Source organism: Aythya marila (assembly GCF_965140915.1).
Source record: "Aythya marila genome assembly, chromosome: 1".
NCBI classification, from domain to species: Eukaryota; Metazoa; Chordata; class Aves; order Anseriformes; family Anatidae; genus Aythya; species Aythya marila.
Window position 1 is genome coordinate 24,172,487 of NC_139042.1, and position 1,153,433 is coordinate 25,325,919.

The window sequence follows — 1,153,433 nt, forward strand, 5'->3', positions numbered from 1 at the left end:
CTAGTAGCTGGTGGAATGCTGTGTTTTGGCTTAGAATGAGAAGAGTGCTGATAACACCCCGATGTTTTAATTGTTGCAGAGCAGTGCTTATACCAAGCCAAGGACACCTCAGACTTTTGCTCTGTCCTGCCAACAGGCAGGCTGGGGGTGCAGTAAGAGCTGGGAGGGGACAGACCCAGGACAGGTGACCCGAACTAGCCAAAGGGGTATTCCATACCATCTGACGTCATGCTAAACAATATATAGGGGTGGCTAGCCGGGGGGAGGGGGCCGGACTGCTCGGGGTTAAGCTGGGCATCGGTCAGCGGGTGGTGAGCAATTGCATTGTGCATCACTTGTTTGTACATATTATTATTAGTAGTACTATTATCATCATTGTATTATTATTATTATTATTATTATTATTTTCCTGTCTTATTAAACTGTCTTTATCTCAACTCACAGGCTTCACTTTCCATTTCTCTCCCCCGTCCCAGAGAGGGAGGGGGGAGGGTGAGCGAACGGCTGCGTGGTGTTTAGCTGCCAGCCGGGTTAAACCACGACAGTGACTCTGACCGGGACTTCCCAAATCAATCCCTCTGAATTAATTAAGCTCACAGGGAAGGGAGAAAAGGGTGGATCTCACTCAGCACCCTGAAAAATGTGGTTTAATCCACTGGGGTTTAATAACCCAGGATTCTCTCTTGCAAACAGATATTTGTGTTCTTACTTTGTTCTAAAATGAAATATAGATCACTGCTCAGCCAGAGAAGATAATGGGCAGGCCTCACTGGAGGACTGATCAGTATGCATACTCATCTAACAGCTTCGCTGAAACACCACTCGAAGCAGTCCTCAGAGACAGCTGTGATTGATAGACAAGTTGTCTATTCAACATTGTGTTAACTCAGTTGGAAGGGTGGAACAATATGCACGGTCCTGCAAAAAAAAAAAAAAAAATTATTCATTGAACAGAGGGTGAATCAAGGTGAAACATCCAGACTGGAGGTAAAAGCAGTTTGAAATGTTTCTCTGACCACTCTATCAAGGGGAGTCAAAACCAATGTAGCTTAGCTTTTGGGCCTGGAGATATGGGAAAGCTTTGTTGTGGGTTTATATGTGTTAATACCTTGCTGGACAAAGTATTTTTTGTTTTGGCTATGCCTTCATGACCAAAAACATGGCTATGACTTTGCTACCAAACTGAGCTTACAGCTTTGTTTTACAAGGCAAGATTAGTGCTGGAGTTTCCAGACAGCTACCATGAAGATTACAATGCCAACATTGCACATCTACCAATGGCAGACAAAGGTAGAGAAAACATGTTTATAAAATTGTTTTATTGTGTGTGAGAGACAGGGTTCATTTGCCTATTTTGCCTCAGGAAAGATCTAGCGTGCAGGTGGAAAAGTCTTCCATATAAATGTCCCCTGTGACCAGCCTACAGGCTGGTGTTAGGGTACACTCCTGGCAGATGTGAATTTGAATCCCTTCAGATGCAGAAGTATTCTTTGTTGTACATGACAGTGCTCTAACCAGCTGGCCCTCCTAGGAGAAAAGCATCACCTTACCAAGAATATCCAAAAAAAACCCAACAAATTCCACCATTGTGTCTTGTAAAAATCATGGTCTTACATGCTTAAGCATGCTGCCTGGATGAAGTTGTTATAGGAAGGCCTATATTGCTGTATGAAAGAGGGTTATATGAAGGAGTAAGCTCAAACACTGACCAGCCACGCTGTTTAATTCTTTGTCCATGATTTGAACTGCTTCGTCTGTCTCTTTCCACGAGAGGTATGCTGTAAAATGGCTTGTCCTCAGCAGCATGGACAGAAGCCATTCCACACCATCAAGCTCTCAAACTGGACCTTTCCTATTTAGTATTGCACAATAAGCCTAAGGAGACACAGATCAAACAGTGTTTTTGATGTCAGTGGAGAAATTCACTTGCTTTAGCTCAGGAAATCACAAAATCTGTGTGGTTTTCCTACGCTGTCTTTACAGTCAGTGGAGAAATAGACACCTCTGGGGGTGACACGACTCAATCCAAGATTGGTATTTACACTGTCAGCTCTCATTCCATTCCCAGGTCCTGACTGAGAGTGAAATTCAGATTGTCCAGAACTAATGCCTACCTTCAAGGGCTACACATCTCTCCTAGAGAAGAGCACTGGGTGCTTTTGGCAAAGTGGTCCTCCCTAGGTTGATAATATAGCATCCTGCACCTGTGGTAGTCCTATAACAATACCTTGCACCCTTACGTGGCCAAGCATGCCCACACCATACTCCTTTGCACACAAAACATACAGTACGTTTCACACAATGAAATAAATCCCTGAATTATTTTGGTCACTTTGAACTGAATCTTACCCCACAGAACATTATTTTAGGAGTCACCACAAAAGGTCTAGAAAAGATTGGGCCAAACGTGGATATGGTCATTTATCATTAAAGCGTGATAACAATGTGGTCTTCAGATAGTCAGTAACACCTAGCTCAGGGTTCTTTCCCTTGTCTGATGATAGAGGTGGTGCAAAGCTGGCTTTAAGGTATGTCCTAAGAATCACCTTTTTAAGTTACCTTTTTTCTATAAGGGGAATCTAGGGTGGCATGCTCAGATTTAGACATCTAACTTTTACATTGTTATGGATGAGCCTTGTAAAGTGATTTTTCATGACAAGAGCAGCAAAGGTGTTCAGGAAGGCATCATTTCCAACATAATAAACAAACATATTAATCCTTATCAAGTACCACAACATTTCTACCTGTAATGTCCATGCATTAATGACTGTATCAAGAAAGGTTCTTTTGCTGTATAGCACAACATATTAAAATTGCTCTGAAAAACTGGTTAATATTTATTATGCTTGTGACACCGTGAGAGTTTGAACGACTGATTTGACAGCTGTAGTTGATGATAATAGACTTAGAAGCCATTAAAGAGTTGATAGCACAAAACAGATCCTTCCATTCATCATCTAGTACTGTGTAATAAAGAAGATACAATACTTAACAGATCTATAGTCTACATAGAGGCAAGAACCATTCTCCTGAGCCCTAAATCATTTTACAGTTACAGAACATGAAGTACATCTATGTTACCATGTGATTCATGTGTTCCTTTCAATGGCTGGGCAGACCAGGTCTGACTAACAAATACCTGCCCTTGTGGCCCCATCATATAGTTGCTCTCTGGTGGGTAAATTAATTCTGGGTTCTTTTATAAAAGGGCCTGATATCATATGATGACAGATGAAATGAGTTTAAGGCAATGGGATTTCTTAGTACTGGGGGCACATCTAATCTTAGAACCATTGCCTGGAACCCTGGTTATGTGGGACTGCAGAAATGGGTCGGGGCATATGGAAGTGTTGCACATCTGAGCATATAGATTACAGATTGTATAGATAACTATACTCCCATGGACTTTATCCAGTCTGGTTTTGTGTAATTCTGTATACTCTTTTTTTGATTCATTTCTTCAGAACAATGACTTTAGAAATCATATAAATTCCAAAGGGCTTTGTATGCAGACTGTACACTGCAGTTTGGTTTACAGTGTTTGCAAATGAACTAGTACCTTCAGGCTCATTATGAGATTTGTGTTACAAAAACCAACTGCACAATCACCTGAAAAATACTGTCATCTCTGAAGTATAAAAAAAACTTTTCTTGTGCCTTTAGAATTCAGACTGACATAGAAAAGCTTTAGGTCTTTTACAATTCCATGAAAACAAAACAAACAAAAAACAAACCAAACCAAAACAACAACAATAAAACACTCCAGCAGTTCTGAAATGACCTTTACTTCTTCCAGAGAAATAGCAGATCATATCTATATGCTTTGTTGCTTCTTGAATCTTTGAATCTTTGAGCTTTTAGGCGGGAAAGGCTAGGTTCTGTTGGAAAAGTGAGAACATTCAATTTGAGGCAGGAAGGTTTTATTGAATTTCAGTTTAGTTGTATTTAATCAACATTCAAGTGAAAGAGAGAAACACTTTTTCTTTTATTTATTTATTTATTTTTTTTTACTTTTCCAAATGATAGAAGATAAGTTAGGAAGAAACCCAGAAAACCCTCAAATCCCTCACCCTGACAGTGCTGGATATGCAATACTGAGCCCTCAGGTAACTTTATAATGATCTAATATATATATGTATATTAAGGTATTCTTTTAGTAGAATTCTGGGCTAACATTTAGCTTGTTTTTTCTTTCTCTGTTACTACAAAAAGACCACTTCCTACATCTAACTGTCACTTAGATCCGTTCTTCACTTTCTAATTGATGCAAGGTCACAAAGGATATGTCAGCTGTAAATGACTGCTGAATCCAAGGAGCAAACCTTTGTCCATTTTTTTTTTAACAACATCTTTCTACATAGTTCTTGGCATTAATTATAATCTAAAGGTTTCTACCAGACAAGAAGGACAGAATTTGCCAACCCATATATAGACAGTGATGGCAAGGCCAAGCCTTTTCTCATTAGCCCTCAGTTTGCTCTGCTTTGTTTAGCTGTCATCAGCTTGATCTACCAAGCGAGTAGGTTTCACACCAGCAGTAAGTGGAAAGCAACAGCAACCTAGACTATAAAACTAATGTGAACTACAAAACAGCTAATTCTAATAACATTCATCATTTGTTATTCTTCTTCTTTGATAGGAAGTCACATGATATTGTTCTTCAGTATATCATGACCTCTTTGGCCATCCCATCCCACCCATTCTAGAGGAATAAGGTGTACAACTAGCTCTATGTACCCATTTCACCTGTGCAAATCAAGAAGTACATATCCCAGTAAGTTGTTCAAAGAACTCATATTGTCCTATTTACAGATCAGGCAGATCTATAAAGAAATCCCAGAGAACTAACTAATAATTAAAGAGGGAAAAAGTATAAAGAATTGTTGCTCTTATCCCTGGAAGTTGACAGAGCTCTACAAATAAAAAAGGAGAACAAACATTAGCAGCTGGAGTAACAAGTATACTAAAGGAAACTCTAACAGCCATAAAATGGAGAAATAATAATATGCTTGAAGTCTATTGAAGTTACCACCATTTCTCTCTCTAGACATCAGTTATTTTTCTCTTAGAGGGAATAGTACAAGGTTGGCAGGTCTGTATCCAATTCACAATATCGTAGCCAGGGAGAAAAACATCCCTAAAAACCTCAATACAAAAGAAGCAGCTGGCTGAAAAGATAAATTAGTGCCAAAGTACTCAGCCAGCCTATTCAAACATAAGCAAAGGAGGTAAATACTACCAGTTGATAAACACATCAAATGAAGCAATTGATGCTCAGCTCATGTGGTACAAGGTAATAACAGCCAGTGCATGTACTCACCAAGCTGCTTTCCTCTCTGAAGGATAGAGATTGGGAAGGGGATTATGCTAGTTTCAAAAGTTTTTGCAATGACACTTGTGCAAAATGAAGAGATGGTCTACACATTTTCTAATTTGAGGAATTTGGGATTTATAGTTCTCTGGTCAATATCTCTCTGACTTGTTCTGTGTCAGTCTACTCCCTCCACTGAGCTGTACTCATCTTTGCTCTGAGAAGGGAGTAACATATACACTGCTTTCAAGGAAAGAGCTCTGTCACTTTTATCTTTGTAGCTTCGTACAAGAGTTGACAGAACCCTACACTGTGAGAAGGGCTACCTCTACTCTGTGGCTTATGAAGCTGAACCAGAAAGCATACTCCCTAAGCTGTCTCCATGCCTCAAATGACACATATAGCTTTCCATCCACATCTCCAGCATGTGCAAGGCAAGCTTGATGTCCTGGTTTCAGTTAGAACAGAGTTTATTTTCTTCCTAGTAGCTGGTAGAATGCTATGTTTTGGCTTAGGATGAGAAGAGTGCTGATAACACCCCAATGTTTTAATTGTTGCAGAGCAGTGCTTATACTAAGCAAAGGACATCTCAGCTTCTTGCTCTGTCCTGCCAATGGACAGGCTGGGGGTGCAGCAAGAGCTGGGAGGGGACAGACCCAGGACAGGTGACCCAAACTAGCCAAAGGGGTATTCCATACCATCTGATGTCATGCTAAACAATATATAGGGGTGGCTAGCCGGGGAAGGGGGCCAGACTGCTCGGGGTTAGGCTGGGCATCGGTCAGCGGGTGGTGAGCAATTGCATCGTGCATCACTTGTTTGTACACATTATTATTAGTAGTACTATTATCATCATTGTATTATTATTATTATTGTTATTGTTATTGTTATTTTCCTGTCTTATTAAACTGTCTTTATCTCAACTCACGGACTTCACTTTCCATTTCTCTCCCCCGTCCCAGAGAGGGAGGGGGGAGGGTGAGCGAACGGCTGTGTGGTGTTTAACTGCCAGCCGGGTTAAACCACGACACTTGATCACACAGAATTTACTAATCTGGGTTGCCTTTGCAGCAGTCTGTGGTGGAATCTATGTAAGAGACTTCATCTGAATGACACATATCAGACAGGTGATGGAACTCTAGATGTTGATGGGACCATATGGTGGATACACATGACATTGTCAGTCTGGTCTAGCTGCACTGGAGGTAGGTGGTGTGACACTGAAGAGGAACAGTGGACCATGTTTCTTTTTCCTAGGAATGTGTCTCAGTTGAAAGGTCTACAATGTGGTCTGAACATAAGCTTGCATGCAAACTGTTGCTCAGTGTGCAGTAGTAGCCAGAAAAACAAAAAAGTAATAAGCTTCATCAAGAAGGGATGAGATGAGACATTTGAGAACATAACAAAGGACAGCACCTTGCTTCTGTGAAAACCTTGGTACAACCACATCTTGAGAAGTACATGAAAATATGTGTATTTCCAGTCTTTAAGAAAAACATAGCAGAAGCAACCAAAAGATCAAGACCATAGAACAGCTGTCTTATGAAAAGACACTAAGGCCAGGAAGAGACTCTTGTTCTCCCCTTACTCTTTGGAGACAATAAGCTGGATGAGCTATGACTGAGATTTACCAAGCTCTAAAAACAGTAGATAAGGTAAATATAGAACTGTTATTCACCAAATTATGTAATCCTTGAATATCATTTAAAATGATATTCATTTTAAATAACAAACAAAAAAACCACCTCGTTTAAAGTGATAGAATCTTTAGTTAAAATACATAAAAGAAAGTACCTGTTTCCAGTGGTTAGTGAACTTACGTAATTTATAGCCAAAAGAGTTTGTGGATGCAGATCATATCAATGAGTTCAAAAAAGCATCACACAACCCATGTGCAACAGGTCCACAAAATATACTAAAAGCCAAGAAAGTAATGCACTTTCTAACACTTCTGATAACAGCTGGGGACGTAGGAAGTACAAGGAAAAGGGACAGCACAAAATATTGGGGCCTGTGTGTCTTCCTGAAACAGCATCTGCTGCTGCCAATGGAGGGACAGAAAAGTGAGCTGGATAGACCCCTGGTCTAACCCAGACAGGCATTTATTCTCTTCTGCTGTTATTATCTTCACTCTGCCATGAATACAGTTATGTGCTAGGCAATTCATACTCTGTTGACTTCAACTACTTCACTACAAATGATTTAAAAAAAGGAAAAAAAAAAAAAAAAGTCTTGTCTAACAATGATCACTCTTAGCTTGAATAAAAATGCAGTTCATCAAATAGTGAACAAGAAAGAAAACAAAATAAGTATTTCTCTATATTAACATGTTTAATTCTTTATGCAAGCTTTTGTTAGTCAAGCCCATGCAGCTGCTGTAGTAAAAGAATACATCTGTTTCTGACATGATACAGAGTATAAAGGTGGAAAATGACCAGGTAAGAATATGGTTATCTAGTATTCAATTTGTGTGTGACATTCGGAAAGCAGCAGGAAGTGAATAAGGATAATTCTGTCATTATCGCATAGTGCTCACACTTTAATGCTTTTATAATGTACAGTAGACTTTCTGGGTCTTTCCACAGTAATTGCTGGGTTGACTCAGTATGCCATCAATATTCTGCAACTCCATTATACTGCAAAATGGTAATGGTATTAAAGCATGATAGTGGGCAAATAATTGCAACATGAAGCAAACAAAGAACCAGGAAGGGACAGAAGCATTGTGTAGACAGTATGTTGTGACTCTTGATGAGGTGGAAAGGGAGTTGGAGATACTTTGCACGGTTAATATTCCCATTTGTAGGGGTCTAGATGTTGGGTTCAAAGAGCTGTTCCATCCAGCCACCAGTGGAAGATTTGATTTAATGTATCCGTGAACACATTTCTCCGGAGCACACAAACAAGCCTGCTGAAGGTCAGGTTACTATTCAATTCATTAACAAGAAGTCAGATGGTTTTATGGATTTCTATATCAGCGTCTGCAACAGTGGTATTTCCAGAGGTTGCAAAGGAACATGTATCCTCAGATTTCAAATACAAAGCCTAAAACTTCTTGATTGAACAAGGTCTACATAATGTTTCATGATATGAAGAACTAGCATTATATACTTAATTAGAATGTTTCTTTGCTGCACAATATCTACAGCAGCTGGGACACAAAGTGGCATATGAAGAGTGGAGCATAATAAAATCCTCATTCATAGGTGGAGATAATACCTGAAACTTCAAAAAGACATCAGAGCTAAAATAAAATATTCCATTCACACCCAGCAATGAGTAGGAAGAATCAGGGACTGTCATATACTCTTTTTAAGCTCTGTTCCTTACAAGCTGACCACATTTATTATAGTTAAAATATATCTTAGGCTTTCTGCAAACAAAGCATGAACTACAAATGTAAAATATTTAAACCGTTTTTGTGAAAAGTTGATTTTCAGTACTTATTATTTTGTTGTTTACTAAAAACAGAATAAATTGAAAGCTTATTTTTATGAAAGGGGTGTCAAAGTCTTCTGAAAACTTTAAAGAAAATTCTTTTGAGATACCAAAGGTATGAGTGTTTAATTATTGACCACATATATGTCACAGAGTCACATAATGGTTGAGGTTGGAAGGGACCACCAGAGATCATCTTGTCCAACCCCCCGTATTCAAGCAGGGTCACCTAGAGCATGTTATACAGTATCATATCCAGATAGGTTTATAATAACTCCAAAGAAGGAAACTCCACAACCTCTCTGGGCAGCCTGTTCCAGTGCTCTGTCACCCAAAATGTAAAGAAGTTCTTCCTCATATGTCAAAGAAACCTCCTGTTGTTCAGTTTATACCCATTACTCCTTGTCCTGTCTCCGGCCACCACTGAAAAGAGTTTGGCCCCTTACACTTTATATTTTCCCCTCAGGTATTTGTAGAGGTTGATAAGATCCCCTGTCAATCTCCTCTTCTCCAGGCTAAACAGGTCCAGCTCACTTAGTCTTTCCTCGTAAGGCAGATGCTCCAATTCCTTAATCATCTTCGTGGCTCTATACTGGTCTCTCTCTAGAAATTCTATGTCCCTCTTGTATCTCTTCAGGCCTCCTGACAGTTCTGCTTGGCTTCCTGCATGTGGGGGTGGATGTGACTTCCTGCATGTGGGGGTGGATGATTTTTGAGCTTGGAGGAAGTGATCCTTGAAAGTCAACCAGCAATAACATTAATAATCAACCATTAATGCCAGTTTTGATTACGTTTATCTTGTTTTGGCACTTTTCCTATCTTTCCCCATTTGTGCCTATGTAGTGCTCTAATTTGCCCTGAATGATCTATACAAAAGTAACATTCTCAAATGAAAGCAGTAGTATTGAGTGTATTTCATCCCTGGAAGCCTTCAAAAGACGTTTAGATGTAGAGCTTAGGAATATGGTTTAGTGGGGACTGCTAGCGTTAGGTCAGAGGTTGGACTCGATGATCTTGAGGTCTCTTCCAACCTAGAAATTCTGTGATTCTGTGATTCTGTGATTCTGAGTGTGTTAACATTCTGAAATACCTTCTGGTTCTTTTTGAATCAAGAGGTTTTGGTTGTCTGTATGAAGTTATTTGTTAAGTTAAGTTAATTTGTTAAGAAGATAAGTTATTTGTTTCCAGTTCAGTTCTGGAGAAATAAACTTTCACTGGAAAAACTGAAGTTATAGTCTTCCAACCACACTGCATCAGAGAAAGAAAAACAAACCAATAACAATTTTTTAGTAAGCTAATTAATTTTAGCTTACAGATGCTCATATCAAAACAGTAAGTAGCAAATCAAACTTCTTGCACATAATGAACAGAATTTGCTACATAGTGCTGTTATGAGATGCAGTGAGACGTGTTTTCTCATTTTGGATCTATTTGAATCTACTTTCTTTTTACTAGGAATAAAAAATATAAAAAGCCAAAATTCTTTCAGATTTTCAACTTGAATAAATGTTGGGTCCCCAAAACCTTGCATAGAGTTTTCCAGTTTTCCATGTCAGTTGGTCTTATATCACCTCTATTTTCCTTAAAATCTTTCTTCCTTTTCTTCCGTTCTGCCCTTGGAGAATACCATCACTGCAAAAGGAGTTAAGTGATTTACTCTGCACTGCAGCAGTTAATTGGAGGAAATATTAAGGAATTATTCTGAAACTATGGAAAATGGGCAATTCATGAATCTGTCATAAACACTGGTCTGAGGCCACTTCCCTCTCCTAAAATACTTCTAAGGTCAGAATTCTTGGAACTGTTACTTACAACACCATATGCAATTAGGACTTTCTGTAGCTACGCCACAGTTACAGAAATGATACTGTGTAGCAGAAAAGCCCTGGGGACATACTTGTTAAGAACAAAGAGTCTGCTGAATATTCTTGTTTCATGTGTTCTATGAATATACTTGAAATATACTATTTTGTTAGGCAATTTTTAACACCCCTTTTCACCATTCTGTGGTGATGGTACTGTGTTTTTTTTTGTTTTTTTTTTTTTTTTTTTTTTTTTTTTTAACTAACTTATTTTCCTTCCTCCAGGATTTTTGTGAACTATAGGCTCCTGGGATTAAAAAGAATAACTTGATGTAGGAAAGAGAACTTGCCAGTTTTGTAGAATAATAGGCCTTTCTGTTCTCTAAAAGCAATCACTCTCTAGGTCTGCATTTCTGCTAACAGTGGTCCCCAGTGGCAGTGTGCTAGCCAGCTGTCCTCTGCTTGCAAAAGTTATGGTTAAATGCAGCCAGCCTCACTCTGAAAAAGAAACAGAACATCTCAGTCATGTTGCTGCTAGTTGTAAAATATAAATAAAGAAATAAATAAAACTCTTGATATTATGACAGATTTTATGACTAACATAAGGACTGAGATTTTTGTCCTCAATAAAAAATTCCTATTCCTTGACACACTCCTTAAAACATAACTGAGATGAATAGCTATAATGGTTTTAGTTAAACTGTGCTTCTTACCCTGTTACAGGAGGATTACCAAAAAATCCCTGGATTTTGTAGCATGACAGTTCTTCCCTTTCCTGGAAGTATGAGAAAGCCTTCAAAGAGTCAGTCTGCATACATCCTGCTTATGCATTTGCTGCTGGGAAGAAGACAAAAGTGTTGAATATTGATCTATGTTGGATGTGGAACCATACGCTGAGCAGGCTGTGCTGGAGAAGAAACATGAGAGATTTTGTTTTTTGATTCCCCACAGCAGATCCGTGCTCTTGTTGCTCGAAGATGAGTAAAATGAAAAGTCTGTTCCAACATGACAGCCTTGGCTGATAATGCTACCCATTGTGTTGCTCCAGGTAATGACTTGGCTTGCTATCTTGGAAAAAGAAGAGAGAAAACATTTATCAGTTCCTTTTACTTTGTATATTTGAAACATCTAGCATTTTGTGCATTTTAGAGAGGCAGACAAACTATTTCTCTAACAGGTTCTGTAAGATGCTTTTTGTGGGTAGCCCTTTATACTTAAATGAAAGCTATAAATTCAGATGGATTTTGAGCATGCCTACAAACCAATCTACTGGGGAGTACTAATACCATTGCAAAAGATCTGGTGAGGTCTCATCTGGTATAGACTGTACAAAAATATTCCATACACAAAAACATGAATCCGTGTTTGTGCTGAGTCTAAAGAACTTTTAATTATGTGTGAAAATATGAAATAACAAACTTTTCGGAATAGAAATGATAAAATTGAATTATGAGCTCCCACTGCTTTCTCTATTTATTTTTTTAAATTATTATTTATTTACTTTTATTAAAATGTCCGAATACTTTGTGTAAGTCTGGTGCCATCATTGTGAAAGGAATATATGCATACAGTGACCCCATTTGACTGTATGTTGAGAATTTTGAAATGAAAGATGATGTCTGTACTCTTCTCCAGCCATCATCTTGGCTGGAGAACTGGAGTCCAGGCTGAGCCAAGCTGGTTTTGTGGGACCACAGCAAGCATTCTGTGATAGCCTTCATTCACCTAGCTGGTCTGAAGACAAAAGGATAATTCCTGAGAGAGCAGAGTAAAAGTGCCAAGTAACAGTGAGGACTGTACAAAAGAAAAAGTTTGGGAGCTTTCTCTTTTCCGTGAAACCCTCAAGAACATCTGAAATTACGTGCCACTGCTTTTTGTTGCTGGGATACTTAGAGAAAGAAGTGGGGGAAGGCATTGACTTCTCTGCAGACTAGCAGAAAATGCCCCAAAGAAAATGATTTTTAGATCCTGGGGACACCAAGCAACCATTCAGGTCAAACTTCCTAAGAAACAGAACTGGAGAAGATCAAAGAGTTTTGTCTCCCAGTCATCTAGCATGACCTTCTTATAGTGCACATGTAGAAAAAATGTCTTTAAGATCTTCCTGGAAGTAAAAATTAACCCATCATTAAATCAGTCAGTAGAGTATTCTGTTGTATTTTTTTAATTATTATTATTATTATTATTATTTAAGGACTGTTACACTTCACAGAATCACAGAATCACAGAATTTCTAGGTTGGAAGAGACCTCAAGATCATCGAGTCCAACCTCTGACCTAACGCTAGCAGTCCCCACTAAACCATATCCCTAAGCTCTACATCTAAACACTTGTTACTGTGTATATTTTAGCACTACATCTGTCATCAAATTGTGGTAAAGAACAGCTGAATTAAATGCAGTTGTCAATAGCATAAACAGCAGTGAATTGTACAGCAGGAGTATTAACAAAACACTTTTGCAAGCATCAGGCAGCAAAGGTTCTTCTGAAGTTACCACCAGCAGTTGGTGTCTTCCTTGGCAGGGACCTTATAGCCAAAGACCTGCACTGAATAGGTTTCACCTCATGCAGATTCTCACTGATGAAATGAAGATGTCCATGTCAAGGTCCTGTGGCTGACAAAGGTAAATAGGTAAATAGACACTTTCAACATCTATTGAAGAACTGTGTCAACTGTGTCACAAAAGTACCTTTTTTTTTTTTTTTTTTTTTTTTTTCTCTGATGCCATTCAAAGGTGTCATACAACCCCTATAGTCAGCAATATCCTTCACCAACATGCAATTTATTCAAAGCCTTCAATAAATGGTCTGGGATGTTAAACAAAGCAAACTTGCTCCTCAAGTACTTTTGGAGCAAGATTAACACAAATTCTTTCTAAAGCAAAAAGGGGATAGAATAAATATGCTTATTCAAGGTTGTAAGTAGGTATCTAAATCTAATGCTAGAGATATCAGAGTTCTTTTCTCTTGTGTGTATGTATTTATGTACATATATACACATGCATTTATTTACTTTTCTTTTGGCACCTCCTCTTGTTAAGCTTATATACTTCACTCTTCTTTGCAGTCATCTTTAGGCATTCAGCCTTTCTCATCCAACGGAAAAAGAGTTTTTATGTCAAAATCAGAATTGTGAATTCTATTCCTAGAATAAAGTACCTTAAAGTCCCTTTGTAGAGCTAACCCTTGAAATCCTCATAGACAGGTTCAAGAAAGATGAATTCAGACTGAAGCAGGTGCACAGAAGAGCTATTATGATGATGAGAGTAGTAGAGAGTATATTTTGTGTGAAAATTAAATGTTCAGATAGTTTAACAAAACACAGGTCACAGAGAGGTGATGCAAATGTTCTTTATAAATACACTAGAGAGAAAGTAAAACTATTTAATGTAAAGGAAATGCTCTTACAAGCACAGACATAGACTGCCAAAGGAATAAATTAAAATTGGTACTAGGAAAAAAAATATCTATTTGCTGTTCCAGTGAAGCTGTGGAAGAGCCTTCCAGCAAGGCTAATAGGGAAGAATGGGAAGCATTCAACTTCACATGGCTCCCAAACACCGAAAGAATTCATCTGATGCACCTGAATTGTTTGTGACAACAGAGGGCTGTCGATTTTGCTCACAATCTTTTTTTCCCTATTTTTTCAATGCAAACATGGCATTTTCACGCATTTCTTGCTGGAGTCAACCTGCAGCTTTAGCAGCCAGTTTCAGGTAGGGAAATAAGCCTGGAAAGCCACAGATCTCTGTGGAGGCCAGAGATACTATTTCGTTGGCATTGATAATATCAGGTCTTGATGGCATGCTTCTGCTTTTTATCCTTAATCCCTAGGTACTCTATATCCTTGTAATGGCATGCCCCAGCTCAGGAGGCCCAGCTACAAGGCATGGCTGCAGTTCCAGCTGCATCACAATGATGAAGAGACCAGAGAAGGATGAAACCTATCCCAGGCAGGCTTTATCAAACATGTACCTGTGGTACAGCAGAGGGTCAGGTGTTTGCTGAACTAGGAACAACTCTGACCCATGGTGCAGCTGAAGAGCTGCTGAAGAGCAAACTAAGTGCCATGAAATGCATTTGTTGTTCAAACAACCTGGTTGTCTGATCCCAGTCTGTTTTTGGGGAGAGCTTTGCCCTCCCTTCTTTTCACCCCAGCTTCCCAGAGTGAGGAAGAAAGGAGCTGCCTCTGCTACAGCCCCAGGACTTTTGAGCAACCCTGAGAAAGAAAAATGTAACTGAGTGTTCCCTGCTTCTTCTCCTTACGTTTTGGGTGATCCAGTATTTTTTCTACCTATTCTACTGTGACTTGCTAGTACCTACTTGTAGCACATGATCTTGATGTTTTTTTCTGTATCAGAGATGATCTGCTGTAACCCCATGAATATGAAATATAACATTAAGCATTAAGAATTGCTCTTTTCTGTAGCTGCAAGATGTGAATGAAAGAATACTAACTGCCAGGCATGTATGAGATCATTATGTTGTTTTTGTTTGTTTGGCATTAATATTTCCTGACTGCTATGAAATATGAGATTTACATGGCCAAAACAGTCTTCAAAAGCACTGGTCCTTCATTCAGTAGCAGTGCTTCTAAAGGAAGTCCCCTTCCAATCCTTATGTTTGAAACATCCCAGGAGCCCAGAGTAGTGCTTTATAATCCTGCTTCTGCTCCCAGCTGTGTTATCTCAATAAAGGACCAAGTGCAAACCACTGTTCCACAGTTCCGGCACTACAAAAGCCAGCCAGTTTCATTTAGTGACCTCAAGAAAGTCAAGATTTAAAATTTCCACTAGATTTGAATTCCACTCTTGTGCCCTGGACTCATTTCTAAAACATAACCTGCAGTGGTTCTCAGAATTAACATCTTACAGCACTTAATACGTGGCACTGTGTTAGCCATACTGAATATGACACTGCAAATATACCAGGCAAACCAGGGTAAACTAACTAAACTAGATGCTAAATTCTCTCTGGATCAATTTCAATGGAACTAAAGCTTTTGGTTAGATTGCTCTCACACAAAAGGATTGGTGGTACATTGTTGTGGTACATAGTGATGTTAAATGTTCCTTTTATGTTCAAGATCAAAAGAAACATACATTTAACAGACTGACATATTTAGGGGAAAACAAATTTCCTTTATGCACACCAGATGGAAATTATAGATGCTGGGCACAAAGCAACAATATCTATAAATCTAGCATTTTATCTACCTATTTGAGGCCGTACAATTAGAAGTTATCAATTATATTGCCACTCATGATACATACCTGCTGAATTGTCCCCTTCAGGAAGATCAAATGTTGAATGCATCATGAGACTAAAAGATGTACAACACTGAAATTACACTACACTCCCAAGTCATGAGCTGGGTTATCTGGAAGCAACTGCATTGCACATGGAAACAATGTCAAGGCCCAGGGAATGCCAGAATTTACACTTTGCAGTCTATGATTGCACAAAGCAGATCACTGGGAACATTTTCATGAGGTTGGTTATCTTCATGATCCATACCCAATGGATGATATCTTTCAAATATTGGAAAAAGTATATTATGGATACACAAGGATTAGAGCACCTCAAATAGTCAGTAGAAAATGCCAGGAATATAAATTTTTTTTTGGTATTTTTTTCTCCACTGATTATGATTCCTTTCTCAGGGCAGCAGCACAGTGCCTCTGTGACACCAGCCTAGATTCATCCCATCTACTTTTATAAGCCTACATCTGGGCTTGTCATCCTTTTTATAATGAGCAGATAAAAACTCAAAATTTCAGGCACAATTGATGTAATTTCCTTTAGAAAGCTACCCTAAGAAAAGATAAGTCATGCCTTAGTGCCTTTTTCTCCCCCATCTTTAAAAATAAATATATAAATAAATAGAGAAACTCAAGTGTAGGCATCTGTGTTTCATCAGATGAATTTTATCCTGGCATTTGTGGTTGTACACTACTGCCTGTATGGAAGCTTTTTTATCTGTGTATCAGAGGAGGAAAAGTACGTGGTCACTTCCTGCACAAGCAGGAATAGATTTGACAGAAAGGTCCCTGGGCTCTTGCCCGTTCACTGTCTTTCAACAGTATGAGCATTATCCCATGCCACCAAATGCAGTGTGAGTTATGAAAGCCCTCTCTTATCCTTACCTTATTCAGATTTTCCCTATATTATATCTTAGTAATAAAAAATGAAAACTTGCTCAAGAAATTAAACATACCACTTCTAGACCTGTTTCATGTGAAGGAGACAAGACTGAATTCAGAGTTGTTTTTTCCTGGGAGAAAAAAGTAATTAGTACTTTGGGAACTCTCCTCCTTCCTGTTTAAGTTGGGCTTATAGCCAGGAGCGTAAGAACATGAGAACATGTAGGTCCATAAGAAAAATCGAGAGCTGAAGTTTGGTCTTGGTCTTCAAGTACTTGACTGAGATTGGGTAAAACTGTTGATTAGAAAAAAGCTAATTATGCTAACATAATGATTTGTGTCAAGTTCATGGCTGTCTCCAAAATTAAGTGAGTTTTTATTTTCCTAATTCATTACTTTGGTCTGTTTTTCTCAAAATTAATCCATATCTATTAACACAGGTAAAATTAAGCAAGCAATCCTGTTTCCTAAAAGATAATACCACAAAGAAAGTACTGCTGCAGGAAACGATGCTGCCAGCATTCCAGCTAACCAAGGTTTTTGGCACTATAGAAACATGGCATAGAAACAGAGCTTTCAAGAGCTATAGTTCCAATTATAATGCAAAACATGATAGTTCTCATGCCTTTTAACTAGTGTTACAGGTAGAAAAATACAACTGCTGTACTACCCTGACCAATGTGTTTTTCCTCTGTCCCCATGTAGTTAGAGCAGTATTATTTTTCCTAAATGTTGCTTCCATCATCCATTTTAATTATCTTCTTTTACAACTAAAAATAAATGAACAAAAAGTTTTCAATATTAAAAAATTTAAAAGTATAATGGTGCTAGGAGGGCTAAACAACCTCAGCCAAGGATCTATCCAGTCTCCAGCAGTGAACAATAGCAGATCCACATGAACACAGCAAGCATGTTTTGACACTGATCTGAAGCCTGTAGCTGCCATGTTGTATGCGTTTAAGACAGAGAAGGCAATGGAAGAGTTAAGAAGAACCAGGCCTCTACCAACTTGCAATAGGGAATTTGTTTATGAAATTATGTGTTCTAAAGAAAAAGAAAATGGAAAAATTCCAACTTGTTATGGTTTTAAATTTCTTATGATTTTTTTTTTTTTTTTTAATAGGATACTTCTCTTCATCCTTCCATTCCCTGGTCCTAGCTCTGCCTTAGGTTCATAAGAAACCCCAGATTTACAAGCCCAGCAGCCAGTACCTGATAAACTGGGAGCAGAAGAGAGAACTTACTCCCTCCTCCCAGCATAGCCATGACAAAGATTATAAACTGGATGTAGATTTTCTTCAGGGTGGCAAGAACGAACTCTGGGGACATATTTCAAGTTGTGCCTTCAGAGTATGGAGTTTCCAATACAGTTGCCTGATTGTTTTTTTATAGCTTTAATTGAAATGGCCTGAAAAATTCAAGCAGACAGCTTGGAGAGTTTCAGACAGAAGTTAGCAGAATTCCAGTTAAGTCAAAACCATAGAACAATAACATGAAGTTGAGCTGCATAAATAACACGAACCCCTCAGCTCCCCTCATTGCTACTCAGCCACGTCACCTTTCACAATTCACTCTCTTCTACTACTACTTCAGTATTCTTCTATTCACTACTTCTACTACTACTATTCACTACTCAGGTTCTGCACTGCTAGGTCTGAATTTACATTCTTGGTGTACCAGGCTGCCAGGGGTCCTTGTCGCTGAGACAAATAAGTGCTCATTTTATTGTCACAGATGTTGTTGGCATATCCTGTTAAAACTGTGTATCTCATATGTGTGAAAGTGACATTCAAGCAAGCCACTCCCCTGTGATAACATTCAAGAGGTTTATAATATTTATAAAGTCAGTGGGTTTATATTATGAGGGGAGGGTGTCAAAGGGATGGAGCTGGTCTCTTTTCAGTTGTGCCCAGCAACAGGATGAGAGGCAATGGGCACAAACTGAAGCCCAGGATGTTCTGGCTGAATATGAGGGGCACTTCTTTACTGTGAGGGTGACAGAGCACTGAACAGGTTGCCAAGACGGGTTGTGGAGTCTCCTTCTCTGGAGATATTCAAAACCCACCTGGATGCCATCCTGAACAATGTGCTTTGGGTGGTCTTGGGGGGTTGGACTAGATGATCTTCAGAGGTCCCTTCCAGCCCTATCCATTCTGTGATTCTGTGATCATCTTTAATCTGATTTACAACTTTTCTGTTTATCAAGTATTTTGTTATAGAGACAAACAGAAAAACATCATGAATCTTTCTAAAACTATAACTAGGGAATTGAAATAGTTTGCAGAAGAGCCTTGTTATTGGACTCCACCCAGGCAGTCTAGCTATGATTTATTTTGATTTAAAAATTCCTGAAAGAAAGAGAAGGGTCTTCCTCTCTTGGAGATAGTTTTGAAGTTACCCTTCTAAAACTAATTTTTAGGCAAACTTCTCCAGGAGCTTTCTGAAGCACTGCTCTCTACTCTGCTGGGAGGCAGCCTACTTCAAAACAAAAAAGATACACAAACACAAAAGCCTTTGAAAGTGAAGACTTTGGAACGCAGTTCAGTTTCACTAATAAAGCAAAGATACCAGCATTTCGGTTGCTGATGTGGAGGACCCTAGAGTTCGATTTGCCTGTTTGCTATATAGATAGTACCGCAGCAAAAGCTGCCTGTGTGAGGAAATAGGTACAGAAGGAGAAGAAAATACAAAAACAAATATGGTTAAAAAAAAAATCTAAGTTACTAGTACAGCATAAATGTTTCAGAAGTAGTGGGAGTACCAGTTACATGCAGGTGATACTGGTTACATACAGGTGGGTAGAATGGCCAAGGCTGGAGATGTAATATATGATGAACTCAGCAACCTCCACCCCTGACACCCATTTGTATGCACCAGTCTTTTCCTTGTGAACACCAGTGCCTGCTCCATGGGAGGATGTAACAGCAACTGGGAAAGAAGGAAAAGTGCATTCACAGCCTTTGGACTAGTGTCTATGGCAGTAGGAGAGTTTATTTGCTTCTGGCTGATGCCCTTGCACAGAGCTCTTCTCTCCTCCCACTTCTTGTTGAGGCCCTGGCTTCATCTATATCATAATTTATTGTCTGGTGCTAACCAGACCATGTTCCTAGGAGTGAAATCATGATTTCCTCTGTGTTTTCCCAAGATCTTGCTGTCTGGAGCATTGTTACCCTTATAAGTAATATGTACTATAAGTGTGTAATGCCTGCCAATCCCTTCTCTCATTCCAACAGATGCTTTAGGGCCTTACTTAGGAATTAACTCATGGTCCACTGCCAGCCAATACAAAGGCAAGCAGGAGACATGGAGACTGCTGGGTCAGGCCTTGCGTGTTAACACTGCAGATAAGGATGGGTACACCTCAGCGTATGTGTACACACAGCTTGCATGTCCAGGTGCAAGGCAGTGTTTTTCCCCTGGCAGACACTACGTTTCATAATAAACCTAGCACAAGTGCTTTTGTCGATGTAAACAGTACGTGAATTTGACAGAAAGCATACTCTGAAAAAGCAGCTCTGAGCCTAGGAGTATTTTTGACAAAGAGAGCAAGAACTTGAGGCATGTACATGCGGAGACGTGAGCTTCTTGTCCCATGAGCTGGAGGTGGTTAGAGGTATGGAAGTGTAATGGCCTTTTACAAACAATTCAGGAATCCCCACAGCAGTTCTGACCAGTTTTTATGTTTTTGAAAAAGAGCCAATAATTGCCGAAAGAGAGGAGGGCAGCAATTTGCAGTCCAGCATGTAGCTCTCTGGTGCTGTGGAGTTTCACGTTTAATGAGAAGATGGGGTAGGAAGTTATCACTGTGATGAATATCTGGTATTAGGACAAGTAAACCAACAAATAGAAGAGATGTTTATGAGAAAAACAGGAAGACACAGGGATCCGTTCAGCTGCTTATAGGCTGCTATCACCTGTTTAACTAAACAACTAAAGCTGGTTAAATGAGTGCTAAATTCCAGCACAGATTTAAAAGGGTGAGACACTCTCCCAGCTGCTGTACACTGTGGCTGGTAGCACACAGCATGTCCAGCCAGAAAGTACATGCACGATCACTTTATTGTAATGAGCCACAGCAGCTTCCTAGGAAGGTATCTGGGGGTGTCCACCTACACCTTGTGAACACTGTTTGAAACCAGGGACACTCTCAATGTATCTACATCCTTCTGAAAGCCCCATTTTGATTGCAGGACTGGTTTTTGCTCCCCTGCTGTCTTCTGACCTCCATCTTGATTAAGATTCCACGCTGAAGGTGGACAGTAGCACAGGGATAACAATAGAGGAGCTTTAACTGTCGAGAAAATAAGCTGAACAAAAAGATTGCAACTATCCTTTGCAGGGCAGGTTTTCAATTCTGAACTCTAAAGATAATGTAACTAGACATCAAAATAGTGGACTATAGGCTTTGATCACAGAACAGAAAGCTGTGGATTTATTACAAATTGCAGTTGTATTATAGCAAGCCTATAGCATGTGATGAAGCACAGGACAGAGAATGCTGAGCTACCGGAGATGCTTCCAATACAGCTACACATAGTCCATTGTTAGCCCAGTGTTGTGCCTGTGACAATCTTTATCTCTTGGGAAGACTGATCAATCCAGTCAAATACCACACCCTGACTCTACCTGCCTCACAACCAGAAAACTAGAAAATTAGTTGCACCCCACTACCCAGTACTTCAGATTTTGGAACTGTCACAGGAAGAAGTTCAGGTCAATCTGGACATGACAGAGCAATCAACTTGAGACAATTTAGAAAAGAAATCTACCCTCCTGCAAAGCCCTGATCTTATTGAAGTAAGTGCTAAGCACTAACTGCTGCAGCTGCAGAACAGGTCATTCTCTATTATACTCCATAAATTTAGTCAGTATAGCATTCAGAAATCATTTTCAATAGCACATTAGTCTTGCAGCCTGCAAAGGCAGCAAAGGGTTAATGTTTAGCTTCACTGAAACCAAGGAGGCTTTAGTGAACTTCAGTGGAGGCAGTATTCACCTTGTGATAGGTAACAGCACTCAGATTAGAAACAGTTTTCAAGTCCTCACAAATGTCAGTACACTATTTTCAAGTTACCCTGAAGAAGAATGAATTGTTCTTGCAGTGTAACAAACTGTTTTGGAGTAGGATTAAGTACACCCTGCCCCATGCTTTTCGTCTCCACATCCCATGGAGCATGTGCTTGAAGCCATATTTGATGACCGACACCACTCACCCCTCAGCTCAGGTTGTGGCATTGTCCAGCCTGGGCTTTTGGAGACAATTTCATGTGAGCTTTGTGGTTCACGTTTAACCCTGAGCCAATTTACTGCATCCAGCCCTCTATAATCTCCAGCAACTTCTTCTGCCCACCTCCAAAGATATGTTGGGCAGAAAAGAAAGGCTCACGTTCTCTCTGGGAGGCTCCAGGCATGGGTCGCTGCAGAGCAGGAGGGTGTTGTAGGCAGAAATGAGACTGGGCTGAATTCAGGCTTCTTGAAAAGAAAATATGGATACACATTCTGGGCTGCTGACATAGCCTTAGCTTCAAACTCCTCCAAGGAAGTATCTGGTACAGGATGGAAATGGAGACTGGAAAAACACAGCTGTGGATATCTTCCAGACTTCTGGACTGTAGTCCTGACCCCATACAGCTCCTTATGTACATCAGAGCTTGGCCTGTGATGAGGTGACGGCTGTATTCAGCAGCCGTTGATGTGTCCCTGGTATGACACCAGGGTGCTGTTGGTGAGCCTGGACTTCCTGTTGGACTTGGACTTGGACTTGCAGGTAACTAAAGGTGCAGTCTCAAAGACTGTGGAGCAGAAGATAGCCCAGGCATGATGAGATTGATGTCTGCTTTCATACATCGCTGGGCCTTTGCTGGAAATTTTGATCTGCTTTTATACATGAGACAATTCAATCTTCTGCTAGGGAGGTAACTAGACTTTTATGAAATGTATAGATGGTATGTGAAATCTAGATGATATATGTGCTACTTTCAGAAATAAATACTTCTGAGATATTGTTGCTTATTTCAGATCACCTCAAGTCTCTGAGACCCAAACAAATGCCCTACTCTCTTTGAAAAACAGATGCAGAAGCCAATACAGCAGTACTTTTCAAGGGAAATTTGAAAAGTGAAGTTAGTCTGTTTGAAACAGGATTTAATTTTATTAATTAATACGTAGCTTTAAAAATAAGAAGCAGAAGCAGAAGGATTCAGTCCCTTTCAGATTATCATCAGTGAAGTACTCTCATTCAGCGTTTCCAGATAGGGAGGAATATATCATTATTGCGATTTTCTGATGATACTTCATTTTAGAAACCCAGGAGTATTTCAAACCTCATCAGTTCATCCAAAGCTCTAGTAGGTCAATTTTAATTAGCTCAAATCCTTGAATGGTGTAAATCAGAATAACAGCTGTCATTCTCTCTCCCCCCCTCCCCCTTTTTTTTTTCCTTTGGTCTTATTTTTCTTTGAGGATTTTAATACATGGAAATTAAGCCCTCTACAATAGTGCTTTAGTTACATTTAAATGTCTCTGAATACTTCTTCATTCTATTGTATGCAGTTTATTTTAGTATTTTTATTTAAATAACAGTAATGCTTTTTGTTGAATGATCTTTATTTATATGAAGTGCTCGAAAGCTTTAATAGGTTTGAAGCTGCTGGGTGCTGAACATCCAATGAAGGGGCCAAATGGCAATGCTATTAATGAAGCTGTCTGGGTGGAAGTTTTGGGCTGACAGTAGACTGAATTGGCTTCTTTAGAAAACTTTGGCACAGGGCTGCCCATTTTGTGGACCCCTCACAGTTGGTGTCAGTGGAATAAGTACACTTAGATCAATAGCTCTAGGAAGATAGGCATGCACCAGACTGGTTTCTAGGTAGAGGAGGCAGGATTTATCTAACCTTGCTTTTTGGATGTCCCCAGTATGAATGAATATATCTTGGCTATACCATATACCATGTTTATGAGCAGTGACATAGGCCATTTTAAGATCTGATTCATCTCACGTATCTTAGAGACGTAGATAAGAATGAAAACAACCATTTTCCAAAAATACTCATAAATCCCATTAATGACAAAGGCATAGCTCAACACCTTCTGTTTGATGAAACTGCTCAGTACTGCTGATATATTAGCTGCCTAATGGGGCTAAGCAGATATTTTTGAATTGCTCTACAGGATCAAAGTGTCTTGTGTTCATGTAGATTTAATTTTAGGCACTTAAGCATTACCTAGATCTTGTCTTCTCAGCTTATTTGTCCATACAGACACAGGAGAGATGTATAACAAGCAAAACCTTTGGAGATGATCTGGTTCCTAGTCTATTTCACAGCACTACATCTATGTATTTAGGACAGTGGACAAGCCATAGCTGATCTCATATGCAGAAATGCATCTTAAGCCTCCTAAAAAACTTAGCACATTTAATTAATCCATTTCCATTCTCCAATCTGTAATGTTTTCCCTGGGACACATAACTGTATATGTCATTCAAAACATTTGAGGAGTGAGGGACAATAAACATTTATTATCACTGCAATACAGCCCTGCAATATGTTTTATGAACAATCCTCCAGGTTTAGTCATCTCCTTTGCCTTCTGTAGCTACTGCAGAACTCGGAAGTTCTCTGTAGGAATATCCACGGCTTGTTTGGTTTTCAAAATCCACTGTGTGAAACAGTTCCATGAACCTGTATGTTACACTGATACTATAGTGCTCCCGAATTTATGTACAATGCATAAATAAATAAATAAATAAATAAATAAATAAATAAATGTCTGGGGTTCAGGACTTAATGGAGATACTTCAATTAGGAAGTAGATACTCCCCAGCGCTCTCAGTAGTCCATAGGGATAGACAGGTACCTCAAAAGAACCATTCAGATCTAACATATGTAGAACCACTCTTTGCAGGTATTTATGTCTGCTGGTCAGTCTGAAACCACTGTGTGTCCTAGAATAAAAAATAAATAAGTCCTACCTCTGGAAGCTGGCAACATCATAACACAGAAAGTACATAGTACAAAGTCAGAACTGTCCTAATCTCACAGACAAATAATTGAACAGTGGGAATATTCTGTTTCTAAGTACATTTAAATACTAAAATTTAGATAAATTTAGATTTAAACACAAACCAACGTTAACCCCCTTTCCCTCCCTGTCCCTCCAACTTCCCCTGGTGTAGGAGCAATTTAAAGCCCCCAGTTCAGAGAAACAAAGAATGAATGAATGAATCCCGTGAAATGTGTTCTGTGGGGAAGAAAAAAAAAATCAGATGCAAATAGAAACGAGTTTTAAATGTGTATATGCCAGAGCACCAGGATTCAGTGGGCTGAGAAATCTGCAAGGGAAACCCCAACCTTTTGATAGGATTTAATTTTTTCTTTGGTTCAGCAGATTCCTTTTTCATTACTATCAGAAATATTGTAGAGCTTGCAAAGCTCTGGATAAAGTACAATAATGGTTTCAGCTGAAAGAAAAAAAAATATCATGAGTATGATACGCAGGATTAAAGGAAAGGCCTTCTGCCACAATAATTATTAGCTTTGGCCCTTACTTTCTGGTATTCTAGGAGATGAAACTGATATATGGAAAGGTTTAGAGCAAGAAATCTATCGACTTGAAAGTGTTGGAACATTACTATTGAAGAACAGAAGAAAACAAAGCAAAGCAAAGCAAAGAAAGCTTACTCAACTGACACTGAAGGCAAACAAAACCAAAATCACAAAACTCCAGCAGCTCTCTGTTGTTTCAGAATCTGTTTTGTGCATTATGCCCATAACATTCTGCTTGAAATATATTTTAACATCTTCAAGGATTAAAATTTAATATCACACCCAAGTATGAAATTGTAAAGGCTTTGAGCTAAAGTGGGAGAATTGAATCTTAAAAGGAAAATTTTCATCTGTGATTACAAGCAAGTGAATAAGCTCTAAAAGGCAGAAACTGAATTCATTTTCTCCTTGCAATTTCTATGTTGCCTGCGCAATGCATGAGATTTTACCATAGCTAGTACATGAAGTGGGATTAAAGGGAAGGTACATATTAATGACAAGGTTTTACCTTAATATCCATTTCCAAATGCAGTTCAGTAGAGCGGTACAAGCAGTAGTGAGGTATGGTGTAATTAGTGACATAAACATCAGAGTGGCAGCTGATAAAACATGAGGTATATGAAATCCCACATCTGCCTTTCAGTGAGGTCTGCAGGAGTGATCTGGGCTCTGAGAAAAGGCAGTACACAGTCACCTTAATACAGAAATAAGTTTGTAATTTTGGTAAAAACAAAACAGCATCAGTCACAGATGCTTTTGCAGATGTCTCCAATAATGTCATGTAAGTGATTTCATCACACATGAGCAGAAAATTAGCTGTGTTACTGATGCAAAAAAATAGGTATTTATGCTCTAGTAGTATGTAATAAGAGAAATATCCTTCTTCCTACCCTTCATGATGTTCATGAAGTGGTGATTTAGAGCTTCTATTTAGAGACATGTAGCAGAACCAGCAAAGGCATGAGCATAACCTAAGGGACTTTGCATTCCTTTCCTCCCAAATTGGGTTTTGTAGTTTTTGTTTGTTAGCTTGTTTGTTTTGCCCCAGTCAAAAATTAGATTGTTAAGTCTTGAAAGCACAGACCATGAACTTTCATTTGGTTCAGTCAAAGTCACTGGAGTTTCACTAACTGTCAACTTGCAATAGTGGGCAAAGAATCAGACTTGTCTTACTCTTTGTCCCCAAAGTCCGAAGTATACAAATGATGTAGTCACTTGAGAAAAGTTCACTGAATACTACACAAGTTGCTCCAGCTTCTCCATCGTCATTTCTTTCATTATAACATTACCACAAAAAAAATTCCCTGGTGTTATTCTTGTACCAGAAGAGAGAAGTGCTTCCTTGGCTCTTCCAAGGGTGGTTACACTTCCTACACTCCACTTGCAATATGACATATTTGATATATTTATTATTTATTGGTATGATATATTTATTATGGTCGTATGGTTTTAATATTTAATATACTTATTATTGTTTTGACAAATGTATTTCTCACTCCAAACCTGTTGGCCTCCCTAACATACAGTTATGAAAGGATTTAGGTACTCAAGTTCAAAATTCAGATTTTTAAAAACTCTATGCTTAAAATTCTCTACACAGGAGGGATCAGATCAAGTGATTCTCTACACAGGCGGGATCTCTACATCAGGAGGGATCAGATCAAGTGATGCAACTACATGTCTGTAGATACCACACAGAGGGAAGACCTTCCCAGAATTGCACCATAAGGCATATAAACTGTGTCAAGAAAAGGGTTTAGCCTGCAGCCCTCCTTTCTTTTTCATTTACAGATGCCTGTAAAAGAAAATTTGTGCCTATGTTGTGTGCCTACGCACCTATGCTAACTCTTGTGAATTTCTCTATTTAGCATATACTCATCACTGTGTACTGTGTGGAGAACTTAGACAACTAACTTAGCAGTGAGAGCTTCACATACGTGGCAAAGAGCCAAAAGGCACTATTCTGGATCTAGGCTTATCAACAGTTTCTTGCATTAGCATTGAGAGGAACTGCTGCAGAAAACAGGAGGGTTTGCACTACGCAGGGATGCTCTGACAGCCAAGACAGAATGGCTGAGTGCAGTGTGACTGACCACTGCTGCAGCTTTACTGCAGAAGTGCCAATGTGGAGCTGGCAGCAAACAATAGGAGAGCTGTTCATGAGTCTGTCTTGTGCAGTGCTTAGTTTACTGGGCTGACCAGGGACAGGAGGATACAGCCTGAGTATTCACGTAGGTCAATGAGTTCTGCAGATCCATGAGTTCCATTTCAACTGTCCTGGGAAGGGATCGTAAAAAATTTACGTGTGCAGCGTGACAATATGTTAGAAGAAGCGGGACACGTTGATTCACTTGCTTCCAGCTGGAGCAGCTGCCCGAGCAACCATAGGCAAGACAAACTTCACATGTGAGTAGCAATCTGCATCTGGCATCTGGAATTTGCCATTTTGTTGCTGTTTGTGGATGCAGCCAAGATAGTGACTGTGATTTGAAAAGTTTTCTGGATCCTCAAGGATGGTTCTAGGAATCAGAGCATTCTGCCTTGCTGTGAACAAAAATCATAGGATAAAAAGGATAAAAAAAAAAAAAAAAAAAGAAAGAAACATGGGAGAAAAAGGACATCAGAAACCACTGCACAAGCCATTTTCAGGTCAGTGAGATAGTGTGCGTATCACATACAACAGAATGACAAAAGCAGTGGGTATCAAAGGTCCTCCTGAAAATGTGAGGAAAAAATAACTGTTTGACTAGGTCAAAGGTCATACAGAGGAAGGGAGCATTTGTTTAGCTTATATTACCTTTATCCTTGTAAAATTTCCTTCAGCTACCCACATGTGTATGTATAGAAGTATGTATAGAACTAACTAATCCCCAAATATCAGTTGATCATTCTGATGTTTTCTTTATAAATAATATAGGAATTACAGAAAATGAAGGTATTATAAATTGTGAAAAGCCAGTGTGATTTGATGTATTCCTGTCACTTAATGAACCAGCTATTAAAGTATACCTTTGTAATTTATTAGCCATTTTATACATTAAACCTTAACCCAATACATGACGTTCTGCTTTATAATGAGTGCATTTGTTCAACATGGTGCTGCAGTATTTTAAATAGAAATTGTTTTCACTTAAGTTGTCTTAAAATGAGAACTATAACTGTCAAAAAATAATAACCAGGTACAAGCACTGTCAGCTTGAAACACAGTGAATCAAAAATAGTTAAAATGAAATTTTACCTACACCTGACAGTCCTCCTGCCATATTTATGGATTTTATTGTTGTAATAAAATTTGAGGGGGACAGGGGATTTGATTGATATTCCTTTTGTCACCTCTTAATTCTACTGTGCATTTTGAAAGATATATGCAGACAAGGGAAATAATTAAAACAAAAATGCTCTTAATAATATGAAGAAAAGAAGCTGAAAATAATATTTTGAGTCTCTTTCAATTACAGCAAAGATAATGATAAAATTGGAATACTTTCAGAGAGGACTGTTTTAGTTTGTTTGCTTTTATTAGGCTAGAAATGTCCCTTTAACATTCTAATGTAAAATTGAATTATGCACATTCTCTCATGGCTCAGAAGAATGAGACAAATTTTAAGGAAGCAATTAATGTCAAGCATGCTTATACTGGCTTGTCGGCTTGTCTTGAAGAAGTAGTAGGGCTGACAGTTTTTTTTTTTTTTTTTTTCACTTTTCCTTCACAGTTACTGTGAGTTTATCAGTAAAAACTAGATCTGTAAAACATTTTATTGTTATATATTTTACTTGTTATTTGTAAGTACTTTGGAAGAACAGAAAAAATACTACTCTATTCCAAGCACATGAATCATACCTGTAAGATGTTGTCTGATTGATGATCTAGGGAACACTTTGTTATGCTAAAGTTCTTCTACTGAGATCTTAACAGAAGGTCAGAAAACTGTTGATTACAGCATGTTGTGGTTTGATAGGTTGATTATTCCACTTAGATAGTTGCTATCAATAATCTTATTTCACCTCGGATGAAAAAGAGCCTGCATTTCATGGTTTATATAGCACAGCATCAGCTTTCTCTTCACCTAAAATTCTTTGAAAATGTGGGGTATTTTTGACATATGAGTTCCCAGGTGCTGACTTGAGGTTGGCGTGGCTTACCTTTTGGAGCAGAGGACTTCATTCAAGCACTGAAAACACACACCAGTCCTGAAGGCTTTTGGTGGGTTATTGTCTCCAAAAAACAGCCAAACACCCCCAGAGCTGCTTGCTCACTCCCCCCTCCTGCAGGACAAGGAGAAAATAAAAGGAAGGCTATAAAACTCATAGACTGTTATAAATTAGGGAAACCAAAAGCTGCTTGTGCAAGCAAAACAATACACGGATGTTATTCACTACATCAGGTGGCAGAAGTCCTGCCACCTCTTGGAAAGCAAGGCCTTAGCACCCATAGTGGTTGCTTGGAAAGACAAACACCATCACTATGACTTTCTCCCTTCCTTCCCCTGAGCTTTTATTGCTCAGGACAACATCATATTGCATGGAACACACCTTTTGTCTGCTTGTGTCAGCTGTCCTGGCTATGCCTCCTCCTAGTTTTTTGCCCATCCCCAGCCTACTTGCAGGTGGTGCAGAGTGGGAAAAAGGGAAGACCCTGACACTGAGCAAGCATTGCTCAGCAGTAGCTGAAATACCCTCAACACCGTTTTAGTCAAAATCTGGAACAAAGGACTGTGTGGGCTGCTATGCAGCAAATTATTTCCATCCCAGACAGACCCAGTACAGGGTTTCAGCTCAAAGGGTCGCCTGTCAACCTCTTCTTTTGCTAGCTACCAGTCTGTGTTTGAACTTGGACAAGTCACTTCTTGGTGCCTCAGTACACTGAGGAGGAGGAAAAATTCTCCTTCAAGACATCAAGAATCATTATTCAGAAAGGGCATTTAGAGACTTGGATAAAAAGAGTGATAGACTGCCAAATACATTGTATTATTTTTAACCTTAGAATTTTAATGCTATCTCCTCTAGATGTATTCAGGAATTTGGCTTAGATTTATGCACATTGAATTTTATGGTTTTCATCAAACTTAGTCCTGCTCATTAATCCTTTCATTTACATTTTCTGTGTATGTCAGGTCTCTGTTTGTTGAATTCATGCCCTGAGAAGACTTTGGAGATAGTTTTTAGAAACAGTTAAATATTTTCTTCCCACTGATATATAGGACTGATGTTGTTTTATTTCTTTATGTAAGCAGGTTAGAATAAAGCACTGATTAAAGTTACACTTTTTTTTTAGGTATTACTTTGTATGAAAAAATAATAGCTACAAAATTAAGCTTTGGAGTAACAGTGACCTACAAAAGAAAAAAATAATCCACTAGCAACACAGAGAACAGATCTGCTCTAGGGATAAATACTGCTTGTTTAAAGTTACTAACAGAAGTTCCAAAGATAAAAAGAGGATGGGATTTCATAGCAACTCATTAGATACTGACTACTATGTGTACAGAAAGGATGACAATGGCCTCAGGTACTGTAAATTAGGCCAATGCAAAATTAAGAAAATGAACCAAGTTCAAAAGGATGAGGGAGAGTAAGAAAAACCATTCTGGTGGGATGTGCTAATGAAAGACAAGTAATCTGCACATAGATCCCAATTGGTTTCATCTTATTCATATGACTAACAGAGCATTAAGGGACAATTCTTCTAGAAGTAACACAAGGCTGGAACCAAAGTTTCTGAATGCAATCAGCTTGAACATTCGGCCTGAGAAAAGCTTTAACTAAAAGGTAGTTGTCTAGCCCCAGCAAAGAGCTGCTTGTGCTCTTCATCATCATCAGTGAAAGATTCCCCCGTTATGAAGGTGCTGCACTGTCAAAATCACAGACCACAGGAGAGCAACCAAAGTCCTGCACCTCCCAGACCAGGATCTCATAACCTTCTGTTTTAACTCATGTGAGTGAAACATAACGTACACATAGAGTTTCGTGAGTGAGCACCAACCCATCAGCTGCATGTGCCTCTGATGCAGCTGCCAGCTAGTTTTGCCCAGCAGTGGTGAGGTTCATGTTGGCTTTTCACTTTTCTGGACTTAGTGCTTTTGCATTGGTGGGCACCTCACAACTCCATCTCAGCAGCAAGGCTACTGTGGAGTGAAATATGGCCACTGCTGACCCTTGCAGGTGGTGCAAGTTGCAGAGATGGGCATTTCTCCATGGGGTTGTACCTTTGTGTGTCTGGAGCACTGCCACTGAGGTCACTTGTTACCTGAGATTTACACCCACTGAACTAATCTGATTTAGTCCTCACCCCTCCCTGTAGGTACTTTCCATCAAAATGGCATAGCAGTAACAGTCAATAACATACACAGAAAAGTCAACATACAAAATGAAAAAGTTTAATACAAGATTACCCAGTAGGTCTTTTAAGTTGTTATTTACTGTTTAAAGACCAACTGTAGAGTCTATACACTACCTAATAACCAGCTGACATCAAATGTAAATTCAACTTTTCACCTTTTTCTCTACTGCATGATGCAGCAGTGACTCAGGCTGCATGTGAAGGGCAGTTCTGTAAAAACATGTTTTTGATCATTTTTAGTCTTGATCCTTTTTATAGGGTATGAGTTTCAGTACATTGCTATTACCCACTAATTTCATGGTCCATGGCTGAACATAAGGCTATAATTCAATTGTGGGTTTTTCTGATATTATAAACAGCAAGAGTAATGCTGATTTACATTCTCAGTATTCACTGAGGACTGTGTATTGTTATTTAGAATATAGGCAAGGGATTTGCAGACACCTAGTCATTAAGTTATTTAAAGTCTGTCATGCTGGAAAAGAAGACTTAATCCATAGAACGTAGAAAGTAAGGGATTACAGTGCTGGAGATCTCAAAAGGAAGAGATTACTGAGAAAAAAAATGAGCACAGTGTGTTCACTTGCTGTGGAACAATCATTTGTAGGCAAGTAACAGTGTGCAGTGTGCATGTACAATCAATTTTTTTAAAACAAAAATTATTATGTAGTTAATCAAACACTAACAAATCACTGCATTATAAGATATTTATAACTGAATACAGTGTCTACATAATAATACAAGGGAATTAATTGACAAAGTAATGAGGATCTCTTATATCTACTTATGCTTGTTCTGGCAGATATCTATTTCATGTTATGTTCAAATGAATAAGAAAGTATAGTCATAATTGCAGTAGGAAAAGCTATTGAAAGATATGAAATCAATAGCTGTCCTGAAACTGGTACCAGAAGAGAAATATTTTGCAGAACGATTCACTGTGGAGCCACGCACTGTTGTAGCATTTGATCTTACAAGAAGCTGAACATTTTCCCTCTGCTCCAGCAGACCACTCATGTGTGGATGACAAATACAGTCCCCCTGACAGCACTGGCACTGCTCATATGCTTATATTTAAACTGGTCCTTAAACAATTTGGGCTTTAAGCCAGGATACACAGCACCTTACAACAATGAGCCTTTAATAAAGATTGATTTACAGTCCAGAACTGAATTCTGCAGTCCTCAAGGTCAAAGCAGGTTTTGCTCATTCACAGCTTGTGACTCATGCTGCTTAAGGCACCTGGGTTACATATTTAAGTTATCCTTATTCCACAGTCTCTACACAGGCAAAATGTCCTTTGGTCTATCTACTAAAGCAGACATATTAATTCTACAGATTATATTCAGGCTCTTTATAATAGGTTAATCCTTTTCCTTTGCTTATTAAGCATCCTCTATACCACAAGGTTTTAGGTTGATGGTGTGTGTCACAAACAAACGAGCGATTTTGCTGCCATCACCAGATGTAGTTGTATCCACATACTGTGGGTGAGTGAGAGCAAAAAGGAGGAACCAGAGATGCTCATGCATGGGGCTGGTATCTCTGTCTTGTCTCTATCCTATATCTTGGAGGCTCCCACTCTGCTGGCTGCTTTAGAGGCTGTGAAGGCATGAATAAGTCACAGAAGTTGTGACAGGGCTGGTAAATCTATTATCCATCTATCTTGATGTCTGTTGCTTGCTGGAAAGAAGAGATTCAGAGGTATGGGAGCCTGCTTCCACTGACATGGGACAGCCCTCTGCCCTCCTCCAGACAGAGATGTAAGGCTCTTGTTCATGCCCTCTCTCCCTAATAACAGAAGTTCAGGTACATCAATTTCTTCTTCAGGTGGCTGAAAATGAATAGAGATATTAAGATGTTCCCTCTGTTATGGAGTGTCCTTACCATGCATGTAAGGAAGTTAATTTTATTAATGTCTATCCACTGAGTTGACAAAAACTAGAGCTTGTTCAGCTAAATTTGAATTTCTTTATAATAGGGAAGGCTGGTCAATAAAGATAACAGCATTGATCTAACTTCGGCAGAGAAGAAAATATTTGACTTGATGTCATACATTTTGATTAAGAAGCTAGAATAGCAGAAAAAATTCATGTGATAAATGGATTAAAAATTAGTCATGTTATTGATCTGAAAAATACCTGTAAATTAATAGTCTTCAAGTGTGTGTGCTTCTCATAAGTACCTCCAGGTATCTGGGTTTCATTCTGTAGTGTGTAGCATTATTCTCAGTGACCTGAAAGGAAACATAACATCTTTGCAGATAAGATTTACAGATCACAGAGTGAGGAGTTAGGAAGAGTGAACAGGCTCTGACACTGATGAAGAGAATGGTGTTAAGCAGTGCTCAAACAGACAAAACATGAAGCAAGAGGGATAAATATAAACTCATAGCCAAGATTACAAAATGCAGATTATACATTCAGGTGGGGAGAGCCTTACCTAGTTGCAGTCTAAAAAGCATTTGAGGATCACAGTGGAAAATCTGAATATAAAAACCTATGCTGACATTGCCCAAAGGGTTAAAACAATTCTAGGATACATTAAAAAATGAAGTTTTCAATATGAGGATAGAAAATTATCTTTTTGTGTGTGATGGGAGCATGCCTCCATGTGTCAAGAATTCCAGCTCTAGGTGTCCAGAAGACTATTGAAAAATGAGAGTTCAGGGAGGAGCCATGACAAAGGCTGAAGGGTTGGAAGCTCTGCCCTATAACTCATTCTAATTTGCTTTTCAAAATGAATGTTCAAGAATGGATAAATCAGTTTGTGAGAATCTATGTGGGGAATAAAACACCAACAAGGAAATCCTCTGTCTCACAGATAAGGTACACATTTTTAAATCTTAAAGCCTGCCCTGAATTCCAAAACACTTCAAGTGTTTAAACTTACACTGTCAGTTTCACTAAAAGAGGCATTTTTGTGTTTTCACTCAAATACGCAATAATGAAAGAAAGGACAATTTTGCCTGAGCTACATAAAAGGTCAGTGTATTGCATCTTAATGGCTCCTTCTGGCCTTCTGGTTTTTCAGAGTATATTCTGCAAACTGGTTTACCTCTATAATCTCTTATTTCAGACCTGGTGTTTTGAGATTTTTCTTCTTTCCTCTGACCTGGGAATTTCATTATCCAAGGAAAAACAACTTTATTAAATTGAACTAAATGTCATCTACTGGCCTGGCAATTTATGCTTACAAAAGAACATTACATGTAAAACATGCTGGACATTTTACACTCTTCATTTTTTTGTCTTCTGTGTACCTTGCTCATTCACAATCCCACCTATACAATCCATGAGGATTAAGTCTGTCAAAATAATTAAATTTTCCATTTCACTGTCAAACCAAAACCATCTCCTCAGCAAAATAAACCTAAGGAAAACAAAAGTATTAAATTTAGAGTAGAATAATTCATTTTCAAGTGTATGACAGAGAAAGAAGAGACAGAGACTAGAGCAAAACAAGACGGATAGGAAAGAAATAGTTTTCTCAGTAGTTCATTCATGATGTCAGCAGACCTGTTTAATTTACAATTTACACTGGACTGCTCAATGTATTCTGTTTTGGGGTGCCAGAAATCCCTCCTGTTGAAGGTCTTGTACTAGAATTGCCTGCCTTTCCTCCCTCCCTCCCTCCCTCCCTTTCTTCCTTCCTTCCTTCCTTCCTTCCTTCCTTCCTTCCTTCCTTCCTTCCTTCCTTCCTTCCTTCCTTCCTTCCTTCCTTCCTTCCTTCCTTCCTTCCTTCCTTCCCTCTTTACTATGAGAACACTGCAAAGCTAGTCCACTGTATCTTTGCTTTTATTTAGTGTTTGAAATGAAGGGATTTTGGAAGCTTTTTATCTCAGAAAGTGTGAGAATGATCTCTTTTGTCTTTTCTAGCATTTTTATAATTTTCACTCTAACCAAAACTGCAAATTTATAACATGATTGTGACTGTTCCAACACTAGAACTTTTTTTTTTCAAATAAAAAATTCATGAAAGTTATGAAAAAAAAAAAAGAGAAATAAAAAAAAGAAAGGAAAAAGAAAAAGAGAGAAAGAGAGAACGAAAGGGAGAAAAAAGGGAGAAAGAGAGAGAGAGAGAGAGAGAAAGAAAGAGAAAGAAAGAAAGAAAGAAAGAAAGAAAGAAAGAAAGAAAGAAAGAAAGAAAGAAAGAAAGAAAGAAAGAAAGAAAGAAAGAAAGAAAGAAAAAGAAAGAAAGAAAAAGAAAGAAAAAGCAAGAAAAAGCAAGCCTTGCCCATTCCTGTTATTATAAGATCTTGCAATCACAGAATTTGTCATGGAGGAAATAAGAGTTGAAAGTTGTGTGTTGAAAGCAGTGTACCATGCTTCCTCTGAATGTCTGTACTGACTTTCTGCCTTCAGCTTGAATCTGCCTCATCACCATGCATTTGCTTGGTGAATGCTGGTCTGGTACTGGTTATCATAATGGGCCTGCTCTGCACTTCTCCTTGGGTATAGTGGGACAACCTGGGCTGGTGACAGGCTCCCAGCTCCCCTTCCACTGCAGAGCTGCAGGTTCCTGCCTCTCCCTGGCAGGCAGTGTCCTTGGCAGTTATTTCCAGGCTGTTTTTGATTTCCTACGCACTAGTTCAAACGTAGCTTATCTCAAAATGCCTGGAAGTCCCTATTCAAGTTCAATTGCCTTCATAAAATGAGTAATATCAAGTCAGCTTTGTGACAATGGCTGTCCATGTCTTAATTCATCGTCTAATGAGAGCTGGCACTAGTATTCTTAGAACCAAAATGCAAGCATGGCTGACTATACAAAATCATTGGAATTACAAGTGCCTACATGTAAACAGGCCCTCTGACCTGAAGCACTTAATTTCAGAGCTCTGACATGAAGCACGAGGGCTCAGTAGAGAAAACTCATTTGCTCCTTGCATCATGATTCTTACAGAGGCAAAAGGAAGAATTCAGCCTTCTTGCCTCTCAACATATCACCATTTTCCACACAGAAAGGAATTCTCTCTTAAAAGCAAACAGAGGAAAGAATGAATTAATGAATAAATAAACCAGCAGAAGTATTTGTCAAACACAGAGATACAATTAATGTGATACATGGCAGGAAACAAGAGTTTCCTGGGGACAGATGCTGTTACACAGATGTCTTGCTTGTGCAAAGATCCACTACATTACATAAATACACATTTAAGAGAAACCTTAGGCAGGAAAATTTCAAAATCTTGAGTGTTGGATTTAATGCCAAGTGTTCTTGCCTTGTTTCTAATCCCTGGCAAACTTAAAACTGCTCCCTGCTAATAATCTTCTCCCAGGACTGGAAATTAAAGAACTACCCCAATCTCTAATCATCTGTTGGGCAGGACAGTAGATGACCACTGACACTCATAGCTTAACCAATACTGTTTTTGAAGAACGTAGTACATACACTTTTTGGTCTTTGCAAAGAACATAGTAATTTGAGATCCTATAGAAAATAGGTAATTAAATGTAGTATTAAATTAACACAACCCCCTCTTAACCCATCCAGAATGAAATCTCCACAAAATGTTCAGAGCGAAAAATTTTGCTAAATAATCACTTGTTGATAAAGAGAATTTTATTTTATTTTACTTTATTTTATTTTATTTTATTTTATTTTATTTTATTTTATTTTATTTTATTTTATTTTATTTTATTTTATTTTATTTTATTTTAATATTTTTTTCTTCACCAAAACTGTAGGTAAACTGAAAAACCTTAATGGCAAAATAGGAGGAAGATAAGCATGTTTAGAAACTCATCCGGTACTTATGGTGCAGATAGAGAGGAAAGTGAATCTAAATCTACTTTTGCTTTTAAAGGTGACATCCTCCATGCACAAATCAGAATTCTGCCCCTTGTGATAACCTTTATGAAGCAGTGAAATATAAAAACAAGAATGTTAGTTTAAAAAATCACGTTAATACAGCAGGATTACAACAGTTGCTAGATTTCCTACAGACTGATTTTTCTCAGAAAACCATCCAGAACACTATGAATGGTAGAAGCTGTGCAGATTTCTGGCTTAACATGACATACATAGCAAGGAGGTACAGAAAAAGGTTAAACTCTGAGGAAACTCTTAATTTTATAAATTTGCACTAGCTACTTTTGTCACCATTGAACTAAATCAGAAACAGCGGTGATGCAGGACTTCTTTAGGTAGTAGAGGCTGTGAATAGCTCCTTAGATGCTTACAGGGGCCCAATGAGGTCAGTGCAGCCACCATGCACTCTGCTAGGCAGATATAGAGGACACAGCATGTGTGATACACTGATCTCCTTCTACAGGGACAGTCAGCATTGCCTTGAAATAGTCTTTGTGTAAAACAGACCTGCAGAACTGCGTTAGACAGAGATGAGTGTGATAAAAGTCACCTAAGGAGTCCTACACCTGGCTCAGAGGAACTCTTGTAGAAATATAGAAACCTTGACTGGAAGACAGATGATTTAAAGAGATCTGAATGGGAAATGTGTCATCAGTGTTATGGGAATTTGAGAACACAAAAAAATATATCATCATTCTTAATATAGGTGTACTCTATTTTATTATCACTATATATGGCTATATACTGAAAATCAGATAAAATATCTGAACTCAGAAGAAACTTCTGAGAAGTGTATAAGCAAAATTTATGTCACTTACTGTGTCTTTGTTTTACAAAATTTAATAGCACATGATTATGTACAAGCCTATCCAAAAAAAAAACTTACATGTACATTTAATTTCAATTTGAATTAGTAGCTGCTAAGCAAGCATTTAAAAGTTGATGAATGGTCCAAACCTTTACTGAATATAAATTGGGAAACTGGGGTTTTAGTTATAGCTTGGAAAGCCCAGCTCTGAGCTGGGATATACATGGACGAATTCCACTGGGTTATAAATTCATACCTTCTTTCTCTTGTTAGGTAGCACTCCATTTTATTAACTGAAGTTTACTGGCTACCTTAAATGAGGATAAAAAATTGGTCCAAACGGACTAATATACATGTATTCCAAAGCAGGATATTTTTCAGGAAATATTTGGAAACCAAAAATCCTCAGGTGTGAAGCAAATTTTGAATCTGAAAAGATAATATGTACACTTCAGAAAGGATCTTAGATCTACAGCTGTCATTCCTTGCAGAATAAAATGCTAAAAGCTTTTACATCCTTAACAAAACCTAATTTTTCCAAAAATTAGGAAAAGGAAAAAAAAAAAAAAAAAAAGCAGCTTCTATTGCCTGAATTCAAACTGTACTTAAACACATCTTTTTTTTTTCAAAATCAAGCCTGCCATTAAATAAAGGGTATATTTATTAAATGTGGGTGTTAGATAATCAGAATTGTAGAATGGGTACAAGCTGTGCTTTTTCATCCTAGACATTTACAGCAACTGATTCCAGTTTTCCAGCAAGTAGAGAAAGAGTTTAGTCAAAAAAATTGTTGTTTTTAGTGTAAAATATACGCTAAAGTGTTCTTTATATTCAAGGATTTTCATATTTGCTATAAAGGAGACAACAGTCAAATGAAAAAAACACAAATATTAACTTGAACAAGTTGTTCATGGCTGCTTTCCGTTCTTAAAAAAAAAAAAAAAAAAAGGAAAAAAAAACACCTTTTGTCATGTCATAATAATGATTACTTTCAAGGGCTGCCATTTGACAGTCCCACACAGTGTAGGAGGGGTGAATGAAAGCTGCTGCTTCTGCCTTCAGGCTGAAGCATACAGCAGACTCACACAACAAGCAAGAGCCGATAGGATGTTACATAGCATTATCTCAGTCATTGTCTAATGATGCTTTGAGTTGTCCTTAGATTTCATTTTGTTTTTCAGGGGGTTTCAAGAAGAGTAAGTCTTTCTTGCCTTCTAACTCCAGTGAGCCACACTTCATGGTTTTAACTATGTGCTTCATTTTGGTCTGCATTTCAAAAAACATGAGGCATGAAGAATGATTATGTTGTTCAGGCAAAGATAAAACAATCTCTTGTTAGACTTGATTCCAATTCCCCTGCAGACAGCCTACACAAAACCATGGGCATTATTATCACGGGTATTATTTAAATCACAGTTATATTCTTGAGGTCTGACTGACACTGACACTGACTTATGGCAGTTTACATAGATGATTCCTGAACCCTTGCTGACAGGCTAATGGAATCCATGAAATCCTGAGCAGTAGTTCATTTGTACTGAATTGCACCTGAAAATACAGTATGTGGGTAGATTTAAGTGTCTGTGTCCAGTCTTTCAGCAACAGCTTGTGCAACCAATTTTGTGCATATAAGAAAACACATTTGGAGTAAAACCAAACGTCTTAATTAGTTCTCTTACATTTATACTGAAAATATTTCTAACCGATGCACTTTATTGTTTGTTTATGGTCTCAGACATTATCTAGTACTATTTTTAAAAGTTTCAGTTTACTGTTGCACAAAACAGGAGTCTGATCCAGCTTCCTTTAAAGTCATAGAATCATAGAATCACAGAATGGTTTGGGGTGGAAGGGACCTTAAAGACCACCAAGTTCCAACCCCCTGCCATGGGCAGGGACACCTCCCACCAGATCAGGTTGCCCAAAGCGCCATCCAACCTGGCCTTGAACACCTCCAGGGATGGGGCACCCACAGTTTCTCTGGGCAACCAGTCAGAGGGCCTCACCACCCCCCGTCTAAATAATTTCTTTCTAATGTCTAATCTAAACCTACCCTATTTTAGTTTAAAGCCATTCCCCCTTGTCCTAACACTCTGCTCCCTGACAAAGAGTCCCTCCTCAGCTTTCATGTAGTCCCCCTTTAGGTACTGGAAAGCCCAGTGTAAGGTCTCCCTGGAGACTTCTCCAGGCTGAACAGTCCCAGCTCTCTCAGCCTGTCTTCATAGGAGAGGTGCTCCAGCCTTCTGATCATTCTCATGGCCATCCTCTGGACTTGCTCTAACAGATCATAGAATCACAGAGTCATAGAATCATATGCCCAAGTCTTTCTTGTGCTGGAGGCCCCACAGCCAAATGCAGCACTCCCGGTAGAGTTTCATGAGAGGAGAGTAGAAGGGGAGAATTTCCTCCCTTGCTTTGGTGTGTGACCATCCAGCCAATTCCTTACCCACTGAGTGGTCCATCCATCAAATCCATGTTTTGCCAATTTATAGACAAGGACATGAGCCAGCAATGTGCCGTGGTGGCCAAGAAAGCCAATGGTATCCCGGGCTGCATTCGGAAGAGTGCTGCCAGCAGGTCAAGGAAGGTGACCTCCCCCTCTGCTCAGCCCTGGTGAGGCCACACCTGGAGTATTGTGTCCAGTTCTGCGCTCCCAGGTACAAGAAGGACATGGAACTCCTGGAGCGAATTCAGAGGAGGGCTGCTAAGATGATTAGAGGACTGAAGCACCTGTCGTACGAGGACAGGCTGAGAAAACTCAGTCTGTTTAGCCTGGAAAAGAGAATACTGAGGGGAGACCTCATCAATGTGTATAAATATCTGAGGGGATGGTGCCGAGAGGATAGAGCCGGTCTCTTTTCCGTTGTCCCCAGCATCAGGACAAGAGTCAATGGGCACAAACTTAAGCACAGGAGGACTTGCTTGAATATGAGGGGGCAGTTCTTTACTGTGAGGGTGACAGAGCACTGGGACAGGTTTCCCAGAGAGGTTGTGTAGTCTCCTCTGGAGATATTCAAAACCTGCCTAGATGCCATCCTGCACAACATGCTCTGGTGATCTTCCTCAACAGGGAGGTTGGACCGGGTGATCTTCAGAGGCCCCTTTCAACCTCGGCCATTCTGTGATTCTGAGATATTATGAAGGACATTGCCAAATGTTTTGTACAAGTCCAGGTAGATGACGTCAGTTGCTCTTCCCCTAACTACATGTACCAATGCTGTAACCCCATTGTAGAAGGTCGCCAAATATGTCAACCACAATTTGCACTTAGTGAAGCCATGTTGTCTTTCACTAATCACCTCCTTACTTTCCATGTGCCTTAGCATATTTTCTAGGAGTATCTTCTCGACAATCTTGCCAGGCACAGAGGTGAGACTGACTGGCCTGTAGTTCCCCTGGTTTTCCTTTTTTTCCTTTTTAAAAATGGGGGTTATGTTTCCTCTATTCCAGTCAGTGGGAATTTCACCAGACTGAAGTCATTATATGTGCATTACCATGGCTATTGTAGGTGAGCACTGAGATTTTTCACAGTTGGATTCATATACATTGAATGTCAGCAAACCCAGCTGTGTTCACACCACAGACCCTAATAGCACCTTTATACTAGTCCCGTCACTTTCATCCTCCAGCTTATTTACCATCTTCATGCTGCCCATGTGAAGTATATTGTTTTGTACTAGCAGTGCAGGACATTGTTATTCCTTCTGTATTTTTTTTTTTTTTTTTTTTTTCTAGCCATGAAATGCAGTGGAAGCAAAGAATGGAAAGTGTGGAGAGTAAAGAAGGAGGGTAAGTATGACACTTGACTGAAAACTTTAGCCCCTCCTCCTTGCAGCTAAACATTTCACAGACACCAACCGTTTTCAGCTGTCTACCTGACCAGCATCCCAGAATACTCTCACTTTGTTTTGATACTCTGAAACTTGAAACACAATCTACCTGGATCTCATGTTTTGCAGGGATATTGCCAGGATGCATCCACCCAGCAAAACCTCTAATCATAATTTAGAAGCATGTTGTAATGGGACCATAACAGTCTAGATGCATGCCACTGCCACAAGCTGTCAAGACTTTTTTTTCTTTTTTTTTTTTTTTCTACTTCAACCCCAGCAGGCAGCCAAATGCAACCCAGACACCCAGGTAGGATGGGGGAGAGAATGGGAAAGGTAAAAGTACAGGAACTCCTCGGTTGAGACAAAGACAGTTTGCTAAAAGTAAAAGGTAAAATCACGTGTGGAAGCAAAGCAAATCAAGGAATTCATTTACAACTTCCTATTGGCAGGCCACTCCCAGGAAAGCAGGACTCATTGCATGTAGCAGTTTCTTTGGAAGACAATTACTTCACTTTGAACATTCCCCTCCTTCATCCTTCTTTCCCCCAGCTGTTATAGCTGATCATGATGCCACATGGTATGGGACATCCCTTTGGTCAACCCTGGTCAACTGTCCTGGCTGTGTCCCCTCCCAGCTCCTCCTGCACCCCCAGCCTCCTCACTGGCAGGGCAGCACAAGAAGAACAGTCCTTGGCTCTGTGTAAGCACTGTTCTGCAGCAATGAAAAATATCAGTGTGTTATCAACATTATTTTCAAAAAAATCCAAAGCACAGCTTTATGAAAGCCTCTACGAAGAAAGTTAACTATCCCAGATAAAACCATGACAAGATGTTCTTACCTTGGCATATCTTCATATAAAGGTTAGTTTTATATAAAAACTTTATATATATATGTATATATATATGCATATATATATATATATGTATATGCATCTTACCTCTGTTTCAGACAGCCAAACCTGTTAAAGTCTATAGTTGCTACCCAGGTTCACAGCTACTGGCCTACCCCACTGCTTTTCTGACTTTGATGGCATTAGTGCGAAGTAACAAAGACAGGGAAAAAGAAGTTACAAAGACAGGGAAAAAAGTAACTCCGTGTAGACATTTGTATACTGACAGCTGCTAGTTGTCACCAATGACTTTAGTGAGTTGGAATCATTGTGAATTTCTGATTGAAACAGATATGGGTAAGTCTGCAACTGGTAGTGCCTACTATAATCTATGAAAACTAGAAAAAGTTCAAAGAAAGGAAATTTGGATGATCACATGACTGAAATGGATGCCAAAATAATAGACTAGGAGCACCCAAAGTGGAAAAGAGAAGACTGAGGCAGGAGATAATACTGAAATATTGAACAAGCATAACATGAAAGTAAATAGAAAGTAATAGTACTAAATACATAATATAAAAATCATACAAAAACAATGAATAAGGAATCATTGTTCACTATTTCTTATAAAAACAGATCCACTCAACACCAGCTGAAACTATCAGGTAACAGCTTAAAAATAAGACAGTTAAATTAAGATCTCTAGCCATTATTTGCCAACTTTATTTTTTTCTATAACGGTTAATCTACCTATGTTGCCATTTCAAAACTGAATGAGAGACTATGTATAAGAAAGTCAGCCTTAACAGCTACATATTGTCACAAGTGCAGGCAAGTGAAAATAGAATTCAGAAGAGTGTGAGGGATCTTTATTGCCCTTTGTAAGACCTGGCATGAAAACTAGAAGTATTTGTCACCATCATTTAAAAGCAGGTATCTTCATCTTCAAAGAATCAACATTTTCTCTTCTGCCTGTGCTGCTAGTCATATCAGATAAATCATGATTCCCCAGATAACTAATTCATTAAGTAATACCAAAGATACCTGCAAAAAGAGCTGAAATAGTTACCCTTTGACATGGAAATGAGCTGTGCACTGGCAGCTGCAATGGCAGCTGCAATTGAGAAGGAAGCTTTTTGTCCTGCTTTCAGCACTCCCAGCAAACTATGGACATCATGTTGAAGGGCTTGCTGAATGTCAAGAAGACATATGGGATATTGGACATTTGTCACAGAGTGCTCAAACTTCACTAACTGGCAAAGGTAATTGAAAGAGAAGAGTGAGTGAGATTTAAGGAAAATAACAATAACAAAAACAAAAACAAAAACAAAAACATGATACACATGATACCAGAGAGCCTGAACTACTTCGAATTGGGACAGCATAAAGTCTTTTTGTATTCAGAGCACTGTAATACTGTTAAACATCATATCCTTACGATTATTAACCTAGTATTTATTTCAGTAAAAACAGTTACACCAAGACCATCAGAAAAATGCAATATAAAAATGATACTTACATTTTTATTACTCTTCAGTATGTCATAACAGAAAAGTAATTTTAGGGAGGACATAATAAGAAAATTATATCAAAACATACAATAAAACAATCTATTTTGCACTTTGGGGACTGTAAATAGCTCTCAAAATGAAACTGCTAGGCTTCTGGGTCTCAGTGAAAAGTCTACAACAGCTCAAGCTAAGTAAAATACTCTAGTTGCATTAAAACGGTGGAACTCTGCATCTTGCTGTTATAAATCCTTAATGGAGTAACAGCCTTATCAACTTTATTGCCTATCAGACACCTACTGTATCTTTTTCCAGTATTGGATCAAAATAATATGGGAAAGAGGCCCAGGAGAAACAGTGTATTAAGAAGCAGAGGGATGGGTGGAGTGGGACTGAGAGGTCTGGATTACAGAAGCACAATGTTTGCCTGATGAAACATGTTTTGGAAGAACTATCATTATTTGAATGGCATGGTAATAAAAGATACAATTAAAACTAACTTCTTTCTATTCTTTCCTTCTTTCCCCCAAAGCATGCAAAGTCATGAGCCTGATGTGTGATTTTTTTGCACTGGTAATTACAAAAATATGATTACTTAAAAAACTCTGAGCTATCCAAACCGGTTGCAGTGGGAATCTTCTGGCAGAGCAGACCAATATAAAGCACAATCTCTAGGGGAAAGAATCCCCTTCCTGTTTCCCCTAACTGCAGAAATTAGTCCACAGGGTTAAGACAACAAAGATTGTTCTAGGTATCTTAATGGTGGAAGGAAAAGGCCTGTTCTTTTTCTAGGCCTCAACAGGAAAGAGGAATAGCCTATCGGCTTACAGATGGTGCAAAGACGGAGTGTGCTAAGTTAAAGACAAATAGAGGGTGAAGTGAGAAATGCTAAAAATGATCATATGTATGTCAATAAATGTAAAGAAGCTGCTATGGAGCGACAACCTACCTTCAATTAAAAGGGAAGATTGCACAAAAGCATTACCAGATGGAGAGAAATGACCAAGCTTGTTTGTTTTGGCTGGTTTTGATTCACCTTTCTTCCTTCACTAGCAGGTAGGTTGAGTCTTGTTATTATACAGAGTTTGAGGAGACAAAAATGTGCCCTGATGCTCAGTCAGTGAAGTAACTGACTTCGGTAGAAACAGATTTCACCCAGGGTCTTCTAAATACAGAAGAACATCTTAGATCAGGGGGTACTTATTGTTCTTCTTTTTCAGCCTAAGATGCTACAACTGGATTAATTCTAAGACAAAGTACAAGGCAATTTCATTTAACTTGCGTTGTAATGCAAAATATGGAACGGCTCTGTAGGTGTCTTAAGCATGGAATATTCTGTCTCTACCCTAGATAAAAATACAGAGTGGACCTTTTACCCCTCAGACTACAGGGAATAAAGATGGCTGAATACCAGATGTCTCACATCTGGTATCATGAAATGTTTAACATTTTGCTTGCAGAACCGTGTTTGTCAGAAACAAAGTAAATGCAGTAAAAAATGGATCTTTTCACAGTCAGGCTATTTTTTCCACTCTAATGACTTCTAGATTCTTTAAAGAGAAGATCTTTCTTCAAGATCTTTTCAAGATCCTTGAAAAAGATTTGAGGACTGTTTTTTTACTGAATCACTCTAGTATTTTATTTTATGTTATTTATTTTATTTTATCATCTATTTACATTGAAAGACTTGTAGGAAGCAAGTTGCTTGATCCCAACATCCTCTTAACTACTCTCAGAGATAACTCTGAGATAAAAGACTTGTATTGCAAACAAGAGCTTGTTACTTTTAAAACTTCAGATTACTTTTCATTTCTCATGGAGAAGAATTTTAGATACGGCACATAAGCGTTAAAAACATTGTTTTCCCAGTGACTTTTATATTGACCTTTGGTAATCAAACACTGTTTTTTCACAACCCGGGGAAAATTATGCCTATTATCTAACAAAGGAAGTTAGAATCCTCATAAAATGCTTCAGAGACTTTACTTCAAAATTAAGTCTGGAAATAGGCTAGTTATTATGGACTTTCTACTTTCATATCGTACCTTTAATGTGCACTACTGACAAAAATCAACAAACTTGCTTCAGTAAAAAAATAGTATTTTTTCTATGTAGGATTTAATGCTAGTAAATAACAGCTTGTGACTGTGGGTCACTGGTATTTTCATTTTATTGTTTCATTAAAAAAATCCATATCCACCTATCTGGACAGATAGGTGGATAAATGTTCCAGAAGAAGGTTTCTTATAATTTTCTGATATTTTTTTTTTCAAGTCAAAGGAGAAAGACTTTAAATATGGAAGTAAAACCAGTCAGGGGAGGGCAGAAGCAGTGAAAAGATTGAGAAGATAATGCTGTTTCACTCTTGAAAAGACAGTCATAGACAATAGAGAGGAAAAAAGAAATGGTGACAGGTCACCATCAATGTCATGCCTCTCACTGTTTCTAATTTTTACAAGTGGGAAGGGAAGGGAAGGGAAGGGAAGGGAAGGGAAGGGAAGGGAAGGGAAGGGAAGGGAAGGGAAGGGAAGGGAAGGGAAGGGAAGGGAAGGGAAGGGAAGGGAAGGGAAGGGAAGGGAAGGGAAGGGAAGGGAAGGGAAGGGAAGGAGAGGAGAGGAGAGGAGAGGAGAGGAGAGGAGAGGAGAGGAGAGGAGAGGAGAGGAGAGGAGAGGAGAGGAGAGGAGAGGAGAGGAGAGGAGAGGAGAGGAGAGGAGAGGAGAGGAGAGGAGAGGAGAGGAGAGGAGAGGAGAGGAGAGGAGAGGAGAGGAGAGGAGAGAAAAGAAAAGAAAAGAAAAGAAAAGAAAAGAAAAGAAAAGAAAAGAAAAGAAAAGAAAAGAAAAGAAAAGAAAAGAAAAGAAAAGAAAAGAAAAGAAAAGAAAAGAAAAGAAAAGAAAAGAAAAGAAAAGAAAGAAAGGCATTTTTGGATTTTGCTCAAAAAAATCAGTAAAGTCCAAGTCTATTAAAACAGCAGTACCTGAAACATCATGAATGTAATTCAAAGTGTTCCAAGGCTGCTGCAAAGCCATTTAAACACACTGAATCAAATTATACTTCAAAACTGGTTTTGGAGCTCCCTAGCAACAGTATTAATTGCCTAACATAAACTAAACTCTCTGCAAAATCTTAATAAGCCAGGATGTTATTTAACTACAAAAGAAATGTCTGCTAAAACTCTAGAAGAGTGTGTCAGTAAATAATACAATAGAACACTTTGTTTCATTGAAGTCATTAGTACCAGGCAGCATATACATATGTATCCATATACATGTATATATAATATGCATAGTATACATACAATCAGCTGTACCTTTAGTAGATTAAAACATGTTAATGTTGCAAGGAATCAGTTCATGTGCATTTCAAATGTACCTGAGATATTCAGGTACATTTGATTCCCATTGAGTCTGCTTGGATTCAGCTTCTAGCCAGCAACACAACTGTTCATATTTGGGTCAATATCAACATCCTTTCCCACTGGCATCCTCCAGATACTGTCCCCACAGCAGGGACAAGTAACATACATCTTTGCAAGCAGATGAAAGAGCCATCAAAGTCACACTTCAGGATTTAATTACATGTCCAGTTTATTTCGATAATGAAGATCACAGTCAGTTTGATATAGGATGTAGTCGCTGGCAAAGTGCTTTGAGGTATAATGAAAGCCAAATTCAAGTTTTCTGATGAACTGGTACAAGTTATGACTTTGAAAAGCTTTATTATGATATTTTTGTATAGACTAAAACAGTTAGCTCTCCAAAGCCCACTGACAAAGCTGGATTGTAGCACTCTCCTTGTAGTCCTTGTTTTTACCATTTTTAATGGTGAAAGCATCTTCACAGTTTTATATCTGTTGCTCTTTTACTTTATTGACTAAAAGGCTTTCTTGTAGCCCACTTTTGTGTTCTTAGTAAGAATTCTTCTCTGCCTGGGCTATCCATCCTACTGTAGCACTTCCAGAGCCGGGTTCAGTGCCAACTGGAGGAATGGCCAGAAACTCAATCAGGAGTGCTTATTATCAGCAGCGTAAGGTACCCAGTCCACACTCAGGGTAAGAGAAGAGGCCTTCACCTCACCTTCTAAAACACCCAGCTTTGGGTTCCATCTCCAGACATCTGAGAATACCACCTCCCACTTTCTTTTTTTTTTTTTTTTTTTTTTTTTTTTACAATGTCACTCCATCTTTGGTTTCTTACCCATTAATAACACATCAGCTTGCTACTAGGTCAGCTCACTGTGCAAGTTTGATATTTACGGGTGAGGCAGAACTATATGTCCTTTTGATTACTCAGAACACAATATATAGTGTTTAACCGGTCTTTTGTCATCTACATGAAGACAGATACCTGATCCAGTCAAAGATCTGATGGCACAAAGTTTCTCCTTCAGAAATTTTTATGAGTTTGAAATGGCAAAGTGAGGTGAATAAAACTCACTGTGGCAAAGAGGAGGGCTGTTTTGTACACATATGCCTTGGGGATCTTTTATCTGCTGTTCTGCAGTGCTCACTAATACTTGGTAGAAGTCCATGAAAGCCCCTGTACCAAAACCATAATGATCTGAGATTACCCATTTGTAGACAGGTCTACATGAGGTACAGGTGTGAAACTGATCATACTAGCAGCAGTTGGCAGGACTGGAACCAGTATGATGCACAGGCAAGTAATAAAGGGACAGGGAAACAGGCTATGGGAAAGATGGGAGATAGTAAGATACAATATTGTGCATGTTTTGTTTTGTTTTGTTCTTTTTATAATAAAGGGATCTTGGAGGACAGGACACAGCCCTCCTAGGATGAGGACTGGTCTATTTTTGCCTCCTGTGGCTGAGAATACATGCATGCAGGCTACCAACTGGTGTTAAATGAGGTGCAGGGACAGATATATCCTTTTTAGTTCCAATAGAACATAAATTCCTGGTCATTGTGATTTGGAAAATACTGCAAAAATATACTAAAAGCATTCTGATTTGGGGTTCCTGAAAATCTGTGCATTTACTAGCAATGTTTATAGTGAATCAGTTTTAAAGTTAATTCAGAAAAAAAAGCATCTTATTTCTATGGAAAAGATATGTGGCAAAAGGCTGGGGTTTGATCAGATATTTTTCTTCACATCCACATTTTGACCTGTTTGACTATTCATTTAGAATTCCCAAGCCTTTTTATTATTTGTGTAATCCTGTATGGGAGCTGCTATCTACAGGTTTTGAATTTATTATCTCAGGCTGCACAAAAGGACCATAAGATAACCTCCTCCCCTACCATTCTGTTATGGCTGATAGCAACTTTAAACATTCTAATAATGGAAAAGATCAGAGCTTGGCTGAGCAAGCTGCTAGCTTTTTTAAAGAGTATATACTAGTACTGCAACAAACTAGAGCCAGGAATGGAAGAGGAAAAGAGAATAGCTGGCGGAGAGGGGAGCAGGAAGAAAGCATGGAAGGCAGCAGGCAGAAAATCCTTTTAATACAGTGTTATACTTTGGAAAATCAACCAAAGTCTAAAATGAAAAAAGGAAAATTCAAAGCAATTCTAAAATGTGAAGCTATTTCAAGCCACTCAAGTGCCTTGGAAGGCTTTCCAAGATGACTCTTGCTGACAGTGACTAAGGCAGGACTAGCTGTAAGCTTGCCTGCAGCTACATTTGTCCTGTTTTATACTCTTCAAGGTCAGCTGTGAGTGTCACAAAGTGCACGTGTCTCCTTCAAACAATGCACCCTTTTTTTTTATATCCTATTGCACGCATTTTTTATTTATCTCTCTCCAAATGAGAGAGATGGTTATGCCAGAAGAAAATTGTTCAGCAGCAGTGAAGGTCAGGAGCTGAACAGATTTGTTTAACAAACCATCTCAGTACTACCTTTTTAATCCTCTGGGAGAGGAACAGAGCAGAAGTGCTGTTAAAATTCAGTCTACTTCATTATTAATTTGCCTCTTTTTCTTCCCTATTAACTCATATGCCATAATACCTTCCACCTCTATGCAATGGCCCCAGGCAAAACCAGCTTCTGGCCTTAAGTGAGAAACATGTCTGTGTCTTACAGGAGCTCTCCAACTTGAGGAGATCGTGGGTCCTCCAGCTGAGTGAAACACCCACACATACTCCATCACCCTCATTCCCATACCCCAAAAAACTCTACAGGGAAATGTGGGATGCATCCACAGTATTAAATTTATTTTTTATTTCAAACTCAGCAACTGCCATCTGTGTTCACATGGTTGCACACTTACCATGATCCCCCAACTCTGGAGATGCATGGAGTACCATGGCTTTAGCACAAGCATGGACTCTCCCACATGCAATCTCATCTGCATATTTAATGCAAGCTTAACAACATACAATACACCACAGCTGATACTTTTTCTGAGCAGAGCCTGTGGGTAAGTGTTGGGGTATAACCAGCACCAGACCAAAAACATTTGGTAAATAGAATTTCAGGTGTTAAATTTATTATTTGATCCATGGAATAGATCTACACAATTAATAGCCCACAAGGGATTATTTATATACAATGTATGCATTCACACAATCTGAGAAAACAGTCAAATACCTAAATTAAAGCATAGAGTAAAACTGACTAAAAAGTGGCAGAAAAGTTGTTATAAAGAGCTAATAAAAAAAAAAAAAAAACAAAACATACTGATTCCATCCATTGTGCAACTGCCTGTACATGTGAACTAATATCTGAAGCTTTACACTAAAATATTTCATCCTGATGAGGCTGGCAAGGCAGGATATGGTGGAAAAGGAGGCCTGGAAGAAAACAAGATGGTAGAAGTCTCTTGGGATTCATGGGCTTCTTTGGTGCAATTATTTGATGAGGGGCTTAGTTTGCAGTCCCTAAGAAGGTTTACTCCCAAGAAAGGCAAAACTGAGCAGCCTTTGGGGATAAGATTTTTTATTAGTTAAATTATGGGGAGCAGGATTCTTTGTTACAACCAGGGTGGGGTCTTGGGAGGTGAAAAGGAAAATTCTTACCGTCAATATGTCTATCAGGATGAACATAAATATTAGACTTGTGAGTATATTACTTTCTTGTGCATGCTTCTCTATTTCTTTTTTTAGCCACCGTGAAGGACCTGTACTCAAATGTTTTCTTGTAGCTCAGAGAGAGGAAGGCACATCAGGGTGGGAACTTGTTGTGTCTCTCACAGTATTGAACTTATACAACTTATGTGGCACATGGGATTCACAGTCCAGAAACGTCGTCCTTAGCTCATGAACCTGCCTTTTCTTCTGAGTGCTGGTGGCTTGCTCATAAAAAAAGACAAAAAAAAGGAAAACACAAATATCCCATGCAGAAAAAGATGGTGCTGTCACTGATACTCTTCTTCTTATACAATGTCCTAATGTTTAGATCACTCATGCCAGTGATGGACAGATGTCAGACTAATGTCTCATGTCAGTCACATCCTTTCGCTGATGGAAAAAAAGCCATAACCACCAACAAAGAGCATCTCCTCCCCCTTTGTGTTGGTACTGGCACACAAGCTGTCTTGCAGCACTCCCATTCAGGAAACTGATAAACCTGAAATCTAATCACAAATTTCAGGTAGGTCACGCTGAATGCACCCCTGTGTTTGTATGGATGTGAATCTTTAGCAATGTTCAAGCCTGAAAGAACATTTTGCAACAAAACTGGAGACTTTCAGGGAGGGTTTTATGATTGAAGAGACACATCTGTGTCTCTGCATGACTGTTCACAAAACCTTTTAAATGACATGCCCACTTGGATTTTTCAGAGAACCTAGAATGGAATAACAGAATACTGTATTAGTATTTTATTTTTTATTTCAGAGGTGGGAGAATAAGCAATAAAAGACAGTATTTCAGAAACAAAATGTCACCCTTTCATATTATATTATAATCAATGAAAATCTTTCTGGAACTTCATCTGAGCACCAGAAAATCATCCCAAGTTTAACAAAAAATATGGTTACCTTTTTTTATGAACAAACTCTTTCTGCTTTTTCTCCAGGCATGTTGTAAAATCTATGCACCAAAGGCCATGTTACAGGCTATAAAGGATGCAGTAGCTGAAAACACTGTATTTTTCTTCAAGAAGCCTGAGATGATCTCTTGCTTCCACCTTCTTGTTTACAGTAATGGATTCACTTCATAGGTTGGATATTATTGTTATTTCTTCAATGTTTCTATGCAATTACTGTTCTTGCTTTAGTTCTCTGATTTCTGATTAGGCATCATGCTTGATAGTGACTTCAAACATTTTCAAGTAGCAGCTGAATTCCACCCTATTATCTTTATTAACCAGACTTCTGATTGCTACTTCAGCACTGGTCATCTAGGAGTGGTGAAAAAGTAAGAGGCGTAAATCTTTCAAAAACCAGTCCCAGAATGAAAAGTCTTTCCTGGGAACTGTTTTAAGCTGGTTTTATACCTTGTTAGTGAAGACGCAGTGGCCTTTTGACACAAAAAATCTCATTAAAACCTAGATGTCAGTGAACTTTCTTGATCAGGATTGATTTCTATTTCATTGTGTTGTGCTTAATTGAGAGAAAAGAAGCAGTATTGGAGTAAACTAGCCAAAGGTTATTTATTTAAGTACAATAATATCTGCTCAATCAAGAGACCCCACAAGATGGCTTTTTGTTCTGATTAAGATATATAACCGATTAAAGACTTCAGATCAACTCCCTCTCAAATCAATGGGAGCTTTCTCCATCAACTTCAATGATTGTTGATTAGGCCTGCAGAGAGGATGCTCTTTCATATTTGAAAATGTTCCCAGCTCACTCTTTTTTTGGAGGTAAATTACTTGTTGAAATAGGAGAAGTAAGATCCTGAGACAAGATGTTGCTTCAGAGATTTCTGAAGTAGAAAATTTTTGCAAAGAGGAAAAGTCAGGAGTTACTTCTGAGAATTTCTGCATAAGACCCATTTATTTAAGCTGGTGTACTGAATTGCGAATTACAGGTGTACGTATAAGAATCCATTGAATAACCAGGAGGTGTGCCCTTATTTTTGTTTGAGAATGCATTTAAATTCATAATGTAGATTAATAAATAACAGCAGCAGAACTTTAAAGGATTACAAAAGATTTATTTATTTATATTTTTTTTCTCCACAAGTGTTGGTGAGTTGAAGAGTACTAGAGAACTATCACATTAAATTTTCCCCAAGCTATTATTTCCTCTAGTTTTAGCTATCATTAATGCACTGCCAGCAATATGGAAGAAAAGATTAGAGAAGGGGAAGGGAAGGGAAGGGAAGGGAAGGGAAGGGAAGGGAAGGGAAGGGAAGGGAAGGGAAGGGAAGGGAAGGGAAGGGAAGGGAAGGGAAGGGAAGGGAAGGGAAGGGAAGGGAAGGGAAGGGAAGGGAAGGGAAGGGAAGGGAAGGGAAGGGAAGGGAAGGGAAGGGAAGGGAAGGGAAGGGAAGGGAAGGGAAGGGAAGGGAAGGGAGGGGAAGGGGAAGGGATAGAACTCCTCATTCCACACTGATCTGAGAAGTGCAGGTGGATTTCAGACCATTTAGGGAAGAATTTGTGGATGCTTAAATTCCCTGGTATTTGTGAGTAGCTGTTTTAGTTTCTCAAAGGGACTTAGAAAACTATCAAAAGCAGCTCTCTGTAGACTAAGTGAGTTAATATCTACTAATCAGTAAGGAATTTGACCCAATTTGATGCCCTAACTCTGAAATGGCCATGCTGGATTTTTCTCACTTACATTATTTCTTTTGAAAATGCCAGAAGCCTGTGTTTCTGCTACAAAGCCATTGTGTGCCTGAACAAGGCTGAAATCTACCAATGTGGGGCTTGCAGCTGACTGTACTCAGTGTAAACACAATGGTTTGTGAAAGTCATCATCTCGTATACTGTCAGCTGATGACTTCCTAGAACCCAGGACTCCCTGCTTCTGCCAAAATATTTTAATCATTGGGCTACACTCTGTCACTTGCTTTCTTTACCTCCATGAATGCTACATTCTTTCCTGTGCTTTGACATAACTGTAAGAGGTTAGGTAGAAGACATCATCACATGGAAAGCGATGGAAGATCATAGAACAGATTCTCCTAGAAGCAATGTTAAGGCACATGCAAGACAAGGAGGTGATCTGAGACAGCCAGCATGGCTTCACTAAGGGCAAATCATGTCTGACCAATTTGGTGGCCTTCTGTGATGGAGTAACTGCATCAGCAGACAAGGGAAGACTGACCGATGTCCCCTACCTGGACATCTGTAAGGCCTTTGACACAGTCCCATATGACATCCTGATTGGAGAGAGATGGATTTGAAGGGTGGACCATTCTGTGGATAAGGAATTGGCTTGAAGGTCACATCCAGAGAGTGGTGGTCAATTTCTCTATGTCCAGGAGGAGGCCGGGGATGAGTGGCATCCCTCAGGGGTCTGTTATGGGACTGGTACTGTTTAATATCTTTATCAACAATATGGATGGTGGGATTGAGTGAACCCTCAGCAAGTTTGCAGATGACACTAAGCTGAGTGGTACAGTTGATACAACAGAGGAAGTAATGCCATCCAAAAGGGACCTGGACAAGCTACAGAAGTGGATCCATGTGAACCTAATGAAGTTCAACAAGTCCAAGTGAAAGGTACTGCACCTGGGCCTGGGCAATCCCAGATGTGAGTACAGACTGGGTGGAGACCTCACTGAGAGCAGCACAGCAGAGAAGGACTTGGGGGTTCTGGTGGATGAAAAGCTTGACATGTGCCAGCAGTGCGTGCTTGCAACCCAGAAGGGCAACTGCATCCTGAGCCTCATCAACAGAGGAATGTCCTGTATTGGTGGAGGGACGTGATTGTCCCTTCTGCACTGCCTTTGTGAGGCCCCACCTGGAGTGCTGTGCCAGGTCTGGGGCCGCCAGCACAAGGATGTGGGGCTGTTAGAGCAAGTCCGGAGGAGAGCCACAAAGATGATCAGAGGGCTGGAGCATCTCTCCTATGAAGAAAGATCTTATTGCAGCTTTTCAATACTTACAAGGGGCCTATAAAAAAGATGGAAGGCAACCTTTTCTTTGCTCAGATAATGACAGGAAAATGAGGAATGGTTTTAAATTAAATGAGAGGGAATTTATATTAGATATTAGGAGAAAATTCTTCATTCAGCAGGTGGTGAGGCACTGGAACAGGTTGCCCAGAGAAGTTGTGGATGTCCGGTCCCTGGAGGTGTTCAGACCAGGCTGGATGAGCCCCTGGGCAACCTGATCTAGTGCATGACTGACATCCCTGCCAGTGGCAGAGTGGGGTTTGAACTGGGTGATCTTTAAGGTACAACCCAAACTGTTCTATGATTCTAAGAATAATGGTTGTTTTCTGAGTGAGCATCAAATGACATACTGTTAATGTATCACACCATTTTGCATGCTCATGCTTCTGAATGAAGAATTACTTTGAACACAGAATAGATTACAAAATGCCAAGAAAGTCTTGCATAATGCCAGCTTCAAGAGAATTAGCGGGCTATGGTGAGAAGAAACATTCTTGGCATCTCACAGTTTTGATCCCTTTGGCTAAGCTGTTTGCTTTTAACTATTTCTTAGAAAATGGTTAAAATTTCAGTTTCAGGTTGAAAGCATCATTACTGTTATTACATTTATTATTATAGTACTTTTGGACATGTCAACACAACATTTTTAGTGTGCATAATTCTATATAAAGAGAAAAAAAATACAATTTGCCTCTTTTTCTAAGAACACCTTTTAAAGTGCTAGGCCTCAGCATTTTTACTTGTTTGGAATTAAAATTTTCAATCCCCCATTCTTGCCCTAGGATTAGTGAAAAACATCCATATGATGACCAAACACTCTTTTCATACGATTGAAAGATTGCAATGAATAACATTCTTGAAACATTTTTTTTCCCCCAGAACTTTCTACATGCAGAAAAAATATGCATATAAAACACAACGAGCCCATCCAAACATCAGTGAAAATTTAAAAGAATAAACAATATTTATTTGTTGTTATAGACTCACCTAGTTTGCTTCATGATAGTCTGAGATGATAGTTTTGAGTTAAAAAAGGAAAACAGATCCAACTGACCTGCTTGAGCAAAAATAACTTCATCTCCATTAGCTTCTCAGAATATCTGCTGTCTCCTCAGGGATCTTAGACAGCACCAGTTCCTCAACATATATATATTTAAAAATAAAATAAAATAAAAAAAGGCGTGTGTGTACTCTTATTCTTTATAAAACATCACCATCAAGCTGTTAGATGTTTACCAGACTTAAAGGATGTTTGTATTGCTTGTTAAGCTGAGGGCATGGTGTAGTGAGTCTTCCGGATGTCAGTTAGTGTGGACATTCACATACATATTTTAGATGCAAGGCAGTAGAATCTGGATAACTGGGGAAGTACTATTGCTTGTTACCTCCCCAGTGTGACTGGCTCCTGTGCTGTGGGGTTGCTTATTCTTTTCTGTACAAATCAAACAAGTGAATTTGAACCATCTGTGCCTATAAATAATTATGCTTTAAGATCCCCTGTTTGACTTTGCATTAAAATGAAAGATAATTAGCAATCTCAATGAGGAGATGGAGAACAGCAGAAATACCTTTCAGCTTGTAGAAGTTCTGTGCTGAAGCAGCAAGTATATCACATTAAAGCAACTATATTCAGCAATTTCATATTTACCAGGTAATATACCTTAACAAGAAAGATTTACTAAAACTTGTTACACTGGACAGAAAGGTAAATATCCATCCAAGGCAGCAAGAATGTTACTTTTGCTTCATGGTTCTCAGCTCCTACTCCCTTGGATTAATTCATAGAGAATTGGCTCAGCAGATAATATAGAGCCAGTTCTTCATTATACCTCTGGCTTTGGAGAGAAACAACATATCATACTGTCTCCTTGTCCAGCTAGATGCAATACTGAATGCAGAGAAAAATCCTTCCTTACAAAAGGCGAAAGAGAAAGGTACAAAGAAAGAGAAAACGACCCTGTGACAGTATCTTCAAGGAAGGAAGAAAAGATGAAATCCAATATGGAAGGACAAAAGTGAAAATATTTTTAATGAGTGGAAAGAAACCTTCATTCTTGCATTTTCAAGGCTCTAAATGGTCATTCTCCCTTCCCCAAGATTAATCTCTAAGGTTATTCTCCCATGACAGTCTAATAGCGCCTGTTCTGACAGAAATCCATTCCAAACTCAAGTGTGGCATGATGGGTTTACATGATATTTTGAGTCCTATCTGACATATATCATGTATATATCACATGCATCATTCATTTTGATTTTGCCAGAAATTTGTTTATTTTTCTTACTCCCTTCTTATTTGAACAGGACATCACTCTTTTATTTGCCATCTGTGAGCTCCATATGGTCACAGCTGATGAAAATAAGTAGTCTAAAAAAGATGACACTACTAAATAACCTTAGTTTGACTAAATACATTGTCTGCTTCTTTCAGACTATCCTTCCCATGATTGAATGTCAAGAAAGATAGTCTTCTTGCAGGATCTGAAGAGGCGGGGTTTGGAATAGCTGGAAAAAAAATAAATGTTGCAATTCCAGTGAAATTTGCTGAAAACTCTCTAGAATTTAAGTCCTTTGGTATCTTTCTCCCTCAGGTAAGGCACATTTATATTAGCAACATTCCCTAAACCCTCAGCTCCATCAGAAATTAAAAGGAATTTTAAGAATAATCACATTTTTTCTCTTCCAGCCTTAGACACTTGAACCCCTTAAACTGTATAGCTTATCTCTGACTCTATCATCTTGTTTATGAAAACACCCATGTCAGTGGGATAAGTAGCATGGGAATCCTGTGATGTGCACTCAGGCACCACAGAAACCATTGTATTTCTGAGCACTTTAGATGAATGAGAAAGAACAAAACCAGATGTATCTCCCTTCCACTTGTCTATCCCATCAACATCCTTTGCATTTAGTAGACAATAAAATAATCTTAAGCCTACATGGATATCTGTAGCAATAAGACCTTTTGACCTCTGCACTCTGCCTTCCCCAGAGGAAGTCTTAGCAACCACAATAGCATCTGTCAGGTGTCCCAGTGGAGCTCTCCAAGGATGCTGCTTTTGCTGAAAACTCTTGAGAGAAGAGGCCAGGATTTGCTCCTGATATATTTTTACACTTTAGGGATATAATTAAGGCTGGCTTACATCTGTGAAACCACATTAAAGCTTTGGCAGCCAGAGTCAGGACCTTTTAAGCCAGTGGGTTTCCAAGTTTGATTTTTGTAAGTTGTAATGTATGCCAGCATTATGTGGCTACAGCACTGCTAATGTACACATGAGTAGTGGTTTTAATGATTTGTTAAAATCCCTAGTGTGTTGGATGAGGTTTTAAATATTGTTTTAAAATATATTAAATTGAAATAATTAAATAATGTATTGCTTTTGCAATGCAACTAAAAGTCTATGTAATTAGAACAAGGGCTAATATACAATATTTAATTGTGGCCCCGGTGTTCTTTATAATGAAGTTTGAGTAATTAGTGGGATGATGACTGAGTACTTATTACTTAGTATGAGGTTTGTGTTCCATAGCAAAAAACATCAATCACTGCTTCGCCTAGACAGCTGTTATGGCAAAGTCTCTATTTTTCTCTTTTCTTTTGACTCTTTTTGCACAATTTTACAGTTTTCACAATTTTACATTAAGCTTTTCTCTGTCTGCCTTGGTTGTTTTGACAAGCAAGACCAAACTCTATTGTGGTCTATATAATGTAGCTTGAATGACTACTAAAAAGGAGATTTATTTTTCCTTTTGATAAAACTCTTCCTTTCATTGAAAGGCATGATGCAAAAATGGCAGGTTTAACAGAATTTTCAATATAGCTGTGCATCTATGAAAATTTTACACCATGCCCATTTATTACAAAATTTAAAAGACCTTTTTTTGTCATCTAGGATTTTTTTTTTTTCATATATCTCTTTTGGAGGGTTCTTCCCATTGTGGTGGTTTTACCGTGCTGGGCAGTTAAACCCCACAACCGCTCTCTCACTCCCCCTCCTTTAGATAAGGAGGGGGAGAAGTAAAGCAAAGAACAACTCACGGGTTGAGATAAGGATAATTTAATTAAAGGGAAATAATTATAATAATTAAATAAAGACTACCATGAACTAAACAATTTAACTAAGGGGAAATAAAAGGGAAAGGGGAAAAAGGGAGGAAAACAAACAAACAAAATAAATGAAAGCTATATGGAAGTGCAGAGGAAAGAAATTACTCTCTACTTCCCACAAATGAGCGATGATTGACCACGTCCTTGAAGCAAGGCCTCAACGCACGCAGCCGGTGTTCGAGAGGAGGACCGACGTCTTCTCAACGAGAGCCCACCCCTCCCCTCTTCTTCCTGTTTCCACCTTTTATTGCTGAGTGTGACACCACATGGTATGGAATATCCCTTTGATTGGTTTAGGTCAGCTGCCCTAGTGATGTTTCTCTCCTCACTTTTTTGCCCACCCCCTAGGAGGGTTAGAGAAAGGCCCAATGCTGTGCCACTGCTGCTCAGCAGTAGACACAACACTGGTGTGATAACACTGCTGTTCCAGCTACAAGTACAGAGTATGGCACTGAATGGGCTGCTGCCGGGAAAGTTAACATTCCAGCCAGACCCAGTACACCCATGCTTTCGCATGCTCCTTAAGACCATGGGGAAAAACATAATAAGAAAAAAATCATCATCTGAGATTATGTGGCCTGATCCTCTCAATGGTTTTGAAAAGCAAAACAGTGATTCTTGTTTTGGTGTTAGCAACTAGTACCAAAGAAATGCTCTTCTCAAAATGTTTGAAACATGTTGAAGCTATTCCCCTCAACACCACCTGAAGTTTCTTCAGTATCTCTGATCAATCTGAACTTTTAAAATGAGGTTAAGTTGCTCACAAATGGATGGATTATGGCCCTTCTTTTTGTGGCTAGGGAAAAAGTAAAGATGTTCTTTCATTTACTTCTTGCCATATACATCTCTATTAAAGCCATGCTAGGGAACAAGCCAGAGCTATTTTAGTGACTGTGGAATAACTGGAATAGCTGGCACTCTAAAGGTAATGAGAAGGTTGAAAAGGTACTAACTGGCTCTTTAAAGGCTGAGTACAAATAAGCATTTCCTGACTACATCAAGACAGGTGTTCTTCATTCAGCATCTGATATCATACAGGCCTCGAGGACTGACAGTATTAGTGTTTGGAGTGAACATGAAAAATGACAGCATCTTCTCAGTAAAACTAAGGAGATTGTAGTACCTCCTTGCTAGCCAGCCACTCTAAGATATCCAAGGATACTGCAGTTAGTTTTCTATAAGAGTGTTTAATGGCCAGGCTAGCATCAATAGGCTTCCCCTCACACAACACACTGGTAAGGGACAAGCCATGTGTATTTGATATAATATAGCAAGAAGAAACTTTACCAGCTGCAACAAAAGATGGCCTGCTATGATAGCTTCTCAGATGCAATGACACATATGTTACCTAAGTTACTGGGTGATACACTGTGAGTAGAGGTAAGGAAAGGAGCTATATTGTTAATATCTACACTGAAATGACCATAGTGAGGAATCTAGTGACTCTTCTACCTAACCAACAGCATAAGGGTCAATTTTAAGATGCCCATACCTAACATCATAGCAACATCTGTCTAACAGAAGAAGGAGTAAAGGGCCTTTTGTGTAGATACAAATAGACTAAATAGAGGAAACTGTTCTGCCCTTTAACTTTTTCTTCTTTTCTACTGAAGAAGCAGAGAAAGATCGATTTGCATAAGAACTATAGAAGTTGTTAGATAACACTTGGTCTGAACTCTGCAACCTTTGGGTTTTATTTATTTATTTATTTTTAATTTTGTTTGTGTGTTTTTATCCGATATTCAAGGAACAGGGAAAGACAACTCTCTTTTACAAGAAGGCATCCTCGTGAGAGAAATAAAACATGTATGTGGCAAATTTGAAGCAAAGATTCAGTTCTGAAAAGATGATAATCTGAAGTTGCTTCCTTTTCAGAGCTGGTCAAAGGACTAAGGAACCTTCTCTTACAAGCATTGTTGTTTGTGCTCAGATTAACTCATATAGTTGATTTCATTGATTTCAATCTAACTTTGCAAGATGCTTAGTGCCCTTAATTCTTAGGGTTTCAAATTAGGTTGAAAGCATATGGAATAAAGCAAACTAAGATGAAGGCAGAATAGACCCAGGAAGAGTATTAGAAGTGAAATGAAAAATGAAAGGATTAAAAAAGAGAGATGAGAACAAGACATAGGGCAAGTACAGTATGACTTAAATTTGGTCACCTAAAAGCTAGAATGTAAGCTGTGTTAATTTTCCAGATTTCTTCCACTGTCATGAAGAGAAAGTGAAATCTCCACAGAGTTATTAATTCCACAAATCTTGGAAAATTAATTTTAGGAAGGGATGAATCGTCCTTCAGGGCATCTGTGTCTCTCCATTGAGGATAAAAGTCTAGGGAATAATTTGGAATGCAAGTTGGAGAAATTAAACCTTTTCTAGGAGATAAATGCATTTATTTCAAAGAAAATAAATGAGTAGAGCAAAAAAATACCACTATCCTGAAGATAAACCAATTACAAGTTGGTCATATTGTTGATTTTTGTTGATTTGCTAGGTGCTTTATTGAACTATAAGATATAAAGATCTGAAAGGCTTTTTCGTATAGTAACACTGATAATTTTCGCTTCCAGCTCCACTCACTTTTAATCAAATGAACGTAAGTGTTTTAAAGTACCTGAATGGCCCTATATAGGAAATAAACCAGCTGTTACATGCTAAAAGGATCTCATATGCAGCCATAAACATTCACATTATTACCACTTAATCCTCGGTAGGTGTATCCCATAAGACTGGTAACTCCTTCTCTGTGGGTTAAACCACACCAGAGCTGAAGCACCTTAATCAGGATTTGGTCAGATATAATCTTACTTTATGATCTTTAAACCACCACTCAACTGTAGCCATACTTCCTAATTGATTTCTAACAGCCTCCTTTGCAGAACTACTTTTATCTGAAACATCAAGTGCATCATTCATTACCAGTAGATACCTATGAAAAGATGCTATGAAACTCCCTGACCACTTGCGCAATGACTAAGTTTCAAACATCTGGAAACCAGCCTGGCATCAAAGACTCAGAGGTGGAAGCTTAACAAGAAGTTTCAAAAAATTCAGTAAGGAGACATCTTTATCTAACCACTAGGAGAGCTCTAAATCAAAATAGTATGAATTTCTCTTCACAGCTATCTGTTAGGTTGTAAGAAGTTGTTATTATGCATGTAATATTCAGAAGCCAAAGTCCTCTCTAGAAGGTTGAACTAGGATCTGCCTGCCATAAATTAGGCATTTCTGAGATAAATAGCTAGGGAACAATAAAATAGATAGGAATCAATGAGAGACAGCTTTAGAGACAAACATAGATAGTTAGGTAGGGTCTCCAGTGTCACAGTGTCACTTAGGATTGGGAAAAAAAAAAAAAAAAAAAAAAAAAAAAAACATTCCCTGTGAAATTAGTGACCGTAAGATCACACTTGGAAGAATTGTGAGAGAGGGCTCAGAAGAAGAAGACAAGACAACTCTGTCAGAATATTTTGGCCTGGCCACTAGCTCTTTAACTTTCCTGGCCTTTTATTGAGAGGTTCAGAATGAGGATGGCACACCTGCCTTTTGGACTTCCTTCAAAATATCATAGAATCGTAGAATCATTTAGGTTGGAAAAGACCTCTAAGATCATCAAGTCCAACCTTTAACCTAGCACCAACAAGTCCACCACTAAACATAAGTTCTAAATTTACATGTTTCTTAAAGACCTCCAGGAATGGTGACTCAACCACTTCCCTGGGCAGCCTGTTCTAATGTAACAAAACCTTTTCAGTAAAGAAATTTTTCCTAATATCCAACCTAAACCTCCCCTGGTGCAACTTGAGGCCATTTTCCCTCATCTTATTACTTGGTACTTGGAAGAGCCTTATCCACACCTCACCACAACCTTCTTTATGGTAATTGTAAAGCAAAATAAGGTGTTCCCCAAGCCTTCTTTTCTTCAAGCTAAACAACCCCAGCTCTCTCAGCTGTCCTCATAAGAATTCTTCTCTAGACCCTTCACCAACCTTGTTACCCAATACTCTTTTCTGATTGTGTAGCCAAAAATGCTCCCTTTATTTAAGGTATGTTTAACTGTCACCTAAGCAACTTGGCCACTGATTCCCTCCAGCATCTGCTGAACAGTTGATCAACAGGTGGTGGGAGCCTGTTTCTGCTCACTTGTTAACTTGAGGAGTTTAGATGTCCACCTGTCAACCCTGCTGCCCTAAGACGACTGTTATAGCCAAGACTGAATGCAGAAATTCTCCTCCCCTTCTGCTGAAGTTACAACTTTGTATGAGGAAAAAATAAGTCTAGATTTCTATAAATAGAAACAAAGAGAACCAATATAGACAGATATCTGCCTGGGAACTGTGAACCTATTTTTGCAGAGAAAAATTTCTACTTGTAATGACATGGAACAGCTTGTACCCATCCCATGCACTTCCTTCCTAGGCGAATGCTCTGATTACTAGCTGAGGAATCAAGAGTTTTCTCCTACATTTTCTTGCTGAGCCTTATATCTTTTAAATAAATTCTTAGTAGCCCACTAATTCCTAACTAACTTTAGGAGCAAGGTTATTTTATATGAATATTTTCCCAGACATGGCTTCTTTACAATGCAGAAATCTCATCTGTGAGTGCTTCAAGAAACTGATGTTTGTTCTAGATGTCCAGCAGTGTGCTGCTCCTGGCCTCCAAGTACAGTACAGCCCTCCAGCAATGATAGCACATGTGCTCAGTGGGGTGTGCTGGACCTGTGTAAGAGCTGAAAATGTCAGAGCGCACAATGCAATAGATCCAATACTTTTTGGAAGCATTAGGTTTACAGCTCATGCATCACAGATACTCTGGGTATGTACAATAAGTATGAAGCTGCCTAGGAAAATATAGTTTACTGGCACTTCCTAAATGTCACATGTGAGCTGACTGTTTCTTGACACAAAGATGTTGCTCCATGTCAGTATACACAGTGAGAGGTTATTTTGGTTTCCCATCACAAGGAATTGAAGTCTCCCCATGTAGAGAATAGACATCTAGTATGGACCTGACTAAGTTCCAGGAGCAAGCCCCACCACATAAAGATTTGTACTATGTAACTTGTGTGTGTCCAAGTCCTCTTCTATATTTTGTCCCAACTCTCTGTTCCTTTTTGCTAATTGGTGATATTCTCTATGTTGTGTTTGTTTTAACAGCTATGTAGCAGGAATGTAAAATGTTGTTTTGATTTAATGACCTTTGTGTTGATTTCAGTCAGATACATACACAACATATGAAGACTCAGGCTACTGGCCATTGAGCCTCTCTCTGTTTTTAGTTGGCCCCAAATAACAGCATTTTCTTACGCAAATTGATTCATGATAGTCAGGATCAGTTTTCCAGGAAGTAAAAGTTTTACATTCCCCATCAAATCCAGGAATAATAACATGAAGCCATGACCAAAAAGAAAAGGTAAAAGTAGAAAAAACAACATTTCTCAGAAAAGTAACTGAAAAGCAGTTCTCATTACTCCTAGTCCCTTGAAGTTATTACATCACCTTCCAAGATTACATTTTTAGTCTGAGAAGTTCATAACTTCAGAAGAATTCTTCATATATTTTTCCCTCTTAGTGGTTCAACAGCATCAAGGATGCTAACACTTTCTCCATCCTGATGCATTCTCCATCTCCCTCTCTTACAAACGCCAGTAAGATGAATTTAGCAATTTCTCCTGTATTTTCACAAAAGACAGCAACTTGAGGACAAGAGAGATTGAGTGGTGACGTACTCATGATGTCTGTTAACTTCCCTAAGCCAAATATAGCCAAGCTGCTTCCTCATGACACCACATTAGCTTCATAACTTTGAACAAGCCTCCAGAATCTGCTTATCAGTCTTGTCTCTTACCTCATTTTAGACTCTCTTCAAAACTTAAGTAACTAAAAAAACTATACTGTTTCTCATTCTTCTCAGTTTTCTAGCTGCATAGAAAAAGTTTGATTTTTTTTTTTTTGCAAAGTCCATGTGTTGACCTGTTTTTTAAGTTCTGTATTACACTTCTCACAAAAAAATACAGTATGGTAAGAAAAAATAAATATTGCCTTATACCTAAATTAACATGAATACTGTACATTGGGAATGAATTTTGAAGCATGAATTTAAAAATTAAAGTTGATATTCCAAGTCCAGATCTAATAAGGATCAAATTTGAATGTAATAGTCAGTGGTCTAGTGAGGAGCACGGTCAACAGTTCTGCATCAACATTAGCTGTAGCTTGTTTGCCATTACTGCACCTTAAAATGGCATGAAAGGTACAAGTCTTGTGTCTCATTTCTGAAAAGTGCAACAAACAATAGTCTGATGCTAGTCTGGGTAAATGTCTGAGTAAACCCAGAAATATGAGTACTCTAATTTTGGTACATAATTGATATGAAATTATTATTTATTTCCCTAGCAGCCATAGATTTCCAAAGATAACTATAATGTGTTTTTACCCGGGTTGCTTGCATGAGCATTTATTCTTTACAAATTGTAATGGACTCAGCTCCGAGTAACTGAGTGCATGGGCTTTCATGGAAAGCATAACTGAAAGTCACCCATCTGTGGGAATTAAGTGTAATTTTTAATTTCACTTGGTTTTATGGATTGATATAAAAGCATAGACATAGGTCTCTAGTACCGTCTGAGACACCCAGAAGTATCCTGTATGTATGCTACCTGCTGTTTCAGAGTAGAGTGAATCTCCCTCAGAGAGAAGGGGACTTGGTTATACCACAGCATCTAAGACATCACAAGATACATACATTCAGTTGTCTTGATTGGTCAACACATGCCCAAGTGAGTTGTCTGAGATAGTTACCTTTCATAACAAGTAGAGTTTAATTCACCATATTATCAAAGCAGAGAAGATACTAATAGGACTGTGTAGTTAAGTTCAGGCCATTTTTGTGTAAAATTCAAGGTGCTTGTCACAATGGTATTATGTCTTTATAAAAGAATTGTGTTCTGAAACTAGCTACTGAAAGAACTGTGAAAGAACTGGTATATTTTTGAAGTTAAGACAATTAAGCTAAACTAATCAAAAGTCTCACAAAAAAAAAAAAATCAAAATAATAAGTTCTGTGCAAAGCTAATTGAAAAAGTTCAGGAACTGATAGACGATTTAGAGAATGTTCAGCTATACAGATACTAGAAAGGAAGGTCTATAGGTTTTGACCTGCTCTATACTTTCTTGGACATGTTTTTCCTCATGATAAGAAAAGTCTTATAACATTTGCCCAGCTTTTTGAATTAGGCCATGATCTAAAATTTGTTAAATTGAATTGAGGAAATTCTACTCATTCCAGTCAATTGGAGTCAATCTTTACCTGACTTTTCCTAAGACATACTTCTCCAAGTCTTGTTTTGAAAAAAGAGGCCATCTTGCTTGCCTGATGTTCAAAAGGAAACCAGCAAATTCAGAATTTCATCAAGCACAAACTAATTTGCTCTCAGAAATGAAAATACCCTTTTGTTGTTGTTTTTGTTGTTGTTCATTTATAGTAAGACAAGGAATCCAGACATATAAAAATTTGATTCACCTCTTCCTGAGACTTGAGATATGTATAGATGAATGGAAATGCTAATGTTACAGTGGCATAAAAAGTAGCTTCTCAGCAACTGAGCTGTGGCAACTGAGAGTGTCCATAGTCCTAGGAAATTTAAAATGTGAAATAAAACATTTTACCTTGAAGTTCCCTGAGAGCATGGAAGTTTATCACCCTGCATCTCAAGATAGGTGATGTACCCAACATGTATGTTGTTGGAGATGAGTTAGATTCAGTTCAGAAGGGTACATCCTCTATTCCTTGTGAGTATACTGCGTACCTGACCACAAACAGAAATCCAGACCAGGCATTTTCACTGCCACATTTTTTATTTCTTCATTTCATTAGTTTCTATAAAACTACCAGGCAATACAAATTAGACTGGGAAAAAAAAAAAAAAAAAAAAAAAAAAAAAAAAAAGAGAGAAAGAGTGAGAGAAGAGAGAAAGAGAGAGAAAGGGTGAGAAAAGATTAGGAGGGTGCATTGCATCTTGTAACATCATGATCAGTTAACTGTGAAATTACTGCTTATCACCACTATACATTTCTATTACCTTATGGACATTTTCAAACTCAGTATGTTGCTGACATAAAAATAAATTTTTTAAAGCTGCAGGTTAAACTCAAGGTTAAGCATATATGTATGCATATTTCAAAGTAAAAAACAAAACAAACAAACAAACAAAAACAAATAAAATAGAAAATGTTACTTATATTTTTATTTCTTAGGAAAAAATATTCAAAATCAAGGTGATTATCTTCTTAAGATGAACATCTGAATAAACAGATATTTGCATTAAGAAATCCAGGCATTTTTAATTTGCAGTAGATTTATGTATTGAGAAGCTCTAAGAGTGTCTTACCATCCATAACAAACAATTCCCTCTGTACCATGCAACTTGGCTGGACTCCAAATCCTGTCCCAGAGAGTGTATTTTCTGGTAGATATAAAAAGATTATATTTCTTCTTTAAGGAAAACATTGTGCACATGATTAATTGCCACAGGGATGTGATATTGATCTAGTCAGAAAACAGTATTTAGAACCAAGATTAGGAAGTGCTAATTCACAAAAATTCCAGTAATTCATTAAAACAAAGAGGCAGGGGTTGTTTATGTATTTATTGCAATAACATCAATCATAATAAAACTGTGACATTTGATAATAACACAGATGACATACATACTTACACAGAAATAGTTTGTTGACTTTTGTACAGCACAAGTGAGCCGAGTTTAGTATTGTCAAATGTCTTAAGAACAAGAAGCAAACTAATGTTATTCTGCAGTAAACATCTTAAAGGGATGAGCTAAATTTCAAAGACAAAAAACTGTTCATTTTTAAGTCATTCTTCTTTAATATAAGGCATTGCAGTAGGTCACTTATTTTAAATAGCTGTACATTAATTTTTGGAATATATGTAAAATTATGAAAGGAATTGTAAATATAAAGATGCCAGGATGCTTTGTCATAGGAATTAGCATATAAATAGTGAAAAATAAACGCTCAAACTACATTTCAAAGTTTTCCCATAAAATACCTTCAAATGACCTCAGAGTGGTTTATAAAACAACAGATCTATTAAGCTATTTATCAGAGCCTAAATCTTGTAACAGAAGTTAATAGTCTATATTAGAAAGCAAATAAATACAATAGTAGCACACACACACACACACACAAAGAATTTAATTCAAGAATGGAATATTGCACTAGTCTACTACTAGTCTTCATTTTTCCTCTCATATAACTCCTACTGAAGTTGCTGAAAAGATTTCTAATGACTTCAGTGGAAAATAGACCAGTAACTGTATCCATTAGTAGATGCACACATTAAAACAGAGTTATTGGCATAAGCCAAAAGCCAACAGAATATAAACCAGTGACCTCAGTTCCAGATAAAACGCTCAAAAACTCCCATTAAGTAGCAGTGACAGTAAATAGTATGCCTATATAGTCTATCCAGAGTGTTAAAGTTTAATAGAGCTCTCTGTGAAGAAGCCATGATGTGGTCATTCTCATATATATACCATTTAATTACACCTTCTAACAATACAACATTCAGTATGATATAAATTAATCAGCCTAGTATTTTATCACACAAGGAACAACCTTAAAATAATTCACACAGACACAAAATTAGTATCCCTTCATCATATGACACTTTGAATCATCACCTTTGCTGTTGTGGGCCCTATATGTATATCTACAGAATATCTATATATTTATATGTTTATATTACTGGTTCAGTCATGTCTTTCCATATGGAAATACAAAACCTCTTGGAACTGAACTGAGCAATGGCTCTCAGGTTCAGCATTGTTGGACACTCTGGGGATTGGATGAAAATTCACTGACCCGGAGATAGATGGGAGCTGTTACCACAAACTTATACCTGGGAAAGGGGCTTTCCCCTCAGCATTAAACCTGACCGACTTTTCATAAAAGGAATTGTGCTATGTGAGCTGGCCAAAAGGATATCACAGGCATGTAAGCCTCTAACCAAACACTTGAGCTTGGTATTTTCAGCCGAGATTTAAAACCTTGCTCTTCTAAGTCCCCTGTCTGCCTCAGCAGGGTGACATAGACATATGAGTCTGGAAGCACGAATCATTGCTGTTATCTGGGTTTGGGGGTTTGGCTCATAGGTATGAATAGGGCTATAGGGTTGTACCTTTTACTTGTGAGATTCTTTTTTTACTTGTCCTTTTGTTGTGGGAGTCAGGATTAACTGGTATATACAGACTTAAGACAGACATGACACACTGGAAATGGAGGAATGTTTAAAAGGTCCATGTACTCTTTAAATATAAATTTTAAATGAAAGACAATTCTTCTGAGAAAGGTAAATAATGAGAGTTGCTTTATGGTGTGCAGAGTAAAGATGAGACAACATAATCACTGTTAGAAATGAGCCCATTTTTATTTCTTTTGACATTTGTGCATGTTCATTCAACTGAAAGGGCAGACAGAACATGAACTCTGCAAGCCAGTGTCTAGTACCAGTTACACAGCTACAGATACATTGACGTCTTGCCAGTTTGTATGAAGGGTTTAGGTTTTTGAATGGAATCATGTGGTTTTATTTACATTAGCCTATTTAGGCCAGCAATGGAATAGTTTTAGATAAAGAATGGGAGCAAAGTCACTGTCCTCTTACATTGGATCCTTATATTACATCCCTTATTAAATCATTTTCTCAGTAAAAAGTCAAGTGTATTTACTATGAAATATCTTTTTCTTAGAAAAAAAATATTAACGTACATTCACAAGACTTTGGAGAAAACATCATTGATACATCTCTGAATAATCTGTGTAACCCTTCTGTTTTTAATATATTCACAAGATAGCAGTGATTTTCTTTTTCCTTTTCCTTTTCCTTTTCCTTTTCCTTTTCCTTTTCCTTTTCTTTTCCTTTTTCCTTTTCCTGTTCCTTTTCCTTTTCCTGTTCCTTTTCTTTTTCTTTTTCTTTTTCTTTTTCTTTTTCTTTTTCTTTTTCTTTTTCTTTTTCTTTTTCTTTTTCTTTTTCTTTTTCTTTTTCTTTTTCTTTTTCTTTTTCTTTTTCTTTTTCTTTTTCTTTTTCTTTTTCTTGTTCTTGCTCTTGTTCTTTTCCTTGTTCTTTTCCTTGTTCTTGTTCTCTTTCTTTTTCTATTTTATTTATTTATTTATTTATTTATTTTTGCAATTGCTGTGCAGCTTCTGGAACAGCTTCTGAGATGAAATATATTTTACACTTTTTGCAGATTGGTCACCCCATACATCTTCACCATCTGATTCTTTCTGTGGTAGACTTCACTATAATGACTTCATTATATATTTTTTTGAATTATTTAATTATTGTAGAAAAATATTTAAATCAGTATGCAGAAAAAAAAATACAAAATTGCTCTAGGAACACCTCTGATGTATATTTCTTCTGTATTACTTTTTGCAGTCATTGTGCTTCCATTTTCAGCATAAACTCTCAATTACTGAATGTTTACAACTAAACCAATATAGTGATTTATAAATATCAGAAGAGTAATTTTATGAATTTTATTTTCAGAAAACAGAAGATATTTTACTTGTTGTATGAATGTAATGACAGTTGTATGAACATAATGACACACTGTCTAAAAGATGAGCTTGCATAGACTTAGAGTTACATCTAAATTTTAAAGGCGTAGCTGTAGAACATAAAAAAGAAAACATGAATTCACCAGACATTTAGGCAAAGGTATCAGAAAAAAACAACAACCTCTCTACCCTGCCCAAATGTCAGAAATAATAATTAGACCAGAGTTTCTCTTAGAGTTTTGAAATATTAAGCAGAGATACTAAGAAACATTGTAAAAAAAATAAGAAAATTGCTTTAATATTTTGAACATGTGTCTTGAAAACTTAAATATAGTAGATGAACCCATATTGACTTTTGAATTTAATTATATTCAATACTTATAGGTAAAACTTGAATTTCTTACTCAAATTTCTGCTGCAAGGACTGGAACTTAGCCATACAAGGACATGCTGACAGCTGAGCTGATTTTGTTTTCTTCTGCATGACAATACTGTGTCTATGTGACAGCATTTGTTTTCAGTTCATAGAGTTCCTCTCCCAGTTTTCCACATGGACAGAAGCCTTAGGATGTTTGTCCCCTCTTTCCTTCCCCCTGCCATCCCTTTCCAAAAAACAAGCAAACAAACAAACAACCACCACCACCAAGCAAACAAAACAATAAAAACAATTAAAAAAAACTCCAGGAAAAGATCTGAATAATGTAAATGTAAGACAGTATTTTTAATGTCTCTAAAATGAAAATTAAATCAAAAAAAAAAAAGTTATTTGGTGTCAGATCTTATAAATATTCATTACCACCAAATCAGATTGAGCAAGCCAAGTTCAGGCAGACAAGTCCCAGAGACAATCTAAGCCATATATGTACCAGAAAATGAAACAAAACTGGTATAGAAGAGCTTGCAACTGTATGCTCAAATTTCTTATTCCTTGATAGTCTTTCCTGTCCTCTGAACTGAATGTTGTCTGGAACATCCTGGTTCTCAAGGACCAAAACTGTTACATAATGTAGAAACCTATAGGCCAGTTTTGCTATGTCCTGGCAAGTCTATGCTTGTTTGCTTGTTTTTTCCCCCAGCACAGAAAAAAAGAGAGAAAGAGAGAAAAAGAGAAAGAGAGAAAGAGAGAAAGAGAGAGAGAGAGAGAGAGAAAGAAAGAGAGAAAGAGAGAGAGAGACAGAGAGAGACGGAGGGAGAGAGAGAGAGAGAGAGAGAGAGAGAGAAAGGAAGGAAGGAAGGAAGGAAGGAAGGAAGGAAGGAAGGAAGGAAGGAAGGAAGGAAGGAAGGAAGGAAGGAAGGAAGGAAGGAAGGAAGGAAGGAAGGAAGGAGGGAAGGAAGGAAGTGAACCTATTAGAATGAGTCCAGAGGAGGATTACAGAGATGATCAGAGGTCCAAAGCACCTCTCCTGTGAAGAAAGGCTGAGAGAGTTGGGGCTGTTCAGCCTGGAGAAGGGAAGATTCCGGGGAGACCTCTTTGTGACCTTAAAGGGGTCTTATAAAAAAGATGGAGAAGGACTCTTCACTCGGGTAGATAATCATAGAATCATAGAATCATAGAATCATAGAATATCCTGAGTTGGAAGGGACCCTTAAGGATCATCAAGTCCAACTCTCGACACCGCACGGGTCTACCCAAAAGTTCAGACCATGTGCCTAAGTTCACAGTCCAATCTCTTCTTAAATTCAGACAGGCTCGGTGCAGTGACCACTTCCCTGGGGAGCCTGTTCCAGTGTGCAACCACCCTCTCTGTGAAGAACCCCCTCCTGACATCCAGCCTAAATAATAATAATAATAATAATATCATAATAATGATAGAACAAGGGAGAATGGTCTTAAATTAAAAGAAGATACATATAGACTAGACATTAGGAGGAAATTCTTCACTATAAGGTAGTGAGACCCTGGAACAGGTTGCCAAGAGAAACTGTGCATGCCCCAACCCTGGAGGTGTTCAAGGCCAAGCTGGAAGGGACCTTGGCCAACCTGATCCAGTGGGTGGCATCCCCGCCTATGGCAGAAGGGTTGGAGTTAGATATCTTTAAGATCGTTTGCAACCTAAGCCATTCTATGATTCTATGCTCCTTGGCTATGCTTCATTTCGTACCACAGATGTAACCACCATGTCAGACAAAAGGCATATCTAGTCTCATACCCTGCATCTCAGAGGAGCAGATGCTTGCAGAATAGGAAAACGGTGGATCAATAGATGATACCTTCCTGAAATCTTCTCCCAGACTCACCAGATGTGTCACTCATAGACTTCTTGAGGATATCTTTATCCTTTATATAGATAACTTGTCTTCAGTGCAATATGCTAACTTGCTTTTGAAATCCAAATAAAGTTACACCAACCACAATATTCTGTAGCAAAATGGTCTGCTTCCTAAACACATGTTGTATCAAGAAGAAGCTCCTTTCATTTTGTTTGAACTGCCACTGGCTATTTTCATTTGGTGCGCCCAAGTTCTTGTAATAAAAGTGACATTGAACATTCTATTGACTTTTTCGATGCCATTCAATCTTTTATAGACCTCCATCAGAGCTCGACTTAACCAATTCTTTTCAAGGCTGCTAAGTCCAAGTCTTCTCAATCCATCCTGTGAGAAACTTTAATCACTCTTGCATCTTTTCCAGTTCTACCAAATCCTTTCTAGATGAGAGAAGCAGAACTGCAAGGAGAATGGAAAATACTGAATATAGTAAGCCTACACAGCAGGGTATGATTTGTTTCTTATTCTCTATTATTTTTTTACAATTTTCCTAATAACATTTTTGTATTTGTTTTAGAAAAGTGCTAAGCATTGTGTTGGCACATTCATACAGCTATCATATCTCCAAGTTATGACTTATCTTTCCTGAACAGTAGCTAATCAAGTTAACATCTGACATCTTAATTTAGTATTTGTTGTTGTTGATGCTATGAAAAAATATATTTTAGTTGTTTATATTAGATTTTATTTATCATTTTATCACATTGGGATTCACTGTCTTCAGCCTGTTTCAAAACTTTTCTTCATCAGTTCTCCTCTTTATATATCCCCTTAAAACTTAGCACTGTTAATAAATCCAGCCACCTCAACTGTCTTCTCTTGTTTCCAGATCATCTGTGAATATGCTGAATGGTTGCAGTGGGGACCTCCAGTTCTAATGGGGAACAGTAGCTGAGAACCTCACTGTACTGGGAAAACTAGTCATTTTTTATTAGCTTTTTCTTCTATTTAACCAGGTCAGAAACTTCCTCCTTAATTCATGTGAGCTATTTCCTTGAAAGTGCTTGGCGAGCACTTCACAAAGGAAATCCATCTAATATGTGATCTTTTTTGTTAACAGAGGTCTTTGAAGATTTGTTCTCATTTCTTTGGTCTTTCTAACATCTCTTCATGAGTAATATACATTTTCTCTGAATGTTCTCTATGTTTTTTAACTACTTAATGCATTTTCCATGTCATATAAAAATGTTCTACCATGTGTTTGCCCCTTGTTTTTTTTATTATTTTTATTTTATTTTTATTTTTTTTTATTTCAAGAAACTATATTTCCTCATGATTACATTGCCTTAGAGGCCAGAGGGTGGGGATGTGAGGGGTGAGGGAGACAAACGATACACGGGACTTACTATGGCTGTAAAATGGCTGTTTATAAAGTACTTTATAAACAAAAGTACTTTATAAAGTACTTTATAAACAGCTTTACATTAATAATTTTGTGGTGTTGCTCAGCAAGCCACTAATTGCATCTCTTTCTACCTGTTCCTTGACTAGTTGCTCCAAAGACCGGCCAGTCCTCTTGCTGAGGAATATAGTCTCAGCACTATCCTCAGTTGTGACGTGTATCCTTTTGTCTGGAGTGTAACCAAACCTTCTCTGTTATTCTTCCATTTCTCATCCTTTTGGTTTGTTGATTGCTCTGATCAGATCACAGAAATCATTGTTGTCCTAGTTGGATATTACTAGATGTTTCTTAATTAGAATGGAAATTTCAAGCAGCCAGCAGGGTTTCAATGTCACCTGAGACACTAAGCCTATTTATTTGATGTGGTTAGTCCCTTAAGATATAGTACAATTACATTAGAGTCTATTTCCCATATAGTTTACGCCTTTCTGTTACTTTGTCCCTCTAATTATTTTCCTCCCATTGAATTTTTTGCATGCTTGCATATCAATATGCCAGTTTTAAACAAGAGACTAGTTTTTCTTATTTCTTAGGCTTCTGGCATTTGTATACAAAATTTGTGTTTTTCAGTCCACTGTCTAACTGGGAATCCATTTACTGAGATTGTCCCTTATCATTAACTATTTTCATTTTGTCAGTTTCTCTTCTCTTCTTTACCTGAGGATACACAACTCATCACCTTGTATATGTTGTCCTTCTGCATCTGCCATCTCCCCACCTCCCAGTATGTTAGTTTAAATTTCTACTTTTTTTTTTTTTTTTTTACCTTTAAGTGAAAACAACCTTGTTTCATTTTAAATTAAAATAATAATATATTTATTATTACTATTTTGAAGGATATATATATATGTATCCTTCAAAAACTTCTCCAATTTCTGTCCTGAAAATGCCAGAGTGAGGATCTCTTATTCTCTAGTTCTCTCCCCCACATTGCAGGAGCTGTTAGTCAGGAGTTGGGATTGTTCAGTGGTGTCTCTGAAGACACTGTGGAAAAAAAATCTCTGCCTCCATGAAGGACCCAGTTCTGTACCTCATAACCTGCCCAGGGGGTTTTCTCAGTGTGGGTTTCTGTAATGTAACAGGAGAAAAATAGAAAAAGCTAATATAGTTTTAGGCTGTGAAAGTCTAACGATACAGAATAATCCTAGGGAGAAGAGAAAGTTACTCAGATCTCTAATTATGTTGAGGTAGACCTATGCCAAGCATGCAGAGGAACTTTTTTTTTTTTTTTTTTGTGAAACAGGAAGAGAGTTGCAGGTACTGCTGACACAGGTGTCTTTTGCAGAGTGGGTTTCTCCAAAGTGTATATGATCAGAAAGTGGAATAAACCTAGGGTAGTCCCTAATGTAAGTGAAAAACTGAAGGTTTGGGACTGCATGGCAAACACCAGGATTTTGTTTGTTTCTTCAAACAGAGGGTCTGGGTTGAATTTTAGTTACAAATATTTTTGCAGTTCTGAAGGAGAAACACCTTCTAATTTAGCAAAGGATCTGAAAGAAGGGAACAACTGTGGCAAAACAGAGTGTGAACACAGTAGATTCTGCCAAAAGAGAAATCCTTGAGGGAAAAGGAGGATGAAGGTGAACTCTGAGTTTTTATTGGATTAGTTCCAGTATAGAGCTGCATGTTGAAATGAACAGCAGTGAGGCTTGAAACAATTTCTGGTCAGGAATCTGGATTTGTTTTCTCAGTTCCACAGTGCCACAATTTATGTACTTGTCATGTTCATTAGCTGCACATCACTAACTAGCTATTAGGGGTCTATAATTATTGCAAACTCAAGTGATTTCATAATTTTTAAACTCCTTTTAAATTTTAACTTCACTTTCTTTGCCCAGCTATGTAAAAACTCTTCATTATTTTATTCAACCACGGGAGTCTGGAACCCTTGACAAGTTAACAAGAGTAAGAACGTCATAAATTTATGACACTACGATTAATTTAGAACAAAATTTCAACAAATAGAATTGAAAGAGACAAACAGAGACTCAGCTGTGGAGAAGGTTGTGAGAATTTTTTTGGTCCTCCTGTTTTCTATCTGACACATAGGTCTCAGAGCTGGTGACAGACTCAGAAATCCAGTTACTGCTTTGGAATTATCAACATTTTCTTCTCCCTGTGGTGATGCCAGGTACCTGCAAGCCACTGCAAAACAGTATTAGCCTCAATGTGAGCCAGAACTAGAAATCTAATTTAGTGTTTTAAATCAATGAGGAAGTCTTGCCAGGTGTCGTTAGCTCCAAATCTCAGTTCTTTGTCAAGAGGAAAATCCAAGTCCATAGAATTGTGCAAGCAAAATAAAGAATAGTGCAGATCAGTGTAACAATAGAGGTATGTTTCATTTAATATAACCAATTTAAAAATTGTAACAGCTCACACAAATATAAAATAGCAGTTCATAAAACAACAACAACAACAACAACAACAACAACAACAACAACAAACATAATTAAAATGAATGAGGAGCATGTTAATTGAATAGCTATATTAAGAAAGAAAAAGCATTAGTCTTCTAATGCATTTCTATTCATCAGCTGCTCAATTTCCTCTGTCTCTCAAAATAGGATATGAAAATATTCTCTTGCTTTTACAGGTAACATCACATAAAAAAATTGGAATATTTGGAATATACCTTTTACCTGAAATCTCCATGTCTTTATCAAATTTCTAAGTTAGCTATGATATCTCCTTTCATCAGAAAGAAAAAAAAAAAAAGAAAACTGAGACTAAGTCTCTGCCTACTGAAGAGCTACCACAAAAATTAAAAGATGAAGAAGTTTGTAGAAAAAGAATAAAAACCTTCAAACAAGATTATTTGGCTATAGCTACTCTACTATTTTTGAGAAGGTAACCCAGCTTAATCTCAGGAGTTTATGGCTCTAGCTTTGACACTGCTACCTGTTCTATTACTTCATGAGGCTCCTCCTGAGTGAGGAAAATTTAAACTACAGCTCAGCTTCTTAATGTATGCATGAACAACATAAGGCCCAGTCTACCACAAAGTAGTCAAAACATAGTTCTTCAGCCCTGAGTGCTGTAAACCCAATCTACAGTTAATCTAACACATGTGGGAAAATGTGGTTTATGAGGTTCAGTGCAGTTAGTGCAGTGGCAATCTCCAAGGAAATCTGCTAAGGGGATCTAATGCTGGGAATTTGCTACTTCTTTATGACAGATACAGAAAGCCTGCAATATTTCTTGTCATTAAAAATGCAAAGAGCAGTGTTGGTAGAGGGGTAAATTATACTTGGACAAATACTTGGCTGTCATATGGAAAGCAGTTTAGCAGGCTATTTGGGATCTACTCAAAACTAGGACAGTTTCCAGGCAAAATTTGTTTGTCTTTATTTCATCCTACAGAACGTTTAGCATGTTTTGGGAAAGGGAACTGTCTCCTGACTCTTCCAATAGGGGATAAGCATTGCACACAGCAGGAAAACAGTGAATTGATTAAGCAGAAAAAGAATATGCTAATACAGGTGTATGCCCATGATTTATGTAAGTGCACTGCTGAATCATCTGGAGAATAATATTGCAATTACAGAACAAGTGGGACTGAAAACTCTAGTTACTGCGGTGCAAGTTTCCATCCAAACTGCCTAATTTCAGGCATTAACAACTTTCAGGAGCTATCATCTACCAGGTTTTTCAGGTAGCTTTACTGTTCTATGGTAATTATTTTTTTTTTCAAAGTTTAAGAATAAATAATCCAATTATTTCTGAGAAGAGGAACAGTAGAAGAATACTATTCCCACAGCAAATAATGATAACCATTTATAATTTTGTAAAAGCTTCAGCGTCATCACTGTTATCAGACCTTGAATGATATCCCACATTTATCTCTCGAGAAATATAGCTCCCTTTCTTGAAGAGCAGGAGGGAGTCAAAATGTACTGGAACAATGCTGCTGAAAACCATGCAAGGGGTGCAAAAGGCTCCAATCTGCCGTGCTTCCTATCCCCCAACCCCCAAATGAAAAAAATCCCTTTAGATATTTACTAATTCATGTTTGAGAACGTAAGATTCTATTCATTGTAAGAGGGAAGTTGGAGATCATATTTAAGTCCTCAGCAAGGCCAGCACTCTGATAATGAAAAGTCTTCAGGACTCCTCCACCAACATTGCAGCTCTTGGAGAAAGAGCTGAAAGACCCAGAGGGCCACCCCCATCACCCAGGAGCTGCTTCACAGATAAAGCCCTTCATCTCCACCAGAGCTGCACTGTGTCACAGTTATGTCCCTGCTTGGCCACAGACCTCATGGATCCAGACCCCACATGCAGGCTAACATCCCCATACCCATGGAGGTTCCTGATGGGCTGGCTCTGTCCTTCATGGCCCTGGTGGAACAATCTCAGAATCTCAGCTGGTGAGGCTCTGCCCTGCCTGCCTAACTGTAAGCCTTGGCTGGCAGCTCCCCTTCCCTTACAAAGCAGCCTGCCCTTACTGCCCCTGAAAAACACTGTTTTCCAAGTTAAATATGTTAGAGCAAATGCACTGTGAAAAGAAAAAAAAAAAAAAAAAGATGACGGATTGACTTTAACTGCTACTCTCTGCTCATGGCAAATGGGGTGGGATGCAGTCATGACTGTCAAGTAGTCACAGATGGACATCACTAAAAATGAACAACTAAATGGGACTAAAGTTAGGACCCTTACAGTAAGAGCACAGAAAGCTTACTCTCTCTCACCTACAGTAAATTCTAGTAAATAACCTTCAGACTGTGCTTTCCAATTCACCTAGTGTTTTCAATCTGAGGGTTAGGCACCTTGAACATCAAGACTCTCTAAATAGCTGATAGACAGGGACAGGCATTTACAGACTGTGATTTATCCCACCTGTCTTGGACACCTTTCTCAGGATAATGCACACATCTCCTTTTGCCAGACACAGAAGGATCTGAGATGGCTGGCTTAAGCTAAAGAATCAATTGCAATGACTTGAGATACACATAGTTTTGCGTGAAGTGTAGCTGATGACAGCAGTGCTTAAAAAGTTTTTTAAAACAGTTACTTGGAACATTTCAATTACAAAATGTAGTACCCATGAAAATAGTCTTAAGTGCATAGAAGTAAAAAGGAAAGCAACTACACCTGCAAATTTAAATAGCAAATAGGTTATGCCTGTGTTTTACTTCCCTGTATGAACCACAACCCTCACAAAAGTTTTTACATATTAGGCATCTACATCCACATTGCTGGCTACTACAATACAGAAGCCATCAATGCATTGGTTAATACATGAATGTTATGGACAGTTTATAGTGATTTATTTTGGCTAAGCTTCAGGTCTGTGTGTTAGAGTGGGAGGCAGGGCGGCTGTCTGCAGTCTGGGGCTCTCGGGGGAATTTCACTACAAGGGATGGCAGCTCCTTGCAATTAATTACAAAGAATTAGTATTGCAGTAGCAATCTTGAAAAGGGTTTCTGTTGTTATTTTCTCCATTCTGAAATTTTTGCTGGCTTGAAAGATCCCTTGAATGGGAGTCTGACTATAATGGATCTCCTGAGACTGATATTGATTTTTAGCGTTTAGTCCAGAAACATGAGGCTTAGAGGGAACTCCACAATCGTCAAGGACAATAGTTTGCAGGCAATCACTTTATGTAATCTGTCTTTGAAAACTCACCTATTTCTGTCTTAAATATCAGTCTTGTTCCTCCTAAAAGGCTGTACCAAATCTTAATACCCTCTGTCTTTACAAGACTTTCTCTGCTTTCCAGACTGAATGTGGTAATGACAAATGTATGTTTATATGTTTTTTATGTCCAAACTGTGTTATCCTGATAACTGGTGCGCTCCTATAATTTCTGCCTATATCTTTAATAAATGACCAAAAAATATCAAAAATCTTCTTTTAGGAACATTAATCATTCCATAACTTAATGCTTCCTTCTATGATACAAATAGTTTTCTTCTCCTTCTTAGCTTCCTTACATTTTTGAACCTTTCTTCTTCAGAGTTACTGTCTCAAATGGCACCATAGAGCCATATATAAAAACATTATACCATATAAAAATATGGTGAAAACACGTTACATACTTGTCTTCCTTGGATCATTTATTTCCATGGTATTAATTAGTATTTCTTCCAAATGTATTTTAGAGATTTGCTTGCTACTGAGATAAATCTTTTGTGGCTGATGTTTCTCCATATTTTTCTTTTTTGAAATATGCAATTCTCCAGTCATGAAGCACCACCCAGAACTGACAGACTAATTTTAAAACTTGACGTTGAGAGCTGTGATTTCATATGAATGTTCTTTACAAATTCTTGGATGTTGATTCTCTGATTGTATTGCATTTCTTGAGTGAGCATATTGCATTTCTTGAGTGAGTTTTCCACTCTGAGGTAATTTCATTTTTCTTTTAAAGCATGCATAAATTTTTTTATTTGCTCTGCCTTTACTTTCTCAGTCAATAACATGGTAGTTACTTAACTAAAGATGCTGTGGAGGATGCCAAAAGTGAAAAAGTAAGTGTTATTTAACTTCAATAATACAATTTCTGTATATAAATTTCCTCCTTATTTCTCTGCTTAGAAGCATAGAAAAAATATACTGGGTCAGACTAGAGGTCCACCGCCCACAATACCATCCTTCCAAGAATAACCTGTTTTCATTCCAGTAAGAGTAATAACATGGAAATTTAGATGATGATTACCTTATACTATCTGCCTTTCAAGACCTGGTATTGTGAAATACCTTTAAGCAACTTGAAAGACTCATTATTTTTTTGTCTATTTCAATTTCAGATGTAAAACCTAACTTAATTTGACCTATAGCAAGTTTCAACTTTCTCTTTCCTGATCTATGTTGTCTTCTTTCCTGTTCTGTCTCTTTATTTTCTACTACTGATTACTCCTGGTGTCTTTTCAGAAATGGTAGTTCAGCCTGTTAGGCCTAGAACTCTCACCTGCATATTTCTTCTTTACTTTACTTGAGATGCAAAATCTAAAGACCTTTTACATCTTTGATTTAAGGAAATAACATAACAACAATTTAGAGACCCTATTTTGTACAGTTTAAAGCTTACAGGCTTTTGTTTGTTTGTCTGTTTTTGTTTTGTTTTGAAATTGATTGTCTTAGACAAAAAGCTAGTTTTTCTCATAAGTAAATTTGCATGAAGCAAAGCCTATGTTTTATTGCTGAGTCCAAGATTATATTCTAAAATATCTTAGAATAACATTCTCTTACATTTTAAGAAACTCAGACTTAAATAGCACCATTTCTTATTCATGTAAGATTTATGTGAATAAATGTTTGAGCCAACATTTCTAGAAATACCTTTACCATATCCTTCATTTTCATTCTATCTGTTCTTCACTTTTATGTGGGTAGTTAAAATCTCCTACCATCACACAATTCCCAAAGGTATCTTTTTCTAGTGATATTTCAGATATCTCTGTTTCAGTTCACATCCAATTCTTGGGTACCATATAACACCTCTAATCCTTAGACTGCTTTTTAAAATGCCTCCTTAAACAATTTCTGACTTATCAGATTCTGTTTTGTCTGTACAATAATAGCCCAATTCATAACTATCTATCACATCATTATCTAGTGCTAACACAATAGCTTAATTTTTATTTCTCTTTTTTCCTGAAGAGTATGTAACTTTTAACAAACCCAATCCAATCATGTCTGCTTTTTTACCATGATTCCGTTATCCTTATCATGTTCCTAAGTAATCTTCACCATACTTGCAATTATTTTGTGTCTTAAAAAAAAATAGAACACTTTCCTTACTGGTGTAAAGATAACACATTTTGACTTGGTGCATTTTTTTTTAATCTGAAACAGGTATGGACTGTGTACCCTCCACAGCAAATTGAAGTAATAAGATGTTTATACTTGAAATTCTCAGTCTTAAGTGCTTGTAAAGTCCATTTAAAAAGAAATCAGAAAATACATGACTATGAAAATATACAAATATTTTGAAAGTTAATACCAGGTTATATAGTATTCCACTTCAAAACTGTTTTCCTGTATTAAGTATATACAGTCAGTCTTGGAAACACAACCATCTGCACACAATTCAGGAGGTGGTATATTCTTTTTGAACACTTTTAAGAACATTTTTAAGATATTTTTATTAAAGATAGATGACTGCATGTGGTACATGAGAAATGTAAAATATGCAAATGGTAATTGAGTGTCTGTGGAGAGTTTTTGGACATTCTGAGACTGCTAGCTACTCAGACCTGAGAGATCTAAATAGCAGCTTTGGAGCCTAAACACCTCTTAGCATTTGCAGACACACCCCAAAATTCTCAATGTATTCCTACACTGATTCTCTTTCAGGGTAGTTATTGTACCTATAGAAATAAAGTACTATTCTTTGACAAAATGTCATCATTCAATCATACAAAGTTGAAGTTTGTGAATGTATGGTTAGATATTAAGAAACACGTATTTCCTGTACTCTGTCAGTGTCCCATATTGATTTACATATTTCAAAATCTGAATGAAGAATTTCTTTTAAATTGGAAGAGGCTATTAAATCACCTTCTAGTACCTTCTCCTTTAAAGACTTTGGTTCTGTGGAGGCACTGCTTGAGGCTGTATACCTCAGGTTCCCTTTAGCAACTTCATCTTTCGCCATTGACCCTCTCCACCAATACCCTGCACCAAGAAAAGCTGCTGCCTCCTCAGCCCCATGAACCAGTAATGTCTAGAAATAATGCAGAAAAAGACACTCTTGTGGTTAAGCTGTTGGATTGACATCTCCAAATTGCCCCATAATAAATATATGACAGTAGGTTGTATTTATCATATATAACTGCAACAATTTATCATAAATAACTGTATGACATGTCTAACATCTGTTAGGACTCTCCACAGAGCAACAGAGATGGTCTTATTGCAGGACTATAGTTAGATGCCTAAAGTTAGGTGTCCTGAATCTTGGGAGATTGCTTCCAGTTCAGAGAAAAGCTGAAATATTGGACTAGATGATCTTGCAAGTCCTTTCCAACCTTCTGTTTCTATGATTCTATGATTCTATTCTCTTCTTGATGTTTCTATGAAATGTGCGTAAATTCAAGTTCTTGAGTAGAATTACTGAAGTCAGTGGGTTTTAAGAACATGATAAAAATAAAGTTTGTATGTGTTTTGTCTAATGGAGTTGAAATTCTGAAATTAAATATGCATAAATATATTAATGAATTTTCCTTCTGTGTACTTCACTTTGTCAGTAAGAAACAGAAGACATTTTTGTGCTTTATTTTATTCAGCTTGTGCTATATCAGAAGGAGTCTCTAAAAGTGGAATCAACAAGGTCTGATGCTGTCTGTGACTGTATTTCTTTGTAATGTTTTTCTCCTAAATTAATCTGAATACTCTGGAATCCAGAGTTTCATTTCAAAAATGGAAAGCCTCTATTCTTCACAGAAATGGAGAAAAGTTTGAATGCATGTTAAAATTTATCTTGGCAGTTTAGCAATCAGATAACAAAAAAAAAATAAAATAAAAATTAAAGCATCATTACTTTTAAATTGAACTAATGATAATTGGAGCTTCATTTATAGGTCTTGAAATGTTAAAATTGGCAATTCTGATCTCAGTAATGCAATGGTATAAAATTTTCACAGGAATCAAGTACTGTAAAAAAAAATACCTTATTAACAAATGCACACTTTGATTGCATGACCTCACATACAGACATTTCTTTTTTATATAGACATATTTCATATTCTTTGTCTCAGATAGGGACCTAAAACATGAGCTCTTCCCATTGCTCTTCTTAGTTAAAGCACTTATTTCAAACATCCCCAGTTATGGGCAGCAAACAGAAAATGTAAAATCAGACATTTCAGGTAAAGGCTGTCTATTCCCTGTTTTTGTTGTTGTTGTTTTGTTTTGTTTTTGTTTTTTTTTACTTATTTACTTATTTACATTTTACTTATGCCATCAGGTAGCCTATTCACAAAGAATAAAAATATCCAAGATGTGCTTACATGTGCTCTTCTGTTTTAGAAGGAACCTAATCAACAAAACTACTGAGCAATCAGAAGAATCTTTTAAAAATTTTCCCAGGTTTACACAAAACCTAGAAACACTTTTGGTGGTTACTACTTGCCATAACCTTGAAATACAAACAAATAAAACCACACTTTTTTTTCATCTCGTGAAGGTTCGGCTAGGGTTTATTTCATCTGTATTCATTTGCCCATCCACAACTGTTCGCATTCTGTACGGGTGTCTGGTCCCTAAGATAGCTTCAGGTATTAAAGTATGTCTCAGCAGGTTAGCTACTTATAACTGCAGCCACTTGAAAACAGTAGCAGTAGGAGAGCAAAGTGAGATTATCATATGCTTTTGAGAACAGAACAAGAAGTCAAGGAAAACAAAAGTGTCTCAGAGAAATAGATACTAGAAAAAGAGCCCAATTATAGAACAAGCACATCTTACGTTACTTCTTATGTTGTTTTTTTTTGTTTTGTTTTGTTTTTGTTTTGTTTTGTTTTGTTTTTTTTTCCTTCCTCTATACAAGAATAACAATGCTTCAGAAACTGAGGAATCTTTTTGTATTTAAGGACCAAGTACTTTTCAATTACTTCAAATTAAAGCTTGAGTGAGGTAACAGTGTATTTTTGCCTCAATAAATGTACTTCAAATTAAAACTAGTGGAAGTGAAGAACGCCATCTTACCAAATACATAGAAAGCAGGATATATCCTAGTACCCACATGATAACAGATTTCACCAAAGCCATTCATTTAGCCAGCCAGTAAGTGAGAGGCAGCATAATCCTTGATATTTTATTTGTTTGGATTACATCTAGTTAGTAATTCAAAAATGGAGTTGTTAAAATTCAGCTAGCCAATCCATACCCCAAAAATTAAACTGAAGAGTAAGAAAGGAAAGATGAAGAACAGAAATGCTCTCCAGACTTCTCTCTAGACAGATAATAAGGGAAATTTAGAAACTTATTTAGAATATCTACTGAAGTCTCAAAATACATAAAGTCAGGAAGAAGATGTATACCAGAAAAAGGAAATAGTGACAATAGGGCTTGGTCAAAATATGTTTCTTAACAAATATATTCCATACAGTATTTAATTCATTAAATACTATTATACTAATGGTATCATCCCTATTAATAGGGATATCTTAGGAGATAGGTATAGTTGTGAACAAGAATATTAATCTCGATCTGCTAAGAATAATCTGAAGATTTATTTCTCCTAGGGCTCTTTCTGCTTTTAATATAAATTGACATATACTTTTTTGTTTGTTTGTTTGTTTGTTTATTTGTTTTTTCTTCCCCGTGGGATTTTATGTCTGTCCATTTTATGCTTGCAACGAATGATTTTATTTCTTTTTTAAAAAATTTTGCTCTTTATCTGGCTAGTAGTGAGGAAAATATTGACAGATTGTTTGTTTGTTTGTTTGTTTGTTTGTTTTACCAGTTCCAATTACACATTAATCTGTTAATTTGTGATTCTGTCATTTAGATGTTTCTGCAGCCCTGTTTCTTCCTCCTGAATATTTGGAAGGGATCAGTTTCTACAGAAACCATACCTGTGCTTTTGGTAGGAGTCCTCACCAAGACATTCCATCTTCTTGAGAATGCAAATATTTAAACAAGACTAAGGAAATGTTGTAAAAGAATTGGCTTTTCTCATACAAAATAATCCAAGCCTAAACATCAGCAGCAGTGAGGCAGAGAAAGTTGGATGATCAAACATTCTTTGACTTAAAACATTTACATTTCTTTCAAGTACAGTGCATAGAAAAAGTTACCAGTAATGCAAACAAATACCAAGGCAGAAGGCATAAATATTGCTGCCTCTGTTGACTCCAGCATTTATGCAACATTCAGGATTCTGCAGCTTATTTCTGTCAGGGGATGAATGGGTGGAACCGGGTACCTTTGATGCTGTCCTTTTTATTTACAAACAGTGGAGACAAAGTCCTTTTTCTCTCAACACGGCAGGAATGAAAAAGCCAGAGGCAGTTTACTTGCTTGCAATTCTACCCCCCTTCTCAGCTCACCACAGTTTAATAAATAGCTTCCTCTCATAGCAGAAATTTGAGAAAATGTAACTGTACTTCTCTGTTTGTATCATGGCCTCCTTGTTGTTTTCTTTGTGGTAAATGGTGGTGGTTTTAGTAATTCTCTTCAATTTATCACATCAGTCTTCCTTTACCTCCTTTGTTAGTATCAGATATTCATGAAAATCCTAGAACAAGAAGACCAAAGTTAACATTCAGATATATTATTGCAAAACTAAGAAAAGATTTCTCAATAAAATTAAATAAAATAAAGATTAAGGGATGTAAACATCCAAAGTTCTCTTACTTGTAATATTTCTATTGGTTGTTTCTTCTTTGGACCCACCACAAAAAGGAGAATACCTTGTCAGGAGCCAACTAATCTACCTAACCTCAATGATAGACATCAATTACATTCAACTAATTTCATTGAACCACATAAGTGTACTACTGATTTATTTGCTATCTGGGGGCACTTTTTCACATTGAACAATGTAGACCATGCATACAGTGATATTGACTGTCAGGCCCCTGAGCACATCACTGTGCTCCTGGGTATTTATGTGCCTGGGCTCAGGGTCAGCAGGTAATGGTTGAGGTGCTTGGCCTTGAAGAGAGCTGTTGGTGAAAACTGCTTAAATGCCTCAGTGAAGGATCCCCTAAAAAAAAAATCTGCTAAGACACCCCTGTGAGGAATCCATCTCCTTGCGCAGGAGCCGATTTTAAGATGAGGTTTTTTCCCCAAGTCACTGCCACAGCTACACTGCAGCCTTGCCATGTACATGTGTAGGTAACCAAAAGACTATCTGCACTGTTAATAATGGAGGCTACAGTCTATTTTCAAGGATATCAAAAGGTGCTACATGCCTTACTCCTAAGCAAGCCAAAAGACACTTTGCAAACTATGCCTATCATGAAACACATGGTCATGACTTAAATCAGGATTTGGCCCTGATTTACTGCACAATCTCAAAAACAAAACAAAACAAAACAAAACAAACAAAAAACACTTAAATATAATCTTTGTTATCTCTACATAAAATGGATGACATATTCATTTTTAATACCATTTTGTTTTAAAATGAGTCTTAGTTCATTTAACAAGCCACAGATTTTAATGAAAAAAATATTTGACTGTCTACAATAAGAATTATAATAATTAAAACTATTTCAACTGTATTATTGTTAGAAGCCTTAGGTTAAATGGATTCAGATCAGCTTGTAACAGTTAAACAGATCATAAATCCTCTTTTCCTAAAAAAAAAATAATTAAAAAATAATTAAGAAAACATTTGAAACTTGTTCCAATAGTGCTTCTTGTAACCATCAGTTTACAGGGAAACGCAGTCTCAGCCACATTATTTTATTATTTCTGTATTTCTGTGCATTTATAGAGAAGAATCTACTCTTTCTAATGAAGGCATGATCCGTAAAGAGAAGTGCACCGCTGAATGAATAATAATCCTGATTCAAAATGTAAGTACTTGGTAAATTCTTACTTAGCCTGTAAACTAGAAGTATGTGGTGCTTTTTGCATTCCAAGTAAAATGTAGATGCATTCTTGGTAAGTGTTATCTTACTCTGTAAGTTATTTAGATGAAATCAGTAAGAATTCTTCACACAGTGAAGTGACACCTATTGTGAAAAAGTAACAGGGAATCTGATCATCACTGGATAAAAATAAAAGGCCAAGACTGAAAAATACTATTAGCATTCAGGAATACTTACAAGATGAAAAGGAATACAATGTTAAAAAATAAATAAAACAAGAATAAAAGACACTATATGCTAATTTGGTGGTGGGATGAAGCTTGGAGTTAGCTGTATAGACTATGATCAGAATATAATACAGGAAAAGAGGATGGCCATGAAGACTAAAGAATAATCAATGAACAGAATGTTAATAGCACAAAGTGTACTGCCATGTAGACAGAAAGAGTTCTGAGAATTTATTTGTAAACATGGAGTTTATACTTAGATGAATTTCAGGGAACAGAATGTCACTAAAGAAATATGTCTGATAAACTGATGAAATCATGAAAAACAGAACTTTAAATCTAGAAAGCATCCCTTACTACAGGGAGAAAGAGAAGTATGAGTAGTATAGTCCTCTGGAGGTCCCATCAGGCAAATCATACTGTTCCGATTACCTGTGTTCATGGTGATGAATTCAGATAAGATAAACTCAGGGAAGATTAACTAGACTGTTCCAGAGACTGGAAAACACATTTTAATAGCTGAGACTGAGAAGTGTGGCTTGCTTAGACAAGCAGAAAGAATGCTGTGAGGGGGTGTCATTGTAGTCTATAAATATCTCAAGCAGAGAAAGAACAAGAATGATACAGATCTGCTTATGCTAAAGAGCAGCTTTGGCATAGGTATGAATGGACCATGATGCATTTACTGATTATTTCTAAATATCACAATGAAGTGCTGAACAGGTTGTTTGGAGATGTCTCAGCAATTCCTCTCCCATCTTGTTGAAAATGTTGTGGCACAGAGGAGGTAAAAAAGACTAGCAAAAAAAAACCTCAGATATCCTAGGAAGAGGTTGTTGGACTAAGATTGCCCTCCTAAGGTATCCTTTGCATAGACTTGCTTTGAAATACTTGAACAATTATTGGTGGTGGAATTATTTACTATTGTGCACAGAGAATTTATATACATTTCTATTGTGAAAACAACAGTGACAGACAAATCATCGTAACATTATAAAATGCTATTACAGGAACATTTATTGTAACATCACTCTTCACTAGAGCCATACCTGATCTGATTCACATTCTGTATTTAATATTTAATGTGGATACAGAATGGGTAAGGGCAAAAGGTAACAGAGTTGTCTAGCTTCTCCCAGAGTCAGACATTACAATGTGGAAGGAAGTGAATGCCCTAATACTCAGAGTGTTTCCCAGATTAGTAGAGCTTAATGTTTTTTTGTTGTTGTTGTTTGTCTGTTTTGTTTTGTTTTGTTTTGTTTTGTTTTTCCCCAATGACAGAAATCAGTTGTGTTTTGCAACTTTCATATAACTTTTAATTGTGATATCTATTACTTCAGCTCCTTGCTGACCTTCCAGTTTTTTCTTTGGCTCACTGAAACTCAGCATGGTTCTCACCAGTGAAGATGGTTTATTTTTCCCTTTATGCTTCTGTTTAAGACCACATTTCTGCTGGGTCACCAGTATCAGAAATTGCACTGAGATACAGAAAATCGGAGTTCTATATTGCTCATGCTATGCTCATTTCTTCACTGTTTGCTGTGACATTTTGTTTGTCTTCATGCCTCTCTGCATGGCATTTAGAATGAGGAAACTCTTTAAATCACAGTGCCATCAGAAAGCTGGAGCTCAGGCAGGGCTAGAGGAGCAGTCAGTGGTCAGTTAATGTGGCAGCGACAGTTACAGATTTTTCAAATCAATGTTGTGGGCTTTCTGAGGACAGTTGTTAAGGGCGGGTAATGTCCCATCCAGATTCCCTGCAAAGGACAGAAGAATTATTCTGAAAAAAAAAAAAAAAAAAAAAAAAAGAAGAAGAAGCTCGGTGCCTTGCTCTGCAACCTATAGTACTAAAACTCTGTTCACCATTTTGCTCTATACTGATGGTCTAAGCATACTCAATATTCAGAAATCATATCACATATCCCAGGCATTTCATGATTGATTCTCCATACAGTTCTCTGAACTACTGTCTTGCATATGACTACAACATTTCACACGTACTATAAGGCCAACAACTGTAAGGTCAATTCCTTGGTCCTGCTAACTTTGGGGATAGGTGTGTCCCCAGCCCGGAAAATGAATAACAGACAGCAGAGTCCCATGAGAAAGTGCTTTTCAATCCTATATCTATGTTACCTTCTGGCCCAAAGGATATGCCAGCAAGGAAGGCCAAGCCTTCTTCACTTATTTCAGGTCCATAAAGTACTTTCTGCCCTTCCCAGTCATCTTCACACATTGCAAGTTATTTGGGGATTCTTTGGGAAGGTCTTGAAGGTCCTTATGATATCTTTGGCAAGGCCATTCCAGACCCCAGGTCACATTCTAGTTTGTCTTCAGTTCATATGTTTTTAATCATAGAATCATAGAATGGCTTTAGTTGGAAGAGACCCTGAAGACCACCCAGTTCCAACCCCCCTGCCATAGGCAGGGGTGCCACCCACTAGATCAGGTTGCCCAGTGCCCCATCCAGCCTGGCCTTGAACACCTTCAGGGATGGAGCATCCACGGCTTTTCCAGGGCCTCACCACCCTCTGAGTGAAAAACTTCATCCTACAATCCAAGCTAAATCTCTCCTCTTTCAGTTTAAAACCATTTCTGCCTTCCTCTCTAAGGGAACTGCCTCTCACAGTGATCCACACTGCTCCTGCTCTGCAGCACATTGCTACAAGCTATGACTCACAAATCCGAGAAACAGTAACAGAAAGAGCAAATATGCTGCAGCATCACAGTGCTACTGCATCATTGTATACCCAGGCAAGACTATAATTCTTCAGAATGGGATGATCAAAAGCACACAATTAAATTCAGGATATGAAAAATCTGCTTTATAGATCTTTACTGTTTTCTGGAGAGCAGCACAAATGCTCCCAGGATCCTATCTGAGTCCAGAAGGAGAGCATCACTTCCAGAAGTGTGATCTTTTGTGAGACAAACTTACACCCTCTACTTATCAGAAATGCTGAATCCGTGGCATGAGAGTACACAACAAAGCCTTTGGAAATCGTATGTACCTTTGTGATACAGTTTGTGGTAGTCCCAAGCACACTGGGAATATTCATTCTCAGCCTCTTTCCTTTCTTTTTCTGTGTGTCTGTCAGATGCTTCTTACAGACACTTAAAACCATCAGTGAAGTCTACATCACCCTGAAGTTGGTACCATTTATTGCTGTGCTCTGGGTTGTGCTTTCTCACAGTAACAGCTCTTAATGAATTTGAGAGGATTTGTATTTATTTGTTTGTTTGTTTTTTGTTTGTTTGTTGTATCTGGGAGACTAGAAAGCTCATGAGTATATGCATCAGCAGATCGGTCCCAGACCCGGTCCCCCAGTTGGCCAAGCATTAGTTTATTCTTGAGCTCTCTTGCCTGGTGGACTAGTTTCCTGTAAAGCAAAATCCTCTCATTGTTCTGCTGAGAGATGATTTGAGATGGCTATCAAAAAGTGGTCATAACAAGAATGCACCAGATTTGTCTCCTATCATTCTGTGTACCTCCAAAAAACTTCACATACCTGTATTCCTGTTGGCATGCTATGCTCTAAGGTGTGCAACACACATCCTTAGTTTCATGACATAATTGGTTATGTATGTGTCCTGGTTTCAGCTGTTATGGAGCTAGTTCTCCTCATGGTAGATGATATGGTGCAGTGTTCTGAATTTAGGATGGACATAATGTTGATGACACACTGATGTTTTAGTTGTTTCTGAGCATTGTTTGCACTAAGTCAAGGACTTTTCTGCTTCTTGTGCTGCCCTGACAGAGGAGTCTGGGGGTGCACAAAGAGCTGAGAGGGGACACAACCAGGACAGCTGACCCAAATGGACCAAAGGAATATTCCCTACCATATGATGACATCGCACTGAACAATAAAACTGGTGAGAGTTGGCCACGGGGGTTCTCAGGGACTGACTGGGCATTGATTGACTGCCGGTGAGCAATTGCATTATGCATTGTGTTTTTTGTTGTTGTTGTTTTGTTTTGTTTAGGAAAGACATTCTTTTCAATAAAAAACAACATTTGCAGGGTGGAAGATGTCAGTTTAATGCTAAGGGGACTTGCCCTGTGTGAATGCAGTCACCCCATATCAGAGGCAAAATTTCGTACTCTGAAACAGACACTTTAGTATTAGCCCATGTACACATAATTTGCATTGACAGTCCACTATAGCCTTAAATACCTGCACAAGCCAGTCTTTGCCCAGCCTCAAGGTGCCTATTCTGTTCTTACCAACTCTCTTCTTCAGACTTCAAAGGACCTTCCCTTACTTTTTTCTACATGTTCCATCATTTCTCTGTTGCCATAACAATACCATAACAGCCTGAATTAAACAGCTAATCCATGGCAAATTTCTCAGCCCTTTCTCATCTAAGGTTTGTTATTTGAGAAGATATTTATTTATGTTGTTCTGTACGCTGATCAGAATCTATTATGAAGTAAAACAGGCAGCTTCTCCTTCCTTCTGCAAATCCCAGGAGCTAGGCCTACCTTGAACTACACATACATTCTAACAATTTTCCAACTGTTTTCCACTCCTTCCCAGATTTTCTGCCAAGAGGCCAGGTGCCAGTACTGTATCCTATATTCTCACCTTATTTCATTCTAAATGTAAAACTTTGGAGTGCTCTCTTTTCAATGAAAACCACGATAGTGCCTTAACCTATGTAACTGGCCCATAATTCCAAGGACTGTGCATAAAATACAGTACTTGGGGTGCTACTAATCCCAGAGGATGTTGTGTCAAGGGAACCAACACATATTAAACATAACTATTTTTTTTTCTGTTCTATTGCAGATAAACTTTAAGTCTGCTAATGTAACAAGCCAATGAAAAAGGCAACCCTAAAAAACAGCCCACATCTAAGAGCACTACACTGTTTAGAAGGGTAAATGAGTGTTCAGAGAACATATTTATAAAGAATAGGTGTTTTCTAGAGCTAGCATGCCAAATCTAAAAAAATCTTGTAATACACAGGGAGAGGCTCACATTTCCACTGAGAACACTCTGTGTTACTTAGAATCAGTGGCTCTGAAACACTTTTTTCCTTGACCCATTGTTTATTTGAGCCAGCTTCAATTAGACCAGGTGCTGTCACAGAGCAGTGACATTTCAAATACCTTTATTTACTTGAGTCACCAGGAATCCCTCAATGACCCTTCAGACTAAATACACAGATTAAATACCAATGACAGCAGGTTATTTAAAGAAAGAAAAGGAATAGGAGCATGCTATTCTCTGAGAAAAAAAAATTCTTCTTGTGTCCAAGAACCAGTTACATGGCAGTGCTGAGGTAATGCCTCCCAGGTGCACAGAGGAGGTTCTGTGGTGAGGACAGAGGAACCTCAAAGACCCAAAGGGGTCCTACTCCATCTGATACACAATAGCCCTTCTGGACCTACCTGCCAGGTTTGCAACCCCAAAGAGTGTTGTTTAGCATCATGCCCTGGATAAACAACATAATTCTGCTGCTTGCTGTGTTAGTAATAGGTCTCTAGTAAATATCAAGTAGATACCTGGGTGCCTGTGGGGAGAGGAAACATCCACATACATGTATATGTTTGTAGTTTCAGTAATTCCCTCGGGGTACTAAGTTTGAAACTCTGGGGGTCTTTCTCTTCCTTCCCTTCCTTCCCATAATGATTTTTTCCTCAGTCAAGATTAGGCTAAGCATGACCAAGGGCCACCTAGCACCTTTGTTGATGTAGCCTTTATATAAAACCTTTTAGCTGTGTCAGGACTGCCCATCTCAGATGCTGTTTGTCAGTGTCAAACTTTTAAGCAATTCTTCCTTAAATGTCAGGAAGATCTGGGCAAAGACTCATAAGCATTCACTCTATCCATGGAAAATTCAAAATTATAGAATCAAATTTCAACTATCAAACAAATATTTTTTGTTTGTTTGTTTGTTTTTTAGTTATACACGTACTTCTGTAGAAATAGAAAAATTTTGAATAATATGTTTGTTGATGTTGTTTTTGTTTTAACACAGAATTCATTATCCTTTGTCTGATTTAGTTCCCAGTGTTGTTTTATTATACAAATACAGTAAATATTTTTCTTAAGACTATTACACTTCAGGAAAATGCGAAGAAGCCACAGTGTAAATTATTATTAGGCCCATGGATTTTCTTGACCTTTTTCTTTCAGAAATTTCCTTATATAATTGTGTCTTTCCTTTTCGTTGTTGTTGTTCTGCTATGCTTTTGAAAGGCTTGGATAAAGCAATGTATTTTACTGTATTTCCTTGAATAAAGGGGTTAAACTAATTGTCTAAGGAATCACACTTGACTAAGATTAGACATCATTGTTGGAAGCCTAACACTTAGGATTTTGTGAAGAGAATGAGGAACATAATGGGTATTCCTGTAGAGCCAAGGTAAAGTAGCTTTATGTCTGAAAGTTAAGAGAAGCTTCAAGAGGCAGAGGCATCATTTTACCCCTTAATATACCACTCACTGTTTGCACATGATGATCTAAATTTAATGTGAAGAAGCTGTAATTCTTAAAAAACAGCCAAAGGGAGAAGTCATCTTTCAATATACAGCAGACACAGTCACTAAAGGTATAGCTTTAACAATTTAACAAATAAAAGGTCATATGAGTTAATTAGGCTTTTTTTTTTTTTTTTTTTCCCGTTTCCATTTAATAAGAAACAAAGTTACCATGGAGACTGGATAATGCATTCTATTTTGGTACAAAAACACCTTTTAGAAAGAACATATTTAGTGAGGAAATTTCAAAGGCAGTGAGTGCTGTGAAAAAAAAAAAAAAAAAAAAAAAAAAAAAAAAAAGCCTTTACTTACTCTTTACTTCCTTTTTTTTTTTTTTTTTTTTTTTTATTTGTGAGTGCATTAGTGGTTCTGACCCTGTTGTCTGGGGGTTGTCTGCAAAGATTTCTGTGCTCTCTGTAGAATAAATATGTTGCAATAGTAATTTTGGCAAGGGTAGCAGCTATACCTATGTTGAGACTGCAAACTACAGTCCATATTATCCATGGATCTGATACTTGTGGCTCCCCCAAACCCTTTGAAACCTCCACTCAGTTGCTTTCTAATGCCATAGACCCTAAATTCCCTATGTCTAAGTTGCCTTAGGTCTCACATTACAGCTCTTAACCTGGCAGTAAGGCCTTCACAGGAAAGAGAGAAGGGAGAGAAGGATCTTTCTGGACCTCTCTGTATTAATTCTTTCCCCAGGGAGCTGAGCCAGGACTAGGAAAAAAGTTGTTAAAAGGAACATTTTCCCTCTTATTTATTTCTTTGTTCATTTATTTATTTATTTATTTTCATTTGGTATAGACACCTAATTCAGATGAAGGCCTCCTCAGGTCGGTTTTCTACTGAGACCAATTTTTCTATGCCATTTGTGTCTTGATAGTTGGTGGTAAGTACTCTCAGGCACCAATCCTCTGTTTCTCCAGACTGTGCTTTGAACAGGTGACTGTCTCAGACTACCATTTTCTGAAACACCTAAAATTTTCCACAAGCCAAAGGGATTGCCATTGCTATTTATAACTATTTTCGTTTTTATGAAAAGAAATTTGTCTTATCGAATGTATTGAGACTGTGACTGTAACTCTGAGACTTGTTAACTATTTAGTATTCTAGCTTTATATTTCTCAGTAATATTTCATTCAGGTTATTGGAAGATCCATTCTTTACCTTGAGAAACTGTTCCAAAACCTTTTCTGATTTGTAATTAAGTTTAGCTTGACAACAGATTTTTCATGTGGGCTTTCACATGAACACAGCATGAATTTGCTCCTTCAGTCACAGAAAAGCTAATGAAAATAGATAATAATAATCAAAAATTAAATTATATACAGAAGTGTTTGAAATGTGACTTAATATTTTTTTCAGTATTCACTCAGTTTCAGAATACTAATGTCTAATAAAAATATATTACTCTTACTCAAAAAACAAGCTTATACATGAATTGCAAAATGCATATAGTAAGAATATTTTGAAGGACAGTCATCATCTGTTCACTAGATTAAACACAAACAATGTAAAATACTTATGCATCCTGATATGTGGAAAACTCTCTATAATGGCAAAGGAGTTTTTCTGTGTTTTTTCTTTTTTCTTTTTTCTTTTTTTTTCCTCACTGCTTTTCAATTCCATTCTTTTTCTTGTACCTAAAACAATTTAAGGAAATAACTGCACATACTCCAGTTTAAATATTTCTTTTAAGTAATATACCATTCTTCCAGCATTTATATACACAGAAAAAAACCTTGACTGAAAGTGGGCTATTTTAAAGTCTCACAATGAGTCCTTATCTAGAAGGCAAGGAGGCAAAAGCATCTGGATGAGCTTGATTATGGTCCTCAAACAGAGCAGGTAGTAGCTGTGTGGAACCAAGCATAATTTATCATACGAAAGGCTTACTCAGGGCACTTGGTAAAAGTGAGACCATTTAGAGAGGAAGTCATTTTTCTTAAATTTATTCCCTGAAGGACAAGAGGAAATATTAAATATTTAACAACTGCGCAGAAAAATAAAATTGCCAACTTTAACTCAATTTCCAAGATTGATTGATGCTGTATTATTTCTACAGCTACATAGGTGACATGTGCCCATAGTTTGTTATAGATGTACAGAATAGTAAGCAAAATATTAGAAATATTACTAACTTTGATGTATTTCGTAATTGACCTGAAGAATATTACAGTATATTTCTCTAACACACAAGCCAGATAAATAATTTGAAAAAGGACATGTTCAGGTTCTCATTAACAGTGATAATGGGAAATTCAAATAAAGTGTTTGTAACATAAAATTGATTTATAATATGTACTTCTAATGACTTTTCCAAGAGTTAAGTCTTAGCATACAGATACTTTTAGTATTTCATTGATTTGTGTTTGATATTTACAGAGAAGGAATGAAAACAATTTTGCAGTAGAGTTCTAAATAAGTAGTATGTAAGGTCTTGATATGAATCTACAATACAATTTAAAAAAAATAAGGAAGGAAAGGCATCAAAAACATCAACAAGGGTAAAATTGGATATGTATACTAGAGATATCTAGTAGTGTTGTTGAAGCATAAAATCATTTTTTCTTTCCACCAGGTATGCTTCTAAAGGCACGTAGGAGAAGACTTGTTGAGTGGGAGCCATATTGTCTAGCTTAAGGTATCTGACAGTGAGATGTCAATAATGATCTAATACCTGTAAGATACTTTAAGATAAAGAGATGAAAGTACACACCATAAAAGAAGGGTTAATAATCCTTTTGTTGGACTCTGATCACAAGACAACATAATTATTTTTTTTCTCTCCACTGGTAATAAAAGGAGCCTAAGGTGCCTAGACCTAATTTTCAGATGCACAATCTAACAGTGACTCATCCCCCTTGTTTCTTGTGAAAACATACTTTCCTTTCAATTTATTCTCCAATTTAGGTACAAGAACTGATATGAAAGAGGAAGAGTTCACTGTGTTTCATTAATACAGAGAACAGACTGAGCATCCCATGATTGTTGACATCTTGAATTAAAGGAAAGGTTCAGGGAATGTTTTGCTTGTTTGTTTGTTTTTGTTGTTGTTGTTTTGTTTATGTGTTGCATTCATTGCGTATATTACAGCTTTTCATAGATATACCAGTGCTTGAGCTTAGGATGCAAAGTATAGTTACAAGTCCTTTTCTGTAGAATTATAGGTAATTTAGTTACAGTCTTATAGCCAGAAACTGTACTCAAAAAATGAATTCAAAATTGTGAATTTGTGTGAAAAGGATTATCCAAATTCTAGTATTTATTCTTTGTGTGCCTTGAGATCAGGTGATTACTAGTGCTCCTCATGTCCTTCCAAACACTTAATGATTAGTAGCCCTAAAAGATAAAGAAAGAGAAGTGTTACTGTTGCCACAATATACCCAATTTATATACGCATTCCACATAAACTCAATTGTATGGGAACTTATAAAGAAACTCAACACTGAAGAAAACAGAAGAAGTAAAGCATTTCTGTAATGTTATTAATATCAGTAAAATCAAAGTTCTGAGTTGTTAGAGGATCATGCCTTGTGTTTTGTCAGTTGAACTGCCCTTCTGTGCTATGGCTATGCCCAGGCCATGGCTGGCTGGGCTTCGATGCTCCACAGGCACCAAAGACACAGAGAGAAAATTACTGGTTGCTGTAATGAACAGTGCTCTGTTGGCTGGAAGAGCAGAGACACTGGGAGGCTTTAGAATCTTCAAAAAACACATAAAAGCATGGAAACAATAAAATCTCTGAATGAAAATAAGAATTTCTCACCTCTCAAACTGCCTCATGCTGGTCACTGCTGGTTCCAAATGGTTCCAAAATCAACAGTGCTGACTCACCCTTTGATGAAACACCATCCTGTCAGAGGAGTCTGTGGCACCGTGGCTCAGGCACATTTCATCTCCTGCAGCCAGAGACAGGAGAAGACATGTGGGGACACACGTGAGGGCTTGTCAGAGGATACAAAGAGGGACAAAAGGTGCTTTTCCTAAGTGTTTATTTAATGTTTGTCTCTTTTGTTTCTGTTGTGGTTTAACCCGGCCGGCAGCTAAACACCACACAGCCGTTTGCTCACCCTCCCCCCTCCCTCTCTGGGACGGGGAAGAGAAATGAAAAGTGAAGCCCGTGAGTTGAGATAAAGACAGTTTAATAAGACAGGAAAATAATAATAATAATAATAGTAATAATAATAATAATAATAATAATAACAATAATAATAATAATACAATGGTGATAATAGTACTACTACTAATAATATGTACAAACAAGTGATGCACAATGCAATTGTTCACTACCCACTGACCAATGCCCAGCCTAACCCTGAGCAGTCCGGCCTCCCTCCCCTGGCTAGCCACCCCTATATATTGTTTAGCATGACGTCAGATGGTATGGAATACCCCTTTGGCTAGTTTGGGTCACCTGGCCTGGGTCTGTCCCCTCCCAGCTCTTGCTGCACCCCCAGCCTGCCCGTTGGCAGGACAGAGCAAGAAGCTGAGATGTCCTTGGCTTAGTATAAGCACTGCTCTGCAACAATTAAAACATCGGGGTATTATCAGCACTCTTCTCATCCTAAGCCAAAACATAGCATTCTACCAGCTACTAGGAAGAAAATTACCTCTATTCTAACTGAAACCAGGACAGTTTCCCAACAGAGTTAGTAATTGAAAACTTACGTTAACTGGCAATAAATAAAACCAAGTGAAATTTCCTCAGTTAAGACTGTTCTGCTCGTGACAATCTGATAGTGGGCTTCATTTCAACCAGATTCATAGAATCATAGAATATTCCAAGTTGGAAGGGACCCATAAGGATCATCAAGCCCAACTTCTAGCACTACACAGGTCTGCCCAAAAGTTTAGCCCATGTGACTAAGTGCACAGTCCAATTGCTTTTTAAATTCAGACAGGCTTGGTGCAGTGACTCCGTCCCTGGGGAGCCTGTTCAAGTGTGCAACCACCCTCTCGGTGAAGAACCTCTTCCTAATGTCCAGCCTAATCTTCCCCTGCCTCAGCTTAACACCATTCCCGCAAGTCCTATCACTGGTGTTTACAGAGAATAGGTCACCTGCCTCTCCACTCCCCCTCGTGAGGAAGTTGTAGGCCATGATGAGGTCCCCCCTCAGCCTCCTTTTCTCCAGCCTGACCAGGCCCAGTGCCCTCAGCTGCTCCTCATATGTCTTCCCCTCTAGGCCCTTCACCATCTTCATCGCCCTCCTCTGAAAACTCTCCAACAGTTTAGTGTCTTTCTTGTACTGTGGTGCCCAGAACTGCACACAGTACTCGAGGTGAGGCCGGACCAGCACAGAGCTGGTCTAGTGGCAGATGGGACAGAACTCTTTTCATCATCACCTGAATGGAGACAGCACGAACAGTAAGATAACACATTTCTTCAGTGTCCTGTCAATGAAATCTACCTTTAACTCTAGCCAGAGAGAGTAAGTGGGTACAAGGCATGTTCTTATTTCACAGTTCAAACCTCTGATAACGAGTGCAGAGTAGGCAAAGCTATTTGGCTTTTTTCCTCTCTTTGTACAGACAATCTTTACATGAAGTTTACAAATTATCCACTCTTTTGCTTTGCATGATTATGCTTCCATGTATATAATCTTATCCATGTCTATGAGAACCATTTCCAAAAAATATCCTTCTAACTCGCACTGACAGGGAACAAAACAAATGCATCAACTCTGCTGCAGATTCAGTCTGAAAATGCCGGCATCTTCAGCATCAGCCAAGTGGACTTTTGCCTTAGTATATACAGGCAAAGTGCTTAAATTCTATGGTAGGATTGAACATGCTTCTATTAGGGTTAACTAATGAGTTAGAAATGTCTGTGCCACCCTGGAAATCGCTAACTGAATCATTTGGTATTGCTCTTCTTATCAGAGAGAAAGGAATTCCTCCAATACTTGCTGATGATAATACATGCACCAGACACAGAGCAAGTCAACCAATGAGTCTCTTCAATGTTTTCATTTTTCCCTTCTTTTTTTTAATCCCTAAATAACAGGCAGGCATATATTTTTTTGAGGTACCCAGTAATTGCATGCTACAAAACTTTTAAATTTTGCTTTTAGGGACACACTTATTTTGCTTTAATCTGTGTCTTCTTTTACAGTGTCACTGGAACTCCTTTTACTCGGACTTAATAAAGAAAGAAGACAATGTGTAGACCTCCCATGTTTGCACTACTGATTTTCCTACATGCAATATTTTTATTTTCTTCTTCACTGTAAACAACTTCATTATTGTGTTGATGAACAAGTAGGGATGTGCCAAGGCATGCAGCTCAAACTGCTAATTGTTAATGATGTGATCCTTCAAGCAGGAACAGCAGCCTGGGAACACAGGGTTTGTTTTTAGTAATTTACGGAATTTACAACTGTGTTCATCACCTCCACTGTAATTTAAAATATGAAGTGAGAAACACATTTTGTACAGAATTTCAGCATTTGATGAACGAAAGTCATCAAGTAGTGGCATACTTTGTTTAGGTAAATAATTTTGAGAATTTGATTCAGTTATCTGATATTTTCTGGAAAACAAAACAAAACAAAACAAAACAAAAAAAAGCAAAAAAAAACCAATAGTAATTCAATAGATGGGCATACATTTATGCATCCTGCGGAGGATCAGCTTGTGACATTTTAAGGATTTGCATTATAGACAGGGGAGAATATCTTCTTCCCAGGGTTTATCCCATAGGCTTAGTCTGTTGTTTGTAGAAACAAGTAGACAAAGGCAACAACTTCAAAATAGCAAAAGATGTATTTTTGACAGAAATAGAAATTGAACAGAAACATGAGCACACAGAGCTATAAAACAGCTCAAAAAATGCCATTTAATATCAGGACTAGATATTTTCACAGCATCCAAATCCTCTTGAAGCCTGACTGGACTGTTCCTCTACTGTATCACTGGAGGAAATATGGGTAGGAATTTTACTTCAAGAGTTCCCATGTTGGATTTCTTCCTACTGTCTTCAAAACCTAGGATCAAGTGTACAAATTGTTCTTTCAAATAGCTTAAACTCAGCCCTAATTCAGACTGTTTACAAACCCCACCTGCCCTTGTGACTTGGCATATGAAAATGTTCCTAGGAAAGGCTTGGTGTCCTGTCAAGGAAGGACCCAAATCATTTGTTCCACTTGACATACTCACTGCAAGGTTTCCTTTAAGAATGCCAGCTATATAGCCTCCTACTGCTAGCTTATAATTAAGTTGCTAGTACTAATAAACCCATTATTCTTAATATTAATACTTATAATTAATTAATATGAAAATGTTTGGGCTTGAGTGCCCTCTGGCAATGAAGGCACAGTCTTATAAAATTCCAGCAGGGTTTTTACAAGCCTGCATGCCTTCATGTGCAGAACAGAACACCAACCCACTAAAAAATTGGATGTGTATTAGCCAAAGTGTACCTGGAAATCATGAAATCGTTCTCAGTCTGTCTTTTAGTGATGAAAGTAATTTACAGCATCTCTTTTCACTTAGGTTTCTTACTACTCAATCTAGAATGTAATATTTTCCTCTTGGCTGTATCTGCGTTTATAAATTTGAATTAAGTTTAGTTTGCAAACTTTATTTCAAATTTTTTACTTTGCTTTTAAAAAAAATGAGATAATTGTAGACAATAAAGGCTAGGTTTGTTGTTGTTGTACAATATGTCTTCACTGGAGGTACTTAAAAAAACAAACAAACAAAAAATGCCCATATGATAAACTGTTTTAAAAATTGTTTTTAGCAAATGCAAATACAAGTGAGAATTAAACCATTATATCCTGAGTGGAAACAAAGCATTACAGCTTTGTTGGTATGAAGGGAAATGTATTCTGCATTTGATACCCAAGCCAAAAATTGAGCAGTAAGGGGTTTTTTTATTATTATTATTTTTTTTTTTTTTCAAATTGAATTATAGCCTGTTTTGTGGTTCAGGTTTGAACTGTTAGTCACATTCACTATACTCTCTGAACACCAATGGAAGGATTTAAACATATTTCACTTCCTCATGAAAGGAAAGCTACCATTAGAAATTTGGCAACTATAGTACATTTAATATTCAAAATAAAATTCACTACAGCATGTTAATGCAAAGAGATAAAATACTCAGAGTCTTCATTAATTTAGAAAAATAAATAATATATTGTCAGCATGGGAGGGAAGGGAATGGGGAGAGAAGAAGCTGCAATGCCCTTCAAAATATCTCCTGTTTTGGGTAACTAAGGAAGGAAGACCCACACTACATATGAGATACAACCATTTCATAAAAGTTATACATGATGTTTATTTGGTCATGCTTCCATTTTGTCAACAGCGTCTGAAATCTCAACAGCATAAGTCAGCTCTGTGTAGGACTCTTACTTGTCAGTATTTATTGACTTCTAGTCTATGAGTGAACCCAGAAATTTGAAATTTGTTCAAGTAATTTCTCAGAGAAAGATAATTCAATAAAATGTAAGGTATCCCATGAATAAATAGCAATTCAAGACAGCAATACACAGTTTAGCAATTTTAGAATTAAATAACTGGTTTGAGCTTGACCTTCCCGAATTAAAATATTAGGTGTTCTATATATTTTTCTAATTGCAACAAGCTATGATGAAAAATTTGATGTTTTCACTTATTAAAGTGTTTGTTGTATTTGTATTTGTATTTGTATTTATGAATGTGTGTGTATATGCTTCAGTCTTCTTGAATAAATCCTTTCTTTCATTCATCGGTGGTTTCCCAGGCTTAATTAGAATCATTCACATCACAAGCACTGTGGCCACTGCATCAGTGAATCCATGGATGAGATACTTACACCGTAAATCCATTCATTAAACAGTATTATTTACAGCCCTCAGAAGAAATTTCTGTAAGTGTTCCTGGAAAAATGCTATCACTTATTCTGTAATGATGATAATGGTTTCCAGTGAGGATGAAAATGCTTGTATGTTTATATGTTTTTGTTTGTTTTTTTTTCCTCAGCACTTCCCTTTGTTCTGGAGGACACATCTAGAACATTTTTTCTGTAGCTGCCAGTATTACATATTTGAAAATCTTGTCCTATATTTGCACCATTTGTGGAGAATGCCAGCTATATTTTAACCCAAGCTTTCTATATTTTCTATAAAAGTGACCATGCCCCATTTCATTTTTTTTTTTTGCAGTAAGCTCAAAATTGCTGTTTTCATGTGCCAAAAGTGGCAGTTGGCAGTTAATATTTTAGCCCATGCAATTAAATGGTCTTGGGCAGTGGGCCATGCCCATTGCATACAAGCAGGAGAGGACACAAGTTTCTGGAAACATAAGCGGAGAAACTGCAAAACATTCCTCAGCCTGCTGCCCATCCCCATCTGTATGCCCTGCATCATGCCACTACATACTGTGAAAATCTGGAGAAATTTGCCAGTTGAGGTGAGTATTGTGAGAGGCCAATCTTAGCCTGTGCGCATCATGGCAATTCAGACACAACAAAAAAAGACCAAGTACCCAGCCGAGATACATTCTACCCCCTCAGTGCATGCCTCAATTCTTTCAAATCAATGGTGCTTTCTTGTTTGCAAAGTTTATCCAGCTATTAAGCCACGGAGACCTGAACTGACAGTAGAGAACTGAGGAAAACTACATGCTACTACAAAGTTTTGTCATTGTATTTTTATGTTTTACTCATAGCCTGTTCATATCTGCCACTGATTTACATCCTTACAACAGCAAGCTCTGTTATATAGCTCACCTTGGTACTGGCATGTCGGCAGTAGCTTGACAGAGTTATATCACTGTGTTAGGTAGAGAAATCAGTATTTGAACACTACTCAGGAAAGGTACATTTGCTCTACAGTAAATGGAAGATCACCTTACAGGCATACAAACATAACTATTCAAGACTAGGCTAAAATTGGTTGGAACAACCCGTATATTTGTGTCTTGAATGAAGCTACAAAATGACTTCCATAATTTTATGGCCTGATGCAAAGAAGTAACTAGGTTATTGAATCATATTTAACAAGACATGAACAAATTATCATTAATTTGTAAAGCAGCCAAGAACAGGACCATGGTTCACAGATCAGGTGGAAGATTGATACCAGTTTTTCTGGTACAGTTGTCACACATCTTATCTGTGCTTTTGCAGAGCACTTATTACGAGGTCCTGATAATGGATCTGATATGTTATTGATAATTCTTTAATGGAATTTAACAAATTGACATAAAGGCAAAGATTGTGCCCTGTGTGGGGCTTGGGCAAGACCATATCTAAACACACAAAAATTCTACTTAGTCCCAAAGGCACACAGAAAGTATCTCAGATGATGTGGAAAGTGATTTCTATTAAAGCTCTCTACTATTACCATGTAGTAGAGAGGAGCTCCTTTCTAACCTTGTCAAGATGCCCAAAGGAAGTAGAGATGTGAAAAAAACAAAACAAAACAAAACAAAACAAAACAAACAAACAAACAAACAAACAAAAAAGACATAGTGAAAGATACAGTCATTAGCTGTATTTAGCCCAGCACTGCATGAAAGATTGGTCATAATAAATAATCACATGAAGCAGAGAGGCCAGGAAAATGAAGATGACATTTCCTTTTCTTATTTGGGGGGAGGTGTCATTCTGCTCTCTTTGAGTGTAGATGGGCTTTTTACATGCAAGCATAAGTGTATGAACAGAAAAGGATATCTATAGACTCCAAAGAGCCCAAACTGTGAAATCATTATTGTCTGTCTTCTAGAAATAAATAGAAAAAATAATAATAATAAAAAAAAACAGACAACATAGCTTTTCCATTCAGAAGCATCCACTGAATTTTAAGTTTCCTAAATTTTCTACTTTTATGTATGAAGAAAATAGCTTAGAAGAAATAAAAAGACTACTTTAGTGGATATGAATTCTAACTAGAAGCAGTGAACAGTAAAACAGTCACTTCAGTCTCTGAATTTCTGTAAAACAGGTAAAGAAAATTTTACTGCCTGTCTTGGTTAATCTTCCTTCCTAAAAGGTCGTCACCTGATCAGTGCTCTTTTTCTAGCTGGAGCACCAGTTAGATTCAAGTGAAAGGAAAAAAAAATCTCCTTCAGCTACTAGGGCAGAAATAAAGAAAAGAAAAAAAAAATCTTTCTTCTGCCAACCTTATAATTAAATTTAAGTAGTTGTATTAATTTGGTGACTTGATAATTTGATACCATTGATTTATTGATTCAATTTCAATGATTACCTTGATTTAATTCTTGTATTAGTCCATTTTCAATTAATCTCACACAGCAATAGTTGCTTTAATCAGTGATGTATACATTTAATTATAGATTACTTTGTTCTTTAATAAAATTCATAAAAGTAATCAGTTTTGAAACATTCTTTCAACTTTCATTCCTCTAAAACAAATGTGTTTGGTGTTTGGAAACCAAATGGTTTTCCTTCTAAATTCATAGCTTTTCCTCTCACAGTTATGTCATTCCAGTCAGCAATAATGTTTTGATCCATGAATTGCTGTTTACTGGCAGTCCTGATAAGGAGTTGTTTTGGTAATGTTATCTCTATCACCAGCAGAAATGGAATAAGCAACCGGAGACTGTGATTTAAAAGAAAGTAAAATGTAACTATATTATGATGTGTCTTTTGCCTCAAAATAAAACTCTCAGTGTTCTCCCTTAGCCAGTACAACATCACTTTATCATCCCTTTGCTCTCTAAGCAAAAATAATTATTTTATTGAACATTAAGAATGAGAAATATCAAGAGTCATGGGAGAAATAAAACACCAGATTTTTTTCAGTTTATTAAATTTAAGAGAAGATGATGTGCATAGCAAATCATCTTTGGATTTGAATACCTATTAACCGGCTGTCCTAGTGTAGTGACTGTCTGTCATTACAGCACATCCATCCTCTAGACCTATCAGGAGACAGCAGTGGAAGGATGCAAAGAAAAATCAGGTGTGCAGCACGCTGTCCTAGCACCCAAAGGCTGAAGACAGTGATTTGTCAAAGTCAATACTGTGCTGTAGCATTATTGTTGCTACCTGCCTCAGTTTCTACCTACAATGTACCTCCAATATGTTAATGCATAAACTATCATGGTCATTCATCAACAATGTGCTTCCAGATGTGGCATGCAGCACCTGTGAGCTGCCCTTCCCTCCATCACCTTTCACTGAGTAAGGGCATATTAAATTAATGCATATTTTGTGATTCTGCCATTGTTTTTGGCAACCTGTGTCACACTTTGCTGGCAACAAGATAAAGCTGTTTTAGAAGCCATGCTAAAGAACATTACAAATGATTTATCCATAAGAATCTGACTGTCTGTGTAGCCAAATGGGAATTTATACTCATTAAACTTTCCAGTCTTTTGTAGACCCTAGAGGTCTTACAGAATTTAGCAGATAAAGGAAATAATAAGAATCTGATCTTTTCTCCAAGAATGTCATTAGATGTCCACAGGGTCTTCAGAAAACATTGTCATTATCTGCAACAGGCTAAAATTTGGATTAATGCTAGAAATTTGTCCCTAGGAAGTAGTTGTATTAAAGCAGTTAAGCTCACCATTAGTATAGATGCAGTCTGCAACGATAGGCACATGAATACATGTGAGTACTTGCTACTGCTCAAAGACATAATGTATAATTAAGAAAACTGTCCACTATATAAGGGTCTTCTAGTATGCCAAAGATGACAGCTATGTCTGTAGCTTTACTGAATTTAGTAAAACTTTCTACCCTTCATTGAAATAATCTTTTTCTGGAGTTATGAATTTGACAAATTAGATTTAAGAAAAATCCAAATGGAACCAAGTAATAGGTGACTACAAAAAAATCCTGCACAATTTAAAGACAAAAATATCTGGGTTTTGAGATATTATTTTCTGTTATTTCAATTATCTGTGTACTCCATGTTTTTAGTAATAATTTTGAGGCTTTTGCTCAGGCATGACATACTTGAGTAGTGAAAAGGGTGAATAAAGGCATGAATAAAATTTACCTCTTCCCTCACAGCAAAGAGAAACAGGCAAAATGGTTCCATTTTTAAAGACTGTTAGTTGACTTCAAAGATAGCAGCCAGATGGCAGATGCCATTCATACAGTAACAACAGGGAAATCCAAGCTTAGAAGCTAGATACAGATCTTCCACGAGTTCAAGCTGTGGGTTATAGAATCCTTGTCAGAGAAATTTAGATTGGGTCTTAACTTAATGTGCTATGTTTAAGATATAATATCCATTTTTTTTGGCAATTTCTCTCCTTTCATTACAATGACATTTTCCCTTGATATTTGAGGAAAAAGACCAGAAAAAAAAATGTAATAAGAGTAAAGAAAATAGGTATTTGGAAGGTAGCATGAGGAATGTTAAAGTAATAAAGGGACATTGTCATAAGAATTTTAAATACTAAGAGTATTTATACAGAGCAGAGATACCAACATGAAAAGCATGTGAACAACATCAGGTATATAGCTTTGTGTCCTCTGGATTTGGCTTTACAACTGTAACATAATATAGTGAGGAATGCATCCATCAGATCTAAAATAGATGTGGCTACTGGTGTGTGCTACTGAAACCTGTCTCCTAATAAAGACTGGCTGGCAAGACTTTATTTGTCCACTAGCTAGTGGACACACAATCAAGGTCTAACATCTAGTCTTGATGTCAGCCCAACTCAAATATTTATTCCACTATTACACTGATGGGAAAAAAAAAAGGGATATTCATAGGAATGCATCTCCTACTTATAGCTTTCCTATGACAGATTCCACAAGTGTCATGACTACATAAGACGAACCAGCCACTTTTAGAGGAAAATACAAAATACATTTTTGTTATACTTCATATCCCATGCATATTCGTTCACATCTCAGAGACCCTCTGGAAATGGGAAGGAAAACCAGGGGAGTATCAGCCAGTTCAAACAAGAAAAACAAATAGAGTCCTATGGAAAGAAAGTAGATTGTTGCACAGATCATCTGTTTAGAATGCATCAGTAGTGAAGGTATGCTCATTCTACAGCAGCTAGTGGCATAGATGGCTAAAAGGAATTTAAAATAAAATTGAAAATTATATCCAGCTCAGATTCTAGTGCAGTCACTTGGTTTTATTTTGCTGAAAACAGTGTTTTACCTGATATTCTTGTATAAGCAAGAATACAATACCTGTATAGTTATTTCCATGAAATTAAGGACATTCTATAATGTAGAATAAAACCTTTATAAAATATAAGTTATTAGTTTCAGAAATCATATTCACTTACAAGCACAGTTTGGTCTAAAAATTTTATGGATTCGTAACTATCAGCATACTGCATCTAATGTTATTTACAGTCAGTCTTTCTTAGGTCCCATAAAACCTATATATACTTCACATGAAAATTTTTGAATACTTTCTTTTATAGACCAGCTTTCTAAATAATGGACAGAGGTATCTACATATGAAATACTCATTAATTGCCACTCTACTAGTCAGAAGAGCTATTACTGCCAATAAAATTGTTGACTGTAGCAGTTTTCTGTTGGTAAAACAATTCAGAGCTGCAGCCAGCAATGACTAGAGGAACAAATTTTATGCACACACATATGTAGTATGTACAAGCATATCTATATACTGATATCAGTGATGGATTTCTTACAGAAAGACCTTCAATATACAACCAGTAAAAAAAAAAAAAAAAAAAAAAAAAAAAAGTTTGCTGTTTGCACTTCATTCCCAGACATTTAGAAGCTGCTACACTAACGGATGACTCCAGCTATTTTGGTGCTAAGAATTACGTTGAAGATGGCAAAGAGGATACATTGATATGATACATTTATTTGGATTTTGCGTGTGTAGAAGCCTCTCTGGCCAACAAAGAGTACAGTTAAGATTATATAGAAGGATGAGAATATATATATATATGCATTAATATATACTATATATATGCATTATGTAGATCAATCTGAATGTAGATAAATTTAAATTAATATCCTAATCTGATTCAATTACTAATTCAGATGTGATTGCTTACAGGGAAAAAAAAAAAAAAAAAGAAAGAAAAAAAAAGTAATCTTTACATAAACTTTCATGATTGTTACTCTTCAATCTGTAAGTCTGAAAAATGTCTATGACACACAGTTTTGGTGTGCCTAAGCCACGTTTAAATGGACTCCTGATGTCTCATTCAGAACATTTTTTGTGATTTTAGGATCTTTGCTCATCCTCACTATATATGAATTAATGTCACATAAAGCTTTAGAATTTCCTTTAAGGAATTAAAATTATATTAATTCAGAAATCCAAAATATTGCATACATGTTTATATACAGTTTGCCCGTATTGCTAACACTTTCAGAAGCAGATTTTTATGTTTTACTTGCTGTGATTGCATAGGCTCCCCACCAGGACTAAAAAAGGATTAAAGGGCCACCCATTGAGAAGAGGCACCACATCTGTGAAGCCTAGTTAGTTTAAGGAGCAATTATAAAAGCTTACTGGAAAGGGAGAAATAATCAGAAATTGACTCCTACCATGAAGAGTGTGGCTCATTGCTTTGTCTTCTTGGAAGAAGTAGGAATTATTGTTGAAAGAAGAATAACTTCAATGCATGGATTTAGAAAATACTCAAAATGGACTCCTGCAAAAGAGAAGATGCATAGGATAGCTTTGCCAAACTTTCAACACATTTAGCAAAAAAGGCTTTCTGATGTCTGGAGACTTCAAGTGAAAACTGATATACATGTTTCTGTATGCTGTATCTTTTTCAAATATTGAGTACTGCTTTTGGAAATATAATGGATATTTGTACTGATAGTTCTCATTATTACGTCATACAAAAAAAGAAAAAAAAAAGTCCATCAATTTGATCGAGAAATATTTTGATGTTGATTTCAAAGTGAAACTCCCTCTCCACACTTTCTATTTCTTCTTGCAACAAAATAACTTGAAATCTTTAGAGGCTCATCTTCCTTATCTGAGCTGATTATTTTTTTTTTTTTAATTTTTATTTTTTAAGTAGAATGAGCTTGTGAATGATGAAAAGAACAATTTTTCCAGCATTTCAGATTATGAAAAATGTTTTGAACCTACCTCTGTTAGAACATTTTTTTTATCTATCAAATAACTAAGTTGTCAATATACATGAACGTCTTTATATAGTGTGAATATCCATACTACTATTGAGTAATTTCCATCTAGTTTCATACTTTAGACCATACCTAAAACTTGAAATAGACTTTGAAGTGTGGCTTCTTTAATAGGTTACTCTAAGACTTTGTTCAGGCACAAAGAATAAATCTTCTCAAGATATTCCTTATTGCTCTTCAGACAATCACTAGAAGTTTAATCTCAACATATCAACCTTACCCTCAGGAACTGATGATTCAGAGTAGTCAATCAAAAACATTTAATTAATAGATACTGTTCATTACTTTAGAGGACTGACACACTCAGGAGATATGCCCTCATATTTTCAAGTTATAGATTTCCTAAAGGAAGAAAGGTTTCTGCAATGAAGCACTCTGAAAAATGGAATCAATCTATAGGTATGCTATTTAAGTCTTTCACTGTCTCTCTATTTATTACTGAATAAGAGCTATCTGGTCCTGTAACTATGATTCGTCTTTCAAACCATGAACTAGTTGAGGGAATAGAAACAAATATCTATTAAACTAAAGCACTGAAAATACCTAAATAAATAACAATATCTATCAATTAGAATTTATACTGTTTCCATTTTCAAAAACCCATGCATATATTAGTTTGCTGTTGTAATATCAACTCATTTGCTACATACTTAATCTTTATTAGGTCCTAATCCTTTCTTACTCAGTCTATATAAAATATATGGTAAGAAATTCACTTTTCTAAGCAGCACAGAATGCCTGTTTTCTTTATTATTACATTTTTTTTCAGCATCAGTCACAAATATAGTGCTTGAAAATTTCCTCCAAAATTCTTCCACACTTTAGACAAAATAAGTATCTACCCTAGCTCAGTAAATTCCACCTCCACTTTGTTTCTGCTTCTTAGAAGGATCTCACTCCAGCTTTCTGACCTGTTATCACTCATGTTCTGCTATTTAGGCACAAATATAAAACCTTTGCTTTTGCATTTTGCAAATTCCTTTATACCAAACAAGATAAAAGTATGAAAGAAAAAGAACAAAGATTTTTTTAGACACAATAGTGGTTTTTGTTCTGTTTGTTTGTTTGTTTTCCTGCAGTATGTTACAGCACTCTGACTGGCAGATTACTCAGTTAACATTAATTATTAGTAAATTGTATCCAGTGAGTCTTTATTCTTACAAAATCATGACCCACCCCACAAAAATCACTGAAATTTGCTTGCATTCTCTGCTGAACTCGGATACTTTTCTGCTTCAGTATGAAAATTATGTAGCATTGTGCATTTGAATATTTCCAAACAGTAACTCTGTCTGTTATTGTCTGTTTGTTTGTTTGTTTTGTCCATAAGGAAGAATACAAATGTTGAAAATCTTTCCCACCTATAGGAATGCTTCCCACCATTGCCCCTGATAAGGTCAGGGACAATGCTGTTATGCAAGTATCAACCTAAACAGATTGTTCTCTCCTTATTTGGCCAACTAAATTAGTCACCTGGACTCCCTGTGTATTACTGGAAGGACATAAACACCTCTGGGATGTAAATTCTACCTGTCCTTGACATTTTTCTTAGGATGAGCTCAATTGTTGTCTTTCTTTCAAACCTTTCTATAAATGTAGATGTGCACTTTGTAATCTTCAAGGGGATAGCTGAGTTTTAGAAGGTTAAATTCAGGCAGATGTACATCCATCATTTTGTGTCTATTCTGTTTTCTATAAGAATCATGTTCATTCCTGGTGGAGCTGGTGAAGGGTCCAGAGAACAAGTCTTACAAGAAGCAGCTGAGGGAGCAGGGGTTGTTTAGCCTGGAGAAGAGGAGGCTCCAGGGTGACCTTATTGCTCTCTACAGGTACCTCAAGGGAGGCTGTAGTGAGGTGGGGGTCGGTCTGTTCTCCCACGTGCCTGGTGACAGGATGAGGGGGAACGGGCTAAAGTTGCACCAGGGGAGTTTTAGGTTGGATATTAGGAAGAACTTTAATGAAAGGGTTGTTTCTACAGGCTGGGAGATGAGTGGTTGGAGAGCTGCCAGGCAGAGAAGGACCTGGGAGTGATGGTTGATAGTCGGCTGAATATGAGCCAGCAGTGTGCTCAGGTGGCCAAGAAGGCCAACAGCATCTTGGCTTGCATAAGAAACAGTGTGGCCAGCAGGGCTAGGGAGATGATCGTCCTCCTGTACTCGGCTCTGGTGAGGCCGCACCTCGAGTACTGTGTTCAGTTTTGGGCCCCTCGCTACAAGAAGGACATGGAGGTGCTTGAGCGAGTGCAGAGAAGGGCGACGAAGCTGGTGAGGGGCCTGGAGAACAAGTCCTACGAGGAGCGGCTGAGGGAGCTGGGCTTGTTCAGCCTGGAGAAGAGGAGGCTCAGGGGCGACCTTATCGCTCTCTATGGGTACCTCAAGGGAGGCTGTAGCGAGGTGGGGGTTGGCCTGTTCTCCCACGTGCCTGGTGACAGGATGAGGGGGAATGGGCTAAAGTTGCGCCAGGGGAGTTTTAGGTTAGATGTTAGGAAGAACTTATTTACCGAAAGGGTTGTTAGACATTGGAACAGGCTGCCCAGGGAAGTGGTGGAGTCACCATCCCTGGAAGTCTTTAAAAGCCGTTTAGATGTAGAGCTTAGGGATATGGTTTAGTGGGGACTGTTAGTGTTAGGTCAGAGGTTGGACTTGATGATCTTGAGGTCTCTTCCAACCTAGAAATTCTGTGATTCTGTGATTCTGTGATTAGACATTGGAATGGGCTGCCCAGGGAAGTGATTGAATCACCATCCCTGGAGGTCTTTAAAATACGTTTAGATGTTGAACTTAGAGATATGGTTTAGTGGAGGACTTGTTAGTGTCAGGTCAGAGGTTGGACTCAATGATCTTGGAGGTCTCTTCCAACCTAGATGGTTCTGTTAATCTGTGACTCCCTTATGGTGTAAGAAGAAGACGAATCCAGCAGTGACTTTCCAAATTTTCTAATCCAATCTTATCCTACACTTTCTAAATTGAGATGTAACAGTCTTATAGCAATTCACAGATTTTGTTTAGTAAATGGGATTGCTTGGTCGCTTTTCTAAACTTACCAGAACTGACAGTTGGTAGGACTGAAGGACTTGAAGACATTTCTGAAGTTCTCAGGTTCAAGTGATATTCTGATGAGTTTGACAGCATGGTATGCCTTAGCTGCATATTGTATAATTGGTACATGGAAGCCATGTCATAGTTATGCTGCATTCTGCAGAGTTCTCTGATCTGACATTCAGTGGACACAACTGCAATAATACTGCAGCATTCATCTGCTGTTCATTGTAGGTGAGTTGAGATCCTTCTTCAGCAATGTTCCAGCCTCCCCTCTGCAGACAATATACTTCCATAACTTCAGGCACATCTTGTCAAAGGATGTGAGCATTTGAATACAACACCCTTTAAATTAATGATAACATGACCTTTTGAAATCATTTGATGCTTGAGAATGCTCAGCATCCTGTTGTATACATGCTGATTTGGAGAGTCAAAGCAAGACAAAGGACAAAATGTAATCATTCAGTCACTGCAATCTTAAAATTAAAATGGTGTTCACCACAAAGATGGAGAGCATCCTACTACACTGAAACAGTCCACCACAGGTGGGTAGTGTTTTGCTACACTATTGAAAAATGAATGGAGAACTTTTTAAATAGGAAAGTGAGTCCACATGGAGATAAACAGCAGACTGTGTTGCAAATATAAACAAAAGCACTGCATTCATAAGAAGAAAACAAGGAAACAAACAAACAAAAATAAAACTGCAGTAATCAAATTATTTAATGTGAAAATGTTACCTATCTGAAAAATAAGCAAATAAGTACAGGGCAAAAGCCTTTTTTTTATTATTATTATTATTTTTTATTAACTGAACTGAACTCTTCTACAGATAATTATTTTGTCTCACATTTCACTGAAAACTTGGTGTATTAAGAAATATAGTTCTCTTTTTCTTTTGCAATTACACAAGGTTTATTATGGTAATACAATCTGTCATTCTTTAGACAGGCACACAGCAATATATGAAAAAGTTGGCTTAAAAAAAAACACAATTCCAAACTTTCCTTGTATGGCATGTCATTGCCTCTCATAGATATCACAAAAATATAATTATAGTGTCACAGAGTTTTATCATTCAAATATGGTTCTTATTAGTCTGTCTGAGTCTACTGTATAGATCTTTGAGTATAAACAAAGTGTGAAAGCAAAACATCATCTGACAATGCTTTTTGCTGTCTCAGATATCCTCATCACTCATATGTTGGTGTGTCTATATCATCTACCCTGATCCTCTATTTTATCGTGAATAAAAATTTATTTTCATTTTATTCTATTTTATTTATTTTCAAACTGACTAGCTGTTCATACAATGCCAGAGTTGAGAATTTATGGGACTTCCATATAACAAGCTTCTACCAATTCCTTGTATTTTTAATATAAATGAATATATGACACAATATATATAAACAGTATTTGGAAAAAAAATAATTAAATGTGTGTTCAAGGGAGTAAATAACAATACATTGTCTTGAATTCTGAGAATTTCTTTTTCTTAGTTAATATGTCAAAGATATGCACAATATGGATATTAGAATGGTAATGATGAGGATAAATTAATGGTCTATGACATTATAACTATAAGCCTGTTAAAATATCAGGACACATTATGGAGAACCCACAGTATGAAGAAACTGTAGTGTTATTTGCTGTAGACACAAAGGTAAAATTAATGAAAATACAGGTGCAGTTTGAAGTAAATTTTGTTGAGATGACAGTCTTTAAGATCTTTCAATCAGTGGGAGAAAAGGATATTACTCTTAAAACTACAAAAAAAAGAATTATACTTCTGTCTTTGTTTCATATCTAGAAATATTTATTTCTGAAATTTAAGTATCAAAATGCTGTCAAGCAGTGCATGTTCATATTCTCACATTTTCATCATTCTACTAGAAGAAATAGTAGAATATCTAGTTCCAATAAAGTACAACTTTACTAAAGTCATAGATCAAATTGACATATAAAAGCCCAGAATGAGATGAAAGAAAAATCTGAAGAACTCACTTACATGAAACATTTCGTTTAAGATATTTTAACGAAGTTAAAGTACCTTAAACTGTATATTATGCATTATATATATTTTACCCTAAAATTTGATGATAGTTTAAGAGAATCTACTTCCATTCCATCTAGTGAGGCTATCTGTAGGAGCTTTGCTTTTCAGATTATTTGAATATACGTTATTTAAGATTTGAGATGCAAACATAATAAAAGACAACTCTAAATTATGTGATATACTTCAGCAATCAAGTACAGACAAATGAAGTAGGCATTCATGGTCTCAATTTTCTCAGAAAATGAATAGTTGCTAATTACAGTAGGCACTATTCTATCCTTCTTAAAATACCTAGTAATATTGTATCTTTGTTACTAGGAAACCATTAACACATTATAGGGAACATGAAATACCATAGTAATGCATAATTTTGTTATTTAGTCTTTCCTTTTCCCCATGAACCCTTCAAAATGGGCATTTTTCTGTGCTTTATAGTGAAGAAAATAAATATTTTTAGCACTCATGGAAGGCATCATATTCAAGACAAAAGTCCTTAATATATTCATATGGCTGAAAATAAGAATTTACACATCCTAATTTGTTAATATACATCACAAACTAGAATAAGCCTTTGCAGGCATAAAGGATTTCTCTGGTACTTCTGTGAAGTTTGCCAAAAAGGTTGCCATTTGATATCCTTGGCTATAGGTTATGTGGTGGTACTACGCCCACTAGAAAGCAATTTAAATTTGCATAACATCTTGGTCAAATAATGATCATAATAAAAAAGCATGAAATAACAAAAATTCTTATGTTAAATGAAGTAGAAATAAGCTGAGAATACCAAGCCACAATATAGTATCAGAAAAGTCTGCTTAATAATTTTTTGCTATTTTAATCACAGATCTGTACTAATTTGCTGATATAACTGACACAATGAAGAGAGCATCATACACCTGCAGGAGGAAGGGAACAAATATTTAGGCATGCAGGAAGCATAAACGTGTTGAGCCAACATTGCTGTTGAGCTCTTTAAACTGAGAAATTGAGGTTCCACAGAACTCAGAAGGTGCTTTTGTAGCAAACAGTACTAAAAATAAAGTGCCATTTTGTGCTTTTAAAAATGAGCAGGAATAAATCATATTATATTGAAGATATAATTTTCAAGTGGATTTACCACTAGGAATGGCAAACAATAGTGGAAATCATACTAAGGACATTTAAGACAGAATCCATGTAAGGAAAAACATTTTTGAGAAAGCTTCATAATGAGAACTATAAACTAGAAAACAACTCAGAAAAGATAAACAAGTGACAGTGGACAGATAGCTCAGAATGATATCCTAACATCTCTTTTCAGTGTAAACACAGGGGAGTATTTGAGATGATCTTTTCCCTCAGTATATGACATTCCAGGACTAGAACATCACATTCTTGCATTCAAACCCCAAAGAGTGTGGGAAAAATACAGTAGGAACAGGAAATATCACTCAAATTATTCAGAGCTAAGAAAATAATTTTAATTGTAGACTGAAGGAGCTCACTAGGTTCTGCTTATCAAAAGGGTGTATGAATGATTTGTATACATGTAAACAGATGTTCCGAGAGATAAAATAGTAGATATAAAAGGGTTCTATTTGGACAAAGATTTGTATATTGTCTGTCCTGGTTTCAGTTAGAACAGAATTAATTTTCTTCCTAGTAGCTGGTGGAATGCTGTGTTTTGGCTTAGGATGAGAAGAGTGCTGATAACACCCCGATGTTTTAATTGTTGCAGAGCAGTGCTTATACCAAGCCAAGGACATCTCAGCCTTTTGCTCTGTCCTGCCAACGGGCAGGCTGGGGGTGCAGTAAGAGCTGGGAGGGGACAGACCCAGGACAGGTGACCCAAACTAGCCCAAGGGGTATTCCATACCATCTGACGTCATGCTAAACAATATATAGGGGTGGCTAGCCGGGGGGAGGGGGCTGGACTGCTCGGTTAGGCTGGGCATTGGTCAGCGGGTGGTGAGCAATTGCATTGTGCATCAGTTGTTTGTACATATTATTATTATTTTCCTATTATCACCATTGTATTATTATTATTATTATTGTTATTATTACTTTTGTTATTATTATTTTCCTGTCTTATTAAACTGTCTTTATCTCAACTCACAGGCTTCACTTTCCATTTCTCTCCCCCGTCCCAGAGAGAGAGGGGGAGGGTGAGCGAACGGCTGCGTGGTGTTTAGCTGCCGGCCGGGTTAAACCACGGCATGTCCTAAACATCCATTTCCACATATTGCTGAAACACTTCAGCTTCTAACGACATTACCTCTTACAGATAATTTCAGTCTTACCAATAGGATTTCTTTTTACCAAAAATACAAGTAGTGGTTGTTTTTTAACTCCCCTGTGACCCCTGTGCTTATGCTTCACAAATATAAGAAAAAAGTAACTCGGTTTATTGGATTTTGAAATTGGATGCAATTGTTCATTCTTTTCTTAAAAAAAAAAAAAAAAAAAAAAAAAAAAAAAAAAAGGAAGAAATGTGTAGCTTTACAAATGTGCATGGAGATGAGCATCAAACATCTATAATTTCATGAGGAAATAATATGGAAAAAATTAGAAATGGAAGATTGTGTAAGAGTGTCTGTCAATCCTTAAAACACAATATTCTTTCCTCCAAATGTATGAGAATTTTTTTTAATTGTTAAAAAGCAAACAAACAAACAAAAAAACATGCTAACAGAGAAGAATTTGCCAGCATTTCATTAATCAAAATCCCCAGAAATTCAGACAGACTGATTTTAACAGCAAAATCTATCATCAATATAGAAGAAAAAAATATGTTACAATTGTAAAAAACAAACTCTCCTTTCTCACTGTAGAAGATAAGAAACCTTCTAAGAACTGCTTCTTTCCAGGTAAGGTGTGCTTTTGTTTGTTTGTTTGTTTATTTTGTTTTTGGTTGGTTGTTTTGTTTTGTTTTCAGATTTGGTGACATGAGAAATGATGTCAATAAAGATCCACTTTGGTAAATAACCAGAATGTGTGTACAAACATGCAGTGTACAGTTTCTCAGTATTGTCGGTTTGAATTAAAGATTAACATTTCCTGATTGTTTATTATTTATTTATGTTTGCTTAAATAAACAGAAGAACACAGGTGCAGCAGTAGAGTACAATAGCATCGTGTTATTCATCTTGTGCTTTCTCTGAAAAAAAATATTAAAGCAACACGTCATATTTATGACATTCAGGAGAAAGGATCATTGTAATAAACCTGTAACACACAGTGTGCTGGCAGGAGACTGATTGTTTTTTTCCTGGCACCAGTCACACAGTCTGGATAATGGCCACCATATTGACTTTCACAGTGTAGGCCACAAGAGGACAGGATGCTAATCTTATAATGTTTGTAGAGTGACTCATCTTCCACATAACTAATAAAGGCAGAGAAGCAGTAATGTCATTGTTGTAAGTCTTTCCACAATAGACATTACTAGAATCTGTGGGGTGAAATATGGGAGACAGTGAGGGAAAGAAGAAAAATCACAAAGTATGCGTAAAAAGGGAGGATGTGTAGAATTGCTGAGCTTTGCAGTTCCGTTTCTGTTCTTTCTCAGAAATGAAGATTATTAATTACCTACTCTCACAGCTAGGACAAATAATAAGAATTGAGATTTAAGCCCACCAAATCTCTGCATTCCAGAAAAATAAACGCAATTATGATCTTCACACTTTCAACTTTCCTTTAAGGAAAATATATATAGAATGATAATCATTTATCATGCAGGAGATTGAAAGAATAAAGGGTAGGAAGTGCCAGGGGAGCTGGATTACTTACACTAGACAGGAGTATAAGACAGAAGGATAGCAACTGGTTTATGGAAGAGCTCAGTTTATCAGGCAGGGTTGAGCAGTAATGAAGTGGCAAGAATTGCAATAGGACATCTGCAGCTACTGCAGGGTGTTGGCATGTGTAAGTGTGTGGTGTTGGGTGGTTTATTTGCTTCTGAGTTGCTTTCTAGGTTGCTTATATGTCAGGGGTGAAAGTCAGAGCCCTGGTATTGGAGACAGTATTGTTCTTGCTCTTTCTCCAACATTGCTCTTCATATCTGTGGCACTTCCTCAGAGATGCAGGGTGTAAGATCAGTGAAAAACAATGGAAAAAAATCACATGACTGGATGAAAAACATACAACTGGATGTTAAAGTAAAGGAAGAACTACCGAGTAATATCATCTGTCCTGATGAATGTCTAGCATTCCAGCAGATCTGCTAGGGATGCAAAATACATATGGCAGATTAGAAAATAAATCTAAGCTCTGAAAATGCTGTTTCTTATTGCAGTTTTTCTCCTTTTACCTAATGTAGATTAGCTTTCAAGATTAGTTGTTGATGCAAGAAAGAGCTATGGGTTCAACAAAAGGAGATGCATGTCATTAGAAAGAAAAGTCCAAGCAAAACACTTAATTTCAGTCCTGATAGACATGTTGGCAAAGATAAGTAATAAAAGTTGGTGTGATGAACACTTTGATGGTCCAAATAAGAAAGCACAAGAAAAGACTGAAAGGGAAGAAGACTGCTGGTTGGAGAATTTGGATACGAAAGCGTGCTTGCTTTGTTAATACCAAAATTGAACTTTGCATGAACTTTAAAGCACATATCCATTTCTCATTTAGAAGGCAATTGGGACACATGGGAAAACTAAGAACGGATGAGGGAATATTCATTTTCTAAGAGGGTCCAGTTTAATGACTGTGAATGGGAGGGGAACAAATACATGCTCTGCAAGGCCAGTAACCACAGAAGATAGCATCTTTGAAGGGAGCAGCACAGTGCTATGGAGAATCATTTTATTTCAATGAGCAGGAACAGCCCTACATAACCGCATGCTGTAATCAGAGGGAGGAGTTAAAAGAAAGTAGTAAAAAATAAAGAAATATATACAGAGTAATATTTGTCTGAAAAGGGAATTGATGATACAGTGATAAGGTAAAGGAGCAGAAATAGATCTACAGTAGGAAACTGCATTGTAATCAACAGGAAAGCTATTTAGCAGAATGTGACAGGAGATCAGTGGAAAGGTCTGGAAAAAAAAAAAAAAAAAAAAAAAAAGCCAGAAAGGAAACAAAAGTAGAAGGAAATAAGGTCAAGGGACACATGGATTACATTTTCATACTGTACATCAAAATGTTACATAAAAATGTTATGTAAAAAGTATCTGGGGGCTTTGTGTTTTTCTGAAGGCATATGACTTTTTCAGGAGTAGGAATTGTATTGAAGACTTCTATTCTGTAGAGTACCTGCTACTTTGAGGTCCTCATTTTGACTGAGGTCTCTGAAGTTTGTTGTACTACCAATATTGTGCGACAGTAATTTTATTACTTCTGTACAACAGCTAGTGTGGAAATAATACGGCTTTGGATGTATTATTTGTGTTTGCACATATAAGATCATTTCAGACATGCATACAGACTTAACTCATTTGGACCTGGAAAACATAAATACAGTGCTCTGTGTACCCTGCCACAAGAGCTATGTGTAACACAAAGCAAATCTGATGATGGGTATCTTCCTTATCTTCCTGGGCATCATAACAGAGGCAGAGAATTCTTTATCTCCCATATAGCCATGACACAAATTTTAGTAAACTTGTCACCATCAGCTGAATCTTGTATCTTTCCTGACTTGTATTTTAGAATTACTTTGTTTCTCAAACGTGTCCTGAAAACCAACGAGATCATGAAGGACAAGGTACTAGCAGAATCCAGGATTAAAACAGACTTGCTTTGTGGAAAGTTTGGATTTAAGTCATTCTACTTTGCCCTTTTAACTGGACTATGTTTTCTCCAGATTTCTCTTTGTAAAGAAGAGAAAAGAATTAGGTCTTATTTCTGAACATAATATTAATATTAAACAACGTATTATTAAAAACAGCATTATTAGTCAAAAGAAATAAAATGAATAAGAATTACTTTTTTATGCAGAGGAAAAAAAAAAATAAAGCGAAAGAGTCTAATTAATAAACGAAGAGGAAGAAAATTAGTGATGATGATATAATTGCTGAGCTGCTGACTACTAGGTTTTTAATGAGGGGAAAAAAAGGAGGGAAGTAAGTATAATTAGAAAGTAATGAAGCTTCTCTAAATACAGCTGTTGATAAAATAGAGGTAAGAGAACATACTGGAATGTTTAATGGCAATATTCACCAGCATAGTTTTGTACCAAAAGCACTAACAGAGGCCAGATTCTCCTTTTCTTACATGTAGACAGCTGTCACAACCTATCAAAGGAACACAAGGGTTATCTAAGGTTTTCTGCAGAAGTTAAAAATAACATTTAACCTAAAATATTCTGAAGTGAATTGTCTAACTAATTTACTGACATTGTTCTTGAAAAGTCATAAAGAAATGAGAGCACACTTCAGATAAGTTTCTGGAGTTAAAAATAAATAAAAATATTTTCTGGCATTCAGTGTTTGTTGGTTCAACCCTTGTCTTCTGAAAGCTGGTAAAACGGCTGGAAGATATGTCCTATGAGGAGAGGCAGAGGACACTTGGGTTGTCCAGTCTGGTGGTAAGAAGACTGAGAGGTGACCTCGTTGCTCTCTACTACTTCCTGAGGAGGGAAAGCGTAGAGGGATGTGCAAGTCTCTTCTCCCTGGTAACTGTTGACAGGGTGCATGGGAATGACACAAAGCTGCACCAGGGTTCAAGCTGGACATCAGGAAAAATTGATTTCATCTGAGGGTAGCTGAACACTGGAACAGGCTTCCTAGTGAGGTAGTTGATGTCCCATGCCTGTCAGTGTTCAAGAGATGTTTGGATAATGCATTCAATAATAATTTTTAACTTTTAGTTAGCCCTGAAATCATCAAGCACTTGTACTGTACTAGATGGTCATTAATAGTATAATCAGATAAAGGTCCCTTCCAACTGAACTATTGCATTGCATTGTATGCTATTCTGTTCTGTTCTGTTCTGTTCTGTTCTGTTCTGTTCTGTTCTGTTCTATTCTATTCTATTCTATTCTATTCTATTCTATTCTATTCTATTCTATTCTAAAAAAGAGAACCAGTCATTATCTACATTATCATTGTTTGGAAACAATGGCTGCTACATATCACAGAATCACAGAATTTTCTAGGTTGGAAGAGACCTCAAGATCATCGAGTCCAACCTCTGACCTAACGCTAACAGTCCCCACTAAACCATTTCCCTAAGCTCTACATGTAAACGTCTTTTGAAGACTTCCAGGGATGGTGACTCCACCACTTCCCTGGGCAGCCTGTTCCAGTGCCTCACAACCCTTTCAGTGAAGAAGTTCTTCCTAACATCTAACCTAAAACTCCCCTGGCGCAACTTTAGCCCATTCCCCCTCATCCTGTCACCAGGCACGTGGGAGAACAGGCCAACCCCCACCTCGCTACAGCCTCCCTTGAGGTACCCATAGAGAGCGATAAGGTCGCCCCTGAGCCTCCTCTTCTCCAGGCTGAACAAGCCCAGCTCCCTCAGCCGCTCCTCGTAGGACTTGTTCTCCAGGCCCCTCACCAGCTTCGTCGCCCTTCTCTGCACTCGCTCAAGCACCTCCATGTCCTTCTTGTAGCGAGGGGCCCAAAACTGAACACAGTACTCGAGGTGCGGCCTCACCAGAGCTGAGTACAGGGGGACGATCACCTCCCTAGCCCTGCTGGTCACACTGTTCCTGATACAAGCAAATCTGAAAATGGTTTTGTACTTTCAGTTTCTTTAGTAGTGGACAAAAGTCAATTTGTTCTGAAGTCATTGGCACTCCTGTCAGACAGTACAAGATGGAAAGAGGTATTCTAGAGAAATTAACTTTACCTTTTAAGGATGATCATCCAAGGTCATACATGGGGCACCTAACTGATAAATGTAAAGAAATTTGTAACATTTCCTGTAATGTACTCGTACACAGGCTAGCTCCTGACTACAGTCTCTGTGATTGTGGATGAGTTCTCATGAGTAGAAATTTCACAAACTTTTTTTCATATAAAATACAAGACAGTAAGGGAGTTCGTGGAGCATATAAACAAAATTGATCACATAAATAGTAAACCGCAAGGACCAATTTAAGGCAGAGATGTTATATTCAACACTAAAAGTTCACACACAAAATGAACAGTCATATGAATGGCTGGTGATATCAACACATGGAGGATATTTAGGAATTACAGATAACTTTGTATGAGTAGCAATTTTTTTGGCCATATTGGCTTGGTGGCAAGTAAGCAAATTAAATATGTTTTACATGCAAGAAGATCTGAAGAGAAAGGGTAAAGCAGAAAAACAATATGTTCTTTATACCTGGTGATCTGCAAGAACAAATTAACTTTTTTTTTTTTTATATATATATATTTAAAATTATGTTTTACATTTTAAAAGGTGTTATATACCAAAGGAAGCACAGATATTTCCAAGTTTCTTTTTACACTCTCACCTCGTGAGAGCCAAATTCAGTTCTGATATCACACAGAACTCACAGAGTATCTAACATCTTATCTATTTATGTTCCAGACTCTACAGCTATAAAGGATACTAGAAATTTTTGTTGCAAATAAAAAACATTCATTCTAGGAAGTAATATGTGTACAGTGTCTATTATGACAGGATATATCTCTAATTGGTGTCTCTGGCAACATTTTAAACAAGAATACATTTAGTCTACACAGTACTAAATAAAAGCAATACTGAGTTTATCCAATTCAATACCAAATAAATACAAAATGAAGCAACAGTACTATTTATTCCTATTTTCAAATTCACTGAACATAATCAATTACATTTAGCATATTTTAGATCAATCTGTTCAGATAAGATTAGTGAATTCACCTTACCATAACAAACAGTTTCTGTTATTTTTACAACAAAATAAAACAAAACAAAACAAATAAAATAAAATATTGAGCATGCTGACGAGGTCTGCTTTAACTAAATCTATTCTCTTCACTTCTTCTTGATCTTCAGTGAATGATGGTAAATGAAGATGTTCTGTCCTTTGTAAGTCACCAGGGAATGCAGAGCTTTTCAGGGATATTCCTTGGTGGGGGACTCACTAAAAAGACAACTCAATACGTTGCATGCTTCAGTTCATCAGGTTTATGCATTTGACACAATTTATGATACATGGAACCTTTTTTTTTTTTATATATATATATTTTTTATTTTTTCCTTTTTTCCTTTTTTTTTTCCTTTTTTTTTTTTTCCTTTTTCTTTTCAGTTTTATCATTCCACTCCTACAGAAACCAGTTTTGCCTGATTATCAGGAATGAGACATTGAGACATTGAAAGACTAACTGATCTGTCATTTAGGGCACCTACATCCTCTGTGGCAGTAGCATAGTGCAAATAAAGAGTGGGCAAGCTTTTTTTTTTTTTTTTGATGTATATGAGATGAGAGTACACTATAATTCCCAAATGACAAGTGGATAAATTCTACAAACCTGTGTTATCTTCAGCTATGTTCCAACCATAATTCAGAGAAGTGAAATGGAAAATATCTTTAAAAGAGCAGGTCTGCAGCTCTTCAGCTCTTTCAAGAAACGTGTCAAAAAGGTGGGACTTAATAGCAAGGCAGTTGAGAAAGAGTGAAGACCACTAATTATCTCAGGAAGCTGGAGATTCAAGTAATCACCCTTCAACCTGTGTTACTGATGCTGGGAGGCAACAGAATTATTGTTCTGCTGTTCTTGCCAATCTGTCTTCAAACTTCAGTTTTCCAGCTTCTTCCAATGACTCCCTTCTTTCTTTCTTCTCCTTGTCACACTCAGCAGTCTCCACCATTTACTTCCTGAGAATGTGCAGGTGCTCTTCAGGAAAGGTGTAACATCCCTCTAAAGCATTCTACCTGACCCAGTCAATTTCATCTTAAGAGAAGATAAAAGGTGAATTCAAATCAGTCAGTGAAGAGAACATATACTGTGGATTGTGGCTGAATATATTGGTACCTGGTAGAAGTAGGTATACCCTGCTCTTCTGCATGATGATATATTGAATTCCCGTGGACCTTCTAGGTTTAGGTCAAGATCTCAGAGTTTAAGCTTTTTTTTTGTGCTCTGAGTAAACTTGGATTACAAGTTCTAAACCCCTCTTTCTCTCATATGGATATTAGTATGGTTGCAAAGGTCTACATGTTCCTCAGAGCAATGGTTTCCAAGACACTATCAAATGAATGCTCAACCTGCATTTTGAATGTCTGTGCTCCCACCCCTCTAAGAGGTTGATAAATGGGATAAATACAGTGACAGAAGTAATATTTTTAATTCTGAATCCTTGAAAACACAAGACTAAAACAAATATCACTAAACAATTTACTTGAGGACCAATGTGTCAGAAAATACAAATGAGTTAATAAGAGTCAGGTTAGACCATCTGCATATTTGGCAGGGCTTTAACTGGATAAAAAGACTAACTGAATATTGTAGAGGAGGGAGGCAGTATATTACAAAAGATGGTAGAAGGGGTAAATGGAATATTATCTGTCATACGTTTAATTTTAGTTTCACCAACACAATAGTTAACTATTAACATTTTGAGAATTATGACCTGCAGTTTCTCTCCATGTCCTTTTAGTAAGTCTACCTTCCAAATATTTTATACCATGAATTTTATTTCTATTCCATTATAAGAAATCATATAGAGATTCTGTAGATGGGGCCTATAAATATATTTTAAAGTGTTTAAATTTCCACAGTGGTATATCAAATGTACACGATATATAAAACACATTTAATGAATCTTATTTCTTAAGGAAAAAAAAAAAAAAAAAAGTGAAACGAATCTTTCAATTTTATTCTCAGAAAATCAATGCCAAATGTGCTAACACTGTTGACCCTTTTGCTCTTGTATGATCCTGTCTATATGATTTCACATTAAGACTTGGATTCATCTCATCCATCTTGTAGCTTGAATGCTAAATGCACAATGGTGTATAGTGACCCTAAATACCTCTATCATAAACAAAAAAAGGTGTCTTCAAGGGTAAATAGAAGAAGAAAAAATTAAATTTGCACTTACCTATGTCTTAACTTTTATTTGTCTGGTGTCTGAGCTTTTGATTTTGCTATATTCTGGAAGGACATAAGACATAATCAGGAAACCTTAACTTTGTATTATCAGTGACTCATGACACTGAATATAGACATCACACTCAAAAAGAAAGATAAGCTTTCTTTTCATTTGGCATTGCTATGACATCATCTAGAATAATTCATTCTAATCTTAATGATACAGAGATTTTAATAAAACTGAGAGACTTCAGAAGTGAAAAACAAATTATTAGGAAGACAGCATGGTAACATTCTGTTGAAAGGTGAGTGTTTATGCAAATAGAGAAGAAGTGAGACTGTGACAGCATTTGGAAAATACAGAAAAGTGTAAACACTGGGAGTAGCTGAAGTTGTTCCAAAACATTCTCACTTGTTGAAGCAAGAAAACTGTGTAAAAGAAAACGATTGAACAGTAAGAAAAAATAAATCATGGACAGTTCTTTAAAAAAGGTGATGCATGTCTCATTGTAATTGCAAATGGTACTGGGAGGCACATAACGGATAATGTAGGGAACAGCCTCATGTTTTTAGGCACAGATCTCCTAACCTGACTATTTAAAGCCATTGAACATATGCAGCTATGGGGAGGTCAGAATGCTCAGACTCTCTAAAACTGTTTGCCACAGGTAAGAATATTCTGTTCTAGCTTCAGCATTTAAGTTAACTAAAGTAAATCATTTAGATCTCTAAGTCAGACTTAGTAAGGACAGATAATCTTCATAGATAATAGCCAGAAACATGCATCTGCAGTGAGCAATGCAATCCAAGACATCTAAGGATCCTTGACATTAATGATCTGGATGATGGGTCAGAGTGTATGTTCAACAAGTTTTCTGATGCTGCAAAACAGTGAGGAATGGCTGATTTCAGGCATTGGAACAGGTTGCCCAGGGAGGTGGTGAAGTCACAGTTTCTGGAGGTGTTTAAGGATGTGGTACTTACGGACATGGTTTAGTGGGTAATATTAGTGGTTGGAAAATGGTTGGACTAGATGATCTTAGAGGTCTTTTCCAACCTTAGTGATTCTATGATACATTAATGGGTCATGCTGCCATACAGAGGGACCTCAAGAGGTTAAGGCTGACAGGAACCTCCTGGAGTTCAACAAGGGGAATTGCAAAGTCCTGCACCTGAGGAAAGTCCTGCACATGTTGCACAGAGTGGTTGTGGAATTTCCCTCCTTGTAGATATTCAAAAGCAACCTGGATATGATCCTGAGCAACCAGCTCTAGGTGTGAGCAGGAGGGTTGGACCAGATGGTCTCCAGAGGTCCCTTCCAACCTCAGACATTCTGAGATAGTTTGAAGAAAACTTACATACTCCATCCTCAGCAAATGCTTGCTTCTCTCATTTGATTATGAACAGAAAAGATGGTGAATAGCCCAGTATTAGAGGTTTGGCTTCTACATATAAAATTAGGTGAAATGATTGATAATTTCCATTCACTGACAGTTACTTAAATATAGATTGTTAAGTAGCTGGATTTTGGACTTAAGGACATAGGCAAGCCCGTAAGATGATTTCTGCATTTTTTCTTACAAGTTTTTAAATTTAATTTTCAGTCCAGCAAACTGTATTCTAGGTCCAAACTTGAACATGAAGAATATAAAACTTATTATTCCATAAATAGCAGTTCTGATCTGAGCTAAATTCCTTTTCTGGAAATAAATTCACAGTGGAAGAAAAACAAAATTAAATATTGTAAGCACAGCAACCATAGCATAATTATTGTCAACATAAATTACCATATAATTGTAACATAATCCTTCAAAATTGTCACCTTTGCCTTATTCTTAGTAAATGTTATTCCTGTAGCTAATTTAGTTGTAAGTAGAAATTTTGCAAACTGCCTTGAAATAGCTTAAGAGCAGAGAAACAACAACATATAAAAGTTAGTCCATGTGACGTTTTGATTTTCTCAGTATTCTCTTCCTCAGGTATGAATATAACCAAAGTACTCATTGGAAACCACTCAGTGAACTGACATTACTTAAAGCTTTGTAAATGCAAACCAACACAAAATTACTGTATACAAGTCTTCTGAATTTTTAAAGTTTTTCCTTTTTTTTTTTTTTTCTCCTTTTTTTTTTTTTCCTGTGTAAATAGGATCCAATAGTATAAAGAATCATAATTTCTCAGATGAAAGGTACTGTTTGTGTGCATCACATTCCTAAGCTGAAATATAGTCACCATCATTGTGACAAAGAATTATTCAGGCTGGAAGTGACCCTGGGAGGTCTCAAGACCAACATTCTGCTCAAAACAGGGTCAATGCTGAATTCAGAGCAAGTTGCTCAGTTTAAACTATCTAGATCAGAAAAGCAGAAGTAAAAGGAAGGAACATACAGCTGGGGATGCAAAGAAAAGCCAGAAACAGCCACCTCTGACTTAGACTAAACTGTCACAGAACTACCTACTCAGCTGAATGCCAGCACTTATCCATGTTTACAATCCTTGGAGACAGACATCTGAAAAAAAAAAAAAAAAAAAAAAAAAGTCATATTGTTCTAAAACAGAGGCAACAGTCTTCTATATGTTCTTGACTATGGAAGCAGCATGGGATGACTACATCTGAGACAAATCATTATTTGATTATTGCTGATTTCAACAGTAGTTTCAGCATGACAATAGTCATACCTGACCTACAAAGAGATGGCTTGTAGGACAGTACAGAGGAAAAAGCACACAGTGAAGCTAGGACCTGTTTATGCCAGCACTGTCAGCTAAAGAAATGCTGCTCAGACTGCATCCTTGCCTGAAAAAGTTTTAGATATCTGAAGCTGGTCTAGACAGATTCCACTGTACACAAGGTAACCCTGGAAGTTTGTATGTGTGAAATATTCAAAGTTCTGTCTTTTATAAAAATAAATAAATAAATATGTACCACCATTTTTTTTTGCTATTCCTCTTTGTACCTGCCTTATGTATACATAATAAAATTGTGGAAGGCTTATTACAGCTAATGGTAAGTTATTTTAAAATATCGACCTAGGAAGTTGGGACCAAAGACATGAGCATTGCCAGGTATGCACCAAGTACAAGGTTTAATGTAATAGTTATGGTCTAATACTTGAAGATTGATATCTTTTGGATGTGAATGTTGGTTTGAGTATTTTCCTTGTTTTGCTATTTTCAGTTTTAGGAAAATTCATCATTAATTTCAGAAAATTTTATTCTAAATCTAATCTTTTGGAGGCTTAGTTTAGAGGAAGTTAATATTTGTTCTCAGTGGAAGAAGTAACAAACAGAATGTTAAAAACACCCATGTCAATAAATAAATGTTTAGAGTACATTGAGTTCTAAGTAAAAGCAATTTCTAGCTTACTGTAAAAGTTCAACATTTTTTTTTTTTTTTTCTGAAAGACTCTTACACTCAGCTACACATGCTGAAGTAGCTTAATGATTCAATAATTAAATGCATTCTTTAATTATTTAGTACGGTGCCAGAGTAAAAGAAAGCAGCCAATGTCACCCATGGATTTTCCATTTTTCTAAAAATTATCACAATTGCATTGACATTAAGAAGGAAGTACTATATATTACTGTGCTTTGAAAAAAAAAAAAAAAAAGAGGTGAAAAGGGGCTGTTGTGCTGTTCCTGGTGCCACAGTTGCTACTGAAAGAGTTTTCATCCTGTTGTTATAAATGATCTGGCCTTAAAATTTCCGCTCTAGCGTCACTCAGAGAAATGTTAATACTTTTCAATCCCACTTTTCTTTTTTAATGTCACTGTTCTACCTAAGTTCAAGGCATTGTCTTGGAATATACTTATGCTCATCAATTAAATCATCAGATGATCAATGTTTAGTGTTTACACTGCAGACACATCAAGATTCTCTAACACTTTATTTGTATTATCAGATTAATCCAGCAAATTCTTGGACTACATTCTTACCCACAACAATATATATTATGACATTGATTTCAGTGGTGTCCCATTGAATTGTTGATTTATATGAATTAAAAATCTAGCTCTCAGTGTAAGAGAGATTAAAACTGTGTGGATGCAGGTACAGGTATGCCTTTTTGTCATTTTTATCAGACTTGCTTTTCCAAGATGGATTACAAGAAATTCAGAGAAAGAAAACTGTGGTTTGTAACACTTACGTTATTTCCTTATATTGCAAATAATTATAATGTCACTATTAGTGGTAATTAAGACTATTTTTGTGACAAGTTGCACATCACCACCCATTCAGCCTTAGGACCAAGCTGTACACATGCATTTATTATACATTCACCAACATAAAATACAAGCATAAATGTTCACCTATTTTAATTTCCCCCCATTCCTTCAATTTTAATATAAGGAAATAACTGTTATGATATAGCAAAAATTCTCAGTCACATAAGCAAGTTTCTATCTTTCCTCCTTCTGTTCTTTTCTAGATTCCTAAGGGTGGCATTCCCAAAACAGGTTTCAAAAATGAGATGAAAAATTCATTTTTCATATGGAATTACTTGTTCCATTGATTAATCAGTACATCATTCATTTTATGATATGAATAAAAATAGGTATCTTAAAATATTATTATTTAGTAGTATTAGTAAGAAACTTTAGTTTGAGTCAGGCTCCTATTACATGTACTTTATACAAAAAAGGGAAAACCAATTTCTCCTGGCTATGCTAAAACGATGAGAAAGACAAAAACTGCTGTCAGGTACTAAAAAAAATGAAAACAAGAGGAGAGGGTGAATTTAGCAATAACAATAACACTGACAGTAAACCTTTATAAAGCCACATGCACAATTTCTGTGGTTCAGAATCATATTTACATTATAAATATTAGTAATAAAACAAGTATCAGTAAAGAATATAAGACTTCATTGTTGTAATGTATGTGAAAAACGTATAACATTAGACATTTGTGCAAGCCTTGTTAGCATTTATGTTATGTGATAGTTAGAGTAATAAATGTGAAAAAAAAAAAAAAAAAAAAAAAAAGAAGGAAGGAAGGAAGGAAGGAAGGAAGGAAGGAAGGAAGGAAGGAAGGAAGGAAGGAAGGAAGGAAGGAAGGAAGGAAGGAAGGAAGGAAGGAAGGAAGGAAAGGGTTTGACTTTTCAGTTCAAAGAGAAGGAAGCTCCCAAAGAAGACTGAGTCCCGTGTTCCAGCTGCTGAAGAGAACTTCATTGTGAATGGAGATATGGTATATCCTTGATTTAAGTTCTTATTCAAGCATGCTCTCTTAGTCATTATTTCATATTGGTCATCTCTAGGCAGTTATTTACACAGTAATACAAGAACTCTAAACCATCTCTGGAGGTAATTATGGAGAGGTAGTTGCCTCATATAACAGAGAAATAGAAGTACCTCACTTAGATCTTCTAAAAGATGGTTTTGTTGGGAAAATTATTTTCTCTAGAGAGAGACAGAGCCCACATATGATTCAAACCATACTGATGCAGTATATCAACTTAATAGCAAGCAGAGGACATCTCAAAATCTGTCACTGGATCTGGTCAATTGGTCCATTTTTGTGAATGCACAGGAAAAAAAAAAAAATATTAGACAAAGACATCTGTCCCATCATGCAGTGCTTACTCTGAGAATGAAAATGGATGCTGAACAAAAAATAATAATAATAAATATATAGATATATTTATTCTGGAAGGGCACTGGTCTGAGTGCATAAGGCAGAGCAAATTGTCAATAAATATAAAATGTTTATCAGAATGTTCTGGATCATCAACAAGCCAAAATGGGATTTAATCAGTTTTGCTAAAGAAACATTTAGCCAGAAGATCAAAAAATAATGACTCTATTTTTGCTTTTAAATGCAAGAATGAAAGTCCAATCAATAGTGGAAAGTATTCACAAACTCAGCTATGTTTGAAAGGAAAGCCTTTTATGTCTAAGCTTGCTAGAGCTTGATTTCAGTAGGCTGAGAATAACCCCAAATGACCCTACCCAGAATAAAAAGCAAGTACAATATTCTGTAGCATGTACTGAGCAGAGACTACCTAAATTCCCAATGAATCTTTAAAAAAAAAAAAAAATTCTGTACAAAAAAAAAAATAAATAAAAAGGAGGGATGATGTAAGAGTGGAAGGGCAATCTTAGGTATAATTTTGCCTGCTGCTGCAAAAATATAAAGATACAGGTTAGACAGACCAGTTGTTGTGATAACAGCTCCCACAGATAGTGTTATGTGCAAAGAAAGCTGTCATAGATAGGGAAAATATGGAGAATCTTCAAAGCTTAAAAAAGAAATAAAAGTAGAAATAAGATACTATAGTAAGATCTTTTGGGTTCTTCAATTAAACTCAGTGAACAACTTTGTGAAAGGAAGAATTACTTATGTAACATTTATCCATACTCAACTCTGAAGTTACAAGCTGAGGTAAAGATCGTTTCCTTCATACCCGCACCAAACTCAAATACCTTGCCAGCTACCTATAGAGAAATTAAGGATGACATTGATATGTCTACCTAAATTTGAAACCACAAGTAATTGAACTCCGTGGAGATTAATACAAAAACACAATAGTTACCAAGAAAATGAGTCAAAGCTGTGATTATTGGTGAGTCCTTCCCATCTCCCCTCCTGAATATGCAACTCTTTAAGATGCAATGTGTACCAGGCATGATGAGACTGATTGTTTTGATCAAATATAATTTTGGCACTGTTCTAACATTGTAACTTTGTTACTACTTGCCAGATCTGTATAACCTGTAGCCTGATGTTACACTACATCATGTTAGTATACACAGAAATAGATTGAAGTTATTTCAATGTAAGAACAATAAAAAGAATTAAAAAAAAAAAAAAAGTTCTATCTAGAATAAGTTGTATTAGTGTATTCTTTAAAGCTACCTCCCACCTACTCAATAAAAAAAAATAATAATAAAAGCTGTAGAAAGCATGATTCCACAATCCAAACACCCCAAATTTAAGTTTTCTTGTGCAACTTCCCTTGTGGTTATGTATTATGACAGCCAAATTGCTTGATCACCTACTAATTTTCAAATGATATATTGGAATGTCTTGCAATAAGTTCTACACCTCTTATGAAACACATTTTTGAAGGTATAGTTTTCCTGGAGACTTTCCCTCACTGGTTATCTTGGTAAAAAAATATTATGAATGGACTTTGACATACAAAAGACCTGTACATTTATAAATAGGTTGCTGAAAATGTATATGTTTTTATCAACAAAATGATATGTAACTGTGAAATTCAAGGCAAATTTGCCACATTTCAGAAGTGTGCAAATGGCTTCAGTGAAGCTTACCAACTTTACCAAATTTCCCATCCCCTTTCTCGCTGTAACTGTCCTCTTTATTGCAGTCCTAGGAAGATCAAATCCTGTCAAGAACTTCAGCTAGAGATGTATATGTTGAAGAAGTTTTCAAAACTTCTTCCCTTAACATTCCTATTTTATTGACAAATGCAAAACACCTAAAACTTGTGGTTTGTTTCATTTATTTGTTTGTTTGTTTCCCTCTTCACCTGCATGTAGGGGCAATTTACAAAAAGTTGTCTTAACATTTACAAGGTGAGTGTATCAAGGCCAGGCAGGTAACCTGGGAGAGAAACAGGGTAGTGCTGATCTCATTTAATTAACACCTAGGGAGTGCCACTGACCAGAAATGCTGCAATTTGTATGAAAACAGCAACTCTGCAGTCAATAAATATGTTCACACAGGAGGGAAAAACAAGTAAGCTTAAAGAATGTTTCTGAGGCTGAACAGTACTGCAGGAGTCAGCACAATGATGATGGTGATATGCCAGAATACACGATCCCCAGCAGAAACTAGTGACCATTCCTGGCACATCAGAAATCTTGACACAGATAGAGCTCCTGAAAAATGACTTGGTCATTAATTTTTCAGGCTATGCAAAGTTCCTGCTGCTTCTCTCCAAGACTTAGCTAGAAGTGATGGTGCCCTCATATGTATGAGATGTGCTCTGCTTAAGTCATTGAGTCACCAAGTGAAGGAACTGAAGGAGATGGTGAACAGACTATTGGAGAGAAGTTCTCCATAGAGACCTCTCAGGGGTCAGCCAGAAGCTACATTTGAATGGGTGGGGGCTGGAAACATGTGGGATTTCCACCAACAAAAAGAAAGCTTTTGCTATTACTGTTGTGCAACTGGATGACCCTTACAACAGGGGAAGAAGAACAGGTTTTATAACAGGAAATGTGTTGTAAATGTGACACCAGGAGAGACTAAGAGGCTGCAGTGCTTAGAGACTACTTTCTACAGGTAATAGAGACAGTCAGCTGCTGATTGGACCTGCTATATTTGGAGGTCTGTTTCCAGGAACTTGGATCTAATATGTTGCAAAGAGGTTATGAAATCCATGAACTGGGCTTTCCCAGACCTCAGGTTATCATCTCTACTAGCCTCATGAGCACCAACACAGTCAAGGGAGACTACAGGGCTCTGGGAGATAGGTGAAAGAGCATAGAAGCCCAGATAGACTAGGGTAGGAATGGAAATACACTATGGATCAGCATTTGGCTGTGCAGCTGGCTTGGTAGGCAAGGTTTGGGCTTTTATGATGGAGAGGTGATATCTGTAAGACAAAATGGGGTATCTTTTTCAATAGGCTTGCCTCATGAGGAGAACTTTAGTCTATGCTTATCAGAGGTTAAATTGCAAAGCCTGGGGAGAAGGTAAAGAAAGGAAGAGCATGAAGAGGGGCCTGGGGGACAATATATTCTTCCCCTGAGAAAACAGCTATAGATCCAGAATGCTGGGAAAATTTCCAACACAGCATTGGAAACAAAAAGGAGAATTAGAAGTCCATGGAGTCACAGAGCTGTGGTGTACTGGGTCTGGCTAGGATGGAATTAACTTTCTGTCCTGGTTTCAGTTAGGACAGAGTTAATTTTCTTCCTAGTTGCTGGTAGAATGCTGTTTTGGCTTAGGATGAGAAGAGTGCTGATAACATGTTGATGTTTTAATTGTTGCAAAGCAGTGCTTACACCAAGCCAAGGACATCTCATCTTCTCGCTCTTTCCTGCCAACGGGCAGGCTGGGGGTGCAGTAAGAACTGGGAGGGGACAGACCCAGAACAGCTGACCCAAACTAGTCAAAGGGTATTTCATACCATCTGATGTCATGCTAAACAATATATAGGGGTAACTAGCTGGGGGAAGGAGGGCTGGACTGCTCGGTGTTAGGCTGGGCATCAGTCAGCGGGTGGTGAGCAATTGCATTGTGCATCACTTGTTTGTACACATTATTATTAGTAGCACTACTATCATCATTATTGTTATTATTATTATTGTTATTATTATTTTCCTGTCTTAATAAACTGTCTTTATCTTGACTCACAGGCTTCACTTTCCTGTTACTCGCCCTCATCCCAGAGAGAGAGGGTGGAGTGTGAGCAAATGGCTGTATGGTATTTAGCTGCTGGCCGGGTTAAACCACAACACTTTCCCTGCAGCAGCCCATAAAGTGCTCTGCTCTGCACGCGTAGCTAAAACAGTACTGGTATCACAGCAGTGTTGCGTCTATTGCTGCACAATACTGGCACAGCTTCAAGACTCCCTCTAGTCCCGCAAGAGCCAGCAGGCTGGGGGTGGGCAAGAGATGAGGAAGGCACATCACCAGGGCAGCTGACCTAAACCAAACAAAGAGATATTCCATACCATATGGTGTCATACTCAGCAATAAAATAGGAGGGAGGGGTGGGCTCTCATTGTGAAAACATCTGTCCTCCCGAACAACAGCTAAGTGCGTTGAGGCCCTGCTTCAAGAACGTGGTCAAGCATTGCTCCTTGGTGGGAAGTAGAGAGTAATTTATTTCCTCTGCACTTCCACATGGTCTTTGCCTGTTTTTGTTTTTGTTATTCCCCATTATCCCTTTCCCTTTTCCCTTTAGTTAAATTATTTAATTAATAATAATTTTCCCTTAACAATTATTTTTCCTTTAACTAAATTATATTTATCTTAACCTGTGAGTTGTTTCTTCTCTTTTCTTCTTCCCCTCCTCTTCTGAGGAGGGGGAGTGAGAGAGCGGTTGTGGTGGAGTTCAGCTGCCTAGCAAGGTGAAACCACCCACATGTGGTCACAGTTCTATGACCTCACTGAGGTCACAGAGGCATAGTGAGATAGCTCACATGGCTGGAGTACTTCAGTGGATGTACACAAACTGTTTGAGAACCACAGGCTGGGAGACAAGGATGAGGGCCTCTCCACTACACAAAGAAGAAGCTTGAATGCACAGAGCTCTAATATGGAAAGGTAGCAGGTAAGTCAAATCTCATGGAACAGGATCATAGTGGAAGTCCACAAGAGGAAGCTGTGATGACCATTTACTACAGACTACCTCAGTAGGAATAGGAGGACAAAGCTTTCTTTAAACACAAAGAAGCCTCATGATTGCAGGTCAAGTTCTCATGGTTGGGGAGTCTTTAACCAATCCAATATCTGCTGGAAGGGTAACATGGTGGGGTGAAAGCAATCCAGAAGTCTTCTGGAGTCTTCTGAGGACACTGCCTGGAGTGTGCAGGGATGGAATTGGGAAAATGCTACCTGTGAGCTGGTTATAAATTATATAAGCTGGACATATACCCACAGTCAATACTGCAGAGGAAGTTGGCCAATATCATTGTAGGACTACTTGCTAGCATCTTTGAAAGGTCACAGTGAACAAGGGAAATTCCTGATGGTTGGAAAAACCCAGATGTCACAATCATCTTCAAGAAGGTTGAGAAAGAGAATTGTAGGAACTACAAGTCAGTCAGCCTCACACCAGCCCCAGGAAAATTGTGCAGCAAGTCCTCCTGGAAGTCATTTTCTGGCATGTGAAGGAGAACATGAGTTGAAACAGTCAACATGGATTTATCAAAACAAAATATACTTGATGAACCTATTTGTCCTCTTTAATAATTTGGCTGGTTCTGTGGGTAATGGGAGAACAGTGAATGCTGTTTACCTTGGCTTTAGCAAAGCTTTTGACATGATCTTTCATAGTATTTTTGTAGATAGGAGACAGAGGAACTGCATGGGTGGACTACAAAGTGCATGGATAGCCAGGTTTATAGCACAGTGGTCAGCAACACAAAGTCCAATTGAGAGCACGTTATTACTGGCAATCATCAAGGGTGGATACCAAGTTGTCCACATGGATTTTAGTAAAGCATTTGGCAATATTTCACACAGTATTCTCCTGGAGAAACTGGCTTCTCGTGGGTTGGACAGGTGTACAGTTCACCTGGTGATGAACTGGCTGGATGGCCTGGATCAAAGAATCATAGTGAATGAAGTTCAATCCAGGTGGCTTGTCTCTAGTGGCATTTCCCAGAGATGAACATTCATGCTAGTTTTAACATTTTTATCAGTGGTCTGGCTGAGGGAATTAAGTTCACCCTCAGTAAGTTCAAAGATAACACCAAGTCAGTGGGGCTGTTGATCTTCTTAAGGGTAGGAAGGCTCTGCAGAGAGATCTGGAGAGGCTGGATCAATGGACTAATTGTATGACATTCAACTTGGGTAAGTGATGGGTCCTGCATTTGTGTCATAACAACCCCATGTAGTGGTATAGGCTTGGGGAAGAGTGGCTGGGAAGTTGTCCAGCAGAAAAGGACATGGCAATGCTGGTCAACAGCCAGCTGAATGTAAGCCAGCAGTGTGCCTGGGTAACCAAGAAGGCCAACAGTATCTTGGCCTGCATCCGAAGTAGTGTGGCCAGCAGGACTAGGGAAGTAATTGTTCCCCTGTATGTGGTGGCACTGGTGAGACCACACCTTTAATACTGTGTTCAGTTTTGGGCCCCTCACTACAGGAAAGATACTTGTGCACAGTAAAGAAAGAAAGCTGATGAAGAGACTAGAAAGCAATGCTTTTATTAGGAGCAACTTAGCAAACTGTGGTTGTTTAGTCTGGAGAAAAGGTGGTTGTGGGGAGACTTGATTTTTCTCTACAGCTACCTCACAGGTGGGCGTCAGTCTCTTTTCTCAGGTGACAAGTAATAGGATGCAGGGAAATGGCCTCAAGTTGCACCAGGTGAGGTTTAGATTGCACATTAGGAAGAATTTCCTCACAAAGGGAATGGTCAAGCATTGGAAAGGGCTGCTCAGGGAAACTGTGGAACCATTCTTGGAGGTATTTAAGAGGTGTGTGAACATGGCACTAAGGGATGTGGTTTAGTGGAGAACCCAATATGTCAAGTTGATGGTCGTACTTGATGACCTCAAAGGTCTTTTCCAACCTAAAAGATTTTATGATTCTCTGATACCAGGGCTGATTATAAGGCAGCAGTGAAATCCTACTGCTCCATGAGGGGTGGAGCACTAGAACTCAGGAGCTGAGTATGACAACACAGTCAGAGTGACAGGGACCTTGCAACTAAGGGCCTAGTACCACCATACCAGAATGAGTTAAGCAAGGCAGGTGGTAACCAGCTCAGACACAGTCCAATGATCGCAGGGCAAGCCCATCAGGAAATAAGTCCACAGGTTGGGGTCCAAGTCTGGATCATCAGGGCTTGTGAGGAGGCACAGGAATGTCTGCAACACAATGGGAGCTGTAGCTCAGCTGGGGACCAAAGAGGTTTGCTGCAGCCTAAAGCAGCTCCCAAGACAAAGAAATCAGACTTCACTGAGACTTTCCTGCAGAGCTGTCTGGGAGCACCTGGTCCAAGACCACCAAAGAAAGCACATCAGACCTCAGCTACCCTGTGTCTAAGTGGGCTTTAAGCCCAGAGAGGCAAACATCTGGGAGGGAAGATACTCTCAGGACTCTCATGCTGATATTGTTTAATGATGTCTTTATTAAAAGGCAGAATGACAGCATGGAGTGCATGCCCAGAACTGTGACTAACACCACTGTGAGGAATGGCAGATAAGGTGGAGAGCCAAGCTGCCATCTCAAGGGACCTCAGCAGGGAGGGAAACAGGCTGATAAGGTTTGTCAGTGAGCAGCAGGGGTTGGCTAACCTGCAAGGGAAAATGAACAGGGAGCCACAAGTGGCTGCAAGGCAGTCAGGTGCAGACCTCACTAACAAGGATCAGAACGTTGAGTCTTTAAGCCTGGGTCTGGATCAGGTCCAGACACAGTGAACAGGTCAGGCCTCAGACCAGTGATCACCCCAAAAGTCTGCAATGACAAGGTGGGTCCAATGCCAGGCCAGTGAGCTAAACCAGAGGGACTGGGCCAAGGTCATGATCAAGAAGGTACAAGATCGGGTACAGATATAGATGGTACACAACTGCGATACAGCACAGGCTGGAGCCAGCAGTACAGCCTCAGTTAAAAAACAGTTCCCAAGGGAACGGAGGGGCATGCCCTCACTTGTCTTGCTTCACAACTGCTGTTACCACTGAAGGAGCTGCCCTTGGACTCAGACAGCTGAACTCCTTAACTCAGACAACCAAATTACTAGAAGGGAGTTAGTCCTCAGGAACCTGAGAGTGCCTCATGAAATTCAACAAAAGCAAATGCAAAATCCTGCATCTAGGATAGAATATTACTATGGCACAGTCTGACTATCTAAAAAGCAGATCTGTAGAAAAGGACCAAGAGTTACCTAAAGGACAAGAAGATAAGCATGAATAAGCAGTGCACTTTTTCAGCAATGCAAGGTTAAGAGCAGCTGAGGGAACTGAGGTTATTTAGTCTGGAGAAGAGGAGGCTCGGGGGAAACCTTATTGTTCTCTACAGCTACCTGAAAGGAAGGGGTGGGGAGCTGGGGGTCGGCCTCTGCTCACAGGTAACCAGTGACAGGACCAGAGGGAATGGCCTCAAGTTGTGCCAGGGGAGGTTCAGGTTGGCAATGAGGAGACATTTCTGCTCAGAAAGAGCAGTCAGGCACTGGGACGGGTTGCCCAGGGAGGTGGTGGAGTCACCATCCCTGGGGGTGTTCAAAGAGAGGTTGGACGTGGTGCTTGGGGACAGGGTTTAGAGGGTGACATTGGTGGTAGGGGGATGGTTGGACCAGATGGTCTTGGAGGTCTTGTCCAACCCTAATGATTCTGTGATTCTATTATAACAAGTGAGTCAGTCAAAATTATTGTTCTACCCTAGCTGGCACTAGTGAGAAGGCCTTTGGAGAACTGTGTCAAGTTTGGGGCTCCCCAGTATAAGAACGACATTGACAAACTAGTAGAGTGAGTCCAGCAGAGGTCATCAATATGGTTAGAGAACCAGAAGACAAGACGTACAAGGACAGGCTGAGAGAGTTGGGTTTGCTCATTTTGAAGAAAAGGAGGCTAAAAAACAGCTATTCACTGTCTTCAGATACCCAGTTGGTGGAAGTAGAGAAGACAGAGCCTGACTTCTCAGAAAAGTACAGAAGAAAGATGAGAGACAATGAACAAAATTTGTAGCAGGAGAATTTCCTATTAGTTAAAAGGGGAAAAAAAATGTCACCATGAGTGCAATCAAATATTGGAAGATGCCCAGGGAGGCTGTAAAATCTTCAACCCTGGAGGTATTCAAAACTTGACTGGACAAGGTTCCTCAGCAACCTCAGTTCAATGTTAGATGTAACTTCAAAGTTGACCCTATTTACGACCTCACAGTGTTGGAGGTTGGAGGGTCAGAGAAGGAAGAATTAAATCAGCTCACCTCCCAAGGACCCTCCCAGCCAAAATTACTCTATATTATGCACCTCAGTGTCAGCTCAGCTTTTAGGAATGTCTTAGAACATATTTTGAAAGCAAGACTTTGAAACATGGTCTGTATATAAATAATAAGATTACAATGTATTGTTACAATGAAGAATAGGTATCAGTGTCTCACTGTCCACATGAAAAACTGTCTTGTATGTTTCCACAGGGATGACAAAGGCTAGATACTATACAAAAATGTCATTAATGATCTGGATTATGGAATAGAGTGTGTGCTTATTAAATCTACAAACAACACAAGGCTAGAAGCAACTGTGTGTACGCTGGAGGACAAGATTAGAATTCGGGATGATCCTGACAAACTGTAGGAATGGTCTGAGGAAAAAAAAAAAAAAAAAAAAAAGATATTTCTGTCACACAGACAGAATTGTGAGGCATTACTTTTAGAAGGCATACCAAATTGCACAAATACAGGATGTGGCTCATCCAGCTTGTTTGTACTTCTACAGAACAGGATCCAGGGGCAAGAGAGGATCACAAGCTAAATAAGAGTCAACAATGTCAGGTTGCAGCAATAAAAGCAAACAACCCTGGCATTTTTTTCTTTAAAAGGTGTAGTCTGCAAGACATGTGAAATAATCTTCCCGCTCTACACAGTACTGTAAGAACTCAATTGAAGTAGCAAATCCAGTTTTAAACTCTACTTCAGGAAAATACAGAACAATTAATTCAAGATCATGACCTTAAACATAAACCCTATTGGAATTCTGATGAAAGGGTAAGTCTGACTTACTTTCCTGGGGCACCTGTAAACATCCAGAAGTACATCTTTTTCTCTGCTGTGTGCCACACCCCTTCTACTACAGTCATAGATTGAAATGATTAAGCCAAAATCAATAAAATATCATGAAGGGTAATCTTAAAGCCAGGAAAATTAAATAATATTTGGAACTTGAAGTGTATCGTGGCTCCTTTATAGATGGATTTTTTTTTATTTTTTATTTTTTTACAGTAACATCAGAGGAGAAAAGAACTATCCTGAATAACACATTCTTTTCATTGTAGTGCATGGAAACAGGCAACTAAATAAATCCCTTTGGGCAAATCCTGCACTTACTTTCATTCATGAAACTTTTCTGAAATCAAATGTTTTGCGTGACTGTAATGAGGACTATGTTTATTGGGTATTTTTCTAACTATTTATAATGTAACTGATATAAAAGTTAAATGTATATTTCATGAAGGTAACATCTAATAACACTTACAGTTACTGTAGGTTCCTGCTGATATCAATATTTCGGTAAATTGTTGATTGTTCCCAGATGATGAAATTAGGCCTTCAGACATATATACATCTCTGACTTAAACTAGACTACCAATTTTAAATCTTTCATCAATCTCTATTCCTTGGTGTATTATAAATAAAACTGATAAAATTATAATTTGATATTATCTGTTTGGCAAAAGGCTTGTAATCAGATATGAGAGTTTGTCATCCTTTTTGTCACCTGTTATTGGTCGTAATGTAGTATCTAGACAAAGATGTGTGACCAGCATACTTTCTCTGTAAGCATTTATTAGGTTCCAAGTGCTTGAAGGATGAACATGAAGAAGCATATGAAACAAATATAATTTGCCAATGGATCAAGTCCTTTTCTTCAACTAATAAACACATATAATAGCAATGATTAGTTTGCCATATTGTTGCAGGGAATGTTTCCACAGAAAGTTAATTTCCACAGTAAGTTATTATCTAGAATCATAGAATTACAGAATATACTGAGTTGGAAGGGACCCATAGTTGGATCATCAAGTCCAACTGTTTAGAAACACATTAAGACAAAAATATCCAAAGTAGCAGTAATTTAGGTCATACATATGGAGCTTAAAACAATGCTAGTTTGTATTTCCTTTACTGTGAGGGTGACAGATCATTATAACATGGTGCTCAGAGAAGCTGTGGAGTCTCCTTCTCTGGAGATATTCAAAATCCACCTGAATGTGATTTTGTGCAACGTGCTCTAGGTGACCCTGCTTGGTGGGGGGGCTAGGCTAGATGATCTCCAAAGTCCCTTGCAACTCCAACCATTCTGTGATTTTATATCCTTTCAGGATGCCTGAATTCCCTAAGAGCTACATGCTTTTAGCCTCTAATTACTGTTTGAAATTTAGAAGAAAAACTATTATTCACTAAATACAGCACATGGAAAAAAGTTGTAAAAATCGTCCTGGACTAACAGTGATAGTGTGGACTGATTTCTTTGTCCACATTGTGATGGAACTTCAAAAATATGAGCATTCGAGGATAATTCTTAAAGTTAGCTGGCAGTCTGGCACATGGAAGGCAGAGTGCTTAAAGATTAGGAGAAAGGGAGAAGAAAGAGAAACATGATGTTTCTTAAAGTCTTTACTGTTGTATAGAATATAGATCTTCACGGAATCTCATGTTACCAAATTCCCATTGTGCAAGAGGTAACATTATACAGATCATGGAGATGAGATATCAATATAAACAAAATGAAAAATAAGTTATGGAAAGGACCAACAGAGAGGTTACCTCAATATTAAAAACTACTGTATTCATTTCAGTATTGAAAAGGTTTTCATGATTAAGTATGTACAAATAAATAAATAAAAAAAAAAGGCTGAATTTTTTAAGTAGCTCTGACCTGTGGTTTTACAGTAAGACTTGTGGATGAATCACAGAATAAACCCTTTCAAAGCCAAGAACATAAAAACTATGCATTACCATAACAAACTGTACTGTCCATTATCTGAAATATTGTGAAACCTCTTATTTACATCTATGCATATTTTATTATATCATAATGAAGGCAATTAAGCAAAAAATGACAAGTTGAATACATATATTCATTTAAGAGAAAGACATATTTTAGTGGTTTTGGTTACTGTTTAAGTGCTTCTAAGACTATTACGTCTTTACTCTAAAAGCTTATGCTGAATGAAATCTTACCAGTAATATTTACAACCATGAGACCAAAGATAATATCCACTTTATTTTTATAGCACAGAGTATAAAAAGCAGAGAGAAAATTAATTTTGAATAATACGATTTTCATATAGTTATTGACTATTTTTTAAATTACAAAGGAAATACTTGGATACCGTATTGCAATAAAATTCAAAGTAACTTAGAGAAGTCATACTGGTTTCAAATACGTCCTTGTGATTGAGATGTTTATAATCTCGCTTGGAAGGCCTGTTACAATGTTTCTGAAATGGCCCAGGGTATAACAAGACTTGCCTCTGGAAACGTAGAAGACACTTTTTTCATGTTTTTCTCTTTCAAGACTGAAGAAAAGCAATTATAGAAAAGCAGAAAGAAATCATTTACAGCTAGAGTAGCAAGGAAAGTCTAACTTCAGGTTTTTTACTTCTTCTTTAATGCACCCTGTTGTGTGGAAGTTTAAAAACTGAATGGAATGGTGAAGTGAACTATTTGGTGCAATACATATGCACAGCAGGGTAAGTTCAGATGCTGAGATGGCCTTTCAGTTTGTATTTTCTAGTTTTTTTTTTTTCTTTTTTTTTTTTTTTTAACTTAAAAGTTATAAGAAATCCTAGTTTTCAGGAGCAAGGGGCTAATAGCACTTCCTGAGCCTGGCACAGGAACAAATTACATTATCCTTCCTCATGAGAATAGTCTAATTAAACACAACAGGAGTCCTCATATGGACATGGTAAAGCAAGCGGTATTTTGATGCCAGTGTGGCAGACAGATAAATGAAAATTCTCTAACTCCTTCAAACTTGGCTTAGTCCTCATCTACCTTGTCTAAATATTTGAGAGGGAAAATATATGTATATATATATAAGTAAAAATCAAACATATGGCTGTACAAAACATTTAAGTAGTACAATTGTTTGTACCCTAGCCTGTCTTCTAAAGCATGTCTCTTCATGCTTTCTCAGTTGAACGGCTACATAAGATTGTTACTCCCCAAATAAAGGAGTATCTTCTGTAGTCTTGCTACAATTTATTTTACAGCTCAAATAAAAATTGAGCTAAAACTTTAAACACTTGTTAGCTTTATTTTCGCCTGCATCTGTTTGTTTGTTGCAAGCATAGAAACATAAAAATATATGTCTTTTTCTTTGTTTTCTGAAATTGTACTCTAGGCCACCTCTGGCATTCATGGTGTATATGCTGAGAAAATTTAAAGAATATCATGAAATAAACCTCCCATCATCTACTACAGGTGATGCAACACTATGCTCTGAGACCAAAAACATTGCTTTCTCCCATTTCAAAGGGGAGAAAGTGTTGGGAAAGGTACAGAAAGGGATGAGATCATATGCTTGCACTGGTATTTTCTTTGTGAACAATAAAGGAATGTGCAGAATCTTTCCACACATACTGCCTCCTGCCGCACCTATCTGGACCTGTTTCAGTGACTGAACTCACAAGCTGAACTGAAAATATTATAATTAGGTAAATATTGGGATTTGCTAAAGCAGAATACCATGCTGGGCTGGGACCCAGCTAGCCACCTCATAAGTGGGATTGTCACTGACAAATTCATGCTGTCTTTGTATGGAATATGTGAATATCAAGGAGAGGAGACAAATGACGTATTTAAAGAAAAGAAACTGATAATTTTCTGAAGCATTTCTAGTGTATGTAATCTAACTTTAATTTTCAGTCTGATGAGGTGTTAAAATGGAAGCAAATAAACACCAAAGCTACTACAGAGCTGAGATTAGTGTTACAGATTTGTTGTACTTTCAGTATGCCAGCGCTACAATAATGTCCACATGAGTTGATGAATGGCTCACCTCAATGAAAGTTTGCTTATCAAAACCAAACACTGTTGATTAGAGAAGACAGCTACTTCTAAACTGTGTTCCAGCTTAGAAAAATAAGAGAATATGACTCTGGAAAAAATTATTTGTAAAACCAAATATGAGTTTAAGAACTAAAAGAAGACTCTAATACTAAGCATAATGTTGGAGATTCACCTTCCTTTAATAACATCTTTTTTTTTCCTTATACTACACATGGCATATTATGTGATTTCAGCAGAGGAAATGACAGTCAGCCAGTTCTATTTTAGTCCAAGTCCTAAACTGGAAATTACATAATGAAGGATTTTGCAAATAGAACTTCCAAACAAACTCATGATTAAAATTGTATCAGAAATTCAACGTGGAGGAATGCATGAATAGTTGTATATGGAAAAGTTGTAGACAAGAAGTACCCCATCCTTTGGGTATATGTATAAATTATGGAGTCTTCCACGAATAGTGTGAAGTAGAGAATGAATAAAATAGTTACAGAGCCATATTTTTTTATCCCAGTTTTCTAGAGAAAGGAAGCTTATGTGGTTGTGCTATTTGTCCACCTATTCCATCACAAAGACAAACAACAAGCCAATGAAAAATATGAGGCAAATTCAACAATGGATCTCAAAGTTGTGAAGTTATTCTGGGATTTGTAAAAATTGGACAGTGATACACATTAATATACCTACCACTAGAAAAGCAATTATAACTTAGCTCCTCACCCATTTATCAGACAGCAGCATGATCAATCAGAACAAGAAAACCGCTCAACCCATCAGCCAACAGGAAGCTTGCAACTATACTATTTGTAGCAACATGCCTTGCCAAATAGGCAAGGGGAATAGTGAAGGGAAGAGCTGTTGAGTGTTAGCTGTTAAGAGTATTACAATTTTTACTGAATGTCAGAGTTCTAGGTTAAAGTTTTAGTTTTGCAAAAAAGGCATATATTCTTAAATTTTCAAAAATATATATGTGTAAAATTAAATAATTTAAGTTTACACTAACTTGAAGACCTCCAAACTCCAAGAGGATACTTGCTTGCCAGATGGGAACTATACATAAATGAAATATTCCCTTCTCAGATCAAGATGAAGATTATGAGGCAGCCTAACATCTGCATAATGTGTTAGTTTGCAGACAGGAACAGTAATTTAACATTCCTACAAAGTTTTACCTTTTGAATTGTCACAGTTTTTGTTGCTGTTGTTGTTTGTTTGTTTTGTTTGTTTGTTTTAAATGGGAAATGGGGCAAAGTAAAACAACCAATGGAATCTTTCCCTGAAAATTCCAAGTTATGGATTTTTGCCTATGGATTTTTTTCTTGATAATAATTTTAAAATCTTTTGGAATAGGATTTACTTCAGCCAATGATAGAGATAGCAAGTACAATTCAAAACATACTCCCCCATCAGCTCATCATTATACACTAGCTGGATTTTTTTGCCCCCATAATTCCACAAATGATATACAAGAGCTCACATACGACAGTCAAAATTCTGTCTGGTTACCTCATGGGAACACACCTCCTTGGGGGTTTAAACTAAGATGGCTGTCTTGGTATTTAAGCAGGTTTTTTTTTTTAAGTATTTAAACTGCGTTTGCATTCAGTTTCGCTAGTTGTGTTATGGCTCTGGTGGGAATGGAACCTCTGGCCCTCCAGGAGCATGTGAAATCAGACTGTACCTTCACTCAGAGTCATACAAGGTTGCTATAGGAGTACTTCCCTGGAAGAATTCAAGGCCAGGCTGGTTGGGGCTTTGGGCAACCTGGTCTAGTGGGAGGTGTCCCTGCCCATGGCAGGGGGTTGGAACTGGGTGGTCTTTAAGGTCCCTTCCAACCCAAACCATTCTATGGTTCTATGATTCTACAATTCTAGGATGGTGGCAAGTTGCAATGGAATTTCCTTTTAAGAAAACTTTGTTCTTTCTTATCTCTCATAACAAATCTTTCAGGTTTTCTTGTCATCTTTTGTAGCTTTCTGAAATCATATTGGTTCTGAGATTCCCAGGTAACCACTGTTTTAGCCACATGTATGCATCTGGTCTATGCATACTGTCAAGCACCTACAGGGCTTGCAAAACTGTAAATGTGATGTACTGTATTTACAAGTATGTAGAGCTAATGCCTCTGATGGTACAGAGCTGAGGTCTTTTCTTGGTAGGGGCTAGAGCAGCTGTTGTAATCCCGGAGGATGTACTGATCAGGTCCTGCTGATTCACTGTGTTTGTGCAGTTTGTTGTCTACAGGAGGACTGACACTCCTGCCAAATTCCCAAATTTGGGGTTAAAGGAGACAGGACGAATGGTATTGAGGCCTGGGGGCAAGATTTGTTGTAAAATTCAACTTTGTGGTTACAGTCACTATGAAGCCAAGATAGAGTGCATTTGTGAATGGGGATGGATTATCTCCAGCACACATAGCAAATACATAGTTTTATTCAAACCACTATTTGAATAATTTAAGCCTCTTCAAAACATATCAAAGGTGCTTCTGTTTCTCTGATATAATACCAGAGAGGATTGGAAAAAAAAAAAATGCTCGTTGGCATCAGTGAAACAAATGGGCTCAGTAAAAATGCTCTTGACTGGGCATCTCCAAAAATAACACCGGCACTGAGAACCTGAAGTAGGAGATGTGAGTAAGAACTCCGTGATGATATCCATCGCCGTGAACAAGCAGCAAGGGTGCTCTCCGGCTGGAAGACCCCAGGCTTTCCCCCTTTTGTCCCCACACCGCACGAGGTCACACCTCAGGAGCCCGAACGTACCCCCCCATTGGAAATCGATAAAAAAGATGCACCAAACGCTTCGTGCAGCCACTTTTAACACCCCGCAGCCCGGGATCGGCGCGACCACCGCGACTGGGAAACACGGGACGCTGCCACCCTTCGTGACGGGGCGCCTCCCCTCACGAAGACCGCCACCCCTCTCCCTCAAGGGGCGCACGGCGAGGCGGCGGGGCCGGGGCCGAGCCCTTTGCCGGGGGCGGCCCCGCGTTGAGGCGGGCGGGCGGGCGGGCGGGCACCACCCCGGCGCTTCGGGCGGCGGCGGCTCCGCTCCGCTCCCCTCAGGGCGGCCCCCGCTGCACCTGCTCACCTGCCGCCCTGCCGGGAGGGGGGGCCCCGGCCCATGCCCGGCCACTCCCCCCCAGCGGGCTCGGCGCAGGCGCCCTAGCGGCTACCGCAGGCAGGGGGCGGCAACATGGCGGAGTGAGCGGCGGCGGGCTCGGCTCCACAACAACAGCGGCAGCGGCGAGCGCTCGCCCCGCCGCTTCGCCTCCGCGCCCAGCCCAGCCGAGCCGAGCCGAGCCCTGCCCGGCAGAGCCCGCTCCTCCCGCCCCGCGGCGGGGAGGCGGCCCCGGCTGGGCAGCCTCGGGCTAACGGGGCATCGGCGCCCATAATAATCCCTCATTATAGCGGAGCGGGGGAGCGGCTCCGGGGACGGTGCCTGCGCCTCGGGCCGGCTCCCTGCGGCCCCGCCGGCTGCGGCTGCGGTGGATGCTCGGCTCGGCCCGGCCGGGCGGGGAGGAGGAGGCGGCGGCGGCAGGTGCCGGTAACGGCGGGGGGTAAATGGCGAGCGAGAAGCCGGTGTCGGGGCCGGAGCCGCAGCCCGCGGGGCTCATCTCCGTCGGGGCCGGCGGTGGAGGAGGTGGTGGAGGAGGAGGAGGAGGAGGAGGCGGCGTGGCGGTGATGGGGGAGCTGAGGGCGCCGGGCGCCGGGTCCGTGGTGCTCCCCGCGGGGATGATTAACCCGTCGGTGCCGATCCGCAACATCCGGATGAAATTCGCCGTCCTCATCGGGCTCATCCAGGTCGGCGAGGTCAGCAACCGGGACATCGTGGAGACGGTGCTGAACCTGGTAAGCGGCCCCGCCACCCCGCCCCGTAGCGCCCCGGCGGGCCCCGGTCGCCGTCGTCGTCGTCCCCCGCTCACCGGGCACCGGCCACCCCCTGCCGGGACTGCCCCTTACGGCCCTCCAGACCCCCGCACTGCCCCTGCCCTGAGCCCCCCGCACACCCACGGCCCTTCTCCAGCCGTGGGCGGACCGCCTCGCCTTCCCCGGCTCCTCTGGTGCCTGTTTTCCCGATAATAACGCCAGCCGCTCTTCCCCCTCGGCAGAGCCCCCCCGAGCGCTGCCCGAACTCCAGGCAGGACCCTGCGAGGTGCGGGCAGGCCGCTCGTCCCCTGCCCACCGCCTCCCCGCCGCCTCCCGCAGCCTGATGCTTCACGTTAAATGCGTGATACAGAGATGAAGTAATGGGCAACTCGGGGTTCTGGGTGCTGCCGTGTAACCTGACTTCTTTGGAAGAAGAGCGGTGTGGATGTAGTAGCTGTTTTTAATTGGGGAAAAAAAAAAAAAAAAAGGTTAGAAAAGCAGCCTGAGCTGCTGGCTTTTCTTAGTGGCTGAAGCATGTGAAGGGTTTAACCCTGTGAGCTCAGAGCTGGCTGAGCGTTTTATGTAGGGAAGGGGGAGGAAGGAGATTTTTGCAAGGATTTAGCGTGCTTTAATATCTCTAATAAAGAGTTAGTTGTATTGCAGTGTTGGGCTGCTAGTGTTTAAATAATCTGTCAGGCTTTCCAAAACACATTCTTGTCCGCAAAGTAAGTGCTGTTCCCAAATTCAGGGTCTGTGCATTGCGAAATGTTATTATTTTACGTTGGCGAATAGCTTGAAACAAGGAGATGGTAAGATGTAGCTCCTTAGTCATCTGCTCACTTCATGGAGTGAAAGAGTTACTGCAGGACTGTATGACTTAATGTTTTTGCGCTACCTACACCAAAGCCTGAGGAACCTACAGAAGCCAAACGAGTGGATCTAAAAATGAATCACTTTCAATTATGTGCAATTTGGTGCTGCTCCTGAATGCAAGATTTGCTGCAGCAAAGCTTTTGAAGCAGTTCAGTCAATGAAATATCCTCTATTTTTTGCATATAAAACAGGATGGAAAAATGACTGCTTCAAACTGAATGGCTATTAATTGAAACTGCCTTTGTTCCAAATGAATTTACTGCTTCTGACCTATACCCGTTTTGTAGAAAGTCGTGTAAAAATATATTTTCTTCCAAAGACTTTAAAAGGATGTATTCCCCTGTTTGTTTGGTACCTATTTGCATTTGACCTAGCACAGGCTGAATGGAAAAGCTGCAGCATGCAGAGAAAGACGTGATTTGGCCAGATCATTTTAATGTTATGGCTTATACAAATGCACAGGGTTAAAACCTTAATAGTTTTTTGAATGGGTCAAAACAGTAATCTCATATATTTCCCACTCCTCTCTACAAGACATTTGATACTTAACTGAAGCATGTTTTTTAAATATTTTGTATAACTATAGTACAAGTCATCATAACTTTATTGGATTTTTACCCATTGCTGTAAAAGTAGCACTCAAAAGAAGGGAATGGCATACACTTATTTCATTAACTGGCTTTGTGTGGATCATGACAGATACTAATTTTTTTAATCCTTTCCTGATTATCTTTCTTCTTTCATTCTACTTACTGATATTTAAGCTTAGTTTAATTCTGGCTGTTAATGCATCAGCAACTGGACTAACATTGGCTTATACTTTGGGGGTGTTAGAATGTGTTTTAGTATTTATTTGGAGGACGTACAGTGCTTGGCTGTAAGATCTACCTTCTTAATTAGTTGCTATTGCTGGAAACTATGCTTATATTTAAAAATAAATGCAACTGTTTCACAGTTCTCTCAGCACCAGGAGACATATATGAATGTGAAACTGCTTGGGAGTCTGCTGCAGTAGCGATGCATTCTGGATCAGTCATTACTTAACAGATGGACTGTAATATACAATAGTCAGTATTCCCACAGCAGAGAGAGGTTATATTGTCTGCTAATCTTTTTCTTCTCAGTGCAGCAAATGTCTCAAACTTCTGCTTCTATATTTGAAGCTTAATTTACTCACGTGTAAAACAAGCATAGTGAATAGGGCAAATACAAAGTAAAGCTGATGTCATACCCCTACACCACTAAATTTTAGCTGATTCTTTGTTAAGGATTTTAATAGCAACTTTAAATAAAATGAAATTTGTATTTTAGAAGCATTCTTGTGTGAGTGGAGGGAGAGAACTTGATTATTTTTTTTTCCTTTGCCTTTATCTTTACTATGCTGTTTCTGAATGACTTTTAATGCAAATGTGATAATGAGTAGCCAGTGTTTAGAGCTGATCTCAGTCTGTGTTGTTTCTGAAAGGAATATAACCTATGGTTTAACACAATGGGTATTTGTAAGTCATTTGCTAATAGCATTTTAGTATTAGAATGCTGCATTGCTATGATTTAGTTATTACCAGGTAATCAGAGGTTAAAGTTTGAGATACTTTTTTCTTTTTCCTTTTTCCTTTTTTTTTTCTTCTTTTTTTTTCTCTGTCTGAGATTTCTTCTTTCTTCTATGTAAAGCTTAAAGAAGTCTTTTGATTCTTCCTACATCTGCTATGAAAGCAGCAGCAAATGCCTGAGACAGAACTTTTGTTTGGCTTGTCCTTGCCCAGGAGATAGTCAGTTCTCTTTCCTGTTAGTTTTCTTCTTGAGCTTTCTCTAGGACAGTTGTTACTTTGAAATGTTTGATTTGGTGATCCCACACAGTCGTTTGATACTGCATTTCAGAGTTATTTCATGTGCTACATTCTGATGTTGATGGATACAGTGACTTACCGTGTCTGCGAGTTGATGATACGCTTTAATCCAGTGTTGAAAATCTTTTTCCATGTTTAATGTTGTTGGATTTTCACCGTTGCTAAATTTTAATAGTTGACTTTCCACTCAGACAGTGTTTAGTTTGTGTGCATGGCTACACTGTTTATGGGGTTTGTAGCAACAAACACTTATCTTTTCCTTAGTGACCCTTCTTGTCCTCTGAAATTGCTGTGTTCACAATCGTGTTATACCAGTGAATTTGTTTAATGAAACATCACTTGGTAGAGTTGTTAGTATTGCTTATATTATTCTTCGTGGTTTAACGTTAAGTGGAAAACATAATGGAGAAAGGAACCCGCCCTTCACGTGCAAATGCCAGTGAACTACTTACAGTTAACTCCTAGCTAACAAGTTAACTCCTTAAAAAAAAAAAAAAAAGTGCTAGCATTAATAGTATGAAGGTCAGAAGATGCTAAGAGTCTATGAACTGCAGGCTTTTCTACCATGATTTTCTAGAATATAGTATTTGTTTCCCATTTCTGGAAATGGGAGGGAGCTTCCCATCATACCTCATGCATTCTTTTATGATGATGCTTATTTTGAGGTTTGTTTTATGGGTTTAATATGAATTCCCAGGTTCAGTGTGCTCCATCTCACATGTACTTTGTTTTGACATTGACCTTTGTGTACTATGAAGTAGCAAACTGAAAAATACTTTCCTCCCAAACTGTGTAGTCCTTTCATTGTTCTTTGTGGTTTCTCTTTGGGGGTATTTTGACCCCAGTTCCATGCATCTATTGATGAAGCAGGCTTTTCCTCTTTGAACAGCTCTATTAGTTTTCTTAAAATACTGTCGAGGACATTGGTATAGCTATGATAGATGCGCTGGTTGGTGTTCTCCATAGTCCCTGTGCTTCTTGATACCTTTCATTCTTATGGTACATGTTAGGCTGGTGTTAAATTGAAGCTCTGCACAGTGTGCACCAGCAAATACAATATTAGGGGTGGAACTGGGTCAGCCTGCCCATCTGTATTTTTACTTTACTTCAAGGATATTTTTGTTTTGCTTGTTTCCTAGTTAAAAATTTCACACATGGCCTTAATTAATTGGTCTATAATCCATCACCAATAGCTTTTCCTTTCATTATTTTTACTGACTTGCTTCCTTAATTCTCAACTTTTTCAGTGTTTTAATGGTTTGGGGACATTTTTTTCTTCATTGTGTGCTTTTAACTGTCACTTGTATGGCCAACTTTCATCAAATAAGCCCATGTGAATTGCATCGTCTTTTTGTTTAAGAAAGCTTTCTTTGTTCCAGTTTGAATTTCTTAGAATTTGAACTCTGTAGTGCTGATTCCGTGGCAGTGCAAAATACGAAAGGTGAACAGGAAGCCAGCTGACACTAAAAAATTGTGACTGCTGCTGACACATGCTGCTTGTTTTGCCTGTGCGTGTTGAACAGATGATGTGATGCAGATTTGAACGGATTTCAAATTGATGCAGGTGTAACTGACCGGTGTTGTGCAATCTGGAAAACTTTGTTTCTTTATGTATCTTTTTTTTTTTTTTTTGGTCAGGCTACAGAGTGCTTGAAAGAAGTAGGTCAGACACCAGGCATAGTTCAGAGACTCTTGCTGTTCTTGTTGACTTCAGCCCACGCTTCTGCCTAGCTCTTCTTATTTTCTTGACTGTTCCATCCCACTTGGGTGTTAGTCACCCCTCAGAAGAGGTAAGCCATTTTTTAGGGCTCCATCACGTGTTGTACTTGCAGGAATAGCATTTGCTGCTTCAAAGCAATGGGTTTGGATCATGTGAGAGATGATTCTGGCCCTATGGTCTTTTTGGTAGTAGTGGTCATGAGGAAAAATGTGAAAGGAAGCATATATAAGAAATATGTTTTTAACCATTGGTTGAGTGTTGTCTTGAGCTAATGTTGGGTTTTGATATTTGAGTTGTTTTAATCCACTTACAATCTTGGTTGCTGCAACTTCCTGGGGCAGAGGTCTCTTATTGTGTGGGGAGAATTGCTTTTGTGCCCTGAGAAAGGAGACCTCATGAGCTTTAGCCTCAATCATGTGGCTTGTGTTTGTCTTGTAGAACTGGCTCTGCAGGCTCAAGAATCTTACTCCATTTTCTTGGCAGAAGCCTTTCCATTTTTTGTAGTATAATTCTCTGCTGATGGACAGTATTATTCAGAAAAAACAAAGTTTGCAGGAACTTTTGAAGCTTTTTTTATTTTTATTTTTTATCGTATCTGTGTTTCTGGTTTTAGGTAATATTTAAATTGAGGTGTCAGTTCTTGTCCAGGTTGCTGTCTGTCCCATGGTCCCTCTCCTGCCCATCCTGTCTTCATTCTAAGCTGCCTGGGAATGACTGTAGAAACTACCAGACCTATGGAAAAAGTGCAATATTTGATACTAGAGGTTGTAATAGCAGCCATGTAGCTGCCCAAACATGGGCAGCTACACAAGCATACTCTAGTCACTGTTGCTATCTAGTACCTTTGTGGAAAACTCAGTTCTGGTTACAGAAAATCTTGCACTGGATGTTTGCTTATTTTCTTCTAGAATAACTACTTGCTTTTAGCTTTCTAGGTGTTTATACCTAGGTGGAAATTCTTTTTGATCCTTGTATTAGTCATGAAGCCCTCGTGATATCTCAGCAAGCTGGCTTGGAATCTTCTGTGATTCTGGTGTAACGGATAGATACATTTCTATAGGCAATATATTTTTAACTTTTACTGACTTGCTTCATTAATTCTGTATTTTCTTAGTATTTTAATGGTCTCGGGACTTTTTTCCTTCATTGTGTGTTTTTAGCTGTCTCTTCTACGGCCAGCTTTCATCAAATAAGACCATGTGCATTTCATTTTCATTTCATTTTAGAAAGCTTTCTTTGTTTCAGTTAAAATTTCTAAAAAGAAAAAAATATATATATTTTTTGAGATTGCAGTGCTGAATCCTGTGATTCCTCTGAGTATTTCTTACCACTTAAGTTTGAATAGGTATTTTCTTCTTAGCTTTACATCTCACTTGTTTTTACAGGATTCAGTTCATGGTTTGTAAGGGAAGTGAACAACTAAGGATTTTTTTTTTCTTTTTGTCACACTGAAGTAATAAAGCTCTGAGACTGGTATCAATAAAACTCCTCCATTCTTTGTCCTCTTCCCCCTACCTGGTACCTTAGAATCATAGAACGTCCTGAGTGGAAAGGAACCTGCAGGGATCATTGACTCAACTCCAACCCTAGCTATGTTTTATCCTTTTGCATCAAGCAAAGGGATAGCACCTTTCTCTATCAAGATGCTATTTTTACCAAACTGTGACCTCATTCCACATTTACACTGTGTGTTTTACAAGACAAAGTATTCAGCTCTGTGCTCAGTTATACACTAATCTTTGCCCTCCATATTTTTCCTCACTCCCCCACCTTCACTTTCTGAACAGTATTCAGAGGGGTAGAAGTCAAGGGGTATAGCTCGTTACATTAATGAGGCTGATGTCTAGGAGGCTACGGTGCAGTTTTTCTTCTATTTTAATGTTTTGTTTTTTTTTTCAGTGCTTCTGCCCGTACTTACCCTATACATGACACGCTGTGAATAACTACATACTTAAAAACAAGAACAACAGCAATGACAAAAAATTATCTAGTCATCTCTGAATTTTTTCTGAAGGGTTTGTTCCCTCTGCCTTTCGCCATACTGAATTCAGTCAAAGTGGAATGAAATGTGTGATTGGGTTAGTACCAAAACAGCAACTATTATATCCTGGTAAATACTGTGGCTTTTAATGGCTGTGTTAACTTAATAGGCTATCCGAGTTGCTTTAAATCAGTCTCATAATCTTATCTGTTCATTACTTGGTACTGAGTTTTTTTCTTTTTGTACCATTGTCTTGAGAAGTCTACCATCTTAAATTAACCTTTGTTGCTTCAGGTTGCTGTAGTTTTTTGTAGCACTTTACACACAACACATTGTTGCAGCTGCCTCCTTAGTTGATTTCTTGTATGTGCCTGGTGACCAAAGGATCCCTGCAATAGTGTTTGTTTATGTTGATGAAGTTTCATTTATTTTTTGATGGAATTAGATCTTTAATTACTACTCATGGTTTTGGAAATACCCTAGTGGCTGTTTTAGTAATTTTTGCATAGAGAAAACCTTTAATTTATCTTTAAATCTGAACAAAATCTAGAACTTGCTTTTATAATCAGAGGTGGTTGATCTTTTGAAACACCGATTTTGAATTTGGTAGTCTACCTACCACTCTTGTCTTCTAAAGGTTTAGATGCACTTGGGTGCACACCTATCAATATATGATACTCAGCGTAATGATTAAAAACAATTTTTAAAAATGTATGTATTTGTGAGGAGCAACATACCACTTCCTTAAGGATAGAAATACATGTTTCAACTACAGGATTATGTTTGACTTTAAGTAATTGAGCTATAGGTTCTTAACTTCTGATTTAAGAAGTTTGGTTATTACAGTAATCTCAAAGGGACAGATTGGGTTCTTTCTGATCAGAAGTTGTGGTGCTTCTCTATCAATCTACTGACTTGACTCTGCTAGAATTTGTATTGTGGTATTTTATGTGGTTTAGAGTTTGTTCTGCTTTGGAAGTACATGGACAATAATAGTCTTCAGTAACTAAGTAAGCCAGTATCGTTCTGGTCTTACTGAGCTTTGTACCATGATGTCAATTCACTTATACTAATACAACCCTAATGTACCTACCCGGCTTTAACTTCAAAATTGGGTTGCATCAGTGAAATTGTTCCAGCACAAAGATTCTTGGAAAGCTTACATAAATGTGAATACTGCTTATACTGTTCAATGGCTTACAAATGCTTTATTTCTTTAGCTGTTTATAGTTGAAAGCCTTTCTTAACTATGCAGGCTAGATTTTTTTATTTTTTTTTTTTTTTTTTGAATTAGCTGAAAATGACATAGGGCAAGATTTTCACATACGAGTGAAATTGTTATTTATTTGACTGCATTTAATCATGTTTGTTTTGTACCTGATGACGTTTGAAGTGCTCTTACAGTGTAGAGAGAATGATGGAAATAATCAATCTCCTGACCGGAACCTTCTAAACTAACTCCAGTACCAGCAATATGGCATTGTAATCTGTTTTTACATGATCTCACTCATCCTGGCCTTTTAAATTTTCAGTATTCTTTGATAGATACTAAGGAAATCTTATGTTACTTTTATTGACTTTTGATTGCCTACTTTGAATTGATTGTTTAAGAACCACTTTAACATTACTTTTTTTGTAATTTCTTATGTAAAAAGAAAATGTTTTGAATATTTGTAAATATAATTGTGAATATGGAAGTACAAAGGAGCAGTTACAAACCTACTGAAACAAAGAGTCATTCCTAATACAGATTTGTATAAAACTGAGATATGCTTTTATTACCTGTGGAATAATAACCATGAAGTATATGTCCAAACTGGTAATGAAGTGACTGAAGCCAAGCCTGGACTTGGACTGCTCATCCGTGACCAGTCTGTTTGCTCTTATTTTTAAGCTTTTTGTAGCTCATTGCATTAATAAATATTTTTTGATTTAGTTGTGAACTGAAAATTTTCCTATGTCACTTTAAGTGTTAAGAACCATCCTTTAAAAACAAAACAAAAAAAACATACTTTGAAATCAGGGAAGATTTCTGGCTTAAAGTTGAATATATGTTTTATAGCTAGAGTGGGGAAGTCATCTGTGCCTTTCAATAGGACACACGCATCAGAATGTGACTACAGAGTTCTGTCAACTCCAATTGTGTACCACACCCATAACGTGAGCAAATGTACCTGAAGGTTGGGAAACACTAAAGCACTAAATAATAATAATAAAAACTGAGAACGTTATGTAGGGAGAATGAGCTTCCCAGTCATCTAGGGAATGGACTTGGGGCTTTTGTATCTTTGCAGGAGGACATTAGCTGCAGCTTTCTAATTGCAGGAGGAAAGTTGAGGGAATGGGACAGGAGCTGTTGTCTGAAATAAGAAGAAAAAGCTGGTTTTGTAAGAGGGATGCAGCTGCTTTCCTTCTTCAAATAATAATTTTTTAATCTTAATGATGCATACTAAGGGGCCTCTAGAAACTACAGTGCGGGTATGTTACAGAAAATGGAAGGAGATTAAGAACTTTACTATGTAGTATTTTACACATTCATGGTTGATGTCTTTTGGCATTTTCTTTTGATATTGAGAGCTCCAATGAAAGCTATCATTACCAGCTCATTTTTTACATATGCAGTAGGATGGTTGGCCTGAACATGTTCCTCCATGAAAAGAAACTTCAGCATGCTGTCCTAGGCTCACATGGAACTTTTTTTTTGTTTATTTCCCTCATCCAAATCACAATAATAATCATGCCGCTAAATTCTTCTCTTTGGCACTTACAGTACAACATACTTCTGAAACTTCATTGTTCAGGCACTTTTGTTAAGCTAGCAGAATCACAGAAATTTCTTAGAACTGTATAACAGCCAAGGATGGCAGGGACTTCTGGAGGTCACTGGACAGAAGTCCATGCTCAAAGCAGGGTCAACTAAAGCAAGCTGTGTAGGGCCTTGTCTGGCTGGGTTTTGAATATTTCTAAAGATGGAGGATCCCAAACGAAGTTTTTACTCAGGTGTGATTGGAATTTGCTGTGCCTTTTGTCGGCCATCCCGTCGTGGGGTGCTACTGAGGAGTCTGGCTCCATTGTCTATACTCCTGACCTCTCCCCTGTTCTGTCGCACCAAAAATAAGCATACAAGTTGATAACATCTCTTCATACCTTCTCTTCTGTCGAGACCATAGGCAGTCTCTCAGATCTCTACAGACTTTCATTGTATGTCCGATGTTCCAGCCCCTGAATCATTTGCATGTTTAGGTCCTTATTCTTCTTGGGCAGAAAATAGTGCTCCCTTTTCCAAAACATGAGAGGTAGAGTCTGAAAAGGCTTTTAATTATAGCAACTCCTTTCCTCTTCTCACAGTAGGAGCTACTGTGATTTGAACATCTGCTCAAATGATCCAGTCAATATTGCTATGGCTGACCCAGCAAAGGACAATTTGCACCACACGCAGCTGGGAAAGGAAACAGACCTCTGTGAGCTGCAGCAGTGGGTGTTTACTTTTCATCTGTTGTGCCTGCTGGCTAACAGATAGCCATGCTCAGACACACAAACCTCTGTCTGCAAGTTCTGCAAACCGCGGTTATGGTTCTAGGAAGGCTTTATTTCTTGGATTTCAGAAATATGACATCCACATTTGATATTCTGCTAAAAATGTATGAAAATTGTATAAATGGCTTAATGTTGAGTTAATGAAACTTTGCAGCTCTTAACATATATTTTAAACGCTACCTTTTCGAATACTTAGCATGAACTGAAATTAGACCTGAAGAGCTATTAGCATAGTCTTCAAAGTTAAAGATGCTTGATATCAGTAGAAAAAAATACTAATATTCGGTACAGAGCCAACGCTCTTTAAGTTATGAATCCAGTTTGTTGAAAATAGTCAAGGTTTTATATAAAGTCTAATTTTTACAGGTAAAATATTCAATAGTAGTATATGTGTATATAAATATATGTAACGTAGAAATGGTAATGTGTTACACAGTCATCACTGCTTAATAATATTTTAATCATTCTTGTTTTGTACAAATAAAATAATTCTGTTCAGAATAACTTGTGTGATAATAGTCACATTGTGACTGGAGCCGTGTGTAGGTATAATCACTGAGAGGGAGTCAGTCACTGACAGTTTATACAGTACAGTATTTGACATTTTAAAGGTAGTGCTCATTGAATAGGAGTTGGTGCTGTCTTTAAAACAAACTGCTCTTCAACAGGTGTGACTTCAGTTAATAGTTGCAGCTATTTCATAAAACCCAAAGGCAGGTTGTTCCCAGTTCTCACAGTTATGATCATTTCCCTTAATACTTGCAAGTTTAAGGGATTCATAAAACAATGAAAAATTATTATAATAAATACAGATGATCTTTTATAAACAAAAGCTTTTTCTTAAAATGTATTTTGTAGAATACTTATATTTTGTAAAAAATAAAAAAATACTTATATTTTGTAAAAATATAAGTATTAATTCCTATTTAAGAACAAATTCGGACCTACTTGCTTTGTTGCATGTCCTGGTTCAGTTAAAAATTAGTTTTCAAGTCTGTAATCTCACTTGAAAGTAGTTTACTCGAAAAGCTATCACATTTTTCAGTAAGCCAGCATCTCAGCACAGTGCAAATGCATGTAACACATATTAAGAGCCTTTGGTGTAAATCTAAGCAACAATCAAAACGAAGGATACAAAAGGGGAAAGCTGAAGTTTCAACTGAAGGAGCTAAACCGTGTGTGCTGATACCTTTTAGACTGTCAAGGATGATACTTTTCCGTTTGGGTTTGTTCTCAAAAATATCAGCACAAAAAACGTAAGCTAATCACTTAGCTGAAGTTGAGTGATTAAGAAGTGATACTGCTGAAAGGCAGCTTTGCATTTGAAAAAAATAAAAATCAAATGTTATGAGTGGAAAACCCTGAGTACAAGCAGCTACCTCCTCTCAGTGAAGCAACGTCTACCTGGGATTACAGGGACCTTAACATGCATGTGTTTTTCCCTTTTTTATTTTTTATTTTTTTTACTTGTGAGGTGTCTGAGAGAATTGCCACCATCTGTCAATACCAGAGTCTAAGCCTGCATGTGGGTTTCAAAATGCTTTAAGTGTTGATTTTTATTTTTTTAATAAGAAATCAATCTCTTAGAACTAAACTTAGAGCAGGTATTAAATTTCAGTGTAAAAGCAAATACCTTTTAAAATAAAGCTCTTTACAATCAAATTTAAGCTCTTGAATTGTTTGTCACAGCTTTGGTTTGTGGCCCTAGCCTGTCATCTGAGGCTAGAATGGCTGCAAATGCTTGTAATTGAGCTCTGCTCCTGCACTAATTATGACATAACTGGCTTTTCAACTTACTTTAGCTCAACTGAGCTATGGTTTAGCTTACTTATTCCCCTCCTCAAAAGACAGTGACACATACAAAATATTTTCTTCTAGCTCAGATCAATTCTGAATGTGTTTTGTGCTAAGAACTGACATTATCCAGATGTACAGAAAGAAAGCCATAAGAAGCTTGAAGTGTTGATATAATCTAAATCCTTTCTGGAGGTCAGAGGAATCTGCAGAGCACCTTGTTTAAATTATCTCAAACGCCTCTCTCTTATGTTCTCCTCATGAAGTTGCAGTAGGTTTTAGGGCTTCCTCAGTAAGGAAGCTGGCTAGGTAACTTGAACTCAACTGGTACCAGCCTGCCAAAAAGGTTTTCTTAACTCCATCTGTAGTTACCTCCTTCTAAATTATTGTCTCAGTGTTGTTTTGCACCCTGCCCCTGTATAGGTACTAGGGCTTTCAGGGGTGTGCGTTGTTTTTGGGGAGAAAGGTGGTTTCTTTTTTTTGTTTAAGCAGCATATCTGAACTGGCTATGCATGCTTTTGCTGCAGAAGTTTAAAAGCTTAGCTTCTAAATTTCCTTTCTTGTATAGTGTTTCCTAGAGCATAAGCTGTTGAGATGAATGTATACTTCATAGCACAAGCAGGATGCAGTACAAGCTACAGTTGATGGTGCAGCCAATGTGAATTTTGCTTTAAAATTCCTTTAAGATGTCCTGAAGATTTCCTGGGAGATAGGAAGGTGATGTTTGTGGTTTAATAGCATGTCTGAAGAAAGCCGTCTTGGCATTTCTATTTATTTAGAAAATTGAAATCCACCTAAATAGCCTGCCCTTGTGTAGCAGAATGAGATCTTTAAAAAGCTATAATGAAAGGATACTGAAACGTTATTAAAAATTTATACAGGCAAGAGTTATTGATGAAAGCAGCATTTACCAGTAATTGTTAATACATTTTGGTACTGCTGTATCGTAAGTAGTTTCTAAATTCTTAATCTGTGTTAAGCTTGCCTGTTAATATTTTTAATTATTTTTTAACACTTTGTTGTTTTCATACTTTTGCGGAGTTAAGGGTAACCACTCTAGATCAATGGGTTTGTACTGTTACTGAAAATGGAGTGGCCTGAGGTCTTTTGTTGTAAACATCAAAATAAGCTCTAGAAAAGCATACTTCAAGTTATGTCAGCGATCTTGAAGAGAAGAATGTCACAGAAAAAATGTTTTAAGATGCTTTGTGGGGATGGGGTCCGAGGGAATGCTTAGGTTTTAAAGGTGTTGGGGCTGGGGGTCTTGGGATACGGTTCTGGTCCCAGAGATACTGAGTTTGTTTAAATGATGGAAACATTTTGAAATGCAAATGTTAAGGAGGTACAGAAAACATGCAAATTAAATATTTTCATGCATAATTGTAAACAGAATAGCAGTTTTACACAGATTTACACAGATTGATCGATGTATGGTACTTGTCATTTCTGTTTTTCAAAAAAACACATCTGTTTTGCAGCTTGTGAAGTCTGTCTTGATTGGGTTGACATTTGCAGTGGTGACGTATAATTAGAAAAAAATGTGATCGATCCTTTCAGGTGACGAGCAAGGTTTAGTTATGCGTACCGGCTTTCCTAGACACATTGTCATTTCTGATATACCAGTGGATTCTGACTTGTTTTAAGAACTGGCAGTGACGTGTAGCTCTTCAGCAACTCCACTGCCTCCTTTGGAAGGTCTCGTTTGACAGAGAGTAATTGGTTTGTTCTCTCATGCAGATTCCTGACATCTCCCTTCATACAGATGAAGCTATTTAGAATCTTCTTGGAGGAGAGTGTTACCAATAAACAGCTTGAATGAAGCTTTTTGTGTCAATAATCCCACGTTCGACTTCAATGCGGTGTGGATGGAAGTGCTTAAGGTTCATGCTCTGTATGTAGGGTGTGACATTGTGCACTAGTTAATAGGAAATAATGCCTAGATTTATGAACAAAAGCCTGTGTGTCATATCTGCTGAAAATGCTTACCCAGCTTTCACACAGAAAGCTCAAAACTTGTCTTGTAGGATTTGCATCATCTCATAGCTACACTGTGCTTTTTGAGTCGTTGGCTGAACAGAAGGAAGACTAAATGTTCTCGTGGAGAGCTCAGTGTGGTTGGGATGTTTTACCCTGGCTTGGAATACTGTAATTAAGAATACATTAAAGAGGTAATTAAATGTTTTCTTTTTCTAGTCTATCAGACAGCTACTGCTATTTAAAACTCACTTGTTTAGGATAAAACTGTAATTTATTTGTTATGAAGGTTGAATGCTAAGTTAGAATTTAAATGGAACAAACAAATGAACGAAACATCATAAGTTTAGATTGGTGCATTTTGAACGTATGCAGGACCTACCTAGCTTTTTGTTAAGCATCCTAGTGTCACAGCACAGATATTGTGGGATTTTTTATCCTTACGTTTAAACTTCTTGCTGCTTATCATTATCTCATAGTATTACTGGTTTGACTGCCAGAGACTACTATGTGTGTGTTCTGCCTGGAAACATTTGATTGCCTTTATCTGTGTTTGGTACTTATGGTGTAAGATTTTATTTTTCTTTTGTGTAGGTGAGATTAACATTGTTTCATTTTGTGTGCTCTTAAAATTCTGGAACCCTTCTCTTTTATTCTTGCATGGAGCTAGTTAAGGCTTTCACAGATGTCTGGCGGATTTAATTGCAAACTGCCACTGAACTGCACACGCATGGTTTGGTTGGATCATCTTTTTATGTTTAAAAAATCATGGCAAAAAAAAAATGGATTGTCTAGTAAGTATCAGTAAATTGTAAATGTAAATGTAAGCATTTGGAAGCATTCTGCACTATGAAGTGTTAATGTAGATGGTGTTATCCAGCTTCGAATCACAGGATTCTGAAGCCTTAAACTATAAAGGTTGGTTAAACCCCCCCAAAAAAATGCCTTGGATTAGTTACAGAATGTTAAATCGTGACTCATAGAACAATTTAGAATGAAAGGCTTCGTATTAGTGGTAGTCAAAACTGAGAAAGCATGCATTCAAGTGTAGGCTCTGGGGGAGGGTATGATGGTTCCAGTAGAACTGTGCAGAACGAGAAACCTGATACCTGCCAAATACTGTGGTTTTGTTTGTTTTGTTCACAAATACATACAAAGATTCCTGTTACCTTCCTTTCAAAAATATGAAAGGTTACTTGTTGAAAGATGTGGCGTTACTGGGCCTGTACAGTCCGTTTGCCCTCAATAGGAAGTGACTCTTCTGTTAGATCATTATTTGCAGGTGAATAAACTTTGTTCCTTTGCAATGTAGGGGCTATGCAGAGCTGAGTACAGTAAGAAGTAATTTTTAAAAGTTATATGTCTGCTCTAAGTGAACAGACACAGCTGAATAAAATGAGATACCGGTTTTAGGAGGTACTGATAGTTGTTCTAAACATTTACTGGCCAAACAATGATTTCTGTCATTGTTCCACGGTCTGGATTTTGCTTTCTTCAGAATGGAAATTTGAATTCATGTACTTAAAGATTCACTTTTTTAATACTTTACCATCTTTACTAATTAAATACAATTGCATTATTAAAGTTTCCTTTAGATCTGCAATAACAAAGATGACTGTAATCCTTGTCATAAGTGATGTCAAACAGTGGGGTTATGGCTTAACTTTCAAAGGAAGGAAAAATTGAATTGTCATGTTGAACAAATATTGAAGATGCATTTCAGTGACTGCATTTGTGGAAAACTGGGTGAGTATTGCTAGCAAAGACAACTGAAGCTAGGCGTCTGATGCAACTTCTCAGACTTTTTTTAGGCACATTCAATTAGATTTTTTCCCCTTTATTTTCTGTAGCTTTGCTGTGTGACTTTCCATTAGTTTATAGTTTGTAATTGAAATTGTTTTTTTTTTCTAAATTATTAGTTCAAATAATTCTTCAAAATGAGTATTGTTACTTTTTTTGAATGAATGTGGGACTACCATAGTCTTTTATCCTGAGTAAACAGATTGCATTTTCCTGTACTTAATTTTTTATGAACATCAGAGAAATGCCTGTTCTTACAGGATTTGGGGCTAATTAGTGTTCTTGCACATTTCAAAAAGAAAAAAGAAAATGGGCATGTATTTCTAGCTTTGAATTCCTTAAATACTTGTCAAATAACATTCACGATATTTTAAGGACAAAATATTTTTCCAGCTGGAGTATTTTAGCAAACTGTGACTTTCCATTAAAATCTTTGTGCTTACATTAATTTTATTAAACTGCTTTTCATAAAGAAGAATAGACAATCAGTCTCAGAATTGTGTGTTTGGTTTTGTGTTTTGCAAGTCTTGGGGGGAAAAAAGTAATTTTTTTGATGATACAAATAATGACAAACTGGAAGAATCAAATTCTCACTTGACTGGAAGTTATTTTTTAAACTTAGAATACCAATTTGTTTAAATTGTTTTGTTTTAACTGTAAGTTAAAACACTGGTTATTTGCACAGTGGGATGCTAAGAGGGTGTTAGGAAGTCTCAGCTCTGGGTATAGCCTGTGAAAGTTTTATTTCCAGATCGATTTGTGATAGACAAATTTATCAAGGGCTAGAATTAGATTGCTAAAATTGTTTTCACTTATGACAGAATACTGGGTTTTAGGCAGCATCAATAAAAGTTAAAAGTTAATTCATTTTGCCTTGTCATGGTAGATTAAATTCCTACTTCTCTTCATAAGTTTTTATGATTTGTGAACATCAAAAAATGTATTTCTGTGGATGCCCACCTACTGTTGAAGGAAAAAAATGTGAGTTTTAAGAGAATATGGGAAACTATACAAACAAGTTCTAATGAAAGAATCTCTTTCACTCTGAGGTTTGATTTCTGTTGTACATTTTACTTAAAGGACCACTTTCAGTATACTTTTTTTTTTTTTAACTGTGTCTATATATAGCATCTATACAGTGGGAAATTGTTTTTACTTCAAAATTATTCCACATCACGTAAATCTGTTCCATAATACAGTAGCATATAAGCAAACACAACTGTTTTTTCATCTTTAAAGGAAAACTTTTTTTTCCCCCCAGAAGTTTTAGTTGCCTTTTCTCTACCTTATAAGGTTAATTTGATATTTTCCCCCCTCACATTTGTGAAATCTCTTATGTTAGATAAGCCATTGTCTTCCATTAAGTTAATGGTGGAGCAAATAATTAATTTTGTACAGTGGTGGAGATGGTTCATGCACCATGGGTAACTTGAGTTCTTCACCAGTTAAATTGTATTGAGAAGGATAGGTTTAGGAAACAGTCCCTTTGAAAAGGGAGAGTTGCATAATTCTGAAAAATCTCATCCAAATATCTTGGCCATCGATATAAAAGATGGCATTTAAACCCCTTTAAGTATTTCCTTAGCCAAAGAAGCAATACTAATAGATAAGTTGTACTGTTAACATTCATCTTGCTCACTCAGATTACAAACTGAATTTCAAATTAGTCTTAAATGTTCAAGTATGGTAGTAAACACTTTGTGGAACTGTTAAAGTCATTAACAGGTTATAATATATAAATACTAAAAGAGTTATGAAAGCTCCTCCATTACTCTGCATCAATATTTTTGGAAAGGATAGATGGAGGGGGAAAATAACCCATCAACATCCAGTAATTTTTCAGTTTCAGGATTTAGAAATCCATGTTCCAAAATTACATGGTGTATTTCTCTTATCTGAGTTAAATGTTTTTGCTGTAATAAAGTATGCTTGTATTACACAAAAGTTTGATTACAGGAATGATTCTATTTATTTAGTGAAAATATCAGTTTGATATTCTTGGCCAATTTTGAAGCATAGTGGTTCCAGTCATAAGCCCATCAGATTTCTGCTTAGATCCTTGATTTGTGGTTGGAAGAGGAGAAAGAGAAGTGCCCTTTGTCTTTATTGTGATTAAAAAGTTTTTACTAGTTTTTTTTTTAATTTGATAATAGCTATATAGTTCAGGAGTCAGTAATTCCTGAGCTGATGTGAGATTATTTCATTAGTTTTTTTGATTTGACAGCAAGGGTACATTGAGTACTGTTGATGAAACTATTATAATTGCTATTAAGAGGCATGTTGAAATGGGCTGTACATAATGCTGTCCTTAAGAATGAAAATTTGTGACTGCACGTCAGACCTCAAACAGAAAAGGGAAGAACATTTAGAAGTTCAGTTGCTGGGATCAGGTTTTGGTGAAAGAGGATCTACTGATAGATAAATTTTGAGTATGTGATATCATTCCAAATTTAAATTCTAACATCGCTATGAAAGATATCCTACAAAACTTCAGTCATTTCTAGGAAAACATCAAGAAATCCTTTTTTTTTTTTTTTTTTTTTTTTTTTTTTAATTTAAAAAAAGGGTGGGAAAAAAGGCTAGGTTTTAGAAGTGTGAAACTGGAAGCTAAAATTACTTTTTTTTTCCTCTCTTGCCTAGAATCTTGCTTTCTACAACTTGGGGGAAAAAAAAAACGGTAAACCTAAGTATCTTTTTCAGATCTTACTTTTTTGTAATACACCGTCATTTTTCCTAAAACAGGCAGAATGCTTGTGCCTGATATAGCCAGCCATCTGTTGTAAGAGTTGTCCTCAAGATATCACTGCTTTGTGTATGTGGAATTCTAGTTTCCTGATTTCCTCTTACCAGCTCTGCTTTAGTGACATTACCTTATCACAGGTTACAGTATTAGTGTGATTTCTGAAACCTTTTTTAGTATGCTTTTATAAGCTACCTAAACCCATACTAAGGTCCCTCAGGTTATGATTCCTCCCCTTCTTCCCCCAAAATTCTTTCATATGCATCTAAAGAAAAGTTAATGGTCAGGCTTCATCATGCTCCTAGCAGGAAATTTAGCTGCTAAAAGGGACTTTGGTGAAGCTTATCTTGTGTTCACTTCAGGTCACACCAGACAATTGAAGTATTGTTATGAAGCTACCAAAACCTGCTCTACAAACAGTGCAGTGACAGCATGCTACCATGAATGTGCTTTGCACAGCAGCTAATCAGAGCCTGGTTGCTTTAGACTGATTCTTAGCTGTGAACAGCTGCATCTCATAGCTAGTCTTGGTTCACTACCCAGAGCTCAGCTTGGGTCAGTCAGACATGGCAGCCCATGCATGAGTGGCCCCTCAGAGCAGCCATCATTTCTGGTCCCTCTGGGCCCAAATAAACTTCAGCCTTACATGTGCTCACGACCACATGCCTTCAGAAAGTTGCTGGCACAGTTCTGCTGACAGTTCTTCTTCCACAAATTGATGGTAAGACCATCAGAGCATCTGAATTAGTAAGCCTTTCCATCCAAGTTGGTTGTGATTTATCTGATGATTTGGAAAAGGTCATTCATGCAGCCAGAGCAATATGGGCTTATCAGTGCTACAGAGAAGGAGATTGCTACCAGCATAGGGCAGCTTTGGTAAGGAGTTGGTGCCAGGCATTTGTCTGGTGGTCGGGGTTATGATGTGCGGATGAATGAAAACACGACTCTGTTATTTTACTTCTGTAAGAAGGAATCGGTCTGTCATGGGATGGATCAGCCTTGATAAGTGGCACATAAATATTCGACTGCCTATCAGAAGTTTCCTTTATGGAGGTAATGAACACTGGCAAATGAGAAATGTGCATTGCTTTTGCTTAGGTGTTATAAATAGGAGCTATAATCTGTCCTTCATGTGAGGATTCATGAGGATCTGTTTACCCTGAGATCAGTTTTGCGTTGAGGTCTTAAATGCAGTATGCTAGGCAATCAACTCAGGACCTTAGTCTGTGTTTTCTGCTGTATTTATTCTAATTCCTTGGTGACTGAGATTCTGATATCGTCTCGAAATGTGTATATAAAGGGGAAGGCTGAGATGAAGTGTTTGTGACCCTGTTTGTGACTGTATGGGAAAGCTTAGGTTCCACTGTTATTTCAGTCAGTTAAATCTGTTAGCTAGGATTTGCAAATCCGTTGTGTTCTTGCAAGACTTGCTTAGTCAGAGGATGGAGTGGGCTATCTGTTAGGTGAACCTCATATTCCTTGTGAGATTAATTTTGTATGCTAGTATCTTTCTTACCTAAACCTGTTCTTGATTTTGTCAGGGCTATGGATTCTATTAAGTGAACTGGATTCAGCTTCTTCCTGGATGATGATCACCAAATTATGATGCTTCTCAGGCTGTGAGCTCCATTAAGGTCTTAGATAGAGGCATTCCTCTTTATACTGGATCCAGGGAAATTATCTTACCATGACAAGCCAAGGTGTTGAAGTTGCAGGTTGTTTTTAAAGGTGCAGAAATATTTGTCTAGAAGATATCAAAGTTGTATTCTGGTGTGTCAGGACTTTTTACAAAACTGTCAAGGTAGATTCGGCTCAAGCTGTAATATCCATGTCTTTTTTGGAGAAATCTCCTTACTGGACATAAAAAGGCTATAACCTGGAGCTTCTCTCTTTTCTATGGAACAGTGCGTAATCACAGCATATGCAGGTACAACACTTTTCTGTCAGAGTTTTGCTATAACTTTCTGTGCTGATTCTGAAAGCTAGGTCCAGTAGCTCATGATTTCACAAGGTACTATACCAGGATTGTAATTTCTTTTGGAATCAACCCAATGTGTTTGTGCCTTAGAGTTTTAAATTATATATATATATGGGTGTGTGTGTGTGTGTGTATATATATATATATATTACGCTTCTGAATATGGGATTACAGTTAGCTTCAGGGTGCCAAATTTAGGAACTTTCTTTCCTTCTATGAAAAACTCCAGCATCATGAGATCCAAGACTGAGATGATTGGTAAAAAAAGAGAGTCAGCTTAGTCCTTTGACTAATGACATTGACTTGTCTCTAGCCCAGTGGTGGGAGAGTGCTGGAAAATTCAGATTTCTATGAATCTTTATATTTAGCTGCTGTAGACCTGATTGTAATTTTAGAACGTGATTTTGTCATTCCTCAAATGACCTCTGTCACTATAAGAGAAATGCCCACATTAGCAATCCATGCTAGTACCAGGTGTTCTGCAGAGCAGCACAGGTGGCACAGGGAACCCAGTTCCCATGTGATAGGCATTTTAGGGGAAGTTATTTCAGACTAGACTGTCTGATCCTTTGGACTGCATGTTTGTTAGCAACTGAAATGCACTTTGCTATTTTTGAAGATCTGCCTTGCCCTGAGTTTATGGATGTGTGTACTGCTGGAGTGCATCTTTCATTTTAGTTGCCCAAAATGAATATAACTTGAGTACTCCAAGATAGTGTTGTGATGCAAACTGAGGCAAATGAAGTTCATAATGGATAAAACTGGAAGATTTGTCTGAGAAGCACACATCTGATCTAATGAACTACAATACTAATGTAGAGACACTCTAAATTTTCCCCTTTTCATCTATTTTTATATATTTTCTATTTAGGTGCATTAATTACCAATCCTCGTTTCTCAACCAATGAGAAAATGTAATGATTATCACTTTAATTAGTTGTTGTTCTAAAAATTTTTCTCTTTAATCTGTGTGTTTCCATTATGAATTTCCCTGCAAAATGCTAAACTATTTACTTATGCAAAATTTTGCATTTGACCAATCTAGGTATTCCAACTGTGTTTGGTTGGGAAAATGCAAAGTTTACGCTGTCCTCTTCTGCAGGGATCTTAATCATATTTAATCATTGGTATTTAGACTAAGAGGGAATACCTGAACATTTTTGTTTAATCACACTAGCCATGCATTTCAGCCTTCACTCCTTCACTTCCTTTAATATGTAACTTCCTGTGGATGGCCTTCTGCATTCTTCCTCAGTTAACTGTTAATGGAGTTAAACAACTGTCTAAAGTATGATTTTGCTTTTTTTTTCTTGTATACGTTTAAAGCTGTCTGTTATGGCCCACTGCAAGAAAATAAATGGTGGGAAATTGGTGCTGCCTTGACCAAATGGAATTTGTATGTGCTCTGAGAAAGAAAGTAGTCTGAGTCTGTGTCAGAGCAGCTGCTAATTCCTCTGTTTTTCCTTGTGCCTTTTACACTGGAGATCTTATTTTATTATTTTGGGACTGTAAGCATATTCTTTCACAGAAGAATTTGATTTTTTTCATCAAAATATGTTGATTTAGATCATACCACTTATACTGAGTCATACCAAATATCTAGACCAGTGTTCTGTTTTTTCAAGAATGGATGTTTAGGGAAGAGTTTAAGAGCAGAGTAAGGTAAGCAAATAACTTAGTTTTTTTTTTTTTTTTCTGAATGCTGTTTTAGCCACTAGCAAAGCGTGGCTCTGAGACCTCTTAGCCAGAGGCACCACCTTTGTACAGAGCATCCATCAGTGGATTTCTTCCCTGACACCCTACTCCAATGCAATTTTCTGCTGCTTTTGAACATATGTAAAATGTTTTAGCATATATTCTTGTAAATTAATTAAGGAATTAAAATTGATTATGTAGTATTTATTTTTAAGCCTACCTTCTCACACTTTAACGTAATATCCCTTAGCTGTTATATTCAAAGAGCTATTGACTTTTGTCTGTTACACCCAAAACTTTCTCTAGTATTTTTCCTCAGATGCCTTTTTCTAGCTGAAGAATCATAGTTTACTTGTGTGTGTGTGTGTGTATATATATATATATATATATATAAATTTTTTTTTTTTTTTTGAAACCATTCCACATCTACACAGAAAAAAGTAAAAGTGATGAATTGAAAAATATTTTAAAGTCCCACATGAGTTCCTAACTGAAGTGAAAAGTGCTTTCTGGAATTTTACCTTTCAGTCTTAACAACTGTTTCTTTTTTTTTTTTGATTTCTTGTTTGTGAGCATGCTTGAACAGATCGAAGTCATAATTCCGTAGTCTTTACATCCTCGAGTTTTGAGAACATACTGGTTTGGGTTTTTTTTGCTTGCAGTTTCATCTTGTATTGGCCTTGCTGCCCTCCATACTGGCTGGATCTTTCTGTCACAAGTAATTGGAATAAAGATGCAGAGGTGAAACTGTTTTTACTAGAGTTAAATTTTATGGCCTTTCGCTTTTCCTTTTCAAATAGGATACTGGGGAATATGTGAAGGCCTGTATGAAAATGTAACTGGAGTATTCACACTAGCCTGATCTGGATTCAATTTGCTGCTTACAGGTAGCTGAGATTGGTGGTACAGAGACATCCACAGAAGGTAGTAGTAATACTACTACCTTGATTCTTGACTGGATTCAGCTACCTGTAAATTTGATGCCATGAAATTTTTTATTAGATGATATACTGAACTTCTGTAATTTATCAAAAGCTTTCATTTGAGTGTGTTTTTTTCTGGTGTTTGTATACCTGTCACTATTAGAAAGTGGGAGAAAATTCTGTTTCATGCTTTATATAGAGCATGAGGACCTAGATAAGTACATTTAATTAGTGCCTTACAATGTGCTTATTTTTTATTTATAAAGCATTAGAATACCTTAAATGTCAGGCACTTGGGAGTACAGAGGTAGCAGTGTGTTGTTTCTGGCCTTTTAGACAACATCTCAGGGTGCTGCCTTTTCTTCATATTTCCTTAGCTCCTGACAGGAGAATTGAAAAAGAGGTTGCCTGGCTTTTTTTTTTTTTTTTTTTTTTTCATGGCAGGTCCCTTAATTTAGTCCCTGATTTGCAAAATAAATTGCACTGATGAAGCAAAGAGATGACTTTACTTGTCCAGGTGTGACAAGTTGCCTTATTTTAGTAGTCCATGTTTGAATATAGACAAAATTGTGCCCATTTTTCAGTACCTTAAATTTAGTTATGTATAGATCTGGTCAAATTATTGTGCAATTCTTCTTGAGTTTAATTTTTCTAATTTGGGGTGCTGATTTAAATCCTTTTGCTTTAGTCATCTGTAGAACCTTAACTTGCTTCTGTGAACTGGTGTCAAAATTTAGGGTGTTACTTCATACCTTTTGACACTAATACTACTGTCGAGCAGTGTGTTAACATATGTATTACCTGCACAATATTCACAAGAATGTGGCCAAAGGCAATATGAAGATATATGTAGATGGTACATACTCTGTGAAAGAATGGCAGAATACCGGAGTTTTCTATAGTTCAAAGAATATATTTCAAAACAAAGTTTAAAAAAAAAAAAATCCTCTGAAAAAGGTGATGTTAACTCTGGTTCTGTGACCAAAGTGCTCTGCTGCAGGGCTGTGGAATGGGTAATTAAAGATACTGTGGAGTAGTTTTTCTTTTCCTAGAGTTGAGTCATACACCTGTTATAAGATTGTGAAATTGTGTAGTTAGAAATGAATCCAGCAGTACATCATGGGTTCTCTGACAGGTCTTTAAGCTCTGATGACTGAATGTGTCATGAAGGGAGGGTAAAATGAGATTGGAGAGCTGGTGATGATTACAGTGTCTAATAGGTACCAAGTTTGAGGCTATCATCTCTGTAGATGTTCTTTATCACCATTCACAGGTGGAAGAGATGGAGAAGAGTTCATACAGAGGTAGAAAAATGCCTGATTTAGAATCTTTATTTTCAGTTGACCTTAGAAAAGCTTTTTCCTTTTTTTTTTTTTTTTTTTTTTTTTCTGTTTATCTTTTTCTCAGGAGATTAGCCCTTTATTTAGGAACCAAATTAGATCTCTCAAATTTGGTGCTGTGGATGTTTTCCTAATCACCGAGTGATTAATTTTCAGTTAACTTGAGATCCATTAATGCACAATCAATATCATCTTTCTTCTTGTGGTACAGTTATTGGTACTTACGTATTCAAATCTGGGATTTCTAATTCAAATTTGATAATTTATTCTTAGAGTTTTATAACGTGTTAGTTTATTTTTTTTAACCCAGACTCTTCTATTATAGTCTACTGTTGGCTATGCAAATTACTAAACCAGTATATGTAAAGGTTTTTGCTGAACATTTTATTATACTTGATATAAAATACATCTTTTCATAGCTTTTCCAGAATAAATTTATACATACGATTTTAGACCACATTCAGACTAAAATTACTGAAATGTCAAGTTTGTTGTTTTTCCTCTTGGCATTTTGCACATTTTTGCATTGTGGATCTATCTCATGGGTGTTCTTTTGCTTGGCTGCAGGACAGTTACCTTGTTAAAATCAGTTTGTTTATTCTTGCTGTATTTGTGTCCCAGACATATTCATTTATGTGATTCTATGTTCTATTTCTTTTTTAAATAAATAAAAAAAAGTTTTTATTGCAAGTTTCATTGTGTTTTTCTTTTGGCAAATAAATGTCTCATCCATTTATTTCTATAAGACTTCAACCCCAGAATTAGTAACTGCAATGAGTGGTAATCTTCCTTCCAGACTAGAGGCCTTTATCAATTGGAACTTAGTTTTGTTTGTGATATTACCTATGGAAATTCTAATAGTTAAACAAAAAATAAAAATAAAAATGTAAGAAATCATGTTATCGCATCTTTTAGAAAACTTACATTTGGTATATATGAATCAGTACTCAGATTCTCAAAATCCATTAATGTGAAGAAATTGATTTATATAGTAAGTAATGTTAAAACCTTAAGTTTTAAAGCTTTTAGAAATTACCACCCCCTCAAAAAAAAAAAAAAAAAAAAAGGATAAGCAGTGTATTCTGATAGCGGTTTTATGAAAAAAGCATGTTTTTAACAACAGCAGAGTTTAAAATCTGTCTCGTCTGTTCTCAAATACCCAGCCTGAAGCTCGTATTTTGTTCTCTCTGCATCAGTGATGTTATAATTGAGCATGTCTAAGGAGACTGATTGAGATATTAATTAGGAGTGATTCCTAAAAGAAATGGTGTTAAACACTAATGTTGCCCTCCACTGCTGGTTGGAGCCAGTCAGTCTCTCCATGTTGGAAAAGGTGTGCTTACATTTGGTGCTCGATGCCTCCTACCTTTTCTGTCTTGCTCTGTTTTAAGGTTCTTCACATAGAAGTTACAATGATTATGGCTGTTACAGCTGACAGCTGATGTGGCCTTTGCTTTCCTTTGCTCATTCTTGGAGCATAGTGATTTAGTGAAAATATTTGAGTTCCCAGTGCCAGTCCAGAAGTGCCTTCTTTTAATGAAATCTGTTTGCCATAGCTTGGTAATCAGAGTTTTCTTGCTTTCTTTATAAGCTAACGATTCTGTACCATTGATTCAACAAGCATTTTCACCATGCACAAAACAAAAATATTTATTAAGTCATAGAATTGTAGAATGGTTTGGTTTGGAATGGACCTTAAGAAAAACTTATCTTTCTTGTAGGCCTTTAAAGACTGGAAGGCTGCTATTAGGTCCCCCCAGAGCCTTCTTTTCTCTAGGCTAAGTAACTCCAACTCTCTCAGCCTGTCTCCATAAGAGAGGTGCTCCATCCCTCTGATCATCCTTGTGGCCCTCCTCTGGACTTGCTATAACAAGTCCATGTCCTTCCTGTGCTGAGGGCCCCAGAGATTAATGCAGGGCTCCAAGTGTGGTGTCATGAGAGCAGAGCAGAGGGGCAGAATCACCTCCTTTGCCCTGCAGACCACACTGCTTTTGATGCTTCCCAGGATATGGTTGGCTTTCTGGGCATCAAGCACACATTGCTGGTTCATGTTGAGCTTCTCATCAACCAGCACCCCCAGGTCCCTTTCTACAGGGCTACTCTCAACATATTCTCTGCCCAGCCTGTAGTTGTGCTTTGGATTGCCCCTACCCAGAAGTAGGACCTTGCACTTGGCCTTGTTGAACTTCATGAGGTTCACACAGGCCTACCTCTCAAGCCTGTCCAGGTCCCTCCGCGTGACATCCCTTCCCTCCAGCATGTCAACTGCACCACACAGCTTGGTGTATTCAGCAAACTTGCTGAGGGTGCATCTGATCCCCCTGCCCATATCATTACAAAGATGTTAAACAGTGCTGGTCCCAATACTGACCCCTTGAGGAACACCACTCGTCACCATCCTCTACATGGATGTTGAGCCATTGACCGCAATGCTTTTGAGTGTGGCCAGTAAGTAATTCCTTACTTACTGAGTGGTCTGTCCAACAAATCCATGTCTCTCTAATTTAGAGACAAGGATATCATGGGGATGATTATATTTGAGGTGTATGAGGTGACATATACTTGTGCTAAATTGGATTTCAATGGCAACTGGGATTCATCCAAATATATTAAACACTATTTTAACACCGCTTTTAAGATAATCATGATTCTTTTCTGAAGTTTTAAAAATATCACAGAATCATCTAGGTTGGAAGAGACCAACCTCTGACCTAACACTAACAAGTCCTCCACTAAACCATATCACTAAGTTCAACATCTAAATGTCTTTTGAAGACCTCCAGGGATGGTGAGTGAACCACTTCCCTGGGCAGCCCATTCTAATGCCTCACAACCCTCTCAGTAAAGAAATTCTTCCTAATATCCAACCTAAAACTCCCCTGGTGCAACTTTAGCCCGTTCCCCCTCATCCTGTCACCAGGCACGTGGGAGAACAGGCCAACCCCCACCTCGCTACAGCCTCCCTTGAGGTACCCATAGAGAGCGATAAGGTCGCCCCTGAGCCTCCTCTTCTCCAGGCTGAACAAGCCCAGCTCCCTCAGCCGCTCCTCGTAGGACTTGTTCTCCAGGCCCCTCACCAGCTTTGTCGCCCTTCTCTGGACTTGCTCAAGCACCTCAATGTCCTTCTTGTAGCGAGGGGCCCAAAACTGAACACAGTACTCGGAGTGCGGCCTCACCAGAGCAGAGTACAAGGGGAAAATATATCTAACAGTTACATGCTCAACATTTTGGTATTTATCAACATATTGATCAAGAAACTGAAATTAATGAGTATGGTATTCTGAAACAGCTTAGACATGCCTGCAAAGCATCCAAGTACACCTGAAAATCTGTCTCTGTATCTCCTAGATATTTTTTTAATCTGTACTTCTCTTATAACCTATCTCTTTCTTCGAAGACCACAACTTTTGTGTGCTTATTTGCAGCTAGTTCAGATAAAGAAAACATTCTTCTGCTTTTCATTAAATGGGATAATCCATTATCTACTTTTCTTGCCACCTTAGCTTATTTTGTGTTGCAACAATTTTCTCTGCCTGCTCTTATTGATATGGGACTTTGCTTTTTAATTACAGAATTCTAATTTTGATTTTAAAATGTTTTGCAAAGACGTCAAATAGTATTTTCTTATTTCTTATCTTTAAGGCTATTTCTTCATGGACCTGCTTCAGCATAACCATGATAATCTTTTATAGGTAGCTTATGTTTTTGTTATTTTACCTGTAGTTATATGGGGTGGCTCAGTGTTTTCACACAGATTTGATCTGAAAGAGAATTTAATGGCCTCATCTCGTCAATTTATTTGTAGTTATCGGAAAGGAATAGGTGAGAGTTCTGCATTCATTTTTTTGAGCTCTTTTAGAGGTGTGTATGAGTTTCAATCGTGTAATTGTTTCTGGAAGAGATAGGTAACAAGGACTTGATCTCCAGCTGACTGCTGAAACAGCTGTCTGACCTAAAGCTTCAGTTGCTGTGGTTAAAGGAGAATGCCATGAGCAATCCAGTTCTGAGATGGATTAACTTTTTGAAGTAAAGCTCTGTTGACAGCATAAGGTGTATGCTTGTTGGACTTGGCCTTTTGAAAGTGCTTTGTAGTATCAGAAGTCAGAGATTTGCCTTGGGCAAATTTAAGGACTAACAGCAATGATGTGCATAATTCTCCTACTATGATAAATATTTAAAAGACCCTGATGTGTCTATTGATTCAAGACTGATACTGAAAGGCTGGGGAAAAAAGGCATTGTATGAGGTGTGAGTTAATGAACGGGCAACCGATAGCTAAGAAAAGCTAGCTATTTTAGCAGAAATAGATGGAAGAGGGGAAGAGAAAGGAAAGAGAAATAAGGTGAAATTTGAGTGGCAGTTTAAAGAAAGGATTCAGAATGCAGAAGATTCAAAAGACATTCCTTCTAAAGAACCTTCTAAAGAAAGGAGTGATATTCTTGGCAACATGGAAGAAGTTTGAGAAGTAGTCAGAATCACAATAGCAACACAGAATAAGGATAATCAAAATATTTGAAAGAGGAGAGGTTTGTTTGTTTTTTAAAAAAGGTGAAAGAAGGACCCAGTTGAATGGGAAGGTGCAATTGTACAATGTAGTTCTTTGATTTTGACTGAAAAAATACTATCTTAAGCAGTTTTCTGGCAGTTTTCAGTCTAAAGCACTTGTCTTAACGTTCAATTTTCACAGCCTCAGTTTGCAATTTCAGTTTGTATTATATGATTCTGATAAATGACAGGGGAGTCTGGCTTGAATGTCATTAGTTGTTAGAAGTGTTTTTGAGGTTACTTGCATTTCCTTTCCTCAGATCAGTGAGTTATATAAACTGGAATCATGATGTGAGTTCTTCCATAGTAGCCTGGTCTTCGATATCAATTTGGTCTTTGGTTTTGCAACACTGCCCATGAGGCTCTAGTCTGCCTGTTCAGGTTCACTGTGTAAAATGCTCTTTGTGGTTCTGGAGTCGTGTTTTCTTCCCAAAGCCCTACATGGGCTACCTACCCTTTATGGCCTGTCTGACAACATTTGCCTGTTTGGCTCAGCTGTTCACATGTCCATCTTGTCATGACTAAAAGTGAAGTCAAGAAAATACAATATTTAAACATGACTTGTTGCAATTGAAAGTTAATATGTATTAATCTTCTACATGGTATATTATTACATGGTAAAATAGCTCAAAATATATCTTGTAAAGTGTAAGTAATATAGTTGTAAGATATTTAATGCATTGGAACTAAATATTTCTGCAAGATACAGATAACACTTTTACGTGCTGATCATTACATGACTTATTTCAACATTTCTGTAGCCTATGTGCTTTATAACTTTATTTACTAAAACAAAGTAAACCATAAAAGACTCCTCAAAAAATGAGATAGTGAAGAAAATAAAACTATTCTGAAATGATGAAGTTAACTCAATGTTAGAAATTCTGTAATGTATCTTAATATCAACACCCTCCTATTAAGGTTGAACTGAGAGAGTGAGATCATGAGAGAGACAGAATGTATAGCCTCTTATCCACTTAATTATGCATCCAGCGACTTGGCTGGAGAAATAAAATAGTTGTAAAATGGTTTTGTACTATACCTGATTTACATAGATTTAAAAGATGCCTTTAATGTATATCTTTTGCTTTTCTCCTCTTTTCATTTTCTTTTAATAAAGTTTCCTGATTCAACAACTGCAAACAATGGCTTTTTTTTTTTTTTTTTTTTTTTTTTCAAATAAATTAGCTCAAGCTTAACTCTACCTATCTAGCAAGACTTCGGAATGGTTGTTTTACAGATAAGTCATTTAAATGATATACTTTGTTTACAGAGTGAGTTGCATACATTTAAAAACTTTGGAAACATAACTAAGACTGCTAAATTTGTAAAAGTAACAAACTTAACTTATTTTTCCAAATCAAATGTTCTTAAAAAGTAAGCTGTGTTCTCCAGGGAATTAATTCCGTCAAAGTGGTGAAAAAAACAACAGCTTTTCTTTCAAATTGTAGGCTTTTTGTTGTTGTTGTTGTGGGGTTTTTTTTAGGCATTTTAGGCATGCTGAATGTAAATGCTAAAAGCTATGTGAACTGCATTCCCGTGTAATTCATGCAGGTTCAGTTAGTTGCTGAGAAGTCATTGACGTGGTATTTTATTGAAAAAAAAACTTACTTACATGTCTTTTGGACCATTTCTGAAAGATTTCTCAAGATTCATATGAAAGAATATTTCTGCCTATTGACTTGAGTCTAAGAACCGCTTTCAAGAAGGATGAAACTAGGATGTGTTTCTTGAAGTGTTTTTTATACATACCCACCTAGATACGATAAAGAAGCTTGTGATATTAACTTCTGGAACTTGCTTGTGAAGTATGCTCAGTGATTGAGTCAATGCACCTTCTCTGTCAGAGTTTAGAGGGAAGGAAGAATTTCTTTGCCTTTTTGGTTCTTTCAAGCTTCTTGAGTTCTTTCAAGCCACTTGGTTTGCATTACCTTCAGAGCTGGCATTGCTTTCTCTCATTATTTCTGTGCTATTTTGGTACAGGGGAAGAAAAAGGTTAGGTGGGATCTGGAAGGTGCATATAGTCTCTTAAGTTTGCAAAGGTGGAAGCATTGCCTTTGTCTTCTCTTAAGAATCAGTCTCCCAGGATCCAAGTCCAGCCACACTTACAGCAGTGGAGCACTGGGGACTTGCAGTGTTGGATCACATTCTATTTGTTGTATCACCATCTTTCTTTCCCAGTGCATCAGTCATCTTTCTACAACTACATATCATTGTAGCACACTGCATGCCCTGCTCTTGCCACTGTAGCCAAATGAGGTCCCGGGTTTTGTTTATTTAGCCAACAAACAGAACAACAAAAACACAAAAACAAATAAACAAACAAAACTATTGCTATATCTTACATGCACATACTTGGTAAATTTTGAAATTATTAAGATGAGGAAGATCTAGATCTGTCAACTGCTGAAAAAGAAGTTGGACTGAATGTTGAATGTATCTGGAGCTTAGATAAAATGTTGTGTACCTTGCAAGTTAAAATATTAATTTATTTTGCATGGGAAAGTTACTATTTTTGTAGGTGATACCATTAGAATGTGTTAAGAACTGCTATGCCATTGAAAAATGAGTGAAAAATAGTGAAATGAGTGAAAAACGAGTGAAAATAGTGACAATGACCAGAGTCTGACTTTGTGTCAGTTTTTAAACTAAAGATTGATTAAAAAACAGATGTCTTCATTTGTGAAGTTATGTTCTAAAGATAAGGCAGACACAAAAACATTTGGCTTCTTCACCAGACATGAATGAGGGTAAATTAAATGTGAGATTATATTTGCTTGGAAGTAAGGTGTTTAAACAAGGATTTAGTTAACTGAGATATTATTAAAGATTTCCTGTTAGAAATGTGATCAACCTGTAGTTGGAGGTTGTGTGGATTATTTACTTGTATTCAGTTCCCTCAGAAAGCGTACCACTTTATCTGTGGCTTTGCCTTTCTTTTTGAAGTCATTAATTTTTAGTTTTATTTTCTTTATTTCTTATGAATTAAGCAATAAAAGAGGCAATAAAAATCCGAGTAAATATGAAATGTTTTTTTGGGGGGGAGTGTGGGTTTGTTTTTGATTTGCTTGTGTTTTTTTTTGGTTTTGTTTTGTTTTTGTTTTTTAAACATGACAAAACAGGTATGAGTAGTGTAAAATTTAGAAATACAAATGAAGCAGTCTCAAGGAATTGGCCAAAGTAGTTTTGCATTGCTGTGGTAGTTTTAATATAATGAACATAAAGGACAGATTATCTTTAGCCCTTTGAATTTAAAAAGATGATGAGGAGGAATTATGTCTATTACCTCTTATTACTACAGTACGCTTCACAATGTAATCACAGTTGCCTCTAAACATTTCTCTGAGATGAACTATTAGTATTTTTATTGTAACATTATGAATCTGAAAGTCAGATGTGTCTATATAAAGATGCAACTAAAATGACTTGTTAAGACTTAATTTACCTACTTAGCGTGGTATTCATAAGGCCATCATAGGTATTGGTGTTAGAAGTAGGTATCATCTTATTGGGCTAGTAGTTTTTTAAAAAAATTAACTTAAAATAATTCATGTTAGGGAGGTATATGATTTATATAACCATGAGTGTTGCAATTTATAGTTAATAAACTTATATCAAAGTTATAAGTTGCATATATAATTGTGTATGTAAGCTATGTGTATACCTATGAGTATAAAAGTTACAAAAGCTACGTATAGTAAACCAGCTGTATTCGAGTACTCAATACAGTGGCTATTAAAAAGTGTCTGAAGACAACATCTTTTTATTTCAGTATGCCTACTTAACCGTGTTTTTTGCTACGTGATCTGAAGCTTTCTCTCCAGGATATGTTCAAATCCCTGGAGATGTTTCAAATTCCTGAGAAGTATCAGATATTATTTGATAACTTTAGCATCAAAATAGGTAAAGGTTTTTTAAAAAGTTGAAATGCACTTCCTTCTGGGTTGATATGAACTTAAAATGCTTGTTCTAAAGAGCTTTAACGGTGATTTTTTTGAGTCATAGGTCAGAAAAATAAAGGCTGTGCAATGCCATATGAACTGAACAGATGTAACTACGGTGATACTTGGACTTGGTAATTCTTCAACAACAATCTGCTGTTTCAGTGTTGCCTGCAGTCTGCTAGATGCAGCATGATGTCACAAAATCACATTGGAAGTACTCCAAACAAAGCCTATAATGTCCTCCTGTATGGTAACCAGTGACAGATACAATCTCCAGTGTCTGCTGTTTCCACTTGCTGATAAATGAGTGCAACATCTGTTACTTAATGAGTATCTTAAGGAAAGGGAGAAGGAGAGAATGTAAAGATCTTTATTATTATTATTTTTTTTTATACCCACATTGACCTGTATGTTAACCTAGTATACTTTATTTAGTTTTTATGAAGAGAACATGTTTCATTTTGGGAAATGTATTTAGCAATATAAGAACAGACACAAAGTAGGGTATGTCCCACAATGTGGTTTAGTATAAAAGGAATTTAAATTGTTGTGGAAACAAATGTGCAAGTAAAAAATCATGGACCTGATTCCATCTCTGATTATGTGGCTATAGTCTGAGTTTTTGAGGGAGCTGTTTCTTACATAACCCTACTCCATTCCTGGGCCATGTTTGGTGCAGAGTGTGTGCATGCCTTCCAGCATTTCCTGAGCAGTGTGATAAGTTTAAGTCATGTGCGTTTTCTCCCCATGGGGGGATAACAAAATTGGAGTAGAACCCCACATTTTAAATGTTACCTTAAAAATAATAAATAAATAAATAAATTATTTCACTCCTAAATATTATCTTGAGGTCTTAGTTGCTCCCAGATCAGATATCTGCAGCATTTCTGCAGTGTCAAGATGATTCCATTAAGAGTGAGTACGTTTTACTCACGGCAGTGGGACTGTGTGAATCTGCTGGGACTGGCAGAGCCTATCCCTTGCTGTGTGACTCAGCAGTGTGTCCAGCAGCATGTAACCTTTCTTCTGTATTTGGCTCTTTTGCTGCTTTATCCCACTCTGCTGACCCTACCAGGAAATCTTTGTCTCCTGTGGAACAGCAACTAACAAACAAGCCCAGGTGAGCTTCATCCATCCTTTGTAAGGAACTCAAGTACGAGTAAGTAGAATTGTATGGTACAATCACAACAATAGAGAGCTCAGGAAAGTATAAATCAGCACATCTGCTCTGTGTACTGGTACAGGTAGAAATCACAATTCAGAATACAAATAGTGAGCATGTGGGTAAATGCTGAGAACATTTCAACTTTTTAAGGATTATCAGGCCTCACAAAGCTGTCAGCATTTTCAGAAGGAAACCGGTATATGAACAGGTGATAACATCCAGGGTATTTGGCAAGATTTTTCACGAAAAATTCTGTTGTGGTTTAACCCGGCCAGCAGCTAAGCATCACACAGCCGTTCGCTCACTCTCCCCTCTCCCTCTCTGGGGTGGTGGAGAAAATCAGGAAAATGAAGCCTGTGGGTTGAGATAGAGACAGTTTATGACAGAAAAGAAAATAGTACTATTATCATTATTATTATTACTACTAATAATGTGTACGAAACAAGTGATGCACAATGCAGTTGCTCACCACCTGCTGACCTATCTCCGAGCAGCTGCCTCCCCCTGCCCCACCTAGCCACCTCTATATATTATTCAGCATGAAAATATGGGTTAGAATACCCCTTTGGCCAGTTGGGGTCAGCTGTCCTGGGTCTGTCCCCTCCCAGCTCCTGCTGCACTCCCAGCCTGCCTGCTGGCAGGACAGAGCAAGAAGCTGAAAAGTCCTTGGCTTGGTGTAAGCACTGCTCTGCAGTTAAACAACAGTGTGATATCAACATTCTTCTCATCCTAAATCCAAAACATAGCACCCTACCAGCTACTAGGAGGAAAATTAACTCTATCCTAGCTGAAACCAGGACAGGCACCTAAAAGAACTTGAGCTGCCATGGTATAAGAGGAGAGATTCTTACATGCGTACACACTGGTTAAAATCTACAGTGAAAAGGACAAAAATAAGTGTTCCCTTTTCATAGTGAAGGGGGGTCACCAAAGGAATCCCATAAGGATCTGAACTGATGCCTGTGCTCTTAATATATTCATAAATCATTTAGAAAAGGAATGAATAATGAGGTGTCAAGGTTTGCAGACACTACAGGGTAATTCAGGATAATTAAAAAAAATCCCACTGATAAAATGGCAGTTCAGTTCAATGTAATTATGTATGTGGAGAGAGGGAATAATCCTTATGTTACATATAAACCTATGGTCCTTAAGTTGATTGTTACTATTCACAGAATGAAACCTTGTAATTGAAATAGGTTAGTGAAAATGTTAGCTCAGTCCTCAGTTACAGAAAGGGAGGTTTTAGGAATCGTTATGAACTGAATTGGAAGAAAGAGTAGAACAGCACACTAATAGGGTACAGTTGTGCTTGAAATAATGATATGGAGAGTTGGACAGATTTGCTGTTGCTTCTAAGTAGGAGTTCTCTTACTACTTAACAAGTAGAGGACAGCTGAAACTAAGATGCTTTCAACATAATGTGTACTTAAGTTGTGAAACAACTTTGTAGGGGCTTTTGTAGCAGAAGCTATTATATACAAGTACATCCCTGCTAGCTGAAGAAATCTGAACAAAGTACTGGAGGCTGTAGGAGGAAAATTGGGGCAAGTGAGGTTTATGCTTACCCTACTTTTACATTCGTTGCATGATATCTTTTAAAAGCTATTGTTTATGCCCAGATATTTTGCTGGATTTTTTTGTCTGACCTAGTACAGCACTTCTTATGAACTTTTTCGGTAGGAAAACTTTATTCTGGCCTCAGGATCTAATTAAAACTCTAATTAAATTCATCTAATAAGAGAGGTGAGAGGGAAAGGAGAAATACTATTTTCTGTTTCTCTCTTGCCATGGTGGTCATGTTAATTTATGGTTCTCCTGTAGTCCTGCTGACACTGATCTGAATTTACTTCCAATATTCTATTTGTCATGTGGCTGTACGTAGATCTGACGTGATTCTGTTTGCTTTCCCATTAACATGCTCATCCAGTCCTACCACATCACTACACTTCTAGTGCATCACATTCCTAGTGTGCCATCATCATGGCACAGCAGCTCTTTGCTTCTTCATTTGCTTGTATCAGATGTAATAAATTGGAGGGAAGCCGCAATGATCAGCTAGAAACACAAATTTCCTTCCAATTTTGCTATAGAGCAAGAGATAAGGTTTGAAGCTTTACTTAAAAGCCATCTTATTTTGTATGTCAGATTATTCATAAATATTATTCCACCTCTTCTCTGTATGGTTTCAAAGTAGAGCAGGATATCCAAACTGGTTAATGAAACATTGACCTGAATGGGAAGCTGTACTAGAAGAACTTAACTGTATCCCTGAACCAGACAGTTGTTCTGTGCTATGGCTCATTTGCTTTCCGAGGAGACAAATGTGTGCAGTGTTAGGGTTGTTTTGGGCTTGCTAAGAAACAGCTTAGCTGTTAAATAAGATCAAGTCAGAGGCATGCCTTGGTGTGAAAATTGTGAAGATTATTGGTGATCCTCGGTTCTGATGACATTCATTGGCCTTGAACTAACTCCTGTTAGAAATCTTTGCAATACAGCAAGGGGAAAAAAAACTTTTTTCTTCAAAATAAGTTGTCAACTTTAAACAGATTTGAACATGGATAACAACTGAAGAAAAAACCCTGAGATCCTTAAGATAAAGACCAAATCTTTAATTTTCATTGTAACACTCTAAGAAAGCAGTATGGGAAGTGGAAGGTCATATCCGATGTGCTTGTGGCATTTGTCTTTTAGGCACTAAAAACAGTGCCCTAACATGAATCTAGCAAGCCCAAAGCAGGTTCATCTGCTTTATTATCTGGATATAAGTTACTAGTGGATTAGTTTAGTGTCACAAAATTATGCTAGGAGTAATGCTGAAGTACAGACTGAATGTGCTGTTCTCAACCATTTGAGACTTTACTATGGACCGAAACCCTTCCTCAAAATCCTCCTCTCTTTCTCTGGGACAAGCTTCCATGTTAACTGTGGCTCCTGTCAAAAACCAATACAAGAAATTTGCAAGTAGACTATTTTTTGAGATAATTTTTAATGCAAAAATGCTGCAATTATTTGAAAATCTGCTTTTATTTGTAAATTGTTTGTCTACAGTGACTTGCAGGTTTTGACTAGTTAATTAAAAAGTTCCCTGGGCTCCATCTGAATGACATTTTATTTATGAAAAAGTAACACTTCTGTTGCAAAATGTTACAAGTGAGCAGGCAAGAACTTCCCATTGTATAGAAGCCATGTTTGCATTGGGGAGTTTGATTTTTTGAAAGCATGGATATCTGGCTTTTACAGTACCTGAATAAATTAATTAAATTTCAAGGCAAAGTTTAAGTGCATGCACACACACAAATAAATAAATAAGTAAATAAATAGAGAGTGGTATTTAAAAGATATAAAGAAGATTTCCACTAGTTCATGTATCTATATGGTTTTTTTGTTGTTGTTTGTTTGTTTTTTGTTTGTTTTCCAGATTTTACTTTGAAGTGGATGTCTTTGTACTTCCTGATCATTTCTGAAAGCAGCTGATTTGACTTGATTGTCATGATTATCATATTTGGAGAATTTTACTTAAAAGCATTTTGCAAGCTTAGTGTTCACTCTTTGACTGAAACATTTGCAACTACATTATAACTGAGTAAAGATGACTTTTTGCTCTTTCTCACCAAATCTTGAAGCATGTGCTTCATAAAATATGTAATTATTAAGATACAGTTGAGAATGTATCTTTGAAATCTTTCTTCCTATGTAACCATGTCTAAATCCAAAGTGGGTCTGATACATTTTGAGATCTGTCTCAAGCATTCCTGTTTTGCTAAAAATTGCAGAAGTAAACTTTACCTCAAGTATATGTATAACTATTTGTCCTCAACTATGTACACTTGTGAGGAGATTGTGTCCCATGGGTAACCCAGCTAGAGCAGAAATGCCTCTGAGAGGCTGCAGCCCATGGGCAACTCACACCAGAGCAGAGAAATCCTGCAGGGACAGTCCTGACTCTGTACTGCATAGTGATCTGTTCATTGATGGATAGGTCTATAAAATATCCACTATAAATAGCATGGTTTAGAGCTTTTTATGAATTGAATTTTTACAATTGTAGAGTACTTGAGAGATCTGGCTAGTTTAATAAGTGAATAAATAAATAATCTGACATCGTTTGCATGCAGTCTGATTTAGGCAGCTTAACACCTCATGTCTAGACAATCAGTATGCTAAGCTAAAATTAAATAGACTTGCTAAGCACAGGCCAGAAATTTGTTTCAGTTAATGTTTAGCTGACGTGTAATTAAAAGATAACGTTTTATTATATCGAATTTTGGATGATAGTTATTTGTTGTTTGCAGTTGTATAACTTCTTTATCTGGTTTGTCATCTACTTTAAAATAAGACCACATTAAGGGAAGCCAAGTTAGGACCTTCATATTTGAAAATATTATCAAATACACCCAAAATAACGTGCATTTAATATTAACAGAAGTCTAGTGTTTCATTCTAAAGTTTTGTTCTACCATTTAGTTTAGAAATGACAAAGTTGGCTGTTCTCTGGGAATATCTAGGCCTCTGTTAGATGAAATATATCAGTGTTGCTAAATACTTGAAGTCTTATTTCGTACATTTCTGCTGGAACTTTTGTAATCTATTACAGTCAAGTCAGCTTAGGAATTTTCACCATAAATGGATGTAGAGTGGATCATTATCATCTTTTTCGGTTTGTTTGTATTTTTTTTTAGTAAAATTTAAATCAAATTCTAAAGCTAGTTATTCAAGAAATGCGTTACTTTACCTTTGTATCATTTTATAGGGTCATACATACATGGGGTATGTGTGCATCCTAATTTCTTTAAATGTTTTTACAATGGACTGATGATCCTGAGTGAATAAAATACAGTTAAATATACATTCTATTTATAGTGTTCAGGTAAGAATGCCATTGATGAAAAAAATTGCATTAGCTCTCAATATTTTGATAGAGGTCCCCCTCCCTCTCCCAGGGATCACATTTCAAATTATGTATACCTGAACAGTCACTCCAACTGTGTCTGTTCTGAGTAGTATGGTGAGCAGTGAGGCGGCACACAGCTCACATTGCAATATCACCAAAGCTAATAGTCTTTTCCTGGTTGAATATAGTTTTCCATTTTGAGAGGCTAAGTGTTCTAACACGCTATTTGCTGTACCATTTATTGAGTGAGCTGTTTTGCCTCTGCCTCCTTTTTCTGAAGTACATTGCCTACGGAAGCATAGAGTGCTTCTGGTCAAGGAGGTCTATCTTTTCTGTCATCTAGGTGCTTGCTTGCAGAGGCTCAAAACCTGGTGACAGGACGAGGGGGAATGGGCTTAAGTTGTGCCAGAGGAGTTTTAGGTTGGATGTTAGGAAGAACTTCTTCACTGAAAGGGTTGTGAGGCACTGGAACAGGCTGCCCAGGGAAGTGGTGGAGTCACCATCCCTGGAAGTCTTTAAAAGACGTTTAGATGTAGAGCTTAGGGATATGGTTTAGTGGGGACTGTTAGCGTTAGGCCAGAGGTTGGACTCAATGATCTTGAGGTCTCTTCCAACCTAGAAATTCTGTGATTCTGTGAAAAGTTATCTGATAAGTTGTACTCAGTCAAGCTATTTTTCAGTTAAGTCCTTCAAACTACTCTTTTGGCCAGATGCTTGTGACATTTTGGACTGTGCAGGATCTACACGGGTATTTACATATCTTTCATCCTGATTGTGCATCTGATTCATTATAGCTGGGTAGTTATCTGTGCCTTGATGAATATGTTATAGCTTGGTAAAGGATTTAATCATTTCTACCTTGTTATGCCACCGTGATTACCAAAAGTATGAAGATGGGGCATAATTTCTTTTAATGAACACTGCTCAGGAGACACATCTAGGTTCTACCTATGAAATAACATAGGTAGTAAGCACAACAGCAGTCTTGTAAACACAACAGCTTAGAACAGTTTTAATCTGGTGGGGAGTCTCTATCTGATAGCAACTCTATGCTTCATAAACTTGCCAACTGTGATAGGCTTTCGGCTGTAACAGATTATTTCTGTACAAATGCTGGCAAGATTGTGCAAGATGCTTATCTGACTAATGTATTTAAAGTTCAGGGGAGTTTGAAAGAGAATCTTTACAGTCACGGCCAGCAGAGAAGATTCTGTCCTGCTGTGCATTTTTCCTTTTCTTGTATAGAGTGGACAGTAATTGAAACGTAAACCCTTGTGGGATGCTTCTTGAATTCCAAATACATCACAAGAGATGTAATTGCTAACATAGTTTTTAGTCTACCTCAAGAAAATTTAGCAGAGGTAGGTGCTGTGATATCTGTTGTGGGTGTCAGCTCTTCTTTACTAACAGTGAAGCTCATCTACGATAACTATTCCTTTTGAAAAAGAGGCAGGTTAGTGGTTGGTGCCTCCTATGTGGAGGAGAGTTGACAAAGAAATACAGTCAAATAAACTCTTAGTGTTTGTTGTTGTTTGTTTTTGTGGCAGTACTTGTGCTAAAATAGACTACTATTAAGTTCTGTGCTGGTGCTTTACAGATCAACATAAATTATTCTGCAAACCTAGCAGAGTTCTTTGGTGATTATCTTAAAAGCCGTTGTTAGACTTCACAGTCTCTTGAAATGTGCATCTCGATTCAGGCCATTTACTTCATGAAGTTTTGAGCTAGCTAAAACCTGAACATAAACAAAATAGCTAACCAAACAAAAAACACTGTTAGCTACGTAGTCCATTTCTTGATCCTTTTCTTTCTGTATTTGTTTCTACAATTTATGTGATGATTTTTTTTTTTTTTTTATAAAGCTTTGATTCTTGGAATGTTCAGCTCTTGAGAAAAGCAGGAATGTATGCTGGGATATGACAAGTGCAGAATAGCTCTGAGTTTTAATGCACTGGGTTACGCATTTCAACATATCTAATGCAGATCTGAGCACAATATGATTAAGCGTCTAAATCCCGTAGCAGGTGAAAAGAGACATTTTCATTTACTGAGCATCCAGATGGTGCATAGAGAAAATAGGTTAATCCCTATTTTGTGTACGAAACTAGTACATACTTATTAGCAGATTTATTTTCCATGAAATTTGTCTGGTTACAGCAGAGCTCTTTTCCATAGCTGTTTCATTATTAAAGCAAAAATACTAGTCTTGCATTATGTCTAGACCCTTGTGATTCTGGAGTTCTTGAATTCTGTGATGCATATTTTCTTAATCAAATCCTTCCTAATACAAATGTCAAAGGTTGCTTTGAATATCGTTCCTTCTGTCATGGATGTTCTATTGAGAACTCTCAAAGAGAATGGTCTGCTTCACTGATAATGCTATTTGCATAAATGAAGTCCTTTACTCATGGAGGAAAGAAAACGGGAAGCTTGTTGATGGCAATCATGCTTGAAAACTCTGTTCCAATCCTTTATCTCAAATATTTGCATCTTCTTTTCTTTGGCTTAGTTGTACTTCTGGAATTTGTTCTGGAAATATGTATGTGTGGATTGAAAGGTTATTTTCCACGGGTATGATTATTTTCTATGAACTTCGCAGAAAGCAGTCAACAGAAAGGATGTCTGTAGTGATCTACAAAGTTATACAGAGCAATGTGGATGCTCTTCAGTTTGTGAATCACACTCTCATACCGGAAAAAAAAAAATGTTGCCAGAAAGAACTCAAAAGCATAATGGTTATTATGCTGGTTATCCAGGCTATTTCCAGAGCAGTAGTAGGATATAGAGGTGAAACATGCTGAAACAGATATGAAATAACCCCCTTGTAAGATAGCTGAAGGTCTTCCAGAAGAAGAGCCAAGAATGCCCAGTTGAATGCAATCACACCCCTTTTCCACACAGAGAAAGGTCAGTTTTGTCTGATATGTTCTGATAGGAGGCCTGTCACAATAGATCGATGATGCTAAGTCCATGGTTTGTCAGTTTTAATGTCAGTCTACTACAAAATGTAATAGTAATGTTCATTTAATACAATTTAAACAACAAATATTTCTAGGTGAAATGAAATGGTAGTTTCAACAGTCATTATAGCAGTTTTCCAAAGCATGAGAATTAGAATAGAATAGGTCAGTTGGAAGGGACCGTCAAAGATCATCTAGTCCAATTGCCTGACCTCAAGTCTAACCAAAAGTTAAAGCATGTTAACAAGAGCACTGTCCAAATGCCTCTTGAACGCTGATGGCCATGGGGCACCAACCACCTCTCCAGGAAGCCGGTCCCAGTGTCTGACCACCTTAACTGCAAATAAATTTTTTCTCTTGTCTAGTCTGACACTCCCGTGGTGCAGCTCTGTGCTGTTCCCATAAGTCCTGCCATCAGTGACCAGGGAGTACCTCTTTCTGTGCTTTCCCTGCTCAGGGAATTGCAGAGAGCAGGGAGGTCGCCTCTCGGCCTCCTTTCCTCTAGACTGGACAACCCAAGTGTCCTCAGCCTCTTCTCAAACGACATGCCTTCCTGCCCATTTGCCAGTTTTGTTGCCCTTCTTTTGGGGCATTCAGGTACCTTAACATCCTTTTTATATTGTGGGGCCTAGAACTGCACACAGTATTCCAGGTGAGGCTGTGCCAATGCTAAATATATCAGGAGAATCACTATTTGACCAGCCAGCTATGCTGTGTTTAATGCACCTCAAAACATGATTTGCCCTCATGGCTGCCAGGGCACACTGCTGGCTCATGGTAAGCCTGCTGTCAAACAGACATTATGTTTTACAGAAGAATAGCTTTTGTTTTCAAATATTTTAAAATGTAATTTCCCTGCTTAAATGACTTGTTTGTCTTTATCCTTTTAGACTATTCAATGCAGAAATAAGGCTAATAGCATCTGTGGAGAAATGAGTACTTTGTTTCTTTTGTATACAAGTCAAAGATGTTGGTCATAATTCTCCAATACTGCTTTGGTAAAGAGATTCTTTATAGGACCTGCATTAAGAATCCATGGTTGTTTCTGGGCCTGATTTTTAGGGCTTTAACTTGTTTCCTTCCTTTTCTCACAATAGATTTGGAGCTTTTTTTTTTTTTTTTTTTTTTTTTTTTTTTTAACTAAGCCTAACTAAAACCCTAGACAGAAGCAATGGGGAATTCTAATGGTCCCATGCCTTTTTTCAGATGTTGATGGCTTTGAAAAGTAAGCCTAGAATCTTATTTAACTGTGTGAGTTAGGAAATCAGAGCCAACCTGAATATAATGATTTAGTGACTTGGTATACTTTGCTGAAAAAGTTGTTTTATGTGTGCGTGTGGCTTTGGGGATGGACCGCACATATCCAGTCCTTTCTAAGTCTGATAAGAACTTTTCGTGAAATTAGTTCATAATTCATATTAAATCAAAATGATTTATTAGAGGAATAAGTGTGTATTTTCAGCATCTGAATCATATTAATTGTATTTAGACAGTCAGTGCGTCTTCCTCCACTGTGTGCCTTTTTCAATTACGTTTCATAAAGGAAAGTTCAATGCTTGGTAGCTGTTAAGATATTCTGATTTGCCTCCAAATGAAGTCATATATTTGAATTTGATTCTGCCTTTCTGTCTGTGAGCAGCAAAGCCTACTATTTTAGAACTGATTATGTTGGTAAATATTTTTAATTCGTAGTGTACTGATTAGAGTTCGTCAAAATCAGCTTTGCATATAAAACTGACTTAAAATAGTGCAGATGGTTGGTGACTAAGTTGACTTCCTGGTTTTTCATGACACTAGAACTATCAGATCTATGTAATCATTTATAGTCATGTATTAAAAAGTGAGGTGGGAGAAAAGGGAGTTATTTTTTCTTATCACCTCTTTCAAACTTCTGAAATGAGCTAGTGATCTAGGGCAAAATAGTAATAAATTTAACGATAAATGAAGTTGGGTATTTTTTCAAAACATTTCTCTTAATCCCCAAAGAGACCCTGTGTCAAGAGTTGGCTTAGCTTCAACATACTGTGGCAGTTAACCAATTACTTTCGTCTGTTTTGTTACATTTATCTGTAAAATTTCAGGTGCACTACTTAATTATAGCATTGCTGCAGTGTATTTGCATAAGATCTAATCTTATGTCATTATTTCAAATATAATTTTAAATAAGTTTAGTTTTAATAATTGTTTCTTTAGAAAACATTTGAATATTTTTTGTGAAGATTTAAGCTGTTCTACATACGAAGAATTGAACTGAGTGACTTAGATACATGACTTAGAAAAGTTCTCTTGTAGTCTTGAGTATGACATTCTTGTCTAGTCTTCTTGCTGAAATGTAGGTCAGGCTCTCTTAAAATAGGAGTAATTTTTCTGTCATGTTCACGGTTTTGGTGGTCTGAGTTCATGAGCACTCCTCCTTGAACTACTGCAATAAAGCAAAATGTTTACTAATCACATAAACACAAGCAGATAATTTGCAACAATGGAAAGGATCCTTTTGTTGCAACAAATACTAGGGAAAAAACAACAGAAGATTCTGTTACAGTGTATGGTGGTAGGTTTTGTCTGTCACTTGAGCAATTACAGCGCTACTTTATACAGAGGGAATCTTACTCTGCTGGAAGTCTTGATAATGATGCTTCAGGGCACAGCATTTTTAGGTCTTCTCAGAAACAGACTTGTGTTGCTGTCGCAGGCAAGCATAAGCTGCTTCTATCTTCTTTCTTACTGAAAGGACAAATAGTAGGTGTCCGGGAGAGAGGAAAAAGAAGGAAGACCTAGCAAGGTACTAAGGCTCTGTGCAATACTTGCAGGACAGAAGCTTTAATGTTTTGTTTTTTTTTAAAAAGGTATTTTTATTCCATTTTTTAGCAGAAATAGGAGAGCCAAGTCCATAAATTCACTTATTTTTAAGCTATCACAATTCTGCATCTTGTGGAGGAGGAGGTAAATTGTGCTAATCCCTTCTATACACAGTACATTAGATGTAGTATTTTTGTAGGTTTTTTTTTAGAGAAATGACTCAACAATTTTCTCTGCTTTAATATTTCATATATTCATATATATTAATATCCTTAGTATCTGATTTAGTACCTAAGTAATAAAGAGAAATTCACTTGACTCTACTCTATGTCAATTAGAAATCTGTGCACTTCTTTTCACTGTCTCCTGCTTACCCAAGTAAAGTTAAGGACAACCTTTCTAGTGACTTTGCATTTAGAAGTGCTAACACTGACCGTTGCCACTGGATAGGAAAAAAATATCCATATCTTGTCCTAAAATGGGTCTGCAATGAGAAATAATACTTGCTTATAGAGCAAATGCTGCTGTGTTATTTTCCTGGGGAGTTATATGGCCTATACCTGCCAAACTTTGCTTACTAAGAAAATGAATAAAAGCATGAGAAACTCCTTTTAGGAAATTAAAGTACTACATTACAAAATTGGAACTAAAGTTACAGGAGACAAAACATAAAAATGTAATTTTAAATCATTCTTTGCGTTTTAGGTCGATAATTGAATCATCCTTTCATTCAAGTTGTTTTGAACTTTTGTTTCTTTAGACTGTCATAAAATGGACTTATCTTTCATGTTTTATGCCAAATAAGCATCTCACTTCAGAATTTATGTTGCATCTAGCTATGAAAATCTATTTTTTAATCCAATTTCATGATGAAAAAAAAATAAAAATGCACGTGTGATAGGCAGAACACTTTTCTCCTGTCTTGCATTCTGAGATGGTATTCTTTCTCTCCTTTCTGAGAATTTTCTTAAATTCACCTTTCAATTGTGTTATTAGTTAGAATTATACTTGATAGCTAAAGATGATGGTTTTCATCAAGTCGTAAAATCTTCAAGAACATGCAAAATTTTATAAAAGGCCTATGGAGAAATATTGATTTTAGATGCATTTTATTGCAGTCACAAATCATAGTATCTTCTCACATTGACCAGAGTAGACATGACAGTTAAAATTGACAGTGAGACTACTTGTTGCAGACTACTTTCTCCCTGCTGCTGCTTCATTTTGGTTCATTCATTTGAACTTAGCATAGTTCAGCTATCATAGTTGATTAAAGACATAAATTTAAGTTCTTAGATTAGGTAGATGAGGAAAAGCAAATGACTATGAAATTACTTATCAATCCAAGAGAAACTGCAGAAGATTTTAAGAGAAATAAGTAAATTTATTTCTTTTGTTTTGCTTCTGAAATTCAGTTAACTCTTGTATGTTTTAATAACTTAATTTTAATCCTTTTTTTTTCCCATCCAAATTGAAAAAAGGCAAGTCCACTTCAAATAACTGGTACAGACTGTTTTGTAAGTGCAATTTTCAGGAATTTGGAATTGAAAGCAGAAATCGTGATCAAAGGAGAATGTAATTAGTTTATTCCAACATTGAAATAAATACTTAATGAAAGATTTATATCACTCTTGGAAGGCCTTATTCTATCAGAAAAAAAAAAAAATCAACTAAGAGAAGAAATGGCCAACGCAGTCCCTGTAGTTTTTGTGAACTGAAATAAGACTGAGGAGAAAAGTTATGAATGCTTAATTGCTCGTAGTCTGACCCAGAATTTTCATTAGAGGATATATATTTTTTTTTAATTTTAAGCTATTAGAAATGTTTAGACATTATACTAATATAGAAGTCAGAAAAGTATGCCGTGTTCAAGAAAATGTTTGAGATTGAAATGTCTGCTTGAATTTCAAATGTGAACTAGAAAGTTTGCTTTTTAAATCACTTATGGATATATCTTTTATATAAAAAAATATTTTACTATACTGAAAGATAGGTTGTATTTATATTTACTTCAAATTCATTCTGTAAAGTATGGCTTTGGTTTTAAAACCACGATATGTTTGATCATTTTGCTTTGAGTTCCTAGCATCTGAAATACTTCACAAGGCATCTGTGCAAGTCTTGTAAACTTTATTGAGGTTTTGAAGGAAAACAATTGTATACAGTAGTGTACAGACAAAAAGAGGTCATTAAAAATGGCCTAGAAGTCAGAGATTACTATCTTAGTACTATCAGTTCTGAATACTAGCTTTTACCTCAGGTGAAAACTGAGAAACCTAATTTATATGAAAATGGTAATTCTATTTGAAGTTAATTCATTACCAGATATATTAGATTATTCAATGGGATTCAAAATATCATCTGACTTGACAGACCTTACTCTAGCTGTGGTCTGCTCAGTTAATATAAGTTCTGTGCAGGCATGGAAGTGTAAGTTGATGATTTGAGTGTCTGCCATAACTCTGTTGGCCAGACAAGGCAGGTTTAACTGGTGAGGTCATTACAACATTGGCTGTGGACTTGGTCCTCTGTTGATTTACTTCCAGGTACTTCCTCAATCTAGGACAAAACAGTAGCTGAAGAAAAGAGAGACTGTATGACTAAACCTGACAAGATGCATCGCCTGAGTGAGTTCCTGTGCCGCTTCTGCAAATTCCTCACTTCTGCAAATTCTTCTTTAGTAATTAGAGCAGGAAAGAAAACCTGAGAGGATAGGATGAATGAGTACTTGAGAGGATAGGGAACAGAGAGCAGCACAGTTAGCCCAGAGAAGTAGGTTGCTTCACATCATCCCATCAATTTGCCATGGTCTCCACAGGTCAGTGATCACACCTCTTCATCCTGGTGTCGTTCTAGCCGTTACCGTCAGCTTTAACGTCAGTATCATCCTGAAATCTCTGTTGTCCTCTACCAAAGCATCATTGTTCCAACCACCCCCAGTTTCTGACTGTTTCTGGGAATGAAGCAAGCTACGAAGCAATAACTTAATCCCTTTTGCAACTCTGAATTCCCTTTGTGTATCATCTAGCAGTGGAGGAGAGATGATTACCGCAGGTAATGTCATGGGGATTACAGAAGACTGAACGGGCATGAAAGTAGTTGGAGGAGTGGAGGGCTGTAAGAGCAAGGATGAAGGGAATTGTGGTCTGGTGAGGTTTAAAGTGTTCTATTTTGTTCAAATACCTCCTCTGATTTATTTCTTTGTTGCAGGAAAAGGTGTTGCATGAATAGCAAGAACATGCATTTCTATCTCTTTACAAGATATTGAATTAGAGCACACCTTTAACATCCGTTTCTTAAGTGGAAATTACATGCATCTTGCTAGTAAACTAGCAGTATGGAAGAGCTGAATTCATCCACAGTAGTTGAGTAGCCTGAAATTTCAAGGTCAGAATGCGTATAGTAAACAAGAATGAATAATATTGCTCAATAAAAAAATACTGTCAAACTGTTTGGATTACATGTACAGGTAATGTTTTAACTAGGTAAGTTTATGGTGCATGTGCGGAAGACAGTATAAGTTCTTGGTGTCTCGCTTCAAAAAAAAAAAAAAAGTGAAAGTGTTAGGTATTTTTCTCTCCTCTTTCTTCTTTACTTTTAATCTAAAATCCTTTCTCAGAGTATTTTTTTTTTTTCCTCAGAGTGACTTTCCTGAATATAATCTAGGGGAAAAGCTGAAATCGTGCTGGTGTAAATAACGATGTAATAATTACTCTGTTAATTTATAGGGAAGAAAGGGTGAATTGGATGATTGCAAGTGAATGTGGGTAACCTTTAGCTTTCCTTTTGTTTTCTCTAATGAAAGTTCAAGAGTCTGCTAGATATTCCATTTTACAGTGGAACACTGGAGTTTGATGTATATGACTTGCTTATGACTTGCTTCATTACAGTGATAATTATTGGGGATTTCATGTCTGTTTCTTATTAGAGAGAAAGCATGGTATGAGTTTAGGTGTATGCTAGCCATAATTTGTGTTCCACACACAGTAACCTTGAAGTAGAGGTAATTATTAGAAGTTATGCAAGCAGATCTTTTCATAAACTGCAGCCTGAACTTCAGTACAGTGCTTTAGTTGTTCTTCTGAAATTGATCCTCTCTTTTGAAAGCACACTTCACATGTACACAGCAAATCAGGAAAGGTTTCTGTTAAAATAAAAATTTACTAGAAAAAAGCATAGTATTAAAAAATGTGTAATAGTGCCATCTGCTGACCCCTGTCATAACTAAATGGTATGTGTAGGCTGGAGTAGTCATTGCAGAGAAAGCAGAACTCCAGTCAGTTGACCCAAACTGAGAAATGAGATAAATCTGGTCAGAGAAGTTAAATCTGGTCAGAGACGTTAATACACTTAAAGATTGCATTTATAATGAAAAGCAAACCCAAAACAAAAACAAATATTGTTTGAAAAGATTTGCTAAGAATTTTCTCGCCTATTTTTCAGCTTTATATGTTGATGAATAATGAAATTTTACTGAAAATTCAAGTCAGTCTGATGCTTTCCTGCTGTTGAAAAATGTTTTTGACTTCGATCTTGCAGTCAACATTAACACTTTTGCAGTCATGATGAGGCATTCATCCGAAGTAAGAGTACAAGGAATTCATGGCCAGAGAGAAAAGGATAAGACTGCTTGTTCCAATGGCAATGCATTTTTGGACTGTCTCAAGTTGGTCATGAAGGTGTCATTGTTAAAGACTTCATTTGAATCATTGTGAACATCTCTCTATCATATTCCCTCTGTCAGCCTTTACTCCTGAGTGTTCTTCTACAAAGTTTTCATTGTAGTATGGCTGTTCTTAGAGGAACTTCATTTAAAAGTTTGCTTTCACTAACAGCTATATTGAAATATACTTATCACTTGGGTTAAGCTGAGGAATAAGATAGAAAAATACAAACTTGTAAAATGATTGGGTGCAACGTCTAGAAGAGCAGTGATCTTGAAACTGAAGAGTATCTCAGAAGATCTGTTAGAAGTTCTGGAAACTGACTAAACAGCTGGGTAGAGAAGTTTACTGTAGGCATACTTGGAAGGGCTGAGCAACTGGAAATACAATATTCAATATTAAGTAAAATGTTTGTGTCGACATTGCTTTTATTTATATATAGCAATAAAATATAGTCTCAGTATTTCATGTGACTGAAAAGCTTTAGAGAGAATTATACAAGCCTCGTCTGAGTTTCCTTTATATTGCACTGTAGTAAAAGACAGGCAAAAATGCTACTTTAAAAACAGTGAGTAACATAACTGCCACCCTTTTTAAGATTTACTTTGAAAAAATAATTATTTAGGAAAAAATAATTGTTTAGGAGACATTTACTCAAGCTTATAACAAGAAATTCCACAGAATCATTTTTCATAAGGAAACCAAAATCCAGTGTAGCAGCAACCACTGCATTTCAACAAAGTACTTTTTTTTTTTTTTTTTTTTTTTTTTCCGTTTTAAATTATTGGCTTTATAGCTATTCCTTGTTTTGCAACCATCATAGTTTTCTGAAGTTTTGTTCTGAAGTTTTGCTTTTAATTTGCAAATTCGGAGTCTTGTACTCAGATTCTATGTGGGAAAAGACAACGGACAAACAAATACAACTGCCATCCTCGGACATAAAAAGATTTTTTCTGAGGGAGAAGCATACAGAAAAATGTAATGGGGCTTTATGTTTCAGGAGTCCTAACTATAATACCTCATCTGCCTCTTTGTTGTTTATAATCTGGGAGGAATACAGAGATTCTGCCTGTGCATGCAGAGACTCACTCTCTTGTGGTGAAAGTCAAAGGCCAACTGGAACTACATCTGATGAAGGATATCAACGGGAACAAGAAGAGCTTATGTAAGTGCATAAATGACAGAAGGAAGACCAGGGAAAATGAGGGCCTGTAGCTCAGTGGGGCAGGGGCCCTGGAGTCACAGGACATGGGAGAAGCTGAGATGCTGAATGCCTTCTTCACTTTAGTTTTTGCTATCAAGATCAGCCTTCAGCATTCCCAGGCCCTAGAAACCAGAGAGAAAGGCTAGAGGAAGGAACATTTGCCCTTGTGGGAAAAGGATCAGGTCAGGGAATACTTAAGCAAACTGAGCTTACAGAAATCCATAGGACCTGATGGGATGCATTTGCTAAGGGAGTTGGCTGATGTCATTGCAAGGCTGTTCTTTAGAATCTTTGATCATGGTGACTAGGAAAGTGCCTAAAGACTGGAGGAAAGCAAATGTCACTCCTATCTTCAAGAAGGGCAAGGCGGAGATTCAGGGAGCTACCTCTCAGCTTCACCACGATCCCTGGGAAGGTGACAGAACAGCTAATCCTGGAAACCATTCCCAGGCATTTGCAGGTAGTGAAGGTGATCAGGAGTAGTCAGCATGGCTTCACCACACAGAAGTCATGCTTGACCAACCTGATAACCTTCTATGACAAAAGGACTAACTTCACAGATGGTAGAACAGCAGTGGATGATATTGTCTACCTTGACTTCAGGAAGGCTTTTGACACTGTCTACAATAAGATCCTCAGAAAGAAGCTGTCGAAACATTAGCTGGATGAGCAGGCAGTGAGGTGGATTGAAAACTGGCTGAACAGCTGGGCCCAGAGGGTTGTGATTAGTGGTTCAAGGTCTAATTACATAAATTGGACACCCATGTGCTTTTTCATAAAATACGGGCCTACACGTAGTTAGCTGAATAGTTTTCTGGATTTCATTGACTGTATTGCCTAGAGCTTTACTGTCAAAAATTACATATCTCATATCTAGATAGTTAAATTAACAATGTCTTCAAACTGTTCTAAAGTTCCACCTGACATTCATGCAGGACCCCACACTTCTTTCTACCAGAAAGCTTCAGACAGTGAATTTTAGGTCTCCAGTTGACCTCACTTAAGATTCTGATGTTCAAGTTTTTTCTCTCATTGGAGCGCTTGAACTTGTTTCAGGGATTTGTGTTTATCTCTTCCAAATTCTGCCAGCAGATGCTTCTTTTATCTTTATGGTGAATCATAGATCTCCCTTTCACTTTTGCTGCGCATAACTATTTTTTTCCTTTTGGAACATATTTTTCATAGTCAAGAGGATAAAACTTGTCTCCCTGTACTTTGTTCTCCTATCTTGTTTGACAGCTTATGCTTATTTATTTCTTTCCTTTGCTCTTTTAAATTCTTTAACACCAAAGTGCCAAAACACCACTGTAACCTCATCTCTGATGTGTTTAAGTATGTTATTCAAACTCTTAACATTTAGTCCAAATGTTTTTCAGTTTGTCTAGCCCTATTTTATACCATTTTATGTCTCTTTAGTGAGCTTAGTTTGATTTTCCTTTTTAAATGTAAACTTGTCCTCAGTTTAATGACATATTCAATGATGATCCTCCTTACTCCTCTGACTGGTGTGATGGTATTAGTACAACTGGGCTTTTTTTCTTGTTGGTCCTGTCTATTTTTTGGGGTACTGTTTTCTTCCTAATCTTCTCTAAGTATTGCTGATGTTTTAAAAGCACATTGAACACTTCTAGCTTGCAGAACATCAAGTAGGACATTTTGTGATATGTCCTTTAGTCTAAACTATGTTTAATGAAAACACAAATATTTTTAATTACGTGATAAATAACAATAAAAAAAATAATAAAAGACTTCAGTATATGCTTGACTTACATGGAAGTTATGTAATAAAGCCCTTAGTTTCTGGGTGAAATCTTAATATAATCATTATAGGATGATGTAGAAACTTGCATATTTTTACTAGTACCTATCTGAAAGAGTGGTCTAATATGAATTTTAATAACTCGACTTTTTGTCTTTTAGTCTCATTTTCAAAATAGATTCAAGAGACAATCTCATATATATGTATTTGAGGGGGAAAGGGGGTAGGTGGGACATGTGGACTTATTTTTGTAATGCTTTCAGGAATGTTAATTGTTACTTTATAACTTCTGTTTAGCTTTGTCCCATTGGTATAGTACTGTGGTTTCTAATTTTCAGTTTTGCCTTTCTCTGCACCTTGTTTTTGGTTATAATTCTTTGTTATGGGACTGTAGTTCCTGCTATTGTGCTGTCTTAAAATGTGTGTAAGTGCCTGCAATGCAGTAGGTTTTCTAATGTATTTATTTTTACTATCCAGTGAATTTCTAGGTGATAATACTTAATTTACCTGTCTTGTAATATCAAGAAAGTAGGACTGTAAAATTTTCTGTGAATCACTTATTATTACTTTTAAATATTCTTTTGATTTTGAAACACAGTCTTAGATTATGAATGTATTTTATAAAGATTTGATATAAGTTTAGTGTTTTGTAGTTCAAGTCTCTGTTTTTAGTATGTGATAGTTGCTCTGTGTGCATTTTTTAATATTAACTGAGAACAGACATCTTCAGGGAATTGCATCAGAACACTAGGGGATTTCACGCTTGCTTAACTTAAACAATGGTGTAAACCTCATCGCTTCCAAATCTTTTACATCTTTATTTTTATATTTGTTCTATTATGTATAGTTGAATTTAACTAAACTTTAATTGCTAAAGGAAAGGAAGACTGCGTTAAAAGAAGGGAGAAAGGGGGACACATGACTGTTTTTTAGTGTTTATTTTCTTATGCAGTTTCAAGCTACTAGCCAAAGGGCTCTAGGTCTAAACTGCTTTGCCATTGGTATGCCAGAAATGTGATACTGGGCTGCTTGTGCATTGTAGAACTCGAATATTAGCTAGGTAAGCTATCAACGCCTGGACCAATTCCCATTACTGTGATTTGGCTGGACAGTCTTGCCCACTTTGAGTTTCATGAAAAGTTTGTTATTGAAGTACAGAAATAATTTGGCTTTTCCAATTGTTAACATTTATGATATTAAAAATGAAATATCTCCATATATCTTTATCAAAGCTCTTGTGTTTGAAAAGTCAAGCATTTATCAATGGCTGTGTAGGCTTCTCAAAACATTCAGACTTAGTAGTCCTGATTGGTGAAAGTTATCCTCCTGTCCCATGGTTTATGCAGAATAGCAATCATTTTATTGATGCAGGGACTTCTTATGATGCTACTGTAAGACTTCATATTCAAAAGTTTTTCCATGTTCATGGTTGCCAGACTGATAGTTTCTAAAGGACAAAATGACAAAATCATAAGTATTTTATGAACCAGTGCATTTTTCCTTGAGGGAATCTTTTTTCTTTCTTTGAATATATGCCTGCTTCCTCATTTGGAGTCATTCCTCACTGACAGTGTCAGCTAAACAAAAGTTTTTTTTTTATTTGGGATCTCTAAAAAGATATTACTGTTTCTTTTTCAATATTGAAACTGCAATGAAGTTAAATGAAATGCATATAGTGGACTCCAAAATCTGTTTAATGCAAGCCTTTAATAAACACAATTTCAAATACAAACTGTAGCAATAGATTTTCATTATAGAATCAAAATGATTGATAGTTTGGCATTAAAAATTCTTTCATCTTTGAAAAATATTTCTCTTTTGAGATTTTTTTTAAATGTTTGTAAAGGAAATATCTGTATGTTTACTAATGCATGACAGTTGCTATGTAAATAATTATTTTTTTTTACCTATGGGAAATCTGTGAAGTTTTTACATGAAAATGTTCATTCTTTTAGCATCGTGATGATAGGAATGCACACAGAGAAGTGAGTCAAAAGCAAGCCAGCTGGACCTGGGCAAAAGGCACCATTGTGTATCTCTGGTTTCATTACAGCAAAGTCATTTGGAACAAGCACAGACCAGTGAGACATAACGGCCTGTGGGATACTAGAGGCTCTTTTGTTAATGCTTAGTAAGCGTAATGTAAGGGCAGCTGACAGTGGAAGCAGGTGGAAATGCTGGAAGTAATTACAAGCAGTGATCGTGGATTTGAGAATTGCAGTGGTAAAAGATAATGAATAATTAAAAACACAAAAATTGTAGTTTGTGTTTTGCTATTTAAAAATAAATAAATAAACTCAGTGGACATCTGTTTTAGTGAGTATATAGAAACACCTAAAGCTACTAACCCTTATGCCATTCAACTAAAGACACTTAGGATCTCAGATCGTTATATACAGTGTTATATACAACTGTATGCAAAGCATAAAGCTTCACTGTAATTGAATTATTCACTGTAATTTATTAATTCCTGGCAAATACCCTACTTCACAAATAAAGCTGTTGTTATTTTAATGGTATAAAATATTTTTTTACCTTTAAATAACAAATTATGAGTTACTTAAAAACAAGAAATATGTCTCAACAATTAAGACATATTGCCAGGTTTCCTCCATCAGCAGTCTAAAGTGTCTTTCAATGACATTTGAACATTGACGTCAATATGATATTTGTCTACATACAAGAGAATGGCTTTGTGATAGAATGGGTTGGGACAATCCCAAACAAGAGCACAGACTGGGAGAAGAACTTGAGAGCAGCCCTCTGGAGAAGGACTTGGTGGTTCTGGTGGATGAAAAGCTTGACATGAGCCAGCAGTGTGTGCTTGCAGCCCAGAAGGCCAACTTCATCCTGGGCTGCTGCATCAACAGAGGGGTGACTAGCAGCAGGTTGAGGAGAATAATTGTCCCCCTCTGCTCTGCCTTTGTGAAACCCCGCTTTCAGTACTGTGTCCAAGTCTGGGGCCCCCAGCACAAGAAGGATGTGGGTCTGCTAGAGCGGGTCCAGAGGAGGGCTATGAAGCTGATCAGAGGCCTAGAGCACCTCTCCTATGAACAAAGGTTGAGAGAGCTGGGGAAGTTAAGGCTGAAGAGAAGGCTCCAGGAAGACCTCATGGTGGACTTTCAATACTTAAAGTGGGCTTATAAGAAAGATGGAAAGCAACATTTTGCTCAGATAAGCAAATGATAGGACAAGAGGGTATGGTCTTAAACTAAAAAAGGATAGATTTAGACTAGACATTAGGAGGAAATTCTCTACTGTAAGGGTGGTGAGGCACTGGAACAGGTTGCCCAGAGAAGCTGAGGATGCCCCACCCCTGGAGGTGTTCAAGGCCAGGCTGGATGGGGCCTTGGCCAACCTGATGTAGTGGGTGGCATCCTTGTACGTGGCAGAGGGATTGGAGTTAGGTGATCTTTAAGTCCTTCCACCCCAAGCCATTCTATGATTCTATGCAATGGTAATTAAATGTAGAGTTTTAGGTAGGATTATGGAATTCTCTACAGAAAGATATTGTAGGCAAAATGCAGTCGTTTCCCTCATGAATATGTATCTGTAAATTGCCATATTGTTTTTTTCTACTTTCCATATTTTGTATATTAATTTTAGATAGTATTCTCAGTTTGAACCATTACGTGATTTCCCTTCTCAAAGTGTTACATCTCTAATGCAGAACAGTACTTGAAGTCAAGTGAACCAACCTTCATAGAAGGATTGTCTCCTGTCATCATTCCATTGATCAACCATTCCTTCAAAACTGTTACTGAATAGATTTACAGTTAGCATGAGTGAAAGTTATGGACTGTTTAGATTTTTAAAAGGATATTATCTCCATTATTAATGTGGTTATGCTGTCAAATACCTTAGGTGCTGTTGCATGTTGTGCATTCTTACCTCGTGTGGGATTTGTTTGTTTTCTGCTTGTCTAAGGTGTGTAACGTATCACAGGCTAAATGGTCCTGGCTTGGGAAATTTTTTACTTAATGTATTGCCAGTTAACACAAACTTTCAGCACTAACTAAGGAGAAAAATAAGATCCAAATAATCAAACACCACATAAATACTGTTCTTCTCATGGCTTAAAGCAAGCTGAATCCCTGGTATGCTGCCCCCCAGCCAGCCTCAGCTTCCACAGTGGTCATTGCACTGTACTGGGTTCATCCCATCTCCCTTGGTGGCAGCACATGTGTTTGGGGTTATCTACATTATGGTTTCCATCCAATGCTTCTGAGCAATTTCTGCAGTAACTTTTTATTCTCAGTACTTTTCCCCAGCCGCATGAGGCGGCTTCTGTTTTTTCTCTGATGTGCTTCTCAGAAGTTATGGATGAGATGAGAGGAGGAAGTGTAAGAATAAATAGAGAAGCCTGAGGCCCATACATGTAGAAACACTAAGTATATTCACTGAAGTTTCAGAGAGTGGCTCCAGCAACTTTTCAGGTGACATTTTGCTTTGAAATAGAGTGTCTACCAGAAATTGGAGAATTTTGTCCATTGCCTTGAATCTGGGTTTATACACTCTTTTTTTTTTTTTTTTTTTTTTTTTTTTTTTTCCTGCCTGGCTTCAAAAACACAGTTTTCTTGTATCTAGAGAAATCAAGTATAACACTGATAGTTTCAGCTTGTGACCTCTTTGAAAGCTGCTATTCTTCAGGATCCACTACATGACTTGTCTTCTGTGCTCATTGTCCCATGTAACAGTCAATGCTGATGGTGGTACATCAAAGGTATTGGGTACTGCCTTAATTCTTCTTAACTCTTAATTCTTCTTAACTCTGGGAAGAGTTAAATACCTAGAGGTCACTTTGGACTGCAGTAAGACACCCCTTCTTTGGGTTAAGCTACTTGACTTTTCTGGCCATTGCAACTTCTGTCATCCTAAAGGGCATAACAGAAGGAGGTCCAATCCTGCAGAGATGATATGTGGTAAGAATAAAGAATTAAAGAGTGAGGATTTTTGTTTCAAACTGAGCAGGAGGGTTGTTCTGTGTACTTCTGAATTTTGGTAGTTGTACGCTTTTTCTGCTGTGTTATTGAACATGATTTCTCTATATTCTTGTTTCAGAATGTGCTATTGTTTAATACTGATTCTAGCATTGCAATGGTGGTAAAATTATCTATTTTCCTGCTTGAAGGATCACTTAAGTAAAATAAGAAAAAACAGACCATATTACAGAGCACGTAGTGTAAGAAAAGCAAGATAGCAGAAGAAATGTTCACTGGCTTAGTAGCATCCCTGGGACTGGTAATGTATCTGAGCATATAATGTAGGTTTATTTTACTTCATTGCATTTTGTGTGTCTGAGCCATTTTGTCTATCATCTGTTTAGTTTTGTAGCAATTTAGGCTACAGCCATAAAATCTGGGTGTTCTAATGTTCAAAGCTAAGAACTATAAAAAGATTGCTTCACCGGACTCTTGCTTGTATGGTAAGCATGTAATCCAGAAATTCTTTGGAAACACCATAATTTTAATCTTCCTAATCAAGTGTTTATTGAATTACTCAGACTGTAACATGATCAATTTATCAATGCTATTATATTTCAATCTGAATTGTACAGGGAAAAGTCAGTCCTGAGTTTCCTAAATGAAGGGTACCTTAACATTGCTGAACACGATTAAATCTGGGAGCATTCTTAATTTTTGCCAATCTCTTTATTTTCTAAAGGGAAAGTCTGCTCAAAACTCACATTACTCTTCAAGATAACAATCCTCTTTATATGTTCCAAGTAATATCAGAGTTCTACAGGGCATGATACTGTATACATTTCCCAATGGTAAAGCATGAACAGCTACTGAAAACATGAAGGTCTTGCAATTATTTTTAACTCAGTGACAAATCTACTGAATATAGTGCGTATTTTTTTGACTCATGATTACATAGGAAAATGATCACATAGGAAATGCACAGTGGTGCATTTACATCACAAAAATAGCTTAGAGAATCAGTGGTGAATGTATAGGAAAAACTGATTACTGTAAAACATCAATACTTCCTTTAGGTCCCGAATTGCTGGGCTAAATAAGTTTAAGTGATAGGCAGAAAGGCATGTATCTTTTCTCTGAACACCACTCTTACATTCAGGACAAGTAAAATTCTAATGATCTACTCTGTGGTGAATCTTGGGAATTGCATTATTTAAAAGAGTAAACCAGAAGATGTAGGCCACTCTGAATTTATGTATATTTATCTATATAGTATGTTTATATAAAAGAAAATACTTGATAAAAATTAATCTTCTAATAGAATTCGAGCGGCTGAGGGAGCTGGGCTTGTTCAGCCTGGAGAAAAGGAGGCTCAGGGGTGACCTTATTGCTCTCTACAGATACCTCAAGGGAGGCTGTAGCGAGGTGGGGGTTGGTCTGTTCTCCCACGTGCCTGGTGACAGGACGAGGGGGAATGGGCTTAAGTTGCGCCAGGGGAGTTTTAGGTTGGATGTTAGGAAGAACTTCTTTACCGAAAGGGTTGTTAGACATTGGAACGGGCTGCCCAGGGAAGTGGTGGAGTCACCATCCCTGGAAGTCTTTAAAAGACGTTTAGATGTAGAGCTTAGGGATATGGTTTAGTGGGGACTGTTAGCGTTAGGTCAGAGGTTGGACTCGGTGATCTTGAGGTCTCTTCCAACCTAGAAATTCTGTGATTCTGTGAAAATACTTGATAAAAATTAATCTTCTAATAGAATGGTCTACAGGGCCATAGTGGAATTATTTAAAATTTTCCTCTGTGTTTTGAAGAAGACACAAAACTAGTACCTGTGTGGGCATCGACACTGGCCAGAGAAAAGCCTTAGGAATTCTCAATATACGTGGAATAGAAACCATATTTATGAGTAGGGAATAGCTAACAAAGGAGTGGTTAGAAAGTAATATACAGGTAAAACTGAGCATTAATATATGTAAGACAGTTCACATAAGAAACTTACTTGTGTTCTCATGCATATTTTATACGTTGCTGTTATGTAAATTAGATGTGCTCAGTAATTACAGTAATTTCAGTGATTCTTCTTCTGGTACGTCTCCAGAAAAATTCTTCCCAGCTCAACAAGTGAATACAAAAAAAAAAAAAAGTTATTTTACTATTCATTAAGAACATAATAGAACTTTAAACATTAAAGTTGGTTTTATAAACAGACCTTGAATACTGTTATTTAGCTGTAGTGACAGAACAAAAAGAACTTGCATAACTAATGAAAAATGAGTGTATAATAGAAAGAAGAAAGAACAGCAAATAAGGAAGGAAGATAGACATTCTTAAATAGGAGCAAGGGGAGGAGGGATTGAGAGAGAGCTTCCTTTTTATCTTTGTTAAGATTACATGAAGAAAACTACCTGAATCATTTAGCAATTTTGCCAAATTAAAAGGAATTAAACGTTTGTGTTTTCAGGCTAAATGAAGATGAGTGAAGACCTCTGGGGTGCAATTGTTCATCATAAATAAAAAAGTAAAAAGTCTAATTTAAGGGGGTGGCATATATTGTATTCTTGTTTGGTTTCTTGAAAGGTAGCTTGAATGCTGCTTAGGAGCACAAGTTTTCTAATATGGATTTGTTTATACTTGCTCTTAAAGATATAAGGTTCTGAAAATAAATAACTATTTAGTTTCTTCCAGCACCTTCTTTCTATTCCACTTTCTCATCTCTCTGTGGCCCAATATTTGTGCATACATTCTTTCAGAATGTGTGTATGTGTCAGTTCCTCTGTAACAATACACACATCATACGTTTTTCAATTATTTTTCTCCCCCTTTTTTCTTTCTCTACTGAGCCTAGAGCTTCTCCAGTCTCCCTGCCTCCCCCCTTCAGCCCCCTCCATCTAGCCTTCAAAAGGGATTTGTTTTCTGTGTCTATAGTAGAACATCTTGCAGGAAAGGGCATAAAGCTCAGTCAAATCAACTTATCAAAGAAGATGAGAGGTGACTTGATTTGAAGTGTGTAGGGACTTCCTTGTGATAAGATTTTCTGTTATAAAAGTCTTGTTAATCTAGTGATTAAAAAAAAAATCAGAACAAGTGGCTAGAAGCTGTAACCAAGCAAATTAAAAAGGAGATGCACGTTTTTAATAGAATGAAAAGCCACTGTAAGAATTCACCCAGGAGAAGTAGAGTATCAATCTCTTCTTACTACATGTTTTTAAATCAATGCCTTTCTACTTCTATTGTCTTTAGCTAATCTAAGCACAGCCAAACTCATGTTTCCTTTGGAAAGGCACTGTAATTTGCTTAAATTTGACTACAAAAGCAAAAATGCATCCTGACAACAACTGCTGCATTTTAAGCTACTTTAAGAGAAGAGTAAATGAGGTTTTTCAAGGAAGTGACTAGAATTTTAATAGGTGCAAAAAAGTTTCCCATTGCTTTATTGGCTGTATATTATCAAAGGTACTCAGCCCAGAATTATTCCAGTTGGTGGAAAAAAATAATTGAATTTCAGCTTCAGGTGTTTAACCTAAAACCCACATGGAATAGGGTATTTATAAAAGTTACAGGGTAGCCAAGTAGAGGCCTGAACATGACTGTAATCAAACTCTCGCATGTAAAGAAAGCTCACATTCCACTGATTATTTTTATTAGGTTTGTGTATCTGATGCAAACTTGCTCACTGTCCATGTTCTTGTTAGTGTATTTGTTGTACAGGAGCAAACCTGAGGCCTTAGATTTCCCTGGATTAGAGATATTTATGGAACATATTGTGGCATAAAGTTTTTTTTTCTTCGTATTCTACCATCTGATAAAGTCATGACTGTGGTGAAAAATTGTGTATGATAAAGCCCTTGTATTACCTTTTCTGTATGCAGGAACTAGAGGAAACCATTTTTACAATGGATAGTCTTTAATGTCCTTTTAGTCAGAAACCTCTTACTTGGGGAAAAAAAAAAAGGCATAAATCAAATTGAATAGGTAAAAGAACATTCTTCATCTTGCAAGGTGGAAGATTTGAGAGGAATAAAAGACATTCAAATGAGTGCTTAAGATATGGAGAGTCAGCAGTTATATTTAAATGAAGTTTGGGCAGCAAAAAAGACTTAATATCTTTCTTTTAAACATTACATAAATAATACATAAGTATTAATACCTACAAATTCTGTAAAACCAATTGAGGGTTTAATAATTTAATTACTAAATTTATGATCAAATAAATGTAAAAGCAGCTATGTTTTATTGTTTTGATTGTTTCCTCAACATAATGATAGACATAGCAAATAATTCAAACTTAAGAGAGTACAGATCATAAATACTGGGCGTCTTGAATACACCAAGTTAGCTAATATTCATTAGGTTTTTGTTGTTTGTTTGTTTGTTTGTTTTTTGCTTTTTTTTTTTTTTATTGTTACAGAGATGTTATTGGTTAAATCCATACTACAATTTCCGAAGCTTGCAGTAAAGTAGAGAAAATAACCTAGTTTCTGTTCTCCCTCTCATAATAAAAAGACAAAGTGAAAGCTTTTTATAAGCGTATTTTGTAATGGAAATTTTAGCAGCCTTTTGAATGAACAATTATGTCTTTGTTTCCATGGAGCTAGCACCAAAATAGCTCAGGAGCAATGTGATGGTATTAAGAACATAATGTAAGGGCTACTATGGGGAACTTTCCATTTGATCTGGTCAAGGCGATTTCAATTAAGTAATTTGTCAGAAAAATATCATCTGAGTAAAAAAAAAAAAAATAAAAAATTAGGAGAATATTTGTTTTGATGGAGTTTTAATTAGTGAACAGTGCCCCTGCTACTCCCACCTCTCAAATCCTTCAAGCCACCATAGCAACTGTTTACTTTTTTTATGTACAAATACTGCACTTGTATTTGTTTAACCCTGGGCTCTCACCTACAGGAAACATGAAACACCCAGGATACTTGAGTTTGGGGCATTATGTTTCTCTGTTCATTTTGAGCTATGCCTACTTTGCACCCATTGAAAGGGTTCGTTTTCATCTGACTGTGGAACTGGAGTATGCATATATGTTGGTATATTTTTATTTTTTAAGTTAGGGATGATCAAGCTAATCTTTTTATAGCTTGATATAGCTGTTCCAGATGTCTCAAAGCATGCAAGCTTATTTCCCAAATGGGTATTAAGAAAAAAAGAAAGGAGAAAAAAAAAAAAAAGTACTTTCCTGTAAAAAATACTTTAGAGTATTTTTGAGCTCTTCAAATCTCCTCATCATTGAACTTGCAGGATGTTAGAACATGAAACTGAAATCCAGAACCAGGTGATGATTTAAGATAGGATCTTAGCAGTTGTTTTCCAGTATAGGAAGGAGTTTGTTGAAACTACAAGTATAACGTTTCCAGCTGTGGCAGTCAGTTCAAAGCTTTGGAATATAATTGTTCTGTGATGACTAATGACCAGGAAGGTACATACTTCTGTCATGGGGCTTGTTTCCTCAGGAATTAGTTTCTTACCTTTCGATGTCTATCTCCCCCTCAACTTTCCCCCACCTCTCACCCAGCACTGGCTCAAGGATTGCTGTGAATCTTCTGTAATGAAAAGAAAGGCTGTAACACAGGCATTACTCATTATTACCAGACTCTGATCTATATTTTGGAAAATTTGTTGTTTGTATTACAGCAGCGGGCATCAGAAGTTTAAAAAAATAATTTTGGTTTTGCTTCCCTTTTAACCAGTAGCCTTACTGTATTGTATAGGAATATGTAATCAGATTTTTAAATAGAATAGTAGTAAAACACTAGAAATGTCAGGAAATCTGAGGGAAAAAAATAAAATCATTATAACTATTAATTACCTTTTCCAAATACTTTCATTGTAGCTTGAAGAATAAAAGCAATGCACAGTTGATGTTTAACTAGCTTTCAAAAGGAATTCAAAAATTTTACAGAGTGAATATCCTGGCCAGTATGTAGTAGCTGATTTTTTCCAGCTGTGTCACTAAAATATTTAATCTGGCCAATCTGGTGTTCCTTTGTGTCCAGTCAGTTTGGTGAGGACTGCTATGGGAGGTACCTGAGGCTTCTGCAGGTGTGGCACTTGAAAACCCTTTCTGAGACTCATGTTCTGTAGCAGAGTAAGACAGAACAAGTCCTATCTTATTCTACGTCATGACTAGTAGCTAAAGTACCTGGTCTCCTGACCTTCATCCAGCCATCCTCTCTTTTTGTATGTTTGTTTGGTGTAGCCCTTGTAGCCCTTGACTTCAGGTTAGTGTAACTAGTGGCTCTCTGGCTTTAACTGCTGTTTTGGACCCTGTTAAACTTCTGTAGTTGCAGGAACTTTAGCCAACAGTGAGCACAGGATAGTTACAACCATAATTTATGTAATAGTGAATATCCCTAAGAACTGGATGAGTAAGCCAGTATGAGTCAAATGGCTTTATCTGCCCATAAAACATTTTAAGGAGGTTGTGGGTACTTACGTAGTTATTTGTTGTTCATCTTGGTGTCATCTCCTGTGTGCTAGTAGATTTAAATTAGAGCAATACTAACTTTTTTTTTCATCGTTGCTATCTTTTTTTGTTCTGTTAACTGGTTACAACCAGCTTTGAAATGTCTATTTAGTCTGTCTATTGTACTTTAAAGAAAGGCTTCCGCAAGGAAGATTAGTCTTTCCATGCAGACAGGTTTAAAAACTTTAAACAGATGTTCTGCAGTTCACTAAGCAGAAACTTGCATGTCTTGTCTGTTACAATAACCTGGGTGTAGATGTTTTTTAATATATTTATGAGGCTGCTGCGTTGTGATATGTTAATTAACTAATGCTACATAAAGTTCCTCTTGGAAACTATGCCAAGGCATATGGAAAATAAGGAAGTGATCAGTGACAGTGAATATGGCTTCACCAAGGACAAACCATGCCTGACACATCTGGTGGCCTTATATGAAGAGATTACAGCATTGGCAAATAGGGGGAGAGAAACTGACATCATTTGCCTGGACTTATGAAAAGCATTTGTCACTGTCCTGCATGATATCCTTGTGTCTAAATTGGAGAGACATGAATTTGATGGATGGACCACTCAGCAGGTAAACAATTGGCTGGATGGCTGCACTCAAAGAGTTGCAATCAACAGCTCAATGTCCAGGTAGAGATCAGTAATGAGTGGTGTTCCTCAGGGGTCAGTACGGAGACTGATACTGTTTAACATCTTTGCTGGTGATCTGGACAGTGGGATTTATTTCACCCTCAGCAAATTTGCCAATGACAACAAGCTGTGCGGTGCAGTTGACACACTGGAGAGAGTGAATGTCATCCAAAGGGACCTGGAGAAGCTTAAGAGGTGGGCCTGTGTGAACCTCACGAGGTTCAATTAGACCAAGTGCAAGGTGCTGCAGCTGGGTCAAGGCAATCTCAAGCACAAATACAGGCTGGATGGAGAATGGATTGAGAGCAGCCATGAGGAGAAGTACCTGGGGGAGACAGTTGAGAAGCTCAACGTCAGTCAGCAATGTGCGCTTGCAGCCCAGAAAGCCAGCAGTATTCTGGGCTGCATCAAAAGCAGTGTGGCCAGCAGGATGAAGGAGGTTATTCTCCCCCTCTTTTCTGCTCTCATGATGCTCCATCCAGAACCATGTGTTCAGCTCGTGGTCCCCCAACATAAGAAGGATATTGACCCATTGAAGCAAATAGAGAAATGCCATGAGGATAATCAGAGGGCTGGAGCACCTCTTATATGAAGAAAGGCAGAGAAAGTTGGGGCTATTCATACTGGAGAGGGCTCAGAGGAGAATTTATAGCAGCTTTCTAGTACATAAAGGGGACCCTAAAAGAAACCTGGAGAGGTACTCTATCAGATAATGACAGGACAAGAAGTAATGGCTTTAAACTAAAAGAGGGTAGATTTAGATTAGATATACGGAAGAATTTCAGTACTCAGAGGATGGTGAGGCACAGGTACAGGTTGCACAGAGAAGCTGTGGATGCTCCATCCCTGGAATTGTTCAAGGCCAGGCTGGATGGGGCTTTGGCCAAACTTGTCTAGTGGGAGGTGTCCCTGCCTATGTCAGGAGCATTGGAACCAAAAGATCTTAACGTCCCTCCCAACTAAACCATTCTATGATTCTTTTAAAGTATTAAGTACTAAGTGTTATTGAATGATACCCTGCATACACTGAATTTCTAATGTTTATTGATACTCCAGATTGAGTGACAATATTTTTTTCATAATCAGTTAGATTCAGGCTTACTTTTTGACAGTGCCATGCTAGCTTCCTTTCAGTCTATTCATATGGTCCCCAACTAGAATTAACTGTTTGAAGGTTCACATGACTAACTGCAGTATGAATGACAGCTTTCTGTTCTTTCTGAAAACACAATACTATTGGAAGTTTAATAAAAAATTGTTTTTTCCTTTTGGTTTACCTACATTTAAATACATGCAGTTTATGCAGGGAAAACATTTTTAAAAAGCCCAAACAGAACTTCAAGAAGCAGAGCTTGCATACTATAACTGGGGAAGCATAGTACGCTAGTCACTTCACAGACCTGTCTTTTAGGAGGGTATCAGACAATCTTTCATCATGTAAGAAGCATTATCTGAGGCTTTCCTGATATCTTTCCTATACCAGAACTTATGTTTATGTAGTAACTTATGTAGTATGTTTTGCATTTGTATACTGTCCTTAGTTACACAGTGTTGTCTGTATTCCCATTTTCAAAGTGAGGAGTTGCAGACATCTTCTGAAAATATCTATTTGAGGTAAGAACTTGAGGAGCATACTTAGTGTGCAGTTAAACTCATTTCTACATGCTGTAAATCACATTTACTTCTTTTTAATAAAGATGTCAGAAGTTTGCACTCTGCCTTGTGGAGAAGATTTGCCAGTATTTTCAATTTTGAACATGTACTTTCAAAATTTTATCTGATCTGATCCTATCATTCATAACCAGTTGCAATGCTGCTAGATTTTGTAAGGGAATCTTAATAGCATTATTAATGTATACTATTTTCTGTAATTTTGCCTTACTTTGGTGTATAAAAAGTTGTCTGTGTTGTTAGTGTCTTTATGCCTTGAATACTTACATTTTTTATTTTGTTTCCAAATTCGAGAATTTCAAATTAAACATTTGAAAGAAAGTAATCTGTGACACCTCGGTGTCATGTATCTTGTGTGTGAAACAGTAAGCATCTGACCATAATGGTTTTTGTCATAAAATGTCATAGATAAGTCCTTTGGTCATGTCTTCTGTTATATGGTGCCTTCTTTTCACATATTTTCAGTGTTAAGTCTACTTTGGCTATGATCTCATACAGCTCAAAATGCCTTTTCTAGACTTCATTCTTTTCATTATTTTTAAAGACTGCAACTTTCAACTTGAAACATTTAACTTTTTTTTTTTTTTTTTTTTTTTTTTTTTTAATAAACATGGTAATGAGTTGATGTTTGTGGTCTGGTTGCTGTTGCTGATGTGAAAGTAAATAGTTCTGTACTGCATAGAATAATAAATAACATTTAAAATACAGAACAGAAATTTTTCCTTGTGGTAATTTAGGGTTTCCCTAAATTTACTCTGATATAAGATGTATGTTTAAGTGCTCACTCTATCAAAGACTTAAGCAGGTCTCTTACATATTACTACATATTTCTACACCTTATGTGAGAGAAACTTTGTGCAAATTTATAATATGAAATCTCCAAAAGTTGAATAATGGATACAAAACAATCCCATTTTAAAAAGAAACAAATCATAGATATCTGTACAGAGGAGCAGTGTATGGTTTGTGCTTTAGAGGAATAGAGAGGGTAGTTGGTGAGTTTTGATAATGATAATAACATAGAACTCCCAAGGTCCCAGAAGAAATACAGAATCATAGAATGGTTTGGTAGGGACACTTGAAGATCATCCAGTCTAACCTCTCAGCTGTAGACAAGGATATCTTTCAATAGAACAGGTTGCTCAAAGCCCTGTCCAACCCAGCTTTGAATATCCCCAATGATGGGGCATCCACGTCTCTAAGCAACGTGTTAAGCCTCACCAGTCTCACTGTGGAAAAACTTCTCCAATCTAAATCTACCTCTTTCCAGTTTAAAACCATTGCCTCTTGTCCTGTGACTCTTGCCCTGGTAAAAAGTCTTTCTCTCATTCTACAAGCCCCCTTAATGAAAGGCCACAATAAAGTCTCCCTGGAGCCATATCTAATTGTGTATGAATCTATATCTTGTGAGAACTGAGTGATGCAACAATGTTCTGCAATGTCTTTCTGATGAAACTTGGCCATGTCTTGTGATGCTGATGAGAGTCAATGAAGCACAAGGATATGTAATGTCACCCTTTTTTCTTATTCATGAAAGTATAAGCTTGATTTAGATTGCAACCTGTGTCATTTGTCGATCCCTATCAGTGTAAATTTTAGGAGAGTTTGTAGAGAAAAAAATGTGTTAATGCAGTATTAACAAATGTATCAAGCATGAAGTACTCATAATACAGTTTGTGACCTACTTTTTGAAATAAGAAATATTTATTTCACTAATTCATCATTAACAGTAAATCTTCATGTGTCTATGTCCCTAGCTCTTATGGTTTTAGATAAATTCAGATTATTAATCTGAGAAAAGTAAGTTTTACATTGTTGGTTAAATACCTGTTAGTAGTTATAATAAATATTAGTGATGAATTTTCTCATAAAATTTATTACAAATATGTGTATATATGCAGTTGTAATATTTAATAGACATGAATGTAGTTGTATTAAAGAGATGGGCATCCTAAAATAATAAAACAAAGGTGGAAAAAAAATAACTTTCTCGCATTTTTTGTAGGAATTTTCTTAATTCCATTTTACAAGGGATCTGAAATAAACTTTTAATACTACTTGTAATATCAAATTACACCTGAAAAGCATGTAGTTCAAAAAAAATAAATATTTAGACAAAAAAAGTGTTGTTTTTTTTTTTTTTTTGCAGTGCTACTTGTAATAAGACTGATACTACTAAATATTTTATAGTAAGTTTTGATGCCTTTTTAAGTTCAGTTCTAAAAATTGTTGTAACTTGAAAATTAACTAAAATGATACATAAAAGGACCTATATCGTGTCTTTTAAAAATATTATTATAAATATAATTTGGTCTGGAATATCAAGAAATGAACCAGACGAGAGAGCTGTGTGAAAATTGCTACTCAGTCATCTAAGATAATTTAAATGTCTTGACCTGGGAGAGTAGGAGTTACGGGGATTTTGATAATGGAGTATTTTTTGATGACTTTGTCTGCTTTTGCACACTTGTGTTGTCCTATATTGTTAAACATGCTTTGGATAGTTTTTTCTTTTTATATACCTGTTAGCTTTAATGAAAGGTAATGCTGTCTTGCTTTTATTATGTTCCTAAAACTTTGAGGCATTTTTGTATGTAAACTTAGCCTTTCTTGTACACTTAGACTACTACTATAAGGTTGCTTTTTTGGTAACAATTTTTATTTTAATTGGATTTGCTCTGAAATCACTTCTATAAAAAAAATGCAATTCATAGGTTTTGGTTTTTTTTTGGTTGACAACAAAGTAAGTGTGTTGAAATTCTAAAATAAGAATAAATATTACTAATAAAAACATTTCACATATTAAGGATCTTGAGCATTTGTCAGTATGGAGTCAGCTTTCAATGTACCTGTGCCCTAAGTATAGAATTTTTGTCAAGTACACACTGTTTGCCCATTTGTTCCTGTACAAGTCAGTTTGGACCTCCAACAGTTGATCTACTAGCAGTCTACTAACGTTCAGTCCACGGTGCTCCAATCTGATATTAAAAAAAAATAAAATAATAAAAGACAATATAATATTAAATGAGTCTTAAGTTAGCCTTTGTCCTTTGTTTTCACTGATTCTGAATTAATTAAACCTCTTTTTTGTAGTGCCAGCATACAGTGGTTGACACCACTTAAAATAGAATGAAATGGGTCCAGCCAGCGATAGCACTCCCATGCTAGCATGTTCACCTTTATGCAGATGGGTTGCCTGCTTGCCTAGGCTCCTTCAGCACAGCCCCTGCTAATTCAGTGGGGTATTCTGCATGTGTTAAGCTCCTCCTATGTTGTAGTAACTGCTTAGCTTTGATTGTTAGGCTGAGAGGGAGGCTGATAAAAGGATCCGTCACTGTCAATATTAGAAACCCAAAGTTAAAGTCCCCTATGTCAATCAAACTTGGAATGAGCTAATAGAATGATTATCTAAGTGGGAGGTGTCATGACACCAGAGTGTCATGCTACCATCCAAAGGGACTACAACAGGCTGGAGAATTGGGCTGACAGGAATCTCATTAAGTTCAACAAGGGGAAATGTGAAGTCCTGCACCTGGGGAGGAACACCCTCATTCACCAGTACGTGCTGGTTGAGGCCAGCTGGAAAGCAGCTCTGCAGAAAAGCACCTGAGAGTTCTTGTAGACACCAAGCTGAACATCAGTCAGCAATGTGCCCTTGCTGCAAAGAGGACTAGCAGTATCCTGGACTACAGTAAGTAGTTTTTGCTCAGCAGTGGTAAGGCCACACCTGCAGTCCAGTTTTGGGTTCCCCAGCACAGGAGAGACATAAATGAGCTGGAGGGAGCCCAACAATGCCCACCAGGATAACCGAAGGACTGGAGCAGCTCTCTTATGATGTAAGGTTCAGACAGCTGGGAATGGAGAAGAGAAGGCTCAAAAGGGGTCTCATAAATGACTATAAATCTCTGTAGGGAGGGGTGGAAAGAGGACAGAGCCAGGCTCTTTTCAGTGATGCCCAATGACAGGAGAAGAGCCAGTGGGCACACACTGGCGCACACACTCTGAATGCCCACTTCTCTGCTGGGCGGGTGATGGAGCCCTGGAACAGGTTGCCTATAGAGGCTGTGGGGTCTCCTTGGAAATCTAAAGTCATCTGGACACAGTACTGGATGGCCTGCTATAGGTGTCCCTGCTTGAGCAGAGGAGTTGGACTAGGTGACTCCCAGAGGTCCCTGCCAACCTCAGACATTTTGTGATTCTGGGAGAAGTTTGCAAAAATCATAGAATATCCTGAGTTGGAAGGGACTCACAAGGATCACCAAGTCCAACTCCTGGGTCCACACAGGACCATGTGTCTTAGAGTGTTCTACCACTGTTGGGGAGTCTGTCCCAGAGTCTGACCACCCTCTGGGTGCAGAACCTTTCCCTAACCCCCAGCCTGACCCTCCCCTGTCCCAGCTCCATGCCGTTCCCTCGGGTCCTGTCGCTGTCCCCAGAGAGCAGAGCTCAGCACCTACCCCCTACACACCCCTCGTGAGGGAGCTGCAGGCCGCCATCAGGCCTCCCCTCAGCCTGCTCTGCTCTGGGCTGAACAAACCAAGGGACCTCAGCTGCTCCTCATACATCTTCCCCTCAGGATCCTTCAGCCTAAAGTAGTGTGACCAGAGCTCAATGAATCTTTCTTTCAATACAGAACTTCATAGAAGAGGAAGAGGCATAAGAGGCATAGTGCCTCTCATAAGAGAAGCATTCAGAAAAAAAAAAAAAAAATAATAATAATAATAATAAACCTCAAGTATCATTTGGGAGCGGAGAGTGATGTATGCTGCTTTGCAGTTAGAGTTAAGTTTGACACCAGAATTCTTTCCCTGAGCATGCTGTCATCTTCTTTGGGAGTGATGCTTGCTTATGATCAAGCTATTATTTTTCTTCCTGTCACTAAGAGCAGTTAGAATTTCATTTTGCAACATTTCTTCTCCTGCTTTAATTCTGTTTAGCTAGTTATGAGTAAGTACATATTCTTTTGTGGATTTTCCTGCTGCCTAGAGATATAAGAATTGTACAGAAAATAAAGCAGCATAAAATAATTGGTTTATAATTTAGATGTTCAGAATCAGAATGAATCAATCCTCTGCTTATAAGTAATAATAAGAAAATAATAACAAAAAAATCTGGTTACTGGAGTTCATAATTCTGATATTGCTATCAACATGGCTGTAAAAGGATTTTTTTTTTTCTTCCCTCCTCTTCATGTATTTCTGTAACTTCTGCTATGGGTAGGATTTATATGTGAATTTTTTGAGGAGATAAGCCCCTGACTATGTATTTAAATTGAAATAAGCCAAGTAGAACTAATGGAATAATTAAATGTTTCATTAACTAGTGAAATAGTTTATTTGCACAATAAAATCACGCTTATTGCATGTATTCAGTAAGTCAAGAATACAAGAAGATTTGCTGTGTAATAAAATTTGGAGTAGTATTGGAAAGAGAATGTACTTTACATTTTGATCAAGATTGCACACTTATTTTGAAGAGTATGTTCTTGCAAAGTTGTTCTCATCTGTTTATATATATGGTGAAATATTTTTTAACTTGGCATACATGCTTCTCATTATTATCCATTTGTTAAAAGAGAAACCAAATACATTTTATTTTTTGCCAGTTGGGAATGGTTACTGAAGACCTTACTTTGAAGGAGCTTTTACAGATTATTATTCTTTATATATGTATCTTCTTTTTCCATTTATATAATTATTCCATTTCCTGTAGAGTACCATTTTCGCCTAAACAGAGTACAGTTTTACACAAGCAAAAAGGGGAAAAAGATACTCAGTGTTAATCATGATGAACTAAAACAAATGTCCTTGACAATGTTTGTGAAACTTCATGAATTAATATAAAACAAATAATGCATTTCAAAAGGTAAAATCACTAAATAACAATAACTATACTTCTAGGTTGTTTCTTGTTAAATATTGCTCTTTAGCATTTCACATATTCAGAACTCTAGTTGAGACATTTAAAATACTTTATGCAATGAGTTCTGAAAAGTGCTTTTGATAGTTGTCTATTTTACAATGTTAGATATATTTTGTATTTAATACTGTGTTTAGGTTAGGTACACTGTAACTATAGTTACAGTGCCTTTTTATATTTTTTTACTCTTACTAAATCCAGTGAGTGGAAAGGGGAAGAAAACTAACTGAATCCAACCTTTTGAATAGGCTTTGTTTAAAGTCCTTTTGCTTTTTTACTGCTTAGTATACTTTTCCTACAAAACAAAAGGTGTGTAAAGGCTTTTAATATAATGCAAAAACTTTAAAATATCAAGTGTAAGTACTACCTTTTGTGAATCATCTCTAATTCTGTTGTTTTATTTTCTCATTTCAGTTAGGTGAATAGATTTTTTTTTTGTCTTTTTAATAAAGAGGTATTAAACTCCTGTGAAATCTAATTTCTTCTAAAGTTTGACTGAGGAATGTGAGTTAGGCATCTCCAAACCTAATCACTTTAAATGAAAAGTATGATTATTTTAGAGCCAAAGTTTCATTAATAAGAGATGGCAACATAGAAGTAGAATTAAAATGGGTTCTAATTCTATTTTAAAAAAAACTTTTTTTACAGCTTTTCCCCCCTCCCCCCCCCCCCCCCCCCCTTATTTTTGGAGTCAGTAAAACTGTTCTTACGAATAAGAATGTATTTCTTCCAAAGTAGAGGTAAAAAGTTATTTAAGTATGGAAAAAAGCACAGCTTTGTACTTGATAAATGTTTTTTATTTGTTTGTTTGTTTTTGTTTTTTGTTTGTTTTTAATCAAGAGGAATACCATGATCCATAATGTGATTTGAAACTATATTGGTTATGTCAATATCAGCTAAGCATAATGCAAAAGAAATAATTGTACATATTTCTAAGAAATTTGTTTTAATGTAATGAAGAACACTTGACTTTCCTCCATTATACAACACCTATCTTTGTGATTATTGACAGTTCAGTTATAGTTGTCTTATAATCAAATCAGATCGTATGTGATCTTTCCTTTGCTCGTAAAGATGGTGCCATAAAAAGAATGCTTAGTACACGTGGAGCTGATTTAGTTTTTTTCAGATAGAGTGTTTGAAATTCAGACCATAGGAATATTATTTTCAGAATCTGGGTCTGAGCCTTGGAAATATCATAAGAGTGCATCCTTAGCTGTTATCTCCAAGCTTCAGCCTGTATTACTTAATTAAATTATTAATAAGTATAGTATCAAAACATGGAAGATATGTGAAGTTCAAAGATACATTGCCTGTCAAATAGTAATTTTACTGTGTACTTTATTTTTATTATTATTATTATTAAATAAACCAACCGAGGAACACTAATGTGTTGTCAAGAAAGAGTAAAACAAAACATTTTTATGCCATTGTATAAACCCATGATATATCCATATATTCAGTGTTGTATAAAATTCTTTGTAACTTCTAGTTTCCAAAGTATATATTTGAAGTAGCAAAAAATAGTAGGATAAGAAGGCATGAATAAATATGAATTTCAGATGAAGAGCATTTTTAACAAAGTAGGAATTTTCAGCATGGAAAAGAGATGACCAAGTTTATTTAGCATAAATGTGAGTTAAATGGAGAATGTGACAGAAAACATTTGTTCTTTATTATTCAAAAATGCAAGAAGTAGAGGGCTGAAATGAAGTCATTTATATATACACATATGTATACATATATATGTATATATAAATGCACGTATATATATATGTGCATATATATATATGCACACATACAGTAGATGTATAACAATCTTATTACACAGTACATCAAGAAACAGTGGGACTCATTGCTACAGGATATTAAAGGTCCAAAAGGATGAGAGTTCAGAAATTAATCAGAGAAAATCATGGAAGGAAATCCATCGACTTATTGAAACAAACTTTTAATTCTGGATCAGGAAACTCCCAGTTCACAGGTAGTGTGAATCTGGGTCTCTATAATGGAGAAAAATCAGTATATGCTTGTCCTCTTCTCATTTGAAGATATTTAATGTTTTGCTGCTTAAATAGGCTAAGTAGACCTTTTTACTAGTCTTATTTTCCTGAACAGTAGTTCGAATAGTAACACCAGGCAAATACAAACGAGCGAGCTAGTGCAATATTGAGATAACCTTGTTCTCTTTACTTGGACTTCCTACTGCAATAATTTGGTTTCATTTCCTTATGGGTTTCATCTTTAAAAAGGTGTATTTATTTTTTCAAGTGCTGCGACACTTGTGTAGCAAGGTAATGTTTTAAATAACCAAAACGGAGGGAAGCCACATACATTTAGTATTAGAATACATCATTTTTTTCACTCTCAACTTGGTTCTAGTTGCATAATTGTTCCTAACCCTAATTTCATCTAGATCATGTGAAAAGGTGAAAAGTATGGGCACTTGTACATTAAATGGTGTTCAGCTTGGAAAAACTGAACAATTACAAAATTCTCATGAAAGGGAAACACACTGACCACTGACAAGTTGTTTCTTATCCTTATTTATCTCCTTTTAATTTCATCCTTAAAATTAACTTTCATGGTTAGAGTTGCATAATTGACCTCTCCTATTTTGCTGCATAATTCTGGCCTTTCCTTTCAACAAAAATTTGGCCTTTTCTTCTGCCAGTTAAAGAAAATTTTATTCTATTGAATAAAATTAATAATAATGCTAATGCTAGTAATAGTAATAAAAAGCAATTAGGGTTCAATTCTGCCTTTGTGAAACAATTGTCATCACAGTCTCTTTTGTGCCTCCTTAAGTGGTTGTGGCTTTAGGTTTTACCCTTGCAGAAAAAAAGTCTTAAATATTAATGACAATTAAAATCCTTTGGAAGACCAGTCAAAACAATTATCATTGTGAGTTATTTAGAGAAAGAGAAAGGGTCCAGTGTAGACAAATCTGTTTTGAAAAAATCTTTCTTACAAATTTGCGATTGCTCTTATAACCAGTGGAGGTTTCCTATAAGGATGGCTTAAGAGAGTTTTTAAAGCACTATACCTGTCTTATAACAGTATCCCACTCACTTTCGTGGACAAGGAGAATGTGACACATGATATACCTTCTCTTGATTTGCTAAAATACAACAAATAAAATAGCATGGACTGGCTAGAAATTAGCATGGACTCTAGAAAATTTAGATTCTTTTATTACTGTTGTTATTTAGTATTGTTGTTATTTGTATGGAACAAGTTTCAGGCTAACAAAATTGAGAAGCCACAGGAGTTATATGGCCATCGATATTGAATCTTGCTGTTAATTTTCCCAACCATGGGAAAATGACACCTCATGTTATAAACATTTGCATGTTTATTTTGATGGCAACACTCTGTATTTTATCACATACTGAACAGCGTTATAAATGCATAAATGATTGCATTTGCAGAGAACTTATTAAAGCTTTTTTACTGACTAATTTTATTTGGAAGTGTATTGTTAGCTGTAAATTAAATTGAACTATGACAAAATACACTTATCAAAGAAACAAAGTAAACTTAGAGGTAAAACCACGCTTGTTTACATATTTGATTTTATGATTATTTATAAAATATAGCCAAAAGGCATTTCAGTCATAACAAGAATTATCTAGGTTCTACAGGAATCCTTTGTTCAAACTCCATGACTAAGTTTAAACTCAATTATATATTATAGTTTTTATTATTATTTGCTGGAATCTACATACCATCTTTTTAGTAGAAGGAACACTGACAGGGATTTCCTTATTTACTGTTGACTGGAATGACTTCACATGTCCAACACTTGTTTTGTAGTCCAAAAAAGAGTTATAAGGAAATGAGGTAGGGTTTTTCATTGTGCTTAAATACTGGTTTGTTTTCTCTCATGCTGTATCAATACCCAGGTTAACTTCTGGAACAAAAGACTGTAAAAAGTGGTTAATGCTTTTGCATTTAATTAAAAATGGAGAATTGTTGAAAATGAACATGTTGAAATAAAATGTGAAGCATCATAAACTGATCGTAAGTGTTAATATTGAAAAGTTTCAAAATACTGACATGGAAAGTGTTGTCAGACATCTCAAAATTATTGTTGTAAGCAGTCAGCAGGATGTTGAGAATTAAGCACATTTTTGTTGTTGTTCTCATGAACTTCTTACATTTGAGCAATATTTTCAGATAGACTGTAAGACCAGTATTGTGCACTTCTCACTTCACTGTTTTAGATCATGTATCCCCAGAATGGTGGTTCTTGCGGGCTATCACTCTATCATTAACCATTCATGTAAACAGGATACTTTCAACACCTTTGTATACTAATGGCACTATTACAACTAAATTAATTAGAAATGTTCTACTTTTAAATATCGTATAGCGGTGACATAGTTTTCAGTTTTTCTGGAGTCTTAGAGCATCTTATGACAGGAGGAAAATGTTTCAGTCCTAAATAAAGGCAATTAAACATCCTAAATAAATCAAAATCTAAGAAAAAGATGGACACGAGAGAGCACTATTTAATAATGGATGATTTAATTTTAGAATAGGTAATAGAATCTTAATGAGAGGAATGTAAATAATTCCAATTCTTACCAAATGCCAGTTCAAGTGTATATATACAAAGGAAACTGGGTTAATAGGAGATGATATTTAGCAAGGTAAAAGAATTGCATGTGTTGATTATTTTTATAGAAAACTGATTGCAATATGAAAATTACCTAGGCTAAACTTCTTTATGTTCAAATATTCATGTCCTTTAGACTAAAAATAGGTTATTTTTTGTTTGCTGAATATCTCAGGTAACCAAATTTCACTTAGCATGAAAGAACAGGTAATTAGAAAAATATTTTGCTCCATGGGTTTTTGGGAAGGATGCAGGACATCAATGCTGTGTCAATCCTTTTAAAATATATTGGGTAAAGATGTGCTTTGTAGTGAAAATAAAGGTTATACTATATAAGTTTGCAAGGTCTGTAGGGCCAAAAACTGAGGCCATGGGTGAAACCAGCTAGGAACTTGCAGAAGAGCTCCTAATGGGAAAAGGGTATGCAAAAGGGCTCTTTAATAGTGAGGAAAATGCAGCTAGTGCCAACAGAGAGCATCTGCTTTGCATCTCTGATTACCTAATGGGAAAAGAGGAGACTGTAAGAGAGCCTGCAGGCTCTTCCTTTTGAGTTCACCAGCCAAAGGCTGACTGCTTCATTGTACAATGGAAGAAAACAATTATTAATATGTCTCTGAGACATGATCTGGAAGGAAAAAAATGCAGTTTTGCTGGTACTGTAGTGGTAAAAGGTGCTTCAAAACAATAAACATATATATATAGCCCAAAAATATCTGTTGCAGATTAGTAAAATAAACAGGAAAAGAGCCTTTTGCTGCTGACACAGGAACACTAAACCAGGAGGATATCTTTGGTAAAAACTGAGGTTTTTTGGAGTTTTGGGTTAGGTATTTGTATGTAAAATATCTTGGTCAGTCCTCATTTCTGCCACAATCCAATGGATTCCTGATCCAACTGTCTTTAAGTGGGGAAAATTTGTCATGTGTCACAGGACCTTAAACTCTCTCACTTTGCATTGCTTGCTTCTAAGATAGGACATTCAAGGAGTTGCAGTTTTGTGCTAGGGAAACTTTTATGAGGCCAGACATTTGAACTTTATCAGACTCATTTCTGCCCCATGTTAAAGTCAAGCATTCTTTAAAGTTCTGTGATCTGCTGGAGAACCATTGTCCTCTTTTTTGTTGTTGGTGGTGGTGGTTTGGTTGTTTTGTTTTTCTCTTTAAGCCTCAGTGGTACTTAGGAAAGATCTGGCTATGTGAGGTATGGGTTGACAAAAAGCAGGGAAGGGAAAGAGTTGAAATTGTCATTCAGCTAATGAGTAAGCCAAACTGTTGACCCTGTCTGTAAGTTATGTAGACTTGCAATGTATGTGAGCATAATTGGTGCTTATATCTGTAAATCATGTGTGTGCTTGACTGCAGTTGACCTACCATCGTTTTGGATGTTTTGGTTGATTGCTCACTTGTATTACACAGAATCTGGTATAGCAGTGTACCCATAATTCTAATCTTAAAGTGTTCTCAACATACCTCTCTACAATGTTTTTCTCTTATTTGACTTGTAGATCTGTGTGTCCTTCAGAAAAGCCAGTCAAAAATGACTTTTTTTTCTATGCCAATGTCATTATATTTTATTTATTAAATTTCTATTTTGTATTTATGACCTGAAAAAATAACTGTGACACAATATATTTTGCCAGTTTGAATGTACTACAGTACATTGCTCCAGCATTCCTACTATAACAAATAGTTTAAACCATGCCTTAACATTGTGATCTTTTAAAAATAAATAATAGACTGTCATTTCAATCTATTAGGGTTTCTTCTTTCTAGTGAAGTTTCAACCAAAAAATTTCAACTCATCATGACAAAAACAGATACTAATCAGAAGTACATGGGGCAGCTTTTCTGAGCAGCACAACAATTTTTGATATTTTCACTTTCTTGTATCAAAGCAGCTTTGATGCTAAGAATGGATGAAGAGAGTCTGGAATAATATCTCACAGCACACGCAACTCAGTTTAAATACACAGAAACCTTTGTTCATTATGGACAATTCCTTTAAGAGTGTCTGTCTGGGACAAGCTGCTGAACTGACTTATTGTTAACATTTCCATTACTTAAGCATTATCGTTATCCTTAGTTAAGCATTGACAACCACTATTTTGCAGGGCTTATAAAAAGAGAGCAGCCCTTTGGAGAAGGACCTAGGGGTACTGGTGGATAAAAAGCTCCACATTAGTAAAAAGGATTTACTTGCAGCCCAAAAAGCCAACTGTATCCTGGGCTGCATCAAAAGCAGCATGGCCAGCAGGGCAAGGGAGGTAATTGTCCCTCTTTTCTCTGCTCTTGTGAGAACCCACCTGGAGCCCTGCATTCAGATCTGGGAACCCAGGACAAGAAGGACAAGGATATGTTACAGTGAGTCCAGAGGAGGCCACGAGGATGATCAGAGAGCTGGAGCACCTCTCCTATGGAGACAGGCTGAGGGAGTTGGGCCTGCTCAGTCTGGAGAAGAGAAGGCTCTGGGGAGACCTCATTGCGGCCTTCCAGTACCTAAAGGCAGCCTACAGGAAAGCTGTGGAGGGGCTCTTTTTTCAGTGGGTGTAGCGATAGAACAAGCTTTAAACTAAAAGACGGTAGATTTAGATTAGATATTAGGAAGAAATTCTTCCCTCAGAGGGCAATGAGGCACTGGCATTGGCTGCCCAGAGAAGCTGTGGATGCCCCATCCCTGGAGGTGCTCAAGGCCAGGCTCGATGCTGGGGCTTTGGGCAACCTGATGTGGTGGGAGGTGTCCCTGCCCATGGCAGGGGGTTGGAACTGGGTGGTCTTTAAGGTGCCCTTTATTTAGTATCACCAAATACTACCTTTATGTGGTATTACATTTATATAACTGCATTTTGCCAGTTTTGCCAAGTGTATGGCAAAACCATCAGTATCGTTGTTTAGATAACTGTAGCCATTTTTAATAAAGTATCACTAGTGCTAAATAAACCAGTGTGCCAGTTTCAGTTTGACTGTTGGCTTTTTGCTTTCATACTAGAAAATCTGCCAGTGCCAGTGGTATCATTTACAGCTGTCTGGCAGAAATTAAAGAAAAGAAGACAGTTCTTGTAATAATTTTTACTCTCTGTTCCTGGTTTATGTCCCAAGAAAGCTAATGTACTGAGGCAGATAACAGTGACAACAGGAGGGCATTAATAAGTACAGAGTTAATCTTCATTGCTTAGAGAATATTTGTTCTTTTACAACTCATGTTATCTTCCAAGCATTTCAAATATATGTTTTTGTTTCTCTTCATGATTGAAAAAAATTGTTCTGGGGAAAAAAAAAAAAAAAAAAAAAAGTGTAGGTATTGTCAAAATTATTGATATTGACTTATAGAAAAGGAAGGGAGAGGAAATGATAAAATATTTTTCCTGGATAATTGTACTGGGTTTGAGAGCAGAGGCCAAAAGTTTTAAAACTGTGGTGGGTTGACCCCCATCAATTAGCTGCTCACTCACCCCACCCCACACCTTCACCAGAGTGATGGGTGAGAGAATCAGAACAGCCCACAGTTTTATTTCTAGGCATGACGTGATATAGTATGGAATGTCCCTTTGGTCATTTGGGGTCAGCTGTCATCCTGTCTGTGTGCCCTCCCAGCATCTTGCTCACCCCCAGCCTACTTAAAGGAGGGACAGAGTTAAACAGTTAGGGTCTTGACTCCATGCAAGCACATCTTGGCAATACCTAAAACATCAGTGCATTATCAGCACTGTTTTAGTCACAAATCCAAATCAGCACCATATGGGCTGCCATGAAGAATATTAACTCCATCCCAGCCAGACCCAGGAGATGCCCTCTGTATAATAACATGCTCAAGCTTGGAAGTGACAAAAGGGATGTTGAATGGGTTACTTCATTCATACTTTCTCTGTAGGTATAAAGGACATGTTGAAATATTTATTTTTTTCTCAGGATATTGTAAAATTGTCAACAAACTTATTAGGTAGTATGCATTTAGTGGCACGCTATTGTGTACATACTATATATTACTCAAGATAAACATATTTTTTAAGCTAAAATGAATGAAGGTCCCTTTAAAAAGGGTATGGTAATGTGGAGAAAGACATGCTGTTTTCGTGATTCACATGAGAATCAATCTTTCTAGTGCTGTCATTTGGTTATAAACCATACTGTGAGCACACTGTGTGAGATTAATCTGACATAACATTAGATGTGTCTGTCTGGACTAGCTCTCCTTTTATAGTTGGTGAAAAATACTACATTCCCAGGGTAAGAATTATTTGAACCTAATGTTGTATCTAAAATCAGTGAGATGAATCACTGTCCAGATGCACTTTTTAGATGCACCTTCCATTGACAGTAAAGAGAATTTTGAAAATTACCCTGAATACAAGTATCTGTAATTGAGATTTCTAAAGAACTGCATTCCATAAGCATTTAAAATATGTATGTGTGTATATATACATGTATATATGTATGTATATATATATATATATATATGTCAGTTATGGAAAATAATGGAAAATATCAGTTTTAAGTGTTTATTATTTGTGGTTTTCTCTGTAGTCATGTTGATATGTTTAGATTAACAAAAATTCAGGTGATCAACACATATATTGGTCACCGAAAAGTTTCACTTATTTAATTTAGAATTCTAAACACTTTTCCATGAAGAAACAAACATTTATGTGGGTGAAAAAAATCCTCCTAAAAACTCTGAATTATTTGGTTAGAAATTAAATGTTTTAATTAATGACCTGAAAATAATAGTGTTTGCTTGTTTGTTTGTTTGTTTTTCTCGCCTGGGCCCACCACCTCTTCTGTCAGACTAGTGTGTCTGAATGCCTGAACTGGAGCTGTGTCTTAATAAAAGAAGCAGTAGCTACCTGACTCCACATAGTTTGAACTCTCACTTGTGATTATGAAGTCAATGCAATGCTTTTTTTGAGGAAAAGATGTTCCAGTTTGAATGAGCACTATTCTGGAATGTTATGTGATGGCCTTTATTAGCAAGGATAAAAGGTTTATTAGTTTTCTCCTTATAACAGTGAACTAATTTAGGATTTTAAGAGATTATCACTCCTATCCCAGCAGGTTATTTCTGACTTTTTCCCCATGGAAATCTATGCCAAAAGCAGTCAGCTGCTTTGCAAAGCTTAAAAGATATATGAAGATCAGGGAGAGGAAAAGAATTAATAAATTTGTTTCACAGTTTGTTTCCAAACTGATTACCTCCTGTACTCACAAGGCAAGGCTGATTATCCTAATCAAATGTGTATATATTTAAATCTAAAGTGGTTCTCACAAACTAGTCCAAAATAAATGAGAATGGTTGTCATGTTGTCTGTAATATGTCCTTATTATTCTTGGCTTTAGAAAATGCAGAGCAAGTGTGACAGTAGTTAATTAGGAGGGGGAAGAATCAAATGCCTTGGTGCAAATTTGACCTGGATGTTACTAGAATTGTAGTAATTATATAATTGTGCTAATGCAGTTTTTCAATGGCACTGGCTGCCTAGTACTCTGGAATTTATATTCTTCATTTCTATTAAAATAAACACAGATAGTAATCCAATTTGAAGGAAGCAAGGAAAATGTACTACTTTCAGCACAGATCAGCAAATTTAGAGATTTAAATATTTGAAGACTGTTTGTATAATTCTAATATATTTTCTTTGATCTAGACTAATATATAAAGTATAATTCTCTTAATGTGGGTGGGGAAAAAAAAAACGCTTAATACTTAGAACTTGCATAGAGTCACTGAATGGTTTGGGCTGGAAGGGATCTTAAAGATCATCTGATTCCAAGTCCCCTGCCATGGGCAGGGACACCTCCCACCAGACCAGGTTGCCCAAAGCCCCATCCAGCCTGGCCTTGAACCCCTCCAGGAATGGGGCATCCACAGCTTCTCTGGGCAGCCTTTTCCAGTGCCTCACCATCCTCTAAGCAAATAATTTCTTCCTTATATCTAATTTAAATCTACTCTCTTAGTTTAAAGCCATTACCCCTTGTCCTATCACTCATTGACAAAGAGTACCTCTTCTGCTTTCTTGTAGGGCCCCCTTTATGTACTAGAAAGCTTCTGTAAGGTCTCCCCAGAGCCTTCTCTTCTCCAGGCTGAGCAGGCCCAACTCCCTCAGCCTTTCTTCACAGGAGAGATACTCCAGCCCTCTGATCTGATCTGATCTGATCTGATCATGGTCCTTCTCTGGATCCACTCTAACAGGTCCTCGTCCTTCTTATGTTGGGGGCCCACGATCTAAACACAGCAGTCTGGTGAGACCTCATGAGAGCAGAGTATTTATTACACCCTTAGCAAGTTTTCCAACGACACCAAGCCGAGTGGTGCAGTTGACATGCTGGCAGGAAGGGATGTCATCCAGAGGGATCTGGACAGCTTTTACAAGTGGACCTGTGTGAACCTCATGAAGTTCAACAATGGCAAGTGCAAGGTCCTGCACCTGGGCCAGGGCAATCCCAAACACAAATATAGGCTGAGTGGAGAATGGATTGAGAGCAGATCTGAGGAGAAGGACCTGGGGGAGACAGATGAGAAGCTCAACATCAGTCAGCAATGTGTGCTTGCAGCCGAGGAAGTGAACTGTATCCTGGGCTGCATCAAAAGCAGCATGGCCAGCAGGGCTAGGGAGCGGTTTCATTGCTGATAACTGCAAACAAATTTCACTTTGTTCTGGATAAACATGAAAATGAAAAAGTATGTTTGCCTGCCCAAAAGCATTTACAAGTTAAATACAAGATGAGAGGTCCTAGATGGTTATAGATAACACCCTTTTCTTTTTGGATGCATCCTTTTAATTAATATGACATTTGAGGAAACCAAAAACTGTTCAGAAAATTGTGTTAACAACTAAAAGTATGTTTCAATTGTGCAAGTTAGTAGTTAATAAGACTGAAAAAAGGAGGAATAGAGAGAAGCATGTGTAAAGTGTTAAAAGTAACAGAAATATTCACTTTAAGTGACATGAAACTTCTTCCAAAATTTGAGTGCAAAACATAGAAAACTAGGTGGTTATGAGAAAAAAAAAAAAAAAAAAAAAGTATTTTATGTGTTAACATGAAAATAAGTGCAAAGAAAAATGTTTTATTTGATCTCTCTGTAGTTCAAATTTTAACAATTTATTGTTATTATGTGTTTGCACTGAGTCAATCTCTTTAGCACAATGCTCTCATGCACTTTTAACTGAATTTAACTGAAACAATACCAAATGCTTCTAAAGTATTTTCTTGCATCATATGAAATCCTTAGGGTTCTTATATTTGCCTTTTTTTTTCTTTTAACCGCAGATGAAATTGTGTTGAAAAACTTTGTGTCCTCAGGGGTTTTTGTTTGTTTGTTTGTTTGTTTTAATGAAATCATGTTAGAATTAGTTCTGACCTGTGCTTTGAATTTTCATTCAGTATCAGGTCATCCTGATGTTCCATTTTTGTGTTTCTTCAGAGTTTGTCTGCCATCTTTCCTGTTCTTTTTCATTCATTTGAGGAATTTTCTATTTTAGCTGCTATCTACTATCTCTTTGTTTCAGCACATTCCTCAGAAGAATCTGATTCTGAAGAACTGTGATTTTTAAAACTGTGTAAATGTAATCCTAGATGTTCAGGAGCACATATTTTGCTCTATATCTAGAATTCAACTGTCAGATATACATGCATGTAGTCAACTTCTATATTTTGGGGGAATATTTAACATTTGTTCTAGGCCAAAAAGGTGTAAAAGACCATCTTAAATTCTGCGTAGATGCAGAAGCCCATGAAGAAACAATTTTATTGTATAGTATAGTGAATGGGGGAGGCTTACTGAGGAATGGATGCAGTATTCAGGAGAATGGAGATTGAGTAATGCCTTTGAGGATGGTGATGTAGGTTAAGATTCTTGGAGCAATTTGCAAGGAGTTTCAACCTGTCATTGTAAACAACCTCAGGATAGAGAAGAAAGCCTAATTTGCTTATAGCTGACAGTTCAATACTTCTTCAGGAGGAGCTATGTTTTTGGCCGTTTTCATCTAACTTGGAACAGTGGTGTGAAAATTAGTTTGCTTCTTCATTTATAACAACTTTGCTGTGAAAGATGCAGAGTAGTTTAAAAGTGATATGTGACCTTGACAAAGTACAAGCAATAATTCAAGATACTTAATCACAGTGGAAGTATGGTCTTTACTGAGTATAATGTTCACTTGAAGAATGCAAAGGAGGACTGAATGTATGACATAACAAAAATATTATATTTAATCTATAAGATGTATAAGGAGTACTGATTTATGGTATGATATACCAGCTACTGTAAGGATTTGCTTATGTTCATATTGTACTTCAGATGAAATTTGTCTTAGTACAGAAGTCTGTTGCATGTTATATTAAAAATGATTACTTTATGGCAGGGCAATTTAACTTTCTGTATATGGTATTGCAGTCAGAATTGTACCCAAATTATGAAGTTGCAAGTTCATTATGACATTTCCCGGTTAACCACAGACAACTTTTAGTGACAGCTAGTTATTTAAAGTTGTGCCCATACTGGCTCTTTCTTTTATGGATGATAATTGTGAATTTGAGAGCTTGTCATATTGTAAATATAGGTAAAACTGTAATAGTGTGGTATTACTTTGTATTTACTAACTTTGAACTCTTTGAACTATATGTTATTGCCTGGCCACTTGGTATCATAAGAAATCTTTTCAACTCTTAAGAGTTGATGGTTTTAAACTGTGTTTAATGATTTTTGGCTCTTCAGCAAACTTTGCCATTTCATTAATATCAGCACTTGTTACCAACTTATTATTCCAGTGGTACTCCACTTATAACTTCTCTGTGTAGTAAAGTCTGGTTAGTTATGATTGGTTATTCCTCTTCTTTTCTTATTATCCTAGGGAGTTTTCTTACTTTGCTGGGGAAATGCACTTACAAACTTTTTTTTTCTTTTTTTTGAGAATGCATTTTGAGATGCATTTTTGAGAATTCATTTTGGTTTAGATTTTCCATGTCATCTTAAAATTTGGTTCATGACAACTTAATATTTTACTTAAGAAAAGCAACTACTCTATACCCTTCCTATTTTTTTTTCCATTAGTTTATTATTTTTTTTCTGTTATTGAAGAGGTTGATTTTAATAATTGTGATCATTGTTAGTGGTCTAGATTTGTTTATATCGTTGTTAGGGGCAAATCAGGTTTAGTGGGTGATATTGGTGGTAGGGGGATGGTTGTACCAGATGATCTTGGAGGTCTTTTCCAACCTCAATGATTCTATGATTATATTTTAATGTTCTTTGTAGTGAAATAAACAGTCACTGATAGACTATGAATCTATTGCTGACAGATGGACAAGTATAACAATTTTAATACTTACTGGATAGTCTGTAGTCCAGTACAACACCTTCAGTGAAACCAATTTTACCATTCATTGTATTATTGATACAGATTCTCTGTTTTAAATATACAGACATCTTATTTTTAATAGAACTGACAACATACTTCAAATTGATACATCGCTTCAGATTGATAGTGAGCTCTATTTAAGTGTTTTAAAGTTTAGAAATCAGTATATTAATTTACATTAGCAAGAAAATACTCTGAATAATTTTAATAGATTTATAACATAGTTTGAGTTGGAAAGGACCCTAAAGATGACCTAATTCCAACCCCCATGGTTGGGCAGGGACACCTCCCACCACACCAGGTTGCCCAAAGCCCCATCTAACCTGGCCTTGGAACACCTCCAAGGATGGGGCGTGCACAGCTTCACTGGGCAACCTGTGCCAGGGCCTCACCACCCTCTGAGTGAAGAATTTTTTCCTAACGTCTAATCTAAATCTACCCTTTTTCAGTTTAATGTGGTTACTCCTTGTTCTATCACTCCACTTGAAAAGAGTACCTCCCCAGCTTCCCTGTAGGCCCTCTTTAGGTACTGGAAGGCTTAAAGGTTTCCCTGGAGCCTTCTCCTCTGCAGGTTGAACAACCCCAGCTCCCTCAGCCTGTCTTCATAGGAGAGGTACTCCAGCCCTCTGATCATCATTGTGGCCCTCCTCTGGACCTGCCTTAATAGGTCAATATCCTTCTTATGTTAGCAGTCCCAGAATAGAATGCAGGGCTCCATGTGGGGTCTAACGAGAGCAGAGTAGAGAGGGACAATCCTCTTCCTCGCCCTGCCGGCCACGTTGCTTTTGATGCAGCTCAGGACATGGGTGGCTTTCTGTGCTGCAAGCGCACAGTGCTGGCTCATGTTAAGCTTCTCATCAACACCCCCAAGTAATTCTCCTCAGGACTGCTCTCAATACATTCTCCACCCAGCATTTGTTTGTGCATAGGATTTTAGTCTTGTGCATTATTTTAGTCAGTTTTGCCCATGCTGTGTTAATTTATGATAAACAGCATATGAGGAAAATGAGATTAGTCTATACTGAACCTCTGCAATCTGATAGAGATACTGCTATTCTTTTGTTGCTTTTAGATCTATGTTCTCAAAAACAAAGAGTGGGATTCATCTTGCCTATGTTAGGTATCTGAAAGTTGTGTATCTAAATATAATTATAGAATAATAGTTGAATAGTTGAGGTTGGAAGAGACCTATGGAGGTCACCTGGTCCAATGCCCCCTGCTCAAATGGGGCCACAGGTTGACAAGGTCTGGGTTCAGATGGCTTTAGAGTATCTCCCAAATAAAATTTGTTCATCCTAGATTACCTGCATAGAAAGAAATGGAAAGAAAACAACAGTTCCATAGGGTGCATAGGTATACATTCAGGGTAGAAGCCAAAGCTAATCCTTGCTTAGTTGTATTAATTTTCTATAGATTGGAACTGAAGGAAGACTGAGCATTTGGATAGGTTTATCTATAAAAAAAAAAAAAAAAGTTTGCATATTATTTCATATTGCTTCTTATTTGGAGTTTAATTTGAAAGCAATATACAACCTTCTTTTTAATGAACTATGAAATAGCCTTGTTTTAAAAATTACCACTGAAATTATGCACTTGAGTTCATTGAATGTCTTTAATTAAAAATATTACTGCAATTTTAATTATATACCTACCTGGAACAAACAGAAAAGATTGTCTTAAACTTATTCGAGAATTAATTTATTTTGTGTTTTTGTCTTCTGAATTAGGTAATATATTTCTAGTTATTGAAGTTTAATATTGGTACTTTCAGAATTAAACAATCCTACTAGGATTTTTTTTCCTTCAAAACTGAAAGGTATTTTTGCCATTAAAGGGCAAGCTTAGCTTATTTTTAAGCTGAGTTTTATATACTGTTCGGTCAGATTTTCAGAGTTTATGTTCTTAAAATTACACAAGTGGCTATTTGTTTGGGATTGGTGACATGGTGAGTTCAGCTGCTTTAAGATAGTCTTAGTCTTGACTTGTTTTTTTTTCAGATTTTTACTTACACCTTTTTTTTTTTCCTCCTAAAATGTGCCCACTAGTTGTGCCACTTAATTGGAATTCAGGGCATTAGATAGCATTTGGCACTTAGCCAGGTAGATAGGAATCAGGCTGAAGTTTTATCAGTGCTGCTGTTAAATCGCTCTTCATCTGAGTGCTTGTTCCTTTCCCAGTGCTGTTTCTCCCTACACCAGCAGCAGGTTTACATGGCCACATGATGAATTGTCCTGTGGTATAATTAGCACGTTTTCCATGGTTCGTTTGGTCCAGTGCAGTTCACTGATTCTTATTCTGCAGATGACTGCACAGAGGTTTGGGTGGTATAGAGGGAAGGGCAGTAAAATCTTGAAAACATGCAAGGTCAAGCGTTGTGTTATATCAAGAGGTAATATAGCTAAGTTATTTTCAGTGTCTTTTTGCAGGTAAATTTCTCTTCCGACAAATGTGGGAAAGCTTCAGTTACTTTTTAGGTTTTCAGTTTCTGCAGATTCTCCACTACTTCACTTTGGGCCAGGCTACCCTTTCAGTTACTTTACAGCAAGGAATATTTCAAATATCTTTTGATTTTATTTTGTGAAAGTGTTGTATTCAGCACTGTTACAACATTGAAGGTCATATTTTATGCTAGTAGTGGGTATATTTTGTACAAGATATGTTTTGCATAGCATGATTATCAGTCTGCTGTGACATCAAACTGATCAAACTCACAGCTGATCATAACTGTGAGTTTCTTTGTCAAAAGTACCTCCCTCACCATAAAAAAATATTAGGTGTTGATCACAGTGCAGGTATGAAAGTCATTAAGCTATGTATTTCATGTTGTAATGTTGTTCTTGTTTTCTTTTGTAGCTGGTTGGTGGTGAATTTGATCTGGAGATGAACTTTATAATCCAAGATGCAGAGAGCATTACATGCATGTCAGAGCTTTTGGAGCACTGTGATGTAACATGCCAAGCTGAAATCTGGAGTATGTTCACAGCAATTCTACGTAAAAGTGTCCGTAATTTACAGACTAGCACGGAAGTTGGCTTAATTGAACAGGTACTGCTGAAGATGAGTACTGTGGACGACATGATTGCAGGTATAAATTACCAACTGATAAAATAATTCTTATATTGCTTAACTGTCAACTTATTCTGATTATGGAGGGTTTGGGGATAATTCGTTTTTCACTTAAAGTAATATTTTGCTTTTTCTGACTGCTATCAAGTCAGAATTTTTATCAGTTTTAGAAAAAATGAAGGAAAGAAAAGGCATTGTTATTTTAGAATATATGTAGATAACTGTCTAAACTAACTGTCAACCTGTTTAGGCTTGTTACCTTTCAAGGTAATATATTAGTTTTGAAATGCATTTATCAGTTTGAATTAGTATTATGATGCTTGAAGTATTGTTATGACCTGCTTTAAATGTGAGCCACATCTGATAGCATATCAGAAATTATTCATATATATGAATACTGGATATATGGATTATATTAAACAGTTTATTTCTGTACATCATTTAATAATGTATAGCTGTGCTCCCTATAATGTCTCTGTTGTTTGTACTTGTGAATTTTAATGGCCTGAAATTTTTTACAGTAGAAAATGTAGCATTCTTTGCTCACTGAAAATATCTGATGTAGTTCTTGCATAGCTAAGGTTTCCACATTACTTTTGAAGGAGTTTGTCATTCCATACTACATCTGCTCAGTAATAGGGTAATCCTGAATGATTTGGCTAGAAAAGCAGGTTGGGTTGTCTAGTTTAAATATGACAGCCAAGAGCTACATGTGCTTACTTATCTACGCCTTATTTTTACTGGGGATAAACTTAAGCATTTTCTTTCAACTAAGTGTGAAGGTAATTCTTCATCTTTATATAGCTGGGGACTTCTAATATACTTAAATTGTGAGGCGCTTTTGAAAGATTGAAGAGGTTTTTCTTCCATAATTCTAACTCTTAAGACTTTAGGTAATGATCTGATTCCTGGCAGATATATAGACTTTGTGGAACAATAAACCAGTGAGGATTTCAGACCAGAAACAAGAAGAGGATAACAGCAGCATGAAATATGAATTATTCAAGAATGTTTTTATCTTTGTTTTTTTTCAGTATAAAGGTGTTAAGTATTAAGTATTTGTGTTAAGTATCGTGTTAACTGTTAAGTATTTGAAAAAGCTGTAAATTCTATATTTCAAGGTGTTAGTGAGCAACTCAGTCATTAAAAATGTATGTGCAAATGCTAAAACCAGAAGTGTAATGTTAAATATTCTACCATGAGATTCAGACTAGAGTATAACAGATCAATAGATTCACAAACTAACGATTTTCACCAAGTACATTTTGTTTCCAGGACTGGTAAATATGTCAGAATAGTAAGATAAGGGAAAGTAAGGGAACGATATTGTTTATTTCATGTTAAATATGACATTAGTTGATGAAAACAGACATTACTGTTTTGAAGTTTATCAGGATTTTACTCATAAAAACCAGGAATCATACTAATTAAAATTTATTCATTTTGAGGTACCCTAATGAATTGGGTTAATGTGTCAAGGACTTGGTAGCAGGGAGGCTGCAGGGGTGGCCTCTGTGAGAAGAGATGGATATGGTCATCCAATAACTAGTCAATAATAACTAGTAGGCACTTGATGAAGAAATCAGTAACTATTTTTGCATTATCTTTGTTTCTTAATCTGATATGTACATGCTGAAGTCATGACTAACTGTAGATGATTGTAGAACTGTTTTGCCCCAAGTGTTTCAATGAACTTTCCAAAACCTAAGGATAAAATAAGAAATTTTGTGGCAAAATGGTTTTGAATGTTCAGAGAGGCTGTTTTGAACAAGAGCTGTGTTAGTGCTTCTTCCTAAGAGGTTAATACCAAAAATCCTAATGTTTGCAACTGACTTATCATCTGCAAAAGAGAGAGGCTTCCTGATTTTGGTTTTTTATATGTTTTGAGGGATTGTTTGTTTGATTTCAGGTCATCTCACCTGTTTCCTCCTGAAATGTTGTGATTAAACCTAAATAAGGTTTAAACAGAAGAGACAAGTATAACCTCTATTATGTCATGACAGCAGTGTTTTAGGACCAGTCTAAACCCGAAGCTAATTTCCTCTGTTTTATGAAAGTAAGAGAACAGCAAACAAAAATGTACTCAATCTTTTTCAGTGAGAAAAACTTGTCTGTCTGTTCAGATGAAAACTATCAGATTATGAAGCGTCTCAGCACTTTAGATATCCCTCTTCTTGAGATTTTTCAGATTGTGTGGTCAAGAATAAAAGTTTAATCATCTTGACTCTTGATTGAAATCCAAATGAAATTATTGCCACATATATTCCAATTTGTTTTCCAGAAGCGTTATCCACCACAAGTCATCTGGGCACTGTGATAATCTGTTATACTAAGAGAGGAGATGATCAGGCTATTTATCAATGGTTAAGGCAAAAAGATTACTGAAATATTCACATAGGTGATTGGCAAACGTTTTTATTAACAGCTGCACAAGATTTTCCATGAGGGATTCAGTTTTTACAGATCCCTCATTTATTTCTCTTTGATGCGTAGTGATGCAGATCTGCTCAGTGAGATTCCTTGAGATAACACATCTCTAGTAACTTCAGAGCAGTCTGAATGGTGAACGTAACCCTAACCTATACTGAATGGATGTGTCTCCCTTGAGCCCCATTTTATTTGCTGTACTTTTGTTGTGGTGCTGTAGGTAATTGTTCTGAAATTTCTGGAATCAAATTCTTAAGTATTGAAACAGTTCCTAATTTCTAAGCAAAAATGTTACTTTTGGACTGTTCTGCCATTAACAGACTGTTAACAAGCATTTCTCTTCCAACTGGATCCATAATAAAAGCATCAAAATTCTCACATTCTCTGTTGCCAGCCCATAAAAATCGATCTACTTCACAAACAGAGTTAAAATTCACAATTTCATGGCTGGCTGTTTAAGGAGGCATTTAAGGAGGCATGAGGTAGTTTTTCTGAAGTTGTGTTTCCAAAACAGTTTAATATGTCTTCTAAAGTTAATGCCATACTATTCACTTTGATATATGCTTAGTTTACTTGAGAGACAGGCAGGCTCTTTTACCATTGTATTTTCATATGAAACGACTGAATTAAGCATTTCTTCAAGCTTTCTGGTGAATTTATAGAGCATGTATAAACTGCTTAGCATGAAAGTATTCAGAAAGTGCCATTAACAGAAATCTGTTCCATTCAGTACATATCTGAAATGCTTTAAAAATGAGAAACGGTGCCTGCTTTCTCCTTCTGGCCTTTCTCATTTCTGAAATGAGATCATAGATACCAGTTATATATGTGATCATATTTAATATTACAGAAAATGAAGAAAACATTAAAAACAACAACAACAAACAGTTATAATATGTTTGCAGCCCTTGCTCCTTTATAGATGAGTGGACAATTATGATTATAAACCAGAGGTAGACTGACTCTTATATTAGATTCTAATACATACGAATAAAGCTATGTATTATTAGAGTACTTTTTTTGTTCTTCTTGTTATATTGAAACAAGAAATAATTTTTTGTTTGTTTGTTTGTTTGTTTTTTATGTGTTAAAAGTAGTATTTTTAAGTTGCATAATTACATTGACTTTCAAGGATGTTCCTTTCTTTATCTTCGCTTGTTCCCCACTGGACTTCAATCTTCGCGATCTTTGTTTAACCCAGGGATACAATGATAGGGAATTTATATTTCTTTTTCTCTATCAACTTTTTATTCATTGCTTATAGACATGTATTTCATGTTTACATGAAGTAGCTTGATTTAAAACACAACCTAAGGCTACAAAATAAAAATCGGGAAATTCTCAGCTGAAGGTTGGTATTCATTCATGCTGATTTCTCTTTTTGAGTTTTCAGTGTATTATTGTTCTCAGTTTCTGATCATGTGCAATAGGTATAATCACTGCCAGTTTCACATTGCATGCTAGAGACTGGACAGTGAAAGGGACAAATGTTTGTAGGTACTAGAGGATGAGCTGGATCATAGAATTCACCATCATATAATATACAAGAGTTTTTGTATTCACTTTATTTTGCTTTCCTGTAAGAAATTCTGTTACAAATACAATCTGCTACTAATTTTAAAAGGAGTATTTATTAAACTCTCAAGTAAACTATTTAGAGAAAGGAAAAAATATGGTTATACATCAGCATTAGGGACGTAATTAGATCTTTTGGTGAAAATGACTGCAAGTCACAATGTTTTATTTTGCTTTTCCTGACATGCAGTTTCACACATGGAACAGCTTAGTATGTCTCCTGCAAATTATATGTTATTTCAGTCTTTACACATGCCTGTTGAGTAGGACCAGAGGCTGCTTTCATAGTGGCACAAGTAAATAGATATTGGTGGTTTTACACAAAAATGCATATGTAGGTATTTGCAGATAAAATTTCTTAAAAACAAAATATCTAAAGGATGAATATTTTTAACACTACTTTTTGTCATCACCTTCAAGAGTCATCCTTTCACTGGTGAACAAAGAGAACATGAAGACCTGCAAAGAATATACTAGCTTAATAATGTCTTCTGAAAGGCTTATGGGGAGGATTTTCTGATTGTTGAGTGGTGAAGAAATTCAAAATGATTGTTAATGCTGATTCTGTTAAGTTGTGTTTTTTTTTTGTTTTGAAAAATCTGTACTCCGCAGTTTGATCTCTGAATTAAATTTCTTATGCAACATCTGCTAAGATGTGCAGCTTGTTTTTCCTTCTGCTAAAGGCAGTAGTAATCATTAGTAGTGCTGTTTATTCCAGAAGAAAATGCAGAGTGTAAAGCAAGGTCCAGCATCCCCTAAACTAACAGATTCTTAAAATGAAATTCTATATTTTATAATAAAATCTAGCAGTAATTTTAAACCCAATGTTCTCTGATAGGCAAGCTACATAATGCTATTACTTTAAAATTATATGGATTTTGCAATGTTTAAATGAAATCAGTATTACATAAAATTTAAAATTTTTGATGAATTCTTTATACTGTGGTCTTTTTTTTTTTCTCACTAAGATTGTTTTGCTTGGTTAGTTGTGGGTTTTTTTTGTTTGTTTTTTTTGATAAAAGTTGGAAGTATCACTAGCAAAGCCATGGGAACCATGCAAGTTCTCAGTATAAAGTACTTAAGTTAAAGAATGATGTCAAGCAACTTTTAGTTCTGAAATGTCTGAAAAATACTATCTACAGAGGAATGAAGAAATCCTTATCCCATATTATGTAAGAGAAAGAAGCAAACAATAAGTTCATAATGAATATTATAAAAGAGAAAGAATTAATTCTTCATAAATTTAATAGATACTTTGTTCAAAGTGTGATATAACATCTAAAACTGCAAATGTGCATTTATTTTTAAAACTGTTAAAACAATGAGAATATGAAATCCTTTGTAAAATATTTAAGGCCACAAAGTTTGACTTTTAGAATTTGTGAATACACTTATGTTTAAAGGTATTAATGCTTGCAGCTTTTTTCTTTTCTTTTTTTTTTTTTTTTTTTTGTCAAAACAATGAAATTCAGAGTTCAGAATAACTTTATTTTCCTTTGAAGATCTTCTAGTTGATATGTTGGGGGTTCTTGCCAGCTACAGCATCACTGTCAAAGAGTTGAAGCTTTTGTTCAGCATGCTTCGAGGCGAAAATGGAATCTGGGTAAGCTGTGATCAGATAAAGCATTAAGTGTCATTCCATTAGAGCCTGAAGTTAACATAAATTGTCTTCTGGGACATATAAGCTTGAATATTTTTTTTTATGTTGATTGAACATATGTTTATGAAGTAGTTTAGCTAACTACTATAGAGTTAATTTGCTGTGTTGTTTGAAAACCGTCCAGTTACCATTATAGCTTAGAGAGTACAAAAATATTGACTTCTCTGCAATTTTCTTGTTTTCACAGCCAAGACATGCGGTTAAGCTATTATCAGTCCTTAATCAGATGCCACAGAGACATGGGCCTGATACCTTTTTCAACTTCCCAGGCTGTAGTGCTGCAGTAAGTTTTCAACTAAAATAGTACGATTTGAGGAACAAATAGATTGCTCCTTATTTGCGTTTCTTTTAGTTTGAATTTGGAAATTCTTGCAAGGGAAACACAAGGGGAATTACAGTCCTGAGTATCACAGACCTTGCCTTCCATAGGTTTGCAAGGTAGTTGTAGTGTTGAGAAGTTAAACTTGAGAGGACAAGAATGTCAAATAGAAGTTTTTGACTGCAGAAATTACTATTACAGTGAAAACTTAAAATTCCAAAGAATAACCCTATTTGATTTGAATAATATAATTGATAATATATTACATAAAGCTTGAAGAAAATGTAGTGATATGCTTATGCATATCATCACAATGACATTTTAAAGTGACAATTTAGTCAGAAAGCCTTTTTTTTTTTTTTTTTTCTCTACTTGTCTGAACTCCTCCAGCTGATTCTTTTCCCTCAAGGCAGTGAGTTAAATGTAGTCTACTTCTGGCTTTACTTTTTGAGATAAATCATTACAACAAAACTCTTAAAAAGGAAAATCTAATGGATTTTCTCTCTTTAGTGCATGAAAATGTGCACATAAATCCAGTTTCAGAAAACCTGCACATAAATCCAAATATTGTGTACAGATCTAATAATATGTTTATTAAGGCAGTAAATACAAACGTTAAAAAAGAGATAAATACAAATTTGAGTATGTTTTGGTATGGAATGGTATAAGCTCATGGTAGAACTTGGAAACGTTTCATAGAATCATAGAACAGCTTGGGTTGGAAGGGACATTAAAGATCATCTAGTTCCAACCCCCCTGCCATGGTCAGGGATGCCACCCACTAGATCAGGTTGCCCAGGGCCTTGTGCAACCTGGACTTGAACACCTCCAGGGATGGGGCATCCACAGCTTCTCTGGGCAACCCATCCCAGTGCCTCACACTCTGAGTGAAGAATTTCCTCCTTCCTCCTAACCATCTACATCTCCCCTCTTTTAGTTTAAAACTATTTGCCCTTGTCATGTCATTATCTTACTGAGCAAAAAGTTGTTCTCCCATCTTTTGCATAAGACTCCTTAAAGTACTGAAAAGCTACAAAGAGGTCTCCCCAGAGCCTTCTCTTCTTCACCCTGAACAACCCAAGCTCTCTCAGCCTTTTTTCATAGGAGAGGTGCTCCAGGCCTCTGATCAACTTCGTAACCCTCCTCTGGACCCGCTATAACAGATGAACATCCTTTTTGTGCTAGGGGCCCCAGATCTGGACACAGCACTACAGATTGGGCCTCACAAGGGCAGAGTAAAGTGGCGCAATCCCCTCCCTTGACCTGCTGCCCACTCTTCTGTTGATGCAGCCCAGGATACAGTTGGCCTCCTGGGCTGCAAGCGTGCACTGCTGCCTCATGTCAATCTTTTTGTCCACCAGAACCCCCAAGTCCTTCTCCATAGGGCTGCTCTCAATGAGTTCACGCAGTCTATACTTCTGTCTGGGATTGCCCCAACCCAGGTGCAACATCTAGCAATAGCTCTGATAGTTTTCTTCATGCTTAAACCACCATCTCTTCTCTGTCAATACAGCTGTTGGTATGGCAGATTTCATCGGGGAAATAAACCGCCTGAAAATAGCTGTTTTTCACCTGGGGTATTTTTTGTCTATATTACTTCCCTCATCTTGTTTTATATTTAGCTGCTCAGACAGAATTACATAGGGTGGATTGAGTGAAGAATTAATAGCTGAGTTCTGAAAGAGAGAATTTCATTTGGTACTGCAATGTTAAAACCACGGTTAACCTCTCCTGCTCCAAAAGTAAAGCTGTTGTAAAATATGAATTTCTATTATGACATACACTGCTGTGACATTTCTGGGCTTCGGTGGCAAATCCTGATTAAATGTCTATCTTAAATTCCATTTTCTGTTAGATGTATGTATACAAAAAAAAATCTTTTCAGGGCAAGAATTTCAAATATTCATCCCCATCTAAGGAGGTGCAGCAATTTTCATCAGTTATTGGAAATCATATTGAAAATTCAGTTTTCAGTACTGACAATTGTACAGTGGCGTAAAGTTTCTTGATTGAAACGCATAGTAGTCATTCGTCTTTTCTTGATCTGGATCTCTTTTCATATACCGCTCATCACTGACTGCACCTGTAAATCAAGAATTACAAGTTTCAAATTTATGTTTCTTGAGCAGTCCGTGTTGTATTATACCATGAAATTCTAGAGAGGAGTCATTCTCTGAAGTGGTCTGGAGGAAATGATTTATAAAATGATCCCAGCAACAAACATTTTGTTAGAGAAAAGGACTTAGTTTACAAGCATTGAATTGAGATTTTCAGTTGTGATGGGCATTGGTGCCATCAGTATCAACACAGAGAAATAGCATCATGTTTACCAGGCGTGATAAATATCTTTAAAGTTGGGTGCATTCTCCACATGTAACCAAAACTTCAGTGGTAATATGAAAGGGCTTAGAAGTCTGCTGCACCAATAATGAACTGCTGGTGAGAGCTGTTTTAGTATTACAACTGAAGGTCTCCTCCCAGAACCGTGTTACATCACCAGTCTATTCCAGTAGCAAAACATTAGCCACTCCATTAGGAGGACACCCTATGATGGTGGTACCATTCCCAGGTATTATTCCTGTTTGTCATCAAACACCTTTTCCCCTGTTTCATGCAGGGAATTCTCTCACAGGAGGCAGGAGTTCTACGCCAGAGCATTTCCTTGAAATGTTTTGTATTGAGCAAACAGTAGCAGGCTAGTAGCATAATTTATGTTATTTATTTTATCTAGTCAAATGCTAGCATAAGCTGAGAATATTGCTGTATCAAATTTAAAAAAATTACTTTGAGTTCCCTATTCTTAATTACCCATTTATCTGTTCTTAAAACTCCTTCAGCAATTGTCTTGCACTTTTCTGATGTATTTTACTACAGAAAATACAGTGTAGAATCTTAGTGTGAGTCCTAGAATCTTTTGTCTCTATTGTCAATAGATTTGTGCCCATTCTCATTTTAAAGAGTAAAGGAATTTGTTGCTGGTAGTAGTATTTTGCATGGAATCAGCATAGATACCGTGCTGATACAGATACTAATGATCCTGTATTATATATATATAATAATACTAAATATTATTATATGTTATAATATATATTATATATGTATATTATGTATTATATATATATTATTATATACAAGTATTTTTAACTGTGATTGAAGGACTAGAAAGTATCGAACAGAATCACAGAATGGTTGAGGTTGGACCTCTGCAGGTCATCTGGTCTAACCGAGTATCTTAACTTAAAAATTGAATATGACTTTACTTTGTGTATAGTTATCATACTCAGTGAAAAATATTTTTCTTTTACTGGTATCATAGAAAAAATATTTTAAATGACCTCAGAAGTTCATCTTGTCCAATTTCCTCCTTAAAGAAAGTCTTCCTTCAAAGGTAAATGTTTCAGGGCAGTGCTCAGGTATAAAGAAAAAAGTTTGTGGAAATCTCTTTGTCAGTCCTTCAGCCCAGAGAAATAAAGCTTGGAAAACAAAACAAAACAAAACAAAACAAAACAAAACAAAACAAAAAACTTCTTCCAGGTCATGCTTTATTATTAATTTATTTAACTATGGAGGTAAGATTTTGTTTCTTTCTAAGTGTTTGTAGGAAAAGAAAAGTCATAGTGCTCTAAGATTTCAGAGAACAACCTTTTTTTATACTATAGTTTTAAAAGTGAATCTCTGTTTTACTGCATTTTGAGATTAAGTTGATCTTACCGTTTAGGTTTCTAGATGACATTAATACTTACCAAATGCCAAATTTATATTTTAATTTATGCATGTCATTTTCCTCTTTTTTTCCTCTTAATATTGCCCATTCACAAATGTAACTTCATGTCCTCTATCAGTAAATTTGAATAGTTAAAAATTATAGTATTTTAAAATGAATGGAAACTAATGCATTTATTCAAAAACACTATTTAAAGTTTTTAAATCATCTTTGGTATTTGAGTGTTAGAGAAAATCTGCAGATTTATGGTAGAAATCCAGAAAGACATTATCTTTAACAGTACTTTTCAAAAATATTTTTTTGACTTACTGTTTCCTTAATCTTTTTCCTTTTTTTCTTTTTTAGGCAATTGCATTGCCTCCTATTGCTAAGTGGCCTTATCAAAATGGGTTTACTCTTAACACCTGGTTTCGTATGGACCCACTAAACAATATCAACGTGGATAAGGATAAACCCTATCTCTACTGGTAAGTAGCTTATAACCTTTTAGTTATAGCTTCTTTTGGCTTTGTAATAACCATTTATTTTTTAAATTTGTCTTTAGTTTCTTACATGCTTTTTTCCCTCCAAAATATCTGCAGATTGTATACTTCATATTTTCTGTGTCAGAGGAGGCTTAGTTCTCATTCCATTTTAAAATATATTGATTTAGACTTCTTATCCACAACTGTAGCCTGTATTCACTTTTCTGCTGAGAAGTGACATATAGAATATATGTCATATTGTCATATATATGAATATATGTCATATTAGAATAATTGCCACGCGTACTCTAATTGCCACAAAATCCCTCTTTAATAAACATTTTTCTTTGATTATAGTGTTTTGTGTTGTGTTTTTTGTTTTGTTTTGTTTTGTGTTGTTTTTTAAACATAGCAGTAAATGAACCCTGCTAAGCTGCACTTTGAGTTCTCAAAGAACATCTGAATTTCTTTCTTCCAAAGAGTGTTCTGGGTTGGCTTCACCTTAAAATTACACTCTAAATAGTATTTTTATGAATATACTTCTTATTAGCTACAACCACAAGGTTTCCAATGTTTTCTTTTGAAAATGTCCATAGGTGGTATGACAACTATGATAAGTAACTTAATATAATCTCTATTTATTACATTTATTAGAATAAAAAGTCTAACAGGGTAAGGAAACCTTTTTTTATTTTAGTTTAGTTTATTTTTCCCCATGAGTGATGTGTAGGTTTTCTTGTTTTGAGTCAAATAACCCAGAACATATCAAAATATAGTCTATATATAGTCTATAACATATCAAAATATAGTCTATATTTTCTTATCGCAGTTGGGAAGCTTGAGGAGAAAGTATAGCCACAATATGTGGAGAACTCTCTTATTGTAGCACTTAAAAGATAACATCTTTAATAAACATACATATTTTGCTACATGTTCACACTTTTTAAATAACCTTTGGGCATATCTGTGCTAAATGAATGAGTTATCTCTGTGTCACGTGTGTATGCACACACACACTCTAATTGTAGTTCGGTGTCTCACTTTCTTTTGTTACCTCTTATTATGGGGTATACGTAAAATGAGATTATCAAGCATAGGACATGAAACTTCTATGACTAACAAGTTGAAACTTTGCAAGTGCTTCATATGAGACACTGAAAAGAATCAGTCTTACATAAATCACATACCAAAACTGAGACTGAATGTAATATGACTGTATGTAATAAGAGAACCTGAATCTGCTAGCCTCAGGAGGAAATTAGGGAACAATGCAAATACTTGTTGTTTTCATATAGTATCTTAAATTGAGTCATAATTAATAATTAAGAAAAGGAAAAGTATTCAAATTAAATTACCATCTAAGCTTCTGTAGGTAGATTTTACATTTTGCCATGAGAGGTTGAGTAATGGAGAGGCAATAAAAACAAGAAACTAAAGCAATGATTTCTTCTGTTTTGAATATGCTTTTTGATCGTGTAACATCTTCTTCTGTTTAACTAGGTGTAACATGTATCGTACAAATTAACTCTTCATTGTTTCTTCTTTAAAGTCATCTTTTAAAGAATCTTGACTTTTTAAAAGCAAACAAACAAACAAAAAAAAAACAAACAAACCAAAACAACAACAACAAAAACAGTAATGTACTTGCATGAAAAACTTTAAAGACTGATTTTGAAACAGAGGTGCTGAAAACAGGGTCACAGGGTCAGCTACAGTAGGTTCCTCAGGACCTTGTCCAGTCAGATTTTGAGTCTGTTCGTGAATGGAGACATCATAACCTCTCCAGGCAACCCATTCCAGTGTTTGACCTCAAAATAGATTTTTTTTTTTTTTTACTTTAATTTAAATGGAATTTCCTGTATTTCAATTTGTGCCTGTTGCCTCACATACTGTCACTGGATACCATTAAGAAGTCATCTCTAGCTCTGTCATCTTTAGTCTCCACCCTTCGGGTATTACATGTGGATAAGATCCTCCTGCCCCCTTTGAATTCTCTTCTCCAAGGTTTAATAGTCATTTCTCCAAGACTTAATAGTCCTTTGATCCTCTCCTCAAGTTAGAGACTGATTATTCAGTCATCTTGGTGGTCCTTTGCTGGACTTTCTCTGGTATGTCCACATCTTTCTTGTACTGGGGAGCACAGAACTGGACACAGTACTCCAGGTGTGGCCTCAGCAGTGTTGAGGAGAGGAGAAGGACCACCTTCCTTGACCTGTTGTCCATGCTCTTCCTAATGTGGTCTGGCATGCCATTTGCCTTCTTTACACAAGGGTGCCATATGGGCTTGTGATCAGCTTACAGTCCACCTGGACCACCAGGCCCCTTTCTACAAAGCTAATTTCTGCTTGGTCCCCAATATCTATTGCTGCTTGAGGTGTTTTCTCCCCGGGAATAGGACTTTGGACATTCCTTTGTTGATCTTTATGAGATATTTAGCCCATTATTCGAGCCTGACAAGGTCCCTCTGAATGGCTGTACACTTTCATGGTATATCAACCACTCTTCCCATTTTTGTATCATCTCTACACTTGGTGAGGATGCACTCTACCCCACCATTCAGGTTAATGAAGATGAACAAGATTGGACCCAGCATTGACCCCTGGGGTACTCTGATAGCAACTGTCCTCCAACTGGACTCAATACCACTGACAATATCACTTTTAGCCCAGCATTTCAGCCACTTTTCAGACTGCCTCGGTCTACTTACATAGATCATTTTTCATCTGATACATTCACTATGATAGAATGTTGAAAAATCTTTGCAAAAAATCAGGATAAACAATATCCACAGCTTCATCCACCAAGCCAGTCATCTCATCATATTAAGTTATCTGTTTGCTCAAGGATGGTTTCCAATTTGTAAATCCATGCTGACTACTTCAAGTCACCCTAGGTATGATCCATGTGCTAAGTGAGTACAGAAAGAATTGTCCAGAGACCCTTCTGGTGGGAGAGAGCTGTTATATGAACTTGTCTATAATGTGAAACCTTATGCTTAGAAATGGAGAAGGGAGGTAAAGGAGTCCTTTCACATTTCCCAGATGTGAGGGAAAACTATTGTTTTGTAATTAGATGAACACTAGATGCTGCTTCAAGAACTGAGAGCCAATTTGTTATATACATATACATGTAGTTGTTTCCTAGAATGGTGTTGAGCAGCTGCTAAGTGAGAGTTTTAATACTTGTGTATTAAAGCAGTTACTGTAACTTACCAATTACAAAATGAATGATAACAATACTGAAAGGAAATTCTTTGACATTTGTATGGGTGCTAAATAGAAATAAAAAACCAGACTTCGTTAAAGAGCAGTCAGGTTCAAATGGTAAGGTGAACAGAATTCAATAGCACGAATTTTTAATACAAGCAATTCGAGGTCATATACATGTACCTAGCAGTGAATAATGGGTGCCATGCTTACAGAATCAGTTGTTATGTATTAGAAAGTTGAAATTACAGAAGGATCTTCGGAGTTATTGTAGGTAACCAACTGACCATAAACTGCCTTTTCACTGTTCTGACTGTAAGAACTAATGTAATATTTTCAAGGAACAAACAGAGAAAAGAGTGAAGGTGATATGGATGCTTCCTGAAATCTTGGCAAAAGCATTGCTGGAATGCCATTTATAGTTGAAAATTGCTGCTTCTTTTAGGAGACCATGTTAAAATTGGGTAGAATTCAAAGAACACTTGGGAGTGAACTGTGCTCTGGAATACACGTTTGATAATGAAACTTTCCAAGAAAAAAAAATGGGGGGGGGGGAGGGATAGGGGGAGGAGGAGGAAGAGAGGAAGAGGAATGTAATTAAGGATGATCTTGACTTCTGTTTTCAGAATGTAAGCAAAAATCTCATGATTATGGATTGTTAAATTTGAGATCTGGTGGGTAAAAAAAAAATCAAATTTTTAGACACAGTCCTATGGTCACTATAACTATTACAATTATAATAATACACAGTATAATATTAATCAGGATTCAATAAATCATTGGAATTGTTCCCTTAAAAGTGGGATATAAACTGTGAAAATTTAGGGCTATCTTCAAGCACCCAGTTGGGAAGTCTCAACACTCTAAGTCTCTATATTTACTTCTGCTAAAAACAGAGATAGGGCGACATCGCATCCAAGTAATTTCAGGAGTTAAACAGACTCAACACAGCTATTAAGATATTTTTTTTTTTTCCATTTTTTATTCTATTTTGAGATGCTCTATTTCAATTTGTGTATTATGGTCTGTAAAGAAATTAGAGGGTGAAACTTAGGCTAGATTGTCATAAATTTAGAGTTTTGTCCTTAAAAAAAATCCAAGTGCTTTCACAACCATGTAATGGAAGAAAGACTAAAGTTTCTGAAACAATTTTCTAAATTCCGTTTTTAAAGATATAGGGACAATAAGTATCAAAGAAAGCCTTCCAGACTTTTCATTCCATCTCTGGTGCTAATAATAATAGAGATAATGCTAAACAGTTGCAAAAGCATATAGTGGAACTCCAGAATTAGTAGAAAAAGAAGTCATTTTTTCCTTCAGGCAAGAATTAATTAGGATACTGAGACTGAGAACATATTATCTTAAATGCTCCTATTTTAAATTGCTTATAAAATCATAAGCTAAAGAAACTGGACTCATTAAACAGTTTCACCAGTGGATGGAAGATTGCTTACCTGCTATTGAAGTGTAACAGCATCCAGTAGCTGCTTTGAGAAAAGAGATGAAATGAAGCTGATAACTGTTTTTATGAACTATCTGTAGTAAAATCTTATACCAGCAGCTATGGGAAGTAGTGTAATGCTCATTAAACCACGTGGGGGTTGACAGTATTGTTCTTGTCTCCTCTGTGCATTTTCTTTTTGTATGTGGCAAGTTCTACATGTGTAATAAGGCAATTTACGTGTACTATCCTAGAGAAGAGTCCTACCCTACTTTACTTTTGGCAAGAAAGAAAATGTGAAAATTAACATAATCTTTATATTATAATATTGAGGTAAACAGAGAACATATTTGTGTTCTCAGTTTCTCAACTATGGTTATATGAGAATGCTAATTAATGGGGGGGAGGAGGGAGTGAAATCTTGATTGGTATTGGCAAGCCTTCATGTTTAGAAAATCATTCTATTCCAAGATGGAGAGAGCTGTCCTGCTCAGAAATGAGATATTACTTCATTATTTCAGTGCTTTCTTGTCTTCAAATGCTGAGCTTCAGGAAGTTACACAACCAAGGACATTTCAGTATTTAAAATTTCAGGAACAGTCCAGTTTGACCACAGTGGTGACAAAATCAATCCAATAACTGGGGGGTAAAAGGGAAAAAGTTAAGAGGTGTAGACATTTCTTCAAAACCCACCACGCCTTTTTCTTTTTTTTTTTCTTTTTTTTTTTTTCAGGGTGTTGTCAATGTGTAACAAAATATTTATTAGTTTCTGTTAAAAGTTGTAGTATGCATTTTACAAAATGTTAATAATGTTTTATGAGATAAAAAATGATGGCATTTTATCAGATAAAAACATAATGGCATTTACACTTATTGGCTGTTTGCAACTTAAAAAAAACCAACACATTTTATTTGACATTTTTAATCAAATAATACTACACCATATGTCAGAATGTAATGAATCTGTGCATTATTTTTTTTCACTATCCTTGAAAATCTGATTCTGTTAGCCAAAACTATTTTAGCTTATAGAGATAACATATGTTGCTGAGAAACAAATTTGGCATTGTGAGAGATGCAGCTATCCTGTGAAAAGTTCTTTGAATGCCACGAAGCCCAAAGGAGGTAAATCAAAATCTCAAACTAGCCCACAACATATCCAATTGTTTGTATTGTCAAGGCTGCATTTTTACATGTTTAACCTTTATTTTATTGTATAGAATTAGTACTGTGGTATTGTACGTTATTTGTTTAGATGGGTAATGCAGGTTATATCTATATATGGGTAGTATTCTCCCCTGAGACTGTTCACTGATGCTTTTTGTTGTGGGATATGCCTGCCTCTGGGGTCATTGTGAAAGCTAAATCCTTGAAGTAGATCTGTGTTGAAACTAATTCTCAATAGACAAAGGAGAATGGCAGTGCTATAAATTGTCTTCACTTTTGAGGTTGGTTGTGATGGGCAGCACATTTTTTTTTTTTCCTGTTCATTTTTAGATTATGTCTTAGGTTTATTTAGGCTTATTAAAATAGTGTCTTGTTTTTGCATGAAGGGTTGTGTCAAAACCTATACAAGGACTGTGGCAGAGGAGTGTGCTCCTTCCAGAGTGGCAGCTGGAGGGCAGCAAGAGTTCTGTACCACATGCAGAGGCAGACAGAAGAATGAAGAAAAAAAAAAAAACAAAAAACAAAACACAGTCTGAATTTGGGAAAATAAAGCTTCAGTAGCACCTTAATATTCTGCTAAAGGGAAAGAACAAACCAAAACAAGGCTCCAGGCCAGCAGAACCACACTGATGACCAGATATCACAGAATCATGGACTGGCCTGGTTTGGAAGGGACCTTAAAGATCATCTAATTCCAACCCCTTGGCCATAGTCACCCACTAGATCAGGTTGTCAAGGGCCTTATCCCCCGTCCAGCCTGACCTTGAACACCACCGGGATTGGGGCATCCACAAGTTCTCTGGGCAACCTGTTCCAGGGCCTCACCACCCTCAGAGTGAAGAATTTTCTCTTAACCTCTAATCTACATCTCCCCTCTTTTAGCGTAAAAACATTCACCCTTTTTCTATCATTATCTGCACAAGTAAAAAGTCACTGCATTTTTTTATAAGCTGCCTTTAAGTATTAAAAGTCCTCAATGAGGTCTCCCTGCGGGCCTCCTTCTTCAGGCTGAACATCGCCAGATCCTCAGCCTCTCTTAATCATTACTCCAAATGGGGCCTGACGAGGGCAGAGTAGAGGGAGACAATCAGTTCCCTAGACCTGTTGGCCATGCCTCTGTTGATGCAGCACAGGATGCAAGTCTACAATTTGGAGACCACTATGTCATGTGGGACCGTGTCAAAGGCCTTTCAAAAGTACAGGTAGATGACATCAGTCAGTCTTCCCTTGTTTACTGATACAGTTACTCCATCATAGAAGGCCACCAGATTGGTCAGGCATGATTTGCCATTGGTGAAGTCATGCTGGCTGTCCTGGATCACCTCCTTATCTTGCACATGCCTTGACATTGCTTCCAGGAGGATCTGTTCCATGATCTTCCCAGGCAGAGAGGTAAGGCTCACTGGTATGTAGTTCCCTGGGTCCTCCTTTCTACCCTTTTTAAAAATGGGAGTGATGTTTCCTTTTTTCCAGTCACTGGGGATTTCACCTGACTGCCAGGACTTTTCAGATATGATGGAGAGAGGCTTGGGAATTCCATCAGCCAGTTCCCTTAGTTCCTCTGGGATGCATGGAATCAGGCCCCATAGACTTGTACCTGTTCTGTTTCATCAGGTGTTTGTGAACGTGCTCTTTACTTATAGCAGGGGGCAGTGTTTGCTCACCCAATCCCCAGCTAGAGGTTCATGGACTCAAGAAATGTGGGAAGGCAAACTGGCAGTGAAGATTGAGCAAAGAACTTGTTAGGTACCTCTGCTTTCTCCATATCTGTTGCTACCAGTTCTCCCTTCTCATCAGAAATATTACACTCATCTTGGCCTTTCTTTTCTAGCCAATGTAAGTATCGCACCCCTTCTCGTTATTCTTTGCATCCCTTGCCAAGCTCAGTTTCATTTGTGCCTTGGCTTTCCTGATCCCATCTCTGCACATCTGGATGGCATCCATGTACTGTTCACAGGCCACATATCCCTGCTGCTGCTGCCTATTTGCTTCCAACACCTCAGTTTGACCAGCAGGTCCTTGCTCAGCCATGCTGGTGTCTTACCTTCTCTGTTTGATTTCCTAAACACGGGGATGGAGGGCTCTTGTGCTCTAAGAAAAACGTCCTTAAAGAGTTGCCAGATCTGTACAGCTCCTTTTGACCCTAACTTCCAGGGAATCTTGTTCACTAGGTCTTTAAATAGCTCAAAGGTTGGTCTTTGGAAGTTCAGGGTCCTGACTTTGCCCTTTGCCAGGCCCATGCTCCTCGAGATCATAGACTAAAACAGGGTTTGCTCACTGCAGCCCAGACTGCCTCTGATCTCTGACTTCATCTGCACTGGTGATCACCAGGCATGTGATATGAGGCATAGTATGCTGCAACTCAAAAGATGACTTAAATCGAGACTGTAAATAAGGACCTCTGCACAAGGACATGCTGGTGTGGAGAAGAGTATGTCTATAGATGTTCATATTCCTGTTCGCTTTAGCGAACACTGTTTTTTCCATTTAGTATAAGTTTTCTAATTATTAACATAAAACAGCAGCTTTCTGGAACTTGAGAATTTGAAAGTCATTTTTTGACCCCTTTAAAAAAATTACTTCAGAAAAAACCATCTAAGATCTGGCCACCTCAGCATCTAGTCACACCACCTATCTTGTAAAGCTTATTTTTTTTCTCAGCAGGTTATGGTTTATCAGCTATATTCTTGACAGTGAAGAAAGAGGAAAATATTTTTTTCTCCATTAATGTACATATACAGATTTAACTATATGTTTCTGAAGATGGAATTAAGTATATAATTATGCATTTTTTTGCATATTGAAATCAGGATGGTATTAGTATAGTGGGATAGATTAAAGATGTAGAGTTTCAGCAGCTATTAAGTAAGATGAAATTTGAACTCTTTGCATGTGATTCTTACCTCCTAATGGCACTACAAAAACAAACAAGTAAATGTGTTTAATGAAAATATTCCAACAGTAAAACCATTTAAAACATCATTATTGTAATAATATGAAATTATTTTGAAAGCAGACTGCATTAATGAAATGAGAAAGTGTTAATTACTGGGCTATATGAGTATATGCAAATGTTCATATATTTGTAATTACTCTTTTTTTAATACTTTAAAAACTGCATTTCAAATTTATGGATGAACTTCACCATTTAGAACCAATGTATTTCAGCCATTGGTTATGTTTTGTATCTTAACTTGTAACTTTTAGACTAAAATTTTTGTAAATTGTGCTCTGTATTAATGATAATACACTTCTTTTTATTGTACACAAAAGGGAATAAATAACATACCTGACATAGCAGTAAATGTGGGATTAACATTTTAAAAATCCCGTGTTTGATTTAATTCATTAATTTCCACCAACTACATTTGCAAAATGTCTTTTAAGAAGTTCAGAATATCTCTTTACAATATTTTTGATTTCAAAAACACATAAAGAAATGTATTAGCTTTCAGCTTTTTCTATCTTTATGATGTTTGCCACAGGAAAGCTGAAAACCTTTATTAAACTTACTTTTTAAAAATTGCAATCCATCATCTAATTAAAATAAATCTATTACTCAGAGGTTTACAACTTCATAGATCATTGTCCTAACTAAATCATCAGTCCTGAAAAAGAAATAATTCTTGTGCATAGTAATTACCCTGAATCCAAACTTACATGTCATACCAATTGTGTTGTTCTCCTAGCCCCTTGAAACTGCAAGACATCTTTCAAAATCTAAGCATAGCATTTGTTTTTGTGATGGATTTGCATTTACAGCTTAAATCAGATATAATATTTGAAATTATGATGGATTAGAAAAATTAGGGCAAAACCTGAAAATATGAGATTTGCCATCTTGCATTTCTGGAAACTGAGGAAAAAATAAATAAATATTGATTTTTAGAACATAGCCTGGAATCAAGTTCATGGTGAAGATTAGTAGCAAACCACTGATTGTTCCTCCCCACCAAGACAGGGCGGGGAGAGAGGATGAATAAGAAATTAAATTCACTGTTCCAAAAGCCAATTTCTTTTCTTCTCATGGCACTTTAGAGTGTATTTGAACCTTTTTTTATTATATGATAGATGCTATTTTTCTAATTTCTGTAATAATCTTTTCTTTTCAGTTTCCGCACTAGTAAAGGTGTTGGGTATTCTGCTCATTTTGTTGGCAACTGTTTAATAGTTACATCGCTGAAGTCAAAAGGCAAAGGTTTCCAGCACTGTGTGAAGTATGACTTTCAGCCACGCAAGGTAAGCAAAATAGTATTCACAGTAAAGAATAACGTTGAAAATGTGACAAAATGCTTTTGGAAAGAAGTACTAAAATCATTTTAGTGATATGGCATCTGTAGATAAAATCTGTAATTTCTTATTTATAATTAGCTTCTCTGTCATGTAGAGTGTTATGTCAGTTACAGGCTACAATCAGTTTAAAAATAATAATAATTTATGAAGTTACCTTTCTATAAAGTTGTTTTTAAAAATACTGCTCAATTAGCTTCAGATGCTGAAGAATTTTAAGTATTTGTGAAATGGTTGTATTTCATTTTATAAGGTCTGTATGTTACAGAAGTAATTCCTTTTCTGAACATTCTGTACTTGGTAACATTGGTGACAATGCCTGGAACAATTTTGCTGGCAGTGTTAGAATTTTGCATATCTGTGTTGCTAGGAGAAACAAGGATCTGAACTTTTTCTATATTGGTGATGTTTTGGGATTTCTCATTTTTTATAGTAAGTCTTGATTATTTCTCTAGATCATATTAATGTTTCTTTCTGCTGTATGTCTAGTAGTGTCTGGTAATCCTAAGAGAACAGTGATTCTGCTGGCTTCAAAGATTTCAGTTAGCTGGCTGCAGCATTAACTTTCCCATACAGCGATCATTTTTTGTTTGTCATTGATAACATTCCTGTATGTATTTTGCTGTGAAGATTTGATTTGATTTGATTTGATTTGATTTTGGCTTTAGGATTCCTACACTGAATTTCAGCACAGTCTTTTATATTTTAGCAAGATATTCTTTTTACTATGAAGGACTGTAGTTTCCTTCATGCCAAACTTGGAAAATGATAACTCTTGCTATTCTACCTAAAATAGTTAATTATGAAATACTAGTAAATGTCTATCTCATTATATGATTATCAGTGTCAAATCATCAGCTGATCTGCTGAAGTATATCCAAATACATCTTTCATGACAGTTTTATATTTCTCCTAGATCTTGCTTCATACACTTTGGGTCATATGTCCAATTTTAGAAAGCATTTGGAATAAATCATTATATTTGCAAGTATTTTTGTGTGCCTGTGGTGGTTTTACCCTTCTGGACAGCTGAACTCCATCCTAGTCACTCTTTCACACCCACTCTTCAAAGGAAGAGGGGAAGAAAATATGATGGAAAGGGCTGAAGAGTTGAGATCACTCACCAATTAATGTCACATGCAAAACAGACTCAGCCCAGGGAGATTAATATAATTTATTGCCTACCACTAGCAGACAAACCTAATGAGAAACTAAAAGAAAACTGAAAACACCTCCCCCCATTCACCCTCTTCTATGTCCTCCCTCCAAGTGGCACAGGGAACAGCGAGGGAATGGGGGCTGCAGTCAGTCCCTGATGCTTTGTCTCCACCGCTCCTTCACAGTCCCTCTCTGCCCCTGCTCCACGTGGGGTCACTCCCATGGGATGCTGTCCTTCCTGAACTGAGCCTGTGGGGGTTGCCCACAGGCTGCAGTTCTTCAGGAACTGCTCCCACATGGCTCCGTCCCACGGGGTCCATCCCCCAGGAGCAAACTGCTCCAGCACGGGTCCCCCACGGGTGGGCGGCAGCTCCCCCAGCCCCCTGCTTCTGCGTGGGCTCCTCTCCACGGGCTGCAGCTCCAGCCCGGGGCCTGCTCCTGCGGGGGCTCTCCATGGGCTGCAGCCTCCTCCAGGCCACAGCCACCTGCTCCACCGGGGGCTCCTCCACCCATGGGGGGGCTGCAGCGTGGAGATCTGCTCCATGTGGGACCTGCAGGGGGACAGCCTGCTTCACCAGGGGCCTCTCCACAGGCCGCAGGGGAACTGCTGCTGCCTGCCTGGAGCACCTTCTGCCCTCCTGCTGCACTCACCTGGGGGCTGCAAGGCTGGTTCGCACTCCTCTTCCCCAGCTGCTATTGCACAGCAGATTTGTTCCCTATTTTAAATCTGCTTCCAGAGGCCCAAGCAACATTGCACACTGGCTCAGCTCTGGCCAGCAGCAGGTCCCTTTTGGAGCCAGCTGGAGCTGGCTCTGATGTGGCATTGATTGAGTAGCTGCTGGGCTCTGCTCATAGAGGTGTTCCCTGCAGCGCCCTACTACCAAACCCTTGCCATGTAAACCCAATACAACAGCATATATTATTTTCTATTAAAAACTTGTGCGTTTATGAGTATGGGAAAGTGCATAGAGAATAATGGAGGAAAGGAAACCTGTCAAATACTCTAAGTCAAAACATAGCCTGTTTAACATGTACATTAATTTTCTTCATATTGTTTAGTTATTACTTTGGTTCCACTAAATATGCACTGAATGCGTTGATATGCATTCAAAAAAATTCATTTATATTTACAAAGCAGAGAACTGTCGAAATTGTATCTCAGGAAGAGCTAATTTTGTCACAAGACATACTCTTTTCTAGCATCTGCTTAGAGATGTAAACATTTCAGCAATAGCTTTTGCCAAAACCATCCTCATCAAGCTTCTGAATAATCAATTTAAAAATATATTTTTGTTGAATCACAGTAGAATTTATGTTCAAGCCACCTGGTCAAAAGGTCAGAAAGATATTATGTTATTGTGGAGATCTTCCCACTGTTAACTGTCATGTGACACCCTAGGCAGTATAATATGAAATCTTTTAAGACAGGTATTAAGCAGTTATTTTAGGTTTTAATTAATGTATTTTAACAGCATTTTATAATTGTGTGTTTACAGAAAATACTTGAGAAACTTTGTCATAATGTCTCTAATATAAAATGTGAGTGTAGATTAATAGAATGACCTCTTGACAGAAAAAGTATGAACAGAAAAGCAATTTAGTCAAGAACAAACAGCTTTTTTTTTTTTTTTTTTTTTTTTTTTTTTTTCTGGTGTTTTTAATCCGGAACACCTTTCCTAGTAGTAGTATAGATTAAAATTACATTCTACGTTTTGGAAAGATTGTATTCTTAGTGTGAAATTCCTCCTTTCTCCAATTGTACTGTGCTATGAAGTAAGAATATCACTTTCTCAGAAGTGGGTGATTAAACTTAAAAGATTTCAGCAGTATAAAAATTGACAGGCTCTTATCTAACTAGAGGTGTCTTTGGGTATTACCTAAGGAAGCTTCTTCTTATTACAGCAGAGAAGCATGGTATTTCTGGATTTTTGAGAAAATGGTATAGGGAATGAGATTTCAGGATGAAATTATAGGAAAATTGTATTATTGACATGTAAAATAATAATAACAATAAAAAAGGTAAGCAAATTTTTCAGCTTAAGCTTGAAAAAACATATGAAAGAGTATAGAAGTTTGTTTGGATCATAGTGTCATAGTAAAGTCCTGAAAACCATGTCCTTAAATACAGAATATATGAGAAATCAACTAACCATTGGTACGACATTATAAAGAGCATCCAGGTTAATGAGACAGGTAGTAGGAAACTATGAGACATACATATATAGTCGTTTCTGCACATCTAAAAATATACATGTATATATATAAATGAAACTGTAATTGCTGTCTTAAAGGAAGATTTTCACATAACAGAAACATGAGATTTGTTGACTTGATAGTCAAAGAATCACAGAATGGGTGAGATTGGAAGGGACCTCTGAAGATCATCTAGTCCAACCCCAACTTTAACGAGTGTCAGTGGATGCTCATTTAAAATTGCACTTACAGTTAGGAGTGAAGTCCTGTATTAAAGACATTAATAATAATACCAGTTTAGGTAAATAAATTCACTGTAACAATAAATGAGTTTCTGAATGCTGAAAATCACTAAGTAGAGAAAACATGCTATTCAAATTTAATTGCATAATGAGGATGGTTATAACATAGGTAATGGACTAGGAAACATAAAGAGAAGCTTATCTTACTTTGATATGAACTGGGTGACGTATTACTGAGATGAGAATTCAAACTTCTAAATGTCAGCAACATTTGGATTTATTTCTTTTTGAAACTTTTAGAAAACTCAAGAGCTGCATCTCACTTGACTTGGCCACACAAAAAAAAAAAAAAAAGAAAAAAAAAGCAGAATGCACTTAGATATGTGGGATATTTTTATTTTAAAGGAACTACAAAACAAACAAACAATCAAAAACACTTCACTGCTTTTAAAAAAAATAAAAACATTAGAAAAAAGTTTTTCTAATTAGAAGTTAAAAAGATGGAAGCAGTTAAAAGATGGAAGAGTTTGATAGTGTTGAAGCTATTTCTTAAAGACAAATATACAGAAGGCTGAACAAATATACACTTAGTCCAAAAAAAATCAATGGGAAGCTTAAAAGCTCATCAGAATGTATCTGAACACAGATAAATAGCAAAGCAGAGACTATTGTAAACAAAAGAAAATCTTTCAGAAGATGTAAGTTGCATCAAAGTAAAGAATGCGTAGAAAAGTATGTTATAGCAAATTATATGTGAAATGAGAAGAATATATTTTTTTTTACTCCATAAGGACAGTCATATGACTAATGCATAACAGGAGCCTTTGAAGAACAATGTTGTAACAAAAAGGCTAAATGAATTAATTGCATCATTGTTTACTACAAGACAATGGGAATGAGTCAGAGGAAGTGTTTCAAATTGAAATTTCAGATGAAGAGGTATAGAAATCAATATAAGAAAGAGTAATTAGTTGTCAGGACCATACAGTAGGCACTGTGAAGTTCTATAGGAACTTGAATATGAAATTTGCCAAAATTTTAATTATGGTATGTAATGTATTTTGCCAAACAGTGGGTGATGGAAAATGATACAAAAGGCTTTGTCCATTACTTAGAATTACATATTTGTTACTTCTGCCTGGTTTCTAAACTATCAAAATGAGGCAGAAGCTAGAAAAAAATAATGAAAGAAATTATTAGAAAATAAATAAATAAACATATTTTGGACAAAGTAGTACAGTACTGCACTACATGTTTTGTCTCCAAGTTCTGTTGGAGGATTCTTACTGTGCATAAGAGCAGGTTTGTGAGCCATTTGATAACCATATACACCAGTATGTGGATTGCCCAAGAACTTAAAGCATTTTACTCCTCTGAAGGCCTTAAAGAAATTAAATTGTCATGTGGTAAGATAATTGATATTTGTTAAAATACAGGGATGAGAAGGATATAAATTGAGAGAGCAAGAAGCTCAAAAAAACTTGATTTTCCTGTCAATGTGAATGCAATATGAATTTAACTTTCAGTTTGTCATCATCTATTGCGGGATGGTATTTCAGCATCTATTTGCGTCTAGTATCAATCAAACTATAAGGAGTAATGTAGCTTTTCAAAGCTTGTTATATCTAGATTCGTACTAGTGATAAATATGACAAAAGGAGTAAACCATTTTTTGAACAATACTCAGTACAAAGAAATAATAATGTAAGATGTAAATTTAGTTAATCCAAGTGCAGGAGGCAAAAGAATTTTTTTTATGGGATTAGTTGTGGAGCTGGGACAAATTGTGTGTACAGGCACTTGTGTGTGCATACATGTATGCAACTAAAGAAAATCATAGAATTATAGAATGGCTCAGGTTGGAAGGGACATTAAAGATCACCTAACTCCAACCCCCTGCCATAGACAAGGATGACAGTACATCAGGTTGGCCGAGGCCCCATCCAGCCTGGCATAGAACACCTCCAGGGACAAGGCATCCACAGCTTCTCTACCTCACTACCCTTACAGCAAAGAATATCCTCCTAATGTCTAGTCTAAATGTATTGTCTTCAGTTTAAGACCATTCCCCCTTGTCCTATCATTATCCACCTGAATAAAGAGTCCCTCTTCATCCTTTTTATTAGACCCCTTTAAGTATTGAAAAGCCACGATGAGGTCTCCCCAGAGCCATCTGTTTAGGCTGAACATCTCCAGCTCTCTCAGCCTTTCTTCACAGGAGAGTTGTTCCAGCCCTCTGAAAATCTTTGTGGCCCTCCTCTGGACTTGCTCTAACAGCTCCCCCTCCTTCTTGTGCTGGTAGCCCCAGACCTGGATGCAGCACTCCAGGAAGGGCCTCATGAGGACAGAGTAGATGGGGAGAAGGGCCTCATGAGGACAGAGTAGATGGGGACAATGCCCTCCCTCCACCAGCTGCTGGTCATACCTCTGTTGATGCAGCCCAGGATGCAGTTGGCCTTCTGGGCTGCAAGCATGCACTGCTGGCTCTTGTTGAGCCTTTCGTACACCAGAATTCCAAAGTCCCTCTCCACAGGACTGCTGTCAATGAGTTCTCCTAGTCTGTGCTCATGTCTGGCATTTGCCCAACCCAGGTTCAGCACTTAGACTTGTTGAACCTCATTAGGTTCACTTCTCTAGCTTGTCCAAGTCCCTTTGAATGGCATCTTTTACTTCTTTGGTATCAACTGCACCACTCAGCTTGATGTCATCTGCAAACTTGCTGAGGTTGCACTCAATCCCATCATCTATGTCATTGATGAAGATATTGAAAAGCACCAGTCCCAAGACAGACCAAGGAACACTGATTGTCACCAGCCTCCACCTGGACACTGTGTATGGCCATTGAGCCACTTTCTTAATCACCAGCTGGTCCACCCTTCAAATCCCTATCTTTCCAGTTTAGAGACTGGGATGTCATATGGGACCATGTCAAAGGCCTTACAGAAATCCAAGGTGACATAAATTGGTCTTCCCTTGTCAACTGATGCAGTTACTCCATCATAAAATGCCACCAGATTGGTCAGGTATGATTTACCTGTGAAGCCACACTGGCTGTCCTGGATGACCTCCTTGTCCTGCATGTGCTTTAACATTGCCTCCAAGAGAATTCGTTCCATGATCTTGACAGGCACAGAGGTGGAGCTCACTGGTCTGTAGTTCTCCAGGTCTTCCTTTCTACCCTATTAAAAATGGGAGTGATGCTTCCCTTTTTCCAGTCACTGGGGACTTTGCCTGACTGCCATGATTTTTCAATTATGATAGAGTGTGGCTTGGCGACTGCAGCACCCAGTTCCCTCAGGACCCTTGGATGCGTGCCATCAAGGCCCATAAACTCGTACTTGTTAAGTTGCATCAAGAGGTCCTGAACTTGCTCTTCACTTACAGTGGGCTCCCCCAGCCCTTGCCTAGAGGTTTGGGGACAGGAGATCTGGGAAGCCTGACCACCAGTGAAGACCGAGGCAAAGAAGTACCTCTGCCTTTTCCCCATCTGTCATTACCAGTTCTCTGTCTTCATTTGTCAGAGGCGCTACACGCAAAAACAAATTCAATGTGTTTTTTAGAGCTTGCCTTGGAGATCGGAGCAACAGATGTAAATAGTGCTCTGAAGCAGTAGCTATGCTAAAGATTCAAAAAAAATGCATGACAGGAAGGAGATTTTGACTAAAAGAAAATGCATATGCAAGGAATGCTGGTTACCATGCAAATAAAAAAAAAAATAGTAAAATGATAAAATCTGTGGGTTTTTGCTTTTTTTAAATAAAGCTTGACATGCACACCAATGCTATCAAAAGATGGTATTGCTCATGTTATGGGATCTGTGGACAGTGTTGCAACAGAAGATTAATGAGCTATTTGTTTCCAAACAAATGGATCATCTATTAAGTTTATTCTACACACAACGGGACAAGCTGCACACCAGCTTGCAGACTGGTATGTTGTCTGAAATGCTCTTAAAGCATTGTAAAAGGAAAAAAATCATAGAATATATGTGGACAGAACTTGGAGGTTATCGTTATCAGATTATTACAGAAGTAATTGTAAATATAAGTAAATAGCTATAAAATATACAATTTTTAATAATGCCATTGCAAAGAATGTCTCATCTCAGGAAAATCATCATCATCACTAAGTGGAGATTATTGTTGAATAAACTTTGAATGAAAGAGGACGAATTTTTCATCTAACATATTTTTGTTAGGTGACGTGGAAGATTCAGAAAAGAAGCATTGACTAAAGCACTGACTAAAAGTAGTTGCATGGTTTGCACTTAGCTTAGTCAAGTTAAATTTCAGGGGTCTCAGTGATTAATTTTCTGCTGAACTTATTGAGGTGTTCCTTTGTGAAATATAATCTTCCTACAAAAGGGAAAATATTTTTCCTCCCTGGGGTCTACAAAATTTCAGCCCACAAAAATTACTTTGTTCATTTTTGCTTGGAAAAAAATAATTAGGCAGGTCACACGTGACTTCAGAAGACAAAGCTGCAGTGGTATGTCCTTAATCTAGTATGACCCAATAAATCTGTTTACTTGGACATGAAGGAAGTGATATAATCTTATGTACTATTGTACAATGAGTAGGATTTTTTTTACCCTCCTGTTAACTATAAGTTTTTAAGTGGAAAAAGTGAAAATACATTTTTAAAGACCTGGAAAACAGATGTGGAAAAATGTGCATTCTAATATGCATATAAAAATAAAAATATAAAAAATGCAACTCAGTTTAAGGACTACTGCAAAGATTATTGAGAATATATATTTTGCTGCATGCTTTTTTATTTCTAATTATGTGCCTTCTCTCATTTCAAAAGCAACAAGCAAAAATGTTTTTACTTTTATTTCCTCTGATAAAGAGAGGGAAATTTTTATATTAGTAAGATCTGTATCTGTTAAACCTGCCTCAGAGAGTGAGTCACCAAGTGAATCAGAAACCTGTACTAAGGTATTGTGTTGAGAAATTAAAAAAAATATAGGGATACAAGTTAGTTGGGTATGTCCTTATTTGTTATTTGATGAGGGACAGAGAAATCTTTGCAAAGAAGTATAATATTAATTTTCTAAAAGTACTTTATTTCCCTAAGAAAATAAATAAATAAATAAATAAAAAGAATAAATCTGCATCATTTTACTTCATACTTAATACAAAAATATCATCCATTAACAGCGGAGAGTCTTGAGAACTGTTTTGAGGAAGTTATGGATTTATACAGGGAGTTTTTAATATATAACATATATGTATTCAGTTGTTTGTTTGTTTGTTTTTTAAGTAATGAAGGATATAAGTGCTAGACTGCTTGCCATCTTTGTAACACAGTCTATTTCAGGGCTACCTTTGCAGTTTCCAACAAATGCAAGAAAAAACTGTTTGACTCCAAATTACTCATTTACATGCTTCAAGTGGCAAGCGAAAGTAAGGCTTTCAGTGTGTAACTAATATGAAGTTTAAACACTCCTATTTCTTCAAAAGTTTAATAGCTACTTTTATTGAAAAGAACTTGCTTGTGATTTAAACTATGTGTTTAAGAATCATTAACTTTACAAGTTACAGGGAGTTGTATCCAATTGAAAGAGGCAGAAGAATGGTACATGCGAAGGGGACATTTTCTATGGAGAAGTGAATATAAAATATTTATTTATATGCATGTAGGATCAATAAATTTGTTGTAATACAAAATGTTTTATACCTGTTTTTACCTTTTTTTTTTTTTTTTAAGGTAGAAGCTGTAAGAAGTTCAATGATTCAAGTTGAAAAATGGTTATTGATATTTGTAAAATAATGTTACATATACTATGGTTCCATTCTTAATGAGTGAAATTGATCAGGGCTGCATTTTTAAGTCATGCTTAGTAGAATGTATCACTTAACTTCTCAAGAGTAAATATGAAGTAGTTCATTTTGAGTCTGCAAGACAAATTGGTAAAAGTTTCTTGACATGTTTCTCACTAGGAAGAAAAGAAAAAGATAAAGGATCTGCCTACAATATTTTCAATTGTCCAAATAACTACAGGGTACTTAGGAGAACAGGTGAAAATTATAACTTCTTAATTAAATCAGAGGGCAGAAGACAAATTTGTCAAATATATCGTTAACATGCTTCATTTGTATGTGGAGGAATGGTTAAGTGAAGTAGGTCATGTGAATGTTGAGCAACTAGGAGGTTGCGAACTAACAAAGTATCGAACGCAGCTCATTGTCGTGGTTTAACCCAGCTGGCAGCTAAACACCACGCAGCCGTTCGCTCACCCTCCCCCCTCCCTCTCTGGGACAGGGGAGAGAAATGGAAAGTGAAGCCCGTGAGTTGAGATAAAGACAGTTTAATAAGACAGGAAAATAATAATAACAAAATAATAATAACAATAATAACAATAATGTTACAATGGTGATAATAGGAAAGTAATAATAATATGTACAAACAAGTGATGCACAATGCAATTGCTCACCACCCGCTGACCGATGCCCAGCTTAACCCCGAGCAGTCCGGCCCCCTCCCCCCGGCTAACCACCCCTATATATTGTTTAGCATGACGTCAGATGGTATGGAATACCCCTTTGGCTAGTTTGGGTCACCTGTCCTGGGTCTGTCCCCTCCCAGCTCTTACTGCACCCCCAGCCTGCCTGTTGGCAGGACAGAGCAAAAGGCTGAGGTGTCCTTGGCTTGGTATAAGCACTGCTCTGCAACAATTAAAACATCGGGGTGTTATCAGCACTCTTCTCATCCTAAGCCAAAACATAGCATTCCACCAGCTACTAGGAAGAAAATTAATTCTGTTCTAACTGAAACCAGGACACTCATATGAGTCTGAGAAAGTGCGTAAATGAGTCTGAGAAAGTACGTAAAATCTGGGAGGTTTCAGGGAGGTTTCAGGTACAAGAACATGATATCTGTTGATGGTCTGGGAAAGTACTAACTGTGTTATTTCGGTTGATGGGAGTGAGAAACTAGCTGATAAAATAGAGAAATGCACTAACCAATCATGAGCTTAGCTTTTGCAATATGTATGAGCTAATTATATTGAATTAGATAAAAGACGACTGAGCTATCCAATAAATCGAAGTTCACTGATCACTCATATTGAGCGTCTGTGTCTTCCTTCCGTCGACAACAAATGTCCTCGCAACATTTGTATGTCCAAACTAAATGCATTCTGTGAAGTATTTTTTCAACAAGTTGAAAATTCATGACAAATAACTGATTCAGTATTTTATAAAGATAATGATAGTATGGCACAATATTATAGATGAGAGTATTGTTGGTGTAGAAGAGAAAGACCACCTCAACCACTTAGAGGATAGCTTCTCTAACTTCTTGACAGCTGTTTTATATTGTAAAACAAGTCAACAAGGAAGGAAATTTAAATGATTGAAACCATCAGTGATTTAGTGAGACAGTTCAGACTTTACATACATGAAATTCTCTCTTTTACTTTTTTTCTTATGGAAGAACAAACATATGGAAGAACAAACAAATATGTTTTCTTACCAAGGCAGAACAGAAGGTGAAGGAGGAAAGGAATATTTTTTTCTATTCGTGTTTATTGTGTTGTAAAAGCTACCTAGATTATTTTGATTAGCTCTTAGGAGGTGAGTTCTTCCAAAAGGTTAGCCATCTAATCTAGTCAGCTGAACAAGAAAAAGGCACCTGCAGCAAATTATTGTGCAGGTGTAGCTAAGACTTGGAGAATGGTATTTAATGCCTACAAGTATTCAACTTGATGCACTCCTTATGTAAGAATTGTAGGTGACTGTCTTATAGTAGGTATCTAAGTGAACTTTGGTTTTCACAGATTTTTATGATTGGATCATTCAGTAAATATGATCTGAGTTTGTTTATTAGCTTGGCTTTTGTTTATGAGGTTCTCTACTTCGGAGAACCTCATAGCAACTAGAAAAAGAAAGCAACTAGAGTCAAATGAAGTAACGCAGTTTCTGTATTAGGGACTTCTGTTATGTTTGTTTACTTATGAGGCTGTCTGAGACAGCCTCATAAGTATTCTTTTAGGAGGATGTGGAGCATAGGCCTAGAAATGCGGTTCATTTTGGATATTGAAATTTTTTACATACAATAGTATAAAAATCACACAAAATGACAAAAATTAATGCTTATGGAGGTTTAAACTAAACTTAAACCTTTTGCCAAAGTGGTAAATCATGTGGGGCTGCATCTCTTCAGAGTATTTGAAGTGCTATTTTCCAAGGGTGGCAATTTGTTAGTAAAGCGCATACAGATATGAGTATTTTGCTGCATAACTAGTTCAGCTTTATTCTAGCTTTGAAACTGTAGCACTACTTTTGAAGCCCTTTCATAGTTGGACTGAATCCCATGGGAGGAGGAGGGATATACCTTTTTTCATGAAGATGTGTTTACTAAATATTCTGAAAAGTAGTGGCATAATCATAAAACAAGCTTATTAAAATAAATCTCCAGTGACATAGAAGTGTTTTTTTTTTTTTAAAAAAAAAAAAAATGTTTAAAATGTTTAAAAAAAAAAAAAAGCTAAACATAACAGTCAAAAAGTAATAATTAAAATGTGCCAAGAAAGAGAAAGCAAATAAATTGTAAATGACTATTTCAAATAATAATATATTAACATAATAAATGAGCATTTGTACCTGGTAAGTCCAGATGATAACATATACAAGACTGCTACTATAACTACAACTGAAACAACTGCAGCCTTACTCAAAAGGGAAAGTTAAAGTCCATATATTCAGTTTAAGCAGTTAATTGAAAAAATAAATTTTAAAAAATCACTATGATCAGTCTTTTGAGATGCTCATAAATTGGCTTGAATTCTGACCAAGTGAGTAATTGTTCATTATGTGTAGTCCTTCCCTGTTCAGGGAAGTGGCAACTAGATTAGGCTGCTCTAGGTGTTTCCAGTCAGGTTTTGAGCACCTCCAAGGAAGAGATGCTTCACAGCCTGTTTGTACAAACTGCTCTACTGTACAACCACCCTTACTGCCAGCCTTCTTACTTATGTTTAAATGAAATTTCAAGTATTTCAGTTTGCTCCTGTTGCCTCTTACCCCGTTACTAGATACTACTGAGAAATCTCTGATTCCCTCTTTACTTCCTGCCCATTAAGTATTTATACACATGAATAAAATGTCCCTGAGCCTTCTCTTTTCGAAGTTAAACTGTCCCATATCTCAGCTTCTCTTCATGTGTCAGAGGCTTTGATCACTTCATCACGTTTATGGCTCTTTGTCGAACTCTCTCCAGAATGTCCATTTTCTTCTGTTTTTTATGTGTTTTGAAAGAATAGATGCCCATTATAGTTAAGTATGAGTTGATTTTGAGATCACAAAATATTAAATTACCGTTCCTAGGATTAGGTTATTCTGAAGGTTGGGTTCTAAAGGAAAATTAAGATTTTCTTCTTAAACTTTACAATTTACATTTAAAATTCATCATGGACATAATGATTCTAGTTGAACAAATTATTTGAAAGACTACCATAGTTGTACTTGGAAGTGTTTTACTCAGATGCTTTCTCCCCTTGATTATAAAATAGAAAGCAATTGAGGTGAGGTGCTAAACTGGGCTGTAAAATCTGCTGTGGTGATTTTTTTTCTTTCTTTTTATTTAATAATTTCTGATAGATTAAAAGACAGAGATGTGTGATGTTAATTTGTTAAGGCACATAGAAATGGATTTCTGATGAGACCTGAGTTGTATTTTGTGTACAGCACATATGTTTTTAGATTACGCTTTCAGGAAGGGAATGTAATAATCTTTTAAATTTTATTGTGTTTTAATTTTATTGCATTCTTTGCTCATATCCCATAAAAAGATGTTGGTAGGTGCATTGTTATGTCTGAGCACTGTTCTACTGAGTGGACTTGGAAGTTCCACTGACTTGACTTTTAATCTTACGTGTTTGTAAGGATTCATCTGGTCATATAACTTCATGAGCTTTTTCACTTATTTTCATTAAGTTTATGTATTATAGCACAAAAACTGCCACTATATACTGATTTTCCATCTCGTTTCAGTGGTACATGATAAGCATTGTACACATCTATAATCGCTGGAGAAACAGTGAAATACGATGTTACGTGAATGGTCAGCTGGTATCCTATGGTGACATGGCCTGGCATGTTAACACAAATGATGTAAGATTTTATTTTTTTCCTTTCTTATACCTTCACAGTACATCAAACTGTTCACCTAAGTAAATGAAAAAGTAAATGAAAAGTAAATGAAAAAAGAAAGAAAACTACAGTATTTTCTCTAGATCTTTGCAAATTTTCTTTCTTTTTTTTCTTTTTTTTTTTTTTTAAGCTTTAAAAGCCTTAGTTATGTGTTTCATAAAATTTAATATTGCTGTGGTTTCTTTGTGTATTTTTTTTCTTTTCCTTTAGATTATAATGGATTTGGGGCTCTATTTTGCAAAGCTGTTTTAAGGAAATCTGTGGAGATTTTGTTAGAGAGACAGTTATAGTTAATGTTTTTAATATATAATATTGTTAGAGGACAGTGATAACAATGGATTCATATTTCACTTTTTCCATAGAAAGTTATGGTGGAGTTACAGATTTGAGATGTGTAGATTAAGGAAAACCCTTAAGAAAAACTGATTCATTCAGCCTAATGAATATGTATGCTGCAAAGTATTTTTGTATCTGCCAATAATTTTTGTATTATGTTAAATTCTGTTTTATTCAAGAAGACACATCTGTTAATGATTACAAGATTTCTGTGATATTTTTGTTGATTGAACATTAGATTTTAAGTATATACTTTTTTTTAATTGCAGTAGAACTTAATAGTCTGGACCATAGTCAGAGTCCCATTGATTTAAGCACAATACATATATATATATACATATATATATATAAATATTGTGAGAGATAATTTCTTCTATGAAGAATTTACCATATTAAAGCAATGAGACAAACAGAGATTAAGGAGAAAAAAAAAGTTAAAGCTGGAAAACAGAAGCACGGAGAAGCGTAAGAAAATTTATGGCATTAAACAAAGTCTGATTTCGTACATCTATATCCCAGTAGCAAGCATATTTTGCCTCTTTCATTGTTTGACTTGGATTAGTTCATAGGCAGTTGCCTAGTATTAAAAATGCTGTGCTTAATTATTAATTAATGTCCTTAATTATTAAGGGTTTAATATTTAATTAATGTTGTTAGCAAGTACAAATTAAGTACTACGAAGTGGCAATTTTGTATTTTGAATTTTATTGGCTTGGATGACCAATAGGGAGACTATGGAGACTACCAATAAAAAGATACTGAGACACGCAGAGTTGTGTAGAACAAGTGAATACAGTGTTCTTGTGTCTGCTTGTACCACAGGCAGAAATGAGTAATTTTTACCTGGAAGAGATTGCATGTATACCTGTAAATACAACTAAATGTTAATTGAACAGAGTTCAAGTTATGTTAACAGTACATTCTTACAGGAAATGTATCAGATTTAGTATTTTTGGATTATAAATTATTTTAATTAAATCTATCTATGCTTTAAAAAAAAAAAAAAGAGTCCACTTTCTTCTATGATGGAATGAATGAGACTGTACACCTAATGATGAAGAAAACACGAAATATAATAAAGATAAAACTTTTCAGATGCTCACTGTGTCAAAGTTACCACTGGATAAAACTCATTTGGATTATATACTTTTCAGATTAATTTAATAGATTTGCCGTATTGAGTTTAAAGTTAAGGGACTGACTGAGTTACATTTTCTCTCAAGCATAGATTTTGTCTTGGAAAAGACTGCGAACTGATTTATTCCCCTCCAATAGAGCTCACATTACAGTTTTTTTTTATATTTTAGTGTCATTTTTCATTATGTGACATTTACCTCTTGTATCCAATACTTCAGTCTACAGTTTTCATATGTGCAGACATTGAAGATGTCTCGGTTAACTCCATCTTCATTAATGCTATTTAATAAAATATAAAAGCTATAAAAAGTTTATTGTTAGTTGTGTGTCACATAACTCAATGTTTTTATTCCAAGGACTATTTATAGTTAGAGATTATGACAAAAAAGATTAAATTAAATGCATGAAAACACATAACACAAATAATTGAATGTGTACAATTACTAGCTGATCAGTACATTAAACAGTTGATTATAAGAGATCAAATAGCATTTAGAGATGAATGTTACATTGGAAGAGTTGATTATTATGGATTTTAGATTAGGAATTTTCCCCCAGTTATGGGAAGACATCAGAGAAAGCATAAAGCTGTTCAAGATGTAGAATTAGGGGGTTAATGAAGTCTTGTGGAAGATTTTTTGCTCAGATACTAAATTGAAGACAAATTTGATGATGTCATAGAATCATAGAATATCCTGAGTTGGAAGGGACCTTTAGGGATCCTTGACTCTAACTGCTGGCTCCGCACAGGACCACCCAAAAATCAAACCATGTATCTGAGAGCACTGTCCAAATGCTTCTGGAACTCCAGCAGGCTTCCTAATGCAGATTACAGTAGTTTAATTTGTCTCAAAAAGTGAGGCCCATTCCTTGTTTTCATTAAATAAAGTACACATGGCAAGGAAACTAAGAGATCCTGGCCAAAGATCATTATGCTGTCGATGTAGTCCTCTTGTGCTGCATCTTTTTTCCTAATTTCTCAGATCTTTATTCTGGATGGTTAAGTTCTAAATTTCATTTGATCTAAAAGCCTTTTTTCTTCAAAGCACCAGAAGAACTTAACCTAATTCTTGCAAAATAAATTTAACTTGGGAAGGAAAAAAAAAAAAAGCCACACTTCAAATACGAAATAATAGAAAATGGACAGATGGAGAACTGCAGAAGGTCTTTGTGCATATAGAAGGGTAGATGTGAGAAGAAAGAACAGAAAATAGTGACTTCTCTGATTGTGGAAGAAGTCAGAAGGGGAGTTTAAGTTCAAATCACATCACTGTAAGATGTGGTCATAGAACTGTGCACCAGTTGCAAACTAGAAAAAAAAATGTATTTGTTTTTCTGCCACATGTGTTTAGCTATTTTAGCACAACAGTGAAAGAATAGTGTATTTTGCCATTCTAAATTTCTCTGTTGTATGTTAAATGGTTAATAAAAAAGAAATTCTAATAGCCAGTCATAACAGCACTGTAATACCAACCCATAAAATAATACATGTTAAGATACTCAAAATGAAATTTATCACTACAAAAATTTCTTAATTACGGTCTCCATTTATTTTTAGCTCCAGTAGTTGTACATGATAGTATTTCATTATATAGTTTGTGTAACTAAAGCTCATTATCATTGCCTCTTTCTGATATAGAGCTATGACAAATGTTTTCTTGGCTCTTCGGAGACTGCTGATGCTAATCGAGTGTTCTGTGGCCAGCTTGGAGCAGTGTATGTATTCACAGAAGCACTCAACCCAGCACAGATTTTTGCAATACATCAGTTAGGACCTGGTTATAAGGTAATAATGGATCTTAAAAAACATTGTTTTGTAAAACTGAAAATAACTGATAGACAATACTTGATAGATATAGTTGGAAGCTATATGTAAATGTAGATATTTCTCTTGGGGTCATATAGAGCTGTGTGATTTGTTTTCAGCAGAAGATAAGGATTTTGTCAAGTTTCCTAACTGTTCTTAATTTCTACCAGCTTTTTGAAAGATGCAAGTAATTGCTTTAAAAAATAGCTGAAACATGATTATATGTGATTTTTTATAAATTTGAGTCATAATCAAATTAGAGCAATTTTGTGTTTGAGTACTAAATAAATGGCTGGGGAAAAACTTTCCTCCTCTCTCCTGTTTTGTGTTTAAGAACTGAGTTAAAGTAGATTAACATTGAACAAAGCATAATAAGCCAATTCTGTTCAAATACACAGTTTTAAAGAGTTCTGCTGAAGTAAAAGTTGAGCTTTTCATATATGCTTTGCCAGAGAAATTTAGGGGGGACAGTATGGACAAATTTATAGTGCACACATAAACTTTGATCAATGATATGTATGAACAATGTTAGTTATTTCTTGAAATGGCTGTGTATAGTATTACTTTATCAAGAAAAACAAAGTAAATGTTTTGCAGAAGTGTGTGGAAACTGTTTGCCCAGCAGAGAAGACTTGAAAATGTCAGAGAAGACTTGAAATTGGCCCTAACCTAGCTTAAGAGTATGGAATTTTTTGTTGATTTTTGAAATTTGCAGTATCATCTGGAATACTTGCAGATTCTTAGTATATATCATATATTTTTAAAATAAAGACTTTTAAAAAGGGGCAAATACAGATCAACATTTAGATTCTATTAATCTATAGATTAATAATATATATAATCTATATATAACCTATATTCTATATATAGATATATAATCTATATATAACCTATATTCTATATATAGATATATAATCTATATATAGAATATAGGTTATATATAGATTATAAATATAGATTATTAATATAGATTATCTATCTATGTAGAATCTATATTCTATTAATTTGCTTTGCTGAAAATGACTTTGCTGTAAGTCATTTGATGACAGCTAGCATCTAAATGACAGTGACAACTGAAAATATCTTTTGTGGTATATATGTGGTGTGAATAGCCAAATATATGTCAAAGGTACTTGGAGAAGAGGAAGTCTGTTGCATGTGTTTGATGGTTAAAACCTGCTGTAAAACCTAAAATGTTCAGTTAGTCAAGAAGTGTATCACACGTGCAAACAAGGGGTACTTTATTTCAATCTTAATACTGTATTTTGTTCAAACAAAGATTTCTGCAAATGTGTTTTTTTTGGTCATACAAAAGAAAATAATGTGACCTTATAGTGCTTAATAATAAATGTAGTAAATCTTTATGAATTTATTAATAATATTGAGTGTTGAAGGGTTTCATAAGGCATACGTGTTTTCATGCTAAACGATATTTCTAGCAGTTACTGCACGATCATTATTACATTTATTGATTATTAGGCTTCTGTTAAACTAAATTTCTTCACACCTATAGCTTATTACTGATTTTTGTAAAATGTCAATCAGATTAATTTAATACTTCGGGGATATTTCTCCGTGGTATATGATGATTTTAGGTTTAGACTGTGTTCCCAGCACAGCTAACGCCTCTTTCCTCTGTAAAGTGTTTTCATTCTTTCTCTAAGTATCTGAAAATATAGCTTTTACTAATAATGGTTAAACATTAATTAATGCCTATTTCTCATTTGTAGAAGCCTCTGAGATTTTAACTTTAGTTAAAATGTTTAGCTATTGTTTTACAATATAATCTATATAATATTGCAGTATTCATTCATTTTGTCTATGATGTTCACATGCAGTCAGTTACAACATCTACTATAATTACTTCTCACTTCTGAACAACCTTAAGTGCTTTAGCATTTTAGCTTTAGCTTCAGTTGCATTCAGCGTTGGATACTGCAGATGAGTTGGACTACGATCTTCTCTTGTTGTTTCCTGATTATTATTATTATTATGCTTTTATTGGAAAATTTGATGTAGAATGTGTGTAGTGACATTAAAATTTATGCTGCAGAAATAAAATTCCTGTTATTGTAAAGATAATCCTGCATCAAAAGAAAACAATGCTTAACTTTTTCCAGTGATTTGAGGCAATTTCTTTTCTAATATTAATAAATACAAAAATGGTAATTGTGAGTTTTTAATTTTGTATTGCTAAATTTAACTGCTATGATTCTAGTACAAGCCTATGTCTTAATAGCCTTATGCCATACTTCTATTTACATAGGTATTTTCAGCTGCTTATCTGGTTGCCCAAAAGCTTAGATTTCCATCTTGACAATTTTTATTAGTTATCGTAGGTTTAAAATTTGCAGAAATGTTTATGATCTCTGAATAAATTCTTATACTATTTGTAGTCTAGCAATAAATTCTGATACCACTTGTAATCTGACACCATGTCTACCACTTATGTAGAATGTGCAAGCAAAAGTGCAACAAATTCCAAAACTTCCTGCAAGTAGGTTGTTTGCATCTGCTATGGAATTCTGTATACTGTATGAATATACTGTGTGAATATAGTATATATGCACTAAGATATTGTTTGTGCTAAATGAATGAATTTAGGCTTATCAGTTCAGTTCAAGGGTAGGCATTTAAAGGTTGATTAAAAGTCATCTTTTATGTCCCAGGTGACAAAATTGCAGCATGAGATGGCAGTAGCTCTCCTACAACTCTTCATGGTATTTTTTGCCTTCCTAAGTGGAAAATATACATATGGGATATATAAAAAATCCAAATTCATAGTTTTTTCCATGTTAAAAAAATAATTATATTCTGACTGAAAGCTTCATACTTTGTTGTCAAAACTAATTTAGACTATTTTCATTATAGTAATCACAGGGCATCATACAAGTTCTCCATGTATCCAGTTTGTAGCTAGAATAGACAAATATCACTCTCCTTCCTATGAAGTTTGGAAAACACTTTATATTGATTCTCTAACGCTGGTTACACTAAGTAGGTATTAAATGTACACAAATTCACATGTATTATGTATTTCTGAACATTGTTTATTATACTTTGATAACCAGATAAAAAATAATGGCTAAAAATTATCTCAGGAGCTCCTGTGAGTGTTTTAGAGAAGGTGCTTACTTGAGGTTGTGGCAGAGAAAATCAAAGATGTGAGTTTCTTGTAAATCATGTATGTATCACATAGGATCTCATATAAAATCATATATATATCAATCCTATATTGAATAATTGATAAAGAAGGTAATTTATGATGATAAGGTATAAAGGAATAAATATATGTATTTGCCATTCAACATCTTAAAACTAAGGCTCTTTGTGGTCTTTATGCCCTCACACTGATTGTATGAGATCTCAAAGTTTCATTCCTTCCATGACCAGTAATTAACCATTTTCTACTTGACCTTATACACTTGATAGCCTCTGCTGTCCTCCTGTGGATGCATTTTCCCAAGTCCCCAGTACAGAATGAGTATGCTAAATTTATATTCTTTTTTTGTGTAAGCTAATGTTAATAACAAAGGAGTATTGTGTCTAATTAGTAGTTTCTTTTTCCATCATACTGTAATAATGTGAATAGAACAATAGCGTTTCCAATTTAAGATCATTCTTACTCAACTTGGATGGCTGTAATTCTTTTTTCAGACAACTTTTGAAATCAGTGAAATGACTGAACTATTTCTGTCTCTGCAATAAGTGTACAAAGATATATCTGTATAGTTAAATATGCTCTCTGGGGAGAAATGCATCATCACCTTCATCAGGACAAGTCTCTAACCAGTAGCAGTGATTTCCTGATAAGTGAGATTTAGACAGCCGTATGAACTGAGAGCCAGCTCTCAAGTTGTAAGCGTAAGATTTAGTCTGCCTATTTCTGCTTCAGTGAGCAGTATGGCAAGATAAGGGAACCCGTTTATAAATTAAAGCATTTGATGCTGAAGGCTGAATGTCCACAGTGTGTGTATCAGGGTTGGGGGGAATTGTTGCTTCAGATTGGTTAAAGTCTGATACTTTGGACTGAATGACTGTCAGCAGTCAGTCAACATTTCTAGTTCAGTTTCTTCCAAACAGAAGTCTCTTTGGTGCTGAACAGGTTTTTAATATGCACAAAGCAGTAAGTGAGGATCACTGGGAGTTTCCTTACCAAACATACTGACTGACAGATCTGCTCCAAGGGTTCTCAATCAGCTGCAGTCAGATGCCCAGTTTATTCAGTCTACATCTTTCTTATGACAAATTGATGCTTGTCACAAGAGCTCATATTGTCAGTCACTTGAGCAGTCACCCTTTCCCATCATTTGGCCATAAACAAGAAAATTTATTCAGGATTTCCATCAGCCTTGAGAACTCTGCAAAAGCTGCATGGGTTTTATGGGTTTACATAACTGGCAGAAACCTGTACTATTTTTTGAAAGAGCAGCTGATAGCCTATAAATTGCCTATTTTAATTCTTCCACCTTGGATAACAACAACCCTAGTGATTACATTTTTTTACAGTTTCATGATGTATTTTCTTACTGTGTTGGGGGCAGGAGCAAGAGAGAAATTTGTTAGGACAAAATGGATGAAAACAACTATATAGATGGCTATATGCAGTAAAAATAAGTAAAATAATTCATAATTATCCTCAGCAATAAATCATTTTAAGATGAGTAAAGATTTTAGAAACATAAATTGAATTTCATATTACAATTATGAAATAGTGATAATTTCTAATGCATTTACTTGTATGAACAAAGTACTGTGTGTTACTACTAGTTGTCTCTTTGCCACTGTCAAATGTAAAAGTAGGTGTGTGCCAAGTAAATCTGACAACACTTTGCAGAAAGGAAGAAATCTATCTTCTTGTGCTTGATTGATTTGTCAGTGTTGCCAGAAAAAATAGTTTTAGATCAGATATGGTTCATGGTACGTTTAAGGATAACAGAGATTTTCATTCTTTTTTAAGCTTAAGAATCTTTAGTTTGAAAAGTGGGTTTTAGAATTTGTTTTATTTTTAATTTAAGTATCTCGTTTATATATAATCTGGATTGTTAATGAAGCCTGAGATTTATGCTGTTTAAAAATAACTGTTACCTTAAGCAAAATGGATTCAAAATTCTATTTACTTTATAAAGTTTCTTGTATTTTTTTTTTCAGAGCACATTTAAATTTAAATCTGAGAGTGACATTCATCTGGCTGAGCACCATAAACAAGTGCTCTATGATGGGAAACTTGCAAGTAGCATTGCATTTACTTATAATGCAAAGGCTACTGATGCCCAGCTATGCCTTGAATCCTCACCAAAGGAAAATCCTTCAATTTTTGTACACTCCCCACATGCTCTTATGCTTCAGGTTTGTGTATTTTATTTTACTTTCAATCATTGTAATTTTTAGTTGACCAAATGAGAATACAAAAGCTATAATTTAACCGATTGTTGTTTCTGATTATTAATGTTATTAGCAAATGCAAATTTTACAGCTACTAGGTACACATTAAAACTTTTCCTTTCATTTAGATTATTGTTTTTGTCCTTTAAATCATGTATTTGCCTTTTTTTTTTTTTTCTATGTTCTATGCATCTCCATATCAATGCTACTATGGCTGTTTTTCCCAGCGTAATGCTAGTTTTCTGGAGAGGAAAAACATAACAAAAGTACTTGCATCCTTTGAATTTTCTCTGTTGAATACTTCATGTATATACTAAATTCATGTTCTGTGATAACTGTTAGCTCATCATCATTTGGATGACAATATAATTTCTGTGCTATTGTATGAGGATACTGTAATTTTATATTTCAGTTCTTAATAACACCTATCATGTGAACTGTCCTTTGCTATTTTTTTCATTAAGAAATATATACTTCAGACCATAAGCCAGAATTTGGCATGATACTAAAGTTTTTCTATTTGTTTGCCTTTAAGTATAATAAGTATAGCTAAAACATGAGTAATGAAATTAAGTTAAAAACATGTCTCGTTTAGTTTGTACTCCATTCAATGGTAAAGTGTTCCCAAGTTATATTTGTAACTATCCGTTAAAACTGAGATTAGTGGATTTTTTTTTCCTTCTATTTATTTATTTTTTTTTTTATTAATTTAGGATGTGAAAGCTATCGTAACCCACTCCATTCACAGTGCAATTCATTCCATTGGAGGAATTCAAGTTCTTTTTCCTCTCTTTGCCCAACTAGACAATCGACAGCTGCATGACAGTCAGGTGGAAACAACAGTTTGGTAAGCTTCTTTCAAGCAAGATAAATACTGAATTCAGCTAAGAATATTTCAGTTTCTGCTGTGGGAATAGTTTTTGTTTGTTTTTCTTTTTGTAAATTACGTGATGTATTTTACTTTTGTTTCTTTAAAAATATGTATTATTTTTGAAAAAGTAATTTACTGTACAGTTGTGCAAATTGTAATAACCTGAGGAAATTCCAGGCAAAATTGGACATAAGTGATTGGATTAAATAGTGAATTTAAATCACATTAGATTTTTTAAGGATAGTTTTTGATAATTTTGCAACTCCTGAAATAAATCAATGTGCTTTTGCTTGACAATGCAATGTTGTTTACTTCTCAAAGTCTGTGACATTTAAATCCATACTTAATCACATTCCAAGCAAGGGAAAGATTCCACCATATTAACATGTTGTCAGAAAGTCACACATCTATGCTCAGCTATGTTTTGGCTATATTACAATTGCAACAGTAACTGGAGGAGACTTTAAAGACACTTTTAAACAGAAGCATATTAAACCTCTGTTCTGTTGACTCAGACCTAACCCTCAGTTACTGAGCACACATGGAAGTTGGGTAAATGCTTCAGTGCATAACATGCAATGTACTGCTTAGAGATCTGTCTGTACCCTTGCTGACTTGTGTAAAGCTAGCTCAGAAGTAGTTATTTTTGTAAGAATCTTGCTTACCATTTAAGATCTCATGCTGTATCTCATGCTGACAGTGAACTTATTCTAATGCAACACAAAATGTCTAGAATTGTTAGAGCAAAGTGTGTGGCCTAATTCTCTGGAGGTAGGATAGGGGTTGGAAGGGACCTTAAAGGTCACCTAATTCCACCATTCCACCTCTGCCATGGTCAGAGACATCTCCCAGCAGACCACGTTGCTCAAAGCCCCATCCAACCTGTCCTTGAACACCTCCAGGGATGGGGCATCCACAGCTTTTCTGGGCAACCTCTTCCAGGGCCTCACCACCCTCTGAGTAAATAATTACTTCCTAATGACTGATCTAAAACTACCCTCTTTTAGTTTAAAGACTAAAATATCCCCTTGTCATATCACCACAGTACTTGATAAAGAGTCCCTCTCCAGCCTTCTTGTAGGCCCCCTGGAAGACCACTGAAAAGTTTCCTTGGAGCTTTCTCTTCTTGGGGTTGTTTGGCAGAACAACCCCAACTCTCTTAGCCTGTCTTCGTAGGAGAGGTGCTCCAGACCTCTGAACATACTCATGGACCTCTTCTGGACTTGCTTTAATATGACTATGCCCTTCTTATGCTGGGGGCCCCAGACCTGAACACAGTACTCCAACTGGGGCCTCACAGGGGCAGAATAGAGGGGGATGGTTACCTCCATTAAGCTACTGGCCATGCTTTGACTTTCTGGCCTGCAAGTGTAGATTGCCAGCTCATGTTGAGCTTCTCATCAACCAACATCCCCAAAACCTTCTTCTCAGGGATGTTCTCAATCCATTCTCCTCCCAGCCTCTATTTGTGCTCAGGGTTGCCCCAACCCAGCTGCAGCACCTTGCACTTGGCCTTGCTGAACTTCATGATCTTTTCACATGCCAACCTCTCAAGCCTGTACAGGTCACTCTGAATAGCATCTCTTCCTGTCCAGCTTATCAATCACACCACACAGCTTGGCGTCTTCAGCAAACTTGCTGAGGGTGCACTTGATCCCACTGTCCCTGCCACCAACAATGATGTTAAACAACACCTGTCCCAGCACTGACCCCTAAGGAATACCACTCATCCCTGATCTCCACCTGGACATCCAGCCAGTGACTGCAATGCTTTGAGTGCGACCACCCAGCCAATTCCTGACCCACCGCATGGTCCGTCTATCAAATCTATGTCTCTCCAATTTAGAGACAAGGATATCACGAGGGACAGTGTCAAATGCTTTGCACAAGTCCATGTAGATGATGTCAGTTGCTCTTTCCCTATCCACCAATGCTGTATCCCCATTGTAGAAGACCACCAGATTTGTCAGGCATGATTTGCTTTATAATGAAGCCATGTGGGCTGTCACCAATCACATCCTTATTTTCCATGTGTCTCAGCATAGTTTCCAGGAGGATCTTCTCTGAGATCTTCTTGGGCACACAGGTGAGACTGACTGGCCTGTAGTTCCCCAGGTCTTCCTTTTTTCCCTTTTTAAAAATGGAGGTTATGTTTCCCCTCTTCCAATCAGTGGGAACTTCAATGAACTGCCACAGCTTCTCAAATACGATGGATCGTGGTTTAGTGACTACATCCGCCAATTCCCTCAGGACCCATGGGTGCATCTCATCAAGTCCCACAGACTTGTGTAGCTTCAGGTTCCTCAGATGGTCTCAAACCTGATCTTCTCCTACAGTGGGCAGTTCTTCATTCTTCATGACATTGCCTTCTGGGACTAGGGCTTCTGGGACTAGGGCTACTAGAGCTCTTGCTGGTGAAGACTGAGGTAAAAAATGTAATTGAGTACCTCAGCCTTCTCCATATCCTGAGTAACCAGGTCTCCTAATTCCTTCCAGAGATGGCTTTTTTTTTTTTTTTTTTTTTTTTTAATGTACCTTTTAGAAACCTTTCTTGTTGCCTTTGGCATCCCTGGCCAGCTTGATTTCTAATAGGGCTTTAGCTTTCCTAATCTGATCACCAGCTGCTCAGATGATCTTTCTGTATTCTTCCCAGGCTATCTAGCCTTGCTTCCACTTTCTGTAGGCTTCCTTTTTCTGCTTGAGCTTGACCAGGAGCTTCTTTCTTCTCCATGCAGGCCTTCTGGTGTTTTTGCCTGAATTCCTCTTTGTTGGGAGGCATCAATCCTGAGCTTGGAGGAAGTGACCCTTGAATATTAACCAGCTTTCTTGGGCTCCTCTTCCCACCAGGGCTTTGTCTCATGGTACTCTACCAAGCAGACCCTTGAAGAGGCCAAAGTCTCTTCTCCCAAAATCCAGGATAGCGAGCTTGCTGTGCTCCCTCCTCATTGCCATCAAGATCCTAAACTGCACTATTTCCTGGTCACGGCAGCCAAGGCTGCCATTGAGTTTTACAATCTCCACCAGCCTGTCCTCGTCAGAGAGAATGAGGTCCAGCACAGTACTTCTCCTCATTGTCTTCTCTTTCACTTGGAGAACGAAGTTATCATCAATGCATTCCAGGAACCTCCTCAATTGTCTATGCTGTCCATCCAACAGACATGCTTAAGAACTGTTACCATATTTCTCTGTACAGGTTTTAGGGACAATATAAACTGACTCCTGTATTTAAATAAATAACGAAAATAAGTACATAATTCAAAGTATGTGGCTTATTTTCCTGCTCAGAATGCATTCTGCTGTTAGTTATTCTGGATATTTCCTATTGCATTAGATAGTTCAATAATAAATTATTAAACTGAAAAATAATAATAAATAATACTATAATGACCTATGACTTTGAAAAATTTATCTGGAAGCGATACATTGGTATCATTACTACTGGAAGATCACTTGTCTCAGTCTAATTTAAGAAATTAATTTGTTGAAGTTTTGTCAAATTTGTTTTTCCACTTGGTAACTCAAATATTTCTAGTTAAGATGGCTAGATGGCTGCTGGGTTTTATTTATTTATGTATATGTTTTTTCATATATATATACGGTGTAAAAAGTAAACATATTTCATGAGAATATTTTAGTACAATGGTGACACTAATGCAACAGTCTTAAAATTAAGTAGTTCTACTTCCCTGCATTCCCTGCAGCACAGTAATGAAAATAATTTCATTCATTGAAAAAAAAAAAAAAAAGACAGAAAAGCTGGTGGTGTAGGATATTGATTTTTTACTAATCTGTTTTCCATTATATACTTTTCATTGAAGTGATGTGAAGTAGGGGGTGGGGGTAAAGGAGGAGTTGAAAATGTGTGAAAAAAATTCCCTGTATGTTGTTTTTTGTTTTTTTTTTTTTTTTTACTGGCACAACAGTAGGCAAAATACTTTTTTTTTTCCAATTTGAGGAAAATCATGTGTGTATGTGCACATATATTTATGAATAAAATATATATTAAATTCATTAATGAGCTGAGTCTATAATAAATGATTAATCAGTAACTCAGTCTCTTTAAAAATGGAGTGTTAATTTAATGTAAATTGTAGAAATTGAGAGAAAGGCTAATTCTTCCTAAGTGTGTGGTCTTTCTAGTGAGTGAGAACATTAATAAAGTTCAATATAAAATATACAGAACTGTTTCTGGAGTTAGTTGAACTGTAAGTAGGAAAAACAGTTCTCTGAATAAATCAAAACATTTCTTCCATAATTAGTTTTTTTTTTTTTTTTTAAAGAGCTCCGTAGCTCCGTAATTCATTGTTCTACGGATTATACAAATACATAACACAACAAAATGTGATCCCAACTCAAGAAAGAGATTCAAAAGATTTTTAACCAAATGCCTGTTTGATGAGATGTTACATAAATGTTGAATTACTGCTTTTTCTGGTGTATGTACATTTTTTTCTTATATTTAATTTAACAGGATGCTGATATAGAGAAGAAATAATAGTTTAGGTGAACAAGGAAGTAGGCAAATGAAGGAATAAAGGATTTCTGTGGTAAAGGAGAGAGGTTATGGGGAAAGAAGAAAGGGACCTAAAAGGGTTATGTTTAAGATTAGTTTGTGGGGTGGATTAAGGAAAGTTCACATTGTTTCCTTTCCTTCTTTTCCATTGTTGTTTGGACTATTTGGTCATTTACATTCTTCAGGTGTATTTTCACTTCCAAAATTCAGTTGCAGAACTGGTTCTGATACTTGTTTATACCCAATGAAAAGTGTCTACAAGGCAGCACTTCTTTCTGAAAAGTAGTTGTCATTCAGCACTTCCAATATATCTATTTTTCTAAGGTACCATCAAAAGGTAGATAACCATTGTGCATCTTTGAAAAAAAAAAAAAAGTCCAGAGGATACTTGATGACATTATTGACACTATTATAAACCATTATGTTTATAAAGTCTTACTCTAGCTGTTGAAGTATTTCTTTCTTTCTGGTGGCCAAATGGAAGGACTCAAAAGCTGCCCCTTGGAAAGTTGTGCTGTCTCTGGTTTTGCCTTATTGTGTTCCTGGGAGATGAGAAGAATCAACAGCTTGATACCCTAATGTATGAGCAATCCAGACTACTTTTCTAAATCCTTCTCACCTGCTACTCTCCTTCATGTTTCAGTCCATTTAATAATGGACTACATGTCCATTATTAACATATGGAAGAAATACAGGTTTCTCTACTTTTTAATTAATTAATTTATTTATTTATTTATTTATTTTTCACAGAAGAAATTTGGTAACAGGACTGGGAAGGACTACATTGCTTTAATCTCCTTGATTCACTTACAGTTTTAATCTTTTCTAAATGAATAGATTCATTGTAAATAACATTCTACATGGACAGTGGACATTAGCAAGACAATAGCAGGACTATGTGAATACAGCAACTCCGTGGCTTGATAATATTATTTGTGAATGTTCTTTATTCCTCAATACGCATATCCCTGTATGTCTTATCTACATCTTCAGTAAGACCAAATATTGAAATATCCTACAATTCTGCTTTTGAAGCACTTTAGAGGTTCTTATGCTCTCATTCTGAAATTAGAATGATCAAAACTGAGTTCATATCTTGTGTTTTCTTATTTTTATCTTGTGTGTTTTCTTATTTTAAATGATGCACCTGCTACTTGGAAGAGTGGTCTATCAATTTGAATACCAAGCTTGCCCCTTTTCATCTTGTTTTTCAGTACTCTGGTTAGAATAGAAAAATTACCAGTCTAAGACAGTAACTTGTTTATTTAATAAAAATCAATATAGAGTGGATTTGAGGGATGTTTTCTTGATACCTTTGATTATACTACATTGGTAACATGATAGGGAGGATTTGCTTTGTTTGCTTGTGGTCTCTTGTATACAGTTTTGAATTCATTTGGGTGTGCTGAGCACTGATATAGAGACTGATTTCAACAAGGTATCAAGTGTTGATGGCTTTGGTACTGATCCAATTCCAACACAGAATGAAAAAAAAACACAAATGTTAATTCAGTTGATATTGTTGCTTTGAAATGTATCATATTGGGACCATATTTGAAAATAGAAGGATCTACAGCTGTTTACTTAAAAAGATAAGGTCAAAAGATTTCTTTTATATACTTATTATAGAAGTTATTAACTGGATTTGCTAGATCACGTAAACTATACTAGAGCAATTAAAAAGGTTTTTATTGTTTATCTTACTAAATAAATGCAGTGCCTAGGGCCACCTTAACTTTCTCAAAGGTTAACACCCTCCCACCAGATATGTAGCAAAATAAATGTAGTATCTTTTCAGTCATTTTTTTAAGACATTATTTTGACTCTTTAATTTAGATAGACTAAATTATAGACTTATAGACTTAGTCTTAGACTTAGCATATAGACTTAGTCTTAGTAGGTGAACAATATTTCATTTCTTTTTAAATGAAAACATCAGTGAAGGGGGCAACAATAATATTTGAACTCCTGCTTATCCTTTCCTTTAAATGTTTTATGTGATTTGTTCTAATCAATCAATATCTTTAACTTCTTTAACTTTTTTTTTTTTTTTAATTCCAATGACAATTTTTTAGGTTCCTGTCTTCAGTTAGTAGTGTTGCTGCATATGCTTTTTGTTAGAGTAACTTAGAGAACTATCCTGTCTCTTGGGTAGCAAATATGCACAATTTCCTACTTGTTTACATAGCTGGGATGTAGCACAGCTTGGCAGGAAATATGATATGATATGTTATTTTTTTCTTATTCTAATATGGAAAATCTGTGAATTTCCAATAATTCTTAGTTAATCATGTCATTAGTTTAAGTGAATTTATCTTTAAAATCATAACAGAAGATAGGAATGCCAGGTACTATCTAGCCTATCTGCCTAACCTGTCCTCTCCTTCAAGTATGTTTCAAGGATTTTCTTGTTTGCCCCAGCTGGGCTGAGTGCCTGTGAAAGTCATCCTTTTTATGACCCATGTCTCCAATGGAGTATCAGGGTCCCAGTTCATTGTTGCTTCCAATATAGAATTTGGAGTTTGCAGAGTTTGGTTCTGATAACCCACTTCTTATATGTTTCAAAGGGAACAAGGCTAAATATTGCAACTGAAATTTCAGATCTGTTGTATCTAGCTGTGATCAAACGAAATCAGTTATACTCTTCCCAAAAAGTCATGGAAGGAAATGTTACTTCCCAAATCAGACTGCTGGAATTTAATTTATTTCATTCATTAAGAAAGCAAATAAACTAACAGACAAAAAAACAGTGATTGTACCATGTGTCAAAAATGCTCTACAAACTCCCAAACTGTGGTACCTCCACATATTCAGAAGATCCAGAAGCTATTGAGGATGGCTGATTTATGACTGGAGTCTGTATCCCAAAATTTTATGTCCATAAATGAAGTTGTGTAATGACTATCCTCTTCGGTTCTCCCAAATCTCACCTATTCATGCGACTCATGTTTCATGGTGTCACTTTGGGTGAAATATATTAACAGTTTTCTCTTATTGTCTTCATCATTTGATATGAGAAAAAGAAGAGGAACAGAGAAGAGAAAGTGGTTTCCCCTTTCACTCCAATAACCTTACAGAAAGCAAATAGGTAGTTAAACTGGTATCTAAGGAAACCCTTTAGAAGTTTAGCTGTGAGTGAGCTGTGAGCTCACTGGATCTATTCTCCATCCCCACCAACTGTCAGCACTCTTCTGTCAACTGTCAGAACTCTTCTGTTCTGAGTTCATATTACCTCCAATCTCTTTAGGATAACTCTTCCTGTTTTTTCATCACTATGGCTTTAGTGATCACTATGGCTTTAGTAGCAGTGACTGAATAAAAAGGAATGAAAGAATATGTAATTTGGTCAGTAATCTCACAGAGCAATTAGTTGCATTAAAACATGCACAACAGCAATGAATATACCATGACACAATTTTTCACCTTTTATATTAAAAGTGGAGTCAAAAAAGTTTCTGAAATCCGTGCCTTCCCCTTGTGGTTTGCATTTTCTTCCTGAAGGAAAAAATGTAAGGAAGTGGAGATCATCTTGTGTTTTCTGTGCATCAAAATATATTACTAGTATATTGTTAAAAACTAATACTGCTTCTCCCTGAGGATTTCTGAGTTCATAGTATGGAACATTCCTCGTCTAGTAAATATTCTGATGAAGTAACGTATCACTTAATGAATCAGCCAAACTTGCTTAACTTTTTTCTGAAAAACTTTTTTCTCTGGAAAAAAATTAACATTCAGATGGCATGGGATGCCAGTGGATGAAAAGCTTTTTAAGTAATAATAATTTTCTCTCTAATATAGCCAAGTACTGAGTTTTGTATGTTCATGTCAGTTGAAATTACAGAGCAAGTGCCTTATGATTTTTGTGTGTCTGCAAAAATAGTAATAATAATAAAAAAAAAGGTGTATGACTTTCCTTAATACCAAACACTCTGTTTATGCAAAGATTAGTTTTCAAGAGTTATCACATAACAGCCTATGATGGAGTTAATCATATAATCTCTTTATCTTATTTTGTAGAAGCTGGAAATAAGATGGAATTAGTTTATGAAGGATCCTTCCGAAAGATAATCAGACAACAAATTCCTGCACCCTTCTTTTACATAGCATCTTCAAGTTAAATCATCTATTATTTATTAAGATACTTAGATATTTATAGCCACACGCTTACTTAAATCTGCTTTTTGTAATGCAAAATCCAAATAATTTTATAGCACACACTCTAAGTTGATATTTAAAAAATAGGTAAAATTTTCAGAGAAAATTTTCATAGAAAAGTAGACAAGAGAAACTGGTCTCTTCAATGTCTTACTGAAGGGGAAAAAGAAAAAAAGAAAAAAAAAAAAAGAAAAAAAAAGCATATTTCACTTCACTTATTCTCCAAGAGTATTTGCCACCTGACTTATTATGAATATATGCAATGGCTGATGTTCCCAATAGGATGCTTTGTTCATTAAAAACGAAAAAACAAAAACAACAACAAAAAAAAAAAAATGAAAATTTATTTCATAAGAATTGTTTAGCTAAATTGTTCAATAACTAAATTGCTCAATAGCTCCATGAAAAAGTAATAATTTTCTCTTTCTGGGAATCACCAGCCAATTTAGAAGTTGACAAAGAAGATTCTTTGTCTATTGTCATAGTAAAGACTTCATAAACCATGTGACTTGTAATCTGCACAAGCTCTTTAAAATTCCCAAGGACATAAATGGAGAGTGAAAACAAAATATATATTTATGTTTTTAATTATTCGTATTTTTAATGAAGAAGGAAGGAAGAATACTCTATTTACCTCAAAATTCTGGAATTTGAGGACTGTTACCTACAGAATCAATTATTTTTGTGAATTACCATAATATATTTTGCTATTTAAGGAGCAATACTGTATGGCTGTTGACTGCAGATTGTAGTGTTGACACATTTCAATGTCAACTTCATGGTGAATTATTGAAACATAATAGTTATTTTTATTATATATATAGTTTAGAGTGAATTAAAGAAGCTAGGTGGTATTTGTAACCTCACAGTGTGTGTCATAAGAATGACTAAGAATGAACATAAGAATGATCTGTAAGGCAGGGTATTGACAAATATCATGAATGTGTATAAACATGAAAGCAATCTTAAGAACATCTTCCAGTCAGACAGTGCATGCTCTGCACACCAATTTTGTCCTTCTGTGGTTTGTTCTTTTTTGATTATTTTATTTTCTCTTTTGTCTTCACAAGAAGAGGGGAAACATACTATACTATAATAATGTAATTAATCTTCTCTTTCTTTTTCTTTTTTTTTATGTAACATTATCCCAGTGATTTACTGTCTGTACAACACACTAATTACGGAATAAGCGGTGTCATAATCATTGGAAATACTGTAGTTTTATTTTGGTTTGAAACTTTTTTTTTTACTTTGTAATGGAAAACTGGAAAAAAATATCCTGAATTTTCCTATAGTAGAAGAAATCACAATTCTGCCTCATTTAGTTGGTGTGTGTACATACTTTCATTGTGTGTCTATATATTAGCTGCACTGCAGACGAACTGATGTCTTCTAGGCAGGGCATGGAATAGAGGAGATGTAGGAATGGGCTGAAGTATCCTTTATATTTGCCTTTGTATCTAGGGGAGTTGAAAATAGGCAAGAATGGAGAGAAATTTTGTATGGCAATGCACAGAATTTTGCAAGTTTAATGTGAGCCCTGCACCAATCCGATGCATTTTAGTTACTGGTAAGTTTGTTAAATTCTGTTTGAAAAATTTTTCATCTTAGAAGACAGTCTTCTAACCAATACTATTTCCCCTGTGTCAACAGTAACTTTTTAAAAGGCATAATTTTGACAACTTGGTTCTGCTGATAAAGATTTTTATATTTAAAATCTTAATTTATTTTCAGTTTCCAAGATGATGATATAAATTGACTATCCTTAGAAATATGTTAAAACTTCTGGATACAATCCTCTAAATTAGGCAGGTAGACTAAATTGTTAGAATGCAATGTTGAGGAGAAAACATTCATTATGTGATTAAGCATTTATTGCTACATATATATATATAAAATACGTATACTTATGTGTTTGGATGAGGTCAGTCTGAGTATGTAGAGAAGGAGAAGTTCTGAAGACATCGGGGAAAGCATTGAGAATTAACTGTTGGGTCTTTGCAGGCAGATTGAACGCTCTCTAGTATAAAGTATAGATAACATAACATAAAAAATATTGTTTCATTCAGCAGCCTTTATTTAGTACAGTTTAACTCCCTCTTTCCTCCTCCAAAAAAAAAGAAGTTTCACCCAAAACAAGTATAAGCAATATTTCTGGGGAAAAAAAAAAATAAATCAGACTAAGCATGTAATCTGTTTTCTGCCTGTCTCTTTGATCATATTCTTCAGGTAGTACTAGCTTTGGTACTGTGTGTGCAATTGTAATTTAAAAGCCCTTCCATTTTGATCTTACTATACACTTGAAGGTGTAAAAATGCATTCACATGTGCTATCCCAAGATTTGAGTTAGTATATACTACAATTCTATTATTTGTGATGGTGATCTTGGATAATGTGGAATGATGAAGAATATAGGTAGAGTTACTGCTTGTAGTGCGGGCTTGTGGTGTCTTTGCATGTCGGGTTTCTCATAGGTGTTCAAAGCAATTTTGGCCTTAGAAAAAGGCGTAGCACATTCACAAAGTTATTGTCTGAATTAATACATTTCCCTGAAAGTAGAAACATTGGCATCACTTTGCAGTGACAGCTACGTTAGCTCTGTACAGAGCTAATGTGGACAGGCAGGATTAATCAGTTCAGTCATATCCCACATAAAAATGGCTAAAATCTTCAAAATGATATTTAGGCTCTATCTGTATCTGAATTAAAAACTATGTTGATTGACTATTCCTTGTATAGAACCAGCTTGTGGTTTTTTGTTTCTGTGGCATGGTTAAAGCAGGCCACTGACTGTTTCACAGTCAACTGATGTATTTTTTGCATAATTAAAAAGAAGTAAAGATGGAAAACCTATTTTGTTAAGATGTCTTAGAATTTGTGTTGTCCTATCAGATTTTATAACCATTGTGTAAAAATTGTGTTAGTATGAGATAAGTATAATTCCACTCCATGAGTTTACATTTAAGTTGATAGGAGTGACAAATAAATTGCAATACAGGCTTCTGGAACATCACTCACAGAAATTACATTCCAAACATAAGTCTAGTCGTGTTCACATGCTATAAAAATCTTTAAAATCCTTTTTAAGAATAATTTTTGATTTTCAATATAAATTTAATATTATTTGTTATTGTAATTTTGGTCTTAATCCCACAAACGTATGTTGTTTCTTAATTTTATGCATTTTTGTCCTTCTAAGTCTAAAAGTTACTCATAAAATAGGATAGTATGGAATTTTATTGGATCTTGGAGTTTTCTTTGATCTGTTCAACTTCTAAATTTTCTAAGTATAAATCTTCAAGGCTTTACATGAGCTACTTATGTCTTGTCATGTAGTAAAAGTGATGAATGTCTCATTTTAAATGACAAATACAATAGGAATTTTCTGTCATGGTAAGAAAAAATTGATGTATATAACCTGTTTTGAAACTGATGTGACAGTTTGACAGACTGTTTTGATAAATGCTTTTGAGTGTTGTAAATGGATGTTATCTGTGTTCTCTTACTGCTGACACTTTGTGGAGAATTCTATATGTGTTTTTAGACCGATTATTGTGACCAGTCAGCAATGAAACAAGACAAGGCATTGTTTCATGTTCACAGTATGTAGTTGGCCTACACTGTGTACTTTTCACGTGCCAGCCTTTCTCACCAAATAGAATACATCTTGTTCTCCTCAGCACATTAATTGTGTTTTGGTGATGACACGGATTAACCAATCTTAACATTTATTTCAATGTAAAAGATTGTATTTGGAGAGAAATAGAACTTCTTGCTAACTACATACCCTATGTAAAATTGAAATTTATAAAATGTAGGTTGGTCATTTTCTTTAATTCACTTTTTCATACTTGGAAATGCTGCAGTTTTCACCCTTGCCTTTGGCCAGTACCTGTGTGTGAGAACCTTCATGATTGCAGATACTTCTTTTAAGAGTTAGGAATCGTTATAAATATTTTATTCTTAGAAAAGGGAAAATTACTTTTTTTTTTTTTTTTTTTTTTTTTACATTTGTAAGTCAGCATAGTGCATTCCATCACCTATCTTTTTAAGCTATTTCAAAGTAATTTAAAATATTTTCTTTCTGTCATAACTTTTTTTTTTTTCTCCTCCGGGTTTTCAGCAACAAATGAGTATATTTTTGTTTCCCTCTCACTACACAAGAACCAATCGTGATTTCTTTCTCTGACAGTGAATTGATCTGCCATATATTCCCTCTGTTTGTTGGTTTTCATAACATAGTTTCACCAGACGATGAGTCTGTCCCCTGAAGTCTTTAATATCTCTCCAGTTTCTAAACTGAACACTTTTTTCAATTTCTCCCCCCTGCCTCCAACCTTCTCATCTGGTGCTTTCTTAACACCTCATGGATATTGAGCACATCAGAGCACATCTGGGAAACTGGGATGGGCTGCTGGGTGACTTCCTTGCTGCTCTGAGTCTTTTTGTGCATTCCTACAAGAATGAAAAGTGATTCTCAGCCTTTATTTGGTGAGGCCTAGATACAATTTTAATGTTTGGTCCTGAGAAAGTATGATGGAAGCTCTTCACCTTGCTGTTACACTGTGGTTTGTGCTGGGCATCGCTGCCCACATGCATGTTCAGCCATTTGAGTCCTCATTTCCATGGTAGTAGTGTCTATAGGAACTGAAAGTGTGGAATGATGATTTATACCTAGGGGTTGCATATTTTGCTATTTAGCATAGTCTGGATGGTCTGATGGCTGGACACAGCCTTTGGCCTGCATCATTCTAGAATCATAAGCTGGATCCCAGTCTTCATCTCCTGCCTCTGCCAACTGCAAGACCTTTGGTTAGAACTGCAAGTTGCAGGACTAGATACTTAAAAACTTGGGATAATTCCGATCAAATCAGGAAAGCTAAAACAAATATTTTTCCACTTCTATAATAATAACTCCCACTCCTACCATTGTAATATGTGAACAACCATGGGAGAAATTTGTGAACAAGAAATGTAAGATTTAGATTCTTTCAAGGAATTGTTCACCACTTTAAGCCTGTTTCTGTTCATTTAATAGCTGGTTAATATTGGGAATGCAACAGACTGATTCTTCTGTATTTGTAACATGAAAAATGCTTGTTCTTTACATGCAGCGCTACCCTATTGGCTTTCTTGGTTGAGCTTCTTAAGAGTTCAGTAGCCATGCAAGAACAAATGCTTGGTGGAAAAGGATTTCTAGTCATTGGCTACCTCCTCGAAAAGGTATATGTTTTTGATTGTTTTGTTCTTTGTTCTTAGTATTCTACTGCCATTCTTGTATTTCATCATTTAGATGAAATCTAAAGGCTGGTAGAATAAAACATATCTGTGGTTTTAGACATTTTTATTTGTAATTCTTCTAAGTTGTCTACAGGAGTTGTTTGGTTTTTTTTTGTTTGTGTGTGTGTTTTGTTTTGTTTTGTTTTGTTTTTAATCTTATTTGTCTCTTATCTTCCAATATTGAAAGAAGCAATTTTTTGGATCCTGTTTACCTAATTTATGCTTTTACTTTAGAGCTGTTTGTGAATCACTTTAAATGTATTTTCTTTTGTGTTTCTACACTCTCTGTCCCCTAAACTCTCTTTTAGGCAACCTGTATCGTTCCCAGTTTGTACAAGCATATCACAGACATGCAATAATTTAGGTTTACATTTCTTTGTTGTGTGTGTTAATAAAAATTAAGTTAGTCCTCTGTGGCTTATTTCTGAAATTGTTGATGTAGTTGATCTGGGTTTTGAAGAAAAAAGCTATAAAATAATTTTCTTTATGAAAAAAACAGTTGCAAGTGGCATTTCCTTTGCTTATTTGTTTTTAGACATGTTGAGCAGTTATCACAAAGCTGAGTTTCAGTTCAGATGCTTACCTGACAGATGTTATCTGCTCCCTGGCCCCAAAACCTTATGAGATCCAGTTACTGTAATTATGCACAGCTGACAGTAGTTTGTTTTAATATTATTAAAATAGTAATACTCTTACAGTTGAATCTTATGGCTGTGACATTCTCGAGTGGCTGATATTATATGTGATCAGTATAATAACAATCATTTGAGGAGTTACCTTTATAGTTTTGTGTTCTCCAATGATTAAATTATGATAATCATGCATTTAAAAATGTATTGAATTTTAAAGAGGAGTTATAAATAATTTCTCTTATACTGATGCCTATGTTATTTGCACCTAGGAAAATACATTCTTACAGAGAAAGAGTTTACCTTCATTGAAGTATTATATGAAAGTAGATTATTCTCTTTGCATCTATGTTTTCCATACTAAATAAGTGTGATTTAAACTGTTGAAGGATTATTGTAAGATTTTCATTTTTGTTTTATTTTGCTGTGGTAGGTTTTCTTGTGATATATAGTCAGAATGAATTTACAAAGCTCTTAGCTCCAGTTCTGTATGTTATGTGCAGGCAGGCCAGTGAGTCCACATGGAGTCCTTTGCTCTTGAATAGAGCACTGTGGTTCACACACACTGAATACATTGTACATTTATATGTACAAATAAATGTACATTGTACATTTGTTTTTTGTTTGTTTGCTTGTTTTTTAATGCTATATTTGCCTTGGTTGAAGTTTTTTAAAAAGATGTATTTTATTTTTTTCATTATATGCTTCTGTTCAGTTGGCACACGTCAGGAAAAAAAACCTTTTGTTTCCCAGTCAGGCTCTATTTTATTATTTGTAAATTATCTGTTGTTCATTTTCTGACATGAACATCAAAATAACCTGTTTGTTCTTATTAGCTGCAGACTGTTTATTGTGATTTGTGATGTACAAGCCAAAGGAAACTCAATATCCAGACTGAACTTGTATTACTGACAAATGGACTTCGCATCTAAAAATAACAAATCTGCATGTTCCCAGACTGTATTTATAGCATTAAATGTAATTGGAACATTTTGTAGGGAAGGCAAATGGGAGGATTTTTAGTGATTTTTTTCCTATTGGTTCCTTTTGTTTACTTGGTATATAAAGAAGTTTGTCAAAGACCACATGCCATGTTGCTACTTAGGAGCAGGTCTTAGCAGTGGTTTCATAACATATGCTATGAAGTTGAACAGCTCTCTTAAAATCTGAGGAAACTTTGAACCCAAATCCTTAATTACTTATGTTTAACAAAGCAAGTTTCGCAGTAATATGTATTTACATGTTGATAAACCAGATTTCAGTAAGACACACAAACTAACTAAAGAAGAGCTAAGGACTTCAGATGGAAGTTCTCAAGGCACTGTGTAGCATGATGTAGCATGCTGACTGGCTTGTATTAAAACAACCAAAAAAGGAAAAAATAAAAAGGATTTACACTGAGTTGATTAATATTTTGAACTCATAAAATGTAGTCCTTAGAATGATCATAAATATTATTATGAAATATAAGTTGTTGGTATCTTTTTGTATATTCCTTTCATATCCAATGAAATAAAAACATATGAGGTTGCATATATTTAGTAAAGATGAGCCTGGTGAAAATATCGTTTAATATTTCTGCTGTATTTTAATTAAGAAGTTAAAAAAAAATCCTTTTGTTTTTAATGATTATTTTTCCCCAGTCATCTAGAGTTCATATAACCAGAGCAGTTCTGGAACAATTTTTATCATTTGCAAAATATTTGGATGGATTGTCTCATGGAGCACCTCTGCTGAAGCAATTATGTGATCACATCCTTTTTAATCCTGCTATCTGGATACATACCCCTGCAAAGGTAATTGTACACTTGACAGATGTTATGACTCTTATAAAGTGAAGTGAAATAGTAGTGTTCTTATATGCCATGGGACTTTTATATATATATATGTATATACACATATATATATATATATTTGTAATTTATGAACATGGTAATAGCAAAAACTTTTTAGATCAAGAAGTCTATCCCCTGCTTAACTATAATCTCCAGTGAGTCTTATGCATTTGTAAAAGTAGTTAAAACCTTGCCTAAGATTCTGGCTAATTCTATCAAAATACTGTTTCTGGAAACCCAGTCCCTTCTTAAGTGGTTGCGTTGTTTTCCTAGTGATAAAGCATAAGCGTATGTATTTTTATTTGTAAGCTAAAAGTAAGCTATCTTTTATTAGACATTCACATACATTTTCCCTTTTGATTTAAATTATGTATTTGGTTTCATAAAACTATAAAAATAAATCTCATTTATCTCTGATTATAGTGAAAAAAAATATTTCCCTAAAAAATCACAGTTCAGAAATGTGGACAAAAGTGAAAACTGGCATGGTCCTAAAACCTAAAAACATATACTTTTAGTATAAAAATACAAAATATAATACAAACCAGCACAATTATTTTTGCATTAATCATAATCATAGACAATTTAGGTTGGAAGGAGTTTCTGGAGGTTATTCCAGATGAAGATCCAGTCTCTGCTGCCTGTAAAGCTTTTTTTTTTTCTTACATTTTTTTATATCCTATCCAAAGTAAGTCCTAACAACTCTTCAAATTAAAGCTGTTAATATTTAACTTGCACCTATGTAAATAATTATTTCATTTCTTAGGTGCAGCTGTCCTTGTATACCTACTTGTCAGCTGAATTCATTGGAACTGCTACAATTTATAACACTATACGCAGAGTAGGAACAGTACTGCAGTTAATGCACACACTGAAATACTACTACTGGGTGGTTAATCCTGCTGATAGCAGTGGCATTACTCCTAAAGGGTTAGGTAAGTACCATGCATAAGAAATATATTATAAACACTTCCTGTATAGCAAGGTTTATGATGTAAATTTGTCAAAGCTCCTTGGATTTATAGACAAGGAAAGTAATAAAATATAGACAAGGTAAGTAATCAACAATAATCAGTACCAGTCTTCAACAATACAATGACTGTACAAGTATTTTTAGTAAAACTCTGACAAGCAAGTTACTCACACCATTCTTTACGTTTGTGTATTCCCAACAGATTCTTACTCTGGTCTTCAGTGTTATGTGGGGCTACTTTAAAAACACAGAAAAATCACTGATTCTTCTGTACCAAAGAAGAAATGTTGTATATCTCATATACCAAACAAAGTTTTGTAGGGTTTGAATATCATAATGATTGATTTGTAGGGTTAATAGTGACATTGAAAACAGAGTGGAAACCTCTGGTTCTTACTACTGAGATTTCCAGTTCAATAATATTGTCCTTACAAAATAGAGATTGATTTAACTTTGTTTATAGTCAGGTGCTTCGTCTAGCTCAGGAAACATTAAACAGTAGCAACAACAAAATATGATAATACATGAAGGCTAAATGCTGCATGTAACAGATGTGTATTAACCAGAGCATCAAATCATTGTAATCCTATACACTCCAGCTGTAATGTCATTACATTTAGCAGACTACTTGTGTAAAGAAGGGAGGATTTGGCAGAAAGTCTCTTAAAAAATAATTGATATTAGAATGTTATTAATTATCTTTATTCTGTTACTACATTACTGTCATGCTGAAAAATTGAACAACTGAGAGATGCAGTAGTGCTGTCAAATATGCAAATATTTAAGAATCTGAATACAGATAAGTTATTGGCTAATTCTTCTATTATTGGAGCTATGTTCATAGCTCTATGTAATTATTTTGTGAATAAATAAAAATTGAAGGAACAATTCTTATATATACTCACAAGCAGTGGAATTATAACTTGTTGAGGCCCACAGGAATAGCTGTCTGAGGATGCTTAATCTAGGATAAGAATTGTTCCTACCGTTTTTATTATTAACAAAAAAAAATAAAAAAAATAGAGCTGGGACCTCATTCAAAGTTATCTCACAGTATAATGTCAGACTAACTATATTCTTCATAGAATAATTAAAAATTGCTTTAAAAATACCTAACAAAAGCACACTGCGCTTCTGTTCTCTATTCATTTGAATGAAAAATTTGTAATATCAGATTATGAAAATTAACTGCAGCTGTTCCTTAATTAGCTTGGATTTATTTATTTTTTTTGAATGATAAAAAAGTATTTTCCACTGATACTGACTCTGTATTCCCTCTGCCCAAACGGAATTAAGCCACATTCATCTTTAGTACCTACAAAGTAGGTGTTTCAATTTGAGCTAGATGTCTGCCGATAATAAACAAAGGAATATATGATGGATTCAGCTGCCTGCATTTGGCTTTCGAGCATTGTTATAGTCTCTGTGGGGCATCCTACTTCCTTTCCAGGGTCTGCTGCAGAAAGATGCATGTGTCCTGTGTTTCACTGTTAGCAATGTGTAGATATCTTAGATACCTTATGGTGTGTCAAATTGCACTGGAATGTACGTTTAGGAAACTGAATCCTGACCTGAGTCAATACAGACTCTTTGGTTTGTAAGGTGTTTGCTCTCTAGTCTCTATTGGCTATATTGACTAGCCCTCCACTGACTTCAGTGGAAGGTTAGAAGCAGGTCTTATGTGAAGCCAAGTATACTGTAGATGTCTACAAGTAGGGTTAGCTGAATCCTGCCGTAGGACTGACTCTCCAGCCTCGTGCTTGTGACGTCCTGATGAAGATTACACTGCAGTGCTGCTTAGGCACAGTTTTACCTCCAGGCAAGCTAACCAGAAATGAGCTCAGAGAGGAATTAGGAAGTTAGATGCCCAGCTGATGAGTTTATAAACACACTGTTATTTGTGACTGTTGAATGACCAGCTGCTGGGAGGTAAAGTTTCCAGATGTCAGCTACATTTACATCCAGATAGAGATCTGGAAAATTGCTCAATTAGTTTGAGATTGCAAGTTTGATTATATTGTCTACTTTTTGCTCTAATTCTTTTTTGTTTGTTTGTTTGTTTCTTTTTTATTTTAGTTAAAGAGTACCTGTAGTTCTGCATCATGATACTAGTTCCTAACAACACTTTGGAAATGTATTGCATGTTACAGACTTCCCTATGGCTAGGCTTGCTCTTTTGTGGAAATTGTGTGACATTTCTTTCTGCGGGAGATATGGCTTGCTTTTTCCTTGCCCAGATCTGCCTCTCTGCAGTGAGCTGTATCTTTTGAGTATTCATATCTGTAAGGCCACTTGTGTAGCTACAAAAAATATATAATGTATTCATCAAAATCTGAGCAGAAGGCATGGGGTACACAAGGACACAAAATTAAGAATGAAAAATGAATCAGTTACTGTGAATTAGCATACGTATGGCTCTTTTACTTCCCTATCTTTTCTCTAATTCTTATGTATTTTAAGGGTGTAGTACATTCTCTTCTCATTTGTGTCAATTCCAGACTAGGCACATTTGTTTCTGTAAGAATACAACTAGATAGCTCTCTAAAATGTAATTGGATAGTGCAGATTACTGTTTGTTTGGTGTAGTGGTACGACAACAAAAATCACAATTACTAAGGCCTGTGCAGTGTAATTGGGAAGGCATTTTATATATGGTGAGTCCATGCACCTTTTCAAAATATGTATAGATCAGAATTTCCTCCTTTGGTCAGCTAGATTTCCAGATAAACTTACCTTTCTTCGAGGCTAATTTCAACTTCTTCCTTGTTCCTCCCTGTTGCTTAGACTGCAGAAAGTCCTATGTATTTGATACAGCTGTATTGTGTAGTATTTCCTATCTAAAAATGACTTTCATTGTATTGAGTTGAACATATTGGCTTGCCAGGGAAGAAGATCAGTGACATGGCACTGTATCAGCAAATCAACAGTAAGATTTTTTTGCTATTATGTTACAGGTTGCTTCTGCTTCTAACTAGCACAAGGGTAATAATTATGATAACTTGTAATCAAATGACTGTGGAAACATATTAATTTCTGATATGATTGTTGCTAAATTTCATTTCATATTAACTTAATTTCATGTTGTTTTATTGAACACACGTTAATTACTTTCATCGATTGATAAAATTCCCTAAAACTTTTCAAAATGTTTGATTGACTGGATATTATATTACTTCATTACTTTTCTTCTCCAGACATCCATTTTTTTAACATTAAGTGAAATCTGCCAATGTGATGTGGAAATCTGGTTGATTCAGGCTCATGATCTTAGAATGCTACAAATAGAAAAAGCTGTAGATAAGCTTTTAAAAGCTGCCTTATGTTTTTTTCTTTACACTTCCATTTTCAGCAATTCATAACTTCACCAGTCCTAATAAATCAGAGAAGTTAACTGTTCCAGGATGTTGTTTTTGTGTTGATTTTATTAAATAGCATGCAGCCACTACTGCCACATATTGTCTGCAAGTTTACCATTCATTAAAAAGTAACACAGTGTGTAAAGAGAAGTTTGTAGAAGCAAGAAATTTAGGCTTATAAAATACAATGATGTGAACATTAGACTTGCTGCCTCAAAAGTGTCATTTGATATTTCAGAATGAAAGAATGAGACCTACTGAGTGGTAGTTTTACTGTGAGAAACAGAAAAATATCACAATATGAGAAAATCATAGAATTGCAGAATGGTTTGGGATGGAAAGGACCTTAAGGATCATCTAGTTCCAACCCAAGGGGTTGGAATAGTGGTCTAGTGGACACTTTCCACTAGAAAGCTTACCACTGAATCAAAGCCCCACCCACCTTGGCCTTGAATGCTTTCAGGAATTGTTCATCCACAGCTTCTCTGAGCAACCTGTTACTGTGCCTCACCACCCTCTGATTTAAAAATTTCTTCTGAATATTTAATCCAAATCTAATCTCTTTTAGTTTAAAGCCATTACCCTTTGTCATATCACATCACTCCCTGAAAAAGTGTCTCTCCCCAATTTTCCTTTAGGTTTTAAGGCCTAGAAGTCCACTATAAGGTTGTAGAATCATAGAATCATTAAGGTTGGAAAAGACCTCTAGGACCATCTGATCCAACCATCCCCCTACCACCAATATTACCCACTAAGCACCACATCCAACCTTTCCTTAAACACCCCCAGGAACGGTGACTCCACCAATTCCCTGAGCAACCTGTTCCAATGCCTGATTGCTCTTTCTGAGAAGAAATTTCCCCTAATTTCCAACCTGAACCTCCCCTGGCGCAACTTGTGGTCATTCCTTCTAGTCCTGTCACTAGTTATCTGTGAGAAGAAGCTGACCCCCAGCTCCCCACCACTTCCTTTAAGGTAGTTGTAGAGAGGAATAAGGTCTCCCCTGAGCCTTCTCTTCTCTAAGCTAAATAACTCCAACTCTCTCAGACTCTCTGCATAGGAGAGATATTCCAGCCCTCTGATCATCCTTGTGGCCCTCCTCCAGACACACTCTAACAGGTCTGTGTCTCTCTTATGTTGGGAGCCCCAGAGCTGAATGCAGTATTTCAGGTGGACACCACCTGAAATATAGCAGTATAGAGAGGGAGAATCACCTCCCTCAACCTGCTGGCAATGTTTCTTTTGAGGCAGCTCAGGATAAGATTGGCTTTTTGGGCTGCAAGCGCACATTTCTGCTCATGGAGAGTTTTTCATTCACCAGTACCCTCAAGTTCTTCTCAGGCTGCTCTCAATGTATTCTCTACCCAGCCTGTATTCATGTTTGGGATTGCCTGAACCAAGTGCAGGACCGTGAATGTAGCTTTGTTGAACTGCATGTTGTTCACATGGGTCCACCTCCTGAGCCTGTCCAGGACGGCATCCCTTCCTTCCAGCGCATCAGAATGAAATATAGTATTTCCTTATCAGAGACATCCGAAGCTTTAAGCTAACTTGGAATAAGACCTTTCAAATCTGAAAGAAACTTTAATATAAATCATGCCAATATCAGAAATTTGACCATGTTATACTGTTTTCAGATAATTTGCTATCATATTAAAAGTAAGCTTATTCATGCAGACATTTTAATAGCGTAATGCTTTCTTCTTGTATACATTTATAATTTTTTACACAGCAATATCGAAACACATTTTAATATTAGCAGTTTGATTTACTATTACCTGCAGACATTTTTCTGCTTTGAAGTTTTATTGCTTTCTCCTGTCTTAATAAAGCACAAAGTTGGGTGTGTTTTCTGTACTGACTGAGTTTAGTATACCCTCTTATTTGACTAACATTTTTTCTCAAAAAAAAGTGAAAGTTCACCTCCTGATTCTTCTGCAATTCAGCTTATAAAACAGGACATGCAAACATTTTGAATTACTTAAAAACTCAAATGCTTGTTTCAAATTTGGTTTTCTATCTTCTTTTTCATTATTGCTTTCATATTTCAAATTAGTATTTCTTTCTTAATTCACTATGGTAAATTTATGTTTTTTTGTTTCCTTCTCAAGTATTAGAAACACTATTTCAAAATGTATAGATACTTGATACATATATGATACTTGATACATTTTTTAATATAATTTTGCTTGATAGTTTTACATTTCAGATGTACATGTACATAAAGGAAGCAAGTTTTCCACTTAATACTATGGAATTGAGTTTCTTATTTTATTGTTGTGTTTTGTTTAATTATTTGTTCTTGATTCATTTGCCAGTTATAAATAGGTGGCAGGAAAAAATGACTTGTTTTTGAAGACCACATTAAATGGAAACCTGTGAAATAATCCTGAAATTAGGAAGTACAGCAAAATAGTACAGCAAAATGCTGTGCAGACCATTCTTCCAGTACTTGTAGCTAACTGGTTTACCTAGCGTTCAATTTCTCTAGCCTCTGTTATTTTTCTCTACCAGTCCTCTTTTAATTTTCAAAGTAATGAAGTCTTTTGAGTAGAGACTCTCCCTATTTTTCTGATTCTAAGGCAATGAAGTTTCAAAACACAATTAAAATACAAGGAAAAAACAGTAACGGAGGACAAAAGCAAAAAAAGAAAAAGCATTGTTCAGTCTGCTTGGCATATAACCTGCAAGCAAGAACTCCTTTTGTGTCTTTTGCATGTTGAAGAACTCAAAAGGGTTCTTCTGTATCTCCAGAGAAACTATTGGGTATGTGAATAACTATGAAACTCAGGTATCTTTGAAGAGGTTCCAATTTGGGATATTCTCTTTTTAATCCACCCTTTGAAATTTCTGTTACAAGAAGGCTTTGTAGAGCTCTCTGTTGCCTTATTGTTCCATTTTCTGTTTCCATAATTACAGTCTTTCAGGAAAGACAAAACACCTCGGATTTTAGGCATGGTTTTCAGATATTTTCTGTTATGAAACCTGGTAAGGTGTAGGAAGGCAGAGGCAATGTGAAGACACAGATTTCTGTGATGCAGTTAAAGGAGTTAGATTTTGCATTTCAATTAAGGGAAAAAATAGCTGTTGGCTAGCAACACCATTGCCAGAAAAGCACATGCAGTTTTTAATGTAGTGCATTTAGTACCAAAACATTCAATTATGTTTTTACAACAGGAAGTGGGTGTTTCATGGTGCCATTAGAATGTATTCATAGAAAACTGTTCATATAGCTTCAAAGCCTAAGCAAGAGATTTTTACAACAATACCCTTACAGTTGTGACATATGATGGTATGGGGAGAAAGCTGAAAGTTATTTGCTTCTTTCTGAAATTTACTCAACTCTACTCCTCTTCCATCTGAAACAGGGAAGAAAACTTGAGAGGATTAACTAGTCTGTTTCTTCTTCCTTGCTAAGCAAATACAACTCATCTTCAAGTTTGCAACAAGCACTTTCCTGAATTAGCTATGTAAAGCAGTGACTTCACTTTGAAGAGTGGAGCCCGAAATTTAATATATAAATGCATATATTACAATTTTGGATTTAACTGGATTTGAAATCCTACTGAGATGTATATGTTATTAAGTTTTGATATTTGTTTATCAGCAAAAGATAAAATGGTTAATGAAAAAGTAAATCAGGATTCACTGATTTTCACTGTGCAAAATTTATGACTGTGTATGACACATATTGTTTGAAAAGTAGGAATTTAACAAAGAAATTTCCAGTTCAATCTTAGCCATTTATGAAAGGGGAGAATGGAATATACAGTATAGCAAAGTTCAAATGAATATATTTATTCTAAGTCTTTGCTTCTTGCTTTTCTTAAAAGAAAATCTATTTTCTTTAGATTTGGTTTTATAATGTGTTTCTACAAACAAAGTTTTTAAAGGATTAAGGATTGCTGACTTTTTTTTTTTTCTGTTTTAAATTGATTTTATTTTTTGGACTCCTTAATTCTCTTCAATTAAATTGTTTGTTTCTGTTGCAAGTAATAGCCATCATTAATATTTCATTAATTCATTTTTTTTTGGATTTCATTCTGATGGCATTAACATAGTGGGCTAGTTATTCCAAGTTATCATCAAAAATTTTAGGTGAGATTTGGCTTTGTATTCATACCCTTCTAAGCTTATTTATACTACTTACTTGCACTGTTTTCAGTGGAATTTCATTCAATATAGTCAATAGAACTAGATTTTTATCCTGAATTGTGCACTGACCTTGGGACAGTTGAGTAGAATTAGTCAATAAAGAGACTGGTTGTCTATATTCAGATTTGTATCTCCTGGATCGTATGAGAACATGATCCTACAAAGCCTATACCTTAATTCACTTGTGTGAGTCAAGATCTGATTACTGCCCTGAAGGGCAGTGTCTTGTGTTCTTGTGTCTTTGTTTAAAAAATATATCTGGATTTTTTTTTTTTTTCTTCAAAAATGAAACATCATTCAAGGTGCATTGTGTCGTAAAATGTTATTCTGAAAGTTTTATATAATGAATATAATATGAGATCTGTTGTAGGAACTGAAGAAGGTGCACTCATTAGAGGAGTTAACTTATATTTAAATGTGGTATGTTTTGCTTCTTCCAGATGGTCCTCGGCCCTCACAGAAAGAGATCATATCACTAAGGGCATTTATGCTTCTGTTTCTGAAACAACTTATTCTTAAGGTAAAACAGTCAATAACAGATGGAAACCATTAATATCTGTTATATAGGTTCTTTCACAGTAGTAAATAATTGATACCTATCAGGAGTTATATCTGTTTCTGGTTGTTAATTTTAATTGATGCACATAATTCTGACAGACATAAAGGCAGTAAATGCATACAATATTTCTTATTAACCTCACCAAACTAAGCTATATATATATATATTTTTTTATTATTATTATTTTTTTTTTTTGGTTGAGCATCAGGAATTGGAAGAGTGGCAGTAATAGCTGATACCATCGAAACACCACACTATGAGAATCATTTCTAGCAGTAATAGAGGCCTGACTTCAGGCTGTTTTGTATTTCCACTGTAGTACGGAAAAGGAATGTAGTGAAAATGAGAATTTAGTTCTTTGAAGTATACATAGTAAATTCGTAGGATTACTTGACTCAGTCCAAGTTTTCTTAGGCCATGCTTTAAAGAACGAATTTTCTCTCAAAAAAAAATCTCATATTTTCTTTTTCTTTTTCTTTTTTTTTTTTTTTTTTTTAGGATCGAGGTGTGAAAGAAGATGAACTGCAGAGCATATTAAATTACTTATTAACAATGCATGAGGTACATTACTGTAATTACCTATCTTTTACTGTAATCACTTGTATCAGATCTGTGGGAAGCTTGCTGTTGAGGTTAGTTTGTCAAGTAACGTTGGTCTTGTCATACAGGATGAAAATATTCATGATGTGCTGCAGCTGCTAGTGGCACTAATGTCCGAACATCCAGCATCCATGATCCCTGCTTTTGATCAGAGAAACGGGATACGGTAAGACAGTGAAGTGTGAAAATATTTTAAAAGTAGTTGCAGTATTACCACTCTCCAAATGCCTTCTGTTTCACACAAATATCACAACTGCTGATCTTTCAAAGTACAATTTTATTAATTTGGTATATAACTTTTTCAAAAACAGACTGGTTTTGGATAGCTCTGAGACTAAAATTTTCCCCTTGAGGTTATCACTATCACATTTGAAGGTAAATGTACTGCTGTACTTATTTCTCAATCTCAAATAGAATATGTAATTAACAAGATACATCAAAAAGCCAAGTATCTATCTCAGAATCATTGAATATTCTGTCTTCTGATGTTTTACATAATTTGGGGAAGAGGAAAATGAGAGAAATCATGTCCTAATCTCTCAAATTCTCTCTGAAAAAAAAAGTAAGGTGTCTGTGGAACTTATATGTTTATATGCTTGTTCATACTTTTAATATCTGATAATTGCCAGAAAAGTAGGGTGTGTTTTTTTTTGTTTGGTTGGTTGGATTTTTGCCTGACGTGGTAATACAGGATTTTTCCAAGATTAATAAATTTAATGGTAATAATTTAATATTTACTATAGGTTTTTATTTTGCATTGTACTTTGGAAAATACAAGAGGAATAGAAGAAAAAATGCCTATCACTGATAAATTCAAACAGTATGTTCTATAAAATATTTAAAACTTCATAATACTACTTGTATTTAAAACTATTTGAATGGCAACGCTAGGTGAAACAAAAGTATAGGGAAGACCTGTTGAAAAGTTAGGACTTTTCTATCAGTTTTCTATCTATAGTTCTATAGCAAAATAGCAAAAACAAACAAACAAACCACATTTTTGTTTTCTGTACTATCCAGGTATTTCAAGAAACCACCCTGGTGTAACTTTGTGTTCCAATCTTTTCCTTTTGTCTTAAGCTATAACTTCTCAGGCTTTTATTTTCTTCTTCTAGTTAGGGAAGACTATTAGGAAAGTTTTTTTCTTTCTGTTATGAAACATTGAACTGAATGAAAACGCACCATGCCTCTAACCTAAAGAGCTTGTAATCAAATTCTTATCCTGTGCTTGGTGATTTCAGTATACCCTTCCATTTTATGTAAATTGTTGGGTTTTAGTGTTGTAAGTTCCCTATAAGATATTCCTGTTTAGTGAAATACAATCTGTATGTGTGATGTTCGGTAATAAAATGAAAAACCTTGTGAATTTGTTTTTCTTTTTTTAGAGTAATTTATAAATTATTGGCTTCCAAAAGTGAGAGTATATGGGTGCAAGCTTTGAAGGTTCTTGGATATTTTCTCAAACACTTGGGCCATAAGTAAGTGTAGTTTTAAAATTATTGTAGTAGTGTAAATTCACAGTTCTTTATGCCTTTTTGTCATAATTACTCTGCATAATTTGACAGTCTTCAGAAATGACATAGAATAAAATTGTTACATTTCCCATTTAATCATTTGCACATTTTGTTACCTTTATGCATTAGGATAAAATTGATCTTCTAGTTAACTCATTACTATTATGACATCTGAAAAGATATAGTGTTTATATACCAAATATACGATATGTTGAAAATTAAACACTGAAATGATCTAAAACCATTTTTCAAAAATACATTTTAGAAATTTCTCTTACACATTCAGGTAAGGGTTGTAGGAAACATGGTTGTCATCAAAAATTTGTTGCTCAAATTTTCAGTGTGATTGCAATACGTGTGTCAGGATTGTACTTTTAAAAATACCTTCAAACTGATGGGGAAAATTAAATATAATGTGTTATTCACATGGAAATGATTCAGAATAAAAAGTAAACAGCAAGTAAATGATCATAAAAAAATGAGGTAAGATCATGTCTCTACAACAAGGGAAGTAAGAAATATTCATATTTAAAATGATCTGTGTCACAAAATAGATGTACTTAGTCTCATCTTCCCTTATTTGGTGTTAAGAAAAAACTGAAAATCATGCAGGGCTATGTAACCTGCTGCTGATCACTTTTCCTCTTGTATGCAGATATTCCAGTGGGATAGTATGCAGGATGGAAATTAGCAATGTGCTTTACTGTAGACTTCATCACATAAAACCTTCTCAGAAGGTAAAGAAACTAGGACTCCAGACAGAGTGCAGTATTGCTATACATGCTTTTCTCCATAAGATCAATAAAGTATGACAGTGTAATTGAGAGGCAGCTGAGAACATACTCCCAAATGGGATTTTCTCATGGGATCCAGCAAACCAAAGAGCATTCTGGGAATTGATAAAGCAAATTCATAGTCCATTCAAGAATCTCAAAGGGCTTTTCAAACATTGCTTACTAAAAATGGTTCAAATTCATAGGAGTTGAATTAAGACACACCAGATAAAGGTTTAACTTGCACAGAGGCCTGTGTCCAAATAAGTACATTTGTTCAAATCATTTATTGCATATGCAGTAAACTGAATAGCAAATACTGAGCAGAACATTACAGAAAAGAAAAACTGAGATTTTTCAGAAGCTGAGATTTCTGTTCCTGATCCTGAGCATCTCTTTGTAATTATGTATGTATCTGTGGAGTTTCCATTCTTCAGTGAAAGTGCTTACTTAACATGACAATTAAAAAAAAAAAATCTTATTTTGTCATGTAATTGAAGTCATTCAAATCCACTTGAATATTGTGCATCTTTCAAGGTATCTTTGAATATTAGATTACTTTGAATAAAAAAATAAATAAATAAAAATCTGCAGAGTCCTAGGTATCTGTGAACGTTCACATTTTAGGTAGATTTCAGCAACTGAAAATGTCTCCCATTTTCATATCTTATAACTAATGCTTGTGAGGTGTGCCTATTTGTGCACATATATGTGTGCATATGCATAGCTATATAAAATTGTAGTCAAATACAGAAAATTCTAAGAAATTGCAAAATTGTAAACCACGTACATTTTATAAACAACTTATAAAATTCTGTTTTATATCACAGCAAACAGGCATTCTTTTGGCATTCTACTTTAATGCACTAAAGTAGAATTGCATAAAGAGATGTTATAATTTATGAAATCAGAACCAATACAATATTAATAACCAATGAATAAATTTTAAAAAAAAAAAAAAAAAAGGAACCAAAATAATACACAGTTACCATTCAGTAGATTTTCTTTGCAGATTAACCAAAGAGTTGAGATGATTAGCTACTTGGACAAGATGAAACTCTGAATTTTGTACTTAATTTTTGTTTGTGATCTGTGATGACAGACCACTTTGCCTAACCTTAACAGTAGGCAGAATAATATTCATTTCATTTTCTACGTCCTTGCTGCTTCAAGGCAGTTACAGCCAGATTTTTACTTTTTATCCGCACATTTAAATCCTCTTAAAACAGGACTGTATAGGCTTGTATGTTTATAATTTTCTACTTGTAATTATATCTAATCTCAAATACAGCAAAATAGAGCTACAAAATACATTAACATGTGCTATTTTTGGTGTTTCTTAACATTTTTTTCCTTAATAATTAGTCTTACCAGTTTTGGAGTGTCTTTACAATAAAGATTTTTTATTATTATTATTTACAAGAATTCATACATTATGTAAGTCAGATCAGGTAACTACAAAGCAAAATTTGGTTTAAGTGTAACTAGCATAGGTATTCCAATTATTTTTACCTTCCATTCATCACATCATAGCTTGCAAGGTTGAATACACATAGTTTTTCTCGTAAGTTATGAACTCCTTTCAGTGTGACAAAGACTAGACACTGTTTTAACATGTTGCTGCACTCTTTTGCGGTTATTTGAAGATTTAAATATAATGTATTCATTTCAAAAATTCTAGAATGAATCTGTGTGATTTAAGCCTGTGTTATCATCAGCAATCATGAAAAGGGTACTTCTTAGCTTAACTAGGAAACTTTACTAAGTATTATTTCATATTGTCCTGCTGCTTTCATATAGATTGTTAATTATTCTGAATATTATTCTTTATTTTGTATTTATTACAGCAGTAGATAAATGTAATGATGCAATATACAATAAGTACTCGATTTTTAATTCTATATCCAATTAAAAATGAAGAGTGTTTGAGGATATATACAATTCACTGATGTGAGCTGCTTTCTTCTCTGCTTTTTAAGATTATAGTATTTCTTGTTCCTGACTGTAAAATTCCCCTCAATCAATTTGAATTTCATAGCTTTCAGGATCATAGTGAATGAGAGAATTATGTGCCATTTTATTTTATTTAAAATAAAAAAATAAATCCCAAATATAGTATTGCTTACTGTGAATCTTCATATACTACTACAATAACATTCAAATCAGGAAATACCTTAAATGATGTTTAATTCATAATATATGCAGAAGAACAGGTTTTAGAACTTTTAGTACAACATCAAAATATTTGACTTTAGTGTTTTTGCATTTACTTGAAAATTTTCAGCATGCTTGGCATTTTCATAGAACTTTTGTTTTCTCTTTCAGGCGAAAGGTTGAAATCATGCATACTCACAGTCTTTTCACTCTTCTTGGAGAAAGGTTGATGCTGCATACAAATACAGTGACAGTTACAACATATAACACGCTTTATGAGGTAAAAATTATTAAACATACAGATTGTAATCTCTACTGTAAAACGTATGGCTTAATTACATTTTTGTATACATAGCGTTTTTGTACACTCTGGGGTTTGCAATATCCTGATTTGCAAGACTTTTGAGATTTTTTTATTATTTTTTTTTTATTTTAAGGAAGGACTCTGGCTCAGAATTTATACTCCCATGCTTTGGATATTTTTGTATATTCTTAATAAAACTTTTTATTTACAGCATCACAATGGGTGGTGGAAAAGATCCTGCTATTTAAGTTGTTCATCACTTTCAAAAATAATAATAACAATAAGGTTACTGCAGGCCTGCAGGCCCATACTCCTAAATTGTTTGAACTAGAGAGTGCTAGAGTGCTAGAACTAAAGAGATGCATTTTTACCATTTTTACTTTTTTTTTTTCCCCCCTTTTGGTGAAATTCTTTTCAAGTTAATAAAATTTAGAAAAGTGCTGTTTTTTCTTTTTTTAACTAGCCATGTTGATATGATGATAACTTAACACAGTCACTTTGATGTAACAGATACTCTTTGAGGAAACTAAATGTGACCTAGAAACATTTAAATGTCTAGCAGCCTCTTGCAGAAAAGTAATTTTTGATGATGCACAATTTAGTTTATATATTATAAACATGAAGTTGGTCCAAACCCACATGAAAAATAAGGACATTTTTGGTGACAGCCCACATGGCTTCATTATAAAGCAAATCATGCCTGACAAATCTGGTGGTCTTCTACAATGGGGATACAGCATTGGTGGATAGGGAAAAAGCAACTGACATCATCTACATGGACTTGTGCAAAGCATTTGACACTGTCCCTCGTGATATCCTTGTCTCTAAATTGGAGAGACATGGATTTGATAGATGAACCATGTGATGGGTCAGGAATTGGCTGGGTGGTTGCACACAAAGCATTGCAGTCACTGGCTTGATATTCAGGTGGAGATCAGTGGCAAGTGGTGTTCCTTAGGGGTCAGTGCTGGGACAGGTGTTGTTTAACATCATTGTTGGTGGCAGGGACAGTGGGATCAAGTGCACCCTCAGCAAGTTTGCTGAAGAGGCCAAGCTGTGTGGTGTGATTGATAAGCTGGAGGGAAAGGATGCCATTCCGAGGGACCTGTACAGGCTTGAGAAGTGGGACTGTGTGAACCTCATGAAGTTCAGCAAGGCCAAGTGCAAGGTGCTGCAGCTGGGTTGGGGCAACCCTGAGCACAAATAGAGGCTGGGAGGAGAATGGATTGAGAACATCCCTGAGGATGTTCTTGGTTCTTGGGGATGTTGATTGAAGAGAAGCTCAACATGAGCTGGCAATCTACACTTGGAAGACCTAGTACCCTAATATCTGGGACTGTGTCAAAAAAAGGCATGGCCAGCAGGTCGAGGGTGGTAATTTTCCCCATTCTACTCGGCTCTCATGAGACCCCACTGTGTTCAGCTCGGGGGCCCCCAACAGAAGGCTCTTATAAAGAGAGGCTGAGATTTGGGGTTGTTTAGCCTGCAGAAGGAGTTCTCCCTCCAGGGAGATCTTACAGTGGCCCTCCAGTACCAAAAGGGGGTCTACAGGAAAGCTGGAGACACTTTATCAGTGAATGTGGTGATAGGACAAGGGGTAATGTCTTTAAACTTAAAAGAGGATAAATTTAGATTAGGCATTAAGAAGAAATTCTTTACTCAGGGAGTGGTGAGGCACTGGAATATTTTGCCCAGAGAAACTGTGGATGCCCCATCCTTGGAAGTGTTCAAGGCCAGGTTGGATGGGGTGTTGAGCATCCTGGTTTAGTGGAATGTGTCCTTTCTGTGGCAGGCAGGGATTGGAATTCAGTGATATTTATAGTCCCTTCTAACCCAAACCATTCCATGATTCACAAGCAGGTAGAAAGAGCAATTGAATCTGATGACAGTATCCTAGACTGAGTGGAATAACTAGATATGTGGTTCTAGAAAACATATCTCAGCTCTAGTTCTATTTGAAGAGGAGATACACCTTTAAAGAACATATTTCATTTGGCTCATTACATTATTTGTGTTTTTATGTGTATCTGGGTATCTGTATTTAGTTTGGGAGATTTTTGTCTCCTCAACCCACATACAGACATCCCCCGGCTGTACCGCATCCCATAGAGTCCCCTTACAGTCATATATTCCTTAAGTCTCTTTTTCTGATAACTGTTAGACCAGTTACTGGTATAGCAGAGACAATATACCTGCTCTTATTTCAGTTCTTGGAAAATGTTCTTGTCTTATGTGTCTTTGGTTGGTTGGTTGTTGTTTGTTTTTTTTTTTGCATACAAAATACACAATATCTCAATAAACCTAAACTCAATTTTTTAATGAAGTACTCCAGTATTACTTTTTTAACATGTCCCACCATTATTCCTTAATGGATCTTAAACCTGAATAAGTTACTGATTTCACCAGCCTTGTGGTTAAATAGCCTTAGGTCAGTTTCTGCAGATGAAATTTACAGGGAAGCTATTTCTGTTTCATAGCAAATTTTAATCAACGAATTTCACTTTTAATGCTGGTTTAGAAAAATTACAGAATCGTTGTTTAGTTTTTATATATTTAGCCATAATTGAGTTTAATATAGAAACTGAAGCATTTTACTGGTGCTTCTCTTAAATATAGCTGATATATTTATTCAACACTTGTCTCGAAGTTCATAGACCTAGGAGATGTTGTAGACAGCTGCTATATCTTTGAACTGAGACAAACATGGTGATTTTACTTACTGTAATATACAAATATCCATGGTGTAAACAACAGTAAATACTATCTGACAGTAGGTTTTCTGCTGACAGGAATTACTTCATTAGGAATTCACTATTTTTTCAAACAAAATAATTCCCTTTTCATTTCTGGTGACTAGGTGTTAAACTCTTCAATGTGAGAAGTCAGAAACTTTAAAGAGATTAAGATAAATAAGTATGAACATTGGAATAGGATTTTTGGTAATTCTCTTCCCATTGTTATCAGATTGCTTCTGTGAGCAATACCTTATCAAGCAAACAGCAAGCTTAACACCTAGGTTTCTCCTAGTTTATGGCTTACATAGACTCATCTCTTAAAAACATTGCATGTTTATTGAGCTAACTAAAACATTAGCCAACCACAGTACATCCATGAAAGTCTTACTCCTTACATGGAGGAATTGCTTTATTCTATTCTTGAAGAATAAAATTTTACCAAAATGTTTTATATGAAGTTACAGTGTGGCCATGATAAATGGTATTCGTAACATTTAAAACACGAACAAAGAAATGCTGTACCTTTTAATTAAAAATCATAACAGGAACTTAATATTCTGTGGTTTAGATTTTGACAGAACAAGTGTGCACTCAAGTTGTTCATAAACCACATCCAGAGCCAGATTCTACAGTGAAAATACAAAATCCAAGTAAGTACTATATATTATGTTTGTACAATATATATATTGCTTAGATTTTTGTTTTTGAAAGAATACGTTTCTTTCAAAAGGCAAGAATGTTTTATTAGCATATCTCAAGTGCACTTGAGTTTCAGTTACTTGGTTGCTGTCAGCATATTGGTTGCTGTCAGCAACTTTATACCAAATGCTGTTAAAATGTGTTATTGTAACTAATTTATTCTTTCAAAGTGATTCTTAAGGTGGTGGCAACGCTGTTAAAAAACTCCACACCAAGTGCAGAGCTGATGGAAGTTCGACGTTTGTTCTTGTCTGATATGATAAAACTCTTTAGTAATAGCCGTGAAAACAGAAGGTATGTCACTACAAATAGTATTTTCTCATCCTTGACTTGTGGATAATAGCAATCTGTTGTACTGTGTGTAGAGTTTTATATTGTAGATTAAATTAAATGTATAAAAATAAATTTAATAGGTTTGTGGTTTCTTTTCTCAATTCAGTAACTAGTAATTGGTTCTTCTGTTAAGAATATATTTCAAACTTTTATGATCCTAAAGTACTTTTAAGGTTTATTCCTACAGTTAGATTGATTTTAAAGTAGATGCACCATGTTATTTTCCTCCTATTTTAACTTTCGTAATGTTAAAATAAGTAAGCTTGCTTTGGATATATTTTGACCTAATTATTTCACTTTAGATGTTTACTTCAGTGTTCAGTGTGGCAGGACTGGATGTTTTCTCTGGGATACATTAACCCTAAGAACTCTGAAGAGCAGAAGATCACAGAGATGGTTTACAACATTTTCCGTATTCTCTTGTATCATGCAATAAAATATGAATGGGGAGGCTGGAGAGTGTGGGTCGATACTCTCTCTATAGCTCATTCCAAGGTAAGAAATGACCCGTGAATATTCTGTTGTTGTTTTTGGTTTTGTTTTTTAAATCCTGATAACTCTCCCGAAGGGACTAGTAATATGGTAAAATAATATTTAAAGTGATTTAGTGCCATCTGGTGGCTGTGTCTATACACGTCAAGGTGGGATTTTTTGTCAAAAATTGCAGGTCCTCTTACGTGGAACAGTTTGTGAGTTGTATGTAATAAGCTGTTAAGATTCTCATTAGATTTTGTGCAGGTTCATGTATTCACAGACATAATTTTTTTTTTTTAAGGTCACATATGAGGCTCACAAGGAGTACCTAGCTAAAATGTATGAAGAGTATCAAAGGCAAGAGGAAGAAAACATAAAAAAGGGGAAAAAGGGTAATGTGAGCACAATCTCAGGTCTTTCATCTCAGACAACAGGAGCAAAAGGTGGAATGGAAATCCGAGAGATAGAAGACCTTTCACAAAGCCAAAGTCCGGAAAGTGAAACGGATTATCCTGTCAGTACAGATACAAGGGACTTGCTCATGGCTACAAAGGTGTCTGATGATGTGCTTGGAAATGCCGAGAGACCAGGAGGAGGAGTACATGTGGAAGTTCATGACCTTTTAGTTGATATAAAAGCTGAAAAGGTAGAAGCTACAGAAGTAAAACTTGATGATATGGATTTATCCCCGGAGACACTGGTAACTGGAGAAAATGGTGCACTTGTAGAAGTTGAATCTCTTCTAGATAATGTATACAGTGCTGCTGTTGAGAAGCTCCAAAACAATGTTCATGGAAGTGTAGGTATTATTAAGAAGAATGAGGAAAAAGATAATGGTCCATTAATAACTCTGGCTGATGAGAAAGATGAACCTTCTACTAACAGTACCTCATTTCTCTTTGATAAAATACCCAGCCAAGAGGAAAAACTTCTACCTGAACTTTCAAGTAACCATATTTCTATTCCAAATGTGCAAGACACTCAGATGCATCTTGGCGTAAATGATGATTTGGGATTGCTTGCACATATGGCAGGTAGTGTAGATATAACATGCGCTTCAAGTATAATAGAGGACAAGGAGTTTAAGATTCATACAACTTCAGATGGAATGAGTAGCATTTCTGAGAGAGAGTTGGCTTCATCATCTAAAGGATTAGAATATGCTGAAATGACTGCCACAACTCTTGAGACAGAGTCTTCTGGTAGCAAAACTGTACCTAATGTTGATGCAGGAAGTATAATATCGGATACGGAAAGATCTGATGATGGTAAGGAAGCAGGAAAAGAGATACGGAAGATCCAGACAACTACCACAACCCAGGTAAGTTTCAAGTGCTGTAGCTATATGATGTAATCACTAGTCTGATGTAATCACTGTTTTTTTTTTCTGAATACATTAATAGTTTGTGGTCTGAGTGATTTTTGAACTATATTTCCTTAGTAATGTGAAAAGTTTCCATCTTCCAAGCCTACTTACTTTGAGAACTCCTTAACTTAACTTTTATGTCTGCATAGAAAATATCTCTTGCAATTGTGGATGCTCAACCTGGAGAAGAGAAAGCTCCAGGGAGACCTTATAGCAGCCTTTCAGTACCTTAAGGGGGCCTACAGGAAAGCTGGGGAGGGACTCTTTATCAGAAAGTATAGTAGACAAAGAATAATGACTTTAAAGTAAGACAGTAGATTTAGATTAGATATAAAGAAGAAATTCTTTACTTAGAGAGTGGTAAGGCACTGGAACAGGCTGCCCAGAGAAGATTTGGATGCCCCATCCCTGAAAGCGTTAAAGGTCAGGTTGGATGGGGCTTTGAGCAACCTGGTCTAGTGGAAGGTGTCCCCAGCAAGGGCAGGTGATTGGAATTAGATGATCTTTAAGATCCCTTCCAACCCAAGCCATTCTATGGTTCTATGCTTTAATTTTAAAAACCTTAGCTATGAGAATCTCTTATCCGTTTCCCATATTTCCTGTAGATAGGTTAAGCAGTGCTCTTAGAATTCTGTTTTAAGCCTATTGTTAGCACGTCTTCTAAGATTAGAAATGAAATATCTCTATTTTACTATGAGATACACATAAAAGTTGTTTAGAAAGAAAAGGAATAGTTTAGGGATAATAGAAGAAAAACTGTGACTTGATTTCCAGACCAGAGATCATTATTGAAATGAGGTATCTACATTCTTCTCAGGGATTCTTTCTTGTCTAGGTATCTCTCCGAAAAATTCTAACTAGTGTTTTTGTAAAAGCCACAGCATTCTTAAAATGGGAAGTCCAAGAAGCATTCTTAAAATGGGAAGTTCAAGATAGAAGTCTACTCTGAATTTGTGCTTTTGTATCCTGTGCATGCTCTGTATGCACAATGAAATATAGGATCACTTTGAACTTCTAGAGCATAGAATTAATTTACTCACTAGCATTGTTCATGGCCAATAGCATGTAATCAAAGATTGCTTTTGAGGATGTTATTGGGGGAAAAAATGACTAACTTAAAGATTTTACTATCTTACTATAATGTCCAGGATGTACACCAGTATTTATCTTCTAGGATTTTAAAGTCAAGTAGGCTACCTGAAATTATGGAAGAAGAGCCAGTGCTTACAGGAGTTGCTCTGTTTGATGCTGTGTTATGTGTGCCACATTGTCAAAAAGTTTTAGAGCTACACAAAAACTTACTCACTGATTATTCATACCAGAAGGTACTGAAATCTCTCTCTTCTCAGTCTCTATGACAAGAACCTCTCTTTTGAATAGAAGAGCAGATGAAACTCAAAACTTTGCATTCCCTAGATAGGTATTATAAGAAAAATTTGCGGTTCTCCTGTTGCATTTTTTCAAAACTATGAAAGGCCTCATAACATCAGGGACAGAGTATAAAGGGTTGTATAGGGATAATTATATTTGAAAGGATTCTATGTAATAAAGAATGAGCCCTGGAGATTCTTGATCAGAAGTACCATATTTTAAGTCTTAAAATTAAAACTGTTATTACCATTCAAACTGACAAATGGGACGGAATGCAGGAGAGCAAGAAAAAGCAGCCGACGATATTTATTTTGAGACGTGGGATGTGGGTTTTGTTTAAAGAGTAAAAAGCAAGAGAAAATATTTGATTTCTATATACAGATATGCAAACATAAACACAATGAATTAGTAAGATGCCTTTAATGAAAAAAAAAAATAATCTGACTTCATACTTGCTAGTGTTGGTGTGACTTTATGACATTTCTGTCCTTTAACCTCTTTTCTTGATGAATTTTATGTGCAGTAGTTGATTTATAAACATAATAATTCTTCATTAATTCCTAATTAACTTTTATTAAATCATTACAGGATAACAAAACCAAAATGTTTTCAAATGCTTTACTCTTAGCTTCCCAGAAAGTTCCTAGCAGATCGTTTGGATCTGCAAATTATTTACAAACTGTATACTCTTCCAAAGTCCAACTCTAGAAGTTGTATGTATTTATCTCCCTTGATTCTCCATATGTTACTTAAATTACAGTTCTTTCCCGCTATTATCCTTGAAAAAATAATATGAGTTAGTAGCCATAATGTCTCTTTTAAACTATTTTCTTGAAAACAATTATAAACTGTGTAACCACCAAAATTGTTGTCACTTCTTTATGTGTTTGGAAATGCCCAGTGAACTGTAAGGTCTCCGTAGTTATATCATTTATTTTTAAATGAAGTTTATAGTAATAAAAATAGATGGAAATGTATATTAAATATTGGAACTGTGTTGGAACTAGTAATCTCTAAGGTCCCTTCCAACTCAAATGATTCTGTGATTCTCGCCAAGGATTGTCATTTTCATGAGTAAAAAGCAGTAATATAATTAGTATGTTTACAATGAGGCTGGGGGCTTGAGTTTAGATTGCAGCATGTGTAGGCACTGCCGCATTAGATTTGATTCCACTAGCTTTGAGATCACTGAAAACATTTTTGGTTAGGTTAGGTTGGGTTACGTTACATTACGTTACATTATGTTAGGTTTGAAGATTGGCCACCCAAGTAGATATTTGGGTTTCATGGTGGTTTGTGCAATGCACATCAAAGCCTATTGTTGCAATTACAGAACTATTATCTAAATAATAAGCTATCCTGTTCTGGTGCAGTTATGATACCATAAGTGACTTGACAACAGCATATAGTTGTACCAAAGAGGGAGCAAGTGGTATGCAAATGGAAATGATAACATGTTTTCTAAAAACAGATCTGCAATCAGTTCTCTACATTAACAGGAAGCAGTAAGCATGTCTTACTACTATTTGAGTAAGCTCAAACAGACTGAAAGGAGGCAACAAAATGCCCAACAAAGTAGAGATGGGATCTCCTCTATATTTCAAAGATTTAATGCCTTTGTCAATAGTAAAAGCAAACGCCAAAGAATACACCAAAGGAAATATTATTTTTTCTGTGATCTTAACTACGAAAGAATAAAAATAGAACCGAAAGCACACTGCAGAAAAATAATTTAAAAGGTTGAAATCGCAATTAATTCCTGGGAAAAATAATTATTATTTAAATATAACTTTATTAATGTCTATATTAATATTAATAAATTAATATTCTGAGGAATAGATGGGAATTGGAAGCCACAGCAACAGTATTGTCAAACTGAATGAAAGAAATCTGCTCTGCTCTCAGAAATCTGGGTATAGATCAGATCAAAATCAGACTAAAGATCTAAGAAGCTTTCCAATTTAACTCCAGTGCCATTTCCAGGGCCATTTCCGTTTTTATGTTGTTAATACAAATATTTCATAAACGTCTTTTTGCTTTTAAGCAAAATTTAAAAGCAGTTCATAGAGATCAGGAAATGAGTATGTGAGCAAAACAAGTACATTTTCTATTTTTCTAGTCTAAATACTTTGTATTTCTTCCTTTCAGAGATGTTGTACAATATAAATAATGTCATTGTTATGAATATTGGCCTTTAATTTGGTCTAAATGATTGTTCTTTACTACTTTTTCCTTCACAGTTTTCTCCATCATAATCTCTTTGTGTATCTTTTGCTTTTGTCATTAATCACCAAGAGGAAACAGTCATGACTATGTAGATATTAAAAGGGTATAAAATTCCCATCTTCTACCTGATGGGAGAATCTAAGGAATATCTTAAGAATCCATAAAACTGTTAACCAATTAACAAAGTGTAACAACATTAGGTTTGGGAGTAGATTTGATCCTTTAATGATCCTGCTAAAAATACCAAATTAATAAATTGGTTTTAGAAGATGATGAACTATACAGTGCAAGCACACTGATATCTTGAAGCCATCACTGTGTAGTTTGTCAGTTTATTTAGTCAAAGAAAATTGTGCTATCTACGCAAAAGAATAGTTGTTTCCTATAAACAAAATCTTGTCACTGCTGACCTTGTACATGCTGCGTTTAGTCTTTTCTGTAATATTTCAAGTGAATAACCCAAATGTAAAATGTCAGCGAAAGGAAGGCAAGCCATAGTACCTCCATGCTGATTGATTTGGAGTATCAACTTTATTGAATGATAGTGCCTGCACTGGAATATCTGTATCTCCAGTTGTTTGTGCTTGAGTCCATTCTATCCTTTGTGCTTGAGACCATCCTAGATGGGCTCTGGCCCATCCTTTCTGAAAGTCTTTGAACCATTCAAAAACACACTGTAGAAACTTAACATGATTTTTGAACTTCTCGTTAATGTAGGCAGTACAGGGTCGATCTGTCACCCAGCAAGATCGGGATTTACGTGTTGACTTGGGATTTCGAGGAATGCCAATGACAGAAGAGCAGCGACGACAGTTTAGTCCAGGTCCACGCACAACTATGTTTCGTATTCCAGAGTTTAAATGGTCTCCCATGCACCAGCGGCTCCTGACAGACTTGCTTTTTGCACTAGAAACAGATGTACATGTTTGGAGAAGGTAGATGATTACTTCTTATTTAAATCTTGTTTTACATTTCTGTCAACAAGGAAATATTAGATGTGTTGTTACTGAGATAATGGGAAGAGAGAGAGTTGGTGTAAGCTGAAGTGCCCTACCGTATCTTGTATCTTTTCTTTTCGCCCCTTCTGTCTTTTCTAGAGACTGTATAATTCATACATACCTGACCAAACTGAGCTGCTGTCTCAGCTTATGTTTAGTGTTACAATCTGTGCTCGTGTTTCACACTTGAGGAAGACTTCTGTTAATTGCCTTTTTTTTTTTCAATTTTTCTAATTAAAAGAGAGCTTCTCTACCTGTGAACTGTAGATATAATATATATATATATAAAAAAAAAAAAAAACAAAATCAAACAAACAAACAAAAAAATCTGTCATAATTTTTTCTAAGAAATCACCTTTTCTAGTTGCTGATTGTATTTTGCATGCCAGCTTCTGGTTTTAGTTAATCTTGGTGGTTAGATTACTTCTAATGACAGCAATATGATCTCCTAGCTTTTTACACTCTAACAGAGATACTCAGTAGCTCCTTGTTATCAGTACCTTTATAATAGACACTGTCTAATCTCATTTCTAGTACACAATAACTCATTTTCAGAAAACTTTACCTTAGTTGTATCAAATAACTAATTTATATTACATTTAGTTTCCGGTTTGGGAAACTTTTATGTGATAGTCACTAGGAAATAGGCAATTTAAATATATATATATATATATATATTTTGGAGAAATATTTTCTTTTGTCTTTTATGCTTATGTGACACTTGGAAATTAAAATTTTGGCTTGCATATTTTCAGTTGAAGACTAATTTTTGTTGGCTGGCTGGCAACAAGGTTTTTTTGGAAAAAGGAACATAATAATAGGCCAAGTATTCCTCAATATGTTCACATAGCTTTTTGTATTTTGGGGGAGTGACATGGGACAATTTCTTACCAGTTTGGAGTTGCTGAGATTTCAGGTAACATTATTAGTATATGTAGCTCCAAAACTTTGGCTAATGCTAAAGCTAATATTAGTTAATAAAGTTAATATTAGGTCAAAGTATCACCAGATCATCAAGTTTCTACTTTAAAACACCATCAGAAGGTTTCTTTGATCAATGCCACTCTAACAGATTAGCCTGCAGGAATGACAACTGAAAAAAATCAAGACAAAATGCACCTAAGTTCATTAGGTTTTATCAGGGCTACCTCACATGACACTGGTACTGTATGGTGGACTCTGTTAATCACCTGAATAATAAGAAACAATATTTCAGTAGAACTGCCTCTGAAGAGAAGGACTGAGTGATGGGAATAACAGGTTTTGAGCCATTGTTCTCAACTGTATATCAGAAACTGATCTGAAACTATTTTTCTCTGGCGTGAAATTAGCAGTCAATTTGTACATCAGATTAGTCTGTTTATATTTTTAGACAATTTACATGCAAAGTTATGTAGACAAGGATCTACTTTATATCACAGAGACATTCATGTCTGTTTGACAAGAATAAATTTACCTAAACTTTCACTGTAACTGTATGTTTTTAATCCATCCTTTCTTTCCTGTTCTTGCAGTCACTCCACAAAGTCTGTGATGGACTTTGTCAATAGCAATGAAAATATTATTTTTGTACACAACACAATACACCTCATTTCCCAGATGGTAGACAATATTATTATTGCTTGTGGAGGAATTTTACCATTGCTGTCAGCAGCCACATCCCCAACTGTAAGTACAATATTTCCACCTAGTGGTCATATTAAAAATTGTTAATAATACAAACTACTGTTTGCAGCTGACTTTATTTCTTTTATAGTAATTTTCATTTTAAATGTTAAATTTATTAATGAAGTAGTAAGTAAGTAGAAGTAAGAATAGTAATATTTCATCTGTATTTAATGTTTCATTTGAAAGAGAAGACCATTATTACCGTGTTTATGAATTATGGCTACTATCAGAAAATTCCATGCCTTACGATGGGCACTCATTGATATTCATAAACATGTGTTGCTTGGCCACCAACTGTTTGCATGCCAAATGATAAAGTCATCCCCTCGCTACACTCTGTTTACTTCTTCCTTCAATAGGTACTGATCTTGTTACCTTTCCTTTATTTTTTTAATCTGTTCTTATTGATATTTTTATCTACTCTTATGTTCTTAATAAGTTGTAAGTTCTTAGGTGAGAAGCAGGTAGATTAGCCTAATAGCTCAGATATGTTGAGTAGCCTAATAGAATGCTTCATGAAAGAAGGGAGAAATACTTTGTGTATGTTACATTATTGTCAAGAGTAAGTAATACTGTATTTTAATGTAATGCCTTGTTTGTGCATGTAATATCTGTAACTATCTCTTTCAAACTAAAAATTTTATTTTGAACATCCCATAAGCGTTTGTAGCTAGTATTGGTCTTTGAAAGGGGAGAAAATGAAGCACAGAAGTTCCTCTAAAGTGGTTATTAAGTACTAAGCACTGCAAATGTAACTTTGCAATATAAGCTCAATTTCTTACCATTTACCAACTGAAATTACTTTGCCTCTCCTATTACTTCTAGGTAGTTAACAAAAGACTGTTTTGCACTATTTTATTTGAAAGATATGAAAGTATTGACTGGTAATGGGCTAAAATATGTTTTTCAGACAGACAATTAATGCTATTTCTGCACTATTTTCTCTGTTAACTAGGAAATTATTTGCTATTAGCAGAAACACAGGACTCACAGAAAAGATTTGAGTTTGTAGTCACAAGAATGACACTAAAATTGATGAATAAAAGGTTTTGCTTTTTACATTTTAAGGAATGTACGAGAGTGTGCAAGAACCCATCTTGAGATGAAGGTTGTACTTTAGATAAAAGGACCTCGGGAGATATTTTTAGAAAGACATCATTTAGGCATCATTTGAAAATGAAGATGTTTTCTTTTTTTGTCTTTTATACAAAAAATACAAAATAGGCACAGTGTGAATGAAACTTTCATTCCATTGAACAGTATTCTTGTTTTTATTTTTTTTTGTCCCGGTTTATGACACTGTGAATCCCTCCTCCCTCCTACAGGATAACAATTTTTCAATTCACTATTTCCTTTATTTATTCTGAATAATGTGTCTGTGTGTGTGTATATATATTTGATACACTTTTATAAATTATATATCCACTTGTTAAAATACTGTGTGTTCATACTACCTTGCAGCAATAGTAGTGATTTTCATACATTATTACAGAAGACTACATTTTCAAATGTATTTATTATATATACATTTCTCGACTACATGGGGACTCCGTGTATTACTTAAGTGCTCAAATATACCATCTGTTTAGGATGATAAAATTAAGTTATGAAATATACTCATTCACTTAAAGATCAATAACTGTTTTTAAACTGAATTAATCATACTCTGAGGAGAGCAGAGCAGAACAGAGGAGAGATGAGGATTTATTCATCACCGTAAGAGACACAAATAGGCCAGCACATCCTTCCTCTTCCTTTGAGAAAATATTCTCCTTTAATATTGTTCTGGATGACAGTTATAAAGGGATTGGATACCCTGTTGGACCTGTTCTGAATATCCATCATATGATGAATTTAAAGTTTCATACTGCTTCTCAGACCTCTAAAACTTTTGCATCCTAGAATTGCTGTGGAGAAAGTGGCTGATGTGATAGTTAGGAATGTATTTCTTCTCAGACCTGAAAGGGCAAGGTAGTTTAGTGCTTACAGTCATTTACTGAGACTCTGCCTCACTCTCCTCCTCCCATGAGCTGCTAATTGGAAGAGAGAAGTATGAAACTAGAAGATTTATATAACCTCTCCACAGAATAAAAATACTTACAACAGGCTTAATAGTGACACTTTCTGCCTGAGTAACCATCAACAGATGAACGAGCCTATCCTCTTTCTCCCTCACCTATTCTAAAAAGGACAAAATGTCTGAGGTTGGAAGCTGACCTCTGGTCAAAGGTTGAACTCTGGAGGTCATCTGGAGGTCATCTGCTCAAGCAGGGACACCTAAAGCAGATTGTCCAGGACCCTGTACAGATGCTTTTGAATTTCTCCAAGACCCCACATACTCCCTGAGCAACCTGTGCTCCCTCACTTGCACAGTACAGAGGTGCTTCCTGATGTTGAGGGAACTTCCTGTCTGTCAGTTTGTGCCTCTTGCCTCCTGTCCTGGCAATGCGTGCCAATGAAGAGTCTGGCTCTGTCCTCATTGCACTCTCTGTACTTACAGTAGACATTGATGAGATCAGCCCCGAGTCTTTCTTCAAGCTGAACAGTCCCAACTCTCTCAGCCTTTCCTTATAGGAGTGATGCTCCATTGCCTTCATTATCTTCATGGCACTTTATTGGGTTCTCTGCTGTATGTCCATGCCTCTATGGAGGAGCCCAGAACTGCAAACGACTCAAAATGTTACTATTCAGGCGTTTACAGTCCCAGTTCTTGGGCCATATGCAAGAACTGTGATGCTGAAATAATAGAGAATATTTGTGCATTACATGACTCTATCCCAAGATTTGCCACATGCAAGCGACTTGAGATTTTTACTTGAGCAAAACTTTATATTATTAAAGAAACCACTTCAGAATAAACATATCTTCACACATCTGGGAGGTCAGTTTTTAATTACTCATTATATGTTTGCATATTTAAAAATTATTACCGTTAATGGTAAGGCAACAAAATTATCTTAGACCATTGTGGAAAATACATGTATTTGATTCATGAGCTACATGACAAAATCCAGACTGTATATCTTGTGAGGAAAAACAAACAAACAATAATTGAAGTAACTAACTGATGCATAAGAGGTTCTGTCTGAACTTCTTTACTGTGTGGGTGAAGCACTTCTTTACTGTGTGGGTGACCAAGCACTGGCACAAGTTGCTTGGAGAGGTGGTGGAGTCTCGCTTCTTGGAGATCTTCAAAAGCCACCTGGACATAGTCCTGAACAACCTGCTCTGGATGTCCCTGCTTAAGCAGGGGTTGGACCACATGATCTCCAGAGGCGTCTTCCAACCTCAGTGGTTCTGTGATTCTGTAATTTAAACTGGGCATGTTATTAGAAGTCCAGTCAAGCTGTATCGCAGTGCTATTATGAAACAAAGGGTTCATGCTACATGGGGCAGTCCAGGGGCCTGATTGGTATACTGTTCTGCCTCCAATAATGACTGCAGCATACAGAAAAACTACAAAAGTCTGAGCAAGTGTATTGATTGCTCTAATACTCTATTTCAGCATTTAGGATTTTAACAGCAAGAGAGGGTATCCAGACTGTCATATTTAATAACAACTGAGGAATTTATCCTTCTAGAATTTATCTAATCTGTTTTGAAGCTACTTACTCTTTTAGCTTCTGTAATATCCTATGGCATCAAATCTGACAAAGTAATTATATAACCTTTGAAGCACTTCTTGTCTTTGTTTTTTAAGCCTGTTTAAAAAGTATAAAGACACTATATGCTTTACAATTTCTGCTATGAAAGGAGTGCTTAATCACTTCTTTATTCATCTCTGTATCATTTATGACTTTGTAGGCTTGAGTCATATATCCTGATGTGTCTGTTTGAATCCACAGAGCCTTCATCTTGTTTAGTCTGTCTGTCTTTGGAAGCCTCTCATCTTCCATATCTCAATTCTGTGGAGCTTTCCTGTTTGAACTAGGTTGTAAAAAAACTCTCCCATTTGTAGATCCTGTGGAATACCTATATTCAGTTTATCAACAAGGACGAGCTCATTTTACTTCATGTCTTTCTTCCTTGCCCTTACGAGAGGATGATAAAACATGATGAAATTCAAGAAGGGATTAGGGTAAATTTAGGTATCTGCTTGAAATATTTGCATGTGAACTAGATATCTAACCAATGGGGATCTACTCAAGAGAAGCAAATTATTCAGCTATCCCTGAAGTCAACCATATCTCTGTAAGCTCCACTGATTGTGATGAAGGTTAACCTGGAGCTGAATCCCACCTCTTTTTATGAGATAGCTTACTTATTTTCTAACAGAGAAAATGACAGACAGAAATGCATAGTGCCTTTACAAGATCACATGTAATAATACTCCCATTTCAGCTCCATATAAGTTCTTTGACTTCCATATGTCAATCTGAGCACAACTGAGGCCTTATACTGGGCTGCTTAGTTTTTAACTGCACTGAACACCTCTCTTCTCAACAATCTGGTATAGAGTTAGTTGTTATTTCATATATCTCACTGCCTCTTTATTATTTTTAAGGCATTTCACCTTTATATCAGTAGAATAGACACTGTATATTGGATGCTTAAATTAATTAAGGTTATAAACAAAAAATAACCAAGAGCTAAGTTTAGAAGTTTACTGTCAGGATATTGGAGGATTTATTTAATTATTTATTTATTTTGGCTTTGTGTAACAGCTTCTGTGTTGTGTTCCTTCCCTTGCTGCAAAATGAGTACTGTCACAGTTTCTTTAAAATGATTATTTGTGGAATTTTCCACTACAGAAAACTTTTTCTTTACATAGTTAGGATTTGTACTGAAATGGCAATGCTGCTAGCTTGGGTGGAAGATTGCTTTATGATTCCTTGTCTGCTGTAGAACAGGCAATCTTAATCCAGAGATTTCTTTATTGTTGAATGCTTGAAATTAAAATCTATCTTTTGCCTTGCTTTTTTTTTTTTTTTTTTTCTGTCCAGATGAGGATAATCTGAATAGTGATATGAATAAGGACCATTAAATATGAATAGGAAAAAAAAAAGTTTTCATATATATAGGCAGATGTGAAAACAGAGAGACGCAAATCTGTGACTGACTCGAGAAGAGAGAAGTTTATACATTTGCATGGAAAGTGTGTTGCAATTCACTGTAATCTATTCCCACGTGTAAACTAATCCCACTGTAATGTAATCCCACATTTCAGTATTTCCCTTACTTTCAATTACCACCACCCCTGTGCAAGGATTGGCTTCAAATGATGGTGTTTTTAAAGGGACAGGAATTGTATGTGTGAACTAAAGTGAAATGAAGGCAAATATTAATAAAATATACAATCCAAAGCAATTCCATTGCTTTAAAGTATAAAATGGAGTGTGTTCCACTGTTGATTCTTGACTATTAGATTGGGAGTTAAACCACCAATATTTTAGAGAGATGATGGAATATAATACTGATTTCCTGTTTCTTTGTTCCTTGTTTGTGAGGGTGGTCTTTGAGGTTTATTTTTAATAACACCTATAGGGAAATCATCTTAAAATGGTGTGCAAGTATATGCATATTTGGGAGCTATAAGAAAGAAGGTTTGCAGAAGATGCTTTCTCTTAATAGCAGCTCATTGCAGGATAAAATATTTTGTGTACAATCTAGGAATTTGAAGTCATCATTGCTTACCACAGGGATAGTAGCTGTGACAAGGACTCAAGGACATTAAGTAAGGCAAAAGAAATGCGTTTGAGGAGTTGAAATGATTGTGACCATTGAGATAAATTTCCAGACCCCTTGAAATTACTTTTCCACTTTTACAAACTCTAGAATTTTAAGGCACTCTTAATTAATTTAAAACTTCAGCTCTCAATTGTGTTCTAAGGACTGCTGGTGTTATATGGACAGCTGTCTACAAAACTCAAATATTTAAAGACAACATTATTGGGTCTGTGGATTAAAAACTGAGATTATATATTTTTCTGTGTGTTCTCTGTATAGTGTTAGCATTATGATGTGCATGACTCATGTATACCATACTGCAGTGTGGTCTGTAACATTTCTGAGAATCAACAGTGGTGTATTGATCCAAAAATTGTGATCAAGCAATCTAGAGAAAATAGCAACAGGTTAATTCTTGAGGTGCATCCAGCTGCAGAAGAGGAAGGTATATTTAAGAGGTTGAGTGTGATATTTTCCGTTCCAAGAGGAAAGAAATTAGTTTGTTTCAGCTTGTTCTACCTTCTGCCAGATTAGATTTTTCCACTACTTAATGACAAAAAAAATTCCCTAAAAACAAAACAAACAAACAAACAAACAAACAAAAAGCTTATTTTTTTAAATATAACTAGTGAACATTTAAGGATGATTTCCTAGCCCATATTGATAAGAAAGTGCTTCTAACCCAAACTGAAACATAAAAAAAATAATGCAGTAACTTAATTGTACATATAGGAATTTGAAGACTAACTCTGTCCCTGGAGCTTGGTAAATCTTTATTTTTTTTCTGTGGCTGAAAAGCATATACAGCATGATACTGGTTTAAGTTAAAGAAAAATACACCCAAATGTATATATCCCCAAATACACCCAAATGTATATATAATATAATATATAATGTATATAATGGACTATCTTGTGTTGCTTCAAAGGAAGGAGCATTATGCATGAAGAAACAGTTTACTTTTTGTGATTTATATTTATTTTGTCAAAGCATTTTAAGCCTACTTGCCTCCTCATACAAAGATTAACTACTTTATTGCATTTCAGTTGAATGGTTTGTTGTAAAATGCTCATTTTATTTCTATATAATCAGTGAAAACATTACTTTGGTTTACATTGCTTCAGAAAATTGCTCTATGTACTATATAAAATATGTGCATTGGTTTGGAAAAATCGGTGTTTACATGAACTCTGTAATAATACAAGATTTACAGTGCTTCTTTCCTTGTAAGTAGCTATCTCTAGACATCTTCATTTTCAAATGTTCATGCTGAGCTGAAATGCTATGCTGTTCTAATTATAAATTAAACAAATGTATAATTCCAAGATACTAATTTGTTTAAATTTTACATTGTATTTTTAGTTAACTTAAATTATTTTCTTTTTCTTTTATTGTTGTGATCTGTTGTCTGTTTTGTCTGTTGCATGTCCAGGGTTCTAAGGTTAGTATTGCTGCTGTAAGTTTCAGTTTTTGCATTTTCAAAAATTTCTTGTTTTTGATCATTTAGTATTTTGACTTTTTTATTATTATTTTCCTATATCAAATAGTAGGATAAGATTAGGAATACAGTGGCTGTATTAACTTCTCCTAACGTGTTTCCCTTCAGTAACTTAATGCATTGTCAAATATGATGCTTACTGTTAGCTAGAAGACAAATGTAGGCAGGTCCATGAGCTAAATTATAAATGTGGTTCTCCGTAGAAAAAAAAATCTTTAGGCTCTGAACTTGTAATTGTATGCACAGTAGACATGAGGTGGTGATAAATTCCCTTTTTTAAGGCTTTTTAAGCTACACCAATCTAAAATATTGAAGACAGCTTGATCAAGTGGAACTTATTTTAAATGTTATTAGAATATTGATGTGCTGTTTTAATAAGGAATACTGATAACACGTTTTGCTTTAAAAAGTCCTCCAGTCCTTTAGTTTTGTATAAAGTAAGACCTCAGTCCTTTAATTTTAGTTTAGTTTTAAACTAAGTCCTTTATATATATATAAATATATATATACACACACCTACATACTTATATATATATGTGTATGTAGGTGTGTGTATATATATATATGTATATATATAAACAATTATATATTTTAGGGAGATTTTTTAAAAAGATTTTTTCAATTCAAATTTTTCAAAAATCTTGGTAAAATACACTAAAATGTATATTTTATAAAATGAATTAATTACGTAACTTGCAGCATAAAGCAAGAGATATACTGAGAAGGTTTAAAGACCATGATTGATGCAATACTATTAAAGTTTGAGAAAAATCAACAGCAGGCAGTCAGTATGCTGCTAGCAAACCTGATGTTATTTGAAGCATGAGTTTAAAGTTCAAGTTTCTGTAACCACATATGATATTTTCTAGAAGACTGTTATGGCTATAGATTTTTTAAGATCTATTTTCATTGGGTGAGTGCTTTTAAAAAAAAGATGTTCCAGTCTCTTACAAAAAACAGAAACTAATTTTCCAGAATGTAGGAACACAGCACACACTAAGAAGGGAAGACCTGACTAAAGAATAGAGGCCAGAAACAGTTATCATTTTACCATTTGTCTGATTTCATTGGACAGATCAGACAGATGACAGCCCTTCCCAAATCACTCCGGTAACTGACATGTTAAGTCCTTAAGAAAAATTAAATGAAGTGTTATCTATCATTGTGATGACACATGCCACATTATATCCTACATGTTTAAAAACAGTTTTGTGCGTAATACTGTTTGGCACAGTTTGCATTCGTCATATGTTATAATCTAAGCTATTCTAAAAAGTAACTCTTCAGGAAGGATACTCATTTTTTTAGAAATACAGAAATAAAGGATTTTATTTTTTTTTTTTATTTTTTTTTTTATTTTCAGAAATGTCCAAAACAGTACAAAAAATGTTGTACATTTTTCATAGATAATCCTAAGCAAGTGAATAAAAAGCAGCACATGTGGCAAAAGTAACGTTTATTAAAAGTGACTGAACTCTGTGTTCTAAGAAGCCATGTGCTCTGAAATCTTATTGACGATCAATAAGAATCAGCAACCTGTAGACAATTTTTAATTTATTGTTTAAGCATATAAATGTGGACAGTCAAGCCAATTTTCAATCAAATTTCAATCCAATTTTCAATTTTGCCTAGTTCCAGAGGTAGAAGTAACGTTTAGGTGTTTAGGTAGACTTTTTGTTAATTAAACAATGTTTGCTCACTCATCTGCACTGTTAGACACCCAAATGCTTTTGAAAACATGATTCTAGACACCTTGGAGAAAAGATTTTTAGATTTCAGAAATAACAAGCTCATTCAGCGTTCTTCTTTAGATTCCCATTAAGCACTACATTACAGTACAGCACTACATTAGAAAAGAAATGGTCATTCTCTGAGAAATGTAAGTTGCATGTCATATAACTTGTCACATTTTTACTTCCTCCTTGTTGCTGTAGTGAGAGAGTAAACATACTCTATTCTGATTTACAGGAGAATTTGTACAGTGCTACCAATATAATAGTAAGAATTCCCAGGGAGAATCAATTCACGGAAGCAGGGCAATACTGTCCAGTTTTTCCCACTCTTACTTGTTTATCTAAAGGAATGTAAAAGATATACGGACTTTAATTAATACGTTACCTGTCAATATTGTTAGCCTATGGAAGAATGTAAGATTATGTTCTACCCTTACATACTTTACATTGTTTTACTATCTGAGCACACTTTGTCTTTATGTAGTTGCTGATAGATTTCCCATTTATATTAGACTTTTTATCATCTATTAGAACATGTGAACATAAATAATTTTCTCACTCTTCATGCTGTCTTACTTTGAATTTGGATCACGATTTATATTAGTGGTAATAATATGAGATTTTTTTTAATAACTTTTCAATGTATTTATCATTAAGTGTAACAATTTAGATTTGTGTGTATATGCTGCTGTCATTATATTTCAGTTGTGTTCAAGCTGTTTAATTCAATTATCTCCTTTTAAAGACTGAATTGGAAAATATTGAAGTGACACAAGGAATGTCAGCAGAGACAGCAGTAACTTTTCTCAGCCGTCTGATGGCAATGGTTGATGTACTAGTATTTGCCAGTTCTCTAAATTTTAGTGAGATTGAAGCTGAAAAAAACATGTCTTCTGGAGGTCTAATGCGACAGTGCCTGAGGCTTGGTAAGTCTGCAGACAGCACGTATTAAATAATTACTTACAGATCAGTGAGCTCAAGCTAGATAAAATAGTGACACATGTAGGAAAGGTCCTTGTACTGACTGTGATGTGATGAAATAATAGTATGCTATTGCTGATTTGATGCTGTTTAAAGGTTGATTCAATAAAAACACAAAAAATAATAAAATGGCATGTCTGAAATTGTTAATTCCTTTGTAAAAGTTGTATACATTTTTGAGTAAAAATATTAAATAAAAGTAAATGAACAGAGGAAAAGTGTTTTTCCTAGAAGCTGTTTTGCTGCATGCCTACTGCAAGTTTCCTTATCCAAGTCTCTGTAGATTTGAAAGACTGTTTTCAGTCCATGTAAGATTAAAAGCTTGGGATGTGTGTACAGACTGCAGATCTTAATATAAATATTAAGATCTTAATATAAATATAAAGTCTAGTGCCTTTCTTCACTATTTACCATTTCCTGTATCTTCTTACAATTGATTAGGCAATTTAAAAATTTCTGAATAGTTTGAATTATTCTTTCCAACCTATATGACTTTGTCCTGGTGAACATCTGTCATCCAGCATGATGCCATTTCTTTAATGTTGTATCCCACAACATCTTTCAAATGCTGAATAATTTTTAGACTCTGATTTTTGTCCAGTTATTATTCATACCACTCATTAGATCATTGATTATTATACTGCTACTGGTATAATGCTTGTGGTTTATTATCACTAATCAATTTTCATCGAATTCTCAATTAGCTCCTACTATTTTCCTCTGTTGCAGCTGTGCATAACTGCACTCAGATTTAAAGTGCTGATAACTGATCAATAACATATGAGAGCTTCAAATTTTAATATAGTGAGATAGTTATAGAAAACATTAGGTTGTTCAGCTAAAAGAAATAAGTCACCATTAGTGCTTTCCTAGTACTAATGGAGTCTAATGCGATAACTATTGCTGTTATTATTTAGACGTGGTTATTGATATATACAGACTGCTAACTGATACTCTAAAAATAATTATGAGAAAATAACTCTAACTTGTTTAATTTTCATGACTTTTTTAGTTTGTTGTGTGGCTGTGAGAAACTGTTTAGAGTGTCGGCAAAGGCAGAGAGAGAGAGTGAACAAGACTTCATTAATCAGCAGTAAAGCTCAGGATGCTCTCCAGGGCGTAACTGCAGCAGCAGCAACCAAGGTAATCCAGTCTTCAGTTACCAACAGCACTGACAAGACTGTACCACTGCTTCTATATTCAGAAAGCAATTGTATCTGCCTTCTCAAGTATTTGGCAAAAGCTTATGCAAAAACTTAACGTACACTGGAGCAGTCTTAAAGAGCTTTACGACTCCTGCTTTGTTTTGAAGTTCCCTTCTTCACATCTGTATAGTTTTGTTTGTTTGTTTATTTGTTTGTTTGTTTTATACCTGCATAGCTTTTTTAATTTCTCAAGGCATCTTCAGTTTGGATGAAGTCCTGTAATTACATCTGTCAGTGGAACATCTGAGTCCCAGTAACTTCAATATACCATTGCATGTACAATAGAGATCAGTATTTTCTTTCTGACTGAATGAAACCTACTTTTCTGAACTTGATAACAGCTTTGAGTCTAAAAAACTAAAATCCTGAAGAATTTAGTGTAGCCTGTGACATAACTAAAATATAGCATTTTAGCTAACATAACAGATTCATGTTTTTTTGATACTATATTTTCATTAGGAACTTTAGTGTTTTTTGTTCTCTAATGCCTTTTCCAGATAGCATTTACAAACTCAGCTTCATTCACACTATTATTTTATTAAATCTCACAAAAGGCATTATATTTTCCACTTTATCACATTCGGTGCAAAGCAAATAAGTATAACAATGCTTTTAGGTGTTTAGGCATAATATGCAATACATTGTCATTTTTTAAACAAAGCATAGTACTCTATGCCTTTGTAATAATTTGTAATAATAGGAATTATACTGTAAATAGTCTGTAATAATTCTCAGTAAAATGAAAAGAAAATGATTTTTGAAAATATTTCTGCTCATGGTTTTTAAATGTACCGTATTAGACAATTTATTGTACTGCTATGGAACAACTATAATCAGAAATCATCTTTTGTGTGCATACAATTATTTAACTCTGCAAAAAGATACAGTTGTTCTGATGTAGTGGGATGATGTAACAACTTATATCTAAACATTTAGGACAATAATTCAGACTGTTTTTTGTAGAAGCCTTGTCTGAGTGAAAAGTACATTGTTAATATAATGAAAGTACATTGTATAATGAAAGTACATTGTTAGTAGAAGAGCATCTAAGATTAACAGTGATATCTAAAAATGTATCAAATTAAGGTTCTAACACAAATGCTTTAAATTTCCCAAGATATTTGGGGGAAAAAAATTCTCATAAGTGTTTTATTTGTAGACTCCCCTTGAAAATGTCCCTGGCAATCTCTCTCCTATAAAAGACCCTGATCGGCTTCTTCAGGATGTTGATATTAATCGTCTACGAGCAGTTGTTTTTCGTGATGTGGTGAGTAATATGTGCTGTAATTCTACAAAATCATCACTTCCATTTTCAAAGAATTTTTGGTTGTTCTAGAATTTAAAATACCCTTCATGTGTCACACTTATCAGCAAACCATCTGCTCATGGCTTTGTAACTGCCAGCCACTTCCTGCACTGTAAAATCACAGAATCATAGAATGTTTTAGGTTGGAAGGGACCTTGAAGGGACCTTAAAGATCACCTAATTCCTGCCATAGGTAGGAACACCTTCCACTACACCAGGTTGCTCAAAGCCCTGAGCCTTGAACCTGGCCTTGAACACCTCCAGGGATGGGGCATTCACAGCTTCCCTGGGCCACCTGTTCCAATGCCTCATCACCCTCAGAAGAAAGAATTTCTTCATAATGTCTAATCTGAACCTCCTCTCTTTTAATTTAAAGCCATTCCCCCCTTGTCCTATACCGCCTGACAAAGAGTCTCTCCCCAGTTTTCTTGTAGGCCCCCCTGTAGGTACTGGAAGGCTGTGGTAAGGTCTCCCTGGAGCCTTCTCTTCTCCAGGTTGAAAAACCCCAACTCCCTCAACCTGTCTCTATAGGAAAGGTGCTCCAGCCTTCTGATCAACCTCATGGCCCTCCTCTGGACTCACTCTAACAGGACCCTGTCCTTGTGCTGGGGACCCCAGAGCTGAATGCAGTGCTCCAGGTGAGGTATCACTGGAGCAGAAAGGAGCAGACCCACCTCCCTCACCATGCTGGCCACACTACTTTAGATGCAGCCCAGGATATGGTTGGCTTTCTGGGCTGCAAGCACACATTGCCAGCTCATGTTGAGCTTTTCGACAACCAACACCCCCAGGTCCTTTTCCTCAGGGCTGCTTTTAGTCTATTCTTTATCCAGCCTGAATTTGTGCTTGATCATATTGATAAACCATTTGAGATCAGTACATAATTTTGTTTTACAGTCAGACTTGATCATATATTAGCCAAATACTCACAACCAGAATAAATCAGTTATGTCCTGAAATAAAACTGTATTAATAAAAGTGTCAGTTACTTGTCCAACCATTGTAGGTGGAAGACTTATTATATTTATTGCAGAGCTGCAGCAAATTGATTAGAAAAAAAAAAAGTCAATTTTTACTTCTTCTAAATATATGTGTCATATATATGTAAATACATATATATGTTTTTCACATTTCTGCAACTGGTTTTACAATAAAACTATTCTACAATATCATTTTTGAAAGCACTGCAATAGGAATTATTATTATATATATGCAAATATATATTTTAAGTTTAAACTTCTGCAGCTTAGGTTTGAGTGGATTGAAGTAAAAACTGAATGTAGGAATAGTTTTAATGAAGAAAGTACAATGAGAAACAAAAGCATTTATCTGTTAGAGTGTTCTGATCTAATCATCTTTAAAGGCCAAGGTTGAAACTGGGTGATGATCTTCTCTCACCTACTCTTTCCTTACGTATAAGAGAAGAGAGTAGTGGAAGCAGATTCTGAAATTTCTGTGAAAGAACTAGTAAGAGGATTTACAGTTATTTTAAGTGTTGCAGTGACATGCAACCAAATTAAACACACAGAAAAATATGGAAAGCAAGCCCTGGATTTGTGATAGAAAATGGGTACCTGTGGAATTGAGACAAGTTGAAACTCTAGTTGAAGCCTCTACTCTGAAATGGCCATTGACTTCACAGGCTTGGAGATTTGTGGTTTCCAAATTACCTTTATGATTAGGTACTTAATAAATGTTGTGTACATACTACTTCAGTGAAAATCCATTAAATCTTCTAGTTAATCCCTTTGCTACTATGTTAACAGATGTAACATTTCAGTTGGGCATTATTTATAAAACTTTGAGATGATCTTGAGTGAAAATTCCATTGAAATGTCCAGTAATATAGGTTTGTTCCTTTCTCTTTAACACAGGACGACAGCAAACAGGCTCAGTTCTTAGCTTTGGCAGTAGTCTACTTTATTTCAGTTCTGATGGTCTCCAAATACCGTGATATTCTAGAACCACAACGAGAAACTGCAAGATCTGGGAGCCAGGCAGGTAGAAATATCAGACAAGAAATAAATTCACCAACAAGTACAGGTACATTTGTTTTCTTTAAATGTTATTTTTCATTTTCATGTGTAGATTTGTTAGAACTGTAATTATCTGAGTTCAAAGTACTTGAGCAGTTTAAAATTCTAATAGGAAATTACATGGTACTTTCTTTCTCTAAAATAATTTTAATGTACATTGGCAGATTTCACTTATTTTGTGCATTTGCTTATAGGGTATAACTAATTTTCATTTTTGTATTGCTTTTTATGCTTTTGTTTATTTCATTTGAATATAATTGAAAAGAAACAGTGTGTCTGATGGTGCTAAAGCTGTAAAGTACAAGACAGTTGATCACCACAACTTTCTTAGGCTATTATTTGTTAGTAAGAGCAGATATCTTTATACAATGAAACATAAACAGCAAACACAGCTCTTCGCCCATGTAAACTCTTTTAGTTTAAATTAGGAGGTTTGTGAAAAGGTGGTGGTGGAGGACTCCTTTTTGGAGTCCTGCTGTGTTGGTGCCTACATTTGAAAGCCTAAGGAAAGATTATAAGAAAAAGGAAGCATTTCTCTTGCCTTCTTTGAACTGCTTGTGATTTATTTTTTTTTAATAGTAGTAGTATTTTTCACTGGCATGTGTTCTTCAGCCTGAGAGGGAGGGAGTCTGTTAGCTGTCAGAGCCCATCAGAAATTAAGAATCCAAACTTTACCCCACTTTGTTTCAAATTCTTTATACTGTCAATTCAGTAGGTTTTTCAAGTCCCACTGGATTGTTTACAACTGTACCTTCTGTGTTAAAAGAGCTGAAAACAGTAACTGAACTTGTCCATGAAGCTCTTCATGTATGTTTTTTGTCTTGTATTGAATTTTAATTACTTCATTTACGGAGTTTCTGATTTTCATTCTTCATAGAATGTATGTTCCAATTTGTGTCACATTTGCATTTAGTCATTATCTTCTAATTCATCATTATGCTTTAATTTATCATTTATATATCACTTCTGAAGTTTATGTGCTTAGGGGCTTCCCATTTCAAATATAATACATGAACATGGTCAATTATGAGAAATCATATTTTTTGTGCCTTTCTGGTTATATGTTATTGTCCTGCACTAAAAAGCTGCTAGTTTCAGTGAACTATTTCACTCATGATTATCTTCTGTGTACATGTGTGTGCATATATATATGTGTGTCTTTTTTCCCCACATGGTTGTTGCTCTTGAAGTGCCCAAATAGGTGTGCTGTTTCCTATCTCTTGATACAGAACTTGTTTTCTTCCTTTAGAAATGCACTTTATGTTGATAATACCATATTTGCATGTTTCAATGAGATAGGACTTCTGTCATGGATCCACAGTGGACCAGGCCACACATGAATATTAGCTGGCTCACATTTGATTCCATGATTTTCTCCACAGTTGTGGTCATACCATCTATCCCTCACCCAAGTTTGAACCATGGATTCCTTGCCAAGTTAATTCCTGAGCAGAGCTTTGCCCACTCATTTTACAAAGGTAATATTAACATCATCTCCTAACCTGTTTGGGTGTTCTTATTTAATGTAATGTAATACAAGAACTAACTGTGATGTAATTGTTGATAAATAAGTATACGCCTCAGGTTACATGGAGATCAGACCTGATGACACCTTTAAAACTTTAACTTCCTGCCTACATTTCTCTAGGAAATCTCTTTCCCAATTTTACTATCACTTCTTAACTTTACTTACTATGAAATAAATTTTATAAAAGATTAGTGAGGAGGAGGGAATGGATGTAGAAAATTCTAAATGCTTTTGGTTTGTGGTTATTCTACTACAATATTAGGCCCATAAAGTCAGGCCTATTTTTAAAAAAATATTGCATACCACATAACATATGTAGTATTTTTGTAGTGTTCCCTTTCCCCGTATATTTTCCTGTTATTTTTCCTTCCTTTCTTGCTTTTTTTTTTTGTTCTTGCTTTCTTGATGGTATGTAAACCTTTGATATTGTTCGTACTGTTAATTATTTTATGCATGTTAGTTAATGTGCTGTGCTGTGCTTTTCTTGAATGAGAACACTTTTGTGACCAGAGCAACTATTACATGTTTTGGGCCTGCTTTTGTTTGTTTGTTTGTTTGTTTGTTTTAATAGTTATATTATAATATAGAGAAAATGTTTTTTAGATGCCATTATTTGAAAAAAAGGGTTACCCAGTTGTAATTTTAGCCAAATTTGCATGTACATTTCCCCATTTATTTGCATGTACTATAATGTGAATACAGAATTATAGGTTAAAAAACAACATAATGAAAATGTTATTGGTATAATTTTGCAAAATCTCAGTGAGTAAAAAGTTTGATTTATAGAAAGATGAAGAGATTAAAAACTGCTTCCTGTATATAAACAATATAAATAGTTAACTTCTTTCTTTGCTAATAATGTAACTTATGTTATATTTATCAAATCCTGTTCTGGGAAAATTATGTTAAAATTTTTATTAGATTAACTTAAAAAATCACTACGTTTATCTTACATTTCTTAAATTTCCATGTGTGCATGTAAGTATATTATAAAGTGTTTTAAATTCTAACAACTAACAATCAAGGGTTTATGATTTTAATTAAAAAGTCTGTTGTCTGCCATATGAAGAAAAGAAATAAAATTTAAAAATACATTTTCAATCATTGAATTTGCTGATATAATATTCTTTGTTGTTACACTGCTGTGTTCAGTCTATCATTGATTTTAAAAGAAAAGCAGGGTGGGGGGAAGGATCATTTACTCTTAGTTCAGAAGAGTACTACAGTGTTACATAGACAATAAAAACCTGGAACAATTAGATCTTCCTTTCTCATCTCCTTTTGCCTTTAAAGCACATTTTTGTGTAGCAGGCACAGATATTTTCTTTCTCAACACCTTTTGCTTGAAAAAATGGAAATGGTTAGACTGCCTCAAAACTTACATTTATTTAAAAATATTTTTTAATTTAATACAATAAAAGAAATTATGCAAAATACATGAGATGATGTTGCTATTTGTATATTGCTTGACATTTGAAATAATGGATGTAAAAAGGAGTGGAAAAACAAATATTTTTTCTTCTTATCCATACTAAATAAAAATAATAAATAAATAAATAATAAAATAAAACAAAACCAGAAAAAAAAAAGACTAAAAATAAGTCTTTTAAAAATGGAGACAGCTGTATAAAATCACCAAAATATTTCAGATAAATATTTCTTAAGAGATATGTCCTTTATACTATTGTCCATAGTATTTGCTTTACCTCAAATTCAAGTATATTATAGTTTTATTTTGATTTGTTCTTTTAATAGTTCAGTAGAGCTACAGGAATAGTAATAGTAAAAAAAAAAAAATAGTAAAGTGAGATACATAAGAAACTGTAATGAAGAAATTGGCTTTATAAACAAATTATTCAACACAGGAAATTTTATCTGTAACTATTTAAATTTATTTCTTGATATTTTCTCTTATACCTAACTGCATCTACATCTCTAATCTGCGTATTATTAGAGAAGAGCATTTCTGCTTTTTAAATTCTGGAGTCAGTTCCTCAGTTTTGAAGGACATGAGCAGGAACTAAAAAAAAAATGCCAACACTGTCAGAGAGGCTTAAAGTCAAAACCTGTTTTGTCATTTCAGGAATTTTTCATTCCGGTGACTTAGCCAATCAGTTTCATTTAGACATGCTTCCACATTTTGGCAGCAAACATATAACACATTAATAATATTTTATATTTTAAGATATTTTAACATATTATAGCATGATTAAATTTAACATTTAAAAGTCAATATAAATTTTTAAAGCACAATCCTATTTACTATAAAATGGACAAAAATTCATTTGTTACATGGAAATAAAGCCTCTATATTTGGATGTAAAGGGTGTGTTCTTTGTCAGTCCAATTCAATACAGCAAATTGTGTCATCATTGCACTATTGTTGGAATGGTACAGGAGTTCCTTGGAACAGATCTCTGTGGGAGATTTCTTCTTAGTGATGCTTCATTTTTTTACTTTGTATATGGCATGCTCTTTTATTACAATATATTTAAGGATGTGTAAGATCCTACTTATCTCAGGTGTATTACAGTATGTGATTGTTGCATGCTTCTTACGAGTAACTACAGTTGGTGTCAAGTGCAGTTTCTAGGAATTCTAAACATCATTGACCTTGATATGAAATTTTCCAGTTCTCATCATTTAAATATGTTGACCTTTTCCCAATTTATTGATGATATTAATAAAATTTAGTATTTAAATAAAATAGTTTAAAATGTGCTTCACAGGAAAATATATTATAACTTTACTTATAATTGCTTGTAGTCACTAAAATAAAGTTTAAATGTTTTGGTGTTGGTTTTTTTTGTTTGTTTGTTTGCTTTTTTGCTGTGAACCAAGTATTGTTCACAAGCTATATGTTATCTTATGGTGTTTAAAGGAGAAAGAACACACAAAGGAAGAGGAAGAAAAAGGTAAACCAATGGTGTCCATTATACCATTGTGTCCTTGTATTAAATGGTGTATTTAATGGTATTTAGCAATAACAATGTGTATTTATTTATTCTGCTGTTTTTTTTTGTTTTGTTTTGTTTTGTTTTGTTTTGTTTTCTTTCTTTCTAAGCTCACCATGGGAAGGATAAAGGTGTCTCTATCTGTAAATTTACTGATTTACTCTTTTACTCTCTACAGTATTTCTAAAATAATTTGCGCTTAGTCTGACAAAGCAGAACTTGTAAAATCAAAAGAAATCTCACTCTTTTCTATTTAGATCATATACAGATCATGTATGCATAAAGACATGAAAGCAACCCTCCTTAGATCGTATTATTTAACTTCATAACTTCAGAGTTTTAGAAGGGGAGACAATATGATAGTTTTCTATGATATCAAAAATCTTAAATAGAATTAAATTCAGCTCCAGAGCTTTAAAAAGCACCTTAACATGTGGTATTAATCTCCATAAAGATATCATGGCATAGCTCAGAAAGTTTTATGAACCAGCTTGTAAGTCTGCTACATCAAGGCTTATTCCACTTGCTGCTTCAAGTGTCAGATACTGAGAAATTCCTTTGGGTACATCAACAAAGAAAAAGACATACAATATACACATACACTACTGTTGGCTTATTTATTCTATGCAACATCTTCATACCTCATGTTATTCATGGCTGGATGCCAATCACATAAGTGAAGACCTCATCTGATTCAAATGCTGACAGTTTGGCAAGATTTCAGTCAAAAACAAATGCTTGTAAGGATACTCTGGAGAAAACTTAGTCTTGCTCATCTTTTCAAAGATACAATGCTTGTTTACTACTCCTTGAAGTTCAGAAACAGTTAAGACAAATCTTGGGCAACAGAATGTCTCCTGAAAGACAGAAGTTGACTTATTGGCAAACCTTTCTTCCTTTGTGCTCTACAGCTTCCAGCTTCCAATATTGTGAAGTCAGGTGAATCTGGTTAGACAATCCTGAATGTGGAGTACAATTCAAGCATCTATTCTACAGTAATTATCACAGTCACAGATAAAAAAAAAAAAAAAAAAAAAAAAAAAAAAAAGTAGATTAATATTCTTTTGCATCTGAAGAGTGTCTGAGCAACACAGTCCAACAAAAGTAAATGTTGTCAGACTTCTTTCTATTCACAATACCAAAGAATTAGAATAAAGGCTTTTGAAATGTCAGATAGATCTGTTTTTCTGAAATTGTAAAGGTTTCAAAATGGAGTCTTTGGATTGAGAATTATTGAAATGCAAGAGTGACCTAAAATGTTTCTTGGCCTAAAGACTTTTTGGTTCATGGGATTTCTTCAATTGACTGGGATGAAGATAAGCTCCATAATTAAAATATGGAGTTAGAAAAAAAAAAATCGATATAGCATTATAATATATTTGCCAGAAAGGGAAAGTTATTTTACCTGACTATTCAAAGATGAAAGAAAACTTACTTTATCATTCTCAGTATGTCAAGTGGCTGTGGGTATTGTACCTATAATTTGTACTTTCTGGAAAATGTTTCTCTTTTTCCATTGTTATTATTTTTGTTTCCCCTCAAGCAGTCCTAAGTGAATTTTCTGTGGTTGTTTCTCTGGTTGAAAGTCTGGGAGACCTTGTCTGACTGTAGAAACTGCATCTGTTGAACAACAAATATAGTACCTATTTTATCATGTGAAGCTTCTTCATGTATTGGTGTTTTGAGGGGAAAAATAGCTAATGGAAATCTGCCACACTTAGCCAGCAGACCACAAAGACGGTGGTCAGTTACATAACTGAGATCCCACATATAGCAAGGCAACTGTGATCTAACTGTTGCAATAACGTTTTACAAATTTTCTCTACTGGGGTGGTGTAGCCAGTGAATTCTGTAACCCCTTTATTTATATCTGAAAAGAATCTGTTCGTGCCTGTGCACTTGAGTAGTATATTAAGTACAGAAGCTCTGTTTTTTTGTTTTGTTTTGTTTTGTTTTTTTAATTAAGTTTCTTGCATGGGAGGACTTAAAAGAGTTGACTGGTGCTTTTGCTCAGTTGATCAGCATTTGTTACTAAAGTTACTCCACTAGGGAAAGCTGAACATGCTACATTTCTTGTAGAAGCATTTACTCAGGTTGTCCAAGTTTCAAGAAATTGCTCTGCTCACTTTATTATAAACCTGCACTATTGCAAAAGCTATAAAATACACATTAAATGGGGTAAAACATTTATTTGTTTTTAGGTATTCCAGTCTCCTTTTTTTGCCTGGTAAGTGCTTATGATCCTTGAAGGAGACTATTCATTGAAGTCCGATGCTGTAACAAAGTCACTTTCAAAAATTTTTGGCTTTCATCTTTGGTGATAATTTCATGTGTTGTATTTGCTCGAGAAACAGTGTTAGAGCTTAATCTTTACTCTTGCTACTGCTGAGGAATGATTTCAAGTTCCTTGAAAAGTTTCCTTTCAAATTCAGTAGGTTGAAGGTAGTCCCAGTATGCAAAGCTACTTCCTGTGGAAGGCAGACAAGCTCCTTCTGTTTTACTTTACAAGCAAGTACTCTAAATTAACTTTAATGTCAGAGGAGGTTCAGGTCTCTGTAGGAGTGTTATCAAGACTCTGACTTCTGACTTAATGGCACAGTGGAACTTGCCAGTTCCTGGAGCCATTTTAAGATAACATTGTAGTGGTTGAGACATCCTTAGCAGTCTTTACCTCTGCCCCTTTAGTCAGCAAGAGCTACCAAATTCTGCTCTTTCACATGTAGTGAATTTAGTGTAAAATGCTAAAATCTGTATTTCTGGAATAGTAGCAACTTTAATATCTTAGAAGACATTGTTTTGTTCTTGATTAGTTTATCTGATTTTTCCCAAATTTGTTATGAAAATATCTCTGTTATGTCTGGAAGGTGTGGAAGTCAAGACTGAAACACTGGGAGTAGCCCTTTCTCTTACCAGATAGAGGGTAATCAGTGTAAATTTTGAGAGCAGAAATATCGTATTGGTGGAATAAGCCTATGAAATAATAGATGAGCATTGTGTCCTCTGTTAAAAGCAGCTAAACAGCCTTATATAAAACCAAGTAACCTCTTAAAGGAATGTCAATGAATTTGTAGTAGTTTTGGTTATGGTGGCCAGGAACAGCAGGGTGAGTTTTCTCAATTCTGGTCATTATTAAAGCTATACTTGCTTACACTGAGGGGTTATTATATTGTTTCAACGGTACTTCCATCTCCACCTCATATCTCCAGAAGTGGAAAGGTGTGAATGATCTTTTTTTGCACATTAACTGGGAGCCTATACATTCCTAAACACACAATCAATACTACACAAATAATGGAAAGATATTTTCAGTCAAAAAGAATGACATTACTACTTAGCATTATTCAGGAGCGTTTTCGAAATGAAAGTGTTGCAACAGTTCAAATTGCCTTATATCATATTGTGCGGAGAACATTGATGTGTAACTTATCACAGCACTTTATCAAAAATGGATTGTATTTTCATCTCCTTTGATATCGCTGTCTATATTTTTCCCAAACACTGTAAATGAACAGATTTTTAAAGGTATGTGCTGTAGAAGAACTGAAAGCTATTGATTTTTTTCTTGATAGAAGTAAATATATTAAGAAGTTGCAGAAATTGCTTTTTCTTCTGAGGCAAGTAAAGCATCATTTTTCTGATCTCTGAGTATTGTCCATTGCTATACCATTATTTGTATTCCTAGTGTAGTAGCATAGATTTTCAGCCTATTTTTAAAATACCTCTTTTGCAGAAGGACAGCAGTCTAACTACACAAACTGGGCTAAGGGACTAATTTATATTGCCTTTCCAAATACCCTTTGCCTCCACAAAGCCCTGATAAAATCTGTGGCTTCATCTTCCTCAGAATATAGTTGTCCATATACTTTCAAGAAGTTGTGTTAAATCTTATAAGTGAAAAGAATGATAATCATGTGAATGATAAAATTGATTTTCTGCATGCTGCTCCAGATTATTATATTGCTTTCCTGATTATATAAAATATATGCCACCTATGCCACCACTGCCTCTGAAAGGAAGTATATTTTAAGATCTTGGCATAATAAGAAATACATCTTGATCAAATATTTATTACCATTCACCCACTACTTAAGGGATCAGAAGATATATAGTTCATTACTAATTAATCAATCATTATATACCCATGAAGCATTTGTAATTTATTTTTGTTTTGGTCAAATAACATTAACACTTCGATTTGTTTGTACAATTTACAGATGTTTTAAAAGTTATTTTTTCCTAAGTTTTTCTATATTTCTTAATTTAATGCTTTTAGTATAAGTTTTATCATGTCTATGGAATATTTTATTCTTCACTTTTTTTGTGACTGGATTTTGTAACCTATGTGACAGAATTTTTGTTGTTGTTATTAGTTTTATAATAAATGTCTAAACAAGATTATCAGCTTTCCCGTGGTGAGTCAGAAATATAGATATTATCATAGATAACTACTGGCTCATCTGTTTTTTCTTTTAAAATTGTAAGAAGGGAGGGTAGAAACCTGTAATGTCCAACAGAATGAGAATCACAACTTTATTCTTTCTGTCCACCATTCTGCCTTCTTCACGTAGTTTCTGTTCCTGTGATCCTTTTTTCCCATAATTTATTCGCAGATAGTCTTTTGTTATCTGTGTGTTTTTTGAGTTTACACAAGACAAAAATAAAATAGAATCTGACAAAAACTAGGGAAATTCACCTACAAAAATTAAAATGTACTATCATACTGTTCCTGATTTACATTTGTTTTTTTCTTTCAAATGCAAACTATTTATTCTAAAATGGATATGTCTTTATTACAGCTTTTAATTTTCTAGTTATTTTTTTCTTATGAGTTTTTTATCTAATTGCCTTAGTTAACTTTGTCCTGAATAGTTTTAGGATCATTTAAATTTTGTTTGGTAACCAGGTGATTGGTCAGATTGATGTACACGTGTTTATTGAGCACTGAGTGAAGGAGGTTTGCTTAGTAAGAAAAGTGATAGTAAGACAGAATCAAGACTTTGATTAAAGACATTGCCTAAACAGATCATGAGTTATGAGTCTTAAGTGACTCTTTTAATACTCTTTCTTTGATCAAGGTAGAAGGAGCTGCTCTATGTGCCTGCCTGAGTCCAGAATTGACTGGGGGGGTGGAGGGTGGAGTGGAAATAAAGGCTTCTGAGGAATTTAAGCAAACAGAGTTAGTTTCCAGTGAACAAAAAGAGAAGACATGGACTTACAAGTGTCCATTTGAGATGCTGGCTGATGACAACTCTGTTCTCTGCCATACAGGCTCCTCGTCATTTACCAACCTTGAATCCCCCACCCTGTCACTTCTCCATTTCTCTCCCATTTCAGAGCCTTTTTGTTCTGCTAATGAATGCTGCAAAATACAAGTCGCTGTTAATCAGATAACCTTGCATCAGAAATAACAGAATTCCATGAAGTACATTAGTGGGACATGGCCAAATTTGCCCATGAATGTGTAGTTGTTACATGAAGAATAATACTGTCTAGGCTGCTATATACATTATATATTATATATATTATATATATAATACTGTCTAGGAGTGCACATTATGTGGTTAGGCCAGGACCAGAAGGACAGGAAACTTTTTCTGTATTCTGTGATAACTTCCACATAGAAATAGAAATGCCAATAGGACCAAAGTTACTGAGCAGATATTGAGCAGCTTGGCATGCTAATGTTCTTTTTAGTGTGATCTTTACTGTTGTGCCTCAGCCTCTGAGTACATTTCAATTGCAATTCCATTTTGGTTATTCCATTCAGTGTAATTTTAAATCAGACCCTTATTACTCTTTAATTCCATCCTCTTATTTATTTTTTTAATTTTTATATAACTGTGCTGCTTTTCATAAGTGAAAACTAGTAGATCAATATGGCTAGGAAGAACTCGTTCACCATCTCTTTATAGCCTAGAGCTTAGCCATTGAAGAGTTCCCACCTGTGGGGGAAACTGTAATATCACTGACTTGTTGGCTTGAAAGCTTCTCCAGCCTGGGATGTATGCTCTCTTTAAAAATGTAGAATACTATGGAGGGGTCTGTAAAATACAGCTAATAAGGTTTTAATTAGATACAGATATCTTAGAATACAGATATCTCAGAATATCTGTACAGAGAACAACACATACATTTTCTAGTGCATGTGAAGACTGAAAAGTGACAGCAACTCTTATACCAATATTGATCCCGAAGCTTCCATTACCAAATCTTGCTATATTGCAAAAAAATGACAATGATTAGGTTAATGCACCTTTCAAATAGATTTCATCATGAGGTGGAAACTAATATATTCAGACACATTGTAAGTGGTTAAAAATAATGATTTTCATTTTTTTTCTTTTGAAAATTTTCAGCTAATTTTTGTCTAGGTGTGTTTTTTTAATCAAATGAAAAAAAAAAAAAAAAAAAGACCATAGGTATATATACACAATTTCTCACTCAATTTTTAAAAAGTAATCAAGATTAAAAACAGAATATTTTGTGATGCCAGTTTTTTATAACAGCAAAATCTTGTTTGTTATAAACATGAAGTGTCTCATTATTTACATAATAAACATGGTGGGGGGTTGTATTTTTTTATATATTTGGAAACAGTACAAGAACTATTTAGGTAAATCAAAAGGTTAAAACAATTACAATACATTTCATAAATCACAAGCAAACAAGATATTTTAGGCATGGAGTGTGATGGGTAAGGTTACCAGATATACATGTCATTTAGTTACCTTAAGCCCATATTTTTCCCATAATGTCGTAGATGAACTCATTAGTTACAATGAAAAACAGTAAAGAAGAGGCATCTGGCTTCCAACTGCCTGTTTCTGACAGGGTTAAGATCACTAGATCTAGTAATGTTTCTGCTTTGTCTACTGACATGGCCTAGTGCTGTGGAAAACTGATGAGGTTTGCTGAAAATTTACAAGATTACTGTCAGAATGTTATAACATAGACAGATGTAATCAGTTATATTTTTGCTTCTGTTCATGTTTAAAACTATTGTTTTGCTAGGTTGTTTGAGTATTTAGAATTTTTTATGAAAGCATACGTTACAGGTTTAATATTTTTACAGAATAACAATGTGAAGCAGTGTTCAGTACTGATTCTTTATTCCTGAAGTTTGTAGGTTACAGAAGTGCTTTGACACAGAACAAATGAAGAAGAAAACTTGTGGATATGCAGTGTTGCAACTAAAATTGGTTGGTTTCTGTAACTCAGGCTCAGGAGCTTAGAATTTACCTATAATAGTACCAATAATAATGCTGATGCAGAAGGTTTTTATAATATGTCTTTTCAGACATTTTTTTTTCTGAATTTCACAAAAACTTACTCACTAGTGTTCTTATTTGAAGGACAATTACTAATCAGTTTATCTGTTCTGAATTTATTTTGGTTTGATTTACAAAAAATAAATTTGATTTTTGTTCATTTGGCTTGCCTGATGTTTTGAAAAATAAGAGTTAATACATTGGATATCAGCGGTTTTTAGAGGATTACCATTTGTGGCGATACATCAGACTAAGCTTTATATACATAGTGCAGTATATACATTAATATTCACTGCAGTGTGAATATACACACTGGAGACACAAGAAAAGTGCAAATACAAATCTGGTTTCTGTGGAAATAAAGTATCATTACACTTATCTTCATGTAGAAGATGTCTCGTCTCATGATATTTGTGTTCCTAAATCATTTTAATTAGCTGTTACGCATTGTATGGAATGTCATGTCTAAATTCTATATCCACAAATTTAATTTTCCTTCCACTTTTGACTTCAGATGGTGCAATTCTCTTGGGTCTTTTGTAATCCTTTGTTCCCAAATGAGAGCAAGAAACCTGCTGAGTAATTAAGTTCACTCCTATTTATAACATATGGAAATTTGTTCTGTGTTTTGAAGTTGCTACGCTGACTGGAAGGATATTCTGTAACCTTAATTCCATACTGATGGCTGTCACTTCTCAAACAAAATTTATTCATAGTGGATTTGCATTCAGTTTATCTCATGACAACTCTTCCATTTAACTTAAATCCTTTTTCTGGATTTTGTATCCTAAAATATATATGTATAATAGCTGTTGTATACCCTCTCAATAATAATTTGGCCAGACTGTATCATCCAAACTCCTTTTCTTTTCTTTTCTTTTCTTTTCTTTTCTTTTCTTTTCTTTTCTTTTCTTTTCTTTTCTTTTCTTTTCTTTTCTTTTCTTTTCTTTTCTTTTCTTTTCTTTTCTTTTCTTTTCTTTTCTTTTCTTTTCTTTTCTTTTCTTTTCTTTTCTTTTCTTTTCTTTTTTCTCTTCTCTTCTCTTCTCCTCTCTTCTCCTCTCTTCTCTTCTCTTCTCTTCTCTTCTCTTCTCTTCTCTTCTCTTCTCTTCTCTTCTCTTCTCTTCTCTTCTCTTCTCTTCTCTTCTCTTCTCTTCTCTTCTCTTCTCTTCTCTTCTCTTCTCTTCTCTTCTCTTCTCTTCTCTTCTCTTCTCTTTTCTTTTCTTTTCTGTAAAAATACATCACTTTTTTATGTGAGAGTGTGTCTATATGGTGGCATTTCATCTCCCTCAAATACAGCTCAAATACCTCAAATACAGTATTCCACAGTGAAACTACCGAAGCCTTTTCTAATGACTTTAATACTGAACTGTTTCAGGACTTCTTTTTTTGTTGTTGATGTTTTCGTTTAGTTTATTATTATTATTATTTTTATTATTATTATTCATTAAAGTTTGGAATCATGTTTGCCTTTTCCATGACATCAATGTATTGGTCACTGGCTATCCAGGGATTGACGTGTCCAGGTCCTTCTTTTTGGTCATTTCCAGTTGCTGAATTCCAGTTGTTACAGGAACCTCTGTGTTAGTCACTGAATGCATAGCTTTGAGCTATTTAATTTAATTTGCAGTTCTACCTTAAATCCTTCTGTTCATCAGTTTTACCTTACAACTTTGTCATCAGTAAGTTGCACTAGAGCATACCTGAAATTGTGATTAAGGTTTTAAACAAGATAACTTCCATGGTAGTTTCCCTCTGATACTTTTTCTTTTGAAACTACTTGATGGCTCCTTCTTACCCAGTTTCTTTTTTCACCCTCTATTAATTTCCAGTTTCTCTACACTAAAGTAAAATCACTTGTGACACCTAAGGTTTGCCAAAATTGACCATTTGGGCCATATTTTCTTTGACCAATAAATTTTAAGAAAGCTCTTAGTTTAGTCTTTCAGCAAAGCCATTTTATAATCTGTCTCATTCCACACCATTACTCCAAAATAAATCCTGAAATCTTGCTTACTGTTGAAGTCTCGTTGTTGTCCAGATCTTTCTTTTTCCCTTTCTTAAAATAAAAACCTACATTTTATATTCTCCAGTCATATGTCTCCACTTACATCTGGGAAAAATACTTTCTATTAGACCAATAATTTCATAGATTGCTTCTTTCAAAATTGGCTTGGAGTCGGTCAATTCCAGTCATTTCAATACACTTAAATCATTCTGGTTTAGTTAGAGCATTTGAATTTTGTTGTGGTTTAGCCTTGGCAGGCAGATAAGTGCCACCCAGCTGTTTGCTCACTCTCCCCAGGTGGGATAGGGGAGAGAATCGGAAAGGTAAAAAGTTGAGATAGGGACAGTTTACTAGGTAAAGCAAAAGCCATGCATGCAAGCAAAGCAAAACAAGGAATTCATTTTCTATTTCCCATCAGCAGGCAGACCGCATCCAGGAAAGCGGGGTTCATCACACATAGTGGTTTCTTGGGAAGACAAATGCCATCACTCTGAACATATTGCCCTTCTTCCTTCTTTACACAAACTTTTATTTCAGAGCATGACATCATATGGTGTGGAAAATCCTTTTAGGTCAGTCTGGGTCAGCTGTCTTGCTTGTATCCCCTCCCACTGGCAGGTCAGCAGAAGGAGCAGAAAGAGTCCTTGGCTCTGTGTGAGCACTACTCAGCAACAAAAAAAATCAATGTGTTATCTCCACTATTTTCATCAAAAATCCACAAGACAGCATCATCTGAGCCTCTACAAAATAAATTAACTCTGTCCCTGCAAAATCACAAGAAATTTCCAGAACCACATTTGCATTAGTTTTACTGCCTATAGCTTTGTGTTCAACATTGTTGACCTTAATGAAAATTGAATCTAAGTGTACCCTACTTTCACCATGTAATCTACTGTCTTCCTCATTTGTATCATAGTGGAACCTCATATTACTTTATTTAGCATAGATTTCAATAAGCACCTTCATTTTACTTTCGGCAGTTCTCACTTGCTGTCCACTACTGCACTTATAATACAGCTTTCTTTGATGGCTATTCCTTTTTTCCTTCCTTGCATGTTGTTTTTTAGGTTTTAAATAACTGCAATGGTAATAACTGAAAGAATATTTGCTTTTGTGGTTTTATAATTTGAGTCTTTCTCAAGAAGCAAGGATCACAATATTTAGTTCCCTAAAGATGTAATTTTTACATAGTTTATTAGCAAATAAGATTTAAATTACCACTTGTCTCTTCAAGCTATTCAAATCTTAGTTTGAATAATCATAAAGTAGTCACAACTTCTAGTCATAGTTCCTGCAACTATCACTGAACATTTGTTGTCTGTGAATTTCTGTTCTAGCCTCTATACATTTTATATTGCTGCCTCCCCAGCAGGTAGGGTGTTCAGCACAGAAATGCAAATCCTGTTTAAACATGGCAGCAATCTGCTTGACTGCTTGTCCAGTCCTGCTCTTTAATTCGCTGTTGTCTTTGGATGGATAAAGTTAAAGACAAACAAGCAGAAAATTCATTAGGCTTATTCTGTGGATCAGATGTCCCTCTGCGCCAAATATAGGCAGTACTAAGTAGATACGGATTTTTTTACTTCCTGAACCAGCAGATGCTAAGTGCATCGTATGCAGCTCATAAATCTGGTTTCTACTTCCTGCTTCACAAAACAGGGCTCATGTCCATTTGGTAAGAAGTGTTTAAGGCAATTAAGAGAAAGAGAAGGAGGAAGTGGTTTCAACATTTATGGCTGTTAAAAAAAAGAAAATACTATTCAGTATAATGGGTCATTCAGCTTTGTATTTTTAAAAACCTCTTCTGTTCTATCTATAAGTTTGTCAACGCTTGCATATATGATTAGCTTTACACTAGCATATTTCAAATAAATCTTACATGGATATTTTTTTTCTGTGTATGTGCATACACACACTTATGCCTCTGTGGTAAATACATAGATATTTTACAGCTGATTATATTACAAAATTAGTAATAAAGTATATGTACTTGTTATTCACGTCATATTGTTGAAGGATATTTTTGTTTGAAATAGCTAGATAGGCAAAGCTTTATCTATGTTCTAAAATTTTTTCCAAAATAATCAAGACTTAGATAGCTTTCTATAAGCTATCGTTATTTTTATTTTTTTTGGATGGTTCTGATATAGAATTAAGCTTTCTATAAGCTATCTATTTCATACACAGGACGGCTAAATTCTATAGCAATGCAATTGACCAAATGTAACTAAGGTAGTATGAAAATAAATCTAAAAATCATTTTGAGTGCAAGCCACAATCTATTGCTCTAAAAATGTTACCAAAAAGATGAAGATGAAGATGCAGTTTATTCACAACTTTAGCTAACTTTCAACTAAACATACCAAATTGTTCTTATCAGAATTCTTATTAACAGAAAGTGTTGTGTGTTCACTGCAATAATTAATAGAGGTACACTTCCTCGGTTCCAATATGTTGTAGAGCCTGTTTCAATCTGGAAATGCTCCAAACTCAACAGATTTCACTTTCCCATCTCTATGAAGCTGTGTTTATTTTGTTCTGAATGTTTGCCAGAAAGAATTACTGAATTTTACCTTTTGTGAATGAAGAATTATTTAAAGAATAAATAACACCTTTTTATTTGTGTATAAATAAATTTGTATTCAATATAATTGAATATAATTGTGTGTAAAATGTGTATAATGTACATTTTAAACAAAAGGATGAAGAAAATAAAAGGTGTTGCACTTCTTTTGAATGCAAACTTAATATTTGCTGACAGCAATAAAAATCCTTAAGTTTACAGTAATCCTAAAGCATAAGTGGTTGTTTTTTTATTTTCCAATAGTCTTACAGATTATCTTGATATGCAGTCTATATACATTATGATTTTTAATGTTGTTGCTGGCATTATTCTTCTATTTGATTACTGTGTGAGTAGCAGGCTGTAATTTCTAAATGTCACTGAGCTTGCATAATTCAGCTTTGGGCTCCCTCTTACAAGCCTTTATATATGCCAAACAGCTATTGTAACCAAAATGTTTTGTATGTAGAATGCGTTTTTACTGTAAACTACTAAGACTTGTGGTCTTTCTAAAACTTGTGTTTCTGTCTTACAAAATCTACTGATTATATTTGTGGAAAAAAAAGAATCAAAATATATCATATTGTTCCAAATCTCTATTTCACTACAGAGACACCAACTGTATTTCCAGAAAATATCAAAGATAAAGAAACACCAACACCAGTTGAAGATATTCATCTGGAAAGCTCTATTCCTCATACGGATTCAGGAATTGGAGAAGAACAGATGCCCAATATTTTGAATGGGACAGACTTGGAGACCAGCACAGGCCCTGATGCTATGAGCGAGCTGTTGTCTACTTTGTCTTCGGAAGTGAAGAAATCTCAGGAGAGCTTAACCGAAAGCCCCAGTGAAATCTTGAAACCCTCATCATCAATATCCAGTATCAGCCAAAGTAAAGGCATCAATGTCAAGGAAATACTGAAAAGTCTCGTGGCAGCCCCTGTTGAAATAGCAGAATGTGGTCCGGATCCAATCCCTTACCCTGATCCTGCTCTGAAGAGAGAAGCTCAGGCTATTCTTCCCATGCAGTTTCACTCATTTGACAGGTATATGGCTGGATTCATTGTTTTATATTGATTTAATTCAGAAGTTTGAAAGTGTTATTATTATTATTATTATTATTATTATTATTATTATTATTATTATTATCATCTTTTTTTAGTGTTGTTATTCTTCTATTGTTATATATTAGGCTGTCCTAAAAAAAAAAAAAAAAAAAAAAAACCAGCTTCATTAGCTCTACTTTACTGTTTTACTGAAGCAGACCACACATATAAAAGTGATTCACCTTGGTTTGCTCCGTCAGTAGTGAATAAAACTCTGTGATGTACTTGGGAAACAAGCCTATTTTAAATAATCACAGAATCACAGAATTTCCTAGGTTGGAAGAGACCTCAAGGTCATCGAGTCCAACCTCCAACCTAACGCTAACAGCCCTCCACTAAACCATATATATTTGCAGCCATTTTATTTTTTTTTTTTGTCCTTTAAAACAACATTTTAGTGAGGGGGAGGAGAATCTGCTGATACAGAACAGATTGGCTGTGTAGAAATTCAGCTGAATATTCTTTCAAAGGCTTAAATTTTAATTGGATCCATCACTGCACTTGTTTCCTAGTACTGAAACGCTGCAAATATGGCAGGCGGAATGTATAGTTATAGTGGAAAACAGTTTTCTTTTAGGTCTTTAAAAAGCAAATATGCTTAAATGTCAGTGTTTAAAAATGAACTGTTGAAGATTTACCCAAGGAATCCTTTGTTTCTCTTGTTGGGCTATAGTTTCCAAGCCTCTAATGAAAATAATTTCCATTAAATGTCCAGCCTATCTTAGTTACACTAAACATAGAAATTGTGATAAAATGTGCAACTGTCAACATCCTTTGGGGAGAAGGGAAACCTGTTTTATTGCAGGCTCAACCTGCAATGTGTAAAGAGCTAACTCTCATGTGTATGGATGTGATTAAATTTTCCAGTATGACAAGATCCCTGTAGTTTATTCATGAAACTGATAAATATATATATATATATATATATAGTAAATGTGAGGAATTGAGTTTTAACTCAAAGATATGCTAACTTTTGTTTCAAATCTTTAAGCAGTTGTAAAAAAAAAAAAAAATAGTTCATAATTTAGTTGTATCTACATCTACAAGAACTAAAATTCTGAAAGTAAAAAATAAAACAAGAAAACAACTACATTATGATTTATAAGAAAAAAAAAAAATCTGAATTTACAGAAAACCTCCAAAAATGTCAGAAATGTCTTAATTAAAGTTTTAAGAAAAAACAATGTGCAATCAATGTTTCCAATATAATGTAATCAGTAAAGTGCAAGAAAATAGATGAAAAGTTTAGAATAAAAATGAAGTGCTTTTTCATCATGAATTGCATAGAAAAGCTGATGGCTTTTGTCTGTATGCATAGATTAGTACTAAGGCTGCTTTTCTGAAATAATTCAATAAACAATCAGCATCTGTTGTAAAAGAGAAGATTGGAATGAGATAAGAAAAATGAAATGTGCCTTAGTAGCAAATAATATTTCCCTTTCTAATTTCTAAGAATATTTTCCCTTTCCTAATATTATTTTGGGTCTTATAGCCATTTTAGAGAAAGCTTATTTTAGCAAGTGCTTCATTAAGAGAATATTTTTGGTTCATCTGTCTGCGTGGGTTGATTTTAGACTGATTTCAATGTGAACTTAACATTAAAATGATTGGAGAGATGAGTCTTATTATGTATTTTTGAAGTATGTCTTTATAAAAAAGCATTAAAAAAACACTACAGGGCTGCATTAGGTTGACCACAACTTCTATTTTGTGTGAGCACCCACCTTAGATTCTTCTTGAAACAAGGTGACTGCTCATACATTTTGAATGGTAGCTGTTAATATAGAATTATGGAATAATTTGAGAGCTGCTGCACACCTAGAGTTTACATTTTTTTTATAGGCATTCCATACTTAATAGGTTAACTTAGGGCCTAGAGTGTTTGGGGTTTCTTTATTTGTTTATTTGGTTTTATATTTATTTGTTTGTTTATTTGTTTGTTTATTTGTTTATTTATTTTATCTGCTCTCTTACCCTGCTGACCGAGTTGTGATTTCATTCTTCCATGTGCAAAGTGTATAACTATGTTTGTATCTTGGTAGTATATGCTGTACCATATCAAATTGGTATTATTTTTTTTCCAAAAAATAGAGGTAATGGTTGGTGTTTAAGCAAAAGAACACCTATTGGATCTACTTCATTAGGATATTTTTTCTCTTTGATAGATCATTCTGCTATCAGATTTTGTTCTGTGAGGTAGAGCACACTTTTTATTATAACCAACAACTGTGAAGGGAAAATTGGCAAGTTCAGGCAGGTCCCACCAGATCAGAAAGTGTTATATTCTTATTGTCAATTAAATGGGTGTTATTGAACAGTTAGCATTGTCCTAAGTACGTTAGTGTTCTTCACCCAAAGGACCTCAAATGGCTGGTTGTACCTCCTAACTGTATCACTGAATACTACCATTGTTCAGATACTTATCTGTGCATTCCACTCATGTTTTTAAAGTATTTTCTTGACCATTGTGGTACTCTTTGGAGTTAAAAGGTGGATGGATTCATTGCTTTTCTTCTTCAAAGTGCAGATTGAGATCCTTACCATGAAACTTTTTTTTGGAGGGGGGAGGAATAACAACTTACATAGTATATTGAAATCTATCACTTAGAATTAATTAAAATGTGAATTGAGGAAGAATCATGGATTTTAGCCTGTGATGATTTATTAACTTTTTCTGTTGCCTCTAGTATCCTAATTATCATTGGAAAAATGAAAAAAAAGTTACAGCTTGGTTGTCTGTCAATGCTTACTCATGCAAATATACTTGTGTTTAATGATATAAACTAAAAATCAAATAATATATATTACATATTTTTTGGAAGCCAACACTATGCTAGTGAACCATATTTTTGTACGTTCTTATGTTGCTGTAGTTTATACAGCTTTTGTTACTTCACTAAACAATGTGGCTGTTGGTCATGTTTATTCTGTCTAGGGAAAACCATAAACAACAGAGTGTATTTTTTTTGCTAGATTTATTTGTTTCAGCTCATATTTTGTTAACTTTTATAAAATATACACAGTGATTCTGTATTTATAAGCAAATCAAGATTAGAGAAATGTATTTTTCATTTCAATCAGAAGATAATTTTAGTCCTTGTGAGGCTATAGTGGTTTTTATTTTTAATTTTATTTTTCTATTTGGATGGCTGAGTGTGTTATAAAAGAAGGTATATTAATAAATAATTACTAGAAAAATAAGAGTATCTTTGTTGTTTTACAGTCATTTCATTAGCTATAATCTCTCATTTTATATGCAGGTAAATGGCATATGAAGCAAACTACAATAAATAGAATTGAAGTCAGGAATTCTATTTATCATTAAATATCATGTGTTTATTCCACACATTCTTTTAATTGTACATTGCTAATATGTTCATAAAAGTCGTTGCCTAATATGCTGCAGTGCATTCTTAGAATTCATGTAGTTATAAATGAAATATAAAAGCAGAAAATGTGCCCAACATATTTTATCAAACCGGACTTCTGTGCAGTTAATGTATGCAGTGGTTCAAGCACTATCGAATGTAAATGATGAGGTGATATTGATGAAAGGAGGGGATTGAGGTCTCGGGGGGCGCTGATGACGGATTGAACAGAAGCGGCCTTGCACCACACGTAACTCAAGTCTGTCGTCTTCACTGCTCAAAGCCATAATGGGAGGTGGCAGTCTGAAATGAGTTGCCACGGCAAAGAGTATTATTTTTGAAATGCTTTCACACAAATCACTAGGCCCTGCATACAACTTAGTTTCATGCTTTAATGTCATCAGGAGGCACAAATTGGTGTGTCTAATTGTTTGCCACCTGCCAGCAAAATGAGCTGCCAGCCAGCCAGACGGGTTTGATTGTCTGTCAGCTATTCAATAGATTGAGAGTGACAACATCAAAAATTTCACTTCAAACTCTGAAGCTTTGAGCAGCTTTTCAGAGACCTCTTCCCCACAAGTGCTTCTGGACAACTGCATTTTTCAATTAGTTTTCAATATATTGCTGCCTTCTGCCTCATCTGTCTTAAGGTAGCTGTAATTACATTATGAGCTATATAAACAGATTTCTGGGACACAGGAGTCTGGATTCTCAAAGTTATGACATGTCTTTTAACATCAGACTAAATTCCTTGAAAATGGCATCCAGGATGACATTTTTAGAAGCAAACACTAAAGGGTTATTTCACCTAGGTTTGCAACTAATGGAGCATAACTCACCAACAATTTCTTTTGCATTCTCATCTTCTGTCTGACAAAAGTCAGTATCTGTTATTGATTTTAGGGTCTGAGGCTTTCCTTGGGTTTTAGGCAGTTTGCATTTGTCCCTCTAGACAACCTAGACAGTTAACATTTGTGAATTTATTTGTGTTTCTACCCAGTACTACACTCTAAGGTTTACATTTGTTCCATTCTACTGTTTTTCTAGTAGAGAGATTTTGGAGTGAGGCTATTTTTGAAATTGAGAGCGCTCTTGGTTTTGTATATGTTTGTTTGATTTTTTTTTTTTTCTAAATTAGATTTTTATATATTTATATAATTATTTTTTTTCTACATGTATCAGAATTATTTCAATAGGAGGCATTTTTTCATAAGCAGAAAATCTTGAGTTCCTGGAAATTAGATCAATTATTTTTCCTAAGTTAAATATGTTACTCACTTTTAATGCATTATCATTTCATAAATTGGAACATTATGGGTTATCATAGTTCAACAAAGTCTTTACAAACATAAGTTAAAATATTTTGAAGACATACTTTTGAAGAATTTTAGGCTTTTTTGTTGTTGTTGGTTGATTGGTTGGTTTTTGTTTTCCCATGGAAGGTCCTTGGGGGCCAATCTTAAAGATATTTGTATGCTAGAGAAGATGGACATTTTGTGGAATCCAGTCAGGGATGGTATGTGTCCTGTCAGTATGGAGAAAGGAGGTATTTTTAAAATACATTTAGATGCGTAGCTATATTTTGTATACATGGACTATGTTTGAAAGTAATTGTCATTATCTCTATGTGTTTTAGTAGAATGAATATATATATATATTATATGTATACATAAAACTGATTACAGGAAGGGAAAAGAACAAGAACTGTGAGAAAAGATACTCTGAAGGCTCAGATGGAGAAGTTCACTTGTATCTGTTGTATTATTGCACATCTTTGGGAGATCACTGCTGTACACTGGTCTACCTTAGTCTTTTACGTAAAATATCTAAATCAGTACACTACATTCCTGTTACACTACATGTCTCCAAAAAATGTAAAACAGATTTGCCAAAAACTAGATTTGGTTTTCTTGAAAATTTAATACAATAAAATGAGCTATGACTAAATATGTTTTAGTCTTCTCCCAGTAAAAAAAAAAATGCCTTTCCTATGAATCAGGTGGGGACAGGTGCTGCCTTAGACATTGCGTTCCACACTACTTTGGGTATCACACAAGTTTTTTGTAAACAATGAAAAACTAATAAGCAATGTGAAGATTCAGGGCTTCAACTGGGGTTCTAGTCCACTCTCAGTAGTTTTCATGATTTTTATGCAGTGGATATTGGAGTAAAAGGAAAGACTTGAGAGCTCCTCTCTCTAGAACATATTTCCTAATGTAGTAGTTAAAATATGCTCCGAGGAATGAAATGTATGGTTTCAGATCCCATTAGACAGAAGAGGGAGATGAAGTTGCATTGCCTGTCTTCCTGGATGGTGTCTTAGTCACTGATTTTCTAACAAAACAGAGGAAAATGTGGAAGAGCATCTCCCCCTCAGCTCTTCATTTAGAACAAATTTATACTAAATTTATTGATAGGTCAAGTCAACCAAAATTAGGTATATTAACCTCTTTTTTTTTTCTTTTTTCTTTTCATCAAGCTGTTATCATGTTCCTCTTGTTTGTTATTTAGCAATCTATACACAGCTCTCTCAAAACTCTTACGACCTATGTGATGTTCATCTTTTCATATTCAGTGCACTGAAATAGTTATATCTTATAAACGAAATATATGTTTTATGAGGAGAAACTAGTATCTCTTTACTCTTCAGTATGATTCATCAGATGATAGCTGAAAACTATATTGGGTTTTTGTCTTAATTTTTTTTCATCACAATAAGCCTCTGTAAAAAAAAAATAAAAATATTAAAGCTTTATTCACTTTTACGGAACTGCTACTTTTTAGCTTTTGATTTTTATTTTTTTTTAACATCACAGATAGATTAGTTTCCTTCTCCATTCCCAGTCTACATCTCATACTATTCATTCCTTTATGATTTTTCTTTATTCAGTGATGTTTCTTGCACTTAATACATGACATTTTAGCTTATATTCTATTCAAATTCTTCAAACTCATTAGATTTCTGGTATTTCCAATTTCTCTATTCAGTCATGACCATTTGTCTTTCTTAATAGTAAGTTTTTTATCTCTTGCAGTATTTTCTTGTCTCTTGACAATTTTTAGATCATTTTAGATGCTTCAGCTAATTCATCATGAATGCCAGGGAGATTCTGCAAATTGCACTGGAAATAAAACCTCTCCAGTGGGAGAATGGAACTCACTCTCCCACTTGATCTAAGTGTGAAATCAAAGACCTTCATGTCCTTGTCCTAAAACCATACCTAAGACAATTCACTTCCTTTATTTAGAAATAATAATCATAATCAGAATTGTTTAGTAGATTAGGAACACATTATATACTTTAAAATTTTGATGTTTTGATGAATATATGCTATCAAATGACTTAAAGAACCAATAAGTGGACATTCAGTGCTAACATTTCATTTGCATGAACCTCAAAGATTATATATTTCTGTGAGACTTCCAGAGTTACATCTTTACTCCTTGATTTCAGATGAATCTTATCTTAATGCAGTAAACCTAATAGAAGGCTGTCTTAAATAGGATTCAAAAAATTAATACTTGCTAACAAACACTTTAAAAGATTTTAACCATGATCTGGGAAGAATAGTGAGTAATAAATATGCATGTTTCATAATGGATCAAACATATATAGGTATAGAGAATACACAAAACTTTCAGAGAAGAAATGCTAAACTTTCTTTTCAAAACTGAGTTAATCTAACAACAGAAACAAGTTAAGATGCAATATAGCAGGCAAATTGTCCCCCATTTTCTACTGCGATTTCTTCTGAACCATCTGGCAGAAGTTGATGTTTGACACAGAATACTCTTGTGAAAAATATTTACTGAGGTACGTGCTTCTTGAAAATTCACAGAATCATAGAATTGTTTGGGTTGCAAGAGACCTTAAAGACCACGTAGTTCCAACATGCTGCCATGAGCAGGGACACCTCCCACCAGACCACGTTGCTCAAAGCCCCATCCAACCTGGCCTTGAACACTTCTAGGGATGGGGCAGCCACATCTTCTCTGGGCGGCCTGTTCCAGTGCCTCATCAACCTTACAGTAAAAAAAAATTCTTCCTAATGTCTAATCTAAATCTATCCTTTTTTAGTTTAAAACCATCATTACACTTACTATGCTCCCTTTAAGGAGTCCCTTTCCATCTTTCTTGTAGGACCCTGTAAGCCCACTTCTCTTCTGGCTGAATTCAACTTTCTCAACCTGACAATCCCAATTCTCAGCCTGAGAGAAATTCTTCTGCTTTCTACTGCTGGGGAAGGAAAATAGGGGCAAAAATATTAATTCAGCCTTATTCAGTTTCATGTATCCCAGAAGAGTGTACAGAGATTTTAATTTAGTTGCTACTACTCAGATAGGCAGTACTAGACATCCAGTACTGGAGGCTTATATCTAACCTTTTGATTGACCAGAATTATTAAGCTTTAGGGCCTTTGGATTTTAAGGAAGAGAAGAGATTTAAAATGTGGATTAGACTGAGAGAGAAAATATACTACTGTACAAATTGACTTGTCTGTCACCAGCATTGAGTAGCTAAAATTTTAAGGAAAGCTAACTTGAGAATGTATTTTTTTAATTTCAGTTTTCTCTTTTTGCATTTCAACATATTAATGGTGTTATTTTCTATCTAAAAATCTAATGTGAATTGCTAAACTGCAGATGAATTCTGTAGCCCTTTGCTGAGGTTATTTAATGAACCAGCAATGCGTGAGTGGTATGCAGGTAGAACATGCATGCTAAACACAATGTGAATTACAATTACTTCAGGCTTAGGTTTAGAATTTAAAAAGGACACTCAGAGCAGTAGAATAATGATTAGTAGTCACATTTATGTTTAGAATTGTAAAATACCTGATGAACTTAGAATCAGTTGCTACAGCCTTTGTTGACTAAATCACTGAGGAACATTTGGGACCATGATGATGTGATTCAGGAAAATGTGCACCAGTTTGGAACATTTGGGAATCCTGAAATATGTTGTATAAAACATGGCCTAAAAAGAAATGACAGAATTATGTATGACCTTTTCTTCTAGACTGTAGATTTTTGTTACTTCATGAAAAGAATATCTGAATGCTTGGCAGAGACACATATCAGGCATCTATCACATTAAATTATTTCTTTCATTCATATTATCTTTAGGTAGATAACTATGCATCTTTCATAAATCTGTTTTGGTTTGGCTTGGTTGTTGTTTTCACTGTTTGTGCCATTGGAGTGGTTTGATTGGCTAAAAGATGGTGTGTGTATTTTTTAATTTTAAAGCTGTCAGTCTTACACTTTTCTTGTTCTGCTACTACTTTGTTTTGCACATTTTTGTCCAGTCTATTGTGTTGTTCATAGAGTTTCTTAGTCTTCTTCATCTGGATGTCATTCTCTATATTCACTTATTGTATATTATTTTATCAGAAGAATGAGACATTTTGACAAGATTACCATGGATGATATGTCAGAAAACGGCATTTTCTTTCAAGCTAGGATGATAATGTCTCAATGATTTTGCATCCTCTTATAGTAGAGATGTTTCTTGTGACTATTTTTAATTTAATAACACCTTACCTGTCTTCATGTCTTGATTCACACCTAAAAAAGAACATCAACCAGATGTAGAGCATTAGTACTTGTGGAATATGGGGAGGATTGTCCTTTCTTCCAAATGGAATTAATTTTCAGACTTAAACTACGCTCTTAAGAAAACAGTCTTCTAAAGAAGATTTCTTCTTGTGTTTTTATGACATTGTAAGGACTCTGCTCTTGTCAGTAGCTACTCAATATTCCTTAACTCAAGTATTCCAGAACTCAAGTATTTGATTGAAACATTAATTGAGCTGGAGATCTTTTGTGTGGATACGAGCTAATTTTAGGAATTTTCATACTTTTATGGTGCAGATTAATCTACCGGTGTAGACTCAAGTTTTATTCACCTGTAGCAGCTGCTATGTAAACACTTTATATCACCAAGGACTGAAAGATATTATTAACTACAAATGAGAGCAATTATTTTAGGGTCGTGTATCTTAATCAATAGTTACTGCATTGTGCAAACTCATCTTCTCCTAATGTGAATGGAAAGAGACAGAAAAACATCAATGTGCCTAGAATTACCTTTCTGAAATACATGCTTTAGGGTAGTGGTAACGCCGTTGTTGAGAATGCAGAAATATTAACTGGGACTGTGATCCCCTTTAAAAAGAGTAAATTATTATTATTATTATTATTATTATTATTATTATGCTTGAGGAACCTGTAGTACACTGTCATCAGATAAAAGATCATAAAAAATAAGCTGTATGTTATTTTCACAAAGGCTTCACAAATAAAATTTCCATCACCAGGCTTTGAATGAAAATCCAGAGAAACTGAGGACTTAGACATATGTTAACTACATTTACAAGAGACAAAACCAAAACTCTTCACATTTTGATCCATTATGTGCCATCATGTTTACATGAAAGTGTAACAAAATAATTACCAAAGGAACTTCTAGAGCAAAATGTGGCCTTATTACCCTAAATAGTTGCATTTTCTCCCTACTTTATTTCATTACAATAATTATTTTTAGTTATAAAGGAAAATGTATCTGCTCAAGTAGAAAATGTGTATGATGATGATAATACATTGTCTTAACATTTACAAATATCGTTTGTTTCAGGTTGGTTTTTCACTCAGTTTTGCTATTGGCATAGACTTTTATTGGAATCGTTTTTTAAAATAAAGACATTAAAAAAATAAATAGAAAAGTTTAAATTTACCTGTCTGCACTATGACAGCTGTCCAGTGTTGACAAAGTGTTAATTAAATGTCTATACAATCTTTTCCTTCTTCCATTTTAGCATGTGCAATGTATTTACAAATTCTCAAGACTACACTTAAACATTATTTTTTAAAGGGCATAATACCAAAATTGTGCATGTAAATCTTTACTGGCTTAGTTTTGAATGCTTGATATTTTCTTTGCAAATCTAGAACACAGGCACACATAGTGGTGTCAACAACATATCAATGAAGTGATGTGATGTTTCAGTTTTAGGGGCACTGAAAGAGAAATTGAGTTTCTCAGACTGACAAAGAATAGGAGTATGGTTTCATATATGTGAAACTATAGGGTTTGTATGAAACTATATACTATAGGGTATATATGAAACTATATATATACATGTATATATATATATGGTTTGACTATAGGTTAACTATGAAACCGTATATAATATATATATATGGTTTCATATATAGTTCACATAGTCAACCTATTTCAAAAAGATTAAGGAAATTGCCTTTATTATGTGTTCTTTATCAATAGCATTATAACAGAGTGTAATCCTGTAATAAGCAAAAACTGTTGCTAACTCTGCTGCAGTTTTAGTAATCTGCCATTTCTTTTCCTACAGGAGCGTAGTCGTACCAGTGAAGAAGCCCCCACCAGGTAGTCTGGCCGTGACCACAGTTGGAACTGCCACAGCGGGGAGTGGGCTGCCACCGGGTAGTACACCTAATATATTTGCTGCAACAGGAGCTACACCAAAAAGTATGATTAATACAACAGGTATCGTCCTTAAATATTTTTGTGACACTCATTTTTCCTTTTTTTTTTTTTTCTTTGTTTGTTTTTGTTATTTTTAGTGGTGTTTTGTTTTGCTATTTTTAGTGATGTTTTGTTTTGTTTTGTTTTGAACCATCTTTTCGGTTACTGTTTTTGTACTGTTCAAAAAAAACTGGAATGACTAAATCTTGTCCTTTGTTAGAGACAGTATTCTCACTTGGTGTATGTTTACAATCTTTGATAGTACATGTTGGACTTGCACAACCTTTAAATGAGTGAATAAATATTGTTTTATAGTCATAGGTCAGAATAAAAATGAGCTATCTTCTCCAGTGCTCTGTAGCAGAGGATGTTTGTACGATATATACCAATTAATACCACCCTGCACACCAAAAAAAATAAAGACTACAGGATATTTATGCATATATCATAGGTTGTGAAGGTAAATAGTTTTGTTAATCATTATTTATCAATACAAGTATTTTATGGTTTTTGGAAGGTTTTTTTGGTAAGAATTTACCTAATTTAACTCTAGTCATGTCTTATCAGTAGTTCTTTATTGTGACCTATAGAAGGAGGATAAGAGTTTTTTAATTATTTCAACTATTAAAAGTGGGATTGTCTATCATGAAAGAATCTGTTGATTATGGAGACTGTGGTTTCCTATCAGAAATGAATCCTTACTGTGAGAGCAACCAATGTTTATTTAAACTCCTTTGAAATGTCTGGCTATGGTCTGTTTTCTTTCTAAACTAAGCAAAAGCACTTGAGAGAAGAGCTCTCTTCAAGGATATCACAACTGCAGTCAAGGGTTGAGAAAATTAAAATCTCCCTGGGGTTGCAGAAAATGGAGGGGGAAGCTTTTGGCATCCTTCTACTTCATGGAATAATATGAAGACACACTCATTATTTTTTTCTTTCTTTTTGCAGATTACCTTTAATACCTGGTAATAGAACTTTGATTTTTCTAATGATAAAAAACAAAACAGACAAAAAAAAACCCTCTAACTTAATTATCCTGAGGCAGATGGGAGGGAAGAATGCTCTGAATATGTTTTTGCTTCTATGAATGGTTTTATTTTGTGTAGCCAATTCTGTTAATCTTGAATGGATTTCCTTTTAGGTACTCTTGTATCATGCAAAAAATAACCTACATTGGAAACCTTGTTTTCCAAATGATATTGAGTAGTGTGAGCTTTTCAGACTCCTCACTGATTAAAGATCTGGCGTATTTTGGCTGGAATGTAGTAGCTCTTCTTTGTAAGTAATAGCATTTAAAAATCAGTCGTCTCCCTTATACCACTCTTAGTAGAGGACAGTATTGCGGGTACCATGGTATGTTCACATTTTTGTAGATTTTATAGCTTTTTCTGGGTTTTGTTTGTTTGTTGTGTTTGTTTGTTTGTTTGTTTTGTTATGTTTTACATTTTGTATTTGTCTCCTAGCTTGATTTATGGAAAGTATTAATTATATGAAACTTCAAGTGTCAGATTTAATTAGTCAGAACTAAATGTGTACTGAGCTTCTTGTGATCTTACTTGGTAAAGCCTTTTATGCCTGAATTCATCTGAATGAATTTTATTGATTAATTCTATCAAGAAAGAGTTTTCAAAATGATTCCTTTCCAACAAATTTAATATCAACATTTTAGAAACAGTAAATGCATTAATGGCAGCAAGAATTAGCATAACATTGAAAACATATATATATTAAATTAAAATGCTTGTTTTGCAACTTTTAATTTAGCTATGCCTACAGTAGTTAAAACAGTGATGGTATATGTCAGTTTTTGAGGTGTATGTGTCAAGTATCCCAATGCTTTCAGGTTGTAGAGTTTGTGAAATTATCTGTTATTAATGATTTTAGGGTAAGTAAAGAAAACTTCACTAAACTACAGAGATTTTTACTATGATAAGAAAAGAACAGTATACAATTTTATTAGAAACACTAGATGTCCCCCCAAACCTATTTACAGCTGTTTTTACAGTATGTCACAGCGTGCCAATGCAATTTTATCTTTGAGGTATATTCAGTGCTGGAATTCTGAAGAAGGTGGTGTGTGGGGTTTGTTTGTTTGTTTATTTGTTTCTTTAAGTTATTCATAGATTGGAGTCGGTGTTTACATTTCATCTGCCATCACTGTCATAGTCGATGTCACTGTCACAATGCAATGAAATGTATGTTACTGATGCCCTTTTAGTGCTTTGAATATTTCTTTTGGGAGACAGGTTTTCTTCCTTCATTACTGTAAGAGTCTGTTTCTGTAGTTTTTAGAGTTGATTTCTGTAATTCCTATCCTGATTCTCATCTCTGTGTTAAATCTGTAGTTCTTACTCTGTTTAACCTTATCTTCTGGGATCCTCACTGGTTAAATAACTTAGCAACTATGTTTTTAAACAAAAGCCATAAGGAAAAGGGGAAAAGCAATGTGTGTTACCTAAGAATATATAACCCACATCTCACTCACACTGTACTAAAATTGTAGTAATTAGCGTAAATCAGCTCCTACTCTAAATCCTGAACCAACCACTATAGTAGCCCAGCAAAACCTACTTCATTTTGGTATTGTTTTGAATGTTTTTTTGTTTTGTTTTGTTTTAATGGGACAGTCAAAAATCCAATTTTTACCTTAATTCACTTCAAAAAAAAAAAACAAACAAACAAAAAAAAAACACACTAAATACTTAAAGGCTAATAACAATAATAATAATAATAATAACAATTGTACCTGCTGCCAGAAAATATTTGCCCAGTACCAGCCTTTTATCTCTACTTTATTTTCAGATGGCTGCTGAAGCAGTTAAGAAATCATACAGGCTCTGCAAATATTTTATTTGTTATTTGTAGGAAATTAAAATATATATATATTAATATGCCTATATATCAGTTACTAACACTGACCAGCAATGGGAAGTTACTAGTTAGGATTTAAATGAAATTGGTAGAATAATGTAGTTGATCCCTTAACTTCATTTTCTGGGGTCTTCCACCTGTTGTTGCTAACTTGGCTAAACCTTTTGCTTGACACCCTCATCTCTGGTAACATTGCAGTCTCTCCAACTCTACAACAGTTAGTTGATACCTCTGTTGCTGTGATGTGTTACATGGTGACCGTGCAGCAGAACACTGACAGCATTTATCACGATGCTTTCACTACTGCTCACAGCCACTGTATGCCTTTTCTGTTTTGCTTCAGAGAGTCTGAACTCACAGTGCCGTTTCAGCAAACATGATAGATTGGCATTTATAGTCTAAGTTTAGCCCTTAGCTCTGACCCACATCACATAAAATATAAATGTACACTCTGTTTGCATCTTTTCTCTGGGCAGCTGTTCACAACCCATTGAAATGATACCCCCACTGCCCTCCTTACTCTTCAGGTCTTAAAATTCCCCTTGACTTGAGGAAGGAAACTGAAAAACTAAAATTAGAGTCTTGTTAGAGTATTAATATTCTTCAGACACTAGTTTCTCCCATTACTTGCTGAAGGAATGAAAAATTTATATTTTCTCAGTCACTTTTTTAAATTTCTATTTAAAAAAAATAAAATCTATTTGCCTGTAGTTGCAACTGGGCAGCCAAGACATATGTATGTATAGAAAAAAAAAACACACAGTTTAACTCCTATTCTTCTCAAGCTCATCTTAAATATACCTCTATTTTAGAAAATTCTTGATTTACAAGATGATGTAAAAATGTTTTCATCTTTGGAATATAATTTGAGAATAATGAAAATGAGGTAAGGATTTATTTTGCCTGACTTTCAGTAGCTATTTAGTTTGTTATTTCTATACCAGCAAAATAAGATATTAATTTATACGGTATTCAAATTGAATGTTTTTAATTGTTTTAGATTAAGTAACATTATTTCCTTACTTAAAAGTAAATGAATAAGACAAGGACTATATTAAAAGTTTCTAAAAGTTATATTTTTTCAGATTGAATTAAGACCTGTATTTTTTGGGGGACAGGTGCAGTAGACTCAGGATCTTCTTCTTCCTCTTCGTCATCCAGCTTTGTGAATGGTGCTACCAGCAAAAATCTCCCAGCTGTCCAAACTGTTGCTCCAATGCCAGAGGATTCAGCTGAAAATATGAGGTACACAATTTTTATCTTTTAATATTAATTATCATTTCTTTTCCCATAACAACCTCACACATACAAAACACTATAAAAAGGAATATACATATATATGAGAATGTATTTTAGCTTCTTCATTACGCCTTGCTGTAGTTAGTTGTATAATTCAATATGTATTTATAAACTTCTTTAGTACTAAGAATGTAGAAACTAAAATAACACTTCACTGAAAAGCCTAATTTCTTAGGACTATGCTGGTCACTAAAACTTTGTTAAAAGTTATTTTTTAGTTTACCAGCTTTTTACAACACTCAGTAATGAAAGTAAAAATCATAATGCAAGCACAACTTGGTAATAGGGCATTAGTAAGTGGAGAGACATAAATTCTTCTGAGCAAACAAAAGCCCTATTTAAACTAGAGAGGGTGAAAATGAACATGCATTTGTGCAGCTAACTAAATGGTGGACTAGATCTAGATAAGACGAACATGTTATGGAATAGTCCCCTAAAATCACCCTCTAAAATTCCTATTGCGTATCTTTGTATGATAATTTATTTAGTAAAGGTATTCATTTGTGCCATAGACAGATTTTCAACCTTTTCAATGTGCACACCTATTTGCCCTAAAAAGCTGCAACTGGATATAGTAAAGAGCTGACAATTGTCCCTTAGTTGGCTAGCTAATTCAAGATGTGGTTTTAAGATTAGAATGAAAACAGCAACCATGAATTGTTCATGAGCTTAAAAGTTGCCAGGTCTTGTCCTATAGGAGAATTTAATTCCTTAGTGCACTCCAGTGCATAAAACTATTTTTGTCTCATATGTTAGGACAGTATATTTCTGAGGACAAAGTCTTTTATAAAATTCAGATATTGAAGTATGTTAAAATTAACTTGAATCTTTAATAAATTTATTATTAAACAATTTTACTAATGTAACGTTCGTATATTTTTTCAAAAGCATTTTGAAAGTTTTTGTCCAGGAGTCAAAGAACAACTTCAGTTGCAAAATCAGGCCTTCATATTTTGAATTCTGAATTTGAACTCAAAAGTAGTTGTACTCCAAGTACTATATGTAATTAGTCAATGGAAAAATGTATATGGAGCACTACATCAAAAATGTAGATAAATTAATCAGCCTGAGTCTTTGGGGCTTTTTTTCCTTTCTTCACTTTCCTTTTCTACTAAAACTTTATTTTGGTAATAGACCATTTTTGTTTTTCTCATTTTAAAATTATTGTGCTTGTAAAAATCAGAGCTGTTTGTGGGGACCGAAAGCAAGAAGTGACAGCTAACTTGTCTAAGCCTTCCCTTATAGTAACTGCACAGGAAAAAAATAACTCCTTATTGCTGTAGACCAAGCAGAAGAGAGTGAGCAGGAGGATGATCTTGGACTCTTAGGCATTTAATAGTCTTGATTCGTAGGTGGAGGTTTGGTCCAGCCTGAGGTTGCAAAGGTAGCATACTTGGGACTGCGACAGTGTGTGCCCCTATCTCAGAATCTTGTTACATCTCTGCTGTGGTGATTATATATATACAAGGCTCATGTTGCTTTTTCTGTTTGATATCACATAATATTACAGAAATTGCAAAACATTGTACAAACTAAACTTTATCATGAACATACAAAGTATTTACTCTTTCTAAATATTTTCAATTGTCATTTAAAGTATTTCACTTCTGCCTTCTGTTTCTTTTTACTCTAAAAGATACATTTTTAATATCATACATTCTATGATATTTTATTGTGTTTCATTTCAAATCTTATGAGAATCTTTAGCTATCAAAAAAAAAAAAAAAGGGGAACTTGGGTTCCCTGCGATTGATACTGTACATAACAGTACATTTAATAAAAGTTGTTCTTGACATTCTTGGTAGGTTTTATTTAAACCTTTATTTTCACAGGCTGAAGTAAACAAATTGCATACCTAATTCTCTCACTAGATTGAAGTAAATTGCTTACATTCCTTCTCTGTGAGCAACTCAAGCACTAGCTAAGAACTACTAAGAACTATTCACCGGGTTATTTGCTTTTTTCCTCTGCAGTTTAAAAAGTATTTTTTTAATCTGATGCTGCTACTATGCTCCTTAAGTATTCTTTGTCCCAGTTTATCACCTTTGTGCTCTTGCTGTCTCCCCTGTCCCAGTTTATCACCTTTGTGTATATGGACATCATATATAATTATATATAATATATATTATTTATTTTCTTAATATTTTTTTTCAAAGTAAATAGTCTTGAATTTGGATGCTATTAAAAATGTATTTGCATTTAAGAATATGTACAACTGGAGAGGAAAAAATATTTTGTTTATTGATCACAAAATATCCTTAAAAACTCTTAGCTCAGTCATGAAAACTAGTTACATGAATCTCCATAGGGAGTTCCCTAATGATTGCAGGATGCATTATAAGGTATAATAGATGTGAGAAGCAGCTGTAGTATCAGATCAGTCTGTCTGTCCTCTTTAGCTTCTCTCTGTGCATGTGGTTGGACCATAAATTCAGTAGATGAGCCACCTGCTTCCCTGAATCTTTTTGGGGTCTCTGTTTATGCTTTTTTCTTAATTCTGTTTCTTCTTTTTGAAACTGAAGGAGCAGAGCTTCAGTCAGTTTTCAACACATAAATGCACCTTGGTTTTATAAAAAGGCAAAAGATTTTTTTTTCTATTTTTTTCTCTATTTAAATATTAATTTCCATCATTTAATATTAATTTTTAAAGAGTGCTAAACTTTGATCTTAAACTTTTACAGAATACTATCCCAAATTCCCTCTGAATAGATCCATAATGTACAAGATCAATCACTATCCATTTGATAGCAAGATGCTCAAATACCTTGAGGTATTAATCATAGAATGTTTAATCCAAAGTGTTGATTAACAGCATTAACAGCACAACCATACCTCCCATGTGATTGGATCTTTAAATAAAATTTTGGATAAAAATTTTGGAAAAATTTTTGTTTTCATTTTAAAACTTTTTAACTTCCTTTTTTTTTTTTTTTTTTTTTTTTAAATTGTACATGAAGTTTTCAGTTACGTGAACTTAGAACCTTTACGTAAATTTACGGTGAAAGCCTAATTTAAAACATGGTTTAGAGAAGTCTAGTCTAGATATATCTAGTAGTTTTTTCTCTAGCAGCAAAAGCTTGCTTTGCTCTATATTGCAAATGAAAAACTCAAAGCTAGTCATCAGTGTTTCAAGTACAGTCAATAGAAGCTCTAGCACGATGAAATTCACTCCGTCTAATCATTTAAAACAATGAAACTCTGATTTAGAATATTAAAAAATCAATATCTTAATTTGAAATAGGGAAGCAGCAACTTGAAAGAAAATAAGCTATAAGAATTCACTTTAACCTATTGAAGGAAAACTTCCAATGTGTTTATAATGTGATATTTGTTTTTAATTGTAGGAATCTTTATATGACCTGAATCAAAAGGTCCACATTTATTTAACATTTATATGTAGTAGATACCTATGAAAATTTGTTAGTGTTCATTCTCTAAGGTTCTGTCAATAAATGTAACTTCTTCCTATACTGTGCTTTTAAATGCCAATAATATTTTGTTGTTGTAGTTTCAGCACAAAGAAAATGTTCTGCTACAAACTGTCCGGGGAAAAATGAATGAAAGAAAGAAAAAAGTAAAAGAAAGAAAGGAAATGACAGAAAGAAAAAAAAAAAAAAAAAAAAAAAAAAAAAAGAAAGAAACAAACTTAATAAATATGTATATATATTGGTAGACCAGAATATGTATGTAATATAATTTGTTTTTCAGTAATACATCATTTCTTTGAGGTTATGTGGAAAGTGTTTAATCTTGGCACAAGAGTTTCAAAGGGCACAGGTGTTGTGCTCTGACAGCTTTTAAAAGGGACAGAATAAAGAAGGAATCTAAGGAGATAGAGTTCCTCAGATAGTACACAAACCTCAGCAGTCCTATTGCTAGCTTTGTATACTTGGAAAAAGGTATGTTATTTCAGAAGCAGTCACAACACACCTTCCCATTGTACAAGTAGAAATTTAGGAATACTCCATGCCTCAAAAAGTCTCAGCAGGCAGAAAAGTAGAAATACAGTAGCAAAGTGATTTACCTGTGATCATTTTCCCCCAAAGTTGAAGAAAAGAACATTGATTTTTCTTGATTCCTTTTCTAGAGCACTTCCTTGTCTACCTTGTCTAGAACATTTCTTAGTCTACCATTTCAATGACAGATATTGTTATGTGAAAGCTTGAAGAAAAAATCAAGTTATTTGTGATTGCATTATGTGAATAAAAACTGCTCTCTTCAAGTTTTCAAATATATATAACATATAAGGTGAGATAGGTGAAATATCTGACATTCTTCTTCCATGTTTAAAAATGAGAAAAAGAAAAAAAAAAGTTTGCTTGTTTTGGAACTCTGTCAATGCTGTAGAATTTAAAAGGCTGCCACACTGCTGAATCTGGAATGGCATTTTCATTTACATAAAACCATTTAAACACATGTAAATAATTTAAATTATGATCATTTTCTTCTCTAAAGAATCTTACAGAAACTTTTAAAAATAGGTGTGGTTTGACATCATTTAATTTCAAGTTTTAAGTCTTCTTCCAATCATGGTCTCTGTTTTTCCACAGTATCACAGCAAAGCTTGAAAGAGCCTTAGAAAAGGTGGCCCCTCTCCTGAGAGAAATTTTTGTTGATTTTGCCCCTTTCCTATCTCGTACATTGTTGGGCAGTCATGGACAAGAACTGTTGATTGAAGGTACTGTTTCTAAGATTATATTATTTTAGTTATTAGTAGTTTGATATGAATACTGTTTCTTTTCAACTATTTTTGATAAATAAATGAGTCAATTTTTAATGTCTTGTGATTTCACTTACTCTCATTTAACTTTATATAGAGTAATTAAAAATGTCACCCTGAGATATCCTGTCACATTGGAATGCAAAAATCTCTCTGTAATTTGCTTTTTGCTCCTCAGAATAATAATGTGTCTTTCATACTGACTTTGAGAAACTGTTGAAAAAAGTACAATCAATTCTTATGGAAGAAAATAAAGTGAAGAATGTGGTCCAATATTATTGATATGTGTGTCTAGATTTGGTAGGGAAATTGTTTCCTCAGGTGGGTCAATTGGATTCACATGGGCAGATAAAGAGCTGTCCCTAGAGGAGAATAAAAAGCATTTATGTATGTATGTGTGCATTTATTTTAAGAGAAGTATCTTTGAACATTTTCAATGATTTTTTTATGCATTGTCTTTACCACTAAGTAGTTATAAAATTTGAGAAAGTAATGAAAACTCTTAAGTGAGCCATTAAGTAATCCTGAAGTTATGTAGAAAGTAATGAATCACTACTAGCACAGCTAAAATAGTGATGGGGGAATGACATGAGCATGCACTTTTCTTATTTCATATATCCAGAGGAACATATTCAGTCAAGGAAATTTTTTCTTCCATTTCTTATTGTCAATTAACTGTCAATATTGGTTACTGAGAGATAAAAGGGTCATTAATGCAAAACTCATACTGTATGAAGATGTCTGCAGGAAAAACAAAAGAAAGAAAAACAGTTTTTCTTCCTTCTGCTGTATATACATTTTCTCTAAATACTTGTGTAGAGATAGAGTCTTTTCCTATGCTCTTAGTTATTATACCCCATGTTGGCCTTCTTTTCTTCTTAATTCTAGAAATATTTGACCTTGTGACTCAAATCTTTTAAATAGCGTTTTCCTTTTTTGATATATATATATATTTTTTTTAATACAAGGAGTGGCAAAGTAGCTTAGTAATTCTCAGAAACTTACTTTTTTTTTTTTTTAAATACTGTTTATTTCATAGCTATGTGTAAGTTGCTGTTCTCACTTAATGACACCTGAAGCTGAGCTATTCAGTGAGAACATCAAGATGACTGTAAAATATTTGATGTGTTTCATTAAGTCTTCATTTCAGTAAAGTTGATTTTAAAATTTGCAGCAGTATTATTTTTTTCTGTTTGACAATTGTTTAATTGCATTATAGTTTTTATAGAATACAAATACAATTGTCTTAGTTTCACCTCAGCTCTTTTATAGATTAAAAGTTTCTTCTCCAGTGCTGTTCTGACTTCATCTTTTGGTCCAATTTGTAGTGTGGACAGGGGTCCAACGTTTTTCAGCATATGAAAAGCACTGAAAAGCTACAGGCCACAGGAACCCCACAGTACATGGCAGTATGAGTCTATGTCATTTCTGTCCAGACAGAGATCTGGTCTTGTTGGCTGTAGCATTATTCCAATATCCACTTTGACTGCCTTTCCAAATTTTGTCTCTTCTATGATTCAGCCATACAATTCATTCTCAGGAATAACCGTTTATGAACCAAACACTGAGTTCCAAATTACTGTTTTTTTCTATCACTCTTTCCTTAGTGTTGTATTTACCTTTTTCTTCAATTGCTCTCATTTTTAATTTTTAATAAATAAATAAATAAATAAATAGGTTCTTTCTTCCCAAAATGTTGAAATAGCAATCTATAAAGAGAAAAATCCAATCAGAGGTTAGATTCGTGCACTATATGCCTCAGGACTCGTATTTCTGTTCACTCTTTCTAAAGCAGTAGGACTTTTTTCTTCTTAACAAGGAACTCACAGAGTAACTTTTACAGTCACTGTGTACTTCTCATCTTAGTTTTCTTCACTGCAGACTTGATTTCAACTAAACTGGTATTACCTAGCTGAGTTCCCTTTAAAAGAGAATTCTAAATTCTCTCCTAATCCTTTACCTGAATTACTTGCAAATTTCCTGTCATTGTTTACCAATAACTAAAGTTATTGGTAAAGTCTTATCCCCTGAAAGTGCTCTCTATATAATGACTCTGCAAAACAGAGATTATTAGTAGAGTAATTCAAGATATTTGAGTAAGTAGAATTTATTTTGAGCTTAGATAATTTAAACTTGATTTTTTACGGGCAAGTACCAATTAGCTTGACAGTTTTATATGAAATAGTTTAATCTGTTGCTTTGTATGTAAAGGTTTTATTTACAGGAATTAAAAAAGAACAAATAAACTTCATTTAATCAAATCTGAAGGTGCTGTTTTTCAAAAGGACCCCCTGATAGAAGGGGAACCCTATCAAGTAGTAATCTGTCACTGCATTGCTATAGGTAAAACTCTTCACCCATTTACTTACTGAAATAGGTCTCATCTCCCCAAACCCTTTCTCCCCAAACCAGTTCTTTTTTTCAAAGGCATCATACACTTCACTGTTCTTCAAATGTTTCATCCACTTTCCAGAATATTATGTAAGTGGAAGGTGTCCTTACTGATAAGTTAAAAATGACTGCAGTTGATTGCAAATAGCTTTAAACAAAATATGCCAAAAACGGCCCAGTATTACTGCGCTTCATCACCTGAGGTTCTTCAATGCCTCAGAGAACAGAAGTTGCAAAGGTTAAAATTGTCAGTATAGAATCTAATTGGAAACAAACATGCAATATGTGTAGGTCATATATTTAAACTTAGCCATACTCATTGTGGAGTTCCATTTAACACTTGCACAGATATGTTTTCACTAACTCTAGTTTCCATATGGTCTGCAAATACCTTCCATGCAAAGTGCATTACAACATTCTAGCTTTTAGGTGAAAATGTTACAGGCAACTGTAATATGATACATATTCGAAAGAAAAGTTATATCCTCTCTCTGTTGAGTACAAATAAGTAGAAACGTTTTCAGTGCAGCTGTACTTGGAGTATCCTAAACAACAAGAATAAGATTGAAACATAGTCACAAATGATCCTTTCTCTTCTCTTTGGTGAGATACCAAACAAACATTACCATTTTTTTTTATTTTATTTTTTTATTATTATTATTTCATTTTCCTGTGGGATTACTTAGGTAGAATGCCAGCCAGATACCCCTTCTCCAAAAGATCTCTTACAAATTCTTTGACATACATTTGATATGTTTTTGATACATACACAATTCAAATCATATAAAACAAAAAAACGTTTAAATGCTAATAGGAGTTTCTCCTCATTAACTCACCACATGGCCCTATGAAAATATTCAATAGAAATGGTGATGTATGTAATAATAATAGTAATGCCATACTAGCTTTGTATGGTATTTGACAGGAGACTTCTTGAAACAATTGAAAAATTGCCCAAAACATTCCTTTGGATAGAGAGAGAGAACTTGAGTGCTCAATGGCACTACTTTAAAAGCTCCCAAAGACCACAAGGGCTGCATCACTGTGGCACCTAAGAATACTATCACAACTTCTTTCTGATTTCCTTGAACAATACTGAGTTTTATATTAGGAGAAACAGGATAATAATTTTCCTGAAATACTGTAGTAATCTGGAAGTCCTTTATAGTTTCTGGAGGGAAAAAAAAAAAAAAAAAAAAAAAAAAAGAAGTCCTATTTGGTGCTTAATGTGGCCCTTGGCTTTCTCTTCAAAAATTTTTCAGCACCTTTTTATTATTGTTGTGCTCAAGAGCACAGATGCTAGAAAGTGGAGTCATGGCATGCACTTGCACAAATTTCCTTTCCTGTTCATTCTGTTCTGTTCTCTCACTCTTTCATTTCACTCTGCCACATCCCAAATATTTTTGTTTGTGTTTATATGTGTGTTTTCTTTCAACTAATCTGACTTCTTGTATTTGCTTCCCAGTCTGTAGCAAAGAAACTAACTGACATTCTGAAGAAAATAAATAAATAGATAAATATTAACAAGTGAGAAAGAGAATACAAACATAGTGTTATGATTTTAAAATTTGCTTTAAATAGGATTAACTGCTTCTAAGTAAAACTGAAACTATTAATAATGTTGAAATTTCTGTGAACCACTTTTTGATCCACTTTTTGATACTTTTAATAATAGTCTTAACTACACCGTGGAACTATTTCTGGCAAAGCTAACTGATTAGACAATGAAATAAAAAAAAATCAGAAGAAAGGCATTTTGCTGAAGAGAAATGTTGAATCATTTTGTGGAATAACTGCAACTCAAGAAATAGGCATATTTCCACACAGCCAAATGCTAAGTTGGATAGCTAGGAACAAAGAGCAAGCTATACCTAGACAGATATATCTAGGAGGTGAGGGAAGAAACCACACAAAGAAAGTAGGTGTTGTTATATTAATTAGCATACTCTGAGCTCTTTTAGCTTCATGCTGAGGCAGCAAAGCTTAGAAAGAGTAGATTCATTTCTGTGCACAACTTCAGTAAAACTGCTACCATTCGTTTCTGTAGTGAGTATTTCAGGAAAGGTATGCACATACTGCAGAGGGAAAAAAAGATCATGGTACAAGAGTGATTGATAAACTCAATGAACTACAACATAAGCATCTGGATTTATCCAGTGTACCAAAGATAAGAGAGATCCTCATGCCATGTGTGCAAAAGTTAGATACTACCAGATATCTCAGTCTTTCTACTAACAGAACACATAATGAGGGTAAATAAGGTGGAGAACTTTACTAGAACTTATCATCGAGTATTGAGATCAATGTTACTTATAGTCTTTAAGTGGTTTAAATTTTCATTCTAAATATAAATCTTCAGTGCAGCTTCTGAAGACAAAAAATATGATGTATCTGCTGAATGGTTTTGGTGTTTTATTGTTGCCTCAGAACCCATGAATCCCCATTTCCTCTGTGCTGTACCCTTCACATAATGGTAGTCTGTATTGACCTTAATTTTCTCTAATGTTGCCATCACTGTGTTTGTTTGCATGGTCATAGATAGATAGTCTTCAATGTAAGCTAGCTACCAGCAGCGATCTGTAAGAAAAGGCGTTTTTCTTCTTGTTTCACAGTTGGCCAGATACAGTTGAGAATATATCATGCCTTTTAGGCATTGAAGATGGTCAAGCCACCATGAAATAAGACTCTCTCCTGATTTATATACATATATATATAACTAAATTTTATTTTTCAGTGAAATTCTTTAATTATCACGTTGAAGCTCATTTTAGTATAGTCTATGAGACAATTTCTACTTTCTCTGCCTGAAGAAGCCTGTTTAGTCAGACAACCCACATATAAGGCTCGTGACAGCTATAGTTTGGTCCTCATATTTCAGTGTATGAATGCATAGCCATGTGTTTTTTGTGGTTCTAAGACTTATATGATCTCACTGGATCCACTCAAGGATCAGCCTTTAATTCCTTTGATAATTTTTGATTGTGTTAGCCAGCTTCAACCAGTTTAACAGAAGATGCTTAAAAGGTATCTCCAATTTTCATGAAAATAGATGTCTGGTTAAAGAAAAGATACCCTACAATGTCTTGGCTGAGGCAGTAATTACATTACTATTTCTTCATCAACTTCAATATCTGCTATGTGGTATCATTTGGGGTATACCATCATTGTGTAGGGAATAAATGGAAAAACTGAAAAGTAGCCCCCTCTTGAAAACCCTTTAAATCCTCCAATGCATATGATTAAAACTATTACTGGTGGTTGAAATCCTACCGGTACATGTTGTAATCTCTTCATAAAAAGGAAAATAATAAAGAAGTTCAAACTCCTATTTATAGGCTGTTGGAATTTGATGTATTTATTGTAATAAATTTTCTATCTGTGATTCTCTATCTCTATCTTAGTGTCTTACTGGAAGGTTCCACACATTATTCTTACTTGTCCAAATGCTCTGGGCCTGAACGTGTTTTTGTCTAAAGAATATTGCTGAGTCCAATATTCATGGAGACAAAAAATAATACCAGTTTTCTAGAAGTCTTTATGGTAGGAACAACAAAATGATGAAAGGTTGAGTAGATTTTCAAATCTACCTAATTTTTCATGTGCACGCCAGCTGAGTCAAGTTTCAAAGTTTTACATCTTTCACATTGTTTTTCAGAATACATTAGTATTGTAATGTAAGTTCCCCAATTTTGTTTTCAGAGGAAAAATTAAAGAGCAAGTAGCACAGCAGAAGTCTTCATTATTTATCCACAGTGAAATTTTCAAACTGTAAAGGCCCCCACACCAATTACAGAACATTTTTCTCTCACATAATATTCCTTTTTGATGCTTTTAAAAGGACATCATTATAAATACCAGAAAGTGAAGAGGATGCACATTGATCTGATTTGGAGATTTAACTCTTGAATTACTGAAGTTCCTGTGCTGTTCAGAAGTGTGCTCTGAACAGATGTTTAACATGGCAGGAAACATTATAGATGAGAGATCCAGATAGCAACTAGAAAATGCATAGCATCTGTCACTTTCTTGAACATAAACCTGCCAATAATTAATTACATATATGAGCCACTGTCTAATGAATTGGACACTTACTAAGATGTATTAGACTACATGTATGTAACAGAGGTTAACTGCTAATGCCCTCTCCTTTGTCTTTGGCTTGTGTGGTACCAGTGTAACTTAAGGGTAGAAATAGTTGTTGGCACCTTGATTATATGCCCTTGATTATATTATCATTGTTACATTAATTAATGATCAGGGCATCTTTAAAATCCAAAATGTGTGTAGACTCCATTAGGTAGAATTTCCCTAGGTTATATTACTTTATCAATGGAGAAAAAAAAAAAAAAAAAAAAAAAAAGAAAAAGAAAAAGAAAAAGAAAAATGTTATTAATCACATTATTCACAGTCACTAGTAGTGTTCGCCAGGGCTCGAAACTGGGGCCAGTCCTCTTTAATATCTTTATCGATGATCTGGATGAGGGGACTGAGTGCACCCTCAGTAAGTTCGCAGATGACACCAAGTTAGGTATGTGTGTTGATCTGCTTGAGGGTAGGAAGGCTCTGCAGGAGGATCTGGATAGGCTGGACCAATGGGCTGAGGTCAACTGTATGAAGTTCAACAAGGCCAAGTGCTGGGTCCTGCACCTGGGGCGCAATAACCCCAAGCAGAGCTACAGGCTGGGAGAAGAGTGGTTGAACAGCCGCCAGACAGACAATGACCTGGAAGTATTGGTGGATAGTCGGCTGAATATTAGCCAGCAGTGTGCTCAGGTGGCCAAGGCCAACAGCATCCTGGCTTGTATAAGAAGCAGTGTGGCAAGCAGGTCTAAGGAAGTGATTGTCCTCCTGTACCCAGCTCTAGTGAGGCCGCACCTCAAGTACTGTGTTCAGTTTTGCGCCCCCTCGCTACAAGAAGGACATCGAGGTGCTCGAGCGAGTCCAGAGAAGGGTGGCAAAGCTGGTGAGGGGTCAGGAGAACAAGTCCTACGAGGAGCGGCTGAAGGAGCTGGGTTTGTTCAGCCTGGAGAAAAGGAGGCTCAAGGGTGACCTTATTGCTCTTTATAAGTACATTTAAGGAGGCTGTAGCGAGGTGGGGGTTGGTCTATTCTCCCATGTGCCTGGTGACAGGATGACGGGGAATGGGCTAAAGTTGCACCAGGGGTGTTTTAGGTTGGATATCAGGAAGAAGTTCTTGACTGAGAGGGTTGTGAGGCATTGGAATGGGCTGCTCAGGGAAGTGGTGGAGTCACCATCCCTGGAGGTCTTTAAAAGACGTTTAGATGTAGAGCTTAGCGATATGGTTTAGTGGAGGACTTGTTAGTGTTAGGTGAGAGGTTGGACTCTATGATCTTGAGGTCTCTTCCAACCTAGACAATTCTGTGAATCTGTAATTGTAAAATTTAGATTTTAGAATTAGAATAGATTTTAAAATTTTAGATTTTAGAATCAACTACATATATTAAACAAAATACTGAATTATAACTAAATAAATAATTAAATAGATGCCCTCAGGAAAACAAATGCTGGTAGTTAAGTAAATTAAGATTTGCTGAAAAGTTCAGGAAGTTGTCCTTGTAAACACAGAAGCCACTAGATGTTGGAAATTATTAAATTACTATTGAAAGTGCTACTATAAAAATAACATGATTAGAAAACCAACCATACCAAATGCTGTTCTTTGAAAGCATATGAAGAAAAGCACAGAATACTGGAGCCTGTATATATGGTGCCAGTGGAACCTAAGACTAGAAGCTGTTTGTGGTCCTCAGACTTCATATTCCTCATACATATTTCTACAATCAAGGTCAGATGTCCCTTTTTCTTCCTTCTTGTCCTAACTTTCCACTTTAATGGAATATAATTTTCCTTTTTTTTTTTCTTTTTTAAAGTTTGTCTCCTACTAGGAAAAATATATATATATATATATCTCAAGAGATCTACAAGAGATCTATTTAATTTTATTTCATATAAATAGTTTTTAATTAATTTTAATGATTCTTGAGAAAGTTCTTAACATGTTTAAGCACTACTGTAACATCACCTGTAGGTGGACTCATCATATCAGGTATACAACAGTAGTGTATGGTAACAGTGGACTAAGTACAATTTTTTTAAGAACAGCCACCTTCTTTTTCCTTATTATTTTCTCCTCCACTGTCCAGGTCCAAAGAAAAACGAGGTGGTATGCCAAAAAGGTATTCAGTATCTACAGGATGTTCATGCTGTGACTGAAGCTCCCTACAGGCAGAGGTTCTCCGGTTCTTATTCCACTTAATTCATCATTCAGAACTCAGCAGGGGACTCTGACTGATTTTGGACTTGAAACAGTTAGGCTGGTATTTGCCCCACCCTTTGTCCTCTACAGGCTTAAAAATGGAATCAATCTACTTTATTATCCCAGCAATATTTTCCAGAGAACTACCTAACTGATAAACTATAGGGTGCAAATAACATCTCTGTATCCGATTTTGCCCTGAAAGATGTATTTCTCATGAGGTACAGTTTAATAAGTGTTTTCCCTGTAGCCTGATCTCTACATCCCGTTTCTTTACAATCTAATCTTGTTAGGGCTGGTCACAGTTTCTCATTCTATATTCCTTCACTTTCTGTCTACTTATCACCTGCTCTTATGACCCAGACTGAAACATTTTTATCAGTAACCAAGTTTAACAAAACTCCCTTACTTGATCTGATGATTCTGTGGTTCATCCTATTGGATATGGATGTGCTTCTTTCTGTACCTTCAAGGCACAAACAAATAATATTCTGCCAAAACTCTTGAATTAACTTGAGAAACCCCTGCATTTGAAGAACTTTAAAAGTAGGTATACTTCCAAGATTCATTTTTTGATAGAAAAAGGCATTACAATAGCATATGCATTAATTAATCATCCAGCTTTATTTATCTAGATGTTAACGAACTCCCTAAAGAAATGGAATTATGTTTTGCAAGGACTAAGAGAGTTAAAATGAAGATGTCTTTACTATGTTCAGTCTAGCTCTATGTCAACATTTACTGCCACAGAAAAACAAAACCAAAAACTGCTGAACTTATACATTGTCTTATATCATGTCTTTTTTTTGTCTGTTGGCTGTTGGTGTGTGGAATTTTATGATCAAATCCTTTTATACTAATAGTGATGGTTGTCTGTGGAGATTTTCTTGCAATGGGAGACCCTCATGCTGAAAGAACTTGTCAGACAGTAGAGACAGTTATGATATGTCAAATTAAGATGGCAAAGTGATGTCAAAGCAGGCCTAGGGAGAGCCTGTAACAATGTTACTGTCAAGCAAATAAAGGAAACTGAAACACAAGAAATGCAAGTTATTTCAAGACATCTGTAGCTGCAGTATGGTTCTGTGTTTTGAGAGACGCTGTTTTAGAATGATTACCATTTGTCAGTCGGGCTTCAGAATAGGAGCAAGATCTGATGGCTGCCAGCCAAGGTCAGCAAAGTCCTTTGTGGAAATGAAGCTTTTTTTCCCCTGCCCCTCCACCCATGTCCCATCGTTATCAAATTCTTGGGTAGCAATGACCATTTAAACAAAATACTGCCTCACCCAGCAAGATATAAAATGTATCTGTTGGGATTCAGTGCCTTATGCTACTCAGGAGATCAGACCAGATTAAAATCTTTTTGGCCTTAGAAATGTATGAAGCTGCATGAGTTCTGGGCATTTATGTTGTAATTCCTGTAGTTGCAGTGGTTCACTTGCTGATGTGCTCTTCTGGCCTGTGTATGGCCACAAGGTCGCCAAACAGAAGAAATACAAGAAGTAAGGAGGACCAAAAAGAGTTTTACTGCTGTGCAGCCCATTTCAGTTGTACAAAGCTATGATGACATGATGACAATATTCTACCTTTAATAGGAAGTAACGTAACAGAAAGAAATAGAGGGTAAAGAACTGGGAGGGAGGGGGTGAAGGGGGTTGGGGCAGAGCAAGGAAGCAATTCTCGTCTTTAATAAAAGAGAAGAAACAAGAAAACAATTTCGTAGGGAAAATATAGCAATAAGTAGGAATAAGTTACAGGCTGAAGCTAAGGAAAAAGCTGATAAATTTCCAAAGGAAAAAACAACAACAACAACAACAACAAAAAAAAACTTTTAAGCTAAGGAAAATATAACATTCAATGCATTTGAAGTATATTCTTTTGTTGGGTTTTCAAGGAAAGCATGGTATTTTAGAAACCGTAATTTTGAATCATACTTATGTTACACCTTGTTCAAGATGTCACTTTTGACAGCTTCCGAAAGAACTCAAAAAGGTTCGTGAGATGAAGAGAAAACATCACAGGTCTAGTGAAGCTATAATGTATACATATTTGATTATGTTAGTGAATGGAATTCAAGTCCAGATTTCTGATTGTAAACTTCTTTAAAGGTAATTCACTGTTGAGGTAATGTTTTTGAAATGTGTTTCCTGTAACTCGGATTTGAGAGGAGGTGACAGAATGAGGAAAAGAAAAAAGAAAAAAAAAAAAAAAAAGAGAGAGAGAGAGAGAGAGAAAAGAGGGGTAGAAGTTTCTTCATTTAAAAAAAAAAGAAAATGGTGAGAGACAAGTACAACATAGAATAGCTTTTTGGTTGTTTTTTTTTTTTTTTTTTTGGTTGGTTGGTTTGTTTTTTCCCAGATGTGTTGAAAATATGGCAACTTCTTCACTATCAGTTGTTTTAATTTAGTAGGTTTTGTTCACACTTATTCCTAAAAATAGTAACATGATCAAGTAAGTCTTGAGAGACTTTCACATGACAGAACTTGGAAAATCTTTTAACTTTTTATGTTTTTAATTAATTTTTAAATGACATTTTCTATTCTTTTTTTCTTATTCCGTCTATTGAAATTAAATATCCAGCTGTGGCAGAAATTTAGCCACAGGTGCAGTCAACAACAAAATCATTGGATAGAGAGGAGGATCAAAAGACCTTCAGGATCATATTTTCATTTGCCTATGGGGCTGTTAGATGCTTCAAAATAATAATAGTAATAATAATAATAATTGGAATGGTCTCCATTGAGGTTCCTCCTAGATAAATAAGAGGTTTGGATTTTCCAGTACCTCTTTCTGAATGCAGTTTATTTTTAAGTTCTTCCAGGCTTCCAACAACAACAAAAAAATGTTACTCATTTACCTGAAACTGAAGTATTTACCTGAAACTGAAATATTGCTTCAACAGAGAAGCAATAGTTCAATTTTATAGAGACTTCCAAGGTTAGAGGTGTTTTAATTTGATCAGATGCAGTGAAATGTGATCAGTGGTTTTGCTGTTTTGACCCACTGTCTAGAATAGGACTTTGGACAATGAAACATATTGGTTTTCTAAATTATATTCTAGTATATGGTAATTTTCATATTATGCAAAATTAAAATAAAATGTTGCACTTAAATTTATCAGGGAATTGGTTTCTTATAATTAACATTTGTGTTTGTTTGTTTGTTTTTTTATATTAAGAGAATAATTTTGTGTCATTTTGCTCAATAGAGCAATTTCTTAATTGATACATTAGAGATTTATATAAATTTAAAATCAGTTATAGTATAGCAATTAAAAAAGTGTATTTGTTCACTACATCAGAATAGATACTTTAAAAGAGACCCATTCAAAGTGATACTGTTTTTAAGAGGACACAGAAACACAAATGCATGTATTGAGTCATTCTAAATGGACCATTGGGCAACAAAAAAATTACCACAGTTGCTTAATGAAAAAAAAATTGATCAGTTTTGAAAATTTTCACTGAGATATTAAACCGGATAGTAGTGGTAGATTTTATTGTATAGATTAAATGATCTCATTTGATGAATAAGAATTTATTTGTACATCCCATTAACACTAATGGAAATTTGAAAAAAATTCTGTATATCATTATAAGGCTAGAGTGTTCAGAGTAATGTGGCACCAGAATCAGTTTTGTCAATATCATATGGGATCAGAGTACAAAAGTGTGTAATTTTAAAATGTCAATCATATGCATTGCAATAAATCCTCTTTCTTTAGATGTGCTCTCAAGAGTTTTTGCCACTCTGTGATTCTGTCGGGATATTTTATAGTCCCCATTTAGATTCCTTTTAGTAACTGCAGTCATGAAGAAATGTAGGTTTTCTTCCTTCAGGAATACAATTCCAGAAACTATTATATAACGTTGTTAAAATTTTACATTTTATCCAACCATTAAATCTGATTTATTTCACAAATTTGACTAAAAGGACTAAAATTTTGATTTGGGTTTCAACAGATAAAAATCTATTGTTTAGATTGACCTATCAGTATTAATTTGAGGTATTTATCTTAAGCTATGAATTCCAGAGACTTCTGATAGTATTTCAAAAGTATTTTATTTGATAACTTGGATGATACCTCTCCTAGACTTTGGGGTAACAAATAAAAAGAATATTACACATATTGTTCTATGTACAAAAACAAATGTAGGAAATATAACACTCTTGATCAACTATAAAAGCACCGAGTCAAATGCACATTCATCGTGTTTTTCTGTGTCATCTTTTGGTCTGTAAAGGCAACCCACACAAAGGATAGGCCAGAGTACTACTGCAGTCATCCTTTGTTGTCCCTAAAGTTGGTGATAATGTATTCTGCCAGTCAAGGCTACTGAAGGGAATAGTTAAATCCATTAGCCTAACTTTGTTGCTTTAGTGAGTATATTTTCTTTGGAGTAATATTTTCTTTTATTTAGTAAAAGTGGAGCTATAATTATTATGCAACGTGGCTGTGATTTCCATCTGCAGACTTTCTGCAATTCCTGAATATTTGCCAACTTTTTATTTTCATAAGCTAAGATTATTAGTGTAATTTAAACATCTACAAAGTATGATATCTATGATTATATAAAAAACAATTTTGAGTGTAATCTTGCAAAACATTATATTCTGCTTTGGAGGACTAATTACTGTATTCCTACATTCATACTCTTGTTTTCTCCTTCCTTGAGAAGAATAGTCCATCAAAGTTTGACCACTCTGCAGTCCTTTGCACTGTAAGTCATTTAAAACTGAAAAACAAAACAAAACAAAAACTGTGCCCATTCATCACCTGTAGCTACTAAATTAGTTCTTTTTCTTCTGGCAAATTGGATGTCTCTCACTGTTTGGTGCAGTTTTGATGCCTCTATTTTTTCCTAGGCAAGGGTTGGCACCTCTATTTTCTAATAATCACTTTGCTTGGAGGAAGAAAATCTTTCATTTCAGTTAATATTTTCACAAGCTCACAAACTTTTCAGTTATCTTTATATTTTTCCCCCTATGCTTTTCAGATCTTTAATGCACTTGCCAGCAACTTGATAGTTGACTAAAACCATGAATCTGAGTGACAACGTATGGCAGAGAAAGAATAATGGAGATTTAAAATATCCAAATAATTTTAATTAATGGTCAAAAAAAGAAATACTAAGCTTATTTCTCTGATTCCAGTTTGGATTTAGCAAAATATTTCAAGAAAATATTTGTAAAGATTTTGGTGGCAGGATAAAGAGATCTTGCAAAAACAAACTTGGATTTACAACCAAAATATCAATCTCTTTTTTTCTCAGTGTTGTCAAAGCCAAGATATGCTTTATTGTCTGTCACCAGCATGAACTGTCATCAGAGTTTTTTGCACCATTGCTAACAAATTTTGAAAGGAGTAAAAGGTAATAGTCTTATAAAAATGAAGACATGTAAGTTCATCAATTAACTGGGGAAAATTCCTATTCTGTGTCTTGGCACGTAAAACAGTGAGGATTATGGGAACAGATACAGTACTAATTACCAGTACTAATTACTAATGAACACTATGAACAATGTACATTTTTGTTTAAGGTACATGAAAAACTTTATCAGTAGGAAGTATGAAATAGTTGACCTTATGAAAATATAAGTAAAAAATAGAATTCCATAGAATCACAGAATTGTCTAGGTTGGAAGAGACCTCAAGATCATAGAGTCCAACCTCTCACCTAACACTAACAAGTCCTCCACTAAACCATATCGCTAAGCTCTACATCTAAACGTCTTTTAAAGACCTCCAGGGATGGTGACTCCACCACTTCCCTGAGCAGCCCATTCCAATGCCTCACAACCCTCTCAGTCAAGAACTTCTTCCTGATATCCAACCTAAAACACCCCTGGTGCAACTTTAGCCCATTCCCCGTCATCCTGTCACCAGGCACATGGGAGAATAGACCAACCCCCACCTCGCTACAGCCTCCTTAAATGTACTTATAAAGAGCGATAAGGTCACCCTTGAGCCTCCTTTTCTCCAGGCTGAACAAACCCAGCTCCTTCAGCCGCTCCTCGTAGGACTTGTTCTCCAGACCCCTCACCAGCTTTGCCACCCTTCTCTGGACTCGCTCGAGCACTTCGATGTCCTTCTTGTAGCGAGGGGCCCAAAACTGAACACAGTACTTGAGGTACGGCCTCACTAGAGCTGGGTACAGGGGGACAATCACTTCCCTAGACCTGCTTGCCACACTGCTTCTTATACAAGCCAGGATGCTTGTATACAGGTTCATAATTCCGGTACTGAATCTTTTTGTTTAATTTTAGGACGGTATGCTCATTTCTAAGTTCATTTTATGCACACTTCATATGCTAATAAAATAATGCATACAATAGAATGTCTTTATTTTATCATAAGCTTTATTTTCTATACCAAGCTCCTGTAGTTTTGATGACATGGTATAATGTTTTCTCTGTGAGGCCAACTTTTCTCTGTGAACTAGGCTTAACAGAGTAAACTTTTGCAGGCTTTTTTGTAACCATACCTGAGACTTTTCAGTTAAGTCACAGCTATAAGTGAGTGAAAGACTTCTGCAGCTTCTGCAGGCTCTAAAGTTTGGTTAATCGCATCTTTTTTCTAAGTTCAATAGAAGAGTTTAAACATTTAACTTTTTGTTTTTCCTAATATTACAATTGCATCCAGTTCCAATAAGGGTTTAAGTTGGCAAAATAAAATCATTGAGAGAAAATGCAGGCAAACTTTGATAAAGACCAGATGAAATTGTGGTGGTGTTCAGTTAGACTCATACACACATTGTATTAATAATAACAAAAAGAAGTTCAAAAACGTGATCTTATTTCATAAGGATTTTTTAAATAAATTATTTTATCAGCTTACATTATATTTATTCAAAATAGAAATTCATACTGACTTGTTCAGCATGGTGACTTCAAGGTTTTGAACCTATGATTTCATTAATGCCATAGGCATGACTAAAATAGTAATGTTGAAATTAATCTTTTTTAGACATTAATAAGTCATAGTGAAGAGAAATAATTAGCATATCTTTGGGGCACCAGAAGAACACTGAAAAAGAAGTCATGTAAACCAGAGCATTTCAAGATAATTGCCAGGCATACATCATTTATTCCAGATTAGCTAAGGTCATGCACTTGATTCTCCCAATTTTTGCATCCATATATGTGGTCATTGTTGCCATCAAATTGCTGAATTTTGATGGCTATATTTAATGGGCTGAGAATAGACCATGAAGAAAAGTACTAAGAACAGCAAATATAAAGAGCAAGTACTCCATTCAGTTAAACAATGACCTTTTTAACCTTGCTGTATGCAGGAAATATCCACTTGTATTTTGGTAATTACATTAACTTCCTTAATGGCATTTGATACAGATGGTATAGGAAGAACTTATATGCAGTTGAAGAATGCAGGCAACAGTTTTAGTTTGAATTGCAAATACTTCACATTGGAGTTAAATGGGGGACACTAGGGGAGAAAACAGAAAATAGATTTGTATGCTTTCCTCAATCAAAGAAGCCATTATTTTTCAAAGCTTGCCATATTTTTTGTTTCTCGTGATTCTATTTTTGATTCTGTGAAGATACCTCAACCAGTTTCTGCCTTTCTGCCTGCACAATGAGAGTAGAACATTTTCATTCTCCTTTGTTTTTTGTCTGTCAGAATATCTACTGTCTGAAGAAATAAATTATTTTAGTGTCTTTACCAAGCCTAAAGCAGTGAGGCACTCAATACAAGCCGGACTTCCTAGAACAGAGGATTGCACAAACTTAAAAACAAAAGATTATTAAAACGACCTTTTGTCCCATGTATGTGTGTTAGTTCAATAGAAGAGGTATGGTAGTTCCTCTTTAACTTACTCCTACGCTTTCGATTATGTGGGATTTTCATAAACCAGAGATTGCATTGTCAGTTCTTCCAAATAGTGATGAATGGATCTGTCCTGTTTTTATCATCCTCTACTACTGACTCTACAACACCTTTGACAGGTGAACATTAATTGTGCTTTGTGTAACAGAGGAGGAAAAAAAAAAAAAAAAAAGTAAAAAGTATTTCAAACCTTTCCTGCTTAATCAGTAATAATCAAAGATGGGAAGAAGCACAAGGACACAAAATAGAGCCCTTGGCAGCTAGGAATGAGAAAGTGGAGCATACAAGGGAGGGCACACAGTTTCCCTCGTATGTTTTGAGTAGATGTTTTGAACATCTACTATTAAACATCGACTATTTTGAATATCTGCTATTTGAACATTGAGTAGATGTTTTGAACATCTACTCTACTGAAGTGTGAGTAGGAAGCTGATAAGAAAGAGACTTATGATGTGAAATGGTGCCCCTGCTCTTTTTCACATTTCCACAATCTATTTTACTTCAAGTAATATACAGTATAAAAGCTTAGAGAAAAAAGATGAATAAAAGGATTCTGCTTCTACCCTTTTTCCTACTCATTGAGATGGAATCTCATTGAGATTCCACCTTTTCTGTTACGACTTTTCCTATCTTTCCTTATTTCTAACTAGAGAATTGCACACTTCAAGCTGTTCCTTCTGCTTTAGGCAGAGCTCTCTGTAAAGGCATCCATCTTGAACCATCCATCCACCATGAACCTGTTTTGTAAGGCTTTCCTATTTCCTTCTCTACTTTCACAGGTGAAAAGTGCTACAATTTCTAAGTTAGTTGTTTGTTTGTTTTTTACTTGAAAATCTTCACACAAACATCTAATTTCAAATGAAATTGTTAAGAGAGGTGTTAATGTCTGTTATCAGTGGTTTATTTCATCAGCAGGCAAATACAGAGCTGGTTACAGCTAATGGATTTGCTGATGTGCTAACCAGATGTCAGTTCTGTATCCTCCTCTTCTGAATTTTACCAAAATCAATTCAGTCCTTGCTCTGATGCTAGAAGACTACACCCAAGATCACAATTGATTAGCTCTGGTATACAAAAATTATCAACTGATGTTCAGACAAACAGAGAAAAGTCATTGATTTTAAGATCAGACAAACACTTTATTTATTTTATTTATTTATCAAGCCCATATAATTATTAGGCTTTTTAAAAAGTTTAGTATTAACATTCTTGTTAGTGTTAAATAGAAGACTTTGAGTTAAAGCAATTCTCATTGCCTTCAAACAGAGAGTCCTGTTTTATGAATTATACAGCATAAATGCTAGATCATCATTGTTATTTGGATGATAATAACAAGTATTTGTCCTGTTTTTCTACCATTTTAGGCATACTTGTTTTGTTCTATGCTCCAAAATTTATTATTATTATTTTATTTTATTTTGTTTGAACCTGGTGGTACAAGTATTACCAACTGTCTTTGAAAGATAAAAACTTCTAATTTAATTAATTAATCCAGGAAGTATTCATTATATGTATTTATAAGTGTAGGTTTTACATCGAATTTTTTATTTAAGGAGATCTGGTCAAGATGCAACAAAATTGCTGTGGCTATATAACCTTTATTATGTAATTTGATTGGTTTATTTTTCATAAGTGTGTATCATGCTTATGTTAGAGTCATAAGCATAAGCTCTTTTGATATGAAATCAGAAGGTAAAGATAGATAAACATTTAGAAGACTGTAGCATGGGAATTCTGTAGCATGGGAATTACGTAGCATGGAAGAAGAGCATTATTCTGTCTAGATCGTGTTCTCATACATATGAGGTTAATTATGTGACAGGAAAGGTGTTAGTGTTATAGAATATGAGATGGATTCACAATAAAACAGTGAATATTCTCTGGTAAAACATTTAATGTATCTGTGCTACCTGCATTGGCTTAACTATGGAGTTTGCTCTTCTGTTTGGATTTTCTTTGTCAGCTTTCAAACAGTGGAGGTAGCCTGCAGGTGATAAGTATCCCATTAATCTTTCTGATCCTCTAGCACTTGAGCATGAGAATAGCTGATCAATTACAGCAATTGTCTTCCTAAATGAGCTTTTCACATCTGCCTCTTATTTCATTAGTTAACTGTCTGCTCGTATATCTGATAGAATGGAATCCTAGTGGCTTCTTACAGCGTGTTCTGCGTTACTGTACAATGAGGATGGGATTGTTAGCAAAATGGGCACAAAAGGGTATTTATCCATTACCTGCAATAAATATCCACACTATTGTGTAGGAGTGCTTTTGTCTCTAATCGCTGTTTGTTGAAACCTACTTAAAGCACGTCAGCTTGCTTTTCAGCTTCCTGTTTGGTCCTTAGTTGTAAGCCTTATTACTTGTGTATTTATCATTTTTATGAGAAGAACAAAGTGTTTCTGTGCCCTAAACCGTTATATCAATATGTTCCTCACGTGATTTTTGAACCCAGAGGCTACCAAAGTTAAAAGTAGAAGTGTAAATTCCTCTTCATCTTTTCACAATGTATCTTTTAAATACCTAGACGTGGTATCCTTTTCTCTGAAAGTTAATCAGTATTCCAATGTTGCAAAAAAAAAAAAAAAAAAAAAAAAAAAAAAGTATTGCAAATAGTGGTAATGTGATTACATAATGATTACTCAAATTAAGTACAAAACTGTGAACAATAATTACGCTGCATAATTCAGGATTTTCAAGAAAAACAAACTACAAAGTATGGATTCTAAATGATAAGAATTAGATTTCACATGTGTGCACCTTTCATTACTCCTCAAACTTTAAATTACAGGAAAAACAGCTGCCAGATGAGAATTAAAACAATTTCTGTGCAGAGGCCTTATAATCTCCCAGTTAATATCTGGTCAGGTTAAACACTCACAAGATTTAATTTTTAAAGATTGTTTTCTTATACTTATCATATATTGAATTGTTTTGGATGATATAGGTAGGTAGATAGATTTTATTTATTTGTTTTGCTAAATAATGAACTGAGCTAAATGACAAAAAGAAGTAATTATATATATATATATATATACATGTATATATATATATATTCTGATTCAAGTGTATGTTTTTCTAGGTGATGTTTTGATAGTTTCTGAACATTTAAATATGTTTGAATCTGAAGTTATCAGATGTTTGTGCCTGAAATATGTTTCAGTGGATTTAAGTGATTTTAAAAAATACAATACAGAGATTTTAAGGATTTTCTAAAAATATTTAGCTACAATTACTAAATATCAGCAATATTTTAAATTCACTTTTGACTATCTATTGCAGGTCTGGTTTGTATGAAGTCGAGTACTTCAGTGGTTGAACTTGTTATGCTACTTTGTTCACAGGTAAGACATTCTCTGGTTTTAATTGTAGTAGTTATCTCAGTGCTGGATTACTGCCAGCCCAGGAATTCTGTATTGCTGCTTGTTTCATTCTTCCATTTCAGTACAGGAAAATAAAAATTAATCTCTTCTGGTAGCATAAAGTTTGTAGATTTATATATATATATATATACACACACAAATTTTGCATACTGTCTCTATATTCAAAGGGTTTGCAAAGTATACTTGTATTTGGCTTTTAAAAGTGTATGGATGTATATTATGAACTTTTCCTGCATATTAATTCTCTTTCAAGACAGTTCTTATTTACAGTACATGAATATAATACTTTTTTCCTAATTTTATGTTAAAATCTGTCCTTGAATTAGTAATTTCATTAAACCATACTTCACAGTGGCTTTCGGTATATGTGGCATAAAATACTGCATATTTTATATAGCTATCAGTACATAAAAAGCAGAGGAACATGACTGAAGTATTCCTCTAGACCTGCCAGAAGCAGAATGTTTCTGTTTAAAAAAAATGCTGTGGTTATTATTATTTCTTTTTGTCATCGTAGTAACTGGTTTCTCAGAAATCTGAATCAATTAACATTTTGAATTGCTCTCACAAGTAAAATATTTAAAACTAAAATAATTCCTCATGGTTTTTGGATTGTTTACTTCTCAATTTTGATTTTATTTTTTTCTACAGAGTGTTATTGGCTAATTTCTTATATAAAGCCTTTTACTTTAAACTGCCAGTAATAAGCAAACATTTTAGAATTCTTCTCATTTTGTGTAAGACAAGGCAAATACAGGTCCCAATATCTTCACCATTTTTTTAGTTCTAAAGACTTATTAACAGTGTACCTTTTATCAAATTCCCCACAGATTTAAGATACCAGTTAAACACATTGCAAATTGTTATGCAAAATGCCTAGGGTAACCTTTAACATTATTACAAAACAAAACAAAAACATTTATTTGTAGTTTTCATTGAGCATTCACAGCTGCACTTTGAGAACATGCACCAAAAATGTACAAAAACCAAAAAGGTTCTAGGAGTAATTGAAATTAAGATCTTCTTTTGATGAAAATAATTAACATTTACAACTGATTCGGGGGGAGGCGTTGCAACTTACCTGCTGTTTGCTAGTCCATAGGTTGCATTTCTTCAAGCTTGTGTCATAAGGAAATCATTAAATCTTGTTTTCCTTTTTTTTCTTTCTTCTTCTTTATTTTTTTTTTTTCCTCTTAGCCAGGATGGATATTTGTTAGGAAAAAGTGAAATAAAAATACATCCCTGGCAGGAATCCTCAGTAGGGTTTGAAGTTCAAACCCTCTCCAGCAGGATACTATACTTGAAAAATTTGTTACCTAATGGTGAAATCCTGACTTCCAGGAAAATTCCAAAAGATCCATTAAAGCTTTTGAGCCTCATGTCATGTCGTGCAACCTCTTTTTTTTTTTTTTTTTTCTTTTTCTTTTTTTCTTTTTAACAGCTTTTGAAACCTTTACTTGAGGAAAGGAATAACTTACAATCCTTTCTTCCCTAGCATTTGGTTTTACTGCAGTTCTCAATAATAAAGTAGAATGTAGCATTAGGGTCTAGTGTCTTTGATGGCCTCATCATCTAATCAGAGGTTTAACATTACTCATTTGCTGGCTCCAGGAATTCCTGCCATTAAGGGCCCTGGAGATGAAACTTTGCCTCAAATATTGATTGAAAGGAAGAGAGAGAAATTTAAGCTCTTTCTGCAATGCTTTTTTTTAGACATCTTTGTAAAGCTATGTAACAAATGCACCTAAATCAATTTGTTGTTTTTGTGACTATTATACAAATTATTTATTATTTCAAAATATTTGACTATGTTAAAAATAAGCCTAATTGTATACCTTATACAATATTAAGAGTCTAATCATTTTGTAATTTTGAATATTTATTGATTTTCTATGTTTGATTGAGAGCTATTTTCTATCTGATTACTTGGGTAAATAACAGCTTTTAATTCTCATACCCTAGCTGATATTTTAGGGTTGCTTCCTTGTCTTGTATATGAAGACAATTTTCTATGCCTATGCTTATTTCTTGTGCCTATTCTTCTTATTTCTATGCCTATTCATTACAATTATTCCAATGCTCCAAGATTGTTGGGAGTGATGCTAAATGTTTCTGTAGGCATTTGTCAACAGGGGGCTGTAGTGGTGTAGTGGCTCACCTAAAGCATTGCATCTGCACAGAACGTGGTATCTGCATAGAGCATCTCATACGTGTACTAAACAATCTGTGGTTCTGCTCATCTACATGAAAACTTTTTGGTAGAATTTTGTATTTAATTTATTTAAAATTATTTGTTGAAAGAAAACACGTGGTAAACATTTTAAAATACTAATAGGACATAATTAAGATCATGACTAGAAGAGAATGGCAGATAAAACATATAATGTAATCCAGCCTCTAGCTAACAGAATTTGGAATTAGGAACCTAGGAAATGTTGTCCGCAACAAAATGAGATTAAATCATCTAATCATCTCTATATAAAAACAGGTAGCGCTACCTGAGCTTTTCCATATGAGAAATTGAATAAAGTTCTGGTTTTTTTTGGTATTTTTTTTTTTTAAATATTGCCAATGTAACTAAGAGTTTTCTTCCTATCATAGGTAAATCTTTCATATTCAAATTGAATAACATTCAACAGATTATTTGGAGAAGTTTGAAATGTGTCATTCAAAAGATAGATGATAATATCAAAAACCTTTGAAAAGTGCAATTTTGTTTGCACAGAACAGAGTAACTTTAGACATGGAAAAGGAAAGGGAAATACAAAGTTTGTTTTCCTTTCATTTGCTACAGCAAATTAGATGCTTTTATGCTCTTTATGTTGGAAATTCCATGTTAACGACTACAGATTAGCAAGGATGTCAGAGTTTTTTTTCTTATCTGAGCTCCTGAATAAAATCAACATTGCCAGCGGCTCATGTCCAAGGTATGGTCTAAATTTACATGAAATATCACATTACAAATGTCTGAAGGTACATGTCATGGATAATTCAGTTCATATGGGCAGCCTTTTAGACTCTGAGGGATATGCAATCAAGTCTTTCCCCCCAAAGGAATTTAGAGTTTCTGTGAAAAATACATTTTAAATTTTAAAGGAACTCCTGTAGGGATGGTGCGTTATTTTGGGGTTTAGTGAGGAATAAAAAGTGCTTACTATAGCTTGCTTCCCTGCACCCATATTGTTTTTTTTTATTTGTTTTGTTTTTTTTTTTTTTTTTTCCTAGTGTCACCTACTTCTATACTAAAATTTAGGTTACTTTGAAGGTTTCATTTTCTTTATTTCTTATATAATCCAAACACATACATTCAAATACTTGAAATATTGTTGGGGGGGGGGGTTGGGTGGAGCAGCAATGATTGATAATAAACATGTCGTTATTTTCACTTTTCATTAAAATAGGCATATTCATTAAAATTTTGTCTATTTTAAAATAAAATGAATGAAGATGTGGTATGTTTGACAAGATCTGTGCTTGATTAGCTAGCCTTTGTTCCCTCAGCCTAGTTGAGTATGTCACTGCTGTGTTGTTATTGGAGTGGCAGATTTCTTCAATAAACCATATAATTAAATATATATATTCTTTTTATTTTTTTCAGTGTAGTTCTGTGTTGCATCAGATTTAGATTTCATTGATTTTATTTTATTTTTTATTTTATTTTATTTTATCCCAAATGTTACAATAGATCCTAATTACTTCCAGATCTCTTGGAAGTATTTCTGTTTGGTGATGCAGCTTCTGCAGAAACTGAATGGTGTTATCCCAAAGGAGTCTTATCTCATGCCACTTGTATTTTTCTGTATCTTATCTATTAACAGGGGAAATTCATCTTCTAAAACAGAAAATATTCTTAGTATTTAAGACACCTTTCAACTTTACCATTTTAAAAACATAGTGTTATAGTATAAATGGTTCTCTAGGAAAAAATGCTGTCACTTGCAGATCTAGAATATGTGTAGAATATCTAACTAATTTCAGGATTTAGTAGTTTTCAAAACATCATTCATTCTATTGATTTCCCCTCCCCCTATGTTAGAAATTTGATCAAGATAATAACTCAGGAGCTTCCAAAGGAAATATCAAAGCCAGAATGGAAATAATCTGCTTCTAAATCCCTATGTTGAGGATTTTTTTTTTTTCTTGTAGATGCTATCCATTGTAAACTGGATTTTACTAGAAAATCTGGGAGTGGGGAGGGAAAAGATATACATAACCAATAAATGCTTTTAATTAAAACCTTTTATGAGATTCTCAAATAATTGATAACACATGGTTCTTCTGTAGGTAAGCTGTAGGTAAATTCTGTAAACAGTTTGCTTTTATGAAAAAATACACAGCTGAAAGTGTCTTAAAGAAAGCAAACTATATCAAGAGTATATCAATTTCACAAACCCTGGTACATAATTGATGGATAAACTGGGCTTCAGCTAAGCCTTTCAAACTTTGTTTAACAGTGTGAGCCTCATAAATGAGTTGTGTTTGTCTACATTGTCTGGTCTATTAACCTGGAAAGTCAGAAGCTGCTTGGATAGATTCCAGTCTGTCTCTCCATATCACAGGAAGACAGTCAGTACATACTTTAAAAAAAAAAAAAATCTGTGAAGGATCTTCTCCCATGTAGCACAGTCCATAAAATGGTCTCCAGAGATTTGATACATGTAAAACATGGTGGTTTTATACTATTATATACATTAAAAAAAAAAAAAAAAAAAAAAAAAAAAAGGCAAGATCTATAAACCAGCTTCCAGAGAGATTTAGTACTAAATGCCCTAGGAGATCCAAACGTGCCTCCTGTCTCAAGGGATGGTATATGTCCTAGGCTTCAGAGAATGGCAGCTGCTCAACACAGAAACTCAGAAGTTGATCAAAACCAGAAATCCTTTCCTGGTCCCTATAGCTGACCAGAAGAAGCCTTGAAGTGTGGGATTCATCTAAAAGAAGCACAACTCATGCTTCCTGATACTACACATATTCTATTCAACTCTTTCTAGAAAAGTAGGAATTCTACGGCTCTGAGGTATAGTTCCTTCTTATCAATACCACTCCAACAGGTATCTTATCATGTGTCCATCTCAAGACAGTTAACCTTTCTTTCTGTACTACAATATTTGAATGTCCGAATGTCTGTTTTTTACACTTTATATATTATTACAAACATTTTAATTTTCATTATAATTTTATTTATTTAATTTTGTATCTATTTAATCTTGCCAATAGTAGATTATTTATGCCTATTATTCCTCATTTGTTCCTTCCTAAGGTATCTCTACATATCTCATGCTTCTTAATTTTTGATATCTCTTTAAGAGTACCTTTGACAGTAGCCCAAGTGTTTGCTATTCATGTTTTTCACACCAGCATTAGTAGGAAGGCTGACGAGAAGTTAAGTAATGATTGCTTCTCTTAAATCTAAAGAATGATGAACTTAGAACTTAATTTACTTAGGATATATGCAACACAATTTGAATAAGGCTGATTATGAGAATTCCTACAGAGGTATATTTTTCTAACTTTTTTTTTTCCTAACCATGAAACAAATTGACTGTTCCACCTCTGGCCATGTTTACTCATTCATCCTGTTAGAATATTCATTGTTTCTGTATTTGTACCCATGCAACTAGGAGACAGATGCTGCATATCATATCATTGCAAAAGTCTGAATTAAAATTTGCTGAAGGGAAGGATGTCTATGTATATCTCTATACACAAGTTCCACAAGTTAAGTGATTTATTTATTTTTTTTTTCTCTTGGAGTTTCTCACTTGCTTTGTAGAATTCTGGAAGTTGTCCAAAAGTTTATCCTTTTGTGTTGTCTTTGTAAGCTAAAGGAGTGTCAGAGAATTTACTCCCATTAATTCCTTGTCCATGTGGGGAATGTCTTTCAACCCAATCTCAGTCTTCATCTCTTGGCCATCTGCTTCTGATAATCTAACTTCCAAATGGAAATCATCAATGTATTCTTCCCAAGTAGTGGGGAAATCTTATTTTCTTGATTATTCTGTGAGGTGTCTTTCCAGGTACCTGTACACTCAGAAAGCTAATTCAGTGTTTTTTCATCAGTAACAAGCAGGATCTCTTCCATATCTCATTTACACCTGACTCATCATGAAAATTCTGGTGATTTCTCTCTCCTGTTCATATCAGAATATTTTTTGTCAGGGGAAAAAAAAAAAAAAAGCAAGAAGTATACATTTATTAGACATGAGTAAGATGCTGATTTGAGCTTTTTCTAGATTCATGGCAAAACAGGATGGATCAGAAAACTGTATGAATTACTTTCCTCATATCCCTGTATGTTAAGGTGTCTTCCCCTGACTTTTCTATTAACTCATCTACAATTGAGAAGGATCTTGGGTAGATAGAAGAAAACACCTAGAGAGTCAGAAAGAGCCATCTGGTATTTCTTTAAGGACTGAGAGTGGTTGCAAGACCTCATTATTGGAGACCATCATTATTGATACATAGTTGGCTTTCATTTTAAGTATGATGGAGAGAAAGTAAGAAGCAGTTTTAGAAAGTCTTCTCTTTACTGCTGTTTTGCAAAACTTCAAATTAGTTACCTTCAGCATAAAAGAATAGTAACTGGACTAGCTTTTAACATGATTATCAATAGCAACACAAGTTGCTAATAATAATTTTAAAATGTCTCAAAAAAAATATTTTTCCAGTCATGGAATAAACTCTAGAAATTCTGGAGATGTGTGCATCTTCATGTATATATCTTCTATCTGTTTTAGAGGTATGTGATGATTTCTACAAGGCAATTAAGATTACTACTTTAACATCTGAATAAATTTGGCCATTTCTCTAGTGCTGTTTGGATAATGTAACTGTTTTTACAGTTGGGGACTTTTTTTTTTTTCCTCTTTTCTTCTAAGATACCAATGAAATGTTCCTCTGGGAATGTTTGACTTCATTTTCAAGATAAATTGGGCAATTACCACAGGTGATCTGAAGGGCAATGGGTCTGTGTGCTTCCAAGGAAAAAAAAAAAAAAAAAAAGGTTTACATAGATTAACATTATTCTCAGTCAAGAATATAAAAGGAAAAAGAGTCTTGTGAAAGTGAAATCTAAAACTTTCTATTACCTTTGTTGCATTGTTAAAGTCATATTCACATAAATTGTGTTGTGAAAGCTTCACATTCATTTTCTTTTCTGAGATTTGGCAAGAAGCCTAATGGATTCCAATACTTTCAGATTTGCCTTCAAGAAGAATGTTGTCTGCCATTATGCAGCATCTTTTTTTTGTGGGAAATAGTCACTTTTGAAAATGATGACCTGTCATAAAATTCTAAAATTATTTCCAAATTTACTTGAAAGAGTAGACCAAAATACATTTTATTTATAATCTATTAACAGTATATATGTTAGTATGGGAGAAGAATAAAAGCAATAAAATTCTTAGATCTGATTCTCATTCCAAACAGTAGTGGAAGGCCTCTTACATTTTGGCCTCTGATCTCTGTAGCTCGATTCTTTTAGGAGTGGAAGGAAGGATCCTATGATCTTAAAAACTACACAATGTGCTCAAAAATGTATGCGGCTATATCTTTAAACCATTTTTTTCTCATACCTACTTTTAATGGGCATGTTTTTCTGTAATAAATAAACCTTTCCCTCAATCTTATAATGTTTCCTTTGAATATTTCTACTTAAATGACGTAAAGCAAGTTATCAGTGATTTTAGTAGGAAACATCAAAACATGGAGTTCAAACCCAAGGTAAATTACATGCATGTTGTGAATTGCAAACACATTTTTATAAACTTTTCAGTTCCATATCCTTATAAAAGGTAGCACTTGTACAGCTCCATGCAAGACTTTTGTCCAGACATATGAAAGCATCCAGAAAGAGAACCGATATAACAAAATTGCATCTGTCAAGAAGTAATGATTAAAATACAGTAATTGAAGAACTGAGATATCAAGTGGGTTATTAATATCTTAGACTAGAAAATTAAATAAATATTCAATATGACAAAAAAAGAAAAAAAAAAAAAGGAAAAAAAAAAAAAAAAAGGAACAAACAACTCCTGATTAATTCAGTACGTAGAGAAGAGAGAAGTTCAGAGAAACTGAAATTGAGATTGTGGCTCCTGTAGTGTAAGGAGTTGTTGAATGATTATTAGACAGGGTATCTGTCTAGTCAGTAAGTGCAATTTGTTGAAACAATTCTGAAGGAATGTTACACTTCCTTAGAGAAATTGGAAATGGTCAGAATTGTCACATAGATTATGAAAACTCTGAAAATCACTATTCTTTTTTATCAAGGTTGAGTACATCATATTTATTATTTAATTTATTAATATATAATTAATTGTTATGTAGCATTAATATTACATATGTAGTATGTATTAATATTATTAATATGTAATATGCATTAATATCATTGATGTGTAATTTTAATACCTAATTAATACATAATCTTAATATGTAATTAATAAAATAATGTATAGAAATTTAACATATGATATATTATTAATATAGTATAGATAGTATATTATGAATATTTAAATGATGTATTATAAATAATATATTATAAATATATATAAATTATAATATATGTATATATTTATAATATAGATATTATAATATTATAATATATTTATATTTAATATATATAATAATGTATTATAAGTATGTTATATTATGAAAAAATGTCATATTTTATAGTAATATATAATTAATGTAATTAATAGTTAATTATTTGATTATTTAATTTATCAATTTTAAATATCACAAGAGTTTTTTGTAAAATAAATTGTCTACTTGTCATGAATAAAAATCAGAAAAGTAAGCAGAGGCTGATTTGGAAAGAATATAAAGAATAAAAGAATGAAGAATACAAACTGAAAAAAAAAAAGATTTTTTTTTCAATTTTTAATTGGACAAAAATTTCAGAAATTCAATTTTCTTGTTGTTATCCTTTTATATTTTTTATTATTATTGTTTGTTGTACTAGAGATTGTAGGAGATTGTAGAACTGTGTACTAGAGATCTGTAGAAGGAGCAGGTTGGAGGAAAATGTACTCAGAAAAAAAAAAAAGTAACTATATCAGAAAATAAGAAAATATACATCTTATTTTGAAAGAAAAAAAAAAGGCCTGAATTTCATGTTGTATCTATACTGTGATATGGTTCCTTATCTAGAAATTTTCACCTTTTACCATCATCTCAGGTGGTTTTTTTTGCTTGTTTGTTTTCTAAATATAAAATATAAATATAAAACATTTAGAATGCAGAGAGATTGGACAGTAATTTAATTGAATGTCATAAGTTACATTGTTTAGTTATTGTGAATGAAGACAATTTTTCAATTTTTGATTTTTTTTTTCAACAGCAATAATGTTAAAAAAAGAAAAAAAATTCAATATCCTCTTTCTGTTTTTATTATGAAGAAGTGCTGTCATTCTATAATACTGAGTCTATTAGTCTCTAAACATGCATCTATCCCTGAGTCTTCTATACAATGCCCATGATCAAGAGGAATACCTTGTTTGGGTAGTGGTACAGTGCTGGCAGTATTTTAGTCATAGAATAGCTTGGGTTGAAAGGGACCTTAAAAATCTAGTTTCAACTCCCCTGTCATAGGCAGGGATGCCACCCTGGCAGGTTGCTTAGGGCCTCATCCTGCCTGGTCTTGAACACCTCCAGGGATAGGGCATCCACAACCTCTCTAGGCAACCTGTTGCAGTGTCTCACCACTCTCTGAGTGAAGAATTACCTCTTAACCTCTAATTTAAATCTCACTTATTCTAGTTTAAAACCACTCCTCCTTGTCCTGTCATTATCTGATTGAGCAAAAATTCACTCTCCATCTTTTTTTATAAGTCCCCTTTAAGTAGTGAAAAGCCACAGTGAGGTCACCCCAGAGCTAGTTCTTCTTTAGGCTCAGCAACCCCAGGTGTCTGAGCCTTTCTTCATAGGGGAGGTGCTTCAGTCATCTGCACTGCCCTGTGAAGCAAGACCCTTTTTCCAATGGAAAGGGAAACACATTCTTCTTGTATAGAAGAAATTCTCTGGTAAAACATTTTGGCAGTCTTCATCATGTTGTTAGTATCAGCAGTTGTGATGCACAGAAAAGTCTCCCAGCTCTCATTTGAAGGCCCAGAAGTTTCGTGATATGAACTACACCTGAGATGTAGTTATTTAAGCACTACATTGTTAATAACCAAGTGGTTATTAACAAATTAACAAATGCTATGCTTCTATTTGCCTGTAGCATAAATTGTCCAGTGGTCACTGCATTCATTATATTTGGTGTATGCATGTCTTTCTGCTTCTTGCATCTCGAGGGTGAGAAAGATTTTCTGTGGAAACTAAGATAATACAACAAAACCTTTTCACATTCTTTGAGCAAATAGTTCTAAGTCTTAATTTCACTTCTTAAAATGTCTTTTATTTTTGCTATTTGTTATTGGTGGATTAATGGAGGCTTGGAATATATAGCAAATTTACCGTGAAGCAATGCATGAACTACAAATCCTTGTTTCTTTGTGTTTCTGCATTGTTACATTTCCATTAGTTTTTTATAAATACGCGGGTAGGCTTCATACACTTTCATCATGAACCAATGAGATTTTCTATCTATGAAGACATACAGAGAGATTTGTTTGCTAGATCTACTGGCATTTTAAGTACCTTGAGATATCTCACCAATGATCAAGTTAGGTAGCTTAAATTTTGTGCAGTGTTAAGACAGTGAGCAGGAATATCTGACAAAAGACTTGCAAATATGTCTTAACTTTTTGTGGACACAGGTAGACAGGATAAACAAAAGTACTTAAAATACCACTAGGTACCTATATTGAAGCAATTGAATCCTTTCCCTATTAGTTTCTCAGATAGACTTTGTGCTATACTAAGGACTTAATTTCTTTCAAAAACTAGATCACTAGACTTGCTTCAGTCACTGGTTTTGGAAAAGAACAAAATGAACTCCACTGAACAAAGGATCTTTTACAATGGTTTTCCAGCCCACAAACTAGTGGCTTGAATGTTGATACTCTGTATTCCCTAACTGAAACTTACTTGCTCAGTAATGGATATACTTGGGTATATACATCAGGTATTTTAGCAACTTTCTTCTTACAGAACCTATCAGGAGCAGAAGAATTGTTTGTTATGATTTGTTTTGTTTTTAAAATGCTTAAGTTGGTCAAATATATGAATTTTCATGGTAAAAAGCATGATTAGTGGCTCATTTTCCCAACAGTTATTTGAGAAAATTTCCTCATTCTGTGCAAAACTGTTTTTCCTGCCCATGTCAGGAGGCAAGACTTGGGAAATTCTGCCTGATGTTTTTATTCCTGGAAAAAGGGAATGTAAAGCAGAATAGCTCTGCAACTCTAACTATCTCTACCTGTTACTGTTTATAATAAGTCTTAGACTAGATGATTTCTCTCTGAACTATAATCCAGCTGATGTATTTTGATATTTTTTTCTACATAATGAAAAGGAAATGTTTAAATAAAAGTTCTAAGGAATTATTCTAAAAGAAAGTTACTTTATAAAGAGATAGCTTGATTTTATTTTATTTTTAGTTCAAGAACCAAAAGACAGACAGTTGAGGGGACAGAGGCAGTGTGTTTTATGACATAAATCTGTTTATGTTGCATTAAGAATTTTGTCTTTAGTCAAGTGGTATATGAGGTAAAAATTATTATCCTTTAGTATTCTATTAAATGGTTTAAATTGGTTTCAAAAGTTTATCTTGTGAAACCATGTTAAAAGTAAATAAATAAATAAAATTTAAGTTTCAGATTATTATTACCTACTTATCTTGTTTACAGACATAACGGGGGAAAAAAAGCAGAGACTGAACTCAAGGGTGGGTGGATGGTATATAGATTATTCCCTGCATTACATGAAATGTAAAAGGTGTAACAGTGAAGTAAAGTGAAAAAGATGATGCTGCCATGCTTTGTTGCATCTAATATGTTCATTGGGCAACTGTATGAATGGAAGAAACAAGATTTGTTTATTTTATGTGTGTGTATTTTCAAGACAGGGAAACTAAATATTGCTTAAGCATAATACAGAAAATATGACCAGCTAAACTTTATTTGAAAATTAGAATAAATTACATGTTTTACATGATCAGGTCATCCTTTGTAAGGGAGGGAAAAAAAAAAAAAAAAAAAAAAAAAAGAGAGAAGAAAAAAGAAAAATAAGAGCAGCATTAGATTAAGAAGTTCAGACAAAATTACAAAATTCAAGCTTCTTAGGAAGTCATCAGGGTCAGTTTCAGAAATGTGGTTTAAAGTCCTTGGGTTTTGATCATGTTATATTTTATCTTCTTAGGAATGGCAAAATTCTATTCAGAAGAATGCAGGACTTGCATTTATTGAGCTCATCAATGAAGGAAGGTAATTAATTTTAAAGCTTTTGAAAAAGTAGTAATTTTGCATTTATTCCATTGGGTGATAATACTTCCTCACCATCTGTTCCAAAAAGATTGTGAAAAGGCCATTATAATTAACAGATTTATTGTATAGATACTTTACATTGCAAATATTTAATTTAGAAATATATAAATTCTATTTCTTTTTCCATTGGCAGAAGGAAATAGAGACCCCATATAGATGTTTGGGTTTGTTTGAGAATTGAACCACCATTTTCCTGAGCAGCAAGGTTGCTTTACCCAGACAGTCCAGGAAGCCCGATCTGTAAACCCATCTGCTGCTCCATCTGTTTTAGAAGCACAGCATTTATTGTACAGATGCACATCTTTATACTGTCAGTTCACAAGGATTTTATCTAAAATTTTGGGTCCAATTTTAGTCCTGGAAAGCACATAAGACACCATGTTTAGAAGAGCTGCCTTGCTTTTGCAAGTTGTTAAGATAGTTTATTATCAATCCTCGAGTAATTTTAATGCTGTATCTGTTTATATCTTCTACACTGTGCGATGTTTGTCAATACTTCCAGTCAGTCAGCTGGGCACCAATGGGGAAATGGGGACTCTATGGCCTAGCTGGTAATGGCATGCCAAAGACAAATGCAGCCACTTGTGTAATGTGTGTCATTTCTATTGGCCAGTAAATTAAATCTACTTAAATCTAGATGTTTTGATAACTGCATTTGAAAAAAATTATATAGCAATATGCCAGTTGAAGAGATTTACGTGTGTTTTGTTGTTTATGTTTTCCCCAAAGATAGTGCATAATTGCCAGTAGTAAAGTATCAAATCTCTGTATTATAGGATACTTTTTGTCTAGCTGATATTTCAGTGGCTAAGCCATGCATTCATTTCAGAGGAAAAGTAGAAAGCATTAGAGAATAGATAGGAACATTACAATCTGGAAATCAGGAACATGTGCCTTTATACCCAGTTTTTGGTTGGTATAAATTTTCTTAGATTCCATGCAGATACTGAAGTTACAGTACAATTATAACAGTTAGAAGTATATTCTGTTCATTGGAAATTTTTTATTGCTATGAAGCAGCTATTTGAGTTTACACTGTAAAGGGCTCACCTGAGTGAGTTACATACTGCACCTTATGCAGTAAATATTATACATAATAGACCGAACAAATATATTAAATTTATGGTTTTTTGTGGTTTTTTTTTGTGTTTTTTTTTTTTTTTTTTTTTTTTTGATAATATTGTAGAATGCCATTTTGATCCTTTTTATTTCTCAGCCTGACTAGTGAGGTCAAACATTATTGCATGCTCACTATTGATAAAATGTTCCTTCTGAACAAATCTCATATCTGCATATTTTTAGCAATTAGGTATTAAGGTATCAGTGGACCCTTTTCAAAATAAAATAATATTGAAGAACTGCTACTTAAATACAGTCAAAGGAATGTCTAATCAAACTGCCCTTAGACACATGCTCCTCTATATACTTTTGTCATAAACATGTCTTAGAACAAGTGTGTGCACATTACTAGAACGCTCTTCTTTGCAATCAGCCCATCCATTTTTAATTTATCCTTTTGGGGATAAAGATAACAGTCTTTTAACTGAAAATTGTTATAAATATTTATTCTACTTAATAGCTAAACTTGTGAATGCAATTCATCAATCATAGCTAGGGAATGCAATTGTGCAGTTGTCAACAATTAACAGGATATAAACAGTTGATGAATGTGCAGCTGAATTAAAGTGCTCCCTAGGATAACCTGAAATTATAAACTGGATCATTTAAAAGAATCTAACAAAGGATCTTTATAATTAAAACAAAGCAGGGTTAATGGGATGTAAAATTGCATATAATTACTTTGCAATAATGATTGAATTTTAAATTACTAAAAGCAAAACCAAGACTAAGAATACTTTGAAGGACTTTCTGGGTTAGATTTTGAGAGACCTGGGTAATAAATCAACAGTTTTGAGCAAGCTTTTTCATTTGAGGGTGAAGGGGGGGAAAAAAAAAAAAAAAAAAAAGTGTAATGCAGGGGATCATAATTTTTAATATCCTCAGTTAGATGTCTATCTGTTCAAATATATGCATGGTATTACAAGGTGATTTTCTGAGTACCTAACTTTAGTTTGTGCAGTAAATCATTCAAATGCCTTTCTGGTCTTTGTCTTTATTAGAAATGTTCTGAAACATAATATTTCAATGTAGCTATAGTAAAAATAATAATAAAAATTAACATCTATTTTCCTGCCACTTTAATAACTTGTGTTTTTAATTTAAATTTATTGTGTTCGTTTCTGGTTTTATGTGTTTTAGATCATGTTTTACCGGGAACGTCTGAATGCAAAAATATTTTTAGAATTGAGAATATAAACACTCTGATAGAGCTTTCTAGATTAATTCTGAATTTGTTCTTGACTGTCTGTCAAGTTAACAGTTGTTAGTATAGCAAAAGGATCTGACTATAGATTTAAATTAATGCTTTCAAAAAAAATACCTGCAAAGATATTTAATTTCAGAGTGTAGAATAGTACAGTCTGTAACATAAGTGAAAGATTTAGAGACATCATCTTTAACTTTATGCTTCGTTTTAATCAGTCTCATGCTATGAATATGTGATGTGGAGGGTATCACACATGTCAAGAGCTTCGCTGATAGCAGTTTAATTAGGATTTTAGATTTACATTAGGGTATACACAAAAGTAGGTTTCTTAAATTATGAGCTAGATGAATCTGCAATGTCAGCTGTATTAGGGGACTTAGAAAGAGTTTGTTTAACGAGGAATGATATAGGAGGGACATTATAACCCATGTTTAAGTGGACTGGTAATGGACAAGGTCAAAAGAAAAAGGATACAGGGGGACAAGAACAAGAGATAAAATAGGAAACACCTCAAATATGTATACAAATGCATACAGCCTAGGAAACAAGAAGGAGGAATTACTCCATATGCAATATGGAGTAATGCAATAACAAAAAGTATGCAATAACAAAACCATGGCATCACTAGGATGAATGAGATTTGGTGGGATAACCTGGGATAACATTACAGAAGTGCTGTGATGGACAGATATGGGTTCCTCAGGAAGGACAGACAGAAAGCAAGGAAAGAGTGTTTCCTTCTGTGTAGTGTCAGGTAAAATGTATGGAGCTTTTCAGTGGGACAGAGGACAGTCCGACCGATAACTTGCAGGACAGGATGAGAGAAGAGGCTAGTAAAGGTGACATCATGGTGTGAGGTTGTTACAGGTCACCCATTCAGTACAAGGGAAATGAAGAAGCATCTTTAAATAATTCAGGAAGTACCTGAATCACAAACCCTAGTTGTTGTGTAGGTCTTTAAGCTTACATAGTTCTGCTGAAAGTATAACAAGTGGGATGCACAGAGTCAAGAAGATTTCTGGAGGATGTTGGGTATAACTTCCTCATACAAGACGAACCAACTAAAAGTGACACACAGCTGGATCTGCTATTCACTAACAACCAGGAATTGTGTTTGGATGTAATTAATGTCAGCTTGGGCTATATTGACAGTGAAATAGCAGAGTTTGAAATACTGAGGAAAATGAGGATGGAGAGTAGCAGAGTAAAAACACCCCAGGGACAGTGATGCCACCACCTTCCTGAGCAAGCCGTTCCAATACCTAACCACTCTTTCTGAGAGGAAATTTCCCCTAATTTCCAACGTGAACCTCCCCTGGTGCAACTTGAGGCCATTCCCTCTTGCCCTATCATTAATTACCTGCAAGAAGAGGCTGACACCCAGCTTTCAGGTAGTTATAGAGAGCAATAAGGTCTCCCCTGAGCCTCCTCTTCTCCAGATTCAACAGTCCCAGTTCCCTCAGCCACTCCTCATAGGACTTGTGTTCCATACCCCTCACCAGCTTTGTAGCCCTTCTCTGGACGTAGTCCAGGGTCTCAATGTCTTTCTTGTAGTTAGGGGCCCAAAACTGAACACAATATTTGAGGTGTGACCTCACCAGTGCTGAGTACAAGGGGATGATCACCTTCCTGGTCCTGCTGGTTACACTATTCCTGATATTCAGGATGTAGTTGGCCTTCTTGGCCACCTGGGGAATGCTGCTGGCTCATGTTCAGATGAGCATTGTCCAACACCCTCAGATCCTTTTCTTCTGCACAGCTTTCTAGCCACTCTTCTCCAAGTCTGTAGCATTGCATAGGGTTGTTGTGACCAGAGTGTGGCACCCAGCACTTAGCCATGTTGAACCTCATCCCATTGGCCTCTGCCCATCGATCCAACCTGTCCAGGTCCCTCTGCAGGGCCTTCCTACCCTCCAGCAGATGGAAACTACCCCCCAACCTGGCTTTGTCTGCAAACAAGGGTGCACTCAATTCCCTCATACAAATCATCCATAAAGATATTAAAGAGGATGGGCCTCAACACTGACCCCTGGGGAACATCACTTGTGACCAGTCGACAGCTGAATTTAACTCCATTCACCACCATGCTCTGGGCCCAGCCATCCAGACAGTTTTTAATCCAGCAAAGAGCATACCTGTCAAAATTATTCAGGAAGTGGAAGTAGGGACAGGCTTGAAAGGAGGAATTTAGAAACATTTCTGGGACATGTAAGGAATGATGACAGGAAGGTCAAGGCTCAACTGAAAATGAGACATCTAAGAGGTATTAAGGGCAGTAAGTGATTCTGCCACTTCATTAGTAGTAAAAGGCTGACCAAGGAAAACATGGTCTGTTGTTGAATGGAGTGGATGATTTAGTGACAGATAAGGCTGAGGTGCTCAATGCCTTACTTGCCTTAATCTTCACCAAGCCTCTGTGTTTAGTGAAATGGTTCAAGGAGAACTACAAGTAGTGCATGAGGACTAAGTCAAGGATTCCTTTAGAGAAGTTGTCCAATGGTAAAGAGAATTCTTGCAAGGGATCTCCCTATTATCTCTGAAAGGTCAAGGAAATTGGGGAAGATCAGTGATGCCTCGAGAAATGTGAATGTTGCAACCATCTTCAAAATAGTCCAAAAAAGACAGAGAACTGTAAGCTGGTCAGATTCTCTTCTATCCCTCGGAAAATCATGAAGCATGTCCTTTTGGAACATTTCTGACCACATGAAGGAGAAAATGATTGAGAAAAGTCAACTTGGATTTACCAAGCCTAAACCATTCCTGACCAACCTGTTTGTCTTCTATGATAAAACAACTAGATCTGTGAACATGCAGAAAGCAGTGGACATCATTTATCTTGTCATTAGCTAGGCTTCCATACTGTCTCCCACAGTACTCAGGTATCAGAGTTAGAATGCTACAGACTGTATGGGTAGACAACTAAAAATGTAGAAAACTGGCTATGGGATTGGGTTCCAAGGGTTGTGGTTAATTGGTTGTACATTACCTTTATGCCTTTGGCAAATGGAGTATCTCAGGGGTCTAGCCTGTCTCAGAGATAGACGCTACAGATCATTACCAATTAGTCTTCCAGATATGGATTTCTATCCTCATTCCACTTACATTTTCTTCACTTACATATTTTCACAACATTAATCTATTAAGGGATGACCTTGTGCTTTCATCTAAAATCATTTCCTTTCCTTTTTTTCTTTTTCTTCTCAGAATTTCCTCTTTTTTAATAGCAGTAGTTGTCTAATCATAACAGAAATTTGAGCAAACACGAGACTCTATTTCTTCTCAGATTAAAAATTATAAGCTTTATTTCTGTAATTTCATCTCTACCTAAGTCTGATTTCTGCCTGTTTCCATGAAAATACACGCTTTTATATACTGACCTACCTAGACCTCAAGACATACTTAAAATTCACAGGAAGTCTTTTTCTTTTAAACCCTGTAGCATTAAGAGTTTTCACCAATTTCCTGGAAAGAGTGGCAGAATATCTGAAAAGAATGGAAATTTGTTTTATTTAAATTTAGATGAATTACTGATTAAATCCTGAAAAAAAAAAGACTAACAAAGACTTATGCTGCATTCTTTCCATGTCACACCTCAACTGCAGAAAACTTTCTTTTGGACATCTTTTATTGCAGTTTGACAGTTCTGTTAAGTTTGGTTTGTGGTAATTGAGCTCACTGTCTGCAACTCTTAAAAGCTCAAGCCCAGTGTTCAAAGGTATACCTGTGGTGCAATTTGCACCACATCAATCATTTGACTTATGACTTGCATTTGCAACTGGTTACTTACATACACCTTGAAAAGCTCATTTAGTATTTGAGTCCAAGCACACAGGGAGAAAAGATGGTGTTCCTGGCTTCTGTCTTGACAGTGGTCTTAATCATGGAAACCTTGAGGTCAGAACAGGGAGCTCATCTGAATCATCTAGAAATGCAAGATAACATGGTCTTCAGGCATCATGGGTGCTATGTAACTGAGGGCTAACAGAACAGTTTGCAAAGTTATGCAAAATCGAATGTATACAAATCCAGGCAGAAAATAGCACTGAGGTACGCTATGTAAATATGAAAAAAGGTGTTTGATCATTTTCTCTTTGACAGATTTAGCCAAATTCTGTTGCTGTACTGTTAGCCTCACCAAAAGTAACTTCTGATTGGAGGAATCCTTTATTAATTTTGAACGGCTGTTTTATGGAAATTCATCGTAAATGTTTTCTTCCATCAGTAGAAGATTCCTGTCTTAGACACTTACATAAAATTAAGCCCTGAATGTTTGTATTTCTGCTCCAGCTGAGGCATGAGCTTGAGCTCCCTGTTAGATTCACTTTTTATATAATTTCACATTCTTTACTACAGATGTCCTTGCCCTGCCTCCAGACTAGTAGCCAGTATGTGTTGGACAAAACATACACTGTTATGAATACCATTTATTCACTCAGATGTTCAGTATAGTAGGTTCAGTGGAGTTCTTAGACCTTTTTCAGTTTTTGAAGCAACTTCTAACCTTCTATTCTTCCTTGGTCAGGTCATATCTCAAAGCTGAGGCTGATTCTGAGATGCTGGCCATCTCAGTGGTATCTGTTGTTTTGGGATGTTTACTAAATGACCTCTATTTTAAAGAGACAGTTTCATCTTGATTTAAAAAATTCTTACGCAAAATAGAAAATCTTTAACAGGAGCAGATTAGATTCTTTTTAGTTAACTCAGTGACAATGACTCTTACTGGTTCTGTGGAATTCCTGAAACATTAATGGTTACTCTCCATAAAGTTTATCTTGCCACTGTGTTCATGTTGTAGAGCAGTAGCTGGTCTTTGCATATTGTACTTTCAAACTTTTCTCTAGTAAATTCTTCATCATTCCCCTTTTGCAAGAATCGGGCCTCTGTGCCAGACATTACCTTCTAATGTTTATGGGAATTTACTTTCAAAGTATTTACAGCAGCACCTCATCTTGTAGAACTTCAAACTGTTCAAGTCAGGCTAGTATATGAATCCTATTATAGGTACCAAGTTCAATGATAGGTTTCATTTCTTATGAATTCCATTAAGAGTAATAATTGTCAAAACAACTGTGTTTGGTGAAAAGTGGCATATTTCCAGGCTGCTTCTTGGAAAAATTAAGCTGTGGGCATCTGATGAAAGTAAGTCAGAGAAACATCTGTTTCCCTGGACATGTGAGTTGGCAGAACTTCAGGAATGAGTAGAGGAAGCAAGACCTTAGCTAAATTATAACAAATGTTCATTTTGTAATCTGTTTTGAAAGTTACTGCTTGGGACTGATCAGCTTTTTTAGTTTATCTCAAATGAAAGAAAGATTGGATAACATAAGCACAATTGTTTTATCTAGCAGTATAACAGTTAAGAGCCCTCTTTCTCTGTGTGTGAGATTATTACTAGAAATAACTGACTGCAAGATAAGAGTCAGCATAGAATAATGAAATACAAGTTTTCATCCTGTATTTTTGATGGGTGTAAAAATAGCTCTGTTTGTCATAACATATCCCAATTGAAATTTAAATCTGTTTGCAAGCACATTACAGTTCCTGCATGTTTCCAAGACAGTTTGGGACGGTTTGGACAGTTGGGTATAGTCTTAGCATTGTCTCTGTTTCCAAAAATTCAAAAGATATTGTCCCAGGCTCTTATTATTTACCTGAGTGACTTAGAATGTAGAACTCCCCAGTCCAGCCTTTTTAAAAGTGTTTAAAGTGTCTGAAACACTGGCCATCTAATTGTTTATACATACTTTTTCGCAATTTGCTTTAAACTAAGTTTGCGCTTTGCTAAGTGCTCTAGACTTTTAAAGTAACCTTACTGAGGACACAATCACGGAGAGCAAACTACATGGATTTAAAATAACTTCTTGCATATTCCTAAACAACATTTGCAAAAAACTCATGTTTATGAATCAACATGTCCTGAGATGTTCCCTCACTCGGTGTGCTCTCTGCCATAAATCTGAGACTCTTCCATTGTTAGGTGAGGGAAAGCCTGCTCGGTACTTGCATTCTTACACATACTGCAGCCCCATCATGCTTATTTTTCAGCATTGGCATATCTAAATTCTAGTTTTTATTTCCATTTTCCATATGTTCAGCTAGAAATTTCACTCCCATCTGTACAGAAAACTCACTTCCCTATAGAAGAGTACCAGGATTTAAGTCATAAATGACCTCAGACTACTTTGTTGGTGGATTTTTTACTGGAAATCATTTGATTCAGTCTAAAAACAAATCAAACCCATTTCCTAATAAGGCAGCTTTAACTGTGGTTCAAAAATTTGTTGGCATTAATAGAAATCAAGTTTGTCTTGATAAAGAAACCATAAGTTACCAAGTTACTGTTTCATCTTTACCTTATCCTGTAAGAATTGCTGCTCAAATGATAAAAGTTTTGCTGATTATCAGTTCCTAAGTGAGATCAGCTCATCTGAGGAAGGAAAGGGCAACACATTTGGCTTCAATTCTGATAGGAGTTTCAGTGGTAGAACTGAATAAATGGATAAAGCCAAAACCTTTTCTAGACTAATTCTGGTTTGGTCAATCACAAATGACTAGGAAAAAGTACAGCAAGCCTGTGGTGACACTTCTCAGACAACTCCTTAGCCCTGTGGGAGGACTACTTGTATGGGCATTAATAAGCAAGACTAAAGGGCCAAATTCATCTCTATCTCAACATCAACATGGACTAATGTCCATCTATTAGCCACTCTCAAAAAAACTTGTATAGGATGAAGATTTACAAGGGTAAACAAGAACAGTGGGTATGATTCAGTCACAAGAAATGTTCAATCATCAGTGATAAGGAAGTGTCATTAAAGAATATGCTTTATTTCCAAAGAAGAATAAAAGTGGTATTGCTCTCAAATTTAAGATTTTCCCCTCTATTTAGCAAGTACATATGCATTTTTTTGTGCCTCAAGCTCCTCATTAGGTGGATTGGTCAGTCCAGTGTAGAAGGATGGTTTGGGAAAGATGCAGAGAATATAATTTTATCTGAAAAGGAGTGCTCCATAAAAATCTGTGAATGGGAAACATAGTTGGGCAGATGACTGAAATATTGATATATATTGATATATATCAATATCAATATCAATATTCAGACCTGTATTAATAATGATATTTTAGAACAGCATTATTATAAGGTATTTACATATTATATAATGTAACAGTATGAAACATGACATTTTTGCTAGAGACATATATGCTAGAGAATTGGTTTATCTTTTGGAAATGTCTGAGAAGGTAAAAGACCAGTCTATCACAGAAATTTTCTTGTAGAAAATTGTAGAATATAGGGATAAACAAAAGGAAAATACTCTTCTAGATTTGCATCAGAAAAGGTACTACCATTGAGATACTGCAACATTACTGTTACTATGTAAATAATGCTGAGAATTTGTCTATAGAAATGCTGCCAGTCTGGGCTATGCACAGTTAGGAAAGGTGAAATCAGTCTCTGGGATGAGTAAACCCCAAAAGACAATCTTTTAGTAAATATTCTGGCATAAAAGAAAAGTTAAAGAGAGCTGCATTATTTAGCCTAGTAAAGTAGGGACGGATGGAATATCAGAAGGTCATAAGAAAGAACAAGAATTAAAACTAATGCAAACATTTGCATAAAAATGGAACAATAAAGACTACTGAAGAATACGTTTGGACTGGAAAGTAAAGAATTTTAACCTTCAGAGGAGTTTCCAAAGCTGTGCTGGAAGCAAGAACCTTGATCACATTTTCACAAATAAAAGATTTATGAGCTAGATTTCATGAAAACACATTTCATAAAGATAGTTTATGAAGGAATTTTTATGATGTAACTGCATTTTGTAGTGAAGGAGTAAATTTTCTGGTCTTTGTCCCTCTCTTTTATTTATATATATATATGTATATATATATATATATTTGTTTCATCAGCAGTCTCTGATACTATCAAGTGTGAGATTTTTCCTAGTTTGGGATCCTTTCTGAATTTTTATTTATTTTTTTTTTGTAAATGATGATCCACAAGATAGTCATAAGCACTTGTTCTCATGCCAGAAAAGTCTGAGATTTCTTTTATTTTAATCTTGTGCCATGCATGTGATTGAGTTAATAGGATTTACCCAGGCAACTGGGAAACAACTAGGAGATGAACCTGAAGATTACAGGAAAGCAAACATCACTCCTTCAGGAAGGGCAAGAAAGAGGACATGGGAAACTACAGGTCGGTCAGCCTCACCGCAGTCCCTGGGAAGGTGATTTAGCAGCTAATTCTGGAAACTATTTCCAGACACATGAAAGAGAAGAAGATCATCAGGAGTAGTCAGCGTGGATTCACTAAGGAGAATTCATGCTTGACTAACGATAAGCTTCTATAATAAAATGAACAGCCTGATGGATGAGACAAGAACAGTGGATATTGTATTCCTGGACTTCAGTAAGGCCTTTGACAGTGTACCCCATAAGATTGTTATAGAGAAGCTGTTGAAGTATGAGCTGGATTTGCAGATCAAAAAATGGCTGAATAGCTGGACAAAAATGGTAGTGGTCTGTAGTGTGAACTCTACTTGGATGCCCATATCAAGAGAAGTACCCCAGGGCTCAATACTGAGTCCAATCCTGTTTAATATCTTTGTTAACAATCTGGATGATGGAGTAGAGTTCATCCTCAGGAAATGCAGGGATGACACAAAAATGAGTGGAGAAGCTTACTCACTAGAAGTGAGCCATCAGTCAGCCATCCAGAGTGACCTTGACAGTCTGGAGAGGTGGGCTGACAAAAATTTCATGAAGTTCAACAAGGAGAAGAAGTGCAAAGTGCTGGCCCTGGGGAGAAACAACTCCAGGTGTCAGTATGGGTGTCACCCAGCTGAAAGGCAGTTCTGCAGAAAAGGACTTGGCATTCCTGGTGGACACCAAGCTGAACACGAACCAAAAATATGCCCTTGCTGCTAAGAAGCCTAATGGTATTTTTGGTACATTAGGCAAAGTATTGCCAGCAGGTAGAGAGGGGTAATCCTTCCACTCTACTCAGCACTGATAAGGTCACATTAGAGTGCTGTGTCCCTCTCTAGGTCTCCCAGTATAAGAGAGGCCTGGACATCCTGGAGGGAGTCCAGTATAAGGCCACCAAGATAATGAAGGCACTGGAGCACTTCTCCTGTAAGGAGAGTCTGGGAGAGCTGTGACTGTTCAGCCTGGAGAAGAGGGGACTCAGGAAGGATCTTATCAATGTCTATAAATCCCTGAAGGGGATTTAGGCAAAGAGGATGGAGCCAGCCTCTTTTTGCTGGTACCCAGTGCCAGGACAAGAGGCAATAGGCACAAACTAGCACACAGAAGGTTCCCTCTGAATATCAGGAAGTGCTTCTGTGCTGTGCAGGTGACATTGCTCTGGCACAAGTTGCCCAGAGAGGCTGTGGAGTCTCTCTCTTTGCAGACCTTCAAACACCACCTGGACATGGTCCTGAACAACCTATGTATCCCTACCTGAGCAAGTGGGTTGGACCAGTTGACCTCCAGAGGTCCCTGGATACCTAAACTATTCTGTGATTCCATGATTCTGTGAAAAGCAGCTTGAAAATACAGAATAACTTCCTGTTAGAAGTAAAAATCGGTAGCAAAAAAAGTGTTTTTTAAGTAGTGTTTTTCAATTTGAGATGGTAACAAGTTTCCTTGAACAAATACAGCAAACAAATAAGCAAGCTCCTTTGCAAAAGCCTCTGTGAGGCATCACTTCCCTGACCTTACAGTAGCTGCCTTTCCTTTCAAAAGTAAGATGAAATATTTAAATGTCTTAATGCGTTATGCTTCTGTTTTCTGCCCTACATTCTTGCACTTACAAATCAAAACATCATGACATGCAAAATTTATTGTCAATGGCCTAGATTTTAACTTTTCTCTTTTTTGAGTCTGTTTTTCTGGTAAAGGTTTTTAAGACTACTATAGTTCTTATTAGTCTTCCAGATGCAAAAGCATCATTTACCTAGTCTTTGAAGTTCTATCTCCAATGTCTGCATATAAATGAATCCCTATATGTCTCTTATTAGCACTGATCGGTACAATATTGTTTAATGCTTGTACAGTATTGATAGGCCATGGCCTCACTTTTACCATAATCACAGTGTGCTGACCACCATACAAACATTTTTTTTTCTTTTACTTGAAGAGATTGCCCTCAGTAGTAGGCATGTGAGTACATGAAATAGCAGGCAAGAAACAGTTTAAATAATACTGAGAGATTCCATAGATAAGAATTTTGTCAACAAACAATAAGGAAGAGAGAAGGTATGTCTATAGTTTTAAATACAGCCAAATAGCCTGGATTAGCCTATGTTAATACAACTTAAGGTTAGCACCTGAGAGCAGACTGCATGCATCTGTCCTACAGACCACTCAGTCTAGGTCTTCCCTGGAGCCTGTATAGTTCCCATTTCACTTCATTTAGTTAAGATTTTTTTTTGAATAATATAAGGGCTACCCTCTAGAATGATGGTATGTTCTATGTGTGCTGGGGTATGGGACGAAAACACCTGCACAACCTTCCTGGAAAGAAGTTGATTTGTTCTTATCTATGCATCCTCAGTGCACAGTACCTTGAACCATGCCCAAAATGAGTTGGGGGAAAGCTAGTACTTTGAATGCTGCAGGCAATCAGGACCCTGTGTGCTCAGGCATACTCATTGGTTCCCTTTTATTTTTCATTTCCTTTACTTTAGAACTGTGGACCCTGAAGATTTGCAGCATTTCCAGTTTACCTGAAATCTAGGTAAATTTGTGGTGTCCAAAAGCTGCGGCAACTCTAAAGTTATTCCCTAAAGGATCAGAGTTCTCAGATTGTGGAGCAGAATGGTCCATTAGAGGGGTTGGAGATAGAACTTGGGTTACCAGCAGTTTCAGCCATCTGATTTGAATCATCTCTGCACGTCTATAAATGTTTTCATTTTTCTGTAAAGCGGACAGATACTAGTGTTGACAGATTTTTGTTTGTACATATCTATTTTTTCCATGAATATTGGCAAGAGATTGGTTTATAACTTGTGGAAATGAACATTCTCTGAAAGTCTATTTGAAGCCCCCAGTAGGTGTTTTAATGTGTAAATGGGCACTCCAAGAGTGTGAACACTTCTTATGATAGATAAAGACGACTAAGATGAAGGTAGTACATATTTATCATTGCCCTTTTGGAGACCAGTTCATGAACAGAAGCATCTTAGATTATTTTTTGAGGCATAAAAGCCATGTCCAGATGTCCCAAATAATAAACCCAGTAGATCTGAGCTAGTGTCTATATTTTCTCACAAAATTCCTGGTAGAAGGGAGAAACCTATTGATGTCACCTGAAGCCACCCTGAAATGGAAATCCTGCCTGGACCAAAACTGACTCAGAGATACTGAATTTGCACAGTGCTTGAATAACTGACTGATTTATTCCTTCAGGAGGGATGTGTAGCTAGTAGACACTTGAAATCTATGTGTTCAGTTTTGAAATGCTAGCTAGCTGATCCCTGGTCATAAGGAAAAGTTCAAGAAGAATTGTGATATAAAATTTGATTGGAGATGGTAAACACTCAGTTCTAGTATTTTCTCATATCAGAGAATCTTGCTAAAGTCATGAATACTCACACCTAATACATTTATCTGAATACTTTATATTAATAAAATACTAAAGCATATCTTTCAATAGGGTAGATTTTAAAATATAGCTAAATTTTGAAGAGGACAATGGAAGCAACTTCAGTCTTTCAGGCTATGCTTTCTCAAAAACTTTTTAATTTGAAGATTAGCAAGAAATATAAAAAAAAATAAATAAATAAAAGCATGAGCATCTGTTGTGAAATCTTGATCCAAGTTTGTTTGTCCTTATCTCTAAACAGAGGTCCCAATATTCATGTTTTGCCATGCCACATGTCCATATTAAACATTCAAGGAAAGTGATTTTCTTCCTTCACAAATGGCAAATCACAACAAAGGAAGCAAAAATAGTTCAAGTCTTCCACCTTAGGGTATAACATGCAGTAATTATGGATTCCATTTCTAATAATTATGACTCTGATTTGTGGTGCTCCCAAGCACCCAAATTTATGGTGGGATTGACTGGTAACTTCATGTTCTTAATATTGGAATATCTGAATTTGAGTGCTTCTGTGATGCTGCAGAAAGGAAAATCCTAGACAACATGCCCATTTGGCACAAAGAGAAACAGTTCTTCCTGATCCTAAACAGACAGTCCTGTCAGATCTTTGCATCCTGAAAGATATTTCCTCCCTGCTCATAAGAAGAACAAAGCAATGTTGAATAGAGTGAGCAATCTTAGGTATGGACAGTAGGGACAAGAAGCCAGTTGGTTCCATTCTTCCTGTCCAGTAAGACATCAACATTATTAATAATGCAGTGTTGTTTATGTTGTAATTTTACTATATGTATAATGGTATGTATCAGTCTCAATTTAATCTTAATCTCTCTTTTTTTTTTTTCTTTCTTTTTTTTCTTTTTTTTAAGTAAAATTTGCCTACTCCTAATGCTGTAAAAACCTTGGAAACATGACACATTTTTTACTTCATTGTTTTAAAAACACATGGGAGATATTTACATTATTTAGCAATCTTAATAGAATCTTAAATCTCAATGTCATGATTTTTCAAGACTTGGAAAGGGAATATTTATATTAAATAAATATAAATATATATTTATATAAATAAATAAATAAAGGTATTTATGGTAATATATAAATAAATCGTAAAGTAAATGGTATAAATGGTAATATATAAATAAATAATGGTATCAGTGAGAGTTTAAATAGTTGTCTAGGTTTTTTAAATGATGCTGCAATATTCATATTAAGACTTCTGTTAAAAACATACTAGAAATATACTTCCATATTTTCCCTTCCATAAGAAATAGCAAGCTTTTTCCATGTGACATAATTTCTTTGTGCAAATAACAAAATTTTGGATAAAGGTAATTTTTTCATGTCAACCATTTTAGCAATTACATTGCACTAATTTCATGACTTTTTTCATTTTAAGTATTAAATAACTTATATAAGCACATCAAATGCAAAGGTTGATTTTGATTCTTATTATTTTAGATTATTATGTCATGCAATGAAAGACCATATAGTGCGTGTTGCAAATGAAGCAGAATTTATTTTGAACCGACAAAGAGCTGAAGATGTCCACAAGCATGCTGAGTTTGAGGTAAGCCTAAAAGTTGATGCATTTTTGCTTTTCTGTTTTCACTCAGTTGTCACCTACACTGTAATTCCATGCAATAAAGATTTTCTTCCAAGAAAGAAATTTATATTGAAGACATTTCAAAATTAGTTTTTAAAAGCCTTAGCTTTAAAAGCCTCAAACACAAGGAACTGGTTTAATTTCTCATCTCCTCGCTGAAATTCATGAAAACATTTACAGCTTGAAGAAATCCCTTAATCAGAATGTCTGCTAAACTGGTATGGCAGACCCTTTAGTTTCACAAAGAAGTTTTCTGATTTATTGCAAATAGTAATGCAAGTCACATTACTAATTATTTCTGTTGGATTTTATCAACAGTAAGTTCAGTGAGAAAGAAAAATAGCTATTATATATAAGGCATTTCAAAAAATTAAGAACAATAAATGTTTTGTTAGAATTTGCATTTTATGACATTTTTGTTAGGATACTTTTGCTTTTTGGATATCCTTAGAGAATTTACTTTCTATAAATTATATATTGAAACATGATAATACATATGTTAGCTACTAGTCATTAACTGATCATTAACTAATTAATCATCAACTACTGACAACATGTTTACATTGCCTGTTCTTTTTAAGTATTGGAAGAAGTAACATAGCAGCTGGATCCCATAAATCTATAATTTTTGCCCCTTAAAAGGAGTCAAATTTTAATTGCTTTTTTCATCAATAAGTGTTGTAATTAAAAGCAAATTACTTGAAAATGATGTAAATGTACAAAAAAGCTATTTCAAAAACATTTTTTCAAGTTCAGTGAAATGTTTTTGATGATTCCTTTGGGATTAATTTTGTTCCTATCCAAAAAAAAAGAAAAAATCATGCAAAAGTGGTCAAATGCAGTTAAAATTCATATTTTTGACATGACTTTACCAAATATAATTTTGCATTTTTAAACTGCCTTTATAAACATTTCAACATCACTTGTTTTTATTATTTCCAAACTTGCCTGTGTTTGCATACATTTGTATATAAATATGTATGTACAAGCACACTTTTCATGTGTTTTAATTCTCGAGTGACCTAAGATTGAGACAGACTGACTTAGTATTAATGATAAGAAATAGCTGTATCAATTTATCCATCTGTCAGAAAATGTCAACAAGCACCTGGTGGATAGAAATCCAGTAATCTTAGCTTTGATGAGGTTTTTATCTCATTGAAACAGCTCTTTTAAATGTACACTTTGATGTACTAGTTCTTGTGCTCCTTGACCTAGCTGAAAAGTGTGAGACAGAGATATCTGTTGTCATTTCGAGTACACATAACCTTTACTTCATTTTGTCAGAGCAGACAGCAGACACTTGTCATATGGGATTGCAACAACTTTATTACCAAGAATATACTGAATATTTCAAACTTAGATAAAATCACATTTACAATTAAGTGTGTGTCAGAGTGAAGTTTCATATTGCCTCAACAATAAATAACATTTGATATTTATCACAGCATCACGCAGTAACCTAAGATGACAATAGAAGATTGAGTTATCTGTTCTTTGAAGAATACATAGAGGTATAAGGTCTGTCAGAACTCTAGACAAAATGAGAATATTCAATTAACTTCCAGCTTCTGTTAGCAAATAGGATTTAGAATATTAACTAAATTCCCTAAGGAATAGCCTTAAGTCAGTCTTATTGTCTGGTGAAGAAACCAACACATTTTTCATATATGAAATTTTTCATTATATTTGTCACATGAAAAACCTCAGCTACATGTTTCAGATGAATAAGATAAAATCTGAAAGTCATAAAAGAAAATTATGATATGTAGTCTGTGTTAAATATGAACCTCAGATGTACTTAAATAAAGTGGCAGTTAAAGTCTGAAAGAAAGTTTTATATATTACCTTTAATAATGGTAGGTATATAACCAAGCATTTTATTATTCATCCTACTTGAAAGTAGTAAGGACAAAGAGATTTCTGGTAGTTTTCTCTTGCATAATTGTAAATCTGTCATTTTGTTTTAATAAGCTGTATTGGTATATATTCCGGGGTTTAGTACATGTTAATCATTGCTCTCAGCAAGGAAAGTGAGTGGCTATTTTATTTTTACCTTTTAAACTTTAATTGCATAATTATGGATGAAATTATTTGGCCCAAGCTGCACTGAGTTTTGCCTGCGTAATGGGGAGGCCTTGGACCAGCATGTAAATTTTATTCTGTGACTACAGCTGCAGTCAGGGCAAGAGAAAATCCTCCTAGAATGGTTGCTTTGCAGTTAACTTCCATTTTGTTAACCTTTGTAATTGTTCAGGAAGAAAAATGAAAATTTAATTTTACTGTCCAATGAGCTGGTGAAATATTAACCTCATTAGTAAGGCAGATCATTGTACTAATTGGTGCTTCCCTGTACAAGAAGATAAATTGAAAAATGAATTAACCCTTTATGAATTAGTGTAATGATTGTTCTTTTCCAGATAGATTACTTGAAAAAATGACTATAGCCTAGTGGAAAGACCACTGTTAAAGTCTTACCAAATACTAATGCAATCACTAGCAAAAGGGTAGTGTACAGAAATATGAAGAATAAGTACAATCTACCATGAGGTATGCTAAACTGTAATTGCCTTTTAGAATATTAGAATATAGTGGTCTATTCAACACTAAGTGTTACAACAGTGAGTATTGGCTGAACATTCTAAAATGGTGCACAATAATCTGTGCATGCAAAAATGTAGGTCTTTAAAATAGGTAATTTTCAAATTAGCTCTTTTTTGAGAATAAATCAGCTTTTGTAATTTACGCCTAGAAAATGATGTAATTGACTCCTTTTAATTACCGTAGCTACATTTGCTTTATTTAGACATTTTGAAAGAATCTTTACTGGGAGGAGAAATTGGATTTAATCTTAACATGGTTTTGAGAAAAGAAATGGAAAATTTACATTGTTCTTATTATATGTAAAGAAAGGATTTATCAAAACTAAAATGCACTACTCAGTTTTGACTATTTTAGAAACAAATTTGCATGAATAATTACAGCATTTATTTTAGAATTAATTACCTGTTAAAGGAAACATTATAAAAACTTTAGATCTTAGTTGCAAAGATGGTGACTTTTTTATCCATTCAGTTATTTTAAAAGTTGTGTGTATGTTAAGAATTTTTTAATTTTATGATATAAGACCGAAAATATACTTCTTAATTTGATAGTCAGTTTCCCTTAAGCACCCATAATAATAGTTATTTTTTTTATTTCTTTAATTTGAATTGTAGATTTTATTGAAGTTTAAGAATCAAGCCCAGCATACATGTATATATATACATATATTTCTGCAAGACTGGTTTGAAGTAGAATATACTGTATATACATATGTTATACCTGTATTTTATGCTTGAGAATACATGAAAATTTTGCAAAACCAGCTCTTAAGGCATACCCATGGTCACATACACACACATGGAGTATGTATGTTTTTAGTTGTAATTCAGATGTTTTTGCCCTTGATTGCCCTTTAAATTCTAAATGTTCTGACATCTTTCTTGTGAATTAAATATAGTAGTAGAACCATTTAAATTGAATGGTGTGTCCTGTTCCTCTTAAACATATCTTAATGAGCTTGTTGGTTCTTGATATATTTAAAGAGTTTTAGTACATAACCATTTTAAGGTGACTCCTAAATAGCCTATCTTTTGTCAAGTAGATGTACTTTCATTCCTAGTCACAGTGTGCTCAATATGCTGCTGACAGAAGAGAGGAGGAGAAGATGTGTGATCATCTTATCAGTGCTGCTAAGCATCGAGACCACGTTACAGCCAATCAGCTAAAACAGAAGATACTCAACATACTAACAAATAAGCATGGTGCCTGGGGAGCTGTTTCTCACAGGTAAGCTGCAAACATAAAAAGTGTGGTTTAAATTTTAATTTCAAAGTCTAAGAGCAACAGTTACTGTATAACTGAAAAATGAATGTAGCAGGAGTTAGAATTGCCTAAATATATTCTTTCTCTGTTGTTAGTCTTTTCTTCAACTGTTTTTTGAGAAGTCCTCTTTGCTAAAGATTCAAAGATAAAATTCCTTGATAGATTGCAAACATAATATTTTACCATATTTTAAATAAATTGTAATGGGTATTTGTCAATCATAAAGCAGATATAATACTGATGCTGTTGGTGTATAATTAGCTTTTGAGGCTCCTAACAGTATCATAGCCTCTCTGAGTGAAATGCTCTGAGTGAATGAGATACTAAGAGAAAGAGAGCTTGCCATACAGATGTCAACAAAGGAAGCCTGAACAAAAGATCAGAGAGTCAAAATGACATGTCTAGCATTATAGTCAGTATTAGAACAACCAGCAGAACTGAGTCACACAGGTTGCTGTCTAATACTTTCTTCTGTTTATAGCTTTTTTGTGCAACTGATGAAGCAGGAAGGTCCAGTGGTAAAACTGCCCTACTATAAAACAGTAGTCAATACCAGCCATGCAAAAAGTCTATACACTTAAAGCAAAACCTATATGTCTGCTTGAATTTATCATCTAAAGCTGAATGCAACCAAAGTGCACTCAATTTTGCAGGTGCTCCTGTAAAACCAAAAAAATAAAACAAAACAAACAAACACTGCATGATCCAAAATATAAAATTCTTATGATATGTAAATGATAAAATATTTGAGATTTTAATCAGATCTGTGTTGAATACTGTTTTTAAAAATTTATTCTATTCGACATAGAGATTAAATGAAAGTTTGTCATACTAAAAAAACACAAAGCCTTGCTCTTCTGAATCACAAAAATAGCCAGTGGCTAAGGTGCTGACCTTCATGTGGAAGAACTGAGCTCAAATTGCTCTTTTCCTTCATGCAGAGCAAGGTCTTGAACCTGGGTCTGTCATGTGAGTGCCCTGTCTGCAAACCTAGAGACTGGCAAGTCTCTTTCTTGTTTGTGCATTCTAGCCAGTTAATAAATCGATTATTTATTCAAACTGGAACAGCTCAAACAGTAGAGATTCAGGAAGTTTTACTCCCAAATATAATTTTTTATAGTTTAATTTCCTTCTTAAATCCTGTTTGTCTGCTCTAAGTTAGGCAGAGCAGAACAAAAAGTTCCATTTAAGCTGAGAAGCCTTTTCAGTAAAAATCTAGTTAAGACTGATATGCTGATTTAAATAAATAAATAAATAAATAAATAAATAAATAACATCCATACATAAATATTTTTCTTTCAGGAAAAACTATCTGAATGTAGATTCAGCTTATTAGAAAAGATGTTGAATAATAGACTTGACACATCAGTAATAACATTTTATAAATACCATGTGTACTGTTCATTCTTTTTGTCATGCTGTTTAGTTGGATCTTGAAGTTTACAGTGTAAACTAAAATGCAGTTTTTCATATTCATCATCCTCATATCTTCCAACGAAAACACAATTTCCTGGATGACCAAGGAGATGTATTTTATTTTTATTTTTTTAAGGCGGAATTCAGCCTTGAAATTCTATAGTCTAACATCACAGACAATTAATTAATTAATATTTAAATACGTTAAAAAATAATTTAAACAATGACATTAAGATTCAACAACCATGTTATCTCTAGTTGAAACTTAAAGCAGTGTATCTGTAGATTTGAACCTGATGAAAATAAGTGCAATTTTCAGTCCTTTTAATGTCTTTGAATTTTTTAAAAAGTTGTGCTTCAAGTTTGGTTGCAGACACTTTGCAGGCTTTGGTCAGTTCCTCTCCATGCCACTGGTCACTAACTCTTACAGGAAACTATCTCCTCTGGGTCAGACAACTTTCCTTTTTTGCATTGTTGAAGGCATACTAAGTGTCAACAGACCACTGCTGCAGCTTATTTTCGCTTTTTAGTCCATGATAGTTTTTGATAGTCAATGAAGCAGCTAGACACCTTTGACAAACCTATCATATTTCTTATATCAAGAAAAATAAACTCCTGTTTTATTCCTATCATGCCACTTCCCCTGTGTGCTTGCTTCTCATTTTCTTGCACTGCTGCTTTCACATTTTGGCCACATATAATGCAGCTGTCGGCCTAGTTGGTTTTTAGATACAGGCTACTTGTGGCTAATTTTTAACCTATAGAAGTGAGCAAGTTGACAGTACAAGGTCTCCAGGTGGGGTTCACCATTCACAAGAGCTGAACAGAACATGTCCTTGCACTTTAGGTCCTACCACACATGTCATGGCAACTGGGTGATCCATCACACAAGCACACTTTCTGTTATGAGACCTAATGGACTGTAAAGGGAGAGGCCTATGACACCAGCCGTTATGGGAAGATGACCAGTTGGAAAGCATCTACACCTTGTTAAGAACCAAGGTCACTGGTTCTCGGTGAGCAGATTTAAAAGGCTTCAAGTGTAGAAAAGAGAAGGCTAGGGAAGCTATTTAGGCACAGAAATCAAAACCTGTTGTTAATTAAGTGGTTTCTCCAGTACTTTTTATATAATGGAAATTAAGATGTAATCTAAAATTTTACATTCCTGTTGTCTTGGCTGTCAACATGCTGACAAAACATATTTAAAGTAATGATTTTTATTCTTGATGGAAAATTACAGTGTTGGCAGTCTCTTCATGCTTTCCTATGCCCCAGAAGATACAGTCTAACTGGAAGAGAGCTAATAAAAAAAAAAATAGTTTGGCATTCCAGACATCTAGACCTCTGTAGTGACCACATCACTTCTGTCAGGAAGAATTTGTAGAGTTTTGAAAGCGCATCACCAATTCCCTGTTCAGCTCTTGAATATGAGAACATTATTGGAAACTGCAAACTAAAGAAAAATGACACACTGGAGTAAGGGATGGCATCCAAGCCTTGACAGGCTTGAGAGGTGGGGATGCACAAACCTCATGAAGTTCAACAAGGTCAGGTGTAAGGTCCTGCAGATGGGTCAAGGCAATCCCAAACACAAATACAGGCTGAGCGATGAGTGGATTAAGAGCAGCTCTGAAGAGAAGGACCTGGGGTTGTTGCTTGATGAGAAGCTTGACGTGAGTTGGAAATGTGTGCTTGCAGCCCAGAAAGCCAACCATATCCTGGGCTACATCAAAAGCAGCATGGACAGCAGGCCAAAGGCCCATCTACGCTGCTCTCGTGAGACCCCACCTGGAGTACTGCATTCTACAGCCCTCAGCTATATGGCCACCAGCTCAAGAAGTACATGAATGTACTAGAACAAGTCCAGAGGAGGGCCACAGAAATGATCAGAGGGCTGGGGCACCCCTCTTAGGAAGACAGGCTGAGGGAGTTGAGGTTGTTCTGTCTTGAGAAGGCTCTGGGGAGACGTTATAGCAGCCTTCTGGTAACTAAAGGAAGCCTGGGGAGGGATTCTTTATCAGGTAATGTCGTTATCGGACAAGGTGTAATAGCTTTTAAGTAAAAGAGGGTAGATTTAGGTTAGATATTTGGAAGAAATTCTTTATTCTAAGGGTGATGAGGTACTGGAACAGGTTGCCCTGAGATGTTGTGGATACCTCATCCCTGGAAGCATTCAAGGTCAGGTTGGATGGGGCTTTGAGCAACCTGGTCTAGTGGGAGTTGTCCCTACCCATGGCAGGAGGTTGGAACTAGGTGGTCTTTAAGGTCCCTTCCAACCCAAACACTCCTTGATTCTAAGAAATCCTTATAAGGATTTCTTAGAGGGGAAGGTGAAGAAATAGGTACCCAGTTCTGCATGATAAATGTTTAGGAATAACAATGCCTTTTGATATCCAAAATGGGTAAGATAGGTTAGAATCTACTTTTGGAGGATGAGTGTGATTTTTAAGAGCTTCAGTTCTCTATGACGTACACCATCTGCTGCCACTGATATCCTGATAATTGCACCACATAGTGTATATATATATATATGTATACACATATATACACATGTGTTTTTTTTTTCTTTGTGTGTGTGTTTCAAGGTAAGGAAGAGTTGTGTTTTAAGGTAAGGAAGAGTTTTAAGTCCTTTAGCAAAGACTCTTATGATATAAAATATTACACTGTTTCAAATATAACAAAATATAACACTGTTTTCAGAAAATCTTTTTTCCAAATTTATCTTTTTAACAAATATTTTCTCTTCATTTCTTAAAGAAGAAAAAAAAATATTTTGCTCCATTTTTTGCAGGTGTTAGCATCAACTCCCCTAATTTTCCTAAATGAAATTATTGAATCATCTTATTTTCTCCTACATATCTCAGATAAAGAGTAATGGTTTTTATAATATGTCCATTTATTTTGTTATAAATCCTGTTTGTGCCCTTAAACCAAACTAATTCTGTTTTTCTCATTTGGGCAACCATTTTAGATATCTTCAGTTTAGATATCATCAGATTAGATAACTTACACTAAACATAGAGTTTCTTTTATTCTTTCTTATATTTAACGTTATACCAAATTTGTATATCTGCATGTTTTTTCCATTCAGATGAGAAATTGATGAGTTGGCTATTTCTTTGATGCATTGCCACTTACACACAGTGAATATGTACCATCCTATTTCCTTCATCTTGGGAAGAATCAAACAGGGTGTTTCATAGCTTATCGTTCAAAGCAACTTTCAGCCAGCATTTACCCTTAGATTTTTTCAGGGTTATAGCCTTCATGTCACAACATATGCTTCCTTCTGTCTTCTCTGTCAGTTTCATATGGTGCTTCTCTTCCTTCCCATCTGCTTCACTCCCCATACACATCTTTCTTTTAATATATATGTATATGATATTTAAAAAAAAAAAGTTTACTGAAACCTGTCTGGGAACATGAATCAAATTGCTTCTCAGCCACATGTATGCCTATTTTTTGGGCTGTAATCTGTCACTGTGCTTGTTTGGAGGGTTCTGTTATTTCAGCTGTTTGGTTTAATCAGATACCACAACTTTGTAAAAATTTTTATTCAAGAATACTTCACATATAGTTATACTTACAGTTTCTATAAGTCTAAGGCAACCAAGGGCAATACAGGAAAGGTCTGAGCTCCAGGTTCTGTTCTAAATCAAATACAAAATATTTGTCATTGATATTTTCACATTATCAGTTTTGATATACATGGGAGGATTACTATAATGAGAAAAAATGACATTTAAAAGTGAGACTTGGTTCTCTTGCTTTCAGTGATTTGATGAAGGAGGTTCCTACATTAAAGCAGCATTACCAAATAGCAAGTATACAAGGGCTTTTTCTGTTCAAATCCATCTTTGGTTAAACTAGACACCCATAACAAATTAATCATTCATGGTGGAGGGCAGAGCTGTCAAATTCATTCCGTGGTGAAGACCAAATTTGTCTGGGGAGACAGGCTGGAAATAAAGTTTCTTGCCAGACAGCTAGTTTTGCCTCTCACTACAGCATGTGCTTCTACAGAGATTGGGTTCTGCGGGGGGTGGGGGGTGGGGGGGAGGGGTGGGGCAGGGAGATTACTGAAAGAGGAGAACTCCCCTTTTCTGAGCCTATAGGGCTTGGCAGTTAAACATGTTGATTCTGGAAAGACACTGCTTCTAAACCAAATGTTTCCATTTTACAGCAAGAAGGATGAGAACACATGAACTGAGTAAGCAGGAGTTTCCCTTACAGCCAACCTTGGCATGCTCTGACTCTGTCATCATACTAGCTGCTGCCTTAGGAAGTGGAGAGAGACACAGAACCCATCCTGTCCCCCACTGCAAATCATCTTCATCTGGTTTAGCTATTCATTCATTTCTAGTTCATTTTAACTGCTAGACATAAATTACAAAGGAAGCCTTAGAGTAGTGGCAAAGATGTAGGACCAGATCCAGTCTACTGAGTCTAGCAGAGTGTTTAATATACCTGTTGTTTGAGGGTCTGTTAAAGTGATGCATTTTTCCACATAGCCTGTAAGAATTAAGAATTTGTTTTTGGAATTGGTGGAATATGGTTTTGTTTACAAAACGTTGCTTCCAGATTGATTTCATGGAATCTGCATACTTTTCAGCTGATTCATTAGATATTTTGGTTGCAAGTTCCAAATATTCAGTTCTAAAACAGTTTCATCATGATAAAACATTAAGAAAATGCTTTTCTGTCTTCTGTTGTTTTTACTTAGCTGCACTACTTTTGAGGTACGTTGAGATCACCAGATGTGTCTTCATTATTTACATCCTTGGTCCAGTATTAATCACCCTTCTGTAGCAGGATTTGGACATAAAAGTGATTGAGATTATTTTTCTAATCGGAACACTTTTTTGTAGTATTTTACTACTTTGATGTTCTTCTTATCTTTCTGCTGTTCCTGCTGCTCTGCACCCATTATATTGCATCCACTACCTTTTGTGTACCCTGCTAGTTTCTCCCTCCCTGATTGCTTACCACTGTGGTGGAAGGCAGAGACTGTCCAAAGGAATTCTTGCTAATAATCTGTACCCTTTGAAGAGCACAATAGGGACAGAAAAATTCTGTATCACTTCCTAAGAATAAGTTAGATGTAGGATGCTATTTGCAACTTGCCAAGAAACAAGCATTGCATAGCCAGAGATGGGTCACACAAGTGAGTTCAGTTTGCTTAAGTGACATTTATTCAGTTCTGAATTTGTGCAAGGATACTAAGTTGTTTTGAACTGTGGTGCTTTTTGCTGTAGATTTTCTCCCACAGGTGGGAGCAACCTCTGAAGAAAATAATTTTTTGCAATGTGAATTTATTTATGAAGCAGTATAAAATTATTTATCTCTAGTAAGTACAATACATTGTACTTAATATTAAAGTACAAAGATATTCGTTTAACTTTATTACTTTTGCAAGAAGAGATTTATTTTTTCCTTATTTACTCTGTGTTTTTCCAATTTTAGGAGAAGTTTTTGTTTGTTTGGTTGGTTGGTTTCTGCCTACATTTTTTCCCCTCTTTAGCTTCACAGCAAACACAAAGAGGGAAGTTTTGTCCATGTTATTTTTCTGCAAGCTTTACACACAACAGATCTTTAGATTTCAGTATAGTCTTTAACTGGAACAACAATCAGAATACAAATTCACATGACGTAGTGTCAATTTACTATGTATGTTTTTATTATAGCAGTAACAAGAGGATTTAAAATTGTATGTATGTTAAGAGAGACCAACCTTAAGAGTCTGAGAGGGCCTTGTGCTTCTTCTTAGGTCTAGCCATAGAGATAGAATATGCACATACAGCAGTTCAGCTTCCAGTATACCGGTCACAAGAATGGGTTCAGACCAGTGGTCCATCTAGCTCAGTAACCTATCTTCATCTATAAGTGAATGCTTAAGAAAGAGCAAGAATAGGTGAAGTAGACACGATCATAGAATCATTCAGGTTGGAAAAGACATCTAAGATCATCTAGTCCAACCTTTAACCTAGTACTGACAAGTTCACCATTAAACCATGCTACTAAGTTCTAAATCTACATGCTCCTTGAAGACTTTCAGGGATAGTGATTCAACCACTTCCCTGGACAGCCTATTCCAATGCAATTTCAGTCAAGAAATTTCTCCTAATATCGAACCTAAACCTCCTCTGGAGCAAATTGAGGCCATTTCCCCTCACATCATCACTTGGTACTTGGGAGAAGAGCCCAATCCCCACCACACAACAACCTCATTTGAGGTAATTGTAAAGTAAAATAAGGTTTCCCCTGAGTCTTCTTGTCTCTAGACTAAACAGCCCCAGTTCCCTCAGCCTCTCCTCTGGACTTATTCTCTAGATCCTTCAACAGCTTCATTGCCCTTCTCTGGACACACTCCAGCACCTCCATGTCCTTCTTGTAGTGAGGGGCCCAAAACTGAACACAATACTTGAGGTGAGACCTCACCAGAGCCAAGTAAAGGGAGACAATCACTTCCGTAGTCCTGCTGGACGCCCTGTTTCTCTTACAAGCCAGGGTAGTGTTGGCCCTCCTGGCCACCTGAGCAGACTGCTGGTTCATGTTCAGCCAGCTATCAACCAATACCTCCCGCATCCCTAGCTGCCAGGCAGCTTTCCATACACTCTTCCCCCAGCCTGTAGCATTGCATAGGGTTGTTGTGCCCCAAGCGCGGGACCCAGCACTTGGCCTTGTTGAACTTCATAAAGCTGGCCTCAGCCCATGAGTCCGGCCTATCCAGATCACTCTTCAGAGCCCTCTTACCCCTGAGCAGATCAACACTCATGCCTAATTTGCTGTCATCTGCAAACTTACTAACAGTACACTTGATCTCCACATCCACATAAAGATAAAAAGATAAAGATATTGATAAAGATGTTGAAGTGAACTGGCCCCAGTACTGGAGCCCTGGAGAACACCACTGGTAACCGTCATTCATCCGGATTTAACTCCATTCACAAAGATTCTTTGGGCCTGGCCACCCAGTCAGTTTTCAGTCAATGATATGTCCATCTAATGATGGACATATATGCCTGTCTAATACTCCCTCAGACTCTTTCAACTCGGGATTTCCTGAGGAATCTCAATTTCAGTCAGTCTCAATTTTGAAATTTCCTTTTCTCAGTAGGACTTCAAAGTCCAACTGCCTTTCTTCAATTTTTCCTCCCAGTTCCTTCAGGGAAAGCAACCTCTGCAGTGAGTATAAGAAGACTGAACTAACAGTTGCTGGTTTTGGACAGCATTTCTAGCATCTGTGCTCCTTCTTTTCCCACCTCCAATTTAGACAGAGATTGAAACTCAATAGAAACCATGAGGGAAGAATTTCTCATTAGGCAGATAACATTTCCCTCACATGATTCTCACTTTTTCTCCAATGCCAATCAGATCAACATAGCAGAGAATCTCCCATCCATTTCATTTGAAAATTGAAACCAAAGAATAAAAAAGAACAAAGGCCATGGATTAGAAGATTCTGAAAAAATAAGTTTTACATTTCTAAGAAGGCTTTTTTTTCAGAAATGAAAATTCTTTGACTGGTTCTTTATTTTATGATGTAAAATGGGTGAGAAACATTCTATTTTTAAGTTGTGGTAAGCTGCTGTAGTACCATTACATGTGAGGATTCTTTCCCATGTGGTGCTTCAAGTACATTACAGAAGGTAAATGCTGAACTGATTTTTGTTGTTGTTTTTTGTTTGTTTGTTTTTGTTTTGTTTTTCTAAGAGAAGCATTTACAGTGTTTTGACGGACTGTTGGAATCTTTGGAAAATTTCCAATTTTTGTTGGAATCATCAGAAATGCTAAGTTTGACCAAAAGAAAGCCTAGTTGAGCTATTTTGGTTGCTCTCCTCTCAAAATCTTACTGTCTTGTACTTTTATATATATATATATATATATATTTGAAATGTATTTACGTCCAACCATATGCTTGTAAAATAATTTGAGACATTCAGGTTAGTCACTGTAGAGGAACTCAAGATTAAATCAGTTTGAAGCTCTGAGGCAGGCATAATTTAGAACATCCCTATCACATGTTTTGTATCCCCTATTTTTTGGGGGGTGGGGGGAAGAAAGTGGAATTCAGCAGGAACCTTAGGAAATGTGGTCCTTTCTAGCCTTACAGTTGAACTTGCATGTGTATTATAGGATACATTTTTTTACTGCAAATTAGATTAATTATTATTTAAAAAAAAATGGTAGTCAGGATCAAACTTAGAATACCTTACTTAATTTATCTACTTCCCATTCTAGCATAAAAATCTTTTTATATTTTTTTTTTTATAAGACCTGTCATTTTAATAAATGAGTCCTCTGACAACAAGTTTAATGTCTTTTTTCAGTTGATTAAGAAAATTAGAATCAAATATCTCTCATCTCTACCCTCTTTCAGAGATGGTGGTAAAGATTTTTCCTTTATATTCTCTCTCTCAGCATTCAGTACTATTTTTTTTTCTTTTTAACACTATTCAGACTTTCAAAGAGTTTGTTTCATGCCTGTTTCTAAACTTCAGAAGAAGTAAATTATTACGTGCTAAACAAAAAGTACTTTTCTTGTTTTTCCTTGGAAACGAACCCTGATTTGTTTTGACAAGTTTCTGTAATGCCAGCCTAACTTTTGTGTTGTGGATATGAAGACACTTCTTCATTCCTGTAATTCCCATTTTCATCATTGCAAGCTATAATCAGCTAAGACACATAATCCATTTCTCTTGTCTCCTCAGTTATCCTGTAGCAGCCCCTCATCCTCCAGAAAAAGAAATAAATAAATAAAATAAAAACAGACTTTGAGGTGTTTGTGGTTTTGTTTGTTGGTTGGGTGGTTTTGTTTTTTGTGTTGGTTGGTTGGTTGGTTTGGTTTAGTAACTTGTTTTGCTTCTTTGTGGTACAAAATTATTCTCCTTCAAACTAGTTTATAATTTCCCTAACCTGGTGTGTCAATATCATACAGGCTATCTGATGATAAAGAAAACATGTTTTGTCTCTGCCTAGCAGGTTTTGTTTTGAATCATAGTCCTGTGTTTGAGGAATCGAAGATCTCCTCAGCAGTGTCTGTTCTGTCTTCATCATCTGCAACTTTCTTCTGTCCTGTATGATTAATGACTTGTGCCTATGTCACTGTATCTCTTCTTTCTCTGTCTATATTTATGTCTTAATGAGCTTGGCATCATTTCTTGCACTATTACTACTGACTAGACAGGAGGCAAGTGAGTGAGCAACAGCTGCTCGCAGGTACTTCACAAGAGGCCCTTTTTTCATGTGACAGAGGGTCTCTGTACAGGAAAAGCATGGGTTGTTGGACACAGAAGCCAGCACACAGAGAATTCTCCTTTCTTTTTTACCTTGATATAGCTTACCAGGAGAGTTCTATGGATTTGGTGTTTCTGTATGCATGTTGTCAGCACAGCCTATATGTTAACAGGTATTAAACTATGAAGATCATCTTTACACAACTCACTCTTCTGCTTTCTGAAGCATATTCTCAGCAGACATTTCTCTTTCAAGAGAAATGTGAGGGCCCCTCGCTACAAGAAGAACATTGAGGTGCTTGAGCGAGTCCAGAGAAGGGCGACAAAGCTGGTGAGGGGTCTAGAGAACAAGTCTTAGGAGGAGCGGCTGAGGGAGCTGGGTTTGTTCAGCCTGGAGAAAAGGAGGCTCAAGGGTGACCTTATCGCTCTTTATAAGTACATTAAAGGAGGCTGTAGCGAGGTGGGGGTTGGTCTATTCTCCCATGTGCCTGGTGACAGGATGACGGGGAATGGGCTAAAGTTGCACCAGGGGTGTTTTAGGTTGGATATTAGGAAGAATTTCTTTACTGAGAGGCTTGTGAGGCACTGGAATGGGCTGCTCAGGGAAGTGGTGGAGTCACCATCCCTGAAGGTCTTTAAAAGACAGTTAGATGTTGAACTTAGCGATATGGTTCAGTGGAGGACTTGTTAGTGTTAGGTCAGAGGTTGGACTCGATGATCGTGAGGTCTCTTCCAACCTAGACAATTCTGTGATTCTGAGACCACTCCTGTGTTTTGTTTTGTTTGGTTTCAGTTTTCCTGTTTTTATTGTTATTATTTTGTGTGTGTGTGTGTGTGTGTTTCAAACAAAAGTAAAGATTGTAAACTTACACAGGTTTATTTTGACTGATTCAGAAACCCCACATTTGTCATAGACTTTACATGACATGAAGGTAATTGTTGTACTTAATTATACTGCTTTCCTTATTGATAAAATAGATACAGTAATGCACTGTATACTTCTACAGAGTGATTAAATCATTCAAGACTGTATTGAAAATACTGTGTAGTAACCCAAAAAGCCCATTCTTTCAGTAGCAATATATGTTCACATAGAGATTTGAATTATATGGAAATATTTCTCATACACTTACAGATGCAAAATACTAGACAATGACAGATTGCATGGTTTTTCCAATATTTGTAGTCCCCAGTATATTGATATCTTTTGTCAATAATATAGGCTGTTGGTTAGGTTGTAAAGGTCCCTTGCTCAAGAGTGTTGTATTTTGAAGTCATTTGTCATGGATGTACTGTAGAGATAGGAGACTATTTATGTTTATGGCATTTTAAGTAACTCAGTAAGACCCTTTAGAATATACAGAAAAGGCTTGTTTACTGTCATCACTGCTCACTTAATCCTGTGACCTTGACATGATAGTATGCCCATAAAGCTCCCTGCGGGTAGTTCAATAAAACAGATGAACATCAGAGTCTAACGATTGTTTCAGCTTCAGGAATATACTGCCTTATGCCATATTTTTTTCTTAAACATTCAATATCACTGAACCATTTTAAAACAAAATAATGTAGCAAAATTTCAAATTGTCTAGATTATTGGAAAATCCACAAAAAGATGCATAAGCGATATGCAATTCTGCTCTTCAATTTGAAAATGCTAACCATTGTTTTAAAAACTATTCTATATATACGGTGTTAGCAGACTAAAATCAAAACAAAGTTATTTCTTTAAATTTCTGTACCAACTCAGTTACTGAGTACTTTTTTTTTTTTTTTTTTTTTTTCTGGTGTACATAAGTATACTTATTTTTCAGGTTACTTTTGTTTCTTTTATCTTTACTCCTGATAGCAAATTATATTTATTGGGTGGGAATGCTTTTTGGTTTTGTTCGTTACAATCAGAAACTAGGAAAGATTAATGTGTAAGAAATTTATTTTGATGATTTACTAGAAGTTATGTTTGCACTAATGGTAGGAAGCAATAAAACCTTACATAAAGAGAAAGCTAAATGTGATGTCTCTTAGGCCCAGTTTAGAAATACTACTAAAGCCTTTGGGATCCTTTGCCATAAGAGAGCCTTAATATTTATGCATAATGTACCTTCTGCTATGTGAAAACATGGGGGAAAGTAAAGTGTGATATATATGCCTCATGGTGAGTGTTTGTTTTTTTTAGTATTTTGAAAGACTTTTTCATTTTATTTTTTTTAATTGTTTAATGTATAGACATTTAAGCTTCCAGTTTTCATTATCCAAGAATGCATTATTTTCAGACACGCAGTCGTTTACATTTAACAGTACCCCACCCTTTCATATTTTCAGGAATATATTTTTTTTAAAAGTTGATGACAGCTTGATAATTGAGGAAATATATTTGGTGACCTTTGGACAGTATTTTCAGTGGTAGAGTTTCATGCTGAACTGTCGAACTAAGGATCTAGGCACATGAATTGACTGATACCTGTAAGAAAAGAATAGCCAGGAGCAAGATATGATATCTGTCTTCATAGCATATCAGATATACTCGTCCTCAGTTTTCCACATTTTTGTTTTTTGAACTAATGATACAATTTATGTTACTCTTGTTTGCTGATGAAGATATCTACTTCCCTGGAAAGAGGCAGATGTTTCTGAATGCAGGTGCATTCAGAAAGTCCAGGTACATCAGTTTTCTAAGGTGTGTGTTGCATAAGCTTCAGGTCATTTGTTGTTTTGGTTTGTGTGTGTGTTTTTTTTTTGTTTGTTTGTTTTGGTTTGTTTTGTTTTGTTTGTTTGTTTGTTTTATGTTTTTTTTTTTGTTTTGTTTTGGTTTGGTTTTTTGTTTGCTTTTCTAATACATTCCCTGAGTATCTGAATCATTTGATGAATTGTTCTGTAGCTGAGCTATGAAAGGGCATTATTGGCTACTGTGCAAGGAAGTTCAAAAGATTCTGCTGGACACTACCTTACTTTTATTAATATATGGCAGAGACCTTTACTTAGGAATGTCCTATTCTAAAAGTACTAGAATAACGTCTTTATTTCAGTAACACAGTGACAAATTATGAGAGTGGCTCTTTTCATGCAGTATTTATTTAGAGAATTCCACTTCTTTAAAAGTAATTAAAAAAAATAATTTTTGTACAATAATACCAAAATAAAAATAAAAATCTAAATTCTTGTCCTCCGGTATTAGGACTAACAAAATACATTTCTTTGTCTCCTTCTTTTGTTAAATTTGATTTTTCACAACACCCACGGTAAAGTTGTAATGCTATGGTTTTCTAAAAGACATACATTTCTTATGAAAGATAACTGCAAAGATGTATGCTGTAGAAATGAAAAGACTACAATGGGTATGCCTGTACTAGAGAAGACCTTCAGATTCCTTTTGTCATTCATGTTTTGCAAAACATTTATAAGATGTTAAGTCACAAGTAGTATACTGAGGGATCCTAAAAATTTAGCTGTAAAAGTGCAGTTGTACAGGAGTAATGTTCATCACAGATTCTGTATTAGGTCTTTGTTATTCTGTTTCCAAGTAAGCAGAACTCTAGAATGTGTTATTGTGTGTTTAAAGGCATATTAATTAATTTGAGGGCTCTTAACCTAGTTCTGCATTAATCTCCATGAGGATTTTAGGTAGCTTTCAATAATTGTTTGTTTTTTCTGGCTACTTATTCCTTAAGTTCACCATTGGCTCTAATACTCAGAAGTTTTTTGTTTGTTTGCTTTTTCTCCCACACCAGTCAGTATTACCACTAGTAAAGACAAGATCCATACCTTCTACTGGTATGTTTTCAATCCTATTAGAGATTCATAGCTAATGGTTCAGACATTAGAGAAGGAAAAGGGGGCAGTGAGTGACCTAATTGTCATACAAGTAACTGATTGGTTATTTGCAGTCACTTGGACAGCTAGAGCAGGTGAATTAAGGGGAGGAAGATTTTCATACTGTCTGTCAAATACTATTTGTCTAAGAAATAATGGTAGATTTAATGACTGAAGAATAATTTGGTAAAACCTTCTGCAAAGATCTGGAAGTAGTGGTCGTTATTCCCCAGTTTTTATTCTTGTGTCTGGCATCAACAGTAAAACTATAATGTATCAGTCCATGCATTTGTGTTGCTTTTTGGACTGCCTGGATTTCAAATTAGTAGCACCTATTTTTAGCATAGAAAAGAGGGGGGTGAATTTTTTTTTTTTTTTTTTTTTTTTTTTTTTTTTTTTTAGTCACACTCACTACTTTTAACTTCATTCTGCCTCTAATGGCAAAAAGGCAATGAGCAGCAAACTCAAAAACTGTTGCTAGTCAAACATTAGTACAGAAAAAGTCTGAAGACCGTTTTAAGATGGAATAATTTTCAGGACTTTCAGGAAGGAATAATATCCTTAGCGGAAATTCTAAACTCATGTATCTTCACATTTTACAGTTTGCATCAAAAAGGAGCAAAATTCTTAGGGTCATTGCCTGAATTTATGAAGGAAGGAAAGATTACTGGTATTCCAGCATTTACCAAATATTTACATAATAAATTACTTTTTCTTTCCTAAACAAACCAGTACTGACAAAGGCAGAACTTGGTTTGCAGGAGTTATAGTTGTGGGGTCTATCTCCCTTTCCCCAGATTTCTTCCTAAGCACAAGTGTAATTCAATTCAATTCAGAGACAATTATGTGACTCCAATTACAGTAACTAGGTGTTGCCCACCTTCTTAAAACTCCCTGTAGACTTTGGTCAGTGAAAAGTTTCTAAAGGACATTCTGTGCTGAGTTCCCTTTTATCTTGAAATACTTAGAAAAAAAAATGTAACATAAGAAAAAAATTAACCTGTATCAGAAAGAAGTATCATGTATACTTTTACCAGTAGATTTAATAACCTATGATTTAGGGATAGGGACAATCCCTAGAGATGAGAACAATCACCTTCATATTTACTAAATCATTCATTCAGAACGATTGCTTTTTCACAATTTCAGATATTCCTTACACTGTTGTGGCCATGTACAGTTGCTTAAAAATAGTTTCTCCTATTGAGTAAATGTAAAATAAGGGAGTTTAATATACATAAATTACTTGGATGTTTCATGTATTGAGATTAGGAATTAAGTACTAAAAAATGCTGTGCCATTTTTTTGTACTCGGTTAAATGGTTGTGCTCATGCATTTGTACCATATTATGAACTAAGTCACAGAATACAGTGTTCATGATATTCTTCAACACTGTTACTTAATTACCTTGAATTTTGTGGTTTTTTGGTTTTGTTTTGTTTTGTTTTGTTGTTGTTTTTTTTTCCTTTGAATGTTTGGTCTTACAAGTTATATGCTTGGGCATACTTCTTAAGCAAATGAGCAACGTGGAAATATTATGTACATAATTCTGGGAGAGATTATTATTTATTATTTTTTTTTGGAGGGGGGAGGGTCAAGAAAGCAATAGGAGTGAAAAAATGATGTGTTATTTCCATGATCTAAATGTTCTGCAGCAGTAGCAGCAGCTGAGCAACTCACTGTTATTCAATGCTACATTAACTTTTCCATTAATGCTGGTGCTGTAAAATATGAAGCCCTTAAGCACTGTGAAGTTGCTGTCTGATTTTTGTTCCTTTACATGACTGCTGTATATTTGCATGTTACAACCATTATGTGGATAATCACCATCATTATTTTTTAGAAGGTCATTCTCTTCTTGTTCTGAATATAGTTAAATGTAGAAAAGCCTCAATAGAAGAAAGAGTCTTTAAATATATTCGCTAAAAATGCTGTTTTTTTATTTATTTGCAACTGTGATTATGTGATGGCAGCCCAAGTGTCAACAAGATTTTTTTCTTCTGGGTTTTTCTTTCTTCCTTAAACAAAAATAATCCAAGAATACAAATGAGAGACTATGAAAAACCTATGTTTTTTATAACAAAAGTGAACTAAAAAAAAATGGGTAGAGGATTATTATTTTTTTTTTAGAAATTATTTTTCTGTTCTTTTGCACTGTATATTATTTATTATGTAATAATGTTTTCAAAATGTTGTGTGTTTTGTTTTGTTTTAGTGAATAATATACAATCAGAATAACAGGTTTTCAATTTTTTTTTTTTAATTATTTTTTTTTTAATCTTTGTTGAAAGTATACAGATTTATGGAAATAGTGGATTTAACAAGTGCCATTAACAAACCATAGTAGCAATTCATGGCATTTCCAGCCAAGGCAAACCAATTGTTCCATGCACTCTGTACTCCAGAATTTGCACTACAATTCATATGGAAAAACAGGCTTCTTTATTTTGATGTGAAGGCACTCACTTTATGCCCTAAAAAAGGAAGTTATCATCTTAGCGTTGCCAGTGAGATGACATCTCAACACTGAATATATCATTTCAGTCTTTACCTTTTTCTCTTTGTTTTTTTCCACCTGTAACACATGACTTACAGTACTTTGCTAACAGAGTGACCTGAGATCAGTTGATAGGACAAAAAAAATAGTGCTTAACTTTTTTTTTTTTATTATTATTTTTTAAGAGAAAGGTTTTAAATATTTAGTGCTGTTTTGTTTTAATTTTAAACATGGTTTAGTAGTGGAGCTTTTCAATGAGTTTTTGCTATGCCTCAGACTCATTGTGTTCATGCTTTTCATGGTTAAAATCAAGCAACATCTCAATAATAACAGTATGAATTTGTGTGATGGCTAATATAGAGTCCATTCTGTCTGTATGTTGTCATTGCCATTGCACATAACAACTGTTTTAGTCCATTTTGGAATAGATTGAAATTGCACCTCATTAGAGCGGCAAGTCCTTATTTGTATATTCAGAATTTTTGTTTAATTTCTTTTCCATGTTTTTTTCCTCCTACCTCCCAGTCTTTTCTCTTGCAGAATTTTACTGTTTTACTGAATTTTACAATTTGTCTTTTTCAAATTCAGATTTTTTGATGTTGGTATTATTTGATCTCAAGTACACATAGGAAGATGAATTTAGTATCTAACTAATTTCATATTCTGTAAATAGACTTTTCGTATTGAGTCCTGAGTCTACCTTGGTTTCATGATAATACAATTAAAATTATAAATATTATATCCTTTCAATTTTGATAATATTGCTTTTATTTCAGGTATTTTGCTTACTTAATGACTACCTTAGTCTAATATAAGATGTTTTCACAGTCCTGATTAGTAATCGCTGATTAGGATGGCACTCTTACTCACAAGTGTTTCGAATGTGCACTTACTAAATCGAAAATTTAGTACACTTACTAAATTGAAATTGAAAATGAAAACAGCTTTTTCACAGCTCTGGACAATGACCTATGGACATAGGATTATCGTTTTTCTTATTTATTCTTTTACACTTTAATCCAAAGAGTATTTCTTCCTAAAACTGTTCAGTATTTTGATATCCATGTTGGATAGCAATGTGGCCAATGTGGCACTCAGAAATGTTTGTGGTCCTGTTTAAGCATCTCATACAGGGGCTTTTGTGAAACAGGGAAGAAAATTAAAAAAAAAAAAAAAAAAAAAAAAAAAAAAGCTGAGTTATGGAAACAAGCCTGTAAGTAACTCTTAAGAATTTTTCAATGCAAAAAGATACTAGGATGTGATAAAATAATTGCCTTTAAACTTCAACCAACATTGGTGCTTTCAAAATATTTAGAACAAGAAAAGCTGTAAAATTGAAAATTATCTTATGAAATTGGACTTTTTTTTAAAATTCAGTTTTATTGTTCTGAAGGGACCGTCATAAAAGTCAACAATTACATTTGAGCAAAATAACATATAAAATGTCTGTTTCTATTGCTGAGGAACAGTGGAGCTCTTAGATATCGAAAAAAAAAAAAAAAAAAAAATTAGAAAAGCCTAAGGTGGATAAACCCCAGTGTGTCAATATAATGTTGCCTATGTAAATGTAAGATACAGATTTTTGTTTCGTAAAACAAAATGTTTCTAGTGTTAGAATTTGCTTTTCCTTTGTTATCTGGGGGAAGGGTGGCGGGAGGAAATAACAGTTATCCCTGAAGCATTAACTGATTCTAGATTTGGGGAGTAACTTAGTGTAAGAATTCAATATTAATTGTTCCTTAGTATTTTAACTTGAAGTTCTGGTTTGTCCTTCTGTTCTTAAAAAAAAAAAAAAAAAAATCAATGAAAAGAATCACAAGATGCACAATCAAAAAAATAAGTTGTTTATTTCTACCATTTAAAGGATTAACACTATATCTCTGACTGAAATTAAAAGGCAAAAAAAAAAATATTACGCAAAAGATAATTTTAACAGTGATTAGCTGCTCTGTGGTAAAATAGATTTCACTTCACTCAGTAGAACACTATATTTTCTTGAGAATCAAAGTTTACAAAATAAATTTCTATATTTTTTAGTATGGCAGGTGATTAATGTTCTCCCACAGAGGTTATATCAGAAAATCAATATTTGTAAAATTGAAACAGTATAGGTTTGTATTGATCCACGTGGCTAAATCAAAATGAAAGGCTTTGTAACAGCTTTCTTAGACAGCCTGCTACCCAGTAATGGCAAACTATCAATTTTAGCTTTCCACTGATAAATCAGCTTGAAAATTGGATGTCAATTTTCTTTTTTTTTAACTGAAGCAGTGATTCTTTTATGCCCTCTAACCTTTCTTGATGTGTTAGATTGGTTTATAAGACTAAGCTCTGCCTTTTTGAAAGCAGTTGTCAAAAGTGACATTTAGATGCATTTTGAAACAAAACATAAACTATTGAAGCTTAATTTTATCTACTAGCTGGCTTGCTGGTAATCGTATGTGTGCACCTCTGTGCAAACAAACATGAATATATGCTTAGTACTGAAAATTATGTTGATTTAACATTTCAGGTAAGTATGTTTCTCTGTTTTCTGATCTCTGGAGTTCAAAAAGGTCAGGTCTTGAAATGCAGCTCTTAGAAATTAATGCTCAAGATGCTATTTAACTTTCGGTAGCTAGGAATATTGATTTTTCTTTAATTGACTGCTTTTTTTTTGTTCATTTGTTGCACTGAGATTTTATGAAATGATAGCAAGTACATCAGTTTCAGAAGCAGTTTACAGTGTATGCTGAAAACCTGAGTGGTTTTTCATTGTTTTTAATAATAGAGAAAAGAGGACACATTTGCTGTTACTCAGAAAATAGATAACAAAATCCTTTATAATAATAGGAGAAAACCCTTAATCTGAGTCAAATGCAGTAGTTTTCAATGACAGTTGACAGTGCCATACCTTCATGTCTGTACAGCAGAATATAAGTTAGCTTGAGTGGATATTGATTGTGAAGTTTGCTGTTGTATAATTACTTTTGGCTGCAGAAAAATGTGGTGTGTATTGATCTAGATGTAAGCATCTGAGTAGCAGTTTCCCTTGGCTAACGGTGAGTGTCATCTTTCAGCCATGATAAATGGTAACGCTCTGGGTCAGCATAATTACTTTGTGGTGAAATGAACCTCCTGTACCCTTCTTTCTCTCGCACCCAGGAACTACCATAATCATCTTTATCTGAAAGCCATGATTTACTGAACTAATCATCCCCTTAATAAAGTCCTTTCCCCACTCCCCACAGTATGTGCCCAACTTAATTATAACTCTATACTAGTATTTTAAAAACTGAACTCTTCTGCTGTGAATCCACAAGTATGATTTTTTCCTAATTCTCCTCAGTTCACCCAAACCTGCTGGAGGTCCAGCTCTTGTGACAACCTTTTAGTTTAATGTTTATGTAGGAAAATGGGAAAGATGAAGGTCTTCGTTGTTTTGACACCCTACTTTTTAAGTCTTGGAATCAGACATCACTAATGCACTAGTAAATTGATAGAGGACTGCAATGAAAACTATTGTATGAATTTATTGTCAGTACCCCTTTAATTTTATAGAGTCATGTACATTCTGGATGTGCTGTTTTTTGAGAACAGATAAGGATATCTTTTCACAATGTGCTGCTAAACCAGCTTCATTTATTATAATTGTGGCATCTCATTTAATAGCAGTTTTAAATTTAAGATTTCTTTTTCAAGTATTAGTCATTTTCACGTTCTCATTCTGATAGGTGACAAGCATGTTATCAGAAATAAGGTAATGTATTTATTGCCAGAACATAAAACTATGATAATTTGTATTATTTGGCACCTTTTTAATGGGGAGTTTTCAATTTGTTATCAATATTTCATTAAAACTTCGTAGCATGTTGTTGAAAATGGATTTGTGTTTACTTGCCAGTAGGGTAATATGGCCCTGGGGTAATGACTTTTTGTTAAGTAATGTTAGTTAAAGAAAATCTGGCAATAGTTTTAGATCATTTTCAGACAGCTGTGAAGGGTTTGGATAAAGGTCATTTTCAATGATTGTGCTTAGTTAAATAAATGTGAAGGGTTTCACAATGGGAATCTTGCTTTTCAGTATGCTGTCATAAATTTCCCTTTAACACATCTGGGAATACAAAGTAAAATGTAGTTTTTCCTGCCTTGAAGGCAGTGTATTTTATATTTTCCTTGCTTTGTTTGTTTTCCCCTTATAATACTGTTTATTCACATAACTAGAGTTCAAAGGTTTTACTTTGTCATAAATTAAATCTTCTATTCTCTGACAGTTTGTGGGACCCGCTGGATATAGTTTTCAAATAGTTGTAACTTGAAGATTTTTCGCTGAGATTTAGTCATTAAAAGTGTTAAATTTTCTGACAACTCAGCCTCTATTGTGACCCTGGTTCATTGCTTGCTCTCTCCCTTGGCCACAGCTGGCCTCTTGCTGTTCACAGCTGAAAAGTGAAATCAATGCTGGGTCTAACAAAATGCAGATGAAAGTCATTCTGATCATATATAGTCATTTCCCGTAATTTTATCAGCCTTCAGTTTCTTAAATGATCTCTGGAAATCATTGTTTGTTCATGTGAATACAATATCAAATTTTGTGATAAAATGTGCTGTCTTTTCGAAAAGTAATACTTTCTTAAGCATTAGCAGTGATATACAGCTCACAGAGCCATCACAATACTACTTAAAATACCAGTCTGCTCATTCCTCCTTCCCTCCTAAAGGGAAGCACTTGGTACCAAACTCTGTCAGAGCTGCTGGTGGAACTCTGCTCATTTTGAGCCTTTGGAATCTTGTGAACTGAGGTTTTTATGTTCTACAAGGCTCAGAGCTGGAAAGTAAGAACTCTTACCATGTGTCGATCCACATTTCCATTGATCTCTCATCCTTTTTATTTTTATTTGAGCAAGATTGGTAGGAAAGCTCTGTTCCAGTTATAGGTGGCAGTGTATGATGTAGCTTAATGCTCCAAAGGTCACAGAACTACAATGAGTTTGATGGAAAACAGCCTTTCTCCTTATTTTAAACGGTTCCTGCTTTGATTACAGGCATTTATTATAATTATCAAGAGATTAGTCTGTTGTTATAGAATCCTTGTAATGGAACCATTTAAAAGGAATATAATGGCAGTTTATTGGATTTTGCAAAGGAAAAGAGAACAGATAAAGTGGTGGTTTTTAAGTGGATCAACTGCTGCCCTGAGAATAGTGATTTTTTTCTTTTGTTTAACTTCACATTTGTTTTTGTTTCACAATTTTTAGTTACATACTAAAAAAGTAATTCACTTTTTTTTTTTTTTTTAGTTTTGAAGAGAGTTTTTGTTTATATCATTTTTCTAGCAATCCAGCTATGCAATTTAGCAGTAAAAAATATTCCTTCAATAAGTGGTCTTAAACTATATATTTTATAAAATGTTAATTGTCTTATATAGCTGCTTTGTGATTTTATAAATATTCCCATTCTGAAAAACAGCAACAAAAAGTATTGTTGATTAAAAACAACATAGAGAAGAAACTGGAATGTCTATATTTCACTGGTTGATTTGTAACTAGGGTGATTTTTCTTCTGTTGTAGCAAAATACCATAATATTGAGGAAGCTTAGTTCATTTATTTCCTGTTTATATTAATCTTTCCCTATTTAAGAGTTTACAGTTATATTTACTGAATCTACTCCAAAAGAATAAATGTCAAAGAACTGTAGGGGTTGGAAGGAACCTCAAGAGATCATCAGGTCCAACCCCCCTGCCAAAGCAGGTTCCCTAGCGCAGGTTCCCTAGAGCCCTACCTGGGGGTAGGCATCCAGACAGGCATTGAATATCTCCAGAGAAGGAGACTCCACAACCTCCATGGGCAGCCTGTCCCAGTGCTCTGTCACCCTTACCATGAAGAAGTTCTTTTGCATGTTGGTGCAGAACTTCCTGTGTTCCATTTTTTGTCCATTGCCCCTTGTCCTGTCCCCACAAACCACTGAAAGGAGGTTGGCCTTATAAATCAAACATCTGTATCAAATGTTTCAGAATATCATTTTTGACATAGCAGTGAATATAAGTACTAGATGACATTTTTAAAAAATAAAAGCTTATAAACTCTTTTTTTAATATACTAGAAATTAGGTTATATTTCAAGAGAAATTAATTTCGTTGTATATATAAGAATGTCTTTTGAAGAGCCAAAGTCCTCTTGCTGAGAAAATGCTTTCTTATATTAGTGAGCTGAGTGAGGGCACGAATTGCCTAGTACCACTGTTAACCTGAGGAAGAACATCAACTGGGCTGAAACTTAATTGACATGGGACTATTTTGATGGCACCAAGGAATTAGCCCCAAAATAACAGTGGAAAATTTTAGGGCAAACAAGAAGTATCACATTACAAGTCTGCTGCTCTCATACCAGTCGGTTGCCGGTGGTGGAGGCCTAGGGAAGACAAGTATTTCCCTAGGTAAGATTATGACGATAGTCCCTCAGCATGTCCTCTCAGCTTTCAGCAATTTGTAGCTCAGGGACTTCCTGAGCCAGAGGTGATATCCATGCATTTAATAAATTTTGGTGGTTTGTTTGTTTGTTTGTTTTCCCTCTGAAAGGAAATGTCTAATCCCTTTGAGAACTCATGTTCTGATATCTTCTGATATCAGACTATTTCACTACTTCACACTATTCATACTACTTCATTTATTTTGTACGTGTTGTGTGATAACTTCAAATTCTCCTGAGGTCCTTTCTTATGAGAAATAGTGAGTCCATATTCACCATCTTGATACCATTCCTTATATCATCGCTATCATGATCACTATTGCACATGATCACTATCATACCCCTCTGAGCTATGGTTCAATTCTTTAGCTGGGGAGGTGGAAAATGGACTTCTCCACCTTCCTGGAGGCTCCCCTAGCAGGCTGTAGCTTATTCTGGAGTAGGACTTTGTTAATCCATCCAGCTGGAGCTATTTTACTTAATAGCCAGAAAGAGAATGACATACACATGTACTGCTTCCCTCTCACTCCTCGCCTACTCTCACCCATGTGCTGTGTGCCAGGTTGTAGCTTTATTGCCATTAGGAAGCTAACCAGGAATGACTAAAGATTCCTCAACCAAATCCATGCATTTACACTGACTCAGTATTTTGAAAAGGGGAGAAATAGTAAACACTTATATTATAAATCGGAGAAATGTGGTCAGAGATGAGTCTGGGCCTGTGCCATATAGATATAGACTTTTCATTTCACATTTCAGTTCATGTTTTACTAGTGTAAAATGAGAAAACGTCATCAGTAAAGGCTGACAGCATTCTATTCCACAAAACTTCATTGATTCATGGAGGAAACATATTGTGTTAGCCATAGCTTTTCTCCTATGATTGCATTTAACTCCAGATAGAATCAGCTGTAAAAGTCTCAGCACAAATTATTATTGGTATGTGTATTTGTGAAATGAACACTTCCTTGTCAAAGCCTGAAAAAAAATCATTTTGATTTACTGTGGCAGGCTTTCAGAGTGTGGTATGTGTCTCAGGAAGACTGCAGGCGTAATTCTATGTAGTGAATCATATTCTGGTGCCTTTGGATTTTGATTAAATTAAATTAAATGCATATTTTACTGTGCTGAATAATGTTATTTATTTAGTTATTTATTTTCACATGAAATGTACAAAGAAAAAATATTTTGCTTCCAAATCTAACAGCTTGAAAATTTGTGAATGTGACCATGATTCTTCCACTAGTGCATACACCCTGAACAGTGAATGGTTCTTGGCAAAAACTGAGTGTTGGGAGAGACTGCAATAAGGTATTCCTCTTCATTTTTCTAAAATTTCCATATAGTCCTGGTGCTGGATCTACTACTAGCATTCTACTAGCATTCTCCTATGGAACAGAAGTGGAACACAGACTTTTTTCAAGACCTTAAATCTCGCTTAAGCCAGAAAAACATTTAATATCAGGCAATGCTCAAACGTTACTGCATTCTTCTTGCTAAAATTCAAAGATCTGTTAAAAAAAAAAAAAAAAAAAAAAAAAAAAAAGTATTTTTGGAGATATTCATTAAGGAGTGTTTATAAACATTTGCAGTGAAAACACCAAGTATTATTTAAAAAGCAATCTATTACCATTTCATCCAACACTTTTTCATAATATACGCTGTATTTTTCTTCTACTCTCTGAATTTTCAGTCTTTATTGTGAACGTTTCTAGTCTAAAAGCTGACTGTCCTGTGCCATGAGTCATTTTCATGATGTCAGAGCAGGCCCTAAGGGAAGAAATGACTGAGTATGCATTTGTGACTATTAACTGGAGATTGATAAAACTCTAGCAAATTAGTGTCTCAGAAAGGTATATTACTGAGAGTAACACTGAACCTTGTGTTTCTTTGAATGATGAAGGCCTTTCAGAGTTGGAAGAAGTACCAGTCAGAGCTTTACAGCCATAGTTGTACATTTAGCCTGAACACCGTACAGATGTATTGCATGTGATAAGGCCACTGCTTTTTAGAGGATTTTACTGTTTCTTTTGTACCGTGTTAGCAATGCTGAAGGCTGCACAGATATTCACACATATCAGCAAAGGTGTTAAACAGCAGCTTGCTTCTTGGCCCATAAATTAGTATTTCTAATCTGTGGGAGAAGATAGCCATTAAAACAATGTTAGTTCCATTTTATATTGTGCCTTTGTTTGCACGTGCAGTTTGGACCCACATCACTAACAAGTTCTGTATAAAAGACTGAATAATATTTGAGTGCTTTAGCTTTTCATACTTTTGTTAATTCAATTCACTTCTCAGTAGATATACCAGAATTTTTTTTATTAGTTTGGCTTTTTGGTTGCATTGTTTGCTTCTTAAAAACAAAACAAAAAAAATGATTTAGAAAGTAGGAAAAATATTTTTAAAAAATCAACTGAAGTCTTATTCTTATGTAATAAAAAACAATTTCTATATATATATGCCTAGCAGTGTTCAATCTGCAGTGTAGAAAATACATTGATATTCCACCCGTAAATTAAGGCATTTTCTCAAATTTTAATGGAATTAAGCTCCTAAAATATGTCCTGAATCATGTCTAGTTTTAAATATGTTGTTGAATTGAATGGAATCACTCATAGGTTTATATTTGTTTAACTCCTTTTTAGAATTAATCCTCAATGATTTTTTTTTTCTTTAAAAATATGTATATATTCCATCACAGATTCAGACTGTCCAAAATAATGTTGATTTTTAAACATATTATTATGCGTAATACTGTTTTTAAGTATTTAGGCTTTCTGAATTGTTTTATTAACATAGTCTGACTTTTAAAAACTATCAGCTTTTATTTCTTGAATTTATATAATTTTGTGTTCCTTATTTTCTATCAACTCGAATTTATTTTCTAGTAAGGCAATTAAAGTCTAATTTGGGGACTTTTAATACTGACCCTCTGCTTCTTCACTGATATTTTACAGGAATAAAAACATAACCCCTTTCTGTAAGAGTTCTTCAAAGAGGATCTTTAAAATTATTTTAATTTGTACACAGGAGATGACTTCTGTGAGCTTTTGTCTGTTGTATGTTTCAGGATTCCCTGTAGCATGTCAATCAGGTGATGAAAAGACACCTCCAAGTAACTTGTAGGAATACAAGATTAAGACAAGTCAATCGACCACTTTCTCCAATTCTCTCATTTAACTGGATTCATACAGTCTATAATTCTCATATTCTCTATCCTTGCTCTTAGATTTCACTCAGTCATGTGAATTTTCAGACCCAATCCTTCCCTTGACAATTCAACACAAGTCTTAGATGCCAGATTCTTTTGTGAGAAGCCCAGGATTTTACTTTCTCTAATGTTGAGACCTTTGTTATTTGAGACAAGAGCAGCAGGATTCCTATCACCCAGCTTATCCCAAGTTGCAACTAGTTCTTTCCATTGCCTATGAAATGGGCCTGGGTTGATTAGTTAAATGTCAATAATGTTGACATCTTAAGTTAGATAAAAGAAACTCAACTCAGCAATCAATTGGCATAATTTGACAACCTTAATCTTCCAGTAAATTGCAGCTGTCAGTTGCTAGTATTAACTTCTTGAACTGTGCCTCCCAGATTGCAAGGAAGGAAAACAAATTCTACCAGGTCATAGGTAGGTCCTAAAAGGACCAAACTGTGATCCCTTTAGGAAAAGAAGTTTCCAAAGGTGTCAACTTCACAGCATCTTCAAACATAATTTCTGTTGAGCTACACAGAGGAAATCTGGAGCAGCTAAATGAAGCAAGAAGTCCTGAAAGAATGAAAGTAATGAAAGAGAACAGACCATTTATTGCCTCAAGTTGGTCATTAGAAATGGGGTAAAAAAACTCCTTCATGCACACATGCTCTTAAACCATTTATGACTTTTCAGCACTTTAAGAGTAGCTCCTTCCCAGGGTTCATGTCCCACAAAGTTTGGAAAACAATATTCTGGGTGAGGCAGATGCATAGCTTGGAGAAAGTAAGCAAAAAAATGCCATCACCAAGTTGCCTTGAAAGACTGAGTCCAGTTCTTTCTTGTCTCTCTTCTTCCTACTTTTGAACTGCTATAATTTTGTCTCTTCTCATCTTGTTGTTTGCATATCACAGTTGTGAAGAGTTTTGATTTTTTGGTTTCTTGGATCCAGAAATTTGGCTACCCATGTTTTGAATGGAGAGCACATCCTTTTGTTTCCAGATGCACGATTCCTTCCTCCATTAAGTGTCTGCCTCAATACTGATCCAGTCAGTCAGCTTTCCCTTCTGGTATAATAGATGGATTTGACATGCTGTTCTCACTTCTGATCTTCTATGCAAACTATGGCAAGAATAGCTTAAATAAATATATCAACTCTTGCCCAGTGAACGTGTACAGGACAAAATCAGCTGAATTAGAATATTTGAGGATTGTAATTCCTTTTGATGAGAAAGTTATTATATATGTATTATTACATGTATTATTCATAAATCATATTATTTATGATATATATATATACTGCTACTGACACTTCTTTAACTATAGTATATATTTAAGAACATACAGCCAAATATAGCCAAATATATATTCTATATTTTAATTCTAAAGCATACTCATAGGAAGTCATACCATACATTATCAACTGAACAATGAAAATATATGGAAAATATATGGAAAATGCAGAATAATACATATGGCCCATAAGTTACATATTTGTATTACAGCCAAGGGAAAAATCATTTATTTCTAAATCATCTGTTCCAAAATTACTTAACAGATTAAGTGGTTAAAAGGAAGAAAACTATTTAAAATTATATCTAGGTTCAGAAAACTATTAGAAGTTATATCTATGCATAGTCAAATGCTTTGTATGCAAAGATTCCTTAAAATCTTCAGTGCTTGTTTCTCAAAACCCACAAAAATAGGGATTTTTTCAAGAGAAAGAGAATTAAGGTTTCTTTCTATGCTGTCTTTTTTTTTTTTTTTTTTTTTTTTTTTTTAATGTCATGTCTGCTTCTCCTCCCATGATTTTTGCAGAGCCAAAAATAAATTATTAGGTCATGTTGGTATATTTTGGGATGTTTTATAGAAGACTATTTCTATACTTCTAAAGAACATTTTGATTATCAGAAATAAAGTATAAATAGAACGGTTTTGATTTGCTTGCCAAGCTAGTTTCTTAGTTTTTACAAATATTCCAAACAAGAATAAAATTAAATTTAAAATTAAGATTACTTCAGCATTTATTTGATAGTGTAGTAAACATAGCCTCTGTCAAAATTCTATAGCTATGCTACTTGGCAAATGTTTACTTCATCAACACAAGTTGCATGTGTGGAGAGTAATACTTTTTATGCACCAGTCAGGATTTTCCACTATTTGGGCCAACAAGGTTTTTGTTTCAATTATTAAGAACAATAATACATTTAAAGGTAGATCTGTGTGCTTTGTCTTAATTTATTCTGTACTTCCATATGATACTTAGGAGGAAAAAATAAAAATAAAAATAAAAGTAAAAAATACTCACCAGAAGGGTAAAATTTCAGACTTTTATAAATTTTGATTTCAAAGATTTCTGATTGCCAAGCTTGAAACAGCATTTTGTAAAAATTTAATAAACAGCTCTGCTGTTTATGACAGAAATTGCTTAGGTAAAACTTCATTATTTACTTATTAGGCTTTGATTACTCTTGCTGTTGGTTGACAAGTTTCAAGGAAGCTAATTACTTCATCTCATTGCCATTTTTATAAGTTAGCATTTTTAAAACAGTTGCAGCTTGAGTAATTTATAGAGGTTTAAAACAGTAATTCATTATGGGTTTTTAAGAAATAGTGTGTTTATAAGAAAATTAAAAAAAAAAAAAAAGAAAGAAAAAAAAAAAAAAACACACTTAAAGCTGTGTGCCCTAGTTTTAGAATAACATTTTACAAATATCTAGATACAACAGGTTTTTTTCCTTCTGATTAAAGATTTTGAGGGACAAAATTTCTGTTCCTGGATGCTATTGACTTTAAGCTGTGATTCATGAACAGGACTGACTGATGAGATAATCAGTCCTAGCTGTCTACCCCAATCCTTCTGTGTATGTTGAAAGCACAGCTTTCAACTAGATTTTTGAACAAGTCATTACTTGTTTGCTTTTGAAACTGGGCTGTAACTTATAGGTAATCAGCTACTGTACTCAGTAGCTTCTTCAGTGTTTCTTCCACATGAAATTCAGGTATCCCAGTGTACATTTGGAATAGAGTAGACACTTGGGGCAGCATCCTCATCTGCAGTCAGTTATCACTACTTATAAATTGGAGGCTTTAGTGTTTGACCTTTAAATAAACCAATGACACCAAAGGATGCCCACTTTGAAAGCTTGGGAATATTTTTTCAGTTGTTCAATCACAGTAACCTTAGCTGAAGCAACTTTTATCTAGTGTTTAACTCTGTTTAACTCTTCCAGAATTGAACATAAGTCACAAAAATCTAGCTTTTTTTTTTTTTTTTTTTTTTTTTAGAAACTCAAAATTTATTATATATTATTTTTAATATGATAGGTAAAAATCTCTAGAAATACAGCAGCGGCAGAAAAAAATGTTCTTGTAAAAGGTATCTGTTTTATCAGAACATTTGCAAAATCTCAGAACATCTGTGATGTGTTGATGTGGACAGTATAGTACTTTTATATCAAGGAGGGACCCCAGTGATAACCTCCAGCTTTGCTTATGTTACCTGTTTGGTTTTTTAACACAATGTAATGAAATATTATTGCCATTCAGAATTCAAAAGGAGAATGGATTTATTTTTTATTTTCTTTAAGGAAAATTAGGAAAAACCTCTATAAAGAGTCTGGTAGGGTTAATTTCACTCAGAAGCAAAATATCCTATCACTTGCATAAACAGAGAAGACAGCACTCATGCAGAGTGCAAAAGAAGGAGGGTGTCTTTATGAGATTCTTCTTTTGTCTTGCCTTTTCAGTACTAATCCTGAAAGCAAACACCACTAAAAAACAATTAGACAAGCAAGGTTTGGCTTTTTATGGAGTTATTATTGGTTTGGTTTGTGTGTTTTTTGTTTTGTTTTGTTTATTTGTTTGGAGGGAGGAATTTCTGTGCAAGGAGTCAGAGAATAAGACACTACATTAGAGGCAAAGTAGAGTAGAACACTACCAGAGAGTGTTCTTTACTTTCCATTGGTCATAACACCAGTTTATGTGGTGTTTCTGCAACCAACTCTTCGCCTTCATGAGATGGAATTGAGTCACCATGCTTCTGACTGAAAATGTACTTTCATATTCTTGGCTGAAAAACTGAACAGAAGTAATGACGTGTAGTATCAGACAAATGCTCTCTGCAGAATTGATGCTGGAAGAATATTTAATGTTTGAAGCCAAAAGTATGAACTGCATCAAATACTTGATTAAAAAAAAAAATGCAAAATTTAATTTTATATTTTAGGTAGTATCATAACTTTATTAAAGTTAACATTGTTCAAAAACAGCAACTTTATGGCAAAATCAGTAGTTGCCATCAAACATTTTCTATTTAGTTTATTGAATCAGCTTTTTACTTTATTAAAATTAAGATATATCCCGTGATGTTTGTTATGGAATTATAGTAGTAAAATAGCAAAGTATTTTCAAGACAATTTTACCAAGTTTTCCTATTTCTGAGGATTCATTTACTGTGTTCAGAGGGCAGCCACTTTTATTTGTCTGTTGTTTTATATACAAGATATTTCAGAAGCTAAATAATATTGCTGCCAGCAGGTGGTATACTTGTACAAAACAGAATATGAGTTGAATAAAAATTTAGTTTTGAAACTTTTTTAAATCAGAAAACAGTAATTTAGTTAAATCTTTTGGTTAAAAAAAAAAAAAAAAAAAAAAAAAAAGGAGTAAATTAATATGAAAATATCTTCCATTTTTACTTTTATTTTTTTAAATGAATAAAAACCTTCACAATTTTTCATTTTGAAATTTAATTTTTGTTGTCATGTTTAATTTCTTCACATTAGGAGTGCATAATTATATTTTCAGTGTGACATTATAACAGACATAACAGCCAAAATATAAAATAGATGCTTTTTTTTATATAATTTAAATTGGAAGTTCATTTGAAAGATACTTTTTGTTTGATTTTTGTGTCAGTAAATCTTTGAGATATTTCTACCGTATGAATAAGAAAAGCCATACACTTGACATGAACTTAGTAGGTACATACATTGTACTTTATCTTTGACATCTCCAATTATGCTTCTAAGTCTAAACTATTCTGTCTGTATTTTTGCAATAACTTAAGAAAGAGAAAGGCAACCTCATTTCAACATTCATATTAACTAGTTGTAAAGTGGCATTATGATATTTATGAAATCTTACTAAGTATGATACTGCGCTGAGATTACATGACACTAGAAGTACACTTAAAATAAAAATGTCCTAAAATACTCTATATTGCTTCTAAACATCTTCCAAAAGTGAATTTGACTCAAATTATCATTTATTTGAAACTTCGTTTTATTTGTTCTTTGGAGTGATGACAGTCTGAAATAGAAGAAAAATTCTGAAATAGAGATCTGAGTTAAACCACAGAATGTTGTTCCAACTATTTTTTTTTCTTAAAAAGTAATGTTATTATGTGCATTATTTTCAGTAACCTTAACGTTTCTTGCATTTTAGTGTTTCAGGGGATACAATTTATTATTCCTAGAATTCAGTGCAATTGCATTCTTTTATAAATGATTTTTTGTTATTAAAAAAACAAAACCAAAAACAAACAAACCAAACCCACTATGGTGATTCTGGCAAGTCAAACACTGAGAATTTATGTATCCTCTTTTTAAGTTGCCTCAGTTGTTCATTCAGTGTCAATGGATTAACTTAAAAGTAACTGAACATAAAACTGAAATTGAGGAAAACTGAATTCTTTCATCTAGCTCTACTACATGTAGTGTCCTACTAATGTGCATAAGGATTTTGATAGATTTGCCAAAGCTACCTTGCATTCCTTTAAATTTATAATTCATGCTAAACCTATTTAATAATTTAAAAAATACCTTTAGTTTTACCTCATAGACATTTAAGTTATTGTCATTTCCATTGCTAATTTTCTAAGCCATATTTGGCACATATATTTTTGTCTCCTTTTTTATTTTTTTTTTCTATATAGCTTTATGTTTAACCTTCTTTTCCTGAAATCACTGCCTCTTGGTACAAATTTAATATTGCTCAACAATAAAGCAGGCATTCCGGAAAGAAAAATTCAATCTGGGGAATAAAGGTTATTTAAAAAAAAAAAAAAAAAAAAAAAAAGGTATTAAAAAATAAATAAACAAATCTAGACAATCAAGCTAATTTTTAGCCCTTCTTATTCTATGTTCATGATCAGTTTGTTCCTTCCATCATTCAGACTCTTTGCAATATAGCCAATATTCCCGAGCCCTTTACAAATTGTCTGCATTTTATATAAACTTTCCTGTTGATCAGAGACAAGTTATCTGGCTATAACATATCCTCTAGAAATTAACTGCCTTAGAACTTTGTGTTTTGGGTACTATTGTAGCTAAAAACATCTCTATTACCACATCTTCCCTTTTGCACCTACCTACACAACTTTCCTTTCTGACTTCATTTCTAACTGAAGATTTTTACATCTGGAGAGATTTTTATTTTCAGCTTCCCCTTTATAATTTTCTTCTTTTGAACTTGAGTGTTCTTATTTTTTTCATCCAAATTAAGTTGCAGGAGTTGGAGAGTTTTCTTATGAGTAGCCAATTATCTGTTCATCTCAGCTTTGTCCTTCATTATTAATGTAAGAACATTAGTAACATGATCATAGGAGAGAAGCTGTGATGGCAATTTATTTTGCTTTTCAAAGGTGACTCCTCTGCTCCTTTTGTGATGATTACCTGCAGTATTTTCTGTTACTCACTTTTGGTTTGTCTGTGCTCTATTTCACACTTGTTTCAAAGTTATATATAACTTTAAATATTTAATAATGATATTGTACCAGTAATTTGAAACCAGGAGCAGGAGTTATGGCTGATATAAATGAAGAAGGTGGAAGACCATTGAATCAAACAGAACAAGGTAGTTTTTTTACCATATGATCCAAAAACTCTTTCAAGTCAACTATAGCTTTTGCATAATGCTGCAAGAATTTATTCAGGATTTACAAGTATGAAAACATTACAGTAAGTTCCGATACATGTGAAGGGAGGAAAAATCAGTTTCAACTATGAGATAGTAACTATCTAGAATCTCATCAGAATGTGCATGTATCTCTCCATCTACACACTAGTAATCTGATTAGCAGAATATGCAAGCTAAAAGACAATTTTAGATCTTTACTTACTGAAGGTAAAATACAAGTTTAGATATTGGCAAACACAAACTAATTACAAGAAACAGTGCCCCAAACTAAACAATCAACAAGAAATTATGTGAAAGTTAGAAATGTAAGGTTTCTGAAACAAACCTTAGCTCTTAGCTCTTACTGGGGAAAATGGAGCATTGAGTTTTTGGCACTACTAAAGTTCTGCAGAACTCCTTTGGAACAATTTATTACAGTATTTGCTAGGAATTGCCCACCATCAATAAACATTAATCTGGTAATAAGAGGGAATCTCTGTAAAGGGAGAGATATGAAGAAGAAGAAGAAGAAGAAGAAGAAGACCAATTTGATAATTAAATTAGAGTTCTACATTGTTAGAACCAAATGGCTTTCTATGAGCTCCAAAGAAAGTTAAGCTAACAAAAAGTGGAATGACTCACTAAAATCATCTGGCATGCTATGAAATGAGTTGGTACCTGCATCTTCAGATCTTCAAAACAGTGTGACATTTTTCAATATCGGTAAATTAAATAGTAATTTAAATTGTAGCTCTGAAATTATACTAGATGACTACAAAATGGTAAGGAAAACCATTGTGTCTATGTAACAAAAATGTGGCTTTCTAGTTTAGGGGAATTTACAAAGTATGTCAACAAAATAATATTGGAGAGGAATCTACAGCTGATTTAAAAGTATTTTGATTTGTAAAAGACTTTTGACAGACTTCCTCAAATTAATAATTCAGATGACTGTAATTAAATGAACAGATTTAGTAGTGGATTAGAAACTATTGTTTAGTGAGAGGGGAGAAAAGTCAGGAAATAGCAGTAGTTAGAAATAGTTTCTGTTTTTACACTTGATTTAAAAATTAAGCCTCATTATTTTGAAGTGCTAAATGAGATATATCAAAATTTACATCTCTAGATAAATCTACATCTAAAATTTACGTCTCTAGATAAATATTGTGTTTTCAATAATATGTTAGATAATCTATAATAATTTGCAATTTGTGAATTTGAGATACTTTTATTAAAGCCAATGAACTACAGAAATCTGTGAAGTTTAAGTCTGGGGGATTAGGGTTGATCTTTGGAGTTCTGAGATTACTTTACAAACTTTAAATTTAAAAGTAAAAGGGAAAAAAGTATTAATTTTAACACAACTGTTAATACATGCGGCACAATTTACCAGCCGATTACATCCTAGCAGACCCCCAGGTTTCCCTTTGGAGACTAGAGAATGGTAGAAGTTTTTAACAGATAGGAAAGAAATTTTGAAGATGTTCAGTTCTGAAGGACAAATGCAATTCATAACCTGCAGACTTTCACAGAGATCGGTATTTGTGTTTCGTAGTTTTACTAGGTTGTTGTTTGGTTTGGAGGGTGGGATGGGGGAAAAAGTAGGACTCAATAAAATTTCTTAAATTACCTTTCACTTACTTCTGGGATACTCTCTTTTGTAATTGCTCAATGTTAATAGAACAAAAACATAAAAATCCTGGACCACTAGTATCAATTAAAGGTTTTCTGTTGACTTCATTTATGTTCAAGTTTTTAGCTATTAAAGTCTGTATAAAGAAAAGCAGAGTTGCCATTTTCAACAGATGAGGTGCTGCAATACAATTTATTTAATGTACTTATTAGAAATTAATAAAGAGGTGAAGAAAGAGTATGTACCAAAATCTACAAATCACAGAGCTTCTTTAAAATGAATGAATCTGAAAACAATTGATTTGAAGCCTATTGATGTTGATGAGGGTGTTTGTGTTGACTCCAGTCAGTTTTAGATTAAGCATATTGAGAAAAATTTAGGTGAGACCCAACAAAGTTACATGGATCAGTGAAATGATAACAGATGAAATTAACTTTAGACAAACTAAATATACCTTTCAATAATTAATTTGAAAAGTTTAGACACTGATATTCTAAAAGGGCTGAAAGAAAATAAAGAAATAGAGGTTTTGTTCTTTGTCGTCTAATATCTTCATTATGAATCCATCCAAGAGAGTAAACAGCTATTTTATCTATCATTAACATTTAGGAAAGCTGTAGCCCGTTAGTTGGTGATGCTAGTCATTATGACGCTATCTTCGTGCATACAGGATTTACAGATGAAGAGCACCCTTACAGCAATCCCAGCCAAGGTGGTAGAAGAGTAATTCAAATAATTATTTTTTTTTCATTTTTCACAATCTCAATTGCCCTTACAATCTCTTCTTCACATCGAACATCCTTGATAATGCATAGCAAGATTTACTGTTAAAAAGGAACTGAGTAGCTCAGCAGTTAATAATGTTAGAAGCAACAACCAGGGTGTAATGGCAGACAGCAAGAAAGGAAAATTTACTGTAAGTTATCTTTATAATAGTATGTACTCTTAAGATTGGGTAACCACTGGTATTAACATCAAAATCCTTCAGATTTTTTTTTTAACTCCATTTCTTGCACCTGTAAATGGTAGTTGTTTTTATTATTTGCAAGTACTTCTCTCATCTCATCCACTTTCACAGTTATTTCTCTTCTAGTTTCTATAGTCATTGGTTTTCTTCTCACATCTCTATTCCTTATATTCTCTATTCCTTATATTTCTTACTACTCATCCATTTTTTTTCAACTTGTTGTTTTTTTCTCACCAATCAATAATTACATTTCAAACCTTTCATCTACACTTCTCAATTTCTTTGTCTCCCTATCTGTTGCCTTTATAGTTTCCCATTTCACGGTATCACAGAAAATGGTCTGGAAGAAACCTTTACATCTGTTCTGTTCCTGTGCTGTTTTACTCCAGTAAGATTACTCCAATGAAAATTACCTATTGGTTAGATCCTATTACTTTTCTTTTTTGAAATTCCTTGCTGCCTAATTCTAGACTTTCCTACCAAGTCAATTTCCTTTCTTATTTGTAGTGTTCTGACTCTGACTGTCTACATTTCTGCTCACATTTCAGCAGTTGTTCCTGTCTCACCTCTCCTCTTGTTTTCATTTTTCACTTTTTGGCAGCCCTACAGACAAGGTACAACTCTCATGTCTCATGACACTTCTGCATAAGGTTTCCCTGGCATGCCTTCTAGCCATGCTGCAGGGATTTAAGTCATCTAGCTGGACTGCTGGGCTCTCCACACTACTTCCTCTATCTGTCAGTAACTAGGACACCACCTGCTTTCAAATTAGCAGCCAGCTCTGTTACTTCCTCCCTCCTTCCATTGCAGCTAGTTTGCTGCAATGATTGAGGAAAAAAAAAAAAAAAAAAAAAAAAGAGTAAAAGACAGTGGCTATCCCCCAAGAAATGCTATCTGTAAGCAATCCTATAGGCATGCCTTATTTGCCCACTGACACACCTTCATCTCTTCATCTTCATCACCATACCTCAGTATTTATTACCAGTGCTCTTCACTTGCTCTATATGTTCTTCATACCCTATATTTCTGCTGCTATGTCACCTCACTGGTTTGTGAATGTAGCTTCATCACACTGGACTCATATCCTAAGCCTTGAAGCCCTGCTTCCAATGTGTATCATCCATGTGACTTTCCTAGGACACATTCAACCAAATTCTTTCACAAAGTTACAGTATGAAACTTCTCACACAAAAAATGAGTTACTCAGCCTAATATCCATAAAAAAAAAAAAAACTACTAAAAGATTAAATACTAGCCACATTTCCCTGAATATTTAGCATTTTTCTATTTAGATGGTAACATCTTGTTCAAAGACATTTTTCCCTTCTGCTATGAAACTCTGCGAAGTGTTCTCCTGATATGTAACAATGATAATCCTTTTTCATGTGTACTTAGGAAAACAAATGTTGTTGTTTATTAAAATGCCTAAAGATTTTTTTAATGTTTATTTACAATATTTTTACCGTCCTTACGATTTTCATTGCATTAGATGTCTCTCAGGTTTATAGGCATCTTTATTCCCCATGCTGGTATTTCCAGTTTTTAGGCTTATTAGTATTATCCTTTTTTAACATTTTTTTTTTTCTGGGAGTCTAGTATGTTATTTGAAAAAAAAAAAAAAAAAGTAATAAAACTTTAAAACTTTGTGATTTTTTTTTTTAACAACAACAACAAGAAAAAAGGCTTTTTTGCATGTGTAGAGGAGTTATGTTAATTAAAACTTCTGATGTTTGTTTCCAATCAGGTACATCAAGGCTTAATTTTCTTTTACTCATGGGATGGGATTTTTTAATACCTGCCTCACACTTGCTACAACCAGCAGGCACTGCTTCTGTTTTCAAGCACAGTCAGAAAAACTTCACCCTAATACAATTATTGTATCTGTTGATACGCAGTATTTCCTCTATTGTTGTTACAGAAGTCTTTTATGATTTAGATCTTCTGGCAGACAGATTTATATTTTAGCTTATACTTTTTAACTAATACATATTCCATAAGTAATAATTTGTTGTTTTGTCATTGTTTGTTTGTTTGTTTGGTGGTGGTGCTTTTGTTTTGTTTTGTTGTTTTTATTTTATTTTATTTTTGTATTTCAATTTTTTTTTACATACTAAATATTAGGGATTTTTTTATATGTGTTTCCAATGTACATTTCTTCCTCTTTTGTCAAAACATAGTCATAATTCCAGACTCTGAAAAGAATGGGGTTTTCTCTTTAAAATATATTACAGAAAATAGAATAAAGCTAATTCTTACAATAATAGATCATCAATTCCTTCTTTTATATGCAGTTTCCCACTATTACAAAGACTATGGATTCTCTGGCATCCCTCCAGTTCTGTGACCCACCTCTTTTTCCAAACAACTTTTTCCCCTTCCCCCATGCCTTCAGGCTTGTTCCTCTTCATTAGCATATTCAAACTTAATCTCTTCCATCTGGCAGCCCATCATTTGGGCTGCAGTCTGAGGATCTTTTATGGACATGTGTTCTGCTGCTATCCACAGTTTGTGTTTGCCTCTGGTTGCTGTAGCTGTAGGTGACATAGAGAAAAATGCATCTGTAGCATGCAGTATGAAAGTGAAGGCTCCCATGCAACACGTGCAGGGATAGCCATGAAGCTGCAGTCACAGATGCTGGATGCCCACAGGGTGTGCAAAGATTTGCTGTTTGGAAAAGCTAAGATTTGTAAGTAATAGAAAAAAAAAAAATGTCCTTCCTATACACTTCTTCAGAGCTGTGGCCGAGGGATTTAACAGAAAATCTTTGAAAAAGTTTTCTTTAACAAGTCTGAGCTACTAAGACATTGGGAAAGACAGGAAGGACTTTGCTGTGTAGGCTAGCTTGGTACTTCTTTGAATTGTGGCAGAGAGCTCCACAATTTCTAAAAAGAATACATGTTGGGCTATCGGAAATACTTTAGTCTGTCTTAATAATATTTGTCCCAAAATATATGGAAGGTGTGTGTGTTATTGTAGCAGTGTATTATACAGAATTCTGGGTGATTCTGACTTCTAGAGCAACATGCTTTTAGAAGTGCAGGTCTTTTTAACATCTTTGCTGGGGACATGGATAGTGGAATCGAGTACAACCTTAGTAAGTTTACAGGTGGCACCAAGCTGTGTGGATAGGTCAAAACACTGGAGGGAAGAGATGCCACCGAAAGGTATCTTGACAAGCTTGACAGGTAGGAATGCGCAAACCTCATGAAGTTCAACAAGGACAAGTGTAAGGTCCTGCAGTTGGGTCAAGGCAATCCCAAGCATAAATACGGGCTGAGCGATGAGTGGATTGAGAGCAGCTCTGAAGAGGACTTGGTGTTGCTTGCTGATGAGAAGCTCAACATGAGCTGACAATGTGTGCTTGCAGCCCAGAAAGCCGACTGTACCCTGGGCTGCATCAAAAGCAGCATGGACAGCAGGCTGAGGGAGGTGATTGTCCCCCTCTACTCTGCTCTTGTGAGACCCTACCTGGAGAACTGCATTCAGCTCTGGGGCCCCCAGCACAAGAAGTACATGAATGTACTAGAACAAGTCCAGAGGAGGGCCACAGAAATGATCAGAGGGCTGGGCACCCCTCTTAGGAAGACAGGCTGAGGGAGTTGAGGTTGTTCTGTCTTGAGAAGGCTCTGGGGAGACGTTATAGCAGCCTTCTGGTAACTAAAGGAAGCCTGGGGAGGGATTCTTTATCAGGTAATGTCGTTATCAGACAAGGTGTAATAGCTTTTAAGTAAAAGAGGGTAGATTTAGGTTAGATATTTGGAAGAAATTCTTTCTTCTAAGGGTGATGAGGTACAGGAACAGGTTGCCCTGAGACGCTGTGGATGCCTCATCTCTGGAAGCATTCAAGGTCAGGTTGGATGGGGCTTTGGGCAACCTGGTCTAGTGGGAGTTGTCCCTGCCTATGGCCTATGGCAGGAGGTTGGAACTAGGTGGTCTTTAAGGTCCCTTCCAACCTAAACCATTCTATTATTCTTTGATTCTGTGAAGACTTTAAAGCTGTTTGATCCTATTTACTAAAATCCATGTTTGCTATCTGGTGTAGCAGAAGACTACTTTGCCTTTCCATCTCATGCTGACCTTTCACAAGTTCAAATGCTGTTTAAAGGAGGAGAATATATACAGTGAGTGGCTAAGCAGGCACAGATGATGATAGTGGCAGTGAAAAAGAATTTGTAATCCTTCAATAACTGTGTTAAAACAGGGTGTCGTGGTTTAACCCGGCTGGCAGCTAAACACCACGCAGCCATTCGCTCACCCTTCCCCCTCCCTCTCTGGGACGGGGGAGAGAAATGGAAAGTGAAGCCCGTGAGTTGAGATAAAGACAGTTTAATAAGACAGGAAAATAATAATAATAATATTAATAATAATAATAATAATACAATGATGATAATAATACTACTACTAATAATATGTACAAACAAGTGATGCACAATGCAATTGCTCACCACCCGCTGACCGATGCCCAGCTTAACCCCGAGCAGTCCGGCCCCCTCCCTCGGCTAGCCACCCCTATATATTGTTTAGCATGACGTCAGATGGTATGGAATACCCCTTTGGCTAGTTTGGGTCACCTGTCCTGGGTCTGTCCCCTCCCAGCTCTTACTGCACCCCCAGCCTGCCTGTTGGCAGGACAGAGCAAAAGGCTGAGGTGTCCTTGGCTTGGTATAAGCACTGCTCTGCAACAATTAAAACATCGGGGTGTTATCAGCACTCTTCTCATCCTAAGCCAAAACACAGCATTCCACCAGCTACCAGGAAGAAAATTAATTCTGTTCTAACTGAAACCAGGACACAGGGTTTATTTCATTATAATGTGTATGTATTGTATAAAATACCATACATCTGAAATTTTGGATTAAGTTTTCACTGTGCACTCCACTTCATTATTAGTAACATTGTAATATCAGTAGGTTCATACCAGTTCTTGTGATGAAAGTGATGATAAGGATGATAAAGGTTTATATTAGGTTATACTATAGTTTGTAAGGAAAGTATCTTTACAGTTAAGCTCATGAAATAGACCTCTTTGGGTCATGTGTTTTAGAGTACATTTTAAGCAATTTCAGTTAAAGGAACACAGGTATACTTGTTGTTGGAAGTATTTAGAAGTAGCTCACAAATAACGCTATGAACCTCAGGTTAAAAATAATAATAAAATAAAATAAAATAAAATAAAATAAAATAAAATAAAATAAAATAAAATAAAATAAAATAAAAATAATTTAAAAATCATTATGATATGCCTAATACACACTTTTTCATTAAAACAAGCCTGACTCAAAATGTCACTTAAATGCTGTAAAATACAAGCAAACGAGAAACTGAACGTAATCTGATTGGCTATGGAAATAGTGTTTGCTACACATCATTAAGAAAATAAAAGCTTCTTCAAGTATTGTACTTGTTGCAGAAATAAATTACTAAACTAACTTGATGTAATAACAGCAATTCTAGGAAAAATAGGTTGTAGCATGGGGGACAATTTGCAGACATGCCCTTTTCTGACTGACTTGTATCTAGTACCTAGAAAGTGTATTTCAGCTTGATTTTCAGACAGGACTTAAAACTGCCTAGCATTTATCTAGATTCCTGAAATTAATTAATTAAGTAAGTAAGTAAGTAAAGCCTGAATAATATACACAGGATTAGAATATAAGTATTTGTAAAGTACTGTCATTAAGGAGTTAGACAACTTGATTGAGTCTGAATTGAGGACTGAATTGATTCAGTCCTTATCTCCGGGCTTTTAAAGCAGGCAGCTTTCTTAGCTTTAGGCTAAAATTTGTGCCACAGTCTTCTCCTTCACAGTATATTTAATCTAATCCAAGGAAAGATGTAACAATATATTTTTAAGAAAATCCCAACGTAAGTCTTTCTATAATATAAGTGATGAAAGTCAAACATTCAAAGTTTTCAAGCCTCTGATTTCTTGCAAGCAATAGCAATAGCATAAGGAGAAAATTTAATCACTTTATTAAATATGCTGCTCAATAAATAAGTCAATAGTAAATCTGAAAGTAACTGGTTAAGATCCAGAAACCTTTTGTTTAGGGTCCAGGTATAGTCTTCAACACAGTTTATACTGCAATACTATAATTCAGTCCAGTGCTTTATTCCATGAGCCCAAGACATCTCTGCCTTAATGGCAGTACTTGGCAGCCTGATAACTTTGTAGTGTTTAATTCCAAGCTGTATATATGAGTTACTCAGAATCTGCTGTTGTTCCAGGATTTATCCAGTCTTTTTTGCTGTTGTTTTGTTGTTGTTTTTCTCAAAGAAGTTGAAAAACAACCAACCAACCAAACAAACAAAAAAAAAAAAAAAAAAAAAAAACCACTATTTTGCTGCTTTTAGTAGTCCCCTAAGATACTATATGTGCCTTCATCACTGCTTACCTAACTCTGTTGAGCAGACCTTTGTTGGCTTGCATTATATTGTTCAGAAAGATTATTGCAGCAAAACATCTGGTGGCAAATACTGTGTCTACCCTAGACAATTTCAACAGTTCTGCCACTCCCTGTGGGTGTTTTCTCTGAGAAAGGAAAAGTCTTTAGAAGGATTCAGATTAAAGTATCTCAGGTTCTGTTATTACTGATTAGAGCTGGTTCATATATGCAGCAGCTATGTTCATTGACTTCATGCCATTCATATAACTTCTCTTTCCTAGATGTTCTGTGTACTCAAGCGTCACTCTTAAGCTTTTATATTTGAAAACTGATTTCGAACTTGATTAAATCAGTAAATCCTACAAACTCCAAAATGCATGGACTTTGAACTAGAGAGAACAAAAGGCATCGTTTCCCTGAAAGAAGACAACCAAGTAGGGAGATGGAAGCTTGTCAAAACCTCTGCCTCTTAATAAATAACAAAACTGTGACAACTTTCTCATCTTGTTACTCTTCTCATGCATCATCTTCATACAGTCTTCCCCATGCAGAAGCTTTCCATTTTTTCATTTGTAGAATGAAATACTCTTAGAAGAAATTATGTCAGAATCTTGGTTCGATTATACATAATTTTGCATAAAGGTCTGACACTATGCCTACTAACAAAAATGTGCTTCTGGCCTGCTACTACCTGATGCCCTGAGGTGCTGCTCTGTATATTTATCTCCCACTGCATCTGGCTGCAAGCTGGCAGAGACTGCAAGCTGCAGTTTTAGGTTAATAACATTGTGGGGTATGTTTGGGTAGAACAGTCTAGGAAGAAACTTCAGCTGTGTTTTAAACAGCCATGTCATTTGTGATTAGGAATACGTTATGTGTACTATTATCTCCAAATTTTTATTTTGCACCATTATTTCAGATTAGTTCAGTATTTCAGATGTCAAGCCCTGGTTAAGTTATAACCTTTTGGGATCCCCAAAATAGACTTTCTCCTCTGACAATTTTTTCATTTATTTACTTATGACTTCATTGAAGTAGTGACTTTAAAATCTGTTTTAGAGTCACAGAATCAGGTTGGAAAAGACATCCAAGATCATCTAATCCAATCTTTAAATCATCTACTCCAACCTTTTACTTGCAGCTGAGAATATACAGTATCCTTCAGGCTGATTAATGAAATAAATGTATTACCAGATTAAACACAGAACAAATTAAAAAATTAATATTCTTAGTCTTTGAATATTTTTAATTTAATAAACGGTTTTTAACTCTTACATAATTGTGTCATTTTATCAACTTAATTTTAGTGATGAAAAATACAGATTCACAGAACTCTTGCTTTTTTAAAATAACTTTCATTAATGTCTTTACTCCTGTTTCATTATTGATTACTCTTAGATGGATGTAAAAAGGGAAAGTTCTCACCTTTTAAAAACAATGACTATGATAAAAAGCCTTTATTTTTATCTTTCATATCATGAGTTTAAAACAGAGTCTTGAACTCTACAAGGAGATTTTAAACTCTGTCTTTAAGCCATGGGTCAGCTGTCTGCACATTTTTGCATTTATAACACATAGTGATCAAGTGTACTTAGCAGTCATAATAAAATTATTCAGTACTCAGTGTAGGAGGGTAAATGATGGACTGATACTTCAGGCTAACAAGACATCTGTGAGCAAAAACTGTATCAGTACAAAAAAAAAAAACAAAAAAAAAAAAAAAAACAAAAAACGTAGTCTATTACTTAGCAAGAAAAATGTGGTACTCAGGATAGCGAGGTATTTATGTCTCATCGCATGCAAGCCAGGCCATTAATATTGCACCATCCCACTGTGGGAGCTGAGTCACTACTGCCTCACCTTTATGCAAGATAGTCTGAATTGCTCTCAATGAGTAAGCAGCTCCTGTTGAACTTCTGAAGACGCCTTCTCAGTGACTGTAGCTACATAAAATAATGCCTGATCCTCAAAGCAACATCAAGAGTAGGACCTTCAAGCAGACACGAGAAGCATATAGTGAAACTGTTGTTCAGAGTACAAAAAATACATTGAGTAAAAATAATAAACTAAAAATGTGTGCTACTTCTGAAAATGTGACTAGGAGGTATTCTGCTACATCCATGCCCCTTGTTCTGTGTCCTTCAGAACTGCATACTTATAATGTTGACATGGGAGATGTTTGTGTTGATAATGTCAAGAAGTTTTCTGATACGGAGTTGGTCATTTCTGTAGAAGTGAAGTTAAATACCAGATGATTACATATATATGTTTTGAGTTGAACATAGATTAACATCGGTTTATATCATTCTACAGTGCTTTAATATTGCTTTTGAATGTAAAAAAGCAATGTAATGCAAAGATGGTCATGGTTGTTAATGACTTGTATTAGCTGGAAGCTATAAAATCATCCTAGTACTCTGTTAGTGCTGGACTAATAATTTACCAAGACAATTACCACATGGTGGAATCTTTTTGCTGCTCTAATTCAGTGTTATTAATAATGAATAAAATTGCAATTTTCTCAGGTTGCTAGGGGCAGTAGGGAATTATTTCAATGAATATTTCAGCACATTAGTTTAATCATAGTTCCACAAAATTCAAGTGGGCAATATTTTATACTTCTAAGTTCAGTCTGCTAAGGGACCATAGTCATTAAATTGCAAACTATTTGCACTGAGGTCCATTCTATGATTTACAAGCCTTGTTAAAAACACTGTAAAAGAAAGCAAGCTGTGCCATTAATACTTGTAATTTGATGCTGCATTTGTTAATGGGCTCAGTGTGATTAATGTTTTTAGCAGCAGGCAGAACATTTTGAGACAGGCAGTGCTGAGGTTTATAATGTATAAATGCATGTAAAGAAATGTTAGAATATTGGAAGTTTTAGTAATATGTGTTTTTACAAGATTGTATTCCAGAAATAGAAAAGCAGTAGTGAAATTATAGTATAATGTATGTAAATACAGTTCAGGCTGTGGTAGGTGCTGATGTGTGTGTTCTTTATTTCATAGCCAACTGCATGACTTCTGGCGTTTGGATTACTGGGAAGACGATTTGCGCCGGCGGAGGCGATTTGTTCGCAATGCTTTTGGGTCTACTCATTCTGATGCTCTTCTGAAAGCTGCAGTGGAATATGGTCAGTACAAACTCCTACTTAAAAAAAATGTTATGAATTTTTCTTCATGTCCATGAATCCCTGAGAATAGCATCCCTCCTTTTTTTAAGGATAGTGCTGAGAATTCCTAGAACATTTTCTTAGAAAATGAATTCTTTCAGTTCTTATACTTTAATGAACCAACAGTTGTGAGCTTGGGGGCTGTTATGTTTTCTAATCACCAGGGGATTTACATCTCTGGCATTCCCAGATGTTAATTTTGAGACACTGGTAAAAGTAACCAAACTTGTCTCTCCCAAGTGACAGAACAAAACTGTTAAGCCACCAAACTAATGTGTCATAATAGTTCCATTGGAGAGCTCTAATGAATAAAATATTAACTGTTTTAAAAAAACATATCAGATGTTTTTATCTTAGCATATTCTTAGCCAAAATTTTTGTTTTGTTTTGTTTTCTGCAAACCATGAAACACCTAACAACTTGCTTAAAGAATGCATTTTGAGGATGCTTAGGATTGAATAGACCACATAGGAGATTCAGTCTTTGAATTTAAGGATTAGATGATGATTGATTTTCATGGAGAGGTAGCTGAGGTATAAAAGAGGAGGGAGGAACATGCTTGTAAATTCCCTTATATCATCTGAAAATTTCATGTGTTTAGTGACTTCTGTACAGCAGACTGAACCTGAGTACTCCAAATGTCTAAAGCAAATTTACTTCTCACATTTAAACTGGTGTAGCTCTCTAGCATATCAAAGATGGAGATTTGTAAAGAATTTGTAAAGAATCTCCAGAATATTTTTTCTTTCCTTTTTTTTTTTTTTTTGTTTTTTAAATCTGCCGTACTGGAAAAAAAAATATCCTGGGATTCTGTAGCATTTAGCAATGAAATTTTACATCACTTATTAAAAACTGAGGAAATGGAAGTAGTTTGTCCAATGCATGTTAAACGTTTCAGTTGATTGTAGCCCTTGTAGTCAAGGGCTAATGTTGCCAGGAGTTCTGAATGTGACAGATATAAAGGTAGCTCTGCGTAACCTATGTATTTCACCAGCTTTGCTGGTTGTTGAAGCAAATAGCTGGGATTCAAACAAGGTTAGACATATAAATGAGTGTCTGCATATGTGGTTATACTAGGTAGTGTAATTTAATACTTATTTAAATGCAAAGGCTATCATGTGCAGAACTTCAGGTCATTAACTGTTCACCAGTTGGGTTAAGACGTCACTCCAGTAGTATATATTTGACAGAGGGTTATTTCAACCACAGTATTCCAAAACATCAAAATGGAGATCTTATCAGAGGCAGATGCAAAATTGTGCTAATTGCTATGTTGCCTTTGTAAGAAAACTATTTCCTTTGAAATATATTTCCTTTGTAAGAAAAATAATCATTAAGACTGAGGGCTTTCTGCTTTATTTAGGCATAAAAACTTTTAAAATATTTACTTTTAAAATTGATTAATAATCTTAATTTTAGATATTAAACTAGCATTAAAACAAGAAGAAATCCGATTTATAAGCTAGAATGAAGTTTTAAGCTTTGATACTATCCAGCTTTCCGTTTATTTTGATGTCCTTGTTTCTTGCATTTTATAGTAAGAATGTTTTATCTTTGGGATAAGATTGAGCTCAGAAGATGGTGGAAGTATGTTTTTTTGTTTTGTTTTGCTTTATAAGAACTATAATACAAGTTGAACTTAAATGGTTTTATTTTAGAATGTTGCAAAGATTACCTCTTAGTGTAGTTTTTATGGTCTGGTATATCAGTGGAGGTGACAGCTGCCTGGTAGCAGAGCTAGCCTGCAAGATAAAGCTACAACCAAAAGAAATAGAAAAGCTGAAGTAGTAAGAGTTTCATACTGTGTTGTTTCTATATAGTTTCATAGTACTCACCTGTTAGTGTATTCAACATACGGGAAAATTAACTCTCAAGTATTTTTAGAGGTGGTATGCATCCTGGTTACATAAAAAAAAAAAAAAAAAAAAAAAAAAAAAAGAGAGAGAGAGAGAAAAAAAAAAGTTGTCCTGTTTGCAGAATTAAATAATTCTGAATATAACTTTTTCATGTATTTACTAAAATTAATGTATGGAATTTTTAAGCAGCATGCATTAATGTTATAGTTCATGGATTCTAGCTACATGTACTTACTTTTCAGAGGCTAAGCCTTTGGATTTTAACATTGAAACTTTTAGCTGACCTTTCTCTGTAAGAAAACATCCTTAACACTGATGTTATTTTTATGCCTCTTGGTGTTACTAATGAGTTGAATAATTTATGAGGTTGTCATGTGAAAAGGATTTGGTGCAGTTTGATGTACCTTTAGCCTCTGGTGTTGGAATGTGATTAAGAAAGAGCTGGAGGCAGATTTTTTTTTTTTATTTTTTTTTTTCCATAGGGCTTAACTTTCATTGTATTTTTTTATTAGCTTTGTTTTGTTAATTTTGTTTGGAACACTTTGATAGTAAAATGCTCCTAGCTTCCAACACTAAGCATGATATCATAGTACAGAAAGAATTTAAAACAATTAAAAAATATATTTGTGCTTAGTTTTCCAGTAACACATTTTTTCTTGACCTCAGATACTTTGTGAGAAATAAAAAAGCTATTAATCAAAGCAAAATTTGTTGGATTTTTGTTATATTAATATAAATTTTTCATCTTGACTGATACCTCTAGCACAAGAAATTGTATACTGAGCATCAGTAAAATAGTGGAAATATAAATATTTGTTATCTATGTTGACTGTCAGTTATCATTTAGGATTTTGTGCATAAATACTGCAGTGGAGGAATGTTTAGTCAAAGCCTAAGTCAGCAAGCTCCTCTGTATCTGCGATCAAAGGCATCAGCTTAAATAGGTCTGATCAGGCATTGCAGAGGAGGGCAGGCAGTTTCAGATGAGCAAAAATCACCAAGCAAAAATGACAAAATTAATCAGTCTTTTATTTGGCAGTAAATAATAAGATGTGCTGAGGATTGCAGATGAGAGAATTTCCAGATTCCTTGGAGATGTGCCTGCTTAACACCTGATTTATCTAAGCTTGCACAGCCATCAAGATGACCTTGATAAATAAAAAAAGTGCTCTACAGCTACTCTAGTACTAAATCAGAGATGATGTTGGATGTCTGGATACTGTAATTATGTAATACTTGCAGTCATCAAGGAATGGAAAATTCTTGGAAATGAAAACTATGTCTGTGATCTATATGTTTGTTTTAGAAAAAAAAATTACAACAGATGTTAATATAACATAAAGAAATAAAAACAAATGCCTTGAAGGGCTAAAAAAATAAAGTGTTAATTTTGTCTGATAAGGGCCTTCTTAATATAGGAAGCATTAGCTGTTATCTGCTATATGTAAGTAGTATTCTCTCAAAAATTCTGCTACAAGACAAATGGGTAAAACTTTTTAACTACAGGCTGTTGCTCAGCCATTGTATGCATGCTCAGATGTCTGTTTTTGATAAAATACAAATATGCATGTATGTGTGTATGTATAGATATATACGTGTGTTCAAAGTATATGGCAAGTAAAAAGATTTCAAAATTGAAAAATTATAACATATTCCTATAGCTATACACTTAGTTGTCCTTTGAGACTGTCAGAACAGAGTCATAGCAGCATTTACAGGAGATGAAGTGGAAAATTTTTCCCTTTGGATTACTCTCTTCCATTTCTAGCTATTTGACATTAACACTGGGTTTTACATCCATTTCATATCTGTATGTAAAATTCAAGCCTAATTATTTCAGAATTTTATCTGCTGTACCCTTTTGTTTTAGTTAAATTTTTACTTCAATAGATCCATGGATTCATTTTTCCCCTTTTGTGAAGCTAATGGGATCCTATTTACTAAGTATTAAAGTGAAAGGCATAAACTGGGATTTTGAACTACTGAAAAGTTTATGTAGAGTTTTAATTTTATTGACATTTCAATGGATTTAGAACAGTTCTTATTTTAAGTTTAGATGGAGCTTCAATGTGGTTGATTAAACTGTAGATTAAAAAGAGGGGAGGAACAAAAGAATGTGCAAGACATTTTAGACTCTATTCTCTTCCCCAAATTTTGCTACCTATAAATGCAGAAAATATACAACCATGACCCAATTCACAGTGATTCTGCACATGTGGTGAAAGAACTGTCTCTTCTAGTTAATCACCTTAACAGTTTACAGTCATTGGAGATTAGTATAGACGAGACACTACTGTACCACCCTGTACAGTGAAACAGAATACTACTCCACAGAGGTCAACTTAGCAAAATAGTGAATTTATTAAGTTTTGGTCCTTCAGCACTTAAAGATAGTGTTCCACAAACCATTTGCATGTAGACGTGATCCAAGAAAAGCCACATTTTCTAGTCTGCAGTGGAGGTAATGGACTTGAATAGCTCAGTGGTTATGTTCTAAACATTTGTATGTAAGCTGGTCAAGTATTTCTAATGTCTTTGCTCAACAATATTTGGCCTGTTAATCTGATTATCATGACAAATCCTGAATGCTTAGAATGCAAAACAAACAAACAAACAAACAACTAAACACCTTTGTAATCTAATGTGTAATTCATTCAGGTTTTAAAACAAAGTTACAGATCTGTCTTATAAGTGCAATATGGCAATTGCATTTGAACTTGCATATTTTAAGTTTCTCATGCTTTTTTATATATATGGACATCTAATTAAAAACCTTCTTTTAAGAGCAGTTTTAACTGAAGTAGACTATATCTGACTCCTGGGAGTTGTCTTCACTGCTGTAAGTTTCAGCAAATATTGTATATGCTTATCATTAGAAATAGGATTTGATTATATAAACTGAGTTAGAGAGCATCAATTTCTGAAGTCTGAAATGTTCAAATCTGAAATTTACTTTCATAAAATAACCTGGAGTTTGATAGACTTTCAAAGAACTGTAGGCAGGATTCCATCAGGCTGCTGAAGGACTTACATACCTAGAATGTTTAGCTTCAAGCAAGTGCAACCTTAAAAGGTGTGTGGATTCCCTACTATGAAACTGAGTCTGAAATCCGTGTAAACCCGTGCTCAAACCAGGGTCTGTCTTCAGAACAGGGATTTTGGCTGTCTCACATTGGGCCCTATATCAGTATTAAATTTGTGAGGATCTTCAGTATTAAAGAAAAATGTACCAAGCTGAACTTCCAAGGACTGTAACTCCAAAGTGACCTCTCAATGCTGAAAAGTCCAGAGCAGCTCCTCCTGTCCATCAGAACTGCTGTGCTCATCATTTCTGCAGTTAGTGTTAGAACAAGATAGAGGGAAGACATTCCAGAGAAACTGGTAAGAAGTTGGTTTCATTTAGCATGCACCAGATATTGTTCCAGAAAGCTGTTAGTGTTTTATAAACAAACTTATCATGACATTTGATAAGGGATAAGACATTTTAAGAAATAAAAATGTCCTATGAACTGTGTGTGCTCAATTTCTTCATCTCTGTTCAGAAGCTTTGCTATGAAATCAAATGCTTAATTCTAGGAAGTCTGAATGCCCACTTGAAGACTAGTTTTTCTTTCTGGGACTTCTTAATTAAAACTCCACCACATTTTTCAATAAGTTCAAGAGTGCCAGTCAAAGTTGCAGAGTATATATATATATATCTAAGAGTATTTACTTTTTCTCAACTTCACAAGGCCCTCTAACTTTATTACCTTTGACCCATCTCTGGTCTGTATTTATTCAAAATACCATATCTACCATAGTTCCAGAACAGTCCTTAGGGTCTGTCTCAGAAATGCAGATTTCAGTCCTATTTTAAAGAGAGCAGGATTTTTCCAACAACTAATGCAAAACTGGAAGCAATTTGAAGATAGCTGATACAGAATCATCACCTACCAGAATTTTGCTAGCAGGACCACTAGATGCATAAAAAATGTTATCTAGGCATATCTAGTGAAAGCATTCTACGTGTACTATGTAAGATATGAAACACCAAAATATGCTTTCAGTTTTGTCTATTAATATTGTTTTCCATAATATGTCTATATGAACAACTTTACTGTAAGGGCCATAGTTGAAATTGAAGATCTTTTTGTAGTTTTTGTTTGTTTGTTTTTTACATTTACATTGATTCCTAATCTGATTCAGATATTCTTTAAATATTCTTTGCTTCATCTGGAAGAGACAAGGCTCAGGATGGGGGAAGTCTTGTAGTTGTGTATAACCTGTTGGGAGAGAGTAAAGAAGATTCTTCTCAGTGATACTCAGTAAAAACATTTTATTTATCCTCATGGTAGTAAAACAATGGAACAGGTTGTCTAGAGAAGCTGTGGAATCTCCATTGTTGGAAAAACTGAAAACCCAACTGACAATGGTCCTGGGCAGCCTTCTGTGGCTGACCCTGATTCAGAAAGGGAGTTGGACTAGACAGTCTTCAGAGGAGCCTTCCAGCCTCAAGAGCTTATATCTCAATGTTCAGGACTAATCTCATGCAACTTCTCATAGACTCAAAAAAAAAAAAAAAAAGCAGAAACATTTAATCAAAAATAGGTAATTCTCAATATCAAGTTACTTTCACCTGTTCACCAGGACTCTCGGGTCCTTTTCTGCAAAACTGCCTTCCAGCCGGGTGCCATCCAGCAGTACTGGTGAATGGAGGTGTTCCTTCTCAGATGCAGGACTCTGCACTTATCCTTGCTCAGCTGCGGAAGGTTCCTGTCAGCCCACCTCTCCAGCCTGCCAAAGTCCCTCTGGGTGGCAGCATGACTCTCTGGTGTGTCAGCCACTCCCCCTAGTTTGTCATATGCAAATTTCCTTAGGGTGCCCTCTGCCCCATCATCCAGGTCATAAAATACTTCTAATATCAGTTTTCTCATGGACAGTATACTATTACTGAAACTGAGTTTATTGTGCCACTTGAGCCACTAAAATGTTTTTGATAGTTTGGTAGGAGAGTTTAAGGGGGTGGAGGGGTATTATTGTTGTGTTGTTTTTGTGTTTTTTTTTTTTTTTTGACTTCTTTAGTGCTCTATCCTGCACTGTCCTCCTGAAAATTAGTCACACACACAATGTCATAAAATACATTGTTCTGAGGAAATGCAGGTGATGACCCTTATCTCAGATAACTTGCAAAACTATTATTTATTTAAGTAATGTCATATGTATGAATGTTAAACAAAAAATAAAGAAAACAGAAGCCCCCGACTAAAAATAAACCACCTTCATTCATCCACTACATGCCCGCTTAATTTTAGCCTGTAAGTTTACAAGCTAAGAAGTAACTGTGAGTAGTTTTAAGTTTCTTCTTTATGGGCAGAAAACACATATGTTACATGATGTTCAGTAGTAAACATCTTAAGAATATGTATGCATTCATTAAGTTAATCCATAACAATGCTTCTACATGTCATCAAGTAAATCACCTCGATTCTTTAAAAGTAATCATGCAGACATGAGACAAATGTGTAAGCAATTCCACTTCATTTGGAGCACCATTTTCTTCCTCTTTTCTTTGTTTGACTCTCTTTGTCTCCATTAGACTAATTACCAGCCAAGTGCCCCTTATAAGAAGAGATGCCCAATGTTAGATATATGATTTAATATTAATAAAAGAAAAATATATTGAATGTTGACATCAAAAATATTATTGATTTTCTTTCACCTAAAATAAAATTCTTATAACACAACTTCCTTTCAGTACATGTATTAACTTCCACATCTGATTGTGAAATCTCTAATGTATTCTAAATGAGTTTACATCCAAATTGTGTGCCTGAAGAAATCACAAAAACCTGTGTATTTATTGAAAGCATAATAATTTAAGATTTGCCACTACATATTTATAACTGTAGCCCAACAGTGCCATCCACTGCTTTACCAAATAAACTTCCAATTATTTCATCCTCACTGGATTTTAGGGAAAACATTACAAACACACACACACACACACACACACACACAAAATAAAAATGTATTTTGCTAAGGTTTTACATGGTAGTTTTCAGATACAGATGAAAATAAAATTTGTTTAAATAAGCCAGGATTAAGGACTTTCATTAGAGAGTAGTATAAGAGATTACTAACTGTGATAATAACTAAATCTGAAATACTAGATTTATCTTGGTGGTCTTTCTAGTATTTCTTAGTCCCCTCGAAGGACATTAATATATTCTCATTAAATATATCTACTATTATGGTGATCTACCTCAAGGTGTGATCACTAGTGGAATTTACTTAGGTAGAGTACTGAACACTATTGGTTTTCTGTGTCTGGGCTTCTACTGTCTGACTGGATAATGGAAATTAGCTGTGACTGCTTGCCTAACAGATTCATAATCTCTGTATTTCTGCTTTCTGTTATCTGCCATCTCTAGCATAGGAATTTTCATAGCAGCTTGATAATAAGTTTTAAGTACAGATTCATGAAATAAAAGACTTTTTTTTTTCTTTTCTAATTTCCTCAAATCTTTAATGTCAGAATCTTTCTTTATTTTGAGCTTTTAGCAGATCCAAATAGGATGTGAAAACTTTCCTCCCTCCAAATCTCTGTGTTGGATTTCAAATGCCTTCCTCTGATGTTTTCAGTCTATCTGGCATGACCTGGATTTTAACTGCTACTATAGGTCTGAGTTAATTTTACAACAAAGTTTTTTTACCAGCAGTTAACATAACTACTTATTTTTCTCACTTCAGATTGCCTCTGAAAGCTTATGATTCAAATTTGATTCTTAACGTAATCAAATTGCCTGGCAAAAACATTCCCAAGACTACCAAATTGCAATCATTGCCAGTTTTAGAAGTCTAGCTGCACTTTTTTCCTTTCCAATGTTATATTTACATGTGAAAAGAACAAACTTTAGCTATCTGCTCTTGCAGAATGAAAGTAATCTACTTACCAAAACCAGTAAATTACTATGATGTGAAATGTTTTCAAACCGTTGTAAAGAATTTATTTGTTCTTTTGATTCAGTTCTATTGCTAATTGACAAAGAAATGGAAGTTACTGACCCATGTATATTCAGAGCATCTCATAGAAACTTTTTGGAAGAACATTCTGTCAATGAAATGTCTAATTGTCCTTCAGGACATCTTTCATGGCTGGGTGAATGTAACTCTTCAGACTCAGATTTTACCATGTGCTTTTCTTACCTCCAATCTTCTGTGCTTGAAGACTCCATATTAAGGAGTAACAGCACTCCTTCAACTTTAGTTGAACACAACAACACATTCCATTTTTAAATTTTCTCCACTCTTCTTATCTTTCATCTCTTCTTGACTGCAGGAGTCTGTTCTCCATTATGTGGAGACTAAGTGGAAATATATAGAATTATTAAATGAAAAATGTGTTTAATAACATTGTTTACTGGAGTAAAGAAGCCCAAACTTTACCAAATGTGTCTAAAAATGCAAAATGAAATTCTATTGCTTCTACTGAGGAAGGTGTTTTCTAACAACACTGAAGAAAGGTGTCTAGGAAAGGAAGCCAAGTACTTGGCTGGAATCAGGGGCCATTATTTCCTCAGTGCTGCAACTATTGCAGCCTAGAGTCAGAAGATCACAGTTAGAACCCCTTCTCTCCCACTCTTCTACTCATGCCAGTAGAAGACATGACAGGCTTTTAGGCAAAGGCCTCTCGCAAGGTGAAGATGTGTTAAGATGACAGAGGTAGATTGTGAGAATCTCTTCAGTATAGGTGATTCCTGGTCTTTCACAGAGTTAACAGAACTCTGTGCAAGGTACAGACAGGGGTGCAGAAACACCTAATGAAAGCACTGTATTAAAAGCCAAATACATTGTGAGAAGTTCTCAGATATACCAGTAAACATCATATCAAGAAAACCAACTTGTTAAGAATTCCATCAGCCAGCATATTATACGTTTCCAGTTACATAATTAATTTTGTTTTTCATAGCATGTATGCTACATCATGACATGATTTTTTCTTATCTTTGTATGCCTTAAATGTATATCTCCCTATATCTTTGTGTATGAACATAAATATCATCTACAATACGCAAACTTTTGTAGCTGAAAGGACTATGCATAATGCCCGAAGAGGGTTTCATTTGTATCTGTTTTGCCATATAACACAAATCACTCACTCCCGTGTCTTCAAAAAAGTGAATCATGTTGTCAAATAGCATCTCAGCTCCACTCTGGATAGAAAATATTGCCAATGCTTGTAAATTTAACATAAGCATAGCATTTTTTCAAATATCCCTGAAGTAGCATGGAATTTTTTTTGCTCTCTGGCAACCTTTGCAAAGCAGAATGAAAGACATCACTACCACCACACTGAAGCTTAATGGTAGATAAAATAAAATACTGTTCTCCTTTTTCCTTTACTATTGCTGCTAAGATTTCTGTGAGTTAACTTTCCTTAATATACACACAAGCTTTCTACCTGGGACAGTAATTACCATTCACCTATTTCAGAGACAAAGTAATGGAAATCTTGTAGAAAGTCTCTTTGAGCTGTTGTAGTCATAGACTCTCAGACTCTGCTTTATCTTCTGTATCGCTACTATGTCACTTTTTATCTGCTAGACAGTATGAAACAAAGAGCTTTTATAGCTGCAGCTATTAAAAAAAAAAAAAAAAAAAAAAAAAGTGTAAAATTCTGCCCCCAATCAATCAAATAGAAAAATTTTGATTTTAATTTTGCATTTTAGGTTCAGGAACTAGAAGCTCATTTTTTCATAAGTTTTCACAACAAATAGGATCACTATCTTTTGCAACTAGATTATAGCTCTTTAGCAGAGCTAAGAGTTAAACACAAATATCCCAATGTTAGGGCCACACTGCTGTCTCACAAATGTGAATATCCTGTGGGTGCTGCCCTTTGTCTGATGTTGCTATAGGCATTGATCTACACAGAAATAGAAACAGTTCCTCCCACCAGTTACTGTTGTTGCTGAAGTGAAAATGATGCATGCCAGTTCCAAAGATGTGGTGATCCATGTGAGGATGAAATGAAATTTGCACAGAAAAAAAAGAATCAGAGCAGTACACTGAACTAGTTGGGATTGCACAGTAAAAGACAGTGTAATTAAAAGTAAATCTAGATATTCTGATAAGATTATTATATTTACAAATTTATGATTTATGTAAAATGGGGGCTATCCTTTTACAAAAGAGTTATAGAAGACATCATGTCATGTATAGGAGATTTTGCCTGTGTAAAGACTACGTAAGATCTTCCTTCTGTATGTCTCAAAAGAACAGAATTTCATTTGAAATGATTAACATTCCAGAAAACAAAGATCATTTCAGACATTTTGGCAAATAGGTATCTCAAGGCTTTTGAGTCTTTCTTCTCTAAATAAGTAGTCTCAATAGAAATTAAAACAGTTATTTTACTATGGGAATTTGGATAGTTACTATAAAATCATTTTAAATGTACTTACTACACCTTCATTTTCTGTTATAGAGAATTAATTTTTTTTAGCTATCCACTCAGGATCTGGTAGCAAAACTTTAAGTGGTGAGGGAGAATAGTGCCTTCTAGCAAAGATATGATTTACCACAATTTGGCCACAGAGAGGAAGAATTCGAAAGTTAGAAGTCAGTCCATAAAACTACAGATAAATCTTTTGTTTTAAAAATCCTGAGGTTTGAACCTGTCTCGTGGATTGGAGGCTCTAATTATTAGGTAAAGTTTAGAAAGGTTGGTGTAGAATACCCCAGTACAGGAGCTAAGATCAGGTTTCTCACATGCCAGTGCATTACCATTGGGCTGCTAGCATGCACCAAGCATCTGTGTTTCTAAAGAGTGTTTCATTTCTCCCCAAGGCTTTCTCATTGTTAGCTTTCTCAATTAGAATATTTGTGAGCTGGAAGCTAAATTAAGCCTAGCGTATGTAGGCACGGTTCCTCAGTACAGGGTGTGCCTTTGTAGAAACCTGACAACTTTGATCCTGTCTTTGAGCTCTGCGAGCAGATAGAGTCAGAACATGGCTTTTCCTGTAGAATGTGTGCTTGTTTTAAGTATTTCAAACTTGAAACTAATCAAAAACTTTCAAGACAAAATCCAGACATGAATGTGGAGAGATTCCTTGTTTTTCATGTATGTGTTATCTTTTAAAAGTTTTTATCAGATTCTATTTTAAAAGCATTGAATATATCATTTAACAGAATTCATTTTTTTTGTTATCATTTCATACATATTTAAATTCAATCCCCTTTTGCTTCTTACCTTACTAATTACATTTTTTCTATTAAAACAGTTTGATTACCCTCTTCAGTGGCCTGTCTTAAGAAACCTTTGCTTACATGTGAATATTTTGAATTAATGATAAATGAAATTCCTTTTTTGCTGTCAAAACTAAATTGTAAAAATGCATTGCATGGCTTTGAAAATCAGTACACTCTATTAGCAGACCTGTCAATATAAAAAGTGCATTCCATTTCCACCTCTTGCTCTAATAACCTTTTCTATGTTACTCAGAGGCAGTTCACATAATCAGAGTATATTGTCAGCTTACTGGAGTTGGGGAAGCATGAAATGAAAATCGCGTTAATATTGATCCAATTCTCTTACTTGCAAGTGTCCTTGATGTCCTTTCCACTGAACAATAACTGTTGGTGTGATGTAGTTATTTTCGTGTTGGCTATTACTGTACTTTAGTAAAATGGTAGGAAATAGGAATATTTTATTGCTCTTAATTATTTTTCTTGTGTATCATCTTTGCCTGTTTAAGTGATCCACAGCACATCAGGAAATTCAGTTTCTTTCTGCAATTTATCAAACTATAGTATCCACTGAGAGGCTACATTTCAAACTGACAGGGATTTGTAAAGGTCATCAGTCATGAAATATGAATCCATTCTTGTGTGTACAAGTTACAGTGGCAAACTACATCTTAATCCAAATATAAACATTTGGCTGGTTTAAGTTCCAGTTAGAAGGACTTCTAGTTGCAGTCAGACTGAAGACTGACCTTCAGATGTGTGAAAATGCCTTATAACATCTGCTAGACTGGCCATATCCTGTCACCCTCTGGCTCGTTATGACCTGTACTGAATCAGTGCAGGTTCCTTCTCACAAGCTCAGAACATCTGAAATCTCAAATAAGTATAATACTTATGACTTCTAAAAAATAATTTAATAACACTCAGAATCTTAGTTTTCCTATCTGTAAACTAAAGGGAGAAAAAATAAATAAATAAATAAATAAAAGTGTCCAGCATAGTAATTTCATCCTTTTTTCTATATAGGACCTTTTATACTGATACACAACAATTTAACCACAACTATTTATTTAAAAAAAAAAAAAAAAAAAAAAAAAGTCTCTTGAGAAACACATTAATTTTGTCCTTGCTTTTATTCTCAGTCTCCTCATCATTGTCAGTCTCACTGTTACAATGCAAAACACCTGAGAAGTTATGAGAGTATAATGTATACAACAATAAAGTATTTATAAATGACTCACCTAGAGAAAATGTGGTCAGATAGCAGGTATAAAAATTAGACATAGAGGAAAATGTTTGGAAAGTCTCAGATTAATTTTCTTTTTATCTATTACTTATTATTATGATCTTCTTATTATTACTTATTATCTAAGTATTTATCTATTACAGAAAATAAAAATATGTTTTGGTTTTGCTTTTAAGTAAAAAGTAATTTCCAAAATAAATACATGCAATTTTTAATTTCTACACAATTTTTCCAGTTTTTCCCCTCATTTCTTCAATGATCTTTGATAAGAAAAATATGATTTAGGTCCTTCTGGCTTTTATTAAATCTATTAAAACCAGCCCTCCTTTAATAAGAGTCACTTCTCTGATTCTCCAGGGAAACTAAATTATATGCCAGTCAAAGCTGCCAGTTTCAGAAACACATTGCAATTTAAATCACAGCCCCAACAGACACAGGTGGGGACAGTTCATCACAATATGCCAGCAATGTTCTGCTCCTCCAAGGCTCTTGAGCAGACACAGAGATACCTGGTCTCCTCTTCCCATGGAGTGAACTGAGCCCTGGAAGGGCTGGCTCTGAAGCCATGCAGAAAGATATTGGGCCAGGGGGAGTGGTTACCATGTCAATTATTTAATCTTGCTGGGTTTTGTAGAGGTCAGTCTACAGACTGCCAAGCAGCTGCTCTCCATAAATGTGACCGCTGTGAGGGTCCCGGTGCCTAATCAAGTTAGTAAAGATTAGCAATGAAAGCAGGATTTTAAACTGTTATAATATATAAAACAGGAAGATTATCTCCTGAAATGTTTTATAAGTATTTTCAAGTATTAATCATATCAAATGAAAAAAAGAAAAAAAAAGAAAAGAGGGGGTAGTTAATAGTGTTGCATTTTAATTTAAGCTTGACTGTTCCTGTGAAAGTTAGAGTTTGTATAATAAACAAAACAGTACATTCAAAGTCTGTTGATAAATTTTACCTGTGATATAATTTCATGATTTACATCATCACCTGTGAGGTAGTTTCCTGCGAGGAACTAATTCTGAATTCCTTTATTCAACAGCATGTTAAAATATACCCCAGGTTATTATAACTCAGGAAAAAATAATAATAATAATTCTACAGAGCAGTGCATATATGTGACCTGTAAGAGAAGAAAAAGCAATTTTATCCTTGAAAGTTTCTGAGGAAAGCTAAGCTTCACAAAAACTGTACTTTAGATTCTATAAAAGAGAGTTTTTAATTAAATGCAGCATTTTACTGTAAAGAGAACAGACTTTACTTATGTCAAAATGCTCCTTTAGAAGCCACATAAAACTGTAAAAGACAATATATGAAAAGGCTTTCTTACAGAAAAGAAGAACACCATCCCATGGAGCAGATTTCCAGATGTTTGGAAACATTAGAATTTCCTGTCAGTATATTTAGGTAACATTAAAATGAGGTTAACTTTCCATTCTGCCATCTCTCTTCAAAGATCAAAGAGCACTCACTGCATAAATTGCCTTATCGGTAATTCATTGAAGTAAACTATGGAAACAACTTTATAAGAAGCAGTAGTCTTCTTTTGTTGGTTACAGTATTACCAAGCAAACTTTTCTTAAAATTAACCATGTTATTACCTCACTATAAGTATGCTAAGTACAGAGGAAAAAAAAAAAAAAAAAAAAAAAAAAAAAAACTTTTGAATAATAAATGCACAGCAGTGAAGATGGAAGCAAAAACTCCTTTTCAATATTCAACAAAATCGTGGTAATCAGTGTAAAGTCTAACAAAATCAACTTACATAATAGAAGCGTAATCAACAATACGCTATTTTTGTACTGCTTATTTTAAATATATTTAGGGATACCGTTTATGGGTTTGGACACTAACAGTATCTTTGAAATTCAGACTGTGACCTCAGAACCTGTTGTGACCTGCAGCATTTATTGATTTCATTGAAAACTGAGAAACAAAAATTCAAATACTACAATAAAAACAACAAAATATTTATTTAAATATTGCATATATTAGATGATTCTAGAAGCTGTAGCTACTAAATAACTTGAGATCCTCCTGTTCTTGGAAAATTATTAATTTTTTATTTTCTTTATTGTTGTTATTGGGTTTGTTAGTTGTTTTTTTTTGTTCTTTGCGGGCTTTTTTTTGGTCAGATTAATAGTTTCCGTTACTTTTTAAGGAAAATTAAATACCTGAAATTCGTAATTTTTTCTCAATGCTATACAGGTTTACCATGCAGCTCACATATAAAATACATACCTCTTCATTGAAGTCAGGGTTTTGTAGATGAGTGCTAGTTGCTTTCTTTGTTTTCTGTTAAAGATTAGCTCTTTTCAGTTATCCTAAAGCCAGTTTTTACCATGCAATGATCAAGATGATAACAGGTGTAACAAATGATGGATTAAAAAATATATATATTTTTTTTAATCTTATTTAGTCTTATACATACGTTTTCTTGAAATACATTTATGACAGAACCTTCAAGTTTCAAGACATTAGGGCACTAACTTCAGCGGGACTTCAGTGAGAGCTGGCTTATTCCTTTAAGTTCTTTGCAAACTGCTGTTTTAAGAAATATTTACCTTCTTATTTCATGGTTTCTTTCTAAGTTCCAGTCTGGAAAAACATCCTTTAATAAGGATCTTGCTTCTTTGAGCACTGATAGCATCTGCCAGTTCCAGTTCTGAACACCCTGATGTTAAAATGTTTCTTTCGTCAAATTATATTTAATTTCTTTTTTCTTTCTCTTATTTAAAAGCATTTGAAACATTTTCTAATTAGACTTAAGAACTGACATTAATACAATTCTGTATTATATTTTAAAAAAGAAACTTGGTGTGTCTTGAGAGCAGTTTGAAATGAAGTATCTGGAAATGAATTCCATTTCATAGTAATTTTGCCATGACTTTAAAAAATAATTTGAGTTTTTATTTTTTACAAACATGCTGAAATATCAAATATTAATTTATTCATCACTCCTTTTTATATCATTGTTAACAATACTAGACATAGTTTTATGTCATATAATTTTTTATTCAGTTTGTTGTCTGTTTTTAAAGAGACAAGTTGTTTTTCTTTTTACTCTTATTTTGAGAGCTCCTCTTATTTTATAACCTTTTTGAAGTCATCTTGAAATTTAAAAATAGAACATCTGTGACAGATCTGTTTTGAACATATTTCACATTTCAGGATCCAAGGAGATCTGGTGGTCTGTGGTATTCGCTTGTTAATTTCTTGATGAATGGGTAGAAAGGCCAAGAAGTGCACTCAGTACGGCACGTCTTCTGAAGATAGATGATCTCAAATAAATTCTATTCCCAATCAGTTTTTGATTTGTTAGGTGTTAAACCATTTCTTTGTAAGGACAGTGTTTACAAGCCTTGTAATGAGACAGCCCTGTGAGACCTTACTCTTCTTGCTGTAATTTTGATAAATGGAACTCTAATTCATAAAGGATATAGTGATTGAAGGGCAACTCTGGGTCTCGTACACTTTCATTTAGATAAATGTTTAGTACAGTACAGCAAAACTGAGGTGCACTCAACAAAGTGATAAATTTAAACAACAGCCAAACCAGAGCCTTTTCCATCACAAGAAAGAAGCACTATTTACTATATTTCTTTTAGATAAATGTATGTTTAATATTATAAACCAGAATGGCTTTTAGAAGCATTTGTCTTGTTGCTCAGCTCCAAATTTGCCAAACTAATTTAGTGCCTTCTCCTCTACCACATTTCTTACACTGGTGTATAGCAATATTTCTGTAATCTGGTAACTGGAACCCTCATCACAAGGGATTTAAAATGTACTAAATTTCAGGTTCTTCTGCTGATGCATCTTAGTAATAATGTGAACTTTTTTCTTGTGATTGCATCTCTTTGTGCATAAATAATTTGAAAGGATCGTCACTAATCTAATCAGTTACTACATAAATGGTTGAAACTATTATTATTCCAGATTAGTACTTTTGAAGTAATTTATTTGAATATTATTACATCTTATAAAGCTCAGAAACTTCCATAACACTCACTAAAACTACCAAAAAGGAAGACAAACATATTTTCCTGCTTTCTTCCTCCACTGTGTTAGTTCAGCTCAGATCCGGTCTCCTTCATTGTCAAATGCTTCACATTAGGAGCTATTACCTGTGTCAAATGCTGAACTCCCTTGTAGTAAGCACAAGCAAACAAAATTCCAATAGTAGTTAAATACTCAAGACAGTTCTGATGTAATATAACCAAAGGTCTGTTACAGCACATTACTCCATTATGTTTTCCAAAATTCCTACAATTCTTACTCTTTTTTTGTGAATTAGGGAAAAAAAAATATAACTGTAATTTGAGTGAATAGTTACAGTTAGTTGCACTAAATAGTGTTAGTATTTAGCACTATATTTTCACTCATTATGCAAGAGAGGTAAAGATCACAGCTTAGTAAATGAACACAGCAAATATATTGGCATATCAGCATATATGTCAACATCAGTAGTGCCTTTATCACTATCAGTAACAGCATTGTCCTCATGGAGATAGCAACAATTGGGAAGACTAGAGATGCTGTCCTTAATTTTGAGCTTAATGAAAAACTGCATTTTTTTTTTGTTTGTTTGTCTTAACCATGTTCTGTAGCACCAGAAATAGCAATTTGGATAATAACAATAATATAGAGAAGGTTATTTTTAGACTTTAAAATGTGAGGTCTCAGTTTGTGGTAGAGTCTGATATCAAGTGGCATGTTAACAGTTATCTTCAAACAGAGTAAACACACTAAAGGTAAAATATGTCTCCAGAATTTTTATTTATAAGCTGTGATTCTTCTGTGCATGAAGTAATTAAAAGACTCATATAAATATGAGTGGGAAATAAAAACATAACACCTTCCCCACTGTTTTTAATAACAGAACTGCCTGACACATCAATTCAATTCCATGCATGTATCTTCACTAACCTGTTTACTATATTCCAGTTAATTGTCCTGTATGAATATGAGGCCATGAGTTTTAATACACTTTACCTCATCACTTTACATCTGCCATAGTAGCACTCATCAAGCTCAGGCGTTATGGCAAACAATCAAAACGAGAATAAAACTTTCTACCAACAAAGAAACAGTGTGCCTACCTTCTTCTTACTCTTTATTGAGATTACCAGTCTCCTACTTCACCTTTCTGTCCCTCCTATCTCCCAAACCAAAATCATGGCAGATTTTGAATTCCTAAAACCATCTCCTTTACTTAGAGTAGGTGGTTTGAGCTCTGAGACATCAGTCAGAGTCAGAATACCAAGAACCCAAGAGACACTCCTGCTGAATTTCTTGCATGTTGAAAACTAATGGAAAAACATAGAACATAGAGCAAAAAATAATTATTAACAGCAGGAGGGTCTTTGTGAAACAGAGTTTGTATTTTACTCAAGATATATTTTGAAAGACAGACTAAGGCTGTGTATTTTGTAGACCTTGATAAAGACCTTTTTCAATACAGATGTTTTATTCTGTATTTTTCACTATTTATAGTATTTATAGTATTTTCACTAAAATACTGTTCAGCTAAGTTTACAACACATAACTTTTTTTTAGGCACTGAAGAAGATGTAGTGAAGTCCAAGAAAACTTTCCGAAGTCAAGCTGTGGTAAATCAGAATGCAGAAACAGAGCTTATGCTGGAAGGAGACGATGATGCTGTCAGTCTGCTCCAGGAGAAAGAGATTGACAACCTTGCAGGTAATTATGATTTTTCATTACAACTAAGATAAAAGTCTGTTTTTAACTTGTTAATTCTGAACCTTTGCAGTTATTGTCTTAATATTGATGGCTAAGTATGCAATTACACGGAGAACAGCATCTTTATTTTCTAGATGTAATATGGATGTTCTGCGTCCATGAACTAGGGGAACTGATTACAGAGTATGTGCCCATTATACAATCTTTCACCAGAGGTGTGAAAAATAACAGTACCTCAAGTGCTCTTATGATTGCACATGACATGTTATTGAAAATTCTATAAAACCACTGTGGAGCAGTTCTTTTTTGGTTGAAATAGAAATGAGGGTTAATTCTAAAACTCAATGTTTTGTGAGTCAGTGTGGCTGTGATCTTTCATGACCTGATCCCAAGTGCCACGCAACTTGTTGAGAAACTTCTACACTCCTACTGGCACCCAGTGCTCTCATTCATCAGTGTGTGAAGGGGAACCTGAGGTATCAGCCCTGAAAGGGAATATTACCTGCTGTAAATAGGGACTAAGAACAAATGAAACTGGAAGCAAGGCACGGACTTCATTAGGTACAATGAGAGTTGGGAATTAATCCCCTGTAGAAACATTCATGAGAGATCCTTTCTAGTCCTTTCTCCTTGTGTGAAGGTCTGCAGCGAGGTCTCAGTTTTATCCATGTTCCAGCAGGTTCTGTTAGAGCTCCGTCTTGAAAAAATATTATGTTTCCTGGGGAAGCAATCTGGAAAGAAAGGCATGCTGAAAGTTGAAAATGCAATCTCCTCTCACATGAGATAAAAATGTGAGAACTGTGAAATGCAGTATGGATTTTTTAGGTTAACTTACTTAGGAATACCTTTATTAAATTACTCGATTAAGGGGAAGTTTTTTGATGTCTGAGGATTTTTTTCAGTATAATTGAATTTCTACAATAGCTATCTTTGCTCCTGCATTTTCTTCTGATGCCCTAGTGGAAATCTGAAACAAAGATAAGATCATAAATGGATATTAAAAAATAAAAAATAAAAACTAAGTGGAATTTAGTCTCATGCTTTGAAACTAGAGTGGATGGCAGACATAGATACTTTTATCTGGGAGCAACCTTCAGTATATTATCATAGTTAATACATCAATGTGCTTTCTCAATCTGCAGCTAACCATTGCTGAAACACTTGTTTTAAGTCAATAAAACAGTAAGGCAAACAGGACCATTAGTGGGGATAATTTGATCAATATCCCTTTCTCTTTTAGAAGGGAAAACTCAGTATGGTTTTGGCTAAGTTCTCATATATAAGAGCAATGCTTCCAGCCAAAAATATATACTGTTGCTATAGCTTAAAGGCTGCAACAAGCAACTACATTGCAGTATGTATTAGAACTGCAAAGAGGTCAGGAAAAATTCTTGCCCAGTCTGGAAAACCTCACAGTCAGGCCTCAAAACTGCCATTTCATTCAAATAGACTGATGTGATATAATCCTTATAGTTGCATCCATCTAAAGGAAAAAAAAAAAAAAAAAAAAAAAAAAAAAAAAAGTGTATATCTTACCAGAGATCCCTATGTAGAAAACATCCCCTGCTCCTTTAGAACATAGAACAGTAATTCTAGTCCTTTTCTTTTACAGTACAAACAGTGGGGTAATGTAAGTATTAGCAAAACAGAAATGATAGAATTTGAAACAAGTCAACTTTTCAAATATTGACAGTCTGTCCTAACAGTGTCAGTGTTTGTGTTTCCAATCAACACTAAGAAGAGAAACAAGGTGCTTCCAAGTCTGGTGAGGTGACAGGATATTGGTGCTGTATGTGTACCAAAACCTGTGAACGTCTCAAAAAGAACCCACCTTCTACAACCTCATTTTTTCTATCAGATTAATTGCAACCTTTGCTACTCAACTCTTGCTCATATTAGAAGTGGAAATAATTCTGAAAGTTAATGATCCAACCCAGTATCATATGTGTTTCCTGTAAATTTTACCAACCAATCAGTGAGAAAAACTAAATCCCTCCATACCTTCTGTCTATATTGCTGCATGATTTTGTATAGAATGATGTCAATGTTTTCTATGGTTTTTACTGTTTACAATGTGACTCTGAAACTTGAGACCAGGAACTGAAATCAAGAAAATCAGTAGGCAAGGAAGGTGGATTTTATGCCTAAGAAATTTAGAATAACATCTGATGGCTCTGAAGAGAGCCCAATAAAACCATACTGTCCACTCTTACTTAATTCTGAAGAGTTATGTTGATTCGGTGTATGTAATCTGGAAATCTTTGAGACATATCAAGTTATGGTATATCACAACATCATTTATATCTAGTTACTGTTCAGATTGGAATGACACATAGGAATTTCTATATTCAGTTATGCTCTCAATTTAACTTTAAAGCTTAAATCAATTTAAACTTGGTTTACAGTGATTTGGAATGCCTCAGTAAGGCATAGGAATTAAACAAAATCATTATAAACCAGGTTTAAATTGATTTAAGATTGTCCACATTTAACTAAAACAATTTAACATTGTTTATTCCATGAAACTAAGGCAGCTTTTAAAAAGGCAGCTTTTAAGGTTCTAGAAAACTTTTAATGAGGAGAATATAAATATTACAATATTTTGATATGTGAAGTAAGGCTAAAAAAGGAACGTCTGAAACAGATTGAGACTGTTCTTACAAAGTTATCTGTACATACCTTTTGTTCCAGAGACTCTTTATAGTTTTTCATCAACCATGTGGCACAAATCAATGTAAAGTTCACTTTGATAAATTACATATGGGATGGTGAATTTTTTAGATAATTATAGTCTGAATATTTTTATTATATAATCTTAGTATTCCATATGTTGCAATGGCAGTCGGTCAGATTTCATTATATTAAGTAGCATTTTAATAAAATATAAAAATCAGATTCCATGTTATTACATTCTTAGAATTATGAATTCTAAGTTTGCATCAAGATTTTTAACTAAAGCAGTATTTTATCTGTCTTACAGTATAAGTTATCAAAAGATGTTCTCATTTTAGCACATACATATTAAAACATTTTACATTTTTCTGTTTCAGTTTTAGCTCCTTTACTTCCCAGACTGTTCACTTCAAGAGGCAAGTCACATCTCTGTTAGAACTAATGATTGAGATAGCATAGTCTATTTTAACACTTTTCTAATATATTGTGAATCTGTGGGTAATATAATCAAATTCAGTGTAGCAACTTGATATTACTAACTCTTCTCCTTCTCTTTTTCTCTTCAATTTTCTAACACTGCAGTAGGGCTCTCACATACTTACCTTTTGTCATAAGAGCTTGAGAATGCAAATTTGCTAACAGTTTGTCTTCTGCATAATAGATGATTTTTTTTTTAATTAAAAAAATATATGGATGTGTTCTAATATCAGAAGCTAGCTTTCTCAAAAGGAAATATGCTTTAATAGATAATTAAAATTCTTTCACCAAATTTCATTTTAAAAAAGTGCACAGATCTCACAGATCTGGCACTAAGATAGATCATAGCAGATAAATATTGAATCATTTAGGTTTTATGAATTTTACATTTTAGAAATGTTTTCTTTGTCACGGAGTTGCAGTTGGCTTGCTGAGAACTGTGCACATCTGAGAACAGAATTTAGCTTAATCTATTTTGTCATATGACTGGTGGTACTAGCAAATAGGCCCAGCCGAGCAAAGTATCCCTGATAAATTCTTTTGCAACTCTCAAAAAAGTAGTTTCTAGTAAAGAAGAAAGGAAATAAAGATAGAAGTATGTGAGGCTTTGGGCTATTTTAGGAAGACAAAAGGCTTTGGCAAGCATCTGTCTGGTTACTTACATAGGCTCAATCAACTCAGAATCTGACTTCCTCATAAGCCATGGTGAATTACAGTCTCATAACAGCATTGCAAGAATAAATACTTACTATTGTCTCTAGTACTAGGAGATTGAGCAACTCACCCAAAAAAAGCCCAAGGAAAGCCACTAACTGTCTTTAATGCATCTTAGTCTTAATGTACCTTAACCTTCAATACAGAATCTTCCTTTCTTCTTGGACAGAGGTCTCTAGATGGAGGGAACTCCCCCACAATGCGAATGTGCCAGGAACACTTGTGAGAAGCAGCAGCCCAGCCTTAACTTTTAGCAATCATATATTCCAGTGTAGGAATATTTCTAGAAAGCAGCATTACTACTTCTCATAAAGAGCTGATCTTCCATCCAAGTCAGCATAGCTGGCTAGTCCACATTAACTTAAAGACTAAATATGGTATGCTCTCTATCCATACTTTTCAGTAGTGCGCCGAGTGTATTGACTTACTGCCCTGTGCTGGGTCATGAGGATTTGACAGCTTGTATTATTATTAATGAGATATAAGACCTTTCACTTCCAGGTCATCTGTTTGAAGTCCAGACAAGACTGGTGGTAACAAAACATTATCAACATCTGTTTTGTAGCCTATGCAAAATAAGCCTTTTGTCTCATTTCAGACAAACTAACAGAAACCATCACAATTTTGCAAAATTTCCAATTGAAAAAATACTTGACACTGTCTTTATAGGAAATTGGAATAATGCCCAAAAGTTCTACTACATAAAGCTACAGTTAAAATTGTATGGCAGTACCTTAAAAAAAAAAAAAAAAAAAAAAAAAAAAAAAAAAAACTATCATCTAGCCCTTGGGGAAATTTTCTATTTCAGGTTCTAACAAAGGACTCATTTACATTTCTGAAATTATTTTGAAGACTTGCACATGGTCAGAAGCAGTAATAAAAACACTAATACACCAAGGAACTGTATCCAAGGCCACAAAAGGCTCACAAAATAAGTATTTGGGATAGAAAACCAATATATATATATATATATATATATATATAACTCATCTTTAAATATACATATATTTATTTAGCTATAGTAAAATTACTTGTGTCCAAAATCAGAGGCTGAATTTTCTTTACAGGAGCTGACAGCTGACCATTGTAGACTATCTCCAATAAACAAAATAGTTTGTATCATTTTACATAATATAAGAATTGGTAAATTCTTAAGGAGTGATATAGAGGTACATTTTCATTGTTTTTCTTCTGTTACCATCTTAAAATGATTCTAAAGCATGTAGGATCATTTGTATCTGTTTTATTAGTGTAGCTAGATGAATGGTAGACCTTCTTAATTAAATAAAAGAACAATGACTAGGGTCTCTACTGAGAAGGCAAAAATTGAAAATATTAGATTTTGCAGGAAAAAGGTATCATTTGCTTGGGCCGCCGACCAGAAGAAGTTTTGTTGCATCATCTGCTGTCAGAGTAATAGGTTATGCTCTCAATTTAACTTTATAGAGAGTAATAGGAAAGAAAGAATCAAAAAGCCCATTAGTGTCTCCGTCAGCAAGCACAAACAGCCCAGGAGCACATGGAGAAAAGGAGAGGATTCATCCCTGGAGCTCCTGGAGGGCAAAAACATGAGAGTGGTTCCAAGAGTGCTCTCATCTTTCCTCTCCAGTCCTTCTCCAGCCTCCCTTATGAGTCCTCTCCAGCAAGGTTCTGAGAGCCCTGCCACCCATTACGTGCTGTCCTTCTACTACAGCAGTCATCAGCCATACACCAACACAGTGCTGTCAGTCTGCAAGGATCCCTGGGGGCAGAAATAAGCAACCACAGAGGAAGCTCAGGGAAGATTGTAACATGGCTGTAGTGATGCTTCCTAATCTCCCTTATCCTCCAACAGCTTGCACCTCTGGGGCTTCCAAAATCAGAGGTAGTATTTATTCTCTTTCTCCACTCCCCACCCTCCACCCCCATTTTTTTCCTCCCTCCTCTCACTTATTCTTTTCCTGTTTGTATGGAGGTGGCTGAGGTACCTGAATGAGTTTTTGGTTTTTTTTATGTTTTGTATATGTGCACTCAAATGCATTTTAAATAACAAAATGTCAAAGTTCCATTCAAATATCCCCCCAAAGAAGTCTTAATATTTCTCCTATTTTTTCAAGCTTTTAAATGGAAACTATTCACAGAATTCAGTGTGCACTCTTAAGTAGTTCTCTCTTCCCAAAGTCCATTTTTCTTGCAAATTAGCATTCAAGATAGGAATCTCATTGGAGGGGTTGCTGACTTGGGGAAGGGACAGAAATGTGGGAGAAGAGTGATTCCTTTTCCCTTTTTATGGTAGATATTTAACCACACAACCCTTGTACTTCCAAACATGGAAATTTCATTCAGCCAGATTTCCATAGTTTCTGCTTATTATATATTCAGATTTTGATCCTCAAGTCTAAGTATATAAAAGAAAAACATATTTGTATGAGTTTAATTTAGAGTATAGATTCAGGCATAAACTGAAAACAGTTATATTTTTGATATGTAGTTGGCTTCACATTGAAAACAAAAATAAAAAAATGCCCCACGGTTTCTAAAACATCCTATTTTTAGACATCTCAGTGTTTATTCTAATCATTTTTTCCACATTACTATCCAAAATAGCTTAATATTTTATAAGGTGCTTGTCAGTCACAGATGATAATGCTCCTCAGGACACATTTGAAGAGCTCTTTCCTTTATACCTTACTATTACCCATTCTAAGCCTCAGCATCCTTGACTTTTAAATGGCAGCTGACTTTCTTGCTTTACAATCTTTAAAATTAATTCAAGCTCTGTTGTTCTGTATTTATAGAAGGCTAATATACCTGATGTGTAAGAGAGAAACTGCAGAAATACAGGCCTAGACATAAGGAGACAGAGTCCACTGTTATGCATCTTGTTTCATCTTCACTATGTAATTGATTTCTACATGAAAATCCCTGTTCTCCAAAACCTTCCTAGGACCCGACAGGGACCAGCTTACACAGGCTAGTGTTAGGAATGTATCCAGAATGGCATTAATGGTACCTATGTTAAACTAAAAGTTTTGACCTATGGACAGGGAATTTTCCATTTTGTTTTTGGCACTAGTGTTACAGAACCAAGCTAGAATAGCAGTCAAGCAGATATTGTGCTTGTGCTAAAAAATTGTACAAGAGACAACCCTATCCAGTGCATTTGAACAGCCCACTCAGGTAGCCTGTTCACGAGTCCTTTTAGTGTGGCTTTCTGAAGAAACAGTATTTATGTGACCATACTTTGTCAGCCTGTCTTTGTAACTTCTGAACCTGGCAGCCATTTTGAGCAAAATTTGTATGCAGGAGTGGGGATTTCAGAAATCATCATCATCGTCGTCATCATCTGCAGTGAAATCAGGCTGTTAAGAAAAGGCTGGTACCTTTTATTAGGTACCAGAGAATCTTTGCAGGAGAGTCTTTAGAAATTACCAAACTGTAGGAAAGCAAAACATACAATCAACCAGTAGACACAGTTGCACTTGAAAACGTTCTTTACTAGTTCTGGTGTTGTTTAGATATACTTGTGTTTTCTGAAAATCATGAAGTCAGAGCTATTTCATCTTAGATGATTCTTCCAAATATACCTAGCAAGTTAGATGCTAATTCAACAGTCTTTTGTTTTTGTTTTTGGTTTTGTTTTTTTTCCCACACATATTTGAATAGCTAACAAAATAAGTGAACTTCAACATATCAAAAGCTATCTGAATGTAATACTTCCCTTCACTACTAAAGTCTGAAGAAATACAAGTCTTTCAGTTTATCCGGAAGAGCTTTTTGAGAATGGAGACTGGAAGAAATGAGAGCTGAGGGCTCACATCTTTCATTTCATTTCTAATCAATTGAGTTCTATTGGCATGGCAGGGTACATGGGCTGGACTGTATAAGATACCTGTCAAGTCTGGTTCACTCAGACTCGGGACTGGGATTTGATCCTTCATGTTCCTGACTTATTACAGTGAGTTCCTGTTTCAGTGGTATATTGCGATAGTAGGATGCTATCTCTGCTTTCATGTTTCTTCTTCTAATATTAAATATACTTTTCTGAGGTGTGTGGTTTTTTTCTGTTACTTTTTGATTAAATAGTCAGCTACAGTGGCTCTCTCACAGAGAAAAACTGTCATCTATATGGGCATGTTCAGCACAACTCAAGGCTTTCTAGGCTGAAAAAAAGTACTTTAAGTTTTACCTGAAAATGAGGAAGCTGTCACAGGTCATATTGCATTAGTGTAGTTTACTCACATCTGGATGCACTGCTAAACAATCAAGATCTTAGTTTCTAAAATAGCTTAAATTACTCAGTGCTTCCAAGGTATAGCTTCAGGCAGAGAACACTGTATGAATCTAATTTTGAAGTGGCAGAAGTATGCAATGCAGTAGTAAGGTCCATATCTCAAACATTCAAGTTTCTGACCAGCTGTAAAATCATTAAGAGAAGTCATGATTATTATTAATACTTGATCATCTGGCAGGCTGGCACTTGAACACATCCTGGAACAACACTAACCCCATGTAAGCTACTCTGAGTTTTAGCACAGTTATGAGATTTTCATGGATGCCATAAAACAAGCGAGCTTTTACCTGCATAGGGAGGCAAAATTTGATTTCCTAAGTTTCTTTAGGCTCTTAGACACACAGGCAATTCTTGCATTGGACCTTAAGTGAGAAGACACCTAGAAAGATGAACTTTGGTACAATATTGAGTTCGTCTCTGCAACTACTGTAACCATTCAGTTAAGTGGTTGATTTCTATCACATTTTGAACTATATAAAGAGGAATAGTGAAACATACTTTCCTCAGGAAGAATTACCATTTTTTTATTTTTCTTGTTGTGTAAGCAGGAAGGCATGGAATTCAAATAATAATTTACCTATGGAGATACATATGTAACTTAATTTAATAGAAAGTGTCTATATGCTTGAGAGAAAATTACTTCTCTCTTTCTTAAGCAACACTATCTTTAAATATATGGACAATCTCATCAAAACTGTATATTTCAATAGCTTCTTACTGTTTTATTCACAGTTGTATTACATAAAAATTAATTTACATTTTCTTTTTAATCAAACACATTTGTTTGCTGTTATGGCACCACTTAAGAGAACTGAGTTGTTGTAATTGTTTAGCTATTGTTGTTGAAGAAGACGATTGAAGTTGATCTTTGATGTTAGTAGTAGTAGTGTTACATGCTTTATGGAGGAAAGGGGGGGGAAAAGTGGGGAAAAATTTGGATATCAGGGCCTATGCACACTGGCAATGACATTCAAACAAACAATAAAAATCAATCCCTCCCTCACAATGTGAAACATATGATTGTGGAAAAGTAAAAAGGCAACAAAGTAAGCTTGGGGAACTCTGAAAACAGGAAAGGAACTGGGGTTGTTATTCAATGCAGGAGGAGAAAAACAAGACTATAACAGTCACATTTAGACTTAGATTCTGTTTTTTGCAATCAAAAAAGTTGTGCAAATTGTTCTCTTTATTGAAACCGTTAAAAGTGATATGTAAAGGGAGATGTATAAATGCATTCTTATAAAAGCCTTGGCTTGAATGAAGGAGTTACTCCCTGTATCTGCTATAGTGGAGAACAAATTGGGGACAGTCATGTAAGTTCAATATATTTACTGCAGAAGTCTTTTTAAAGGGTGCATTGTATCAGATTTTTGATGACAATAGGAAAAAAAGAGGCTGGATTCTGTGAATTGTTTAGGAATCTTAAGTTGTTTATTGATTATTTATGTAGCAGTGCATGCATTATATTAATAATATTAATTTGTTGAAATATTTTTTGCTTTTCTGACTACAGAGCTTTTCCCAAAGCCTTATAGTGCCTATACCTGTTTCTGCTTGTATACTATGTAATGTATGAACATAAGCCTGAAGTTCTTTATGTGCATGAACCTTTTGTGTTACATATAAATTGTTTCAAGTATAGGGATTTGTAGTCATTTTAAAAGCAGGCTACTGCCAAATACACTTGGCTTTAGAGTTGACACGCTGAGGGAATTTCAGTTGTCATATTTCAGGCACAATGTGAGTGATTGTAATAATTATTCTTGATATTTAAATTTTTGTTTACTTATGAATGTATCAATTGTAGTTTATGCAAACTATTTTACCTACTAATTAGTTTTAACTAGTCTGTTTTATATTTTCCATTTTAAATGCTTTATGGCAAAGAAATTGATATGTTTTTCTTTCAAAACAGAGTCATCTCAAAATTAGTTATGGTAATAGTCACCACTTTTTGTCAGAATAATCATCAGTAGATTGTAAAATGTAACTGGTCTAGATGGTTGGAAATACTTTCAAGGTATTTAGCGCACCTAGTATTTTTTCATCTGTTAATAATCACCAAAATATTATTTTTAAAGTTAGACAAGACTAATGAAGTCTGTGGCAGGTAAAAATGTTTGATTTCATAAATCTGCATATAAGAGCATATATTTTATCCTGTTTAGGAATAATTATGCCCCACCATCTTAGCAAATATATCTCCGGTGTAATTCTCAGTCTCTTAAGTGCAACATGTCTCTAGCTCTTATAGGTAAAAATGACAGTTCATGAAAACGAAAATGTTTGAATTAACAATTCATAATATGACTCTTTGGGGGCTTTCTTTTAGAGGTGGAATTGTGTTGCTGTCGTTTTAGTAGGTATCAAACTCTCACCTGATGTAACTTTTCACTTGCGTTGACTTTCTGTGCCAACTTCAAAAATACAAGAACAGAAATGCAAAATGCAACAGTTAAACTCAAGAACTGAGGTCTCCGTTTAACAAAAAATAACGGAGGGGAGGAGAGGTTACATTCTGCTTTTATTCACTGGGACCTGCTAATCCCACAGTCATTTACTTTCGGAAGGGAAATATTATTTTTAAATGTATACGTGCAGTAGCGTTTATTTTAGAAATGTAAATCACATGTGCCCACCACAGGGATCAGACAGGGTGGAAAATCCTACACTTGAGCAGATCACAGGACGCGTGGATCCGGAGTGACTTCTGCTCTGCTTTCAAGGCCACAACTTCATTGTCAGGTCGCTGCCGCTCCGCTGCCCGGACCGTTCCGGAGCGATTGGGAAGAGGCAACGAAGCAGTTCCTAGAAAGAGATGCTCCTGGTCGGAGTCCAAACAGCTGACGAGCCCTTTAGCCAAGCGTCCTTCCCACAACCCCCAAACCTCCTGGTGAACGGGGACAAGCCGCGCCTTCGCTTTTTTTTTTTTTTTTTTTCCGGCGCCGAAGCGTCCCCAGCGGTGCCGGCGGCTCCTTCCCTGGCCGGGGCTGCCTGCCGTGCCCGACCCAGCCCAGCCCGGCTTGGCTCGGTTCGGCACGGCCCCGGCCGAGCCCCCACCGCCCCGCATCCCTCCTGCTGCCCTCCGCAGTGCTAGGTCGAGTCCCCGGTGCCCCCGCACGGCCGCGGCTCGGCGGCGGAGACGGCGCCGCGCCGGTGCCCGGGGCTCGTCTCCTTCCAGCCCCGCGTGGGAACGAGCCCGGCCCCGGGCTCTCGGCTCAGGTGTGCCCGGCTTTTGTTTCAATTAGATTAGCAATTGGGTTTTGGGAAGGGAGCCGAAGCTTCCCCCCGTAGCTCGGTGCCATATGGAAAAGCTGCAGTATTTTGATTACGCTCTATGTAAACATTTTAATATCGGATCCTTAAAATCCAGAGACTATCCCAAAGGGGATTAAAACATAATCCTCCGTCTCTATAGCTGTAGTGGATTAATTTCGTATTCTCTCAGTGGCTGGTTTGCTCCCTGAAGGCTACAACAAAAAGACTCGCTGCTCCTTAAACATGCTATGGAATTGGAAGTTGTAATTGGAGATTTCCAAAGGACAAGTGTAAAAATGACACGCTGCTAATACCGAATATTTTGTTCGTGTTGTGTTTCCAGGAGAATATATATATATGTGTACCTGCAAAGACTTTTTTAATTTAATTTGAACTCTCCCCTCCCCCCGAATCCCATAATTTGACCGTTTAAAAAAGGCTTTCTCTCCCCCTCCTCCTTTTTTTTTTTTTTTTTTTTTTTTTTTTTTTCCTCCCGAAAAGAGGAAACCCAGGCACAAGCAAACGTTTTCTTATCTGGAAAGTACGATAACCCTTATTCCTCGCCGCGTCCTAATACCTCCGACGTGTTTACACCGCAACAAATCTGGGGGGAGCATTTGAGCGGAGCGCAGGGCGGATGCCAAAGGAGCGGCCTGGGAGCAGAGAGCCTTCTCTCGGGAGGAGGAGGGGGAACCAGACACCCCAGCTTTCCCCCTTCATGCAGTAACAGGCAAAAGAGCGAATTCCCCCTCTCCTCTGTGCCGGGTGCTCGTATTGTCCTCCCCTGGATGTCAGACTACAGGGCCCAGCCTTTTGACCATCGAATAGCGGTGCCTTCCTTTTTATTTTACCCACGCAGCACCGAGGGGAAGAGCTAATTGGATCAAATTGATGGCCTTCCTCCAGGACGCACCCTCGGAAGCCTCCTCGATGCCCGGGTGGAGGCTGCAGACGGGTGCGGGGCGAGGCTGGGCCTCCACGGAGGAGGACGAGCGCTGCTTGCGGGCGGGCGGTGGCGGTCTGCGAGGCCTCTACCTCCCCCCCCCCCCCCCCCCCCCTTCTGTAAACACAAAGAAAAGGGGGCCTGGGGAATTGAAACCCAAATCCACTTGTAATCGTACAAGGGAATCGGGCGTAATTACTCGAGCAACCTAGATTAAGATTGATGAGCCTTTAAAAGCGGCGTTTCGGATCGATCGCCCTGCCCTTCTTCGCAGCCAGCAGCCCGGGTTTTCCCGGCTCGGCTCGGCTCGGCTGGGCTGGTTTCTCACGGCGAAGGGAGGGAGAGAAGATGGAGGCTAGACGGGGAGAGCGGCAAAGCAGCCCCGGCGCATGTGATTCAGATCAGCTGACTAGGGTCAAGAGGCTACCGTGGTTTATTAGGAGATGGAAAACAATAAAATGAAAGAAAATAGAGTTTGTATCAATATTATGCAGCCTGCCACGCTGGGCTGCTGAAAGCTGTCACTGAAACTGCGTTTTAGCTTCCCCTTGTACACACACTAATCCGTGCCTTCCTCTTTATTTATTTTGCAGCGAAAAAAAATGACAAAACATTGTGCAATACAGCCTCAAATTGGGTGTTACAGTAAAGTAAAACATTAACAACATGACAGTTAGATGCACTGATACAGGACTAATTTGGGCTAAGTGGGTAATTTGAAGTGTCGCCTGCAAGAACTGGTAGCAAAGTGCCTGTGCGGTGCCGGGGGAGGAGGAGGAGGAAAGGTCGCATCCGTGCCTGCCAGCCGGGGGGTGCTGGTACCTGGGGACCCCAGCCGCAGGCACACGCGGGTTCTCGCTGCCATCCTCTTGAGGTCTTCCGTAGTGAGCTTCTTTTGAAGTGCAGGAACCCAGCGCAAGCTTTCTTTCCCTCGCGAGGTGATGCCTTTGCCGGTTCCCAGGAGGTGCGGCGCTCGGATGCTGCGCTGAGTTTCTCAGTGCTGGGGCGCGTAGCATGTGGATGCGTGTGTTTGGCCGTGGGTACACAGATTACCCTACGCCATTCAGCGGTTTAACCTGGAAGAGTGTTTTATGTTTAATCTTTTCTTTTAATTAGAGCGAGCGTCCAAAACACCGACGCTGGCAGCTTTAGCATCAGGCTGTGTTCGTCTCGAAGATAAGATGGCGAAAAAGTGATCCTCTGCTGTCTTTGGCATTAAAGTAGAAGTTCTTCCTTGAGCTAAACCCTAACAATGCGAATGGAGAAGGCTGCCTTCTGCATTAGGTTCCCCTCATCCATCTTCCCAGTGCCCGTGCGAGCGCCTCGTTAAGGAGCGTCCTTGGGCGAAACGTCGTTACCCTCCTTTCGAAAGGCTCAAGCGGCAGCAAATTGAACTCAAAACTCTCTGCCCATAAATACCCTTAACGAGGGCAGCCGTCCCCTGCGTGCGGTGGCCGCCGGGCTCCCGAGAACCCTTCGTGGGCTCGGCCCGGAGGGGGCGAGGGGCCAGCGCTGCTCGGTCGCCCGCCGCCTGCCCGGCTGTGCCGCCCCCCCCCGGCTCCGACACGGCCGCTGCTGTCGCCCATAAACAGCGGGGGTGTTAACGAGGAGTAAAAGGGCACAGAGACAGGGGGGACCTACTCGGAGGAGGCAGCCCCCGCTCCCTCTGACCCCTCTGCGTGCCGCTGCTCACTGATTTATCTCGCGCCCCGCAGCTCACTAACTCTTATTTATTTTTTTTTCTTCCTTTTTTTTTTTTTTTTTTTTTTTTTTTTTCCTGGCCTGACCGCGAAGTTCAAAGCACGCTGGCCGCGGGCAGGAAAGGGGCAACGGCGGCGGTTTCCAAAGCGGGGTTTACGAGGGGGCATCGCCTGGCGGAGGGAAGGGGACGGGCCACCGGGGATGGGCCGGCCGGGGGCCCCCAACCTGACGGCGCTGCCCTTGTCTTGCAGGCCCCGTGGTGCTCAGCACGCCGGCACAGCTCGTCGCCCCCGTGGTGGTGGCCAAGGGCACTCTCTCCATCACTACCACGGAGATCTACTTCGAGGTGGACGAGGACGACCCGGCCTTCAAGAAGATCGACCCCAAGGTGAGTGCTGCGGGGGGCGGTGGTGGCCCCGGTCGCGGACATGCGTGGGCCGGGGTCGTCCCCTCCCTCCGGAGTGGGCGCCCTGCTGCCGGCTCTCGCTGCGTTTTAGTAAAAAAAAAAAAAAAAAAAAAAAAAAAAAATTGCGCCGGGTATTAATGATGGTAAATCCTCTATTACGGCGGCGTGCGCGTTTTTCAACAGCCTTCGCTCAGTGCCTTTGTATGAACGTGGGCAGATTTAGTAGCTAAGCCAATTGCTCTGAAATCCCTGGAGGTAAGAGCAGTCCCAGACTGCAGCCTTCCTAAGACACAGCGAAGGGCTCTACCCCTTCTGAGGCTATCAGAGAATCTCCTCATTTCAAGAATGTTAGGTACCATGTCAGAAAATACGGTGCATTTTAGTAAACACGCTCCCCGCTGAAATGCAAGCTACTGCTTATTTTCTGGAGTAAAAAAAAAAAGGGGGGGGGGGAGGAGGGGGATGGGCATGTACCCAAGACTTGATTCCTGGGAAAGCTGTGTTTTGTTTTTTTTCTCGAGTCACTTACTACTCCCAATTCCCCAGTGCCCCCCTCCACCCCCGCCGCGCCCCCTCCCCAGCCCAGCCGCGGAAACCTTCGCGTGGCTCCCGCCGGGCTGCAGCCGAGCCGGGGGCAGGAGGGGGCACGGGCAAGGGACGGCTGTGACCGGCTGCTCCCCTCTCCTGCACCTCTGTTCCCTCTTACGGTTGTTGCTTTGTTTCTCATTATCGAGCTGGAAAATGTTAGAAGCTTCTCTGGAGAGAGAATAGGGGAGAGCTTTGACAAAAACCCTTTGGTTTTGTTTTTGGGTTTTGTTTTTCTTTTTCTTTCTCCAGAAATATCGTAAGTCATTTCCAATAAAAAAAATGCTAGCGAACTTGTCTGGACATAAGTATGGTTTGTAGTAAGGTGATTTCTGTTTGGTGAATAATGTCTGAAACTCGGGACTTTTTTCACAGTGCTGGGGGGAAAAAAAAAAAAAAAGATTCTTCCCTAATCGCTGGGAATAACGGGTTCTTTAAAGGGTACCCGCTGCAAATAGCTGCCAATGGGTGTTACACAGGCGCTCGGCCTCTTTCAGCACTTGTTGACTGTTAGGGTACTCGGCAGAATGCTCGCTGTGATTTTGCGTTTTGGTCTCAGAGCAGCTTTAAAGAAACGCAGACTTTAGGAGTAGGAAGAGGCAATTCCTGACCGCTCGCAGTTTGGAGGAACCCATATGTTTTTTCCCTCTGGATGCCCTGCGAACGCAGGGGCTCCATTTCTGTGAGCAATCTTATCACATTCATAGCGGACTCGTGGGGCAGAAGCAATAACGTTGTTCTCTTTATTGGTGCTGGCTTGACCCTTTCACCTAGACATTTTACCTCCTGCGTCCCTCCTTGAGCCGAGCCGCTGGATTTACCAGGCTTGCTGCTCGCTCCGTGCCCTGCCTGCTTCGGGGGCGGGCGGCGCTTCCTCAGCATTGTTCGACCCCGGGCAGAAACGCATCGGCTCCGCAGAGGAAACCTTTAGGAAATAAGTTGGTTTTGGGCGGCTGGAACAGTGTTACTGAGTGAATAACTACATCGGTGCCTGACGGTTTGCTGACGGTCAGCTGGAGCTAAATTCTAGTGTGTTTAAACCGCCGATATTTCCTCGTCCTCCAAAACTAGCCAAAACGCAAAATCAGGCGGCTGCTGCCCTTAAGTTTTCCAGGATTTTAGCAACTATCACCAGAAAGTCAAAATGCACAGAACACAGCTGATCTCTGATCGTTCAAGTAGAAAACTTGATTCTGTATTGAAACGCTTACCCATTGGCATTTTACTTCATTTATTAGCTTGTAATTAAATAAATCAGCAACAGAAATTAAAATCTAAATCACAAAAGGTAATTATCCAGTGTATTTCAAGTGCATTTTCAAATATATAATTCCAATATTCAAGCGTTATTATATAAGCAGAATCCAAATTTCTTTTGAATATATTTAAATAACATTTCAAGTATATTTATGGAATGTTAGAAATAGAACAAGCAATATATATGAAACGAAAAAATGTAAACTTGTTAAGTTCAGACACTTCAAAAGACAATTAACAAAAGTACCATGATAAAATCTACCTTTTTAAATGGTATCTTCTCTTTAGCAGAAAATGTCCTTGAAGTATCCAAAATGGCAATTTAACTTCTGTTCACCAAATCACAAAACACCAACATCCACAATTTCAAAGACAATGTGAGATCACAATATTTGATACAAATTAAAAGGTACATTGGGGTTTGTTCAGGTGGCATATCCAAATAGCTTTTACTCACAGAGGGATTACAGAAAAATACGGGGTTTGTTATAATCCGTTGGTACCATTCCTAGGCAGAGTGGTCACAATCAAGTTAAATTACAGCCAATTTTGCTTTCCGGGTAAGACGCTTTTTTTTCCCCCCTTTTTTTTTTTTTTTTTTCTTTTCTATTTTTTCCCCCCCCGCGGGAAACTGCAAAACTGTGGTGCAGATAAGAGGCATGATACTTGCTGTTTTTATTTGCGTTTCTCGGTGAAGAGCCTAAGCTATATTCCTTTTTAAAAGAGAATATGAGTTGCACTGTCAAGTGGAAACATCTGACTTTTCGAACAGGAAGCTTAAACTTCATCAGGATCTCAGACGCTTTGTCGGACAGGCCCGCTCTACAGTTACCCCCTAAAGTTTCTCCAAACTTTTCGGGTTGGTCAGTATCTCCCTAGCCAGTCGCCACGTCTGTTTGGCCGCGTTTTCCAGGGCTGAGTGAGGTTTGCCCTGAAAGAGGTCTAAATTGGGCAAGAAGTAATGCGGGCACCGCCTGCACTGGAGGCAGGAGATGAGCTGCAGTAAAATCCCGTTGAGCCGATCGCCCAAGCACGACTCGTCCCAGTCCGACTCTCGGGGGTGCTTTTCGCATTCGTATGAAACCAGAGTCTTCATGTGATAATTATTCAGGGGCTGGCCCGGCAGCTCCAGGTGGCGGTCCCGCAAGGTTTTGAGGATGGAGAGGCATTTCTTCCTGCAGCCGCCCATCTGCAGTCTGTTCTCGGCTTCGGCGAACTGCAGCACCCAGGCATCGCTCTCGGCCGAGCTCTGCTTGCCGGCCAGCGAGTGGCACTCCTTGGACAAGAGGTTGAACCCTTCGGCCTTGACCTCCGCCACCCGGTTGGGTCCCGGCCAGGGGATGTGGGGAAGCGGCCAGTGGGCAGCGCTCCGCGGCCAGATCCCCGTGCACTTGAACGCCGGCGTGATCTGCACCACGTACCTATCCCTGATCCGCAGCTTCACCTCGCTGGTGTCTGCCACCATCTTTACCACGTCTCTGTAACTGCACTTATCCACGGCTTGAGCCACCAGAGTCTGAAATCTGGAGCGGATTTTGCGAGCGGAGAGGTAGCCAGACGCCGTGATGAACTCCACCCAGAGGGACATGCTCCTCTTGCGCCCGTCGCTCAACTTTAACACAGCGCAGCCCGGCAAGGAGCCGTCGTCCACGAAGTTGAAGACCCCCATCTGGTTCAGATAGAGCACGACTTCGAACTCCGTGGGGGAGATGACTTCCAAGCCCTCGTAGCGATTGTCCATCTCATTCAGGGAGCTGATGAAGCGAGGCTCCTGCACCTCCACCTCCTTCAGCACGTCCGACACCACTTTGCAGACTTCGCGGATCGTCTTGGCGATGGCAGCTTTCCTGGCTTGGCATTTCTCGTTGTAGTATTTATTCAGATGGTACACCAGCTTGGCCTGGGCCGCGATCATGTTGGGGCAGAGATCCGGATTGTACACCGGAGTCTCGCAGTAGGCTGTGGGATCCAATGCGGCTGCTAAGGCTGGAGCCAACTTCAGAGGAGAAACAGGCTGCTGCACTCTGAAACGTAACAAATGTTTTTCAAAATGCGCTGTGGCTGCTGCTCCTCAGATGCTCTCTTCCTGCTTTTTTAGATCAGCCGTCTCGAAGTGTGTGTGGCGGGGGGGGGCGGGCGGGGGACTGGAGGGGGCGATATTTTTCCTCCCCCTTTTTTTAAAGGGTCCGTGAGTGAGAGGCAAGCATCGAGAGCTGCACCTTCTCCGGCAGCAATAAAAACAAAAGTTGCACTGAGACACAGCGAGGCTTCCAGTAGTCAAAATAATAAAACCTCTTCGTATTTATTTATGTTTTCCCGTAGTAATCACTGTGTGTGTGCAGGGCGGTTAATCAGATGGTGGAAAAAGTGCCGCGTGTGTGTGTGTGTATATGTCAGAAGAAGCTGGCTGTTGGTTTGTATAAGAGCCCAGATGCACTCGTGTGGAAATTATAAAGGCAGGGCCAGGCAGGCGGGCGGCCAATCGCCACTGGGCTCGTCACTGCAGCCTCTTTCAGCTCAAACCCGGCTAATTAATCCCTCTCTAGGAGATAGATATGTATACGCACACGCACATATACAAAGGTAGCCGGTTCCCGGCAGAAAATCGCCGGGAAATCGAGGGACACCGCTCTTCTCCGGGTGTAACCCCAAGGGCAGGGACGTTTCCAAAGGACCCTGCGCGCCTCCGTTCCCAGCGGGTCCCCCGACGGCGGCGTCGCGCCCGCAGGTGCGGGTGGCTGCGCCCCGGGGGGCGGCCGGAGAGCCAGGGCCTCCCGATCCCGGTCGGAGCCCGCCCGTAAGTTCATTTAGAGCCGCCCTCCTCGCCTCCCGAGAGCGGTCCGTGACTGCCAGCGGGAAGTTTTGGCTCTCCCGAAGCGGCCGGGGAGCAAGGCGGCAGATGCACGGCAGTGTAGTGCCCTTCGGAATAAAAGTGTGCCGCCAAAGTTCGCGATTTGGGGGCGTTTTCGGCGGACCTTCTGGCGGGGTCGAAGCGATCTGGAGGTTTCAGGCGTTTGTGCATTTTGTCTCGCCTTGCTTTTTGTCTTCCTACCTTCTGGAGGGGAGAATCGATCGCTAAACGGGGCTGTCAGGTCTTTTTCACGCTCCCTCCAGAAACCAAGTAGCAGATCCGAAGGGTAAATCTCCTCCGCCAGCTCCTAGCTTCGTTCCCGTGCTCCGCGTAGCGCTCCGACGTGTGGCGAAGGCTGAGTTGCGGCTGCTGTTGGAGACGTGGTGGCACCAGGAGCACCTATTAATTTCAAACCTGGACGGCTCATTGTTACAGCGGGCTCTGCTAGCAAGCTGCGTTTAGTAAATGCGCTCACGGGAGGGATGCTAGCGACTGCAAACGTGCTGGCATGCTGCTCATCTGACACCTTGGGTTTCATGCGCGTGATGCGTAATTAGCAAATTTCTCCTTCGGTACCTTAAGTGGTAGTAACCGGAACCTTTATTTGCAAATAAGCCCGCGTGGCAAACTCTTCTGCTTTCCAGCATTTACCGAGCTTCACTCTAAGAAAACCCTAAATTATATATATATATATATATATATATATATATATATATATATATATACATGTATGTATATATATATAAAGAAAAAAATACACCCAAGCTTTTCGTCGCTTGTCTTTAAGGAATCTTTAAGCTGCTGCCCAATTATTAATTCGTAAAGTGACTGTCACAGACGTATGTGTTGCTAAGGAGAGGTCATAATGCAAGGAATATCTTACAACATTTGTTCACCGCATTAAGGCGACCAACTTTCTTGCATAAAGCGAAGAATTTCTGACTTTGCGCTCGCCTCCCTCGCTCTTGGCGTTTCTGCGGGCGATCCCCTTGCCGCTTCCTAGAAGGAAGCCGATGCGGGAATCATTTTTCTGCCCATTAGTATAAACAAGGCTAGGACCGGCTCGGGGCTCCTAGCAGAAAATCTGCAGGTGACAGCTCGTCCCGGAGAAGCCTTCCCTCTCCTCGGCCCGCCGGCGGCGGGGCGGCCGCTCCCCGTCTGTTTTGGGCTAACAGGGGCAAGTTTTCCCCCAAATTTTTGCGGGGAGCTTTCGCGGCGAGTAGGAGCGGCTGCCGAGCGGGACACAAGTGGCTTCCCACGGCCCCGGCTCCTTCCCGGGGTCCGAGACCCCCCTATACATTCCCTAGGGACTCCGGGGGGCGGCTACCCCCCCGTGCCGCGCAGGCACCCGTGAGGTCCCCTCCAGCTTCAAGGGGAGGCCGGGACACCCCGGCGGCGGGCGGGGAGGGGAAGGATCCCGCCCCACTACACCCGGGGCTGGGACTGGGGTCGGTCCGGGGCCGATCCCCTCTCCCTGCCCGCCCCCTGGGGCCGCGGCGGTGCCGGGCGCGCCCTGCCCGCGGAGGGGCTGGCCGTGTAGGGGGTACGGAGGGGAGCGGAGGAGGAATGGGAAGGGGCAAAGCGGGAGGGTTTTGGGGCAGGGGGACCCCCCGGCGCGACCCCTCCGTCTCTTTCTGGCCGGGGGGGCGGCTTTTTGGCGGTGTAAATCAGGCTGAGCTCCTTTCCCTGCGAGGTCGCGTACCGCCGCCGCGTAAAAAACGAAAGTTGAGGCGGGCGGACAAAAGGGGTTTGGCTCGCTCCCCCTATCTCCGCCAAGGGGAGCAGCCGTTTCCTGTGGGATGACACGCAGTCCCAAACTCCGAAGTGCGAGTGGAGCCTTCAGCTGCACGTTGACGATGGAAATATTTCGGGCAAGGTTTTGTTTGTTTTCACCCGGTGGGTTTTCGCTCAGGAAATGCAGTTTCTAAAGGCAAGAGGAGATATCTCACCCCTTTTAACCGTCAGGAAGCTGAATTTTCGTAATGTAGCAAAATTAATCGAAATTAAATTTACGTCTTCTCTGCCAAATCACAGCCGTCTCTATATAACGTTAAGATTAACCCCCCATGTCAAATAACGCAGGTTATATGTATTGTATCTCGACGGTTGTGGGAACTGTTGTGCCTATCAGACTTAGCCTTGGCTGGGTTATGTTTACCACTAAAGGTTACGATCAATTTCACTACATCATTTCATTTCACACACAGAAAAATAAACATTTGATAGCTTGAAAATATGTGGATTTAGGCACGGCTGACACCAGTCAACTACTGAAATGTAACTGTTAAGGTGACCTGATCGTTTCAAATGACACGAAGTCGGTGGTTTGCTTTGGATTCCGAAAATGAAGATATATCTGACTTTACGAAATATAAAACATGAATATTTTCGTGACTTCTGACCACTTAGCACAGTTAGTTTTTCTTTGTATTTATTAACGTGTTCTTAATAAATTATAAAAGGAAGGAACACCTTTTCACCACTGAGTTTTATTTTTATATGGATTGAGTTGTTCTGGTAAATTGAGATTAAAATCACCTCATTAAAATGATGATTGAGAGTTTGTCATTATAATAGTACTGTATGATATTGGTGACTTTTACCAAATTACTGTTTTCTAGATATTTTCCCCTAATTAGAGTACTATAGCTACATTTCTTGAACTCTACTTGTTATTTCAAATCTTTCTAACTACATTGCCTTGTCATGCAGTGTTCTTATTAGCCAGAAAGCCAAATAGTGTTGAAAATGTATGACTGCAGGAACTCGCCTATGCCACCAAAATATATATATATATATAGTCGCTTTTATAAATTTCACCAATAATTTATTTTCATATGGTGAAAAGTATGAGTGAAAATGCACATGCTGATGCATATACACCCAAAGTGCTTACATTGATATCACTTTATATTTCTTATTATGTAGTGATAGTTCTTCCACAAACAACTGTGCTCATGAATTTTAAAGTTTTATTTTTTAATATCTGTCTATTGCACTAGGGAACTAGGAAAAAATGAAGCTGAGTTGATTAAATTATTTATCCCTACTGCTGAAGTGAGTTTGAAGGCTCATTGAATGTATCTGATTTCTTGGATCCTCATTCTCCCCTTCCCCCCCTCAATTCATTCTGGTTATTTCATCCATATCATCCTGCCAGCACCAATAAATTTACTTTTTTTTTTTTTTTTTTTTTTTTTTCAAGTAGGAAAACTAAAGACAGATATTTGTGGAGAGTTTGCTTTAAATGTCACTTTATATAAAATACGCAGCATCATTTTTTGTGATAGAGGTTGACGGTACTTGCAAGTGTTTGCATTCCTATTTGCATTTTACTTTTTGACTACACTTTCAAACTTAGGAACAATGAAGTGGTAAGCTTAAAAGTAAGTTGCTAGCGTGTTTGCAAACACTTTTTTTTTTTTTTTTTTTAAATGATGTTATATGCTTCAGGACTTAGATTCTGGGATATAAATTTATGTAGAATTATGCACGCAAATATTTTCCTTCAGTTATCTGTAGTTTTCTGCAGATGTTTTTTACTTTTTTTTTAAGAAAATGTGATATAGCTCCTTTTTGCAGTACATGAATAGCATTCGTTAGTGTTAAACTTAGCATGTGTATGTATCCTCTTCCCATTAAAAATAAAAAGACGAAAGGAGTTTGCATTAGTTTTGGACTTTGTCATTCTAGGTCACACGTCTGAACTGTTAATGCTTTAAATTCTTTTAATCTGCAATCTGTTAAAGGAAAAACCAGTAATTGATTTGTTGTCTTTAAAATGTTACATCTCAAAAGTAAACATAGAGCTTGCACAACTGCAAATTACGATTTTAGCTAGAACCGCAGAAACATCCAGGCAGGAAGAAATGCATTGAATTATTCATTTGGTTCACTTCTACATCAGCTTCTCCAAAGCCAGACATTCCTTAAAGTACAGCATTTCATTTAGGGAGTCCAACATTGCCTTTTTTTTTTAAAAAAAAAAAAAAAAAAAAAGAGATCTCTTGCTTTGAGAATGCTCTTTTCTGCTGAACTGAGAGGAGTATGGAATCAGTGGGGATTAGCGCCTTTTAATCTACTACATCTGTAGCGGGTCATCCAACACTGCAGAACTCTCATTACTGTTTCATGCTGTATATGATTAAATGACTGAAAATATTCAACATTGACCTTGAAAATAAAGCTGTATGCATTGGATGATCAGCTTCCTAAGTCTTCATCTCTAAGCTAACCTTTCCCCTTGGTAACTTCTATCCCTGCAATACATTGTCTGAAGAAGGACTAGAGCATAGAAAACGCGTGCAAGTTGAAACTAAAGTGTGGTAGTATTTGAAATGTATCATTATATAAATTATGACATCACTCAGCTTGTTTGTGTGTGTTTTTGAGTAACCCAACATCTTATTAATCCAGCTGAAATGTAGGGGTGGTATGTCTTGAACAGATATACTTCTACGACTGGTGTTTTTATGTAAGCTGGTTTCATATCGACCGGCAAACTGAACTACGCACTGTTGTAGGTAGTTGCTAGAGCTGCTGAAATCAGCAGAAAACATGTTGCTTAACATCTTTGAGTGCTAACCTACATACAGCAATTACCAAGCACCATTTTTCATATCCATTTTGTCATGCTATGTGTTTATTGCTGGTTTTCATACTACATATAATATACATTTAGCCCCTCGTAGTCAAAACTAAATGTGTTCTCTTCCCTAACAATAGCATGGGTATGGTAAATCACCTATGTAACTCACTTTATCTCAACTTAGCTATAAAAAGACATGCCTTGCATATTTTAATGCAGACTTCTATTTTTTAATGTAGTGTACAGCTTTCAGATATTTTCTTTCAAAATAAGGGTGAAGGGAGGAGTTGAGTGAGTTGGTCATGAGTGATTAATACATTTCATTGAACCTTATGAAGGCCCTGATCCTGCCAATACACACATGGTTAGCTAAACAGTTGGCTGGTTCTGATGAGGTCAGTGGCTTCTTTAGGCTAACAGTTGGTTAAGTCCACGAGCTGTTATTTGCAGGATTGGGGCCGAAGCAGGATAACACTTGGAGGTTATAATTTATTACTAGTACAAACATGGCGTGCCTTCACAATATTTAAAATATCAAATGCATGTGTTGGTAAGTATAATAAGGAAAATATATTTTGGGCCTGAGCATCTACTCTCCTGTCAAGCAGGACTTCCCGCTTAATTTCATTGTATTTTAGTGATGATAGTGTTGATTTAACTTCCTGAGAAAGGACAGTGCTGTTTTGTTTTTTTGTATTTAACAGGATGCTCTCACAAAAATACTTTGCCTAATCTGCTCTAAAGCTTTTACAAGGAGGATAAGTTTATTGATAGAAATGAGTGAAAGACTATGATTGCAAAATCTCAAAACTGTACTTTTCATGTACTTACTTTCATATATTCAGGACTATTTCTAGAACTCCCAAAAGGTGCAGGATCTTTTAACAGTCTTAAATATAAGCAACCCACTTGCTAAAAAACACTTATTCATTGTTCCTAAAATATGTTAGTTGTAACTGTAATATAAACATGTCAACCAACTTATTATTTCAGGAAGAAAGGGAGAGATCTCTTCAGGAAAAGCTTGATCCTAAAATCTTCCGGCCTTTAAAATGTGTCGATGTTCCCACCACCTCTCTGAACACTTTTTCTTAACTGGTGAAATATTGTCATTCCAGAGTGTAAACTTTTTGTCTGAGGGTGATTCATGTCTCTTATTCTGGTTCTCCTCTTATGTGGGTATAAAAATTTAACCTAGGTCACCTACCGTTCTTCCTACTTTTCTCTATCATTTTTTTCAGCATAGCTCTAGGATAAAGTATACAGACGTGGGTGCTTTGTGGCACAATGACAGTATCATTGAAATGGGAATGACTAAAGAAGTGACACATACATGTAGTCTTGTAATTTCATAAATTTCCAATATATTTGTTGATAGAGAAATACTAGCTGCTTATGTAAATATCTGTGTTTATCTTACAGCAGTATTTCTGTCAATTTCTCTTAATAGTAGAAATAGATTTTGCTATTTGAGGACGTTATAGTTTATAATACACTAGTACCATTGAAAAGATGAAAAAAAAATGTGGTGTATCTGGTAGGGTAGTGATAATGTTAACAATGTTAATGAAGTCTCCTTAGTTTTGGAGGAGGTAAAGAAGATATCTTTATTATTTAACATTTTTTTTAAACCTTCTTTATTTACAGTTTCAAGTGATTTGGAATAATTATTTAATAATACTAAAGGAAACTTCCAGGACTTTCTTATTTATTTATTTATTTATTTATTTATTTATTTATTTATTTATTTATTTATTTTCCTGGAAGTACTGGTTTTAATGAGGTGAATTTACTTCTGTTGCATGATGTGTCTTTGTCAAAAATAGATTGTAAATATTTTCCTTCCTACTTCTTGTTTGGCCATTACTGTGGTAATTTTAAAGTTATGCCACGTGTACAGGCCTGTTAAGAGAGAAGTTACTGCAACCTAAATGATTCTGTCTTATTTCAGTGAATGTTTTACCATTTCCATTATTTGTTTTTAATTGTTTTCTTCTGCAAAGTATTTCTGGGTACAAAATGGCTACATTTAACTTCAATTTTGAAAATAAGCTTATAAAAGGAAACCGCTAGCATATGCAGAACTCTTACTAGCACTCTGAGGTACACAGGGGTATGTTGCATATGCTAGGTTGCGCCATAACGCTTGCAGTTTTCAGCTATACTTCAACAGATTGGTTCTTGAAGAAGTAAAAAATAATGACGGCAAGTATGTTGGACAACAGTTTTTTCATTCGTATTCAGTCAGTACATTCATTATGTATTATCAGTCCTTAATTGTAAAGATAAAATAATATAACCATTTATCATGGCAAACCCATTATTTATAATCTGTACCTTACAAAATTGTGTGGACCTTTGTTGATGATTTCTTCTACACATTCTATTTAGCTTTTTTTTTTTTTTCTAATGTAGTAGATGAGGAAAAAACTTTCCAGGTTAGATTTATTACTAACTTAATCCATTCTTGATAGGCAAACTGCATATTTCTATGGGGTGAAAGAAGTCCCTTCTCCCCCCCCCCCGAAATTCAGTTCTTCATTTGTTTTGTTCACCACGCTGCATTAACACAGTTTTCCCCTGTGTGCATCTGCCAGTGTACAATTTAGCCACGGGCATCTGTAGACCTTGTGGTGATCAGTATTGCAGGCAAAAGCCATATGTGTTTAAATAAAAAAAAATCTCTTTATTTCATTTGCTGTTTTAACTGGATGGATAACTTTTGTGCCTCAAGACAGAGGAAGAGAAAATACAGAAATAATTAATTGCCTCTATTCTTGAGGCAGTTTCATTTTCCCTCTCCAATATGGAATGCTTGTCAGCTTTCCTGATAAATGACTGCATGTATTTGCATAGATTTTACATTAACAAAAAAATTAGTTTTATTTGTGAAAAACTAGTTTACATAATAATGCAAAATCTAGCATTATGGATTATGTTTCCAAATTTGAGAGACTGTGGAGAAGTGAGATTTTTTTTCTTATTTTTTAAATTCTTTTTTTTTTAATGTCAAGCCATATTAGTTTTTAGCTTTGTATTTTGTTCCTATAAAAATAACTAAATCAGGGTCTTTTAATGTTTATATACCATTTCTTCTGTCTTTCATAAATTGAATAATTGATGCTGGTATGAAACCAACTTCTTTCATAGGCTTTTACACATTGCGTTCATTAAATACATTCTTAAATATTTATATGTTTGTAAAACCTCATGGAACTGTTTTGAAAAAAATATTGTGGGAAACTGTTAAATGAATAAGAATAAGAATATGCTTTAAGTTTCTAATGCTGCTTTTAAAATAGTGCTCCATCAGGTATTCTTTCAAAGTGGTAATGTACTGCATTAACTTGTATTCCAATGTAGTACTTTTTTTTTTTTTTTTTTTTTTTCTTTCCCTGTAGCTAATAACCTGTCTGTTTTAAGTAATTAGGCCTTCCTGGCTTGAAGTGACAGTACCATACCTCTAGTTAAAAAGTGTGTTTTAATCACAATTTTTCATGTCCATAAAGTTTATGAGTCAATCAGTCTGCAATATCTTTGAAGAAAATATACTGTGCTAATATTGAGATAATCACCATTATTTTCAAGTTTCATAAATTGGATATTTGTTTGTAATATAAACCTAGTGTCTTTTTGTCTAAAGACACCTGCTAATTGTATATCAGCTTATTCTCCATGCTGAAGTAAACACAGATGCATTCACTGCTGTTATTTCATGCTGTATAACAAAAAGAAAATATTTCTCCTTATGAAGCATGCTATACTTAATGACAACTTAAGGTAAAAGAGCGCCTTTGCCACTTCTTGAATCTGGGACACCCTAGGTGCCAGCTGTCACTGCTCAGCTAATGATGACAAATGCCCCTCTCTATGCAGATTGCAGAGCTTGCAGGCTGCTATGAAAGGCAGCCAGATTACCTTTCTTCAGATAGTAACTTAACCTTTTAAACTCAAGTGTCAGAATGAAATTATTAGCTGGGATAGTTTCAATATCTATTTCTTAAAAAAAAAAAAAAAAAAAAAAAAAAAAAAAAAAAAAAAAGAGGAGAAGGCAGTAACTTCAAATAATACCCTAGCAGCTCAAATTCACCAATTGTGTGTGGTTCTCTGATATGTTAAAAATAGGAAATTGCTGCCATTCTGCCTGTGAACACTATATGGACTTGGCCAGTGTTGACTGTGTGAATACTAAAAACTGACTTCTTGGTAGCACTACACGGAAATGGGGCCAAACTGGGCCAAATTCTGTCCTTGCTTGCATCCATGCAGTGTTTCTGATGCACAGATGTGACTGATCACAGGTTACCTGATGCTGTTTGTAAGAGACCTTAATTGAACTTACCTATCAGGGCTATGCTCAGTTCTATATGTGACATTTCATGTTCTAAATCTGTGGACACAGCTAGAGGCCAGTGTATAAAAATAACCAATTATTTACCTTATAGATATGAGCAGTTTCACAGAACTCAATGTCACTCAGTGTCATGTAGTTAAGTTACTAATTTAAATCAGAGTTTGGGACTTATGTTCTGGGCTGTCTTGGAAGAAGCTAACAGGCATGGGGACCTTACATGGTTCCTTGATAGCACGTAGAAAAGTAACAGAGCTTTAACTCTGTGTACACCACCTAAAGGTGTAGGGAGTTCTTTGAGTGTGTATCTGTATTTTTATGTGGGTATATTTGTATGTGCTTACCTGTTTGAATATACAAGCAAATAAATATATGAGAATTCATGTCAACGTGTGTGTGTGTGAACTGGCTTACATGTTAACCTCTACAGCACACAAATTTCCATGTTTGTATTAACTTACTGACATATATGAGCAAGTTTAACTTGCATGTTCATGTTATATTTGCTATTAAATCAGTCTGTATGGTTAACTGCATATGAATATCACCTTCCCTCTGAGTAAAGCATAAGTTAGTTTCAGTAAACAAGTATTTACCTTCAAGATTTTCACATGATCAAATCTTTGTAGCAGTGGACAATAATAAAACATTACAGAAATAAGGTGAAAAAGCATTTAATAAGAAGACCGGAAACTGAATGAATTATGGATACAAGAAAGTAAATAATAAGGATAGGAGGGGGTGCATTTGGTATGAGACTGGAATGTCCCAGAGAGAAAATAGTTGTTATGATTGGCAGAAAGTACAGGAGGCAGAAAAAAAAAAATAAATAATGAAGTTGAGATCTATGTTGCATTAACTGTAATGTGGTTGGTTCTGTAATAATCATTAAAAGAAAGGTGATCTAATATGTGAATATAGGATTAATTAATATTCTTTTCTACAGAAAAAAAAAAAATCTGATTACTGATATGTGTTCTCAAAGAATTTCTGTCAGTATTTACTTCTTTTCATAATATGATGTATGAACTGGAGATGCTGTTTAACATAAGTTAGAAATGTTTCCTTTAAAGTTTGGGGATAAGTATTTGTTTCTGCCTATGCATAAGTATGTTAAATTTAACATTCCTGTTTTGTTTTGTTTTTCTTAGGACATTATGTTTGAAGTATTTGAAACTGTATGTTTCATTATTTCGAGCAAGTGTAGCACAATCTGGGAAATAAAAAGGACAAAGATCTAGTGTTTCATAGTCAGGTTTCCTAGCTTGTTAGTTGAATAGGCATCAAATGAAGTCCAATGCCTATACAAAAGAAATGTTCCTTGTTTGGATTTGCCCCATCTGTGTCATCTGGTGGCTTATGCAATAGGAGGTGTTATCACATGAATCCAAATGCACAAGCCAGTTGTTTTATGGACTCTTTCTGTGCTTGGAGGAGTTTATAAGTTGCCCACTCTATTGTGTGTCACTCCCAGATGACATGGGTGCATTCTGCTGAGCATATTTTGGGGGTAATTATAACTAATGAAGCCTGGTACACAGCTTGTTCACAGAGTGATTTATTCTGCTGCTGTCTGATTCCTGAGACTTCTGTAAAATGGTTATATTGTGCATTCCACTTTGGACATGTATGGGAGCATGTGGTATTGAGTCAATCTGAGAAAACTGAAATAATTTGCTATTCAGTGTACCACAGACTAATTACAAAGATATTAGCTGAGTACATCTGTTTAAAAACATAGGAATAGAAATTAAAAATTGGATCTGCAACTTTAGAGATATTGACTTTAGTATGGTCCTTGTTTAGTTATTAACTCTTCCCAGCCTTGCAGTAAGCTGCTTAGATGTACAGCTTGCTCACATTTGCTTTTCTGTTGCTAACCTCAACAGTTAAGGTTAGGTTCCCTTTATACCTTTCAGCAAAAATTGCTTGCAGATTTTAATTCTGCAAGTTAAGTTCTGATAGCAAGTGATATTTTGTGGGAAGATAGATTTAAAAGTTGGGACGAATATACCTTGTAACTTTGCAGGTAGAAAACAATGAAAAAAAAAGTCAGTACTGAAGCTTGAGTATCAATCTTTATTTAACATTAGATGTACATTCTCACTGTAATTTTTCTTGAGTTAGTCTCTCAGGCAAGTAAATCCACTGACATTAGTGGGACTTTTCCTGTCTTCAAGAAGTGCTCATGCATTTGTTTGCCAGGACAGGTTTTAAAATCTTTTTTTCCAAGATGCTAACATAGCTTGAAGTCACGAGGCAGTGGGGTGCATTAGAGCTGCACAGTTTGTCACTTCACCTGCTGGAATCACAGATATCTAAGCAGAATTGTTGTTTTTACAATTATCTCAACATTGGTGTTCAGTAATAATAGTCTTCAATTACATCTGTCTTCAGTTACATCTGGTTCTCTCATCTTTGTCTTCTAACTGCATCCAGACTAGAAGGACTTTTTCATTTTTTTTCAGTGCTTACACAAAATTTACCTTTGTAGAAAAAAAAAAAAAAAAAAGAAAGAAAAACAAACAAACAAACAAACAAACAAAATTATACCTCTGAATGGGAGGAGTAAGATGTTTGGCACACATTTTATAAAAAAGCATTGTATAAGGATGGGAAACAACTGCTTAGAAAATACAGTTCACATCCTTCTTACTGGCTGCATGAGTAGAAAAATAGTTTGTTTTCATCTGCTTTTGTGAAAACCACCTGAGGTTTGTGCAGGACAACAATCACAACGTGATGGGTGAGAAGATATCTGTAGTTCACAGAAGTAAATCATAAAAGATGTCATTCCTGAGTTAGTGTGTTAAGCCAGAGGAAGCGGTCACCAGCAGACCTTAAGTTTGCCTCTAGCCTAACCTATCCCCACAGTAAAGTTTGCAGGATCAATACCATTTTTCAAAATCAGTATTTTCACTGGGAAAGAAATGAAAACAAAACACAAATTCTACTCAGTTTTTGTCTCATGAAGATAAAAGTGGACAGAAGGTTTGCCGGTGACTTCATTCCTACTCCTGAATTTGTGCATAGCACAAAGGAACTTGTAGAGTTCCTAGAAGGAACTTGTAGGGCAGTGCTATAAACCCAAGATGATAACTATCAGAGGGTGAGAGTGTTGGAGAAAAGCTGTTTGTACAGAATGTGTATAGGGAAACATACACTTTGAAAACTGACTGTTTGGCTGAGAACAATTGTATCATAATGTAGCAGTTATGCTTAAGTTGTTTTAAATAAACAGAATTTGTTCTCAAACTGTGGTAAGGGGGATGTTTAGCTTTATGCTTTGTTCCTGATTCCTGCCATAAATGTGTGCTTTGAGGACAATTTGTACGTGATGATTTATGGCAGTATGAAATCTGACCTGGTTTGAGGTTCACTGGCAATACAGTTGTGATAAGTTTTAACTTTTGATAACTTTTAACACATATATTACCTACTTACATACCTTCCATAACAGTTGCATGGAGTAAAGTAGGCTGTGTTACAAGAGACATACTTATCATTGAAATCCCTAGATAGAATTAATTTCACAGATGAAACCCAGAATTTTGCACATTTTGTAAGGTTTTCTGTTTTGTTCGTGGTGGTGGTGGTTTGCTTGTTCTGTGTTAAAGGAGCATGACAAATTACAATGGCTGTTAAAATAAAAAATGCCTAAGAATGAACAGTTGTTTTCTTTGAAGAAAGATTGTTACACATTTAAAGAATGGTTAGCTGGAAATGTGTTTTTGTGCTGTTAAAATATTGCAGTTGTCAGGTGTAGTTGTTTTGTGGGTAATCTGCTCATGGTTAGTCAGAGTACATCTGTTATATATCACTTTTAAACATTTCATAAAATATTTAAGATTAATGGTCCAAATCAAGCACAATCTAAAAATGATGATGCTAATTACATCAGCGAAACTTATATGTCATTCTTTTGCGCTGACCAAACTTTAGTTGCATGAACTCATTTCTCATTTTAGTCAGCCACTCAAGAGTACTGCACTGATAATCTTTTAGCAGAAATTGAAACCAAGAAGTTGAGTTGCTTGTCGGGCAATAAATTCTTTGTTGAGCTCACCGGTGTTACTGGTAGACTTTCCTTTTTGTTGTCATGCCCTTCCATTTTTCCTGGTGGTCTACCAGATTCAGGGGGCAGGCTGCCCAGTTGGACTCTCTGTTTACTAGAAGTTCTAAAAAAGTGTTGACTGAAGACCTTTTGCCATATTCCATATGTGCAAATCAGTCATAGAGTGGACACGTTGGACTGCTTAAGAAGCAACAATTGGTATGTTTGAGTTTAGCAAATGCATAAGGAATTTGAACTCCAACCTCATACTGACCCTGTAGTATTGTGATGATCAGTTGTGAAGGCAAAAAGATACTGATTCAATTAAACTTAAATTGATATAAAAATTGGATTTTATATAGCTTTGTGGAATAGGAGAAATATAGCATAAACAAGAAGATAACCAAAACGCATTGTGTTTGTGTGAGAAAAAAAAAAAATAAATCACTGGATAGAATGGGGATTAGGGCAAAAATATCAAAGAGAATGAATTTGAAATGAAAACCATTAGAATTTTCCAGGAATAATTACATTGAAAACTTCTGGTAAAATTTATTTCATTGAAGGGAGGGGAATTAAAAAACAATGTATATAATCAAAGAAGAAAACCAGAGGACAGGAAGATCTTTGCTTAAAGAAATTTGAATTAAAGTGTAAGCAAGTAGGGCTTACTTCATATAAAGATAAATACCGTACTAAACAGGAAATCCCACTTCCATGAATCTCTACCAGTGCATCTAAGCACAGTTGTCCCACGTCATGACTCAGGTTGTGAATCATGGTTACAAGTGTCAACATTTTCCGGGCTTACTCTTGACTGTACTTGAACTGAGCCAGCCTGACTGTAACTGCTGCTTTTGTGGGCAGAAGTCATTGCTTTATGAAAGCAAATAAGGTAGCTCTCCAAGAGCAGCTCTCCAGAGCCCCAGGCAGTGAAAAAAAACAGCCTTTTCAGCATCCTTCACTGACCTAGAGGTTAACCTGTCCAGAAGCTTATGCAATCTATACAGTAAGGGAAAGCTTTATTATGATGGGAAACAGGATATGCTTGAGAATAGTGAGAAAACAGAGAGAATCCAGGAATTGAGAGGGAGCAAGTATAATGAAGTTTGTGCCAAGTCTTTAAAAGAATAGTTAATTATATTGACACCTTGGCCAATATTTTCTTACCTTCTAAATTAATTTCTAATGACAAAATGAGGTCTTTTTGGATGCACAAACTGCTGAATTTGCTTGTATTGCATGGTACTCTGTGTTCTCAAGTTAATGTTACCAAACATGGGGCTTACAAGGCCTTCATTCACAAGCCTACATTATTTGTTACTGATCTTGTTTAATATTTATACAGTGAGATACATTTCCATGTTGCCTTAGAGAAATAAAAATTATGTGATTCTGACATCATTTTACAGTCTAATTTTGGGAAAAGCAAGAAATTATGAAAAAAAAAATAGAATAGAGGAAAAGATAAAAAGATGGTCATAAAAAATGTGTGCTGTTCTATTATGTAGGAAGCTTGTCAACATATTTATTTATTTATTTATTTATTTATTTATTTATTTTATTTTTAGGAACGTATAAAATAAGTTGATTTGAAGGGTTAGAGAAGCAACAGCTGAAAGGCAAAGGTTAGAGGTGTGAGGATTAGATTTTCATTTGTGTGTTCAGGCTGGGTGACGCTGCTGAGAATTTGATCAAAGGTGTTTGAATGAGATGCGATGGCTAGTACAGATAGAATGTTCTACAGAATAGAACATTCCACCATCCTTGCTCCCAATTGGATGAGTTGAAGACTAAATAGTAGGCAAACTGCTTGTCTTTGCCTGCTAAGTAGGCTAACTGAACCCAACAGTAGCGTTGTTGTCAAGGTTTCCCAGAAATGCACAGTTCAGTGCTTGAACACAAAAAAATCATCTGCAAAATTCACTTGTGAATAAGAATGTAGGCTCAATTTCCCTTCCAAGAAAGCCCAAAAAAAATCTTGGCAATGGGGAGCAAGAGGATGATGACATCAGTGTAACACGATCATATGTTATTTTTTAAGTATGGCTGCACTAATGCATCACACTACCTTGTTGCAATATTAGGCCTGTAATGTTACCTCTAGCTCCTTTTGACGTTTAGTGCTAAGTGCTAAGATAGCTCGTCGGTATAGAGAGGTGGGGTGCTACATACCTGAGTCTTTTTTTGGATACCTTTGAGGTCACATTTGTAAAATGTGACATTTTAACCAAATGCTACCATTCTAGTTTTGATTTTTCATTCAGATTCCATGATACATCAGAAAGCTCATCATATTTGTCTAGTGCTGAATGAAAAATGATTCATCTTTTCAGTCATAGCCTGCAAAAGTGTGCAGAGCATTTCATAAACGTTCAGATGATATTCTGCCTGGAATATCTCTGTTAGCTTAAAAACAAAGAATCAATTATTTATACTTCTGAACTGGTTAAAAAGGAAAAGGAAAAGGAAAAAAAAAGGGGAAAAAAAAAAAAAAAACGTGTTTTTAAGATTGAATTTGTGTCTTTAACAGAAACAGTATAATCATTGAATTGAAGCTGTGCATATCTAATTACAACAATCAGGTGTGAGTCAACACAAAGACTGAATTATAAAATATCTGTGGGACTGGATGAAATTCTGGCATAAAAGCTGACCAATTTTATGGCTTATTTATGATCTTCATAGCAATAACATGTTGCACTTAGGAGGCAGTTTTGCACAAGCACAATTTGTTTTGTTCGTGTTGTTCTACTTAGCTGGCTTGTAGTAAAAAAACATGTAAACTCTATATCCATGAAGCAAAGAAATTGCAGTGGACATAATTCCTGTTATTAAACCTGTTCATTTATTGATGTTAATTGTTAGATGCTCGCTATACTGGCTAAAAAGTCTCTCAATAAAATAGTTTTGTTATAAAAGAAGCAGCTTTGTCTCACTTAAGGAAAACTGGATGTAATGCTCTGCACACTACATTTTACAGGAACGCATAGGATCTGTTTACCTGGTTGAAATTCAAATTGTTGTATTATGGTGTCAATTCTTTGGTTTTGGCAGCACTTCTAAAGTGTCTATACACAAAAGGACTACCACAGTGAATGAATGCTAGTGTTGACACCACCTAACAAGCAGGGATTATGTGTTTACAGAAGAAGTAATATGATAGGTCAAGTATAAGAGGCACTTCTCAAGAGCACTTCACCACATAATGAGTGACTGACTAGAAAGTGCGGAGCTGCCACTCTTTGGCTTCGTTTCGGTGTTGATGCCTGCCTCTCTCCTCCAAAGCCCTCTTGATCATGTTCAGCTGCTCTGTTCTCATGTGGTGAATAATAGTAGAGTAAAGCTGCTTTTCTGTCTCATTTTTCTTGCTAATTTACACATTCAAGCCATTTTTTGTTTGCTATCCTTATTTGCTATTCCCTTTTGTCAAGGCACTGTTCTCTTTTTTGCCTCAGGCCTAGGAACTAATTTGAGCTTCTATAATTACTTCATGTTTTACACCTGTCTGCATATCATGCACCCCTTGTCTCTGTACTTAAGCTGTATATTTTCTTGGGAGAAAAAAAAAAAAAAAAAAAAAAAAGGATAGTTTTCATACACAAGGAATCCCCAAGTTTCTCCTCTCAGTCTTCCTACAGGAGAAACACAATTAAACTGTTGAGATGTTCTCAGCAATGCAGCTGACCTTTTGGGTTCATGAAGGACAAATGAATGCTGTCTGTTCAGACAGTTTGTGTTAAGACATTGTTGAGCAAAGAGCCCTGAGCTTTGTTCCTCTTGAATGAAGCGATGGTTGTAGTCATTTTAAAATCATTAAGACCCTGAATGCACAGTATCATTCTACAGTGTTTGCTCTACAGCTGCTCTTCTGCTTTAATAGCAGCTTATTAAATTTGGGTCAAGCGCACTCTGAAGAGTATCACAATGAAGAAACTGTTCGAAAAGTTACCTGTTTAAAAAAAGGCAATTGATTAGATTTTTAACTTAAGTGACAGCTGCAATTCATTGCCTGTTCTTTGTGGTGTCCTGCAGTCAGAGTGGAAGCCTTTTGTAATTTGGTCTTCATTTTGTAAAAGCTTTCTTGAATAATCCAGGGTTGCTTTCCACTCTGAGACCGCCTCAATCCAATTAGGAGTTTAACAAGGGTCAAATTAAGGAGACTTTACACTTCATGTTTGCATCATTAGCCATAAGACTGTTTTGTGTGTGCATGACTGTGTGTCGAGGGAGGAGGGGAGGCTGCAAGATGGGGCAGACACAAAGCTGTCATCCACCATGTGGTGCATCCCATAGTTGAATGGAGGCACAGCAGGCTAGGAACAACATTTCCAGTTGTCTTTTGGGGCTGTCGTCATGTCGATTTCAGCTGGTACATAGTTGTTTGGAGGTTACAGGTGCTAGCTATAGCTGAGCAAGAAGACCGTGCTCTATGCCTCCTCTTTTCTCTCCTGGTAGCCTATTGTTATTGGACAAATGACTGGGAAGAGATGAAGTTAGAAATCTCTTGAGCATTAATTATTTTTGATGAGATGACAACTACCCCAGTTCCTTGTTCTCAATACTGCTCTCAATACTGTTTCCTGTTATTTTTTGAAAACATATTTTTTCTGCATGTTAAGTGTGTTGTACAGTGTGAAATTTTTTTATTCAAGTAGTTTGTTTAGCAGGCTTTTGGAAATCTGATGTGTCTATGGAAGACTACAAACATTCACTAGTATTTTCTACAATAACAGTCTTCTAAAAATGGCTCCTGTTTTATTTATGCAATTTTTGACCATGAGCACATTTTTTCTAATGAATTATTTATAGAAATTGTTGAAAATTAAAGAGAAAACCATAAGACCCTCTTTTCTGTGTAAGATTGTTCTTAATGACATGAAAAATTCTTCTGCTAATCAGTGTTTAGATGTGTGGGATATTGCTAGAGAACTGTTGCAGTGTCTCCTTAGCAAATGCTTTGTGCTGCTACATACAAAGTAACGATTTATCTAAAAATAACACTTTCATTGTTCCTCCCCCCCTAAACCCATTAATAGGTACTTTAGTATCATGCGAGTTTTCATAGTTTAATCCCTTTTCAAAAGCTTTTCAGAATAAAAGCTCTAAATGGTCCTCAGTATTAATTTGATGTGACTTCTGTACAATATGGTTTGAAACTCTCAGAAGCACATTTTTACAGCTTACCCTTTTTCACTGGATCAGTGTGTGTGGAAAATACCAGCTAAATGTTGCATGGAGTCTCTGCTGTAAGCCTTTTTTGTTGTCTTGCAGATGCTATAGCTTTCTAGTGATTTTTATTTAGTACCATCATTATTAGATAATACTTAAGCCAGATCAAAAAGTCCACATATATTAATGTTCATTGAATTTAAATTTTAGGAAATGCCACTTTAAGCATAATTAAAAAAAAAAAAAAAAAAAAAAAAAAAGTTTTGACCTGTCTTTTGAATTTCATTTGATGAGAATATAGCTTCAAGAGTAAACTGTGCATAATAAATGGTGATTGAGTTTAATGTAGTCTGTGTTTGTAGTCAATCAGATCTTTGTTTACATTTAGACAGGAATAGCTGGCTTTAGGGCTTTGGACACCCATAAATAATTGCATTTTTAAAATGCTCAGCTCTCAGTGAAATATTAATATGAAGTGTCTGATGGAAGTAACAAGAAATAATTTAAAACTTGTTCTGTCAATTTCTTTATCAAAATAAGAATGTATTTTCTATTTGGATTGCAGCATGCAGTGACTTGTGAAATAAAAATCTTTACTATCCATTTTTATCATAATGGATGTCTCCTGTAGCATTTTTTCCCCCAAAATACTACTGCCAACACTGAAACAACAGAGTTATAATAGGAAAAAAATATTGCTTTTGTGTATGACTGTGGTTTTTTCCTAGTTAACCCAATTTTAAGGCTTTTGCATAAACTAGTATCACAAATGAGTGAAGTGAATGTAAATTGTATGATATAAGCCTGTTTGAACATGTTCAGGCTGTTCTGAGCTCTACATATCCATGAGGATCACAATTATATGAGATTCAGAATGTCACGTATTTTGTTTCTTTATTACTCTATTTCTTTAGTTCAAAGAGAACCCAGTAACTTAACTATAGAAGTAATTATTTCTGATACTGTTTGCCATGCCCAAGTAAAATAGAGCTTCAACAGACTTTTTTATATTAAAGAAAACTTCCATCACTGACTTGTAACATACTGTCATCCCGACTGAACGTTAAGTGTATATATTCTACACACACCACTTTATGTTCTTTTAACCTGGCTACCTTAAGAAAGGCATTTCATTTGATAACTTCAGGATCCTGCAGCTTGGAGAGAGATGCCCTTTACACAATTGTAACAAACTGAAATGAAGAGCTGCACTTGTTATGAAACAACTACTGTAACAAAATAGTTTATAGTCTGATGTTTTGTGATTGATGGACTGAAAAGTGCATTATTATTTCTTCAAAATGAAGAGGGTGAATACCTTCAAGAGTAAAAGTCCCTGTTATTGTAAGGTTTTTTCACTTTATAGACTGTGGAGTATAGGTGGTCTGCAAGAAAAAATAATGGATTTTACAGTTGCAGTACCATAATTTGCAGGTTGAAGAAAAAGTGGCTTTATTTCTAATAAGCTTTTGGTGACCTTTACCAACATTTATTTAATATTTATCTATGATATACATTGATAGGAAAAATATTCAATTTCTGAATTTCAGTAGGACTTTTTGTAAATATACATATGGACATTTTAATGTAAATTAGATACAACCTTTGAGCTGTGTGGAAGTTATCAGAGCAGTGTCACAAACATACTGCCCTCTCTACCAGGATTCATATAGCCATAACAGAAGAGACAACAGCATGATTTATGTATCTGTGTAAGTTTCTGGGAGATCATCCAGTCACAATTTTGTGCTGGTGTCACAGAGATCTGAAGGTGTGAATGGTAATCAGGCTGCTCAAGTAAAACCCCAAAATTTCTGTCAGCTACGAAGGTCGGAATTTTAGATAAAACAGATCCAGAACTTACATTATGTCAGAAAATAAATAATTCTTCTCAATTACAGTAAATCTGTACTGCACAAATTCTTAAAAGTAGTGACACTTCTAAGGCCACTAATCTGAACTTTGAGATCATCCATGTCAGTGTGTAAAATTTTGCTAATATTTAGCACTACATAGATGTTTTCCTCATTTTAAAATGTATATGTTGTTCTGTGTATGTGTTGGTGTAAAACATAAGTTTGATCTATATTCAAAGACGAAGTTATTTGGATTTTTTTTTTTTTTTGTAACAATGTTACCGTATATCTTATTTCTTTTGTGTTTTGTTTTCTTATTTTTAACGTACAAAACCATTTACAAAACCTAATTTTACTGTCAAAGCAACTGTAGTATAAAATCAATTACATAGTTATCTATAGGAGGATCAGGTGCCTGCTTTATTTCTTTTAGAAGGATATCTACACTTTTTTTTGTATAACGAATTTAGTTCTCTTGAAAGATGCTGGATTGACAGCCCTGAAGACCAAAGTCCTTTATTTATGCATGAGCAACAACAGTTCTGGCTTTCCCACACTGCCCTCCGGATATGTTTCACCCATGACCTGAAGGATCCCCCTTAGGGGTGACAGCTTTGTAGACTTCAGACCCATTCACTCCTACAGTCCTCTGCTGAGAGTGCCAACAGGAATGCCAGTGTGGTGATGCCTTTTTGTTGTGAACGCTTGATAACCACATTTCACCATTCCTTGGACATCTCCTTTTCCATCAATTACCAAACAGCAGTCTGAGGGTTATAATTTTCAGTCTCTTCTGAGTAACGGCAAAGGAGAGGTCTTAGGGTAAGTAAGGAAAGACCAGGATTTGGTTCAATTGTTGTATATAGTCTAGTAAATTAGAGTCAAGTTCTCTAGCCCATTACCAATTTCCTGAGTGAAGTAGTCTTCCAGGACTTTTTACAGCAATACTAACATTCCTCAAGCCCTCTTCTTTTACTCAGAGAAAGCAAAGAATAATTTTTGCAAGCACATGTCACAAATAGCCCAATTTTCTCCTGGCTTACAAAATGCAAAGCATAACTAATCTGATAGTGGGTTGCACCAAGTTTAATTTGCCTCCAAGACCTTATGGGCTAGTTGAGTATGTTTCTGATCTCATTTATGGTAAAGCAAATTTAAATTCCATTTGCGTTACACTAGATACACATGTGGGCTTGGTTCTCTGTGTAGAACTTACATACTGGCTGTAGTAATTAGTCCTTTATGGGATATGAGATTTACATGCGGAATTATAATGGATTAAATAGATATAGTACTAATAGAAACTCTAACCTTTTCCCTGCAATAAATTTATTGATTATATTTTGCATCAGAGATACATTTACATTGTAAATATATGCTCAGTGCATCTGAGCTGCGATTTAGTTGCCTGCCTTTGCGTATATTTCAAGAAGAATGTACCAGGAATTTGATTTTATATTTCTAGTTATTGCAGCAAGTAGTGCATACATGCATTAAAATAAATGACATTAGAAAAAGAAGGAAAAAAATAATTGTTTTCCTATGCTAAATGGGAATAGTTTTGCTGTTCAGTGGCATATTGCAATATTCTAGGCTCTAAATAAGAAGACATAAGTCTGTGCATGTGGAGAGTTCCACATGTGAATTTATTTTATGAATCTTAATGGACAATTTAAGTGCTAAAATAGTAAGATAATTCAGTAACGTATGCATTAAAATCATTAAAGGAAAAACCTGGTTTTATATTTCAGAATATGAGAAACTACATTGTATATATATATAGCTACGTGCAAAGCCTTCATCCCATTGCTAAAGGTTATGCATAGTTCTTGGGGGAAAAAGTATTAATTTCAACCCAATAGTTTTATATTTGTCAAAATGATTGTGTTCTTAACCACGTACATTTTAAACAAGACAAAATTTTAAATGAAATTTTAAAAAATCCAATAGTCAAGTCTGACTATTTTTTATTCACTTAAAATATTTCAAAACAATAACCAATCCATTTATGAAAAAGTTATGCAATTGGAAAAAGGGTAGGGAAAAAAAAAAAAAGGCAAAAAAAAAAAAATTATCACAAGTGGTACAATCTCCTCAAAAGAAAACACTACATTCAATTTGAAAGCATCACGTTATAAAGTTGTTGATAATACTGATTTATCTAAGGTAGAATAGAGACTCTTAACACAATGATGGATTCACATGGCAGCATTAGAGTGACTGTAAATTATTATTTTTTTTTCTCCCCTGTGCTCATTAATAAAAGTCCAGGGAAAAATCCAGAAAGAAATCTCTTCCCTTTTTTGGATTCTGTGCTTTGTAGGAAGAAAATTTAAAAAAAAAAAAAAAAAAAAAAAAAAAAGTGGATTTTAATTTTATATCAAAGAAACCCTTGAGGTGGAAAGTTAGGGAAAGCTGCATGGGTTTGTAGCACAGAAAATGTCGCTTGAATTTTGCTGCTCAGTAGTTTGATATACTCATTTGCTGATGTGAAATGACGAGGGCTTAGAAAGCAGGGTTTTGTTTTTTAGCTGTCTGTAGACCTAGTGGGGCCTTACAGAACCCAGTCAGCAGGTCATTAACTCTGGAGAAAACAGCTTGCATTAATATGCTCTAATCCGGTATAATTAGTCAAATTACTGCACGCCGACCGGCTTGTCATGTGTTGTCAGATTTGGCATGCATGCCGGATCGCCAAGGTCCCTCTGGAATGCCACCCTGGATCAGGGAAAATGGCTCATTTGTAGAGCTGCTGATCTCCTGATGAGGAAAGCAAACTGAATCAGCAGCCATAGCCATCCAGAAATGAAAAAAAAAAAAAAAAAAGTAATTATTTTGTTGAGAAATAGGGAATTCATGTCCTGGGAACTGGTTGTGGTTGTTATTTCTAATGGTTGTACCATTAGAAATAGAAGCAATTCTGTTGCTTCTTACAATTTCTAGGTATCTAACACTGGAGATCCGCTGTACTATATAAGATTAGCATTCATAAAAAGATTTAAAATAAATAATTACAAGAGGATCAGCTACAAATTACCTACCACACTGTGACACAGATTATTAAACTACCAGGGTGTGCGAGTGTGGGTGTGTGCATGTGTGAGCTTGTGAGTGTGCATGTGCCCCTTTTTCCAGCCAGGGAGGAGGTTATTAAACTATAAAAGGGCCATATTAGCATAAATTTACAAGAGCTCTTGTTCTGGCGGCATGATAAAAACCTGTGTTACCTTTGCATTAACACTGAATTGCTTGTTGTGCTTTTGGCAATGACAGATAAGTCAGTGTAATTCCCCATCGCAACGGAAATGATGCTCCAGATTCCAAACGCATCCTGAAGATGTCACTGACAATAATCTTCAAAGAACGGCCAGTGAAAGTGGGCTGTATGTTTGCAGGATGATATACTGCAAATGACAGGAAGAATTATGTGAGTGAAGACGAATCTGTAACATATTATTAAGCAATTTCACGAGAATAACAGGGATAAAAGGATAATGGATGAGGGTGTCATTATTACCTTCATGTAGAGGGAAAGCAAAAGCAAAGGTAGAGAGACAAGATTAATTGAGGAAGGGTGAAGCATTCATTGCTCATCAGCTCTTTTGTACTCTCTGCTCCTGAAATTCCAGACAAAAAAAAAAAAAAAAAAAAAAAAAAAAAATTGCTCAGGGCTGCATTTTAATGCAGCTGGCAAGACAGAGCAGAAAACTGACAGGGCACTTTTTTGTCACCTCCCCGTTTCCATAAACACACAATGGCTATTACTCCTTTAGTCTTCCCGTGGTCATAAGAGTAAACTGGTAGGATGTTCTTTTTTTGTTGCAGCTACTGCTTTTAATTGTGCTTCCAAACTAGGCAGCTTTATCTGCCGATGATGTGGAAGTGAACAGGTCATTCTACATGCATTGTTTGCATTGCACAGTTGCAAATGTAAGCAGACTGTACATAATGGATGTCAGTAGAAGTGCTTCCTTCAAACACAAAGGCAAACTGGAGTGTCCTGTAACATTAGTGACAACATAAAATTATGTCAAGGTATAAGATTTTACTGCTGTTTAATATACAAGATGAAAAAACAGGAAATGATTTGGTAATTGGCCAATTCTGCAGTTTTAACTCCAGAATAATTCCAGCTGAAGTCAAATTTTGCTCAGAGATCTATCACTGGGTCAATAATTTCAATTACCAGTCTCATTTTCTGTACTTTCTCCAAGAAGCAGCTGATTTTACTGCAGAAATAGGTTTTAAAAATATTTCACATACTTTAAAAAAGCTTAGTATATAAAAAAAAAGCTTAGTATATAATACGTATATATACTTAATATTTATTTAATATTTAATTAATATTTAATTAATAATTATTTAATACATGTAAAATGTTTTCAGCTGATAAAGATGTTCTAATCTGTATGCATTTTAATATCAAAAGGAAAGTCAGGAATCATGATAATTAACATGTAACTATTTATATTCAGAGGATGGATTCTAGATGTTAAGCCTTCATAGCTTTTAAAAAAGTAGTCAGCTTTCTTGATTTTCTTTGCTATGTTTATTTTATATAAGGGGTGGTTTTGGTGAAGTATTGGGGGAGGGAGGAGTTTTGTTTTTTTTTTTTTTTGTCATTTTTCTTTTAACCAATAAAAACTATTTCAAAGTTTTGACACCAAAAGAAAGGGAAATAAATTAATTTCTCAGCTGCCCTGTGTAGGGAAAATGAGTGTTTTTTTGTTTGTTTGTTTGTTTTTTTTATTTGTTTAGGAGCTTTAAGGGAGACAAATGAAAACCTGCAGTTTGATAAGAAAAAAGAAAAAGTGTAATGTGCCTTGATTTCTTTCTTTTATTATTGAAAACTCTTTTCTAATTGATTAAGTTGTGTTTTCTTTAAACTGAGTTGCACAAATAGAGTAAAGGGCATATGCAGGATTTCAGAAGGAATTCCTAAGTTTGGTGGCACAAGATTGCTCACTGGCAGAGTCTGAAACTTTGACACTGGGGGAGAGGGGTGTTTTCTGCTGCCTCACATCTAATAGCAAGACAAACAGAAGAAAGAGTACTAAAGGACAGAAGTGGGTCAAGAGCTGGGTCAAGAGATGGGAGGGGGCTACACTGGTTATTATGTGCAAACAGGAAAGAATCCAGCTTGACAATGAGATTCTCATCTGAGTTTGCATGACTCATAGTTATAAAATAAATCTAATTCTTTTACACCCAAATTGTTCAGACATTACCTGAACTAGACAGGGTGGAAAACACTGACTGTTCACAACTAGCTTTATAGCAAGTTTTGGAGACATATCTAGTCTGATGTGTATTCATACTAAAATTAAGAGTAATTTTTGCCCAGGAAACTTGAGGGACATCCTGACAAGACATAGTAATGCCTTTATTGTATGGCTTTGACAACTTTCAGCGTGTAGTTACAAAATGCAATGATATACCAAAAGATCGGGAAATTATAGTTATATTTTGTCTGCCCAATGCTCCTCCCCTCTTTGTTTTACAATCTACTTGTTTGAGTAGGGTGATATGTTCACCTTTCTTTGTGTCTCTCTTTCATTGTGCCTAGTGCTGCACACCACACTTTTTAATGACAAGCCATTGTCATTTAATGACAAGACATTGGCATGTTTCGCCAATTTCCTTTTGATCGAAAAGTACTGAAATCAATAGAAAGACCTAGAATGATTTCAGTGGGTTTTGGGTAAGGACCAGTCTTACTAAAATCAAAGAGATATGCAAGTCTCGTTGAACGTTTGCAATTTAATGTCCATGAAAATCCTCAGATTTGCTCATCTCAGCAGGGTCATTTATCTCAGAGAGAAATTCAGACTGCTGATGAATGCAGGTAATAGTTAACTTATTGGTGTTCATATTATGATATTTTTTTCTGGAAGTATTTGTTGAAGTATGGGATGTTTTAATTCAATATTTTCACTTCCCACCTTCATGCCCTCTAGTGGACAATGGAGCTTGTTTTCATCAGAACCCAACACATCTCAGATAGAAATTACCCATAAGCTTGGTTTCTTCATTGGAAGTGTTGTTTTCCTGTAAATGGTATCTTGAGTTCTTTACTCTTCAGTTGGGATCTATTTAATTTTTCTGTACTGACATAGGAAAATGTTGCTCTCTTATGTTATTTCATGTAAGCTTGTAAAATATGATAATAAATGGGTATTTTTCTCAGTCTCCTAAATACAGATCCTAGTAGGACCAGACTGAAACTTCCTGTATTCTAAGGTTGTAATAATAACTTCGAAAAATTTGTTGATATATTCCACTACAAAATGGAAAAAAGTATTTTAAGTTTTCAGATTTTCATAGAACTAGTTGACATTTTCCATCATTAAAAAATTCTATTTTTTCATAAACATTAAAAATACCTAAAATTTTCCTGCTGGTAGAGAAAGAAGTTCCAACAGCAACCAATTGTTTTTTTTTTGAAAAAACTCCTCCAAGAACAATGCTCTCACTAGGTTTCTTAAAAAATACAGTTTTGACTATCCTATTTTTTGTGATAAACATACAACAATGTTATCATACAGAAGACTTATTTTGATATTGTACAGTTGCACTGGATGACTGCTGCATCCACAGAGTATGTCTCTGTTTTCATTCATGGAGGTATTTATCACATAATTACACCATAATTCTGTTTATGCTTTGCAGTCTCTTAAATGTATGATACTACTGACTCTTAAGGATAAACGGTCAACACTAGGGAGGAGAAATGTGCATATCTAGTCATCCCCAGAAGCAAATAGGTAAACACCTATTCTCAACAGTTCCTTAAACAAGACCAACACACTCTTCCACGGGCCAAGTAAGTAAGGTCTCTCTGTAGGTTCCTGATATTGGGTATTTGGGCTTTCTGAAGCACTTCCAGCTTCTCCTTCAGACTTCTTAATGTAACAGCTGCTGTGAGCACTCAACATTTTTGCAAACAAGTCCAAAATCAGTATTAATATTTATTACAGCTAATGTAGCTTATTTAGATGCTATGTCAAGACTGATGATATGAAAAATTCTTATTTGTTTTCTGTGCTGTTAAAGTTTTAAATTATTTATAGTAATTTATAGAAAATGGATTCATCTGTCAACAATACTGATATAGTTCATTCACTGAATTTAGTGGGAGAACATCAAAATAAATGTAGGAAATAATTCCCTCCAGTTCAGTCTTCCTCTCCCTAATTCTGCTATAACTTCATTTTGGTTAATGCTTTTTGGCAGAAAAGGCAAGTAAGTGATTGTGGTAATTCTGTCTGTTTTGGAAGTGTATCCTCATCCTTGTCTCGGTTTGCCTGTTCTTCTTTCAAAGGAGAAACACATCTTTCAGTTAACATTTTAGAGTACAAAACTGAAAAAATGCAAAAAAAAAAAAAAATCTCATAGAAAAGAAATACAGGTATTTAAAGGAGATATTGTGCTTTCCACATGTACAAAATGCTCAAGTGTTTGTATATTCCAAGAAGATGCATAGATATAAATTACTTTTATGTATTCAACAGAGGTAACTAAAAGTGAATATAACATTATCATCTATGGTGATTAACATTAAATTTGGATAGAAGAAAGTTGGGTGCTGATCATGATAGGAAAAAGGTTAATATTTTAAAGTGAGGCTAAAGGTTGACAGGAGAAAAATTGAGTTAGTTTGCAAAAAAGAAATTTGTTTCTTTAAGTGAAAATTGGGGTCAAGAGGCCAGAGCTCTCTGCTTCTACATGAATGAAATAAATTAAATAATACTACCATAAAGCAGCAGTGCATAAGCTAATGATAAAATAGTACATGATGGCTTTGAAAAAGATACCATCCAAGAGAAAAATTCTTTACAGAAATGCTGTTTCAGAACAGTGGTTTTCTTTTGTTGTTGTTCATTTGTTTGCTGATTGGTTGGTTTTTATTTCATATTACCCTTGTTTTTGAATAGAACAACTTTCTCTTCGGTTGAAAGCACTTAAATTTTCACAGTGCCTTTAATTATTAACAAAGGTACTAATTCTGATGCTCAGAAAAATTGCAGTTTTAATAGTCACATTCTGTCTACTAGAAATTCCTGACATTTCAGATAGTTGTGCTGTTCCATACTACTTCATGACCTAACTGTTTTGTGATGTTAAATGATATTTCACCATCTCAAATCAACAGAAGCTGTCTGTATTTCCTTGGTCTATGTGTGGCTGTTCCTATATAATATAGAGGAAATCCTATAATTCCTCTAATAATAAGCAACTTTCTTTGTTCTCTTTTTCAAATTAATGAAAATAAAATTCATTTTAAAAAAGGACAAAAATGAGGGCTTCTAGTATTTTATTTTCTGTCCTCTAAAGGACTTTTGCAATGTAGATAGCTTATGTATCAAAATGCTATCAGGTTTTGTGGCAACGCTTGCTTCCATCATCCCGTCTTTTAGATTTCAAAGGTCATTTAGGGGTGTTAGGTTGAATTATATGTATGTTTGTGTCTATGTTCCTCTCAGAAATGCAACTGTATGTAGAGCACTCATAGAAGATGTTTCCAATTGTATGTGCACAGAAATCCATCTGTATTACAGTTTGTCCTCTCAAGTCTGCATAGTTTTTGAGCAATGGTAAGCTTCACTGTGTATCCTCCTGCAAGAGCTTTACAGGTTGGGTCCCTCAGCATGTGTTATAGACTTGGCTGGAAGCTTAAGGGTCAACAGTTCTCACTGGCATTGGCAGTGGGTGCTTCATCCAGTCTTCCCTTCCCTTCCCTTCCCTTCCCTTCCCTTCCCTTCCCTTCCCTTCCCTTCCCTTCCCTTCCCTTCCCTTCCCTTCCCTTCCCTTCCCTTCCCTTCCCTTCCCTTCCCTTCCCTTCCCTTCCCTTCCCTTCCCTTCCCTTCCCTTCCCTTCCCTTCCCTTCCCTTCCCTTCCCTTCCCTTCCCTTCCCTTCCCTTCTTTTCACAATTCCAGCTGTGACATATAAATTGTGAGAGAAAAAAATCCTTCTCTATTCCCAGGAAAGTAAGACAATACTTAATCAAATGCCTAATACCTCAAAGTAGAAAAAAAACATCTATTTATTCGTCAGGTTAAAAAAAAAAAAAAAGTGTTTTACTTGTTTGGACCATCTCATCCATACAGAAACATCAGGGTGGCTGTGGCTTTAGTCAGACTATATTTGGCAGCTGTATCTAGATGTTACCCTTCCGGCTGGGGTCATAGTTTGTTTTAAAAGAGTTATGTATGAATTTTCTCTAAATTGCAGCAGAGGGTCATGAATTAGTGTCTAAATGTGGGCTTGACAAGATTATTATAGTCTCTATTTCATGCCAGAAACAAAGATGAATAGAGATAGCAAGCTTTTAAACAGACTTTCTGACATCTAGAATGTCAGCAGAGAGTGAATGAATGGCAGGATGCAGTAACAAATCCTCATTTTTTTTATTATTTTATAGGGATTAGAAGGACCTACACTCATTCATAATTTCTTCCTAAAATAGTAATCTAAGTTCTTCATGAACCAGTCATTTTCCATGCAGTTAGCTTTCGAATAATGCAAAATATTTACTAAGATGTACATATTAAAATACATACACTAGATGCTAAATATAATTTGATTTACATTTAGGAGTAGATAGGATACACTTAATTAAAATTGTACATTTTTCTTTTAACTGAACATGTATTTTTAAGTAATTTTGTTTGTTTCTAGACCTAGTAATATGGTTTAATATTTTTGGGGGGAACTATTTTTTTTATATATAATAATTTTAAGCCTCTCTTTCTGTGGATTTACTGATTATTAGATTTCTGGAACAGAGATGTATGTTAGCAATTTTTGATTATTATATTTATCGAGTGGGGATTTGTGTTGGCAGTTTTTGAATAAGAAAGACAGGGTGTCTACTGGTAACAATTGTTTTTCTGTGTGGTACCTTTGAAGATATATGTTGAAAGTTTTCGTTAATATTTGTTTATTGTTTGCATTTAAATAAATAAATAAAAAAAAAACACCTATGTTGAGGACAAGGGCATCAATAGTATTTTTTTTTTTTTTTAAAAAAAAAAAAAAAAAGCACACACGGTTATTCTTAGGTACGAATATTTTGTTTTATTTAAGCAGCATGAACAGCCCCACCATTGTCACTCTGGCAGTCTTTGACCAAATGATAATACAAGCCCGAGAGTGATGGGTATGAAGAGACATAATACTCAATGAGCCTAGCTTCTTTGAAATGATGAAAAAGAGACAGCATGAGTCATACATTTTTGTAAGTTTATCTCTGCCAATGGGTACAAATATTTTAATATCTATCTATATATAAATAAAGAGTGTGTATACATAGCAATATATGCATTAAAAGCATATCAAATATAAGAAATACTGGCTTTTTTTTTTTTTTTTCACTTCTTCTGTAATTCCTGGCATGAATGGGTTTATTGGTGCTTCTTTTTGTCAAAGGAAACGCTGCACATTAATGGAAACCAGCAAGAAGTGATAGTAGCTTTTAAAAATGTTTTTCTTTTATTTTTCCAAAAGGTATAAATTCTAAACAACAAGCATTGTTTCCATCCTATTTTTTTTTTCCTTGAGCCCATCCTGTCAGGCTGAAAGCGTGAAAGTTATTTTCTGGTGGTGTGATTAGATTGGGGCTGAACTCTCCAGCTGGCAGGCCTGTCTGCGACTGGCGGCGGCCTGTCCCCAGTGCTTGTCATTTCCTGACGTGCCTGACAGGATGGGGACAGCAGCCCCAGACAGGTTCATTAGATGGTGTTTTCTACAGCTGGGCTAAAAATAAAAAAATAACAATAATAATAAAGTAAAGAAGGCCACACTTTGTCAAGGCCCAAGCTGTAGGGGCCCTGCTTGTTGGTTTAAACCAAGGCCTTGTTTTGACAAATTCTGATCTGTGCGGTTTTTAGATTTTCTGACACGTTTTTGTTTTCTTCCCCTTTGGCCTGCACTCCTTGCACTCTGCCTTGTTGCTGCTTCAAAATCCTAACACCAGCTTCCCAGGAGAGCTGGGAGCATGCTTACTGAGGGCTTGCAGGAAAAAGAGAACACTACAGTAAAACAGCAATAAGTGTTCATTTCCATGGTGATCAGCCCAATGGCACAAAAAACAACCTTGGGACTCTCAATAAGCCAATTACAAGAAAGGTTAAGAGTTTTATAGCGCCAGAAACATGCCATCTACATGAGAAAATAGTATCATTACCAGCAATCTACACTGTTAAATACATTGCTGTCTGGTGGTGCCAGAAATTTAAGCTGTTTATATTATTTTGTGTTTTTGGAAGCTGCCAGAGTTTTCTGGTGGTATTGTCCGACTTTGATGCAGTATATCAAAAATGTATGTGATTATAGATTTTAAAACAGCTTAAACTAGTAAGAAAGCAATTTGAAAGCACGAGGCATATTGAGTGGTACAATGTGAACTAAATAGATTCAAACACTGTATTTCTTACAGATTTGTGTGAGACATTCACTTTAGATTTTTATCATAAAGACAAAACATGAAAAACATTTTTCATGTCATCTGTGATTAAAGAATCTCTTATAAAAGATTTTTGAGTAGAAACAAACAAACAAACAAAAACTTAATACGTTATTTTTTACTATTCCATTTAGTAAGAACCTATTGACTGCTATAGTTTTCAGACTGGTGACTGTAGTTTGACTCCACAGTTTTATCTGTTATTTTTCTCACTTGAGTCCAGATATTTTAGGTAGCTAAAACATGATGGTGTGTCAAGCATTTCTCTAGTTACTGGAGGAAAAAAATAAATAAATAAATAAATAAAATATTGCTATTTGGCAACAATATACTATTTTGCTTCCTGTGCCCCTCTGCTTAGAACTGCAGTGACCATTACAGCTTTTAAAGTTGTCTGCATATAGCTGCTTCCAGGGTGAGCATTGCAGCTGAAAACCAAGCCCTTCATTCACAGAAATCCTACCACTTACCTTTCCTTTGTATTGTTAGTTACTGCTGCTTTAGTTCATGGTCTCTATGACAACTGTTTAAATTGGGATGGGCAACTGTCATCTGGAGTATTACGGAGAGAAAAGTGTTAGTGAGCACACAGTTTCATAGATAGAGCATTTCAATATAATCCAATTTTAATTGAGCTCCAGAGACTTTGATGTGCTGCCGAAGGTTGGGAGAGAGCTATTCCAGGGAGAAATTAAAGCAGCCCAGCAAGGCTTCACTACTCCAGACTGTCACCATTTTAAATAAGCATTAGCATCAGACTTAACCTTCCCCTATGAAACATCTTACTTTTTTTTTTTTTCTTCCAGCTTTTTGCTTCTTTTTCTGCAATACGTATAAAGCAAAGACACTTTCATCTTTTTATACACATTTTTATATTCCCTTGATTAACTTTGAAAAGCATGTACTGGACCTGAGACTCATCTGAGGCTGTCTATTGGACCTTGCATTGCAGTTCATGGAAAGAAATAGAAGCAGAGTGAGGATTAGTTTGCAATAGTCAAATGGCATATGTTGGATTTTCTCTCAAAGACTGCTCCAAAAGTAACCCATCCTTGTGCTAAAAGTTGAGTGGGGACTTATTTTAGTTTGGTTTCATCATGAATTCCTTTTAATATAAATGTAGAAAAGCATGTATTTCATGGTAAACTCTTTTACTAGTAAAACTATGCTCTTTCAATAGCTATGTGCCCCCTGTTTTTGTTTTTGTTTTTGTTTTGTTGTTGTTGTTGCTTTTGAGCATAAGAACCAAAAAGTCATATAACAATTACAATAACAATTAGCAGTCTTCTATTTTTTTTTCAGTGATGAAATCAGAAGGTGACTGTAAACTCGAACTGTTGAGTTCAAATCTCTGATTGCCTCATGTAATTAAACTACATTATCCTTTTGTAACATGTTCTTTCACTGTTACAAATACATGTTTATGTAGAATAAACTCCTAAACTGAAAGAACTTTGTAATAATAATGCAAAACTGAGGATCACTGTATGTTTACCAGTACTTTAGCATACATAGGACATCATTATATGTAAGAGAGCCAAGGTTAATTATTCTTGCTTTTAATTTACCCTTTTTATTTCCTTTTGGATTTCACTTTCTTGGATTTCAGTGAAAGAAAAGCATATTTGCAAGCTGCTGAGCTTGCCTGTTGTATGCTCAGCTTCTGCTGGAGACTAGGAGTTAGGATTCTCAGCTGCAAAGAAAAGATGCATCTCATAAAATTGAGTCTATCAGACTATTACACAGGATGCTTGTATTCTTTAGAAGGAACATGGTATGCATCAAATCTGGACTTAATGGCAGTAGAAATGTAACCGATCATGGTACAGTCAGTAATCTGTCTGTACAAGTTAATAGGGTTTATTGTCTACTAAAGCAATTAGCCTGTTACCCACATTAAAAAAAAATAAAAATAATAAAGGATCTAGATTAGTACAAGAATTTGAATAGTGGACTATTGTAATGTATTAAAAATGTGGAAATATCAAATCTCTTCATAAGCCTTGAGATAAATTCCATATTATTAATAATTTTCTTATTAAAGTAAAAGTAAGAATACATTTACTGAGGCACTATGAGGGAAGCCTCCTAGGCTAGGATTGGCACAATTTTTCATAGCTGTATACTATATCCATAAAATCCAAATGTCTACTGTGGTGGTGCAGCTTATAGTGGACAAAAACATAGGAGCATTTGCACAAAGTATCTCTACATGCTGACAGGTGTTGCAGTAATCTCATACTGGGAACCTAGAGTTCACCACAGGAAAGCCTGTTAGTATGCCTAAATTTATGACACACGGGTTTGTATTCCAGTTGGCTAGAAATCCAAAGAGGAAGGAACTGTATATTAAATCTGCTATAACACTTCTTCCTTTTGCTATTACAGACATCAGAAGACTGTGTGCCCCATAGTTCATCTTTGCTAGATTGATAAATAGACTCTTAATATTTCTCCTAGTTTTTTGTTTTGTTTTGTTTTGTTTTTTTTGTTTGTTTGTTTGGTTGGTTGGTTGGTTTGGTTTGGGTTTGTACAGGATTAAACACCCCAAAAAAGTTGTACATATCTATCATTTTGACTTTTACAATATTCAAATTAAACAAGATGATTGATAACAATATGAAAGAATGTATATATAGAAAATATTGTATAAATGTGGCTCCAGTTACTGAAATTAATATAAAAATTATTCATGGGGTTTCCATATGCAGTTTACATTTGATACATGTTAATTTCTGCAGTTTTTATACTTTGTGCTGATTTATTTTTCAGTGCGTAATTACTGTATTTGATACAAAGATTGTTCCTTTAAGCAAGTATAGAATGCCTATGTACTTTTTCTTTAATATTAAAGCAAAATAACTGTAAATACAAATTAATTCAATGATTATTTAGCTACAGCAGGCTGTTTACCAGCACTCCAAGTTAATATACACAAAAGAAGTATTGCTCCACTTTCCTTGCACAGACTTAGTAACATAAGATAATGTTCTGTATATAATTACAAAAAGTATATTAGAATTTTGATTGCTATAGGAGTAGTGGATCAATATTTTTTTCCAATGTTATAATTCCTTGCCTTCTCCAGCAATGCAAAAGAAACTCATCTTATATTCATCTTAAATGGGTAAACCAGTTGGAATGGCAATATATTAGGAAGATGAAGATATTTTGATATGCATTCATCATAGTTTACCTAAAGTGTAATAGTTCTTCGGGGCCATTGGAGGCTGACAGTGTAGAGCAACCCTAAAGACATCAAGCAAACTGACTTCCACCAGTCTAGTGGCTGATAGGAGAGGGCAAGGCAGGTTTGGAGCCTGGATCACAGCTGATGGCTGTGAAGAGCTATCTAGATATCTATAGATAGATAGATATAGACATAGGTATAGATATATAGATATATCTATATCTATCTATATAGCTAGCTGTTAATAGCTACTGAATTTTGAATTTCTTGAGGATTATGTCAATCTGATACAAACTATAATACTGAAAGTTTGGGGGTGATAAGGATGTTGTAGATGTATGTTATTTTATAAATCCATATACTACTTTTTGCTTATAAAAATCATTTTTTTTTGAGATAGCTAAAATTTTAGAAGTAGAAATTAATCCAATTTTATCCCCAAATGTCAGGAGTAACCAATCAAGTTTTGTATATGAAGTTCACAATAAAGTATTATATGGTTTATGATTTTATATAAGGAGAGATATTGTGGGTCTCTTCCAACTTGGGATATGCTATGATTCTATGATATTAGGAACAAAAACTTTAATAAGCTCCATAGTAGAAAAATATGCTACCTTCTAATTACCTTTATAGTTTTTAGCTCTTACAGGTTCTGCATTGAATAAATCAAATGTTAAACTGTTGAAGTCCAAGATGCTTGTATCTTCTGTATGAGATTGAGATTATATCTGTAAAAAGAGTGACATTCATTTTTATTTCTACCTATCATTTTGTAATAAATGGGTAACGTTTCACAAAACTCATTTTTTACAATTTTCTTAAGACCTTTTTCTTTTTGCGCCTTCAGTATTTGTAATATTAAGTAATTGCATCATGATACATTGTTGTCTTTAGACTTTATTATTAGAATAAATATATCGGTATGCAAGTTCTGTGAAAAAAGACCCTGAGGATTTTATGATGTCTTTATTCTTGGGAAAGAACATATTACATGTTTTTGGATACCATGTGTTCTTTATTCCTCAAACTATTCCTGTTGTTTTTGTTTGTTTGTTTTGTTTTGTTTGCTTGTTTTTCTGAATCTTAAATGATTGACTCACCTTCAGTACAAGGCAAAAAACTAATACACAAGGATGGAGTTAGCACCAGAAGGAACAATTTTAGAATGTTAAAGAATGTGAGGTTCTTACCAATAACTCAACTCACACAGAAACTGGGGAGACTTGTTTCATTTCTTGTCTATTTTTGAAGGGAATGGAGTTTTCTCTTTGCATTTTTATTCACTTCTCTAATTGTTATTTAGAAAGTCGAACATCAACTACAGAGAATGAGTCCTGGATTCAAACCACCTCAACATCATGACCTGTATCTAGTGTTTCCCATGAGGCAACTCACATAGCCCCAGGCCAGTTGGTGGGAATAGACTTCAAGCTGTCTGGTTAAACTGTCTGAATGTAGGCTCCCAGGTTGGTGGCCTGGGCATCACTGACTGTTGTTTTTTTTTCCTTAATCATACCATAGAACAGCTTGGGTTGGAAGGGACCTTAACGATCATCTAACTCCAACCCCCCTGCAATAGGCAGGGATGCCAAGGCCCCATCCAGTCTGGCCTTTATGGGGAAAAGAAAATATTTTTCACTTGAAACACAGCTACAAAAGAGCTTGGCTGATTTTGTGGTTCAGTTTTGTGTATTTGCCCATTTGATTTTGGGGAAGGGGAGTGTAAGTCATAAAGGAGCATTCCACAGTGAATGAATATATACTAAAATAACTGAATATGGGGTGATCATTTTACCTTCTCAACACTTTTTCTAGTCTGTAGTCCCACATCAATAAATAAGGACTCCTGTCTCATGCTAGCATGCCTCAAACTGTTTCAGTGCCTCCTCCAACCATCCAAAAATGTTTTCTCCCTGCCAACTCCTACTGCTTCTAGGTAGGCCCTGGAAGAGGCCAAGTTCAAGCTAGCACGGTAGGGAAATGACAGAAATCTGTTGGATAATGCAGATGAAATTAGCATCATCTGAGTGATTGGTGGTATGAGACAGTGCTGTACTGTGTCGATGGGAACATGCTGACCACTGCATGAGTTTGCCTGTACAGAGGAAAGGTACAAATTTTCTTCCATGAGGCAGCAGTTCCAATTTCTTTGAGAACTCAGTGGGCAGCAGAAGCTGTTGCTGCCCCAAGTGGTCAATGACTGCTTCTTGGATGGATTTTGCCAAACTCAGAGCAGCACTATCTACTCCACAGTGTCTACAAGTGCCAGTGGCAGCCAAAAGCCAGTCTGGTCACAGTGGAGCATCTTACAGCCTAAAAATAGTACACCAGGACCACTAATGCCTTGCACAAAGGCAAGAAGTAGCTGCTGAATAGCTTCTGCAGGCACTCTGGAGCAGGTTGCTAGTATGTTGGCAAGTTATGACCAACAAGCAATGCTTGCATCGCAGTCCCTGCAGGAATGTGGCAGGAATCAGGGAGCTTCTCTGATCAGTGATATGTGTGTAGGAGCTTGCCAGGAGCTGCTTGCTGCTGCCTTTCCTTGGAGCAGTAACAGCTGAGGCAGCTGACTTCCTCCCTGCTCACTTGTATGATGATCATCCTGGACCACTCTTCCAGCTGTGAGATGCTCATATCCAGCACAGCAGTGAGCTCGAGCAGGCAGCACTGTTCAGGAAGGGTGTGATTCGGGTTCAAATGCCTTTAAGATAGAAGGAAGCTGAATATGAACACCTATCCCAACTTTTCACTTTAAGCAACAGAGGACTTTTTTGTTTTCACACTGGTGTTTAAATCTAGTCCTGCAAATTTCTTCAGCTGATACTGTGAAAAATGCTGTCAAATCCACCAATATTTCAAGTTAAATAAATCTGAATTTTTCTGTCAAGTGACTTTTCAATGAATAAATGTACAACTTCTGTTACCAGTTATAGGCGTTTTATCAACATTGCTTTCTCCCTGGATCTGTGAAAAGGACAAGTGCTTTCTTTCTATTGTTTACTTTTGCTAAGGAGGTCCAAAATGAACCATTTGACAGAAAAACAAGCTTTTCATTTATAATCTTGAAAAAAAGTTCGGTGTTTTTGCTCAGATCATATCAATTTTATGTGTTATTTTTTGGCTTGTCCACTCAACCAAAAATGTAATTTGCACAGTTCTACTTGGAAAAAAAAAAAAAAAAAGTATTTCACAGTATATGATGCTGAGGCAGAACTGCTCAGAGCAGTTTAAGTGTAAATACTGAGATCACCACCAGCCTGTGTGGATTAATCTCAAAGCACTGTATATAGACTCCAAATGGAAACAGCAGTTCTCTTAAGTTTTCTCACTAGAGTTAAGTCTAATTTCCCATTGTTGCCAAAGTCAACACAAAATCATTTTAAAGCTTGTGAGGTGAGAGGCACAATCTGCTTCAGTCCCATTAATAATGAGAATTAATTGTGCTTCTCTACTTTGTATTTTGCCCCTATATTTTTTTCCACAACCTTTGTCTTTTGAGTTGGGCTGTGCTCCAATACGTCTTTCTATTCCATGAGAATATATTTATCCTCTGCTTCTTCATGTATGTTGTTGGCCCAGCTAGCATGGTTGGTTTTATTCCTGCTTTTAGAATTCTTAAATCAACTGCAACTTCTGCTGAAAACAGTAATTGTTGGAATTTAGTTTGAAAATAGAGCTTACAAATGCCTCCATCTACCTTTTCTAAGGTAGTAAAGTCTAAATCTGCTATATCTTCTTGATGATATTCTTCTGAAGAATTGCAGTCCATAGCCAGCATTCCAGGAGTTTTCTAAATTGACAGTCTACATAGTGAAGAAAGGAAACCATGCAAAAGTACACAGACATGTTAATACCCATAAAATGAATGATAAAAATTGTTATTTCAGAATGCTGTGTTGACAAAGGTAATATCTTCCCATGTCAGTAGCAATTACTCTTATATTTAAAACCATGCATTTGTGTTTCACAGAAGCAGAACAGTTAGAAATAATGCATTTAGAATACTTAAAATATTGTCTTTGGATTATTTCGATCAGAATGTTAACATTTAGCAACAGTATTTCCATACCTAAGGGCAGGGGATTTTTTACTCCATTGACCTTACTGCTGCTGCTTCTCAAGAAATCCCCACATCTTTTCCATTAGTTTCCTAGAACACAAAATAAAAACATGTAAAAAAATCTTACCACTGAAAAGAGGAAAATGGCTTGAAAATGGGCTAACTTCAAATAATTTTTCAGATGATTGAAAATGAATGTGGGAATAAGAGCATCAGTTACTGTCAGCTGAGTGGACATTGTTTTAATGGATACTAAAGCAGTATGCTGACCATAGAAATCAAATATATAAAAAGTTGGGGTGAACAGAACCTCATCTTTCAAGAAAAGGGGCCTCTTGAAAGCTTAGAAAAACATTGGAAGTAGAAGTATAATCCGAGAAAAATTGGCAAGGAAGTAAAGCCCAAAACCACAAAAATAATATCTGCATTTTTTAGATCCCTGAAGAGGAAGAGAAAAATGAAGCAAGAGTGCCAATATTTATTTAAAAAAAAAAAGTCTGAAAAAGATTTTTAAAATTGATGTGGACTGAGAAATTATAATGGCACATAAGTGCTCAGCTCATCCTGCAGAACATAGTATCATAAGAACTGTTTGGAGTAAAGCTTTTAAGGGTTACAAATAAAGAAATATTTTGCACATAAGTATGCCATTAGAAGGGGGGGTAGAGAGATAAATATAAGGAGAAATTGAGAAAGTATTACTAGGCTAAGGAGCATGCTAAGAAAAAATGGAAGTATGGCACATTGGTGCAGAAGTGTTTAATGTGACTAGACAGGATGATCTTACAGAGGCTACAAGGGTATATGAAAAAACATTTAAAAGTCAGTGAAACATTAGGATATTAAATACATCAGGGTATTAAATTCATTTTCCATTTATTTACATTTTCAGTTTCCCATTTCACAAAAACAACTGCATGCTGCATCATCATTTGAACTTACCTGTTTTTCAAATTGCTTAATAGATGTATTTTTTTTCTTTATACATTTACACGTCTGGACAGGTCATACCCCTTGTTACACTGTATGCATATCTTTCCTGCAAAATCTTAAGTTTTATCTTATTCAGTACTTCACTAAATATTTTTAAATGGTATGCTGCTTACTCAGTATAGTATTTCATAAACTCTATGAGACTGGTTCCATGCCATTAGTGTCTCTCATTTCAGTCTGTGTTTAGAATACAACAAGCAATCGTGCAGTCTGCCATTCAGAATTTTGCAGTTTCTTTGAAGCAGCAAGCACTTGAAAGAGGGCAATCCAAATGCCTAACAGTAGAGGAGAGTATGATTTTCAGTAATTGTTTTCTTTTGTTTGTAACTTCTAGAAGCACACAATAATGCTAACCTGTTTTATGAATGCCTCATGTAACTGAATCAGGTGCATAAGCGTGCTTTTGCAGGTAGCTCTAGACAGGTCTATGATGAAATATCTATTCACTGTGGTTTGTTTTGTGAATTACTCCACATTTTACTGGCACATATCTACTTTTTAAGTGCTGAGGTTGTAAAATGGGACACATCCAGTAACACATGGATTTGGGGAATGTGCTAGATAAGTTCCATTAAGTTTATGATTATCAGGCTGTTATGATATGGTTATTATGAACTTAACTGCTTTATGCCTGAAAAATAAATAGAATGAAGGGTAGCAGATTCTCCTACAATTATAGTTGGTTTTTCTTCCTTTCTTTTGCATCTTTCCTGCCTATCCATATATAAATTTGTATTTTAGCATTTTTTCTTAAGTACTAAAGACCTGATAGCTCACTTTATACAGAAAGTAGAAAATATAGTTTCCACCAGATGATAGGGAGGAAAAAGACATAATCAGAAACCTTTTTGACAGTTCATGGCTATTACAACTATATTTTGTTGTTCTTACGGTAGGGTAGGGTAGTGTCAGACTAAAAAAAAAAAACTTTTTTTTTTTTTTTAGTTAACAATAGAATTTCATTATAAAAACAGACAAACAAAAACACTTTCTCAACTTTAGGGAAAATTAAATATTCATTTGACAAGGCAGATTACAGAGAGCTACCTCTTCCCTTCATGGTAACTGAATTCACAGAAAGTCTGTCATGAGAAACCATATCCAAGCTCATTACCTGGAAGCCTAGGGACAGGAATGGGGAAGGCAGTGAGAAAGACCTGGGAGACCATATTATAGTAAAGTAAGTATATGGGCTTCTTGCTAACACAGTAAGGTACCCTTATCACAGAATCACTGAGGTTGGAAAGGCCTTTGGAGATCATCTGGTCCAACCCCTTGCCAAGCAGGAACACCTAGAGCACATTGTGCAGGATGGCATCCAAGTGGGTTTTGAATATCTCCAGAAGAGACTACAAAACCACTCTGGGCAACCTGTCCCAGTGCTCTGTCACCCTCACAGTAAAGTGCCCTCTCATATTCAAATGGAACTTCCTGTGCTTCAGTCTGTGCCAGTTGCCTCTAGTTCTGTCACTGGGCACCACTGAAAAGAGTCTGTTTCCATCTAGTGTATTCTTAGCATATATATATAATGAAAAAGCCAGTGGACTCTATTTCTCTTCCTCTTCAAAATTGATGGTAAGATAGTATGAAAGACAGTTTTTCCTTTTTCCAGAAATCAAGAGAAGATAAAAATGTGATTGTCCCTACACTTTTGTACAGAACTATAATAGGGGAACCATGAAAGTGTTTTTGTTTGTTTGTTTGTTTGTTTTCCCTGAATTTTTTGCGATAATTTGTTTTTCCCTCATCCTGGAAAACCAAGGCAGAAAATTTAAGTATATTCCTTTCTCCCTTCTTCCAAACAATCTCAGCCCTTCCATTCTTCCATCTCCATCCCCATTTCCTTTTCCTCAGTCTTTTTTTTAAGGGAAAAAATTGGATGCTTTGCTTTTGGTCTTTTTGATAGCATAGGTGTGGGGAATGATGTGCAATTGAAATGAACTAGGATTTCTTTTTGGTTTCTGCTCAAGTTTGGGACACATGAGATAGATAGTCATAGTTGGCTTCTGCAGGTAATCTCTCTTCCAAGAGTTGTTGATGATGAGTGAAGAATGAAATACTAACAAAAACTCTTTTCAAACTATAAATCCAGTACATATGGGGATGACAAGAGCTTATTTTGTATTGGAAGAAAACCAACTTCTCAAGCTTTGTTAACAAACAAACAAACGAGGTACAGCATAGTCTGCATAAATGAATTAGTTGTAGCTATAATTGCCAGTGTTGAGGAAGATGTGCTGAGTTAGCTGAAAACTACAGCTCTGAACACCTAACTTAAAACATTTATATACTGGAAAAGAGAGAGAAATTAATAAATTATTGGGTTACTGGACTTATCAGGGGGCAGATTGTGAATGAAGTGCTTTAAAGCATATGTCCGCAGGCCTTTGAATCAAATAAAAACATGAAAGGTTGCATTGGGTTGGGCTACCAGGATGCAACAGTATCCCACTTAGCATCCCTTGCTCAGTCAAGGAAAATCTTTGCAAATGCAGAGCTAATATTTGTTGAAATTTAAAGATTAAAGTTGAAGAAATAGGAGGGGTAAACTTACAAGGAGGGAAAAGGGTAAATTCTTTATTTTTTATTTTTTTTTTGCATCTCCAGAGGAAAAAGAAAATTAAATAAATACCACATGGCAAAGACAATACCCAGTGTTGCCAGGTAACAGATAGATCTGATTTTGATATCTAAACTAAGGGCATGCCAGAGCTCTTTCGTCAATGCAAAGGTTGGCAAATGTTACAAGTATCAGCTGAGGACAATGTGCACTTTCATTGAGGAATTGGGTTATAATTAAAATACCCTGAACCAGAAACTTGGCTCTAAAAGATAAATGATCAATTCCCATTGAAAACAGTAACTTAAATTAACAGGCAGAGGCATTAATGAATCACCCAACACCCAATAGGGCTATTTAAAAAAAAAAAAAAAAAAAAAAAAAAAAGGAAAGAAATATTGAGCAATAAGCAACAATTCTTTACAAAAGGCCAGGGAAGTGAACTTTCTTACTATGAAGTAAGCAACTTAGAATACATGATTTTGTGATTATTTCAACTCCAAAAATGGTAATCAAAAGAAAAGGGCCAGAACTGTGTTGCTGTGACTGGTGCTGTGAGATACCAAATACAGCATAAAGCTGCAAAAATACACCTAATACACCTCAATATGAAAGTGTTTTCCTGTGGGAATGATCTATCAGCTGATACTAGCAGAATGGAAACTGGTATTTCTCATGTTCTGGTTAGTGTAATACTTCAAAATTCAGCTGTTAGTTAACAGTGTTAACTTGTGCTGTTAGAGTCACAGTTTTATTTTAACTGGAGTGCATCCTAGCAATATTTTATTCTCAATCTATTGTCTGGCCAGTGGACTTTTTATTATCTTTAAAATATACTAATATTTCTGCGTAAATTAGAGGTTTTTAAAAGGAGAAATAAGCTTTAAACCAAGTAATTACATCTTATATTCTAAATGAAAATTTGCTCAATTCCAGTGTAGATGTGGTTGGTTGTTTTTCATTTCATTAAGAAGAGGTACCTATCTACAATTCTGTGCTTAATCATAAAGTTTGAGACGTTAATGCATGATAGGACAAAAAATCTTCACAACTGTTTTTTAGGAGACAAAATCATAAAACTATCAAAACAAAGAGCACTGACTTCAAATATAAACAACATCAAAATATTGGATAGAGCACACAAAAATTGTGGCTTCAAATAGCTGGGTAATAATTTCTATGCCTTTGGTAAACAAAGTGGATATTTCAATTTCTTTCTCAATAAAGAAATACACAGTATATGTGGTTTGTAAGAAATATAAAATAGCCAGGCCCTCATATGTATGATATGAGAAAGCAAAATTATGTCCTAAATAATCCTGAAAAAAAAAAAAAAGAAAAAAAAAAGAGAGAGAGAGTACAATTCCCTTTAAAGGATTCAAATTCAAAAGAGGGTAATAACTTTATCACAGAATCATAGAATGGCCTAAGTTGGAAGGGACCTCAAAGATCATCAAGCTCCTACCCCCCTGCCATAGGCAGGGATGCCACCCACTACCCACTAGATCAGGTTGCTAAGGGCCTCATCCAGCCTGGTCATAAACACCTCCAGGCATCTACAATCTCTCTGGGCAACCTGTTCCAGTGCCTCCCCACCCTCTGAGTGAAGAAATCTTTGTTTTTATAATAACAGGAAAGAATCCTGCAGACAGTTTCAAAAAACTTTAGGTCCTAATACCTAATAACAGAAGGATTAATGCATCATGTGAATGTAGGGTTAGATTAATGTTTTGGAAGATGACAAAAATGGTAGTGTATCTTTGACAGGAAAATACAACAAAATTACTGAAATAAAGTAAATGATTTGTTATCAATATGATAATCTTATATTTGTAGGACTAAGAGACAGTTAAGAAGAGTGTAATTGAGGACAATAATTGAATTATAGCCTCCCTCCTTTCCTCTGATTTCCTACCCTTTCTACTGCTTTAGGCTCAACTGGAATGCTATCTTAAGTCATTCATTTGAGGGGATGGGGGCAGGGATGGGTTGTGTGTGTGTGTAAATGTACATCTATGAAGTTATGGTTGTTTTATACTTGTACAGAAGAGAAAGAACAGAAAGGCAATCAGTGTATGATCAGCATATAACATGTTGATAGTGTTGATCTATAATAACTTAGCTCTGGTTCATATCAAGACATTGTAAATGTATTATTGTGAATGGTGTAGAATGTTAATATAAAGGAAGTAGTCAGTATTACATGTTTTTTTTTTTTTTTTTTTTTTTTTCCTTAGAAAATAGTAGGATAACTAGGAACAATTTTGAAATAAAAAGTGTATTCCTCAAACAGGTTGTCTTGTCAAGGAGATAATTCTTTGGCAAATCTGCTGCTGCTATAGATCTGGTTACAGTTATGTACATTTCAGACTCCTCTATGAGAGACTGTTCTCATCACTTAGTCTTTTGAAACTTAAGTGTTTTCCTCCCTATTTCCTATTAGTATCTTAAGAGAGATTGTACTAACAAAAATTATGTATCATCAGCAGAATACATACGAAGAAGGATGTACTCTCTTTATACTTGTACTTAATCATCTGAATTTCACATACACAGTTGCAGCTGTATCCCATATCTGATCTCAGTGAAAGACTGAAAGAAATTTTGGTTTATTTAGCTTGTCAAAGAGAAAGCTAAACAGTAACTAGAGATCAGTCTGTAATCACCTACACAAGGAAAAGATATCTAATTTTAGGGTTCTCTCTAATCTCATAGACAAAGGTGTCATGAAATCCAGTGTCTAGAAGCTGAACTCAATAAAGTTTAAAGTGAAAATGATGTTCAGAGTTTTAACATGAAGGTTAATTTCCCATTGCAAGAATTTAGCATATGATGTAGTAATACAACAGCTAGCCCATGACTGCATGGAGGGAGCATATAGTCTCTTACATGCATCTCAGGACCTCCAAAGAAATCAAGCTCCTTCCTTTCAAGGCTTTGTTTAGTTAGTTTGGAGAGCTGAGGTGAATGGAAGAGCTCACACAATATAGCTCCAAGTCTTCTTATGTAGACAGTACAGGGGGCTCACCATGTTCCTCTCACTAGCTTCTGTCTAAGACAGAACAAACATTTGAATACTTTTCAGTGTGCCAAAGCATATTTGGTTTGTTGCCATTGTTACTATCATCTCTGAAATAGACTCATCATGGTTTTGAGAAAAAAGCTGTGGAGGACAAAATTTTGATAAATATCCATGGATCTCTTTTAATGTAATATGTACAAACTTAAATTAGCTTTTTCATTTATGAAGATGTTACCAACTTGAAGATACATCAGTGAAAAACTGATGGAATACAAATTCTATGGCCTCATGAAAGCACGAAAGATAAGTGACTGCAGCAACATATGGTCTCCCTAACATCTCCCTGTTCAGAAGCTGGGGGGAGGTCATGGTTACAGAAAGTAAAGGCCTCAAATGAATGACTAAAGCACTGCAAGCTGGTATGCTAAAAGTTTCTGTGCACATAATGGAGAACAGAGAAATTAAATCCAGTCAAACCTTCCTGTTGCCTTTCCCTTTAGTGACAGTGTCCACTGTATTTCTTTATTTTACCAGGAATTTTACTCTTAACTGCAACCTAGGGGAATGCACAGTCTACAGAACCTGGGAAATGCAATTGGGTGGAGTGCTGGGGGGGCCCCCCTCCAAAAATTAGTACTCATAGGAAGAAGTGTGTCAGGATCTCAGGTGTCTGCAAAGCCCACCTGAGCAGAAGTGGAGGGCTAAATGCAGCCTTCTAGATGATGGGGGAAGATTTGTTTTACACCAGATACTGCTGCTGTAATGATGAGTCACAGATGAGGTTAATAAAGGTGATACCTAATTAAATTGTGTATTTTTGTCTGTTTTCCTGGACATCCAGAACAGCGAAGAAGGAGTGAAAAATAATTTGAATGTTTTAATATCTAATACTGGATCGGTACATTCAGTTAAGAAACTGACAAACTGCAAAAGCAATGCTGATTTTTAATTATTTTGTTTTAAAATACTTTCACATTTAGTTAAAATGCAAAAATACAAAATTGTTTAGTTTTCTTCATGGCTTGGGATATCAAATGTACTTAGTTTTAGAAACATTACTTCTTTGACATATTGTTCTAGCTATTTTCTGTATTTATTAATGGAATATAGAGAGTTCTAACTTATGAGTCTGGAATGGATATCAGTAGCAGAATATATTGTTTTGGTTGTACTTAGCACAAGCTAACCTTAGAAGTAAGTTTGTTACCCAGTATATAACTGACAACTCTATCATGTGCACTGTTAGAAGAAAAGACAGCTAAGCATAATTGCAACTGTGTCCATTATCCTGTGCTTGCTAGTAAAGTTTGGTGTTTTTTTGAGGAAAAAAGTTAATGTGACTCAGGAGGAATACATCTTAGGAGTATCAGGTTATTGCTCTTCCTGATATTTTTCTAACAGCTATGCCTCATTGCATTTTTAAGACCTTTCAAGTTCATATTTTACCTTATGGTTTTTAAGTTATAAAGAAATACAGTTAACTTACTTGTACTTTGCTGATGGGCACAACTTAACTGTGTTTATTGTCATGAAAAACTTCTGCCAATAACTGTCACCCTTTAATTTCTTTAAAGGTCCTTGCCTATACAGAAGGCCTTCATGGAAAATGGATGTTCAGCGAGATTCGGGCTGTTTTTTCAAGACGTTATCTTCTCCAAAACACAGCTTTGGAAGTGTTTATGGCAAACAGAAGTATGTCTTTATTTTGTTGCATAAGAAAGTTCCAGTTGGTATTTTGCATAGCATTAATCTCAGAATTTAAACTCTGTACATCCTTTGGTAAAGTGGTTATTATGTTTTTGTTCAATTGTGTATATCATGTTATAATCAATCACATAAATCAATCTCACTGTTTTCTGTGCAGCAGTAAGATGTATTTATAAAGGCAGATCATTGTGATGGATAAATTCTTCAAATGTTTAATAGGATATTAAACATTTTCCTTTGCTTTTCCTATCTGCCCCCTTTCCTAATTTTTTTAATAAATATTTTAGTGTAACATCTACAAGCACAGAAGTTTTTCCAAAAAAAAAAACAAACAAAAAAACCACCACCAACAACAAAAAAACGCATTTGAGTAAATGGTTAATTTTTAACTGCTTATTTAATTAGCAATTATGTTTTTTAAATTAGGAATTAAATTTTGATATTCAATTTTAAATTTCCACTATTATTAATTAGCATAAAAATCCATTAAAAAAAATGTAGCTTACATAAATGCATATATTTCAAATGATATGAGTTCCTTACTCAGAGCCCAGACTACTGTGAAGGGTATTTACAGTACCTCCTCCAGACTTTCATCTTAGGCACAACTCAGAGAAACCAAGTTAGGACTATAAGGTCTCTTAAATTGTCAGAGAGGAGAAATAGGTGTCAGCTGGGCAGCTTACAGAAGATGGATAGAAATAAAGGGGATAGTTTCCCATGTATAGGAGATAAATACCATAACTGTCCTGTATGCTTACCTGAAGGTATAGTCCATGAGCTCATGAATTGGCACTACTCTTTTGTGGTTTTGTTGCCACATGGGATTTCCTGGTGTTAGTGAGGCTTTCTTAATCATACATACCTATGTGGATGTTACATAGGTTCATTACAGGTTTGTTCTTCATTTATGCCTGTCTACATGAAATGTAGTGTTTCTTGCCCACCAGAGATCTCACTTTCTCAGCTCTTGGTTCACAGCTGGTGATAAGTGGCATTAATTCATTTTTTCCTATAAGTGGAGTCTCCCAGATATGTCCATTAGAATTTACACATGTAATGGCTTTCTTTGTTGAAATTTAGTACAGCTAGTATATTATAATGTTTTCTAACAGATGCCATTGAGTAAAAGAAAAAAAAAATCCAAATTACAATGTTCTGCTAGTGTCCTGGGAAGGAAATTTCCTTTTCTAATTAAAACTGAATTAAAATAAAAAGGACCAGATCAGTAAATGTATCCACTCAGTTTTGTGTATGAAAATATGCTACTTAAAATTAGAGTTGAGTGGTTGGTGAGGTGAGTCAGTAGTCTTTTGCCCTGAAGAACTTTGATGTAAGCTTTTACATCAACTGGAGAGGGAATTAAACTATTTCTGGTTCTATGTGTTTTAATGCACCAAATACTATGCAAACTATTGAATGGCTTCCCAGCCTGATAAGAGATTATATGGGCTAAGTTATAGATAAGCTAAGTTATAGATAAGCTATAGTTCCTCTGAGGTATACCTCAATCAGGCCTTATGCAAACCATGGAGAATTAGTAAAAGATGTTAACCAGCTAATGCTATAGGTATGGTGTATGCCTGGAGTATCTGTTCTAACTTGAACACCCAAGAGGATAAAAGTGGGACTGACTTCTCTTCCCAAATAAAATCCAAAAAGTGTTTTAATACCTGGTGGTGACGATAAAGAATTCTGAAGATGGTTTACTACTCTGTATTCTCTCTTTTTCATTTAGCTTCTGTTATGTTTAATTTTCCTGACCAAGCAACAGTGAAAAAAGTCGTGTACAGCTTACCACGTGTTGGAGTAGGAACCAGCTATGGTTTGCCACAAGCCAGGTAATTTTATTAAAATAACTTGTAAATTCTATGATTATTATACTATATACATTATATTATTATATGGGTCAATACTAAAACATTATTCCTGTCAAGAAACTCTAGGTTTTCCATTTTGTTAGGGTAGTTTGAGAAATAATACCCTTTACTTAATGTATGGCCTGTTATTGTAGAATAGAAGTAAAAATATTCTAAATTATATTTTGTGATCTTTAAAGGAAATAAGCACCTTCCAAGTGGACCAAACCTTCAAAGTCTAGTTTTCAGTCAGGTTTTATAACTGTATGCAATAATGATCATCCTTGCTGTGGCTGGAATGCAAGATACGGAAGTAAATTTGACCAGGCTTTGTGTTTACTAAATAAAAAATATTTTTGTTTACATAACTTCTCACTGGCCATTTATATGAATGTATATGCATTTTACTTCATTGCTTATCAGTAATGCTCATCAAAACCTACTTTGCACTTTCCAAATTACTTCCATTCATTAGAATGATTATTCCTCTGTTTCCAAAATTATGGATGATCTATATTTTTAGAAGACCAACCAAGATTCAGTTCTAGAGGTTTTCACATACTATGGACAACTACAGTCATTATTTATTCTCTCATCAATATCAAATCAACCTATGGTCAGAGATGAGGCTGGTAATTGTCAGATCCTGTGCTATAAAAGTATTCGTATTTCACTGATGGAGAAAATGGTATTTATGTGTACTTGACTGAGGTGGGGTGAAATTTCCTGCTGCCTTATTTTTATTTATTTGTTTAGTAATGTCTGTTTAGACAGTAAAACTGTTCTTGAGAGTGAATCACCAGAAGTGATGTTTCCATTTTTTTTTTTTTTTAGATTCAGTTTGAATTTCTATTCAAAATCAAAGAAAAATAAATATAAGAGAGAGGACAGACAAGAAATTCACATAATATGGTGCCTTGGGTTCAGATCTCTGTTTGGCTTGATTTGGCCAGAAGCCGATGACTTAATCATCAGTGTGTTGTCTGGGATGTGTCTTTCTCTTTCTTTAAGTCATTTTCTACAAACTAAAAATTCATATTGTCTCCCAGTGCAGAATGTGGAAATACTCTGTAATGTCAAAGCGTCTGTAGGATTGGAGAACTATTTCTTTCCCAGCTGAACATCATTCCTTGTCATGAGCTTAAGAGACTCATGATGCCTAAGGCTTGATCTCCTGAATGTGCTGAAATCTTTAGGCAAACTGCCAAGGTTCTTAAGTTTTCGCTGAGATCAAGGAAGTTAAGGCATCTCTTTGGAAGGTGCATCTTGTTAATATTCGCATTGCTCTTCCAAAAACTCAGATTACAGGAATTGTTGTCTGTAAATGGGAAATAATAGCATTCTTTTCTGAAATAAATAAAAATAAATAAAAGCCACATGTTCCAGAACAAACAATATGCAAATTTCTCAATCAGAATTTCATATTTATAGTGACATTTTTTAACTTTTGAAATTCATATGCTTTGTGCATTATTCACTGAATAATTGTCTGAAAAAGTTTGTTGATATATAATTATTGAGAAAAGTTTCATCTTCAATATTACATGCAATTATTTCCATATTTTTTGATTAAGGTTCAATTAGAATCAAAAACGGGCTTGTTAGCCTTCAGAATAAATCTGGCATATGGTAGTGAAGCTGTTCTACTTTCTTGTTTTTGTGTAATTGCTCTGTGATTTATGCACCATAAAGACCCTTTAATCATGGTTTTTCTTTTATTTCTGTCTACATACCCTTCAGTAGTATTGCAGTGGAGTAATTGAGGAAAAATGTGGCTCAATAACTGCTCTGTAGTTAATATTTTGTTGATGTTAGAATATAGTTTCCCTTCCCATGAATAAGTTGGCTCCAGAATGTTAGCAAGAATTTTTTAAAGTTATGTTTATTTGTATCATAAACAGATATGATGCTGAGTAGCCAGCATCTACACAGGGAGCTGCTACACTGAGTAAATTGTTATCATATGTTATGCCCAATTTTTTAGATTAACTTGAAAAATTTTAACTTTAAAATATTTTATCTAAAACAAATCTTTCTAGTAGTTTCGGTTAATTCCTTAGTTTTAATTTGATAATATTTTTATCCAAATTTAATTACATTGTCATAAAGAAATGCAATTCAAGATGGAAATAATCTGAAAGAGTTAAAGGGTTTTAATTAAGTACATGGACTTTAAGTGCATTTCTATTTTTATGGAGAAATCGTGTGATTAACAAAGATGGAAGGAAAAAAATATTTGTGATCTTCTAATATAGGGGAATACAAGAGAAATCTTTTAATACAGAGGAATGAAAGTAGGCAAACTGGTATCTTCTCAAGACTGTTAGAGAGCAGCTGTTTTGAGTAATTCTCCAGTTTGCATCTGCTGGCTTTCCCTATTTTTGTCTCTCTAATGCTTTTATTCAACAAAGCATTCAAGACTATACTTAGAGTTATAAAGTAATTATATCCTTAAAATCAGTCACATGTTGAAGTGTTTGGTCTTGTTTGGTGATCAAATTTATCTATCCTCCATATATTCAATTTCATTGTTCCTAAATATGTTGCATTGATTGTAGTTTTTGATGTTGTCATATCAATTGGGCAGACAGTATTTATTTGACTTTTATTTATTTCTTTAGGTAAAGTAATATCTTCAGTTTTACAACACTATTATCAGACCACTTTGTAGGGTTTTAATGACTCAGGTGTAATTTACTGACGCAATTTTATAGAGGGTAATGTCACAGCCTAGAAAACAAGTGTGAGCTGCTTGTGATTTTGGAAGCATACAGGGATCAAATAATTGGTAAAAGATACAGTTACATTATCATACTTCACCATTAAACAAGCGCTAGCACCTGAGTCTGAATTTTGGTGGGCTGTTAATGTGTTAGGTAAACAATAGCTTTAGTTATTAAAGCTGAGAAATACAAATGATGAAGGAAAACATGTAATTTGGCTGATGTTGTAGCTATTGACATCATTTCATCACTGTCACTAAAACATAAAACCCCTTCCAGAGTTTTGATTGAACGCAAATACAGATGAATGTCTTACCAGAAGCCTGTGATTTTTCCCAAGCCTTTTATTTTTTCAGTATAGGAGCAACATAACACAAAACATCATGCAGATGCTATATTTTTGATAAGATTCTTTGTATGAAGTTGTAGATAAGTTAAAAGTGATTGTGAAAGGGGGTGGGTCAAGCTCCACGTGTAGAACAAGCCTTCCCTCAAAATTTCATTAAGCATTTAGTAAAAATATTTAAGGCATATAAAACTTGGAAAATTCTGCAGTTTCCATTTAGAGTAAGTACTTCACAGTTCCCAAGAAGCAAAGGAAGCACACACATTTGTGCATCTTCATATTTCTGAGGGCATATTGAAACAGAGAAATGGTTCTATCAAAGTTGGGTGGATTTAGCAAAACATAAAACAGTGGGTCTGCCTTTGTCAACTGAAACAAGCAGGTTGTGGAACCAATTTATTGTGCATATTTTTTTCTAGTCTCTTCTGAAATAGTTTCAAGTTTTTCAAATACCTTAGGTAAAAAACAAATGAGGAACCTTTTTAGTATATTTTGATTTTATGTAGAATTCAATTAAATCAGGCTTTCAAATGCAAAGTCATTTGACAGTTCATAGATTTTTTTCAGTCTCTTGGGTGAAGTCTAAAAGCATCTACTAAGTTGTACTGATGTGTACGTTTGTTTTGTTATGAGAAGAACAAAAAGTCTATGACAGAAATGCTTTATAAATTTAATTATCTCTGTAGTATTTTTATTTTCTGCATTTATTAATATGTGTGTAGCATTAGTCATAGTTTACTGGGAAAAATACAACTTTGAGGCTTCCACTGTAAAACTAATCGTAATTCTATAAAATGCAATATAATGTATGCCTGCATTCAGATATTTGTTAACAGAAATTGTTCACAAGAAGCATAATAGAAACAATGTTTTTTTTGTTTTGTTTTTTAAAAATTACTGTCTCCTGTGTACTAGTAAAGTTTATGTACTGCTGACATCTTAAAATCTGCTGTAAAATAGGTGGCAAGACCTTATGCACTGCAGTTTAGGGTAAATATAAAGAAGGAAAAAAAAAAAAAGAAGTGTAGATAGACTCACATGGTCATTTTTGTATGCCCAATTTGTAAGAGTAAGCATAGCATTCACTGACATTGACATTGACAATTCAGACATATGATTGTGATAACTAGTCGTTCCAATAACTTTTATCTGGAAGTAGGGTATAATGCATGTATGCATATATATAAGTAGGTGGTCCACGTTTTTGTAATCAATGCCTGGTTTGACACCTTGTATATGACTTTTTTTTTAGGAAAATACTCAGCATTCAGTCTTGAAATAGTACGCTTAGTATGTCTAGTGGGCATCTGAAAGCTGGTATCACCAGCATGGGGTGAAAGCATTAGGTGTACCCAGTTACTCATGGTAAGATTATATATATACACACGCATATATATATGTATGTATATGTATATATGTGTATATATATATGGTGTGTGTGTATATATATATAATATAGATAGATAAAATTAATGAATAGGCTAAACTTCAGAAATCTTTTTTTTAACAAGTATAAACATTTTTCTATTTTGATCAGTTTAAAATTGTATGTTTCTGTAAAAAAAAAAAGGTATCTGAGGAGATGAGTTTTTCCTCTTTCCAAATATTTTCATTGTCTCTTTTCAACAAATACAATTTTCTTTAGAAACAAGTTGTGAGCAGTTAACCTATTTCTGCTTGTTGCAGATTTCTTTCTTTAGTGCATTAGTGACTGAATCCAGTTTCCTGTATTTTACTAATGAGGGACAGCATATATAATGGGTAATGTGGTGCATGGTATTTGGTTATAACACTGTTGTCAAATTATATCTGGAAGAGCTGCAGTTTTCTGCTTTTCTATTCCTTGGCACAGTAGTTATATTCTTTCTCCCTTGTACAATCATGTAATTTTTAGAAAATTTGTGGAAATATCTTAAACTTGTATTCCCTTTCCAAATTTAAATGAAATACAATTCTGGAGAAATTATCAGTTATTCTGGAGAGATAGGCAGATGGACATGTGAGCAGATAACTGAATAAAACTGGTTTCTTTCAGAAATCAGGCTATAAATAGAAATCTTGTAGATTACTGGGGTATAGGAGTGGATCATGGGTAGCTGGCCATGGAGAAGGAATACCACGTGGAGTAAGTATCTTCAACCCTTGCACTGGAAATATATGGCACTTTAATACCTATCACTCATCTTAATGAACTTATCTAAACATGTCCTTTTGAAACAGGGAAATGGTACTCCTCTTTTATTCCTGCTGGACAACACAGGCACCAGGAGGTCTGCAGTTCCTTTTATTTCCAGTCTTTTAACCAGATTCAGAACAAAATAAAACACAAAATATATTCTTCTGAATTATTACAATGCTGTAGTACTGGTAAAATAAAATAGAGATCTTAATTTTAGTAATTTCTCAAATACGGTTAATAGTATCTTCTTGACTTCATTAAATGAGATAAAAAAAAAAAAATCTCTGAGAGAATCTGAAATTAATCACACTAATAATGTTGCCCTACGTCTTAACATTTAATGAGGCTCTTAAAATAATCATTCTTTAAATATATTTCCTAGGAGAATCTCACTGGCCACTCCCCGACAGCTTTATAAATCATCCAACATGACTCAGCGCTGGCAGAGACGAGAGATCTCTAACTTTGAATATTTGATGTTCCTCAATACTATAGCAGGTAAGGCTTCTGACTCTTTAATCCTTCATAATATGTTTATGTTTGTCAAAGTCTTAAGCACTGTGACTTGATAGAATACATTTATCCCTCTGGAATTCAGCTGCAGCTTTATGATAGATTCTGAAACACACGCATTAAATTTTATCAGAAAATGCACAACCTATCACTGAGACTTTAGATTCATGTATTGTTGTGGAGGCTGTTCCTTGCTCTCCTTCTGCCATTTCCTTTGCTGACAGCTTTGTCTGAAGCTTTATTAGAGTCAACAAACCATTGCCAGAGAGTGTCTGGAAATAATAATGGGAAAATGTAATTTTGCTACTTCATCATTCTCAGCAACAGCAACTAGACAGCAGAATAACAACAGTATTCTGCCTAGTACAGATGTCACCTGGATTGTGGTATGATTAGATTACAGCATCTTTTCTCATTTAGTTCTTTGAACTGAAATATAATATCAGATTAGGTATTTAAAATGAGAAATAACTGCCACAGACATCCATTCACTATTCGCAAAAGAAGAGTTTTCCTGGCAATTGTAATTAATTAAATATTTACAATGGATTTTCCTTTTCACCTTTCCCTTTTCTATGTATTAACTCCTGTGGTAATTTTAATTGTAAAAAGCAGAAATTTTCTATGCTATATACTAAGATTTCTAGGATGTTGTCTACTATCATGATTCCTGTCTCTAGCATGTATACTGCTTGTGAACCTGCCTACAGAGAGGCTTCGCCAGACATTTCACTCTAGTGAGCTTTGATTTAAAACCCAAATTAAATTCCACCAGACACCACTTTGTACTCCAAAACCAAAAACTTTGTATCTTTACTTGGCCCTGACTTTTGTGCTTGAGGTTATCTTCAGGCCAGATATAAGACAAATGCAAGTGCAAAACCCAGATGTAGCACCAAAATGACCATTAGTCTGACCAGTGTGAGTCACTGCACTCTTCCCAGCAGGGCAGTGGCAGAATTCAGTAGCTGAATCTGTCAAAGATGCTTTCTTTGAACCTTCACACTTTTGCCTCTGTGCTTGTGTGGTAGTCATCTTCCCTGCATCCAGTCTCACAGATATTAATAAATGTGTCATCAGATTATCTCAGTGGGATACAGAAGTGCTGCCACTGAATGGGTAGAAATCTGAGGGCATGTTTACATTGGGCAGTGGAGCACAAAGCAAGAGTCCAGTCCCTGAAGCTACCAGAGACCTGGGCTGGAAAGTATGTATGGTGCAGTAGCATGCAGGCACACCAGCTTGGCTTCCGAGCATTATAGCTACAGTCACGCAGATCTCTGCCTAAGGAAGGAGTCCTGCTGAGCGTTTATTACCTCTGGCACAGGGCCACAAGAATGCTGCTATTCTGCTTCTGGACACTGGCCTGCATCCAGCTGCTCCATGTCTCTCACGCATCCGCTGCCCTTCTGGTTATGAGGAAATTCAGGCAGAGCCTCACAGGCTTCCCTGCCTAAATTTGGAGGGCTTACTGAAGAGCTGGGTAGTTAGTCTAAGTCCTCTCAGCCCTTTTCCAATACATTATTGACAAAATGTCCTTCACTTGTAATTTCCTTTTTATGTATTAATTTCTTCTGTAAGCAGTATGTCTAAACTCTTTAATGAGAGTAGACAAGAGCTGAGCCAATTTTTGATAAATTAGTTTTCATTTTTAATCAGTTTAAAAACTTGAAGGTCATTTATTTTTAGGTATATCACTAATATATCCAAACCTGGAAGGCATCCTTATGTCTAAATTCAATTACGAATTGCAGTGAAACTTTGCACCAAAGTGATACTTTGCACCAAAGTATCAATCCCATCAGAGTATCCCAGAAGTCTCAAGAAAAATATTTTTTTGACCTGTTCCTTGATATAGAGCTGCTAGACAGGCTTTATAGCCAAACACCTAGATGCTAACGTAGGCAAGTTTCTCTTAATGTCATCTAGTGTTCACTTAAATTCACCTGCTTTACAAAAGGATAGCCTTCCATTTGCATTCCAGGTTCCCAAGGTTTGGAGGATTACCAACTCATTTTCCTCTTTTTGTCTTTGAATTTGTATTGTATTTGGAAAAGCTTACAGCAGCTTTATCAGTATCTTAGTAGTGTCTCACGATGTCTCTCTACTTTCTGGCAGATTTTTTGGTATCATTCTATTATTGTAAATCTCTTTTGGTCATGTAATCTCATTGTTCTTTGTATAAACTCACTTGCTCATTTCAACAACATTATTTACCATCTCTATCAAGTCTTTCAGCAAGACAAGATCAAACTCAATTTTAAATTTTGGTGAAGACTGTATTTTCTGAAAGAGGTAAAAGAATCTCTAGAAGAAAGTCGTCCCAGATCTTTAACCCCATTTTTAATTGACTGACTTATTTTGCAAAATTGTTCTTTTTGATGACATTTTGAGCTCACATGGATTAACTTTGTGCATTCTAAAAGAGAGTTAATATGCTGATTTAAAAATTTTTAGAAGTGGACAAAATTTGTTAAATAGCAATCAATAACATCAGCTATGACTAATATGCTAATATCAGCTATGACTAGTGTGTATGTTAGAGTGGTCTTCAATGCAAAGAGCTTGAAAGAAAGCATAATTGCAATGATATATTATGTGCTTTTAATTTCAGCTTTTTCTTTTTTTTTTTTTCTTTTTTTTTTTTTTTTCAAGGTTTGAGACTATGAACATAGAAAAATAGTTATCAGTTGCTAGCATTATAACATCTGATGCATAGAATCTCCTGAGGTTTTGTTTGAAAGTCAGAACAAAACTTACCGTTGGTAGCTGGCCCTCCTGCCAGCTACACACACGCAGACAAAAACTTTCTGAAAACAACATAAGAGAATTAATTCTGTCTGCAATTCTACACATGTCAGTAAACTTCTTATTCCAGTTTGGAATACAACCTACAATTTTTGAAGTTCTGACAAAAGCAAAAAGGAAAAAAAAAAATCAAAAGTCATTTTAATTATCCTTGTATTAGAAACATTGGAACTGTTAACTGTCCAGATACATCTGTGTTACACAGAAGCAAATTTCTGTGTATGAACTAGACACCACCTTTGGCAACCAGAAGAAAATACAATATTTTATATTTCATACACAAACATGAGATATTGAATATGACATCCTTTTCCAAGAAAAGAGATGATGTATTGTTTCTTTCTTGTTTTGGAAATCCAATTTCCAACTACACTTTTAATTATACTCATTTGTAGTGAGATCCCATACTAAAGATTTCTTCAAAATCTTTTAGGTCTTTTAGGTCAGAGGTTGGACTTGATTATCTTGAGGTCTCTTCCAACCTAGAAATTCTGTGATTCTGTGAAAAGTTACAACTTCTTTACTGATAATTGTGTAGACAGTGATGGCCTAGTTTTGGACTCTTTGTTTAAACAAAATATTCATGTTTAACAATATCATTGATTTTAGCTATTGAGAAATATGTGTACCAATTTTTCTTAATCATGTTATCATTTAGGTTTCTTTTGGTATATTCAGCATATCTGAACCATAACCTAGTCACTTAAGGAAAGTGGATGTTTGCCACTTGAGAAATGTGGATTATTTGCTGCTAAGTGACAAATAGGTCCCTTTATCATTTTTCTTCTCTTCCATATAAGTAGAGGTTCACTAACAAAGGTATTTAGTACACTTTTTGCTAATTTCTTGTATTTTCCTTTCTTCTTACGATGGTACTTCATTAGCCTCTAACTGTTTTTAAAACAATCAAAAGTCAATCGTGATTATTATAGGTTGGAGTAGATGATCTTAGAGGACTTTTCCATCCTAAATGATTCTATGATTCCATGTTTTCAAAACTATTGTCTTCTTTCAACCTGTTTCACTGGCCCTCTAGCCACCTATTTTCTCATCTCCCTATTATGTTTCACTTCTTTCACTTCTGTCTTCACTTCTTTCTTGCCCTCTTTACTGACTTGAGCGTATTTCATCATGTTTACAACTCTGTTTTTTTCCCTCCCCTCAAAAAAGTAAACACTGCACTCTGCTATTTATCCATCATTCTCAGTGTTATGCTCTCTGTGCCCCTGTTTTTTATCCTGGCTGTGTAGACATAAGCCTTCCTGGCCACCTTCCCCCTCCTACCTATTCCCTTCCCAGGGATTCTTTAGTTTTGAAGGGCTGGGAGCAGCTATGATTATACTAATTGCTCTTTCTTCAGGCACATAGAAAAATGCCATATTACATGTGAACAATGTGTGTCAGCTGAATGCTTTGGGTGATATAAGGCCCCAGTAATTTTTATTATTCTCACTTTCAAAATTATTGATAAGTCCTTAAAAATAATACCACTGTAGCAAAAGAAATCAATAAGAGTGGAGACAAGTAGTGTATGTAACTGACTTCTGCTATTTTTTTTTTCTTTTCAAATTGTAGTATATTTAATATGTGTTTACATTTGTATATTGGTATTTTAGTTCTTTTAAATCCTACCTGCCACAGCTCTTAATAGAACTGGAGAATAATTATATCCATAGTATTTGTAAGTAATTTCTTCTAGTGGAAAGGGATTATTTTTAAAGGTTTGTGGAAAAACAAAATGACATCTTGAGTCAGGTAATAAATTCAGATGAACTTCTTCCCCCTCCCTCTTTTTTTATTTTTGCCTGTTTAGCATTTTCCACTTTTTTACTCTGTGATGTACAAGCCCTAGCTGGTTAATTATGTATATATTTAGCTACTGCATGTGTTGGGCTTATTATTGTCATCTAATTAGATGTAACTCGAACTACTTGCTTCTAGAAAAATCATTAAAAATTCTTTCCTAATGACCTAGAGATGACAAAATGTCTGTAAAGTGTGAAGAAGCAGACAAGCACAGGAACATTGCTCTTAAAGAGTGTTAATCCAGATGCTGCAATCATCTAATTAAACAATATTTTGCTGTCATTAACATTTTCACCAAGGAATTGCAGTTATAATTTCTTTGTCAGCTGTCTCTAGCTCACTTTACCTTCAAAACTAAAGTGCCATATAAAAACATTAAATTGGATGGTTTAATTAAAAAGTTTTTTTTTTTTTTTTTAATGAAGAACATATCCACTATTTCTGAGATCTCATTTACTATGCCTCAGTTTTATTGTTCAAGTAGATTAGTGTCAGAGGCTTGCAATATTTAATATTCAGCCTTTAATATTAATCCCTATAAGCCTACTTGGGAAAAAAATCTGAAGCTTCTGAAAAGGTATAGTGACTGCTGATAGCAGTACAGGTTTGTGTTTTAAATTTATTTATTTATTTAGCTAAAGAAAGAAACAAATGATTTTTTCTGGAAGCACCAGACAATTGAAGAGATGGCTAAATATATTAGTCTGCTGACTTTTTACTCTGAAAATAGCCATTATAAAGTCAGAACTGATGAAGAAAACATTCCTAATAAAGTTAAACCACTAATATTTATGCATGTTTAGAATTAGGGATTTGTAATCCCATTACAGCCCTAGATCACTGTCTTCTGCTCAGATAAGCATAGATGTGTGGTCCAATTTCATCATGAGTGTTTGCTCTCCTTTTACAATTTAAACTAGTGTTCATCTTTCTGAGTCATTTTTATTTGTTGATATTAAAAAGAAAAATGTTTAATTAAGAAAAATAAATAATGAAATTTTTACTAAACAACTTAATGGTTATTATTAATAGTTAATCTCTTCATAAGAAAATATGTTTTATAAATATTGAAGTAGGACAGTAGTAAATATTTTGTTTATTTAGGCATAAGACTATGGTTATATTTATCAAATACATAATCACAAGGGCTCCATAGTATGTAGCTTATTCTGTCTAAACTGTGAGATCATCTGCTTCAAATTATTTCTCATTGTGGAGTTAAAAAAAAAAAAAAAAAAAAAAAAAAAAAAAGAAGTGTTACTGATAACACAGAGCTAATTCCACACGATAATTTTTTCAATTGTCCATAATATAAGTAAACTTTCAAAAGCACACAGCAAAGAACTCACGTAGAGCAGCTAGGCTTGGGATTGCTTTTTTTCTTGTGCTGTTTACATATTTGTGATTTTCACATGTGGAATTGGAACAAAAAGTCAAAATCTCATTGATAGAATACTGAAATTGAAAACAAAATAATGAAATAAATATTGAAATGAAATAAAATCTGAATATGTAAAGTCTCAGTTTTGAAATTAAAAGTAATTTTGGATAAATCTAAATTTCCTTTTGAGAATTTTGAAGAAGGATGTTCTTACTTTTACAAATGTTTCACAAAGTGTTTTCTAAATATATTTTTAGGTACACTTTCCATAAAAAATTTTGATTCTGAAGAATCATAACATTTGCTTAGATTTTGTATTAGACTCTGCTCACCTCAGTCATTCTTTTCCTGAATCTCAAAGTTACTTTGGCCTGCAGTCTACATAAACAGCAAATGTATAACAATAATACAAATAGATGAGGTAAATGTGTCACTGAGATATATTAGAAAGAAATTTTTGCAGTAGTTAAAATTATTTTCTGACTTCTAAAATATTATGTAAATTATTTCTTTCTTCTTTTTGGATGAAATTTTAGAAGAGGAGAAGAATACATTAACCTCATTTACAGAACAGGAACAGAAGAGTTTGGGAGAAATCAAAAGGAAAATTTCTGCCTCTGAAATTTCACTTCTATCTTTTTTGGTATATTTTCTGTTGTGGAGATTTTTGCAAACTATTAGTTGATGATTGTGATGGTGAGAAAGTCATTTATTATATAAAGGAATACTTGTATTAAGGTCACATTTTAAAAAACATTAAATTTGACAACCTGAAGAAAATTTAGAAATCATATGTAGTTAATCCCTTGCTAAAGCATCAAACAATATTCTGATATGAGAGACATAAAACGTGACAGACTTACCTTCCTTAAAGATTTAGGAGTCCACCAAAATTTAAACAAAATCATTAATATTCTGCCAGAGAGTACTTTTCCTCTCTCATGCTGATAAATTTTGCTTTATTTCTTGATCTAATTGTCTGATAACTACTCATTGAGTCCAAGAATGGTTTTGCATTCATTCACTGTTAAGATTAAAGAATTGCCTTTGTTCCTATCCATGTTTATTTGTATGGTGTACACAGTGCTGTTTATATATATATATATATATATATATATATATATATTTATTTAACAAAGTTGCAGGGTTCCAAATGTTAAAAAACAAACAAACAAAAAGCACATAATAATAACAATGTGCACCTTTCCCTTTTTCAGTGAGACTATACACAAAATAAAAACATACTTCTTGTTCATCAACTTCCATTGAAAAATAAGGTGCTTGTAGAGCAGTGAAAGTTTCATATTTCATTAAAGCGGAGCTGATTTTTGTGGAGAATTGCAAATGCTGCTCAGAACAAGGAAGCCTGTGTTTTTCTGTGCCAGGTTTTGTACCCCAGGAATCTGTCCAGAATCTGGAAGGAAGCAGTTAGCAAGACAGGGCCGTAAATCTGCTGCAGGACTGGGAATTGTTAACCTGGGTTATTTCAGTCTGCTAATTATATTATATAAATACACACACATATATTTATTATGTGATTTTGTTTTTTAAGACTCGTGTTGCATATTGTGTGGTTGCCAGTAAATCAATATGGTGGATGCTTCTGTTCCATATTCTGTTCCATATAAGCAACTTCATTTGTCTTATCACTGAAATGTTAGACACCACTAAATACCAGTTGACACCAAAGTAACAGCCTTTCCAAAACTCACTTTTCCTAGTGATGAACTCATAATTTTCAGTTCACTTCAGTCTCAAATTGTTCTTTTGAAACAGTATCTAAAGATGGCTTTTGCATATTTGAACTACTGCTGGGATCATAGCAATGTTTCTTTCATTACATTTCTAGAGAGTAGGCTGGGGCAGTCATCTTTTATGAGTGGTACAATGTTTTTTAATTTTCAAAGTGGCTAGGAAATACTGTTACAGTAAGCATGTCTTCTTCCACCTCTAATTCTGAGATCTCACCCTTTCTTCAGTGGAGAAGTGTTGTGGGGAATAATGGATTAATATGCTTCAGGTCAGATCTCCATTTTCAAACCTCAAATAGACACCCTTGCTGTTGGACTGTCATTTGCAGCCAATCACATTGCATATAGCTTATAGAAAAATAACACTCATTGGAGTTATATTGGAGTTTTAGATTTCAGCATTTGTGCTAGAAAACAGCTCCATGGAAATAAAAAGGAAAGTGCTTAATGGCATAAGGTGTTTTATATCGATTTTGAAATACACTGTGCTGATATTACACTGATTTCTGTGTTGACTTCCGTTTCAAAATAAGTGCACCTAAACAACTGCTAAGCTCTGGAATATTTATATCTGATTCTGTCTAGTGGGATGAATTAGGAGCATGTAATACAATAAATGTAACTCCTAGATTGCTTTTCAGCCGGAGAAATTGACACTATTTCCTAATTCTTAAAACATTTTCTTTCTTAATAGGACGAACGTACAATGATTTGAACCAATACCCTGTATTTCCATGGGTGTTAACAAACTATGAATCTGAAGAGTTAGACCTGACCCTTCCAGGCAACTTCAGGGATCTTTCAAAGGTATTGTTCAATACTGTTACAGACACATAGCCAGCCTTTTTAGCAAGAATTTTTGCTTTATAAGTTACAGTCTGGTTAATAAGTAAATCTTTATCTTAAAGTCAGAAAAGTATGAATTAGACTTCTATTTTATAATAATTTTATAACAAATCTCTACATTACGTATTTATATGATGCTGACAGAACTAGTTCCAAACTTGCAACTGTTCGGTGCCTTTTGGCTTCCCTTTCATAATGAGACCACTTGATCTTACTGTCTCCCTTACTTCATGAAAGCTGATCCTTTAGAAATTAAAAATTCAGACTAATTTTTCACTTCTTTTGCAAGGCCTAGACTGCAGTAGCAGTGCTTGTTGGTTTAACAGTTGTTAAGTAAAGAAGTATTTTTTTATTTTAGAATATGGAGTATCTGGTTCCTATTATTATGTGGTCCTCCAATCAAACTTGGACAGTTAGTTTTTTATAATAATAATACATTTCCTGTTTTTTGTTTCTCTAATATCACCAGACTGTAGTCTACCCAGATCTTTGTGCCAATATATTGAAGAAAAAATGTGTCCTAGCCAAGGGTGGCAGAAGCATCTAGGGGGTTCTAGTTTTGGTCATCTGGAAGAAAGACAAGAAATGGTTTGAATCTGAGTTGTGGGAAGAGTCTTCCTTTTCAAAATGCTCATGCATTTTGAGTGAAGCTCAAAACTCCATAAGGCTGTCACTTGTTGGCTTTATGAATGAGGCTGGAGAGAATAAAATGACTCTCAAGGCCTATGCTGGAGCCCCTGGTTTACCTGCTGCTGTTAGGGATGAGGGTTTCTGGTGCTTCTGCTTTTACGTATGCTTTTCTTTCCTCCTTTTCCTGCAAATTAACATCTTGGGCAGACAGAGCCCACCCTCGGCATCTCAGTGTCTTGTATCCCTGTTGGAATGGCTGTACTTGCAAGACCTCTACATGCAGTACCTATTGACCCTGTACCTGTAACTGTTCCTGGAAGGCTGCTTTTGTGAGACTTCCAAAATAATTTGAATAGTACTTGATTGAATAATAGCAGATAGACACCTAAGTTCCCCCTCCCCCCTTTTTTTTCTTAGGTAAATAAAGATTTTTTTAAAGAAACAGAAATCAAACTACATTAACTATAGGCCTCAATTGTAGAAAAATTGGTTGAGACACTACTTGTATTGTGCAGAACTACTGACCTTTCACAGTATTATATGTTTGCTTCACAAATGTGTTTCTTACTTATATAACATCACCATAAACTGTACCAGAAACAATAAAAAAAAATCCACTAATGTGGGTTAAATAAAGATCAGTAATAGACTTGCACTGGCTTGTTCACTAGTGAACATTATAATAAGCGTTTTAAATTGTTTATGGATAAAGCTTTCATTAAGACCCTTACACTTTTCAAAATATCTCAAATTCACTTCTTTCTAGCATGAATAGCAGCGTGTGTGGTGAAGTGCTACAAGATTAGACTGTGTCTCATGAGTCTTTCATTAGCTACTTAGTTTTGGTTGAATCCAAATTTTTATGGCAGCCTATTAAAGTATATAATTGCAACAGGAAGTAGTGTGATAGCCGAGTAGATAGGTTTTCCTCACGAGTCAGTAAAGACTCATTATGGAATTAGTGCTTGTACGGTTTATTAAGTATCACCGCAATCCTAGAAGTGCTCTCCTTTGAAAGCAAATGTAAAATCAAGCCCTTGGTTATTTGTTTCTTCAAGAATCCATGCACAGCAGTATTTTGCCCAAGGACCTTTTCTTACCCAATTTGATAACTATATCCTCTTATTAGAAAATTACCAGTGGTTTCCTCTGGAAAAGCTAGGTTTTGGCTACTCTGAAAAAAAACTACACAGAAATAGTTAAACAGAATAGTCTCCCCTTTCAGCCAAGATCTGGGCTGCATTTATTCCATGTATGTGTGAGAAAGCACATGTGCAATCTGTGAAGTTTTTGGGGATCCTTCAAGATAAAAGGGGTGTAGTTGTCAAATTTTTCAAGTGTTTATTACAATAAGGTCTGATAGCAGCTCCTTAGGTTTCATTTCACAATGGTTTTAAAAGGAAATTTAGATTAATGATTTTCTGTAAAATGCAGTGGCCAGTTAGTATGAAATACCATACTTCTGTGCACTTCGGCTGTTATGCGTTACTTATATCCTGTTTCAGTTTATGCATTATTAGTAGGTTACAATCTTCAAAATCAGACCTTACCTGAAATATTTCCTTGGCAATTCTGTTTCCATTTTCATTCTTGTCCAGAACCTGTAATTAAGCCCCTTCTTTCCTTGTTTGGGAGGTGAATTCTGAGCAGCCTACTGCTTAATAACTGGTGATTTATTATTCACGTTATTGAAGCTAGGTGTACCACCAGGCTTCAGTCAGACCTCTGGGTCAGGTGCACACAGTATCTTTTCCATGAGGAGCTACTTTCTTCTGTCATAGTTTACCCTGGAATGCATTTCTGCAGATTTGATGGCAACTCAGAACCTCAAGCTAAGCTGCTGATAGATAAAACCTCCTTTGTCAGTTCCTGACCTTCTGTCGTCCTGTAAGTTTGCCCTTCTTGGGTTTCAAAAAGCCTCTGTCCTTAATATTTAGCAATCAATATGCCTCAAACAACCTTTTGAAGACATTTAGAATTCTAACGGTATTTTTTACAACTATATGGGTTGTAAAAGTCCACAGAAACAGTGAAATTGAAATTAAAAGTGATGCCACCTATCATATGTTGTTTTGTTGGTTTAAAACATCTTTTACAGTTATAAATATAAGTACTATATCTATCTTCTTTTGAAATCATCCGTATATTATCACACAAAGTTCCCACAAAGCTTCAGTGTCATTTATGATAACTGACTACACTTCTTTTGAAATTTTTTAATTTCTTTCTGTATAAAATATTATACATCACCTATGCATTTTCACAGCTGCTAAGTGAATATACTTTATAAATGTAATTCATATGTTTTGTGGAAATGAAATTAGATGTGTTTAGTTTGCTGACAATGTCAGTGACAGTAAAACATATGCCTTTTGCATTTAACTCATACTTAAATATTTACATTTCTGCAAAGCAGTCTTGAACATGTAACTTGTCCTCTCCAAGTATTCCATTTTATTCTACTTTTATTTAGCACTCATTATGGTGATACCTTTGCATCCAAATGTTTCTTGTTCTCTCCAAACAATTAGTCTAAAAATATTAGTCTAAAAATACTTACACCTTTTTCTTTGAAGTGTTTGGAAATTTCCAAGTGTTTCAAGTGTTTTGTTTTGTTTTCCTTTTTACATATAATTTGAGATTTAAAAACAGGGCACATGGGATTTGAAGGTGATGTAGCTGTAGGATATATTGGACCAGGCTTTGAAGATGATGTAGCTGTAGGATATATTGGACCTTTTATTTGGTTAGACAGTGTAGGCTCAAGTTTTATTCATTCCTTATACAAGGTTAAAGGTTATATTTATTGTTTGACAGGATGAAAAGCTAATGAAAGAGGCTGTCATAGATACATAGATTATCTTTTCACTACCAAACCACCAAGTGATCTGCTTATTTTCTTCTTTATTGAAATTTCCTTTGGAAAAATGCCTATGGTAGTAAACATTAGTACACAAAATGTGTATGCAGTCCCTCCTGTACCCAGAGGTTTTGGGGGTATTGCTTTCAGGCAAAGCACTTAAGATGTGTTATAGTTTGTGCAAAATTGTATGACTTTTACTCCTAAATTATAGTGAATGCATGGGTTTGACATGCTGCATTGTTCCTGCTCATTAAAGTGTAAATGGGACGTTTTCCTCATTCACTTCTAGTCATACATCCGGTTAAATAAAATTATTTCTTCACCAGGCAAAATAATACTAATATTGACATGTGTATGAGACATCACACACCCATTCATTGAGTGGAAAAAATTATATTTTGTTAATATAGAAGGTGTTTGACTGACGTGTGGTGATAAGCATAACCACTTTTCCTTATTACTGTGCCATTTCAAGAAAAGGAAGTGATAAAGCCCGAAGGCTTCTAAATGTAATAATGCAAATGAACGCATCGAGGTGTGAATATTTCAAGGCAAACCACACTTAATACTTCCAAAAATGCATATACCGTGGAATGGAGTTTATGAGTATCAAGAACCACTCTCACTGGAAAAATGAAAACTGCAACTTCTCTCTTTATCGCATGCAACTCTACTATCAGAAGGAAAATTAGTTTGTTTCTCATTTAGTTTAAGTAAGCCACACAATTAAGCATATTATTTTATTAAATAAAAAGTTTATTTACTGAGTGAAACTCATACTTTGAATCTACCAGAACCCTCAAGCCAATTAATAATTTTGAGGTTGATATGCCAAAGAAAAGCTGTTTAAAAATGTGGATAAATTTAGAATTTAACTTACATTTTAAAGTACCATGCTGAGATGCCCTACTTAAAGGTTTCTGTTTGCTGTTGTTGTTTTTGTTTTTTTAAAAAAGCAAGTAGTCAAGAAAAGCTGTCTGTGTTCAGCCAAAGACAAATAAACGCATGCTCAAGATTCCTTTTGTATCCAGCTACAATTTTGTGCAGTGCATTAGAAAAAGAGATAAACAGATAAGGTAGCTGCTGCCTGAATTAGAGTCAAGATAAGCAACATATTTCAGTGGCCAGATAAATAGGATGCTGCATTCAGTTCTGCTCTCATGAGAAAATGTAGTTCTATGAAGATAGCTGGCAAAACAGTAAATATTACATGAGCTAGCATAACATGTCCACTGGATATAAACACTAGATGTATTGACAATACACTGGTTCAAAGGCCAGATGTCTGAAGAGATTAGCCAGATAAAAAAGAGTGACATGAATAGCAGTGTGTTTTTAATGTTAAAGTAAATACTTACTTTATTTTTAAATGGAAAAAGAAGCATAAAATAAACTCAAACAGCAGCTTTTAGTACACCAGACATGAAGTGGCTGAATAGAAATTGTCATAGAGGGAGATGTTTTGCATGATTGGAGCAAAGAATATATTATGAAAGCTTGTTATGAAAAGTTATATTATTTGGTAAGAGTCCTTAAACACTTTTGCTTTGTTTTGTTTTAAATAAAAAAGCAAATGATGTATTTGGCAAAAGCTTTTTATAAAATTTTATAGAAATAACTTTTTATTTAAGGGTCAAAACAATTTGTTTGACTCAAATTCAATTTCCATATTAGTCTTATGGTTAAGGTACAGGACTGAGAAACAATACATGGATTCACCTTTGCCTTTGTATTTTTTGTGCAAGAGATTTTATCTAGTTTGCACAGCAAGAGACCTTAATGAAATTTAAATAAAAGTATTTGCATCCATTACATGAAGATGCATGTATAGTTCCATATCTAGAATTTATCTGTATTTTATAACTATAGTATCAGGTTAAAACTGTATTAGTTGACTTTCTGGGCTGAGAATGGCACTATACATCTATGGAAAAGTGACCAAAACTCCCTACACCCTTTTAAAAAAGTAAAATCAGAAATGTCTCATCCATACAAAAAGAAAATGTGAGAGACTACCTTTATTGTAGAATTTATAATCTAGCATCACACGTGATTTATCAGAGTAAAAATGGGTTAGTTTTTTAGTTTGTTAGTTAGTCTTTTGCTGAAGAATGAACTGTTACCAGTTGCTTTGGGCAAAAATATTTTGCTACATGGATGTTAGGGAAAAAGAAAAACCACTAAGGAAACTAGTGGCAGACTTCTTTGCATTTACCCCATACTTGATATTTTATTTATTTACTTTTCCTCTTGCAGTAAATGTCTGTTCATTTGGTGCACACAAATTGAGGTTAATCAGCAAGATTTTTAATTATGCAACAAAAGAAAATAAGTTACCTAAGCATTTTCAGTTAGCTTTTTCAATGTGTATGATTTCATACACCAGGAGAGATTAAGTTGATTCTATTAATGTGTGAAGTGCCTTATAGAGGAAATCTACACCTGCAAGAAAAGGAGAAGAGGAAGATCAGATGTTTCGTGTATTTATTTGCAGCAGGCCAAAGAGAACTGGTGTAATTCTGAACTAGAAGCTGGAAAGTTGCATGAGCACGGTGCAACTCCCAGCTCTGCTCCCTAGGCAGTACTACAGCTGCACTACTGACATTTGTCACCTGTGCATAAGCTTCTATGCCAACCATTCTAGAGCGAGCTCAGGGACTTTTAGCACACCTTTGTATTGCAAACTGTAGTCATACCTAAGCAGTTTACCCAGGAACACTGGAAATATTTGTGGAATGTCAGAAATGAAGCTGTATCTCTTGAATCCCAGGTTACTATCCAGATCACTACTTCATCCAACCAAGTATCTCTACAGAGAAGTCAAGGTGGGACTTTGTAGCTGGAGACAGGATCCACCTTCCCTGCTTCTTTCTTTCCTTCTTTCTTTCGTTCGTTTGTTCATTCTTTTGTTCTTTCATTCTTTTCTCTCTGGGCCAGGGAATGATAATTCCCAGAAAATATTATCCCTAAAACTTTTCACATGAAAATTTTCACACTATGCAAGAAGACAGATAACTCACATGATGTTTCATGTAAATAGCAGGTATTTTGTGCATTTCATCATTTTCCTTCAAATGAATCCTAAAATAATTGAAAGAAAAAAAAGTATTCTGACTCTGAAAAGAATTTTGATGAGGATGAAGGTAATCTTCAGAATACAGCTGTTTAGGTTTATCATTTAATAAAATGAACATATGTCTTCCAAAAGTAGATTATTTTGGCTACTTGTGCATGCATCTTTTATATAAAATTGGCAATGTATGACATATCTTTTATCTTCTAAATTGAAATAACACTTCTCTCTGAAGAACCTTGAAAATATGATGGTGTCTTTACATAACCATTTCATTATAACTATTTTATGACTTTAGGAAATAATTGTCAAGCTTTTGAAAGAAAGTACCTTTTCCTTGAATACAGCTATCCATCGATATATGCACATTTAATAATGTTGTTTAAACCTATGGGTTAAATCACCATTAAAAACAGTATTTTGCTGGTATACAAAACGTCTTGTAACTGATATTGAGGATTAGTTATATTTCACAACCATTCTCACCATTGTAATTTTACAATGAAGAACAAAACCACATAACTTATTTGATGAAAGGCATCTGATTGGCTTCAAATATATACTGAAATGCCTGCATTTTTGATTTTCAATCTTGCTGTAATCACCATATCATTCTTTACTCTGCTTTCAAGCACATATGTACAATAACATTATGACAGATCATTCCTCTGTATCTCATAGCCTCAGAATTCACTGTAGCATGGGGTAAGATGCACCTTCACAGTAGAGGGAAGATATATTCTCAGGGTGTTTTTCCATTACAAAGTACTATCTCACTGACTCAGTTGCCAATTTGTATATCCTTCTCAGAGGGGGTGAACATTTCCTGTAAACACACTATAGTGTGAATTACTGCCTTAGCTTTGGAAATGTTCAGCTGGGGACTGGAATTTGTTCTGTTAGAGACATGGATACAGAATGTCTTGATGAGGGTGGTATTGGCAGGTCCCATACAGTCCACAGAGCAACACAGAACCCTGGCATAATTTAGTGAAGTGCAGATGTATCTGCACAGTTTGTCAGTGGAATAGGAGAATAATGTCTTTTGCTAAGTTACTCTTTCAAGAAAGTAGTTGAGCAATGATTTTTATGTATTGGCAACTTACATGCTGTAATAATGCCTACATGTTTCCTCAAAGTGACAGGATGTGTAATGAAACTAACAAAAATGCAAATATTTATTTTATTCTTTTTTTTTCCAGTAGTTGGGAAACAAGCCTGGAAAGTGTTAGGGAATGGCTCCTACTTCCCTTTCAAGAATGTTTTGTGAGGTCTTGCAGTGCAATCTACATCAGATAACACTGATCCATAGGGATTACTCATACATTTTACACGTATGCGAAAGCTATTAACATCTCCACAACACAGCAAAGTATTAAGCATCCAGAGTGTTTCATGTGAAAAATAATGAAATCATAGTGTTTATAAATGTAACACTTCATCAAACACTGCTACGTAAAAACAAGCTATAATATCGAAAATTGGAAAACAACAAGTTCTATGTCAGCCTTTTTAACAGACATCTCAAAAAATGTAACAGCATGGAAGGAATAAAATATCTGTAGCTTTGGAAGTGTTCAGTTACATACATAGTGCAGTGAAACACACAGATTTAACCTTATTTTGGTATTTAATTTCTTGGATTTCAACTCAGTAGAAAAATTGTACTCTGGAATGAAATGCAAGAATACCTGTCAGTGCTTGGAAAGGGGTCAAAGATCTTGAGTGTATGTTTATTTTCAAGTTGTAATTCCATTAATAATATTAATTTATAGTAAAAAAAAAATAAAATCTTACTCTGAATTTTTGAGAAATTCAAATCAAGTAATCATTTAAAATTGTAGTAAATTCTTTGGTCTGGAAATGTATTCTCCTTTTTGTGTTTGGTTGATTTTGCTACAAAAACTAAACTCTAAAGATTCTTTGTAGATAAGTAATAGAGAAACACACTACTACTATCTCATCCGGCAAAACAGTTTTAAGATCACTTTGCATGTATATCTTTCATCATTTTGTTTACTTCATATTTTATTTTCCATATTCCAATGCCTTTTGTATCACACAGTAACAAATAGATTATAAAAAAAAATGAGATAAAGTGAGTTAAAAAATCATAGAAAAGCATAATCACCTAAGTACACATTTCAAAACCAACAGTTACTATTAATGTCTAACTTTATTTCTTTTCATTTTTCTTATTTTTCATATTTCTTATTTATATAGATTTCCTCTTAAGTATTCTTCAAATGGTCTTAGAATTTGTGAATAATTTCCAAATGGTATTGTTTTTAGAAAAAGCTTGTTTGTTTCTCTTAGTAAAACCCGGTTTTGTTCAGTCAGAAAGTAGATCCAGTCTTTCAGGGTTATGCATAGTTTTTAAGTATTTCTGCTTAGGATCACCAGACACCATCAGCAGTTCCGCGTGAAATCTTTTCATCATGAACTGTGCATTACAAAGTATCCTGTGTGAGCAAAAGTCAGTTTTCATTAGCTGTGTGATTACAGTGAATGACAGCAACAGAAATATTAGTTTGGCCTCAATGCATTTTAAATGCAGTTTTAGACGTTTATTTTCAGAACAATGTTACTGAATTAATTGGGAAACTACTCATACTTTAAGAAGGTCTTGAAAGTTTGCAGATGTGGATCACTTATATTTGTCAATTAAAATAAGGGAAGTCATAAGACTTTTAGTACAAAAAGCTTTTGAAATAAAATTCTAAAGTTACAGCAGTCTGAAAGGATTACTCCAACATGGAACGAGTTTGGTTGCAGAATCTCATATTTAGTGAATCTTAATTTAGAATTAACCTATGGCATGCAGCCCTTCAGCTGATATTTGACCTCTCATCCCTTTGCAGCCTATTGGTGCTTTGAATCCAAAGAGAGCGGTCTTCTATGCAGAACGTTATGAGACATGGGAAGATGATCAGACTCCACCTTACCATTACAACACCCACTATTCTACATCTACTTCTACATTGGCTTGGCTTGTTCGTATTGTAAGTATTTCTAGATCCTGCTTTTCATTAGCATCTTTACCTACAGCATCTCTTCCGTCATTTACCACTATTTTGATTTTATTAATGAAAGTACCTTCCTATCAAAATCTCTGTGTTCTTCATTAACTTAAAGATCTCACAAATTCTCTGTGTATACTGTGTATACTCATTTGCAATGATCAGGAAGTCCTTCTTACCTACACAGTCTGAAATATATTTAATTGTGGTGGTGTAAGGACATGTAAACCATGTGATGAAGGAATCCATCCAAAATTAAATCCATCTAAAAAATCTCTAGACAATATGCAAAATTGATATTATTCATATATTCATTTATTATTTTCAGCTAGAGACAAGATTAAGGAAAAATCTTTCATAAAAAACACATTAAATTGTGTCAGGTTGAGAGGGAAATTATAGTAACAGCTTTATATTAAAATTGTATGCTGTAATATTTTATGCAAATGAACTATGATTCATAATGAATTAATAGCTTAAAATTTTCAGAACTGTAAAAATATAGATTCCAACTTCAAACTGCTGTTTCAGTTACAGAAATCTCATGCTTAAATCCTACTCTCAGAATTAGTCCTAGAGAAGGAGGAAAAAAGATAGAATGAATCTGGATTTGTTTGATGTGTTAACACAATGAATTACAGAAAAGGGAGTGTTGATGAGAGACTTAAGGTTTCATAAAGAACCCTGAATTCAAGAAGAATTGAGTCACTGTGTAATTACTGAACTTGAACTCCACTCTGTCAATAAAAATCTGTCATATAAGGTGCATTGTAAGCACCTTTCATACACAACCAACCAAAACAGAGCTGCATAAAACTAGAGATCTGCATTATCACTCATCTCAGCTTCCCTAGACATGTCCTGGTAAGAAGGGAAAGGAAGAATTCATGTGTCTATGAGTTCAGGATATAGTTCTTAAACCCGTGGGAAACTAAATGTTGATTACACTCCTATACAGGGTGATCACTGTACTCCTTTTAAAGACTGCTAAATTATTCATGTACTGTGAGTACATTTTATGGTTCACATGTGCTTCTTTGTTCCCTTAAAGTGTATTAAAAATAGTGGTTTTATTTGCATGTTTATCTATTAATTTTGGCTGGTATTCAACAAAAGATCCCGTCTTGCTAACCACCAAATTCTTAGGTCTAAAAGTCTGCTTGCTGGCTGAACTTATAGCACACCAAGGAGTATTCATTTCCTGTATTAGGCTAATGCTGTGTCATTTTTACTGCTGTTGTTTATGTAGTACTGTAGGTGTTCTAACTGTCTTTCTTTCCTGCACTAAAGGAGTGAGAGAATAAGGTCTCTGCCTTGATGCCCTCGCAGTATAGATCTGACAAATTATGTTTGTTGGAGCAAACAGTATATTGTGAGAGCATAAAGCAGAAAACAAAAGCAAAAATAGTGCTTTCCAGGGAAGTGGGATAGTGCCAAGAAGGTGAAAACATCTAAGGAGCATACATAAAATACACAAGAGCACATCTAGATAGATATTTGAGGTTTAATTAAATACAAGTGACCATCAAAGAAAAGCAATCCCTACTGGGAGGAGACGAGAGAAGTGAAAGGGTGGGAAAACTTTGAAGCTCATAAAAAGGTGTAAAGGAAATGCTTGAGAAGACTGGAGAGGACTGCATGCGGAAAAACAAAATAAAGATTTGAAAATAAGTCTCTAAGGAGACAGTGAAAGATCATAGATATGGAGATTATGAAATCATCATGATCCTTATAGAAGATTTTTGGCTACAAAATAGAAGATAAAAAAAACCCTAAGGGAGAAGATTATGCAAGTGAAGTTGATAGATAAAGCTAAGTCAGATTTCTGGAAGTTTAAGAAGGATTTCTTGCTCATGACATTTTTTCAGTCATGTTTTGCTATGAGTTAGTGAAGATGACCATATAAGACTTTATTATTATTATTATTATTATTATTAAATAAATTATAATCTAGTCCAGGAAAAGGAAGGTGCCAATGAGAGATGCAGAGATCCAGACAGAAAATTACTTTCAGTATTTTAGGATGTTGGAAAAGATTTGTGGGAAGAAATGTGTTACAAGAGAGCTTTTGCCAGAAAGGGACAACAAAATGAGAGTGAAAGACAAGAGTGGGAAGTAAAATGTTGGGAGAAGACTGAGTAACCCAAGGAATAAAAGGAAAGAAAGAGAGAAAGAAAATGAAAGATAGAGAGAAAGAGAGAAAATGAAAGAAAATGAAAGAAAACAAACAAAAAAGCTATACATTAAAAAAAAAAAAACAAAAATACACTGAGAATGAGTCTAGACAGAAGTAGAATAAAGAAGTATAGAGTAATGGAGATCTAAGGGGGAGAAACTATATGCTTAGACCTTTATATTGGAAGAGGTAATTGTAGCAGTAAGAAAGGTAGTTTCAGCCTCTCTGAAGTATATGAATATAGAAGTATCTGAATATAGAGAGAGTTGCCACAAAATTTAAAAAATAAAATATTTTAATCTTGCTTTTTTGCCTTTGACAGATGTAATCTGGTTCCTGTCAGTTCTTTTCAAAACATTGCTTCAAAACATATCATATTTCTGAGTCAATTCTGTGATAATCTGGGACCTACTGTCCCTCTGTATATGTCCCTCTGTTTCTTTCCTTTATCTAATATACCAGCCTACTTTTATAAAAGGCACTTTATACCTTAGCGTCAGTTCTGTTCTGTGTTATTATTCTGATATCATCAATCTCTGCCTGCCATTTGTCATTAATCTGTTTTTCACGGCAAGTAGAATTTTCACTGAAAATTGAATTAGTTTGTGTACTAAGATTGTCCATAAAATGTCCATCTTTAGAATTGACCTGTTTCATTACATTTTCAAAAATATCCCATTGGCTTAGCTCATAATATGTTGAGACTACTTATAATTACAGCAAACATAATCAATTTGTTACTAATGTGTTCTTCTTCCACTTTTCATTATATTTGATAGAATAGGCTGTAATCCTTAACTGAAGTAGTTATGAGATACTGAGATGCTATTGCATCTGCAAAGCTTCTGTTTGTATTTTCTGTGACCCATTTGCACCAGTCTAGATGTGCTCTATTCTCTTCTGCAACAGCTCTAAGAGAAAAATGAAGGCAGTTTTAGGACCGTAAATGTCTCAGCCCCACTGGGCCTTTCCAGATTGGTTACAATCCCTCTTGAGGGTTTTACAGCTGAGCCTGAAATTCTCCTGAAGCAAGACTATGCATGCACTCTTCTTCTGTACATATGCGCACATTCATATGTGAACAAAAATTATAATTTATCATTAACCTGTACGTGTTGATTTGAACTAATGGTTTGTGCATTTAAGAACACTACATCATTACAGAATTTTGAAAAGTCATGAAACAACCCTCTAGCTAGCTTCATAAAAACTGAGTCACTGCCTAGAAATATTTGATGCTAGTATTACAAATGAATCCCAAATGATCTCCAAACAATAGGTTTGTATCTAAAATCAACTGCTTCTAAAGAGTGGTTAGCGTTCTTTCTAAATTGATTAGTAGATTATTAGCTAGATGCCTACTTTACAGAAAGAGATATTGAATGTGAAAGTCTACTGTCTACGGCATTGTTTAGTCAGGTTAATAAAGGTGATAAAAACTAACACAGAACATTGATTTATAGAATATTGCTTTCCCATCCTTTGAGGTGTTACTGAAATCAAAGTCTTTTGCACATAACACGTTTAGATATAAATCCAAGAAGCTGAGTCAAATAAACCAAAAGGTTCTACTTATTCATTGGGAAATCTGAGCCAACATCATCCACAGGTTTTCTCCAGCAAACAGAATGAAAAGTAATCTGGAAAGGGATGCTCTGTTCTGTAGGTACTGTTATATTTTGTACAAATGAAGTTCTATTATTTCTATGTATATTTCTTTTATATATATATATATCTTATTATATCGAACTATTCATAACCATATTCATGGTTAAGTTACCTTACCACCTGCTTTGAGAGTGTTTTTTGTTGGTGGTTTTTTTTTTTTTTTTTTTTTTTTTTTTTTTTTTTTTCCATTTATTTTCCATCTGGACCAGTGAGCATTTAAGTTGCAAGAAGGCAGAATAGTTAAAACAAAGAATTTTACAACAGAATGCCATATACCCTTGTAGCTTTCTACCTGAAAAGCAGACAGAACAAAACAGAAAAGTAGACAGAAAAAGGAATTCTGTCTTGAGTCACATGGGAATTGAGTATTGGTATTGTTTTGAAGTTTTTTGAAGTGAAATAGGCTAGAGTTATGGTGCAATTTGAAGAAACTGTGTTTGTATGAATTAGTTACATCTTTTTGGATGGGGTGATCAGGAAGTTTGTAGAGGACTTCTGGTTTCTGTTAGAATGACTAAGTACCTGTATAAGTTAGAAGAGGTCCTGGATTTGTTGTGAGACATGTATGATTAAGCCCTAAGCAAAGGTGGGGAGGATTTTAGGTCCTCTTTTAAATAGATTGTAGTAAACATGAATCTATTCTGTAAGCCTGAGCAGGACAGTCATAGATATATCAGATAAAAAGTGTACATTACTCTGAAAAAAAAACCAAATAACCTCTTTTTTTTACTCTGACAAAGGGTTGAAAAGGCATTTTTGTTTAACATAAGATGTCTCAGAATGACACATCCCTTCCTTTCCTCTCCCCTCCTCCCACCATAAGTGATTCCAATGGGACTATGTGTTGTGAGAGGGTAGATGGAGGAAGAGAAGTGCTGTTGAATGGAAAAATTACTCGTTCCCACAGCTCAAGCTTGTATTCATTGTAATCAAGTATCCCACGAATTTCTCTTCTCGTTGGCAGTGAAGAAGGCGTGAATTTTATTCAGAATATGAGGAATGAGTGAGATGGGGTTATAATGAAAACATTGTGCAGCTTTATAGTTTTCATAGCAACAAAACCTTTACATGAAATGACAGTAATCGGTATCATAGAATAACACTACTTAAATGAGTCTATTGAATGAGATATTAAATATATTTATATGATATAAGCACTTGACTTCCTAGAGAAAAAAATACTTTCAAATTATGTGAGAGGTCTGAGATAAAGCAAGTGAAAGCTGTGAATTTCTGCAAAGGATTAAACATCCAAAAAGATAGGCACAACAGGTCATAGTAGGATAGCATAATAGGGCACCCTGTAGTGCTCAACTATTAAAGGTTTAATCCTTGATTATGAATTTTATTGCTTTTGTATATTTGTCTCAGATACTTAAAATAATGTTGCCATGGAATTTTGGATTAATATTTTTACATAATTTATTGTAATTACATCATTTTTCTGGTTTCTGCTTTTTTTAATCCATCAGCTGCTTCTGATTTCAGAACCTCAGCAGTGACCCACAGACAGTACCACAATAGCATTCACAACAACTTATACATTTTACAAAGAATAAAAGTGGTAAGCAGGGGCTGGTAGGAAACAGAATTGTTTGCGCTCAGATAAAGAACTTATACATTTTTTCTGTATCAATAAGCTAGAAAAAATGGCATAATTTGCAAAGATTGCTATTGTGAATATACACAGAAATTGTCATGGGGAAGGGAGGCGAATGTAATTAAAATGAAAATAATTCTATTGTTAACAGAATTTAATGTAAATATAATGTTAAGATTATAATAATAGCAGAATTTTAGGGTGAATTAGATATAATTATAACTCTGTGTATATTTTTTCAGTTTGCTATCTCTGAATCTAAATAATACCCTTTTTTCATTTGTATTTTACATGGAGTTCCCTGTTGGAAGCACTGTAAAATATCACAGAATCATAGAATGGCTCAGGTTAGAAGGGACGTTAAAGATCATCTAGATCCAACCACCCCGCCATAGGTAGGGATGCCACCCTACCTATGTGCAACCCATAGTTGCTCAGGGCCTCATCTAACCTGGTCACCTCCAGGAATGGGGCATCCACAACCTCTCTGGGCAACTTGTTCCTGTGCCTCACCACCCACCCTCTGAGTGAAGAATTTCCTCCTAATCTCTAATCTAAATCTCTCCTCTTTAAGTTTAAAACCATTCCCCCTTGTTCTTTCATTATCTGATTGATAAAAGAGTCGCTCTCCATCTTTTATTTGTAAGTCCCCTTTAAGTACTGAAAGGTCACAATGAGGTCACCCTGGGGCCTTCTCTTCTTGAATTTGATCAGCCCCAACTGTTCATATATAAATATATATAATATAAAACAATTTATATTCTTTCAGTATTTCTGTTCATTGTGATACTTTTATGCTCCTCTCCATGTTGAGCTACTGATAACTTCTAATATTTTGTTCAATTTATAAACCTCTTTGTCATTTGCTGTGCACTCCCCATTTCAATAATAATAAATGCAAACAAAGCTGTTGTGCAATGCGAGTTAGGGTACTCCAACAATAAATGATATTGTGATGTTTTTCATGTAATTTATTTATTTTTAATTAATTAATTAGCACAGAATGGCATTCTCTGGTTGGAATTAATGTAGTATCAAAAATAAATTTCTAAGATTTATGACTATTGTTTTGAAATTATCTTTTAAAAATAAATTCCCAATGTTTTAATAGAAAAAAAAATAAATATGAAAAAAATCAGAAATTAATTAGAAAGTAATAGAGTGACTGGCATTGTTATAATGAAAATGATTGCATGTACTCTGAAAGTTAAGATACTGGTCCTTGAAAAAAAAATCTTTGTTCAAATATCAACAATTGCTTTAAGCTACTTCTAAAGTACCAACATACTGTGATAACAATAACAGAGACATCTAATTCCTTCTCCTTTAGAGAGGGAAATTTGGAATATTTCTTTTTGAAAGGAAGTAGCTTGTGTTGACTGTTGCATATGATAGAAAAGAGTAGTTGGGAAGACATAAGGATGAAAAAATTGAGAAAAAAATGATCTCTGGAAATCGGAATTCCCTCACCTTCCATCTTCCTCCTCATTTGGAATTCTTTGGATGCAATACCTTTGCATCCATGCTTTCCTTATGTATCTCTTAGCTGTTAAATGCTAGTGAAACTGAACTACTTTAGTCCTCTATAATCCTGGATAATTTAAATACAATGTGTATAATGTGACATAATTTCCTCAAAAATTCTTCAAGAATCCCCTGCTATATTCAAAAGTTTCAGAAACAAAAAATGTAATAAAACTCAAATAGTAGCTATGTAATGCTATAATATGAATTATGATCTGGTGATTAGGAACTGCTTTGAAGATTAATGAAGTTTCCAAATAAGCAGACATACACGGAAATAAATTTGGGCATGAATTTAAAGGAAGGAATAAAACTTTTTCAAACACTCACCACAGTACTTTGGAGAAAAGGAAGAAATGGTTTCCATCCATGTGGACATATTGCCAAATATTAATTGAATCAGAGAGCTAGTGGTGTGATTCTGGAAAACCAGGTTGTTGGCAATAATCTCAGTAATCAGGTCAAATTAAGGATTTGGTCCACTGTCAAACCCTTCCCTTATGGGGAAAGCAGTGACATAAAAATGGCTTCTCCAGACTGTCAAAGACTTGAGCTCTTCCTACCCAAAACTTAATAGCTGCTTCCATTAGTAAGTATTGGGAGTGTGGTTTCAGATAGAATTAGCAAAAATAAAAATTCTAAATAGTTCAGCTCTGAGTGCCTCTGTAGGCACTGTATATACTCTGTATACTTTTCTTAAAACCTGGCACATAGATGAAGAATATTTTGAGCAGGGAAAACATCGTAGCTGACATTTGGCTGCCCTTAAATAATGATAAAGTTGTAACTGCCTCAAAATGTTAAGTACAGCCATTCTGCCCACCAGGAGGAAAAATTGAACTTTCTGAGGTCTTTTAAATTAAATGAAAACAAAAAGAAAATCCAAGCAGGGGATTTTTTAAGATTTTATTTTGACATACTGTCTTACAAAAGGTAAACAAAACATAAGTAACACATAGAGTGTTCACAATGGTTGCAGTGAAGTAGGCAACCAGCATGAACTAGAACTTAAATCCATAGGTCTGCCACTGATAGATAATTAAATTTATGGCAGAGTGAATATATAAAATAGCCTTTCCTACTAGAGCTCAGGATCTATGTGTGCAAAATATGTTAGCACCAATAAATGTACTAAGATATTCAGTACAGATTATCATGCATAGATATAAATACGAAGTGCCATATTTTTCTTTAATTCTTCCTTTACGAATTATTTTGATCTGAAAAAGTCATTTGGATTTCATTAGAAACCTGTGTCATGATTCCTTCTGCTGTTTACTTAATCTGTCTTCATTTCATTGACTACAGGAGCCCTTTACAACATTCTTTCTAAATGCAAATGATGGCAAATTTGACCACCCAGATCGAACCTTCTCTTCAGTAGCCAGGTCTTGGAGAAACAGCCAAAGAGATACCTCAGATGTGAAGGTAACATACACATTAAATGAACAAATATGTATTTTCATTTATGGTATTTTGTTTCTTGTAGACACAAAGAATATTTTGTATGTCATATCTTTACGTTCAGTATACTAGATTTAGTTTAAATAAAAAGTAGATGTTACCAAAGATTATTGTTCTAATAGAAACAATCAAAGATTCTTTGAAGTTGAGTGGACAAAAGGTGTTTTGTTTTTATAGAAAAACAACTGAACTGATCTAATTTAGATCACATAATCAGGAGATGGAGAAAAGCCCAATAAATTGTTCTTTCCTGCTGTTAACTCGATATTTGGCCCACTCCATAAAACACAGCAGGAATTGGATTTGACCTTAAAGTGTCATATTGTTATAGCTTGCCTAGCTCTGGGTTTGCATTGCCTGGGGCAATTAATAAAGCATTAATGACAAGACCCATTTAAAATGTTGGCTTTTCTGTACAGCTTTAGCTTTTACTTGACTGTGCCTGGGGGTATTATGCAACAATACACATTAGATTAAAACAACTTCTACATGATATACAGAAACAGCCGGAGAGCAGGGTGATTTTACTGTTGTTATTCCTTACCTATTGTTAAATACAGAGGGCTATTGTTTGTGTACATGGAACCTTATCAGAAAGAAACCAAAATCTTATAATATTTTGAATTTTGTTATCCATTTTTGATTCTCATTTTCTCATAATAAGGTGGGCAAAAACTGAAGTATACCCATAATTGCTTTCTCTAACTTATATATTACCTTAAAAAAAAGTAGTAAAATAAAATAAAATAAATAAAATAAATAAAATAAAAATATCTCTTCTATTTCAGTACTGCCACTCATACTAGGAAATACATAATGAAATGCAGGGTCATATTACCATTATATTTTTTATTTAACTTGACAAAAGAAGAAGTAAGTTTGTTGATTTAGTTTTAATCCAGAGATGTTTGCATAAATATTTTAGCAGTCTCAGAAGTGTATGTGGACAAACCATGTTATTCTTGTTCAGTTTCTAGTTAGAACAATGAATTGTAAATTATACTGTTGTCTTAATAGATGGTAGAAAATGCTTTTTAAAGAAAAGAAATTAACCTAGCTCTCTTAAAACCCATTTCATACTTATTTATGCTCCTCTTAAAGTCAATAATATTTTAAGTATTATTACTGGTATTACCTTTTTGACAAATAGTTTTTTTTTTTTGTGTGTGTTTTTTTTTTTTTAAAAAAAGGAAGAATGAAAAAAATATATTTTCAAAACTTGTTGGAAGGAGTTCAAATTACTATCTACTAATTTGACATGCAGCAATTTCTTTGAATTCACATTTATGACATTCTTATTTTTCATTTACAATAAAACCTGGTTTTCTTAGTACTCCACTGGAATGGCCTCCTAGAAGTGGGGTTGAAATAACAGATAAGAGCCTTAAACTGAGGAATAAGGGAAGACAGTTGGAAGTGACTGTAATCTTCTTTCCTGGTTTTAGTACACAGGAGGAGGGCAGTTAAATACATGAAGGCATAGCAAAAGATAAAGGAATATCTATGGACAGACGGAGAGTTTATATTCAAGTAGGGTGTATAATTAGTGAAATGATTGTTCCTAAACTAGCAACCAAATGAGTTATCAGTAAAACAAGGAACTAAAATGTTTTATGAAAACACCAGGAGCCTTGTGAACCACGTGGGGTAATTTAAACTACTGCTGCCAGATATTGCAAAGATGCAGGAATTACGGAGGAATTTTGTTGTAGTTAAAAAAAAAAATGTATTTTTATTAGAAGAAAAAAAAAAAGTTATTCAGATAAAACAATATTTAAAAGTACTCAAACACAGGTACTTGCCTTCAGAAAAGGATGGCAAAAAAAGTGAAGATATGGTATAGCTATGTACTTTGATGTCATTAAACATAAAGAGTGGAGCTGTGGAAAGCTTGGATAAATTAGTAACAATTAAGGGTCAGAGTCTCATCGGGGACAAGATTGTAAAATAATTTATTCTAGCATACATTTGGGATTCTTCTGTTGAGCCCCAGAGTCAGATTTAGTTATATATATACATTTCTGTTATGCCATTAGAAAAAGAAATACTACTTGGAACTAAGTCATTACAGAAAATCTAATATGGGAGGCACAGATGAGGTATGTTAGCTAATAAATGTTTTCTCCAGATAATCCCTGGCCTGTCTGTTCAGGGATACTTCAGGGATTAAAGATGCTGTTTAAAATATGGTTTTGTTAATTAATGAAGATACAGGGCAGTAGAGTTTAGAAATTAACCTTGAGTTTATTTATTATGAGTTGGTTTAGCTTAAGATAAAAATAGACAAAAGCAGATTTGAAAATAAACTAAATAATTTAAGGGCTGCTAAAGCAAATAGAAAAAGTTCATAAGCTGTTTGAATAAAATAAATAAATAAATAAAGGTAGAAAGGAAAAGAGATTTGTAGGTGTATTTAGTAACAGCATTCAATACATCACATCATCAAATTAATTTATTATGTATTGATACAAATTCGCTACTGGAATAAGTCTTTAGTACACTTCAGTAGCCTAAGTAGTATATATAAATTCATTTCTGTTTTGTGTTCAGTTTTAAGAAGGAACCTTGAAAATCAGCAGGGCAGTGGAAAGCTTACAATGAGACCAAAGCTACATGCTTAGCATTATGGCAACTGAAATATATCATGGCATCTAAATTCCAGCTGAAGGAGTTTGCTTAGTCTTTCATTTGTTTCATAGCTCTCATGTTCTTGGAGAACACAAGTTTTTCTTTTTTCCTTGTTTGATTTTTAATATGTATGCATGCTGTATAAAGCAAATACTGAGTTCTTGCTCTGCTGGAGAACAGCTAGTGAAAGTATATACTGAAACCGGAGGGAGCCATAAGAGCAGTACAAATATATTTAAGGAGTTGGATACAGGAAAAAAAGCCCGTATGTGTGGGACAATTAATGTCTAAGAGTGAAGACATGGTAACATAAATGCTATGAAACATGGGACTGTATGAAAGGGAGAAAATTGTTTGCCAGGGAACAAAGAGGTAAACCTTAAAGGAAACCCGAAAAATGTTTACTTTACCAACAGAGCATGAAAAGTTAAAGAGAAAGAGAGTATTCTTGAAATTTGAATATCCTCACAAAGCAAAGTGATAAAATCCTTATTTCTCAAGATTCTTAGAAGTGTAGACTGGTAAAACAGTGGAAAAACATCAGGGACAATCATGAATTGGCAAGAGGATGCGCTAGTTGACCCTGTAGGCCCTTTCCATTTGTAGAGCCTGTGTTTCTTAGCTATAAATCAAGAATGAGTATAGCAGCTAATTGTTGCTGTTGTTTGTTGCTTAAGATCTTAATGAACTGTGTTTCTCAATGCCATGACATCAGGGCCAACTTTTCCCTGAGGCCTCAGAGTTCATTCTGAAAAAGGACAGGAAACTGAACTATTATTAATATTACAAATACCCCATTTTTTTCAGATCAGTTGTACTCCTACTTGAAATGCCTGTCAGGCTTCTTATGCAATTTTATCGGTTTTCAGACACAGGAAAAGGTTTGAGGAGCCACCAAGAAACCCCCTCAAAATTCCTACCCATTTTTGCTCTCTTCTAAGCACAGCAACCTCTGTCTTGCACAATTAAAGAACTTCAGCTCTGTAAGCATGAAGCAACCAAACATTCATTTTCAGCTGACTGATAGCATCTAATATTTATATAGTAGTCCTGCAAGTCAATGCTGTGCTAAAGAAAAGATGTGTAGAGCTTACATGTGAGTATAAAATCTTAAAGCATGCTATCTGTCCAAGTGTTCCTCATATTTGTGTAGCTTCTTACTGGCTGCACACAAAACTGTATGTGTAGATCTTTGGCAGTGGCACATGAGGTGGATCCCATGTGATATACATGCTGGAAATGGTTTTCCCACCCTAGAGATTTTGTTAGGCTTTACATATATGAGGCATGTGGAATATGGACAGTGCATCAAAGTAGCAAACTTTCAAAAGTGTTAAGAACAGCAAATGTTCATTATTCATGTATTCCTTGTCGTATATTTTAAATTCATCTGTGCTGCTTTAAGCACATTTAATCTCTGATCTTGCTAATCTCATTAATTACTGTGGCACAGGTTATGAAATAATTTAAAACAGTGTGTGTAATGAATTAATCTGACATTTTTCAAAGCCATGTTGTAAAATGGCCTGTTTTTACTTTCAAGTGCCATATTCAATGACTAGCCTTAATTCTTTATTAGCATGTCTATTAAAAATGTTTTAAAATTATTTTTTTTTAAGAAAAGTGAAATCTGTGTTATTTATTTGTTTATTTTTTTCCCTGTGGGTTATTATTTTAGAAAGAGGACTAAGAAGTGCTGAAGTCACTTCTGAAGTGGGTCAATTTTAACTAGTAAATTGAGGTTTTAAGCATTGCAGACACTTCCCACAGCAGTGTTCTTCTGCAAAATCAGGATATTTTAAAGAAAACTTCCAAAGCACACTTAAAGAATGCTGCATTAAATTTTAAAAAATAAATACTTGACATTTGCAAATGAATGTATAACTGTTTGGGAAGCTGCAGTTGTGTGGGTCAGTCCCCTTTTTCCATATGCATGTGTCCTCTCATATTCTCTCTCTCTTTCCCTCCTCCCTACTTCTTTCTCTCCCTTTGCATATGTGGAGTCTCCTGTGGAACAAAATTATTTTACATTGAGATAAGAAAAACAGGGCTGTGGCAGTAGTTTGATCAGTCTAAAAACAACCCATAATTTGCACTTACTGATACATCTTGAATTGTGACAAAAGGTATGCCACCTTTGAAAAATGTAGCATGTGATATGTTATTGATCAGTGGATGATTTAAGATCTACTTAGGCAATTTTGTTAGCTACATTTGGGCTGGTTTGGTTCATTTTCAAAGAGACCTGTTCACCTATAGTGAACAGAATTAATACAGTGTGTGCTACGTGAGAGTGGTAACACCCAGGGGACAACCTGGATAACAGTTTATTTTATTGTCTCCCTTTATCAACATCGACCTTCTCTCCAGATAATCAGCACAAGCTGGACTAGGAATGAATGTTAGTGGAGTGACCTTTGAGGAAACAAGTCACCCGGAAATGACCATAACTTGGCCAGTCAGCTTTCACATTTTTTCCTTTTCCCCCCTACCTCTTCAGTTTTTGGTAACACTGATTTCCACAGAACTCCCAGTTCAGGCACTAATCTTTCCTAATTCCTCTCAAACTTGTTATATTACTTTTTGAATAGTGTGTTTAGAAGGTAGCTCTGACAAAATGTCATTAAGGTGCCTTAGTGTAAATTAATGCAGTTAATGGAGGTACTCATGACTGACTCATTGACCCAGTACTGGGCTCTTGTGGAATTAATGGATGCCAGGGGATCAACCTTTTGGGAAGAAAAGAAAGAAAGAAAAAGAAATGGCAGCTTTAAAACCTTGAAGTGAATTATATTAGAAAAGTGAAAACGTCTGGGTTGGATTTGATTTCATTGGGAGGCCATAAAATGGTATACCCTTAGCAAAACATATTAAACAGAAACGTCAGATGTGATTCAAATGGTATACAATTATGATAGTGTTAATAGTGGTCCTCTATCACTCCAAGACATATTTTTAAAGTTTAATTTCTCAGCAGCCTGGATTTGTCACAAGCTTGTAAATTAGAACATGCATTTGGGGATGTTTTCTTATATGAAGACACAAGGCATATAATACTGTTAACTATACCTTGGGGTTTTAGTATAGCTATTAAAATAAACTAGAGATCGCATTTACAGACAAGAAATGTCTGTTATAATATTCATTTTACCTTTTTTTACACCCCTCGGTAGCTTTACTGCATTGTTCTTCATCTGAGAAGAGCCAAGCATCTCAGGCAGCTTGAAAGGTGGTGACTATTAAATGATAGAAAGCTAACCTGTCTTATTAGAAGTGTGAATGAAAGGGGAGCAGAGGAGGTTACCAGCTTGTGAAATGTCAAGGACAACTAGACAGAAATTACTGCAAATGGATTTAGATCACTAGAATCCCTATTTTTATTAACTCTTTGAACTCTAGATATTTATTGTGGTAAGAAATTACCCATGACAGGTCATGTAGTCTGAAAGATTTATTTAGATCCTTTGATATGTTTTGACAATTAAAAAAAATAATAAATAAATAAAGTAAAGAAATTTACTGAACTGTATCAGTTAACGCAAAATTGTATATCAGCTGAATGGCACACAATAACAGCATGCATGTAAATTGCTCAATTGGTCTATGAATGTTTTTAAAATATATTTTTTTCCCAATATTGATCCTGTGTCTTAGTTCCGTTCATTCCCTCATTTTATGCCCACAAACTGAGGTAACTTCTGGGGAAGTTTTTTTACATTTTATTCTTGATGTTTTCTTTCATGTTTTATTTTACACTGGCTGACTCACTCAATGTTTGCAGTTTAGGAAGACAGTATTTTGAGATTTGTCTTTTATGAAAATTTGTAGCTTGATGTAGAAACTTTACAGAAGAAAAAAAAAAAACACAACTTTCTCAAAATCATAGTAGTTTCAAACAAACATGCCTTTGCACAGGCCTGGGTTTACACTGACCTTTTACCACTCCAGGTGAAATTAGAGTTTTAAAGATCCATTTATCAAACAAGCCGAGTCAAGTGGAGAGCAGGATGGGAGACAGAAAGTCCTCTGTGTCCCATCCTCTTGTGTACCTACTATCACTGAGATGCATTTTCCCTTGCTAATTTCTGAGTCTCCCAAAACACACCTTAAGGGTGAGTTTAAAAATGACCCTTCTAATGGATGGAAATGGTGTAAGAAAATATATTATATGGTAAATTCTGCTCTGTATAAAAAGGAATTAAAAAAAATAGCAGATCTTGTCAAGGAAGTATGCCATCTTAATCTAAAGGCCACTGAGATTGACTTCTATTTGATGAGCACTTGACAAAATATAATAAGGCCAAAGTATATAGAGGAATAAATGATGTTATGCACTGTTTAGGAGTAATTTGATAATGACTTCTAATGACTAGTTTGGGGAGAAGCAAAGAATATCTTACAGACCTGTAACAAAATCTTAAACCATGTAACAATACAGAAGGTAAAATCATTGTCACTTATTTTGATTTTTAGAAACTGAAAATGTGTAAAGGTGACATGAAAATGCTTTCCAAATGTAATAAGCTGTGTAAAGAGGAAAGAGTAATTGATTCTCTGTATTCACTACGGATTGGTGTCTAGGACAAGGGAAAATAAGCTTAGATCATGTAAAGAAAGATTCAGGCCAGGCATTAGGTAAAACTTGCTCAAATGGAGAATGATAGAGTCAACTAAAGGAAGGACTATGGGCTTGCTGTCAGTCAGATTCTGGAACAATAGGGTGGACAAATATCTGTTTAATGTGAGGAATGGAGTAGGTCACATTTCAACATTAACCGTATTTGAGATATTTCCTCCCTGTCCTGAACAGGAAAAACACCCAAAGAGCTGCCTGTATCTACCCATGTGCATTATTAAAATATGAACTGAAACAACCCCACTTGTGAAACAAAGAAAACTCAGGCTCTGGATGAGAAAAATGTAAATAGGTTTTGCAAAAAAGCCTTGCCTTTGCTGGTGTTATCCTTTCCTTCATTCTTCCAGCTTTCAGTGGCTTTTTGGTTAACACAATTCTCCCTGGGCCCTGGTTGTCATCTTTCTGTCTCCACAGAGGTTCCCTCCTGTCTGCTCCCTGCCTTTCCCAGCAGCCTCCCAGCTCTGTCCTTGCTTACCCTTCCTCTCTCTGCTGTCCCCAGTCTGTGCTCCCCCAGCTAAGCATGCTCAGGGGCTCTGAGAAAGGGAATATTTGCCTTTCCATCCTCACTCATCCCCTGCTGTCAGCAGCAGGTAGAAGAGATTTTTTTTTTTCATTTTTGAAATTAATAAAGTTTCAAAACACGCAGAATAGATGCATGAAAGAAAATGATCTTTATATCACACTTCTCTAGGTTAGCTGTATTTTCTGTGCTTCCAAGGAGCTGAAGACATATTTTGAAGCTATTTTGCAAAGATTGTCAGGTTATGGAATGCCTTTTTTTTTTTTTTTTTTTTTTTCCAGTGGGCCCTTTTTATAGTATAAATAGTATATAGTATTAATAGTATATAGTATAAAGTATATATAGTAAATAGTAAATAGTATATAGTACTCAGTATCTGGAAATGAGAAGGGGATGGATTTAGCTGAAATATTTTTAAGTGGTGTGGTTATGTAGTCAGTAGTGAAGACAACAAAATTTAAGAGGCATACCAGACGATATCAAAGAAAACTGAGTGGTTAATGCAAAATATGGGAAATATGTAACTGGGAAAGGTCACATGCGACATTGTTTGCATCTGCAGTAAAGGTTCAATTAATGCTAAGTAGTATTCAAATAAGCAAACATAATTGTAGGCTGCACTAAAAATAACATTGAAGAGAATGCTGAGGCTATAACAGTGGCTTTATTTAATTTTTTTTTGCAATGCTATATTTAGATTAGTTACTCTAATAAAAAATAAAAAAAAAAAAAAAAAGCAGGAGATGTGTAACTGAAGTGATTAGGGTTCTAGAGAGTGCTATTTCAGGAGGGTTTAGAAGTCTGGCACTGGTTAGTTTCCAGAACACAGGAATAAGACAGGTCAGGCTAAACCTATACAATGCAATAAATCTTATGAAGAAAGTTAATCACATGCTTTCTATTTATTCTGTTTCTATTTATGTTTGCTGCTATACCAGACAAGGGAACATTAAATTACACTGAAAGCAAATAGCAACAAAGATAAAATTTCTAAATGGAAATACCATAAAAAATATTCAGTGACTTAGATCTCTTTGTTTCAAGATACCACTGAAGTCAGAAGGTTAGGAGAATTCAGTTAAACACTAGATGTGTCTCTGGGTCACTCTGAGTAAATCTTTTGGGTACGTTAGATGTAAAAATTCAGTTAGATACTAGGATCTGTAAAACTGAAAAAGAAAAGTTGAGTTTACATATCTTTGAAGGAATCATAAACATACTTGCTGTTTGAGATTATGGGTTAGCTAGCACATCACCATACTGTATTTAAAAAAAAAAAAAAAAAAGTTAAAAAACAGTGGTGTTTCAAGCCTTATATCCAAAACAGAAATGCGCTTTATTTTAAAGTTATACTTTTTTTCACCACTTAATTCTGTTTCATTTGAATAATAATTTTAATATAGCTTTGAATAAGTAATATTTCAGCATTCTGGAATTTGACCTGTCTTTGAGGCTGTCATTTAGTGATTTGTAGCACATGTTGCTTTGTGGCCAGCTCTTAGTCCAAAATTCGTAGTAGAAAGCTCTAGAAAGATTTGTGTCTAGTGTTCTCCAACTTTGAGGACTATTCCTTCTTCTTTGAGCTCTCAGGGAACCTGAGAGTTAGTGAATCATGCTTAGGGGAAAAGTTTGCTTTTAGAACCCTGAAAACCATTAGAGGTATACAATCAAAATTAAGATTGTCAGTAAAATCATCTATTTTCTTTTAACCTTATAGGATATTCAGGATTGTTTTCTGTTTTGCTTTGCTCTGGTTGCTCTTTTAGTTTACCACATCAAATATTTTTAAACATTTATGGTTTTTTGAAATTGTATTTTGTAATGAGCCATTCAAACTCAAACTTGTTGCATTTGGCTAGGGGTTAGATATTGATTGGCAATGCATTTTAGTCTAATCTGAATTCAGACTATTTGTAGTATATTAAAATGATGTGAAGAAGACAAGTAAATTGACTCCCCCCAAATACTTAAATTATAACATAAATATTCATATAAATATATGGTTTTAATGAATAAACTTGAAAGTACCATCTATGCTTCAACTCTCCTATTCTCTATGGAGCTGCAGATCAGATTTAATTAGATAAATTAGTGTCTGCAGTGATTTTTTTTACACTCTGGATGTCTGCAGCCTTGAAAGGACCACAAAGAGGTTCAGTTTTCTGGTGCTGTGTCATCAGTTTTGATCATGTTACACATCTGAATGCTATAGTGCTTTTAACAATGGAATTTAGAGAACTTAATCCATGCCTGGATATTAGAAAAGAGATAGTGGAGTTCAAAGCTTTTTTTTTTTTTTTTTTTTTTTTTTCAGTTCAATGCTTTCTGCTAAAATAATAGCAACATATGGAGATGTTTATTATGTCAAAATGCATTTCTATTTAGCTATCTGGAAATTGGGAAAAACATCCCACTCTAACTTATCTATAGTACATTAATACACCACAGATTATTTAAGCTACTCAGTCATTGAATTTTCACAGTTTTAATGTCATGTATTTATGCTTTAAGAACATCCACTGTAGTGATATTTTTCTCTCCATGTATTTTTGAATCTTTATTACAGTAAAAATGTTCATTTACCCTGAATTAATTACCTTATATAGGTAATCAATTGCCACCTCTTCTTAAGCATTAAAGTATATAAATAAAATCGATATAGTGTTATATCAGCAACCTTTTCCCCCTTTATAAATAGTATAGTTAAATGCTGATTAAAACATCCCATTCATTTATAGTACTGTATAGGATCACCATACATTTTCTTGAATGTATTATTCTGAAGAGGTCTCCTTCACTGATTTGCTTTGCTTTGCCAAACTTTTGCTTTTTATGACAACAGGTATGGGAAAAACAAATAATATTTCTTTATGAAAAATTTATGAAGTACAAGAAAACAGATTGTAAAAATTCTTAAATATATGCACAGAAACATATGCAAAATCGGAGTGCTTTCATGAATACTACTATAGAACATGATTCCAGCAGCACCATTAGGGTGCTGCCCTCTAAAAATCTCTCTACAAATGTAAGGTCTCATTTTGTGTTCTCCTTCCTAGGAGTTAATTCCAGAGTTTTACTACTTGCCAGAGATGTTTGTCAACAGCAATGGCTATAATCTAGGAATCAGAGAAGATGAAGTTGTTGTGAATGATGTTGAGCTCCCCCCTTGGGCCAAGAAGCCTGAAGACTTTGTACGCATCAACAGGATGGTAAGCAGCACTTTAATTTAGCCTGAGTTAGGACTTGTGTGTTTTAACAAGCTGCTTTTTCATATCTTTAGAGCTAGGTGTAAATAAATAAAATAGAAAGTGAAGGAAAATTTACAGTCTATCTTACTTGACAGAACCCTTTATTTTACAATAAAATTGTGTTTTTACTCTCTCATGAGAAGACATCAGGTGGGTGTGAGTTGGATGCTGCGGGACAGCCTGAAAAAATTTAAGTCTGTTTCTCTTCACTGCCTTCTAAAGTTGTTATAAATGATGATGCATTGCAAGAAATATTATGTTTCTTTCTCATTGGAAGCTATGTACTTCCCATTCATCAGAGATGAACTGGAAGTGTAGAGATATAAACATTAGCCGACAACTGCAGTCTCTGAAGAAATTTTGCAAAAGAAATGCTCTGATGTAAATCATTACGATGTCTGAAGAACTTTAGCGTGAAAAAACATTTATCTGTATTGGTAGTTGGGTTTTGTGTGTGTGTGTGTGTGTGTTTTGTTTGGTTGGATGGTTTTGGTTTTTTGCCTTTGCTTTACAGATAATGATATCCATTAATGATAGAATTAATATGTAAGTATGTTTATAGTCATTTTTAGGAAAAGCAAGGTATATTCTAATGCCTAGGCCAGTAATAGTTCAATTTATGATTGTATTTTTGAAATGGATCTTCCTTAAAATGTGTCTTATTTATGCTACTTTAACAGTCTTTGAAGCTATGGGTTTCCATACAGTTGCAGAGCCATTCAGCTTGTGCATTATTCCCTACAGTGCTTTTGTGGTAACACTGGATGTCTAGCAATGTTGTTTTTCTTATGATCACTTTGGCAATTTAATTTCAAGAAATGTGTATTTAAAGAAAATTGTTCTTTAGGGGTTGGTGGAAAAATAGACATCTAAAGTTCAAAAGAATAGAGGAATGTTATAAAAACAAACTTATTCCTAGATGTGTGTGATTTAGAAGTGTCTGTTTTGAACAGTAAATGATCTGACATATGTACAGCAGTCTCCTAAGGAAGTGATGGCAACCTCGTCACTTCAGGCTTATGAAAAGCACTAAACAAAGCACGAGAAATGTGTTCCAGGGAGTAGTCCATCGTTGGAAGGAAGAAGCTGAACAACATTTTCCTTTTTTTTTCTTGGCTGCTTTCTCTTATAGATGCATATATTGTAACAAGTTTTCAAAAGCAAGTAATTGTCACATCTAGTGGTAATAAATTCAAGTGCAGTTTTACCAGAAAAGAAAAAAAAAAATAAAATAGTGTGGACTAAAAGGATCACTACCCTTTATTTCCGTTCTCGTGTTGTACACGCAGTTACAGGTGAGCACCTACAGGGTGCCCATTTCACTTCACAGAGCCCTTTTTCTGGGTTGTGGTTGTGGTGAAACCTGAGCCGGACCCAGGAGTAATTACGCTGAAGTTGACCAGAGGTTTAGTTTTGACGTCTGTAAGAACAGAAGCTTGATACCATAGTGGCAGAGGATAAACAAACTGCCATCTTTGGGGAAATAAAATGAGAGATGCATACTGATTAATTCCGCTGGGGAAATTTTATAAAGAATGTTCCTTTTCATATCCTAGATTGTGCTTCTCCATCTTCCCACAGAGGTGGAAGGATAAAAGGTGCTATGTGATAAGAGATCACTTGAAGAAAATCTTTAGTTTTAGTATGTTTGATTTCTGTTGTGCAATTTCTACTTTTTACAAAATAACATAGGAGTTCTCTATAGAAAACTTTTGTTCTGGGATATTTATGGTTGCTGAAGAAAACAGATGCTTGTGTGAATTTAAAGTACAGTATTTATGCCCCTTCGTGACTATAACTTCAATAAGGGCTGGTAGTTAAAAGCTGGAAATACTTCTTAAATATTAAGCTGTAATAGAACTAATAACTGATTACATATGTGTATAAGTACACTCAGACTGCCATGAGTCAGATGAGCTGGTGTTAAGATTGTAGCATTTAAATTACAGGCTTCAACTAATTGAGTAATTTTCCAATTTCTAAAATCAGAAATGATCTCATTTATGTATCACAACCTTCCACCCCTGTCCCCACAGATGTGAGTATCATGCCATTATTACACAGTTTCACCTGGAGGCATTTTCTGTGTGGCCTTTCTTCATCCCAGCATCTACTTTACCAAGAGCGTGATCAGTAGTTGAAGTTCAGTTCTACACAGATACATACTGTCTTGAAGTGAACAGCTTGATGAAGTTTACAAATGACAATAAAGTTGGAAATTGCTTAGAGAACATGAGAAAGAGGCATGGATTTATTTGAATTAGATGCAGAAAATACATGGGAAATCACCTTGGGAGGAAAGAATTAAAGATATTCAATAAAAAGCAGAAGTCTGGAAACAAAAATAGTACCAAAAGAGAGCAGCAGCAAGGGAAGGGTGTTAATGAACAGCAATTAGGTTAGATATCACTGTAATTCTATACAACACCAGGTAGGATCCAATGTATTTGGATGCCATCTACAGAGAATTGTTGCATCACAGCAGATGTATACAGTTGTACCTGCCTATGGGCCTTCTGAGACTGCACCTGGAATACTGGATTCACTTCTGGGTGACTAGATGACAAAAGAAGTATTTGCATTTGGAAGCAGTTCAGAGGATAGAAACGATGTGAATAACTTCAGGATGTTAAAATAGCCTTATATATGCATAGTTCTTTGTAAAGCTTATTACAAAGTAGCAAGCAGATAAAGTAGGATAATCCCCTTCATGGAAAATGCAGAAAATATGTGTAGAAAGAAGACACACAATAACATTTTGAAAAACATGTAATAATTTTTCAGAAAAAAAAAACAAAAAAAAAAAAAAAAAAACACTTCCTCACATAGGGTTTTAATGCATAGGGCAAACAGACCATATCTTGGTCACTAAAACCAGACAGGTCAAAGTAGGGAACAAATATATAAAAAATGGAAATTTTGACATTCCCTACGTAACATCAGAGTCCTTGTTTTGAGCTGGTCAGCAGATGTATTATTCAGTTAGGTCATCCTCAGGCCAAGCTCTGGCTGTTACACAAGAATCTATCTCAAAAAAAAAAAAAGCTAGCCCGGGTGTGGTGCTGACGTGTAAAACACAGCAAGCTTGTGCAAGTCTGGAATTTCTACAGCAGCTTTGCAAAGTGAGTAGAGTAGAGGTTTACAGGAAAGCCACAGAAAATTGAAGAATATTTTAAGTAAGTGTTACCCTGATCCCTTGTCCAATGAAGTCAGTAGTAGTCGTTTCATTTCACTGGAAAGGATCCTATGTAGTACTGTGTCACATAGAGTGGGAACTCCTTTCTCCTTAGCTGACAATATTTTAATCTGTTCATACATATTTTTGCTTGCTGACAGTGTATATAAAGTGTAATTTTATGTGGGAATAAATACAAATCTTTTTATAAGGCCTACTTGCTCATTTTCTTTTAGTAACAGTGATAATTTCAGCATTTCATCTTAAGGCATACCAAAGCAAGCAGAGAACAGCCTAGCAAACACCACAGAGACAGTGACGTGAAAGGACATACATTAACAAATTGATTAACAAGCTTTACTAAAATTCTGTTCAGATTAATATATGGAAGGTAGATTTGGGGTGTTTTATTCAATTTTTCAGTCAGGTGTTATACATTTCTAACTAAACACAGAAATTGAAGTGGAAATTGATTTCCATCAAAGGAGATGACTTTAAGCTTTGGAAAATTAGACTTGTTATAAACACTGGAAAAGACAGTCAGTCCCATTATGTTTAAGACCTAATGCAGCAGATCCTAAAGCACTCAGTGTATACATCAGAGATTGTTGTAGCAGTTTTATTTATCCATACAACGCTAGACTGATTACTACAGACTTACTCATGAAACATTAATAAAGCACTATGTTCAATGCTAACATGATTATGGTCTGACCTCAGTGATGGCACAAAGGACAGAGGCAGAAAGTGTCCCTGATAACATTACCCTAATGCTGGGCTCATCAATCATAATCTCCCAGTTTACCAGGAAAAAAAAAAAAAAAAAAAAAAAAAAAAAGGAAAAAAAAAAAAGCACACATAAAACCTTCCACAGATGTGCATCTGTAGTCCTGCTCAGCTTCTCAGTCCCCACAGACTTGGAGCAGTCCTGAGAGCCAGAAATAGAGCATATTCAGTCAGTAAGTCAAGCATGTTAAATCAAGGCGGGGAACACCACTGTGAAACACTGAAGCAGAGCTTTTATAATAACCGTTCTTTAGTTTGGAAACAAAAGATGCAATATTGTGTAATTCAAAGTTAATTATAATGATATTTTCATTATGGCTTAGGCACATATTAAATTACAAATTACAGTGTTGAGTAAAATGCATTCACATAAATTATTTTTTTGAAAGCCTAAATGGTGTCCTGTTTTTGTTATACATATTTTGTTCCTATTACATAACTGTTACTATGATTGAATTTTCTTTCTGTCTTTGAAATGATTTATTTACACTCTTCTGCTGCCAATTACATTTTTGTACAGTTCCCTGGCTATTCAGAAGCATGCATAGTATTTCATAATTAAAAAGCTTCTTGAATAGTCATTAGATACCTCTATTATGAAATCTCTGTTCTGTGAGGATCTGGAAGATTTATCTTTTCTGCTCACCATTCAGCAGCAGCTGACATTCCTTTCTTAGCAGATAAGCAGTAGATAAGATTTTGTATTATTTCATCACTAGTAGCTTGTTTGATTTTTTTTGTGTGTATAGCCAAGGTTTGTCCTTAATACAATTAAACTCATTCAGCTCACAGGGGTTTCAACCAAACTGGGAAATCATTGGGATTTTTTTTTTTTTTTGAAACTTTCTATATCACTGAAGAATTTATTTAAATGTCAAAGCTGCACATGTAAAGGATCAGTTTCTGTGCAAACATCCCTTAATAACCCAAATATATACAATGCTCTTCCGTCTCACTTTTATTAAAAGAGTACTTTGCTTAAACAAAAAGAACTAATTCCAGATATCAGTATTTCCTTTTTACTCTTATGATCAGTTGAGAAAGGGTTTACTCTTATAATCAGTACAAGAAATGCTACATGAGTAAAGAAATACTAGGCTGAGAGAACCTGTACATTCAATGCTTTTCTCAGGACAAAAAAATACCTGGCTAAATACAAAACGCCCATGTGATAGAAAGGTGTTGGAATAGTATATTCTATAAATATAAATTTATATATAATAAATGTAGAACTCCAGATACTTTACACAACACATGGTTTGCATAAAAATAAAAAACAGTGCCTCCTACTGGAATCTCTATAAAACGTCACTATAACTCCAAATTAGGATGATAGAAGGGGAAACTGTGCTACCTTCTTACTGCACAAAGCTCCGAATTTAAGGGAGAGTAATTTAGTGTAAGTACAATTGCCTAGGTTTTTTAAGCCAGACATCTAGTGGAAAGTGTAGATGTTCAGATGTTCCTGGTTTAATGTTACTGAGGAGTGATTTATGAAATTTGCCCAGAATTGAAATTGAAAATAGTTATAGAACCTGATCTCACTAAGCAGTAACTTGGCTAATATTTGTTGTTTTTTTTTTTAGCTTATACATAAGCATCAACTCACTAATTTATATTTATATTTTACAACAGTTACAGGTCAGATTTTCAGCTTGTGGAACATGTGTGCATACACTTGCATGCAAACACATAAGAAACACAGTACCTTTATTTCAAAATATTTATCTCTCTACATTTTTCTATTGTTAATTATAACAGAAAACAAAAAACTGGATATCAGCTTATTTCTATGAGATTCAGTGAGAATCTTTTTAAAGGACATAAATAATACTATATCATTATTAATATATATGTGATATCATTAATATACATATATATCATAGAAAATACTATTCTGTACTATATAGAATCACATTGAATCACAGAATCATATAATATCCTGAGTTGGAAGGGCTATATGAGGACCATCAAGCACAACTCCTGGCTCCACACAGGACTAACTAAAATCATCACAGCGTAGCTGAGATTGGAAGGCTCCTCTGAAGGCCCCTGGTGCCACCCCTGCCCAAGCAGGGACACCCAGAGCAGGCTGCCCAGGACACGTCCAGGCAGCTTATGAATATCCCCAAGGAGGAGACCCCACAGCCTCTCTGGGCAGCCTGAGCCAGGGCTCCGTCACCCGCCCAGCACAGCAGTGCTGCCTGGTGCTCAGAGGGAGCCTCCTGGGTGCCCGGCTGTGCCCATGGCCTCCTGTCCTGGCACTGGGCACCACTGAGCAGAGCCTGGCTCCGGCCTTTCTGCACCTTCCCTTCAGGGGTTGGACTCATTCCAGTGTGTTTAGGTCTCTTTTGCATGTGGGAGCCCAGAGCTAGACAAAGCACTACAGGTGCAGCCTTACCAACACAGAGCAGAGGGGAAGGATCCATCTTGACTTACTGGTTATACTTTTCCTAATGTAGCCAAGAATATCATTAGCCTTCTCGGCAGCAAGGGCACAGTGATGACTCATATTCACCAGGACATATATAATTATATAAGTAATATTTTTTTTTTGATTGTTTGTTTAGTCATATTTCAGATTGAAAATATGCTCACAAAATTAATATCCCCAGTATATGTTAAAGCCACAATCTTCTTGAATACCATCTTCTGTAGGGCCATCAACAGCTTATCTTAAAGATTTTTTTTTCTGCATGTTGTTGCTATTGTACCTACAAATTATATTTACACAAAAATTCTCTCACCCTATTCCCCACTGAGCACTGAATATTCATGAGAAACCAAACCATATACTGTTGACAGTGACACACTCATAAATTTTCAGGAGGGACCTATGTGGAGGGGCAGCAGCCCGTCTCTGCCAAAATCCCCATTACAGTAGTCCTCCACCACGGGGACTGGCAAGTATTCCCCTTGCCAGACCAAACATCCTCACAGCCTCCCCTTTGGGCTTCACCCCTTACAAATTTCCCCAAATCCTGTGTTGCATTTCAGCATACAAACCCTTAAAGCATTAGACCTCTAAACATAGTACAATAAATCTGCTTAAATCAGAAGACAGGACACGCTGCAATGGAAAAGTACCTCATTTATGTAGTAAGTTATTAAAGAGTAGTTCATCCATGTGAAATAGAAGTTCTTCAGACCTGCCAGGGTCACTGAGACCTTCTTGGCAATGACAAGCTGCTAAGTAGGGGCTGGTCATGCAATCTGAAACTGCCTCAGGGAAACATAACTTAGGCATTCCATTCTCCTACCTACTATGTGGGAGAGGATGTTAGAAAATATAATGGGTGAAATATGCTGATTTGACCCAAGCATTTTTTTTTTTCAAATTTACTGTCCAACCTTTAAATAGTCTACTTTTATCTGAAAGTTTTGCCAGTTTCCTAAAATGTTCTGCATACTCTAGAAATAAAGATGTTATTTTTGACCAAAGCAAACACCTAACATTTCCTTTCCATGAAGTTCTTTTTAATAAATAAATAATAGATATTGCTGGAAACGAACATTATAAATATGCAAAGTTTGGAGGAGAAAGAGAACAGTTGAGCTGCTTATTGTAAGTTGGTCAGAAATGGATGCTGGAATGGATGGATACAGCAGGCTTTAAATTTTGTTTTAAATTTTCTTACGTACAAAGTAACATTAAAAATTGAGCATTTAAAAGTTAGGAAATGCTTTATTTATGATTGCCATTGCATATGTAATTTTATATGTTGCATGCTATCATCCTGCATACTAAATGAGGTAAAAGTCCTATGAAAAATATTATATGAGATCGTGCAGTAACTAACTATATCATGTTGCATGCATGCAATAAAATATAATCATGGATCTGACATTTCTAATTATTTATGGGGTGACACACTTTGAAACTAAATACTATTAGTCTAATAATATTTAGTGTTAAATAGCATTAACACTACTTAAATAATATGAGTCACAATTTGCATGTGATAGCCTCTGATTTCGAAAAGGGAACAACACATTTTATACATTTCTCTGCAACATTTGTTTGTAGCTTCTTATACAATCCTGAACGTCAGCCCTTGAAAACTGAGTTCCATGTCAGCTATTAAGCCCCAGCCTTCCCATCGATTTTCCTCAGAAATAACATTCACTGATTTTGACAGAAAAGAGTCCAGATTTCCACCACACCATAAAGAGTTCTTCTTCCACGTGGAACATTAGGGGAAATGTCTGAGGAATGATTGCATGGTGATCTGAGGAGGCAGACATGGCTGGTTTTCTCTGCTGGCCGCTGTTCCTGCCTGTGGAGTGGTGGGCAGGGGGCTGCTGCTGGTGGGCAGTGTGTGACATGGTACTCTAGTGTCTGGTGATTATTACTTATTAAAGTTGCTTCCTTTTAATGTAAATTAGTACAATGAAAATACATTTTTACAAAGCTTATCTCTCTATGAAATTTAAACTTTCCTGGGGCAGACATGAAAATTTGTCCTAGCTGGAAAGTGTTTCCACTGAGTAATGGCACTGTGCTAGGAACAACTCAAGACAAAGCAAAAAACAACAACAACTAAAAAAAAAAAAAAAACAAAACAAACAAAAAAAAAAAACACCAAAAGTCACAATCTGAGAATTAGAAGTATCAGATAATGTAACATAGAGGGTTGCTGCCAGCTCTACCTGTCATGTATTGATTAACAGTAAGCTTGATATGTATGTTTACGTAACACATTGTATTAAAGCTAGTATTTATTTATTTGTTTATTTTTAAATCAGAGATAGACCCTCTTCAGTGGTGCCCAGTGCCAGGACAGGAGGCAATGGGGAAAGCCGGGCACCCAGGAGGCTCCCTCTGAGCACCAGGCAGCACTGCTGTGCTGGGTCCTCTAGTGGCCTCCACCAGGGGCCTCCAGAGGAGCCTGCCAACCTCTACCAGTCTGTGATTCTGTACTTCATTTTCTTCTAACTGTATAATTAAAGTTAGTTTCCAGAGCTAGGAACCGAACCTCACCTGCTCTGATCAAAGGGAACAATAGAGTACAAAGGCAGGACTGTGATGTATTTTGGACAAAAACACATATAAAAAACTTTTTTAATGGAGAAAAAATCTTTTTACTACCAGTTATTTACTACCAGTTGTTACCTTCTCTGAAGGTAGTGTTGGGAATGAAGGAATGAGTGTACCAGCAGGGCATATTAAATAAATTCTCAGTCAGCTAGTCTGGTAGAGGTGTAAGGAGAAACTGCATAATGCATTCAGACTTGAAAGTTCCAGTTCAGGCAGTGGTATCTGTAAACGATTCCAATAATGTCTGATAAAGGTATATTGATTGGATCAGACTCAACAGTAAGGCTGTCATCAGTTTCCTCTGTCTAATATTAGTCTCTTTCCATATGCTGAGCAACAGAGTGGCAATCCTTGAAGCCATTTTTAAACTAGTTAGTCGTGGCCTGTCTTTTCCCCAGTGAGACAACTTCATATCAGAAATGAGTGTGAAAAATTCTCCTCTCCTTTGAGAAATTAGTCATAATTCACACACAGAGTTCAGAATCTCATTTTGCCGATACAGCTTTTTAATCCCAAAATTTCCATTTTAGATATAAAGATAATTAGAACTAGTTGGAAAATGAGAAGATTGGAAGATTGCGTTTATGAAATTGTTTTCCCACTTTCATCAGTTTCTCTTGACAAATTAGCTAACTTATTTGACAAGCCCAAAAATTAATAATTAAAACCCTTGCAGCTAGGAGAAAGCCAGTAGCTGGGAAGAAAATTAGCTTGATATAAAGCTGAATGAAAGAAGAATATCTTTTTAGCTTTTCTCTCATGATATAATTCTGGTTTTTAATATTTGAAGGATTTCAAATATACCGAATAAGCCTGAACAGGAAATGTAATGATACCTATTATGTTTCTTCAGTTAACAAGAGATGGTAAGGCATAACTTAAGCATGAAATTGCAGGATGGAATTTACCTCCTAACTCTAAATTTCACTTACAGGCTCTGGAAAGTGAGTTTGTGTCATGTCAACTTCATCAGTGGATTGACCTTATATTTGGCTACAAGCAACGAGGACCAGAAGCAGTGCGTGCACTCAATGTTTTCCACTACCTAACATATGAAGGCTCTGTGAACCTGGACAGTATCACTGATCCTGTCCTCAGGGAGGTAGGTTCTTATGCCATTTCATTCTAAAAACTGCTGTCATCTAACAAGAAATGGTACTTTTTCCGTCTTTCACTGCTGCAGAAAATTGTGGTGTGTGATTCAGAACTTGGGGCCTAGGTGACTTCTGAAGCAAGTATTAATAAACTAGCAATAAAACAGATGTCCCAAAGTATTTTGTTTGCTTGGAATTACTAATATATTTTATGGTCAGTTATGATATGGAAAATTATAATGTAATATATTTTCTGTAATTTATATTCTGCTACATTTTATAATTTATTTTTATTAAGCTCACTTAATAGAGCCAAGAAACTAAACAGAAAAACTACATCACAGTCATAGGAAAAAATCTCACCTTTTCAGTCAGATAATATAGGAGAGAGTTTATATGTGAATAAGAAAATGTTTGCTAGATGGGCGATGGAAATGATTCAGATTACTCTTCTGTTAATCATGTAAAGCATAATCAAAATGTTGGCAAAATAGAAAGTGTTTGCTATTTGTTGTACATACAAACATTTATGTTTGTTTATATGTGTGTAATATATGCACGTGCGTAAATAGAGTGTGCATTTCAAATTTATCAGTAAATCTTAAGAAAATTTTTCTAGTTACCTTGATATAGGTTCCCCTCCAGTGACTGTATTTTTTTTTAGTAAGACTATTAATTTGAATGATTATTTCCCAAATATCATCCATTCGTTGGATAAAACAATTGAAATGAGGTGGAAAGTGTGAAGAAGCAACAGCTGCTAGATGAGTACTGCTGTGATGAAGCTGTACACACAATCTTCCATTCCCCCAGATAGCTACCATCTGCTGTATGTAAAACAGTAATAATTTATACATTGCCAGGCAAAGCATTATTGTTTGCTTGTTTGTTTGTTTGTTTTTACATCTTGGAGACAGAAATCTATGGATTTCAGAAAGAAATACATTCTAGGAAGCATTTACATTCGACTTCATATTGGGTTTTGTCATGTCTCTTTCTTTCTACCTGTGATGCTTTTAGAAGAGTAGAACTAAAAAACTCATTCAGACCCCTAGGCTGCTATAGCTGTATTTTCATCCCATGCACTGCAAAGTTTATATTTTATAAACAGTATTTGCTCAGTTTTACAAATGCATTAATCCTGCTGCCTCAAATATTTAGTGTTAACATCTACAATTTTTTTTTCTGCATTTAAATCTGAGCATGAGAAGAGTCAAAAAGGTCCAAAACTATAGATACAAAGGAGCAATGTTTTTTTTTTTTTAAGTATAAAACAGGTGTCAAGCAGCATGAATACAAGGGATTTGCATGGCTTAAGGTTTTGATTTGCATGGGCAGACTCCTATGTCTTGACTTTAAAGGTCTGCTCCCACAGGGCAGCTTGTAGGATTGAGGTCTATCTGTCTGCCTGTGCACCTTATTTAACATCTTATGACATGATGAAACTCTTCAGCTCTCCTGTGGCTCTACTTACATGCATAACTTGTCATCAGAAATTTCAAGAAATTCATGGAGGATGTGTTTTTGTGCACTCACTTGTACATCTAACCCATGCCCTGTCAGTCACTAGCATATAAACCTCTTCTTAGGCTTTATTTATGCCAAGTAAACTTCTGAAAGCACAACTTTATCTTTGACACAAGTAAGATTAGTAAATAAAATGCATTGCTAGGAATGAGAAGATAAAATATCTAGAAAAAAAAAATTGAATTCTCTGAATTTTAGTTTTATGCATATATATGAAGTTTTATGCACATATGTAAAAATAGTATATTTTCTCTATTTTCTCTTACAACAGAGCTCTGACAGTGGGGGTTTGTGGTTTGGTGGAAACAGGTTAAGTGTTTTTATTTGTTTTTAATTAGAAGTTATAACACACATGTAAATACAGACAGATTTAGAGCCTTTTTCTGTTTCTTTGGGCTCTGTTTATGAAAGTAAAAAAAAAAATCTCCATCCAGTAATAAAGCATTTGACTTCTAGATGATCTAGTAGATCAAGTGTATATCGTCTGGTATATTTTTTCATTGACACGTTTTTTCTTATTCTTGCTTCTAGTAGATATTCCAGAAAATAAATTAAAAGCAAAAAGGATCTTTTAAAGCTTATGAAGACCACTTAGAAACACAGAAATGTAAAGATAGAGACACTAGATTCTATACAACTAATGAAAAAAATTGTTTAATGTTTTATGGTGGTAGGTGGTGCTGTCTGGTGTCTTGGAAGCATTAACTTAAAAATTGAGTTTTGCAGTTATCCAGGAAAAATCATATCTCAGCCTTCAAGTTCTCTTGATATTTATTTTCTAAATAAACTGGAACACTTCCTTGTTTTGTTACCCTGAAGATGGTGAATGTTCTCAATAAATTACACTGAAATAAGCAAATAAATACATGTTTATTGGTAGCTGCCTATGGCCACAGATATAGCAGTATCCTCTTCAATCTTGGGCCATAACTAATTTTATATGCAACTGAGTCCCAGCAGAACCTGTTCAGTGAAATGAGGCTCCAAATAAAACCTGAAATCCAGGTTTTTAGCTGATTGAAGGACATCATTTTAAAAGGTAGAACCTGGTGACCTATTCATGCTATACCTTGGCCTTTTTGCTTGACCCTTTTCTTGAGCACCTCACTGAGCCACTGAGGTGCTTAGTGGTTATTGCTCTTAGCTTTCTGTTAAGAATAATAAAGGTGTAATTTCAGTAGCCATCTGACTGGAGTGAAAATATATTTAATGATGATACAACTCATTCCTTCCATTACCCACATCTTTATCCCTCATGTGCAGGAGCCTTGAAAGAACTCTAATTTTTAACATTGCACAAATGCCCATCCTGTGCTGTTTTACCTTTTGACCTATATAGTATAAGAGAGTCTCTGGCTTGCTGTCTTTGTTTTCTATTTTGCAAATTCAGAATGGATGAAACAAGAACGGTGGGATTGCGTTTAATTTTAGATTACAGAAGTCTATGAAATCCCATACATCTGTCCCTGTAATAACTCTTTGGGAACTTAAGATATGCACTTGATGGGTAAAATAAACTGATTTCATTTAACACACTGATTTTGATTTTTCAAAAACCTTTGTCATTTTCTGGTAGCACAAAACAAAAACAACAACAAAAAAAGAAACAGTAAAATGGTAAAACAACAGCAAAATTAAAGCCTTAATTTAAATGCTCCACAGAACATATAAACCTGAATTTTGTTGTTTAGATCTTTAATGATTAGAAATTGGGAAATTCTCTGGGTCTGTCAGTTCTAGTAGCCTCTCTTAATCTACATAATGCAAAATTGTTTTCATATTGTAATAAAGAAGAGAAAAAATGTGTAGCAAAATAAGTATTCCTTAGGCCCAAAATTGATTTTTTTTATTATTATTATTATTTCTTTTTATTTTTTTTAATTGCAACTGTTTGTTTATTTATTTATTTATTTATTTATTAACGTAAAAGCAGTGAGGTGAAAGCTAAAACTTGAAGAACAGCTTAAGGATATTGATTCATTCTTAGTTGACAGGTGAAATCATGGTTGCAGCACTAACCACAGCAATTACAGCATTAAAATGTCAAGAAATTAGAGGTCAGAATAACAGATAATTTTCTTCCTTTTGTCAGATTAAAAATTGACATTCTTTGACAGCACAGGATCTCTGGCTGAGAAAATTATGACAGCTTAACTCATCTTGTACTTGTAAAGCAGTAATTGATAATGAACTTTACCATGACAGTCTACTCCTGTGGAGAAACATGACAGAACATCCCTGGTACAAAGCCTGTATCTCTTTTTAATATGTAAACAGTAGTTATATTGGACGTTAGATGTTATTTGGAATTGTCTTTAGTGTTAGTTTACATCATAATAAGTCCAAATACATCATAAGTCCATTGCACCGAACAGATTCTGCTGACTTCAGAGTGTTGATGCTGACTTCAGAATGTTAATGCATAAAGAATAATATCTGCAATTTATTGATTATTATTATTTAATAATAATATTGATTGCATTATTGATTTATTTCTTTAGGAAAATATAATTCCTCTTCTGTTTTTCTCCAGAATTTCTACAGATTTCAGGAGCCTCATTTTTTCCCAATTTCTGTTTATCTAAGTTGAAATGCCTAGAACAATGTTTATGCAATATTTTTGCATAAACCAAGCATCTGAATGCCTGGAAATCTGAACAATATAAAATCAAAAGTTGTCTTTTTTTTTTTTTTTTTCAAGTTAGGAACTTGTATCTGCATGACACAAAGTGCTGTGGCTGAAAACAAACAGTATAGTCATACTGGTCATTAGGAATTGCAACAGAAGAGCTAAAATTATTTTTAACACACCTTATAAAACAAACTTAAAGTAACGTATTGGGAATGTTCAGATAGGGTATATTGGATTAAGCCTATATAATACCAAAAGTATACAGAATCATAGAATCTTAAGTATTGCCTCATGCAAAAGTAGTATTTCAGGTTTTTTTGTTTGTTTTGTTTTCTTTTCTTTTGTTTGTTTATTTATTTATTTATTTTTAAGACATTCATCTTGTTTGGGATTAGAAATGTTCCAAAAATTCAAGTGAAACATTATATTACACAGCTATTGGTTTGCTCTATGCTTTAGGCTAACTTCTTGTCTTCCTTATGTTCAATGTGAGCTGCAAATACAGCTAAGCTGTACAGCATGGTAACTATCCTGCAAGCATGCTGCACCTTCAGCAGAAGTTTACATTCCCCTAGTCCAACAGGGATTGTAAGCATGTAGGAAAGGAAGGCAGTGAGAAGTGACTGGGCTCAGATATTTGTTCTGAACAGCCACCTGTCAAAATACCTGAGCGTGCTTGCAACTCACACAGCAAATTGAAAAATTATTAAAATTGCTAGAGTTTGACAGCCAGTTGCTGAGCCTGCAAACTAATCCTAGGAGGACAGTTTTGCTGCCAGCTAACAGAGCATATGGCCTATGCAATATTTATTTCTTTGGTGGTGACTTGATATTTAGCATATTTAAATAAATTGAAAAGTCATAATGATGTGTTAGTCTTGCGGTGCTTTTCAGTACCCTCATTTCTGGGTTTTATTTTTCGTATTATATTTTCTTCTGTTATCTCTTTCTTTGATCTGACAGGAATAACAAAGCATCCCTCTGGATCTGCTATAGTGAAATATGCCCACAGGAAGCAGAATAGATCACATCAGTTTTCACTTCTTTTTTTTTTTTTTTTTTCCTTCCTTTTTTCCTCTTCCTTGCTGAAACACTCTTTGCTACTACAGAGGGCTGACATGATAGGGCTGTCAAGACTCAGCAAGATAGATATATCTTTAACAAAGGGAGGGGGAATGTTAGCCTTTCCCTGGTGGCTGAACCTGGGAAATTTATGAGGAAAAAATTAACACGCCACTCTAATAGCACTATATAACACTTCCAAGGTAACACCAGGCCTTTTGACCAAGTGCTTATTTTTGCTTTCACTCAGACTTATTCTTATTTATTCTTATTTCATTTGTAACTTGTTAGATCTTTCTCTGCCTAGTACTGTTTCTTTGATGTGACAGGAATATCAAAACCACCCCTATGGATCTGCTTGATTGAATTGTACCCACAGCACCGGCCACTTACATGTTCAGTTGTGCTTAATTGCCTCCATACAAGGAATGGTCTTAGCTTCCTCTCTAGGAGCAGCACTGGTTAGACATGAATATGGATAGCTGTGAAATAAGTAGGAAACTGCAAGCAGTATCAATATCCACTTCTTTCTAAGTGAATTGAAGGAATCTGTACAGCAGAACCACTCATTCAAGTAAAAAACCCTTATCAAAGTGAAAATTATTTTCTTGTATGTGAGGAGCTCCATTCTTCACTGAGAAATGCATATTTGCATACCTGCACTCACAAATATTGCCTTTTCCAGGGACACAAAACATTTTTTTTTTCCTGAATTTATACCCAGTTTTGGGGTATAAAAAAGCACTTTCATTAGCTGATAATATTTTTGTTTGCCTGTGAGTCTGTTCTGTATGAGTGAAGAGACCGTCAACAGAAAACTAAATATGTTTTTACATTTCACTCTGGAGTGTCTGCTTATAGACATTTTTATGTCTTCCCAGTGAGTTTCAGCACTCAGTATCCTCTTTTGTAAATGCAAAAGGAGAAGTCTTTACTTGCTGTTACTTTGTTCTGCTCACTGTCTGTAGATCAAGAAATACTGGAATGTTTTGAGGGTAAGATATTTATTTCTATAGGTAAAATTCCTGTAGAAGGTTCTGAATGCAGCAAGAGACACCTTAAATCAGAATACTCAGTAAGTGTAAATTGCATTGGATCACTTACCACATAGTCACTGCTTGATGTGTAGGCTTTTATTTTGAAATTAATGTGTGCTTTGTTTACCTGTTTTTCATTCAAGGGAAAGGGCATTCAGCAGTTGTATGCTGCAGAATAGATGAAAGATTCTAATTATACATCCAGTTTTGCTACGGAAAAACTTTTGGGGTGCACCTATCCCAAGTAACACAACTGTTAGTAATAAGGAGTCAGAAATCAGAATGTGATCCATAGAATTCCAGATGAAAAGTGTCCTTCCACAACGGTTAAAAATAATTAACAGATCATGATAGCTGTAGTTTATTTTAGTGAATCTGTTCTATCTGAGTTCATTACTATTTCTGGACCGTGCTGTTATATATTTAGAGTAATTCAGAATCTTTTAATAGTCAAGAAATTGCACAGTCTCTAGAAGTAAAACAAATTATGGTGTACAGGTGTTTTCTGGTCCACAGTGGCTTGTAATAAGGTATGAGATTTGTCTACTGGTCACTGTACTGGTGATTAAAAAGCTCAGCATCCAGAGCTAAGCATCTCCACATAACATATATTAGTAGTCATATAACAAGCATTCAAACTGAAGAACTGCAGATAACTTATGTAGCTGACAAGACTTCATCCAACCAGTTTAATAAATAACAGATCATTAATTAATCAAAAAAAATATCAGGGTGACTTAATAGTTTGTAGCTATCAGAAGATGTCTCAATCTACTTTGAGTAGCTGACCAGTTCTCATATACATTATATATTTCTATACATTTTTGTCAGAACATTCTGTAGTCTTACCTAGACTGAGTTTAGTGTTTTGCCCATATAAAAACACATCATTAGCCATAACCACTCTATTTTATTGCAGAAATATGAAAAATGCAGCTCTTGTATATGAAAATTTCTTCTTTATTGTCTGGTTCTTTTGTTTTTCTCCATATGGATGACAGGTACCAAGTACTGATTTTTAAAATTAGCAACAATCATTTTAACATACACTTAAAGTAATATTTTATGTGAGAGAGGCAGAGAGCAAGAGAGATGGAACAAGAGAATTGCTGCTGATGATTGTAACAGAAATAGCTGGAAGGGGCTTCTTTTTGCCTATTAGCACAGATTTCAGTTATAGTACGGTGTCATTACCTCAGCATAAATTTACTATTATTCAAAGCATTTCACACACATCAGTTTATTGGAACAGATAATACTCAGTCTAAGTATCTAGTCATTCACTAAAAACATGCAAAGCTGAGCTTCCTAAATGTTTTAAACATATTGATAATGTGTCTCTTTAATGCCATTTTCAAGTCTGGGTACAGTATATCTCTATTATTGTTTTCAATTTATGTCAAGAACAAAGTGAAGTTTTGAAGAATGTGTGCTTGGAAATACTCCAAACAGAATTATTTCTTTATAAGCTAAACCCTGAAAATAACTGAGAACATTTATTTTAAATGTAACAGTAAAAGCTACTTCCAAAACTGAAATTCTAATACACACTGACGCTTCATGAATACAGTACATGACAACTTTCAGTTTGTACTTTTACCATCTTCTCCATCAGTCCCATTTCAGCTTTTAGTTTTGAAGGTTTACCTGTTCTCTGAGATAGTTCTTGTGTCCTGCAGTGGATAAACTGATGGCTGGCAGATGTTTGGAGATATCAAAACCACCACATTTTTGGTAAAGGGTATGTGCTTTTCAAATCTCAAAGCACCTTCCTAGGGTGGGAACTAGGCAGAAGATTTGTGAAAGGTGAAGCTGAAAACAGAGAGAGAAGCTAGCTTTTTTCAGTTCCATACCTACAGTAATAATTCATAAGGTAAAAAATATTATCTTCATTGAAGTTTTTTTCATAAATCTGAGATAAAATAAATAAAAACACTAATGTTGAATTACCACATTCTTAATCTGATGCATTTTAATTCATTAACAAGTAAATATTGTACGTATGAGTTTTGCTTTTTTTTTTTTGTATAGTTTTACATTTATGAAACATGAATAAAATATATATATGAGGTACTTTGCCTTACTTCCAACCATTACAAAAGTCTTCAGTGATCATGTTTTATAAAAATAACAAATGAGAAGGAAAAAACAAATACTAAAATGCATTCCTTAATGATTAAGTACCCTTTCCTGTTTTATTACTGCAAGTTTTCAGGAGGCCTGTTCTGTTGTTTGCTTCTCTGTTTTCCTGTTTTTATTTTGTGTTTTTATACAGGGGATGATTTTAATTGTTAATAAGTAGAAATAAATATGTTGTGTGTGTTCTGTGTAATGGTTTTCTGGAATGTGTGTAAATTGTTTTTTATTTTTTTGTATTTTTTTTTCTGGTGGTAGAGATTACTCATTAGTTTAGCTATTAATAGCATTTATTTTCCACTACAACCATATTCTCCAGACTTGATCCTATACCTTCATTTATTTACTTCTACATCAAAAGACTTTGATGTCTCAGTAGTTCAAAAGATTACCTACTTATGATTATCTGAATTCTTGTCAACTACTAGCCACATTGCCGTGGGATATGAACGGTCACTAATAGACCCCCTTGGTCTTGGTTGAACTTCTTCTTGAATATGGTGTGTTATTCTATATGCCAGCTTACCAGAAGGATTTGAAAGAGTTCAGAGAAGAGCATTCTAGTGATGAGAGGACAGAGAAGAGTGATTTATGATCAGGGTTTCCAGGGCTTGGCAGGAAATAATGGAGTGAAAGGAGAAATGTAGCAGAAAGGCAGGAACACGGAAGGTTGCTCGTGCTAGCTCAGATAGGGACATTACTTGGTCTGATATCAATTAACATGACCAAGTTAATGTTACATGACCAAGTTCATAAAGAAAAAGTTAAGCTTAATGGCAGAGAAGTTTTCTAAAGTCTGTAGGCTATAGTTCTGTACAAATCTCATAAGAGCAATTGTAGAAGCCTCATTGAGGCCTCCTTGAGTTATTTCAAACAAGAATGGGCAAGCAGTTGTCAAATCTTTGTTAGGAAGAATGTCATATAGAATAACTGAAACTTTTCCATCTGTGTATTTTGATTTGTTGTGTTCTGCTACTGAAGATTTTGATTTGTTGTGTTCTGCATGAGCATAACAAGAACCCAAGTCCTTTGTTAGTAATTCTGCATCAGTCTGCACCTCTTATGATTGCATTAACTTCCAGCTCAAGTCATTTCATCTTTTTGTGTTGTTTGTTTTAATTCAGTTTTCAATTTTTGACAAGTAATTGTTTATATAGGAATTCATTTTAATAATGGATACATTTTTCAAGTCACACAGTTTAGCTGTTTGATGCTCTTCATTGTTCTGGAATATTGGATATTTGGTCTCTGCTGACTTTCATAGACTAAAGTCATTCAGTGAACAAATGTGTTCAGTAGATGTGCTAAGTAGCTTCCATTTATAGATTACTACCCAGAGCCATAGCTTACTGCACTTTCTACAACCAAAGCTAGTTGCATGTAATTTAGACCAAGTCCCAAAAATTAATTCTTGGCCTAAATATTCACATTCCTTTTTTATTTTTTCTTCTCTCTTACATTTCCAATTTTGTCAGCATTTCACACACATAAAAAAAGCATGTAGTAGTTTTACAAAAATTGAACAAATGTGTGAGCCTTTCCTAAGGTGCAAAGAGGACCACAATAAGGAGGGAAATGTAACTGAAGTGGAAGAAGATTCAGCAAATAACCTGAGACATTTGTCATAAAGCAGATATAAATTCAGTTAATGGACAGAAAAATAAAGTAAGAGGTAGAGAAATTTAAGAATATTTGTTTTTTAAAAAATCACTCCCTCTCCAAATAAACTTGTTATGCAGAAACTTTATACACATTTATTGTTGATTTTAAAGATTTTAACTGTGATTTTTTAAAGCTCACAGTTCAGCTTTTAAAATAAAAAGTGTAGTTAAAACCAGCTGTAAGCATGCACTGTTAAAGCTCCTAGCCACCAAGAAAAAAAAGTAATGAGAAAAGAGTGGATGAAATTTCAAAGTTTTAATGAAACCTCCTGCTGATATTACTGTTGCATTTTTATGGATAGGATACCTATGCTTAAGGGCCTCTGTGCTCCTAAAATGACAATTAAAAACATATAGTGTGTCTTAAACAAAGCCAAAGGCAAGGACAGCTAATAAATAGTATTAAACCTGATGTGGTCCCCAACAAATTCTCCCTTCTAATGGCATACAGTAAAATTTTGCAAATACATAAGAGGCAGAGCACTGTTCAGATGACATCAGTCTCCCTGAAAACCACGGGAAGTGGCCCAATGCTACTTCCTTGGCTCCACTCCCAATTACTCCCTAAAGCACTTAAATAGTCTACGGTACTTGGGGTTTTATTCTTGTCCCAGCTAATTCTTTCTTTCATTTCAGCAGCTGCACAGGTGCCAGCAAATCCAGGCTCTTTCTGCTCCTCTGACCTTTCCTGGCTAGCTGAAGTCAAGAGCCACTTGAAAGTCAAAGGTCCTTCAGATATATTCACTCTCCCAGTTTCCTCAGAAATACCACTGCTTTTTTCACTTGATGCATTGGCCTGTTGAGAGCTGTGAGTGGAGGTCAGGTAGACCACTTCTACTTCCCAGACAGGGCTGCAGAATAAGGATTCTGATTAATATAATTGGTGATTTTTCAGTGATGCTTGAGTCTGATTTTTTTTAATTGATCCTATATAAAAAGAAAACAAAAAAAAAATCTTTATTTTCTTTCCCCTCAGAATAAAGCTGTGTGTGTGCTCTAGCATTTAACTGACCAAGACAAGGTGAGCAGCCTAGAACTAAAAGAAATACAAATGAAAGAAATGGAATTGCTTGAGATGATGGGCATTACACAACCCTGTCTTCTTATGGAGAGGAAGAGAAAGACGCTGAGAAAGACCAAGACAGTGGGAAAGTGTGAACAAAAGAGAGGAATGGGACAGTCAGGACATTTTGAGCTGTTGGCATGGGGAAGGAGGAAGGGAAAAGGCTAGGTAGGTGATATTGGGAGCCTTATAGAAGCAGAACTCATCATATGGTTGTTAATGCAGAGAAATGATGTTTGCAGCATTTATGAGATTTATGAGATTTTTTTAGTCCTGACATTTGTAACTTCTTATTTTCAACAGTGAATTCACTGAGATATTATATTATATAGTTAGGCATTTCTAAACAACAAAAAGAGGGTTTTATATTAAGTACTTGTATAATTTAAGTCTTGTAAAGTTGAGCAGATTTCTAAATTCAGTGGATGGTGTTTTGAAAAATACTACTGACAATTTTTAGCCTATCATAACTGAAACTTCAGGCTTTCTGGCTGTTACTCATTGTTTTTCACATGTGGAAACAATTTTAGCATCCCAGACAGCAGCAGTAATTTTTTTTAGGATGCCTGTAAATTTTAGTGACTGCCAACTATGGGATGCTAATGACAGTTTTCATATAATTATTTTATTCCTTTCCTTCCTCTTTTTTAGACTTTGAAAATTTGTAGTGCTTCCAGACAAAAAAAAAAAAAAAAAAAAAAAAAAAAAAAAAAGCTACATTTAAAAATTCAGATGATTTTTTCTTTCTTACTCAAAGAAATGTAAACTATTTATTTCCATGTTATACAAGCCTTGAAGTAACGTTTCATTAGTGGAGGCAATGTGTTTGGGTTTCTAGGAGCCTTTTCAGAAAAGACTGTTGATGTCATAAGTTTACTCTGTCTAAAAAAAAGAAATAAAAAAATGTTTCCATCCCAAAGATCTAAAAACATAAATTAAAATTTTAGTATCCTCAGTTGTATTTCATATGAAAAAGAAATTAGTTAAAGGATGTCATAAGGGAGAAGAAGACAAGGATAGCTTCAAGAGGGGCTTTGGAAGTAACAATTTCTTGGAACTTGAATCAAACTCAGAAAGAAAGAAACACTTTGGCCGTAATAAAAGATGATGTTCTAAATAAGACCTTGCAAAGAACTGAGTGCAGGCTCTCTATTAGTAACAGGATTTGTACAACAGGAGGCACATTGAGCAACAGAACTGGTTTGGTTTGTTTTGCTAGATAGGACACATCTGCAATTCTGTGTGTTGTGATGCTTTGATTACCATCACATAAATGAGTAATACAAAGGAGTAATATCAACAGGGAAATTCTATGTTGCAGGTGTACATTTTAGTAATTTGCATTGCAGAATCAAGATGTCAAAGAGGAGCTGGTTCCATAGACTTAAACACCAGATGGGAAACATCATCTAGATTGGCCTCTCACCCAACAAATCACATAGAGCTTTTGTCCATGCAGCCTTTTGAATGTAACCATAAGTGTTGATGCTTGAATAACAAAAAGAAGATATGGAAGCGTTTCATCACATAGGTACAGTTTGAGTGATAAGAAATTATTTCAGTCCCCTTAAATATTTATCATCCAAAACCTACAAATATTCTTGTTTTAAATGAAATGAGGGAATGTCTTCAGAAAAGATAACATTGTTTGTCAGATCAAGAGGAGTGCTTGTTTCTGAAGTTAAACATTAGGTAACAATAGGACAATTTCAGGACAATTATCAGTCATATAAAAATAAAAAATCCTGACTGACCAGGTTTCAAAACTAACTGTTTTTGACATGATTACATGTTTAATGAATTATTTTATCATGGTGTTACGTCTCTCGCAAAAGTAACTTAGCAGTAAAATCTTTTCTAATGCATTGTACTCAGCAACTTAATGATCAAAGAAAGCAACATTCTCTTTTATAAACTTAATACAGACTCGGGAGAATGATGACAGAGCAATGATTTCATTTGGCATGACATCAATGAACACACAAGAGTTTCAGTAAATGTTACCAGTCTGAATGGGACAGGAATGATTACTAACATGGCCATAAGAAATACAATAGCTCAACTGAAGAAAATAATGACATAGAATTAGAATATAGAATAGAAATAATGACATAGAATTAGAATAATAAGAAAAATCATTATTTAAAAGAGAAAGAAATTAAAATAGTTTTGAATTAAATTGTAAACAAAATTATAAAAAAATGTATGACTTTTTTCATTTGCAGCTGATGATCAGAGTTTTGCACAGCAGAGCCAAAGGGATCTCCCTGTCTGTCTTGTGTGCAGTCAAACAGCAGGGAAGAAAAGGCAGCAAAATTGCCATCAGCTGGGAGCAAAACCCGCAGTTTGAAAAATTATCGCAACCATAAAAAGAAAGTGAGCAGTGTGGCCTGAGGAGCCCCTATAAGAACATAGACCTTGTCAGAGGAATTGGGAGTTAAAGCTGTTGGCTTCAGAGCATAATAGAGTTTGCTGTAGTTTTTAGTGTAATTTAATGAGAGAATTTCATTATAGCAGTGGTAAACTCCATTGTTCCAGGCAGAGTTAGAAGGATACAAGATACAGGGGAGAGTGAAAAACTACAGAAAGTTGCTTTTTCCTTCTTCTATAGCTAGGACTTTTCAGTGTAAGGAAGTTTTCCACGGCTTTTAAGGGAATGGGCAACTGCTGGAGAGGAAAGGGAGGTTTTGCATTCAGATATGAAAGAGCCTCAGAAACACTGGCTTGCACAGGAGAGCATGCCTGAAAGAATAAGGGACACTCTCACCTAAACCTGCCATGGCTGTGACATAGCCATCTTTATGCTATTTTTACTTTACCTTCTTTGTTTCCGTTTGTGAGGTTTAGTGATTTTTGTTTTCCTGTTTCCAATGTCTTTAACTAAATGCCTGCTTATGCTGGCAGAGTGTTGACAGGTTTTTGTATCATGTAAGGCATAGCAGACTGCCGGGGACAAGAACTGGAGAACTGTGAAAGTAAAAGAGGGAAGAAGTATCACAGTCAGTAGTTTAATAAGGTAGGTATGAAAAGTCAGTGCTCCCAGAAACAAATAAAGTCACAGATGGGACTCATGCCTATTAAGAGGATGGGAGATCTTAACTTTAACATTTTCCTTCTTTTCGTATTACTGCATCCTCTTCGCAGAGGAATGAGAAAAAAAGATAGGGGTTGTGCTGACTCTGGGAAGGGATTAAAGTCAGCTCCAAGTTACTGGTCTTCTGATGGGAAGCCATTTAATTGTACACAGGATCCAGTGAGATACCTCCTGTGTGGGGAAGGAGCTTAAGGTTGCTCCTCTCCATTGTTAAATTAATAAAGTAGTGACCAGCAGAGAAAATCCATTTCTGTGGCCATCTTTCAGTCCCTTGAGTATCCTGATTAAATAACTAACTGTATCAAAGCCTCCAGACTAGTTGAGTCACTGCTTGTCTTTAAACGACAGCACTTCTTTCCTTCAAGCATACCGTAATAAAATGGAAATCAATACTCTTAACCTAACTTACCCAAAGTCCTGAAGATATTGATGTCATTTAACAGCTGTAAATGCAAATAAATAAGCAGTATCTAACACTGCTAGTATAAAACAATAAAATTTGCTAGGTGCTTATGGTACCCACCAAAGAGCTGTCAATCATGTTTGTTGGGAAGAAGACAATGCTTGGGGCTGCTGAGTGCACTGGCTCCATGGGCAGAAGAGGCTGTCAGGAAAGCTTGTGTTTGCTTGGATGCAGAAATGAAACAAACTTTCAGGAAAGACATATTTGGACGAATATGGCTGTGGTGCATATCTCAAATGAAGGAATATAGATTTTGGTTCTTTGTTGGGCTCAGTCTCCATGCACAGGTGAAAATGATTTGCAGAAAAACCTGACTGTTGTATGTTTGAGGAGTGAAACATACCAGGGTTATGGAAATAAACAATAAAAGAATTAATATGTAAAAAGGGAATAAAAATATAGAGAAACAGTATATATTTTTTAAAGTTTTACTTATGGTACTAATCAATGAAGATGGACAAAACAAAGCCCGCTCACATAGGAATAAAAGCATTGTCTTACTATCTGCAATGCAGTCTGCTTGTTGGAGTTTCTTTCTTCTCATCTGTTCTTAAATAAATCAAAGTGCTCCTTTTTTTATGGTCCTTGTGTGGTCACCATGAACCTCTCATAGCAAAGCAGAGTTCATAAATAAGATGAACCATTAATACGGTCCTTTGTTGTTTTACTGGCATTTCTAAATAACCTTTAGGAAGAAATATGTTAAAAACAAACTCACATTCTCACATTTTCATTTAGAGTATGTGAACTGGTTTCTAGGGTAAAGGGGCGGTGTGCTCCAGGGCTCCCACTGACCAAACTCAGTCACCACTGGGGGTCCACAGCCCCCACTGGAACCAGCCTGGTGGGAAAACCCTGCAGTGGGCATGGTTTCAGTATAGGATTCTTACTAATGAGTTTTTGTGCTGCTTGTTGTTGGAGACATTGCCTTTGACCACTAAGAAATAATTCTCTTAAACCTAAAGAAATTTATTGTTTGCATTATTTAATGGCACACTTGATTTGTGTTTCTTTCAACCTGCATTATTAAATAGAAGGAAAAAATTTAAATAAATAAATAAACAAATAAAAGCACCACAATTCAGTAGACTTTATAAACAAAGAAGACATATCTATCTCTTAATTCCTTGGGAAACTGACACTAGGGACTGATCCTCCAGGCTACAGAGGAGCATTCCAGTATATTTGTGAATGTGCAATCTGCCTTTAAACATAAAAAAATGGAACACAATAATTTACTTTGAGGCAAACACATTTACGATATTATTCATTGAAACTAAGATTAGTATGAGTAGTATCATTCATAAAACTGGATTTTATTTTATTTTTTTTGAATTGATGTCTAGTTCAAAATTGTATGTAAACATAGAATATGAGTCTCTACATATTACATGTCCAATAGTAAATCCTATGAAATGTATTTTCCTTGATTGCATACATTAGGATGTATGAGATGTACTCACTTTAAACTTTGAATTCCCATCTAGTTTGCAGATGTTTTTCTTTCCTTGTTTGGATTATGATTATTAAGTAATAGTCTGAGGCCCATTTTATCTTTCTGCAATACATGATCATATCCAAACAGATACTCCCTGAAATGTCTGGAGTACAAATCTCATTTTACGTGTATTAAAAACAGTAGGGAATCTCAAATCAGCTCACTAAATAGCTTTCCTGAAACACCTTATTAAGAAAGTGAAAACTAATATAATTGCCATTTTGCTGTTCCAAAAATGTTAAATCTGGCAGCCACTGAATTCCAAGCTTATTATGTTTGTACATGAAGGACATTTGAAGGTGAAATGAGAATAAACTTCATTTTATTAAAATGTGCATTAAATTGACTAGAATGTGTGTTTCAGGGAGTGGTGTAGCACTTTGCACATGATACTCAAGAGAAAATGGGAGAGAAGAAATTGATTAATTAGGCTAAAATGTTTAAGACAAATAAATCTGTAGTTTGATGATTTACAGTTCAAGAAAAACTGTGGTGTACACTTACCAGTTTTAAGATTAATTTCACATACAGCTAGAGTCCTCTTGTAAACAAATCAATGCATTACATTATTATTCACAGATCTGTTCTGTACCTGCTTTTCATTTCATGTCAAGTGATCTGATAGGACAGAGCATTAGAAATACCCTTGGGCCAGTCACTTTATCTCTGTATGCTTATGTTTATCTTCTTTGTAAATTTTGACAAGGTTTTTCTGTCCTTTTTAAGTGTTTTGAAATCTAGAGAGCAATAACAGTTGTAGCTGTGTGCAGCTGTGGGCTTATGCAGTCTGTACTCTCAGTGTAGTAGTTGAACATTACGGATATTTTTAAAGAAACATTGTTCACTTTCTTTAAAACTTCCAAGAGTTGTCAGTTTTACAAATGGTATTTTTGCAAGAAAAAGATAACTTTACTGACCATAGGGTGAGAGAGAGGGGGTTGTCCTCATAAGTGCAAGCCAGCAAAATAATTCAATATTCCCTGAATATCAAGGTCTTAATTCTTCATTTGTTCTGACTACAGGAGTTGGAATTAACTTAAATGTTTTAAAGAGTAGGCACGTAAAGTACATACGTGAATATGTGCCAGGACATCTTCAGCTGTAAAATAACAGTTGTTTTTGACAGCTATGTTTGAAGTGTCCACCTGAAAAATTCATGCCAGTTTATTATTGTATTCTGCTCATCTTTCTCTTCCCTTGTTACTATCATAAATCTACCTGGAATGGAAGGCAAAGCCAGAGAAGTTAACGTGTGCAGAATTTATAGCCTAACAATTAGAATTTGCCAAGACTGGACAACATGAAAGTAAATGTGTAAATTAGAATTAGGCTGCATTAAAAAAAAAAAAAAAAAAAAAAAAAAGAATAAAATTAATAATTCATTTCAGTGTGCCTGTAAGAGGACAGAAGTATCATTTATGGGATCGTTTAAAGGGTGATAGGGGAAGATCTGGGTTTTGTTTGGTATTGCTGCCAAATATAATTCACACTCTTATTTCAACACAGAATTCTTTTAAAAATTAAAGGAATAACCTTGATAATTATTTGGGGAAAAAAAAAAAATACTTTTCTCAAAATACTATTGGCAGATCTGTGTGTAGACATGTATTAAGCAATGCCTAATATTGTTGATATTAGTCATCATCATTTTGAAATTGAAATTCACAAGCAACTATAATTCACTTATAAGAAAACTTATGACTAAGAAAATCAGTTACAGAGTACTGAACGTAATAGAAAATACTACTGTAATTTGAGCTGCATTTTTTTTTCCTGTAAAAAAAGTGTCAGCATGAGTGAAGGTTTCTACATAGCATGTAAATAGGGACTGTTCATATGCTGCTGCAGTATAGGTGTGTACAAACATACACACATATGCCCACACAAATACATTGATTTTGTATGAAATCACTGTGATTTAAATTCATCAGTAAATGATGTTAATGAAAAACTGAGATGCTCACCAGTTCCTCTGTGCCTTATAGACTAAAGCCTGCCCTGAATTAGTCAACAAGCAAAAAATGTTCAATACCAGGATAGTTACATCATCAAATGTGCTAGGCTACAAACCATGGAAGTCCTTCCCTACTGGACTTTGAAATAAGTTTCTTTTTTTGTCAAACATTTCTTAACTGTATTCCATTATACCTGTCAATCTAGGTCATCAGAAATGGTAAACACTAGTGACCTGTCAGGAAATCTCTCTCTAACAGCTGTTCTGGCTTCTATGCTGTGGAGTGCAGGAAAGCACAATTTGGTTTGTAGGAATTACAAAATAAGTAGATTGAAAGGATTCTCCAGCATAATGAAGTATTTATTGTGTTTCTTACCATTTCATGTCTGAAAGAAATAACATAATTTACTAAGTCGTGTTTTTATTATTTTTTTTTTCATATTTCCTGTACAGTAGCAAATGAAAAATTCATAAAGCTCACTAGAAAAATCTTAAGGGTCGATGTGCAGGGCACAGCGTATATGTAGGTACATAATGCATAGTGTACTTCAAAATCCACCAGTTTTGTTTTCTATGAATGTTTTATTCTTGAATTCACAAAATCAAATGAAATAGTACCTGTTTGAAAAGTAAGTGTTCTTAAGCAGTATTGCTTTTACAAGCAGCAATCTTTTGCCAGAGTTTTTAAGAATGTATCTCAAATATATCTGTGTTTGAATGAACTGTTTCTGTAGTGGAAACCTCACAGTTGGACTGTACTCTACTCCTTAATGAGTTACTCTATATTTATTCTGAAAGTAGCTCGAAGCCTCAAAGAATAAATTGGAATTACTGTTTTCACTTCAAAACTGTGAAGCCTGAAAGCCCATTAAAAAGTTACAACAAAATTAAGCACAAAATAAATACTTGATGAATGAATGCAACTTGGAAAGATTTTTACAGTAGCCTCAATGTGCCAGGCAAGATTTGTTTCTGGTATTTTTGTTGTTGTTGTTGTTTTAACTTGCTAATGTTGTTATTGAAATAGTGATTATTTTGCTATTATTGTATTTTACACATGAATTTTTCTTCTCAGTTTGCTTTTTTTTTCCCCCATTTAAGATTCCAGAGGCTTATTTTATTAGAGATCCTCATACTTTCCTCCTTACAAAGGACTTTATTAAGGTATATGTGTTCTTTTTAGTGAAAAAAAAAAAAAAAAAGCACTCTCAAGACCTGAACTGCATGTCCTCACAGGTTAACATTTTCACATATAATGCCAGTTACTGGAAATGAGACTGGTTAGTTGGGTAACTGAAGCATGCTTGAAAGCAGAAGCAGAGCTTGTCTACAAAATACTAACACTTGGCTGAGTCTGCAGCCTGGGAGGAGAGCACCGGGTGAATTTTCTGGACTTTTTTCATGGCTGACTTGGGATATGCCTGCACTGTCACAGAGTGAGTTGACCTCTCTCCTTGATGCATATTGCTCATGACAGTCCCTCTCCCTTCCCTGCAGGCCATGGAGGCGCAGATCCAGAACTTTGGACAGACGCCATCGCAGTTGCTCATTGAGCCCCATCCACCTCGGAGCTCTGCCATGCACCTGGTGAGACATAGCTGCTAGCTGGGAATTCATTCACTTTGAACGCAAGGATTCTTTATAGGTCTTCAAATACCTGTTTAAGCAACACTTTAATGCCCTCCATTGCCCATACAGCTGTACTTGCTTCTTGTGGCGGAAATAGCTCACAATGCTCTTGCAGAGCAAGGTAGAATTTGAGGAGCTTTAGCTTCCTTTAGTACTGACTTTCCTGTTTAATACAGTGTTAAAAGGCCCTATCTTCATAAACATACATTTCATAAATACATATTTACATTCTTATTTCTACAAGTAATGGGAATGACTGCAGGCTTTTCTTACAGTGAGCATGTTTTGTTTTGTTTTGTTTTGTTTTAAAGGAGATATTGTTAGGGAGTGACTTATGAACAATACTTGCTCGACAGAAATGAAGTAATGGAGTTCAGATTGTGCTGGAATCCTCCTGCCCTTGGAAGAATACAATGTATATTTCTAATTTCAATTTGAACTTCAAAATTAATTCCCAACACATTCGCATGTGCTTCATGTGAATAACTATACAAAATAGCCAGACTGAAAGAGACATATCTTTGCCCCTCAGTGCCTTTGATTAAATGCTTAAAGCTAGATATTTTATTTTAAGCTTTGTAAATGAAGAGTAATACATACAGTAATTTCAATTGTTTCATCAATCTACAGGGAAATCACTCTCTCTGTTTGCAGACTATCATAGTGGGAATTGATCTGGAAATGTTAGCTATATTATTACAATATGTAGATGTTAAAAGTGCATTATATTGAATAACAATTTAAAGTGACAAACAAAAAGAAAGTACTATTTGAACTTATAAAAATAATTCTATTTGTTATAACAATGGTTGAAAAACACTAACATTAAAAACAATACTTTGTATAATCTCACTTATGATAACAGTGCTACTGTCTGTGAAAAGAACACGTCTTCTGTAGAATCATCAAATTGATTTATAATTGCTTAAAGACTCCCTATGCTTTTCACAGAATTAAAGTGTCTGCTTATGTTTGGAAATGGTGTATTTCATATTGAGAATTCATTAAGAAAAAGTTAAATATCTGAAAAAAAAATCTAAATCTGAAAATTTGAGTCCCTCTTAAAATTTCTTTTTTTCAACCACTGTAGTTTATAGCATTTACACTTATGATTTACCAATAGATGAACTGACTCTTTTATTTGACTCATATCTCTGTTATATGGATACTAACTGTTGTTTCATTTTATATTCGATTGTACATTAATTAATGCTAACAGTCATTTTGTGTCCTGTAATGATAACCTGGTGGACCCTTACCATCCCTATTCTTTACTTGTCCTCATGTAATGATCCAATATTAGCTTCTGATCTTGCTCTCCTCCATCACTAGTGTAGATGCGCAGGTAGCGTTGTTTTCCCTGTATGTGCACATGCTTGCCTACTCGTTTTTTTAACCTTGTTTTCCCTCAGACCTCCTCACTAATTGTGTTATCCCTTCTGTTTTCTTCTGCTCTCTTCTCCTTTCTACTCAACAGTGTTTCCTTCCACAGAGCCCCCTCATGTTTAAAGATCAGATGCAGCAGGATGTCATAATGGTGCTGAAGTTTCCATCAAATTCCCCCGTCACACATGTGGCAGCCAACACACTGCCCCACCTGACCATTCCTGCCGTGGTGACTGTCACCTGCAGCAGGCTGTTTGCAGTCAACCGGTGGCACAACACAGTAGGTAGGTTCTCACAGGTGCCTTTCATTCAAAATGAAAGATCTTACTGCTGCAGCTTTTAATTTTGAGTGGAGGTCAGCTAGATGTGGGTTAATCTCACTCACTTGCCTGTTCACAAATACATAGAAAACTTACTGTTTATTCTGGTTTCTGTCAAATAATCAAAGTTTCTGTTTTCTCTGGTGTCATTCCTAGAAACACTCTCCCTAACAGCAGCACATCACCATGGCAGCTAATCGATTTGTGGTTACATCAGGATCAGCCTTTGATATAATGTTTTTCAGGAGAGTGGTGCTGTTCTTGACACAGTCTATATTAATATGTCCCAGGTTTCAGGAATCCATACTGGCATGCTACAGAGTGTACATCACTGTCTGTTGCTGGAAATACATTTCAGGGCTTTCCCTGGGTCACTGTTAGGTAATGTGGAACCCAAAGCAAGCCTAAGTGGTCAGACACCAAACTATTCTGAAGAGAAGTTTCTTCTTTCCCTCTCAAAAGTCTGTTCACTGGGGTTATCCCAAATTTCCTTTCCAGTCCCTCTGCTCAGCCCTCCATTTGCCCATAGGACTGTCCTGTCTCCTCATCTAGAGATGCAAGTGCTGAGGTTGTCCCAGGCATTGCTAGGGTAGGGCCATGAGCTGCTGCCTACACAGGAACGAACCAGTTTCATTTTCTAAGGTAGCTTTCTGCTCTGATGGCCCTTATGCTGCAGCACATGGATACTTTTGAATGCTTCTTACCGCCTGAGAAAAACAAGAAGCTGCCTCATATATAAGAATGTGTCTCAGGAGCTGCTTCAGGAGCTTTGTCAGGATAGAGAAAAAAAAAATCTGCCTCTCTTCCAGCACAGCAGAACCCCTGGACAGAAGTAAGTCACCATGGAGAGGAAATTGTAAGATTTATCTATTTCCAGTAGAAATAAATGATTGTGACATTATCTAGGGATATCACTGCCTTAAATGTAAGCATCTCAGTAAATAATTGAAGCCAGGTGAAATAGATCCCACTTTTTTTTTGTACAATACTGGGCAAGGACTGGTGATATTACAAGTCATAATTAGAGGAATGAATGGGAATTCCTTTACAGGGATGCATTAGGGGAACTATCCAAGCAAGTTACTAACACTCTAAATTCTTGAGTAGCAATATAACTTTTAACATGAATTTTATTCTGACTTTTTACATATTTTTAGCATGAATATTAAAATTTTAATTAAAATAAAATGTATTCAGAATGTTTCTATTTTTTTCCAACAAAGTTTGCATGGGGGTTTAGAGAATACAACAGAAACAGAACAGAAGATATCTGATTGCCTTTCATAAATCCATGAATTTTTGATAACTCCACCAGGTGCAACTTCACGTTTTACCCATTTCTTTAAAAAAAAAATAATTTAAAAAAAAAAAAAAAGAACAAATTTTAACATAGTTGTCCTCAACAGATCTCAAAGTCAAAACTATTTCAGAGGTACAGAAGCTGTCCACTAGCATTTTAATACTCTTTTGACTAACATTGTTTGTTTAATCCTTAATTAGTTCCCCCCTTTTTTTTCAGGGACGCTGCCAAAGTATGCTGTATGCACCATCACTAACATCTCCTCCATTTGAGGAGGCTCATTTAATGCTTTCCAATCCACTTTCTCAGACTATTGTGTGAGGGAATGCATAAATTCCTACCCATACTTTACTGTGAGGGAGTCAAGGTCACTGATACTGTAGTACTCTGACTTTCAAGAGTTTTCTTAGCAACCGTTATTTAGGGAAGTCATCTACTTTAGTAGAAGTTGTATTGGCCTTTGCAATGCATGTGACTTGGGTTTCAGTTTTTCAGATATAATTTGGAAAACATAAATCATATTGAAAAAATGCAGAATTCATGTCATGAACTAAATTTCACACTGAAAAAAATGAAAAACTCTGGTATAAATTTAAAAGAGAGGAATACTTTCTGAATATATTGTAATAAGAAGAGACAGGAAAGCAAAGTTGTTTGGAAAATCAAAATTAATTCTTGTGATGTTCTTAACTTTACATCTCACTTGGCAAAATCTTTTATTTTGCAAGAGACTGTTCCAGGATAGGGTATCAGTTTTCTAGTATTACCATAATATTATTTTAATAAGTCACAACTAGCATAAAGGTTAACCTACAGAAATCTATACACAAGCCACTGTTACAGTAAGATGTATTATGTAGAGTTTTATTCTTAAGAGTTTGTATACAAACAAAGGCATTTACAGGCCCATCCCACAGTAGAATTTGATGAGTCTAAGCAAATACCAGTAAAGATCTGTTCCAGGCTGGTTAGGTTTTAAAGGAAGAGAGGAATGAGGGAAGGAGAAGAGGGAGTTCGAGAAGTGGTATTTTTCAGATCTGGCAATTTTTCCTGCCTTCTTCAGTGATCTATTGCAATAGTAGAAAATAAAAATTATTACTGAATACAGATGTTGTTGGTGGAGAGTTCCTGATGTGTAATATAACACATTTTGCAACTAGTAAAAGTTTTGCTCATGGACAGTTTTGTTCACCCAGAATCAGGAAACCATATATTTTTCAAACCTATATTAGGGTTTATCCACTTAAGTGCCCTCACACTGCAATTCTTTCTAAATGGGAATCCAGAGAGACAGCATTTCACCTCATCTTCAAACTCATCAGAGATCATTATCTTTGATCTACTGAAAGCAGTAGAGCTAGAAATATGAACTAAACAACACTAGGACCAAGAACATTACAATTTCAATCATCAGTTTGTACTTGGAATATACTCTCCAGAACTCTGCATCTCTACTTATGAAGGATATTCTTGTGCAACATGGCAGTTCTTGACAAAAATATTTGACCTTTGTGACTCATACAATGGGGAAAGTCTTCAGAAGAGCCAGATCAATGCCTTCTTTTCTTGAGAGCACATAATGCTAAATATGTAGCCCCTGATGCATTTATGAAAAGCTTGAGGACTGCTCAGGATAGAACTAGTAAGAATAATTACAGCAAATTGTACTGTTTACAATTTCCCAGGAAAAAAAAAAAAAAAAAAAAGATAAACCTATGAAAAAGTCCAAGTTTTTGTCACATAGATTTCACTATGTAAGAAACTCATAACAATTTAAACTGGCTATTTTTCTTTTCTGTGCTATTATTAGATCTTACCCAGTGTTCCAATGTAACAAAATGATCTTGGACTATTTTAAATTAGTTATTTCATGAATATTAGTGTCTGAAGAAACGACAATGAAATTAGCATCTATAAACCTAAAATTTCTATTACATCACCAAAAACAAATCCATATTTCTGTAGCATAGAGGAAGGGAACTTAAAAGATTCGTAGAACAAGAAATAGTAAGAAGCTACATATTTATTTGGACATATAATCCCACAATGCAGTTTTAAACCTAGAAAAATCATACCAAAAAAAAAAATCAGGCAACAAGATTCCTATGTGCTTTATCTTCCTTTCATGTTTAGGCCTTCGGGGAGCCCCAGGATATTCTTTGGATCAAGCCCACCATCTTCCAATTGAAATGGATCCATTGATCGGTATGTCAAGACGAAAATGTAGCAATATATTCAAAAATGGTATTTTCAAGAATTATTGATTAAGCTATATTTGTATATTATGCTTCATTTAACACAGAAGATAGGAAAATATTTATTCTTGTCAGTCTCAGAAAACTAAAAGCATTAACTATTGATGCTGAATGAATTACATGAGTGCTATTTATTATTAACATCACCAGCAATTGGTATTTATGAAACTACCAATTAAGTCAAATACATTTTCAGCCCATATTTATAATTCTGTTCTCTTATCAGGTCACATTAATAAAATAAAATATGAGGGTCTGGTGGAGTTCACAGATTGTCATTTTTTACAACAACTACATATATCAATGCAGATGTAGACTTATTTATTTCCATTCATTATTGGGATTTTTTTTTTTTTTAATAGTGATTACTAAATTAATAAAGAAAAAGATCAGATTTTAAATTTTTGTATGATTGTATTTGTTAAATCTAAAAATATTTGAGGAAATTAAATACTTTTAGAAATAAGAAACAGCCAAAATTATTAGAGTGCTATTAAGAGAAATTACTGGCCTTATAACTGGCAATATTTCTCTTTAATTGCAACTGTTTGCTTTGTCTTTTTTTTTTTTTTTTTTTTTTTTTTTTTTTTAAATAGGCATATCTTTTGAGACAGAAATTGTGGATAGAGAAGGCTCTTAGAGCCAATTCTGAAGCATCAGTGAGAAAGAAAAATATATATTTAAACATCTCCAGATGAAAAGTTCCTTTTTCCACCTGTCAGTATCTGGGGTTGAAAGATTTATATACAAACAAGTAGCTCAGGAGATTTAAATTTCTCCTTCTGTATGCTTCATTTGCTCATATATAATGACAATGGTTTTCTCTTCAGATTTTCCTCTCAAAAGCTAGGGAACAACCATTGCACCTACCTGTTCTGGAAATCTGAGTAATTTGTTATCTTTCAGTGGATGGCCACAGAGGGTCTGTTAATTTACATTTGTGCTCTTGGAATGTACATAAATATGTCAGTAACTTCTATAAGCAAATTTAAAATAGCTGGGGGGGGGGGGGGGGGAGGTTGGGGGTTGTCTGTTTGGCTGTTGAGTCTGTTATTTCATGCAATTGTGAGCAATTTATGTATCATAACCAAAAACCAAGGATAAAAGAAATTTCAGAGTATTATATGCATGAAGTACCATGTTCCTATGGTAGGAGAAAATATGTCTCTCAGAGTGAGTTTTATCTCAGCTAACTTCAATTAACTGAAGTTGGTTGTCAAGATTCCCCTCCATAGTTACTGTAGGAAGAGAAACTTTCCTCTGGAGTTGTCTAGTACTGGGACAGCTATTACAGCATTAAATGACTTGACATGTGAAATGCTCTCTCTCTCTACAGTGAGTATAGAAGGACTGTAGGTAATTAACTTAGATTATATACCGAAGTTTTATAAAGCTAAGATCCAGTGAGAAGGAACATACTACAGGCAGGAACTGGAAATACAGTAAAAGTGTCATGAAAAGCAAAGAGTACTTTAGCCGATTACTCCCAGTCACTCCTAACAGATCCACTTGACATACAGGGTGGTTGGATTCTGTAGGAACCATTCGTTTTCCCTTTGTCTGTGTTAATTTCCAAGTGGCATTACCTATTTTAACACTACTGTCCATGGCCTGGCTCCCTGTTTGATGAGTAGACAAGAAGACTGATAAAAACGCACATTGTATTTAAACAGCTTCATTGGCTGAATCCTTATCTTTGTCTTTGATCTGGTTAAGTGTCTGCAGATATAGGGGATGTAAGTATCACACAACACAAGCTGGGGTATTTTCTGTAGACAAGGTACCAACTGACAAGAATTGAGTCTGCTGTATTTTTTGCATTGACTTGGTAATTTAAATGGACTTTCATCACTTTCCTGTAGTTCAATTTGTTTTTGAAGGGTTCTTCATCAGAGCACTTAAAATATTGCCGCATATTATGCAGTGAATCAGGCAGTTTATAAGAAATTGTCATCACCTGTAAAATTCTTTGTCTTATTCAAAAGGAAACCAAGAATCTCACAGTAATTTTGTATTTCTGACATCCATATAGACAGCTCTAAATGTTCATATTCAAAATGCTTACTCCACAACAAATTCACAGTTCATTGAAAGTTAAATGTATTCATTTTCTCCTGTAAGTGGATGACAGGAAGGTGTTCAAATGGCTTGCTTGTAAAATGTGTTTTGCATTTCGTTACAGCCAATAACTCTGGTGTGAACAAACGGCAGATCACAGACCTGGTGGATCAGAGCATCCAGATCAATGCACATTGCTTCGTGGTCACAGCAGATAATCGCTACATTCTTATCTGTGGTTTCTGGGACAAGAGTTTTCGAGTTTATTCTACAGAAACAGGTGACCCTAAATACAACCACCTGTTTCTTCTTAGGTCACAAAGTGGAGGGTTGTCATAATACTACCATATCTAATACCTGTTCTTACTCCTCAATAAATGATGAAGGGCAGTTTGTTAATCCTTCATTATTATCTGAACATAATAGCTTTAGGATGCTATTGTTCCTTTTAAGAGAAAAGATTTAATAGGGAACAGAGAGGCATGCAGTTTTCTTAGTAGAAACTTTTCAAACCCTGGTTATATTCAAATGCACTGATTATATCAAAAGGATCAACTGAAACTTTAGTTACAATATTTGGCTGCATTGGCTTTATCTCTATTTATTTTATTCCCTAAGAAAGGAATTTGCATAGCCTTCACTGGGAGCTGATATTTTGTTTTGTTGTCTGATAGCCTAGCCTAATATTCAATATATTGCTAAAAACTGGTTTCAATATTGGAAAGAAAGAGATAATGACGGAAAAGTTCATATACTGTCTTATTGATTCATGAAGCTTACAATAATATGCTAATGCAATTGCTTAAATACTGATGGAGCAGTAACTCCACTTAATATTCAGTGACTGCAGCACTGACTTGATTTTCAGAGATAATGCTTAGATAGTGGATTGACACAGGGCACAGACCTCAAAAAGAATTGAAAAAGAGAAAAAAAAAAAGTTTTCTTGTTTTAAAAATAATTTTTTTGATTTTTTAATCTTGTTGTAACATGTAGTGAACTCTAAGAGATATGAGGCAAAAATTAAATTTGAACTGAATTTTTATTAATAAATGAGTTATGCAAAAATGCAAATGTTTAGAAAACCTGAATTTTTATCACTTTGCATTCTCACCAGGAAAATTAACTCAGATTGTGTTCGGCCACTGGGATGTCGTTACTTGCCTTGCCAGATCAGAGTCCTATATTGGTGGTGATTGCTACATCGTGTCTGGGTCTCGTGATGCTACCTTGCTGCTTTGGTACTGGAGTGGCCGACATCATATTATAGGTGACAATCCAAATAGCAGTAAGTACATCCTGCAAAAAACTCCTTCTTGAGAGCTCCTCTGCCATGCCTATTCATTTTTAGAATTCCTTCTGTTAAGTTCAAAAGATACTACCAAACAAATCAACTACTTCACTTACGGGTTGAAAATTGGAATAAGAGTGCCACATGCTAAGCAATTCATAGAGTACTAGCCAAAACAAATGTTTAAACAGTTTGTGTGTGGTGACAGATAATAATATAAGAGTAATTGTTAAATTCATAATTGCTCATCACTTATAGCATCATTTCATCATGAACTAGAACAAGATGGTTATGGCCTTTAAGTGACAGAAAGTATATCACTATATTTTGATTTTTCTTTCCCCAGAAATACTTCTTTGGCATTTTAATGCATTCCTTTTTTACTACAGCATGCTATATCAGCTGTTTGCCTTTTCAAAAAAGGAATGTCTCACATACCTTGGAATTAAATGAGTCTTTTTGAGAAAGGTATTTCTATAGTAAGCAAACCTTTGAAGAAGCAATGTGATTGAATAAAAATAGAAAAGCAATTAAATGTTGGAAAGAGTTTGCATTTCATTTTCAGGGGACTAATAGTGCTTTGCAGAATGAATGGAACACAATAATAATGATATTAAGTCATACAGGATACTTAGAGATGCATATTTAGAAGGCCACTTATAGAAGTGCACTACTAATTTACACAGAGCCTTCATCCAAGCCAGAAATGTAACCACAGTTAAAGACAAAAGCACCTGTTGTCCTGTTATGTACAACACCAAATTCATCCACAATTTTCATTTAAATCAGAGTTTCTGAATTCTAAAGATTATTTTCAGCACAATGATATTACCTCTTTGATAAGCATAGAAGAATCCATCACCATCATTTTTGATCTCTGGTTCAAGTACTGACTAGAGGCAGTTTTAGACCTGTCAGTTACAGACATCTAAGGGAAAGTATTTCTTCACCTGAATATTTCATGGAAAGTTTTTATTTATTTGTGATAAAATAATTATTTTGTTAATTTGGCGGCATCATTTTTATTTCTTATCTTTTCATTTTCTCCCATTTATCTGTAACCAGAACAAAAGAGAGACAAATAAAAGCCTTGCTTTCTCACTTGACTTTTTTTTGCTTTTATAACAGCAAGAAAATGGAGGCAAAAAATACAAAAATTTTTGTTGCCATAAAAAATTTATTTAACATATGCTTGTTCCATGGCTTATTTAGCATTTAATTCTCAGACAGAGAGAAATTCAGTCTGAAAAGGAATTTCATTTCAATGCATTCTGTTTAGCTTGATGTCATTTTGCTTATTTGAATGCCTGTGTGAATCATATCAAGTATTAGTAATTTCTGTAGTAAGAGTCAGAAGAAAAAAAAAAAAGCTTTCTCCTTTCATTGAAGAAAATATACAAGACTTCTTCTTTGCCTCCTTTTATTATGTGGGGCTGAGACAGCCTTGCCATTAGCATCTCCCTACTAGATGATACAAATCTCTCCACTTTTTTTTTTTTGCATATTATTTTATTTCAGATACTTTTTTGTCATGGTGAACATACCTGAATATGAGAAGGTGGTACATTCTGGAATCTCAAGTTTAATATCTTAACGGAGTAGCTTTGGAAGTGATTTAGAGTACTTGTAATTTTATGAAAAGAAAGAATAATCAGTCAGCTGACAGAAGTTAGTGAAAACAAAGCCAATTGTATGTTTTGCTCCCTATCACTATGTCTCTATGGGTAATATACTTTTTCTGAAGAAAAGGACTTATACCCAGATTCATGGGAGCCTACGCTGCAGGTAGTCATGTCCAGGGAAATGTAATCTCACAAGCGCAGGTATCAGCACTCATGAATATTTAACAGCCAAGTTTGTTGTGATAACTTCCAAATATATCAATTAGATTACTTACTACTAGTGTTGAAAACATGTTAGACTCATGCTGAAGAATAGGGTTTTCAACACTGTTATTGCTATCTACACTCATAGGATTAAAATTAACATGGATATGTACTAGTACTGTAGTATAACCAGAACTTCATGTGTTGTAAACATTTCCTTATCAATAGACATTTTGACTTTTCATGAGCATACATTAGTAAGATCACAGTAGTGATTATATGCATGAAGGGCCTTCTGCCTTTTAAAACTTTTACAGTTGCTAAATCTTTCTGCTGAAGACTACCAAGCTCTGTTCCATACCATGAGCAGAAACGACAGCTTGTTGTATGACTGATTACCCATATAAAGCCTCATCTAGTGAAAGATATTCCTACCCATGGCAGGGGGTGAGGCCTAGATGACCTTTAAAAGTCCCTTCCAACCCAAACCATTATATGATTCTATTATATTAATTTTTAGGAGTGAAGCATTCTCAACAATCCTTTCAAAGACAGGTTCAAAGTTTTTCATAGGTCAAGCCACAGAAGTAGTTTTATAAAGAAACATTTCCTAATCTATTCTTCTTCAGTATTTACTGGTAGAAGATTAGGACTTATCTTGTAAGAAAAATGAAAGTAAGATGTTCACTGTAGGTCAAATCCAATTAGTTTACATCTTTAGGATGAATTTCCAGAAAGATGTAGATGATAATTTCGAGGGGGGGGGGAGGAGGGGGGAAGGAAGGATTAGTTTCATAAAAGCTGACATCTGGAGACACAGATAAGGTATTTTATGTCACAGACTGTAGAAGGTGGAGAATTCAAAGAAAAATGTCAGGTATAGTAATTATCTGGGTTAGGTGCTTGACTCTATAATGATCTTTTAAGCTGAAAGACAGTTAATTATCGATTTCAGCTCCAATGCATCCAATTACTAAAAGGAACTTTAGTTGTTTCAGAAAATGTTGGGGGATTGGTGGGGGAGAAGCAATCCCCCAGTCCTAAGTGGTTTATATAGTTTAACATTCGTATGGAAAATATATGTACTAGTTCGGTAGAAAACATAGCTATCACAATCATTTATTGTGGAACACCCTGGGGCAAAAAATAGTCAGAATAAACTCCTTGACAATTCTGCTAAAATTCCATACTCCATAATCCATGAGTTTGATTCATTCTGTACTAAACAACACATATGTCAAGAACCCAACCTGCTGGACTCACATAGAGCTCTCTGGGGAACAACCTGTGCTGGCTTGTGTTCAGAGGGTGACCCAAGCTGTGCCTGTGGGGAATACAGAACCAGCTATGATTTAAAGAGGAGAATAGAGAAAAACTATTGTTTGGATGAGACCCTTGCAAGTGGCTGCTCCAGCTCAGTTGTTGGAAACTTGCCTATGAGAGCATGGTGGGCTTCCTTATAATTTTAATAGATTTTTCTTTTTCTAATCAATGCTTTTATTAAGTTATCACTTTTATTCTCCTACACTATATATCAGAAAGGAGTTTCTGGTTCAGTTTACACTTGTCACACTTATTTTACAGACTGTGAGAAGGGTGAAATTTTGGCAGATTTTAAATACAATGTTTTCCATGAATTAGCTTTCAAAAATAGTCTGCATAATAACCTTATGGTTAGAATGTTTGTCCAGGAAGTGAGAGACTAAGTTCTTAGCCTCCAGAGACTGGGGGAATTCAAACCACATTCCCATATTCACAAGCATATGCTGACTATCAGGCTATAAATTAATGTGGGAGGGGGCCCCAGTGAACCTTCAGCTTTGATATAAAGCAAATTTTTTTAATCTACTTATGTTTATGGATGTTCTATGACATAAAATTTGGATGAAAATATAGATAAATCAAGAAATCATGAACCAAAACTGCATACCTTCAATAACTGTGTAGGGTGAATCTTCCTTGTTGTCCTTTCTCTGGTCCAACCAAAATTGGCTTCATGGCTATATAATAGCTAAGCACCAATAGCAGTGATAGAAAATGTCATTTTCTATCATAGACTAGAGGCTGGTGCCTGGAGATGCTCCCAGAAAGATGTGGCATGAATTCCCTTAGAATGAGGGGGAGCTGAATGCAGTTTTTTATGTTTTTACATATGTTTAAGCCTCCTCTTACTTCTTCAGTGTTGCTTAGGTAAGTACCACCACCAGGACAAACACTGAATTGAATGAAGCTTAGTCATCCTGCCAGGGTCAGATAACAACTCTCTAAGCCAAAACTGGCCATCTGAAATAGGTAATCTGAATCTGCACCTTATTAAGTTGTTGATAATATACATCTGCTGCAGTTGAGAGAAGAGTGAAAGGAATCTGCTTTCTCTTAGGAAGACACGGCACATACAAAGGACATCGTTTACTTATTTTAATTCTTTTAAGTGATCTGGCAAATGTAAATCTTTGCAGTTCTAAGAGATTGAATAGAAAAATTATTGGTATGTAGTTTGATGATTTGTGTTTTGATTTTTTTTTTCTCTTGTGATATGTTGGGATTTGTTTTCGCTGAATGCTAATTTGTATACAAATTTCTTCTCACATAGCGACTGTATTAGTCATCATAAAAAGGAGCAAAGAGAATACATGATATGCCCTGGAGTTCAACATGTATCGTTATAGTTGTTTTATTTTTATACTTTATGATTGCTTTATTGAATGTCTCTTTGAAACAAGTGACATTAAAAATGAGAATTATCTCAGAGTCTTTGAACAGATACCAAAGTAGATGACAGAATTGCAGAAAAGTGAGGGACAGATGCTTTCATCTGAAACAGACACAAATTCAGAAACTAATTTGGAAGTGATAAAAATTAATTTGCACACTTTAATTGGAATCAGACTTCTGCATGAAAGAAAAGAAGGAGGGTAGGCAGCTTGTGCTAAAAGTTGATTGAATTTTTTGTCAGGTAAGTATGTTGGACTTGGCCGCTTATCCTCTTGAGCCTCTCTGTGCAATATATTACATTCACCCTCTGACTGGTGTTCTTTAAAAGGATCAATGCTATTCCTGTTGTGTCCCTAGAGCCTGAAATTTTATTGATCTTGGGACTTGACATTTCTCATTACCTATTGTAGCTTCTAAGAGGACGGTCGCAAGAGGTGTGAGAGTTAACCCTCCTTTTTCTATCTGGAGCTGTGCTAACCATAGTAAAATACTCTCAACCCAAAGCTTGGTTTGCACAGAATTATAACATAGTCCTCAGAGGTGATAACTATCCATCCTCTCCCAGGAAATGTATTTGTGTATATCTGCAAGGGAGGGTAAGTGTTCCAATTAAGGATCTTTGTCAAGTTAGCTTGTGTGGTTTGTTTTTGTTTTTGTTTTTTTAATCTATCACAAAGAATACTGTTTTTTTTCATTTTAGACATAATACAGTTATAACAATTTAAAATTGTGGATGCTGAAGATTTTGTGATCTTGTATCTTGAAAGAGTATTTATTTCAAACTCTGAATATTCAATGTATTATTTTATATCCCTCCACATATATACCCTGTAGCATCGACTAGTTTAACCTTGACAGGGCAGCAGTTTAAAAATAGCCATCAATAGGCATCAATAGCCATTGGTCTTTTGTACCAAGTGGGCTGGATAGCTGTCTAAAGGTCCTGCTCAAGCATATTAGCACACATACAATCTGCTTTACGTGTTTAAAGAGTTATTACAACGCTTGTCTGTGCAATTTACGTGTGAATTTTAAAAATACAGTATCTTGGCACGATTTTGCCAGAGTAGAAGCTCTTTGAAAAGTAGTGCATAATTTTTACTGGCACTGTCTCTACTCTGCTAGCCAAAGACATCTCTCCTAAGACTGCTACGCAAAGGCAAATAAGCCAATAATACATCTGAAGTAATGCAGTTATAGTTAGCATTTTATCAACAGGTGTCTGTGCCCATGTTTTGCTACATACCCCATGGGAGCAGTATAGCACAGGGCAGATCAGTGACTTGCCAAAAATCTTGAACCAATTTAGTGGAAGAAATTGGGAACTTGCAAAACCTTACTCTTCTCTCATCCACTGTACCACTCCCCATTTGGGGTCAGGATAGCTGCAAGATACCTAAAAGTCCACTCACCTTGGTCAATTGTTTGTAAATATATAAAATGCTACTGACATTCCTCAGCAAATAAACCAACGCTGCCGGAGGTAAGAATATTTTGAATATATGAATATTTTTCTCTCAGCAAACTTTCTTTAAAAACATCACTCCCTTGCATTGTGGACATTTTTGTTGACTATTTCCTATTTTGAAGTCTTATTTATTGGATGTAGCTTTCTTTTCACCAAATCCCGTGCCTGTTTTTTATGACAGTAAAAATTCAAGTACTAGATTATTACACACTTCCATGAAAGTCATAGTATTTTCTAAGATTGTGTTTTCTGAAGAGTATACCCTCCTTGTATCATAAGGATTTTATTTTCAGCAAATAATTCATTTATAACCTTGTACTTTCTTCCATGAAATCAGAGATCAAATGGAAGCTGGAATTTACGTTGTGGTCTCATATTTCTTTAAGTAGAAGCCGCTCTTATGTGTTCCCATTGCAAACAGTACATAATTCCTGGAAATGTATAATATGATAAAAAAATGATGACACTGTCCATTGCTTTCCCTTTTCCCTTTTCCCTTTTCCCTTTTCCCTTTTCCCTTTTCCCTTTTCCCTTTTCCCTTTTCCCTTTTCCCTTTTCCCTTTTCCCTTTTCCCTTTTCCTTTCCTTACCTCGTGAAAGGGCTGTTACATTGTAATACTTTACAATGGTATTAAACATGTTTTTCAGAGAGAAGGAAAGACTTAGAAGTATTTTATTTTGGACTTTGTAGAAGAATTTTCTTGTTTAGAAATACATCACAGATATGTTTTTTCCTTCTGCCATCTAGTAATTTGGTTCAGAGCTGCTCCTTTGGGGAAATTACAGGGGATTTACAGTGATGGTATTTCAGTTCATAGGTAGGATGTTTTCACCTGCAGTTCCCTCAGAGCTACATCCTCTGACCTCTGGCTGCATCTATCAGATATGATGTGACAGTGACAGAATATTTTGCTAGATTTTGAATGATTCCTGGAGTTCACATCTTCTGTCCTTAGCAATAAAATGCAATGTGATTGAGGTTCTATCCCCCACACCACAGCTTTTCCTATAGAAAGCATCACTGAATATCTTTTTCTTTGAGTTCTAAAGGAAAAAATCCTATTTTCAATTAGTGTCTGACTATTAAAAAATAATGATTTTACGCTATTATTAATTTGTACTTACTGAAAACCACAACTTTAGATAAGGGCAGTTTTTTCTTGTAAGTATTTCTGTTTGTAAGGTAAAATGTCTATTAACATGCTAATTTTTCAGATTTTGCCATTCTACAGTTCCATGATTTTATAGTATTTTCTGAGGAAAGGGTGAGGAAAATGTTCCTCTGAAAGTAGTATTTCCTTTTCTGCTTAAAAGTCTCTAACAATCAACTAATTTCATTCACTCTTACTGGCAGACCGATGTGTGCATTTCTGTAATCAGAAATAAGGCCAAGGAAAACTTGAGCATAATTCCTTTTGTTTCCTGGAAGACATACAGAAGAAAAAAGAAGAGAATGGGAAAATTCTAAAGATAGCTTTAGACATATATATGTGTGTGTGTGTGTGTATGTGTGCATATGTATGTGTATATGTATACATGTATATATATATATACACTTTTCTATTAGGCCATTGGAGAAAAGAATACCTTAGAAGGAGACAGAGGATTCTGAATAGCAGCACTGATTCAGAAATTGTAGGAATCTAAGCCTCAAAATATAGCTATCTTTGATCATATATACCTAATGTCTTTCTCTGTTTCTTCCAAAATCCATCCTTCAATACCAGTAAAGTTTTGATCAATTTACATCTTCAATTTCCAGATCAGAAAGATTTTTTTCTTTTGAGGTAAATTGAAGATTGAGAAACTAGGATTTACCAAGGTACCTATTTTCATTAGAGATAGGAAAATTGTTGATGTGTCTGTACAAAGCAATGATAAGACCAAGTAGATTGACCTATCCTGTATTATTGGATACAAAAATGAAGTCTATAAATCTATGTTTGGTAGTTCTCAATTGCTTCAGAAAGCGATTGTAAAACACATAGGACTATTAATTCAAATTTTGATAACAGAAGTGTTTAGTGTTGACTATTTCTTAGTCAAGAAATACTGTAGATTCATTGTAAAATTTCAAGAACTATTATATACAATTCTGGCTACCCACATGTTAAGAAAAAACTCAGAGTGCTACAGGAGCATAAGTGGGTAACTGCAAAGACTAAAAAGAAACAAGCCTGTCACTTCAAAGAAGTTTATAAGAGTTTGTTTTTTTTTTTAATAAAGTCAAAAGGAAGGGCTAGGAGGGCTGGTTTCTTCTATAAGAATGAGTGGAGAAAACATAAGCGAGAGGGAAGACCTGAAGCTAAAGGACAGTGCTGACATAAGAACAAAGAGATATAAGGTATGCAAGAATAGATTCACACTGACAATCGGAATATTTCTGTCCTTCACAGTAGGAAAGTTCTGGAATATCCTTCCAAGTCACATAGCCAGCTAGCTGTTTCATTAATTTATTAACAGGTTTATATAGTGTGAGTATCTGCAATAAAAAAGACTAAATTCTTTGACCCACAAAATTCTACTCAAGACCCATTCCTAAAGTATATCTTTCAGAAACCCTTGCACTATCGTTTAGATACTCCAGTAGCTCCCTTGTTAATTTGTTTTAGTGTTTAACTGTTTTTGCAGGTAGGAAACTGCATTTTATAGCAGGGTTGAAATATGTGCAGCCATTCACCCACTGGACCCTGTTGTGCTATTAACTGTAAGATAAATTTCTGAGCTATTGGACATCTTTTACGCCTTTAACTCCCTGGCTATAGCAGCCAAGTCACTGCTCTGCTGCCTGTGCAGTGAAGAGAGAAAACACTTTAAACTCTGTGCAACCTCCTATCCTACTCTCTATATCAGTTGTGTGACCTTTATTGGAGCTCATTTCTGAAAATGTGGGTACAATTTTCTTTCCAGTCTAAAGTAGTAAGATAATTCCTGATTCATATTAGCTATTTTAGGGCATTGAATTGAAAGCTAATGTTGAGGCAGTTCTGCGTTCTGACTTCATAAATCCGTCTCTGTCTCAGTGCTTTCCAAACCAAAATAATGTCTCGAGTGAGCAGAGCTTGTGTTTGTCAGCAGTGGCAACCTTCCACCTAACTGCATTCAAAATAAATAAAATAATTAAAATGCATTTGGCCATGTTATTATTTAACAAGACAATGCAGAGAATGCTATAATAATAGCTTTCTCTTTTCATTATGCAGTTGCCCATGAATCTTTGTATCAGCTGTATTATGTCTTACCAGAAAAGATTTTATATTATTCTGTGGATAAAGTTACGGCCTAGTATTTGGCCAAGAATTAATTCCTGCTCCCCAGGGCAATACCTCAATATCCAGTATCCTAATACCTAGCTCCTAGTGGGTACCCTCTTATGGACAAAAAATACTCAGATCTGTCAGTGAACTTACTGCTGTAACATCCCTGCTGTCATCAGGCAGTTCCATATAAAACAAGTTTAAATCAAAATCTTGTACTACTAAGTCAAATGTCTTAGGAAAAAAATGCATGGAAGCCATTCTAAAATAGCCGTCTTTATCAACTATACCTGTCGTCCTGTCCAAAGCAGATAAGAAGCTTGCTTGACAAGACTCCCATTGCAGTACAGCATGGAGACTGGCATTAATGAGATTTTGGTGTTCAATTCTTTGTTGACTAAACTCTAGACTATTATTATTATTATTATTATTATTATTATTATTATTATTATTATTATTATTTGGAGGGTTAATGTTATGGTAATTCATCTGTAGTTTCTCAGATCATTTCTGAACTATACTGGCAGAGTGCCAGTCTTTTGGTATTTTCCAATTTTCTGTATTTCCTGTGTACAAAGAAAATATAACCATATGAAATCTCTGTTGTCTAGCAGGTCACAAATTTTCTGTTGCTACATAGCTTTTCTTTGCCTGGCAAAGTGATATCAAATACTGAGGACTTCCTTACTGCATACAGGAGTTTCACTGTTAAGATGTCAGCATCTTAACAGTGAAAAAACAAGCAAACAGAAATGCTCCATAAATGGCTACCTGTTAGCCACAACAAAATATTTTTTTCTCCTGTATATATAAAATAAATGTTTTGAGAATAGTCTACTCTACTCTTTAGTAAAATTAAATTTGATAAAAATGGCATACACACCTACAGTGATATGTATGAAATGATGTATATCTATAACCATCTTTAATTATATTTTTTTATCTATAATCATTCAATGTGATTCTGAATCAATAATGTCTATGCAACAGCTGTATCTTTCTAGTACAGTGCTGCTCCTCCTCTCTTCCCCCCTACAGCTTCATGAAAGAAATTACAAACATTAACATAAGAAAATCCTCAACTTATCCTACTCTTTAGGTTCCTAGAAGAAGGCTACAGACATATATGTTCAATATCAGATATATACATTACAGATGTGTTTAACACCACCACTGGTTGTTTTCCTTATGTGAAATTTAAATTTTCAATATTTTTAGATCATAAAACAGCCATGTATTTTTATCACTCATGTATTGCAAACATCATGGAGTCCATCATTTCTAAACAAAGGAGTTTGCTTTATGTTAGTGTATAACTTAATGGATTGAGAAGCTGCATATGTGAAACTTTACAATGTCTGAAAGTATTTTGTTCAAAAACCTAGGTATGAGATATTTAAACAGACTGTACTTTCCTTTGATGCTTACTGATTTAATGCAAATCAGAGCACAGTTCTCAGTTCTTTTGTTGTCCAAAAAAAAAAAAAAAAAAAAAAGTCTGGTATTTGTTTCCTTTTTATTTTATTTTATTTTTTTTAACAGGTGATTATCCAGCTCCTCGGGCTGTTCTGACTGGTCATGATCATGAAGTTGTCTGTGTGTCAGTCTGTGCGGAGCTGGGACTTGTCATCAGTGGTGCTAAAGGTCAGAAATACTTTTATGATTTAAGACATAATATTTTTAGAGCCTTTCTTAATGGTACTTTTTGGTCTTCCTTCAAGCAAGATATACTTTAATTTTCCGAAGTCTCTTCTACCAAGATGTTCTGTAATTCTGGGGGAATCTGCAGCTGCTTCTTCTGAGCATTATTACTATCTATCTGGACTTCAAATGCTTAGACACAAATTAAGTTGATTGCTCTTTCCAAGCACCACTACTACTATCCACAGATTTGGAAGAATTATATAATAATTGGTAACTAACTATCTTATTTTGAAGAAAATTCGTGATAGAGACCTGGATTTAGGGTAGGGCCACCTCCAAATTCTCCAACCTGATCTTTAATTAAAAGGCAGTTTGTGTGACTGACTTGAGTCTCCTTGGCAAGGGAAGCAGAGACGATTTCCTTGTTTTGGAATCCATAGACCAGCATTTCACACAGCATATTTTTTTTAGTGGATAGGTTTCCAAATAATCAGGAGTTTACAGGTTTGTTATTACACTACATCCATTAAAATTTTTGAGCCATCTGTTCACATGCTGCTCGTTATTTATTTATAGAATCCAGAGTATCCAATAGTTACTAATATAAATTTTCAAATTACCTTTACAAACCTGCAGCAGTCTTCTCTAGAACTCTGATCATCCATGTAAATAAAGCACTCACATAAATGAGTGTTTTCTTAATCTTTCCTTATTCTATTTCTCACTTGTTCTGCCCAACTTCTTCTTTTCCCTTTAATTCCACATTCACTTTTCTTCCCCCACTTCTCTTTCTCGTTTAGGTTATTTTCTTAATTTGGCAAACTTCATGTCTTTTGCTGTTATTCTTTCTTCTTTGGCTCCCTCTTCTCTAGCGTATAGTTCTTACTGTCCTTTGAGCTGTTATCTCTTCTCCTTTCTTATTTCCCCTTTTTTTTTTTTAACACTAACCTTACCATTCCTTAAAGTTGTCTCCTCCTACTTCATTTCCACTCCACTCCTATATCCTTATCCAGCCATTTACTTTCTCAGTTGACAGTGATATCTATTTTATATTTTATTTATAGAATCATAGAATCATAGAAAAATTTAGGTTGGAAGGACCTTAAAGATAATCTAGTTCCCTGTCATGGGCAGGGACATGTCCCACCAGACCAGCTTGCCTAAAGCCCCATCCAGCCTGGCCTTGAACACCTCCAGGGATTGGGCATCCACAGCTTCTGTGGGTAACCTGTTCCAGGGCCTCACCACCCTCTTTTTTAAAAATTTCTTCCTAATGTCTAATCCAAACCTACACTCTTTTATTTTAAAGCTACTCCCACTTGTTCTATCACTACTCCCCCTGACAAAGAGTTCCTCACCAGCTTTCCTGTAGGCCTTCCTTAGGTACTGGAAGGCTGCTCTAAGGTCTCCCCGGTGCTTTCTCTTCTCCAGGCTGAACAACCCCAATTCTCTCAGACTCTCTTCATAGGAGAGAAGCTCCATAAATCCCTTTGAATGTCCTTGCATTCCTTTTTAGAAAGGTTGCTGCTTCTGAGAGTAAGAAGGACATGATATTTGTCCTGCCCCCTTTTGCTCACAGCTAAGCTCCTAGGTTATCATCTTTTATACTGACTCAGAACTCCCCTTTTATTTTCAAAGCTGAGTATAAAACTTTTAGTAAAGATATTTTTAACAGGAAATGCAAATGGGTCATTAACTTTGATAATGACTTACTACATAGCAGTGGTAGGCGAAGTCAGGACACATAAATAAAATGCATGGTGAATATGAACTGAGTTTCATTTTGCAGCACTGCTATTTCTTTATCTTCTTAGGCAGCCTTATATGATTTTACTGCCAAAGTACCCTTTTCAACTATCTTGTAAATTTCCTCTTATCAAAATAGCTGGATGTGTACTCAGTTATCTTCTGCTTCATTAAGTAACATATTTTAAAGGTAAAGGCTGCAAGGGGACCAAAGATTTTTATGTCAAATCCAGAATGTATTTGTAATGGATCCAAGGAGATGGAGACCTACCCTGTCAGATCCTGTCCCCTGAGTTACTCTTCTCATGTCCCTCCTTTACAAACTCTATCCCATATACATAAAATCCTTTACATATATATAAAAAAGCCTATACATATACATAAAGCCTTTTTTCCCTCCCTGTTGCACCTCCATCACACCTACAGCTCTCCAGACAACCTGCACTGAGGCAGGGAGACCACACAAATGGAACTTCTCTCAGAAAATCCTGTGACTCAGGTCAAAGTTTGCATGTTCTTACCCAATAAAAAGAGTGGTCGCTCAATAGATTCCGTCTTTATCCCAGAATCCTAAATCTGAAGATGCCTTTTAGTGCCTTTTAGTGCCTATGACCAATCAGCTGAGCCAAGGTAGTGGCAGCTTTGTCAGTGCACTTAAACATGAAGTTATTACTTTTTTATTTTTGAAACTCTAACATGGTAATTATTTTAAAAGTAGAGGCATCACTGGCATTTCAGTATTTTCAATGCTATGATAAAATAAATCAATTCCATTGCATTTTTATCCTGAAAACCCAGTCAGACTTGGAGTCTCTCTAAATAAAGCTTGTTGAAAATACAAATAAGAATGTGCACTGGAGAGCTCATAGACAAGTTCACTGATGCTCTGATTTGTTCTACCTGGCCAAACCCAGCTGCAGTGTGATCTTCAGAGAAGTTACAATGGCTTAACATGAGGTGGCTGAGTCTGCCAGTATGAATTTATTTTCAGGGTCATAAACCAATTGTACAAGGAAGAGATCATTATGCTGTCCAGGAGTATCTTGTGATTCATAAAAGAAAATATTTAGTATTTACCATGACTTATTACATTTACCACAGAACAGACTATTTTTCTCAGTAGGATTACAGATCTCATTTTCAAAACAACATTCCCATAGATCTTGAAATGGAGATATCATAGTGTTGCATCTTAAAACATATCTCATAGATCTCATAGCTGTGTTTTTCCTTCATCAGTAATAATAATAGTAATAATAATCAGACATTAAAATCTCATATTAAAATCTCTCTGGAGTAAATGCAGTTATAGCATGGTCTTACAGTCCCAATATCATAGTTACTCTGTTGGCTGTCAGATGACACTCATTGTTAAAGCAATTCAGGACTGAAATCTATGCATGTAATACATTCACTGGGGGAGAGGACCTATAGGAACTGCCATTGACTATAGGAGAAATTTGCAGTGATATGATTACATGCCCTCTGGGAGTTGCTCCTAGTCACTGATAGGGCCCCATCTGTTTAATGTGAATGGGCAGGCTAAGGAGAGTTCATGTTCTTGGAGGAAAACACTAAGAGCAAGGCCTCTGAATGCTTGGAAAAAGGAAAATATATTTTAGAGGTAGATCAATGATAACTACTACCAGTTTAAGGAAATAATGAACACTATTAGGCATTTTTTATCTATTTTTTCATCCGCTAGCTCTTGCATTGTCTTTTCTGTTGTCTATTTTAAATTATTTAGGCTAGAATTGCATCTTCTCATATTTATGCAGGACTAATATAAATGTGTATTATGTGTTGCCTCTGTGCACAGAGTATGTAGTTTGTATAAACAGCAAAAGCATGATATATTATGTTTTCATATGCAGAAGGTCCTTGTCTGGTACACACAATTACTGGAGATTTGCTGAGAGCCCTGGAAGGAACAGAAAACTGCTTGTATCCTCGCTTAATTTCAGTATCCAGTGAAGGTCACTGCATCATCTACTATGAACGAGGACGGTTCAGCAATTTCAGCATTAATGGCAAACTCTTAGCTCAGATGGAGATCAATGATTCAACCAGGGTAAATCTAAATGCAAACAAGTATTTGTTGTGCCTTGCCTTTATTTATTAAAACAAATTGAATTTATCTGCAGTGTATTTTAAAGGAAATCATACATGTTAAGTTGCCACCTCCTAGTTAAGTTATATTCAAACACAAATCCTCTCATCTCCATCTCCAAATGCAAAATTGCACTTGAGCTTTTTCAGATAAATAAGAACAAATTGTTTATGGTCCCACACAATACATGGAACTTTTGTTTGAAATCAAATTTCAGTGGGAAATATACCTTTAAAACAAAATACTCTGGAATTAGTCCATTCTTCATTTATTAGCCAAGACAGGAATTCATGCCTTCAGGGCTCTGCTCTGTCAAGAGCACTTGAAGCAGCATTAGGAATGCAGATTGCTGCTGTGCTTTAGGTGTTAGTGATGGCACTGAGTTTTGTAGGACAGAGAAATGTTATGTCCTCAATTTAAGTCTTGGTGTATACACTCGAAGAGTTTTGTGGTTATATATCATATTTAAAACCACATAGTTTTTTATTTAAAATGTAGTGATCCAAAACTTGTAGGTTTATTGCTTTTATTTGAGAGAAAGAAGAGTGGAAGTCTTTCTCTTCAACTTTAAAGTGAACAGAGGACAAAAAATTCCCATAAGTTGATAATATATTAATGGCATTGATCGTTTTCCATAAAAGCTGACTGCATACATGGGTTTTGTCTTATTCTTCTGAAGGCCATTCTCCTGAGCAGTGATGGGCAGAACCTGGTGACAGGAGGAGACAATGGTGTGGTAGAAGTATGGCAGGCCTGTGACTTCAAGCAGCTCTATATCTACCCTGGCTGTGATGCTGGTATAAGAGCGATGGATCTGTCTCATGATCAGAGGTGAGTTTGTCATTAATATTTGTATGTAAATAGCAAAAAAGAACCACTACCTAGGTCATGATCTGGTTGATTTGTTTTAATCAGCATGATGTCTGATCCTTGAGTCTCACAATGCAGGTGCTTAACTTTAAGGTGAGGTCTTATATCACTAAAGTTAGTAAGCCAGAGAATCAGCTACCAAAAGTACTAGTAAAATTACATTAACTTAAGAGCATGCAAGCAGCCAGACTGGATCAGACTGCAGTAGTACCTATTAATAAATACTTTTTTTTTTTTTTTTTTTAAAAAAAAAAAGATACAAAATTTATGTCTTACTTCTGATTTTCAGCAATGAAATTTTCAGCTTGAGAGCCTCTTGGGGTTTGTACCTAAACTATAACGTGCAGTATTATCAGTGGATCTATCCACCAGAATGGGTACAGTCCTTTCCTTTTGACTTTCTCTGAGCAATGGAGATGCAGGGTACAGACCTAGATATGTACAGTGATTGCTGTGGCACTAGAATGCACAGTGTAAATGTAAATATATGTGACCCCAACACTTGGACTACTATTGTAATGTGATTATTATATAAACCTATATGTTGCATTTATGCAGGACTATGAGTGCATTCACTGTTTACATCAAGCATGAGTCTTGTATTTCTTATTAATATACAAAATGCTGCAAAGAACTCACGGGATGTTAGAAAAATCTTACAACATTCGCTAAAGTTTTTTCTTACACTTTTCAGCATTCCTATCTGTGTATCCATTTTTTAAAGCAATAAAAGCACCTATAAATTAAATATGCACCTAATTTATTCATATCTGAGTAAATAATGAGAAAAAATATTTTTGTCTCAAACAGTTTAATCAAAACTAAATTACTGGAAAAGGCCTATTTGCTTCTGGAGCTTTGCCAGTTTATGCAGTATTTGCCAGTTTTCATACAGTACTGTGCTGTGTTCTAAGATATTTATTTACACTGTGAAAATTTTCTGGTAGCCCATTTTCTCTATCCCTGATTGTAATATTAGGTTGGGAAGCCCCAGCTGTGTGAAGTGCCTTAAGTACCTGCTTAGCTTTGGTCGCTTAATTAAGCAGAGAATGGATTTTGTATGGTGTGATAGAAGTGGAGATAGATATCTAATCCAATTTTAGAATTCAGCTACCAGAATTGGAGTGTTGATGATAACTGGAAAATCACCTCAACCATTGCCACCAGAACATAAATATAGGGGTAAATTTCCATATGAAGCTTTTTAGGAGTACCAGGGTGTGATCAGCTTACAGAAAGCAATGATAATAAGCTCCCATAATAACCAGAGGAGATTTACTCACTACAGACTGTGAAGTCAAAAGGACAACTTAGTACACCTTAGTACATGCTCAGTGACCTGTGGAGAGTAGGTCTCAGGCTATTTTGAGGGTATTGATTAGGGCCCTAATTCGGTAGCCTCCCCATAGCCACTTAGTACTTTCTGTTTGAGATACTTCGGAGGTCTGAGGTACATAAGGGGTGGCATATATGACCTAGTGAAGACCAACCCACACCCTTCCAAGGGAGGCAGCTAGAGACAATGCAAGACAAAGAACATATCAAATGGTCCTGTACTTTTATCTCTGCAAAGGTGAATGGAAGGAGCTGTGTTCATTATGGTTGACCATAATGAGAATACGGGAATTGGTTTCATATATAGGTATTTAAATTTAGTGTCTCTATGGCAAACTGAGCACACCCATGAGTTTAACTTTCATACAGTATTGCAAAAGAGACTTGTTCTTGTCGCTTTTTTACTGTTTATGCAAGCCATGATTAGGTAAAAGAGGATTAACACAAAAATCTTTCCTATCTTTTTCAGAACTCTGATTACTGGCATGGCTTCTGGCAGCATTGTAGCTTTTAATATAGATTTTAACCGGTGGCATTATGAACATCAGAACAGATACTGAAGCAGAATGAAGAACTGAAAGCCCAGGTAAAGCTGAGAGCACAAGTGCTGCAATGAAAGGTGTAGTCTCTGGTGGAAAACCACGTCTGCATTGACCTCCGTTGTACATTCCATTACACCCAGCAATAGCTGTACATTGTAGTCAGCAACCATTTTACTTTGTGTGTTTTTTCACAACTGAACACCAGCTGCTGAAAAGCAAGCTTGTATCATGTAAATTATATGAATTAGGAGATGTTTTGGTAATTATTTCATATATCTTTGTTTATTGAGAAAAGGTAGTAGGATGCGCCACAAGAGACTTTTGCAAATTCTGAGGAACCTTGTGTCCAGTTGTTTCAATGTTTAGGCTATGAACCTAACATGCATCCCATTTCCAGCCTCTTTTCAAGCTGAGATTAAAAAAAAAAAAAAAATACGTTTGATACTTTGTACATCAGATGCACATCTTAACTTTAAAGGGATACTTTTGTAAAAGTAAAACCTTGTATAAAGAACAAAACTGTTTCTTAATTTTATTGTGGAGTTACAACTTGCATGTACTTTAAACCTGATGTCTTGAAGGAACAGGTGCATTCACACAAATCAAACTGGAAATCTGCCTAAGGGTACAGCTTGTGTTAAAGGGTTGAATTTGGGTGCAAACAGTAATTTTGACATTTTCACCAACACATGTTTTTCACTTTTTGAATCTAACTTTACCCCTTTTAAGTGGAGTTCTGCTCATAAAGCATTTGGATAAAAAGCCATCATTTGCCATATTTATACTTTATACAATAGAAATTAAATTCCTCCCTTTAAAATTCAAAGACTAGATAGAAAGGGAGCAAAGAGTGTAAGTTCAGTTTAATGCTTTGTAATGCTTAATTATTCCCAATACAGACAAAGTGCTATACTTCTGGATTATTAGCATTTGGCATACAAACCATTGGGCCAGAGAGCCTCGAATAATTTTTTTCCCTTATTTTTCCTCTGAGCAGCTTGGTTTATTCAACAGCCTTAGCTTCATTGTGGAGGTGACTGAAGTTATTCTTTTGGGTTCTTCTGAAAATCTCACCTGAAGCCACTCAGACTAAGGCACTTCATGTTTTACAATACTGTAATGATAATTATCGGAATAATTTTCTGCACATTGTACTGATCAAATTACACACCCAGGGGTATATACACTTTAATTCATGTTTCTTCTTTGTATATTTGGTGACTGTATTGTCATAGATGTACATATTGTGTCGGTAGGGCTATGAGGCATGTAACAGGAATGTAATTTTCTCAGAATTTACACTCATTTGCAGTCATTTATTTAAAAAGATAATGGATTCTTTGTATTGGCACTTTGCACCAGAAACATATCATTATTTATTGATGTGATTACTTATTTGTTCTCCACCTTGTATTAGTAAGTTTAGCACTGAATTTCCCTCTTCATTGTTGTTTGTATTTATAAGATTCGGAAATCATGGGGATCAGTGTAATGATTAAGTTATTCATCACCAGTCTGTAAGCAATATCTTGAGTTCGTAGCTTAGAATTGGGAGACTATTGAACATCTGGAAGACAAGTTCATTTCATCTTGAGATCATGGTGAAATATTTTGGATATATAAATTCCTTAAGCTATTGTAACCATGTTTTATTGCAAAGATGTAAAATATGCCAGATGTGTGTGAGTTGGAAATCAAAAAGAAAAATAAAATATGCAAAGAATTCAGTGATAGTTTTTCATTTCAATGAATTTTTCATCAAATAGTTCACATTATCATTAGGAGCAAGCAATTATTTTAAGAAATCCTCTCTTACAGACAATGTATATGCCAAAAATTATGTATGCTGGGTGGTTGTATTTCCTGGGGTGTCAAGAAATAAAAGAGAGGTTACAGAGTGTGTTTTGCAACTCATTTGATTGCCAGTACATGAAGAGAAACTACTGAAGATACTTTGATCAGCAGAAGAATCCTTGTGAACAGGCAACAAACTTTTATAATACACCTCACAGAAAGCAAAAATCTGTTGATAGCCATTTTGGGTATCTCTCAATATCTGATAAGACAGAACTAATTTCTTCTTGTTTTAGGCATTGAAAATTAGGTATCTACACTCCTGCACAGCAGAACAAAACAGGTGGGACAAATCACCTTCTTAAAATGCTGAGGTCCCTACAAAGTTATAGTAAGTAACTGTAGATAGATAGCTATATAATGTCAAATCATAGAATTATTAAGGTTGGAAGAGACCATCGAGATCATCCAGTCCAACCATAACCCTACTACTAATATCACTCCACTAAACCATGTCCCTAAGCACCAGGTTCAACCTTTCCTTAAACACCCCCAGGGACAGTGACTCCATCACCTTCCTGGGCAACCCGTTCCAATGCCTGACTGATCTTTCTGAGAAGAAATGTCTCCTAATTTCCAACCTGAACCTCCCCTGGCCCAACTTGAGGCCATTCCCTCTAGTCCTATCACTGGTTACCTCTGAGAAGGGGCCAACCCCCAGCTCCCCACACCTTCCTTTCAGGTAGTTGCAGAGAGCAATAAGGTCTCCCCTGAGCCTCCTCTTCTCCAGACTAGACAACCCCAGTGCCCTCAGCTTCTCCTCTTGTGTTCCAGGCCCTTCACCAGCTTTGTGGCCTTTCTCTGGACATGATCCAGGGCCTTGATGTCCTTCTTGTATTGAGGAGCCCAAAGCTGAACATAGCACTCAAGGTGCAGCCTCACCAATTATGAGTACAGGGGACAATTACCTCCCCCTCCTGCTGGCTACACTATTCCTGACACAAGCCAGGATGCCGTTGGCCTTCTTGGCCACCTGGGCACACTGTCAGCTCATGTTCAGGCGAGCATCGATGAACACCCCCAGATCTTTTCCTCTGCACATCTTTCAAGCCGCTCTCCCCCAAGCCTGTAGCATTTCATGGTGGTGGTGTGGCCAAAGTGCAGGATCCGGCACTTAGTCATGTTGAACTCCATCCCATTGGCCTCTGCCCATTGACCAACCCTGTCCTGTGCCCTCTGCAGGGCAGCACAAGAAGCAAATCAGTCATTGACTCTGTGTGAGCACTGCTCTGCAATAACTATAAACACTGGTGTGTTATCAGCATTATTCTCATCCTAAATCCAAACCACAGCACATACCAGCCCCTATGAAGGAAATTAACTCTATTCCAGCTAAAACCAGAACTCGAGGCCCCTTAATGCAGGCTCAAGGTCCCTATTATGTGCAGATCTCCAATTTATGTCGCAAGACTTTTCCAAAGTTATCAACTGTCCCATCTCATTCACATAGTAAAGCTAGAGTGACTCATCTTTTTCCTGTATAGAAATGGGAGTTACTGATTCCAGGGAGTCTCTGAGAGACTCTGTGGAACATGAAGCAGCTCTGATGAAAATGGCAAAATGGGGCCAATCTTTCAGCTAATGCAGACACATTATTAAACATACAGTTGTGCAACTAAAATATATCTGCACTGTAAATAACGTACAATTATTGGCTGTGCTTCTGCCAGTCTGTTGTAGGCTAAGAATGGGACTATAAGCCAGTGTTGTACCAGGAGCATGATACAGCAGCTGTAAGGCTTTTTCCTTGTCCAGATTTTACCACTGTTGAGGAGGGTACTGTTTTCTCTACATGAGCAATGATAAAAGAAAGGCTGCTTAATTTTACCCCAAGGAAAGACTACTTAGGCTCAATTTACTGGAAGAGCTTCAGATAAATAATGATTATGTTGATAGAGAATCTCACAGGCTGTGCTTGTAAAGCTAAAAACACTGCCTGGGAACAACTGATGTGGTGAATGCTTGTTATAATATAGTGTATCAACCCTGCTGACAAGCAAGCAGGGTGTTTGAAGCAAGCCTCGTGCTGCCAGGGATAAAAGCATTTGGAGCAGACACAGGGAGCGAAGGGCTGACTTCTGATAACAGCAAGAGAACCACCTCCTGATACAAGACATCTAGTACCTATAAATATTTTATTTGGAGATGTCTAGCAGGAGCTTATGCTCATATTTTGCAGCGGTTTAATTGTGGACTCTTTTTTTTTTTTTTTTTTTTCGTCCTGTTACTTACAAACACTAAAAATAAGCACATTAAAAGAGAATGTTTTATTTAAATAAGGAAAAAAGGATTGTAAATTTATTACATCTACGCAGTACAGTACAGTTTATAGATTTTCTATCCCTCATGATTAGTTTTTCAACAACCACAGTTAAGTTTCAAGATCTGCAACTGACAAGAAAACAAGTCTGGAGATAGCTTTCTTGTAAACTTTATAAGCTGTGGTCATATAATTAGTTTACAGAGGGATTTACTTAGATGAAAATCTGCCAGACAGCTGACTTGGTATCTGGATCTCTCTGTGATGACATCAGGCCTAACCAGCACAGCGGCTCTGCATCGTTAGCCAGAAGTACATCCTCTCTCTGTTCCACCCCACTAGCTCAAATAAGGACTTAGATAACTAACACGGGTACCTATGCATAAAATTCAGAGCCTGGAGTAAATTTTTGTTGTTGTTGTTCGTTAAAAGCCTGGCATAAGGGCTCTGTGTGTCTTAAGAATGCCACAATACCAAGATATCTTCAGCCTATGGTTCCTAACATGAAGGAGAGAATAAGCCTTTATATACAAAACTAGACAGGAAAGAAAATCTTCTCTGGTGCCAGAAGACTACAAACAGCTAAAAGCTAGCAGCACCATTGGATTTGACTTTAAAGTTTCATGTCTGTTTATGCTTTGAAGAGATTCAGTCCTGGCAGAATGCTGCAATGAACAAGCCCTTTGGCAAACCTAATCCTGGTGTCATATTTGTGCAAATTTAAGCCATTAAGAATGATGCACATAGTCTCCCTCACTGCATAGCAGAACTAGCAATTCCTGGAAAAGGCAGCGGAACAATTGAAAGTGGTCTTTCAATCCAGCTGTACAGCTATGCGTATAAATCCAGTGCCCATGGCTGTTCAGATACATTACTTTGTGCAGAGCTAACAGGAAATAAAATAGTGACTGGTAGCCAGTGTCCCTGCATGCACATCTTTTCAATTAATAGCACTAATACAAAAAGAACCTGTTTCAGCAAAAAGACACTGTTTCAGGAGGAAGACAGCAGGACTCCAGGCAGGGGCCAGGGGTTTGGAGGAAAGTCAGAGAGGGAGGGATAGCTTTCCTCTTCAGTCACAAAATACCAGGGTTGTTTCTCCCAAAGAGGCTGGCCTGGACAGATTGTCCCCAGCTTCTCTCTTGCAATGTCCATTCCTGCTTCTTTTCCTCCAGTAACTCTTCTGTCCCCCTTTATGGAACTTGCCATGAAGATACCTTGTCTGTAGATTGGGTTTTCTGTCTCCTGCAACCATGGAAGAACCTCACTGGTACCTATCACACTCCCTCATTATCCCTAACTTCCAGGGAGAAGCAGACTCAGCATAAAGTACACTTGTGAGGCTCCAGAAAGCTCATACAAATCTATTTTCCAAGTTCCTTGCTGTCCCAGTGTGAGTTGCAGGTAGTAAAAACCTGAAATGAAAAGGGATTCACTATACCTCCTATTTTTCAACTGCCTGTTCAAGCAGAACCAAAGGTCATGTGGGAGCATTATTCTCCTAGCAAATAACACAGGTCAGGGCCCTTCTCTGACCTGAAGGCAAGTGGCATGACATAGGCTTTAGACATGCCACCAGACTCCCTGGGAGCAGCCTTTAACCCATCCTACCCCATGCACACTGCAGGGTGTTGTTTAGAGAGTGATAGGTTAAATGCATGTCAGTTACACCATGCAGATAAGTACCATGCAGTACCCAAACCTACAACTCTCATTGATCAAGTTGTTAGCACAGTTGTTACTAAAATTTTCCCTCGGGCTCCAAGCTCATCAGCTTATCAGCCATACCACACATTGTGACAGGTGGGATTTGGGGATCAGTAACTTCTTGGGATGCAGACCACTGTGTACACCAGGTTGGACTCCTTAACAGGTTTGGCACAAACCTTTATTCTAGTCATACCTTCTTCATCAATATTTGAATTTCCCTCAACAATATTCTTTGTTCCTACTTATTTCGGACACCAGAAGCATCTGCATTTACCTATAGTTGAACTGGCACCTCGTGTTCTAGCATCTAGGCAGAGGCCTTGAAAGTACGGAAGACAGCTTTGCTGCTGCTCTACATCTCATCACCTTTGTGATTCTTTGGAGAATCCCTGTCATGACTCCTACCTGTGTGGCAGTCAGCCCCTCAGACAAGCGAGTTTTTACCAGCACTTGCCATGACCATTGAATGTCTGATACAAACTGATTTCCCTTTTGTATTTCTCTGTAGGAATCCCTGTCAAAGCATCTGCTCAGGCAGGAGTTTATCAGACTTGGTAAGCAGATATGATCCCAGCTATACTCAGGAGGAAGTGGATCAGAAAGTAAAACAGATGTATTCAGGATGAGAGCAAACTTGTTTGGATTTTGAGGCTTGGAGCTGTGAACAGCCATAATCCTTTTGATTCGATACAAACATTATTTCATATCTCTTAACTTGAAAGACATTAACTTCCATGACTTGCTCAGATCACTACCATGAGAGGACTGATAACACACATCCAACCATAAACACATTAATAAGTGGTGTTTCCTTCATTTTTATTTTTATTTTTTTTATTATTATTATTATTTTTTGCAATCTAATAGCTCCAAAGGTTTTTGTTTGTTTGTTTTGGAGGGTGGGGATGGAGGGTGTTGTCGTTTTTCTTGTTGCTTTGATTTGGCTTGGCTTTGGTGTTTTTTGTTGTTTTTGCTGGTTGTTGTTGTTTGTTTGTTTGTTTTTTTGGTCTTGTTTTGAAAGATTTTTGGCCTATTGCTACCCCTTTCAGGAAAAAGATAAGAATACAAGTTGTTGATTAGGTCATAGGGACATATCTCTAGGCATACTATCAAGAGTAATAAACATCAATCCAATTTTTTTATGTCTGGAGTTTTAAATCCCAGCTGAATCCTTCCCACCTGGCATTCATAAGTGCTATAGTAGGTGTCTGGCTAGCAGGCTTATCTCCTACAAGATAACTTCTTACCACTGAGAGACTTACAAAGTTAGGGCACAAGCCTCTGCGAGGCCCTGCCTAGCAGTGCTAAGTCACACTGAGAGGGTATGCATGTGGTTCTGAGTGCGTGCAAGGCTGAACATGGATCCTGTGCAGGAGCTGGCTACAGATAGTGTACTCACGTACACATCATTCCATTCAGGCTGAGATTAGCATCACAAGGGGTGCTGATCTTTCTCCTTTGATGGATGATCTGGCCAATACACTAGTCAGGAATACCTTCTGATTTCCATGTCAGTCTGATTTCCACGTCTGTCAGATGTGATGAGGCAACACATACACCACTACAGAGCCCAAGGGTTATGTTTTCCTGCAAAGTGCAATCCGTTAATTGAAGGAAGGGTGAAAGTACAGGTTACAAATGTACATAAGGACAAAAACTTGAAAGAAAGGAAAAAAAAAAAGTTTGCTTGTCTTCATTCCTCAAGATGATCTGCCTACAGAGACTTTTCAATCTAATGCTTAATCCCTCTCTCCCAAATCCCTCCCTGTTTTCAGGATTTCTGTGATCCCCTTTGTCACCCACCATGTGTGTGCCTTACGGAAGGAAGAAGCCTCTGCACCTTCCAGGTGCACTCACAGCACATGAGTGCCTTCATACGTGTGTGCAGGGCAGCTCAATTTTAGATCAGCCTTTTTGATACTTAGGGAACTTACCAGAAAACAAACAAACAAACAAACAAACAAAAACACATAAAAGAAAGAAACCATTACATCATAATGTTAGGTTGTACCAAGGAAGAAAAAGGGAACAGTGGATATTTAAGTCTGGGGATATGACAGGACTTGGTTGTAGGTAGAAACTGGAAATCCAAGCCCAAGTTCATTTTTCATAAGATGAAAACACAGAAAGAATATGGGGTTTCCACTAACCATCCTTGAATAGACTAGGGATGTGCATAGGAACCTTTCCAGTTTCATTAAGATACCAGAAGAAATAGTTACATTTTGGATGCTGGAAATGTATCCATTTTTAGATACTATGATATGAATATGATCGTAATTTCTTGATCAAAATATTCTGCAATATTTTTCATAGGCCTTTCACAAAAAAAAAATAAAAATAAATATTCCTTTCAGCACATTTGTAAGCTCATCAAAAGCATGTCAAGTCTGCCTATTTTCACAAATTATTGTGAATAGAAAATAAGCTCAGTATTTTCATTCATTTGTAAATTCCTTATTTATTATATTCTATTATTTTATTATAGTTCATTTTTCCTTTTAATATATTGGCAAAGCTTTTTGCATTTTCATCTGTTCTCTATCCCATTTCCTCCTTCTCCCTCCACCTTTCCCCCAAACAAACAAACAAACAAACAAATCAATCAATAATCAAAAATCAATCAATAATACAAAAGACACCTCATCCAGACCTTCTAAAGTCTTGGAGGTAAGTTACAGAAAATGTATCGGGGCATCTTATGTTAGCAGAACTTTTTACGTCAAGCATATAGAAATTATGACATGGCCTTTGATAGAGTTCTCTGATCTCCACATTGGAGAGACATGGGATTGAAGGGTGAACCATTCAGTGGATAAGGAATTGGCTCAAAGGCTGCACCCAGAGGGTTGTGGTCAGTGGCTCTATGTCCAGGTGGAGGCTGGTAACAAGCGATGTCCCTCAAGAGTCTCTCTTGGAATCAGTACTGTTTATAATATCTTTATCAAAAACATAAACAATGGGATCAAGTGCATCCTCAGTGAGTTTAAAGATGACACCAAGCTGAATGGTGCAGATGATACAACAGAAGGAAGGGATGTCACCCAAAGAGACTGGGACAATCTGGAGAAATGGGCCCACATGAACCTAATGAAGTTCAAGTCCAAGTACAAGGTGCTGCTTCTAGGCCTGAGCAATCCAAGACATGAGTCAGGAGAACTCACTGATAGCAGCCCTGCAGAGAAGGACATGGGGGTTCTGGAGGACAAAAATCTGATATGAGCCAGCAGTGTGTGCTTGCAGCCCAGAAGGCTGACCGTATCCTGGGCTGTATCAACAGGGGAGTGGCCAGCAGGTGGAGGGAGGGGATTTTGCTCCTCTGCTCTGCCCTTGTGAGGCCCCACCTGGAGTGCTGCATCCAGGTCTGGGGCCCCCACCACAAGAATGATGTGGAGCTGTTAGAATGAGTCCAGAGGTGGTCTACAGAGTAGATTAGAGGGCTGTAGCACCTCTCCTATGAATAAAGACTGGGAAAGGTGGGGCTGTTCAGGGTTCAGGGTTGGAACTAGACGATCTTGAAGGTCTTTTCCAACCCAAGCCAGTCTGTGATTCTATGATTAAGTAGCCTCTATTATTTAATTTGAGATTTTCACTGAAAGACTGGTCACTACGTGTAGTGTCCACACCAATATGCTTTCTTCATATTTGTTGGCTTTCTGGGTTTCTAGCTCACAATGCTGGCTCGAGTCCAATTTTTCATCCACCTGTACCCCAAGTCCTTCTCCCCAGGGCTACTCTCAATCTATTCATCTCCCAGTCTGTAAATATGAGGAAGGGATTACTTGTAGAGCAAAAAGCTTTTTGATTAAACTAAAATCAAGAGTATCCAAATATTGGAGGACGGGAGACAGAAATTTTATATCATATAGTCTGGGAGAGCAGAAAACATTGATGAACATATGAGAAGGACTGATTTCAGGTTTGTGTTACAAACATGCTCAGCGTCTGGGCCAACATGAGGAACTCCCCCCCCTTCCTCCTGACTCACTCTCAGACTCTGCCTCGGACTGAAGCATCTTCCAAGGGGCCAGCAAGGGCAGTGCTGCAGGGCCAAATGCTCTGTGACACCTGCACTGCCCTGGGCCGCGGATTAGGCTGGCGGTGATAGGGGCGTAATCCCTGTGCAGCAGCGGGGCTGGGCGGATGGCGCTGCCCAGGCTTATTATGCGATTATGTTGATGAGGCGTGAGAGGCACCAGCTGGTCCCCACCAAGGTGCAGCACCAGCATGAAGATTTGGAGCCTGAGCACCCAAGCTAAATCAAAGTATTTTATTGACAGCCTCTGCTCCTTCATTTCCATCTGGTTGTTAATCCCATAGCTGTTTCAAGCCAACATCATGAGAGAATAGAAGAAAGGGAGCTTCAAACCCCACCCTGAGGGAGCCATGTGCCCACTCACGGTAGGAAGAGCACAGCTATTTTGAGCATATAACACAGAAATTTCCTATGAAAAAGCAGGTTCTGTGTGCATTGCACACTTCTGGGGCTGCCAGGGCAGGCATGGAACAACACTTAGAGTACACCTAGTTCTTCATTTGGAACTGGCCTGCTTTCTTGTTGGACTATAGCACTATGCACTTCCCAGTGCAGGCCTGGGGAAGGCATCTGGCCTTTCAGCCATGCATGACAATAAATAATACAAAGCAGTTTTTATGGGTTTAAGGGCTAGCTGGGTCCTATAATAAGGGACTTATTTGAACATATTTAGGGGTCGACCAGAAAATAAATGACTGGAGAAAGAACAATGAATTTATATAAGGCACTCTCCTAAATGCTCCAGCAAGTAAATGTGCAGCAACTTTTTTGAGAGTTGACTTGTTACTCCAAAGTTGAAGGTACCTTCCAGTTTAATGAATGTACTAAGTGCAAGCAGTGTTATGTACTAGCTGGAGATCTGTATATGTGCTGGGAGTGTCCAGATTAAAACAAGATTGTCAGCAGTTACTAATAAGCAAATGGATACAATCCCCATGCATTCCGAAGAAAAACTGCTTGTTTTCACTCTGGTATTGGTGTAAATGTCTTTTTAAGTTTTCAGGGAACAGACCTTATATAAAAGGTAGAGTTTGAAATACATCTAATACAATCTGTTAAATAATGAAATAAACACGATGTGGCAATAAATGTGGTAAACATTATCTTCTGTAAAAAGTGGATCTTTTCTAAGCATGAAAAAATATTTTTCAATGTAAAATAATATTTTTATATGTAAAGCCACTTCGGAGTAGACTCCATGAACCTAACAGTGATTTCATAGAAATATCCACCCCTTGGGTACAGACAACAGGTAAATAAGGATTCGATTGACAGCAGCAGAAATAGAGAGTTCATTAGAACCAATATTTTTTTTACATATGCCCATTTTTATGCTGTCTAGAATTCTTTTATCTAAAATTCTTCTACCTCGTAGGTTTAATTCTGTATGTGTAAACTCCAACTAAACGTGTAAAGTATGTCAAACCTGGGTTCCTTGCTTTTCTTTATTTCCCAGCAGGGTTCTAGCAAATCCAATAGCCGATTTTAGCTCAAAACCACGTTTTCAGGAAAGCAATTTTTAATCTCAAGTTCTTTTTAAATTTTACCTTTCTTTCTATTTACGTATTTTTGTGCAATCTTATTTATATATTATATAATGCAGCAAGAAACAAAGAAGTTATGGTATACGGTATTATTATTACTGGTTAAAATAGTTATTACTGGAGAGATTATAACTAATTGTATCTATGAGGCATAACCCAAACTTTGAAAACAAATGTAAAAACCACTAAAACATTGTTATATTTGAAAAAAGAAAAAAAGTCTATACATGGCAACCCACATATAATACCTAAACTACTTCAGATCACCTCTGTTTTTAATAATCACACAGCTACAGCTGCTGAGGTGCATCTAGTATAAAACTTGTTATGATATATCTGTTTAAATGGTACAATCATATGACATCTTTTTGAGGCAAGATCACCCAAATGTTATAAAATTACATAGTCTATCTAGCATCATGATTGGCAGTTGCCTGGAGAAAAACCTATGCAATCTTACTTGTCATATCATGGAAGTGCAGGTGAGATCAAATACTGCAAAATTTGCATGCACCTTTTTGTACAGTTTTTTTAATTAATATTTGATGGTGATTTATCAACACGCTAGTCAGGCAGCAGGCAGATATATTACAAAGTTCTGTTTTCCAAAATGGGTTACGCTAACAGGAAGGACCTGGGCTGAACACCACTAGTTCATAACAGACAGAAAAAAAAGAAAAAAAAAAAAAAAGAAAAGAAAAAAAAAAGGGGGGGGAGGGGGGAAGATTGGTACTATCTATCAAAGTTTTGAACTTTTTAAAAGAAACCCCATTTTCCTACAAAGGAACAACTCACACCCTGGAACAGCTTTCCAATGTTTTGCTAAAAGCACTATATCATTCTCTTTTCAAAGAAGTGGAACCCAGCTGCCCAGCAGAAATCATACAAAACATTGTTGTTCAACATGTTGTTCCCTGAAGTAGGGATATCTGGATAAAAGAAATAGGGAGCAACACCATCATCGTCTGAGTAACACGAGTGCCCCCGGCTTCTTAACAAGGAAAGCTATGCTGCTGACAAGCACCCTATTAGCTCTGTCTTTCAAAGCCTTATCTAGGGAGACTGCTGTGAAATCAGGGAAGAAAATAGGAATACAGCTGTCATAACACCCTGAGTGAATCACCTGAGTGAACTCTCTATCTTCAGAAACCAGCCACTGTAACCGTGAAGCAGAGTTGGAAAGCCCACCTTCGCACCAGTTCCAGCTGATAAGTAGCAAGTGACACTTGGTATTGTTAGGCTAAATGCTTCTCAGAAAGTCCATGCCAGAATTAAGGAAAGACTAGATGTGTTTCTTGATTTTGCTAACAAGTTTGCTTTTCCTTATCTATCCAGTCCACTAACAATCAATGTGTAATGGAGAATGCAGAGGCTAAAGGAACTCAAGACACTTATTGCACAAGACACTTATGCTCAGTGATATTTACAATTGAAAACTACATTTGTCTACAAGTTTATCGTAAGAAATTTTTTTTTGAAATTATAGAGTTGTTTCAAACATATCAAAAATTATAACATGTCTCGTCAAAAAAAAAAAAAAAAAAAAAAAAAAAAAAAAAGACTGACAGGTATTTAGGTACAGAAGGAATACATTTTTACGTTTTGAATTGACTTTACCTCTTCTAAATCTTCTAAATCTGGGTCAAAGTGATACACTCGCTTACAGGTCTGGTTACATGCAGAGAAACACACTTCTTGGCAACATTTATTTGTATATCACACTTGACTCTTAATTTATCATAGTTTTCTCTCTTTCTTCCATGGAAGAACAGAGATAGGCTGTAGTCTGAAATTGTTACAAAAGCTTGGTGTGACCCCTGAATTAAAACATTTTATTTATTAACATTTAAAGGGCAACATTCTGTAAAAACATTTCCTGAAAACCTGAGACTCAAAGTTTACTAATGCTAATCTAGTGTGTCCCCAAATAAACTGATTCCCACTGAGGCTAGTCACCATAAGGAGCCTGTACTTTTGTGTCATTTAGGTATTTATCAACATCCAGATGGGTTTCAAGTCCAGTGGGCGGACAGAAATGCCTAGCACAGAAATGCACTCGCTAAACCCAGGATTTATTTCACCCAGCACTTCAGCTGTCTAAGATCAGATATCCAAATATGTACCAGTCACTCCAGGATACCTGTTCTTTGTCGGTAGAAACATATAAACATACAAACATATATATGGCATTTGTAGAGAGCAAGTAATTTGAACTATTTAGGTATTTGTCTTAGGTTATCTAAGATACCTAATGAAAGAAAACAATGAAAGAGAAATAAGTAATACCTACTTATTCCTCTCTACTGGGAACAGACACTGGGGTGATTGGCTCAGATTTAAAAACCTCACATCTACACAAAACTGGCTGTGGTTAAGGCATTTCAAACCAGTGCTGAGCCCTCTTTGCCATTTGGTCTAGTCCCCTGTTCTCCCTCCCCACCACACTGCAATGGCTTCTTCTCCCATCTGCCAGGAAAATGGGTCAGGAGGCAGATCAGGATCAGAGAGATACCTTCTTCCCCTGTATGTTCCCCACTGACTTCATTTTTGGCTGGATCAGTTTTCTGGATGAATTAAAGCTTAGTTGCACTGTCTGACCACCACCCTATCCCACCCCACCCCCTTTGCACCATGTTGTAGGTATTCCTGGAAAAAAGTAGTGGTAGGTAATGTGTAGAGAGGTGAGAGATGGAAGAGAGGAGGAAGACAAAGGACCCGAGGCAGGTGATGAGCTATAAAACCTGACATGCTGTGCTGAGAACAGGTCACCCCTGGCAATCTGAGGGCAGGCTGTGTACAACAAAATAGGTCAGAAAAACATCTACTATAAGTCAGCCAAGTGCAAGGAGAGGGGCTTTTCTGGCTGGATCATTATAGCAGTAGTTTGAGCATGGTTTTCTTTCTCCACTGTTTCTTTCCAAGCACCTGCAACCGTGATTTCTGTTAGTATGTTGTAAATGAGTAAATGGATTTGCATTTTATTGCCTCCTGATTTGAATTAAGTGTGAGTTCATGTTACCTACTTGCAACAAGGAATCCCTCACGCAGCATACAGGAAATCTAAACTACAATTTGGTGGCTAGAGGAATAAGTGCCAAAATGCACCAAAACCCTGCTTGAAGTTAACAAAAGAAAAGCAAGGCACAGTCCCATAAAAGATGCAAAATCAGGGGATCAGGTGAGGAAATGTCTTCCAGATACTACTAACAGCCTCAAAAAAATCCCAGGTGTTTAGCAGTGTTTGAGGAGCGTGCTTAGACCCAGAGATATGTCCGTAGACTGTGTAATTGGTGACATTTCCAAACTTTTACTTAATAGTATGTCTTTATTAACAGACTGGGGCATACATTTTCATCCACAGCAATAGGTCTTTCCTTTGAAGACAGGAAACATATTGACCAATAAAAATAAACTCTGCAATATCATGGCATAATGCAGGGTTAGAAAATAAGATTTTTTTTTCTATATTCTGTATCTGCTTTTTAAACTCAATTGGCTAATGAAACATATACCTCCAACAGTATCCCATTTTCTGTTTCTTAGCTATGTAGCACAGATGCAGAAAGCAGTTAGAGACAAAGCAGAATTAATTTGTTAAATAATTTAACTAAGCAGAGTGAGTTAAGTAGGTTCCCACAAAATGAAATTCATTGTAGAGAGAGGGCCTTACAAATAGTACAGACACCTGCCTGAAATACCTGGAGAAACTCCATACAGAAAATTTTAAAATCTCCCATGACACGGTAAAAATTGTCTTGTGTAAACTGTTGTGCATTTTATATTTTATTTGCTATACTGAATTTATTTTATTGTTGGGTAGGGAAACAAAACCTGGTTATTAAAAACATCTGATTTCAGTCCAACATTTTCTATAGTTTTATTTTGTCAACAGATGGGGGGATATCTACTGAGCATATAATAGGTTTATCACTACTCAAATGTAACTGCTGCCAAATCTCTAAAGTCAGATTCTTCTCTCAGCTATTACACTGTAAAATTCACAATAACTATATTGAAATTCACATTTTTGTGTTGTTTTAAATGAAATTAGGTCCTGTAAAATTAGTATATTTGTGTTACTATGTTAGCGTTACCTGGTAATTAGCAAACATTATCAATAAAGCAGTGCTGAATTCCTGAATGCTTGATGATCTTCTTAGCTAATGCAGACACAGAATACATAAACTGACCAAACGCAATATATCACAATCTCTAAGGTTGGTTTGAATTATACTACTGACATTTTATTACGTATATTGGGCCGGCCAGCTTTTAAAATTTTATGTAGTGTTTGCTTTGGAATGGAGGTCATTTCTGTGGTTATGGATTAGTAGTGCAGCTTGGCTTTTCCCACTCCCTGTTACCTCAGGCTACAGCCAGGGAATATTTTTTGTTTCATATTGCCAACTTAGAATTTATATGTGCACAGTTCACACCACCAGTTGCCAGAGGCACTCATAAACCCTTCTTCCTAGCACAAACTATCAATATATATCCTGATCAGGAGTGCATGCTGAAAGCAATGGGCCTTTGTTTCCCTCTGGCTGCAAAGTGCCATTGCAGGCCATGCAGGACTTGGATAAGAGGAAAATGGTGATAGCTACTGTGCTTTGACAGATGCCTAGGCAATTTTAACCTGCTGATATACAATAGAATAAAATAGCCCTACTTGGAACCACTCTACAAAGAAAAATCAGCTAAAACCCATATTTGATCTGAAAATGACCAGAAGGACTCAGTACTCAGGGGAGTTCAGAAGAGGAGGAGAGTTGAATGTTAAGGTCCTCCTCTGCTTGATCAGAAAACTACTTGTAAAGTAGAATTTATTCTGAGATGTCTGGGAGAAATGTCTTTTCAACCTGAAATTTCGCCAGAGAAAGGCTGCCCAGAATTGTGTCTGCAAGGTGTTGATCTAGGATGTGAGGGAGCCTGTATTCAAAATGATTTTTAAATGTCAAGACCATGTTGAGGAAGACCAAGCAGTGTCTGACTCCCAGAACAGAACTGCTCACATATTCCTATGCACGCATATGCATGGAAAGAGTTCACCCTTCATAAAAAGTGTTCAGAATGATTTTTTTTTATTGCATTCCAGTGATAACAACAACAACAAAGTCTGTCCCTTATTCAAATCAACCTTGAAAAGATATCAACAAGAGCACAAGTAGGCTTCATTTTCCTACCTTCCCTTCTACCTGTGTGGAGGAGAGGTTTTTAATAAAAGCATAAAAGAAGAATGGATTCTAAACCTGACAAACATCTGCCCAAGAACAAAGCAGGTGGAAACCATCTTCATCTGCCCAGACCTACAAAAGCTGCTTGTGCCCTTCCTGCAATAGAAACAGGACACTAAAGGCTCAGTTTTCACCATCTCCAAAGACTTGGCTAGAAATGTGGAACAGTTGAAAAATACTTGAGACTGTATAATTTAGGAGATCATAAAACCAGTAGGAGAGTTTGAGAATTATTTAGATTTATGAGCTGAGGGAACTTATTTAGACATCCACACAGTCAGAATCCCTTCCATGAAGTCAAACTGCTTAAAGATCAAAGTATCTGTATCAACATTATCACCAGGCATCAAAAAAAAGCTGCGACATACAACAGATGCCCCCTCTGTCAGCCCTCAAACTGTCAAGAGTTTGCAGTTTTCAATGCTATTGGGCAGGGCACACACAACATACATGTGTAAGGGGAGGGAGACTTGAGGGGAAGAACAAAAACATTGTTGAATAAGCATTTGGATAGAACACTCAAAATAGCCAAATTTGTAATTTCTCTTGTTGATAATTGTTCTTTAAACTTCTAGTTTTCATTACATACGTACCTTTGTACATAAAAAGTCTGGACATTGGGAAGTGTGTGTATTTCCAGCAGTGGTGGTGAACAACGAGCATTTCTGAGCTGATGGTGAAAATGAAGTAAGCTACTAATGCACCTTTGAAGGAAGTAGGATAACAATGGCTTACATCAGGTAATAAGGCTCCTGCAAATGAATGTCCATAACTTCACGAGAGTCACACTGCTTTCTTCAGAAAATTATCTCCATTGTGGCTGTTCATGCTTTCATGTTCTTACCCTAAGGTTCCTGAAATAAAAATTAACTTCAGGGGAAATTAGTAATCCATGGTGTGTTCAGTAGCAAACTACATTTAAAATTTGAACATAATTTACATTTATTTTTTTTTAAATTGTGAGTAACATCAGTTCTCTAAAAGTTAGTGAGCTTTAGATTTCTGAAAGTTGTTATTTCATATGCTTGAAAAACCTTAAATATGTAAACATCTTTTGTTTTCTTAAGATATATATATATTTATATATTATGTTGACAGTTATGTAGAACACTAAAGCTGTTGCTCACAACTGGGTAGATACAGCACACTGCTGTTCTTCCTGCAGGCAGTGGAGCTCCACTGACTCCAGCAGGAAGAAGCAGGCTTTCATGTCAGAGAGGTCTGCTGAAAGGTATTATGTGGTAAGCCATACTTCAAAGACACACAAAAGCAATTTGACTAGACTGTGAATCCACTCTTCAGTGCTTCTGTTATACTTCAGGCAAGCTGTAAGTATTTACCGTCATGCACCCTTACCACTGCCTTTCTCAAACCTGTAGATATCAGAGCTCTTTTAGTATCCAGGTTTCCACTGCTGAAGTGCTCGAAGAGTCTTTGTCCAAGCACTGCTGAGCTTCTTAACACTTATTTCAATTTTAAATCCTATTTGATGCTCAAACCAGACAGGAAAAAAGTCTATCTCAGTAGTGAGGAGCAGTGGATCAGGCAAATTCACATGGACTCTTTCACCCACCTCTCACTCTCAGGACATCATCATATAAGACCACAGAACTTTGGTCAACTGGGTTAGACAACTTACCCAAAGGTAGGAAATAAGGATTTTGAGTTTTTCCTCTCTGCCTGAAGGAATTTTATTCTGTATCTACCAGTGTGTAGGAGAGTGCCTTGATCACCCAATTCTGGGGGGCTGTGCCAACCCTTTTTTCTGAATCTGTTATCCTGATATTGGGACAGGTGGGACTACCTGACAGCTGGGACAGAGGAAGTGAGAAGGATGTAAAACAAGCTGAATGCCCTAAACATCCAGCTGTAGCTTGATGTGCTGCCTTGTCTTGCATGCCTGTTCAGCGTACATGTACAGGATGGGGCATTTCAGGTAAGACATCCAAGGCACACTGCCTTCTGCTGCTGACAAGTCCCAGCTGTCATCATCTTCTGTTATCATGCGATGTGAGGTAACCCTGTTGTGGTTTAACCCCACAAGCAGCTAAGCACCACACAGCTGCTTGCTCTCTTTTCCCCATTGGGGTGGTGGACAGAATTGGAAAAAGGTAAAACCTGAGGGTTGAGATAAAGATGGTTTAATAGGATAGAAAATGAAGGGATAATAATGATAATGATAATAATAATAATAATAATAAAAGAACATACAAAACAAGTGATGCACAATGCAATTGCTCACCACCTTCTGGCCAATGATAAGCCTATCCCCAAGCAGCAGCAACCCTGCTGCCCATCTCCCAAGTTTTATTGTTCAACACAATGCTGCAAGTTATGGAATAACCCTCTGGCCAGTCCAGGTCTCCTGTCCTGGCTGTGTCCCCTCCCAGATCCTTGTACATACTCAGACTCCTCATTGTCAGGGCAACACAAGAGTCTACATCCTTGACTTAGTGTAAGCATTGCTCTGCAACAACTAAAACATCAGTGTTATCTGCATTATTATAATCCTCAATCTAAAACACAGCATAAGACCATCTACCAGGAAGAAAATTAAATCTCAGCCTAATGCAGGACACCAGTGCTATATATCTACTCTACCCACATCATGTCATTGTTCATAAGCAGTGTGTGTCCTTGTTGTGAAACCCAAGCAAACATCATTTTTCTCCTAAATCCAAAACAAGGCACCATACCAGTCTGAAGAAAATTAACCTTATCTCAGCCAGAACCAGGGCAACCAGTAAAAGAGGCAAATACACTCTTGAATGCACCTATATGAGTTGGTTTCAAGAGACTGAGGTACTTTTACTGCCATTAGAAAAGGTAGTGCAATGAGATTTTGTCAGAAGTATGGTACAGATTTCTGGTCAACCATTACTAGGAGAAATGAATTAAAACTGTGGCAGGTGCAGAAAACAGTCACCAGGTCTCATAGGCTAAGTAGAACGGGAGGGCAAAAACAAAAGATTTCTTTTAAATAATGAGTTATTCCAAGAGGGGAAAAAAAGACAAACATTATGTAAATATAAATTAGATTGGGAATCAGAAGGTTTTTAGCAATCACAGAGTGGATACTCCATGATGCAGTTGCCTTCTAGGTTATTAGACTCAACTCAAATGACTCAGAAGTTTCGTTTCTTAGTGCATGAAAATCAAAGAAGGGGGAAGAAAGAGCTGGAGATGCTGATAAAACACTTTAAAAACAATGGTTAATGTAGAGAAACTGAAACCCCTTCTCAACCTTAGGTGACTTGATTCCATAGCAAAGGGGTTCCTGAGAAACCTGTCAAAATTGAAGGGGCTTAATAAACAGCTCCTGGACTCAGAAGGGAGCTTTCCACTGGAGCTACCTGCAATGAAATAACTAGACCAGACCAGTAATCCTGAATGGAAATGGACCAAAGCCTCGGTAAACAGTCAGGAGCAGAGAGGTAGATGAATCCCTGCTTCCCCTACCTCTCTGTTGCCTGCTGTGCTGTCTAAAGGAAAACAGCTGTTTCAAAGCATCTTCAGTGAATACTGAAGCTTCAACTACAACATGACCCTGAAGGGATGTTCCTAACTAAAATTTTACAGGTTTCCTCCAACCTAAAATTGGAGGCTAATATTTGACAGCAGGCTCTGAGGCTGGGAAGCATACCAGATAGCTATGCCAGACACAAAAGGGAAGGGGAGCATTAGAGGAAGGAGAAGAGGAGTCTCAGACTGCCTATATCCTACCCACAAGGTGTATATACCTGACTAAAGAGCTCTAGAGAGACATCCAAATATAGCTACTCACATTTTTCAAACTGACATCCAGAAACAAATGGTGTGTGCAGAGAGGTCACAGAGAACAGACGCCGTGTGAAGATCTGGGATTTCCACAAAAGGTTTCACCAGTTTCTCTTGCAGACTTAATTTTGAGAAAATTAGCCACAAACCCCACTGCCCCAGAAGCACTTGGACCTTTACCAAGACTGCAGTTTTCCACTTGAGAGCCTGTGTCCTTCATATTTTCCTTCTAACCACTTTGCAACCCAGGGCTGCTATCCCCCAACCCTTTTCGTTCCCTTATTTTACAGGGCAACATAATGTGATCAAGATGTTCACGACTTCCGGGCTGAGGCTGGAGCAAAGTGGATACCACACTGAGCTCAGATGAAACAGGGAATAGAAGGCTATTTGAGATAAGAGTTCAGAAAAAAAGATCCCCTCTTGGAGACCCAGCACATGTAAAACATCTCTCAGAGGAAGGGAAATGCCTTCTTCCCCTTGTGAATTGAAGGTGTGTCAGAGGGGCCAACTCTACTATAGCAGCAAAATGACAATCCACTCTTCCCACCATAACCCTTACCAAGTTATGCAGACCTCCAGGAGAGCAGCAACTCTGCTTGTGGTTCAGGAGATGTACATCTTCCTTCTGAATGATTAAGTCCATTGCAATGTGTCTTGCAGGAATTTTTCCAAAGTCCCTTTGCAGCTGCGGTGGGAATTGGGTTGCCTCCCGTGCACCTTCTGAGTTCATTGCCAGTTTCCTTGTTCCCAGTGAATGCAGCTGCTGTGGGAGAAATGCAGGTAATAGGGTTTTTTCCTAAAGATGTTTCTAAACACAAGATAAATATTTTGAATCATGGATTTTTTTTTTCATTTTTTTTAATTGTTTGTTTGTTTGTTTGTTTGTTAAGGAGAGAGAAGAGAAAACTGACCCCAGGGTGGCACGTTCACATTAACTCGTTACTCTGTTGGCAACATCCTGTAATTAGATGTGTTGGATCTTTATCAAGTTGAGGTAATCAAGTATTATTTGTGCTCACTCAGCTTCTCAGACTGTGGTGGGTATGGGACGAGCCTCACCCAAAGCAGCCTACCTGCAGCTAGCATAGGCATGGTTACATTTATGACTGCCATTCAGACATTGCCTCCAAGAGTCATCCTTCACATTACTATGCTACTTCTCTGTGCTGGCAATACTCTGCACAACAGGGGCACCTTCAGTGTAAGGACTGTAAAGCACTCTACAACACCCAACCGCTTATGAATTTAGCCTTGCTTGTACTGGCAAGCAATTCCTGTAGTGATTGAAATTCCCCTTTCAAAGCCCTAAATAAATTCATGAGCCTATAGAAATCATTTCAAAGGACACGTGGGATCCCTTGCGTTCCCAGCCCTCCTCCTTCTCTCACAGATATATGCAGTGCTGATTACTACCTTCATTGAGACAGATTGTAATTAATAAAACTGAAGCTGCACACATTTTTAAAGTACACCAACTTTGCATTACTGTGTTGAACAGTGAGTCTCGCTGTGGCAGTAGTTCACAGTAATTGCTTGGTCCTTTGTTTTCTGATTTTTGATTTAAAAAATGCTTCCCTGCAATACTTGGTTCAGTAAAAATTAAGATGCAGGAAACAAAGGGTTGTGAAAACATTCAGAACCCTGATTAATGGGAAAAATCCCAGCAGAATCGAATTCTTTGATTCTCACATTTCTATGGTAAGAGAGACTTCCCAGGAAGCTCATTCTCACATCAGCAGCATACCTGATATCCAGGGAGTAAATGAGCAGGAACTCACCGCGGTGCCAGACTTCTATCAGCCATTAGAGCAGAAAAGATTTACAGCATGAGGGTGTATAATAAACCATCTTTATGGTGATAAATCAATTCTCAGAAAGGAGAGAGAAATGTGCTCCTATGAGCTGCTGTGGTTAAGGTGAAGAGTAGATATCAAAAAGAGTATCATGAAGAAGGTACTGTATACCACCATGGTACTGCTATTTGAGCTTTGGCAATTCCTGAAAAATTTCTATCATTGCTCATCTTGTGAGTATGACATTTGCTTTTCCCCTGTGTATTCATGTCTGGAAGGGCTCTCACATCCTTAGGTGGGAGACACTGCAAAATCACAGTCTTGCGATATTTTCTGAAGGAGCAAAAAGGGTTTAAAATATATTTTAGTGTTTTACAGTGTTGAAACATGCTTTAGGAGATCTATACATTTCTTGAGGGAAGCATAACAATGAATTTCTAATGAAGAATGGTCAAAAGGTCAAAAGAGCACAATGTGACTCCCTTCAAAGTGATGTGATAAGCTGGAACCTCATGTCTGCAAGAGACTTACCGGGAATAAAGAAAGCATCCTGATAACAGAAGTTAATCAGCTGTCACGGCCTCACCAGCACATACTGCCCTCTCTGGAAAAGGAGGGAAAAAAACAAACTTAGAAAGGAACAGCATTTCAGGGACACATTCCTGAAAGTGAAGCTCTATAGCAAATAGCAAAACAAGAAATTTTTCACATATGAAAATGGAGATACCATCTACTGGGCATGTGAGAAAAATCTGAATAGTGGGAAATATCTACTGAACTTCAAGCTTCTGTTGCTCTCAGCAATAAATCAATCAAGGAGGAAGAGATGAATGGGAAGAATAGACTAGGACCTATCTGTCCTTGGGAACAAGCAAGGGGACAAGAAATAAAACATGCTGTTCAGGTGCAACTGTTCACACAAATGGTATGTGCTGTGGGCATCCACAGCTGTGGTAGTTGTCCTTGGTTCTCTTTACCAACAAATAAGATAAATAGGAGTTTCCAGAGTAGAATTCCCCTCATGCTAAAATAAAAACTTAAAATGGAGTTCTCCTGTTTTAAAATGCTTGTTTCTCTCTTTTGTCTCTAGAGTTCAGGATGACTAGTTCAAATTGAGACATAATAAGCTGGCATGAGGAAGCCCATCCCAAGAATCATCTCAAGATGAATTTCCTCTCCAAATCATCCTGCCAAAATATGATACTTGCCTCAGTGATACAATAATTCCTTACAGAAATGAAGCTGTTGGGAACCTTCCTGTCTACAGAAAGAAAGGAAATTTGAGAATGGTGTTTTGCAAACAAAGGTGTTTGGACCTCTGGATAGTTTTAACCGTTTCCATGTGTTATTATTTCTAACATTAGCAACGTTCCTGTTCCAAGCACAAACTAAAATTGACTGTGAAAATGGTCTTTTGCTTTTGTACACTCTGTAATTCATATGCCAGAATGAAAGTCTCATATTTAACTATACATCTGAATTCTTGGCACATCTGAAATCCTAAAAGATCTCAAATTTGAAAATGGCTATTTTTGTTTAAACAAAAATAATTCCCTGGGAGAAGTGTAAAACTCATTACAATGTTACCTATGAAACAATGACTGCTTAACAAGAGCATAAACAAAACTTGCTTGTATTTGCAGACAATTTTTTTAAATTTGTAGATTTTATAATGGGAATAAGCATATACTAATGACCAAGTCATGGGCATGAGTGAGAGATCCTACAGCTTTCTGCCACTGATGAAGGAGAAGGATTGTATGAACTAAATATTTTTACAGAACTTAGCAAGACGGGCCCATGGAGCTCAGTGACACTAAGTGCTAACATAACATAAATATTTAACAACCTCTGCTTCCAAGAAAATTCAGGCCACATGAAACATAGATTAAGATTGTGTGTCATGAGCCTATTCCAGTATTAGCATTAATGAGATCTAAAATGGCCAGCCAAAATAACAAAATAGTTGCTAGAAAACAGCAGCTAAGCTATCTGCCATGCTGTCTTCATCTGTTGTATGACAATCTGAGTCCAAGCTGCAGTCAGTGATACTTACTCAAAAGTCAGAGAAGATTAGTAAGTCAGGTGTCCTGGTCCACAGTACTGGGCTGAAAGATAAAGTGGAATTCATTTAATCTGATAATCAGGATTCTAACATTCAAATGTCCTATCCTGAAGCTCTTAAAACTGACATTGTGCTGAATGATAAAGTTAATATCAGTTGACAGTTTGCCAGAAGCCATTAATTTAAACTCTCGGTTTTGTTTCAGGGCTTGTTAATTTTGTTGTGGCCTTAGAAGAGGAAGAATCCAAGTAAAGAACCTAAAGAACCAGCATGCTCCCTATTCTTTTCTTTCCTTTTTTTTTTTTTTTTTCCTTTCTTTTTTTTTCTTTTTTTTTCATGTAGAAAGGTCATTCGTAAAATTTCCCCACACACACTTCATTTTTTTTTTTTTTTTTTTTTTTTTCAAGAAGCAGAAATGAAATTAGACCTTTGTTTATACAATACTGCGTACTGGCCCTGGATTTATTTTTGAAAGTTGGTAAACTCTCCTTCCAATTTAAATTGAATAAATAGGTGCAGCTGAGTAAATGGATAGAGTTAGGCTGTAAGTCATATGTTTTCACTTTAAAATTACATGTAGAGAAACACAGAGAGAGGAAGCAAAGAAGAAAAAGAAGTATGTAGAGGAGAGAGTATTGTATTCAAGATTAAGAAAATAGCATTACAAACAAGATTTGATGCAACCACATTTTGCTTTCATGTAGCAAATGCTGTGCTCATCTGTGGCTGGCTGACTCCCACCAATGGCCCGAGATACAAAGCACACATCTCACTAACCAGCACTGTGTTCTCAGGAAGTATCCTATCCTGTATCTCATGCTATTGCATCAGCTGGATAGATTTGCGTGGCTTGATGGCAATCAAAGATGGAGTAGATGCACCAAAATTGAATCACTACCAAAATGCATCTACAATGCTTCTGTAAGAAGGTACTCCAGTCAAAAACATTTTATTTCTTTTAAGAATTTAAAATATCTCCAATCCCATGAAGCAAGCAGCATCTGTAAGTCTTCAAATAAAGAACCTAGCAATTCTACTTAATTCTATCGTTTCCCTACCAAAGCACATATTAAGACTGTAAGCCTATTCCATTGTGTACGTGAAATAATTAAGGTACTGCAATGAACTAAATTGTTTCCACGAAACTGAAAATCAAAGGCAATTGTGTAGGCAAAAGGGATTTTATACTTTTTTTTGTTAAATGGTAAATAATAAAAAAAGTATAATTTTCTTATAATTGGATTTTTTCTCCTTGCTAATAGGAAATACAATATATACATAAAAATATGTATACATAAAATGAAATGTATAAACAATCCAGCACAATGGCATGGTGGAACCTGAAAAACAAAAACAAAAACAAAAATAAAAAACAGATGTCTGTCTCATCTTAAAAAATAACTTACGTACTCTGCTGTTGGAAAGGAGCTGTGTAGGTTAATTTACAAAGAAAATCCCTGAAAGAAGACTGTGAAAACAGCTTCTCTATCTGCTCTGGAAATTTTTGAAGATACTATAACAAAAGAAAGACACACTTCTTTAACGTATACACAAGATTATTAAACCAATCTATTTTTTTTCCCTTCTCTGTATTTTATGTCTTAGTGATACAGCATTTTGGACTTGTCTCTAATAGGAATTTAATCTGTTTTCACCAACACTTTTCTACAGTATTTACAGTAAACTTTCCTGAATTATATTCATCCATATTCCACATAAATGTTTTCCCTTTCCTGCCTGTTTGCTCAAGGCAAACACAGAGAGTGGACTTACACTGCGAGATCTAGATCTTGGTTTTATTTAATGGGTCAAACATAGTTTCCATATAACGTTGTTCATTATATCTTAATATTTAGTCATAGACCTAACCACAGATCTAATCACTACATGACAGAAGTGATATATGTGAACCATTTCCAACACATACAGTTAAAGTACTGCTAAAATATTTTCTTCTGCACTGAGAAACTTGTTGAATAAGCAAATGGGGATCCTTCCCATTACCTATAGCAGAAGTACAGGATGTTTTCAGTGTTACTGCTTTATCATTTGGGGCTTCACACCCTCAGATCATCACAATGCCTAGTTAGATGATCAGTGGCACAGTTCTCAATGCAAATATTTCACGGCTTCTGATCTGCAAAAGTGAAGTTTCTACTTCACTTCTACTTCAAGAGTGAGAGGTAGCTACATTTTGCAACAGGAATGCTGTGGAAGCCTCTTATTGACTCCATGGGAGATCCACTCTGTGAGCTTACAAACTCCAAAAGAGAACACTAGACAAGGAGGAAAAAAAAAAAAAAAAAAAAAGAGAGAGAGAGAGAAGAAAGTTTGCCTTATAAATATCCCTGTTCTTTACAAATGTGTGTGTTATCAAGTGAACAATCAGTGTTTTCAGTCAAGCTTTGGTGTTATTTTGCACAGACTTCTAGTTTCCAGTTTGGAGCTCTACCAGAGAGCAGCTTTACCAGGACCACCGGAAGCAATGATTCTGGCAGCTCTGTTTGTTCTTTTTCATAGTGGTTTTCCAAGAGCTCTTCTAGACTAGATAAAGTAGTGAGCTACAAGTACTGGTTCATTGATTCTCCATGCACCATCTTTCAGGAACATGCTGTGTTACATTGATACACTAAATTTCAGCCTAGCACATTTTCTAGATTTCATCTAAATATCAGGACTCTTTATCACCATTTTCCCTATGTTGTGACCCAGCATCCCATGAAATATTCAAGCACAGTATCAAACCAGAATTGTGCTTTCCTAAAGGACATTTCTTCCTTTCTAGCAACAGTAAGCATAACCTGGAATTCTGTTTTGACTTTATTATTTGTTAGTCTTCAAGAATAAAACATATTTAGAACAGGTGGTTTGTGTTAAATCTACAAGTAATCAGATTTGTATAAATCACTGTCTCCCACTGAGATGTTAGCTTTAACTTTAAGAAAATGTAGCTCTTCCCAGGTAGAGAGTTATGTGTCTGAAGGACTGATCTTCAGACCATCATTATGCATACACACCATTGAAGAACTGTGTTTGTACAAAAGCTTTTAATCTTTACCATATTCTGGGACTTGCTGATGTTTGTTAATCAGGAAATTCCCTGGTATATTTGAATGCAACATGAAACATCCAGTGTCTCTCTCTCCACATGTTATAACAGCCCATATACATCTAGAAGATCCCTATCCCAGCACACTCATTATGCAAACAAGACTGGCCATGTGGGATTCACCTGAATTTAAGCATTTTAGCATCCATTTTGTCAGTAGAGAAAAATGAAGTCTGTATTGCAGACATCAGAAGTTATGCAAGAGGAATACCATCCAGCCTGTTTTACCAAAGCAGAATCAGTGCATGTTCCTGACAGTCAGCTTTCTCAGAAGGTGGGATCATAGCACAGACTGAACCGGGCAAGGGTAGGGATATTGCCATAGTGCAAATGGATTGGCATGAAAAAAACAACATAGTGGAATTATACAGTCAGAGAATATACTGAGTTGGAAGGGACCCACAAGGAACATGGAACCCAACTCCTGGACTTCCACTCACTAAATCAAAAATCAGCAAGGAACAAGAGGAATTTAAAGTTCATCTCCTTCCTCCTGAAGGACCACATCTATCTCTGGTGCTAAACTAATCAGGCACAGTTAGTGCATCTTCTTCTCCTTCCTACCTCGCATATATCTCTCTTTCCTGTGATGAGATGAAGAGCCAAACTACGCCTCTCACTGTGGGAAGAGCATCACTCCAGAACAAAGTCCTCCTCTTTACCTGTAAGCTGTCAAAGACCTAACATTCAGAGGACAAAATTGTTCATTATATACTATTGAGGTGGTTCCAGTGATGTGCTACCCTGCACAAGCAAGGATAGTTGATAGGAATAAAAACTATTTCTTAACAATTCCTTATCCACTGAATGGCCCACCCTTCAAATCCATCTCTCTCCAATTTGGACATCAGGAAGTCATGTGGAACCGTGTCAAAGACCTTACAGAAGTCCAGGTAAATGACATCAATCACTCTTCTCTTGCCAACTGATGCAGTCACTCCACCACAGAAGGCCACCAGACTGGTCAAGAATGATTTGCCCCTGGTGAAGCTATGCTGGGTGTTGCAGATCACCTCCTTATCTTGCATGTGCCTTGACACTGTTTCCAGGAAGATCTGTTCCATGACTTTCCATGTGAAGAGGTGGGGGTTACTGATCTGTATTTCCCTGGGTCCTCCTTTCTACCCTTTTTAGAAATTGGAGTGGTGTTTCCCTTTTTTCAGTCACTGGTGACTCCACCTGACTGCCAGGAGTTTTCAAATATTATGGAGAGGGGCTTGAGAATTACATCAGCCAGTTCCCTCAGGACCCTGGGATGCATGGCATCAGTCCCCCTAGACTTAATAATCAGTAGTATTTGAAATTCAAGAGTTCAAATCACAGGGTCCAAAAATACTGTGAGAGCCGTAGCACACAACATCAGCAAGACTTTGGCAGAATTAGAATAAATTATACCCAGTAAGTCAGCCAACATTATAACCATGACCAGCATCTGCTAGCAACTACTGCAAGGGGATGTCAGCAGGTGCCTATCCCTTGGGTCTGAGTTGGAACAATTCGTGTTTCAAGGAACTGTCTATAGATAAAATAATAATAAAAATCATTAAAAAGAAAAGAAAAGAAAAGAAAAGAAAAGAAAAGAAAAGAAAAGAAAAGAAAAGAAAAGAAAAGAAAAGAAAAGAAAAGAAAAGAAAAGAAAAGAAAAGAAAAGAAAAGAAAAGAAAAGAAAAGAAAAGAAAAGAAAAGAAAAGAAAAGAAAAGAAAGAAGGAAGGAAGGAAGGAAGGAAGGAAGGAAGGAAGGAAGGAAGGAAGGAAGGAAGGAAGGAAGGAAGGAAGGAAGGAAGGAAGGAAGGAAGGAAGGAAAGAAAGAAAGAAAGAAAGAAAGAAAGAAAGAAAGAAAGAAAGAAAGAAAGAAAGAAAGAAAGAAAGAAAGAAAACAAACTTCTGGTGGCCACCCCAGCAAAAGGAACAAATCCTTGAGCACCCAGATGCTGCTTGAGCCTTGAAACTGGAGACATATAGAGGTTCATTATATTTGACCCTGTGAGACAGCTCCAGAGAGCTTGGTTCCTTGACTTCCTTTCAGATCCTGGTTTCTAGGATTTTAAAAACATTAACATTCGATTAGAAGCTTTACAAAATATCTTGAGTTATTTTTTTAATAATAAAAAGAACTAAAGTTAGTAGCAGCCACTGAGCACTAAAGTAAACTAAAATTGCTGGAACTAACTTTAATTTTAGAGGGGAGTGGGAACTGTTTTCTTACACACAGAAGAAAATGGAACTAAATTGTTTTTACAGAAATAAAATGAATAAAATGCTGACTTACAGCAACAGCACTGAAATGTACTTTAGCAAAATCTGTGCCCAGGAGACCCACTGGGAAACTCAGTGAGTATGACAAAGGGGATTAAGGGAAATGATGTCAGAACTACAGCTTGAGCAAGTGACAGGTCACATGAACTTCAGGCACATGCTTATGAATGAATATGCAAGTCCCGTGTCAGTACCTGTCCTTGTGTGGTTCTCATGGGGCTCAGACTGCACCTGAAGAGGTTCTTGGCTTCTACCTGCAGCACCCACAGCTGCTTCGGGGAGCCACCCAGCTGTTATTTCTTGTGGCAGCAGTACTTTAGGCCTGACTGTGCCCATGAGAACTGCATTAAAATAGTCTTCTCTGTGCATTTCTCAGTGCTGTTATCCGTGAAGTTGTCACTTGATGTTGAACTGGAGCTCACTCAGCCGTCAACGCAGCAGCGCCAGCCTTCAGCCTCAGGCCAGCTCCAGCACCAGCTTGGAGGCAGCCAGTCACAGCACAGGCTGTGCATTTATCTCACTGTGTGGCTACTGCGAGGTGTGATGCATGGATTACTCATTTTTCTCCTGCTTCTATACAAAAGTCACAGTTTTACCTATCACACCCTGTTCTGGCCCTTGTCTCAGGTTCAAACACCTGCCAACTATCTTATGCTTTCATTTCACGTTATCAGTTTACTTTTGATGGTTGGTCACAATGAAAGGTCACACGACATGGGGGCATCACTGTATTAAAAGTGGCTGGGAAACTTTCTGCATAGGAAATATTACTGTGCTGAACAAAGACTTTACTAAAAGCAAACCAGTGTTCATCTGTTTGAAGCTGTTATTTATAGCACTTGAAACCTTTTTTTTAAAAAGCTCCCTCAGCAAGAAGCTGTATTTAGCACCAAAGTGGGACACTTTTTCAGTACCTTTTCTTAGGAAAAAAAAACCCTTAAGACCCAAGAAATTCACATCCCTCAACTGGTGTGTCCACACATACTTACCATTGAACAGTCATGTTCACTTCCATGAATGTTCACTTCCAGTCAGCCATGAATGCACACACCAGTAGCAAAATTAATATTTAGCCACTTTTACAGAAAAGCACATTGAAGTTTCATTGGTCTTCCCATTTTACAATCTGATCCCAAAATTTTTTTGTGAACTGAGAAATAAAAAACACATTAGTATGAAGCCAGGATAATATTCACTTCAAAATGAGCAAAAACAAGATTAAAAAAAAAAAAAAAAAAAAAAAAGAAAAAAGGTATTAGAAGATTGCCACCATGTCATTACAAGAAGATAAATATTCCAGCTAGAAATAGTTAGCTTTATCACAATGTAAAGTTAATATACTTTGGGGCTGGTTTTATAAACAGAGATATAAACAGTTAAGTTACTAGAGTGAAACTTAAGCTTAGTGTCTCTGTTTTACATTAAAGAAGCCTTGTAAGTGAAAAGATTTCAGATATCAGCCCCTTATTCCAAATATCCATCTCTCCCTTTTGTAAGCCTGTGTTAGTTGAATAAAACACTGACAATTATACATTTTTCCTTGTCATATACTTCTGCCTTCGTGCAAGCTGGATAAACACATGTATCAGGGGACTTGAAAAGGGAGAGTTACTAGGAAAGAATAGCAGCATCACTTAATCTAATTTACAGAAATCATTTGAAGAACAGCAGTGAACCATGGATATATTAATTCACTCCCCTCAAACCACAAATTTTCTTCACACAAGAGATTGAAAAAAAGCAATAGACACAGAGATGAACAGATCAGCAAAGAGCAGGATCATTGCCTGTTCTTCCCTGCCACCCTACTCTTATCCCAAAGGAAAAAAGAAATCACTAAATCTCTCTAATGCCTCTCTAATGCTTTTCTTTCCTACTTTTTCCAATACATTAAAAATACCAGGTTTATGGTGATCCACTATGGAATGGAACTGACCTTGAAGTGCAGGCACAAGGAGATTAAACCAGAACGGTGATCCAGAGAAAGACAGTTCCTCAAGATACGCACACACAAAAATATATATATAATCATAAAAGGAAAAAACAGTTATAATGGTCACTGAGACAACGGCTCAATGCAGAATGTTCTACACCCCTCCCTGAAACCTGTGATTAAGACATCCAGGAGGTGGAAGGAAGAGGATCTTTAAAACATTGAGTTCCCCACCTTAGCACACACAAAGCTGTGTGTTTATGGCTTATGCATTTTAGCATCTAAAACCACAAGTCGGTGGCTGAGATGTGTGCTTGCAGACAGCATCATGAGGGCATCAGTACAAGCCACCTTCTCACCTACAGCCTTAAAAACAGACAGGATTCCCTAGTGTCAGTTCCTGTTCTTGTTATGACAATCCAGCATTAGGGAAGTGTTTTTTGTCTGCATTAATGTGCATTTACACATATGTGTATGTCTAGGTAACTTTTAGTCATGTCTATTGGGTCATAATTATTAAAAATATATTGCAACAGGGAAATTACACCCACGAGCTTTAGTCTGGTCTTTTGTAGATGTAAGAACAACCCTATGGTGAAGAGATTTTCATATCCAACCTTGCTTTCACTCAAGGGCATCTGGACGAGAAAGCAATTGTATTTGTGAAACGCTTAGCCCATGGTATCGTAGCACTGAATCCCAGCCTGCGAACCCACCTAAGTCTGCATCTCTTTGTATGGAAACATCCCCGGTTATAACCTGGGCCTCTCAGTACAAGTGACTCAGGCCACCTCCCTCCAAACCTCATAGGCTCCAGCTTCCCAGGCAGCTGCTCAGCAGAGCCATGCGGCCATGAAACTTCACAGAAAATGCCATATGAGAGGGGATTTGTTTCTGTTTTACAAGGGCAGTTTTCAGTTATGTGACGATATGCATAACTGGTGCTCTTTCCATTTCTCCCCACACATCATTGGTGTTATTTGAATTAAGCTCATGCTACTGATCTCTTCCTGAGCAGCTAACGGAGCAGATGTTATTTGGAACTTACTAAATGGAAACATGGCACGTATGTTGTTAATGGACTATGCAGATTTTTGTGAGGCAGAACCGAGGAAATCAGCCCACTGCTGTTTCTGGCTTTGCTGGCCGGATGTTTTTAGCATAATGTTTGCATACGGAAAAACCAAGTCCTAAGATTGCAAAGACTGGCACAGCCAGTGTTCAGACAGGGCAGGCAGCAGGTTGGCTGGGGAATACTGTAGTAAATGCCTGAACAGTGGATACGGCCATGCTAAAACCTAGATTTTTTATTCCCACCTTTGCCAGACATTATTTTAAAAAACCTGTGCATAAATTATCTTGCAAAATGGGTAAAAGATGCTTGCAAGTGGGGGAACAGAGACACTAGAGCAAAATAAATGCTATGAACAGCAGATAATTAATTGTGGCAACTGGTAGGCAACATCAGCCTACAATCCTTTGGTTCCCAGCCTAATGGAACGTTTTTCTAAAAGACATGGTTTCACTTCTCTTAAGGATGTGGGGAAAGACAGAAAGGAGCTCCTATATAAATGTGTACATCATGTGTGGCACTCTGCTGTGCAGAGACAACTAAAGGATGTCATTAAGTCACTTGTACGTTATCATGTACTGTTGGGGAGACATGTAATAACTTTCACTAGACCAGTTCAAAACCTTGAAGAAAACAAGTGGGCATAAGGAGACAAAAGCCCTTTCCAGTCTGAAAGACACATTAAACTACAGGTTAAGCACCAAGCAAGGGCAACACCTCAGCACTACTGCTACAGGCTCAAGAGAGAAACAAAGCAAAATCCAAGGATAGACAACCCAGACACTGTGGACTGGCTCTGATCCTACAAACTGGCTCAAAGAGTATAATGCCGTCAAACAGTTAACAAATCATCTACAAGGGACTTATCCTAAGTCCTCCTTTCCTATAAAACTGTGTTTGGGGTAACATAAGTCAGACTCATTGGAATTTTTTTTTAATGAAATAAAACCTTCAGTTGTAAAAAAAAAAAAAAAAAAAAAAAGATGATAATAACAATCACAGGATTAGTGCAGACAGTGGTTGATTTAGCAAAAGAGAAATTTTCTGCTCATTCTGGCATAGCTCATAGACTAAGCCGAGCCAGGCAGTCTGAATTAAAACACCAAGTACTTGGGATAAAGCCCTTGCATGTACACATGTGAAGATCTTGCACTTGAAAGGTAAAATAAAAGCTTGGTAAGGAAAACCATTCCTTAAACAGACTGGCCTTGTCCTGATGAAGTCAATGGCAAAACATGAATCTCTGATGGAAAGTGCAGATGCACCATGAATTTTGGGAGGTAAAACCATCCAATTCTGGGAGGAGATCACAGGTTTTTGATATCTGAAAGCATGGTAAATCCATCTTATTTTTTATCTCTTCCTAGTAGCAAGGACCGAGAAGCTACGTCCTGCCCTTTAACTGGCCCTTTGACAGGCAAGTGTTTGATGTCAAGACACCTGACAGTGACTGCCATGTCAGACAGTTATTTGCTGGATGTTTCCCTGGCAGCTGCATTTCAGATAACTCTCTGTTTTGCCATCTAATCACTGGCTACTGTGCTGACTTGCTCTCTTCATTAATCTTAGCTTTCCCAGATACAAGGTCATGGTTTTCTGTTTGTTTATTTTGGTTTGTTTGTTTGTTTGTTTTGACCGGCTCTGCCTTTGCTCCAGAATGCAATGTTTGGGGCTAAAACAGACTCTGAAATTCAGTAGTCAGTGGGCAAACCAGCTGTGCTGGGATCAATGGCACTGTGACCATCTTGTGCCTGGGCAGAGGGCTGGGCAGCCAGGCACAGAGCTGGCCATGAAAATCAAAGAGCAGGACACTGGGCCTAATTCCACCTGGAACTGCAAAAATGAATCTGCCCCATTTATTTTGCTCTCTGTATTAATAAAGCTGCAGTTCGTTATAAAAACCATATGCCGTGTCTTCAGCTGGATGGGCAAGCAAAATCCTCTGAAAAGGGAAGGTTGGCTTTTCCTATTAAAAATGGGAACTCATCTTCTTTTGCTAAAACCCTTTTATCCTTCATTTGCCAATTTCCATTTGGTCACAGTCTCTTCAGATCCACTTCTTACTCTTCAGTCAAAAATGTAACTGAGGATTGCCAAAATGGCAGGACCATGGGGGAGGGGAAAGCTGACAGGAACAAGAAATGATTTTCTCCAGCATTTCACGTTCATTTTCTAAGTACTTCTTTTGATTTTTCTTCCTTACACCCAAGTAACTTCCCTGCGTAAGCAAGAACAGATGTTGCAACAGAGTTCACCCTTTGACCCCAGATCTCACTGCTTCTTTTCTCTGGTGCACGTTTGGATTCAGAGTGAAAACCCTACAAAAATGCATGGGGGTGGGGTGAAATGTGAGGCAGGGGGAAGAATCTAATTTTGGAAAGTCTACCCTAGCAAACCCACCCCAAGTTCCACTTGTCTTGCTTTATTTGCAAATGTCTCAGTTCCAGAAGCTGAAGACATCTGAAACTTGCTCAGATACCACTCTGAGCAGTATCATATGGGAGTACCCGAGTGCATAAATTAGATCTCCTTCTCTACAGTTATTTGCAGAAGACATGACCTATTGCCATTCCTACTGTGCACAACGTATTGCAGCAGATGACGGCCCCTTGTCTGCATTAGCCCCATGCACAGAAAGACATGTCTCATAGGTCTGCACACACACACAATTATTCTTCAGTAATTTAAAAACAAAACAAAACAAACCCATCATATTGCAATACTATTTTCCTGTTTGATACAAAGAGCTGTTTGAGATGAGCAAGGACCAAGATGCCCATTGAGGAGTGGATGCTAGCTATCCTGTGCGGGCACAGTGGCTCACTGTGATAGGGTTTGACAGCCAAGCACCATCCCAGGAAAGCAGGGCTCCTGAGCAGCCTGCCTTTGCTGCAGTCACTGCTGTGGCTGCCAGAACACCCCCGGGTGCTGCAGAATCAGGATGGAGGCATCCCAGATGCTGCTTGACAGACACTAAAAAAAAAAAGCCAGCCGAGAAGCATTAAAAAAGCTGACTGTGGGATCCCAGGACATATCTCTGCTGCTAGCGTAGGGTCCTGTGAATATCTACACTCCCACAGCTCCCTCCTTGATGATCTTTTTTCCCCTCTGGCTTCTTTGCTCACAGCCAGGACTGCTGAGCCCAGTCAGGCTGCGGGAAAAAAGCGCTGCCGTCCTCCCACGGGACACCCATCCCCTCACTGCCTTCTGTGCTGCTGAGTGAGCAGCACTGCTACTGACATGCAGATGACAATGTTGGGTCCTTGCCCCTACCAGAATCAGCTCACACTCCCCAGGAAAACCCTCTCCAAGAGCAGCAAGAAAGAAAAACAAACAAGAAAACCAGCGCAATTACAGCCATTATATCTCAGCACATAATTCTGAACTTTTTATAGCCCTTTGTCTGGCCTGGTTTTGTTTGTTCAGAGGACCTTTCCCCTGGGAGATTGTTTCTCAGCCAAATACCCTGTCAAAAATTTTCTCAGCAACCACAGTTTTCTGCTCTGTTCTTTTCCTCTTAAGGTTTCTTTTGATATATCCAAAGCGCACTTCCCCATTCTTCATACATATCTCAAAGTATTCTCCATACATATCTCAAAGTATTTGTAGATCTGAGATGTCTATCCACTTTCACCACCCAAACACTTTGTTTTCTTACAACCAGTGTATAAGACGTGGCTTTCTAAATCTTGATATTAACTAAGATTTTCCAAGAAATTAGTTAAAATTCTATAATTCTAACTATAACTCTATTTTTCCAATGAACTCATTAAGAATGGATCTTTTGTTTACATATGTCCCCTGTTAAAAATGAAATAAATATATCTCAGTATTTAACTGATGCAGAAGGGTACCTTGGAAACAAGTATTGTCTAACATGAAAGAACATTTTCTGAGAATGGAGAGAAAAACAGAGATTAGAGCCGGCAGCTCTCCATTGTGTCACCACTTATTGTCACAGAATCCAGCAAGCGACGGCTCCTGCCATTTCCTTTTGATTTCTCTGTGTAAATCTGCTCTCACCTAAAGCTTGACCACATGACAGTATATACTCACATTAAACTGATTATTTCTGTCTGAGCTGGGTGTAGGCGAGGCAGTCTTAACTTCCACATAAAAAATGTCCCTTCTGGAAACGCTGCCATTCACTGCAGAAGGAGATGAATTTCACATCCCTAACAGACCCCTGCATTTTATGTTAACGTCTTGACGATAACCAGGCAAAGGACAGCCCAGCCTAGCGTCTGTGTTAGAAGTTGATTAAAATGTCTGGCTAAGGTAGCCAGACACGCAAATTAACCTAAAAATCTACATGTTTCAGATGCTATAGGTCAGATTAAAATCTTACCACTCCAAAGCAATTTCAGCCACTTGCCACAAAATGCACTCACAAATTTACTTGAATAAACTGGAAATAGTTTGTAGTTAACCAAGCATCACTGCAATGCAAGGTGGTAAGAGATGATCCATGCCCTGTTGAGCTGGCACTCCCTGACAGATAGAGAGCAAGCACAGAAAGCAAGAGCAGCTGGGCTTTCACAGCAGAATAAATTCCCTGATTGCAGATTTCTCATATAGATGGCTAGGCCTCCCTCTTCCTGCAGATACAGCATGTATCTGGAGAAACTAGTGCATTTTGAGGATGGGACCATAAGCAGGTTGGATTAGCTAAAGTACTGAGCATCCTGCTGGTTGACTCAGCAAGCTATCTCTGCGGTCCCCTTGGAACAGCAGAAGTATGGCTCTATTTCCTCCTTTCTCTGCCCTCACAGCTGTTGGGTCAAAGGATGCTTTAAATCCTCTAATCAAGCAAAAATTTATAGCAAAACCCAATCAGATGCATTTTACTAATCTATTGCAGAAGATGCTGACATCACACAAATGCAGGTTTATAGTTTTTTATTTGGAAAATTAAGCTATACTAGAGCAAAGTAGATAAATCAGTCAGACCAAGTATGTGAACAGTTGTAGAATTTCAAGAAGGAAAGCCTCTTTTATAGCATGGACATGACCCAAAATGATTTAGAAAGTCTTATTAAAAGGAACAGGATGCAGCATTTCAAACGTTTCACCATCTCTAGCTTTGGGACAAAGGATAAAGGTTTCTGGAACTCTCATAATTAAGCTGTTCACATTGTTGGTTGCACATCATCTCTGAAGCCACAAGGAATTACCTATCATCATTTTATTTGACTTTTCCTCTCAGGTTGGTGGTATATTGTTGGACTGCACACAAGAAAGGAGACCAAAAATTCCTAGTTTAGGATTTCATATATGACCTTATATAGGTTACAAAAATTTCTGAACAACTCAGAAATCCTCATACCTAAATGTAATGAGGTGGGATCCTGCTGTGCTGGGTGATGTACTAAGATTGCTCTGAAAAGCTCAGAAATCAAGTAACATAATAAACGGTCCTTGCAAGCATACAACCGAGGAACTACGCTGAGAGACCAAGACCATTATGTCCAGAAGCACACACATTTTGACACAATGGTGTCAAAAGAAGAACTATCAAGAAAATTCCTGGTAAAACCAGGGGAAAAGGATTCTAGGAGAAAGGGGAAATGGGAAGACAAGCCAAGGAAATCAGAAATTTTTGTCAGCTTTAAACAAAAACATTGAAGATTTTGGAACCAGATGTACAGAATGAGTGGAGGAGTCTTAGTGGTACACCAACAAATACTCATTTTTGATGGTATTTTTGACTTGCATGACTTTGACTCAAACTTTGCTCATACTATCATTTCTTATATTCTCATAATTTACTATATCATCATATACAATCTACCCTTCTAACTTTACTTTTACACCTGTCTCTTTGAACTGTATGCACTCTTCAACAGCTGACCTAGGCTATGTAGCTATTCTAACATGTTTCTCTTATCCCTCTATAATCTGCTTGCACCTGTGAGGGCAGGACTTCCCTATATTTTTTTTCAATTTGCTGTATTGTCATATTTGTATATATTGAACCTAAGCATGGAGACTATAAAAGTGTCTGCTGAGTTTCCTTTCTGTTTTCTGAGGTTAAAGATCACTTTGCTAGTCATGTTAACCGAAGTCCCAAAGGGCTGAAATCCAGTTGTTTAAGAGTAGTCCACAGAAATGCAAAATCTATTCCATCTATGACTGTAGTCAATACCACAATACTTCTCTAAAAATTCAAAGCTGGTTATCGCCTTCATAGTTTTGTTAGACTTTCACCCTCTATGGAACAGGAGGATTCTTAGAATCAATGGAGTTTCCATTTCTTTGAGTATATTTGTCAACGCTGGTAATTATTTTTCCTGTATTTCAGTGAGAATTTGGAATTGACATTTGTCCTCATTTGAAGGTTTACAAGTAGATTTTCTTCCAGAATCCTTTTCAGGCTTTGGCGTGTCCAAAGCACAGCTTTTCATTCACTGCATCTATTTAGTACAGGCCTAGCATCTCACATTAATAAGTTATCATTTGGTTCATAAAAACTTCTATTCTTTGTGTTCAAGCAAATTTCATGTTCGTCTCTAATGGTTTTCTGTCTGTCCACGGATTATTCTGTCTTATCATCTCTCTGTGCCACAATTTTTCTCTTTTCTTCTTTATACTCCAACCTCAGTGCCTCAGTGGATGTACATTATTTTATTTTATTTTATTTTTTTCTGCAGTGGCCACTTTCCCTTCTCCCTTTATCACCTATATTCTTTTTGCTTTTCCTGTCATTCTTCAGCACATTAAACCTATGCATTAATTCTAGTCCACATCAGTAGAGTCAAACTGTCTTCTCCCTTTAACCATGTTTTGCCACATACAATTCTTCTTAGCTAGCAGGCTGACTTCCAAAACTTCTTCTTTGAGAGATGACTTGGTATGTCTGTAGACCCTCCGTTAAGCACATTGCTCTAGCACCTCCTCCATCTACTACTGGAACACCAATCAAATACGTATTAGGAAACCACCTTCACAAGAACATAGACCTCATGAATTTTTCTCCTCTCACCCCCAGATCTGCTGCTTTTTTGTCTCAATAGCCACATCACTTTCTCTTCTTAATTCCTGTTTTTAAAGCTGAAAACAAAATCTCACAATTTCCTAGAGTCTTTCAGATACCTAATCCCATTTCCTATTTTCAGTATTCCATCCCATGAAAAATGTATAATCTGAGGTAACACACTGTAAAATGGCAGTTATACAAGGAACATTCCTTTTAATATCACAACTGAACATTTAGAGGAAACACTCACATAGATTTAACTTATAAATACACTGTTTATCACTATGTCACCACGGTTATGATCCAGTGAAAACAATTTTTGAAACTTCTCACGCTTTTGGCTTTCCTGCTCGCAGAAAATGTCTATATGAATAGCCGTAAGAATACAACCTTCACCTTTCTAATTCTCACTCTCATTGCTGCATAGTACTGTGTGATGTTGAGATGATGTTTTCCACACAAATATTTGCTAAATTTAAGTTTCTTATCTACAGATATATTGTTCAACTTCTTCTGGCATTTTCCATTTTTCCTCCACAAAGCTTATTATGAATGCACCAACTGTATAAGGAGAAATATTATTTATACTGGATCTACTACTTACCCCTTATTTATTTGATTTTACCTTATCTGATATCTTGTTTCTCGGCCCAAATATACATATGCAAATCAATTTAGAGTATTTCCCGTTTCTTTCTAATTTTTAGTTCCCACAATTGCATATCTTCTGCAGTTTTATTCAACTCCCTGTTCACTACTGACATCTTGACACTAACAAGCAGCCGTTCACTGCAAATCTTTTCCCATGACTTAATTTGGGAATCAGGTTTTCCCCATTTCCTTTGTCTGTCTACAGACAGTTTAAGCACTAAAGGTTTTCCCCTGATCAACCACACTGGTCTAAGAGAACTGAATTAACCTTCTTCACATCCTTTATGGGGTTCATCATTTATGAACCCTGATGATCCTCCCAATCCAGAGACCATGAGGAACCCCACCCAGAGTGTAAATCCCAGCTTAAACCCTCCTTTGCTGGAAAAATAATAATAATAATAATAATAATAATAATAATAATAATAATAAAAAAATCAAAGGGATTGAATCAGATGGTTTTGAAGCCCCCAGTAACAATCACTGTACATGGAAGGACCTCATCAGTCCTGCTATTTCTTTGCTATTTCACAATTTATTTCTTTCAGACTCCACAGATTAATACCATCTGCTCCTGCTAATTCACTGCATTTGTCTTTCTCAAGTTGCTTCATAACTTCCTCCTGAGAGACTGCAATCTCTCTTAAGGCCGTCTGATTTCCCATAGGAAATGCCCTCTGAATAGCACCTTCCATGGAAAACACAGATGCAGGAAATTTGTTTGACTTCACTCTTAGCTATGTCTCCTTCCCAGTTGACTCCTCATTGCCTAATAGTGTGGAGTCACTCATGTAGCTCTCTAAACACTAACAGGTACTTGCAAGTTTCTTGTCTTGAAAATATTTTTATTCTTCATAAAAACGATGTGTGTATATATATACATATATATGAACATGCCATATGTGTTTCTTTTTTTCCCTTTATGTTCTTATTTTCCTTTATGTCCACAACCATCATGTTTCCCTGAAAGAATTTCAATTGATTAGCAGCAAGTCTAGCCTTTTACATTCCTCACCTCAATTAACTCCTGCAATTACATGATGAATGTCTTCCTTTTTCACAGTCTCCAAAATGAGTTATCAAATAATCAGTTACTTATACTCTCAGTAAAATGCTCCAATCTGCCATTCTGCAAAGGCCAACAAGGTGATGCACTAATTATGCATCACTACAGCTGACAGTTTAGTAAGCATCTCACAAAGGAATGTATTTGGCTAAGACAATAGTTTGGGTTTGAATGTCATGTATGGGTGCTGCTTGTTCAACCAGAATTAGTAACATTATTTTAACCTCACTGACTTGGGAAAAAAAATATGGAGAAGCATGCAAATTCTGCTGTCAAGTCAACAAAGAAAACAAACTAAGACACAATGAGATTAAAAGATGGCATAAAAGTCTGAGATCAAAGAATCCTCCTCAGAAACTCTTATGCACCAACAGTCATTTCCCATGCAAAATGAGTTGCAACTATACTGAAATCAGACAGGTAGAAAAAGCAATCCCCAGAACAACCAGAATTGTTGGTTTCCAAGGGGTTTACAGCATCAAATACAATTCCTTATACTACTATTATAAACAGTTTGGAAGCTAGTGAACACTACAGAGAACAGGTGTAGAGCACGTCCTGTAAAGATTTGCAATTAATAGGCAGCTGTATTCTGTACTTCTGTTCTGCAGCTACAGCAGATCCAACAGCAGTGAACCCTGTTCTCTAATTATGATGTGCCAAGTGGCTTAATCAGTTTGCAATCTTTCCTTTTTAGCTACATGAAAGCAGGATTGAATAAACAGCGCAGAAGAGGTAGGAGGGCATCCTCTGAACAAAATAATGCAAAGCTAGGTAACGCTGAACTGTCATCAACATCTGGAGACAACAGGCAAAAAATCAATCTCAGGGTACTTTTGTGAGGTCTGGAAATACGGAAATGCACAAAGATAATATATAATGAACATGCTCTTGATAACACCAGATAATACTTGTAGGATGCCTGTTCTACAGTTTCGAACATTCTTTATAGTAAATCCTTCTTCAGTAAGTGCAGCATTTGTATTTTCTATCATTGCTTCTTGTAGAATCCTAGTAAAATCTACAACACAGTAATGTGTGACCCCCATTTTACCAGACTTCTTGAGTCACCAAGTTTCCATTGTTTTTTCAAGACAGATAGTGCTTAGAAGATTTTAAGGAGATTATTCTATGGATTGCATCCCTGGTGGGTCATACTAGTCAAGAAAGATGCAGGAAGTTAACTGCTGACCAGTCGTGGCCTAGCTTACTGGTGTTCTGGTGACATTTATTTCTACCAGCCACCATTTGAAACTGGTTTATGCTTTGAAATATGCAGGAATATGTACCTTCAAAATCTTACTAAAATTACTCCCTGGATATAAAATCTCCCTAGAAAATTTCAGATATTTCTTTACAAGCTTCCTACTCTATTTTAGAAATGCTTATGGCTACAAAGTTTTTGCAGGTTTTCCAGGTATTTTTTGCCTTGTAGAATAGCTGCAGATTGTATAGTAAGAAGAAATACTTTGTTATGTCTTTTTGAAATGTGTTGCCTTTCAATTTCCTTGCACACTACCTTTTTTTTCTGTATTCTGAGAATGCATAAAAAATCATTTAGCCTGTACACTTTATGTTTATCAGTTATTGCTTAGTAGATTTTTATGATAACTTTTTTCTCTCTCTTCTAATACATAGTAAGCTGCTCAGCGTAAGAATTAATCATTTGCATTTCTCTAAATACCTGCATGGCTAAACCGCTTCCTGTTGAGATAACCTGAACTAAATATATTATATACTGCTACTTCTGTTCTGAAATAAATACTGATTTATGTAGATTGCTTTATAATATCTCCAGAATTATTATCATCCCTTTTCTAAAATATGGCTGAGGTTATTTTCTTTATTGTTTTTGCTCATTGGGTAGAAGTCATAATTAGGCTCCCATAATAGTACCCAGGTGTCTATCCTGAGTTAATTGAGAATTCAGGAAGGTGTATGACTAATTAAAACTTCATTTAAAGCCTAGATACTCTTGGGGGCTGTGCATAAATGACTTTATGACATTTTAAACATAGAAAAAATGATCTGTGGGGTGAGTCAGCTTCTCCACACCTCTACTGTCTGAGAAGTAATTAACTTTTTAAAAAGTATATCTTTCTCAGCCTTTTGGGACGAGCAACAGATAACATTTATATATATATATATATATATGCATTTTTAAGTACGTGAAGAAGCTACAACCCTCATTTTAGTGTTAGTTGTTTTAATAGTTGAGACAAATTTTACAGGAAAAGAACAGGGGAGAGATTATGTAACAGATTATGTAATGCAATTTTCTACAGCCAGACCTGTCTTGGATACATTCTCTTGATTTCTGCTTACAGACTCAGAAGATTACAAACCCTGCAGGTATCAAAATGTGGCTCTGGAACTGAAAAGGAGGATAAAGTTATAAATAGAAATTCACTGTCAAATATTTCTTCAGCATCAGTGGAGATGAGGCACAGACGGAGAGAAGATTAAATCTACAGGAGACCTGGGGTATATTAATTAAGTGTCTGACATTACAGAACACATGTCTGGGGTGAACATAACCAGTCTCGTCTTGGTGAATTGATTTTCTGATAGTGTCTTGAAGACTAGTGACCAGTATAGTTGATAAAAATCTTTACATCTACATTACTCAGTGAAATCAGGAAGTAAGCATCACATTCTGGGCATTTATTAGATTTAGCTCAAATGCTAAATTCTTGCATGGCAAACAGCCACGTTCTCTAGAGTTACTGAACTTATTCCCTATCAGATGGAAAAGCAACTGTGAAAAATCTTTACATAAGCCTGCTGGGAATCCATCAAAGCCAGGTGTTTTGGCAAAAGGGAATTCTTCATCTGATCTCCAAGTTTCCTACAACATTATTGCCTCTTCTGATATTAGATAGAAGAGACAGGAACTGATGTTTAACTTACTAACTGAAATGGAAAACAGAGATGTACTGGGTACCATAACACCATGTGTTTATTGTGGCTTTATAAAGATTTAAACATAGATAAAACTAAGGAAAAGCTGTATTAAAATAATTTCACTAAGCTTGCAAAAGCAAGTAGCAAAAATAAGGAAAATCAAATACTGTAACACAACTAATGATGCAACCTCCATTATTATCAAAAGAGGACGTCTTCAGAAAATTTGGAAATAAAAACAAGTTGCAAAATTAGAGTTTCATCCACTCATCAAAACAAGATACATACAGAGCCTTGGCATGTACATATGCAAACACACTGTTGCTAATTTTTTCCTTTCCCAAACCATTTTCCCAGCCCTTACTTATAAATGACCTTTTTTATTTTCCAGCAACCTACTGATTTCTATCTCCTCTGCGTGCAAGTAGGAACTGCTATAACTTTCCACCCCTTGTACACTGATGTAGTGAGACTTTCTGCTTTTCTCTCATTTTCAGCCTTATTTCATTTCTCAGCATATATATGAAATCAATTATTAATATAAGTTAAATTTTCTCATTGCACATTAAAAGCACTCTATCAGCAATATGGGACAAAAATAAAACTACTAAGAGATATAAATTCAGATCTTTTAAACCTAGAATCCTATCTTGACAAATATAGCAGGAGGATGGCACAGGAAAGGAATGGTATGGCAGTAGCTGTATTTGAGAAAAAGAAATAATGAGCAAATTGTCGCATGATAGGTTGAAGTCTCTCCTTCATAACTACTACCTCCTGCTCCAAGGCTTCTAATAAATCTACAGTAAAATGTTCATTTTACAGTTACCTCTGGCTTTTTCAGAACTCAGTCATGAGCTTTTTATTCTCTTTCATAACATTTACTGCAGTGATTTCCTGATTTGTGGCTGGTGCTTCTGTGCACTACTTTACAGTATTAGAAAAGCTTCCCATTTCAGATTCATTTGGGAGGATTCCTCAGGTTTGGAGCCTGTGAAATAGCTGGGAGAAGGAAGCCCACCCCACCAGCATTATTTTTTTAGTTAATGTAGCCCACATTTGGAACATCATATTTTATTGTATGATTCTACTCTCTGTTCAGTTCTACCTTCTAGTAGCCTTCACGGTCTTAGTGGAGGACACATGTATATCATCAGCAGAAAATGTCACTGTTTAATTTACATTTTAATATATGCTGGGTAAAACTACAGACTTTTTTTTTTTTTTTTTTTTTTTTTGGTATGTATCCACTGAAAATCTCCTCTGTGAATGAATTCAGCTAGTGCCAAGGGAGCAGGTTTACAGAAAAAGTCAGCCAACACAGAATCATGACAAAATGACATGTGGCTTAGAGGAAGCCATCAGAGAGCTTGAAAAGCTGGAACATGTTACTCAGCTCTTTTTTTTCTGTGTTTGTATGTATCACTGGTCCCTAAGTCGCCCAGATAGTGGCTGGAAAGGGTAAGCAGATGACTGTGCTCCCAAAATCTGTGTTGCATTGATTGGGTACCTCTCCTGGCCACTAACAAGAATTTTTAAAGCTAATCAGTAAGCTTTAAGAAATTCAAAGAAATTTCTCAATTTATTCAGGTAAAAAGACAAACACATTATACATATATATAATACATACACACAGCATAAATATGCACACACGTGTATATGTATACATATATATATATATATGTAGCATGCAGAGCAGTAGTAGCATGTGCAATATAGAAAGTAGAGTTTTCCTCTACTTTCTAATCGATAAGGACTGGAAAAGTTTAGGGAATTTGTTAGAGCAACATTAAACTCAGCAGTAGTATTTTACAGCTATTAGTGCAAGGCCCTGTTGTGTTTTTCTTTCTTCAGGGGTCATGCCCCTTATAGTGTTTTGTTTTTATAGTGCTTCAGAACTGAACAAACCAGAAACTAAATTAAATGCAGCTAAAACTGTTGTGGTTAATCTAGGTGTGAAGCATGACATCATGAAAAACAGAGTTTTGCCCAATTTCCACACAAAACAATAATCAGCCATGGCTGACTCACAAAAGTCAGCCTATGTTCACCAGAAACTGCTGAAACTTACTTTTTCTTATGGAATTTGTTTTATCTTGTTTTGTTTTGCTTTGTTTTTGTTGTGTTTGTTGTTGTTTTTTTTTGTTTGTTTGTATTTTGTTTTAGATTTTAAGGAATAAAGGTTAAGAAATCCAAACCTAAGAAAAATTATCTACATTTTCCCAAATCTCTTTGAATCTTAAGAACTATAAAAACTTCCCCATTTTGTTCAGAGAAACAATGGAAACCCATTCTGAAAAACAAAACAAAACTTTACAAGAAAGAAAAAAAAAAATCACCTGAAGAACTTCATGTGAAACCTCAGCCTTGCACTAAACCAGGTGTATTTCAGCTTGTGTCTCAGTCATGAGGAAATACACAACTGAAGTTTAAAACTGTTATTTCAGTAACTGAAAAAAGTAATTTTCTAGCTCAGCTTTAGCATTTAGATCAGTCCATAATCCAATTATTGTCACAAGTCTATACAACAGCTAAAATGAATGCTCCCCTACCAGTTTTATATTCTTTAGGTCCAGAGGAATTTCCTTTCCCTGAAAGTATTCACCTCTTCAGAAAGTACTAACCCTCTTCAGTTTAGACATCTCATTTGTGTCAGACCTAAATGAGAGTGTCTGCTCTACTGTCAATGCTCAGTAGATATTATCAAAAATAAGTTTGAAACAGATAACCAGAAAATACATTTTGTTTACCTTTCTGTAATGAGTTACAGTTACATTGCAAAGATGCTGCTACCTGGTATGGCAGACAGTCAATGGGACTTTCCCATTCTTGTTCACAACTCCACCACAGGAAAAGAAAGTCCCTGGGATGACTAAAAATGAGTCCTGGAAGCACAACACAGCCCTGAGAAAGCAGTCTAGGAGGTTTCTGGAGAGCGTGGAAGATAGCTTCCTGACGCAGCTGGTTAGTGAACCTACCAGGGGTGGTGCCCCGCTAGACCTTCTCTTCACAAACAGAGGAGGACTGGTGGAGGACGTGATCGTCGGGAGCTGTCTTGGGCAGAGTGACCACGCAATGGTGGAGTTCACTATTCTTGGCGAGGCCAGGAAGGAGACCAGTAAAACCGCTGTATTGGACTTTCGAAGGGCTGACTTTGAGCTGCTCAGGACACTAGTTGGTGGAGTCCCTTGGGAGGTGGTTCTGAAGGGCAGAGGGGTCCAGGAAGGCTGGGCGCTCTTCAAGAGGGAAGTCTTAATGGCGCAGGAACGGTCTGTCCCCACGTGCCCAAAGACGAGCTGGCGGGGAAGAAGACCGGCCTGGCTCAACAGAGAATTGTGGCTTGATCTTAGGAGGAAAAAGAGGGTTTTTAAGCTTTGGAAAAGTGGGCAGGCCACTAAGGAGGACTTTAAAGAAGTAGCGAGGCTGTGCAGGGACAAAATTAGGAAGGCCAAAGCTCATCTGGAGCTCAATCTGGCTACTGCCGTTAAAGATAACAAAAAACGGTTCTATAAATACATCAACACAAAAAGGAGGAGTAAGGAGAATCTCCATCCTTTACTGGATGCGGGGGGAAACTTAGTTACAAGAGATGAGGAAAAGGCGGAGGTGCTCAATGCCTTCTTTGCCTCAGTCTTTAGCGGCAATACCGGTTGTTCTCTGGATACTCAGTACCCTGAGCTGGTGGAAGGGGATGGGGAGCAGCATGTGGCCCTCATTATCCATGAAGAACTGGTTGGTGACCTGCTACGGCACTTAGATGTGCACAAGTCGATGGGGCCGGATGGGATCCACCCAAGGGTACTGAGGGAACTGGCAGAGGAGCTGGCCAAGCCACTATCCATCATTTATCAACAGTCCTGGCTATCAGGGGAGGTCCCAATTGACTGGCGGCTAGCAAACGTGACGCCCATCTACAAGAAGGGCCGGAGGGCAGACCCGGGAAACTACAGGCCTGTCAGTTTGACCTCAGTGCCAGGAAAGCTCATGGAGCAGATCCTCCTGAGAGCCATCACGCAGCACTTGCAGGGCAAGCAGGCGATCAGGCCCAGTCAGCATGGCTTTATGAAAGGCAGGTCATGCCTGACGAACCTGATCTCCTTCTATGACAAAGTGACGCGCTGGGTGGATGAGGGAAAGGCTGTGGATGTGGTCTACCTTGACTTCAGCAAGGCTTTTGACACCGTCTCCCACAGCATTCTCCTCAAGAAACTGGCTGCTCTTGGCTTGGACTAGAGCACGCTTCGTTGGGTTAGAAACTGGCTGGATAGCCGGGCCCAAAGAGTCGTGGTGAATGGAGCCAAGTCCAGTTGGAGGCCAGTCACTAGTGGCGTCCCCCAGGGCTCGGTGCTGGGTCCGGTCCTCTTTAATATCTTCATCGATGATCTGGACGAGGGCATCGAGTGCACCCTCAGTAAGTTCGCAGATGACACCAAGTTAGGTGCGTGTGTCGATCTGCTTGAGGGTAGGAAAGCTCTGCAGGAGGATCTGGATAGGCTGCACCGATGGGCTGAGGTCAACTGCATGAAGTTTAACAAGGCCAAGTGCCGGGTCCTGCACCTGGGGCGCAATAACCCCAAGCAGAGCTACAGGCTGGGAGAGGAATGGTTGGAAAGCTGCCAGGCAGAGAAGGACCTGGGAGTGATGGTGGATAGTCGGCTGAATATGAGCCAGCAGTGTACTCAGGTGGCCAAGAAGGCCAACGGCATCCTGGCTTGTATCAGGAACAGCGTGACCAGCAGGGCTAGGGAGGTGATCGTCCCCCTGTACTCAGCTCTGGTGAGGCCGCACCTCGAGTACTGTGTTCAGTTTTGGGCCCCTCGCTACAAGAAGGACATCGAGGTGCTTGAGCGGGTGCAGAGAAGGGCGACGAAGCTAGTGAGGGGCCTGGAGAACAAGTCCTACGAGGAGCGGCTGAGGGAGCTGGGCTTGTTCAGCCTGGAGAAGAGGAGGCTCAGGGGTGACCTTATCGCTCTTTTTAGGTACCTCAAGGGAGGCTGTAGCGAGGTGGGGGTTGGCCTGTTCTCCCACGTGCCTGGTGACAGGACGAGGGGGAATGGGCTTAAGTTGCGCCAGGGGAGTTTTAGGTTAGATGTTAGGAAGAACTTCTTCACTGAAAGGGTTGTGAGGCACTGGAACAGGCTGCCCAGGGAAGTGGTGGAGTCACCATCCCTGGAAGTCTTTAAAAGACGTTTAGATGTAGAGCTTAGGGATATGGTTTAGTGGAGGGCTGTTAGCGTTAGGTTGGAGGTTGGACTCGATGACCTTGAGGTTTCTTCCAACCTAGAAAATTCTGTGATTCTGTGAGTCCTGAAGAAAGGAGCCCAGGGAAAAGGGGGATTTATCTGCACAGAATTGCTATTTCTGTTTGCCTGACCCAATCAGTTGGAGTTTCATTACTTGAACTTACCCTAGTCCAGATATGAACAAAGCCTGGTGCATCAGTATTTGAAAGTTTTTTTGATCTCTCAGAGGCACTTACTAGCAGAAAGATCTGACAAAGCATCTTTGGCTAACTGATGACCGGCCACAATTTGCCATCAACATCAACTTGTAAGGTAAATAAGCTCTTCACAGTACTCAATAACCTGGCTGCTTCTGCAAACAGCCCCAACAAACACTAGTGACTTAGGTGCATCTACATAGATGAGGCATTCCCTACCCAAAAACAATCTTTAAAGGTCCTAATTACTGCTTACCAAAGCCATAATTACCATTTCTGGATCCAGCCAGTCTCTGCAATTACAGTTTAATATACAACATAGCAAAGGACGAAGCACCATAGAAGTTGTTTAAGGCAGTGGCTTAAAGTTATTTCCTCCATTTCTCCCTAAAGTTTGCTGCACAAGAGTTTTCAAGTGAAAAGTTTTTAATAGGAAGCTAAACAGGAAGTTTCTGAAAAAGCCATTTCCAGGCAGGAGCTGAGAACACAGCGACCTCCACAAACAGGCATTCGGCTCAGTTCAAGACGTGAGCAGTAAAATACCCATTTTGTTGTCCCTTGAATGCCTGTGGCAAGAAAATATATTATCCACACAGAAGTATACCTTAGGTAAAATGGACTAAAGCCCTTTGAAGTGCTCTCTATTAAAGTGAAGGTTTCTTTCCCTGTTTTTATGGGGGGAAAAAATGCCAAGTAATGGACTGGAAGAAGAGGACCTAGTATTATTTGTCTCCGTAAGGCCAGGATCTAAAATGTTAGAAACAGAACACACAAATACGTACACCCACAAAAAAAAAAAAAAAGAAAAAAAAAAGAAAAAAAAAAAAGAGAGAGAGAGATTAAAAAATACTTGAAATGGCAGTAAAGATATAGGAAAGAATTCCACATTTCAGTAACACTGCTGTGAGAGGCAGAAAAACTGCAGTATTTTTATGGGAAAGACTCGATCTTTATTAACTCAATCAATATGATTAAGAAGCCAAAAATGTTGTTAGGCAATTCACAGGCGTGAAGTTATTGCATTAAATTACAGAATGCTTATTCAGCACACATTTCCATTCAGAGTACAGATTTTGGTTCCTACCTTTGCCCAGAGAGAATTGCTGGCAGGAAGGGTTCAGGACCAGATCCAAGACCTCCTTTGCCCTTTGTAACCAGAATGTGCCTATGCCTGTCACACCTGTGAGCAGCAGGGTCATGGCATTGCTGCATGTTTTTCTCATTGTCTTGATCATCTTCCAGATATTGTATTGCCCCCTGATCGCAAAACAGCTCTTTTGCTTTTTCTTGTGTTTTTTTTTGTGCCTTGTTTCAGGGACAGCTGGAAAAGGAATTGTCCCATCTGCTTTTTTTTTCCCATTCCCCATCCATTGCACTCCTCTACAATGTGCACTGTGTCTGTTCCTATAGCCTTAAAGTGTTTTGTTAGTTTGCTTGCTTGCTTGCTTGTTTGTTTGTTTGTTTCCTGGAAGGACCCTGTTTGATTTTATTTAAGGGACCAGATACACTTGGGTGCCCACAATTAGTTCCTTGCCTCATTTCATTGCAACATGCATCTTGGGCTGAGACAGCCAGCAGGTCCCTGCAGTGCTCCCCTACTTGCTGGAGCTCTCAAATGAAATTGCAGAATTGAGGCACATTCGCTAGGCTTTTAGTTTTCATTTCATCATTTATGTAGGTCTCTTAAAATGCCCCATCACAGGGAAAACTGAGATTGGAGACACAGTTCAAGTATCTGAGCAAATGAGTATCAACGTCTTTGGAAAATGTCATTTGTTCTGGAGACCTTTGGTTGAGATGCATGAATTTCTAACACCATGTTTTCAAAATACTCTCTGACTGAGTGCTTAAGACATCTTTGTTAATATCTCAGTTTCTAAATAATCAGTGTCAATCACTGAATGATGCTAGTTACTCGTACGTACAATATATCACATCTGAAGCTGCAAAAATACTGTAATCATGAAATAAAGCTTTTAGTTACTGGCAGCTTGAAGAGGCTCCATCTGACAGTGTAGTGAGTCCTCAGCTCTTGACAGCAAGAAATGTGGAGGAATCCTGCCACTGGGAAAGCCTAAGGGTAACATGGTGGTGTTCAGGAGATAAATGGTATAGCAGGACCAAAGCAGAAAAATAGGAAGGGGCTATTCCCCATTAATGTTATCCTTACAGATGTCTGCATCTGAATGGGTCATATAGGTGGTGCTTTGTTTGACTTTGACAGTGCATTTATTCCTCATTCCCTGCCTCCTGTGGGTCTTTTTTCCTCCCTTGGCCAGGCATCCTACACATAGAATCACAGAATGGTTTGGGTTGGAAGATCACCTCATCCCAACTCCCTACCATGGGCAGGGACACCTCCTGCCAGACCAGGTTGCTCAAAGCCTCATCTAGCCTGGCCTTGAACACTTCCAGGGATGGGGCATCCAAATCCTCTCTGGAAAACCTGTGCCAGGGCCTCAGCACCCTCTGAGTGAAGTATTTCTTCCTTATATCTAATCTAAACCTACCCTCTTTTAATCTAAAGCTGTTACCCTGTGTTCTACCACTACACTCTGTGGAGAACTGTCAGACTTGTTTGGATAAGTACCAGCCTAGGGAAAATGGGAATCAAGCAGTTTGTTCTTGTTTATCTCTTATACAAACCTTGGGTGATGAAGGTCAGCAAACCTGGGATGAGAGGCTGCTGAAGGAGGGAGTCTTGTGTTGGTGGGACGGCACTGTTTTGGTGGCAGAACAGAATCTTGAGGGCCATGATGCCTGAGAGAAACCTTTTGCTTCATTATCTGTAAAATGAATATTCAAGTTCATACTCCTAAGTATGATAATGAGCTTAAAGATATACACACTAAACATATATAACTGTAGTACTCCACACTTCACCCAAATCATGCTAAATATCACCCCAGGGAGGGAACAGATTAAAAGAGTGTTGTGTTAGGAGTTAGTGTAAACTTATTGGAGAATAAGAAAGAAAAAAAAAGTGAAGAAGATGAAGTTAGAATAAGGAAAAAAGAAGAGCTGGTGGCAGAAAGAAGAAACTGGAACCTAGAAGAGGCTGTGCCCTTTTCTCCTCCAGGATAGGGAAGCCTTCTTGGTAAGCTCTGTGCCTTCACCCTTTGGTGAGGAATATCTGCGACAGCATTTTGCTAGCACTATTATCATATGTTAGTGCTATGGCAGTAAGTGTACTTATCAGTGGCAATCCTGAATCTGTTATATCTGTTGCCTCATTAAATACATTCAACTTTGTGAATCTGTCTCAGTGAAAATCCTTGGCAGGACTCTGAAACAGGCAAATGTTGGACTGCAAATACTTTCAACTTTCTGAGACTGTCTCAGTGAAAACCCTTAGTGGGGATCTGAAACAGCTGGACTCTGATAAGTCCCCCTTAATGAGACATACTCCCTGACAAAAAGTCCCTTCACTTTTTCCCCATAGGCCCCCTTCAGGTCGTGGAAGGCCACTATAAGGCCTCCCTGGGGCCTTCTCTTCTCCAGGCTGAACAATACCAACTCCATCAGCCTGTCTCTACAGGAGAGGTGCTCCAACCCTCTGATCATCATCATGGCCCTCCTCTGGACTCACTCCAACAGGTCCCTGTCCTTGTGCTGGGGCCCCAGTGCTGAACACAGTGCTCCAGGTGGGGTCTTATGAGAGCAGAGCAGAGGGGGAGAATCACCTCTCTTGACCTGCTGGCCACACTGCTTTTGATGCAGCCCAGGATACTGATGGCTTTCTGAGCGTCTGACACATCCAACGGCAAAGCATGGTCGTGCTTTGAGCCATTTTACAAGTTTGCTGTTACAATGGATAAACAATTTTTTCCACTGCAGTGACAGTGAACTGGGAAGTTTCTCTGCCTTTCCTGACCCCATTGTTTGCTCCCCACATGGCTCATGCAATTCAAATGGTCCTGACCTGCTGGATGCTTTGGAGGCAGTGGAGAACATGCAAGAAGGATGAATCGTGTGCTCAGGGCCTGGGTTTGTTGCTGCTCTGTGTCTTGGCTTGGAGAGGGGAGCCTGGCTGCTAGCTGGTGGCCTGCAGCCCTGGGGTGAGCCAGCAGCACATTGCATGGATCAGGCTAAGCAAACACTTAATCGTGCATTTATTCATAATATTCAAAAGAGCCAACACAGTCACAAATGCTTGTAGTAGGTGTAAGCAGAAAAATTAAAGCAAAAATATGCTTAATCTGTTTATACTAAGGTAACACGATAAAGTTCCCTCATCCCCTTATTCAGTGGATTTGCTGTTTACCTCCAGATGAGATGATAGAATTTCTGCCTTTACCCATGCCTCATTTTTGAATGGATAGCTCCGTTTTTATAGTCAACAGTTCCTTTGAACCCTATTGAAGGGTAAAGACTGGCTTCATCTTTCACCTCTAAATCTTTTTCTGCCTGAAGTAGGAGATAGTATCAGTAGGAGACAAACAAAATAAAGGTTGCTTCCCAACCACAGCAACATAATAGTTTGCTATTCTTTTTTACTCATAATATATTGGATCAATTATAGCATATCAGTATTTTTATTAATTGTTTACTAATATTGTAAGGACCATTGCAATAGGAGTCTGCTGTTCTTAACTGGTTGATAAAGACTGTGGCTAAATGAGGTCTGAACCTCTTGCCCCCTCCCTTTGACACCTTGTTGGTTTGGCTCAGCGAGGAACACATTTTTCATTGAACCCTCTGTTCTCCATCATTTTGTATTTAATCATGCAAGCTTATTATACACTCTGGCAGTGTATAATTCATTACTCATCTTTTGACTGCACCCAAACAAGACAGCAATCAATCACAGTGTGGCAGCAATGGATTTGGGGTGACTGATCCTAAACCTCTGCAGGGAAAGATGAGGAACATGCTGCACATGGATCTGAGAAAGAAAAATGAAAACAGGGACATGAATCTCCATATTCTGACCTTTATATGTGCTCATGGATTTAATGGTAGGAAGAATTGGGTCTACTGGCTATTTGTTTAATTTTACACAGAAAGGTTGGACTACGTTAGTCTTTTTTGTTCCATTTGTAATAAAACTGTATTTTGTTGACATTGTCATTTAATTATGAGGTTGAAGGGTGTGCTCTGCCCTTTTGCAGACCAGGAGATCACAAGACAGGGATTGCAGGTCTATTTGTGTTAAAGAACATTACTGTGGGAAAGAAACATTACTGTGGGAAAGAAATCCTTTGCTTAGAGTGGATTAAGGACCAAAATAGATTTTTTTCACTGCTTCAGATAAGGCATGCAGACCAATTCACACTTCAGAGAAGGTAAAAATAAAGGGACACAGATGTAAAAGACATGGCAAATTATGCAGCTCTAAGCAGAGTCAAATGGTCCCCAGTCTGTGTTCTGTACCTGTTGGATCATCCTTCAAAACAGAGAATGTGCTTAGTTAGGGGAACAATTGTTATATAATTGTTCACCTGCTAATCAAAAGGGTAACCAAAAACAAAGAAAGGAGAGGAACAGAAGATGGAGATAAAAACTATACATTACAAAACAATATATATAAAAAAAAAAAAAAAAGCCACAGTCATTAATATTCAAGAACATGCTTTTGTATTTCCATATAAAACTAACTGAGGCCACCAGAAAAGAATTGCATCACAGGGCAAGTTAGATAGATGATGAAGTGGGCAAAAGAATGATGAAGAAGGGTTATTCTTGTACCTGAGCAAAAAAGAAACATGCTGATTAAGTTAGCAAAACAAAGTAAAGAATGGAAAGAAACTTCAAGTAGAAATGACTCAGCCTATAAGAAACCTGTCGCGTTAAGGGGTGTAGCTGATTAACCGTTACGGGCCCGGTCAGATTCAGGTTACTGAACCAGTCGGACATTCACCAAAAACACATTAACCGTCTGGGGGTCCAGTCAGACATTCACCAAAAACGCATTAACGGCCTGGGGGTCCGTTCAGACATTCACCAAAAACGCATTAACCATCTGGGGGTCCGTTCGGACATTCACCAAAAATGCATTAACCGCCTGGGGGTCTGGTTAGATTCAGAACACTGAACTATCACGGATAACCACCCTCACCCTCGTTGCACTCAATGAGAGTTATCACAATGCAATCAAGTATGGTTTATTACAGCAACAGATAATCAGGTTCTTTTGGATTGCCGGCGATAGTGACTGTCTGCAAAAGCAAGCTAGTATGCATAAAATACACAGGTGTTATAGGTGTTATAGATGTTATAGATGTTACAGGTGTTTATAGGTGTTACAGATGTTACAGATGTTACAGGTGTTACAGGTGCGCAGCCTAGAAATAAACACGTTAAAAGGATCAAAGACTCTATAGAGGTTTATAAGCAAGTATTCAGATCTCACCCAAAGGCGTCCCAATGTGGGGGGAAGAGAGGCTCAGCCCGTCGACTGATCCCAAGAGTCAGGAGGTCCTAAGGATGTTGTCGTCGGGATGGTATCTCCCCTGACGGTGGTATCTTCCCTAACATCCCCTTTCTCTTGGGCCAATTTATATTATTTTCTATCTTTTAGGTGGAGCTTGAGTGGCTCTAGTCAAGCATATCTTAGTTATGATTGGTGTAAAGTTTTCCCGTCTCCGTTTAAAGTAATAGGCTCCGAGGAATTCAGAGCGCATGCTCAGTGAGGGGTGGTCGCACCTTGGAGGTGGGTAGCTTTTGGGATGGAGGTGTGTTTTGGTATTATAATGATATTATAATGAGCAAAAAGTACACTAGGGTACAGCATTTGTCAAAACATGACAGGTCTTTGGCTTAGGGTGGCAAAAAGTGCAGCTGTGTGCACAAGAACAATCGAGGCCCCAACTGATTACAGAGCCTAGCCGTGGTGTCTCCACTCCACTCTACGCTCCGTGCTGTTCCTTAGAGCTAGCACACCAAGTTTCCCCAGCGCGATAGCATCAAAGGTTGGGAGCCTAGGGAACGCTCAGATAATGCAGTTATGCCCTACCCTGAAAGCCTCTTCAATGCTGTACCTTTTCCTAAAAATGTGAATGTTAGTTTTATTTTCCTAGTTACTTCAGGCATTTACACCACAGCAGGAAAAGCAAAGAGACAAGGGAAACAGTTATGAACTTGAATTTAAGGAAAAAGTTTCAAACTGGATGATGGGAAAAAAATAATCCAACTCAGAAGGTTATTGGGTTAAAGATCAGGCTTCCAAATGAAATAGTTCAAGAGACAGTTATCAAATAATTTAACACTGGAACTGAAGATCATCAGGAGACTTATAACATTTCTATATGGGGTGGATTCACCCTGAAAAAGCCAGCAAGCAGCTCAGACTAGGCAGAATTGTGATACTTTCCAGCCAAATTTCTCCTATAAAAAACAGAAAGGAATTCCTTTTATTTGTTTCCAGTAAATTAGACCACATCAAACTTAATTTTTTTTTTTTTTTTATTCAGATGTTGCAATGTCTCTGTCTTTGCAGTGTTTGTGCTGTGTTCCAGGTCTACAAGGTTACTGCAGGTTACAGCATTATTATCTGACACATGCACATCATTACTGGTCAAGAGTGAAGTGTTATATCTATAACAGCAGTGGGCTGGGGCAAAAGAGATTCCTGGTCCAAGCACCAAAGGATAATGCCAGCTTCTGCTGCCATATGGCATGGGGACAAGCACAGGGGCAGTGTTTCACTGTGTGTTGCCTGGTTTCACTCCTCAGATTGATGAGCATTAGCCAAGGAACTGTTCACATAGGCTCACAAAGCAATGTCACTTGCATAGATAGCCTGTGTAAATTTTTTAAAAAGAATAATGCTAAAGATGTGCAAAATATTCAGTCATTGGTTATTTTTTCCATCATCTTTTTCTTTTCTTGGTACAGGCCTAATAATGACTTCTAAGGAAAGTCATTAGCTAGCTGGAAAATTATTTTTTATTCTGAGAAGAAAGTTAGAATTATTAAACAAGAAAAAAAATATATATAAAAAAATATATATACATATATTGGGGGGATGGGGGGGGGTGGGGGGGGAGGGAGTGGGGTGGGATTGTGTTTTGTTTTGTTTTGTTTTTTCCAAAAATATTCACAGGACTTCAGTATTGAAGAGGTAGCAGTGAAAGATACAATCCCTGTCACTGAACTTCAGAACAGCACTTTTGGAAAGATCACAATAATACAACTAAACCTAGGATGGGAAGACTAGAAGCAGCCATTTTCATCTTTAAATTCAATGCATGGGGAAAAAAAAAAAAAAAGAAAGAAAGGAAAAAAAAAAAAAAAAGGAAGGCAAAAGGTCACTTCTCTCTTGTATAAAAAGCATCCCTTCAAAATAAGGAATGAAGCAGAAGTAGAAGGAATGGAGGAAGAAGATGAAGGAGCTATTCTGTCTTCTCAGGGCTTTCTTGCCATTCAGCTATATTTCAGGACGTTGAAATCAAGTCCTCCATCTGCAGGTGTGAAAATGTGATAGCAAAGATGCTGCAAGTTCTGCCTCCTGAAAGTACAGTGTACTGCTCATTGCTGCCCAAATCAGCATCAAGCCAGTTTTCCACCTGTGTCTTCACCCACCCCAGGCCAGCACTGCTTCCAGAAAGGTGGCCAGATGTGACCACCAGGCTTCTCATTTGGGCAGGAAATGGCTCCCATTGACCTTTCTCTGGCATGAGCTCAGCTAATTTGTGCTTCTTTCAGCTACTGAGCTGCTGATTGTCATAACGCTTGTAGGTACTGAATTATTTTTGAGAATTCTGCCACTTCTCTCCAAATTGGTTGAAACCAGCCAACAGATTCAGAAGTTAAGGGAGGAGTGGGTGAAGAGTGAGCTGATGACAGTGGGACAAAGAGAGAGAAAGAGAGATAAGATTTTAACTAATGGCATTCTGGCACCCAAACTAATGGATTTTTCCCAACAGACGCAGTCAAGCAGTGGTATGTTGACAGCTCTGTGGGCACAGGAGCCTCATTTGAGTGTAATTTAAGACGCACATGAAAGGCAGCACACACGAGACTGAATGGAAGTCCTTTGGGTGATTTTTCTTACACGTTTTGACTTCAGTGACATAACAAAGTAAGTCTGAGGTTTGATTTCTGTTTAAATGCCATTGTTTTGGGCTTGTGGAGGGGAAAGTCAGTTCAATTCTCACCAGGAGCCCCTGACCTCTGCAAGAAATGGAAGCCTTGGGAGAGGTGTCTTTTTGCTCCCACTAAATTATATTGAAGTAGCAACCAGGATACTGGATATCCCATTCATTTGTGTGACTTAGTCCAGGTTTCCACAAGCTCTGTGTAACTCCTGGCCACTGGGGAGATGTGTGCACAGCCCTGGTGTCCTGGCAAAGCAGCGAGGTAAGGGAGCGCAGCACAGCAGGGAGCCCGGAACTTGTCACCTTTGTGCCTTCACATTGAAATTGGTGGCTGGTTTGTCTCCCTGTTCTTATTTTCTTTCACTTTTTCCCCGTATTATTTGTCTCTGTTACCTTTTACCTCATTAGCTCTCCTGGCTATCTGGAGAAAATGCTTTCTGGAAAGCTAATGCTTTCTGGAAAAGTGCTTCAAATTTCTGCTCTTGGCATAGGAGCCTGCATGCACGAGGCTGACTCTATCCAAAAGTATTCAGGTTGAATGGACCTTTAAAACTTTGCATTTGTCTGATTTCCTTCATATTTCAGAAACAAAAGAGCAAAGCAGTACTCTTCTCCTCCTCTCCCTCAAGTCAGCAGCAGCAGCCAGTCTCTGGAGTGGAGGAGAGGGAAAAGGGCACCAGGCCTTGAAAACAAACAAACTTTTCAAGAGGAGTGAGGTCTCCCTCCGTGTAACTGTCTCAGTGCAGCCCATTAACAGGTGCCTAAATCTGTGTCTGTGCTATCCTGGCCTTGCGTGCCTCCAAATGACCATGGAAGCATTAGTTTGTCCCCATGGCCCAGGCTTCAGGGGCACCACCTTCTGGTCTCAGATTGGCTGGTGTTTCCCCTCCTGCTGGCACTGTATTTGCTGAAACAAGTCTGCTTCACTGAAACAGGAAGAAATGGATGCCTGTTCAGGTCACAAAATGCACCATAAGATTTCTTCTTTTTTTCATTTGCTTGTTGCAGTGAACATTGTGATGGCCCTGAGACAGCCCCCAAAAGAGCCATCAAACCACCCAGACAGGCTGTGTTTGAACATAAGCTCAGCCAGCCAATTTGTTTTAAACTCATCATGGTTATCCAAAGATAATAGAAATAAAATGTATTTATTAACACACTTCCCCCAGGTCACTGTGCTCTTGCAAGATAGACCCCTTCTTTCAGCCTCGGCTTCAGCCAACTCCATGGGTTTTTGCTTGCAGGAAACTTTTCCCAGTTCATTTTGCTCCTCCAAATGCTCCCTCCCTCACTCTCAAGCTTGGGCCATGTCTATTCCTTGCTGTTCTCAGCAGTTTCCCCATTTCTACCATCCCTGGGATTAGGGAAGCAGCTCTTGTTGGAGCACATGGTGAGGTTTGTGCTGGCCACTTCCCTGCCCCATGCACCAGTACCCAGTTTACCATCACAGCATGCAAGCTAAAAATTAACAAAACATCTCTTGGCCATCACATCTGCCTTGTCTGTTCAGACTGGCAGCTCATTTCCCCATGGTTTCTTTGAAGAGCCCTGGTACCTCTGCTGCAAGGATGTAAAATTTGCTCCTGAGCTGACGCTGGGGATGGAACAAGGCCACATGCTGCTCCTATTATTTGGGCAACTTGAAAAGTCTCTGCATTCACCGATCCTCACACATGCTCACAAGGCCATTAGAGCTTTATTTTAAAAAATCTTTCTTTGTTTGATGTGCTTTAGGGCTTGCTCCACACCAGCTGCAGCGAGGTCTCTGCTGAGCGGGGTGTAATCCTGTAGCACAGACACAACGTCAGAGCTGCAGACAGGAGGTTAAAACAATAGCAGCTGTCACCTTTTCCTTGGGCCTAAAAGAAAATCTGTGGGTTTGGGAATCTAGTGGAAATCGCTGCATCATTTGCACACTTGCACAGTATAAAATGCTCCGTAGCCAGAGCGGCCGGCTCCTGAACTGCTCGGTGTTTCAGACCGTGAGTCACTAAAATGCTGCAGGCTGGAAACTTTTGCTGGGTTGGCGGCGTGTCGGGCTTTTGTGCTCTCCTTTTCAGCTCATCACTCTTCACTGGGTATGTTCTCTTGATTTGTGAACTGCCGGTCTCTAGGAATTTCAGTGCCACATGGTTATTTGTGGTTTGGCTCTCTCCACCTAGCGTTTTTCATATATATACATGTATGCTAGTCTCCATCCCGCTGCAGCTCCTAAGACTGACTGTGTTCTCAGCTCCTCTCTAGGTTTTACTGGCAGCCTCCCGGAAGAAAACACCAACTTCTGGCTGTTCACATGCAGGCACACAACCATGCATTAAACCTTTCCAAAGCTCTCAGAAAATTTCCACCTATGGCAATTACGGTGCGATCAACCCTAAGTTTCAGGCAGGAGCCTACAAGTCTCCCTTCCCAATATAGCTGCCATAAGGGGTAAAGGTTGACGTTTTAATGGCAACCACTGCATATTTTACACAAATTAGGCTATTGAGCACACTAATTCATGCAGTCAGTGAGTTAGCTACTTAACTGATCAATTTTATGGGTAAGAATGCAGGCAACAAGTAATCTCTCCTGACATGTAAAGAGAAGAGGATGACACTTTCTGATCCATTACAGACTCACACTTAGAAGAAAATAAAGTACTTTGAGGTGTTTTCATAGCAACAACAAAAAACACTAAAAGGAAAAGCCCACAGTTGTCCATAAATGAGCACAGAAACTATAGCAGAATTTTCTGCTACTCTCCAGTGAAGGAAGAAGGCTGTCTTCACTGATGCATATAAAATTTGAACTATATTGGAAAAAATATATATATATATATATCCTCGTAGAACAAGTGGAAGGAACTGATTCTGCAGAAGACCAGAAGAATGACTGCACATCTTCCGTGGCACTTAAAGTCAGCATTTCAGTAAATGAATAAATTGCAGTGCTACAGCAGCAGGTCTGTGGTCTACTACAGCCTTCTTCCCCTCTCAGCAGAAGGGGAACAGCTGACTCTGCTTCACCTCCAGCTGGGTGGCTACAAAGTCTGCAGGTAGAAAGGGGGCTGGTGGGGATTTGCAGTCTTCAGTGATTAGGCCTCCAGTAAGAAAATGTTTTAATTGTTTTTTAACCAGGAAAAAAAAATAAATCTAGACCAAAACACCTTCCTTCAGTTCAATTCAGCGTCACATGGTCAAAAATGAGATATTTCATATTCTTAAGAAAGAAAGTGGAACTGACAAATTCATTACTTAATCAGGCTAATCTAGTAAATTAAGAGGTAATTCTGAAGAAATAATGAAAACTCTCTGGTGGCATATTAATTATGACTTTCTTTTGAGCTATTAAGAAAGGAGGATTACGGATGTGGCCAAGAATAAAAAGAGATCTATTTTCAGGGTCAGTGGATTTATCTTTTCACAGGCCTAACAGAAAAGAATAAATTGATTTCTCTCTGTGCAGGTGATTTGAGAAGCCTTGGACCAGAGATGTCCTTTTTTCCCTACATTTGTCCTCTTATCTCCAGATTGCATAATTAAATTTGATTTATTTTGAAGTTCAGTACTTACTAAAATACACAATGTGTATTTTGAGCAAATATCTAACAAGCTCCAATAACACGCAATACTCTGCATGTTAAAAGCTTAACTTTCAACTGTAATGCCATTCATTAAATTTTCTACCTGCGTATTTTGTTTCTGCTACCTAGAACTAACATAAACAGGTATCTATTGGGGAGATATCAGGGAACATTGTGGTACTATAGATTTGACTATGTGGCAATTGCCTATAAAAAAAAAAAAAAAAAAAATGGTACATGAAAGGAAATAAATGGAGAATTAACAAGGTTTCTACACAGGTGCTTTTTCTGCCTGGAATGCAGTATGTCTGTATTCAGAATGAGCAGCTGGACATAATCTAGATCCTATTTTCCTTATCTGCTTGTTACCCAAAGAGGAGAAACATGAGATTTGGACAGTTCTTTGATGTAGTGCTGTTAACCTTCTTTTTTGTTGTTGTTTCCAAAGTCCCATTTCCCTGAACATAACAGAAACAAACAATAGGAAGCAAGTTTGACTTTTGAACATGTTTCCTGTTCAGAAAAAAAAAAAAAAAAGAGAGAGAGAAAAAAAGAACACCACACCAGACCCATCTGCTTTCCAGGGATTACTTGGTTATGGCCACTTACTATTGATTTGCAAGTGGTCTGCAGGCTTCCTCTGTGCTACCGGATGCCTGGCACATGCTTGTGGCTAGGACAGAGGCAACAAATGCAGTAGCTGCATTTTTCAGTCCCCTTGCAGAAGCATTATCATTTGATGGTTATCAGTATCAGACTGGGGAGTGTGGGGAGGATGTGACCCTCAATTCAAATGTGGGCAAGCCATCTCGAACTAGTTGAGGAACACCCCATGCTGGTAGTAACTTTGGGATGGCTGCAGGACACTGTGAGAGCAGAGAGGCAGGAGAGCACCAGCTTTAAGGCATTCCTTCATCCCATTTGTTAACAGCTGCGAACCACTGGAGTGACTTTTTCTTGGTTGGACGCTTCAAGACACCTGGCAACAGCACTGCCAGTCCAATATTAATATTAGCAGTGAAATTAAACACCAATTCAGCTTTTGCTTGGAACTTGCCTTGCTGTTCTCTTCCTTAGGCAGAGGTGTTTATTGGTCCAAATGTCTGTCAAAAAAGAGGATTTCACCAGTCTTCATTTAGCCAGATACTTAATGACACATCCATTTTTACCCTGTCTGGAGCTGACGATGACCACACAGTGCAGAGGAGCCTCCATGCTGCTGATATTTTATGGCAGAGACCAGCCATGCTAAGCCTTCCTGTGCCAGGGTTTCGTTTTCAGCCTACATCACCACAAATGAAAACCTTGCCTGGCCAGCACAGCTCTGCGGCAGAGAAAAAGGCTGTGACTAAAGCAACATTCAGGCTTAAGGTTTCCAGTAGTGGCCTTTGCACATATCGGCCAGCAAGTGGAAACAGATGATGAAACCATATCTTTTGCCACCTTGTGGCAAGTGACTACAGGATGGAGTCTGTGTGTATCTTCCACTATAGTCATTTAGAAAGTACTAGAAAAACCTAATGCATATAGGCAGTCTGAAGGGAAATGTGATACTGTCTCACCAGATATTCACAGTTTTGCTGAATATATGCGATATTTAAATATAAATAGTCATGTCCCGACGTCCTCTGAGTCTTTCCTCTTTTATAATTCTATTTTTTTATTCACAAGATCACCCAGTTCTTTCACCTCATTCAAAATAAATAAATAAATAGATAAATAAATCTTTGACAGATCTAGATGTAAAAAAAAAAAAAAGACAGAAAAAGTGTGGAACTTGATCCCAACAGACAACAACAAACATTTATTGGCCTTTGTCCCTTACTCACATCTACACTTGAAGCCACCACTTCTCTTGAAAGCAGTCCCACCTTCCCACAGCAGCAGCCACATTGTCACACTCTTTCCACTTGCATGCTGGTGCATTGAAGCAATTAAGAGAACTAGGTGGTTAAAGTAAAACTCTTTTATTCCCCTGGAGTAGTTTCTCTGATGGGTTTTACCACCTGGATGTACAGCATGCACTGCACAAGAGAAGGGGTGTGTAGGAAGGAGAAGGAAACAAGTGGCTTGGAGGGGCTGCAGGTGTATGGGATGGGGCAGAGAAGAAGGAGAATGTTTATTTTGAAGACAGTGAAGGTCTGTGAAGGTTTGAGGTGGGCTTGCAACACTAGCCTTCATTTCACCATGCCAAAAATGTGTGCTGTCAGTAAGACACAGTCTTTGGGAAGACAAAGTCCAAAAGTGAAATTGTGGTACCACATGTCTATGACCTTGTTGTCTGTTTATAGTCCCTGTGAAGATACACATTCATCTCCTAGACAGACTGATTTTGAGTCTCTAGTTTTGCAGTTATCTCCCCCATCAAGAATTGTTCTACAAACCAGCTGTTAAATAGCAACTATTAGCTTGTAAATGAGAGGAGGATAAAATACATGCTTTTATCAACCTAGATAAAATGGCACTTTTTCTGCCTTTCAGCAAAAATAATCAGAGAGCCCTGGTGGGGTTTCATATTACTCAGACTCTTTATTTGTAGCTTTTACACTCCAGCACTTACTGATAATGTATGAAGTATGAAATTAAAACTAAATCAATTGTCAGAACAAATGAAAAAGTACACTATGCAGTGCATTATCCTCTGGTCTTTTATCGTATTTCTTCATTCACCTGCTAATTCCCCAAATCCAGCCGTTTACAATGAATCTTCCAGTCATTAGTGGGATTTAGCTGGGTTCCACTGTAAAACAGTATTCACATTTCTCATGAGAGCTGGTATGTATAGTGTTGAAGGGCACCAGATACAAAAGCTGTCAGTCCACAACTATATTTGATTTCCATGTGCTTACCCAAACTCACTTCCTGTGCTGGGAAATTAACACATGAAGTGCAAATTTTTTGAATAGTTCTTTTGAAAAAAAAAAAAAGCATGCTTATCAAAACTCACTCATGTCAGTGCAGAGGTTTATGTGGGAAAGCTAGGATGTGGCTGCATGACTAATTTTTAAAGCCTGTGCACAGCCTCTCAGGAATGCAGCTCTACATAAGTCCTTAGTGGTTTGGTTGTGATGACTGAATTGAAATATATTGCAATGCTTCTCTGCTCAGGAAACACGAGCTCATTAGAAGTTGAGACTACAGCTGAAGTATTAAGTGATTTGTCCTTTTCTGTTTGCTGTTGTTGTTGTTTAATTACCATTTTAGAGCAAACTTTTTAAATAAAATTAAGTAACCTCTTAAAAACTTAACTAATAAGATAAGGTGATAATATCGGACCTTATTCCTGCTCAGTCACATTTATTAGCATAAATGGCAAGATTTGAAAAATATCACTTGTATTCCCTCCTGATTTTTGCAGCACTATACATCATTTAGAAAATATATATAGTATCCTGAAAATTAAAGATGTCACTCAAACCTCATGGCAATTAATAAATTTCTTATTTTTTCAAAGGAAACAAAAATTTTGCTAAATAGAAATTATTTAGAAACCTGTTTAAAGGCAACCAGTTCATTGGATAGCTCTTTAGCATGCATGAGAAAAGCACTATTTAATTTCACACTCAACTAATCCTTTCACAATTTTCTTTCAGGCAGAATATAAAATGTTATTATTAATTTCTTAATAAAATCAAAAATAAGTTATAGTGGATATGTCTTTAACCTTGGACCAGCTCGAGTAATATTTTTTCCCTCAGATGAGACACCAAAGATCAGCACAAATGGCAAGTGATAAATTGGCCTATGGGAATTACTCAGGAGTCCCCTTCCTCCCATTCTCTCTGGAGATGCCTCTCCTGAACTACTGGTTTTAGCATCAGTCAGTTTGATTCCTCCCACCCCTGAACAATCAATGACAGGAATTGTCAAGATCTGATGTCACCCACCTTAAGTTTTAACTCCCAACTACACAGAAGTAATTTAACAAAGAAATTTCACAAAGACTACACCTAGTTAAGATTCATGAACACCAAATTGTCAGAAATTTAATTTGTATCTTAAAAGTTTATCTGCCTTCTCTGATATGCTTGGATTTGCTGAAGAGAAAAAAAGTCTTATTACTCTCCTTTGCAAGATAAAGAACCAGCAATTCCATGTTTCATTCAATCTATTGCATCTTTGCAAATAATCCTCTTTCTCATTCTTACCAGTTCTCAAAATCTCACTATACTGTGAGATTTTCATATAGCTTCAATAGCTGTTGGCATCCTGTTTTTGTTGTTGTTTTTTTTTTTTGTTGTTGTTGTTGTTATTGTTGTTTTTTTGTTTCTTTGTTTTGTTCTTGTTTGCTTGCTTTAATAAATGTATAGGTGCTGTTATTCATACAAGACACTTCAGGTCCTGTTAGCAGATGCTAACAGCATTACCGGTACCTAATGGGATGCCAAGGTTAAAAAAAGTCATTGCCTCGGAATGGCAATGGTGGTAGTAGTAGTAGTTACAGATGTAATTATAATGTCAGTTCTTCTTGAGAGTAATTCTGGACAAGTAAGACTTCTTTATCACCACCTCTTTCTTTTCTCCAAGCACTTAAAATTAAAAGTGTATGAATAACTCTCATCGCTAGCTTTAAAACCTGTTAGGAATGTAAAAATACAAGGTATCTTCTCAGTTTCTGAGTCCAATCTATTCCTACAACAGGAAAACACATACTAGGATATATCAGAAACACCTCTAGAAGCAAGTTTCTCATAAACAGATCAAGTTCCACCTGAAAATTAATTGCAGTTTCTTGACTCCAATGCTCCTATTGGAGAAAAAAGAAAAGAAAAACAAAAGAAAACAAAAAAAGTTCTAAAATCTGTTTGATTTGTTAGTCAGTAACCATCTTCAAAATGCCAGTCTAAATTCATTGTGGCTAATTTCTACCCATCTTTTTTTTTCCAGCTCTGTTATTTAACGTAAGGAGAGATTTTCCCAATCTGACATTTATTTGTGGCTTGACAGAACATGTGCTGGGTACCCTAGCAGGTGAATGCAAAAACAAAAACAAAAACAAAACAAAAACAAACAAACAAACAAACAAACAAAAAACAAACAAAAAAAAAACAAAAAAAAAAAAACAAACAAAAGAAAAACAAAAACAAACAAACAAACAAACAAACAAAAACACAAGGCAAAAGGCAAAGCCCTCCCCAACACTCCCTCCCCAAGCACTTTGGTAAACTAAACACTATCAGAAATAACCTGGCTTTGCAGTTCATGACTCTTTTCCAAGTCAGTCACTAGGAAGGATTATGTAGACATCATCATTACAGGTGGGTCACTCTGTGGCTCTTTATTTTGTGACTGTTTTGGTCCTTTCCCTGGCCACAGCCACAGAAAATTGCAGGTAATACAAAGCGCAGCCTCAGTATGGCAACTCAGTTTTTATTGAAGGTGTTCGGCATGGGCTATCCAAGTATATATGCAGACAAGTAAAAAATGCATAGACATCACTTTTGAAAGCTGTCATTTTCCAAAAGGAACCATTAAGGTAGAAGCATGCTGTGGAATTGGTATTAAAAAAAAAATTAATTTACAGTCATTTTTTGAACACCTAATTTCCCCACCAGCCTGTATGTAACACAACTTCAAACAGCTACACACGGTCTCATTTAGTGAATATACGAGGAAGAGGTCTGCATTATGTTTGCTAAAAGAACTAGGATTTCAATTCCATCTGCCGCTGGGTGTGCTTGATTTGTATATTAATTATGTCTGTTTGTAGCTGTAAATTTGCTCCAGATTAGTAGCTGATTGGCTCCGCACATGGATTCATTATACTGAGTGGCTCCTTGCACTTTTATAGTTGCATGATTCCATACTTTTGCTTTTGAAAATGCTTTTAATACCTCTCTTATTCAGTGTGAGCTTTCAACCCTGTCTTATTCAGACATTATTTTTTTTCCTGTAAGAGAAAACACGCTTCTTTGATTCTTCTCTTTCCGGACAGTTTTGGCTGGTGGCATGTCAGCTTTGTCCATGGTGCTACTCTAAAGCACAAGATGAAACTGCTTCCTCTCCCAAGGCTATGGGGAAATTCAGCTTATTCACATTTAGCTTTTGCTACGTGGAATGACTTACACTAATGGGTTTAGGAATTACATGAGCACTCGGCGGGGTGTATATACAACCCCATTACTGCACAGGCTTTAAATGCTCGTCACGTTGAAATAAAACCGTCCCACATGTGGAACATTTTTGCTCTTGATAACTGAGTTTTCTCCCTGGTTTTCAAAATGCCCCAAAGTTCTGAGCTGTCAGCTTTGTAGTTAAGGCCTGCAAGATATGCTTGAAAACATAACACATTTGGAATCGGCTGCATAAATTGGCCTTTGTTTAAGGTGCTCCGATTTGTGTCTGTGTACGTGAATGTTTGTGTACAGTTAGAAAATAAATGTTGAAGGGGTCAAGCTGATTTTCCCTGTATTTTAGGAAAGGAATCACTCTGAGTTGAAAAATTGTATGCCAAGTTTCTGCCTGAAGCCAATTTTTACGATCAAATTAAAAACCTTTGAGAATAAGAGGTTATAATGGAAATACTAACACAGCCTTAACCATGGCAGCACTAGCAGGCAATGCAATAATATTAGGAAAACTCTCCCTGCCCACAATCTAGACTAAATAAAAAAGATGCCATTTTCTAACATATACCCCAGGCTAGCAAATATAACAATGATTTAATGCGCTTGCCCTGTGGTAATATAGTAGTGCTGCAAACCTCTGAGCCAATTTTTCTTTTTTCTTTTTCTTTTCTTTTTTCTTTTTTTATTATTATTATTCTTTTTAAACATATATGCCCCATAGGGAAAGGATTGCAATTTAGCTCTTATTTGTGGATATATCACTTTCATTTCAACAATTCTTGAAAGCCTTCCTGCTGTCACACACTACTGTACTGTACTCAAGCACCCAACTGAATAAAGACCCACCAGGCTTTTTCAGGAGTTTATTCACAGGTTTGGCTTTGCTTATTGTAGTATGCACCACATTTAAATTAGATGAGGGCTACTGTAAAGCAGTAACATTGTCAATGACTGGAATCTTACTTTCCCCTCTAACAGTCTGAAGCAAATTAATGTATTGGTTGTTCATTAACAAGTAAACAGTTTCTGCTACAATGTCAAGGAAAAAGAAAGTGTTCATTAATATGAACGATCTTCATCTACAAAGATGATTTACACAATGCATGTCATGAGATAGATAGCTTTCCCCTAACTAGTACACTACCAAACTGAAAAGCTGATTCTTAGGACTTTCTTGAAATTACAATATTGTTTGTTTACCAATAAGAAAGACAGTCTCAGTCACCTATGCCACCATTGTAAGCTCTAGAGTAAGTACTTAAAAAAAGAGAGATTTCTGGAATCACTTGTGGAATTAATAAAATTGAGAACTACAGACTTACACTGCATCAATGATACATATTATTCCTGTGATAAGTTAAGCTAAAAATAAGATTAATTTGGTTATAGAAATTCCTTAAACAACAACACTTAAATTATTTCAAACTTGAAAATTTTCAAGAATTTTCTGAAAAAAATCAGCAAACACTGGCTAAAAAAGCAAAGCAGTTTGGATACACCAATGTAATCAGCATGCCTTGTGCTTTTCTGTTAACCCTCTGAGTATAACCATGGTATTCTGGATTTTTTTTTTTGTACATTAATGCTATGAAAATTTTAACTGAGAAATTAATTTCTATGTCATGAATTATTAAATCATGTTCAAAATATATTAGGGCTAGCCACCTCATCTACTGAGCAATTCATCCATCCTAGAACTTTAATTATCCGCTAGAGAAGCTAGTCTCTATAAGGGAACTATAAGGGAAGCTGAGATGATTGCCTTAGATTAGATGCTTAACTCTTGGATGGATGCATCTAGATGAGAGGAAGCCCATTTCAGGACCATTTCACTGTGCTATCACCTATGACGTATCACTACATTTTAACATTAAAGTTTGCTTACTGCGTGCAAACTCACTGGAATATTGCACTTAGGGTGGAGTCCACGTTATCCCCACCTACATTTAATTGAGAGGAATTAAGCTGGAAGTGATCCTGTTCTATTCTCCTGTTAGTACTTAGATCAGACCAACAGGCATTTCAAGACCAAATATTAGATGACCTGAGTCACCCTGTGGAAGTGCTTCTCTCCATCTCCCTCATGATAGATGGTGCCTACCATGACTGCCATCCATCTCAGTTAACTACATAAGCTTGTTGGGAGGAAGCTGGTCTTCTATACATAATATGCATTCAAAACAAAACAAAACCAATGAAACAAAAAATACCAAAACTCATCACATTTAGCACCAATACGATGCAAAGAAGATTCAAAAGTGAAATGAAGGAAGCAGTCAGGAGAACTGGTATGTGTTACAATAAAATGACCAAGGTGTGCTACATTGTCTCTCAGTTTATCACATTAGAAATAGTCTGATTCTTTGATTATTATCCTTTTTTTTTCTTTTTTCTTTTCCCAGTAGTGTTTCAACTATTTTTAGGCCATGTATTCTGCCTTCACTTACCCCAGAAATTCAGAGGTTACACAAGAAGAGGGGCAGATGCTAGCAAACAAGCCTGAACCATTACTATATCCACAAAACCATACGTATATATAGATATATATGGTTACATTTAAAATATATACAAATATATTTAAAACCAGCATGGAAACCTCTTTTAAAACAGTTTAAATATTCAGACACTTTTCCTTGAAGCCTAAAAAGAGGCTATCAGCAGTCTGAAACTCAATCTCTCACAGACCTTAAAATAACTTAAAATAAATATTTCTATAGTTACGTTCATAAAACATGAACTGAAGATCAGAAACACAGAAGACGCTGGGGATGAGTAGGGATTTCAGGATCTAGGATTATTTCTACATACATTTTAAGTAGTGCAAGATGGTGTAAGATGAAGGAGCCAAACGTCTTATTTTAATGACAACCCTGTATTCCAAAGCAAAGCAAAGGCGATACAAATATCCCAGATGGGTTTTTGAATAATATTTCTCCTGTGTAAGGTGAAATGTGTTTTTATATTATTTTTTCTCCTGATCTCCCTCTCTAATTAAGAAGAATGACCATTAGCCTTTGCTTTAAGCCTGCCAAATTTTCCCAGCAGTCAAGGAGCATGTGGTATTAATGGACAGCTTTTTGTTACCAAATGTATGTCTAGCATTTACATGGTTGAGCTGCATCTATTCTAAAGGGATAGCTGTAATATGATGTGGGAAGGACCATTCTGGAAAAACACGTGCCAGATCCTGACCTACTAAAAAGTGACGTAGGTAAGTAAATGGCAAGTGAAAATTTACCTTAGCAGAGAGTTTGGTCCCATGATAAAATGATCCCTGTCCTATCCAAATGTTATCAAACTATGGCCATTAACATCACAATGGCAGTGGCTGTGCCCTATCAACCAAGGGACTTCTCTCTGAAGGGACTCTAGAGTTGGATGGGCATGATCACGGATAATGCATAAATGCAGCCCTTTCCCAAACCCAAAACTCTGAAGACTTAGGTATGGCAGTTCCTTTATTCCTTCACCTCTTGCACCTGTGGAGTTCTCCAACAAGACACCTATTTGCTTCACTTAGGTTAAAATGTTGTTATTCGGGTTCCAACTAGAATAACTGAGCCCATGTGCCGGCACTGGGCTTCTGACTGTGGGTGTGTATTCAGAGATCAGTCTCCTAATGACTTAGGGTGCAATTCGACCTAGTAAACTCAATAATGTGAAGTTTAGTGTCTGATGTAAGCTTCTATCAGTGCTTCCCTCTATACTCAAAGGAACGGGAGCAATAGGTGAATCAAAGCATGAGTCCTTCCTAAAATGTGTGCCCATGACAGACGGGATGAATCAAACCTGGAAATACTTATCTCCCTGTATTGCCAAGAAGTCTGGAGATCTAATTAACACTAAATATCTCACTTCTAGTTTAACGTTGGGTGAAGTTAATTGCATTCTGTATGAAATACTTGTATCACTTGTGTGAAGATTCACAAGATGAAATTCTTGTATCCAAAATCTTCAAAGCTTTTAATATACAAATTTTCATGATGTAGGCAATGAAAGATGCATTTTAAAGGGTGGAGAAACAAAACAATTTCAGTGTTTTTTAAAGTACAATTCATTTGATACTTGCAACTAGAAATGCAAAAGAGCATTACACCAGATCCAACAAGCTGCAAGTTCAGTACCACAACTGCTCATAGTGATAGGTCCATGTACAAACACAACTCAGAACAGAAACTGTGCTCTAGGCAACTTGCCCTGTTCCTCCAAACTTTATTTATACTTCCCAGCAAGATCAGCAAAGTCTGCATATCTTTTTGGGCAGCATATTGATATTTCTATTTTTAAGATATGAAAGAGAAAGGGACAAGGAAAGAGGAAAAAAGGGGGAAGGAGGTAGGAAGAAAGAGGAAACCACATTTTTATGACTCTAAAAACACCATGACAAAATTTTAACTTCAGAGAGGAAAACATGAAATATTGTCAATTTCATGTGAGCAATAAGATAAATTTAATGTGTTTTTTTTTTTTTTTTTTTTTTTTTTTTTTTTTTTAGAATAGGATTTTGGAAGCTGGATTTTTCATTCCAGTGGAATTTTGAGTGAATTTATAATCATTTTTCTTTCAAACTATCACATTTGAAGCAAAAGTCTATGAAGCTTACTATTTCTGTGGAAGCCAATTTTATGATTATAGTTAAATGCTATAATGCTATATTAAGGTTTTAACAAATGGAAAATATGTATATTCTGTGTAAATGCCCATTTTATGAAATATTACAAATATAACTGGTGAGTCTTTTAGTTTATCCACTCTCAGACAAAACTTTCACTAATGCAGGTTAGGCTTTACATATATATTAAATGACTTTGTCTTCCCCAATTTAGAAATAATCTAGCTATTTTAAGGGTAATTCTCAATTTTAATCTTTAACTCTTGCCACATCAATAACTGTGGCTATCTATGGAATAATCAGATAATGCTGAGAGGATGTCTGTACGTTTTTGAATGTGAGGCAAAGGATCCAGGAACTTCTGAGCCAGATCATTACATACCATTACATGACAGAACGTATCCTCAAGCCATTTCCCAAGACACTGCATTGTCATTAGTAGTAAACAATATGGAAGCAACCTTTTGTGGCCATCATCATGTCATCTTCTGTAAACTTTGAGGCTGCCCTGAACTGAATTTCCCATTTATTTTGCACAGTATCTTCCAAAAACAGTCAATTTTCTATGGATGTATAATGCAGGTTTAGAATGAGCTGCAGTGGAAGATACTGTTGATTTCACTTTATTTTCATTTTTAAAGCTTGTAAGCAAGCGTGTGTTTAATATTGTTTTGGCCAGAAACTAGCAAGGAACTTTAGGGTACCATAAAAGATATGTGCGTATAAAAGCAAAAAAGCCAGAATAAAGCCCTAATGTGGGCTGTCAAGATTTAAGTTGATCATTTACTCAGAGGGTTAACATGTGCTAAAATTACATACTGCAGTTCCTAGCTTCACTGATGAAAACATTCACTGCTTCTATCTTGAAATAAAAAAGCAAAACAGCCTTAACCCTTTGAGGATCATGTTAGCAGCAAGTTGCAATCTAAACAGAGAACAAGTATTTCAATCAATTAGGAAATTATTCTTACAAAGATTCTGTAAGCACCCTTTTGTGTTCCAACATCCCAGCAGGTAGTGCTGGATAGATCGGATGTAATCACCTCACACAGGTCTGAAGGATTTTCAGGGTCTCAAAGGGTTAAAGCCAAGACTTTTGAGTAAAAGTGTTTTATTAAAAGGGTGAATTAGGTGAGCGAACAGTCTCGGATGAACTTGGTGAATAGTCTTCCGATTCGGAGTTGAGTTCAGGTGGAGCTTGCTGTGCCTTGTATCGTCCCCTCACATCCTGGTTGCGTCTTCGTCGGAAAACCTGCCTCTCCTTATCAAGAGCGGTGGTCTGGCAGGGGCATAAAATAAGAATAAATGAAATTAGGCTGTGTGTGAAATGCAAAGCTAATGAAAACCATGAGTTTGTATGTGGCCTGGAAATACCAGGGATAATAAATGTTCAGACCAAATTAAACCTGTTCTGATTCAGTCAGGTCTGAAAGGTTTAGCCCACAACATAGCTAAATGCTTTAAAAAGTGCATTTCCCAAACCTTAAGAGGTAAGTGTGACATCATCAAGTAGATACAGTACCATATATATGGATGCCATATGTTCTACTTCTGGATGCTATTAATTTCATACTTTAATAGATTCAGGTTTCAAGCCAAATACCAACTGACCTTCCCCCCACCCTTCTCAAAGTATAAATCTGTTTCTACAGGCAAGGCAGAGATATACGTTTGTCTTTGATTTGACCTAATGAAGGTTGATACACACTCACCCATGTTCAAATCAGTGCAATTGGCTAACAAAGATGGATTGTGATGAAGTTGTCAGACAAGAGAGGAAAAACAAACACTGAGGGGAGCTAGCCCAGCTCTTTGACACCTCCTCATGCCACTCAATGGATGTTCTTAGGGAGAACACTGAAGAGCTCTGATGGAGAGACCCATTTAAGCCTGACCATCCTGTCTCTTCCTGTTAACCAAGGTCTATCAAATTAAATAGTCTGCTAATTTTAATCTAGAGTCCAGATATGGATGGGCAAATCCAAGAACGGGGAAGGAGAATGTTTACTTGATGGGCTTTAATTTTTTTGATCATTTTCTGCTACAGTTGAAAATGCAATTCTTAATAAGATGGCTGTAACTTCTAGCCACAACCTTTCTTCTGCTTTGTCTGGGACATTTACAAGGTGAAACTGCAACCCAGGTAAGGGCAGTCCAAGTCTGACTTCAAACATGAGACTGGATTTCACTATTTTCCTGATTACAGGGCATTAGACTGCAGTCCCTGAAAGCACTGTAAAATTACAAATTCAACGGGATGGCCTTGATTCAGCAAGAGCACTTTGACACATAGTTAACTGCTTTCTGAAGCAGGGTTGATTTCTTAAAATATGACCCATGATTTGTTTACGAAAAAGCAAAAAGGAAAAAGGCAGGTGACTAGTAAGATGACCCACAAAATGGAAACAAATATCTGGTCATAGCACTGCAGGCAAAGGTAACTTTGAGAACTGAATAGGTTTAACTGTTAAGTCTTGTAAAGTATTTTTTTCCCTAGTATGAAAATCTCCATCTAAAAAAATGCAGCCAAAAGGTTACTCTGCTTCAAAGGATTTATTGTTTTCTCTTGAGATATACATGACTGATTTCTCTAGAAAATGTACCAGTTATAGTGTGAGCCTCATAGGAGAGCAGAGATGCATTTATAGCCAACATATTTTTGAGAACAAAATGAAAACTAAATCCATCATACCAGTGCAGAATAGCATTATAGCAATCCATGCTCTAAAATAATGCAATCAGCATTCAATAATGATGTAATAGAGACAGAAAGATGGACAAGAGTACAGAGCTACTATAGCAAATGGATTTAGTTAGGCTAAGTTGCTGAACTATTATTTCTGCGTCCAGAACCTACAGAGCACTACTTTAAGCGGGTAAAATAATTAACTTTGATAAGTTCATCCCTGTATTTTAAATAATTGCTACAAAATCCAACACTTATCATCTGCTGAGAGTTTCTTTGTTTACTGTTAATCTTTCGGTTAAGAATTCTCATTAGTATTTTCAATGCCTTCAATGTTTCTCAGCCTTGAACCAATTCAGTTTTTGATTATTTTTTAATGTGAAACAGAAGAATACCTAGATCTTTTACACACAGTGAATATACTGCATACAGTATGTAATTCTGTGTGAAAATTGAAAAGAATGGCATATATTACCATTCTATAAAATACAGATTTCCATTTAAAAGATTTTTTTATGCTTACAGGAAATAAGCATTTATTTAAAGTTTAAACCACATCACATCATCCTGTGGTAATAGATACTCTCCTCTGAGAAGGTTAAACATTTCTGGCCGAATAAATAAAAATGCTTGTATTAAATTCAAAATTTATTTTTAAAGCCTGGTACATGAGAATGGTAAACGTATATGCAAAAAAAAAAAAAAAAAAAAAAAAAAGTATTTAAAATTAAGTTACACAGAAGTGAATACTCTCAAATAAAAGATTCTTTTTAAAGTTTAGCCTAGAGTTTTGTTGTTTTTTTTTAAGGACAAAATTGTGAAACTGCAAAACTAGTTAGACAATTAAATATCATGACATCATTTTACAGATGCCTTTAAAAATAAAATCCCAGATACTGCATTTCTACTATTGTTAAGGAAGCTTTGGGGGCTATTTGTTTAAACATATGTAAAGGCACTTCTTGCCTCAACAACCAAAAATGTTAGAGAAGCAAAAAACCCTGATGGTTCTACCTAATCAGGCACTTTATGCTACAGTTTGTAGGACCAAGTATTTTTGGCTTCTTAATCCTTCAGAAACTTCCTGAGATATTTTTGAGACTATTTTTATTTACATTTTTACCTAAAGTCTCCCTTGAATTTGATCTGATTGACTTTTATCTATAAAGCCATGGCAGACTTGGTGGCAGTATATGCTTACTCTCTTGTGCTGAGACAGTGCCTTTCTCACCCAACAAGGTTAACGAAAATGTGTGAGTCAAAGGGAATACTGATCTAATGAAATCAAAAATACATGGATTGTATTCTAACATCTGTGTTTTAACATGTCAGAACTGCAAAATGGGTCAGTTCTGGACACAAACAGAGCACTCACAATTCCTGCTGGACTTGCAAGAATGGGTTTATTTCACCCAATGTTACAGTGGTATTTTGCATTTCCAGTGTCCATCATACTGCCATTCAGTATAGCCATTCTGCATTCTGCACAGATGTTACTTTTCCTCTAATGAGGCCAGTTACTTTTTACCTCCAAACAATTTCAAAATATGCTAGATTAATGCTTTGCAATGCAGGGGAGGTGGCAATATACTTCAGAGTATTGATTGCATGTGTTTCCTAAGTCATCTCACCTACTGTACCCTCTTGTGCATGTGAACATATTACAAAATCAGCATTCTCATTCTCATTGCTATTTTGGTAACAAGTCCTTTTATATGCATCGTCTTGGATTAATAGATTTATTATTTCATCATTCAGCTGGGTGGTTGACCAGTGCATGAACTGGTCCATTATGGATTTTCAGGGCATTTCTACTTTAAGCTACTCCTTCAATAAATAATAAGAGGATCTGAAGTGCACTTATGCTTCAGAGGGCTGCAAAGCCCAGATTTTCATTATCACATTTTGACATTTTTTTCTCAGCTTGAGGTGAGAGAGTGAGAACTTTGAGCACTATATGATAATAATGGCAACTAAAATGTAAGTATGGTGTTCTTATTTAAGCTATGTGGCTGTCCTCTTACAATCCATATGAGGAAATGTAGAGCTTCTTATCCAGTAGCAGATAAGTGGATTGCCTTTAATAGTTTGGTGCTGATGGGTCTGAAGCACTTCATTAAGCACTAATGTATTTTGCATCAACATTTAGTAATCCTGACACCCAGTACCAAATGGTTAACAAGCCTTTTTTTTTTTTTTTTTTTTTTTTTTTTTTTGGGAAATACATTTCATTTGAAGTAATATAGCATGATTTTAAAATTATTGTTTCTGCCATCTATATAGTAATACGTCATCTATATAGTAATACGTCATCTATATAGTAAGTTTCTAGGATTTTACCATAGGGAACATCATTTTCCTGATCTCTAATTCATGATGTTGCAGGACTCCTGATCCATACAAATTCTTTTACTCTTGGAAGATGTGGAAGTCTGTGTTTATGAACAGACATTCAAAAACTACAGCTGCTTTGATATATATGTGGGATTTGCAGAAGGAAGCACCTTATTTTAGCTGTGGGGAGATATTTTCTGTCAGGTCAGTAATTATTGGATTGAAGTAACAGCATTTTATGAAGCAAGCAGTGCCTGTTTTTCTTTTCACTTGTCTTAATTTACTGCTGGCTACCAAATACAGATATATATTCATTTCATTAATAAAAGAACATTATTGTTGCATTTTGCCTCTTAGCCCATCCATTATTCATACCAGCTAGGAGACTGAACTGGGGATGCAGCTGTTCATGCATTAATCTAAGAACCCTTCCCTTCACTTGTTTTCGTTCTGCAGGAACATATTTGCAATTTGTCTGTAATTTTTGTGATGCTTTGTTAGTGTGTGGAATTAAATAGACATATGCATTGAAACATTGGTCTTTATCTTCCCATGCATTCTTTTATATACACATATGTGCATAGATGTGTTTAAATGCTCACTCCGACATAATTTTATCCTATTTCCTTAAGCTTCTGGCTGGTGACCTTGATACATTGAGATATGTAACGGCAGATTTCCGGTCCGTAAAAATGACCATTAAGCAATAGCAGCAGCTTTACAATGCAAGGGCATGAGGGCACGCCAGGCACCCTTTCAGTCTGTCCTTTTTATATTGTTTTCCATTGGCTTCTCAGGTTATATATATATGTGTGTGTATATATATATATATATACATATAAGTATGATTGATTCATGATTCCAGACACTTCTTGGAGAGTGCTACAAAGTTTGCAAGCACCTCAGTCCAGGAGTGAAAGACATTTATTTTTAGCCCCTCAAGCACAAGCCATAACTAAGTCAAGTTACATGGTGATTTGGAGACGTGCAAATGACCACATCGAGGGGACAAATCCATCGAGTGGATTTGAACCTAGACCTCCAAATGCAAAAGGCCAGTGCTTTAGTGCACCATGTAACTTCGGGCATGGAATTTTGCTAACACAAACGTAAAAAAGAAAGAAAATCAAATCAATTTGATGTATGCTTCATACAGTATTGGTGAGTGAATACAAAGATAAGTATTCCACATGTATAACTGCTGAATTCATATTGCCATATTTAAGCCTGTGTTTACTCTTTGACATCCCTCCTTTTTGGAGACACAATTCCTCAGCTGGTTTCAATTACACGTGGAAGAGACTTAGTGCCAAGTTGTTTGCATGGGTGAATTTTATTTATAGTTTGTAAATCAGTTGTGGTTTTCTTAGTCAAAGAGCAGGAGAAGAGATTTTAAATGAGTTTAGATGTTTGTCTGTTTTCACCAGTATTAAGTTTACAGAGGGTTTTACTGCATTTAAAATGGCACTTTGCAGATAGCAAGCCTAATTCCCAACCACTCTGCCCACTGTCAAGACATTTGCCTTTACCTTTTGACTTGAAAGTGTACTGTATCCACTTGGGACAGGTGTAAGTAACTTGACAGATGCAAAGTACTGGGAATTAGGTACCAAACACAAACTGGAATGAAGGATTTTCAAATGAGCTATTCAGATACTTTTTAAAACTGGGACAGAGAGAACTGTACTTTAAAAATCCAGTATTTTATGAATTCGTTATCAACAGGATTGATGATTTCATTACACATATGTGTAACTGGTGTCCTTGCTATTGTCATTATTTAGCTAATTAATGACTTTCCCATAATGACTTAATGACTTTTCCTGGGTTTTATTTTACTCCTTTAGTTTTTTACATGTCTGTAGATAAATCAAAAATAATATACATTAACTTTTTATACTTATCTTAGATATACTAATATTTTATACAAATACTTTATATTAGATACACCCACTCTGGTGTTCTCTTCATATTCTGAAGCCGCCCAAATAGGCAGAAAATGGCCATGTTGGCAGTAGCAGATTAAAAACGTGTTAAGATTCAGACATAAACCAGAACCAGTAAGGTAATTTAGGCAGTGTCAAAGAAAACGTTGGCAAGTTATGCAAAATATTGTCTTCAAAATGTGCTGCCACTGGCAAGAGTTGGTAATGTAGCTGAAGAAGGCTAAGTTCTGGCCATTGCAACACTTGGGGCAAAAGGGAAGTTACTTCAAGCCTTAGGCTTGAAATACTTTCACTCTTAATATTCTGGTTTAGTTAGAAAAAGGCCAAAAAACTTGAGCCACAAAAATGTTAAAAGCCTCCATTAAGAAGATTATAAAGAAAAGTTCCTCATAAGAAAGTAAATCTAGACATTTCTAAAGGACAATGGGGGGCCAACCTATCCATTTGGATTTTTTGTGGTCACTTTGTGTGGTCATTTTTTGTGCTAAGTTCCAGCAGAAGGAAAATTGTAGATTAATATATTGCTTTTGACCCTTCTGGAAATTAACCTATTAGCAAACAGGCTGACTTTGGCGGAAAAAACAATCCCAAACATAATACTTCTCAGAGATGAGAAATGGGTGATCTCTGCTGTCTTTAACTTGAGTTGGCATTGGTAATTTAGGGTGAATGAACATGGGAATGCACCATAGGCAGAATCCACCTACCCCCAGGCTGCCTTTCCTGGCTATCAAGAATAGCCTCGACCAAACCTATCATCTTTGGGTCTAAGTGATTTCAGTGATTTGGCCCCTGTATTTTTTGTTTGTTTGTTTGTTTGTTTGCTCCTTATATTGGAGGAATATTGAAAGGTTTTCTATCCATTGTATTTTATACTGGCTACAACGACTATTACTGGGCATAAGGTTTGTTGCATTTTAGTACCTCGAAAAAGTCCTGTCACTTAAAACACTTGCACATATTATCTTCCTGACAAGAAATAAAACAGGATGCAAAATGAGCAGTTGGAAAATTAGGATTTAGAGGCACTTTGAATAGGAAAGTCTTAGGTAGAGAAAGGAAAAGGTTTTCTGGTTGATTGAAGGAGGAAATAGTGCTATTTAAAAAGATATTTTAGAAGACTGCTAGAAACTAGGGATGAAAATGATCAAAGGAGCAGAGAAGAAATGAATAGTTTAACACTAACAAAGGGAGCATTACATTTTCCTTGGGACCTGCTTTCATTTTCGCTGTACTTGTGAATTCAGGTTAATTTTCATGGGCCTGTGACAAATTAACTGTTTTATAGATCGAAATTGATGAACCTTTCATATGCTTTGCATTTGTGCTCGCAGTTACCACTAAAAGTAAACAATTGCTAAATCGAAAATGGTTTTATTTATACTAAAATGCTGGTCACTACAGCAGTTGCTTGTTTTTTGGAGATGAAAGAGGAACAAATACAGACCAGGGCTTGTTCTAAGCTACCCCTGTTATAGCATTTCCTAATTACGCCTATGAGCCCTGCTCTCCCAATTTGCCTTTGCACACTAGGTGCACTGTTTAGAAAGCACTAATTATAAACATTGTTGTTACTGCCCCCAGCTGGAAAACAGAGCAGTTTATGTATGAATACGGGAGATTATCGCCCATCTGCTCCAGCCCATTATTCAGGGATGTGTCATTTTGTATGCTGATGGCAGCCATTACTAGTGCTTTAGTCAAATGGCCTTTTTTTATTATTATTTTTATAGAGTTTATTTATTTACCAAGTTGCAGGATTGGAGTCTTTCCCTCTACCTCTCCAAAATGCATATGGTTTGTTTCAAAATCTGGGCTGTGCAGTTAAACTGAGTCAAGGCCAATCTGAGACGGGTCTCTAGCACAGGCTCCTTTCTGGTTGTCTGCTCTCCCTGAAGCTGGATTAAAAAAAAAAATAAAAAAAAATCCAATACTCTATATAACAAATGGAAAGACAGATTTTAAATGTATTTATTTTGGTGGAGAGGGACGGGGGAGGAGCTAAATAAAAAGTAGCAAAGCAGAAAAGGAGTGTAAACTGATCATGGGTAGCAATTATACTATGGGAAGATAAATCAGTGATGAAGCTCTTGTGAGCTTTCCTCTGTTTTACAGAAAAGGCATTACGTTTGCAGCTATTTGACAAAGTCCTGCCTGACATAAAATGCCATCTTTCTTTAGGAAGTGGAAAAGATAAATGCTTTTAATACTATCACACTTGGCTGAAGCTGGGCACTCAGGACCCATTCTCCCCTTCTTCAAGAGCAAAACCAAAAAGCACAGCTGCTGTGCTGCTGTCTCCTCACTTAGCTGTGTTACAGGACTGGAGCCTGGGAAGAATGATGCCAAGGGACAAAACAGACAAAGCATGTTTTACTATTATTTTTTTTCAGGTTGCAGAAGGTTATAGCCATGAAGACAAGTGCGGTAGGCTAGAATTACAGGTACTGCTACACATTCAAACACTCGGAGTGGAAGAGTTGCTCAATTCCTGCCAGCCAGTGTTTAAATGATGGATGGGAACTACTTTTCTACTTCTTGGCTGAGAAGTAGGATTTTTTTTTTCTTTCCCCAGAACATCCATATCACAATCTACTTAATCCTCAGTGTGCGCTCAGGGAACTGCTAGGTTTTATGGAAACTGTGCTGCAGCCCGATCCATGCACTCAGTGAAATGATCCAGGGGTGGAATTTTGCTTCACTGGAACACTTGCAGTGATCAGCTCTGCTGTTTCGCCAATGTGGTTAATTTGCTGATTTTTTCCAAATACCTCACAGACGAGTTTTTAAAGGCTTGAATCATTACAGTGTTAGAAAACTCAGCTTTCGTGAGAAACTTATAAAAATCTCCTTAGCTATCAAAACCCAGGTCTTGTGAGTAATAATGAGGAAAAAAGCCAGCAAATAACCACTTGATGGAAACTGCAGGGCCCTTGATTGATTGAGGAGGTGTGTGGGCCTCGTGTGGGCTATCAGAACAGGATCCCTCCTTGCCCCCGCTCCAAAATAACCCCCTCCCACCCAGAGACCCATTTTATCATACAGCCAGCTAACGACAACCCTGGCACAGTTACACAATGAAGAAAAAATATATTAAAAAGACTCATGCAATATTAAAAAAAAATCAAAGAAAAAGAAATAGGTATCAGAAGGGTTTTAAACACAAAATAGAAAGAATGCATCGTTAGAAACACAAGCTTACCAGCACATACAATGCATTGTATTTCATTGAACTTGGGAGAGTTTCTACGTACTACGTTCTGCAAATGCATTGTTCCATCTAAGGTAAGGATTGTGTTCAGTGGGTTTAAAACGACAGTATATAGCTCCACATCTCGCATGGAAAAAAAGGAGGAAAATATATATGCTGAGAGCCTGTTGCTGCTCCGTGCGTTTAGAGGCAGGAGCAGGCAGGAAGCGGATGCCTTAAGAAGCAATAGGAGGGGGGGGCACACCCCAGCATATCTGGAAGGGTTTCTATATACACTGTCCTTTTAACTAGAAGGGGAACTGAGACTGAGCATGTGCGATGGAGAGAAAGCTGGCGATGTGGGTGTGAGGGATGGGTGAAGAGAGGGAATGGGGAGGGGGGAGGTGTGTGGCATCTCAACCGAGATTCAAACGAAACCGATAAAAGCAGCGTATGGACCGGAGAACAAATCAAAAAGCATGTTTATCCACCGAAGGAACTGGTTAATGGAGACTGCCAGCACGTTGCCATGGAAACACTGACTGTTGGCGCTGCACCATCTCATACCTTATCCAATACATTCCTGGTTGTTGGTAGTAGTCCAAAGACCCTGATCTCTTGATGGTAAACCCGTGGTCCAGCTGAGCAGAGAGAAACGGGGCAACTCAGTGGATCGACATTAGGCTAAAGAATTAAGACTCCAGAGCAAGCCGTTCCTTATTTATGTGCAATATTTACTGTTTTCACTTTCAGAAGGCACTTATCTAGCATCCTAAAGCTATGTACCGGAGACGAGAAAGAAAAGAAAGAAGTAAAGAAACAAAAGGAAAAGATACTAACTTTAGAGTCTGTCTTCCTAAATTAGAAGCCAATTTATTCAAGCTAAAATGGAGTTTGCGAAATAGGTTACTTAATGCATAATGCATTCATTTAAAAGTCTGACAAATATCTTGTTACCTCCGAAGACAGAAGTGCCCTTTTAAGTTGCACATACCAGTAATGGAAAATTATCTTTTGCAATTAAACTGAGAGGTTTAATAATTTCTAAAAAATGCAGTGCAACCATCACAAGGAGCAGGCTAGACAGACTACACAAGGCTTAAATTAGACTGCTTCATAATCATGGAATGTGTAAAGATGAAAAGAATCAGGTTTTGATACCCCATCAATCATGGTAATTCATTTCTAAAAATGCGTTAACCTTGGAGAGGACTACTCAGAGCCATGAATAACATTGTTTATCATTTCAGCTTACACCTCATGCTCAAAAAGATAACAGTACAAAACTATTAGGTTTAAAATTGCACCAATTAAAGTCAAAATGGAAATGAACTTAACATTGTGTCCAGTAAAGTGTGCTCGAGGTATTATTTAAGGAATATAGATCTTTGAAGTTTAGTTTATCGTTACAAGAATAATGTGCATAGGAACAAAGAAAACAGGCTGTTTTCTCTAACCCTCCTGGTGCTGCACTAGCAAACGGTTGAGACATCATTAGCTGAGTTAAATAGGATTTTAGGGGTAAATATCTTGAGGGAGACACTCTGCCCACTTTAAAAATGGAAGTTGTGATGCTTTTCACATTTTTCCCTATGAAAAGGCCATTTTGTGCTTCAGTAAGAGCGTGGCATATATTTCCTACACTGGGAACGGTTTCTAATTCTAAATTCAGGAAAATGGTTCAACACGCTTCTGGTTATGAACTACTTAAAGGGTAGCTACGAGCTAACTGCAAATTTAAATTTTTCTTGATGACTATATTGCAAGTGTGGAATTTGAGAATTTATTCTTTTTTTGTTAAAACAATGCCTGTTTCATCTTAATTAGAATTATATGCAGGACGTTTCCTGTTTAAAACATGAGAACCTTGTACCTATAGTTCATTTTCTGTTGCCTTAACTACACTGGTCTGCTATTGCCATCTACTGGCTACATACTATACTGCATATAAACATATAAAAGGGATGCTTTATTAAAAAGCAGATCAAAAAGATCGCTCTAAAATCGGATAGCAAAAAGGTAAGATAGCTAAAATCAGGGGACTTAGCTTTCTAATAAGAGTTCAAACAATTTAGCCAGTGTGGAAATAATTCCACTAAAAAAACAGATGATACACACTGAGCCCAGAACAACACAAACAACGGATAGGAAGTGACATCTGAGTCACGGGTTCATCTTTAAGCCAAGCAAAACTAACAGACTGAACTTGGCTTCTCTTCCACACCACCCAAGAAATCCCCCTTTTAAAAATGCCACTTGCAAGTCGTCATTTGGTTTTATACTCAGCGGAAGGCATGGCAATGACCCATCCACTGCCCTCCCCTTGCCTGGCTGCAGGCAGCAGCCCCAGTTTGGCATCCCCAGCTGACATTGGCCCCCTGCAAGAGGCAGAAAGCTGCATCAACTTCCAGCATAGCTTTTTTCCTTTTCTGTCCTACTCCATTCCTGCGAGTCTCCAGCTGGAATTTACTCTCATTGCCAAGACAGAGACCTCAAACAACCTTAGCATTACATTATCGTTAGTCTTTTCCTCTGTCTTAACAATGGCAAAAATACAAGCACATAAGTGACAACATACAGGCAAAGCTTTAACATTTTAGACGAGAACACAAACTGAATGATGCTCAGTTAATATACAGAATTATGGTACACCTCTGGATTGTGAAAGTATTCTTTTTAAAAAAAAAAAAGAAAAAAAAAAAAGAAAATAAAAAAAGAAAAAAAACGATTTTGGCTCTTGGCATTAAGACACTGCCACTAAAACCTACAGTGTACAGCCACAGATTATTGTTTAGTGGCCAAATAAAACATGGGATGACATCCTTGAAGAACTGAATGAAAAATTCCAGTCCCAATTTTCGAAAAAGACTACTTAGTGAAGGCCTGTTTTTGTGATTTTACTGCAGTGTCTTTATAAACACCATCACAGATGTACAAAATAAGCTGTATGAGAAACCTGACCCTGCAAATCTTTTGGCACGTACTTAGCAGTAACATGGCCATTCTGACACAGACCAATGGGGACCTAGCCTGGCAGCCTGTCTTCTGCAGTGACCAGTAGTTAATGCTTATGACAAGAGTTTAAGAACAGGGCAAGTATAGAGATCTTTCTCCTACACACTCTCCCATCAGCAAGCAGTGTTTTTTAGGCACTTGTTAATTCTATTGCTGTTTTAGAAGCTGGCTCTCCAATTAAAATTTTGCTGGCAAAGCTATGTTGGTTTAAGGGAATTTTTTCCCAACTGACATAGTTATGCTGGCAGAACTTTTAATGAAGTATTAATGTACGAACAGAAAAGTCTCTTTGCCGGTGCAGTTAATTTTGTTTGAGAAATCATCTCCTACATCAGCAAAGGAGCTACTTTCCTAGGCATGCACAACACGTTCATTCTGGTAGTTTGTCCAAATGGCCAAATCCTTCCAAATGTGGACAAACTTAAAGTCTGGACACATGCGTGAGAACTTGTAGGATGTCTCCATCCTGAATGGTCAGAGGTAACTTTTACATCAACAAAGCAAACGTACTCCTGAGCAAAAGGAGTCCATACAATGTACTTGGACATTGCTGAAGGAAGCAGTAGCCACAGTACACATACGTAAAAAACACATGGCTTCAAACTTCCTCCCAGTCAAACTGACCACAAAAACGTCCTTATGAATGCAGTTTTTGTATTAGAGTCTTATAAGCTTAGTTTTCGTATTAGAGTTTTAATTGGTGCATATGATAAATACTGCTTGAGATCTTTGAGGTGTGTTACTTCTTACCACAAAAGAAAACAGGCATATAGTATCATACCAGTGTGAGGACAAATTAAGAACTAAATACCACAGATTAGCTCTCTCTGTACATAAATAGAGTTAGAGAACTCAAAATAATTCTAATACTTATAACTATTAAGTAATCTCTATAAATATATGCACATATTAACACATTTTCACAGACAGACACAGATGTGTTACATAATATATAGAATGCATCTCTATATATTATATACACAAGCACTCACTCAAAAAGTTACAGTAAACATACAGGCAGGAACAATAAAACAATATTTTTGTAGAAAATATACTTAGTGCACATCTTCATTGCTGAACATTTTTTTCAGCATCTGTATGTACTTTGAAAATTCTAAACGCAGAGCAGGCTTAGTTAATGAGATTTACTTCTATGATATTTGATATTGCACAGTTAAAAGATTCCCAAATGCAAAACCCTAATGACATGCATGCCAAATGTATATTACATACACTTTCAAATGCAGAAACAACAATTAAAGGTTTTGTTGTCTTGCTTTTGGCTTTATTTTACTTATTAAAGGTAATTTATTTTTAAAATCAATATTACCTAGCTTTTTGGATCATTATGAAAACATGAAGAGGTCTGTAATTTCCCCTATCTTGCAGAATTTTAGAAATTAGTTCACACAAGCTAATCAAACCACTTTTTGAATTTTGTAAAAATATTCTTAATATTTCTACTTTATAGGCCAACCTGCAGGGTTAATCATGCCAGAGTATGATGCTCACTCATAGAGATGATCACTAAAAATAATTAGTTAAATTTCCAAACTCTACAAAATAAATAAAAGCCATTAAAATATAAACAAACTTTCTTTTTTTCCTGATTTGTAATGTTCTGCAGTGGAAAGATTCACTACAGTGTCTTTTTCATTATTCAAGTGTCAAACTGCTGTAAACAATTCCTTGGCAGAGCAACTAGGGCAAAGAAAAAAATAAAAGAGGAGGGTGGGGAAACTAAAAAATAACAGAGGCGACGGATGGATGAGGACAGAGGCATCATTTCTTGCTTCTAAGCTTTGAAGTCATTAGCATGGAGGATCTGAGCAGTAGTTCTCATGGACAAGCGTGCTGGCAGTCCATTCGAAAGGAACACAGTTTCAGCTAGTCTATACAGAACATACCTGCAGTTCAGATGAGCAATGGGTATGTGATGTTTTAGTTGTGGGAGAGTTGTTGCAGTATTATTGCTTAAAAATGAAAATAAAAAAAAATAAAAAAATAAAAAAGCTGACTATGTTAGCCGATGACTGAGAAAATCTAAGAAAAGCATGAGGAACAACTTGCTTCCATGTTGAGGAATTTTAGGGTTGGGAAGAGTAAAGAAAAATATGACAGAGGCACAGCTTGAAATTTTAAGTACTTATACCAAGTAACTTTGAGAGAGTATCCATTCTGCTGTACAAACAGTTCACACCTGTGAGCCAGATTGCATGTGCTGAGCTGAGTTTACTTCATGCTGATTTAACTCACCACTGGAGGGGCTGAGCTGAGAAACATGAAAGTGGAAACAGTACAAGAAAGTGTACATGTGCAGTCACACCACCTGCAATTTATGGAAGCTGGGAACGAACACTGAGTAATCTGATATGGGAATGGTTATGTGTCACTTATTTTTAGTGACTATTTGGAGCATTAACATTACCATGAATAATAAAGAAAAGCTTACAAACACAGGCAGATGTATCAAAAATGTAAAGGATGTGCACGTTACTATTTAATGGCATTAGTATGAATAAGCTCATAAAACACTGAATATATTCTGTGTGTATGTATATCTAATACACATGTTCATCTTCAGGCAAAAAATACAAATGCATATGATGTATACTATGCGGAGGATGCCATTGAAACTTCAGTAAAGCTTGGCCAAAATTTTGGTCAAGTTTGGTTTCAGAAGCTCCCACACATTATGACCTGGAATGTCAAGACTGCAGTTGCAGTGTGACAGAAGGCAGCAAGAAACTCTGTTGAGTCTCTACCCAATTAAGTCACTCTGCCCATAGGAGAAGCAGGCTGCAAGCTGCGTGTGGCTTTGGCATGTAATAGCAACATGTTAATGCTCAGCTAAACCTGAAGTGGCTAGACTAACATCAACCACGAAGGTGGCACATCTCAGCAAGCTGTGTGTCATCATAGCTCTCTTTGGTGTCTTCAAAGAAGAGAAGCTCAGGTTGCCATATGGGTTTTCTGTTACAGTTCTGAAATTTTCACTCATTGTAAAGTGCTGCTGTCCTTCTGCTACAACCTCTGTATTGCCCCAATCCATGTGAAGATTCTGCTGCCAAGTAAAATGTCATGAAACCATAATTCAAAGTGTAGAATCTATATTGGAGTTAGGTCCAACAATCTTCTGGCGGAATGTGGAAGTGTGCATACAGTTAGATCTCCTAGGGATGTTAAATAACAATGTGACTCACAAGGAGAATCAATGGAGAAATTGTACAGAGTTATCAGTCTATGTTTATATTAATTGTTTGAACTATCTAAAGATTGACTCTCTCTTTTGGTGGCATGTCCTAAACACACACAGTCTTGTGGGCACATATTTAAGTGTTTCAGCTGTGTATTTCAGATGCTTACTGCTATGACAGAAACTCCAGCTGCTGTGCTGTTCGGTTTAGGGCCTGTGTTGAAATGCTTCTTTATCTTCCCAGCTACTGATAGCTGATGTTCATTCTCTGGAAGACCATCATCCTGCAGAGAAACAAAACAAAACAAAACTTCAGAGAGAAAAGGCAAAAAAAAGGCTTTGTCAAGTGATTCTGATAGCACCTGTCAATACAGTGAAGTTTAAAAAAAAAGTTTGTAATGAAATATGGGTCAGTCATTGTCTTGGTATTTATAGGATGAACACTGAATTACATAATGAATGAGCCTCTCTCTTCTTCTTTACGTAACATTTTTCTCTCAAACTTTAGGTTACGTTAATTAAATAATTTTAATATATTTTATTATTATTTCTACCAGGTCTTAACAACCATTGCCTGGTTATTTTTAGGCACACCAATATTTCAAAGCATAAGCTAGGACCAATTTATTCTTCTGTTTACTCATCAAATACATTTGAAGATAATGAGTTCAAACGTAGAAAGAAGCCAAGAGATTACAGAAAACCAAAGCTTCTGGTGTGGTAGAGTGCAGAAAAGATTTCCAAATGCTGTGTGAAACACCAAGTTCAGAATTGCTGTATTTTGACTAAATTATATATTTTGATACAAGAAGAAAGGAAGATTTTATGTATCAATGTGAGTAGAAGTCTTTCAATTTTGAGGGAGCTTGATACAAGCACGCACTGGGTATTTATCAAAATCTAACCTGAGGCAAGGCACTTTATACCTTGTGCCCGTGGCCTCCCCAAGCCAGTCACACCATAGGTATTTATGGGAATTACTCTACATTATTAAATTTTTGAACTCCTTCTGGTGCTACCTTATGTTTACCAGTCATAAAGGTGACAAGCCCTGAGATTGTGGGGTTGGGCGAGTGCTCCAGCTCCAGCTTAGTGAGCCCCAGGGAGAGGAAATCCAGGCAAGATGGGAGCTGAGACATGCCCTGGCCCAGGCCTGCTATGTGGGTGAACACAGGCCCTCATAAACACCACGATACATCACAAATAAAAAAACATTCGCAGGTCAGTTTGGGGCATCTGGTACACAGAGGTATGTGCTGCCTGGGCAGGACAACAGAGGCAGCCTGGAGTCAGCTGTGGGTGGCCTTTTCTTCTTTGCCAAAAACCACGTGTTCTCAGCTTGAGCAAACCTGAGGTAGAAGTTACACACGGCTACACGGCCAAGTACAGGCAGACACATGTTCTCCTGTCATGTGCACCCAGCCAGCCAGCTGTGCGAGGGCTCTGGCCCTGAAGCTGTGCAGCTTCTGGAGGTGCCCCATCCTGGCTGACACCCCCTGCTCCTGGCAGAAGGAGTGTCTATCTGCACTGAAGCACGCAGCCAGCCTCCATGCAGAAGCTGAACCCCATCAAAAAGAATGGAGTTTGCAGTTTTGCACAAGTCAGCAGGTTGAATTCAAGACCAAAACAAGACAGGAGCTTCTAAGAAACTGCAAAAAAACGTCTTTGTGCCTGATTCAGTGGGCAAGAGGGAACCAGCAGGAGTGTCCGTGCAAAAAGCACCACTTCCCTGCTAGCAGAATAAGCAGGATTTCAGACAACGACATGCAGAATATACAGAATATGCAAGATATCACGTGCCTGGTCATCCAGGGGCCTGATATGCATCCATCTATTACTGCTTTGTACGTGTAGCTATCAACAATTGAGAAAGATCCTGAAAGTCCACTTAAGCAAAATTCTAGCAGAAAACAGGGAAACGAGATAAGAGCAGAATATAGACATTTCAGACTAAGATCAGAATATAGAGAGATTTCAGACATTTTTTCTTCTGGCTTTACAGCAACTCTGAGTGCACACAAAGAGTTACACGGTTGTTGCAGTAAATCATGATCCCTGTGAGCATATGGGAACTTTAGGGAGGTTGGTCTGGGTTTGTTATTTATTTAGTTTGGGGAGTTTGTGTTTAGAGATCCCTCACTCACCCCTTAACAAAACGTCTCAGCTGGCAAAATATGGTCAAGTGCACACAGCTGCAGAACACAAAACAAAACAATGTGACCCAGTAGCTGATTATTGTCTAGCACTGGGGAGTCTTGGCTCGGTGGTATATGACCCCTAAAAATAAGCTGCTTTCCGCTGACCTTGCCTTTCCCAGAAGAAAGTCTATAAAGTGAGCTCTTCTTCACTGAAGGAAAAAAGAAATCATTCTCTTGGCTTTCTTGACAATGAAAGCCTGCCAAAGTTTCATGTTGTCTTGTCAAAAGGCTAAGTTACAGAGAGGACAATAGTTACCAAGACTGTGGTAATATTTTACTGGTGAAGCACCACACCCTCTGTTCCAGTGGCAATCTGCCAGAGATGTGTACTTGGGGCTCCAGCATTCAGATGAAACATTTTTCAGCTCAGTTTAGGATGTAGCATAGCTATGTATGGGCATCACTCTTTCATTTTGACATTTTCAAACTACTGTCAGTGCTACCTGATGTTTACTTTTTTAAAATGTATTTTATTTTTTTTTTAATTCCAAAGTGCTTTGTGAACAAGCTAATATATGTTTTTGCTGGCTCCTGGAATCACTTCAACCAACAATAAAATAGATAGATATTAAGGGTGAGAGATGACAGCTACACACAAGGCAGGAAGTTAAAAATAAAAAATAAAAAAAAAAAACAAAAATCACCGCACCAGATTCAGCAGAATCGGCAGGGTTAAGTTGTATAACTGGAGAAAAGGCTAAATATTCCTGACAAGAATTTCATCGGGTTACTGTGATGGGAAGGATGCAAGCCCTCAAAGAGGTTAAAATTGTCTTCCCCCTATGTTACCCTCTAGGAATATGAACTACTTCTTGCAGTGGGTTACAGCCACAGAATTTCATCTTAGCTGTAGCAGTCTGGACATGATCTTTTAAAGATGATTTGTGATTTTTGGTGCTCAATTCTGGGAACTTCAAAGGGTTATGATTTCCTGAGAATGCTGACTGCTGATGCTCTGAAAGAAGTGCTCTCCTGAGCATGTTTCAGAAGCTGTGAAGACAAAATTCTTTGACAATTTCAAAAGCCTGGTCCAGAATTTAAGTTTTCATGTGGCCACTGTTAAGTGCCTGGGATCTTCCAATTATTATTATTTTTTCATCAGGCTCCACGAAATCCCTTTCATGTTCTATTTGCAAGAATTCATGTAAATAAATAAATAAATGCGGCAGAGGATCTTGGCATCATTTGAGTAATTAAAAAATACTGTTTTCATATCTGCAGTGTTCTATATGGCAGAAGACATAAAAAAAGGGGTGTTAAAAAGAATGAACAAAGTTCAGGATTCCCAGACTCCTGCTGCCCTGAAGCACTCAGATTCACTCCACAAGCCAGTCACAAGAGTTTTACTTCCCAGGTCTGAATGCATCAAATGAAGAGGTTATTATATAAATACCAACTGAAAATGAGAGCAAATAAAAGTGCCGGAAAAGCTTTTTGGCTGTTTCCTTTAGGGATTACAAGGAGATTTTTCTCTGGGCAGTGTCCTAGGGTGTGACCAAAAGTACAGCAGCTGCTGAATACGAAATGTCATTTTAAATTAAGTTTCTTACAAATGTTAAGTTTATTACTATTTACTTCTTGGTTATTCATTTCTTTTTCACACAGATCTCCAAGGCAGACAAGGTTAAGGAGAATAAAGGCTACAGTTTCCCTAATTCTTTTGAAGCTGGTGTGTCATCTTCCTCCTCCAGCAACAGCACACCACATTTTATATTGATTATTTTAACAGAGAAGGATTTACAGAATGCAATCAGTCCCTTTCAGCATTCACTGCTCAGTGAAAAAAAAGAAAATACTTAGTACTCAGACAATTGAGTAGATTTGTCCCGTAACTTGCCACTAGTATACTGCAGGTTATATAAAGTTCCCAACGTTTAAAATGCCAGACCTCAAGCTTCCAGCCCTTCTTAAAATTCTTTGGGTTTGCACAGAATTTGAGCAGGTAAAAGAAGGAACTGGGGTCCCAATAGGGGAAGTATAAACTGATGGATTTGTTTCCAGGTCTAAGTGTACTGCATGTGAGAGACAAATCCAAATAAACTAAATGGAGGGGGCAAAGGACTGCTGCTGAATTGCATTTAGAATTCAAGATCTCCATCTGTGGCAGTGGCAAGTAGCCAACATCTTTTCAGGTTTTGTTTTTTGAATTGAAAACAGCTGGGATATTATTGACATAGGAACTGCTTTACTGGTCTGACTCTGACCATAACAAGTTTTGCAGTTTCCAAGAGGATTCCAGCTATTTTTATAGCAAAAACTGAAACTGAAATGAGGGTTGGCTCCTATTGAAACTGTCAAAGTACATTCCAGGAATCTCAGCAATTTACCAAGTAATCACATAGTAAGCAGCTATAAAGTGGAATGGTTATTTACAATCTACAAAATGGTTTTATACAGTGTAAGCAGTTAGAATACTTCTATCAAAGGTTTGATCAAAGAGAGAAAATGTTTCTTAAAATTGTCAAAGAAAACACATGCCTGCTTTTCAATCCAGCTGCCCTATCCAATGTTTTAGCTTCAAGTTTACCATTATATGAATAGTTCCAAAACTGAAATACAGAAAGGAAAAATAAAGCCCGGAATTTGATGCCATGGAGAGCAATTTAAGCAGGTTGGCTGGGGAAGTGGAGAGTTAGGTGAAAACTCCAGGTGCCATTTGTCTTCTGCAAAGGAGAATATTTTACGAAAATTGCAGAAAATTGCCCAGGACACACGTATCTCAGAACATTTTGTAAACAGGGACAAGCATATTAATTCTTTGTTCTGAAATTGGGAATGAGGTACAGGGAGGCTGTACTCACAACTAGTCAAGCTGGGGATGAGAGTACTGGAATGAGAGGTTGGATGTGACAGCAGTCTGTCATTCTGCCTCTGCACACAAGGAGCCTTTCATTGCTAGGTTATCTGTCATGTGTGCCTCAGACCCACTCAAGGGAAGTATCCTTTTTCATACTTAAGCACCTGTTTCATCTCAGCCATGTTCTTATTTCTCCTGAAGAGAACTAGGAATTTAGTGCAATCTAGTTAATTTTGTGGCTAACAGTAAGCATTTCCATGTGTGAATCCCTGAAATAGGAGCGACCTTTGGAATGCGCTCAAGCGCTTTCCTGAACTGGTCCCAGCGCTAGCCCTTCTTCTTCCAGAAAAAATATCTGCAGGATACGTATGAGAATTCAAAAGGGGTTTTGATCTGTGTTACAAACTATCGGTAGCATATTGCTGAAGACAAAACACTGACTCGTCTCAGTTCTTAAGAGCAGCAATTGTATGGAAAAGAAGAAATTACAGAACTCTCATGGAGTATTTGCTTCAGTTATTGGTGGACAGAGCTGCTGCAGGTTTTGATTGCAAAAAGTTATAATCAGCATAAAACTACAAGAAGTGCAGCAGAGCTGGACCAAAGCTGAATTAAACTCAGTACCCAGTTTCCAACAGTGCATCAGTCACAGTTCATGAGATAGTATGTTTAAGGAACGAAGGCAAGAAGAAATTGAACTTTCCTTGGTACATCGTCCAATTTCTGCCAATCAAGTATTTAAGAACCTTGTTATCCAAAAGTTTTATCCAGACCACAGTATTTAACAGGCGCCAATGGGATCACCCTCCAAAAATGTATCAAGCTCCCTTTTGAATCTACTCATACTTGGCCTCCACAGCACCTGCTGGCAAAGGGATCCATATCGTAATTCACTGCACAGAAACCTAGGAATTTGCAAGGGTGCTTCAGTAACCAAAGAATTGGCTACTGGAGCTCAGCAATGCTGGAAGACTTCAGACGTCTACTCCTTTCCCTGTTCCCCTTTGCAGGAAGTATTAGCAAGAGCAGGGAGCACCCGGTCACCTTGCCTGCATACCACAGCCTCAAATTGCCGCACCTCTTCTTAATGCATCTTGCTAAAAGACCTTCCTAAGACACACTGTGGAGTAATTGAAGCACAATTAAATAAATAAATAAAAAGTGTCTGGGGGGAGCAGACAGCTCCAATGTATATTTCACAAAGGAGAAGATTAGCAGCCACATGCTTATGTTGCATAAACAAATGGTGTTTCAATAGCCTCAGCAGAAGTATGCAGACTGACACAGTGGGTGACCTGGCCTCTCCACTTCTTCTTAGCAGTCTCCTCCATCTCCTCCTCACCAACATGCCAGAAATCCCCACCCTCCCTTTTCCCATGGAGATAAAGAGACGCTTCAGTTACCAAAAGTCATTATAAATTGTGACAGAACACTTTGTCCAAGGACAGTACCTGGCATCAAGGAAAATTATTATTTCAGCTGCTTGAATGTCATCTTAAAAATGAAAAGGTTTTCATCACACACTGTCCTGGATCCTTGTACTCTCTGTACACAGCAAAAGCACTCCGCATAATACCATTTACAGTAAAAATAATTTTAAAATAAGGTTTAGGCAGTAAGGTAGCCTCCAGGACTAAAGCATATACTTTGTAAACACTTCAGTGATCATCACTATTCCAGGCAATATCAAAGTCACTTCCAAAGAAAAAAATACTAGCTTTTGAGGTTATTGTATCTTTGAATTTTTCAAGCAGTGTTCCAGTGAGAAAAATTGTTTGGATACAGCAGCTCAGGGAATCTGTTAACTGAGGGACAAAACAGCATTCTAGTGAGAATTGCACATTCCAACTTGTAACAAGGAAAACGAAATACTGTTTCTTCCTCCTTTATTTTTCTCTGCTGATTGTAGTTGTATTTTTTTCTCTGTCTTCCTTTCTGAATTTGAATCTAGAATTTCTCCAGTTTTTCTTTTTGTCATTCAAATATTTTAAGAAATACTAAATATGAAATAATTGACAAATACTAAGTAGTGTCCTTGTCTCAACATTAATCAGAGACAAATCTCTTTATTCTCTGACAGATGTATCCATATGCTATCTCACTGATTACCACTTCTATGGCAAATGTCCAGTCGCTTACAGATAAGCCAAGATGCATAAATAGCTATTTCATGGTAACTCAGATTAAATGGATATGGCTGCACATAAATATATGTATATTTCAATGTCAGCAGTTAAGTATGATGCTAAAGGTTTCCCCATTTCATGCTGGATCAAGTAGGCTTAACACCACAGACTGTATTTCAATAGTTTTTAATCATGACTGTCAGATTTTTGAATCCATCTGATTTTAGGAGAGCAAAATGTGCCATTGAACTCAGAAGCTGATTGTTAGAGGTATAAATTTGTCAAGTGTGGTTGAGATATGTTGAGAACTTGGCACAAATTATTTCAGAGAAAATGAAACTGAGCATGCATAAAATAGTAAATACTCCAATGTATGCACAATATGCTAAAACAGCATGTAACCTAGTTTATTTCCAGTTAAATCTGTGGCATTTTTTAGAACATGATGGCTCCAAAAGGGCATAGAAAGGATGTGACAGAAAAGAGCTCAAAGATGCCAAATTAGAAGCAGCATCTACAAGCCTGAGAATACTTACGTTAACCCATGGATGTTCAAGAACTTGCAAGGCTGAGAACCGCAGATCTACATCTACTTGAAGCATCATTGTGATAAGTTCCTGAGAAATGGAACACTGGGTCAAACTTAAATGTTTTGAAGAACAAATTAACAGATTTAATTTACTAAATTGCTTTTTAGCTGATTACAGAAGAGTGCTCAAAGACAGAATGAACTACCAGCTGCAGCAATATATTAAGATTATTAAAAAAAAAAAAAAAAGAGAGAGAACTATGAACTGATCTTCAAGCTGAACTTTTATATCATTATCTAACAGTACCTTGAAAAGCTAGAGGACAGTTCTGAGTTACAGTTCTGTTGCCACTGTTTAAGAGAAAAGCACTTGATATAATGTACGAAACAGATAAAATTCACATAAAATTAGGTTAGCTTCTCATTAAGAAAAAGCCAGTTTCTCTGTAAGGAAAAAGCCAGCAAATCTAGAATTTTACTTTAAGCTCTTGTTTAAATGACATAGAAGATATTTAATAAACCACTTTTAAACAGTTTTTTCATGCTTTGATTTCCTGTGCAATTACCTTGTTTTCAACTATCATGTCAATAAATACATCTCTAATTCCATCAGTGAGTAGAATGCACAGAAAATGGGACTGCAGTTTGATGGCAAATAAAGGGATATCACCAAAGACCAAAGTTAATAATTATTACTGACAAGGAGATGCTAAATGAGCAGTCCAATGCTTCAAAACAAAATTTGGAAGAAGAGGTTTTACAGGAAAGGACCTGCAGAGTTCTCATTACTGATGGTTCTGGAAATGGTCCTGAGCAACCTGCTCTAGGTGGCTCTGCTTGAGCAGAGGGGTTGGACCAGATGACCTCAAACAGTCCCATCCAACCTAAACCATTCAGTGATTCTGTGATCAGATATGCAATAAAGCCTGCTACAAAATAATGATGTAGATTAGAAGACTTCCAACTGTAAGACCGCATCTTATTTGTTAACCTCATTAGATAACAAACTAAAACACCAGTCCTAATCATCATCCACACATCTGCAAAAGCAGGATGTTATCAATGCCAAAGAATGGAGATTCAGAACTTAGAACAGTACTCTCATCACTCTCATCCACTTCCAAACTTGTCTTCAGCCACCCATATGAGAAAGATGACAGGGAATCAGAGGGAGCCCAGCAGATACCTGCCAGGATGTTAAGAGAGCTGGGCTTTTTTAACCTGGGGAAGAAGAAGCTGAAGGGCCCCTACCAGCAGCTTTCCACTATTTATAGTGGAATGGCCTGAAGCTGCAACAATGGTCAGTTCAGGATGGATATCAGGAAAAAGTTCTTCACTAAGAGGTGAAGAACTGGGAAGAGGTGAAGGGGCACTGGGACAGGCTCCCCAGGGAAGTGGTCCCAGCACTGAGCCTGCTGCAGTTCATGAAGCATTTGGACAATGCTCTCAGACACAGGGTCTCTTTCAACTCCGATATTCTGTGATTCTGTGATTCTATAAATGTTTTGTGATTAAACACACACTGATAGAAATAGGAAGACAGTTTTGTCTGGGTTTGCCTTACAGACTGTGGAAGTAAATTGGCAGAACTCTTATATATCAGGGAAATTAATCACTTAACTACATGTTAACCTGTCTATGTGTTTGTTTTTTTGACATAAACATACATACCATCTGTCTCTCTATATGTATGTATATGACTATAGTGAATGTCAGATTCCTAGAAAGTCTGTGAGGGAAGCTGTTGTTTCAGCACAGTAGTAAGAGTTAAAAAACATCAGCATCTGTATCTGAAAAGTGCTGTATCTGCTTTAGCACATCCCAACCTCCAACCCCTCCCTGTCATGTGCCAAGAGGCTACAACCCATGAACTGGTGGGCAAAAGAGGTCCGTATTTCATACCACACTGACACCAATGAGAAATTACAGGCAATGACAGGCCTAGTTCTTTGACAGAAAGAAACAACAAATGTATCATCTAATGAGATTAATAAAGGAAAACAGCTTCCCTATAACATTATTATATTATATTCAAAGGCTCCAGGTTGGAACCTGGTCCCCATTGTGAACACATAAAAAGCATGGTCTCAGGGAGTTTTCAAGCTAAGAAGGATAGATCAAGCAGAGATACGCAACGTTTTTCTTGGTCAGTAAAGGCTGCTGGGTGTCTCTGTTGTATGAGACATCACATAGAGATGAGGTCCATTTCAGAACTGTTTGGAATCTAACAGACAGTGATCAAAAAACAGTTTACTTGATAACCCATGGGAATTTACAGGTGCAGCAGGGATGTATGGGACATGTCAAATACAGCTCTGTGAAAGGGTAACAGCCATTATCTCAGGCACTGAGAATATTATTGGAGAAGTGTCATCGACTGTACAAACTCACCTTTGCAGAGTCAGAAACGTTGTCCCAGTACGGAGATGGAAAATCCACCTGTCCCATCAAAATCTGATCAAAAAGCACTTCCTGGTCATCTCCACTTCTGTAAAGTAAAAACCAACCAAAAAAAAAAAAAAAAAAAGACAACAAAACCCACAGAGACATTATTTCCTGAGCTGGTTTTAAAAAGCTTCTTGAAATTGCTTTTAATTGGAGTATGCATTTGGAAACTGTTTATTCTCCTCAAGCATGCAACCACAGGTGTGAATGCTGAGATCATAACACGATGTGCATTTCATATCTTCTTTCTGAGGTAACCTGCTTGTCTTTAGGACTGTCAAACACTTTTCAATTGCTTTGAGGGGGAGAAAAGATCTGACATACCATTATTAAGTGGCTTAAACTTTATTTACTTTTTACCAACCACAAAATACGTTGTATTTGGTCCATGAAAGAAGATGTTTATTTTACTGTGTATTTTAAACATCAGGCAAAGGCACCCAGAACCCATAATGGAGGATCTTGTTTTGTAATGCAATGAAGTTTAAACTAAAATAAACAAACATGAGACAGAGACTTTACAGTAAAATCACAGACATTTACGGGATTTGTGTAAATTACTATCCAAATCACAGGAAAAAACAAACCCTATAAGCAGAGAACCTTTTCCAGTTGTGCTTAATGCAAAAGCAGCACAAGAACCAATTAACAAAACAAGGATGGTTGAATAGACCAGTCCATACCCACGGAATGGAGGAAAACCACAGAGCAGAATGTAAGTAATCACGCCCGCTGCCCAGATGTCCACCTTCAAGCCATATCTAGAAGTGAGAGAGATATGATTAGAGAAATCTGATTTCTAGGAACTACAGTACAGGAACAGGGGAAACATCTTCAGAATTATTAAAAACTTATGTATTCCAATTTAAACTTTCTCTATGTCCTATCTACCTACCTATTCTAATTCTGCTTTCATATCTTTTTTTAGATTTACATCTTAAAACTGTATCAGATCAGAATGTATGAATGTCCAAAGACATTCAAGCTGTATTGCTGAGCTAGAAAGTGACCTTCACCAACAGAAAGCCTGCAAAACTGACCACAGTTTGCTTAAACTGGCAGATATTTATTTCATGGAACAAATCAGAAGAAAAGGATGGTGTTTGATAATGAAATAAAACTAAGTAAATGGTACTTGGCAGTCTCTGGGGTCAGTGTAAGAATTAGGTTTATTGTATATGCAAATGGATAGTTAGTAACTTAGTGAAAAAGTGAGAATTTTGAGGCTAACTGACAGAGCAACCTGCTCTAACTCCAAATTCAGCACTGCTTTGAGCTGGTCTGGGTATGATAGCCTCCAGAGGTCCCTTCCAACTAAAGTTTTCTGTGCCATGATTCTATGTCATACCCAAGCAAAAGCAGCATAAAAATCCTAACTAGAAGAACTTGTATCTGGCACAACAGCAAGAACATATTCCACTGTGAATCTATCAATGAATCATCACTAGAAGTGATTTACCCAGTTTCAGCAATGATTTCTGGAGCTACGTATGTTGGGGTCCCACAAACAGTGTAGAGAGGTCCATCCACAATGGTTGCTAGGCCAAAGTCTCCTAACTTCAGAGACTTGCTTCCATCTTGGTGTTCATAAACCTAAATAAAGAATAAAATTCAAAGGCTTAGAACAGTTCTACCAAGGGAACTACTGTATCATTTACTAACTGCCTGAAATGTTCCTTCTAATTTACAGTCTTCTTTCTCTTTGCACACAACTTACTTCCCTGCATGCTTTGAAAATTTAGACAAATAGGACAACTTCCCTTGAAGAAACTTGGAGTATTTGGGAAGACTTACTTTGCTACCTGGCCAACAAGGGATGCATTTCTTCTTGCTAGAAGCTAAAGCCCAAAAGCAAAGGTCTGACCTTCCAGCAGTGATGTTCCTAGGTTAACTCCCCAATGACAGCCAGTTCACAGTGCAAGGTTTTTGAGTTTTTAAGTTTTACTTCTGCAGAACTTAGTTCCACAGAACTTCCACAGCTTGCACAGGGATTTCACATTCTTAGAAAACACAGCGGTGACTGCACTGATAGCAACAATAGATGCTTCTCTGTGTACTGAGGCGCAAGATACAAATGTAGCTGGACTACTTCACCTAGAAACAGTCCTCTCCTTGGATGATTGTTATACACCAGTCTCTTAGTGGAAAGTTCCCATCACCTTCAATGTACATAGTCTAGGCTGTTAACGAGTACACTTGAAATTCCTCTCTTAAAAGATGGTCTTTACAGCAGCGTGTTTTTTGTTTTTGTTTTTTACGTGTGAAGGGAGATAAAGATATAGTCACAATCCCACAAAGAAATACACAATTTTAAAAGCTGGCTCACTGCAAAAGAAGAATCCCAATCTAAATTAAACATTACACTATGTATCTTTCTTTAATCCAGGTACTAGTTTGGGTTCTTGCTTCCCATTTTGAATGTTTATGAAATTTAATGCTGTTTACCATAACAACACTTTGAAAATGGAAACAGTCAACAGAAGGGCTTCTTAAAGTATGTATGTATATATATGTATCACATTATTGTTTTGCAACCCAAATCAAAGCTCCATGCAGTCTGGCTCACCAATAGTGATATCATGTAAACAATTAGCAGCAATGCCTGGCAAAAATCACCCCTAATACCCATTTTGAACAGCTATTACAACACCAGAAATCAGACTTATCTACAACTTCTTGCAAAGTCCTGGATTTTTTTTTTTTTTTAAATGTCATGCTTTCTACAATGGACCCTTGAACAGTTCACTTGGTTCAGAAATTAAACCCTGAAGTCTTTCTTGCTATAGATCTGCTCATAATAGTTAGTTATATTATACCAAAACCAAACCAAAACAAAAACCCAACAAACTCAAAAGCCAGCACCCAAGCTTGTCCTTTTTTAATGCTAGTCACATCTAGAGAGGAACCCCCTCTCTATCCTGAATTCCCACTTCCAGGTGATACACTCACAAGCAGACATTCAGATTACACAAAATTCTTCTCCCTTCCTTATGTTATTTCTAATAATACAACTGGATTTTAAGAGGACCAACAATTTGATATGGATTCACATATCTCTGCTGCTAAGCCACAAGAAAGATAGGTTTATAGAATACCACTGGAAAAAAAGCAATTATGGTTTTATTAAAAACACAGATTGTTAAATACATCTGGTTCCTGAAACTGAAGAAAGTGCTCTCTGAAATGGCAGTAATAAATCTAATTTCAACAACAGTTTTAATTAAAGGCTAGAGACTACAACTTTAAATATTCACTTGCTGAAAAATGTAAAGTGTTCATTTAGACATCAAGAGCTGAATCCAGTCTAATTAGCATTTTATTCTATTTCATGCAGTTATCTTTTATAAAGTCTTCTCTGAGTTGTGTTGACCTAGTGATTATTTATAAATTTCCTCCATTAACAGACCACACCTTTTATGACTGATATAAGCTAAAAAAATTTTATGATATTTAAAATTAAATTAAAATTTAAAAATTTAGTGATATATGCTAAAAAAATTTTACTGAAAAGACTTGTTTGGCAATATTTACTGATGCAAAAGGTTTGGTAGTTGTGCATTTTCTTGATTTTTGCCCCATCTGTTTCCAGGGATTACTTTCCTTGGAAAACTACTTTAGTTAACTTGTAAAATTGAACAAAGTAACTTTTCCTCACCCTGTTATAACTCCATATAAAAAGGAGCCCAATGTGAAGCTGTGGTATATTACTTGCCAGTCAAGGAATGTGAAAGATAATTTAATGCTCGTGTTATTCAGAACAAATGCTATGTATGTTCTACTGCATTTAAATACGGAAGGGCAATTAAAGAAACGGGGATTAGTGCAAATTACCCACTATGTAGTGCTTTCACTGTTTTAACTAAGCAGTAAAACTGTGTAATTGTACAACACTAATTGAATGCAGCCACACATAATTGTGTGCCACCATATGTATCCTATTACTATAAAGACTGTCAGTATTTTCTAAGCTGCTCTTGTGATCACTGCAGATGGCAACAGTCAGAGAAGTTGTTCTCTAGGGTTTATTATATGGCTATAAAGACATCCCATGACTTGACAAAATAAACGTGCTAAATAGCAGCAATTATGAAAAACGTTCCAATTAAAACATGGAATACCCTCTCTAGAGAACAAAAAATGTGCATGTTGATAACAAAAACACAGAGATTCAGCATACCCTAAAGTCTAAGCCATTTGACTGTTAGGTAGGCTTATAAGTGCTTTATAAAAGCCAAGAAAATAACCTTAATTGCAATCTGATGATATAAGGAACTATCAAAGTAGAAGGTACCTAGGAGGTACCTAAGGCCATGAACAGTTAATAGGGTCAGAACCTATATAAGATTGGTTCAAAAGCTCTCTTCTAAGACAGTGTTCACTTATTTCAAAGATCTGATAAATCTTAGAGAATTAATATAATTTGTTAGTCAAACGCTGGCTTTTGAGGATTACGTTGCTGCACACTCACAGCTCAGTATCAATAGCAATGTATGACCTCTATATACATATGACACTGGAAAGATCACTCAGAAACAATTTGTCTGCAATGCAAAAGGAAATCTGGTAGCGGGTATCACCAGAGATGGCTGGGCAGGCAGATTGAATCCTCTTCCAGTTGCCCCCACCTCCTGACAACTTTCCTCTCTTCCCCCAAAAGCTTCATCCTACTGATGCCAGGCATTCAGACACATCTCAAGTCAAAAGCTGGCCAAGTCTTTGCCCAGACCAAGACACTACTGTACATCCCAAATCAAAGTGAATCCTGACATGTGATTGCTGTTACTTCTGCATGCCACTACTTCTGAACAGCAACGGCTGCTAAAGAAATATCAATCATTGTTTCTAATTAAACTTCTGCCCAACATGTTTTAAGCAGTTTCTGGAAGATTAGTCCAGGCTACTTCATCACCCAGAATTATTAAGGCATCTACCACTAGACAAAACTCAATGGTAAAACTACTGTTCCCTGGAAGTTTGGCAAGATCAACTGCAGTCAACTTTCCCATAAAACCTCTTCAGTGTCAAGCAGTACTAAATACATGAGAGAACTGATATTCTACATATCTTGAACGCTGTTTTATGGTTGCAGAATGTACGGAAGATTGGGGCATCTTCATACTGGAACATGTCAGCAAACTGGGAAAACTCAGAGAACAGTGAAATAACAATCAGAATAAATCAATTTATCAAAAGAAATGAAATTAAGTCAGTTGGGAGAACACAACTGCTGCATTTAAGAGCACAAAATCCCCAGAAGAAGGACTAATTGTCAGGGTGTTTTTTTTTCACTGTCTTCAGTGGATAGCGTTCATATACATTCAATCATGAAAAGGAAAATTTAGGATGTTTGTTTAGGAAAGTGTCTTAATAAAAAGTTCTGTAGGACTATCTGTGAGGCCCAGCAGGGAGAGAAGGACTCAGAAGTCTCTTGCTGGTTCTGCTCTGACATGCTACATGATTTGGATGCAACATTTATAGAATTTTTGTAAAACTAAACTGCTGCTAATTGCATAAGCAGCTGCAATATGGAGTCGCCTATCGAGGACACAATACCTTTGTATTTATGAGAAATTTGAAATTACACTGTAGCTCACTAAAAGGTCACTTCTAGCGATCACTGGAACAATTCTGTCGCTGCATCTTGGTGAATAGTCTGGACATACCAGCTGATGTTACTGCCTTCTTCGTAATAGCTATTAATCTTAGGAGAGCCTCACAATGCTAAGATTAAAACTAAATGACTTAAAAGACTGAAAAAACTTGGGGTGTGTCTGTAAGGAGGGAGAAGCACAGACCTTCTCTCACACACTCCCAAGTTATCAACACTGGAAGCTGAATTTTCACTTACCAGGAGATTCTCCGGCTTGATATCTCTGTGGACAATGTTCAGGCTGTGAAGATATTTGATAGCACTGGCCAGATTGTAAAGCATCCCACTGGCATCCCGCTCTGTGTATTTGTTGGTGGAAGTAATAGCATCAAACAGATCTCCTCCCTGGAGCAAAATGACCACGGCATGTAAGCAACATTACTTGTGGAATGACTAAAATAATTTAGGGAACATCAAGGAGCATGATTTACAGAGGAGAACGAGGCGGGAGGACCAGTAGTTTCCGTGCAGAAAACTACTATAATGTTTGGGCAATGTGCTTACATCCCCCATGATGGCAGCTGAACATATCACTAACTCAGTACTATTTGTCATGGCTTAGTTGGTCAGCCAGGAGGCTGGAGTCTCCTCTGCAAACCATTCCCACCTGCTGCTGCTTTTGTAATATGTCCAGCACTTGCCAACCTGCGTGTTCAGAGCCCCTGTTGCAAATTTCTGGCATGCTTACATACTTGCCTGTCATGGTTCTGCGTACCAACCCTTGCTGCTCTATCATAATTACAAACAGGCTGACATCAAATATTTGTCTAAGTCTGACCGAATACCAGAAAGATGAAGAAATTCTGAATAAAACTCAAAACAGCTACCTGCCATTACTGCTAGCCTATTTTAAAAGACTGTTTCCACATCATAAAACTTTGAATATTTAGATTTTAGAAAGCATTTTCTCTACACAACATGTGACATTTTTGGTAGTAAGATGCTCTTCTTGCACCTAATATGGGTAGGTGAATGTAGCTAATGAAGCACATATGGGTAATACTGAAGCTAATGCTCTCTCATATATATATTTCAAAATCCTTCTGGAAGCCACTTTAGAATTAACATTATTATTTCACCTTAGCTACAAAAACATCTGGCACTGTGCCATTGCCAAGACATCATGCTGTCTAATTCAGTTTATAGCTACTGTCAGTGAAATTAAAGAGAGAGAAAAAAAAGAAGAAATGAAGGAATATTAAGTGGAAATCCTTAAAGTTGAAATGATCTTCAACAGGACCAGGGGCAGCCATCACATTTGGATTGTACTGCCAGAGCTGAGCTGGCAAGTGGGAAGAAGAACATGTAAGTGTTTGGAGAAAGACTTAGAAAAAAATAAAAAGTTTAAAAGTAGAGATTAAGAAGGAAGCGATACAGAACAGAGGAAGAAACAAACACTTATTAAGGAACACTACTTACTTCTGGCCTTTGCTCAAAACCCAAGCAGTACCACAGAGGACCACCACCACCACCACCAAAAAGAATAAGGAAAGGATAATTTTGCAAAAGCAACACAAAAAACTGTACTGCAGTCACATTGGGATAAAAAATACATCACAGAAAACTGCTGTTTTCTTTAACTATTGGTTAAAGAAAAAGTAGGTATTTTTCTGAAGGCAACAGAGGAGTCCCAGCTTTGCAAACTCTCATGATTTTATCAACAGCCTTAAGTTATTTAGTGTTTTTTTGTTGTTGTTGTTTGTTTATTTGTTTGTTTTTAAGGCTCTACTGCAGGGTAATAAACACTGTTTTCACTCAGAGAAAGAAGGAGAGGGGAGAAACAATTTTTTCCAGAAATCAATCATGTATATTTAGAAAATAGTAGGAAATGGCAACCACCAAAGGCTTGAACCTGAGAAAACAGACACTTCTTAAAAATAAAACAAAACAGACTCAAAAGTATTTAAAAAACGGCATTGTTGAGATGCAGCTGAAGTATGCCTGTGCAGGTTTATTCCCACTGTAGATGCAGAACTCCAGCTTTGGAAACTGCTTGCAGCTAATTGATGTCAAATCTGGACCACATCAGAACCTCTTGCTCTGGCTGGTGACTGATCAAGATACGTCAAGGAACACAGTGTCAAGGAAAAGGAGGAAGAAAAGGCCAAGCTAAACCAGATAGAGGATTACTGAGAAAAGCCAAATATTTGGCAAAAGTACAATATCATGTACTTCATGGCATTACCTGATCCCTAAGTATTAGATATCAGCATGTGGCAAAATATGTGGGATAAATAATCTGTCTTCCCTAAGCTCCTTCCTGTGAAGCCCCTATACCAGCTGCTTTTTAACATGAGGTAGTGGATTAGACAGATCTTTGGTCTTATCTAATATACTCCAGATGCTCCAGAGAAGTGTCCATAACATCAGCAAAGGATCTGCCTCCAAACAAAGAAAACAATCTGAGCTGAGATGTGAGGGACGAGAAGGAAAGAAACTGAACTTTAAATAAAAAGAGAAGGGGAAACTTCAGCGTGAAGTCAGAAGAAAAAGAACAAATGCTTATGTGCAAGGGGAACCTAAACTCCATAGAAGACAGAGGATGTAGAATATGTTAACAGGCTACCAAGCCAATTTGAAGCAGAATTATTTTCTCCAGGTTAATTGTCGACTTGGTAAAGTTTCTCATCAGGTAGTCTGGTAAGAAAAGAGAGTGTATATTCTATCTGTGAGACTCTGCAGCCAAAAGAGAGGTGATATCCTGGAAAGAGTTAATGCAGCTGACAGCTATATCAGACAGAATGGTTTTCAGACTTCCCCGTCCCTGAACAGCACTTTACCCTGCGAGGTTCTGCTTAGCTGATTCACACAGCGGGTCCCTATCATTTATTCAGGCACAAGGGGTGAGTTCAGGATGACATTTCAGCCTTAAATCCCCTGTTTGGGAGTGAAATCAGACCAGCAACATCTGAATGCAGTTTTTATCATCTGCGCACATGAGGAAGTATACTTGGAAGTACAGTAACCAATTATTTATTTATTACCTTGTTATGTAAATGATATAATCTCTCTTTTCTTCTGCAAAAGTGAAATCATATCCTGGAGCAGTAAAAGAAACTCTGTAATAAATCTTGCCTGTTAAATTGGCCAAACTCCTGTTAGGTTTGAATAACAATTTTGTTTCGCTGTGTAAAAAGGCAACGTGCCAGAAGCCAGGTCCTTGCTTCCTTTTACAAGCACCACTTGCAATGTGTTTATATTTGTATTTATGAAGTGCTTTTTCTTACACTTTACAAAGCAATGAATGGTCTATCTGCCATGAGGTGAGGGCAGTATTTGCAGCAGCCACTTATGTCAAGCATGTTACTGCCAATTAATGCAGGGTGGTATTAACTGAAACCGTGCTCTGCAGTATCAAGCCTTTTCTCCTTGAATTTCTTTCCTGTCTGTGAGTTTGATTTAAACTCAGGTCTTCAAAAGTCAGTCAATAACAGATGGTTAATCAATTCTAACAGTGCATACTATGAAATGGTAACAGTCAGCAATTGGTGAATTAACAATTAATGTCTTTCCAGAAATACCTTCCCTGGTGCCCACAGAGCCTAACAAGTCTTTTGTGTTTTTTTTTTTTCTTTTTTTCTTTCCCCAATTAAATATTAAGCAATAGATGTTTGCTTCACAGAAACAAAGTTAACTTCCCAGGACCAGGATATTTCTTCCAAATTTCTTCTATTATTCAACATAAAAGTATAGAGCATAAAAACAGTGCTCTCTAGGATATCTGAACTATAAAGATGTCTACAAAGCCCTTCTATTGCATAACTAAAACCATAAATATCATACTATTTTCAGAAACCCTGAAGAGTAAAGAAGAAAGAGTGCAAGAAAACAGATTTTTCCAGAAAGTGATGAATGGTTTTCTTTATATAAATCTTTTAGGCTAGTTATTTTGCAAGAGTTTCTGGTCTCCTCCTCTCTTATTTAGCTGAGGAGGACTTTGATTAAAAATTCACTGGAGACTACAGTTTGAACATTTTTCAAGCATGAATAGCACAGCAGGTTGCACCCATAAAACCAGCTATGTGCGTAAGTCTTGGCATGTTAGACAAGGCACAGCTTTTACTTCTTAGCACACCTCATGGGGCCAAGATGAAGGATTGATCAATAGAGGCTGAAGTGGTGGCTACGCTAGATTACAATGTTGTGCAAGAGTACTTGAGGTACCTTTGAACAAGCTATCACGGGCACTGCAGAAAGCCTACAGTAGCATGTATCTCAGCGAGCTCATTTACCACATAAAAGAGTAATAATTATGATTAAAATAGTGTTAGATGGTTAATGGCATCTGATCTAAAGCTGTGCTATTTCACATTGCACTCACAAGTCCATGAGAGGGCTGTGACTATGAAGAAGGTGGGAATATTCTTCTGGGACTGGCTACAGAGTGTGAGCATTTTGCTTTTTTTCTTGGGATTTAACTTCTCCATCAGAGCCTAAATGAGGATGACAAGTAGCCTGTCAGTTCCTTGCCACCACCATGTCCCTGTGTGCTTCCTCAGGGCTTGGAGGTGGTGGACACCAGGGTTAGCTAGACCATAAGCTCCACAGCACCACTCCAGCCAAGTATGCATCTGGAAGGCTCACACCTCTAAGGGCAATGCTGCCATCTCAGGGCATAACCTGAGCTTCCCAGGGACAGCAAGGCTGTCTCAGCCTGCTGTAGGGACAAGGAGAATCTGTGGCCATCCACCCACTTGACAGCCTCCCAGCAGCACAGCAGCTTTGCAGAAAGCAGAGAAGTGCAACTGGAAACACAGCTTGTCTGGTCTGCTACCAGACAGCACAGGGGATAACAGACCAAACAAAATACTTTTAGCTGCTCTGATGGTGACTGTTTTTCACCACAGATACAGAGGATGCCTACTGAAGGTGACCATGCTTTTAAGTGGAAGTGATCTTAAGTGGCTGATTTGCTCTTAAGTGTCGAGAATCCACATACAATAGGCCTGTGTTTAAATGCTGCTGCACAGCCAAGGTTTCCTTACTATAATATTTGTCCTTAAACACTTAAATCAGTGGATTTCCCAGGTATAGACCTGAGAGACTGCCTCAGGAGAACTTGCTGGTCAAGATACAGGTCTGGAGGTGGCTGCTGGAATTTCCTTTTTGCAGAAGAGCTGAGGAAGGAAGAAGAATTGCTGATTTCATAATCAATGTGAAAAACAGGTGTATTCTGTAACAATAAATATGGAGGACAAAATGTCCTCTGTGACTTTCTGTCCTCATTTGGATAATTTACTCAGAAGTATTTTACCACCTTTTATGCAGAATGACATACTTGTGTATTAGTACCAGAACTGAGAGCTAAATTCAGACTTCATACACTGTCTTGTTGACAGTATGGGGACAAGAGATGACCTGGTCTGAGTTTCGTAATCCATTTTGAATATGTAATTCCACCAGAGAACAAAATAAATGCATGAGATCTGGAAGTTACAATGAAGGAATAAATAGGGCTCCAAATATAAATACTGCATTTGCAAAGTTTGTTTTCAGAACAGAGCCATGCTTTAAATAGCAGGTTCTCCTCTTTCACTTCCCCTCTCCTCCAGCTGAAATCTAGGTTATTATCTGAAAGTGCATTAATATAAACCAGTAAAGAGACAAGTAATATTGTTTAAATTTAATATAAATTAGTAAGATGCAATTAAACTCTATTTTTTTCAAAGAATATTGAATTTTGAAAGCTGGTATTTATACCTATACAAAGTGGGGGGCCTTTCAGTTCACCTCCAGGCAGATGCCTACTGTTTAAGAGAAAACTTTTAAAAGAGAAATCTTCTGGAGGAGCAAATAAAAATGGTCATGTCTGAAGTACTATCCATAGAGCTCTTCTGAGGGGGCTTTACAGAAAGCTAGATGAGTATTTATTTGAAAGTTATAAGAAGCATTTGAGTGCAGGTTACACATCTTTCAGTAGAGTGCTAGACAAGACCCAACCGTTTTAATTATTCTAGGATTATATGATTATTAGTAAGCTCTAGTACCAATGTGATTTCTGAATACGGTTGAAAAAGTTCTTAATAAGGAGCTTAACTCCAAAATACTCACCTTTACAAGTTCCATGACAAGGTACAACTCGGTTGGCATGTCCATCTCCTCAATCAGAAGTACAATATTGGGATGCTTGACTCGTCTTAGAATAGATACTTCATTCTGTATCATGTGTTCCTGCCACACAAAAGAAATCTTCAATGACTATAGATTGGTGGGAAAAACTTTCACTTCCATGTACATTTTCCAAATGCAGAGAGAATTGAGACCTACATGGATTATTCAGGGTTTTAAAAAAAAAGGTTATAGCTGTTGCCTCTGGCAATATAGAAGAAACAAGACTAGAAACAACATCAGTATGATAACTGAAAAAAGAACAGAGAATAGAACACCCAAAAAGAAAGGCAGGAAAAGATGTGTTTCCAACACAGAGAAAAATTTAGTATGGAAGCTTTTAAATCTTTTGTCCATTTACTAATACCATCACGTCTTCTGAGAGAATCTTTTGTTATAAAAATTTTAAAGGTAACAGAAATTCATTTTGTATAAAACTGACATCAACTTGATTAACCTGATGATACTGATTAGACTCAATGACTGGTGTTGCTATATTATTTTTTTTCTATGACATCTGGGATTATGAAAGATAGGAGACGTAATACTGAAAAAAAGAATCCTTCTCAGATATTGTCTCAGTTGGAGTATTAGGGTGAGGTACCATTGGGTGTATGTCTTTAGTTATTTGGTTTATGGCCACAAACCTACAAACTTCCTGCACAAACCTACACTCTGTATTATATGGTTTCTTTACTGTCAGTATTGGGAATATAAAAGCTGGATGCGCATTCACAGGCTGGGGGAAGAGTGGCTGGAAAGTTTCCTGGCAGAAAAGGACCTGGGGGTATTGGTCAATATCTGGCTGAGTATGAGCCAGCAGTGTGCCCAGGTGGCCAAGAAGGCCAACAGCATCCTGGCTTGTATCAGGGGTAGTGTAGCCAGCAGGAGCAGGGAGGTGATTGTCCCCCTGCACTCAGCTCTGGTGAGGCCGCACCTCGAGTGCTGTGTTCAGTTTTGGGCTCCTTGCTACAAGAAGGACACCGAGGCCCTGGAGCGTGTCCAGAGCAGGGCTACAAAGCTGGTGAAGGGCCTGGAGCACAAGTCCTGTGAGGAGCAGCTGAGGGCACTAGAGTTGTTTAGTCTGGAGAAGAGGAGGCTCAGGGGAGACCTCATTGCTTTCTACAACTATCTGAAAGGAAGATGTGGGGAGCTGGGGGTCAGCTCCCCAGATAACTAGTGATAGGACTCTCACAGGTAACTAGTGATAGGATTAGAGGGAATGGCCTCAAGTTGTGCCAGGGGAGGTTCAGGTTGGACATGAGGAGACATTTCTGCTCAGAAAGTGCAGTCAGGCACTGGGACGGGTTGCCCAGGGTGGTGGAGTCACTGTCCCCAGGGGTGTTCACGGAAAGGTTGGACGTGGAGCTTGGGAGCTTGGGGACATGGTTTAGTGGGTGACTTGGCAGTGCAATGTTAATGGGTGGACTAGATGATCTTAGAGGTCTTTTCCAACGTAAATGATTCTATGGTTCTAAGGTAACTGCAGACAAGGGGAGCGCACATACCTACACACAACCAACCAAATGCAGAATCAACCCATGCATCTTGAAAGGCATTTTGTAATTTTTTATCCTGATACTCCAAGGGTCTCAAGGGGACAGGCAAAGACTTCAGTCAAAAAGGTTGTTAACACTTGCCAGGCAGAAGATAAATATAACAGCTTCCCAAATGGATCTCCCATAAAATGTTTCTTGAAAAAAAAAAAAAACAAAAACAAAAAACACATTTTGCTCACATTTGAATTTTTGTACTTACTTTTCCTCTGCATTTACTTTTTTTGATTATTTTCAGAGCATATTCTCTACCAGTTGACCTGAGGAAAGAAAAAAATGTACGTTCAATTACATTGAATATTTTTCTCTATTTTTCTCAGTTCAGTTTCTATTTGTCATTTGAGTACATTATTAGTGATTGGTAAGAATTATGTTCTAGGCAGAAATTATGTCCAAGTACTCATTTTGTCAAGAAATGTTTAAATTTATCTGAAATTGTAAACTTGAGCCAAATTTATTAAATATGCTTGCCTGAGAAAAAAAACATATTTTTTTTAATAAAGATATTTCAATGTTTTCAAAACAAAGTCTTTTTTTTTTTTTAATTTTATAGTGGTTTTATTTATGATTTTATACTGATTTTATTTGATCTTTTTTCCGCAGTTTTATACAAAACCCGACACAGTATTTAGAGATCCCAATCTTCTTCTTAAGAATTAAAAGTTTTGTTTTCCATAAAACAAAATACGAGCTGTGGAAAATACCTATACATCTGTACGCACAACTGCTAAGACAAAAAAGTCAGTCTTGGTCACCTTGCAATAACATTCTGCATATTCTGTAAATACATGTATATATCTAGCAGAATTAAATAAGATGTTTATGGAATAGAGTGTGAACAGTTCTGGAGACATTAAGAAATCATAGAAAATTAATTCAGTTTTAGGACACATTTCCTTTTGGGTGTTTCTTTAAATTATTTTTTGGAAACCATAAAATATTTATCAGTATTACATATATAGATATTATAGAATATTAAAATAGAAAACAAAGCCTATAGACAAGTTCACAAGATCAACTTCCATTTCTTAATCAAATTATAAAATCAAAAGAAGGCTGCAAGGATGAAACCAAGAATCTCTGGTCCCAAGTTCTAATTTTACTATTGGGTTAAATGGAGAATGAGCAATATAGGAGAAATCTCTTACTAAAAAGCTTTTGTCATGTAATAAAAATTTAAACAATTTACATAAGGCATATGCCTTAGGTATGTATTTGGATTTTAAAAAAATACCCCCAAAACATATTTATCAGACAGTGTAGCAACTGGACAAGGGGTTTAAACTTGAAGAGGGGAGATTTACATTGGACATCAGGAAGAAATTCTTTACTGTGAGAGTGGTGAGGCACTGGAATGGGTTACCAGGAGAAGCTGTGGTTGCCCCATTCCTGGAGGTGTTCAAGGACAGGCTGGATGGGGCTTTGGGCAACATGGTTTAATGCGAGGTGTCCCTGCCCATGGCAGTTTGGAACTAGGTAGTCTTCAAAGTCCCTTCTAACCCAAAGCATTCTGTGACTTCATGATTTTTCATTCTTCATTTAGCAAAAAATAGTTAAATTGATCCATTAAATTGATATGTAGGTTAAATGAAGAAATTAATATGCCTAGAGGTGTGCACAGCTTGTCAAGCAGGACATGCAGAGTGAGTCCTAAGCTGAAAGCACTGCATTACTAAAACGACTGGGCATTTTTATTGCCATATTTAAGCATACAGATATCTTCTGGCAATGATGTACCAGTAGGTATTAATTTAAGGGCCATGGGGACATTAGCAGAAAGAATAAAAAAACAAGCCTATTACTTCACTTCAAGTTCACAGGTCAGCAGGGAGTGTCAGGACAGACTGTATTAAGACATCAATTAAAAGATGATGCCAATGCTTACAGCTTGGAAAATATGGATGTTCAAGGCTTAAGCAAAGAAAAATTTAAAGCTTTTCCTATCTGTACTTCCCTGACAGAGGGCTTAATGCTACAGCCCCCAGAAATGGGGCACACTCCACATGTTGATGCTTGGTGGCTACAGACCCAGCACAGTGAGAGGACAGGCAGAGTTATCAACACCATGTTTTGGGGAATGAAAAGGGGAGGTAGGAGAAGGAATATTAGAAATTAAGATATCTGGGGTTCAAATTCAGACAAAACACACTCTCTTTCAGCAGGAGTGTCTTTCAAGCTCCTTGGTTGCCCTAGGAATGCTTCCTTTCTGTCATGAGAAAGGAAATTGATGGTTTTTGTTGGCCATGGGAGACTCCATGTACTCGAAAACACTGGGAAATATGAGCTAGTGAGGAAATGTCAGAATTTGGAAGTATCTGAAAGTTAAAAATGAACACATATGAAAACACCACAGTACAAATTGCGCATATGATGGAGCAGATACGTAATGAGCAGATGACAACTCTGACTGCTCTTTGTTTTGGCAAAAAGAAAATTAAAGCAAAGATAATGCAAATCCTTTCCCCTAAAAAGCTACAGAACCGCAGGCTGTCAGCAGCCCAGGAACCTCTGTAAGTTACAGACCCGCCAAAAATATGCATGGCAGTGCCAGAAAGCCACAGCGAAATAGGCATATCACCTCTCACCTACCACTTAAACTGAACAATAAAAAGGTGCCACATGAAGTAGGAAACATTACTGCGGGATTAAAGTCTGGAACCACAGTGCTAGCACAGGGTACAGCATCAGACCTCCAGTTCGCAATGGGGCTCTGGGCCACACTCTCCATCTGCTTTAACCTTTTGCAAAGTTCACTGTGATTTCCGCTGTGCTTGAGTCAAAAATCAACCTTTATTACTTCTGTGTGCACGTTACTTTTGTTTGTGCGTGTGCACCTTCAGGAGTGCAAAGAATGCCTGGAATGGAATTTGAACATCCCCACACGAAAATTTTGAAGATCATTTTTAGTTTCTATTTATACTGTTCATTGTCAGAAGAAAACGCCTGTGAATGCATTTGAAGTGTGGAGCTATGGAGAAGATATATCCATGTGATCAGTGAAGATGTATAACAAGAAGCATTCCTACTTGCTTAACACCTCACGGCACTATTCCTTTGAAGTCTCATGCACAGAGGAATTGAACGTCAATAGCAAGTGGAAAAGTCCTCTGTCCCAGGTATCACCCCATCAATTCTGGCTCTGCTAATGATGGACATATCAGACTTTGAAGTGAGGTGTTTTTTGCTTAGAAAGACCGTGAAGAATGTTTTTGAAGGTATTTTACACATACTGGCTTTAATTTACCCTCTGAGCCTTTAATTTTACCCTCCACACTTGTGATGGCAGAAGTATCCTGCTTTGGAAATGGAAAACAACAGAAATAATTCTATTTTGTTTTAATGTTCACGCTTTCTCAGTGTAGTAACTCTCTGATATACAAGGGATCTGCAGTATGGTATGGCTCAGAAACAATGAGAGTATTTATTTGGGAATATCTAAGTAATCATGCTAGCTTAGTGTATATTCACTAAATACGTCATGGTACAAGATACTTCAGGGACTGGGAGGATACACAAGAGGGCAGGAAACAGATTTCATTTAAGCTCCCTAGTATATTATAATCAGTATTATTTTTAGTTGTGGTGGGACCTATATTTAATATTATGCATGTCTTTTCTCTCAGCTTGGGAAATGGTGGTAATGCACACTGGTCCGTTCAAACTAGCTCTCAGCACAGCCAACATTTTCCTCTGAATGACAGTGTACCCAAACCACAAAGGATTATTCTGCCCTGTAACCCTGTTCTCTCAGTCAGTACTCACTTCACTTTCCGCTTTCCTTTTTCTCTTTTCTTAGTGAGATGTTCACTCATGCTTTCCATCAGTTCACCTCTCTCCTGTAGGGTAGTATCATGCTTTCTTAATATCATATTGCTTTGCTTTGCTTCCCTTAGGCTTCCATATTCTCCAGTCCAGCATTCAGACCCTAGAGTTTGATCTGAACAGCTACTGCCCTCTGCACGACCAGCTCCACCATGAACTCCCTCTGGAAGAGCCCTGAAGGCCTCACAACAGCGTGGGCCAAGTTCCACAAGCACACCGTCAGCCGATACAAAATTCACTTTTCCCTCTTTCCCCTTCCCCAGCAGCTGCCTTAATGGTCTCCAAATTGCCAGACACTGTCAGATCCAAAGTGGGACCTGTCTTTCTCCAAGGAGACTCGCATTTAAAACCAGCCAACCTAATTTATCATTGTCATGAGATCTATTCTTGACTTAGTCTCTAGGATTAAAATCACATTATTACAGGCAAAGAGCAAAAGTATTTTTTCTTTGAGCCCAAAGGTGAGGCTACAGTCTTCTGGAAGCCTAGGATATGATAATACTGGAAATAAAAATTCATTCATGGAATTTCATTATCAGATTTTGACATCTCTATTGTTTTTTTCTTTTGGACATCTCCAGCTGTGGCTTTATTTTTTTTCTTTTTCTTTTTTTTTTTTTTTTTTTTTTTGCCTTTCATACACTACTGCCATCTAACATGAACAATCTTAAAATCTTTTCACATACAGGTATCTTCTGACTTTTTTACCCCATGTTCTCCAATGTTTTAACAATACCACCAAGAAGCACCTGCAGTTTTACTCAGCATTTTCGTCTTCTGTTCTCTTCTACTTTACACTCTAAATGCTGGGTTCAGCCAGTTCAAACACGATGGGCAACGCTCATCTGAATATATTTAGTAACTGACATCTAAGCTGGTCAACCCAGACACTTTAAGCAACACAGATGTGAGAGGTGACTTGTGACTTCTCTAACCTAGAGTGGATCTCTGTAAGTAGTCTGTCTGTCTTCAAGGGTGACTGTTCTCCCCTTTTGCCTGCACAGGGCACTGAGGTAGTTAGCTGTTGATGTCTACAATGCAGACTCCTAAAGTTAGATGGAGCTCATGCAATGGTACAAAGCAAGCAGGAGACAGATGCACATTTTATTAAAGATAAGCATGGAAGAGGTACTCCACAGTGTCAGACGGAAGAATAGATGGATCTGAAGCCATCTTTTTGTGCTTTCCGTAATCACTGTGCCACACAGAAAACTTCCTGAAATCTTTATGAATGCTCCTAGATGTAAAATAATTAACTGGTGCAATGAAAATGGCAAGTTGGAAGAACACACCGCAAGAAAAGATGTTATTTCAGTGCAAGAGGAAAGATACAAGGAACTGGTAAAATCATGCTCTGTGCGGCAGAAAAAAAAAACGCAAACCCCACAAAGAATTAAAGTCATAGATTGTCCCTTGGACTTTGGATGTGCTCTATTTTCACATGAGAGAGCATTAGTCTAGTTTTTCCATCTGGCATTGAGATATTACCTTACTCCATATGTCCTATATTCTACAAAGAAAGACATGATCTAGAAAAAGCATGGCATTAATGATTGCTTTTACAGTAATAAGCAAATTATCCTTCTCACCTTTCTATACACTCCTTCACAATAGCAAAATTTCCATCTCCTATAGTCCTTCCAACTTTATATCGCTCTGCTATCGATGCTGGAACCTGGAAACCTTCCTCCAACACTTCTGAAAGAATCATTAGTACATTTTTATTGTTAGTGAAGGAAACACAGATGTTGCACATAACATGCATTTTAAGTCTATGGTTTAGGAGCCTGGAAACCATTCAGAGTCAGTATCTCACTTACTGTACAGTGAAACCACGCTGCTGACATAGTATATACTCAACAGGTTTCACACAGATACAATAATGAAAAATAAGACTTCTGGGGGCTCAAACATACCACCATTCGACTGTTACATAGTTTACCATTCCCATTGCAATATGCCCCCAGGACAAAACCAAAATTGTATTTTTTTAATTATGAAAAGGCCTCTGTGAACTGCACAAGCGCAGACCAGCCTCCAAAAAGGGTTGGAACTCCTTGACACAGCATGATTAAATATATGTACCAAAGAAGTCCAACACTCAAGCACTTATTTTATTACATCCTGTAAACTGAGACATCCATAAAACTCCTCATGTGCTAAGTGCTAGTTCTCCCCCTCCCCCAATATTAAATATTTAGTTTTTAAACAAATGTTCTCAATAATACTACCTCACATGCAACCTGGGCACCAGATGTTTAGGTAAAATTGCATTACACAGTGTCTAAGCATACGAAAAGTTTGTAGTTTCATGTGTTTTAGTGCTCATTCATGTACCATTATTTTTAAATGTATTTGAAATAGCGTGTTACAAATACCTAACATGCCTCTAAAAGACAACTGTAAACTGCAGCTGATACAAGCTACTATACAAATATTGTAACGAAAAATGCACCTCAGAAATTTTCACTAAGACAACGCCTTCTAACTGTATCATATCTTTATCAGTCCTTTGTTCCAGTTTAGTATTAAAAGCGAATGTTATGACACATGGGGGCTGGGGTTTGCCTGAGTCCATAGGCAGCACGAGGAGTTACTATCAGACAAGGCCATACATCCACACTTAGGTATACGTGCGTGTGAACTGGCAGTGTTAGAGCAGACATTATCCCTCAGCCACCTCGTTCAAAGCCTTACTATGCGGTGAGACCAGTTATCACTCAGCAAAGACCCCAAATCGCTGCATGCTCTTTGGTTTTGTGACAGATGAGACAAAACATCGGTAAAATGACCCAGCCAGTGCTGGGTCACCTGTGGAACTAGAGCATCCTACAACAGAGACACCTCGGAGCAGGGATGTCCAGATCAGATGTGATCCGGAGCGAACCTGAGCTGCTCTGCCAAGGCTGCCGAGCCTCCGAGCCGAGTCATCCAGCCTGCACTGCTCCCACTTTCTCTGGCAGGAAGAATGACTCATTTCCTACACAGCTGCTGTTATCACTACATCGACTGCTTTGAAATGTCAGCCCTCGAACGTTACCTTCTGCAGGTCCATCATTTTCATCCATAGAGCTGCAAACTTTGGTGGATGCTAATGAGGTAGAGGAGCCACTGTGTTGGGAGCTCTGGAAATGGAGAGACACAAATGAAAACATATGATTTTTAAGGAGCACAAGTACCCACAGCATGTCCCAGAGAGGCTTCAGTGTTGTATGCAAAGTATTGATTCACTTTTGTGGAGGGACATGAAGATGTTTGTGAACACTTCAATTATTCCACCGAAGTTGCACTTTCAGTACTCCGTTTAAATGTGGGTATCCGCGATTCATTACATGCAGCGATGCTTTTATGTGTGGTCCATTCGTTCTCCCTACTCCACACATATTTTGGCAGAGAAAACTGAGGTGCTGTATGCCCTCTGCAGGCAGGAAGCTGTTCCCTCAGCAGCATCATTAACCTAGCAGGCACTCAGAGCACAAACATCTGTTTTGACTGAAGCTGGTTTTGTTTTGGGCGCAATTCCTCACTTCTGAAAATCCCCCTCTGGTGGAAACCTCCCCAGTTGTGCTCTAGAAAGGAGAAATCGTTATGAAAATGTACGGTTAAAATAAATGTCAGGGTGAATATTTTTATTATTATTTTGAAATAAAGTGACCAGATCTAGCCCACTTGAGGGCATGGGTCTGTACGTTGGTTTTAAGCCCTTGTACACCGAGTGTTTATGTTTGCCTACACAACTCACAGGGGGAGCAAGGTACCCGTACAGCCTCCAGAGGGAAACCCTTAGCCTCCCAGCTTGGATGCTGAAAATACAGCAGGCAGGATCTCACTTGGGAAACCTATCTCTGTTTATCAGTTCTGTATAAAATCTAGCTATGTACTTCAGGAAGACTGCTTCATCACACATCTAGATGGATGAAACAACACAGAGACACGAGATGGGCTGGATTTCATTCAAAATTTTTATCCTGTGCTGTATAACGGTCAGGCAAATATATCCTCAGGATTTTCCCATGTTCAGCAGAAACCAGAGGAAGCTACAAATGTAACCGTGGTCCCTTAAACTTAGAGCAAAAATGAGCATTTCTTCAGGTTCTCATGCTGCAATGTGAGTTTAGAAGTATTCAGAGGATTTCCAGCACTAAAACTCTCCTGGGTTCACATAGTTTGCATGCTGAAAGGTTACAAAGCACTGCAGTATTCAGTCACCTCCTGTCTATATATTATATAAATCATAGGCTGTGACATGTAAGCAACGCTGTGTATTGGTTCCTCGTCTGTGTTTGCAAGGTATCTGGACGCCCATCAGGGTGTCAATGCACTTTACAAAGGCAGCAGACCTTCTGCAGGACCACCTCATCTGCTGTGGCGCAGCAGACAACTGCAGCACGAACAACTAACAAGGCAGTAGCTGCAAATTGTGCAGAGCATGGAGCCAGGGAGAATGCAGTTAGCAGAGTTAAAAGCTGGCCAGTGTGCTGAGTTCATTTGAAAAGACAGATTTCTAATTTCTCCCACAATAGATTAAGGTCAGATGATTGAGACAAAGGCTGAACTCAGCCTGCTTTTCACTAAATAATCTGGAGAGCTTGCACACAGCCCATCTACGAGGAGATTCTTGGCCTGTTTTCGTCTTTTAATCAAGCCCAGCCCAGCTCATTCTTTTCTTCCATCCAAGCATTTCTTCTGAGCTTTGAGCAGAATTAAAAATTCCATTAATCACTTTTTGGACTACTTTTGCTGCCTCTTGACAACAGAAGCGAGCACTGGCTGATTTTATGCAGTTTGCTAAGACACTGCAGCCTCGTTTCACGATGAGGACATGTTTATGCATGTGCTATTCCCATGCTAAATTCTGCTAGACATCTCAGGAAAAACTTACCTCAGGTTCATTTTTGAATAAACGAGCAGAGGAGGATCAAGGTACCGGGAAAATGCTATGATCTCTCAGAGCTGGAGAAGTCATTCTCAAACTCGTTATTTTTACATGCACATAACGATAGAGAAATGTTTCCTTTACATTCCTGATTGTAAAATTAGCAGGAAAAAAACACAACCATACATATTTTCTCTGCTCATTCTGCTGTGTTTGTTTGTTTTCCTAGACTAGGCATGCAATTTCTTACTTGTTTTTCCACTCCACAGCATTTTCCTAAAGGAATTGCAATGTTTAGTTATTTATTATATATTCAGTTCATTAAACGAATCTTTACATTTAAAGGTTAGTTCCAATATTTCAACAGGTTATCAAACAACTACTCTGTTCAGTTTTTGCAGTTTGAACGGTGAGATTACACTTTTTGGCAGATGTTAGGTCGAGCACTGCTGACTGCACCCCTCTGCTGCTTCCTCTGGCAGTTCGACGGCCTCCTCACAGAGTCGTGCACTCCTTGTCCTGATCTGTGAGCATGGGAGATGTTAAAGCCCAGACCTATCTCGGTGGCCACAGCTTCACCGAATGAGTGCCTAGAGAGAGTCAGATTTCTATCTGGGAACCTAATTTCTCAAGGATCCTCAAGCTCTGGCTGAGCTGAGAACTGCAACTGTTCGGTCCTTCCGAAATGAGACTCCTTTTAGGTCCCACTTCTGCACAGCACTTCAGCAAGTGCTGAGCTTTAAACAAAGAAAATGGATATTTTATTACCTTTGCTGAACCCCACCTATTAAAACAACAGATTAGAAACCATCAGGAATCATAGGTTTGCTCACAGACCTTCCACAATTAAGGAGATGTTGCAAGGTAAACATGACACACAAGTATTTTGGTCTTTATTCAGCCCCCTTGGAACAACACGCAGGCACTTATTTATTTATCTTTACTTAAGCTAGAAGGACATTGCGTTTATTTAGACTTTAATTAGCTCGTTGTTCTCAAGCTGAAAGCCCTCCGGGTCCAGCAATCCTTGTGGGTCTTGGTGTTCCTTCCAGTTGGCTTGCCAATCGCGAGGCAGTCTGTTGTGCACGCTGTTGTTCTCCCAGCTGCGGACCCCATTAGGGATATTACAGATGGGAGGAAAAAAAAAAACAAACCCTAAGCAAGAGTATAATCTCTTCAACACACAGACCTTAATGCAATTAGCTGTTTTAATTTTAAGAGATGCTGAGGTGCTCGAAATGTCATCGCTTTGACACGGATTTAAAGGGGTCCCGTTGCACAGGTTGCCGGCACATGGCCATTTTTATGGCACACCTCCATAAAAGCGATGGCATAAAAAAATCAGGTCTTTGGTGTAAGGACTTCAGATCCTATTCAGTTTTATATAACAGATGGCCAACACACCACACATCTCATTGATGTGAATGGAAACATTAGTGCTCTAGAGTTTCATCCGTGTCTCACTGGGAGATTTATTTAGCAACTGTTTTGTGAATAGCTTGTATCTCAGTGGAAATTGTGCTAAATCCATGAAAAACGGCAGTAAAATAAATATTATTGCAATTTCTCTCTCCCCATACTCACCTTTGTCCTAAATTAATCTTAAAACCACACTTCAACTCAACAGCAGGAATAATCCTTGTGGACTATCACTATCAGCTATTATGAAAGGAAACTTAAACAAGTATGCCCAAAGAAGTTTGATTATGCAACTCAGATTCCTGAATCTTAAAAACCAAACACTGCATTATATTTTCCAAACCTCTCAAAACCTTTATTAGCACATATGGAGCCTACAAGCTCTCTCAACAATAGATTCCTTTGTATTTTCACGGCATGAAGGAAGCATCTGGATGAAATGTGAGTAACAGAAAGGCACACAGGTGTAAAGCTAAGCCTGGAACTCATGCAGAGTTATACTCGTTGAGAAATGGCATTAATGAAGCAAAGGTTAAAATTAGTAAACAAATTGTAAATGCAGGAATGAGGCCCGGGACGAGGGAATTCTTGATGTTTTTAAGTGATGTCTCTTAAGGTTTTCCTTATTCCCAAGAATCCTATGTAATTTAAAAGCCTGGGAAGAGAAAAAGCTACGTGTGTCTGTAGCATGTTTAAGATAAAGTTCAAATCAGCAAGGGGAAATAGGATTAAAGATAAAGCAAAACAGCTCAGCTCTTATGGAGCCCATGCTAGTGCTCACTTTGGTTATAAGTAACCTTTGCAAGGTAGCTGTTGTGAATTTCTGACACAGCCAGCTCCACAGCCTAAAGATCCTCATGGTTAATGGTAAATAAAGACAACAGTACAGTGCAGTTAGGACTCTGAAGGACTCACCAAATTCTTGTAATATGTAGCAGTGTTAAGCAGAGGACAGCTGGTTTAACATAATAAAACAAATATATTTGGATGCAACTTTTAGAAGACAAACCAAGTTTTCCTTACTATTCAGCTTAAAGAGAAACAAAGGGTTACACTGAAACTCCAGCTCCTGACTCTATCTGGAGAAAAATGTTTTTGATTTTCCTTTGTTTAATCACTTGCATTTTTGGCCCAGCCAGCTGAGAGGGGAAAGAAGTTTTCATGTAAACAGTACAGAGCTGGCAAAAAATTACTTCATGGAGAAACCTCAAATCTTCCTGCTGAAAGAATGGAAGCCAGTGGAATTCCATGTACAGAAAGAGAAATGATGCAACTGTTTTCTTTGCAAAGTCGGACACTGCACTGAACTGACACGTAAGATCCACATTCATTTATAAACTGCTTCATTTGGAAAGGAGTAATAAAAAATGTATGTCAATATGCTACTTATCCATAGCTCTACACCTTGCACTATACTGTTAAACAAGTGAATTAAAAGAATTTTAAATCTAAAGGTTGGTTGTTTTTTTTTTTTTTCATTTATGCAATTCAGGATTTACATAGCTTGGAAAAAGAGGTAAATGCAAACAGCAAAAGCAATAACCCAGCATGTGTCGTGAACTTATTTTTCCTTTTTGAGGGACAGAGAGACAACCGGGCGAGTTTGCAAGAAAATGGAGCTGGCAGACTGAAGTTAAACTTCCAAGCTGAAGCACTTGGTTCTGTTACAAAAAATTAAGCTGGAGCATCAACTGCTTATATACTGAGTTGAATTGAGTAACAAGGCAATTCTGAGAGACCCACAGAGTTCTCTATATGGTATTTAACAGCAAACTTAAATGTAACCCCCGCTAGTTCCTAACAGCTGCTTCCAAAGCTGAGCCATAATTCAGACAGGAGGCTCCCTCAACCTTTGGCATCCTTGAGAGAAGATTGATGATCTAAAAAAAATGGATGTATCATGTTCATGGTATCGGAAGTTGACCTAGCATTACTGTATCCATACCGTGGTTAACATAAAAAGTTACATGTGCAGTGGTGCAATGTGAAGGTTTCTTTTTTCCTCTTCTAAAGCCGTACACAGATAAAATTTTCCACTCGACTACAATATAAAAATTCAAAGGCAGTCAAAGGAGGTTCTGATTTCTTCCACCTAAATAAGGACAGAGCAGTCACCACTTTTGTTTTGCAACTCTTTTGAAAGCTCTCCTGATATTTTTAACTGTTACTTGGTAGACAGAAACCTAGCTTATTGTGCCTCCAGTATTTCTCCATTCTGTAATGCAGTTTCCTTTCTGTGTCCGTATGACTTTTTCAGGCAGACCTATTTACCATTAAGAAAAGGGTTTCAAAAGCGGAATTTTTAGGAGGGCCACAGATCTCTCTAGGAGAGTGTCTGAGAGTCACCTGAAGCATCAGCCTGGCAAAGGATATGTATGTTTTATATATATAAACATATATGCAAAAGAGTAGAAAGCTGTATCAACAAAACAAGGTACATACTTTAAAACGCTGTGGGTATGTTTCAGTACTCTTAGCTTTTTACAGGCATGTTTTCCTAATACGTGACATGAGAAGAGAGCTGCTACAGCTCAATTGTCAGCAGGGGCTCGTACCTTGCTGTGGATGCAGCATGCTCTTTTCCCACTTCATACTTAAATCTACCCCGTTGCGTGCACACTTCTTACCCATAAGCAGTTCGAGGCAGGTACACTCACTGTCTCCATAAATCCCATTAAAAACAAATTCTTCCTTGAAGGATCTTTTACATCTAAATACCATGGCTCGGAGTTTATTATTGAAAAAAGCATTGAATGCATCCACTATTTAAAGGAACCCACCGGGATGCATGAATCCCATATGCTTAGACCGAGTGAACTGTCAGATAGACAATACTGATCCAAAATGAACAAGCAATACCGACTGAAAGTATTTTTTTAAAGCCTGTTAATCACGTTTCCAAAATAAACTCACTGAACAGTGTGTATTTTTTAAATATATTTATTACATCGCTTACAATAATCTACAGTAATGTTAAATCTAGCGAAACAACAAATTGCAACCAGGATGACATGGTCAAATATGAAACACAAGTACAACACAGTATGATGAAACAATGGCACAAAAATGAAGGTGATTTTCTTCAGCTGATTATATTAAATAAAACATTCATCGGCATTTATTTTTTGCAAGTTTAACATTTTTTTTTGCTGATAAATCAACAGCTATCTTTTTGGTTTCCTGCATCACATTAATACAAAACCGGTATATTTTAAAAAGCAAATATCCAAGCACTTTTCTTTAAAAAAAATAATTGTATGCATAACTTTGTAAAATCTTAAACTTATGTTGGAAATGTGCCAATATTTACAAGATCATAGTGCAACTAACAAAAAAGAAGAGGTCTTAGCACAAACATTGGTAGCTCCTCTTTCACTACAGCTCAAACTCCAAAACACTGTATCGCAGGGCAAACCACAAACTAATTACCTCATGTAACATCAGACAACAAGCACACGCTGAATACAGTATATCTTTTGTCATACTTCACTGCTGAGGGTTAATTTAAGCGAATTTGAATATAATCAACATGCACAAACACGGACACTAAAATGCATACAAGTACGTATGCAGGCTCTGTGTGTGTTTTTAACCCTTCTATTAAGTTGTGCGTACACGACAAACATATCTACATATCCATTGACTTCAGTGGGGAGTTAGGGCACCCAGCCATCCTGAAAAATCTGGTGCACGGTGAAAGAGGCAAAACAAGCCAGTCGAAAGGTGTTACTACAGCAAGCACAGCTCGGAGTAACACTGCCTTGTGAACAGAGGGATTTGCTTGTGAGGCATTACACCTCTTTCAAATGAGTGCAACCATCACTTGCTTACTGCTACCTGTGTGTAAAGCTACTGCTGGCTGAGTAACATAAGGTTGTTTTCCTCTTGACAACTCACAAGATCTTGTGCTATCACTAACAGATGAACTGAAAGTGAAGATTAAATTAAGAGCAATCTTGTATTAGGCTGTATACAAGAAAAAGCACAGATGACATTAATCTTAGTATTCATCAAGTGACAAGGTAATTTAGCACCGTAAAGATTTTTCGTTTATTTTTCTACTGTTTTTGACAAAACAGGCAGCCTGGATTGATCAGAGGTTCTTTTCTATATTACTGTTAATGAATTTAAACTTTTAGAGTTGGAGAACATTTTCTGTAACATACTACACCACGGAAAGTTCAAATGCAGTGTGAAATACACAACTGTAAAACTAAACACTACTGTTTATTTGAATTGTTAAGTCAAACAACCTCAAATCCATATGTTCTTCCAGACTGTTTAACATTATGTATCCCTTCTTATAATGCACATTTATATTCACAATATTAATGCCCCAGAATTTTCATTTTACAGCCTGTGGAAATGGCTTGAAGGGAAAAATAACCAAATGTAATGTGTTGTCCCTGAATTATGTCAAAAATTGAAAATCAATTTTCACAAAGGATAGTGAATGTTAACAATTTTATTGATATCAACAACAAGAAGAACCAACTTCTAACATTGCATGACTTAACAATTGCACTGCAGAACAGTGCAGCTGATGAGGAGATACAGGTCTGACCATGTCAAAATAATGCCATTTCAGCTTTATGGTTAATGTTTTGTCAGTGTATATATACTTTGTGCATAAGGTCCTATCCTTCCTACCTTGAGGTCAATCACGGTTTTGCCACCAACTTAAAACGGAGCAGAACTAAGCCCTCGTTTGTACGTGAGATCTCTTAAAATTGTGTAGGATTCCTAAGGGGAACTGCTCAGCAGGGAGAGATCGGTACAGCTCCATCGCCTTGAACAGAGCTGAAGCGAATCCCACAAGATGAACATCTTCCCATCATATATTTTCCCCACATATTCATTTAAAGAAGCCACATATGTGACTTAACTGTGCATGGATTTCGTAGCCATTAATGAATGTATTTGTGTGTGCGTGTGTGCACAGAGTACACACACACAGACACGTTCTGTGCTTCACATGTGAACTGTTTGTTGCAGAAAAGAAAAAGGAAAGAGATTAAAAATAATCCAGAAAGTTGCAGAAAGCATTAGGGAAATAAACACGTATTCAAAAAGCTCAAAGGGAAGCAAAGCATTCACAATCTATACGAAACTCTTTAGCTACATCATAATCACCTGACAGTAGGCACAAATAATGCAGCATACAGAGAACTATGAGAGGTTCAGACACTATAAAGTTACTTGAGCTATTCTGTTATTTAATGAAGCTGATGAAATTTAGGGACAAACTAAAACCCGTGCTGTTGCGAGTAGAACTACAGCATCATGAAACACAATTTCGGTTTCACCAATAAACTGAAACCTTCTGGTCTTGCTCAAAAGAAACATTTCATTTCTGCTCATGTATAATGGGAATTACATTCCACACAAAAGGGATCTCAAAGTCTATAAACAGTGTACCTTTTCAATCTCTAAGGGACTTTCATTCCTTAAATGAAATATTAATGATACATATTGCCCCTGAATTGCCCCTTAATACAAGTCATATGTTGAAATGATTAAATGTTATAGGCTAGCATATTCTTTGCAACAGTGTTGATGGAAAACTCGCTATGATAACGATTACTGATTTTTCCATTTTTCTTTTCCACAGCTAGGCAAAGCCACACCATGCCTGTTTGCTGGCAAGCTGGGCTCTCTGTGCAGAGCAAACATTCTTAATAAACTGCCTTAAGCAGCAGTAGTCTATAAAGAAGAGGGGAGGAAAAATAAAATTCCTGGAATTTATTTTCTTTACACGAAAAAGCAATTTGCAAAAAGTCAGTACGTGTTTTGTTCAGTCTGGTGGAGTTCTCTGAATTTTTGGAAGCTGATCCCAATGCACCTTAACATAATACAGGTTTCTTGGGATTAAGTAATACATTTTACTAAGACATTCCCTCCTAACAGGCAAAAATGCAAGAAACTTCACAGCTGTGCACTTTTTCAGTAGAACAGGACAGCCCTGTGAGTACGTGAGGGGGACTGCTCCTATTGCTGGAAGCAGTTTTAAATCCGAAGTCTGAAGCAGGAATGGCAAAACATGCATTTCAAACTGAAATGACCTAACTGCTTCAGCAAACCTGCCAGATGAGTGACTTTCCCTCCAGGTGATACTGGAACCGAGTATGGAAAACAGAGAAGGTAAGTTTTGTATTCTGCTGCCCATTTATTTGTTTTTGTAAATATCCTCCATAAAGAAAATGATAATGATACAGCGAAGCCTTTATGTCACATGCCAACATTTTTCAGCTGCTGAATTTTATTACGGACAAATCAGTGCGAAGAAATTATTTCACTGTATTTAAAAGTTGGCATGTGGCAGCTAACCATTTTATTCTATTAAGTAAATTTGCCTGCTTTCAAAATATATTAAATCATCACTAAGTAGACCAAAAATATAATCTCTATAGATTTTTGCTGAGGATCAGAATCACACTAATTTCTAATTCTTAAACTATTAGTACTTAAGATACTGAAAAGAAGTGTATGAAACAGGAACAGTGTGCCATCACTACACTATGGGCTTAAATATAACAGATAAATATTAAAGGAATATGCAACATACAATAGGAAATATTGCTATTATGTAAATTAATGTAGTCAACTAAAATTCTCACAATAAAGCAGCAGAAAACAAATAAAATTAGTAGATATTTGTTAAGCAACTGGTTATAATGCATGACCTACTTTAACACTAAAGGAGTTTTGCATATTCATGCTGTACAAAACGACCACCTCTAGAAATTATGAAAGCAGAGAAATTAGGTCAGTAGGAGGATGATTTACAACACCGCCATTTCTGTGTGCTTTCATTTTAAAATGGCATCAACTGCCTTATTACTGCAAGCCAACGAAAAAATGTTCTTGTCCTTAACATAAGTGCAAATAATCACAGGTTTCTCAGGCAAAATGTGTTTTACCAAAAGGTGTCATCATACGTGTGTCAGATTACACTGGTAGCCAGCAGGCCCACCTATTTCCTCTTTTAGAAATGTGTCCGTATTTACTTGCAACACCTGGATGATCAGTATTTACAGCTCTTGCAAGGTAAAACATTCATGTTGCCTGCAACCACTCATCTGTTTACACTCACCAGAATGTAAGAAGATAACTTTAACTTTGCTTTGAAAGCATTTACTTTCTGTTCTGCGACCACACAAGATTTCTTCTTTTTCCTTTCACTTAGCTAAAAAGACCAAACTCTGAAAGGAAGGAGAGGAGAGCGCTCCAAATGTTTGTGTTGGGATCAGACAGCGTGGTACAAGCAGTTTAATATGGCAGGTTTTTTCTTTCCTGCATTTTACCTATTCATTGGTAAAAGCAAAGCATTCATTAACTGTTCGTATCAAAATGAATAAAGATACCTATGTTAAAAACAGAACATATAATCAGTACCTCAGATGATAAAAAGAGTGCTATTCATAAATGTGCCCACTATGGATTTGTGCGTTATATTCACCTTATTCAATCTCCATTGCTTTAAGTGTGCACAATGCTGTTTTGTACTTGATGGGCATATTCAATGGCTCATTCATTACAAATTCTTGCATTAAAATGCAGTGGTAAAGCCAAAAATACCCCCGCACACTAGAATTAATTTGGCCCCGTGTTTTTAATATTAAATATGCAAAACTCTTTTGTGTGATTCACTATTACTGTAAATTAGCAGCTATTCTCTTTAAAAATGTTAAACCTTCACCAAATCACAAACCATAAACATTGTTCCATTTTCTCTTTTACACTGAGTCTCCTACTGAATCCAAATCATCCGAGGAGAGTGGGCGATACAGGTCCTGTAAGATGAAGTGCAGTATAGATTTGTTTATTGTGTTCGGTTTCTTGCACTGCTACTGTCTAACAATCTTTTTGTTACTGTGGACCAGAAGATGTCGTTTAACATAAAATACACATATACCATATAATCAGATTTTTGCTTATTTTCATACAATTATTTTTAGTCAACAAATAGATCACTGTAAATAAATCTGGAGTTTCAATGCACAAGATATTCTAAGAGGCAGTGAGTTTTTCCTTTGATTCTTTCCTGTTAAACATTACTAAACAATCTTTGACTTTTCGAGAGTCTCCTAATTGTTTGGAGACTTGGCAATATGAATTTAATCTCTTTTTTTCCAAAATAGGATATATTTCCCCTTTTTACTGTTTTGTTGCCAGCAGTAGGAAAGCAAATGCTTACCTTACATTGCAAGGTAATCAAAACTTGCCACCCATTGGCCATATACCACGGATCCAGCAGCATTTGAGCCCTGAATGCTGACAGTGAACACTGCCGTTACCTGTAGTGCACTGACAATAGTATCTTTTTTCCACTTTTGGGGGCCTGTGTGTGTAAAGCAGCATGTAAAATCCCCCAGTCCTGGCTCTTTCTGATGGTAGCCAAGCAACCAGCTCATGACAGCAGAGAGAGCAAGTCTGAGTGTACGGATCCACTTCAGTTTTCAACACCCACTCTGAGCATCCTCTGAGTGATCAGATAATCCTCAAATGCTGGAGGTGCTAGGGGATGAGACACTGCCCTAGTCAACCTACACAGCACAACAACCTCCTCCAAGGCACACGGCAGCACAGAATGAAAGAAAGTTCAATGAGGAGAAGCGGTTTGGGCTAGAGTACTATTTTTTTAGGGTGAATTCAGCACAGCTGATGGTGCAGAGAGGTGCTGAGCAGTCACATGGCTTGCAGCTCTCTGCCTCCCCAGCACCACATAGCCAAGCTCTGCTACCTTTCAGCTGTTTCTGGGCATCCTTTAAGTACAAAACATGTTTACAGAGTACAGCAAAACAAGTTCAAGACAAAACATTGGCAAGATCTGAAAAATACAAGAACAGGTAAGAAGGGGAAGGCTGATGGAGCCAGCTTTAGGGTTTTTGTTCTTCGTTCATCACTGGAAGGTAACTAAAAAAAATCCAAAAGCTATTTTATAAAACAAGGACTACCTAAAATGAATCCCTTACAAATTTCAAAATCACAATGCTCTACATGATCTATAAAGGTTTCTGTTTTACTTGCAGGCAAAGGAAAAATAAAAGGGATGTTAATTCCCTGAGACATATTTTAGTTCCTTGGAATCCTTATTTTACATGGGCACATGTACATACAGTAAGCCATGATACACACTTTTGAAAATCAAGTCCTAAACAAATTTCTCTTTTGTTGTGAACAATCTGGACCAAACAAGAACTTCAAACAGAGAAGCCCATTCTGTTTTGAATACAAAGTATTTAAGTGCTAAAATTTCTTTTGTGCACATACAGTTTTGGAGTTGCTAGGTTGAAGTTAACAAACTTTTGAATTGCACGTTCCAGGAAATTGCTTAGTCTTCTGAATATATTAAAAATAGATCTGTAGGACTGCCTTTTAGTATTTGGGGAATATGACTGTTTTAAAGAAGAATCATGCACAAGATTTCAGGATCTTATTCTCTGCCCTTTCATATAGTTTTAAATACTTGGAAGATATTTTTATCTGCAAGAACTTCCCTTGCCTGTACTTTGCTGAAGAGCTGTATATTTAAAAAAAAAAAAAAATATGAGGAGAATCTATCTATTATTTTGCATATATTAATAAAAAGACAAAACTTGTTGAATGAGTACAACCTTCTTGGACACATACAACTCAAAAAATCCTTATATACCCAGAATAAAACTTCTCTGTCTGATTAGGCAAGAAGTGCCTTAAGTCTAATTTTTTATCATCCTGTAGGTTCTAGAAAAAAATCCTTATAATAATGGGAAGCAACTGAAAAATCAGATATAAAGTATAAAACATTTCCACTCCAGTTGAAGTACCGACACTGATTACAAGAGAGTGGAAAAACTAAGTTCATAAACTATTACAAAAGCTAATTAAATAACATGTGGGAGATGCTCTTATGTGTATTTATTACTATGATTGCCCTGTCATGTTTTCCGAGTCCTTATCATTAACCTAACTCTGTTGTGGCAGGAACTGTGAGCATGTGCAGCATGGTAACTGATTCTACTCAGCTGCTGTAAGCCTGAATTTCAGATGGTTTCATTCTGCTCAGAAATACACAAGTAAGGACATAATTTTTTTTTTTAAAAAGAATCTTAATTCCCTATCAAAAATAATTAAGATATAAGAAAGCATAACTATACTACATAGGGTGCATGTTTAAATGCTCAGAAGCTGAAAACCATAGAAGTTTAAATGATTCCTGTTTCAAATCCTCGTATTACACCCACGACATTAATCTTTCAAATCCTGCCTTCCCCAAATATAGACTGAATTTCAACCAAGATTATATATGTGACTTTCACTGACTTCTGAATTTATGGAAATAACTCAGCCATGTACATGTGTGAGGGAGAAAGGATGAAACTTTATCTTTTATGTCCTGGATTTGAGGGTCTAAAATTTTATTGGTGGGGTTGCAAGAGTACAGTTTTCATGATCGTAGTACATGTATCTCAGCAGCATTCTGTGTTTTATTTACAGGAATGGAAAGCCTTGTGTCAAAGGCCAGAATTTATGTTTTTAAAGGCTGAATGATGAAATGTCAGTAAGAGGAGTGATCCCTATTTTAAGTTGCCTAATGCATTCCATAATTAGAAGGAGTATTTTCTTTAGAAAAATTCTACCATCTGTACTATTTTTGCAGGTCTTTACTATTCACAGAGACAAATCCCTTAGCCTACAGCGTTACCTTGCTTTCATCCCTCTGAATTCAGAAGCATGACTTCCTTCCTCTCACCTGTATTTCCCAGGAAGAAACACTGGCAGCATGCCCAGACCCCTGAGCATTTGGAAGTACCAAGCCTAGAACTCCCTCAAAACACTTGGACGGGGCTGCTGAAGAGCTGATTAATCACTGACATCGAGGGGAATCAGGTTATATGCTAGAGCCCACGTTCCCTGCAGTCTTCCAGACCCAGCACTACCAGTGGCACCCCAAGTGGCAGGAGAGCCCAGGCACCCTTCTGATTCAAACCACACGGAGAGGGGGGCAGAGAGAAAACAAACTACGAAGTTGAGCTGGCATTCCCAGGACCCAGCATCTTATTTCAGATGTCTCTTCTTTTGGGCAGGGGGCAGCAACACCTCACCTCTCAGCACTGGGGACAAGATAAGCAGCGAGACTAGTCTCCTCTTCAAAGACTACCACATGATACCAACACTTTGATAACCTCCTAGGGAATAAATTTGCCCCTGTAGCTGGCTAGTCGGCCCTCTAGGTAAAGTGGCTCAAGACAAAGCACAATGCTCTGGGTTCAAATTTGTTTTCTGACAATATGGTACCTAATATAACCTGTCTTCTAAACAAAATTTTATCACACAAAAGATGGCACTAAAACAGAACAAAATGTTATTTAGACTGCCAACACCACAATTTAGATTAGTAAGCACTGTTTAATGCTTTTTCATGCAGCTGACTTAGTCATTGGAATATGTGTTATGACCTTTAACAACACAATCCTGTGTTTTGGTATTGGACTTCTAGCTCATTCACTTCACAAAGTAAACATGAAAGGAACATAAATTCTCAGAGCATGTGTAAAGTTTCCATCCCTTAACTTCTTAGAAGTAGTTCATCTAATGTATTTCATAAACTAAATAATACTATACCAATGCATTTTCATGTAACTGTATTCCGTGTTTCTGCAGCTACAGTGTTTTTTTTTTTTTTGTCTGTTTGGTCTAGAATAAAGTCAAAGAAGCATGAAAGGTCCCCTACTGAGGTCGGGGGGACTGAATGTGAATATCTAAGAAGAGAATTCAACTCTTTCACAATTTATTCTCTCTCCTGTAATTTATTCCAATACTTAATTCTCTACACACTTAGCAATGCAAGTATGTCACCACTACACAGCCCTGTGCACCCGTAATACTGATCCTGTTACACTTCCACACAGGGAGCCTGGACGAGATGAAGCCCATCTGCCTCACTCCTCACATTTTCACGTCAGAAACCTTGTGGACAAACACACCTTGTGTCTAATGGTGCTGACCACATGGTTCCCACTCAGCCATCCACAAATGTTAACAGCAAAACATTTCTTCAGTGTGGGAAGAGAAGCATCAGTGGTGGGGAAGGAAGCTTTGGGAAGTTACTAATGAAAGCAGACAGCCTTACAGCAGATGAAGATCTACTGTATACTGATATCATCCATCTTAACAGACACCCTCACTTCACCCATGTATAATTCATTTGGAACTTTCTTCCCTCTTCAGTAACATTAATGATTCACTAACAAGCCTCGAGAATAAGAGCAAACAGGTGTGGAGGACACTGTGTTCAAGATTTCAGTACTTATCCAGCTGAAATTTGCATCTTAACTCTCTGTGTACCCAACAATGACACACGACTGCCCCAGGGCTCCAAGCTGCCACTCCTGGCTACCTCTACACTGCAAGATCACCAAGTACTTCCAAGTCAGCTCCCAAATCTCTAAGCAATCTATAGTCCCAGCCTTGGATAAGACATGGGCACACACAGTTCCTCAGCTCCCTGGTAGCCAGGGGAGAGAAAGGAGGGTACACAGGCCAGAAGGAAGCTGTGCCATGCTCCAGCTATTTCTGGTCTGGGTACCTGGGGAATCAGGTCTGCACCAGCCCCTAAAGCCAAGCAGTGTCAGCACAGTATGTAATCCCTTGTTTAGGGAGACAGAAATCATCTTTATTTAAAAATTAAAAAGGCAGAAAAAGCCATGTGTTCAAACTCTGTTTATAAACAGAAGTGTGAGACAGAGCACTGCCTTGGGGAATCTTTCATTGAAAACTGAGCACAGTTTAGGAAATAGCAGAAGAGAAGACACATAGACATCTGTCCCATTGCTTCTGAACAAATACCATTAATTAAATCAGCATGTGGAGCCTTTTGGGTTGAACAAGTAATATTCTGTTGGGGCATTACAGCAGTAGCATAGGTACTACCGTAATCCTGGATGTTTAGGTACGCTGTAGATTCTCTATACATACTGCTAATGGGAACCTACAGCTGCTAACAACTCGTCCAGCAAAGTGACTGACAAGTCTCGTGCTGCCTCATTAGGCTGTGTATCACACCTAATCCACAGCTAAATTTCACATATTGTTTTACCTTGCTTCAAAATCAAAGCTGTTTGTAGGTTTTACAAGTGATACAATGCCCGTGGTAAACAACAACAAAGTCTCTGACAACATGAATATTTCCTTTCAGTTGCAAAATGTTTGGAAATAGACACTAGAAACAAACTTTTGTAAAAATGGAGAAAGATAACCCCTACTTTCCCTCAAGGATAAACCAATTCCCATCATACTTCACATTTGGACAGACACAGAACTGTTGTTTCCCACTTAATAATGTTGCACAAACACATCAAGGACAGTAGCCAGGTTCTTCCACCCTACATCTCTAAGCACAAGGTATCACTGGGGAGAAGGTTATCTGATAATAGCTATGCTCGACTCTCCCCAGCCATACTCAGAAATCAGCTTCCTTATTTCCTTACCCTCTGTTTCCGTAGGCTTCCTGGGCTGGTGGGAGATGGGCTTGGAGACTTCCCAGAGCGGGGGGTGGAAAGTTGGCTACCAGGGGTTCCATTCACTAAAAGGACAACAAATTGAAAAAATAAATACAAGGCATTATTAAAAGCAAAGGAAGAGTTAAATCAAGGTATCTCATTCCTTCTCATTCTGTTTTGAACTTTTTTTTTCATGTTTTAAACATTAAATAGGTTAATTCATAAAAGAGCTGCTTTCTCAGAGTTTTGGCTCATGAAGCCAATTTTTATACAGAGTGCAAGCAAATAATCAATGAACCTGAAAAGACTGTTTACTCAATGATAGAAAACATGTTTTCTTAAACTGTATTGTTCCTGTGCTTGAAAGTGATGGAGAGCAAGGTGCTTTGTTAACCTTAACAGATATTTGCTATATTTAATCCTTTTTCATTCAATTTAGTTACAGCCTCAAGTGCTACCCACCAAGAATAAAAAGCAGTACTGCTTGCAAGAACAAATCAACTGTTTGCTGTTCCTCTCTCACTCCTTTGAAGAAATTTTTGCATTACCATCTGACCCAACCATCACCTCAGGCTTAACCCAGAAGGGCTTTCTAGGTCTAAATAAATTGGATGCAACCTCTCAAGTCGGACTTACAGCACAGCATCACTTTCTAAAATAAGTCAGTTCCTCCAGCTCTGGCAGTGCTTATAATTGTAAAGCATCTTTTGCATGCATGTGACATTATCCGTTTAATTAACAAAACAATTCCAGCAGAGGACAGAATTCTACTACAAAGTAATCACACAAGAGGCTATCAATAATGTTCACACTGATAGAAACACTAAAAAGCGTGTATCACATATCTATGTAAATATTCTTTAAGCAAGCCACTATTCTATCACAGTCCAAATCTATCAGCATCAGGAAAAACAGAATCTACAATCAGACTCCCCAATTCTGAATCTCTGGAGCATATTTACATAGCAGGATATCAACAAGGCATTTGACTTACCTTCTATGAGTTCTAACATGGACAAAATCTTACTGTTTAACCTGACAACAGCGAGCAGCAGAATTCCTGCTCTCTGCTAAGCCAAGCTGTAGCCAAGCTGAGAAGCAATGGGATTAGTTAAGGATAGCTAGGGCTGCTCACAGAGTGAGCTGAATGCGATGCAGGATTCATAAGCAGAAGCCTTTTCTGCGTAAGGCTGACGTCTTCAGAGCAGCAGTGGGAGGTGCAGGTGCTGTCTTAGGGCTACATCAAAGGTGTCAATTAAGCATAATGCTGCTGCTTCACAACGCTGAGCCACCGCAACCCCCACTCGCTTTCCACGGAGCCCCGAAAGCCTAAGCAATTTTATCTGCTGTGCACTGAATCATAACGAGGTGCCTTTGGGGGCAATATACCAAATGACTCATCTGGAAATCAAAATGACAATAACTCTTGTAAAACCTTGGCTGACTGGCAATCTAGCAAATGCTAATTCCTTTGGATAATACAGTAGGCATTTTTAATGGCTTTTCCTTACTTTTTACATAATGCATTGTTCTCACTGCCTAATACTGGGCCTGCACATTACAAGAAAGAAGCATACCACACTGCACACATCAATATATAAAATACATTACACTGCAAGATAAATGATGACCCCTCAACAAAGATTAGTGATTAGCACCTCAAAATCATTTTGTGCAAGGTACTGTTTAAGATAGAGGTGCACTGTTTTGTACAAGCACAGGAACAACTAGAAATGGTAATTGCATTTCAATGGGATCCTTTTATAGAAAACCATTCCACTCATCTAGGCTACACATTCTCTTTGTACAGAGGACAATGGTTTGTATATAACAGCACTGATTCAAATGCTGTCCAAAGTGTGTGGGGGAGAGCACAAGCATATGGACACATTCACTGAAGGGCATCCAATACTCAGCAAAAAAAAAAAAAAAAACACAACACATAGGTCTGGCCAACTGTACGATCTATGACTAAACCCAAAGTCATTAGCAATACTTTTGAAAACAATTAGGAAAAGGGATACGGGAAGACATCAAAAATGAGCTTCTTGGGGTCTCAAAAATTCTGAAGTTTTTCTTTATTTGCGTTTCTTTTAAACAAATGTGTTTTAGACTTACAAACTAATACTAAACTACTGCTATTCACATGGACCCTGACCTCAAGACTGCTACTGCATAGTAAGACTTGTGCTCTGTCTTCTCTTTAAACCAAGCAGATTTTCTTATTATTGTTAAAATATTAAGATAACAGGTACACTTTAATAAACTTTTTAGCACTAGGCACAGGTTCCTGTTCCTTCTGGATTGACTGCTTCTCTATAATTTCCAAGATTATTTTTTCTCAATTATTTTTTTTTCCAACTGCTACTGCAAATTTCTGTCCTGAAGAGAGAAACTTGAGGGTACCAACTGAAAACAAAGAAGTAGATGCAATGGTGCCTTTGACTCATGTACCATGCTGACGAGTAGTTATTTTAGATGAAAACATGAAGTATTATAATCCCTAAAAATTACTCACTTGCCACTACTGGAGCATCCTGAGTGCTTAAGCTACGCTCCAATGTTCTCCCCAACAGCATTTATTTTTTTAAAACTGAAAATGATGATAGCTGTTTTGGTTGTGTTAGGTGTCTGAAATAAGTGAAATCAAGAGGAAAATAATGTACCAAGGCCTTCAGGATATTAGTTTGCTCACCTCCTTATCCATGTCCAGATACAAAAGCGCAGAGTACCTTAAAAGCCTATCAGGGTTTTTGTGAGCACACAAGGACTTCCTAAAGAGAGCTGTTTAGGAAACTAGAGAGCTGACAACTAGTTCTGGGGATGAGATCCTTTTTACCAATCACTGGGTAAGTACAGTGTAGGCTTCTACATTTGAAGTAGTTTTCCAGCTCATTTTAACCAACTTGCTGTTGTAGAACAAGCTGTATCATCCTGAAGCAACTGTCTAAAACATCTGTTCGATAATGTGCTGGAAATGTCCACTGCGGTGCAGACTTCTAAAGTCAGGCAAGATAAATCCAAACCCACACATTTGGAGGATTGGTATATAGTTGACACTAAGCAAAATTATCAAAATTCTCCTCCCCCTATCAATTTTGATGGATTTCATACCAAGCACAGGACTCCGCTAAACTCTGATGTCCTAAGGCTGTAAGAGGTCTACACTCGAGTCATCTAGAAAAAGGATTTGGGTGATGTGGGCTCTGCTCCCAGCTCTCTATACAGTTCTCCACAATATCCAACCTAACTCAAGTCATCCCGACCGTTCTTCTACTTAGGCTTTACGTTCTGGCAGAATGAGCTCTCTCAGCACATCGTGTTGTCTGTCTTCTGGATGTTCTGCATATGTAGGGATATGTATTTTTATTATTCCTAATTAATGTAATGCCTAAGACAGAGGTCACAACTAGGAAGAAATGGATATTCCTAATAATTCCTCAATCTACTGCAGTAGTCCTCCTTTTTTTATCTTCTCATTTACAGCTTGCTGGCCATTCCACCTCCAATTCTAGTTTCTTACAAATCATTATATTAAATTTCAAATTGAGTTGATATTTGGTGCTGTGGAGCCAAAAAATGCAGGACTGATTGTGATCACCTCCATCAACTCCACTTACAATCACAACACCATTCTTATATATCCACTTTATGACCAGATGACATGGCAACAAATATACGAATAAAATCTGTAATATTTTATAATAACGCATCTCAGATAAGTATAGGAATATAATCTAAACTGCTCCAAAATCTATTTCTGTGCATTCTGCTCTGAAAATTCGTTCTTGTCCAGTATCTGCACTACATTTCTCACTAGCTGATACAGCTCATGTTCCTACAGGGAACCCTGATGTAGATAAAGACATATGAAATTGGTAAATCACTGTTGTGATTAATCATGTCATTGAGTGAGGCAAGAGCTTTCTTGTCACTTTTATTCATAAAATGGCAGGGGTCAGAGACATCAGCTTAACACACAGCGCCCTCCCATCGTCTCATGAAAAAGATTTATCTGTTCAAAAATTCACAGGTGAAATACATATTAAAAAGCTAGAACAAAAACAAATTATTATGGCTGTTCTCAGAACACATAATGCACATGCTCAGCTGTTGTGAACTCCTTTGCCTGCGGTCATCTCTCCTGAGCTTGGATGCATAACAGGGCAGGAACCTGTCTTTTTTTTTTTTTTTAACACCTGGCAAATGCATGAAGGTAGAAAAAAGCCTCCACAAAAAAGAACACTAAAGCTGGATACCATTATCTACTGAGATAAACGAAAGATAGGTTTTCATATGAAGATGTTTATAGACCGGTCAAAATGCTGTAAGTAGAAAGTACATTGATAGCATTCCAATAGGTAAGTCATTCTGATAGTGCACCTTTTTATTAAGTAATAAAAACAAAAAGTGAGAGGAGCTGAATTAAAATATCAAATGCCAGTCTGAGAAGCTGCCGATGTCAGTGCCATTACATTAAAATCCTACTCTGCCATAAAGCTGCCTGTTGATGTGCTAGTATTTGTATCCTATAAAACATGTTGAGATGATGCTGCTTGTCTACAAAAGTGGTTTGCCAAACAGAAAAGTGTGCATGAAGAGGAAAGAGAAGACTAAGAGAAGTGCTGGTTGTTTTACAACCACAACTTATTCATGACTAGGACATGCAACAGCTGAAACTAAAAAAAAAAAAAAAAAAAAAGATTTACAGAAGTTACAACAACATGTGTAGGTCATATTAGCAACTGTTAGCTAGAAGATGGTGATGCCAGATAACCACCTGACCGTGTCTCAGTTACTCTTGTAGGTTGTCAATGTCCTTTTCAAAACAAAACTTTTGTTTCAAGATTATGTGATTTCTAAGTGTTTAGGGAACAAAATCCTGCCTTTTAATTCCTTCTCATTTTGTATTCTATTTGTATACATTTCATAATTTTTACCTTCGTTGCAAAGAGGAGAGTTTGTGCAGAGCACTGTGTTCCTTACTGGTCCCTCAGTAAAGACAAGGCTTTGTCAAGGCTTTGTACTTTAGTGTGCAACTTTATCTCTGGTTGAGATAAATCCCAGGTAATCAGTACTGCATTGTTTACAGCTGGAGCTAAACTGTCCTTTCAAAATTCAGTCCTTCCTAGCGTTTATCAAGGGCCACACAAGAGGCTTGACAGGTCCTCACAGGCTGATCTCCACAAGGTGTCCACTAAGATGACACTGCTACCTCAACCTCAAGTCAGCTATGTCCAACTATCAAGCACAGAAGTGCTGCAGACATAGACATTGCAGACATGCCCAAGACCTCAGAAGACAAGATGAGATTTCCTTAATATTAACATAATATTTCCTTAATATTAATAATTCCCTGAAATCCAACAGGATTTTCTTGTTGCCTCAGAAGGTGGCTAAGTACCTGCTGTTGGCTTTTGCTCTGCATTTCATCAGAGATGTCTATGATCTTGGCAGTTAATTTCACCTAGTGCTTAATCTAGACAGCACCTACGTGTAATGCAAGATTTAATGAAAATCTCTATTTTGAACTGTTGTGCCTAATTGGAAAGATCAGGATTCTCAAATTAGACTACGTGAATGGAGTACCAACTTTGAGGATGTTTCTTTATTCATCATTTAACTTTTTCATTCTTTAAGAGCATCTAGCCAAATCTATTTCTCCTACTGACTCTTGACTTTTATTATAAGCTATAAAATAATAAAACTTTTTTTTTTTTTTAATGATTAGTAACAAATACCAACAGCATAAATAAAAAAATAAAAGCAAGCCAGGATCAAAGTAAAAATCATCTGGAAATCCCTGGGTCTGTAGGATGACTCCATCACTCCCATGGGTTTGTAATCCTGGCTTTGAGAAAGTTTCGTTTCAGCATATTTATTACAAAAGCTGTCAGCTGAGTACCTGTAATAGTGTGAATAAAACCATGTGACCCCACCAGAGATAATATGATATGTCATGTTCCTTCCTTTGGGATCCAGAAGACCTTCTTGAGTCAGGTGGCTGAAGAAGGGTTGTTTCTGGATAACAGCCGAAGGATGAACTATCAAGCTAAATGAAAACATATCTTTTTACAAAGGATCACAACTACTTTTTTTTTTTTTTTTTTTAAATAGCTGAGAAAAGTACAAGCATCTGCTCTAGAGAAGCTTTCAGTAAGATCCAATTTCTATATCCTGAAACACTTTTTTCTCTAGGGACCATCTACATTTTTGATTGGCTTTAGTTTGATGTGTAACTCCACAATGTCTTCGCCCAGATATAATTTTAAAAAAAAAAAAAAAAAAGCCCAGCCTTTGGTAATACTTGAGACATTCTTCACAAACATCCCCTTTCTCATTCGGAATAGATATGTATCACTCAAGTTACTCTTGAGATATACACTTATCTCACTAAATAACCAAAATTCCAAAATAGCTCTTCTTAGCATCAAACCAGAACCACTGTTACAAATAAGATTTCAAGCATCTGAAATATTTTGGGTGATAGTTTGAGGGTAAAAAAAAAAGTAGTTGCTTTTTTTTTTTTTTTTTTTTTTTTTTAAGCAAGTCCTGAAAACCACAGTTAGGATTCATCTGAATGCAGTAACTTTCCTTAATTTAACAGGCTGAGGATACAGTAATTCCAGCTGCCTCATGCTGCTCTTGATTTGATTAAAAATAATGATCATGAAGAAGTAAGCATTGCTCTCTTCAAATCCATTACCTCTTCACCTGCACTGAGGCTGCCACCAGTGGTGTTAATTGATAGCTGGACAGAAGCCGACAGCTACTGAATAGCTGTCAGACATTCCTAATTTTCAGTCACTGGCAATGGGCTGATACCTGGGTCTAGCTGAAATTTAACATCTCTTTTGTCATCTCCTTTCCTGAGGAATATCTGATGCCAACAAAAACATCAAAGGCCCTAAGAAGACATCAGGACAATTAAATAGAGGCAGGATTATCTGTTGCACTTGGAACCAAACTTTAGCCCTCTGCCTGCCTGTGAGCTGATGCTGCCGTTCTCTGCTTCTCTTCTCTGCCTTCTCTGTTCCCCACTTTTCTTTTCTATTTGGACTGAAAGTGTTTTGAAGCAGACAATATCTCAAATGTATTTGTGAAAAAACAGAAAGCAATCATCCTGCAGTGAGATTTCTGTCTCATGCTGCTATTTTAAAGCACTCTCAAATGTAAATAAAAAAAATTGAACAAAACACATAAAAATAGAGAAGTTGGCCCATACCACAGATCTTACTAGCTTGAATGTACACTTTTAAGGAAAAAAAGTCTTCCGTGTTTGTATAAATATAGGATTCATCTGCTCCCAGGTGCGAGGGAGGCTATCAGGAAAATAAAAGCATACTAAACATATGTTGTCTTAAAAAAGGGAAAAAGCAAGGCTGAAAAAGAAAGCTGAACATCACCTATGTAAATGCTTACAGTTCTCTTCAGTATGTCAGGAAATGGTGTAAAAATGCAGATGCAGCTTTTTGCTCACTTAAGATTGCATTAGCTCAAGGAAGGGTGAGGAGCATGTGTCTGTCATTCCTTTATAGCTGGACTTGTATTTCCTCATCCTGAATTACAGATTTGAATCTGCATAGCACTAAGCCCTGGTGTAGCTTCTGGCTTCGCTAAGTGTCTCCTTCTGCAACCCTGCAGCCTGTTCTCCAGTGTGTCCTCGAGACTGTGGGGCAGCATTTTGCCTTACTCTCATGCTGTTTTCATCTCCTTGCACCTGCAAAGCCCAATAGTGGCAATGGCAGGTTCTGGACTTTCAGGCTTGCTACTTGATGGTTCTCTGGAGCAGTGGCTGGGAGCTCACCAAGGAAAGGGGACTCAGCATCCTTTGCCTGTTCCCATACACAGTCAGGGACCACCACAAACAGCAAGCTTTACACATTAGGGGCAACAGCCCTTTTAGCAGGATTTTCTCTAAAAATCATTTGTTAACATTACAGAAATTGTCATCTGTGGTGGTTTTACCCCGCTGGGCAGCTGAACTCCACCACAACTGCTCTCTCACTCCAACTCCTCAAAGGAAAAGGGAATGAAAATACGATGGAAAGAGCTCAAGGGTTGAAATGAGGACAGGGAGATCATTCCATAATTACTATCAGGGGCTAAGCAGACTCAGCATAGGGAGATTAATATAATTTATTGCCTATCACTAGTGGACCAGCACAGTAAAAAATTAAAGCAAACTAAAAACACTTTCCCCTCATCCACACTATTCTGCATCCTCCCCCTAGACATGAGGGGAATGGGGGATGCGGTCAGTCCCTGACGCTTCGTCTCTGCCACTCCTTCACGGTCCCTCTCTGCCCCTGCTCCCTGTGGGGTCCCTCCCACAGCATTCTGCCACCCCCAGACTCCTGCTCCTGCGCGGGCTCCTCTCCACGGGCTGCAGCTCCGGCCCGGGGCCTGCTCCTGCGGGGGCTCTCCATGGGCCGCAGCCTCCTCCAGGCCACATCCACCTGCTCCACCGGGGGCTCCTCCACCCATGGGGGGGCTGCAGCGTGGAGATCTGCTCCATGTGGGACCCATGGGCTGCAGGGGGACAGCCTGCTCCACCAGGGGCCTCTCCACAGGCTTCAGGGGAACTGCTGCTGTGTGCCTGGAGCACCTCCTGCTGCACTGACCTTGGCTTGGGGTCTGCAGGGCTGCTTTTCACCCCTCTCTCCCAGCTGCTGTTGCACAGCAGTTTTTGTCCCTTTCTTAACTCTGTTCTCCCAGAGCCACAATCAGCAGCGTTCATGGTTCAGCTCTGGCCAGCAGCAGGTCCCAGCTGGCTGGAGCTGGCTCTGATCTGACATGGGGCAGCTGCTGGGCCTTTCTCACAGAAGCCACCACTGCAGCCCACCTGCTAACAAACCTTGCCATGTAAACCCAATACATCTTCAAAGCACCAGTTTTGGTAATAGAGTATTTCTCCATACTTATAGGTGTGAAACTGAGACACAGACATTAAAGAAAACCAAGCAACCCACCTGCCAGACACACCACAAAACTACTCCCTTCAATTTCTGTCAACAACTTCAGAAGCTATTGGGGAAAATGTGGGCAACTCCATACCGCTATTTGCTCAGAACAAGCACCTCATGGACTTCAATGCAATTTATAAACATTTAGTTCAATCAAAGTCAGACTTAGTTCACTTATCATTTGTAATTCTGTGCCAAAGAGGGGAACAGTTCCTGAGGATATTTAGGTGCTTAAGCCAAAGCAGTCTGTTCTCATTTCCTAGCCTCATTTACACATTCATTCCTCTAACAATGTGTAAACAACCCAAAGACAGTGCCTTCATTAACTCTAAAAATGATGAATTCCTATCAGCTATCCTTTGCTAGAAGAGAAACAAAGTAATACTGACTACCTACATCAAAGATTACAACATACTATAGATGCATGTAGCAGAGAATTAAAGGTAACTGATATCCCTTCATTTTAGGATTTTGACAGTTTTAATATCTAACTGTTATTTTTACATTTCTGAACATCTATACAATATCCTTGTTTTGACCCGTGTGGTTATCCATGTGTATTATCTCGATAAGGGCAAGAATTGATGACTGAACCAGGCATCTGATCCTTTTCCTTAGCAAGAATGTGCAAACTTTTAAGAATGCAGTAAGAACCAAACGAGGAATCACATTCTTTCTAATTAGCAACCCATTCCTCTCTATATAGCTCGTTTGGCTTTTTTTTAAAAGGGCACACAATCAATAATACTTTCTGCCTACCCAGTATTACTTCTTTTCTCAACTTGCTGCTTTTTACTATGTAACTCTTCACAAAATGATACAGCTTTATTTTGAAATGTATATATAATGTGTATGTATATATGTATATGCACTTATATATATATGTTGCCTGTGACTGGAGCAGAGAATCAACCCTTTCTCAACTATTTTTTATGTTTATACCTAATGAGAAAAAAAACCCTGACAGGAGTTGTTCGCTTAAAAAAAAAGTATATATAAAAAAAAAAAAAAAAAAAAAAAAAAAAAAAAACAACAACTAAAAGCAGTTTAAGAGCACAGAATAAAAAAAATACGCATATATACTCAGCAGTTAACAAAAACACAGCAAAAGTGTAACTTTCAGATATGTACTGGTCATTTAGGAGCCGCTCTTAATAGTGAGATGCTTAATGTAAGCAACATAGAAAAAATCATCTGCTCATATGTGCACTAGACAGTAATTTCTATATTCTGCTACAGCCACATGTACGTAATTCCAATTAGCAGACAGCTTTTTTAGGCTTATTGGACAGCAAAACATTGAAATCTACATTTTCTGCACTTCTTTGGATAATTTTATTTTTTATTTAATACCTGAAAGCAGGTGTTTTCTTTGCACTGTTTTTTAGTGCAGAGTCTAACATCAAACTGTATATTTAAAAAAAACCTACTAATTGCTATATTTTAGTTGTTTTTTTTTTTTTTTTTTAATCTCTCTCTGCATGAGATTAAGATTTACTCACTTAATATTTCTCCTGCATTCTCCTGCTACTATTTGGAAAAAAAAACAAAACAGAACAAAACAAAACACCTGTAACATCCACACACCAAATAGGGCCCCCCTTGCTAAAGTTTAATTTAACTTTATTCCATCAAGCTACAAAGAAAGTAGCTTAAAATATGTTTAAAAGCCAGTCTGTGAGGCTCTTCCTCACAATTCATACCTGTTCCCATCACTTCTTTTCAGGCTTCTCTATTTCAGCTGTTCTTAGGATGCGTGGGAGGCACACTGCCTCCTAGCTTCGCTACCCACATCTGCGCCTCTGTCTCATTGTGTCTCCCCCACTTTTCTCCTTCCCTGAGCAAGGATGTCTTTTTTCTCGGTTTACTCTTCTTGTGGAAATATGGTTCCAGTTGGTCCATACTTCCCCTCTTTGAAACCATCTAGGAGCACCTGGGTAGCTGGACCATTCTGATCACTACTTCTCTTTTCCCTAAGGACTGGATGCAGGTAAGAGAGAGGTCCAGTATGATGATCACTTCCCCAGAGACAAAAGACGTAAGGCAGGAAATAGTGAGGTGGCTCTCAGACAGCTCTAATGTTTGTCTCTTTCAACATCTGTATTCACAAGCCATGCTGCACATGCTGGATTGGGTCTACTTAACTTGCTCATATCAAATATTATTCGTATTTGCAAGCAAATTATTCTGGCATGTTGTCTAATGTACTTTTGTTTATTTATTTGTTATGCTTGGGAAGAAGCTGCAGGAGGGAACTAGTCATAAACTACATGGTGGGAGAAGCTGCGAAAGCAGCCAAAGCAAGGCCCTTCAGACAGAATTAGAACTTTTTAAAGCTTTTTGCTGAGCCTTCTACAGCCTGTACCATTGGCTTGTTCAGTCAACACTGATTTATCTCTTCCTCAGCTATCAATGCACCTCACATTCACATCTGTATTTGCGTTCTGTCCTTGCTCTGTCCCTCTCCTCAGCATGCGAATTGTCTTTTACCTATCCATTCCTTGCTGTTGGCTCATAACTTCCCCAGAAACAAAATACAAAATAAATTATGAAATCAACCATTTGCAAGCACAGATCCTACACTGAGTAACTTTGACTACTTTCTGCATTTTTATTCAGTTCTTAGTAGAAGGGATACTTCTTTTTGTCAGTCTTTAAGTACTGGAAGCAAAATCATGCAAGAACAATGAAGGAAAACTAAGAGAGTAATGCAAGAGTATGATCCGTAAAACACTGAAGAATTCTTTTATACTGGAAAGACACTATCTCAAATGCAACTGAGAAAATAAGTGAATTTTTACTATCAACTATTTTACACACAGTTCTTGCCAGAAATGTGGTATTTTAAGCACATTGCTAATTGTATTGAAACAGGCTGCTGTTTTTTAAGAAAGATTTCTCGCTTGCTTTACCTGAGCTGGTAGAAGCAGGAGACTTGCTGCGTCGGGATGGACCCGGGCTCTTGGTGGTGCTCCTACGTGAACTTGAAGCTATTTTGGTATAGGAAGTAGATTTCACCACCCGACATTCTGCAAGACAAAGAAACCGCATAAGTTAGCAATTAAGAAAGCCAGCAAGATTCTGAAGCAGAAAGAGCATGAAAAGCACAAACACTTAGCCCACGCTTGTTTTCATTCATCTTGAGGAGTTTTATGGGAAAATATAAAATCTGTATAAATGGCTCCATTAAAATCCAAGTACAGTATGTACCACTTTGCAGACAAAGAACTGCTGCAGCAATCCAGACTTTCAGATACCATGGTTACTGCAGGTACTTAGGATTGCTTAATTTAACAGTGCCGAGACGACACAATTTTTTTTTTTTTTTTTTTTTGCTTTTGAAGATTTCAGCACAAGTAATGCAGTGGTTTCTTGTAAATGATCCAGTTGCAATGTAAGCATTTTTGCCAGCCTAGGCAGTCTCCTCTAGCAGAACCGGAAGGCTGCTCTTATATATCAAAATGTTAAGACTGAAGAAGATGACGCAGGTGTCTGTCACTCATGAAAGGTTTGAAGAAAAGTGAAGCAGGTTTGTTGCTCCTGCTTAATCCTCTGGTGAGCAACAGCCCACATTGTGGGCACACGCAATTCATCACAGGTTGAGGGAAATGGCACTACTTGCTCATAAGAGACATCAGTAAAATCAATGAAGAGGCGAAATTACCCTCCCACTTGAGAACACTGCAAGATGTTCAGGTTAGAGTTTACATACACCCACACGGCTCTGTAGGCATTCTTGCATTACGCCTGCAAAATGGTTCTTGGCCTGAGGATGAAAGAACTGGGTGTGCATAAAGCTGATATCTTGCAGTCATAATGGATACTAAATTAATCACCAGACATATTATACAGTCAGGGGAAAAAAAAAAAAAATTTCCACTTCTTAGCCAGTATACTATTATAAGTCTGCAGCAATGTTTACACTGTATTCACCTCTCAATGTCAGTATACTTGTTTAAAAATAAATAGACATTTATTTCTGTATCAGACCTGTTCCCCATTTTCTTCCCATGGTTAAGTTTCTCAAAATAGGTTAAGAGAAATAAACAAGACTTTTTTTTTTTCCTCCCTAGTCAGAAAATACTATGTACAAGCCTGCACATTATTTAGTCTTCACAGATGATCAGTGGAGCCTGTAACATAGTTTAGACAGATTAGAGAACAAAGAAATAAAATTGAGCATAACTAATTAACTTAAATATATCCACCAGAGAATGATGTCATGAAGTGTATTTCTCTTGGCTGCCCTAACTGCTTGTCTGTCGTCAAGCTGTTGAAGGAAATGGAAGCAAGAACTGATGCGTTACTGAAGGAATGCCCGGCACAGCTGAGAGCACAGAGGACCATGAAAAGCCCTGGTCTTACCAAGAAGCCTTTCTTCCTAAACTCTCCCATCTTCCTAATGCCAAATAGCAGCTCATTTCTTTCTGTTGACTTTTTATGCAATTCATTGATGGCTAATCTCATCGTTAAAGCAAGCAACGAAACACCTAACAGCCAATATAGAATTACAGAATGTTTGATCTTGTAAAATTAAGACGTCATCCCGGTGCAAGTCCCCATTCACAGGAATCAGTCAGGAAGATAACTGCCTGTTGTAATGGAAAATAAAACAAAAGAACAACAACAACAAAAGAAAACCTAAAATAGAATGATCCAAACAATCAGAAACCATTAGACTACAGTCATTGGCTTAAGAGCCTATGAGGAAAACAGTCAGCTACTTAACGTAACATCCTCTACTATGTAAGAGGCCTTCCTCTACTTTCATCATATGCAGAACACAGTATCTGCCTCCTTTTCTTGCAATTCATGCTACACACTGCACCTTATCTCTCATCTTACTACAATTATTAACTCTTATTTAAGTTTCGGATACCTTATAACCGCCCAGAGTCAGAATGAGATTAGAGATAAGATTCTCCATTCAAACATGTATTTCTCCTCACATTACTGCAAAGGACCACGTAGAAGGTAGTATGAAAGACAAGAATAGGCACCTAAATGCACATCCAATTTATGTTTCTATCCTACTGATAAAATCCTGCCTCAGACAATATACAAGACAGCACTTATTTTCACCCAACAGATTCAGAAATGAAAGAAAATAATAAAGTAATTCTCCTTCACCTGAGCTTCGTCACACGTGGACAAAGAAGATATGTGTGAACTGAAATGCAGAGCTGTTTTGTCACCATTTTCCTTCTCCCCTGGCAAAAGTGCTCACGCTTATATGCTATGGAAGGGTGTTACTGTTTGTAGGAAAGAGGAAGGCTGGGAGCCATCAGGAGATTTGACCACCCCTCACTACTGACAGTCCCCTTTATAAAGAGTGATGTTAGGCGTGGGCTGCAGGTTGCCCTGATGGGCCCAATATAGACCATAACCTGTTATTTGAGTAACCCTGCAGTAGTGGCATAGTATTCTAGGAGAAACCCACCTTCCACAGCTAGCTGAAAAATGAATCTTTTCCCACTGGAGAAGAAACCCTTTTGGGTGACCACATGTAGATGAGGCCATACCTGGAGTACTGTCTCCAGTTCCGGGCTCCCCAGTACAAGGAAGACCTGGACATACTGTGAAGAGCCCAGTGGAGGACCTCAGAGGTGATGAAGGAACTGGAGCACCTCTCCTGTGAGGACATGCTGAGAGTGCTTGGACTTTTTAGCCTAGAGAAGCCTCTTCCTACCACCCAACACCATGATGAGCCCGACTCAGCCTGCTTGGTGGAGATCCAACACTTCTCCACAGGCACTGGGTGCTGCTGGGAGGTTGTCCCAGGGTCATCCTGTCCCCAGGCTGAACTGGGCTCCATCAGCTTCTCCTCACATGGCCAGTGCTCCAGCCACACATCGTCATGATGGTCCTCTGCTAACTCTGTCCAAATTAGTGATGCCTGCCTTGAACTGGGGGGCCTGAAACTGGAGACTATCCCAGACGTGGCCTCCCACATGCTGAGCAGAGGGGCCTGGCTACCTCCCTCTCTCTACTGGATCTGCTCCTGCTCGCACAGCCCTGGATCTGTTAGCATCTTTTGCTGCCAGGGCTTTCTCTCTTTTCTAGTCTGTCAGAGACTTTTCCCCTCTTTCCTTGTTTTTCTACTTGTACAAACCATTTTAAAATCAGCTATGAACGTCTTTGGCACGATTTTCTTTTTCCTCACCATAATAATTTCCAGGTTGTGAAGTTTTAAAAGATCATAGTTCAATACTCTCACTGTTCAACCACCACTGTGAAGCCCAAGGTAAGTTTTGTCAAAAGCCATTTTTCCTCTAGGTTTACAAGTTTATTCATAAAAGGCATGGGCAATGGCATGTGCTGCAGATACAGGCAAACCTTCAGTGCTACACACACCAGGGCCAAGGCAACTCATGCTCACAAACACTAAAAAGACTTGCAGGCACCATACTACCATGGTACTTGTTGCAAAAAGGTCTGAGCTCCCATGAACAGTTTATGTATGCAATTATGTTGTCACATTAAGTTTGGAAAATTAAGTTTTACTGCAGGCAAAGATCCCACTCAGTAACCACACAACCACGGCTTGTCTCCTCTAAGACATCACCATAATCTGCCAGTTTCTACAGGAAAACGATGTGTACATAAAGAAGAAGGGAAAACAAAACAAAACAGTGTGGTTTTTAAAACGATACTTTCTACTCAGTATCTATACGGGTACAGAAATATGTACTTACTCTCTCCTCACCAGCAGTGTTCCCATAACTACAACAGGTGCTTTGTAAGCCATGAAACAGAATAGCATTTTTTTCCCCAATTTTCTTTTGATGCCAAAACTGTACCAGAAATAGATCTGAACTCCTGACAGAAGACAGTTATGCTGTCTTTCTCACTCATGTTGGCATGCTCAGCAAGGGGAAAACATGACATTTTTCTATCGTGTGTTCAGTGAGGAAAGAAACGTTTCACAAAGCTCTGGTCCTTCCTCTCACCATCGATGAAGATTAAAGCAACAAAATGATGATACCCATGGTAAGCAAAAGAAGGTCAATTTCAAGGTCTGATCCCAGACTTTATTGCTTTCCAACTCAGAATATCAGATAAATAAGAATGTTTTCCAGCCAAAACATCTTGCAGTAAGATGTTCCATTGTGTAGCTACAGACCGAACTACAAAGTAGGGGACGATAAACACAGACTACCAGCAGTGAGACTAACAATGTAGCACTGCAGTCCCTTTACAGCATGCAATATTACCACAGAGGTCTGAGGCATTTAATGGACATTAACAACAGTAAGGCTGAGGAAAAAAAAAAAAAAAAGAGGAAATATCCCAAGGCTACTATGTGACATTGCTGAGACACCTTTGGGCCAAGACAAGGAACAGAAAGTTCCTGAGATTGCACGGTGATGCTAATGAGTGGTAGCAACTGGTACAACTAGTAGGAAGCCCAAGATACTTGCAAGCTCCTGATTATTCCTGTTCTCAAATGTACGTAGTATAAGCACGAGGTAATTCAGGGATGCTAATGCGCAGAATCATAACAACTCCAGTCTCCAGGCGTGAGATTTGAATGTGATGTTCCATTTCCAAAATGCTTAATTAGCTTTTATGTTCATTAAACTTTACAATGGCAAGAAAGCAGCAGAGAGTAACTAATCTGCAATAAATGTGTCAGAAAACGAATGAATTTAACATGTTGCTAGAGAAGGTTGCGAAAAGTTGTCTAAATCACCATGAGATCAAAAAGGTTTACTTGTCAGCTACTCAGAAGTTGACTGTATGAACTTCTCGAGTTCTTTCTGGGCTAAAGCATCACTCTCTGTTGCATTTTGCCTTTTTTGAGGGCTGTGTGTAGGGGACAGATACTTATTTTTTGGTATCCCTGCCAATCTGTTTCTCCGGGATGAGAACATTTAACTTGGTTTCAACAACAGCTGTATCCTACAGATAAGCAAGGCAGGAGGATCAGCGATGTCCATGCTTGTTGGTAAGCCACTTTACTCTAAGCCTGAGGCTTGTACCTTTTACCACTGCTTAAAGATGTTAGCCTCACTAGCAATGTCCTCAGGCCAATCAGTAGATCATTACCCCAGATTTTAGCTTTTAATGTTGAGTGATTTGTTCCATGTAGCTAATTCGTAATGCAGCTAATAAGATTTTACTTTTTAGTTGCATTCATGCCTTCAACTAAAAACAGTAATCTTCTGTTTGCAGAACTAAATTTCACTCTCTTCGGCAAAAGGGAAATGGTATCGCCCTCTCTAGTGGCATCGATACATAATGCAATTCACTCAACCCTACAGATGTAGCACTGGCAGCTATGACTTGTAATTATGACATGTTCAAAAGGGTAACTATCAACCAGTTCCCAGAAAGGAAAGAGAGAGAGTTTCACAGGGGCTTAAGCATTTTCTCATCATCTGTTTTCATGGTTGTGCCGACTTTAATTTTGTTCTGCATGTCTTCCCGTTCAATGTGTTTCTGATGCAGATGGACAGTGATGTATGGGTAGAATACAAAATCCTAAAGTTTTATCCCATGCACTAAGCTATCTGCCACTGTAAACACATGTTTTTTTGAGATATCCTATCGTTTGGTTTGATTTCTAATCAGCAACCAGCCCTCTGCTCATGATAAAGATTAGGAATACTGTTTATTTAAACCGTGCCAAACATTTGTAGTAGCAAATATGTAGCCTTTTTTTTTTTTTTTTCTGAGAAACATGGTTTTACTGAAAAAGCTAAATTTTCGTTAACGTGAATGAGCATTCTCCAATTCTGAAACAGGGATAAATATTCACTGATGAGAGAAAAGCTTCATAGAATAATCTGCAAGCTGTTAGGAGTCTAAATAGATTCACCCAACCTAACAATGCATTCATATGTAGGTACCACTCCAAAAATGCTTTGTAAGTTAGAAATAATGTGTGTGTGAATTCAGTATTTGCAAATCTGACTGGAATATCATTTATTATCACTAATTTCTGATTCTAATTCCCAACTTTCAAAGCCCTTATTTGTTTCCAATTTCTGTGAAATCAACCAGAAAGTTTTAATAGGAAGAGATATTGATTGCATGTGTAATCAAAACAATGCTTCAAGTATCTCCTACTTTATCTTCAAACATGCTCCTTTCTCCGTAATTTAAAGACACTGATGGCAGGATTGAACTCATTTACTGTTCGACAGCTAAAAATATGATGTATAGGTATGAACTATTCACCCTACAATCCTTCCACAGCCAACAGAACATGCTGGTTTCCATGACTTATCTTAGGAACCTGTAAATTAGAAAAGATTAATCTTATTCATGAAATGACCAGGTAGGGATTACAGAGTTTGAGAACTGGTGGACATACCTTAACTACAAGCAGTATCTTTGTGTGGGGCTGGGCTCTTTTACTCAATATAAGTTTTTTTTGCTGTAGTCTGTGATCATACTACGAACAGATTTTATCTTCCTACCTTCTCCAAGTGTCAACCTTTTTGTCAGAATCACTTATTTTTCGCTATATAAATGCTATAATATTAAATTTTACTTTTTGACAGAGACAGAAAAATTCCACCCCAGAGCAGTGATAATACGGAGATTAAAAAATAATAATAATAAAAATTTTCTTGTCATTCAATAGCTTCACTGACAAGGCACAACATCATATCATCTAAATATTTTCTAACTGCATTTGTAGGCAGAGAAAATTAGAAGACTTCTTCAAAACCTGGTTGTCTAAATGAATCTGAAATATTTCCTACTGAAACCATGTGAATGAATTTTTATGTGTAAAATGCTACTTTCTGAAACAGCATTATCAGAAATTATGTTTAAAAAGCTTGAAGACTGAGTTGAAAAAGAGAATTCATTTGCTATAGCTAAAACACACCTCTAAACACACACGTAGTCTTTAACACGTATGTCTCGCGTGTCTTGCCACATACTCTGCTTCATTTTCAGAGATTTTAATTAACGTTGCTTGTTCAAGATACCTCACCGGAGCTGTTCCAGTGCTTATACAGATGTTCCTCATGTTTGCCCCTGTATTCAGAACCCATTCCGGTGGCATACCACCTGACCTGAACTGACCAAGATGATGAAAAGTTACATTTAACTGAAACGATTATGATACAGCTGACTACAACTACAATCAAGAGAATGATTTTTATATATGAACTCAGCATTATTCTTCCTGAAACAAAGACATGGCCAAAGGCTTCTTTTTCTTTCTGTGACAAATGCATATTTATTGGGCATATACTTTAACAGCAGGTATTATCTATCCCTCAAAGACCTCAGGAGAAACATCCATCATTGGAGTGCCTTTACTTTATCCACACAAATTGGATGGCATTTTCTTGGCATTGTTTTATTCACACAGTTGGCGATGAAGTGAGAGGACAGAACAAATTCAGTATTTCTTAAATTTTCTGTTCAGCAAGATCAATGGTTTGCTTTCTTACTCAGCGCAGAGAGGTAATATTTGTCATATTACCTATTAAAAATCATCTTGTTCCTTACTTTGAGAATAAACAGACTCCCAATCCAGTGCATATGGTAAATATTAACATCATCCTAAGCATCAAGTATACAGGCATTCCATCATATTTTTTTGGATTCCAGCACAATGGAAGTGACAATGTTGCAGCCCAAAAATACTGGGGTTTTGGTACTGCTTGCTATCTGCTGTCTAAAGACTACCATTTGTACTAACCTGTCTTCATTCTCAAGTGACTGTTTTGGAAGTTTATAAGCTTAAGGCCCTTCTGCAGTTAGAAAAGTAAAAAGTCCTCATTTGCAGAACGCTGGCTGCACGTGGAAAGCATCGGTTAAGGTATTACTGAGAAGCACCCATTCGAAATGGTCAACTTGAACACACTTAACCAGGTTTCTTGGACGTTTCAGGTTATACCTTCTGATTTGTGGTGAGAATGAAAAAAATGTGTTTAGACCAAATGTCCTATTTATTTCTGCTTTTAAAGCTTTTCTGAGTAAATCTTCTTATTTATGATGAACTTATCACTGAAATTACTTTATCAGGCAGAGTAAAGTTTTAAAAACTTTTTTCCCAAAGAAACAAAACACGCTATACTGGGATAAAGATTATTGTCACAAAGGTTAAGCACAAACCAAATTCCCATCGCACTCACACATTTAATAGATTAGATTAGTAAGAAGTCTTGCACAAAAAAGAAAATATACAAATAAAAACTAATCATTAAAGCAGACAAATCTGAGAAGCCAGCTATTTAACTTGTTGTTTTGATGCTGTTGTTTCAATTTGCTTTAGAAAGACTACCTGCAATTATGCAGATAATGTAAACTTAGCAACAGAGGGATTAGAACACTACAAGCAGAATAGGTAAGAGAGAGTCCTCAGATAAACATTTGCAAATTGGCTAGACGTGCAGACCACTTAGGGACAATCTTTAAGCTATCAGGTGCCTGTTTTCAGAATTGTGAAGGGCAAGTGAAGTTCCAAGAGACTAGAAAAAAATATCAAGTGCATATCTTAAAAAAATGGGACAAAGCAGTAAGCTGGGAGTTGTGGAACAGTCAGTGTAACTTGAGTTTCCAGAAAAAAAGAATGTGAAGGGAGGGTGCAGAGAGGACAGAGCCAAGCTCTGCTCAGTGGTGCCCAGTGCCAGGCCAGGAGGCCATGGGCACAGCCGGGCACCCAGGAGGCTCCCTCTGAGCACCAGGCAGCACTGCTGTGCTGGGCGGGTGACGGAGCCCTGGCACAGGCTGCCCAGAGAGGCTGTGGGGTCTCCTCCTTGGGGAGCTCCAAAAGCCGCCTGGACGTGGGCCTGGGCAGCCTGCTCTGGGTGTCCCTGCTTGGGCAGGAAGGGGTGGTGGATATGACGATCTCCAGAGGTCTCTTACAACCTTAGCCATTTTGTTGTTCCATCAAAATACAAAGTTATAAAGGAAACAAACAATCCAAAGCTTAGAATATATTAAAAACTATGTTCAATAGTCTAAAATAGTTTTATCGAGAACAAACTGCATCAAATTGGCCTTTCCATGACAGCATAATAGGGGGGAGAAGAAGAGATGAAAAAGTTTTTTTTTTAATCTGGAATTTGAAACCCAAACCCCAATTTAGGCAAATATCATCTACAGAAATTGCATTTAAGATGGGTATTAGAAAACAAATCCAGAGTAGTTACTAATAGCTTATTCTCTCCTAGGTTTGAGAAGGAGCTGAGGAGCTCAGCAGGGTTGTTTCTGAGCCTAGTACTAACCAATATTTTCATTAATAAGCTTAGAATACATTTTAAATCTGGAGATGGCATCACCATACATAAAACTATAAGCACAAGAGAGCAACAACAACAACAACAATAAAAAAGGATACAATTGAAAATGTCCAAAGCAGAATGACCAAATCCAGGAAAATAAGCAACAGAAACAAGGTTGAAGCCAACTCACTATTTGAATTGGTTGCATAGATGCTAGACAACAGCTCTGCAAAGAGGGATTTAAGTGGGACACGTGCTGAATCTGAAGCCAACTACTCAGCCCAAGGAATCATCATCCTGCTGATATGAACAGGAGCACTGTGTGGAAGACACCTGCATTATTCTGTTCTCCTTAGTGCTACTGAACAATTTGCTACCACAACAAATGTACTTTTGTGTAACCTGTTCAGAAATGTGGTTTTCATCTCGAGAGGGTCGAGCGAACATCAAGAAAGATCACAACTCTTGGAAACATGACCAATGAAAAAGACGTAATCTAAATCTGATTTATTTTTATTTTTTGGGTGGTCCTCTGGGGACCCACAAGCTAGACTCGATGACCCCTGTGGGTCCCTTCGAACTTGGATATTCTATGATTAAATGGGATCATTAGCTCAGAATACAGGTTAAAAGGCAAAAAATAGCAGCCTTTAGTACATAACAAATTGCGAAAAAAGAAGAAAGAAAAATAATTCCTACTTCAGTAATAAGAGAAAATAGAATGATCTTAAGTTTCTAGAAATAATTCCAGATGATTAATGACACAAGGAAACATTTTTTTAACTGCAAGGAAGAGGAAGAACTGGAACACATCATGTAGAGGACCTGTTGATTTTCCCCAACTACAATTTGATGCAAACAGGTTAGTCAGAAACCTGTAAAGACAATTTGGGGTATAGCAGGTCCTCCTCTGGGACCTATCAGATCCCTTCTATGGTTCTTTTGATTAACTCTTCCTACTATGACTCATACAAGGTACTCAAAAGGTTCTTCACTGTCAGCACTTCTGTCTGGATTTAGCTGAAAGATAAGTAAAAGGAAGAGACGCACTCTAATATAAAACTGACTTTAAGTCCAAGAGCATTATTATCAAGGGAAGAGTGCTTGCTTAATGGATAAATTAAAATCAGTATAATTTCCTGAGTAGAGTGACTATTGAGAGATAAATCTTTTATTTGTCTTCAAAAACCAGACAATTGATTAGCTTTAAGAATTCCTCTAGTGCAGGGCACTAACAGAAATTATATCCCAAAATATGCAGACATTTTCCTTCACAGACAGTTCAGGATCTTGTTGGCCAACATCCTCTCATACCATTAGGATGTAACACTCATTCCAAACCTATGATATGATGTAACTTAATACTGAGAGAAACAGGTCCATACTGACTTCAGGGATTACATCGTTCCTTACTCTAGCAGAACTGATGTGCTGCTAGAGTTGCTTGAGGAGGCACACCTCTATCTCCCGCAACTCAATCTGCTCTAGAAACATGTTTTTTCTTTAACGGGCATGTCCATATTTAAAACAAAAGCAAAAAACAAAAACAAACAAACAAACAAACAAACAAAAACAAAACACAAAACCTCACAAATGCTAGCCCAGTTAGTAGCTATCATAAAGAAACAAAATAAAAGCCAACCAACCAAAAATATGTTCGCCCACACCATCTTCTGAAGCAGTCTGGACCTTAAACATATCAAGGAAGGATTACAGCTTAACTTGCAGCTGATGCTTAAATGATGATCAACATGCAACGGGTAAACAAGTGAGGACAGGAGGAATGTTAACTATCTATTAATAGGACTGTATTTATATACATTCAGATGGGTTATTGTTGGAAGCAATGCTTTTACGCTATACATTTTAAAATAACAGATATTATTTATTGTATTATACATTTCAGTGGATTGTTGTTTTTAGTCTCTTTTTTGAAAGGTTATTTCACTACTCAATTGCACAAACTTAGCTGATAATAAACAATTCCAGTTTGAGTTGGCCTTCAATTAAATGAAAGCCATCACTATGGCTGATAAAGTAACCAGTGTTGTACATGAGTATGTTTCACAGGTGTGTCTCACTTTTTGAATTCTTTGACCCATGTAATTTTTTGCCTGCAAGGCAAAAGGAAAATCTCTAGCCCTGTTTCTTTTCTACTAATTTCAAAGAAATTCAAATGCAGAGCTATGTTGTTTCAAATAAAAATGAAATTCTCCGAAGTACTTGAAGAGGGCTGTCAAATGGGTTGACAAAACACTGGCTGCTTTTGAGTTGAAGTCGTGTAGCAACTATGAAAGATGAAAAAATAATTAATTTAACAAGTTCTGCCATATTATTCTTTGTGAATCACCCACAATTTTCTCAGATATGTTCTTTATTTAAAGTCTTATTTCTCTGAAATATGCATTTAAAAGTCTGGGATTGTTCAATATTTAAAGTAAGAGTACTCCTAGTCTTGGAAGGGATGCAACACTCCAAAGCTGTTTCTGAACAGATAAGGAACAGCTAACAGTAAAGACCTGATGCTAAGCCAATGCTTAATAACTTATTTTCTACAAATATTCTCAAAAAGATACTCAATTTTCTTTGAAAAGTCATTCCAACATACTTTTCTTACAATAGTATCCCCCCCACCAAAACACTGAATGAGACAACAATGGCAGTAGTAAAATAGTCCCTGAAATTCTCCGTTTCTATTCCCCCAATATCTGGAACCCAAGAAGCTTTCAGAGAACCTCACGGATCTGCTTCTTAAGCAAAATGCAGAAATACCAAAGACAAAGTATCCTTGTGGTAACTTTCCCATTTGCTCCCAACCTCCCCGTGGTTTTGTCAGTGTCAGTCCCAGCTTCCCATATGTCTGTTTCTCCCACAAAAAAGCCTCTGCACTTTCTCTGACACCATGTCCTATGAATAGAAAGCTCTCCCTGAGGCAACCTGCACAAGGCAGCTTCCCCCTCTGCATGATTCCCCGATGATTTTATAGTTTAAATATTGCAATCGAGATGATGTAACACAATGCAAAACAAACAGATGGGCAAGAGATGTAAAGCGTGGCCAGGCCTAAACTGGAAAACATCACTGCCAGAAATGTTGTTGGGCTTGCAGCTGCTGACATTGCTCCTGGGATGCGTGCACGCTGAAGCTTTGCTGGCAGCTGTGCTGCTGGCTGAGGTTTGCAGCATGTGGTTCTATTTAGGTGCCACAAGCTGGGCTTTGTTTGCTTACTCCAAATTTACATGTGCCTGCATGCAAACCTGTGGAGATAAAAGGTAATTCCGGATGCCAGAACTCTGTTGGGTAGATCAGGCATGTTTTCCTACACTACAAGAATGCCATGAACAAATAGGGGTTTTTTAATGAGGCATCTTTACTGTGCGACTGCAGTGCCGAGATCTGGAGATACCATTTCCTTAGATTTAGCTCGAGAACTGGTAGCAACCTAGCTATGGGAAAATGGAGCTCAGGAAGGTAAATGAGCATATGTTCAGCTCCGTGCTGCTGCAACAGACCGCTCGACTGTGGGTGGGGGTTATTTAAATCCCATTTGGGCATCTCTAATATTAAACAACGGGAACTCTGCAATGGTACCGAGGAAAAACAATCAGTCCCAGTCCAATTTCTTTCCTACTTATTATCTACCCCACTATCTTCATGTGACAGAAAGTGAAGTTCATCAGTAATGTAAAAGCAGAGTACCAGAGACATCTCTAAGGAAAAGTAGTTCTAACAACAAGGAAATGCTAGAAAAAAGGACACAAGTACTACAAACTGATGCAAGTGCAATGGTAAATCACAAGAGAACACAGTAAACCAAGTCCTCAAGAACTTTCATTGTCCAGTCTCAACCCCATCACCCTACAGACAGTGACAGGAGACTGACGTTTCTGCAGCAGTTACAGGCTAAGGCCAGGAATACCTGACGGGCTGAGCCATATGCTCAGTGACCAAACAAAACAGGTGAAGAAGAGCTGTAATGTACCAGCTCTTTGAACTTGGACTGCTCCACACAAGCATCACCTCTGAAAGGCCCAACCTGACGTGTAAGTTGCCTTCTTGCTTGAACAGGAGCTCCCACCCCTATTATTTACAGCTGATAAAGCCTGGATATTCCATGGCTTTACAAAAGTAAAATTCCTTACCAGTGAGAGGAATACAGTGCAACTACCCATTTCTGGAAGCTGAAATTAAGTATTATGAGTTATTTATAGATAAAACAATAAAATACAGACCTACAAGTAGCATTTCAGATGGGTTCAAAGCCATTATGGGGACACAACAGTTTTCAGAGGAGTATGAATAATGAATTCATACCTCATTTCCAGGACAGTAGGGTTTGTAGGATCTACATTATCTACCTTGCTTTGAAACAGATAAATGTACACAAAGATTTTAATTTTGATCATTATTTCTTTCATATCGTCACTGAAATTTATATACCATGGGGTAAATATTAAAAACATATTGATAAATAGAGGCCCTCTGCATTTTTTCCCCCAAACCTAACTCTTCATTCTACGATGCCTGCAAATTTCATACCTAGTAGCTATCAAGGTAACACAGTTGAATTACGTACATAGTTGTTATCTGCAAAATCAGTCCACTTCCCATTATTATTCAAGTGTCAGGAAACATGAAAGGAATGGATTGATGAGGCAGGAGGATACGATGACCCATATATATTTTATTGTCTTTTTTTTTTTTTTTTTTCTGGCTATTGATGCAAAGACAATGGGAAAATTTGCACAATTGCACCTAAAACTCATCACAGACTTCAAGGCAGAAGACATCATCAGCCACAGATCCTACTCACAGGCACCTCATCAATGATTTAACATGACAGAGGGGATTGCAGCTTCATTATCTGGTAATATTTTATTTATTCACATTTAATTACTGCATATCATAACAATCCGAACCTTGACTGCATTGCAGAAGATGAGGGAAGGAATGAAGCTGTTAGACCGGCTGTACTAACACATCTGCTTTGCAGACCTACAGGGATTCACTAAGCCACAATATATAATAAAAGTGAAAAAAACACTTATATCCTACAAATGAGTTACAAATTCTCCACATTGAAACAGGGTGAAATAAACAATGATGTCTTTAAAACGCATGTAGTGGACACGAAAAATTCTATTTATCTTCATTATATGCTGAGAGTGTTTGGACCAAAATCCCCAATTTAGGTGAACCATGAGGAGGAAAAAAAATGATAGCAGGGGAAAAAAAAGTAACATGACAAATTAGCAGAACCAAACCTCTCCCCCAGTGGGAGGGAGAGGTGAAGGCCAAAGGGTAGATTAATCTTGCTATATCATATGGTCTTGATCTTAAAAATTTCTCTGCATGTTTAGCAGAAATCACACGCACAATGGGGAGACTTTGAAAAGATCAGGAGCCAGAGCAGATTAAGATGAAATGGGGCCAGGTCCAAAAAGCCGTCAACCTCCCACCCTTTCCTGCAGACTCCCATGTGGGCAGGAGATTGTTTCGTGGCTCCAAAGTGCTTGTCTGTGCTGAGCTTGTTGATGAGTGTTCTCGCTCCCCGTGTGTCCGACAGAGCAGTTTGGGCTTCTCTTTTCACAGGAGTGCGAGCTGCAGCTGTAGAGGCAGGTCTTTGTAACCCCCTGCACCTCGTGGCCCCTGAATTACCACACAGAACCTGAACCTGGCTGAGCCAACCACAAAAGCGGATCCACACCCCATAAAAAAAAAAAAAAAAAAAAAGGAAAAAAAGAAAAAAAATCTTTTAAAAAGCAAACAAAATGAAAAGCTTCCTTAGCTCCGCTTTAAGGCTGTAATATGAAAAAAAAAAGGCTCAAGCAGATGATGAGGTTACTGCAGCTTACCGTGAGTGTCAGCTGAGTCACAGCAATTATCTGCATCTATCCATGGTAAAAGTGAGTTAGTGCAACATGGCTTAGCTGAGCCTACAATAGAAGGAGATCAAATTATGTGCACATGGACAATTGCTACAGCTCAGCTGATGTGCGATTGCTTTTCAAGATACTGAAATTGCTTGTGTATATGAACTTCAAGTCTACCAGCCAATCAAATAATTTAGAATAAAAAAAATGGAGTGGAAAGTGTTTTAAAATCAGCTGTTCGTTCAGGAAGACACCTGACCACAAGACATGATGTAGGAGCCCTAAAAAGCAGTGCGGTGAGTATTGATCTGATAATTCAAATGTATCTGTAAGGAAAACTGACCAATTTGCTTTCAGAGCAGTGAGGTGCAAGAGCACATGTCCATTCACATAAATCTAACAGCAGTGTTTTCACTCTCCTTTAAGATAAAAGATAATTTGTTCCATGATTTATGATCTCACTGACTTCCTGTATTGAATTAGGCAGCTGAAACAATGTCTATCGTCCTGCAAAATTATTATTAATATGATAGCATCCACAAATTCACAAACTGATGCATTTTATCTGAATTAATTGTGAGTCTAACAAAATAACTTTATGAGAAAAGGTTTATACATCAGCTAATGTCAAACTTTTGCAAACATCCGCTCAGAACTTTTGCTTTATGGAACGTGCAGAGAATGCCAAACGCAAACACCGATGTAATTCCCAGTTCGACACTGGCACAACCACCCTACTATGCAACTTGAGAAACCTCCCGTACGTCAGGTACAGTGCTGCCCTTGCTTACTTAGGAAGAGCAATGCAACAAACAATTTTATAACTTTTGCTACATATGTCTTCTTTGGTTGCTTTTTTTTTTTTTTTATTCTTCCTACTTTTTGCTCAGTTTCCTAATTAGATGACCTAAATGTTTGCCCTTTCGGTATCATCCTACAAATGTCTACCAATCCAGTTACTACTCACTGTACTATACAGGACCTTTTTTTCTTCCCTGTATTTTTTTCTGGCAACCATAACTCTTTGCTCGCTTCCATCTAATATTTAGATGTTTGGATGAAATTTGTTGGATTTCAACACGATGCAATGCACATGTTCATAGAAGGCAATGTGTGCATGTTCCACCGTCAGACGCTCCAACAACAGAACAGCCATTTATTAAAGTTTTACTGTTTCTCATTCTCGCTTCCTTCTCATCCTTCGCTTCATTCACCTGCTGCCCTGTCCCAAGGTCCAAATGGAGCATTTGGGTGCACCAGATTAAATAACGGACCCTTCGTTTGAGGAAAACTCACAGGAACATTGGGCTTCTCTTAAGACAGGAGAGGTGAATGCATGGGACACAGGACAGGAAAAAGTCAAGGAGCCAAACTGAGACCTGGGATTCTTGGGGACAGAAACTTATCACCTGGGCGTATAAAGTCCTATTAGGACTCCAGAGATACTGGAGTCCTAATGAGGTAGGTTAGAAGGTAACCGTCATGGCAAACTGGGGTTCCTCTGCCACACTTTTGCTGGTGGCAAAAGGCAGAAAAAAATCTCACCTAAATTTGGAAGGTTTTATAGATAAACTGTAGTTCAAAGGCAGAATGAAGAATTTGACCTCGTGTTATTTTTGTCTATTTCTGCACAACTTTCCACATGTTAATGTTTCTCAAGAGGGTGTATACTACATTTTTTTTTTCTACATTACACCTCAGAGAGAATAAAGTAGCTAATAAAATCCATAGAAGTTAGACAAGAGATGTCCATCGTTTCTCCAATTCAACGCAGTGAGGACACTTCAAGAGAACTCTACATCCATCCTTGGTTTAATACAACACATTGCTTTACATTAAGGCAAATGAGTAATTAATTTCATTTTAATCTGAAGGTTACTTTAAATAATATGTGAAAGTCTGCAGAATTTATTTCAGATCTTAGTGCTGTGGGTTCCCCTCCCCCCCCTAAATCTCATAGATCCATTCACCAAAGCTAGCTGCAGATCTTCTATATCTGGACAATTGTATCCAACAAAAGATTCCTACATACGTAGGTATCTAAATATTTTATGGCTCCCCTAGCAATTGGAAATGGAAAATGAATCTCTATGGAAGCAATAGAATTGCAGCATAGCAGTGTGCTGCTGATCTCCACACGATTAATTTTATATCTCAGGCAAAAGCTATTTTTTCATTATGTACGTAGGGGGTGGGAAAATATGTGGTGATTTTTACTGTATTGGTACTATAGACGGGGAGAACACCTACATAAAGAAAAAAGCCTTATGCTTCACTTAACTTCTGTGGCTTTATTCAACAAGCTACTAAGCAACAAAGGAGATGAGGAACGGTCTTACCTGTTTTCACCTCTTACATGGAAAGAATCAATTGATTGAAGCTGTCACCAGATGCAGGACCTACATTCTTGAGACTCAACTCAAAAGCTATCAGCTGCATGACCAGCATGCTGTAAAAAGAGCCATGCTTCACCCTAGTGAAGCTTGACCTTCCCCAAACTGGATTTCCCTAAGTTTACTGGTCAGAATCCCAGAAATGTTGCGGCTTCATTAAAACAAACCTGTATGTAAAACAGAGCTCTGGATTTCATCTCCAGGTTCCAGACAGCAATGGAAAGAAGCTGCAGCAAAAGATCATTTTAGCACATGCATCAATAAAGAAAGTTTGTTCTCAAAGCATGCCATAAAAACAAACCAAGAAGCGATCCAGTCTTACCGATTTTTTTCCCTGTCATTTTCACAAAACTGTTCCTACTCCCTTCCCCATATTTCTTTGGAATTTCCCTAACTTTCTGCCTGTACATCATACTGATCATATCTGAAAGGAACTGGCTGAATTCATTTAGCAGATAGTCAGCCTTCCTTTAATGTAGTATCTTACATCTTAGTTTTTATGGTTTCCATAATTAAATGGCCCTCATAGATTTTCAGCTTTACAAATGTGGTCTACAGAGCTAAATGTCTTAAAAGAGAAAACAACAGGAAACAGATTTTTGCAGTTTATTTCAATCTCAAAATATTTTTAGATTTATTTTTTTTTAGAGCAGATGTTTAATGTGCACACTTCAGTGCACATTTTTGACTTGTACAACTTGATTTTAATTGAGTTACCACCAAGGGACTATGACAATATATACCAGCTGAAGATGTTCTTGGATTGTGTTTGGTTGTATACAAAGCTTCCAAATAAACTTCCTATTTTTTCCTGTATTTCCTTAATTAAATAATTACACATTTCTGCAGTGATATTTTAGATTTCTAAAACAATGCATGCCTTTTTTTTTTTTTTTTTTTTAACTCCAAACAATATGAAAAGTGAAATTTGGAAATATGTCTTACTTAAGGGGTGTAAGTGAATGCCCAAAGATCTGCCATTTTTGAATATTCAAAACTTGTAATCAAGCTTCTGCTTTTTATTTATTTATTCATTTATTATGTTTGTTTGTTTGTTTTCTCCCCACAGCAAGTTTGTTTCCAGCACAAGCAATACCATGGTAGGAAATTCGGGGGGGGGAGGGGGGCACTCCAAACATGTTAAGACCATCGAAGTTACAGCACTAAAGATGAAAAAGACAAAATCTAATTTAAGAGTTACAACAGGGTAAAACAAAATACCTTGAAAGACTTCGATGTAATACAGTTTCTCCCATTTGTGTAAATACATCTTCCCATAATTTCATTTTCAAAATTATTTCGAACAAATTAGTTTTCATCACTGAGAGGAAGGGAATACATGGGATAATTTTGGTTCAAAGGTCAGTAACACCTTAAAGGGAAGTATATATAAAAAATGTCATTCCCATGAAATTCAAAGGGCAAAGATGCTTTCACTCAACACAATATTCAAGAGTGTCCTTAACTGCTCTGTACAGACAAAAATATTGTCTGCCAGCATCTTATCACATCTTGAGGCTTATTCTGTCACCTCGCTCCCCTTTTGCCTGAAAGTAGGTGGGGGGATGTTTGTTTTATTGATACAACGAAGCAGTGAAGGAGTAGGAAGAGAAATTAGGAGAGAATAATGTATGAGTTAACTGTAAAGATATTACAAGTGCAGAACTTGAAGAGGATCAAAGAGAATAAGGATAGAGCAAAGGCTTTCTGATGCAGCCTTGGACAATCAAAGAAACCACATTTGATGGGCTGGAACCACAAACAACACTGGGACTGTAGCTGGAGAACAAAGAAATGACCACAATCGAGGATTTGAGAAGATGATGTGAGGGGAAGACCACCGGAGTCAGCTATAAGAAAGGTGGTGCCACGGCAAAGGAGGAGTCCACAGTGTGAGACAGACACCAGTTCTTTATATGCCCAAGTTCAAGTTAGGAAAACTAAAACATCAAGGTTTCTACTGAAATTCTTGTGATTATTTGATCATTTTTGACTCCTTCTGGTATTACTCTGAATCTGCTGGGTTGCTACAGCTACTCAATGAAGTCTTACCATTGACAGTCACAGAGCGTTAGAAAGCAGTCTCCTTTTAGCACTGAATTCATTTTTACTGTTTCAAATCTCTGCCATATACAGACTCAATATATATATATTGCAGTATCTCTGCTGGCATTATGAGGAGAAGAGGTAGTAAAGACACAAGTTCAGAGGGACAGATGCAACTTATTTTTTCACTCCATAGATTGGCTTAAAATCAAATGTCAAGATTAACTTCTATTTCAGGCCTCACATTTAATACCATGATCTGCTCTAAAATCTTATTTCTACATCTTCTAAATGCTTCTGAGTTCAGTGTAACTTGCTTTTAAAAAGACCTTTTTTCAAACAGTTCCAACATCAAGCTACGTAAATTCATCAAAGATGAAAATGTTTGAATACTGCAGGTATTTTTTAACTTGTTTTTACCAAAGCCATCTCATATTCCTAGATCTTGATAACACACTGAACGTTTTTGAAAATCTTCATACGATTTGCAGCCACAAAAGATGCCCAGCAACTTCTATTGAAGTTTTTTTTAATTTTTGCTCTGACAATATATGTTCAGACATCTCTGAGCACCTGACTTTTGGGAGGACTTAGATCCCCAGGCTATTAATTGCATGAGAAATCCAAACTGGCACAGCTGTATCAACTCCAGACACCATGCCGAACAGATGTCTCAATATAAAACATGCAATGTTGTTCTTGCTGTTGTAATTAGTAGCACCACTTAAGATCCATTTTTAAAAGAAAATGGCAATTTAAAATTTTTGTACTTCTACTGAAGTGCACGTCAAGAAATGCACAAAGAAACACTAAATTATTCCATTCTGTGACTCATATTTACAGCATTGCCACATTTAAAAGATACTTGGTGCCAAGAACTTTTGTTTCTCTGCAACTCACGTGTATAATGTTGCCTGAACCACACCATCAGCCCTCCTTTCTACTGCAAAACACATTATTGAGATTACATTAAGTGGAACATTACAGTTCACTTCAACCAAACATTCAATTGAATGTTATAGTTGAAGCTGCTTGATACCTCCCATTACAAAATGTTGTTTACCAGTTGCTCATAAAACTTCATGAAAACTTTAACACTGTGGATAGAAATCTTCCACGTTGTCTTGCCTGTTCTCAGGATGATTTGCTCAAAGTATAGGTCCTCAATTCCTTGAAGTTAGAGAAGGTTAGGGAAAAGTTTATTATCTGTCCATCTAAGGAAATCAGAGGAAGCAGGGCTGGAACAGATCTGAAAACATGATTCCATAAAAACTCTCACTGATTAAGGTTTTGGGTTGTTTTTTGAGATTTATACATCTCCAAAGAAAAAAAAAAAAAAAAAAAAAGGTCTGGACAAAATTCACACCTCTAGAAGTGCTTTCATGTGAATAAAAGATTCCTTCAGAAGTCTTTGGACCTCACAGAGATGCTCTGTGAAGATCCTGCCTACACCCTGGAGGACACACCACCTCTACTTCTTCTGCCTACTGCATGTGTGGTTAGCATGCCATGCTGTACACCACCACAGAGCATTTCCCCCCCCTCCCAGAGCTGGCATGGGAGAAGCAGAACCTTCTTTCCAATTCCCCTTCCTCATATCCGCAGGCTACTGCTATTGCAGGCATGGATTTCCAGTCTCATACTTCCAGCGTTGTCCTGCAAGGGATGGCAAAGGAAGGAGGAAGCAGTGATGCTGAAATGTTGAGGGAAGCAGGTAACGGTGAAGTAAACTGCAAGTATTAGTACAAGGGACTTTGTGCTGTTTTTTGTTTGTTTGTTTTATGTTTGATTTTTTGTTTTTGTAGCTAAAACATTGATTTGGATTTTTACCAGTACTTATATAAAATAGATGCTTAGAAATAGTATCATTTTACCAAATAATAAGCAGTAAAGAAATTACTTCTGAGCTGAAGACCAAACCAAAGCGAAATCCTCTGTAAAAGGAAGTGAAAAATCAACAGATTGTTAAAGGAAGAAAATCCCTAAGCAACAGAATCTGTATACTGGCCATTATAATTTTGTTCTCATTTGTACACACACACACGCGTCTATTCGTAAAGTATTTTTAGCTCTTTCCTTATACTGTATCTGTTTTTATTACAGCCCAATTTCAGCTATTTCCACACACCACTTCTATTTCTGCCCAGCTCTACCACAGACCACACGCTACCACTCAGCCGGTTACACCACGAGGGGAGGGGAAATCGAGTGCCCTGGTAGGTTAATTTGAAGGTACTTGGAAGGTAAAAGAAGACATGTCAAAAAGCATTAGCATGAAATATCTTCAGCATCAAGCTCTAAGAGCTGCTCACTGGCATTTCTAGGTGGTATCAGTCATCCCTGGTCCTGTGAAGAGGTGAGCCAGCAAAGAAGGGACAGTTTCCTTGGGTGAAGTGCTAAGGCCTAAGAAGGGACGGCTTGAACGCTGGGCAGAAAGCAGCTAGGAACTGCTGAGCCACATTTGATAACCTTTTGGCATCTCACAGCTGAGGGATCTGAGAAAATAACATGATTAATACATGCAAATGCTCGAAAAATAAATGAGTTTTCAGATGTATATACCAATGCCTATTCAATGAAAATTTTACTAAAATCCCAGCTAAGTGGCCCCAGACACTTATGTTTTTATTTTGGCATTGTTTATCTGTAAAGTTACGGTTTCTAGCTACCCCCATGTTCTGTTTCATACTCCCTAGCATCAGATATTTAAGTCTGAGATTTTAATTAGCACTCTGTGGCTTTCAAATACCCAGGAGGTACGTATTACTGTTGCATTTCATTTCTTTTTTCTCTCTTCATTACCGGGTTTGCAGATCACAGGCAGCTTTAAAGAAAATGACGCCAGCTCCCACTGCAGTGCCGATGGTGGCAGTCATGTACCCTGCCCAGCCAGGCACTTCTAACACACACACTGTGAAGAGTTTAAACACTTCCAGCGTGGGAGACGTGACACCAAACTACTCCTAATGATAGGAGCTGGACTCGTTGATCCTTGTGGGTCCCTTCCAACTCGGGATGTTTTACGATTCTATGATAACTGCGCAGCAAGTGAATACTGCAGTGGGAAGAATGGGCTCCAACTTTTAAAAACTGTGTTTTGGGATGAAGATCTCTTTTTCCTCACTTCTCCCATTCTCAATGCACGAACTGGTCAGATCTCATCACAGTACAACCAAGAATCACATTCAACTTCATTGTCCAAGTGTCTACACATTTACCAAAACTGTTCCCAGCTACCTAAGATGCTAACCACACACAGAAAAGTATGGAATCATTGTCCAGACAAATTTGTGAGTAAGGAAGACAAGTACTATGATGGATAGATGGAATCATTCAAAAGTACATTCAGAGGTCCCGTATATACTAACTAAATCATAATTTCCTCAGACTTGGATTGAAAGACTAACCCACAGGATGAATGTGACGGATCGTCTTCTCAGACCACTCAGCCACCACTGTGAGTCTCAAGTCAGCTTTCTGCAGTTGCAGACATGAAAAAGTCAGTGTGTAACTCAAATGATGACATTTACCCAAATTTGTAGAGGGCCCTGTAATAGGAACAGCCCTGCTCATTGCAAATGGTGGTGAATAATGGTATTCTATAATACCATCATCATTAAAACAGACATGGAGAACCATGAAATATTCCCTAAAAGGGAGATATAAAGACATGGAAGTACTTTTCAATAGTTTTGAGAAATACAGGTTATCTAAAATGGAATAAAAACCACACACATACTCATATAAAGCACCAAATATTTTCAGGTGCCCACCCACCTAACTGCACCATGAGGTTCACCAATGTAAGGTAAGTAATATCACTGAAGAAGGATCTGAAACAGAAGTTTGAGGTCATGTGGATGACTCTGGCTATGCTATTTTGCGTGTTGGGGAGGGGACAAAAAGGATTTTCTGGCAAGCACAGGGAAACAGGCCACCAGACTAGGACTACTTGTGAAAGAGCAGATGATATTATAAGGTGTTCAGTAAGAAAAGCAGGAGCTCTGAACGGACTTCTGGGACATTTACACAAGAACTATCATTCAGAAAAATCTATTCTGTAATTATGAAGTATGCATGTGTAAGAGTTTTCCGTATGATCTGTTGAGGACTGAAAATGCTTATAAAGAAAACCTGCCATAACCAGCATGCTAACACAGCCTTATTTATATGGACATTCTTTATTAAATTATGTCTACAAATGATTTACTTCCCAAACTTGCCAGATAAGCAGAAAGCATGTTTCAGAATTTTAAGCTTGTATGAAAGCAGAGACGTTTACAAGGATATAGCTATACATCATACAAAGTTGGCTTGTTCCCCTCTATCAAGACCATCATTTGAGAGCTTGGAGACGGTATGCCCCCTTTATATATATAGTTCCAACAATACAAACAAAAAAACACTGGCATGTCAATATTTTGGGACAGCAACAAGAACTATACAAGCTGTCTTCAGTATGCTGTACCAACAATTTGAAAGAGTTACGAGAATGCAAGCATTTTTGGAAATCTTCCAGATGACAGATTTGCTGGAAGAAAAAGGCTGCTGCCCTATACTTCATAGCCAAAGCACCCTCACCCCCAAATCCAAAGCACCAAAAGATCCCTAAAGATAACAAAATCAATACAGTTTAATGAAGACAATTTACATGCTTTAAAAAAAAAAAAAAAAAAAAAAAAAAAAAAAGGAAGCCTCAGTTACATCCAACTGCAGCAATATAATCTGAATAAGCTACAATCCTAAGGAGCTTCCATTTACTTTTACCTACAGGCTCAAAAAGCAACTACTGAAAGCAGCTTCCATTACTGACAATCTATACGCCGTACTTTTCTCGATAACAATCACTGAACCTCCTTATTCATGTCTCCAATTTCAACAAGACCTATCTATTTCCAGCATCATGAATTCATTCAGAATTCATTCTTAATAAATGGTGTGAAAGAGACTGCGACAAACAATAATCCGCAAGGGCTCTCCGTGGTCTTTCTTATCCTGTTGTCTCATCTAGAAGGTCTTTAAAGAATTAACCTGGCACAGCTTCAGGCTGGAAGCATTTGTCCTTGTCTTGAAATCCTAAAGAATATTTATGAATACTCCACTTGAGCTCCCAAGTTCCTACTTTGCATTGTACTCGTACACTCGGGTTACCTTCACATTAAACAATTCCAAGAAGTCTTTTTGTTCATCTGTACTACAAGAAACTCCTGCTATATAGCCATGTCTCCATCAGTAAGTGCCTGTCATCTGTATGGAGTTTAAACGCATAATGAGCACCTGGACCAAATTCAGAGTCAGAAATAATGACATCATAAAAGTCGGAACTACTCGATATCCTACCTACAGATGAAAGCTGTTAAAGCACAACGCATGCAAATTATATTACAGATCAATGCAATAAAAATCCAGGGAACGCAGAAAACCATTAAAAGCTGGATTCACCTCTAAGACAACAAAGAAACCCACAGCATCAAGGAATCTCTTATTTTAGCTAGAAGATTATCCCATCACTTCTGCAAAAGGAGCTCATCAGCTAGACCCAAACTCTAGGCCTGCAAAGGTTATGCTTAATGGCGGAGCCATGAAAAGGATTAAGATGACAAAAAAAACATGTTCTCCACAGATCTTTGAGTCACTTGAGATTGAAAACTTCTATCATAGTCCTGCAGACCAGAGAAACACCAGCTGACCAGCTGGTGGGTGACACTGGTGGAAGGGGAATGGTTGGCCCAGGTGATCTTGGAGGACTTTTCCAACCTTAATGATTCTACAAAGCCTCTCAGGTCTGGAGCCTCATTTCCAAAGTTTAAGGTTCTCTCACTGCTGAAGTGGATTCAGAGAGCCAAGCCAAGTTGCTATGACAGGAGCCCACCTGGGTGACAAAGTGACATGGGACATGCTCAAGCCAGCAGCGAGGACCTTCCTGAGGTTATGTGGTCTTGCTTACTAGCCTGCAGACACATGCTCTTTCTTGCTTCCTATTCCAGTTTCATGCCTGCAGCTCATGAATAACCACAGTTCCCGTGTAGAGTCGGCTGACGTACCAACTCCTCAATCACTTTATAAAACTGTCATTAACTGACAAAGCTCTTGGTCTTTCCAAATTTACTTCATTCTTCAGACCCCTTACCAAGCAAAAGTGCAATGCCACAAGAACTGTGTGACCTCTGGTAAGGCCACAAGCTATGAACGGCCATAAAGCTCTGAAACTAAATGCAAACTCTACCTTTCAACCTCACCTGGACTGCAGAAACTCTAGGCATAAAAGGAGAGATGAAGAATAAGTTGTGTATGTAATTACCGTAACAGGAATAACAGTACAGTATTTGTGTTAGGTTTTGACACTCGTATTTGATTTTTCAATGTTTGAGCACAAGTTTCTTCAAATTACCCGTTAGAGCTTTTTGGACTCTCTGTACATCTCCAGCTCATACAGAAATCCTGCTTTGTAATGTTAATGCCCCAGTAAGCTGCAGGAACAGTTCAACAACTGATTTTGTGTCCCTGTTGTCAGACAAGACGTGATTACATAGTTTGAAAGATGGATGGTCATTCTTAAGTCATTTACAAATTACAGTTTTCCACTTAATTCGTTTTTTTGCCATTGAAGATACTTAAAATTGAAAATAACCTCACAAAGGACTGCTAACAAAGCAGTCTGACTCACAAGAGAAATAGGAAGTAAAGGGAAAGATTGCAGAACTCCAGAAAAACTTTTAAGAACCTAGAGAAAAATGAGGGAAATTGTTTTACCAGTTTAGGAAGCAAAAGTAACCCTAAATTTTGTTTGCCACTGGGACACTATCATTAAAAAAAACAGGCACAGTACTAACTGAAGACCATTGTTTAATTAATAGCTGTAAAATGACTGTGCTGAAATTCATCAATAATATGAACAAGGATATAGAAATATCAAATTGAAAGTACAGACATGATTAAGAAGCTATGCCTATTGAATTCTGGTTTATAAATGCAACTTGAGAAAGTATTTGTTGAGAATGCAACCTGGAAGACAAACTGTTCTGTACAGCCTTCTCTTGTGAGTTATTTTGAGGCCGACACTGGAATTGTCATCACCATCCCTGCGGGTGTTCAAGGCAAGGTTGGACGTGGTGCTTAAGGTCATCGTTTGGTGGGTGACACTGGTGGAAGGGGAATGGTTGGCCCAGGTGATCTTGGAGGACTTTTCCAACCTTAATGATTCTACAAAGCCTCTCAGGTCTGGAGCCTCATTTCCAAAGTTTAAGGTTCTCTCACTGCTGAAGTGGATTCAGAGAGCCAAGCCAAGTTGCTATGACAGGAGCCCACCTGGGTGACAAAGTGACATGGGACATGCTCAAGCCAGCAGCGAGGACCTTCCTGAGGTTATGTGGTCTTGCTTACTAGCCTGCAGACACATGCTCTTTCTTGCTTCCTATTCCAGTTTCATGCCTCTTGCATTCCTGCACGAAAAATATCAAAGCACTTGTTTTGGAGGCGAGAAACGTGGACTAGTGCCAGCGAGAAGCAGACTGTTTTAGCTCAGTAGGAAGTCATTGGTTTTGGTACCCAGGATAGCTCAATCGTGTGTAGGGTTTTAGGCTAATTATAGATTTGCCCATGGCAAGAATACCAGGTACCCTGGAACTTTGCCAAAAATGATGGATAGTCTGCGCTATCTTTCCATGTACCTACAATATCCACTGTGAAACTACTGGCATGTTTACTCTGCAATTCTTGCGGGTTTTCCTCTTGTTCTTTACTAAACATCATCCATCCACTTAAAATAGTGTGTTAAATCACAGAGAAAAAGAAAAAAAAAAAAAGTGTAGTTTCTTTTCACACCATTTTCTCCATCCTCACTCTGAAAGCTGTATTCAAATCTAGTCCCCAATCCAATCAGACACTTATCTAAATAATGCAATTATTCTAAATCACACCCAGGTAACTGGTCTGATTTTGCTTTTGGTTGTCAGGAACATTTAAGTAGTGTAGATTGCTTGTAATGGGTAGGGAAAACGAGATGAAACTTTCAAAACATTGTGGAAAATAGAGGAGGAATAAGAACCATATTTTTGTTCCATTTAAACACATGCTGTTATGTAAGTGTCCACTGCAGTAGGTTTGGTTTCAAATAAAGTTAGACAGGCACATACTGTCTCTTTTGCAGCAAATAAACTTCTTTAATATACCTCAAGGAGTTCAGAATATTACAGACTGATCTTTTTTCTACTTAGTGCTTCAAATCTGCCTGTAATGAGTATTGAAAGTGATTAAGCAATGTTTTTTAAAGGAGAAAACCGTAGATTGATGTTGTCTGAAGGAATAAAAACACCTGGTATTCTAATAGCTATTTAAAAGAGCAGCATTACTTAGCATGCCCTTAAGAAAACAAAAAGCATGTCAGCATGTCTATAGTTCTGAAAGTTTTTATCCATTTTTCGTACACACAATACAAATTATTCAGGTGTGAAAGAAGACAAATAGCAAATCAGCTGTTGCCTGAAGTGTCTTCAAATGGACAGAAGAAAAAAAGCAAAATTTGAGATTCAGTTAAATGCCTTACAATGCAGAGCTTGTCAACCGTGTGTTTTCACAGCCAAAATCCTCGTGTGCGGAACAATTAAGTGCAGCACCCTTTAAAGCAAAACACTTTTAGATGCCGACATTAAAAGCCCATTCACACCTGCACACATGTGCCCCGCACATGGAGCTGTGCTGCAGCATGGGCAACAAAAGCCTGGCGGGTGCTCTCTGTGGGCACGTCCCGGTGCCAGCCCACCCACACTTCAGCCTCTTCTACCTTCGGGATGTCGCTGCTGTCTTCAGCTACAGTGGACTTACCGCAACATTGCTGTACCCATCATCAGAAAATCCAGAAATCAGCTTCCTCAGTTAAAAAATACCAAGAACGCCAGAACTGGCTCTAATTTACAAATCCCCAGGCAGCTTTTGCCTCTAATATTAATGGGTTCTCCTTGAACGCTATCTGGTTCAGGCAATTAAATTTTGCTGTAATTATTTAGATAAAACTAAAGTAAACAGGCTGAATCACGCTGGCAATAGGCTGACAGTGGGATATTTGGGAAATGTGGCTTTACTAAGAACATCTGCTAACACCATAACACTTACTAAGGTGTGTAAAGTCCCGGTGTTGTTTTAATCTTCTGAGAAATTTTAAGTAATTGCAGGCTGGAAATGCAGTTAGGCTGGAAACAGACCTAGCCTACAAAATCGTCTTTCATTCTGGATATCACAGCATACTTCAGAGAGCGTTCAGAGAATATTCTAAGGTTTACAAATGAGTTTGTTTGTAAAGTTGATGTCCTAGCTGAGAGCACAAAGAATCTGTTTTTCTTGGGTATGATAAATCAGATTAGTAAAGAAGTGACAGACAACCTGTAATCTGTGCAGGTACCAGTTTTGCATTACAGGAGGGTGAGCAGCATTAAGTTCCTGTTATTATCTTGGTTGCACATACAGCATATACAAGCTAAAGTTTTTTTCCTCAACCATGACACACTGCTACCTGCACAACAGGATGTGTGCATACTGCACTGTATCATCACTTTAGTTCTTACAGTTCTTTTATGTTTTATCAAATTTGATTTATCAAGGACAAAATCAGCATAATTTTGTCAAACGCTACTATGTGAATATTTTCATCCCTAGCTTTTTGTATAGACTTCTTTAACAATGTACATGTATTTTCTCCTTTGGATGAAAACCTCTTGGGTTTTGGACCTCTGATTTAAAGGAATTCCAAGCCTCCGGTATGTTCAGGTACTCAGTATCTTAAGTACAATGGAGTTCACTGACAAATTCTTTTGATTTTTCAAAGTATTCTCTCTTAAAATAAAATAAAAGACTTAATTACTGAATTGGCTTAATCTTCTTGAAACTTCTATTCAACATAACTAAAATCAACATAAGATTACAATATCTAATGCTCTAGGACAGTTCTGTAATATTTTTATTATTAACAGCACTAAATCTAGAAGAGCATTATGGTTTATAGGTTCACTAAACACAGCTTTCACAAACGGATAAAATGTTCCCAGTTAGCATTAGCAGAATTTTGTCTCCAATCTGCATCTAGGAAGTTTAAAGCATTTCTTAACACTTGAGTATTCCTCCCTCTGGTAAAAACTACACAGCTGTCTGTCTGGATCCAGTCTGTAATCCCAGAACACTCCCAGAAGAATCTCCGGAGAACTGTCCTCCTCAAAGGGATTAAAAAAAAATCAATCCTGTTTTACTTACGTGGGTTTGTCCTTTTTATTAAATGCTCATGTATTAATTTAAGATTTTTCTTTTTATTGACAATTTGAGGCATTTTAGTTGATTCCGAAGTTAGGCTCCCTTGCCTTCACTCCCCCATGGTTCCCCAATTTATGGTTTTTAAGCAGAAAGAAAAGCATATGCTGTCTTCCAGCCCTGCAATACAGCAACTGCTACTAAAAAATGTGTCTATTACATTCTCCTATGTCCTGTACATACTGATGTGCACTGGTAAAGCAGACAGAGCAGACAAAGTTACAGAAATATTTTTAATAAAGATCCATCGAATTTGTTCTCCTGGAGGATTTTTTCTTCCTTAACATTGTGTCTTTATCAGAAAGTGCCTGGCTCTTTAAGCTGTCTTCCCCTTTTTGCTCGACAATCTTCTAAGCAGCTGTGAAAAATGTTTCTTTCCTATTTCAGAATAACAGAAAAAAAATAAAATTCAAAATTTTTGTCTCTAACCACCCTCTACACAGTAATAATTAGCTATCTTTCAAAGACTTTTCTTGACCCAGGTCCTTCAGTTAAAAGAGATCTCGGGTTAGTTCCCCTCTTGCATCAATACATTCTAGGTCCCTGGAGAATTTTCTTCCAAAAGAAAAGAAAACATAAGTGTTACAATTCCTTTAGAACATTAAAAAAGCTCTGAGTGAAGAATAAAAGAATCCAAATCACAGCTCCATGACCTACCACCTACGGGTGTTCAGTTCCCTGGCAACATGAGACTTCCTAATGATTAGTCAGCCTCAGATTACTTTATGCATAAGATTAGCACACAGTCCTCCTGCAGTGAGCTACGCTATGAAAAAAGTTTAGCCGAAGGTGCCTGTTCACAGAAGCCACCTGAACTGTCAAGGTAGCACTTGGAATTTTTTACATGGGAAATTTCTGTAGGTTGCATTTCGAAAATAGCAGCACGGAGCCAGTACTTCAACATATATTGTAAACCATCATTTCAGCAGCGCAGACCAACACCACCATTATACAGAGATCTACTGGATGTGTAAACCCATTTTGTGGGGTTTTGTATTATTTGCATCTGTATACACGGAATAGTATTAAATATGTATGTGTATACAAATAAGAATACCTATCACTGACGTACCGTTTCCAATCTTTCCACTTTGAAATGTTATCCAGGTTGGTTTTCACTTTTCAGCTTCCATACTGGGGCTTGTGTTTGATTAGACTTTTCAGAAAAGGCCCTTGCTGAATATTAAGGACAAATACGTTTTTCTTACACATCTGCTTTCTAAAATGAACTATGGATTTTGATTTATTGTTCTCTTTTCAAAAGGTTTTGCCAGTATAAAAGAAGCTTTGGACACTTCTGGCCTTAAAAAACCACTTACATACACACTTATTCAAGACATGACAGCACTCCAGGTATAGAGTCAGCATCTAGTACGAGAAGTAGAAAATTACAATGGCCATATTTTAACAACTCAGTCCAATTTTATTAACGATGAGTAGTCTAATCTCAGTACAAAACCTCTTTGTACAACCACTACCACCCAGTAAACAGGCAGCTCTCCAGGGCCCATTCTAATACAGTTTGCAGACAGCACAGTTTGTTCAGGTTCTCAGGCTGAATAATGAAGGACTAATACTGCAGGAACAACTCATCTCGAAGATGTCTCATCCAAACTCGTAATAACTGGAGAAAATGGGACTGTGCTGCTTATACAAAGGATCTCCTGGAACAGGACTACAGGTTACATCTTTTCAGAAACAGATCCAATCCTAACAGTTTCTTGTACTGGAAAGGATCCACAAACTGTGAAAAATACAAACCTACTTGCCAAGATTACCAGTCTTTTATACTCCATTTCACCAAACTGCTTAACAAGATGAGGAAAAGTATATGGTCAAACATGTACAAAAAGTGATCCCTACGAATCTCTAAATTTAAACTTGTTTATGCTCGACACCAAACTCATTAACAGCCTTGGGGGAAAGAAGTATTGTATAGAGCTACTTTTTGATGCTTCCATCTTCACTAGAACTAGAAAAGCAAAAGATGAAAGGTCTCTCCTAAGTAGCACTCTCCAATGAAGCTGGCATATTTGGAAGTTCGTATTTTATGAGGACATGCAGAATGGAACTTTATACAACCTATGGACTATGCTTAAAGGCTAAAATAAAGTTACTTATGCTTAAAATAAAGTTACATGAAAGAGGAGGTATCAGGCAGTCAAATTAAGAACTCAAATGCCAACAGAATAATATGAAGATCTGTTATGCCTGCCGAATTTCTGTGTTACACCCCCAGCACAAAGTCTGTTTTTGGAACTGGAAATAAAAATCTGAGTTCCACTCCTTGCATTTGGATGTACAATAGAAATGTCTGTATTTGGGGAAATTAGCTTAAAATCTGTTGTAGGAAAAACCTCTGCTCCTGAACCAATCTGATTAATCTAAATAATCCCCTAAGAAGATTTGGTTCAGGAAATTTCAATGTAAGAAAAAAAAAAAAAAGAAATAGCAAAAGTATCATGCTATAAAACACCAACAAAAATAAACACATTCTGTCTACTCCGTGATTAACAACACATTAACACTACCCGATACAAGTAAAATCTCCAGTATATTAAGATAATAATACTGATCATGTTTAAAAATAGTTTTTGTTTTGTTTTTTAAACAGGCTTAAGTTTCATGTTATAAATTCTCAATCAAAATGCAATTTAACTCCATATTTATCATTGAGAAAATCGTGATATTTTATGGCCCAAAGTTCTTTGGATTTTTATATCCAAAACAAACTTCGCCTTTGCCAAATGTCAAAGGAAGATGCATACTCAAATCCTTATGCAAATGAAGCAGGAATTTCCACCAGCTCTATTTACTGGATGGCGTTTCATTCGTGCTATTTTTAACAGACATCAGAGAAAGCAAATGCTGCAGAAAACATATTGAGGAACATTTGGTTCAATGAAGAGAGTGAATTAGCCTCAACTGCAGCACTGCTGTTTGGCTAGTTTCAATGAGCTACTGTTTTGTAAGTTTCAAGCGATCCTGATTTTTCCTCATTATATATATAGGCAATTTTTTCACAGCAATAATGCCGAAAAATGACAACTATGCAAATATACATGGATGGTGAGGAGGTAAGGGAAGGGAAGGAACAAAGAGGGACTACAGTGGAAAAATCTGGACTGGAAACACTTATGTAATCTTCTCGAAAGCTCTAACATATCTTTATTCCTGTTTAGCCAGAGGGGAGCAAAGATTCCCGATGTGAATGACCAAACCTTCCCTGCAAGATATGCTTAGGCAAAAAGGTGAGAAGTGTCAAATAAGTAGACCTGTAAGACAGAGTAGTGAATATTCAAAGCAAAGAGCTTGCAGGCAACAGATAAAGAAATGACCTTGCATAATAAAGAAAGAACATATCAATAAAAAAGTTAAGTGTTACAAGAGAAATCCTGAGCAGGAAACACAAATAAAACCAACCAAGTCAGCCTTACACTGCCACATACTTCCATGCAACCAGATCCAAGCCTCGTGCCACCAAAGCTTCCCAAGAGATGGGTACTTCTAGTGGGGCTGCCCCAGGTAACAAACCTTTTGGGAGCGCTCCCTGCCTGCCCGCATGGCCTGGCATCTCTCCGCAAACAAATCAGGGACACGTCAGACATTTTCTACCGAGTTTGGCATGGGTAATGATGCTCTCAGTGACAGGATATCCCTAAAAGTTTTGATAAAACTGTGCAGCTGTCAGTGTGATGGATACATGGGATGCCCCATTAATGTCCTCACAGCAAGAAAGGCAAGGGGATGAAGGCGAGCACCGTGTGGGAAGGAGCTGAGGGCACTGGGCAAGTGTCTAAGAGATGATGACAGGGTGGAGATGAAACTGGAGGTCCTGGAGCAGGAAAATAAAGGAGGCACTGGATGCAAATCCACAGGAAACTGAGCTGCCTTCGTTCTGCCTGCTCTGAACGATTAGTTTAAGTGGTATATATGCCAGAGGACTAGCCCCTTCCTGCCTTTGTTTCTGCTTCATACACAGAATATCTGTCTCTAACGCCCAGCAGTCGATGACATTTGGAAATATCACAGCGTGCTGGAACACTTTATATTTATGCCTCTGTTGAAAGCAAAGTTGTATCTCAAAGTCCCTAGAACCCACCATGATTTTCCAACTGCCAAAGCACGAGTTTTTGATGAGGGCAGAGTAAGTCAGCCAGCATGCTCTCCACTCCTAAGTCTAGCCAAAAGCTGCTAACACATCAGTCTTTGTCCTGTAAATCAGGGTAGACGAGGACTACAACCAATTTCCCCTCTCTCCCTCTTTTAGGAAGGACAGAGTAATCGAGGTTAGAGAAACCTGACAGTTATTAACAGGGATAAACACGATCCTCCTGACCTTAACCGCAGTTACTGAATCAGATGCATGTGCATGCCTCCGTGCGCGCACACGTGTGCGGACACCGCAGGACTCAGATTTTCCTGGCAAGCCGGCTGCTGCTGGCAGGATGATGCAGTACAACTGCTGGCACTGAGATGTCGAGCTGAGGACGAACGCAGGCCAGCGAAGTCAAAGGGAAATTAGGTTTCCACGATTCCAGTCTTAATTTTCCCCTCGAAAAGAGTCGTTCTCATCATTGTTTCCATAACAGGCACATGTGCTCTTGACAAGTGATCTGAAGTTGTTTCTACATCCAGGCATTGTATATTGGTTACGCTCTGCTTGGAGGTAGATACTGGCTTGGGTCAGTCTAAATCGGAGCTTTTTGACATGATGCGCCTGTACGTGATGAATTCTGTCATGTTTAGGAGTTAGACTCTGCGACTCAAGCTTGCAGAGCACCCGGCCAACATTAACTAAACATAAAGCAATTTTTTGAAATGTAATTCTGATATTGCCAAAAACTGACTTATTTTACTGTGCTAAGGAAGCCAAGGAGATGTTCTCATTTAGGGACAATCCCATAAGTTATTTACATTGCCAAGTCCTACTTCGGCACCTAAATAATAGCTGATTGCAAATGCTTTTGTGAGTATGGCCTTTAAATCCTAATCTCTGCCAACATACAGCTGAGGGCTATAGAAAAGCATCCCCTGACTTATTTCCTTCTTTGAAAATTGAGCCACCAGCAGTTAAAGAAAAACTGGGACTTCTGGGCAAGTTTCCAGAAGTGCAAGCTAACAACGCCTGAAGCAGCCACTGCCATATCCTACACTGAGGAATTCTTCGCCTTACAAGCTGGCTGATGTAATGGTATGCTTCATTAATATAATTTTTTGTGTGCTTACACTGCCCACAAAATCTTCCTATGCAAACAGAATCACCAGTGCTGCCTGATAAACAAAAGGTGTTTACTTTTTAACATTACGGCAATTCCCAAGTGTTTTCACATCCCATCTGTACTTCTCTTCATGGAAGCGTATGTGGCTATCGTATGTATCCATCAGGTCAGATGTGGAGATGACTGCTAGGAATTATGAGGGGGGTGGCGTCTATTGATTCTGTATTTCATGCGATAAACAGTGTGGTTAATATGAAAAACAGCTGTACATGAAGGCAGAGAGAAGAAACAGCAATGTATAGTACCGACTGCTTATTTTGTTCTTTGATGAATCGCTAATTAACTGATTTTTCTTAACTGATTGCCAAGGGGATATGCAATGCCTCTTCCTGAAAGACATAAAACAGAGAAGGGAGATGATACAAAGGAGCACATTCCCTCTTTCAAGGACAGGTTTGAACCTGAAGTCAAAATAATGAAAGGCTGAGCTAATTGCTCAGCTTAAAGAAGAGGGGGCACGTAGCAGTCCACAGATTTTTCTAAGGAAAAAAACAATCATCTGTTTCCCATGTTCACCATAGATAAGAGAAGTAGCAATGGGCTTCATTTATGGCATGGGAATCTTGGATGAGACGGCTGAAAAAAATCAAGGAGAGTTTACCACTAGAACAGCAATTCTCTGGAGGTTACAGAATCCTCATTATCGGAGGCGTCTAAAGGGCATGTTAGACAATCACCTCTCAGAAAAGAAACAGGTAAATATTAATCCCAAACTTATACAAGAAGATTGATTCCCTGACTTCCAGACTGTTGGTTTTTTTCCTTTATTTCTGATTCTGGGAGCAAGCTATAGAAGCAAAAACCAGCAAGATGCCCTGAAGTAGTACAGACTGATGAGTCCTTACTCACTTTCCTTCCCATTGGGTAGAATTTATCTCATTCTAAAAGTTGGTTACCAACTTTAGAGAAATACAACACAGATAAAAAACAGCCTTCCCAGGCACGTAGATACCATTTACAAAATCAAACCAGGCACTTCTAGAGCATAATTCATCTGAACTGTCTTAAACCTCTACCTTTGACCAAGTCAATAAAACATCTACCACCTACCCCATCGATAGGTCTAATGTTTTATTTACTGGGAAGGGAACTTATTGGGATGACTCAGCTTCTCTTGATACCTTCTCTTAGCTAAGACAAATCCCAGTGTAGGTGATTGATTTTCCAATTCCAGAAACTTACCTTTTGGTGCTAGTATCAGGAGCTCTGAACCCAGACCATAAAACAAGGGCATTCTTCCTCCCTGAAAAATAATTCCCTCTTTCCCAACAGCCCTGAACACCTTGATAATTTAGTCATTTATTTTTCATCCTTTTCTTTCCCACCTTCAATTTTTGCTTTTCTTTTAGGCTGCAGCACCGCAACTGTTACTCTTAACATCCAGCTGAAACTGGGAACTGAAGGGATGTAGCGACAGAGACTAGCACAGAGCTGCTTCACGCTGCTTTTTAGGGAAGCGGAGACAGGCTTTCCACGTCTTGCACAGTTGGACAGTACTTACTAATAATTTTAATGTTCTTAGACTAACCGTGAGGAACACACAGACACAACATGAGCACACAATTTTCTTTTCATTTGCCAAGCGAAACAAGCTAAAAGCTCCGTTGTTTTTTTTTATAGTCTCTCCAAATCCTGCTCCTATCTCGGAGAGGGCTGAATGGATCCATACCAATTGATATGTCAGCTAGTAATGGCAAGGAACCTAAACAAATTTTCTGCTTCCAAACTTCCCCAAAAATGGAAGGCAACGATGATGTGAAATTTGCAAAGAAATGAGAAACATAGTCTGGAATATTTTTTTTTCTCTTTCCTAGCTTATTACTAAAGCAAACACCAGAACAGGTCACTGAAGTTGTATTTTCAGCTACACTTTCAGCTACTTTCTTATTTCAACTCTGCATAATATGTATTTAAGCAGAAATGTTCCAGAAGGACAATGCTTACTCAAAGACATGATGATATGTCAAACAAATAAAGGCTAAGCAGAGTTGGGTTATGTCTGGATTTTGACATCACAACTCCAAAGCAGATCTATATACTAGATTTAGACAAATCTTTTATCAGCACTTCTCAAGTCAGTTCCTCAAAAAGTGCTGCAGGATTCAGTGAGCAGACACAGGGCAGCCACAAGCGTCATCTTTTAGGTAAGAAACACAACTGTGCCCAGACTACACGGTCAGCTACCTGGATCTCTGCTCTTGAAAGGCAAGGACTGCAGTGCTGGCCACATTCCCACCTGGGAAACAACCCTGCTGCCCAAGCACATCCCCCTCACATTTCTAATTCTTGTCCTGAAGTTGGGTAACATTACTTTTTCAAGCCTGTACATTTCACATTATAGAAAACCACAGCAATTTCATTATTGCAAAGAGCAAATCTGGTGCACTATTTGGTTTTTATTTCCTTATTATAAGGTCTTCTAGAGAAACATGGAATGTGTTTGCATCTGTCTGTGATTGATAAAAATGCCACTGCCTTGTTCAGTAGCAAAGATACCTGCTTTTTCAGGCCCTTTCAGTTCACAACATAAATTCTGCACAAGCTCACTTCTTCTGCTCCTACACAACTCAATCCAACATTTGTCCAGATGCAGCTAAACCAAGAAGCCTTCCACTTCTACACGTGATGACTATGAGGTACTTGTTATAAGAAGTAATTGTTACAATTTTCTTTTTCTGATTCTTCAAGTCAACTTTTCTTTCAGACCTTTGATATTTTCAAAAAAAGATTAGAGGAGTTGATAGCAATGCATTAGAGACATACTCTGGACTGTGAAAGAGGAGGGGAGGAATAAAACCTTTGCTGGGTCTTGCTCTGCATAGAAATAATCTTGAGTTAAGTGATTACTCCATTTTCAAATGCACAATGTTAATAATTTCTTTTTCTTACTACTACCATTCACAATTTAGGTATATTCTTTATGTTGTTAGCCACAAAACAAGCATAGTTTCCTTAGAGGATTTTGTACATCAAATAAATTACTTTATTAGTCAGTCTCTGACTAAACAGAGAACTCCCTGAATTTCCTCTGATGACTTTATATCTGCTGCTTGTTTATCGTCCATACAGAATTGTAATTTCCTGCATCATACTACCTGTGACACATTATCTAAATATCAATTATAAGAACTGTAAGGTTGAGAGATAAGTAGAATAAATTCAAAGACAAAATAAAGACAAAATACTAAGAACGACCTTGTAAAATAGGACTTTCACCAAACACATTACTATTTCCTATGGCATATCAAATTCAGGCTGAGATAAAGTTTTATGCCGCATGAGCAGATATTTTTCCCTTGGTACCTTTATTATTGCTTTCAGTTACCTCTCATTTTCAGTATCTGAAATTTAAAGAATAAAGCATTTGTTCTTTTTCTGAAGTTTATTTAGGTGATAGAGTTAGGGCTAAGCCAGCACGATACGGAAAGCTGTCCTTTGTGCTGGTTGCAAACATTTTTAAAATACGTTTTCTTACCACTTTCATCCAGCAAGAAGTCATCCTGGTAACGGAACTTTTCCGGTCCACATGCAATAAAAATGTCATCATCGCCAAAGAAATCCTGAAGGCACATCACCTGCAAGCAAAAAGGAAAGGAAGGCATTGTATGAAATACCTCATCATCGGAATTGTAAAAACAATAAATCCCTCCTTGTTTCCATCTGCATGAAAATTCTTCGCTTTTAATGGAATCAACAGGGCTTCATCTCCAGATACATTTCAAAGCTGTGCTCTGACCATCTGTTACAAGTGAGAAACACTTTTATGGACACTGCAGGAAAAGAGAGATAAGGCAAAATGCCCTAACTGTCACATTTATTGCACGATGCATCAGTGGGGTATGAGGTAAATGCCTTTTGTTTACGCACAGGGTACCATTCAGCTGTTAGTGGATAATTAATTTGCTTCTGAGCCCACAGTTCTACTCTTTGACAGCCATGAAATTAGGTAACAGTTTCGTATGCAGAATTAAACGTAGTTATTTCAGCAAAATCTTCCTGACCAGGAATAAAACTCCTATGGGTGAACTGAGTCTCCATCATACATCCCTCATCTCTGCCAGCAGAGTCCGTGTAAAACCTCTTCATAGGCACCAATCTGAATAATCAGATGAGCTGGGAATTCTTCTCGTACAGAATAAAAGGATAACTAACCTCTCTCAACTCCCAAATGCGAGCAGCAGGATTAGGTCGGTGCAGTTTTATGACCATGCTTGAGATATCCTTATAATAACTTTTAATTTGCAAGGAGCTACTTAAAAAGTTTAGTATTTCTTTACTGATGTTCTTAAAAGAACAATCAGTAATGTTCTCCAAACCTGCCTTTGGACATACCAAATATCAAAAACAAATTAAATATCTGACCATTAAAAAAAAAAAAAAGAAAAAGAAAGATACTTTGTAAGCAGCATTATATACTCTGTCCTTGTTTCACATTTATAAGAAAATTTTAGTGGATTATATTTGCTTATTTTTGTATAATGTTTTGCAATTGAATAACACATTAATGTTTGAACAGGTAATATTTCATGGTTTCACACCAACTGAATGCAGACAGGAAAGTTACACATAAAGCATTTATAAAAATTGACAAAAGAGTTGAGAACAGTCCAAATGAAGGAGAGCACCCCCCTCATAATAAGTAGGGAAAAAGTCAGCATTTAAAGCCTATGAACAGAGAAGTGCAAGATTTAGCTAGTGAGGCTAGCCAGGGTCCTGCAGACCTCGGCATAAAACCAAACACACACCACCAGCAGCCCCAACCTGCAGCGATCGGCATCGATGGGGTCTGAAACTCCTCTCGTGCTTCCCAGAAGCACAGCAGAAGGCTTCAGCACCTAGAGCAGTTGTGAGGCTCTGTGCTCGAAAAGTCTCGAGGAAGAAAAACACTGCTCCATGTCGTGACTAGCTTGCAAAGTACAATTTGTCATTAAAACTATGTTAAAGGTAGAGCAATAGCAGCTGAAAAATGAGGAATTCAAGTGAAGAACTAGCTGAAGTAAATACCAGGTACTCTTGAAATTGCTCTGTCCTGGAGCAATACACATAATTTTCGATTCAGGTCTACCACAGCCCCATTCCTATCAATATCCTCATATTAACAACACCACACAGCACCTGAGCACCAGCATCAAATATGTAAATATTTCATGCAGCTTTTTTCCACGTTCCTACTCAGTTTATGTTCTATTAGTGTATCAGCCTCAGCAACCTTTTTATAAACTCACTGAGTTTCCATCTTTTTTTTGTCCACAAGACATATCCTGCCTATCTTCCCACCCCATCCACCCACCAAGCTTCAAACATCTCTTCCCTTCAGTCAAGTTCCTCTGAAATTGCCACTTCTCCCACATCGTGCACAAACCCACTAATTTTCAGGATGGCATTAAAAAAATCCTGTGATTTCCTGTGTGCATCCCAAGTTTGACACAATTCTGGGGAGCGATGACCTTCAACATTTAGCACCAAGCAGAGCATCAGAACCAAACAAATGCCCAGCGACCCTATGCACGAAGTTGAGCTATTTTGACAACGTGCATGAATTAAAATTAAATTCCTATTTGAATAAAAAAATTGTACGGGTTTTATAAAACTACAACAAAACAACAACAAATTTGGCTCTGGTTAGTTACGAGGGTTTCACTCAAGCCAAAACAAAGACATTAAAATGGATGTAGTGAGACCTATGCAGGTTCAACTAAGCCAAAATTTAAAGCATTTAAGGTTAAGTGTATGCAATTTAGATGCAAATAATAAAATAAAAAATATATTTTGTACTTAAATATATTTGTTTAATCAAACTTTATTTTTTCAACTAAAATTCATCATTTTTCTTGCCTCCCAAGATTTTAATAATTTGTGAATGACAATTCTAGCAACTATAAAGCTTACAGCAATACCCTTCAGAAGCATCTTCTCTTCCAGCTCCAGTACCTTTATTTTATTTTATTTTTGATTTTATACTATTTAATTTAAGCCTTGCCACTTCCTTCATTGTCTACTTCCTCCTCTGTAGCCTTTTCCATCCTTTGTGTCTCAACATCCAAGGCCTGCTCGGCTCCCCAGCTCCAGCCCCTCATGGGTTACACTGCAGGGCTTTTCCAGAAGGCATCGAACAAACACACACACCCGCTTTCAGGCTTTTTCACAAGAAATCTGCAAGTACTTTCTACTCACACTCAGTCATCAACGAAGCAGCAGGACCTGCTTTTTATTACCCGTTTTCACTTCTGGAGAAAACAGCTCCTCAAAAGTTACGGTTTAGGAGATCAAGGATCTGCATCACCTGTTTTGAACTGTGACAGTGCTCAAGAGGTCAGTGTGCTCTGTTGCACATAGCCAGTTTTTAAAAAGCTATGTTACCAAGGCCTCCCCCAGCATTTTTGTTGTGTCCAGCTCACACAATCCTTCCTCTCCCTTTTCAGATTTTTCTTCCGTATTCCAGCAGGACGTTTCTCACAGCGAGGGAAACACAGCCTGTGCAGGAGCAGTCAGACATACAACCTCGGTAAAACCAAACTGAAGAAATAAATATTTTCTACTACACACTTGGCGCTACGTGTACCATGACACTTGGACACAAACAAGTTGCTGGCAGACAGGTGAAATTTAAGGTTAGTGGTGTCTCTTTAGGGGAACGCATCAATAACACTACATCGATAACACTAATACCAGAGGACAAGAAGCCTCAGGCATTAGGATCCTTTGCCTGAGTGACAAGAGAGAAGACAAAGAGCCACAAGGAAAACTGGTCACTAGTAGAGGCACTGGGCAATACTCAAGTCATACAAAGCCTCGCTGAGCTCTACGCAGCAGATGCAAAATAGCAGAGAGGCAGAAGTTGTTGTCATGCCTACACTTACCTGAGCAAGTTTTACAGGCTGAAGTCTGAATCCTTCTCAAATCCTCATCTTTCTTGTCCCAGTAAACAATTTAGGAATCCCATGTGCCCCTTCAGAGGGAAACACTGGAAGAACCCCAAATGACTTTTTTTTTTTTTTTTTTTTATCTCAGAGGTCAGTCTGGTGCTTTCACTAGGGGACTCAGGGACCAACAGGACCAGGCTCAGCACTGGCTTTGCACCACGGCATGGGAACTGGAGGCACCTTTAAAATTACCTTCACTTCTCTTTCTTTCCTTTTCTCTCCCCCAGACAGGGGTGTACCTGGATCCAATGAGGAATCTCCTAACTATTATGGAGCCGTTTGTTATCCCTTTACACGCCCAAAGCATTTAAGGTCTTAATATTCACCTCTTTGAAGTTGGTAACTGTATTATGGAACCACCCTTTCCTGTATCTGCAGAAAGATGTAAGGAATTATGCTTTACATTTAGGAGCACAGATGACCCAAGAATAAAGAACAGCAGCTTGCAGAGGCACTGGCTGGCAGTTAGCAGTGCCAGGAAGGAGCTGCAGAGAAAGGGAGACAGGGAGAAGGAGAAGGCGGAGGGAAGGAAGGACGGAGGGAATGAATCAAGCCTTTTTCTAAAAGCATTAAGCGAGTTCAGATAAATAACAGATGAAATCACCTCCTATAATAGCTGGATTCTGGTTATAGCGAGGCCAGGAACCTCTCTGAGTTCATGTTTTAAACCACACAAAACCAGAACAGACCTCTTTGCATGTGTCTCCTCAGCGACAGCGCCCTGACTGCTTTCCCACTGTTTTAAAGTTGACCGTGTATCAAGTAAATAGTGACTGAAATTTTTAAATAAAAAAAGAATCAAATAACTTGAATGATCCTCTAGCTCACAGCTCAAGCAACAGCGTAACACCACCAGTGTTACTTGCTCTATGTTTTTATTACACTTTTCATATGCTGTGTTTTGGGGAGGAAAAGAGCGCTCAGTGTGTTTGTCTTCTTTCAACAACAACAACTTAATTAGACCTTGAATTAGACTCTGTTTTGGATGAGCAATGAGAAGATCTCAAGCTGGGGTGCCCTAAGGCAACGTGGTTAATGGAGAGCTGGAAAGCAAAACTGAGGACAAAAAAATAAGAGAGAAAACAAAAAAGATGCACAATGATACAAAGAAAACTCGGTAAGTGGGTACAGCAGTCTTCTGGAAAGAAAGAGAAATGAGGGATGGCAAAAGGAAAATGTGAGGCACAAAGGCAGGGAAGTGAGTGTAAGAAGAGCCGTAGGCTGCAAGGCAGGAGCGTGTTCAGAGGGTGACAGACACAGAGAAACTCACGTGGCAAGACACCCGAAGGTGGGGAACTCAGAGCAGCCCCACAGACAATCCTCTTGGCAGCCAGTTGGGAAGTTTTAAAGAAATTGTTAGGTACCTTTTTGTACCTGAAACAATGTCATGTTAAGTTCAATTATCATTTCCCTTGCTGTGAAGAAGATATTAGAAAAAAGTTATCCCTGGAAAAACCTCAGTGTTTAAATGATTCATCATTTTAGGACTCTGACTCATGAATTTGGTGCTCAGTTTTATAAGTTCATGGAGGGTTGGTAGGTTGTGGGTTTTTTTTTCCTGCTACTTTTGATTCACTCAGACTTGAAGTTTTATTCCTGGCAGGTCTCTTTAGCTCTAAGGAGCTCTCTATACCTCTGTTCTACTCTTAGGTTTGTTTTTTGGTTGTTTTTTTTTTTTTGTGTGTGTGTGTTTTTTTTGTTTGTTTGTTTGTTTTTGTTTTTGTTTGGTTTTTTGTTTTTTTTTTTTCCCCCAATAAAACAAAGTTTATCCTTAAGATTTAAATTGATCTTTATATATTTCTCTCATTTTTCCTCCTTAACCAAACTCTGTTTTCCAATTATCACCACCTCTGAAGTACTTATTTTATCCATGTCTCCACTCTTTATGTACAGCTTCATGGAAAACATCTCAGCTTAGATCCCGAGCTAACTTCACTGTCATCCACCACTGGCAGCCTTGTGATAGTTACGGATATTCCTGAGAGCTTATCAATTCACACAAGCTGTTTGTATAGGACAAGACACCACGGTTTTTCTTTAACTTCCTAATCCTAGCAGAACTACAGGAACAAAAGACCTCCTATATCATTATATTTATCTTCTAGCCAGTATAGGGCTACTTCCCACACTGTATTTCTGAGTGCTTTGTTCAGTTTTTAATACATCCCATACTATACAGTGCTTCCCTTAGCAGACTGTGCTGCAGAAAGACCAATAAAGCAACCATTACTCATTCAAGAGGTTTTCATGGCTTCAGAACAAAAAAATAATAACATTTCCATATTGGCGTAATTGCTTTTTAGGTCATTACTGTGAAATCAGAAATCCAAACATAGCAATAAGGCTTCTAGGAAGAAGAAAGAAAAATACTTGCTGTTTCTAAATAAATTTGCTATCAACACCCTTTTTTTTTTCTTAATATGTGTATTTTGGAGGAACCTCAGCCTGCTCCATTCTTCGTGGAGTATGTGATAATTGCACATAACATCCTTTATGACGAAAAGGTATCAGACCTCAACACAAATCCACAGAGCATCACATCTGAGTATTTTCTCTACATTTAAAGCAAGTCTCTTTCCCTTCCTGCTGACCCAGGCTCCGAGGCTTTTGTTCATGCCCTTTCACATTTATCTGTCGTTATGCACATGACACTTCTTTAGAGCCGGTCATCTACAAAAAATATAATGTATCATCAACATGTATGTACTTCCTCTCCTGGTTTCTGATCCAAGCTCTCTCCTCAGGTGCTGGGTTAGCCAAAGGCACTGGGAGGTATCTGCTGCACGCTTCCCAAGTTGAACAGCACTGAATTAATTCTTTTCTGTCGGAATGAAATCTCCATGGTGACAACTGCATCATCAAGCTGTGAGAGCTTTTCAGTGAAGAAGAGCATTTTATCATGAGATTCTCATTACAAGAGTGCCCTCTGTAAATGAAGAGGAGATGTTACTGCCAGGATTTGGGCTGCCTGAAGCTGCACAGCCACACCGCCTTTACAACCGGCTTGTGAGGCCACACATCAGATTAATGTCTCTCGAAATAGCATGTTTTACACCCCCCTGTGAGATGAACACAAGACACTACCATAAGAGCAGTCAGGAACACGAATTTTCATACTCAGTGGCTTGCTAACCTGCTACCTCCCCAGAGCCCATCCAAAAGCTCCCCAAGCCCAGGGGAGCCGCGCTTCACCCCATGCTCACCTTCCCTCCTAAGCTGCCTCTTGATGAGCACCTGCTCAGGACGGACCACTCTTCCTTTTATTCCACCACAAATGAAAAGGTTGCTCTATTCATTTAATTCCTGAAAATGTATCAATTTATTTCTGCAATTTGTGTATTCATCAGCACCCATTTTGTGCTACATGCAACTCAGCCTTCAGGATTTTCAGCCAGGTAAGACTCAGACAATAAATTAGTAGGAACAAACTACCTGCCTTCCTCAGTTCAAATAACACATATTTCTGTCTTGGTCTTCTCATAGGAACAAGAAATCCTTTCCACACTATGTGTGACACACTGATCTTAATACATTCTGGTTTGTTCTTCCATGTGGCATTAAATGATGCGAAGTTTAAAAGTAAATCAGTGTAAATTAAGATTCCAGGTTTTGCTGTTGAGACATCAGGTGAGACTTGAACAATTTCTTTGTTAGACAAAAACTACTTTTCTAAAAAAGTTTCTATGTTACAGAATTTGAGGAGAGCAGGGGATATTTCCCAATAGGGAACTTAGGGGGTTATGCATGAATGTAACACTGAGAAACACTGATACTCAAAAGTTTCATGAGGTTTCTCTCTGGGAAGCACTAGCACGGACAGCTCAAACCCCTGTCATCAATTGCTTCATGGGAGACAGGACAAGAACAGTGAGAACCCAGCTCCTATCCACACCCAAAAATTACTCCTGCTCAAACGTTACCGTACTTTGACATCTGTACCAATGCACAACGGCACGAACTAGCTGATGTAGAGCAAGGTGACACAAGTTCACACGTGAAATAGGAAAAACAAAGACAGAATAATCAAGCCTAGGATGGGCATCACCTCCTCCCATCAAAGAGAAACTTGCTGCCCTCATTCAATTCTCTGACCAGCTCATTGCTTCTTTTGTCCCCTCACTCTGCTATTCGAACCCTGTAGCATACTAAAATTTTCTTTCCCTCTGTACCTCTTACTTCAGAAAGTCTCCAGTACTGATGCCTGCTCCCTCTCACCCTTCCAAACCATCCATACCACAAGACCTGCCCGAGACAACTCTCTCTTCTACCAGATTCCTTTATCTTTCCTGCATATGAAGTCCTTGAGCAGGCTCTTCTGTTACCCTTGCTCATCGGCATTACAACATAATTCTCCTCCCACATCTCCCTCTTCAGTACCCTCTGAACAGCTCCACAGCCAACAGCTTTATAATCTTTATCCAGCTCTTTACAGTCTCTCCGTCACTTCATCAAGGATGGTTTTTGCAAATGCACCAGCAGCCTCTTTCTGAAATGCTTCTCCCTCATTGTCTGCTTAACTCCAATTTACCAGATCCACATAATCTGCTCTGGAAATGGCCTTTCTGGTTTTAATAGTACCATATTTAATTATTCTCCTGCTTGCAACGACGCCACTCAATTCCTTACAGATTCAATTTCTTCATCTCTCCCACTCTTTCATTTCTAGAGTGCCTTACTGTACCACGTAGAAGCAGTTCTATGGCCTTGGTTACAGTTCACCAGAAACCCAATACCTTCCATCTCCACAGGGTTCCTGCCCTGTGCCATTCCAGTCCATCCAAAGTAACTAAGAGGAGGTGTTTCAGAGGAGCATCTTGTATCTTGCAGTTATCAGATGGGAGCAAACACCTTTACTAGCTGCACCCAACCCTCTACCTATTGAAGAGCAACGAAGCACGAGCTTTTGCACTTGCAAAACTGGAGGGCATTGCAGGTTCACGCTAACAGGACTTGCAGTGGGAGTTTCACTAATTCCTCTATTTTCTGTTTTCTAACATCTCAGCCTTAACCACAGACTTTGTCTATGAGTAAACTGGTGCAGCAAGTGGAGAGTTGACTCAGTTATTTACTGGCGTTGGCTTAAATTGAAGAATTCCTGCATTAAGTTCTAAGCTAAGTAACACTTTTTTTTTTCTGTGATTTGACTTCCTCAAAAATATACACGTGAGGAGAAGCAGTAAAACTTGAGAGACTGAAGTCTTTCATGCCCTAGTCAGTCATGCACATCACCTTCCCGGAGCCTCTTCTGTTTCTGCTTTATCTGTTCCTGAAGCGATCATCATACACAACTTAGTACAGGGAAACCTGGATCTGTACACTTTATGTAGCAAGCAATAAATTTCATGTTTTATGCATCTTATCTTTATATTTGACGTTTATTTGGTTGCCAATGTGGATTTAACAAATGTCTTGAGTTATCCACCAAGTGGCTCATCTTCCTTTTGGGGCACTTCAATTCCCCGAGTTGCTGACAGATGCCGCTCCTTGGCCAGAATCCAAGGCTTGTGTGCTGCAGAGATGTTACTGCCTCGGTACGGTTACATTAGATGAACTGATGAATGAGAGCATCACAGTAAAGACATCATACCACTACAGTTTACATGGATACTTACACTCAGGGTCCCGTAACTGAATCAACTGCCCCCAAAATTGTTAAATTACAGGATCATCTCGATGGGAAAAGGCCTTCAGGATCATCAAGTCCAACCATAGCCCGACATACTAACTCCCAACATGAAACCACGTCCCTTAGTGCCACATCCACAGCTCTTACAGGGAGTGGAGTCCTCCAGGGATGGGGACTCTACAAGTTCCCTGGGCAGCCCAGTCCAACTTGACCAACATCTGCATGAAGAAATTATTTTTTTAGGGCTTCAGGATTTTTATTTTTTGGCATTTCCTGCAAAAATAGAATTTGCATTTCCAGCCAGCTACATCCTATCTTTTGACTGAAAGTACCTTGCAGCATTGGCTACTCCTTAAACTACTAGAAAGTGTCTAGCAAAGCAGAAAAAAAAAAACAAAAAAAAAAAACCAACAACAAATAAGCAATGCCTACAGTGTATAAATGTCACATAATGCTTCATCCTAAACTTCCTCAGAGCCATTTGCATCTGAATCAAGAGCTGTATCCTATTGTTTTGTGGTCCAACAGGTGCCACAGATGAAGTACTGGCTGTTAAGAGCAAAAAGCAATGCCAAAGCAACTTTACTGGCTGCCACAGGACCAAGAAAGTAGGATTGGGCATTATTACCTCTTGCTTTGGTACTGAGAAACGACAGTGTAACACTGTTGACAAAGAGGATGCTCTTTGCCACCTGCAGCTCTGCCCAACACACCCTCTGGAAGCAGCAGCTGTCCAGGTATCTGCACATTGCAGTCCAAGTCACAGCTATTCCCATCGCCAGGAAAACCCAGCACCACAGGCATCACTTCAAAAATATTTGTTCTACTTTATTATTCATACTATTATAGTTTAATTAATATTTTAATTAAATATTTAATTTTCATTTGTGAGAAAAACAATAAAACTGAATTAGCTAATAGATTATCCAGGCAAGTAAGCAAACAGGCATACTTATGAGCAAATTAAAGAGTGCAGCCATTTCTAAGTAATATTTTTGGCTAAGAAACGGGAAGATGAAGCCTTAGTGTGTACAAGCCCAGCTGGATTAGGAAGCGGGATATCCATCTGTCACAAACACATTCCTAAGGCATCCTTTTTCCCTCTCTAATATGCCATGCATATTTTCTACACCACAATTAAATGGGAGATAAGTTTGCAGTCCCAGAGCCCAGACAATCTTGCTTGTCGAAGTCACATACATATGCCAGCTCAACATTTCTCCTCAATTATGAATCATTTGGCCACATCAACTACAGTTGTCTTTTGCATCGAAGGAAACTGAATCCTGCTTGTCACCACAAAATATGATCCCGTTAATCCCGTGGCAATTGCACAACTGATCGGCGTGTGCATGACTGAAATTCCAGACAACAGAATAAAGCTCGTAAGGGGACGGAGAGGAAAACAGAAACTCCTCATACTTACTTAAAACAAATGAGCATTAAACTGTTGTTTCAATACAACCAAACATTAAAAGAGCAGCTGATTTAGCAGCAGAAGATGTAGGTAATGGGCCGATGAAAAAGCAGTTGAGACTTTGATTGCAGAGTTCAACTACAGCTGGATTACATTGGGTTGTTTTTTCTGCCATATTCATACATTTTCCTGTCTCAGAGGCAACACAACACTACCATTTAGTGGTCAGACACGCACAGTGCGGGACGTTGTTTACAGGACTCTGGCAGCCAGCCCACATGGATTTTTGTACAAACACACTGCACAGCAATTATTTTACAAGTAAATTGGGTACTCACATAATCCTAATAACCAGAAAGGTAGGGATTGCTGAGAAAAATCAAATTTCTTTGAATTCAAGTGCTTGAAAAAGCCTTGTCAGAAGAAATAAAATAGCTTGAAAGACAGGTAAATAAAACAGGAAAACAGTACATGTTCTTACCAGGAAAATATATACCAGGATTTCACACAACACTGTGGACTTCTGTTGAAAAGAATCTGAGCTTCAAAGCATCTATGTTCAACAGGGACAATTTACACAGATACAAAAGCTGACTTTTGCAGAAGAAGATAAATGCTGTATCATGCCCCTGTGAGTTATTTATTTCACGATTATTACTGAATTCTCATCACGTTACCAGAAATAAAAGAATTAAGCATAAAACATGTTGCCTATGATTTCATGAATGAGGAATCCTAAGGAAGCTTGTTCATCCTCTTACAGCTGATGTCTTCTGTTAAGCCAGCAATTACTTATGCATTTCCCATCCAAATCATTGTGCTCCTGCAACTGGACTCGCACAAAAGCTGCTGGTTTCAGATCAGTCTCAAAAACCATCTTAAGCATTTGTCATTAAGCAAGTGCATTCCTCCAAAGGCAGCGAGAGCTCAGGGGCTGCACGAGGCCCTTCTCTGACAGAAGCTCTTATGAATGAGGATCCTACAATTTGAAGGGCATGCAGTACGAAGTCCCAGTGGCTTTTCGATCATCACTGATCATGTTAGAAGTGCAAATACTATTATTTATTGGTTTGGCAAGTACTACTCTTTAGAATACTGTGCCAACTAATTTCATTCAGAAATGAAAGTCCACGGCTTTGTTACAGTTGTAATCAACAGCAGAGCACTGGACAAGATCCCTCTGTCTGTGCACAAAGTTTCTAAAATAAGCAAGAATCAGGAAGATTTTTTACTCTCCATATTTCAAGACAAATTTTCACAGATGAATTACTCCTATCCTTTAAGTTGCTTAGATCTGGGAAATGAGGGGGCAGAGACCAGCTAGGTGAAATGCATTCATTCAAAAGAAAACTTTAGTCAGGTGCCAATTTGTGGGAATTATAATTGCAGGTTCTGAGACAAGAAGGAAATGTCTTTTTCAAGTACAGATAAAAATAGTTTTCAGGGTAAGCTTCTAGTGCTAGAATAAATTAAACATTGTACTCAGTCAGACTCACTGTATTTAATAAATGCGCTATATTGGCCCATTTCCTCCTAAAGCAATTAGTGGGTCTGAAATTTTCAAGTAGTTTTAATGCACTTTTCCCCAAATTTTGAAAACTTAGATTTTATGAATAAATCTCAAAAATAACCCAATCAGCTTTGCTCAAAATCTACTTTTTCCAAATATCCACAGGCCAGTAAAGCCTTGTGATAGGAATTTCTCCTTGAACTTACTAGTCTTTTAACCAACAGCTCTCTAATCATTTTACCTTATTTTACCTTACCAATATTGTTATTTCCTTATTCAACTAAGAGCTGCACCAAACACGTACTGTAAGGCAAGTCTGATTCCTTGAATCTTTACAGCAGAAGTGATTGTTGTTGTTGTTTTATTTTGTTTTTACCAAGGTCCACTGCATAATTTTCTAGAGGTCTGCTTATTTTTGTGAAGTTGTGCTCAGCAGGAAGGTCTAAGCTTGGCTGGCCAGATGCTGCTCTCTACCTTCCCAGTGGAAGAAAGCTGCAGCCGCTTTGCAAGACCCTGGGAGATTACTTGGAGACTGGGAGACACTGTCCATCTGGGGACTGGTCTGGATGAAATTTCCCATTTGTCTGGATCCAAATCCAGATGGAAATCTTCTATTTGTAATTTCACTTTAGATGCTGCGAATCCTTCCAGAACAGAAATCGCATTATATACTTTGCTGACTGATGCATGAAAAGGTCAAAGTTAAAATCCACACACCATTATCAAAGCATCAAGGTTGAAGACTACCATGTCATCAGCTCCACCTGTTGGCATTCAAGGAGGTAGGGTCTTGAAAGACACCCAAAATCAAAAGATTTCCTTTAATTTGACTGATCTCTGGATTCAGAGCAATCTGCCTCACAGTCTGTCTTTGTCAAAGAAGGGAGTATTTCTGGCTTTCTTGTTCTTGCTAGAGAGAGAGAGACTGAATGCTGCAGAAGCAGGTAGAAACATGGATTTTGTAAAAACTATTAATACCTCAAGCAAATCTATCACGCCTTGTGCCTGCTGCAGAACTAGGTTTCAACCAGTAGGTTTCAACCAGTAAATCAACTAGCAGATGGACCGTGCAATAACACACAGGCACCCGTTTTGAGATGGGAGATTTATTCTTCCTTCTTTGAAAACATTTTAATTCCAGAATCCCAGCGCTACAATGCGGGCATCACCTTAACGTCCACAACACAATGTTCCAATGTTAGCTTCTTGACTAATGGTGGACTCTGGTGATAATGCTGTAAACCGCATTTCTTTCAGGCATAATCATTAATAAAAAGCATTCGAGACATCACTCCATCTCGTACTGTCTGGAACATAACTGAGATGTCTGATGCCTTTTGGCTAGATACACACGCGAAGTTAAGGCTCAGCATGCAACGCTGAAAAAGAGCGACATGGTTGAGTTCTAAAAAAAAGGAGGAAAAGGGAAAACAGATGTCAAGGTTTCAACAAGTCGCTGCACACTGCAGCTGGCACCAGTACAAAACCAACACAAGTATGCTGATAATGTAGCATTTCATGTAACGATAAGGGCAATAAAATAGCAGAAACTGCAAAACCTTGAAGAGCCAAACACCTTTCTCAAATTCCGGAGGGTCAGTTGGGCTGAACAATAATAGCCACCTTTTCAATAACCAGCTCATATGATCCAACTATTAAAGCTCTTTACGCTCAAGAAAAGTGAAAATTGAGAGGTCCTCTTTCTTCCAAATGCGAACTGTGGACAATAAATCTGAAGTGCAATCCAAACACATTCACACGCATGCTATCTCATCACCATCACTCTTTAAACTATTTGGCAATACTTTCCATTATTACAACAGATGTTAACAAGACGGATAGAAAGTGTGTAAATTAAACATTAATATTAATATACACGTATCTAGCTAACAAAGCCACTGTTCAAATAATATTATTCCCCAAGAGCATTTCTGGGGGAACTAATCAGAGAATCTGTCTCACTAGAAATACTTTGAATTGATAGTATTTACTAGAAAAGTAAAGAATTTACTTCAGAAAAATTACTAAGCAACATAAAGAGGGTCTACATGTGCAATCCATAACTGGAATCTGGTGGAATGAGTCTTTTAACTGGAAAGTCATTATCACTGGCTTGGTTCCTTAAGGTAGAACAAAAAAAACGTAGGGAATCTACTTTAAAAAAATTTACAATGTGAAAGAGTTCAAGGCAATAATCGCAGCAATCTGAAACTTTAAGTCCAGCCCTGTGAAAGACATACCTCAGTTTCCTTCCCATAACACAGTCAGAACAATGTCCTCACTACTTCGGCTGGTCTCAACAGTTAACATTTCTGAAGCACACTGAACATGGAGATTGCTTTGCCACATAGTTATTTCTTACTGAATCCAAGGTTACTGCTTTTTTCTGTGAGACTTTCAGTACAGCAAGTTCTGGGACAAAATCTAACAAAGTAAAAAAATCTGCAGTTTACAGATCCATGAACTATTGATATTATAGCTGACAACAAAGGAACAAAGCAAAAAAAAAAATCAGATTGACACTTGGAAGAAAGATTTTGCAAGGGTAAGAGCCACAAATGACTACTCAAACAGTGGAGATTTAAAAAGAAACCTGTCAAGAAGTAGCGATACAGAAAAATGCAGTGTCAGTTCAAGTTTAAAATAAATCCAGGTCAGCAAAACAAGGAATTAATGAACACGGTGATAGGAGGTAGAGGATCAAGAGAAGCTTCTTTGAGTACATCAGAAAGTTCCAGCATAACAACACAGAAAACAACTCCTTTGAAAAACTTATTTTGAAAGAAAATATTTCTAGATCTCAGCTATGAACTGTGAAAGGAAGTAAGTTTTATTAAGAACAGATATCCAGTGTTGTTACTCTTAAGATTAAAATTATTAGACTATGTTGATACCAATACCAGTATTGTTAAAATACACCTGTTGTCTGAGAAAATGTAAAGGCAAGTATTTGGCTGCCATACAACCCTCTTGCATTCACCTGACATTCCTACTGCCCTGACAGCTGCAGATTTACAGATTCCACAAGCAAACAGTGTTGCATTTATGCTTAATTATTAGAAAGTTCATCCTCATCTGTGCATCTTTAGGGTGATTTACTTTAAGCTGTAACACAGCTGGCAGGGAAAATGTGAAGACATAATAAATGTCAAAGGAATTTGGAAGTGTTTTGGTGGTTGACATACGAAGGTGCAACAAACTGACACCCTGATGCAGATGCACACCTCTGCTGGCAGCACAGCACATGCAATAATTGTATCAATAGTATTTGTCATGTGCACTTGCATATGATATGCACTGTAACACGTATTTAAAGAATAACTGACTCAAAAAGCAAAAAAGACACCCAAAAAAAATCAAGCACTGCACCTCCAGATACAGTCCTGTTGTACCGGGGGCCCAGAAGTTCAGCAAATCCTTCGGCTCCTTGGCTGTCCTCACAAAACTTTCCGACCTTTTCTTTCTTGCCTTGCATCACCTGTATTCTGATACCACTACCAGTAATGAACTCTAACTCCAAACTCAGCTCAAATGCATTTACCTTTGAGATGCTACATGTTTGGGGAAATTATGTGATAAAGAAACATGAGAGAAGTCAGGCTATGAAATGTAGAAGAGTTTATTAGGTTTGTAATTCAGGAGGCTGCTAGGTACAGATGTGTCAGAACAAGATATAACAACAGAAAACAGCACCATGTGGGGAAAGGAAATTTGCACCAAAAGCAATTTCAGCTGTGATAACGCCCTGCTGGGTTTTTGAATTTCCTTTTCACCCACTGATGCTTTTCTTCAGCATAAAGGGCCAGAGCCACAGAAGGGCAATTTCTGTGCAGGGCTCAGAACAGCTCAGCATTTGGCTCCAGAAGAACAGCTCAGGCAGCTATGCCTGTACATTTCTCCATATATTCAGTACAGATCAACAGATCTAAAGATCCCAGGACACAATTTGCAACTGCCAACCATAAAGAATCAGACAGAAATGTCTGGTCTATAAGAACTAAAAGAAAAAAGAAAAAAAAAAAATACACTGATGAAGGTTTGTTCAAACTGGTTATTCTCTACCACGTTTAATTACATCTGTGAAACATCATTGCCTGAATCTCTCTCCTTTGCTTGCATGTTTCTTGTTTGTGTTGTTGTTTTGTGAGTGGTTTTTTTTGGTTAACCCAAAATCTGAAAGAACTGTGTTGACAGTTCAAAAGAGGGAAAAAGATAAGCATCTTAACCACCTGACGACAAAGTTGGGGCTGTGGACAAGCTGACAGTTGTAGTTGGCTCTTCTGTGCAGAATTAAAAAGAAATATATATATATCAGGTCAGGCGAAAGCAGCACGAAGGAAGGAACTACACAGCCCACAGATGGTGACACACTTGGATGGAGGATGGAAGCAATTACGAGCCAGTCTGAGTCCTGGGACTCTTCAAGGAGTCCTTGAACGATATTCACAAACATCAGGCACGTGACAGGGGATGAGCACTCTCACTTAGATTAATGGCAAAGCTCCAGTTATTCAGACTGACTTCATTAGTTTGGAAGCGTTATTAATTCCTTTGAGCAAGCGCAGGTAATGCTTCAGAAAAAAACAGGAGATGCCTTGCTATCTTAACAGATTCTGCAGCAGCAGCACGATTTTGGAATCCCAAGATGAATTCTTTATGTTGCTTAAAAGAAAGCCTAAAAAAAAATATGGTGAATAACACAGAAATGAGAGCTTACCAACCACACTTGCAGAGCACTGTTGAGTGCACTACTGTTAAAGTGTACTCTGTACAGTTATTCTTTTCAACTTATGTTAGGCAGCAATGTATATGAGATGAGTTTGTTTTGCATTAACTAGGTAATTACGCTTTCTACCAGTGCGCAACAGACAACCAATACCCTTAGCCAACAATACCCCAAGTACCTGCCCTTACTTGAGCTTTCCTCATCATCAGATCAACACTCTTGATCCCAAAAGACACTTCTTTCAATCCATTTTTGTTGTTATAGATGCGGTTATTTTGCCTTTTCTTCAAGCTGAGTAGCCTGTAGCACAACCCTTCCTTGCAGGAGACAAGAGACTGCCAGCATACTTTCCTTCCTACAATAAAGCAATCCTGAAAGCACACAAAATGCCTTTTGTCTACTTCAGAGCAGTAACTTGGCGTAGAAATCATCTACAAGGACCTAGACTAAGCTCTGAGTAAGAGCCAGAGTTTTTTACAAGAAGTGATGGATCCACAGAAGTCCAGAATTAAGATTCAGAACAGGGGCTTTGTATGTCTTTTTTTCTGAGCAATATATGATTGGGCACACCTTAGGCAGTAATATTCCTTCACAGCTGCTACAATAAAACTGTGCTTCTTTTCCCTTGACATTCCACACAAGGAAGAGAAAGCACTCACAAAAGTTCACACATAACAAAACAAACAGAAAGTTGTTCAGTAGGAAAAAGAATTTTAAAAGCTGGTTCAGAGCAGGAGGAAAACTTTAAGTGCTCTGAATTACCTTCAAGAGGTATCTTCTGCCTGTGGAGGTAGCTTAGAGTCTAAGCACAAAACAGCCTTACTAGCCAACCTTCATAAACACCTGCACTTGGCATCCTTGTCTCAAAACTTCCTGAACATGCAGATTAGTGCAGGAGAGGAGGGAAATGGGAACACAGGAAAGGGAAAAGAAGAGAGCACTAATTGAGACTCTTATAAGGTATCTAACGATCCTCTAGATTACATCTGAACTTAGCTCTGCAGGTAAAAGCTGATCGCCCAAGTACTGTATTAATTTCTGTCAAGTGACCCAAAATTTTCAGGAAGAACACTTTCGATGGGATCACAGCACCTGCTGTTTAGAGTGGCACAATGAACCAACTTGAAGGCTCGGAAGAACGTAAAGCTAAGGTACTAACTGGAGCATCTTTTAAAATACTTCCTGGGCAAAACCAAGTGCCCACCTTCCTGAGCTGGCTGCTTCAGAAGGAATTTGCTCTTGATAAAGATCTGTCATCCTAACTGCGTGCTGCAGCCTTGTGGTAGCCCCTAACCAACCGTGAATCTTCAGGGAATTAATGTTGTTTCTAAACGAGACTTAAGGAGTTTGTGTCCATCTGAAGTGGTTCCAGTGGTCTGCGTTCCATTTTAATTATCCAGAGCAGCCTTCAAACACTCTCCGTATGTGGCTTCATCTCAGAAACACCACGAAGAGCCTGCCTGCTGTACCTGGAATAAACTGTTGACCTTCTGATGCCCAGTGAAGGCAGATGGCTGCTGGAAAGCGGCGCCACTTGCTGCTCCTGCACCCCTGGACCACGCACGATGCACACCTGGAGAGGACAGCGAGGGCTGCAGGTGGCTGTCCAAGGAGGGAGCAGAGCAGAGGAGAGCAAAGAAGAGCAGAGCAGAGGAAGCAGAGCACATCCCCACATCCCAGCACATGAGAGCACCCCGGGCTGCTGCTGTCGTGTCCCCCTCGTGCACCAGGTGGAGCTGCGACCTCACGAAGCCCAAACCATAGCTCGGCTCGGTGCTGGCAGCTCAGCCTCACAGCCCCGACCTCACGGCTTCCTCTCTGGAGGGGGTTTAAGGGTTCTGCTGGGTTTAATGTGCCTTTTTTTACATTGTTTTACCCTCTCCAAAAAGGAAACTGCAGCTTCGTACTCAGCATCTTTATATCCAGATATTCTTAAAGGGGGGGAAAGGGAGCATAAATGAGCTCTCCTATATCCCCAAGAGCACTTTTATTGCAGAGCTCCAAGATCAATGCCTTCATATTTCTTAAAGATAAGAAGTCTGTTGTTTCCACCCAGGAGGACACCACACTCCTTTCCTGACATTTCAGCTGCATTAACTTGTTTTCCTTACAGCCGTGCTTGCCTACAAGCAATCTGCAAAGCGAGTTCTTGCAGCGTGAGGTTTGTGTTTCACACATTCCCCCATTTTCTCCTGCAGTTCACTTTCTCCTGCCGTCACTCTTGCTCTTGTTCTTTCTTCCTTTAATACCTGCTGCCTCAGCTACCTTATTCCCATCCTGTTGTCTCTCTGCTCACTCTTCATCTTCTGTTTCTTGCTCTCAGGCAGAGAGATCTGCCTTAGGAAAGTCGCAGGAGATGCCACACGCTCAACATCAGAGCAAATGGCCATGTCCCACCAAAGCATCCTCCATCTCTGTCGTAACGTGGGACAAGAGACACTACAGGAGAACATAACTATCAAAGCCAGGAAACATCAGTGCAAGTGTAAGAACTGTCACAGGTAGTTTAATGAGTAAATTGTACCATTTGAATCAACACCCAAGTGTTTCCCTGTGTCACAAGAGCTGCTAACATGCTGGAAGTAAACGTGCAGTACTCTTCATTTTATGGAACTGCCACAGTAAATGTTCTGCAAAAGGAAGCCAAAATTTCTGATCATTTTTTAAAATGATTTTTTGAAACTAATTGCAAAGGATAAGCAGCAGCAGCACTTATACAGGCTTAGAAGCAAAAAAAAAAAAACAACAAACAAACAAAAAAAAAAACCTCCTGACAGGTGGCTATGAGCCTGTTCCTGAACAGCTCATTCTTTTAAAAGAGAAAATAAAATAAAATCGCAACCTCAGTTTTTAGTAATTTTCCTAAACAGAAGCAGAACAAAAATAAAAAACAGAACAGACCGTGATTTACAGGAGATAGCCCTCACCTCCACCAATTCCTCCCACTTTTGCCAGTGCCATGGGACCAAAGGCCTTACTGACTTTACCTGGACATCAAACTGCCAAGCAACCTGTTCTGATTCTCCCCTCTTCTCTCCATGAGGATAGCTCTGTTTCACCTGGTCACGGGCATTTCAGTCCAGCTCTGGAGGGGGGACAAAAGGTTATTTTCCCCTCCTGCATCGCCTGCCTCGATGAAGGTACATGGTGGTCCTGTAAGAGAGTAGTGCCAGCTCCAAAATCTTCTTTCCTGCTTCTAAAAGCTGAAGCACACTTCACATGAAGTTGGAAGAGAAGCCTCCAATGCTCTTTCTGTTGCCTCTCTGATGCTGTGAGCTTACCTGCCAGCACGCAGTTAAAGCCATCTTAAGAGTACTAAAAAATAAATACCGAGTCCATCACATTACACACAAAACTAAAAGCTCAAGCCTGTTATGGAAAGACATACTAAGCAGTGTTTCAAGACTGGGGCCTGTATCTTTATTATTATTTAAAGGAGAGAATAACCTGTATGAGAGAATAAACAGGACACCCAGCCCTGAGGAATGCTAATCTGCTGTACCACCATGTCTCTTCCGCAAGTCTCTTGTTTTCCACTAACAGAAAGAAAAGATTTAACACAAACTCAGCTATGGAAAACTCTAAAACCAGTTCGTTTTGTTACAATTTACTTGGCTAATAGAATATTCTTTCTGTTGCTAACCAGCACTGTTAAATCCAGCGACATTTACAGCAGGCAGACTGCAGGGGGCCATGCAGGCACATTTTGGATGCAAGGGGGCCGTGCAGCTCCTAGGCCTGAAATTACCACGTGCATCTCAACAACAGGTGAGAATGAGATTCCCTTGGACATGGATGCATTTTTTTCCTCAATTCTACCGGACTTGTTAGTGTTAGGCCAGAGGTTGGACTCGATGATCTTGAGGTCTCTTCCAACCTAGACAATTCTGTGATTCTGTAAAATCCACATCCTTCAAGGTTAACAACTTACATTTTACTAAACTAATCCCATTTCACAAATAACGCTGCGTTCCTGAGCGACTCCATCATCTGCTAGCTCTGCTTCCCAGCAAAAGCCCTCCGACAGCCGCTCACTTTCTTGTTGCAGTCTTCGCTGCAGCCTTGACAAATAGGTGTTTCCATGGAGATGACAAATGAATATCATCCATGCTGCAACGAGCTTCTGATTTCATCTTGAACCATTAGCTTTCCAACCACAGCTTATTCATTATTCATCTGCAGTAAGGAAATGGCCGAAGCCCAGAGCGTTACAGCCGATGAGGATCTGTGCACACAGTCCAGAAGGAAGTGCATTTGCTACCGTACGAAATGAACAAAACTCCCTGGGAGTAAAATAACAATTCCAAAAGCTGTCCTAGAGGCCTGAAGAAATTTTCCCCTCAATTAATAGCACGCATACTGAAAGCATGTGAATTAACATGTTTTTTTAAAAATATTCAGGCAGGCAAGGGAAAAAGTAGCAGGTGACAACTTTTTTTTTTTTTTTTTTTACACCACAAGAACACTAAATGCTTTTCAAAAACTCAGGAACAGGCACAAACAGACCATTACAATTTTGACCTGCACAGCCTAGTAAGAACCTCTGCATTTTTGTGCTTTCTGACTGTTCTCAAGCATGAAACCAGGCTCTGATTCTCCTTAGGAAAATGCCTTTCTTTTATCAGCCTGACACGTGACTACTGTCTTTGGTGGTTTGGAGGAAATCTAAGAAAAAGACAGGAAAATACTTTCAGCCTTCCTCTAACCAAAAATCTTTGCAGTTCCTGTGGTTATTTTTAAAAAAGGAATTTGAAGCTCATGAGCTTTCCACTCTGTGGGAATAAATATCTGTGTCTGTCTGTTCAGCTTAGAGGAATATTTCTTCTTCTTAATGGAAATAAATTAAAGGCAGTGAGGCTTTAAGACAGCAAATTACACTACCACACCGTATCAGTGCATTCCAGCATCCGAAGACATTTTAAGTCTTAAGACCTGTGCTAGAAAGAAGAAAAAATAAATGCACTGTTATTGCTGCAATTAGCAACTTCTCCAAGAAATTTTCTATCTTCTGCCTTGAGCATGTAAGGGTTTCAAACTCCTGGTAATGCAAAGAGCATAAAATACCCTTCTTAAAGGCTGGCACAAGGCTGGCCTCCTCAGAAGGAAGGAATCTGTGACCAGTGCTGGGAAGACGCAGCAGAAGCACATGCGCTGCAGCACCATCACCTCATTTTACTGTCTGCTCGTTACCTGCCCCTGCTGGTAATGCATCCGTATTTACTATAATGAAGGCAGGCAGGAATATCTCCCTGCTTTTGATGCTGAAGGTGTTTATACGCACATCACACGAGCTACGTCTGTCTGGATGAAAGTTACTGTGCATCTGACCCAGGGAGACGAAACAGGACACGTGAAAGTGGGACGTCCTTCACACTTGCCCTGGTTAATAACATCCATGCTCCTACTGCCTGAGCGCTGGAGTTGTCCTGGGAAAAGCATGTCAATTAGGGTAAGTTATAACCAATTACATGTCTCATCATTTGAATTACCGTCCATTAAGAAGTGACCTGAGTTTATAGAACCCATTTCATTCCCATAATAGGCTTAATACCAGGGTGACAAGAGGCCAAAGGGTAACGAGAAATGATGAACAGAGATTGCTTTTGTTACATGGGAAGCAGACAATGAGCAAGTAGCTCATTTTCTCCACTAAAGCTACACACCAGCTTCATCCCACTACTTCACCTACTTCCTCAGATCACCATGCAGAGGCAGTGACTCCATGCTCCGCTGCACCAGCAGCCATCTCCTTGAAGTCTCTTCATATCGCACAGATGAGGCTTTATCCAAGCATAACGCAAGGATGAGATGAAGTAAGCACTAAAGGCCAGCCCTTATTCATGTCAAGAAACATGCAGACAGTCTACACAAAGCTCTTCCTATGCAGGTTGCCACACGCAGAGCAGCTCTTCTATTAAATGACCTTTTCTGCAGGAACGCCAACTTTTCAGGATCTTTTTGTTGCTGCTGCAGATGGGGACGAGGAAGAAGAGGAAATGACCACACAACTTTTGCAGCCTCTGAGGATTTGATCCGCAGCATTTAATTTGGGGAGTTTTTCTAGCCTAAACTCAAAATAGAAGTTGCAATCTGCCCATTACTGTAATTCACAGTAGTTAAGGCCTGGAACTGCCTCAGGTTTGAGGTGAGACATTTGGGACGTGGGCTGAGAGAAAATGGATTTCTCTCAGACCTGACTCTTGTCTCATTTGGCAGGAAATGTGAAACGTTCTCTCTCCATCACGCTCTTCATTTGTCTCTGAGCACAATCCATAATGACCACTACAGGGTGTTCTCATTCACAAGCACAAATCGTAACTTTCCTAGGAAATAAAAGCAACAGGCAGAGAGACAAAGCCGTGGAAAGCTTTCACAACAGCACCGTCAGGATTCCAGCATTGAGCTAGATGACCAGTGGAGCGAAGCACATGTTTTTTTCCCTTAATAAGGAAAAACAAGAAATCCCAGGATGGAACGAGGTGTTCCAGATACAGCATCACTGTGCACCTCTTTGTAACACCCATGGATGAGGACACAGAAGACATACTTTTGGTGACCAGGCTCACTGAAGATTAAATGACTACTGAGTATCAACCCACCGTAGAGCACACTGTATCTTTTTGAAAGATGGCCTGATGTTGCTGTTGTGTTTGCAAATTCTTGTTTAACCCTAACTTCTCCTTATTTGCTCTCTTGTGTACTTTTATGAACTTGTCACTATGCGCCTACCTCCTACAGCCCTTACGTTTTCCAACTAGATATGGAGAATTAATTCCTTGTGCAGACAGCACAAGACAATCTGAACCACTAAGGAGTGAACAAACATGGTCCTTCAGCAGTACAGTCACCGTGGCTGCCCTGCTTCACCTGGTGCAGAAGCAAGCCCTGCTGTCTGACAACTTATTCTGGTACCATTTTCGATTAGATGCTGCTGTGCACAATACACTTGACCCTTTGAACTCTGCAGCTGTTTTTTTAAAAATTAATTTTTTTTTAAACACAATCCTGTATTTAAAACTTTCAAGTGCCTTACAGCATCAAAACATCTGCAAGTTCAGGTAACATCTATAGGAGTACAAGAAACCAGACATTTGTCTAACTTACCATTTTTGAGATGACTGCAAAGTTTGAAAATCACAGTCCTCAAAGTCCAAAATTAGAAACTGAGATGCAGGAAGGGCTAATTAGTAGCCATAATGGATTAATTAATGTACTGAGTCCTAACAGGGAATAAAGGTTCATTCCCCTCTACAATTTAGACCACATAGATTTAACCCTTAGGCCTAGGAACTCGCTGTTCTAGGTCCTATTCCAAGCTCGATTCCAGTCTGACCTTCCAAAAGCCACGAGGTGATTTGCTCCAGTTTAATCAGTGTGTTACAGCACAGCCATATTTTTCCATACATCACAAAGTGTCCTGATTTTGGAGCGTATTCAGTAAAAAGCATAATGCAGAGAAGGAAGTTTATTTTCCTTGAGCACTAAGGAAGAAGCTAAATCTTCTGCTTTAACCCTGGAATAAGATATAAAAGGTTTATCAATGAAAACTATTTGGCCTTTGTTCAATGACACTGTATTAAAGCAAAAGCACATTGATCTTTAAAAAAATTTATGCTATTGTCCCTTCTCCTATTAGAAAATAACTGCATTTCACAGAGTATGGCTTATTTTTTAATGTTGTGAAATATGGTGATATTAAGGCAGAAAACTATTTCAAGCACAGAAAACCTCATTTGCTTGAGTTAAGTCACCCTACACAGGGAGGCTTTTCCCCCCCTCACCAGCCTGGCACAGCTGATGGTGTGCAACGAGTCTCTAAGGGACATGGCTCAATGTGGTGGCACTCAGGACAGCAGGGGCCACCTGTGTCACACCCACAGGACATCACCCTCCTGCAGCCAACAGTCAACTCTGTGCAGTATTATCAAACCTACTGGTCACTGCAACTGAAGCTGTTGGATCACTTGGTAGAAAAAGTGGGAAAGGCTCAAGTATGTCTTTGCTAAGACCCTCGACAACCTATAAAAAATCAGGAGAGCTGCTGAAAGCAGGACCTGCTGATTTACAGAGCCACACTGCAGCTTTTCTTCTTCCCCGGGATTTCTATCTAGTGACTACAGGAGCGCACCTTACCTGTCTTTCTGCTTTCCCTCCTCATTTGAGTACCTAGGATGGTTCCTAGGATGGTTCCCAGGATGGTTCCCCACAACCTGTTGGCAGGGATCTCTACCTGGAAATCACCGAGAGGCTGACAACGGGATAGAAAGGCTGGGGCTACCTAAGGCACTGTTAGCTCTGCAGCCGCAGAGAGCTGGTGGAGAGAAACCTGAGTGTGTAGCATGCCCACGAGCGCAATCTCAAGCCCTCACTCACACACTCCGTATTTATCAGGTGTACCTGGGGCCACACACACAGCTTTTGATGACAACTTTTTGCCAGCTTTGAGGCTCAGCTACAAGGCAGCTTCAGCGCTGAACAGCTCACCGCGCATCCCCAGAACACGCAGGTAACCTCCGCAGTTCCCAACCTGCTTGACTGCGAATCACAGCCAGAACGTGCACAACACTGAGGTGGCAGGACTAAAAGTGAGATCCTCTTCCATTTTAAATTACCACTACCTTTCTCAAAGAGACTGTTTTTGTTTCCTGGTACCTGTTTTTCCTAACGTTGTCTTTTCTGCAGAAAGGGGGATTTATGCAATGCGTGGAGCTGGCTGTGCCATGTGTAGATGAGTTATCTTCCACACGATCACCTTTGATGATTATCATGTGGAGATCCTAAACCACCTGACATTTTTCACACTAGTGTCAGTCCCAGAAAACAGCAGGGAAAGCTTCAGCAGCAGCTGTTCAGCTGCTTCCAACCAGCTCTGATAGAAGTCAAACAGCTCACAAGCGTGCTGCACAGCTGCTGCAGCCCTGCCATCCTTTGGAGCAGGGACTGCGACGTTACACAGAAAAACCTCATTTCTCTACCTTTGAAAACTCCGGTTTGCTCAATTTTTAAGGTGCACGTGCATTATTCAAATGCACACCCTGCAGAAGCGTGTCAAAATTGTACAACCTTTTCTAACACTCTGCCTCCCTAGGGCGATTCCAGCCAGCAGAAAGCACAAAGCAGCATTAGCTACCACGTGCCCCTCCCAGCTCTATGGCACAAGAATCCAAAAAAAAAAAAAAAAAAAAAAACTGATTTCTGCACGTGCAATTGCTGCTGCAGCCACCAGATGCTACTGCGGCATCACAGCTGGGAGCTGGAGGCTGCGGCTGCCGTGCTCCTCGTAGTGCCCTACTGGGGAATAGGCATTATATGGAGTCTTTAATTACACGCTCATGCACTACCTCATCCCCCGAGCAGGTGTCCTTTGGAAGAGGATAATGAAGAAAGCCATTATCTGCAGGATCCTTCTGCGTTCGCTGGGAAAGTTGGTAGATACGTATTGAATGAAAGGAGACTGCAGGGAAAGAAGATGGTGGCACAGCAAAGCCTGGGGAACACAATGAAGCTATGCCACTGCAGAGACTGTGACAGGGGCTGCCTAGCTGGGAGTCAGGACACAGACACACCGCTCTGGCTATTCACAATCAAAGGGTATTTGAAATGCTGTACTTCACCTTTCAGAGGTTCAATTCCCTCTGCAAAATGGGATAACACCTGCCAACATCGCTGCGGTACCTTTGTGAGCATTAATCAAATACTGGCTCCAACACGTTAACACATTCTCATCTAACTATTAATAGCATTAAGACCTGATATCACACATACAGGGGTGGAAAAATGTCTATTTAATGCAAAGTCATTCGGGTAGTTTTGTTTTCTTTTTTAAGTAAAAGCTCAGTATGTACACGTACACACAAACACAACCCTGAAAAAGGATGCTTACCCAACATGCTCTAAGGACCCTTGACAGCATTTAGCATTTAAAATACAGCAGTACAACTTAAATTCTCATCTCTTTCCAGGCACAATGCAAGGAAAATTTAGAAGCCATGATTACAGAGAGGTTCTCCATAGGATGTCTGTAGACAGCCAGAACACCCCAGTCACTGCTCATCTCTTGCAACAAAACTCTAGCTCTGCTTGCCCAGCACGGGGAAAACGATGGTCAAGTCCTGAAGTCAGGTGTATCACAGGTGGCAAGATGACAACAGCTACAATGGGACACAGAGAAGAGGAATGGGTGAGGGAGCCCACAGTAATTCTTTCAAAAAAGTATCCAAGCTACACTGGAAGCCTAGACTTAATGCTTAACCATTCAGCCATTTGCAGTCCAGTTGCCCCCATCACACTGTAGCTTCACTGAATTTTTGCATTGCCTCCTTTCTTATTTGCTACAACAGAAGAACAGCACAAATACTGGTCTGTCAACCTGAAGGCTTAAATCATGCAGAGAAGGGACAACTGGAACCAGCCGAGCTCCTTCTCCCTCCGTGATGAGAGCTGCTTTTGCAGCTCCTGTCCAGGAGGCTGTTCTCTGCAGACGCAGAGTAGCAAGGAGGAGAAGAGGCACAGGGGCAGAATTAATAGCTTAACTTATTGAAAGCAATGTCAGCTCCAAATTGAAGGTAATCATACCACAAGAAAGAGAAATTATGTCTTTTTCCTTTTATTGTTTCCCTTACGATTGCACTGTACTGATAAGCAATCAGGCTCAACCACTTGAGCTCAACATGCAGAATCTACAGTCTCTGAATTCATTTCCTCTATACATTATTTTTCCTTCATCAAAACTAAGTCCTTCCGTCTCTCTCTCTGCCATACCCGATTCTCAGCTCCTTTCCAGCACCACAGCCAGTTCACAAGCCCAAAGCAGGTGTGCTGTCCTACCACCTTCCATCAACTGCCTCGCACTGTCGGAGCTCCAGCCTTCCCTGCAGGCATTTAAATGGCTGGCGTGCAGATCCCTCGCCTCTCATCTTCCCCCTTTTCCTCTATCAGAGGGAACAGGAGCCTGGGACAAAGGCCGGGTTTCTTCCCTCTCTTTTCCCTATGCATTGCCAGTTCATCCAGCACCGCAGAGCATTCAGAGAGCTGCACAAAGGGATGCTGCTGAAATGGCAGCGCTAACCTAAGAGAGCACCGGGGAGGGCAGTCTGTGCAACCTGGGGCATGGGCACGGGGACGCAGAATGAGGATGGGGTGAAGGACAGGAGCAAAGGGGTCAAGGAGAGAGGTAGAAAGGGATAGAGGCTGAAAGAGGCTGAAAGAGCGCTGTTCAAAATCTGAAAAGGCTGCTTAATGCCAAGATCTTTCTGGGTGAGTTCTGGTGGCTTTTCCCAGTGATTGCTCACATGGATCTTACTGTCAGAAGAGGTTTATGAGCTTGTGGTTAACAAAGAAGGAAAGGGCCTTTCCTCTTATTATTTTGAAGGTTACCATGATTTCAGATTCTTTTTTAAACGACAGGATAGTTATGTTCCAGTTTCTTAACCAAGTTTTGCAGGCTTTTTTTCTGCTGTAAGCCACAGCGAGGTTACAGACACACAAAAAAAAGGTGGATGAAAGACTATCAGGTGTTCGGTTGTGCCTGAAAGAGAAGAGCAACTGACTACACCTTAACATTGTCCCTCTATCAACACAACTGCGTGCACCACAGGTTGAGTAACTCCATTATTCTACTAATTCATGATTTACTGAAAGTTTAAATGTAGCAAGTAATGGTTCCTGTTTTATAAAGCCTTAAACTGGCCTAGGATTTTTCAGTGGCTTTAAGCCCTTCAAACACTTTGCACCATGGAAAGGCATCAGGACTGTCACAAGGACAGGTCATTGAACCAAGCCACCAGAAATAGTCACAGCTGGAACCAAAACCAGGGTAACCCCAAGCTGTAACAGAGCACAAGACATAGTGGTAGAATTTAATCTTTTGGTTTTACAGTAAAATAGGTGCAACTACCACAAAAAAGGAGAGTCTGAAGAAGCAAATTATAAATGCTTGCTCTTTTATTTGATGCTGATGCAGTCAATGCTTTAAGTCCTGTCAAATGAGCTAGAAAGTGACCTCTAGGGCAGAAGCAATTTCTGCGGAGCACCATGGGCTCCGTCACATTATTTCTCAGACAAATGCTAGATGGCTGCTCCGGGAACGTGGTAAGAACAGGGAAGTTGCCAATTGAGCAAAGAAGTCTCATGTGAGTAATACTGACTGCAAAGAGCAGTACTAGAGACCAACCAGTGGGAGACAGGAGCTACCTTCATCTCATCTACTCCATGCAGTTGCTCCTTGGAAGATACAGAGAAATCAGTACTGGTGCCATGTAACGAGCAGTGTATTTGCCAGGACCTGTGTGGGAACCATTCAGTGCAATAAGCCCCCAGACTGAAGGGATAAACATTACATGTCACTTGCTGTGTGCTGACAGAGAAACCTCCACGAATCTTCCCATATACATGTATGAGTTTCTTCACTGCACAAAGAGATGAGAATCAGATTTGTAGTTCGGTTTACCTTCCCACAATAAAGGAACGAAAAGTTAGTTTTTGTAGTGATGGCCAGACAGATCATCTCTGGAAATGACGGGAGCAGTTGCTGGCTAAAGAACCTTCCACAACCCAGGGACTGCATTTTTGAGAAGTTTATCTTCAAGAGGTAATTACTTACAGCAGGACACCACCTGTCTGAAAACCAATGCTTTAATAACAAGTGCCCTCATTTCTACCTGGCTCCACTCTTGGATCCTCCTTCACATCAGGAAGCAGAAAGATTAATTCCCAGGCATCTTCTACTTCCATTGAAACCCAGCCCTATAAATGAAAACCACTTAATCCTCTCTGAGGTCTTGATCTTCTAACAACAGCGTCTCCATTTTCCCTGCACTGCTGGGTTAGAAAACAAACCTCCAAATCTCCCCATCCACGTGTGGCTACTGTTTCCCAGAGTGGGGCAGCTGGAGGCTTCTGGAGAGAAGCACAAATGCTGCACTGTTCCCTCTAGCTTAGAGAAATGGCTTCCAGTTCTCAAATTGTGGATGTGCCTCTCAGTGCTTTTCAGTCTGGCTCTGCATTCATCATCAAATCCCAAGTGACAGAAAATGCTTCCCAAAGAGAGGGGTTGTAGGAACAATAGTTTTGTTTCTTGTGAAGACTTTGCTCCTTTTAAAAAGTAATACATGTGGTGAGAAAAGAGATTATTCTAAGTTAAACTTAGTCTAAGCTTCACCACCTAATATGAAATCCTTCCCAAATTGCCAGTGCAGTTCGGTTGGAGCATTTTAAGCTAGCTTCAAGCAATGCCAGAAGGAATTTTGCTCCTTTGTGAGCTTCTCCCATCACACTGATAGCAATCATGTTGTAACCATAGAAAACCTGTGAGAAGTAGCACTCGGCTGGCCTCAAAACCAGCAGTGCTGATTGTGATGGCATTTGGCTGCCATTTCCTATTCACAAACCCCTTACACTGTTGCAGTGCACGCTGTTATGCAAGGTAATTTTCCAGTTTTAATGAGGTTTAAAATAGCTCGAGAGACAATCTAGAACGAAATAGAGCACATGGTGTAGGTATTTCTTTTCCTTTTCAGCTTCATTATCACTCAGGCTTCCAGCTACTTCACTGATAGAGGTGTGACATTATTTCCACACAATTAAGCATAAGATTTAGATCTTGAAAGATCGATCATGAATATGAACTCGGTGCTGTTTTAATCCCTGTATGTTCATTCTTTTGCTTCAAAAGGATTCCCTGACTTCTTTCTTTCTGTGAAATGTGATGCCACAGTACAGGGAGAAGCAACTGCTAGGAAACAGCAGCGCAAAGCATCGTGATGCCTGTGCTGCAGCCAGCAGGGGCATGCCCGCCCTCTGCCAACACTCACTTCGGGGAAGGTGGAACAGCCCATCCATCCTGACTCTCGTGAGGCTGCAGGTAAACTGCTTCCAGGATCCGTCTGTTAACTTGAAACTAGCGTGGAAGTCTTGACTGTGTGATAGCAGCACAAAGACACAGACTGTCATGGTACTATTCTCCAAAATGGACCCTTCAGAAGAAACAGGAGCAAAATGGAAACCACGAGCCAATGTTAATTTTCATGCCACAGTAAAACTGTGGGTAAGGGTGGACACAGCTGCATCTGGATGATTTCGCCAGTCATTAAAAGTTGTCTGCCTCCCAACTGCAGTACTGTTAATAAAACAGGATACAGATACAGAGGACAAAAACAACGGAGCTACACATAATTATCTACATGGAAAGTGATAAATTGAAAATGCCTAGACTTGCTGATTTTAGTCTCCCAGACTACTACAGCGTGTCTGAAAGAGGCAGGGAGCACCTGCTGCGTGGCAGTAACTGTGTGTGAGCCACCAGCGCAGCAGCACACAGCCAAAGCACAATGACTGCTTGCACTCGAGCTCACCATGTATCAGCTTTGCTGCGTGAGGGCATGCTGAACTACCTCACTGCTGGTAACTTCACCCTTCTACAGCTTCTGCAAGGTGCTGAGCATGTGCCTGTGAAGGACAGACACACCCCACTGCAGTTCACGCAGAAAGACTCACCGAGCAGCACTCACACGTGGCCTCTGGGTCCAGGGGCTCAGCAGCAGAAGGCTGTCGTGCCCTCCCAGCTCACCAGGGACTCCTTCCTTCTTCACCTTCACAGCCCTTTCGAGGATTAAAGAGCTCATTTGCTAGTTTTCGAATAGCTGACTTGTGAAGCAGCATGATGTAATTCTCACTTTGCAAGGCAACCACCTCATCCAGGCATCTGAAGGAGAACAGTCACAATTCTGCACACCATTACCTGCCAGGAAGCACCTTGGAGAGAAGGCACACAGCTGCCTGACTGCCTTCACAGACAAGAAGTCTGTATCATGCTCTGACAGCAGGACCTTCTTATGTACCTGTGCTACTTTAAATTAAGATGCAGAAGGCTGTTGTGAGGCCCTCAATCACCTGTATCTTCAGAGGTTTATCCAATTTTCTTCACACTTTTCTTTTTTTTAAAGCCTTTGATACAAATCTCAGTCCTGAGGTTAAAGCTATTTTCCAACCCAGAGAAAAATTCCAAGCACAGGGATGCAAGAAGTTTAGCATTTTTTTATGTAATCTAACTGCATCCTTAATTCTAGCTTCTGATCAATCCTCCTGAAAATACTTCAAGTGCCACTTCCATACAGCAAGACAGGTGAAAACATATGAGAAGTATGAAGCAGTGCAATTGCAGGCAGACTGCTACCCAAAGGCCTTTTCATTCTCTGTTTTCCTTCCTCCACAATATTCCTTTTAGAAGAGCAGTTCAAATGCCAGGAAGTGCCATTCAAGACCTCTCCAGGTACATCTGACATTTTAGTGCAGCTCAACCTCATTTGTCCCTTTGCCCGTCTGCCTCGCCAGTCACCCAAACGCTCCTTCCCTGCAGATCAGTGCAGAAGCAGACTTTATCTCAATTGCCATTTTCTTCTCCCTTTCCACTAGAATGAGCAATGCTCTTTTCCACCACTGCACAGTGACCGAGCTTTCACTCTCAGACACCAAAATGGGAAATGCGTGCCTGGCTCTTCATGAAACCAACACTAGCATTTCACTGCATCTCTTCCTTTTAAAAAAAAATAAAAATAAAAATCTATCCACTAATCTTCCAATAAAGACTTACTAAATGCTCAATTTGTCTTCAGGATAAAGACCTGTTAATTGGCAATATAAACTGGGTTACCTCTGAAGTAATAATCCCAATCTAAAGATTAGTGTAGAAACAAGTCTGAAATGAATACATCAACACACACTTGCAGCTCCAAGAGATGCTCCCTGTCTTTCAATGGCTACACATTTCTTTTAGAATGATGGGTATATCCAACTGGAAAAAAATATATATATTTATCAGTTGTCCAGAACCTGTAGCTTGGCCAAGCATGACAATATGGGCTAAAAGCCTTTCTTGGTTTTGTGGTTAAAGAAAAGTAATTTAAAATAATTTTAATCAAATCACACAAATGGAAAGAAAAAAAAAAAGAAAAAAGAGAAATAAATAGTATGACAAGAAAAGCTGTGAAAGACAGATAACTGGTAAGAAAATAAGATAGAGGTAAATTCTCACCTCTGAGAATTCAAGATGATGAAAATGTTCCAAGCAAATTAAGAACCAAAACAGTAGCTCAGGTTCTCTATGGATCAGGAAGGCACAGTTGTTAATAAAGTTAGATAAAATGCTTGTCTGTCCTGGGAAATTGTTACCATAAAAAAGTTACCATATCAAGCAAGAATGAGTTATGTTCCGTTCCCCTGATAACTGATGATGGTATCAGAAAGCATCCAGTACAACCTTTTAAAACCAGAAGAGCTGTGTCAGTAGCATCCAAAAGTCTAGAAGAGATTAGCTGGAAAAAAAAATAGCCTTTCTTGTTGATACATAAATCTTTAGCTATTACAGATTTTTTTTTTAAAGACTGGAAGAGGACAAATAAAAAACAAAAGGTCATTTCAGATATCACTGGCAGATGTACTCTAGTTAGCCTGACATAAATCCTGAGAAAAATTATGCATTTGGGAGATAACGAAGTAGAGGATAAGAAAATAATTAGTGTCAATGCAGTTCTGCACAAAATCTATTTTGTCAAGCAAACCTGTTTTTATTTTCTGATGAAATTAGAGTTTTGCTTGATGATAGATGCAATAGACATAAGCTTAGATGAGACATTTGGGTTGTTATGGCACAATGATACAATTTAAAAAGAATAGTGCTAATCAGTATCAGTAAAGCACATGATAACTGGATTAAACTGGCTGAATTAACAGTTCTTTAACAGTATCTGGAACTGGGAAATCACCTTGAAAAGGCAGCATTTCCAGCAGGGATCCACAGGGATTGGCACTCGGTTTGATGATTTTTTAACAGCTTTTTTTTTTTTCAGTCAGTGACCCAAAACTAAATATAATAAAGTCATTGTTGATGAGATTTGTGAGCAACAGGGAGAAGCATAATATGTAGGAAACGCCTGGCAAATCGTGTTTTATAGATTTCTACTCATTCCTCGGTGCTACTTTGGGCCCTGAGGTGCCACCTGTACAAGTAAATCGACCATTTCCCTAACTTGGGAGTGTGCTCAGACCAAGAAGCATCCCAAGTAGGCTTCCAACGACTCAGTATTGCAGACAATGCAGCTCCAGTGCCAGGAGATGTCTTAAATACTAAGAAAGACAATGAGCAATGAAAAACATATATGAAACTTGACATATGAGACAAACTGAGCATTTTAGAGTTATTTAGACTGGAGGGAAAAATCCTAAGCATGTGCATATAGAAGGGACTACTGCATGGGAAAAGCATATGCAGCTCAGACAGGAAGAAATTTTATTAGAAGCAAGGAAGATTTATGTTAATCTTCAGGAAATAAAGTTTTTGACAGCATTAACAGTAAAGTACTGGAACAGATTCCTCAGAGAAGTTGCAGATCTCTTGACAGTTGAGGTTTCAGATAAACACATGCCAGAAGTAGCTCCTGCCTTGGAAAAGGGAGGTTGAATCAGTGAGCCAGTGACCTCTTCTGAGCCTTTTCAATTTTTCTTCCACAATACCACAGCACACACACACACACAAACACACAAAATAATGCAATTCCCCACTTCTGGAAGAACAGATATCCTTCTTCCCCTTCTGCTGCCAAAACCTTGCATTTACTGCACATCTCTTAACCAGTACAGGTAAGAACATCTACAAAGTCACAGAAAACCAGAGTCTAGAAATTTCTGAGCTCTGCTCAAGCACTTTCTTGTATTGACAAAAGTAATTTAAAGACTCAGACACCTTTCCCGAGTCTTTAGGTAAGATCTTTAGATAATCTTGATTTTGCTGTATAGAGAAAGGCCTACTTCTGGATCACTCTACCGTGGGTTTTCTGGTCACTTCACCTGTACAGGTACCATTAACTGTACAAAAGACAACGTTCATGCCTGCTAACAGAATCACAGAATTGACCTGAAGAGATCATCGGGTCCAACCCCCCTGCCAAGGCAGGCTCCCTACAGCAGGCTGCCCAGGTAGGCATCCAGACAGGCCTTGAACATCTCCAGAGAAGGAGACTCCACAACCTCCCTGGGCAGCCTGTCCCAGCGCTCCGTCACCCTCACAGTCAAGAAGTTCTTTCGCATGTTGGTGCGGAACTTCCTGGGCTCCATCTTGTGGCCACTGTCCCTTGTTCTGTCCCCACAAATCACTAAAAAGTTGGCCAAATCCCACCGTCTCCCACACTTAAGATATTTGTAAACATTGATAAGATCCCCTCTCAGTCTTCTTTTCTCAAGGCTGAAAGCTTCCGTGCTAACATAAAGCGTCAAAAACAAATGATGAAAACCTGAGAGACTGAGTATAATCACTGAATAATCAGTCTGAACTATTCAATTTTGCTAACTTATCTTAATATTATCAGTCTCAAGAAAAGTCCAACTTGACAGAAATTAGCTTTACATTCAAACAAGATTTCTGGCCTTACCACTACACAGAAAATGGGACTTTGAACACCTCCTCTCCCCCACTGCCTGTACACAGAACTACAATTTTCAGAACTTTTTTAATATGCCTGCAGCTTAAATAACAGACATACATAAGACCATATCTTACAGTCATCAGCATTTTAATGGAAAGTTGAGATGGAAACTAAAAAGGAACTGGAAAACACGATCAGTTTTGCCAGTTGGGAATGTTTTCTGCCCACTCATCACCCCAGTTTAATGCACAGCATTGAGAGCACGCAGCGTATAGAATGAAATAACTTTTTTTACTGGTTTTTATTTTTCTGTGAAGGATGAGACTAGATTTCTGTAAAAAGCATTGGGATTGAGTTCTGCCAAACACCACTTCTCTATTTATAAATAAGACTAACCATAATTTTTGTCCATACCATTGTAGGGCGTTACTGGGTGGTTTATTACTTGTATATTTGGGGGTCTCCAATCCCCAGCTGGAACAGGGGCTGCGTAAAGGGTGTACTTACGTGCTCATTGTTTCAGGATGACAGGTAATTTGTGAGATTAGAGTACAAGGATGTGAATAACACACAGGGGAAGAAGCTGACACATTTCTACTATTATTACCCAGAAGACAGAACAGCCAGTCAGGGCCTGCCAAAAGCTCCAGCTTGCCAAGATCATCTCTGACAGCAGCCAGAGGTGACTTTGAGGGGAAAAAAAGAATGGAAAATGCATTCAGTGATCTTGCTAAGGTACGCAGGCGGATGACTAGACCCTGATCTGAGGTTTAGTTAACTGCAAGACCATGAGAAACTGCTGGATGTCCAACTGACAGCGTGAGAAGCTGACAGAAGTCACAGACAACACCCAGAGGAATGGCCAGGCCAGGCCTGACAGGCGCCTAAGGGAAGCCGCGACCAAACCTCACAGCTAAGTGAAGGCGACCACCAGGGACCTTTCAGGGAGTACAGCTTTGCAAAGGCAGCAGTGCCTACTTAAGCCTCATCAGTACTACCACACAAGACCCAGATAGATAAAGTATCAGAAATAAATTTGTTGCGACCTTAGCAGAACTGGGACTAATGAGGAAAAGTAATTTGCAGCAGGATGTTTACTGGTGAGAGACAAGACAGCAGAGAGACATCAGGGTGGACAGGGAAGAACAAAAAGGGGAAAAATGACAAAAAGAGGGATAAAAAGGGCCTGTGGGTGCCAGCAGGATGCCAGTCAGTATGCTTGTCCACCGCAGCTTCCCCCATCTTCGTATGAAGGTCTCTCTCTGACTTGTTTCTGTGCACACGTCTTCTGCTGTGTGTGTGCTCGATGTGACTGCCTGCAACTGCTCCATCTCCATGCTCATCGGTGGGGACAGCTGCACATTTTGTGTGCACACACTCAAATCTTTGGCATCACTGCCAGCTGCACCTAGGGACTGGGAACATCAGCCACGTCTTACAGCTTTAAGGCTTAGGAGGAATCTACAGCTCCTAGAGCTCCACTGAGTCAGCTCTACGGTATCAGGAAGGAGAAAGCACCTGTGCCCCCAGACCCATAGGACGTGGCTTCTCTTAAACAGGTCCTTCCCCTGGAATAGCCTCTTATTCTCTGGAAATATCAACACAAGCATCCTGGCTTAGAGATCTGAAACACATCAGTGCATAGTTAATGGCCATGATAAAACTAATCCTCATGAACATGACCAATCTCTTCCTGAATTCATTGACACTTTTGGCTTTCACGGTATTTTGTGTTCCTGAATTAAATTCAAAAACTCAATTTCTGCTTCAGATCTAACACGTATTGCTCATGAGATGAGAAACAGTGAGCACTAATTCCCTATTTATCTTTCTCACATTATTAATGACTCTACAGCCCTTAGCTCCATTCCCGTTTTGCTGTCTTTTTCTCTCCATAGTAAAAAGCTTTAGTCTCAGAAGAACTTCCAGGTCTTTTTTCCACGTCCTCTACCCATGCCTGTACATCTTTTAATTTTAATTTATCCTTCTTAAAACAGGGCTGAGCAGGACTGCAAGCACAACTTGAGAAGAGGATGAGGAACATCTGCTGTTCTGTCACCAAACCACTTCTAACACCCTCCTTGTGTCCCTGACCCACTGTTGAGCACTGAGGCTGAGGCTTTCAAAATACAATCCATTTCAACTTCAAGATCTTTTTCCTTAACAGTAAGAGCTGATTTATAATTTTTTAACGCCTAGTTGGGTGTGTTACCTTATTATGAATCTAATCTTACTCCCACCACCTGTTTTTCAGCTTTTCGTTTGTTATAGGGTAAGCAACCTTTTCACTCAGATCAATGTTTTTTTCATTGACATATGGAGAGCCACACACTGAACCTTGAAACCTTGAACCTTGAAAAGAAATCCAACCAAAGATAGGAAAACCTACAGGCAACTTATATTGGATATTTCACAGCACGAAATATCGCTGTCATAACGAAAACAAAATAACCTTTGCCTATTTAGTTATAAGCTATATTTACCACACAACTTAATAATTTCCAAATGTTTGATACGAAGCCAAGCTTCCCAAAGTTCAAATACTCACAGATTATTTTTTTTTTTTTAATTTTTATGTGTGTTATTCTTACCTCTATTTTTGGACCAATGACATTCCATTAACTTATGTTAATACAGGGCTTCCGTAGGAATAAATGTCGTGTTTTGCTACGTTCAAGTTTACTCTTCACCTGCAAAACTTCTGCATATTTTATTATCCAGACTTACCTGTTGACCCCTCAGGCATCTTCTCACACATTGGATCTCACTGCTGTGATGAAGGCTTAGTCAAGTGAAAGCAAAATCAGCAAAGAAAAAAAGTGCAAAGGATTCTAGGGAACTCTGAGATAGGAGTCAGTTGTGCAAGTCTTGTACAGTAGACTTGGCAGCTCTGTTTATACTCCACTTCTTTATCTCATCAATCTGCATTCCAGTTTAGTCCATAAATGGTTTGGGAAAAGACTAATATTGTGCATTGTCCAAAACCTAGCACAATCAAGTCAACAGTGCTTGACCCACATTCAACACTGTGCAGCTGAGAACTCTTGATAACCAAACCATTCCTTAGACACACATTCCTTTGTGCCTTCAGCTTCCTCTTCGCATTTACAGAAATTATGTCCATGTGCCCTCACACCCACATGCATGCACAGAAAGGGAGCAATCAATCCATACGCCCAGATTCACTGTGTAGGTAAAAGGTGCCACAGCCCAAAACACTTCAGCCTAAAGAGGTTCTGTGTTCAGCAACTGAAGGCTGGCTTCCAAAATAATTTAATTTCAATTATACAGCATTATATGTTAGAGTTACAGATCTGGAGAACAACAAGAAACATACTTTTCCAAAGCTAGCCGCGTGCACTTCCCTGTTGTCACTACCAAAACAAATAATAAAAAATAAAAAATAATAAAAAATAAAAATAAAATAAAAATAAATTTAAAAAATAACAAATAAAATAAACCAAAGTAGGTCCCCCAGAAGGATACGAGTTGAATGGGAATGGGATTTCAAATCTTTCTTCCTAAGAGGAGAACCCTTAGGAACTCCTTAAAAGGCTGATGCTAAAAGGCTCTCATGACCTCGCCTCCTATGAAACCCAGACTGGATTCTGACTCAAGCAGGAGGTTAATGAATTGAATAGTCTGACATGTTCATTTGATAGGCAGTGATGAAAGGCCAGCTGTCAGATTTAATTTGTTTGACGATAAGCTGATTTATTGCTTACAAGTAATATGGCTGGTACAGGGCATGTGTCTGAGTAATGGTGCATTTCGAACATAAACACAGCAACATTCAGTTCTGGTAGAGTACATTGTCCATTCTGAAAAAAATAAATGCAACTTCTGAAAAGCTGTCTCAAGTTACCCTTTTATCTATATCTTTCCGTGCTCATGAAAAATGATTATATCCTACATTTTTTCTTATCTAACCGATATACCACAACTATCTGCTACCACTTTTATCTATTCTTAGCCACTTACTCACATTCACCTTTAAGGTTCAAAAACTGAATTGCAGTATATTTATAAAGAGATTTGGGAAAGATTTTTTGTGGACGAAGCAGCAATCTGCTTGCAACTGCATATTCCCTCACGTTCCACTTGTAACAGTATCTCCTGATATTCTAACATTTTACCACCATTTTGCATCAAAAATCTCAAATCTACTAAATAACAAGGATTCTGAAAAAAATATTTAAAAAGCAAAACCAGACCTGCCACATGACTCAAAATGTTCTATTACCTTCAAATTAATACTGAACAAGGACTTGTAAATGAGAAAAAGATTAATCAAGTTGTCCTTACAGGATAACCAATGGACAGAGAGTTAGCAGCAGCAACAAAGTCATCAACGCTGAAAGGCAAGGTACAGAGAAGTTGAGTGACAGGATAAGAGGCAGAAGACTGATAGACCAAGGTGAATCTTGACAATCAGGAAGGATGAATTACAGTTACAGAGAAATAGGACAATGCACAAAAGTCAAACGAAATGCCCTTTTGCTGAAGGGAAAATTTAACCGAGGTAGAGATTAAAAGGAGAAAGCTCTCCAACTATTTAATGGAAAAGGAAGAGTGAGAAAGTTGGGAGTATCTATTGGAGAAAGTGAGGAACAAGGAAATGAACGTTACCAGCTACCACTGCCTGCCTGCTCCAAGGCTGGGTGGCTCTGAGACAGAGCAGCTTCCACAAGGGGCACTGTCAAAGGCAGGCATTTAGACAGACAGCAACACAGGAACAGAAGATTTTCTTTTTAAGATCCAAAACAGGCATTCCAGAATGAGCAGAAGAAGAGAAGGAAAATAAGTCAGATATCCTGGCTTCTCCTGCCTTTGCTACTACCACTCCATCTTATGTCCTCCTCTAAACAGACAGGCAGGAAGCATCTGCTGACTTGGAATTCCTATCCCCATTCCCACACCTACTCCACTCCTGAGTTTGCCTCTTGATATCCACTGAATTTTTTTCCAAACACTCTTGTGACCTCTTCCTTGTCCCTATCCATCCTTTACACATCACTGTATCATCTTACCAAATCACTGTATCACCAGTGGTGCAATGCTTGTAAACACCACTTCAAAGTGTTTGTAAAATGGGCTGCACAAGAAATAAAAATTGATTTTGTTTGTTTTTAGCAGACAGCAAAGTTTAGAAGTACTTCACTGTTTCATTAAGAAGAGGGATCATAACAGTACTATGATTTTATATGGATTACTTAAATAATGCCAGGTAGACAGATTCAGTATCAGGAAAAGAAACACAACAGCATTTTATCTTAGCCAGGCGCACAGACACTAGTCAAAATGAAGACAGTAATTCTTTTTGTGAGGCAAGGCCATAAAGGAACAGCATGAGCCCCAGCAAGAAACAAAGCGGTTGCAGCCAACAGGAAGCTCACGTTTCGCATTTACCCAAAGTTTTGCGATGATGATTTCTGAAGGAACAGGGCTGGAATTGTTCTCATTTTGCACTGAAAGGAAGGGCTACAGTCTTCACATGAAGAGCAAGCCCATGAGCCATTCACTGTAATTGCAGCATGAAAGAAACTTTTATTGTTTCTGGAACAGCAAAAGAGGAAAAGGGAATTGTAGGAAGTGTCCGAGGCATCAGCACCAGAGCGACGGGGAACCATCCCCACTAGGCCTCACCACAGCCATGGCTGCCTACTGCTAACGTCAACTCGTGCCGTGCCCGTGCCCACAGGACACATTTACCTCAGCAGTTTGAAGTACTTGAGAGCTTCCCTCATGGCTGGTTCCCCTGCCACAAAAAGCTTCAGATACCTGATGGACTTAATGGGCATTTCTTACAGCACAGCACTTCAGTCATTTCTCTATTGCAGTCTTGAGGTAGGGCGATGTGGTGCCATCTGAACTCACACAGCAATGTCCTCTGTCTGCTGTTTCCTCTGTTGGACATTTTCCTCAAAGCCCTTAATAAAAAAAAAAAAGCTGTTCTGTAGATGCACCCTTGCTTCTCAGGATGGATTTTGTCTCTCACAGGGAACAACCATCCCCTTCCAGAGCTGCCTGAGTCAGTTCTGTCATGAACTTTACAACAGCCAGAGCGTTGCAAGCTGCAGGCTGCATAAAGGAATACAGCTTTATCATTCCATACTGCTCTTGTTACAAGAGCTGAATTTTAAGGCCAACTTTAAAAGAAAAAAAAAGGAAAATCACCATCAGAACAGCTGTTTACTTATAATGTCCTACTTAATATAAAGTCACAGTAACAGAAAGCCAAGAGCTCCCTTTTTTCTACAGGGATTCGGAGTTTCACTTCAAGTCATATCTATAATTACCTTGTTTTTACCTTCATCTCTAACGCTGCCCAGGAGGCCAAGAAATGTCTCGTACTATAGCCGTGCTCCCATAAAGAGCTATGGGAGAGTACTTGAGAAAGGTGTTAAGCTGATACAGGATTTTAACACCTTGCATAGCAATGAGAGGCTGAACCCTTCACTGTGTGCTCTCAAGAACTGACAGTGCATTCGCACTGATGCACATGGGGCATGAGAGAAGAGAAGTAAAAGTGGTTGCTCAAATGGAACAAGGCTAAAATCAGCAGCACTTCAGAAAAATGTAAAGGAGCACCTATGTTTGTCAAGAAAAAAAATATCTGTTTGAGTATTTTTAGCTCATAAAAGAAAGAGAATTAGCTAGGAACAGCTGGATACAAATGCATCCATTTTGCATCTGTCTCAAAGAAGAATTTGGAAGGTACCTGAAAGTTGCGTGCACCCAAAAAACGATTTTATTCCAGACTATGCTGCTCCTACTTGGAGGAGGAAGATGGTAGATGATGCAGAAGTAGAAAAGAAAGTAGAATTCAGTGATGATTCTGAAGTTCTGCCAAATGTACTCTGAAGTATGTTAATTGTCTCTGTGACAGAACTGGAGAACCACTCTCTTCTATCTGAAATAACACTTACCTACTGAAAATCCTTCCTTCAGCTGTATAAAAAGTAACATGAAAACCTTGTTGAAAAAAAAAAAAAAATGATGAAGGGCAGCCCTTTACCACAAGGAACTCTTTCTAGTTTATCTACCAAAACCCACTGTTTTTTCTGAGTACCACCAAACACCTACATTTTTTCATCAGCGTTCATAGAGGGGAAATGCTCCAAGAGCACAAGCTCACTGGCACAACAGCAAGGCAATGGCCCTTCCTGCTTTAACCAACACTTTTCCTGCATCCTGTACCAGGATTCCTATGCTGACCAAGTAAAATTCCATACACTACCGCTAGCTTTGTCTATTTTTGCCAGCCATTTCTGTCTCCCCTGCTTATGATTCATTTCCTCCTTGCTACCCTCCCAATTCTCTTAATTGTCTCAATCCTTAGGAACGCTGGCATCCTGAACCCAAAAAAAGAATGACATGTGCTTTCTGAAATGGAGGCATTCATAATCAAAAAGAGCAGATTGACAGATTCTCCTGTTTTTTGGTAGTTTTTGTTGTTGTTTTATTCCTATGGCAATTTTAAGTATCTCGAATTTATCATCCTCTCCATCTGTAAAGCAGACCTACAATATCCTGGAAGCTGTTACATTTTGAGTATGTGAACTCTGCAGCTTTGAAAAAAAATCCTATTTAGCACGTGTTTATCTCTAAAACTGTGCAGTTATGCCACTACTAATAAAATTCAAATGAAGTCAGTAACAACACTTAAAAAAAAAAAAAGAGGATAAAGTCCCTTTTACCACTAGTGAGATTAGTTTTGAAGTCGCCACAAGCAATGTGACCTTCTGTAAGATGCCACAGTATACATGGTATGCCAAAATCAGATCAACCCTTAAGAAACACACAGGAGTAAGTAGCCACCACACTTTGCACAGCCAACGCACAGTGCAAAATGCCTTTGCTTCTGGGAATGTAGATTACTCTTTGGAAAACATTTATTTAGGGCATGGGCTTTTTTTTTGATTCTTTCGTCTCAATTAACAGACCTGGTCAGGTGTGTAATGGTTATTTATGAGTAGAAGGGTGGTCCAAACATATTTTGTATCCTGAGACCTTAGAGAAGAACAGTAGCAACACTGAGGCCTGACTCCATATTTCTGGATGGTTACCAAAGGTCCTACTGCTGAAATGCAAAATACAATCCTACAGAAATTTACATGAGGATTGGATTTAATTTGAAGACAATTCTGAAATCAAAACTCCATCTCTCATCAGCCCATTGATATCCACAAGTTACTAAAACCTGAGTGCTAGAATTTCACAGAAAAATCCTTTTGCATTACAGCACCCTCCTTGTATTGCAGAAGCATTCAGCTGCTGTCACTTGGAATGCAAGACAATTGCCGTATCAGCATGATCCCGGATAATAATGCACTAGTTGAAATTAAGCCAGGCCCCAGCACCATATCCCTAAGCTGCTGCTGTATGCCAAGTAATTGTTCATCTGCAACATCGCGCACAGAACCGATTTGCAAAGCATTTAAATTAGGCTGGCACACATTCCAAGACCTTTCCACAATCATGCAGGCGAGCAATTTCTCTAGTTGCGTTCCTGCTTCTTAGATGCTAGGCCATAATTAACTACCTTACGGATAAGAAGTAGAGGTCACCATGCTTCTACCTGGAGAAATAAACCGGTGAAAAGATTTATAAGAAAATTTGGAAGAGAAGTAAAATTAACCAGATGAAGCACAGTGTTTACCTGTTTACCTAAGATACTTTATCCTGCAGCATTTATTTTAGTTCCAGGGAAAGGAAAGACCTAGGAAGAAGAAATGACGTCTTGTTTGGATCCTCTTCATCAATGCATTGAACAGAACAAGGCAGGGTAACTCAGCTAGACAGACCCAGTAACATCAGAACAACACAGCAGTCAAAAGATGGGTTCATAACATTTCTGAACACTTCCTTAAGACGCAGATTTATACCCCACGTATTTGAGTGTGACAGCTGAGCCCATCACAGCTTCAGGCAGGAGCAAAGTCTATAAATACAGGCGTTGATGGCAGCACTGGTGAGCTGAATGAACAAACTGACCCGAGACTGTGATGCATGTCAGCTGTCATGGTGTCACCCTAGTGCCTGTTTTACTCTGTCTTTTTACATATTAGGAAAAGTTACAGGGGATTTTTAATGCTAAAGACTACGACATCCAAAAGCAGCCACCAGTTAAATGCTTTTAATTGGGATTTTATTTCAGTTCCAGAAAGAACAAAGACACGAATCATCTGAATTGTAGATTTGTAGATTCCCTCAGGATGGCAGAAAAGAACAGCTTCAACAAAAAGCCTCCAGGAAAACTGATACTTGGAACACTGATCACAACATTTGTGCAACGCTCGATATAAACTGCAGATGATGTATTTTAGCAGAAACGGCGCAATCGATTCTCTACAGTTCAAACCATGAGGAAAGTCCTTATGATACCAAACACATTTCAAAGCCACATGCCCAGCAGGGAATCTATTAAATTAACCATAGAAGAGCAGAGATTTTTGTTAGGAATTGTATTTCATAATAGGTTTTTTATTTTCTTTTAGCTTCAGTTTTAGGCTACAGCTTTGGGTACAGAAGCCTTCTGTTGGCAACGCTGCAGCCCCTGACCCAGCCTGAGAGTGGCAATGATGGAGATGACTCCACTCGGTAAAGTCCTGAAAAAAACACCATTGGTTGTTGACTTCAGCTAAACTGAACAATATAAAAAGTAGTCCTACATAATCTACCTCTCTTACACTTTGTAAAAATGGTCAGAGAAAAATGTTACTAACCATTACTCAGAACATCAGTTTTGCACATCAGTTTAGGGTGACAAGGTCCTACACAAGAAAAGGCCAAGACAACAGAAAAAAAAATTTTTGAAAAATTAAAAGAACCACACACCAAAGCAATAAAAGAACACCCAAACCTAGAACTGCACTAAACCAGAAATGCATTGATTTCTGTTATAGTCTGATAGTGTTTTGAATTGGTAGGAATCATAAACAGCAGCCTCCTCATCTGTAAATCTTATGCTTATATACATAAGTAACTTGGGAAACGGAAAGACAGATGAACTGATTTGTTAAGGAAGTATGCCCTTAGAAGTTTCCCATACGTTGCCTAATCCACTACTATCTACAACGCTACTATCCTGAGTTTTTTTTGTTTTGTTTTTGTTTTTTTACAGGAAATATTTCTTCAACTTGTACAGGGTGAGGCACATTCAAAACAAAACAGCCCCTAAACTCCTGCTGCTATTTTTCATTAAAACCAGAACACTGTTCTCACTCTGCTGTGGGTTTCGTCAGTGTCCTACAGAACACGAACGAGCGCGGCTTGAAGCAGTGCACAAGCTGTGGAAGATTAAGGCCTGAGGTCTGCTAGATCAACAATGGCTTAGTAAATACACATTTCATGTGTTTCTAAAATGAACATTAGGTTTTGTCTGTTCTTTGACACATCCTAAGATTTTGTTCATCTCAAAACCAATCCATACACATGCATAAATTGCGGAATATTACTAATCACCTTTGTATTAAAAAGGCAGCCTATGCAGAGGGTATACAAGCTACACTGATATATAACTTGAAGAGTATCTTAGAAAATGAATAAATGTATTTTTTATTAGGCTAACACCATTGAGAAGGCTTATTCTCAATAAGCCTTTCTCTCTACATTCACAAAACCTGCAGAAGCATTAGGATTTACAGAAAGATGTGGAGGATGTTTCCATTGGAAAAAAAAAAAAAAAAAAAACACCTATAAAACAGTGAAAAGATGAACAGAACACAAAGGCAGATGGGAACTAGGAATGGTTAATTTTATTTCTTTAATCAATGAAGGTGCCAATGGTTTTATTTTGAGAGGGTTTTTTTTTTTTTTTTTTTTTGAGGTTTTCATTCTCATTGCCTGCTAACGTTCTTTACTGTAGTTTCAAAGATGCTAGTAGTGAAACACCCCTGTCGTGAAAATTTCCTCAACATAGTTGTTGGGATAGAAGCTCTGATTAGCAACCCTATAGCTTAAAGATCTTTAGTATCTCAAAGCCACCCATACTCCAGGCTTAGCTTTACTTTAATCTTGGCCCAGGCTGAACTTGGGACTTACGAATCCGAACTAACCTGGTTTAGCCTTCGTTAGTCCTACATCCATTCCTTAAGAACTTTCCATCTCAGAGACAAATCCTCTGCACACAGCAGTGTCACAGAGGTGAAGACCTTAGGCTTGGATTACTGTGCTACCTCCATGTGAAACCTGGATTAAAGCCACTGCTTCCAGTTCACTCCTTTTCTGTGCAGAATCCTTCCAGTTCTGTGTGTGCCCCAAGCTTCGTCTTCTTTTTTGATCCTTCATTATGTCGTGTTCCATGGTTAGTACTCAGAAAACCCTCTCACCCACTGGTTTCCAGCACTTTTTGAAAGTTTTAAGGCAAGATTCCCTTTCAAACTAACGGTGCTGAGTTCTATATCCTATTTATATCTCTAATTAATGTTTTCTATCTCCCACTTTCTTTACTAAAACCATTTTTAAGAATGACTGCATTTTCAGGATCAAAGTAGAAGCTTGCATTTAAATAAAACATCAATGTAAAAAGCCTGTATTTCTTTTAAATGCTACAAAATTCACTGCATGCAACTTTGTAAAGCATTTTTTTTCTATTTTTATGTTCTTTCAAAAAATACTAATTACCAGTACAACCATTCCTCTTCCAGCAGAATACAGCTTTGCCTCTTACAAAGAGCTTGAATAATTGAAACTTTCATTTTACTTGCAACTTCCACTAGTAATTACCCCCTAATAGCACCTTTCAAAACCAATTCAAAACGCTTAGCTCCCAGGAAGAAGTCTTAGGAAAAAATGGTGCAAACTATACTAGTCATCTCCAGCACACGCATTTGCAAAAATACTGTTATTGCCGGTAGTCTCAAATTATTCTTTCCCTAAGAGAGTCAATAGCGACTACTAATACAAAATAGTTATCACGTGGCAAAGCTTAAACAAACAAACAAAAGCCCACATCTTTCATATATTTGAATGTACGTCCCACATCTGCCATACATTTGAAGAACTGATAGTCTACTTCAGTCTACTTCTACTTCAGCTATCCACAGTCAGAGAAACAGACCATGCATGAAATGGAAGACTTCAAGACTTTCATATATAAATATATATGTGTGTGTGTGTGTTGTGTGTGTGTGTATATATATATATATATATATATATATATATATAAAATTTTAAACAGAAAAAGGACTGCAGTGGATTTATAGATACAAAATACTGGAGTAACAACTATCATGCAACTTGGATCTAGCACCTCTAACTACAGATCCTCATCCTTGATGAGGATCCTTCACACCACTTGCTTTTGCATGGAAGAAAACCCAACAGAAACATAGCTGTTTATTTTCAAGGAAATTCGGGGTATAAGTTTTCTCATCTTACCTTATTTGCTTTGATAAAGGACTGGAGATAAAGGTGTAAAACAGACAGCAAAACTCTAACCTGGTCATTAGCTTGCGAGCCAACAACTTGGCAGAGGGTTTATTTTTATGCATGATAAAGAGATTCTCATTAAGTACCCAAAATCCAATTCTGTCATGCATGCAAAAAATTAATTTCTAGTATAACAAGTGGATTTATATTCTGTGGTTTATGCTCTTGTGTAAAATGGGCTGAAAAAACACTTGTTTTTCATTTCCCGATGTTTTTCATTGGGAAATGAGGATATGGTTTAATTAAAATATTTTGTGAGAACATAGGATTATCATCAATATTTTAAACAAAAACATTGCAAATGTTTTTGAAGTGTTCCATCCTCAAATGAGATTGGTATTTTGTCCCAATTAAGAACAAAAACTCTGACATCTCAAATTTTCCCACAGAATAAAAATTCCTTGTGATCTGTTACAGAATTGACACTTAGGCCTGCAAGTGGCTGTCAAGTCCATTTCAAAGCGCACTTAGTTGCATTTATAGCAGAAAATGCTTCATAAATATAAGCTGGAAAACTGCTGGAAATAATCACCACAAAAATAACAACATTGCAAACTCTCTACCCCTTCATCAGTGTTTTATTGTTCTTTGAAACTAAAATTGTCCACATTCCATTTGCAGCAAAATTAAGATTTCTTTCAAGAATATCCATAGAGGTCCATATTTTTAAGAGTATCAACTCTTGACTTTTACACATATGCAAATGGGATTGTTCCGGTGACATTAATGAATTTTGCAGCTTGCAGTGAGGGTATGAAAAGGAACAGTATCTTAGCTTACAGAGTCAGGCAATCTTCACAGCAAAACAAAACTTGTTAAGATGGTGCAGTAAATTTGAAGTTCATCGCTTCAAGTATTTCATAAAATTATGATAATCTGAAGTCTTCTTTCCTACCTCTCTTTAAAAGTTCTAACATGAATCTAGCACAGCATTCAGTACAGGTAGGGTTATGAAGAGGTGAGGAGTGAAGCTTCCCTTTTACCCTTCTTAGTGCTGAGACTCCTCTCACTCTTGTTATTCTGAGCACTACCTCTTTAATTACACTTCCCAGGATTTCTTGTGGGACTTAACCATAATAGATGGACAACTCTTCTAAGGTCATGAATTTTAATTTTAATTTACCCTTCATCCTGCACTGTATGTGTATATTCTGATGACACACACTAAAACTGTCCCTACTGAAAGCAAACATCCCATCGCAATCAAAACCAGTATTTTATCTCAGTGACCTGTTCAGAAGGATGAGCAATTCTTTAAATCTAAGCGCAAACTGATGCAGTTGGTACCACTGATCATGTTTCATAATCTTCCTGAACCTTCTGAAATATACTTTTAACTTCACCAGCAAATGTTTGTGTAAGAAACTGATAGAGAAAGACTTAGAAAACAGCTTCATTTGTACATTCCTTAAGCTCTTACACAGAAGCAAAGGCTATCAGGCTGATCATCGCAGGGATTCTTGTAGACCTTGAACTGCTTACAAGAGGAAAGCGCTTCTCTACTGAACAGAAGCACAAGTACAGCATTTTGCTTACCCATACTTCTGGTTACCTGGGAAATGTTTTCCTGGGGGAACATCTCTTTAGTAACTCAAGTATGTGTTTAGTACGATGGACCATGCATACCAAAACCATCCTTCAAATTCGGTATTCCTGACACTGGTCTTTATCCTCACTGACTGAACAGTCTCAAGTTGTTCACTGCTTTTGGATGAGAGCTGCAAAGCTTTGTTTGTAGTACTGAGGAGCATTATCCAGAGCTGAGGAGCAGCAGGTAGCTGTATCTGAGAGAGTTGGAGACGTTCCCTCTTCTTCTATGCTCAGTCTGCTGTTGACGACCCATACAGAAGTAGTACTGCCTTGCAGTAAACTGCCGTGTTTTCTTTCCTGATGAAAGATTTTTTTCCCTGAAGTGCTGCTTGGTGGCTGTACACTAAAAGATGACTAACATTTGGAAGTCTGAGAACACTACAAGAACCACAGAAGTAGAAGAGTTCACAAACTAGCAGCACTGTAGATCAGGAAATTAGTCAAGATAAATTGGAGGAGGAACAGCAAAGTGAATTTCTTTGAAATGCCTTGTTACAGCTGAAGCAAAAAGAATGCAAAAAGGAAAACATTTTTGCATGTGAGTTGTTAACTAGCTGTAAGACAGCATACAGACTGAAATAATACCCCTGCTATCAGCATGAAAGGAGTATGTTAACCACTTACTCCTGAAAGGGCTTTGAATCAGTAAACTTTGGGACACTCTGTGTTTAAGATGAATACGGTCTTCTGAAGCTATGACAGTCCAGAAGGACTGGGAAAAGGATCCAGTCCAATGTTCAACGGAGGTGGACAGCATTTCTGGATAAACGACGTCCTGTCAATGAGCCACAAGGTTCTTGTAAATTAAGACAGTAGCTGATATGATGTTCGAGCAATTAAAAAAAGAAAATAGAAGGCATGGTAAGTGGGACAGCTGTATGGAGAACAGGTCTCGTCAAATTAATTTGGTCTTTTTTGAATGTGGAAACAATTGCTTTAGAAGAGGTGTGCTACCTCTGATGGCAAACTGGTAAACATTAGAAATGGTGCGAAGTTAAGAAAGGGCAAATTGAGCATTTGGATGTACAAAGCAGGGGATCTCAAGAAGTGGTAGAGATGATGCTGTTTCCTCATTTGCACTGTGTGTTTCTGGGGCATCATCTACTCTGGGACGATGGCAGTGATTTGGAGAATTTAGAGAACAGCCACTGGAAAAACAGAGGGATCTCATGTACCTCTACTAAAGCATTCAGGAAGATCTACATCTTTATTGTGTCCAAGAGAGGGTAAGAAAGACTATGGACTAAGCAGCTACACAGGAAACAAACTTAATTATGTGAGAATTATCATCTAGCTGACAAAGACTTAAGCAAGACAAGTTACTGGATGTTGGAGCTGGATAAATGCTGATCAAACATATACCGTATTTCTTAACAAACAAAACCATTAAGACAGTAACTATGAATGGTTAAGGTAGACATTGCAAGCACTGGGTACTTTTTAAAAATCAGCACTGATGCTACAACAGATGCTATTCAAAAATAGCTACAGGTCTGGGAGCCAAGATGAGAACAGAACAGTCTCTTTGGTCTCTTTTACATGGCAGATAAGGGTAGGTGACCACAACGGATCTTTCTCGTCTTTTTATCTCTGAACCCCTGGAAAATTTCCCCTGAATTTTTCTTCAATACATAACCACTACATTCTATTATGACCAAAGCCTTCCTAGTTGTTCACAATGCACTGTAAATAGTAATTATTTTGTACTGCATTGCAGTTTTGAACTGAAGCCATTAGAATAAAGCCTGTCAGTTCAACAGTTTTAGGATACTTACTTGACTTCCAAGAAAGCAGCCCCAGTGACTTTAGAAAGTGACTTAACTGAAAAACACAGGTCCAGCAAAAGCAACATCAGCAAGTCCTAAATCTTCAGCAGTGCGTTCACAATGTGCTGCTCTACAGCAACCTGGTCTCCTCTTTCCAAGAGGAAAAGGAAACCAAGAGCAAGACAAAACTTTGCTATAACAATGCCATAAAAGTGATTAAGATCTCTTCATATTCACTTTCTAGTCTTCCTAATAAACTGCCCTAATCAAAAGTAGAGTAAATACCATGCCTCACTTAGGTATTTGTCTCAATTACTCCTCGCTGGTAGATCTCTGCATTGGAGTGACCTGCTGTTGATTCACGGGGCATCTTGCATTCTCTGCTGATGTTGGAAAGAAGGACAGAAGTTATGCCTTTATGTTTTTGTCATTAAATTATATATTTGTTGGGAAATGCCTTCACATAGCTTTAAGCACATCTGTATGCTGACAAGAGCAGTTGCCTTGGAAACTAAATTGCTCAAAATGCAGTAAGGACAGAAAACATGTTAGTCAACAGCTTCAGAGTTGTTCCAATCATTAAACAACTGCACTATTTTTCAATCTCTACGTTATTGCAGGAAGTGGTGCTAAATAATTGTGTCATTAGATATTTTGTCCAGAAGAGAACCAAGAAGGTTCCTTCAGGGAAGGCAGCTTTTACTATTTATGCATCTATATGGTTTTGGGGTAGGGATTTTTGGCTAGAGGGGAGTTAGATTCAGGAGGGAATTGCTCCCTTTGTAGCTTGTAGCTAGTAATTCATCACTCTGATATTTGGAAGGGAGTAAAACCTTACAATGATGGTTTTCACGTTCCTCATTTTTGTAAGATCGGGCCACGGTCCTCACTTAAACTTTTCAATATCGCAGACTGTCATTCGAGGTGCATGTGGAGAAGTGAACCAAGTGACAGCTGCTGAGAGGAACCATTTTCAGATTTCTGCACACGAAAAAAAATTGTGCAGCTTCATGTATTTACTCACTTAACTCCAGAAATTGTACAGTTGTCACCAATTAAAAAAAATGAAATGAGTTCAGATTACTGTTCAAAACATACCATACCAGCAAAGAAGTCGTATTTGTAAAACCACTGTGGTTTATTTTAATATGGGTATAGTGTTATACATGCAGGCACTGACACACAGGGACTAATTTATAAAGAGACATTCCTCTGACTGATTCAAAATCCTTGCAATAGCCTGCATTTTTAATTATCTTTAATACATCAAACACAGTAGGATTCAAAGAAGGAATGGAGAATCCCATATCAGCATGCAAGAGATTTCTGTTAAATTCAGGAAAGGAGGAGGAGTCACTTGTTCCCCTCTTTCAAATATACCCCACAGCCTAGCAGTCAGAATATGGGGGAAGATGGAGAACCAAATCTGATCTTGGTAAGAGCAAAGATTTCATACTGGGTTCCTCTGTCTATGAAAATACCATAACTGTTGTGCTGTTACAAAGAAAAGCGTATGTGCTGAAGTGTTTGCAGAGACTGTGTAATAAGTTTCAACTTCATCCTGACACAGCACAGTTAAAAAAAAAAAAAAAAAAAAAAAAAAACACATTGTAGGACAGTAACAATGCATCTTTAATTTATGCCAGTAGAAGAATTACCATTGGCTTAAAAAAAAAAAAAAAAAGTATATCATACAAAAATGTGGAAAATCGTTCATAGAAGCAAAATTTACTAAAATATAAATAATTCAGACTGCAGTCTCAAAGAGACGTTGAATACTTATGAGGAATTAACCAGTAAGCCCCAGCAGCATGCCATGCCAGTTCACAGAAACACACATCCATGTTCTTTTGCTTATCACTGCTGGGAATTGTGTGTGTGATTCTGTGTTTCGGTGAAATCACAGCAATGCAGTGCCATCCTGCCTATAAAACTGGAACAAAGAGCTCTCTTTGTCTTACCAATACTCTCCTCAAAGACAATTCTTCTGCCTTCACATCTTTGTAAGGTGTTACTTTGCACCTCTACAGCTCCTGGGGGAATCCATGAGAAGCCTAACCAACTCTAAGACTTCCTTAGTGGATAACAGTGAGTGAGTAAAAAGTTCAAAAGAGCAACTTCTTTCCAAATCAATATTGTTTGTTCTTCCCCAAAGCACTCAAGAAGCAGAGGAAAAAAGGTTAAGCACATAATGCTGGGAGCTTGCTTCCAGCTCATCCCCTTTCCCAAGGCTTAGGTGACCCAGAATGTCCCAGACATCCAACAGAGCCCCTTGCCTTAATCTGCAGTATTGCACTTGGGAAGCAGCTCTCCATTCCTTTCCCATTACTACAGAATCCACCTTTGAAATCTCTCTGGAAATTATTTTTATAGTTTCACTATTTATTTCCTACCGTGTTCCAGTCTCCCTATCTCCACACTATCAGCCAAGAAAGCCATGCATAGTTGTCAGAGTTAATAATACACTGATAATTTTTGTAATACTTTCTGATCTGTGATGAAGACATACAACGACAAGTCAAGTACGTGCCCATTAGATGACAGGATCACGATAATTGATTCTGTATGAGCTTCCTTTTTTCTTCCCTGGCCTCCAGCATGGCTGCGAGCTTTACCTCAAGGGATGCAGCAGCATCAGAGCAAATTTACCTCCAGACCTTTCCATCTAAAGCTCTTCCTGCAATTATTCATATTGAGCTGACGAGCTTTAAGAAGCAATTTCCTGGTACCCTTGTATTAGCCTCCAGATGGTCTCTTGCCACAAGCAAGGCAGCTATAAAAGACCTGTTTGGGGAATCTGTAATCTGCCCTCTCAACTGCGTGAACAGTATGAACGAGACCTTTTCAGAAACATTCCAGTGTTAGGGAAACTGCTACAAGACAGCATCTCAACACGTAACTTCATTACCTCATGAATGCCTACCCACAGCTAGTGCAGATGAATTATTCAAGCAGTTTGATATGGTCCCTACACAGACTCCAAGAACTGGAGCCTACGAAGGAAAGGAGATAGTATGGTTAGGCAGGTAACAGACTGCAAGCTTAGTGGATTCTGAAATTCCTCGTTGATGCCAAATGTTATTTTGTAGACAACTAGCGAGCGAGCTTGGTTTGGTGATAATTGAAAAAATGTCTCTGTAGTATCAGGAAAAATGGAGATAATGCTGGCACTAGAGGTTAAATGCTCGGTCTCCGAGTCTATGCATCAATTTGGGTACCAGTTTTACAGCTCTTCATGATGTAGATTCCAAATTCAGCTGTGTCCTTCAGAAAGAATAAGGAGACTAAGATTTCTGGACAAAGCTGAAGAATGCGACTAAGAGGAAGTGACTTAAGAGCACGCAGCAAGCCAAACCTCCAACTGGCTGGTGAAGAGGCACATCAATTTCTACTGTTCGTTCACAAGTTCTTCCCAATGTCATTCGTTGCATTTGTGTCTCTGCCTAGAGGTGCCTTGTACTCTCTCTCTGCAGCTCTCTTACCACTAAACAAAACAAAAATCCTACCCTCAAATACAGATAGAAATAAGACTCCGACTACTCGCTGTTAGAGGACCAATCTGCTATTCTAAGCATCCAATCCCCACTGAGTTTAAACAATACAACCACACATTTTAAGATCTGCTTAACATTTTCACTTATAAGACCTTACAAGAGAGGTGGGCAGATTTGTTGCAGTTGTTTGTGGGTGTGAGCGAGGGTTGCTTTTATAGAATGAAATAGGCAGAAGTTGAAGGGCTACCCCGTTATTTTAAAAACAAATTTAGCAAATGAGTCAAGGCAGGATTCAACTTGTTTGACCTCAGACAAGCAAAAGCAGGGTATTTAGCCTAAGCCAGTTCTTCAAAGACAGAGTGTAGGCAGTGGAGGACAGCAAACTGATGGGGTAATTCATTGCATCAGTCATATCTGCCTACTGCAAGAGGAACTGAACTGCCCTGTGGAAAAACCTGTTCATCTCTAAGCAATCAGCCTACACTAGACACTAAACTTTAGTCAGTGTTAGGACAGATAAATTGCCCCTTCCTTTATTCCCTTCCACCTCCGTACCTGCCTTTGCCTGCTGGAACACAAGGAAAATATTCTGTTTGTAATGTATGGAGGGTGGACACCTGTACACTTGTACCCTACTCAGCATCTCAAGTTTCTGGTGTATTAATCCCTCAGAATTTCTAGCCTATAGGGGACAAGATAAATACAGACATAGCTGGGTTTTATAAAACAACAATCCCAAATCAGAAAGTGCTGGTAACAGACATTTTAATATGCTCACATCATATTAGTCTACAGGTGTTCTCCTCTACTTCCAAACATCACAAAAGGGGAGGAAAAAAAGACTTCAAACGGAAGCAGCTCTTCAAAGACCGTCAACCACAAAAGCTCGCCTACCCACAGGCCTTTTCAAATGAGACACAGCAGGTAGCTGAGACAAGCAAAACTTCAATCTACGTTGCCATCTTCCGCAGCAAAACATTCAATTTCAGCAAACGCAGAAAAGGTATAGAGCTGCATCCAGGCTTTGTTACCTAATAAATTCGTTGCTGAATTTTCATTTAATCAATGGATATATATATATATCCCCCAGCAAACACAGGCTGAAAGTCAAACATGAACTGCAAAAGAATTGTTTCCTTTACCTCTGTGAGATTTTGATCAAAGCATCTTAAAATGTCCTAGCACCCTGTGTATAGCCACATCTGCCTTTTACATATTAAAAAAATTCAAACAGAGAAAGTGACAGCACCGCAGTGCAGGAGGAAACAGTGTCACTGAACAACCTCCTGAAGCTTCTACTTCTCGCTTTTATCCACGGGGAAACCTTTTAGTACCACTTTGCTAAGTGTCCCACTGAATTTGCAGTCCTGTCTAATCATAAGCCCCACAAAGCATGGGAGTGACGCTGTCATCTGACTGCCAAGGGAAAAGCCAATGAGGTTCTCAAGTAATCATGTATTTTCATGGCCTGCTGGACAAACTGACTAATGGACCTGGGCTCTGGAAAAAGAAACGCTGCTAATGATGCAGAAAGAAAGGTTGCAAGATTGGGGATACATTTTAAGATATACTGTGTTAGAAATTCAGGACAGGAAAATGGCCTCCATAGGGTTCGTCTACTTCAGCTCTGAAGTAAAAATACAGGGCAAGTCCAGCCTGCACATCAGCCTCACATACAAAATCACAGAATCATTTAGGTTGGAAGAGACCTCCAAGATCACAGAGTCCAACCTCTGTCCTAACACTAACAAGTCCTCCACTAAACCATATCACTAACCTCTAAATACGTCTCCACAGGCAAAAGCAACAGGGTTTGTTTAGGGATCATGCAGCCTGTATGAAAGGTTGCAGTAAAAGCATGCAATATACTGCATGCTGCAAATAGTGTGTAAGCTGCTATGCAGGCAGTACCCAGTCCTTCAGCTACAGGAACTGTGCAAGGAGCACTCCATTCCAGCTTCGCAGCAATCCTGACAGCAGCTGACACATGACAACTTGCTTCTAGAGAGAGACGCCTTACATGAAAAAGCACTGCCCTCAGAAGTTTTAAGTGCCTTAGTTTTATTAGTTTTTTGTTTTTTGTTTTTTACTCTAGCTGTCTAAGTTCTGGATCCTTTTGCTTTGTACCAACCCATAACACAAGCTGAAAAATTGGAAGTAATGCCCAGAAGTTTTATTCAATGCCATCCCATGAGGAGAGGCAGTGTGGGCAGGCAGCATGCTCCTCCTCCCCTAGGGAGCCACGAGCTGTCACGCTACACACAGCGAGCTCTGTCCCATTCCTCATGATCTCTTCTGCTAACAGCACGGCCTTGAATGGAAGGACATAAATTGCATTAACGCACCCCTTGCACCCTATTGGTGAATCCTGACCTTAGCAGCATCTACAAGTAACTACACTAGGCTATGTTCCAGGCACGGTGAAACAGCTGCATCAATGTATGTGCTGGTGGTGGTATTGCTAAACTCATCAAGCACCGAGTCAGAGACTACAAGGTATCTGCACATGGAAACACACCCTGCAACTTGTGCTTAGAAACTGTGCAACCAAGGCAAAAACAAAGAAGGATTTTTTTTTTCCTGTGAAACCATCACTGATGGTTATTTCCCTACAAACTACAATGTCTTTCAGAAAAGAAAACCCTATTTGAATTCATGGCGTAGTGAACAAGCTAATGTCAAACACTTATGTTTATAGCATCTTTTATGACATGACTGTAGAACAACAGAGCAATGTGTTTCCAGGCAACATCTTCAGTTTCCATCTAAATGCTCAACACTAAACAACGCTGAGCCTCTTAGGGGTGCACGCTGCCACTTCAGGCCCTGGCAGAGCCAGCCCTGCAGCGATGTGGGAAGCTCCACACTAAATGCATGAGGCAAGTTCTCACCAGTAAAGACTTCCCACCGACTGACCACCTTCCCCGTTTCTGACCCTACAGCAGGAGAAAAGAACTCGGAAGCAGAAATGAAGGCGTAACCTCCTCTGAAGGGAACAGGAAGTTTTTGGCTACAGATTGTGGGGTACAGAAGCACTTAAGAAGTTCAGGAGTGTGGGTGGATGTGTTCCCTCCTTCTTTATCTGCAGGACTGATGAAAAGACAGCTTGCTGATGTTCCTCTGCACAGTCAATCTGGGAAGGGAAATAATGGAGCTTCATGAAGCCACCTCCCAGCGTCAAAGAGCTCCAGAGAGCATCAGACATACAGAGCAACGCTGAACTGAGCCTAGTCTGAACTGAGTCTGAACTTTTGGGTAGACCTGTGCGGTGTCAAGAGTTGGACGTGACGATCCTTAAAGGTCCCTTCCAACTCAGGATATTCTATGATTCTATGATTAGATAGCATTTTTTTCAGGGAAGAAAAGGTGACATAGGTATGCAGGTGCTGGATCACAGCTGGATAAACAGTGCTGGATGAATCCATGGATATAATCAGTGCCTGAAAACAGTCTTCCAGCTCCTCCTTTCAGCCAAGGACAAGCCTTTCCACAAGAAAGTATTCCAACTTGAACTGCCCCACTAACAGCACTGAATCCAAAACCCAAAACATTATTTCAGTGATGCTGCTATGAAGAGTACGAAACAAATAAAGCTCAGGCAAAACTGAGGGGAACAGATGAAGTCTGAATTATTTTCATGGTCTTCACTGGTCACTAAGCCTCTATGAGCTATTAATCAAATTTGGGGTGTTAGTAACAACCAAAACACTTCCATCGTAACTCCTTGCTGAAAATTTGCATGGAAGAGATAGTATAATCGTAATAGATAAAAATAAGTTTATTATCATTCTCTAACTTTTACTAACAGAAATGCTCCCAAGCCTATGCTGCTTAGCTGCAACCATTTATCTGCTCAGATATGGAACTGATGAGTAGGAACTGCGAACCTGTACGTTGCTGGGTACACAAGCACATCACTGGCAACCCACAGAAATACCGTGCTTATGGTATTCCCAAGACCTGTGTAGTGCTTCTGAGACCTCAGAACCAGCCAGGTTTGACTGCATTGCATTTGATGATCATGTATTTAAGGATAAAGGAAACAAGAAGTGACTGATGTGACAAATGGGGTGAAAATTGCAAGCAAAAGAAAAAGCTTGAGGTAGGCAGACAGCAGCTGTGCACACAGACTTCACCTTGGGTATACTCAAGAAAGGCAAAACCTTGGTCAAGATAAATGAGGCAGGCATTTATCTTCCTGACTAGATGCTAACCATGATGCCACTACAGCACTTCATCAGATCTCTCAGGAATAGGATCTAAAACAACTAAACGCCCTCAATGAGCAATTACCCGGAAAAGTAAAGAACAGGGGGAGGCAGCGACGTACCTTAAACAGGACCTCTGCCCATCTTAATTGCTTTACTCCAAGCACTTTCCTACAATTCAAAGCCTTTATATAAGGCAGAAGAAACAAAAGTACTTCTTTTTAGTCATCAAAGGCAATAGGCAAGCAATATTCTGATAGTTAAAGGAAGTTTTTCCCTTTCCTAAGGAAAGTACTCTAACCACCACGTCAAGCTGCTCTGGGCAGCAGTGGTTAACCCTGTAATGAAGGTGTTTCACTCTGCAAAGCACAACACGGATTATTACCCGTTTAGAAAGCCAGCTGATGTGAAGAACCATAATTTTCTAGCCCAGACATTAGTGTACTCAAGGGCAAGGAAATCCCATCACGTCAAGCTTACTTGCAGGGCTGCCCTGTGGGACACCTTCATCTCTTCATACTCCTCTCCCACACAGTACTTCAAGCATCAGCCCCTCCTTACAACGAAGTCCAGCTGCCAACAAATCACCTGGAAGCACTCAGCCCCCAGCATTAATTCTGCAACATTGGGCATCCATAACACAGCAAATTGGTTGTTGTGTTTAAGCAAGGTAAGGAGCTGATAAGAGGCAGATATAAAAGTGTTCCCTCATACTGGAACGCTCCTTATAATGCTGAGTATTTTCAGAAATGTATCTAAGATATATCAAGGACTGATTTCTTTTTAAAATCAAAAGCAGACAGAAAAGGCAGCTTTTTATAAACTGCTAGCAAAGATAAATTTGTGTTTGCTGTTCGCTTTCTGGCAAAAAGACTAAAAAAGATAAACGAGGAGAGAAACATCAAGTGACACCCTCTAGTCTTACTAATGGCAAGGTGATAATGCAACTTACAGCAAGACCACAGTGAATTTTTTGGAAGTACTAAGATATTTTTTCTCCAAAGCTTAATATAAGCTAATCACTGCTATTTCAGGTGCCATTAGACACTTACATGACCTATGAATACAGCACCCCCCTCCCCTTCCAGTTTCCAACCCCCCATTTTGCAATGCAGCCTCCAGCAGAGGCTCAGAGACTTGTTCATCATCACTCTGCTGCAGCTGTAACAAGACTTCTTTGCATAAACTACCTCAGAGCAAGATGTAGATGAAATATTCACATTTGTTGACGCTGTACCTATTTGTTATGAACATAATTATCCAACATGCATTTCTTTTACTCACTTTTAGTTTCCACTACCTAACTTCCCAAAGACAGCAGCCTTGGCAATCAGCAACAGCATGAAATTTCACAAGAGCAAGTACCAGGTTCTGCACCTGGGATGGGGCAACCCTGCATGTATGTACAGTGTTTGGACAATGCTGCAGACATATGGTTTGAGTTTTGGGTGGTCCTGTATGGAGCCAGGAGTTGGACTCAATGATCCTTGTGGGTCCCTTCCAGCTCAGGATACTCTGTCATTGTATGAGAAAAGCAAGACTACACGATGTGTTTGGAAGGTCAGAACAGAGACTCAATTGTAACCTGAAGCACTCTTGGCTCCTAAAACTAGTAAGCACTAGGAAACAAAAGGACAAAAGAATTTGCTTTTATGTTACATAAAAGTTTTTTCTTTTTTTAAATGAAGGAATAAGGCAGACACCGTCCTTTAAAATACACAGCTCATCTGTCTATTTTCTATCTTATTTCTGAATCAGTAATATACCTGCTTCTTATAATACAAAAGCTTCTCAAGTAAGTAAATAAATAAATCATCTGATTAGCCCTAATGACTCTCTGGCTTCTGAAGTGAAAGCTTTCTGTTCAAAGCAAGTGATCTATTATTTCATAGCCAATGCTGCGTATATTTTTGTTTTGGCTCATTAACCTGAGCTGAGCATGTTGTAAATAGAAAGCTCTGTTCAGATTGATTCATTTTTAGAATTAGAACAATGGATTCGGCAACAGAGGCAAGATGTTTATCATTAGTAATGAATCACTCCAGCCATTGCCTAAAAGACAATCACTGCTGAAAAACAATCTTATGCTAACACATGGCGAAGAGCTTGAATTTTATTCACAAACTTACTTTTAATACTAAAGGCCAGATGCTGCCTGTTAGAAAGATGTACTTAAGCCAAAACCGTCATCTCGTCTTGTACGTACCATAATGACAGCAGAATTTCTACCAGATTATGCCCTTTGATTTTCCCATATGTATGTGTGCAGAGCTGGGCGTGGGAAGGACTTGCAGATTTGCCGTTTGGAAAAACCAAACATGTTTAGATAAAACCTGCTCCTGGAGCTGCGGTTAGATGTTGTTATTCCTACCTGCCTCTATTTTCCTAGGAGAAAATCAAAACAAACAAACAAACAAAAAATAACCACACTGATTTCCAAGGCAAAACTGGTAGTCGTGTTGTGAAAACAACAGTATAGTTATTTCAGGGAGGAAAGTGTATAAATCTGCCTGCCTGCTATCTTTAGTTAATTGTGTCTCAGGCCAATCAGGATTGTTTATCTGATAAACAATATCTAAATATATTTAGATATTAAATACAAATCTGATAACAATACAAAAATACTGTTATGTTATCAGGGCAGATCCCACCCTTCCTGGCTAACATACATAAGACAAAATTATGAAATGGCGTTAGCAACTTGAATTGCACAAATCCTGTAGATTTGTGGTTTTTTTGTTGGTTGGTTTTTTTTTTTTTTTTGACACCTGTATTGTCTCAGTCAGTTCCCTTCCTACCAGCAGATAGGCAAAAGTTTGTCAACAAAAATTCTTGTGATGTTTTTACTTAATACATTTACATTTACATTTATTTGTGTACAAATACATTTACATTTTCATTACTATATTGATGTTTACATAGCCAGCAGTAGACATAGTAAATATGAAATAAAAGGCCAGAGAAAATATTACCAGAGTCTCCTAATGTGCATTTTAAGAACTGACTCAGATATTGAGAGAATCACTGAATCACATTAAGCCATTTTTTACTCAGGATCTGAATCCAAAGATTCTACAACTTCCAAGTCAACCCTCCCAACATTCAACCCTTTCAGACGGGTAACTCACAAGGCTGGAATTGCTACTTTGAGTGGTCAGTGTTCATTGAGTAATGCTTAAAATGCAAGGCTTAACAAGCAAACACTTAGAATATGTGAGAAAAGGAAAAGAAAATGGATCTTACCAGAATAAAATCATGAGAAACAACTTTACATAACCTGCAGTTTTGACATGCCAATGTGTGAGAATGTAAGAGAAGAGGGCCCTTTCTATTAATGGTGTTTGAGGGGAAAATTTGGTAGACTTAATGGATGAGCATCTCTGAGATACACTGAGAAACACAGCTAGGGTTTACAGATAATCAGACACGGTAACTCTTTTCACCCTGTTACAGTCTATTTTAAGCTAAATGCAATGGCCAAAAGGCAGATGTGTAGACAAGCAGCTAAAATGCTTCAGTCCTACTTCAAGTTAGGGCAATCATTATCTGTTGTGAAACATCCACTGCAGTACACAAAGCACACTGCGTTAACTTGCCCTTGAAACTGAAGGCATCAGATGCAGAACCCAAGAAGGCAATATAAATATATATATACATTAATTTTTTTTTTTTTAATAATAATTGCAGCACAACATCTACTGCGGATGAAATAGTTTTCAAGATAACCTACTTCCTTATGAATTCAGTGGGGTGCAGATCCCAAATCTCTGCTCTTACGAAGGCTGGCTTTGGCTTTCTCGATGAAGTCTCGTTCAGCCAGCCAGACCTCGGCACACCTGAACCCACAGAACTAACAAGGCTGGTAGCACACACCTTGGCTGAAGTTAATTAACTACTTCCACCAGAGATGTCTGACTCATACTGTATCATCCAGGCACTTGTTTTACTTCTATGCAATTTTATTTCCTTATGCCAGGAACGTTAAAATAATTCTGTATAAGCACTAAAACAGATATATTGAAAGCAATCAGGAAATCCTGAATATTTAACCAACTGCTCTAGGGAATAAAAGAAGCTTTGTGAGTTCAGACCATCCTAAAACTGAGTTAACGTTCCTACAGGTGAATGCAATCAACAAGGCCTTAACACAATGTTATTCAGTGGAAGCAGAAACCCTCCTTGGTACCTTCAAAGCCCTAAGTGGGTTTCCAGTTTGGGATAGCGTGAACTAAAGGGGAATTATCGCACAGTGAATGAAGGCATTGTGGGTGCTGGGGGTCTAGGTTTTTTTTTCTCTAGACAGGCAATCCAAGTGAAAGATCTGTCTGGAAATGAAGACATTAGATGAACAGCTGCTAAAACGATACATCACAGTGCCTGGGAAGAAAACCTGATACTTGTATGGTTCAAACAGGAGCAGGCTGGGCAAAATGCCGTTTTCCCAGTATCAGTAAGAGTGGCCCAGCTCCCCACAGGGCCTCCTTTTAACCTATTTTATAAATAAATGAGCGATTCTCACAGAACTTTGGACAACACTCAGCCCTGAATGGCTTGTAAAGAAATAACATTCAGAAGGTGGTTTTGGTCAGAGATTCTTTGTACCAGGAGCGCACACAGCATCTCTCACAACAGAACACACCCCCGAAACAGAGCGAGCATCTCTGCTCACCCCATCCCCATCCCACCAGCCTGTTTTCCACAAAATCACTCTCTATAACCCGCTCCAACAGCCACTAACACCCTTCTGAGCCTTCAAGATTCTTCTGTGTGAAGATTACAGAAAAATTCATGGGATTTGATATTTCTCCTTAACCACTTTTTACCCCAGACCACAAAACCTTGTTGCAGGTGTCAATTCTGGCGTTCCCAAACAGACACAGACCCTATTCTGCAGAGACTCTCAGTTTCCTTAAATCCGTTAGAAGTTGTGTATGCCCAATAGTTGGGGTGGGGGGTAGAAATAACAATCACAGACTGGGCACATCGCACGCTCCTGCCTAAAACTGGGATGTCTGTTTCCAAAATGTAACCTATTTCACTTGGAAGAGCCAGGAAGCTGTAAGAAATGCTATGCTGTTCCCAGGAAAAGCATATCCATAGACAAGCAATTGAAAATAAATTCTGGCATAGAAATAAAATTAGTTTGTAAGCATGTTGGCATGAGCTGAAGAAATAAGAACTTCTAAATAAGAACTTAGTTGAGGAAACTACCACCAAACTAATTTAGTTTATTTAGTTCTGATTATTGTTTGTAATACCAACTCTGTGTGACAAATGCCAATCCTGTAAAGCACGACACAGCAAGCTGGGACTTGAAGCTGCATGGCACTGTTCCGGTGCTGCTCCAGTGATCATCCACAAATCCTCAGCATAAAATACTTTGGCAAATGCACCAACAGAATATGAACACCTGGAGCACACTGCCAGTGAACACTAAGCAGTATTTGAATAGATTCAAACACTGATTAAAAAGAGACTTCATAGTAACTAATAGTTTTTACTGCTCATTTTCAGGAGATGAACATTTACCCTTGGAAAGGTGGATGTTATTTCTACAGAATGACAAACGAAAGAAATGGGAAATCAAGACATTTGGATGCATTACATCTGATACGCAGCCTTTGAAAATGTAAATGGATGGCTCCTAGCCTGACTTAAAGCAACATAAATTCATTTTCTTCAGTACAGGAACACATGCTAGTCCTTCCACAAGGAAGTCACCTTTTGCCATTAAATGTCTCCTTTTATTTTTATGAGTAATTAACAAGAAGTCTTTATACTGATTGAGACATTAACAGCAATTTCATGAGTGGTTCTTCCATTTCGTGCAATTTAATGATTTCAGGAAAAGAAATACATACCCAGAGCCCGTCAAAGTTATGAAGCAAGCTTATCACCATATTTATGAAGGGCTTTAAAAGACTTAACAAATGAGAGGTCATCTAGTTCCCAGATCTCGGCTCCAATTTGTTCTGAAGGTGCACAGCCTTTGCCAACCTCTCTCTCCTCCCACCCATATTTTAATTGCTAACAAACTCTTCGAAGTCTGGGGTTACATTCACAGGCCAAACCCCGTATGCAGCTATGAATCCCACATGTAAGCAAATGAGAAGTAGCTGCTTTGATCCTGTTTAGGTTCCCTACAGTAGTAGTGTGCACACCATGAACTCCCAAACAGGAAAGGAGCTCTGGTGACTGACATTTTTTCCTGTTCATGTACAATTAAAGTAGTTCCAATTACTAGATACCGTGTTAGGCTACAAACATCTTTGCCAAGTGTCTCAAGGAATTTTTGCAGAGTCTCACTTTTTAGTGTTTTTCAACCCTCTGTACCTTGCTTCATGCCAGAGTCAGCAGCAGCCCAGCAGCGCTTCAGACGGGCTCCCCGCTGTGTCTGCACCTCCTGGGGGAAGCACCTGCTTATCTAGCCAAGGCACTCGGTGCAGAGACAAGGCACTTGAAGCTGGCATCTGAGCGACACGGTCAGCTGGGTTCAACAGAGAAACCACGTCTTCGGTGCTGAGCCTCTAACAGGCCTGCAGGAGGGCACTGCTGGGGTGCAGCACAGCCACCCCGAGCATCAACTGGGCACAGCAGAGACCTTACCAAGAAACACACCACTAGCCACAAATGGTGTGCTATCGAATTTCCTCTTCTGTTTCCTCTCTCTGCAGAAAATGACAGGGTAGGTTTCATCCATCTGGTGAGCAGAGTATTTCCTGGGCTTTGGAAAGTTATAAATTTGGAAGGAAATTTTATTTCCTACCCCATCTCCTCCTGCTCAAACACTGATTCCAGCCATGGGCAGCTCCCCTAACTGGTATGGCCAGCTACTGATTATTTTATTTTATTTATTTGTTAAATCAGAAGATAGTGTTGATTTTTTGAAATATCTGATAAGACAAGGTGCTGCAATGCACATCATGTGCACTTTTCAGACCCCGTTGTTTAGTACACATGAGCATTAGCTTGCAATTACATGCACGCTGATGCGATAAAATTAGGTGTCTCCAAACTACAGAGATGCAACAGGAACCAATACAGTCTCAACCTCTTGGTGCTAACACTCAGAAACACGATACAAACCTTGCAATAAAAGAAATTACTTCCTGGCTTACTTTCTAAACAAGCTTGAGAACCTGCAGGGAATAAATGCCCTCATGTTTACATGCTCAGTCTGAACTCTGAAACACAGCTCCAGCATTGGTGTCAACTGTCATTAACCAAGGCCAACTCTGAAATAAATTCTGATGAATCAGCAAACATAATTTGATGTTTGACAGGCACAGGGAGCATACACAGATCTTTTAGATTTAAAAATATATATATATACCACTATCTGCTTCTACTGTCTTCTGCATACTTTTTCTGTGCACCTAGCATCTGCAAGTCTGCTCACAGCACTACAAGTCTCAGATATTACTCAGAAACACGCTGGAGCAATCACACTGATTTTATTCTGCTCAGCCTGCAGTACAGAGGTCAGATCCAGGCCCCCAGGAGGATACATCTGGTTACGCTCCAGAGAGCTGCATTTACTCAGGGAGTCTTGCAAGTGTAAGAAAAGGGTTTTCAGGGCAAGGCCTGAACTCGCTGCCCTGGCAGCAGTTGCAGCAGCATAATTTGGGGCCTGGTGCAAGCCTTTGGCTGTGAGGGCCGTGTCACCACAGACCTACACCCACACTGCCCCCCCCAGCAGTGCCGAGGCTGTCACACACAAAAAAAAAAAAAAAATCCTGTGACTGAGCTGTCAATCCAAGGCAGCAGAAGTAACCGTTCTGCTGCAATACACGTGCCCTGTCACAACCCTCAAGTCCAATGGCAGCAAAACCATTGGGGATGTGCTCTGAGCTTCCAGGTGTGGGGAACACCACGCAGCTCTCCTGAAGCACAGGAGGAATTCAACCTGCTAACCAACTACTGTGAATGGGCACCATCGACAGCTAATCGGGAAAACTGTGTTTTATTTGGTTAAGTTGTCATACTTTGAGTTTTACTTGCTTTGTCTTGAATGTGCTGAGGCTATTCAGGAATTCACGCAACTGGACCACTCGTTGCAGAGCTGTGATCTATGCAGCTCAACGTGTTACATTTCTCATCTCCAAGGCATAATGATTGATACCATCTACACCTCTACCACATGCAAGAAAAAAATGAAAAAGATTAACGCAGTTTCCATGAATTTACAACTGGAGAGACAACGCAATGACAGAGGAAAAAGACAAGCACATTTTCAATTGCAAATGCACTGTGATTTCCACGTCTGTCTGCAAGTTTTTCTGAGCCCAGAACTGAACTTAGTCATCATTTTCTTTATGAACACTGCAGAAAAATCATATTCTGCAGTACAAACACTGCAGTACACAATTTTATGTCTATTACTGCAGGGAGGATTACCTTCTCTACACTGCTTGGTAAGCAGATATCTGCTGCTGTTTCAGAGTGAAGCTGTAGTAAAATTGAGGGTAGCACATGAAGCATGTTTTATAAACGCCAGGCACATTGGAGCAGTCAAACCTCCCCTCCAGTACCCTAATCCACAAAGCTGGTTTCACAAATTCCTCATTAAAGGATGCACTGGGGCGGTCCCGGTGCATGTCATAATAAATATGCTGCCTGGTTTAATTCTGGTATCCTACTGGAAAAGCCAGATCATTGAATAATCAGATTTAGCTATCAGCACAGCAGGAGATCTATGTTTTAAACCAATTTAGGGACTGCAAATACCATATGCCAGCTGACAAAATCAAGCAACGTAATTGACTCAAACGCTATCCTCTTCTGTTAGGCTGTTGTTTATTGCGGGACAATCTACAAAGCTTCCATACAAGAATAGCGACAGCTTGTTTTGTCAGAGGCCACTCAGCTGACAGGCTCATTAAAATGCCTTCATACACAATCTGCATGAATAATTGAAGCTCACTATTTCACCATTACAAAGTTTAAGCATGGCTGTGGTGAGGGCAGGTTAGGGAGAAGAGGAGTGGAAGAGGATTGTTTTATATTAAACAACTTCAATTTTTTCTTCCCAGACCGTGTGGCTTTCTCCATTGCATTTACTGCACTCCCATCGCTGAGAGAGGGGCTCCAGTCTTCTGTTCACTGCCTCCAGCCCCCTACAGCAAAGGCAATCTACTAGGATGGAAGAAGAGTAGAGGCTGCAGCAAAGAGCGAACAAAACCTGTGCTGCTGTGACCAGAAAACATTCCTCACCTGACTTACAGCTAGCTCAGGATGCACAGGAAATTGCAGTCACACTCCAGACTGCATTGCAGACGTGCCAGGAGCCTTCTTTAGCACAAGGCAGCAGAAGCTCACAGAGAAATATTCAGGAGAACAAACACATGGCCGTGACCGCAGGCTCTCCTGAGCTTTTCACAATCTGTGGATTTCACACAGAAGATGGTTGAAATTGTGGATTTCAGTTTAGCAGTCAAATCTTTAAGTTACTCAACAAAGGTTTCACAGGGAAGGCCCTCCCTGAGCTCCTCTTATCCCTCCCTCCAAGCTATTCTATACGGCTTCCCACCGCACTGCTCAGATTTGGAACAGGCTGACGTGCAAGAAGAAACAGATTTGCTTTTCATTTTTATTATTTTTTAAATATGGCCATCCAGCAGAGCTGTGTGCTGCTCTCCATTTCTGCTCAGACTAGCACGCTTTCATGGTGATCTGCAAATCCGATACTCTTTGCTGTGGGTACTTAAAATTCTTGAGGCTGAATAGCACAGCAAAGGTATAAATCATCCAGTTTCACAAGATCATGGAAAATTCTCTTTCTGCAGGGAGTCGAACTGAAACGGAGAGTTCATGCTGGTTACACCAGCTGAAGACAGATCAGAGTAAGACCCTGCTCACCTATCAGTTCGTATGTATCACTGTAATCCTCTTTTTACATCACACGGATCTACATCAATTGCATCGCATGTAACTACATCAATCTCCTTACACCATGGTATTGAAATATTCATTATGGCATGGATAGAAAGAACAAAGGCAACCATAATAAATCCAACTTCTGCACCTGCTGGACGGTCTGCTTGGGGTATAGCCATTGAAACAGTTTACCTGATAGATACAATCAATTATCCTGTAAAAATACAAGCAACAAAATACAAGTTATGATATACAAGTGCTACCACATTACAGTTAAGCTAAAGACAAACAAAAATCAACCAAACAAAAAAAAATCACACTTAAAAAGACAGGACCTTGCAACCAAGCACTGGAAATAGTAAGTGTCATTAGGATGAATTAGGATGAGCACGCACTTTGGCTGATTTTGTGTGCAGTCATGACATGCAACAAATAAGATGAGAAACCTAAATGAGGAAAATAAAATGCAAGCACATAATTAACAATGCAGCCTGCTTTCACACATGGAGGCTGAATGAACGCAGGCAGGAAATGGCATTCCTCTGGTTTTAGTATGATCTCAGAAAGGAGCTTTGCAGAGGAAGACAATTCTCCCCTCTTTTTTAATGCAGTTTTCTGACACGACATGAACAGGAAAAGACCAAAACCATGAGTTCTGAGGTTTTACCCTAAGCCACACTTGACAGCAGCACAGGAGCTCAGTAAGACGAACACCAAGAACCACAGATGCAGCCTGCCCCAGCCATGAGCCACATCGTGGAAGTTTTCTAGAGATTTGATCATTCTTGGAGCTGTCACATTTTGCCTGTCTTGAGTTGGTTAAGGATCTGATCTGAAGGCTGAGATCCTCTGCAAAGCACACTTCATTTTACTCTTTAATCACATTGCTGAGCCAGACCAGTGGTGCATATATCCCTCTGCTTACACACCCAATGGCAGTATTTTCCAACAAGATATTGTTCATGAGCAGCATTCAGCTGGAATTGGCTACAAACTCAGAATACTTTTGTTCAAATCTGCTTAGCAAGGAGCTAGTTCTCATCTTGTATTTGACTATTTCAACTTCAGTATAGCAATTTGCACTTAGCTTTACAGCATTAAATAATAAAAAAGGGAAGAAGACACAAGCTTAAAGTAGGAAATTTGAAACAGGTAACTGCAAAACCAAGAATTTCTCAGCCACTGAAAACAAACAAGCATAATCATATATTGAACTTGGTTCTAAATCTCATTTGTAGGAGTTTCAACTAGATAGTATTTTTCCACCTTGTTCACAGGAGTGCTAGGGAAGTGCTGAAAGCTTTCCTATAGTCAACATGCATCAAATCTTCCTTTCCCATATCCAGCAGGCACGTTGCTCTGTCACAGAAGGAAGACAAACAGATTCAGAATGACTCGTCTTTGACAAACCTATGTTGATTGCTGCTTGCAACCTCACTTATTTCCAAATGCTTGAGTTGTTTGTTCCAGTACTTTTCCAGGAATTAATCTGCCTGGTCTATAGTTCTGTTCTCAGCGTCCTGCCCATGTTCCCTTCACAAACAGGCACAATGTTTGTCCTTTTTCGGTTTTCCAGAATTTCAATTATCTTCTGTTCATTCTCATACAAAGTTCCCAATAGTATCAAGCCATTTTAGTCAATTACCTAAATTTTCAATACACCTTAAAATTATATAGGGAAGAACCCCAAGCTTTAGCCTCTGTGCTGGATTTCCACATTGTGTTCTGACATCTTAATCTCTGTGCATGTGAGACCAGTTAATCCTGATCAGTAAAGCAACCTCCAGCAACATCTGTTGCTAACTTCCTAGCCTCTTGATGTAAGTTCTTCCCTTATTTGTTTCTAATGCATTTACAGAATATTTTCTTTTTGCAGCTTTCCAGCTATGTCTTGTTTTGTACCTAGCCCTTCTGAATGGAATTACTACTCTTTTAGAAGAAGCGTTCAAAAGCTGACGTGGTATCCCATTTTTACCTGGGTCCTTCAGTTTCAGCCTAATGAATAATTTGCAATTAGGCAGTGGCAATTATGGCAATCTTTTCTTCTCAAAGAAACAGCCTGTACTTGTGCTCTTACAGCATTTCTTTAAGAAACCACTGAATCTCTTGAGCTTCTGTCCTTAGACTTCCAAAAAAATTCTTTGATTTTCTGAAGCATGCTTTTTAGGCCATTGATTAATAGCCACTACAGCCACTTTCATCCAATTCACCATCCTTCTCCACCCGATTCCTTCCTATTAGTTAAAAGCAAATACAGAAGACCTCCACCACGAGGTGCTTTCAGCACTGTTCATCAAAAGGTTACTCACCAGATGGTCCAAAATTCTGCTAGACCATGCACTTTACAGTCCTATTTTCTGGAAGTTGCACAAGTAGTGGAAGCTCCCCTTAATGCTACACCTTGCACTTTGGGAACAGACGTGGATGAAAGACAGTTTAATTTAAGAAATCTAAAGAAAACTACCATCACTTTTTTTTTTTTTTTTTTGATTTTACCATTGAAGGTTTTCAACACTGCCTAGTGGATTAAGAAAAGGCATGTTTAAAATAAAAAGGAACATTTTTGCCTCTTACCTGTACTTGTTTTTCCTTAAATAAACTGTATTTATTCAGCACTTCAGTCCTAAAAATTATTCCACTCAATTGTGCTGTTACAACTTTCTTATACAGCAGTGTTCCAGTCCCCCTATTTCCCCTTATTTATTTATATAAGCACAAATAAGGACGCATTAGCCCTGGAAATACACTAACATACCACTTCCAGAACTAACGCAGAGTCCCCATGGACTAGAAACCTGGCTGAATCCAAAAGGTATCGAGTCCTTACTGCCTTCTGCTCAGAACAGCAACACTTAATGTGGTATGATGAAAGTGGAATATCATAATGAGAGACTTCAGCTCGCTTCCTTTCAATGCAGATTGCAAACATCACACCATATCAGGATGGAACATAACGACTTTTTTTTTTTTTTTTTTGCATTAAATCAGTGACTTTCACATAGCAGCTGTGTAGGAAGCCCACAAAAGAAAATGCAACCCTTGATTTCATCCTAAATATAGAGCGACTCTTCAGCTTCAAGATTTTGAACTAATCCTGCATGCAATAGCTTCCCAGCAGGAGCAGTGAAGGCAAAAAATAAATCTTCAGTTGCACCTGGCTTCGCAGTGCAAACGGGAGAAGAAAAGAAGCTTGTTAAGAGAACCCAAAAGGGTCAGACAAAGAACTTCAAATCTTCACAGGCACTGTGGAGATGACTAAAGGTGATAAGACCAGGAAGACAAGATAGGTACACGTTTCCCATTAAGTAAAACATGAGAAAGGAAAAAAAGGAAACCAGACCGGTTAGAACAGCAGGAGCGATGTTATCCTCAAAAAAAAAAAAAAAAAAAAAAAAAAAAGCTTAAGTCATGCACAAATAGAAAAAAGTAGCTCAATAGATCATAAGCACTGGCAAATTAAATGTAAAAACACAGCAAGGCAGGCAAAACAAAACAAAAAAAAATCTGATGAACAACTAGGAAAGACTAATGATAAATCTTTCTTCAAACACATCAGGAACAGGAAGCCTGCCAGAAACTCAGTGAGGCAATTCATGTTCAGAGCAGTGAAGGAGCACTCAGAAGATAAAGGCATTACAAAGAATACCCTAAACAGACTCACAGCAGCAATGGTAACAGTATGAGGCACCTGGGAGCCTCTGTAAAGGACTGTAATAGAAATATCAAGACGGGCGTGAATGGAGAAGAAATGGTTATGTTTGAGCACAGCAAAACCAGAAAAAAAAAATCAGAAAAGGGAATATAAGAATGATGTACATTGGTGGCACCTAGATTAGCAGGCCAGCAAGACTGCAGCATGCTTACGCGTAGTGTCGCAGGATACCCCAATCAGAAAAACAAGGAGCTGAAAACACGGGAGTGCAACCAGTTCTTAATGACACAGAGGTAAGAAAGGACAGAGAAACTAACCACATGCCAGCCAACCTAGGGATACAAAAGTTGTGATGACAACTCAACAGCAGGAGTCCCAGGTCCTCCACATGGCTGCAAGGAACCCGGGACCAGCAATTTGACACACATCTTGGTGCCTGCACACTGAGCTGCATGGACACGCATGTCTTGGTGCTTGTTACAGGGATCTGAAAGTGTGGAATGCAACCAGTTCTAAAATAAAGTCCCTTCTCCCTCCCGTAAAGTGTCGCATTGAGTTTTGACATGTTCTTGCTTCAGCATTAGAACACTACTTCCCAAAATCCCCATACAAGAACCTTTCTTTGCAGAGAACTCCAAGGATGTGTTTGAAATTGCAATGACTGCAGCAGCTGATTCAGAACAAGCCACCAAACCACACTAACAGCTCACCAGGACCAGACGGCACACAACCCAGGAATTTTAAAGGAACTCAAGCATGAAATCAGTGAATTACTAACACAACCTCTCCATTAAGAATGTTTTGGTAGCAGAGGACTGCATGGTGGCAAAGGTGACAGATCTTTAAGACTGCAGGTGAGACCCTAAGGATGAGACCTACATTATGCAAACAGTAACTGCAGGAAAAAAAAAAAAAAAAAAAAAAGAATTGGAAGGTAGCTGGATAAATATGATCTGTTTGGGAAAGGTCAGCATAGCATTTGTAATGGAGTGTCCTGACTTAAAACCTTCTGAAGTTCCATCCATGAGCAAGCAGAGAAGGCTAATCCAGTTTTTCTCCTTCATTTTCAAATAAACACTGAGCAGTTTCAGAAGGACAAGGACGAGACAATTTTATGGTCCATGGACACCATTCTCTCAAAGTCCAAGGCAAGAACTATTAGTTCAATGGTACGTTACTCTCTGGAATATCTGAGGCCTGACGGACACTTTGAACTTTTGGTAGGAAAACTTTTATGAAAGCTTTCTTCAGAAAGGTCAGGTTAACACAGTACTTTCTTTGATTCTTACTATTCAAAACCAGAGCGTTATTTAGCTCTCACAAAATTTCCCCTTCCTACATTTGGCTCTTTTATCAAGACTCGGAAGGAGAGTTTCAGAAGAGCATTTGTATTAGCATCATTTCCTAAATCTTTATAGAACAGAAACGTTTAATAGGGATTGTTATATTGTTCTGTCTGTATGCATTTTCATGTCAGATACAAACAGTAAAAACAATTACACCAACGTGTCCTGCTTTCTGACAATTGTCTTTTTACTGCAGGTTAACAAATGTAATTAGATGTCCATAGGCCAGAAAAAAAAATACCAGGAAATCTAATTATCTTGCTGTCAATTAATCTTTTGAGGCACATACAGTCACACTAAATAAAAACTGAAATTGTGAAATAAGCTACACCTCCACCCTACCAGCTATCATTTTTCCACTAACAAACAGAACTTTTTTTTTCTTTCCCCCCCCCCCCCACGAAATTAAAAAGGAAAAAAAAAAAAACAAAAACATAAGCTACCCCTAACCTGCATTCTCTTGTTATACCCATTTTTGAGTGGTCTGTTTAAAAGCATGCCAAAAAGGCACTCTTTATACAAGGCAAAAAAATAAAATAAATCGTTCAAAATACTTCTGCTTAAGTAGTTAAATTGGTTCTTACAACATTGTCAAATCCAAGTGCCCCAAATGCAGAAAGGCAGCCCCTAACTTCCTAGGGTAAAAAAGCAAATGCGGGATCTTTAATGGTTAAGAAAAAACAGCATGAGGATAAAACGCCATGAGTAACATTTCCAGAATGTCTTCATAACCATAGGATCCAGCAACTTAGAATTAAAAAAAAAAAGTAAATACAGATTTTCACACAAAGCAACTTCTGAAGCCACATTTTGAAGACAGACAATGACTACCACAAAATAAAGGACAGAAAAATTAGAGCTGCCAACACTGCAATTAAACACCTCCGAACAGCCAATTTTGTTTAAAATTTCTGAGCAAACAGCATCCTCAGTCTGCTCTTCTCACAGCCTAACTGTGTCACCATTCTCCCATTGTGGGTGTGCTAAAATGGTTGTTATATAACTCCCTCATTCCCAAGTGAGATTTAAAAAAAAAAAAAAAAATGAAATTAAATTTATAACTGAAAACCAGGATTTTCTTCAGGTAAGCTCCTCCAGGTAGCTCTATTACTCCATTGGTTTTGGGGTGGATCCCCAGATAGTGGAGGGTCCCAGACTCTGCCTTTTCCTTCAGCTTTTCTCACTGCCCAACATCCTGGGTGTCCTCCTACACTGTGGTGATGCTCGTCCCTAGCTGTAACTTTCCATGATGCAGCCTCTGTGTATGCTCCGCTTACCTCAACCTCCATTTTAAACACAGACAATTCTCTCTTGCAGGTCCAATTCATCTCATCTCACAAAAGATACATGAGTCATGCCTTAGAAATGCCGATTTCTTTTCACTGGCTATTAAAATAGTCTAGACGATTAGCTTAAATAGATGAGTCTAAGCTGAAACACTTAACATGAGGCAAATGAATCTCACTCCAAGACACGGGCTGCCTTAGCTCCTTGTGCCATTTTCCTCAGGCCTCTGACACATGTCAGTCCTCAGCCCAGCGATCCTCCGAGCTGAATTTAGATTCTTAATAATCACCTTGAGGAATAAATGAATACATAGCTTCATCAAATTTGCAGGTCATTAACCATCACAAAGAATCAAGCACATCTGAAAATGTATGAGAATATTCATGACAGAATTAATTTCCTCTTTTTAAATGGGAAAGTAAGTAAAAATGCAAATGTATCAACTTGTTAACCTCTATTATCACAGCCACACTCTTCCCCGAAATCAGTAACTTCACCTTAATAAGGAAACTAAGTCAAATCCCATAAACAAGAATCAATTCAGATTTGTATCTGTGATTTTGCTGCTTTTAAGCCAAAAGCATCAACACCACCCCATGATTCGGAGTACTTCAGATATGACCAAATCAAGGTAAAAATTCTGGCTTTATGGAGAACTTTGTCAATGAGTGATGAAAGGGGGAGTCCAAACAGAACAGGACTTCTCAACAGCCCTTTCTGATGAAAAAGCTCCAATGGCCATTGCTAGTATATGACAAGCCAGTGTGTGACAGCCCCTGGTCAATAAGAGAGTTCTCACCAGAAAGAAGATGGTATGCTCAGCCCAGTCATAGGATGGGAAAATGACTTTTAAGGAAAATAGAGATTCTCCTTTCCTTGGTGAAGGTGGGTGCTTCTGGCCAGCTAAATCCATCTGAAGGGTCCAATTCTACCCATATCCTACCTTTTGCTCCTCATGCTTGTTTCACTTTTTCTTGTGAAAGAAAAGTGTCATTGACAAGTGTCATGGTCAAGGAGTCTAACAGCTTTAACTTTTCAGCCTCCTCCCATACACTGGAATCAATCTTGAGAATGTTTCTTTCAACTTCTCTATCACTTCACTATTTCTGAACTTCGTTGTTTCACCATTAACCAACCCCTTTCTCTCATCTGTTTGTCAAAACCCCAGCCTTTCACATTAGCACTCTCCTTCTGCGTAAGTTTTTTGTGCCCCAGTTCAGGGGACTATTTTGCTGCATTCCCTGATATGGCAGGCATTCTTTGCCACTTTAAATTTCCCATCTCTGATCTAAAAAAAAAAAAAAAAAAAAAAAAATTAATATCCAAAACAAGATTTCAAATTCTATCCCAGAAGCCAGAAAGACCAACAGCACCTAAATTAAGCTCCTGCTCTGAAAAGTTCTTTCTCTCTTGCCCATGACTCCAGGAATTAGTCTCCTACAATGGCTTCAGTACAGCCCCAATTGCTTTATCTTAGCTGTAAAAGAGAGTTGAAGCTACAGATAAAGATCATTGCCCTTCAGCTTCAACAGAGGCACATTTGCTAGACACTCCAGGTACTGCTGAGGTTTCAGAGTACAAACTGGTAATGTTACAAGACAACCACATCATGATACCCTGAGTGATTTGCCGAAGGCTATGCCTCAGTGCTACAAAAGTCCACTAAGTGGACATAGCAAAAATCACTCTACATTAGCAGAAGTGTCACGTCTTATTTAAGAATGAGAACAGCAGCATGGGATCTAGTTTAAATGTTAATTTTCCCCTGTATGTTTTAATACTGTATATACAAACAGCAGAAGGGTAAGAGGCTCTGGTTTGCCAGTTCAGGTAACTCAACGGCTGCGCAGTCACTGGATCTCCGTATTAAAAAGCTTCTGACCCAGAAGGGCAGCTGCTAATGTGACGAGCAGATGCACCAGCCTTCACCAGCTGGCACACAGGGACGGCAGATATAGAGAACTGCCGCTGCCATCTGAGCTGGCCCGTCACAGCTGCTCCACTGCGGTTTACGGCAGGAGTTTCTGCTTGAAAGAAAAATGGTTTTCCACAATAGGTCATCAGCACAGAGCATTACCAAAGTAGTAGTTCATAAAAGTTGCCTGATGACTTACTCAACTCTACTGTACAATCTTCATAAATGCTGATTTTCCTTTGATTCATTTCTCTGCATAAACTGGATTACTGCCTGAAAACAGACAGGAATTATCTTTACCTAGAAAATGTCAGAACCTAGCACCCACCAGCAGGCAACACCGTCATGCTCTATTGACCGTGCCTCCATTCACGTTTCAGTTTTGGACAGGGTCGTGGACTGCCTACATCCCCAAAAATAAAATTTCTCAATTCACCATCCTTTAGAGGAAGATGCAAATCTGTGAAGGTCAGGGAAGACAAGCAGAATTTCTAACCATTTGGGCTCTAATACAGTATTTATTCTAACTGCCTTAGAAAAACTCTGTTGAGAAAGAAGTGTACTGAAAAATGCTAAGTTAGAGTTCCTGTCGTGTCAGAATTTTTATCACCAGCATGCACAGTATCTCCAGACATGTGCAGTCAAGTGTGTTAAGACCTCACCCTTGGCTGCCAAGATGCCTAGGGGTTCTCTAGCCTTTCCATCCTCTGGTTCTGCTAACTGCTCCCAGAAAGTCACACAGCAGATTTTTGCTTTTCAGATTTGAATCCCAAGACACCAACATACCTGGTAAAGCAAGCTCGGGGCCACAAACAATATCAGAAAGAGCAAAATATTTTCCAAAGTAAATAAAAACAATGCATGAAGGAAATCTGGGGATTTTGTAATACCAAAAGCACAGCAGAGTCACATTTCTCAGCAGCATGGAATTCTCTTCTTTTGAAAAGAAATGGCAGCATGTCCATGGCTGTTTTTGTGAAGGAAGTAGTGCCAGAACATTAAAATACACATACAGCCTGTTACAGCGTGCCATTATAACCAAAAAAAAGACTCTGATATATCATTCTGGATTATTCCAAAACAAAGTTAGATTTGCACTCAACTTTACACTAAAGGGCATGTGCACTTGAATCCAGAATTTTTCAAGGAATCCCAAACAATCCAATTCCGTAGGGAAGGCCTGCTGCAAACACTGTGCACTGCACAGTGCCTACTTATCTCCACATTTTACATCACTGCCTTTATCCAAACTTGACAGAGAAGCAGATGTTTAAACTATCTGACATACCTGCTCACTGTATTATACTTACCATAAATACAGAAAGAAGAATGTAGAAATGCCTCCTGAGAGGAGCTCACCTTTGTTGTACAGCAAGGCCTCGCAGCCCAGACAGGTTACAATCACTGAAAAGCCAGCAGTGGTTGCTTTATTACACTCGAAGTCACCAACCACAGCTAGTTTGCTCTTTTTCTTTGTCTCTAATGTCAAAACAGAGTGAAATAAAAATCTATTTAAAATATTTGTTGTTTTCATAAAACTAAAAAGCAAAGGCCTCCATGATTTTTACTACTTGGCATCATTAAAAAAAAACAAACATAAAAACAACCATTACTGCTAACTTCAAAGCACAACATCCTAGCAGAGCCACGAAGCCCAGCTCTTCAAAACATCTCGAGTTTAAAAACAAAACAAAGCCAAACAGCCTTTTCTACCCCTGGGAAAACTAAAACATCTAAATAAAAACGATGCTAGCTGATACTATCTTACTCTTCAGGGGAGAAAAGGCTACAGTATTTAAAGTATTTCATAATTAACTCTTGCACATTTTACCTTGCTTTTATCCCAAAAGTCAGCACACAACACATTTTTCAGTCTCCTATGTTATCTGTAGAGAAATTAGTTTTGTATGAACTCTGTATGGCCTCAAAATCCCAATACATTGCAGCAACAGACAGGCGCAATCAAGCGGGATAAAGAGTAAGCAATGAAAGCAACTGCTCATGTGAAGCCCTGGCTGTGTGTGCCTACAGTTACTTGTGATTTGAAGCATACCATGCTGATCTTGCCACCAGCCAGCTCGGGGGCCCTGGGCAAGCACTTGCTTTCCTGAATAAGCAAAAAAAGAATTATTCTAATGGGTTGCAAACTCCCCAAGCTGTAAGCACCGTTAAACGCATGCTGGTTAAGAACTTTCCACAAGGGATTTCTGTGAAGACATGAAAGAAGTTTCCTCCTCACTCATCACTTAAATACTGCTTTATCACAAGATCGCAACCGTGCCCATCTTCACGTAGCTCGCTGCCCCCAAAACATCAGCTTCTAAGCACGGTTATTTGCTACTACAGTCCCGTGTTTTACCTAGCACAACATCTTTATTTTAAGGCTGGAAAGAGCACTTGGTCAATAAACAAAGTTTGCTGAATAATCCTTGTTTGTTTTGGTCCTGTAACAAGCATCTCTACACTCAAGTTCTCTGCCCGGAGGCACAAACTGGCAAAAAGATTAATAAACTGAGATTTTTCTGAGGACTGATGAAAGGAAACCAAGCAGCTTTTATAAAAGCAAGGAACACATGACTGCACGGTATGCTGGGCATCACCAGTCACACGGGAACTTCGCCCGCAGAACTTGCATTGGAAGGAGGCAGGTCTCTGCCCAACAGGCAAAGCCTGCTCACCCTCCACACAGGAAGGTAAACTCAGCAGCTGTAGGCACTAACCTCAGTGAAACAGACTTCAGCAGCAAGGCTGAGCTCACTTATGGGACAATGATTTTAACCTGCTTCTAAAAATTGAGATGTTTTCCAAAATTTGGCAAGGTATGATGTACATGGAGAAAAACTTCCCATGCCATGTAAACCTCTCACTCACTCTGCTGTGAAAAGACCTCGTTAACCATCATCTGACATGAAGAGATTTCTTTAGATGAAAAATCTTTGAGCTCTTGTTTCCATGAGAAGCCCTTATAATCCTCCCGTCTGGAGCACAGACTTGCCTTTTGGTTGGGAAGCTGCAGTAAAGTTCATAACTTTCCAAATGCTTGTGAAAAGCCCTTGAATGCGACCAAGCTGCAGGCTTCTGAAATGCACATAACTCAAATACTTGGGGCAGTTACTTGCTAGGATGTGGTTTCACCAGCAACTGCAGCCAACCCACATTAGTGCTGCTGTCATGTGGCTGGTCACATTCAACCCTTCCACCTCTGGCCAGCTGCAGCACTTTCTCCCCAACCCCTAGGCTGTACCAGGATTAAATGCTTTTGGGATCCCGGTCAGCCATCTCCAAGTCCTGGCGCTGGCACAGGAGAGGCAACGGGGAACACAACTGCATCTTTTGGCAGCACTGCTAAGGGAATCCGAGCCAAGCAGGAAACTGCTTTCTAGGATGCTCTTCTGTGTCAACAGCCAAGTTCTGGAGACAGGATCTGGAGGAAACATGTTAATTACAACACGCTTGCTAGAGCTGGTAATAAAAAAAATCCCATCTCACAATGACAATGATCAGCAGCATCTTAAAAATAATCCTGAGTTTCAAAACAACACAAATCTCTGCTACATTTTTAATGACTACCATAGCTGCTCACAGACAAAAACAGGAAGGTACCTAAGTGAAGATTAGCAGTAAAACAAGAATATGCTGTAGGGCCACAAGGATAGCACGAAAGGAAAAATGCAAATAATCATTTTCTGCTCCAGAACTGACACTGCAGTAACCAACATGTTTGAATTAGCTTCGGTAGAGGACTGAACAAATAAATAGACTAAACAGATAAAGTCACAGAAGGGCTTAAAAAAGGGAGATAAAGACTACATACACAGACTGTAGTCTTTCTACGTGATAGCACTCCTAGAAATTGTGCACATGTACATTTTTAAGCAGAAATAAAAATAATACGTTTATAACAAACCAAATATGGGTGCACCAGTGTTGAAGCTGAGACTTGCATATACAGTTCAAATACGCTTTGACATCAAGTGTTCTGTACAGTACATATTTATGCATGTTCTCTATTTTTGTATGGACGTGTTATATTGAGAGGTCATACCAAAAAAAGGCCTACTTTACACATATTTGGCTTGAATAGCAAATACCAGAAATTCACCTAAATCTCAAATCTGCAGAGCATATGAAGTAGTCCTCTTACTAGGATTTTGAGGCAGAGAGGACTGTAGTTTGTTGTGGTTTTTTTGTTGTTGTTTTTGTTTTGTTTTTTGTTTTTTTTTTCCAAGATAAATTGCTTTCAAATTGCAAAACTGAAGTTTTGTTATAACCTTAAAAAAAAAAAAAAAGATTTGATGCATCGTGGAACCTCAGTGCTGTAGTATGCCGAGTCTCGTATTTTCACTTGATCACACAGCACAAAAATCTTACTGCACACACCTGCACAAATCTTTAATCTCTGCACGTGTTGATCCATCGGCAAATAGACTGAAAACGCAGATAAGGGATCCATCTACCAAGGAATACTAATTGGTAAGATAATTAGCCCCAGGCATAGAGATGGAGAAGTGCCAGCAGTTTTGATTTACAGAGCATAAAAAGGGACTGAAATCTCAAGACTCCAACTTCTACATGGGTTAGTTATTACATGGGTAACACGCAGGCTTCAAGATGAGTAGCTACCAAGTACCTGTTGTTCAGAAGCACACTTCCCTGAGGTACGTAACCTTTCCACATCGACCATGGGATATAAACAGACAATTGCCATTCAGCAGTTCATGACAGAAGCTGGGCTCTCTTGCCTATTCAGGCCAATAAAAATTAAAAAACAGATGCACCAAAATGCAGATTTAGGAACTATTCACAGAGCCACTGAAGTCTGTTTGGACTAAAGACCTCTATGGATCCCTTCCAATCTCCCACTCCCTCCTGCTGGCTTCATCTAGCCAAGCTGCACAAACTGCTAAGGATGAAAATTACATGAACTCTGAGCAAACTACTCTAATGCTGTACTACCGCCCTAGTGAAAAGGTTTCTCCCTAGTGTCCAAACAGAACTTCCCAAGCAGGACATTCCCCTCACTCCACTGCTTCACACCACTGAGAAGTTTGACTCCCTTATCTCTGTAATTACTCGTAAGACCCTAAAGCTAGCTATGAGGTTGCTCCTTAAGCCTCTCTCTGCCAGATCAAGCACATGCAGGTCCCAGCACCTCTTCTTACAACAGGCTGTGTGTCCTAGGCCCCAGCCACCTTGCCAGCCCACCAGTGGCCTCTCCAGTTTCTCCCATCCCTCTTGAACTGGGGGCCCACAGGCAGACACAACGCGCCACGTACAGCCTCCCTAGCACCAAACTGAGGTGGAGAATAATTTTCCTTCATCTACTAACAACTCCTCCTAACACAGCTGTAGCTCCATACATTGTGTTATCATGAGTACATTTGGTTGAGGTTCGGCCTGAGAGCCCCTCTAACACCACATCATTTCCATCATTTCCTGCTACTTGCCTAGCCTCCCCATGGTTATATTGCTCCAGAAGAATTTTACACTTTTCCTTATTAAACCTCCTGACATTACTATCTGCCCAACCTTCAGGTTAACTAAGGCAACTGTCTGAAGCTCTGCCATCAGCCTTGTCAGCCACTGTCCCCCATTTTAATGCCATCTAAAACACCCGCTGTGGTTGACCTCCATGCCTCCAGCCACATTTTTGATGCTGATGAGTAAGAGCGAGCTCCTACCACTCACCAGCTGGACACTAGGCACCCACGGCCAGCAGCCGAGCCCATTTTCCTTGCATTAACAGTCCAACCAGCCCGTGCTTCCTCGGCTTTCAAATGAGGATGCGGTGCAAAATGCTGCTAAAAGCCTTAATCAAGCCAAGGTACATTAGGTGCACTGCTCTCACCATGCAGCCAATCACACACCATTATGGGATGCAATCACATCAGTCGAGTACTGTTTGCTCTTGGAAAACGTGCTGAGGCTTCCTTTTGTTCTTTACCTGCTTGTAGGTGGGCTCCAAGCAAACACACTCCTTAACCCTTCCAGGGACTGAGGTGCTGATCAGTCCACAGCTCCCCACACTCTCTCTCACCTTAAAATTAATTAATAATAATAAATTAATTTTGTTCAAGTAAACAGGAACCTTTCCCTGCCACAACTCTTCACAAATTATGCACAGCAGCCTCGGAGTCACTGTGGGTTGCTCTCTCAGCAGCCTAGAGCATATCCCATGCAGGCCCAGCAATTTCAGTGTGCCCAGCCAAACACAGAAATAATCCCCCATGCTCCTTCTCCACCATTGCTGGCTGCTCCTCTCCCTCCCAAACCATGGTACTACAGATAAATTTAGGAAGGGAGCTTTGTCTTGGAAGACTCATGGGGTTGTGAAGAGCACTTCAGCCTTTTGTGCATTACTGTCCCTGGGTTACCTTCTTCCGTCCTTCAACATCCCATTTTCCCTAAACCTTCTCTTGCAGCTACCAAACTTGTAGGATCCCTTCCTGTCACCCTTCACATCCCACAATAAAAAAGTTCCTCTAGCAAGCCTCTCAGCAGATGATAAAAATTATGTCCTGTTTCATTACACAGACAGGCTTAACTGGCTAGATTATGAATCTTAAAACACTTTGAGGAAAAAAAAAAAAAAAAACAAATTTACATCCTCTCCTAAATGCTGAGGCAGCTCATCCAACAGTAATAGACTTCAGTGGCCACACAGCAATGGAGCTGAGACTGTGGACGAAGACAGTGAAAGCAAGCAGCAGAGCTGAGACTGAACTTCAGGAGAGACTCTGGATTCTTCAGGGAATTGCGAGGTGGAAACCAACGGGAAACAGCCAGGATGTCAAGTGTCTAACCTATGTACCTTCACATTAAGGAGCTTCTGCTGCTCAGTCCAATGTTTTTTGTTTTTTTTTTTTTTTTGCAGAATATATTTCTATTATACTAGGTTGCTGCTAAGATTAGACGTAATTTGCTGTGGTCAGTATGTTAAACAGATGACCTATTACAATATTGCACCTATTACAAAAGTGTCATGCAATGTAGAATTGTTCTTCCTGGACGTTTAAACCAAAATCAGAAATTAAACTGAAAATCCAAGGCCAGTCCGTTTTCTTAGTGACTTTCCTAACTTGCTTCTGTGAAGGGGAGCCTTTATATGGCTCACTAGAACAACTATTTGACAATTTATTTTGAGACTTCTAGGTGCTGGACTTACCCAAGTTTCTATGGGAAGTGCACCCTGAAAAAAAGATACCATATACTTCCAAAATCTATCTGGTTTTGCTTATACGTGCCAATTTCTACCCAACGCTATTTTGTCTTAACACAGGCTGAGAAACTTGAACATCACAGACAAGCTTAAAAAGGCACATCCTAGCAAAGCCTGTTTCTTCTGGCAGAGACAAGTAGTTGAAAAGGTATCTAGGAGGCTAATGAGGCTGTTAAGCATCTAATAAGACTTTCAGATGAATACGAGCTACGAGCAGCTGAATACACATGAACAGCTTTAAAAATCTTGCCAAGAGTGGTGAGATGCTCCTGGAAAGTAACTGCGGGAAACTCACAAACTCCAGGCTGCCTCGCAGCAAAGAAGTCTACCTGTTTATGAGCCCCTAACTAGAGGGTTTGTTATCTCCTGCATTTGCCACCAAATCTAGTGCAGTTTTTGCAAATATCTGGTTGGCACTGGTTTATCGTAGATCCTGCAGTCACCATTTTGAAGACCTCTGCTGTCTCCAGTAGTTTCTGTCTGGACACCAATTTTCCTGCTCTAGAGTGAAACTTTAGACAAGTCCTGGGAACAGGGGATAAGCTTAGAGATAAAGTAAAACAAAAACAATTGTTTAGGCTGAGGGACAAAGTTTGCAAACACTGCAAATTGCTTTATGAAGTTAAATCACACTGAAGGTTAATCTACAAGGAGATGAATGAAGAACACACAGACATTTCGTACTCTACTACAGCCTTGCCATGTTCTTACTTACAATTGTTTCGAAGCACTGCAGTATTACATATGGCTTTAGTATTTGCACTGCACATGCAGGATGCTTTGTTTTCTGTATCATAATCCTGGCTTGGAAATGGGGAATCCCAACTTCTCCCTCTAGGAGACTGTCAATACACAATTTTAATCAGGAATCATGCAAAATTTTGTGATTTCCCTAAAGTGCCCACTTCTGGTTTCTAGCAATTAAGAAATTTAAGTTATACAAGTATTGCATAACTTGGAAGTATAAGGAAACTGTGAACTATGCCCAGCTGAAAGTCTGGAAGAGTGTCTGGTGGGGAAAAAAGGCAGAGGGGGCTGAGGAAGAAAGGGGAGGTTTCATTTTTGGACTTTCAACATAAGCATTCAGATCTGTAAGCTGATCGTGATCATTTGGTCTTCCATTTTCAAGTGCTTGCAATAAAGAGTGGCACAGTTCCTAGTCTGAACCCTGAGAAAGTGGCCATGCTAATATAAATAGCTCCTGGTTCTGGAACTGTTGAATCTTACAAGAACTATAACAAAAGACATTACATGTTAGTACATTGCATGGACACTTTATTCAATCCAAATATTTTTTCTGACCAGTAGCCCAAAACCAAGATGAAAAGCTTGTCTAAGATATGACAAAACGACTGGAAAACCCTAAATACAAGCGACCACCACTGTTGTGCAATATGGCCAAGATCAGCAGGATGTGGTAGAGTTGACAGTTTTCAGCTAGATCCTGCAGTTCTCCATGTACCTGCCAAGCAGTGATTCACAGGAGAAGAATTCTCAAAACATTGTAGAGCAATCAAGAGAAAGCTATCAAGAGAAGCATTATGGTTTGCTGCATTGGTGGAAGCAAATCAAAGCTGGATTATTCTAAAGACATCTTCTCTAGATAAAAAACAACTGATGGATTTAATGTAGGAATAATGAGTAACGTTCAATACACAAAGCACCAGATTAAAACTCTACCCCTTTCCCAACCAAGGAATTGCAAGAAAAGCAAATAAATAAATCCAAACCAAACACTAAATAAGTATATAAAACCCATGTCCTTCAAGTAGCTGAAGCTATGCAAAGAAGCCTCCTAAGCACAACTAACCCACACCCCAGAGGTGTGATCCCTGCCAATGAATGTTCAAGCTTGCTCAAAACATTCTGCCAGCCACTGCCCTTCAAAACCAGACTTTGTAGCCTGAGTCAATGCAGCACTTCCCAAGCTGCCATCTCCTGACAGTGAACGGAATTAGAAATTCAGCCCTCCCCTGAACTCCTCCCCCCCCAGCTGGGTTCAGCTCCCCTTATTAAGATGCAGCCACACCTAGGAATGCTGCTCAGCACACCCCTGGGACCTTCTGATCATCAGCTAACTGAGTTGCAGAGTACCAGGCCAGGTTCCTCCCCAGATTTGAAGCCATAATTTAAAAAGCATCACTTTAAGCAACAATGGTGAATGAGAGAACAGCACATTCTGCCTGAAACACAACTTTCTCCCAAGCTTTCCCCTGAAAATAATTGCAAACAAGAAATAAAATTTCACTTTCAAATCTAAGGATGGGCTCTTGCCACTGCAGTGCAAATATTCTGAAGCCTGTGCATGTTCAAATGGAAGCACGTATTTCCGAAAGCTCGTAATTACTACAACTTCTCTTTTCTCTCTTTCAAAGAAAAAGGAGAAAACCATTAATATCATTTGTTGCTCTGTCAGCCAAAGCAGCAGGTTTGCAGACAACCTAGAAGTTCCAACTTGGATGACTAAACAAAGCAGTGCCAGTGATAACCTAAAATGAAGCTTTTTTTTATGTAAATATGCTTCAGTAAACCCAGGAAGAGAAACTAAACCAGACTTAAACTCAGCAAACCAGCTTTGAATCCTGGTGAATTTTCCCTGTGGGCATATTTGAAATGTCACCCGTATTAGATGTAGCTTGTGTGACTAATGAGCTGAAACTGTTAAGGCCTCACAACATAAATATCAATAAATAAATAAAATTCTCAAAGGCAAAACTTGCACAAGTTTAGTAACAAAAAAAAAAAACTTGATCTCTTTCTGTTCCTTACCTTGCAGAGGGCATCTTCCTTTATCTCTGTTACTCAAAACAAGAGGTCTAGCTTAGCACAACCAAACTTGTTTAATATTGCAGGAAAATGAGTAATATGTAAAGGAACATCAACACGGCTACCTAACATGCAGAAATAACAAGGCCAACACTTACCTACATGCAGTCATTAATCATATCAGGTTTACAGAGCTTACAGAAGGTTCTTCTATATAAAACGGCTTATAGAAGGTCCTTTTATGTAGGGTACCCAAAGCTCATCACACCTTTGTGGAGCATTAAATAACAAGGTAGCACACACAGATCTGGAACTGGGTGGTCTTTAAGGTCCCTTCCAACCCAAACCATTCTGTGATTCTATTTAGCCAGAAACTACTGACAACTTACTAAAGGAAAACTCCAGTCACCTGATGATTTTTAGTGGTATTTCAGCAAGTCTCAGTTCTGTGATAAAATTCATCCAAATTACTCTTACAAGGCAACCTCTCCAAGAAAGATTTCTAGGCAGCTATTTACTTGGTCAGCTGAATTCCTTTCTTCAGGATCTATTACCAGTCTAAAGAATTTTCTCTCGCAGCCCAGTTCCAACACATGGTACAGATTGTAGCTGAGCTTTAGTTTTGCAAATTTTAAGATGTCCTGTGGAGTAGTCACAGTTATACTTAGTGTCTCTTCCACTTTTCCAGATGCTTTGGAGGCCATATAAAAAGAGGTTATTTTTCAGCTCAGACTAAGACATGTTTTACAGTAAGCCACATTAATTAGGCAGCGCAGATGTGCTAAAACCACCATTCACTTCCTCTCGTATGAGACTGAACTACAAGGTACTTGTACTATTTAACATAAATGTTCCTTCACTGTACCGAAAGCTGTACCGAAGTGGGCAATTAAGAGCTTCCCCATTCAAGTCCTATTCCAGGATACATCCTTTCTGGCCATTACAAAAATAGCAAAAATAAGGATGTTTTCAGAAACTGATACTCATGCGAGTATTCAGCAGTGATTTTGGCAGGGTACGCAATAAAGAGAGATGGAACAGAGGACATGCACTTTACATAAAACATTTCTGTGGATTTGGGGTATCAAATCTGGATTTTAAAGTCTGTTATATAAGAGGAGGGGAAAAAAATCTCTCCAATTTGGCCAGGTTCAATACCATCTGGATGGCTGATCTCATTTAAATAAAGGTCTAACAGCATCAGAGGAAGTAGTGCTCAATAATATTTCAGCATCCTTTTCTCTCATGTAAATTATATTTATAATAAATATTTTTATTTTATAAATACTGAGACAGCAATCACAGGCTCTCAAATCAACCTCTCTCTTCAGAAACTACTGGTACAGTTCAGAGTATCTACACCCAGCCTACAGCCCTTGCACTGCCCTGCATCTGGTTCAGAAGGACAATTTTAGGTCAAACACTTAATCTAGTTACCTCGCTTTTATCAGTCTGTGCTATAACTTGTACATTAAGTATGTTTTAGTATCTAATTGATTCATATAATTTTTAAGTAAATCATGCCTCGAGTGACTTGTAAAGCTATTTGGGCAACTGCAAATTATTGTAAGTGCATTATACAGAAAGAGAATTCAATGTTCCCCATTTAATAATCCCCAAATGGTTTTTAAAGAACATTGTAGGGCTTGTATCATGGAATACAGTACCTGAAAGAGAGAGAAAGTACAAAGGATAGGCTGCTATTTATGGCAGTAATTAAAAGATAGGTAACTTTCTCCTTTATTTTCCAGTGCATTCTGTCTTCCCTATTCAAAACTTTCAGATCATAGATAACTATGTGCAAAACAGGGTTGGAGGCAGTTTTCACACTGTGAAATATCAATACCATACTCTCTGCTTTATTCCTACCTTGCAAAACATAGTTGGTTTGCTTAAGCAGCAATACAGCATCTGACATCTGGTACCTAGTTTATCTAACAGTGATCTCAGGTCAAGTTAGGGCTCAGGGATTTGCAACAGGTTTATCCAAGCCGACTGCACTATTGCTTTCCTTACAAATATCCTCACTGGCAAACATTATGTTATTTTTACTGCAATACAGGAAAGGTTTGTGCACTTCTCCATTTATGTTATGGGGAAAAAAATAATAAATTCAGTAATAAAGATGATTAACAGCAGTTAAGGATAAAACTGTGCTTCTCTCAGTAAACCATCAAGCTGGGAACACTGCACAGAGGCACTGACTGGCTTGAAACTAAACTCCAGTCCTCTAAGGTCAGAGCATTTCATAAACTAATCTAAACAAAGTCAAAATAATAATAATAAAATCCTGCAAGTTATCCTGCCAGTGTACTGCTTCATTTAAGCAGAACTAGTATGGGGTAACAAATGGCTTTAAAAAAAGCTGTGAAAAACTATAAAGTGCTTTTTGGCCTCAGTTACCCAAAGGCTAGGCTCTGCTCAGCACCTACAAAAGCAACGTGGCTGCAGGTAACCTAGCTTTTTGCCTAAGTCACAGAACTAGAAACACCAGCAAATTTCAGAATATATGGAGAAGTTGAAAGATTAGAAAGAAGCATTATGATGATAAATTCCTCCTGGCGTTTTAGCTACAGGAGAGAAGAGCTACACTTGGCCTTGTCTTACACGCTTGTGGGCAGACAGCACCATGCAATAGCCATTCTACTGCAAAGGAGTATCTGCATTTCTGCTGCTTTACACAATACTCACTTCACCCACCCTGTGGATATTCCAAATACTACTTGACTCGAAACCACCGGTGAACAGCGCTCATGTGACACTGTATTGTAAGGGCACTTCATCAGAGAATCAGCAAGAAGAGGTAGACTAAATCTAAGCTACATATTCTGTACTAAAAATCAAAAGATCCTACTTCTGTTTTTAGATTAGCCTGTAAGGAAGAGCCAAAGTGTCTCATCCTTTCATTCTCAAGGGATTGAACTTATTATTATGTCTATGTGCTATGGACAACATTTTAAGTATTAATAAAAAATCCATGTACTGTTTAAAGACTTGATTTACACTTACACAATTAAAAGTCAAATCAGTATTTTCCTTTACAAATATATTGTTTTGTAAAATACCAAACAAATTGCTGAACTACTTTGAGACCATGTACTCAAATTCACAGCCATACAACTAACAGCTGGAAGACAACCTCCAAAATCAAACTTTGCACTAAGGCAGAAGTATGAGTCACAAGATGCTTCCTCTATCCGCATGCATTTTAGAAAACTGATGAATTGATGACAGGTGTCAGTTTGTGCTTCTTGAAAGAAAGATCAGATGGGAAACCAGATTGCAGCTATACCAGAGGTCAAATAAGAAAATACTTCTTCGAGTTGCAGAGAGCCCAGGGAACCACGTGTCCAGGAGCATTCTTAGTAGCACTCACTTCTAATTCTACCTTTGCTAGGATATGGAGCACAACAACATTATGGTCAAAAAATGGAGCCCAGGAAGTTCCGCATTAACATGCAAAAGAACTTCTTCACGGTGAGTGTGACGGAGCACTGGGACAGGCTGCCCAGGGAGGTTGTGGAGTCTCCTTCTCTGGAGATATTCAAGGCCCGTCTGGACGCCTACCTGGGCAGCCTGCTCTAGGGAACCTGCTTTGGCAGGGGGGTTGGACCCAATGATCTACTGAGGTCCCTTCCAACCCCTACAGTTCTGTGATTCTGTAACATTAATTGCTTTCTGCAAATCACATATTTGGCAATTTGTTATCTTAAAAAAACACATTTTTACAATTTAAGCCAGAGAATCACACAACTTATTGTATAGTGGGTTACACTGTCCCCGAAACATGCGTTTTCCACTGCATTATGTGTATGTAACTCTTACACCTCGTGCATCTATTGCAGGACCACAGGAGTCCCGCAGCTTCGTGTAACAGGAGGTTTGTGATGGCTGAATTAAAAAGGGAAGCAAACACCTTAATTACACTTAAAAATAGGAAGAAAAAATTCCTACTAGCATTCAATATGGAGACCATACTGGAAAGCATACCACGCTTACGCCTTCCCCTCGTAGCGCCAGGAATGAAGTCACCAGCGGGCAGCCGTGTCCCTGTCCTTTGTGAGGCAGGAGCGGCTCCTTGGCAACCGCTGCAGACCATCGAGCTGCCATGGAAACGGCAACGACGAATTTATAAAAACTCCGAAACAAAGCAACTGAGAAGGCAAACCGAAATAGGGTGGGTACACCCTGTGTCACTCCCTACAGAACTCCCGTTGTTAAAAAAAAAAAAAAATCATGGAAAGCTCTGAATTGTAGTAAAATTGGAGTCACTGACAGCTCTTGTTAATAAGCAAGAAGGCCCTTGCTCCTCGTGGTTCCCGTTGGCAAATACACCTGAAGACTTACAGCACAGATGGTAACGACCCCTTCCCATTTCAGCCAGAGGTTTCTCCTTTAGGGAAGAGGAAGGCTGAGGGGCAAAGGCAGGGAACGACTGGCTGGGGCTGTGCCCGGGACATGTGCTGGCTGGGTAAAACAAGTACCCACAAGGTGAGCACCAGAGCCCACCTGAGGAAAGGATGTTCATTCACACTTCTTATTCATTAGTATTAGGAGAAAGTATTTTACCTTCTTCAGTAGATAAAGAGACACCTGGGACAATCATCTCCTGAGAGCATTTCAGCTACATTTACATTTTGTGTATGTCCATGTGAGGAGAGCACATGCAAGGAATTTTTTATTTATTTATTATTATTATTATTATTTTTTACCAGTGAATGAGGGGAAAAAGAACATGCTGCGTCTCCCAAGAAATGAAGCCAAACCAAAAAACACATTGTCTTCAAAGAGAAAACTAACACATTCAACAGCCCAGCCAGGCCACATAACTCAGTGTAACAGACTCAAGAGAGAAGGAGGAGAGCGCCCACGTGCATCTGCGCACAGCGGCAGAAGGGCAGATGCAGGCACCCTGCGCAGGCAACAGCGCAGCACGTGCTCTCCTCATGCCACATCAACCCCAGCTCCCTTCCAATCCTCCTCGACACTTCCACTGGTTATGGTTAGCTGGTAATTATTTGGGTACTGACTGGCTGGTCAGTACCTTCTGTGCTGTATCAGCACCTGGCTACTGCCAAATAGTGCATCGGAGCGAGGATTTCTGCCTGCCTTACCTCTGCAGAAGGAACAGGGAGCTCACAGCACTGAGGGTGTCAACCTGAGCCATAAAATCCCACAGAGTCATTGAAGCCACTCCTAAATTTCAGCTGCTCTTTCAGGTTAGACTTTAGTAGACCAATAGGTTCCAAATGTGTTTGACGAGGACTAAAATAAATCATTTCTGGCTTTATTTCCTAGGGAAACCAAACTGAAACTGAACAAATCGGTAAGTTTAAAAGAATATGTAATTTCTGCTCTGCTCTTGAGGCTTTCTACAAATCAGCAAGATTAGTCCTACAAATGTGTTCATCCACAGCTGCTCAATGAGCTGTGAAAACTGGTATTCTCACTGAAATTTGGTGATCATCACCAGGATTGTCAGGTGTGTAAAACTCACTGAAGCTGAAGGAAAGCAGCTGCTCCAGAGAAACTATGTATCAAACAGTTACTGTGAAAAGGAAAAAAAGTACATATATAAATATATACACATCCCAGTTAAGCAATCATGAAAAGACCTTCAAGGTCATCAAACCCAACCATTCACCTAACACTAAGTCCCCTGCTAAGCCCTGTCCCTAAGCACCATGTCCACCTCTCTCTTAAATGCCCCCAGGGATGGGGATTTCCCCACCCCCCTGGGCAGCCTGTTCCAATGCCTAATCACCATTTCCACAAAGAAATTCTTCCTGATATCCAGTCTAAACCTCCTCCAGCATAATTCAGTGTTGTTGCCTCACTTCCATGTTCCAAGTTCTCTTAGCTTAACGCCTTATCTATGTACATCAACAAAAAAAATCTGTACAAATTCCATCACTAGTGAAATAATTTCTGAACCATAGGGTGCTTGTGAGAAATTTCTCCAGTGCTTTACGTTACATACCAACAGCTTATTTCCCACCAGACTCTCACCCTACCCTCCAGAGAAATGCTACTCCATACACCTTCTCCAGAGAGTTTAAAACGTAAGCAGTGTTTATAGATTTATCCCCTACAGCTTCAAGGGTTGGCATACCAAATATTGTCTGCGAAGTTCTCTCTACTGCAGAGATCCAACAAAACTACAATAAATAACTTTTGAGTTAGCCTTTGGGATCTAAAACCTTGAGATATGCTTATGAGTACAGGGATATAGTAGGGATACCTAGGGATACAGAAGACGACGTTAAGAATTTGACTCCTGTTAACTGCACACCAGACAACAGAAGATCTGTGAATGCAGACCAGATGTGTGATAGCTGGGTATTTTTTTCCTCTATTTCTACCTCGGAACTGTTTATATACTTCAAGTATTTGGATGCCTTAGAAGAATTAGAGCTGTTGTCACCTTAGCCAAAAAAGGTGGGTGGCACACATTCTTGCCTCCTTACAGACTGTATGCCCAAGTGCAAGTAGTTTTTATTAGCACATCAGCTGTTCTGTCACTTCACCAAAGTGCATCATTGCACATCTCCCATTTTCAGGAACAGGTGAAGACACACTCTGCACCAGGCAGTCACAATTCTGCTCTGCTGAAAACCAGGTTTATTCGCAAATCTTGTTCAACTTCCCATGATCTCAGGAAGTCAGACAAGAAATCTCCACCATCTGGCTATCTCTGACAGCATTATACTTTAAAGACACTTCCAAAACATTGAGCAACAAATTCATTCTTTACTGTTTGCAAGATTTCAGTTTACCCAGAGGTATTCAGCCTCAAGAGGAAAACTAACTCCAATTTGCCATCCAACTATCAACTCATTGGAACAAGGTAGCTAAAGATGTACATTGAAATTAGATTATGCATGTTAGTGCTTATTTTTTAACAGTTCCTTCATGGCTAATCCTAAAATATTCCTTGGATGAAGCATCTTTGGGCATTCTGACACGCAAGCAACAAACATTTCCCCCAACACCTCTGAAAGTGACTTCTGCATTTTTTATTTTTTAATATAAAAGCAGCAAACTTCAACAGATCAAAAGCAGCACCATTAAAACGATTCCATTAATGATAAGCTTTTCCATAGCCTGAGAAGATTTTTACAAATATTTTGAAGCAAGTGGCAGACCGTTTGCATATAAATGTGATGGAGTAATAATAGAATAATCCCCCTAACTTCCTAGTAACGTTTGCCTCCTCCCCAACCTTTACTACAGTTTCCTTTACTACTCATAAGAAGGGAGAAACTAAAAGTACAGTTTGCCCAGCTGTTGTGCCATGTTGGTAAATAGCTTTAGCCTGGACAAAAGAAGAGAGTCTCCAGAGAGTTTGAAGTCTTATGAATGAGAGCACTACAAGAGAGAGGAAGGAAAGAAAAAATACAGAAAAACCCACAACCTTGGTTAATTTAGTTCATTACTGGCTGTGTCATAACACTACAAACCTGTTAGCATTAGCTAGTTGACTCAGAATGCTATTATTCATGGCACTTATATCTATTCTGAGAAAGGAAGATTGAGGATATGAAGCCTACAGAAAAGGATTTCAAAGTCATACAGAAAAGAGCTAACTGAAAGGAAGAAAAATCCATATTATGGTTCCATCACTGAACAAATCAAAGTCAGGCTACTAAGCCCTTCGTCGGGTAATTTTTTGTTGTTGCTGTTAGAAAAGCCTTCATTTAGCTTCAGCTAAGGCTTTGCCAACTTAACTCTTGAGAATTGTCTACAACTGACATTTTTTTTCAGACCCTCATAAATCTAGCATAAATACTTGGATACATCATAAATTGTGTAGATAGTGGAAGACTGTAAATTACTTGTTACATCTTGGAAATAGAGGAACATCTACTTTCCCAGGAGCTGGTCACACATCGTCAGTGAGCCTTTGTTCCCTCAGAAGAGGGACAAACACACTGCTATTAATTTGGGATAGAGAAAAGCAAAACCACACTCCATCTAGGTTCTTTTTAGGGAGAAACTCTGGAGCTGGAAGGCTGCCTGTCACATCAAAATTGCAGGATGATGTTCAGTCATGACATGCTGCTTGGAAATGTTAAATATATATATTTATATACACACATACATGAACATGTATATTATATATACAAATATACATTCACACAGTCTGATGACTGCATAACTTCGTAACATTCCTGTTTCAGTGCAGCAGCAGGATAAAATGACTCAGTTTGAAACTAAAGGGCAAGGGAGAGCTTCCCCTACCCAGGGGAGGAACTGGTTGGAAGAGCTACTGGAGGCACTGGTGAAAAGCTTCCATCAGTACAGCCCCCATATAACTCATTTTGCAGATCATGAGCTTCTTACTTCAGTAACCCTCCTGATTATTTGCTTGTAAGAGAGGAAGTGCTGTTAAAGCTTTTCTCTTCCTACAGAGGAACCATATGACATTCAATTATTCCTCTCCCCCTCCTTCTGTAACATTTAGGAGAGCAGTTCCTACTGTACGCTGTGAGAGATGTCTGGCATTCACTTGGACTCAGCACAAGAGAAACCAGAGCTTCATCTCCTTTTCTAGGACAGCCCTCCTCCACCTGCAGGTAGGTTGGGTTCATTTTTACAGGGATGCCACATTTAAAAGCTATTCCCCTGAAGTGCCACTGACAGAGAAAGGAAAAGTCTCCTCCTTTTATTGTCCTTACATCCCTCATCTCCCAAACGACCGGAGAATAAAAAATCGTCAGCTAGATGCTAGGACTCCACAATTACGTACTGCTAAAATAGGCTTAAATAAAGCAGCAATATAATTCGGGCTGAAAACGTTTTTCAAGAAGGTGTTATTCCTACAGATACTATTAATCTATAATGACTCCAATACATCTTCATCTACTTGCTCCCTTGGTCCCAATTTCAAAACCTACTAATTGTTTTAAAATTGATGTTGAGCTGCATGGCATTACTTCTTGCTCGTGTCTTAATAAAGCTGTCTGAATTTAAAAAAAAAAAAAAAAAAAAAAAAAAAAAAAAAAAAAAAGACATTCAAGTGAATAGCTTTTTATCGAAAGCCAGAAGTTATTTGGCAAATGCATTCCATTTTGACAAATATTTCAACTGAAAATATCAGCCATTTCATTAATTGCTGTAACACATATGCACAGCTATAAAAGGTTTTCTTTCTTTTTGGTCCTGTGTTAACTGAGCCCCAGTGGGAACTGACCAAGATGGCTGGCACGTCCATGCTACCGAATGCTTGTCTTAAGATTTCATTTCTAAATTTAAGCCAGAAAGTCCAAGTGCCAATTTTCCTGATTCTCAGACTGTTTCACCCACTTCGATACTCTGTGCCCCTCAGTCTTTGCTCACCATGCCGGGAACAATCAATGCTAATAGTAGCATAATGGTCTTCACGTAACTAAGGTGCACAGATTTTAGCTTTCCTATGTCTGATGTACAAAGCAGATAGATCTCAGCAACTGCATTCACAAAAATCCTTATCAACAGAACAACTCTAAACACTCCTTAATTTTAAGGTCCCATTTCCCTACATACCTGCATTTTTCCATCGTGTCATAGCAATGCCATGCATGTTCAGCATTTCTTTTGTTAAAAACCTTCACATACCATGCTTACTGCACTCTCATCTGGTTTCTGTTCCTCCATTTCTGATAGGCCATTTGATTTATTCTTTCCTATATTAACTACTTGATTTTTGCCTTATTAAATTTCACACTGATTGCACTCCTTGTTCCCAATTCATCAAGATCATACTCTATTTAAAATAGATTCCTCCAGAGTATTTGAAATGCTCCTCAACCTGCCCCAGAACAGATATGTTCTGGTTTAGAAACTGAAACGTCTAAACATTTTTTTTTCCTAAAATCTTATAAGCTTTCTCTTTTTTCAGGAATATTTAGGAAACTGAATGCACTGGTGCAGAGAAGGTAGTTTTAATGGAAGTGTACTACCATTTCAGATGGCAACATTTACCACCTGAGTAAAACAACAGAACAGGAAAGAGTGCTTTTTTGTACTCCAGGTGCACTTACCCCAGACCCAACTTCTTGAGTGTAATCTTTACTACCACCATCATGCTCCCACTGCTGCACTGACCCTGTTCATGTAGCTACAGCAAGAAGTGCACAAAAAAATTAATTATATCAGAATCAACAATGTCATATATGGACTTTTTCATAATCATGAGCTTCTGTATTTTAACCTTTTAATTTTTAAGACAGAATTGTTGCATGCACAAATTCATTCTCATGTGAACAGAGCATTCCGCATTATCAGTGTCCAGTGTGCCAGGACCATTTCCCACCACACGTGCATGTTGTACTCACCTCCTTCTCAGCTATTTCCTCTCCCAAGTGCACATAAGTGTACCACTATATATTGCATTAGCTATGACTCAGGTTGTTAGTAAGATAAGGGTATAAGATCCAAGCAATGATTTCATACAGGTAGAAACAGCAGATTGTACGAACATAAGATGTACAAACAGAACCAAAGAGATGGATTACAGCATCTAAGTGCTGCATTCAGGAGACCATTTATCACACACTAAAAAAAAAAAATAAAAATACAAAGAAACTGCTATTTGACAGAATTTACTAGATTTCACATCAAGAGGAGTTCTAAATAGAAACAAAAGAAGAGATAATACTGAAATACACAGGAAGCATATAAACGAGCAATTAAAATCTCAAAGAAAATGAAGGAGAAAACCCTCAGAAACAAATGATTCAGAGGCAGATAAGAAATCAAGACAGGCAACATGATCCAGGAGGATAATTCAAGGACAACTAGAATACAGGAAGTATCAAAAGGTTTAGCTTTTGGACGCATGCTATATAGCAGCAGCTGCAGTCTGCCATTCAAATTAATGCAAAACAGAAACGTAACCTGGCTGCAAGGGAAGGCAGGTGAAGTATTTTAAACAGCAAACATTCTTCTGTTTAGAAAGTCAGCACACTCATTTAAGGTTTAAAAAGTGGGGAAGAAGCTTATATCTAAGGCATCCTACCTCAGCTATTCCACAAGATGCACCCCATCTTCCCCTACTGTCTGGCAGCTCTAAGAAAAATCATGGCTTAAACCAAGCCAAAAAGATACTTAAAACCAGTTCAAACTCAGATTTCACTCTCCACTCAGTGAGCAAATGTCTCTTACAGTTTTAAGCCATTAAAGCTCTGAGTTTTACATAAAAGAAGTTTCTGAGATCCAACATCTAATGGAAAACCAAATCCACCAGACCAGAACAACTGATGCAGGAGAGGCAATCAGCCCCAACTACTTGAGCTTTATTTTCAATAACCTGCAACCCTGACTTCAAAGCCCTATAATGCTTTGCTGGTTCCGCTAGGAGCATACTACAATGTTCTGTCTTGCTTTCTAAAGTTGAGCTTACTTATCTCTGATAATTCCAAACCCAGCTGTTCTCATTTTTATCTACGTGTGAAGTACCGTAACTCTGCACTGCATGCCTCAAGTCCCCAAAGACTTCTTGCTCTTCCATCTGCAACTTCAAGAGTTCAATCTTCAATCCTATTGAAGAATCTTGATTCCCTCCTCAGCAGCATTCTCAAGCCAAATGCCTCCTTGAAGCAGGTGTTCTGACCTACTTCTAAAGTTTATGAGGGGAGAATAGCAATGGAAAGTTTTCATGAGAAGTTGAGAACAAACTACACGTGGTACACACCTTTCAATTCCTGTTACATACCATTAACCCATGACAGGAAAACAGTCTCAAAGGAGGCTAACTTATTTATAGAAGCTTAAGCCCTCTTCAGAGAACTACTGTCTGCGTTCAGTACAATGGAAATATTTTAACCTACTGGTAATTGTATTAGTTCCTAAATCTGATTGAGTCTGGACATTCTGCCCCCATGAACTGGCACACAGTAGCAGGGACATAGATTCAGAAGAGATTACTGCAATACTTCCTACGAGATTGAACAAATTGGTTTCAAGCTTAAAGGGGACCGGAGGTAGAAAAAGGAAGAATACATTGTCCTTCACTGATTTGATAGTACTTAAAGGATGTTCAGGGATGAAAACTTTAAGTCTCAGTCCCACTTCTACTAAAATTCACCCCAGAATCCTCAGACACAAATAAAGAGAACAAAACAGAACTGTATCTCAAACTTCTATACACTGCAGGTTTGTTTAGGAGAGGTCTGGATTCATCTTCTTTAATCCGATGAGCACCTGAGAGGTCAGTCAGTGCCCAGGACTCACTCTGTACACAAAAAAGAACTGTACGAAGCAATTCCAAATAAATATGTGGAGTATCTGAAGAGATTTGTGTCTCTTCCCACTTGCTATAGGAGACAGCAAAGTGCATGGCTTAAGAAGCTGGAAAATATTGAAAATAAGATGCTTCACAGCTGACAAGTTTATGAACCCAGTTTCTGAAGTGAAAAGCTCAACTAGAAAAACAAGGCACAAAGTTGGGCCATCTGTCACTGCCATTCCTTGCACCATCCATAATTCTAAGATTGTTTTGCCAGTATCAATTACACCATTTACAAAGTGATCATCTGCAGAATTTCCTTTTACACAACAGCTTGGCGAAATGGTGAAGAGAAATGTAAATGGAAAGAAATAAGTAAACAAAGATGCATTTGTACAAAGCCTTAGGTAGCTGTTCAAACTTGAGTATGACTGCAAAGAGTTATCAGCCTTAAGTTTTCGTAATTCAACGTTGTCAAAAGACAGACTGCCAAGATTTTCCAAGTATTGGTGCAAAAAGGAAAGACCTGACAATCAGAATTACTCTAAAATGCCTAGACTAACAAGCAAATACCTAGATACTAATTAGCTGAATAGAGTATTAAAATTTCTCCTATAGGACAAGTCAATTTCTGTGGAAAGAAACAGGTGCTACAAAAAAAAAAAAAAAAAAAAAAAGTTCTTTTGATGCTTCTTAAAATGCAATTAAGAGACTGAAATTTCTCGATCCTCTTGTAACAACTTGTTTCAGAAGGAAATGAAAGAACCCAATATATCCAAGATGTTACCCCTTTTTACAGTCTTACTACATCCTACCACTACAGAGAAAGAAAAAGAAAGCGCCACACTTATCTACACCAATGAAAAAACACTGCTAACAACAGCCGCCACAGGGAGCAAAAATAAAGCCATTCCAGTGAACACAACATTTGGAAAACACACACTGTAAAGTCTTCAAACCACCGAGTTCAGCTCATTCAGTGAACGTCATGAAATACAGCATCCTAACGGGACTGGTGAGCAGAACAAAGTTTAGGAAGACCACTATTTCAAAGCATTACCAGAAAGATTTCAGCTGCTGACAGAACACAAAACTGTTCCTAAGGACTGCACGTTACTGGGCAGTAGAAACTTTTTGGTCACCACCAATAAACTCACTCCTGTCACAAAATACTCAGAGAAATGTTAAGTGCTTTTCAACATCTTCTTTCACTAAAACAAAGAAAAAAGCAAAACCCCAAAACAAAGAACAACAAAAATAAACATGAAACACACACGCACACACACGAAACCACCACCATCAAAAACATACAGTTGGAGATAGCTTCTGTTTGCTTTTCCCCTACCCCTCACCAGTCTGCAAGACACACATCAGAATTTAACTTGATAAGAAGCTCTTCTCAGTTGTTTTGCACACTAAAAGAAAGGAAGCAAAGTCCAGATGTGTAGAAAAAGGACACTTTGTCTAGTCATTCAGAACTTTGGGTTACTGGATTATCTCCTTCGTACCAAAGTACAAACTCTCTAATAGCTGGATGCCTTTATAGGACAGTAAGGTCAACTTCTGTGATGCTTAAAGCATACTGAAGCAGACATGCAAGCTTTCAGTCTTCTTCATTTAGTAAGAGTTTCTCTCCTGCATGGCATGAAAGCCAACCTAAAGGCTGTGGAAGATGGAATTTTCTCCTAATTTTCAGAGTAAGCCTACAATTCATACGGGATGCCAGTCAGCAACCCTGGAAACTTCCACTGTGAGAGGGCTTTTAGAGACTGAGCAACACAGTTGTCAGTCTCAGTTTAACAGGAACCAAAACTAGACAAATGAACGCACGCACTGTTTTCAGTTAGGAATGTGCTTCTGTTCACTCCTTTACAGAAGGTTTTATCTGGATAACAATTAAAACTGTTAGTCAATGTCGTAATGGGACATCAAAACAGCCTGCTCAGAGTCACGAGGGCTCAAGGACCTGTAACAGCTCTCCTTTAACACCAGGATTAACTTCAGTTGCCAGCAAATTGTTTATCCATTCCATGTCTTTGGCATATTTTGAACCAGATTTTGATTCTTTCTTATTAAAGTCCATTTTACAAAGCAACTCTACCTTTCTCAATAGGTATCACGGGAATCTTACAAGACCCCCGGAGGTTACCACCACCTGCTGAGATAGGTGATTTTCATCACTGATTTTTGCTTTAATTTTTCAGTCTATCAAGTCTGCAAGAAGCATCTGCGGGCCTCTTTCCCTAGCGTTGAGGAAGAAATAGCCGTCGTTCTTGTCCTTTCCCAAAAACTCAGTTTCAAAAGGCCAAAGCCAGGAATGACTCATCTTCCTGAGAAGGAAAAAAGTTGTTGATTAAGTACACTGCAGGCAGGAAGGAGGGAAAATGAGTTGCAATCAAAGCTTGAGAGACGCTCTTTGCTCTTGGAAAGCATCTCTCATGATAGTCCATCAGCATCTCCCTCATAGTGCCCTAAATGTCACATCTAAGGTTAGGCAGCTTAGATATTTTCCAGGGTATAAAGGGATTCTCGTATAAACACATGTGAAGGAGCAGGTTGTACTGAGTAAGCACACTGGGTTTCAGCTCCACACCTGGAACATGCCAGGTGGCGGTACAATACCAAAGTACCACTTCTAAAACATACAGACAAGTTTCCCTAGCTGTTGCTTCCCTGCTAAAATGTTTGTGTGATCTGCAGAAGCCATCTTTCTTAATATTCTTCTCCAAGTAATCAGTATCTGCACAGCTACACCTCACAGAGAACTCAGCATGGTTCTCCAGTCAATCAACACCGCCCCATGCCTGCGGCTGGCAGGGAGCTGCGATGCCTCCAGTAAAAGCCACAGGTTGCAGTTACTGTGCTCAAGAGGGGTCATACAGCAGATAAAACAGCACTTGTTGTCCACATCTTTCAATGCAGGAGTAATTTCACATTGCATGCATCTCAAGTGAATTGTAACTACAACTGAAGAATAAGTAAAAATAACATGCACAACCTGTCACCCTTAAGATTAAATGCCTATTCTGTAACAGGAATGGAACTGATTACAAATGCTGATGTGAATTAGAATTAGAGCACATATAAAACAAGTCACTTGCTACACTTAAGTATTATTTTCTTTAATGCTCGTTTTGTCTAGATGGTTCTGAAAAATAAGGTACCCAAACGTGAAGTAGAGAACATTTTTCCATGCCTGATACCTACCTTGCTTCTCTGTATCCAGGACAATTTGGCCAGGACAATTTGGCCAAGAATTTAGTGTAACGCAGGCATGATTACCAAACATTTTCCACTTGTTAAGAAAAAAAACAATAAAAAAGGGCGTGCTTAGCTTAGGTGTAGATGCAAACAGTTGTTTTCTTTTTCTCGAGAGTTCATTTTCTTAAAGCATCAGTGCTAATTCTTCTTTAAAAACTAAAATATAGGTGCCTTTGCAGACAGAACTCTAAAGGAAATGGTTTCCAAACTTAACGACTCACTCTTCCAGCAGGTTTCCAATAAAAAACAAAACCAACATATTATACTCCATGAGGAAGCTTCAAGCATTCCAGCAATGTAATTCTCCCTTTTCTTCAAGTCACAATTCTTTACATAAACTATTTAATGGCTTGTAACAAGGCTATTAAGGGACTCGCTTCCCATTTCACACTATGCTTCTCACACGCTTCTACGAAGTACGTCCTCAAGTTCCAGTAGATGTATTTCATATTTGTAAAATTAATCCTATTTGAAAGAACATATTCCAAAATAAAAATTAATCACATCGTGATTTTTATTCTGGTGTTTCTGCCACTGACCACTTGTCTGTCTGGAGTCAAATCCACTGCATAATACTTAAACTGACAAATAATTTGCATAACTGCATGTAGTTAAGCTACACTAACCACCTGTTCAAATAAGCAGGTCCCACTGCAGTGCAGATGTTTGTTCTTCTAAAAGCAAATGGGGGATGTACAAGGTGATAGAGCGCTTTTGTCCAAACACCAGTCTTAGGCTAAATACTCAGACTGCAAATACCTCATACAAATACACACACTACAACACTCAAAAAAAGGCACAATTTCAAATGGCAATTATGTTTGACCTTCATTAATATTCTCCCATTTTATTCCTCGGTTTTGTTCTAGAAGTGCATCATTATACAGACACCAGAGAACTGAGCTTGCAACACAGCAGCGTGGCTCTATCTCCAAGGGCAGCTTGTATCGTTGACACCTGCATTGTCCCAACATGCTTCCTTTTTACAAAACTGTATCTTAATGCACATTAAACTAAAAATGGTATCTTCTGCTAAGGGAAGATTAAAAACCAAACTGTCATGATACAATCATGTGAAAACAAGGCACGTTTTAGCTAGAAGAAAGTGTTTGTTCCTTGCACAAGTACATGAGAATATTAAAAGGCATTTTAAGTGTTGACTTAATGCACTTAAACCGCCTTTTAATCTAAAATATAATCCAGTAAGAGTAGTCTCATGATCTGAATTCCTACAGGCAGCCATTGAACCTACTCATTCTATTTTGGTTTTCCTTACACAGCAAAGCTGATAAGGAGAAAACTTCTAGACCTTCACCTGGATAGTTTTAAGTATGTCCATGAAAACGTGCATGTGCTATTCTAGACAGTATGAAACCCATCCTTCTCTGAGGAACCATTAATAATTCATCTGAGAGGATGTGCTAAAGGCTGGCCACCAATGTCCTACATGATCAGATGACAGTTGTATCTTGTGCCCCTTTTGTGCAAATTAAATTTCTTTCTAAAAGGCTCAGAAACCTTGAAGTCAAAATACAGAGTCTGACCTGCGCTATAAGGAAATGCAAATAAATGATTAACCATCGCTTTTTAATTTAATTTATATATATATATATATATATTAAACAATACTAGATTAAATGCATGAAATCCAAAGCAAACTTCTACCTAATACTGGAAAACATCAAGTTTCAGACCCTGAACTGCCACTGACCCAGTGAGACAAGATCAGTTAAGGTTGTTTTTTTCCTCCCCCTGCTACTTCAGTATTAAACATGGAAAGGGTTACCGCAGCACACCTTGTTGATCAAGCTCTGCCATTCTCAGGAACACCAACAAGACATGAAGTGTAACAAAAGTGAGTAATTCTCCAAAATCAAGAAGGTTTGGAGGCTCTAAGATGGGGAAAACAGCTGGATGGCACAGAACTTTCTTCCTACCAAGGTACATAAACAACTTTCTTACTCAATTACTCAAATTAGCGTCAGTACAGGACAACTGCCCAACTTGGGTAGCAGTTAAGACTCTGACCCCTACAACTTTCTTCTGAGGGGTCTGAGGCATCTTATGCTAGTACCCAACAACTGTATGCACACCTCAGGGCTCACCTGCACTGACGATATATGGGACTCGTGGCAATTTTTGCCATGGATGGGCAATTCCTGTGTTGGCCCCAAAAAAACTCCCAAGAGAAGATGATACAGAATAGCTTGTCTTCCAGGTTATGTTCTCAATAAATAATCCTAGGAAGGCTTTACCCTCTTATCCTTTCAGTAAATTATTTTCTTGCTCAGAGCTTTAAGATTTTATTGCTTTTTAAGTTAGCGATGAAAGATTTAATCACAGATTTGTTAGATTTAAGCACTCAACCCAGGGTCTTCCAGAACCTTCCTGGCTCCAACAAGAGCCGCAGGAGAAGTTCCCGACTGTGAACGCTACTGGAAAAATTCTGGATTTACCACGGATTTCCTCCCAGTAATCATTCACAGCTTGAGTTTAGCAATAAAGAAATCCATCACCGTGGCCCCAACACCATCTGGGAGATCAGGCTTTTGGCAGAGAGAAACGGAGCAGCAATTGCCTGGCGGCGCAGGAAATCAATGGCTTCCCCGAGCACAGATCATCGATTTCCCTTTCTGCCAGCAGAGTCGCTTTGCACGCTCAGCGACAAGTCTCCCTTATCCCAGTAGGGCACACGCACTTTCCTCCAGATCCTTCCCTTACCCATAGGGCAGACAGCTATGCAACTTCAGCTGAACAAAAAGGGAAGGAGGGAGTAAGTGCCTAGACACCTATTTCCCTGGAGAGCCTTTAGACAAAAAGGTTTCAGGCTGCGAGCTTCAGGCTGGGTTTCAGGCTGTGACGTGGATAACAAATGCCCCAGCATGCTACTGATTGAAACTCATCTCAAATCCCAGGACTTGACAAAGAATCCAACTTTGACAACATGTGGGTCAGGAAAACCTCATTTTCCCTTCCTGCCCAGTAATAAGCCAGTAATATTTTTGCCAGTAATTAGTGCTCCAAAACAGGTGTAAAGGTGTTATTTCATTTTAAGCTCAACCATATAGGGGACTTTGGAACACGTGACAACCACATCACCAAAAAATAAGTGAGCACAGGAAACAACAGGTCACATCGACACCCTTCCATGCTGCGTTTCTTCATAACTAAACCACAGGTTTACTTACATAGCCCAGAGAACCTCCCAGTACAACCCAGTTGATGCATCCTTTTTACTGAGGGATTTTACAGGAGAAATGCTGAGAACTGGAATATTCACTCAAAATCTCCTGCCAAGGTCATAGCAGAAACCACCCTTCATCTCTGCAGTAAAATGCCAATCCCTCCTCAAATTTACTCGCCTTGCTGCTCCCTGGAGCACAAAGCAAGGTAAGGACAGGAACAGAGATTCCCCAGACACACACTTTACCTTTGCTGCAAGCAATATGAACTCCATGTGCACACTTATGCCCCAGGTCCAAGTTCCCAATGAAACCACAGTAATGGGGACATGAAAAGCATGCATGCAGTAACCAGGAACTGAACAACTGTCTGTGACTGGTGTCAGAGGTTACCGACATACAACGGCAGATGGAAGGGACTTCTGGTCAATCCAGACTTGGCCCTGATTTGAACCAGTGCTCTGAATAAGCAGCTTGTCCACGAACCAGCCATCTCGCAGATCAGAGGGTAGTGCTGTAATTGTTTTCAGAGCTATGCCCGCACATTAACCCCAGCAACTGCAGACACATTGGGCTCACCACTGGATCAGGCTGACAGTATTTACCTGTATCACGCATATTTCGCAGCCATATTTCTGCTGACAGCTAGGCTCAAAGATTCACAGAAATCTGTAAGAGAGTTATAATACACTAGAATATCTTAGCCTCTAGCAGCTTCTCAGGGAGACCACTCACTCGTGTCTCTGGCCACATTTTACACCTTCAGTTTAACAGGTTACATTTGTAAGTGCAAGTATCTGCTGTATTTCTCTAGAGTCACCATTGCTCCAAATCAATTCAGGTCATGCTGAAATTAGTTTTGCCCTTCATCAGGTTAACTGCTTCTCCAGTTTTGCTATAATTAATACATGTCCGCAGATAAATTACAAATAAAGTGAAAGACAAAAAAGAAGTAGGATTAAAGTGTAAAATTTTTCCTTGTCCCTTCATCCCCGAATTAAACAAGAAGCCTCTCAAAATCTCACCATACAAATTTAATCAGTGATGACCAATTAATCAGTTAGCAAGAAGAGACACTGCTTAAAGGTATTTCATAGAAAAAATAACCTACAAGAGACTCCTCAATAAATATGAGCAACGCAGTTAACCCAACCTGTTTTCCTGTGAAAGAGAAAAAAGTTCATTTTTTTTTAAGCTTTTCACCTTTCTCCTGGTCCATCCTAGCTGCAGTAAGACTCAATTTGGCCATTGTGGATAGCAGTAGGCCTGCATTTAGCATGGTGGAGTGTGTGTCCTCATGGTTTGTTTTTACAGTTTATGGAAAGGCAAGTATAATGAAGCAAAACTGCTGCAAGAAAGAGCTGGAACGAGTTAAGAGAACAAGCTTCTTTGAGACAACATTCGTCATTCTAGGTTTCTGGCACACATAGCCAAAACTCCATCATATTCTTTACTGACAGATTTAGAGCTATTATTTATTACAAATAGGATCAATGAGGCAAAGTAGTATTTCATGGTATGTTCTTGAACTGATCAGAAATCTTACACAATGAACACTGGAAGACTTGGTTCTATGTTCTAGGGAAAAGTGATTTTCTACTTACGTACTATTATTTTCCTCTGGGAAAACTACCTTTTCTTTATGCTGAGAATGATTATAATAAAAATTCTTACCTGTTTTCCATCTAGTGTGTACAAGCGTTTGACCACCCCTGAATCCAGCTTGATGGCATCGGTTATATCAGTAAGAACCTGTTCAAATGAATGTGCTGTCTTCTTGTTAAGCAGAATCCGGACTGCCTTCCGTGGTTTCACTCCACTCCTGATGATAGTGACTAGTTTAGGCCTAATGAAATCCTTATTTTCTTTTGCATCTGGAGTACCTCCTTTAGCAGTGGCAAGAGACGGCACTGAGCGAGAAGTAGAGGTTGTCTTAACATTCACTGACCAGTTTGGGTTTACATTCTTCGTGTACTCCAGTTTCTTGAAGGGTTCTATTGAACCACATACATAGCTTTCCCCTGCAGAAACAGAAGTGCGAGAGCAGCAAGTCAGATTGGAGGGGAGAAAAAAAAAAAAAGGAAAAAAGAAAATTCAAATCATTCTCAATCATTATTCTTACTACTCTTGATCTATAGTACATAACACGTTGATATCTTCCCTTCTTTTATATCTTTTAAAGATCACTCATCAGCTAAGCATCAAGCAAAAGCAATGCTGTGATGAATTGCTTGAAAGCAACAGTTTTCTTTTCAGAAAGCACCATCACAAGTGGGGACTGCTACTGTCAGTAAGCAGTGTTCACATTAATCAGTTGTCCAGACCCAGGGCATTATCACGGTAGTCCACCAGCTTTCACGCTTAAGTGGCCCATTCTTCACGAAAGAGCAGGCCCCAAACACTTCAGAGGAAATAGTATGAACTGTCATCAAAAACTATAGGTTACAAATTACCTTCAATAAAAGGTGGGTGAAAATGTCACAGGAAATTTGTTAACATTTGATTATTTAAAGCTTTAAGTAACGTAAAACCAGGATATAGTGAGGTTTCTTGCCTGTACCTATTATTCTATTGACTCAGTGTATTATATGGAGGGAAAATGAAGGCAAAGAACAGTAATTACAGAGCTCTCCTCCCACCATAGTTGGGACCATAGTTTAAAGAAAATGACAGTTTAATGAAAAAAAAGTTGATTATAGTTCAGATTTCTATTGGAACATTATCTACAATGAACTATTTCCAGAATTACCACACCCACATTTTCTGGCTAGGTTAGAGCTCCCCAGCCAGCGTATCCCTATTCCTTAATCCATTTCAGCTGCAGGCTGGTGTGACAAAGGCACCCGCTTGTGTGCTCCCAAGCTCTCCCTTGTGCTTGGCTGAGTGACCACACTGCCAGTTGCAGGGGGTAAGTTGGACCAGCTTGTTCATCTGATGGAACATGAAGACAACACTAACGCTTTAGCAAGCTGATCCAGCTCTCCCTCTGGCTGCAAGAAAAGAAAAAAAGATGGAAAAAAACACCACATGAGATCCAGCAGGACCACACCTTCTGGCAGAGTGCAGTTAAACTGGATTACAAATAATGTAAAATCCTATCTGACTAACACCACAAAAACATTTGAGATGTTTCAAGTCTTCAGGGTTCAATAGTTCAGTAGGGACCTTTATATTAGCAGTTTACCCCAAGGTATTAAGATAAAAACAGAACAAAATGCAGTAACGTACCTCCTAGGTGAAAGAGCACACAAGAACCAAATCCCCTGAACACTAGAAAACAGACTTTCCTAGTGATCCCTACCATAAGAAATGAGAATTTGTGTTTTAATCATTATAAAGAAAAAGTTTTTTTTTTTTCTCTAGACACACTAAGATTTCAGGGCCATTCAACCCCACAGACAATACAGCACACAAGAACACGAGGAATGCTGGCAGATGCACAAAGTTCCCACAGCTAGAACTGGAGGGGGAGATGAAGGGGAACCCACCAGGGCACAAGGTCCCAGGATGCAAGAGAGGTTCAGGTCTTGTACTAGCAGAGCTGGTATGATGCTCCACAGGGGAGATAATAAAGACAGGAGGATGTTGTAAAGATCAACAAATGATCTTGAGAACAGATGTTGTAAAGACTAGAAAGCCAGCAGAAGGACACCAGGAGTGTACCAAAGAATTTAGAGCCACACATGAAGATGGACCACTGAGCAGAAAAGATAAATGCAGTGACAACACAAGATTTTTGTTTGGTTTTTCTTTTAACATACTTTTGAAGCTGAACACAAAATGCAGAACGGGAGATGAAGTAACACATTCCAATGTCTGATAGTCACTGGAATTTCAAGTTCATCTGCACTTTGCAGCGACTTCTTAAGTGGTAAGAAAGGAATCTAAGACTAAATGCTTACACCAATCTTAAGAGACAGAAAGGTAAACCCTTACTGAGAGAGAGAGGGGGCACTCACTATATATATGGTAACAACAGAAAAAGGCTTGGCAGCAGGAATGACCCAGGAGTGAACAAACAAGATATGTTCTCTTTTATCTAAGCCCTGATCCAGTATTTGTTGCACTACCTACTCAATTACAGCAAGGTCAGAACGCACCCACAACATGTTATCTTTAAAATTTGTTAATTTTAATAAAACATTAATAAGGTTTTATAGAAAGGAAAAAAGTAAAAAGATCCTGCTATGAATAGGACCACCCTCAATACCATAGTAACTGTTGTATAAAATACAAAATTTTTTACTTCTGTGAAGTATCTGTGCAATTTTAGCTCCCTCTAGAAAAATTTAAACAAAATTTATTCTTGCCTCCACTTGAGTTTGTAGTCAGATTTAAAAATCACCAGCAACCTCTTTGTGAGAAAAAAAAATAGAAAACAATTTCAGAGTCAGAAAGCGTTTGGCTTACTGGCATAAAATAAGGATTATTTCATTAAAAAAAAAAAAAAAAAAAGCTTCATATTAAAGCTCACTACTCACGGGGTGGGTGAATAAACAAACTGCCATATACAGCATAACCAGAAGTTTTATGTTACATTTATAAAGAACAAGTTTGGTTCCTTTTCTTGAAAGGACAGCATTCCATGTGGTTTTTAATACCAGCTATATTTAAAGGTCAGCTGGCTTCCTTGCAGTGTGTAACAGCACATCATCTCCTAGCTACAAAATTAGTTTTGTGTAAATGACCATAAAATACTCACTGAAGCTGTAGGAGTGTTTTAACATCAGACTCTTTCCCCTTCGTTTCCAACAGTACAATATTACACCAATAAAATATGTGCACCAGGATACTCTTTTTTTTTTCCCTTGAAGAGGCTCACATTTATATACAGAATGTCTCAGAGACAGAATATCCAAAGCCTTGCAAGATTAACTATCTATGATAAGAGCTATCATATAAGAAAACAGAAATAAAGACACCTCTACCATCATATTATCAACTTAAGATCATTTATTCCTCCAACACTTTGCCTGAAGTACAAAAAACTTTAGGAAATTTGGTCTGCAACTGCAGTTGTCATTCATAGGTGACCCTTTATTCCATTCAAGGGTCAGCCCTGGAAGCACACAAGCCAAACAGATCAGAACCTCGTCCTAGAAAGCATCTCGTACCCCATCTTAAAAACATGTTAGTATCATTTTATGCTGATATTCAGCAATTTCTGAGTACTCCTGACTTAAGTGTAAGCATAAATTTTCTGAACTTGGGACCCATGTTGACAGCAGTCAGAAATTTAAATTGCTTAGTTTAATCCTTTACCATTCATGCCAACATACAGGACAACACACAGAGGAAATACCAACATACAGGACAACACACAGAGGAAATGCCAACATACAGGACAAAAAGCCTTCATCTTGGCTTTCATCTCTTCTGGTTCATAGTTACCTTAAGAAGAGATGACTGCAAAAAGAGTTTCACAATGGACATGCCTTACTAATCCAATAAATTCACCACCTTCTGCCTTTGCTACCACTTCCTCACAAGTCCCTCCCAGCTGCTGTAATGACGAGGCAAGGAGGTCTGTGTTTCAACAGCGTGAATCAGAGTCTGGAAGAAAGCAGGCTCACTGCAGTTAGGGCAAGACTAAAACTATCAAGTGATGAAGCAATTTTTCATGTTTTATTTTTGGTAACCTTTCGCTATCGTTGTCTCGCAGACAACAGCCTCAGCACGGCGATTTGTACCAGAAGGGAGACAGAAACTGTAATTTGCTGACAGCTCCAGACTGAGAAACACATTTCCAAGGGGTAATGGGACTCGAGCACCACCAACTCTTGGTCCAGGTCAGGCCTAAGCACAAGGCCCTGAAGCGTGTCCAGGGAAGGGCTACAAAGCTGGTGGGGGGCCTGGAGCACAAGGCCTGTGAGGAGCAGCTGAGGGAGCTGGGGGTGTTTGGTCTGGAGCAGAGGAGGCTCAGGGGAGACCTCATTGCTCTCTGCAACTGCCTGAAAGGAAGGTGTGGGGAGCTGGGGGTCGGCCTCTGCTCACAGGTAACCAGTGACAGGACCAGAGGGAATGGCCTCAAGTTGTGCCAGGGGAGGTTCAGGTTGGCGATGAGGAGACATTTCTGCTCAGAAAGAGCAGTCAGGCACTGGGACGGGTTGCCCAGGGAGGTGGTGGAGTCACCGTCCCTGGGGGTGTTCAAGGAGAGGCTGGACGTGGTGCTTGGGGACATGGGTTAGTGGGTGACATTGGTGGCAGGGAGATGGTTGGACCAGATGATCTTGGAGGTCTTGTCCAACCTTAATGAGTCTATTCTATGAAAATACAGCCCACAAACATCAGTTTTGACTAATTGACAGCTGGAAGAAGGTGATCTATACAGCGAATAATCTTCTGTTACAAATCAAGTGTTCCAAGACCTATGTTGAAGAAGGAGATCCTGGATTAAACAAAATTTTAGGAGACTGCCTACTTAAAATATCCATTAGACAGCACTTCCCCAAGAGAAAGGAGTCAGCATTTCCCAGTGCAGTCATCAGTCCCTAATGAAATTTTGACTCTTGATGACAGTATCCATAAGCATTAAGAGCAGAAAGGGGGGGGGCATCCAGCTGTTTGGGGACATCTGACATCTAGGAAAGAGTCATTACTGCACATTCAAAACCAATCCTTTCCTGACAGCCCCCTGCCTCCTCACATTCTCAGCAACACTGTGAATGAAATGTACCATGCTTTAACCCTTTAAAATGACACACAGCACTCGTTTCCTGGTTTTGAAGCTGTAATCTCACAATGTAAATTGTGTGAGTGCTCAACACTCCAGAAATCCCATGCGGAACAAGAATAAATCTTAAAATAAATCTTAGTATTAAGAGACTAATAAAAAGCTAGTCATGTAGGACAGATCCCAAAACACGATTTATGTTTAAAAACAAATGAACAAATTGCTTATTACCTGTAGTTATACATCTGTCAAAATTCAATAGAGATGAACCACTACAGACATTGAATGCTGAAGGATAGGTCTTACAGGTCACGACAGAACTTTGCAATATGCTTCACGTATTAAATTAAAAAATACACATATCTGTATACAGGGTGGCTGCTAACTCTAAGAACTGATGCAAGTGTTTGATTCCCTCTTTGGCATATGGGCATTAGCAGTTAGTTTGTTTCTCCCAGCTTGCTAATTTTCTCTTTACCAGAATGACCAAGCCAGCATCTCCTAATTAAAAAAAAAAACAAAAAAAAAACAAACAAACAAAAAAAACACAACTTATTTTCCTTACACTGCTTTTCTACACTAAAGGCAATCTGGACTAAAACGGCTTCAAAATGGCTTCATACAGAAGCCAGTTGGTCTTATGTAGAAAACCCTGGAGAAGGAATAGAGAACCTGCTTGAATCATGGAAGCAGAGAAGGAACAATCACCATTTGTGAGGCAGCACAACTTCCAATTTATTGGAAACAGCCTTGGTTCCTCATAGAAGAGTACACGCTAGGAAAAGAAAATCCATCTACAAACTGCAAAGGTGGGAAAACTGCAGTAATGGCACACTTGGGAGGTGAGACATCCCAGTGAGGGTGCTCAGTCATTCCCTGCAGTCCGTTTCCCCTGTAGATGTGACAATGGACAGAACAAGACAATGGGGAAGGGGACTGGCACCCCCAGCACTCAGTGCACACCTGCTCTTCTTCACCTCCACCTTTTTTTTTTTTTTTTTTTTTTTTTTGCTTGTCTTCATACAAGCAAAAGACAGAGGAAGAATCTCTCCTGGGAGATGACGAGGAATTCTGACTACCCTCCACCATGCAGAGCAGACTGCAAAGGTAGATGACCTGAACCAAATAAGTTACTACCAGACAGTTCCCAAACGTGTTAGTTAATAGAGCAATAACCTACTTAAACTACATTACTGCTGCCTTGTCTTTTTGCACTGTCTGAAAAAATGCAATCCTGCTAGTGAGATGGTGCACCTATAGGAAATACATCTGACCTGGCCATGCTCACCTAGCAATCAGATGCACCATGAACTTGAAACCAGGTCTCCTCCGATTTTCTCAAGGACTTTTTTGGCACATCGTTATTTTTTTCTGCTCAGCTCAGACTAAAAATTCTTCTTTCTTCTTTCCAATCCAGAGGAAAAACTAGATATACTTCTTTACAATTCTGCTCCCTCCTTCCAGATTTCCTCAGTCTTGAGGAAAGCAAGACAGGTCCTGGATAGGTCTGGTACATGCTTTTACTGGAAAGCACCTAGATTTTGTTGTTGCTGTTGTTTTTAAAAAGGGCCTTCCAAGAATTTGTTTAGGAAGACATAATGTGAAATGACTGGCTATTCTGGCTAATGGATGAATCTTCTCAAATTCATCAAATAAAATAATCAAATAGTGCCAAAACAACCCTCTACCATTTTATGCAACAGGATTATTCAGCTGTTTGTTTATTAAACAATATAAGGATTGCAGACATCTCTGCCGTAGGATCCAGTCCAAGTTTCAGTAACTTTGATAGCCCTGGATCAAGTCCATGGTAAATATCCAGTATAAATTCAATCCTATAAACAAACGTCCACATAGATTCAGATCTGCAAACATTTAAACAGACACTTTACTATTATTATTTCCACTGCATATTGCACATGAACCTTTCCAGCCCACTAATTCCCAAGCACTGAGGTAGGCAAGACCTAGAGGAAACAGCAAGAGCTCTAGAGTGCATCAGAGAGTGATTCCTGCAGGCAGACCAGGCTGGGCTTCTCACCAGCACTGCTGGAGCAGGCAGCAGAGTCAAGGAGGCAGCAGCAGGAACAGATGCAAGAGCAGAAAGCAGAGATGTGAGAAACGAGGTGACAGTGGAAATAGCAAGACAAATACAAAGCATCAGGAAATCTTTCACAGCCCACCACTTCAAGCAAGGAGACTGCTTTCTAAGATCTTCCACTGGAAGGCAGCTTCCCTGCTGCAAATGCTAACCACCGGCCTCCCCTCACAAGAGCCTTCTCAACCCTCGTGGGGTCCATCACCTCCTCTGTCGCTCCTGGGAGATTCCTACCTCCAAACAATTTTTTACCAGATTTTCAACCTGGTATATTTGTGCTTTTTGAGCTGCTCCTTCGATTAGGATTACTGCTGCCAGATAATCCTCCTAGAGGCATGAATTTTTTTTTCCAACTATTCCTTAGTATTATTTTTATGATTATGCCTACACAATGTGCACGTACGCATACAAATCTTTACAATAGTTTGGCAGCACACCCAATACTGGCACGTGACAATGCAGTTTCCTAGTACTCTCTCACCCATCTTGTGGTTTGGGGTTTTTTGGTTTGTCTTTGACTGCCAGTTCTCTGCTGCCGGCTTCATCTTTTGTGGTAGGTATTGTGGAAACTTAAAACAATTGATTCTGGTTCGTACCCAAGGCTCTGAGGTAATATTATAATAAAAATTAATGAGAAAGGGATGCAGTACTGGCTATAGATTGGTTCTGCGGTCTTTGTTCCACGCAGTAGGACCCCAGGAGTAAAAACTGTAAATAAAACCCTTTGTTTCAAGTTTATCCTGCTCATTCCAACCCATTACTGGTCTTAATGCACTGTTCAATAGTAATTCTTGGGGTAAGAACCATCAGTCTATCTCCATCAACAGGTTTAAAGATGCTACCCTTTTGGAAAAGCCAAAGGAATTTGGTCCTTTCAAGACTTTGTTTACAGCTAGATGATTTAGCTGTAAAAGCAGCTTCACCTTTATTGTTTGTACATGCCAGATTAGATATCATACTCAGAGAATAAAATCACTTCACATTTGGAAACCATTATTTCAAGGTAAGAGGGTTCTGAACTTCAGGTCTGACAAAAAGAAGATGACCTGGAGCCATTACATTCCTTACTTCATCTAAGGTAAAAGCAGAGAAGTTGCTGAGCCTGTGAAACTTTTTATAGCAGTAGCTACACACTTCGGGCAGTCGTTAGTTTCAAGTAGAAGAAGGATATGTCCACGCACCTCAAAATATCCTACAGCACTAGCACACACCATGCCAGCTCTGAACCATATGCAGGGGAGAACGAAATATCACTGAAGCAAAACAGCTCCTTTGGGACCACCTTTCACACTGTTCTATGGATTTTGCTTGGGGATGAAAGGCAGTGGCTGCTGTTTTGTATTCCCCAGGAGCCAGCTGCTTGTCTTTGTTCATTTACCCATATGGGAAGGTAAGAGCTGAATAACTTCCTCACAGGCATAAATGCCAATCTCCAAATCAAGGCCTCACATGTTTACCTTACAATGCCATCACCAACTCAGAACCCATCAAAACACATAAATAAAGTCTGGGATCTAAATTTTTAAGAGTCTCATGAGATTAATTCATACAATAAAGGAATAGTCTCACCATGAAGAAAGCAAGACTTCAGATTTGAGGACAAATGTTATTTAGAAAAAAAAAAAAAAAAAAAAGCAATTTTCCAGCTATTTAAACACAAAGTACAGCTTCAAGTTAATTGATGCTATACCAGACTAGCCAAACACTAATAAATTTGTACAGTAAAGAGTGAAACGGGCTTACATAAAACCATCAGTGAGCTAATAATACGTGGACTGGTATTCTACAATGAAGCTCTATAAGGGGATCAGAACAAAACACCCCACCTTAGTTTTATACAAATAGACAGAAGCGCACTTTCAGGTGGAACAAGGATGTAGCTCATTTCTTAGACACAAAATTTGACTTCTGTAAATCCCACAGTGTCAATGGCACAAGAAAATAAGATTGTCCAACTTGAAATCTACACACAGTATGAGATGTGTTCATCGTAAAAGTAAGGACTGAAGTCCCACAGAACTTAAGAAAATTCCCAAGCCCTTCTTTAAAATAAAACCTATGACCTGGTACTGTCATTCACTGTGATTTATTTTGGCACAAATAGAGAAGAATAACACCAGTTATAAGTCAGTCAATCTTACAGGTTGCTGAATTTATTTCTGTATTCAGTTGGTGTTTTTTTTAAACAGCTGGTTGTGACAGGCAGTGAAGGCTATGCAAATCAACATTAATATCAATGCTACTTGCTTCTTGACGAGCATACCAATCAAATAAGCACAATTATTTATACCGCTACTGAGAAGAAAATACACAAACACTGCTTTTAAACAGATGTTGATTAATATTGGTCTTTCCTCCCAGTAATCAATTTTCTCCACCAATTAAATATCACCCTCACAAATGCAGTTCTAACTCTGCCCTAGAATTCATGACATTAATCTTGGGACCAGTTGCCTTTCCATTTTGCTAGAACTATATGGTCCTAAACCCAGGAACTCTTACTTAACACAGGCAATCCCATCACTCCAATTTCTCTGAGCATCTTTGTGTTGTTCCCTATTCTGCCTCGTAGGAACGGCAGATTATCAAGAATACCCTCTTCTCAAAACTTCTCTTTAAAAAGCTTTCCTCTGTTATGATACCAGAAGGAGACGACTCAATGGTGGCTGCACACCTGCTATGCAGAGATGTGCTCCTCTTTCAGGAACCTTTTTCAGCATTACCCTTTTCTTCTTCTCTCCCCAAATTAGCATTCTTCTGATCATCTCATTGCACCCTGGCACTGTAAGTTCTCTCATCCCATGCTAAAAATGAAGATCAGGAGGAAATTGCAAACTCTGTTGAAACTCTAAATTGGCTCCCCAGCAGCTATAGGTCCATAGGTTTTAGTTTACAGGTTTGACCAAGGCACATTGAGACCAAGGGCAGGATGAAAGCAACAACAAAAACATTATTGTTCAGCTTTTATTTTCTTTGATCACATCCAAGGATCTGCCCTTAAACTTTAGACAAGAAACATGTTACTTATCCCTTCGTACTGGTTAATGCTTTCAGACCTAATACATTTTCATGTTTTATACTAAGAGCTATTGTCTACACACATAAAAAGACATCCACTGCCAGGCAGAAGCACTTTATGTTGGAGTAACTGATAGTGCTTTATAGTGCAGGAACACAAACTTGATTAAAAAGCAACCTAAGGACACCAAGGGACTAGAAGAAGACGAGCAGAACTTTTCTCTCCTGTAGTGTTTAATTCTATTCAAACCATCTCCCCCAGCTGAACCACAGCTACAACATTGCTATTTAAATGGCTGCCTACATCTATTCCACTCTGAGTGAAGGGTACTTTACGCATATCATTTGTAGGAAGAGTTGGAGTTCTTCACTTGGTAGTGAGAGACTTAAAAGAAATAACAATTAAAAAAATAAAAATCACAATTGACTTTCCTATAGAGATGAAGACATCTGCTGATGACACCTAGAAAACCTTGGACCTCGTCAGGTTTAACTGACTAAACTCTCATTGCGATTTTTAAATATGCAAGTTCAGAAGAAGCAGCAGGTGAGATCTTCAAGATCTAGGTCTACCAACACGAGGTTGATAGAGAAAGGTTAGACTACTTTCAACAAGAGGGAAATAAGTAGCAAGGCAATAATACTTCAAGGCCCAAATTATGATGTTCACAATTCTAGGTCATTAAAGATCCTTTTCCTATCAGTAAGAACAGTAACGTTGCTTATTTGCAGAGATTTAAGGCGTTAGCCAAACAAACCCTGACCCAAACATAACTCTACACTTCCCAATGTTACTGCTTACCTTCTACTAGCTGGTCCAAGGAGGAAATCTTCTTGGAGCCATCAATCGTGTAGATTGTTCTCACTCCCTGGGGCAGATTCACATTGTCAGACAGAGTTCGGGTCAGATCAGCCAGCAGAGCTTCAAAAGATCTAAACCGGTCAGGGGAGATAGCATATACAATCCCTTTGAAATACCGGTCTCCATTACGATAGAAGCGAACTTTCTTGGCTTTTTTCTCAGAACTCAGGGTCTGTAGAGTGCGGGTTCGGTAAAAGCTGCAGTGGGCACTGTGGGTAGGGCTGGGCAAACCATTCACCCGGGACCCTCTGCCATACCGCTGCGCTTTATCACGCTCATCAAAATGCTCCAGCTCCATATCTCTCCCAAAGGACATCTTGAAGTTCAATCTAAGGGATGCACAAGAGAAGAGAAGGAGTTTAACAACTTATTTGTTTTATGGGAGCTCACTTTAAGATATCAAGGAATATACAAGTCACACACAGAAGACTGCTTTCTAGGTTGAGAAAAACACTTGGGTGAAACCTCACTACGTTCATGTGTTCATTTTACAACCCTGCTGCCGTGCCATAAAATCTGTTTTATTAGCTAGGCTTCTATATGTCATAGAAACACCACTCAGAAAACCCACTGCCAACAATACACAAACACCAAGAACTGTTTATTCAAATTCAGTACGAGCTCTGAAACCAAGGTGACAAAGTAGAGCTACTGGGAAAAAAAAAGAAAAAAAAGAACCAATGGGTCAGCTTTCTACTTCTCCTCATCTTACACTCGGGTGGTATTCGAGCCCATTCGCCCCCACTGAACTGTTTGTTCCACCTATGATCTCAAAAGGCGTCACTTCAGAAGGTAGTAACTGTTTACTGATTGGCAACAAGTAAGAACTCCTCAGAGCAATAGATTGCAGGCTGGTGATGAGAATCTGGACTATTACTACAAGCAAGGTGACTTGGTGGGTCAAATCCAATGTAGTTTTCCCTACAGTGTTGGCTTTGTAATCATCTATTTCAGCCATCCTTATACTCTAATATACTCTGGGTATTCTGAAAAAACAGAAATGCTCAAATGTTGTGGAAAAAAAGAAGGAAAGAAGAAGCCATAGAACTCATATTATTCAATGAGCAAGCTACTTCTGTGCTTTATAAAATTTTAAAGAAGTATCATTAATGTCCTAGGGCTAGCATTCAAAGCGGTTAATGGTGACAGCTTCTTTTGCCAATAAAACTATCACTGAAGGCGTGAGAAATTCAATGTCAATCAGCAAACCAGCAACTCACATCTCCTATGCTTGACAGTGGCAAGGACCTCTCAGTTCTGACCAAAATGATCTCAGCCAGCTGTTCAATATAGTTCACATAAATGAAAATTCACATTTTCAGAAATTAAATCATGGAGGCATATACTTGCTCTCCTTCTGTTGGCCAATGCAAGACTAAATACTACAAATTGCACATAATTTTTTCTATACTTAAAAAAAGCGAAGATTAGAAAACGACCAAAAGATCATCAGGTTCAAAATGCATTTCTTCTAATTTAAATGCCACCTTGATCTGCAGTTGTCTGCAGAACAGCAAAGCACAGCAGGCTTATTTATAGCACAGATACACAGACCTAATTTAGAAGTGGTCTCTCTCATTGATTTCCAATAAAATGGAAAAAAAACAGCAAGCACAAGCTTTGTTTAAACCACTCATAATTATACGTCCATTTAAAAAAATATATCCAGACCCAGTGTAAAGCAATAGGAGCAAACACAGAAAGACTTATATACGTTCTTTAACGTACACAAGTTTGTATGAAAACAGTGATTGTACAGCAGGACTTTGATGCTGCAAAGCTGTAGGGAATGTGCTCAACAACTTCCCTGAGCTGTTCACGTGCTTAACTAGACCAAGCACCTAAGGCTAACCACTGCAAGCACAGGGCCTTGGGAATTATTTACCCTGGTATAGGTACAGCTCACAACTTGTTCTGTTGTGCAGGCACAGGGTCATGTGCTTATGTATATATGCAAGATTTATATTTCTAAATACTTTAAGAGCGACCTAGTATGTGTGGATATACGTATATGCACACATATTGCATCATATAAGATGTGTGTGTATGTGCATGTATGTATACACAATAAAATATCATTATGTATATAAATATAAGAGAAAAATAATCTGTTGTCCCTCATCAGTACCCACACACAGTTGAGCTAAGAGGGCATGAGCATCCGCTGTGGCATTTCACCGACAGTCCTCCATGGGTCAAATACAAAATGCTGCTTAATGGCCACAGTTATGCTCAGGACTATACCACCAGTGACACTATTTAAAAAGAATTATTTATAAAACTTATTTTGCTTCATTTGTCATTCCAATATGAACCTGTTATTCCCAAAACTCGCAATTCAAAAGCTGGATGTCGGAAGCAATGCCTGTGACGGGAGAAATGGATTCTTCTGAGGTCTGCTGTTTCCTTTGCTCAAGCCATCTCAAACACACAAAAGGAAAACTAAGTTTCTATGAAGATACACTTTTAAAAAAGACCTTCGGCTCTAATAATTTGGGGTTCTGGGGGAGAGAGAAGCACGAGGCACTGCCCTTTCTTCCGCACGCTTACGCTCCGATCGATAATGGCCGTAATTCCCAATTACGCCCTCCAAAAGAGAAATGGAGCTCCCTGCACAACGCCGCCTCGCTCTTTGCAGACAAGCGCGTGCGAAGCACAAGGTCAGAGCAGCAGACAAAGAAATCCGAAATAATTTCACCACACGTTGCCAGCGTGCGGCTAAATACCACCATCACTGCACACACACACACACACGGGCGGCGGTGGGTGCACCTCACGGGGCACACCCCGGGAGCCCGCGGTGCCTGGCTGGGCGATGCAGGTGCGGGGGAGCCCTTACATAAAGCGGCACGGCGAGAGACCCGGGAACCATCACCCAGACCGAAAAAAAATTAAGAAATAAAATACGGATGCACGCGAAGGCGGCTCGGAATAAAGCGATATTGCGCTGGGGTGCGGGAAACGTGCTCGAAATACACCGAGGAGAGCGCTGAGGCGGCACCCGGTGCCTCAGCCCCTTCACGAACCCACCACCCCCCCCGGTCACAAAAGCGGCCCCGGGAGCCCTCCCTCCCGGCCGGGGGCCCACCTGCCGGACTCCGCGGGCACAAGGGGCCTCTGCCCGGCCTCAGCCACCGCCTCGGAGCCGGTTGCAGCCGGGGGGTAGCACCGGGAAGCCCCCGCGGGCGGCACCGCGGGCACAGGTGCAGGGCGGCAGGCAGCCAACGGCCGCGCCCCACCGGTCCCCGGGCACGGCGGAGGGGGCGCCCGCAGCCCCCCGGCCCTCCCTCACCTGCTCTCCGCAGCCCGGCGAGCGCTTCTCCCTCGGACCTGCCGGCGGGGCGCGGAGGGAAGGAGAAAGAGGCGGCGGCGAAGCGAGCTGGGAGGCGGCTGACGAGCGGCGCCTTCCCCCCCGCCGCCGGCGGCGACCACCCGGCTGCGATCGCGGGAGCGGCCGCGGCAAGCGGCTCGGGCGCCTTTGTTACGCCTCCCCCGGCTGCAGAGCGCTGCTGGGGAGGGAGCGCGGGCTGCAGCTGCTTCGCCTTTCTTCGGCTGCTGCCGCTGGCGGTGATTTGCATTAGCCCGGCCCTCATTGACATGCGGCTCTCCGCAGCAGCCTCTCCCCGCCGCTCTCTCCAGAGGGCGGCGCCGCCGTCTCCCCCTCTCCCCGCGGCTCCCCTCGCCGGGCGCTGCGGGGCGACCGCCACAGCCCTGCCCGCGGACGTCCTCAGCCCATTTCTGCTCGCCCGTCGCCTCCCTCAACCACACCCGGCCAGCCCTGCCGCTGGCGAAGCCCTGGCCCGGCGTCCGAAGACGTCTTTAGGTGTTTTTACCGAAAATGTCACTTGCTTTTCCCAAGGGTGTTCCCTGATGCCAAGGGTCCTCCCTGATCCCAACGGCTCTCCCTGATCCCAACGGTTCTCCCCGACCCCAAAGGTTTCCCTGATCCCAAAGGTTTTCCCCGGTCCCAAAGTACTGAGGGTGCACCCAGTAACCGCATCCCCGTGACAGGACTTTTTTTGTGCGTGTTGAATGTTGAATTGGTGCAGATTTCAGGTACTAAAATGGTGCCAGGCTTCCTCACACCGCTTGAGAAGCTGCTGGCTGACCGTGGAGCTCACTAACCTCCACAGATCCCCCAGTTTTTATGCTTAAATTTCCCAGAAGATTTATTTGCCCCAAGGCATTTCAGGCTTCATCTGACCAGGCTCGTGCCCAGGCCCCTCGGGTCTTGGGCCACATTTGCAAAGTCAACTGCCACACACAAAAACAACAAAACAAAACAAAACAAAACAGTTATAACCAATGCTTTCTCCTCAAAGGCTTGGTTATTCTTGATGTTAGTATAAAACTATCAAAGGTTAAAACATCCTCAAGGCAGAGGACCAGGTTTGCCCTCCTCTGTGTAGCAAGGAAATTTAACCCTCTTCCACTTGCCAGGTAAACAGCATGCAGTCCAGGGGGACCTGAAAGGAGAGAAAACACTGTCTGGCCTTGTGCTGAAGCTGCTCCACTTTGCACTCTCAAAGAATTAAAAATGCATTAGACCAGAGAGAGGGAATTAGTCTGTAACCTAGTGGTTATGGCACTCAATCGGGAAGGACAAAAGATGGCTTTGTGTGCATGTGTTGCAGACCGTTTATGTGTTTTATATCCATAAATCCAGAAACAGTCAGTGGAGCAGGGCCTTAAGCCCAGGGTGCTCTGCTTCCATTGAAGACCTCTAATCAGGCTAGAGCTTCCCGCTTAATCTGCCTGTTTTTTGGCAATTGATGCCTTCAGTCTACGAAAGCTGTAAGATGCTCAAACTAAGAAGGGGATGGAGCACTCCTCCTCTTCCCTATTCCCCTAGACCACAGACAGGCTCTTCAAAGACAGAAGATACCCTGATGGAGAAAAAAAATGGATTGTACCTGTGTCTTTAACATCCTGGAGGAGTTCTTTAATAACTAAGGTATTGCATAGAGCAGAGGCAGGAGTCTTCTGGATACACTTGTTTCCTTAGTTTTTGAAAGAGAAATGAGCACCTAAAACCTTCAGGAAATCCTCTGCTTGAAGGAGTAATAGCAATAAAATTCCTGAACACCAAAGCAATTCAGAACTCATTGTACAACTCTGACCTTGGCACTCTCTTACCGCCTTGCTGAGTTTTGGGGGATTTTGGCACTTAATTCTCCCCAGACAGTCAGTGGGGTGCCGAGGCACTTAACTAAGGATTGTCATTTTTCACATGCAGGTTCTCAAAAGCCGAGCACCACCACATTGACTGTTACACCAGCTAAGTTGCTTTTTAGTCTACTGCTTTTGAAAATCTCTTGATGCGTATTTAGATGTACCAGATAAGGTGATACTTGTAGAGGTTAGTGTACTTGACTGGAGAACGGAAAATATTTTTCAAAGAATTCTGGTAATCTTGCATTAAAATTCTGTTCTTTAAACCACTGCTTTTGTAGGTCAACAATCACATAAAATATTCATGACAGTCTTAAATGATAAGAAAAACCAGGAGACTGCAAAGATTAGAGATGGAAAAGACTATCGTGGTCCTGACAAAGGGCTGCTCTTTAACATTCTTCTTCAGTGCTCTTTTGTCCACCACTATTGCAGGTAATGGGACTTCTTCCCAAAGGAGACATCCGTTCAAAGTTGAATTCCTCCAGTTATAAGGATATTTTTTCTGACAATCAGGTTAATGGAAAATTTCTTATGTTTCAGCTCATTACTTCAAGCTGTAGTGCCCTGTGTTCACGTACATAATTTATTTCTTCCGTTGGTGTTTACCTCTCTCTGACATGTATTATTCACGTCTAGGCTAAGTGTGCAAAATACTTTGCAGATGTTCAAGGAAGATCCTCGCTCTGATTACATTGTACTGTAAAATACATTTTTAAAAATACACAAAGATTAAAAGAATGTAGTATAAATAAATATTTTTAAATAAATAAATAAATACTAAAGTAAAAATCTAATAGGCATGTATCTTCTTCGTTATTGTCCATTTACAGTTTTGTGTTTAACATGAAGACACAACACAACCTCACAGTCTGCTTGCCTTTGTCATGCATACTTCTCATGTGTTTTTTTTTAAAGAACTTCAAGAGATGCTTCTCTACCTTTTTTATTTGTTTGTCCACAGCTTGCATTAAAAGAATCCAATTCTAAGTAGAAGCATAGACTGTGTAAATTGTTTCAACAACTATATAATCATCCTGATAGAGAAGTGTACTGTTTTTTTAATATGAAATTGTCTTTCTTGGTTGCAGACTTTGGAACTTTGTGTGCTTCAAGAGTCCTCTGAGATGCATGTTTATAAACCACGAGACAGTCACTTCTTAACCTTTCTTTGGATAAAGTTAGCAAAGTTGGACTTCACATCTCTGGCATTGCTAATCAGGTTTGTCAGATCGAACAGTGTTCCAGCGGTGCTTTTATGAACATTTCTAATTTTTAAGCACCATTTTGAAATGCATGCAGTAAAACTGGATACAGTTATGTCAGCACCCAACTGTCAGCACTGTCTCTTAAGGCCACACCAACTGCCTTGGGACATTGTTCTGGGAGCTTCTCTTTAGCTGGCTAACCACTGTGACCCCTAAATCCCGTTCAGAGCCACTGCTTTCCAGGACACAGTCTCTAGTCTTCAAAACGTGACCTACATTCTTTGTTCCTGCTGAATGACCTTGCATTCAGCTGTCTCAAAAAGCGCGTTCAAATAATCCTGGCTTACTAAAGGATGTCAATTTCCCTACTGAAAAACTGTTTTTTTTTTCCTTTGTACTATTTAGTGCTGTATCCATTTTATGTCATCTGCCGATTTTACCAGTTATACCCTTAAATATCCCTTCATTTCACTCCTGTAGAAGTAGAGGACAGCATTTTCCAAACCATGGGGCTTTCCAAGCTAAGGCAAGAGCACCAAGGGAACATTTGGAGCTCATTTCACCTCGTGTCACCAAGATACTTGGTTCTCAAGTTGTCAAAGCAGGCTGAGGGAGCTGGTGTAGCATGGCCACATACACTGATTTCAGCAACCAGCCTGTGCCAGCTCCCAGCAGGAGTCAGAGCAGCTGGAGCTGCACCAGCTGAGCGAGTTTGCAAAGGGCTCCCCAAAAGCTTTGGGGTGGGCAGCATGGTCCTGAAAAAGAGTCCAGAAACACTCTGGGAAAAACTCTCCTATGAAAAAGAGCAGAGATCTACAAATTGCTCCTGAATTACCCAGGGGTTAAGGATTAGCTGTTTGTAGTTGCTTTTGGAGACCTGTCATTCAGCTGTTTTTTAATTAATTATGATGTGTTACACTGATTTCGTGTAACACTAGTCACTTAATTAGATTGATGAGCTGTTGTATGTCTGTATGTCTGTTGCTTTACAGAGGTGTATGTCGATGCAGTCACCTCTATCAATCATTGACACTAATTACACAATCATATCTTCTATTGATTACATCACATATCAGCTATTTTACCTGCTACTGATCCCAGAATAGCTAGAATTATATACCACAGATCTTTTTTTATGTTGTCTATAAGCTAGCATAACCTTAGCTTTATACAGGATTTTAATATTTCCTCGATATTCCTAAATTTCTTAAATAGCAACATCAATTGTTCAGGCAGTCCAGTAATAAACTATTTTTAAACTACCGAGGTATTAAAATGATTTACCTATTATTTTGAACAAAGCATAATTCACTCACAATGAGAATGGGACTGCATTATGTAGAAATAACCATTGAATACTTCTGTCCTGCACTGTTGTTGACAGTTTCAACTGTTTGATTCTAATAACAAACCTCTGACTTTGCTAGTATTTATTTTGTTCATTATATATATTTTTTATTGATTTTAATACCTCTGTCCTTAGTACTTCTGACTGTAAAATTTTCCCATTGATGATTTTTCATGTCTGTTGGTGAACAAGTGAAAAGTTTTTGCTACATCTTCTGTCCTTCTTCAGTGAAGATATTTCTAACAAAAGACAATATCCTCTCTCACTACATAACTGGATTTTTGATTCTAGTAACATCATTCTCAGTTAAAGACTTTTTTTTTAAATTTATTTATCTTGCCTGTAACTAACTTCTTCAATAAATTTATCCTTTTAAAAACAGATTATACATTGGGACTGAACTCAGTCAATATGCAACAGTGGACATGCTGGTCATCAGACATGACATTATTGAAGTTATTTTTACATATTTTTCCACTGGAAAGAGGTCCCATTGTAAAGTGAATTTGTGTTGAATGTAACATCATTTTTTGTGTGTGTTGGAAAATTATGGTATTTCACTTCTTGATACACTATGGATACCTTATGGCAACAAAAGACCTCCAGCATGGTTTGTCAGACTTCTGTCTCCTCTTTTTTTTTTTTTTTCTTTCAAATATTATTCAGATATTTCAGATATGGCTATTTCAGGTATTATAAAGTGCATGTTTAAAGAGCTGCTTGTCTGATTTGATTTGCTTGCCTATATCAGATAACAAGTGGAACCTAAAACCCTATCATTTGGGATTAGCCTGTCCAGGAGGTAGGCCAAATTCTACCCATGAAACAACTCCATGCATCTCCAAAATACACTCCATCGTTGTGTAGTATACTTATCTCAGTAAACTGTTACTATAATCTTTTTCCTTTCCAGGTTGCCAAGAAGCTGAATTAGAATAGTTCTGAAAAGCATGATCTGAATTTTTGCTGGGCCTTAGTTCAAACTAATTAAAGCAAATTGATATTCTTTGCTGACTGCTCAACTTTTGGCAGAAGCATTTTAAATAATTTAGAATATGTATGTTCACAATAGCCTCAACCCTAGTCTCAATGGTATTCACATGCTCTAAGCTGAGGATGTGGGGATCGTCTTTTTCATTATGAGTAAAACCAGAATGTTTTATGAATATAAGTGCACGGATTGTACACATTTTTTGGAATGACCCAAGAACAGCATATGTGGGAGCTTCTTTTACCAGTGTTGTAAAAATAAGTTAGAGGGGCTAGGGTTGGGAGACATTTTTTACAAATGTTATTTTTATAAAAGGCTTGATCCCTGCAAGTAATTAGAGGGTGAAAATCACTGAGGGTTGTGTGATGGCAGCAAACAGGAAAAAAAAGGCAGAACTCTGAAGTGACTCAAGGAGGAGAAACGATGTGGGAAGATGTAAGTGACCTGGGAGGGAATCTTAAATTTTCATGGTGTAGGAGTAGTTTCTCCACCACCTAGATGCTCTCTCTTGCAATGTGCTGGTCATACAAGGTTGTCAAGCAATGCCTGCTGGGCTCCACACTTTGTACAACCAGAATCAGGCCTTTTGAGTAGCAAATATCTTTACTGGCTGAGTGATGATTTGGTTGGCATCCTCCTCCTGACATGGACAGGCTAGGGGTGTTGCTTTACCTGCACTACCATTTCTTTCCTCATGCATCTAGTATTCAGTGGAGGGATCCTGGTCTACTGCTCATATGGTCTGAAAAGTGTCCTTTGCTGGCATTACTTCCACTCGACCACCACCACATGGCTAAGCACAATACTTGGTAGAATTGATTCCAGGACATTTAATTAAAGATTCATCTACATTATGGCTGGAAGTCTATTTCTCATTAATTTAGAGCAGTTTCAACCTCCAAATTATCATGGTAATCTTAAAGATTTCAGCCTAATACCATTAGTGCACAGCTAAATGGTAAGTATTATTTTAAGTTGCTGAGTTGCAAATAGTTTTATTCCAACTTATTAAAACATAACGTTTAGAGAAGCCCTCTTTAATAATGTTTCTATTGATAATAAGCTTAGCTATAAGAAGGTTGTGCACTATTGTAAGGTTCACCAGGTGAAAGACAAACGAAATGATCACAGTTATTGCTCCTAAATACCTCATTATTAAAGAAAACTGAAGATAGATATATAGGTAGTAATAGTATTATATCTGATAAAGCAGAGTGTTTTAATTAGCAATGATACTGTAACCATAGGAGTTCTAACTCCTATGGTAACATGGTTCAAGGTAAAAACAGATCAAAGTGTAACTTTCCCATAGTCATCAGAGATTGTGCCAAAATAGATAACCAAAACAGTATGCACAGAGGAAGAAGAATGTAAGTTAGAGAATCTCAGTGAGATAAACTAAACAGCTAATGGAGGCAAGTACTCATAACGGACAGCCTTCTCCCATTCCCCTCTCACTCCCCTCAAAAGAGAACTTACATGCCTAAAACTGTGCTCAGACTTTAGATGCCTAAGTGCAAAACTGAAACCTGCCCAATGCATTACTCTTCCAGACAGCTCCAGATACCTGCAGTTCAACAGCACCAAGCTAGAATTATGCCAAAGTACATTAAAACCTTGACCTTTAAAACTCCTCAAGCAGCTCTTTCAAAACTTCTTAACGATAATGATCTGGAATGATTCAAAATTAAATATCTTTGAGCTGCTATTTAGCATTGCTCATTAGAAAAGGTAAGGCAAAAGTTCTGGGTTGGGGTAGATAGATGTCTTTTGTAATTCAAAACTCTGGCAATTTTGTTAGCTTGGTCCTTTGGTGAGAAATAGGGCCATCCCTATCTGTACAGTGACTATGTGTGGAGAAACAAATGACACCTGGAAGAGAACAGGGTAGCTGGCAGTTTTACATCACCAGGTGGTTGTTTTGCTGCTTGACCACGTGGTTATATTTTCAAAGTTTAGGCACAGCCAAATGAAATACTTTTATATATAGCTTTAGAAATGGATTTAGATAAATAAGAGGCTGTTAATATCCAAAAAGAACTCAAACACAAATCTTAAGATTACATTCAAACCATTGTTGATAGGAAAGAAAGTAGTATTAAGCAAGCTAATCCACATGCTCTTTCTTAGATGGTAACAAAGCAAAACCTAATTTGCCATGAAACTGGAATTCAGAGTCCTCTGTTTTGAAGAACTAATTAATTTTGTTTTAGTATAGGAAAGTTTAGTGTAACAAATCCTTCAAAAATTTATGAAGGGCTGTTTAACATGGTCTTGCACAGAACGTATAGAATTATACCTCTTTATATCTTTGAAACAAAGAACCTTAAATCATGCATGGTTTAAGTTTGTGAAGCTCCAGTAAAGCTTATCCATGTGGCTAAACTGCATTGTTTAAGCTTAGCAATGAATTGATGATATGGCACTAGATAGTGACATTAAAATTTTCTTTTCCTTTCTTCCATTTTGGATGACGTTTGCCTAGCAGAAACTACCTCCAAACAGTTATTCTTGTTTTGTTTCCTTGGTTTAATTTTATCACGGTTATTATATCTAGAACTGTTTGGACATCAGAAAACCCAATTGTCAGTTTCAAAAATGGCTGGGATTTTTGATGCCTTGGAATGCCACTGTGGAAGGAATCAGAGGGTAAGTAGATGTGAAACTAGTGTGGACTCCGAAGCTCTCATAGAAGCTAGTTTCAACCATTTTTTCAATCTTGCTAATTACACAGTAACCAGAGAAGAGCGAGATCTTTCCTGTTCTTTCATGTCAGGTTTCTTTGCAAATATAGTCCTTGAATAGAATTCCTTTGTCAGATATCTTTCTCACCGATGTCAGTGTTTCCACTGTAAATCAAGGTTTCCCTGTAAAGCAAGGTGACAAACTTGAACGCTCATTTCTCACTCCATAACACTGCTGTCTAGTGTGATGATGATAACATCTCACTTTCCTAAGTGGCAAGTTATTTTGAGGATTGAAGAGTGACCAGTGTCATGGCTGCAGGGAAAGCTGCAGCTAAGTTTTTTTATTATTATTTTGGTCGCTCCAAATCTGCCTCAGACAGCCTCAGAGCTGAAGTACTCTATTTATCATCCATGACTTACCCAGAAGGTTGGATGAGCTGGAGTACCTTTGGGATTCTGTATCCAGTAGACCTGTCAAACGTCACGAATTGAAACAGATCCTGCCTCTCCTCTTTAGCTCTGACTGCACCTCATGCATTCATGCAGTGCAGCGCTTTGCTTTCCTGCTCCATCATGTTCCTGAGATGGTATCCGAGCTCTGCAGTTCCCTCCCTGCCTCCTCCTCTCAAGCACATGCTATAAGGTGCCAGACACATCCCACACCATACATCAGTCTGCGGTGCTCTGCCATGCACAGGAGAAAAAGAGAGTTAAGGAGCATATGAAGATGTGAATCCTTATTAAAAGCAAAGTATGGCTTACTTTGAAGAAGGGACAAAGATGTTAGAGAAAATTACTTTAAAATGTTACAGAAATGTATTTTTTTATTATTACAAAAGCCCTACAATTTTTGATGGTCATCTATGAAGCTTCCATATTATCCAAATAAAAGTGCTCCCTATGCCTCACTATGTTCTGTTCTTGCAAACTTGCCTCTGTCTTTCAAGGTCCTTTTTCACCCTGCTGTCATTCTTTCCGTCTGTGTTCTCACAGCCCCTTCTGCTCTTGTCTGCTCAGCAGGAGCTTTCAGAGCCAAGGGCTCTGGTCGTTGACCCTTACCAGCATATATGTTTGCTGAAGTAGCTATACTGAGCAAATTTCTTTACTGCCTGTTTCCTCTGGCAGAGTACTGCCAGATGAGTCCTAATATAGCAAGCATCCCATTAACCAAGCAACACACATAATCTCCCTCAGAACAGCACTAAATTTAACACGGTCATTAAAAAATGTTGTTAAGGATTCATCTCATAGACCTGTTACTATTCTGCCGCCTGCAAAATAAAAGACTAGCACACCATCTTCATTGTGCCACATAGTTATGAGCTCCAATCAGAGACTCTTAAGATAGATTTTCCTCAGAAACTGAAGGGGAGCCCATGAAAAGGGGAGGGAATTGAAATGAAGTTGCTAATAAAGCTGAGATTTTCTGTACTACGCACGTTACCATGTCAACCTGAGTTATGCAGCATCACATTTCAGATCTATTCAATACTGCTTCAAAGGCTTAGCAACTAACCAGGATGTTGTAGATGGATTTTCAGCTGATTTTGGCATCTTTGCTTGACAAATGATACTTAACCACATTCTTTTTCTGGTTAATATCAAATACAACCGAGCGAATGTTAAATTATATCCATGCAGATGGCTTATTATATAAGAGATAATTACTTGTCCCACTTTAAAAGTACTGAACCATGCAGAAAACACGAGGCTCAATCATTTTAAGATGGCAAGTGCCTTAATATAAATTATGATTCCTTACACATAGCAGAGAGAAACATGGAACCTCAGTATCCTGCATATGTATTAGTTTCAGGTGGTTTAACTGTAATTTAGTTTGTATTTCCTCTGTTCTAGCATCCTTGAAGTCAGCATATATTTCTAAAGCTATTTGAATTAAAAGCTGTAAAAGGAACTGTAAAACTTGTTAGCTGATCTCTCAGAAAAATGTTTTTCTTTATTCTTAAGTACTTCTATATAATGGCCTTTTGCGTTACTAGTTTGCTAAAATGCCTTACATATGTTCTAAGCAGTATTAGATCCAGTTTCAGCATCATAGTTCTGAGGATTGTATGTGCTGGTACATAACAGAAGCTGGTGGCTAGCAGCTGCTGAGGAATTACATTTGTACCTGCTTCCCATATTAGTTAAGCTGCTAATATTCATATCTAAATGTGTTTCCAGTAAAAAAAAAAAAAAAAAAAAAAAAAAAGCAGAAAAAAATGTCTTAAAAGCAAAATAAATGTAGCAGCCAGGAATTATTTAAATTCTTAATAAACAGCCTATATTTTTTTCTTGAGTAAAGCAGTCTCAAACATGGAAAAAGAAAAAGTGCAAAAGAATTGATAAATTCGTTGTGCTATACCATGATAATCACATACCTGGTTGAAAGTCAGTGATAATTTCAAAGTGATTGAAAAAAATTTATCAGGTGCAGAAAGTTCCCTTGTGCTTAAGAGAGATGCTGAAAACATTGTTCCCAGAGCAGCAGAACGAGCAGAGTTCAGTCAGGGGCACGTCTTGCCCGTATTGATTCTCTGATGCCCAGTGGTGAAGGAGCTGCTTAACCTTTTCCTCAGCACAGACGTAAACATCCAATCTCTCCCTGCTAATTTCTCTCCTCTCAGCTGCCTAATTTCTTAACATTTTAAAGAATTCAACATATTGAGCTTTCTTTTCTTTTCTCCAACTTGGTTTGCTGGTGGGTGCAAATGAGGTACATCAGGAGGCAGCTGATGGCTGTGGCTTGCTCACCAAGAGGTGCAGGCTGGCTGTGATCAGCCAGAATCGGAAGAGCCTCTGGGGGAGGTTGGGTGCTGAGGGTTGGGTGCTGAGGTGGGAACTCCCAAAAACATGCCGATAACTCACAGAATCACAGAATCATCTAGGTTGGGAGAGACCTCCAAGATCACCTAGTCCAACCTCTGACCTAACACTAACCAGTCCTTCACTAAACCATATCACTATCCAGACCATGGTGTTTAAGTTCTCAGGTTGCTGGCACTTGCTCCATACTTTAGAGGAGCTAATTTTGAATTAATCACAGAATCACAGAATTTCTAGGTTGGAAGAGACCTCAAGATCATCGAGTCCAACCTCTGACCTAACGCTAGCAGTCCCCACTAAACCATATCCCTAAGCTCTACATCTAAACGTCTTTTGAAGACTTCCAGGGATGGTGACTCCACCACTTCCCTGGGTGGCCTGTTCCAATGCCTCACAACCCTTTCAGTAAAGAAGTTCTTCCTAAGATCCAACCTAAAAATCCCCTGGCGCAACTTAAGCCCATTCCCCCTCGTCCTGTCACCAGGCACGTGGGAGAACAGACCAACCCCCACCTCTCTACAGCCTCCTTTAAGGTACCTATAGAGAGCGATAAGGTTGCCCCTGAGCCTCCTTTTCTCCAGGCTGAACAAGCCCAGCTCCCTCAGCCGCTCCTCGTAGGACTTGTTCTCCAGGCCCCTCACCAGCTTCGTCGCCCTTCTCTGGACCCGCTCAAGCACCTCCATGTCCTTCTTGTAGCGAGGGGCCCAAAACTGAACACAGTACTCGAGGTGCGGCCTCACCAGAGCCGAGTACAGGGGGACAATCACCTCCCTAGCCCTGCTGGTCACACTGTTTCTGATACAAGCCAGGATGCTGTTGGCCTTCTTGGCCACCTGAGCACACTGCTGGCTCATATTCAGCCTCACTGGATTTTCTGAGTTTTGCAATCAAGGCAGAAAACCTCTGCCTTGGCTAATGCAGAGTCTGTCAAGAAACCTCCCTTCATGCAGTTCCTGCATGTTCAGAATGTTCCTTGGGCAGCCCAGCACATTCCCCAAACACCCATAACCATAGCAGAAAACTTGTTGTCTTCTTGTGTTTCTTCATATTGCAGAACAAATGCAGGTGGATTAGAAAGAAAGCAATAATCATAATAATAATCATAATAATAATTACTTTTGAGGTGTGTGAATAGTTTTGAAAAATGTACTCAGAGCAAAATCTGTGCTTTTGGCAGGCTTATAAGATAAAATAATACTGATAGAAGTCAGTAGTTGAAGTGTCCATGAACAAATGAAGGCTGAGTTCCATAGTAAGAAATACCTGAGCACCTGGGGTAAAAAAAAATCTTCTTCCTCCTTTCCCATTAAACAGGAATTCCTTCTTTATGGCTGGCCATACCACCAGCCTAGGTGAAGTCCTTCAGCTTCCCCACTGACACATGCTGGATAGTGCAAAGCCAAGAAGACTTGCCCTAGATCCAGCATTTTTTCTCTAGTTCTGTCTGTGTAAGAAGCCATGAAAGCTGCAGGAAACAACATGTTGCAACAGAGATTTTCCTGAGCCCCCTGCAGAGGTTGTGTTGTTCAGACATCTTCATTCGCAAATTAAACAGGAAGCACAAAGCTTCTGGGTGAGAAAGGATAAAACGAGCACAAAGCTGGATGAAGCAAAAGAAGAAACAAGGTAATGACAGACCTCCAAAAAGTGTGCTGCATTTTACAGTGCCATCACCGTGTCTAATGACAATATGCAGGTACAGTCACCGGTATCATCAGTGGGAATATGTGCTCTTATATAGATTTGCTATCATATGCTCTCGCAGTTAATGTGGAAGATAAAATGAAGATTGTGATTACGGGTTTTAAAGGGCGCTAATTGCTGCCCAGGTTTGGTCAGTCCCACTTATATTCCACAGTGTGCCAACTGAAAGCAATAAAGTGTGGTACATCTTCCAAACTGTAAGTAGAGCAAGATTTTGTGATGATACCCTAAACAAATAATGTAGCTGATTGTTTTATCGTAAGATAATATAGCTTTAATTACTGGCTACTTTCCCTTAGGTACAGCACATTTTCCCATGAGCAGAATCCAGTAGAACAAAAGCAGAATGGGCATGTTCCTAAGTTAAAAAAAAAAAAAAAAAAAAAAAAAAAAAAAAAAGCTAGGTAAGTGTATATTCTGAGAACAGAGGGACTGCATACCTCTATAACAGAGAGGGATGATTGCCATGTGGGAGCTGAGAGGAAGAATCTGAGAAACAGGCTGCTGTGTGGAAAACTGAGGGGGAGAATGGTTGTATAACTACCAAGAGGAAAGGCGAGGTACTGCCTACAAACCAGATATAAGATGATACATTTTGAGGAGAGTCAGTGATAATCAGAGACAAACAGGAAAAGAAAAGGATATATACATACACCCATGTACCCACATCATACAGACTGCAGAATTGGACAAAGGAAATTAACATTTTAGTATTTGTACAGACCCCTCATATTGTATATGCTACCCTCTCCCCTCTCCATCCACTGTTACCTGTATCTTATATATATATATATATGTATATATATATATATATATATATAATTTTTATTCCTGGTGTAAAAGAATGAGCTAACCTGCAGGAAACCAAATTGCCTTGCTTAAAAAAAAAAAAAAAAAAAAAAAAAAAAAAAAAAAAGAGAGAGAGAGAAATACATGGCAGATATCCTTAAAGGGAATTTAGCCTATTCCAGGCTAAGCTCTCAGAAAGCCAGGTTTAAACCTTTAATGTATTACATACCGGCTCTTTGAGAGGCACAGCCCATTGATTTCTCAGTTTTTCATTCGAAAAATGTTTACCATGGTGTGATTTGTGCAACACTTGCACACATATCCTTTCTATCTTAGCATTGTTAAAGAAAAGCCCACCATTTATTTTATGAATCAGTACAGTGCCCAAAGAGAAGGCAAGGTGGTGGCCCCTTACATGAGACTAATACAGATGACATATAAATACTCCTTAAATGTTGAGGGAGAAAACAATGGGCCACTGGGTGTAAAATACCCCTTTTCTTCTTAACCCCAGTATAGACTACGATCAAATTCTTAATCTTGCAATTATTGGGTTATGTGTGCAGTATTAAGGCATTTACAAAATTAACCTTTTCTGCTATACAAACAATTAGAAACTACCTTTAGTTGTGAATCAGAGGAGTAGGCTGTGGAAATTAGTAGTGTGATAACGGGAAATAAGAGGGCATGTCTGTACATCCATCTCTGCCTCCCTTCTTCAAGTGCTTCGCAAACACTGAGGAAACAAAATGCTCAGGTTTCAGCAAGGGGAATGTGACTGTTTGTCATGCCAAGTAGAAGGCAAGCCCTGTACCCTTCTGGTGACACAGTCTGCAGCTGAAGGACTCCATACAGAATTGTGATGGCAGGTCTGTTTTAAGCAGTGACAGACAGCACCTGCTCAGGTTAGTTTCCAACCTCTGTCCTCATGAAGCTTTACTCCTTCAGTTTGTCCATCGCCCTGCTGTACCTCTCTGGTCTGTAGGAATTGCCTAACTGCCTCTCTTATCTCTACCATCCAGGTGGAATACATCAGTCCAGGACTCCTCTGTATCCTTGATGGCAGGCTCAAAGGGTCTCTGCAGCCTTCTTTGCAGACACAGGTCATCATACCATAAAATAAAAAACACTGATGACAAGCTCTGAAAATTGTTTCATTAGACCAAATAAAAGCCAAACAAAAACCAGGTAGAAACTGAGAGTTTCAACCCACGAGTTATTGTTAGGGGTTTCTGTGCAATTTGCATTACTGCTTGCTATGAACTATCTTCTAGGGAACTTTTCTGATTGCTTTCTTTCTAAGATTGGTTTTGAAAGGAGGAGATACGTCTTTATGTTTCAAGTTTAATCTTAACTGTAGCATCAAAAATGTGTCAGATTAATGACATCTGCAAATTAATATTACTGCTGAATACATTCATTATATAAAAAAAAAAAATCAATTTTACTTAGTCTTGAAACATCTTCATCACTAAATGTAGATGTTGGTGTTTCATCTTTATCTACTGATGGGAAGGTTACTTAGGTGGGGAGTCTGTATCACAAAAAGGTTTGCTTTCTGAAAGCAAATGAAGAACCAGTTTCTAAATCACTAAAAGACAAATAGGGAACAAGTATTAGAGGGGTGAGATGAAGAGTGCACCCCAAAGGAGACCTGAATGTGGGTGACCTAAACTGAGCACTACAGCACAGGCAATGCAATTTTTATCAAACAAACCAGGATTTTGATTTAGGAAAACATTTACATATAAGCTAATTGAAGTCCACACTTAAGCCACATAGAAATCAAAAAATTTAAGTACTCGCTTAAATCTCTTCCTTTAATATTAGTGGGGTTGTATTTTGTTTAGAAATAATGCAAAATACTGTGCATTCTTTGTAGTTTTCAGAAAAATGCTAGGGAATGAAGAAAAAATGTAATTACATAGGAGAGGTTGCATCTGCTGCTCAGAACTGTAAGAACAGCCCTCGTGAATGAACTCGACTTCACTAAAGCACAGCCAAGTTTGCAGAGCTGTGAAAAGCTGTGCTTAGCTGTTCATCTTAGGTTTACACATTTGTGTTAAAGAAAATCTCAGCCTGATTCAGTGCATTGCTAACAGTGGCAAAATTCTTTATCATTTCAAGGGCTGCAGGAGCAGGAGACCTTTGGCATATGAATCCTTTGATGATGGATGAGGATGGATGTAACAAAACAAAGTTTATGACTGAACACTGTTTCCCCAGATCAACAAGGCATCTATTTTATTATAAGTAACTATAATGTACCAAAGAGCTGACTGATGGTCTTTGAAGTCATTGGCCTGTTGGGCTTGTTTAAACTGGAGAAGAGAAGGCTCCAGAGAGACCTTACAGCAGCCTTCTGGTATCTAATGAAAGCCTATAGAGAAGTAGGAGAGGGTCTCTTTGACAGGGAGTGTAGTGGTAGGACCAGGGGGAATGGCTTTAAACTAGAAGAGGGGAGGTTTACATTAGACATTAGGAAGAAAATCTTCACTCAGAGAGTGGTGTGGCAGTGGCACAGGTTGCCCAGAGAAGCTGTGGATGCCCCATCCCTGGAGGCCAGGGCTGGATGGGGCATCCCTGGAGGCCAGGCTGGATGGGGCTTTGGGCAACGTGGTCTGGTGGGAGGTGTCCCTGTTCATGGTAGCGGGGCTGAAACTGGGTGGTTTTCAAGGTCCCTTCCAACTGAAGCCATTCTGTGATTCTATGATTTTTGTTCTACTCCAGTGAGGAAAAAATTAACAAAAGGAAAACCATTGTGACCTGAGAGGAAGGAAACAGCATATTCAAGGGTGACATAGAGACAGACGGTGGATTACAGAAAAAAAGTACCAAGATGCTTTCACCTTCAAACTATGGGTACAGAAGCACAACTGATTGTATTATTTGATACTGTATTTCACAGAATCACAGAATCACAGAATCACAGAATTTCTAGGTTGGAAGAGACCTCAAGATCATCGAGTCCAACCTCTGACCTAACGAAAGTCATATATAAAAAAATAAGCAAAACAAATTATCCTTCAGGTTCAGGAGCATTTAAATGTTGATGTTTCCTGGCATAATAAAACTGTAATCTTATTAAAAGTTGGTCCTAAAATATTATCTAGTTGACTATTTTAACAGAACAAATCCCCACCAGATAGTAAAAATCATCTGTTTTATAAATGGCAGTTTGTCTCTACTTACCCCAAAAATCTTCAGAAACTATTAGAGCCCTATACTAAAAGATCTATTTTAAAAACTAAAATCGCTGTCTTCAGTATTCTAGGTGGTGGAAAAAGTTTCAAGAGCTAACTGATTTGTTCCAGTAGAAAGTTCCAATAGTTCGAGCAATATGTATAAAAAACAATATTTACATATATTCCAGTTTTAAGGCAAAAATAATTGCACATTAAGTAGCACCTTGTGAGCTGTTATGTTATTATGAACTGCCTGAGTATGTGGTTTCTGCAGATTAAATCCTAGAATAAATGAAGCTGTGCTTGAATAACTGAAAAAAATAAGAGTGGAATGTTAATGCCAGGGCTTCACTATAGGCAAAAATCAGATAAAGGTTTCTTTATTGGGTTATTCAACACTTTCAGGGGCTATTGCAGTCCCAAAGTCAAGAAAGGTTCAGGATCAAAGTAGGGAAATAAGATCTAAATTGTATGTGATGGCAGTCATCCTCCAGCCTTGTGACTAGATGTGACACCAGCAAAATAACTCTATTTCAGGTTAGTCCAGAACTGTAAAAAAAGGACAATGGTGCAAATTAGATGGTTCAAGATACAGCTCCTTGTGCAATTGCTATCAGGTTTGGATACAGATAGGCTATAGCATAGATTAGCCGAACCCCTGCATTTCTTAACCATTAACATGCATTCCTCCATTTTAGTTTTTCTTTTAAAAAAAGCTGAGCCTTTTTCCCCAATAACTCAGATCTATGCTCATGAGATCCCCACAGAGAGAAGAAAATGATCACGTTTGAAAAGCAAGATCTGTAAGAAAATGAACAGAATAGCATTTTTAAAGGATATATTTTAGGTATTAGACAGTAACAATTTACTCAACCACATACAGAAACCTAGCTGAGCTTCATCAGTCTGAATTTGACCTGTTGCTTTGTCTTATACCCTGAGCGTGTTTGGCTCTGTAACATACACTTTGGAGCTTATAGTCTAACAGGGACAGAAAAAATAGTATGACAACTAATTAACATTTGGAAGACGTTTGTGCATTCCAAATGCTTTGGCTGTATAAACCAATTAAAAATTAATATTTAATGTAACAAGTTAGTTGTCTGAATTGGCCATAAACCACGCAAGTCTTAATTTTTAAGTAAATCTTCCAGCAAACTGCAATTATGTATAGCATTTTCTTCACACAGATCTTTAAAAAAGGATGAAAAGTATGTTAAAGTCTTTGCGAGGGAGGACAAGTATTCAGCTATCTTCTCCGTTGATAGCAAGATAATACAAAATAAACTAGACAACAAACTTTTTCATTTGAATAAAATATCTCACGCAGTAACACATAAGATAATAGAGAATATGTCCTTTCTGCTTTCTCAGATTGGCAGCTGATTCGGAAGCAGTTTGTTTAGATCATGCCGCTAATGCTGTTTTCTGATAGGGACTCCATGTAGGAGACATCAATAATATTGCAGTAATAAAGGATCAAACAAACAAACAAAAGCCCAACATCAAAATGTCATAAGGAATAGATTTACTAAATAGTACTGCATCCATATTTTCCCTGGAAAATATCATATTTTTTGATAGATGCATAAGCAAGCATGTTGTATATATGAAACTCCCACTTTACTTCTCTGACTGGTATCGCCATACTGCCTTGTTTATATACTTTAAAAAATAAGAATAAAAAATATGTATCCAATGAACTGTATTCATGAATTCAATTGAACTGATTTTAAAATGCAAGCAATGCCTCCCATCCTGCATTCCAACAAGAACGTACATTGTCTTCTGTGCTTTTCCAGCTTACATGCTGATTTCGACAGGATTCGATAGTGACAATGCTGTATGTATTTGTAGACTATCTTCAGCTTCCATTTCAGTGACTTTTAAAAGAATACATATCTACCTGTGCATAGAAATGCAAATTCCTCACACTGGCAGTCCACAGGCAGTCTGCTGAGTTAAACTAGTTAAGAAATGTATTTTTCCCAAAATACTTCATTTGGGTACTAAGTCATTTTAGGTACCTGATTGCTCTTAGGCATTTCACAATATTCTCAGACAAAACACATAAAGCTTTCACTGCAGTCAGATTAAATCTGGCCAAATATTTCTCAGTCATTTAACTTTTGCATGATTTGCGTCATTCTATATGCTTTCATAATTTGAGTTAGCCTCTTTATTGCACATGCATCCCACTTTGTCAATGCACAACTAAATGAAATTGGTTTAAATCAATATTGGGCTTAGTGTGTCAAACTGTTTATTGGTTTGTTACTATAATTTTATATTCCAGCACTGTGAGCTCAATTGTTTTCCATCACATTGTATGCATTATTTTACAGAAAAGCTTCAGAGACTTTTCTGCTGCTGGAAGCCTCTTGCAAATTCATTCTGTTTTGACTGGACGACAGGAGATCAGCAGGGGATGACTAAAAACCAGCAATAACAAAAAAAACCCTTTCCCTCTAGGAGACTCAAACTCAGCTGGAATACAGACTTCTTGTTGGATGGGAAGGAATTTTTAATTATGCAGAAAGAATAGTTGAATAGAGAAGAAAATGAAAATAATTAACAGCTGGCTTCACCCTACAACGTCAGGAATTCCTCTTGATTATTTTTAAACAGAAAATAATTATAATAATATTTCAGAGTTTGAGAAATAAACTACTTTTTCAGGTATTGTTTTCTGTTTCCTAGAGTAAAACTCCCCAACGTGACTGTGTCATTCAAACATTTGTAAAGGGAAGAAAGTCTTGTGAGCATCCTTATGCATATTCTGATTAGCTCATGGAAATGTCAGAGTCTTCGCACACAGAACTGGTGTGTGAAACTTCCCAGCAGTTAAAGGAAGAAGGGGAAAAAAAGCCTAGATAGTCTGCCTTCACTGTAATCAAATTGGTTTTCTGATGGTATCCTGATTTAGAGAAGCTGAAGAGCTAAGCCCAGAACAGAAGCCCAGAGTAGGAATAGGACAACAGCTGCTGGAACTGGGGAAGCACTGGATAACGGTTGCTAGATTACCACTGTGCAATGAATCAACTGAAATGAGCTATGAAATGAACATTTTCAGTAGAGTTAGTTCTTCAGGATAAGTCAAACTGGGTAGGCCACTGTGTTTCCTTCAGAAAGTCCACACCTGAAGAGCTAGAAACCTCTCCTTAATGAGAGCAAGGTAAGCTTTGTACAAGAAGATGGTGGACACCTGGATTCCGCACTGACTTTCAGGACTGAGGGGAGACCTCATCAATGTGTATAAATATCTGAGGGGAGGGTGTCAAGAGGATGGAGCTGGTCTCTTTTCTGTTGTGCCCAGTGACAGCACAAAAGGCAACGAGCACAAACTTAAGCACAGGGGGTTCCTGCTCAATATGAGGGGGCACTTCTTTACTGTGAGGGTGACAGAGCACTGTGACAGGCTGCCCAGAGTGGTTGTGGAGTCTCCTCTGGAGATATTCAAAACCTGCCTGGATACCATCCTGTGCAACATGCTCTAGGTGATCCTGCTTGGCATGGGGCTTGGACTAGATGATCTTCAAAGGTCCCTTCCAACCTCAGCCATTCTGTGATTCTGTGGTAGGGAAAGTGATGAATTCCATCCTACAGGATTCCTCTTTTCCTTGGGTCCAGAATATCCATGTCCTTCTAGTGCTTGGGAACCCAAAACTGGACACATTTCTCTAGATATGGTCTCACAAGTGCCAAATTCAAGGAAAGAATCGCATCCCTGGACAGGTTGGGTGACCAACCCAGGAGGCTGTTGGCCTTCTTTGACACAGGGTCATTGTTGGGTTTTGGATGACTTGTTCTCTACCGGGACCCCACTGTCCTTCTCTGCAATGCTGATTTCCAGCTGCTGGCCCCCAGCCTGTGTTAGTGCATGGTGTTTTTTCCTGTTTCAGAAGCTGGAGTTTGCATTTGCTTTTATTGCACTTCATGAGGTTCCTGAGGTTCTTTAAATCCTTGAGTCCAATTAAACCCCACAAGAACTGATTTTGTTTTTTTCTTAGATTAAAAGAAAAATGAAAATAAAAGCAATGAAAACAACTTTTCATTCAGATGGCTGTTGGAAGCATTGCAAACCTTCGGGGCTGCATTCTACTTACCACTATGTCATGTCTGGATAATGAAACTGGTGAGTTTAGTACATAGGCAAATAACCTTTGGTACTCCCCATGTGGTAAGTATTTTTAACTAATAAAAGGACAGTAGCTCAGATACATTTTTTTAGTTTATCTTCAGATACACCATTTTGCTTTGACACAGCGTCTACGTAAAATTATTTTACTTTATCAGGAAATGTAGGCACAAATCTCAATTATTTTTTTAAACTTTGAGCTTCTTAGATCCAGCATCTTCCTACTAAAGCAGACGGTCTTATTTATGAGCCTGAGGTTTGTTCTACCTTGTGATACTTAGAGCTTTATTTATTGTCTGTAGGCATGTGTAGCTAAAGCTACTTCAGGAAAGCAAGACGTTACTAGCATTTTTATTCCAGTTGTGCAGGCATTGCAGTAGAATATATTGGTTACAAGTTCTCCATGGTCCACAAATGATGGCAGTCTAAATAGTCTTTAATCTTCTTATTGGCATGAGTTTCACTCTTTGATTTGCTCTTCAAATCGACAACGCTCTGCCTAGAGGAAAAAAAAGAAAAAAAAAAAAGGGAAATAGTTCTATTACTGTTATTACTTGCAGCAGTTTCTCCTGCTGATAGCAATGATAATCAAGGTGATGAAAACCCACACACTTCATTTTTACTCAGTACATTAAAAAAAAAAGCCAAGAAACAAGTCCTGAGCTCCTTAGCTTCGATAAACCTCCACTAAAAACAAAAACAGTTGTCTGAACAGTAATTTGTATTTCAAAAACTTAGGCACCTAGTTGCCTTTGCTTTAATGAAAACTCAGTATAACTTTTATCAGACTCTCAGTTTACATTTAGTTTGGAATGCCATATGTAAACTGAGTAAAATAAAGAAGGTAATATTTTATCCTGCCCAGATAGCTAGGCATTTAAGATAACACAATTCTATGATAATATTGAAGAATTTAACTTATCAAGTTGGCAATATTTGCTTTCTTCTGATAAATTATCTCTGTATACATACATGCATATTTCAAACCATGTTATGTGGTGCTTCAAAATGTTAACTGGAGAAAGATAGAAGACCCTTTAAAGCTCAGCAAGAAGAGATATTCCCTGAGGAGAGCAAAGGGAGAATGAAGGTCCTTGAGAGGTACTGGCGAGGTATTTTCAGATGACAAGAACTGCTGGCAGCACCAGAACAAGCAGAATTCAATGATCTCATTATTTCTTACTAATGCTTGCATTTCTGTGCCTAGCTTTTGCCTCAGATCAGAGGTTTTGTGTGCTTTTTTTTTTAACTTTTGCTTATTTCATTTTTAATCCTACTGAATTCCTGTTTTTAAATAAGTCAGAGCAAACTGAAGAACACTATACTAGATTATATGGCTGAGGTCCCTACCATACACACCCTAGTGTGGCACAAATACCAGTGGGGATGGTGCAGCCCCTGCAGAACATTATCTTACCTCATCTACTGTGTGAGTCCATTTCTGTGTATTTCCTACCTGTAGACATCAAGGTTGTGGTCAGTGGATGGAAGCTGTATCTGGTGGACCTCAGACTGCTTCAGCCCTGGCCCTGTGGGCCAGCCAGCAGCCAGGCTGAGCAGTGTCCCCGCTATGCACACATATACACACACTGGGGACACCACAAACAACTTTCACATCCACATGAACAGTACAAATGATCTGATCCTTGCCAGATAATTAGGCTCAAAGTTTGCTAGCAGATCCCATGCTCAGACACGGTCACAAACCTGGGCCTGTGGTCCCTCCAGCAGCCAGCTCCCAGACCCCTGTGCTCCCAGTACCTGGTGCCCAGCCCTGTGATCTCGCCAGTAGCTGGATCCCTGACCTCTCACCCCATTCTGGCTTCCAGTTCACAAGTGTCTCACACACACGCATGCACACATACATAGAGAAGCAGAATTGAGAGCATCCTCAGACAGGAAAATAGGAACAGTGTTTAAAGAGAATGCAGGACAGAGTGCAGCTTCGCCAGACCAGGAGCTTATTTATACATAGCTGGCCCTTTTTATTCACCCCTCCTTTTCATCTTCACGTGCCTGTTCCTTCCACATCCATTATGGTCCCTCCTCACCTTTGTCCCTTCCCCCAAACAACTTATATCTCACACTTTTCCACAATTCCCTTCAAGCATCCCATAATGAGTTTTACACAATCCCACAACCCCTCTCTGATACTCCCAAATAAGTTTGCTCTTTGCCATGTGACCCATGGTAAACTTGTTCCTCTCCACAGTTTATTTGTTACAAAGCCCTGGTTGAACCCCCTCAAGGATTTGAGCAGCTCCTGCAGTGGCCCCTCAGACAGTGATCTGAGCTCTCTGGTTTATGGGATTGACTGTTATCTCCTCCTTAGGGTTTGTGTATCTGGGTGTGGTTTACTACTTCTCACATCTTTCTTGCTGAATAGCCATTAACCAGATACCCTCACAGAAGAGATGCCCTTACTTGCCAGCTATCTACACAGCCTATACTTGCCCCATATCTTTTACCTTCCACATACCTTTTAATTCCATGTATCCTTACACAAGTTTATGACCATTAACTTCAGGCTCTCAACTGAGTTTCCTTCATGGTCAAAAGTCAGTGGAAAATTTTAGTGAAAAATGTGCTTGCCCCAAAATTAAACCAGCTTCTAGGAAGAACTTGCTTTCTTTATTGTCTTGAGAGGGAATCTTAAGACTAGGCTCCCAAAATGAGGACTGAACATGTCCCTTATAGGGTGATAAACTGCATAAATTGCTAAGTATTGGAAAACTTTAAAAAAATAAAATAAAATAATAAAATCTCTTTCAAGATGCACATCTCAGGCAGTCTTTCTCCTTCCTTGCTCACAGTGCTGCAGAAACCTAGCCAGAATTGGATACCACCAGATTCAGATCAGGAAAACAGTCCCCTTTGAGTGCATGGCACGCCTCATGGTAGTGTGCATTAATGTCCCCTCCACATCCCGAACCAAACACTGATTCCCCCTCCAGCCCCAGTGATGAGTATGGTGCATCCCAAGCATTCAGATTTTGGCATTTTCCTGTTAACTCGGTCATCCTGCACTCACTCACAGAGTGCCTTCCTTCAGCAGGAGCAAGGGCTGAAGTTCAGAGTCACTGATGAAAATGGGATTCTGGCATGAAGGACTGCATGAGAACAACCTGAACTTGCCCACCGCCAGAAGAAAGAGTAACTTGTGGTCTTTTTAACAGCAGCTTCTCTTTCTCTGTTCCCAGGGAGCTCATTTGGCTGGCTGACCTGACAGGGAAGTGAAGATAGGTAAAGAAACATGTAAAGAAACACAACAGCTACCCACTGCCTCTAAACCAGCTCTGCCAAGGGCTCCAGCAAGATCCTCAGGACAACTGGCAGCCTCGACCAGTGCTCAAAGAGTCTTTAAATTTGATTATTCCTGCTTGATCGTGAATGAGAAATGAAAGGTCGCTTAAGTCAAATTTGGTTTGTCTCATGAAGGAGCGCTGCAAAATACCCACATTCCTTTGACAACGATGCTGCTGTCTCATGCCACCTCTTGTGTTGGGACATAACTCCTCTGGCAGCTAGGATGAGGGAAAAATCTCCCTCAATGGCTTCTTCATGGTTGTTTCTACTAAATTTCTGGGATCTGTATTCTGGTGTGTGTTCCAGCCTGCTAGAGGAGGTGATAGATGACCCCAAGGCAGAAGTCTGGCCCTGGTTTCGGGAGAGCAAAGCTCCTCACACACATAAATACACAACTGTCAGAGTTGCTCGCAGGAATACCTCCGGGTAACTCATAACAGAGTGCCAAGGGACTCTCAGAGAGCATCTGAGATAGCTCTACATATAGCTGCTGCCTCTATAATGGCATCTGTATGCACACAAGCAGCACGCAGAAGACCAGTGACTCAGGCTGTTGTAACAATAAGAAAAATTACTCTTGACAAAGGATGGTTTGTGCATGTGCCAAGATCATCTTCTTGTGCATGTTACGTACACCTGGCATACTGACAGTCCACAGAGAAGGGGAATGACTGAGATACAGGTCCTGAAGGACCGCATCTGCCAGGAATGCCTCTGTGCCGTGACAAGGGCTGGTGGTGATGGGTGCCCAGGCACAGGTGCCTCCTACAAGACCTTTCATTGCTTTGACATGTTTCTGCAGTGTAAATATATATATATATATATAAATTGGTAAAGCACAGGGAAGTGTTTTTAGGCAGGGTGTACAATATTGTAAAGCATCCTAGGAGGAATTCAGAGTGTCTCAGAAATCCAGCTTTGAATATACCTTGTACAACCAGATAGTGCCTTAACATTGAATATAACATCAATTTTCCCTTTTATTTGCTACAGGAGATCAAACAGCTGCTTGTGGTAATAACTTAATTTGTTCTGTAGTTAAAATAATTAGAAGAATGCTTATTCCCCTTGAAAGCAAGCTGTGCTGCTTAATGCATTAACACCGCACTCACCATCTTGGCTGCTTCTGTCAGGAGGAAAGCAGCAGGAGCTCTTCCCCAGGAACAAAATCCCATTTCACCTCATGTGCCACAGCTTTGTACCACCGCGGAGGAGTTCATAGGCAAAAACTGTTATGTTCCTTGAAAACTAATGTTCATAGAAAGTATGCACTACAACAATTGGCTTAAGTAGTCATTGGCAACATTTTCTTTAACTGAAACATGCACAAGTCTTAAAATGGAGGAAGTGCATCAGAAAGTAAAACGTGTCCACTATTTTTTATAAGTGTAAACACTTTCCATCCAGAAGAACTGCCAGTTGCTTCCCTTTTATTTCATTTCCATATTTTATTTTAAAATATTTTTATTATAAAATATTTTTATTATAAAATATTTTTATAATTTATAATTTATATTTTTATTTTTATTATAAATTTTTTATTATAAAATATTTATTTTATTTTAAAATATTTTATTGCTTTTCCCTCTATTCAGTATGATCCTTTTTTTTTTCCAAGTCAAATCAACTTGCATAGATTTTAAAAATAAATTTGAAAATTGAAAATCCTTTATCCTTCATTTTCCATGCTACAGAATGCAGAGGCAGATCAAAATCTGTCAATCAGAGACCTTTCCCTGTGATCAGTTTTTCTTCTGGAAGTCTTACATATTTGAAACTCTTTAAGGTGCATTGCTTCTTTGCTGTGCCACAGTGAGGTCAAGTTTCAGACCAGCACTGCCAGTTCACACAGCAGCATTGTAAGAAATCACAGTGGGTACTTATGGTGTTTTGCTCACAGGGATGCATTTCTTGCTAACTCATTGCTGGAAATTTGAAAATGCCTTGAAAGAAGACAGACCTCTCCTTTCATCCTTCCAAAAGTAGAGAGGAAAAGAGCGTGTACTATCATTGCAGTTATGCCATTCTTCTTCCCATCAAGTTAAATGTCAGCCTTTTAAAAATCCTGCTTAAAGATTCATGTGAACAGTCTTTGTCAAAGGCAGATTCTCAGGTGAGCTGGAGGTTGTAGAAAAGTAGATATCAAGCAGTGACTTACAGACATAAGCACACGGACAGCAGGAAGCTGAGAAACCAGCCTTATGTGTTAACTGCAAATGGATTTCAAGTAAAGTTTAGGGTTTTCGTCTATTTTTGTTCTGGAATGAGGGAAAAGCTGGTTTCACCTTTCAGTTCTTATGTAACAGAACAAATTTAGAGAAATGTTTACATTTCTTCTCAAAGGCTTTTGCTCTGACTATGGCTATTATAAAAGTGCTAAAACAACAAGAGCTAAGAAAAAAAAATACAATTCTCTTATGTTGCACAAATGACAGCACTGTGTCAAGTGAGATGTATCTAAGCCTCCTCTGCCATCACAGCTCTGGGGGTTTTAAGCTGAGTAAGAGGCCCTGTACAGCTCGCTGGGTTCTCCTTGCTCAATGACCATGCTGTCCTAAAACTACCAGATTATGTCAGATGAAAACAAATAATGATTTTCAAAGAACAAAAGAGAAGGAAGGAGATGGGAGAACGTGTGGACCATTGGTAAGGTTAGCACACTAGTCTGCTCTTTAAAGGAAGCAGAAGGCAGCAAAAGCAAAGCTGTGCCACACAATTCTTTGTTGTTACCTCTGCTTTGCAGCTGCATTTGCTGTCTGATCTCTAACTGACAGGAGCCATAGTCATTTTTTGGCAAGTGGTTTGTCCTTATACGTCACTTTTAGAACTTTATTCCATAGCGCATGACAGGAGAAACTTTCCTTACTGATCTTCAAAACCCCTTGACAAGCAAAATGGCAAGCTATCACAGCATCATTCTCTTAATTTCTCTTTCTCAGGCTCACTTCTGCATATCATTTTTGTTTTGATCATGCTCTCTCAATGAATGCTGGTGCTACTTGACCTTTAAATGTCAAAATCCATTTGACTGGCATTAACTGTGAGCTCTGCTGCCATACACCATATGTGAATGGCTAATATACATGAGAATCAGGAGATATATTTCACCGCGCATAACTAGGCTTATGAATTCATTTTATTATTCCTATCACCTCCCCACTCCCATGAAAATAAATTTTCAACTACCTATTGCTATTTTAGGAAGAGAGGAGGGAGGGTATACACAGGCAAGCTGACTGACAGTAGTCAGCTCACTCTTCCAGCTAAAGGTCTAAGCCTGCAAGCTGTTTCTTGTGGGTGGATCTTTTGCTTGGATTGAGAAGCCTGCAGAATTTAAACTGAAATAAGCTATAGCTCAGCTACAAGGCATAAACTCTTACTTTAAAGGTTCTTCAAGTGAAGAACCACTTAAAAAGTGAAGTCACTTTACATGTTATTGTTACCACTTCTCATTTGCTGCTATCAGTTTTGCAATACAAATATTCTGCCTTTTATTTTTTTTTTGTGTTTGTCTTACATTGGGAGACAAGAAGCAGCGTCTGTCACTGCATCTGTTTGGATGAGATCTGAAATCTGAACTGAGTATCTCATCTTTTTCCTTCAAAAGTTATGGAGAATGGCAGAGCAGGAGAGCCACTCGTGAAGAAGAGACTTAAAATATTCCCAGCAGAGTCAATGGTTTTGTTCAGGCTTGCTTCTCTAACCCAAAGCTGTTTCGTCGATGATGCAGTCCTATTAGATGTTCTGTACTCATTTCAGCTAAGACAAAATAGCATATTGTGTCCAGTTCTCAAGCCAGTAAGGAAGGAAGATAAAGGGTCTCTTTCCTCCAACAGTTGGACATCTGAACATGACAGATTTCAAAGCCATTTATTCAAAATTTTGCCCACAGCATGCTGAAGAAGAGACTAAGTATTTCCACATGTGGCTGTCCTTTTGACTGCAAAGGTGGGCTGGCCTGTCCTACCCATTGGAAGGTCTTCCAGCCCATGGAGAAGAGGCTTAGTTTTCAGGACAGGAGAATGAAGAATACTCACTAACTAACCACTGAAATTCATTTAGGCTAGACTGGTAGAAATTTACGTGACAAATAAATGGGATCGGGCTCTACTGTGCTGCAGAAATAGTCCATGGCCTTAACAACTCGCAGGATGTCATTGTAAAAAACTGGGTATTACTTCTTGCTGGGTGGCCAGCCATTAAAGTCAGAGAGCCTCGTTTCTTTGGTGTTCAATAAGAGTAAGCACACACCATTTCCACCATTCATTCAATTTTCCTGTGTCGTCTTTCTGAGTTAGCAGGCACTGACTCATTTGCAGGTTTTCACCGGTGATGCCTGTCACTTTGAGATGGAGACACCTCTAGAACATGACAGCGTTACAGTCCCTGCAACACCCACAGGAAACAGTTGTTATCCCACAGGCAAGTGAGAAATTGAGTCACAGTATCATCAGCATCTCCCACAGCCCAGTCTAGTGTCCTAATTATAACATCATTCCCTATTCAGGATCCTCTGAGTAAAATGAAGCCTTCAAGGTACGCACCTCGGTCATGGTGCTGAGCCTTGCTGGTGCAACAAGCTGTGATGGACACCTAGGCCAGAGCAAATCCCACAGGATGACCCCAGGAGATCCTGTAGGCCCAAGCAAAGGCTGCTCAATATTCACCCAGTGAAATGCCTTATTCTGAAGGAAACCAGACATGGCCATTACCTAGGAACTTTCTGCCCTGCTACACAGAGCTCCCCCCTCCATATTCATCAGCACACATAGCTACACAGGTTTACTGAGCCTTCATCCCAATCAAAGGAGCAAATTTGATTACTTAATGGCCTTTAAAAGGCAAATTTAAAAGTAATCATCTATTTTTAGCTGAACCACTTCTTGCAAAAGTGTTTTCCCAAGAGCTTAGGCCAGATGAATGGGATGCTGTTCCCAGAGCCATGCAGCTCTCCGGCAGCTTCTGCTGACTGCCCTGGAAGATTAAGGTACAATATAGCAAAAAGAAAGAAAATCTTCACATTACAAACTCCAGAAAATCTTTTGGTTAGATAACCGCCACCTGAGAAACAAATTACCAGGACTGCAGATTTTTGTGGTGTTGTCATATATCAGCCTCAGGTTTTCTCACACAGTACAAATCCTCCATCCACCATCCTGAACATGCGCTCCCAGCAGGTGCTACTGCCCTGGGAGTATTGTTACCTGTGGTGGTGACAGGGACTTAAAGAAAACAAGGCCTGTGTTCCTCATACTGAAAACACTGCTTTCAGCACCTGAAACTGGGCCCTGAAAATTCAAAGACAAAACCAAGACTCATAAATAGAATAAGAGTCACTAAAAGCCATTATAAACCTCTGGTGTGAAGTATTTTCCACATTTTTTTCATGTTTTACTGTTGAAAGAAAAATACACATTTTAGAACAATGATCACCAGCATTTGGTACTGCTTTTTTTAATTTAATTTAATTTAATTATTTATTTTTTTCCCATAGCAAATAGTCTCTTATTACAGGGAAGCTGCAGTCCTAGACATGCCACATGTCCTTAGGGCTGACTTTGATTTCCTACCTTTTCTAAGACAAAAATCAAGTAGTTTTACTCAAAAACCACCTACATTTTGTAGGTTTGTGATTCCACTAACCAGTTGAGAGCCAGGTGCCTGAAAATAACTTCAGCATTCAACTACAAGACTGGCACCTGTAACGCTTTCACCTCAGCCTTAGTTTAAAATCACAGGACAAGACATTCACAATAAAAAAAAAGGCTTTTTTGGGAACAGTTTCATACTTGGGGAGAAAACCTACTGCACACACTGAAGCAGCTCAAACTTAATCTTCCCAAGAGCTACAGCTTGGCTGATCAGCTCCCAGACAATAATTTTGCTATCCCTGTTTTGTTAAAATTTTCAAATTGTGACTTCAGACTCTTTAAAATTAGTTATGTTTAAGGCTAGTGAAAAAGCAGAAGAGGGAGGTTGACCTGTTATATTTAAACAAATGCTTCATGGGCAACAACAAAGACAAAGAACAAACCCGGGTAGAGCATCGCTCCCAGGGATGCGCTTGTTACAAATGTTGATCGGCCAGAGAGAGGGTGAAAAGGTTACAAAAACCTCCGTGACATTCCTTATTAAGGAGACCTTTTCATTTCACTTGACTGTGATTACTCTGAGATTTGTTGTATATGGATACATTTAACAACATGAAGTGGTATTTAAAAAAAAAAAAAAAACACTTTTATTGAAATATTCTAGCAGCATATTTTCTGTTTCTCAAACCCCACAGTTTTCTGTGACTGTGGAAAACATGTATGTGGCAATATGCAGGTGATGACATCAGTGATGCCTTTATTTCTGTATGGCAGAAAACCCTGCTAACAAGGAACCATAGAAAGGCTGAAATGTTCCCAGCATTTTGAGGGATCCAAAATGGAGTACAGCAAAGACATTCTGGTTAAGCTGCATTTCATAGCAAAGTGGTCAATAACTGAAAGTGAAGCTTCCCCCAGAAATAGCTCACTTGCTTGATTTGGATAAGATAGAGCAGATTTGAAGGGAGCTCTCCACCATTCCTCGTCCTGATCCTGATAGCTGGACTACTGCCTGGCTAGCTTATGCTTCTCGCCATTCAGCATCTGAGTGCTGCAAATCTCCTCCTCTGATTTATGACTTTCCCCAGTCGATACAAATTGGTCATCAGAGGCAGATTCAGCACCACGAATTCCCTTTCTGAAGCCTAACTTTCAAGCCCTGTCTCATTTAGGCTGCCTTTGACTCCAGTCTGTGAAGTCCTTTGAAAATCTGGCTCATATCGTAAACCTTAATAGCTCATTCTGTGCTATTTTCTCTTTAACCCTCTTTTTAAAACGCCCCTGAAAACCTCTCTGGGAATCCACTGAATGCTCTTTGACACACTTTGGACAAGTACCTCAGCTACAGTTACACTCCTATTCTTAAAAGGAATGCCAAAATCTTCCCGCTTTACTTGAGAGCATTGTCTCCCTCTATTTTCTTTATGTGAAAATTCAACCAGTCCATTAAACTTGTTAAGCTTTATCTTTCTGAGTAAATAAATTATGCCCTTGGCAAGCCCCTTTTCTTCTGTAGCAGAATGATCCTCCTTGCCCCTAAGCACAATTTTAGGTTTAAAATAGTCCCTCAAAAGTATTTCTTAAGTAAACCTTTCAAGGAGTATTATAAAGTAAGCTTCCTCCTCTCCCCTGTCTTTTTGCCAGTGTTTGTTTTAAATTGATGTTTATATGAAACTAAAATGTTTTTATAAAAATGCTGGATTTTCCCAGAAAATAAGTTGAAACTTTTATGGATCAGTTTTGTCTTCCATAGCATAGGATGTAGTTATATAGAACAGCCCTGAATAAGTGAAGAGTAATTTTTAAAATACAACCAGTTTTAACTAACTTCTATTTACACTTTTATATTGCTTCCCTTTTCTGCCTTTTGCACATCCCCAGAGCTTTGGCTGGGAAAGAAGCAGGGTACTGTTTGTCCTCTGTAGTGTTTGCATGTTCTTCTTCCCATTTTCTGGATCTTTGGGCACAGACCATTCCTTCTTTCTGCTCTGGTAAATGCCAAGGGCACTGTTCCCAAATGTTCATTCCTTCAGACCAGACAAGTAGTCCACAAAGCTGTATAAAGCAGTAAAATTCAAGCAATTCCTCATTAATATTTTGCCAGTGAGACCAAGGAGAGGAGCGCAGAGTTCAAAGAGGGCACAGCAGCAGCCAGAGCTGGCATTAGGAAACAGATGGTGCCGGGAAATCACCAGGTCAGCAGCTCACAGCTGAGCCCTGCTGTGACTCAGGCTTGCAGGTGACCAGCTTCAAGAGAGCAGGATGAAGGAATCGGTTTGCAGTACTGTGAAATGCTATGGTAAGAGAGCTTGTGCTGCAGATAACGGAGAAGTGAAGAACAAGTAAGTAAAGCAATTAACTAGGAAGGGCAGAGTGCTATGAGGAGCAAGGCAGGTATTTTACGAAGGATTTTGGAATATCTGCCATGAAAACTGCTGAACAACCCCCAGAAAACACTAGCCTGTGTTGGCAAAGCCAACAACAGATAATGCCCTACTGTGTTGAATCGTGACATACTGTCAAATGCTGATATCCAATACTAAAAGCATGCATGTTGATATAATTGATGAATTTTCTCCTAACTGTCCCACCTCCAAATTGTGAGGCTTCAGTGTAAAATCTCAATTTGAAGGCCTTGGGGGTCAGGAGGAGGAGAGGGGAACGTGAACCCGCCATTAGAAGGTAACTTGCAGGAACGTGCTGCCTGCTAAAACTGTAAGCACTGGACTGCCAGTAACAATCTGGGGCATGATAATCCCTTAATGAGCAACAGCAGGTGCTAAAGTGCTTAAAGTAAATCACTCCTGCATTTTAGGGAGTTGTTATTTGTGTCATTGTTATCAACAAGAGCAAATCTGACAGGACTGGCAGCAGCTGGTGACCTCTGCTGCGGAGGGGTTTCTGGTCTCTGGTCCCACAGAGCTTGCTCCTGGGGCCTCTGTGGTAGCAGTTGTGCAGGTGACACGATGACAGGGCACCTCTAGGGCCAGTGGTTCCCCTGGGGACAGGGGCAGCAGGGCTACGTGGGCCATCAGGGCAGGTCCTGGCAGCCAGGCCTGTCCCACCACTACCCCAGGCCTAAGCAGGGCCACTGGGCCCACCAGAGCAGTCCCAGCCTTGGGCATCAGGCACCTCCCTTGGTGGACGGACAGATGGACGGGTGGATGATAGACCAGACAGATATCAGCCTGCAAGTGGGGGTGGTCAGGATTTCTGAGGGCAGTTGGGATCAGAGGCAGGTTGGAGTGGCTGAAGCATCAAAACCTACCCAACAATTTAGCATGCGGTTTTGCAATACCAAATATTTGGTCTTCTAATTGTGATTGGATTGAAAGGAGGTGTTTTCTTCTGCTTCTGGCTGGCATTAGGTTGACACGGATTCTCCGGAGTTCCGTTACTTGCCCAGTTTTGCATGTCTGTGGTGTACACTCAGAAAAACTAGCCATTGAAAAGGTATTAATAAAAATTGAGAAACATTAGCCAAGACAGCAATGAGCAAAGCATGACACGGTAATTTTTTTAATTTGGTGCTTCATTGCAGATGTCCAGAGTGGGGAACACAGCACAAATGTGTGGTCTTTCAATCCGTTTTTACTGTCCCCTTTCTTCATTTACCCTTGCTGCAAGAAGACTGATGGTGTCCTGGACTGCATCAGGCAAAGCACTGGCAGCAGCTGAGGGAGGTGATTCCTCTCCTTTCCTCAGCAATGGTGAGACGCACCTGGAGAAGTGTGTCTGGTTCTGGGCTCCCCAGTAGAGGAGAGATATGGACATACTGGAGACAATCCAACAAATGGCCATGAAGGTGATGAGGGAACTGGAGCACCTCCCCTGAGAGTAAAGGCTTTCAACTCAAAGAGGAGGCTCAGGGGGATCTCATCCCTGTCCATAAATCCCCTAAGGGAGGGTGTAGAAAGGCCGGAGCCAGGCTCTGCTCAGTGGTGCCCAGTACCAGGACAGGAGGCCATGGGCACAGCCGGGCACCCAGGAGGCTCCCTCTGAGCCCCAGGCAGCACTGCTGTGCTGGGCGGGTGACGGAGCCCTGGCACAGGCTGCCCAGAGAGGCTGTGGGGTCTCCTCCTTGGGGAGCTCCAAAAGCCGCCTGGGCAGCCTGCTCTGGGTGTCCCTGCTTGGGCAGGGCTGGCACCAGGGATCTCCAGGGGGTCCTGCCAGCCTCAGCCATCCTGTGGCTCTGTGATTTTGTATGCAACAGCACAGGAGAAGCATTTGTCCTCAAGTGCCAGTGAGAGACAAAAGGCTTGGCCTGAGAAAGAAACAAATGATTTCTGGTGGCAGATGACTTAATCCAAACATTTTAAGTGTATTTGGACAAATTATCCTTGGCCTAGAAATATATTGTACTAATGAAGTTATGCTGTCAGCCATTGCAGGCCTGGCAGGACTTGCGAACTACTTTAATCCTCCAAGAACAAATTTGCCCAGGCAATAATTTGACTTGTCATTAGTAAATTCCTAGCTCAGCTTTTTAAGAGACAGGAACATACAAAAAAGTATTGATCTCTACATTATTGATTCCTACCAGATGATTGCATCAGGTTTCTTCTGAGGTCTGTAGCAAATTGATCTATGGGCTATATTTTCCCACCTGTATATTGGAGTTACACAGGCTTTAGAGAGGGCTTTTTAGAATAATGCAGCAGCTTGTTGTTTTGATTTCAAAAGAACATGGAGCTTGCCAAATCTCTTCAAAAGGAGGAAAAAAAAAATAAGGTAATTTGTCCTTGTAAGTGCTGATGAAACATGAGAATAGATCAGTGTGCCTTGTAAATAGGGTGCTTAAGAACAGGTCCTCTGTTGTGTGCTGGGCTGTTGCATGAAAAAAAAAAGATAACACAAAGGGGAGTCAGATTGCAGCAAGGTTTTTATTCTTGCCTTAACATCTCTACTGATGTTGGGTGTCACTCTCCCTAACCAGATCAAGAAAAATAAAGATGTTTTCAATAACAGGATTCAACCTACCTAGCTACATGTTAGGCAGCTTTTCCTGAATTTGTCATCCTAGATTTTCTTTCCAGTCAGTAGAGAGAAATCCACTAGATAGGTCATCTGATCCATTTCTCTCTTTGTTAGAATGAGAGGAACTGCTCACTGATGAAGGTGTCGATTTCCTTCCGTTGACTACACATGGAGCAGATGGTGATTAGCTCAGGTTTAGATGTATGACTTCTAAGCACTAGTCTGAGACAGATCCCATGCTTTTATTTCCTCCTTCTCTCTATTTTTTTTTCCCAAGACATATCAGTGTCCTATTCCTAATCAGCACCAGATGAGTCAAGAGGGCACACCCTTGTTGCTTCATCCTTCCCCCAAAATAACCCTTCAGCTGTGCATGACTTCCCTGCTCCCCAGCCTGCGTTGCTCGGTTAAACCACGCCATTCCTGAGCAGATTCCCCACAGGCCACTTGCTAGTGCTGAGGAGGGCTCGGACAGCTGCTGCAAGCAGTGCCTGTGGTGCAGTGGGAGCATAGCGTGTGCTCAGCCACACCTTACCAGGGGTCCTTCTGTTTTCATGGCTCACATTTGTTCCTTTGACAACTGGAGTGATGCTGCTGGGCTGCGTCCATTGGGCAATACCCTGACATGACTGATAATATTTTTTTTCAGTAAGACGCAGCAGACACAGCTGTTAAGGGTCTGCACTAATGGGTCTGCAGTGTTATCCTTCACCGTAAGACGAAAGAAAACCCGTTTGATTTAGGTTAGGCTTGTTTGGGCTCATTGTGCTTTTACCAGCTGGTTTCCTTCCAGCACTGCTGTGTTTATCTTCATGTTGTTTTTCAGCATACGGTTCTCCCCACTTCAGAGGTGGGTTGCTGAAGCGGGGTTTGCCTTGTCCCAGGCAACAAAGGAAGGGGTGAGGCAGTTGCATGGAAGCTGCGGTGTAGGAACTTCACCAGCCTGGGTATGAAGCTCGGCTGCTTACCTCAGAGAAGACAGCACCAGGGAACTCGCTGATATAAAATCCTGATGGGGTAGTGGAGATTCTCAAATATGGGCTGGGTCATGGCACCAGAGCACTGAAGAAACTGCATTACCTACACCTGGAAGCCCAGCTCTACCTCTGAGTTAGAAACTGCCCAGGTAGCCCAAGCACAAGCAGTTGATCAGCATCAGCTGATCATGCCTCAAAAGAGCAGCAGTCCTGGAGAACTGGGTTCCACACTATAGCCTATAAGGAACCACAATGTTTGTATCTTTGGAAGAGAGGGTTAAAATCATCTACCAAGTTAAACAAACACTGCCACCTTGGAAAAGCCTCATTACATCGCCTAGAGATGTCTGCCATTAGTGTGACACCTCCATGTAAAGAGATAAAGCTGTTGCAATTAGATGTGATTTTCATCCATGCAGTTTACTTCTGCTTCCAACCAGTTATTTCAAATTACTGTTTGTGTTTGACACCAGGCTGGCAGCAACAGCAGAAGCTAAACAGCACACGGACTCACTCATTTATTGTTTGCTGTGCCATATCACATTTCTAAAGATGCCTGTGCAGCATCTTCCCCTACTGGAAAGGTATTGAGAGTAAAATATGCACCTCACCTTTGCCAGTGGAAATGCAGTATCATAGCAATCAGGAAAGCTGTGAACTGTGCCACCCACTCAGTTATTTACATGGGGAACCCATTAAACAAAGCATTTAAGCAATGAAATATCTCTTCTATTGTGTTAATAATGTCTGCAATATGAGGAAACTCATCACCCAAGTTCTCTGGAGTCTATGGTTCTGCTGTCTAATTACTTAAAAATTAGCCATATAGTCAATGTCTATCCAGTAAACATTTTATTTTTTTCTGCCATAGAGGAATGCAGTGCTGCTATACTGATTTATTAAAAAGAAAAATTGTGAATCAATACCTCTACATCACAAGAATTTAAAAAACAGTGGTAGTTTGGGAAATCATGTTTGCTTAGCAGAATTTTATTTTTTTAATTCATATTTTCCAGCAACAATAGGGCTAAGTACTTTAAATGCCATAGTTACCTCAATGTCATGACTTGTCTGAAACTGGTGGAGTTACATGAGTAACCACATAAGGGAAGTGTGTTCTCAAGTCCCAAGAGTTAGGACATCAAATTTCCTGGTCCATTGATTATGGACACTTACACCAATCCATCTGAAATCCCAACTACATTCTGTACCGCAGGAAGAAGTTTGGCCAGATTCAAACCTTCAGCTCTAATCCTGCCTTCCTCTGGCATTTCGTTCCATTCATTCACTGACCACAACCATCAGCAATTCAATTTCCTATTTTTGTCTTCATCCACTGTTTAGAATAGGCCACACAGAAAAATCATAGGAGATAAAATTTACCTTACAATGGCTTAACAAAACTGCAAAAGGTCACCCTGTCATGAAAACAGAGAAAAAAAAAAAAACAGGCTTCACTATGCTCCCATCTCTAGTTTAAATAAACTTAGCTCTGTGATTCAGTCTTCTGGGCCTAGAATGAGAATAATAGTACACACTGTGCATTGAAGGATTAATGACTCTTAAATGCGCTGAAACCTTTCATATAGAAGATGTGTAAAGACATGCAAGTGTTCATTGCTGCAAATGTAAACACGAATCATTTCAAAGTAGAGTGTACCAGTGAGAAAAGTCTACACAAGACAAATCCGGGAATTTCAAACACCTGTCCACCCCAAAAAAACCCAACCCAACTCAAACCAAAAAACAACCAACAAACAAAAACTAACAGTGTAAATAAAAGTGTTATTTAGGTCCAAAGACGTAACACCAAAGAAGTTCTTGGTTTTCACCAGAGTTCTTGGATTTCCCTTGAAACCATAGTTCTTTTGAACCCACGGTTTTCTTTTGAAACCAAGAATGCTGCAAAGAAACTCGACTCAACAAACTTAGTCATCAGCATGCCCTTATTTTCAGAAAGACATGAGGAGAATGAAATGACAATTTAAACAGCATTAGTAGAGAGCTACAACCGCTTTGCAAAGCAAATGCTACAGCTGGACACGTAATTAGTATGGTGAAACACATGTTTCAGTGCTTAATTATCATACTGCTGAGTTTCAAATCCTGAGCTTGTTCCTGGCAAGTTGAAACAGGGACTAAGCGGGACATAGTCTGCTCCTCTCCTCAGGTCATTACTGCACCAACTGTACCAATAAAAGTCTCTTTTTAAGCTTCAAAACTGTTACCTTAGTAAGGACTACCCATTAGAGAATTGATCAAGTCTCCTGCTTTGAATAGATGCCGCTCTTCCATGCTTGCACAAAGTTTTCAGTCCTTTTGAGGTGTTACATGGCCTGAAGTTGAATGCATTGACTAACGTTTGCTTCAGAGAGAGCAGTGATAAATGTTTGCTGCATGAATCCAAGAACTGGATATTCTTCACTACTGCAGATGTCCCTTGTCTTTTGTGCCAACAGAACTATTATGGTGATTTTTTTCCATCTCCTTCTCCGCAAGGACAAATGCCAGCACAATCAGAATTTGGAAACTTTCCATGTAAAAAACAGGAACGGAAGAGTGCCACCCTAATCAGCTGTGCTATGCCGACCAGCTTGCTAAAGAAAGAATGATACCAGGTGCATCGTAGTAACATTAGAAATATCTGTAATACATCCCACCCTGTGTAAGAGAACAAATGAGGTTTGCATACTGAATATGCTGCACAATACTGCAGGTCTTCTCTCCCTGCGTTTTAGGATGACATCATTGATCTTTTTGTAAGAGTTTAATTACAGCCTCACTTTAATGCTGCCAGTAATAAGGAACTATTTGTACTCCTCTTAAAGAGGCAAAAAGCCTTAGTAGGTATTGCAAAGTGCTAGGGATGCTCTTAAAATAATAAAGGGCAGTCAATCAATCACATTTGCTCTGCCAAGAGCTTTTAAGATGTAACCTAGAGGCTTGGAGCTTCATTATCAAAACATTTTTTTCTGTTGCCACTTAAAAAAATTCCGTCAAAGTTTAATGACTAAAATGTTGTAGGTAATGAAACTGCAACAATAATTGCATGCTCGAAAATTAAAGTTCAATGTAGTCCTACTGTTCATTGAAGAGACCAACTTTAAAGACCAGCACTATTATGGACCCTAAAAATACACAAATCAGTGCCACTGAAGAATACATAGAGATTTTTATGGAACCCAGGCTGTGGATACAAAAATTAATTTGAGAATTCAAATTCCCAATTAGCAACATAGCATATCAGGAAACATAAAGTGTATGTAGTGTTTAAAAGGAACAGCCCTCCACAAGACAGGCTCTAAAGAATCCTTAAAAATGCTCATTTGTCTTTCATTTCTCCCCATAACTAGTGCCTAAAGCAGCTGGACATGGAGGCATGCTTCTAAACCATACAAAGGAAAGGTAGTGGTCAACATTGGATCTATGGCATGCCAGCTTTTTAAAAAGTTAAATTTGGAGGCGTTTCATCTCTCTGTTGGAGCAGTAAAGTTCATGGGAAAAAAAAAAACAAAAAAAAACAAAAAAAAACAAAAACAAACAAACAAACAAACAAAAAAACAATTTGATACTGTAAAAGAGCTCTACTGTATGGTGTCATGTAAGAAATCAGACTGGATAATAAACTATGTGTTGGTCTTTTTAAAAGCCACATGAAAAACGTGTCCAGCTGTACCAGCACCAAGCTACTTGAGAGGCTCTCTTTGATGCTACACCAAGGGGGGATGCCCTTGGATGGAATTTTCTCTGAGATTCACTATTTGGGTAGAGAGATTACATTTCAGATTAAATCAGTGCTTTTTTTTTTCTTCTTGGTTGAGAGGTCAAAAATGTTAAAGGCTTATTTATTTTCAAGTTATTGTGCAGTCAGAGTTCAAGGATCTACGTTGGAGGACAAATGAAATGTCCTCCAAGGCTCCCAGTTCCCTGATGCCCAGAATCACTGATGAGAACCAGAATGGAAAAGGTCAGAGCTCACCAGAACAAAGATGGCACCTAGAAGAACAATTTCATCAGGCAAAGAGGAACACTTACACTAGGGCTGCCAAGAAGATGCACTGGTCTAGGCTCAGTATAATACAGCACACATACATTCATTTTGAACTTAGAAATTTTCAGTTAAAAAAAAAAAAAAAAGAAAGAAAAAAGAAGAAACATGATTGGAATTCTTTGCATGTATATAAATCAGTGCTTTAGTTTTGGAAGCTGCTTCACTCCTACAGTCTTTTTTATCTGTCCTTTTTGAGGATTAACCATCTTCGGGTTTTGTAGAATGCCGCATCTCTCTCTGAAATAAAATGGGTGAAGTTAGCCGTCAAATGTCGCACTTGCTGTAAGCTTTACTGCTAGAAATTTGCATGCTTATTATATTAGCATAACTGATTATTATGGTGAATTAATAACTCTGAGAGGAGAAAAAACAAGCATATTTCTAGGTTTGAGGGCTAGCAGAGCATTTAATTATTCTGCATTCTAAACCAATCTTCATCTCATGATTCCTGACTACTTCCTGTTATCCAAATGATGGCATTTGAAGAACACGAACAGAATACTAAACATCTGCACTAAGACAAAGCTAAAAGGAGCCATTTTCATCAGTTGCACAATCCCCATCAAGAAATGGAAAACCCCTCCCTGTAGATGCAGTCACAGTTCTCCGCAGGTGTTTCAGCCTGTGGCCATTCTCTCGAGCCCAGGATCATACATGTGAACTGCTGGTAGCAGGCTTCTGAAGTGGTGCTCATCAGAGACACATATGCCACCTAGGTGAAACCTACCAGAGCTGTTTTCATCTTGATCTAAGAGAAATCAGTGGGTATGTAAGCACATCTCCAGGGGTGAAATGGCGATTCCACAAACTGGAAGGCTCGCTCTCATGACCGAGCAGCATGCATCTCTACACAGAGCATCTTTGTTTCTCTCCCTGCTCATCACTGAAGTAGACACAAGCACTTCATGTACTCCAGTGGCAATATACGGGGTTTCAGTGCCTCTCAAGTAATAGGCATTCTGAAGTAAAACATATCACACCCCCACATCTTTACATTCATGATGATAGCCAGAGAAATGTTTTGTTATGTGGTAGAAGTTGTGATGACACAAACTGTGCAAGCTTCAAATTTCTGGGCAAACAGCCAAGTAAGCTGTCCCTAAGGCTCCCTGGTTTTCTTGAGACCAACACTTCTTTTGTTCCAGCTCTTGCAAGCAGCCACAGCCTTGAAGGGAGAGCTGGCCCCGCAGAGATACGGAGCTGCAAGATTGGGAGCTTGGCAGACCAGAACCCAAGGCTTTGGTTTGCTAAATAACCAAGTGACAATTCAGACTAGGACCAACTGATTACGCAAAGTCAAAAAAACACTGCAGAGCTGGACCAAGCATATATCCGTGTGGAATTCTGTATGCAGCAAAACCTCTTTCCGCTGAGAACCAGCTGGACTTATGCCAGCTGCAAGCCAGAAGCCAGGCAGTTGCAGCCATGGCAGTGCTGGAACTCAGCTAAAGGCCCTGCAATATGCCTCAGTGTAACAGTAAGGGCTCAGGGTGACATTAAATTGGCTGCTCAGACTACGTCAGACACTTAAGTCATCAAGATATCCATGTTTTTTTCCCAGTTGCCATCTTATCTATTTTTTTGGTGTACTGTGCAATACAATAAAAAATGACCTCTCTCAAGCTTGCCTTCTGTATTTGGATGGCCAGGGGACAGAATGCATCAACAATTAGTGTTCACAATTAATCTGAAAAAATATTACAGTGTTGTTTTAATATATGGACGGGGTTTTCTGTATCTGTACCTAGAGTTAAAACAAACATTAAACATTGTTTCTTGGTATGTTTTGAAATCCAGTGAAGACAGGTGTTTTCTGAAAGGCTAATAGAAGAACTCTGGACAGAAAAAAGATCAAATTATTCTCAAGAACAGTTTATTTTCAGTCACACCTATTTCCTCTTACTTGGATTAAGTTATTCTCATTAATGTCAGCTTGAATGAACAACCTTCAGGCAGTAAATCAAAACATAATTAAAAAGGAATAATATAGCAGTGACTGTAATAACTGTGATGATTGAAAGGCATTTACCTGTATCAAGCATTTAAAATACAAATCCCCATTCTTATATCTGTGTTGTATACTAAGACCAAAGCTTGAGGTAATAGTTTTATAGTTTAATAGTTTTCACTGGTCACAGAAGCCAATGTTTTGCAAACTAGATCCTTCACTACTATGGACAATTTAAAAGATGATTGTGTATAAAGTACTTTGAAGTTAAAAAAGAAAAACCTCTGAGAGAAAGTGGATGGAAAATGGGTATTTGGTTACAATATGCATCCTTTGAGACCAGCAGTCACAGGAAACCTTATTTTCTTTTGTTTGATATAAAGAAAATTAGAGAAACCCGCGGTCATATAATTTCAGGTAAGCAATGGTATGCTAAAATAAATTAATTAAACCCACAACAAAATCACAGTTCATTGTTAACCCTCAGAAAATCTCAGCATCTGGGTGATGATATTTAATCTCCCAACAAAGACAGTAAATTCTCCTAATTCTAACTTCCTGACCTCTTTCACATGGGCTATGTTAAACAGTGGTGGTTTCACACCAATGGCTACCTGAGCATCACAATCGCTCTCTCACTCCCTCTCCTCAGAAGAAAAGGGAGAGAAAATACAATGGAAAAAGCTCATGTTGAGATAAAGACGGGGAGATCACTCCCCAGTTACTGTCACTGGCCGGAGCTGTCCCTGATCTGACATGGGGCAGCTGCTGGCCTCTTCTCACAGAGGCCACCCTTGCAGCCCCCTCACTACCAAAATTTTGCCGCATAAACCCAATACATAAGCATCACTGGGTCCAGAAGCAACATGCTGGATATATATGGGGAACCTCAGACCCACATAGTGCTTTTTCTGTATTGAGAAACTTCAGTTAGAGACATTAATTCATATTGTACTATGTTAATTCATATTCTACTAAAATCCTCCTCTGGAGCATGAAAATCCACTGTTCCAATTCGAAATCCTGTTATTCTGTGCTTACAGAGAATGAAAGGATAAAGCAGGTAAGCAAATACGCATACACAATTTCATGCTTATAATTTACTCATTACATTTTTAGATGCTCTCAGTATGTATTGTGGATGCTAGTATTAATAATATAGGTAAGTGGGTTCATGGAACAGTATTTATTGTGAGATGCTAAATACATAGAAACCATATTAGCTCAGGAAGTCTTCAAACAGAAAATGTTTGGGAGAGTTCCAAAAGCAAACATTTTATCTGCCTGCCCTGATTTTACACACTGTTGTAGGCATCTACTTATGGTGACTGGAGGCAGGATACTGGGTTCAACACACTTCCGATGTGATTCCCTGTATTCTTCATACTTTATATTCTTAATATTTTCTGTTCAGTTAAAAAATAAATCTCCCCTGATTTCAAGCATTCTCAGAAGCACTACAATCAGAAATTAATTTTATTTCTCTACAGCTCAGAACAGGTGGGCTCGTCTCACATTTAAATTTCTAACCCATATAACTAAACAGAAATCTGTTGAACAATTAAACCTTCTTATGTTGCCAACTAAAATCACTCACATTATCATCCTAAAAAGCCTTACAGTCTCTACGGACTAAAAAGCACCAGGCTAGGCAATTATTTAATTGAATTACTCTTAATGGATTAAAGAGTACTCTTGCTGTCCCCAGTCCTGCAAGTAATAAGGAAAAAAATTAGACCTTTTTAATACAGGTTGAAAGGGAAAAACATCAGAGGGCTTGCTAGATTTTAGAGAAGCCACTTAAATATATGTATTTTCAATCATGCAACATACTTAGTATTAAATAAAACAGATTGAAAAGCAGTATCAAAAATGATGTTAAGATTACTATTTTATCATTAGAATTATGTTTAGTGATATTTAACATGAACAGAGAATTACACCAGAAAAAGAGCGAATATAAATAAATTTACCTCTGTATCTGGCTTTCTCCCTTGACTCTCAGAGCATCTGCTTTTTGCCTTTCAACAACTGTAAGTGTAGATGAAGTCTGCAATAGCCAAAGTTTTACAAAGCAAGTTAAATCCTAATCATAGTCACAGTCAATACAGTCAAATATTTTCAAACTGACTTTGACCAATTCTAATCTTACTGCCACAAAATACTTTAAGCACATATTAGACCAATGCCTTGTTGATTTGGGAGAACAGAGCACATGCCAAAATTCCTTGCCACACAGAAGTATCTGGATAATCAGAGACTATGTGATTTAAAATTAGCCTATTTTTGGTCATACCGCCTTGAACTCCATATTCTCAATGAAGAAGCACTATGTTTCTAACATACTTTTCTGAATGGGATACAAAATGTACTAAATTGTAGTGATTTAGTTGGACTTTTGAATGATTAAAGTATTAATTAAGAACAGGTACTACTTGAAAAACAGCACAGCATGGAAAACTCTGCATACTCTGGAGGTCATGACAACATGTCTGGACATGCTGAAAACAACAGTTGCTACCCTTGGAATTGCATTTAACAGAATCTGAGCAGGATTAAATCAGTTGCTTCTGCTGCTCCTTAGCTCATGGTGTTTCCTCCTCACCCAGCGCTTGCTGCTTTTCCAGCTGCCTTTACTAGAACTACCTCTCAGAGGTTTGGCTATGCCAAGGTCAGAGAAACAGAAAATGCAGCAGGTGTGGGGCTTGTCTGGCTGCCACGCACACTTGAGTGTCTAGCACAAGCAAATCGAATTTTCTCAGCCTCTTTAAAACAGGTCCATCGGGAACATACAATAACTGCGTGGTAATCATGACATACCACGTGCCAGCTATACCAGGCCAGTGAAGACTTCTGAAAGCCTAGGACTAGATTTTGGAGCTACCTAAAGAAGATTCAAGATCTGGATTATTTAAACATTACATTTTACAAGATGTGTGAAAACATCCTGCACTTACCAGAAACAAAAAAATAATTAGCACTGAAGAGAAGCAAGTCTCACTGGTTATGGACAATGGTTTCTGCTATGTTTCCACCTATATAATGCATTAGGCAAGCATTCCTGACCCAGTCACAACAAAGTCAGCAACTGAAGACAGGTAGATTAACCTGAAGATGATTATTTTCATGGACCTATTAGAATGAATCCAGAGGAGGGCCACAAGGATGATCAGAGGGCTGGAGCACCTCTGCTATGAAGACAAACTGAAGGAGTTGGGGTTGTTCAGCCGGGAGAAGAGAAGGATCCAGAGAGACCTTATAGCAGCCTTCCAGTACCTACAGGGGGCCTATAGGAAAGCTGGGGAGGGACTCCTTGTCAGAGGGTACAGTGGTAGGACAAGGGGGAATGACTTTAAACTAAAAGAGGGGAGGTTTAGATTAGACATTAGAAAGAAGTGCTTCCCTCAGAGGCCCTGGCACAGGTTGCCCAGAGAAGCTGTGGATGCCCCATCCCTGGAGGTGTTCAAGGCCAGGTTGGATGGGGCTTTGGGCAACCTGGTCTGCTGGGAGGTGTCCCTGCCCATGGCAGGGGGTTGGAGTTAGGTGGTTTTTAAGGTCCCTTCCAACCCAAACCATTCTATGGTTCTATGAATTGCCCCCACATGGTTCTGATATCATGGCATTGAGTACAGAAAATGTAGTACATGAGTCCCAAATGCCCTACTTAAGCAACATGCCACTGCATATGCCTCACTTCAAACGGTCTTTCATGCGTGTTTAAGTGCTTTTCTGGGCAGCCCAACATATATGCTATTGCATATAGTAATGAAAATATCTTTTTACGCAGCACCTTCTTCCTCCAACAGTTCCCAGCTTCACTGATAATATATTACAGTTATCAGTCTGGACTTCTTTGTTTAATTCTGGAGAAGTTAGCTTGAGAAATTCTTTCAGATTATCTAAAGCGGCAATGAACCACATAAGAGAATCACTTGCCCACTGTGCCCACATGGAAACACTGCTAATTACAGCCTTTCACTCCAGTTAGCTATGACAGGGATTACATGACAGTCATTCCTGAATATCACACTAAGCTATTACTTCCACATTATTCAGGAATTAAGAGTGTGTTTGTTTTTTTTTTTCACAACAAGAAGCACCAGAAATCTTTACAGGTTCCCTGCAGGTTGTAATATCGACTTTTATGTATTACATAATTTGCAGCAATAAAATTTAACTTCTGAGTTCATAAAAACAAGAAACCTTATCTTTTATCTTGTAAATTTAATTGAAATATGTACTGTATTGTCATGCTGAATTGGCTGGATAGCTTGTCCTTAAAAGACAAAAAAGGAAATACGAAAAAAGGGGGTGACACTGCTCCTAATAATTTGGTTCTGTTCTTCAACTGAAACATCAAACTGAGCCACAGAAGTCTTGTGACTATTGGATGGACAAGCAAGTATCAGCAGATTGCTTCAGCTTTCTCAGTTAAGGGCACTTTGACTATCCTTGGAAGCAATGAAACTATAATTGATACAAAAGCAAAAATGGATATAAAAATAAAATAAATTGAGTAATCCATCATTCCTAGCTCTTAAACATTTTAAAAAGCAATTTTTATAATGAATTTGGAAGATGAATGAAGTGATAACAGACCTTTAGCTCATGGCATTAACAGATGCTATTGCTATATTAAGAGAGCATCAAGATTTTAAAAATGTACTGAGTCACACAGGTTTTTTGCTTACCTGTAAGATCTCTGAGAGGTACATGCGCCGCTCATCATTAGCTTTGTGGTAAGCCTGTGTTTAAAATAAGCAAAACAGGCTACTAGTAAGCAAAATACTTAAAAAGCTGAATCATACAGGAAGAAACAAATACAGAGCAGAGCTTTTTCCAGTGACATATTTTGGGGAATTATTCTATTGTGTGTTGCACACACATTGTCTGTCAGACAGCGTAACAGCTTTTATAGACTAGATTCATACAGTGATTACAAACCTTTGCCTCTTGTTCCAGTCTAAGTTCATAATCTTTTAGCTGATTCTGGAGACTTTTCTTCTCTTCTTCTAGTTGTTTAAGAACCTCCTTCAAGGAACCCTGTGGTTATAGTAAATAAAACAAATATTTCCATTCTATGTAAAGACATCACCATTACAGCCCTTATTCTTCAGGCATTGTGATGCTTGTCGCTGTATTTGCTTCTTGTGCACTTTTTGTTTACAAGGTTCTGGCTGGCACACCACAGAGACAAAAGCAATTAACCATATGTTACAATTATCAGTTGTGAACTGCACATTTCCAGTGCTTTAAAATTCTACAAATAACAGTTTTCCACTCTTGTGGGCCTTGTTGGGTAAGCACAGTCACTTTGTTGTGACCAGCCAGAACTGCTCCCTACTTCAACCAAAGTTCACTCTCATGGTTACTTTTCTAAAGGAGGAAGATTTCAGATCCCACCTGCACATCCATCTTCAAACTACTTGCCAAGGGAGCTGCTGGAATGGCTGGAGAAGTACAGGGAATGTCAGTAGTAACCCAAAAGAACTTGGCTAGAAAGCAGTATTTTGGAGAGTATTTTGTTTATTTGTTTCCCTCCAAAATGTGGAGCCATTTACCTTGTGTACAACTGGGTTCTGTGGGAGTAACCATGGCAGAGTCCACTCTTGGTTACCCGCACTGGCCTGTTCTCTGTAGTGCAGTCAGAACACACACCCAAGTGGGACCTCCGCCATTTCTACCACAGGAAACTGGTTCTTGTAATCCCTTTCATAAATTGATCCACTCCATCCAGTAGGTACATTCTTATCAGGAGGTTTAAATAGACTAATTTCTTAAATTTCTTGCCTCAGATTATTCAAGGTAAGCTTATAACTGTTTGCTATTGTACTGAAGTTATATTTAAGGTAACTGCTCTTCTTGGTGTTATACAGAGAAACCAGGAATGTCTTATTTCAATGTTCATTTTACTAAGCTTTTAAAAGTGGTCTCTCACGCAGCAGCCTCTCCTTTCATCAGATCATCACAGTAGCCCTTTGTACACCAGCTGGAGCCCACACTTAGACTTGGAGAGCAGAGCCATACTGGAGCATGCAGTACTCCAGAAGCCTTAACAAAGTCAATAATTCTTCTTTATCTGTATAGAGAAACGTTAAGATTGCATTTTCCTTTTTCACAGCTGCATGGTGATGGCTTACAGTCAACATGAGATCAAATACAATACCTCTCTATACCCTCAATAGATTCTCCACTGCAGCTGTGTCCAGGTGATCAGCTCTCAATTCATAACAGAATTTGTTTACTACTTCCTCAGTCCTTTGGTCTATACTATTAAATTTAAAACCCATTTTTAATAGCTTACTCTTCCATGTCATTCTCTTTCTAAACAACATCCAGATACCTATTATATTACATAATTGGTATCAGGAGAAAATGTTGTGATTTATTTCTATGTTGTATATCAAGGTCATGCATAACATGCTGAGATTAGTCCCAAACCCAGTCCTGGAAGAACTCTGCTTGTACTCTCCCAGCAGCCTCCTATCCACTATTATGTTCCATTTGCCAGCTCCTTACACCTTCAACAAATTGATTAATTATCACTGTCTCCAAACTAATCAGCCACTTCCCATGCGACATGGTATCTTTAGTAGAGGTCACGGTAAACAGAATTACTGTATTTATCCTGACAACAAATCTATTGTCTCATCACAAAAAGTTAACAGGTTTGCCTGGCATGAACCACTTTTAACAAATCTGTATTTCAATTTTGTTTTGCCCCAATTACTCCTTTATCTTACATCTAGAAAAAAAAATGCTATTCTTTAATGCACACAGTACTACCATCCACAGCTTTATTAAAACCACTTGCTATCAGATCTGTAATGTAGCCAGACAGTTCTCTCAAAATCCTAAAGTAGAGATTACCCATTTCCCTCAATTTAAACCTAACCAGCTCCTTGAGTTTTCCTTAGGATTTGGTTACTGCCATTTCCTCCACGTACTTGCTGACATTAGCTAGCTCTTTCTTTGTCCTGCATTTTTTATCATTTCTGCCCTTATTGAAAGCTTAGGCAATATATATACATTTATATATAATGTTTAAATTAAAACAAATAAATTTATGATGACTAGGTCTGACAATTTTGTGACTGGCTTTTCTATAATGTTCTTCTAGATTTTCCAAATCTAAAATAGAATTCTCTGCTTTTTATCCAGCATTTTCTGATAAAATGTGCTAGCACAACCACTGAGATCTGCGCCTCATCATTACTAGCACTTGGGGTTTTTAATCTTTATTTACAAGCATCACATGTGTAACAGCTTCTGGAAATAGTCATCCAATGATATTATATCCAAATTCATAACCATCCAAATATTATATTCATATATATATTTGATGTCATGGACAGGATTTACTCTGAGGTGAGAATATCTACATTTGGGAGTCCGCATGTGAACTAAGCTCCTGCTAGGAGTCACAGTCAGCACAATCAGTGATGCTCAAAGTCATTCAGCTGAGCAGTTACAATTCAGCTGTCCTTGGAGATGCCGTAGGGCGTCCGAGACATCCGTATGTGGCAGATATGACACACGGGTTACAGGAGACATGTATCCTTCTGAAGCAGCAGTGGGCTATTCTGTACTGAAATGCCTGCAAGTCTCTGCTTACATAACTATTCCATCAAAGATACCTACTGAGATGAATTTAGATACCTATCTCTATACCAAGCTGACTGTATCAACGAGACTTCCACTGCCTGTACTAGGAACTAAAGATCTAGCTAAGTAAACAACTACATATAGACAAGAAAATACTGGTGTCCTAACATTTAAGTGATTCATGTTGCTTCAATATGTATTTCAATACTATTGGCAAATATTATTGTGATAAAAATGTGTTTTCCTATCCTTCCTCCAGATGATTTAATTCAAACAGATGATGAAGAAAGAATTTACAAACATGTAAAAGTCTCTCGTATCTGCAATGTACCACATGTACTTCTGTTTTGATCTTTCCTGAAATGTGTATCTTAAATACTTGTTATCCCATCATCTTTCCATTATCAATATATTACTTCTCATGCTCTACTTTTTTTTCTACTTGTCTGCCTAGGCCCTCTTTGTAAAAGAAGGATCTGTTTCAGGATTTTATTTTATTTTATTTTTTTATTTCTAACTGCAGCATCTTTTTAGCCAGAATAGCTGAACTCTTTTACTTTCTGTACTGACTACCTGACCATTGTCTTAGCAGTATCAGTTATTCTTCTCACTGACATAAAACATTGCAATGCCTTTATTCACCAGATACTCATTTCCCATGTATAAAACATGTAAAGAGAAATACTAAGAACCTCTCCAAATATTCTTATCTCCTTTTTCTTGTAATTTTTTCCTACACATCATGCAAATACCAGAAGGCTGGTATCTGTGAATAGACTGTTTCTTAGAAAGTTGTTTATAAATGTTTGCTAATGGTAAAAAAAATTCCCAAACCCAATCTTAAGCCACATGTTGGCCTTTATTTTATTGTTACGATTGTTGCTCTCTATCTCTCGGTCAGCACCTTGGTCTTTTGGGCATCCATTCAGCCTGGCAGTCTTCTTTGGCTTGTTTCATAGTGAACTTGAAAATGTCCTTTGCCATTACACAAAAGATTATGTCATTCTTATAACAGCGTTTTCACCTCAGGTCCATAGCTTACATCCTTGATTCTGGACATCATCAAACCATTCTATTTTCTATATCAGTAAAGTGACATTCTTACCAATGGTTTCTAACAGATGGCCACCATACACATCTGCCAGTTCAAAATCTCCAGTCTCCTCCTTTCTAGTATGTGCAGATTGCTCCATCTTTTCTTCTCTTTCATAATTTTCTGTATATCACATTACTTATTCATTTCCAAACTTTATTTTTCACAAAACTATTTCTGGCTGTTACTGAGATTTCCCCAGGAATGATTTTCATTAAAGTCAAGATTTTGCAGGAGCATAGGAAAAGACACGGTGCGTTAAAACGTGTTGCCAAGAGAGGATAACCCCTCCCACTGTTCAAAAAAAGAGACACAGAAGAGCTGTATCTTTCAAGAATGTTTCACACATGACTGAACTGTTACTAACTTTAATCTGTTACAACAGACACACTGGAGAACTGAAAAGAATTTGGTTTTTCTTTTTTTTTCTTTTTTTTTCCTAATTAACACAGAAGTACCTTGGATGCAGATGAAACCTTTGTCCTAATACTGAAGGCTCCTATATTGAATAGTTAATGTTGGCCAATTCAAGGACAGAAAGAAAGCTGCAGATTAAAGAGAAGATTTGGCTAAATTCCACTAGGGTCATGTGCTTTTTCATTACATCAGTGTCTGTGCAGAATTTTTAAAAAAGACCAATAGCAAAGGCCTCAGCACGGTCAAGCTGGGAAAACTAACTTTTTTGGTCTTACTGACCTGCTTACACATTAAAGATTACAACCACATGACAATATACTTTTGTACAACATATTTTGTACCCCCACAGTAAGCTGAAACACAATAAACACAGAAGTTCATGCAGTTCTCCAAATTTCTGCTCTGTAAATCCACATCCCACTACTTATTTCCTCACAAGACCATCCATCAGTGCTCTGTAAGATAGCAAGCATGGTGCTGCAGCTGTGAGTCACAACAGAGCTATTGGGTATCTCCTCAATGATGGTATCAGTCTAACTTCTTTTAGCTCTTTCACCTCAAAAGCAAACTACTTTTAGATCTTTTTTCATTTAACCTTTTCAGAAGTGCTATCTATTTTTTGCTGCCAATGCAGCTGGTCCAGTGCAGATGCCTGGGCACTCATTCAGCTCTGGAGCAAGGATGAGATCCAACTGCAAGCAAACTGTGTACTACACCATGGCTTTTGATGAGCAAGCAGACAGAAATAAGTTGTTGATGTGACTACAGTATACAGTTATCATTTCTACAGAATCTGCGTGCCCCCAGAGAAATAGGAAAGTGAAACTGCTCCCTGTTTACAGATTGGGAAGAGAAACCCAAAACTGAAACAGGACTAGCATCTAAATTACACTTCAAGCAGAAATTAACATCCCAAAGCAGTCTATGCAATGTCTTACATTCTTCACTTCTGGTGCTGTCATAAAACTTAGGTCAGCATCTGAACTGTTGCTATTCTAACTTCCCCAAAGAACAAACTTAATCAAGGTGCTTAGTTTTCTGCTGAAAGTCTTTACAGAGTCTCAAAGCAAAGTTTTTTGGTGGTCCCGGTTGTGTCCCACCAGGGCACAATGTGATAAGCATGCTCTATCTATATTACATGAGGAATGGTTTATCTTCTGCCTAAAAGTCTAAAAATTAACTCACAAAGGAATTAGAAGGCTGACATTTTAGTTCTCTGCCACTCTAAGAGCTTTAATTGACAGCACCTCACATCCTGAGAGAACCCTTGCCATGTTGAGATAATTGTTGAAGCCAAGCTGCTCACCAGTCATGAAAACAAAACTTACAGGGATGGAGAAGGAACAAGTGAAAATGGATGCAAGGCCATGCATACTTCTGGAAAGCAGACAGGATTTCAAACACAGTTCTTCTGCATTTCTTACCACCTTTCCAACAGTCTTTCATCTCTATTATGCACTCTGTTGTGAATCCCAGTCTATCTGCCCTTCTCAGGTTGCTAACAGCCTTCTAATTTTTGTTCCTGGGTCCAGGCACCTAACAGACACTGTAGAGGTCAGTTACAGCAATACTCAAGTTCTTACGTGAATCTAGCCAGATATCTGTTCCTACTCAAATAATAAAATTCTCCAAGTCCCCAGATATTATAGAAGGTAATTTCAAAAACAGACATAATAAAATTTTCGGTGGTACAACTTCGGACAGGTCCTAGGGACCCATGTGAATAAAGACTTGTTGTAAGTTACCTCCTCCCTTACGGTCAAGGCAGTAACTCAGTAACTAGCTGAGGGCTTATATACCTGAAGTCTTTAGCTCCTGCACACCAGCATATGAACTCTGCCAAACCATTAAGGACTGGTTTTCCCTTTCCTGAATTCTATGGGAAGCGAACACCAAAAAAATAAAAAATAATAAATAATAAAAAATAATAAATAAAAAATAATTGAAACAGATTCAATTCTCTATGCTTATGGTTATACAATCAGCTTACTGCTTAACAGAGTCAAACAATACAAGAGCAAAAGCTCCCAGAAAGCAGAGCTTACAGCATACAGTAACACCAACTTGTACCAGAGCTCTAGGAGGAGCACAGAACAGCCTCAATACAAAGCAAGGCCCAGTGAGAGCTCAAGGGAACTAGAAGGAGCCCTCCCCCCCCAGCAATGCAGCACTCTCCCAGAAGAAATTGCCAACTAGACTCCAGGATAAGCCAGTAAGATAAATTCTGAAAAAGATTATTTAGAATTCAAATGACTTATTCCTGGTATTGCTTTAACTGAGTATTGAAATATTGTTTTAAGTCAGATTTTTTGCAGGTTCTTCTACTGAGCCTTGAATAGCTGGACAATGTATCTCTAAAAGGGAGACGTAAGCTGACTAAGGGATTTAACCTGAATTTAAGATTCTTAGTTTTCATTAAGTTGCCTATGTCAAGCCCCTCTCAGCAATCTGGTAAGCTAAAAGACACACTGCGATTTTAAATGAATACTTTCTTTCTGTAAAGGAATTTTGCAGGGCTTAGCAAGATGCACTCTCAGAGCAATGATACATTAAGTCTCGAGCCCAGCAGTGGCAAAAGCCCAGATTTTCACAAAGGGAAAACCAATTCTCCAGTTCTTTTTTTTTTCTTTTTCCACATATTTTTCTTCTCATTCAACTGAAGTTACATATTTGGCTTAACACTTGCCAGAAAACAAAGTTGTACAGAAGGCTACTGCGGCCGAATTTTAAAGCTACACAGAAGTTATTCTCATCCTGGATTTTTCCTTGCCCTAATATCATTGGCAACAGATGTGACAATCAATAATTCTACAACGGACAAGGTGACAAATATGTGACATCATCAAGAAGCTCAAATATGCTTTCATCAGAGCTTACGCAAACTATTGATCCTTATAGCAATTTGATTCAGCTTTTTTTTTTTTTAATTATTCTCCCTGAGTTAGAACAGAAGCAATACACCTGTCAGTTGTATAGGAGAAAAAAAAATCACACAAGAAGCCTTTGCAATCCATTCTACTTCACATTTTAAATAAAATTAAGTTTTATTTAGAAAATAAACTCTCCCCCCTCCAACATTAGCAGCTGTTACCTCTTTAGTTTTACTGTAACTGAAATTAGTTTTAAGCAGATATCAATAAAGTCACTACACGTATATTGTAGCAATTACTGGAAAAATGATACATAGAAATTACGTAGCATAGCATATTCCTACATACAATATGCAGTCGATATATATGCGGTAGATACTGTAAAGGCTTCAGTAGAGGTGAAGAAAGAATCGCTGTACTTGTTTAAATGTCAAGTGCCCCCTTGTGGTTAGTATGCTCTTCTGATGTTCAAATATTCAATATATTCAAAACCAAACAGAGCTGAACTGCATGAATGCAGTGTGCTGTATGCATCACACACTGTCAAGGGCCAGGGTAAAGAGATCAGCCTGGAGACTTGTTGGCAAGTTCAAGCTCCCTCAGTGTAACCAGACGTGGGGCAGTGCTACCCATATCCTTATGCCATCAGTCTCCACAGCCTTTTTCAGAGAGGTCAGCTGCTGAACTAGGGGGGAGGAAGTTGAAACTGCTCCCTTGCTGCGGTTCAGATTGACAAAACAAGATGTTATTGGCTCCGATATGTTTCACTTACTGCCTCTCCTGCAAGGCCTTTCAGAAAAAAAAAAAAAGCCTAGATTGTTTCATTATACATTTTCCTTGGGAGATATCCAAGGGTCCCAGTCAATCGCCAAGCCATCGCTGGAATTCCTGAACTGGCACCCAGCTGGAGAGCAGCCAGCTAATAATGTCAGTTGACTGTGAGGTTTCTCACTGATTGTTTTCTTTGAAATACCAAGTGCATTCTGCCTGTGGGAATACCACAAAGTGATCTGAGTAAAACAGTCTGCTGCTTTGTGCAAGGCCACCAGGAGGAACAATTAATGCCAACATGACAAAGAAAGGGAAAAATACAAGTCAAAAAGGTCTCCTGGAGGCATCCAAAACGCTTGTCCTAAATCGGATGAAAGGAGTAGGAATGGGAAGTCTGTGAGGAGGCAGGAGGCAGCTTAGGGCTGTCAGACCAGACTACACAACTTTCTCCAAAATACTTAGAAGCCTGACAGAGAAGACAGGATACCAGATTTGTTTTTCACACAGAGCTCTTGGTGACTTAATCCAGCAAGAACAACCAGGGCCACTTCACAGTGACTTGCTAAAGGAATTGTCAACATTTCCTATGCCATCGTGGAGTGCTGATGTTCCCTATAGGCAGTCATCAACACCTACAGAAATATAAATTCTTCGTTGCATGTTTTCGCAAACACAAGATGCCCCTCCAGTTACGTTGCCAACACCTTCTCCAGTGTGACACTGCCACATGTTCCCCTTGCACTTTCAAACTGACAGCAAAACCCTCGAGGTCGCAGTGTGAGGATTGCTGCACGTGGTCATTACGGTGTCAGAGAGGCAGCTTTACAAAGCAAGTATCTGGCCCTTACTGTGAGAATTTTCTCAACTGTGGTGCTGGGCAGTCCTGAAAATGGTGATTTATGACTGAAACCCGGGTTCTTTGGCTAATCTTAACTAGAGCGTTGCTAAGGCAATGCTATCGGGAGTGTGCTCTTCTGAACTGATTCTGTAGTGTGCCTTTCAGTATTTGCATACTAAAGCTGCTATCTAGGGATCCTTTCTTGCTGAAGTGGTGATATAAATCATTTTTTTTTTCTACTTACCCGGGAAATTAGCAGACTACATGTATTTCACCAAAACTCACTTAATGAAAAAACGTGAACAAATGAATGCACTGTGTTTAAGGGGGTAAATAAAATTCACAGCATGTTAAGCTTTAGAGAGGAGGCATTCCATCTGTAATTATTCCTGAGATAGTGTATGACATTTCTATTATTCATTGAGACATAAAGGATATTACTGACTAAACAGTTTTCAGTGTTGCAACTCCCCTGTGCTTGTCACTGTTTAGGTTATTTTTAATCCAGCCTCAGTACAAAAAAATGCTCTTCTGTATCTTGGCTATGAAAATATGAGTGTTTGAGGTATTGAATCTGCATTTACTGTCATGTGACACCATCATTTTTTTAATAAAAAAAGTAATATCTCAAGACAGTATAAGAACTTCAGAAGGATAGTTGTATATTTATATGATTAGGGTTATTTTTAATAGCAAGGAATCATTCATCAGTAAGATTCTAATTCTAAAGTGAAATAAATGCAAACTACCTGCAACAATCATTGCAATTTATGAACACAAAATCCTCTGCCCTTCCTTTTTCCTCACTCCAGAATGTGTGTTTGTGTTCTTCTCTTTCATTCAGGTTTTTATAGCTTGCCCACTAGCAGAGTTCCTGATGACTAATCTTTTCTAATCTTTTTTTTTTTTTTTTTTTTTTTTAAGTTTCCTGTATCGCTTGATATCAAGAAAATATTTTATCGTACCTATCTCTAAATGAGATGAATTACTCTGTGGACATGCTTCTGTTGTCTACAGTAAGACCTTAAATGGCTGGCCAAGTGAGATAAATATCCTTACAACCTTTGAGATACCTCAAAAAGGACTTGCAAGTGCTATTTTATTTTCTAAAAATGTTCCTCAAAATCTACTGTCCATTGTTGTCATACTCTAGAAACTGTATCATTTTGCTGAAAAATCACTTTGCTATCTTTTCACAGAACTTCATATGCAACAGCAAGTTGAAAACTGAATATTATAATGTACTTTTCATTTAATGCACACACTCAATTTTTATATATACACACTCTCAGCATTTTTACTCTGAGCGAATGTAGATTGATGACTGGCTGCAAAGCTTTTGCTTTTCTACACCCACTCACCACATCTGCTCTTTATTCTCATCTGTGGAGAAGCTAAATATTCCCCTCTGCTTCCCTGAACAAGTCTCAAAAACATAAAATGGATTTGGATAAATCTATACGCTTAGGCACCACAAATTGATCTGTGCATTTTTTTTTTTTACCAATGTTTTACCTGCCAAAAGCTCTGCATTCTGCAAGAATAACTGTAAATACATTGACTGTTCTGATACCTTCAGTGAAAAAAAAAAAAAAGCAGCAAAGCCCCCAAAATACATCTGCTTTCTTCCTCTCTTTCTGTCTTCCAACAATCAAAACAAGCCAAAATGAAACATCTGACTAAATCCCTAAACACCGTGTTGTTTTTTTTTCCCTCTGGCTAGTCAACGGATGAATGTATTCACTAAACTGGAAGGGTGAAAAACTAGGAGAAAAAATATGGCATGGCACATGGGCTCTGTACTTCCCTAGGTGTAACTGTGTAAGTCCAGGCCTCTCCAAATTGTTTCCTAGATTCCTTCTGGCAGTAGGAATCTTTCAGTTCTGCTGTCATTATTTCTTTTATGGGAACAGCGATCAAACCTCTTAGAACAATAGCTGATAGGTGAAGAGGCAAGGCAGAATTTAGTAGGGATTAGAAATGTACTGAATCAGTGCAATACAGCTGCCAATAAAGCTCACAGATTATCTAACTGGTAATGACTTTTTGGGTTCTTGGCAAGGTGTAATTGGATTGGTTAAGACAGTGTTGGAAATTCAATGGAAATAAACACTTTTAATACTGTCAGCATGTGTGCCAGTCAGTGCTTCACAGGCTGGCAGGAATAACCTTGTCTGAAGCAAACTCTGCTGTAAATTTTTTAGAGCAATGTTCTGTGCTTCAAATATAATTCCAGCTGTATTTTCTAATCAACTCCCTGACATATGCAAGCGGGATGGGAAGGATTTTGTTCTGCTATTGCTTTTAAGTGGTTGTCTAAAAAAAAAAAAAAGATCCAGCCATCTAGAAAACACCATGGAGTCTAGGACAGTACTTAAACTGGCAAGAATATTTACTACCCGAAGGCCACGGATCAGATCAGGAAGAGCAATTAATTATTCACATACTGCTTACAACAAGCAATCATTCCCACTAATATGGCATGCAGCCTCCTCTAGGCTCGGTGAACTCCCATTAATCTTCAGAATCTGAAGCACAAGAATCAGATGGAGACACTAAGAGAGGCTTTCTATGACATCTTTAAGTGCATGAGAAGTTGGAATAAAAATAAAAATCCTCAAAGCCCTGCCTTGTGATAATGGTCATTACTCCTGCTTATGCAACAAGGCATTATTACCACTTCTATATTTACTTCCCCTACTTCTAAAAATGGTTAAGAGGCAGAAAAGGTCTCAAAGTAAAATATTGCAGCAGATGACTAAGGGAAAATAGTCCTGAATCTAAATATGTTTCACTTAATTTCCTACTTCAGTTTTATTAATGGCCAAAATATTTGCTGTTTTTTTTTCCTACAATTTTCTCCTCAAGATCAAAGGAAAATGTTTTCTGCTTTGTTAAAATGCAGATGGTGAAATATGAATGTATTAAGAAATAAAAACTTATAACTGAAAACAGACACTTTGTGTGGCAAAAAATGGGGTACTTACTGTAAAATGAGGAATTTTCCTGTAACTATATTATTCAAAATGTAAGTGCAACTGTTGATATTTCTTATCACATATGATACAAAACTAGGAGTAGTGTTTGATACAGCAGAGGGTTGTGTTGCCATTCAGAGGGACCTTGACAGGTTTGCAATATGCATGCAACTGCATGCATATGTGAAACCATACAAAAGTAAGCAGGCCTGATTGCTTTGGTTTCTAGACAGGGCCACTGGTATTTTTTGTCATGGAACAGTATCAATTATACAAGTTCTTTAATTATACCGTGGGTTTGATACTTAAGCGATTGAATTCCATTGTACTCACCACAGGCATTTGATCAAAGATGCGAATAATGGACAATTTATCTACAAATAAGCAAAAGATGCAATCCGTTAATAATGATTTCAACATATAATCACTAATTCTATTGAAAAACAGTTATGGATATCTATTTCTACCTGTTGGGTTTCCACGAATAAGCTCCATTTTGCCTTTTAGAATACTAATTTGCCTTTCCAGCTGTCTATTCAATTCTACTTGCATCTCGTATCTGGTTTTCCATTCATTACCTTAAAAACAAACACAGGGTTATTCTGTTTCCCAAATTATTTTATGCGTTTTCAAATTTAAGTTAGCATTCTTTCAAACTGTTCCTACTTTGTTCTGGAGACTGAGAAACTCTCCCGTTAGTCATCCTCATAATGAGGAAGCATTCATTTGAATTACAAAACAGCTTGAAAATATAAATCAAGGGTTTTGTTTCAATGGGCTTACTGTGGCCAGAATATTAACCAACTAACTCTATGTTATCAAGTTATCCACATTATCCATTGTTTCTTCAAATAATAACAAGAGGGAAAAAAAACTAATACAAAGTATTTAGCATTCCTTAATTTCACGTTTGCAATTATCACACCTATAATAAGCGTGTTTGAAAAGGAGGAACTAAAATTCCTAAATAAAAGCTTACATCTCCGTAGGGTCTACCCAAAAGAATTAAATTGTTACAATTCCTAACTGATTACAAGATTCTGTTGAATTCACTTACCTTCATCTTCAACACTGCTAAGTCTCTTTTCCAGTTCTTTTACTGTGTTTCTCAATTCAAATATTGAGTTTTCAAGCATTTGCCTATGGGTTTTGAGAAATCAATTAATTGGCTATTACATTAATCTAATTATTAAGGTAAAAAAGACTAAATCAAATGTATTTTTAGATGAAGTATCTATCAGTCTTTTCTATGTAATTACATCATCTTGCTCACTTTTTTATGTATTTTTTCTTTATAGTTACATTAACATTAATTACACTTAATGCATTATAGTGCATTAAAAACAACAGAATGCCTATTTTGTGAATAAAATTACTTCCATTACAAAACAACATAGATGTTTCCTAAAATGTAATATCTGCCCAGCAGACCATCAGCATTAAACAAATGGAGTTAATTCTTCAACTACAGGATGCCTAAGAAATTCGTTATTTGAAAAAAATAATAATATTTCCTTGTAGGAAAACACACTTTTTGCCCACTGATTACTTTCATATACTGCTTGGCACCTGGCATATACCTTGGATACTGGACTCTTGCTGCCTTGGATCAATGACCAGTAGCAGAATCTAGGAGAGGACTTAGATGAGAGCACAACCCACCTACCTGCACCAGAGGAAGTGCTGAATTTAAAGAAAATAAAATAAGCAGAAGGTTAATTAAAGGTAATTCAAGTAAGTTTTCAGTGCAAGAAAGACACTGGAGGACAGAAACCTCTAAAGGCAGAGAAGAACTGCATCTTCCAATCTCTTGTTGCTCTAATGCTGTTGTTCCCTACCAACTTTAAATTAGAGAGGGGGTCACAGGCAAACAAAGAATGAAAGTATGGATAACATACTGGAGACAGAAGAGGTTATGGTGAAAGTCCCACCAAAGACAGAGCTGAAATACACGAGTCAGAAAGCTTAGGTGCAGGAAAAACAGAGGAAATCTGTTTGCTGCTGCTTATTTGCTTCCACTCCAAATGGAAGACACAGATGGCTAGGAAGAAGGAAGACAAAATCTTATTATATTGTTGGTATCATTCCAGTACAAATGGATATGGCTTCCTTAAAGCAGATTTCTGTCAAACTTAGTGCTTGGAAAAGAGGAAATTGGGGTGATGGTGAGTGTTAAAACGGCACTTTTGGAAGGAAGGAACCCTGGAAGTTAGACACAGTCAAAGCTGTAATTAGAGCTGAGCTGTAACCAAATTTAATTAATTCTTCCTCTTCAAGAAAACCCTAAATAGGTGCTTTGATAGATGCAGGGTAGCATAATAGAAATGAGTTATTTAGATCCAGTGCTTTCAGTTTTTAATTTCTGTTATCATTCCAAGACTACGCACAATATTTCTCAGAAGTACAAGTTAGATTGTATTCTTCTTTCTGCATCATTAGCAAAGCTGCTAGCCAACTTCCAATTATATTCCTTCTGGATGAGAATGTACACTGAAATGATAAGTTGTCAGGTGTCAGACTGTAATTGCTACACAACAGAAAACCTTACTTTCATTTGGAAACTGAAAATAATTTTTTAAAAATTGTTATTAAACATTTAATATTCCAATAGAAACTAAAAAGTATGCAAGGTAGAAGCTCTCTATTTTATTCAGTACATACGCAGTAAATTATAGTCCCTGCACTGACAGAAAAGAGACATACAAATAAACCACTTCAACCAACTTGGTAAATATGTCAGCTGTTTATTGTACTAGGAGTATGTATTTTGAATTTATGGAGGTATTTCTAATTGTGATAGGAAATGACAGCCCACACCACTTATCTGTTACCGTGAATTTGAAGCAGCTGTGTGTAGCTGCTTGTCCAGTGTCTTGGTCTGTACTTTGAGGGGCTGAGGTGTGATTTTACTGACAACCTGACATTTATTTATAACCAGACATATTCAAGGCCTATGAATCTTTCCCATGTCAGCAGACTCACAGGCATCACAGAAAAAGGTCCATAAACTCTGGAAGCTCATCAGTTTGTCATCAGGCAAACTTAACCACATGCTTGCATACTAAACAACAGGAATGTGCTTGTGAGGAAAAGGAGAAAAAAGCTGCAGTTCAGGTAAGAAGACTGAGTGAAAATAACAATTAAAAAAAAAAAAATGCAGAGTTTCCTTTTAAGACAGTTTGCAGGTGTTATTTTACTTGAAAGTGACAGCCACTTAGGAAAATGGCCATTTTCCTGTACGTTTTGTTATCCAGATCTGGGTATCTGGTGCATGTATCAGCCGAAAGACAGCCTGAAGCCATTTTCTTTACTGGAGAGAGAAACCAGTGAAACATTATGGGAGAAGCTCAAGGCAAATCATCAGTTCTAGGACATCAGCTCTACAATGTGACAGACCTTTACTAGTTTGTGTAGAAGACAAAATACACAGATGCCTTCAGAATCTATGAACAGAGCAGGAACAATACTACACAGTGCAAAAGGCACCACACGAAAGAGCATATACAGCACTGAAACCCTGCCAGTCAGCAGCGTGCTGGGCAAATCCAACAACTTTCCTTATGTGGAAAGCCACGAAAGCTGAAATCTCACAAGCTGAATTAACATGCAACCCTATCGACAAAAGTAAATCGATAGAGTAAGCTGACATGCATAAATGTATGCCTTTAAGAACTCTTTGTCTATTAAGTAGTATACTGCAGTGTTTTACATGCCTTCCCTCTCTCAGCAACATTTGCCATGACATTTCCCAAACAGAACCTGTGCTGAATCTTGATTACAGTAATTCAGTGTCAGATTTAAGCTACTGGCTTTCATTAAGCCTTTCATAGTATTATATCCACAATCATTGAGAATCAGCAGGTACTCAGGTAAAGACCCCTTCCTGACATGGATGATTCAATTTACCCTTTGAAGTAAAAAAATCCCTTCTTCACTAGAGTGGTAGGTGGGCTGTTAGCAAACTGCCTGAACGGAACAATAATCAAATAAACCAGTGAAAAGATGACAAGGGTGAGATTGCTCTGGAGGAATGCGGACATCTATCTATGAGCCAGGCAGCCTCAGCTTTCTTTATACCCAATGGAGAGAAAACTTCTTAGGGTGTGTGACTCATCTCACTCTGAAACAGCCTGCCGAAGTAGGTCAGATGAATCACACCTTCAAAGAGCCTTTTTGTATTCATAGACCATACAAGTGACTGGTTTAGATGCTGGTTTCTAACAAACCTGGTTGCTAACAGCTAGGTTGAATACATTACTTGTGAAATAGACAACAATGGTGTTGCCTATTTGCATACAGAAGACAAACATGGGAAGTAGTTGCATAATCCACCTGTAGCAGCAAGTTTTTAATTGTGTCTCTGTCATGCCATCAAAATAGAGACTTTTATTAAATATACATATTTTTTCCTTTGCTTGGCAATGGCACAGCTTTATAATGTGACTTGCACTTTGGGCACAGTCTTGCAGAACAACCTCAGGAAGTTAAGGTGCATAAAATACCCAGGTTTTCCTTAATTCAAAAAAAAAAAAAAAAAAAAAAAATCAAAGCAGTGAAACAAAGCCAATATTCAGATTTTTATCTGAGAACCTACAATGTCAAGCTTGAGTATCTGGTAAACCAAAGAATTGGTTTATGCAGAGGATAATTTATGTATTACGCTGACACATAACTTACTGGTCAGGAGATTCAGAAAAAGGTCATGTGCTTACACACAGGTGTAAGCATGACCAAGCTCCTTTGTGTCCCATTTTGACCCCAGAAGCTGCCTAACCATTTTGACTCCGTTAATACTGGCTTCCCCCTTTCCACTGATGAATAGACATTTGATAAAGTCCACAATTTCAGGAATAGTTTGCAGGAATCTTCAGCCTAGAACAACCTAGACACTGAAGGAAACACCGTCTGGAGGAAAAAATCATCACGGAACCAAATGTCTCAAAATTGTATAGAAATGTAAATATTAAGGGTCTGATTTAAGGCAGCGCAAGAGCTTCTGGCATTTTCTAAATTTTAATTTATTAACATTCAAAAGGCAATAATGTTCTCTAACAGAGAAAAACATGTGACTTCCTAAGCAAACTGAAAACAAAAACAAAAAATCTTGAAATCTTTGCTGCTTAAGCAAGAGGACTAACTGGTAGCAGTAACAAGTTATCATTTTCTTTGCAGAACTGCACTAGAAGGAGATGAACTACTTTCCCTGTAGGTATTTACTGATGGTGGAGCGATATCCAACTTGCCCGTTTAATTCCATGCTGTGGAAAAAGGTAAGAAGGCGTGTATAAAGAGCACCTCATAGCCTGTTCCATTCCCTCTTCTCCGTGCCAAACAGACACGATCTGATTATGTTTATTTGGGGGTTGGTCTTTGAGGACCCAGGAGTTGGACTCCATGATCTGTGTGGGTCCCTTTCAGATATGCTATGATTCTGTGATAACCCACTTGTTACTGCACCCCAGCTCCCACCCCCAGTCCTATTTTCCTTTTTGTTTTAATACCAGCTTCACATGTCTGAGATTATTTATCCTGTTTCTCCAAGCTCCTGGTGCCACCCCAGTCCCCTGCCCTACACCTTCTCCTCACCACCTCAACACCGAGCGACGAGGACTGACTGCCCCCACCAACCCCCCACTCACTCCCTGCCCCACACTGCGGTGCCCACCCTCCCTGCACCACCCACAGGGCGTCCCCGAGGGCGGAGAGCCGCCTGGGGCAGCGGGACCCCCGCCACACACACCCCTGTGAGGGGCTCCACCCGTGTGGAGCCCGCGGCCGCCATTTCGTGCCCGCCGCCCCGCGCCGGGCGCTCACTGCTTGCCCCGCTCCCGCTCCAGCTCCAGCGCCAGCCCCTCGGGCTCGCCGCCCTCCCTCATGGCGCCGCCGCCGTTGCGCCGGGTAACGGCCGCTGCCTGCATGGCGGCCGCCTGAGGGCGAAGGGGCCGGGGCCGAAACGCAAATATTTTTTTTTAAAGCTTCTTGATTTTTTTTTTTAAGAGCTTCTTTGGGATGGAAAATAATTCCATAAATTCTCTGAGCCACATGTGAAGTGCCTACCCCTTGTAGCTTCCTTAGTAATGGTAGTCGGTGCTGTGCGCAGTTTGCAAGTGCCTAACCTGAGACATGATGGAAGATTGTAGAATAATCGGTCTTAATTGACACCGATCAGTTCAATATAGCCAACGAGCCAATATATGTTGGCTGGTATTTTAATCTGTGTCCTATATTGGCCTGTATACAAGCCAAAACAAAATTTACAAATTTTGTAAAACAAAAAAAAAAAAAACAAAAAAATAAACATTAAAAATGTTTGATGTTGATTTTTAAGCCAGGGATTTCAGATGCCTCCTCGTCTTTCTTAAGGCAAAGCTTCATGAGGTAGACTGAATTGATCTAATGGCCTACTGCTGCAAGGGTGGCATCACCTCTGCTGCTCTCCCTGTCACCTTCTCCATCTGCTTCAGTGCCAGCTCTGACATTCAATAACGCTTTGATAAACCCATACAGCCCATAAAAACTGGGAAAATTGGGAAAAAAAAGCATGTGGTTCTGGCTGGTTAGTGAGCTGAAATAGCTCATCAGCTGCTCAGAAAAGTACTGGCTGGTGCAAGGGATCAACTCACCAGTTCATGGGACCAAGTGCTTACTACAGAAACTTGCAATTCCCTTTCTCAGGAAGATGGGCTATAATTTTGCCTTACTGCCATGCTATGAAAGAACAAAGAGTGTAGGTTCTCATTTACTTCTGCTGTATGGTCAGCAAGCCATATATGATAATGCTAGAGCTTGTTGGATAGCAGACATGCCGCTTCCCAAGTTTAAAACAAGTTATGTATTACCATTAGTTTGTTGTAGCATAAATCAGTTGGCTCTTGTCTGTTGTGAAATATTGTGAATTTTAGCCCTAATGTGACATTGGGATGGGCCAACATGACACCTTGCTGATCCTGAAATGGCCTGGTCCTGATCCTCACGTTTAGCTGTATACACCTGCTGCTTGCCTTATGCCAGTTCAGGAACGTGTCAATCTCTATGAGCCAATTCCATTTGCTAACTAACCCAACAGAAAACCAGGAGGCAAAGAGCCAGAAAAAGCAGACAGTTTCTGGCTGGATTAGTGATCCAGTAAGATCTCCTGTGTGAGGGTAGACTGGATAATGAAAAGCCTGACTGTAAAAAGTCATTTTAATTTCATTTATCTGATATGTATTAGGGCAGGAGGTGATATTTGACAGTCTCTAGTTATAATTTATGCTATTATCTAATCAGTGAATTATCACTTCAGTTGTAGATTGAATATAAAATTATCTGAGATACCTAATCAGGAAACAAAAATTTAGACAAATACTGTACTGTAACTGCATTTAAATGTTGCTGCTTATTCTGCCTTCAGGATTTACTGAATAATACCTTTTCTAAATACATACTGAAAACATTCCAGACCAAACCAGTAATTTCAGTATTGACTTGAACTTAGGTTAGCATTCATCATAATTCAGTACACTGCCTGCAACAATAAAATCTTAACACCAAGGGAGCTAACCGGTAACCGCTCGTTACCAGGTTTTCTGAAGAACTATTGTAAGAACTGGTTCAAGAATTTAACCAGCCTAGCGAAGAGTAGTCAAACAGGAGGATATATTCAGATGTCTCAGGAAGGGCCCTGGAATCACAAGAAATTCTGAGAGTAGAGAGCACGCTGGAACTGAGGGCTGTATCCCAGCCACAGTGTACTCTGGCTGCCCCAGGAGACGCTTCTTTGACCTCCTCTCCAGGATACTTTCAGGTCCCAGCCTCAACTGAGGGATTACGAGGTGTCCTAACCTAACCAGGTGAGATCTCACGAACTAGGTCACAGAGTGCACGTAAGGATGAGCCCAGACTACACTGGTTGGCTGGGTTGGCAGAGGACAGCAAGTCTAAATATGGGCTTTGCCAGATGGTTTGGGAGTTGGAGTGGGAGAACAACAGTGTCTTGTGGACCAAGGTCATGTACGTGTAGGTTAGTACTTCATTAAGATTTTTACCAATTACTGCAGTAATTTCCTCCATTTCTTTATCCCAAATAAAGAGGTTAAAATTAGATATATGGATACCTATAAATGTATTTTTGTTGTTCTAGGGCTTGTAATGTTATTTTTGAGATTAGCATTTTTAGTAAGCACAAGAAAAGTTAGGAAACTTGATCAGCACAATATGGTTTGAAAATGATTTTACAGTTAAATACTTATCTTCAGGCTACATGACGACAATCAACAGCTACTGTTGCTTAAAAGCAAGGTAGACCAGTTGTTGAAGGTAAACATTTGGATTATGACAAATTAATTTTGACATAGAAATACATTTAGTTATTTTCATAGCACTGATATATGTAGCATAGAGATGACTGGCTGTGTGGACAAGGGGAAACAAATGGTTATTGTGTATTTTGATTTTACCAAAGCCTTTGACGGAGTCTCCCATATCACCTTTATAGTCGAATTGATGAGATGTGGATTGCATAACTGGAAAATGAGGTTGGTGGAAAACTGGCAGGGCCTTTAGGCTGACCACCAAGTGTGGTGCTCAGCAGTATTACTGCCTGACTCCAGGATCAATACCTGAGCCAGTACCACTTCATTCTTTATTACCACCTGGAAGACAGGCAGGGAACGCTCTCAGCAAGCTAGCTGCTGATCAACACAGTGAGGGGAGCAGTCACTCTGCAGGAAGGTGGAACTGCCTTTTGGAGGAGATGGACAGGCCAGAGAGACAGGGTGCTGAAAGGAACTGAATGAAATCCAAAAAAAACCACAAGGGCAAGGTCCTACAAAGTACAGGCTGGGGGCAGTGACTAGAATGCAGCTTCACAGGCAAAGACGTGGTGGTTCTTGGTGGCCAAGCTGACCCTGAGCCAGCAATTCACCTTCCAGCCAACAGCTTCCTGGGTGGCACTAGCATGATCGTAGCCAGGAGGTTGGCAGAGGTGGTTCTTTCATTCCACTCAGCATTGCAGGACCACATGCTGGAGTGCTTAGCTTTGTGCTCCCACACAGATCCTATGGGCTGCCAGGCCGGTCAGGGGTTGGCAGGCATGAGCGTTGTTCAACCTGGAGAAGGAAAGGCAGTAGGTCTTTGTGTGGTCAGATACCTGGAAGGAGGGTGTAGACAAAAATGAATATCCAGGCTCAGTTTGTAAGACATCTTTAAGTATAAACAGTATGCACAAGTGCGCATGAAAAATTTTGACTCAATCTAAAGGAGAAATATTTGTCTTCATCAGGGTCAAACATGGCAAAGGTCGCCCAGAGAGGTTGTGAAATCTCCATCCTTGAAGATACTCATAATGTGCGCTGATGTGGTGCTGCTTCACCTGTGGTTCCTTGGAGCAGGAGATTGGACTACAGACCTTTGGAGATCCCTTTCAACCTATGACATCCTATGGTGTCCTGAATAATCAAGCCTGGTCAGCATGTTTTGTTAGAAGCTATTTTTCTAATTCTTTTTAAAGGATTATAGATCCAGTTGAGGGCAGAACAGTGGTTTATACCTAAAGAATGGTGAAGGTGCCAGGGACTGGAGTAGCTTTGAATGACATGGAGGTTGTTAAAAGTAATTCTCAGTACAAGACTTGAGACCAATATTGCAGCAGAAAAGGTTTTGAAGAAACCAATTTGGAAACAGCACTGCATTAAGTAATCTGGTAGCAGTTCACTCAGTAAACAGCATTAGTAAGACTACTACAAGAACTGCCATACATCAAAAGACGGTCAGCGTTCAAAGTGAAAGCAAAGCCAAGCTGGGAATAGAAAACAAACCTAAGATACGAGGCTTAGGGAGCTTATATCTAAGTGTATGAAAGGAAGGGCTGAGATAAGAGTTTGTGTGTGAAAGCTGTTCTGTATGGCACAGAAACTGAGGAGAAGCCTATGGATTTGCTGCCCAGAGCCTAAGTAGTGACAGCTGAAGCAGGTTAAGTTCAATGGCATGATACTTTTCGCACTGAGTGGCTAAACTTTGGACCCCCATGAAAGGGGAGGTCATGGATATATCACATTAAGAAGTGTAAAAAGGGCTAGACATTATTTAAAAAAAACAAAACAAAAACAAAAACAAAAAAAAAAACAAAACAAAAAAAAAAAAACAAACAAACAAACAAACAAACGACTTTAATCTACCCTGAGACAAATTTGAAAGACTGGGAGACTGAGTACACGTGAAGAAGACAATGTCAGCAGGTTAAACAGGATAATGCCTGACACCGATGGCATTCAATCTCCCTCTGCTCTCCTCCCAGTATGCTACAGCTTGGTCTCCTGAAGACTGTAGCACTTCAATTTTAACTGCTTTAATACAATCTGTTGTTTAAATAGTTTACAGATGAAACTAGAGGGGATGAGCTACATACAAGACCCAAATGGCAGGAAGAAGGAAGATAAAAATACAGACATTCCTATTGCAAAAGCAATTCCTAACAAACATCCTTTTGCTAGTATGAAATCCATATTAGCTTCAAATTGGTTACACTTGCTGAAAAGTGACAGACAGTAGTAACAGAAATTGTTACACTGTACATTTCATGGGCCTTTTTATTTTGAAAAATTTTAAGGTCTAATTGATGAACATGTTTCAGTTGTAGACATACTCCAAGACTGCTCTTTTATTACTTCACAAGTATTAGTTCTTCCACTCATTGATCTGTACCGTAACTTTACATCATAAGAAGGCCAAGCACAGTTCAACCAATTTTAATTATCTTTATTTCCATAAATCACAGTTACACTTCAAGTGGTTAGTGCCTTTGTTTCACATTTCTCACCCCAAGTACACACCTACAGTAGCTACCACAAAATGTGCACTTATTATCATTCTCACAGACATCTGTCATTACTGCGTTTTTTCCCCAATCTGATACAAATATAATTTGCCAACAACCTTTTATACTTATTTTCTCCAATTACATTAAATGGAGACAACTTGTGAATTGATGGTGTTCTGTTTGTTGCAGGTCCAGCCAAGATAAGTTAGAATGTATAGCAGCTTTAATACTCAATAACGAACTGATAAATAATTAGCAGTATAAAGTCATCTCAAGGGATAGACTTGCATATGGACTAGGAGTAAGATATAGGAATGGGATGAGAAAGCTACATAATATTTATTCTATTCCAGACATCTCCTAAGTAAAAGGTATGATAACAGGCATTTTTAAGAGATGTCAACTTGTGCAGCTATGAATTCAACAGAATAAAGATGTGGTTAGAACTACTTGTTGAAGCAAATACCTAATGCCTTCCATCAGGGATCTGCAACGTATATGCTCTGGATTTTTTTGTACTGGCTGCAAAGCACAGTATGCATAGGAGTTTCTAGTAATCTCAATATTTTTTACGGAAAAATATTTTCATTTATGCAAAAACACACATCCTCTTTATACAAAAAACATCTCAATTTTACGGAATCTTTCTCCTTATGGAGTCAATTGGGGAATACATTTTTTTCCTCGAGCTATAAATACCCTCTATTAGAAGAAATGCTTGATATCTTTGGTCTGCTTACATGCTGGAGGGAGAAAAAGTAGTTTTAAAGGAAATGACTACCTAGCTACCTGAGGTTCATCTTTCATTTCTTCTAATATGAACTTTGGAAAACATTAGCTGTTTAGTAGCTGAGAAGGGAAATTCTCTACAAAGGAAAGAATAAAGCACAAAAATATTTAAGTAGTGCATATTAAATAAGATCACTCTGTTTTAGTAAAATTAACTCTTAAGGATAGTAAAAAAAACAGAACTAGTAACCACACTTGTATAAGAATTAGTAATCCTATTTGTTCGGTATCACCACCTTCTTTACAAATATAATGTATTACAAAAATATTCATAACATTTCTATATTAATCTATTGTTCCATACTATATTTTGAAAAAGTGCTTACAGAGGCAAGTTTATCAACCGGAAACTCACATCAATCTGCATCAATACAAAACAATTAAGGAGACTTTCATTTTTCCTTCCAAAAATACCCTTCCATACCTTTGTATTTTCCACTGCAAATTAAGTAACAGTTGCTTGAAAAGTAGAGTATGATTGGCATTAAATCACAGATTAGCAATGTAGTTCTAAGTAGGAAGTTTCATATCTAACGTAAGGCTTTGAGAAATATTTCATTGTTTTCACTTTTTATCTTTTTTCTCCTTATCCAATACTTTATACTCATCTAACACAGCATGTCCAGTTTCCTTTGCAGTTCTCTTTACGACAGCTTTGATACCAATATTGTCAATGTTAAATGCTGTCACACCAACATTGATTGCAGAATTCACAGCGTTGTCAGTAGCATGGCCAGCATCATCTCCATACCTTTTAAGAAAGACAGCAGATTTGTAGATGTGTACTTAGTATTTTTCTCTTCATTAGAATTCTTTCAAAAGCAAGATTTTAAGCGTTACTGAGAACAGAGAATAAGCACACAGCCTGAATGTTGAAGGAGTAAGATGAGAAATTAGCAAGTTATTTAAGTAAGGGCTGCTCTTCTATAAGGCAGGTTTATCTTTAAAGACGCCAGTATGCTTCTGTCATTCTTCCTGATCAAACTATCCAGTCTGTCTTCCTTCTACCTCTCTAGTCTTGAAGAAAGGAATAGAAGGCTTGCCTACAGAACCGTAAGAAACAGGGCTGGCTTCTGTGTGTGTGTGTGCGCGTGCGCATAAAAACCCTTTAACTACTCCTTAAATAAAACTCCTTATACCCAAATAAGCCCAAATTATCCCAAATAAATCCACCTTTGCAGCTGTTCAGCCTTCTCAGTCTGTACTTAGCGTTAGGTCAGAGGTTGGACTAGATGATCTTGGGAGGCCTCTTCCAACCTAGATGCTACTGTGATTCTGTGATACTGTGGGTGATAGCACTGAGGACAGAGGGCAAACACTGTCCTGCCTTCTCAGCTGTTACAAAAAAAAAGGACTGTAGTCACCTCTGGCATATCTTTTCTTGGTTGGCTGGTACCACCACTGTGTGAATAGTGCTTGGTTAGTACTCGTCCTAGATCACCCTTTCCTGTGCCTCCATGGTATAACGTAACATTAAGTCTGGTGTAAGAATGACACACAGGTTTGAAGTACCCAGAACAGCCACACTGAGGTTGTGCATCTCTGTACCCAAGCAGTTTAACCCAGACAGTCTATCATGTCTCCTGGGGACAGAGGATTGTTGTCACAGCTGTGCTTGTAATGTTGGAGGTGGCAGGGTCCCTACAAAAAACTCCATTGTGCAGTGAAAACTTATCTGAAGTAACCTGGAATCAATACAATGGCAAAGGGGAAGGTGGCAAAGAAGGGGAAATAATAATAAAAAGTCATACAAAACCCCAAAAGGCTCAACAAAGCTATCTTGAGGATATGCTGAAAATTACTGAGCAAGAAAACCTCTGGTCTCTCCAGTGGACCATGGGTCTGGCTTCTTTATGGTTTAGGAGGCAACTCTGCAGTTAGAAATTAACTACTTAACTGTGAAGAAAGATAGAGAGAGTGTACTGAAGAAGGGCAAAAGTATAGTGAGAACAGTAACTCCAGTTGTTGCTGGCAGCCAGACATTACCCCAGAGAGCACTGTAAGTAGACAAACCAGGCCAAAGGGAAGCATTTCTTGCAATGTCAGAATCTCAGCAATTAGCGGAGTTACTATTTCCCCATGTTTCTTACAACCAGAGATTCTTTTTGAGGACCTCAAAATAATGCTAAAGAGAAGCACAGCATATGAAAGGTTCCAAAAATCTATCGCATTATTAAAAGAGCAGCCATGGCATATTGGTGTGAGCCATCAACGAAACCAAATTAAAAGGATCGGCGTTTTTGTTTTGTTCCTGTTTTCAGTCCTCTGAGAGTGATGGCCTTGAATCACCACCATCTGATTTGCAGATCACAGAATTAATCTCACAGCAAAAGAGCACTACTTGTCAATTTGATTAGTTATTTTCACTTCAGGAATATCATAAGCCATTTTGCCATAACATCAGTAAATAAATAGTAAGACTATTGATTATGCAACGCAGACAGATTAATAATTTCTTAAATATTTGATAATTGATTTTTCCCTTTGCCTGTCTCAATTTCATCATTTGTGCCTTTTTTAAAATAAAAAGTTGGGCAGATGCAAATACTTATACCACTATAAAAAGACAGCAGGTTAGTAGCAAGGTACTTTTGCAGAATTGTTACTTCTGAAGCTATGTTTTCCCCCAGTTCTGATCAACATACACATAGGTTGAGCATCTCTTTATAACTGCATCAGCAAAGGTATTGCAGCTAAATTTTAGCAGAGGTTTTTTTTTTTGTTGATTTATGAGAGACTGTGACGATGCTCCTTTAGCTTTGTTTCCAGTAAGGGGAATTTAGCTGGTTCACCAAGTACCTGGAGTGGAAGAAGTCTTTTTGTCACTGAAACAAAAACCAGCTTACTGAAGAGATGTGTAGAATTTTAATACATTATATAATAGGATAAAGTCTAAAGATGGAGGAAATCCTCAATTATCAAGTATTTTATATTGTGTTGTAATAACTGCAACTTGTAATTACTTTGTTTTTCACTTAGCGTCTGGCACCTGCTGATCTCCGCACTTCCTATTTTTATATCTAAAAGAAAACATTAACGTGAATTTATATGAAAAAGAATACTGGTACAATACCTCCTGACATCCCTACAGAGGACAAATGTTAGCAATAAAACACCCCTTTTAACTTGCTGTCTTATCTGGCCTCCTGTTTGAGATGCATCAGAACACAACCCTGAATGTCAGTTGACCCAACACTACAAGCTGATGTTTACCTTGTTACGCTCTTGTTACCGTAGCCTGTATGCACTTTCAGCAATCCTTTTTAACATTTCTTTTGCTATGACTCCATTTAACCTACATGTTTTTGCTTACTCTTCACACTCAACTATAAATGTTGAACTTTTTTTTTTTTTTTTTTTTGAGGGCTACATTTCATACATACTTTCAGTATCTTCCCTTCTTCTCCAAAACATCTTTCAGTACAGACTTATCAACTTTGGTCTTTGCATCATCTCAGTAACACAATCCAATTATTTTTTTGTAACAACATCTATATTTTGCAAATCCAACTCCATGTCTCATTTTGTTTCATCCTATTATCACTATGCCTTAGATTTCCTTATGCAGTTCTCCTTTTGTATCTCCTTGCTTTAATCTGACCTGCTGGTAGTTGAAGTTCTTTCATTTTTTCATCAAGTTCAGCTAAGTTTATATAAATTCAAGATGAGAGTTGAGAGGTTTAAAACAGCTACTCTCTCCCCCCAATGACACACTGGAGAACAACGGTATAAATCTGAACAATATTTATTAACACTGTCTGAAGCTGTCATACTTCTAGAAAACAATATATATATTAAACCAGAAGCATTCATTCATTTCGTACTTTTACTTACAGGAGATACTTGTTACTGTGTACTTAGCAGCTTATCATGTGCTGCATAATTAGGGTATTATGGTAGTTTTCCTGCACTTTCATGAGCTTTTTTACCAGTATGCAACCACAATGACAATGCACTGTAGAAAAGGAAAACAATACAAAAAATAATAACTTACTTGTATTTGACAGTTTTTACAGTCTCTGTTGAAACACTTTTAGCAATGCACTTAGCTGCACTTTCTAAACCTTGCCACACTGTTGAAAATCCTGTAAAAACAAACAGATTATTTGAATATATATGTATATATATACATGCACTGAAAAGTATGCAATTAGAGAAGCATAAAGATTTTTGTTACCTTGAACCCCACTTGCTGCTACCACCAGAGCACCATCGAAAGTGGATTTGCCATCTTTGTCCTTCTTAAGGGATTCTGGAACTAATTTGCTGCCGTGCTTCTTCACGTGTGGAGCCAGCTCCTTTCCAACACAGCTCGCTATAGAGCACACTCCCTCAACTACCGTAAGACAATTGCATGCAGATTACTTAGTTAGAACACAGAATCTTTCTTTGAAAGTCCTTACCCCTTATTAAAGTAGTCTCAAATTCTACTTTTATTTAAATATGCTTATTCTGAAGACAAACTTTAATCCACACTTAAGTACACAACTGATATAGAGGAATTTTCAGATTCTGAGCAGCTCCAATTCCTAAGAAACAAGTAGAGTTGATCTTGTGTCTAAAAGCACTAGAAAATAAATAGATATTTGTCACATGTTCTAATTTCAAAAAAAATGTGTCCACGGCTTTGTTACCCAGAACGTGCAGATGGGGAACAAGATGTTTTCCTTTCCTTTCTTGTCTTCTGGAGAACCCTTTCTTAGAATCATTCCAGCTCTCCAAAGTAATTACATAACATCCAGCACTACTTACTTTTTAACTTATATAAGTCATTAGATACTAAATATAAACACTGATACAAATAAACAACAGAATGAACTTACTGAGAGCTGCTATGATTACCAAGCACCACAGAGCACAAAGCCATTTCTATTTGGAAGACTACATAGCCAATAGCTTTGTTTCCAGGCATATGTTTTTACAGCTATGCACACACACACACGCTATACTGATACAATATATGTTAGTCATTACTGATAGCACAGCTTTTAAAATGCATGGTTATTAACTTCAGAAGAAAAAGAGACCATTCTGAACTAAAACTTCAAAAAAGTTGCCAAAATTGCCAAACTTAAGACTGCAGAAATGCTCTGTTATATAGACTGTTCTTTTTAGTAAAGAAAAATATGCCTCAAAGCCATGCAATAAAATTATTCCTAAAGCACATCTCAAATAGGAGATAACAAGGTACCAACAACTATTCTCCATATTTCATCAGGTCGGTCCCTCCTCTAGTTCCCTGGCTAAAGAAACCAGCTCATTTTACAAAATATTTACTCTTAAATAAATACAATATACTCTGAGATGGGACATGTTACCTAAGAACTGGCTGACTTTCACAGCTCCTCCAGTAGCCTGTTTTGCTACATGAAGCCCCTTTGCTACAGTTGGGTTGACTTCCAGAGGTTTTTCTTCGGGTTGAATGTGTTCTCGCAGTTTAGAAGCTCCTTTATGAATAGCTTTACCGGTGTATTCTGCTCCTTTTATTAGGCCCCAGCTTACCCAAGATGCACCTTCAAGGCAAAAATTGTTATTCTAAAGACATGCAGAGTTTCACAGACTGGAATTCCCACAGCTTTCCCTCCTCTGCCTCTCCAACACTGACCTTAGAAACATTCCCGATTACAGTCTGCAATTATACTCCTCCCTAACTGGGCCAGTACGAATTCCTGAAATGATTTCTGCTCCTATACCACCTACATTTTCCCAACTCATTTTATTTAAGTCTGGTACAGCCATTCCTCATCCAAATGTCAGCTTAACACACAGATACACAGGTTTTGTTTGTTTGCCTTGTTTTTGTTTTTTAAATAGACATCCAGGTCCCAGCAGGGTCAGAAGTGATAAAACTGCACATCTCAATACTATTAACATTCTGAAAATGTATAACCCAGCCCACTTGCCATCCTAGCAGATTCATATTTATTCCAGTCAGTTGGTCATTTGTGTATTCCACAGCTTCTCAGAGGACAAGAACTGTTTATCAGCAGACACCACAATAGATGCATGCTTTAATATAACTGCTCACACAAATAAAATTGTGCTACCATGGTGGTTTGAGTCACATAGGGCAACACCTAATTTATATTGTCATATTAGGAGCCTAAACCGTTTGCAATGAGCACGACTGTTGGCAGGGGATTCAAATTCTGTACTGTTTTTGTAAAGCACACCAAAGTATCCTTCACATTATTGTAATTGGAAGCAGTGAATAACTATTTCTGACCACTCACATTTTACTTGCACAGAGGCACTGAGGTGAAAACAGTGTTTACATATTACTTGCAGAGGTTTCTATTCAATATAATCTTCTTATTACAACAGTACCTGACAGGATTCCATGGGCAACTTTCTCGCTCCATTCTGGCAATTCTTTCTGATTTTCTCCTCCTTGTGGTTGCGGTTGGATATGTACAGTCTGAGGCAAATTAATCACATCGCTAGAGGCTTCTGAAGGCTGGCAAATGGAAATAAACACCTGAGAATCCACTTTGCAAGATATCAAGATTTCTACTTTAGATCATAAAGATTCATTAACAAAAAAAAGGAAATTGTGCGTTCCTGTGAATTCAATTACTTTTGCACGCTGTACATTTCCTTCATCTAGTTACAATGAGAAGATTTGCTTGCCAACAAGGCCATATAGTCAACTAAGTAGGCATAGCCTACAGTACACATTAGCTAGCATAAAAGATAAACAGACCTGTCCATCTATTTTATTTAATCTCCTCAGAAGGAAGTCAACTCTGCTGTGATTCAGTATGGGAATTGAATCCAGCTGCACTAAAAGAATGCAGCTGTTTTGGTTGTTTGCTTCTTACCCTTTCCTCTCAAATCCAAAAATAAAGGGGATTATTCATTCCTCACACTGTTGATGCTTTTGCAGACTGGCACAGCCAAGGAACATGCCAAGCTGTGCGTGATACTGCTCCACACTTAAAGTTAGGCAGAGAGGCTCTGTGCAATTTCATGTCAAACTCCAGAGTTTGTTGAGTAGACATAAATCATTCAAACACAGCAATCACCACCACAGTCTGGTTAGTGTTTCTAAGAAGTGTAACACCACTTTGCAACAGTTCACAGACAATGTGTAATTAAACTTTAACTAGAAAAGGCAGAAAGAAATGTAACGGATTTAAGCCTTGGTTAGGATTCTATTTTTAGTACTTTTGCAATGTAAAAGCCAAAATAAACATTTCAGTGATTGAAAACAATGCTAATTAGCGAGGGAAAGAAAGAAAAATGTTTGTACAAAAGAGTCTATACGAAAGCATCTGCAGATGAAACATACAAGCAGAATGCATGATACAGAATCATATTTGAGAGTGCATGGAATTGTTAGATCCCCCTGAAGTATTTACGGGATATAAAAATATAGGGTAGTGCACAAAGATGACTGTTGCAGGAAAAAACAAACCAAGATCTGTAACAAGGAAGAAGAGATGAAGTCTTACTAAGTTGCTCCCCAAAAGGTTAACAATGTATCACTGACTTGCAGTCCATCAGCAGCTGCTGCTCAGCAGCAGTGTGAAATCTCATTTTCAAGAAACGTCCTTAGCATGTGATCAAAACACTTTGGGGGATGGGCAGGAAAAATAACCTCAATACACACATACAATGAAAGAAATTGCTCAAATCAATTAAAAAAAAAAAAACAAAACAAAACACATTGCTGCTGTCAACCAAGTTTGGATCTCAACAGCTTTAAACTGTATTTCAGTGACTTTTTTTTTCTTACTATCAAATTTTTAGAATCACTGTCCTGGAATTTACCTGGACTTTGTGGCCAGACATCTGTTTTAACTTATCTTCAAAATGCGCTCTGTCTGGTGCTGGGAGCTGTGAAGGTAACCCTACTCTCTCATGGGATCCTTGCACCTGTGATATCACATCAGGGAATATTAACAAAAACACAGAGTTTTAGGACAATTAAGAGACTAATGTGATATCCAATAAGAACTACTTCTATGCAGGCAAGATTACAGAATTAATTCAGTAAATCCTGCAGTGAAACATCACATAGTTCTGTACTACTTTTCCCTTTTAAGTAAAAATTAGTGGCCTCCTGCTGAACTCAACAGGATTTGCAACAGAACTCTGCCCACATGGCATGCAGCCAACTGGTCCCTCACCATCAGCGCTTTCCGGTGTTGGTGATTCAACCAGATGGCATCTTTCGTGGACAGATATAAGCTTGCTATCAGCTATTAAGTGGTTATTGATCACCATTCTTTGTGAAATGGTGTTCAAAGCTCTTAAAGCAACATTTTCCACGTTTCCTGTCACTGTACCTTATTGCATCTTTGTTAATTATGTTTTATTCCTATTTTCTCTCTTAATATCTTCCTGCAATAAGGTACCAGATTAATCTATTTTGAGATCCCATTTGAAGGAGTATTTTTTGAGGTACTCACTATTTTCAAATGTCATCTTTGAAGCTGCTTAACATTTTTGAACTGTAAACGCATTTGTGTACATTATTCCAGGAATGGTATTATGAAAGCTACACAGAGCGTGTGCATGTGTGTGTGCCCACAGGAAAAAAAAATCATGCTTTCTTCTGAAAAAATCATTTGGGGACCTTTGGGAAAAAAAAATGAAAATATATAAAATCGTTTCCAATTCCCCTCTGTGTTTGCAATGTTCTATTATAACAATTTCTTCACTCCTACCACACTGAGCCTACAGTTACATTACTAGGTGTGCTTAATCTTAGCTACTTTATTTCTCACTGGTGAGCTTCCCAGCAAGACACACGCTAAATGTAAACTGGCATCGATCCCTTCCACCTCTCATTATCAGTTCAAGAAATGCAGCCTGGGCCTTTACCTGCAGTCGAAGGTCAGACATCTGTTTTAACAGATCCTCAAACAGCTCTCGGTCAGCTGCTGGGAGTTCAGAAGACAACACCACTCCCACGTAGGACCCTGGTGTCTGGGACATGGTGTCAGGGAACATGTAGACTCCGGTATTGCAGCACAGAACGGGAGACTGACCACTCATTAGAGGATACAGCCAGTCACAAACCTGGAAGAGACAAATACTTGAAGGAATTAAAGGATTCTTTGATTTTTAAAAGACAGACAATGCACTGATTAGCACTGCAAACTTGATTTTCCATTCTGTTTAATAAGAAAAAAAAAGCCTTAGACATCTTGAGAAAACAAAGAAACAAAAAAATCAATCCCGCAACCAATTGAAAAACCTACATGACTACGGAAATATCATTCCTGATTAGCCCTAACAGTCTAATACAGAGAAAATACTAACTTCCACAGGACTGGAACGCAGGCTGGTAGCCTCTTGGCTGAAGCCTTGTTTTGAGGCCCGGTGCCCTGCAAAGAAATCAGGAGTCCCAGCACCTCTAGCTCCCTGGCCATCTCAGGACAGGGCTCCACGAGACGATAAAGAATGTACAGCTGTCACTGGCCTGCTGCTGAAGATTGCTGACACAGGAGCGGGTGCACCAGCAGAACCTAAACCAGGAACTGGTTTGTCAGAGCTTCCCCTTAGCTACTGAGACTTCCAAAGTTAGAAACCAGACCAGAAACACAATGTGCATTATAGAACATGCCTGCATGAAGCAAGCATGGACTAAAAGAATCCAAGTAATGCATCTTCTGCATTTGTAGATCAGAGTCCAGATTAACACGCGCCCTCAAATTCCAAATTATCATCTCTCCAAGGCAACAGCAATACTTTAACACTAGTTGAGGCTGAAGTGGATACTGCATCAGCCCACTGAAATGTTCTGACATGAATTTCTTCTCTCTGTGAGGAAAGTTAATGTTATGAAATGAAAAGAAGTGCTAAGCCTTTAGAAAATGGAATTCACCTCAACAGTAGGCACTCAAGAACCTTGGGAAGACACTGTAGTAGTTTTCTCAGCAAAGCCCTAACAGTGTTTATTCACAGAAAAGCTGTAAAATCCTTTGTATTGTCACACACAGATTTAGACTCACAAAAGCAATAACTTCGGAATATTGCCTTTTAAAGTTTTATGGGATTTTTGAAACATAATTAAAGGAGAAAATTATCTTTCTGTTACCTGAAGAAACGCAGGCGGACGATTCTGGGCCACCTCACTGTCCGTATCCAAGAACTTCACGATGCGCAGGTAGCCAGGATAGGAGGGAGCACTGACCTGCCCATCAGGAGTCACAAAGAATATCTGCACTCCTTGGGGAATCAAGATCAGCTCATCTGCATCCACTCCCAGATTTTCGAGGGGAGGTGGCTGAGTACACTTCTTGTAGTAGTCTTCGCTTACGGAAGAAAACTCCCCAGAGTCTGTGCCGTAAGACACAGTGAAGTGGCCGTTGGTAGCTTGAGGAGTATAGGCAGGAGGTGCTTCGTTTGGCAGACACAGGGGTTTTGCAGATGATGGGCTCATAGCTGGAATTTGCCCCTTGCTCACAGCTGCAGCGTTTCCATCTGCTACAGGTGGCTGGCTCGGTACAAACAGAGCAGTAGGTGGGGGGGGTCTTTCTGGCTTTTCCGTGGAAGGAATTGATGGGTACAGCTTGGGCACCGCAGCAGGGCCACCCACTGCAGGACTTGCTGGTACAGGGGGGCCATTTTGTTCTAGAGTGCCAAGTCGAGCATGAACATTTTGGAGGGTCTCCCTCATCTTTTGTTGCATTTGCCTGGCAGACTCCCACTGGGGTCCCACGCATGCAGGCCCCTGCGCTGGAATACTAATTCCTCGGAGCAAGTGGTCAAGTCCTTGCTTATAGTAATTCCTTGCCTCTTCCTTCTGACCCAGTTCATCTGTATTCAGGCCTTTATTGATGAAGATAAAGGCTTTCCTGTACTCTTCGTTAATAGCTTTAATATTGGCGTCTTCCATAACTGGATCCTGCAGTTGTTCCATCACTGCAAATTGGAATAGAAGTTAGTAAGAGCATTCATACATGAAGTCAATCAAAGTTTCCCTTATAACGAAGTGGCTTCTAACAATGATCACACTGTGTGTTAGCAGAAAGCTATCTAGCTGCTTGGTACAAATCCTGATATATTGCAGTTTTCTCCCATTAACCTTCAGATTTGGACTATAATACTCCCAGTCAGCACAGAAGTTAACTCCGTAACCATCACATCACATTTGTTTCTGAAGAACTTAAGCATCAGAAGAATACAGATGTGCCTGATGTTAAACATCCCATCTTAAAAAGTGTTAAGATCAGTAACAAATGGTGGAGAAGAATACATAAATCTAACTTAACTTTCAAGAACGTTTTCCACCCAAGTCCCTAAGGTATTAAAAAATTCAGTTAACAGCTTGTCTACTTAAATAAAGACCGAACTCACAAACTCTACATTTTTATTTAAAAAAAGAAAATAAGGAAAAGCACTCAGCAAATTTAAACAAATCTTGATAGTCCTCAACTAACATCAACACACAGAACTTGGGAGTAATATTTTGGACGGTTAAAGCTGTGCTTTATAACATGAATACAAGGAAATACTTCCTTTAAAGCATTTACAACAGGAGAAAGAACATTGGTGTTTTCCCTTCCTTGCTCCCTAGGAGACAAGAACTTGAAGTACTGATACATGTATGTACCAAAGGTTGTAAGTACTGTTTGTATTTTAGGATATATTCCTCCAACAGCCTCACGTATACTTGAGCAACTAAAGAGCAAAAACGAATCTGACAGATTCATTTGAAGCTCAAAACGTGCAAAGTCACGTTTTGTTTTAACTGAACTTGGCCAAATACAACAAATACAACTTGTTCTTGGACTAAGACAATATTTACAACATCCAATGTAAAAACTTTTGGTGAAATTTTTTGCTGATAGTGTTGAGAGCCATTGTCAATTCAGACAAATTGGGTTATCATACTAGAAGAGAGTAATGATCTTGGGCAACAACAAAAAAAGGAAACTATTTTAAAAAGAAACTGCATTTCAGTAGAAACAATTCTTTTCTGTAAGCCATAAGGAAGAAAGGAGAAAAACCTAGAGACACTCGTCTATCACAACGACCGCATGCTATGTAGAAAAAGCAAGTAAAAAAAAATCAGAAGTGCAAAAATAAAAATAAACAACTTCTATTACATACAGTAGCATTAATACCACTGTAACAAGCACGGGTGAGACCCCACCAGTGCTAAGCAGCATTTAAGAAAGCCGCACCAGAAGAGGAAGAGGAGTGCTGAAGGTTACTGAAATTTTCTGGTGAACCAGTTACTCCAGGGAAAAGTAAAATAAGTTTGGCTTATCAGGCTAATAAAGCAAAGGGTAAGAAATTGGATTAGTTTCTATAAATACCCTGGATGAAGTGAAGAATGTAAATCAGGAAAGAAGAAAAGAACTAATGAAATGCAAACTTCTGTTACACTCCTGAAATAGCACCTGCATTTATTTATAAGCTTTTATTGGTTTGTGCAAACTGTCAATAAAACAAAAGCAGGCTCGAAAATTTCCTTCTCCCCCAACAACGACAAACAAACTTCATAAGCGAAGGTCATAAAGACATCCTAGAGGCAAAGAGTGAGTGCTGTGCTCTACCCCCACATCCTTTACGACCAAAAGCAGAGGGCACTTGTGTGAATGACACACCTGCAGGCACCTGACAGAAGCATCAGGCAGTCCGCAAGGCACCTGTTACCTCCATGACGTGACAAAATCCTGCTCTGTGTGAGATGAGCTGTGCACGTTTCAGCCAGGAGCATTACAGGGAGGGCTGGAGAAGGCAGACTGCATGGAGCATGTCACAAGCCACCAGCCTTGCTGCCCGTTCCCTGTCATGCAGCAGAAAAATGGACCCTAGGCTGGAGCAGGTTCTCTGGCTGGCTACTGCCCTGCTGTCACTAGGCTTGATGTCTTTGATTTCAGCTGAGAACACTGGCATACGAATAAATATGTGTTTAGTAATCACTGAGGCATAAAGATTAGAAGCCAGAAGCATGCCTCTGACCAGGACAACAGCAAGCAATTAGAATGACAGTAACTGGGAAGAACTAACATCTATGGGACAGAGCTTTATCCTTACATGAAAGGTTACGTGACATGGTTACGTAGACTTTGTGATCCAGGACAACCATGCTTATGTCTCGGCATCACTGCTAAGATGTGCAGCAGTTATTAAGTTTCCACATAATGGAAAAATATAAACATTAAACAAGTATACAGAATAATTAAAGATAGGCATAGTCATTTGCTAGCAAAAATACCTAAAGAATCCTAAACCACACTGTCCTGTGTCAACACCTGTATTTACTAATGGAAGACCCGTTTTTTCCATCTTTATATTCTTCTTAAAAGGAAGACACCTTAACAGTGAAGAACTTGATCTAAAAATTATTTTAAGCTCCTGCACAGAGAATGATTAGAAAAAGAAGAAAAAAGGTCAGTGTTTAACAGGTTACTTCTTCGTGAGCAAAATCTAGCGTTTTGACATTTTTTGGGCCTGTGAATCCAGTTCTGTAACAAGCCCCTTCTTAAAGCTTTAAGTAAACTATTTGGGTGAACAAAACTGAAGTACCACTGTCTACTTTGTCCCGTGTTCTGATCTGGTTTTCTTGGGAGGCTAAGAAGAAGTTATTATCCAGATTTTACATAATTCTTTTGCTAACAATTTTTAGTGTAAAACAAGGAGAGACATCATGAAAAATCCCAAAGTCATAGCTGCATTTCAGTTTAATAGTGAGTTAATTTTCTGTTCAGGGTATGCTCACTGTACTGCCAAGAACACCATTCTTGCTAAAGCTCATTCTTTATTAACACTAAAAAAAAATCTGTAAGGAAATAGAGATGTCAGCAAGACCAGTGTGTACATGGCTGCAGTGCATGGCCATGTGTGGCAGAGATACAAAAGCAGGATCAGTGATTCAGAAGAGCAGGAGTGTTGTTAACTCGGCTCTGATTGTTTGAAATATCCCCAATTTGTGCAATATGCACAGCACAGTTACTGCCAAACCATGCATTTGGGTGACAGGGAGCTTGGAAACTGAGGAAGGAATTCACAGTAGATTTTAACACAGGATAACTAAAAGTCAGCCTGAAGGACTGAAGTTAATTCATTGCTATTTATTAAAATTAACACAAAATAATGGCTGATGTACTAAAGTAAATAAACCAACTGTGTTGCTCCCTTACAGCACAAGAGGAAATATCCTCTGAAACAGAACATTTAAGTAGTTAAATGTTCCATATTCAAGGAAGATCCCTGGTCATTATCATTTACAGTGTATGATTTCAATACCGTATTTAAGTGTCCTGCATTTTTAAATATTTATCTGTAATCCATTCCTGTACAACGTATAGTTATTCCCTCTGTTTTGAAGCTGGAATGAATGGCAAGGTATATTTCGCTAGATACAAGAGCACTAAAAAACAACCTCTGGCCCAATGGCTAGATGTACAAACTGGCCCAGATCTGTGCTTCTTAGTGCTAAGTAAGATTTAGAGGAACTTGGACAAAGCTGGTCCAAAACAGCTAAGAAAAGAGCTAACAGGCACTGCAGATAATCACAGATCAATCCAGGGCTTGAACTCATTCCTCAGCCCTTTCTCAGTCATCAGTACAGGTATACTCCATGGTGCTAAGCGACTTGACCATGGAGGGCTACAGGGCAACAGGGAAATGTGGGTTCAATTTGACATTGCAAGCTAACATCTCATCTATTTAGCTGGCAATCCTTCCTCTACAGCAGCAAACCCTTCTTCATTTAATAAATAAATAAATAAATAAATTAAACAGTTCAGTTGTGGATCTTACCGCGAAAGGGTAGACATGAAGCCTAAAGCTTATTAAGAGGATTAAATATCCTGACTGACAGAGGTAGAACATGCTTCTCAACTCCCTGCATTTGAAACTTGGGGGTGGGGATAAGGGAGGGAAGAAAAAAAAACAACACCAGAACAAACCCCTTAATCCAGGAGATCTTCCTACAGGTCAGCTGTTTTTCTGTCAGCCACTGATACCAGAGATGAAGACAATGAAGGAGAACTACAATGCAGACAGAATTATTTAAGCCTTATTTCTGTAGGGAGCAACTAAAATATCAGTAACTTTTGAGATCTCTGAGACAAATTGATTTAACACAAATGTCATAAAGGATTCCAACTAATATAAGCCAGGTACTAGCTTATCAGCTTTTCTTTTCTTCCCCTTTTATTTAAATTAGTTTCTTTAAAGTAGCCCTTAAATTTTTCATTAAGTGGTGGCTTACAGCAGGTATTTAAGCACTTACGGCTTAGTAATATGTAAAGAGAGTTGGTGATCTGAGCTAACATGGTAATTCTCACTCTTTTAAAATTACTGACGACTTCAGGTAACTCCCATCACCTGACATTTCAACGTGGATCAATTTTCCCAGCCGGTATCCCAGCACCTACATGCATGCAGGTAACAGGCCTAATTCCCCTCCTCTCCACACTACTGCTGTCTCAAGCTGGTTTTGCCCCAAAGCACAGACTTCCTTCCTGGCTCCTGGGTCTGTCCTTGTGCCACAGGGCTCCAGCGCCGAGCTGTTAGGCTCCGAGGTGCCCACTTGGCACACCGCCGAGAAGGAAAGTGAAAAACCAGCAGGGCAGACACGTGCCCTCCTCACACCGCTGTGCTGCCCAGCACCCTACCTGTCCTCTGCCATCGCGTACAAAGACATTGCCACTACCTGCAGCATCCTGTGGGCAGTGATCCTGATGGTGTGACAGAGAAATGAGGGTGACGTGAGATGGCTACTTAATGCTTCCCATCAGGAGCAGGCCTGTCACTGCCAGCAGATCCTCCGTACGCAGACAGAAACACCCCTGCTTGTTTTTAAGAGCGAACAGTTTTTTCTAGTTAACCAAGCTGCCAGGAATCTTTCAAAAGAGATAGAGCACGCAGAGCAGGTCCACGAATTTTGACAAATAACCCCTCGCTTCCACACCGAGACACTCTAAAATGGTTAATTACCACTAATTACCATACCTACCTCAGCCCTGCCCTGGGCCCTCAGCCCAGCAGCTCCCCACACCGCGGGGCTGGGATGGAGGCAGGGAAGGAGGGAGGGACTGAGGCAGGGCACTGCCACCCCCCGCAGCAGCGACCCGGGCCCACGGGGACGGCCCGATGTTTGCCCAGCCCTGCTCCCGTGAGGGGACAGCGGCCCCCGTCCCCACAGCCGCCGCCGCCCCCAGCCCCGTCCCGTCGCTCCGGGCAGGCCCCGGCCCCAGCCCCGCCGCCGCCGCCCTCACCGCGCCAGGCTGCGCCCGCCGAGCCCCGCCGCGGCCTCCAGGCCCCGGCGGCAGCGCCCGCTCCGCCCCCGGCTCGGGGCGGGCCCCGCTGGGGCGGTGGCTCCCGGCTGGGGGAGGCTCCGTGGGGAGCCTCCGAGCACGCCCCGGTCGGGCCTTGGCACCTGCCCCCGGCCAACGTGGTGGCTGCTGTGGTAGAGGGGCCGTGTCCGTGCTCCGCCACAGGCAGCTGCCTTCGCACAGCGAGCCTCGGTGTGCTGCTGGTGTTTGTGGTTATAGCCCAGCAGCAAAGTGGCTGTCACAGTCGCAGCACTAAAAGTCTCAAGCACTTTCTGGGTGACTTCCACACCACGGAATTGCAGGCCATGTTAACTCTAGCAAAGGTGGTAGTGTGTGTGCTAGCACACAGCTCTCCACTTGACTACTTCTGGGGCCTGTATACCGTCAAAAAACTATTCTTGTTTTCATTTGGCTGTGCCTGTGTTGATTGTGAATCAACCTTTGACGCACTCAGGACCTCAGGCCGTGTGAAATTCATGGTAAACTGTATTTAGTGAGTGGCACTCGCATCCAGCATGGTCCTGGAAGGTGGGTTTGCCTCTCAGCCCTGTTCAGCTCTGAGGTTTCTCTAGGAATTTGTCGCACGCTGTAGTTTCCAGTGGAAACATTATCAGGGAATTCAACCTCTGACCTACCTGCTCTTCACTCTCCTACTGGCAGGAAACACAGAACAACCTGGAGGAGAGAGGAGCTGTGCGTAAAGCAGGGAGTTCCTCTCTTCAAGCAGTGATGAGGATGACATTTGTTAGAGTACAAAGCACACGATGAGGGTGGCATACGAGGTTTGGGCTGGTAGAGGTGATAGGTTGGGCTCAGGTAACTAGAAGACACTGAATTATGTTATGTGAGTACATGCAAGACTTAAAAGTAATTGAAGAACTCTTTTATGAAGAAAAGTAGCGCTCAGATGCTTTTTTTTTTTTTTTTTAAACAGTGCTACAAGTCAGTATGAAGTCTCTCTTTTTTTTTTTTTTTTTTGTTAAGCATGCAGGTGGTCAGACACTGTCACAGTTTGCCCAGGCACCCTGTGTATCCTCCATCCTTGGGGTGTGCAGCACTCATCTGGACAAGAGCACGAACAACTCGGTGTAGCTTCAAACCTGGCTGTGCTTTGAGCAGGGGGTTGGACTAGATGACCTTCAGAGATCCCTTCAAGACTATTTTTTTTCTGTGATTCTGTGAAATAAATATTGGTCTCATCCTTCAAACAAACAGGAAGAAAATGCAAAAAAAAAAATCAAAATAGTGGCCTTCAGTGGATTCCTAAAGAAGAATAGGAACAACATATAATTCTTTCTCTCAGAGCTCTCCTACTTCAGTTTGGTTCCTTCTTAAACAAGTGGTTTAATCAGAATCTAGAAATATATTAAATAAATCACTGAAAGATTGCTGAAATAGGTTAATCTTGAGAAGATGTAATTCATGAGGTAGTAGATTATTTTTTTTATTTTATACCTGTAATAGCATAAGCTGTAAGTAGTTTATATAGATTGCTTGAGAGGATGCCTCCTAAGGAGAAAAAATATATATAATTTATCTCAGTCAGTAGAGAGCTCAGCATTTTCAGTAGTTCAGTATTTTCTAGCAACAGGCCTAAATAATCTCTTTTATAGAATCATAGAATATCCTGAATTGGAAGGGACCCACAAGGACCATTGAGTCCAACTCCTGGCTCCACACAGGATCACCCAAAAATCAAACCATGTGCCTGAGAGCGTTGTCCAAACCCTTCTTGAACTCCAGCAGCTCAGTGCCATGACCACTGCCCTGGGGAGCCTGTCCCAGTGCCCGACCACCCTCTGGGTGCAGAACCTTTCCCTAACCCGCAGCCTGACCCTCCCCTGTCCCAGCTCCATGCCGTTCCCTCAGCTACTTTTACCAACATTTTCTTAAGGAAGCAGCCCTCATTAGGCCTAAATATTGATCAAGGACACAGTAGCATCACAAGAGAGAGAAATAAGCTAAATGTTTAGAGATGTTTAGAGATTTCAATTGAAACAACCACAGTGTGCTTGCTTAATTTATGTCTTCACAAGAATCACTTTCTCCAAATCTCACCTTTTTTATTTTTTAACCACAAATAAGTGTTTTACATCAGCTAGGCAATATGCATATATTGCCTATGTATATATTTATGTGTGTGTGTGTATATATCAAAGTTACTTAAAACCTCATCCAAACAGTAAAGTCATTGAAGGATCCCAAACTGATCTGTAAGAATTAGCAAACAGGGGGTATGTGAGGCTGTAAATAAAATATGCGAGAATTCTCCAAAACCACTTGCTGGTATACAAATAAACATCAGTGACATACACCAAGTGCCAGTATGACAGTAACCTGGTTTAATATGAAGGGAATCATGCTGTGTAGACACAGTGCTTTTAGTTAGCGGCCCCCAAAACGCCGATGGAACTGCAATAAATCACTATTGTGTGCATACAACTGAATATAAAACTTTATACAGCCTATAATAGTAAAAAAAAATAAATAAAAATGTAGTAGACAAGTAGAAAATCTTACTTGTGTTGATTAGATTTTTTTTTTTCTGCCTTCAAACCCCATAATCATTTGTAGACAATTTGTCCTCAAGCAAAGTGAGGAAATGGTAATAACAGCTGGCATTACAGCTTTTGAAATTATGCTGGCTACTGACCTCCGAGTGAACTGGCAGTTTTTTGAGGTGCAAGAACCACCTTAGGCATGTATGCACAATGTTGATAGGCTTCAACTACAAGCAGAGGTTATACATGTAGCAGCCCGGAGAGCAGATGGGTCAGATGGGTGTGAAACAGCTGGAAAAGGCAGCTGGCTCACAAGGGTCTGGAGCACCGCACTCCCAAATGGGCATTGGATTTACCTGGCTGGTGTCAGTAAGGCCCTGAGAAGGAAGAAGCCAGACCCTGTCCAAGATCCAGATATCAGCTGTGAATTGTTTTTGGCCGTTTGCCAGGCTGCAACCATCCTGCCCATGAATTTTTATTGCCCTTCCGTCTGAGCTGCTGTTTGCATGTGTGTAACCCTGAAATGTGCTCTCCCTGATCTGCAGCATTCTTACCCTGAATTAGGGTGCCTGCAGTGTAAGCACAGAAAACCTAGTCCATCTTGGAAAACCTAGCCCCCATGATGGGCTGGCTTAAGTTGGGTGAAAGCTCAGTTTGTTAACTCAGCACTACAAGAAGTAAATTGACAAAAATGGTCAGAAGAGAGTACTACCAGGAAAATACCTGGATCTTCAAAGACTAGTGGCAACAAAGGTTTTCTCTTGGGTGGTATATAGCTAAGTGTGTGCCTGCTGTGAGAGGTCACAGTAAAGCTGGGCATCACACTACTCCAGTTATTCACACATTGCTTACAATGTTGAGATGCTGTTTGCTCAGCTCAGAACATTAGATAGCGGCTATATGTAGTCCAGAATCAGAAGAACGATTTGACAGACATACTGTCAGATCACAGAAAGCGGCTGAGGTGGTGAAATACATTTCTTTTTCTTTTTGCACCAAAGGTGCAAAGTACGCTGCTGACAAAAAAAAAAAAAAAAAAAAAAAAAAAAAAAGAGGCCAACGACTGTGAACTTCACAAATCTGGGAGTGAAATTTTATGCAATGATTAAATAAATCTGAATTATGCATTTTATCAATTCATGCCTTTTTCTTTTTTTTGGGGGGGGGGGGGGAGGGGAAAGGGAGGGCTATACAGAAAATCAAAAATGCAGAATTAGGAAGCAATGTATCTCACATTGTATCAATAATTAAACGTTTTATTAATGCTCCTGATGTCTGGGAGAAACAGATGTTCACACACTGTTTTCATTTCACTGTAAAATAATTTCTCTGGCAACATGAAAGCTAACTTCTTGTTTGTCTCCTGGCTTTTTGTAGCCAACACCACCATCAAGCCGTAACGTGTAAAACTGAAAAATATGCATAAGCCTAGTGATGGGAAGCCTTGCTTTTTTCTGTTGTTTCTCAATGGCCAATGAAGTCGTTTCAGCATCTGTGATAAATTGAGTTAGTCATTTTATGGTATGTATTCTCTTCATCTTTTAGTAGGAAGCTGTAGTTTTCAGTCAGCTGTGTGTGTGTCTCTATGTGCACAAAAGCACCAAACTTCAAAGTATGCTATTCCAAAAATGACATTGGCAGAATTAGGGCCTTGTGATATATTACATGTCAGAGCAACTGTCGTCAAGATTTTGTTACAGAAGGCATGGGGGAACATCTGTTTTCCTAATGATTTAGGTGCAGCAGTCTGGAGCCCTGCATGTGGCAGTTCTGTCTGTTCTTCATGTAGTCTTAACCCTTCGTGATTTGAAATGGAGGCTAATCTCCTGCTCCTTGATTTAAAGATGGATCTGAGGGCTGTTATTCCAGAAGTAGCAACGAGATTTTTTGCATTTTCCTTTGACAAATCTGGTGAGATTTTGGACTAGACAATTCTGTGAGCTGGTCCTATGCAGGGATCTATGTCATATTGTGTGTCTTGTTTGGTAAGGATATAGGAAACACTAGCTATGAGACATCTTCTTACGTAGTTTTCCTCTCCTTTTACGTTTAAGATTTGTCTATCTCTGAGTAGGTTTTGCTTTCTAGCTGGAGTCCCATTGTGTGTGTGCTAGTTTATATAGGCTTTTTCTTCTTTAGTTGGGAAGTGGATAGTTTTGCTCATATCTATCCTCATACTTAGAAATGAGACTCTGTTTAACTAGGTGACAAATCTATCACAGAAAGAAACCAGTTTTCCCCACCTAGGGAGGAAAGTTGAAGGAGTCACACAACATGATTTGTTCTGAAATACAAACTCCTCAAAGTGATGGGCAGGAGCTCAGCCAGAATGATTCTAGTAATCCTCTGAGTAATCCCAAACTACAGTCTGTCTCTTCACATTACACTCTGTGCAGTGTGTGGAAATGTGCTGTGGAAATCAGTTCTTCTACTTCCACGTCTAGGTGCTCAGGCATCCATGGCCCTCTCTGTCAGGGCAAGACCTACACACATCTTCAGTCTCTTGGTCCTTTGCTTACCCCAAGAGGAGCTGAGTAGGGTCCTGAGTGGATCAACATCTTGAGCATGCAATGCTATGCCTCCAAAAGTGCCTCCATATAGCCAAAGGCAGAACTCAGACAGTACAGTTTGTTCAATTGACACCCTATAGAAACAGTTTTGGAACAATTCATGGATCAAATATAATAAAAAAGATGTTTGTTAGACAAAGCATTTTGTAGAAATCCTGATCCTTTATAGGTGAATCTCAAACTGGAAACACGATCTAGACTTCAAACTACAAATGTGTGGTTTTAAATTGTACATATTAGTTGTACCATTCACCTAAAATCAAGTATACACCTTTAAAAATAAGATCCCACATTTGTGTGGGACAGAATTTTATAATATCATATTATTACTTTAATAATTAATGGTGCATACATATTTTTCAATTAACAGAATTGCAATTGTATTTTTTTTATCCCTATTCCACTGTAGTTGAAACCAAAACTGAGAAAGTGTGTAAAGCAGAACTGAAGACATACTGTGACTACATAGCTAGATGGCAGTATTCACATTGCTTTGAGAAAAGCCATCTTATTTCAAAGATGGGCAGAAAAATCTGCCTTCTCTTTAACAACTGAATGACAGGCTGCTATTTTGAAATGTGCTGGATAAGAATGTCTGAATACCTGATACATCTGAGAGTCTGGCCACTTGGTTTAGGTGTCTAAATCAGAGGTGCTTAATTTGGCCCTAGGGGTAATAATTATGAAATGTTGCATTTCCCTCTTTATCTTTTTATCCAATATTTGTCTACATTTTTCAAAACAGGTTAATATTACACATGATTCTTTTCATTTGAGGATTTGGTAAAGATACTGCAATAAAATAAAATAACATAATTCTTTTACTTATATGTACTCAATTTCCTAAAATTTGAGGCAATATTAATGAAAAAAAAAATATTCTTTGCCATTGACTCAGCAGGCCTTGAATCATGCATTGAATTATTACCTTTTACGCTTTTCTTCATTAGAAAACCTCCCAAACCTATTTAATTACAAAAGCAATTAAATGTAGTGCAGTAAAATACACAAGCTATTGAACTTGTCTATGGTAATAGACTAGTCTGTAAACACAGCAAACAGGGAAACAGATCCAGATTCAAATCCAAGAAGTTACTTTAAACAGCATTAGAGGGAAATGTATGTCTATGGTGGCATCACACAATGCTACAATGAGCTTGTTTTGGTGATAAAGGAATTTTATTCCTTTCACAAACATAACAAAATACTCAAAAAAAAAAAAAAAGTATTCATGAATGCCTAACAAACTCCTTCACAAGGACAACTTTCAGGACATTATCGCGTTTTCCTCCCTCCTCACTGCAGATGTTTATGTGGCCAGTCCCGTGTACTGTGCACAGTGGTATAAGCCTTCCTTTCCCAAAAGTGTCAGCCCAAGAGCCTGGGAAGATCTGGGACAGGGGATTTCAGCCCTGCTGGCTCACACAGCCTGAGGCTTGCACAGAGCTTCTGCTGCAAGCTTTTTGTCAGAGGCTGGCTCCATGTTGTCCTCCCAGCTTTCTGGGGCATGTCCAATATCCTAAGGCTCATTTGCTAAAAATCCTGTTTTCCAATTACGTGCAATGTTGGGTGCCTGGTGTTTTATGAGAAACAAAGTTTTTTTGGACTCAGATGAAGACCAGAGTGAGTTGCAAAGAGCTGTGTGGCCAAATGCACAGAGAGCAGGAAGGTAGGGGTATGAGTAAGGAGACTATAAGTAGCTTTGGGCTGTGATTTCTGAGCAGCACAGGCAATACATTGTCTATTAGTAAATCCCACTGCAGTCAGGCTTTCTTTACCTTCTCATCCTTTTGTATTAGTTGTACAGAAGACAAAGAAGGACTGACTGGTGTCAGAAATGCAGTGCCATATGATGCAGGGCTGTGTGTTCATCTAAACAAAGGGGTGGAGGACAGAAGGTCTACAGTTGTGCTGGTTTCTCCAGTTGGCTTTCTATTCATGTGAATCAAGCACTGACTCCAGTTTTGATCTTATATGGGATCTTCCCTTAGGAGACCATCACTTTGGAAAAAGTGGACCTCTGTTTTGTGGGATAGGAGTAGGATTTGGATAGGGCAAGAGTGGTAGTGGCTTTGGTCATCAACCTGCTGAGCTATTGAAGATATAATGCAGCTAAGGAAATGAAGGAAATATGCTATTTGTGCTGCTGAGTTTATGCACATATTGTGCTGGACTGATGTTTCTGCCATGAGAGACAGTCTTCTGGGCTAATCAGCTTTATGGAATCTGTACTGTTGGATGTAGGATGCTGTATAGATGGCCAGTGACAACTCTGGATCATTTAGGTCATTTGAGGGAACATCTTGGAAGTTGTTAGAAGAGTTGAATACTCTGGATATTTTTTCTCTTCCTTCAGAAGATAGTCCAAAAGCTAGACCAGATATACTCTTGGGTTATTTTTTCATAAGAGATGACTAAAGTGCACTTGTTCTTCCGCAAGAAGAGTCACAAATTCTTTAGTAATTCCCATTCATGTAGGCAGTTGCTCACATAAACATTTCGACTGATTTCACTGCTAGCTGTTTACAAGTTCTCTCTAAATGTATACAAAGTTATATATTCATTTACTTGTATGTCCTGGAATCCCCCTGTCTGTGATGTTTGTGTGCTGAGGGCTGCATAGATGCAGAGAGCAAAGGGGAAGCTCCCATGCTGGGAGAAGGACTTGCTGTCTGGGTAGGAGACTGAAGATAGGGGATACAGATGAGAAATTCAGGAAAGACGTGGAACTATTCAGACCACATTCAACCTTAAGATCAAGTAAATTAGAGAGAAAACTAGAGAGTTCTGAGATCTTCTGAATATCAGATCTATTCCACACTGAGATCACGGGGGCAGCATGGAGGTAGACCGCATGTTGAGCAGGCTGGGGCAGAGAAGGAGGCTGAGGCAGGCCTAGGGTGGTAGTCATCATTACAGTTGTGACACTGCTCACAAGAGCCTAATATTAGACTGTGGTGACCTGATTGGGAGGCCAGAGGAGGTTCTGGCATTGTCAGGGTGGTGTAGGCACATTGTTCTGCATGGCTGTTGCTGTGGCCTCAGCAGTAAAGCAGGGCTGAGTTTTGCCCTGCTATCACAGTTTTAGTTATTTATGAATTTCGGTCCCACTGTCCTTGGAGGTACCATTGAGAAAACCTCTTCTGCTGCTCTTTGTATTTCTTATCTCTAGTTTGTAGACTAAACTGCAGAAAGCAAAGCAGGCTCACTGTGGGGTGTGCAGAGATGCCAGTTTGAAATCAAATAATGCTGCACTGAAAACCAGATTTTGCTCAGGTCTGTCTACACTGCATGCTGTAGTGTAGTACAGAGATATTTATATTTAGATTCAGTTTCTTTTGGGTACAAGAAATAGTTCAGTCTGCTTCTTGGAAGGGTAAGTTAGCCTTTTGGATGCTATGTGATGCATGGCCCCTAGAATTCAGGATGACATCTTTAAACCTATTTCCAGTATTTCTGTATAACACTGAAGCTTATACTATGGACATAACTATTTGAAACCATAGTGTAGCATTTTAAAGGATGATTTTATTAACAAAAAATGCACCACTAAATTTCTAGTCAACAATTCTGTTCCTACAGCCCTGTGCCCAAGTACATTGCCTGTGTGTTTTAGTTTATAAGATTTGTTTTTATATTTATCAGATCAGTGGAGGAAAGCTGGCATCACAACCTGAAATGAAGCTATGAAGTTTTTGCAGGTGTGTAGTAACAACCACAAGTCAGTTGTTCATTAAATCTCATCCTAAATATGTATGTAGTATGAAACTAAGGTGAAAAGTTCATTAAAGTTCATCACCAAAGGTATAAAAGTGGGATGAAAAAGTCACCTGAAAGTTCACAGTTGTATTATTAGTTCTCAGATGGGAGCTCAGTATGAAACATTGCCCTTGAATATTCAGGTAAATGTATTAGGTAATAAGTTACTTATCATTACAGTTGAATTTATTTATAAATTTACTAAACCATATAACAAAATGAGACCATAATGATACAGACAACTAAGTACATCCTTAATTCTTGGGCTGACTTGCTGTAATGGATCTGCTTGTGTATGGTTTCATCCAAGTGTCCAGAGGACTTGTGACCCATTAATCATTCTGTTCTTATGCAAATTCCTCTTTCCTAGATTAGAAGCCTATACCCTTTAGTCAAAGATACCTCATAGTTATTTCAGCTTGGCAGTTACTACATTTAAGTACCTAAAGTATATATAGAACTTTAATTTTAAGCAAAAGCTTCTTTGTTATTGTCTTTTTGTACTTCCTTAGGCAAATTACCCAGCACAAGGGTTGTTCCAACTTTGTGTAAATAAGTTACAGCAAAATTACTTTTTTCTTCATTCAGTCAGGATGAAGGAAAAATATGTATTAAATTCAGTAAACATGGAGCTCTCCTGAAATGAAACAGGCATTTTTTAATTTTCTAAAATTAATACGAGACTTCAAAATTATTGTAATTCAAATACTAAATATCTTTCCTTTCTATACAGGGATTAAAAGGAAAACCCTTCTGGGACTCATTTAGCACAAACAAGTCCCAGTAGCTAGCACTGAAAACTCTTTAACCTGCTGGATAATGCATCTGTATAATATTGAGATACAGGTAACAACATTATATCCAAAGGATACAATTTTTATGAGAAATTTTTCATGCCTTTTATTCCCTCAGAGCCTGATACATTATTATATTCCAGTACAATTATTTTATTACCCTCAAATACTGTGTATTTATTAAAAAGTTTAAGAAAACATGCAGCATAATTAGATGTAGATTTCTTTGTGCATGGGTCTCAATATGTGCTATTAGAGAATTAACCTGATTTGAAACCTCTTCTTGCAGGACCAAAATAACCTTTCACTTTCCCTCTTGCAAATCAAGTGAACTAATACTTATTTCACCTTCTTAAAGCTGAGGAAGTCATGCTATCTGCATACTAGTGAAATATAGGGTGGCTGAGCATGTACCTACCCTAATAGTCAAATCACCCTTGTTTAAAAACCAGCCAATGACCCAAATCAGTGAAGAACTCTTTATTTTCCACTGATGTGACAGGCTTTTAGAACTGCCAATGCAGTTTATGGTAGGTCCCTGTCACGGTCACATCTGCTTATCTGCTGGGATGGTAAATTGCAGGATGGAGGCAGGAATGGGTGGGGTGAGAGATGAATAATAATCAGGAAATAATTAAAACAGCTTTTCTGACAGAGAAAATGGGGCACCACCAACACCTAAGGATGTCATATACACCTTCTAAGCTATTTCTCTTGTGTATAGTACTGACATGGTTCCTTTCTTTGTTGGCTTATGCAGGCAATAGGACAGGGACACCATTCTTTGCTGGGAACAGACGATCTGAAAAACCAAGGTGTTCTGAGGAAAGTACACTTCACTTCATAATGTAGTACATGCATTTGGAGGATGGTGGCTTGCATCATCCAGGAAAATGACACCTCCACACAGAGTCAGCTGTAGCACTGAAAGCTAAATTAGCTTTCCTTACATTATGCCATGTTCCATCTTGGACTGTTCAAATGATTACTTTGTTATAATTTAAATAAAACACATATTTGAAGATATTAATTCCCTCCAACACGTTTTTACTTGTAAAATGCTCAGAGTTCAATAAATATTCAATACATATTTACTCAAGTGGAACTTGTTCCACTGTTCTTGTTTACTGCATAAATATTATGAACATTTTCAAAAGCTGACTGAGTAAAATACAGATATTCAAGAGCAGAGTGTTGTTATCCTGGCTTCAAGGGTGGGGGGTTAAATGGCTTATGCAATTTTCTTTTTTTATTTGAAGCTTTTAAAAATGAAATAGTAGACATTTTTACAGAATCATAGAAAAATTAAGGTTGGAAAAGACCTTCAAGATCATCTGGTCCAACCATCACCCTACTACCAATGTCTACCACTAAACCATGTCTCTATGCACCAACCTTTCCTTGAACACCCCCAGGGACGGTGACTCTACCACCTCCCTGGGCAACCTGTCCCAGTGCCTGACTGCTCTTTCTGAGAAGGAATGTCTCCTAATTGTTTTAATTGTTGAAGTGTAGGGGCATAACATTTCCATTTTTCCACTCACCAGGGACATCGCCCGACCGCTAGGAATTTTCAACTATGTTGCTTGGCAACTACATCAGCCAGTTCCTTCAGTACCCCGGGATTCATGTCATCAGGTCCCATAGACTTGTACCTGTTTAGAATCATCAGGTGGTCTCGAACCTGCTCTTCACTTACAGTGGGTGGGACTTTGATCCCCCAGCCTCTATCTATGGAGTTAATTTCCCTGAACCCTCCATGTATGGGTTCAGGGAAATTAAAGACTTGGGAAGCCCATCTACCAGTGCAGACAGAGGCAAAGAAGTTGCTAAGTACCTCAGCCTTCTCCATGTCTGTCATTACTCAGAAATAGAAACCCACTCCTAATATAAGAAATTAGCCACCTCTAATCATTTACACACTCTAAGACTCAAGACCTCTTCCCATAATCAGTATCCACAGTACACAGCATTAGCTTTAGCTATCCCCTGCCCCAGTCTCCCCACCTCCAATGACAGCAGGAATGCCACCTGCTTGGGTTCACTCAGGTTGAGAACAGTGAGAGTACAAGAAGTGCTTTGGGACTGAAATTAACATGCTGCATTCAACCTAAATTTGAGTTAATCCCTACTGAACTGAATTCTGTATTAACCAGATTAAGCACATCTGAGGTGATACAGCCTCCAGTTCTTTGCTTAGTCTAGTCTGAAATACTTGCGGTTAGAGGGCTTATGTCACCTCCCAACAGCTCGCTTGATTCCTTGTATTAGACCCTTCTACCTCAGCTTTTGTGCCTATGGCAAAAACAGCATTCTTCAGTGGTGTCAAAGGTGTTGTTGTGATCTTGCTCTTTACCTTGTTCCCTTCTCTCAGGTTCTTGTATGCCACCATCCCACGGTCACTGCAGCCAAACCTCTTTCTGACCTTCACAGCCCAACTAGTTCCTCCTTGTCCATAAGCATGAGGTCCAGTAGAGCATCTCCCCAGTTTTGATGTAACCATAGCTAACCACGAGACATTCAAAGCCTTTGAACCTTTGTTTCACAGCCATTTGTTGCAAAGGCTTTAAATGATTTTTTGTCAAGGTACAGCAGACTTCAAATGCTCATTGCTTCTGTTATGACACAGAACTTCTCAAAATTAATATAGCACAGACCCTGTTTTACTGTGGTATCAGGTCCAGGTTGTCCTTACAAAGTTCTGCCACTGAAGATAGCAGACTGCAGTGTTTGATGGAAAGACAGTTGCTTATTTCAGGTCACTTCCAGCAGTATCATAAGAAAGTTTATCTAAAATGCTTCTCACAAAAAGTTTAGATGAATGGATGGCTAAGGTGATGGGTTAGTTTGTACTTTGTTGTCAATGTTCTCCACCTACGCTGAGAAGGGACTATTTACTGAAGCAGTCTGTAACTAAAACAGGCAATTCTATTCTGATTAAGGACCACAAGGTTTAGCAACAGTGCCTTTTAGACTACGCTCAATGTAGCTGCTACAGAGACATTGAATGAAAATAAAGAAAGCTCATGCAAAACCACGAATATGGCAGGCAGTGTATTTCTCTAAACATATACAGGGGGAATATTCCCTCCTAAAACCATTCTTGCCTCTTGTAATCTTACTGAAAGCAATTCTGTTCATCTGTTAGCCAGCACTGATTACCCTACTCTGTATAATAGCAACAGATGGGAAGACCTATGAACAATCCTAGACTTTATCTATATTAAATAGAGTCAAATAATGGTGTATTAAGGTATGACTTAACTGTGGCACTAACATAAGGAGACCTGCACCATACTTTCAGAGGCTGATAGCCAAAGAGATGAAGTTAACACACATGAGTTAGCAGGCCGATACCACCTATCAGAAGGAAATATCAGATGAGGTATGTTTAAATCAGTAATATAGACATGGTAAACTGGAATATTTTACTAACAGCTCAGTGATAACCAGAACATTGTACTACCTGGGCAAGGCAACAGCGATTTTGTGCTAATATCAGGGCTGTACAGGGGCGAAAAGCTTGTTCCGATCTAGTACCAAGGTGCTCTTCCCAGCTGCAAAGGAGGGAATTTTTCCAATCTTGATGGGGTAATGGGAAGGATTATATAATTAAGAGGGTTGAACCAACAAGTGTTTATTGTCAGTCTTGGTCAATCTAAAGATAGTACCTCAAGCAACCAATTAGTATAATTAAATCAGTTTGGTCAAGTATGCTGGAAATATCCACATCAAAACCAAGGATGATTCAGAAATTCCTTGGACTATTTTTGTCATTAACTACAGGAAAAACAAACAAACAAACAAACAAACAAACAAAAACAACTAGCTAATTATCTTTTTGAGATACACTGTTTAAGCCTTAACTCATAAGCAATTGTTTTATTTTGTGGAAACATTCTTGTACCAAACATTTGCTTAGAAAACATGGTGTAAGTGCCATAGGGCTTTATGAATAAAACATTTTAGTAAAATTACTCAATACAGTCCTTAGAATCAGTGAGATATTCTCACCACTTTCCCACTGTTATGGGTGCTTAGAAATCTGGTGCCACATGTGTTCATGAAGTGCAATGCGTGATGAAGTCCCCACTGCCACCAGCTGCTGGCCTTTGCAAATTATCCATCTTGTGCAATAATTTCTAAGGAGCAGCAGCTGGAGTTGGTGAGGACTGGGAGCTGTTAAGCTGGAAGCAGAAAAGGATGCGTGTTCATGGCCTTATTCATTATTTTGCTACCCAATTTCTATAAAAGCCAGGAGATGTCTTCTTGTGAGACAGCTACACTACCTAAGTTTGCTGTGGAGCACTTCAAAGCCAAAGTGATTTCAATCTCCATGTAGACAGAAGAAGGTGTGCAGAGCCACCAGGCTATATTCCCATAATGACTCATGGAAAGTATCTTTTGTATGCAAAGGGTCTTGTGTGGGGGACACAAAAGAGAAGAGAAAAAGGCCTCCCAATCTTTCAGAAACCTGAAGGGCGAAGACACCCACAGCTTTGCAGAAGCTGAAGCCATATCTCACAAGTGTTTTTTTTTTTGGTTGTTTTTCAGATGTTTTGATCCTCCTTTCTCATTCCCTTAAGATTCTAACTGCCACAGGCGAACGCCCCCAATGTACCACAGCTGCAAAGTGTCTGCAAAGAAGTGCACCAGCATGTACTTTTTGTTTGTTTGTTTTAAATAAACACCACCATTTTCTTCAGTTTCCAGGTAGGTTCTGGCCTGTGTCAAATCCTTCATCCACCCGACCTGAGTAGAATAAGTATTCCCCAAAGAATCAAAAGTAGGGACTGTGGTTTGGGCTCTGTAGGTTTTTGTGTACTGGTGTTAGCAAGGAGGTTGAGCTGGTGCTGCAGCCTTTTAATGGCATCTTTGGCTGCCATTTTAAAACAGCAACGCTTCTAAAGCTATCTGATGAAAATGTCATCATGGTCAGGAACTCAGGAGGAATTAAATGTCCCTATGTGTGCTTGCTTCCCACAGCTGTAACAGCGAGTTGCTGGGTTGCCTGTGCAGGAGGAGCTGATGCCTGCTGTCAGCCTTGCTTTTCCCTGGCTCCCCTAGGCACGGCTGACGGGGGGCTGTGAGCTGGACTTGGAGAAAGTTCAGGAGGGGTGGGGAGGTTTCTGTGTCCTCTGGTTTCCCTGTAGAGTTGCTATGAGCTCTTCCTCAGAAATGGAAGAGTTTCTGTGATTCCTTTGTCTGGCATCAGCAATTAAATAAAAATCTCTGGGTGAGATGCTCTTCTGGATTAAATGTTCTTTGGAAATATGTTATTATCTTCACCAAAAACGATTTTGAAACCCTGCATATTTGCTTATTCCTAGTTTATTTCCTTTAGAAAAAAAGGCATAATAATACTGAAAGGCAGAGTAATACTGAATAATGTGACGTGATACCATCTTTTTCTATTGCTTTAGTTTTCTGGATGTGTCAGCATTATCTTTCTCAGCAGTCATCACTGCACTGAGCAGATATAAACTCTTTTGAGGAGACTGCATTACAGCTTCAATTGCACATAGCAATCACCTTGAACTTGCTTGTCTGTCCTTCGAGAAAATCACTAATAATACCTCAGTATACCTGATGCAGATTGCCTTTACATGCAATTCAAGTGTTAATAAATTAAATTCATTCAAAGAAATGGCGTCCTGTGTTCTTAGAATTGGAAACAAATCCTGTCACTCTACCATCTTCTAATTAAAGCTGGACAAACATACGGTTTATGATTTGGAGGCAGTCAGTAAGGAGACAGCACACATTACTCATCTATTCTGCACTTCTGAGACCAGTATCAGCTGGAAGCCACATAAAAATATTCTGTTCTGCCTGATAAACAAATGCCAATAGATGCGTAGAGAAGACATCTCTTGATAAACAGCCTTTTATTAAAGGTTTCTTAGAGGAAGTGTTACCCATGGAAGAGAGCGGCCCCCCACGTATTTGTTTTTGATATGAGTTTCTGCAAGTCGATGTGCACACCGGCCCCAGTTAGTGTGACTGCAACCAGCCTGGAGCTCTCAGGGTAGCTAACAGCAGCAGTGCTATGACTGATAGGCTGGGTAACCAGGCTTTGTGGGGCCATGCAGTACCGTAGTGACCATCGTCATCGTGCAGAAATTGCAGTAAAAGAGCCTACAGGTTAGGCAACCAGATTAACATTTTGGATCTTAAAGCAGTAGGGCCAAAATCTATGCCAACCTTCATGTGCAAATATGATATCCAAGGTGTATTCCAATATACAAGATCTTGGAAATACACTGAGCAATATATATATTTACTTTAAATATCTAGGTATAGATCTCAGCACCACAGAAGGCGCTTTACTGGCTGCCAACACAGAGCCCACGGGACAATGGAGAGGAGCATCCTTGAAATCTCTTTGCTGCTCCTCCTCCCAGCCCATCTGCAGCCGTTAGCACTCGGTTACAGAGGGGTGCACCGTGGGGCACCCCATGGCTGCCCCTTCCTGCAGCACCCCGCAGCAGCCAGCTCTTCCGCTGTGTGCCTTGGCTTCTCTTTGGATCTGCAAATCCTGTGCTTTATCTTTTGTTGCTCATCAAAGGGAGATAAGAAGAATGAAAAGTCTTTGTTCCAGCGGTGATAAAAGCACACGCAGGAGAGATGATGTCTTCCGTCTTCCATCAAACCAACAAAAGTCAGTCTGGGAGAATGCCACATGCATCAGACTATGGATTCTGGGGGTGTTGGGGCAGTGTAGGGGGGGAATACGGTGCCAGGACAGTTTGCTTCATCCTCCTGGCAAGCCAGCAGTGAAGATTTGCAGAAGAAAACTACTGTCCCCAGTGATTCACACACATTTCTATCCAGAATATACATCTCTTAGTGGGAAAAGAAGCAGGAACACATGGTTCAAGGTCATCATTAGCCAAAAAAAAAAATGATGCTGAGAGCTGTATATCAGAATCTCCTGTATACTTTGGGACCAGTTTGCAGGCAGACAGCAACAGCAGCTCTCCTGGGGTGCTGGCCTTTCATTTTTGCAGGATGAGGTTACACAGGGCAAGTTGGTGATGGTAGCCTTCGCAGCCCCTGCTGGCTTGCTTGTTCCCACCACAACGAATTCAAATCACCCCTTCAGCACCTCCTGCTCCGTGGGGTGACACATATTCTGCCTGAGGACTGCTCTTGGCCCATGAGACGGGGTCAGTCAAGTTAAAGGGTGAGTACTCATGTTCTAGACAGCACTTGAAGCACAAAAATAACAAACTTTGCTGAATATAGCTTTGTTTTGTGAAGAGGAGTTCTACCTTCCTTCGATAACCAGGCCAAGGGCAATGGGTACAACCTGGCACCCAGGAGGCTCCCTCTGAGCACCAGGCAGCACTGCTGTGCTGGGCGGGTGACGGAGCCCTGGCACAGGCTGCCCAGAGAGGCTGTGGGGTCTCCTCCTTGGGGAGCTCCAAAAGCCGCCTGGACGTGGGCCTGGGCAGCCTGCTCTGGGTGTCCCTGCTTGGGCAGGGCTGGCACCAGGCGCCTCCAGGGGGTCCTGCCAGCCTCAGCCATCCTGTGGCTCTGTGATTCTGTGATTTTGTTCACAGAAATCAAGGTGAGCACATCGCCCCTAGTGGTCCAGATCAGAAAACTGAAGTCGCATTTCTATAAAGATATTTTCCCTCTACTCAAAAAATCAAATCACTACATTAGCCAATGTCATAGTCTATGCACACATTAATTTTTTTCTACTGAAGGATGTTCTTACAGAGGTCTGCCCTGCCCACTGCTCTGGAGCTGAGGGGCAGCTGATATGGTGACTGGAGCACAGAACAGGGGCAGGATTCACATCCTCTTAGTCCAGGAAAAGTCTGATATGAAGCCTTCTTAGCTTGGAACATTTATTACTTGACCATTATCACCACCAACACTAACAATTTGGTGAATGAGGCTCATTTCCCATGCTTTTCAGGGGTCCTAGAAGATGCCCTCTGGCAAAACATTTAATCTGGTAAGAAATAAAACAAGTGAAAAACCCTGAAAAAAAAAAAAAGATATTTTATGTCTCTTCTTGTTTTCTTGGTTGTTGTTGCTGCTTTGTTACTGTTTGGTTGGCTTTGCCTTTTTTTTTTTTTTTTTTTTTTTTTTTTTTTTCCGTTAAGTTACGAGGCAAGAAAAGATATTAGCACAATCCTAACCTGTACTGCCAGGCAGCAGAGTCAAACCTTGGGGTTTTATTACTGTAAGAGTGGGGGAATGGGGCTCACTGACAGCCCCGCAGTGAGGCTCGTTAGCAATACATTCAGCAGATTGCTCGTCAGTGTGGTTAATTCGGCTCTTGCTACAAACAATGATTTTTGTTCCCTGAAGATGTCACACATTTTTCTTGCTTGTAGTCTGTGCACACTCTTTTCCTCTGCACACATCAGTAGGAGGCTGGAGCCCCACTGTGATTTCTTATCAAGGATTAAATTAACTAATATCAGAAATGATGGACCAATTGCAATTGAGTTGCATCAGGGACAAAGGGGGATCGATTATCTCAGATATGTAGGTGTGTTTAACACGGAGTGCAATTAATAAGAAAAATAGCTTGATAAGCATCATCCTCTATCTAGGTTTGAATGTGTCATTCAGTTGTCACACAGTTACTGCAGTCCTTCAACCTCAGTTATCTAAGTGGGCTGACTTTTCTTGTGATCTTAATACTTCATTCTCATTCAGTTATTGCTTTTAATTGCCAAAAGCTCCCCCCATATATTTTTTTCATACTACACTCTTTCCAAAGTCATTGTCAAAAGCATAAAGAAACAAAATCCTTTCCTTAAATACAGCACACCTTATTTTTCTTATTATGATCTTTGCTGTGCACTTCTACAGGTAATGTTGTACAAAGTATATCATCTGTTGGAAATATTATTGGAAAGGCAGGAGCAGGTGAGGCAAAAATGCAAGTTTTATCTCATTATCTTTAGGAGCCTCTGTATAAAACTACAAAGGGGTGTTTTCATAAAGCCTTCCAGTTCTTGCCACCCAGCACTAATTAAAGCTTTGTATAAATTTGCACATTTTGTCACAAGCACAGAGAAAGTATGGGAAAATTAAAAATGCAAGCACTGCTGCCACTCATGTGACCTGCTAATTTTGTATATTTTAGCTCTCTTTGTTTTGAACAAGAATTTTGCAGGGGAAATTAATGCTGCCCTATCAAAAGAATAATTTTAGATAGATATATACACACAGTTGTGTGTATTTCTGTGCTAGCCCAAGCAGGATAGGGACCTGGAACACCAAATTAATGCACTGAACTGACCTAATATAACCAGACAGGAACATTCAGCCTCCCCCCTAAGAGCCTTGCAATATAATTTAAAGTTGCAAGCAGTAGGGATAACACCCAAGAGGCAAGAAGAAGGGAAGAAGATGGGATGTCTTACGGAGAGCCAGGCTGCTTCTTGAACTTTGGACTCTGTGGGTTGCGCTGGTTTCCTGGTCACTTGAGGTCCCTTTCTCCTCTCCTTCTGACTCAGAGCCAACAAAATGTTGGTTCTGCAGCCAAGGAGCCCTGCACCGCAAAACCCTGGGGGGTGATGTTTTCGTTGAAGGAAATGGGAATCCCCTGGGAACATCTCAGCTTTCAAGACACCCAGCCTGCTGTTTGACCTATTCCCCTCTTGAGTGGCCTCTTGTTTAATTTCTTAATGCTCTGGATTTTGTATAATCACATGCAAATGCAAATGCAAAAAAAAATGCTGGAAATTTCTGTCAAATCAGGCTGGTAGCGATGTGCAGTTTGGACAGCTGTAAATGACTACGTCACTGGAGAATCAGGCCCTCTACTGTGAAGCCACCAGCAAGACACCAAGCTCCAAAGCCTACCTTGGACGGTGAGAGATAGGAGTAGCTTAGGAGCAATTCATTAAATAAGAGTTCATTTTTTCTACGTAGTACTTGCCGTGGCGGGTTCTGAATGTGTCATTTTTGCAATCCTTTCTGTTACCGAGTCTCAACAGACCGCGCACAAAACCGAATTGTGACTTGGCAGTCACAACATGAGTCTGCTGCACATTTAAGCAGACTGTTGAAAGGGAATTTTTTAACAGTTAAAATCCGTGCACCTGGCAAGCAGAATGTTTTGCAGGGAGATTGGTTTATTTCAGCTGACAGTTTTATTAAACTTTAATCACCTTCTCAATGCTTGCATTGTCTAGTACTTGCTGTTCCTATGGCCTAAATCGGGGACTTTTAGAAAAGATGAATACTTATTTTTCTGATTCTCAAGCCCTGTGCAGTTCTGCTGTCTGTCATTATTAACAGTAAATCAGAGGGAAAAATTGGTGAGATAAAATGAGGCAATAAAACAAAATTAAAGTGCTGTCAACACTAGATTTGTCAGGAACTTAATGAGCTTTGTGCTAAAGGGTGCTGATTATAGGTAATATTTCACAGTGCCATTCATCACTCAACAAAATAATATACTTTTAGGAGACAACCGTAACTGCTTTCTGGAATGATGGGGGTACTTACAGGCTAGATGGATGGGTGCTGCGAGCAGGTGCCGTTCCCACTGCGCTCCAGTGAAGAGCTGTGTGCATGGTCTGGGGTTGAAGTCCTCTCCTATGGTTTTATGCAGATCCCAGACTTCTCCTGTTTCTCTCTGATCTCAGGATCTTCAAGGAAAGCTTCTCCCCTGCTGAAAGCATGCATTCAGCACCTGAGGCATGGTAAGACTTGGTAGCCAAAGGTTTAGTAAGATGAGCCTACTGTGGATCCTCCCACCCCATTGAGCAGACAGCCTTTGGCAGCCAAGCCTCCTGGGGACAGCCTGTAGGGCAAATGTTTGAATTTCTGGCAAAGGGACGATAGGGAGACGCTTTAATTGCTCTCTTGCTGCCCCAGTACCTGGAAGCTTGCCCTCCGGTTGTATTCTAGGAAAGTGAAAAAAGCATCAAGAATTTACTTAGGAACTTAAAGGTGGATTTTCCAGCTGGGTCAGATCTTTCATTTGCCTTCACTGCTTTTTTTTTTTTTTTTTTCCTCAGCTCTAAACCTAGTTGTTTCCATAGGTTGCTTTCACTTTGTGGCTGTGCAGAGAAAATGAGGTCAGTCAGATCCACTGGATGTCATTCTCTGCCTATTTGCATTTCTGTAACTTAACATGGTTGCCAAGCCTGGAAAAACAAGAGCAGAGTGAGGCTCCATGGGCACGGTGACTCACACCTGGTGGTTGCACTGCCAATGTCTTCCCCAGCGGGAATGCGCTTGGAAACTGATCCCTTGTGTCCACAGAGAGCTGTGTAGAAGTGACAGTCTGAATAGCTAAGCAGCTGACTTCAGTGTGGACACAGGCACTTCGGCGTCCTAAAGCTGGAAACCATCTCAATAGCATGTGCATCTTTACGCTGCTTGTTACTTTTGGCTGCAGTTACACAAGTTAATAATGGCTGACTTTTTTGTTACCGGAGATTGAGGAGATTACATCAAAGCTAATTTAAAAGGTAGTTTTAGAGCTTAAAGCTAGGACATGTCAGTCCCAGTCCTGAACATCCTTGTTTGTCCTGACTCACACAACAGCTTCCTCCTTACCAGAGCACCATTCACATGAAAGAGTACTGAAGGGTCTGAGAAAACCTGATCATGCATTACCCGGAGCTGGAAGTACAGCTGTAAGATTTAAAAAAACAAAACAAAACAAAACACTTTAACACTTTTTTTAAGTGTTTGTATTTCTGAAGCTGAAAGTCATCTACACGCACTAGGTGATACCTGGATCAACAATAATCAGTATTCCTCAAGTATGCATCCAGCGCTGTATTTTAGCACTTTGTTGCTGATAAATTTACTACCATGACATCAGGACATCAGGACACCAAGAATGTAGGCCTGAGGGTATGGGCTGCTGGGCAAGGTGCTCTGGGTGGCCCTGCTTGAGCTTGGGGATGGACCAGCTGGCCTCTGGTGGCCTCCAGAAGTCCCCTCCAGTGGTGGTGGTGGGGGGGAACGATGCTTTGATTCTGTCACTATCATGTGAGGCTATGGCAGACATTGTGGGTAATCTCATATGGGCAGGGGAAAAAAGAAACAAACAAACAAAAATAAAAACCTCACAGTTAAATGTGGTTTACACCCTGAAATGTACACAGAACTGGACTTGGCGATGACTGGTAAATTAGTTAGCCCTGAGCAGGTCAGGGCAAGCCGGGTAGCTCTAACCCTGGGACATTTTCTGGTATCCTAGTAAATGTCAGCAGAGTGTCATTTTGCTTTTCGATGCATGCCGAATCCCTTTTAGACTGAGATTTGTAACAGTGATTGTCATTCCTTTGGGGGCTCTCTGGAAGATGCTGACAAGGTTGTGAAAAAGACTTACTAGTTCTTTAATAAAGTCACGAACCCCGTAAATCCTAGGGAGAATAACAATTTTTGTCTCTGGCTATGTTTCGATGAAGACTCGAATATCCTGGAATTCATCACAAATTTATCCCACAGCCTGAAAGCTGACTGATCAATAGTTGGGGAGTTTCTGGGCTGGTGGTTCTTGTTGGATCTTCCTAGGTTGCAGACATTATCTTCTCTTTCATCTTCCTCTCATTTCACAGGGGATCCAGGTGCCCGCCACCACACACACAACCCAAGATACCTTCAGCCCAGTACCTGACTCACCCTGTGCTCCTTGGGACTGAGAAGGGATTTGAACCGAACACAAACCACCCACTAGCATTGATGTTCCTTGGAAACATCCTCTTCTCACACCATGGCTGCTTAGGGCATATTTCCATTATGTCATTTGTTTCAGCCCGTTTTTATTGACTGGGTAAATAACTCTCTTGATTACAGCAGTTACAGTTTTCCCCGTGGTTATGTTTGGCAACAAGCTGCTTACCCTTCTTTAACTGTGCTGTTAATTAGGAGATCTATGTTTCCTTTCTTGTCAAAAGCAACTAAGCTCCCTGTCACTGGGACTGCTTCTCCTCCCCTCTCCTGGGGTGAGGGAACAGTGATCATTTGCTCGGTTATGCTTCAACCCTTCTGTATGCTTTTAATAAAATCTGTAATTAATACTTTGAGAGGGATTTTGTTTTCTCGTGGCTGAGCACGTCTCGAGCACAAGTTTTTAATGACGGTAAACAAAATTAGGGAGTACTTAATAGTGCTCCCTGCATGACTCTGACATTTCTCATAATGATGCCATAGCCTTGGGTGGCTAAGTGTGTATGTCTAAAGGAGGTCTTTATTGTATTTGTAACAAGCAACCTGACTTCATTAACTAATCAAGCATTGGAGGGAAAAACATGCCATTGTCTTTGGCAGTGTTAAAATCCAGTGACACTGGATGGTCTGCAAACACAAGGCTAGCCATTAGTTTCCTTTTCCTGGGCTTTAGAAAAAAGCAGCGATAATGTTTGATCTGTAAAAATGTATAAAGAGTATGAAATGCTTGAACTGACTCCAGCAAAAAACAAAGGCAAAATTAGACAATATAAGCAGAAATGAATCCAAAAACAATATCCACACACAGGAAACTGGCGACAGCATTATTTCTAATTACAGTGTATATACTATTTATTGCCATCAAATATTATAGACTGAGAGTCTAGTCTTAGTCTTTGTAAAAAATTAGACAATACTATGCTTCTAGATTCAAAATAATCATAGGGAATTGTGTCCATCTTGCTGAGACACAACTTGCTGAGACAATCTCTTTCTGTAGCCAAAGGAGGGAGAAAGGTACCTCCTGATGCTCAGAGTTTTCAGTTTAAAATGAGATGCGCCCTTCTTTTGCAAGAGAACATACATTTCTAATTTGTCTTCAGGAGAAGATAAATTTTTAAGCAAAACAAATGTTATTTTCCACACCTAGACTACAAGAATCTTTTCTCTCATGTATATGTTACCTATCGTTACAAGACCAGAAATCTGGAATACAACGAGGATGCAGCACTTTCTGTGTTCTGCACATAAATCTGCACATAAACGGAGTTTTGTATTTTTCTGAAAACTGAAGCGTTGGTCTTTGCCTGAAGTAGGCTGTCCAACTAGGTGAACCGAAAGTCTGCTGGGAAGACTGTCTTTATATACCTCCCCATTCATTATTATTCTTGCTTATTTTCATATTCCTGTAGCAATCCTCAACCCAATTTTCTGAAAGAGGTCATATTTATCTAGCCATTGAATGAAAAATGTATTTACTGGCTCTGAAGAAACGTACTGCTTCCTATGAAGTGCCCTGTTCAATAGTTACAAATCCTTTGCTGCCTTGCTTGTAGCATATAGTATCATATAGTTTGACTTGAAGGCATCCAACTGTTTTCCAGCTTTGAGGTTCCGTTGTGTACCAAGAAACCACATGGTTAGCTTCCTTACCATGTTGTAACAGACATAAATCACAAGATGCTCCTACAGACTGGAGCATGGGAGAAGACAAAGAATTCCATATGAATGCAGCCTTTAACTATCATGAAGACATGGGGAATGGCAACTCTACCATATTCAAAGTGACCACAGAGGTGTGCTGCCCTTCAGAGGGACCTCAAATGGCCACAGAAATGGGCAGGGAGGAATCTCATCAAGGGAAAATGCAAAGTCCTGCACGTACAGAGGAACAACCCCAGGCACCAGCATATGCATGGTGCCAACCAGCTGGAAAGCAGCTCTGCAGAGAAGGACCTGGAGGTCCTGGTGGACAACAAGCTGACCATGGGCCACCCATACATGCATGCCACACGAAGGCCAAAAGCATTCTGGGCTGCTTTAGGAAAAATGTTGCTAGGAGGTTGAGGGAGGTGATCATTCTCCTCTGCTCAGCGCTGGTGAGGCTGCACCTGGAGTGCTGGGTCCAATAAAAGAAAAATACAGATGTTTGTATAAATGTTTGTGATGGTGCATTCTATATATTACAATAGGTACTTTATGAAATAAATCCACATTAAAATATTTGAAATTGTATTCACAAGTTCTAAAATGAAGTTTTACTTATTATTTTTTACATAAGGGAAACTAAACTGTATCTCAGGCTAAAATTACATTTCAGAAAGCTACAATTTCTAGCAAGTTAGTAATTCTAATTTCAACTCTCTCAATTTCTCCAGATTAGGAGTGTTTTGTTAATCTACTTCATAAGCAGCAACTGAGAAAGGGCATCACGTGAATCGAGGAGAACCTCATCCCTGGGGATGTACTGCTGATATAAACCAGAACTGAAAGCCTCCCAGAGTCAAAGGAGAGTTTCCTGTGTTACATCTTGTGTCTTGTGAGAGGAGAATTGGGTGTGAAGATAATCACTTGAGTAATTAGATACTAATCAACCTCTCCAAGACTTCAGTACATCCCTGTTTTACAGGCACACAGCAGAATCACAGAATTACAGAATTGTTGGGGTTGGAAGGGACCTTGAAAGATCATCGGGTCCAATCCCCCTGCCAAAGTAGGTTCCTTAGAGCAGGCTGCCCTGGTAGGCATCCAGATGGGCCTTGAATATCTCCAGAGAAGGAGACTCCACAACCTCCCTGGGCAGCCTGTCCCAGTGCTCTGTGACCCTCACTGTGAAGAAGTTCTTTCGCATGTTGGTGCGGAACTTCCTGGGCTCCAACTTGTGGCCATTACTCCTTGTCCTGTCCCCACAAACCACTCAAAAGAGGTTGGACAAATCCCTCTGTCTCCCACACCTCAGGTATCTATACACATTGATGAGATCCCCTCTCAGTCTTCTTTTCTCCAGGTTGAACAGACCCAGGTCTCTCAGCCTTTCCTCATAGAAAAGATGCTCCAGGTGCTGTATCATCTTTGATGCCCTCCGCTGGACTCTTTCCAAGAGATCTGTGTCATCACAGGGGCTTGCTGAGGTTACAGTGGCCACCACTGCCCCGCCTTTGCCCCGGGCCCTATTAAAAGCCCCCCCTGCCACTGGCCCGCCACTTGCTGAGCTTCTAAGCACTCTGACAGCCGACTTGTGGGGCAGGAAGAAGAGCCAAAGCAGCAAGGTGAGAGGCAGCCCTTGTTGGTGTGAGCGGACAGCGATGCAGTCCAAGCAAGCACCAACAAGGAAGGCAGATGAGGAGGAGAAGCGTCATGGGCGGAGGCAGAGCACCAGTGGCACAACTGACACCAGTGCCCAAGGGAGCTCTGGCATGCAGCCCACAGACCATAAGTGGTACCATCAGCACCACAACTATGCGGAAAACAGGTCGACCCCTCAGCCACACAGTGGCAGGGGGCCTGAGCCTTCTCCTAGTCAAAAAGGCGGCGTGAGGCAAAGGCAGGACCATCAGCCAGACAGCTGCAAGGAGCACAGGCATGACTATAGCACGCAACGCAATGTGGGACCCAAGCATGGCCATAAACCAGATGGCAGTGTCGGGCCCACAAATGCAAATGAAGCACAGAGTGGAACGGGACCTAGGTGTGGAAGTGAAAGACCCTGTGGTTCAGCATCCCAGCCAGAAAAGTCTCCTGAACAAAGGCACTGCATGCGGCCAGGCACCAGCAAGGACAGGCTCAAACTTCAGCAAGTCCAAGCCGTGTGCCGTCCTTCCCCTAAACCTGACAGCAACTCAGGGCATAGGTCTTCCAATTGTTGCAACGATGGCATGGGGCAAAGGCAGGAACATTGGCCAGACAGCCGCATGGAGCAGAGGCGTGCCTATCGAGCAAGCCCAGACACCTATAAGCAGTACCACTGGCACTGCAGCAATGCGGGGAACAGGCCATCCCCTCAACCACACAGTGACAGGGGGCCTGGGCCTTCCCATAGCCGCAAGAGTGGCATGGGGCAAAGGCAGAACCATCAGCCAGACAGATGTGGGGAGCACAGGCATGCCTACCATATGGAACACAATGCAAGACACAGCCAGGGCCAGAAACCAGACAGCAGCATTGGACCCACGCATGAAAATCAACCCGATAGTGGCATGGGACCAAGGCATGGAACTGGCCGACCCCCTGGTTTGGCAACCTGGCCCAAAAACATGCCAGATGGAAGGCATCCTGTTTCGGCAGTCCTGAGCAAGGACTGGCTTAGCCTTCTGCCCAACACCAAGGAGCCTATGTAAGTGAATCCACCAGCAGACATGGAGGAACCGATGGAAGTGGATCCACCTCAGCCAGAACAGACCTGGGACTCCCGCAGCATGTCTTTGATCTCTGCTCTCCATGCACACAAAGAGCATCACAGGAGTGGCTGGCCAGCCCCCTACTCGTCATTGTGCAGGCTCCATCCCAAGCATTAGCGTGGAGCCCCCAAACACCATGGACATGCTGCAGGCTTACCTGCAAAACATCCCAGCAATAAACCACTCTGTTGCTGATTCTCAGGGGTTGTGTGAGTGCTTCTTTCCTATCCACCAGCCCTTGTGCCAGAGGTGGCATCCCTTCTGCACAGAGCCTTGAGGAAGAGCACAAGAGAGGACCCAGCTTCCTTCAGGCTGCTGCGCTGGGGTGACAGCAGGAGTCCAGGAGGGCCACCATGTGCCTTTAACGTTTGTGAAAATAGACTGAGGGGTGAAAATAGTAGTGTGTAAGCAATTAGAGGTGGCTAATTTCTTATATTAGGAGTGGGTTTCTATGTCTGAGTAATGACAGACATGGAGAAGGCTGAGGTACTCAGCAACTTCTTTGCCTCCATCTGCACTGGTAGATGGACTTCCCAAGTCTTTCATTTCCCTGAACCCATAGATGGAGGCTGGGGGTTCAAAGTCCCACCCACTGTAAGTGAAGAGCAGGTTTGAGACCACCTGATGAATCTAAACAGGTACAAGTCTATAGGACCTGATGACATGAATCCCAGAGTGCGGAGGGAACTGTCTGATGTAGTTGCCAAGCCTTTCTCCATCCTAGTTGAAAAGTCCTGGCAGTCAAGCAATGTCCCTGGTGAGTGCAAAAGGGGAAACATCACACCCCTTTTTAAAAAGGGATGAGAAAGTCAACTCATTTAGAAAGCAGAGGAACTCCTACTCAGACTGGGAAAGGAAAATAAGATGAGATAGGCTACTCCAAAGTAGCTGGGCCATCAGAGGAACAGGAAGATGAAGAGGAAGATATCATAAGGGCATCAAGAACTACCCAAGGCCTATACCAGCGTGAGCCTAACTGGGAACAAGTGGCAAAAGCACCCTATTGGGTCTGGCCTGGATGCTCCAGGCATCCTTGGCATAGGCTACCTCGGAAGAGGATATTTCAAGGACTTTTTATCTTCAGGGAGCCAATCTATGCAGGGGACAGGCGGAGATGGTTTTTCCCACTTGTTCGCTCTCCCTTTCTTCTTCACCTGCTTCTTCCACTCCAGGCTAGTTACGATAAGCTCTTCAGGTCTTTGAATGTCCTGGGGATGTTCAGACCACAATGTTCTTACTGTAATGTCTCCTGAGTGCGCTTCAGGTATTGTCCAGGGTTAACCAACTACTTAGGAATGCCATCCAGAGATCTTTCTGAGGCAGGAGAATTATGAGTGGCAGGCAGTGTGAGAGGATATGGGCAGGTATCTAGAGCAGTGGACACCTCCAGTGGTTTGGAAGCTCACCTCTGAACAGGTGCAAAATCCTAACAAAATGGCAGAATGAAAAGCTTGAAAAAGGTGTGTCTCTGGTAATTCCAGAGACACAAATCACTGCCATGTGCTGAGGCTTGGCCCAATGCAATTGCTCACCACCTGCTGACCCATGCACAGCCTGTCCCCAAGAAGCCAGTACCCCTGCCGTCCCCCAGCCAGCCACCCCACACTACTTGCCCAGGAGGACACCAGATGGTACGGAATATCCTTTTGGCCAGCTGGGGTCACCTGTCCTGCTTCTGTCCCATCCCAGGTCCTCCTGCACGCCCAGCCTCCTTGCTGGCAGGGCAGTGTGAGAAGCTAAAAAGTCCTTGACTCAGTGTTAGCACTGCTCTGCAACAATTCAAATTAATAGGAGACATTTCTTCTCAGAAAGAGTGGTCAGGCTTTGGAACAGGTTGCCCAGGGAAGCGGTGGCCTCACTGTCCCTGGGGGTGTTGAGTGCTGACTGGAGTGCTGCAATGTCTGGCTATAAGCTCTTCAGAAGGGACAGGCAGCACAGAACGGGTGGTGGTGTGGCTCTCTGTATTAGAGAGTGTTTTGATGTTGTGGAACTCGAGACTGGGAATAATAAGGTTGAGTCCCTATGGGTTAGGATCAGCGGGGTGGCCAACAAGGCAAGCATCTTGGTGGGGGTCTGTTATAGACCGCCAAACCAGGATGAGGAGACAGATGAGGAGTTCAACAGGCAGCTGGCAAAAGTTGCAAAATCACCAGCACTTGTTCTCAGGGGGGACTTCAACTTCTCAGACATATCCTGGAAATGCAATACAGCTCAGAGGAAGCAGTCTAGGAAGTTTCTGGAGAGCGTGGAAGCTAGTTTCCTGATGCAGCTGGTTAGTGAGCCTACCAGGGGAGGTGCCCCGCTGGACCTTCTGTTCACAAACAGAGAAGGACTGGTGGGAGATGTGGTGGTCAGGAGCTGTCTTGGGCAGAGTGACCACAAAATGGTAGAGTTCTCCATTCTTGGCAAAGTCGGGAGGGGGACCAGTAAAACTGCTCTCTTGAACTTCTGTAGGGCTGACTTTGAGCTGTTCAAGACACTGGTTGGCCGAGTCCATTGGGAGGATGTTCTGAAGGACAGAGGAGCCCGGGAAGGTTGGGCACTCTTCAAGAAGGAAATCTTAAAGGCTCAGAAGCTATCTGTCCTCATGTGCCCAAAGACAAGCTGGCGTGGAAGAAGACCGGCCTGGCTGAACAGAGATGTGGCTAGAGCTTACGAAGAAAAAGAGGGTTTCTGACCTTTGGAAAAGGGGGTGGGCCACTCAGGTGGACTAGAAGGATATTTTAAGGCTGTTCAGGGACAAAATTAGAAAGGCCAAAGCTCATCTGGAGCTCAATCTGGCAACTGCTGTTAAAGATAACAAAACATGTTTTTATAAATACATTAACATGAAAAGGAGGACTAAGAAATATCTCCATCCTTATTGGATGCAGGAGAGAACTTAGTGATGAGATGAGGAAAAGGTGGAGGTGCTCAATGCCTTCTTTGCCTGAGTCTTGAGTGGCAAGACCAGTTGTTCTCTGGATACCCAGTACCCTGAGTTGGTGGAAGGGGATGGGGAGCAGAATGTGGCCCTCATTATCCATGAGGAAATTGCTTCCAACCTGCTACAGCGCTTGGATGTAAACAAGTCGATGGGGCCAGATGGGATCTACCCGAGGGTACTGAGAGAACTGGCGGAGGAGCTGGCCAAGCCGCTTTCCATCATTTATCATCAGTCCTGGCTATCAGGGGAGGTCCCAGTTGACTGACGGCTAGTAAACGTGATGCCCATCTACAAGAAGGTCTGGAAGGTAGATCCGGGAAACTATAGGCCTGTCAGTTTGACCTTAGTGCCAGGGAAGCTCATGGAGCAGATTATTTTGAGTGTCATCACATGGCACTTGCAGGGCCACCAGGCGATCAGGCCCAGTCAGCATAAGAGGAGAACATTCAGAGGAGAAGCCTTTCTGGACATTTCCAGCCAGGTGCTGAGAAACCTCGTTTCTCTTCAATGAGAATTAGAAGACAGCACCTGGAGGACGGAGGAATGTGACCCCAAGCTCTTGACTATCCATACTAGAAAGGGAAGAAAGTGTTTGTAGTTCTTTTACTGCAATTTCTGAGAAAAGAACTGCTTCCAATGTAGGGAATCAGGCAAATATAAACATGCCAGTGAAAACTTATAGGGTCATCTAGGCAGGGTTGCTATAGCCCAAGTATAACTCTACAGGAACTGATTTTCAGACAAGAGTTGTCTCGATCTTATTGAGTTGCTTTGATCTTAAGGGCCTGTTAGTTCATCTCATTTAGCTTTCTATCTATTAACGTATCATAGTGGTATTTTTTCCCCATTACTCCATTATATAGTCTGATAGCACATATATCTTTTAGATAATGTATACCTTAAGTAGAGGCATATTGAAAATGTCAAAGACATCCTGTTCCCCCAGGGGTTGCTGTAATGGGTAATCAATCTGATTGTTACAAACACTTGCTTTATGTCTAATTGGGATCTGACTGTTTTCAGGTACCTGTCATTGGATCTTATCATCACAGTGTCTGCTGAAATAAACGAGCCTGTCAGGTTTGGTATCTTCTTCCCACGGGAGTCCTGATGCAATCCTGTCATCTTTCAGTCTTCTGCTTAATCAGATGTTGAGATCCTTAAATCTCTTCTTGTAAGGCTTCTTTATTTTTTTTAAAGCACAACTTATTTATTATTTTTTCCTGCAACCTTTGCTACATTTTTTTTTTCTACATTTTTTTTTCAGACATTGTTTTTCCCTTTTAAGATCATCAGTCACATTTTACACATTATGGTTCTCATCTCACGAGCTCTTATTCACCACTTCATTGAGTTTGGAAATTTGAACCATATGATTTCAAAGCTTCTTGGCTTTCCAAGATGCAGTCAAGATGAATGTTACTAAGGCAAAGAGCACAGATGACTATGTGAACAGTTCTGCTTAGATTTTAAACAATGTAAATTAGATGTGTTGGATTTTTCCCTCCTTTATTTTCCCCCTCTAATTACCCTTCTCCTCTGCTTATAAACAGATTTGTTCTCTATTTAGTAATTGGATTATCCTATTGTTAGTATTTATTTTATTCATAGTAGACTTTTAATATCTCTCCCTCCCACAAGGTCATTTTTTCCAGCTACACATTGCATTTTCATGAGACATATACACTTGCAATTACAGGTGCTCTATAAATCATCATCACTGTGAATCAGGGACATAAATAAACAAGGCTGATGAAAGACCTTTTACTGCTATCAGTTATAACATAAAACGGGTTACACAGACAAGCTGTGACCTGTGAGATCAGATTGGTATCTAGAGTTTTAATCTCTGTTCTTGGCTGCAGTGGAGAAAAATGCCTGTCATTTATCACCAGCAAAGCATGCAGTATGCAATAAGAATGTGTGAGCTCAACTACATTAAACAGTAGCTGCTGTGTACCTACATGAGCAGTGCTGAACCATACATCTACTGCAAGCATTTGTTAGCAATGTGCTGTGATTATAAGCAGAGATTCATTACAGAAAACTTGAAACAGCACAATTCAGATAATTGCAATGGGAAAGTTTAATTGCAATGAGCAAGCATCATTAACTAATTTACTCAGATAACCAAGGGCCAACTAGAATTACATTGTGGAGAAACCACACAATATTCCAATTAAAATACATAAACCAAAGAAAAAGGCAGGGAACTTTCCAAGCAATGGAAGAAAATGGAAGAGAGGAGACTTTTATTTCCTCTTTCAATATGCTTTCCAGGCTGTTAGGTTAATGATCCTGGCATACAGTTTGTGATGGACAATGCATTGTTGCAAGCAGCCATATATTTGCATTTTGCTTTAGTTGAAAAAGGCAAGGCTGCAGTGCTCCTGCTCTGGTCCGTATAGTACAGACTATTTGCTTCTCAGGTTATTATTACTCCATGCTGATGTCTAAGGAGCTCATCTAACATTTCTGGAGAATGTTACCACTGACTTCTAGGGGAAACAGACCACCAGGAACACAAAAACCACCCAGCAATAGCTCCCACCCTCCATCTGAGCACCCATCTCCCTTCACCACTGCAGGGTAGCATGAAGTCATGGCCTGAAAATGTAAGGCATAGAGTTCAGAGGATAAGCTCTCTTCTAATTTAGGTGAAACCATTACAAGATCCAAGCAATGAAGAATTTGGTTATGCTGAGCTAGCTAGAAAACAACAATTGCTTTTCAGGATTAATTCTGATAAATACTCTCATCATTCCCTCCAAAAACAAAACAAAACAAAACAAGCATTGCTTTTGTTCAGGAGTTGTTCATGTTTTCAACAGAGATTTTCAATTTAATTTAAGTGCTTGTAATACCAAAAAGTTAAATTGCTGGAATCTAAGAACTACAAGTTTGGGCATTTGGCTTCCTTCTATTACAAGCCATAATGCCATATCAAATTGCTATTCTATTAAGAAATTTATTTAGAAAGTCTTCAAATACTGTGACCAGTTCTGCTCTCATCCTTTAGTGCAGCTGTAACAAAGCATTACAGTATAAACTTCAGCATGTGAAAAGTCCCAGAAAAGTCACCATCCTGTCAACATCCAACTTAGAGCATCCTACTGAGATGAGGGTTGGATGTGATGCTCTTAGACATCTCTTCCAACCTAAATGATTCTGTGTGTGAGCTTTTGCTTTCCCAACACTCTATATAGTGTTGCACCCACTTTTCAAAAAAACACTGATAAAAAAGTGTATTTTCAAAGATTATTGCCGCTATATTTTTCCCTCAAATTCTGTCACAGGTAGTTGATCTTCATCAAAATATTACTAGTCATATACAAAACTTATCTGTTTTGTATACCTACAAGTCACTTGTTTATTAACAAAAATAAGTAGACCTGATAGCAACAAATAATAAATAACTGCTCTTTTAATGTCCCGATGCTGCACTCTGGGAAGAACTTGTCTGTAATCTGAGCTGAAGAGCCAGCTTCCATAGGATCATCAAATCAAACATGAACTTTCCTCAAAGTTTTCAGCTGTCAACTTCTGAATACAGATTAACAGCAGCTGTCAAAACCAGCTGAGTAACACATGCTGTGAATATAGGGATCATAAATTAGGAGCCTGATTAAAGAAAAAATCTAGTATACAACAAGGGCATTAAGTATGCACTTCAGCAATTTCTGGCAGAAAGGTCTAGCTGCTAGAGCCAGATAGTTATTCAACAGAGTGACTTGAACAACCCCAAAATGTCTATTTTTGAATTATGCAGAGCTGTTTCAAGGTTTTGTCAAAGTTACGAGTGTTTTCCTGTGTTGTTCCGAAAAGAAACGGAGGTTTGAGATATTAATGTTGTGTGAAGGACATTCACTTAAAACATGCACAGCGCTAAAGTACGCTATCAGTTGCTGTACAATACAGCAGTGCTTGTGAGGGAATAAAATAAAGACAGAAGGAATGTTTGATTTTAAGCTTGATATTTTCCCTTCACATGCAGCACTAAGGGGTCTAGTTTAATGAAAGCTTAATCCTATGATTGTTTTGATACCAAAAGACCTCCTTTTCTTGTCCTTCTGGGGTGAACTGGGAGAAACTGCAATCAATGGTGCTGGGCAGCTTACATGGCCACAAAGCTCCTAGGAGCAACCCTCATCTGCTGTGCAAAAGCAACCCCACATCTGGCAGTGTTTGAAGCTGTGTCTGTCACCTGTCCATAGCACTTGACTCAGACACATCTTTGGGGTCAGCTCCAGGCAATTCTGCTGCTGTCACTGGAGTGCAAGGCACTGGGGACTGCATACCCTGTGGTCCCAGTAGGAAAGGTATTCAGGCTACATAAGGTAGTGCTTAAAATACCATTTACTGGAGCTAATGCAAGACAGAGAAAGAAGACAGGTAATCTCACATCTCTTGAGGTGCTGGGAACCTCAAGCTGTGCAGCACCAGAGAGACCCCTATGCTCAGAGCACGGCATGCGGTACCATGAGGTCCTATCCATAGCAAGGTTTGCTGACATTTTGGTTTGGAGACCCTTTACAGAATTTTCCTAGAAGACAAAAATCTGTATTTGTCATTCCTACTGTCAAGCAGCAACACGTTCATGTGACAACTTGTTGCTGTGCTTCTCGATAAAGTCAAGGCCATGCAGGTGGTGCAGTCGCCGGTACCGAGTGGGAGCTGCCTGCAGGCTCCTCTGTTACCACCAGCTGGCTGCCTTCATGCTGCAGTCACGGGATTATGGCATGGCACAGCACGGCACAGAAGGACAGGCTGGACATGCAGCACAGCACCCAGCTGTCCATGCATAGGTTTGCTACTATGCAGATCACTAACTCCCTGATGCACAATAGCCTTCTGATTAGGATCATTGCAACCCCAAAGGGGAAAATCTTGTGCCTGCTCAAGGCTTTAGACCTTGCTTCCTGCTGTAGATGCCGGTGCTTTATGCCAGTTTAGTATAAAGCTGGTATAAAGCTTGGTATAAAGCTTGCCACTTCTCTGTGTGCTGAGTTCTGCCTGCAAATGAAACCAAATGGCAAAGGCTCATTCCTGGAGGGTACCTTCATCACATAGCATGAGGACAGCTGGAATTTGAAGGCAGGCTGTGCCCCAAGGTCAGCTGGCCCAGAGAGACCATAAGGACAAGGGGCGCATCAGGTTGCTCCCAGCATCAACCACGCCACGCACAAGGCATCTGCAAGCATGCAAGTGAGCACTTTGCTGCAGAGGAGACATGATGCTTACAGCTATGTCTGTATATTCCTGCATCCCTTCCTTCCTCACGTAGACACCCTGAGACTTCCACTGGGTGTTTCTGTCCTCTTGTAGCAAGGGGAGGATGGGTACGTGAACAATACAAGCAAATGTTGCAGTTTTACCTTGCACAGCGTTTGCCAAGAGCATGGATTGTGTGCTGTGACTCTGAAGACATTCAGTATTGGGAAATAGGAATCTGCTTTTGAGGGCTCTTCTTACACAAACCTTTCACAGCTCTCTGCTGTTCTGCAGAATGGACTTTCGGGAACACTGTTTATTACAGTCCTTCATCTCTTGTTCCCCCTCATGGCTCCACATTACTGTATAACCACAGAAATAATAAGAAGCACAGAAATAATAATTACTTCACACCATTCAGTATACAAGCTATGGTGGCATGAAGTATAGCACTGATCAGAATATGATCAGAAATTTTCTCTTAGCATTCTATGTAAGGGAATGGGCTGCTTTTGATTGATCCTCCAAGCAGTCTGACACTCTTGCCAAACTGGTGATTTGGTTTGAGGAAAATCACTCGTTTCACTTTTGAAATAAAGTTGGTATTGTGTAATCTGATATCAAGCATGTAATGGGTAAGGATTATTATCTAAGGTCTCTATTTAGGAAGAAAGCTTTAACTCTAACCCTTGAAGTCAATTGATCTTATAAAGTCAATTTGTTTAAAAATACACAAAAGCTTGCCACAGAGCCCTAATACACACATGTAAGAATGTAACTTTGCACGATGTAAAATTGTAAGGGTGTGTGTGACTGTTTTCTTTTTTATAATTGTAGGGTCTAGCGGTTTAGTGCATGAAACCTAGTGGAATTTTAAAACTTAAAACTTTAAAAACTTAAAGGTGTGCAGACATCATTCACAGAAATATTGTAGAGAGAAAACTTAAATTTTCAAGCACATGAGGTGTGCATATGCCACAGTTTAAAGAAACTTGTTTTTTAGAACAAGGTAGTTTCTTTCACACCCTGTAAATTATAGATGAATTTTAAACATAGTCTCAGCAGACAGGATACATGTTGCTCACTTAAGGTATACCAATGTACTCCAGGTAATCAGTAGAACCTGCACCATAAATTTTGGAGTAAAGGCCAGTCAAAAAAAAAAGAAACAGATTCTATAGTCTTCCCCTCCCGCAGCTTCCAATGCAGTTCCTATCTTCTAGGACTCAGACCATAGCTGTTTTTATAAAACTTTGTTGAAATATTTTAGAAAAGCAATTCAGGGTTTTAAACTTTGATTTAAACACAGCATTGCCTCTTTTTTTCACTCTGTCCTCTTTTTTGCACATGAAGGCAACAGAATGAATGATAGTTTACTTTTACTTTTTCTTTTGGACAAGTGTAACTTTGCAAAAACTTAGGGAATGTGGAAAAGTTATGGAATGGCAAAAGAAGAAACACAAGAAGATGAAAGGAAGCCAGATGGCAGATATTACTAATTTGATTGCATCCTGACAACCTCTTTCAGTTATGGCCTCTGTCTGAGTTTCTGGAGGGCGCTGAATCAGCATTGTCCTTGCTCTCAGACCATTTCTTCCACATTCAGGAATATAGCTCAGAAAAACTTACAGTACTAGGTTCTCTTATCTATCAAAATGAGGGGTCTGTACATCAGCTGGCCATGCTAACCCTTGAACTGTGCTCATGAAGAGCTGAAAAACACCATCCTCCATGAGTCTGAACTGCAGCAGTGACTATGTCAGGGTTGTGTTACAACTGTAGATGACTGACCTGTGTGGTGGTGTACATTTTCTGTCTCTTTCTAATGCATTATCACAAGCAAGTGAATATAGGCTGTGCCTGTGACTGCTCACACTACCAGCCATATGTAATCCTACCTGTCAGGTTGTTGGGTGCACAGAGATTTTTCCCATTGGGCTACAGAGCTTGTCCAAACTCACTGTTCTCTGTGGGCCTTCATGCACAGGCATACCAGGTAAGCTTGGACGTGAGTGCTGGTTTGGGCCTGTGCTAAATATCCAGTATATATATACACACACATATATATATACACACATATATATACACTTATTTATATGGAGAGTTGGTGGTTGAGCCAAGCCTATGTCGTTGTCTTGTTTGTATGCCCTGGTCAACAACTCCTGAGCCTTGGACTCACATCTCAATTTTGGGCCATTGTTTTCTGATTTTGATATGTCAGCAACACAATGAAACTGAAGATAAAATCTACAGATTCTTAAATGATGTGAAATTAATTTACTGGTATGATAATCAAAGCAAACTACAGTCAGGGGACTATGCACAACTCTAGGAATCACAGCCATACAAAAGAAGAGGGATCATGTTCACTGCCACTGTCAGACCATGCAACATGGTCCCGATGGGACCTTGCAGGTCATTGAGTCCAGGCACTGGTATTATTCTCAAAAAGATTTCATAATCCTCTTTAATAAACCTTCTGAATTTCAAGACTGCACCTACAGCACGTTTTTCAAGGCACAGTCGTGTTAAATTTGCCATGCAATGCGACTTTCATGGTGGCTCTGCAATGGGCTGTCCTCAGAGGAGCTGCTGTGTGATTACTCTGCACATTGGTCCAAAAAAACTCCCTAAACATTGAATGGGACCTGGCAAAGGTCGTAGTAACTCTGTCTGTCCTGCCTGAATGGGTTTTCTTATATGAATATTGTTGTAATGCAGTATTAGACCTAGAGTAACAAGCTGGAAAGTTGCGCCAGTCTTATGTTAACAGCTTCCCAGTTTATAACTGTGTGTATTTGTAAGAACGGCTGTTTCATTGCCAATGAGGATACTACTCTCCAGGCTGCATGCCAAACTGCTGTTTAGTCCAAGCTGAAAACTTATGGATCAAAGGACAACAGGGATCAAAAGACACCTGAAAGAGTGAAAAAGGAAGGGGACACCTGAGTGTGGTTTGATTTGTGGACAGAGGAAGCTGCTGTTAGCTTCTGAAGCAGCTGTGTCCTTCTCATGCTCATGAGAGGAAGAAATACACGGGATAATATTTGGGGTCAATATATGCTGTGATTACTTTTCAAAAGGCAGTTTTGCCCCTGTATGCTCATCATTAGAGCATAATTAGAGTGAATCACATATCTTCAAGTCACAGAAGTAAAGGATGTTCCCAAAGGGTGACACATCCAAGATCCCAGGTGGGGTGTGTGATGGTGGCATCTCAAAAACCGTGCATAGAACAAGGAAGGAAAAAACAGAGTGTGTTGAATCTCTCTGCTGCTCCTGGGTACAGTACCAAGCACTTGCCTTTGTACAGACAGTATTTCTCTCTCCTGTAAACAATCTTACAAAAAAAAATAAAAAATATTGGTATAGGAGAGCACAATCTTCAAGTATTTCTACAGGCAAGTTAAAAAAAAATAAAAAATATTGCTCTTGGATCTCTAAAGAAACCCTCCATGGCATTTTGGGGATGTTTGACAATGGGGCAGATCTGGAGGTTCAGCGCAGTCACTCTTCATGGCCCAGAGCAGAAGTCCATGTGGAGTTTGCTGTGTAAAAGCTGGGACTTAACAGGGCTCCTCAGAGTGGAAAGCAGGAGCCTGTTCCTGCTCCCAAGGCATGGGATGATAGAAGTCCCTTTATTTGAAAAAGGTACTGAATTTGGAAATTTCCCTGTTCACAGGGGAAAAAAATGGAGAAAGGAGCTAGGAAAGATTCACATGATGTCAGAGAAAAGTCCTAACCAGGCCTTTAATACTTCTTCCAGGGCCACAAAGGAAGCATCCTTGCCAAGACAGGGATTGCTCTGACTTCTCTGTTTTTCTAGAAGTCATGATAGTCTTCAATAAGACAGAAATTACTGCAAGAAGCCCTAAGGAGTCCACTCAGGAAGGCTTTAGTTTCCTCTCAAGCACACAGAGGGAAGCTCAGAAGTAAATGATTAATGGTCCAAAGCTTGATTTGATCTGCTGCTACAATTAAGTAGTAGCTGGCAAAGCTCACCAGCCTCCCTCAGGTACTAATCCATACTGGGCTGTTTCAAAGAGTTCCTGAGAAAGTTGAGCTTAAATAACCTCATTAAAAGCCATCTGAGAGGCGTTTCAGTTACACTAATGTACTGTGCAACTACTGAGGACATTCATAATCTGCTCAAATATAAAAATATAAATAAGTCATCTGCTGGGTAGCTGAGATTCTCCAGTTACATCTAAATGGCATATGAATATGAGGGGTATTCGGATATAAAAGCTACTTACTACTGAAGATGAATTCAGTAAATAATTGCTGTTCATGTACTTGGCTGGGAGTGACACATGATCTTTCCATGAATGTGAATTATGCATTAGACCTGTAACTACCAAGTTCAGATATTTCTTGTGACAAGCACCTTATGGAGAAAGTGAGCTGTCAGAAAAATAGGCTTGGGCAGAACAGAGGTAAGGTTATTTTTATAAGCTATGGGCATTTTTCACAAGCAGTTCATTTACCTATCTGACAATATGTACTTGCTGTATAGACTTCCCTCTCCTTCCCCCCAAAAAAGGCATGAATTAATAAAATGTATAATTCAGACTTATTTAATCATTGCATAGAAGGCCCTACCGCTCCCATCACCGTCTGGAAACCCAGACCAGAGAACTGACCCAGCTGGAAACAAAACCGCCTTGCTGTTGTGGTTGTGTTACTTTTCAGGTGGACTAGGTCTTGGTTTGCCTGAGGACCACACGAACCCTTGTGGGAGTGCACGGGTGGCAGCAGCAGTGAGTCCTTGCCAGGGCCAGGCCACACAGAATGTGAATGGATGGGTAACCAGGGTGCTGGGGACGTGAATATCCTCGGGGATCTAAGCCTAGAGCCATCATCTCCCCCATGTCCCAATAGAGTGTCCTAAATCTTGTCCTCACTATTTTCTAACATCTTACTCTCAAATATACAACTTCCGTTCCTCTCACAGGAGATTTTGTAGCTAGCAATCGGTATTGATTTAAGGTCAGAAGAGTAGTGCCAGATACTTAAAATATAATTAGAGACTGAAATCAGGGTTTTGATACTCCTGAATTAGAATAGCATTGCTAAATTGTAATTTAAAGTGAAAGAAAAATTTTGCTTTGACATTAAATTCACATTTATTCCTTTATTGCTAAGAAGTGTGAGACTGGGCTTTTTTTTTTTTTTTTTTTAACTCATAAAATATGTACTTTTCAAAAGCCTTTTGCTTAAAAATGTTATCAAAACTGAACAATTAAAATGTAGAATATTCACATTTTCAGATATGGTTTTGATTAAAATCCACCTTCTTAGACTGCTATAGATTCTACATATTTCCTAGCATTGGATTTTAATATATTTTTTGAGAAATCCAATCAAACCAGTGGTATAAAGGGTATTTATTAGTTATGTAATTCAAAAGTTATGCTTAAGCCGATGCTGAATGTCAAATACTTAATTCCAGAAGCCAATACTCTGCATGAAAATGTCCAAAGAAGTGTTCCTGAGTGCCGTCTTTCCTGTGCAAACCTGAAGCTTAGAGATGATATAAGGAACAGGAAGGAAACAGAACCCCCGTGAAGTTTTCTGTCCTCTGACCTGCTGTGACAGCTCAGCTTTGATACCTGCAGATCAAATGCAGGTGACATTTTTCGTCTTGAGATATACCACTTACCTCCTACAGTACATTCATTTGGAAGAGAAAAAAAAAAAAAAGTCAAAAAAACATTCGAGATATATGAAAGTAACAGAATACGGAAGAAAAACATACAGACCTTGCTACAGCCTGGAACTGCTAAAAGCAGGTCTGGGAAAAGACTTGTTGCTTGTTGCATCCAAATTTTGGATCAGAGCTCCTACAGCTTACTGATACTGGAGAGCATCTCAAGACATACCACAACTCTGCCCATGGCAGAGACATTTCTGACAGCAGTTACTTTAACTTGATCTTACAAATCTGCAAAGGGGGAAATCCCACAAACTTCCCATGCCATCTCTTCTGGGGCATCACAATCCTGATGTCTAACGTAAACCTCATCCGGGGGTTAAAGTTCTTGTACTGCTTGCTCTTCCCATTGAGCACAGAGAGACCATTTCATTCCTTTCATCCTCCCTATGGGCTTTCAGAGGGCTTGTGTAGCACACAAGCTACTCTCCTGCTCGTTCATGCTAGCACAGCCAGGAACGTGGTGACTTACACTCCATTGGAGGTTCACTATAGCCTCCTGCTTCTTCACAGAGCTGCTACTGACCCAGATGGTCCCCATCCTACATGTCTGCAGCTGGTGGCTTTGTCCAGCCCTGCTCTGTCCAGCCTTTCTTCAAGAGCATCCCACTTTTCCAGTTTGTCATGATCATTTCTGAAATCTCATCTTGTTCCCCAGCATAGCTACTGCCCTTCCCAGCACCATCAGTGGTGTCACCCACAACTTCACTGAGTCTGTTATCTGTGTTTCTATCTGCACCATTGCTGAAAAATTTCGGTGATATTGGACAAACCGCTGCTTAATTCCTCTTATAAAGCTCTGTGTTTCCACCCTGACACCTGAGAACTGCTCTTGTACACAGCTTCACAATCAGTTTTGCAGTTGTCCCCTTGTTTTGACTTTATCAAAGTGTTACAAGAGTCAAATCCATACTAAAATAAGCTAAAATCAAAAGGGGTAATCGATTTTTTTGACCTTGACTATTTCCATAAAGCTTCTATTGCCATTCATACATCTTTTTGTTATATCCTAGATGTTTACAGACAGAAGATAGCTCTTAATAACTGATTATTTGTTCCCAGACTCCTCTGGAAATTCAGATTAATCTCACTTGGTTCCTGCCCCAGCCAGCTTTCCCCTTGTGGAGCTGGGCACCCCTCGGCATTTCTCTCCTAACTGGTTAACTCGTGTGTCCTGCTGGAGTTCACTGAGAGGCTTTGGGGCTCCAGGGCTTAATCGTCGAGTCCTTTAATAGCATCAGGCAGACATGCTTCCTTCCTTATAAGCTTTATTAATAAATTAATTATATTTGCAACTGATATTTGTCAATAGCAGTATTAAAGTTATATTATGAATATTTTAATAGTGTAGATGATTTGTTGTACAGAGGTGGGGTTTTGGCCATCCTACTGCTGGCATCCTCACCGCCGGGGACCTCCTGACATGAAATCCTTCAGCTTCTCCTGCCAACCAAGCGCTGTGTTTAATGCACACCAGTCCTTCCTCGCTCCTTCCCTGCCAGCAGCGCACTCCCAGCTCTCTTGCCATCCTCAGCCTCGCCTCCTGGCTGCACCTCGCCTGCTCTTTGGACACTCCACACACTCTCCACACCTCCAACAACCCGCCTTCACCCCACTACACTACGGGGGGACACCACCAACCCCTCCCCACCCCGACCCCACCGGCAGCGGGGCGGGGAAGCGCGGCCCAGGCCGCGGCAGGGCCGGCCCGGGCGGGGTCTCCATGGCGACCCGCAGCCGCTTGCCCCGCCAGGGCGGCTGCGCCGGGGGTTGCGGCCGCCGCTTCCAACTGGCCTCGGCCAACAGCCGCCCGCGGCCGCCTATATAGGGGCGGCGGCGCTGCCTCTCTGCCCTCCGTCCCCGCATCCACCCATCCCTCCTTCCTTCCCAGGGTCAGGCGTGGCTGCTCCTCGACCAAGTACTAGCTGATTTTATTTTTTTATATCTTTTATTTTATTTATTTTTAATTTAATTTTATTTATTTTATTTTTAATTTTTTTTTAATATCATTATTTTAATTTTTATTATCTTATTTATTTAATTTTTTTCCCTCTCTCTCCCCGGAAGGTGCCGGCGTGGGGGCGATGCACCGCACCGGCGAGATGAGCCGGGCGGGCCGCCTGGAGCCCTGCCCCGTTGCCCCCCGCGGCGGCCGGGCTGTGCTGGGGGTGCTGGTGGAGAACGGGCAGCAGCGGCCCGGCGGCCAGGTGAGCCCTGTTCGTGCCGGCTACCTCCTCCTTCCTTCCCTCCTTCCTTCTTTCTTTCCCTCTTTTCTTCCTCTCCACTGCTCGTTCCTTCCCCTCCGGGTGGGCTCTGGGGCTGGTGGCCGGCTGCTCCCCGCCAGGCTGCAGGTAAAGGCGTGGGGGGGTGGTGGGCTTCAGGTCATCCGTGCTCTAAAATGTAGGGTGTGGTTTAAAAAAAGTATCTTTGCTGATGCTTGCCTCAACGTCCCGTTGCTGTGTGGCTGCTCACGTTGCTGTCAGGGTGTGGGTGTGTTTAAGAAGCTGGGTTCGCAGCTGGGTGTCCTCCAGCCCTCCTGGAGCTGGCTGCTGGGGCAGGGGAAACAGAGCTGTGCTGGCTTGCAGGACCTCAACCAGCAGCTGTGTGTGTGTAGCCTTCTTGGGTGTGACTTCTTGAAGCCCCAAACTCAGCTGGTGGCTCACATATAGTAGATAACGTGAAGGGCTGTATCCTGTTCACAAGCTGAAGTCGTGGGGTTTGTGGTGCTTAAGCTCAACATTTCCAACTTTGGTTTATAAGTTGACATGCATTTGTAAGTCTGTGGTGGTGCTTGAGTGGTTCTTCTCATTGCCCTAACTTGCTACACTTTCTAAAACCTGCTCCGTGCTACACTGAATGTGGAGCCCACCCTGCACTTGCCAGCTGTCAGGGCCAGGCAGTGCCCTTGCTTTATTCTCTGTTGCAGCAACAAGCAGTGCTTCCCAAGTGCCAGCTGCAGTGGGTGGCTTTTCCAATTAACTTCTGTACCTTGCTTTGTTAACCAAGGGAAGTGATTTGTCTCTCTAAAACAACCAATACTGTTTGCTTTCTTCTTGAATTGCCCTGCCACAGCATTGCCATGCACTCTGTTTCAGAGTACTGCTGTTACCAGACATCTCCCTGTCTCCAAGAACGCCATCCCTCCGGCTGGAAAAGATGAATTATCCAGCTACGTGGTCAGTGCTGCATCAAAGCAGGGGTTTACTATCTACATAGATGAACCAGAACAGAAAGAAAACTACAGCTGCCAAGTGGATGAAGAGCTGGAATCAAGCCTGTGTGAACTGGATACTAGTGCAATGACATCCAGTATTCACCTACTGCTGGATCTAAGTACAGGTAACCATGGTTAATACATGGTATCTGTAGCACAGGTACATACAGTTGATCATGAATTGTGGTGAGCTGGTGAGTAGCTTATTTTACAATAAGTAATGCTTCAGGATAACTTTAGTTGTGTCTAGGTGACGCACAACACTTCTGCTGTGCTAGAAATAGCAAGAGAAGGTGAAGAGGCTAACTATCCAAGTGTCTTTCTGTCTCTTTTTGCCTGCTAGCTTCTCCTATGCTAGTGGATACATCCTTCCAGTCTCACCCTGTGGAACAGATGGGAGATGTCATAACTCTGACTGTGGGAGAGTATGCAGATGACATTCATCAGTACCTCAGAGAAGCTGAAGTGAGTGTCTTCTAACAAACCTAGAGATACTTGGGATGTGGTGGGCTGCAATACTGCAAAGCTGCATGGTTGCTCCAGGATAAGTCTAGGCAGCCACTGAGCAAGCAACAATATCCATCTCTCTAGCTAGAGAGGTTCATAGGCAGCTTCTAGACAGTTATGAGATCTTTCAGGTGTTACTCTGCATCCCAGAAACATCCCACTGTTGGAGCATGCCTTGACTCCAAGGGATGAAGAATTCTTGCAGGTGGGAGGTGAAAACTGCAAAATTACTGAAGCAGTTGGATGTGACCTCACTGACAGGTCTTCTCCTCTAATAGATTTTTTTTGTCATTCTTTATCAGAACAGTAAAATGCAGTCTCTCAATAGGGGGAGGAGAAATAAATGATTTGTTTCTCATTGTCAGGTCCTCCTGAATTGCTTATATGTGCAAAGGCTCAACTTGACAGTCCAGGAGGTCCTTTACTTTTCTGTTACTAACATGGTAGCTCTTATCTCTTCAGTTTTTCTAGAGATGCTGCTAGTTAATACTGCTAGTACTGTAACTATAGCTAGTAACCAGTTATTAATAGTGTAACCGCTCACGTTCCTTTTGGTAGAAGTTCACAGAATGTTAATCAGCTCAGCCGTCAATGGTCCTTTCCAGGGTAAGCAACCTGATTCTTCACTTGTCTCTCCAAACAGATTAAATACAGGCCCAAGCCCCACTACATGAGGAAGCAACCAGATATCACATCAGGAATGCGTGCCATCTTGGTAGACTGGCTGGTGGAAGTAGGGGAAGAATACAAACTTCGGACAGAGACGTTATACTTGGCAGTGAACTACCTGGACAGGTTTCTCTCCTGTATGTCTGTTCTCAGAGGGAAGCTGCAGCTTGTAGGAACAGCAGCAATTCTTCTGGCTGCGTGAGTGTTTATCTCAGAAGATATATGTGAGCTAAAACTTATTTTTAGGACTGAATCTTTTTGTTTAATTTGATGGACTGAAGCTTGCAGTGGTAGGTAGGTTTTCCTGGTGTCTTAAGATTTGCCACTTGACCTACTTGGGCACTAGCTGAATTAAATACTTAATATTCTTGATTAAGGAACTGTAGTGGGAAAACCTTAAAACCTTGTAACCATAACAGCAGAAGAAAAACACTACTGTATTATGCTGCTAGCCCATAAGGCTGTAATAGATTAAAAGCTGCAATCTGCAATTAGCCTTGAACTGTTTTTAAACAGACTGGGTGCCCAATGAAGCCTAGGAGCACATGAGTTTTTATCTGGAATGCATGGTGTTACTGCAACTTGCTCTTTAACACTCCTGACTAATAGAAAACTCCTAATATGAGTATGTCTCACTAGACTAGTGGACTTGGAATACCTCTAAATATCTTTGCCCCACAGATTTGATTCTCAGCTGTTACCCAGATTGAAGGAAGGTTTAAAACAAGAACTCCAAGCAAGTCTTACTAATGCCATGTTCTCATCCTAATATGGGTGAAATGCTTTTTGTTACCCTGACTTTTAAGCTGACAAATACTGTTTCTGTTTCTTTTGAAGGAAATACGAGGAAATCTACCCACCAGAAGTGGATGAATTTGTGTATATAACAGATGATACATACACAAAGAGGCAGCTGCTAAGAATGGAACACCTGCTTCTCAAAGTGTTGGCTTTTGACCTCACAGTGCCTACTATCAACCAGTTCCTCCTTCAGTATATTCAGAGGCATGGAGTCTGTATCAGGACAAAGAACTTTGCAAAGGTATGAATTACCATCCCTTTAGGATGGGTGTTTTGCAGATGTCTGTGCTTAGACTTCTGGATAAGTGTCTGACTGAAACACTAAGCTTTGTGTTATCTGTCTGGTCAGCTAGTCTGTCTTACTGGTGAGGAGGTAGGAATCCATTCTTCAACAGTGGCATGCATAGTAAGCCTGACCTGGACAGGATGGTAAAACATATTGCTACACAATAACACAGCATGTGCCCACAGAACTGCCCAGGGTACCATGCTTATACAGATCAGGTTACAGGGTAACCCACGCTTACAGGAAAACACCTGACCTGCTGCTTGGCTGCAAAGGGTGTAGTATTTATACAGTGCCTATTCAAATGGAGCCCAAATTCTGTTTCTGAGAGCCGCCCACTTAGCCCAGATCTCCAAGTGAGGTGAACAAAATCCTCAGAGGAGAGCATGGCCTCTTTTTTCCTTTACAAATATTTTAATAGATGTCTTTTTAAACAAAACTTGATTATTCTATCTGTAAAATTACATCAAAAACAATCATGACCAGAAGTTCATTATAATTTGGATTGTTTAGGCTTTGACAGGAGAGTGGTCTTTGTTACCACTCTCATGATAGGTTTTTCTGCAAGATGAACAGGACTTGAATGCTACTTCTACTCACCAGACAGATATAACTCATGTTTCTTCAGTGAAACTGAAACTATTGACCAACTTAAGTGCTCAGTCTCTTGGCCTTATTCTACCACACAGGGCCATTCTGTTTGATTGGCTTGCTTTTTTGCTCAGTATCTTGCAGAATTGAGTCTCCTTGAAGCTGATCCTTTTCTGAAGTACCTTCCTTCACAAACTGCTGCAGCAGCCTACTGTCTAGCAAACTACACGGTGAACAGGTCTTTCTGGGTAAGAAAAACAACTGCGTGCTAAAGTGCTCAAGCACTTTATGATTAAAACTTTGAGTAGCTTCAAAACATGTTTTCAGAAGGGCTGAAATACTAGGATGAGTGGCTGTTCCTGAGCTAATGGGTCTACCCCATTAACAAATGTTAAATCAATCTGAAATATCCTGCCTTCTATCTGAAATGGGAAGGACCTTGCTGTCATGTTCACTTATGTCAAGTCTGTAGCTAATGCTTGTCACTAGTTAGTCTCAAATGCCGATAGAATTCATGGGCTTTGGGGGAGGGAAGGGAAAACTGAATGTGTCTACTTCAGTGAAGTGACTACACTCAGTGGCTGCTGTAATGCAGGCCTTGGTAGGCCTCTCAGGCGTGTGTTGCAGTAATAGCTTTAGCAGGGAGCAGAACCTAGAAGAGACGTAATGGATGCAATATATTTATAGCAGAGTGAGATTGGTCTGACAGGAGGTCTGAAAATACAGACCTATAGTGAAAGTAATGGCAGGATACACTTGAATCCTTTTCAAGCCTAAACCTAGAGCGAGAACCGATGACATGGTGAAAATGATTCCTGCTTCTGTAGAAAATACCTTCCAGGTGACTATTCTCTAAAATAGAGTAACACAAGCATCTTTTTCCCCTCTTCTTACCAGCCAGAAACTCTTGCAGCATTCACTGGATATTCATTAAGTGAGATAGTGCCTTGCCTGACTGATCTGCACAAAGCATGCCTTGATGCTCCCCGTTGCCAACTGCAAGCAATTAAGGAGAAGTATAAGCACTCAAAGTAAGTAACCAAGAAGCTACTGCTTTGTAACTTGGAGGTTGTAAGCACAGGATGGTTCTGGTTGAACAGCCTGGGCTACAGCTCAGTAACTGACAAACTTGTCATAGTGGACAGCTTCTGTTTCTGAAACTGAAGCCTCTGTCAGCATCTTGAGGGGAAAGCTCTTCTGGGCAGAAGAGTAGTTAATTCATTGGTATGCAGATGTAGTGGATCACAATTCCATTGGAGCAGCAGGATGTTTTTTCTTCCCCAGTGTTTCTCAAGAGGAATCCTTAATGCTTCTTTAAACTTGTCACTAAAAATATTAACTTGTTTGATTGCATTTCTATTCCAGGTATTTGCAGGTGTCTCTTCTAGAGCCCCCAGCAGTTCTTCCTCTACAATAGAGATGGTGGATCCTGGACTTCGATAACTTCTTCCCAATCTACAAAGCTGGTCTAACATTTCATTGAACACTGCAGGTCATGTGTCTGTAACCATGGTGACCAGAATGGTTTTTAGCTAGTATTTTTTAATTAGATGCCTTTTTAAAAAAGGATATTAGACTATAGCTCTTAATATATCTGACAGCACTTTTAATAAATGTCTTATTACACTTCCTCTGAATTTTCTGACTCCAGTTAATATCTGCAGTAATGGTGTGTGGAAAGGTTTTCTTACAAAGTAATTGAGATGGGCTTTTATGTTAGCTGGACTGGATAAATGTATCAGGCTTTGTTGGTTCAAACCACATCTCCACAGACAGGTGACTGGCTGCAGTGTATTACCTGTTTTTTTTCCTATTCTGATACAAGATCATGTGGCCATGAACAGAACCTCTTTTCTGGAACTTGTTTGCCACATCACAGCAAAAGCATCCACAGGCAAGTGGTTTATGAACACTCTACATATGTGTAGAAGACCATCAACACTGAGGTGAAAATTAAACTTCCATTCAGAGTGAAATAGGGCAGCATCTTCTGCAGGAAGATGGATGAAAGGGTGGTTTCAAGAACCTTAGGAACCTTTCCAATGCAGGAGGATTCCCTGTAATAAAAGGCAATGTGAAAAGCTACAAGCAAGAACATGTAAGGCCCTGAGGGGCTGGATGGCTCTTGGCATTATACTTGTGATATTTGATGGTTTTGTGACTTAGCTGTCTGAGGTGATGACTTCTGCCACTTGAACACTGAGTGTGTAATGCTCTGCAGTTTCTAGAGGAGCCATCACTGTCAACAGGAAGGAAGGGGTAGAAACTCCTAAGTTCTTAACTATCTTATTCTGTGTTGCTATGCTGTTGTACCCCTCAGTTCTTCACTTGATAATGATTAAAAAAAATAATAAAAATCGACCAAAACCTACCTTGTATACTTGTAAAATGCAACTCTTGTCCAAAGTGTCTCAAAATACTTAGTTGATGGTGTTAGTCAACATGCAGGGAACTATAGTCAGCTCATCAAAATGGCAAGGTAAGTCTGAGGCATTCTCTTCTAATTTTAAGAGTAGAAAACATTCAAGACCTACTCCTTCTTCAGAGAGTAATCTGTGCAGGGCATTGCATTTCCAAGCAAGAATATACTTTACACTTGACATTAAGATGCAATTCAACAGAAGTGCTATTTCTTGCACTTAGATGAAGTACTAGCTAACAAGCCTCTTGCTTTAATTTTAAGACCTGATTACACCAGCATGTGTTGTGAAGCTCTTAGCTTCAGGTGTTTCACTTTCCTTGACAGGCATCAGAGCTTCCCCCCACCTCCTCCCTCTCTAAGTTGCTGAATCCTGCTAGCAAAGAGAACCCTTGTATGCCCCTGACATGTGGCAGTGGTAAAAACTAATTCACTTAACAGGAAATATTCTTTAAGGGAGGGGGAGTACTCTGTTTCAGCCTATCCTATGCAGTTTTTAGTGTCTCACTTCAAATGTTTTCAAGTTAAGCACATGAATCTACTTTATTTAATGATATTGACAGTTGTGACTAGACATCCCATGCTTATGTCACTGGTATCTACTTCATGGTAGGAGCTAGTGCTAGCAAATTTCTTGCTGCAGTGGATTTCATGGTTTATGGGAATAAACACCTTGGAGCTGGGCTATGAACTTCACCCATGTGTTCAGGCAGCTCCTTTAAAGTGGCTCAGAACAAAGGCCAGAGAGGGAGCACAGTTACAATGGGGAGTGAGGGGATCTTGGTTTGCTGTTTCATAATGGAACAGTAAGTGTACTGAGGATGAGTATTTCTAAATCTACCAGACTTATGAGTATCAGCTTTACAATGCTGCTTCAGGGTGAATATAACATAACCCGAAACCCTGTGTTAATAAGCCTTAATCTATTTGTAAAGTATACAGGTGCCTGCTGCACTGTGAGTACTGTAATGCGGGGTGTTTTGTAAGCACTACTGAATGGTGCTACAGCAATCTGAAGGTATTCGTGGTCACGTCAGCATAGTAACAGGGAAGAGATGAGTTTTGATCTTATGAAGTCTGCTGCTACAGTCATGTCTCATCCTCATGTGCCAACAGACCTGGTGCATTCGGCTCTATAGGAGCTGAACTCCTGATCTGACTTGCCTGGATGCTTTACCACGTGGTGTCTTCCTGGAGGCGTAACTTTTCTTCTGTTTCTCTTTCTAGAGTTTACTTAATTATAAGAAAGATACGATTGCATTTAACTTCCTTGAAGCTTTTTCTCTGGTATATTAACTGTCTGATTTAAAAAATAACAAAATCCTATGATCTCTGAAATAGACTGTACTTTACTTTGCCTCATTTTGACTTTTTTCATGCTTTTGAAGCTGATTTAGTAGCTTAAGGTTTTTTTTTTTTTTTTTTTTTTTTTTTTAGTCCAAAGGCTGAAAGGGAAAATAGGAAAAAAGTAATTGAGGTGAAGGATCACAATTCTGCAGTGTGAATGCTAAAAGGTCTCTTCAAGATGGATTAGACTTAAATTTGTGGGACAGAAGAAGCTGCTATCAGTGTTCTTACCTGTGATGTGCGTTTTGAACGTTCATGTTCTATTCTCGCTTTGCTTTGCTTTGGATTTGTCTTGCTTGGAGCAAGGAGAAGTCCTACTGTTCTTGTCCAAGTGAGCCTTGACTCTTCAAAGGTGAAAATTGCCTGCTAGCTCCTTTAATTCATCTATGTCATGGCACTTAACCCTGGCCTATCCCTCCTTTGGGCTCTCCTCAGCAGCTCATGTTTGAGAAACAGATAATAGCTGCTTCTGTTGGGAGTAGGGTGGTAATGAAGGTGACATAATGCTGATTTAACAAAATGAAGTGCTTAAATGCAGATGCAAAAACACTTAACAGTACTTGACTATTTTCAGTGCACATTTTTAAGTATGCAGAAATACGTGTTTGTAAGAAAGGGAGATGAAAGCAACCCAAAAGGAAAATATTCATTGATGTAGTACCTGGGCTATGCAGAAAAAAATAAGACTTGCTAAGTTTACAGCCATGTCTGATGTTTAAAACAAACAGAACCAGGCTTCTTAAAGACAGCAATATCCTGTAACTGAAATAATGGGGAATCAACATTAAAGATTAAACAGTGGCAGTCTTGATTTTTAGGTTATCCCATTTACTGCCTTATAGACAGCAGCCACGAAGAAGAACTCATTTCCTCTGTTCAGGAAATACTTAAGCTGTTGCAGCTTTGGAATTGTCAAGCCTGATTTTGCTCAGTTAACTCTGCTGTGAAGGAGATCAGTCCCTTGAACTTAAAATGTGTGTTCCAAGGGCTGAACGCTGACTTCTATGCAGGTCACAGTATCTCCCCACACCCAGTTTAAAATGTATTGGGGCAGAATGAGTAGAGCATACTGGTAAGGCAAGGTGCTTTGAATAGTGACTCTGCTCCTAGGTAGGGTGGTCTGAAACTGAACTGTTAAGGATTTTAATTTTGACCCATGATACTCAGTTAAAGTGCTTTCTGATAGCATTACTAAAAACAAACAAGCTCTCTAATCTTATTCTAACAGTTTCTAAGCTATTGTGTAGTGACTTCCAGAAAACCCAGATATACTGTGGTTGTGTGATCCTGATGCTTCCCTGCTGTAGTTATAAGTCATGGGTTAAAAAATGAATGTTAAGTATTGCAGATGCATCTGATATTCCTAAATTGCTGCTGGGAAATCTTCTCTTTATAGCTGGGGATACTTGTGAATCCATTGTTTTCCTAATATGAACAAGCAGAATTCGAAATAATGCTCTGTAGGAAGGTACTGTGTTAACAACTAGGGTCTGCCTTGTTTTCCCCTTCTCTGGAGTGAGTTAAGGATGTCTGAGAAGTAATTGGGTAATTAGGGAGAATGATTTAACTGTGGTCAGGACAGTTAAGCTGTTAATTCATGACTGAAGGGTGTCTGCCTTGCTGAGAAATCTGGCTGTGTAATTAGTCTGTGTACATACCTACTTGCTGTCAGTTCTATAAATGACTAGAATTAGCTCTGATCACTGAGGTTGGTACTTATTTTGCCAATGACCTTGAAACAGCTTCTGGGGCTGCTTTTAAGGATGAGAAAGAAGCTAGCAGCATCAGTGATTGCTTCCTGGAATTAAGGTTTTTGTCTTGCAGTTTTCCTAAGCACCTGCTGCCCCCGAGAAAGGTCATCTTATACTGAAGAGCTGTGCAGACTCTGCTAGGTAGATGTGAACTGGAGGAGATGCACATCCTGTTACACAGAAGTTCTAGAGCCCTGGCAAGTAGGGTACTCTACCCACTACACCTTGTTAGCTACTCCAATGATTTTAGTGGGTGTATGTATATTTTTTGTTGTTGTTGCATGTTTTTATTCTTATCTGGTTTATGGTTCCTGTCTTGTATGGCAAACTCAGACTTTCTCTTGGATAGTTATTCAGATTGTATCCTCTTAATATAAAAAAAGAAAATACAAAGCTCTGCAGAATAAGAGTCTCATAATGAACATCCATGACAACATGTTCATGGAGGACATGAATTATACCTGATGGTCCTGGAGAGATGCAGAGAAATATTAGCAACTCATCATGCAGGGTTTCCAAGCTAATATAGCCAGCCCTAGTTATTCCTTGCTCTGCTTGGGATTTGCTAGTGTATATGGTAGTGGTGTGATTGTTTGAGAGAATTAGCACAAACATACTTCCAGGACAGTCCACAGAAAGATAAAAAGCATACAATTCAGTTAATCCTGAAGTACATGCCTATTCTCATCAAATTAACTCGTCTAAACACAGATGAAGCAAGAAAGACCAGGCAGTCTTGATGGCCTTAATCCCTGTGAAGAAATCCAAAATCATGGCTCTGTGTCCTGGAGTTCTGTGCAGTGCTGGTACTGGAAAATAATGGTGGTAGAATCAAGGACTGGTTCCTGGCCAAACGTCTGTCTCCATTTGGCTCATTACAGTGGTGCTTTGGGCTAGCTCCTTTCTAAGTAGATTTGTCCTGGGGAGAGCAGTACAAAACAGTCAGTGTGAGCTGACAGGCTGTGTGGGTGCCTGCGCTGCGTGCTCGTGTTTGCTGTCTGCCCGTCTTTTGTCTTAGCAATGTGCTCAGCATGACCAAGTGTCCCTGTAGCTAATACCAGTAAACACCTAGATAAACTGTAACAGAGTCCTGAATCCTCGTCTTTCAGATATTCAGGCCCTCTTTATTTGCACACAGAAAGGCACTACTGGAACAAGTGCTGGAAGAACAGGCTCATGATAAAGCTTTGAGTTCTGGCAAGAAATTGGTCATCTTCCTCCACCATCTGTAGCCAAGCTGCTTTTTCTGTTTATTATTGTTTATGTTTTGATGCATAACAACTTGGGGGGATGGGGGGAGAAAAAAGGGAGAGAGCCCTACAGCCCACAGTATAATTCAGCAGACATCAACAGATTAGGCATTTGGTACTAATCAGTGTGCTGCTTAGAGTAAAACACTGCCCTGTCCCTATTAGGCAGAAACTGGAGTGTGATGTATCTCAAAACCAAATCATCCTCCATTTGGCTCTCTGTCCCTCGTAAGAAGGTTGGAAACATCTGGGATTTAACGAAATGGGCAGCACAGCAGATGAGCAGCACGATGATGTTCTCTCATCACATAATGGAGTAAGATGTTGGGGGTGGCAGACCCTGCTCTGCACATATTCAAGAACAGTGTACCTGCCCCATAGCTCTAATTTATTGTCACCTCTATTTACTTAGGAGGCATGCAAAGGTACTTTCAGGTTCAACAAATCAGGAAAATACTTGACCTCTTCAACATATTAAAACAGAAGCAAGTGGTGAATTCACTTACAGTAAAAACAAACAAAAGCCAACCCTCAAAAGCTCGTGATACCATATGCTGATGGTCTCCAAAGGATGCAACCAGGAGAGGGCACCAACGTCCTTGGTCCGCGGCTTGAGGGAGAGGTCAGCCTAATCGCATCCCAAAAAGGTGCTGGGTCAGAGCTCAGGGAGGCTATTTGGTCTGGGACTCGTTTTTGCATATTTTTGAGCAGAAGAGCAGAGTGCAAAAACACGGTAACAGTACTGTTGTTTTCCACTATTTTTCATTAAATTGAACCAGCATTTAGTGAAGCTGCAATATAAAGTCATCCAGGCTGCCTACCTCTCACGAAGTGCTTCAGGGGTACTTGAAGAAAATAAATGATGTTTTCCAGATCATCCATAGTCCTCTACTGTGGAGTGGTTTTTGTTGTTGTTGTTGTTTTTCCCCACTGCTTTATCCAGTGCTTTCAGCTAGATCTGTTTCTTCATGGCTGTGCAAAGCAGGTTATCTAATGTAGACTTGAATATCAAACCTGCTACAGAGAGGGTAAAAATATGATGGAAACTGTTAATGTTCATGGCAGGTGAGTGTTCTGTTGAAGCAGATCTGGTGGAGGAGCATCTCATTATATTGCAGGTTAGGCAGATAAGGTGCTTATAATATTACAGAGATTGTATGGTTTGTGCAGGAAAAAAGGGGAATTCCTGCCAGATTCCTACTCATTTGGAGAAGGGAAAATAGAAGATTAATTATAATCTTTAAGTTAGAAGAAGCTCCTATTTCTCACTGAAAATTTCAGCGCTAATTCTTCTTTCAGGGTAATCTAGCCAGATGCAGAATGCTTGCATAGGAGAGTGATGTAATTATTGGCTAGTTTGTGGTGTAAGCATCCACACCCCCTCTGATCTTAGTCATGACTTTCTTGTTCTGTTCCCAACTTGAGCCGAGTTTCACATTCACATGCTGCTCACCCATCCAAATCTATACTTTGTCTGCAGCTACTTCTAAAATGTACTCACTCTCAGCTTCCACCTCTTAGCAGGGCAGGATGCGTACTGGTACAGTCAGTGAAAAGCTAGTATCCAGACCAGTCATTTAAGGGTGCTGCAAAGTAATGTTAATTGCAGAATTTATTACTGATAAATCTGAGAGTCAAATGGAAATGTTGGACAGTTATGTTTCTGAGCTGTGACTGAGCCCAGCTTCCTTACTCTTTTTGAGCTTTTGCAGATATCTGCTTAGATGTACTTTAAGATGGTTGCTGAGCTGGTTGTTTTGTGCACAGATGCATGGGTTTCCTGTGGGGCTTCATGGACATTAGCTAGAGGAAAATGCATGTTTTGTTCTGGCTAATAGTAGCAACTTTGGGGATGTGTTCCTGTTCCTGAGTAGAAGAGGTATGGGGAAAGGAGAGCAAGTTCATCTGTGTGTGTGTATCTTCAGTAGGTACTTGAGAATCCATGAACAAATGACATTTTCCACATACGGCTGTGCATCTGCTAGCTGAATGTTGCAGTCTTTCCTCTGTTTTTCTCTTCATTCAGTGACTGCTCACAGCTTTCAAATGATGTGAAACAAGGATGTGGCCCTACAGAGGTTCTTTTGCCAGCAGGATAAAGCTGTGCAGGGCTCCTGACCCAGAGCCAGCAAAAAAAAAGAAAAAGAGTCCCATCTTGCAGGAGTGATGTGCTAGTGCCGAACCCATTCTTAAAAGTGCACACCCATTCTTAAAAGCATCTCCCTGCACCAAATCTCACACATGAAGTTGGTTCTTAATCTTTTTGGTTTTAGCTACTAATCCCGTAACACCTGGTGGAAAAGCCTGGCAGAGAGTAATGAGGCTCTGATGGCTTATTTTTGCAGCAGCAAGTAATCAGGACAGAAAGCTCTGCTGCACTTTTCCAGATCACGCCTCACAAAACTGTGTTTTCAGTAAATAGCTTCTTTTCTTACTGAATGAATGTTAGGCCATGATGAAAATCACAGCATAACCGCTGTCTGCTTTCAGTTTCTCACAGATAACTGAGCGGGGCTGTATGTAAGAGATGTGCGAGTAGATTTTGCTGTTTAATACAGTTCTCTGGGACAATTCAGAGGTTACAGTCTGGGAACTGCTGATCTCTGTAACTTCTACTCCTGTTAAAGCAAATGCTGACTGGACTTAAACTGGGAAGATCTTTTATTCTACTGCCAGAGAAATCTCCAGAAATTTTCATAGCTATCTTCTACTAAGTCTTCTAATGAGAAATTGAGTTTTTAACAAAATAAAACCTTAGTTTCACTTCATCTAATTTCCAAGATGTCATCAATATCGTATCAATACTTCACTGAGTTCTTTCTAGAATAACATATGCTAGCTAAAAAAAATACTATTTCCTCTGTCAGGGGAAGAGAAGTTTCTGGATGTTTTTGGAGGGGAAAAGCTTCTACAGGTGGTTGATGTATGAAAAGATCATATTTCTAAATCTTTGGGTTTCTTCCTTGTAGTGTGACAAGCAATCACACTAAGGATACATGAGGGGATTCTAGGAATTTGTTCTTTGTGGTGGTTCATATCGCAGGTTAAAAAAAAAAAAATCAAGAGTAATAGTGTAAAATTCAATGTAACATTAAAGTTAAAAAAAAAAAAAATCAGCTCACTAAAAAATGTAATGAATCTATCTGCACTTGATGTTCTGTAAGTGACTTTGATTTCCTTTAATCCTTTAGATTTGGATTTTTATTGCCTTTGATTGCCACTACTTTGAGCTACTGAAATCTTCACTACTTCTCATTGTCTTCAAATGGGGCCTGGATTTCACCTGGCACATGAATGACTCAAAAGGAATGGTACTCAAAATCAGCCTCCTGACTTTTCATAGAAACAGAGGGAAATAACCTTACTATTGGGGTACAGTATTTATAGAAATAATTAATGGATGGCACATAGCCAATTATTATGCTATTTATTGTATATACAAAGTTGATTCTATATCAGTTCATGAGTTATTAACTACACCTTGTTTACCTTATGGTCAGAATTTAAGATAGGTAAAATATTTGTAAAATATATTCTTATCTACACTTTGCATCCAAGGTTGATGGTGACAATTGCTTAAAGCCCTTCAACAAAATAGATGCTGATCCAGAACTCCGTTATTTGGTAAAAGGTTCAGCTCCTTCAACATCTCTATCCCAAAGAAAAGTTTTACATTTCACTGTTGACAGCCAAATGAACACATGAAGCCTTCAGTTCTTGCTCGTAATGCTTGGACTGGAATGAGCAAGTGATCTTAATGTGTTTGATCTCATTGTGTAGGGACTGAACAGGAGCATGGATCCCTTTTGTTCAGAGAGCCCCTAATGTGAACACTTTTTTGCTTAATTCATTAAGCCTCATTTGGATTGATTTTCTATGATTATTAAATGCTTTGTGTGGTCCTGCTGGGCAGAAGGCTTTTCATGTGTTTGACCAATGGTTCTGCTCTCTGGACATTTATTTAAGTTATTCTGTGCATGGATAGCCTCACATTGTACTTCAGGTACAGAAAAAAATGATGTATTATTTGATATAAGCACTGTTAAGATAGCTGTGGGCAACAGTTAATAGGAAGACCTGATGCAGTGCAGAGTTTTGGCAACAAAAACTTATTTTATTGCTTAATGTAGAATCAGTGTACATAGAGGCCTTCCTAGATATATACATATATCTAGGAGAGAATATAGAGGCTTTTCATGACACTGTCGCTATAGATGCATCGATTTTTAAGGTCAAGAGAGACTACCAGGTTTTCTGATGCCTTTTATACCTATTTAACCATGTTTGATTGTTGCTAAATCACCCTTGCTATTGGAAACTTTCTATTTCTAACTTATGTGTAGCTGACTTTAATTTTGAGTCCGTTGGTTTTTCCTTTTCTCAACTTGGTTAAAGAGCCCTCCACTAATCACATTTTCTTCCCATGCGAGGATGTAACCACAGTGATTAAATTACCCCTTGTTTTTTTTTTTTTCCTTGTAAACAAAATGTACTGAGGTTTCTTTGCTTTTCACAATAATAAATTATTTCTAGCTCTTGTGTGTTTAAAGCACTTCTCCTCAGTTTCTGAACATCCTCTTAAACAAGGGTATCAGAGGATGGGATGCAACCCCAGCTGTGTCTCATGAATTTGGTACAAGTTAGCCACAGGACTGTAAGACTGAGGGAAGTTAACTTTTTAAGTAATACTGGAAGTGCTGGCAGCTAAAACACTGCTGAGGACATAATTCTTCCTGAAGCCTCGTTGCTGATTCACCATTTTTTTTCCAGTGTATACAAACCAAAGGCAGTCCTCTGCCTCCTGGCAAATTACCAAAGCCATCATTTAGGCAGGAGTTGGCCAGATGTCTTCTACTCTGAGAAGTACTGCTAATATATACTAATTGCATTGATTATGCCAGTATTAAATATCACCATCTGTTTTTATCTGAAGTCTGTGCCACTAGAGGACATTAATCTCTTCAAGGTATTTCTTTAAATTTCAGACGTGACTGGATTTCAGTCCTTATTTTGTTTCTAGTAACACCCACCTGAGTGGCACTTGGATGGTCAAACGTGTCAGGGACAGCTTCTTATCTCTTCTCTCTTGCTGTAAGTGTTGTGGAATTAAGGTAAAGCAGGATAAGCAGTTTATGTAGGTAACAGTCCAAATAGGTCAGGAGACTCAGTGGTGAAGGACTCAGGAAAGCCCAATGTGCACAATGGCATCTTTCCTGGAAGGGCTGTGCTGAGGCCTTCCATGTCTCTGAGTGCTTGGGGGTCACACAATAGTTAAGGATTGTCTAATTAAAATGGTGTTTTGGGTACCAGTGGTAAGGCTGTGGCAGTGAGGGGCTGCAGGACAACCTCTGTGCGGTGAGGCTGGGGCTGCCCCATGCTTGGACACAGCCGGTTCCAAATGGCCGCAATGGCCCCAGCTGGGCCAAGATGGCGGTGCCTCAGACAAAACACGCTAAAGAGAGGGAAGAAAACGCCAGACAGGGAAGGAAACTACAGAGGAACCAATGTCAGAGGAGGAAGAGGTGCTCTATGGCCACAGAGCACATATCCCTTGCAGCCCACAGAGAGGCCCCATGCTGGAGCAGGGGAGAATTGTGAGAAAGAAGGAGCGGCAGAGAGGAGCTTCCATGGACTGACCCCTCAGAGGGGGAGAGGAGCCTGAAGCAAAGCTGAGCCTGAGAAAGGCAGGAGGAAAACTGCTGTTCTAAAGTTCATCTCTTTGTTTCCCACTACCCAAATCAGTAATTAAATATTTATTTTAATTGGCAATAAATTAAGTTAATTTTCCCCAACTCCAAGTCTGTTTTGCCCACAACTGAGGAAGCAGGGGTTTGTTTAGCCTGGAGAAAAGAAGGCTAAGGGAAAACTTAATTGTTTTCAACTGCTTAAAGGAAACTCAATAGGAAAGCAGAATGGGATTTTTCTTGGAGGGTCATAGCCCAGACTGGGAGGCAGCTGCCACAAATAACAGCAAAGGAGGCTCTGATGCACATGAAGAAAAATATTTCGCTGTGAGACTGGTTAAGCACTGGCAAAGTTTACCCGGAGAGGTTTTGGGACATCCATCCTTGGAGGTGTCCTGGACTCAACAGGACAAGCCCAGAGTACCTGCTCTGTCTCTCTGGTTAGCCCTGCTCGAGGCTGGTGGCCTCCAGAGGAGCAGTCCAACCTCAGTCCTGTTGTTCTACAGGATGTGCCAATGGAATAGGGAAATGTAGCTCTAAGGGGGCCTTTTTTGACCTATGCTCTTATTCAATGTGAACAGATAAACATTAATTAAAATGACAGTGAAGGACAAGCAACATTATGTTAAAAGGTGGAGTAGTTTCCTTATCACCTGAACTGCTGATACTTGAAAGAAGCTTCTACCTTTCAGTATGTTCCTATGTTGTGTGCTTGTTTTCCTTGTGCATTTGTATATTATATATATACATATACATTGAGGAAAAATGGTAAAGATTTGTATTCAGGCTGCCGGTGGTCAGTGCCTCACCTAAACACTACAATATTTAAGGCTGAGCAAATGCTGACAGTTTTGTAAACCTGTTTCTGAGACCTGGCAGAAAAGACAGACAGTCTAAGTAAGAGCTAAGCTTAAACAGGACACAGTCTTTGAGGGACACAACTCTAGGATGCAATGCATAGCACTGCTTGGAATATGCTCTTAAGAGCTCAGGTCAGGCTAGAGGTCTAACAGTAGTTGTCTTGCTTATCTTTGAATCGCAGATATGTTGCTTTGCTTCCATACCTGTCAGAGATATATAGCCCTAAATAATTGCATATCATTTAATATGTCAGTAGCATTTTTGTTTCATCAATGCTTATCAAATGCATAAGAATGAAAGGAAAAAAAAAAAAAGGAAAAAAAAAAAATGAGAGAGAGAGAAGCAGACATTTCCTAGAGCAGAAGGCAGTATTTTCAATCAAATTTATTTGGCACATATGTGCCTCCTGCAATCTAATGGCCTGATCCCCAGAAGAAGTGAGAGATGGATAGAAAAATTATTTTAATGGTAAAAATTTTCCACAGCTGTGGTATGTAGAGGGTTTGTATACACCTCCGCACACAAACACTCTCTAAATGGTTTGAACATGCTCTTGGTCATCTGTGTGCTGACACCCTCCCTTAATTTAAAGCTGTGGCACAGAGCTTGAGTGTGTGATCTGCCATCTGTGGCCCTCAGCTCTGTCACAGTCTTCTCTGTCGTAACTGATGACAGAGATGTTATCAGTGTTCATAACTGCTTTCATGCCCATTCCATCTATTGTGTGATCTGCTACTATGATGGACAGGATGGTCATTTGGTAATTTTGATTTCTGTACCTAGAAGACAAAATAAATCCAACTCACTCCAAGGCATCCAGTAACTTTTAAAAACGATTTTGGGCTAAGGCTGAACTTCTTAGATGTGAAAGGCTCCAGCTGACTGACCCAGGCCATGCAGAATGTTTTCAGAAGTGCCTGAATTGCCTAGAAGCCTAGCTTTTTTTTGACTTTGAGAGACTTATGTTCCTGAATTATTCAAATATTTGGAAGAAATCATGCACACTGGGTAAACTCTGTGGGAAGCATTTATGAATTGCCTCTAACTACTATTTCTTACCAGAGGTCCTGAGCTGAGATATGCAGAGCTGCCAGCTCTGCACTGAGGGCCTGGGTCAGCATTGGTGGTAATGTTTTACCGGGGTTCACTGTGCAGCTTGTTCTTATTTTGAAATGCACTACGAAGTATATTGATCCATCCACCCCTAATTTATTTTAGCTGATTGCAACTGCTACTGTGGTGATAAGTTGTTGTAAATAGTCACAATATTCTTTTCCTGCTATTTGGGAAAATCTCATTAGTATGGCAGAAGCTGAAGTGGTATTAGGTACCAATAGTTCAGTGAAGGTTTGGGATCTTCGGAGTAGTGATGAAATCAATTGCTAGTACCTTCTAAGGTGGACTCAGCAATTTTTGGTCAGCTAATGCTTCACTAAATGCTATGAAGATTGATCTTGACTGTGGCAGCAATTTAAAATAGTTTTCATTTTTGAAGTGACTATGTAAACACATTAACTCAAGCTTTCATGGGAATCAAACCTGTAGAAAATTCTCAGCAATAACCTAACAAGAAAAGTCTATTCTGTTCACTCCAGGGTTCTGCATATTTACATATTGCCTCTGCATCATTAATAATTCTAGTTTGATTTATCCATTTCTGGAAAAGACTGAATATTACACTAGATGTGTTGAGGAGATCAGCAGCTGCAGTGTTTGTAATCTTTGCCCTTTCATGTATTTCATGGGAAATGGCTTCAAAGCCATGTTGGTATTACCTAACTGAAGTGGCTTCATGCATTTTTGTTAATTTTCTTTATTTTTCCAGAGATTTGGCACAACTGTTTTGCAAAATGCTGTCTTTATATCTTTCTATAAACATGTAATATTTCCTGACTGTCTTTGAGTAGCCTGGAAGTTAGATTTCATACTGCTTTGAGGCAGCAGAGTAGGGTGGGATATTCAAGGACACACAGTATTGATCTAATCTTTCTATTCAATGTTGAAGCAGGTGGGTGTATTAGAACTCCTAAGCCAGCTGCAAGGAATGATGTGCAGCTTTCTACTGTAGGACTGTAGGTTTAGCCTGTGTTCCTTACAGTATCTCTGTCTGCAACAATGAGAGCAGTAATCATTTACCACAGCCATATCAGCGAATATCTGGTAAGAAAAAAAAAATAAAATCATGAAATATGTACTGGTAACTCAATTTCTTTCTGGTTTGGTGTTAAAATGATCCAAATTTGCTATCGCTTCTTTCCCCAAAACAGAGGCAGGGATCAGGGTAACTGGGCAGACATCTGGAGCTGGTGACATCTGGTCAGAGAAGGGACAGGGGCAGTCAGGAACAGAGGCAGCAAGTAACATGCAGTGGATGAGGTGCAGAGATGGGTTGTCATTTGGAGCTTGCCAAGAATGAAGTTCTTTGCAAACCAGGATTTAAGGTGCTCAAAGGGGTGAACGTGGAGAGGATGAAAGAGTGAATCTCATTAAATAAACTTTGTAATCTGCCCTTCCTCTCTCTGGAAGCCCTTACTCTTGTGTGTTGGAGCTTTCAGACCTGCTTAGCAATTGGGAGAAGAATAAAGAGATGGAAAATACAGAAAGAAAGTAAAACCCTTCAACTTGTTTGGGCTGTATGCCAGAGCTACCAGACTATTGGGAGTAAGACTCCTGCTGAGCAAAAAAGGAGGGTGAGAAGAGACTATTTCCAGCCTGCCTTAGAGGAATGTCTTGCCCTGGGGCATCTCTGAATAAAAGCTGTGGGGTAGAGGCACCAGCTGTTGCTGGTTTACATGCTCCAAGCTCCTGAGCTCAATCCCATCTGTGCCAGGGCAGGTTAAGCCTCTTCAGTTTTTCACAGTAATTGTGACAAACGGGAGCCCAGGGGCTCAGAGCTTTTCCTCTGAAAACCAGGTTTTCTGTGTGGGTGGTTGATAAATGGAAGTCTTGAAACTTAAAATGTCTGCCTTCTGCTCTTCTGTATCAAATTTTCTCACCTATAAAGGTAAACCTATTTTCCCACAGTTTTCTGAAGTTATTCTGAGGCTTTTTTTTCAGAGCAATTAGCAGGTGCAAAATAGTGTACAGTGTAAGAAAACAAATACATTACTAGCAGGAGTATGGAAATAAAAATATTTCTGTGGTTGCCCAAAGGAAAGAAAAATGCTGTTTACTCACTAGTGAGGCTGGGAAAGCAGACGTGTTAAATGCCTTTTCTGTTTTAGCCTTCACTAAGAGAAGTGGTTGTCATTGAACTGTTAGCTATTGTCAGTAACAAAATGTTGGGGAGTTCAGCTATGATAGATTAGATGTAATGTTGAAAGAGCAGTCCCCCCAGGAAGTGGAAGGCAAGTAAAGTTTCAGAAGACTGTAAAAGGCAAATTTAGGGCTTCCCGAGAGGAAAACAGAGAAGGGAGGTACTTGTTTTGTCCCAGAAACACAACAGAGGAATCAGTAATAATCAAAACCAAACAATTTGTAATCAGCTAGACAATAACGAGGTGAATGACAGCTAACATTGTTAGATGTGAGATAATCATATCATATCAGCCTAATGTCCTCCTACAATCGGTGTTGTGAGTAAAGAAAAAGCAAAGTTGTCATATTTTCTTGAATTTAGTAAGGCTTTTGTCTGTGATGACACTCGCATAAGTAAGTGAGGGAAAACCTGGAGGGAAATTTCTCAAAGTGATCAGTAGGAAATTGTGCTCAGAGGATAGTTATTTCGGGTAGTTATCCAAATGGATAGTTGGTAATGGAAATCATTTTTACAAATGACTTAGATGAAATAGAGGGCATGTTTGTAAAAGTGCAGGTAAGAAGGGATGCAGATTGTCTGGGGCATAGCCTCAGTGTTCAAGTGGTCCTGCCAAGCTGAAGAAGCGGTCTGGTCAGAGGCACTTTAGTAAGGACAAAATCACTTTTTGCACTGAGGCAGTGGCGGTAGAGCTGGGGAATACAGAGTGGGGACTGGTTGCTGGGGAAGAACCGTATTTCGGGCAGGAGTCAGCAATGTCAGGCTGGGACATGTAAATGCAGTCTGTGTATGCTGCTCAGAGAGGTAAGAGAGAGTCTGAAAGGGTCTGGAGGGAGCACAGCAGCTGCAGGAGGCTTGGCCCTGCTCCCTGTAGAGAAGGGAAGGCAGAGGGGCACGTGGTTCTGACCTTCAGATACAGATGAGGGATAGAAAAAAAATGGAAGGGACAACTTGGAGTAATGGGCTTATATTACAGTGGTGGTTTCATCTCTCTCTCAATGAAAGAGCTGTCTAGTAGGACAACAGAGCACAGAGCAATAGATCATCCCGGTGGGATGGTTTATGGAGGTTTTTAAGAGCACGTCAGGCAGGTAACTATCGATTGAAGGCAATAAATGTTGAGATACTGCTGCCTTTGGAATGGGAAAGATAAGATAACTGCATAAGGAGACCTTCCCAAACCAATAATACAATTTTTATGAAACAACTATAGAACTGGTAGGGTAGAATTCATGTATGACGCCATTTTCTCTTCACATTTTCCCAGGATATGAGTAAAAATATAGCTTTCTAGCTACTGCTTCTACCACATCAGGATCTAGATTGAGGGCTTGCTGACCATCCAGTTGATTGTTTTTGCTCATGCTGGCACCTGTTAAAACATGGTTTGGAAATGCTGCTGTTGTTAGAGAAGAGAATAAAAGCCAGCTCATGCTCCCATGGCTCTGTGGACTCAGCAGTGTTCTGTATATTCAGACTGCCTTTGATACATTTGCAAATAGCCCCAAGCAACAGAACAGCTATATAGCTAAAATGAGTATTAACCGTAGGGACTTGACCCTGTTGTACTTGTACACCAAATACTCCAAAAGAAATAAAATAATATTAATAACGAAAGTGTGGTGAGTAAACAAGGGCATCAAACAGCTGCTCTGCCTTAATGCTTATGGAGATGTAGCATAAAATGGAAGGAAATATCGACATGGAATCACTGTGCGAAAGGGCAGGCAGTTTGTTTCTGTGCACTGTTTTGGGGAGGAAAATGAGCCATCCTTCAATAAACCCAAACACGTAGCACCTGGTGCCTTGCTTTTCTGTGCTGTCAGCAGTGATAACTTATAGCACACAGACTTTGTCAAGTGAAATGTTTCTCTGTAACTTTTAGTCCAAAGAACTCTCAGACGTGCTTTCTAGGAAACATCAATGGAGCCTATGATTTAAATTATCTTTTTATCTCTTTTTTTACTTTCTAATTAGGTTACATTTTCTATTTCCTTGGTTTGGAAAAGGAAGAAACTGCAGGAAAAGAAAAGGAGAAGGCAGCTAAGTCTCCTTCTATAAACCGTGAGTAGTTTATCACATCCTAGAATAATTCAGGTGGGAAGGTACCTAAGGAGGTCTGTGCAACCTCTAGCTCAAAGCTGGGTCAACCGTGAGGGCAGAGCTGACCACTCAAAGCTTTATTCCACGTAGTCTTGGAAACCTCTGAGACAGAGATGGCACAATCTCTCTGAGCAACCTGTTCCACTGCTTGTTGTCCTCATGGTGAAAACGTTCCTGCATATATGCAGTTTGATCCTCCCCCATTTCAGCTGATGACTACTGATGACTACTCTCCTGGCTCTGTTTTCTTGATGACCACTCTATGGCCCTTTTCCTCCCTCATTTCCATTATTAAAGTGTTTTTTTTTTCAGTTTTATGATCTCTAATGTATTTGTCTTTGGGTGCCAGGAAACTGTCAATACCTCAGTTTTTAGAGGTAGAGAACCTATCTTGGCTAAGTGAATTTATTAAATCATTTTGATGTCCTGTTGACCTGACAGTAAGGTCTAACTCAGTTCCAGGTTCAGACACCTAAATTTGGGTTTCTTCATTGTGGCTGTCTTCACGTGAAGTGAGTATCTAAGGTCTCACGATATTTAGTAGAAGTGAAGCTGAAACAGCCATCGGAGCATAGAGGTAATTTGTCTCGGTGTGCTGCAGACAGCTCACCGTGCTCAGCTGTCTCCTTCTCTGAAGTCCACTATCTGAATTGGGTAGATCTCTGCTGGCTCTAATGGCATTGGCTCACGCCTAGCCGCTTGCATTGCAGAGGCACAAACTTGTGGCTGCCCCTGTAGCTAAATGCCACAAGAAGAAATTGGCTGAACTTGATACAAGAAGCCAGTAGCACAGCATCATTTGAACTCCCATCTCTTTAGTCTACCTACTGGAAGAGCTGTCCTTTGTTTGAGAAGAGCTGTGTGACCTTGTCCTGAGAACATCAGAGGACAGGGAGGAGCAGTGTGTTCAGATCAGCACTGCTAGTTTAGAGAATGGTGCACAGGTGTGTTTTTTTTTTTTTTTTTTTTTTTTTTTTTTTTTTTCTTATGTACAAAACTTTTTCTGATAGCTCTGCAACAGCATTTTCTACGGTTTCCTGTTCAGTGGCGTTGGGTCTACACACTGTAATTTATTCTCTCAAGTCATTTATTTAAGCATCTGACAGCCTCCTTTTGGACTGACATGTGGAAATGACAGCAAGTTCAATATTGAGGAAAATGAATGCCTGTTTTAGAGGTGAATTCAATGCACATGAAAGTGGAGTGGCATTTGTAATTATGTAATACTTCTTTTAAGGGAAGAGTAGTTGCTCTGATCATAAAAAGCTTTAGAAATGCTAATTCCTTTTGTGGTTACTGAGATGAGAGTGCACTATTAAATATATGAAATAAAATTACTGAAAGAGGTGTAAAATATCTTTGCTGTTCAGAGGATTTTGCTTTCTGGTAAGTAGCTGTACCTTGATGTTTCTCTGATGTTTCAGATGGCATTTCCCAGCGCTTGTCTAACATCACTAGTTTGGTGGTACCCCAAGGAGCCTTTGTCTTTCAGTATAAGGATTTTTCTTTACCCAAGACAGGAAAATGATGAATGATCAAATGAAAGAGAACACAGGCTGACACTGGGATGTGATGGCTGCTGTTTGGAAAACCTCTTTGTCTCTCCAAAGTTTAGATGTTTCTTAATTACTTCCAAAAAGAGCTATAAGGAGGCATAGTGCAAGTCTGCTGTGGAGATGAGAAGGGAAAACAAAGTGTCCTCTGTCACACTGTTATTGTCCTTGGAAGATAAAGTTGGTGGAATTATGCTAAAATGAGAATATGAAGAACTGTAAAATTGTAATACAAAAACACAACAAAAACAAAACAAACAGAACCACTGTCATATCTTCACTACTTCTAAAGCACCCAGGTGTCCCTTTTCTTTCCATTTCTCATTCTTGTCCTTTATGACAAATATTTTGAAATAGAAAAGGCAAATTTGATCTTAAAATATATAGGCTGGGCATCTGCAATGTGCTCAGTGCTACAGTGATTTCATCTATGTACAATTCTGCTTGCGCACATCCAAGAAAGTTGAGTCCTACAGAGTAAGAAAAAGCTAGCAGAATGAATGGTCCTTTCTGATGAATCCAAGTTGCAAAAGGAAAGTAAAAGAGCTCTTTTAGTTTATCTTGGGTAATGATTAAACTCTATATAGATACAATATTTATTGTTATAGGGACATTAAGAGGGAAACAACCTCATGAAGCTAAGAAGCATAAAAGTAGAAGATTTCTAGCCATTATGGAAATGAAATTTCCAGCCTTCCAGTAGGGGCAGTGGGCCAAGACAGAGCTTATCCCTCCTGGATGGTGGAGACAGTGCAAAATTTGATTGCCCATGGTAGCACACTACTTTACCCAATAAGGGAGGACCAGGGAACACGCCTAGCTTTGCCACCACTGTTTAATGATCTCTTGACCAACCCCATTTTAGGTGGTACAAAATTGCTATCTGTATGTGTACAATTACTAGGTTCCTATTTACAGCCAGTGGAAGAAATGGTAACAGGCAAGGAAAGCTGTACGAGGTCTCAGGGTCCAATTGGAAATGTTCAAGAGCCAGCCAGCCAGAGCCCACGCTTCCTTTCAGAGTGTGACAGAGCATTTTCCCTAATTTTCCCTGCTGGTGGGCTGATTGGCACATATCAGAGTTGAGTCCATGTGCGTTCCCGTATGTAGGGAGTAAGCAGGGTGGGCACTGACACTCAGATACAAAGTAGAAAGCAGTCAAACGCAATGACGCTTAGATATCTCTGGATCTCAGAAGGTTTCTTCAGATCAAATGATCTCTTTCTAAAGGTGGAGGCTTTAAAGAGCTCTATGAGAAGCCAGTGGTACTCACACCTGGTTCCCAAAAGCCTGGCTTCACTCCTATCTTGTCACTATGCCCAGCCTAGGCAGAGCCAAGCCTCACTGTGAGGAAGAGGCTTCACAGAGTATCCTTGGATAAGAGACTTGCTCACCATTGATTTCCCACTCTCTGAAAATAATTGCTGGTGGTGAGTTTTTCATTCAGAGCAGAACTGCATGGAGAGCCTCAGGCGCCTGACTGCTCGGTTTAGCCCAGAGAGTGAGCTGCGTGTGACATCCAGCCGACTCAATAGCTGCTATAATCAGTTCCCAGATCAGCTATTCACTCTGGCAAGTTCCTGAAACTATCTATCAGGCAGTCTCGGTTAATGGATGCTTTTGCAAAATTTGTGCTCTTATGCAGTCGTGACTAGGAAAAGCCCTACATTTATGGGATGTTCTTATTAGGAGTTCAACCAGCCCAATGACAGGAAGAGTGTTTTGTGAAGCCATCTCATATTTTATTCCATTTTAGGAAATGATTCCTCTATTTTACGCTTATTATTCACACAGAATAATAGTAGTTTTCCTTCCCTTACATGTATGCTCTTTTAACCTGTAATGTGCCACTGGGTTTCTCTGTGACTCGGGCAAAAATGGAGCTGAAAGGCTAGTGGCCAGCTGGTGGATAGTCAATGTGAATTGGTAATGAAGGAGTGATGGGAAAGTGTCTGGAAACCCTGAGTTTTCTCTTTCTTTTCATTTTTGTTAGTGCTGGCAGGTAGCACTAAGCTTTAGGCTATGGTGTTGAATCCTATTTGTTGCCCTGTGAGGAAGCCCAGAGGCACTCTGCTTGAACATGAGAAAATCCTACCACATTTCCTCTTTTGTGTTGAGCTGAGAGCGTTATCTGGCCTTCCCACTGAAAAAGGGCTCAGACACACTCAGACACACACCTCAGCTTGTCCTGCTTCTCTGGATCAAGCCCAGCACTCACCCATGTGAGGCCACGTCCTGCTCTTGCCAGCCCCTATGTAGGCTGGAGCAGGGACCGGGATGTAGCACTCAGAGTGGCCTCAGGCTTGGATTTTCAGAGCTTTCTGGCCATAAAACAGTGAAGCTTTGGAGTTCTTCCATTACTACACAGCTGCCCTTCTGGATCTATTGTTACCTCGTGCATGTGAGGCTGAGAAGGACGTGCTACTGAATTTCCTTTCTAAGCAGCTTCGGTGCTGATAGGGACTGTGATTTATTTAAGGCTGGAAGATTCATAGCCTACTTTTTGAGAATGCTGATGTGAAACTTGTTCTAGAATCCTTTACAGTATTTTGCCTTCCTTTTTTAGTATACTAGTCTTTCAAAATCACTAGTTTATATTTACTTATTTTATCGAGACCATTTTTTTTATACCTACTGGCAGAAAGAGAAATGAAGTCATCTTCCACTCCCTTTTCTTTAAGCAAAACTAACAGCATATATACTTTAGCCCAAACATCAGGTCGCTGAAATAGATTTTTTGATTAATACTAGGTAAAATTGGAAAATTAGGGTATTGGTGAAAACTGATTAATGAAATATTTTGCTTTATATGTGTTTTGCACGTGTTGCTTTATATAGGTCCCACGAGAAGAATATCTATTTTGTTAGTAACTCTTTGGGGAATGAAGCAACGATTGGATGGTCTGATTTCTTTGAAAGAAGATGTGCTTTTTTTTTAGGTTTTGTTTAATGTAAATCCAGATTGGATTAGTTTTAACTAAAACATTGTATATTACGTATTATCCTCACATACAGTCTGGATTATTTGCTATGAGGGCAGTGAGCTACTGGCACAGGCTGCCCAGAGAAGCTGTGGCTGCCCCATCCCTGGAGGTGCTCAAGGCCAGGCTGGATGGGGCTTTGGGCAACCTGGTATGGTGGGAGGTGTCCCTGCCCATGGCAGGGGGGTTAGAATTAGATGGTCTTGAAAGTCTCTTTCAACCCAAACTAGTCTAGGATTCTATGATTTCTTCTGTATGTTTTAAAAATCTAAATGTTTACAGCTCAATGTGCTTCTCAAGTCCTTTATTTGATTCTCCTCATCTGTGTTTTACATGAAGAAAGTTTCCTTATCTGATGATTACAGATCATGATCCTTTCTAGGTAGAAGTTACTGCAGTAGGTAAATTAATTTAAAATTCATATATTCATGTCTGAAATTCTGTTTTCATTTATTTTGAAGTTGTAAGGAGGTTAGAGAGGAAGTGTGGCATTTTCAAGCAAAAATAACATAAAAGCCATGTCTACCTTTTCTATGCTAAGGCTTTTCCGTCAGTGTGGTTAGGGACACTGCAATCCACATTTCTAACAGGATTTTTCAGAATTATTTTGCATTTACTGCAGAATTTGATCTCAGATGAAAAACATGAACATGCTCTCTTGTTTGATAATCAAAAATTCTGATTACTTTGTAGTTATTAAAGTGGCTTTAGGCTACTTTGAAGTCTCCATTTGTCTAACTAATTGACCTAATATGTACAGGCCAGTGATTAATTCATTGACTTTTGGATTTTACAGGCAACATCTCCCTGGATTTTAAGCTGATTCAAACAGGCAAGGAACATGTTCTTATCTGTACTCCCAAGAGGAGTGAAGTACCAAAGCCCCTCCCTTGCCTTTTCATTACATTTAAATTCACTACTCATCCTTTAATTGAATTTTTATCAGTGATTTGAAGCTTCCAGGCAAATGAACCAAGTTTAAATATTGTGTTTATTATCTGCTAATACGAAAAGCACACAATTATCAATTCATCTGATTTTTCTTAGGCCAGAACCATTACAATTTTTGTCAACAGAGGCAGGCAATCCTTATGAAGACCAGACCTCAGAGGCTCAGGGCTCATTTATAGTATGTTAGCCACAAGCATGTAGTCTCAGTTCTACCCTTGTGGTAAGCAGCTGTGAATTGTAGTCTTTGGAAACACCATAGAAACAGATAATCTATGGAATACCAGGGCCCTCTGAGAGGAAATGAATTCAAGCAGTTTTATATGATAAGCCAATCCATGCCCCTGGAGTAATCTTGTGCACATCAGTGATGCCTTCATCGCTTGACAAGCCAGTTTCCCAAGACTGTTAGGCAAAATGTTCAGTGTAAAAGTTTCCCCCAGACATGTTCCATGGTCTTTCTTTCTGGTCCCTGGCTGCATTTTGTTTTTCTCCACCAGGAATGTCAAATATACAGTCTGGCCTCTGGCCCTCCTGATATTCTTAAGATTCCCCAAAATCTAAGTTTTCATATAGTCTCTCTCTCTAATGCGTAGTAAATCTGAACTGTATATAAGCACAAAGTACAGACATTTTAATGTATTTTATTTTTTTTAATCAATTACTGAACTTTTTTTGCAGTGTAAAGGTGGAATTAATTTGGTCTAAATTTCAAAAGTCTCGTTTAAACCAGCTGCCTGGTCTTGGCTTCTCTACAGTCCTTGAGGAGAGAAAGTTATCTTCAAAAGCTGTTATCCCCTATGTCTCACACACATGCCTTTGGTTGGGAAGAATAAATCTTTCGAGGCACTTACTACTCTCTGTTGATGCTACAGGAAGCTTAACTTCCACACCTAGTCTTTAACATCTCCAGTGATCCCAGAAACATTTCCATTAATCATTTCATTGGCATCATGGTTAGTAATGACAGCATAATTGCTCCAGGAAAAATACACTGATAAGAGAAAAAGGAAAAGAAAGACATGGGGGAAAAAAAAAAAAAAAAAAAAAAAAAAGAAAAAAAAAAAAAAAGGAGACCAGGCAATTTATGTACAGAAAACAAACAGAATTATAAAAAGAAACAAAGGATACAAAAAAAAAAAAAAGATCATTTTTTTCCACTGATTGAGGTGATAGGACACTGAATAAATACCGCCACTTAGATATTATATAAAAGCACCTTCTATCCTTCAGCTCTGCTCATGTCTCCTGTTCACATTGCTAGGATATATTGTGTTTTGGTCTCAAGATTAAAGAGCTCTGCATTCCTGAATCTTTTCTGTTGTGTAACTTGAACGCCTCTTTTCTTTTCTAGCATGATCTGGTCTGTGTAGTGTCACCTCCAAAGTCTGGATGGGATTCCCCAGTTTCTGTCTCTGATCTCTTATTTTTGTAACTCTGCCTCCCGAAAGTCTCAGCAGCCATCTGCCGCCGGTTAAAAATGACCTGTTTCTCTTTACCCTCATAGCCCAGATCCTAGCTTATGCTAAATGTAATTATTCTCCCAGAAAGCGAGCGAGTCTCTTGAGTGTCCCAACAGCATTGTGAGGCATCAGGGTACCACAGTGACATGTGATCATTTAGAAGTAATCATCCAGAGTAATGCACCTGAGAAACCAACACAGTTTTAACCTAAAGGGTTCAAAAAGCTGGGTTCATGTCATGGTGGTGGGAGTGTGTGGGTCATGGGCTATTGCTAATGGAGGAGAGGAAAACAGAAATGGACTCGTCCTCTCAGTAGATCTCTAAACCTCAGTAGAGTTGGGTGAGGCTTTTGGTAGACCCAAAATTCTCATTAGTTTAGAAAACTACTTTTGAGCTTCTTATCCTGAGTTAGTGATGCATTCGGGAGAAAAGAGCTTTTGTTCAGAGGCTGTGGCAGTATTTTAGTGCCTGTGGTGGGTGGCTGAGCTGTGCATACAACTCCTACCAGAATCACCAGCAGTGCTGCCTGCCCTAGCAGAACTGGCATTGTTCCTCCTACGTGCCCAAGACACTGATTTTTGCACGTCTCCATGTTTCAAAAAATTCTGTGCTACCTCAGGGAAAGATTTAATTACAGGTTTGTATTTTCTGGATTTTTCTGTACATATTTTAGGATCTTTCTTACTCTTTGGTACCTGAAGGCTTTGTTCTTTAGAAATGCTGGGAAGAAAATGGAAGACTGCAGAAATGTTTTTTTCTGTCTTCACAGTTTATGTAAAAAAAAAAAATAATAAATGTGTTCTTTTCCAGTGAGCCAGAGTACCTTCAGGTAGGTACTGTCTCCTCACCTGGCTTTGCAAGCTGACTTTCTGGATCTACTTAGTCTCTGAAGTCCCTCTTTGCAGATCTTGAAATGGAGACCAGCATTTTACCAGCGGTAAGAGTTGCTGTGCCCCGACTCTTGAAAACTTGGAGAATTCATGGAAACCACACCCCATGTCCAGGGTGTGTGTGAAAGATGTTGTTTATTGACAGAAAATGAGTAACTACTAGATGTTAATGATTGAATCAGTATCTTACGTCCCTTCTGAGCCCAAGGCGATGGCATCAGATGGACCCCTTCTCTGTGCAGTCCTCTCTGCAATGAGGCCTGTGCTGACAGGACTTTCCCCTTCTGATTCCAGCACATGCTCTTTTTAGCTCCCTTTCTTTGTGGTGTATACAGCTTACATACCATGCAGTTGTACACTGTTTATACAGAGCTAACTAGTGCTAAACTTGTTGCTGGACTTAGTCGTAATTCATAAGCTCAGAACACCCACAGGCACTAACATAAGTAAGCTATTTGTGCAGTTTTTGACTGATTCTACATGACTTTTGGTGTATATGTGAGGGAGACAGAACAAAATTCAGGATCACTGGTATTTTAAGATTGTCTATCCTGCAAAAAATATTTTTAACATCTGAATACCTCAATTTCTTCCTTTAAAAGATCAACTGACAGCTTCATCATAACATCATGCTTTGTGTGTGTTAAGAGAAGTGCAAAGAATCACTGGAGGAACTGAAAGTGCTATCTGCCGTGTAGGTTTATTTTAATCATTGTAGAAGCAATTGTGCTTCAGTGTCACTGCAGCTTTTGTGACAGATCCACAACATCAACAAATTCTATCCCATTTCATAGAGAGCTTTCTTTTTACCTCAAAACAAACAAACAAACAAAAACAATACACTTAAAGGAAGACACAATGCAATATCTCATAGGATCAGGGTGGAAGAGTGTATTTGTGATTGCTCATGCCAAGAAAGTTAAAGAATTAAAAACTTTCAACCAAACCTTCACTCATTCTTCCACCTCACTCTTCAGATGTAGCACTGATGTAAATGAAGTTGATGACCATTGAACCAATGGGATTTTATTTTTTTTTATTTTTTTTTTGGTCATAGACTGAGGAATCTCATGCTTTGTTTCTCATTCTTTATTGTATTTTTCTAAAAATGGTCAGAGTCACCACATCTGCTTTTAGGCTAAGGAATCTCTGGATGCCATCAGGGACATGCTAATGTCAGGTCACTATCACTGCCTGTAGGAAGCCTATGCAATGATACTTCTCTTTGCCCTTACGCTGCACATTCAGCACGTACTCCAGAACTCAGAATTACTTCCTTCCTCAGCTGCTGGTGGTTCCTGTGCCAGATTAAACAGGATTTTCCTTAGCTCAGCAGTTATACAAACACACACCTCCTACACCAGTACACAGTTCAAAATATGTGATGTTACAGTAAAAATATCTTCTCTGGTTTATAAAAAAAAAGTGAAGAGTGTCTGAATGCCTGAAAGTCTTTCTTTTTTTCTGTCCATGGGGCATGAGGGCAGAAGGTAGTTCTGACTGTGAATGATGATAGTGAATCCTATTATAGGAACAGTGTGGGAATCATGTATTTAAGGTATCACTAACAGATAAATGATCTGAATAATGACCTAAAGAGAAGGCCAGAATCATGTTAGATCTCTGACTGCCAGGTCTCTGAGTCTCCTCACCCATGCCTACCTGTGTGGGTACTACATGTGCTGCAGTGTACTGCCATGCATTCATCTTCTCAGATGAAGGAAGGGATTTGAACAGGCTTCAGGAGTGAACTGAAGAAATTGCACTGTGGAGATGTTACCTGTTGGTCAAAAGTACAAAAACTCTTCTCAGTTGGATGTCACATGTTAACAGAATGTCTTTCATGGTGTTGCTTTGTACTGAAGGTCTGCCCAGGGGAAGCACTAACAGCCCAACACATTACTGGTTCACCAGTTATTAATCTCCCCTATACAGGGACAAGTTTTGACGTGTATAAATAGTCACAGTGAGTATTATCACCAGCTCTGTGTCCTTGGTGCTTCTGAGCTCTTCTCACAAGTTCAGTTTGTACTGGAGCCATAAGGATTCATTGATGTTTTTTGACTATTAAGAACACACAGAAACTGAAGACTGCTGCATGTCAGGAAGCTCCTAGTAAGAAAATGTTTTGTGGTCTGATGTCCTTGAATTTCAGTTAAAAATTCATGTTCCTCTAGTTTCTGCGGGTTAGGGTTGAGGGAAAAAGGCTTTGCACAGGTGTCTGTTTTTTTAAGGGATGCCTCACCATGAGCCTCTTCTCCATAGAATTTATGCAGGGTTTGGAACAAGCCAGAAAAGCTACACTGTGATGGGAAGTGAAATATTTGCTTTTTCTCTCTTCTCCTGTCCTGCCCCTCCCTTCCCACCCCACCCTAAAAGCTTAACAATTAAGTTAAATTATTAGGTTACTGAAACAGTTAGGATAAGACAATTCTGCCTGGATAATTAGGTTTGTAGTAGCTGAAAAAATACCACCATAGGTAGAACTACTGTATTTTAACTTGTATTTGTTTACTTTTGGTTTAACTTGTATTTGTTTACCTTATATTTCTATAATATGATCATGCATTATTTTGTAATTAATACAGTATATTAAGACACATTTTTTACACCTTCCAGTGCCTTCGTGTAGCAGAACCATACATGTCAGAGATCTTGAAAACAAAACTGTTAAGCTGTGCATTAAGTGTATATACTATTTTACTTGGTCATCACTACTGTACATTTGTACAACTTCAATAAAATCAGTTGATTTCCAGCAGTAGATTGGATCTATATAAATTATGAAATATAATAATGAATGCTTAGTGGTATTCCTAAGCTTGCTATGCATTTAACTGACTCAGGATGCTTTTAAGGAGGCCAGCACTGTTAGTTAAGCTGGCTTTATGCTAGCACTCCGGCTACCTAAGATTGAGTATTGGCCGTGGAATTGCCTAGGCTGTGTTTTTGTACTTGTACAATACATAAAGCTTTCAAACTCAAACCTTAATGCCCAAGATGGGGATCTATCTGTATAAAATGAGGGAGAATTAACCCATAAGATTCCTCAAAATTGCATGCTATGCTGAGATAACTCAGACCTGAAAGGTGGTTGATGAACCAGCTGCCAGTGACCCAGCAGCAGTGTTATCTCACATGAACATGGCCCTTGGGGTGTGCTCTTGGAATAATTAACTGGCAACAAGAAAAAAAATAGTCCATGCAGAACTACATTTTGTTAATCTTTTAAGGAGCATGATTTAATTGTCTATTAAAAGTGGCTTAACTGAAACTTTTTAATTCTGCTTAGGGAAAAATGTACAAATTTTGGACCAGATTCTTAAAAGTATTCAGATGTTAGAACAACAATGAAAATCTGGCCCTTGGTCCATGCGCTTCTGAGGAAATGCAAAGTATTTAAGTTATGTTCTGTTCATTTCTGCATAATTACGTATCCCCCCAAGGAACAAGCTTTAGTAAGTTCCATTTTTGAATTTTAATTTCTCAGCTAGAACATTTAATCACAAAGTTAAGGAAAGTGCAGCATTTAATTACCACAGAGGAGTGAAGCTGTAGGGAAGGGATGGTTGGGCTCAGGGGTACTGATTGCCTGGGAGCCATTCATTTTTGGATTGTTCCTTCCCACCAAGGCCTCCATTTCCTCGCTGCGAGTGAGCTGGTGGTCCCAGGCCATTGTCACTGCTGTAGCTAAGAGCTGGAAGCTTCAGAAGATGGGCAAAAACCTGCCTGGCTACGGATATAACAGGGCTGGCTACAGAAACTGGTATTCCCACCCATGAGGGAAGCCTCACAGTGTGAGGGTGAGTTGCTCTGTTGCCCTCCCTTTCTGCAAGCAGCCAGAGGACTCAGTTCCCACTTTCCACTAGCAATCTTCCCATCTCCACTCCTTATTCAGATTTATTTTGCCTAAGATGCCAATGCTTACAATCATGGATGTGAAAACAAAACAAAGCAATCTAATACTGCAATATTGTTTTTGACCTTAGTCTGGGACATTGTAGGATAAATGCCATCCCCTCTTGTTGGTATCCACAAATCAACAGATGGACTATCCTTGGGTTTCCTTGGAAGAGTTTCCCTGCTGGCTTCTCAGTATCATCTCTGATTTCCCACAGAAATGAGATTACATGGAGTTTATATGTGGGCTGGCACCCTGTGGTTGGCCAAGTCTAACTAACATAGATGAAGGAAACCACCTCAGCTCTATAGTACCCTCCAAGTGGCTTTGTTAAAATAGGTGGCTGGTTTGAGGGGAGAAAGTGTATGTGCCCTGATGGTGAGAAAAGTTGCAATGTTCACCTGAACAATATGCAGAGACTGAGAGTATTCAAGAGGAGGTGAGGAAGAGTGAGGGCACACATAAGGAAATGTCTCTGCTGCCATTCTGAAAAGGTTTATGTGTGACTGCTGACACTTTTTTAGTCATCAGCATTAATCAACCCAAAGACAGATATTCAGGGGAAAACAACCTGCATTAGTTCTGCAGCTCATCGGCCCTCTGGTGTAATTGCTTCATTGACAAGCCAGAGATGCTATTTGATATGCCTCTTTATATTACACAACTTTCACTCTGAGCTTGTTCTGGTATTATGTGAATCATACTATTTAGACATGTTAAATGCTATCAACCATCTTCTGTCTTCAAAGACACAAACATGATCTTTTGATCTTCAGAAAAAAACAGGCCCAAGGACAAGTAAAACAAATGCATTTCTTTATTAATGAATCTCAGCAAAACGCACTTTAAAGGCTCTAGAGATGGCTATAATAGTTATACGAATTACAAAAAATCCATTTCTATCTTGATTATACGCGTATATTGCTCCAGCCCAGATGGGGTCAGACACAGAGCTAATGAACATGAGGCAGATGTGTCGTGTAGCAGGTTTTTTTTTGGTTCTCGGTGTTAGGGTTGATTCTTTTGCCTCAAGGGAGGAAAAGTAACAATTCAAAAAATTCAAGTTGTGTGAAACACAAAAGTACTTTTCAACTTATGCCCTTTCTGATGTACAACTAAAATGAGGTTGCATTCATATAATTTCAAATTCATTGCATTTTGAAGTATGGGTGAAATGAACTGAAACATGGGAGTACATTTTCTTCTGTAGCACTCTGGAAAATGAGCTGTTGCAGTCGGTCATTTTCTGGGAGAAAAAAAAAATCTATTATGCTGAGTTTCTTATTTGATGCTGAGCTTGTCTGCCTGGCAGAGTTAATCAAACATTGATTCTTGGACTAATTTTCACTTTCCTGTGTGAATGTGTGATAGCAGAAAGAATAGTCTGTACTGAAAAGGTAGGCATCCTGGCTTGCTCTTGCTGTCTTCGCCTTTGCAAAGCTCAGAAAACCTTTGAACTCAAGCCACAAGGGAACCAGAAAGGATTTAAGAGGCAAGTCCTGTGATCTGAGGCAGCAGATAGAACTGGTTTGTGCAGTCTAGACATTTGTCATACAAGTCTTTAGTCTGGGAAAAGCCCCTATGGCTTGTGTTGTTTTCTGATGTGGATTGCTTTTGGGGAGCTGTGTGTGGTTAGCAGCCACAGCTTTTCCTCTTGACAAGGAAAGAGGAAAATTCTTCCTAAGCACCATAAATTCTTGAGATTATTATTTATTTTTTTCAGAGGCACAGTGCTCTGAGGACTGAGCACTGCCTTGAAAAGGTCAGTATTGCTCCAAGTTAGATACACATGCAGCAATCCAGGCATCAAGTCATTGCTCTTGTTTCCTATGGGAAACTGACCTGGGATACTCTACATCTGCAGCTTTATGGTGGGTGTGCAACATGAGCGAAAGCAATGCTGCCTGTGACATTCTCTTGCTGATGGTGATACCTTCTTTTCTACACAGCTATCTAAACTCTTTCTGTGCTGAGTCATTACCCTCCCTTCCTCTCCTATTCCCTGGGTTATTACAAGTCTTCCCTTTAGGACTGTCCTCAGTGCATGTGCAGAATCCTATGCGCTCAAGTAAACCTGATAATAACTTTCAGTATTACAAGGGTAAAGTTATATCATGTCTTTTTATCTTTTCCCTCTTCCTCTCTCTGGGTTGATTATTAACTTTGCACTAGCTTCTTTTCTTTTCCATCAAACCAGCTCATAACTGTCAAGACAAAAGCTGCCTTCTTTCCATCTGGAACAACCTTCTTGTAACTCTCTGCCCCGTTGACTCATCATTTCATTTATTTTGTCATATAAAAACACATCTTCTACTGTCTCTTTCCCTTGGTTTGTCTCTCTCCAAGGCAGTGTAGCTTTCAATGCTTTAACTATTCTGAAACTTCATATTTGAGGCCTGAACTTTGAGTCTAATATTTAAACACTTGGGCCTCTGTCCTTCCTCAGCATACTTTGGAATCTAGTGATATTAAACCCAAACAAAGTTTTCTTATGTGGCTTCTGAGATTGTATTAAAAGAGACAAAATTACAAATGTTTTTTATAAGATATAAGACCAGCAGAAATGCTTCCAAGCGTTTGCTGCACGGTACAGAAAATAATTTGTTTTAAAGGAAATAGACTTTCTTTGTCAGTGAAGACAGCACTATTAGAACCTTATAGAGAATTAACTATTAATAGAAGTCGTCACTCCTGGACGTGGTCCAAGCAGAGGTGAATTGAAAACATTATTAATTAGACAGAAAGCAAAGATGAGATTTCTTCTCATTAAAAAAAATATAGAGAGTTGTCATTCGTGAGATTAAAGAGAAGCCCATTCTCCACCTGCCAGAGCTCATTGCCTTTGTAGGTACAAAGGCTCAAATCAAGGGTTCACTCATGTTCCTTCATTGTAAGAAAGATATGAATAAAGTGCATAGTACTCTCTTTCAGTGCCTGTGTCTCTATAATGCTAATAATGGTAGGAATATTCTTCCATTAGGGCATGAGGGATTTAGATCCATAAATAACTTGAGTGAATAGAAATGATTTCCCATCCCTCAAGTGACCAAATTGATTTTTTTATAACTTACAGAGAGGGAGGGTGCCATTAATATTGAACGGGAACATGTCTGAATGGATCTCATGTGATGTCTGCACAAAAAGGCAGCCCTTCTCTGAAGCCAGAGAATGCCTGCTGGACACTGAAAGCAGTTTACAGCTTTCATGTACTAAGGGCTAAACCAGCAAAGCCAGGACACTCGGTAGATTATATAAAAATGCATTTATTTTTGTAAGAAAGTCAGGGCCTTCCATTGCCAATATTTTAATGAAATGTCACAGATGCGTTAACAAAAAAAGTGAGCCATTTTGCATCATGAAACTGGAAGCTGATGAAATGAAGGGCGAAGTGAAATGTCTTAAGGAAAGAAGTGTTTTATCACACATCCAAATATCATACAGCATGGGTTATTCATCCATCTTTCTGGCTGTACATGAGCGTGACAGAAGAGCACCACCCCAGGGAGCTGGGTTTCATGCCCTCTGCTCTGTTCCATACACACGGGCTCACTGTAACCTTGAGATGCAGAGTTTGGAGGGCAGCTTCAGGATCAATTTTTCCAATTCAGCTTCTCTAACTGGAGTCTTAGCTGTCAGGGTTTGTTATATGGGATCTTGCCAGCCACTGCACTGGTATGAAAGGAACTTTAAATGAAAGATGAGGACATGCACTGTATTTTTATTCTGAAGCCATCTGTGTGGATGGGCAGGTAATTAATTCAGCATGAAAATTAAAAGGCATAACTGGAATCTGTTAGAGCCAGTAAACAGACTCGATGGCAGACTGCTGCCCGGGGGAGCTCTGCATCTTGATTCCTTGCTATGAGGCAACGTCCAGCATGGTGCCTTCACAGCAGTGCTTGGGCACCAAAGCTACTTTCTGCTGGCATCAGCAGGGAGACCTGCACAGGACGGAGACCTGCCTGCGAGGCATGGTCAGTACCTCGACAGTGCCAAATCGGAGCGGCTTCTGCTATGCTACCAGTACCCAGGTTAGTTAGTACAGACCCTAAAGGCATAAACACTGCTGCTGCAAATTGCCAAATGCAGGCCTGCCAGCACTGCCAAGTCTGAAAGCAGTCAGTGGCCATACTTGGATCGGCGCTGTGTTACCTGTGCCATACTGGACATACATTTACACTGAGTGTGTGCAGCTGTGACTCTCCTGGGACTGATGGGTGCCACAGTGCCAGAGCTGCTGGGCAACATTTCAGCTGATCTCTGCTCAGTGTCCTGAAATAGCAACTTGTTGCCCAAAGCGACAGTACTGGCAGCCCTGCATCTTTTCTTTAATTCCTAGCTGAGGTTGGTGAGGACAGCTTCTGCCCCTAGGTCTCCCTCCCTGCAGTCTCGAGTCCTTCCCTGGCTGGGACTGTGCAGGGCCAGAGCTTTCACAGCCCTTATCGGCCTTCCCACATTGCGCCCGAGCCTCTGCTGTCAAATCAGCCTTTTGTCTCCACCGGGATGAAGAAAGTCTCAGGATCTAATGAGCAGCTGTGAGTGAATACAACACAAAACCGATTCACCTTCATTTTCAGATTGCTGCTTGCTCATTTGTTTTTGTTGCTTATTTGAGCTGCTGTCAGCTCCTCTCCATGAGCGGGCAAAACCCACACACCCCTACTGCTGGTAATGAGGTGCAGAATGAGACCAGTTGACAAGGTATTTTCTCACTGAAAGGTGTTTGTGCCAGAATATTTCTTTAACATAGAGTTGCACAGAGGGAGGCACAGAGATCTAACTAGGAGTTACTACTACTAAATAGCAGAAATGTCAAATGAAATGTCAGTGGAGATCTTGAAGTAATTATACCCACTAAAAACCTCCAATTAAGATGTTACTTTCCACCAGAGACAATGGGCCAGATTCTGTATCCAAGGTAACTCCACAAAGCACTTTAGAGACAGCCTGAATGTACACCCCACTCAAAGGTACTGCAATTGATATTATTGTTTTTAATTTCATTTTACAGTAGTAGCCCACCAGGAACCTGGAAAGGACTTGTCAAAGTTATTTATCTGTTAACTGAGATGACACAAAGGCAGATGTTATGGGCCAAAAACTACTGAGGAGCATCCACCAACAATTTAGATTTCTTATACTGAACAGCAGCATCACTACTGCAGCAGGTTTATTGTGTTCTGTGTGTTATACTTCTAGTTGAAACTCAAATCACTGCAGTTAAGCATTTAAAAAATCTTCACCATGAACTTATTTAACTTTCTGTCACAAGGAAGATGAGAAAGCTTAACAGATTCAGCTTTCACATTAAGAACATGTTCAGGGTGGCAGCACAATGCGCAGATCCACTGCAATTCATTTCTGTGCATCATAAATCCTTCAATTCCTCAATTGTCATTATAGTACACCAGGTAAATATAATATATATATATATATATAAAAACCAAGATGAGAAATATGGAGGAAGGATGAGCAGAATAGCAAATTTAAACCTATTCAAAAATTATACACACTTTATAAAACCCTTCCCCATGGAAGACCCTCCCAAGATACTTCTGAACAGGATGTTTTCACAGTCTCTGCTGAAGTGGTTCCTATTCACAAGTAATTTTATCTTGCATACAGGATTCATGGACCATAATTAGAGGCAGCGAAGCTCAGACATGACAAGAGGACGAAGATGGTGAGTGATTACTGTGAATCCACAGACACAGACTTTTCTACTGTGAATTTAAAAACTCTGCTTAGCTACATGCAGAATTTACATCCTTTCATACCATCCAGATTTATGGAGATCTTTTTTTTTTTCTTTTCTTTTTTTTTTTTTTTCCCCCCTCACTGTTAGCCTTCTGGAGTCCTTAAATATAACTTTTGAGCTATGAAACTGTGGCAGGTTGTAGCAGGGAGATCCTATTGTGTTTTCTAGTACAGGACATTAAATACAGCTTAATGAACCATTTCATATACTAGAAGTAAAAAGTCCCCATTTACTGTAACACATTTTTCTTTAATATTTTGGGCCAGATGTTAAAACTATGGATTGCTTCCCAGGATGGAGCTTCCCAGAAAACTACAGCTCATTAAACTGGAAAAAGTCACAAGCTCTGTCACCCTATCAAATTGGGTAAGTAGTCCTGGGGAAAAGCAAGACTCACTGTGTAATGACATCATTTAGTTGTGAACTTGTAGAGTTAGACGGATGGCTCGACTTGATCTTAATGGTCTTTTCCAGTGGTAGTGATTCTACAATTCTATGATTTGGGGGCAGCAAAGCACTTGGGGTCCAGAAGAGATATGCAGGCCTGAGAAGCTATGGCCAGCTGCAGTTAGTGTAGTGCAAGCTGACAGCCTCTGGAAACACAGCTGCAAGTCTTAGACCTGAAAATCAAAACCTGCTACAAGCTGCTACAACTCCCAGTGGCTATTACAGTGTGTACGTGATATTGAAAGAGCACTGGGCACAGAAGATAACTGTATTTCTTAGGCCTTTTTTTTCCCATTATGATGTTAAAAGAGATTTTAGCTGCATGTTAGTGTAAGCGTGGTTGATCTGTAATGTAGCTTGCCCTTGTGATGAATCGTCTGGCACTTAATAGCAGGGGCCACTGTAAGAACTAACAGATGTGAAAGTCAAACTCATTATCTATATTAAAGTATTTCTAGCAAAAAAAAAAAAAAAAAAAAAAAAACCAAAAAAAAAAAGACAAAAAATAAGATAAAATTTGGATGCACGGTGCCTTTCTGTTTTGCAGAAAATCTCCAGCTGCCTTTTCTGGATTCAGGTTCATTTCATTTCATTTCATCTCATTTCATTTCACTTCCTACTTTTCTCCCATACCATTACTCTCCTTTACTAGACATTATTTGATGATAATTCCTCTGTTTCTGTCAGTTTGCACACGTACACTAGAGGGATCTTGGTGTCCAGGCCTAACATTTTTGTTAAGCATGCTTTTATTTTTTAGAAGACTATATACTTTAATGCTGTGTGCCCCCTTTTTGAAAGAATGTTCTCTTTCTCTCCATGCTGGCAACTTCTATCTTTCATTTATGTGCCCAGATACCCACCATGTTTTTCCTTACCAGTTCCACACAGCTCTTGTGGTTATACATCTTGTAGTGATCCAAAGGTCTGTGGATACTACCAAAGTAAGGGATCAGCTCAGAATTAGTTGGATGGTCTCCAGGAATGTGTTTATGCTGGAATATCACTAACTCTTGGCCTTGTGACACATCATGCCCCCTCAGCCCGAAGCCTGCGATGGTCTCGTTCAGAGAACCACATCGTGCAGAAGCGGTGGTGGTTGGTGTCCCTTCTTCAGCTGCTAGTGGAGTGCTCACAGCCCTCCCAGTGCTGTGCCTCAGTGGAAGGAGCTCAGCTCTGTGTCAGTTTGTCCTTCCTGGTTTAGATTAACATTATGCTATTACAGATTTGGCTCAGTGCTCTGCAGCTCTCTGTTCATATGGGGAATCAATAACATTAATTGTGAGAATTGCTTTTTCCCCTCTAAAAGATGATAGCTGTTTTGGAATAATTTCAGGTGTTTGGGTAGCTGCTTTGCTTTGACATTGACACTTGCCCCTTTAGTTCCTTTCTTTCACACAGTCTTCCTACTGCAGGAAACCTGCAAGATGACTTGTAATGCAGAAGACTTTATTCAGTCTCCAGAATGCTCTTTTTGTTCCTTTGGAAGTCAGCAGGGAACTTAAATATGTTTCTTGCTTTCTCTCCAGGTTTACCTTTTGTCAGCATGAAAGCACCTGGCAGAACTGGCACAATCATCCATGCCAACACCACCCAGCTACCGAAGCGGCCCACAAGTGAAGCACCCTGAAAGGCCTGGTATAGGGCCTTAGTGTGTCGACTATATCTGGATGGTGACAGAATAAAAATGTTTACCAGGCAGGCTTATAAAACCAGTGCTTTCCTCTTCTCTCTTTTGTCAATAGTTTCAATCAGAGTCAAATCTGATATTGTGAAACTTAGTCTGCATTTTTTGAAGGGTGTACTTAATTCTTTCAATTCTCTTTTAGCATTTCTTGGCAATATATATACTTCACATTACAAGAATTATCTGATCTAATTATTTTAGTCCTTGCAGCCACTTGCTTCCAATTGCTTCCCTCACCTTTGGAGTAGATAATTGCAAACCCTGATGCTTGATGTCCACTAATCACCCACTTGCAGTATTGATCTGCAGCCTTCAGGTCTCCTAGAGATGAGAAATGACCACCTAATTACTTGAATTCTGAAAAAAAGATACATCTGGGAAACGTGACATACTGAGAGTTTTATACAGGAAATGACATTACCAGAGGCTTCACCTGTCCCCCAGCTCTGCCTGAAAAATAAAAACCATCTTCCAGAGTCCCACCAATACACCCTTCTACCATGACTGATGACTTGAGCTTTTGGATGTTCTCCTGTTTAACAATTTGCACCACTACCTGTTTCCTTTCACAGCTTTCAGAAGATTATACATGGATAAGAAGAACAAAATACTTGTTGTTTTTATTTCCTTTCTATGTTCTTAGAAGAGTTTCATTCATGTGCTGGAATCAGAAACTCCCGTTTTCAGTTCATATACATACCCATGTAAATAAATCAGGTAGAGGCACAAGTTCAACAGACGAACTCCCTCCCACAGAGATCCAATCAAAGCTTGGTGGGCTAGGTTTTATTCTAGCAAAAAAAAAAAAAAAAAGCCTCAGGTTTTCACTGCTGAAGCACAAGCATGTACTTTTCATAAAACATATGCATATACTCAATGCTTTACAACCTAATTATGATCTTGGGTTTAAATGATTTATATGCTGCACTGAAATCTGCACTTTTAAAGGCATTTTGTGAAAAAAAATACAGATTGAGGACAGGCAGAAAAATTAGGAAGATTACAAAAAACAAATAAGCACCAAAATTCTTCTGCCTTGTACCATGCATTATTAAACATTAATAAATTCCTCAGAATGTCTTACTGCTTAATTGTCTGTTTTGAAAATGAATTATTAGTGAAATGGACATTTTTAGCTTTAACTAAGCAGGAGACCTTGTGGTATGAAGACCTCTGTGTTAAATCACCCAAGAGAGTGGTTTTGCCTGCATTTCAAATGTAAGTACCTGCCTTTCCAATTACCTAATAATTTCTTTCTGCTGTATGGTCACCCCTGGGTGCAGGCCATTATCACAGGTAGAGACAGAAAAGTTGGCTCGCTAGCAATTTTTAAACAAAATCATGCTTTTGATTCCTTCCTTTACAGCTTATCTTTCCCTTTCCACGTTCACTGGTTCAGAAGAAAAGGGGATTCTGTGGGTCTGATGTGTGTGATAAAAAGTCAAGGCACCAAAAAATTGACATGATGTATTGGAATCGCTGCATTAAATTAGAGCAGGCACCTCATTGGCCCAGTAGATTTTATTTCACAGAAGTCAAGCTTTGATGGAAGAGGCCTAAACATAGAGCTAGATAATTAGAGCCTTACCTGCTTGAGCAACTTTTTCCCACTCCCTCACCTCCACCAACTCACATAGCAGTTACTGGGGGCCAAACAATAGGCTGGGGTTTTAAGTAAACTGCTGTGGATTTTCTGGTACCTATATCCCATCCAATTGTCTAATTTCTCTGTAAGATAGTACAAAACTCTTTCCTCAGTTATATTTGAGGTAATACATTGCATGGCTAATTGTATATTTAAAAATTACTTCTTCTGCCTTTGAGTTTCATGGATACTCCCTCAAGAGAAGGTAAATAAGACAATCTAATTTACTTCTTTATATTGCATATTCTTTCATGTGCCAAATTCCTTCCTTATGTTCCTCCTTTAGGTTAACAGCCTGTATTTCTTTACTCACTTATCACTCTAAAAACCTTTCATCATCACTGTTAGTCTTTGAAATGTGATAATATCCGACAGGCCCCCTTTTTCAGGTTAGGGCTAAGGGAAATGCAAGTGGTGGTTAGACTGTACAATGGGGTTATGGAAGGATAATGAGAAGCAGTGGATGGGAGAGTGAAAGAGAATGAAAAGGCATGATGGAAGGATGGGGAAAACATGACACAGTTAAGAAAAATAATGAAGAAAGTGAATCATTAGATACTATGTGATACTGGTACAAAGGGATTCCAAGTTACTGTCCGTAGGAGGCAATGAGGCAACCTCCCTGCATTCTCCCAGGGGTTCACAGGGTAATATTTAAATCCTTTCCTACAGGGAATGAATCCCCCTTTTTTCTTTTGGAGAAAGTATTGGAAATGGTCACAATTGGGGTCCCAGCCAAGTCACAGTCAGGTGGCAAATTAAACACCAAGAACTGGAATTAGGGGATGGTGGTGGTGTGTATGAGGGTGGTATATTCTGAAGCTGATGAGGAGAGTAACTGTAGTAATTTCTTCATTCTAACTTCAGCAACCTAATCACAAGAAACTGAAATGTCTTTGCCTCATTTTGGTTTGCCTTTTTTTTTTTTTAAATAATTTATACATCTGCCCATCTGATTGGCTTGGTGTCCTGGTCAGGCAGTGTGGGACCATTCTGGCCACCAGGTTTTGCACCATGGATCTCTTACAACAGACTGCTGGATGCTGTCACAGCCAAAGCCCCAAAGCTGTTATGAAGGGGGATTTGAGAAGTAATTGACAGCAAGTCCAGTAGCTATGAAGTCTACCATTGATATGTTAGATGTAGACCCTACAGAGAACTAACAAAAAAAGGATTCCTCACAAAACATGCAGAAAGCTGTAGAATTCCTTGCTGCAAGATTACATGAGAGCTACAAGTTTAAAGGGTTTAAGAGGAACCATGAAGAACTCAAGGAAAATAAATCAATTGGGACTCTTTAATATATATATAAATGTTCTCCACTTGAAGAATAATGGGTGCCAAAAGGAGATTGGAAACTGAAGACTCTTAAGGGGGCATATATTTGTTTGCCTGTTTCTTAAAGTTGTTTTTTGTTTTGTTTTGGTGCTGAGATGGTGTGAAAAGGTACAGTAATTGGTATATTCTGAAACGAGATGAAAATATAAATGTATTATGATGTACATACAAAGGATACTCCTTGTGACACCAAAATTTAATGAGCATGGATATATGAGCACCAGAATGACCAGAAAAGTCATTCCTTGCAAATGATTCCTTGCAAAACAAAAAATCCCTCACCTGTATGTCCAAGTATTAGAAATATAGGTACCTCAAGGGAGGCTGTAGCGAGGTGGGGGTTGGCCTGTTCTCCCACGTGCCTGGTGACAGGACGAGGGGGAATGGGCTTAAGTTGAGCCAGGGGAGTTTTAGGTTAGATGTTAGGAAGAACTTCTTTACTGAAAGGGTTGTGAGGCATTGGAACAGGCTGCCCAGGGAAGTGGTAGAGTCACCATCCCTGGAAGTCTTCAAAAGACGTTTAGATGTAGAGCTTAGGGATATGGTTTAGTGGGGACTGCTAGCGTTAGGTCAGAGGTTGGACTCGATGATCTTGAGGTCTCTTCCAACCTAGAAATTCTGTGATTCTGTGATTCTGTGAATGACCTACACACTTTCAAGACATGAGGCTGGAGTCAAAGAGGATAATTTTAACAGATGAGGAACATAGAAGAACTAATAGTTTTACAGCACAGTAATTTTCACACATTCCTTCTCATGTTAAATCACTATTATTCTACAGAAGGAAATGACTTGTCTCTTTTGCTCTCTCACAAATGTTAATGATTTGATCATCTCTCCCCTTGCTAACATTCTCCTATACTCATCAGGTGGTAGGCAACCTATTTCCATGAAGTGTCCAGATCTAGTACAAACATAATAGTTAAAACTGCTACTATTGCTCCCAAACTGCAATTAAAGCATGCTGTTTCTGCTGCAGACCTAAGGAATGGTTTGTGTACCTGAAAATTCATCAGTTTTTCCCACCCAAATTAGTTGTAATGGAAAAATTACAACCCTCTCTGCAAGTTTTGCACCAAATAACAGAAGACAAAACTTGGAAGAGATACAAAGGAGGGAGATAAGAAGCCCAAAGAAGACAGAATATACAAGTCATTATACATCAGGTGTATTAGATACCTACTAGTTTGAGAAAACCAAAAGTGAAGGACCAGTGAGAATGTGACAGATTATTTTATCTTGGAAACTGACAAGGATCAGTCATTATTTCCAAACCTCCCCACACCAGGCTGGTGTTTAGGGGCTGGTGTTTAGGGGCTGGTATTACCAAACATGTAAATAGGGACAAACTCTCCTTTTCAAACACTCTTCAGTCTTTCCATCAAAACACAGACAGCTTGGGACGATCAAAATTAAGGGAGAAGCAGTATCACAGCTTCCTGCTAGAAATTGTAGGATTTCTGAGCCAGGGCTACTTGTGTCAAATTGCCACAGTTCTGGCATATGCTCTCTCTTCCCATGCCAGTTTTTTGAAATGTTGTTGAGCCATGTGGCCACATACTGCCAAATTCTGTCATCAGCATGAACAGGATAATCCACAACATTTGGGACTCTGCAGATGGATTAAACTTTCTGTTTGCTGAAGCTCTGGTGATGAAAGAAGAGGAACAAGAGGAATAAAATGGTCATTTCTAGTTATTGCTTCCGAGCAAGAAAGGAGACCTTTCTGAACTATATGAACTGCAGAAGATGTGCAATTTTCCCTCACTACTAGTTGGTATTTAACAGTGCCAAAGGGCTAGCTAAGTAATTACTAGCTGAGTAATGAAGCAGCCAAATGGTGAAGGCCATGGCCATGCAGATCTCATGGATTTCAGAAGAGCAGCATTGTGGTTCCTGTTGTGGGGAGATGTTGTGTGACAGCATACTGAGATGCAGCACTGGCATTAACTGTCTCTGCCCGAGGATGGGACTCCATCGAATTTTTGCTGTCTAAAGCATCTCCTGTACTCAACAGGTGGTAGGCAACCTTTTTGCTTGAAGTGTTCAGACTAGCTTCCTAGAATCACTACACAGTCCCTGGAGAGAGAGGTACCTTTGCAGCCTGATCCATTGCTCTTTATTTATATGTACTTGTTTGAATTTTATATGTGTTTCTTAGGACAGTCTGACATCCTCTGGAAGTGCCTGCCTGTCTTGGCTATAGAGGTACGGAGCCTAGGCAGCTGACCTATAACAATAACATTTAAACACAGGCAGGATGAATCCTCTTTAGTCTCTCAGCACCCAGTGATTGAAATGCTGTTTTCTCACAATTTTAGGATGTTTTCATCATCTTCTTTTCTCTCTCTCTTGAGTGTTCTGTGAGAAGGCCAGGTGTTTTCCAAATCATTTCCCTCTTGCTAAAGGTTTTCTGTAGCAGAAGGTGGAGCTTGGCTGGCTGTCAGCCTGCAAAGGACAGCAGGCAGGGAGGTAGAAAGAGCATCTTTGTCTGTGTAGCCTGCTGTCTGTGTTGGAGGAGAGTTTTGAAGCAGAGGAGCTTTGATATAGCTGACCTAAGTCGTTTTGATTGAAAACTGCACACATGAGAAGTTCTCTTAAATGTATTGAGAATGACAAGGTCAATGTTTTGCAGAAACCTTTAAGGTGGCAACTCACTGGCCTTCTTCAGAATAGCTCAATATGGTGCATATCACTGCATTCTGGTGTGGAAAAATCAAATTAAATGACAAGACATGTAAGAAAAGTAAACTGCTATAGATAGGAGAAAACAAAGATTTAAGATATTGGTGTAAAACAGAAAAAGAAATGAGTGAGTATTTCCAAGTGAATTGTTTTAATAATGATGAAAATACATGTACAGGTAAGGTCTTCCCAACGTAAGTTCTGTTTGTGTGTGAGTCTGTAGTAAGGGAAAGGCCTCATGTAATTGCCAGTTCTCATGTAATTGGCAGTTATGTATTTCTCTCTGCAGAGGATATTGTATATACACAAGAAGTTATTTATCCTAATAATTAGAAAGTGAAACATCTGAATTTTATCTGAGGCTCTTGTTCTTTACCTCTTCATTTCTTACATCTGAATGTAGCTACTGCTGTGGACCCACATCCCCTTCCTCTTCTGGAACCAGCCTTTAATGAGTGACATTAGTCATTAGTAATGTGTATATTTGCTGGAGCAGCATCACTTGTCTCACAGTAACTGAGTACCCACTAATGGGTTTATTATCCACCAACCAGACTATGGTTGTAGTTTGTCTTCATATCTTTTACTGAGCAAAAATACAACACGGAGAACAATACACAGGGAGAGAGAGGAAAAAAAAAAAAATATATATATATATATAATTCTGACATATACAAATACATCTAATTAAATTATGAGCCATTAACATTAAATCGATTGCTGTTTCATCCAGGGAGCTGAGAGACAGAAAAAGTTTCAAAGCTGTACCTGTGTCTACTCTATCAGGCAGTGGAAATTTTTGCTGTAAACAACAACCATCTTTAAAGGTAATCATAGAAATTGTGGATAAAACAGTCTCTTGATGGTGGACATAGCTGTTAAGAACTTTAATACAGGAAAATACAAAACCAGTGTAGTCATATTCATTATCATCTGCAAGGGAAGACTTCTGAGATTATTACGTTATTCACATGCCCTATTGCTTTTCCCTTCAGGTTGAGATCCTCATTACTCAGGAAACCTGCAAGTTTTTGAACACTCTCTCTGTACTGCTTGGCCTAGCCTAGAATTACTGTAGATAAGATAAGAAATAGTTTAGTTTGTACCAAACTTTTTCAACTCACTGATGTGTTTTTTTCCTCAGTCAATTAAGGTCAGTATTTTTTAAGGTTTTATCCAAAGCTTGTGATACCAAGTGGTCTTTCAAAGCTTCTAGGACCTGAACACACATGGAAATATTAAAATCTCTCTTATTATTTTAAAAAGACAAGTCAAGACTTTGTATTTTACATTACAACACTGCAAAAATAAACACATTTGAGATCTTGATGATATACTCTCACCTATTCTCTTATCTATGAATGAGTTTGCTTGTCTCAGTCCTCTCACAAACCATATCACGTTTGCTCACAGATAACTTTTTCTAAGATGTGGAAGATGGCTCAGATTCTGCGTGCAGCAGAAGGCCTAATGGGAAGGCAGCAGTTATCTCCATTATTACCATGAAGATTGTTGGATGAGCTTTCTACCAATCAGGTCAGGAATCTGCTACCTACCCAAAGGTGAGGGTTTGGGAAGTAGTAGGAGCAGACTTTTTAAACCAAAGGGCCCTGCTGAGAAATGTGGAGCCCTTTGATGGAACTAGCACCACTGAACCCTGGAGCAGAAGCTGTTCTAGAGAAGGAGAAAAGGCAGAATTCACCTGATCAAAGCTGTGCTGTTAGAAGACTGTGCATTTGGCCTACTGTCCCTGGATAAGGCTCACTAGATATCAACAGAAAGAAATTAATTTCATGACCCTCTACAGCTTTCCAACTCTCTCTCCAGAGCACGTGCCTATAGATTGCCTCCACTAAATTAAATATCCAACTAAAATGATGTGCAGGTAATTTCCATGCTTGTTGCCCTGAAATATTAGCCAAATATTCAATCTAACAAGTCACGCTTTGAGCCTGAATACTTTAAGCATGCATCAGAGTCCTTGGAACTGACCTAATTCATCCTCCATCCTTGACTGTGTTCTCTGCCTGTCTTGCATAACCAGGAGTACACCTGTGCTCAGGGTGTGGTTTTGCAAATTGGGAACATTGGTCCTGTGAAGTGCTTTGAAGTCTGAGGAAAAGAACTGACTTTTAAATTATATGTGGGTACTTTGACCATCTTTTGAAAAATCTGTTTAAATCAAAGGGGTTTCCAAATGAAAAGAAAGAACATAACGGGGTGTTTAAATTACATACATGACCAACAGAAAGGCAAGTTTCATGCAGTGAGAATGAAAATTTACTCTGACATATGAACAGCTAGTTACAATTTCAAAAAGCATTGCAGAGGTTTTGGGTTGATTTCCCATTTCAGATGATGTCAGTAACAATCTTACTAGGTAGAAGCGTTTGGATGCTATCTTGATCCCTGATAATTAGTAACAGTGATAAATGTATAGTACATAGACACTGGCCACTCATTTCACAGAAATCACAGCATTTCATCTAATTTTGCATGCCATGAGGTGGCTTCAGGTTCAGCTCACTTGCCCTCATTCCCTCTCCCATTATGCAGTGTGGTGGCCCCTGGGAGCTTATGCAGAATCAGCTCATCATCGATCCTTCCAAACTGATCCCCATAAATAAGTACTTCAGAAGCATCTCTGTAGTTGCTGCTCTGACAAGGGAGCAAGTCTTTTCCCCTTACCTCAGAGTAACTCACTATGTCCTACCAAAGCTGATGTAGGTTTTGCTTCATTTGGGATGACTGATGTTTTAAATATTTATAAACCAGTGGTCATAGTGAATCATCCACAGCAGGACAGTACTTGAGTGTTTTCCTTTTTTTTTTTTTTTTTTTTTTTTTTTTTTTTTCCCCCCGAGGAAACTGCACAGCACTTACTTGCTGTTTCTAGGTGTAAAAAAAAAATAATCCTGTAAGTTAATCAAATCACTGGATCTGGACCTTAGCCGTGTACATTTTGGCAGCTCTACAGAATTCAGTGGTTCTCTGCTGGTTGACCGTCCCCTAACGATGCAACCCCCTGTGCCTCCACCAGTAAAGATGCTGGGGGATTATTTACATGTTGAAGTTTGGTTTAGGCTTTAGATTTGTTGGAAAGACATGGGAATGCCTGTTAAAAGACCAGACTGTGAGCAGTGTAGTTAACAGAAGAACTTGTCCACCAAACTTATTCTTCTATCAATTGGTACATATCCTAGTAGGTCTTAAAAAAAGCCATCATCACATCTCATAAAGACACCTGAGTCCCCTACCAAGGGGTGGGACACCATTCCTGGTGTTTGCTAGGTAGTTTATGCCTAAGCTGCCTTGAGGCTCTACTGACTGATGAGCTCATTCTTATGTATTACTGTAAAGCTGTTGCTGTGCAGCAGCACTACTACTTGACTCACTCTATCATAAAGAAAGGTGCTTTGCTTTGAACAGTGCCAGTGACCTTCAGAAATAAATGAAAAGTTCAACCAGCCACCAAACTGTGCTGAGGTGGGGGAAAGAAATGACAAAAATATCACAGTATTGATATTGGGGGCATGACCTGAATATAAATAAATATAAATTAATCATTATATATTCCTTGTATGGGTCACAACATTTCTTGCTTCCTCTGGGACCCTTGAGGATGCCATTGTGTTTTGATAGGGCACATGTTTGGCAATGCCACTACATTGTTGCAGTGACCAAGCATTTAGAGACAGCTTCTGAAATGGACCCTTGTTGGAAACCTTTCTTGCCTTGGATGATATTTGAATATCAGATGCGAATATTATTTTTGAGTCTCTATGAACATTGCAATGTTAATGATCATTTGTATCATGATCCCTGTTGTTACAGGTGAATTCAGTGCCAGGTAGCTGCTGACAGGGATGGAGAGGGAGCAGGACCATTAACAGCCATTTGAATGGTCCATGGTGATTTTCAGAGTGCTTTTTACTTGGATGTGCTCTGGCCAACTCAGATGCTGCAGGGAAAGGTCTCAGCTCCTACCAAATCATTCATTAGCTGAGGAAATTGAGCACTTACAGGACTAGTCTGTTGGCATCATTCTTGCTGAGCAGGTCATCTTCTGTAGCTTGCAAATCCCTAAATCCCTCCTGAGACCATGGAGGGGAGCAGACACAGCAGCATCAACCAAAAGACTGACAGCTGTGATTCATACTGAAGTGTTCCCTGCTGGAGCAGATTGTAAGCATTGAAAAAGTGCAGGTGGCCTCTTCAGACAGAGGCTTTTTTTTTTTTTTTTTTTTTTTTCCCTCCAGTTCTATTATGTCATTCTTGTGGAACGCACTGTTATTCTTATCTCCCCTTGTTCATTTGGCTTGTTGGAGTAACCTTCAGTAAAGGTGAGTACCCTAAAAAATGTCTGAGAACCCCATTTGTCATAACTTTTTACTGCTTTCCCTCCAAAACCTGAGGACAGAACATGACTCTCCAGTTTATTTTTGTCAGTTTATTAAAGATTTTTTTTCTCTATTTCCAAGATTGGAAAGACTTGTGGGTCTTTCCCTTTGTATCTGCCTTGGGAGGTGGTTTGGGCTATGGTGTGATTTGTATGTACGGAGTGACATACACCTACTTACACACCAGACTGGTTTGCACACCAGAGTCACTCTGTTTAAGGTGTAAGATTTACATTGTTTTTCACTAAGGTATTTTGAGATTGCATAGCAGTTGAATAGAAGCAGGCTGCTGTGAATAGTAAAGCCAGGCAAGTGCACCACGGGCACAGCACAAACCCTTGTGCAGTGCTCTAGCTACAACCCAATCCCTTTCATTTGCACTAAGAGCTGCTCAGCACAGGGTGTGTTAGTAGATGGTATTGTTAGAGAGATGGTTATTGACCAATATACATCAGCTCAGGGATCTGTACAACAGTACATCTCACCCACTGTGCCTAGATGCTTGGAATACAAGCAATTGCTGTTTCTGTAGATGGTGCTTGGAACACCCAGATTTTGCTATATCTCACACAAGTGTTACACTCTGAAACCTCTTCCTTTCTATAAGAATTATATTAACCTGTTTTTTTGGGGAAAAAAAAATAGCCTGAAAAACTGGAAACTCTATGATGCATAGAAATAATGGCCACTTTGATGGGGCACCACAAATTGTATCAGCAGCACAAATCTCTACCTTTTGAATTGCAAAAGGGTTTGTATTTACTGACTTAGGCCATGTGCTAAAGGGGGATATGTTGGCAGCATACTACATTGCTGTTAGTAGGCAACAGAAAGATGCTGAGGATGAGAGGTCCTGTTTTTGTTTTTGTTTTTGTTTTTGTTTTTGTTTTTAGGAAGAGGGCTGCAGAGAGCTCAGAGCCAGGATCACAGGAAGGATGGCTGGGAACATGGGTGTCATATAATCCTTCTGTAAGGCAGCTGAGTTAATAAGTAGGATTTGAGTCACCCGTATCAGAGATTCCCAATCCGTTCCCATCCCAGCTGCAGGTGACAGCTCATCTGTCTGCATTTATTGGACCATAAAGTGAGGCAATGATACCTGACTATCTTCTAGGACTAGGAGATAGCATCTTAATAAAACGTTCTATGAAGCACTTTTCAATAAATAATAAGCAGTAAGGAGACAGAAAATTTGAAGTTATCAGCTTGATCCTAGGTAAATATGTTTTTCTTGAGCAGAAATTGAAAAATTGCTGTCTCTCTCTAACTTACACTGCCTCAGTGGGATTCCAGAGGGATACATGAGGTGAAGGTTAACCTTCCCTTGTAGTAATAATGTGCTGCAGCTTTGCACAAATGAATAACTTCCTACATTCATAACATATAAGGACAAGAAGAAGTTTTGCACCATTGGGTCTGCCCAATTTCACAAGCAATTGCATTTCATGCTGCCATCCATGTATGAAAGCATCTTGTTTGACTAAAGCATGTCTGTCGGAATAGCTAACGGGGCTGAAACTGAACACCAAAAAGTGGAGGATCTTGCTCCTCTCTTTTTTATCCATTGAAATGGGAAATCTTCCTTACTTTTAAATGTATGTGTATATTTTCTCATACAAATTAGTATAGCTTCACTTTCCAAATATGTATATGAACTCTTCTGGACGTGTCTTTTCCCAGTAGTTTTAAAACTCCTTGAGTACCCAGACATTTCTCCCCAGTACCAGTGAAGGTACTTAAGTAAAGTCAGCAAGTCACCAGCCATTCAACTCTGTGATACATAAAACATTTTCTCTAGTCCTCAAAGGCCTTACAGAAAGCCTACATTTATTTTGTATATAGTTAGCTCTATCAGCCAGATTTCTCAGCCAAGCACGATTCTTTCCCTTAAAGAGATTTCAAGGCAGTTTTTCTGTAAATCCATACTGAAAAATGAGGGCTAGAGGGTTTTGCAAGTCTAGAGAATGGGGATTTCTTTTGACACTTCTTTTGGACAAGGAGAAAAAACACTTGCTTGGCAACTCTTGGTGGTAGAAAAAAAAATCAGAAAGTGAGTAAAGTTTGTGTTGCTATTTGTAGATAATGGGCCTCATTTACTCTTAATCATGCACGTGAGAAGATTGGTTTACTGTATAGTTTTTTTTTGTTAGTGATCTTTCATTGTCCTTTTTAGGCAAAGAAGGAAAAAGGGAAAATAGTTTCCTTGAAAGAAAATACAGTCTGGATAGGAGGATCTGGATGAGAAAGAAGACTTTCTCATTCCAATAGTCTATGGATGCTATTAGAAGGGTTTTCAGTGAAAAAAAAAATAATTTTAAAAAATAGTTTCAGGAATTGGCATTATCTAAATTGTGAAACTGGTGTGTTGTTGGTTTTGTTTGTTTGTTATTTTGTTTTGTTTTGAAGACATTTAGAGCTGAAGCCTTTTCATGGAGACCACAAATTGTAGTTTAGTAATTGTCTTCTGAATGACAGAACACTCCTTTTCAATGATTAATTATAGCATTACCAAAACTTCCAGTTCTTTCTCAGTCAAAAGCAAATCTTGGTATCAGTAAGATCATGTCCTTGCTCAAAGTATCACAAACAAATAACACAATATTTTCCTTTGATAAAGATGTAGGAAATTTTGAGGCAGGAATGAGGGGACCTTCTTGGCTGGCCAGACTTCCACAGTGTAGTTGTCTACACCTAAGTTTGATAGCTTTGGCTTCCCTTGGGGCATCAAGGAAAGAGGCATTTACAGGACACATTTCATAGGGTCTATTTTAGATAGCTCCTTTAGGAGAAAACGAATCACAATCCAGAAGTACCTAGATAACAAGCTGAGGCACAGAAATCCACATATTCATATGTTTGTATTCAGGTCCACGAATTCACCTTCTTCTCTACAATATGAATGGCACAAACTACAAAATCCCCTTCCTCTTCCTCTACATCCTCACTAAACCAAGTACACAATCTTCCTCTACACCATGGCAGTTCTGGCTCATAAGGATTTCTAGCTTGTAGATCTCTTTGCCCTTGAGCATATTTCTAATATATTCATTTAGTGATTTGTCAGGAATAGACACAGTTGCTTTTCTGAGCCACAGAATAGATTTGGATGCTTTAGACTGAGTCACCTTCCCAGTGTCCAAATTCCTTTTTGCATTAGTTGTCAGTCCAGGCTCTTTGAATTCAGCACAGTGGATTCACATCACAAAGATCATCTTCGACTTTTTGCATGATAGCTTACATGCACTACTTGTCATAAGAAACAGTCTTTTTTATTGGCATCTGGCCTGAGTCATTTTCACCCTTTAACATGGAAAGTGGCTTGCAGCATTCAGTGATATCACTTCATGTTCTTTTAGGGATTTACCAAGAACGTGTGAATTCATGCTCCTTCAGAAAGAGATTTTGCAAAAGTTCCTAACATTGTCCAAGTTTCAAAATGTGTGTTCTGTGAAAAAAAGTGTTTCCTTTCCATGAATTTTTCTTTCCTGCAAAGACAGCTCTGAGTGGGAAAGACTCAAATGTGTCTGCTTTCCTCAACTGTAACACGTCTCCCCATTCTGG

The 1,153,433-nt window shown here is 37.6% G+C and overlaps 6 protein-coding genes across 17 annotated transcripts; 2 read left to right on the top strand and 4 right to left on the bottom strand.

Annotated features, from left to right (window-relative positions):
* Positions 1 to 149,963: 149,963 nt before the first annotated feature.
* Positions 149,964 to 662,570, top strand: NBEA (neurobeachin; the record flags this gene model as incomplete). Of its 7 annotated transcripts, none has more annotated exons than XM_082765401.1 (58): positions 149,964 to 150,251; positions 238,847 to 239,078; positions 244,564 to 244,664; positions 244,909 to 245,004; positions 249,110 to 249,231; positions 259,155 to 259,281; positions 272,921 to 273,040; positions 276,192 to 276,338; positions 281,511 to 281,708; positions 282,458 to 282,591; positions 296,398 to 296,506; positions 298,836 to 298,988; positions 299,794 to 299,962; positions 307,952 to 308,031; positions 308,569 to 308,631; positions 308,739 to 308,836; positions 310,056 to 310,148; positions 313,283 to 313,391; positions 316,719 to 316,800; positions 317,020 to 317,143; positions 317,485 to 317,677; positions 317,958 to 318,977; positions 323,337 to 323,554; positions 325,132 to 325,285; positions 334,929 to 335,109; positions 336,177 to 336,307; positions 337,529 to 337,636; positions 339,550 to 339,718; positions 341,094 to 341,189; positions 356,640 to 357,078; positions 367,880 to 368,034; positions 372,003 to 372,129; positions 376,734 to 376,861; positions 396,703 to 396,764; positions 409,107 to 409,171; positions 424,624 to 424,732; positions 428,433 to 428,599; positions 474,137 to 474,261; positions 493,187 to 493,330; positions 507,621 to 507,757; positions 559,357 to 559,474; positions 561,228 to 561,330; positions 566,979 to 567,094; positions 575,550 to 575,662; positions 585,129 to 585,269; positions 593,564 to 593,683; positions 604,563 to 604,715; positions 614,688 to 614,855; positions 634,076 to 634,138; positions 634,472 to 634,561; positions 636,081 to 636,273; positions 639,743 to 639,814; positions 642,047 to 642,202; positions 643,040 to 643,210; positions 654,021 to 654,122; positions 657,743 to 657,939; positions 658,658 to 658,809; positions 660,653 to 662,570. In XM_082765401.1, 58 exons carry the CDS (start codon positions 149,964 to 149,966, stop codon positions 660,741 to 660,743), a joined length of 8,892 nt encoding a protein of 2,963 aa, XP_082621527.1. In that variant the 3' UTR covers positions 660,744 to 662,570. The 7 variants fall into 7 exon arrangements, with proteins under 7 accessions (XP_082621527.1, XP_082621528.1, XP_082621529.1 ...); XM_082765402.1 differs by having other exon boundaries at positions 636,096 to 636,273; XM_082765403.1 differs by having other exon boundaries at positions 367,880 to 368,016.
* MAB21L1 (mab-21 like 1) lies at positions 509,909 to 511,532 on the bottom strand (the record flags this gene model as incomplete). Its single annotated transcript, XM_082754111.1, has 1 exon — positions 509,909 to 511,532. One exon carries the CDS (start codon positions 511,530 to 511,532, stop codon positions 510,453 to 510,455), a length of 1,080 nt encoding a protein of 359 aa, XP_082610237.1. The 3' UTR covers positions 509,909 to 510,452.
* A 68,395-nt stretch (positions 662,571 to 730,965) lies between the features above and the next one.
* On the bottom strand, positions 730,966 to 969,114 carry DCLK1 (doublecortin like kinase 1). Of its 3 annotated transcripts, XM_082775455.1 has the most exons (18): positions 968,885 to 969,114; positions 965,533 to 965,921; positions 954,616 to 954,962; positions 847,594 to 847,693; positions 808,947 to 809,063; positions 797,057 to 797,151; positions 780,330 to 780,414; positions 778,879 to 778,987; positions 773,670 to 773,727; positions 771,855 to 771,974; positions 766,002 to 766,148; positions 761,613 to 761,746; positions 760,837 to 760,914; positions 760,100 to 760,196; positions 757,716 to 757,796; positions 750,229 to 750,342; positions 744,415 to 744,488; positions 730,966 to 734,970 (listed from the first exon to the last, which is right to left on the bottom strand). In XM_082775455.1, exons 2-18 carry the CDS (start codon positions 965,906 to 965,908, stop codon positions 734,913 to 734,915), a joined length of 2,190 nt encoding a protein of 729 aa, XP_082631581.1. In that variant the 5' UTR covers positions 965,909 to 965,921; positions 968,885 to 969,114; the 3' UTR covers positions 730,966 to 734,912. The 3 variants fall into 3 exon arrangements, with proteins under 3 accessions (XP_082631581.1, XP_082631580.1, XP_082631582.1); XM_082775454.1 differs by lacking the exon at positions 744,415 to 744,488; XM_082775456.1 differs by lacking the exons at positions 730,966 to 734,970; positions 744,415 to 744,488; positions 750,229 to 750,342; ... (7 more) ...; positions 778,879 to 778,987; positions 780,330 to 780,414 and adding an exon at positions 786,520 to 791,377.
* Positions 969,115 to 1,008,451: 39,337 nt separating this feature from the next.
* Positions 1,008,452 to 1,032,980, bottom strand: LOC309873926 (coiled-coil domain-containing protein 169-like; the record flags this gene model as incomplete). The annotated part of the gene is made up of 8 exons (XM_082751741.1): positions 1,008,452 to 1,008,779; positions 1,012,464 to 1,012,540; positions 1,015,182 to 1,015,235; positions 1,015,435 to 1,015,533; positions 1,027,396 to 1,027,436; positions 1,027,530 to 1,027,640; positions 1,028,120 to 1,028,202; positions 1,032,877 to 1,032,980. 8 exons carry the CDS (start codon positions 1,032,978 to 1,032,980, stop codon positions 1,008,677 to 1,008,679), a joined length of 672 nt encoding a protein of 223 aa, XP_082607867.1. The 3' UTR covers positions 1,008,452 to 1,008,676.
* Positions 1,032,981 to 1,037,432: 4,452 nt separating this feature from the next.
* On the bottom strand, positions 1,037,433 to 1,054,923 carry SPART (spartin). 4 transcript variants are annotated; one of them, XM_082752445.1, is made up of 10 exons: positions 1,054,840 to 1,054,923; positions 1,048,698 to 1,049,524; positions 1,047,479 to 1,047,676; positions 1,046,423 to 1,046,527; positions 1,044,977 to 1,045,106; positions 1,043,968 to 1,044,162; positions 1,042,827 to 1,042,985; positions 1,042,644 to 1,042,734; positions 1,041,613 to 1,041,669; positions 1,039,265 to 1,039,400 (listed from the first exon to the last, which is right to left on the bottom strand). In XM_082752445.1, exons 2-9 carry the CDS (start codon positions 1,049,520 to 1,049,522, stop codon positions 1,041,621 to 1,041,623), a joined length of 1,752 nt encoding a protein of 583 aa, XP_082608571.1. In that variant the 5' UTR covers positions 1,049,523 to 1,049,524; positions 1,054,840 to 1,054,923; the 3' UTR covers positions 1,039,265 to 1,039,400; positions 1,041,613 to 1,041,620. The 4 variants fall into 4 exon arrangements, with proteins under 4 accessions (XP_082608568.1, XP_082608569.1, XP_082608570.1 ...); XM_082752442.1 differs by lacking the exon at positions 1,041,613 to 1,041,669 and having other exon boundaries at positions 1,037,433 to 1,039,400; XM_082752443.1 differs by lacking the exons at positions 1,041,613 to 1,041,669; positions 1,054,840 to 1,054,923 and adding an exon at positions 1,054,578 to 1,054,727 and having other exon boundaries at positions 1,037,433 to 1,039,400.
* A 42,597-nt stretch (positions 1,054,924 to 1,097,520) lies between these two features.
* Positions 1,097,521 to 1,102,921, top strand: CCNA1 (cyclin A1; the record flags this gene model as incomplete). Its single annotated transcript, XM_082751592.1, has 8 exons — positions 1,097,521 to 1,097,643; positions 1,098,532 to 1,098,775; positions 1,098,994 to 1,099,115; positions 1,099,801 to 1,100,024; positions 1,100,664 to 1,100,868; positions 1,101,639 to 1,101,752; positions 1,102,402 to 1,102,535; positions 1,102,870 to 1,102,921. 8 exons carry the CDS (start codon positions 1,097,521 to 1,097,523, stop codon positions 1,102,919 to 1,102,921), a joined length of 1,218 nt encoding a protein of 405 aa, XP_082607718.1.
* Between the last annotated feature and the right edge of the window lie 50,512 nt (positions 1,102,922 to 1,153,433).

What these genes read in the sequence shown, in the direction of transcription:
- DCLK1 (XM_082775454.1), bottom strand. Translation starts at nt 965,908, where the DNA reads ATGTCCTTTGGGAGAGATATGGAGCTGGAGCATTTTGATGAGCGTGAT. An exon ending in TTGTCATGGAACTTGTAAAG is followed by an intron (nt 766,149 to 771,854) that starts GTGAGTATTTTG and finishes ATTTTGCTCCAG; the next exon opens with GGAGGAGATCTGTTTGATGC. An exon ending in GAAATCATTGCTGAAACTGG is followed by an intron (nt 760,915 to 761,612) that starts GTAAATCACTTC and finishes TCTCACTTCTAG; the next exon opens with ATATGGCTTGAAGGTGGACA.
- SPART (XM_082752442.1), bottom strand. Translation starts at nt 1,049,522, where the DNA reads ATGGAACAACTGCAGGATCCAGTTATGGAAGACGCCAATATTAAAGCT. An exon ending in TGTCTGACCTTCGACTGCAG is followed by an intron (nt 1,046,528 to 1,047,478) that starts GTAAAGGCCCAG and finishes GTGATATCACAG; the next exon opens with GTGCAAGGATCCCATGAGAG. An exon ending in AGCAGCAAGTGGGGTTCAAG is followed by an intron (nt 1,042,735 to 1,042,826) that starts GTAACAAAAATC and finishes TTGTTTTTACAG; the next exon opens with GATTTTCAACAGTGTGGCAA.